The 1138263-nt window shown below is 44.8% G+C and overlaps 13 protein-coding genes, 9 long non-coding RNA genes and 1 pseudogene across 57 annotated transcripts; 10 read left to right on the top strand and 13 right to left on the bottom strand.

Moving 5' to 3' along the window:
• Positions 1-7254: 7254 nt before the first annotated feature.
• LOC308470073 (putative CENPB DNA-binding domain-containing protein 1) lies at positions 7255-8251 on the top strand. Its single transcript, XM_080993334.1, has 2 exons — positions 7255-7581; positions 7751-8251. The coding sequence occupies exon 2, from the start codon at positions 7768-7770 to the stop codon at positions 8074-8076; it is 309 nt and encodes a 102-aa protein (XP_080849460.1). The 5' UTR covers positions 7255-7581; positions 7751-7767; the 3' UTR covers positions 8077-8251.
• A 4134-nt stretch (positions 8252-12385) lies between these two features.
• Positions 12386-30246, bottom strand: CKB (creatine kinase B). Of its 3 annotated transcripts, none has more exons than XM_080991864.1 (8): positions 30091-30246; positions 28101-28310; positions 25565-25719; positions 22061-22193; positions 20687-20858; positions 19226-19349; positions 17779-17968; positions 12386-12791 (listed from the first exon to the last, which is right to left on the bottom strand). In XM_080991864.1, exons 2-8 carry the CDS (start codon positions 28291-28293, stop codon positions 12613-12615), a joined length of 1146 nt encoding a protein of 381 aa, XP_080847990.1. In that variant the 5' UTR covers positions 28294-28310; positions 30091-30246; the 3' UTR covers positions 12386-12612. The 3 variants fall into 3 exon arrangements, with proteins under 3 accessions (XP_080847990.1, XP_080847992.1, XP_080847991.1); XM_080991866.1 differs by lacking the exon at positions 28101-28310 and adding an exon at positions 27424-27611 and having other exon boundaries at positions 30091-30237; XM_080991865.1 differs by having other exon boundaries at positions 28101-28306; positions 30091-30211.
• A 13140-nt stretch (positions 30247-43386) lies between these two features.
• On the top strand, positions 43387-97470 carry TRMT61A (tRNA methyltransferase 61A). The gene is made up of 4 exons (XM_080992320.1): positions 43387-43555; positions 49168-49532; positions 68442-68708; positions 96285-97470. Exons 2-4 carry the CDS (start codon positions 49202-49204, stop codon positions 96611-96613), a joined length of 927 nt encoding a protein of 308 aa, XP_080848446.1. The 5' UTR covers positions 43387-43555; positions 49168-49201; the 3' UTR covers positions 96614-97470.
• Positions 97471-106605: 9135 nt separating this feature from the next.
• On the top strand, positions 106606-107034 carry LOC308470651. Its single transcript, XR_013982505.1, has 2 exons — positions 106606-106707; positions 106747-107034. It is a non-coding gene; the product is annotated as an uncharacterized lncRNA (long non-coding RNA).
• A 31093-nt stretch (positions 107035-138127) lies between these two features.
• Positions 138128-141780, bottom strand: LOC308470560. The gene is made up of 3 exons (XR_013982479.1): positions 141769-141780; positions 141424-141541; positions 138128-138496 (listed from the first exon to the last, which is right to left on the bottom strand). It is a non-coding gene; the product is annotated as an uncharacterized lncRNA (long non-coding RNA).
• Positions 141781-190288: 48508 nt separating this feature from the next.
• Positions 190289-194725, bottom strand: BAG5 (BAG cochaperone 5). Of its 3 annotated transcripts, none has more exons than XM_080988744.1 (2): positions 194587-194725; positions 190289-192116 (listed from the first exon to the last, which is right to left on the bottom strand). In XM_080988744.1, the coding sequence occupies exon 2, from the start codon at positions 192086-192088 to the stop codon at positions 190736-190738; it is 1353 nt and encodes a 450-aa protein (XP_080844870.1). In that variant the 5' UTR covers positions 192089-192116; positions 194587-194725; the 3' UTR covers positions 190289-190735. The 3 variants fall into 3 exon arrangements, with proteins under 3 accessions (XP_080844870.1, XP_080844869.1, XP_080844871.1); XM_080988743.1 differs by lacking the exon at positions 194587-194725 and adding an exon at positions 193004-193155; XM_080988745.1 differs by lacking the exon at positions 194587-194725 and adding an exon at positions 192843-192861.
• Positions 193189-200904, top strand: COA8 (cytochrome c oxidase assembly factor 8; the record flags this gene model as incomplete). Of its 7 annotated transcripts, none has more annotated exons than XM_080992856.1 (7): positions 193257-193795; positions 193926-193996; positions 195723-195797; positions 198132-198329; positions 198906-198969; positions 199516-199606; positions 200564-200904. In XM_080992856.1, the coding sequence occupies 5 exons, from the start codon at positions 195771-195773 to the stop codon at positions 200667-200669; spliced, it is 486 nt and encodes a 161-aa protein (XP_080848982.1). In that variant the 3' UTR covers positions 200670-200904. The 7 variants fall into 7 exon arrangements, with proteins under 7 accessions (XP_080848978.1, XP_080848980.1, XP_080848982.1 ...); XM_080992857.1 differs by having other exon boundaries at positions 193336-193405; XM_080992852.1 differs by lacking the exon at positions 195723-195797 and having other exon boundaries at positions 193189-193405.
• A 15461-nt stretch (positions 200905-216365) lies between these two features.
• On the top strand, positions 216366-262994 carry KLC1 (kinesin light chain 1). Of its 7 annotated transcripts, none has more exons than XM_080972046.1 (16): positions 217386-217520; positions 231439-231700; positions 231893-232123; positions 232479-232557; positions 233271-233496; positions 234065-234152; positions 240532-240633; positions 241467-241640; positions 242126-242225; positions 244448-244497; positions 244580-244647; positions 246289-246397; positions 247617-247751; positions 253377-253507; positions 258056-258122; positions 261042-262994. In XM_080972046.1, the coding sequence occupies exons 2-16, from the start codon at positions 231440-231442 to the stop codon at positions 261105-261107; spliced, it is 1887 nt and encodes a 628-aa protein (XP_080828172.1). In that variant the 5' UTR covers positions 217386-217520; position 231439; the 3' UTR covers positions 261108-262994. The 7 variants fall into 7 exon arrangements, with proteins under 7 accessions (XP_080828173.1, XP_080828170.1, XP_080828172.1 ...); XM_080972045.1 differs by having other exon boundaries at positions 217387-217520; positions 247617-247778; XM_080972047.1 differs by lacking the exons at positions 217386-217520; positions 261042-262994 and adding an exon at positions 216366-216603 and having other exon boundaries at positions 247617-247778; positions 258056-261021.
• A 5117-nt stretch (positions 262995-268111) lies between these two features.
• Positions 268112-282162, bottom strand: XRCC3 (X-ray repair cross complementing 3). 4 transcript variants are annotated; one of them, XM_080991982.1, is made up of 9 exons: positions 281782-282066; positions 279751-279882; positions 279546-279640; positions 278348-278485; positions 277746-277958; positions 276295-276449; positions 271418-271630; positions 270263-270312; positions 268112-269504 (listed from the first exon to the last, which is right to left on the bottom strand). In XM_080991982.1, the coding sequence occupies exons 3-9, from the start codon at positions 279598-279600 to the stop codon at positions 269261-269263; spliced, it is 1068 nt and encodes a 355-aa protein (XP_080848108.1). In that variant the 5' UTR covers positions 279601-279640; positions 279751-279882; positions 281782-282066; the 3' UTR covers positions 268112-269260. The 4 variants fall into 4 exon arrangements, with proteins under 4 accessions (XP_080848108.1, XP_080848107.1, XP_080848106.1 ...); XM_080991981.1 differs by lacking the exons at positions 279751-279882; positions 281782-282066 and adding an exon at positions 282073-282162; XM_080991980.1 differs by lacking the exon at positions 279751-279882 and having other exon boundaries at positions 280801-282066.
• A 359-nt stretch (positions 282163-282521) lies between these two features.
• Positions 282522-298869, top strand: ZFYVE21 (zinc finger FYVE-type containing 21). 2 transcript variants are annotated; one of them, XM_080992803.1, is made up of 8 exons: positions 282522-282728; positions 285404-285454; positions 286882-287050; positions 288139-288214; positions 290031-290122; positions 293554-293607; positions 297208-297350; positions 298141-298869. In XM_080992803.1, the coding sequence occupies exons 1-8, from the start codon at positions 282597-282599 to the stop codon at positions 298174-298176; spliced, it is 753 nt and encodes a 250-aa protein (XP_080848929.1). In that variant the 5' UTR covers positions 282522-282596; the 3' UTR covers positions 298177-298869. The 2 variants fall into 2 exon arrangements, with proteins under 2 accessions (XP_080848929.1, XP_080848930.1); XM_080992804.1 differs by lacking the exon at positions 293554-293607 and having other exon boundaries at positions 282526-282728.
• A 194-nt stretch (positions 298870-299063) lies between these two features.
• Positions 299064-365891, bottom strand: PPP1R13B (protein phosphatase 1 regulatory subunit 13B). Of its 9 annotated transcripts, none has more exons than XM_081010735.1 (18): positions 365825-365891; positions 342761-342908; positions 340308-340427; positions 337399-337463; positions 320372-320473; positions 319155-319329; positions 317865-318061; positions 316302-316466; positions 315444-315624; positions 313604-313759; positions 310564-310730; positions 309832-310333; positions 304834-305594; positions 303866-304003; positions 303637-303770; positions 303349-303515; positions 301625-301824; positions 299064-300340 (listed from the first exon to the last, which is right to left on the bottom strand). In XM_081010735.1, exons 2-18 carry the CDS (start codon positions 342906-342908, stop codon positions 300299-300301), a joined length of 3420 nt encoding a protein of 1139 aa, XP_080866861.1. In that variant the 5' UTR covers positions 365825-365891; the 3' UTR covers positions 299064-300298. The 9 variants fall into 9 exon arrangements, with proteins under 9 accessions (XP_080866861.1, XP_080866860.1, XP_080866858.1 ...); XM_081010734.1 differs by lacking the exon at positions 365825-365891 and adding an exon at positions 365503-365817; XM_081010732.1 differs by lacking the exon at positions 365825-365891 and adding an exon at positions 365269-365373.
• A 3979-nt stretch (positions 365892-369870) lies between these two features.
• On the bottom strand, positions 369871-370248 carry LOC308463377 (multifunctional methyltransferase subunit TRM112-like protein pseudogene; annotated as a pseudogene). Its single transcript has 2 exons — positions 370111-370248; positions 369871-370017 (listed from the first exon to the last, which is right to left on the bottom strand). The product of its transcript is annotated as a multifunctional methyltransferase subunit TRM112-like protein pseudogene (transcript).
• Positions 370249-400125: 29877 nt separating this feature from the next.
• TDRD9 (tudor domain containing 9) lies at positions 400126-500546 on the top strand. Of its 3 annotated transcripts, none has more exons than XM_081007366.1 (36): positions 400126-400416; positions 420959-421059; positions 425254-425354; positions 427146-427367; positions 427867-427989; positions 428902-428982; positions 432356-432523; positions 441151-441254; positions 446537-446607; positions 447739-447793; positions 449468-449552; positions 450327-450384; positions 455640-455744; positions 456541-456638; positions 458839-458970; positions 461897-462056; positions 462504-462567; positions 463081-463144; positions 464311-464355; positions 467837-467890; positions 471982-472098; positions 472665-472772; positions 472957-473057; positions 473807-473980; positions 474964-475075; positions 476343-476555; positions 477903-477992; positions 478171-478431; positions 482232-482387; positions 483219-483289; positions 487930-488039; positions 488198-488294; positions 489542-489680; positions 490205-490323; positions 497845-497917; positions 499168-500546. In XM_081007366.1, the coding sequence occupies exons 1-36, from the start codon at positions 400262-400264 to the stop codon at positions 499267-499269; spliced, it is 4089 nt and encodes a 1362-aa protein (XP_080863492.1). In that variant the 5' UTR covers positions 400126-400261; the 3' UTR covers positions 499270-500546. The 3 variants fall into 3 exon arrangements, with proteins under 3 accessions (XP_080863492.1, XP_080863493.1, XP_080863494.1); XM_081007367.1 differs by lacking the exon at positions 400126-400416 and adding an exon at positions 415170-415326; XM_081007368.1 differs by lacking the exons at positions 400126-400416; positions 420959-421059 and adding an exon at positions 422207-422307.
• On the bottom strand, positions 404637-408460 carry RD3L (RD3 like). Of its 2 annotated transcripts, none has more exons than XM_080993089.1 (3): positions 407731-408460; positions 406771-407077; positions 404637-405596 (listed from the first exon to the last, which is right to left on the bottom strand). In XM_080993089.1, exons 2-3 carry the CDS (start codon positions 407067-407069, stop codon positions 405299-405301), a joined length of 597 nt encoding a protein of 198 aa, XP_080849215.1. In that variant the 5' UTR covers positions 407070-407077; positions 407731-408460; the 3' UTR covers positions 404637-405298. The 2 variants fall into 2 exon arrangements, with proteins under 2 accessions (XP_080849215.1, XP_080849214.1); XM_080993088.1 differs by having other exon boundaries at positions 404638-405596; positions 407723-408457.
• A 1152-nt stretch (positions 500547-501698) lies between the features above and the next one.
• LOC308470382 lies at positions 501699-520308 on the bottom strand. The gene is made up of 3 exons (XR_013982401.1): positions 517709-520308; positions 502889-502949; positions 501699-502615 (listed from the first exon to the last, which is right to left on the bottom strand). It is a non-coding gene; the product is annotated as an uncharacterized lncRNA (long non-coding RNA).
• Positions 520309-520926: 618 nt separating this feature from the next.
• ASPG (asparaginase) lies at positions 520927-582490 on the top strand. Of its 2 annotated transcripts, none has more exons than XM_080978963.1 (16): positions 520927-521050; positions 530323-530452; positions 532288-532399; positions 537207-537332; positions 539419-539502; positions 540626-540752; positions 551858-551973; positions 552641-552826; positions 556163-556273; positions 558123-558242; positions 558925-559020; positions 560496-560659; positions 567886-567972; positions 576574-576673; positions 578802-578862; positions 580182-582490. In XM_080978963.1, exons 1-15 carry the CDS (start codon positions 521005-521007, stop codon positions 578856-578858), a joined length of 1662 nt encoding a protein of 553 aa, XP_080835089.1. In that variant the 5' UTR covers positions 520927-521004; the 3' UTR covers positions 578859-578862; positions 580182-582490. The 2 variants fall into 2 exon arrangements, with proteins under 2 accessions (XP_080835089.1, XP_080835088.1); XM_080978962.1 differs by lacking the exon at positions 520927-521050 and adding an exon at positions 521057-521245.
• On the bottom strand, positions 578189-692841 carry LOC308470514. Its single transcript, XR_013982459.1, has 2 exons — positions 692747-692841; positions 578189-578504 (listed from the first exon to the last, which is right to left on the bottom strand). It is a non-coding gene; the product is annotated as an uncharacterized lncRNA (long non-coding RNA).
• Positions 585254-597222, bottom strand: LOC308470583. The gene is made up of 2 exons (XR_013982486.1): positions 597109-597222; positions 585254-585642 (listed from the first exon to the last, which is right to left on the bottom strand). It is a non-coding gene; the product is annotated as an uncharacterized lncRNA (long non-coding RNA).
• On the top strand, positions 597566-601494 carry LOC308475789. Its single transcript, XR_013985385.1, has 2 exons — positions 597566-597893; positions 598061-601494. It is a non-coding gene; the product is annotated as an uncharacterized lncRNA (long non-coding RNA).
• KIF26A (kinesin family member 26A) lies at positions 640738-797052 on the top strand. 3 transcript variants are annotated; one of them, XM_081001998.1, is made up of 16 exons: positions 640738-640896; positions 652245-652511; positions 712149-712664; positions 733865-734031; positions 761061-761244; positions 776561-776770; positions 779185-779278; positions 781234-781496; positions 781754-781937; positions 782449-782608; positions 783973-784135; positions 785172-788502; positions 790958-791148; positions 791667-791687; positions 793416-793566; positions 794641-797052. In XM_081001998.1, exons 1-16 carry the CDS (start codon positions 640762-640764, stop codon positions 794817-794819), a joined length of 6216 nt encoding a protein of 2071 aa, XP_080858124.1. In that variant the 5' UTR covers positions 640738-640761; the 3' UTR covers positions 794820-797052. The 3 variants fall into 3 exon arrangements, with proteins under 3 accessions (XP_080858124.1, XP_080858123.1, XP_080858125.1); XM_081001997.1 differs by lacking the exon at positions 640738-640896 and adding an exon at positions 651550-651970; XM_081001999.1 differs by lacking the exons at positions 640738-640896; positions 652245-652511 and adding an exon at positions 677729-677830.
• Positions 797053-842016: 44964 nt separating this feature from the next.
• On the bottom strand, positions 842017-851266 carry LOC308470509. Its single transcript, XR_013982458.1, has 3 exons — positions 851012-851266; positions 847625-847836; positions 842017-842680 (listed from the first exon to the last, which is right to left on the bottom strand). It is a non-coding gene; the product is annotated as an uncharacterized lncRNA (long non-coding RNA).
• A 76168-nt stretch (positions 851267-927434) lies between these two features.
• LOC308470408 lies at positions 927435-934357 on the bottom strand. Its single transcript, XR_013982411.1, has 3 exons — positions 933985-934357; positions 933202-933298; positions 927435-927587 (listed from the first exon to the last, which is right to left on the bottom strand). It is a non-coding gene; the product is annotated as an uncharacterized lncRNA (long non-coding RNA).
• Positions 934358-1078547: 144190 nt separating this feature from the next.
• On the bottom strand, positions 1078548-1080170 carry LOC308470628. The gene is made up of 3 exons (XR_013982500.1): positions 1079991-1080170; positions 1078837-1078922; positions 1078548-1078742 (listed from the first exon to the last, which is right to left on the bottom strand). It is a non-coding gene; the product is annotated as an uncharacterized lncRNA (long non-coding RNA).
• Positions 1080171-1138263: the final 58093 nt, after the last annotated feature.

Here is a 1138263-nt window from a genome sequence, read left to right as displayed (position 1 = left end):
TTTCACAGAGCTAAGACAGTATCTCTTTTTGCAACTTCCAGCTCTAAAACTCTGTACTATTCCAGGAAGTGTCCCTTCAGGTCTGTATAGGTCAGTGGTTCTCGGACATTTTTTTCTCTGGGCCGCACTTTCGGAATAAAAATTTGCTCATGTGCCGCACTGATTGATTGATTTTGCTAAGAAACATGTTGGAAAACAAAAAGAAACTACTGTACTCCTGGCAGCATTTGATTTATAACTCAGAACACAACTGCTTTCAAATATGATCAAGGGACATGCAGAAGTTATTAAACAATGCAGCTACATAGGAGCATGGATCATTCCCAAAATATAATTATAAATGAGACTCTTACATGCCTTATACAAACTCAGTGAGAGGTGTGAGCTTGCTGTGGCCAGGTAATCTCATTTATACAGTGGTACCTCTGGATGTGAACGGGATCCTTTCCGCAGCCCTGTTCGCATCCTGAGTAGAACGTAACATGCAACTGCACGTCTGCGTGTGCACGGGTCGCAGGTCGCCGCTTCTGCACATGTGTGTGGCATCATTTTGAGCGTCTGCGCATGCACAAGTGGCGAAACCCGGAAGGAACACGCTCTGTTCCTTCCGGGTCGCTGCGGAGTGCAACTCAAACGCGCTCAACCCAAAGCGCATTCAACCCGAGGTATGACTGTATTGGGTCTGGTTGGAGACAAACTAACTCTCATTTCATCAACACAAAGAAGCCTTTCTCTTTTTTCTGATCTTGATCCTATACTATACTGCGCTGAAACGTTTAACTGTTTCTTTGTCCTTGAATCTTCCTGATGCACTTGTCATCCTCTTGACATCCTCAAGAGAACCACTGGTATAGGCAAAGGCCAGCATTTTGGATTGTGCCTGAAAACAAATCTGAAAGCTTAGCAAGTTTATTATAATGTAAAATGTTAAAAAGTGACCATCTCCCCAGCCACAAGGCTGGAGAAGGACTGTAGGGGAGTAGGAGACGATCGGCCTTGCATGCAGGTGGTCCCAGCCTAAACCTCCAGCTACTCAAGGTAGTGCTGAGAGACTCCTAGAAGAGAGCTGTGCCAATCAGTGTAGACAATACTGGGCTAGATGGACCAATGGACTGGCTCGGTATAAGGCGGGTTCCTATGTCCCTATAGCAGCTCTTTTACGAGAGCATGGAGATATGGGGCTAGTTTGGGGCTAGGTAACGCTAAGAGGGGCAAGCATTGTTCCTGCACAAACAAAGCCTTGCTTGACACGGCACTTATTTGCCTCGTTCCCATGGAAACAAAAGCTGTGCCCTTTGCTGTTCCTTGCAGCTGACTTTTTCAAATTTTATTTTTAAGTCGAGCTGCTGTTTACGTATGCCTGGCAGCAGCGAGCCAGTCAAATGAGAGTCGCCCTGGCAGTGCCCGTGTGTCAGATCAATGCCCCTCCTGCTGCTGGGCTGAGGAGGAAGTGCAAAAGCACAACAGGGTGCTCATCGCTCCAAAAGCTGGGTCTATATTTTGCATATATCAGAAAGCAGAACAGAAAGCCATACATGGAAGCAAAATAAAGTCTAGGCCAGCAGCACACTGCAAAAGGAGCCATAAATAAGGGAGTTGGAGGCAGCCCTGAATCAGGAAGCTTTTAGCATTGACATTTTATTTTATATTTATGTTTTGCTGGAAGCCACCCAGAGTGGCTGGGGAAACCCAGTCAGATGGGAGGAGTGTTGTTGTTGTGTTGTTGTTGTTGTAGTAACTTCAAGAGTAGGCTACTTTGGCTGTGAGTCCTTGAAGACCTGCTCCCTGCCTTGCGGGCCTTTTTCCACCTGGTTAGGAGGGCGGGGCCTGGACTGACTCCAGCTACAAAAGCTGAGGGTGCTGAGCAGATTTTTGGGCTGGGGTATTGTTTAAGGGGTCGTTGCTGGTTTTTGATATTAATTCTTTGTATTTTTGTGTAAGATCTCCCTCTGATTTACGTGGAAATTGTTTAATTTGGTGGTGGGCTTTTCGATGTCTTATTTATTTATTGCGATGTTGTTGTAAACAAAATCTGCCCTTTTTCCCTTATGGAGTATCCAAGAGCCCATATAGAGTCCTTACATGGGTTCTGTATTGGTAGGAGAAAATAACAGAAGCCAACCAGATAATATTGAGAAGCAAAGTAGCTAGTAAGCCTGATCTTTATTGATCTGCTGCAACAGGGTGCTCCCCTTACACGGAGGAAAGAAGGAGGATCTCAAACAATGGTGCGCAAGGCCTTATATAGACATTTTAAATTCCCTGCCCTGGAGCTCAAGACCACCCCTCCATACATACATCACAGAAGGGGTGTAACCCAAGACCACCCCCCACAAACATCATACCTACACCACAGAAAAGGTGGTCTAAAACAGAAATATGAATGTTGTTGTTTTTCCTGTCTGCCAGGTTATCGGATAATGCCTTATCTGATTGCCTTTCCTGGTAGTCTGGCCATTCCTTTGAGATGGTGATTTCTCAATTCCCAAGACAATGGGAAAGCTCCCTGACCCTTTGCAGAGAAAACATTTGGTTAGTTTGGGAGTCAAAATGGTTTCAGGTCGGTCTTCCTGTGCTGATCTATGTACGTGCTTGGTTGGTACATTTATGAACATTTATTATATATATATAAGACCTTAAATTTTATTATTACAGTGCTGAAAACCAGATATCGCCTAGCCATGGTAGCCATGTGGTGCCCTTCAAATATCACTCAGCTTCAACTCCCATTGCGCCTGACCTTTGGTCATGCTGCCTGGAGAGGATGGGAGTTGGAGTCCAGCCATACTTGGAGAGCACCAGGTTGGCTACCGCAGACTGTTAGGGGCAGGGGACCCCTGATTTGTTGTTGTTTAGTCGTTTAGTCGTGTCCGACTCTTCATGACCCCATGGACCAGAGCACGCCAGGCACTCCTGTCTTCCACTGCCTCCCGCAGTTTAGTCAAACTCATGCTGGTAGCTTCGAGAACACCGTCCAACCATCTCGTCCTCTGTCGTCCCCTTCTCCTTGTGCCCTCCATCTTTCCCAACATCAGGGTCTTTTCCAGGGAGTCTTCTCTTCTCATGAGGTGGCCAAAATATTGGAGTCTCAGCTTCACGATCTGTCCTTCCAATGAGCACTCAGGGCTGATTTCCTGAAGAATGGAGAGGTTTGATCTTCTTGCAGTCCATGGGACTCTCAAGAGTCTCCTCCAGCACCATAATTCAAAAGCATCAATTCTTCGGGAACTTCCTGCAGCCAATCAGCCTTCTTTCTGGTCCAGCTCTCACTTCCATACATCACTACTGGGAAAACCATAGCTTTAACTATACGGACCTTGTTGTCTTTGTCCATGGAGTTTTCTTGGCAGGGATACTGGAGTGGGTTGCCGGTTCCTCCTCCAGGTGGATCACGTTTGGTCAAAACTCTCCACTATGACTTGTCCATCTTGGGTGCCCTCCTCGGCATAGTTCATAGCTTCTCTGAGTTATTCAAGCCCCTTCGCCACAGCTTGTACAGCTGAAACAGACTCCAAGGATCATCTAGTCCAACTCCTTGCAATTCAGAGAACACAGCTAAATAATTCCCGACAGATGGCCATCCAATCTCTGTTTAAAAGCCTCCAATGAAGGGGAGTCCGCCATATGCAATTCTTTTCACCAGTGAAACCCTTAAAGCAGAGCTAGGTAAAGCAACATCTCCCCCTGCTGGCAGTAAAGGGGGAAACTACTGTCAAATGCTTCTGTTTATGTAAACAGGCACGTGCGAAGCTGCAGAGATTGCAGAGGAATGTGGTTGGTTTGCCTCTGTGTTTTCCAATGCTGTGAATCACTGTGGATTTCGATGTTCATCGCAAGTGGGGGGAAGTCACTGCGCCCAAGGGGCCGCCTGCATTATTAGTGCCCCCATTAGTTTTAATTTAGTCCTGATTAATTTCATATGTGAACTCAAGCATTATTATTTTTCCCTCAGTGGGGTAGGAAGACAAGAAGGAACATGTTGAGAATTAGCAAAGGAGGGATTATGAGCCAAGATCAAAGCATAGCTGCAGCTACCTAGCAAGGAAAGCTCTCCGTTGTGCCAAATGTCCCATAGCTGGGAACTAAGAGGCAATAAAGATTTCTGAGTATGTTTTGAAAGCTAGATAAGCTGGGCAAAAATAGTACTTTCATTCCAGAGTGGAGCGTGCCTTATCCATTCCAAGTCATCATTTGTTTCATGCAGTCAACACGCATCCTTTACTTTCTTGTGGTAGGAAACCCAGACAGTGTCCTTCAGAGTACAGTCATACCTTGGTTTTCAAACAGCTTAGTTCTCGAACATTTTGGCTCCTGAATGCCGCAAACCCCGAAGGGACTGTTCCAGTTTGCGAACTATTTTTGGAAGCTGAACGTCCGACGGGGCTCCCACGGCTTCCGATTGGCTACAGGAACTTCCTGCAGCCAATCAGAAGTCACGCTTTGGTTTACAAACATTTTGGAAGTTGAACGGACTTCCAGAATGGATTCCATTCGACTTCCAAGGTACAACTATAAGGGTTTTTTTGCAGGGAGTAAGAACAGGAGAATCTGTCAATTTTCGTTCCTCTCCATTTTTAATTTCCCAGTCTTAAGTTCAGGTCTTCACATTTCCACACCGGTTTGTGATTCCCCCCCCCCCCGCCCTGCATAAAGGTCCTCATGATAATTAATAAGTATTTTATTGCAAAATTCTCCTAATGCACACAATTTTCTATTTTGCCAGATATACACATTTCGGTGAAACTTCTCCTAATTGAATGCTTTGTGTATGTTGTTATAATATATAACATAATGCACAAGGTATGTTATTTTCACTAATGTATTCATTTTTGTGCACATTAACTGCATTTTGAGAAGTGCAAATTTTGAAGATTGGTGTATTTCAGTTCTCGTATTGTTCCTAAAAGGGGTGAATTAAATAAATTCCCCTTGAAATGGCAACTGAATTGAATCTCTCTCCCCAACCCTAGCAGGCAGTCAGTGCACATTATTTATTCCACTAAAAAAACCCCACATGATTGCCATATCCAGAGCCTTTTCCTTAAATGAGTGTGTGTGTGTGCGCGCACACACCCAATAATTATATGGTTACATCTGGCTTTGGCTAGTGCACATCAGATTTCTAATTTAAAGCACAGCTCTCATAAGCCTGAAGTTTGCCGACCCCTGGCTTAATGCATTCAGCAACAAATTGCACTCCCTGACATCTATGTACGTCATTTATAAGACCTTCCTCCCCCCACACACGGTGACAAAGATTTTGCTAGCATCGCAATAATACACAGTAAGAATAATTGCTTGTGTCAGAACACCTCGATTTACTCTTAGCGGCCACCATGTTCTGTTCTGTTCTGCACTTTCATAATTCCTCATTCATATATATATATATATATATATATATATATATATATATATGAATGATCTATCTACTTTGTAGTAGGGAACACTCATCCCTCCTATTTAGTATATACCCGTTTGATATTTCTCCTTCATGGAAGCAAGGAAAGGTTGAATCACGTTTGCCAAGCCACTCACCGAAGCAAGAGGATTTCTTGTCTTAACAAGCTGCCTAGACTTCATTCTCTGGGCAATTGTTGCATCTGTGGGGTCCTTACAAAATGTACAACCTAAAACTGATAAGGCAGGAATATAAAAACATATGAAAGCAAATGCAGCAGGAATTTGGGGGGCATCAGGCACATCATTAGTCCCAAGACCCTTAGGTGGTACTGAGGTGTTCAGGATGCTTCACTAACTTCAGCGTCACAAGGAAAGCCTCAGGTAGAGAGTATTAGAGTGGTCCTGTTATGAGGTCATCAGCCCGTGAAGCATCCCTGTCCAGGAAAGGGCACAGTTTGTCCCGTTATCAACCCAAGCTGATAATAGGTGTTCCTTTCCACAGAGGTCACCTGAGCCTCTGGTGACAAAGGTGGCTCTGAGAGCATCCCCCAAACTACAGTGGTACCTCGGGTTAAGTACTTAATTCGTTCTGGAGGTCTGTTCTTAACCTGAAACTGTTCTTAACCTGAAGCACCACTTTAGCTAATGGGGCCTCCTGCTGCCGCCGCGCCGCCGGAGCACGATTTCTGTTCTCATCCTGAAGCAAAGTTCTTAACCTGAGGTAATATTTCTGGGTTAGCGGAGTCTGTAACCTGAAGCGTATGTAACCTGAAGTGTATGTAACCCGAGGTACCACTGTACAAGCTTGTTCCTGCAGAGGGAGTGTGACGCTGCCCAGAACCCGACTTGAATTCCCCGACTTCCAGACCTGGGAACCACTCACCTACAGAATCTCCATCTTATCTGGATTCAGTTTGTTGGCCTTCATCCATAAGAACACAAGAAGAGTCTGCTGGATCAGGCCCAATGGCCCACCTAGTTTGGCCTCCTTTTCTCACGGTGGCCAACCAGATGCCTGTGGCAAACTCACAAGCAGGATTGAAGCACATGAGCACGATCCACTCCTGTAGTTTCCGGCACACCGTGTCCAGAAGCATTGCTTGCCTCCACCACTGTGTCCAGGAAAAGGCTTAAGCCAGTCTCACAGTCTCTCCTGATTCAGACGTAACTGAGAAATAGAGCTGGGTGTCAACAGTGTTATGTACTGAAGTTCTCACCCTGGGCCAGCAGGGGGATACTGTAGATAGTTATGCAAATGAAGGATCGAAAGTGACGTTCAGTGATTGGATAGTTTTAGAAAGTTGCAACAGTTACGTTGTTCTGGAGCTCTATATAAGCAGGCTGACTGAGCCCTTCAGTTCAGTTCTGTTCTGGCATCTGAATAAAGAAGAGCTGTTTCAAGAATCGCTGTGTCGTCTGATATGTTCGCCCACAACTTAACAAACAGCATGTCAACAGCAGGAGTGCCAACTTGGCCCTGCAACTGTGGGTACCGGGGGCCGGGGGTGCCATGCAGCGTGCATGGCCCTGACACTGAAATTTGTGGGGAATTTTGTGGGTGGTCAGGCACCCAGTTCCCCAGGAAGTTGGCACCTATGGCCCCAAATCTCCTTTTGAAATGTTGAACAGTTCTCGATTCTCCTGGTTTACCTGCAAAGCACATATCACACTGAGGGGGAAGAAAAATATTCTCTGCTTGCAAATTGATAGAGATAAGTATCAACAATATGTTTGCAGTCTCAACGAGCCGTGTGAGAATCAGTCCCCGGACCCCCATTAGACTTCTGAATATAATTCTCAAGGTGTTGCAGTGTTTGTAAATGAAAGAACATTCAGCTCTCTCTCAGGCGCAAGTATAGTTATGGGTGAATACAGTGGTGCCCCGCAAGACGAATGCCTCGCAAGACGAAAAACTCGCTAGACGAAAGGGTTTTCCGTTTTTTGAGGTGCTTCGCAAGACGAATTTCCCTATGGGCTTGCTTCGCAAGACGAAAATGTCTTGCAAGTTTGTTTCCTTTTTCATAAAACCGTCAATACCCAGGGTGCATTGCTTGAAGAGGTGCAGTTGCGACTTGACTTCGAGGAGCAACACATAGCACGCGGTGTGGTAGCCTTTTTTGAGGTTTTTGAGGACTTTGCTGATTTTTGAAGCTTTTCCAAAACTTCTTTTGCAGCCATTTGGTAAGTTAAACTTTTAAAACTTTTTGGGGGGGTTTTGGATTTTGGGTTGGGTGTTTGGAATTCAAGAACTTGGTTCTGGGTTTGAATTTCTGTGTGGTGGGTGGCTGGGTGCTTTTGAATTTTTTGGATGTGAAGCACTGATTTTCTTTTCTTTTCTGAGTTTACGAAGGTAGGAGCTGTGCTGCCATGGGACCCAAGAAGACTGCTGCTGCAGAGGCTGGCGAGAGGAAGAAGGAGAAGGTGACGCTGGAAATGAAGAAGGAGATCATCCAGAAGCACGACAGTGGAATGCGTGTGACAGACCTCGCCAGGGAGTACGGCAGGAACCCATCGACCATCGGCACCATCCTGAAGATGAGGGAGAAGATCCTTGCGACTGATGCAGCCAAGGGAGTCACCAGGATCGTGAAGAACCGCCCAGCTGTTCTGGAGGAGGTCGAGAAGTTGCTGCTCATCTGGTTAGAAGAGAAGCAGCGTGCAGGGGACACAGTGTGACTGAGGCCGTCATTTGTGAGAAGGCCAAGGCCTTGCACGCAGACCTCGTCCGGGAACAGCCAGGAACCTCAGGCGAGCCAGAAGTCTTCAAGGCAAGCAGAGGTTGGTTTGACTGGTTCAAGGCAAGATCTGGAATCCACAGCGTGGTCAGGCATGGAGAGGCTGCCAGTTCTGATGTTCCTGCAGCTGAAGACTTTGCCTTGGAGTTCCTGGAGGTTGTGAAGACGGAGGGCTACGTTCCACAGCAGGTCTTCAACTGCGACGAGACTGGGCTGTTTTGGAAGAGGATGCCCAAAAGGACTTTCATCACACAGGAGGAGGCCAAGTTGCCTGGCCACAAGCCCATGAAGGACCGTCTGACCCCTGCTCTTCTGTGCCAATGCAAGCGGCGACCTGAAGATCAAGCCCCTGCTGGTGTACCACTCGGAGAACCCACGGGCCTTCAAGAAACACAAGGTCGACAAGGAGCAGCTGAGTGTCATGTGGCGATCCAACAGTAAGGCTTGGGTCACACGTGTGCTGTTTGTGGACTGGGTCAATCTTGCTTTTGGCCCTGCTGTCAAACAGTACCTGCTGGACAACGACCTGCCGCTGAAGGCTTTGCTTCTGATGGACAATGCTCCTGCTCATCCTAAAGGCCTTGAGGAGGACTTGTTGGAGGAGTTCAGCTTCATCAGAATCATGTTCCTGCCGCCTAACACCACGCCACTGCTCCAGCCGATGGATCAGCAGGTCATCGCCAGTTTCAAAAAACTCTACACCAAGGAGCTTTTCAGGCGATGCTTCGAGGTGACTGATTGCACCACCATTACCCTGCGGGAATTCAGGAAGGACCACTTCGACATCGTCACCTGCTTGAAGATGATCACCACGGCCTGGAATGGGATCAGCCAGAGAAATTTGAATTGCGCTTGGCGCAGCCTGTGGCCGGACTGTGTGGCACCAAGTGACTCTGATGCACCAGAGTCAACAGTGGTGCAGGACATTGTTGCCTTGGGGAGGACCATGGGCCTGGAGGTCACAGAGGAGGACGTCAGCAAGCTGGTGGAGGAGCACGACCACGAGCTGACCACCCAGGAGCTGGTCGAACTGCAGGCAGAGGCTGCGCAGGAGCAGGCCTCGCTGGAAGAGGAGGAAGCAACTGAGGAACGGCTGTCCTCCAAAGAACTGAGGGACATTTGCATGAAGTGGAAGGATGTGCAGGCTTTTGCACAGCGGCACCACCCTAACAAGCACGTGGCACATGATCTTGCGAACACTTTTGATACGACGGTCATGTCGCCTTTCAGGGAGGTGCTGAAAAGGCGGATGAAGCAGCAGACCATGGACAGGTTCTTCAGCAAGAAGCAAAGAGTGGAAGAGGAACCTTCTTCGAGTGGTCCCCCAGAGTCTTAGAAAATGTACTGTACACTTTGTTGATTTTTAAATGTTTTTCTGTCATGTTTAGAAACTTAATTAATTGTTCCTTCAGTTTTTGAAATGCTCTTTACAGTATGTGTGACTTTAAAGAGCACAAAATAAACTCTTGTTGTACCAAATTTGGCTTTGTTTGGACTTTTTTTGACCATAGGAACGCATTAATTGAATTTCAATGCATTCCTATGGGATTTCGTGCTTCGCAAGACGAAAAATTCGCAAGACGAAAAAACTCGCAGAACGAATTAATTTCGTCTTGCGAGGCACCACTGTAACTTACTTACTGAGGCCATACCTGCAACATACATTTAAAGCACTTTTGTCCTACTTTAAGAGTCATGGCTTCTCACAAAGAATCCTGGGCAGTGCGGTTCATTCATGGTGCTGAGGAGGTCTCCTGGAAACTCTCAGCACCCTTGACAAATTACAGTTCCCAGAATTCTTTGCAGGGAAGCCATGACAGTCATGAAATGTATGATGCAGGTGTGGTCCAAGGGAAAACAGCATGGTGGTTGTGCAATCACTTAGCAAGGCGGTTGTTTGAGTGCTCAGGGTAGGCTAGCCATCTGTGCCATCCTCCTGACAAATGGGCAAGAGGGTCAGTGGTTAGAGCAAAAGCATTTCGGCCTTCTCAGTAGTGGCACCTGCCCTGTGGAATGCACTCCCAGCAGATGTCATGGCAATAAACAACTGTTTTACTTTTAAAAGACAACTGAAGGCGGCCCTGTTTAGGGAAGTTTTTTATGTCTGATGCTGTATTGTTTTTAATATACGGTTGGAAGCCGCCCAGAGTGGCTGGGGAAACCCAGCCAGATGGGCGGGATATAAATATTATTATTATTATTATTATTATTATTATTATTATTATTATTCTATGCAACAGTAAGGTCACCCCTTTTCCTTCATATTATAGTCTTTGGGAACAACAAACCCTTTGTTACCGCACTGAGTTGTTGCAGAAGAAGATGACCTAGCACAATTTTGGAAAGTCGAAAGAGAAGTTATAAATGGAGTCTACAGCTGTGAAAAATTCTCCCTTTCATTCTGATGAAGCATCAGTTGGGATGCAGCCCAGGAGATCTTGCTATAAAAATTTGAAGTGCTTGGAGAATTTGTTGTAACTGTTACACTCTCATATATATATTTTAATCTGTATGTTCATTTGACACTCAGTCTTGTTTTGTATACCTGAAGGTACTTGCAGGATTGTAGAGTTAAAAGGAGATCTTATAGTCTAACCCTCCTGCTGAATGTAGGATTCAACTTTAGCATATGCCCAACTTCTACCTAAATGCCTGTTTAGGTAGGAGAGCATGGCCCAAGGCAATCTGTTCCACTGTTTAAAAAGCTTCTCCAATGTCCTTGCAATTTCCACCCATTAGTTTTAGACCTCTGGAACCAGAGGAGAACAAGCCTGACAGGCCCTTCAGGTATTTCAAGACACATGAACCCTCAAAGCCACTGTAGTCCACTCCTTACAGCATTGGGACCAACATGGTAGAAACACAATGTTGAAATCTCTATGTAGCCATAGATTTGGGTGATTTGCGGCCTGTTGCTACCCCTCAACTCAATCTATCTCAAAGGGCTGTTGTATGAATAAAATGGTGATGATGAAGGCCCTGCATGAAGGCAGAAGAAGAGACCATGGAAACCCTGGGCTTTTGGTCTTTGCCTGCATTTCTCAGCCATACCACACTGCCTTTGTGGTCCGTAACAAAGAAAGGGCACTGGACTTCACAACCATGAAATGCAGCGGCTGTTTTGATCAGGAGGAGGGATGCCCAGAGCTGTGACTTGGAACTCCTACAAAGCAGGAGCAGCAGTGCAGAAAGATGCCACCACACGTCTGACACCACTGTTGCACACCTGTGCAATGCAAGGGCAGGGCAAAGGTCCAGGGTTGTAAAGACTGTGGAGAGAATAATTGGGTGCACTCTTCCCACCTTGGATCAAATCTATGCTTCCAGGTGTCATAAGAAAGCTGCAGAGATAGTGCAGGATAGTGCGCACCCCAGAAATGATCTCTTTCAGCTTCTGCCTTTTGGAAGAAGGTACAGGGTTATAAAGACTAGGACTAGCTGCCTGAGAAACAGTTTCTATCCAAATGTGATTTTGGTTTTAAACACAGTGTAAGGTAGTCTCTATGGGAGTACAGTGGTACCTCGGGTTAAGAACTTCCGGAGGTCTGTTCTTAACCTGAAACTGTTCTTAACCTGAGGTACCACTTTAGCTAATGGGGCCTCCTGCTGCTGCTGCCGCGCCGCTGCCACCACACAATTTCTGTTCTCATCCTGAAGCAAAGTTCTTAACCCAAGGTACTATTTTTGGGTTAGCGGAGTCTGTAACCTGAAGCGTCTGTAACCTGAAGGATCTGTAACCCAAGGTACCACTGTATAGTGGTACCTCATCTGGGGTTGCCTGCCATTCCTCTTGCTGCAGTCAGTCTCCTTGACCATAGGGAACCAACTCCTAGGGGCTGTGGTGCTTTGACCCCCACAATAAAATATTTGAGGGGGCTGGGCCCCACAAAGTTGATGGGCATTCCCATTCACTTCGTCATGTGATCGATTATGTAGGCTGGGCCCCCACAATATTTTATTCAAGTTGGCACCCCTTCCCTTGACATCTGATGGCAGGGTGTTCAACTGGGAGGCATGCAAATCTTACATGTTTCTTTATATAGGAAGATACATAAATATGGGAGAGAGTGAGTTCTGAGTATATATCAATTCAGGATTTGCATAATGGCCCTAGAATAATGATGGTGAAGCAAACTAGAGTCAAAGGATAAATTATCTTATAATCTTAGTTCATCCCCAATTCCCACTACCCCCTGAGGAGCCAGAAGCCACTAAATGCCCTTGAAAAACAGAAGGCAACAAATCAATCATTTGTCAGGCCAAACAATGGTTTTTATTTCATTTTCTCCGTGACATTTCAGCCATCAAAAAAATAAACTCTAACACATATGGATGGAAGACTTTCTACAAGTGTTACTAAGTGGGAATTTCTCTTTCGACTCCAGGATTTTGATTGGAGCATCTTTTTTTTTTTTTAATTAATTATCCAATAAGTTAGGAAGAAGCATGGGGGAGAGCTGGGGTGTTAAAGTGCTTTTCATTTCTGAGCTGGGATGAGGTCGTCAATACACTGGCCTTTCTCAAGGCGTTTCTCCATTTCAATCAGGAGCTTCACCCCATCAACCACCATCTGTACCAGCTCCACCTCAGAGAACCCAAGGCGGTCGGCGTTGGAGACATCAAAGACGCCTCCCACCGCAGCCGTGTCCACTCCACCTGAGGAAAACCAAACAGGAAAAGGGGATCAAATTGAGGATCATCTACTTGACCACAGGGAGCCAAGAACTCTGCATAAAACCCAAGTTGGCCCTGCAGATAATAATAATAATTTATTATTTGTACCCCGCGCCCATCTGACCGGCTTGTCCCAGCCACTCTGGGTGGCTTCCAACATACCGTATCTTTCCATGTATAAGACGACCCCTATTTTTTGAGCATAAAATTAATAAATAATAGCAACATTCCTTGCATAAGACAACCCCCAATTTTAAACTTTAAAAAATGGGGGGAAATATAGTCTTATACAGGCATCCCCAAACTAAGACCCGTGGGCCGGATAAGGCCTGAGGGACTCATTTATCCGGCCCACAGCGACCTGAGGTAATATTTCTGGGTTAGCGGAGTCTGTAACCTGAAGCGTATGTAACCCGAGGTACCACTGTACAGGGCTGCCTTCAAATGTCTTCTAGAGGTTATCTAGTTCCTCATCTCCTTGACCATAGGGAGCCAACTGCCAAACTCTGATTTAAATATTTTATATTGTTTCTACTGTATGGGGGTTTTTTATGTACAATTGTTGCCAGCTGCTCTGATATTTATGAATTGTGGGATATATATATACAGTGGTACCTCGGGTTAAGAACTTAATTCGTTCCGGAGGTCTGTTCTTAACCTGGAACTGTTCTTAACCTGAAGCACCACTTTAGCTAATGGGGCCTCCTGCTGCCTCCGGAGCACCATTTCTGTTCTCATCCTGAAGCAAAGTTCTTAACCCGAGGTACTATTTCTGGGTTAGCGGAGTCTGTAACCTGAAGCGTATGTAACCCAAGGTACCACTGTATATATATATTCCTAAATAAGCAGGGCGCTCTCCTCTCCCAACAGTCTCTCCAGAAAGAAACCATCTTTAATGGTGATGAATGATAGGGAGACGCCAACGAGAATTGACAGATGATCTCTAGCCTCTTTCTCCTAATAAAAGTCAGGATCCTTAGTAATGGTTGTTTTAGTACCATAACCAGGCCTGAAGCCAGACAGAAATGGGTCTGTTTTTAACTTTTTAATATTCTTTTTGTTATATGTTTTTATGTGTTGTTGTAACCCACTTTGATATTTTGATATATTAGAAGCACATAAAGGTTAGCCTGAAGGGATGAAAGATGTTCCCCACAGCCAGGCTAGTACAATAAAGTGAACAATGGGATCCAAATTTATGACTTATTTTATTGCACCGGAGGTTGTATTGCTGTGTTATTTCTAATTATTTTGACTTATGAGGCTGGCTTTGGGGTGGTCCTTCAAATAAGGAGATATAAATTCCAAAACACGAGTAGCATGCTGCGGCTCTAATAAATTTAGGAATACAGAGTCCATCTATGGCAGGCATGGCCAAACTTAGCCCTCCAGATGTTTTGGGACTACAATTCCCATCATCCCTGACCACTGGTCCTGTTAACTAGGAATGATGGGAGTTGTAGTCCCCAAAACATCTGGAGGCCCAAGTTTGGCCATGCCTGATCTATGCTTCCTTGCACCAAATCCTAAAACATATTTTTCTCCACTACATTGGTCTTTAGGAATCAGCCTCTTAGGTTCACAGGATGCCATTTGCAAATGGCTATCTAACATCACATGTTTATCTCAACTTAATAACTAAGTGTTGTCTAGGGTTGCCATATGTCTGGGAAAACCAGGACATGCCCACTTTTTGGGAGCCAACATGCTCATCCAGGCAGATATTTTTACATTTTAAAGTAAATGTCTGGGTTTGGGGGGTTCCTTAAATATTGGAGGGAGGCTGGAGGGGCACACATATGCTTTGGAGGGCGCTGTGCCCTGGAAGTGGAAGCACCACCATAGAGTGAGGCCATCATAGCAAATATCAGGTAGGAGCTGGGATCCTGGCTCTGCACACCGTGGCCACTGCCAACCCGAGCCCGGGAAAGAGGTGCATGGGTGTGGCTACGACCCCATGCGCCCCTTTCTCGGGCTGGCAGCAGCTCAAGGTCTCCTATGTTTTGCCCTTCAAGATATGGCAACCCTAGTGTTATCCTGATGAATTTCAAAGGGTGCCCCAACTTGGCTGCACTGCCTAATAGGCACCACTGCCTGACTATATACTTTTTTTTAGCACTATCAAGAGCAGAAGTGGGTAAGGCCAGATGCAGCCTCCCTTCCACTGACTTGTCTGTCAACCAATGTTGCATTGCACCAGGCACTTTCAACTTCAAAGGTGCATGTCTGAATTCTTCCTTTCCATTGTTCTGCCCAGACGCTGAGGTCCAGCGCCAAGGGCCTTCAGGCGGTTCCTGCAAAGCTACAGGGAACCAGGCAGAGGGCCTTCTCGGTAGTGGCACCCGCCCTGTGGAACACCCTCCCACCAGATGTCAAAGAGATAAACAACTACCTGACATTTAGAAGACATCTGAAGGCAGCCCTGTTCAGGGAAGTTTTTAATGTGTGACATTTTGATGTATTTTAAATCTTTGTTGGAAGCCGCCCAGAGTGGCTGGGGAAACCCAGGCAGATGGGCGGGCTACAAATAATAAATTATTATTATTATTATTATTATTATTATTATTATTATTATTATAAATCAAACCATGGCTGGAAAGATTGCTGCGGAAAGCAGGAAGAGTGATGAACAGCAGGAATTGGCTACACTCAAGAGCTCCTGAGTAACATCAATCCCAGCAGGGCTCTCTTTTGGTGCTGAAGGCAAGCCCTGCTTGCAAAGGAATAATCAGGAATGGACTCCAAGGCTCCTTTGCAATCAATAATAATAATAATAATAATAATAATAATAATAATATCTTTATTGTCATTGCCCCCTTCGGGGACAACGAAATTACTTGACTGCTCCATAAAAACACTAATTAATCAATACAGTATAATACAGCAAGGGAGATTAGATGACTTTCAAAGTCCGGGCTTCCCATTCAGGGCCGAGATCGCTCTGGAGAAGAAGCTGTTCTTAAGACGGCTCGTTCTTGTCTTCATCGTCCTGTATCTCCGTCCCGACGGCAAGAGCTCGAAGAGACAGTGACCAGGATGCGATGGATCTTTTACTATGTCCAGTGCCTTCCTATGGCACCTTGTGGCATAAATCTGCTCTAAGGTAGAGAGTGGGCAGCCAACAATGCTCTCTGCTGCCTTAACAACCCTGCACAACCCCATCCTGTCCTGGGTAGTACAGCTTCCGTACCACACACATAAGCCATAAGTGAGCACGCTCTCAATGGCACAGTGATAGAAGGCAAGCAGCAGTTTCTGCTTTGCCATATGTTCTCTGCTGCGGCTGAGGGTTTGCAGGCCAATTCAGCACCCTGGCAAGCATCATTTGCTTGCAGGTTCCCTGTGCCTGACCTAGAGCCTAACAGCTGGACCTGCAGGCTGGGCATAAACCTAAAGCAGCAAGAAGCTGCATTATATATATATATTTCCAAATATGGGACTACATACAAGGGAACAGCAGTACATGGAGCACTCGGTTTGCAAGCAGAAGGTTCCAGGTTTGATCCCAGGCATCTCCAGGTAGCTCAGGAAAAGAGTGCTGCCTGAAATCCTAGAGAGCAGCTGCCAGCCAGTGCATGTAATATGAAGCCAAATGAATCGGTTTTCTGACTTGATATAGAGCCACTTCCAATGTTTCGCTGCACCTGTGGTTTTCGCTGTTGCCTGGTTTTTACCGATTCGTACTGAGTGTTATAATTGGGCTATTATTGGGAAATAGTGGGAAACTAGTAAAATTTATTGGTGGGAGGAAACTGATAGAAAGCTTTGTCTTCTCCCAATGTTTGTGCTGAAGAACACCACTCCTTTTGGGCACCTGGTCAAAAAGTGTCCCCTGCCCTGCCCTGATTGGTTCCCCTTATGGTTGTTAACACTGGATCACAGACTGAATTGAGATGACCCAGTCCAGGGCTGTCAGTGGGGCAGGCGCCAACAGTGGGGTGCCTGCTTGCTTCTGAGAGGGAAGAGCTGAGGGCCTTCTCGGTAGTGGCACCCACCCTGGGGAATGCCCTCCCATCAGATGTCAAGGAAATAAACACCTATCTGATTTTCAGAAGACACCTGTACAGGGAGGTTAGCAATGTTTGAGGGCTTTTTTGTGTTTTAATATTTTGTTGGAAGCCACCCAGAGTGGCTGAAGCAACACAGTCAGGTAGGTGGCATATAAAGAAAGTTATTGTCATCACCTTATCTTCCCCCTGTATGCTTAATCAGGGCTCTCCCCTGCTCTCAAAAAAACCCCTGCACATGATTCCCCAGCTCCAACTGCATGAAGTGGGTTCATTGCTCTGACCGTGTCTGGCTGCCCTCAGGGTTACATCAGGGCCATTCCAAAGTGCTGGATCTGGACTCTGGATCTGGAAGAGTCCATGACCAGAAGGAGGAGGAGTATCAGGAAGCGTGGAATAAATTTAATGATTATTTAGTTAAATTTGTTAAGTTAAACTAACTGAAAATAGCTTGCAGATACTTAATGGGTTTAGGATTTTATTTATGTTAAATGATGAATTAATATGTTTAATTCCATAAGGTGAAGATCTAAGGATGTTAATGTTTAAGTTAAATTTCATAAAAATTGGGATTTGGAAAACCGTTAAAAGGACATGCAATGAAATTCAACCAAGGGGAAGCGAGGAAGTCACTTAACAAAGTTAATAACTCTAATTTTCAATAAGGTTATGATTTACGTTTGTATGTCTTGTTTGTTTGTTTGTTTATAATATTGTGAAAACTAATAATTTTTTTGAAAAAAACAAAACAAAACCAAAGTGCCGGATCCGGCCACCAAATCAAGAGAACAGCCATACGCAGCCCTAATTTTCAACGTTCATTTTTTTAAATGCCTGCTGTGATCATTTCGCATATTTTGACGGCTTGGTCTGTGGGACAGCCGGAGTACCACTTGCTCTTGCCAAAAGAGCAAGGAGTAAATTTGATATAAAGCCCCAAGCCCAGGCTTTGGGTTCCTCACCTGTGCCCCGTTTCTGCAGCCTCAGCTTCTTGAGGATGTCGCCAAATTTCTCGTGCTTGCCAAGGTGGGGTAGCTTAATGTGCACTCCGGCACGGAGCCCGGTCCCGAGGTTGGATGGACAGGTCAAGATGTAGCCCAGGTGAGGGTTCCACATGAATTCGTAGTTTTTGGATTTGAAGAGGTTTTCAATCTAGGTGTGTCAGGGGTGGGGAAAAAGACAGGCCATTATGAAGAAACGCCTTCCTCTCTCAAGATTAAGGAGCTACAAGGCCCCTTTGTGGCTATAATTGCAGTGTGGTAAAATTCAGTCGGCTGCAGCAGTTAGAGTGTTGGGCTAGGGACCTGAGAGACCAGGGTTCAAATCCTCACTCAGCCAGGAAGCCAGCCACAGTCTCTCAACCTGACCGAATGAGCTGTGTAGTTGCGATGATAAAAGGGAGATGAAACCAGGAGCTTATGCAGTGGCTGGGCCCAAGCTCACCCAGTGAGCTTCATGCTAAGTGGGGCTTTGAACCCTGGTCTCCCAGGTCCTAGGACTCTAACCACTACACCACATGGCCTCACAGCCTTGAGGCTTAATGCAGTCCTTCAGGAGTATGTCCTCAAAAGGCAACAAAATGCCTCTTGCCTGCTAGGATGAAGAGATGGAAGAGCATGAAAACTTCTGGCTTTGATACTGCAAACTGCACCTGTTTCCCTGCCAACTTTTGCAGCTGGCTCCATTCACCACAAGCGTGTGGCCCCTGGTAGGTTGATTGTGAAGGAAAGTGGCCCTCAGGCTGAGACAGGTTCCCCACTCAATATGTAGCTACTGCCTCACACTCGACTGACTCTTTTCTTAGAGGCAGTGACCAAATACCCAGATGATTAATGCAAGATTTGGAAACACAGAAGAGAAGCCTGCCCTCTTACCCCTTTCAGAGGGGTACACCTTAGGAACAGATTACAAAAGCCTACTACTATGGATGAGCCTTAGAGCATCTATTCGAGCCTACCAGGTTGCTGCGTACATGCAGGCAACCACAAAGAGCACCGTGTTTCCATCTGAAGAGGACAGCTTTAAGCAGGCAGGGTTGCCTGCATTCCAGTGCTCTCCAGAAATTTCAGAGACAGGCCTTCCCCCTGGGAGCACACGGCCAAGGTCAATTGCCCGAGACTTCTCATTCCTCTGGATACGAAGGTAAGAAGCATTCCAGCGCAGGCACAGGGGCTCTGTTGCCAGAACGCAGCTGCATTCTCTTCTCACTGCGCCACCACCTCTGCCTGAACTGGGAATTCGCAAAGCCACACTCTGCTGCGTTAAGTTTAGAGCCGACACTTAGGTCAGCACTTTTGAGCTCTGCAGAGAAGGTTGCACCACATCAAAGCACAAAAACATACACACACACTCACAGGGAGGGAGGGAGGGAGGAGACTTCCACTTGCTTCGACACACACTTATATTTACCTGCGTTAGCCCAGTACAGAAGCGGGTGAAAACTTCCTTCATATTTCCACCTTTCTGCATAGAAATAACTCTAAGGTGATCTTCCTCATTGATCCACACAAGGAATGTCTTGTTGTCGTTGTGCCTGAAGGACACAAAGCAGGGACGGCGTTGAGAGCTGTTCTTTTAACCTTTCCTCGAGCCATAGATCTAAGTTAAGCTAGCCACATTTTTAAACCTGGCTCCGTCTGTAGTTGTAGCTTTCAAGATATCTTCCACAGACGCTTTCTGTGCCCACGGTGACTTTGCAGAAACCCACCCCCCTCTTAGATGGCCATCAAAACTACCCCAGGGCGTTTTGAGCTTTCTGCCTTCAACCAAATGTTACGCACACCACAGATTGACTGTTTTAGCTTTCAGCTGAACAAGAAAACCTTGGAAATGTAGGGATCCATCTGGTAAAGACATTTGGGTTTCTATAACAGCAACAAATCAGGGTCTTGCAGTGGGTAACACAATGCACTCAAATCCTGGAGATCTGAATTCGGATCCCAAGTAGGGAGCCCTGGCAAATCGCCATTTCTCAGCCTATTCTACTTCAGTTTGTTGGAAGGATAAAATGGGATTGGACTGAGATCCTGAGTTTGATTCCATTGGCAGGCGGATCCCACAACTGGAATTCTGCTAACTTATCATTCCCACCAGTAGAAGACAGTGGGGGGAAGCAACTATCAAGATCTCCCCTTGTCCCTAGAGTTTATTGTGTCCCCCCCCAAAAAAAACCCCTGCTCTAGAGATTTGGGGGCACAGCATGAGATGCAGCACAGGGAACTTTTGGGAAATTCTGCCAGTAGGAACATCTACTGGATCTTAGTTCCATCCATGAATGGAAGCCTAGTTAGGATCCAATCCATGGGGTGTTAGGGTTTGAAGGTGCCTTGCAAATAAACTCCTCCTCAATGATAATTTTCTTTATCTTTTTTCTTGATTCATTTCTTTTTTTTAACTCCTTTAATATTTTTATCTCTAATTTTTCCCCCACTTTGTTTTTGCTGCTACTTTACTCTGTTTCTTTGTGTTGTTGTTTTGTTATTGTCTACTCAGTGTTAAACCACAGAGCCTAGGACTTGCTGATCAGAAGGTCGGCGGTTTGAATCCCCATGACGGGTGAGCTCCCGTTGCTCAGTCCCTGCTCCTGCCAACCTAGCAGTTTGAAAGCATGTCAAAGTGCAAGTAGATAAATAGGTACCACTCTGGCGGGAAGGTAAACAGCATTTCTGTGTGCTGCTCTGGTTTGCCAGAAGCGGCTTAGTCATGCTCCTATTTACTGACCAGGGCTTGTTCCTCCTGTCTGTTGAAGACATGCAAGACCAGAATCTACCTACACATATTAGGTGCTGCCAGCCAAGACAATATTGGCACCTCCCATTTCTTTCCTTCCGTCATTTTTTCTAAGGGTTGCCTCTACTGGGCGTTACTCACCAGATGCCCCGGCCATCAGGCCAGTCACGTGCCATTCCGGAGGCTAAGAGCAGAGGAGAGACCGGCTTGTCAAAGAGGAAGTGGTCATCGATGAGCTGCTGCTGTTCCGCATCCGTCATGTTTTTCAGAGCATAGTACCTCCCGTTCAGGTCCCCTTCCAGGCTAGCCAAAGCTGGAAAAAGCAAGAGAGGCTTGCAGAATTACTGCTGGGGTTTTTTGGTGTGTGTTTTTACAGAAAACGAGTTAACACGTCACAATCTTTAAGGGAATGCAAACAACGTTCTTATTTTGATTATACATGTGCGCATCATAAAGGAAGCTAGGACTCGAACCAATGGCTTCAATTTACAAAAAAAGAGATCCCAACTAAACATCAGGAAGAACTTTCTGATAGTAAGAGCTGTTCAACAGTGGAACGGTCTCCCTCGGGAGGTTGCAGACTCTCCTTCCTTGGAGGTTTATAAGCAGAGGTTGGATGGCCATCTGTTGTGAATGCTTTAGCCGAGATTCCTGCATTGCAGGGGGTTGGTCTAGATGATCCTTGGGTCCCAAAGCTAAGATTCGATTCGTGTGGCTCCCCTCCCCTATCCTGCAAACTGCTGTTTGTTGAAGGTGGTGATCATTGTAGCTCCGCTAAGGGTAAACTGCAATTCCGAGGATTCTTTGGGTGAAGTCATGTGCTTCAAATGCATGCCGCAGACATGATCTCAGCATACCAAGATGGCAGCAAATCCAAGCTTAGCATGGCAACTCAGGTGTGCTTATATATAATTTTTTAATTCTCTACCAGCTTAGCTGGCAATTTCCCCAGGGATAGGGGAAGAGAAAAAAGGGAATCTGAGCCCACTATTCTCAACCCTTTTGTTGCCCTATTAAGTTGTCGGATACCAAGGAGCAGCGCTTGCTTATCTGCGGCCAGGTATGCTTTTCCATACCTGGGAGGAGCCAAGACTTATTATGCAAGCATGGGAAAGAACCCAGAACTCCTCCAGCTTCCTGCCACAGGTGTGGCTTGTCTGGCTGTGTGCTTGCCTTTATTGCACAATAAACTTCCTCTTCCACATTTCACCTTTGGGAGACAACAATGCTGTCCTTTTTGTCTTTTAAAGAGGTGCTATGGAACAGAGGTGCCAGCTTCCTAAATGCTGCCAAGAACCTAAACTGGGGGGGGGGGAGGGCACACCCAGAGAGGATTCAGTCCCAAGCGCCTTGTTTAACTGGAACTCGTATATCATCTTATACAAGGCTTGAATGATTCATGCGTTTTGCATTCTTCCTCGTCCCACGTGATCAGGTTACGTTCAGGGCTACGGGCTAGAGTCTCTGCTCGCTGCTTTTTTTTTTTTGCAGCATGCAAATGCCAGAACCTTTTACCTTCCACGGACAGCTTCTCGATAGCACGCCTCTCTCCTCGGCTGCAATGAGGCGGCAGGCAGAAGCCACGGATGCTCCTACCAGTTCGGACACGTGAGCTCAGGACGTAGTTGGGATCCAGGTCGTCGCCACCCTGCAAGATACAGGAAGGAACGTCTTAGAACCAACCCCGGCACAACCGCAGGCGATTCATCAGGCTGTCCCGGCCAGCATTTAATGAGTGCAACCACCCGGGAATTAAAACACAAGTCATTCGGAGAAGCTTCTGCGCTGAAACTTTAATGGCCTGCCTCACAGCCATGCATTATAGATGGTGCAGATGCATTTCCCAGCCAGCAGATCACAAGTTCTCAGCTGCCACGATTTTATATATATATATATATATATATATATATATATATAGTTGGAAGGAACCTTATGATCATTCTAGTCTAACCCCCTGCAATGCAGGAATAAAGATGCAGTTGTCCCATGTGGGAATCGAACCTGCAACCTTGGCGTTATCAGCACCATGCTCTAGCCAACTGAGCTATCCAGACGATGGTGCAGCCAGAACATTTCAAGCGCAGCCAGCATCTAGATCAGGGTTTCCCAAACTTGGGTCTCCAGCTGTTTGGGGACTGCAATTCCCATCATCCCCGACCACTGGGTCCTGCTAGCTAGGGATGATGGGAGCTGTAGTCCCACAACAGCTAGAAACCCCAGTTTGGGAAACCCTGATCTAAATTAAAAGCGCTGGTCCTAGAGTTCTGCAGAAAGCAGCATTTTGTCATCCACACGCAGAGAAGTGCAAAGTAATCCCTGAAGGGAAGAAGTCATAGTTACATGGCTCGTGTTACAGGACTTTGGCCATAAATGGCAGACTTGCTAAAGAGAATGCTCTTGGGATTACTATATTAATAAGGCAGTTTGCTGCTATTATTATTATTATTATTATTATTATTATTAAGATAATACACAAGATCTCAGGGTGGTTCACATGATAAAATACAAGTTTCAGTTCCATCGTTGGTATTGTTGGCACACCAACTGACAGAAATTCCAGGTTTTCAGATCTCTCCCAGCCCTACCTAGAGGTGCTGGGGATTCCACCTGGGGCCTTCTGCATTCCAGGCAGGTGTCCTGCCCCTGCTCCACAGCCCTCCCGATTGTTGGATGAGGTCAAGGAGGAAAAGCGGCAAGATTCAGTTTGTCCGTGAGACCAGGCCAACTAGCAATCCTGAGAAGCGGCTACAATTTAAATTGAACAAGCTCTGGCCACATCGACACCATCCCTTCCAAGCAAATTCATCCCACTTCAACAGCCACAGTTCCCCCGCTGCAACCTCAAGAACCCTTGGAATTGCCATTTATTACTCACAGAGTAACAATTCCCAGCACCTTGAACCAACTCCAGTTCCCTGGATTTGTTGGGGAAAGCCCTGACTGTTGAAGTGGTATAAATGTATTTTTATATATATGAAGTGGTACATTTATATATGAAGTGGTACATTTATATTTTTATATACAGTGGTACCTCGGCTTACATACGCTTCAAGTTACAGATTCCGTTAACCCAGAAATATTGCTTCAGGTTAAGAACTTTGCTTCAGGATGAGAACAGAAATTGTGCTCCGGAGGCGCGGCAGCAGCAGGAGGCCCCATTAGCTAAAGTGGTGCTTCAGGTTAAGAACAGTTTCAGGTTAAGTGCAGACCTCCGGAACGAATTAAGTACTTAACCCGAGGTACCACTGTATATGGTGTGGATGGGACCATAGATTTTGTGTGCAGGTGTTTATGTGCACACACAGAACATTAAACAGGAAGGAAGTTACCTTCCAAACACACAGAAAGACTGCTTGCTGGTCAACTCCAGCCAGTAGCTCACTCAGGTTAGGACTTGGGGGCTGAGATCCCGGGCCCCACACAGCAGAATGAGACCCCCAGCACAGCAAGTCAAGCCTACCGCATTCAGAAGTAACACAGCTTACCAGAGGGGGGCCCCATAAGCTCATTACATCTAAAAGTCCAAGATTACCTAATGGCACCACTAAAACCAACAGCCATCAACGTGATCTAGGGCTCATTCAATCCCAGTATCCCCGGCTGTGTGAATGGATAGATCAGTGGTTCTCAGCATTGGTGTGGGGGAGGAAGATCCAAGGACAATCTATTATATTTTGGGAATGATTCCCGATCATACGTAGCCGCATTGTTTTATACTTCCTGGATGTCCTGTAACCATGTTATAAAATAGTTGTGTTCCGTGCCATAAATCAAGCACTGCTAAGAGTTGTTCCTTTTCGTTTTCCAATAAAAAAAAATTGTGTGGCATGAACAAATTTTTCTTCTGAAAGAGTGGCCCAGAGAAAAAAAGTCTGAGAACCACAGGTATAGAAAGATCTGTTTTCTCAGCCACATATAGCACTATCAGTTTTATGCAGACGATAAAAATATTGCTGGCTACTCTATTCCTTTCTTAGGAATTGTTCTTTCCAAACTTCACACTGGGGTGAGTGGGGCACAGAGGGAGGAGGGGTTAACTTTGCAGAAGCAGCAGAGAAGCAAAGGGGAGAGAGTCATCCTGCTCCAATCTCATTCAGAGGCACCATATGCCTGCTTTAAGAGGAACATGTCTCACCAGAATTGCTCCAAGAAGCAATAGCCACCAGGCAATCACAGTAAGCACCCATCTACAGATGGCGTTTGCCCCCCTACACACAACCAAGCCTAATAAATTATCATTATCTATGTCTGCATATATGCCTAGACAGCCATTATTAGGGCTTTTTAATGGAAAGAATCACCTCTTTAAGAAATATGGGTTTAGATGGGTTTGGTGGCTGTGCTAACAAGCTCTTTGGGGGAGTTTATTACTTTCTCCCACCAGCCTTATGAGGAAGGGTTGAGGGAGTTGAGTATGTTGAGCCTAGAAAAGAGGGGATATGATTGCCATCTTCAAATATCTCAAGGGTTGTCATGTGGAAGAGGGAGCAAGCTTGTTACCTCCTGCTCTAAGAAGGTAGGATTCGAACCAGTGGCTTCAAGTTTCAAGGAGATTCCAGCTAAGCATCAGGAAGAATTTTCTGGTGGCAAGAGCTCTTTGACAGTGGAACAGTCTCCCGTTGGGAGGTGATGGACTCTCCTTCCTTGGAGGTTTGTAAGAAGGTTGGATGGACATCTGTCGTGGATGCTTTCGTTAAAATTCCTGCATTGCAGGAGGTTGGCCCCCGGTGTCCCTTCCCCAACTCTCCAAGTCTGAGTCTACTATTCTTCCAGCAGGAGCAGTCGTCCTAGTCAACCCATGCAAATATCAAGGTCGAACTAAGGATGCCTTCAAGGAAGCCTGTTTCGCTTTTGCAAGAGGCGGCGCCTAGGCAGGGTGTAACATTTGGCAAGTACCTATGATATTGTTCCAGGGCAAGGGAGCTTTTGCCTCCCCCCTCCAGATGTACTGAAGTCCTGTCAGCCCTGTAAGGTCAATTGAAAATGCAATTCCAACAAACCTAAAGAGGTTTTTCCTACCTGCAAGTTATCGGCATTCAGGTCCGTCTTGTGCTGGTCTGTAGGCTTGTAGCCTCCATGTCGGTCTTCAATAATGGGGTCAAAGAGTTCCTTATACACGTCGTAGCATTCCTCATCACCGGCTACGCATCCTACTGTCATAATGTAGGGGTGCCCTACAGAGGTCAAGAAGCCAGAAAAGCCAACGTTTGGATGGTGCTCGAGTCTAGTTCCAAGATACCAACAGCTTCATGCACTCAAGTCATCAGGAAGAACAAAAACAGATTTTGCATGCCATTCACTTTATAAGGTATAAGTAAAGCATGTTTCGCTGTGGTGTAAAGGTGAAGCCCAGTTCAATAAATTTTGCAGTTTGCAGACAAATGAATATGACCATCCGGAACACCAGCTTACATCAACAACAAAAATGCAATATTTTTAGAAAGCTAGTTTTAGCAAAGGTGCCTGGATAGCTGTCCCCATTAAACATTAAAGGTAAAGGGTAAAGGAACCCCTAACAGTTAGGTCCAGTCGCGGACGACTCTTATGAAATCCCGAAACTAGACTTGGACGGTCACAATTAACTGGTTTTTGTTCACTGATATTACAAAGGGTTTCTAGCTTTGGGGCACTGCCTAGTATTGAGAAAGAGCCTGGCAGATTACTGACAATGGGCAATTATCCATCGTCATTCATATTCTGAGTAGACCCATTGAAACCGAAGGACTAATTTCAATTGCATCTATTCCCCGTATGAATATAATCACCCAGTGGAAGGTTACAGCTTGGCAAGCCCCATACTGGCCTCTTCAAAGAGTCTGGCCACCATTTCTCATTTACAGGGCTTTGTATTTTCAGCATCAACATTAAAATTCTGACCCAGTTAATCAAGATTCTGAAGCTAGTACGCATGATGCAATTTGAGGGGGAGGGAGAACCGTCTTCCCACATAACTAGTTATTTTTTCTTTCCTTTTTGCACCATTTAATATTGCAGGAACAAGGAGTTATGAAGCAAAGAAACTTCACATTCAAACCTCTGGAATTTTATCAAGAGAATCCTTTGGCTTCTGAAGTTTCGGCAGAAACTGCAGTAAGGACTGCAAACATTTTCTCTCCATCAGCCAGCCAAGTTTCCCAGGAAACCAAGTTCTGCACCCAGTGCTAAATCCTGTGATTCACATAATCATGGCATACATTCTAGCTTCATGCTGTGTGTGTTTATGCTGTCTGGGGGTGTGCAGTCCTTTAAGGAACTAGTTTCCAATGGAGCTAACCAAGATGTGTATTGCCTGGAACCAATATAGGACCATGAAGGCCAAAAAAACCTTGTTTGGAAATGTCACACTGCTTAGGTGATGCAATCGCCATTATACAAAGGTGCACACAGTTCAGGAGCCTGTCCAGTTGTTAACACAGCCCTCAGGCAAATGTCTGGTACCTTGGGGGGGGAGGGCGAGTTTTTAGGGGAAACCCAAAAGCACAAGAGCAACATTGCTCTCCTGCTGCCATTCCCCAGCAACCAATATTCAGAGGAGCTCCAGCTCTGATCCTGTACATATAGATATCGTGACTAGTAACCATGTTCCTGCCTTTTCCTAATCTCCTTTTAAAGCCATTAAGGTTAATGGCACAGGGCACTTTTTCCAAATTAGGAAGTGTGGGGTGGGGGGGAAGCAAGCCTTAAGAAACTCCATCACAAATTATGAGTTTGGCTCAGTTGTGTAACTTGTTTCATTGGAACCACACTTCTTGTAAAATTGCTGGAACATTTCCACAATCACAGCTATGGCTTCAGACACAAACACATACACAGGGGTCAATGCCAGCCTAAGCAAAAAGCCACCGGTCCAGAGAAGAATCTCAATCAAGGCTTTTTACCAGGATTATCAACCCCAGTCTGAATGACATCATCCACGGTGCAGCCGCTAGAGGTTACTTTTTCTCTCAGTTTCTGGTACAATTCCGGGGTTAGGACCTTGGCCATATGATTGTTGTGGACACTCAGGTCTGGGTATTCCTCATCGGCAGGCAGCTTCTGGTTATTAAAGAGGGCCATTTTATCCTTGCTAGAGAGAGAGAATGTGTGACAAAAACAAAACAAACGCAAACACGGCAGCGTTAAGACAGACAGCGAAAAAGGTCACCAAGATCTGCTCCCCTTTAATTTGCCAAAGAAGTGCCACGGAAGACAACCAAGGAAGGGAAATTTTTTATATCTATAAAACAGCCTCAGTTTTAAGAACTTGGGTTAAAAAGAAAAATTCTTCTTGTGCAGCAGTTTGCATATTTAGCAGGGTATTTACATAGGGATTTGCTGGGAGACGGTGGAGGCCATTGCATGTAATGACCGGATTTATATTCCTTGAATAAAGCCACCTTCAAGGTTTTGGGTGGTCAAGGGCTTTTGCACCAATACGCAAGGCTTTTTAAAGTAGCCAGGCCTTTTGGAGGCTTCAAGGTTGAATCCCCTTCCAGATGCCATTTCAAAGCAGCACTTCCTCGTTAATGGAGGGAGAACAGATCCGGATCAAAGCAGGTGTCCATTTTTTTTTTACCTGGGTTGTCCACCCCAGTTTGAATCACATCATCCACGGTGCAGCCGCTAGCAGTCTTTTTGTCCCTCAGCTTGGCATACAATTCCAAGGTCAACACTTTAGCCATATGGTTGTTGTGGACACTCAGATCGGGATATTCATCCTCCGCAGAGTACTTGCACTTCAGGAGGTTGTGGCTGTTTGAGAATGGCATGGCTGGCACCTGACTGGCTAGGGGAGAAGGAGAAGAAGAAGAGAGCGTGTTGCCATCGCCTCGCCTCTTCCCGCAGGGCACTGGCTTAGCAGTCGCTCTCCGGAAGGAGGCTGGGCCACGGAGCAAGGTCACCTTGCCGCCTGCCCTACCTGCCCATTCAAACACCCTGCCTGCCTGGCACCTGCCCTCCTGGAGGAATGCCAGGGACTTGGCAAACATGGCTCAGTCCCGTTCCCCCGTCCCCGGCTCCCTCTCCTGCTGGCACAGGTCGCCTCCAGGGCCAGCGCAAGAGAGGGGAAGCCGTCGCTAAGAGATTTGCCCAAGGTCAAGGCGCTGCATCGGTGGCAGCGCCAGGAATAGAAAACAAGCCGCCCAAGCGCTTCCTCCAGGAGCTTTTAAAGAGCTTGGCTACCGAGCGCCTCCCTTCCTTTCCTCGGTCCCAAGGGGTGACCTTCAAGGCCGGGGAGGAGGAGACTTCTTTTGCAGCGAGGCAGAAGAGGCGATCTCCTCGCTAGCAAAATTACGCGCGCACTAAAGGGTGCCTAGTTTCGCTTGCAGAGAGAGAGAGAGAGATCCAGGCTCCGGGGAGAGGCTTGCAAAGCGAGCGAGAGCAGGCCAGCCTCTTCTTGCGCCCCAGGCCCCGGCTCGCCTCTCTTTTGCAAGAGTAGAAAAGCCGGTCCGGGATGCGCAGCGTTTGGCGCACAGCAAGCCAGCAAGGCGGGAAAGGGGGCGAGGAAATCCGGCCGACGCTTCTCGGCCGCGCGCTAGGAAGCGCTTTGGCGAGGAGCAGGTGGCACGGACTGCCTGCTGCTGGTACATCTCGTAGGGCGCAGAGAAGCCGAGCGCCTCCCGCCCCTTGGAGCAAGCAGGCAGGCAGGCAGGGCGCGGGCTCGAGGCGCCCAGGGCGCACGGCCGCGCTCTCGCCGCCCCGCCCCGCCCCGCCCGCCGCGATGCAGCCGGCTCCTTCTGCCTTGCTCGAGGCTCGGGGGCAGCCCGGAGAACCGCGGACCAAGACCCGCGTTTTGGAGAGGGGCGGCTGGCTGGCTGCAGCTCGTAAGTCGGCAGCGCCACGGCTCGGGGGAGGAAGACGCGGCGAGCGCGCCCAGATTCCTGGGGCTTCTCCGCAGCGCCTGACTCTTTCTCTCCACTCTCAAGGGGGGCAGTTCTGCTCCGCAGAACTGATCCGGATATTTTCTAATATCCCCCTTAAAAAAAAAAGTCCTCATTCGCTACAAGGGCTCTCTTCTCTCGATCGCTTAGCTCGGGAGGCAAATAATGGAAAATGAAACAGTCCCCATTATATAACGCATTCCTCTGCCTGCTTTGGAGACATCGGCGAGGGATGAATGGATGCGAACACCCTGCTAAATATCAGCTGAGCCGGACTGAGGCGTCCTACCAATACACCTGCAGCAGAAGAATTTTTTTTTTAAGCGAGGCATCCAATGTTTGAAGCATCTCTCTGTTTTCTGGTTATGGTGGACGCATTCCTAGCTCTGAGCTGCGTCCTCTCCCCCACCCTTGGAATAAAATCTAGCATCTTCGTTCCCCTCCAAGCCCAAGAAGCGTACAAACGCGCATCTTGGGGCAACCCCACCCCCAGCGGAAAAAAAAGAGAAAGCTCTCTTTATCCGTATGCAATTTCTTGGCTGCTTTTCCCTAAAAAGGAAAACAACAGCCGCCGCCGCCGCCACCCGATCTCCTTTTTCTCCTAGCCTGCATCTCTAACCGGAGTCTCATTCCATTGCTAAAGAGGACCGCAGTTGCTGCTGCTCCGCCTCGTCTCCAAAAACTTACCGAGGGCTTCAAAGACGAGAAAAGGCAAAGCGCTTGTTCCCTTTGCCTCTTACAACCCTACAGCTCTCCCAGAAAGACCTGCCGGGAATGGAACCTGGCCCCCACCTTCCCATCACTTTTATAGATACCCAGAGCACGCTGCCTATTGGCTAGTATTTATATTCCATTCATTCCATTGGATCCCGGCTCTCGAGGAGGGGTGAGCTCACTCCGTCTTTTCTTGCCTATTATCGCTCCCCAGTTTGCTGTCCAGCCTCCCCAGTCAGATTGGGGAGGCGCGCTGGGGGGGGGGGGGCGGGGAGCGGCGGAGGTTGAAAGAGAAAGTGATGGAGCCCCGGACTTTAAAACTCTCTGACAGGCTAAAGCAAAAGACCTTCAGAGCAAAGGAAAGTTCCTCGGGGACGTGGGCTGAGGATATGGGATTCAGGCTGCAGTCCTATTTACCCTTGACTTTGGAGGACCGCGTCCCCGTCCCCCCCACCTGAAATACAGGGAGGGGGAAAAAAGATGTAAATAAAGTTTAATGCATCATTGAGAGTAAGCCCATCTGGATGCAATGGGACTTGCATCTGAGTAAACTTGCAGCATCATTGGACGTCACAAATGTATTTTCTTAAAACTGATTAATATTCTGTTGCCAGGTACATTCCGGTTTGTGCCAAGGTTTTCAAATTCCTAGCTCTTTGGGGGAACGTGACGACATATATATTTTTAATGCACTGAAATACAAACAAGATCTGTCAGGGATCTGTTGCTGGCCAGACCTGAGAGTCATGTGAGCGATTTGCTGCCTTTCTCTGTAAACTTCACAGAAGTTACCGAGAATGCTCTCTGGGCTGCAAACCCGACTGCATGGCATTTGCAGGCTAAGCCTGGGTAAGTCTACTTAGGAGTAAGTGCCACACCAATTTCGATAGGGCTTATGCCCAGGTCAGTCCTTAGGCATAGGACTGCAGCTTTTAAATCTACCAAAGAAAGAAGGTTTTTTTTATTACTATTTTACAGTATGATTCAAAAGCTGGTTTAATTTATTTGTTGCTGCTCATCACAGAATTGCGTGAGAAATGCAGAAATGCGTCTTATTTGTGTTCTCTTTCAGTTCTGGTGTGGTGTGTGAGCCGATGAGACATTTCCTGTGTCTATAAGGGTTTGGACAGAAAATGAAATTCCCCCAGATGCGGCGAGATGTGGTTGAGGACTCAGATCTTGAAGGGCAGAAAGAATTTCAGCAGGTGCAGCTGAGGCCTGGTCAGCAAATAATTTTTTAACAGGGGCCTTATTGGGAAAGGACTCTTTAAGACAAATGGGTTTTTTAACCCCTTCCATTCCATGTGAAAAGCAACCTTCAGTAGGAATCTTCCTTTCTCTGCATCAGCTGACAATATTTCTTTTGCAGCTTCTCCAACAGGAGAAGAGTTTGCATGTCCCTTTTCCCATGTGTGAGGCCTGGTCGTAAGATGAGCCCTCCTGGACAATGTTCCATATATATTGAGAGGGTTCTAAATCCCCATTCAGCCATATTGACTTTGGACCAGTGGCAGTCTCTCTGCTTGACCTACCTCACAGGGTCATTGTGAGGATAAAATGGAGAGAGGGATAACTATGTAGGTCACCTTGAGCTCCTTGGAGAAAAAGATGGGATATAAATGTAAGATAATTATTATTATTATTTTAATCTATCCCAGGATCCTGTTCCAGCCAGCTGCCTACAGGACATGAGCGTTTCAGCACTCCCAGCTCCACATCCCTTGTGTTGCCAGTCAACACATATAAGTGAAATGGAGGTATAAAAATGGGCTCAGGGCCGGTCCTACCATTGGGTGCAGTGAGGTGGGGCAAGGAGTGTCTACAAAGTTTTGGAAGGCAAACCTTTGTGTGCCTTGCGGCATTCCTTGTGTACGCAACCCCTCCCCAAGCTAGCCTGCTGCTCTGGACGCAGTCAATGAAAATGTCCCGCTGCCAGTGTTGCAGTAAGATTCAATTTGACTTTTGTACATGGCATGAGAAACAGTGCCGCCTTGTCCCCCTCCACAGGCAACAAAATACTGCATCTCAGGCCAGCCCTGGGTACCTCTTCAAACTGCAAGTAGCGGCTCACATTTTCAAATTTCTTTTGTATGTGGGAAGAGAGCAGTGCAAGGAGAAAACTAGCACAACAGGAAGCAAGCTAGACTAGACCCAGTTTCTCACTGATGTGCTACTTTTTTTACTGCAGGGAGATGTGTTATTATTTAATAGGTGAAGGTGTTGTGTGTGTGTGTGTGTGTGTGTGTGTGTGTGTGTCTTTAAATGCCATGCCCACCTACAATCTTAAATTGACCACTCCCCTTCAGCCTCCTTGGGATTCTACCACCTCACTCGGTTACATGGGTAGACCTGCTCTCCCAGTGAGCCACCAAGAGAATATTATAATGCTTTTGTGCAAGGGAAAGAAGCTGAGCTGCATACGAGCTAGGCTTTATTTAATAGCCACTTGGTCTGTGGGATCTTGGAAGAGAACAGGTTTATTTCTGCGCTGTGAAAAGCTCTACCTGCTAATTGCTCCAGATTAAGGCACAGCTACATGAGACGGTTGAAAAGTTGGCAAGCCTATTTTCACAGGCTGGATTGAGCTCTGAGCAAGCTGCTCCCTTTTTCTAAGCTAGGGTCATAGAAGGGACCCTGGGGGTCATCTAGTCCAAGCCCCTGCAATGCAGGAATATGCAGCTGTCCATTATGAGGATTGAACCTGCAACCTTGGCTCACTCTAACCAGATGTAAAGGATAGTAAAGAGCCTGGTTAGCCTAGCTAACAGAATGCTTCACCCTGGACTAGTGGCAATCAAATCCCTGTTCAGCCATGGAAGTCAGTGGGTAATCTTGGGCCAGGTGCTTTTTCGTGACTTAACCCACCTCACAGGGCCGTTGTGGCTAGTGCTTTTTCCTGAAGGTACTCAAAGGGTAGCCAGTGCCTGCACCTTTCCCCACCCGCAGTGTTAAAAGTGTGGCAATTACTATAACAACTTCATGGTGCGTATCAGCACCTTATTTTTCTATTAACAACAACAACAACAACAACATTAGTTGTGGGGATAAAAGTTAGGGGGAAGAACTGTGTGTACCAACTGGAACTCCTTGGGGAAAATGTGAGATTTGAAATGTCGTCAAGGAACAGAAGCAATTGTGTAAAGAGGACATTTTTGCTTGTGTAATAGTTTTTCTGCCAAAAGTTCCTCTACGACTGTTAAAGGCACAGCATCCCAGTCACCCTAAAATGCATCTTCTTTAAGCGTGATGGGAAACCACACCTGACAACATTCTCACTTCTGCACAAATGTCAGGGCACTTCCAGACTGTGGCTACTGAGCAAGTGAGATGTGCATTCTGCAAACTCAGGTTGTGTAGTTTGCAGAGGATACGGTGCTGTTCCACAACAAACCCGTTTCTAAAACCACCCAGACTTTTTGTGGTCAGAAAGATGCTCTGCGAAGTGTGGAGATAACAGTTGCTTGACGCTGTGTCATACAACTTCCCTGCAAATAACTCAGAATGAGTGCTCAGTAAAACAGGTCAGCTGGGAGTGACCTTGAAAAGTGCAGAAGTTCTGTTGATAGCTCTCTCTCTCTCTCTCCAGTCTTGAGCTGTGATTTCCATCAGAGTTTCGGGGAAGGTGATACCAATTTGTATGAGAAAGCTAGTGATGGATCTGTGTATATGCTGCCTGCTGTAGGAGTGCCAATTTACTTCCAGTATGATCTGCTTGTATATTTGCAAATAAAACAAATATTATGACAATGCTGTAAGTTCCACTGCGATATATGTTCCTGGAACTTCCCATCATTTTGAGGAAGCGGGGAACATGTGCACAGGGTATTTTCTTTCTTTTTTTCAGATTTTTTTTATTGGTTTTCACACTATTATAAACAAACAAACACATAAGACAAACAAACATAAATCATAGCCTTATTAAAAATTACACTTATTAACATTGTTAAGTGACTTCCTCGCATCCCCTTGGTTGAATTTCATTGCATATCCTTTTGACGGTTTTCCAAATCACAGTTCTTATAAAATTTAACTTAAACATTAACATCCTTAAATCTTCAGATTATGAAATTTAACATATTAATTCATCACTTAACATAAATAAAATCCTAAGCCAATTAAGTATCTGCAAGCTGTTTTCAGTTAATTTAACTTAGGGTATTTTCTTTCCTGATAAGAAATATGCCTCTTCAATAGTGGTGGAAGTTAGTTAGTTGCAGTTATATTCCACCTTTTTTTCTCCAAAGAGCTCAAGGTCTTGTCCATGATTCTTCATTCAAACCCTCACGACAACCCTGTGAGGTAGGTTAGGCTGACAGGCAGAATGACTGGCCCAAGGTCACCCAGCGAGCTTCATGATTCAGTAGGGATTTGGATGCTGGCCTGCCAAGTCCTAGCCTAACACTGTAACCACTATACCATGCTGCCATTGTTTTTTCAACAGGTGCAGCTTTCCCCAGAACTGCAGCTCATCTTGGTGAATTTTTGCCTGTTGTGCAATCATTTGGGACAGAGGTCCCCGGCTAGTGTATTTAATCTGACCCTGGATCTAGTCTCCTAGGTGAACTCCAACAGAAATTGTTTGTGCTCTGCCCATCTGGAGAATTTCATGTTTGAGAACCCTGCAAAGCTCCATTAACTTATATACGGCTATAAAGTGCTGAATGTTTGTGGAACTGGTTCCTTGGCCAAGATTTACACAGGGATATAACAATATGCTTTGTCAACAGTACCAATTAATCATTTCCTACCAGTTGCGTCTAATGTTACACGGAAACACAAGCCTAAGTCGGGTGAGATTGCAGATAAGTACGGCTGCAAGACTTCAGCAGAATCAGGCCCAACAGCTTCATGTTACTCCAGACCTGGTTTTCAGAAGTGAAATCAAATTGCACACAGTGTTTCTAGTCTGGTTACTTTATTTCAAAGGGAATCTGGACTTTCAGGTCTGTAGAGGCTCCTGTTTTCACTCTTTAAAAGAGTTTTGGTTTTTTTAAAGCACTGATAGTTTTGCTTGGTAGTAAAGGTAAAGGGTAAAGGGACCCCTGACCATTAGGTCCAGTCGTGACCGACTCTGGGGTTGTGGTGCTCATCTCGCTTTATTGGCCGAGGGAGCCGGCGTACAGCTTCTGGGTCATGTGGCCAGCATGACTAAGCTGCTTCCGGTGAACCAGAGCAGCACACGGAAACGCCGTTTACCTTCCCGCTGGAGTGGTACCTATTTATCTACTTGCACTTTGACGTGCTGTTGAACTGCTAGGTTGGCAGGAGCAGGGACCAAGCAACGGGAGCTCACCCCGTTGTGGGGATTTGAACCGCCGACCTTCTGATTGGCAAGTCCTAGGCTCTGTGGTTTAGACCACAGCGCCACCCATGTCCCTTTTGCCTGGTAGTTTTCATATTAAAACAGTGATCTGTGATCAATCTGATGATAAAATGACACAGGAAAGGATGGCGATGGTGATAGTAATTCCTCTTTGCTTCCTATTCCTTTTTCATTTTACATCGTGACTTTTTAGATGGCAAGGCTAGGTTGACTGAATCCATGAACAAATCAATGAATGGGATTAGTGAGGCTGTATGGAGCTATAATGTTGATACTGCTATCATAAGATACACAGGTCTTCTTTACCACCACCCCATTCTGAGGAGCTAGGAGAAAGCCATATATTTTGGAATTGATTTGTGGAATATTCGCCAACAAAGGTTGTCAGCTGCTGCTAACCGTATATCTGGAGGCATTTGCAAGAGATAAGGCTTATCTTGAGGACTGGAGAGAGCCAGGATCAAATCCCTCCTCAGCCACAGAGAGCTCCCCAGATGACTCTGGGCTGCTGCCTATCGCCACACTGAGAAGCATAGAGGAAGGAGAATATGGGGAAAAAGTGATTTTTAAGACATTGTCGTCTGAAAAGAATAATTGTGCTCACTGCTAAGGTATATTGGTTCTAAACCTAAGTACTAGCAGCCTATTCAAACCATGGTAGCTATCTTAATGCATACCACTGGAATCAGCTCTACCACACAGCTAATAAAAGGTATAAGAGGCCCATCTTGTTTTTAACCTGGCCACCCTAATTAAAGCCAAAACGAAATAATAACAGCTGAATGCTTAAACGCGCACCCTTTATATACCACTCGAAGTCTTGAAGCCTCATAGCCAGTGTTGCTCAGTGCCATTTTGGAAGGTTCAGTTGGCCATCTTTATTCAAAACAGCCTCCGACTGAGACAAAAACATCATGCAAAATCGACTTACGATATCTCAAGGGGTTTCCAAACAGACAAAACAACTTTCCAAATATATATGCTAGATAGATAAAACAACAGAAGTCCAACGCTAGGACAAAACGGCAGAGGCAGGACCATATGCGTTTGAATAGAAATTGCCGCCCCCTCCCTCCCCCATGAGGGTTGTAACCCTATTCTGTGGACAGGCGGAAATGTCAGAACTTTAGTCTTCCTTCGCACAGCCTTCCCCAACTGAGTGCCCTCTAGATGTCTTAGACAACAACTCCCAACAGCCCCAACCAGCTCAGCAAGTTGGGGAAGGTTGCCTTAGTGCAGGGGTCAGCACTGGGCGATGGGCTGGTCCACCGTCCTTCAGACCATGTGGTGGGCCAGACTATATTTTGGGAGAAAAAAATGAACGAATTCCTATGCCCCACAAATAACCCAGAGATGCATTTTAAATAAAAGCACACGTTCTACTCGTGTAAAAACACGCTGATTCCCGGACTGTCCGCGGGCCAGATTGAGAAGGCGATTGGGCCGCATTTGGCCCACGGGCCTTAGGTTGCCTACCCCTTCCTTAGTGCATTTTTATGCTGATGGGAAAAGTTGCCATTCAGCCCCTTATACAGCAGTCAAAGGGAGGTTGGAGAACCTTTGGTCCCTCAAGAGGTTGCTAGACTCCACTTTTCATCATCTGGGGTGGGGGCACAGGTTCCCCACCCCCAAACGAAAGGAAGAGAAGCCTTTCCACTGAAATGTTTTTAAAGGTGTTAATCCCTCATCCAAATAACTGTGTACAAGAATTGCAATGTTTTTTAATGACTTCAGAGCAGGTTCCGATTTCTTCCCTCAATTCTTAGGCCGTAAAGGGGGAAGCCAAGCATCCCTGCTGTCTTCTTAGCATAGCTCCAGCTGAGATAATTCCTCTTAATGCCAGACTTAGAGTTCCCAGTGGGTTATCTTAGGTTACATTTGGCTTATGCTAGAATAAAGCATCGCAAGCAAGACACCACCGTTGTCGTCGGGTGACCTCTCCATTTCTTGCTTTCATTTTGCCAGCCTTCATCCCCCACCCCAGCCAATGAGCTCACTTTGGTCTCGGATTCTAGATTGTTAACTTTTGTCCTGCAAATGCCTTTTCATGACTACTCAAAGCTATCTCTCCACTTTCCTTGCTTCGGTGTCCTTAGCACAAAATAATATTTTTGTGTTTTTATCCCGTAATCCATCCTGTGATCCTCGGATGAAGGGTGGTGTATAAATTTAATAAATAATAATAATAATAATATTAAATTATTGCCAGCACTTATATCCATGCAGGAAAAAGTTCATCACCTGCTCAATTTCTGGGTTTGAGGTTGCTGTTAAACTTACAGTTTATTTAATATAAATAACTTATTTATTATTTAGGGAAGCTTTTAATATCTGAAGGACTGTTGTATTTTAATATTTTGTTGGAAGCCACCCAGAGTGGCTGGGGAAACCCAGCCAGATGGGCAGGGTATAAATAATAAGTTATTGTTATTGTTATTACAGAGTCAGTGTGCAGAAAAATCACAAGGATATACCGTATTTTTCGCTCTATAAGCCACACTTTCCCCCTCCTAAAAAGTAAAGGGAAATGTGTGTGCGTCTTATGGAGCGAATGCAGGCTGCGCAGCTATCCCAGAAGCCAGAACAGCAAGAGGGATCGCTGCTTTCACTGCGCAGTGATCCCTCTTGCTGTTCTGGCTTCTGGGATTCAGAATATTTTTTTTCTTGTTTTACTCCTCCAAAAACTAGGTGCGTCTTATGGTCTGGTGCATCTTATAGAGCGAAAAATACGGTACTTGTTCCAAGCAGTAGCAATGTTATGTTTTACAGTGACACGTGAAACAAGCAGCCACAGAGAGCTACAATAATCCAAGGCCTACCCTCAAAACTCCACTTGCCAGGACTGCTGCTGAGCCCAAGCCACACCAGGGACTAGCAACTTGCAAAATAAACACAAATAGTTCATATTTGCTTATTCGTTTGCTTGTTTACATACCACCCTTCATCCAAGGATCACAGTTAAAGCTGCCTGGCATGTAGGGGTGGCTGTGGTTTTCTTACTGGATTATCTGTGGGTTGGGGGAAATCCAAATGAGGGGGGGGGCAGGTGCAAGCTGTCATTTTACAGATTCATAGAATTGTACATTTGGAAGGGACCACAAGGGCTATCTAGTCCAACCCCCTGCAATGCAGGAATCCTTTTGGCTTGAGCCCATGACTCAATGAGATTAAGAGTCTCACGCTCTCCTGTCAACAACATTGGGTGGATCCTGCAAAAGAGCGAGAGAAGCAGTTTCAAATCCGCATTAAACTTCAGTGTGGACAGGCCCTTACCTTAATTTCTGACTTACAGCTGTTAGGCAGAGTGCCCTACTAGCTAATAGGGACGCGGGTGGCGCTGTGGGTAAAACCTCAGCGCCTAGGACTTGCCGATCGCATGGTCGGCGGTTCGAATCCCCGCGGCGGGGTGCGCTCCCATCGTTCGGTCCCAGTGCCTGCCAACCTAGCAGTTCAAAAGCACTCCCGGGTGCAAGTAGATAAATAGGTACCGCTGTATAGCGGGAAGGTAAACGGCGTTTCTGTGTGCTGCTCTGGTGCCGGTTCGCCGGAGAAGCTTCGTCACGCTGGCCACGTGACCCGGAAGTGTCTGCGGACAGCGCTGGCTCCCGGCCTCTAGAGTAAGATGAGCGCACAACCCTAGAGTCTGTCAAGACTGGCCCGTACGGGCAGGGGTACCTTTACCTTTACCCTACTAGCTAACAGCCTATAGATATAGCAGCTGGCAGAGTTTTCCTGCCCTAGTATCTTAAAAGATGCTAAAGGTCCAGCTGTAACAAAAACCAGCCACCGTGCAGCATCTTCAAGGAACCTGTAGCTAGAGAATACCTGCCTGCTTTCTCTTTCATCAGCCTTTCCCAGCTTCCCCTGCGGGTTAATTATCATTGTTGTGCATTAGAGTTCTGTGTTTCAAAAAACAAATAGATTTGGGGGGTTGGGCCTGGGAGCCTTGCTGAATTGGGACATTGCTTCCCCCCTACAAAAAAACTTCCCAGTGTGTTGATAACCGCTCTGGGATAGAAGGTGGCATTAGATATTTCCTCGACTGACCGTATAAGTATCTTGTTGAATTATACAGCAGATGGGTCTGAATTATAGAGCAGGAAGCATGTTTGCAATCAAATACGGAGCCCTCAGATAATTGCTCCAAAGATTTCTAATACGTAGATGGGGGAGAAGCAGAGAAGTTTCTCGGGGGCTGTGCTATTCATTTCCCCCAGAGGCTTAATTATAAATGTTATGTAGTGTGTGCTGTAGGGAAACTGCTTACGTCTCTGAAATGGTGCAGGAGAATCTAAGCACCCTATATCTCAGTGCAGTCCTAGATATGTCTACTCAGAAGTAAATTCCACTAGGGCTTTCTACCTAGCTTAAGTGTGTACAAGATTGCAATGTACCTAACGCCACTTTAGTTACAAAGAAGTGAGGTTTGCTACATACGTTCCAGTTCATTTCTTTTGCATTTTTGGGGAAGGTTTGTAATTTTCACGTTGCAGCTATCTGAAGTAGGGAAGTTGTTCTTTACACTCCCCGCCCTCCCAAAAAAGGGGGAGAGAGAGGAATTGCACCCCATTGGGCGGAAGAGTCCTGCATTGCAGGAGGTTGGACTAAATGGCCCTTGTGGTCCCCATTAGCTGTATAATTCTATGGTCTTTATAATCACCCGATGCAATATTTAGATCCCGGAATCCGTGAACAAGCCCTCAGATGTCTAAACTAATCCTCCCCTCTGATACTGTGTCCTTTTGGTGACCTTACAGTCAAATTCTTTCAGACAAATTATTGCCTTGCACTCACATGTGAAAGAACAGACGCTGTTTTCCTGAATGTGGAGATTATTATTTTTTAAAACCTCTAGGATTAGAAAATAACGTAATTAGAAGCAACTTTGTTCCCCGTGTTTCCTGGGGACTGTTAAAGCCCAAGGATGGGAGATGTTTCTCTCTGAACTTAAAGGGCAGTTTTCACTGGATTAACCTGTATTAGTTTATGAAATACTTGGCCCAATAAATATTATGAGGTTGCCTGCCCACAAAATGATGAAATCGTTTGCATCTGAGCATTTTCTGTGTTCTTCTAAAATTGCAAATACTTCTAAAATATACCTTTGAGTGCTGTCAGAAACGTGAATTGCTCCTTTGTAGGCTTAACTAGTATATGGCCTGCTTCCTTTAAATAAATAAATAAAAAATGTGGCTCTGCTCTTATGCCTTTAACAGCAGTCTGACATACAGAAATTCAACAGGTGACGCTTTTCCTGGCTTGGAGAGAACATAATGGTAAAAGCTCCACCTGGTTAATTCCTGCATGTCTGGTAACTGTTAGGTCCCAGAGCATACCCTCCAAAATAATAATAATAATAATATTTATACCCGGCCCATCTGACTGGGTTGCCCCAGCCTCTCTGGGGGCTTCCAACACATATAAAAACACAATAAAACATTAAACATTTAAAAAAAGCTTCCCTATACAGGGCTGCCTTCAAATGTCTTCCAAAGGCTGTACAGCTACTTATCTCCTTGGCTCAGGGGTTGCACAACTCCATACCTTCCAATATTTCTCTGATGAAAATAGAGATGTCGTAAGGAAAAGCAGGGCATCCCAGGATCAAATCAGAAACCAAGGTATCTTCTGTAAATCTGGGACTGTCCCTGGAAATTAGAGACACTTGGGGGAGGGGGAGCAATGGTTGCCAACAGCAGCACCCAAGGGCTCAAGTCAGTCAGTCAGCCAGTACCTTCTATGGCACCCATGAAAGTTGTCAATAAATATCCCCTCAAAAATCCTCAAGCCATGAGAATCTGTTTGCTCTTCCTGCTCAGTTCCTGTTTGCACTGATTCAGCCTTTCCTGCACTGAGAACCCACCTCCTTTAGTAGTAGTAGTAGTAGTAGTAGTAGTAGTAGTAGTAGTAGTAATGGGATTTTTATTAGGAGTGCATTTGTTCCTCCTTTCCCACCTCCTGTACCCGCAAGGGCAATTTTTATTTTTAATGCTGCTGTTTTGTGCAATTGCAGATCAGCTCAAAAGAGCTTTAAAAAAACCTCAAAAACCTTCAGAAATAACCAGTGGGAAAAGGGCCGGCTGCATCCTTTCCTTTGGGCTGATGTCGGAAACAAAATGGAAGTAGGGTGTGTGTGACAATAGATGCCACCCAGTGACGTGTCACCACAGATATCAAAGAAAAAGCCACCCACACAATGCATTTCAGAGCATCCAGTATTGGGTAACAGGCAATTTTATATTGGGTTTTCTTCCACTGTCAGATCAGTAAAATCTGAATTTATTTGCAGGGGACGGGTGGGAGACAGCGTAGATTGCCGTATGGATAAGGATATGTGGGCACCCTGAAAACAAACAAATACAGTTCACACCAGCACCATTATGTTCCAGCTCGGACAAGCCCTGAGGGTTTGAGGTCTCTACCCACATGTGAGATTTAGCCTCTGGCAGCCAGTTGCCTAATTGTTTATAAGCTAAATCCCATCTAAGTAGTAAAAGCCAAGTGACACATTTAGATAGGAGTGCTGTGCCTGGGGGTGCAAGGCTTCAGTTCAAAGCTTGCTCTGAAACTTTGGCCAGGATGCTTTCTGGGAAGCAACTATGTGAGAAAAATGTATGTTGCAACATGTCCTTCAGTCCCTGGGATTTTTATTTTTATATTATTTTTTGTCTTCTTCAAATGGACTCATTCTCAGCCTGACTCAGTAGCTTCAAGAATTCCATCAGTATAATGGAATGATTGTGAAACGGGAAGTGAGATTCCTGCCCGCCCGCCCCCCCGCCATAGAGTGTGAGTGATTAAGCAAAGGGGAAGAAGAGTCAACTTGCATATTTCACTGCAGGCAGTGTGGAGTAGTGGTTAGACTTAGGACCAGTTTACCTACAAGATCCGTATAGTTCAAGCTATGGTTTTCCCATTAGTGATGTATGGAAGTGAGAGCTGGACCACAAAGAAGGCTTGCTGATTGGAAGGTCGGTGGTTCGAATCCCTGCAATGGGGTGAGCTCCCGTTGCTCTATCCCAGCTCCTGCCAACCTAGCAGTTCAAAAGTACACCAAGGTGAGTAGATAAATAGGTACCGCTGTAGCGGGAAGGTAAATGGCATTTTCATGCGCTCTGGCACTCGTCACGGTCCTCTGTGTGCCAGAAGTGGCTTAGTCATGCTGGCCACATGACCTGGAAAAACTGTCTGCGGACAAACGCTGGCTCCCTCGGCCTGTAAAGCGAGATGAGCAACCCCAGAGTCGTCTGTCAGGGGTCCTTTACCTTTATCTTTAAGCTACTGAAGGTAATGGGGCCCTTTATATGTCCAGCTGTCCTTTGTCAGCAACAAATTGTTGCTGTTTTTTTGTGTTGAATGTATGCTATATGGTAATTTATGGACCTAATAGGTATCTAAAGCCATTTGCACATAACAAATTATTATTTTTATTTATTTATTCATACATACATACATACATACATACCCTGGGCTCAGGGCTGCTAACACCAGTAAAATTACAATAAAAACATAATGGGGGAGAGAGAAAAAAAAATTTAAAATACGGGTTAAAATACAATTTAAAGTAATTGTTGAACTGAAATACAGTTAACAGTGAAATACAATTAAGAAGTATTAATAGTGAAATAATTATTAAGCTCTAACTTAAAATGTTTTTTTATTCATAACAAACATTTTGGAAATGTACATCCAGGTTTCCCCCCCCCCTTAATTTTTTGGGGGGTGGCCCTAAGATAGTGGGGCCTTAAGATATAGATTTGTTTAGTTTATACGTAAATCCTGCACTGTGTACAGTATATGCTATAAAGCCTTGCGCGCGCGCGCCTTCGCTTCGCCTAAGGAGGAAGCGAAGCCGCTCGCTGCCTTCAAACTGAGAACTAGGCAAGCTTTTCCCTGGCCGGGAGCCATCGAGGGCGGGGAAGCCGAGGAGCGTCAGCAGCCTGCGACAGCCCGAGAGAAGGGAGAAGAAAGCGGAAAGAGCGACAATAAAAGAAAGGAGGGAGAGAGAAAAAACCACCCCACGTGCGCGAATGAGTGAGGTTGTTTATCTGCTCTGATCCTATGCACCCTCCCGGCTTCCTTCTTCCTGTGCGCCCACGTGGGAAGCCGGCAAAGGTAAGGCTCTATAAATACTCCTGCTGAGATCCTAAAAGGAGCTGGTCGCTGGAAGATTCCGAGCAAAAGGAAAAGCGCTTTTCCCACCCCCGTCCACTTCTTGGTTGACTTTCAAAGGGGACCGGGCACATTTTCATGGAGGGTGAGGCTAACTTAGTGGCAGGATGGCCATTCTGCCCTGCGCCTCTGCAGTTGGAGGAAGCAATACTCCAGAATACCAGTTGCTAGAAACCAGAGAAGGTTGCTCCTGTCCTGTGGTCCTGCTCTCTGGGGTTTTCCCCTCACACGCAGCGGTTCTCAACCTGTGGGTCCCCAGATGTTGCTGGACTACAACTCCCATCATCCCTGAGCTCTGGCCTTCCTAGCTAGGGGTGGTGGGAGTTGTAGTTCAGCAACATCTGGGGACCCACAGGTTGAGAAAGGCTCAAGTCTTTTGAGAACAGGATGCTAAACCAGATGGGCTACTACAAGCCTGTTTTCTTGTGGCGTTCGTGGAGGGAAAACAAACAAAAATTCTGAGTTAAGGGATTGCAAGCCCTTTGCACCCTTAGCCTGGGAGGTGATCCCCATTTGAAGGAAATGAGGCCTGGGAGAGGCTTCCTCCTGTGCTCAGGGTTGGCTGTTTGCACCGTGCATTTAAAGCGTGATGATTGCACTCTAAACAGGCCGGCCTGCCCCCAAAGAATTATGGGAGCTGTACTTTGCATACCCTCCCACCATTTGTCCGACGAAAACAGGGACATCCTGTTCCATCATCATCATAAGTTTAATATTTATACCCCACCCATCTGACTGGGATTCCCCACTAAAGCATAACTCCATTTTGTTGTTTAGTCGTTTCCAACTCTTCGTGACCCCATGGACCAGAGGACGCCAGGCACTCCTGTCTTCCACTGCCTCCCGCAGTTTGGTCAAACTCATGCTGGTAGCTTTGAGAACACTGTCCAACCATCTCGTCCTCTGTCATCCCCTTCTCCTTGTGCCCCTGATCTTTCCCAACATCAGGGTCTTTTCCAGGGAGTCTTCTCTTCTAATGAGGTGGCCAAAGTATTGGAGCCTCAGCTTCAGGATCTGACCTTCCAGTGAGCACTCAGGGCTGATTTCCCTAAGAATGGATAGGTTTGATCTTCTTGGAGTCTATGGGTCTATCAAGAGTCTCCTTCAGCACCATAATTCAAAAGCATCAATTCTTTGGCCATCAGCCTTCTTTCTGGTCCAGCTCTCACTTCCATACATCACTACTGGGAAAACCATAGCTTTAACTATATGAACCTTTGTTGGCAAGGTGATGTCTCTGCTTTTTAAGATGCTGTCTAGGTTTGTCATTGCTTTTCTCCCAAGAAGCAGGCCAAAGACAACAGGCATATAACTCCATACCCTCCAACATTTCTCCAGTGAAAATAGGGACGTCCTAAGGAAAAGCGGGACATTCCAGGATCAGATCAGAAACCGGGATGGCTTGTGTAAGTCTGAGACTGTCCCTGGAAAATAGGGACACTTGAAGGGTCTGAGTTTGTTGTAGGCCCATGAGGAGGAGGGAACAAACAGCCTGGTACAATTGCCCTGGGCCTCAGAGGCCTAAGCCAGTCAGGGACCCTGCCAGGGGTCTGCCAGACTTGGGCACCTTAAAGATTTTTGCTTTTCCACCCTCTTTACTGCAGTGCAGAGCTGTTACCTTTGGAAGAAAAGAAATTGGGGGAAACCCCCCAGCCCTGCACCCATTTCTTTTACAGCAGTCTCCAAAATCTAGTAGGCAAAGTGTTTTCTGCCACCTGTTTCCATGCATGGAAAAGCTTCACCTATATCTCTGTGAGTCTGCTTCTCTTAATCATACAGGAGCAAAGCTGTTTTTAAAAAAACGTATTTATGCAATTAACAATTCCAGCCCAAATGTTTCTTCTTGCCACCTGCTCGTCATTTTGTCCTCTCTTTTTTTGCATTTTTTCTTTTCCTCTCTTTAAAATCCCATTAGCCTGTAAATTGCAAATGGAAGTTAATCAAATCAGAAGGCAGGATCGCAGCACTTAATTAGCGTTTCGGAATTAACTGCACTTGCCTCTCAATTGCTTTCTAATAGCACAGTGTGTTGGGAGCACAGGATGGGAAAAAAGGATGGCGTCTCCCTCCTTATGATGCAAAGATCAAATTTGCATTGAATGTAATCTTATTAATTATTAGGCAGGGAACTGGATGCAGAGTGATATTTTGAGTGTTAAGTTCTCAGAATGCTTTTCTGAGCCTGTTCTTCAGAGCTTAACGTGGCCTTGAGAGTATCCTGTCTACTAATAATAAGCACATTCTCTAAACACCTATCCTTTGGTTTGCTAAAACTATACCATCCATGCATGAGAGGGAGGAATCAGCAGAGCTGGGTGAACTCCTGTGTTTTCAGGTCATGGAACAGGGCTTTGGGGAGGCAGAAAACCAAGGAGGGAGGGGAAAATGGAATGGAAAAGGGCCTGGCCAGCTGGCTGGCTAAAACCTTGGAGCAGCATTCCACATCGCAAAAAGCTGTTGCAGGTTCCACCTGTACAAGATCTAATGATAATGATACCGAGAGTGCAAAGGGATTTTCCTGAACACTTAATTGACAGCAGCTCTCATTGCATCTTGGAGTAGGTATCGTGTTTTCTGGGTCATGCAAGCAAGAACCGAGTTGGGGCTTTCCAGACTTGGGTCTCCAGCTGTTTTTTGGACTACAACACCCATCATTCCTAGCTAGCAGGACCAGAGGTCAGGGATGATGGGAACTGTAGTCCAAAAACAGCTGGAGACCCAAGTCTGAAAAAGCCCTGAACTAAATGATGCATAAGGGACGCGGATGGCACTGTGGGTTAAACCACAGAGCCTAGGACTTGCTGACCAGAAGGTCAGCAGTTTGAATCCCTGCGACTGGGTGAGCTCCCGTTGCTCGGTCCCAGCTCCTGCCAACCTAGCAGTTCGAAAGCATGTCAAAGTGCAAGTAGATAAATAGGTACCGCTCCAGCGGGAAGTTAAACGGTGTTTCCGTGCGCTGCTGTGGTTTGCCAGAAGTGGCTTGGTCATGCTGGCCACATGACCTGGAAGCTGTACACCGGCTCCCTCGGCCAATAAAGCGAGATGAGCGCTGCAACCCCAGAGTTGTCCGCAACTGGACCTAATGGTCAAGGGTCCCTTTACCTTTAAGTGATGCATATTGGGGCAAAAATAAATAAATCTTAACTGTACAGTTGACTACTGTGAGAACAGGTTGCTGGGCTCAACAAGCTTATGGCCTGATCCAACAGCGCTCCTCTTATAGGGTAGGCAGGTTCAATATATATTGTTGTGGTTGTTGTTGGGAAATGACAGACTCTCCTTCCTTGGAGGTTTTTAAGCAGGGCCCGGATGGCCATCTGTCATGGATGCTTTAGCTGAGATTCCTGCATTGCAGGGGGCCAGACGATGACCCTTGGGTCCCTTTCAACTCTAAGATCCTATTATTATTATTATTATTCTATACCATCCTTCACCTGGTGATCACAAGGTGGCTTATAGGATAAATCTAAATGCATACGTAATAAGTTTTTTTTTTTTTAAAAAAAGTAAGCACTGTCATTTGGATCAAGACATGCTGCAGGTCTGAAAGCTTGCGATATGCTTTGCAATGAGGTATTTTGTTAAGCCTGTGTTATAAATCCGTTAGTACTTGGAATGCTTACCTGTCCAGTGTGTGTGTGTGTTGAGAAGGAGCTTCTCAGCCCTTCTAATCCACATTGTGGTTTATTTATATTCTGCCCCCTTAGAACTCATATCCCTGTTGGATGAGAGTTGAGTTGCTGTGGTCCCTGTCCTTTCGAGATCTCTGTTCCTCTGGGATATATTTGAAGTCGCCCACTTAACTGTGAGCCTAGAAATCGGTTAACTCCTATTTCCTAGAGTGATAAATGGGGGGGGGGGGGAGAGACTGTGCTTTGAGCAGAACTGGTTGCCCAAGATTGCTGCTTGTGAGAACCATGACCATTCCTCATATTTGGAATCACAACTGCGATGAAGGGAGACTGGGATTTAATTAGGACTACAACCTGAAATAGCTTTTGGACTATCTCAGATTATCTATGCCTATCACCAGTAGACAGCCTGCTAAGCGTTGTTATGTCTGCCATATTTAGACTCAAAATCTATCGCTATTATTTCTATTGTTATTATTTATTTCATTTATGAATCACTTCCCATTAAGAATACCAAAGTGATCTACAATACGCCAAAAGCCACATCTAGAATGGTGGTATATGTGAATGCAATTTAAAAATAAAAATAAGCAAAATACTGCAATAGCATGTATAAAATTCAATTCAGACCCAAAGCAGATAATAACTGGTGTGAAAAGAAAAGAAACTTCACTTAGAAGGCTGGTTATTATTATTTATTAGATTTATATACCGCTCTTCAATACAAGATCTTAGGGCGATTCACAGGATAAAATAAAAGGTAAAGACACAAGTAGATGGTTAACAACAACAAAACAACAACACCCTCCTTCTCACAAACACATTTAAAAGACTGTGGAATATTAATCAGCCAAAGACCTGGTAGAAAAGGAACGTTTCCACCTGGAGCCTAAATACAGTGGTACAGTGGTACCTCGGTTTACGAACAGTTCTGTTTAAGAACGATTCGGTTTACAAACTCCGTAAAATAGTCTCCTGGTTTGCGAACTATACCTCTGTCTAAGAATGGAATCCGAACGGTAGAAGGGCACCGGTGGCCGGAGGCCTCATTAGGGAAAGCGCACCTTGGTTTAAGGATGGTTTCGGTTTAAGAACGGACTTCCAGAACAGATTAAGTTCGTAAACCGAGGTACCACTGTATAATGAAGGCACCAGGCAGACCTCACTGGGGAGAGCATTCCACAAATGGTCAAAAGAGGGAAATCTTCAAGAGGCACCTGTCTCATTTATGGTGGGAGGGCGTTCCAAAGGGATGCCACACTAGAGGCCCGAAAGATTGTAAGGGGTTAGATTAGATGATCTTCATGGTCCCTTCTAATTCTACGATTCTTTGATTTCATGCGGAATTTACCTCATGATAGGACAGTATTTATAGGGTGATACTGTTGGGAAAACGCCCCCTCTGGGAAGGCTGCCAACTTCCCAGTTCAAACTTCTGGTTAGCTTTCTTCCATGGGACTAGAGTTTTTGCTCTGCCTTGGTCTGAGGAACAGTGTTGACTCTTCAGGTGTGGTTTTGTCTCTCCTGTGGACAAACCATGTACTTCACTCAAGACCTCAGTGTCTGAAACCTGGTTTGAGCTGCTAGCCACAGCTATATATGCAACAGCTGTGTTAGCAAACTCCCGAGAGTACCTCTTGGGTGGCAGTCCCTTTGTGACTCTCTCAGATCTACATATCCAGGGAAGCAAGAGGCATTATCTGATTTCAGGGACACGTTCCAGCCAGGCAAAAACTGATCAGGGTGCAAAACAGGAACAGAGAGCGGGTGTGGCCCGGGGAAAGTTTTGAGGGCCGGATTCCCAGTCCTGGAAGGACGCATTTGCCCCCTGAGCCTTGCCACCTTCCAGTGTATAAATCTTGGAGGAAAGAATAGGCACAGAGGGGGGGAAATAAGCAATCGGTGTGTTCCCTTCTTCCATAGCTCCAGCTAACCTGCCGGCCACAAGACTATCGCGATGAGTTTTATTGACTACAGAGAGACGATAAAGGAAGGGGACACGGCGATTGTCTTCTTGGGCCACGAGTCCATGTTTCCGGTGAAGGTGCAGCATGGCGGTAAAACCCAGACGAAGTATGGCGTCATCAGGCATTCCACCGACCTGATAGGCAAGCGGTATGGCTCCAAGGTGACCTGCAGCAAAGGAGGCTGGGTGTATATTCTTCACCCGACTCCCGAGCTGTGGACTCTGAACCTCCCCCACCGGACGCAGATCCTGTATTCGACGGACATCTCTCTCATCACCATGATGCTTGAGCTGAAGCCGGGGTCCGTTGTCTGTGAATCAGGTAATGGTTCTTGTTGCATGGCATTTGATAATGGCAATTGGGAATACTTTCTCGGGGGGTATTGTTATTACTATTTCCATTGCGTGGCCTTAAAATTACTCATTTTATTACTACTGTTTTCACTGGGGAAATTCCTTTTGCACGTATTGTTATTCCCGGTACTACTACTGTGTCTGTAGCACGGTCGTTACTTCTTATTCAAAAGGAATCATGGAGCTGGAAGAGACCTGGGGGGTCATGTCAGTCTGGCTTTTGAAAGCGGCTTTTCATTTTTGGGTGGGTGCGGGGACCTCACACACTTCGACGGGTGCATTTCTTCCTGTCCGGCTTGGAATCTAGTATGTTGCTATCTTGATCTTCGTGGTTTGGGGGACACTCAAAGGAGCAGGACACCCAAATCCTTCTCCGCCGCCCAAGCATCCTCTCTTTGCCGCTGTGGTGGGCAGCGCAGCTGTGGGAAGATTGGGAAGACTGAACTAGCCGAGGAAAATAGCTGCCTTCCATCTCAATGTGCAAAAGGGTCCATTGAGCTGAGGTATCTCTGCATGTGTGCATTGCGGCGATCAGATGCCCTGTGCTGAAATTACGTCATAATAGTGCCATGGTATGGAATGAATGAATGAATACAGTAGTACCTCTGGATGTGAACGGGATCCGTTCCAGAGCCCCATTCGCATCCTGAAGCGAACGCAACCTGCATCCACGCGTCTATGTGGGTCGCAGTTCGCCGCTTCCGCGCATGCGCCCAACGTAATTTTGAGCGTCTGCACATGCACGAGCGGCGAAACCCGGAAGTAACACGCTCCGTTACTTCCAGGTCACCGTGGAGCGCAACCCAAAAATATTCATCCCGAAGCATATTTAACCTGAGGTATGACTGTAAATAAATAGCTGTGCTTAAGTTGATGTGGGTATGCATTTAATAGCATGTCTGGTCTTCAAGACTCAGGGCAATGGATTCTAAGAATAAGCACTGGAATAGCATTCAAATCAAATTCGTTGAAATTTTGCTGTTCTTTTGCAACTTGGCTTTTCAGCCCCCAAAGGCTTACAGGTGGGTCTTGCAGGTGCTCAGGGTTGGTCTTTGGCAGGCCCTCTGTGGGAGAGAATTCCACCCAGGGGAGGGTGGTCCCTGAGAACACCCCTCCCCACACTCTCACTGCCCGATGTGCTCACGTCCCATGCACCATGATGTCAGAAAACAAGCCCATGACTCTCGAGCGAAAGCAGTATGGTTATGATTGCACAAGCTTTTGGCAGGCGTCTGGGCATGACAGTATCTTTCTTGGACGGCCGAAATGCCATCTGTCATCCTGTTTCCTTATTCAGCAGGATGTTTCTCCCCGCTTCCATGTGGGAAACTTGCACTGCCGGTAAACAGCTCCAAGGACTGAGTTGATGCTTTGAACTTTGCACTAGAAATTGCTAGGAGTCTTTCGGTCATGCTTCAGTCTTATTAGCCTCTCCAGGTAAGGCCCCACCTGCAACCTGTGTTTAAAGCAGCATTGGGCTACTTTAAATAGTCATGGTGTCCCTCCAAGAATCTTGGCAACTTCAGTTTAAGGGGGCTGGGAGTTGTTGGGAGGTCTACTGTTCCCCTCACAGAGCTTCAGTTCCCAGCATTCCTTGGGAAGAGGGGATGACTGCTCAACCATTATGAGTATTTTAGAGGGGAATGGTGTGCCCTAGCAACTCTCATCACCCTTAACAAACTACAACCCCCAGAATTCTTTGGGGAAAACCATGGAAGAAACCTAAGATGGCAGGATACTGCTTTCAGTATATACTGCAGATGGAGCTTAAGTTTAGGGTTGGGAAATCCAAGATGGCAGCTTCAGTAGCACAGAGAGCCAGGCTAGACTGTACATTCGGGATTGTAAATAGGTGCTCTATTGGTAGGCCTGTGGCGTTGAAGAATCCTCTTGCACAGTACATTTAAAGCAGAATTATACACGTTAAACAATCATTAGCTTTATTAGAACAACAAAAATGATGTTGGTAGGGCTTGGCGATACCTGGTTTTCAACACCGCGATAAATCACCAGCTAAACATTGTGATGTACCGTTATATCACGATGTCTGAAATAAGGATGGAACTCTGTAGAGGCGAACACATGTTGGCTTTCCTCAGCTCTCCAAAATGTAGCACTTGCAGGAGGTATCTCAAACTTATTACTCCAGCAGTTAGTGCCTTCAGCTCTTTCAACAGCTGCTGGATTTCTGCCCGATCCCCTACACTAGCTATAAAGAGCGGATAGCCAGATCCCATGGGTACTCGCTAGTTCCTGCAGGAAGCAAGAAGGAGCCACGGGCGGTCCGAGGAGGTGGTGAACTTTGGCAACCAATTCTTGTTGTATTATCCTTGCTTTGAAGATAGAGAAGCTGCCTTATACCGAGTCGAACCATTTGTCCCATCTGTTTTAGTGTTGTCTACACTGATTGGCGGGACGCGGGTGGCACTGTGGGTTAAACCACAGAGCCTAGGGCTTGCCGATCAGAAGGTTGGCAGATCGAATCCCCGCGACGGGATGAGCTCCCGTTGCTCGGTCCCAGCTCCTGCCAACCTAGCAGTTCAAAAGCATGTCAAAGTGCAAGTAGATAAATAGGTACCACTCTGGCAGGAGGGTAAACGGCATTTCCGTGTGCTGCTCTGGTTCACCAGAAGCGGCTTAGTCATGCTGGCCACATGACTCGGAAGCTGTACGCCGGCTCCCTCGGCCAATAAAGCGAGATGAGCGCCGCAACCCCAGAGTCGTCCACGACTGGACCTAATGGTCAGGGGTCCCTTTACCTTTACCTTACTCTGATTGGCAGCAGTTCTCCAGGGTTTCTGGCAGGGGACATTACCAGCCCTGCCCGGGATTTGAATCCGAGGCCTTCTGCATTCAAAGCAGATGATCTCTTTGCCTGGGATTGTGGTTACAGCTGATGGCACATGGGAGAAGCTTTGCTGTGTTTGCTCCTGACTGCTGTGGGGCTAGAGGGCCAGTGGCCCTTGTTTCGACCTCTGCTAATGAATTATGCCATAACGAAATAAAGAAAAAGGTCAGCCATCACTTACGCAGCGGCCTCCTTGGTTTCATGGAATGTTAACTGGCATGCATGTGTATGCTAGGGGAAGGGGCTGCAGCTTCTGCTTTGCATGCATAAAGTCTTGAGTTCGATTCCGAGCATCTCCAGCTAAGGCTGGGAGAAGACACTTGTCCGAACCCTAGAGAGCCACTGCTAGTCAGTGTACCCCGGAGCTGGATGGACCAATGGTCTGACCTGTAACTTCCAGTGTTGCATGGAACATACTACCTTATAAGGCAGGAGACTCTCCTCCATTAGAGGTTTTTAAGCAGAGGCTGAACGGCTGCTTAGTTGGGGCAGTGAGAGCAGAGGATTTCCCGCATCAAAGCAGCGTTGACTTTTCCAACTCCTTTGAGATTCTGTGATACAGCCCCGTTTGCAAGAAAGCAGTGCACTTGCCATTGGAGAGCGACATGCCTGTGGAGAGATTTTCATGCTCACACCTGTTCCCGTATCATTCAGTAGAACTTTGCATGTGAGTCAGGGCTCTACCCTTGCTGGGGGGCACCAGTTACGTGTGGGAAAACCTCATGTCTTTGGTTCATATGGTAATTCTTACTCAGTGAGGAAACTCATCATGTGTGTGGCAATTCTCACCCTCTTAATTAACTGTGACCTTGTTTTCTTGATTCTTTAGGTCGCTTTAGGTAGGCTGGTGTTTGGTAGATGGGTCTGTCCTTTTGGGCAAGGGGTTGATCTGTGTTATCCTTCACCAGCCTGGTGTCCTCCAGATCTTCTGGACTTCAGCTCCCATCAGCCCCAGCTAGCATGGCCAGTGGTAAGAGATGATGGGAGTTGTAGTCTCAACAACATCTGAGGCTGGTCCAGAGTGCCTCTTGGTTGCTTCAACTCAGTGTTTCTGTAATACATCACAAAACATTAGGCTGGGGATTGGCACCTTGAAGCCAGCATGGAGTTAGCTCAGTGCGTAGAGCATGAGACTCTTAATCTCGTGGGTTTGAGTCCCACTTTGGGTGAGATCCTTGCATTGCAGGAATCTCAGCTAAAGCATCCATGACAGATGGCCATCCAACCTCTGCTTTAAAACCTCCATGGAAGGAGAGTCCACAGCCTCCCGAGGGAGATCATTCCACTGTTGAACAGCTCTTACTGTCAGAAAATTCTTTCTGATGTTGAGTCGGAATCTCCTTTCTTGTAATTTGAAGCCATTGGTTCGTGTCCTACCCTCAAAAGCAGGAGAAAACAAGTTTTCTCCATCTTCCATGTGACAGCCCTTCAGATATTTGAAGATGGCCATCATATCTCCTCTGTCGCCTCTTTTCCAGGCTAAACATACCCAGCTCCTTCAACCTTTCCTCATAAGGCTTGGTTTCCAGACCCTTGATCATTTTGGTCGCCCTCCTCTGCACACCTTCCAGCTTGTCAATATCCTTCTTAAATAGTGGTGCCCAGAACTGGACACAGTACTCCAGGTGTGGTCTGTCCAAGGCAGAATAGAGCAGTACTATTACTTCCCTTGATCTGGTTGCTATACTTCTGTTGATGCAGCCTAGAATCGCACTAGCTTTTTTCAGCTCTACGATTCTATGATTCTGTGTATAAGTCTGCAGTAGCACTGAGAATTGCTGGTGGTTTGCCATTTGGGGAATGAGGATGAGACTTTGGTCATCTACCTTCATAGCCTTCTTGCAAAATTATTTACTGGCCAGGTGCTTGATTGTTGTGAAATCTGTGGCTGTTCAGATGTTGCTGGACTTCCAGCTCCCATCAGGCCTAGCCAGCACAGCCAACGCTCAGGGAGGTGTGTGCTGGGCCATATTTCCCCCATCTTTCTGCTAGGCCAAAGGTGAAGGAGAGATGTTTCGCGTTCCTGCTGTCGTTGAATGAAGCGATACTGCAAACGAGTTCCTGTGTGGTTGTGCAAGGAACTTGGGGCGTTGGAGTTGGCTTAATGCTGAAATTAATTGCCAACTTGATGGGCAGGATTTTTAATCTTATGCCGTCGAGTCTTGCATACATCGCGTTGGGTTTTTCTTTTTTTTTAAGTGGGTTACTGGCAGATGAGGTGAACGTATTGCTCCGACTTGTTTTGCATGCCTGCTTTTATGTTTCAAATCGTTTGACAGAACACATTGTCAAGCAGAGGTAGGCAGTTTGCTCTGTGAAAAGGACCACATTGAAATACAGACACACACACACACACACACACACACACACACACGAGCCCTGTGGGCAATAACTCATTTACACATTTTCAGTAGGATGTAATATAATCCTCATAACATTTTGCATATGTGGAGGATGCCAAGTTACAACTGAAGGACGTGTTGCTGTCATCTTGTGCTGGCAAATTATCGGGCTGGTATTTTGTGCCGGCCAGGCTTTTAAGTTAAGCCCTTTGCAAATCTTGAGAGGGTGATAAATGTCATGGGTAGGATCCAGAAATGTAGGGAGAGGAGCTTCTGGCGGTGGCACTGTTCCTGATGAGCTGTTGTACAAGGGCTAGCGGAAGATGTGTGTGACATTGTACAAGAGTTTGTGCGAAACCTCGTGCTGGCTTCCATCTTGAGATCTTGCACAATAGGTTGTGTGTCACCTTGGACGGGGGGGGGGGGTCAGATCCTGATGGGAGCAGCTCAGAAAGTTGGAGTGTGTAACCCTGGGGAGGTTCATATTGGGATGAGAGAAAGGGCTGCAGGAACCCAACAGATGTCTGAGCCTGGAGAGAGGACCAGAGGTTTGTGGGATGGAGAACTCTGTCCAGGCGAGGGATAAAGCAGGTGGACAAAGAGCGTTCTGCCCCCATGACACCAGACACTCCATGTCAGATACCTCCTGATGAGGAACTGCCTGCAGCACCACCTACTATCGGTGTAGAGCCTCCTACAGAGGAACGTAACTTGGGATGAGCCTTGACTTGAGTCTTGGCTTGAGTCTACTGCAAGCAGCCTGGATGATGAGTCTTGACACCAGCATTGGCACGAAGAAACTTCACAGGCTCAGCCCACTCGAAGGAATGCTTGTTTACTCACCCCGTCCTAGGACTCCAGCTGCTATTAAGCGTTGTGCATGCCTCACTCTTCAAAGGGAAGGTGCATAGCCAATGATCAGAGATGATGGGAGCTGGAACACCAGGAGGGCCAGAGGTTCCCCACACCTGAATTTTAGGCTAAATCATGGTGTTTGAGCTACTTGTGGCTCCCAAGCAATTGATGTCTAGATCTTAAGCAGCTGGAAAATTGTCTCAGTAGTACGTAAAATTTTATTAAAATGGAGGACGGTAGATTAGAGAATGTGCGCTTTGTCTGTTAATTGCAGCATGAATAATCATTGCAAATTGCTGGAAGTGGCAGACAGAACCATTGAAAGCCAGTAGTTGTTTAAGATATGAGATACGATTTAGTTAAATTCCCTGAGATTAAAATTTCTTATAATAAGGCACTGTTTAATAAGAGAAACATTGCTTTAGTTGTTAGGTTTTCTGCAGTGGAACATCCAGTTGAATGCAAAATGAAGTTTTAAAAAAATAAAAATGGTATTGTGCTTTCTTGAATACATGGCAAATATTTATGCCCTTTTCTTCTTCTTTTTCTTTTTCTATCCCACTATAATTTTTTTTTTAAACCATCAGTATGAATTTATAAGTATATGTACACTCAGAATACTGAAATCTCCTTACCTGCAGCATACAAACGTAATATCTGCAACAAAACAGGAATACTGTATGAGAAGAGCCCTGCAGAATCAGGCCCGCATCAACGGGCCAACCAGATGCCTATGGGAAGCCCGTGAGCAGATCATGAGTGCGACAGCCGCCTCCCTGCTTGAGTTTCATGGACTGGTTGGAGGAATGATGGGAGGAACCAGCTGGGGAACCCCCAAGGGAAGAAAACTCAGAGCCCGGGGATTGGTGGTGGGATGACAGTGAGTGGACAGAGGGAGGAGGAGCCACTGGTAGCCCTCTCCTCTGTGAAACCAGTTGCAGCATGGCATGCTTTTGCTCAGAATGTAAGCCATGTCTCCTCCAGCAGCGGCTACGCTTCTCAGAGTGGCTTAACAACCAACCCCTCTTCAAAGAGAACCCTGGAAATTGTAGCTCTGGGAGGGGAAGAGGGGTCTTTCGTCAGCCAGGTGTCCTGGCTGGAGCTTTCTTTACTTTTAGGCATGGGTAGGCAAACTAAGGCCCGGGGGCTGGATCCGGCCCAGTCGCCTTCTAAATCCGGCCAACAGACAGTCCGGGAATCAGCGTGTTTTTACATGAGTAGAATGTGTCCTTTTATTTAAAATGCATCTCTGGGTTATTTGTGGGGCCTGCCTGGTGTTTTTACGTGAGTAGAATGTGTCCTTTTATTTAAAATGCACCTCTGGGTTATTTGTGGGGCATAGGAATTCGTTCTTTTTTCCCCCCTTCAAAATATAGTCCAGCCCCCCACAAGGTCTGAGGGACAATGGACCGGCTCCCTGCTGAAAAAGTTTGCTGACCCCCAGGCATAGGGCTGGAGGCAAGTGGCCAAACTTTTACTGCAGAGGTTATTTGCAGCCTTCTCCTGTTGCTGGTTCTGCTTTCCAATTGGATTCTCTTAGCGGCTTTTGTCTGTGGGTGGACCCTGGCTGACCTCCTTCCTTGCTTTTTCCTGCAACTGGCCTTCCCTCTGAATTTGCCCTAATCCATGTTTCCCGAGGCCTGCTAATGGGCTCATTCTGTAAGGATCCACAAGGTCACAAAGGGTGATGCTTGATTCCCCCCCCCCCCGCTAGAATCTGCAAAAATGATCACACCCCTTCCAACCTTCTATATCCTCTCTGCTCTCCTGAAAACCAATACCGCTTCAAGTTAGTAGATATCTGGAATGCTTGGCTGTGTGTGTGTGTGCTTGTGAGTGTGTTTCTTGCTGAGCAGGTGGACATGGTAGGCGATGAGTCACCCTTTGCCGTTCCTGGAAACCAAGCCACAGCTCTGGATTCGGCCTTGAGAGTGCATAAGGCATTTATCTGCGAGCAGGTGGAATCCCCCCAGCTCCCGGTGCAAGTCGAACCACGAAGCCGAGCTACGGTAATGCAGTTTTGCTTGTGTGCAAGGATGTGGAATTATGATCAAATATTTGATCTGCTTTGCTGCAGCAAGAGCGCTGGTGGTGGCTCTAGGCGGCCTGCGGACGGCATTTGTATGCATGGCTGATTCCCGAAGCAGAAACTGAGGCAGCTGAGGGCAGCTCTGAAGAGCGGCGGTGTGAAGTAACCTAGATTCTGCTCTCATTTGTACACCGAGCACATGCATGATTAATGCGCTCCAGTTGAGTGCAAGAGCAAACGACCTTTCTTTAAAAAGAGACTTTCAGCAGGGCAGCCTCACAAGGGGCTGGGTCTTCTTCCTGCCTCTTAGGAGCCTGGCATGCCAATAGCAGAGTGAAGAGAGATGGCTCTGGGATTTGGGGACACGCTTTTCATCCCATCACTTTTATTCGGGAGTTGGCAGGATATGGGGCAGAGAGTTGATGAATAACTGGCATGCGCATAGAATAACGCCCAGGGTATAATTGGGAGCACCAGGCAGTGGCAGAGCTCAAGGAAGGGAATTCTTTGCACAGAAGCAAATTTATAAACTGCTCACCTTACTATGAAATTTCAGAGCAGCATGCAGAAAGCACAACAGTAAATTATGCACTGAAAGCAGCACAGCTAAAATTCACGGTGCCGTCGCAAAAGATGGTCGGTGGACTATAGTTGAAAGTCTCATTCAGGAAACGCTTGGATAAATAAAACGGTCTCAAGCACATCTCTGAAATAGGAGGGGGGACAGACAGTGCCTGACCTCAGGGAGCTTTGTGGATGAGGTTCACCTTTGGCAGCTTTCTACTCACCCAGGCCTTTTAAACAACTTGCCTTTCGTAGCCTGGGCCTCTCAGAATTCTAATTGTGTTTTCATTTTTTTAATAATAATAATAATAATAATAATAATAATAATAATAATTTGTTGTTTTTGTGGCTGGATAGCTCAGTTGATTAGAGCCTGGTGTTGATACAGTCAAGACTGAGGGTTCGATTCCTGTAAGGGCCAGCTGCATATTCTTGCTTTGCAGGGTTAGGGTTTCCCAAACTTGGGTCTGCAAATGCTTTGGGACTATGATTCCCATCATCCCTGACCACTGGTCCTACTAGCTAGGGATGATGGGAGTTGTAGTCCAAAAACAGCTAAAGCCCCAAGTTTGGGAAAACCCTGGGCTAGATGATTATTCCAACTCTGTGTTCTTTTTCAAGCGGGTTGCTGTTTTGCCTTCTGAGCCTGCTACAGAACTTTTCCTGCGGAGCTGCAACGTAAATGCAGGACATTAAATAATGAATAAGGCTTTTGAGTATCATTGCCTCTTCGTTGCAGAGGGCAGACCTGAGAGTGACTTGACTCTTCTCAGGCCCTCGAATGAGTTTATGGGAGAGGTGAGCTTTGAACTGAGGAGTTTCTGTTTCATGTTATATTCTTCCTCTGTCTCTACCAGGCACGATGTTGAGCAAGGAGGATTGGCTCATAGTGACCTCTATCCAGTCTAACTGGCTCAGAGTAGACCCATTAAACTCATTAATCGTGCCTGATTTCGGTTCCCTGATTTCAGTATGTCTTCTCTGAGTGGGACTAAGTTGGATTAAGACCTGTGGCTTCCTGTTGAGGTTAGTTTGACACCTCGGACCAAATGAAAGTCCCACAAGCACCTCCCTGGTGGTGGCAACAACAACAACAACAAATACATAAATGTTAAAAGTTAGTCATTTGCTGTCTTTTCCGCGACACTCAAAATCACCTGTCTGAGGTAGCCACCCCACTGCCTAGCCCTGGTCTCTCCCAGGAATCTCATAACTGCTGCTCATAAGCTGGTGAGAATGTGAATCTTAAAATCACAGAATTGTAGAGTTGGAAGGGACCACGAGGGTCATCTAATGCAACCCTGTGCAATGTTGAAATATTTTGCCGAACGTGGGGATTGAACCCAAAACCCTGAGATTAAGAGTCTCATACTCTACCCACTGAACTGTTCCATCTCTTAAGGAGGCAAAAGCCTAGGGCACCTGGTATTTCCAGGCGGTCTCCCATCCAAGTACTAGCCAGACTTAACCCTGCTTAGCTTCTGAGATCAGGCAGGTTCAGGGTAGCATGGTCTCTCTCTTTAGAGCTGGAAGCAGGTTGCAACTGTGAGGCCTCCTAGCCTGATGGCATATTCAGGACAGTATTATTCTGCTAGCTGGTGTGAGACTGGCTGGCTTTGTGTAGCCCTCACACCAAGCCTCGTTATCTCTGGTTCCTTTCAGGAATACTAATTTATACACGGTTGTGCACTTCAGATATTTTGTTCTCATAACAACGGGAACATTGGCAGGAACAATGGCAGATCTTGGGAGGCAGAGCTGTCTGAAAACGCCTGCCAGAAAAGAGCATTAGTGGCCTAAGTAGAGGAACTATGGGGTTGCATTCTGCATTCTCCGCATAGCAATTAGCAGCTAAGAACAATGAGGGCGTGAAGCCCACACGCGGCCTCAAGTGCTTTCATGTGGCTTCCAGACTTTTCCCATGCTCTCCATGAGCCTTGAGAATTCACTCTGTTGCTGCTGCTCTTTTTCTCTTCGGGGCAAGTTCCTAGTCCACATGAGGACAAAGAACCGAAAGGAGCAGCGAAATTCAAATGTGTTGTGCTTGAAGATCCCACAGTAACAAAGGCCATCTCATGCGTTCTCTCTCTCTGTCTCTCTCTCTCTCGTGACTAACTGTGCAAGAGGACATTTTCGCTCCAGCAGGTACCGTATTTTTCGCTCTATAACACGCACCAGACCATAAGTCGCACCTAGTTTTTGGAGGAAGAAAACAAGAAAAAAAATATTCTGAATCCCAGAAGCCAGAACAGCAAGAGGGATCGCTGTGCAGTGAAAGCAGCGATCCCTCTTGCTGTTCTGGCTTCTGGGATAGCTGCGCAGCCTGCATTTGCTCCATAAGATGCACACACATTTCCTCTTACTTTTTAGGAGGGAAAAAGTGAGTTTTATAGAGCAAAAAATACGGACCAAGGAGATGAGAAACCATTTCTGCAGCATGCCTTTTCTAGGCTAGTTTTAACATGTCACGGATTGTGTTATTTTTATTATTTATTTTGTCTTGCTATATTGTGATTTTATGTTGTAACCGCCCTCAGACCTTCAGGTATAGGGTGGTACAAATTAAATGAATGAATGAATTATGGTAATTTGTTAATGGGCAGTTTTGTTGTTGGTTGTACCTGGTTGCTGTATTTTTGTTGTTGTTGTTGTCCGTTGCCCCAAACCTGCAGCTTTACCTCAGGACTTCTTATTTTTCTCTTAGGGAGTTTCTCTGAGGCCATTGTTTTCCCCGCAAATAAGGTGGGCTACTCTGCCTTCCCTGATAGATAATTTAAAAAAATGGAAGTTCACTTTACAAATACATGCAAGGCTTGGTTAACCCATCTGCCCTGAGGCAGCTGGGCTGTTCAGGCTGACATGTGCCCTCCATCATCACCACCTGCCACCCCCACCCCACCCCCCACCCCCATGTTGAAGGGATGAGGAGACATTCACTTGCCAGCTTTGTGCACACAAATACACACACACAGCCTTGCATTTGTCAGAAGTGTGAGAGGGGTCTCCTAGGAACCTCGCCCCCTCAGTATGGGAGAGTGTCAATTTGAGCATCCTTAATATTCGGCACCATAAACTTCCCTAGCAGATATCCACTTATCTTGTCTAAAGAACCTCCAATGATTGAGGAGGCCAGAAGGGTTCATATCCATCTTAACTGGCTTATAGCACCCATCCAATGGTTTATTAAGATGAACTGCGTTGAACTGCTTGCCTAGCCATTGCCTGCTTGAAACGCCACTAGGTTGTTCTTTTTCTCATTTCGGATCAAAACTGGTTTGGGGGGGGGACACATCAAATTATGCCTCAATAAATGGCAAGATAGAAACAGGTCAGATACTGTATGGACTGTGGCCAATGTCACGTGTACGCAGCTTCCGAAACCAGTGGTGGGATTGCACCGAATGTGGAGTAAATACAGAGAGTGTACATAGAAAACCTCACAGATTGCCTTACAATGTATGTCCCAACCAATTACTAGAATCATCTGGGGGAAGCACTATTAGTGGTCCCCCTTGGACCAGAAGCACAGCTCAGGCCAGCAAGGAGTTGTGCCTCCAGTGCAGTGGGCCTGTGGAACTCCCTCCCACAAGAAATCAGACAGGCACTGTCCCTGCTAAGGATCAGACGCCAGGTTAAAACGGTTTTATTCCAGGAAGCTTTCTGCGCTGTTACTGAAACCCTGATGCTTTAACCTTTGATGTTGAAATTACGTTCTGAATTTTACACATTGTGTGTGTGTGTGTGTGTGTGTGTGTGTGTGTGTGTGTGTTTAATTGTAAGTTGCTTCGGGGCCCTGATGGTGACTTGCGGGGTATACATTTTAAAAACATGAATAAATGACGCTTCGCAGAGGCGCTACGTCTATCAATGGTTATTAGCTTTCGTAGGTAAATGGAGCATCCATAGTCTGAAGCAGTTTATCTCTGAGTGCAAGACACTGGGGACAGGCAGCAAGGCAGGGCTGTTGTGAGCTTCCCAGATGCTTCCAGCTGGTTGCAGAACTAGCCAGACCCTTGAGTCGAATCAGTGGGGCTCCTACAACAGTCCTTTCCTCCCCAAGCGAAATATATTTTCAAGTACATTTGGGTGTCGATTGAGCAAATTTCCTCCCTCTCTACCACATCTGCCTTGTTGGTAAGATCCACCATTCTTCCTGCCATTAAACAGCAACCACCACCAAATATCATCAGATTCCAGGCTTGGCATAAACCCAAGAGCCCAGGCGCTGAGCCAAAGCCAACTTTAATTGGGGGTGGGGGGAGTTTCCTAGAAAGGGAAGGAGAACAGTCTTCTTCCCTGGTGGTTCAGGAGCAGGTTTTTAAAAGCCAGATAATTAAAAATGTAGAAGCAGAATATCGAGTGGGAAACCGAGAGAGACATTTGCCAAGCTGCCTCCTTTGCTTCTCCCCACCCCTGCCGTGTTGACATCCCTTCTGTTTGCTTCCGGAGATGAATGGGGAGGGACCTGGGGCGAGGGCAATGGTTAACCCTCTGGGGGGGGGGGGCAGAAATCATTACACTCCCTGGGTTGCCCCAAATCCCCCACCCAGTCGTACAAGCGTGCCTTCTGGCAAGAGGCTTCACGCGGCTGTTGTCATACAAAGCAATCGATGGGCAGGCCTGTTTGTCTGCGAAATTTAGCATGGGGCTTGCGGTTCCCCCAGAAGTAAATAGAGATGCTTTGAGGGTGGGGCATTGTGCTGTGGAGCACAGCAAGGCTCTCTAAAGAGCTCTTGGCAAGGGAGGAAGTGGGCTTGGGAGATAGGGTCGTGGAAAAGGGAGAGTTGGACCGGACCCCCGAGGGTCATCGAGTCCAACCTTACAATTCAAGAACCTCAGCAGGTGGTCATCTGACCTCTGTTTAAAAACCTCCTAGGAAAGAGAGTCCACAACCTCCCGAGGGAGACTGTCAGAAAGTTGTTGGAATCTCCTTTCTTGTAACTTGAAGTCATGGTTCGGGTAGGTAGCCGTGTTGGTCTGACGCAGTCGAAATAAATAAAAAAAATTTGTCCACTAGCACCTTAGAGACCAACTATGTTAGTTCTGGGTATAAGCTTTCGTGTGCATGCACACTTCTTCAGATGCACTGAAACAGAAGTCACCAGACCCTTATATATAGTGGGGGTGGGGTTTTCTCAGAAGGGTAGATGGGTGATTGACTCAATGGGTGCGGTAAACCTGTTGACGACTGTTAACAAAAGCTTATACCCAGAACTAACTTAGTTGGTCTCTAAGTTGCTACTGGACATTTTTTTTATTTATTTGAAGCCATGGGTTTTGGTTGTAAGAAACAAAATCTGCCCTTATTCCCGTATGGGGGACACAAGAGCCCTTATAGATTCCAGAGAATATTGAGAAGCAAAGCACCTAGTAAGCCTGATCTTTATTGAACTGTTGCAACAGGGTGCTCCCCTCACACGCAGGAGAGCGGAGAGGGACCCAGAACCCAGGTGTGCCCGCCCTTATATAGACATCTTAAATTCCCTGCCCTGGACCTTGAGACCACCCCTCCATACATCATACATACATCACAGAAGGGGTGTAACCCAAGACCACCCCCCACAAACATCATACCTACGCCACAGAAAAGGTGGTCTACAACAGAAATTTGAATGTTGTTGTTCCTGTCTGCCAGGTTATCTGATAATGCCTTATCTGATTGCCTTTCCTGGTAGTCTGTCCATTCCTTTGAGATGGTGATTACCCACTTCCTGAGACAATGGGAAGGTTCCCTCACCCCCTCCCTCCTTGCAGAGAGACATTTGGTCAGTTTGGGAGTCAAAATGGTTTCAGGGCGGTCTTCCTGTGCTGCTCCAGACATGTGGTCCACTTATCTATGTACGTGCTTGGTTGGTACATTTATGAACATTTATTATATATATAAGCCCTTAATTTTTTTATTTCAGGGGCCTAGCCTCCAGAGCGGGGGTGGGGGAGGGGGACACACAAGCATGCTATAATTCCAAGAGACTCACAGCCAACTAGAAACCCATGTTTAGAATACAAAACCTAAGTGTGGAAGAAGCTGCTTAATGAGTCTGCATTTGCACCTTGCATTTCAAGCACTACGATACCACTTTGAACAGTCATGGCTTCCCTCAAAGAATCATAGGAAGATAGTTTGTAGAGGGTGCTGAGAATTGTTAGGAGACCCCCTTCTTCCCCTTCCCAGAACTACAGTTTCCAGGTTTCCCTGTGAAGAGGGACTGATTGATAACTTACTCTGGGAACTGTAGGTGCTGCCAAGAGGAGATATGGCTGGCATTCGGACCAAGAGCATGCCCTGCTCCACAAGATAAAGGACATAACATACAATCTGAGGACTGGGAAAAGTTGTGGAAGGTAGATTTGAAATTTACAGATTGTTCCCTTTTGAAAGAAAATTATATGAAAATGATGTACAGATGGTATATCACACCAGTAAAAATGGCAAAAATGTATAAAACCGGGTCGAATACATGCTGGAAATGTAAAGAAAAAGAAGGTACTTTGTATCATATGTGGTGGGAATGTAGAGAAGTTTAAAAATTTTGGGACATGATATATAATGAATGGGGGGGGGGGAATGTTCAAAATGACATTTGTAAAAAAAAAAACAGATGCGTTTTTGTTAGGGATTTTAGGACAAGACCTGCCAAGGAAAACAAAGAACTTATTTATGTATGCTACTACAGCGCCAAAAGTCTTGTTAGCACAAGGATGGAAGAATAAGGAAACCCCAACGAAAGAACAATGGCAAGAAAAACTGATGAGTTATGTGGAGTTGGCAAAGTTAACACATGCATTGTGTGAGAAGGACAATCGTGACTTTAAGGAAGAATGGGAATTATTTACAAACTATTTAAAAAGACAACAAAAGGATTTGGACTCCTTAGCAGGTTTTGAATAAACATCCACAAATTTATTGGTAAAACATATGACAGATAAGGAGACGCGGGTGGCGATGTGGGTTAAACCACAGAGCCTAGGGCTTGCCGATCAGAAGGTCGGTAGTTCGAATCCCCGCAACAGGGTGAGCTCCCGTTGCTCGGTCCCTGCTCCTGCCAACCTAGCAGTTCGAAAGCACGTCAAAGTGCAAGTAGATAAATAGGTACCGCTCCAGCGGGAAAGTAAACGGCATTTCTGTGCGCTGCTCTGGTTCGCCAGAAGTGGCTTAGTCATGCTGGCCACATGACCTGGAAGTTGTACCTGGAGTCGGCCACGACTGGACCTAATGGTGAGGGGTCCCTTTACCTTTACCTATGACAGATAAGTCAATGATATATACAACTTTACAACATGCAGAGAATAATATGTATAAACAAATCAGAGAGGGGAGCTCAGGGAAGACTTTGGAGGGTGGGAGAGGGAGGGAAGGGGGGGATGTAATTGGTTATATTGATTTATAATTTGATTTGTTAAATTTGCTCAATAATAAAAAAAGAGCATGCCTTGCTGCAACATTTTCACAGAGGGGAGGGCTATCAGTGGCTACTAGCCATGATGACTTTTGTGGCTATGCTTCTGTCTCCTCTGTCACAGGCAGTACGCCTCTGAATGCAAGTATCTACAGTGGTACCTCTGGTTACGTACTTAATTCGTTCCGGAGGTCCGTTCTTAACCTGAAACTGTTCTTAACCTGAAGCACCACTTTAGCTAATGGGGGCCTCCCGCTGCCGCCGCGCCGCCAGAGCATGATTTCTGTTCTCATCCTGAAGCAAAGTTCTTAGCCTGAAGCACTATTTCTGGGTTAGCGGAGTCTGTAACCTGAAGCGTATGTAACCCGAGGTACCACTGTGTTGCACTCATGATTGTGGGCTTCCCATAGGCGTTTGGTTGGCCTCTGTGAGAACAGGATGCTGGGCTGATCCTTCAGATCACTTCTTACATTCCTATTTTGTTGCAGGTTTTCCTTGTATATGCTGCAAGTAGGAAGATTTCAGTATTCACTCCATATAGCGAGTTAGGCATATACATAAACGTATAAATTCATACTGACGCATTAAAAAACATAGTGGGAAAGTGAAAAAGAGAGCATAAATATTTTGCCCTGTATTCAAACAGCATGGTTTTTTTTTTAGAAAACATCATTTTGCATTCAGCTGGCTGTTCCGCTGCAGGACACCTAACAACTAATGCCGTGTTTCTTTTTATTAACAGTGCCTGATTATAAGAAATTTTAATCCCGGGGAATTTTAACTAAATCGTATCCCATATCTTAAACACCTACCCGCTTTCAGTGGTTCTGTCTGCCACTTCCAGCGATTTGCAAAGATTATTCATGCTGCAATTAACAGACAAAGCGCACATTCTTTAATCTACCGTCCGTACAATTTTTCATTTACTTAAGATCTAAATCATCTGTTGCTTGGGAGCCACAAGTAGCTCAAACCTGATGATTTAGCCCACAATCCAGGTGTGGGGAACATCTGGCCCTCCTGATTTTACCACTTCCATCTTCCCTGATCATGGGCTATGCACCTTCCTTTGACGAGTGGGGCGGGCACAGCTAATTAGAGCACTGTGCACAACTCTGAACAACTCTCAGCTCCTTGAACAAACTGCAGCACCCAGGATTCCTAGGGAAAAGCCCCATGGCTAGGATAGCTCAGTTGGTAGAGCCACAAGACTCTTAATCTCAGGGATGTGGGTTCAATCCCCATGTTGGGCAAAAGATTCCTGCATTGCTGGCGGTTAGACGAGATGAGTGTTGTGGTCCCTTCCAATTCTACAATTCTGTGATTCAAGTGGGCCACTAACTCTTCTGCCACAGCCTTTTCAGATCGCTTCCTTTTGCTACGTCTGACCTTGCAGCGAACATGGTTTGTGGAACTGTTGATTCCAATGGCTATTGCATCTATTAGAAGTGAACCTGGATATTGCCCAATAGATATTGGGCAATAGGTATTGGTCATAATATAGACGTGGAAGCATGCAAGCGATTATGGAATCTGGATATAAAATTTACAGCATGTTATGGTTTAAGAGAAAATTATATGAAAATGATATATCGATGGTATCTTACACCAAGTAAGTTGGCAAAAATGTATAAATCTAAATCAAATAAGTGTTGGAAATGTAAAGAGAAAGAAGGTTCTTTTAATCGTATGTGGTGGTCTTGTACAATGAGGGGGGAAAGTATTTGATCCCCTGCTAAATTTGCCCGTTTGCCCTCTGACGAAGAAATTACCAGTCCATAATTTTAATGGTAGGTTTATTGTAGCTGTGAGAGACAGAATAACAACAAGAAGGTTAAAGCTTACTGGGAAATGATATATAATGAAATGAGAAGGATGTTTAAAATAACCTTTGTAAAAAAACCAACAACCCAGATGCTTTTCTTTTGGGAATTATAGGGACAGAACTACCTAAAATGTATAGAAGCTTAATCATGCATTCTACTACAGCAGCAAGAATGTTACTTGCCCCAAAATGGAAAGAAGCAGAAGTCCCAGCAAAGGAAGAATGGATACAAAAGCTTATGGAATATTCAGAAATGGCAAAACTTACCGGAAGAATAAGAACTCAAGATAACAAACTTTTTATAAAAGAATGAAGATGGTTTATTAATATTTACAGATAAACTATAAACAGATAAGAACACTGGCAGGATTATTGTAATAACCTGCAGTTTTATAACTTATACTTAAAGAAGATGAATAAATGAGCATATTAAGTTAATTTGGATGTGCAGAAGATATCAAAAACAAATTTAAGGAACCACAGAAAGCGGGGGGGGGGGGGGAGGAAGTCAAGTTTTGAAATGTCAAAATGATTGTGAAATTAGTGAAGAAGTGAACCTGGATATGCTGCACAGTACACGACTAGGTGGCCGTGATCTGACTTCTTCAGGATCTTGTTGCAAATTCTTCTTCCATCTCTGTTCACTTATTATCTTCCAAACATACAAATTCCCTGCAAACAAAAGTCTTATTAGCTGCTGTGTAGCAGAAGGCGACCTCCCACTAGGCAGATGGGGGCAGAGACAGCCTCTCAGCTCTGTGCTTTTCTCCCCATTAGCAAAGTAGGTGATCAGAATCCTCTACCATGGATGATATTAAATTGTTCAGATCCCTAGTCGTGGGGCAGTGTGGAATAGTGGTTAGAGGGTGGTATTTAGGAGCAGGGAGACCTGGTTTCGAATGCCTGTTTGGCCATGAACCCTTGCTAGATCCTCTTAACACAAGGGCATAAAGAAGGAATCCTTCTCTCGTAAGAAATGCTTTCTCAAAGGCTGCAATTCCTTCCCCTTCCTTCTAGGTACTGGAAGTGGCTCCCTGTCTCATGCAATTATCAGGACAATTGCTCCAACCGGGCATCTGTATACAGTGGAGTTCCACCAGCAGAGAGCTGAGAAAGCCATTGAGGAGTTTGAAGAGCACAAGGTGGGCCATTTGGTGACGGTGAAGAACCAAGATGTCTGCAAAAATGGCTTTGGCATCACTCACCTTGCAGACGCCGTCTTCCTGGACATTCCGTCGCCGTGGGAAGCCATAGGGCACGCCAAATCCGCGCTAAAGCATGAAGGTATGTTACCTGTTTTGTGGTTTATCCATCTGGGGTCTGAGATGGGCATGGGAAGCAGAGAGTGTGTATCAACAGAGGCCTCCAAATTCCTCACTTGAAGACATAATCCTCAAATTATATTATTGGAATACAGTGGTACCTCGGGTTAAGCACTTAATTCGTTCCAGAGGTCCGTTCTTAACCTGAAACTGTTCTTAACCTGAAGCTAATGGGGCCTCCCGCTGCCGCGCGATTTCTGTTCTCATCCTGAAGCAAAGTTCTTAACCTGAGGTACTATTTCTGGGTTAGCGGAGTCTGTAACCTGAAGCGTCTGTAACCTGAGGTACCACTGTATAAGATGTTAGCATGTGAAATACAGATTTTATTTTGCACTGTGAACGGGTTCACTTAAAAAGTTGTCAACCTGTGAGTTGTAGCATTTTTATCCTTTTGTTCCTGCCAAGCAATTGCAGATGTGTTCCTTTTCCTGCCACAATAACTGAGGTAGGTGGAAGTGTGAGAGAGAGAGCGACGGGCAGTGTTTGAAACTCCCATTGTTCTAGGCGCATTTTGCGAGAGGGAATTTCATTAGTGCGAGCCGTTTTTGAACTCCGGGAGCAAATTTCAGATTAGGAGGGTAGACGGGGAAAATAATGCATGCAAAGCTCTGTGAACACTTGAAAGTGATACATACCTGCTCAATCTTTTGTTTTATGTTATTGCCAGGCTGTGCATGGAGCAAAAATGGCAAAATAATAATAATAGCTATTATTATTTCCTGCTTCTGTCTGTGTTTCTGCAAGGAATAAAGTTGCTGTGTGTACTAGGTTCTTGACCTTTAATCTCTGCAGCCCTTGTCTTGAAATGCTCGGCTTGTTGCTGAGATCCATTTAGATCTTTTTACTTAAAAGCAATTAAAAATAAGAGCTTCAGGTTTTGCAGCAAGAGGCAGAGATCTGAAAGGAGAAAAACAACTTTTCTCCCACTGTTCTCCCCCCCCCCCCCTTTGATTGCACAGTAATTGGCATGTGAATAATATAAAAAGCTCTTGAACTTTTAGCTGAGCTGCGGGTGAGTGGGAAGGCATAGTAACATAGCTTGATGAAAGCAAATTCTCTGCAACATTTTGATGGGTGTGCATGTGTGTGATACAGATTTTTATTTTTATTTTAAATCCTGCTAATGACCGGGGTGGTTGAATGAAAGATGAGGAAAGCCATCTCTTAGGGCTTTGAGTCAAGAACAGTACACATTTCGTACGCTTGGGGGCTGGGTCACTTGTGTGCAGTTATCCCTTGATGACAGCAGCATTGAGTGATGGAGGGGGGGCTTTCTTGGACTTGAGAAAGCTTAGGGCCCCGGGATGTCTTTATCCAGCCCTGCACCAAATGCAATAGGATGGAATCAAGAGTTGTGAGCAGAAGGGAAAATATCTGCAAATGAGGAACCTGTTTTGTTGTTGTTGTTTAGTCGTTTAGTCGTGTCCGACTCTTTGTGACCCCATGGACCAGAGCACGCCAGGCACTCCTGTCTTCCACTGCCTCCTACAGTTTGGTCAAACTCATGTTCGTAGCTTCGAGAACACTGTCCAACCATCTTGTCCTCTGCCGTCCCCTTCTCCTTGTGCCCTCAATCTTTCCCAACATCAGGGTCTTTTCCAGGGAGTCTTCTCTTCTCATGAGGTGGCCAAAGTATTGGAGCCTCAGCTTCAAGATCTGTCCTTCCAGTGTGCATTCAAGGTTGATTTTCTTAAGAATGGAGAGGTTTGATCTTCTTGCAGTCCATGGGACTTTCAAGAGTCTCCTCTAGCACCATAATTCAAAAGCATCAATTCTTCGGCGATCAGCCTTCTTCAGCCCCAGCCAGCATGAACAATGGTTGGGGAAGTGTTAGAAACTTGCTGTAACGAAATGTCTAGTTTCCATTTCGGGGCCAAAAGTCGTGTTTTTCAGTACGACTTTTGGGTTCCTGAAGTTCATTCTGATTGGGCAGATAAAATATAATGGATAGAATTCTACAGGATGTGTTGTTAGTGTGTGAAAACAAGCAAGAGCCAAGAATAACCAGGCATGCACCCATTGATGGTGGAGACGTCAGGCGCTGTCCTGGCCCCTCGGGCATCTTCACTTGGTCGCCAGTGGTCAATAGCTACTGGCGAATTTTGAACGCTGAGTTCGAAAAGGGTGGGAGATGTAAGCTTGAAAGCATTTCAAGGGGGACACGGAGCTCCCATCCCTGCTGTAAGAAGCAGGTCCTATAGAAATCATTCTGCTTATGTTTATGCATATTTTTCTGATGCCATCTAGCAGGAAGTCTAACATTGCCCTGCAGTTTGCTGAAGATTCCTTTTGTATGCTGAAGGGCAGAGCATGTTTGGATCCAAACCAGGACTTCTCAGTGTGGTTGGATTCCAACTTCAGCTACCTTGATCAAGTGCAGAGGCAACAGGTTATGCACATGGGTGGTGAACTGGGGCTTCCTTTCCCAGAGGAGAATTGATTGCCCCGTGCCAAATTGGAAACGGGGATTTAGCACTTTGTTGTTGTTGTTTAGTCGTGTCCGACTCTTCGTGACCCCATGGACCAGAGCACGCCAGGCACTTCTGTCTTCCACTGCCTCCCGTAGTTTAGTCACTTCGAGAACACTGTCCAACCATCTCATCCTCTGTCGTCCCCTTCTCCTTGTGCCCTCCATATTTCCCATCATCAGGGTCTTTTCCAGGGAGTCTTCTCTTATCATGAGCTGGCCAAAGTATTGGAGCCTCAGCTTCAGGATCTGTCCTTCCAGTGAGCACTCAGGGCTGATTTCCTTCAGAATGGATAGGTTTGATCTTTTTGCAGTCCATGGGACTCTCAAGAGTCTCCTCCAGCACCATAATTCAAAAGCATCAATTCTTTGGTGATCAGCCTTCTTTATGGTCCAGCTCTCGCTATCCGCCACCAAAGGCTTCAGATTCAATCCACGTTATACATGATTAAAGCATTGCTTCAAGCTCAGCCGGCTCCTAAGCTGCAGTCCTGTCCTTGCTTACCTAGGAGCAAGCCCCATTGAACTCAACAAGACTTACTTTTGAGTAGACACGCACAGGACTGCACTTCCGGAGTCCATCTTTGGGCGTTCTCAACTCACAATCACTTCTGTTCCCACGGCACAGCATCGCCTCTGCTCGTGATCTGGAGACTTGTAAATTGCATTGACCTTATATCTGGAATAAATTTAGGCAAAAAAGGCAATGTGACAAGATGCCAGAAGAACATTCCCATGGTCCCATGGGTGTTGCTGTTAAAGCGCAGTCAGGGTTCCAGTTCAAGTCAAATGCCAACATTTTGAGTTATGCATGTACAAAATACTTGCAGAATCATGGCTGTTGTACTCCACTGTATAAACAACTCAAACCACCAACAGTTTGGGGTGATGCTGTTTCCCCCTCCAGCTTTGTCCTCAAAAAGATGATGGTGTCACGATTTGTGTCTGTCGCCATCAAAACCCAAAAATTCCATTGGAAGAGTTTCAGGCACTTACAAAAGTACAGGAAGCTAACTTGCATTGGGCCAGGCCATTTGCCTACCTATCTCAATATTGTCTGTCTCAAGCACGTATCTCAGTGTTGGAAATTAATCATAGAATTGTAGAGTTGGAAAGGACCCCAGGGATAATCTAGTCAGGGGTCAGCAAACTTTTTCAGCAGGGGGCCAGTCCATTGTCCCTCAGACCTTGTGGGGGACCGGACAATATTTTGAAAAAAACAACCCAAAAACAAACAAATTCCTATGCCCCACAAATAACCCAGAGATGCATTTTAAATAAAAGGACTCATTCTACTCATGTGAAAACATGCTGATTCCCGGACCATCCATGGGCTGGATTTAGAAGGCGATTGGGCCTCAGGTGATGAATGCAAGGTCTTGGTAGGTAAGAGGTGGTCCCCGGATGCACCTGGCCCCCAAGTTGTGCAGGGCTTAATATTAGCATCTTGAGTCGGGCTCAGTAATATTTGAAGCTGGGAATGTTGTTCCTTTCCTATTGCCAAGTGGGCAAACAATCAATTCACGCACCTTTGCCTTAGCCTGACGTTCTACTCTACCGGCCGTAAAGCTTATCTGATTTCTCAGATGAGCAAACTGCACTGTACTTAATTATTTTAGGGTGAATAATTTAGTAGCATTTCCAAGGCTAGCTGCTTTCTGCTGGTTCTCTGGGAATTCCCTGCTGTGTGTCTGGGAACTCGAGCTTCCCAGCATAGGAGCTAGCAATGTGTTCAGCAGTGATGACTGGAGTGAAAATACATCATGGGCGAAAACAAAAGCTGCCTTTCACATCTGCATGTCATCTGCATAATTCTTATTTTGAAATTAATGTGAAAAACGCCGAAGTATGGTTGGTGGGCATTTTGTGCGTATTTCACAGTGCCCCTGAGGCCAAATTGGATGAGGCACTGTGACTTTTAACATCACTGCCAGGTATAATAGGGTCCCTGATAGCAGGAATCGAATAGGATATGTTTACATTTTAGTATTAACTTTACAGGGGGGCACTTAACTTTTTTGTGCTTGCCCCCCTTTTTTGAAGGGGTTACCATACTAAAATTGGGAAGTAGGGGGTTGTGGATTTCATAGATGGCCCCAACACACACACACACCCCTACCCCTCTTTGCCCATAATTCAAGCCTAGGGTACCTTCCCATCTATTTAAACCATCACATGCAGGCAAGGAGTGTGCAATCTAGCTTACCAACTCTTAATATGACAGGCTAAAAGGAGGATGACATGCTGCCTCCTCCCTCCTCCCCCCTCGATCACATAACATTTTATTTGAAAAGTGGGTGTTAATTTTTAATGTTAAACATCCCATAAATCCCGTTAACAAGAGGAGAGGGAGCCTCTTCTGCCCTTGCGTGACTCATTCCCTGATCTCTGAATAGTTGCAGTTCATTATTTTAATAGCCTTGAGGGTTAATGGTCTGTTAAGCATCCCTCCATAGCTGCTGCTCCTTCTCCAGATTGCATTGACCTGCCTCTTTAATGACCTGGGAGATTTTCTTTTTCTTTCCCCCCAAAGATAGATACTTTGGGTTTGTGGCTTTCGAAGGTCCTTATTCATTGCCCGGTGAGGTGTAGCATGCTGGGACCAGCCTTGTGGCTGTGTACCTTTTGGCCAGGGCTTCCTGCTACGGTCGCTGTGGGCTTCCTGACAGCAGCGGTTCTTGCTTTCGAAAGCTGCTGCACTGCAGATCTCCCTTCATCTTCTAAACCTGCGCTGCCTCTCGCCTCTCCCCACCCAACCCTTGCCTTTGCAGCATCTGCTGACAAAACGATTTTCAGTGTGATAGCTGCTGTGCCCGATGCCTCTGACCTTGAATGCGTTGGAAATTCCTGCATTATTATTATTAATAGTAGAAGTAGTATTCACACTCCCTTAGAAGGAGCAGGTACGCATTTCAGGAGCATCCCTGGATCCACTGCTGTCACCTAGAGATGGTTCAGAAACTTCAGCCGGTGCAGAATTTGGCGGCCAGGTTGTTCACTGGGGCAAGATGGTTGACACCAGCCCTGGCCTGACTGCACTGGCTGCCAGTTAGTTTCTGGGCTGGTTTTGACCTATAAAGCCTTAATAAAATAATAATTGAGCCAGTGTGGTGTAGTGGTTAAGAGTGATAGACTCGTAATCTGCGGAACTGGGTTCGCGTCTCCTCTCCTCCACATGCAGCTGCTGGGTGACCTTGGGCCAGTCACACTTCTCTGAAGTCTCTCAGCCCCATTCACCTCACAGAGTGTATGTTGTGGGGGAGGAAGGGAAAGGAGAATGTTAGCCGCTTTGAGACTCCTTCGGGTAGTGATAAAGCGGGATATCAAATCCAAACTCTAATAATAATAATAATAATAATAATAATAATAATTTATTTATATCCTGCCCTTCCCAGCCAAAGCCAGGCTCAGAGCGGCTAACAACAATAAAAGTAACACAGCATTCTAAAATCAATCCATTCTAAAATCAATTCAAAATCAAATTAATGGCAACCATTGGGCTAGAGTTCTATGAGGATTACCAAAGGAGGGAGTCAGACTGTGCCTTGGCCAAAGGCCTGGTGGAACAGCTCTGTCTTGCAGGCCCTGCGGAAAGATGTCAAGTCCCTCAGGGCCCTAGTCTCTTGTGACAGAGCGTTCCACCAGATTGGGGCCACATCCGAAAAAGCCCTGCCTCTGGTTGAGGCCAGCCTAACCTCCCTGTGGCCCGGGACTTCCAAGATGTTTTTGTTTGAAGACCGTAAGGTCCTCCGTGGGACATAGCAGGAGAGGCGGTCCCGTAGGTACGAGGGTCCTGGGCCGTATTGGGCTTTAAAGGTTAAAACCAGCACCTTAAAACTGATCCTGTACTCCACCGGGAGCCAGTGCAGCTGGTATAGCACTCAGTGCCACAGTACCTCAAGGACCACCTCTCTCCATATGAACCACCCAGACCCTGTGGTCATCATCCGAGGCCTTCCTTGTGTGCCTCCTTACTTGAGGTCCAGAGGGTGGTAACACAAGAACAAGACTTTTCTGTGGTGGCTCCCCATTTGTGGAATGCTGTCGCCAGGGAGACTTGCCTGGCACCTTCATTGCATAACTTTAGGCACCCGGCGAAAACCTTCCTCTCTTCTGAGGCGAATTAAACCATCTTTGGCCTTTTAGACTGGGGGGGTTATTTTTTTTGTTTGTTGCTATTTTCTCTTGTGTTTTTATATTGTCAACAGCCCTGTGATCCTCGGATATATAGAAATTTAATAAATAAAAAATTAAAGAGGAGGCTCACTCCAGTTCTTGTGTGTCGATGAAGATGCACAAACACTTTTCCCCCATTAATTCTGATGTGCTTCGCTGTAGGACATGTTCAAATGCTCAGTCAGTGACAGCTCCTGATTTCTAATGCACTCATACTCCCACAAACTAAATGGGATATTGAATTGGAAGATTGTTGGCGATCCCAGGGCAGGGCCTCTTTCATCCCCAGGAAGACAATAGTGGGATTGTCTAGTGAACGATGTTTACAGATCTGAAGTTCCTGGGTGGTGGGAATTTGCCCGTTCCCCTTCCGGGAACTGACAATTTCATTAATAGTACTTTGGGTTTTGTTGTTGAAAAGTATTTCCCATTATTTCAATAAGCCTTGCAAGATACCCTGTTGGTCAGCACTATCGCTCCTTCTTTACAAACTGTTTGTTTGTTACAGAGTTTTAACAGTTTTTAACACACCTTCTAAATTCTTTCTATACGTTTTAGATTGTCCCAAGGAAGGAAAACTCCCCCCACCCCAAAAAACACACACAAATGAAGCTTTTTCCAAAACACATTGTTGGACATTTACTACAGTAACCCTTTTGCAAGTCTGTGACTCACTGGTGGAGCATCTGCTTTGCATACAGAAGGTTGCATCTTGACTCCCCAGCATATCCAGGTAGAACTGGAAGAGACCGCAGTCTGAAATCTGGGGAGCTGCTGCCCATCAATGTAGGCCATGCTGAGAGGTGAATTTCAGGCAGTGTGGCTGGTTCTGCTGCACTGGGCGCTTAGCTTGGGGGTGCTGCAGGACGTTGCAATGATGGCATAGTGAATTGGGCAGAACGCAAGGCGAGAGGCTGGGGGCACTGAATTCTAACCTCGCACAGGGCGCCGACGCAGTTGGAAAAGACCAAAGTCTACCCCTGCCATACTGACAGCGGTCTGACTCCAGCTTCCTGTGTTCCACTTGCAGATCATAGAATTGAAGACTTGGGAGGGACCCCCAAGGGCCATCTAGACCAACCCCCTGCAATGCAGACATCCTGCCCACAGCCATACCTGGGTAGGCTCGAACCACCAACTTTCTGGTTAGCAGCCAAATGCATTGAACCGTTGTGCCACTCTATTTTGGTTTCTTTTATCTTGTGCCTCCTGTTGTTGTTGTTGTTGTTGTTGTTGTTGTTGTTGTTGTTAAGGATGTTGTGAAACCATCTAGAAAGCTGCATGGTCTGATCCAGAAACTCTCTTATGTCTGTCTTAGAGGTGATCGCAATATGTCTGTGCCTTACCTGTTAGGGCTTCCTCCAGCTACTGCTGCAGACGACTATTTCTTATATTTCGCTTTCTCTGTCTCTTCCTAAATAATCCTCCTCCCCACCCTAAAATGTTTGGGGAACTTTTTTAAAAAAGAGGCACATAACATCAGGCTTCCAACAGAAACCCCTCCTTAATCCTGCGCTGAAGAAGCCCAGATGATGTGCTTAGAAGAAGCTGTGCGGCACTTCATTTGCATAACGTTCTGACTGCAGCATTTAAACTCCCGAATAATTAGGAAGAGCTTGGCACGGATGAGGAAGCGGAGGGAGGGGGGATAAATAAATAAATGGCCAAGGATTGAGAGCTCTAGAAAAACGAGAGACCAGCGTGCAGCACTTCTGTAGCTTCACCGCAGATTTAAACAAAATCTAATTTTCATATCTTTCCCTCTCCCCGTTGGAAGCGGTCATTCTGTAAGGGGGAAGAGGGCTATAGATCTCCAATAAAGAATTATCAGTGCCCTCATCCACAGTTTGCTGGGTTCTTTTTTCCTTTTGGGGGGGTGAGGGGCAGACGTGGCTTTTAAACTGACACAGAACATGCATGAGTTTGTAATGTAGATAATACTTCCTTTGGAACCCCTCCCTGCCTTCACCCAGATGCTGCCCCCGTAGGAATCTGCCCTTACATGGAGTCAGACAATTGGTCATACAATCATAGGATCTTAGAGTTGGAAGGGACCCGTGGGTCATCTAGTCCAACCCCCTGCAATGCAGGAATCTCAGCTAAAGCATCCATGACAGATGGTCATCCAATCTCTGCTTAAAGACCTCCAAGGAAGGAGGGTCCACCACCTCTCATGGGAGTCTGTTCCACTGCCGAACAGCTCTTACTGTCAGAAAGTTTTTCTGAATGTTTAGTCGGAATCTCCTTTCTTGTAACCTGAATCCATTGGTTCGTGTCCTACCCTCCAGATCAGGAGAAAACAAGCTTTCTCCATCTTCCACGTGACAGCCCTTCAGATATTTGAAGATGGCCATCATATCTCCTCTCAGTCTCCTCTTCTCCAGGCTGTACATACCCAGCTCCTTCGACCGTTCCTCATAAGGCTTGTTTTCCAGACCCTTGGTCATCTTGGTTGCCCTCCTCTGCACATATTCCAGCTTGTCAACATCCTCCTTAAACTGTGGTGCCCAGAATTGGACACATTATTCCAGGTGTGGTCTGACCAAAGCAGAATAGAGTGGTCCTATGATTTACACTGACTTGCAACAGCTTCTCAGTATTTCAGACAGGGTTCTCTCCAAGACTTACCTGGAGTTGAAAGGGATTGAGCCTGGGGCAACCATCTGCATGAACATAAGAACATCAGAAGATGTCTGCTGGATCCGGCCAGGGGCCCATCTAGTCCAGCAACCTGTTCTTGCAGTGGTCAGCTAGCTGCCTCTGCATACAAACCAGATGCTCTATTCCATTGATATTCCACATCCCACCCAAGAAACCCCCAACGAACGCTAGTTGTTGTTGTTTAGTCGTTTAGTCGTGTCCGCCTCTTCGTGACCCCCATGGACCAGAGCACGCCAGGCACTCCTGTCTTCCACTGCCTCCCGCAGTTTGGTCAAACTCATGCTGGTAGCTTCGAGAACACTGTCCAACCATCTCGTCCTCTGTCGTCCCCTTCTCCTTGTGCCCTCAATCTTACCCAACATCAGAATATTTTCCAGAGTCTTCTCTTCTCATGAGGTGGCCAAAGTATTGGAGGATCTGTCCTTCCAGTGAGCACTCAGGGCTGATTTCCTTCAGAATGGATAGGTTTGTTCTTCTTGCAGTCCATGGGACTCTCAAGAGTCTCCTCCAGCACCTTAATTCAAAAGCATCAATTCTTTGGCCATCAGCCTTCTTTATGGTCCAGCTCTCACTTCCATACATCACTACTGGGAAAACCATGGGTTTAACTATACGGACCTTTGTTGGCAAGGTGATGTCTCTGCTTTTTAAGTTGCTGTCTAGGTTTGTCATTGCTTTTCTCCCAAGAAGCAGGTGTCTTTTAATTTCGTGACTGCTGTCACCATCTGCAGTGATATTATTATTATTATTTTACTTCATTAAAGTTGAGATGATTAGAAGAGCAAATGTGGTGCTAGTCAGGCTTGAGACCTGACATGCACGGAATCTTGTATGCTTTTCTTCCAGCCAAACCTTGCTTCATGGGTGATGCTGTGATTTGTCAGTGTTCCACCCCCCCTTGTAATGAATTTAGTGCATACTCCCATCTTTCTTTGGAGAGCTGAACCCTCTGATATCCCTTGTCAGCGAAACATCCGTTTGCCCACGTGCCTGCTCTCTTGAAGGACGTACTGTCCCCCTGTTTGCAAAGGCAATGTTTTTAGTGCACTAGTAAGCATTGAGCAAATGCCAAAAAAAGGATGCTGCTGTCTGATGTTGCTGCGCACCCCCTCAAACCATCACGGCCTCCCACTACCATCTAATGCCACCAAGATAATGGCAATTCTCTGCTGTTGTTGTGACGCAGCCGTGGCATCGCAGCACCACGGCGAACGCGTTTCTAAAAATACATAAGTTTAAATGGCGGGGCGTTGCTTCTACGGTTTCTTTTTGGTGCCTTAAATTGTTAGGAAGACTTTTATTTCCCAGGAAGGGTGGTGAGGACCGTTTCTGATGTTCAAGAAAGCTAGATTGTTAGCACCTGTCTTTCTCGAGAGGCAATGGAGTGCTCTTCCAAGGGTGAAGTCAAAACTGCTGAATTAGCAGCGCCAAAGTGACCTCCTTGGGGCGCAGGCCTGGGCAGTGTGTATGGAGGTCCTGGGCTGCCCAGACGACAAGACCCCTATCTCGGCCTTGCTGGTGTGGTCCAAAGGAAAGCAGAACTGTACGTTTGGCACCAGCTTGGCTGCAGGAGTTGCTGGAAGGATGTGTACAAGGCGCCATCCAACTGCCTTAGGGACTCCACTCCAGGTTTGTGGAGGGTTTACTCCTTAACCTTTTCTCCTGAAGATGTCCTGTAAGGAATCATAGGTTTAAAGGTAAAGGGACCCCTGACCATTAGGACCAGTCGTGACCGACTCTGGGGTTGCAGCACTCATCTCGCTTTATTGGCCGAGGGAGCCAGCATACAGCTTCCGGGTCATGTGGCCAGCATGACTAAGCCGCTTCTGGCGAACCAGAGCAGCACACGGAAATGCCGTTTACCTTCCCGCCAGAGCGGTACCTATTTATCTACTTGCACTTTGACATGCTTTCAAGCTGCTAGGTTGGCAGTAGCAGGGACAGTGCAATGGGAGCTCACCCCGTCACGGGGACCTTCTGATCGGCAAGTCCTAGGCTCTGTGGTTTAACGTCCCTAATCATAGGTTTAGGTATTAAGAAATAAAGCACTGGAATGTGGACGTTACCTTAGGGCAATTCAGAACAAATCAGTGTCCTCCAGATGTTTTAGGAACACCTATTATCCCTGACGATGGTCCATGCTGGCTGGGTCTGGTGGCTACCCCTGGTCTACACCTGACTGGCAGTGTCTCTCCAGAGCTTCAGACATGAGTCATTCCTGGTCCTAGCTGGAGGTGCCAGGGACTGAATCTGGGGCCTTCTGCCTGAAAGCAAAAGCTCCGTACCTGAGCTTATGGCCCTTCTTGGGAGATCTACTTAGGGATGGGAGGTTACACCTGCCCACACAAGGGCAACACTCAGTTAGGCATCTGCTTGGGATACCACCGCTTCTCAACATGAAGTCCTTAGAAGTAGGTCTTGCCCTTCCCCGGAGCCCCTACTCACCTTTCATGCTGTTGGAAGCTGATGATCTCTCACTTATCCCCATGTGACACTGGTAGAAGCAGCAGCCCCACCCTTAGGAGAAGAAGCTGTCCTTGTCGTGGTAGCACTGGATGCTGGTTGGAAACTACAGAGCAGGGCCAAGGTGTGTTTGCCAAGATGATGGCCAGCTGCTTTTGGAGATAGGACAGTGGGTGAGAGATGGACTGTGATTTGGTGCAACATGGTATATCTTGTGGCACTTGAGTTCTTGATGCAGGGGTCTCATCGCAAGGACATTGATCCCAGACTGGTACTAGGTGCTGGTTCACTGCTCCAGCTTGACGGCTTGGTACAGCTTCTAGAAACAGGACCCATACACCTTGATTGCATGTATTCCTTTTTCTTTTGTTCCTCCTAGCTCTCATGAGCCAGTCACGGGTCTGGATTTGTCGGGAAGCCAAAGAGGGCCAGAAATTGAAGTGCAAGTATTGCAAATGGCTAAATTATTGGCTTCTTTGAGTCTTGTGATTCCTGTGTCTGCAGTGGCAAGGATGTTCAAAGGCCCTGCACAGGGTGATTGATATGGACCCTTTTGATGAGAATATGCAGGTGTCGAATAAAGATCTAGGGTTCAAAAATGGGTTGAAAAGACATTTGCAAGTTATAGTGCAAAATAATAATAATGAAGAACTACGAACCTCGGAAATAAAGGGCATGGGGCATGTACAGAGTGCAGCTCCCTTGCGAGAGAGGAAACACTGCATTAAATAAGGTGATTCCACGATATAACATCATTTATTTATCTTCACGTTTTATGGCGATTGTCAGCAATACAAAACTGCTAGAACATTTGCAAAGCTAAGCAGGGCCCGGTATGGTTTCAAATTGGATGGGGGACCACATGTTGAGATTCCTGCATTGCACTAAATGACCCTTGGGGTGCCACCCAACCCTACAGTTCTGTGACTAATAAATGTTGATTATCTATTGATATATCTTGACATTATTTTCAGAGGATTTGGTTTGGGGGTCAATGCCCATTTTATAAGCTCATCAAGGGGTCACGGGACTCAGAGGTTTGGGCAACCCCGCTTTACATAGTTGTGGGCTGCAGTTCTGGCACGAGACTGTTTATAGTACAGCAAGGCCCGACGCTACTGCACAGGCTACAAAACAGTATTCTTTGTGTTTTGTGAAGGCAGTTATTCAGATTATGGGAATGCATGAATTATCCATGGCCCTTTTGTCCCCCGAGGGATTGCTGACATAGCCTCCGTTGTAAAGCAGGTGACTCAAGGCGCACCCTTCATGCTTCAACATTGAGAAAGTGATGGGAAGATCCTGTACTGTGTGCACCCCTCGTTTCCAATCTCTCCAGCCCGAGCTGTGCTTTGACCTGTGCAAACTCCGAATCCTCTCCTACTTATCGCGTCTGCCGGCCTTCCGTCTAAGCTCTTTCCCCCAGCCTACGAGAAACAGGGAGGCTTGACCTCTCCGCAAAAGTGGCTCCACAGAGCTCTTTTGCCCACTGCGCCGAATGGATGTGGCTGGGAGGGTTTCGACAGGCCCCCTCATTGTTCCCCCCACCTCCACGCCGGCAGTTTCAGATGCATTATACATGAATGCATTCATTTTTTAAGACAGCTCCCCGGATCAAAAGGCTCACGCAGCTTCCCAATGTGAGCGAGACTAATCTGGGATAATTACTGTATCAACTCGGGCTAACACACAGATCTCATTAAACAAATTGAGTGGGGGGTAGCTGTTTCGAAAGTTGGGGGGCAGGGGTAGGGGAGTTCTTGAAGGAGGCACCTTGGGGTTGGTTGCAGTGGGGGAGCGTTCACACAACACACCTTTCTCGTTAGGGGTTTGTTCCTGTGCTGGAATTCCCTTGTGTTGTGGAAACTGCAGCTACAGAAGAACTGCACAGCGATATTCACCAAAAAATAAATAAATCCTGTGTTAGTTTTGTTGGAAGCTGCCCAGAGTGGCTGGGGCAACCCAGTCAGATGGGCAGGATATAAGAAATTTATTATTATTATTATTATTATTATTATTATTATTATCATCATCATCATCATCATCATCATCAGTCTCTATTCTGACACACAAACACACACACACCCCAGGAACCCTGGGAACTAGTTCTGACAAATGGGGCTGGAGATCTCTTTTGATTACCCAACTGCAGCTCCCAAAATCCTTTGCAGGAAGCCATGACAGCAAAGTGACATAAGATGTCTGGTAATGCAGATGCGCCCAAGAGTTAACACCTAGAGACATGCCCACACACCCCATGGATTTAAGAATGCGTTGCTTCTGGCTTAGAATGCATGTCTCAAAAACCCAACTGTGGGTCTTCTTTGGTTTGGTTTTGTTTACATTTGGGCCATCTTTTTCATTTCTCTGGAGCTCTGCTGATGTAACTGTCAGTCATAACACTTCCATGACATTCCAGGGCGAAACTCTTGAGAAGCCTGATGGGAACAATAGTAAGCTGCTCCCAATGTCCTCCCGGCGCCTTCTCTTGAGCACAAAGCATTTATTGTGAGGTGACATTTCACGGAGATCCCATTCTCCCCCCCCCCCCCCCCCGCAGCCATTTCCCTAAACGCTGAGAATACCCAGCACCCTGGTTAACATCCTCTGGTTTTTTTGTTTTTGTTTTTTAATGCTTAGCTTGGTGGCAAAAAGCCAGAATATATTGTCTGTTAGAGCTGTGATTTATTAATTAGACTCCCCTCTGGGTTTCCCTTCTGTGCTGTTTTCTTAAAATGAACTTGGCACTGCAGAAATGCAAACAAGCTTGAGCTGGGAAGGAACCTCTGCTCCAGATGTTCAGCGATTTGGAGGGTGATGCTGAGTGACACCCGTGTACCCGCGTGCGCACAGTCGCCTCTTGCGTTCCGGATGCTCCAACATAAACAAATGGGCCGTATTGGAGCAAATGGGGCCAGGTCGTGGGAGTGTTTCACCTGCTCCATCACGCTTGGCACAGGGAGCAGAGAAGCACCTTTGCCTTCCAAGGCGCACGGTAAACTTGCCCATCGTCAGCAAGGCCTTTGTGAGTTGTGTGGGTGTGTTTCCCCCCCTTTTAATTCTCAGACTGAGCTAGCCATCGGTCCTGCAGAACCATTTGTAGCAGGATTAGCAGCCATGGGATTAGTTATTCAGTGACGATTTACTTTGAGTACATCTGTGCAGGGCTGAACTCACAATCTCCCTGTGATGTTCCCCCCCCCCGTCCCCCGTCCCCCGTGAGACAAACACAACCTGTTTCTCAGGGACCACCTCCTTACTGGCTTCCTGTGGCTTCTCCTGGTCAGAATCACTGGGCTTCTTCGGTCTTTTGAGGGCGACACATTAAAAATCACGTGAGACCTCCTAGTTGCCATCCTTTAGGTTTTAGACCCCTCCTCTAGAACTTTGAAGCAGGAGTTTGGGCTCTGTTGCATGTGCATGAACATTAAGGTGCAATGCATTGTCTGATCGCTGCAACTGGTGATTTTAAACTGTTAATATATTACAAGACGATTATTATTTTTCTAATACATTTTCAAAAATGCTTTTAGATACAATGCAATGAAGTGGTTAGGCTAGGACCTTGGAGGCATAGGCTGTGTACACACCAGACATTTAAAGCACACTGAAAGCACCCACACCCCGCCCACAAAGGACTGCAGTTTCCCCTTACAGAACTACAGTTCACAGCAGCCCTGTGGGATAGTTTAGCCTGAGAACTGGTTTGGCCCAAGGTCAGCCAGTTAACTTCATGGCCGAGTGAGGATTTGAACCCAGGTCCCCCAGGTCGTTGTCCAACACACTGGCCACTCCATCACACTTAGGCTTGTCACCTTTGTTCTGGCAAAATACAGGAGAGAGTGGGGCGGTACAGTTGGGGGGAGAATTTGTGTGTGTGTGTGGCGCTGAAGCGACTTCAAAGCAATCCATTACAATATCTTACAGGATGGCCCCTCTGGAATGTCTCTCTCTCTCTCTCTCTCTCTCTCTCTCTCTCTCTCACACACACACACACACACACACACACACACATTTGTAAACCTATCTGTGCTTTGCTACCCAAAGCTTAAATACGTGACCTTTCACACACCCTTTCTCAAACACATGCATTTGGGGAGGGTCCCTAACTTGGCACAGAGAGAGAGAGAGAGAAGTCCTGAAATACAGGACAAAACTATCAGTACAGGACATAGCATTTTACATCGAAATATGGGGCAATCCTGTATTATTCAGGGACGGGTGGCAACCCTAAGTCCACACTGGCTCCATAAATCCAGGTCGGTTTTTTGTTTGCTTTCATATGGAAGATCCTTTGCAAAATGTTCTCACCTGCCAAGTAGTGTGGTCCCAAATTGGACCACCTTTTTCTGCTTGACTTGTGACTTTCCTCTTTTAAGTGAGCGTTGGATATAAACAGGGCACTCTGGTGTCCCCATTACCCTCTATTTTTATCAGACAGGTTGCCTTGTTATCATTTGCATAGATTGCATAACAGGCTTTTTCTTCTTCTTCTTGTGGGGCGGCAGCAGCCGGCTGGGGAGATGGGAAAAGAATGCAGAGCAGCCGAACAACAATTAGCGCCACCCCAGCCATTATTTTTCTCTCCCCCTTCCCCCACTCATTAAAACCTACTTCGTGCCAGGAAGCCTGCCTTATGAGGACATTACATCATGAGCGAGACCACATGATCCCTGGATTTCTGGCAGACCACGTCCTTTTTTAATTCCTTGAGCTGATTTGGCCGGGTGGCTTTTCAGAGCAAAGACCGAAGCCTTCTATTCCCAGCTGCAGAGGTGACATTGTGGCTGAACGGGAGATGCAATCTCTCCCCCGTAAAGGGAGGAAAGGTGCGTCTTAAAAGCTCTGGACTGGAGGCGGCTTCGGGTACTATCTAGGAACAGAGCCTCTCTTCAAACAGGACCGGCTGAAAGATGTTGGTTTCTGTCTACCCTTTGCAATGTTCCGTTTGACAGATCTGTTTGCCTTGGGGGGATTTTGTCGTCTCTTGTCGCCTCGCGTTGATGCATTCAGGAGATGCGAAGCCTCTTGGATGGAAAGCTAACAGTCTCCAGAGCACTCCATCTAAGGACTGGGGATTATTCTGTTTACACATACCATCCCCCTTAAATAAACACAACCCTGTTCCACTCGATCTGCATGTAATATCGCTGGCAGTGCGGTGTAGGCCCCAAAGCACATCTCAAGAAAAAATTGGTGGGCGAATTGGACTAAAACGTGTGAATATTGTTTCATCGAAGAATCCTCGGAACTCTTAATTTGCTGAGAAATCTCTTCTGGGGATTCCTAGCTCACTGTTTGCAGAGATACAACATTCCTCCAGGAAAAGGGCAAATAGAGACTGGCCTGTGAAACAGCATTTTAAAGGGGGGGGTGAATCTAGGGAAATCTGGAAAATTAGAAATCAGTTTGCTTAACATCTGGTGAAAAGTTCTATTAAAGAATTACTAAGCACATAAAAGAACAAGTCTTGTAGAAGCAGAACCAGCATGGCGAGGTTCTAGGACTTATTGACAAATTAAAAACGGACAAACCCTCAGCTCTAGATGGTGTCTTTCCAAACTCAAATGTGAAAATGCTGATTTTCAAACAAAAATATGCAACTTCTCCCTAAGATCAGCCTCCATATGTTGGGACTGGAAAGTGACCAATGCAATACCAATTTTTAAACAGGAATCTAGGAAATTGCAGGCCGCTTAGCTTAACTGGAAAACTGGTGGGAAACGTGATTAACAATAGAATAATCTTACATATAGAAGAACAAGTCTTTTTGAGACAGAATCAGCATGGCTTTCTGGAGAGCAACTCCTGTCTCACTAATTTTTCAGAGCTTCAACGAGTGTATGGTTATAAGTGATCAAGTTAACATTGTGTACTTGGACTTCCAAAAAGCTTTCGATAAAATCCCTCCCCAAAGACTCCAGAGGAACCTTAGCAGTGATGGGATAAGAGGAGATCTCCTTTTACGGTTCAGTAACTGGTTTAAAAAACGGGAAGCAGCGAGTAGGAATAATGGACAGTTTCCACAACTGAGGACTTCCACGACTTTTTAACTTGTTCATAAATAACCTGGAGTTAGGGGCGAGCAGTGAGGTAGCCAGGTTTATAGATGACACTAAATTGTCCAGGATGGAAAAAAACAAGACGGGATTGCAAGGAGCTCCAAAAGGATATCTCCAAACTGGATGAATGGGCATTATGCAAGTGCAAAATAATGTGCAAAACACCCTAACTGCACACATGCACTCATGAGGTCTAAACTAGTCATGACTGACCAGGGTCATAGCGGATAGCTCAGTGACGATATCAGCCCAGCGTGTGAGAGCTTTGAAAAAGGCTAATTCCATGCTAGGAAAGGGGTTGAAAGTAAAACTGCCAATATCATAATGCCATTATGCAATCGATGATGCAATTGTACTTGGAATACTGTCCGCAGATTTGGTCACCATGCATCGAAAAGGATGTTGTGGAGCTGGGGAAGGTTCAGGAAAGGGCAGGCAAAATTACCAAGGGCTGAAGCAACAGAAAGGCGACAGCATTTGGGGCTTTTTAGCTCGGGGGGAGGAGAAATGTGAGTATGAAAGAGGTATATAAAATTATTCATGGGATGGAGAAAGTCGATAGAGATAAGAAACATAGGGAGCTTATATCGAATGGTTTAACTATCAAGCCTTCTTTCCAGGGAACTCTGGGAATTGTAGTTCTGTGGGGGAGATAGAGGTCTCCTAAAAAACTCTCAGCACCTGTACCAGACTACAGTTCCCAGGATTCTTTGGGGGAAGCCATGACTGTTACAGTAGTGTCCTAATGATTTGAATCAGGGTTTCCCAAACTTGGGTCTCCAGCTGTTTTTGGACTACAACTCCTATCATCCCTAGCTAGCAAGACCAGTGGTCAGGGATGATGGGAATTGTAGTCCAAAAAACAGCCAGAGACCCAAGTTTGGGAGACCCTGCTTTAAATATATATGGTTGATGTGGCCTAATTCTACTTTACTAGAGAACCGTCATCATCGCTTTCCTTTTAAAAAAAATAATCCCCCTTTTTAGTCCAAAGCAGCAAACAGCTATTCCACACAATCTAAACCTGGCAGATTTCAGAACTGCCTGAGAAGTGTCCTGGCCAAACCGGGCATCCTAAAAATAATTTGGCAGAAAAATCTGAGCTTGTAAAGGAAGAGGCTGCAGCTAGCAAACTCATCAACGCTCCTTTGCTGACAGTTTCCAGAAGGGGTAGCTGTGTGAGCCTGTCACAACAAGAGCCTTGTGGCATCTTAAAGACTAACACATTTCATTCTGGCATAAACATTTGTGGACGAGGCTTGGTGCAGCAAATCCCAGTCCGCACAAGCTTATGCCATAATCAACATGCTTGTCTTTAAGGTGCAACAAAAATCTTTCGCTGTCCTTTTTCTGATGGCGCTTACTCGCAAGTGTATTGCTAAGGTATAGCACTCATAGCCATAGCTGTCAACTTTTCCCTTTTCTTGCGAGGAATCCTATTCGGAATAAGGGAATTTCCATTTAAAAAAGGGAAACGTTGACAGCTATGCTCATAGCACCAATATTTTTTTAAAAGCAAGCTAAGGGAAACCAAATTCTGAGGACGAAAATAGATTATTCTTTCAACCATTTCCTATAAATTTGCTTCAATCTTCATGGTCTTTTCTATATTGTATTTTAGCCTCTTTTTTCAGCAGGTTTTTTTTTTTTTAATTATTATTATTATTATTATTATTATTATTATTATTATTTTAGTAGTTTGGCTATTACAGTGGTACCTCAGGTTACAAACACCTTGGGTTACCAACACTTCGTCTTCTAAACTCTGCTAACCCAGAAGTAGTACCTCAAGTTAAGAACTTTACCTCAGGATGAGAACAGAAATTGCGCACCGGTGGCGGGAGGCCCCATTAGCTAAAGTGGTACCTCAGTTTAAGAATGGTTTCAGGTTAAGAATGGACCTCCGGAACGAATTAAGTTCGTAACCAGAGGTACCACTGTTATAGCAGGGGGTGTGGATATGGGTTTAGTGGAGGGCAAATTAAGGATAAGAGGAAAAAGCCATAGAGAAAAGGAGTATGAGATGGGGGAGCCACGTTGCTCCATCAACAACCTCCATCTACTACCTCTTGAAGATGTAGCAAGTTTCCTGGCTCCTATTGGAGGCTGGGAAGATGAAGATCGAGGGATGAAGATTCCAGAAAGATTTACTAGCTTAAATAACCTGCCAAGGCAATGCCGTGGCAGGACCAAAGTGTGGTTTGCAAAGACTGCTTCGGGACAAGCACCAAGAAGGATTGCATTGACTTATATGGGGAGCTAAGGAAGTCGAACCATATTTGTTTTCCCTTTCCCCCAAGAGAACTGTGTTATGTTCCTTTTGAACGGATTATAATGGAACAAGAAGGCCCGGTGCGTGTCTTTCCTTGAGTAACTGGTTGAGAAAAGATTGTGATTCTCATCAACAATTCCCAGTGGAATGTAAATGGAGGCCTGAAAAATGTGGGGTTGGGATTGCCTTGAAGTTAACCTTTGCCTATATTAATGGGGGCAAGTGGTTCTTCTAAAAATTAAAACTGAGGTCATTGGTAGTCCATTCAACTCATGCTGATTCTAGCGAGTTTGGGGTGTGAGGAGGGCAGGGGCAGGGTGCAATTAACCCTAGATTTTATTTCCATTCTGGAAAGCCATTGCTGTCATAGTCAAAGGGACAACCCTCGCTTTGAATGGGTTATTCAGATAGTAAATCAGAGCAGTTCCTCGGAGCAGGGCTTTTTTGGTGGCTGCCCCTGTCCCGTGGAATAACATTCCCCTCAAGCTATGACAGGCACCCAATATCTGCACTTTCTGGAAACAGCTGAAGACATTTTTTTTTCTGCAGGCTTTTAAAGAGGTCTTTACCATGACTGCCCACTTGTTAGGATTTCAGTCTTGTTTTAAATGTGTGTGTTTTTAACTGTTTTTTCATGTGTAAATTGCCTTCAGGCTAGTTTAGAAGGCAATTGATGAATCAAGTATAATAATAACACCCACAAATAAGGAGGAGTCCTTGTGTGTCCTTGTTTCTCAATTTGACCCTTTTACATGGTTTTGTATGTTTGGTGGTATTTTATGTATTGTGTTTTGCTCTTATTTTTATTGTTTATCGAGCCGTAATTCTTTATTGTAACTGATAAGTGCAAATTATTGTTTAATTATTATTTGCTTAGTGTTGGATTCTAATGGATTATTGAATATTGCTTTATTTGATATAAGTTGTTTATTCTAAAGTTATTGGGACTTTTTATAGTGGATCAGATTGTTACTATTAATGTTTTATTATTAGTCCTATATGTGTTGGAAGCTGCCCAGAGTGGCTGGGGCAACCCAGCCAGGTGGGTGGGGTATAAATAAAAACATCATTATTATTATTTGTTTGTTTGTTTGTTTGTTTGTTTGTTTGTTTGTTTGTTTGTTTGTTTATGCATGCATGCATGCATGCATGCTGCCTCCACCCTCCTCCCACAGCTGGAGAGGAGCTGAGCTGGCCACAAGACCATCTGCCAGAGGGAAAAAGCCATCTGTGTGCCAGCCCATTTAGATGCAGGCTGTGCTGCCCCTGTTCACCAGCTGGTCAACCCACCTGGTCATTTGCTCACCTGGTCACTAACTCACTTGCCCAGTTGACTGTTCACTTACCCTGGGGAGTCTTAAGGCTCCCCCACAACACACACACACACACACACACACACATGCAACATGTTGCTGCTTAGAACCTCTTGTTTATTAGAATCTGTGGTGGTTGTGCAATTGGCTTTGGGTTCTTGCAACAGCATATTGTTCAGTCGTAAGATACGGAAAGTGTGCTGACCTTTTTTTGGTCGACCTCTTTTCTTCGTGAGAGGGAAACTACTTTGTGAACTTGTAGATTTTTTTTTTATTATTAATTTAGGGTCCTTGCAACAATTCTTACTTGAGGATTATAATTTGGCAGTGGGTTCTTAACCTTGGCTGATCTTAATGTGAAAATGTGTTACTAATTTGTATGTTCAGAGGACGTTGTGTAAATAATTTGGGGGTTTTAGCAATAACTCTACGTAATCGTTCATGTTGATTCCAGGAAGTAGGAAAAATGCACTTGTTTTATCTCTCTGTTTTGAGAACGCTGTGTAGGATTTAATTTGGGTTTTTGCAGTATTTCATGACTGAGCACATGCTAGGAAATAGACACTTAATTAAAATATCATAATTGTGGGTATTGTGTATTTATTAAGGCTTAGCAAACAATTCATTGCAGGTATTTAAGGGGGAAATGCAATTCCTGGGTGATGATTATCATATCCTTACGCTGCAATCCTGCACCCACCTAACCTGGGAGTAAAGTCCTATCAAACTCTGTAGTGCTGACTTCTGAGTAGTTGTGAACTGTTAAGGGTCAATTGAATAGGAACTTGGTGCAATCCACAAAAGGATAAAATCTAAGTAAAGTTGATGTGTGATACCATTTTTAAAATTATGTTCTTATTAAGATTTTCTGTAAGCAACAAGAGTTCATTCAGTGTCTCTACTTTCAAATCATATTCATACAGGTCATTACAGTCAAATTGAGACATTTTTGTGGTCATCAGTGTGGGGTTGTGGAGGAAAGAGAAGAGGAAAAAGGGGTGAGAGAGACAGTAAATATGAGGAAAGCAGAATTTTCCCTAGAGAAGGATCTGAAATTCTGAACCCTTGAATTTCTTTTACTCTAGACCAGTGGTTCCCAACCTTTTTTTTGGTCATGCCCCACCTAAACATCTCTAAAATCCCAATGTGCTCCCCGCCGTGACATATAATTCTTATTATTCAAAAAGTGAACTCCTATTCACATAGAGGAGGCCTAAAAGGCCATTCACTGTTAATAACTCATTCTCGAATTGCCCCCCTAAAAATCAAATTGCCCCCCCTTTGGGACGTGTACCCCACATTGGGAACCAGGGCTATAGACTGTTTTGTTTGATGTTTTAATTTGTTGTGAACCTGTTTGAGATTTTTTCTTTAAAATATAAAGTGGTATGGAAATGAATAATAATAATCATAATAAATTTCACTGGGGAGAAAAAAGGCACCTAGACATTTGGTTGTAGCAACTGTAACCTAGGCTTAAGGTGCCATTTGACAGTTAGCTTATACAGTGGTACCTTGGGTTACAGATGCTTCAGGTTACGCGATTTCGGGTTGTGCACCGCGCCAAACCCGGAAGTACTGAAATGGGTTACTTCTAGGTTTCAGTGCTCGCACATGCGCAGAAGCACTAAATCGTGCTTTGTGCATGTGAAGAAGCGCCGAATTGCGACCCGTGTGTGCGCAGACGCGGTGCTGCGGGTTAAGAACGTTGTGGGTTGTGAACGTGCCTCCTGCACTGATCACATTCGCAACCCGAAGTTTCACTGTATATCTAAGTTTCAAACATTGGCTCCCAGATAAAAATGTAACCTGCCAAGATTTGGGTGTTTCACTCACTCAGGAGTTACAGTGAAATTTGTGGTGGGCAACAGATGCAGATTGTGTGTGTGTGTGTTGTAGGCTTTCTGTGGTTGCCTTCTGGTGACTTCCGATTGACCTCTAGTTTGGAGATAGTAAGAAGCAAGCATCCTGCACCTCCTGCCCATTTGACCTGGTTCCTCTCTTGTGGTCAACCTTTTGACCTCTTCCCTCAAGCGATTGTGGCGCAGACACCCCACTGCAGATGGGCAAAGAAGCATCTGCTTTGCTAGAGGATTTGACTTTTAGAAGAAGATGGGGCGGAAACTGCAAAAAAAAGGTCCTGCTTGTGGGTACCACAGTCTCGGAGGATTAATAAAAACTGAACTTCGGGTTGAAGACTCAGCTCTAAGCAAAAACCCATGGAAGGAAGTGGAAGACATCTAGCTAAAACCACGCTCAGTTGTGCAGATGTCCTTATTTCAATTTTACAGCCCGCTTCTGCAAATGCACAGAAGGTCTGTGTAGTAGTATGTAGACCAGGGATTGCCAACCTTTTGTGGGTCAGGGAAGAGACAATGGAGCGTACATCTGGGCATGAAGGCAAACTGCTGCATTTGCAGCAGCAAAGTGACCGGAGTTTAGGCTGATGGATTTCCACTTCATTGGATGAAGTGGTATCTCGTCCACGGAAGGTTATGCCACCATAAATCTATCGCGTCTTGTGGCACCTCTAAAGACTGGTCTTTTGTCTCCACAAGGCACAACGTCCTCTGCCAGCAACCCCTTTCTGTCCTTCTCCCACTTCGGTCTCTCCTCAAAAGCCACTTCTTCAACAATTATATTTTATGTACAGTGGTACCTCGGGTTAAGAACTTAATTCGTTTTGGAGGTCCGTTCTTAACCTGAAACTGTTCTTAGCCTGAGGTACCACTTTAGCTAATGGGGCCTCCCACTGCCGCTGCCCCGCCACCACGCGATTTCTGTTCTCATCCTGAACCAAAGTTCTTAACTCAAGATACTATTTCTGGGTTAGCGGAGTCTGTAACGTGAAGCGTCTGTAACCTGAAGCATCTATAACCCAAGGTAAAGGGACCCCTGACCATTAGGTCCAGTCGTGACCGACTCTGGGGTTGCGGCACTCATCTCGCTTTATTGGCTGAGGCAGCCGGCGTCCAGCTTCCGGGTCATGTGGCCAGCATGACTAAGCCACATCTGGCGAACCAGAGCAGCGCACGGAAACGCCGTTTACCTTCCTGCCGGAGCGGTACCTATTTATCTACTTGCACTTTGTTGTGCTTTCGAACTGCTAGGTGGGCAGGAGCAGGGACCGAGCAACAGGAGCTCACCCCGTTGCGGGGATTCGAACCGCCGACCTTCTGATCAGCAAGCCCTAGGCTCTGTGGTTTAACCCACAGTGCCACATGCGTCCCTAGGTACCAAGGTAACACTGTATTAAATTTACATCCTGCCCTTCTTACTGGAGAAGCTCAGGGCAACAAACACAAAAAAGTTGCAATGTCACAATTAAGAATATATATATTTTTAACAAAAACTACTTTAAACGTTTAAAAGCACCTAAAAGCAACCACATTCCTCTCACCGCTAAGAAGTTCGTGGTTGCCATGGCCAGTATCTTTGAGCCAACAAACGGCTGGGTGAGCAAGAATGCTTTTAAATGAGGGAGGCAGAGACGTCTCACCAGGGAGGACATTCCACAAGCAGGGATTATTTTTCCACCTACTGTAAAATCCCAGGCTTTTTAAATACCTTCACCCCACCCCAGCCTAATGTATAGTGACAGCCGTTTGTTTAGAATTGTTGTTTTTTTAATATTGAATGTTAAGTTGCTGTGACCTGACCTGAAACCTTCTGGCAAATGGGCAAGTAAGAAATCAAAATAATAATAGTGTAAGGCTTTTTATCACCTGTAATGGCGTGCAGGACATCTTTTAGAGCAGGAGCAATGATGTCATCCGGCAGAATGGCGGGGTAAAGGAGGTGATAAGGAGGCTTTCAAGTTTTACTATTGTTTGTGATAGGTTAGCTGCTAGGGAGGCAGAGAGAGAGAAAGAAAAAGAAAGAAAGTCAGGGTTTGTTGGTACTTTTTTCTTTGTTCTTGATTCACCCTAGCAGTTTAAAAGGTGACATTTCTTTGCAGGAGTGTTTGCATTTCTAATTAAACACCAAGTTTAAATTTCAGCTGACTGGAGGTATTTTGTAAAAGCTCAATGTGTGTGGGGGGGTTGTTTTGTTTTTTAAAAAACAAGCTGGGATTTATTCTGTAAACAGGGAGGAGGTATTCAGCTAAGTTTTTCTCGAAGTAGATCCATTGAAATGAATGGACATGGCTATGTTAGGTCCATGAATTCCAGTGGGTTTACTCTGAGTAAAACATAGCTGAATAACCCATATATCTTGTTAGCTGATCCTTAAAAAAAAGAGTATTATATTGTTAGTGGGAATAGATGGATATGGGCAGCTGGCTGGATTTTCTTTAGAGGTGTGGTTTTGGAACCCATCACGAAAAGCTCTTGCACTTTAAAGTTTACAATTTTGCTGCTGATTGCCTATTGATGTTTTGCATAGGGCTTAAAGCACCATTCCTTCTTAAACAGGTAGATAAGTAGTCATAATAGGAAAAGAAATGATAAGACATTCACTTTAAGCCTAGCCATGTAAGGCCTGTGGATCCACAGTCCTTATGTGGTCTAATGCTGGCATTCATATGAATGCAAAAAAAAAAAAAAAAAAAGTTAACAGAAACAATTATATCTCTCTAAACCATGTGGATTGTCTGCTCCTTGTAGCCCCAGAAATTATATTTGTGTGTTTCCTGTGCAAGTGTGCTTCCTTCTGCTGGGATTGTGGGCTGCTGTTTGAGTCTGATTAACTTCTGTTTTCAAACGCTGGATATCTGGGACACAAGGAAGGGCTGTAGCTCAGCAACAGAACATCTGCTTTGCTTGCAGAAGGTCCCGGGTTCAGTCCCCAACATCTCCAGCTAAGGCTGGGAGAGGCCTCAAATTTTGGAGAGCCGCTGCCAGAAGTTAAGGTGGGCACGTATTCAGCTAAATCAGGGTTTCAGCTAAACTTGGGTCTCCAGCTGTTTTTGGACTACAACTCCCATCATCCCTGACCACTGGTCCTGCTAGCTAGGGATGATGGGAGTTGTAGTCCAAAAACAGCTGGAGACCCAGGTTTGAGACAACCTGAGCTAGATGCATCTAGGTTGGGTTCTGTATAAAAGACTGCTGTGTTCTTCAGTGCACTGGCAAGCAGAAAAGGCAACTGTGAGATATCCCTGAGATATATCCCTAAGGCATAGTGAAGTAGCCAGCATTGTGTAAGTCTGGAAGAGGTTGTGCAATGCCTTCCTTCCTGCAAAGGGAGGCAAAAAAACAGGATTACCGGTTAGATTTGCATAAGTCTACTGTTTATAATGTTGGGCGGTGTCCAACTAGACAGTTCCACTAGTCCATCCAAGGACTTGTCATGCTGTGCAACCCCTAAATATGTTCTTCCCACAACAGAGATGAAGGCAGGGAAGTTCCATTGCACAGTTGAAAGTCCTTGTGCCGGTGGAACTGTTTAATTGGATGCCACCCTTTGGGGGGGGGGAGTGCGAGTCGAGGAGATGCCAGGGGAGATTAGCTGTGTGCCTTTGCCGCCTGCCTGTCCCGATCACAAACCTTAAAATCTTTTCTCCGTCCCGAGACAACTTGTACAGCAGCGGAGGAAAAGAGAGACCGTCACTGTTTACACAACTCTGACATTAACGAAGCGCATTGTGCGAAAGTCAGTATCTCTTTACTGAGGTGCTATAGCATCTGTGTGAAGGGTCTAGGAAGTGACATGCTAACAGCCCATGGACCAGGCACAAGGATAAGGCACAGACTGTTCCTGTTGCCTGTCTGCATGCACGCCGATGAAATACAGAATAGGTGCAGAAATACTCTCTGTGCTGAAAGTCCTGCCCTTTCTAAACCTTTTACAGAATTTTGCTGGCACTGAACTGCAGGAGGCAGATCCTCACCCCTGCACCCACCCACCTCTCTCTAAATCTCCAGTGTGTAGGAGTCAGCAGCCTTCCCCCACTTTGTATAAAACCAGGAAATTGAAAAACTGTGCCTGTCATAGAATTTACATCAGAGGGGCTGCCCCAGCGACTTCAGCAAAGCTGCTATGGAAATCGGTGATTCACAGAATCTGAGCTCGGGTAGCACTGCTAGGGAAACGGGGGTTTGGAGGAGATTAGCCAGACTGCCGCTTCTCATTCATTCATTCATTCATTCATCCTCTTTTCTCCCTCCCTCTTTTTCTGTAGGTGGACGCATCTGTTCCTTTTCCCCTTGCATCGAACAAGTGCAAAGGACCTGCCTGGCTTTGGAGGAGCACGGCTTTGCCGAATGTAACACTCTGGAGATCCTGCTGAGAGTGTACAACGTTCGGACAATCAGCTTGCCAGTCCCTGACCTTGGAAAAGGAATCGGGGGCAATGCCAGAGCGGAGTCTGACAAAGGCAGCCCATCCGATCAGGGTGCCTCTTCTGCTGGTCTCCAGCAGGGAAACGCACAGTTTAAAAGCGGTGTGCCACCAAGGGAGATGGTGGGTCACACTGGGTATTTGACCTTCGCTACCAAAAGCCTATTTTAGTTACTCGCGAAGCTAGCGGCCTCCTTGCTGCCTTCCCTCCTTCCCTCCCTCCCAATCAAGCATCCCAGGCTTTTTTTGCTCGTCGGGCAATTCCATATATAGTCAGACTGAGTAAGATTATGCTTTTGTTTAAATAGCACGCAGGAGCGCTAACCAGATCAGCCTTGCAGTACACTGTCCTTCTGGAACAGTGCTTGGCTGCCTGTCAGGTAGGAAGATGGATTAGCAGCTAATAGCTGTGGGATGGACTTTGCAAAGCAAAAGCCACTTACTGAGGTTGTTTGGGGCGGGGGGCGGGTGTCAACAAGGTTTCCTTTTTCTTTCTGGAACCCCTGCATTGATTCTTCTCTCAACGAGGGTGTGCAATGGGGAGAATTTTTGCTTTCGGTTTTGTATTTGCCATTGGGAATCTATTTAATATTTGGATTTTTTAAAAATAAAATAAAAATGGTTTTGCCGTAGCCCCAGAATTGGCTAGCAGCCCCTGCAAAGAGAGTCTAAAAAGGCAAGCGGATGTGTGGATCCATATATACATGCATACATAGGTGAACCACCCTGGAAAGAGCATCAAACCCAATTTATTGTGGTTGCATGACGTGAGTGGGTCTCCCTTATCACAAAGATTCAAAGCGCAGGGCTAGCTTTTGAGGGGAGAAAGTTAGGCTGCAAGTCTTCACCCTGACATCTAATGCTGAATGGAGCTGGTGGTTTCCTATAGGAAGTGTCATTTAATCACATCCCTGCTTGCATCCCGAAATAATTCTGTTCAGGGACGGCTCTTCTACCTCTTCTGTGTGAGCAGAATCCTCAGCACAATCGCACATTCACTTGGTCCTGAATAAATGGCTAGATTTGCATCCTGCTTCCTCCCTGCCAAACAACAAGCAGCAAAAAAAAAAAAACCCTCCCTTATTCAATCTGTCCTGTATTGTAAGATGGTACTTGTATTTACAGATGTCCATTGCTGTAAACAGAACGAACCCTTCCCTGGTGTTCTTAACCAGCGTATAAGCACGTCACAATCCTGTCTTCCTAGGGCCTGGGTGAAATGCGAGCCACGAGGCAAATCTTTTTATCCATTCCATGCGCCGGCTGATTAATAGATATGCCTGAAAGTGCGAATCCGGTTTTGCCCTTTTCTTGACCAAAAATAAACATGGCTGAGCTTTCAATGGGTTACAGCCCCGGTGCTAATCTGTCACAGTTTAACAAAAGTTCCGCCAACCGCGGCGAGCAAAGATAGAACAGCTGAGCAGATTAAAAACCAGGAAAGCAAATCATCTGAGCTCGAAGCTGTTACGTAAGTGTTCCAGGGCTGCAGCTTTCCGCCGCCTCCGCCTCCTCCTCTTCGGAAGGATGTTAAAAGTCTTCTGTTATGCAGTGCTCGAAAGTACTTTTGAGGGAAAGCAGGGTAGAAGGTGCTACTGCTGCTGCATCATTAATGGGGTAGCTACAACCGCCTGCCTGCAAGCAAAGAGAGAACAGCAGGCATATGTAAACATCAGATCAACTGGGGAAGAGGAGGGGGAGCTGCTTAAACCTACAAAAGGAGAGGAAACAGAACCAAGGGAATGCCTCTGTCCTTAAGATGCTTGCACTCAAATCAGCACCGTATGTCCTTGGTTCAATATGCTTCTAGTGCAAAGCCAGAAAAGTGGGAGGGGACTTTTTCCAGACTCCCATTTGAACAACCTTATAGGGGTCTCATGCAGATGATGGGCTTGGCCAGAGGCAAAGTGGGCGGAGCAATGAATGTAAATTCTACCTTTGTGCAATAGGTTAGATGGGAAGTTTTCCGAGGTTGACGAGCCGACGGCTAGGCGATATCTCGTTTTCAACATCGCAATATATCACCAGCTAAACATCCTGATACACTGATTTATCACAATGTCTGATATAAGGATAGAGCTATATAGGGGCACTGGCTGGATTCACGGTTTTTCCTGCATTGTGATTTTTGCATAGCACACACACACACCCTGCATCATGATTTGCAATATTTTTGCCAGATCAAAAATTATGAAACCAGTAACACAATAGGGGCTTCAAACCAGTTTTGGAATGATATTTTGATATATTGCCCAGCCCTAGGCGAGCCGTGTCTACCCCTCTACAGCACACACAGAAAACTCCTCCTTGACCATTGGACCCACTATTGGTCTTGTCTGCTCAAGCTGCTAGAGCCTGTTTTCACATGCAGGGGAAGTCCCTAACCCACCGAAGGGTTGAGAACCATTGGCTGCCCTCACCTGGTTTAGCTGGCCAGTTGAAACTGTTTGCCAGGGTGTAGCTGCTGTCACATGCTGACAGCTTCTAGGAGCCACAGGTGAGAGCTGCGAACAGGGACCAAAGATGGATGAACTACCCCAGAAGGAGCAGAACATGTCCCCCACCAGAGGTACCACCCCTCCCCTAACACCCCATATTCTGGATTCTAAGCCTCTGCTGCCTTGTGGGATCTCTTCAGGAGAAGAAAAGGCTCAGGAGTAAAAACCCTACACAGATCCAGAAGGGAGTCCCTAAGGTGGTTGGATGGTGCCTTGAACACCTTCTTCTGGCAACTACTGCAGCCAAGCTGGTGCCAAACGCCTTGCTCTGCTTTCCTTTGGTTAGCCAGGGGAAAGGGGGGGTGTCGCATCATCTGGGCAGCCCAGGACCTCCAGACACACTACCCAGGCTTGTGCCCTGGGGAAGTCCCTTGGGTGCTGCTAACACAATAGTTTGACTCCACCCCCAGAGGCACACTCCATTGTCTCTCAACACTCCATTGTCTCTCAGTACTCAGTGCCAACAAGAGTAGGCTAAATTCTACACGGAGTCGGACCCTGCTCTCAACCCTCCATCCGGGCAAGCAAGAGGGATTATGTGAGTACAAGGACTCCTTCCAGTCCTGGCAAAAACGCTCAAAGGAAGGTGCAGATCAGGGCTGGGGAGAAGATGTGGCCACTGGGGAATCCCAAGGGCTGAACAGAGACCCGAGGGCTGCATCAGGCTCCCAGGCAAACTGAAATGAAATGTTGCAATCAACAGTGCGGCTGCGATTTAATTTTGGCTTATTTCATGTGGCGTTGGCCCGTTCATTCAGAAGTAAGTGGTGCTCAGTGGTGCTTGTCCTGAGAAAATGTGCACAGCGTTTGCAGCCTCAGCCAGTCTCATGAAGCCCCCCCCCCCCCCCGGTTGCTCCAGCTTTCGCTGCATTGCAGCGAGTTGGAAAGTGCTGTAACAGAGGGCTGTATTTTCTTCCCCTTTTGCCGCAGGACAGAACATCAAACATGCAATGCTATAAAAATGCCAAGCACTTTTCTTCACTGGTATTAAAAAGGAAGAGGAAGCAGTAAAGGGACAGAGCAGGGATGGGTTTCCAAAAGTTGGAAACCCTAAAAGCACAGCACTTTTTGCAGCTGGGTGGGTTAAGTTGCCTGGGCATAGCTTGCAGCAGCCTTTGGCAACCTGGCGCCCCCAGAGGTTTTGGATTACAGCTGCCCCTGTTGGAAATTGTGGTCCAAAGTATCTGTGGGCACCGGGTTGGTGAAGACAGGCTTATAGTGTCAATGCCTCTTAGGTTGTCCCTTGCTCCTGGTTAAAATGTTGCAGTCAAACTAAGGATTCTGCCGTTATTCATTGCTGGTGCCCCATTCCTGGATTTCACAGGAGAGCGATGGAGGGTGCAGCCTGTTCCCTTTGGTAGCTGCCTTCTTCCTTGACTCGCTCGCCTAGGCAGGTGTGGGAGGGATGTCATTCCCTGCAGACAAGTCTCCGCGTGCCTGATTGAATTGCAAAGTGTCCTCCAGCATCCCTGGCAGAAAGGGAGAGCGCTGCTCCAAAGCCGCCGCTGGCAGTCTTGATGAAGACAATCTCTGCAGCTTGAGTCAAGCAAGACAAGCAAACAGAGAGATGGGAGATAGAGAGGGCTGCATGCATAAATTTTAAGAAGCGCCCTGTGGATCAGACCAAAGGCTTCGCTAGTCCAGCACCCTCTTCCCAGAGATGCCTGTGGGAAGCCCACAAACAGAGTCTGAAGTACAACACTCCATGTGTGAATCTCCATGTTAGGAGATTCAGGACCAATAAAAATCATTACTTTTTCAGCCAGTGCATAGCTAAAAGATATGAAACTCGCTCCCATAGGTGGCAGTAATGGAACCGAGTTGGATGGTTTTAAAAGGGGATTGGACAACTGCATGGGGGAGAGGGCTATCGATGAATAACCATAGTTTAGAGGTACCTAAGGAAGTCAGACTATCCTCCACCAGGGCCAGGGCCTTCTCAGTGATGGCTCCAACCTGGTGGAATGCTCTGTCCCATGAGACTAGGGCCCTTCAAGATTTAACCTTCTTCCGTCGGGCCTGTAAGACAGAGCTATTCTGCCTGGCCTTCAATTTGAATTCAGCCTGATCTTTTATTTCCCTTCTCTTCCCTCCCCTTCCCTTTTTATGAAGATTGCCTGCTCTGAGACCCCACAGCTAATTCTCCCCTGGCCTCCTTGCTGGCCCAAGTAGGACTAATTCAGCCAGCTAGCCCTGGGGATTATCTAATGCTTATTAGATGGATTTCCCCTAAATTGATTTCTGAACTTTGAATTTTATTGTTATTCATGTTTTTATACTGTGTTTTATGCTGCTTTTACAATTAAGCGTTTTAAATTTGTTGTTAGCCGCCCTGAGCCCGGTTTTTGAACCGGGAAGGGCGGGGTATAAATAAATAAAAAATATTATTATTATTTATTATCGATGGCTACTAGCCACAATGACTGTGCTCTGCCTCCACAGTTGGAGGCAGCGATGATTCTGGGTACCACTTGCTGGAAACCGCACGAGTGGGGCATCCTCTTGCCCTCAAGTCCTGTTTGCAGGTGTCCCACAGGTATCAGTTTTGACCACTGTGAGAACAGGAGGCTGGACTAGATGGGCCATTGGCCTGATCCAGCAGGCTCCTGCGCTCTTAAGATACATGCTTGTTGGAATGAATTCACGACAGATGAGTGGCAGGTGTCATATGAGAGGCGTCTCTTTTGGGGCAAGCCCCGAGAACTCTCTTTTATTGAATATTACAAACATTGCCACAGGTGTGCTTGTGGCTGATTGGTTGATACAAACACAAAGCAACTTGTTGCTGATTGGTTAACATAAGTACAAGGCGGGAATTACATATAAACATTAATCACCGATAGATTAAAGGCTGGGAAACGGAGCTGGAACTAGACAGGCATGAAACCTCCTAATTAAATTATAACTAAAGATTGATATAGCATGACTAAAACAATTACTAATGATTGATCATAACATGAAAGAATATAATAATCGAGTTCCGTAGATGTGGTCAGCTATGCATTAAGAACAGGTCATATTGTTTGTTCATGAACTTAAGATGAACTGAGCAATGAAGGAATGTCTTGGTATTTGGAACAGGTTTGTACAGTGTGTGCAGAAACAGAGAAAAGATTATAAGCAAGACTTCCCAGAATGCAAGAGAAAAGAAGCAATACTTCTCCCATAATGCCACAGTTATGTGCAGAAAGAGAACTTCCCTTTACATGCTTTTCATCCGTTCAAGCCCAGCACATGTTTTCTACACCAAGGCATTCTGGGGTGTCCTTTAGATCTTCAGAGCTGGCAGATATGCCCGGCTCTTCTGACGTGATTTGGGGACATGGAGCAGCACGCCCACCTCTGCAGCTGCTCCAACAGCCTGGCTTCGAAGATGTCAATGTGTGGGAAGCACTGACCTCACTCTCGTCGTTTCTGTAGTTCTTTTGCATGCACAAAGGTCTTGCACTTCTTACCTTTTAAGAACTGGCTTGCAGGATCTCTGACCAAGGGACCATCAGGTTCTACATTTGGGTTCCAGGTTCCAGCCTGGTGCTCCTTATCTCCATAGAGAGCCCTCTTCACTCTGCAAAATAAAGTTCAGGAAAAGCTATCCTATGGTCTATTAATGAGGCTGGTTAATAATGTAAGAATCTGCACACACTGACATAACATTGCTTTTGAGGAAGGGCCCACAGAGCTCTGTCTCTTGACTGCTGGAAAAGCCACACGGAGATTTCAGCACATGCTACTTACATACTTTCAAGGCTATCTTTACAGTCTTAAGGACCAGAAACTTGTGTTTCTAAAACGGGGGGAGAGAGAGAACACTTAACGGCACTACAGAAGCCTCATGTATTGTATTTCTAGAACACAGATATGAAAAGATTTTTAAACTTTTCAAAGAGTAAGTCTATGGACTATGGCCCATATACAATTGCAGGCGGTGTCTATCACATCAGTATATTCTAAAATATCTCAACAATGGTGCACAGAAAAATGTATTCTGAAATACCTAGCTGTGCCGACTCAAATTCCCACTGCACCACACTGTGTGTCTTCATTTCCGTGTTGTGAAGCACATAGGATTGCTTGGTTGTTATTGTACAGTCTATTGGTCAGGGGCCATAGGACTTACTTTTTGTAACGTTGCTGAAACATTTTCATACCTGTTACAGAAATGCATGCAGTTTATTTGGTACCTTGACTCTGTCTATCCTTTTGCATCTATTCATTGGTCATGGACTATATTATTTAGGTTTGATTTCATTGTCTAAACCGCAAGGTTCCCATCTTAGTGGAGGACCACCACTCGTTGGTAGAAAACATGCTTTGCTTGCAGAAAGTCTCAGGTTCCGTGCTTGTCATCTCCAGTTAAAAGAAATTGAGGTAGCAAGTGATGGGAAAAGGCCTTTGCCTGCCTGAGATTTTGTTGTTTTTTTAAAATGATATTTATTGGAAATTTTTTTTTAGAGTTACAAAAGAAAACAAAGTAGAAAAAGAACAAAGAAAGAACAAAGAAAAACACAAACCACATCCAACAATACAAATTCAAAAAAAAAATACACCGCAAACATTTAAAAACAAATCCATTATTCTCAAATCCTCAACTGTCATTACCTTCTTTCTTTGACCTCCTCCTCCTCCCTTTTTTTGTATCCTAGTTGTTAATTGTTGCAGCAAATCCTTTCCATATTTCATAAAATTCTGTCATTACATTACCTTAAACTATTTTAATCTTATCTTACTATAAAAAACCTTGAAACTTAAAACTTAAATCTTATTTTTACCAACTTCTCATAACCATAATATTCTTACATAATTCTTTAAGCATCTTTACTAAAGCCAAGTAATTTCATTCCAACATTTTTCTAACATTCATCAATTTTATAAAACAATCCTAGTAGTAGAAAAAGAAATAGAAACAATCCAATCTTCATCCAGCGTCCCTTCCTCCTGGTCCCGGGTTTTGTCAGTCCTTATTATCCCATCGATCTAGCGCATTAACCTGGTAACCTTATATCCGAGGCCCTTAAGTCTCTTCCATGTCCCTTCCGCAGTTCTTCTTCATATTTGTAACTGTATTTTCCCTTGTCTCCTGCTCGTTTCACTTGTGGGAACTCCAGCTTAACAATATTTTTGACCCTTCTCGACAGATCAGCCCCTTTTCCATAATCCACACTAAATTCCATGTGGTATTTAAGAACATGTTTCAAAATCCCTCCAAAATTAGGAGCCCCCACAATCCCAGACATCTCACGGCCCATTGCCAGACTTGAAAAGTCCAAACATCCCTGCATAGGGGGGTCTATCCAGCCCCCCATTTCCAAACCAAACCAAACTTTTTCTTTCCAAATCTGGCTTTTTCCAAGTTCATTTGTCAAATCCAAAAGCTCATGTTCCTGTTGGGCCTGTTCTGTCAGGGCACACTCCTGATTTAATTCCTGGGTGGGCTCCACATATTTTCCCACTGCCTGTTCAAAATTTCCCACTGCCTGTTCAAAATTTCTAATCGAATCAGCCATTAAATTCGTCTTCTCATGTAGCTGTTCCAGTAGGGCATTTGTTTTATAGAAAGCACACAACAGAGCTTCTGAATACATTGTCCTGCAAGGTCAGATGTCTGTTCCCACAATTGTAATCTGTAACAGCTGCCAGCTCCCCGAAGTTGGTTACAGTTTCACAGTCTCCCTCTAGGGGGAAAACTTCTATTTGTTCTTTCTTTTAAAGACAAGTCTAGCAACAAAAGTTTCCTTTTTCAGATATTTTGTCAATATTTGTTCCTTTAAGAAGCGAAGGGGAACAATGGAGTCAAAGTTTCTCTTCTTATAGCTATCTGTCAAAAACATTGTCTCTGGTCAATGAGCTTCAAAAAAACGTCAGTCCTAACACCCCGCTCCAGGATCAGGACGGTGGAAAGTTATTTTACTTTACCCTCACTTCTGCAGGTTTAAACAGTCCAAAAAAATCCCCCCTCTTCTCCTGCTTCTGAAGGGGGTTCAACAATTTTAAATGATGAAAGTTAATCTTTTACAGGCGATTTTCTGAGCTCTAGTTTGCCATGTCTTTGCTTTAGTCTATCTACAAAGAAACGGAAGGCTGACTTCCTGTTTAGACCTTCCCGTTTCAGCGCCAAATTAAGGTAAACTTTTAAGTCCAATTTTCCTTTCTGCTCACAAGTCCATATTTAGAGTCCAATTGTTCGAGTTTAGGTACTCACGGGTGATTATTTTAGAAGCCAGATTGTCCCAGGAAAAAGGCAGCGCTCTCCGGCAACGGCTGTGCGGCTTCGCTCCACGGAAGAAGCAGTTGACTCTCAGCACCGCGCCACTTTCCCCTCTTCGCTCCGGAGCCCGTTAATGGGTTCTTTTGCGGGTTGGGGGGGCGCTAAGGGTGCCCGCCGAGTCCCATGGTCACAGGCTTCATCCGCCTGTGATTTTTGAATGGGTCCCCACTTCGCCGTAGCGGAAAAGACCCGATTCCCGTGGAGCTGGTCCCTCCAGTTCAGAGGGAATCCGCCATTGCCGATGGCGCCACCCCGGAAGTCCCCTGTCTGCCTGAGATTTTGAAGATCTGTTGCCTTTCGGAATATACAATAACAGACTTGATGGACAGATAGCCTGACAGGGTAAGGCAGCTTCCTGCAATTATAGCTAAAAGCCATGACTAGCATTGTCCTTTATTCATTTATCTTCCTATTTTTTAAAAAAGCCATCAGCTAGCAACCGGCACCGTAGAGAGCCATGTCTAAGCTTCTGCTGTGGCATCAGTTTCAGATGATGTGAGTCCTGATGCATCTGACCACATGCTCGGTAAGTCTGCCCTGGGCCCAGTTGCTGGCATTTATCTGTCTTGGGAGACAGTGCTCCTTTGGGGGTGAAGTCAAACTGTGGGATGGTTGCAGGGCTTGCCATGACCGCAGAGACCGATATGGGAGAGACATGTTTTGTTGCAGCTGGGGCAGATGAAGGCATCCGGTTGAGCTGCTGCAGATGCACCAGGATGTTTCCTCTCTCTGTGCTCCTCCCAGAAGTCATTCCCACTCGGGTCACATGGCCTGACTGTCTCCAGGCACTGCGGTTGTCTGCAAGGGATTCCCACATGACAGGGTTGATGTTGCCAGACTTCATGTCATGTTTGGAGACATCTCTAGGGCAGAGATGGTCTGCCAGTGGGCCTGGTGCCAGCTCCCCATAGGACATGTCCTCGGGGAGCCTGCCATCTTCCTTTCTGTGGACATAACCAAGCCAGTGTAGATGTTTCTGAGATAGGAGTGCAAACATGCTGGGAACATACTGAATCAAGCCATTGGTCCATCATCCACAATATTGTCTACACTGACTGGCAGTAGCTCTCCAGAGTTTTAGGCAGGGGAGGAGTAGCTGGGGGTTGAACAAGAGACATTATGCATCCAAAGCACGCACTGAGCTACAACACTTCTGCAGCTTTCGATGCCACTGGCCATGGCAATCTGGAGCAATTCTGTGATAGGAGTATTGGAAACACTATGATAATTCTGATCATATCTACATTGGGTGAGTGTTCATCAGCCCCTTGATGTCTACACTATGGTGAACTATAGGGTACCATTTTATCTCCAGTACTTTTTATCTTCTTATCTGGGGGTGGGATGCCATCAACATGACACCAATGTTTATTGATACATAAATTGTTCAGACTCTGGTGGGAGTCCCACCCATGGGAAAATATGGCACGATCTAAAGTGATCAAATGAAACTTTTATTACAGGGGTGGCCAACTCCCAAGACACTACGATCTACTCACAGAGTTAAAAACTGGCAGTGATCTATCCCCTTTTTGGGGGAGTTGGGTCAAAGTTGCTGAGTTTTTTCAGGGTGGAGGTAAAATTTTGAGCTTTTTTTAGGGGAGCCACAGTTGTTCAGCTTCTTTGGAGGGAGCCAATGATCTACCAGTGATCTACCGTGGACATCCAGTGATCACGATCTACCTGTTGGACATGCCTGTATTGCACAGCATGACAAAAAACTGTAATTTTATTAGGACAGGGTATTTGTTGTTTACTGTTGCAACAATTATGTTCTCAAAACATATCATCTGTACCATCAAAAATAAATAAAAACATTATGCTGGTGACACTCGGCTCTTCCTCTCTGTTGCATCTGAATCAGAATCAATTTGGGACTTCACATGCCCAAACTGGAGAGGCAGGTGAGTGGAAAGACATGCCTTCCAAGCACAGATTCCCTCCCCATTTTCATTTTAAAGCAATGCTTCCACTTATAAATTTATTCCATATATATATTGATTGTTTTCCAGGCCTGCCATGGCCTACCTAGGACGAAAAGAGTAGTCTTTTAATTTTGCAAGCTGATGAACAGCAAGAGCTGACAACCTGTGATTAATCACCTCTAGGACCTGGATGTGAAGCAATTTGTTGTATGCTGTGAATGATTTATACAAGGAGACAAGCAATTCCTCCCAGCTGCAGAGGAAGACTGGCACTGCCAAATTATAAAGAGCTTCACAGGTACGAGACATACACGCCTGTGGATGTTACAGAGCCATCTCCCTGGGGTGCTGCCGGGTGCTATTCAGTTCCTGATGCTATTTAATAGTTATGTGAAGCCGCTGGAACAGTCATCAGGAGTTTTGGCAGCAAGGTGCCACCAGAATGCTAGTGACACTCAGCTATAGTTCTCCAGGCAATCTGAATCAAGAGAGGCTGGTGAAGATGAAATCATTTTAATATTTCTTGTAAACTGCTTAGAGGTTTTATTTATTTACGTATTAAAAATATATGGCACTGCATCATTAAAAATATATCACAGCAGTTTGCAGCAATATAAAAAACATGAAACCTAACAAAAACATTAAAAGCTAAAAACTAGTTTCATTACAATCAAACAGTAATATAACGCCAAGGCTGCAGGTTCGATCCCCCTAAGGGACAGCTGCATATTCCTGCATTGCAGGGAGTTGGACTAGATCAGAGCTTCCCAAACTTGGGTTTCTTAGCAGCTGTTGGACTACAACTCCCATCATCCCTGGCTAGCAAGACCAGCAGTCAGGGATGATGGGAATTGTAGTCCCAAAACAGCTGGAGACCTAAGTTTGGGAAAGCCTGGACTAGATGATTCTCAGGGTCCCCCTTCCAAATCTATGATTCTATGAAATAAATGTAAGAAGAGTTTTTCTGGATCAGGCCAATGGTTCATCTTAATCCAGAATCTTGTTCTCACTGTGACCAGCCAGATACTCCAACGGGAAGCTGAAAAGCAGGACCCGATGAGCACAAAATCACTCTTATCTACTTGTGGTTTCCTGAAACTGTTGCTCAGAGGCACACAACAGTGTAGGTGGAACAGCGGAGGCAGACCTTTCTGCACCTTTATTTATGTAATTTAAGCAATTTATCTCAGCAGCTAGGAGCATCATAGCCAGACACTGGAGAGACCTGTCAGGCGTAAGCATGGACCAATGGTACCAAATAGTATGGGAAACAGCCTTATTAGAAAAACTAACCCAAAAACTGATACTGACATAGGGACAAATAGAAGACGCCTTCACCCCGGTATGGTTACCCTTTATCACATACACAGCCCAACAAGACGACAATAAGAATCCTCCAACAACATACGAATCAATCTGGCTAAATTGATCCAAACACACACCCCACTCACACACAAAACCAAATCTCACTACAGTGGTACCTCGGGTTACATACGCTTCAGGTTACAGACTCGGCTAACCCAGAAATAGTCCTTCAGGTTAAGAACTTTGCTTCAGGATGAGAACAGAAATTCTGTTCCGGCAGCACGGCAGCAGGAGGCCCCATTAGCTAAAGTGGTGCTTCAGCTTAAGAACAGTTTCAGGTTAAGAACGGACCTGCGGAACGAATTAAGTACTTAACCTGAGGTACCACTGTACAGCCAATCAAAGACAACCAACCACACCCTAGGCCACCCGCAACCTCTCTCACCACCAGAGAAATACAACAAGCAAATAGTAAGAGAAGGAACCCACACAAGTGACACTGGCAGAAAACCCCACACATACGCTAAGCAGAAGAATATAAGCATTGCCACCCAACCCCACCCTCCTCACCATGCCCCCTTCTCTTCTTTCCCCCTCTTTTCTTCTTGACCTAACACTGTATGCAGCACTTAACATTTCACAACACATGAAACTGATTGTAAAAAACACAACTTGAAAAGAGACAATGCATGTATTTTTGTAAACTAAGAAATCACACACACGCCGCTTAAGTACAGTCATCTCTAAACAGTGTACAAGAAACAAAACACAGAAAAGTAAAATATAAATAATTCTTAAGACAATAAAAGTAAAGGACCCCTGACAGTTAAGTCCAGTCGCGAGCAACTCTGGGGTTGCGGCGCACATCTCGCTTTACTGGCCGAGGGAGCCGACGTTTGTCTGCAGACAGTTTTTCCAGGTCATGTGGCCAGCATGACTAAGCCACTTCTGGCGAAACCAGAGCGGCGCATGGAAACGCCGTTTACCTTCCCGCCAGAGCGGTACCTATTTATCTACTTGCACTTTGACGTGCTTTTGAACTGCTAGGTTGGCAGGAGCAGGGACAGAGCGACGGGAGCTCACCCCGTCGTGGGGATTCGAACCGCCGACCTTCTGATCGGCAAGTCCTAGGCTCTGTGGTTTAACACACAGCGCCACCCGCGTCCCTTAAGACAATAAAACCAGACTTCAATTAAAGGGCTTGCAGGGTTGAAAAGATGTCTTCAGTAGGTGCTAGAACTTCAAGAGGGATGGGGCTTATCTGACCTCAACTGGAATAAAGTTGCACAAAATTGGGCCCAGAAAATTCATGACTCCTGCAGTATCCGAGCTGTGCATCCGAGCCATAGGGGACCATTAACAGTGCCCCCCCCCCCAAGTCCTCAGTAATTGGGAAGGGATATAAGGTATTCTTTAGAGAAAGTGGTGACCTTTAAGGAGGAATTTACCCAAACGATGCTTGCATTTTTGGTCCATTAAACTAGACTAGATTTCACAGCTTCACTTTTCCTGTCACGTATTATTCAGGTAGCTTAATGTAGGTTAGAATCAGAGATGGAGGATGCTTCAGATGTAGCTCATTAATTAACAATCAGCACATTTTATTTCTTTAACTGTCTCTCCCACAGTTCTGGGCCACTCACAAAAAAGAACAATTAAACACTTAAAAAAAAAAGATGATGAAACAGCCTTAAAGAAGTTGAAATTACAGAAGGAACAGTCAATAAAAGCAGCAATTCGAAAGCCTGTGCCTTCCATCTTTTCTTTTTCAGCAGTCTAATGCCTCTGAGAAAACGAATGTTTGAAATGTTCTACCTAAAATTCATAATCTTCTTTTATCTGAAATGAAACAGTGTAGTAAAAGAACCTGCAGTCCAAAACATTTGTTCTGAATGGAGTTTTCTGGTTTTGTTTTTTAAAGAAAACTTCTGTATTTAGTTTTATTTTTAAAAAGATTCTAGGTTTATTCTTTTTTACAAAAAATCTTTCAGTTTCAGAAAACACATCTAACTAATAATCCCCATATACCCCCTGAAGCATTCCATGCATGTACAAAGCAAACGATATACTTAAACATTAAGCAAGTTTGTACAATAGTTAGAGTTGATTATAGGAGTTAAGGGTCTTCTATTCTCCATCTTGAGCCATGGTAGCTGGTGCTGTACTGAATAAACACGTACCATAAAGTTTCCAAATCATCTTTGCCTTTGTGTTCCTGAGCTCCCTAAATTGCTTCATTAGTTCCTGCATATTCTATTCCACCATGCCTCTAGAGTTAAGTTAGTGGCTGTTTTCCAATATTGTACAATTATATTTCTAGCCGCAGACATTAAAAAGGATTCGTGGGTCCTTAAGCAATAAATTATTTTGATCATCTCTACACAGATTTAATAAAGTTAGCTTCAGATCAGGTTATGTCACCTGTTTGTGTAATGGAACGAACTTCTTCAAAGACTAATTTCCAAAATAATTGGTACTGGTTTGCATTCTCACCACATTTGGATATATGACAAAGGACTTGAATGGGAGCTCAACCTGTCGCATTTCACCTGTGAATTGTTTTAAAACTATTTTCTCTCATTTTAGCAGAAACTGACTTAAAAGGTTTTCCCCCTCCCAAAGATTTTTGCCAGAATGCATTCTCAATTTTCACTGTTCTGGGTGGGGAATAATAATAATAATAATAATAATAATAATAATAATAATAATTTAGAACATCCCTGTTTTCATCAGAGAAATGTTGGATTGTATGTCATAAGAAACCAATCCCTCCTTGTGTGCATATATCTGAGTAAACATGATGTGAAGGAATATGTATTTGTAGCCATTTTGTGTTTGTCTGTAAAACTTGGGTTGTAAAATGGTTGCCTTTTGGCTCTCCTGCAAAGAAGGGTCAAAAGTGCACAAGGACGTTAAGAGTTCAAAAGGACCTTTTGCTCAGGAAATTGTGCATAAGAGGGTCAAAGGTTCATCCTAGGAACTTGGCAATTAAGGGGAAATAGAAACACCCAGATGTGTGCTTATCGTGAGACTGGTGCTCCTCATGTAGGCAAGCTTTTTGCAGCATCAACACAACACTGATGGCAACAAATGCTTCCCTCCCTGTTAAATACAGATTTACCTTTTCTGGAGAAAATCAGATACGTAAAGAAAAGAAATATTGCCAATGTTTTCTTTGCAATATCTCAGTGACCCATTTGCAGTTAAGCCCATCTGGAAGAACTCTTAATCATCACTCTACTCCTGATTAGAGTGAGCACAGCAACACTTCCTGGTAGACCTTGCCCCAAAGAGGCAGTTGAGAGGACTAAAGGTCCCTGCCTTCCCACAGTTGCCTAAGCTTCCTCCTCCCCTGGGTCCTTCCCAAGGAACCTGAGACTTTGTCACTGTGACTGTCTTTGCTCCACCCTCTTCAAACTTCTTCTGGTTCTGAGACCACGGGAGAGGGGAACTGGTTGCAGCAGGAGGGGGAGACTCCCTGGCTTCTTCAGCAGCCTGCCTCATCTCTGTCTTTTGGTCTCCCTCCTTTCCAGTCTCTGCTTCTGCCTCTGCTTCTGGACTGCTCTCTGCCACAGCCTCTTCCTGCTCACTAAACCCTGTTACCTCTTCAGCTTCCAACACCACTTTTGTCCTAGTCTTCTCCATCTTCTGCCTCTGACCACTTCTTGTCGTCTCACCATCAATCCCCTTGCTCTGTGTCAGGATCACAGAATGCTGTGTGAGATAGTAAGTCTGCAAGCTTGAGTTTGCTAGCTGATGCAATCAGCCTGCAATGCTTTCTATGGAAGTGCTGGGTCAGAACGACTCAGCAGTAATGTGCTGACAGTTGATTGGCTGTCATTGGTTTAAAAGGGAAACCTGTCCAGCAGTAAAGGTGGTGGTGTAGAGGAGTGTGGTCAAAGAGAGAGAGTTAGAGGTCTTCCTATTTGCCTTAAGGTGCAGTCAGGTACTTTGCTTGACTGTATGAACTGCTTGTGTATTATAGCCTGTAGATATTTGTATATGTTTGTTGTTGTATATGTTAGTCGTTTAGTCGTGTCCGACTCTTCATGATCCCATGGACCAGAGCACGCCAGGCACTCCTGTCTTCCACTGCCTCCTGCAGTTTGGTCAAACTCATATTTTTCTTTACAGCATTGGACTTTCCTTTCGCTTCCAGGCATATCCGCAACTGAGTGACCTTTCGGCTTTGGCCCAGCCGCTTCATCAGCTCTGAATCTACTTGAACTTGTCCTCCGCTCTTCCTCAGTAGCATGTTGGATGCCTTCGGACCTGAGGGGCTCATCTTCCAGCGTCATAACTTTTATATGCCTATTGTCTTTGTCCATGGAGTTTTCTTGGCAGAGATACTGGAGTGGCTTGCCGGTTCCTGCTCCAGGTAGATCACGTTTGGTCAAAACTCTCCACTATGACCTGTCCATCTTGGGTGCCCTGCACAGCATACCGTATTTTTCGCTCTATAGGACGCACTTTTCCCACTCCAAAAATGAAGGGGAAATGTGTGTGTGTCCTATGGGGCGAATGCAGGCTTTCGCTGAAGCCTGGAGAGCCCCACCACCAGCCCCACAAGCTCGGGGGACAGCGGGAGAGGCGCAGCGCGCCTTTCCCGCTGTCCCCCGACTTGGTTAGAAGGCTGGCGGGGGGGAGAAGCCTGCTCCTCCCCGTCGCCAGCCCCGCAAACTCGGGGGACAGCGGGGAGGCGCAGTGCGCCATCTCGCTGTCTCCCGACCTGGTTTGGAGGCTGGCGGAGGGCTTCCCCCTCCCCCAGCCCCGCAAGCTCCCAGAGCGATGCCGAAGCTGCACGCAGCTTCGGCATCGCTCTGGGTCCCGTTCTGGGGGCTGGGGGAGGGGGAAGCTCAGGCTTCCCCCGCCCCAACCCCACGCCTGGGGGGGAATAAAAAATTTTTTCTTTATTCCCCCCCCCCAAATCTAGGTGCGTCCTATGGGCCGGTGCGTCCTATAAGGTGAAAAATACTGCAGTTCATAGCTTCTCTGAGTTATTCAAGCCCCTTCGCCACGGCAAGGCAGTGATCCATGAAGGGGATTTGTATATATAGCTCACAATAAATATACTGCACTGAAGAACCTGGAACTCTGAGCATTTCTGCTAAAGCGCCGTGAAGAATTTGTGACACTCTGAGCCTTCTTCTCTTGGGGGTTCCCCAACTGGCACCTTCCACCTCTCCTCTGCTTCCAGCCATACATTGTGATCATAGAGCGTCCTCTCAGAGGACAGTCCCATTAAAGCTAATACTTTTGGCCGAGTAAACCCAGTGCAAAAAAAGTAGGCCATTTATATATACTCCGAAAATTCAGTAGCTGACCAAGAACATCAATAAGACCTCAGAAATAAACATTTGAAGGTTACAAATTCAAGGGCGTTGTAGAGCTAGGCAAGGGTAATAAAGGAAGGACATTTGCTTAGCCTTTGCTTGGAAACACCCATATTCAAAAGAAGTCTGAACGTCAGTCATTTGCTTTAGAGTGTACAAAGGGACTGTATGCAGATAATATACCTGGTGTGTTTTGCTACAGAGGGAAAGGTCACTTTCACTGCAGGCAACAGATTGGTAGAGATATTATGGGCGCCGCAACCTTCTGACATCGTACGACGGTTGCCTATCGTGTGTTGGGTGTGTGCAAAGGGAAAGCAGAAATGTTTTACACAAAGGCCCCATCTGCATTATACATTTATTTTATTTTATTTTATTTTATTTTATTATTTTATTCTATTTAAAAAATTATTAACAATTTCAACATAACAAATTATCAAAACAAATCATCTTCATTATTTCCCCCCTTTCCCCCTCCCCCTCCCCAAAGAACCCTCCCCCCCAAGACTTCCCTCAGCTCCTCTTTCTGATTTCTCAACTCATGTTATTCTTTGCATACTGCATACTGCATACTGTATATATCCTTTTATTATCTGTCTACTATATTAATCCTCAATTAATTTGTGTATGTTTATTCAAAACCTGCCAAGGAGTCCAGTTCATTTTTTTTGTCTTTTTAAATAATTTGTTAAAAGTTCCCATTCTTCTTTAAAGTCACAGTTGTCCTTATCTCGCAATTTGTATGTCAGTTTCGCCAGTTCTGCATAGTTCATCAATTTCTCTTGCCACTGTTCTTTTGTTGGGGTTTCCTCATTCGTCCATCCTTGTGCTATCAAGACTCTTGCCGCTGTTGTAGCATACATAAATTGCATTATAGGTTTAAAGCAGTACCACCACCCTTTAAACAGTCGTGGCTTCACACAAAGTATTCTGACGGCTGTAGTTTGCATAAGATGGTGACAGTTGTCAGGAGACCCTTGATTCCCCTCACAGAGCTAAAATTCTCAGACAGGTTTAATAATCAATTCATCTTCCCTGGGAACTCTGGGAATTGCACCTCTGTGAGGGAAATAGGGGTCTCCAGCTTGGTCTTCCCGATGCTTTGGATGACAATTTTCATCTGAAGCTGATGGAGATTGTTGCCCAAAGCATGAGGAGGGCACCAGGTTAGCAATTCTTGAGTCAAAACATCCAGAGTCGGGGGGGGGGGAGTCATGCCTCCAATGTCTCATTCTGGCTCAGAAACAAGGAAGCAAATAATAATAATAATAATAATAATAATAATAATAATAATATATTTATACCCTGCCCATCTGGCTGAGTTTCCCCAGCCACTCTGGGCGGCTTCCAATCAAGTGTTAAAAACAATACAGCATTAAATATTAAAAACTTCCCAAAACAGGGCTGCCTTCAGTCTAAATAGGGCTGCCTTCAGTTGTCTTTTAAAAGCAAAATACTTGTTTATTGCCTTGACATCTGCTGGGAGGGTGTTCCACAGGGCAGGCGCCACTACCGAGAAGGCCCTCTGCCTGGTTCCCTGTAACCTCACTTCTCGCAGCGAGGGAACCGCCAGAAGGCCCTCGGAGCTGGACCTCAGTGTCCGGGTTGAACGATGGGGGTGGAGATGCTCCTTCAAGTATACTGGACTGAGGCCATTTAGGGCTTTAAAGGACCAACACTTTGAATTGTGCTCAGAAACGTACTGGGAGCCAATGCAGATCTCTCAGAACCGGTGTTATGTGGTCCCGGCGGCCACTCCCAGTCACCAGTCTAGCTGCCGCATTCTGGATTAATTGCAGTTTCTGGGTCACCTTCAAAGGTAGCCCCACGTACAGCGCATTGCAGTAGTCCAAGCGGGAGATAACTAGAGCATGCACCACTCTGGCAAGACAGTCGCAGGCAGGTAGGGTCTCAGCATTTTTGATAGTGTGAACTGTGCTCTTTTCCGTTGTCGTGGCTTGGGTTGGGGGGCAAGGTATGAGAAGGGATGTGTCACAGTTCCTGATATACTAATTGTCACACTTGTCAGTCACATTAATAAGCACGCTGGCCAGTTCTGCGGGGCCCCTGTAGCTCAAGATAAATTTCCATTGTGGTTCTGAAAATATTCTTTTTGGCAGCAAGGGAAATTTAACGAAAACAAGGCAACATTCAAAACCCAGTAGAGATGTCTAGTAAATCTCAGAACTAATGGCCACAATAAATTAGCTGTGTTTGTGAATAATGCACAGGCAAGGCAAACTGTGATAGAGTCATGTTCTTTCAGAGCTTGTAAAATGGAACAGAGAAATTAGGGCTCTGGGATACCTTGGTGCTTCTGCCTAGGAATATTACATCTCTACAAGCAAGCAACAGCCTGTTCTAGTCCCTTCTCCATCCTCATGGCAGATACAAGCAGAAGTCAGTGCACCATCAGCCGTACTGTCCAAACAACACGTTTGGATCCATCTTGGTGTGAGTTTCTCCACACAGCTCATCATGGCTTAGCTGCCTCTTAACCTGTGGCTGTAGTGGGTAAAAGGTAAAGGGCCCCTGGATGATTAAGTCCAGTCAAAGGCGACTATGGGGTTACAGCGCTCATCTCTCTTTTCAGGCTGAGGGAGCCGCCGTTTGTCTACAGACAGTTTTCCGAGTCATGTGGCCAGCATGACTAAACCTCTTCTGGCGCAATGGGAAACCATGACGGAAGCCAGAGCGCACGGAAATGTCATTTATCTTCCCACCACAGAGGTACCTATTTATCTACTTGCACTGGTGTGCTTTTGAACTGCTTGGCTGGCAGGAGCTGGGACAGAGCAACAGGAGCTCACCCCATCGCGGGGATTCAAACTGCTGACCTTCTAATTAGCAAGCCCAAGAGGCTCAGTGGTTAATAATAATAATAATAATAATAATAATAATAATAATATATTTATACCCTGCCCATCTGGCAGGTTTCCCTAGCCATTCTGGGCGGCTTCCAACAAAATATTAAAATACAATAGTCTGTTAAACATTAAAAGCTTCCCTAGACCACAGAGCCACTCCTGCGTTGTATTAAAAGCCATTCACTGGAGGAAAAGGGATTGTTGGGAAGTTGCAACTCCCCTTCTGAGGAAGAATATTGTTACATGCCACCCCAACCTCTGAGCAGTTTGAGATTCCAGGGACACCAGGCATGTTTACCAGGGTCTGTGTTTCCTTTTGGACAGTAAGACACAGCAGGGACTGTGATGTCTTTAGGCTCAGTGGTTATTATTTTTATTCTTTTTAAAAGGTGCCGGTACTGGGATTGGATGACACTTGGGGGCTTCATCCAACTCCACAGTTCTTTTGATTCTATAACCCTCGTCTAGTTTATTTACAGTTTCAGTTTCTCAGGGCCTTCTCTGTAGTGGTGCCTGCTCTGTGGAAAACCCTCCCTTCAGATGTCAAGGAGATAAAGAACTACACAACTTTTAGACGACATCTGAAGGCAGTTTTTAATGCTTGATATTTTACTGTGTTTTTATATATGCTGTAAACTGCCCAGAGTGGCTAGGGAAACCCAGCCTGATGGGTGGGGTATAAATATTATTACCATTATTATTATTATTATTATTATTATTATCCCAGTATTGTTCTGTCCACATTTCCACATCAGTTTATTTATTTTATTTGGTGTGTCTATACACACACACACACACGCGCGCACACACACACACACACACACACACACACAGAAAGTCCTCATGAAAATTCATCAGCCTTTTAGTGCAAAATTCTCCTAATGACCACGTTCTTGTATGCAATTTCTTCTACTCTTGAAGCCTTATTTACCTAGGGATCCATCAGCCACGCCATCCCCGGACCTTGGAGGGAACAAAAGTACCAGGAAAGCAAAATCTTCTTTGGAGAAAAAGTTTATTGAAATCTGTGCACAGAGACAATATCTGTACACAGAGACAACCAGCTGGATAGCTCCTGAAAATATACTGGCTGTAAAGCAAGACACTTCAGCAAACTTTCTTATACTCTCTGAGCACTCTTCCCCCCTCCCATACCTTCTCAAATTATTCCCTTACATGGCACATCTATATTGCTTGCTAAACACATTTTATTGCTTGCTAAACATTCCTGTCTTTCTATTTTGCTTGCTAAACACATTTTATTGCTTGCTAAACATTCCTCCCCTCTCCTTTGTACACGTGTCTTTTCTCATCTTTGCATTAGTAAGCATAAGACAGGAAAAGGGGCCTCTTTAGCAGGCCTGGTTAAATCTGCACTTTTGACCCGCCAGCCAAATTTAGCAGGTCTGGTTAGTTATTGCTAACAGCAGCGGTTTCTTGCTAGCTGGCTAGGCAGGAAACGAACTTTTGACCTGTCAGCCAAATTTTGCAAGCAGTCACTGGCGGTGTGCTAACTGTCTGGCCAAAATTTGCAGAAGTAAGATTAGCACAGGATTAGCACAGGAATTTACTGCAGATAGTATTTGAGAGCAACCTTTCTTAGGTACAGAGTTCTAAGCACAGAAAATATTGAGAGAAACCTTTTCCCATCTCCCTTTACTCCCTCCTCTTCTTTTGAACAATCTATTACTTAGATTCGTTCTGGGGTAGGGGTCTATATTCTCTCATTACAGCAATCACGCGAGGTCCCATCATGCGAGACATCATCTTTCCCATCATATTCTGCAAGCATTGCATCAAGCAGGGAATACAAAAGCAAAAAAGCAATAGAAGCATTATTGGGCCTATCACCATACTAAATATCCTCCCCATCCATCCACCATCGGGCAACCAAGAATATAACCAATTCCATGGATCACCTTCTGTAGTTTTTAGCGGGTTTTCAGCTATCATTGTTTCCATGTGGTCAATTGTGGCCGAAATGCTGACATTATTATCTGGGATAAACATACAGCAATGAAAATGAACTAGCACACAAACTCCTCTCTATGTTGAAGATGTTACCAATGGGAATTCCATGTAGCATCAAACCTGGCCATTTAGCATAAGGTGGCATGTGCATACACAGCCAATAATTGGAAAGATTTAGCATTGTGGTGAACTTCCTCAAGGGTGAGAGCCTACCGGTGAGCTGATGCTCCCACTATGTGGGTCAACTTTTCTACTAACCCTGTTGGGTGGATTGAACTCTCGTGCTGCCTCCCTACTGACCAGAGCATATGGAAGCTGAAATCCTGGGGTGGCAATTCTTACTGGCACTTGTTTAGCAATTTCAATGCACACCTGGTTAAGGCTCCCACCCCTGCAATACTTGCATTAAGATAGGTTCCGTCCCATCTAACGCCTGGATTAAGATTAGAACCTGGTCCATCAGATGAGGTTGGTATAGTAACCTCATCAAACCCCTGTTTCCAGTAGTCAATGAGCACGCCATCTCTTACCACCGGCAAGACGAACCAGTCGTAGCAGAGGCCAGCAGGCCAGTAAGGGCGGTATGGCTCGGTAGGGTCAGGGCTGTGGGGCATAGAGCAAATCAATACAGAATATAACAGAAAAAAAAGGAAAAGAGAAAGTCCTTATGAAAGTATTAAATGTCCTGGTGGACTTCCTGGATCAGTCCCGGCACGGGTTTTCACGTTGGGGACGCTGCCCGCGGGCGTCCCTCCCATCCATTTCTTCAGCTGTGCGTTGAGATATCAGCTTCCGGTGTGATATCAGCAGAGCGGTCATCAGCGGAGGGTCTGGAGATGGTCAGCCGAAGGGGTTAATCAGGATTTAACTGCACAGTTCAATCTATAGTGGTCACTCTGGTGTGGTGGACCCAAGGGGTGATGCCGGCGAATTTCACGGCGGTGGGTGTGGAGAGCAGGACGGTATAAGGTTCCAGCACGGTTGTAGCTGCGTCCGTGCCCAATCGTTTACCCACACTTCATCACCTGGCTCGAACTGATGCAGCCAACACACAGGGGTTGTGAGCCTGGGTCCACCTGTCGAGACAAAAGAAAACTCGAAAGAATATCTGGACTTAATTATTCAATTGCATATCCTGACCAGCATGTGGGGACAACATTCTGACATATGGGACCGGTCTCCCAAGCACAATTTCAAAGGGTGACAGGTGGGTTCGCTTTGACGGGAGACTGCGGACCCTGAGTAATGCCAAGGGCAACATGGTCACCCAATTAGACCCGGTTTCCTGTGTCAGCTTGGACAGCTGATTCTTTAGAGTCCTGTTCATTCTCTCTACCTTTCCAGAACTCTGGGGTCTATAAGCAGTATGCAGCTTCCAGTTGATCTGGAGCGCTTTTGCCAGTCCCTGTAGGACTGCATGAACAAATGCTGGTCCATTGTCAGATCCTATGGACCTTGGCAATCCATAGCGAGGGATGATTTCCCTAAGCAGGCACCTGGTTACTTCAAATGCCTTTTCAGTCTTTGTTGGCCATGCTTCGGCCCATCCGGTGTAGGTGCACACTGCCACCAGCAGGTAGCGGTGTAGTCCACAACGGGGTAATTCAGTAAAGTCCACGACAAGATCTTCCATAGGTGCAGTTCCACTATGCTGAATCCCTGGGGGAGCCAGTGGTCCGGCTCTGGGATTATTCTTTTGACACAGCAGGCATTTCCTGGAAATCTGGGCTGCCAGTTGGTAGAGGTGGGCTATATAGAAGCATTTCTCCAGCTGCTTGGTTGTAGCATCTGGTCCTATGTGGGTTGAATCATGGTATCTCTGAGTAACCTGCCGAGAAAGGGACTCTGGAATCCATATCCTGTCATCAGGGGTAAGGTACCATCCTTCTTTGGACAATGTCAGCTCCTGAGCGTCTGCAGTGTCCCTTTCCTGCTTCGTATAAGCTGGCTTGTCAGTGGTGCTTAAAATTTCTTCTGGGACCAGTGCTCCAATAACCGAGGCGGGGGCCAGTTCTTGGGCTGCTTCCTTGGCCACTCTGTCTGCCAATCGGTTTCCTCTGGCCACTTCTCCTGGTCCAGTCTTGTGTCCATAACAATGGATAACTGCCACTGCCTCGGGCTCCCATACAGCATCCAGAAGGTTCAACAAGGCTTGTGGGTGGGCCACCTGGCTTCCTCTGGAGGTAAGCAAACCTCTTTCTTTCCATAAGGCTCCATGGGCATGTAAAGTCAGGAATGCATACTTAGAATCTGTATAAAAGTTTATCTTCTGTCCCTTTGCCAGGCTCAGGGCTCTGGTAAGCGCAGTTAGCTCTGCCAGCTGGGCCGATGTTCCAGGCGGGAGTGACTTTGCTTCGATCACCTGGTCTTCCAGGGCTACCACTGCATAACCTGCCTTCCGGTGTCCAGCCTCAATGAAGCTGCTTCCATCCATAAACCATGATGGCCACTGGGGGTCTGCTTCATCTTTAAGGTCAGGCCTGCTAGAATACACTTCATCCATTACTTCAATGCAATCATGCGTGGGCTCCTCACCTACTCCTACCGGTAATAGGGCAGCTGGGTTGAGGGTTGTGGTGACTTGGAATTTCTAACGCGGATGTAGTAGCATCTGACATTTCCTCATTTTAGCCTGGGAGAGGAAATAGGTGCCTTTCGGCAGATGGCACGCTGACTCTTTCCTAAGCGGCCTCGCCCTCCTCTTCTTCTTCTAACGGTGGACCTCCCGTCTTCAGGGCCATCAACTTCTTTGCCTGGTACTTCTCCTTTTTTCTTCTGGGCCTCTTCCTCTCTCTGATTATAAGTGGTTTGGGCTATTTTCTAACATCCATTTCAGGGTGTGGCCCATCTGGATTTTTCGGCAAATATCGGGCGCTGCTTGGGCTACAAAGGCAGTTTTTATGATAGGGGCATGGATATACTGGCGGTAGGCTTCCTTCAGCTTTTTTAAGTAGGCTCCAGGGGCCTCCTCTGTTCCTTGCACTATTTCTCTGGCCTTCACAAAGTTGGTGGGTTTTCTGGCTGCCCTCCTCATGCCATTTAAGACATTCTGGCGATAAGTGGTGAGGGTATTTTGCCCTTCAATGGTCTGATAATCCCAATTCAGTGTAGTTTCAGGATATCCTGTTGCAACAGCTTGATCTCCTGCCCCCTGCGCTCTCATGTGTGCTCGGGCTTCAGCATGAATTCGCCTATCCTCCTCTGTAGCTAGCAGGGCATCCATCAAATATTGCACATCATAAAAAGTGGGGTTGTATGTTTTAAAAAAAAAAAATTCCCTCAAACAGCTTAATGATTTTGGCAGGGTTTTCTTCAAATGAAGGGTTTTGGTTCTTCCAATTACAAACATCTGCACTAGAGGAGGGGACATGTTGAACTGTATAAGTTCTATTGGGCACCACCCCGTTAGGTCCCGTGGGGGCCAGAGGGTCATACACTCTATGGAGAGGCATCACTCTGGCCGCGCCCTCCTCCTGTGCCTTATGTGCCCTATGGAGGGTCACTCTTTTCACTGCCTTCCCCACTCTTTCTGCCACTTTCTTCTCTGTTCCCCTACACATCCCGCTGTTTTTAACATATGGGGACTGACGTCCACTTCTCCTGCATAAGGTTACACATACTTTCTCAAACGTTCTGCCTGTTCTTATTATCACCTATCAACTTAACTAATCTTTTTACAAATTCCTCATCCTCACCATCCTCTTCTCGTTCCTCCCTTTCTCCATCCTCGCCCAGGTCTACCAATGCATTGTCCACGGGATTGGGGGCTGAGCCATCTGTTCCCTGTGGCGGGGGTGGTGCCAGGGCTGTTGCCGGGGCATGAGGTGGTGGGGCATCAAAACTTTTATCTTCTTCCCTCTCTGAATCCTGGAGGACTGGGGGGTTGTCCTCCTGTCTTCCTGACTGAGCAGATACGGCTGCCTGAGACTTTTTGGCAGCATGACTTCAGCCAGGAGGGGGGGGGGGTTCTGTTCCACATTGGTCTTCCATGTGGAAATGTAGGGGATTTGATCAGGGTGGACATTCAAAATGTTCTGATATAATGGATTAATGAGTTGCAAATCAAGGGTCCTGATGGACGGCCAATTTGTTATTTTGGGGTGGGCCAATCTAATTTACACAATGTCCTCATCCTCCCCTCTCATCAGCTTGAATCCCCAAAAGCATTTCAAAGGGGTACTTTTACTTTGGCCAGAACCCATTTCTTCCAGATACTTCACACACAACAGACCTACAATTGCTCGGCCAAGGGGACACTAAGCCCTGGCCCACACTTGACAATTCAGCCACTAGAGTATCTTGACATGCAACATACAACATACAAAACACACCAATATAATTTCAACATGTAACACACTAAACACACCAAAATAATTTCAGCATGCAATACACAAAACACACCAAAATAATTTTCCCTCCTTCTTCTGTTCCAAATTTTTTTGCTGGTGGCACTCTACTGCACAACCAATCCCCTTATTCCTGGTGGCTGGCACTCTACTGCGCAACCAATCCCCTTATTCCTGGTGGCTGGCACTCTACTGCCCAACCAGGTGAGGCTGATCAGACCTCGCCCCCCTTTTCCTTGGGGGCCCACGCCCTTTCCCTTGGGCTTACCTTTTTCCGCTGCGGACCTGTCCCCTCGGCGCCGTCCTCTTTGTTTTTCTCCCTCAACAAGATGTCTCCACTGCAGGACAGTGTGGCTGGCTCCCCCCACGAAACAGGTGGGGTGCGCACGGGAGCCTGCAAACGCTGCTGAGCTGTTCACCTTGGTTGAGCCTGGCCCTCCGGTCCGTATTGGGGAGAGGGCTTATCCCGGACGAGCCCCCAAAGAAATGAAGCCTTATTTACCTAGGGATCCATCAGCCACGCCATCCCCGGACCTTGGAGGGAACAAAAGTACCAGGAAAGCAAAATCTTCTTTGGAGAAAAAGTTTATTGAAATCTGTGCACAGAGACAATATCTGTACACAGAGACAACCAGCTGGATAGCTCCTGAAAATATACTGGCTGTAAAGCAAGACACTTCAGCAAACTTTCTTATACTCTCTGAGCACTCTTCCCCCCTCCCATACCTTCTCAAATTATTCCCTTACATGGCACATCTATATTGCTTGCTAAACACATTTTATTGCTTGCTAAACATTCCTGTCTTTCTATTTTGCTTGCTAAACACATTTTATTGCTTGCTAAACATTCCTCCCCTCTCCTTTGTACACGTGTCTTTTCTCATCTTTGCATTAGTAAGCATAAGACAGGAAAAGGGGCCTCTTTAGCAGGCCTGGTTAAATCTGCACTTTTGACCCGCCAGCCAAATTTAGCAGGTCTGGTTAGTTATTGCTAACAGCAGCGGTTTCTTGCTAGCTGGCTAGGCAGGAAACGAACTTTTGACCTGTCAGCCAAATTTTGCAAGCAGTCACTGGCGGTGTGCTAACTGTCTGGCCAAAATTTGCAGAAGTAAGATTAGCACAGGATTAGCACAGGAATTTACTGCAGATAGTATTTGAGAGCAACCTTTCTTAGGTACAGAGTTCTAAGCACAGAAAATATTGAGAGAAACCTTTTCCCATCTCCCTTTACTCTAATACATTTCTTGATGTCATTTTCACTAATAACACACATTCTTATGCACAGTTTACCCTGGTGCGTGCATTTTTGCAAATGTTGCGCAATTGTGCAATTCAGAGAAGTGCGAGTTTCGAAGGATTCGCTGCGTTTCAAAAAGTGTGGATTAAGCATTTCCGCCTTTAATTTAGAGGAATCCTCTGTTTTCCCCCCAGTCAGTGCAAAGCATTGCAGTCTGGCCAAACTTCGTCAAGAAGCAAGCACAGCAGCTCACGGGCCAACACATTAAACGAAAATGATATGAAGCCTTTGAATGTTGCCTCCTAACTGGGAGGAAATGCTTCTTGCATGCACGCCAAGGAAAAGACCGTGCGTCATAGCCATGTGCAGGTGACATTTGTGCGCCCCTGGAGGGCTCGTTTCTCCATAATGGTGGTAGCACTGAGCAATGCGGGACTAAGAGTCAGGCAATATGCTGGCTTATCGATCAGGTGCTTGTGCATTAGGCAGGCTAGGGAAGCTGCGATCATGTGAGAGTCCTCCACAAGGGATGATTAACAATCACAGCAATGCTCCTGTTTCAGCTTTGTGGGTGGAAGGAGTGTACTTGCACACACTGATCTCAACTTAATCTCTCCCCCTTCATTTTTTGATAAGAAAGAAGCAGGAGACGTAATCCACAAGGCAATGTGCAAACACTAGTCAAGTGCCCGCTCGATGCCAGGTCCCATATGGACTGCACCTGCTGTCTCCACCTCCTTAATTCCCCTTAGAGCTCATCCAGTCATCCCTTGTGGCTGTTATTCTCTTTGCCTTTATGAAGTAGCTGTAAATATTCCTTATCTCCATTTTGAGCCACCTGTCTCACATTTAGGGGAACTCTAAATGCAGTTATACAATGAGCTTCTTCCAAATTCTTGCAAACAATGGGGCTATCAGCGATCATTCTCAAAACAAAAAACCCTCCAGCAACCAAAATCAGTATTAAGGGATATATATATATTCTTTATTACAATGAAATGATTACCATAACACTCCAATAATGCAATCATATATTCTTTATTGCAATGAAATGATTGCCATAACACTCCAATAATGCAATCATAATAGGTTGAATCCTCTGCAGTGTATTTCAATATATGGCAGAAGCATTTCAACACCAAAGCTTCCATTGGTAACCTAATATTACATTGAAGAAATGGAACAGGACAAATCTGAAATAAATGAAATGAAAATATTAACTGGTCAGCAGTTCTAGACGAAAAAACAACCATTACCATATATGAAAGGAACAAGTCAATGGGCTTTGCCTCTTGACTATAAAACCTCAGAAGAGGAGGGCAAAACAATTCACCGCAAACCTCTGTAGTAAACAGCAAGTAGATTTTGAAAACTTTCATTCCCTGAATATTCAAATACTGTGGAGGGATAGTAATGGGCCATAAAAATGCATCAACAACAATCATACTTAATGGACTATAAGTCCACAAAGATTGGTTGTTAGTTTTTGCTTTCTGTCGCATAAACAGAGAATTGAATTCAGGAAAAAAAGGAAAGGTCAGTGATAGAGAAGGTTGTTCGCTTTGTCCTTGCACCAGACCTGTCAAGACTAATCTATCTATTGCATCTACAAATTCATGTGATAGACCGTTGGGAAGCTAGTTAAATGTTTTATTGCCTGTGTTTTGTATATAAGCTAACGTTGTTACGACCCATAGTTAAGACAGCAAATAGTAGATCTCTTGACCATGTCAATTCCAGGCTTGGGGGGCAGGGACAGGGGCTGGCACTGGGCCCCCTCCTTTGCCTGTGCCACCCCCATTTGGATTTACTCGGTGTTCATGTTGCTCCTGCAAGCAGTGCCTGGAAGCTGCCATTTTAGTGCCCTGGACATAGTGACACTTTAGGGCACCATAGGGAAATAAAATAGCATGCCCCACTGGAGGTTCATAGCCAAAGCAAGAGTATATGTTTGCTTTGTATATATGAATACAAAGGAGCCAAGGTGACCTGTGAATGGAATGCAAATTTATTTGATGCATAAAGCATACAACTTAAAAGGTTCAGCTTAAAATGATAGCTTCGTAAAATGAATGCCATAGCCGCAACAGTCAATAATGTCTGCCTGCAACAATGCACATTGGTAAACTCAATGCATGTCAATATATTCATCAGTTAGGATGTGGTAGTGGCATATACACTATGCATGAACCAGCTGTAGAGGACAGTAGGGTGGCGGCGCTCACCTGACTTTCCATTGCTGCGGCTTACCAGGAGGTCGAGGGGTAGGAGCAAAGCAGGGGCAAGATCGACACAGTACAAGCACCAGATATGCTCTGCCAGTGCATTTGCACCACGCCAGCCTAGTGGCCATTGCACACTCCTCTTCCACTTCCGCAAGCAATGGAAACATGACCGACAGGAGAACAGGTGAACATTATCATCACATTACACCATCCACTACTGTGAACCAGATATCTTCCATAGCCAATAGTCAATGCATTTTGACTAAAATGTCTTCTTCAGTGACAAATTGAAGAAGAACACTAGGAGAACAATTGAATTCTGAACACTATCTTGAGCATGAATCCAGACGGTCTAATCAGACAGTCCTGGTGAAATCCCCCCACAGATTCTTCCTTCAGACAAGAAATACCATCAGCTGGGGAAAAAGAGGACAAAGAGGACAAGCGCCCACCCTGTGGAACACCCTCCCTTCAGATGTGAAGGAAATAAGCAGCTATCTTCTCTTTAAAAGACATCTGAAGGCAGCCCTGTTCAGGGAAGTTTTTAATATTTAACGCTGTACTGTTTCTAACACTTGATTGGGAGCCGCCCAGAGTGGCTGGGGAAACTCAGCCAGATGGGCGGGGTATAAATAAATTATTATTATTATTATTATTATTATTATTATTATTATTATTAAGCTTCATCCTAAATATGGAATAATGTAGCTATGGTATTGCCGTATTTAATGCACACCCTTTTTTTAGCCAAATGACGCTGTGAAAATCAGGGTGCATGTCAGATTCGACAGCGCATTAGATTCACATAACATGGTAGTTCTCATTCTAAGTTGGACATGTTTTGAATCGCATTCACAGGCTACCTTTCCCTCACTGGGAGAAACACTTCCGACTATGCCTCAGAGTAATGCTAGCTTGGGGACAATGTGGGGAGATTAAAATGGCGGCTGCCTGGTCATGTGGTGCTAAATGCTGAGGGTGGGTGGGGAAATTAAAGGGAGGACTGGTGACAGAGGGTTATATATTTGAAGTTAATGTCTTCAAAGCCAATGGTGACTGGTGCCCAATGGAATTGACAGGGCAGAAGCTAACAGTGGGCGGATCCAGAGGCAGGTGGACCCAGATCTAGTTTTTGCCACCATTCGGCTAATTGGCAACATTGAGAGTAAGGAGGAGGAGGCTGGCAGGCAATGCTACCCACTAGATTGGTTGTATGTTAGACAGGAGACAGGTGGGGACTGACTGGGAGTAAACAGAGGTTGGTGGGGCAGTGCCCCGTTTTCTCTAATGAACCAGCCTCCCCTGTGTGCTGGGAGCCAGTGTGGTGTGGTGGTTAAGAGCGGTAGACTCGTAATCTGGTGAACTGGGTTCGATTCCCCGCTCCTCCACATGCAGCTGCTGGGTGACCTTGGGCCAGTCACACTTCTCTGAAGTCTCTCAGCCCCACTCACCTCACAGAGTGTTTGTTGTGGGGGAGGAAGGGAAAGGAGAATGTTAGCCGCTTTGAGACTCCTTAGGGTAGTGATAAAGCGGGATATCAAATCCAAACTCTTCTTCTTCTTCTGTTCACATCCCCTAAATGGTTTGCTCACCCTGAAAGCCGTGCTAGCAGGAGCAGTTGCCTCCTCGCACAATGTCAATAGTGCATAGTTATTTTCATAGGGCCAAGCATATCTCTTTCCAGATAAACATGCCTGGGGTTCCCCCCCCCCCTGCTGCCAACGGCCCTGTCATATCCCACCATCATCTCTGCAGGGAATGCTAGGTAAGCAATCAAATCGCTTGAGGTGTAAATGCAGAAAACATTGGTACTGCCATCCTTCCACCAAGTGAGTCCCTAGAGACGAGCGTTCCTGTGGAACAAGCACAGCAACCTCCACTCTCTGCTATTATCCTCTGATCTGTAGGCAACCATCACACTTGCTTTGCCTCAGGGGCCCATCCCACTTACAAATTAGGAGCTGAATCCTGGGGCACCAGGGTTGCTATGGCAACCAGGTTCTTAGAGTAACTAAAGGCAGCCATTTTAGAAACACACACACTATAGCAGTGCTAAGATTAAGCGATTATGCGATTAAGAAATAATAGTTTTCTCTAGAGCAAGGACTCTGCACCACAAATTCTGGATTTCCGGTCTTTCTGCCAAGTTGCAATTTCTCCTACTCATGGGTGGAGAAGCCACAGTCATGTGTGACTGTTCTTCCTAACAGCATCAGACAGCACAAATAGCGTAGTTATGGGAACAGCAGAATCAGTTGAGAGGCTTGCAGTCACGTCTGCATCCGTTCTCTGTATTCTTTGCAGCAGGAATGAGGAACTACAGCTCCCATCAACTGCCATGCTGCTTGGTGGGAATTGGAGTCCATGTGGACGGTCAGACGTTCCCTGCTTTGCAACGACCCTGGTCAGGGCTGTCATTCACACAGCAAAGAGGCAGAGCAATGGAACGAAAGGTTTTTAGAGGAGGAAAACAAGAAATAAAATATTCTGAACGAAACAGTGGATGTATGATTTTTGTGGTGCAGGCTGTAGCCATGGACATGCTATGTGATCTGATGGTGAATTTGGGGTGACCCAATGCAAAAATCATGAGGATCCATAGGCTTTTGCCTCCCCCCTCCCAGGCAGCCTCCTTTATCTCTAGCGTCCCTTATCTCCCTCCCTGATCGCTTGCCGATCAGCTGCTTCCCTTCAACACACACTTCCTTCTTTTTTTAAAAAAAAGCATGATCTGCTTTTCGCCCCTGGGCAATTTGGCTCCAGGGACCACGCATTCGCACAGACATTTCCCCTTACTTTTTAGGAAGAAAAAAGTGTGTCTTAGGAGCGAAAAATACGGTATCTAGAAAGGTGTGTCATGTGTTCTGTTCTTCAGCGCCTAAGCTGACTTGCTGCCCTAGCATGGCTGGTGCACCAATGAGATAACGTGAGGCAACCCACCTCAGGTAGCATGCTCCTCCCACCCCACCAGGGCGTGAGCCCAGATTGGGGGGGGGGGAGTATCAATGGCACATCTTGCCCCAGGCACCAAAAGGTCTCATTTTGTATAGCAATAGGTCTTGCATTTTCCTTACAGATACTGGTAGGTGTGCAGGGTCCCCTTGCACAGTTGCCAAACATGGGGCTGCTAGGGAACAAACCAGAGTGAAAGTGTGGCTTCAGTTCCTGACTTGCTCACTAAGCAAATTACAGTTCCTTGACTTCTGGCATCACAGGGAACTGTGGTTAGTTAGTTGATAATTAAAAAGGTAACATTCCAATCTTCCTCTGTCATGAGAAAGACTGGAGGAAGGACCTCCTTCCTGTGAGATCTGGACCAACTGGACCAAGCCCATGACTATGGGCATTGGATCTTGTGTTGTAAAATATGGACAACCCCACTATTGCCTGACTTCCAGTGTGTGATTTCAGCGGAGGCAAGGATTTATCACCTTATGGTCCTGTTAGATGAACAGTCATACAAAGGCAGAGTAAATAAATACTCCTACTCCTACATTTGTCAAATACTCCTACATTTGTCAAAAAACAGCATTTCAAATGTGTTATAAATATGCAACACCAGATGGCGCTGTAGAGCACAACACTTTTCTATGAGATTTTACATAGGGCTTTTTCTTCTTTTGTTATAATGATTTAATTCATGACTTATTTATAGCTTGTGTGTTTTTCCTGTGTGTAGATCCACCCCTAGATTGCCAGATATCATCGTGATGATCACTAAACAACTGAACATATACCGTAGTAAGACACTGGTAGCGAGGCATTGATTGATGGGATTGATTTCTCTTTGTCTCTTCCATTTATTACTTTGCATGAAAAATGGATCTTAATGAAAGAAGCCACGAAATATGTGTTGGCGGTGGAGGAAGAAGGGAACGTGCTGACTGCATGAGGTTTCAGGACATAAAAAAATTATTTGGCTGTTCCGCTTCATTAAATTTTAACTTTAGGAAATTAAGTTGGAGGCACACACTCAATAAACATAAATCAAAGTGCTAGCGTCTGCGGTTCATATCATCACACTGGAATGACAGAGAACAATGTCTTAATTTGGAATCAAGCGGAACAGCTCCGTTGACTTGCTATGTCGTCTACCAGCTCCTGCTGGATATTATTTTTGCCGCAACAGTGGAAAGAGCTGGTATCAGGGACTCTTGAGACTTGAACTGGATTCTCAGAGTCTAACGCAACTGAACTAGCCACTAAACCTTGGGCACTGAGAGCCAGTGTGGTTAAGAGTGGTAGACTCGTAATCTGGTGAACCAGGTTCGCGTCTCCGCTCCTCCACATGCAGCTGCTGGGTAACCTTGGGCTAGTCACACTTCTCTGAAGTCTCTCAGCCCCACTCACCTCACAGAGTGTTTGTTGTGGGGGAGGAAGGGAAAGGAGAATGTTAGCCGCTTTGAGACTCCTTAAAGGGAGTGAAAGGCGGGATATCAAATCCAAACTCTTCTTCTTCTTCTTCAAAGTCCTGTCCCTATTTATGCAAGCTGCCTGCTCACACCCCATGGCACTTTAGGAATCAGGGTGAGGGGTGTGTGGTCAGAGGAAAGCCCACAGGGTGAGATGGAGAGCCCTTGTTGTTGTTTAGTCGATTAGTCATGTCTGACTCTTTGTGACCCCATGGACCAGAGCACGCCAGGCACTCCTGTCTTCCACTGCCTCCCACAGTTTGGTCAAACTCATGCTGGTAGCTTCGGGAACACTGTCCAACCACCTCGTCCTCTGTCGTCCCCTTCTCCTTGGGGGAGTCTTCTCTTCTCATGAGGTGGCCAAAGTATTGGAGCCTCAGCTTCAGGATCTGTCCTTCCAGTGAGCACTCAGGGCTGATTTCCTTAAGAATGGATCGGTTTCATCTTCTTGCAATCCCTAGAGGGCCATAATTGATCCTTAGGCTTGAGGTTCCTCATCCCTGTAATAATGTTTAGATATAGAAGCTGGGATGCGGGCAGAGGAAGACAACAGGTCCAGATCCATGTTTACAATCCCGATGGCAGAGCCAGGGGCATAGTTCCAGCTCCGTATGTTGCTTGGCGTCCCTGCTGAGCAATCTTTGGCCAAAAAGCAACTTGCTGTTGATCTCAGCCATGTGGTTCCTCCATCCAAGTGTTTCTCAAGTCAGAAGCAGCCACAGGCAAGAGCCGTCTCCCACCCCACAACTGTAAGATACCTCCACCACCTGAGACCTGCACCATCTCTTCCCCCACTCCCTGCTGCCTTTGCCTCGCTGCAATCTGTTTTGCCTCGTCCCTCTTTTTGGCAGGAAATGATTCTGACAGCTGGCATATCCTGGTGGATTGGTTCAGGCCCAGAAACTAGGTGATGCTAAGAAGGAAACATAAGAAATAAATGAACGGCGCACGTTTTTTGCTCAGCTTCAACCTGCTCGCTCCCATTAGCCGCAGCTGACCTGAGTATATCTGAATATAAAACCAGCTACAGATGGCATCCTCAGCTGCAACCTGAGACCTGTGTAATTGTCACTTTTTTTAGTGGATCAGTGGCCCATCTAACCGCCAGGGTATCATCTAACCAGCAGATGCTCTGGAGGAAGCCATGTGTAATTGCGTTACGCTATGTCTCTGGGAGGTGGGCTTGGTTTCCTGGCTCCAGCTGGCAAGAGACATCTATTCCCTTGAGGGTGAAGGATCAATAACCATTGTCTTTTCTAAACTGACTAATACGATGCAAATGCTGCTTTTGTCTAATCCTTTTAAACCCCATCTCGGTTCTTTCTTCATTGTCTCTGAGGAAGCATAAGACTGTCATTTCCCCCCCAGTCCTATTCACGGGTGGTGCTTTTAAAGGAATATCCTCGAAGAGCGATGTGAAAAACAAGAATGACTACAAACCTGTTGCTGTTTTCTTCTTCTTACCTATTGAATTGTAAGATTTTAGAGTTGGGAGGGTGCCTGGGGGTCATCTAGTCCAACCCCCCTGCAATGTAGGTATTTCTTTTTTTAAAAAATGTTTTTATTAGCAATTTCCACATAACAAAATATCAAAACATATCAAATTCATTTCCCCCCCATCAAACCCTCCCCCCACCCAGGGACTTCCCTCAGTTCCTCTCTCTGATTTCTCTGCACATATTACTTTCTGCATGTTACAAAATTATACATATTCTTACATTATCTATCTACCATGTTATCAACCAATAAATTTGTGTATGTCTATTCAAAACCTGCCAAGGAGTCCAGTTCATTTTGTTGTCTTTTTAGATAATTTGTAAAAAGCTCCCATTCTTCCTTAAAGTCACAGTTGTCCTTGTCCCGCAGTTTGTATGTCAATTTAGCCAACTCTGCATAACTCATCAATTTTTCTTGCCACTGTTCTTTCGTTGGGATTTCCTCGTTCTTCCATCCTTGTGCTATCAAGACTCTTGCCGCTGTTGCAGCATACATAAATAAGTTCTTTGTTTTTCTTGGCAGGTCTTGTCCTACAATCCCTAACAGAAATGCTTCTTTTTTTTTTTTTTACAAATGTCATTTTAAACATTTTTTTCAATTCATTGTATATCATTTCCCAAAATTTTTTAACTTCTCTACATTCCCACCACATATGATAAAAAGTCCCTTCTTTTTCTTTACATTTCCAACATATGTTTGACCCGGTTTTGTACTGCAATGTAGGTATTTCAACAAAATCATACATGACAGATGGCCACCCAACCTCTGCTTATAAACCTCCAAGGAAGGAGAGTCCACTACCTCTTGTGGAAGTCTGTCTGCTGTGGGATTGGCTGAATGCAGAAGAGTGGTGGGAGGAGCCAGCTGGGGAACCCTCAAGGGAACCCCCAAGGGAAGAAGGCTCAGAACCAGGGAACTGGTGGTAGGAGGATGATGAGTGATCAGAAGGAGCAGGCGAGGAGGAGGAGATGTCTGAAGCTGAAGAGGCAACAGGGTTTGGTGAGCAGGAAGAAACTGGGGCAGAGAACAGTCCTGATTCAGAGGCTGGATGTGATGGCCTGGGATTCGGACTCGGAGGCTGAACATGAGGAATCCCAGCCTGCACAGGAATCCCCGCCTCCAGAACCAGCTGAGCCGGGGCTGGGGCCTGAGCCTGAAGGGTCCTCACCTGTACTGGATCCTCAGGTGCAGGCGCCAGCTGAGTCTGCTCTGGCTCCTGAGATAATGGAGGACCCATTGCCTGCAGGTGCTCCACTCTCAGCCCCGCCAGGGGAAGCTGAGGTTGCCTCTGGGTCCGGTAACCCTCCAGCCTCTCCTGAACTGCAGAGGCTCAGGGCAGAGAGGCAGAGGGAACTAAGTTCCCGCAGGAGGAGTGCTTGCCTCCAGGCCAGGAGAGGTGAGTCACCTGTGGACCAGGGCCGCCCTATGCCTTGGGGCAGATAAAAGCCGGCCAGCCCCAGTCCCAGGTTGCGGGAGCAACATTGTTGGTAGCCTGTTCCTGCCTGCACCCTGTCCTGCTCTTCTGCCAGAGTTCCTGACCTCACCCGACTCCCCGCCTTGGACCCCGCTTCAGCTTTGACAGTCAGCCTCCATACCACACGCTCGGCCTTGGACTGGACTCGGACCTCGCCGCACGGTTAACCCTCGGGACCAGCACACTGGAGGGGAGGGGAGCCAGGAGACACAGAGCTTCTGAAGAGCCCAGGGAGTCTCCCCCTCCTGCTGCAACCTGCTCTCCTACCCACTGTGATCTCCTAGAACATGCAGAGAAATGAAAAGGGCAGAAAAGAGACTAGTTGTGCACAAACACAGTCTCTGATTGCTTGGAGAGAGAGGGAACCCTGCAGAGGAGGGGACTGTGGGAAGGCAGGGACATTCTATCCTTGCAATTGCCTCTTTGGGGCAAGACCTATCAGGAAGAGTTGCTGGGATCACTAGCCTGTGCTGTTTTGGTTTCTTTGACAAGGAGTTAACTTCACTGATGCTGTGCTGGTGGTTTTTTTTTTATCACTGACTTACACCTCGCTCCAGCCCCTGTCACTGCCGCAGTGCCAAACAGCTTTTTAGAGTTTTCTCATTATTATAATGAAAAGTATAATACCTTAGTTTCTGCCCTCTCTCAATCTGTTCCCCGTTCCCTTTTTCATTAGGGTGTTTTCATTTCTGATGTTCAGCCATTTGGCATCGTATCTGATGTCCTCAAGTTCGCTTGCTTAAATAAGGGTTAGGAAAAATTAATTCTGATGCTGTGCTGGGCCCCAGATTAACAAACATTATGTTGGAGATGTTTCAGTCCCTGTGTTGTGCCTCCTGCTCAGGGTATCACTCGGCAAAGAGTTCCCAAAATGCGCTCCAAATCTCTTGGAAGCTTGCCTGTTTAACATAGATTATGAATTTCCCCCGCTAGTTGAAGGAGATCTTATGTCCTTTTTTCTGCATTTGGTGGAGCCTAGAGGCCTGCTTCTTGGGAGAAAAGCAATGACAAACCTAGACAGCATCTTAAAAAGCAGAGACATCACCCTGCCAACAAAGGTCCGTATAGTTAAAGCTATGGTTTCCCAGTAGTGATCTATGGAAGTGAGAGCTGGACCATAAAGAAGGCTGATTGCCGAAGAATTGATGCTTTTGAATTATGGTGCTGGAGGAGACTCTTGAGAGTCCCATGGACTGCAAGAAGATCAAACCTATCCATTCTTAAGGAAATCAGCCCTGAGTGCTCGCTGGAAGGACAGATCCTAAAGCTGAGGCTCCAATACTTTGGCCACCTCATGAGAAGAGAAGACCCCCTGGAAAAAACCCTGATGTTGGGAAATATGGAGGGCACAAGGAGAAGGGGACGACAGAGGACGAGATGGTTGGATAGTGTTCTTGAAGCTACCAGCATGAGTTTGACCAAACTGTGGGAGGCAGTAGAAGACAGGAGTGCCTGGCGTGCTCTGGTCCATGGGGTCACGAAGAGTCGGACACGACTAAACGACTAAACAACAACAACAACAGGCTTCCCAAAGTTGGATGATTGCATCCTCTGGAAATGAGAGTTTCATGCCTTGGTGTCAGTCTTCAGAGTTCAGTGGAGAGAAATCTCATGGAGAGAAGCCTGGAGATAAATTATCGTTAATGTAAGTGGCATTAGGACTGCCGTCTCAAGAGAGCTCAAGGAAGGACACAGCTGGGAGCGAGAGAGAGAGGTGGGGGGAATTAAAGTGGCTCAGAATGAAGATCTGGAAGAACAGAGGTGGGGGAAGAGGAGCCCTCAGAGCAGTTGTCAAAGGGAAATGAGAACATAAGAGGCTACTGGATCAGGCCAACAACCCAGCTAGTCCAGCACCCTGTTCTCACAGTGGCCAAACAGTTGCCCATGGGAAACCAGCAAGCAGAATACATGCACAAGGACACACTCCCCTCCTGTGGTTTCCAGCAATTCAGAAGCATCGCTGCTCTAAACATGGAGACAGAGCATAGTCATCAAGGCCAGTAGCCATTGATAGCCCTCTCCTACCAACTGCACTGGCTCCCGGTGGAGTACAGGGTCAGGTTTAAGGTGCTGCTTTTAACCTTTAAAGCCCTATGCAGCCTACGACCCACGTACCTATGGGACCGCCTCTTCCGGTATGCCCCACGGCGGACTTTAAAGTCCACAAGTAACAACACTTTGGAGGTCTCGAGCCTCAAGGAGGTTAGATTGGTTTCAACTACAGCCAAGGCCTTTTCAGTACTGGCCCTGACTTGGTGGAACGCTCTGTCACAAGAGACTAGGGCCCTGCGGGACTTGACATCTTGCCGCAGGGCGTGCAAGACAGAGCTGTTCCACCTGGCCTTTGGTTTGGACTCAGTCTGACCCTTATGTTTCCCTCCCCTTATGGTCTTAATTTATTCGCAACCCAAGCATCCACTGTACATTCCATGGACAAAGAGGTGTTGTCACCACAGCCAGTGTGGTGTGGTGGTTAGAGGGCTGGACTAGGACTTGGGAGACCAGGGTTCAAATGCCCTCTCTGCCATGAAGCTCACTGTCATTTTACTTAGTTTTTATATGTGCAGGAAGCTGCCCAGAGGGTCTGGGGAAACCCAGCCAGATGGGTGGGGGGTATTATTATTATTATTATTATTATTATTATTATTATTATTATGTGACCTTGGGCCTCACCATCTCTCAGCCTAGCCTACCTCACTGAGTTGCGGTGTGGATAAAATGGGGAGAGGGAGAATTGTTTACACCAACTTGAGCTCCTTGGAGGAAAAGTGGACTCTAAATGTAACAAGAACAACTGTGTTTTTGGTGGCAGCTCAATTGGTAGCAGTGTCTGGGGTGACTAGATGCAAATAGTGCAGGATGCTGTACCATTAATACTTGCACAGAAGAGGGGATTTAGCTTGCATGGCAAGAATGTCCAGCTGAAATGTGTTCTTTTTATGTAGGGGAGCGTTGTTGTTTTTTTAAAAAAAAGTCGGACCCTACCTGCCTACAGTCTGAAGTTGTTGTTTAGTTGTTTAGTCGTGTCCGACTCTTCGTGACCCCATGGACTAGAGCACACCAGGCACTCCTGTCTTCCACTGCCTCCCGCAGTTTGCTCAAACTCATGCTGGTAGCTTCGAGAACACTGTCCAACCATCTCGTCCTCTGTCGTCCCCTTCTCCTTGTGCCCTCCATCCTTCCCAACATCAGGGTCTTTTCCAGGGAGTCTTCTCTTCTCATGAGGTGGCCAAAGTATTGGAGCCTCAGCTTCACGATCTGTCCTTCCAGTGAGCACTCAGGGCTGATTTCCTTAAGAATGGATAGGTTTGTTCTTCTTGCAGTCCATGGGACTCTCAAGAGTCTCCTCCAGCACCATAATTCAAAAGCATCAATTCTTCGGCCATCAACCTTCTTTATGGTCCAGCTCTCAGGCTTTCGCATGGTGAATTCTACATGAAGTAGTACAGTCCAAAACTCCACAAGTTTGCCACCAAATTCTGCACAATGTGTAGACCAGCACTTAGCAACAGATTCCACTGAGCAATTTCAAGGGAAAATAATGCCTCCTGTCAACCACGTTATCAGATGACAATAAATATCGCCGGAATCTTAAAGGCATCAACTGGAGAACACTATTAATGTCAGAGCGAATAATGAAAGATTTAAGACACATGGAAAAGCATGCCACAGACTACAGTCACCCGTTAATTACTGCAGTCACTGAAACCGTGATGGATTTAAGGAGCAAGGATGGGAAAAGAGAGATAGGCAGGTGAGATACATCCCCACAGCAGGTTCCTTAAAGATAGTTAATACTTTCTGTAGAAAAAGAGGCCCCAGGAATCCTGCGTTGGTTGGTATATTTTGTACAGCAAATGATGTGATACAATAGAAAGCCAGAGAGCATATAAATAAAAAGAATTTATTATTTATACCCTGCACATCTGACTGGGTTGTCCCAGCCACTCTGGGCAGCTTCCAACAAATATAAAACTATAAGACATATAGTTGTTTAGTTCCTTGACATCTAATGGGAGGGCGTTCCACGGGGCGGGTGCCACTACTGAGAAGGCCCTCTGCCTGGCTCCCTGTAATTTCACTTCTCGCAATGAGGGAACCGCCAGAAGGCCCTCGGAGCAGGACTTCAGTGTCTGGGCTGAATGATGGAGGTGGAAATGCAGGGATTACTGCTACTGGGAAGTCAGCAGCTGCCAGTACTCAATCCAATAGTCTGACTCGGTGTAAAGGAAATTTCCTATGTTCCTACGGTAAATGCGTCCTGGCCAGTTGAGCCTCAGAAGGCAAAGGGACATGGAACAAGATTGTAGAGGGTGGACAGTTTCATGAGAGGGGAAGATGGTCCTGGGCTCAGGCCAACTCAAGATTTTTAGGTAATAACAAGTGCTTTGAACTGTGCCTGGAAATGAAGTGGAAGCTGATGCAATTCAAAGGACCAGAAAGTTAAAGAGAGTAAGGCAGGAGGAGTAAGATTTTGGCTTTTAAAAGTAATGAGGAAAGAGGTCACATTGCAGAGCATGCAAAGAAGGAGCTACAAGCAGGAAATATAGGTGGAACTTCAATAGCACTTGGAAAGGGTGGTGCAGGAAAAATACGCTGCAAACCAATTCTTTAAAAAGACAGGAGCACAACAGAAAAGATTGATATGTAGCCGTTTGGCAGAGATGTCATCCGGACTCTCTGCAATCTTCTTGGTTCTCTGGAAAATACAAAAGATGTTGATTTCAGAGAAAGTGCCCTATGTGTGGAAGCTGCCTGGCAAAAAATATGCTGCTTGAGACCTGGCAGGGACTGGATCCGTAATCTTATGCTTACAAAACATGTGCTCTAGCATCGAGCTTTAGCCTCTTCCACAGTCTAATGAGAGATTGTAGATTAAAAGGACATTCCCCTTCCTGGACTTCAATACCGTATAACACCGGTCTTGAAAGACCTACACAGGCTCCCAGTACGTTTCCGAGCATAATTCAAAGTGTTGGTGCTGACCTTTAAAGCCTTGAATGGCCTGGGTCCAGTATACCTGAAAGAGCGTCTCCACCTCCATCGTTCTGCCCAGACACTGAGGTCCAGCGCCGAGGGCCTTCTGGCGGTTCCCTCGCTGCAAGAAGCCAAGTTACAGGGAACCAGGCAGAGGGCCTTCTCGGTAGTTGCACCCGCCCTGTGGAATGCCCTCCCACCAGATGTCAAAGAGAAAAACAACTACCAAACTTGTAGAAGACATCTGAAGGCAGCCCTGTTTAGGGAAGCTTTTAATGTTTAATAGGTTATTGTATTTTAGTGTTCTGCTGGAAGCCGCCCAGAATGGCTGGGGAAACCAAGCCAGATGGGCGGGGTATAAATAAATAAATAAATAAATAAATAAATAAATAAATAAATATTATTATTCAAGTGCATGTACAACTGTGCATCCTATAGCTGCAAAAATCTATGCAGGTGTTGGCTTCATCTCTAGGTTGAACATTTGGTGCAGAGCAGTTTTTTCTTGGCCCTCCTTTTTCCTGGGCAGCTGACTCGAGATGCTTTTACAGGAGCTCTCAGCTCATCTTCACTGGAGAATGAAGAGGAGTTTATTCACATCATGATTCAGATCTCCCCTCCTGAGCAAGGCTGCTTGAGATTTCAATTCAGTACCTCCTGACATGAGTGGGAAGAGTTGATTCACAACCTGATCCATGCTGTTTTGATATAGAGGCAGAAGAATGAAACGCATTTGTGTTTGTGGATAAAAGCTGAGGTCCATGAGGGATAACAAAGGGACTTAATGCAGTGTGTTAGCCGCGGCCAAAGCAAACACATATTTGCGAGGTTATCAAGTATACTAAATTGCCTTTGAGTTTCTGAGTGCTTTATGCTAGTGGCTTATCATATGGAGCTGTTATAGGAAGTTAGATCCATATCTACCTCAGTCCAGTCTAGGCTGGGTGGATCTACACACAGGAAAAAAACGCTATAAATAAGTCATAAATTACAGTGGTACATCGGGTTAAGTACTTAATTCGTTCTGGAGCTCCAGTCTTAACCTGAAACTGTTCTTAACCTGAAGCCTCCTGCTGCCGCTGCTCCGCCGGAGCATGATTTCTGTTCTCATCCTGAAGCAAAGTTCTTAACCTGAAGCACTATTTCTGGGTTAGCGGATTCTGTAATCTGAAGCGTATGTAACCTGAAGCGTATGTAACCTGAGGTACCACTGTAAATCATTATAACAAAAGGAGGGGGGAACCTCTGTAAAATCACATAGAAAAGTTTTGTGCTCTACAGCACCATCTGGTGTTGCATGTTTATAATGCGTTTAAAACACTGTTTTTTTTACTAATGTAGCTGAGTCCCCTGTCTTGCAGCAACTATCTAGCTCCGCAACCCAGGAGATAGAGAGTTATTAGCTGGAGATGGCAGGAACTGGATCTTAGCCTTTCTACATGAGCTCTGTGGACCTTACCCAGCCCGGCTGATATGGACCAGAATGTAGAGAAAAGGCATTTGGGTTGGTGTAGGTTTTTCATTCATATTACAAAATGGCCGAAGTAAGATCCACTTAAGGCCCTCGTCATTGAAGAAGCAACGGGAGATCGAGCAATGTGTGGGCAGCAGTCATTGTTCACTGTTTTGGATTTGCATGCATAGTAGCACACTATGGTTTTCCTCCCCTGAAATTCATTCACATACATGAATACACATTCATACCCTGTCCTACTCTGCGGGCCTCAGCAATTTTTATGGAATGAAACATGTCCAAACTTCAGTTGGGGTTCTCCCATTATACACATGGGGCCGGATTCAGCTAGAAAACCTCATCAGCGGAAGCCTTGCAAGAGATGTGTGTCCTTCAGACATGCTTTCTCCTAATTTAAGCATTTTCTGTGCACGTTACATAGCTGGAAAGCTGTATTGCAGAATTCAGAGAAGTGCAAATTTCAAAGAATGGACGTGTTTCAGAAAGTGTCGATTAGGGAGGTTCACCATTAAATATTATCTGAACCGAAGTTCAAAGAATGCCTGGTGTTTTGGGCTCATGCACTGCTTCAGAAAGCGTGGGTTAGGTAGGTTCGCCTTTAAATGCTAACCGAATTGAATTTCTCCCCCACCCCTAGTAAGCATCAGGGGGCCCTGCCAGAGCAACCCAACAGTGCCAGGCTCTGACACCCAGCCTGCTCAGCATAAGCTAAGCTGCTAGGTGCAAAACAGGTTAGAATGATTGACTCCTACATTCTATAGGTCTTTCAAAGCATCTCACAGAAGAATGGGAATTTACAAATTAAACAAACAAAACAAAACTTACTAGGGCAGCAGTGGCTAACCTGTGGCATTCCATATGTTGGACCACAACTCCCATCATCCCTGACAACTCCCATCATCCCTGACAATTGGCCATATAGGCTGGGTTGATCGGAATTGGAGTACATCTGGAGTAGCACAAGTTATCCAGTCCTTCACTAGAAAGACTCTTGAGGGTTTCCTACATATCTTTCATCTTTTGTTCCCAAACAATTTGGTTGGTTGGCTGGCTGGCTGGCTGGCTCGCTTTCAACAGTGGCAATCCAGCCCAAATTTGCCACACGGAAGTTACATTATTTCAGTGGAAGAGAGTTAAAGAGGTCTTCAGAGCTGCCATTGTATCCATACATTTACCTGGGAGGGTGGCTCTGTGGGTTAAACCACAGAGCCTAGGACTTGCCGATCAGAAGGTCGGCGGTTCGAATCCCCACGATGGGTGAGCTCCCGTTGCTCGGTCCCTGCTCCTGCCAACCTAGTAGTTTGAAAGCATGTCAAAGTGCAAGTAGATAAATAGGCACTGCTCCGGTGGGAAGGTAAACAGCGTTTCCGTGCACTGCTCTGGTTCGCCAGAAGCGGCTTAGTCATGCTGGCCACATGACCCGGAAGCTGTACGCCGGCTCCCTTGGCCAACAAAGCCAGATGAGCAACGCAACCCCAGAGTCGGTCACAACTGGATCTAATGGTCAGGGGCCCCTTTACCTTTTAAGTCCCATTCAGCGCAAGATTGCACTGTGGGCAAGATTCCGCTGTCACTCTCTCGCTTGAAGTAACTGGCCTTAAATGTGCTTCACTTGGATCAGACGATTTTTACACCAGCAATTCAGCCGTTATTCCCTTCTGCTCCCAAGCTATGCCTATGACCGCAGTAAATGCTGTTTCAGAAAAGGACAAAGTATGTCAGACATGCAGGAACAGACTGTCCCGAGTATAAAAATCTAATCCTCATGGGAAAAGGCAGCCCATGTTATTGGTGGGTATTATAGACCTGCTTTTGTTTTCATTAGTCTCCTCCTCCAACCAGCAAAGAGACTTGCCTCTGCATCTTAATCCTAGAAAAAGGTGGCATTTTCCACTCTGCAAGCCAAATAAACGGCCCGCAGTATCATTGCCAGAGATCTACATGTGCATTTCCGCAGCGCAGGAGGAGTCGGAATTAATAATGCCATTCCCAAGTCCAGCCGGCTCGTAGATGGGACTCTTGGCTGCACCTCTGAAGGGACAACGGCTGCTCAGCAACCCCATCTGCTCAGAGACCTTTGGTCAAAGAGTGGTATTTAAGTTTTAATTAATTAAAAATAGGCTGACTAATGCAGCTCCCTCCCTGTGCAGGCTTAGCCGGGGAATGGGTGGAGGGAAATACGCGAACGTCTTCTTGTTGCCCTCAGCCGCCCCTGCCCTCCCCATTCAGATCTCAAGGGCTTTGCAGAAAGAATGTGCTGTAACCCCATAGCCATCGTTAAGTCCCTGCCTGGGCTGAGATGTTTCAAATAAATAAATGGGATGCCCAAGTCTCTTGGGCTGCTCTTTTCATTAATATATATTTATAGGGATGGTAGAATCAAATTAAGCATCACACGGGCCACTAAGTCAGTCATGGGTTTTAGCCAATGAACTGATTAATCAGTTGATTAAACTTACAAATTGCTAAAAACAATAGCGCTGAAGCCTATTGCCTTCATTTTTAGATAATACATACATTGGCTGAACCAATCTTCTTCTCAGAAGTACAGTGGTACCTCGGGTTAAGAACTTAATTTGTTCTGGAGGTCCGTTCTTAACCTGAAACTGTTCTTAACCTGAGGTACCACTTTAGCTAATGGGGCTTCACGCTGCCGCTGGGCCGCCGCCACGCGATTTCTGTTCTCATCCTGAAGCAAAGTTCTTAACCCGAGGTACTATTTCTGGGTTAGGGGAGTCTGTAACCTGAAGCGTCTGTAACCTGGAGCATCTGTAACCCGAGGTACCACTGTATTCTGTTAGAAATATCCCAATTCATGTATGAGAAAATAAGACGGTGATTCTGACCTGCAGATTTCATCAATGCTAGTATTAAAAGTTATTGTTTTCATTCTAGTGCTCAATGAATTATGGGCACCATTTTCCTTTATAAGCTTTTAAAACCAATCTGGTTAATCAATTATACATTGTCCCAGATATTAGGATGGTTGCTATTTTGCAAAGCCCATAAAATCCACTGAGCACTATAATTAAGTGACTATGACAAAGATAAAACAGAGTCAAGCCCTGCCTGCAGACATAGAACATAAACAGAAAAGATAGCGAAGGAATGGAATGAATTCTCAGCTTAAGTCTGTCAATTGCTTTCCATTTTCATATGCAGTTTAGCCTATTACACCCTTTGAGCTCCTACGGACTAAACAAAATAAAATTGCTGGATTCAGAAATAGGGCTTCTTCTAAGCAGAATAAAAACAAAATATCAGGCTGTTTTAGTCAAAGCGGGGTGGATTAGAGCAATAAATGAGTCCTCCTTCAATGTGGCCTATGACTTGCTTCTCCCACAGAAGTTTATTTACAGTCACACTTTTCTCGTGAATTGCCATAAGATCTACTGTTTCACTTCCCATATTTTCTTCCTCGTGGCAAAAAGTAATATGAGTCAGCTATACTGCCACATCCACTGCAGTGAAATGCGCTGGCATACCATATGTTTAAAGCAGGGGTCAGCAAACTTTTTCAGCAGGGGGCCGGTCCACTGTCCCTCAGACCTTGTAGGGGGCCGGACTTTACTTTGGGGGGAAAATATGAACAAATTCCTATGCCCCACAAATAACCCAGAGATGCATTTTAAATAAAAGCACACATTCTACTCATGTAAAAGCACACTGCTTCCCGTACTGCCCGTGGGCTGGATCTAGAAGGCGATTGGGCTGGATCCGGCCCCCGGGCCTTAGTTTGCCTACCCATGGTTTAAAGCATATTTCCTCGCCCTCAAAGAATCCTGGGAACTGCCGTTAGCTAAGGGTGCTGAGAATTGTAGCTCTGAAAGGAGTAAACTACAGTTCCCAGAATTATTGGGGGGGTGCTTTGAAATGTGCTTTTCTCCAACCAGGAGTGCCAACTTGAATAAATATGGGGGGGGGCAGGTAAGCTCCGCCCCACATAATCAATCACACAATATTGGAGCCACGGACACCATTTGAATGGTGATGTTCATCAACGTGGGGGGCAGCCCCCTTAAAATTTTATTGGGGGAGCCGAAGACCCCTCGGCCCCTAGGAGTTGGTTCCTATGCCTCCAACATTCCTCAGAAAATGGAGACATTCCGTTCTGCGTCAGTTTAGGATTAAAGGTACGGTGCATATGCAGTTTCTGTCATTGTAACACACCGGCTGCAAAGCCCAACGAGAAAGCAGTGAGAAAGGTTGTCTATGTGGCTCAGAAGGTTTAGTGAGGTGACTGCAAGCCTTCTGAAAGCCAGTTGCTTTTTCAGACACTACCTCAGCACTTCAGGCAATGCCCTTCATTTATCAGAACGGTGTGTTTGCCAGGTGTAGTAGCTCTGTGTACTGTAAGCGCACAATACTGTAAGCCCATGGTCCTTAGTGAGGGCTTTGCGATTCATTGTTCTACTTTTTGTGTAATATACTTCCTGGTATCCTTATTCTGACACACACACACACACACACACACACTCACACTGCCCCAAGCTTTGGTACTGCTTGATCTGGGAGGATCAAGACAAAGAACCTGAGCAAAGTAAGACAAAGGTCCTTTTCGGCAGCTTGATCCCGTAATTCAGCTTTAAGTGCCAAAGCACAAACTTCCTTGCTATTTAAAAGCAACCGACAGACGCACAATTGCACAAAGGCCTTTTCAAACACTTGTTTTAGTGGGCTTCTTTGGGAGGAAGGGTGGGGTACAAATTTAGCAAATAAGTGTAAATATATTTTCTTATACATCTACCTATCTTTCCTTTCCTTGGATAGGGAAACCAAGATGGCAGAAATGTGTGGTTGGCCAGACCCAGGCAGGTTTAGCTCCAGCAAGGTGGTGGCTTTTAGCATCTTTGAACCATACTCTGGGGACAGGTATCAAACAGGCTTACAAACAGACATCCTATTTAGAGGGGAGGGCCATAGCTTGGTGATAGTGACTGGCAGCCATGGGTGCCATAGTGGCAGCCTCTGTATCCAGGATTTCCACCCCCCTCCATCTGCTCATTGCTCTTGAGTTTCAAGTACAGTGGTACCTCAGGTTACATCCGCTTCAGATTACATACGCTTCAGGTTACAGACTCTGCTAACCCAGAAATAGTGCTTCAAGTTAAGAACTTTGCTTCAGGATGAGAACAGAAATCGCGCAGCAGCAGTGCGGCGGCAGCGGGAGGCCCCATGAGCTAAAGTGGTGCTTCAGGTTAAGAACAGTTTCAGGTTAAGTACGGACCTCCGGAACGAATTAAGTACTTAACCTGAGGTACCAATGTACTCTTTCCTCCAAGGACAGGCTGAGGAGATGCATGAGATTTTTGTGTACACCAAGCTGCTGCCCTCGTTCAAGGAGCACCAGCAATATTACGTGATGCAGCGAAGATGCCTCATAATAGGATAAACTGTCATTTATTTTAATTTATTTTCCAGCTTTTATTCTGCATTCTTGGCTCGAGCCAGTGCGCAAGGCAGCTCATCCCAATCATAAAACAATTGAAATCAATTTAAAACACAGCCAGCCAATAGAAAACAAGATAATAAAACACTAATAAGACACTAATACTACCACAACAGGGATGACAGCAGCATATTGGATTCATCAGCCGTATCTGTTCATTATCCCAAGGGCAATCTTAGTGTGCGTGTTTTTGTTTTCTTTCCTGCAAGGCCAAAACAGAACAAGCCTTGCTTTGGTAAGATCACTTTTGGGTAGGGATGACAGAAGGCAGCATGATTTTCTAGTACGTCTCGTATTCATCGCTTGCAGCAGCACCTCTGTTCCACTGCAAATTCTCTACCTCCCAAAACTGCATTATGTGTTTCACTCTCTGCTATGGCAAGAGTACATCACTTACATAATTAATGTAATTAATTATGAGAATTACATAAATGATCTAATTACATTGTTGTTACGTTATTCCACTCCGTTCATTTCAACGCACAGGAAACACAATTCGAAGGGTGTGTGGTATGCAAAATCAATTCCATATTGTTTGCACACTCGAAGCAACAACAACCATGAATACCAATTATAATTGCTGGGCTGGTTTCTGTTCTGGACTATGAACATGAGCAAATCTATGAACATCGGCAATTTCTGCTCCTGTTTTTGTTTTGGTCAGAACTCTCTGACATCCCTACTGTTGAGTATTAGACCACTCCTTTCCCACTTCTTCCCCTCCACGGAAAGAGGAGGAACAGGAGGAACAGGAACCAGCCACGGAAGTCTTGCTTGGCACTGTGATTGGCCTCCTCCACCCCTTTTGAACATTGGGGGTCCCTGGCCCCCTCCCCCAAAATATTGGGGGCCCCCAAAATGTCTTGGCCCCTAGGAGATGGAGCCCCTGGTCAGTCCTGTGCAAATGATTTTGGCTTCACCATACATGTAAGAACATAATAGCCCTTCTGAATCAGGCCAATGGCAATAATAATAATAATAATAATAATAATAATAATAATAATAATTTATTATTTATACCCCAGCCATTCTGGGCGGCTTCCAACAAAATATTAAAATATAGTAATGCATCAAACATTAAAAGCTTCCCTAAACAAGGCTGCCTTCAGATGTCTTCTAAAAGTCTGGTAGTTGTTGTTCTCTTTGACATCTGATGGAAGGGCGTTCCACAGGGCGGGTGCCACTACAGAGAAGGCCCTCTGCCTGGTTCCTTGTAACTTGGCTTCTCGCAGTGAGGGAACCATGTTCTTACAATGCCCCCTACCTTTGGTGCAAGTCCTGGCTGGACATGGAGGTTAAATGCTTCCACCCTTCCAAACCTGAGGATTCTTAGAGCTGCCTGATATAAATCTAGCTTCCCGGTTGCAAAGGGTTTGTGTGCAGAATGAAGCTTTTTTTTTCTTCTGCTGCCGCTGCTGCTGTACTGGAGAGCTGTGCCAGGCTGACCCCGTTCAACTTCTCCAGCGTCGTACGTGTTGGAGCAGCTCTGTGTGAAACAGAAAATCAATTTTCATTTCAAGCCCAATTTCAGTCTCTGCCTGGCTTTGAAATGTCCTAATCAAAAGGAAACTTTTATTTCAGAGGCTTCTTTGTTTCAGTTGCTCTTCTGCTGTGTTGTGGGGAAACAAAGGGATGAAGAATAAAAAGCAAATGGAAGCAGGTTTTGGAAAATAAACTCTGACTAGATCTGTGAGTTTGACCTTGTAGCTTGAGGGTACTTCTGAATCCTTTGCTCTTGCTTGAGGCTCGGGTGGCCCTGAGTGCCTTCCATCAGCTTCGGCTGGTGGCCCAGCTGTGCCCCTATCTGGACAGAGATAGCCTAACTATTGTTGTCTATGCTCTGGTAACCTCTAGGTTAGATTACTGCAATGTGCTATACATGGGGCTGCCTCTGAAGTCGGTTCAGAAACTTCAGCTGGTGCAGAATTGGGCGGCCGGGTTGCTCACAAGATGGTTTGAGTATATTACACCAATTCTGGCTGACTGCACTGGCTGCCAATTAGTTTCCAGGCCCAGTTCAAAGTGCAGGTTTTGACCTATAAAGGACCACAATACCTCAAGGACCATCTCTCTCCATATGAACCGATACAGACCCTGCGACCATCATTGGAGCCCCTTCTTCGTGCTCCTCTTCCATGAGAGGTCTGGTGGATGACAGCATGAGAACAGGCCTTTTCTGCAGTGGCTCCTCATTTCTGGAATGTTCTCCCCAGGGAGGCTCGCCTGGCGCCTTCATTATACATCTTTAGAAGCCAGGTGAAAACGTTCCTCAACAACAACAACAACGATAATTTATACCCTGCCCATCTGGCTGAGTTTCCCCAGACACTCTGGGCGGCTCCCAATCAAGTGTTAAAAACAGTACAGTGTTAAATATTAAAAACTTCCCTAAACAGGGCTGCCTTCAGATGTCTTTTAAAGATAGGATAGCTGCTTATTTCCTTCACATCTGAAGGGAGGGTGTTCCACAGGGCGGGCGCCACTACCGAGAAGGCCCTCTGTCTGGTTCCCTGTAACCTCACTTCTCGCAATGAGGGAACCGCAAGAAGGCCCTCGGCCCTGGATCTCAGTGTCCAGGCTGAATGATGGGGGTGGAGACACTCCTTCAGGTATACAGGACTGAGGCCATTTAGGGCTTTAAAGGTCAGCACCTTAACCAGGGCTTTGACTGATTAAGTAATCTATGGCCTTTTATATGCGTTTATCCTGCAAGCTCCAAAGATTTCAGAGCAGGGCTGTGTGTGTGGCTGCCCCAGTTCTGTGGAATAGCATTCCTGTCAAGATACATACAGGTTCCCATCATCTGCACTTTCTGGAAGCAGTTGAAGACATTTATGTTCTGATAGGCTTTCTCAGTTCTATATCAAGAGTGTCTACTTGTTAGGGTTATAGTCTTATTTTAAATGTATTTGTTGCATTTGCATCTCTAACTGATTTTAATTATCTTATGTGTAAATGCCTTTGATATTGTGTTAATAATAATAATAATAATAATAATAATAATAATAATAATACATTGTGTAAGTTTTGACTATGTCGGACCAAAGTCTCTACTTGGAATGAAAGCCTCGCACCAGTCATATTTTTTATCAGCAATTATTATCCAGTGGGGGGGAAGTTACACACAGTTTCCCTTCAGAATAGCTAGCAATGTTCTCTTAAGTCCCTCTGGCAATTGTCCCATTTCAAGAAAGATGACTTAGCTGTGAGGAATAATTTTTCCTGCAGTATCTTTTTCTGAGTGTGATCTTCACGTTTCCATTTTTGGTGTTTCGTTCTCCTTCCCTGCTATCTTTATATCTGGTCTGAAAAGTCATCCTGGTTAAATAATTTTGGGTTCAGCCCTGCAACATTTTCCTTTGCTTCCTGTGCAAGTAAATTGTTTCAGGATGATTTGTCTGAGATTTCCCTTTGGATTTTCAAGGAGTTTATGAGAACGCTACGGTTAATATATACCAGCAGACATGTAAGAGGTGGAACTATAAAAAGCTTGACAGTCTAACAAATGATCCAGCCCAGTTTCTGGACTCTGACTCCCATAATCCCTGATCATTGACCATGCTGAGGCTGATGGGAGCTGGAGGACAATGAGATGTTGGAGACCACAAGTTCCCCATTCTGGTCGAAAGGGTTTAACCAGGCAGTGTAAACAGGAACAAGAATCTGGGCTATAAAAAGAAAAAGATACAACTCAGATTTATTTGTCTACTAAAAGTACTCACAAAGGCCCAGTACAATATATTTCTCGACAAGGATAATCAAGATGCCTGAGACTATGTCAGCTCAGAAAGCTCCAGCCCAAAAACATGGGATAATTATTGATTTCTTATTGCATACACTTAATATCTCTGGTAAAAGGGGATGGCCAGCCTCGCTCACCCCAGTCTTCAGGTAAAAGTGAGACCTCAACTTTTTCCCTTTCAGCCTCAGTGGCTGAAGCCTGGAGACTCACAAGAGCTTCACTGATGGAAGAGACAAACCACATTGGAATTGACCAAGCACGGAGTCTTTGTTGAAAGTTTAGGTGACACCTTGCCTTAAATCAACAAAGCTGGAGTGAACTGCATTGGATCGTTAGATGTAGAGATGGGGGGGGAATTCAATTCCGTTCACAATTAAAGGCAAATCTATCTCATCATTCACACTTTCTAAAACAATGTCTGAATTGAAACATAACCACGCTTTAAAATTCACACTTTTGCAATGCAGTTCTCCAGCTAAATAATTTGTAAGCAAATACCTATACTAGGGTAAAGCGTCCATAAAAATGCATTTATTATTGAAAGCTATATAGGAAAATGTATTATATTAGGGGAAATCACTTTGCAGAAATGTGCATATTAAGCAAAATTGCATACAAATGTCTATGGAAGGAGAAACACACTAAAATTCTGAAGGATTTTCATGTGGATTTTTTAAAATTGCAAATTGATGGGGAAATGTGGAGAGCTGAAAATTGAAAAACGAGAAACCGAGAGAAAGCAAAATTCACCCCTCTGCTAGCGGTTTCTTTTGTGCTATTTTCAGCAAAGCCAGGATACTGTACAAAGATGCAAGCCGCTCCCTACGCCAGGCAGGGCAACCTTTTCTCAACCCATGGGCTGGATCCAGCAATGGCTTATCCTCTGTAGTGGAAGATACAAACCATCCCCCAAATGCACACCTTCAAAGGGCTCGCTGTCAGTGCTGATGACCTGATTGGCACTGAAAGCACACCTTGAAATGGACTCGCTGTCATCCCCGATCAGCTGATTGGTGTTGTCTGCGAGCCCCACTCACCAAGCAAGTACAGTGGTACCTCGGGTTACATACGCTTCAGGTTACATACACTTCAGGTTACATACGCTTCAGGTTACAGACTCCACTAACCCAGAAATAGTGCTTCAGGTTAAGAACTTTGCTTCAGGATGAGAACAGAAATCGTGCTCCGGCGGCACGGCAGCAGTGGGAGGCCCCATTAGCTAAAGTGGTGCTTCAGGTTAAGAACAGTTTCAGGTTAAGTACGGACCTCCAGAACGAATTAAGTACTTAACCCGAGGTACCACTGTATTGGGAGTGCCCTTTAGGCTCCCATTTGTCTTCTGCAGCCAACACCTGATGGCACATGTGATGTCAGGTGTTTGACAGGTGGGTGTGGTTTAGGGAAAAGAGCCTTGTGGGTCAATGCAGGACCCCAGCTAGGCCTACTTAGGCTGGAGGTTCTTAGGTTCTACTTAGGCTTAGGCTCCACAGCCTGGAGGTTCCCTGCTGCTCCCTGTGCTATCCTGAAATCATCAAAAGAATGTAGTGATGCCAGTAAGCCAATCCAGGCCCTAGAGGAAGTTCAGCAGAACATGCTAAGAATTCCAGTCAACGAGTTCTCAAAACTTCAGCAACACGTCCTTTGGCTAAGGCTATATTTAGATCTTAAGCAACATCTCAAGCCACTTCTACCCCCGTAGTAGTGTCTAGTTTCACTTCCTCCTCGACTGTGTTCTTCAGGACCTCTCTTCATGCTCATGGTGTCCTGATAATGTCACCAACAGCTAAGCAGGTGCCCCCTAGAGGCAGTTGGACTACAACTCCCATCAGCCAGTATGGTCAATCATCAAGAGATTATGGAAGCTGTAGCCCAACAACCTCTAGAAGGCGCCATATTGGCTAGCTCTAGTTCAGTGTTTCTCACCCTTGGGTATTGAGCTGTTGTTGGACTACAACTCCCATAATCACTGGCCATTGGTCCTACTAGATAGGCGGGATGGGAGTTGTAGTTGAACAACAGCCAGAGACCCAAGTTTGAGAAACACTGCCCTAGGTTAAGCTAGTTATATTTCCCACACATCACGTCAGTAGATGTTCATCCCCTTGGAAGCCCCGATTCACTGACAAAGGCTTTCTGCCCCGCTGTCAGCACAAAGAGAATACTCCCATCACAGCTAGACCCTTGTCAACCAACACACCAGCTTCTGTGGCAGCCTAGGCCTTTGCCCTATAACAGTTTCCTGGTCAGGCTTGCTTATTTACAGGACCGCCTCTCCTAGTATGCCCTGCAGAGGACCTTAAGTCCATGAATAATCATAGTTTAGAGGTCCCGGGCCCTAAAGAAGTCAGATTATCCTCCACCAGGGCCAGGGCCAGGGCCAGGGCCTTCTCATTCATGGCTCCTACCTGGTGGAATCCTCTGTCCCATGAGACCAGGGCCCTGCAGGATTTAACTTCCTTCCGCAGGGCCTGTAAGACAGAGCTATTCCACCTGGCCTTTAATTTGAACTTAGCCTGATCTTTTATTCCCCTTCCTTCTCTCCCTCTCCCCTTTTTATGAAGATTACCCGCTCTGGGATCCCACAGCTAATTCTCCCCTCGTCTCCTCGCTGGCGCAAATAGGACTAATTTAGCCAGCTAGCCCTGGTGATCATCTAATGTATATTGGATGGATTTTCCCCCTAAATTGATTTTTGAATTCTTAATTTATTGTTATTCACGTTTTATACTGTATTTTATGCTGTTTTTTGTTGCATCAATTAAGTGTTTTAAATTTGTTGTTAGCTGCCCTGAGCCCGGTTTTCTGAACTGGGAAGGGCAAGGTATAAATAAAAAATTATTATTATTATTATTATTATTATTATTGGTCTGAGCAAATAGGAGAACTGCTTCAGCTGGAGACAGCCTGTCTTTGCAGGCACTCAGTCCGTATCACCAATGCTTTTTCTTTTTTACTTTGGCCCAATATTGTCATCTTACTAACCACTTAGTTGTCGGCATTAATGAAGAGGAAGGTCCACATATCTCAGTGATAAGAGCATCTGCTTTGCATGCAAAAGGTCTCGGGGTCAACTCCTGGCATCTCAAGGCACAAATACAAGATGGGTGACACCTGGCTTGAGAGCAGTACATGTGAAAAGGATCTAGGAGTCTTGGTTGACCACAAACTTGACATGAGCCAACAGTGTGACGCGGCAGCTAAAAAAGCCAATGCAATTCTGGGCTGCATCAATAGGAGTATAGCATCTAGATCAAGGGAAGTAATAGTGCCACTGTATTCTGCTCTGGTCAGACCTCACCTGGAGTACTGTGTCCAGTTCTGGGCACCACAGTTCAAGAAGGACACTGACAAACTGGAACGTGTCCAGAGGAGGGCAACCAAAATGGTCAAAGGCCTGGAAACGATGCCTTATGAGGAACGGCTAAGGGAGCTGGGCATGTTTAGCCTGGAGAAGAGGAGGTTAAGGGGTGATATGATAGCCATGTTCAAATATATAAAAGGATGTCACATAGAGGAGGGAGAAAGGTTGTTTTCTGCTGCTCCAGAGAAGCGGACACGGAGCAATGGATCCAAACTACAAGAAAGAAGATTCCACCTGAACATTAGGAAGAACTTCCTGACAGTAAGAGCTGTTCGACAGTGGAATTTGCTGCCAAGGAGTGTGGTGGAGTCTCCTTCTTTGGAGGTCTTTAAGCAGAGGCTTGACAACCATATGTCAGGAGTGCTCTGATGGTGTTTCCTGCTTGGCAGGGGGTTGGACTCGATGGCCCTTGTGGTCTCTTCCAACTCTATGATTCTACGATTCTATGATTCTAAGTTAGGTCTGGGAGATAAATCCCGGTCTGAAATCCCAGAAAGCTTCTGCCACTCGGTGTAGACGACACTGAACTAGAATGGCCAATGGCTTAATTTGGTATAATGAAAGGAAGTTTGATCCCACGCCGCCACCCCATCCATATATATTGGTGCGGTAAAAATTGGGTGAGATAGACAACTTGGGGGATGGATGGCGGATAACAGATTGAGGTTGAATCCTGACAAGACAGAAGTACTGTTTTGGGGGGACAGGAGGCGGGCGGGTGTGGAGAACTCCCTGGTCATGAATGGGGTAACAATGCCCCTGAAGGACCAGGTGCGCAGCCTGGGAGTCATTCTGGACTCACAGCTGTCCATGGAGACGCAGGTCAATTCTGTGTCCAGGGCAGCTGTTTATCAGCTCCATCTGGTACGCAGGCTGAGACCCTACCTGCCCGCGGACTGTCTTGCCAGAGTGGTGCATGCTCTGCTTATCTCCCGCTTGAACTACTGCAATGCGCTCTATGTGCACCTTTGAAGGTGACCCGGAAACTACAACTAATCCAGAATGCGGCAGCTAAAATGGTGACTGGGAGCGGCCGCCAAGACCATATAAGACCTCTTGGAAGGCCTACACAGGCTCCCAGTACGTTTCGAAGCACAATTCAAAGTGTTGCTGCTGACCTTTAAAGCCTTGAATGGCCTGGGTCCAGTATACCGGAAAGAGCGTCTCCACCTCCATCGTTCTGCCCAGACACTGAGGTCCAGTGCCGAGGGCCTTCTGGCGGTTCCCTCGCTGCAAGAAGCCAAGTTACAGGGAACCAGGCAGAGGGCCTTTTTGGTAGTGGCACCCGCCCTGTGAACGCCCTCCCACCAGATGTCAAAGAGAAAAACAACTACCAAACTTTTAGAAGACACCTGAAGGCAGCCCTGTTTAGGGAAGCTTTTAATGTTTAATAGGTTATTGTATTTTAGTGTTCTGTTGGAAGCTGCCCAGAATGACTGGGGAAACCAAGCCAGATGGGCGGGGTATAAATAATAAATTACTATATGGTGTTCGGTAAGTGTTGTTTGGTGTTAGAGCTGTCTGGTAAGAGCTGTTCAGCAGTGGAATGGACTCCGTTGAAGGTAGTGGACGCTCCTTCATTGGAGGTTTTTAAACAGAGGCTGGGTGGCCATCTGTTAGGAATTCTTTAGCTGAGATTCCTACACTGGAGGGGGAGGGGGTTGGAGTAGATGACACTGGGAGGCCGTCCCTTCCAATTCTACAATTCAATGTATTTACCCTCTTTATGTACCCTGAGAGGAAATTACCAGCACAGTCACCAAACTACAACTCCTAGGATCCTTTGAGGAATCCACGATAAAGGTGTGCAAACAATCTGTTTCTAGTGTCCTGTAGCAAAACCAATTGTGTTACCTGGGTGTCTCTGCTGTATATCGGAAGTTAACATGAACTTTTGGGGGAGGAAAATTGACAGGTATATGTGGTAAAGTTAAGCAGAATTTCATTATCAGTCACATGCCCAGATGCCTTCTTAAACCATCCTTGATCTAAAATTGCAGCATTTTTTTAAAAAAGAAGAGGAACAGCACTGCTGATGACAAACAAGTACTTACTGAGCGTTGTTGTTTTTTAAGCAGTGGGGGGGAAAGGAGTGTGAATTGAACTACCTTAGGTTTCTGTGCTTGGCTTTGTGGTTTATACACATTTCTTGCAATCAAAATGTCTGAAATGCTATTAATCCACTTAACATATAGCAGTGCCCCCTGCTGTGAGCAGAAGTGGTTCACACTCTTGGATCACAAAAGGTTTTTCATCTCACCATCAAGTCAGGGAGCATTTCTTTGAAGGAATATGTGGCTCACAAGACATTATTAGCTGGGGCGGGTTTTTAAATGCTTCCCACTTCTAAAGGCTCAATGTAGCTGAAGTCATTTTAAGTAAGGGGAAGAAATAAAGTACAGTCGTACCTTGGAGGTCAAACGGAATCCGTTCCGGAAGTCTGTTTGACTTCTGAAATATTTGGAAACCAAAGCACGGCTCCTGCAGCCAATCGGAAGCTGCGGAAGCCCCGTCGGACGTTTGACTTCCAAAAGAATGCTCAAAAACCAGAACACTCACTTCTGGTGTTCGAATCCCAAGGCACTCAGGAGCCGAGATACGACTGTAAATAGTAACCACATTAGTAAAGGGAAAGGGAAAGGACCCCTAGACAGTTAAGTTCAGTCAAAGGCGACTATCGTGTGCGGCACTCATCTTGCTTTCAGGCCGAGGGAGCCAGTGTTTGTCCACAGACAGCTTTCTAGGTCATGTGGCCAGTATGACTAAACCGCTTCTGGTGCAATGGAACACCGTGATGGAAGCCAGAGCACACGGAAACGGCGTTCACCTTCCCGCCGGAGCGGTACCTATTTATCTACTTGCACTGTCCATTGTCTCTCAAGATAGATGGATGCCAACCAACCCTAGCACTTAGCAATAAGTAATATCAACCGATTGCATTCCTAAATCTACTGATCACTTCGGGAAATAAATATGGGAGTAAGCCCCTGTAGATGTAAGTCCTTGTAAATTCATTAGGAATTGTTTCCAAGTAAGCATGCATTGGATTGGGCTACACAGGTTTCTGTATTTGGCTTTTTTTTTTAATGAGAAAGTTTTCATTAAGAATAAAATATCCCAGTGCTTAACTGACTCATTTTTCTTCTCTGTTTTGCTGCAGGATGAGTTATAATCCTGCTCAGCAGATGGAAGACTGGCTGCATTTGCCATCACAGTTTAACCCTCATGGGAGCTTCTTCAGTATCTGTTTGGGTTGAAAACAGGACAATCTTTTTGTAATCATGAAATGAGCCCATATAAACTATTTACAGAATGTGGAGCCATCAATAATGCACTTGGCTCTTCTGTAGCCAAAAGGTCTGCATTTCTGTGTAAACAGAAGACACTGCGAAAGAAAGGAAGTTTATGAGATCCTGTGCATTGCCTCTTAAATCCGACTCAGATGAAAACATCGAGTAAACAAAGTAAGTGCTTCAGCAAACATATTTTCAGTTGTGGATTTCCATCAGAAAATTATCCAGTTTCAAGTCAAATAGATGTATTCTTCATTGGCTCGGATTCCCATCATGGAAGTGAGAATTTCAGAGTGACAGAAATTATGTGAAGTCCTGAACCTGGGACTTGAGACCGTGGGTTGCCATCACCATCTGGCCACTGGGCACAATGGAAGGCTCAACCGCACAACAAATATTTTTATTAGGGACCCTTCCAGGTGTCTTTTTATGTGTGTTTATTTGTGCTCATGATGGCATCAGGGCAGGTTTAAGGACATAAGAAAGGTTTGTTGGATCAGGCCAATGACCCCTCTAGTCCATCATCCTGTCCTCCCCATGGCTAAAGAGGTTCCTGTGGGAAACCCACAAACAAGACCCAGATCCAAGCCCATTTTTTCCTCCTGCAGTTTCCAGTCACTAGTTGCTGCCTCTGACCTTGAAGGCAGAATATAGCCATCATGCCAAGTAGACGCTGACAGCCTTTTTCCTTCACGAATTTATCTGATCCTCTCTTAAAGCCATCCAAATGGTTGGCCATCACCACCTCCTGGGGGAGTGAGTTGTGCTGTGTGAAGAAGCCCTTTCTTTTATTTGTCCTGAATTTGCAAACGCTTGGCTTCAACAGGTTTAAGTTCAGCTCAGTTCTTCGATGCAACAGCCAACCAAGCCGTCAGCTCCAGCCCATCGCTCACAAAGCAAGCACCTTGCTGCCTTCTTCACAAACAAGTATAAGGACAGCCAAATCATAAAGTGTGTTGTGTGTTGGAAGAACAGCAGAAGGGAACGGACTTGCTTAGTACTGCCTGGTGATGCTCTGCAAAGCAGAGGCCCAATCCTTCTCCCCAATGGGAAGGGTGAGATTGTTTACTTGTTATTGTTCAAGCTGCGGAGGGTATAATTAAGATGGGCCACAGGACTGCCTGCTTTGGCTGAGTCAGTAACAGCCTGAATAACTCCCTTACTTTGTTCCCCCCTCTGCCCTTATTCAACTCATTCTGTGGGTTGACATACAGGGCCAGGAGCACATAATGGGTGAATAGCCCGGTTGCTAAGGATACCTCGGAGCAGTTTAACAGATTGCAGCTCATTAAACATTCTTCCAGAGGGACGAGAGCAGCTGGGGGGTGACTTAGTCAGATGCCTCCCCTCTGCTTTTGTAGCCTTCAACTGACACCTGTCTGATCCCGTCAATCCTTTTGTGAGGCAAGAATCGTTCTCAGCGCTGTAGGCGCACTGGATGTGAGCGCCGTCTGGTCCCATCCCCTCCCCCTTTCCCCATCCCCATCATTATTTCTGGAAGATCAAACGACCCTTTGGGAAGACGCTTTGGAGGACTAATGTATAAAATGTGCCTGGGTCACAAAACCAGAAATATCCCGGTTAATAATCCATCGTAGGCTCTTTTGCAACATGGGAGTCAATTGTGAGTATTTTATTTTGTGGGATAATGGAAATAGCTTTCTCCTCCCTCTCATTCCCTAAGGAAATTGCCTTGATTGTGGCAACAGATGGTAGCAAAGCCAACCAGAGGCGTATATTTCAGACAGTCCTCATTCCAGGGATCAGGAATATAAGTGGAACCAACAAGAGAATGTTGCAGTGTGAAGTGGTTCTGTTCAGGATGCCAGCCAATTCTTCCCTCCCCACAACACTCCGCTTTCTGTACCAAAGAGCGTACTCAGTCTTCACTTGTCTATTTTTTGTGGGTTGCCCAAATCATAGGTGAATAGGGTCTCCTAACAACTCTCATCACCCTTAACAAACTACAGTTCCCAATATTCTATGGGAGAAGCCACAACTGTTTAAAGTGGTCTGATACTGCTTTAAATGCACAGTGCAGACAGGGCCTTAGCCAGCACCATGTTAAGTGTGTAACTGCTGACTAGCTTGTTGTTCCTGGGATGAACTGTGATATCAAGAGAAGCCAGAAAAAAACAGATTTGTCTACTGAGATCAGCACAGGAAACTCTATTGACACAACCTCGTGAAAAGAGCAGTGTAGGGATCTGGGGCAGAGCTTTCTCAGTGGTGGCCCCACAACTTTGGAATAGTCTCCCCTCTGAGGTGTGTCTTGCCCCTACATTGTTTTTATTTTGGCAAAAGCTCATCTCCTGTATTCACAAATCGATCACTGAGCTCCATAGGTGAGGGCCTCCTGCAGATACCATCTTATAAGTATTGGGCCTTTAGTGTGGTGGCACCTGCCCTTTGGAATCCTCACCCCATGAATTTTAGACTGGTGCCATCTCTGTTGTCTTTTTGACGCCTGCTTGACAACCATCCTCTTCCAAGAAACCTTTTCAACTGAGCTCCTTCCCAGTCTGCATCTGTGCGGGAATTGTGCTAAAGAGTTGCTGTTGTTTTTACTGTTTTATCACATGCTGTTCGCCACCTGGGCAGGACATAAATTTAATAAAGAAGGATAAAGAGCATGGCGAACTGAGGGCGCTTCCAAATTGGGGTGGGATTCAATCACTGCAGCAAACGCAGGCTGTGCAGTCATAGCTAACTGGGAAGTATTCCACAACAATCCTCCACAAAGATCAAACTTTATCCCATAAGGAAAGTGATGAGAAAAAGCACTGGGAAGTTTGGGTTAAACCTTGCTTTGAGGCAACATCACCTAACCCGCCTGCTCACAAATCAGAATGAATGCTCATTAACCAGCCAGCGTCATCTGATCACCATGCAAACAAATTTGAATGAATACTCAATAAACAGGTCATCTGGAAACACTCAAAGAATGCTTATACAGTATTTTGTTTTCTGCTCTCTGGGGACTTTTATTTGTGACTGTGGCCGAATATTATGGACGTTGAATTGCTTTTTAAATTTGTTTACTGTTAACGATGGCTTATCATGTTTACTGTGTGCCAGCCTGGGACCTTTGGGTGAAGGGCAAATTGCAAACATCGAAAATAAATGAATGAATGAATGAATGAATGAATGAATAGCTTCCAAATCAGGTCTGCCTCTTTGGGCCAGAGCCATGGAAGGAATCAAATTGCTGCTGCTCCCTGCCTCACACTTACTCCCACCCCAAATCTCTCTTGGCCTTAGTCGCCACCTTTAGCGAAGAATGGGCAGTCATCAAAGCATTTTCTGTATCAATGGGCAAACTAAAGAGGCCATCAAATTACTAGGCTACTACAGTAAATTAATGAGAATCTGGTCACATCGTGTAATTATTTTACTGACTGAATACAGAGTGGGGGAAACAGGGCACTGGTGGCTAATGGTCATCACTCTTAAGAGGAAAATCCTTTCCCTAATCCAGTTTGGATTAGGAAGGCTTCTAAGTGTTACTTACATAGTTTCTTGAAACCAGCCTCTTAGGAAGGAGAAATTCAGATGGGCCATATTTGCACTATACATTTAATGTTCTATAATGCCACTTTTATATGCCTGTTGTCTTTGTCCATGGAGTTTTCTTGGCAGGGATACAGGAATGGCTTGCTGGTTCCTGCTCCAGGTGGGTCACATTTGGTCAAAACTCTCCACTATGACCTGTCCATCTTGGGTGGCTCTGCACGGCATAGCTCATAGCTTCTCTGAGTTATTCAAGCCCCTTCGCCTCAGCAAGGCAGTGATCCATGAAGGGGAAATTCTGAAGGAAATCAGCCCTGAGTGCTCACTGGAAGGACAGATCCTGAAGCTGAGGCTCCAATACTTTGGCCACCTCATGAGAAGAGAAGACTCCCTGGAAAAGACCCTGATGTTGGGAAAGATGGAGGGCACAAGGAGAAGAGGACAACAAAGGACGAGATGGTTGGACAGTGTTTTCAAAGCTACCAGCATGAGTTTGAGCAAACTGCGGGAGGCAGTGGAAGACAGGAGTGCCTGGCGTGCTCTGGTCCATGGGGTCACGAAGAGTCGGACACGACTAAATGACTAAACAACAACAACAATACCACTTTAAACAGACATGGCTTCCCCCAAGAATCCTAGGAATTGTAGCTTATTAAAGGCGGCAAGAGTTCCCACCATCCCTAGCTAGCAGAAACAGTGGTCAAGGATGATGGGACTTATAGTCTGAAAACAGCTGGAGACCCAAGTTTGGGAAACCCTGGTGTGAAACATGCTTGAAATTTGTTCTGTCTGAAAAATATCTCCGGTGAAAAAGTGGACAAGCCCACCCATATTTTTTTTTTAATGTATATATATTTAATGTGCTTATATCCCACTTCTACATGCAATGCCCACTCAAGTTTCTATGCAGACCTACTCCTCTTTAGTTTCAGCAGTGCTGCAGCTTTTAAGCGCTCCAGACATTTCTCTAGGTTAGGGATGGAGAACCACTTTTGTTCAGTGGAATAGATCTGAAAGTGGACAACCCCTCTGTGTGCCCATCTGCCAATCCCCTGACATCATAGGACATCAGGCACAGGAAAGGTAAAGTCACAGCTGCAAAGGAAATATCAGGAATGCTCTCCTGGTTGCATCTTTGCATCCTTGACTTTACCTTGTTTTGAGTGCCCCACTTTCCCCCGTGATCCTGCTTTTGGCTAGGATCAGATACCATCTAGGTCCACAAGTTTCTGTTTCACAGCAGAGCGAGCTCCCAAGATTTAAGTACCCCATATGAAGTATCAACAGGTCCCTGCATATCACTTGCTTATGATTTATTGCATTTTTATCTTGCCCTGCCTCTGAGGAGCTCACGGTAGCATACAAGGTGGGCTCTCCCACTTCATCCTTGTAGCAACCATGAGAGACAGCAAACAGCTTGAGATCGCCTAGTAAACTATGGCCAAGCCCCTCTGACACTTGCTGCATGACATTGGCTAAGATACAATGTCCAGCCTCAGATTAGGGCATGTGCTGCATTTCTTCATATGTTAGTGGAAAAGCTACCATGCTGGCTGGGTTTTCGGAACATTGATGAATTACTGGCGGGTTAATGAGTTGGCTCTGCAGGAACTGCAAAAAAAACCTAATGAAATTGACTCACCGTCTCCCCATGTCTGATAACTGATGAGCAATTCGCAATGTCTTGTTAATATGGATGTTTTTTACACTTACGTTTTCACTGCTGTTTGGTTTGCATTTTTCATTGTTTAGATTACTTTTCTAATGTTTGCTATTATTATTTATAGGGATGCGAGTGGCACTGTGGTCTAAATCACAGAGCCTAGGGCTTGCCGATCAGAAAGTCGGCAGTTCGAATCCCCGCAACGGGGTGAGCTCCCGTTGTTTGGCCCCTGCTCCTGCCAACCTAGCAGTTCAAAAGCACATCAAAGTGCAAGTAGATAAATAGGTACCAGTGGGAAGGTAAATGGCGTTTCCGTGCTTTGCTTTGGTTCGCCAGAAGCGGCTTAGTCATGCTGGCCACATGACCCAGAAGCTGTACGCTGGCTCCCTCGGCCAATAAAGCGAGATGAGCGCCGCAACCCCAGAGTCGTCCACGACTGGACCTAATGGTCAGGGGTCCCTTTACCTTTATTATTATTAATATTCTGACTTGGAAGCTGCCTGGAGACCATTTGGCAGCCTGAGATCTCCCATACCTCAACTTTACTCAGAGGGAGGAGGCAAGTATTAACCATGTGCTCAGGATCAGGGGCTGCTGTGCTTCTGGAAAAGACAGGGCAGCCGAACCCACTCCAAGACTCCATTGTCTCTGCCTGTTTGTTGCTGGTGCAACGGCACTGTGTGGACAGCTCACATGCCAGGCCCTGAAAACTCAAGTCCTGCTGGACAGCTCCCTAGCTGGTCCAGGCCTCTTAAAAAAGGATGTGTTTTCCTGGCTTAGATTGTGCTGGACAGCTTCCCAGCTGAAGGATGTGAGGGAATAAAATGGGGATATGTATCAGATGAGATCAGGCAACCAACAACACCCTGCCCCCACCCTCCAATCCCTCTTACTACCCAGGAAATGCAACAAGTCAATAGAAAGAGAACCTATCCAGTTGACGCTGACACAAAACCCCACATGTACACTATAAAAAAGTATATAAGTTTCGCCACCCCACCCTCCCTCTTCTTCCCCTACCCTTATACAGTGGTACCTCGGGTTACAGACGCTTCAGGTTACAGACTCCGCTAACGCAGAAATAGTACCTCGGGTTCAGAACTTTGCTTCAGGATGAGAACAGAAATCGTGCTGCGTTGGTGCAGCGGCAGCGGGAGGCCCCATTAGGTAAAGTGGTGCTTCAGGTTAAGAACAGTTTCAGGTTAAGAACGGACCTCCGGAACAAATTAAGTTCTTAACCCAAGGTACCACTGTAAAAGCAGCTCAGAGTGTCATGTGACTGGTTTCTGAGGCACCCTTTCCATTACTTCTCTAGCTCTATAAGTGCAGTTGTTCTAGTGTGATTAGATTCCGTGATCTCCTCTCCAGGGGTTGCTTGGCAAGCTGATTAACGAGGAAGAGAGCTTCATGATTCATGGCCAATTTGGAGATATAGCACCAGCAGAAGCTCATCTTCCCTCTACTGCATTTGTCAAGAGGGAGAAAAGCAATTAGTAGCGAAGGTGTGCAAACCTTCATAATTGCTGGCCCCCTGTCTCTTAGCTGGCTCCGACTTAAAAATCTATAGGCAAGATAAACAGCAGCAGAAATCTATTCATGAGAAAAGAATAGAAGTTCAAAAGAACTTGAAAGGAGATCTGCTGGATCAGATCCAAAGTCTATCTAGTACAGCATCCTGTTTCATGCAGTAGCCAACCGGGTGCCCCAGGAAACTCACCTGAGATTCCCAGCAACTGGGATTCAAAAGCATGTTGCATTTTTTTAGCAGTTTCCTCTTCTGAAGTTAAAAGGAGCCATGATGGCCAAATTGCCTTCCCCACTGACTTGACCACAGAGCAACTGCCATTACTGCAATGGTGGCACTGTGGTCTTGGGCTGGCTGATTGCAACATCGGCAGTTCAAATTCATGCAACGGGGTGAACTCCAGTTGCTCTGTCCCAGCTCCTGCCAACATAGCAGTTCGAAAGCATACCAGCTCAAGTAGATAAATAGGTACCACTGTGGTGGGAAGGTAAATGGCGTTTCCATGAGCTCTGGCACTCGTCAAGGTGTCCTGTTGCGCCAAAAGCGGTTTAGTCATGCTGGCCACATGACCCAGAAAAGCTGTCTGTGGCTCCCTCGGCCTGAAAGCGGGGATGAGTGCTGCACCCCAAAGTCAAATTCGACTGGACTTAATTGTCCGGAGGTCCTTTTCCTTTTTACCTTACTTTACCTTCCCCTCCGGTCACTTCCACTCTATGCTAACGAATGTTACTAAAAGCAAAGCTAAACTGGTAAAAGCAATTCTAAAAGCACAGACTGAATTTAATTGTGCTTGCTTCCCGCTGAACTCCATGGGACTCTGAAAACATAATCAGTGGTACAAAACATGGGAGCAGTACAGAGGTTGTACTTTTCAAATAAACAGAGGGCACATAAAGTGGAAAAATAAATGTTTTGCTGCATATATGCCATTTTTTAAGTGATCTGTGATGTTACACATGTGAATTACTTTAGAATGCCGGTGTGTTCTTTATTGACAAGAATAGTGATAAGTCAAGATTGGATCTGTCCCAGTGATTTCAAAAGCTCTTTGAGGTTGGAAGGGAATTTTTATCTAGGAGAAAGCAGTAGATAAGGAAACTGAAAGGTTAAGCAAAAGAGATGGAGGGCTTTCAAACGTAAGTGGGTCCTCGGATGAAAAACAAGGTACCTATCATCTCTAAGGCATAAACACATTTCTGTTTCGCTCGAGCTCTTTTTGGCCTCTGACCTGTCCCATTAATCACATCGGGAAATGTGTCTTTCCCAGTTGCCTTTGCTTGAATGTTCTGCCGCTTAACGTTCTCAAAAGGACAGAAATGAAAGAATGAGTTTTCTAAGCAAAAGCAGCTTGCTCGCCAAGGTTAAATTGGGGGCACTTCCAAATTGCCACCATTTTGGGGCGGGGTTCAGTCATATACCAGAAAATTCAGGTTGCGCGGTTTGGAGCTCTTGCACAATGACCCTGCTCCCCCACCCTGCAAAAACCAGACTTTATGCGACCTGGAAAATGAGAATAGGGGTCTCCCCATAACCCTCAATGCAGCTCCCAGAATTCTTTGGCAAAATCTGACAAAAGGATCACTTATCAAAGTGGGCATTCTTGGCCAAACTTAAATATTGCAAGGGAACACCAGTGAATGCGTTTAAAGGACCCGAGCTGAACAGCAAAAAAATCATCAGCATTAACAACAGCAAATCCCTCTGCCTCAGGGAGCCCCCAACACCACCTGTCTCCTCAATGCCTGTGTCTCCTGCTCCTTTGGGCATTTAAAAATTATTCCCTGACGTCATGTCACTTGAGTGGCAAAGTTGGGAGCCTTTTATATACCTTAGAAAGGCTCTTGGTAGGAGCCGACATGATTTATGTTTCAGAATGGTTCCTCAGCTCCTGGAAAGCGGAGCCACGCCAAGTCTCAGGCTTCTTCTGTCAGCCTTGCCCATTGTGTCCAGCCTCTGAGGTTACATCTCCCATCTTTGTCAACAAAAAGGCCGCTGTACGCTTGGCCAGCTCTGGATGCAGTTCTTTGTCTGCCATTGGTACCCTGCTCACATCATTCATGGCACTTGAATAAAAATGACCCCTTGCAGGAGAAAACCAAGTGGCGGGGGGAGAGAGAGAGGAGGAGGAGGAGGAGGAAGGGGAAAAGGCCTCTTTATATTCCCCGGCCTTTGAATGGGGCAACTGAACAATGAAACTGGCCCTCAGCAAAGCCAGAAGTAGTCCAAAGTAAATAAACAATCTGCGCTGCTTTTTGCTACAAATAAGCAACGTCCGAAGCGTGGAAGATGTAGGGCTGTGTTGGTGGAGGGAAACCTCGGGGTTTCAGGCAAGGGAAAGCTGGAAGCTGCAAGTCAGAGATGCAAAGAAAAAGAAAACGAGTGGCTCTCTCAAGTGCCGTCCCTCTCCCTCGCAGGCTCCTGTTTGCCAAGCTACGCACGTAGGACTGAAAAACTGCTTTGTCACAGGAAGTTATGGTGTGGAAGGAAACAGAATTAAAGGGATTTTCTTTCCCTTCTTCTCCCTGCTGAAAGTGAATGAGGGCTTCTTGCCTCGTCTTCAAATTGGGGTGCCTCCAAGTCACACTGAATTCCCACCAAGGCAAATTGTGTTGGTGGGTGCTTTCTGGTGGTGATAAGCAAAATGTTCACACACACACACCAGTTCAATCTGTTTCAATAGCAGAGGGCGGGGGAGGATGTGAGAATCTCAGAAACTGCTGCAGGCACCACAAGATACCAATTTCTCAGAAGAGAACCCGGTGATGCAAAAAAATACCCCCCCAAAAAACTAACAAAGATAGAGACAAAACAGCAGGAAACACCCTCCCCCCCCCCCAACAGAAAAACAGCCTGCCAGGCCGGGGGCATAGAGGTGCCCAGAGGCACCACATTGGGGGGCCCATATATAAATGTAAAGGCATGTATGTGTTATGAAGGCTTATCTCTTACAACATTAAACCTCTTCCCTGTTGTGAGTGAAATGAAAGGAAGGCACATGGAAGGTTGTATGTCAACAACTATTCTGACACTGCTGGGGACTTTAGGATTCTGGTGACTCTCTTAATCCTCTTCACTGATACAATAAAAAGTCTTCTTAGAAGTCCAAGGGTCTATGCGTACACAGGCCCAAATTAAGGGCCCGCGAGTGTTAGGGTGGTCAAATGTAAGGCATTATAGAGGATCGTCTTCTCTGTTAGAATTATTATTGTTTATAAAATGTGTATACTGCCCTTCATCTGAAGATCCCAGGGAGATTCACAACATAAAAATACAAAATGAAGGTGTCAGGTGAGCTTCCCTGGGGAAAACGTTCCACAAACGGGGAGCCACTGCAGAAAAGGCCTGCTCACGTGTTGCCACCCTCCAGGCTTCTCGTGGAGGAGACTCACAAAGAAAGGCCTCAGATGAGGATTACAGGGACCAGATTGGTTCATACTACTACCAGGGATGGCCCATCCTGTTTGGCTGCCTGAGATGAAACAGAAAGGTGCCACTACCACCCTGCTGCTGCTGCCAACCCACCCCCTGCCAAAGCCTTGCTTGCTGGAGTCGTGTGGCAGTAGCTTCTGGTGAAATCTCGCTAGAACTCTCACGAGATCTCACTGGAAGAAGCTGCCACCTCAGCCATGCAACCCTGAGCCAGGCAGCAGGGGTGCGTGGGACTCCTGTGGGGACACCGCCCTGCATGATTCCGCCGCCTGGGGCAGCCGCTTCAATCCATTTCATGGGCGGGCCGGCCTTAACTACCATATCTGGGCAAGTCCCCCTCAGATTCTATGAGCCAGCCACCTCACTTTCTTCTGGTTTTAGTCTTCTGGTCGAAAGTCAACTGATCTCCTTGGCAGGTTTTGAATAAACAAACACAAATTTATTAATGGTAACATATAGACAGATAAATTGAGGATCATTACAATTCGATAATATACAGAAATTAACATGTACTTAAAAACCAGAGAGAAGAACTGAGGGAAATCCGGGAGGGGGGAGGGAAAATTAGAGGGGGGGAACAAGGACGATATGTTTTTGATAAATTGTTATGTTGAAATTTTCAATAATTTTTTTTTTTTTTTTAAAGAAAGTCCTGTGCTGTGAATGCATTTTAAATGTGTGGCATGGATCTGGCCAGTGACTGGCTCAAGATTTGCCCAGGAGCTTCATGGCTCAGTTGGGATTTGACCGCTGGTCTCCCCGGTCCTAGTCTAATGCTCTAACTACTACACCACACTATGTCAGGCATTTCCTTAGCCTCCTACATTGCGGGCTATAGATTGTGGCTCTCATTCAGGTTACTAGAGGGTTACCAGAATGAATTCTCCATATGCATATGGAAAGGTCTTAAAGGGTCTGACACTCCAAACTAAAGGCCCCTAAGTGGAACCGCGACTTGTACTTTCTCCCAAGAGTCAAAAAATTAACACTGTTCAATTTTAGAGCGCTGGGTCTCAAAGAGGCAGGGAGTGTCGCCAGATGTAAAATCAGCAGAAAGGGGGGAAATTTCCTTTTAAGGATATTAAACACCAGCCTAACAACGGCACCCGCAGAACTGCTAATTATTCTCCACCAAAAGTGAGAGCGGAAGAAGCCACAGAGTTCTTTCTAGAGACGTATTTCTGTGCTATCCTCTTCTTTCACTGAAATGCGGAAAATACTCGTATCAAAGTTTGGTCATGTGCAAAATACACAATACTATTTGCATGTTTCCCCCTCTCGTTCGTTTTGTTTTGGATCATTGAAAGATATTATAATCTAGACTCTGCTTGAAGCTCTTTCAGGACACTCTAATCCGCTTTTCATCAACATCGTTAAAAATTGTATACCACCCTTCATCCATAAATCTAAGGTGGTTCAAACTTCCCATTTCCCATTCATCACTATGGTTGCCAGACTCCAGGTCTGGCCTGAAGTCTCCAGGTGTTCCCGGCTTCCTCCAGGTGGCAGGTGGAGGGCTTGAAGCTCCAGATGGGCCTTTAACAACAACAAAGGTGTGGTGGAACACCTGTACAGTGGTACCTCGGGTTAAGTACTTAATTCGTTCCGGAGGTCCGTTCTTAACCTGAAACTGTTCTTAACCTGAAGCACCACTTTAGCTAATGGGGCCTCCTGCTGCTGCCACGCTGCCGGAGCACGATTTCTGTTCTCATCCTGAAGCAAAGTTCTTAACCTGAGGTAATATTTCTGGGTTAGCGGAGTCTGTAACCTGACGCGTATGTAACCTGAAGCGTATGTAACCCAAGGTACCACTGTATTGCATGCAAAAGATTCAAGGCTCAGCATCTCACAAGGTGACAAGAAAGGCCTATGCTTACTGCTCAAGACTCAGGAGAGCTGCATAAACAATGCTATCGTGTCAGGCTAGGGCTGGGGAGAGCCAAGCTTAAATTCCTGCTCAGCTTACTGGGTGATTTGGGGCTTTGTTTTCTCCCAGCCTAGCCTACCACACAAGGTTGCTGTGAAGACGAAAGTGGGGAAGGACCATGCAAATTGTCTTGTTCTCCTTGCAAGAAAGGTGGGGTAGCTATATAACGAACAAAAAAGTATGATCTGGTATAAGGCAGCATCATATGTTCCTAAAAGTAGCCTTCTGCAACCAGTGCAAATTTTTCATAATTCGTTCTAATTTTTAAACTGTTTTGCAGAATTTATTACTGTATTTGCTAATCTCCAGCAAAGCTTTGCAGAGCTTTGAACGGCCAGCCCCCTGAAAACTGATTTAGTCACCTCTTGTACTTTTCAGCAAGCATGGCCAAACACTTTCAATCACATTTTCATTACCCAAAGGACTAGAAACTGGCTTTAAAAAAGAGAGTAATAGCTGAGATTTAGGAAACCAAATCCCATTGCATCCTGTGTTTTTTCGGTGCATCGGTCTAGATTATGATGGCAGAATCCAACCCTGCTTCTTCTGTTTTTTTTGGTCATCACTGAGAATTTGCCCTACGACAGGCAGAGAGGGGTGCTGTGTTAAAAACCTCTTACACTCCCTTCTCAAGCATGAATGAAAGAAATCAGACAAGTCCTGATTATAAGCATTTGTTTCTCCCTTTTTTTGTAAAGCCAGCTCCGCATGCAAAGATTCGGTTCAAGGAGCATTCGAATCACAGCTGTCAGCTCAGAAACAAGAGTCTGGGGTGGGTTTCTTTCTGTGGGGGGTGGGGGGGAGCAGGACCCTGGCATTGTGTGAGGGTTGCTATGGCAATTCCAACAGAGGGGTTGCTTAATGGCCTGTATTCCCAGGAAATGTCTCAGAGAGAGGAACTGGAGCTATCACTTAGCAAAAAAAAAATCAAACCACTCCACCCCCTCATATTTTCATGAATGGCATCTCTGTGGAGAATTTTTCTAAGCTGCTTCCCTTTAGAAAGAAGTGGGGGAACCAGGGTGTTTGAAGAGCACCTAGTACTCTTATCATACAAGGAAGAGGCGATATGGCCCATCCAGATAAGCAAAATAGGCTTCCAGGTGGCTCGAAGATAATAATAATAAAAATTGACTATGGGACATGTTAGCTGGATAGCATAGGTTTATAAAATACTTGCTTTTGCAGGAGACGCCGCCAGGATGAACGACACGGTCACCATCCGATCAAGGAAGTTCATGACCAATAGGCTGCTTCAGAGTAAGCAGATGGTGATGGATGTTCTTCATCCTGGAAAGACCACTGTTCCCAAAACTGAAATTCGTGAAAAGTTGGCCAAAATGTACAAGACAACCCCAGATGTCATTTTTGGAACATTCACCTTAGTGCTAACTAACCCGATGTTATTTTACTCACCCAGAAGTGAAAAATGAGTTGATTTTTTTAGTAGTGGAATGTAGAGAACAAGGCTTCCGAAAACCAGCAGTCATGGTTTGTTTTGTTATGCCTGAGTTGGAGAGACACTATTGATGAGGTGCTGGCGTTTCGCAATATCTGGCTAGCCAGGAGGGTAGCAGAAGAGCACCAAATTGTTTTGTTCACAAGGTGGGGAACATTTCATTTTCCTATGCGCTGGACCACAAAGGTAGACAGTGTTCTAGGTATGCTATCACGACGCGTAGCAATTTTTCTCTAGAGAGTGACAGAAGGGACACTATGTGGTTTTGTTCTCCGCTCTTCTGTTCTCCGCTGAAGTGGAAAATGAGATGAAGTACAGATAGCTGATCTTGAAAAGTGGGGCTGCTTCAGAATGAGCCATTGTATTTTTGCTACTTCTAGTGGGGAAGAGAATCATTTCCCAGGAATAAGATCCCAACATATAGCCATTTCACAAATGCTCCCTGCATTGATTTGCTTTGATGCAGCACCATCTATCTTCCACACAAACAAATCATAATGGATGTTCATTAAATAGCCAACATAATCTAATCTCCCTGCTGACAAATCCGGATGATCAATAAACAGGTTGTCTGAAAGCACCCTGAATGTGAGATTATGGACACATAGAGTAGTAGCTGATGGTGACGAGCGAGGCTTTCTGAAAGCCAGCTATTATATTTTCCTGTACTGGGGCTATAGCAGTATTTTCTTCTCCCAAGTATGAGCTCCTAAGGGTCACCAACCTTTCTGGGCCACTGGGCACATTTACAAACTGGAGAAACTGTAATGGGCATCATCCCACAGCCAAGTGCACCTGCAAGCACCATGTTAAAGGTAAAGGTGAAGGGACCCCTGACCATTAGGTCCAGTCGTGGCCGACTCTGGGGTTGCGGCGCTCATCTCGCTTTATTGGCCGAGGGAGCCAGCGTACAACTTCCGGGTCATGTGGCCAGCATGACTAAGCCGCTTCTGGCGAACCAGAGCAGCGCACGGAAACGCCGTTTACCTTCCTGCCGTAGTGGTACCTACCTTACTTATCTACTTGCACTTTGATGTGCTTTCAAACTGCTAGGTTGGCAGGAGCAGGGACCGAGCAACAGGAGCTCACCCCATCGTGGGGATTCGAACCGCTGACCTTCTGATTGGCAAGTCCTAGGCTCTGTGGTTTAACCCACAGCAGCACCCACGTCCCTTCTAAGCACCATGCTGGCAACCCCTAAATTGTAGCAATTTCCAGCTACCAATACAAATAGCATTAATGCACCAGCTTTGTTCCCTCTAGAAAGAGACAATATATGGGTAAGAGAGTTAATTTTGGAGGGTTTGGGGTCTTTTTTTTTTGCAAACAATCACAGTCTGCTGTGCCTGGCCCTGAGAGGCAGAATATTTGCAAGGAATGAAGTAAAGGGACGAGCCATTTCTGGCCACCATGAAGAGTGAGTGCACACAAAACATTTGCTGTGACACTTGAGAGCAGGATTATTAGGGATAGCATATCCTGTTTCTATAGGCACTTGTGCACCCCTCTCTATCCTTCATCCAAGAAGCATTATTGGGGTGCAAGGACGCATTCCAGCCAGGTAAGAATGAAAACGAAACCCTCTCAAAGAGGGTGCGAAGCAGGGCTGGTAAGGGTCTGGCAGTCGAGGGGGAGAGTCCTAAGAGCCAAAGAGAGCCTATCCCACCCCAATCTGTTTCATTCAGAATTTATTCACACTCTTTGAAGACCTTAGCTATTACCTCAGTGCAACCACAGACAGAGACTGCCATCTGGTGGTAGACTTGTGAGGCGTTTTCATACTGAGGTTGCAATGACTGTGGCTGATCCCTGACATATAATCACTTTTCCCGTTCTTTTGGGAAAAAGAACTGGCTTTAATTTTTTAGGCAGATACAGGAGGGCATGAAACATCACCCTTGATGGAATAGCCTGCTGTCATGCCCATTGAGCTGCATGATTATAAAGATTTCGGAAATAAAGCCGGGCTAGGAAAGGCTTGCCACCTTTTTGCCCTGACGGCAGAGCCAGTCCACCCATGAGGCGGGGGGGTGAAGTGGCTGCCTCAGGCGGCATCACCCCATTCCACCACCCAGCTTCTAGGGACAAAGAGGGACAGGTGGCAAAGATCTGCGAAACACCTCCCCCCCCCCCCCGCCAAGTTGGGAAGAGGTGAGGTGTTCTGCCACCCAGCTTTGCCTCTGGGTGGGGACAGATCTCCCCTCCCTCCCCAGTGGTGTAACAGGGCTTTGCACCAGCTTCTCCTCAAGGGAAGAGCCGATGCAAAGCCCCACTGCAGAGTGGGATCTGGAAATTCTATGATCCTGTGATTCCTTACACAGTTTGCATCCCCATCATGGGAGTGGCAGTGGAAGCGGCTGCCAGAACCCTATAACACCAGTCCTGAAAGAACTACACTGGCTCCCAGTACGTTTCCGAGCACAATTCAAAGTGTTGGTGCTGACCTTTAAAGCCCTTAACGGCCTCGGCCCTGTATACCTGAAGGAGCACGTCCACCTCCATCATCCAGCCCAGACACTGAGTCCGAGGGCCTTTTGGCGATTCCCTCACTGCGAGAAGTGAAGTTACAGGGAATGAGGCAGAGGTCCTTCTCGGTAGTGGCACCCACCCAGTGTAATGCCCTCCCATTGGATCTCAAGGAGATAAGTAACTATACAGTGGTACCTTGGGTTACATACGCTTCAGGTTACATACGCTTCAGGTTACAGACTCCGTTAGCCCAGAAATATTGCTTCAGGTTAAGAACTTGGCTTCAGGATGAGAACAGAAATTGGGCTCCGGCGGCGCAGCAGCAGCAGGAGGCCCCATTAGCTAAAGTGGTGCTTCAGGTTAAGAACAGTTTCAGGTTAAGAACGGACCTCCGGAACGAATTAAGTACTTAACCCGAGGTACCACTGTACAACCTTTAGAAGACACCTGAAGGCAGCAATGTATAGGGAAGTTTTTAGTGTTTAATGCTTTACAGTGGTACCTCAGGGTTATTCAGGTGCTGAAATACCTCAAGTTGCCCCATGACAGTGGCTAGGGCCTTTAATTTTACTCATTTATTAAATTTGTACACTGCCCTTCATCCATAGATCTCGTGGTGGTTCACTTTAACAGTAATCTGAGAACAGTAGCTGCAATTTTCCATATGGAAAATTGGTCCATGTGTCTCGGTATTACAGAAACTAACTGGCAGTGGCTTGTCTCAGTTTGAGATGGGCAACATTTCCCACCATACCTGGAGATGAGCCAGGGACCTTCTGCATGAAAATCATGAGCTGTATCAATGCATGTGGGGAATAGCTTCTTCCCTGAGTGCCGGAGAACTTCCCCTTCCTCTCATAACAACATGGGCTGTGCTAGATCAGGCCAAAGATTCATCCAGTCCAGCATTGTGTTCTCACAGTGACCAACTAGGCACCCATGGGAAGCCTGCAAGCACCATCAGTTGGCACATAGAAGAATACTGCCTCCAACAGTGGAGGATAGAAAATAGTCATATTGTGGCATGCTGACAGCTGCCAAGCTGGATATTTTAAGAAGAGGGTTAGATCAATTTTTGGAGCTATCTCTACGGCTTGTAGGGACGCGGGTGGCACTGTGGTGTAAACCACAGAGCCTAGGGCTTGCCGATCGGAAGGTCGGCGGTTCGAATCCCCGTGACGGTGTGAGCTCCCATTGTTCGGTCCCAGCTCCTGCCCACCTAGCAGTTCGAAAGCACGTCAAAGTGCAAGTACAGTGGTACCTTGGGTTACATATGCTTCAGGTTACATACGCTTCAGGTTACACACTCCGCTAACCCAGAAATCGTGCTTCAGGTTAAGAGCTTTGCTTCAGGATGAGAACAGAAATTGTGCTCCGGTGGCGCGGCGGCAGCAGGAGGCCCATTAGCTAAAGTGGTGCTTCAGGTTAAGAACAGTTTCAGGTTAAGAACGGACCTCCAGAACGAATTAAGTACTTAAACCAAGGTACCACTGTAGATAAATAGGTACCGCTCCGGCGGGAAGGTAAACAGTGTTTCCGTCTGCTGCTCTGGTTTGCCAGAAGTGGCTTAGTCATGCTGGCCACATGACCCGGAAGCTATACACCGGCTCCCTTGGCCAATAAAGCGAGATGAGCGCCACAACCCCAGAGTCGTCCGCGACTGGACCTAATGGTCAGGGGTACCTTTACCTTTACCTTTACTACGGCTTGTAAGAGGAAACTCCACAGTTCAGCGATGCCCTGTGTGAACAAATACTTCCTTTTGTCTGTCCAGAATTTTTCAATATTAGGCTGCATTTGATGACCCCAAGTTAAGAGAAAAACTTTACTTCATCCATTTTCCAGCCACAGTGATCTCGGTTGGTTTAATGTAATGTATTACACAGCAGCTGCCTTGAATACAGCTCAGAAGCCTCAATTAGCGCAAAACACAGCTGCTGCACCTCCAACTGGCACTACTCGTTTTACACCAGTTGTAAAATAAACAAACAGAAAGCCTTCACTGGCTACCTGTTAACTTCTGGTCCTAATTTAAGGGACCTAAAACGGCTTGGGGCTCAAGCACCTGCTCCCACTTCAACCTGCTTGTACTTTAAGGCAAGAGTGGGCAACCTGAGACCAAGCGGCCAAATCGTAGAATTGTAGAGTTGGAAGGGACCCCAAGGGTTATGTAGTCCAGGCCCCCCACCCCCTGCAATGCAGGAATCTCAGCTAAAGCATCCATGACATAAAGGCCATCCAACCTCTGCTTAAAAACCTGCAAGGGAGGAGAGTCCACAATGCAACCCTGCAAGCCTTTCCGTCAGCAGGGATCCTGTTTTGCATCCTTCTTTGGTGCTTTTGCTCAGCTGCAATGTGTCCTTGAGATCTGGCAATGCCCTGTTTGCCTTGATCGCAGGTGGGGCGTTGGAGTGAGTGTGTAGAAAGAAGCCTACTGTACAAAAGGTAAATTCGCCACTCGGCTCCCTTCTGCCTCTGGCCCTGCTGCGTACACTGTAATAAAAAAATTTAAGGTCTTATATATATAATAAATGTTCATAAATGTACCAAGCAAGCACGTACATAGATATGTGGACCACATGTCTGGAGCAGCACAGGAAGACCGTCCTGAAACCATTTTGACTCCCAAACTGACCAAATGTTTTTCTGCAAGGAGGGGGGGGTGAGGGAACCTTACCATTGTCTCAGGAATTGGATAATCACCATCTCAAAGGAATGGGCAGTCTACCAGGAAAGGCAATCAGGTAAGGCATTATCAGATAACCGGGCAGACACGTAAAACAACAACATTCACATTCCTGTTGTAGACCGCCTTTTCTGTGATGTTTGTGGGGGGGTGGTCTTGGGTTACACCCCTTCTGTGATGTATGTATGATGTATGGAGGGGTGGTCTTACGCTCCAGGGCAGGGAATTTAAAATGTCTATATAAGGGCAGGCACACCTTTGTTCTGGGTTCCTCCTCCTTTCCTGCGTGAGAGGGGAGCACCCTGTTGCAACAGCTTTAATAAAGATCAGGCTTACCAGCTGCTTTGCTTCTCAATATTCTCTGGTTGGCCTTTGTTATTTTCTCCTACTGATAGGGAACCCACTTAAGGACTCTATATGGGCTCTTGGATACCCCATAAGGAAGAGGGGCAGATTTTGTTTACAACAACACATGGGATGTAGCCCCTGGAAAGCTGCCTGGAATGAAATGTGGCCCTGCACCAGTGGCGTAGCAAGGGGGGTGCAGTGGGTGCGGGCCGCCCTGGGTGTCCCCACTGAGGGGGGTGACAAAATGGTGGGCGGTGAAGGAACAGGTTACCCAAACCTGACTGTGCAGTCACCCTGGGTTCTTTCTTTCTACAAAGAAATGTAGCCTTTTTGGACTTTACCAATTGGTTGGGTGAGCGTTGCTCCCGGAGAGGGAGGAAGGAGTCAAAAGACGCCACGGTTGGTTCAGAGAAAGAGTTATTTATTTCTGCTCTCCGGAGCAGCAGAAAGGCACTTGCGTGGTCAGTTCACAGCAAGCCCAAAGAAAGAGAGATTTCACACAGTATATATATCCTTTCTGATCCCCTTGCCCCCTCCCCAGGAATCCAGCTACGTCAGCTTATACACGTAAGTTTGACATCCATGACCATAAACAGATGTTCCTGTTTCTGTACTCTTGACCATAAAAGGATGTTCCTTCTTGTACTCCTGACCATAAAAGGATGTTCCTGTTCCTGTATTCCTTATAAGAAGGGTCACTCAGCTATAGGAGTTTCCCTTGACGCCATCTCTATCTCCAGCCGTGGGGGCTGACAGACTCTGTCTTGAAGAGTCTGTGCGTCAGTGTGTCAAGATAAGATAAGCCCCAGCTTTGCCGTCCCGTCTCCACTTCGGAATTGTCAAGGTCATCCATTAAGCGTCACAGACTGATAAAGGGGAAGGCTCTATGCAGCTAAGTTTGTGTTTATACAGCTCAAGCTAGTGGATTTTAGCTAATGATTCCTTGGAGAAAGAATTGGGGAAATTTGGGGCCCAGTTCGGGTGACTGCAGTCAGGTTTGGGTAACCTGTTCCTTCAGCAGCATGCCCGAGCCACGCATCTCTCCTGGGAGTGGCGCAGTGGCTTGAGCGCCCGCAGGCTCCACACTGCCCCAAACAGTCCGCCCATTGCCTCCCCCTCAGCTGTAGGGCGGCTGAGTGGGAGGAAGCAGGCAGACTCCTCGGAGGCCCTGTGGTGCCCCTGTGGGCAGGTGGCCTCGACCCGGGCACAGGGCGCGCTCGCCACCCCAGGCACCCGATCGGCTTGCTCCGCCGCTGCCCTGCACCTGCTTTAACGTCTCCACAAGCCCGTAGGTCTCTAGGACCTACCATAGCTCAGTTGGCTAGAGAGCATGGTGCTGATAATACCAAAATCGCAAGTTTGATTCCCATATGGGGCAGCTGCATATTCTTGCGTTGTAGGGAGTTTCGGCTACATGATCCTCAAGGTCCCTTCAACTCTACAATTCTTTAAGTCTCTTCCATCTGCACTGAGATAAACATTAGCCAAGCAGAGGCATGCTAGCTATGGAATGCCCCTGCAAAGAGATCTTGCCTGGCAAAAACATTATCCTTTATGTGCCGGACATTTTTATTTACCCAGCTACTTTAATTAGCCAGCTTGCAGATTTTTACCTGTTGCTTTTGTGTGCCACTATACGCTTCATTTTTAAGCTTGTCTACCGCCTCGACATCTCGTCTGATGAAAGGTGGCACACACAGACCCCCCTTTGATGAATGTGCCATGCCTCCTTGTGGTATTTTTAATCATGTGGCATGATTAAAGAGCTTGCCCCTTCCATGTTGTCAGTGCAAGGGTGATAAGGTTGCCAGTCCTCCCTGCTCCAAAGTAACCCCTTTGTTCCGTCGGGTGACAGAGTGATATTTTATTTTCACAGCAGACAAACACGCAGATTGCCAAATCTGACTTCCCTGACAAGCAGGCAGTAACTGGCAAATGTAGCTGCCAATGATGTCAGATGCACCCCAGACAGCTTACAACATGTCAAGTCGTTAAAAGTAAAACACAATAATTTGTTCTTTTAACGGCTGCTGTCCCTTTTATGCCGATGACCTGCAGCTCAGCTTTTCTTCTTCTGATCGACTTTCATCTTCCCTTCTCATATAAAGATGGTTGCCTTGCAGCTCTTCCTTGCTGCAAGTTCCCCACTCATCTTAAGCTTACCATATCCAAAACTGTTGGTTTGTTCTCCTTCTGCACTAAATTTTTTCTCTCGTGCTGGGTAATACTTCTATTCTTGGTTCTCTCCCAGTGCAAAACCATGGAGTGGTTGACTCCTTTATTCAAGGCACCAAATTCAAGGCATCTTTGACTCCTTTATTCAAGGCACCAAAAATACTTCCCACTGGCCACTGTTAAATTTCCTTCTCCAAAGACAACTCTTCTTTTCCAGCATAACTGCTCTAATATTCTAATATCCCATTTTATTCTAACTGTGGCTTTTTTCTGTGGGCCCTTCCAGACTAGCGTTTTCGCACAGCTGCATTTTGCAACATGGCATTGGTGCAATAATGTTGTATCAGTGGTGGATTTGTATTTAAATGAGGGACAGATAGGGCTCCTCAACCTGGGAAGGCAGCCCATCTTGGAGAATGAAAACTGATCCTAAACTTCCACCGTTGTGCCCAAATGCACAAAGCTCCTAAACTAAACACACTCCTTAGATGTTATGAGCAACTGTCTGGCCTAGTTTATGCGTTTCTGGAAGAGTCTCAGTATGATCCTGACTGATTCTGACTTTTAAAAACTCCGGAATATGATTATAGCCCAGGGTAGAATGAAGAGACAGCGTGTGTTATTTGACTCAGAAGATTAAAGGCTAAGGCAAACCTGTCTGGATTTGAAGGTGCGTGGTCAGGTGCCAGGGAGTCTAAGTCTTTAAAAAGGAAGCATATACTGTTTTCACCAAAGCCTCAATTCATATTGAAAGAATCCATTCCGCTCTGATCATAGAATTGTATAATTGGGACCCAAGGGTCATCTAGTCCAACCCCCTGCAATGCAGGAATCTCAGCTAAAGCATCTATGACAAACAGCCATCCAACCTCTGCTTAAGAACCTCCAAGGAAGGAGAGCCCACAACCTCCCAAAAGAGACCGTTCCACTGTCAAGCAGGTCTTACCATCAGAAAACTTTTTCCTGGTGTTGAGTTGGAATCTGCTTTCTTGTAACTTGAAGCCATTGGTTCGAGTCCTACCCTCCAGAGCAGGAGAAATCAAGGTTGTTCCCTCTTCCATGTGACAGCCCTTGAGATATTTGAAGATGGCTCTCATATCTCCTCTTAGTCTCCTTTTTTCCAGGCTAAACCTACCCAGCTCCTTCAACTAAGCACTCCTCGGTAGGGCTTAGTTTCCAGACCCTTGATCATCTTGGTTGCCCTCCTCTGCACCCATTTCAGCTTGCCAACATTCTTCTTAAACTGTGGTGCCTGGAAGTGGACACAGTATTCCTGGTGTGGTCTGACCAAGGCAGAATAGAGTGGTGGTTTCCCTTGATCTGGACACTATATTTCTGCTGATGCAGCCTAGATTAGCATTAGCATGGGGGGGGGGGTGTTTGATGGTTGTTTTTCTCCCAAAATGAGAAGCTTCAAGAACACCTCGAGAGACTCATCTGCAATAACAATGGAGTGAAGGTTCTGACAGATGCAAGTGATTTTAGCACCTAAATGCTTTGCAAACAAAGCCACAGCAAGCTATCATTGGTTCTACCATCTCCTTTGGGCCAGAGTGTAATAGGCTCCATGTTTCAAAAAAAAGCTCTGCTGGATGGCATAGTCTGGGTCAACAAACTTATTCAGCAGGGGGCCAGTCCACTATCCCTCAGACCTTGTGGGGGGCTGGATTATATTTGGGGGGAATGAACAAATTCCTAGGGACGCGGGTGGCGCTGTGGGTTAAACCACAGAGCCTAGGACTTGCCGATCAGAAGGTCGGCGGTTCGAATCCCCGCGACGGGGTGAGCTTCCGTTGCTCAGTCCCTGCTCCTGCCAACCTAGCAGTTCGAAAGCATGTCAAAGTGCAAGTAGATAAGTAGGTACCACTCCGGCGGGAAGGTAAATGGTGTTTCTGTGTGCTGCTCTGGTTCGCCAGAAGTGGCTTAGTCATGCTGGCCACATGACCCGGAAGCTGTATGCCGGCTCCCTTGGCCAGTAAAGCAAGATGAGCGCCGCAACCCCAGAGTCGGTCACGACTGGACCTAATGGTCAGGGGTCCCTTTACCTTTACCTTTGAACAAATTCTTATGCCCCACAAATAACCCAGAGATGCATTTTAAATAAAAGCACACATTCTATTCATGTAAAAACACCAGGGAGGCCCCCCAAAAAACCCAGAGATGCATTTTAAATAAAAGGACACATTCTACGCATGTAAAAACACACTCATTCCTGGACCATCTGAGGGCCGGATTTAGAAGGCGATTGGGCCGGATACGGCCCCCAGGCCTTAGTTTGTCTATCCATGGCGTGGTGGAAGAGATTCCCTCTGGAAACCTGAGCTGCTGGCACTCAATATAGACCAGGGTTTCTCAAACGTGGGTCTCCAGCTGTTTTTGGACTACAACTCCCATCATCCCTAGCTAGCAGGACCAGTGGCCAGAGATGATGGGAATTGTAGTCCAAAAAAAAAAAGAAAAAAAGCTGGAGACCCACGTTTGAGAAACCCTGGAATAAGCAATACTGACATAGATGGCTCAGCATAAGGCAGCTTCCTATGAGCTCAGTTCTTTTTCCTCAAATCAGCATTGTTCACATACTATTCCTCTAGGTTCTTCTTGCTCAAGTCCACTGCCTGCTCTGCATCCCCCTCCCCCTTCGGCCTCCTGTTTCTAGACTCTGTCCCTTAGGCTTCCCTGCCTCCTTGGACATTACCCCAGTCCTTAACTATCCCACGTGAGACATTAACCATCCTCAAAACTTTGGAATTTTCCTTAACAACTGAATGGTTTGAGGGCCAAAGTAGATGCAACATTAGCTGCAGTTAACATGCACTTTCGTTGCTGCTGGTGTTATAAATCCTCTTTCCGAAGCCAAATCTTGCTTTTGCAGGGAAGCCTGCATTGGCACTAACAGGGAATTGGCAGAAAGAGAAAATTTATCCCACTCCTATGGTTCAAAGGCGGCTGCGGCTTCCCTGAAGCTACTATTTACATAACCATAAATGGGCAAGTTCACAGCATTCGTGCAATTAATGTCCACATCACACCAACTCAGCTAAGGACTTTATTGCTACAAGTGCAATACAATAGAGGCGAATAATATATTATTTTCCAGACAGCACAGTCTTTTTCCCACTAGTGTTCCCCCAGCCCAGAGTTTGGGAATTACTGTCAAAGCAAGGATATTGCTCTGCTCCCCTTCGACTTCATTCCCCACAGCAATTCTTCCTCCCCAGGTTCAGAAGACAGAGAAATTCTAATAAAACATCAGTGTTAAAATACTTGAACAGATGTTTGTAAAGAGAACAGCTCCCGCTGCTTTCAGTTGCCAGATGTTCACTGCTGACTAGCTAGCAAAATGCTCAGAGAAGCTGAAAAACTAGTACTTGTTTGTTTCCTCCTACTGCCACAGGCTAGAGCAAAAATGCTTGCTGGGCATAACGGCTTCTTTGGGGGAATATGGCTGGACCTCTTTCTGGTTTCTGTACCCCAAGTTAGATTCTGTCTTCTGTATAACTTTTTAAAAATAAATGTGTGTAAAAAACACTAAAGTGGTAGTGGAACAAACAGAGCTTTGTAAAATTATAAAGCACATGGAGAAGATGGAAATATGGACATTTTTTCTACTCTCATACTACTAGAACTTGTGGCCCATCCCAATATTTCATCCTCAAAAAATTGTCCCCCATATTTGTTTAAATTACAGTTCTCCAGCCTTTGCTATAGCCAGTAAGACTGAACAACTTTTACACCTTCTCTTCTTAAAACTTTACCTTCATTCACCAGTGTTTCAAACACAACCAGTAGTTTTATTTTCTTCCTATATACATAAAAATGCAAGGCTGTCATCATGCTGCAGTTCGTACGGCCACCAATAGGTGGCCATCCCAACTCTAACATGATGTCAGGTAGGCAAGTGAACAGTGTGGGTGGTACATGGGCCATGTGAGCGGTTTAACGGAAGAGGGGCACATCAATCAACCACTCTCTGAAGTGCTTCCCCCCCTCCCTTAAAAGGTGGTGGGGCTTGGGGTGAGCTGTGAGGGACATGGGGAGAGCTAGGAGTTGGAGGGGCAGTTTGGGTGAGCGTGAGGGGGTTGGCCAAATGCAGAGGGAGGAGGGGTTAGTAGCGGCAGCCCTACTAGAACTGAATTTTGCAGTCATTTCAGTTGCACTTGGGTAGATTACAGCTGATTACAATGGTAAATCTCATGATATAGGAAATCAAGTAGTTTTTTTTTTCATTTGTTCATGTGTGTGTAGGCTTGTTTGTGTAGGCTAGCCTTGCCCAATCTGGTGTCACCCTAATGTTTTGGCTGCAACTGCTTTCAGCCCTGGCTAGCATAGCTGTTGTGGTTCAACACATCTGGAGGGCATTGCATTAGGGAAGGCTGGCGTGGCCCAACCAGCTTTGCAAGTTCCTTTCTGCACTGCACTCACTCTCTGGCTTGAGGCACAGCACCGTAGAAAGTCCTAATGCTTATCCATGGAAGATGGCAATGTGTAAATGGTGCTGCCTTTCACAGGTTAGATTCTTGACCTTTGATCTCTCTATGAAAGCTGCAAGGTCATGCCTCTGTAAGGGGACCAGATAAAAAGAAAGTCAGGGACCCTATCATTTTAATGGGGGATTTTTGCAAATGCAGATTACTTTGCCCCTCCAGGGGAAGCTGCACCTACCAAAATGTCCTGGTCTGCACAACTTTTAAGGGGAACAGGATCTACAATTCCCTTTATCTGGTTAAAGGTAAAGGGACCCCTGACCATTAGGTCCAGTAGTGGCCGACTCTGGGGTTGCGGCACTCATCTCGCTTTATTGGCAGAGGGAGCCGGCGTACAGCTTCCAGGTCATGTGGCCAGCATGACTAAGCCGCTTCTGGTGAACCAGAGCAGCGCATGGAAACGCCGTTTACCTTCCCACCGGAGCGGTACCTATTTATCCACTTGAACTTTGACGTGCTTTTGAACTGCTAGGTTGGCAGAAACTGGGACCGAACAACGGGAGCTCACCCCATTGCAGGGATTCCGACCACGGACCTTCTGATTGACAATCCCTAGTCTTTGTGATTTAACCCACAGTGCCACCTGCATCCCTATCTGGTTTATCTGGTTACCCTTGGTTAATTCCAATGGCTTCAAAAAGCCTCAACCTAGGCAGCAATCTCTTATCATTCTCTCTTCCCACCCCACCCCCAAACCACACAGTAGCTGGTTACCTAGAACAAGAGTATTTGCTTCTCTCATACCACTCAGAAAGTCATGCAACGAAGGGGTGTGTGTGTGTGTGTGTGTGTGTGTGTTCTTTCCTTTTCTTCCCCTTTTGCTATATGCCAGCTCCAGACTGAGAGCCCCGAAGCAGAGGATTGCATTTTGTAGAAGATCCACAGGGTTTAGGGTCCAGCAAAACCAAAGCCTCTGGCATCCCACCCCAAAAGGCAAAATTTTGGGATATTTCTATTAGTTACTGCTCCTGCCAGCAGCCCTTTACTGCCCACTTAGGCAGAGACCCCCAAAGCAGTACTTATTCCTGCTGGCAGTGGTTAGCAAAGAGAACACTATGAACCATCCTACAAAACATAGACCACTTATATTGAGGTAGGTAAGCTAGGATTGCAGCCACAGACTAGTGGCTGGTTACACGCTTTATATTAATAACACATGACTCAGCTGAAGAATGCTACAGCAGTCCAGAACATGCTTGGGAATTTTATTTAAGAGGGTGTTTAAAATCTCCTTGAGGAATGAAGTCGAAGAAACATTTGAGGTTTATTTATAAATTATCTTATTTGCATAGATAAGGACTTTTGGGGGGTATAGCCAATAAGCAAAGCAGAGATATTGTTACTTCAAAGTCAGGCTGCCACTCTTCAATGAGACGACAACAGCAACTGATGCTTTCAGTCGAAACAGGATCCATGAGCTCCATAAATAGAGCATTTCCCGTGAGAAAGAAGAGTTTAGAAAAATGGGACAAGCGCAACAACATACAGTGAGACATATTGCTGTGCAGAAAGCAGTCACATCCACATAAGGATAAAAACTTCTCCCCAGCCTGGGCAAGAGTACCTTTTCTGAATTCCACACCACCGGAATGCAAAATACGAGACAGTAAGGCACCCAATGACTTCACTGTTTGGGGAGGCAGACAAATTAATCCTTTCTTCTAGGGTAGTTGTAGGTAGGCAAGATATTGTTTTAGCTTATTGATATCACAAAAGCAAGCAACAATCATAAGAAAAATCTAGAATTTGATATTGAATGTCTGTCCCATTCTCATGGTATGGATGTCAAAAATGATGGGCAGAGAGGAGCCTCCCCCTTTCTTACCTTTCTGCTCTCCCAGCCTGGCTCACATCTGGTATCAAGAGCCAGGCTAAGGGCAAGAATTTGGGTGGTAATCTACAGAAAGATGAGATGCAGTAACTCAGCAGGCATTTTTTAATGAATATCCATCGTACGGCAACTGCCAAGGACAAAATGTTCCCATTTTTCTTTCCCAAGGGTTTCTAAATTAAACTGCAATTACTATTTTTTCCTGCTAGTTTTATTGACCATTTCAGGTTTTTTTCCAAAGCTTGTCTGTCACTGGTTATGTAGTGTGAGCTGCATATCTATACTGAAGGGTGGCACAGAAATAAATACAGTGGTACCTCGGGTTACAAGCACTTCGGGTTACAGACTCCACTAACCCAGAAGTAGTACCTCGGGTTAAGAACTTTGCCCCAGGATGAGAACAGAAATCACTCAGTGGCAGCAGGAGGCCCCATTAGCTAAAGTAGTACCTGAGGGTAAGAATGGTTTCAGGTTAAGAACGGACCTCCGGAACGAATTAAGTACTTAACCCAAGGTACCACTGTAGAAGAAAGTAACATGGTAAAAGCAGAGTGGAATGCAATCTGATCATCTACAAGATATGCCATTCATATTATAACCTTTTTACAGATGGATAGCTAAGGGCTTTTCTGCACCATTGCAGTCATTGCCAGTTTGTAGAACACAGTCTAGGTGCCTGAGTTGTGCTTCTCTTGAGGAAATACTAAATCATATACCTGTGCCATATCCTGCCCAGAATTATGGGCACATGGATATGCACATGGACATGCACATGGACAGCTGATGATGAACTGGAACAGAAGGGTGGACCAAGATCATTTCTGTTCCCTTCCAAACCTTATGACTTCCACATCCAAGTAAATTTACATTCATTGTGTTAGTCTTAGGTATAAACACAATGGCACTCATGCAACCACACCCAGTAACTCAGGCTTCCTGTCCTAACCATGCAGCTACTAGATAATATTCCCTTTGGAATAAAGAGAAAATCAAACCCAACAGGAATTAGGGATGACTCCACCTTTAAAAGAAAACACCAACAGAGAACAAACCAGAATCTGCTAATTGAGCTGACACATGCCAGAGGACTCTTCATACTATGTTATAAAGAAATTGCTACAGGCAGTGTCAGGAAATGAAACAACTCTAAGAACAGAGAACACTTTTCCCCCTATGAACTAGACTGGTACTTAGCAGAAGAAACATTATTACAAGAGACACACCTGTCAACAGAAGACAGTCATTTGTGTGTAGTTTTTAATAAGAGGCATGGTGTTAAGGTTAGGCTAGGATGTTGCTATTGGGATATTATTCAGGTTTCTGCAAGGGCAGAATTCAGCTGCCTTTAATATGGTGAGGGCTGCTCACCAGAGAACACTGCCTAGTAAACATACATACTTTTTCTCTCTTCTCTCAATCGCAGGGGATACTTCTGTCTTGCTAACTTTTCCCGCTAAATGGCAGAGCAGACTCCTCTACTGCCCTGTGTCCTATCATGATCTTTTAGACCAGGTGTGGAGGCATTTTCAATGGTTTCCAGTCTGGGGTAGGTTAAAAAAAAGTAGAGATTCAACAAATATCCCTGATGCTTGAGGCACTACTTTCTACTAGACACCCCATGTTGCTTCAGCATACAGTGGTACCTCGGTTTAAGAACAGCCCTGTTTACGAACTATTCGGTTAACGAACTCTGCAAAACCAGAAGTAGTGTTCTGGTTAGTGAACTTTACCTCGGTCTATGAACGGAAGCCGAACGGTGGAAGGGCACCAGCGGTGAGAGGCCTCATTAGGGAAAGCACACCTTAGTTTAAGAACAGCTTTGGTTCAAGAACAGACTTCCGGAAAGGATTAAGTTCATAAACCAAGGTACCACTGTACCATGTTTTCACTTCCTCCATTTTGCTCACAAGTTCCAGCTCATTCTGAACAGCCAGCTGCTCACCACGTTAATAGTATATGAAACTCTCCCTTGTCAAGAAGCATCAATATAAACTAGCATTAAAAACAAGCTGCATGCTAAGCTGCTAACCTTTCTTCTTAGGTTTTGCACTTGGCAGATGAGGCTGTAAATAATTAAGACAGAAATGTAGGGCAAGCCTTAATAAATCGCTGTGAGTTATTTCTTGTTCTCTTGATACCTTTTCTGATTAAGTTTCTTGAAAGGCAGGTTTTTAGGGAGCTCCTCCAAGACAGAAGCTTGTCTGACAAAACTGGAACAGAAGTATTATAATTACCACTGTGCTCCTATTATATTTTAAAGTTTTTCCCCCAGAGGAACTGCTCAGAAAGTAGGGCTAGAGGGGAATCTATTAAAGTTATCACAGTAGCAATCAAATTAGCTTTCTATATTGGACACAGCAGTATTCAATACTTGACAGTCCAGAGAAAGTTGCAAGGTCTACTTTGAATCAAGGCTTGGCCCCAGAATCTGTTTTCAGACCCCCATTCAACCCTGGAAGGAAATGATGGCCCTGAACACACACAGGGGGCATTCATCTCACAGAACAAACATAGCCAGTCCTCACACATTTGAGATTAGGGTTTCCAGTTAATAGGATGTGTCATCAAGATAAGTGTTGCCAAGCACAGGAAAATTAACTTTCTATGGAAGACTGCTCCTAAGGAAACATTCTTCCCAATATGTATGACACGATGACTAGCTCATGCCCTGAGAGGTCTATCTCTATTTGTTCTCTTTGTAAACATACTAATCTGCAAGTAGAAATCTACTTTTCTAATCTGAAAATGGGGGTGGCCAAATGTATTTTTGCACCTGAAGCAGGAAATCCAAATGGCACCCTCCTCAAAGAAAGAATCCGGGGGGGGGGGGACCTGCCATGCCTTAATGACATTCAGTGTCTGCTGTCGGAAGAGACTGCCTCCCTCTACCTGAAGCAATTAAACATAAGAAGAAGGCGGGTCTAAATCCAAAATACTAATTACATGCAAATTATGTTAATGAAACATGAAGCACCTGCTGCAAAAAACATCATCTTGTAGGGACAATTCAAAGAGAAGCAGCTGAAAGAGGTGGTACTTCATCCTCTCTCTCCTCTGTCTCCCTGCTTCTACTTCTCAAACCAAATCACTGTGTAGGGAAGGGATTCAGCTACACACATTTAAGCAGAGCATGAAACCACAGGATGGGAGAGTGCTGTTGGCCTCAGGTCCTGCTTGCAGGTTTCCCATAGGTATTTGGTTGGCCACTGTGAAACAGGATGCTGGACTAGATGGGCTACTGGCCTGATCCAGCAGACTCTTCTCATATAAGCATGCAATTTGGCTAACACTGCAATTCTATGTGTACTTTATTGGGGGGTTCGCTCCACTGAAATCAGTAAGACTTGCTTTCACTTAAAGGTAGAATAGGAGCATTTAGCACTTGCTACATTTAAAGGGGCCATACTATATAGATGATATTTAAAGGGGCCATACTATATAGATGATAAAATATTTCCCAGTTCTGTTTATTAGATTCAGACCTTTTAGAAACCTGCTAACCAGAGCCTAAAAATAAGGTGCCTAAATGTTTTCACTAAGCTGTGATGTTCTATTATACGCCACTGTTAGTGATGTTACATTTCCATTCTTTATCAAAAGGTGGGGAAGGCAAATCTTCATTTTAAACATACACCTAGACCAGTTTGCTAAGCACAGAAGAAAAGTGTCATTCTTGCACTGTTATATGGAAAGTCCATTATCAAAAGAAGGAAAATAGTTTGATCTTGAAATGAATTATCAAGAAGAAAAGCATAAAAATGCTTTATTAGGAATATCTGATGAATTTGTACACACCAAAACAATTCTATACTGTACATAAAAATGAAGTCAATACACTTTCTGAAAAGCAGTACTGTATTTATACAAAGTCTAACATGTCAATTAAATTTTAAGAAACATGAGGAACAAAAGCACAATCTGTACCACCGAGTGCTGGGACCTAGAAGCAGCTTAAGTGCAGGGACTCATTTCAAGAGTTTGTTGATCACAGCAAAAGAGGAGTTAAAGCCAACAGATCAGAGGAAAGATAACTGATCATGGTTGCTGGCAAATATATCAGAACAAGGCTGCTTGGATCAACCCTTTTCCTAAAGCAATACAATCATAATCTGGAAAAAAATAGTATCATGATGTTTAAAGATTCAGCAAAATCACATCACTATGCTTATTTTGCTACAATGTCATGGCACTCCATACAGAAAAGATTTTAATTTCTTTAAAAATGCAGACGGAGTTGGTCCAGTACTGAGTAATTCAAAAGCAGGAAACATCTTTAGCCCACTGAAATGGAAAAAAGCATATTTCCTAGCCTGGTTGCATATTGAATACAAAAAGTACATTCTTCAAAGCACAAAACAAGGATTTCTTACAATCCACATTAACAGACTTTTTGGTTTAGCTCGTTTAGTTCACTATTTTAATTCATGCATAAACTGATTAATTATACTGTACCAAAGATCTTAACATAAGTTTAAATGCTGTACATTGAAATCATGAAATAGGCATTCTTCTTTAAAAAGAAAACCGGGGGAGTTGAGCTTTTGGAATATGTCTTCATCATACGATTTCCTGTTAAATCGGCACCTATGACATGCTACATAACTATGAGAAGCAAATCTTAGGAATGGGTATAAATAATGGGAGTCTATAGTTAAAGAGCAGCATTCCCCTGGCAGGTAATATATGAACATTTAAGTATGTTTACAAAAAAAATGAAAGATGAAATCACTAGAAAAAAATAAGTACCATGAATCTGTTACTGAAACATTAATAAGCATTGTTTAGTTGTCGCCTCCTGAAGTAAACATTCCATCTGAAGCCGAATCCAGGAGCTCCTTAAACAATGAGAGTTCTATACATCTGAAGTTCTCATATAAACAATAGCTTCATCAATGAATTTGAAGTCAGGGCAGCAGTGTATGCAAAGGGGAATAGGGGAAACATGCATGTTTTGAAAATAAAGTGACTTGGGGAATCCAAGGCACATGGGAACTCTATATGCACACCACTTAGGTTCAAAACCTTTATGGCTAAAAGAACCTACTGAAAGTGAACTACTTTTAGTTATAGATGCTAACCAATTCACTAAGGACTCAAACTGGAAAAAAGCAGAAAAGGGCAAAGGAAAGACATTCATGGCGAAGGATCCAACAAGTCTATTGTTTAGCATTGGGTTCTATTTAACCTAGACTGAAACTGAATCCATAAATTTCCTTGACAAAAATTTGCTAAGCAAGTGCCTATAAACACAAAGAGGTAACACCAAGCTTTGAACAAGCTTCTTGTCCTGCAAATGTGGAGGAATATTTTTTATCCATATTAGAGCTGAAGGGTAGAAGCAGTCTGAAGGGTAGACTACTTCACTGGGAAGCAGCATGAAGCAGCTAGTCGTAGCTATAAGGTGCTGTAAATTCAAGTGTCGCTTAAAAAGGCACGTCTCCTAAGGATAGCCTTGCTTCTTTTAATTGCATATTGAAACTCTATTTACAAATCCAAGATCTACATTTATAAGCCATTTCAAAGAAATAATCTTCCATAAGTCAGCAATTTTGTTTACAGGAGCTATCTGAGAAACTCTGGTTACTTCTTTTACAACTTATTTCTATCTACTGCTGATTTCTGCATGCCACTAAGAATGCACTCTACAAATACTTTGATTGATGCTGGTTTCTTCTTCCCAAAACCACTAACAGGATAGCATACAATCTACACTGAACATGAGTTCAGTTTATTTAGGAATATGGTCAGACATAATAAGATCTGACAGTTACTAAGTTGTAAGGCTCCTCTAAGGATTCAGGGAATTCATTGGGTTAATGGGGCGGGGGCGGAGGAGAAAGAAACACATAGCAGCAATTACCAAATGATACAATACATGCAACTAAATCAATACAGCTAACACAATAGACAACTATGCTTCAATCAAAAATAGAAACACTTCGAAGTGTTTGCCATTCCAACTACCCGAAAGATTCAAAACTATATAAGTATAGCAGACCACACACATCTAAGGCATATAAGTACAAACATCTTGCCATCACACATAGCTAAGGATACTATCATAGCTCACCAAAATAACTGACAGGAACTAAGTCCAGAAGGATTTGGAGCGTATCAGCAACACATGAAACTGTGACGAACACTAATGGTTTCCGGCCAAATTCATGTGTAAAAGCACTTACTTCATTTTTTATCATGCCAAAAGCTGTAATAATTTCATTCAAACCAGAAAAATGCAAAGGAGTCATTTAGAAGCTGCCCAGTGTGTCAGGAAGCAAGTTATTTTAGACATCACAAAATTTGGCTAAAGTTCTACAACCGTTAAGAGTCCAGGTTTTTGGGGGGAGGGGTGAAGGGAGGTGTCTCTTGACTATTGAAGAATTCAGCTTAATTCTTCAAAAGCTGTATTTTATTGGTTTTTCAACAACATATAGAATTTTTTCCAGCCAATGCTGTCAGCCCTGGTTTAAAAACTGAAAACTGCTTTCAGAATGACTAGTCATAGTGTAACTGCAAACAACCTACGCCTATATGAATCAGTACATTGCTTCAAAATGCAGCCTGCAGTTTAAGCCTAAGTGCAAAAACTGTTACTACACACAGTCCTATATTAGGCCCTAACTATTAAACACTGTATGTAATCAAGCCAAACCTTAGGCGAGACTAAATCAAATGCACATACAAAAAAGGCCATGACCAATTTGCATTTAATCCTTTGGATTGTAACTGTGCAGTGGCAGAAAAATGTGACATCTAAGGTGGTTTATGGCTAACAGACATTAGCTGTTTGTCTTCTCTTCATCAGTTTCACTTTGACTCCTTAAAGAAAACATGTTGGACAGATAGCATTCTCTCACTGTGTAGAAGAATGCTATACAGGATGGTTTGGCAGTTCTGCAACACTTCATCACAAATCATGGGGGAAAGATGGCTGTGACCAAAACTAACACAAATGGCATGATTGCTGTCATTGCCCGACTGCGACAACACAAGACAGCTGCAGCATAGCTCAGTCCAACATTTACGTGGCCTGTAAGTGATGAGCAAATATACTTTTGGTCTTGTGTCGTCTATGGGAGATTGGTCGACGTAAAGTGCAAGAGAGAAAGCAATGTCCAGCACAAGACCTCTGTTATTTAATATTCCCATTCATCTGTTTTCATGTCTAAGTAGTAAAGAATATTCTGCGCAAGCTTCACTGCCTGCTTCCTGGCTGCTTTTGAGTGCTCATCCCCTTGTGGGTCTATAGCATCAAGTGCTAGAAGTTGTTTGGTGAGGAGCTCCTCTAGTCTCATGTAGTTCTTATCAGTTCTGTTTCCATCGAAAGACAGCACCTCTTGCTGAATTTGGGACACGTTTCCAAGAATATTCCAAACAGCTTTATGTGATGCGGGTTCTGCTTCTGTTTGCTCTGCAAACATTTGTCGCTTGACAAGTGCTTCCTTTAAGTCAATATATGTTATGAGGGTTTGTACTTCTATCACTGCTCTCCTCCTGGCTTCTCGGATACAAGGATTTTTGCCTGGACTCACTTCATCCAACTGTGCAATTAACCCTTGCAGTTCTGCTTTTGACTTCAGGTATAAATCTGAAGCTCTCTCTACTTTTAAAAGAGAAGCATGAATCTCTTTCATCTTTTTGCGGATTTCCTCAATTTTTATAATGCACCTGTTTTGTGCCAAGTCATAAGCAGAAGTAGCATCAGCTTCTTCTTCAAGATCCAGGTATTTCTGCAATTTATTGATCTCCTCCACAACTTCTTTACGGTAGTTCCTTATTTCTGGACGGCCACATACATCTAAGGCATCCAGATCAGCAATCAGGCCAGTGAGCACACAAGATAAATGTCTACAGGTCTCGTTGTTATTTACTCCCATTAAAACAGCAATAAGGGTCCCTTTCGCTTTGTTCACATCAACCATGACAGAATTAATCTTAGAGACAGAAGGATGTGCATCACTGGACAATGGCAGTGAAGGCTGCTGCTTTGTACAACTGTCTATAATTTCTTGAACAGCACACACTTTGGTCAGAGTGCGATACCTGGCTTTCCGTAGAGAGAGTTTCCCTCCAGTTTTCACCTGAGTGAGCCTAAAGATGATATCTTGAATACCTTCTTCAAATTCCTCAGTTACACAATTGCCTCCTTTGTAAAAAGCTGTGATTTCTTGTTCCACCAATGATTGTGCTTCATTAAACAGGGATTCAATCTCCAACCTTTGGGGGTGGTTTGCATTCTGCTCCAGTTCCTTAAGCAGTCTTTCAGTTTCCTGGGCAGCCCTCTTCCTGGCTTGCTGAACATCACCTCTGCCTTCAGCATCCACAGAATCGATTTCAAAAAGTTGTTTAGTCAAAACTCTCTCTAGTTTCTTGTAAGCTCTGTCACTAGACAGACCACTGAAGGATATTACTTGTGACTCAAACTCTTTGACTTCTTTCTGTATTTCTTGTAGCCTCTTAATGGAAGGATGTTGGTTACCCATATCCATACTTTTTCTTCATCCAGTTCCAACAGAGCTAGAAATAATGCAAAGATACAATCAAATATAACTGATGCTTGAAATACATGTCTGCTTGTTAGTCAATATTTTGAAATTTCAACTTTTCTGCTCTAATTCTACAAAGACCTAACATTTCACTTTTTACCAACATCTAGTCTTGGAAATACCAGTCCACAAACAAAAGAGGACTTACCCTATGTATGTCCCATTGAGTTTTATGAAATGACAGTTTAAAAAGCATGACATCTCTGGATCTTTTCTAAAAAATATTTTAAAAGGGTATCTCCTAGAATTTTGTTTACTGTCACACACTAACGGCTTGATCCTATGCATTTTAACTAAAGCAATAAACAGTATGTTTCATGAGCCTCTCCTGCCCCCCCCATCATATGCACACCAAGAAGAGGGTTTTCTTTCCTTTGTCATTAGACATCACAGGCGAGGCAGAACAAAGTAGCTGATGCACTGAGGAAGAAAATTTAAAATGATAGTGCCATCTGCTTCCAAAACATTACTCTTCTGGTGCTAGAAAAAGGCAGCAGCTAAACAAGGAAAAGAAGATACCGCTCATCTTCACTTGCCCTGGTCAGACTAGTAATGAGATACATGATAATATAGCCAGTACAGTCAGTACTACACTTGCACTTTCCTCTCTCCAACGCCCCCAGCAATAAGGCAGCTGTGCCCTCTCAACATTTCAAACCACAGCAAGCAGCCCTTCGGCCAGGCAACATATGAATACCTCCTTGGGATCTTCCCAATTCCCTCTCTGTCTATATGGCCTTGTCCCCAGTTCATCTGCCTCTTGCTGCCGCCGCCCTCCCACCCAGGAGCTCCCCCTCCCTGCCCCACCCACCACCCCATATACACACACAAAGCCAGCGGCGCCCGCCCCGTTCTCACCCCAGCGAGAAGCCCCTTGGGGGAAGCGAGTCCCCGTGCACAGAGCTTGATCCCCCGCCCCCTATATCAACCCTACATTCCTGCAGGAAGGAAGCCGGGAATCAGCCCCGAGCTCGGGCCGCTTCCCCCCAGGCGGAGCTCGCGGGCAGCCTCCCTCGCCGCCCTCGGTCCCCAGTGACTTCACAATGCCGGACACTCTAATTCCGCCTGGGGCAGCCGAGTCGCTTCTCCGGGAGCGGCTCAAAGCCGGAGGGTGGCGCCAGGAAAACGGGAAGCAGCTTCAGCAGCCAGAAGGAGATCGATGGAGGAAGGGGGGGGTGGGGAGAAAGGAAGGAAAATTCCCCTCGCCGCGTTTTGCCAGGCCTAGGCCGGCATCTCCCTCTCCCAGCAACTTTAAAATCCGTAAGATCCCTTTCCCGCCCCACAGGGGGATTCCCTATCCCCTACAGGGTGTAGCCACTCACCCAGCCCTACTATGCCTTGCCCCCGCTACAGAGACGCCACCCAGCTGCTCCCCACTTCCTCTCCCCGCCACGCAATCCTACAACCGGTGACCAAATGCGCCCGCGCGTGCCATGATGCCCACGCCGCGGTTTCCAATCCGCGCAACGTGGCCCAGGCAGCTCTGAATCCCCCTAAACAACAACAACTCCTCTGCCCGTCCCCGCAATTAGGTAGGGTCGGCCTCTTCCCAATTGCCCAAAGCGATCGTTCCCTCGGATCAAACCATTGCGCCTACCGACCAACCTCTCCTGCGTATAATCCGCTTTGGCAAGAGGGTGAAATTACCGGGTGAGCAAAAGAGGCGCGTCACGGCCGCTCTGCGTCCCGAGACCCTCCCCTACCCAGGTCGGGCCCTTCCCAAGTTGCCCCAATAGGACCAGGCCTGGAACTTTTCACTTTTTATTTGTTTTTAAACCAGGCAATATGAGATCTACAACCCTACGCAGCAGCGTCTACGTCTGGAAGGAAGCCAATGTGCGAAAGCGAAAGGTAAGGATTACTATCCTCCTCACCAACTGGAGCAACTTGTTACTATGCACTTTGGTGTGTTTTTTTTGCAAACCGCCCAGTGGTATAGAAGTTTAATAAATAATGACAACTTCCAGTCGACACGGGTTGTTGTGAGCATGAAGGTGGCACGAGCCCTGCCCCTCTTTCTTATCAGGTGAAAGCCCTTCTCCTGCCACCCTGGCTGCAATATCTCCCTCCCACTTACCTCTCACTTACCACTCACACGTTTAAAACGGCTGTTTTAAAGCCCGCACTTACTCGCCTCCCTATTCCAGCCCCCCTAGCATGGCTTCCCGTCTTCTGATGAATTATCTCTCCCTCAACACGCAAGCGGAGCAAAGACCTCCCAGCCGCCGCGCTGAACACCGAGTGCCTCGCACCGGGTTCCCACGACCACTTGTCACGAGTCTCTCTGAACCCGCAACCAAGGGCGTGAGGTTGTTGGGGGGGCGCTCCATTTTTATTTTAGCTTCGCCTTGTTCTGCCTTCCTCAGGGGATACTCATAATAAACAACAACAGGCCTCTTAGCCCCTCGCCCACCCGGCCCCTCGCCCACCCGGCCCCTCACCTTTCTGGTCAGCGCATCGCCTCTCCTTCAGGGGCGCCGGGGAGGCGCAGCGAGGTGGCTCCCGGCTCGCTCCCTCTGCGCCAGCCGTGCCACGCCGGCCATCCCACAGCTACCAGGCTCCTTTCAGCCCCGCCGTCTCCGGACTCCGCCGGCCAACCCACCGTCGCCTCACACTCTCCTCCTCCTCCTCCTTTCCCTCAGCTTAGCCTGCCTTAACCTGAGGCGGGGACTAACCTGAGCCTCTCTTGGCGCGTGCGCGCATGCGCCCTCGTCCTTTTTTCCTCTCTCCGCCTTCCCCGCCCTACGGCTATTTGTTGAGGCTGGAGAGGGATCGCGACGTCGGCGTTTGCGACGCCCTGCCGTAAAGCGGAAAGGCAGAAGTCGACCGTTGCCTGTTATCGAGGGTTGGAGCGGACCTTGCGCGCGCCGGTTATCTGCCCGGCGACCGGGTGGAAGGGGTCGACGTGCGCATGCGTCGGTCGTGCGCCGAAAGATGGCGGCGGCTGTGAAGAGCCGAGTTTCCCTCAGCCGCCCGGCGGCGGCGGCGGCTTCACGCGCATCTTGCGTCCGTTTTTCCTCCTCGTCCCCCGGGGGTTCCCCTCGCGGCGGAGGGCCTGAGGCCGGGGGTGTATCTCCGCCCCACGAAAGCCGGGTAATGGGGGCTGTGGGGGTGACTGGAGGCGAGGGAAAGTATGGCGGGGGTTTCCCCTCAGAGACACTAGCATGGCTGTCAACTTTTCCCTTTTTTAAATTATTTTTTATTATTCCGAATAGGATTCCTCGCAAGAAAAGGGAAAAGTTGACAGCTATGCGACCAAAGTCGGTGGTGCGTCCTAAGCACATTTACTCGGGAGTAAGCCCTGTTCAGCACAGTGAGCCTTACTTCCGAGGAAACTTTGGGTGAGGTTATTGCTGCTTGTATTTGTTTCAAACTCAGGCCTCGGCTTTCCAAAATAATGCTTATTTTTTCCGTATCATTTCTTCTTCTTTTATTATTATTATTATTATATTTATTCATACCCACTGTTTCACCTGAAGGGGACTCAAACTGGCTATTTATATCCCACTATTCAAGGAGTTCCGAACCGATGTGTCTTTTCTTACTCATTACAGCCTATATTCTGCTTTTCCCACAGTGAGTTCAAGGCAGCCTGCTTGGTTCTCTTCTCTCCCCCCCCCCCCCCATGGTATCCTCACAACAGCCCAGTGAGGTAGGTGAGGCTGCAGGGGAAGTAACTGGCTCAAGCTCACCTGGTGAGCTTTGTGGCCGGAGCAGGAATTTGAACCTGGATCTTGCCCCTCCCCATCCCGGTTTAAGACCAGCAAACCACTACACCATACTGGTTCATTTCCATCCCCATTTTGTCTTCATAACAACTGTGAAGCAGGTCAGGCTGAGGGATGGGCATGTGGAAAGCTGCTTTGAACCATTGGGGTCACTGCAGTGGGCATCACTTCAGGGTTTCAAGCAGGAGTCTTCCACGGCCTTACCTGCAGTTGCTAGACATTAAACGTGGGACTTTTTGCATGCAGTGGGAGGAGTTCAAGACACCTGGAGGGTTTAAGGTTAGGAAAAGCTAGTGTAGTGGGTGACCCAAGATTATGAAGATAAAATGGGGAAGGATTTCACAGACCCCACAAGGGTCATCTAGTTCAACCCCCTGCCATGCAGGAATATTTTTACCCCATATGGGGCTCAAAGCCACAACAAATTCAAGAGTCTCATGCTCTACAGGTACATGTTTCCTTGAGCTACCTCTTCCAGTGTTTCTCAAACATGGGTGCCCGGCTGTTGCTGGACTACAACTCCCACCACCCCTGACCACTGGTTCTAGCTAGGGATGATGGGAGTTATAGGTCAACAAGAGCTAGGAACTCAGGTTTGAGAAACTGCTAGATGCTCCTTGAACCATTTCCCCAGGCAACCCACTCTTCCACTTTATTATTAACATTCTGTCACCATTTCCTTCAAAATCAGTTAGCATGTTTGTGAGCATTCCATGACATCACAGCAGCAGTTTAGCCAATGCCATCAGTGGCTTCCAGATGATGGGTGATAACTGCTTTTTGGTCTTACTTATATGAGACAAAATAAGCACAAATAACTGTTAGCTGAATCCAGTGCTGCTTGTGCACTGAGTGTTTCCCAGTTTTAGTTTGTCACACTTCTAAATACAGTAGTCCTTCATTCAAATGAATCCCTGGGCAGTTCACAAACAAATCAGTAAAATACAGATAAAAATGCATACTAACAATGAAACATAAGGACAGAAATTAGCATCAAATACAGATACAATTTATCAATAGTCGTAATATTTCCCAAATTCCAAAACCTTGGCCTGTCTAATTGGCACCACTTAAAGTTTGGAAGAATAAGTGCATTTCAGTTTGGCACCAGAAGCCTGTCAATTTACAGGTTGACTGCACCTGTAGGTGGGGAGGATTCTGTAGTCAGGACACCACTACAGAGATGGCTACATCCCCATGGACAGGACAGCCAGAAGGGCTTATCTTAGGGCCTGGATTAGCAAGACCCTGCCCCCAGCATCCTCAACACATTGCACCCTCCTCGTTTCCCTACTTTCCCTGTGTTGTACAGGGTAGGTCTGCAGAGGACTTCTGCTTGAAATTGCTTGAACATAAGTAGAACTTAAATGTATGTTGTGTTGTGTTCAAGCAAATGTATGTAAAAAAACCCAACACACTCTCCCTGCACAGCTGGGAGCAATGTGCTCTGGGTTGCTGTGGGCAGAGCATCTGTGAGCTGCAGCAGCACTCCCCCCTCCCGTCTCTGCTTTTAAAAATAATTTATAAAAGCAGGTGCCTGAATGCTACTACTGTGATTCTTTTAACATATTTGCATATGATGGTATCTCAAAGTCTGATTGGGATGGGAACTATCAACACATATGAGCTGTATTCCAAAATGATAGCGAACTGGCAGGCTATGCTGATTTGAATACTGTAGTTGCATACTGTTACTTAACGTCTTTCCTTTTTTTTAGAAATATGGCAGATTGTAGGTTTTAGTAGGTAGACACAGTGGATATTATACAGTATTCTTGCATGATGATCCTAGCCAAGTTTACTTGGAAGTAAGGCCTATTCATTTAAAATGGATTTACTACCAAGTGAAATACTGAAAACATAGGCTTAATTTCAGTTTATGTTCTTCAGTTATGATGCATATGCCGTTTATTAGAATCCTGTATTGCGCAAATGCAGAAATTGGTGCTGGGTGCAAATCATCATTGTGAGTACCTCTGCTTTAATTTGTTAATTTTAAACACATTGTTAGTCCTTTTGGCTACAAAGATAGGCTAGGAAATACAGGGTTATGGGCCACATAAATTATCTCTGATATCATAGTTAGATTTTTCTCCCAATGTGAACTGGAACAAATGTGATCTGGAGACCTGTTAATGCTCACTTCTTAACTTTTAGTGTCTTGGGTACCTTAGGTTTTCAGATAAAATTGAAAAAGTTTGTGGTGCCTTTGTATGGGGAGAAAAACGTACTATTAAAAAAACCCCTCTTTTTTTAAGGCTGCAAGTTTTTGCCCTCCTTCACACTCTTGCCACGATTGGATTGGTCCTCCTGATCGATGTTCGAACCTCCGACCAGTAATATTTTATATATCCAAACACGAATCCCCACTGGAACGAAGGCTTAGAGAGCTTAGACAGGAAACTCAGGTTTGGAATCAACAGTTCTGGGCAGACCAGAATATATCATTTAGAAAGGTAAGCATGCAGAGGAAGTGTAAAACCACTTGGTGGTGCTGGGAGTCCTTAAAAGTTTGTAGGGAGAATTGCTGAGAGGCATCCAACATATTTTTTTGCTGTTGCCTTATTGTATGAGGCCTGATCTTTGCACCCCGTAGTTATTAAGAATAAAATAGAATCAGAAGAATAATTTTTAATACATAAATGCCCCAAATAATATATTTTATGATGTCACTCCGGTAAGAATCACTGCCTGCAGGAACGAATTCAGCCTCTCCTGTTACAGATGGAAAGGACAGAGAACTGAATGTACTGCTGTTTGACCCTTTCCCAAGCGTGCAGGTCAAACCAAATAGATAACTAGGCCAGTAAGAAATTACCCCAGTAATTTTCCTGCATTACAGATTGCTTATTTGTAAAATAATCCATAAATTGTTTGCTGAAGATCGTCTAGTCAGCCAGTTAATATATTTGATGGAGTGGGATCAGGGATCATTAAAAGTCCTACACTTGGTAGCAGTTATTGCTGAGGTGAAATAAGCAAACTAAGATGCCAAAAACCTTATATTCTAAAATTTCCTGATACTGTTTCAGGAAAAAGAAGAATTTGTCTGTTCCAAATTGAAATCCAAAGGTCTACAACTGAGAGATGAAAAAGGTTAGATCGTTGTTTCTACATTTCACAGCACTTTCTTTTGGGGAGGATTCTGATTTACATTTTAGAAAATGTTCTAATCTAGCATAAATAATAATTATTTCTTAAGCAAACTTTGTCTTTCTGTATAAGGGTGTTACTCCTTGGTACTTAATTTACAAAACAGAGAGAGAACTCAGAGAAGAGTGTAATGAAAATCTTATAGTTTATGGCAGAAGCCTAGAGAGGTTACACCTGAATTCCAGGTTATGCTATGAATCTGCAGCTTTTCCGTTTCTAAGAAGGAAAAAAAAATACTGCCTTTAGTACTGCACTCTCAAAAATCCCATAAAGAAAGTCACTATTATTCATTGATTACATATAGGAAAGTAAGCTAAGAGTTTGTGATTTATGGAAGACAAACGAAGAAGTCCATAGCAAAACTTAAGACTACAGTCTGAGTGTTTGAAAAGTCAAGTTCAGTTTTTGCAAGGGATTTATGTTTAAATGTTTGTACTGGTATGATGATTAAAACATTCTGACTTAGGTGTTGTGATTTTTTTCTTTCAGGCCAGAAAATAACATTGTCTGCAGAAGAAATGGCTGAATTTTACAAAGCCTTTTTAAGTAAAAACTTTAAAAAACATTTCTATTATAACAGGTGAGAATATGATTCCTGGAACAATTGTGTCTCTTTATCTAAAAAAAACCACTTTTTGCTAAAAAACACACTTTTTTTTAGCAAAACCTTTTCTGAACCACACAGATCTTGTTTCTTTGCTGCCACCTGATTCCCCATTTTGCTATTCCATTAAGAGTCAGAATCTTTGCTTTACCATAATTAATTATTTATGCTTTTCCTACTGTTATGCTAGGCATCATACAGCAATTTATAGTGCATAATCCTCTCTACAAATTCACAATTTAATAAAACAAATATGCTTACAAAGAAAGGAATCTGGGAAGGAGGGGAATAACACTGAATGTTAATCAGGTAACCAAGCAACTTTCTAAGGCATATCAACACAATATTAGTCTGCAGACTTATACTCACTTCCCTGGGAGCAAGTACCATTGAACTTAATGGTACTTACTACTGAGTAGATGTGCATAGATTCACTTCATTATAAATGTTTATTCCATCATTAAAAAGATATTCATCTTTTCCTGGTGTTTACTTAGGTCAATGGTTTTGATATGCTGGGTCAAGTCTTTGCTAAATATTTTTTGGTTTAGTTTTTACACGTAAGTGTACAATAATCCTTTAAACAGAAATAACTGGGATGTCCCTTAAGCTAATTCTTTCCTCACTGCATTGGTATCACATTATTATAGCTTATGTAACTACAGATATAATTAGTCATCAAGTTTCTTTAAAAGCCTATCTGCAATATGTAGATATTGCCTGGAGCCATGCATTCATTATCACACATGGATTATGAAGTAGGGCATCTGAATAAGCACTTTAAAAACTTAAAGTAATTTTGCTTTAATTGGCAAGGAAAGAAAAAACACCGATTAAGTCGACTCAAAATCTTACATCTTTTACTGTCAGTAATAATTTCAAGATGGCTAATTGTGTTTTATGTTGCTTTGTTTCCTTGGTTCTGAAATTTAGAGATTGGTATAAACGAAATTTTACCATCACATTTCTCATGGGACAAGTGGCATTTGAGAAAGCTTGCAAGAGATTTGGATTGAAAAAGAGTGAAGCTGAAAGCTAGTAGGTCACAGTGCTGTATATATTTGATGAAAGGCCTAATTATTACTGGAATCAACCATGGCTGTTTCTTAAAATCAGATATTTGAAGCTACATGAATGCAAGTTGAACAGCACTTCCCATTCTACTTCAACGAAGCCAACTACCATTGTTTATGCTGCAGAACCGTAGTTAAAAGCTTCCTTGGTGAGAGATGAACTGCACCAAATAAAGGAATCTTTCTTCCTGATTTGAAAAACATGTTTGTATGCTCCATTATTTCATTGCCATCTTGATCTACAAGCTGGCACTTACGTTCCCGAGCAACTATTTTGTAGTAAGAAAAAGGAAAGCATGTGAGCTACACTTCAGGTAAACTTGGGCAGGATGGGGGGATTAAATTATACAGTCAAACCTTGGTTGTCGAATGTAATCCATTCTGGAAGCCTGTTCAGCTTCCGAAATGTTCAACAACTGAGGCACAGCTTCTGATTGGTTGCAGGAGCTTGCTGCACTCAAGCGGAAGCCGCCTTGAGCATTTGGCTTCCGAAAAACGGAGCATTTACTTCCGGGTTTTTGGCATTCGGGAGCCAAAACGTTCCAAAACGGAGGTGTTTGGGATCCAAGGTTTGACTGTACATATTATGACAAAAGTACATGATTACAACAAGTGCAAAAATTCAATACTTAAATTCATTTAGCTCTAAAGTGTTTTCTAAAAGTATATTTGTAGGCACTTTTTCAAATTACTTCTTTATAATAAAGCAACTGTAATAGTCTTCTTAACACTCCTGGGAATTAGACACACCAACAGCTTTAGGATATATTGTCTGTTTACTGCTGCACCTCTCATTGATGGCTTTGGACTATCTTGTGCTGGTTGTTTCATTATTAATTATTTCATTGTGTTCCAATTGCCAATTACCCTGCTGTCAAGAGAGAGAATTAATGTATATGCTCAGAAATGTAAGAGTGCTTCTAGAAATCAGTTCACATTGGTAATTACTTTTAGATTGCATACTGTTCTGCTGAGCATAAATGATGTGTGTATCTCTGTTTAGCAGTTGTCTGTTCTAGCTTAACGTGTGTTGAGCCAGAATTATACTGCATGCTTATTATCCTGTGTCTAGGATTATGCTTTTATATAAAGCGTAAATGTTCTTGTTTTAAGGAGCATTCAGCCTGCAATAGTCACACTTCTCAGTACATGAAAGGACTTCAGTCAGATTTGGCTATATACCAAATTTGTTTTTTCAGAGAAGCTCACATCATGCACTCCCTCCATTTTCAAATGACAATGAGTTTCCTCTACATATTAATTCCTCAGGATATAAATTTAAAGGAAGACAGCTTTTTTTTTTTTTTTGGAGTAAGATCCACATACATGCTACTTCAGCATGGTCAAGGCTCTTTCCCTTCCACATAGTTGACATACTAAATCATCTCAAAATAGTATTGTACTTTTGTGCAGGTGCTGGCTGCCAAAGCATCATGAAGCACACTTTCTGCACACATGCTCTTACATGGGAATTTTTTTTCTGCCTCACTGAGCTCAGAGTCGAAGTGCTTTTCTTCCTAGTTTATATAAGAACAGCTTCCATCAGATAAATTTGGAGGGGTGTAAGAATGGTAACATTGTAAGCACCACTACATAGGTTAGGCAGATAGTGCTTGTGAAGTAAGATGAAATAAATCAGTGATGGATCCTGATGATTCTTCTATTACATGAACAATTATCAAATGGATTTGTGTACAGTATAAGAAAATTGAAATAAGGAATATAATTTATTTTAATTAGCTTTCAGTTTTCAGATTGACCAATTACATAAACTCTAGAGAATTACCGAAGTGTTTGAGGAGACTTCAGAATTAATTTCTCCTGTACTTAATAAAAGGTTTCATTTAAACCGTTTTGTGTTTTCTTCATTTGCATATATTCTCATGAATGATGGTAACATTTGTCCTCAGTAAGAATTATTCATTCCTGGAACAATGGCTCTTGACTTTCTCTGTCCCAATATTTGGCTTCATTTCAGGATAGAAATTTGAACCAATGGGTCATAATTCATGGGGTCCTAAATTATGGTAAGAAAAGAAAAAAAGACATTGGTGGATCCCCTTTGTAAACCATGAGCATTCAAGGCAAATGAAACTATAAAAGGTGGAGATGTAAAAGTGCTAAATCATATACAGAAAAAATATAATTGCATAACAAAAATTCACTTACAAAATATTTGTTCATATTTGGAAGATTGTGTTCTTCAGAGGAACATTCCCAAGGATACTTCTGTGGAACTGACTCCTCCACATACTCCTCCACAGTAAATACACACTAGCCAGTATTTAGCAACCATAAACATGCTATGGGATCACAGTTTGTGATCTCCCAGTGCCTTTCCTTTTTTGCTGAAATTTGCCTTATGTTGCTTAACCGTGTTCTGGTGGTTCATTTTGACCACCTGATCATACTAAAACCGGCTTAAAAACCTTTCCCCTCTAGTTTTCTAGGCAATTGGATATGTTGTTTGCTGTTCTGCTTTGTATATACAGACCACGGCAGCCTTGCTGTGCACCAATGATTCTACCCATTTGTAAATCTTTGAAAGATTTACAAATGGGTAGAATCTTTGTGGCAGAACATGAAGAAAAAAATGTATATTATTAAAGTAATACTCTTAGAATGGTGACTCATCAATACCATACTGATTTATAACAATCATTCTTCAGCTGAGAATGATAGCAAGAAAGTCATTATTTTTTCATAAACATAAGCTAGCCTGCTGTTAAATGATTGGCTCTGCATTATAATTGCTGATCATAAATCATACATCAAAGCATTCAGAAACATGGAATTCCCTATGGATTTTTCAAAATAAATTTGCACCTGCTCTGTAGCAGTAATAGCCCCCTTGTCTAAACAAAATGTGAAAGGCAACATTGCCATTTACTGTCCACAGAGGTTGCCAAAAGAAGAGATTTGCTTTCCAGTGAGCTTTTAAATACTTCCGTTTTTAAAAACCCAATTATCACCATGTTATCTTTCGAGTCCTTTTGCAACGATATAATGAGTTATTTTGCTAATGCCAGATTGTTTGTAATTCTAAATGGTTTCTGCTGTGATAAAGAAATGATTATTGCATTCCAATCATGTTTTTATTTCCTACTATTCATTGGATCTCTCCACTGAGGTATTCATTTCAGTGGAATAAAAGAGGAGGAGGAAAGGGAATGAAGAGGCTGATTGAAGACTCATGAATGTCTCTGTGTGAATGCAGCTCCTATATTAGATAATGTGTGTTTATAAATCAGAGCATATTAGTTAATGTAAAAAAAGTGAAATGAGCTTTCCTAGCATAATTATAAGCAGGATATATTGTTAGGGTTTCAGTTTTTCATGCCTTCACCACCTCCTTTTTTTTTAAAGTTTCTTCAGGCACCTAGCAGAAAAGCATTAAGTATTTAGCACAAAGCTAGTAGTGGAAAACATTTGGCTTATGGCCAATGATATATTTGTATCGGCATGTGGTTATAACTTGAGTCTCTTGCACTGAGAACGTGTCATGCTACCTGTAGGCACTAACAGTGCAAACAACTTTAACAGTGTTCATTTCAGTATTAGTATTCATGTTGCTGCCCTCTAATTGTTGACACTCCTGGGTTATGTGTCGTATTTTGGTATCTCAGAACCCTTTTTCTTGTATGATCAAAGGTAAAAGAAAAGTATGGAATGCCTCTCCCTTTGCCATATGTGAAGTATCATCCATCAGCTGCTTCAGACTTCTTTTAAAAGATGTATCTTTTTGCCTAGGCCAGGGGTTCCAAAACGGTAGTCTGAACCTTATTCAGGTGGTCCGCAGCCTGTCCGCAAAAATACAATTAAAAATCATACTACAGCAAGCACAGTGAATTATGATTGCTAAAACAGGCAGAAAAATCATTAAGTAATTTGCCAGGACCCAGCAATATTCAAGTGATTGGAGAGGAGGGGGGTCCACTGCTTAGAAATTTTAAATATTAAGCAGTTTAGCAATGTTTCTGAACAAACCACAATTGTATATGTGTGCAATACAGTATATATAGAATTTAGCTACTGCAGAAAAAATAACACATAGGTTAATGGGTCTCTAAGGGACAAGAAGTTTTGGATCATTTCTATTCAGCATGGTAGGATTTTATTTCATATAGTTTCAGATTGAGAGATATCTCTTCCCACCCCACTATATTTCTATATTATTGAGTTTTGGTTATTGTTTACTTGTCTCTGTGGTTCCATAAGAATTTGAAAACTAATAAAAACATTTTTCTGCAAATACAGCATCTAGCACAGTGCGTTACAATTGCTACAGCAGGCAGAAAAAAATCATTAAGTGGTCCGTCAAGACCCTTAGCAATTTTCATGTGGTCTGAGGGGGCACTGCTTAGATATTTTAAATATTAGGCAGTTTAGAAATGCTTTTAAATTGTGTATCATTGCAATATAGTCTTGTTTTCTAACAAAGAATGTCCTCATTTTCTGACCTTACCTTGTGTGTTTGTGCTAGCCTGGCAGCAGCGGCAAAAATACTTGATGTAGTCCCGAGTTCCATGCATAAACCCTACATACAGACTAGGCCTAAAGCAGATTAAGCCCAGGAGAACTACATTGTCTCTGCAGTCACAAAAGATTATTTCTACCATATTGAGTTTATAACCAGTTGCAGCCATTAGCCAACAGCTCCCTGAAACTCTGGTTTGCTTAGCATACATTTATGCTTTGACCTCTGGCTAAATTCTACATTTCTAGTAAAATTAGAACATTAATCATAAATTGAATGTATCACCTAACATGCATTGCAACAACAAAAATAATATTAAGAGCTTGGCAATTACCTGACCCCAAGATTTTCCATAGACTTCCTATTGGATTGCCAACTCATTTGAACCAATATTTACTGATTTTGAGGGTAATGGTAAGTATGGTTAGTATATCAAAAGAGGTTGTATTGTGGCAGTGGACAAAGCTGAAGGGTACCTTTTGATTAAATGTATTTTATTTTATTTTATCTAAAAAAAGCAAAGAGGAGCAAGGGTTCAGAGCACAGTGGTTGCCCTGACCGATCCAAGCATTTTGTCCACATCCTTGAGCCTTGCTAGCTGAAATTCATCCAACATAACAGGACTAGACAGTGCTTTGGACACCTCTCAGATTTCATCTGCTGTTAACAGTGGAGCCAAGGTCCAGGCAGATAGATGCAAGCGATTTTACTGTTGGTTCTATCACCTCCTTTGGGCCAGGCAGTGAGAGCTGGCCCATAAAGAAGGCTGATCGCCGAAGAATTGATGCTTTTGAATTATGGTGCTGGAGGAGACTCTTGAGAGTCCCATGGACTGCAAGAAGATCAAACATATCCATTCTTAAGGAAATCAGCCCTGAGTGCTCACTGGAAGGACAGATCCTGAAGCTGAGGCTCCAAGACTTTGGCCACCTCATGAGAAGAGAAGACTCCCTGGAAAAGACCCTGATGTTGGGAAAGATTGAGGGCACAAGAAGAAGGGGACAACAGAGGACGAGATGGTTGGACAGCGTTCTCGAAGCTACCAGCATGAGTCTGACCAAACTGCGGGAGGCAGTGGAAGACAGGAGTGCCTGGCGTGCTCTGGTCCATGGGGTCACGAAGAGTCGGACACGACTAAACGACTAAACAACAACAACACCCAGAATAGCTCTGCTGGATGGCACAATGAGGATGCTGTGGAGGCAACGAAGTATGCCTTCTTTGCTCCTTTCACTGCCACTAGGTAAGCTTGATTATCAGTCCTCTCCTGTGTTTGATTGCATTCGACTGGAGTTTTCATCCATTCGCATTTGAGCCGTCTCCCAGCTTATCACCCTAAACTCTGGAGTATACCAGAGAGTCAAATGGGCTCCACGAAGCAGAAGAGGACACTCAGGAGTGATGTCAATGGCCCATGCTATTTGGATGTTCCAGAAGTTGGCCAGGGCTTTGACAGGAGTGCCAGTCATATCACCTAGAAGATCCACCAGAGCCATCTGGAAACCCATTGCTTCCATCAGCCTCTGAGGGTGGACCATCCTAATAAATCCCCGCCAGGAAGTGATCTAACCACAACAAGGGACTGATATCAATATCCTCCACTTTCAGATGGAGGATAATCCTGCTTACTTGAGAAAACAAGGTCCATATGCCTACTGCATGTGTTGGGCCGGTGACATGTTGGGACAGCTCCATAATCTTCTTAATATTAAGACCAGCACTATGAATTGGGCCAGAAATCCTACTAGTAGCCAGTGCTACAGGCACAAATTTGATGTGTTCATGTTTTTTGGGTCCCCACCAACATCCAGAAGGCTGCATTTTGTACCAGCTGTAGCTTCCAAACTCTTCATGTAAAGTGTTTTGCAGTAATCTAGTTGGGAGGTTAAAAGAGACTGGGTTCATGGCCAGCAGGTTTTGTATGTGTGGAAGCTTCTGTGATCTTGTCTTTTAAACATGAAGATGGGGCTGGATCACATCCTAAATTACCTAGCTGTGAGAGGAGGCAATGTCTACTTATATCGTTCTGCGTAACAGCATGTGGCTGTACACAGCTGAAGGCAGTGAGTGACCTTCTTGCCTCTCAGCTGAAGTCATGTGAGAACAAAAATAAAAATAACTACAATGATGACAAAGGACAAAAGGGAGAGAAACAAGTGTGAGAGAGCTCTGCTGTAGATTTCCACCAGTGTGTAGTTGGCATTTTTATGCGTGCATAAAGAGGAAACATTGGAGCTCCTCTGATAATAGCGATGAGAGATGGCTGCTGTAACAAGAATCTCCTTCAAATGCAGTGGCATATGCACCTGCAATGTTTGTCAGCATCCCAGAGGGATGAGGCTTCACCTGCTTTGCTGGCACATAACCTGGTAATGAGTCAGCAAGACCTCCCTGCAGGATTGCTGACAAGCTAGTCTGTGCGAGAAGCAGAGATGGAAAGTAGCAAGAGTCTATTCAGGAACCTGTGAAGGATACTGAGGCATGTTCATGTGATTTAAAGAGGCTACCCTCTTTCAGCTGTGTGAGTACCTCCCCCATTTTTTTGAGAGGGGGATAAAGTTTGCAAGGGGTCCTTACCACAAATTTTGGCTCCAGGTTTGTTTGTTGGTTTGTTTTTAAATGTTTGCTAAAAATAACTCTGCATTTTCTACTGAACCGTATCCTAACTGAATATGCAGTTTGATCCTTAAATACTTTTTGATCCAACATTTTAAAAGAAAAAAGCAATGCCCTCTGAAAACAGGACTTCCTTGTTTAATTCTCAACTAAAGAGGCATTTTTTGTCATCTTTCTTCCCTGGGTACATTTCTGCTTTTCTTCCATGTTTGTAGCAATCCCAAGTTGACCTTCCAAGGTAACAGCAAAGAAGTCCCTTGTGGACTTCATGTTGCTTGCAGGTTACACTCCCAGTTTCCTTTGGCTGGCAGGTGATAACTAAAGACTGCAAATGACATTTTTAAAGACAGTAGAAAAGAAAAACAAGCAGCCAGTTGCTTTCCTATTTTAAAACTGTTGTTGTTACATGCAGGACAGGACTTCTATATTACTCCTGAAACAAAGCTCCTTGGCAAATCAAATTAAAAGTACACAATGTGGAAATTCCACAGTTTAAAAAAAAATCCTGAGCTTTCGCTGCCAAATATATAATATGCAAATGAAGGAGAAAAACAACATGGTTACCAGTCAAATGTTTAGTTGATTAATCAGTCAGATTACTTACTGCCATTGACTGCACAGTAAGAATCACCGATTCAGTGCTTGCCTGTTCCACAAAAATATTGGTCCAAAGCAGGACTCCTCAAAGGATCTTAATTGGTTTAAATGTTTTTATTGTTCTATCACTTGTTTGCTGCCCCTGGGGTTTTCTAGGAGGAAGGGTGGTATGTGTGTATACAGATGGTGGCTGTGGCAAACCACCTTGCACCTCTAAAATTATTTACCTATTTTGAAGGAGGTGGTCTCACATACCTTAGATGTTTTCTTTACTTTACGCTGAAACCTTTTATTAATTTCTCTAACCCTTTTACTGCTGTCACCACGTATAAAATCCAAATCAATAATATATCAGTTTACCCACAAGTAGCTATGGATAAGCTATGGTACAAAACAGCACAGATTTCACTTTAAAGTGAAATACAAATGTATTTCTTTTAAGCCAACTGATATGAACAGTTATTATAATACCGCAATGTGTGTGTGTGTAATGGCCCAAACCATGGGATTCAGCTACATTAGTAAAACACATACAGTGGTACCTCTGGATACGAACGGGATCCGTTCCGGAGCCCCGTTCGCATCCTGAAGTAAACGTAAGACGCGACTGCGCGTCTGTGCATCTGTGCGTGTCGTGTTTCGCCGCTTCCGCGCATGCGCGTGACGTCATTTTGAGCGTCTGCGCATGCGTGAGCGGCGAAACCCGGAAGTAACACGCTCCATTACTTCCAGGTCGCTGTGGAGTGCAACCTGAAAATATTCACCCTGAAGCTACTTCAACCCAAGGTATGACTGTACACGTTATAAATGTGTTATAACACTGTGGCCCCAGATGGCGCTGTAGAGCTGAAATCAGAACTATGAAATTTTCCTTTGTGAGCTTTAAATTATTTTTTTCTCAGAGCGTTTTCAGAGTGTTTTTTTATAGCTATGTAGATGCAGCCATGGTTTAATTATCAGGAATGTGCTCTTTATGCGTGGATACTCCAACTCTCTCTCGTGCCTCCTGGTTACGCTAAACCTTAGGTTGCTACAAAACAAGATCTGTAAATTTACCAGGAAGCTCAGAAGGGAATCAGAACATGTGATGGGAGCAGAGAAGAAGAGAGTGAGAGCCTGAAGGACCTTCCTGGTGTCTATAATATAGCTATGTATCTATAGGTGCTGCTGATATCCATTAGCTTGTACAGTGGTACCTCGCAAGACGAATGCCTCGCAAGACGGTAAAACTCGCAAGACGAAAGAGTTTTTCGTTTTTTGAGTTGCTTCGCAAGACGAATTTCCCTATGGGCTTGCTTCGCAAGACGAAAACGTCTTGCGAGTTTGTTTCCTTTTTCTTAAAACCGTTAATACCGTTAAAACCGTGCTTCGCAAGACAAAAAATTCGCAAGACGAAAAAACTCGCAGAACGAATTAATTTCGTCTTGCGAGGCACCACTGTATCAAGCATGTTACAAGACCACCTTCATTCTACCTTGACCTTTATGGTATGAAAGAACACTTTAGTACATCATCTGTCTGCCAGATCAAGATAGATAGATAGATAGATAGATAGATAGATAGATAGATAGATACCGTATTTTTCACACCATAGGACGCACTGGACAATAGGATGCACTTTGTTTTAGAGGGGGGAGAACAAGAAAAAAAAATTCTCCCCCTCTCTGCCCAGCACCCCTTCAGCGAAGTGGCAGGAGGCGCTGTGCAGAGAGGGGGAGAACTTTCCCCCTCTTGTTTTCCAGCTCTAAAACAAGGTGCCATTTAAGGTGCGTTCAGGCGGCTACCTTGGAAGCCTGGAGAGCGAGAGGGGTCGGTGTGCACTGACCCCTCTCGCTCTCCAGGCTTCAGGTTCCTTTCGACCTGCTCTTTGGGGCTGACGGGGGGAAGCCCACCACCCGCCCCAAAGAGCAGGTCAGGGAGCAGCGGAAAGGCGCAGCGGAGAGGCTCCTGCCATAGCCGTGCGTCACCTCTCCAGCCGGGAGAGGGTCGCGAGGCTATGGCTTCTTTAGCCCCGCGCGCACTCTCCCGGCTGGAGAAGTGACGCGCGGCTATGGCAGGAGCCTCTATAGCCGCGCGTCACCTCTCCAGCCGGGAGAGGGTAGCGGGGCTATGGCGTCTTCGCTCCATAGGACGCACACACATTTTCCCTTCATTTTTGAAGGGAAAAAAGTGTGTCCTATAGAGCGAAAAATACGGTAGATAGAACAGATAGATGGTCTCGTGGCTCTCCCACAGCTTTGAAATGTTCTTCTGAAGACTCACAAAAGCCCTAGAATGGAACAAGATATAATTCCAAATAAATAAATTCAGTGTGCAGATTATTCCACATCAGTATAACCCCAATTTTCATTTTTTGAAAAGTACCCTCTACTTTTATGAAAATAAACTCTTCCCTTATCATTTTTATCAAACAGGAATTCTCTTGTGGGCTAAATATTGTTTTCCTGTTCCCAGGGTTGTGACCTCAGTGCTACTGTGAAGCTTTGTGTGGAGCCAAGGACAGATTTTTAAATGTAAATAAAAGGCAAAGAGGAAGTCTTAACTGGATGTCAAACTTCCAAACTTGTGAGTGCATATCTCTGCTCAACTTCAACAACACTGAGGATTAGCAAAAAAAATGCACACAATACGGTTGGAGAGAATGCTAAAGGTTGCTGGTGTAGGGTCCAGTCAAAAATAAACAATAAGACATTTCACTGCTGAGTAAATATATTGTGATATAGTCCAAATGGATGGGTTAAAGTATATAAAAAAATAGCAAGCTCTCCCAAAACAATATAATGTACAGTGGTGCCTCGCAAGACGAAATTAATCCGTTCCGCGAGTCTCTTCGTCTTGCGGTTTTTTCGTCTTGCGAAGCACGGCTATTAGCGGCTTAGCGGCTATTAGCGGCTTAGCGGCTATTAACGGCTTAGCGGCTATTAACGGCTTAGCGGCTTTAAGAAAAAGGAAACAAACTCCCAAGAATTCGCAAGACGTTTCATCTTGCGAAGCAAGCCCATAGGGAAATTCGTCTTGTGGAACAAATCAAAAAATGGAAAACTCTTTCGTCTAGCGAGTTTTTCGTCTTGCGAGGCATTCGTCTTGCGGGGCACCACTGTAAAGGTAAAGGACCCCTGGATGGTTAAGTCCAGTCGAAGGTGACTATGGGGTTGCGGCGCTCATCTCACTTTCAGGCCGAGGGAGCCAGTGTTTTTCCACAGACAGATTTTTGGGTCATGTGGCCAGCATGACTAAACTGCTTCTGGCACAACGGAACACTGTGACAGAAACCAGAGCGCACAGAAACCCTGTTTACCTACCCGCCACAGTGGTACCTATTTATTTACTTACACTGGCGTGCTTTCGAACTGCTAGAATGGCAGCTAATATAAGGTAACAGCTAATGTAATAGCCTGCTTTGCACTGAATGCTATGCCAAACTATGGGTTAGCAAGACCTGGATGAATGGGCTTGGGTTTACGGGCTCTGATGCAGGAGGAAGGAACAAAAGAGGGGAATGGTTGATGGGAAGCTGGACTGAAGGAGCAATGAGGTCTTCAGTTGCTTTCAGAGGGAGAACAGGGGTCCCATCTCTCCTCTCCAACCTTCCTGCAAAGCAGACAACCTCAGTGAAGGCTAGGGAAGGTTTCGGTCAGCCAAGGGGATAGGCTGGAGATAGCAGTGACTGAACTGGGGCCTGAACAGGATGGATGCAGCCTTCTTCCCTAGAACTAAGTGCCACCTTCGGAGATGGAAGCAGACCCACCCATCCTGACAGAGGGAGTGATTGCAATCTTGAACTTCCCATAAAGTAAGAGAGTCTCACAAGTGAGTGTAGCACACCTTGTCTTTAAAAGCTAGAGGAGGGGCAGGGAAACTTGTTGAGACATCTTTGTTGCTTCTGTCAAGTTCCGAACTTCTTGCCCTCTTGAACTCCTGAATCTTGACTCCTGAGTGCTGTGTGTGCTGCTGAGCATTCTTAACTTGCCTGAATAAAGATCTCTTCCTTACTGACAAATAAGAGCCTCTGCCTGGATGTGTTGGACAGGACAGGGCTCCTGGAAAAGAGTTTGCAGCTGGTTTGTACGTATTACCTGCTTAAAATGCAGTGAGGCTGGTTTCCACCTCCATGTTTCAAATCACATTTGCATGTCACTCAGCACATCAGTAGTGTTAGACGAGGGTTGTGGCTAACATTGTGCGTACATGGCTTTAGAAACCAGTGGCAGGAGCACGTTGGATGCAGAGTAAACAGGAGTAAACAGCCTAAGAAATAGTGTTTATTACCTTGCAAGTCCTGGAGTTTTGCCTATATCAAGACCTATTTTCAGCCATCATCAGGTCACTCTAGAAGAGGGTGTAGTCTGACGATATTTAAATCTACAACTGGAAACCAGACGTTGCTAGTGCAACAAGTATTTCTCGACCTGCTCCTATATCTACAAGGCTAGGGAGGTGCTGTCAGTCCTTGAAAGGTACGATTGATAGCAGTTCCTCTATACATAATTCTGCAAGAAAGGTGTGGAGAGAGTAAACAAATATACTGTATGAAATAAACTCGGAGTCAAGAGTGGATTTCATGCTCTTTATTCAGCTCATAGTGGTGAGGAGGAATGGAAGTTCCCCCAGAATGTCTGCTTTATATACATTATTTCACAATGGGCCCTACGTGATTGGCTAATTCCGGGATTCTCCTGTAGCCCAATCAGGTTGCGGATTCACTTCCACCTGGAGCTGGATTGGGTGCCTCCTGTGGACCAATCAGACTGCTGCATTCTGGATCCTATTGTTCTAGGACCAGACTGCTGCATTCTGAATCCTATTGTTCTAGGACCAATCAGACTGCTGCATTTTGGATCCTATTCAACTCAGTACATAACACTGTATATGCTATGTTTTGGTACACCTGCCTCAGCAACCATGACCCAGCTCATGGGCGTAGCCGGGGGGGCAGCTGTTCCCCCAGATAAAGTAAAACAATAAAAATAGTTAGGTTCTGGACCCCCCAACATACCGTAAATCCTGTGCACGCCCATGACCTATCTTACTCCACTTGGAGAAACAAACAATAGCAGTAATGTGCAACAAACCTCACCTCCAACCAGGAAAGTGATGAGAAAATGCATTGGAAAGTGTAGGACAACACATGACTTTCATTTATTTATTATATACTGCCCTTTGCTAAAAGACCACAAGGAGGTTTACAGCAAAGAACACAATAAACCATATACAGTATGTCAATGAATAACTTAACATCCATGCAATACAAAAAAATTAAACATACTGTAAAAAATACAGTGCATAATGATAAGCAATGCATAGTAATAAATAATACATATAATTCATAATACATAATGAACACATACAATGAATCAACATTAAATTATACATAATGTCATCCCAGCAATAATTTAATAGCAGGGCATGGGCAAGCCCACTTTCCCATATACTTGTCACCCCAAAAAGCATGAAAGGTAGCTAGGAACAATCAAAGATGGAAGTTGGCTTATAAATGGAGCTGGTCCAGAACATGGTTCTGTTCTGGATTTGAAAGGACACCATCTAACCTCCCTGCAAACAAATCAGAATGCTCATTGAATAGCCAGCTTTGTCTAATCTCCCTGCAAACAGATTGGGACGAATGCTCAGTTAAACAGGTCATCTGCAACATTGGGAAGTGTGCCCCAAACTTCTTAGACTGGAGGTATATTTGTTTCTAAATTAAAATTCTAAGTGCATTGCAGAGCTTCCCTCTTGGCTTTGAATGCAGAAAAATTCTAGGGCAATCCACTCACAAGTTCCTTTGAATTCAAGAGAGCTTCCTCCTAGCCAGGAAATAACTGGTCTTTTAAAATCATTTTTAATGTTTTAAATTTTGAACTGGTACTTTTGATGGTTTACATTATTCTTATGTGAGCCCCCGTACCTCTTTTTTCCCTGGAAAGAAAGCATAAAAATATTTGAAATAATATTTGAGTTTGAACCTGCTCTCCTGGGTCTATTTTGGTTCCCTCCTTCTAGTGTTGACTGATTTTATTTAAAGATTACAGATAGGTAGCCGTGTTGGTCTGCCATAGTCAAAATAAAAAAAATCCTTCCAGTAGCACCTTTAAGACCAACTAAGTTAGTTCTTGGTATGAGCTTTCGTGTGCAAGCACACTTCTTCAGATACACTCCTGATTTTTTTTATTTAAAGAGTTATTGGCTGACTGATTTGAATGTTTGTTTTGATGGGGGCCAGTCTTACTATGTGGTACACTAAAGTGTGGGATATTGCCCTGCTGGAAAAATGAACTAATAAGCTGAGAGTCCTTAGGGGACAAAGATAAAGTGACAATTTCATACCTGTTTGGTCTGATTTGCCTACAAATGAATACGGCTGATAGTGACTCAGTGCATATGAATAATTTTAATTACTTTCCTTTGGTATAATAAGGTCCATGTTTTGCAACCCCATCCTGTTTAACCCTTACGTTATGTCTATGCTATAAATAGTTCCAGTTATTGTCTTATTTATTTTGGTTTTATTTTATACCTGTTTTTGTCCAAGAGTGATTTATAATTGTAATATGGACTGCGAATTGTATCACCAGATCTATTTGATAGGCACTGTATTTTGTTGAATTTTGTATAACCCTTGAAACGTGTTATTTAATACATTCACATGGCTGGCCCAAGACATTCTGGCACCTGAGGCGAACCACAAAACGGTGCCTCCCTCTGCAACAGGGAAAAAGGGGTGAATGAAGATCTATATCAGGAAAATGGCAGAATAAAGTTCTACATTGGGATCTGATGCCCCTGTGAATCTTGCCGCCCAAGGCAGTTGTCTTGCCTTGCCTCATGCTTGGGCTGGCCCTATACATTGGGTTAATGTCTGTTTTGTTTGACAGTGATGTATAATTTTCTATAACAATCTTTGTTGTTGTTGTTTAGTCTGGACCCCATGGACCAGAGCATGCCAGGCACTCCTGTCTTCCACTGCCTCCCGCAGTTTGGTCAAACTCATGCTGCTAGCTTCGAGAACACTGTCCAACCATCTCGTCCTCTGTTGTCCCCTTCTCCTTGTGCCCTCCATCTTTCCCAACATCAGGCTCCTTTCCAGGGAGTCTTCTCTTCTCATGAGGTGGCCAAAGTCTTGGAGCCTCAGCTTCAGGATCTGTCCTTCCAGTGAGCACTCAGGGCTGATTTCCTTAAGAATGGAGAGGTTTGATCTTCTTGCAGTCCATGGGACTCTCAAGAGTCTCCTCCAGCACCATAATTCAAAAGCATCAATTCTTCGGCGATCAGCCTTCTTTATGGTCCAGCTCTCACTTCCATACATCACTACTGGGAAAACCATAGCTTTAACTATACAGACCTTTGTTGGCAAGGTGATGTCTCTGCTTTTTAAGATGCTGTCTAGGTTTGCCATTGCTTTTCTCCCAAGAAGCAGGCGTCTTTTAATTTCGTGGCTGCTGTTACCATCTGCAGTGATCATGGGTCCCAAGAAAGTAAAATCTCTCACTGCCTCCATTTCTTCTCCTTCTATTTGCCAGAAGGTGATGGGACCAATGGCCATGATCTTAGTTTTTTTGATGTTGAGCTTCAGACCATTCCCAATTTTTTTTAAAAAAAATATTGAATATGTGTGTGTCTGCTTTTTTCATTATACTGCATTTCCCTCACTATTCAGTCTTTCCAGCTGCCTAATCAGGCGGGCTCCACAGTCCACCTAACCCAACCGTCAATAAAGCTGGGCGCTAGAACGTTCCATGGCGCCCATGAGGCGAAGGCGGAGGGCCGCGCCGTCCTGCCAAAACAACGGGTCGAACAGCGCGCGGCCGGAGAGGCAAGCTAGCCCCGTCTCCACTCCAACCCAGCTTGGCGCATGCGCCTTGTACGAAAGGCCTGCCTCGCGCGCGCGCGCGAGCGAGCCTCTCTCCCTCCCTCTTCCCTTCCCTCTGACAGCACTGACATCATTGCTGCCGCCGCGCGGAGGATTGTGGGCCGGGAGGGAGGGCCGCCATTTTCGGTGAGGAGAGGGGCGGAGCTGAGGCCGCTCAGTCAGCCTTGGAAAGCCGGGAAGGACTTACCTCCTCTGTCTCTCTCTCTCTCTGTCTCTTTCAGCGGCGGCTGTAACTGCAACAGCCGCGGTGGCGTCGGCGGCTGTGCGCAGACCAGCCTCCTCCTCCTCCCCGGGACTGACAGCCGGCTACTCCGGCCTGGGCGGAGAGGTCATAGCTGGGGTGAGTGGCCGTTTTTCTGGCATCCTGGTTCCCTCTCCGCCTGCCTCCTCCGAGCCCCCCCTCCCCGGAGCCAGCGGCCTGCCGCCCCTCCCTACGCCCCCTCCCGCCGCCCCTCAGAGATGCCGGGAAAGGGCGCCACTTATGGGAAGGTGTGTGTGTATGCGTGTCCCGTGTATAGTGGGGAGCGATGCTAGATCTAATGGGGGGGGGGGAGGCGTGAGGTGATGCTGATCCCGAGCACCTAAGGCAGCCTCTGCGGAGGGAGGGCCAGATCCTGCGTGGGTGGGTTGTGGCAGCTAATGAGGATGATGATAATAATAATAATAATAATAATAATAATAATAATAATAATAATTTTATTATTTATACCCCATCGTGGCTGGGTTTCCCCAGCCTCACTATGGGCGGCTTACAGGAGGGGGTGTAACGCTGGGTGGGTGGGCTGAATGGAGTACAGTGGTACCTCGGGTTACAGACGCTTCAGGTTACATACGCTTCAGGTTACAGACTGCGCTAACCCAGAAATAGTACCTCGGGTTAAGAACTTTGCTTCAGGATGAGAACCGAAATTGTGCTCCGGTGGCACGGCAGCAGCAGGAGGCCCCATTAGCTGAAGTGGTGCTTGAGGTTAAGAACAGTTTCAGGTTAAGAACAGACCTCCAGAACGAATTAAGTACTTAACCCGAGGTACCACTGTACTTCCAAAATATGGTTATTATTGTCATTATTATATATTCATTTTCCCCTGACGGGGCTCAAGGCGGCTTACAGGTAAAATATAAGAATAGCAGAAAAACATGCCCCTCTCCCCAATCATCAACAACAAAAAATTGGAGCATTGATAGAACTGAAACTGTATACAGATCTAGAAGATGGTGGAAAGGGACATGGACCGGCGGAGGAAGGAGTAATAGGAGGTTGGTAGCAGCCAGATTTGTTTATTTATTAAGCTCTCTGGGTGTGAAGGAAGTGTGCGTATGTGTGTCTTCCTTCCTTGGAGGCTCTTTCTCTCTTGCGGCCCCCCCACCCCATTTTTCCATCGATTACTCATCCAGAACAAAAGGCAGAGCCAGGCTCCTATTAGTCCCGGGTTGGTCCCTTGGTCCCCCATTGGGATTCCGTGGATGTTCAGGCATGGATCATTTGCAAAGAGCCAAGTAGCCAACACAAATCTCTCAATCTCTCGCTTTCTCTTCCCTTTCTCCCCCACCTGCAGCTGGGGAAAGGATGCAGGAGAGGAAGGGATCGGCCTGCATGTAGGGGATGTGCTTCCTTTACAGAGGCAACAACCCCCTTTCCTACCTTTCTCCTTCCCTCTCTCCTTTTCACATTCGTCTCGCGGTTTCGGGGGGCTAGACAGTAACATCTAGGGATGAGGAAATGTGTTACCTCAGTTGCATTTTTAGATGCAGGGTGGCTCAATCCTTCTGGGTTTATGTTTTTTATTGAAATAAGGAAGGGAGAGGGGGTGGGGTATGCTTTTGAGTCTGTTAAGGCAGGCTCATCAGCTTGCTGTCTCCTGGCTTTCTTTTCAATTGATTACAAGATTTTGGACTCTGAAACTGTTTTGAAGCAATACTTACGCATGGAAGCAGGATGACTGAAACCAGGTTGCAATTAGTAAACCCACAGTCCTAACCATTACTACTCAGAAGTAAGCCCCACTGAATTATAGCCTAATTAGCCCTCATTTTTCCTACCTAAAATTACATGTAAACTACTGAAGCTTAAGAGGCCCTTTGAACAAACAGGACCAACCCTTATTCATTAATAACAGGAAATCTGCCAAATGACTTGGGAAACTTTTAAAAATCTAGGAAGTAGTTTTCATTTTTGTATCTTGATGGGAGAAAATATATTGTAGAGCTTGCAATTCAAGCATAACAGTATGACAGTAGAATGAAATATAAACAAATTAGTGATACAATCCTATAATACTCACATAACTGGTAGTAAGCCCTTTTGAACTAAGTGATTCATACTTATGAGTGGACATGAATAGGATTGTGCTGTGTATAGAATAAGTATGCATTTCTGAGCTAAGTTGTATAGGAAACAGTTGAACCATCTACTTATTGCGTACATGTCAGAATTGTATTCTCAGCTTTCCCAAAGAACCATTTATTTTAAAATGACATGAACATATTTTGATTTTAAATATCTCACAGAAGTTCTTTTTCTAAGAATTTTGAAAACTAGGTTGCATCATGGTGGAAGACATTAGTCATAGGACTTAAATGCATCAGGAATAATAAATTCAGCATTCATCAACAGTAAAGTTAAAACAGATCCATTAGACAGAGCTATAATGTGCTATGAGGCAGCACAACTGAGTTATAGCAAGCATATTGCTTAACAGGAAACTGTTCTGAGATGAATTTATATTTTAGGAAGCTGAGAATTGTGTGGTAATAACACAGCTCATTCAGAAATGCTTAGGAGCCAAAATCTATTGTTTTTATTTTTAAAAAGTCCAAGACTGAATAACATTTTTATATAATGTTCCAGATGTTTACCTATATTTTTGTGATCATGAAAATAAAATTGATCTATCCTAGATATTGCTAAAATTATGTACTGTTTAAAAATGCATGTCCTATTGTAAAATAAAGTAAAGGATTACCCAAAGTAATTGTGAAATATTAATTTATTGCAAGTGGGGGCAAAATTCGGGCTTGAGGAAGCTATTGTGTTTTTATTAGAACCCAGAGACCCACCTACTGGAGTCTGGTGCAAAAGAAATACATTTAAAGAAATCTGATCCCAGGAATTTGCTCTTGAGTACTAGAACTGAACAGAATTCTCAGTCCTGACACAGAAGAATCCTAGTCATCCAATGCTTGCTTTATTTCAGCAGTATAATTTAGAGTCAATTTATTGTTGCTGTTGTTAAACAATTAGAAGTCAGAAATCCTTGCCAAAGATCTACCAGTAAATTCCATTCTGCCTTCTGTCCACTGCTGCTTAACAGTGTCCATGCTTGCCTTCTTACTAAGGCAGAGTAAAAAACAGAAGTGATTTAGAATGGAAAGGTTAAAAGAGAAATCTAGGTCACTGGCATAAGAGTAATAGTACTTGCAACCTCAGACGAAGCCTCTGAATATTAAATAAGAACACAGAACAATATCTGAACATTAAAGGAAGATGAAGTGGGTTATAATATAAAAAATTTCAGTGTAATATGATTTTATTTTAAAGGAGGGATCAGTTGCTGTTAGCTTTGTGTCTGAGTTTTCCATCAGGCTTTGACAAAATGCTCACCTGCCTCTCTTCCTTTGTGCTGTATCTGTTGGTTTCTTTTGCTCAGTTGGGTGCCCTTGGGATGTTTCATTGTACCCTCTAATGCAGTCTCTGGCTTTTTACTGCAGGCTAAATTCCCTTTGGACATGAGTATTAGTGCAGCTTCTCTTCAGTCTCCACCTTTCTGCCTCTGAGGCGCAGTTAGCTTAGAATATGTTTTTACTCTGAATTTTCAGTATAACCCTGTCTAGTGTGACAACATGGCTTCTATACATTTTAGGCTTTTTAACATTCAGAATAGCAAGTGCACGAGGCAACATCAAACAAAAGCTGTCTGAAAGAGCTATGGTGCTCAAATATGTCATTTTCTTTATAATAGGAACTAAGCTTCAAATGTTTAAGCTTCAGTTTTTGGAATCTTCAAGAAATGGAGGGCCTCCAATTTAATTTATTCTTTGCAGGATGTACTGCTCATAAGCTTGCATGTAAAATAGCATAGGAAGCAAAATCCCCTGAGGAAGTTTGTCCTTATTACCATACTGTATTTTCTATGCCTTATTGCTGATGCACATGCAAAATATATTGATATTCCTGGAGGGGGGGATGAATGGGTTTTTTAAGATGACAGATTAGGCAGGAAAGAATGGATTGTTTTGTCAAACTTTTTTAATAGCAATATTCATTGATGCAGAGAAGAAAGTATTTGGAAATATCCCCCCCCCCCCATTTTTTTTATTACTCTGTAGTTGTATTAAGTGCAATTTTCCTGTCATCTCTAGAAAATAAACTCTTGTCACTACAGATAAGGGATTCTAGGCTTTTTCAAATCAAAGATGAATTTGTAATGGATAAAATTTGAAGCTATTGCAGCGGCAAGGACTGTGAGCTTTTCTGGTTTCTGTCCATAAACTTGCTGCTAGCAATTATTCATCCCTCACTGGGATAATACTGTCCTATGTCACAAGCAGCACTTATTTTTCAGGGGGTACTCAAGGGTACGGAATACCAGCACCTCTTTTTTGTTGTTGCTAAAAAGTGTGGCACTTATTGTAACAACTTAATGGCTAGTACCGGCACCTATTTTTCTAGGGGGGGAAACCACTGCTCACAAGGCTATTGTAAAGATTATTTGCAGCATATTTGAAACACTTTTAACACTCAGTATGCTATATTGTTGTTGTTGTTTAGTCGTATCCGACTCTTCGTGACCCCATGGACCAGAGCACGCCAGGCACTTCTGTCTTCCACTGCCTCCCGCAGTTTGGTCAAACTCATGCTGGTAGTTTCGAGAACACTATTCAACCATCTTGTCCTCTGTTATGCTATATACATAAATGCAAGGAAGTAAATTTTGTACTTTTTTACTTCAGTACTTCCATTCCCAGTACAAAATAAACACTTGCCAGCTTTTTCCCGCCATTCACTTTATTTTCCAATACGCTAACATTTGTTGAGTAACTCAACGCAGCATCTGGTTTCCAAAATAATTGGGGTATCAATAGGTATGGTACCTGAAATTACTGAAGTATTTTGCGTAAAACTAACCTTTGTGTTTGTATTGCTGAGAAGTGACTAATTTATCATGTTGCCTGTATACATTTTTTCAAACATATTTTTTACCAATATAATTTAGTCCAATAAAATTGCATAAGCGCAACATGGCAAGAAATCTTCCTTCATATACTGACTTTACTTTAGAGATTATGGCTTATTTAAACCATAGTTTTCTGTTACATTGAAATGAGGAGGTTAGATTACTGACTACTAACTAGCATAGGAAATTATCATATGCTGATTAGTAAACCAAGATTAAAATCATAGTTTCTCGGTTTGACTGTGACAGGAAACTGTGATTTCAGCAAGTCATGATCTCTGAGCTGAAGTAAGTGTGTAAGAGGTTTTGAAATTGTTTTAGATTCATATGGTGCACCCAAAGTTGTGTGATTAAAAATCCTCTCATGATTTTTTGTCTTACCTCACTAACCTTTAGGGCTATAAAACTATTTTGCCATCAGTCTTCATATGTGTTCCAAATTGCCATCCATGTGGCTCATGACCTTGCTGTTGGCACTCTGTGATTATCTGCCCTTGACGAATTCTCAGTATTCCATAATAATAATATTACCAAAGTAAGAACATTCAATAGTTTTGATTTGAGTAAAGGAAAACTGTACACTTGCAGCTTTAAAAAAATCTGTATTTCAAGGGTAGTGTCAGTATTTCTATATACTTATGGTTTTATAGTATTGTGTTCAGTGGCATTGACCTAAAAATGTCTACTTTTTATGCTGAACAACAAAATAAATATCATGTTGATATGTTGATAACTGACTCAAGATGAATTATTTGTTTAAGGTGGGGGGGGGGAGGGTTGCTTGAAGGGGAATAGCTCTGAACATGGGAATTCTTAATCTTGAAAGTGTTATTTGTGCTGACAATGGGTGATCTCCACTAAGTCCAACTGAAACTAGCTGCAAATTTATTTTTGTTGATCTCAGTGACTGTTGGATATCACCCAATAGACAGCTCACTGGCTTCATTGGGATACAGATGTATGGCACCTGTTAAGTATTTTTCATTTATTGCACCAGCCATTTACACCTTGTTCCAAGAAAGGAGAGCTGCATGTAGAAGCAGGATTGCATGCACCCTATTGATAAAGATATGCATTCCCATCTGTGGACATGCTCATTTGGACCCCATTAAATTGGCTGGATTCATCTTTTGATGACTCTGTGTTCTGATGGATTTGGGCCATAGTGTTGTTAAATAGCTACACAAACTGTACTTAAATAAATATGCTGATATAGTTTAATTCTGTGCACAATGAGAACAGTTGGGGGAAATAATCAACATTGTATGATGCAACGTTTATGATGTTGCTAGTATATGTGCTGTAGGAATTACCAGTGCTGAGAGATGAGTCTGTGTAACATTTGTCCTTCTGAAATAACCTGAGGAGTTTGGCTGTTTGAGACATGCCTTCAGAAGGAAATAGTTGACTGATGATATAAGACATTTCATCAGTGCATACGTGGAATTATCAAGGAAAACTTAAGTCAGGTGAGCATGGTGAAATGGCATCATACTAGTTTACCAGCATTTGACTGATTTACCTCTTTCACACATTTTCCTGTAGCAAACACATTGACAGACATGGCCTACTTGTACATTGCCTTGGTCAGGTGTTCGGCTTGTTCTTTTTCTTCAGTCAGCCAACCTATGCAAGATGGCCTGTGTTGACTGCAAGACAACATGCTGAAAATGTAAGAGCCTCACCCTGGCAAGCAGCTCTGTGCATATGTTGAAAAGGGAAAAAAATCCCAAGATCTGCTGTTGACATGAGATTGGAACAGATAGGCAATGCTAATGCTGCAAGTACCGTAAATTTCGCTCTATAACACGCAGATTTTTTCTCCTAAAGAGTAAGGGGAAATGTCTGTGCGTGTTATTGAGCGAATGTGTGGACCCTGGCGCTGACTCGCCGGAGCGCAGGGGCAAAATAGGCAAAAATCAAGCAAAAAAAAGATCGGGCGGGCGGGCGGAGGGAAGGGGGAAGGCGGAAGCTTTCCTGCATTCTGCCTCAGGGTCTTACTGCCCACCTGCTTCTGTTGCTGCGTTTGCTCAAACTCAACAAAGAGCAGGGAATCCCCTGCCCTCCTGGCAAGCAGAGGGTTAAGGAAAGGATCGAGTCCTTCCTTCTAATTCTTTCCTAGTCACACTGCGTGCAGGCTCCAGCCCACCACTTCCTCCTCTCCGTGCTCTAGGGACTCGCAGGCAGCCGAAAAGCAAAAGCATGCAGGTGGGAGAGAGAGAGAGAGAGAGAGAGAGAGGGCTGGCTTGGGTGGGGGGGGGGGACTTTTGCTTTACAATGGTAGGTTTCTCATTTCTTTTCCAAAAGCAGAGAGCCCTGCCCCCAGGCCCCCTCCAAATTACAGCTTCTCCAAGCAATGTACTGCTGGAGGGAGACAGTATGCTTGTTTGGAAGAGAAACCCTGCTTCCCTGCTCGTAAGTAACAGCAGGCTGGATTGCAGAGTGAGACATGGAAATCTCTGGATTTATATGCTGTATATCAAATATCTTAATCTATACTTTCTACACGCGGCTGGTAAATCAGAATCTCCTGAGCCAGGAGGATTACAGCATCTCTCCTCTCCCCTTCATTAAAAGCCTAATACTCTTCTTTGAAGTATAACGTGAGAATGTTTTTTATATATATTTTTTAAAGTTCTTTTCCTCATTGTGCGCTATACACTGATAATTGCTGCCACAATAACAATTGATTGAAAATGGAATTTAGTCTCCCCCCCCCCCATAGAGAGCTGTTCTTCAAACGTTTAGCCTTAATACAGTGGCTGATGTAATACCCTTCTGCTTCACTAGGCATTTTATATAGGGACATTAAAATTGATTTTCTATATCTTGGCAGATGAAAAAAAGTGTGTTACATGCCCTATTGCCCAAAAGTGTGCAAGCACAGAGCAAAGGTTGCAGTGACAGAGGTGGCCAAAAAAGAAATACCGTAAATAAAAAAGAAATCATACTTCGTATATCCTGTCTGGCTTGGGGGGGGGGGGCTTTTGCTTTCCTTCCCTCCCCATTTAAAACGTGGTGACAAAGCACGGATCCACATGGATCCTCAGGATTTTTGCACTGGGTCACCCCAAATTCACCATCAGATCACATTACATGTCCATGGCTACAGTCTGTACCAAAAAAATCACGCACCCACTGTTGCCTGGGGCTGCAATGGTGCAAAAACGTGGTTACAAAGCATGGATCCACATGGATCCTCAGGATTTTTGCATTGGGCTACTCCAAACTCACTGTCAGATCACATGTCTGTGGCCACAGCATGAACCACAAAAATCATACACCCACTGTTTCATTTAGAATATTTTTTTTCTTGTTTTCCTCCTCTAAAAACTACGTGCGTGTTATGGTCTGGTGCGTGTTATAGAGCGAAAAATACGGTAATCTAACAGAAATGTTAGCATTTACCAACCCATATCTATTGGACAAAGCTGGACAGAAAGTCATTTACTAAGATCAAGCATTTTGAGTAAAACCAAATTTTGAAGAGCTGGGGTGCCACAAAGAGGAAGATACTACTGCTGAACTGCAACTAACATGAAGAAGGATCGTGCACAGTTTATCTTCATGATAAAGATCAAAGAAAGATGGAAGAAAGTTTGTATCCCTTTGAAGCATACATCAAACTCTCATTGTTCAGCATGGTTGTTGGCATCCATCTGTCTCAAGAGACAATGGCTACAAGAAAGCTGCACCATCCCTACAGCTGATTTCCTGTTGAATATGTTCCACAAGGGAAATAAAGCTTATGACAACTTCATTGCTGTGAGAATCTATTACATCTCAAACCAGCCAATTACAAGGTGTAATCTTTTACAACAGTCAGAAGAAAAATAAGAAAATACTGTATATTTAAGGTGACAATTCCTGTATCACTACAAAAAAGAGTTACAGGTATATCCCCTGATATTAGTTCCTCTGATTTGGTCACATAGATGCAACCATGTTTTAAACTGACAGTTTTCACTTAAAAGTAGAATCCATAGTCAACAGCTATCATAGATTGCACATGAGTTGATGGAATGTTCCTTCTTTCCATGTGTATGCTAGTGGAGTCTGAACTGGCAGTGACTGACCAGAAACAAGACGAAGATATATAATTGACTTAATTTATTACCTTGCAATGTCATGTACTTCACTAAATTACATTATTACGTGCACCTATGACATGGATATGTTACTCATTCTTCTAGGAAATTCTGAAAGCAGATGTTTGGATGGAAGTAGTTTTGCAATCAAAGAGTAGTTTGAAGTACTACATAGATGTGTGATAGCTAGCTCATTTATGATCACTATGTGCAAATCCGTATCTGGATTTCTTTGCTTCACTGGATGCCTTTTTAAGCGAGGGAAGATTCAGCCTTCAAGGTTCAGGAAGTAAATGAGAATGTACAAGCCATGCTTTCTTCTTTAAAGTGATTGGATTTGGAATGAGGTAACAAAAGCTTAAAACCATGTAAATTGAAGCTAGTTAATGAAGCAAGACTGCAGAAGTTCATAGTTGTGTACAATCAATGTGGTTCTATGAGTGAAATTATAGGAACATATGGAAGAACTGTGCTGCCATGCAAGTCATTCAAAAGAAGATATTGTAGACAATTTTATTTATGGAATTGGACCCAAGCTACACAAAGCAAGACACTGTTGTCCAGTCCACAGCTAGAAAACTGAAAATCAAAGTGCACAACAGAGGGATTTGATGGGGATCAGGATTCCTATCTCTCGGAATCTTCAAGTACACAGATCATGATGCCTCGGTACCATTCTCATGTAGCTGATGAAATAGAGGAGACTCATGTTCTTTGTGGATTTGGAGACAGTCTTCACCCAAAAGTGTGCTTGTTATCAATTTTATTCATGTACAGCAAGTAAAATCACAAACAAGGTTTGTGATAGCTAGCCTGAAAAAAGCATAATAATTGTATAAATTATACAATAAGCTAACTAAACCCTCACAAAACTAAATAAGGCATAAGACTACAAACAGTTAAGCGTAAGGCTACCAAGCAATAGCCTGCATGGCATCTTACAGCCAGGGTGAAACATCTCTGTTAGTTCTGGGTCTATCTCTTAAGTTCCTCATCTTAGTTTCAGCAGCTGAGTTGTGGTTTTGCCAGTTGTCTGGCTCCCTATTATGTATTGTTTCACTATGCTGACAAGGCTAATTCATGTGTTCATAATACACATATGAGTTATATGTCACTGGGCTTTACCTTCTTTATGCATTCCTGGGAGGAAAAGGGAATACTCTAGATCCCAAGCAGCTACGTTCTTCAAACTAAAAGCAGTTGTGTGAGAAACTCAGCTTATATGTTACAGACAACCAGCCTTTGATTCTTCCAGCTAGTGCATTGTTTATCATACTTTACAAGCCTTGTGACATTTGCTAATTTCTACTGAATAAACGCTGTGCTGCTGACAAAGATTCATATTAACTCTGGAAGGGACAGGTTACAAATAGCAAACAAAGCTAAGTCCATGCATGTTAGGCCTTATGCTGGGGCATTAAAGGGACAATTGCCAGCATCAGTCCTTGTGATAACCGTAGTCTTCTACACATGTCAGGAAGATTTTGGGATTCACATGGCAGGAGAGCATCTTAAACAAAGATGTGCTCTCCCAAGCCCACATTCTCACCATGTTTGCACTCCTGTCTCAGCAACATCTACGCTAGGTTGGTAATGTCCACAGAATAAAAGATGGCAGGATCCCCAAGGACATGCTCTGTGGAGAGCTTGCTTCAGGCACCGGGCCCATTGGCAGACCAACTCTTCATTACAAAAATGTCTGCAAACTTGACATGAAGGCTGGCAACATTAATCCTGTGGTGTGGGAATCCCTTGCAGACGACCACAGTGCCTGGAGACAGACAAACAGGTTGTATATCCACAGCAGTGACCTGAGGAGGAATGACCATTGGAAGAAGAAACACCATGGTACACTTGCGTCAGCACAACCGAACGCTTTCATCTGCCTCAGCTGCAACGGATCCTGTATTTTTCGTTTCGGTCTCTATTGCCACAGCAGGTGCTGTAACTCTCCAATAGCTCAACTCTGATATTGTCTTCTGCTAACTAACACACAACTGGGGGAAGGACAACATATGCATGGTCAATTGGTTTTTAATGCCTGGTGGTTGTTTCTCCTTGTGATCTTAATGGCATTGGTATCAGTGAGTTCCTGAACCAGGAGACCTAGCTCAGCCTTTATTTTTCACTGGTATCTTCCCTTCATACTCCAAAATCAGATAAATTCTACCCCTTTACTAAATTTAGGATTATAGGTAGTCTGCAACATCCCCCCAAATTCATAATATTATTTTCCTACTTCAAGTAAAGGTGTGCTCCAAGTAGAACCATTGAAGAACAAGAGAAATAAGATACAATACTTTGCATACCTTTTTCTAGCTCTGTCACAGGTATGCACATGCTCAGATTTAGGAATAAGAAGCTCAACCCAGTGTTTGGAAACATGTTATGGCCCAAAGGCTGTTGTTTAGATTTATTTTCTGATATATTTTGCATATTTGTATGCAACCAATTTGCTCCCTGGCAATTCACAATAAAATGCATAGAACAATGAAATCAATAGTACACAGCAAACCAGGAACAGAGGTGCATTTAAAATAGATTAAAGCATGAAGCATAAAAGGCTTCAGAAAAGCAGATCTTCTTACAGTGCCAAAAGAGAAGAATGAGTGCATGGTTAGCCTCCCTAGGGAAGGAGTTCTGTGAGTGGTACAGAGGTATTTGCTTTAACAGAGAATTGGCAACTAATAGTTACCCTTATTGGGTGGCACTGTGGGTTAAACCACAGAGCCTAGGACTTGCCGATCAGAAGGTCGGCGGTTCAAATCCCTGCGACAGGGTGAGCTCCTATTGCTCGGTCCCTGCTCCTGCCAACCTAGCAGTTCGAAAGCACGTCAAAGTGCAAGTAGATAAATAGGTACCGCTTCGGCGGGAAGGTAAACGGCGTTTCCGTGTGCTGCTCTGGTTTGCCAGAAGCGACTTAGTCATGCTGGCCACATGACCCGGAAGCTGTACGCCGGCTTCCTCAGCCTATAGAGCGAGATGAGTGCCGCAACCCCAGAGTCGGCCACGACTGGACCTAATGGTCAGGGGTCCCTTTACCTTTACCTTAGTTACCCTTATTACAGCTATTCCTGACGGACCTTCTGGAATAGGTTTTAATTGAGCAGAGGCTGCAGTGGGGAAGGGAAACTTGGAGAATATAAGCCTGCCTTGTGGAAGTCTCTTTTTGCTTTTGCAAGACATATCTGGATCCAAGCCATGATATGTACTAGCTATGAATGGTGAATGTGCTTGTCTATAGCACTCGTGATTCAAGTTGAAGTTTAGTATCATAATGGGAAAAGAAAATTGGTTAATTGCTAATGAGTGGTCCTTTACAATTAGAATATATTCTGTGTTGAATATGTTGGAAATTGCTGTTGTGTTTTTGCTGTGCCTTTTTCAAAATTCAGTTGCAGTCTCTCACCCCAACCCCACCTCCCAGTGAGTCATGTGTGTCTGACTGTGCGGTGTGAAATTTTGTTTTTTAAGGAAACAGTTCCTGGCAAATTAGGGAAGTGTGACAAGTCTCTCAACTCTTCTTTTTGCTTTCAGATCTGTGGAGGTGACTAAGTATTTTGGTATTGCTTTCAGATTCAGAGAAAGGACAGCTCAATCCTACCCATTTTAACTCATGGGTGGGGAGTCAGTGGTCCTCCAGACGTCATTAGACTTCCAACTCCCATCACTCAAGCTGGCATGGTCAATAGCAATGGATTATAGAAGTTGTTGTTCAGCAACATATAGTGTTAGAAACTGAGATATGACAGCTAAATGGCACCTTAAACCTAGGTTATGGGCACAAGAATGGAATGTCTAGGCGCACTTTTTATAACAAGAATACAAAGCTGAAAATGAATGAACTGCAGCTAAAGTATTATGTTCATTTTTCACATGGTCTAGTCCTTTCCCTGCTGACCCCCCTAGTATTCTTAAAAGGTTCTCTTCTCCAGTCTTCAGAGAGCAGCTGGAAGTGGGGAGACAGAAAAAGTTCCTCCTTTCCTTCCACTCTGCAGTTTTAATCTGAAATCTTAGGCACAGTACTGTGCCCAGAGCTCAGAAACTGCTCTCGCTAATGCAGTTCCCTGTTGCAAAATATGCCTGGAACAATGGGAGTTTTGAACACTGCATATAGATAGCCACAAGTTCCCCATATTTGCTCTAGCTCAGGCTTCCTCAGCCTTGGCCCTCCAGATGTTTTGAGACTACAATTCTCATCCCTGACCACTGGTCCTGCTAGCTAGGGATCATGGTAGTTGTAGGCCAAAAACATCTGGAGGGCCAAGGTTGAGGAAGCCTGCTCTAGCTGATGCAAAATAATTTCTGTTGCACAGGGTCCCTTCAGTCCTCCAAATGAGATTTATGGAGGGGGAGCAGGGGGAATTGCTAGAAACTGCTCCTCTCCCCTTTCTTCCATCAGGGAATTGGACAACATTGGAAGCCACGCGGTAGCTGCTGCTTTAATGTTTACTTCAATTGTTTTAATGTGATTCATCTTGCATGTGGGCAGGAGACTATAGTTTCATCTACCTCTGTCCTGAGTGAGGAGGAGCATAAAGGTGCTGGCTCTTCTTTACTGTTCTGAGATAATCCCTTATGGTCCATGATTATTATTATTTCTCCTGATAACCATATACTTACTGGGTTCCCTCCCTCCTAAACATGTCTTCAATGGAAATTTGAATACCTCTCTGAAATTGTAAATCTATGGAAGAACTGGTTAAATGAATTGTGCCCAAGCAGGCTCTACAGGTTATTGAGAGAGCAGTAAACTGCTTTTGACCCATGGAAGTCATTTAGAAGTGCTTCTGTCAGCAGCTTTTAGAGCTGAATGCACTGGTTTGCTATATTATAAAATAACAGGAAAAATCCCTTTTACCTGTCTTTCATTAGTTTCCCTTACTCAGCCAGTTCAATATTCTTGTCATTTTTAAAATTTCCCATCCCTTTGGGTTGGGTGACAATGTATGCCTGCAAAACAGGATTAATAAATGGATATTTCACACAAATCAATACTGAAACAGACAGGTGTTAAGTGCTTTCTGGTCCGTGTGTGTGTAGGAAGGATATAAGAATTCAAAAGCTTTGAGACCATGGGGCCGTATTCAGTGTAATGCTGGGGAGATCAGTCCATCAGCTCAAGCGTTTCTGCTTGCTTGACAGCAGTCTCTCCTTCCTTGCCCTTACTGTTCTGGGGATTCTGCTTACTCTCCAGAGCAGATTTGGGGAAGGCATGTTGTGGCTATTGCACTGGCTTCCACTAGTGTGATGACTTAGTTGAATATTGTTAATTTATTTTTTATTATTAATAATATGGCCCAGGGATAATATTTTAATATTGTTTAAAATATGGATTGTAAATTATGCTGTCCCTATTGTAAGGAAGTTTTTGTACTGCCTTAATATTTAAATTATATATCCTGTATTTTTAATACTGTTTTATTGTACGCTGCCCAGTGAATATTTATTGATGGGCTGCTACATAACTCATAATTCATAAATCATATAATTGTAGATTTGGAAGGGACCCTGAGGCTCATCCACTAAAATATATGTATCTTGCTGGCCGGCAAAGCTTACCCAAACCTTTCAGAAATTAAAATATTGTTGACTGCATAGCCTTTTTGTGATAGTAATGTTTACTGCAAATGTATTGACAATATTTTATTGCACGAATCTGTAGCTGTATACAAGATACAAAATATTGGAGCACTGCTTTGTATTGTGGAAAATGTTTGTTTTGAATAGGAAATTTCACAGGAGTTATTGTAGACACACCTATATTCAAAATCTAGAGTATGTATACCAATATGTTTTATGCCATTTTGGCATGCTTTGGTCTACTGCATCAGTTTTCAATTAAGACCAATAAGAATTGTAAAATATGTTGTTTGGCTTTAAACTAAAGTTACCATTTCTGTGTTTTCTTAGAATGTATGACAACATGTCCACAATGGTGTATCTAAAGGAAGACAAGTTGGAGAAACTCACTCAAGATGAAATTATTTCAAAGACTAAGCAAGTGATTCAAGGGCTAGAAGCTTTGAAGAATGAGCACAATTCCATCTTACAGAGTTTACTGGAGACACTGAAGTGTTTGAAGAAAGATGACGAAACAAATTTGGTGGAAGAAAAATCAAACATGATTCGCAAGTCTCTGGAAATGCTGGAACTTGGACTCAGTGAAGCACAGGTGAAAAGCCATTTCTATTTAGTCTGGTGTCAAAGTGTTATCTTGCTTTGATACAGTTTTTTAACAATGTTAACAATTAAAATCTCAAATGTTGGATTTGTAAAGCAGCGATGCAGTTGATGCTAACCCACATATATGTTCAAATATTGTAAGACAAGAGGAATAATACTTGTAATTTCTGGTCCTTTCTAGGTAATGATGGCCTTGTCAAATCACTTAAATGCGGTGGAATCAGAGAAGCAGAAATTACGAGCTCAGGTTCGCAGGCTATGCCAGGAAAATCAATGGCTAAGAGATGAGCTAGCCAATACCCAGCAGAAATTACAAAAGAGTGAACAGTCAGTGGCTCAGCTGGAAGAAGAAAAGAAGCACCTAGAATTTATGAATCAGTTAAAAAAATACGATGATGATATATCTCCTTCAGTAAGTAGCTTCACATTAAAACACATTTTATTCCTAATTTTTTTCTGTTTGCTGAGGAATGCTACCCTATAAATGTTGGGACCTTTCCTTATAGGAGAGTTGTCCAGCCCTGTGATCACCTTTGTTACCCTTTTCTCAAGATCATCTGGTCATAAACTTAGAGTTCTTTTTTTGCACTTCTAAATATCATGCTTAGTAGATGATACACTTTTCAGTAACTATTAGTTTGAGAAGTAGGGCGGGGAGACAGTAGGGAGACAAAAGGTGCCTTTTGCAATTTGTGGATATGCATAATGCACATATCCATATTGATTCAGTGGTTCTAACTGCTTGTTGTTTCTTGGGATTTGTCTAGGAGGATAAAGACACAGATTCTACCAAAGAGCCACTGGATGATTTATTCCCCAATGATGAAGATGACCAAGGACAAGGGAGTAAGTGAATGTAACTTTATACATTATACAGAGTGAGTGGGGACTAGTGGAAGTTTAGCTGCTTCTTTAAGTCATTAGTGCACAGTGCACAGCATAAAAGAGTAGCTGCAGTATTGAAGCCTGGCAGCTGACTTCCCAGAAACAATAAAAATGATAGACTTGAAACTTCTGATGGGCAATCAGAAATTGTACTTCATTGTGAAGATTTTTTCCTAGTTAGTGATAACCACGGTTTATCATGTTTGAACTGGGGAAATCATACTTTGCTCTCAAATTATACTGAGGCTAGGATCCAGTTCTGAAGCTAAGCATGCAAGGAACAAGTCTCCCCCATGGTTATAGGTTTGGGCTCTTCCCCAGGTTACATTGGCTTGCTAGATGGGGGGGGGGGGGCCACGGTGGCTGAACTTTTGATTTCCTGCTTTTCCATGAGTTTGGCTATATCCAATCTCATTCTCCTGGGAAGCCAGAGACTTTCAAGTGTAATGAATAGAAGAAATAGAACTTGCTAACAAAACATGTGCCAGAGTATGCTCAAAGTAATGTGTGTGTTTAAAAAAAAACCACAAGAGTGGAATGATTAGGTATAATAACCTCATGGAACTCAATCATAGTTTTGACAGTTAAAACATTTGAGTGTGTAGTCTTAAAGAAGTTCAATTCATTCATGCCAGTTATATATTAATTTTAATATACAGCTTTCTTCTTTCTAGTTCAACAACCACATAGCAGTGCAGCAGCAGCTGCCCAGCAGGGTGGCTATGAAATCCCAGCAAGATTAAGGACCCTTCATAATCTTGTCATTCAGTATGCTTCCCAAGGCAGATATGAAGTTGCTGTACCCCTCTGTAAACAAGCACTTGAAGACCTGGAGAAGACATCAGGTCATGATCATCCTGATGTTGCCACTATGTTGAATATACTTGCATTGGTATACAGGTTGGTATTTAAACGGTTTTCTAATGTGTTTGATGTTACAGCTAGACTAAAATACAGTACTTGTGGTGGTGTTTTGAGTAACAATGTTGTATTTTAGTTTGAGGACATGGCCTTTTTAGGGAGACAGTCATGCAACTTGAATAATATTCCTAGATATTTTGAGTTGGGCTGAGGACATTCTTACTTTAGCAGTAGTTTGCTGCTAGTGGCTTGGGAACTGAATCTGCATTTTGTTTTGGTGCTGGTTGGTGCATCTGATGACCTTAGATTGGGAGGAGAACTGGGTATACTGTCCATAGTATCCTGTAGTTGTTGTTCTTTATAGAGATGTAGAGGGCAGCCTCAGATTATCAGCGTGGTCTGTTCTAGTACCTAGCCACTGTGCTGTAACTCTGTTGAATAATAGGCACTTCATGGGTTGAGACATGAAAAGAGCAGAATCTGCACTGGATTCTGACAGTTTCATATACTTAAGATACTGAATCCAATTCTTGCTGATTTTCCTGACTGAATTCTTAGATAATATGTTCATGAGATATGGTTGTTAATCATGACTTCTCTAATTTAGGGACCAGAATAAATACAAAGATGCAGCAAACTTACTGAATGATGCTTTGGCTATTCGTGAAAAGACCTTGGGCAAAGATCATCCAGCGGTTTGTATATTAGATAGTTCTTTTGTTTCTTCCTTCTTTTGTTTCTTCCTTCTTTGTAGTATCAAGTCCTTTTGGTTTCCTTTGAAACTCATTTTAATATTAACTCAACAGGAAGGTTTTTAAGCCCTGGTTTATCGTTAACTTCATTCAGGTAGGTAATTCTCAATATAATGTCTTGCACTTTTAATAATTAAGCACAAAACTCTTTCAACATTGGTCCACTTAAATTACTTTCTTGCACACTTGTCTGATTCTGAATCATTTACATGATGAATTTACCTGAAATTCTGAAATATTTCAAATGTGTTTTTGGATTGCTTTTTTGGAGCAATAGTAAAAACTTTTGTTCAGTGTAAGCCATTTATTAAATACTCTCCATTGATAATTACAGAGGTCCTTTCTATAATATGAAACTATGTCACTTTCTAATATATATCTTTTGAATATAGTATTCTGCTTCATCGAGCAAAATTGTGCATTTCCTAATATTCCTAGCCCAGTGCTTCCCAGCCAGTATGTTATAACTAATCTATTGTCCACATGCTTGTCCCAGTTAAGGTTTTAGCTCTGGGCCAGTACTTTCAAAACATAGACCTAGTCCTTTAGCATGACTTATTCCATGCTTGCTGGATCTTACTACTTGGTTCTACTTAACAACCTAGTAAATATGTACCGTCCAACAACAATTTGCTACTATTTGTAGGCCGCCAAAGGTTGGGCATCACTGTGCTAGTGTCAGGGAACTGCCATCGGAAGGAAGGGAAGTGAAAGGGCTCACACAGGTTGGGAGAGACTCAGCAGCTGAAGAGGGAACCAGTAGGGGGAGAGGAGCTGAGCTGAGGGAAAGGGAGCTGGAGGGATGGCTCAGAGACACTTCCAGCGAAAACAGTGGGGAGGTTTCAGGACCTCCTGTAGGGACACCCACTCCTCGCCGGAAACTGTCACGCAGAGAGTCCAGAAGACGTGTTTCCGTTAAGGAGCTTTTATGTTGGAAGCGATTCCGAAAGCAACCACTGTCGGAATCTGCCAGCGACTGACGGAGCCATGTTTAAGGGGCTCCGTTACAGACAGAGGTTTGCAAACTTGACCAAACTCTGAGGGACTAGGATTTTACACACAAGCAGCTCATCGTCCCATCACAGCATTCCGACAGTCTTCGTGAGCAGCTTGTGCAGGAGAAGGCATCATGAGCAACCCAGCCGGAACCGGAGAAGCAGGAGCTGGAGCGGGTCCAAGCCTGGAAGAAAGGTACCGGGTGTTGGAGGTCCAGCTAGCGCTGCAGACGGCGAGGCTTGAGGAGAGGAGGGCTCAGGATGCAGACAAAAAGGGGAAAGACACCCAGCTCGTCAGAAAGGTACCAGGATTGGTGCAGAAGTTTGGGGGGGAGCCCAAAGACTATCATGGCTTTCGGACAGAGATGCAATATGCCCTCAATCTGCAGTTTGATGAATTCCCTGATGAGGAATCACGAGTGGCTTTCGTGATTGGGCATCTTGAAAAGGGGGCGAGAGACTGGGTTAGACCCCTGATGGCAGCGAATAGTGACGTCCTAAAGGACACGATGAAGTTCTTTCGCGCCATGGATCTGATGTTTTCCAGCGATATTGAACAGGGAGTGGTCCGCAGACAGTTAATGGCTTGCAAACAGGGGAGCCGATCTGTCCGTGAGTACTGGACTGAGTTCACCATGTTGATCCATAAATTGGGGTGGGATCTATCGGCGGAACCCATTCAAATGCTCTTTGAAGAAGGGCTTTCTTCGGCTGTGAAAGACGAACTTTCCCGGGCGCCCAGGGCGGAGTCTATGGACCAGCTGACCAAATCAGCGCTGACCATAGGAGCGCGCCAGGAGGCGAGAGCATTGGAGAGGCGGGAAGGGAAGGGGGAACGTTGGAAGGAGTTCCGCATTCCAGACATTCCAGAGCCAACTTTCCCGCCGGCAGAGCCGATGGAAATCGGAACAGCGCGCGCGCGCGCAGTTTCAAAGCCCAGTGAGGGGGGAAAGAAGGAGGGAAAAGGCGCCCGGAAATGCTATCTCTGCCAACAGCCAGGTCACTTTGCCAGAGTCTGCCCCCAGAGGAAGGAATGGCAAGGGATGGTAGGAGCTGTGGAGGGAAGAGAGGAAGAAATACCGAAGCAAGTAAAAGCCAACGCCTGGCTGCCACCGTCGGGGCACAGCAGCCAGGCCAAAGAGCAGTGAAAGTGCCCACGCCAGAACCTCCTAAACCCGCCCTAGTGATAGAAGTGGCGCTAGAGCTGCCAAACGGACACCCTCTAAAGATAAAGGCGCTGTTGGACTCAGGCAGCTCCTGCAATTTCATGAGCAAAGAGTTTGCAGCTGAACACCAGATACAGACGATCCCTTTAAGCAACCCCCTGCAGGTGACCACGATCGATGGCAGGGAGCTGTTGGGAGGAGAAGTCAGCTTGCAGACCGTCCCAATGATAATGAAGGTGGCAAGGCACACCGAACTGATAGCGTTTAATGTGGCCACCTTGGGAGGAGCTCCCATTATATTGGGGATGAGCTGGCTAGCGTTACATGATCCGCTGGTGGGCTGGCATCAGAGAGTGGTTTCTTTTGGTTCAGCACATTGCTTAGAACACTGCAAAGAGGGAAAGGGTTTGGCAGGGGCCCAAGCCACCCTAGCAGGGACTGAAGTAACGGAGAACGTGAAGGTACCACGACAATACGCAGATCTCCGCGACGTCTTCAGCGAAAGGGAAGCTGACCAACTACCCCCGCATAGACCCTTTGACTGTCAAATCAATTTACTCCCTGGGGCACAGCTCCCTGTAGGCAAGCTGTACGCCATGTCAGACAGAGAGATGCAGGAGCTAAGAGAGTTCATTGACAAGAACCTGAAGAGAGGGTTCATCAGAGAGTCCAGGGCGGTGGGGGGCAGCCCAGTGTTTTTTGTGGATAAAAAAAACACGAACAAGCCGAGGCTTGTGTGTGACTTCAGGGCCTTAAATGCAGTGTCAGAACCAGTGGCTTTCCCTATGCCCAGGATTGACGACATTTTGACAAGGGTCAGGAAGGGAAAGATTTTTACTAAACTGGACCTAAGGGGGGCGTACAACCTGATACGAATAAGGAAGGGGGATGAATGGAAAACCACCATGTTCACCCCTTTGGGGGCATTTGAATATTTAGTTATGCCCTTCGGCCTACAAGGAGGCTCCGCGTGCTTTCAATCGTTTATGAACCACGTCCTGGGGCCTTTGCTTTACAAGAATTGTGTGGCCTTCTTAGACGACGTGTTGGTGTATTCTGAGAATGAGGAGCAGCATGTGAGAGACGTCAGAGAAGTGTTGAGCAGGCTGCAAGCCAACCAGCTGTGGGTGAAACTGGAGAAGTGTCAGTTTCATACCAAGGAGGTGGAATTCCTGGGGTATCGCCTGTCAGACAAGGGATTGGCCATGGATCCCGGCAAGGTCCAGGCGGTGCTGGAATGGAAAACACCCAAAACAAGGAAGGATGTGCAGAGGTTCCTAGGATTTGGGAACTTCTATCGTAAGTTCATCCGAAACTTTGCCCACCTGACGGCGCCCATTACGGACTGTCTCAGCAGTAAGAAGAAGTTCGTTTGGACTGAGGAGGCGGAGCGAGCATTTGAGGAACTAAAAAGGGCCTTCGCCTCGGAACAACAACTCCTGCATGTGGATTTACAAAAACCGATGAGAGTGGAAACTGACGCATCAGACAGAGCTATTGGGGCGGTGCTTCTGCAGCCAGGGAAGGAGGAGTCAGAGTGGAGACCGTGTGCCTTTTTTTCGCGAAAGCTGAACAAATCCGAGAGGAACTACACGGTGTATGACCGAGAACTACTAGCCATTCATGAGGCGTTCCGGAGATGGAGGCACCTGCTAATTGGCGCACAACATAAGGTGCAAGTGTGCACTGACCACAAGAACCTAGAGTATTGGAGGACGGCACGAGTGCTCAACCAACGGCAAGTGAGATGGGCCCAGGAGTTCTCCAAATTTAACTTTGAGATTTGTTACGTGCCAGGCCCAGAGAACATTAGGGCGGACGCTCTCTCACGCAAACCTGAATATTTGGAGGGGGAGGGAGCACCCGAAGAGAGACATGTCATTCCAGAGGACCGCTGGGTGTGTGGGGCGGCATTGGTGGGACAAAGAGAACTGGTAGAGGAAACAGAGAATGATGAATACGCCCAGAATAAGCTCAGAGGTCTTAGGGGTGAGGGAGAGGAACCAGGGGGTTTCGAGGAAAGAAATGGAGCTTTGTATTACAAAGGGGCACTGTATATCCCTGAAGGAGACTTAAGGGGGAGGGTACTCAAGCAGTTGCACGACAGCCCCACGGCGGGGCATTTTGGACAACACAAAACCATGTGGTTGGTCACCAGGGAATTTTGGTGGCCTAAGGTGAGGGAAGATGTACGGGAGTATGTAAGAGGGTGTGAGCAATGCCAGCGAGCCAAAGGGGAGAGGCGGGCACCGGCGGGGCTATTAGAACCCTTACCAACCCCAGAACGACCTTGGGAGGCAGTGTCGATAGATTTTATGACTGATCTGCCGAAGTCCAAGGGGAAAACAGCCATCATGGTGGTGGTAGACCTACTAACAAAGATGTGCCACTTTGTAGCCTGCTCGCATGCAGTCACGGCGGAAGAGACAGCGAAGTTATTTGTAGAACACATTTTTAGGTTGCACGGGGTGCCATTGAGTGTGGTCTCAGACCGAGGAAAACAATTTACTTCCAGGTTCTGGAGGAAGCTCATGAGCTTACTGCAGGTGGAGGTCAACTTTTCGACTGCCCGGCACCCTGAAACCAACGGGCAGGCGGAAAGAGCAAACGGGGTCCTCCAGCAATACCTGAGGTGTTATGTCAATGACAGAGAGAATGACTGGGTAGAAAAGTTGGCGCTGGCGGAATTTGCCTACAACAATGCCGAGAATGTGTCCACAGGGATGAGCCCCTTCTTGGCTAATTATGGGTGTCATCCCAGGGCTTTCCCAGGGGGAGAAGGGGAGAGATGGGGTGTCCCGGCAGCCGAGCATTTTGTAGAAGAAATGGAAGCAATCCATCGTCAGCTCCAACTCAACTTAGAAAGGGCGAAGGAAGAATACAAGAGGCAGGCAGACAAGAACCGAAGGGAAGGTGAAACCATAAGGGTGGGAGATAGGGTGTGGCTGTCAACCCAAGGGTTGCCGTTCAAAGGAGGTTGTAAGAAATTAAGACCCAGGAGATTGGGTCCCTTTGAGGTCATTCAACAGGTCAACCCAGTGGCTTTCAGGCTCCGGTTACCCAACCACATGAAACTGCACCCAGTATTTCACAGGTCGTTACTGTCACCGTATGAGGGGGGACGAGAAGGGATGGCCACTCGGGGACCGGTCATAGAAGAAAGGGAATGCAGCAGCCATGTGGCAGAAATCCTCGACGCCAGATGGAAGGGGGATCAGGTGGAGTATTTGGTAGCGTGGGAAGGAGAACCGGAGTCAGAAAACACTTGGGTAATGGCAGAAGATATCAATGACGAGGTATTGATAGAAACGTTCCATCAAAGGTTCCCAAGGAAACCTCAGCCTGTGGAGAGGTTCCGGAGGGAATACTTTGGGACCACCGATGAGGAGGAGGAGTTGGAAGGATTCTCGGACTCGGAAGGGGAAGGGGAGATGGACTCTGAGGAGGAGGAGTACTTCGAGACCAGGAACCGCAACAGGTGGAGAGAAGTGTTCGGGACATCGGAAGATGAAGGAAGTTCATTCCGGGGTTTTGCCTCCTCACCGCCCGTAGAGGAGGGGGCGAGAGGGGATGAAGGGGGCCCTGGAGGGGAGGTGGATGTCAGGGAACTGCCATCGGAAGGAAGGGAAGTGAAAGGGCTCACACAGGTTGGGAGAGACTCAGCAGCTGAAGAGGGAACCAGTAGGGGGAGAGGAGCTGAGCTGAGGGAAAGGGAGCTGGAGGGATGGCTCAGAGACACTTCCAGCGAAAACAGTGGGGAGGTTTCAGGACCTCCTGTAGGGACACCCACTCCTCGCCGGAAACTGTCACGCAGAGAGTCCAGAAGACGTGTTTCCGTTAAGGAGCTTTTATGTTGGAAGCGATTCCGAAAGCAACCACTGTCGGAATCTGCCAGCGACTGACGGAGCCATGTTTAAGGGGCTCCGTTACAGACAGAGGTTTGCAAACTTGACCAAACTCTGAGGGACTAGGATTTTACACACAAGCAGCTCATCGTCCCATCACAGCTAGTTAAGACACATTTTATGTTTCTTAGTTTCACAAGTATTTAAACATCTGAATTACAAATAAATGAATGCTCTAGGAGCTGCTTAATTTTTCTCCAGATAATTTCAGCAGGTATGTTAGTAGACCTACATAGCTTTTGTCCTCATTTTGCAGGTTGCAGCAACTTTAAACAATCTTGCAGTGCTTTATGGAAAAAGAGGAAAATACAAGGAAGCTGAACCATTATGCAAGAGAGCATTGGAAATCAGAGAGAAGGTAGCTCAGAACAACGGTGTTATTTTTGCTGACTTCTGCTTTTTCAGTCTCAGACTTGTCATGATATTGGCTGTGTGTGTGTGTTGGTTAAAATAGAGATTGTGCGTACAGTTGTGCACATTTAGGGTTTTATTGCAATGATCTATTAAGTTTTTAGAAATCAATTCACTGTATTTTAAAGATGTGTCAGAACCTGCTCTCAAAAGACAGGAAACCCCATATTTGTTACCAGGCAGGGAGATCAGGTATCAAGGAATATCTCAACATCTCAGATGGTATATTTTATTCCCGCAGTGTCATGACAGCTGTCACACATCATAGTTCTGAGCCACTTTTCCCTGCACTACATACTATTGGCTTTGAATGCTATTTCTCTGTCTTCAAAAACAGCAATATGTTTTGGAAATCTACCTTGTGCATATGATTTGGAATGCAAAACAGATGAAAAGTAGGCATTGGGGAGCACCCTAACTTTTCAGAAGTCTGCACATGTAGAATTGGGGTGAATGACAGAAAAGGAAAGGAATTAGTGTGGAAAGTAGTAATCCTCCCATAGTGTAGGCAGAAGTTCTTTGTGAAGTTTCTTGTGGAGGTTTGAAGGATTTATAACTGGAAAGTTGTGATCTGGAATATTTCCCATACCCTTGTATAATACGTAAATAATTCTGGCTAAATTTGTTTAATATAATGTTTCCAGAGGTGGAGTATAAATAGGGGCTTGAGTCTAGTTGAGCCAATGCTAGTGTAAATATGACTGTGACGGCTTTTTTAAAAAAAGTTTATATTTTAAAAGGAAGTGATACACTGGTAACCTAGCGTTCCTTTATTTCTAGGTACTGGGAAAAGACCATCCAGATGTTGCCAAACAGTTAAATAATCTGGCCTTACTATGTCAGAACCAGGGTAAATATGAAGAAGTGGAATACTACTATCAACGGGCACTTGAGATCTACCAAACAAAACTGGGGCCGGATGATCCAAACGTAGCAAAAACCAAGAATAATTTGGTATGTCTGCACAGTGGCGTATATAATAATGAGACATGAGCTACTGTATTTCTCAATTGCTGAAAACATGGGCTTGGATCCAAAACACCGAGCAGAATGAAAATAGTTCCTAGTGCCAGGACTGCCACACTAAGACTTGCACATGTGCTAGAGGAAGACTTTCAGCAGTGATACATTATACTGTGTCTTACAATTACTGTGCTTCTGCTTGCCCAGATGAAGTACAACTTTGGATCTAGTGTCACTTTTTTCACACCATGTTCTAGTGTGACATGTAACATAGACCTTCTGTAGTGCTGCCCAATTAGCATAGACAATATTGAGCTAGATAAGACCAGTGGTTTAAGTTAGCTTCCAATGACTGTTATGCAGGCAGAAAAACACATTTGGATCCAACCCTTTGTAATGTGCTAAGCAAGTTGCCTTCAGATATCATGTTTCTGAACTTCTTTCAAATCTGACTGTGCTCATGTCATCCCTTTCAGGCATCCTGCTACTTGAAACAAGGCAAATTTAAGCAAGCCGAAACTCTGTACAAAGAGATCCTTACTCGTGCCCACGAAAGGGAATTTGGCTCTGTGGATGGTAAATGCTTGTATTATGAAGGAAAGTTAGTTCATGTTGGAGTAACTAGGGGTTGTGAATAGGAGAGACTCAAGTCCTTTGTTAATTGTAAGAGGTCATGGGTTGTTGCTGCTTTTAAATAATGGCAGAACATATTGAGAAAGCATTTTAGAAATCATTACAGGAAATGCTTTGACAAGTTGTTTAGCCATTGTTTCTCTAGGTTTTTCCCCCCATGCTGTATGGCAAACCATCTTTAAAATTGAGAGGAATTTTCACAAGCAGTTTTTGATAATGATAAATTGAGTAAGCATGTAATGCTAAATCATTATTTAATTCTATGTGCAGAAGCTGGCAAAAGCCTGAGCAAAGCCTTGAGCTCCCTCTTTCCCTTGTCCTTCCCTGGTGGCAGAAGAACGTCTGCAAAATATAATTTCATTTCTCACAAATCCTTGCTTGTTGTTAAAGTATTAACCAGACATTTTGGTTTGAAACAAACTCTAGTCAGTTTCTGAACAAACCAGATTCATAACTCATGGCTGAAGCTTGCTTGTTTACTGCTTCAATTTTGTTTTAAACCACAACTTGTAGTTTGTATGTTAAGGATAAGCCAGGATATATTGAAAGTGAAATTAAGTTCTGCAGACGTCCTCATCCTACCACCTGTGGGTCAGGAGTGGGGGAAGAATAGCAGGGAGTATGCAAACTCAAGGCTTTCTTTGGGTTCATCCCAGCACACGCATATTCCAGCTTGTGCACCAATTGCTAAGCCATGGTTTAATATAGTATGCAAACTGAGCCCCTAGGGCAGGCAACCTCAGCCCTCCAGATGTTTTGGGACTACAACTCCCATCATCCCTGACCACTGGTCCTGTTGTTGGACTTGTTCCATATCTGCTATAGGGTCCCCGGAGCACAGATTCACACAAAGCGGCAAACATCCTTGCAGGTTATAACAGGGTTTATTTGAAATGCATATGCAAAGCAAAGGTGCAGCGCAATAATCTCGCAATCGGCACACCCCAATCAGGGTGCGCCCACTTTTTATAGACTATACAAAAAAAACAACAACAGAGAGTGAGACTTTACATTCTTATCCAATCAGGCTCTAACATTCCATGTTTCTCCTTTTGAAGGTTAACACTTCTTAATTTACTCATTCTTTGTTTGTCTGCCTCCTACGGCCTTCCCTGTCTTGTAACAGTTGCTTTGTTTGTCTGCTTGCTTATGGTCTTGCCCGTCTTGTAACAGTTACTTTGGTAACAGCATGCTGGAATTTCTATTTCTGAGGCCCTTCACTGTTAGCTAGGGATGATGGGAGTTGTAGTCCCAAAACATCTGGAGGGCCGAGGTTGCCTATGCCTGTCCTAGGGGGAAGGTGGGGAGAGCACTTGGCTCTTTAGTCCAAGCAAAGTCTAATCCTGTTGGGCATGCTTGCAGTTGCTCTTTGGCTTTAGACTTCCTTTTACAAATCTTGGCAGAATTCTTCAGAGGGTTTTAGGTTATCCTGATAATAATGATGCCCAAAAGACTGACTTGAAGAATCATACATTTTAATTGGGCGATTTAAGGAATTGGTTGGATTGTTAATACACTTGGCAGAATATAATTTGCAAGCAGTAGTTGCAGAGCACTGGCTTCCTTGTGATGAGTTAATTATGTAAGCAGCTTGCTTGAAGTGTCAAAGTTGTCATTGTGATAAAAGTGACGTCTCCGTATGTTCTAGCAGGCAACTAAGCTTCTGTTTGCATGTGCTGCTTGCAATTCGGTTAACATCAAAGCTGCTTTGAAAGAGCAGTTGCAACCATTTTGTAACTCTGATTTCTAGGTATTCTTTTTTTCCTATCCTTAGGCTGTGAAAAAAAACAAGACATCTACTTGTAATATGTCTTTGTTCTGTCACAGTGTGATAAGATGACCCTTTGGTCTGTTTAGCTTATTTGATAAACTCAAGGTTTGTATCATTTATATACAATAGCACTGTGACTGGCTTCTGATCAGTGAATAAAGTGTCCTAGAACTGGGAACATTGGGGGTGGATATCTCTGTAGCTTTCCATAATGTTTCTTTACAGCACAATCCTATACATGTCTACTGAGCAGTAATCCTCACTAAGTTCAGTGGGGCTTCCTCCCTCATAGGTGGATATAGGATTGTGTTGGTGAGCATTCTTTCACAATGCTGGTCTGGCCAAATGTGGTCATTTTATTTCACACAGTATCCCTTACCTTATTTTTACATAGATGAAAACAAACCAATCTGGATGCATGCTGAAGAAAGAGAAGAATGCAAAGTAAGAGGATACCTGAAGCAGAAATTTATTTTTGTCCTTATAGCGTTAAAGATAACAATTTAACACACTGTTTGCAATTTAGGGAAAGCAAAAAGATGGCACTACTTTTGGTGAATATGGAGGCTGGTATAAAGCTTGCAAAGTTGATAGGTAGGTACATTTTCCTAAAAACATTTAAAGTGTTAAAATAATAATGTTGTTGACAGTGTGTTGAATTCTGGAAACCTCCATAGTGAAGATAATTGTAAATGTCCTTATGGAGAAACTTAATAAAGTTTGTATTCAACTAACTTTTATGCACAGTAGACTCAGCAGAATTAGTGGTCATAAATTTACATGAGTCTACTCCGAGTAAAAGTTAATTGAAAATAACCTTAATTCAATTAACTGGTCAATTAACCAGATTCAGTTAACTGGTCTCACTAGTGGAAGCTTGCACAAGGACTTTGGCCAGTGCAACAAGGTTCCCACCCCTCCAAATTCGCTGGGGGTGTTAGGAGAATGCCCAGGACAGGTTTTTCTCCAGGTGGAAATGTCTTGATCGTGACTGAAACAGTCATCCAAAGAAACTGGTGTTGCAATACTACCTAGAGAGACTTGGCTTTGCGTAAATACCTAGAAAGATAAAATTTGGAAACAGAAGCATAAAGTGACTGGAATATTGTGCAGTATTGGCTGGAAGGCTGGAGCTTCCTAACATGTCAGGAGAGATGCTCAGTGGCTGCTAAAAACCCCACTGGCCGTCCTTTTATAGAGGTGGTGGTTTGAAATCACTGGCTACAAATTAAGCCCACCATTTCTACATTTCCCAACTTCAGAATGGACTCAGGATCTTGGATTTATTTTGGGTTGGAGCCTATGGCTGATTAGCATCCTATACCCTTTTAAATGTGTTGGTGGGGAGGGGGGATTATTGTTTTCATAGAATCATAGAATTGTAGAGTGGGAAGGGAACCCCAAAGGTAATCTCTTCCAACTCCCTGCAATGCCGGAAACTCGGATAAAGCATCCATGACAGATGGCCATCCAACCTCTGCTTAAAAACATCCAAGGAAAGAGAGTCCACAATCTCCCGAGGGTTTTGCTTCCCTTTTGTTCTTGTTTTTATTCTGTGTATTGTGTGAACTGCCCTGAGATCTACACAAATTTAATAAAATAATAAACAATATTTTTTAAGGTATATTGATGCATGGATGGACTTGTCCTCCTTCGGGGAGTGGGAAGGGGCAGCAGAGGAATTGTCACTTGTCACAGTTTCAGTAATCTTAGTTCTTTCATTGCTGCAATATCCCTCTGTTTCTGCTAATTTATCTGTGTTATATAATAGCTTTTTAAATAGTAGCATATGTGAGGAGGGTGTTCTCTCTTGCATTCAAACAGCAAGAGGCAAAAACCAGAGAATCATGCATCAGACTTAAGTGTTATATAGCAGACATTTTTTTGTAAACCTTTGGGACTGGAAAATTGAGCAGGGCTGATAAGGAGGACACTAGGAATATGTGATCTGTGTCTTTGTCAAGGTTACTGCTTCAGAACTAGCCTAGTTATATAACGGACAGCAATAGCTGCAACAATACATGGTACCCTGGCAAAAGGTCTTTCTAGTAAATAACTTTTTATGCATTTGCAGACCTATTCAGAACTCTTTGTGAGCAGTAAGTGCCCATTATAAATTTATGACGAGCATTGGCTTTTAATGGAATATTCTGCTGTACTATTAGACAGAATTGTTTCAAGTTTGGGAGGCAATGGTCTCCTGCCGGAATCTAACTTTTAACACATATTTTGTAGTCCAACAGTTACAACTACATTAAAGAATCTTGGAGCACTTTACAGACGCCAGGGCAAGTTTGAAGCTGCTGAAACATTAGAAGAGGCAGCAATGAGGTCCCGTAAACAGGCAAGTGCTTTGTTCATCAAGCGTTTCACTTCTGATAGTGTTAAGCTACAATTATTAGTATTTTGTTACAAAGAATTTGAATTTAACTACAGTGAATCTGAACTGTCTAGAATTTCTTTTTGTACCTCTGCTTGGAAGCCTGCTTCAGTGCAAATCGTGATTTAACACTGATCCTGTGGCAATGCTGTATCCTGGTTAAAACATACTGTAGATGAGGGTGGACTTACGCAGATGAGAAAGGAGGAAACGTCATGGTTAGAAGATTGTCTGCACTGCCTTAATTTTTTTCAGAAGAGATATTAGCAAAATAATCCAGAGGGGAAATTCCAACTTCCATGGGGGGCGGGGAACACCCTGAAGTTTAGTATGAACACTCAGAAATATGTAACTAGATAACTCATTCTTTTACTCTGATTTTTTTTAAAATGTTCCCATTAATTATGTTTAAAAAAAATTCTCACTTTTTAAGAAAATGTGTGGAGAGTAATAATAACTTTTATATAAAATATTTGATACGGCCACATTTGCAGTATCGTGTGCAGTTTGGGTTGACCTCAAAAAGAATGCTACTAAGAACAAGGACAAAAATCCTGAAACTGCCTTTAGTGGAGGATTTTTAAACTGGGGAAGTAAGTAAGGCCAGGACCCAAGCAGTTGTGTATGCCAGCCCAAAGCACTTCCACTTGAGGAGAGGGGTTTACAATGTTTCCTATCTAACTGCAGCCTTTTGTCCTGCTTCAAAGGGTCTCCTGACCTTCAGGAACATCTTTGGACTGTGTGTGTGCACCTGTGCATGTGTGCTGAAGTGGAAGGGTGGGAAACTAAAACACAAATGGTTTGCAGAGAATTCCATATTCAGCCCCTTGAACCCGGCCTAAGTTAACAGAATTGACAAACCTAGTTCGAATATAGTGGGTTGTTGGCGAAATTATCACCTTCAGACAAATTAGGCAAAGCATGTTTCTTTTACTAGAACATTAACTAGAACATTTTGTGGGTGTAGATAATATGCAAACAATATTTTCTCCTCAAACTTACCTTTGTAATTCTATAATATGTGCTTCATGGTTATGCTTCATATACAGCTAATGGGTGCTTATTTATTCGGTAATGTTTTGTAGACTCCGTAGTAACTTGATGATAATTGCGCTTCTCACTCATGGCACTGAACTACTTGGTGCAAAGTAAAATGTCTGTTTCCCCTTTACTTGGCTCACAGGGTCTTGATAATGTTCACAAACAGAGAGTTGCTGAAGTGCTCAATGACCCAGAAAGTATAGAGAGAAGGCGAAGCCGCGAGAGCCTCAATGTCGACGTGGTAAAGTATGAGAGTGGCCCTGATGGAGGAGAGGAAGTGAGTATGAGCGTAGAATGGAATGGGGTAAGTACAGTACACAGTGTAAGAAAAAAACCAAACCTAGATTGGCATAGCAGTTAAGTTATCATTCTGTTGTGTATTCAGGGTTGTTCTTGGCTCATAAGCACCTGTAGTTTCGAATGTAAGCAAAAGCAATAAGATATTGCTTTTGAGGGTAAGTTCTGACCAATTAAGCTTAAATTAAGAAAAACTCACTAAAATTTGGATTTAGATAGAAGTGTTTGAATGCTGATTGAATGTCCTGGTTAATGTATAGGACCTAATCCTTACCAGTGGTTTGTTTTATTACTGGATGCAACAGGATGGCAATTTGTTTACTTTATTATCTCCCACCCCTTTTTTTTTTAAATATCCCCCTTTGTTTCAGAAGATTTCCTTTTTTTCTGGTTCACTAGAAAGCACTGCTGTGCAATTAAATGGAATTGGTATGGAGAATTAAACCAAAAACTACACACAACATAGGTTTCTGGATGCAAGTTTCTTGCTGTGTCATGGCATCATGATGGTGCAAACATAAAATCTACCCATCTGCTGATGACAAATTGCTGCTTTCCATTTACCTATGGAAGCCTGCCAGATCCTTGATTAAAGTGAGGCTTTTCCTATCTCACGAAGTCTAGTTCCACTGCTTAACGTGGAAGGTGTGCTACAGGTTACAATAACAAAACCTTTCTAAAACTTTCCATCATTGGAAACATGTGTCTGTGAACCTGCTTGTTATTTGGTGTCTTTTACAAGTGAAACCAGTTCAAGATTTTGGTAGTACTGAGAGGGTTACTACTTTTGATTTTGGTTATATTGGGCACTGGGCACATACATGGAGTGCTCTGAGGTGCAAATTGCCAGTGTCAGCCTTGTGGTGGTTTAGTTATGCAGTACACGTTTAGTCAGATTGCAGTAGTCATTGTTTTTCTAAGTTTGTTTTGTGTAGGTTCTGTTTCATAGTGGAATACTTATCAGCTATAACTCTGTCATTTGCCAGAGCTTTAGGATCCTAAAGGCTGCTGTAGCTGTCTATATTTTTTGCTCTTTTGATGCAGAAAAAGGTTTCTCTTTCCACTGTTTCACAGATTGGCTTTGGTGTGTATTGTCCTAAGACAGTCAATCAGCATATAATACAAATATTATCACCTTAATACTTCCTTAATTTGTCCCCTTGGCACTAGAACTGTGTACTGTACTCTTCCCTTTTTTCTTCTGTAGTTGGCATGCCTTCAAATTGTCAAGTGTGAGGGAAGCATTTTTTCCCATCCATTTTGTGTTTTAATTAAAAAGCATGCAGATGTGGGGTTGACAGGGGCATTCAAGAAAATAACTAAACAGTATTTCTAGGTCAGTGACATTCACATTTGATAAAACTCAGAAAGTGAACTTTTCCAGAGTGGAATGTTCCACCTTTAAAATAATGTGGCATTAATGGGTTTCTATTTCGTTTAGGTTTGCATGTCCACCTTTTCACTCCGTTTTGGTTACTTTCATGTTCAAGTTCTAAACTGAAGTTGGTTTTCTTCTACATTTCCCCCATTTCATGTTGGCATTCTTACTTTTTCTAATTTTGCAGGTGCTCAGTTCTGCTCATTTCTTCACCATGATAGTAATCTAACAATTATTATTAATATTTTATCTCATTTTGTATCCCATCCTTTCTTTCTCCGTAATGCTCATAACAGCCCAGTAGCTTCCAAACTGAGGCAAAGGGCAGCCCCACATAGAGCACATAGCAGTATTCTAGTGTTGAGGTTGCCAAAGCATAGAGTGCTGTGGCCATACCGTCCTTATTCGGGCATGACTAGTATACCAGTTATGGTAAAAAGCACTCCTAGGTACTGAGGCCACTTGGGCCTCTAGTTCCAATGAATGACCCAGGGAGTACTGTGAATCTATGTGCCTGTTCTTCAAGCCAGAATGTAACCACATCCAGAATTGGTAACTGGCCTACACCCCAGATGAAGCACTCACCCACAAGGACTCTGTCTTGCCAGGATTGTTTAAGTTATCTAAATGTCACCCAGTCTACTGCAGCATTTAAACGCTAGCCTTGGGATTGCAAGCCAACCTGACTTGGATGTGCTAATCAAACTTCGCTCCAAATCTCCAGCTTCCAACAGCTTCATGTCAATGTTAAACAACATGGGAGGGGCCAGGTTGGCAGCCTGTGGCATCCCATAGCATAAGTGCCAGGGGACTGATGGGCAGTTCCCCAGTGCTACTCTCTGAAACAAACTTTGCAGGTAGAAACAGAACCACTGAAGTACAGTGACCCCATTTGCCATAAGCCAAAGCTGATTTTGCCTACTTGGTGCTTTTCATTTACGACTATTACATGCAAGGATAGCCAATGTGGTGCCCTCCTGATTTTGTGGATCCTCAGCCAACACGGCTGGTGGTCAGAGATTATGGGGATTGGAGCCCACAACACCTGGAGGGCACAATATTGGATGCCCGTGATTTAATGATTAGCATTAGTGGTTTGATAGCCACTGAATGGAAACTTCCATGTATGGGTCGAAGTGCCTCAGCTGCATGCAAAAGGCTCTTTGGGTCCTTGCCATAGATTCTCTTTTCTGCATTAGCATTCATTGTTTTACGATCTCGAATCATCTCAGTCCATTTACTGGCATGATTGTGTAAGGGTTTTAAAAACTGTTTACCTCCAGGAAAGCACTTTTCAGCAGATCTTCTCCACTAAGGAACACCTGTGCATAATAATAATAATAATAATAATAATAATAATAATAATAATAATTTATTTATACCCCACCCATTTGGCTGGGTTTCCCCAGCCACTCTGGGCGGCTTCCAACAAAATATTAAAATACAATGGTCTGTTAAACATTAAAAGCTTCCCTAAACAGGGCTGCCTTCAGATGTCTTCTAAAAGTCTAGATAACTATGTGGCATGTTTGTGGACACATAGGCACTGGGCAGTCCCGTTAGATCTCACTGTTGTTTCATGTGAGCTTAGAATACGTTCAGTACTAAGGGGAGCTCCTCTGCAGTTTCTAATCTCATTAAAGAACCCCTACTAAATTCTAGGGAACTCCAGCATTCCCAGGAACAAGGTTTGGAAATCCCCACTCTAATGAAACGCTAAAGCTTTGTAATATGGGTTTGTTGATAGTGCTTTTGGAGTGGGCACATCTCACTTATTTCATAGAAGTTAAAGCTTAAATTGATGCACCTTGTCCCAATTGATTTCTTTTCATCACTTTTTAGTTTGGCTTGTGTAGTTTTAAAAATTGGAATCTCGCATGCCATAGTATACACCTTTGATTTAAAATAATGTATCTGCTTTCCTTTATTAAACACAGGAATATGATTTTATATATATTTAAGGAAAATATATTGATTCCTTTAAAAGTTCAAAGTCCTGCGCAATATAGAACCTAGAATAAAAGACAACAGAAGGTTTGCGGTCCTCCATTGGCTTTCTTTTGCATTATGGATACTATGAATTTTTTAAGCTGTTGTCTCTGCTGATTTTGAGAATTTGTACGCAACGTTAGCGAGTGACCTAGAAATACTGTTAAGACTAACAAGCTCAAAATGGAAAACTGTTGAACTTCTCCCCACAACAGTTTCATTCAGTTTTTTCTCTCTCCATTTCTGTCCGACAGGCCTAGATGCCTTTTCTGATTCTTACACTGTCTCCTGCATGGCGGGCGTGCAGCATCTTCAAGCTCTAACTTCTCTCCACTACTGACTGCTGTGTATTTAGCAATCCCTTAAGATCCTTGTCAGAGCTGCACTTCTTGTAAAAATGGCCACTTCTTCAGTGCTGGTGTCTCTCTTTCTTTGGGGCAAGGGTTCCTCTTTCTTTCCTGTACATGTTTAGCTTTGCCAGATATGTATCTAGTCTTACAAAATGTGGTGTTAATAACCATTTGCTGTGTAACAGATGAGAATTAACAAAACTAAGAATGAACTTGATAAGTAGCTGTTTCACTATGATGAAAGGTAGTTTAAATTATCACACAAGGTGTTATTAAAATGGCATGATGGTGACCTTTACAGAATATACAGGTGGGTTTTTTTATTTAAAAAAGCAAGGCATGTGCTCACAGTGCTTTAAAGTGTATTTAGAGACCTATAACATGGGTTAACATCAATATGGAACTCTGGATGTCTTCACTTATGCTTATCCTAAAGTAGCAGTGCTGTTTAGTCTTCATGTGAAAGTTCAGCAGTTACGCTTTTCTCTACTAATCTTGGTGTTGGGTGACTTTGTGTATTTGTCTTTCTAACTTCTAATAAACTCACTCCAACTGATGCCTGTTTCTGTCTGCTGCGTAGTACTTTGAATTCTGCATAGCTACTGTAGGAAAGGAGGCTTTCTAGAAACTGCAAGGCACTGTTAACTTGCAGTTAAGTGCACATGGATTTCTTTGTCAAGCAATAAATATAATAGGTCTTTGGCCATACAAACTTGACTTCTGGAAAAATAAGAACTATTAAAAAAAACTGTCTCCAAATACTGTACTATAAAATAAACTAATGTAATGTGAAGCAAGCTCTAGATTCACGTTTTATGTTTCTGGAACACGGTTAAGGACACAAACTAGAATAACTTCACTATGGAACTTAATGCTTGCATATGCTTTTGTTCTTGTTTATATGCATGTTTATTACATATTGCCCAAGTTAGAGTGAACGAATTCATTAAACATGTAATGCTACTGCTTGGTGGTGGTCTTTTACTGTATTCATGGTTAGCATGGAGTGGTGTGGTGGTCCTGCAAATAAAAACTTTATATACAGTGGTACCTCGCAAGACGAAAAACTCGCAAGACGAAAGAGTTTTTCGTTTTTTGAGTTGCTTCGCAAGACGAATTTCCCTATGGGCTTGCTTCGCAAGACAAAAACGTCTTGCAAGTTTGTTTCCTTTTTCTTAAAACCGTTAATAAAGTACCCAGGGTGCATTGCCTGAAGAGGTGCAGTTGCGACTTGACTTCGAGGAGCAACTCATAGCACGCGGTGTGGTAGCCTTTTTTGAGGTTTTTGAGGTGTGGTAGCCTTTTTTGATTTTCAATGCATTCCTATGGGAAACCGTGCTTCGCAAGACGAAAAATTCGCAAGATGAAAAAACTCGCAGAACGAATTAATTTCGTCTTGCGAGGCACCACTGTATCCTGTAAGAAAGGGCACCTGCCCATAAGGTTTTAATATACATTTGTTAATTTTGTATTTTATCTGTGAGGGAGTTAGGAGTTTAATCTCTTGTTTCTTTAAGGAAGCGTACGCAGTCCTTCAGGACCTTCTCCTGAGTAAGCTTCATTGAGATGTTGTGGAGCTGTGTAACTTCTCATCTCAATGAATCTGCTGACATAGGGGGGATAATATTGGACTGTGTCCGGAAGAATGCTTGATAAATACAAAGAATGCTTTTCATTAGATTTCTGGTGCTCATCTCAGAGCACCAGAGAAGGTAACAGCAAATTTAAAAAACACGCCATTAAATTTTGTTTGAAATTAAGTGATACAATTTTGTTCTTACCATTTAATGGTAGCAAAGTAAGAATATTGGACTGTAGTTGTAGCAACTGCTGAACTGTGACAGAAGGGCAAAGCTTTTGCAGTTTTAAATGTGCTCATTTTTTTCAGGATGGTACTGGATCTCTAAAACGCAGTGGCTCCTTTAGCAAACTTCGTGCTTCAATTAGACGCAGCAGTGAGAAGTTGGTTAGAAAGCTGAAGGGAGGAAGTTCACGAGAGAGTGAACCAAAGAACCCCGGGTAATTATTTATTTCTAGATGTGCTGGAACGCTTGGTGCTGTATCCATCATGCTGTATAATGGCTTTTTCTGCTGTATCTCGTGCGTGAATTGCAGCATAAAATCTGACGGCAGATCTCGCAGAAATGTAATACAAAGGATGTTTGTAGCACTTGTTATAAGTTAGTCCTAACAGCTGGAAAGATTGTTCTCTGTACTTAACAATGTGATTGTAAACAATGGCTCTGTAAAAGCAAAACTTCCAATGTTATGTAAACTCCAGAAAGAATTGCCCCAGAATTACCTATTCTGTCTTGCCACACAGGAAAAATATTGATGCACTTTGCTGAATTTCAGCAGTTTCCCCTTTAACAATATTAATTCTGAGAACAGGGTTAGGGCATATTTGGTTCAGAAGAACTTAACATACATTTATGAACGTGTGTGTATAAATGTGATTGCGATAGGTTATTGAAATGCTTCATGTTTACTTAACTGGATAAATATTTGCACTTTCATTCAACATTTTTTACATACTAATATCAGCCATTCTACTTTCTGCATAGAACACAAGTGTAAATTATTGTTGAAATGAAAATGAAGTAAAATACATCAGCCACTCCTTGGCATACACCAGAAATATGAATGGTACTAGTACTATACCAATAAGTCTTCCTCTTGAAACTTGCTTATACATGGATCATGTGACTGGATTTGTTGTGCAAAACAGTCAGCTATCCAAGTTTTGTTATCCATGATGTGTATGTGCAGAGATTAATTTCAGAAGAACTGCAGTAGCAGGTAAATAGCCACTGTTCTCTAAATGGGAACTAATCAGTATTAGCAGGAACCTTTTTTTAGGCTTGAAGATATTTTTGATGCTTGTATTCACTGAAGTTGAATACTATCACTGCTGTACAAGTTGCAGTGTTAGTTTTATTGTAAGACGTCAGCCAGCCTTGTAAAATGACCACTTGATTAGTACAAACCAATGCTCATAATATAGTGTACAAGATTTAGTGTTACACAGAACTCTGCAGGTTGGCGGTTCGGGAGGAGATCCTCTAAAAAGGGAAAAAATAGTTGTTTTGAGTTGAATTATATTATTACGCATTTGTCTGCAGATCATTGTGGAAGTTCATAGAATCATAGAGTGGGAAGGGTCCTGGAAAGTAATATAGTTCAATCCCATGCTAGTGTAGTGCAGCATCCCTGATAGGTGGCTTAAAAACCTCTAAAGAAGGGGAGTCCACTTCTTTCCAAGACAATCTTTCCCACTATTGAACTGCTTATTTGTAAGAAAGTGCTTCCCTCCTAACGGAGGAGAGGGGTTTATTGTTTTGTTTTTGTTCTTGTTTTTATTAATTATTTTGTGTTTATATTGTGAACCGCCCTGAGATCTATGGATGAAGGGCAGTATACAAATTCAATAACTGAATAATATTTAGCCCAAATCCACTTGTAATTTAAAGCTCTTTGATTCGGTCCTATCCTCTGGAGCAACAGAAAATAAATCTGGCTCATAGAATTGCAGAGCTGAAAGGGATCCCAAGGGCCATCTAGTCCAACCCCCTGCAGTTCAGGAATGCAGTTTCATCCATCTGAAAGTTCTTCAAGTATTTGGACATAATTCAACAGTTTAGAAGCTTCGTCTAGAATTCCATACCACCCAAAGGGATAGTCCTTTTTTTCAAAACTTCTTAGTTTTTATTTTAAGTATCTTCAATTAAAGATAAGGAAAAACATGAACGGCTAGATTGTGTATTATCCAGTGTGTAACCTTAGTCTTGCATTCTTCATTGTGAATATTGATTTGTCCTAATGAAAGCGGTTTTCTACCAGTCTCTACAAATATATAGAACTCTGAACAGTTACATATTGGTGTTGCTCTGAAGAATTTTAGCTAAACATTTTAGATCCCCCACCCCATGTGTGCAGTCAGAAGCTTTCCTACTTTTCCAGATGTCCTCAGGTATAGACTAGGATACAAAGAGCCACCTTAGCCATTGCAAAATGATTTCAACACTCCCAGCAAGGAGTTTTGACTTTGATTCCCCCCAGCCATATCACATAAACTGGTTTTGAAACACCTGGCTTTTTAAGAGCCTTCATGCTTTTTAGGGTGCTATTGATGAGCAACCAAGGTCCATAGGTGCAGAGAACTCACTGTGTGGTTCTTTGGATCTAAGCTATATATTTGCGAGGGGGGGGGGGTGTCAGGCTGAATTGAGGAAGGAGCCAGATAAGCAGTCTCTCTCAGCACCTTCATGTCTGTAATCAACTATTACTCAATTAACTTTTAACTACTATCCCCACAAAGTGGTGGTATAGTTTTCTGATTAACTACTAATCCCTAAAACCGAAAGCTGGAACCTGCTTCATGGTTAACATTTGGTTTACTGTTCTTCTGAACATTTAAGGAAACCCAGACTCTCCGTGAGCGTAGTGATATAATCAAGCAAGACTCCTACCTCAGTGACACCTTCTCGAAGGAAATTTCAGATGTGCTGCAATAATACTAGTGCTATTAACCAGTTGTAGATTTGAATGCAAAGGGAAATGCTGAAAATCATAAATAAACCAGCTCTCTTCAGTCTTGCCTCAAACTTGAAAAATGTACAAGTGCACTTGCCAAATTTTTAATGGTCACATTTAGCTAGCTAACTTTCGTTCTAAAATTACTAAATTTGTATAGGGACAATTCATGGACATGATGAAACACTGTATTTTTGTTTGTTCATTATTTAACATTTCAGCATTGCATCTGTGGATTTTTACTTTTTATTTTATTTTTTTATTTGCTTAGAATTTGAGTTTTGTGTTCATGCTCTATGTGGTGCGTTATGTATATTTAGTTAACGTTTTTTCACTTTACTGTATAATTTTTTTATATATAAATAAATAACACAGGTGTCAACGCTGCATGGCTTGCTGCTTCTTTGTGTTGCTAACACTTGTGTTGCATTGAAAAACGTGTGCATTGTGGTTTTGGGAGGCTTTAAAAAAAATTATTGCTTAAATAAAATCATAGTGGCACTGACATTGTGTAGGTGCAGCCGTAAAGATTATGCCCAACTATACAAGGATGTATAACTTCATTCATAATCTTTATTTTGATTGCCAGGTCACAGATTTATTATAGTCAAATGTCTGCATAATTTTTAAGGATGAGAAATCTCACTGACTTCAGTGTTGTGTACACTCTTGTTGGGACTTTTGGACGAACCCTGAGCCATTTTCACTTTGAACAACCAGCTCATTTTCTCCCCTGGCTAGCAAGAGTCTCAGTTTTAAGAACAATATATTATGTGGCACAGAAGGCTGTTCTTTGAGAACAGTGCTTTTACACCCTGCAGTATGAAGCAATTGGGTAGAACACTTGTCAGGCCTGACCCTTGCCTTCCTATTAACTTGTATCAGCATGTCCCCTTCTCCTGATTTGTCTGTGAGACTAAATAATTTGGATCGCCATATTCTAGCAAAAGTGCAAGGGGGTTTCAGTGTAGGTTTCTCAGCAAGGTTCCCTGTCCTGCAGTTTACAAAGCGGCTAGTGAGAGCAGTCCTGTTTCCTAGAGCTGTCAATTGAGACAGGTAGTTTCTTCTACACATAGGAAATAGTATACTTTTACTCATAATAGACTCATTGACATCACTGAAACCAATTTAAATGTGTCCATTAATTTCAGTGAGTCTACTCTGTGTAAAAGTTAGTTGCACATTAAGGGTCTGCCTGCAAGGAATGCATTTTGGGATTAGTGTGACCGTTTTGATGCAGCATTGAGAAAAAGATTTGGAAGCTAATGTTATGGAGAAATATTAATTGCTCATGCATATAGGTGGTGGCTACTCATCTTACGATGAACGCTACCTAGATTTTTTGAGGCACTTTAAATTGAAATATGGTTAAATGTTGGATAACTTTTTTTTAAAAAATCCTTGAACCACTATGGGTATAACTTCACATACTTTTGTAATACATATATTGCAGCTATAAATTTGTTAGTTGTTGATGTGGCAGTGTATTAACAATACCCTCTGAAACTGAGAGCTTCATTTGATGATTGTTAGAATAGCAGAGCTTTCACTGCCTTGCACAGTTTCACCCCACAATCCAGGCAAGACAAGAGATTGTATTATCTATCCCATTCTCCATTAAAGTTATAAATCATGCCAAAACTTTGAATATCCAAGCCTTCATTATGTAGAAGCCCACCAAGGGCTCTGGTTAAATGCTCCTTTTTGATGGGTTTGCTAATGCTACTTATACAACTTTCTCTTGGGTAGCTTATTGATTTTTATTTTTTTTAAGAGACTGGACACCTCTCAGATTAAGATCCAATTTAGTAACTGACATTCTGCAGATGGAATGACATCTAGTGTTTCCTGAATGTTTTTGGTGACTTAGCTTTGATGTATTTTAGATTAAGGAAGATGCATGTGCGCCAAATGTTGTCTTTTAGAAGATACTAGGAGTTACGTTGCAGTAAAATTCTTGTTGTATACATATGTGTTCAAAGCGCTCCATTTCAGCCCTTCTGATTGGTTTATCCTTGCATGTTCACTGTCCAGCATGAAGCGTGCCAGCTCACTGAATGTTCTTAACATGGGTGGCAAGGCAACTGAAGATCACTTTCAAGTAAGAAGCCCTATCATATTCTTAATGCAAGTAGATGGTACTGGCAGGGCTTGGATTGAAGAATTGGATCGGTCACTAAAATGGCAGCAGTTTTGGATTATTCCTGGTTCTGATTTCAAACATTCAGTCAGCTGTTTAGAGACTGGACCATATGACACAATGTTTGGCAGTACACTCTGATGAACTGCTTTGCACATTTTTTGCTATGTGAGCCAAACTCCTTAAAAAGAAAAAGTGGCAACTCTGTAAACAGCTGCTTGCATGTGTGAAGGGGTCTTGTCATGTACTGATACTGTAAGTAATTCAAAAATATTCCTATAAGCATCCTGTAGAGTCCCATAGCAGCTAGCAGAAACACCAGATACTTGGGCCTTATGGAAAACAGTGGGCTAGATGGTAAAACTGTTCCCAAACTCTACACCTCAGGATACACTTGGGAATTGCATGGGTGAATGCTTCTTATCTATTAGCTCTGCTCACATGAAAATCCCATGGATATGAATTTCTTGTTTATGTCCTCCTGGGATAATCTGAAAAAGTCCCATTGGAGTGAACAAGCTTACATTTTTTCAGGCCTAAAACTACTCTTATCTGCTCCACCTGGAGTTGCTCTTAATAAGGGATCAGAGACTTGATACTGGCATAGAAGTTAGCTACCTGCCCTTGCACAAGTGGGAGTAGGCAGGACACGCCACACCTGTCTTGTAGTATATTAAAAGTGCTAACAGAGGCTGATTGAGCTCTTGAAAGCTTGAGCCCCACTTGCCTGAGAGGCCGCTGTGGCTCACTTCATGCTGTGAGCTATCAAGAGAGTCAAGAATGTCCATTTCAGGATAACATCCCTGTCCCTAAGCTTTGAAAACCAAGAGCAGATGGGAAAACTGTTCTTGGCTGCTTAGGAATTCAATCTCCCCTTCTCAATTTTGTGAAAAGATGAGCACCTTTTGGGACGTGTTACAGTAATTGCATGCTGTATTCTTCCACATTGTATAGTGTTGAAAAGTTGGGCTGCGAACAGTGTACGGGACATTATTGCAGCTTAATAAATGTCAAATAGCAATAGTTGCTGTGAGCTTTCCAGATAAATGAGCATAGACAGAGACTTGCACAGTTGAACTAAAATGAGTTCTAAGTGACAGTGGCCAGAATTCAGTTTGGGTACTAGGGTTTTTCAGTTTTCATCTCTACTGGAGGCCCTTGCCTTCACCTGAAAAAGCTGGGCTCCCAGAGCAATTTGATCCAGCACATGGTTTTATAGATGGCAAGGAATACCAACTGCTTCCTTGAATGAATGCAGAAGAAATTGTGCTGACACAGGCCTCTTTAGAAACTAGGCAGCAATTTTTTAAAATAAGGGTTACTTTTAAAAGTTCACCTACTGAGTGCTTGCTGATGAAAAAAATATACTGGGGTGACATTAGGGCAAGCCAAGGCTGCAAAACAGTAGCCCTTGCATACCATTTGCATGAAATACACTTCTCATGTGCCAAGATCCTAGCCTGTATTTCATATAACACCTTCACCGAAATTACTAGTGTTCTGTATTGTGCCTCTTAACTAACACATAACTGCAACTAACTTGTGTGAAGAAGTAGCGACTGCTTCAGTACTAACCTGATGCACTTGTCGAAAAGCTTACACAAAGGAAAGGGAGCGAGTCTGTAAAGTAGCATTTCCAGTTGTTCAAAACGTTATTGTGTTAAGTTCCAAAAATAAATCCATGAAACACAATCCAAATACTTTGAGGAAAAGAAATTCCGCTGTTATTTGGGTTATCTTACCGTATGAAAAAATAAATGGCAATTGAGAGGTTTTTATTCTGAATTCTTTAATCAGCACCAGATCTTTAATACAACACCAGAGAGAGGTGTAATAGGGAGGATTCCTGCCTTGAGAAATTAACTGCTGAGGCAACCTGATCTCATGGCATGGATGAGATCTGTGCTACTCTTAACATGTTCCAATAAACATGCATTCTTCTTACACTGAGATTATTTGTGCAGAAAACTGTATTTTTAAAAAATGGCTGTCGGAGCAATATTTAACGTTCTGAGTCAAGTACATGACACAGCACATATGCACAGAAAATTGCAATAAATTGTACTGGATAAGGTGAAGCATCAGCTGCTACTGCTTTCAGAGTACAACATTTTGTATTCTCTTAAGTTGGCCAAGGTTGCTCTGAATTTCACCACTTACAAGGCATCTGTCTCCCATGCTAGGAAGTGGCTTATTCATAAGGGCTGTGACACGAAAGACCATATATAGTGGGGGCTCTATTGCGGCCCCCTCCTCATGCTCCTGGAAGAAACAGTTTTGAAGTTTGGAGAGGACATGTCACTCATATGCACACACACTGCCTTTGGCAGTCTGGCCATGAGATTGGAAGCATCTATTTTCAACCAACTGTGTTAGAATTAGTAGAACGAACTGTCCCGACAAGCCAAACTTTTAATTTCCGAACCTGGCTTGTTCAGATAAACCATGGTTGAAAATGGACATTGATGCACTGGAGGGGAGGGGAGGGGAGGGGAGTGGGCTTGTGTCTCTGAATGCTAAACCATGGCTTAGCATTTTGTCCAAACCAGAGCTTTGTGGGGAGAGCTAACTGTTCGTGTTCAGAGCTCTTTCTATTCCTGCTTGGATTAGAAATACAACGCAGGCACTGATAAAGATGGTAAGAATTATTCCCATTCCAAACTGGAGCAAAGTTTCCTATTCATATATTAAACCACTTTGAAACTTGGTTTTTCAAAAAAAATTCAAACTAATGGTAAATGAAAAATACTTGTCTGCTTGGTCTTATTCTTGATTCTTATTATTCATTGTTCTATTGTTTTTCTCCAGCGTTTGTATTTTAAATGGTTGGGATTGTTTTAAACTGTGCATAAACTCTTTCCATTCTTTTTCCCCATGCAGGGACGAACTAATTGTCTGACAGACTCAAGAGCTCTGAGTGCCAGTCACACTGATTTGGCCCACTGAGGTTCTGGGACAGATGCTAGCTAAACAAAATTCCCTTGTGAATTACAAAGCACTGAGGTTCAAAGTTTTTGGGTTCCCTGTTACGGTCTTTCTAGAACCATCTAGGTTAGAGTTGTCATTGAGAGGACTATTGTTCCTAGGCCTTTTTAAAATGTGACATTAAAAAAAGGCTCCTAGAGATTTGCTTCTTTGTCAAATATAGAGATGGTTGCTGGATGCCCTGTGCTGATCCCTTGGACCCAAGTGGGATTAGCACTGCCCACTAGCTCAAACCAGGAATTTAGTTGCCTCCTGGAAACTTTTCATGGGTGTTCCCCGAAGTTGGTTCAGTTTTCAAGTTCCTTCCTCTGGTAATTCTCTCTGGGGTGTATTGTTTAAGGCCCAAATTTGTTCATTCTCTCCTATTTCCTCTCACCTGCTTTTTTGGCTGAGTTTCTCCTCTTTGGTGATCAGATCACCTTTCCTTGATTCAGTTTTTAAAATGTTCCTTTTTCTTTCTGCACCCCTTCCACCCTGCCTTACAAAGACTTCTCATAATTCTGGTCCATTCCAGCCACAACCAAAGTATTGGTGCCTGTCGTGTTATGTTTACTTTCCTTGTGATCTAATTGCTACTTGGTGTGTGTGCTTCTGAACATTAAACCAATTAAGTTAATGAATTTTAATGATACAATTACATTGCAATTGATTGAAGCAGTAGCACTGGAGATAACACTCTCCACTTCCTGCTTTAAGGCTTGTTTTTTGTTCCTTTCACTTCAGTGCTTATTGCGTGCTTGGTTTCTAGAATCTTTCTCAGGCTTATATTTTCAAGGCCTGTTTCTCCTAATCCTGCAGCCCACACCATGGTGTTTTCCCCTATGATCCTGCTTGGGAGCTCAGCCACATTGACATTTCATTGGCTTCCATGTTTTTCTATCTCTCTGACTTTCTTGGTGTGCACGCTGATGGTTACCTAAGGATTCTTGGACGAAATGCACAGAATAGATGATTGGACCAATGGAAGTTTTTAACTGATTGTTTAATTAAACCATTCTGCAAAGTTAATAGCATAAGAACTGGTCTACTGTACAGTTCATGCAGAATTGGGAAGTCACTCAGTCTTTTAGACAACTCTTCTACTTTTACTTTGGACACTTCCCGGCAAGAGTGGCCTGAGTGATGCTGAGTGTAGGGTGATTCTGATAGTGAGGAAGAGGCTTCTTCCACAGTGATGGAGTGGTCTTGTGCCAAATATAAACTCACTCTCCATGAGCATCGGGATCATCCTACCAACTGTTGCCCACCCCCCTCATTCCACAGAGAGGGCACGGCACTCTTTGAGTGTATTCAGAGCCTTAAGAGTTGTTGCCAAAACTCATCTATTTAAACCGACTTCTTACTCGCTTTCTTCCTCCCCTTGAATCTGAGCTAGGAAGTCTTCTCCCCCTGCCCTCGCCAGGTGGATTAAGGCTTCCATATCTATGGCCTATGACAGCCAAAGGTTCAGGTTGCCAAAACACAACACAGTTCCAGTTAAACAGCGGCCGCAGCAGCCTTTTCAGCAAATGCTCCACCGCTGGATATCTCCTACATGGGCCAGTCCACAAACATCTACACCACACTTCAAAATGGACCACAACCATGGTGGCCTTTGGACAGCAGCTACTTCAGTGTGTGCTCCCTCTTTCTTAGGCATCCATTACCACCTTAGACACGATCACCTTTTGAACATCCCATCAGGGTCCAGAAGGCCAGCATGGGAGATAGGTCCACTGCGCTCACCAGAAAGGTAATGGCATCTTGGACCCAGGGCCCATGCCCTACTGTGTGCCTGGCATGCCTGGGAAGTTCAGGAAGATAATTGGCACACACCACCTTAATAATTGCACTGTCTTTACCCCTGACCTATCCTTGTTGTTGTTTAATCGTTTAGTCGTGTCCGACTCTTCGTGACCCCATGGACCAGAGCATGCCAGGCACTCCTGTCTTCCACTGCCTCCCGCAGTTTGGTCAAACTCATGTTAGTAGCTTTGAGAGAACACTGTCCAACCATCTCGTCCTCTGTCATCCCCTTCTCCTTGTGCCCTCCATCTTTCCCAGCATCAGGGTCTTTTCCAGGGAGTCTTCTCTTCTCATGAGGTGGACAAAGTATTGGAGCCTCAGCTTCAGGATATGTCCTTCCAGTGAGCACTTGGGGCTGATTTCCTTCAGAATGGAGAGGTTTGATCTTCTTGCAGTCCATGGGACTCTCCAGAGTCTCCTCCAGCACCATAATTCAAAAGCATCAATTCTTCGGCGATCAGCCTTCTTTATGGTCCAGCTCTCACTTCCATACATCACTACCGGGAAAACCATGGCTTTAACTATACGGACCTTTGTTGGCAAGGTGATGTCTCTGCTTTTTAAGACCTATCCTTAGTTACGGCTTTTATCTTAGCTTCGCAAAACCGCAAACTGAAGCCGCTTCCGGGAGCACCAACCACAAAAGTTCCTAGGAGGCGACTAAATTCCTTCCTCAAGCTAGTGGCCAATGCTAATCCCACCTGGGTGGCACAGATATACACCCGTCAGGTGAGTCCAGTCATTTGACAAAGCTGTGTTACAGATCTCCCTGTTGCAGCCTCCAAAAGCAAGGGGGAAATGTACCCCAATGAAAATGTACTGAAATCTAAAGGAGTGCAAATGTATCCTTGGGATGTACTGTTTTATAAGCTGTTAAGGGGACAGTGTGTTGGACTATTTATAATGTTGATGGAATGACTGAGAGCTGAATTAAGTTTATCACTGTATAAAACCAGGATTGTGTACAGTTAGCCTTGCACCATCAGCTATCAGAATGTGCAGAGTATGTCTGACTAGTGATTGGGCTTCAAGGTTCTTTAATAAGTAGAAGAAAGTACTAGTGGAATAGAGAAGCTCTAAGACAGCACTTCAACATGGTGGTTGTGGCCTTCTTGGGCCTAAAAATCAGTGGAAAGAGGTGCAATTATTTTTAAACTGAGAGGGAAGAACACAAGGAATAGGCTGGTTGGGAAGCCAACCACCTTTTGAGTCTTTCCAGTCACTCAGAGCACTCCTGTTTTCTCCAAGATGGAAATATTGTTACTGTTGTCTCTTGAGTTTCAAACTTCTGCCACTGCTCAGAATGGGAAAAGGAGGAAACTGAAGCATATTGGACAGTTACACTGTGAAGCAGCTGCTGTGGATAGGGGCCTTGTTGGAAATTTGCTACTAATAATGCTACTGGCAGGCTGTTTGTTTATTAATAATCTAATTGCCTGATATACTTTGTGGGTGATGCACTGTCTATTCTCAGGGGACCAACTTGGGAAGAGGAAATGCTTCAGCATTTTGGTTTTACAGTCAGTCTAATAAAATGTGTATAATTTTCAAGTCTGTCTCCATTTTGCAGAGCTATTAATTGAAGGCAGAAAGGAGAGAAAGAAAGTCTTTGTGAGTCACGGCTGTATGGTAGCAAAGGTTGCTCTCTGGCCAGTAGGAATAATCAGGCAAAATTAACATCATTTAGACATAGGATAAGAGGAAAGCAGTTTTATTAGATTGAGCTGAAGATATTTAATGTTGCTAAAAGTGCTTACCTATTTTGAAGAATTCTTTTTTTAAATAAGCAAGCGACTTGTCTACAGAGAGTGCATCTGTCAAGGTTTGTGTGTTGAGGTATAGCCATTGAATTTTAAATGACAATAGCTGTGTGGTAATGTCCTGAGACCCAGTGCTGCTAAATGGGTAGAATTTTGGGACAGATTGTTGCAAACCACTGAACTTTGAGAGAATTTTACATTGGTAATAGGGGTTCTTCCATTCTTCACCACCCTGGTCCTGCATATAATAGAAATTGGCTTTGGCAAGTTGGTGTAATGAGAAGCTAATTGTACTTCTCATCTAGTACAAGCACTCCATCCCTAACTGTCAAGAGACCTTGGGACTATTATAAACGTAGTATGCTTGGGCTATTAATTGTCCCCCATTGTTCCTTGAAGATGTCGCCATTTGGCATTCCTGCCTCTGAAGGCCACAGGTGCTTCTAATGTTCCTGTGCTTTCCTATAGCAGTTGAGACGTTTAGGCCATTTGGTACCAAGGCAGAAATTTCACACAAATGGAACACTCCACAGAGTTTTAGACTCTGAAGAAAATATGCTGTTGTAACATTAAACTAAAACTGTAGATCTGTATAATTCCTCCAGATGAAATTGTTGTAGGCTAATGATGGCCAGTGTGTTGTATATTTACAAGCTGGTGTATGCATTACAGAGGAATTGGGGCGGGGGGAGAGACCCTTCCTTCATTCCTTCTTATCTCCTCAATCCTCTCCAGTTGTTTGGAGCTTCTTCTTTTTTTGCGAAGGGTACGTTGCAGAAATACACAGGGAGGTTTGTTTGTGCTTGTTAACATAGTTGAGAATGACATTTGTCCCACAACTCCAGAGGTGCTTGTGTTTTCAGATGGAACCATTCACATTTTAACTTTTCAATCGGTATCCGATTACAGTTGATGACACACTTGGCCATGCGCTTTAAGAACTAAAACTCGAGGTGAATTAAACATAATGTGTGGCTGGCTAGCGGTGGAGAGAAACACTGTCTTCTGCAGTGATCCTATAGACAGGCCTAAGCACAGCAGGAAAAGCAAAGGTGCGCACAAAATTTAGTGATGACAGCATTCTGTAGAAGTTCCCCTTTAAGACTATGCTAATGGCTTACATTCCAGCGTAACCAAAACTGCCTTTTCGGATCTGCAGGAGTCGTGCTGTGCAACAGGGCTAGCCAGCCTTGTAAATGTACCTGCAGATTGTCAGAGATTGGAGAGGAGCAGCCTAGGGGTGATTTACTCAGTCACTTGCTCTGTAGCTTATGCCATTTCCAAAGCCTGTGGCAGGCTCATGCTGCTGTGTAAAGCAGCCCTCTGTGGAGTCTTAAGATCACAGTTTTGGCCACACCATGGATAGATTGTGCATCCCTTTAATCCATGGTGCATGAAGAGACAGGCGTCAGTTCAGCCTTTTCACTTGCACAACTTGTCAGTTAAAACACACACAAGCCCCCTATTAAATGCTCCATTCCCTGTACTGAGCTCTTGTGTTGGGTGCAGGACTAAGTTCCATTTGAAGTTGTGCAACTTCTCTGCATGCTTGATGGGAACTGTGATATGCAAATACCTCCCGTTATAGATCAGAGCTCTCTATCCGCTGCAGAAGCAGTTTGAGTGACAACTTCCATTGTATGACATGAATGTTTTTCTCTCACCAGAGGACTGCTTCCTTTGATAGCTATTACTTATGCCAATTGGGTTAAATCACGCCCCCTAGAAATCCTGTTGAATTGTCATTTCCAGTGCGCACAATACTATGAAGCTTTATGTTTTCCCCCCAAGCAATTATAACAAGCACTGCAGCCAATATAGCATGAATTGCAAGTCAAATTGCAACACTACTTTGTTTGCCCTCTTCTCAGTAAGCATCTTTGCTACAATGTTAAAGATTACTTCGCTGAATAATTCCTCGCGTACACGTGACTGCAATTTCTTGCAAATGAAGGCCATGAAAATCCATGTTTGGCAATTTAGAATTAGAACCAAACAGGTGGTTATCACAAGCTACCTGTTGTGAAAGCACCTAGCATCTACACAATAATGTAAGTTGGTGTTCAACTCACAATATTAAATATGGTCATTTCTTTATATCATTTGCTTCCTGCCCCTATACTCCAAGATGCCCTATTAATATCACAGGACCTACACTTGTGCAAAACTCCCTGAAAGGGAATTCTAAGTGGGGTAACTTCTAGATAGCATGCTTGCCTATGTCTTGGGGAATAACTCTCTCTCTCTCTCTCTCTCTCTCTCTCTCTCTCTCTCACACACACACACACACACACACACTGTTTGATCACCACTATGTATGGTTGTGTGACTGTTCCTTAAGCGGGAGCCAGCAAAAATCAACTCTTGCTCCAGAAAATTCATGTGTATTACTAATCGGACAAGGTTTCCCCTAAGTGTAGCTTTACAAGAGCAATTCTATGGAAGCAAAGGTTAAATCTGAAGAAGACCCAAGTGCTATTTAAATGCAAGCCCCAGTCAGGTATACAAACAATACAAGCCAATAGGGCTATTTCTGCCAACGTCAGCAAAATGTAGCTTGGCAAGGGACAAATCGGAACGCACTAAGGGATAACGCAGGGCAATGAGCTGGATGCAAATAATCAAGCTGGGAAAACACAGGGCTATTTGGAGTTAAAACTAACAGGATTCCACTGACTTTGGTATATGAAATACGGTTATTTTGTACATAAGAGCCGAAAACTGAAAGTGCAGTGCTGTATTGAAACAGTTTACAATGTTAAGTTGAAATGTACAGATTTGTTTACTAGGGCACAGATATTCCTGAATGCTGCTATGTTGTTGTGCTCAAGTCATATGCAATGTGTGCTTCTCATAAAGCAAGCTAGCATAACGGAATTTGGCCTCGTGCATACTTCAGAAAAGCCCATAAATACTGCTCTTGATTTTGAATACTTTGTGATTTCGAGATGGGGAGACCCAGGAAATACTAAACCAAGGACACATTTGTTCTCAGTCTGTACATTACAAGGAGCAAAAGGGCTGCTGCCAGAAAGAGCAAAGAGCACAGCTCCCCCACCCCAACAGCTTTTCCAAAATCCTTACATATAGATGATATGCTTGGTTTGCTCTCCCACACTTGATGACAAGAGCAGCGGCTAATGGGAGGATAGTGTAATGTCAGGACATTCCAGGTTAAATGGTGCTGTAGATTAGGATAGAGGACATGACATTTAAGTTGTTTCTGATGGCAGACCTGTGTTTCTTGTACTGTAATATGAAATTCCATCTTCTCAGTTTGAATAATGCGGTGTATTTGGATCACTTACCTTTTGGATGCTTAATCTAAACAAACAGGCATAGCTGAATGTCACTTTAAAGCACTGAGGCAATTAAGGTCAGTGAAGAGTTGACAAGGGAGCAATGTTTTGTTTTGTTAAAAAAAAAAGGAAGTTTTCAACTGGATAAGTTAAGACTTGCACTTCAGCTTTAAATTAGAAATATACTTTTAAAAAATTGTTGCAAGATAAATTTAAATCATTGAAGAATGAGTAAAGGGTTTTGCACGTTGATCTACCTAAACCTGATTTGGCTAGGTCCTGCTTAAATTTGAAATTCTGAATCCCATTCTTGCATGGTAGAAGATGAGAGGTCAGTAGTTAAGCCATTAACTCTTAATGCTAAAATATTCTGGATGTTTAACTAGAATTACTGTGCTTTCAACTTGGCGGTTTAGTTCTCTAAATACACGTCTCCATAGAAAGCAGCCTTAGAACGTAAAACAAAAGATATTGCTTCTTATGTATAGCTTGTTTCCATGAAATGATTCCTGATCTTTTTCTTTCAAACCTGTTACAGAGCTGTGGTCCGTTGTGAAACTGTTTAACATGTAAAGCGTCCTTGACATTTTCAAAGTGTAAAAATAAAATATTGAAAGAAAAAGACTTCTGTAAACGTGGCTTTTTATGTTAAGAGTGTTACAAAAGCAGTTAATATTTCTGTTTATCTTTTAAAAGCAAATTTTAAATAACCTGTTCTTTAAAAAAAAGGGCATAAAAGACAAAGCTTTGTAGAATAAACTCATTATAGTTCTTCAGAATATACAAGGAAATCTCCAAAGGGGCTCCAAAAATAAACTGGATTAAAGTAGTGTCTTGGTCTTATACAAACTTATGTTCAGCCTTAACAGATGAAACCAACTGTAAATATTCACACACACAGGTTCTAGAGAAAGGATATTCTTACCCTAGGACCAATAAATATAAGATACTTACTCAGTGTTTGCCTCGACAAATTTTAACAAGTTAACCCTCCAGAGGATTCAGATAATACTTAGGCTATTTGTTAGATGCTTGACTCTGCAATTGCTTTAAAACTGGGCTGGTCTTGTCCAAAAATTACTCCCTTTTAAAAGTTTTAAAAGTAAAAATTACTCCCTCCCAAAATTAGTTTTGTTTACATTTCCCAGCTTAACCAAGGATGCAGTCTGGATGCAACCATGGTTCGCTGCCGATTTTACTACAGCAGCTAAATTCCATTGTACTGTAGCATGAATAAATCTGCAGCACACAAGAAGCTTCACAGTTTTCTTCATAAATTCGGTGGCGTCTCCTTTATTCCTTTTACACCTTCCAAGTTGACTGCATAGTAGCAAAAAGACGGGGGCAGGTGAGGAGCAAAAACCACCCTTAACGTCCGCAGCGCACTTCTGCCCTGGTGTGGCGCATCATTGGCAGCCAGCGGCTGGTCTGTTCTCCGGCTTGCCATCAGCCGCATCAACAGCTGATTGGACCAAGTTATTCCAAGTGCCGGAACTACTCTCTTGGTTGCGCATCTGAAAACACAATAAAGCCTGTGTCTTAACAAAACTTCCTGCTAAGTTTAAGACGGGCAGACTTGCCAGTTAAGTCGGGGATCGGGAACCTCCAGAGATTGCTGGACAACTAATTTCATCACCCCTTACTAAGACCATGCTGGGTGAGGCTGATGGGAGTTCAACAACATCTGGAGGGTACCAGGCTCTCCTCCCCAAGTTAAGAGTTTGAGTTGACCCAGAGGCATATAGAATAGCAGAGTTGGAAGGGACCCCAAGGGTCATGTAAGTCCAACCCCCTGCAATGCAGGAAATATAGGGCTATGCTAGGGCCTTGGCCTTGTGGAACAGATGGCTTAAATCAGTGACAGGGAACCTATGGCCCTTTTGGTGGTGTTTGAGCTCCCTTTGCCCCTAACCACTGGCCACTCCAGCCCTAGCCAGGGCTGCTGGGAGCTGCTGGAGGGTCACAGTTTCTCTATCCCTGCCTTAATGTCAGTTAAGTGTTGAGTGGTTTTTTGGGTGCACCAGAGCACTCAGCACCACCCCCATACAATACATGGGCACAAAATATGTCAAATTGGATGACCACCCCCATCCCACCCTATGCATTCAGTATGTACCAAAGGGGGCTGTGGAGAATCAGAGCCTCTTGGTGCAATATTGCCACTTGTGTGTCAAATCCATTGCTGCTAGGAGAGTGGTGAACTACCCTTTGTATGTTCTTCAAATGTGTTTGCTGAGTGGATGGGTGTGTTTGCATGTTGTGTTGTACTCACCCAGGACTACTCTGAGCAGCACCTCCTTTCTCATCCATTGTGTCAGTTACCTAGAATGCGGAAAAAAGAGAGAGCAAGCAAAAGATTTCCAAGAGGGGAACAGGCAGGAAAATGCTCCCCTTGCAATAAAGGATTATGGACAGGCTGTACAATTCTCTCCCTCCCCCCTCCCCCACAAAGAAGGAAAAGAGTGGTGGTGGCAGACAAGGCAACAAGACTCTAGAAGCCCACATCAACATTTTATTATCTGCATTCAATTCCTTGTTGCCCATGGCTACCAGGTAAATAATGTTTAAATGCAAGTTCTGCACCTAAGCAGTGATGGACTAGAACTACAAATTACAGAACTGTAGCGTTGAAAGGGGCCATGAGGGTCATCTAGTCCAACCCTCTGCAGTGCAGGAATCTTTTGCCCAATGTGAGTCTAGAACCCAGGACCCCAAGAATAAGCATTTCATGCTTTACCAACTGAGCTACTCAGCCCTTGCATTTATACTGAGAGACTGCAGCTTCAGTTAGTCTGCACAAGAAGGTGGAGAGAGAGAGAGAAACTCCTTTGTGATCGAATACCAGTTTGAAGTATCTGGATAAAAAGCTGAAACATAAGGGCAATTTTTTTATTTGGAGGCAACTTCCATTGGAATCAATGTACCATGATGCATGTTTAGATGGGGCTACTTAATACACTTTTGAATTGGAATGTGAAGATCAGCAGGACTTGCTTCCAGATAAGCAAGATCAATTCCATTTCAAAACCAGGTATGTGGACGTAAAACAGCAATCGCATCTGGAAGTGAGTTCGGATAACATGCACAAAATATTCCATGCTGAGCAGCTGATGGAGAAGAAGAAAAAACTGCCACCTCTCACTATTTCCCAAAAGACCAGCCAAAAAAGAAATAGACTTTTGAGAATGCAATAAATAAGCCCAAGGGCTTTTTGCATTCACACATACATGCCATCATGTTCCACCCCATCTCGCTTGTGCCGATATGTTCTTATCTGATGTAATATTCTGGTTCACTGTCCCTTCAGTGCATCAGCTCCGCTTACATTTCCCAGAACTGCCAGATAAGCCAAAATCCAATTGGGCACATTTAGATCCATTGAAATCCATGCCCACAATGGTGAAATCAAATAAATTCTAAGCTTTACCTGATTAATGCATACCACTGGGACTCGGAACTTGCTGCTTAGCTTGTGAAGTTTGGCTCCAAATATCTGCAAATATTTGGCTTTCAGGACGGAATCCTTGGCGGCGAACTCGCATCTGAATAAGGCAGCGATGGAATCGATCACGACCAGGCGAACCATGCCCCTTGAGACCAGCAAGTTAATCCTCTTAGTAATACACTCGTGGAAAGTCTCCTGCAATAATAAGGAACCTTCAGAAATCAGACTGAGGAGGTCAAGGCCTGCACTGTTGCAGGGGGTTCCTCTGCAACCTCACTGGGTCTGTTCTGCTATACTTCAGCTAATAGCTGAAAGCATCTTGAGCATAAGATAGACTAGTAACTGGGAGTGGCCACTGAGATTGCATAACACTGGTCTTGAAAGACCTACATCGGCTCCCAGCACGTTTCCGAGCACAATTTAAAGTGTTGGTGCTGACCTTAAAAGCCCTAAATGGCCTCGGCCCAGTATACCTGAAGGAACGTCTCCACCCCCATCATTCAGCCCAGACATTGAGGTCCAGCGCCAAGGGCCTTCTGGCGGTTCCCTCACTGTGAGAAGCTAAGTTACAGGGAACCAGGCAGAGGGCCTTCTCGGTAGTGGCGCCGGCCCTGTGGAACGCCCTCCTACCAGATATCAAAGAAATAAATATTTGACGTTTAGAAGACATCTGAAGGCAGCCCTGTTTAGGGAAGTTTTTAATGATTGATGTTTTAATGTATTAATCTTTTTATTGGAAGCCGCCCCAAGTGGCTGGGGAAACCCAGCCAGATGGGCGGGGTATAAATAATAAATTATTATTATTACTACTACTACTACTACTACTACTACTACTATTAGCATTAGCATTTTGATGGCTGCATTTGCTTGAGACGCTAACATAGCAACTCACTAATCAGCAATTTGCAACTGTAATGCTGCAAACCTGTGCACGTTAACTTTGGAGTAAGCCCCACTGAAACACCGTATTTATTTCCTCATATTTGCATCCTGCCCATTCTGCTAGTGGGAACGCAGAACTGCCAACAAATCTGTACCAAAAATAGCAGCACACAATTGCAAGGTGTACCTTTAGCATCACATCATAACCAGATATGTGAGGAGAATAGAGCAATAGGGGAGAGAACAAAAACCATAGAATCGTTTTGAAAATGCCAATAAAATACAAAATTAAAATACATATACCTTACTTACACCCAATATGTGGTCTGCGTAGGAGGCAATACAATGGTATCTGGAAGGGAGTCCCGCAACTTGCGGTGTGTGGCCGGACTATAGCATGTCATACAACACAATCTTGCTCTTTGTTACATCAAGCAACTTTTTACATAGCCCAGGAATGAGACAATTCATTTTTTTGTTTGCATTTGGAAAACTAAACAAATGGAGCTGAAAGTCAGACCACTGGTCCATCCCGCCAGAAACTGTCTCCTCTTGAATCTTAAGACCGGCAGCGTTTCTGCTGCGTCTCAAACAAAGGTCCAGTTCCAGGGACTGAGCTGATGGCCTTTGGGTGCAAAGTGCAACAGACCCACCCCAAAGTGAATTTAAAATCACGAGAGCTCCACAAATGGATTGCTTCCTGTTATATTGTGATCACACACTATATATTTGAAGTAGGTGCCAGGAAACCTTTGGCCTTCATTAAAATGCACATCATCATTGGCCGCTGGGGCTGATGAGAGGGGTCAGAGGCTCCCCACACCTGATTTATAGCATTTTTAATGCTGTTATTAATTTCTTTATTTCATTCTGACCATTTAAAGGCACATCTAAAGGCAGCCCTGTTTAGGGAAGCTTTTAATGTTTAATAGGTTATTGTATTTTAGTGTTTTGTTGGAAGCCGCCCAGAGTGGCTGGGGAAACCCAGCCAGATCAGCGGGGTATAAATAATAAATTATTATTATTATTATTATTATTATTATTCTGCTTAGTTGCTACTGTCTCTTAAGCAGTGTACAAAAAAACCCCCACCCACAATACAATGAAAATAAAAGCCAGTTAAATTATAAAAACCAGATTTGGTTTAAATGTCTGCTGGATTTTTATTTTTATTTTTATTTTTATTTTTTTAAATAATATTTATTAGTAGTTTCAAAGTTATACAGAAAAAAGAAAAATTAAAAACAACACTATAATACATAGGAAAAAAGAGAAACAACAATACAACAACAAAAAAAGAAAATGAAAAATGAAAAACAAAAGAAAAAAACAACAACATAGATATCATTTCTGATATCATTTCTGCTAGAGTCATATAGTTTCATTCCAACATTTTCCCTAATATTCATTAATTTTTAGCTAATTCCCTAAATAAAAAGTTTCCTTTATAAATTTTCTTCCAATCTTCATCCAACGTCTCATCTTCCTGGTCTCGGATCGTGTCAGTCCTTACTGTCCAATCCATCTGGTCCATCAACCTGGAAGCCTTATGTCCGAGGCCCTTAAGTCTCTTCCATGTCCCTTCTGCAGTTCTTCTTCATCTTGTGTATACTTGCCCTTTTCCTTGTCTTTTGTTGGTCTCTTTCTTAATTCCTTTCCTTTCTCATTGAGGAGTAGTTCTCTATTTTATTTTTTAAGTCTATAGATGGCACCAGAAGTTCAACAGGACAGGGACCTCAACTAGAAGCACTATTGGTTCCCCATTCCTGGCTGTCAACAAGGATTTAATAGAACTATAGAGTTGAAAGGGATTTAAGTTGAAGATCCTAAAAAACTTGGGATGCCAAGATCAGTCATGGCTAAGCCCCACTGAAAGTGAAGAGAAGCTGAACTTGTATCCCACTGCAATCAATGCTAAAACAGAAGCAAGTTTTTGTTTTGTTTTTAAACTAATTCAAAAAGCATTAATTTTTATAGCCCAAGCTATTCCACAGCCGCTGGGCAGCATTTAGCAAATACGTTTCCCCTTGCTGCATTTCACGCCTCTTAAGCATGAACATGTTTTAAAAATAAAAATCGACGCATGGCAGATTTTTATACGAAAAAATGTGGCAGATAAGAATGCATCGTGGCACTTTGTAAAAAGAAGAAAAACAAGCAAACGTGGTTAGGCAAAAAGATAACACTGTGCCCTATTGGAAAACCAAATTGATCCCATTGTCGTGCTTACAAAGAGGGAATGATGAACATGCTGGAGGGAATGTTGGTTTTCTGCCAAGTAATTGATTATACAAGGCTGACGTCTCTTCACAAGAAGGATGATGCAACAAAACAGCTACAACAGGAAACAAACTCTGGGCATTTATAGTAGTGCAGGGCTTTAGGCGTGCAGCGGTACAATACTGCACAATTCATTCTGCACCACCCTTGCTCTCGCTGCCACCTTTGATGCAACTGATTGCTCCCTCTTGCTCAATTCCCCTTTTTGCCCCAAGTCTCTGTGGTTCTGTCCACAGTTGGAAGGTGCTTCCCTGCACCCTTGACCCTGGCAAGCAGATCTGCAGAGATGCATAATCACTGCCAATGAGCAGCCAAGATTGTCCAGCTCTGAATGGACAATCTAGTCTGTTATCACAGTTGCTTAAGCAGGCTGCTTTTGGCTTAATTGGTCTGATGTCAGAGGAAGAGAGACTAATAAGTTTCAAGCTAAGTAGCACTGGGGAGACTATAGAATCCAGGGTGGATTTGATTTAAATCAAATCGATTTAAATCACTAGTCAGGAAGACTTGATTTAAATAACTAGTCAGGAAGACTTGGTTTAAAAAATTTTTTTTTACAGAAAGACTCATTCTTGCTGGTATAATCTTAATATTTACAACCAGATGAAGGTTTCATTTTTGGAATAATAAGTTTTCAGAGTAGTTTTTACAGTTATATCAAAAATTACTGATTTGGCTATATACTACATACTACACAGATAATTATGAAATTATTGTGAGGTTTAATAAGTTAACTGTTTATATTTGGACAACTTTTCTGCTGTACTTTATTGGAAGGAGAAAAATAATCATTAATAACAATTTAAACAAATTATTTAACTAAAACAATAACATTATAGCATATGTATCCATGTTTGTTAACTGATGTTAAACGGTTTTGTGGGGGAGGGTGATTTAGACTGAGTTTTAGCACACATGAAAAACTTAAAACAAATCCTTATTTCCGGATGAATAGCCTTTGGGCTAAATAGAAAACTATCTTTAGAAAGATTTTTCCTCTAAAAGCATTTTTTTATTTTAAAAATCCAATTTAAATTGAAAAAAAATCTGATTTAAATTTTAATAAATCTGATTTTTTAATTTTTTTTTAAAAAATATCATTGATTTTTATCCACCCTGGTATAACGTCCATAACTTTAAAATTAAATTCAAAACACTGCCAATTCTGCTTTTTAAAAAAAAAATACTAGTGAAATTCTGCTACTTTCATAAATTATGCATGTTTGTGTGCAATTTTAATTTTTTAAAATAATATTCTGAATGTGCTAACGAGAGACAAGGAGATATGTAGGGCAGCAAAAACTTTAGTCAATCACTTCATAGCTTCCAAGATTTCAGCAGCAATACCTACACACTTTCAAGTACCTTTTCATAGCCCTAATGTCTAGAAACTTTTGTTTTTGAAAGAAAAACAATAAACCATGAAAGTTCAGGTTCCCAAAAAACTAATTTCTGCATCCAGCAAGGACTTCGCATTTTTGCAGCCTTTCCCATGAATTATCACCCCAACTGAGGTGCTGAAGTACTGGGTACCAGCTGTGGGATTTCAAATGGTACTGCTCTATGTGTTTTCCACAAAGCAGAGATGGGTCCTTTAGGTGTCATAACTAACTTGTCCCATTGCTTTCAATGAGATTTCGGTTCAACTACCCTAGATCCATGTAACCTACCAGCCAGAAACTCGCTCTGCTACTCACCAGGTCTGCGGCATGCTCAACAAAAATGCCACTTCCAAATTTTATTTTTTGCACCACATCAGGCGAAATGTCAGCCCTCGCTTTGGGCTGCTGCTCAATCAGTTGCTGCAAGCGTTTATTTGGGAAAACGTCTTCCGTACAAATGTAAACAGCACCTGCAAAATACAGAAGGGAACTCCTGAAATGACAGGCTTTCCATCATGGCAGCAGGGTGGAAGAATATACCAAGGCTGTTGCTTTTCATTGGCTAAATCACACAGAGGAAACACAATCAGCACTTTTGTTGTAAAAGCAGTGGTATGTCAACCTGTCAGAAGTTTCAATGTTAGGCTGGTTGATTTGCATTTTGTGGGCACAGCAAGTGTTACAAAATGCTGTATTTTTCCATGTATAAGATGCCCCCATGTATAAGACAAGGGATGTGGGTGGCGCTGTAGTCTAAACCACTGAGCCTTGGGCTTGCCGATCGGAAGGTTGACGGTTCGAATCCCCGCGATGGGGTGAGCTCCCGTTGCTTGGCCCCAGCTCCTGCCAACCTAGCAGTTCGAAAGCATGTCAAAGTGCAATTAGATAATTAGGTACTGCTCCAGCAGGAAGGTAAACGGCATTTCAGTGCGCTGCTCTGGTTTCGCCAGAAGCGGCTTAGTCATGCTGGCCACATGACCTGGAAAAACTGTCTGCGGACAAACGTTGGCTCCCTCAGCCAGTAAAGCGAGATGAGCGCCGCAACCCCAGAGTCGTTCGCAACTGAACTTAACTGTCAGGGATCCTTTACCTTTTTATGTACAGTGGTACCTCGGGTTAAGAACTTAATTTGTTCTGGAGGTCCGTTCTTAATCTGAAACTGTTCTTAACCTGAGGTACCACTTTAGCTAATGGCGCCTCCCGCTGCCACCACGCGATTTCTGTTCTCATCCTGAAGCAAAGTTCTTAACTCGAGGTACTATTTCTGGGTTAGCAGAGTCTGTAACCTGAAGCGTCTGTAACCCGAGGTACCACTGTATAAGATGCCCCCTATTTGGGGGGACTCCAAATTAAGAAAACACCCTTCAGCACTACCCGTGTATAAGACGCGCCCCAATTTTAAACCTATTTTTTTGGTAAAAAAAAACCTAGTCTCATACACAGAAAAATATGGCATAGCTGAACAAGAATCGGAAAGTCATGTTGCAAAGTGCGCTGGCAATGCTCAGTGGAGCCTCAAGCCCCTCTCCATAACAAAGCAAGTAGTTGAAGCCCAATGCAGAGCCTCTTGCTCTTCCAAAGGATAAGCAAAGCCAGAATAAACACTATGCAGAGTAAAAGTAGTGCACGAATATCACAAATCAGAGAACTTAAGATGTGCCAGTTGAAGAACTGATTTATTTGGGCACAGGTTTTTCAAGCATGCAGTACCTCTCCTACAGATACTAGACACGCCAAGCACATGTACAGAAATGTATGTTTCTTACCAGATTCCAGTCCACCGTATTTGTACGGATATTGCACAGAAAGGCTCAGTTGCAAACCAATCTGGGTCTTCCCAGCAGAACTTTCGCCAGCAATTTCGGTGATTCCTGCAAGGGGAATGCCCCCTTGTAGCAAGCTGTCCAGAATCGGGCAGCCCAGGCTTAGCTTCTGGTGTTGGGAAGTGTTGTGGTTTCTGTCCTGGAATAGCTGAAGAGCTAAAAGGAGGATTCAGGAAAGAAAAAAGCTGGTATTTCCATCCCCAATCTCTGTGTAGCCATATCAAACATAATAATAATTTTATATAAATACACACACACCCTGCCCACCTGGCTGGGTTTCCCCAGTCACTCTGGACAGCTTCCAACAAATTAAAACAGAATATGACATCAAACATTAAAAACTTCCCTGAACAGATCCAAATGTTATCACAATTTACGTTGATCCCTTCACATCTGCTAGATCAGAGAATCTTCCATTTTCAGAACTCCCAATTGGGGAAGGACATAACTGGATAAAGCCATACATTCATATCCACGCTGCAAACTCATGATATTTCTTTAAATGTGCATTTAAAGAAACATCATGAAAAAGTAGAACTATTTACCTGTAAGAACAGAGTTTTTCCTTAATGCACCAGAAATGGCCCTTAGCAGGTACTGTACATCCGTACGGGACAGATTTGTCAGCCTTTGCAAATCTGCTCCTGAAAGGTTCATAATCTCTTGGATAGATTTGATTTTTGCTGAAATGAGAAAAGTGATTGAACATAACCTGCTTAGATTTTTTTAAAAAATATGAAATGTAGTAGTAGCAGCGGAGTACAGCTCTTGGGCATGTGTTGTATTTTAGGCCCTTAGGCTACAGTCCTATACATACTAACCTGGGAGTAAAAACTTGTTGAACTCCTCAGCCTTACTTCTGAACAGAAATTTACCATATTTTCGCTCCATAAGATGCACTTTTTTCCTCCTAAAAAGTAAGGGGAAATGTGAGTGCGTCTTATGGAGCAAATGGCGATGCACAGAGAGGGAGAACTGCACAGCGCCCCTTCAGCGACGCGCCTGTCCTGCGAAGCGGGAGGAGGAACAGAAGGGGCTCCTTCTGTTCCTCCTCCCGCTTTGCTGAAGGGGTGCTGCGCAACTCTCCCTCTCTGTGCAGCGCCTCTCCTGCGCAGCGATCCCGCTTGCTGTCCTGGCTTCTGCCTTAGCCGTGCGCAGCCTCTTCAGGCAGGGGGAGCCTTCATCCCGCTGCCCTGAAGAGGCTTGGTGCGGCTATCCCAGAAGCCAGAACAGCCAGAGGCTATCCCAGAAGCCAGATCCCTCTTGCTGTTCTGGCTTCTGGGATTCAGAATATTTTTTTCTTGTTTTCCTCCTCCAAAATCTAGGTGCACCTTATGGTATACGACTGCACTGACAATTACTGTTCTGAGATGAAGTTTCTGTATTTATCACCACCAACATCTGGAAGGCACCAGGATGGGGAAGTTTGATTTATAGACAACCAAATACAGATCTATATATGTCTGATCCCACTGAGATCAATAAGTTTTGGGTTGCAAAGTTGTAATCCTACACACATCTACCTAGATGCAAATCCTACTGGAAAATGAGTGGAACATTTCTAACAGGTCTGGGCTGCATGTGCAATTACCTGGTGGCAGCAACAGCAACCTATCTAGTCTGAGGACATTTCCCCTATGTCAAATGTAGCAAGAGACTTTAAAAAAACAAAAAACCTCTTTATGCCTGTACAGTGATTGTGTGATGTGCAAACATGAGAATAGCAGTAAATAGCCAAATTACCTTTCTTAATTGCTGCAATCACTCTGGGGTTCATGTCAAGCTGTTCCCAGTCCATTTCGTCACAAATGCTGAGCCAATATCCTGCAACACAGCAGCTATGGCAAGCGTGGAGAAGAAAAGAATATGACTAAGAGAAAACTTAAGAAAGTTACTTCCCGAAAAAAAGATGGTAACCTCCTTTGTCAGCATCACTACCAGATCTTACCATCACTTCCTCTTTCCTTTCAAGGCTGGCTTCTATGCGCATGTACACAGGGCATGCTCTGAAGGCACATGAGGTCACTATCTTGATGAAGTTAAGCAAGCCAGGGTCTGGCCCAGTGCCTGGAGAGACCTCCTGGAGACACAAGTAAGCCAACTTGAAGGTGACTCAGAAACTACAACTAATCCAGAATGCGGCAGCTAGACTGGTGACTGGGAGCAGCCGCCGGGACCACATAACAAACACTGGCTCCCGGTACGTTTCTGAGCGCAGTTCAAAGTGTTGGTGCTGACCTTTAAATCCCTAAATGGCCTCAGTCCTGTAGGAGCGTCTCCACCCCCAATTGTTCAGCCTGGACACTGAAGTCCAGCTCCAAGGGTATTCTCGGTGCCCTCCCTGCGGAGCACCCTCCCATCAGAAGTCAAGGAGATAAAGAACTACACAACATTTAGAAGACATCTGAAGGCAGCTCTGTATCAGGAAGTTTTTAATATTTGACATTTTATTATGTTTTTATATGTGTTGGAAGCCTCCCAGAGTGGCTGGGGCAACCCAGTCAGTTGGGCGGGGCATTAATAAATAATAATAATAATAATAATAATAATAATAATTCTTAGCTCCTTCATCCAGGAAGGACTTCTTCACACAGCACATATTTAAAGGATGCAATTTGCTACCACAATATGTTCTGATGGTCACCTTCTTAAGGTAAAGGTAAAGGGACCCCTGACCATTAGGTCCAGTCGTGACCGACTCTGGGGTTGCGTTTGTCCGCAGACAGCTTCCGGGTCATGTGGCCAGCATGACTAAGCCGCTTCTGGCGAACCAGAGCAGCACACGGAAACGCCGTTTACCTTCCCGCCTGAGTGGTACCTATTTATCTACTTGCACTTTGACGTGCTTTCGAACTGCTAGGTTGGCAGGAGCTGGGACCAAGCAACGGGAGCTCACCCCGTCACAGGGATTCGAACCGCCGACCTTCTGATCGGCAAGTCCTAGGCTCTGTGGTTTAACCCACAGTGCCACCTGTAACCCACAGGCCACCTGGGTCACCTACTTTGATATCTCCAAAAGAGGATTAGATGAATTCAGGGAGTTTAAGGTTATCGGATCTGCTAGTCACAGTGCTTATATTTCTTCCAGTCTAAGAGAAGGTGTTTCTTTGAATCCCAGTTGCTGTGGCTCACTAGCAATTAAAGTGCTATTGTGCTCATGTCCTGCCTGTGGTAGAAGCATAAGAAAATAAATATACAAAAACATATCTAGGAATAAACTTTGGATTGGGTTGCATACTTCTTGTGTCATGCTCTCAGTGTTTCAAATTAGCCACCCGACTCACCTCCAAGTAAATTTGTGGTCCTAAGCACTCTCTAGCCCAGGCATCCCCAAACTCGGCCCTCCAGATGTTTTAGGACTACAACTCCCATCATCCCTAGCTAACAGGATCGGTGGTCAGGGATGATGGGAATTGTAGTCCCAAAACATCTGGAGCGCCGAGTTTGGGGGTGCCTGCTGTAGCCTCTGCATGTTCTAATGAAGCCAAGGAGGGTTTTCTCCTCCTGAGATTCTTCAGCATGTGCAGCAACTGCAGCCGATCAGGCATGCAAGAGAACAAAATTCCAAAGGCCCCCAAGCAGAAGCCAAGGTCCTCTGCAACTAATTTTTATTTTTTAATTTTTATTGAATTATTTTATGTTACAAAAAACAATACAACCATACTACCACTAAATATAATTAAGGAATAAAAATTACATATATCAATATTTAGTCTGTCATTTGTTATTTACCATCTTATTTCCTGCCAAACATTCCATACAAAAACACACATATGTGCAGACACCCACAATGATAATAATGAAAGTAAATATTTCCCCCCCTTTTATCTTACAAAATCTTTTCTTCAACTTTGACTTCCTGTCAAGTCCCTTTGCATATATTTTATCTTACAATCGAATATACACAAAACAATAAATCTTTCTATATAAATTTTCCAATACATTTTGAAAACATAATAAATCCTTAATTGTTGTCCACCTCCTTTTAGTTCCTTTATCACTCTAACGCTAGCACAGAGTCAAAACTATTATTGTATTTTTGAACATATCTTCTATAACCATCCCATTTTCCTGCAAATTTTCGCTTTGAGATTCCTCTGAGTTTGCTAGTCAATTGAGCCGTCTCCACCAATTCCTGTAATTTGATTTGCCAATCTGTTATTTTTGAAGCCTCGTGATCTTTCCATCCCTTGGCCCCTAATTTAAATTGTGTGCTTTTCCCCCTTGTCCCTGAGGAACAACCACGTTACAACGCGCGGAAACAACCTACCGCAAATGCAACTGCAGCCGCACTCACGCAACGCCAGAGAGCAGGACTTGCATTGCAACTGCAAACCTGCAAACCTCCCCTTAGCGGGCCATCGTAGCCCGCGCTGAGCGCGAGCCGATCCGGGAACGCTTCAGAGACCTCACAGCCAATCAGAAAGGGCGAAGAGTGTACGGTTTCCTGCAAACGTTCTCTTGCAAACTGCGCACGCGCTGGAGCTCTCCCCTCCCATTCCGCGCGCGACGGGCCTTCACGAGCCGACGGGATTGGCTCAAAAGAGTCCCGTCGACGGGCGGGCGGGCGGGGACGTCCCTCAGCGCCTCCCCGCGGCGGGGAAAAACAACAGACCGAGGTTGGTGGGCGGGGCGGAAGGGACAAGGGCTTTTTGAAAGAGTTTCATTGGGCGGCTTGGACGCCCGTCTTCTGCCCAAGCAGCGCTGATTGGCGGGGGCCGCCTTGCCACGAGCTGGTGGCTTCGGGCGAGTCGCCGAGCGGCGGCGGCGGCGGCGGCGGCTGTGAGGCGAAAGATGTCGGGCCGGGAGGCCCTCGACGCCAAGAAGCTGGTCCGCTCTCCCAGCGGGCTCCGGATGGTGCCCGAGAGCCGCTCGGCGGGGAGCCCCTTCGGGCTGGAGGAGCCGCCGTGGGTGCCCGATAAGGAGGTAACGGAGGCAGCGCAGGGCGGGGAAGGCGAGGCTCCAGCCGCTCCCCATAGCGATTCCCCTCAGAAATCCCGCCTGAGGAACCTCGGGGGAAGGGGAGACACCCCCACCCCCCCAAAAAAACCCACCATCCCTAAACTGGGCTTGGCTCTCCCTCGCCTCGCCCGCCTCAGGGTCTCTCTTTCCCCGCCTCGGCTGGAGAAGGAGGACCCTGCCCTGACAGCCCCCCGGTTGGGCCCTTCGCGGAATGTCCTCGCTTTATATATATCATTTATTTGTTCGGTTTATATACCGCCCTTTGTATCCAGAGACCCCAGGGCGGTGCACAGCATTAAGAACATAATTTACGAGGCACAATAATAATTATAATAATCAAGACATAATACAGAACATCACAATAGCGTTCCTGAGGGGTTGAACAAGCTGACCCTTGCGGTCCCTTCCAAATATGAAATATGATCACGGTAGCTTCCCTGCAAGTAGAAAGCCAGCGCCTTGCGCCAAGGTGTATGCTGCAGCTGGGAGCACTTTCGTGTGTGTGTGTGTGTGTGTGTGTGTGTACATACACACATTCTTTTCAGCATGAAATTTCTCTCTCTCTCTCTCTCTATATATATATCTAGAAAAATTCCATGCTTAAAAGCATAGGAAAGATTTTGACCTTGGCTTTCGAAGCATGTGGGTAGTCTTGTCTGGACAAGAATGTTTTTAGGAGGTGCCGAAAGGAGTGGCAAGGAGTCCCTTAGAAGGTTTGCTGGACTCCAGCTCCCATGAACCCCAGCCATGGATGGGTGGAGTTGGGCATTCAGTGATGTCTGGAGGGTCATCAGTTCCTCATTCCTCCGCTTGAAATTGATGTGCTAGCTTTTTTTGTTTGCAGGGAGGATTTTTGTTGTGTGTGTTAGTGCGGCGAATGGGGAAGAGCATTCGGAAGCTAATAATCCCACCTGTAATCTGAACTCTATTCTGGTGGTAACCTGACCTGTTCTCTTCGGCCACCTCATTCTGCTAATGTGTGTGGATTTGGCTGCTTCCTCACCAAGCACCAACTCTGAAATTACACGCTCCGAGTTAAGGATCAGCAGCAGTTTGTGCTGGATGTGGGAGCTGATGAGAAGCTAGCACAGGAATCTAAAGGATAGGCTAAGTAGCGGGTTATTTTGGCTGTGGAGTTCCTGAGAGAGGTGAGAAGCTGGAGATGTGTTAACGGAAGGTCAGAGAGAAAACAGTTGCTGTAAATCAAGATGGGGGATGAGTGGAGCTTAAACCACTTTTCAACAAAAAGGTAGAAGGAGTGGTCATAATTTATTGACTCATGAGCAAGTCAAGACCTGAGAAAGACTGAAGGTAGAAGCTGTGGAGTCTCAGAAGTAGGTAGAAGTGGTGGAAGACCAGACAAGTCTTCTGAGGCAGCTGTTGCATCAGGGAACTGCAAGGCATGGGAGGATCAAGAGACAGAGCAACAGGAAGGTTGGGTATGTGTAAAGCAGTCAAAGAGGGAATACCCAACAGAGATAATAAAGAATGTTGGTGAGGGAGTAAGGTCAAATGCAGGCCTCAGAGGAGGGTATTGAGGTGAGATGAGACATGGCTGAATCTGAGAGAATACTGTTCCACGTTCAATAACAATGTCAGGTTATGCATAAGCTTAAATGGCTTTTTGAGCCTTGAGAACCCTTTGCACCCGGTTAGCAGAAAAATTGGCTTTTATCTTGCTTACAAAGGAATCAGGTTCCCCAGGAACTTCATGTTTATATGAGACAAAAGGATGTGTGAAATGAATTTATTGGTAATCACAGTTTCTCAGTATCTTTTATCGATAATAACAGTATCCATTGAGGGGTCTCTTAGAAAGAGAAGTCACAGGTAAACTTCATGATAGTTTGCATATTCCCTGTTGTAGTTTGTCTGCTTTGTGTACAGTGGTACCTCGCAAGACAAATGCCTCGCAAGACGGAAAACTCGCAGAACGAAAGGGTTTTTGGTTTTTTGAGTTGCTTCGCAAGACGATTTTCCCTATGGGCTTGCTTCGCAAGACGGAAACGTCTTGCAAGTTTGTTTCCTTTTTCTTAAAACCGTTAATACAGTTGCGACTTGACTTCGAGGAGCAACTCATAGCACGCGGTGTGGTAGCCTTTTTTGAGGTTTTTGAAGACTTTGGTGATTTTTGAAGCTTTTCCAAAACTTTTCCGACACCGTGCTTCGCAAGACGAAAAAAACCGCAAGACGAAAAAACTCGCGGAACGAATTAATTTCGTCTTGCGAGGCACCACTGTAGTTGAATCTACCATATGGACTATTCTGTATATACAGCTCTAAAGCAGGGGTGGGGAACATGAACCTTAAGATGTTGTTGGACTCCTAAGTCCCATCAGCCCTAGCCAGCATGGCCAGTTGCCAGGGATGATGGGAGTTGTAGTTCGACAATATATGGAGGGTCCTGGGCCCCCCTTCCTAGTTGTACTATGAAATCTTCTACTTGAAAAGTAATGGGCAGATGAGGTTATTCTTTAAATACCTTTCAGTAATTCCAGTTCTAACTTGTGTGTGTTTTTCTACAGACGAGACTAGGACACAATAGAAGTAAATGCATATAAATATGTTGATGAAGTACTAAATGCATTCCTTTAGTTTTGGGCACAAGTCTTCCCATATTTTCCATTACTATCTTCTAGTGTCCCAGATGCATGCAGTGCAATGCAAAGTTTGACTTCATAACCAGAAAGGTAAGAAGATAAACGCAAAATATACACCAAAATATGAAACCTTGTTCTGAGGTAAAATTGGCATCGTCACTCGCCATGATCCAGAATTAGGCATATGAATGTTACAGTTGGGCTGCTTTTGGGAGGAAAGGAGTAGTTTTCCCCTGAGCACTTTACTTATAATAGCTAGTGACAAAAGCCCCTCTTTAATTTTATGTTACGGTTTGTCCACCTTGAGCTGCTGCAGTATGAATTGTATTGAAGCTCCTTCCTATGTGCGTATTTCACTCACAGCAATTGTCAGTTGCCATAGTTTAGCAAAACTTGAATGAGCTGCAGTGAGCTTTGGACTTGTTCACTTCTCCCACTCCCAGAAAAAAAATCCTCTTTCATGACCAGGAGAAGTTTGGAATCATCCCACTTCTCCTTAACCTCTAGACAAACTGTGGTCAGCACTATAGTTTGTTTCAGTTAAACTATAATGACTGTTAGCCACTGTCAGTTGAGACAAAGGGTTGTATTCAACTAACATCTACTCAGAATGCAGCCACTGACTAACTTGGGTCCATTTATTACAGTGGGTCTCCTGAGGAAAGCTGTTGACTACAACAAACAAACAAAACAGAAACTTATGAATGCCACCTCTCAGCTGTGTAGGGAAATGAAAGGGGGGGGGCATGAACCAGAGGTACATTGCAGTGTCTTGATGTTTTATTAAACTATGGCTTAGCATGACACACAAATGTGGCCTTTACCTTACTACACAGTAACTAGTAAATATTGCCACAAGGCTGCCATCTTTTGCTATTTTTAAAATCTTGGAGTGGGCAACTTTGACACATCTTTCATCTGTATTCAGCTTTTTTTTTCAGACTTAAAAAACATAATTATTCACTTTAAGTCATCCTGGGAACCAGTGCCCACTCACTTAGAGTGCTATATAGGATGTTCAGAGACTAAGATAGGGAACACACTGTAGCATATTACATTTTGACAATAGTTTGCAGGTTTCTGCTCTTCCCCTGCAGTGAAGTTGAGTGCTTAAACATGAATTTCACAGTGTTGATACTTCAAGCATGTTGAATGTTGCATGCTTTATCAGAACAGGGAAAAGGGAGAACATTTTAATGTTCTTGATAACTACAATTTCAATGAAGTAGACTTGAGAAGAGGGGAAGCAATTATTGTTGTGCATTATAAATCTGAAAAGGCAGCGATTCCTGATTCACTTAGATCAAAATACACTTTTCCATAGTTTTCATTTTGACAATCATTCTGGCACTCTTTAACTAGGCATCTCGAGGCTATCCCCTCCATCCCTCAAACACTGCATACTATATTTATCTCTCATCTGCGTTTCAGTCATATGCTAGAACCATCGGTTTTAACACAAAGCTCCAACTTTGCTGATACAGTTTTTCCTTTGTTTCTCCTTGCCCTCCCCCCAGCACCACTGCAGGAGATGCGGAAAGTGCTTTTGTGACAAATGCTGCAGCAAGAAAGTGCCTCTTCCTCGTATGTGCTTTGTTGATCCTGTGCGCCAGTGCGCCGAATGTGCTCTCATTTCTCAAAAAGAAGCAGAGTTCTATGACAAGCAGCTCAAAGTGCTTATGAATGGTAAGTACTAAGCATGGGCTGCCCATAGGTCAGATTTTTGCTTTTTTTGCTGGGCATGGGAAATTAGAGTTGACTTTGGAGTTTTGTATTAAATCTAGCATGATAAATGACAGTGTGATTTGCTGTTTGATTCTATAGAATTCGTACCTTAACTATCTAAAAGGCAGTATTTAAAGGTCTGTTTGGGGCAATTAATAATCATCTGCTTTTTAAAATAAATGGTTATAATATCAGAAAGAAGGCAACCTTTTAAAAAAATATATGGTGCTAGATAAAAATGCATTCTCTCAGTTTGGGAATCTGTCTGCAGTGTCAGATCATGAAAATGGCAAATCTCAGTCCTTTTATAGTGGCAAATGGCCATGTTGCTCTGTCAATATTATTTTTCTTAGAAATGTTCTTTGACACTTTTTAATGCCTATTCTGTGTGTTCAGCTTAATTTGACATTCAGGAAACCATACAAAGTCAGCAACAAGCACAGTGAATAAGGATGGCATGTTCTGCATGTGAGTTTGAAGGATGATTCTTATGTAATAGTGTCCCTTTGTACATCATTCACATTTCAGTATCTAATGCACACAATTCTTGCCCAAATTGTAAACGTGCAAAATAAACCTCTATCCAATGTAGAAAACTTTGATTTCAATTTGTGCAGCATTGTTTCAGCTCTTTCAGAATATTTAGATTAATAGCTAAAGAGCATTCAGCATAAAGAGAACAAGGGATTTCTTCTTATTAATTTACACTGGAATAGTAACCTGCAAGTCACTCTTTTAAGTGCAAAAATAAGGTATATTTTCCTAAGCATAATGTAGTCAGAAACGTCCTAGTTCTTCTGAATGGTAGCTTAAACTCCTAAATGACTTCATATCATATATTATTATATTTCATTAATCATGATAGAACGTGCTGTCACTGCTTTTTCACTTAAAGTAGATCTGAGAATATTTAATAAACCATGAATTCATAGCTACCTCAATAGGCAGGTTTAGAACCAGATCTTTCAAGGTCATTATCTTAATTATAAATTCTAGGCATATTAAGTGCATATTTTCCTTTTTCCCCTCCCTGTTTCCTGGATATCTAGGTGCTACATTCTTTGTAACTCCAGGGACATCAGAAAAGTCAGAGATGATGGTTTGTCGACTTTCCAACAACCAGAGGTGAGAAGTGTTCTTCATTGGCTACTAGGACTTGCTCAGCAGTTAGTCTTATTCTTCATAGTGCTGTTGCATAAGCTGCAATTCTAGATCCTTATTGCTTCCCAAGAATTGATTTTGCCAGTCTCTATTCCAGCTGTTATAACAACCAGTAGTTTGGGCTGCTGAAACTTGCAGCACACTTCAGTTTGGTTTGATTTGATATTGAGTAGCAGTAAATCTGTGATCTCTGAATCCATCCAAATAACAGCTGTCTCTGGGCAACTAATGTAGGCATTTAAATTGTTTTCAAAGTAATGCATCACATAACCGAAAGCATCAGTAAAAACTGGTTTTGAACCAGTATGGCACTGATAAATACGTTTCAGTGTAAAGTTTTGAACGTACAAAAGTAACCTTGGAGTGAGGTGGGAGGGAAACTCCATCTGGTAATTCAACCTGATTAATTGATATCTACAAGCTCTTTTCATTACAAAAAATCTAAGCAGTTTCACAATCTCCCACATATCTACAGCATCCATTCTTTCTTTTTGTGTATTTGGCTGCATCTTTCTGGTGACTCCCATGCATCATTCTTGCTGTAGATTCTGGGTGCAGTACCATATCCTAATACTCTAATGCAGTGGTTCCCAGTTACCTAAGTACTGTGGGCCCCCTGTTTGCAAAAGCCAAGCCATGGACCCCCTCTTTGATAACTCTGTGGTAGTTTTTGTTATGCAAATGGTGCTACGGATCCCCTGGGTGGGTTATATGAACCGCCAGTTGGGAACCACTGCTTTAATGGATCGCTCACTATTTTTACTCTTATCCGTGAACTAGAGGAGCAAACATTTCAGAAGTGACCATTAACCAAAATTTTATAGCTCATGGACAGTCCCACTGTTGTTGGCCTAACCCGAAAGTAATTTCTACTGGAGGACAATCTACCAGATGGGTAGATACTGCCATCTATCACCCATAGGACTGCAGTGTTGAGGAAGTAGATTGCCTTGCATTGTGCAGACTCCAGGCCAGAAGTTGCTCTGGTAGGTCAAAGACACACAGAAAAATGCAGGAGAAACACAGCAATGCAAATATCCATGTAAAACCAAATAGCAATTTGCCTGTCCTGTGCTTCTTTTGCCAGTCAGAGACAAGGTAATAGTGCAATCAGCAAACCAACCTTAGACAGCTACCCTACCCACACAACCAGGGTAGGATCTGATGGTAATCCTTGATGGTAAAGAGGGACTCCAGCTTGAATTTTTTATAATAGGTTTAGGAATTTCAAAATGTCCCTCCAAAGACATGTCTTGTTTGGGCACCATGAATGCAGTAGAACTCTGAGAATTACTCTGCAGAATTCACTGCCTCAATAGCCTAAATTCATAGAATGTGAAGAATCACTTCCTGCACTATCTACCATTTCAAGAGGGACCTGGACACGAGATGGAAGGAATCTGGTGGAAGGGACAACAAAATTCACTGCTGTTCTATATAAACAAATTTCCTGCACATAGCCTTCTGCTGGCATGCTGGTTTACTAAACTAGAGCTGTTCTCAGTGACATCTAGTTCCTATATTTGGGGGTGTTTGTGTCAAGGCAGTTTTTAAATGAAGGAGCATTCAGTCATGACCCCCTACTTGCAGACTGAAGTAGTGCAGGATAACCACCTAAGTAACAGTTGTACCTAAATCTAATGATCTTTGGCATGCTTTGCCTATCTAAAAAACCAAGGGATCTATATTAGTAGAACATGTGCTTCTTACCAGTGTGACTGGTATGTATTGTGAGCCCTGCAGATTGACATATGGTGGTGTTCTCCTCTTTTGTGTGTAGATACCTATTTCTGGATGGAGAGAGCCATTATGAAATTGAAATTGCACAGATTTCCACAGTCCAGATACTTACTGAGGGATTTACTCCTGGAGGTAAATCTTGTACAGAATTAACTGATGTTTAACCAGCAGCTGGTAGTGTTTCGGCCTACCCTGAAGACAGGGATGTTGCTCTGTTACCTTGATTCAGGAAGCCTAGCCCAGTGCTTTTTGTACATTCGGAACTCAGTCCTTTTACCGATGTCCAATTCAGTAGAATTCTGGCTTAACTTAAGTGCAGACAAAAAACAGTTGGCTATTTATTCCAAATCAGTATATGAATTTTGGGTCGATCCCTATAGTTCACCGCTTTTTAACTTCCTTTGTTGTCTTAGGGTTGCCAGGTCATAATGCTCCATTGACAGTAGAAGCTACAAGTAGCAGAATCCCCCTATCCAGGTCTGTATTCCAGACCTAGTAGCCCTGCTTACTGTTGGCTCCCTCCGTTGCTTTGTTCTTGTTAATAGTACATGTCTCAGTCGTACTTTCTCTTTTCTTAATTTATTTTTATTTATTAAATTTGTATACTGCCCGTTATCCATAGATCTCAGGGTGGTTCACAACATAAAAATACAAGATAAAAACAAGAACAAGAACAACAAAACCACAAACCAATAAACCCTCATCTCCTCACACCCCCTCCCACAAACATATTTTAAAGGCCTGGTTGAAGAGGAGTGTTTTCATTGGCACCTAAAGGGGTATTATGAAGGTGCCAGCCAAACCTCCCTGGGGGGAGCATTCCACAAATGGGGAGCTACTGCTGTTTTTATGTTGCCACCCTCCTGACCTCTCATGGGGAAGGCACACAAAGAAAGGCCTCAGACGATGATTGCAGGGAGCTGGTAGGTCCATATGGAGAGAAGCAGTCCTTTCTCATTGGCTAGATGTCTCCATTACCCTTTTTTTTTCTCCCTTTATTTTTCAAGCTACTGCCTACTTTGTCCCACTTCCTTTTTGCCATCCTTCTCTTTACAAACCTTCCTAGAATTCCACATTTTCTCTACCCACAATAGACTTCAGTGAGGTTTCTGCATAGCTCATTCTTGCTTTCAGTTCCTCTAGCCTATTTCTATTTTTAACCTTCTAAATGGATCCTTCCCTTGCCTAGTTCTCGACTTTCCTTTAACTCCCTTGCTTTTGAGTTCCATTCCCTCACTTTTTGTACCTTCTGGGACTTTCCCCAGTCCTCTATATGAAATGTAAATTCCAAAAAACCTTTAACTCACCTTTCCCCCATATAAGCTGAACAGGAAACAGCTTTCTTGTTCCCCAGGCAATTAGAGCCATCACACCAGTTCTAGATGCTTCACTGCCTGGAGAAGAACTGACTGCTTCTTTTCAGAAGGCACTTACCTCTGTGTTGTGACGAGGTTGTAAATGGAGATCATAATCTTGAAGCACCTACTGCAAAAAGTATGAGGTATAACTGACTGGCAATGGTTAACACAATGGCAGGCAGTTATAGCATCACAGAGAGCATGTTGACTACAGTGGATGCTCTGGTTGCGAATGTGATCCATGCAGGATGCACGTTCGCAACCCGCGGGTTGCGATTTGGCACTTCTGCGCATGCGCAAAGCACGGTTTAGTGCTTCTGCGCATGCGTGACCGCTGAAAACCAGAAGTAACCCATTCCGGTACTTCCGGGTTTCGGTGGTCCGCAACCTGAAGCAGCTGTAACCCGATGTATGACTGTATAGGGCATTTGTTCGCAGTCTGTGACAGGCTGCTAGCAACTTAGTTTCCATGTAATCTGGAAAAAAGTTTCTAGCCCTCATGACTGCAGATTAATATAATGCCAACAGATGCTGAAGGATTGGAGGTGATGATCTTTTCTTCAACCTTTGTGAGTTGCCTGCATATCAAGATATATTCAACTGTTAGCTTTTGGGTTTTCCCATTTGTGAGTAATGAGTGTATTAAAATGCATGCATTGTTTGCCAGGTGTAGGATCTGATATTTGTCACGCTAGATAAGTTCACTAAAGTTATTGTCCTATAAATGTTTTAGTACCCTGTCTGTTTATGCATACATGAATTTTAGAATCATCTCTTTTCCTTTCAATTGCTTAATGAAAAACAAGAGCAGAGCATATTTAAAAAATGCAGCCACAGTTGTATCATTTTGTTTCATTGCTGAATCTGATTCTTGGATTCTTACTGTCCAAAGACATGACATAACCACTTTTTTGCCAAAACTGACAGCTGTTTACAAGACTGTGCAGGGTCTTGGAAGTGAACATCATAACCTTCTCCTCTTCTCTCTCTCTCTCCTCTCCCCCCCACCATGTAACAGTATAGATCATTTCTTAGCATTAGTAAAGCCTTCTTGTTTTTATTTGCCAAATATATAAAAGCACCCTTACATAGCTCTCATAGAATTCAAACAACCAATTAGAATTCATTTCAAAGCTTCCCGTTATTTGGCCCCGGACGAAGAAAAATGCAAGTCCACATTTCACAAAGCACAGACAGTCTGATGATTTTAAATCTTACTTTATTAGGTCTTCCTTGTGTGTTTTTTAAAAAGAGATACAAACAGTGGAATGCTTTGCAAAATGCAAAGCAGGCAATTTGTTGTGAAACTTCTGGTTTAAGATTATTCAGTAAACAATGCACTGAGCATGCCCAGTGGGTTTTTAAAAAGAATATGCTGCAAATTTGGAACTCTGAGTCACCATTTGGATGCCTAGAAACTGCTTCCAGTTGCCAATAGCAACTGGGTAACTTGCTAAAAAGCAGTGCTGACAATGTTAATGAAAAATATGTGGGTCATAATGCACCTAAATTTCATGGTGCTGCTATTCATGAAATATTTCTGTTTTGGTGGATCTTGGGCTAATGTAGTGAGTAAACATTAGTAACAAAAATGAATGCTTTCTGATAAGCTTTAAATTGGAGATGGTATAGCCTGCTTAGCATGAAGGAAGAGGCAGGGAGAAAGAGAGAGAGGTTTGGACCTGCTCACTTTTGGCTGTTGCCCAATTCCTTGCCAATATGCCCCTAGCAGATTACTCCTTGGGGAATATTGCTCTAAACAGGTTGTCCACAGCTGCTCTAAACAATAGGCTGCTCATCATTGTCTCCATCTGTTAGATGTGTGTGATGAGATGGCTATGTTAGGGCAAACTCTGAAAAATATCACTATCCCAGAGACATGTCAAATTCATTTGGGACCTGGCTGAACTTTTACATTCTTGTAGTTTTAGTCACAGAAAAAAGAACAGAAGGTGTGGGACAAAGGAGCAAAAGTATAGTAAGATTAAGGACTAGTGATTCAAGCGGTATTTCTTTCAGTAACATTGATTGTATTTATGCACACCTCTGGCCTGTATGTTTCTTGCAAATGCTTTAATCCAACTGCAATCAAATCCTTTAATACTTTGGCTGTGTATGAAATCTTCCTTTTAAAACTGAACACGTTCTTACTCATTTTTCTTGATTGATCTTTCTCCTCACTGCTTGCCTGCCTCCTTGATGTAGAAAAAGACATTCATACTTACACCAGCCTCTTGGAAAATGAACACAATATGGAAGGTCAGCACTGGAGCTCAGTTTCTTCTAAGCATGCTTTTTGTAGCTCCCGTTCAATGCATGTTTTCTGCTGCAGGCTTTAGGGCAAATGTACTTGGGTAGGGTGGGGGATTAGTGCTCGATTTAAAATCCATCTATTGTCTGATGTTCTGGAGAAGGTTAAGTCCCCTTTTTATATCCAGCTTGAACCTGTTCTTAAAAAAAACTGTCTGGCTCAGCTATCAGCCAACCTGTTCATATTCTCCTCCTCCTTTGACAGCCAGGTTTGGACTGAGAGATATTCCATCAAAGAAATGAAAGGTAGAGAAATGGGAACAGCCTTGACTTGAACATGATGGAATAGGGTACAAACAGAGGGTACTGCCTCTGTAATCTCACTGGAGTGGACCACAGAGGCTGTACTTCGTATATCAGCACACATTGGACCTCCCAGATGACTAGGAATAGGTGCCTTTTGCAGGGTTTTCTTCCAGTGCTGTGTGTGTACCTGCTTATTCATCTCCATTGGAGAGATTTGTTTTTCCTGTTGTTGTTTTTTAAAGGGGCCATGACACCTCTCTGAAAGGAGGTTTTAGAGTTGTGTAATTACAACTCTAATTACAGCAGGTGGTGCTGTGGGTTAAACCACAGAGCCTAGGACTTGCCGATCAGAAGGTCGGCGGTTCGAATCCCCGCAACGGGGTGAGCTCCCGTTGCTCGGTCCCTGCTCCTGCCAACCTAGCAGTATGAAAGCATGTCAAAGTGCAAGTAGATAAATAGGTACCGCTCCAGCGGGAAGGTAAACGGCATTTCCGTGCGCTGCTCTGGTTTGCCAGAAGCGACTTAGTCATGCTGGCCACATGACCCGAAAGCTGTATGCCGGCTCCCTCGGCCAGTAAAGCGAGATGAGCGCCGCAACCCCAGAGTTGGCCACGACTTGACCTAATGGTCAGGGGTCCTTTAATTACAAGTGAGATGGAAAGAAGCAGGAATACGGGGAATGGTTTCACGCAACATGCCTGGCCTGGATAAATGTCAACAGTCCTGCAAAGGACACATGCATTGCAACTGTAAGCCTTGTAGATAGTTTCAACAATGGCCTTCTGTTGGATGGGGGGGGGGAGGAGAGCGATGTGGTGGGCTCCTTAGCTAAGCCTCCATTATGGTTGCCCTGTTGCATATGGCTGCCACCGTGCATGTGAGAAGTAGCAAATGGAGTGGATATTCTAGGCCCGCCTTCCCCAACATGGTGCCTTCCAGATGTTTCTGGACTACAGCTTCCATCATCCCTGACCATTGGCCATGCTGGCTGAGGCTAATGGAAGTTGGAGTCCAGAAAAATCTGGAGGGCAGCAGGTTGAAGAAGGCTGGTTTAAGAGGCATCACTTTTAATGCAGTGAATCAGTATAGCTGTGTTTTTTACGCAGGGGTATTTAGAAGCTGGTTGCGTGTACCCACCCTAGTAAGTGTCAAATAAGTTTTAAAATGCTGCAGTTTCATATTATTTGAAAAATAGTCTTGAGACCAGCAGAGCTTCCTTGCTGTCATTCAGAAAGCACAGTAAGCAGTGAACTCTGATCCATGGATGATTGTGTGTCTTCTCCAAATTTAAACTAAACTGCTGTTCCACAAATATTTCAAAGCTTTTTTGAACTTTTTTTTGGGGGGGGGGAATCCAATAAAGCACACTTAGAATGATTCAAACTTAGTTTTGTTTAAGAACTTATTTTTATTGGAATACTTAAAATATTTAAAGACATCATGATTCAGTAGCATGTACTTGGCTTACTATGGGTATACTGTCTGCTCCTGGAAGGAATCCATCAACAGAATGGTAGAGGGAGGCAATTTTTGGCAGTTCTCTCCCATCTCCTCCTAAATAGGCTTTGATGGGTTTGAACAACATTGGATACTAGTCGGTTTAAATTTTAAGTGGAAAAAGTTGCAAGGTATATTCATCTTAGCATGATCAAGCTGTGCATTGGCTCTGTAGCTATTTCTTTGGTGTAGCCATCTGGAAAAAAAGTTAATTAGAATTTAAAAACTTGTCCTTGACTGCTATTGTATGATGCTGCTACTTTTGTTATGAAACACAGCATTTATGGAAACTGGAAAGTTTTTCACAGAAAAATACAGCAACTGATAACTTTCCAGAATGGGAAAAGTTTCCTTGCTACATCATTGCTCATTGCTGAGTTAATCAGGCAGTGGCAAGACCATCTGCTCCCTGCTCGCTGCTCCCATCCCTCTCTTTTGTCTTTTCTGGTTCAATGTGACTTATGTAACCTGCTGCTGAGCTTGCTTGCTTGCTTGCTGTTGAATCAGGTCAAACTCTCTCTGCCTTTTGCAACAATATTAAACAAGTCAAGGCCTCGGCACTGTGCATGTCGCCCCACCCCCCACCCCAGAAACTGAATAAATTAATCCAAGCAAAATTCAAAGAAGCATGACATTATTATTATTATTATTATTATTATTATTATTATTACTAATACTATTTATTCTGCCCTATACCTACATTGGGACAGGACCTTTGCTTTGTGGAAATTCTTCTGGTACAAAGCAAGCCATAGAATGATACTGTGGATGGAAGAATTCACCAGCTTCAGCTGAATCCTGATTTAAGCCCCAGGCTTGCAAACAAACAAACAAATCAGACCTCAGGATTCCAAATATGTACATTAATACATTTGATCAACTTGTATAATACTTATTGCAGAATTGACAGAGTGGGAGCGAAGAGGGTGGTGATGCCAGTGTTTTATAATCCAGAGCCTTTACACACACACACACACACACACACACACACACACACACACCAATCAATTCCTTTTTTTCAAGTAGCACTGCCTTTGGAATACAAAATACAGAGCAGACTAGGCCTAGTCTGTTATGTACAGCGTCAGCTCTGCATTTTAGTGCCATTTGCAGAAGGTCTGCTAATCTGCAGGACGAAAGATGGTGTGAATCTGGAATTTCATTTCTGAACTGTCTCGTTTGATTGTTTGAATCCCAATCCTCTGAAGCCAGAAATTTTGGGGAAAGCATTCAGTGGTCCATGGATGGGACTGTTTTACTCTGTGACCATCTCCATCCATGCTTACAAACCTCCATTCCTTCTAATATAGCAGGAGTCAGCCCTTCTTCCTTCTGGTCACCTTTGGCAAATAACATTCCACTGAATACTGACACCTAGTATGCAAATACAGCACTTCAGTTGGTGCTGTGGGGTAGGATGGCTGTTTGTTTGCCTAACACAGTTTAGTGCAAAACTCTTAGACTCACCAAACACACATTCCTCAAACTAATGTTCTGTATAGTGTGTACACGGGGTATTGGAAATACACAATTCCTCTCTGTTCAGCATTAAGCATGTTAACAAGAGCCCGCATAACAGTGTATGTAACTCAGAGCTAGGAGATTGGCATACTTGCTCAGCCACAAGCTTTTTTGCTTGTGGTCTTTACCATGTCACTACTCAGCCTGGCTACCTTACCAAGGCTTTTAGACAAAAGTTGTATGGGTTGTAGCACCCCTTTGTTACAGCAGAGTGGAGTCACTCCACTCTGTTTGAACTAGAAAAATGATTAAACCTTCTTTTCAGTGGTTACTTTTTTCCCTTAGGAGGCAATACTCGCGCTACAGGTATGCTCCTTCAGTACAAGGTACCAGGGTTGGAGGAACTGAGGCAGTTTAGATTTACCGCTGGTGAAGACTTCAATTCCAACAAAAAGCTATCGGCTACTTGGCTAGCAGCCATGCATAAGGTAACTAGTTGAACTGCTGGATCATTGTCCTCGTGTGTCATGAGCAGGTAATTTCTTTGGCTCCGTGTGTTCCAAGTATCAGGGAGTGGGGCAATCAACCTGACAATCACATGGCGGCATTATGTTGCATGATGTCGAAATCCCTTGCTTGGAGCAATGTTAAAATAATTGGGGGGGGGGGGAGACATTTCAGAGAGCAGTTTGCCAAACTTCTCTGAAGCTCCTCCCACCCTTCTTTTAACATCACTTCCAGCTTCAAAGAACAGAGGGCTTTTACCCTTTGCCCCTCAGCTGATGAGTGGAGATTTAGACCCTGCTGCATTGGCTGCACAATCCTGTTTGCTGCATGAAACAGGGTGTGTAGCTATTGCAGGATTAAACCTGTCCTCCTGCCCATCAGATCCCCCCCCCCCTTGCTCTATGTGGATAGATGTAGAGGAATCAACACAGAACAGTAGGAAACTGGTTCGTGTGCTTGAAAGCAAAAGGTGAATGAGTGTTTAAGGTGCAGGGTGTGTGTTTTTGTTAAAAGGAATGTAATAGCGAAACAACTTCAAACCATTTCTCTTAGGAGAAATATTCTAGAACTGCTCATTGTTCCTTTGCCCAACTGTGAAATCTGTTATAACATACCCTTATTTCTGATTGTCTTGATCTTTGCATTTTCTAATGCATTGATAAATACTCAATTCAGCCCATGTAGATGTTCCAGAAAGACATGAGCATCTAGTTAAAGCTGAGTAGTACTGCTTTGCTATCAGCATTTTCCTTTTTTCCCCTTTCATTGCAGGCAGCAAAACTTCTTTATGAATCTCGGGACCAATAACAGCTTCTCCAACTTGAGGGAAAAGATCAGCTCTAAGAAAAAGCTTCTTACTACTTGCTAGTTGAAACACGGTAATAAGTATTTGGTAATAGGGATCCCCCACCCACCCTTTCGTATCCCAGACGTGGTTCATCATGTGAGCACTGGCCAATTACAATGTGAGTATTTGACCTATAAGTATTCACTTTAGTGTGCAATATGTAAACAGATTATTAATGCTTTAAATATAGCCTTGCATCTATGACTTTATATTTTGTTAAATCTTGTCTGCACTTAATATGTAAAATGAAGTGTGACCTGCACTACTGCTAAGTATATAGCACAACTTTTTTGTAGTACAAATTATGTATACAGTGTAATTCATTTTTAAACAAGGAAACAAACTTTATTTGATGCTCCAGAGAATAATAGCTTTTCAGGTGTGTAGATCTCAGGTTCTTTTTCTCCTCATATCCAAATGATCTATGGAAATTTGCCTTAGATGTCATTTTATAGAAGCTACTCTTTCTTGTGGGGGATTTGTATCATGAGATAAAAACTTTCTTTTTTGTAAAATACAATTTACCAAATACCACAATTTGTCCTGTGTAATCTTTTTGAATGAAGCTACTAGCAAGACTGATTTTTGAAGTTTTATATTCATGCTTTTTGTGGTAATTCTAGCATTGGCTAATAAAGCCTGATTAAACACTATGAGCTTGTCTGTGGTAGTATTGCTGTTGACTATTGCACAAGGTTTCATGCCGGGCTCAAACTGGTTACTGTGTAGACATGAAAGCAGAGGCAGGTACATTCAGATAGGTGCAATAAATGGGTCAGGGGGCTTCGTAACAAATTATGTTCTTTAAAAAATGTTTTGGGTTAAGAAACACCTACAAACACAACTATACCTTAGCAGTAGTTTTATTGTGCACACTGGATTAGCAGTGTATCATAGGCTTTTAACTCACATTCATTTAGCAAATATTCTTTTACAATACCCTTCCACTTCTCATCACCACAATATATACAATTAATGCTAAACAGTGGTAAAAGCAAGTTACAGCACTGCATCAATGGATATATAAATTATGCACACCGTGTACATGAATAAAGCCAAATGGCCTACAGTTTACAGGGAGGAAATTATAAAACACGTATGGCTACAACATAATGGGAAGTTCAAAATAGACTTCTGTATATAAAATAATGTACAACTAATATTCCAGTGAAGTGCTTTTTTTTGCTCGAAACTAGATAGTGGATAAAGTTATTGCATAACTCACCCTGGCACAAGATGCCAGGCTGCCAAGAACCACAGATGCTGCCCCAGCCAAAACAGCAAGACGTCCTCTTCTTTCTCCCTTCACTCTCTACATAGCCAGCTCAGCCTTTATTCAGTCCTTCAGACCCCCTCCCTACTTTCACAGATAAGATTTAAAGGTCCTTAAAGGGAACCTATTAGCTTTTTTATAACCTGACTCTTACCTTCTCAACTATTGCACTTTTCTTTCATATAGACATACAGATCCCTTAAATATGAATGCAGGTTTGTCCAGAAGATGGAATTCAGTGTGGGTGTGTTTGAGAAAGTTTAAAGTGGTGCTGTAAGCAGAATATCATGAAAAAACATCAAGTGAAGGAACGTGGTTTTGAGAAATGTGCAAAAATCCATTCAGCATTGATGCTTCACTGTTAGTTAATAACACCTTTTATACCAGAGGACTGTTGGTAATTCCCAGATGCCAACTTACCAAGCTCTTCAAGGATTTACACAGTAAACTCAACAATCAGTTGACAATTTTAATAAAGACCTTGACAGTTACTGTGGACTAGAATGGATCAGACAGCATACCTGTGTTTTGCAAAGGTTTTTAACATCTAGCACAAGTTTTGTTCTTTTAATTCAATTGGCAAAATACTGTAGGCTGTGTTGAGTACCTCTCCCAATGACTGGGTGGGTGAACATGGAACAGATCTCACATACAAACTTCAGATTGGAAATCTCAAATGCTGTCCATCAATTTAACAAGAGCACCAATTAAAACAAGTATAGCTTTACTTCTGGTGAAATGTGATTGAAAATGTTTCCAGTGTATACTTCCAGTTGCCAGCAAGATACTGTATTGCCAAATGATGGTTTTCAGGCAAGAGTTCGTTGCCTAGGTTTTATTCTTGGATATAACTGCAATAAAACAAGATTTAAAATTATTATTTAGCAAATTATAAAGCATATTAGTTTTTACAACTCTACCACTGCATTAAAAGCAACTTTTAAGCAGAACAGTTCGACAGCATCATACATATTAGTTCCATTTCCCTTTATTTCTGCTAGAATCTTTTCAACTGAGCTGTTGAAAAGGTGCTTTAGGCTGATGCTTCACAATTTACAACAATAGCAATAATCAGTTCTAAATGGGAACATTAGTAATTTTAACTGTTCAAACCCTTGTATTAGAAAATGATTCTCTTGAAGACTGGTTGTTCCACATTGTTTCAAGCTTTGGACTAATAGTAGCATTCTGAACTTAACACACAAATTTGGAAGCAAATTCCACTGCCATCATTTGAGTTTGCTTTCAGATTTGTTTAGGGCCAAAAGCCCACTGTCTTCCAATTCAGATCCATACCCACTCTATGGAGGTTTCTTGCTTTTTGCTTGTTGAGTGCTTGGGCCCACCACAAGTAAGTCTTTGGCATGTATAGGGAAGGCCCAAACAGCATCCTGTTCAACATCCTGTCTCCTTTCATAGAGGCTTGCAGCTTAGTATTGTGTTTTAGAAGACAAAGCTGCACTCTTGAGAACTGTACTAGTAACTGGAAATTATGGGTGTCAGAAGCAACACAGAATATTGGGGTGTGTAGGAGTTACCAGAACAGCAGGGGAGGGGAGATTGTTCCATCAAGCAAGCAGAAATGCTGTGCTGACAGAAAGTTTGTAACAGCACAATGTACATTATAAATAATCTGGGAGGAATTCAACAAAGAAAACTACAGTATTTTTCCATCTACAAGATACCCCCATGTATATTTTTGGGGAGAAAATGGGGGGAGATACTATCTGTGTATAAGAAGAGCCCAGATTTTGAACATTATTTTAGAGTAAAAAAACAGTCCTATACGCAGAAAAGTATGGTAATTTCTGTTGAGCCCCAGTTTATTAGTTAAATTTCTCTATGAACCCTGTTTGACTATCCCATATTCTATACATTCCACATGATTCACCACCTTAAAAAGAGTTATTCTGAGGTCTGCAACTCTACCTGTGGAGATTAAAATGACCAGCTCCTCCCCCCCTTTTTTTTTACTGTTCTTGGTCTGTACTTGAACCTGCAGTGGTACAGTTCAGGAAGAACTTTCTTCCAAATAAACCAGTACCCCTGCCTTAATCATTCATAATTGAACAATCTGGAGGATTTCTGAAAAGCACTGTATTGTGCTGGAATTAGGAAGAGCGTGCAAGACTTACCCCCAAGAGATTTTTAGGCACGTAGCCTTCCTTGTCATTGAGACGAGCCCACCACCAGTCTGTCTCATTGTCATCTTTGCGCCTCAAAATGGTAATTGCATCTCCTTCATGGAATGACAACTCATCGTTGTTCTGAGCTTCATAATCCCACAACGCATACACAATGCCTTTGTTCATTACTCCCAGTTTCTCCTGCACGCCTATGACCAAGAAACAACTACATTAACCTAACATGAATAAGCAATAACCACTATTGGGAAAATGGATACCGCAATCATGGCGCCCCTGGCTCTCATGCAGCATGGAAATGTAATACAATGTGTAATACAATTGTAGTGAGGGAGGAGAATTCTGTTTGGTCTGCATTTTTGTGCAAACTGACCTAATTTGCACCTTCCAGATTAATGTATGGATAGATTTCACACTTCTCCAGATTCTGTGATGCAATCCGCAACTCAATGAAAGTACCAACAGTCATTTTTAAGTGCATATTTTTGGATAAAACACTTAAAATGTGTACACCAGGATAAAATATGAAGAGTTATGAAAACAAGATGGACCAGACATAAATACACACATGTGAAATTGACATGGACCAGAGGCGGTGTAGGGTTCTTATCAAATCCCACCACAGTCATAAGGCCTGATTTCTAGAGACAGGTGGTTTTGTCATGGGGAAAGGCAAAAGAAGCACCCTGCAACTAGTTCTAGGAGATTACACCAGTAAGTGTTATACTCCATTATAAGGTAATAAAGGTTGGGAGGCCCAAGAGGTTCAATGGTTTAGACCACAGCACCACTTGCGTCCCTATTATGCCCCATTATATATCTGTTCTGAGCACCTCACTCTACTAGCACTAATATGAGGTTGGCCATTTTGTCCGAGGTTTGTAGAAACACATGTCCCATGGGAAATGGAAACTGGCAAAGCCAATAGGCACAAAGCTCTGAATGGTTGTGAACACGTTTGGTGGCTGAATTTTATGACTTGGCTTAAGCTACAGCAGCTCAAGCAGTAATTTACATTGCACTCGCTTAAGCACAGTCAACAGGAAATAATTATCCCTTCCTTTATTATTCAGTATGGCAAGTGCATGTTTCTGGACATTCTGTAGCCGGGAAAGGCCTTCGTAGGTAGGCTGCTACATTCTGGATCCTACTAGAACTGCTCTAACTGTCCTTTTGTGGCACAGCTGTTTCTGCTCCAAAGCAGGCTAAATATGAGTCACAGCTCATGCTGAGAAAGGCAGTCATTTCCTAAAGCCAGACATGGGAACATTTGAAGATGTGTTTGTGTCTAACGCCTTCTCCACTCTTCTACCCACTCACATACACAGTGTTCCCACTAACAGCACACAGAATTCCTCAAATCAATGAAGAATACAACCTGTATTACCTTAGTTTCCACCCCTTTATCATCTGATTTAGTGAGCAAACTGGCCACACGGTGTATGTCACACATTCTTAATTTGATACCTCATTTGCCTCTCCACAACAACAGTCGGTATTCTAACATTATTGTTGTTTTGGTGTACTTGGAATCTGCTGTAAGCTGCCTTGAGGATCAGCTGGCTGAAAGGTGCTGCATAAATCTTCACACGAAATCGAATACACACTTTTCATTGTAAAATAAGCAATGCCATACTTCTAGATCCTGGAACAAGTGAGGAATGACAAATTCAAGCAAAGTTCTGAAATCTCAAGTTACAAAACCTGAAACTTACCATACAGAAACTGGGAACACTGAATATAACCTTCTTCCATTTCCTCACACTTGTCTGCCGCAGTTTCTATGTCACTTATGGTTGAAGCAAAAATTGCGGCTCCAGATTCAACAAGTAGCTTGCAGAGATGAACGCTGTTGCAAGAGGCAGCACAGTGCAAAGGAGTCCTGAAAACAAAGCAAAAGACTCAATGTCAGGTGAGACAAAACATGCCCTCATTCCTGTGAAGATGGATTTGCACTAGTAACCGGTTTCTAGCTTTTGTGTGTGCTCCACTTGGTCTCTTACCATCCATCACTGTCTGCTGCATTCACATTGACACCAAAATCCAACAGGAACTTAACTATGTGATGATGGCCAGCACACACTGCATTGTGCAGAGGAGTGATTCCTTCATCATTAGGTTTGCTGGGGTCATCCACCTAAGTTGGGGGAAAACAAGGACTGACTGCATGAACTTAAATATTTTCCACCATCAAAACATAACATAGGCGAGTAACAATATTTCCAAGTTTACCTCATATATGATCCTTTGCACCAGGTCAAACTCTCCCTCCAAAGAGGCATCCAGCAGCAAAGCCAAGGGATTGAACTTGACCCTCAAGCTGTGGCCAGTTCTCTCCGAATTGGGTTTCTTCAGGTTGGTCCTTTTGGTCTGAGTAAAAAGGCAACCCTGAGTTTCAAACTGCATCAGTATCAGAACACTTTGAACTGCATTCTATCATAGAGAAATTTATCCTGTTTTAAACTTTTGTTTTCTGGAACTAGTAGAAACATGAGAACTACCCCAACTTTGTCTCTAGCTTTTCTTTAATGCACATAATATCTAGATAATCACCACCACTTGTTTTCCTAATGTAACTGAAAGGGAGCCCGCTTGGTGTATTCCCATAGGACAACAGTCTTTAATATTTTCAGACCCAAGATCCAGCTTTTAACTGTACATGTCCTGCTCTCTCCCTTTTACTTAAAAATGTTTGGTGCAGGTGGCATGATCGTAACCCACTGACTGAGGACCAAGGCCTTAAAAGACAGACCTGCACAACTTTAAGCTAAATGGAGCCCACCAGCAGCTTGATGAACCTTTTGTTTTGTCTGCCTGCCTGGGAATTCAAAACCAAGGTTATCAAGAACTTGGCAGGTCACACTGTGACTGTTACACTGCTTTCAGCTTGGTGGGTCACAAATTGTTCAGACCTGGATCAAAGTGCACTTCACCAAAATACACATTGCAGCACAGTCAAATCTCACTTCTGTACTTGCCTGACTTGCCCTAAGTAACACTTTTGTCCTACATCCAAGACATAGGTTAGACTTATTGGCCATTTGTTTGGGAAAAATTTAGAATATACTAAGAAAGTTTTATGGGGCGGGGGGTTGGACTCAACCTAAATTGAATTCAAAGTTTTGCAGATTCCACGATGTGGCATAGCACTGCTTATGCCCCCCCCCCCCCATCACACTGGTTTTGGCACAGTATCTTACCGCAGGAAGTGGAGGAGGAGGAAGAGCAGGTGGCGGCTGCATTTCCTCTTCTTCTGGGGATTCTGCCTCTGGGGTTGGACTAGGTGGCCGCTCAATAGAAGGGGCTATAGCAGGGTTGTTGTTGTTGTTATCATCCTCCGTTGTCTCGGGCATTTGATTTGTGTTCTCTTCGCTGATCAACTCCTCAGTTGCAGGAGAAGGTAGTTCGTTATCATTGGCATCTGATGAAGGCTCATCAGGAAGAGGAGCTGTCGGGGGCACAGCTACGGGCTCCTCAATATTGCCATTGGTGTTTGTGTTCCCATTGTCAACATCTGCCAAGGTGCCTATGAAGTCCTGTGAGTTGCTTGGCTGATAAAAAGGGGCACCTTCTATTCCTCCGGCCAGGGTATTAAAGCGCTGGTACAATAGCTTCTGAATGTTTGGCCCACTGGGGCCTTCTGGTTCAGTGATGGAACTCCGCTTCTTCAAGGGCCTGGGAGCATTGGCGAGTTTCCTGCGAAGGGCTTCCAAATCGGCATCACTTTGGTAGCGAAGGGGCGAATGCACGATGGGCGTGAGCTTGGTGGGGCTGAGGGGGCGAGGGATATTTTCTACGTTGCTGTTATCACCAGAGGGTGGGGTGTTTTCCAGTTCTTGATCTTTTTCACTATACTCGTTGGGAGGTTGAGGCTGTGATGGATTGGCAGGCAAAGAGCTGTGAAGGAATGGCAACGGCGAAGGGGAAGTCGAACCGGACTGTACAACAGGCTTCCCATAAACTGAGAAGAAAAAGTAGCAGTTAGGGATGGGTCTAAATCAACATGGAATAACTTCTCAGAAGTGTTGTTTGTTGTTTTAAAAATCATATAAAAATTAATGGTGACAGTTGTCAATTTTGTAGCTTCAAATGCATAAGGAAACTACTTAAAAGCAACTCATCTTTCTAACAATTATGGACATTTTCATGCAGTTATAAAGCAGTCATAAAAGTGGGGAAGATTTGGAAGGGAGGTCATGGTTCTTGGGTATAGATATCTAAAAAAGGAAGGACATACAGCACTAAAAAGCCTAAACATCTCTAATGTGTAGCATTCCTTGCAAGTCAGCCCCTTTATGAAATATAGATATGATGTGCTTTAAATAGCAAGCAAAAGAGAACAAGGAGTAGCACACCAAAGGTGCCCACTAAGCTACAGATACAGTGACATCAAACTGCTGTGAAATGAAAAACAACATTCTGTTATGATATCTCAAATATAGTTGAGGACATCCATGGCTTCAAGAAAGAATACAAGATATTTCACCATTTTGTTGCATTTATCCATTTCCAACATGAAGTTATTAGTGGCGAGTTGACAGTTCTTAGTTCTCTTATCAACAGTAATTTTCAACATAAATGCATAGAATGTAAATCCCTCACTAGCCCCCTCTATTGTTTGCAGAGGTCAATCATATTCCCTCTCACATTGTGACTAGACAGGTCAAGTGGGTTTTAATCCTATGTCCTGGAAGTTGGGCAATAGGGGCAGTACAGGATTCCTTTTGGTGTACCGACCTCCCCGCTGCACCAAGGATTCCCTTTCCGAGCTGCTTCAGGTTGTGGCGGATGTTCTCCTGGAGATACCTAGCTTGGTTGTCCTAGGGGATTTTAACATCCATGCCAACACGACCTTACAAGGGGCCGCTCGGGACTTTGTGGAAAGCATGGCCTCCATGGGGCTGTCCCTGAATAAGTCTGGCCCAACCCATAGCCGCGGACATGCCTTGGACCTGGTGTTTACCTCTATGGATGTTGGTGATCTGACACTAAGTAAAAGCGAAATGAAAGAAGTGCCATGGTCAGATCACTTCCTGGTGCAACTGGACTTCTCTGCGACCCATCCCCTCTGCAGGGAGGTGGGACCAATTCGGATGGTCCGCCCCCACCACTTAATGGATCCAAATGGTTTCCAGAGAGTGGTAGGGGATGCTTTATCCCATGTTGATGGCCTTTCAGCCGATTCCCTGGTGGCCCACTGGAATGTGGAGTTAACCAGGGCTATTGACTGTTTGGCTCCAAAGCGCCCTCTCCGATTGCATGGAGCCCGGACAGCCCCGTGGTTTTCCACGGATCTGAGGGCAATGAAACAATCGTTGAGACGGCTAGAGCGCCGGTGGCGGATAACTCATTCCGAATCTGACCGGACACAGGTTAGAGCTCAACGTCGAGCCTACCAAGTGGCGATAGCGACAGCGAAGAAGACTTTTTTCGCCGCCTCTATTGCATCTGCAGAAAACAGCAGCAGTTGACTTTTTCAGGTGGTTCACAATTTAGCGGAACCACCTGCGACATCGGGGCCCAGTACGGACCACATGATCTCCTGCAATGATTTTGCAAAGTTTTTTGCAGATAAAATCGCTCAGATTCGTGAAGAAGTAGACTCCACCGTGGGAGCAGGGCCAGGGCGGGAGAGTGCTAGAGTCCTGTCTAGTCAAGTTGCGTGGGATCAATTCCAATCTGTTACCTCCGAGGATGTGGACAGGCTGCTTGGACGAGTGAAGCCAACCACCTGTCTCCTGGATCCTTGCCCATCCTGGCTTATAAAAGCTAGCCGGGAAGGACTGGGCGATGGGCTTCATGGGGTGGTGAATGCTTCCCTCCGTGAGGGAGCCTTCCCAGACCCACTGAAAGAGGCAGTTATTAAACCGCTTCTTAAAAAACCATCCTTAGATGCGGCCACGATGGCCAATTATCGCCCAGTCTCAAATCTTCCATTCTTGGGCAAGGTGATTGAGCGAGTGGTTGCTGAACAACTCCAGGCACGCCTGGAAGAAGCGGACCATTTAGATCCCTTCCAGTCAGGATTCAGGCCTCATCATGGGACTGAAACTGCCTTGGTCGCACTGGTTGATGATCTCCGGCGGGCTAGGGACAAAGGTGAGAGCTGTTTCCTAGTTCTGCTGGATCTCTCAGCGGCGTTTGATACCATCGACCATAACATCCTTCTGGACCGTCTTGAGGGGCTGGGAGCTGGGGGCACTGTCATACAGTGGTTCCGCTCCTTCCTCCTGGGGCGTGTTCAGAAAGTGGTGGTGGGGGATGAGTGTTCGGACCCCTGGGCTATCACTTGTGGGGTGCCTCAGGGTTCCGTCCTCTCCCCCATGCTTTTCAACATTTACATGCAGCCACTGGGAGAGATCATCAGGAGGTTTGGGCTGGGTGTTCATCAGTATGTGGATGATACCCAGCTCTACCTCTCTTTTAAATCAGAACCAGTGAAGGCGGTGAAGGTCCTGTGTGAGTGTCTGGAGGCGGTTGGAGGATGTATGGCGGCTAACAGATTGATGTTGAATCCTGACAAGACAGAAGTACTGTTTTGGGGGGACAGGAGGTGGGCAGGTGTGGAGGATTCCCTGGTCCTGAATGGGGTAACTGTGCCCCTGAAGGACCAGGTGCGCAGCCTGAGAGTCATTTTGGACTCACAGCTGTCCATGGAGGCGCAGGTTAATTCTGTGTCCATGACGGCTGTTTACCAGCTCCATCTGGTACGTAGGCTGAGACCCTATCTGCCTGCAGACTGTCTCGCCAGAGTGGTACATGCTCTGGTTATCTCCCGCTTGGACTACTGCAATGCACTCTACCTGGGGCTACCTTTGAAGGTGACCCGGAAAATACAATTAATCCAGAATGCGGCAGCTAGACTGGTGACTGGGAGTGGCCGCCGGGACCACATAACACTGGTCTTGAAAGACCTACATTGGCTCCCAGTACGTTTCCGAGCACAATTCAAGGTGTTGGTGCTGACCTTTAAAGCCCTAAACAGCCTGGGTCCAGTATATCTGAAGGAGCATCTCCACCCCCATCGTTCTGCCCGGACACTGAGGTCCAGCTCCGAGGGCCTTCTGGTGGTTCCCTCACTGCGAGAGGCCAAGTTACAGGGAACCAGGCAGAGGGCCTTCTCGGTAGTGGCACCCGCCCTGTGGAACGCCCTCCCATCAGATGTCAAAGCGATAAACAACTACCTGATATTCAGAAGACATCTGAAGGCAGCCCTGTTCAGGGAAGTTTTTAATATGTGACATTTTAGTGTATTTTTTATCTTTGTTGGAAGCCGTTCAGAGTGGCTGGGGAAACCCAGCCAGATGGGCGGGGTACAAATAATAAATTATTATTATTATTATTATTATTATGTCTTTTAGCATTATATTAATACCTCCTTGTCTCTTCTGGAAATGCTAATAAACCTAGTGTTAACTTCACTCCCCCCAATCACTCATGTAAATATTGGGTTGTAGTCGATGTTAGTCCTACTCAGAGTAGACCCACTGAAATTAATGAACAGGGCTATCTCAGGTTCACTAATTTCAGTGAGTTGAGATTAGTTGGAAACAACTCATTCAATAAAACAGGCCCCTAAAGTAATCCTTGAGATGGTTGCAGAAGTGGCTCATCAGGTGTGACAGAATCACATCACTATTTCCCCAGCAGGTATGTCGCTGCCAATTAGAGAGAAGGAAAGGGGAGAGGTCTGCGCAGTATGGGTGCACTGGCGGGAACAATGAATTAGCTCTCCAGTGTGTATGCACTGCGCTAACTTTGACGCCTCACCCCTCTCCTTCTTGGTAAGCAGCAGTGACAAACATGCTGAGAATCTAGCTTTGCAGCTCCACCCCAACCGGTTCAAATAAGTCCCCTTAACAACTGTCTTTAAAGTGAAGCAAATATTGTTCAGCACCTCAGACTAGTCACGATGTAGAGAGAGGGAGAGCACAAGCCCCAATTTTAGATTTGTAGCAAAGCATAACCCACTTCTGAAAGCTACTGCCTCCCAATTAGATGCAATGCTGCAAACCTGTAATGTACAGTCATTTGTAAAGAAATCCTGGGTTAGCAGAATGCCCAAGCCCTTTTCTGCCATTTGAAAGAAACAGCACTTTTTAAAAGCAAAGATCTAATTTACATCAAACCTAATTTAACTCCTGCAAGTATCGAGCAGCTCTTAAACAGAAGAGATATGCAACATCAAATTATTCTACCTGCTTTAACGGACTTGTTCAGGGTATTGTATACAGCCTGTTGATAGTTCTTTGGTGGCGTCGCTTGCTGAAGGTACATGGAATAGATGGAACTGGAGTTCACGGTTTGGGGCCCTTTCCTGGGAGACTGGGGCCTTGAGCCTTTGTCAGCTAAGAAAGGCCTGATGGCCACAGTTAAGGGGAGATCAGGCCTGCCATCGCCACCTGGAAATAATGGGGCGCCAGAAGGTTGATATGTGGGGCTTGGAGGCACAGATATTCTCTGCTGTATTTGTTGCGAGGAGCTTGGCTGATGAACGCTGCTTGCTGGTGGTAACGGAACAGGTCTTTGCCGGCTTGCTGCTGTAGAGCCTGGTCTTGGGAGGCTGCCATCTTTTCGCCTTTCAAGGGAATTGGTAGAACCTGTTCCCAATGGAATGGAGCTTGGGTAGGTCCCATAGTTCTGGGGCAACTGCTTACTTGCTCCAGGGATCGTAGGTGGTACTTTCCCTATATCAGGACCCTGTGGAGGGGAAAACAGAAGAAGTGTCTGAAAAGCTGAGAAGGCTGTTCTTCTATCCTGTATAGAAAACAAATCCCTTTTTAACACATATCTCATGGATGAAGTACACAAAATCTTGCCAGAGAGGCCCATAGCACATACAGAAATGTTGTACACAAACATGCAAAACACCATGAATTTTTGATACTGTATGCAGCAAGGGGATGGGGGTAGAAGTGATAAAAACTCACCAGCTTATCAGTACTTCCTAATGAAGAAGACAAAGGCTGACTTGATATCGTTCCTTGTTTTAAACCAGCATCCATGCTTGATTCCTTCCAGTCTGCATTGGAGATTTGGGGAGGCTTCACCACAGGAACAGGACTCTGCTTAACTGCTGACCAGGTTCCCTCGTTAGCTGGCAACAAAGGAAAATGTTTATTAAATGGTTACTGATGCCCACACATTTGTATAAAGAGAATATGAAAATGTGAATGGAAGATAGTGCAGAATAATTCAGATTAAGAAAATCAGAGTAGGATTAGAGATGCCAACAATCAGTTAAATGTGTTTAATCTAAAATAATGTTTATTAATGTATTTTATTATTAAATTTCTACCCAGCCTATCTGTACTAGGTCCCGAAGGTGGCCAAGACCGATAAAGCATATATGCAATAAAGCATATTAAATCACAAGCTTATACATAAGGCCAAAGAAGCGACTGGTAACCTGTTTAGAGCTCTGAGTACTGTTTTGAGTTTAGTGAGATTTCATTATTTTAGGGATACATTCATGGATTTCTGCTGGCTCTAGAAAAGGCCGCACAATAAACATTCTCACAACTGGATATCACCCATGCATTTCTGTAAGTTGGTCTGAGCCCACAGGATGGGAAAATCATAATAAAATACATTAACACTAAACATTCCATTTCAATTCAAACTGAATTCTACAGATGTATTGTTATCTTAATCTAAAGATGCCTTTTGATTTCTGATTAGAATTAAGATCACTGAGAATGCATTGTGGTTTGCAACATACAGTTCATAAACTGCTGTTTTTTGTTTCCTGAATGCCACGAAGAGCTGCCTTCAGGGCCAACATCAAGATCTGACACTGTCCATGACCTTCTATTATCATCATCTGGGGTAGTACAAAGAATCAGAAAGTCAAGAGAAGATATTATTTCCCCAACACACCCCGACATCATGCCCACCTGGAAAATAAGAGGAAACTTTCTAAATGTGAATTTTGATATAGATTATATGAAAAAACCCACCCCAGTTGAGCAAATGCATGCCATATTCATAAGCACAGCAGTCAAGCAAATGCACTGGGAACCAGATGGATCTGCTGCTCATGTGTTATTTTCCCATTTTTGTATGGGGATAGCAGAAACTAGTAAGGTGGCTATGGAAGTACTGGTTTGTATCCATGCATTTCATGTATCCTCTTCAAGCGAGAAATTGACTTTGAATATCAGAATACTTTGACACAAACCCAGAAGCTAAAAAATGTTTTTTAAATTTTTTTTGAAGCAAAACAGCACCTGAAGAGGATGCCAACTTCCTGAATTAACTTGTAATGAAATTTGTCTAAAGTAATGGTTACTCTTAGAACAAAAAAATGCTCTTTCTCATACATGCCGTGAAAACCTTCTTTTGTAACAAGGTTTCCAATTTGTGCATCTCAATTTTCATAATTTCAAGAACAGCAAGAACCCAGTATTATATAAAAGTTATAACCAGAGATAAGAGGCCTGATTTGAAACACTTGGTACAGTTAGTAGCAAGCAGAAATAAAGCATTTAATCTGAAAATAAACATTTGGCACAAAACTCGCTCTATTTTTTTCTAAGAGGCTATTTCATGAAATAGTGTGCCTGAGAGGTCTGGTCCCCATCCCCCATAATATCTCTCTCTCTCTCTCTCTCTCTCTCTCTCTCTCACACACACACACACACACACACACACACACTGCCCAGTGCTAAATAACAAACTGCTTTTGAAATTGCCTTTGGTTTAAAACATGCCTTGCTGCATGGCATGGGGGGGGGTCTGCTGTTCAAGAAAACAATACCAAAGCCACCTTGAGCATGCAGAATTATTTGTATGATTCTTGGAACCCTGGGGTCCACAGCAGAACATGCACACTTCATTTTATTTCTGTTTCTGTTTCAAAACTGCCCCACCAACTCGCTCGTTAAACTATTCAGAATTCAACAGCTGACTAAAAATCAAAGAGAGTCCCTTTGATGGTCTGCTCCCAGTGACAATCAGCAGTTTTTGTAACTACCAGTGTCAGTTCCTGTAACTACCCATCAGTTGACTGGCGGTTAAAGTGACCTTCTTCCCCCCCCCCCCTGCATTAAGAAGATGAAAACTAAGTGGTAGTGAAGTTCAATTTCAGTGGAATCTGTGCACTTATAAATAAGTTCCACTGTGTTCCATGGAATTTATTCATTAGTAGGTGTGTTTAGGATTGCAGACTGATGATGTGAGCCTGTATAAAAAGGACCCCTGACAGTTAAGTCCAGTCGCAACTCTGGGGTTGCAGCACTCATCTCGCTTTACTGGCCGAGGGAGCTGACGTTTGTCTGCAGACAGTTTTTCCAGGTCATGTGGCCAGCATGACTATGCCACTTCTGGCAAAACCAGAGCAGCGCACGAAAACGCCATTTACCTTCTCGTCGGAGTGGTACCTATATATCTACTTGCACTTTGACGTGCTTTCAAACTGCTAGGTAGGCAGAAGCTAGGACCGAGCTCACCCCATCACGGGGATTCAGCAAGCCCTAGGCTCAGTGGTTTAGACCACAGCGCCACCCGCGTCCTGTGAGCCTATATATGTTTACTCAAAAAAGCCCCACTGAGTTCAATGGGACTTACTTTCAGGTACATGAGTACAGGATCACAACCTAAGTAACTTGTCCACAGCCACAAAGTAAACCACCTAAGAACAAGACTAGAGAACACAAAAAACAGTACCTGCTTATGTCAAAATATATACAATGTGACCCTATGTGAACTTTCTTGACTCAAGGTACCAGCATAGTTAATTATTTGCTAGCTAAGTATTCTGCTTTTTCTAGATACATGAAGGAGAGCATTTTAGATTTGTTCACTTGCGAAATACCCAGAAAACAATGAAACACACAAACATGCTTCTATTGACAATATATAGACACAGTTCTAAAAATTCCTGTTTAATATGCATCTGTGTGCCAAAGCTCAGATGACCATATTAAAAATGGGATTTCTTAGCTTGCCAAAGATCTTCTACAGACTCACAGTGCAGGATCTCAGAAAGAGTAGAAGCTGAATGGATGATATTGTGAACAGCAGACTGAAGAGAGGGAGGTGACAGAATAGGATCCACTATAATGTCTAAATCAGAAATCTTCCAGGGACCTGGAGATTTTTTCACACACCCATAGTCTGTATCTACTGGAGACGACCAGATCCAGTCACACAATAAAAGAAAAAGGGGGAAAAATAGGATGTGGAAAATAATTACAACATAAATGACAAGAGAGAGATTAAAACGTAAAAGAGAACAGGAAAATGTACAGATAAAAGTATGACACTCAACATATTAAGAAAGAGCCCTCACATTGTGTCTCAAACAAAATCTGGGTAGAAAACGATTTTCAACTTAAGCTGCAGGGAAGAAAAAGTCAGTTTTTTTAAAAGAAGTGCATATGTAATTTATATGACTAAAGTGCATTCTGCATATATTGTACTTGGCTGCTAGAGACAAGGGCTCATAACCAAACAAAACCAATTAGCCAGATATCCAAAATATTGTACAAGGCTAAAGCCAATGATGTATCTGGAGGCATTCTGTGTTCAGAAACTGCAAGCAGGACTTGTTTTGACTAGTTAGGTATCAACTGTTTGTTTTCAAAGATAACCTACTGAAAAGGAATCTGCAAGTTGCAGAAACCATCTACATAAATGTGTGTGAAGATGCATGTTATGCTGTTTTTACATCTCCTGAAATGCTGTTAAAAGTCTGTTCTCTTGCCTCTCCGTTTTCATGAGGCAGGGCAATTCTCGCCCTCCATTAAGCCTGAGCAAGAACTGGCCTGCCCTCTATTTTCTACGTGAGAAAAATAATCCCTGCCAAACCTCTGAATCCACAAATTACAGGCTGTCTAGCAATGAGATGGGGGACCCTAGGGACTATTTATACCAGCAAAAAGTAGCTTCCTCTGACCCTTGTGAGGTTTCTAGCATACCCTCACTCTGAAAATTCCCTTTTAGGGCCAGAGCACTGTGTTGCAAGTGAGGTCGTTTAGGATCGATCAGGTTTGAGCCACAGAGTTCCTTTTTTTCAGTATTTTGTTTTGTCCAACTGCCTTCTTCTTTCCTTTTTCTACTAGAAATAAAACTTCATATAATTTGACTGTTGCAGATCTGGAGTGGGTGCGTTTGCCAAGCTCAAGGATTCTAATCATCCCCCACAACCCCGGATCATTTGGGCTCATGCTAAATAAGAACAGAACTGGGGTTGTTAAGGATCAGTAAGTTGCTCTGATCTCTGGGAGAGATGGAGAACTTTTCAGCTCACTTTATGCCTTGGGTAAACTGTGAGGGATCTGGATGGGAAACACAAGAGGCTCTGCTCCTAGGATCTCAGGACTCTTAGAACTTCCTTGAGCACCCCAGATTTCTTCCCACCTGGGGGGGATAGCTGTGAGTTCAAAGGTGGCAGCTGCTACTGGTTGGTTACTGCCCTACTCCGCAAGGTAGTTGTGCAAGGAAGGACATGAGAGGCTCTCCTGAACACTCCCCTTCTGTCACAATACTCACATCAGAACTGTTCTTCTTGCAATTAAATATGAACTTTTAATCACAGCCATACTTAATGTAGGAGTTGCATATGGTACAACATCATACTGGCAAACCACAGAGGCATTTAATAGTAACTTTGGGACAAAGCAGAAAGCAACTCGACTCATGTTTTTGTCAAATGACTGAACAAACGAGTTTGTTCAATATGAAAGTGAGCTCTGGGGGTCCTAATCCCTTCCACCTTATGGAAGGGACTGATGATCATCCCCAAAGGCAACTCCTTTGTCACCTTCTACTGTACAAAACAATGTACTTGTTTTTGTGAACTGCTTACCAGATTTTGATCTTCCGTGAGTTGCACTAGTAGTAATAGTGAGGGACTGTGGTTTCACTGGGTCAACTGGCACAGCATAGCTGCTGGAGCTAGGAACTTGAATGTATGGCCCTACGGCTGCAACTCTGCCCGAAGCATTCAACGACGATTGAGGAGAGGATGTTCCATTTATCCGGTTTAACTAAAAAATGGCAAATCAAAAGGTGTGTTAACATCAATATCAGCATGTGTCTACATATCTGCAGAATCTTTTTAAAAGGAAGAGTTATAGAAGAATTACAGTGTGCTTCTCTCTGGGCTTCAAACCCATTAGCCCTTCCTCCTCTCCTCCCTCACCCCTGGGGCATTTTCTCTTTTACGTTCATAAACAACGTTAATAACGGTTCCGCTTCCGTTTTATTATCTCTCTTTCCCAACTACTGGGAATGTGGAAAGCATTTCATCTCAGAAAGCACCAAACAGCATCATATAATATATCCCCTTCTCCCTTTTGGTTCCATGCCATAGAGCTGCAAAGTCTGCATAATATGGAACTCATGAGATTATTAGGAAATTAAGTTTCTACTGCCTATGTAATTCAGCAAACTCAATTTTGAAAAAGTTAATAAAGAGTCTACCATTCCTATCCTGGCCACCAAAGTACTCCTGTGCAGGAACTAATATTTTATCACTAAATTTCAACTCATGTCTACATGACCCCACATTCAATTTATACTCTCATATTACCGCAGCAGATTTTGGCAAAACACAAGTAATGCATTATTCACTTCTATGGGGCTAGAGGAAATGGAAACTTGATGAAGCTTGATGAGCTTTGTAGAAGTATTGAAATGTGGCCCTTTTAATAGTTTATCTTACAGGGATGTTTTCTTTTTGACGTGCCTCAACTTTTTTCTTGTATAGGCGCTCACGTAGCTCATTGATACGCTTGTCCATCATGGCAACCTCCATGTTACGCTTATTCAGAAGTTCTTTCTGCTGCTGAAGCTTGGTGTTCTGTTCCTGATTAAGCCTGTTACGAATCTATAAATAAACAGAGTGATTATCACTACTTCAGTTTGGGTTGTTTTTAAAGGTAAAAAAACTCAATAATCTGTAGAAAAAACAGCTATGTCCTGTGTGTGCCCTCTGGAATTATTTTTCATTTAAATAGCAGAATAGTTATGCTAGACAACAAACTGCCTTTTGAAACTTAAGAGGTTTAGTGGGGAACTGCTCTATAAGAAAAAACAAGTCCAGAGCTCTATTGGGCATACAATATTAATTGTATAGTTCTTTGGAGTCAAGCCTAGGTAGTTTAGCACATGCCTAAAGACTAAATACATCTACTTGCTTGTAAGTCCAATTTATTTCTTTCAGATAGATTTCTAAGGATTGTGCTCAGGGGCAGAAACTAAAATCTATATACTTCTTTGTAACCCCTTCTGAAATACTTTCATTTCCCAGAAAGCACCTGTTCAGTAATGAATAAATACGGTGTGCAATCAATTAAAAGCACCTAAGTAAAACATCAAAACTATATAAAGAACACTGAAAAGAAAAGCAGTAATATAAAACCTTCCTTAATTTATAAGGAATTTGATTAGGATATGATTTCCAGTATAAAAGTCGTGCTGCTGGATTTTGTCCATTTCCAAATAAAGGATGTCATTGTCAGGACTGGTCGTTGTCCTCTTCAGATCACCACACAAACGCTTCTTGTTCTTTTATAAAACTTTTTATTGCGTATTAACAAAACAATCTTATAAACAGTTCTTAACTATTATTCCTCAGAGTCACTTATTTCAGATACCTTCTGAGCTCTGCTTCTCCATGACCAGCCACTCTCAAAATGGGGAAGGCGCCCTTCCCTTCGCTTTCCCGCTTATTTTCTAACCTCGTGGCTAGAGCTGGCTTGTATCTCCCCTCCTCCGAATCTGAGCTAGAACTCAACCCTTGCCTTTCCTGTGAACAGCCATTCCCTCCCTGTTGTTCCTCTTGCTTTCTTCTATTAGATTCACTGCTCTCCTTCCCCCCTTGGCGAATGCTTTCTCCCTCTGAGAAACTGGAAACTTCTAACTCTTCCCTGACAGTCATCTTATAGACATTTAGCTGGGAGTAAGCCCCACTGAACTCACAAAGACTTACTTCTAAGAAGATATAGTGCTTAATATGTGAATGAAACACCAGCTGAAATGCCCGATTGTAATACTGCTTTTCTTTCTTAGAAGAGGGATGAAAGGAAAATATTTATTCAATTGCTTACAATGGTAATGGGGAGGCATGACCAACTGGGAGCCTAGATATGGCCCTGAAACAATTTTACTTGGTGCCTTGTAACTGCTATGTTTTAATTGAGATGCATTTTAACTGACACTAAATAGAAGAAAGCCCCAGTTTTGTTCATTGGCACTATGTAAAGTGAATGTCATGATTGTTTACCTGTAGCTCTTGGTATAATTTTTTTAATTCTACAGCGGCAGGCCCTGTCATCTGTCCATTGTAAGACTGGAACCCGTTCGGCTTCCCTTTTCTCAGGTCCTCTAGCTGTTGAGTAAGCTGGTCCACCTTTAACACTGCAGCTTGTAACTCTTGTTGCTTTTCCTGGAAGATGGCACTGATATGTTCAATTTCAGTGGCTGCAATTAAAATGCAGAATGAATGCAAACACATAGAAAGAGAAATGAGCATGAGGCCATAAGCAATGCTGTTCAAATATTTTCTCTGAGCTGCTGCAGAATGAAGCTTATAAGCAAAATAATTTGGGGGTGGGGGCCATAGGAACCAACTCCTAGGAGCCGTGGGGGCTTCGGCCCCCACAATAAAATATTTGAGGGGGATGTTCCCCCAGGTTGATGGGCACTGCCATTGAAATGTGCATGCACCACATCATTTGATCGATTATGCGGGGTGGGACTTATCTGCCCCCCATATTTTATTCGAGTTGGCACCCCTGGTGGGGGCCAAGGAAAGTACTGTGGTTGATTCTGTCTGGATAAGGCTATTAAGTGGTCATGCCAAAATTGGACTTTAAATTATTATGTTCCCCAGTCCACAACCCCCCGAATCAGCTGCTGGAGTTTGAGGTGCAGCAAGCAGAAGGCAATGCTCTGCTGATCAGATCTAGCACAAGCCAATTGCAGGGACACAATTGAATGCCTCATGCTATGGGTTTCCTGGTTAATATTCGAGAGTCCCTGAAACATTAAGATATGAGAGGTCCATTAATTTCTGTTCCTTACAATCAGCACATTATATAAGCAATTCACATTAATAAGATTTCAGACTGATATTAATCTGTTTTAGCATTTCAACTTTTGTATGTTTTTTTTTTTAAGTAGGGCTGTTTTATCTTTTGCAAACTGCTTGGAGGTTTTTTACAACCAAGCAGTGTATAAATTTTATGAAATAAATAAATAGCAAATGCGAGAGTCTGAGAATGCTGAAAAGACATTCTGAAATGCTACAGAACGGCATGTTTCTGCTCGTGTGCCTAATGCAGGATGCTTACTAGGCTGCAACATGTTCCCTTCATTATGGCAACTGGAAAAGTGCACTCAAAATAGTGAAAATGGCTTCCAGAGGACTCCATGTTCTGAATGACTCGTGTTAATGTTTCCCCATACAACTGGCCGACAGCAGTAGCTCAACTATATTGTTAGCCCTGGCCCCCAATCAACCTCTGGGCCAAGAACCTAAGAGCTTAAAAAAATGGGAAGAAGCCACTCGTACACAAATTGCCGTTCATAATCTTGCTGTAATCCACCTGCCCTCTCATGGCACGGATTTTTTTCAGCTTTGTCTCCTGGGTTTCCATTCGTTCTTTAAGTTTCTGAAGCTTTTCACTCTCAGACACAGACTGCTGTTGACGGCGTTCTTGCTGCTTGAGATAACGTAAACGTTGTTCCTATCAAAACAAGTAGAACATGTAATCATGCTGTCTTATTTTTAGAAAAGCATTACCAGTCACTTGCCTATTACTTCTAAACAAAACAAAACCCCAGTGTGAGTCAGCCAGTGTTTAAATTAGGAAAATCTTACCTGCATACTTCTTCAGTCTAGAAACAAATATATTAAACATATATTAAGCATGAACTAATCTTTTAAGAACCTATTAATGTAAAGTTTTTATGGGCCTCCCAGTTGTATCCTCCAAGAGATACCAGGCCCTTCATTTCTGAAGCTACAAAATCAAATCTCTCATCTACACAAAAACAAGCTCCAGCTGAAACATTCATTCCAACACATCTGTGAAGTTTCCTGCAACTTGTACTTCCTGTTCCTCAAACACGCTTCCTCCTGCAGCAAAATGGCTCCCCAACCCCCCATTACATAATTTCCCAGAGGAAATAATGACTAGCAGAAAACTACAAACAGGCAAAGATAAGGAGATCTGGGGCAAGATAAATGCCACTTCTTTAGAATGACAGCCTATGGACTAAACAAATACGGGAAATGCTTCCTTTTTCTCCTGAGGTTTTTTAAAAACAAAAAACAAAAAAACCCCAACACTAAACTACTAAACTCTTCTCAATTCACTTCTGTCCTCTAACTCAACAGAGACTTCACCTTGTAGATATTGTTTCTTCCATTTAAAAGCAAAGTGACAGTGATATTATAACATGATTGTGGTGGCAAATCACTGTACTGAACAAAACGCTGAACAGGACTTTATTTCAGAAGGGTTAAGAACACTAGCACTGAAATTTTGTCTCTGCTCAAGTCAGTAGGTGGACCTCTGTTGATAACCATAAAGCCTCAATCACCGATGGACTAGGTGACCCTAGACCTGAGACCTACAACTAAGGCAACATGTCATCACACACAGGATTAATGCCATTTCTGTTCTCAATTTGCAAATTTTCTGTACTACTGGGATTTAGAGCCTTCTGTGAAAACAGCACATTTTCTGTTCTTTCCTTCCCCTTGTTACTGGAAGTGCAGTTTACCTTGGCAACCAGCATTTGCTGCTGATTTTCAATCTGCTGCTGTTGCCTGGCAGCCATATCCTGAAGTTCTGAAAGTGTGAGTTCAACACGTGGGTTTCCAACCTGCAGAGAATAAAGAGAAGCAACATTATTCTGTCATTCCACTATGTGAATGCTCATAATTTTTTCCCACATTTTAGTTGCCACACATTAACAGTTGACCATTTTCTGCAACAAACCGTCCTTAACACAATTTGGAAAGCAGTCTGCCCTTTGCGCCCTTTCATATTCTTGAAAATATAAGTTTGTATGACAAGCATGGTGTGGCGCACTACAGGGCTGCAGCAGAGACTGAAGCATGCCTTCATAGATGATGAACCTACCACCCTTGAAACAGGAAAATCTCATGAAGGACTGATCCCACCTTTTCTGCCAATACATGATGATAGGCATCACCTTGAGGGATAAGGGAAGGAAACACTGGAATTCCTTGATGCAGCCCACACTACAGCTGATGGGTGGTGGGGGTAGAGGTGAGTGGGAATCATAGATTTTGTTTTATTTGTAGGATTTGTAAGTCACCCTATAACAAAAAGTTCTCTGGGTGGTTTACAATAAATAATAAAGCAATGTAATCCAAATAAGATACAAAACCACCACTGTCCAATGCTTTCCTTTCCCCCACCGACATGAAAGGCTACCATTTACTTCAATGTGTGTGTGGAGGGGGGAGATGAATAGCAGAACTGTGTTTACAAATCTAGAGGGCAGGTAAACACACTTCCAAGGTAGCCCAATGTGATCAGGCTACAACAGCTAAGGAACTGGCTTTATAAAGAGAAAAAAAGATGTCATTAGGAAGTACTGAAAATATTAAAATTTCCCAATGGATAATTTGTTTCAAACTCTATTCAGCTTCTCAGTTTTTGTTCCTAAATGTGTGTGCTTTTTTCTCCTTTATGTTAAGAGGTTATTTCCTCTTCTTATTGACTATTTTGTCCTCCAGAGATTAATGTTCAATATATACTGTCTTTGCAATCCCAGAATTCCTCTACTCCACTCCTAAGAGTCCTAGAAAGGACACAGAAACTCTTACACTTAATAGCAAAAGCTGCTCAGGTGGGAAATCTTAGTCAACAAATTCTGCCAGAGGGCCAGTGAGGCCTTCACAAATAGCATCCCAGCTACTAAGAGCTTCCTTGCAAGCTGTTCTTTAAGCAGCATTTTGCTACTTAACAGGACTTCAAATGCAATTTCTAATGAGGACCAAAACAAAGCTCATTCTTCAATAAAAAGCTAGTAACTTATTTACAGGTTCCCCAACGTCCTCCTAGAAATCCCCACTAAAAGGAAATGAAAGTTCAACTATGTAAAAGGAAGAAAACAGCGAGCGGATAAAGTAAAAATGAAAGTACAAACGTGGTGTTAATTAAAACAAATATAATTACATACATGAACAATACATGACATTATGGAATTCTGTTTGCATTCCTATATGCTTTCTATAAAATACAAGATGGTTTGACTATTGAACGTGGAGCACTGCTTTGCATGTAAGAGACTAAGGCAGCACGATAAAACGAAACAAAGACTGAGGAGCAGAGACCAAAATAATGTGCCATCACGGTCCACCTGTGTAAAGCAGTGTAAAGCAGCAAGAGTAAAGCAGTGCTTGGTCCCAGAATGTCCAGGAGTTTAAATGCCTCCGAGCAGTAACCCAGGAGCAGGGTTTTCAAATGGAGATACTGAAGCAGAAAAACAAAATCTTCCCTGAGAGGGAGGAAGACTTACATGAATCAATGGAGTCCCAAACCATCACTTTCAAAACTCCTTAATCTACTAGTATCCCATAATCATGTATACATAAATATATGGTTGCTTCATGTTTTACAACTACAGCATAGAAGCTTATGCTTAGGGCATGCTGCTGTCTGCTGAAATGACTTTCACATTTCATAAAAGCAGCACAAAATGCAGAGAGAAAGTAACTGCAAAGGTAGTTGAGCTGGCTACTTGCTCTTTCCACTAAGCTGGCTACTTGCTCCTTCTGCTCAGATGCTTCTGTTGCCAGAGGTTGGAGCCAATGGGTTCTTTGGCTCTTTGTTGGAGGGATCACTGTGGGATATTATGCTTATTAACTGAACCAATTTTTTGTGTGTCTTGCATTGGGAGTGTTTTTATTTTTACTGTTTTTCCTATATCAATTCTCAAGCAATTCAAAAAAGTTTCAAATCTTGTTTTGGATGGTTGTTGTGACTATATAATCAGCAGATGTAGGGGTTAGGATTGCTGTCTTAGTCTTTAGATCAGTGTTTCCCAAACCTGGATCTCCAGCTGCTTAGGACTACAATTCCATAACCACTAGCTAGCAGGACCAGTGGTCATGGATGATGGGAACTGTAGTCCAAAAACAGCTAGAGACCCAAGTTTGGGAAACACTATTTTAGATGAAACCTTATGCAGTAGTTTACAAATTTCATCCAGCCTTGATACCCAAATCAAAATTAGTAGCTTTATTTTTACTTTACTTCGTAAAATGTTTATATACCATCTTCCAAATCAATCCCAAGGCAGTTTACAACCTTAAAGGTCAGTGCATTAAACAAAAATTTAAAACCGTACAAAAGCACCTTGGATGTCGAACGGCTTGGCTCCCGAACAAATCAGCTCCCAAACACAACAACCCCAGAAGTAAGTGTTCTGGTTTGCGAACATTTTTTGGAAGTCAAACATCCAATGCGGCTTCCGATTGAGTGCAGGAAGCTCCTGCAGCCAATCGGAAGCCGCGCCTTGGTTTTCGAATGGTTCCAGGAGTCGAACGGACTCCTGAACTGATTAAGTTTGAAAACCAAGGTACAACTGTATAATAAATACATACTAAAATGCAACTATTCAGTCTGTAACTCAAATAGTTCTCAGGGTAAATTCCAAAGGTGAATAAATGTGTTTTCAGGAGGTGCAAAAAAAACTCAACAAGGTTGGTGCCTGCTTTAAAGCCAGGTGATATGGTTCCATAAACTGGGTACCATGACAGAGGAGGCCCTCCCCCTGGTTGCCCCAAGGCATAGTTCCACAGGCATGGAGTGCATGAAACTGCACTCCACTGCGCTGAACACAGAAACCAAGTGGACTGCCAGAGTAGGAAAGCCCTTTCCTCTTCTCTCAGCACAGAAACGCAGCAGGCTATTGCAAGAGAGACGGACCCCTCCATCCCTCTTCTGCTGGCTCTCAGCAGGCTAGAGAACATTTTTGAAGGCTAGCAACTCTTGTGAGCTAATTAACAAAGCTGGACACACACAGTCCTCGCACAAAAATAAGCAGCAGATGGTTTGAAAAACTGGTGGTTGACTAACTTTAGGCAACCATTCTGCAACAAAATAAAGGTTAAAAACTGAAGTAAACATTTCTCCCCCACAAAAAGATGAAGCACAAGAACAGTAAGAATGAGAAAAATTTGTGAGGAAAACCTCACTTGCAGTCTGATTCAATTTTTAAGTTTGTATAATGAAGGCTTTCTACCTTCAATTATTCCTACAGTTATCATTTTACACAGAGCTCACACAGTTGATCCTCAATACTACATGTAACATATAAATTTATGTTATAAGCAGAACTTGAAATGTGCATTGCTGCGGGTTTTTTTCCTAAAAGCAACCCATGGAGCACTTACAAATTCCAACAACAAAAATCAAAAATCAAGATATTCTTATGAGAGATGCCAAAAGAACAAACTGTTCCTAGCAGGTTGTGAAGGCTATCAAAATTTGACATTCACATTCCACTGCAGGGTCTGCTTCGCTACCCATAGGTCTCTGACGCACTCAGAGCTCCATTGTTTGCCTTGGTGGAGCTCTGATGTCATTTGACTACAAACTATGGTTTTGGTAAGGATCATCAGTTACTGTCACATTAGGAAGCACTGATGGGATTTTACAAAAATGAGACACAGAAGAGCATCAGGTTATGTACGCTGAAAGCTAAGAATGTTGGCTTTCAAAATCAACACAATCCTATTTTTTAAAAGAATAATCTAAGTGCTAGACTCATTTCAAAGTATATTTTTCACAATGAACTCAATCAATCAGGTTATTATCTTAAATTCTTATAGTACTGCTCTAGTGTTCTTCATAATAAGTTATATAATAAAAGTTGTATCATGTTAATCAATGTCATATTAATATTATATAACCTGCATTATATATAAAATGATAGCACGTTAAACTCATTAGCATTTGACTAAACGTAACTTCACAGTATACGTCTATGGAATTAACTTTATCCTGTAAAATAGTCCGCAATAGAAAGTGGCTACAGACAACGAAACTATTTCCAAAGAATGCAATTTCACACCCTTGACAAAAGATAACAAAATAACAAACCAGGACAGTGGCTATTAGTTACAAACATACTTTCTGTAACATTACTGTGTTTACTTTGGACACAAATCTTTACCATCTGTGTCTTTCACAGTAACTATTTAGCACTGGGGAAGAGAAGGGGAAAGGAAAAACAAACAAAGATTTAAACCTGTAGTTTTACTCTCAGCTGCTTCCTTTCCATCCACATGGCAAAAGATGGTTGAGGGAAAACAAGCCAGATTCCAGATTCCTCTTCAGAACTGTACTTTTAGAACCAATATTTTAGGCCTCCAAAGAAGGACAGCTAAGCCTCTGAACATCGGAAAACTCTGTTATAGAAGAACCCTCCAGCAAGCAGCTCTTTCTTGAAAGCTCTACTTAATCACTGAAGTTCCTGCTTTTAATCTCACTCATTATAATTCACAGCTAAAGTTCAAACAAAATTGCAGATGAAGTTCAGGAAAGTTTGCAATCCTGCTAATCCATATGAAGTTCTCTTGTTAGATCATGCTCAGTGAGAAGAGAGCCAAGCGTTTCGTTAGCCTTTCAGAGCTCTCTCTGGTAACTAACTTCCTGCTGTGCTCACGCTAGCTATTAGTAGATCTCAAAATGACATCACTCACCTTTCACAACAAACCTGAGCCTATCATATGTAAGACATAAAACCTTCTTGCTCCCACCAATGGAAAAATGCACCTCCTACTTTTAAACATTTACTTAAAATAAACACAAGACCTTCGGCAAAAGATATATACTCCCACAGATTCCATAAATTCACTCCGGGCTTAACATTCTGATGACTTATACACATTTCTTCTTCGTTGAAATCTGAGGAATCTCGCTCTGCAACAGAGCACCTAAAATGGCACTAGTTTGGTAGCAATGAACAAAAACCTTTCGTAAAAATAGTATTTGGTGTTTATGCCTGCCCCACTGTTGCACATAGACAAAATTCCTAAGGCTGCTCAGAATACAGCCACTGAATATATTATTAAAATAATAATGCAGTCACTAAGCCTAGTATCTTAGCCCCAGCTTAGCCCAGCTTTCCTCAGAGCTGTTGCACTACAATATCTACCATTTCTGACCACTGGCCATACTGGCTGGGGAAGAGGGGGACTGACATCTGGGGACCAACATCTGGGGGCCCAAGGTTGAGGAAGGGTCTGCTAAGCTTCTGAGTGTTGACTCATCTTATTACCTTCATTTTCTAAAACAATGATTAAGGGCTGATTTACACTTTATTTGTTAAAGATGTTTGCCAAACAGGTGTCAGTGTTTAGAGCAGCAAGCAACATAACAATGAAGTGGGTTCAAAAAAGGCATTCCCTGGCATGCACCCAGGTGGTTTGTAAATACATAATCCAACTTCATACTTTGTAACATTTGCCTTCCCAGACACTGCTGAACATGCAGCAAACACCTGTACCACAAAAAGTGTGAATCTGAGCTAACTCTTAGTCCCTCATTCAGAGCTTTCAGATTGCATTTTCCCCTGCAGCTTTGTTGGTGTTGATGTACAGTATGACAGGACGTGACCATTCCGAGATGAATAATTTCATATCAGCAAGCCAAGTTACAGCACCCCTCCTGATAAAGTACAGCTACAAATACTGAAATAATACCCTTCTACAGTGCATACCATGTGGGGGAATTCACCTGGCCCACACACTAGATGCATGTCCTTGCACAAACAATGTGTCACAGTTCTCCAGAACTGTAGGAGAACAGTCAGTACCTGAGACAATGTGAATCATCCTTCCTTATTTATCAATTCAGGAACAGGGAATAAAATAATGGCTACTCACACAGCCTTTAAGAGGAAGGATTTGCCAAACATTTTCCTTGTGAACTTACGCTAAGGAAAAGGAAGCAGTTTAAGTATACTTTCAGATGACAGTTTAATGGGGAATCTATGCATGTCCCACACAATGCCATAGGCACCAAAATGCCAGCCCATACTTCTGAAAAGATAAATCTACCCTCAAAGACACAGAACACATGACTACCCTCAAAGATTCATGGTGGAGATGCTTCATCCTACACCAACATTTTCAATTCTTTATGCTTCTGCTCTACTAGCAGCAGAAAATAATGTCTGGCTTGGATCCAAAATGATATCTCTGAAACACCTGAAAAAAATGTTCCTGAAGGTTGATGCTGCTCAGAGGAGCTAGAGATGCAGACCTTTGCATGCAAAAGGAACCGGGTTCAATCCTTGGCATCTCAAGGCAGGGATGGAAAAAGCTTCTTCCTGAAACATTGGAGAGCCACTGTTGTCAGCGCAGGCAATACCAAGTTAAGTGGACCAAATCATCTGCCTCAGTATTAAGGCAGCTCCTAAGTTCCAGAGTGTTTAATAGGTGGTAAGAGCCTCTTTTTTTTAGTCCAATGACTACACTGCCTGATGTGCAATCTTTCAGCGGTTGCATGACGGTGGTGGGCAAGGCCAGAGCCAAAGTGGGCAGAGCAGTAGGTGTTCCTTTTACGTTTGTACAGTAGGTTACATTCCAGCCACACAAACGTCAGAGGTTTCTACACGCACATCTCTCCATTATTCATCCAGGCAAGCAAAAGGCATTATCACAGTTCAAAGACACATGCCAGCCAAGCAAAAGCACTTTAGGAGGGCACAGATCAGAGCTATGGAGGGGCTTAGGCCGGGGTGAAGTCCAAGGACTGTACGGAGGCCCCCAACCCCTCTACAGAAATGAGAAACACTTTCCCCTCCTCTAATGAATCAAGGCTTCATGAAATCTAAGCCACTAAAAAGGCAAGACATTTGCTGGGCCTCAAGCTTGGGGAAATGGGAGTGTATTCCTCTCCAAAGTATGGAAGCTATTTGCATATTCCCTGTGTTTTGCGCAATGTTTACTTTGACTGTGCTCTGCTATGACTTATCAGTCGGCTCCTGGGGCTACATACCAACACTCAAAACAGACTGTACCCTAGCATAAACTAAGCCTTGCTCTTTAGAGTGATAGAAGGTGATCCCTACCAGGGCAAGAATTCCTTTTCAAGGTCAAAACTAGAATTTCATATTTTGAAATCACCTAGCTGCCAGTTCCTATAGCAAGCAGACTGTGCTATCAATGTTTGAATCAGATGGAAGGAATATCTAGTTCTGCTGGAACTAGAACACTATCTGCTCACTATGTACATGGCGTTATTGTTCACTTGATGGTTTCATCCACAGCTCTGTCTTTTTAATTAGGTCAGAAAATGCCAGCAGCACAATCCATTTGGAAAACCGATGATAACACCAGTGCCTCTTGCTTAACTTCATAGAAAGAAACAGGCTGATCAAATTCAGATAAATCAAGCACAGTTTTTGGAATTAAAAATAAAAATAAAAATAATATACCCAGTGAACTATTGACACAGGTTAACCCTTTATATCTAGATTGGAAACTTTTTTAACATTACTATGATATTATAAAAAGTATGCAATCATTTAACTTGTACTAGTAAAGTGGGACTCTTTACTCTTCAGAAAATCATCATCCTATTTCTGTGTCTATCAGATTTTATCTGTAAAATATACATTTTCCCATATAAAGTAAGTCCCAGAAATTAATAGAGCTGCTACGCTATTAGCATCACCCACCACCAAACGCTGACACATTTAGCTCAGTCTACATTAATATTTTTTTTTCTTTCTCATACCCCACCCATCTAGCTGAGTTGCCCCAGTCACTCTGGGCAGCTTCCAACAAGCATACAAAAAACCTAAAAGCTTCCTGAAACAAGGCTTAGGACTACTGAGAAGACTTCAGATGCCAGCTTTCAGATATCCTATCATTTACAACTTCTAATTCAACCACATCTGTAAGAACTTGATTGTTCAGTGTGGCAGCACTGACACTTTTGAACTCCCTGCCTGTTGATATCAGGCAGGTGCCTTCACTGTATTCTTTTCAGTGCCTGCTGAAGACATTCTTATTTAGACAAGCTTACCCAGATGCTTAGAAAGTTTGGATGTGTTTCAATATGTTTTAGTCTCTTCTTTTTTGGTTTTAACTTTTCATATGCTTTCAATTATGGTTGTAATTCTTTTAGTGATTCTTTTATTTTTTTTGTAAAATGCTTTGAGTTTTTTTCTACAATCAAGAAGCTTTCATAAAATATATAAATAAATAAATTTACAAACTGTTAATGCAGTGTCTTTCCTCTTCTTTAGGGGGGAACTATAGCTACTGGGGCACTGGAACATATACAATACAACACACAAATACCCTACAACTCTCTCTGACAACTGTCTACTGCACAAGCAAATAAGTATCACTAGTAATCAGTTCCAACAGCTAAAAGCAGTTTCTACAAATTAATTCTAAAGCAGCTATAGAGAGAAAGTGGGGTGGGTTGTTTATAGCACTGTGTAAAGTGATACTTACAAAGGTACTGAGAATTAAAACTGGTAAATAAAGATGTGGTTTTCATTCTCCATTTATCTAACTTGAAAAACGCAGGGCAAAATGTTCTGACTTGTTTACCATAATTCTTTACTCAAAAGCAGTATATGAGTAATAGAAATGCCTCATCAAGCAATACAAACAGGCACAATTTCTATAAATAGAAACGTCTGAAACTGGATTTTTCTGGATATTAAGTGAGAGAAAATGCCATCTTATTTTGATATGCTCTAGCCCACTAATGTTAAGACTCATTACATGATTCTTAAATAACATAGTTACTACTTTATAATTTGTTTTCCTGACACAGTTGTGTTAAGGAAATATTTATGGAGAGGATGCAAAACATCAAAACCGTAAAGGTATTTCGGAAAACAAAGACATGAAAACAGCCTTACGACTGAATATGCTACCATGAGGCACCATAACATTGCTATGTCCCTCTTGAATCCTTTCCTCTATCCTCTTTTTCAACAGTTTAGCTGAAATTCAGCAAATAATGACACAAAACTTTACAATTTGCATCTTGCATGGAACTAATATGCCCCAGCTCCTGTAATTCAACAAACATTTTCAGAGTTAACTGTGGTTATTAAAACAATTTGTTTCTATACCATTAAAATTCAGTGGGAAACATCAGAGTGTGTCAAGCATGAAAAAGAAATAGTTTCTTTAAAAAGGAAAAAAATAGGAAGAGTAATTACCTGCTGGCAACTTCCCCATGTAATTTCAAAAGAGCAAACTTTTATTTTGCTGCATTGCCCATCAGCTGTGAACTCTTGCATTTTTTCAACATGCTACAACTCCATCTCCCCACCCATACCTACCCCGGATTTCCCAAACACAATAACTGCTGTCTATAAGCTAACTTGGCACAAATCTTACAGGAGGTAAACCCTCATTCTCAATTTGTGAAAAATTAATCATTATCAGGTAAGTTTTGTAGCTTTTTCTGTCATGCACAGAACCTGCCCTGCCCCTGCCCCTACCCCCACATCCTTTATCAATAGGAAAAGCTGTCTCTCTGCAGTCATCAGCAATCAGCAAACAGAAAAGGCTAGTGGATTTTGCCAGCAGTGAAAGACTTAATCATGACAAGATCAAGCCAGCTGTCAGGTCGAATCAGCTTGATGCATTGCACTTTTCATATTCATTGAAGAATGTTGAATAGGTTCTCCTTTTGCAGCTGACTCTGGACTTAAATTCAAAATACAAACACTTTGCATTTAGTCTGGAAGAGAATGGTTTAACTCTGTCTTTCTTTGGTCATATTAACTGTGTGAATCTGCTTGTCAAAACAAAGTAGGAGGCCATGACTGCCTCCCCTGCACATGCTACACCAGTTTTTGCTGTTCAGGATAACAGGGTACCATGTTGACTGGCGTGCACTGACACCTGCTCTCTTATCGGGCAAAGCAGGATGTACAAGATAAATATAACATACTCTGTGCTACTTTTTTCAGAATGGAAATGGAACAACACATGAACCAGCTAACAACATAGCACACAAGCAAAAATATTAAAGTCAAGGGGATGCAATGAGCCAAAAGCACCAGTCAGTTTCAATAAATTAATTTCCCACCCATCCCAACCCTGAATCAAAATAATAAAATTCACTTGCTCATGCTTTTAAAAGACAAGAGAAAAACAAATTTAAAGGCTTTGGTAGATTTTATAGCACCCAGAATGACTCATAGTTGAATGCTTTTAGTCCTCTAAAAAAAGCAAACAAAATAAAACAAGCAGGATAATAATGATTACAAACTAGCAAAATGGAGCTCCACATAGATATTTTGTAGCTGTACTTGTAAGTGGAGGGTGTATATGTATGCGTGGGGGGCGGTGTTGTTAGCAAAAAAATATGCAACTGGAATAGTACTGAAAGATGGCTAGATTAGTAGTTAAAGCTCATTTACCGGTAGTTCTGGACCACAAGAATGGATGTATATTTTATTTTTTTCAAGAGACTGTCTTCCCCTCCAGCAACATGGCAAAGCAATAAAAGGTCTAACAGGTTTTCAAAAGAGAAATGAAACTAAAATTGCCAGGAAGAATCTCAGTAATTTATCTGCTTAAACAACTACACATACTAACTATCAATTAATCTCAAGGACATAAAAATTATAAGTGATTATCATTTGGATAAGCGTTTTCTATTCTTGCATCATTTACAACCAACGGCTTTGATATTAACTTCCCTGAAAAGAGTTGTGTTTATAAAATGGGGCTTTCCCACCTCACCCTCCCTCTCTGTAGCCCTCTGAAATAATAAATTGTTGTTGTAGTAGTAGTAACAACAGCAGCAACAATAACAACAACAACTTGTACCTCACCCATCTGACTGAGTTGTACCAGCCACTCTGGGTGGCTTCCAACAGAATATATGAAACACAATGGAACATCTGACATAATCCTTTCTGATACAGGGCTGCCTTCAGATGCCTATGGAAGGTTATATAATTATTTCTCTCTTTGACATCTGACAAGAGGGTGTTCCACAGGGTGGGAGCCACTACCAAGAAAGTTCTCCGCCTAGTTTCCTGCAACTTCACTCCTCACAATGAGGGCACTTCCAGAAGGCCCTCAGAGCTGGACTTCAGTGTCTGGGCTGAATGATGGGGGTGGAGACACTCCTTCGGGTATACAGGGCCTGAAATCCACTACTGAGGACTGGGAAACCCTTGGGAACAAGGGAGATATAGGGCATCTGTTCAACACCCCAGTCCTATGCATGCTTCAACAGATGCAAACCTTGTTGAGTTCAGTGGCAGACTTTGCTATCTGCTAAGTTTGCTACCAACTTGGATGGCAATTACTGATCTACACATATCTACACAGCAATTGCTTATTTATTTATTTTACATTTATGCAAGTGGGGTATACAACAAAAAAGGTACAGTGCGGAGTACTCCTGTTCAGGATGCCAGATACTCCATTCTGTTCCCTAAAGCCTGACGATACCTTCCTTTTGTGCATGGATTGGTGCTCTTCTGGCTACAGAAGACCAACACTCATGGCTTAAACAGTGGAAGCAGAGGGATGATTGTTTTGTTTTATATTGTTTGAACACTGTGAATTCCTGCTACTAAGTGAAAAGGAATGCTGTTATCCCCCGTTCCACTATGCAGCAGTGACATGGTATCACGATACAGAACCTGGCTTCAGTACTAGCAGGAATACAACACGAAAAGGAAAACATCAGGTTTTGTAGTCTGCAAAGTCCCCAGAGTGTCAAACGCTGAAGCCGAAGCTATACTTTCATTTCAACATGTTAAAAATAGAAGCCGCTTCCCCCATGCCTCCACACTGCTTTTAAACAAACACTTCATCTGTTTATACCATTTCCATCTGAATGATGGGTTACAGGCATATTGTTTGCAGGCTTATGTCATCCGAACAGGGATGGGCAGTACATAACATGCTTTGTTATGTACGGGGCAAAAGGTTCAATCCCCAGAATCTCTCTTGAGAGCTAGTTTATGCAAACAGCAGAATCAAGTGGAAATGTTTTGCTTGGACCTCATGGCTTTAGGATGAGGGGTGACATGGTTACATTGTTCATCGGGTTGGGAAGGGGGAATCCTTGCACACAGAAAATAAGAATGTGAAGGAGAAGGGCTTATCCTCCCTAATGCACTGTTTTCCTACATCAAGGGATTTTCTTTTTATTTTTGCAGAGGAGCATTTATGCCTCCCTCTGCCTGAAGCCCCTCCCCCCCACAGCCTTCAGCAACAACAGTCCAGGAAAAGCTTTTTCACCTGATTCTGATGATTGCAGAAAATGGACAAAAAAACCCTGAAGAGTAACCTTTTTTTTAGGAAGGATTTTGTTTTGTAAATAGTTGTTTTATTGAATTGGTTGTAGCCACCTTGGGTTTTTATATAAAGGTTGTATTCTATTACTTTCTTGCTGCTGTTTCAGTGCTGGTTTATGACATGCTTTTAAAAGTCAATTTCTGCATTTATCTCTCTTGTTAGAAACCTTGAGCTCTTCTGAGGATATAAACAAGGATAGGACTTGTGGTCCTCCAGATGTTGTTTGGGCTCCAACTCCCATCATCTCCAACTGCTGGTCATGCTGCTGTGGCAGCTAGGAACTGAAGTCCAGTATGATATGGAAAAGCCATGGGTTCTCCATCTTATGCCTTTTTTCTTTTCTTTTTTTAAACTAAGAAATCTGGCCTAAGAGCTGGAGAGAACTTTGACACTACTAGGCAAACTGGACCATTTTTAGCTGGTGTGGTCTGCACCACTTGGACTAACATATTGGAAAACAGCTATCCATTGGATTCCATGCTGCTACAAGTATTATGATGCAACTTTTGGCAAAAACATAATCATAAAAATGAATTAAAATCTATATTTTGAAGAAAAAATATACTCCGAAATGCTATTCTGAGAGAAAACACTTCCAAAAATACTTGCTAAAATGTGTCTTACATGGAGATTTTTAAAATTTGCAGATTAATGAGTAAACAGGACAGAACAGACCTAATGCACAAAAATGACATAGACCAGAAATAGGTTGATTTATCCATACTTGGGTGAGATGTGACTTGCACAAATACAGTCCAAGTTCTCTCTCTCCCACACCTCTAGACATTTGCAAGTGTGAGTCAGATTCTGTTTTCATTATATGGCCACACTTTTCCATACCAGTTCCAAAGCTTTGCAGTAGTGCAATAAATTGGAATCTAGGAGCAAAGCAAGGCAATTGCATGAGCATGTGCTAGGGGATAGGGGAAGGGGAAAAATAGGAACCTCAAATCATATTCACTCAACTTGCATCATGCTCCCATAAAAATGGTCTTATAAAATCAGTCCGCAGTAGAAGGCAACGACCTATAATATTTAAAGCATTTTTCACTTTACTGTTAACATTGCATGCATAATTCAATTCTTGGAAGATACTTTTTGTGCAAATGTTATACTGCACTGTTCAATGTAGATGTAATACTCAAAGGATTATGCATGTTTTTACTAATGGTTAATTGACCTGAGCGTCATTGCTCTGAGAAAGGCCTCCAGCACTGCACATATTCCACAATTTATGCTAATGGTTCAGTAAACAATGAAACAAAATAAAGATTAATCAGCCTGTGCTGTAGCAATGAAAGAAAATGGATGATCAAGACACAAACACTCTCAGAAAATGTAGCCTTTTGATTTTATTAGTACATGAACCTAATTATATTTTTACAGAAGGAATTCGTATCCTAATAATGATGATACAATTATGGATTAATCTTGTCATTGTTCTCTGTAGATACAAATCAAAACAACATCAGCGTAACTATTTCTTCCTACAGAAAGCCTACAAGGCCAGTGATTCATTAAAAGAATTAAGAGGGCCCTTCTTAGAATGCTTTGCATTTAATGAATCAGTCTCTCAATCACCATCCACCACTTCAATCTCATCCTTCACTTTCTCTCTGTTCACAATTATACCTCCCAATTCACCTTATTTTCTACTGTTTTCTGTTACCTATAGTGAGAAGTGGGTATAGATAGATGTTGGTTTCTGTGATCGTATCAGTATAGTTATCGGGGTGCAAATTCTTCAGGCAATTATTATATATTCTCTCCTAAACCTGGATACTGCCAGTATTTGTATTTAATTGCCGTAAGTAAAGAATGTTATTCATAAATGTTATTCATTGCAAACAGCAATGACAAAAAGCTACTGTGTTTCTTCTCTGTCTCTTTCAGTAGACCACTGCCTCTGTTTATTAAATAAAGGAAGATTATTAGGAAAGACTGTCAAATTCCTGTTCTTATGCTGCATCACTTTTCTGTATTAGTGTTACCACCTAAAGGAGTACTTATCCATGCAGCTATGAGTTAAACACAATGCAAACTCCTTTCAAGGTGGGAAATCCCATTTAATTAAAAATATTTATGGGCTTATTCTTACTTATGCAAGCCACCTTGGAATTTATTTTTAAATAAACAGTGGTGTGGAAATTAATAGGCTGCCTTTCTAAAGTGATGAAAGCAGTTTAGTTAAAATAGGACGGAACAGTAAAGCAAAACCATGATAAAAAACCACCAAAAAATGTATACAAAGCCATCCCAATCATCACCTACAAGCCTGGCATGTAAATATTGAAAATACTCCTTGTTGTATCATTGAGCCTTGACCTTCTGACACTTTACGATATGATGGCCTCAATCATTCTTGTGTTTTATATATATAGCAGATAACTATAATGCATACTATATGAGCTTCCCTTTGAAAATGGTCCAGAAATTTCAGCTGTTCAAAGCGTGGTAACCAGAATGCTATTTCAGGCTAGCAATTCAAATAACTACAATAACTAAAATCAAACTGTTTGGTATATAACTCAAAGTGTGAGGTTTTTTATTTTTTGTTTTAACATATTAAAACCCTCTGTGGTCTAGGATTAGGCTAAATGAAGAAACATATTCTGCTTGTCTCCTGAGATCCATATCTAAGGCCCTGTTCAGCTTTCTTCCAACATCAGCAGTGCTGTGGGTGGACATAAAAGGAGGGCTCTCTAAGTCGATGCACTGACTATTTGGAACACCCTTCAAAGGCAGGCCTCCATCTTTACCGGCCTTCAGGCTGGGAAGACAATTTTATTACACTGTGGTGCTCATGGGCACAATGGTAATCTTGAAGTTTTCTCCTGCTGCTCATGAATTCCCCTGCCTACCCCTTTACTTGCCCCAAATCAGGCATGTCCACAGTCTGTCTCAGGGGTATAATCTTGTGCGCTGGTCCTGTGGCAGTATATGTCCTGAGGTAAAATCCTAAAAAAAAGCTCAACAACTTTGAGGTAAAATTGAAAGCTCAGCAACTCTGGTTGGCCCTCATGCATGTTCACTTCAGCAAATCTGGCCCTCTTTGAAAAAAGTTTGGATACCCTTCCCTAAGTCAGGAGGTTGTGGTGGCAGTTACCTTCTTCTTCCTTGAAATGTGCATAAAGCTGAAGGAGAAAGTTGGAAGAATGACTTTTTTCCACTTTCTATTTCAGCTTGATGTGCTTTTAAAGGCTCAGATTATTTCCTCTGGATCTGGCTTCTACCTAGATCCATTAGAAAAGAGAAATTGTGTGCATACACTTTCTTTCTTTTGCTCCAGGGTGTGCGTGATCTAGGAGCGGGGGCGGCCACAGAACTCACTCAACTATGCAAATGTGCCTACAGGCCTAAAAAGGTTGGAAACCCAGACTGAGCCATTCTTTAAGAACTTTACAACCACTGGAATGGAGAAGCTTCATAATCTAGTCTTAAATCCATGTTGAATAAAAGCAGGTATGTATATACTAACACATTCTTACATGGATCAGTAAAATATTTTTTAGATCGATTATATGCATGAATAGGTTTTACGGTGGGGGGGAAACATTTACACAGGCTGGCTTTTTTATATGTATTCTTGTGCTAGCAAAATATTCAGCATTCCAAAAACAATAAATAATCCTAATGAATTACTAAATGGTAAGATGATTAATTACTTAAGCCTATAAATCCACTTTTGCCTTCCTGCCAGAAAATGAGCACAGGCGTATTAGACAGGCATTGTTCAAATAATTCAATGTTAGTCTGCCTATTTTTCAGTGCAATTTAGCAATTTAGCCCAACCATACAAATGGGCTACTTTCCATATTGCACTAGAATCCACTAAAGATTAACAACCCAACTCTTACCACTTTGTTCAGTGGTACTTACTTCCAAGCTGTGGGCCTTGAATGTGATGGAGCAAACAAGTGTTGTGGGGAGGGGACACAAGAAAAGGGAGGGGGGAAACTGCCCACATTTTAAAGTAAGACCACCACCTCTAATATTCTTAAATTTCACATGTCTCACAAAGATTAAAAGAATCTTTGGAGGAGGGAGTGAGAGACCTTTTCACACACACATACACATACACACACCCCCCCCCCTGCCAAAACTACTTAAACTAGACTAGACTGGCTTTTGGTCTGATCCAGCAAACCTTCCTGAGTAAATGTGTGAGACAGCTACATGTCTTTTCCTTCTGGGTATACAGCAGAAACATGTAGTATTTCCAAGGTATTATAAACTGAAGGCTACAGGGAATTCAATATAAGCAGATGCCAAACAGTCCTAATAAAAGTTCTTTGTACAATTTCCTAATATAAAGTTCTCCCCATTACCATTAAGTGTTATAAAAGATTTACGGCCAGAAATACATAGCAGTATTTGAAAATGTATAAATAAATATTTTGGAGATGCAAATAAAATGAAAAAACCCCCATAAAATATCTTGTTTTTGCAATTGGCCACATACCCCATTTTCAGAACGCTTCTCCCCAGGTATACTGATTCCGTTCCTTTGGTTTTGAGTCTGACGGCCTGGGAAGAATACAGTTAGAACATTTAAATGCATTGCTTCTACTGAAACAGCTTCCTAAATCTTAGTCAACTTTTTAAAAAGAACATTCTTTCAAAACAAAAACTCCTATTTTGATTTGATGAGAACAATTTATGAGTAAATGTTTTCCAACTTACTGGTGGGACAGGTGTTTGTTTTTCTAGCCCTATTTGAAGCTCAGTTAAGAGCTACACAATGACCACTGAAACCAACATAATCAGATTAGTTTTTCTGTGGTGTAACCATCAGGTAATTATCCTCTTTCTTTGTGGAGAAATTTAGAAGGGATAGACAGGATTGGGAAACTTCAAACACTGTTCCTGCCCCTTGAAAACTCACCATCACTTTTGCTGGAGGAAACAACATTCCATTTTGTGTAATGAGCACTTGCCACTGTCACTGCTACTGTTCCAGGGAGGGTAAAGTCATTCCTTTCTTTTAACTAGTTCCCACCAAGAATTGTCTGCCCATCCCTTCACTTGTAAGAACTCAGCCAACCACTCTTGGTATTGCTCCATGAAGGAAGAAAGCAAATCTGGGGTATCTGATGCGAGGTTTGACAATTTTACCAATGTTTTCCTGGGAAACTAGTGTAGCAGTGGTGAACCCAATGCAGCTCATTTGGCACTCTGAACTTTCCTGCACTACACCCTCCCCTCCTGGGTTATAGTTCTCGCAGTCCTTGCTTTTATTTGGGGTGTTTTTTTCCTGTTTGGAATGTGTCAATGAACTCTGAAAATGTCCCTTGCCTGTTTGGATTGAGGACAGAGGAGTGTATGAGTGTGTGTAGAAACTAGCCTACTGTACAAAGGTAAGATTTACACCCACTGCTCCATTTGCTTTTGCCTCTGGCCCTGCCCACCAGTTAATCCAAGTCAAGGTTCATAAGCCAACTTCAAATCGTAGTTTCAGACATAGTTCCAACTCCTAGGGACTGAGGTCCCTTCAGCCCCCCCAATAAAACATTTGGGGGCCAGCCCCCCCCCCCCATTAATGGGCATTGCCATTCAAGTGGTGTGCATGCACCACATCTTGTGCTTGATTATGCAGGGTGGGACCTGCCCTCCCCCCATATTTTATTCAAGTTGGCTCCCCTGATTTCAGATCAAGCCATAGTTAGTTGGTTGAGGCAGATGTACAAACATACCATAGTCGAGTGAAACAAACCAGAGTTTAGGACTGCATCTGAACACAGCCATCATCACAAACCCATTATCTGAAATGGATTTCTAAAGGAATCCTCTTCCAAATTAGAATGTTTGGATTGTCTCTTTTAGTAGATGTTATGCACTTAGGAACATAGTTGGTATGTTTTATATAAGCTCAGGAGGCAGGCTGCTTAGACATTTGAGCAAATGTACACTAAGCATTAGGCTCAGTGGTAACTTTATATATTTGATATATTTTCTACCGACCTTAGCTTGTGTAACCTGTTTATGGTGAAGCTTGGCAGAACACAATTTTATCACCACTATGAATGTGAACGAAGCCTGGCTTGATTGGCTGCTGCTGCTACATACTGGCAGCTAAGCTGCTTGGGGATGCAGCTACAGGCTCTCACTCTATAATAATACTGGGAGTGACTGACCTAGTAATGACTTTGGAAGAAGAGGTGGGGTGGGTGGAAGGAATGTGGAATTTAGAGAAGAGCAAGTAGCAAGAGAACATAGGGATTAAAAGCTCAACTGCAGAAAAGTTCAAGTACAACATACTTGTAAAAGCAAAAATACATACATGTAGAACTTGGAAGAAGCAGGTATTAGCCTTAGGAAGGAGCCCAAAGGTGGCTCTGAATGTTAGCAGTGCTGGCAAGCATGTACGTAAGAGTGATAGTTTTTTTCACCGGAAGTAATGCCCAAAGGGAGAATGTTTGCATCTTCTCTGGAGGGTCAGAAATGGCTAACACACAGCCTGCATCCTGTATGCAGCATCCAGCCCCTGAGGATTTTGTGCCTTCCCCAAACAGCCCATTTAAAAAAAAAAAAATTGTTGTTGTTGTTTTTGTCAACCATTCCTGATGTGTCCCTACTATAATGTCATTATACTTAAGAGCCTTTTTCTGAGCCCAAACCCCATTTTTTGCCCAATTTTAAAATGTATGTTTTTTGAAAATATGTAAGGAAACATAGTCAGCTAGCAAAAGAAAGACAGATTAAGCACATTGGTTTTGGGTGTCTGCAAACCCAAATACTTTACACATCCTTGTCAGGCTCCAACAAAATCCTGACATTATTTCTGAAGTCATTCATGTAGGTTGGGTTTTTAAAATTTAGTCTTCCAAATACCTGCTCCAACAGTTTCTGAAATTTTCTCTGTAACCATGATAATTAGCAGCTTACTTGTAAGAATTAAAGCTAAGATTATTATTGGGGGCACATCTTGGGAACAGAAAGGGGAGAAGGAAGAATGGCTGTAGTGTCTGGAGGCAAAAGGTTCTTACAATTCATGAGCTTAATGGGTGGATAGGTGGAAGGAAGCGAAAGCAAAACAGAAATGTCTAAGGACTTGAGAGGTAAGTAATGAAGAGGAAAAAGAAGAAACAAGGGGAGAGTGGGGGCTGGCATAACGACCAGACACCAGTAAGAATGAGCAAAATAATGCTGGGTAGAGTTGGGCAGCTGTGGTAAAGGCCTATGGGTGGGGAGCAGGGGACGCTTTGCCCTATAGAAATTCTTTTATTTAGCTTCAACCATCTGTACTATAGAGTCAACAGTACAGCACAAGTATTTTGTCATCATGTTGACAAGTTTTACTTGTCTTTACAAAACTGGGTCACATAAAGATGAGCTGCTGAGGCACCAATGGACAATTTAAAATATACCCACCTTGTTCACTACTTTCTGTTGGGGATTCTTCATGTCGAAGAAAAAACTTGACCTCCTCCCTACGGGGTCCCCACTTCTGTAGATGGTCATACATCATGTGATCAAAGGGGATGTGTCGTTCTAAATATAGAAAAATCAAATCTTTCTTATCAAAGCAAGTTCTTGGACATTTGTTTGCAGTAAGAAAATAAAATGAAGTGTTAACAGTTTATTTTACTTTTTTCTCACCTAATAACTTTTTCTAAATCACGTTAGTAGGGTCCAAATAATTTATTTCAGTTTCTCAAACATTTGCTTTTCCAACTCTTTTGAGTGGGGAATCTTCAAGGAATAAGATTGTTTTGAAAAAAATTTCAGAAAGTTGCACTTCTTACAAAAGCTGAGTTTTTAAAGGGCATAGTTTTCATACCACCAAGCCATTTGCATATAACTAATTCTGTCGTCTGGGATAGCCAATATGGTGCCCCTCATATGTTGTTGTACTCTAATGTTCATCATCCCTGACCATTGACCATGCAGGCTGGGACTGATGGGAGCTGTAGTCCATAACATCAGGCAGGCTTCACATTGGCTATCCCTGTTACAGTCCAACAGAATATAAGGAGATCGCCATTGTTCTAGCCAAGGCCTTCAACAACTTGTGAGCCAAAAAACTCAGGAGGATATCATGTTCTTGGCAAGGCTACAGTACATGTCAGGTGTTTGCCATGACAGATCACAAGTTCTACTAGCCTAGATAATATTGTATTACTACTTCATACAAGACATTTATGTAAACTAAGGTGTGAAGCAGTATATAAATTGCTGAAATAAATAAGCTGCTGAAGATACTAAAGGTAAAGGTACCCCTGCCCGTACGGGCCAGTCGTGTCCGACTCTAGGGTTGTGCGCCCATCTCACTTAAGAGGCCGGGGGCCAGCGCTGTCCGGAGACACTTCCGGGTCACGTGGCCAGCATGACGAAGCTGCTCTGGCGAGCCAGCACCAGCGCCGCACACGGAAACGCCGTTTACCTTCCCGCTAGAAAGCGGTACCTATTTATATACTTGCACTTAGCGGTGCTTTCAAACTGTTAGGTGGGCAGGAGCTGGGACCGAAGGACGGGAGCTCACCCCGCCACGGGGATTCGAACCGCCGACCATGCGATCGGCAAGGCCTAGGCACTGAGGTTTTACCCACAGCGCCACCGCATCCCTGAAGATACTAAACAACGCCAAATAATGACTTTTGCAGAATGATACCAATCCATTTATTACTGTCCCAATGAGCATGATCTCTCCTTCACTCCATTGCCATCTGAAGAGGTAGCCATTGTGGTGCTCTCCAGATATTGCTGGACTACAATTCCCATCATCCCCAACTACTGGCCATACTGGCTGAGGCTGATAACATCTGGAAGGTGACCCTTCTACTTCATTTCTTAAGCTTTCAAAAAGAAAAGGGGTATAATATACCATTAGGTCAAAAGTTTGCTAAAGTCAAAGTACATTGGGTTAACAGACCTTTCGCCAATCACTTTTTCCAAAGAAGGCAACTAAGCGGGTTTGACAGAAGTGCTTCTTTACAATTCATGAGGATTGCTAAACATCATTCTGGGCTGCTGATGTAACAAATGGGGAGAGGACTCTTTTAAGCTCCTCCATGCTCCTGATGTATTCCTTCCTCTCCCCACACCTTAACAATATTAAATGGACCTTAGTTAAGTAAGTCTCTTTGTAACATTGGCTCTCTGACTGCTTCAGTGTCTGCTCTAATCTCTCTCCAGGTATACTGATTTTTAATTTGCTCTTTACCCATTTTCTGGGATTATGCCATACAGAGCTAATTTATAGTAATTAAGGCAATTATATGAGACTTTCATCTTCTGCCAGAATTAGCTGGGTGGGCAACTTTTCCCATTCCGAGGAACTCATCACATCTATTTTGTTAGCAATAGGTTTAAGGCTAAATGCGCACATTTAGTTACTGTACATGCAAGTCCATATTATATACAAACCATCTTCACAAAGATGCAACTAAATTAAAGGTGCTACAAAAGGTGCTACTAAATTAATTTTGAATATCATGCCTCTTCTAATGATAATTTAGAGGGCAAGTGATAATATAATGGCTGGGCGGGGCGGGGTGGGGTGGGGTGGGGTGGGGGAGCACAGCATTAAAACACAACATTGACATGTCTGACAATCCTATTTTTATTAATTAACCATTTTCATATTATCAGCCATCTCCCTGCATTCTGAAAATACCTTCTCATTTTGAGCCTAAGGGGGAACTGTGTGTGTAAGTATGTTTCCCTAAGGTTGATAGTGCTAGAGCTGTTGAAGATTAGAAAGACTGCAATTGTCTCAAACAAGAATGAAATTATAAAGCCTGGCATAATATTGAGCTACTGCCCTCTCAAAAGTAAAAATTCAGCATAAAATCACTAGTTCAGGACACCAAGTGATTGCTTACCATTTCCACGCCAGACTTCAGAAAGATGGCAACTACCTTCCCCAGGTTCTTTGCAAAATTCCACCACATCTCGGCAGGTTGTTTCAGGTGTAATTGGCACTTCAGTCAGAATCTGTTCATTGTTACTCAGGAACACAGTTAATATCATCTGGGAAAAAGAAAAACAAAGGCACCATATAGAGTCAATCTTTCAAAGTGGCACAGATTTTGATTTGCATAAAATATCATAAACACACCAGGCAGATGGGTTGAAACTACTGACAAATCTCCAAGTGATTTGCCATAGATCTGCAAGGATTTCCAGCTCCCAATAGCTGAACATGCTAAACTTTAAACTTATATAAAACATTGCCTCCTCACTTGCAAAAGTGTGGACATAAAAACATTGTCGTTGTGGAAGTACTTAGTCCCTAAATAAACGAAAAAGCGCCTAACTTTGGTTTAGGAGAGGTTAATGTCACAATAACCATATATTACTCAGAACTAACCCTCACTAAAGTCTATGGGGATGGCTCCCAGATAGGATTAGAGGCTGAATTAATTAGTCTTAAAGGTGCCACGCTTTCACCTATGGCAAAACATGATCAATCAATAAATGCTGAACTAACTAAATGATTATGGCAATATTCTACCACAGTGAGCAGTTGAGCAGCTGCATCTTGCACTGGCTGCAGCTTCTGGGCAACCTCAGGGGCAGTACCATCAAAGTGCACAGCAGCAATGTGGCCAACAGTGGTCAGTCTATCCTGATTTAGAAACAGCTGGAGTTGGTAAAAGGTACTTCTAGCCACTGAGATTACTTGGGCCTCGAGAGCTAGAGATGGACCCGGGAGAAGCCTCAGACTATAAGCCCTGCTCTTGAATCCTGCCAGGATTCAGACTCCATTTGTGGGCCCTCATTCAGCCCACCACCAAGTCCAGGGACTGGTGTAGGACTTGTGTGGCCTCTCCTGATACAGCATACTGATGACATCTCACCCCAAATCTCCTAAAGATTACTCCCAATGGTTCCCAACAGCTTCATGTAGATGTTAAATAGCACTGGAGACAAGACAGTACCCTGCAGCACCCCACAACACAACTGCCAGGGGAGCAAAAGATAATCACCCAATGTCATACTCTGAAATAGATCCTGGAGATAGGATCGGAACCAGTGTAGTGTAAAACAGTGCCACCTCTTGGGATCCACCATGCCAAGTGATCCCATCACCTGCCTGCCAAGTGATTGATAACTCCCATTTTTGTAGTGTCTGGCAATGAGCAAAAACAGACTTATGAATCCCTTGGTGAGTTGCACTAGATTAGAAAGTTAACAAGTTGTACCACTTGGGCTAAGCAGCCTTCCAGAACTCTGTGCCCTCCAGATGTTTTGGAATGAAACTCCAATAACCCCTGAACACAGAGCATGTTAATGAGGGGTGCCACCTCGGTCACTGTGCTTCACAAATTTATGTGGGCAGGGATCAACAGACACTTTGATAGTTTCAATGAGGCTCTTGGGGGCATACTTACTTTGTGGAAGAAATGTGCATTCTTTTCCCCACAAATATCAGATCTGTGTTGGCATGGTCTACACCAGTCTTCCCCAACCTGGTGGCCTCAGATACTCTGGAATAAAGCATCCATGATAGCTCACCATTGTACATGCTGGCTGGGACCGAAGAGAGTTGGGAGTCCAACAACATATGAAGAACACCAGGCTGGGCAAGTCTAAAGTAAACCAATATCTAAGAGATACTTTTATCACATAATTCCAGCAGCAGAATTCTTGTTTTAACATATTGATAAAAATACTACTAAGGCTACTGCAGCATTAAAATGTTAGGCAAACATGTTTTTATGCAGATGATTCACTAGGAAGAAAGCTTCTGCCTTGTCAAAACTACTGCTTTCAAAGTGAATAATTAAATTTTTGTTGTTAGAATAGCAGAGCTAAGGCCCACAGCTAATTTTAGATCTTAATGAAAAATCTACTTAGCAGCGAAGTCGGACATTGAGAAGCTATTAATTCCAGTACATATTCTCACAGTGGCAAATTTATTTGTATGCATAAATAAGGCTATGTCTCCATTAGTTGTTTAAAACACAGTAAGGTCATTTTTCCCTGCTGTGCTTCAAGTTGCATTTGAACATTGCTGTACACACCAGATAAGCAATGGGAATGTCTTCACCCAATGTGCATTTCCTGCTTGGTTTCCCAATGTCTGCAAGCCCCCCACCCCATCCTAAACTCACATTCACAAAGCTGCCATCTGCATAAGTATAATGGCTCTCTCAAATGTACACACCTCAGCTTAACTGCAAAGTGAATGTGTCTTGTGTTTTCAAATTGGATGAAAGCTGGTTTGAGGGGAAATGCATCAAACAGCAATATTTCTCAAGAAACTACAGGATAGATATGGATTGTGGCTCACATCATGTGCACATGGCTTCAAACAACAGCAGTGAGAGCAAACTGGAGCCAGAATAAACAGTAATGTGTGCACAGCCTAAGATACTTTTATTTTTCCTAAATGAGCACGAGAAGCCTACAGTTGCACCATGCAAGAATGTTAAACAAGAAGAAAGAAGAAGAAGAAGAAGAGTTTGGATTTGATATCCCGCCTTTCACTCCCTTTAAGGAGTCTCAAAGCGGCTAACATTCTCCTTTCCCTTCCTCCCCCACAACAAACACTCTGTGAGGTGAGTGGGGCTGAGAGACTTCAAAGAAGTGTGACTGGCCCAAGCAGCTGCATGTGGAGGAGCGGAGACGCGAACCCGGTTCCCCAGATTACGAGTCCACCGCTCTTAACCACTACACCACACTGGCTCTCGACAAGACTTTGGCGCAGCAGTTCCCATGGTACATGGGGTAGGATCACAGGACAACTGGAGAAAAGGACTGTGTTATCCTGTGCCAAACCATTTGCTTGGATTCTTCAGAATTGTCCATTGTTTTTATTTTCTTAAGTAAAAATATGCAATCATGAATGGTATACAATACCTACAGAAAATGTTTTTGGAAGACATGCTTATAAAACAGTAACAAAAGGCATGTTAAAGGTGTTGCAAATATATATTCATTGCATGCAGTATATTAGACTGAGATCCATACAGTCTTATGTTTATTTAAGTTTATTTCTCCCCCAGCAAACAGGGAGTTGTCTGTAATGCATGTACGGTACATCACATCTTTTCTCTATTTAGCTCAAAGTGGCATACACACTTCTATCGCTCTCGATTTTATCCTCACAACAACTCTTTAAGATACGTTAGGCTGAGAGATAATGACTTGGCCCAAGGTCACCCATAAGCTTCATGGCTGAGTGGGATTTGAATTCTGGTTTCCCAGGTCTTCGTTCAGTACTCTAACTACTACACTATGCTGGCCTTTTCCTTTTTGCTGTATCACATCACTCCATATCAAATGATGCTTCGAGAGCAGATTTTGATGGAGTACAAAGAATTGAAGTAGGAAAGAACTGGCAGAAGAGCCCTGGTGAACACATGAACACCACACATGGCCCTTTTGATAGTTATGTAACACTTTTTTAAAGTAAAACTGTTTCACATTCACCATCTCAGGGTCAACTGGAAGGCAAAAGCCAACATTCAGCCTTACCATCTCTTTGACGTGATGGCTTACCATATAAATACAATACTACAAAGGGGAGCATTCAAATATGATCCCCCCTCCTCCGCACACACACAATCCTGCAATGTGAAGCTGTACAGTTCTGGAAGGGCTGCATTATGCAGAGACTAATGTCTGTACATTTGACTCAGTCATCAATAATATTTAGAACAGCCTATAAGGTAAGACAACTTTCTCCCCTTATTACAGATGGAGTTCTGAGACTGTGGGGCAGCAAACTTAGGCTACCAAGCCACCTCATGGCTGAACTTGAACTTCCAGCTCATATATGCAACACTATACTTGGCCTCAGCTAATTAACACAATAAAACATGTCTTACCTACACAAGGTGTAATCAAGCACAAGTTAAAGTTACATCTTTCAATGTGTGTCACATAATACAATCCAGTAGAACTTTGCTTATTGGAATTGTAGAAGCAGCAGGAAGGAAAGTGCTGTTGAGGGATGATATGCTTTCCTCAAATAATAAAGAGTGAACACAAACCTTGGCTTCAGAAGGAAAACCTTCTCTCTTGTAACTCTCCCAGTAGTAATGAAATGATAATTAACTGCTTTATTGCCAAGAAGAAAAAAGGAAACAGTGACCAAAATCCAGAGAGTCACAGAACTACTTCTGCATGTCCAAGGCAGCTTTGGGATGATGTTTATTGAATAGCAGCCTCCTTGTGTCACATAACAAGCTTCTTTCAAACACTGAAATCTTTCAAAAGCAGTCTGATCTAGCAAGGGAGGGGGAGGGAGCCTTGCTGCTCTGGGGGTGGAGGGAGTAAAAAATACCCCTGGGTGTGTCTAAGCCCTCAGGCATACCAAACTAACTTCTTTGGATCAGAGACAAGTTCCCAAGCAATACTTCAGACGTTTCAGTGGGATTGCCATTTTCATTAAGATTTTCAAAGAAAAACACATCTTTATCTAAAAAGGAAAAAAAACCTCAAACCCACAGCACTGCATTCCTCTAGAACTTGAGGAAAGAAAAACTTTGTTTTATCTTCAACTTTAGTACATGATTTCCCTCCCTATTTCCTATCTGACTTCACATAGGAAAGAATTAGGTTTTCATGTTTCAGTGCATTGCAATCCAAATAGACTCTTTATAATATCCTGTTAACAGAAAAATGAATTCCCTATGAACAAACTATCAAAATTGAACCTGCATATTCTGAAAGAACCTTTTAAAAAACAATGCTTAATCAACTCGACAGTTAACTTTTAAGAGATTTCCTGGTTATCGGGATTGCTTGCAAATGAGACATTGTGTATGGACTTCATGTTTCCAGGAAAAAAACATGAAAACCAGGCTTCCTTTTATAGAACAATAAAGCTACTGTAACTTTATATATTTCTGATCACAGAAACCATCTCTGATTATTTAAGCTAGCTGCATTTTAAATAAAATGATTTTCTGATGTTGCCTACAAAATCACTTGCTTCAATCTTTGGGGTAAAGTCTTGCTAGCTGAGAGTCTAGGACAAGAGAGGGAGCCTGGGCTCTCCTGTGCCAGCTCTCATTGCCATGGTGAATTTTTCTAATTTAGATTGCAAAAAAAAAAAAAAAAAGTAATTGTTGCATTTTGTCCACAAAATGAAGGATAGAAGGAGTGTGTGGATTTTACTGTATGAGGCACTGGATACAGCATTCATTAGCCTACTGGTGCTGAGCTGGGATATGTGTGTGGTTTCTTTTAACAGGCTCCTCCCCACTAGCCTTGCTCCTCACTATGAAACTGAACCATATTCAAGGTGCTTCTTCCCACTCTGTAACTTCTACAGTCTAGAAGGCTGCTGCTGGCAGTGCAGGTTTGCTGATGGGGAGCCCCGAATGTAGGGAGATTCAACATCAAATGTAAGAATCCAGAGTTTGACCCTATGTTCTGGTTGCATGGATACATTCCAAAACAAATCCAATTTGGTGGGCATTTTCCTAGTTGGAATATAAAGGATTTATTTTACTTTTCTCCTCCATTTTAGAATATTATGTAATAAATTTTATTGACTTTTTTGATGATAATATAAACAAGACATAACCAAATTTTAAAAGTTTTGAAACCCCTTCCTTAATTTATTTTGTTAAATATATAAATAAATTAAAGGTTCATGGTTAACAAAGTTTTCACCTGTGCAAAAGGCAGGCAAGGATTCCAAGAAACAAATTAGTAACAACACTACTCCACTATATAGAAAGACCATGCCAGGGTGAGGTGTGTGATGGAGGCAGGAACATTCAGCTATCTAACAACCTCTGCTCATAACAGCAGTTAAGTTGCTTTGCAGAATATGGACTATGAAGCCCATCTCTACCTCCACTCTGCTACACTTAGTCTACAAAGTCTAACAACTTACAGAAACACTGCCTGGCTGACTTGGCCTATCAAACCAGTCCCTTTCAACATGTCTATAGATAGGAGTATTTTATTTTATTTTAAATAGACAACTTATCTATTTTATGCAAGTTTAAGTTTTACATAGCTGTGAACAATGAATTATATTCTCTGGAGTGGCACTTCCCTACCTCCAACAGCAGACAGAAAGGATAAATGATTATAGATCTCATGCGGTGTGCATTTTAAAATTTATGCACGTCTTCATGAGTATGTACTGATTCCTAACATATTAAACATTTTGTCAGCAAGATACAATTACATGTTGCTATGGACACATTAAGAAGCCTCAGAAGCCAATGCAGTGCTACAAAAATAGAAGATACTTGAAGTAGTTATAAAAGGTCCACAACAATTTATATATTCTCCACAGTTCTGCATGTCTGCCTGCTCATCTTCTCCACCTGAACTATGTATTGCAGGAAAACTGAGAGAAGAGAAGGTAATAGACTAGAGTTTGTGGAACATGCAATATCTAACTTGAGGGGGGGGGACTGTTTATCGATACTTACATCCTGCCATTGCAAATTCCATTACAAAAATCATTCTATGATCCATTGAAGAAGAGGACCAGCAACTGAATGATAAAATGCACTGTCCCCCACAGAACAAAAAGTCTATTGGAATAAAAAGGACTTAAACAAACAGCAAGGCATGGGGCCAACCATATTTCACAGGATGTTCTAGGATCTGGGTGTGGCCACTGGGAAGGCTCTCTGTCTGTCTGTCTCTCGTGCATGCTTCCATGGCAGGCAAGACGTAAAATGCCGTTTCTCCCTCAGATCCTAGGAAGGAGGCAGAAGTGTTAGCTAAGTTATCCTGGACCTAAGTACTGCTTTACTCTTCCTCTTTAGGAAAGCTTCAGCACCTTTGTGCCAGCAGAAGTTAATTACACCAATCGCCACCTTTGGCAAAGATCTATTTACATTCCTAGCACCCATAAAAAGAAATGTGTAAAATCTATATACTTAACATGGTTACATGTTACAGCTAAAGGGAAGAGGGAAAGGAGACAGCAGAGGAACTTATAGCTGGATCCTATGTATGTCTATTCCAAAGTAAATCCCACTGCATTCAATGAGGCTTACTCCCAGGTCAGTACATGTAGGATTGCAGCATGAGGGGGAAGGAAAACTGAAGCCACTTGCTCACTTCCCAGTCCATTTTATGGTCATATTTCCATACACATTTCCACTAGCCATTTTTTCTAAGTATGGAGCAGAATGCCCCCTTTCCCAGGCTAAAATAAAAGCCAACCTCTAAAGCAGGCATGTCCTAAGTCTGTTTCGGGGGCCTAATCCGGCCCTCCAGTCGATTTAATCTGGCCCCCGTATCAGTATATGTCCTGGGGTAAAATCCAAAAAAAACCTCAGCAACTTCAATACTAAAAAGAGCTCAACACCTTTGGCCAGCCCTCACGCACGTTCACTTCGTCAAATCTGGCCCTCTTTGAAAAAAGTTTGGGCACCCCTGCTCTAAAGTTAGGCTCGGCTTAGTGCCAGCCCTCCTCAACACAGTCACCACTTCCTTTCACTATCCAAACTTATCAGGAAACAACAGGGAAGCTTAATTTTATTTACCTACTTATTTATTAAAATTTCTATACCACCTGTCATCCGAGGATTACAAGGCAATTTACAATATAAAAACACAAAAATATCTTGCATAGTAACAAATAAAATCAGTAAACCCTCCCCAAACCTAGCCCATCAGTACTGCCACATTAGTTTCCAAGCCACAAGATCTATGGAACATGTGATCCTGCTGATCCTTGCAAAGTTGCCGGGTACCAGTGCAGAATCTTAGACACAAGATGTAGTTATCATAGATCCTAGGATGTCATGATCCATAAGAACTGTATCTTTTGCAGTACGTGCACCCAGTATGCTGCCATAAGTGATAAAGGACCCATCCTAAACACAGTGGGTCCTTTGTTTGGAATGGGGCTAAGTTTAAAATCTTATTTGAGTCCCAAGTCAAATGGTGCCCTAATTAGCTAATCTACGGATAACATTTTTCCAGTTAAACCCAAGCAAGTCTCCCCACACAATTTGGGGGCACATTTCTCTACTTGGGATATAAAGATTCAGTTATATAAATCTATGAAAAGAGTAAAATGAATCACACACAGCAAATGAGTAACAACTACACAAAACAATGAAATGACCTTAAGGGTGTTTTCACAAGTGATGTAAAGAGTGTATTTCCCCTTGAAATGTAACGCTTGTGATTGTTAATAAAGCATTAAAAAAATGAAGGCAGCCATTTTAACATTGAAAGAGTATTCTAGGTAACGTAGGTTTTTTTATTCCATTTTTAGACACAGGAAATACAAAAACTGTTCTAACTGTCACTTATGAAAACAGCCTAAGGCATGACCTTCCAAATCAGTGCTACAAGGTTAAACTACGCAAACCAACCTTTCCAATCTCACAACTATGCAGTCTCTTGTTCACTGCAACATGGTGCACAGCTTTTCCAACTTACAAATATGCCCCCCCTCCAAGCCAAGCTAATACAGATCTCGTGAGTCTTTTCCGTGATTCGTACAGCAGCATGAAACAAATCAGAAGATTGGGAGACAGCTGCCAGGTCACTTATGAATTCTCCAGATAAGCACCAATTTCAGTACAACAAACAAAGATCCCTGCACCAGGAAATTGCATTTCCCCAAAAAACATTTATTCACAGATATCAATAATGTGACTCATGGCAGCAGTATCTTTTTATGATCAGTAGCAAAAGGCTGAACTACCTCTACCATTTATACACCACTTGCTTATTAAAAAATCTCAAAGTGATTTACAAAAAGATAAAACAATAAAATTGAGAAAAATTCACAACCCTTCTTTAAAACATACACGAATTAAAATATTAAAACAGATTAAAATTACCTCAGCTTTCTAAGCATCTTGGTAGGCTTGTTATCTATACAAGAATGTTTTTAGCAGGTGTCAAAAAGAGTACAGTGAAGGTGCCTGCTTGATCTCAATAGGCAGGGAGTTCCAAAGTGCAGGTGCTGCCACACTCAGCAACTGAGTTCTTACAAATGCAGAACGGGTATTATGTGGCACCTATAGTAGTACCAGTTCTGCTGACTGAAGCGGTTGATCATTAGCAAAATGCTTTTGTTTACAGGGTACTATCAATAGGATAAAGAAACATATACAGATATATGCTCAGGGCAGCTGTTTCTCACAAACTTCTGGTGGTTATTATTATTATTATTAGGAATATAACACAAGCTAGGAGAACAAGAAAATAGGATTGAAAACAAATTCTAAAATTTGCTTTTGTTTAAAAGAATTCAAACACACATAATGTAAACAAAGCAAAACAACTTTCCAATCAAGTGCATGTACAAAGACAGCATCATTGGATGGATGCAAACCTCTACAGAGGAAAGCAGTGTTTTTCACTTAAAAGCTCAGAATCACAAGATTATGTTCACTCCTATAAAATGATGCTACAAAAAAGAACACAATAATATAGCTATAAGTTATGTTAACTAGCTCTCACCTTTTTTTTCATTATTTTGCCTATTTTCCCATTTCTCTGTTTCAGGCCGCTCCTCCCCAGTTGCCAAATGTTCTCTTTTGATGTGTTTAAGACGCTTTGAACAATCATTCTTAGAATGTTCCTCATGTGTAAATCCACACAGAGAGATTTAAAAATGAACTTAAAAAGTGAAAGCTGGAATCTAAAACAGTTTCTGTGCAAAGGCTACAGTGCTACAATCTACTTAAATGGATATTCTGGTCTGGTGTGCAGCTATATGAATACAAGAGGTAGTGACGTGCCTAGATAAGAAAGCCTAATGAAACAAGGCAGAGCACAGTTGTGACAGCAAGTAGATATGGTGGATTGAATTTCACCTAATTAGGTAACCTTACATGAGGAGCTCTCTTCATCAAGTGTGTAGTTGTACTAACTGCTGCCTCTGTTAAAGCAGTGTCGCATTTTAAAAGACGGGCTAACTTTGAAGTGATTATTACATAAGTAAGGAAACTTAAATTTCCCCTCTTTAGAAATGTAGCATTTAGTCTGTTTACTACCTGCCATATAGAAGACAGTTCCCACTACCAATTATATATAAAATCAATAGATATTAACAGCAGTAATTATTTTCAGCAGCAATCATTATTGTGCAGCATGTGCAAATGTATCTCCATGATCAAACATGCTAACCTTCTGCAGTGACAAAGGAATAGCAACAGTGGTAAGCATTTATACAAGGGTCAGGAAATCTGTGACTTGGTGCACAAATTAGCTCTCTTTCTTACTTCCAATTTCAAACAATGCCTCCCCTCCATCATCTGCACCCATTAAATGGTATCAGTTTGCTTTTAGCATGACATCAACCCCATATAAATGACCTGCATCAAACTTTTTATGGAACATGGACAGAAGCTCCTAAATTAAGATCCATCACTACAGGACTGTTATATAGTGAAGAAAAAGCACCTCAGATCGCAGAATTCATGTCAGCAACTGGTAATCTTCTTGAGCTAATCACCCAGAAGAAGAAGCTGCCACATCAAGTTAAATACTATCTACCATTTATTTAGACAATCCAGCTTGACCATAGAAAGTTGCCTAAAGAGCACAATAAGTATACTTCCTTATCTAGTCATATCCATAATCTGTAGAATTTTAAAAGTTGCTGGCACAGGTTGTCGACCCTCTCCTTTGTTGATTCTAAAAGTACATTCCAAGCACTTTATACTACCCAACAAGTGGTTACAAATATGCATTAAAGAAGAGAGGAGGACAGAACTGCGAAACCTAGATTTAAATGTAGCATAACCAAAGACTCACTTGGCAAAGACAATCTAATAATATCTTGCCCCAAGAGGTCTATTTGCAAAACCTTGTTAAAAATCTACTTCATAGGATTAGGATTAATGGGAAATTAGTCTGTTGTTTAATAATAATAATAATAATAATAATAATAATAATAATAATAATATGTAATGGTCCTTCTGACCAATGTAGCTACTTAGGAACAATTTGTTTTACAGCTGCAATCTTCATGTATGCTGTGTATAGGCAAAGTAATTACTTTTAGAATGGTCAGCAATTTACTTCAGCACATATGCCAAAAAAACACAAAAATATTAAACTATTAGGAAACTGGAATTCTTGAAAGTGATCAGCTGAAAGGGAAAATTGTTGCTTACAACTACATAAAGCACGTAATTCCTTTTGATATTTACCGTATTTTTTGCACCACAACACTCACTTTTTTCCTCCTAGAAAGTAAGGGGAAATGTCTGTGCGTGTTATGGAGCGAATGCCTGTGGGTGGCGGGGGGGATCTGCTGCAGTCATGAGCAGAAGATCCATGGTTCCCCTTCCTTCCCTCCTCCGTGGTTACAAAGCATGGATCCACATGGATCCTCAGGATTTTTGCATTGGGCTACTCCAAACTCAGATCACTGTCAGATCACATGTCTGTGGCCACAGCACGAACCACAAAAATCATATATCCACTATTTCGTTTAGAATATTTTTTTTCTTGTTTTCCTCCTCTAAAAACTACGTGCGTGTTATGGTCTGGTGCGTGTTATAGAGCGAAAAATACGGTAATTGGCTAGATTTTCAAGATGTTAGGGGGTTTTTTAACACAAAATATAAAAGGAATTACAGTTACTTTTTTGATTACTTTTGCTCAAGAGATTTAGACTGTGCCCACATTTCACATTAAACCATAAATCTTTAACTCTGGTTTAGCATGAATAAGCAACACACTGGTGCATGTTGCCCAAGTCCTCACTTTCCAACAAACCACAAGGCCTTCCTTGTTGTATTGTGCACTCATGGTTTGTTTTTCCCTAAACAAACCACAACCAGGAAGGAGAAGAATATATATTGACTACCATTTGTGGTTAGGAGAGAAACAACCCACAAGTCCAGGTTCAGACAACACAACAAACTAAGGCTTATAGTTTGTTTCTCTTGGTGTAGCATGGTCAGGAATGTGGGTAGGAGGAAAGCAGAGACTCTTGAGCACGCTGTGTGTTCACGTTAAGCCAAAGTTAGCTATCAGTTTAGAAAAATGTGGACCAAGTAAAATCAAGTTCATTCCTTGATGCAAACATTAGTTACGAAGCCTGATAGCCACATTTGCCCAGCCTAGTATACTATTATTCATTTAGTACCATAAATGAAATAGGTGAAACAGCTCACCCCAAGGGCTAATTAGGAAAAAAATCCATTTCTCCTTCTTAAGCAGCTTCAAGCAGGCTTTGAAAAATGTAACGATTTAGAAGCACTTTAATGTAGGGTTTTTTGTGGTGGGATAGGCTTGCAATGTCTATAGATCTCACTCAAAAACCAGATCTACACTGAGGGTGGTGCTATAAAAACAGTAAAGGTAAAGGTAAAGGGACCCCTGGCCATTAGGTCCAGTCGTGACCAACTCTGGGGTTGCAGCGCTCATCTTGCTCTATAGGCTGAGGAGCCGGCGTTTGACCACAGACAGCTTCCGGGTCATGTGGCCAGCATGACTAAGCCGCTTCTGGCGAACCAGAGCAGCACACGGAAATGCCGTTTACCTTCCCGTCGCAGCGGTACCTATTTATCTACTTGCACTTTGACGTGCTTTCAAACTGCTAGGTGGGCAGGAGCTGGGACCGAGCAACAGGAGCTCACCCCGTCACGGGGATTCGAACCGCTGACCTTCTGATCGGCAAGTCCTAGGCTCTGTGGTTTAACCCACAGCGCCACCCTTATAAAAACAGTACAAGACTGTAAATAAGTAAAAACAGTACAAGACTGTAAATAATTAGTACAGCACATCTTTCATTTTACTTCATGTCAAGTTCTACTTATTTTATGCAAGCAATAAAGTTTTATTTTCCTACTCTCTCCTCACTTTGGAACATGAAATGCAAAGGCATTTAGTTAGGATGTAATCCTGTACACATTTTATATGGGAGTAAGTCCCAATGAATTCAATAGGACTTCAAGAAAAACATGTATAGGACTACTCTGTTAATGTACAGCTAAGATTAAGTTTTGGAAATAAGAACATATAAAATTTAGAAAGCAGTTCTAGAAAGATACACTAATTGATCTGTTGATGGCTGAAAGATACAAAACCACAAAATGCTTCCTCTCACTTCCGAAAGTAGAACCACATGATATATACCAAAGGTAGCTGGCTTTATGCTAGCCCAAACTTTTCCCCAAACATAGTCAAGACAATGGCTTTCTGTTCAAAATGATAGCAAACAAGATGTGGTTCAAATACCCAAGTCAGCCACCAAGTATTTTTTTTTATTTTCTTTGCTTAGAGCATACTGGCCCTAATCCAACTCTGGTCATACACAATGCAGCAAACAAAAAAACAAAAACAAACCAGCACAAGAATGCAATTTTAATTTAAATGCACATCAGACTCTGCACTTGAATCAAACCAAAGAAGTATGGATAGACTGCATATCCTCACTTGAATGTGTATCTAAGACTACAACTATACTTACCTAAAAGTAAGTTACACTGAAATCAGTGGTGCTTACGTCAGACTAGATAGATAGATAGATAGAAAAGATTACACAGTTAATAAGTGCAGGATTTGCACCTATGGTTTCCAATCCAGTAAAATATACATGCACAAATACTTTGTATTCACACAGTTCTCTTTAACAAAGATGTACATGCACTCACCACAGAGATTTCATCCCCTACTATAGTCTTTTTCTGCATCAAGGAATCTAAAATTGTACTTACAAAATAGCCATAAAATAAAAAGGCAAAGCAGATATATAAAGGAGCAAATGAAGCTGCAAATCTTCTAAGTCATTCAGAGAAACATGTTGAGATGGATTTCATGGTTTATTTAAGCAATGGCTCAAGACACTTACACTAGTGCCTTCAGCACAGCATGGCAGCAAATCATACCAAATGAAAAATGTTACTGGGTTTGAGTCCAAGCGCTAGTTATCACACTCATGGTTGAAACAGTCTATGGAATTAGAACTGAGGTCTGGTAACCATGGAGAAGGATATTTTAAACCTAATATTTCATATATTGGTGCTACACCTCAAACTACGTTTAAGTAATTCACATACAGTAAATCTGCAGCATATAAATTCTGAATCTCCTTTTATTATTATTCTTAGATAATTAACCATAGGACACAATCACTAAAGGCTTATTTACACAAACAGGAATACTTGAAGTTATTTCAGTGATTGTTAACTCAAGATTGTTACGGTGAATCAGCAATTGTTGCATGCCAGAATAGGAGATTTTCAACTATATATGCTTCCTGAATTTCATCCACCTTTACATACCTGAGGTCATGTTGCATACCTCGTCAGTTATGCAAACTAAGAAAAGACAAAAACTTCTATATATCACTACTTCAATGTCAACTCACTTAAGTCCTTGTGTAATCCCTTGATACTATAAGCAAATTATAGAGTGAAGCAAGATAAGGGTTTGCCATCTCAGGATAAATACATGCGAATGAGTCTCAAGTGCTCTGCTCAAGTAAAAGGGGAATTGTGGTCAGAAAGGGGTCATGGGATCAAACAGGAGCTTGTGATTTTGCATGCTGATGTCCATTATTATTGGCCACTGAAGCCTGCACAGTGGAAAGCTATGGGGCAGTACTATTCCCTTCAGGCTCCAGTATCGCTCCACCCCTTAGATAGTCCATTGATTTGACTTATGACCACCTAGCTATAAATGCTTCCAGATTATGATAGGACTTTATCTGGACAACAATTTAGGCTTTCTTATCTGGCTTGTTACTCTTTCTTGCATTTGGCTCCAGCCTGCTTACATCATGCTTCCTTTCCAACTGATATCTTGTCTAACTACCTAGTTTGGACAACCCCCTTTTTGTGCAATGCCCTGAAGCTCAGATCAAAGGCTCTTTGCCTAACAATGCTAACTCCAGAGCCTGGACATAATCAAGTTTAGTTCTATATTGGCTCTCTACACCAGGCTTCCTCAAACTCGGCCCTTCAGATGTTTTTGGCCTACAACTCCCATGATCCCTAGCTAGCAGGACCAGTGGTCAGGGATGATGGAAACTGTAGTCTCAAAACATCTGGAGGGCCGAGTTTGAGGAAGCCTGCTATACACCCACGATAGAAGGGATCCCTAATTTATGTTATGAACAGGTGCCTTAATTAAGCCAAAGATTCATGCATTTGTAATTACACCCATCATTAGCCATTTCCAGTTTGTGCACCTACTTTTGCCTTCTGACAGCTAATTAGTCACTTCCACTCTTACTCCAAAAATGTATTGTATAATTTTATTGTTTAAGTTTCTTTTTGACCCATATGTGATGAAAAGCAGGGTATAATTTTTAATAAATAAATAATCTAGCTACCCTTATGCTCTTATGAGATGGGGACACAATGGAGCTGCATCTTATTTTATTGGTGCATTCATGTTTCTTTCAGAACCATGAAGTAAATTGTAGAACTGAATAGGTAACTCCCATTACTTTATTCTGAAGTGCCTAACTAACTGGACAGGTAAGAAACTTTGGGCTTAGTCTTGCTACCTTTGAAACAGCTCGTGAAATATTTATTTATAGGCAACTAAGGTATGTCTGGTTGCACAAGCAAAACACTTTACCTTTATTTCTTATAGACAGACAGTTATGCTTCAATGGCTGAAGATATCACAAAAAGATTCCTAAGACTGTGTAACTCCATGTATGACTCGTGGAAGGCATTGCTGCTAACCCATTCTTTTTTTCCCGGAAGAAGACTGAAAATGTATTAAAATGCCACTGCATATGTGAAAAAATATGCCTCATATGCACATGCAAGTGTCTATTTTCTCCCCCTCCTCTTGGACCTGGCAGTGTCCCCACCACTATACTCATGTGACAAGCACATGGGTTAGAAAATGAAATGTAGTGTCGCCCTTGAAATGTTTAGTTCCACTCTAGCTTGCATTAGTTACCATGAATATCAGTGCTGACCCACACTTAACTGTGGTTAAAGCTGGTAAGGGACAGGTATTTGGGAAGGAAGCCTGCTTCCAATCTACTAACAAGGCTTAAGACGTTGGTAGTACAGTGGTACCTCGGGTTAAGTACTTAATTCGTTCCGGAGGTCCATTCAGAACCTGAAACTGTTCTTAACCTGAAGCGCCACTTTAGCTAATGGGGCCTCAAACTGCCGCCGCGCCACTGGAGCATGATTTCTGTTCTCATCCTGAAGCAAAGTTCTTAACCTGAGGTAATATTTCTGGGTTAGCAGAGTCTGTAACCTGAAGCGTATGTAACCTGAAGCGTATGCAGTGGCGTAGCGTGGGTTGTCAGCACCCGGGGCAAGTAATTTGCGCCCCCTAACCCGTGGATTTGCGCCCCCTAACTCTAACCCCCAGATGTTGCGCCCGGTGCGGCCGGCCCTCCCTGCACCCCCCACGCTACGCCACTGAGCGTATGCAACCCGAGGTACACTGTATTACATCTTCACTGGCCCCATCTCACTCTCTGCCTCATGAATACAGGTCTCTGTCTTGCTTTCGTATTTTTATTATGTAATAAATTAATATCCAAGCTTTTAGAAAGCTTCTCAAAGGCAGAAAAAATAGGATAATACAGTATAAAACAAACTTAACAGTAATACATAAAATATTCTAAACCCACAGAAAAATCAGTACCTTTCTTTAAAAAAAAAATTTCAAAAAGTAAGCTGCCGCCTACAACTACAAATGGCAAAAAAGGGTTAAATTATTTGAAAGCCCCAAAATAGAAGCATTACATGCTGTCTTGTATCTCCAGAGTCTAATCCAATTATGCCTACAACACTCCTCCTTGGATCCTCTTTAAGATAGTTATAAATTGCAGACTTGAGGAGCAACTATACCACTCCCAACTTACACACATACACACACTGTTTAATATTGTGTCTGACAAAGAGCTCTGCAGAACTTGAAAGCTGGCTCATTATTTTTTGCCATTTTAGTTGGTCCTAATAAAAGTGTCACCCTGCTGTAGATTTAGGCTTACTAGGTATTTGCATAATTACAACCCCAGAACCTTGGATACCTGAATCCATGTTTTGGTAGGGCAAAATACATAGTATACTGCCTAATAGGCAATACTGCCCCAATTCATAAATCAATTACCATCCACAGAATATGGCTGATAAAAAATATGTCAGGCCTCTTGAAGGAATACTCATTCACACCTTCCCTTAGCAATTACCGTACTTTTATTGTCCTGCCACTCTTACAGTCAAAGGGGTCATTTTGAAAAAGTAATAGCTCAGAAATATTACTTATCTTACTGCAACAAATTTGTTTAGACTTATATTATGCCACTGTTTCTAACATTTTTGTACCTTGTAATTCTTTTTTCAACCCCCTCAGTTCAAAAAGCACTGTTTCTGACTAACATGTTTGTGTCTTTTATTTTTACCAGTCTTGTAATTCTCCCCCCACCCCCAACCCTTTCAGTTCAAAAGGAAGTCAGTGCACTGCCTTCTATTACGGGTGTGTATTCAATTTGAAACCCATTATATTAATGCCTTCCAAATCTTCTCTAGCTTGTGAACATTCTTGTTAAAATTTGGACCTCAAAACTAAAGACTGTTTTCAAGGACATCCCCTAGAACCAAGTAGGTTAGAATAATAGATTTTAGGGCTTCCCAAGAGTTGGGTAAAATAGCAATGCAAACTTAATCCAAAATAGTGTTGCTTCTGCTTTCTACTCAACATATGGGGAAATGGCTGAGACTGTCAATAGCAATTTTATTTTAACAACAAAAAACGATTTCCAAAAGTTTCTCATGAACACCACCATATTATATTGGAAAGGCCAAAAGAATTACATTTAGTGCTCTGAAATTCAACAGGTACTGTTATAGCAAGAACATAAAAAGAGCCCTGCTAGTTCATCTAGCCCAGCATCCTGTTCCCACAAACGCCATGCAGAAGCCTTTGGGAAGTTATTCACAACTAGGACATGAATGCAACAGTGCTTGCCCACTTATGCTCCCTAGCAACTGGTAGTAAACAAACTTACTGCAGTGATCACATGATCAAGTCCTTGATATGTTTTGCCTACAGTTGCAAAATTCTATTTTGATTTAAGATACTGTAATATCAAATTCAAGACAGTATATTGGACAACATGGCACCAACTCAATGGTTCCATATTGTTTAGGATCTTATCTTATATTATAATAATAATAATTTATTATTTATACCCTGCCCATCTGGCTGAGTTTCCCCAGCCACTCTGGGTGGCTCCCAATAGAGATTAAAAACAATACAGCATTAAATATTAAAAACTTCCCTAAACAGGGCTGCCTTCAGATGTCTTTTAAAGATAGGATAGCTGCTTATTTCCTTGACATCTGGTGGGAGGGCGTTCCACAGGGCGGGCGCCACTACCGAGAAGGCCCTCTGCCTGATTCCCTGTAACCTCACTTCTCGCAATGAGGGAACCGCCAGAAGGCCCTCGGTGCTGGATCTCAGTGTCCGGACTGAATGATGAAGGTGGAGACGCTCCTTCAGGTATACAGGATCTTGCCCTAAAATAAGCTGATGCTACCTTAGAGGGTCTTTCCCACACATAAGAGGAGAAGCAATGAGACAGAGAAGTGAGGAGTGATGGATTGTGAAGGGGAAATGAGCAAAAACAGAGATAATAAAAGGGAATGGGGAAGGAAGGCACTGTGGATTTGTGTATTCTATACAGAGTTCCAACAGCTCTCCTTTGTCACAATCTAGCATGACAAAAATGTAATGCTGGGGCATGATGACAACAGAGAAGTGTTTTTAAAAATACATGTATATGCATACATAAAAAAACAATTATTTACTCTATTAGGATGCCTGTTAACATAACCAGTGGGTGCATGTGCAATGCGGAGTCTTTTGGAGAATAGTGCCAAAGGTGCTGGTTTCCCCAACACCAGTTCTTTGTTTTTCTGTAATAGGAACAAACCCTTTATTTTCTCCATTTAAGCAAATGGAAAGCATTCACAGTCCTACTAGATGTAAACTAATATTGCCCCTCTCCTGACAACTCCAGTGTTTGTGCCCAGAGGCAGGTCTTCCCCACTCAGCAGTGTCTCCAGTTGCAGACTCTTCAGTTCCTCCCACAAGCTTACTGATCACAATCCCACCCTGCATCAGCATAACTCCACCTTCTAGCTTCCATTCTTGGCATGCTGCTAGAGTAGCAATTGACAATTATATTTCATCTACCATGTATGCTAAAAAAATAAAAATCAATAAAGCACAACCACAAGGACCTCACCAATATAGTTCTGATCAATTTTACCAATATCACTTCAAAACAGTATTCTACAAAATTACATTTATCTCTTTGGGTTTATCCATATATTGTTTTTAGTGCTCCAATGCTTTCCAACATGGCCACAGTCACAGCATAGGTGAGAAAGGACTGGGACAGAATTGGACTTTCGATTTAACTGAGCTCCCTGCTTCTGAAAATCTCATACCCATCACAGCTCCTGCTCAGGTTTTCATTTCATTAAACATTTTTATTACATTTATATACCACCTTTATCTTCCAAGTGAGCTTTAGCTTCCAAGGTGGTGTACATGGGTCTCCTCCTCTCCATTTCATCCACACAACAACCCTATGAGATAGGTTAGGCTAAGAGATGGTGACTGGTCCAAGGTCACCCAGTGAGCTTCATGGCTGAGTGGGAATTTGAACCCTGGTCTCCTACATCATAGTCCATCACTCAAACCATTACACCACATTGGCTCTCAAACATCACAGTTCTGCTCCTGCCAGGCTCTTCCAGTTTCCTGTCCCACTCAATGTGAATCCTCCAGTCTTAAAGTCTGTAAGGGCAAGGAACTGGGAAAATGCTGCAATTGAGGGTGGTGGGAGAGACTAAGCTAGAGAAAGCTACAGCTGGCCAGACTGCTGGTAGTAAACCAGCTTTGAAAGGAAAAGCTGCTCCACCACACTGAAATGAGTCTGTGGGTCTGTGATGCAATAGTAGGAGAGGGGAGATACTCTGTACAGTTCAACCCTTTAATCCTCCCACCCCACCCAGTAATGCAGCAATGCAAATGTCTATGTGGTACAACACAACTTTGAGGGGGCTCCTAAGTGCATATGTGTATTACCCCTAACAACTGCAATACCCAATGATACTGGCCTTTTTATTACAGAACATAAATGTACACACTTAATAAAGCTTTGCCACCGTGGCTTGAGTAGGATTAAATTATTTTAAGTGGTTTGTGGATAGCTGCCATAGGCTCAAAGCTGCTGTGGTCAATTCAAAGTAACTCTGCTTGTACTGAGCTCCTCATTCACAACGCGAGGTATCAGACAATTGGACATACTTCTGTATATATGCAATTTATGCTGAAGCCAAGAACAGGAGCATCCTGGTGCTGAAGGTCAGGACTCAGAGTCACTATAAGTATTTTACTCTTTCTATGCATAATCTTCTGCATTATGACAGATACAAAATCAAACAAAAATCAAGAAAATCCCTTTACTACTTCATGACATGGAAGGAAAACAAATCCTGTTTCATTTATTTATTTATTTATTTTATTTACTTAATATTCCACTCATCCTCCCAAAGGACCCCAGGGTGGTATCTAGTACTGTACTTAGACTGAACAAAATGTAACTGGAAATGCAGTAATTGTATGAAGTATCAGATTTACAGAGGGATCATTGTTACTAAAATGTTTCTGAAAGGTACATGAAGTAACATTCAAAAGTCATTGCTGTTACTGCAGTCTCATATGACAAAAAAGAATATTTAATAATAAGAATAAAATGAATAAAAAATATAGGCACTAATGAATCACTAGATTAAAACAAAAAGCAAAATAATAACTGAAACACTGTTTTAAGAGTTATGCATTAAAATACATACAATCCAGAAACAGAAAATGCAAGCCATGTTTCAGGTTGCATGCTATGCCTGTAAAACTGACTGTGCCTGTTTTACAGCTCCCTCCTAACAACATATACAATCATCTTAAATTCATAAGCTACAGCCTTGACAAAGGCTATTACATGAGCATACTAGAAGAACTACACACACTATCATGGTTTACATCTCATGGGATGAAATCCCCAGAACACCGATACTGGAATATGGCGAGTAAGTCATGGGAGATACTCTTCCAAAGGAACTGCTTAATGGACTGCAGCTAAAGTCTGTAAGATTACATGCATGTATACGTGTTCCACTTCAGAGGCCTAGATCATAAGCAAATTCTGTAAATCCATTCATTCCAGTGACTCTATTTTTGCCAATTTTAACAGACCATTTTTTTAAAATTTCCAACAAAGGGGAGAGAATGTGTACTTGTCTTACAATGTATGACAAAAGGGGCATTTTAAGCCACACATTACCACTGCAACAGACAAACCCCCTTTATACTACTTCCTGTGTTCTTCTCAGCATGAAGAAATAATAATAATAAATCCTAATTCACTTCTTACTCTTTCTTATTTTCTCATATCCAAGCATTATCTCACTTTCATATGGTTAAGGGTGGGAATCCCTGCAGTATTTAGTTTTAGCAGGGTGAATTATTTTGGAATTTCCGATTTAGAAGATTTCCTCCAAGTTTCCTTTTCTTTAAACGCTGGGGAGCAATTGAGGCAAAATAATCTTCCAAATCGAACAAATGAATAATTCACTAATCAACATTAAGAACTAGCTATAAATAAACCACATATTAATATGAAGCATTTCCCCAAAGAATCGAAATAAATTTACAGCAAAGCGGGCCATCAGAGAAACAACCATTTTAAAATAAAATATCCTGCCAATGCAATAAAAGTCAAAGCAACAAAGCAAGCCTATATTCACTGATGCCGAGATGAGCAGTGGAAAACGCAAGCAGCAACTATAGATGCATATCACGGGGGGGGGGGCAGATCGCACATTTTAAATAAAGAAATAGCAGTGATGCAAAGAAGGGTTAACAGGGAACTCCGCAGCCCGGCCATATGCATCTTTCCTTGGAAATAATCAAACCCGACTGTATTCGGTGGGGCTTTACTCAAAAGCAAGCGGGCACGAAAACTAAGGCGCAGGTATTCCGAGTCCCAGTGGATCTTACACACAAGTGCGCATCGGATTGCAGCCTGTTCGTGCTCTTTTTATTGCCTTCTAGCCTCCATCTACCTCCAGGTGCTTCTGCGGTGCCCATTCAGAGGCAGGAGGCTGACACAAAACAATGCCCGACCCATAAGGCCAGGAAGCAAACACACCTCGCAGTTCTTTCCCTGGATTACGCTCCCCCTTCCTCCTCTACCAACAACAATGACAGCGTCAATCAACCCACAAAAGGGCGACCAAAAAAAAACACAAATCAACCTTCCTGTCGTTATTTTAAACAGCGCCGGCCCCACAACCCAGTGCTAGCCATAATCATCACGGATTAGGCTTTTTCGTTTCCCCCTTTACAGCTTAAATCCTCCTCTCAGCCTGGCTCCGATCGCGAAAAGAGGGCTTGACAGGATCCCTCCCCGGCGTGCGTTTTGTACCGTTTCCTGGGATAGGCGAGGGAGGAAGGGAGCCGTTCCTGAGATCTCCCCGCTCGGGATCGAAGGAAAGGCGAGGAGGCGGGAGCACATGAGGTGGTTTTTCCCCTTTTACTCGAGAGCCGCCTGCCTTTGGCCGCCCTTTCCGCCGGGACAGACAGACGGACGGGAGGATTATCCCGCCCGAGAGAGGGAGAGAAGCCCGCCCGCCTCCCTCACAGCCCCGCCGCCGCTCACCGGCATCATCTCCGGCGCCGCCGCTGAGGCCCGAGCCGAGACTCCGCTCTGAGGGAAAGGGGCGAAGCGGGCGCGCGGCGGTGGGGAGGCGCGGACGAGGCCTGCTGCCGGCTGCGCTGCCCACCCGGGCCGGACGGAGGGCCAGCCTTCTTCGGGGGGCTCCTTTTCTCCTCGGTCGTCGCAGCGGCGGCGGCTTCCCTTCCCGTCGCCGTCGGAATCCAAGCCGCGGCCTCCTCCGCGTTTGCCGCCGCCGCTGCTGCCGCTGCCTCTTTTTCTCCTCAGGTTTTTTTTCCCCTCCCCCTCCCTCAGTCTCCACACTCACACACACAGAATTCCGGCCCTGCTCCGCCCCGGGAAGGGTTAATGGCGGCGGATCCCCATTGGCCGAGGCGGGAGCGAAAAGGGGGCGGGGCTGGCCGTGGTGCGGCGCGGCGCAGGACGGCGGGCGGGGGAGAGGAGGGAGGAGGGAAGGAATGCGAGCGGGGCGGGCGCGCGCCTGCCTGCCTGGATTTGGTGCTCCACGTGACGCGCGGGGGAGCAAATGCAAGCGATCGGGGTTTCCTCTCCCCCCCCTCCAATTTGTTCCTCACCGTCGCTTTCCAGCCCCACCCCGCTGGGAGCACTCACCTGTTAGGGCCTCTTGCTGGCAGCTGGGCAGTAAGAAGAAGCAGCCCTGCTTTGTGAACAGTGTTTTCCAGATTGAAATTATTATGGGGATTAGCTAATTATTCTACGTGATTTGTGTTGTGTTTGTGACACTCTAGGGCGTTCGGTCTTGTTACTGTTGTTGATTGCATAGGATTCAACTCCTACGGGCCCACATCTAATAATAGAGCTCTCCCCCAAGTCAATGGGCATTGCCATTCAAATTCTCTGTGCGTGTCACGCATAGCTGTCAACGTCTCCCTTTGTTTAAGGGAAATTCCCTTATTCCGAATAGGATTCCTCGCAAGAAAAGGGAAAAGTTGACAGCTATGGTGTCACGTCATGTGGTCGATTTTGCACCCTTGGTAATCTGCTTTGGCATTCCGGCGCACGCGTATAATAAATTGAATCAATCCAATATGGGGCCCATTTCGCCCAGCACACCACAGGGGCCCAAACAGCCACCTGGGGAAAAGGCAGGATTCAAGCGCAAGAGCAGATCTCCCCACCCCCTCCCGTGTTTTGCGGCAACTGGTATTCGGAAGCATTGCTGTGGAGGGCAGAGCATAGCCATTGGGGCCATTGATAGATAGCCTTCTTCTCCATGTTGAATTTTTTGGGGGTTGGTGCGTTTGTTTTCCCCGGTGGAATGTGTGGTTTTATTAAGTGGCTTTGCGTGGGCAGAGAGACATCTTTCTACTCCCCTCTCCCCCAGTTTGTGGATGTTGCAATAAAACTTCTAGCACATTCGCAAACCTAAGCAGGGTCCAGCAGTTTCACTTGCTTCACATCCTCCCTGAATGTTTTTGCCTGCCTACAATGTGTCCTTGAACTCTGCTCATGCTTCTTGCTTGCCTGCAAGGATAAAAGGGCGTGTTGTGTAGAATTTAGTCCACTGCACAAAGGTAGTGTTTACATATATTGCTGCAGCCACCTTTGCCTCTGGCCATCCCTCCCCGCCCCCTGCATGTTACCCAGAAGGGGGAAAGTTTTCCCACCCCTACCACTCACCTCAATGCCTCCTGTTTTAGATAAATCATAGCCCCTTGCAACTCAAAAAAGAAGGCCAGTCACCTCTGCCCTTCTGTTCTGCCTTCACCTGTTCTGCCTTTTGAATTGGGCCAGATCTGTCCATGTAAGGTAGTCAAAGCCTGAAATCCAGTAGAGAAAATTTATCCACATACATTTATGATTTGGCTCTTGTTTTGACTTCATTTAGGATTCTCGTATGGAAGTAAACCCCATTGAGATCTGCAGGGCTTTATTTTGAATAAACATAATTAGAATCAGATACATACTTCCTCTGCAGTTCTTCCTTATTTCTCCCAACCCTGATATATCAAAGGCTTGTCTGTGTTTCCGCTGTGGTTTCCTCCTTCCGTTGCATAGCATAATTTGCTTATTTTCATAGACCTTGATTTTGGCAGTGGTTGATAGAAAGCCTAAACTTTAGAAGTGGATTATGTGGTGGTGCAGGAAACCGCATATGAGCAGCTGAGTGATAGAGCCCAAGCTGGCTGGGAGTTTGGCAGCATATGAAACCTTTGAGGAGCCTTCATAATGCTCAAGGACATTGTTTAAGACATTGTTTAGGGAGGGGAATTTCTTGTGTCCCACATTGCAGGTTACACCTTATTCTTTAGAGGAGAAAGAAATCTGTTTCTGGTTGTGTATAAAATGAACTAGAACACATGCCCCAAAGTAGAAGACGTCCAGGGCCCAAATCTAAGCCTGAAAATGCCTCATATTTGCTGCAGAAAAGATCATTATCTGAGGACCCTCTCAGACAATATTATTGTCGTATTGTCAGCTTTCTTCCAAGCTGCAACAAACAAAGGCTCTTTAACCCGTCTGCTGTGATGTGAGCAGCGAGAGAGGAGTTGATAGAGCCCTTTGGCCCTTCTTATGGTATGGCATGGTTTATTTGCATACCACTTTTTGGCCCCAATACCACTTTGGGTCACTAAAGCTGCTCACTCATAAGCCAAGATACAGGAAAACTGAACTGTCAGGCCCACCTGCATTGGGCCCTCCCTCCGGTGGTCTTCTCCCACTGTGTGACATCACACACACACACACACACACACACACACACACAGGGTTCCCCCAAAGTTAGGGGGAACCCGGCGGGTGTGCTCACAGGTGTGGCCCAAAGGAAAGCAGAGAAATGCTTTTCGTAACAGCTGGGTTGCAGGAGTTACTGGAAGGAGGTGTACAAGGCACCATCCAACTGTCGTAGGGACTCCACTCCGGATTTGTGTAGGGTTTACTGCTGAGCCTTTTCTTCTCCCCAAGATATCCTGCAAGGCAGAGGAGGTTTAGGATCAGAGTTTTCCTTCTCCTAGATGGGCTGCCTTCCCAGGTTGACAAGCCTCATCTGCCCCTCGCTTCCATCTACAGCACATGCAGAAAGCACCTTTTTGACCGTTCGACCCACTATTGGTCTCATCCACTTAATCCACCGAAGCCTATCTTCACATGCAGGGAAGTCCCTCACTCACTGAGGGGTTGAGACCCAATGGCTACCCTCACCTGGTTTAGCCATTTCCCAGGGTGTGGCATGCTGACAGCTCCTCATTATTACTATTTATAATCGCTAGGCAGTGCTCAAAATATTTTAGCGGGTGGGGAAATATATTCCTTGTGCTGGCTCTCTCCTGCTGCTTTTCCTAGTGAAATAGAGTGTGGTTAAAAATATATTTTTAAAACACACACACATTTTCCTTGGGCTTTCTCTCTTCTGCTGCTTTTCCTGGCGAGCTAGAGAATGGTGGTTTAAAAATAGGGTTGCTGGAGCAAAGAAATTCTTCCTTTTCCTCCTCACCCCGCCTTATTCCCTATGGGCAGCAGACAAAAGCCATTTTTGCAAAGGGCTCTCCCAGCGCTGTCAGGCTCTTGCGCTGACTCGAGGCATGCATGGAATGCTGAGAGCGGAGACCACGCCCCTTTCCCCGGGTTTCCTGTCGCCGCGTTTCCCCGCACTACGAAAAGCAGCAGGGAGGGCCCCCGGCCAGCCCTTCCGCCCGGCGCTCCCTGAAGGCGAGGTTATGGGGAGGTGGCGAGAATGCCGTGCAGGCTGCCCGGAGGACGATATAAAAAAAGCAAAGCGAAAGCTTTTATAGGGATCAAGTACGCGGCGTTAACCTAAGGTCGGTCTTTAACACGGGGGAGGGTGGGAAGTGGTTGTCGGTATCCTTTTTTTACGGGGGGGGGGGCTTTTGATTCACAAACACTGAATTGCAAAAAATAAGAAAATTAAAGATTTGAAAATAAAACAAGGCTTCTTTAGGGAAGTTTTTAATGTCTGATGTTTTATGGTATTTTTAATATTTTGTTGGAAGCCGCCCACAGTGGCTGGGGAAACATGGGTGGGGTATAAATTATTATTATTATTATTATTATTATTATTTGTTTGTTTTGTATTTTAAATAATAATAACCAATCTGAAATGTTTTTCTGTGACAATAAGCAGACATCCTGCGGGGTATCTTTAAATGGATTGATAGCTCAGTCGGTAAGAGCATGGTGCTGATAACACCAAGGTTGCCGGTTCAATCCCCGTATGGGACAGCTGCATATTTCAGGGGGTTGGACTAGATGATCCTCAGGGTCCTGGGCTTTCCACAGGAACATATAAAAATAAGGGTGCTGGGCTTTCCACAGGAACATATCCCACCCCACCCACAAGGCTTGCTTCTCAAAGCTCCATTGACACAAACCAGCTCATGTCTCCTCTTCGCTCATCAACATGTTGGGTATCCCTTTAGTTATGGGAAACTCACGCCCAGTATCTGGGCATTTCAGCACACCTTCCACCACTTCCACCTCCATCAGCACGTGATGGACTTTTTGAAGGACATCCTCATTGCTCTCAAAGTCAGGGATGGGCTCAGGGGACAGATCTGATCAGTGACCCAAACTCTCTGCTGCCTCTACCAAAGCTGCTCGTTCGACTTTGGGTACCATCCGCGCTGTGAGCTCCAGGTTGAAATCTACATTGTTCACCTTCACTTCTGTGGCCTGGATACAAAGGGGGAATCCTCCATCGGGCCTCACTCCTCGCACATGGGAAGTGAACGTGTTGTGCGTCAGGAGCTTCATGTTTTCAGGACAGCGGCCACCAAAGCAAGCGAAGGTAACATGTCAGCCCTTGAGATATTTGAACTACCTTAGGTGAGGTGCCAATGACAAACCTAGGCAGCATCTTAAAAAGCAGAGACATCACCTTGGCAACAAAGGTCCGTATAGTAAAAGCTATGGTTTTCCCAGTAGTGATGTATGGAAGTGAGAGCTGGACCATAAAGAAGGCTGATCGCCGAAGAATTGATGCTTTTGAATTATGGTGCTGGAGGAGACTCTTGAGAGTCCCATGGACTGCAAGAAGATCAAACCTCTCCATTCTTAAAGAAATCAGCCCTGAGTGCTCACTGGAAGGACAGATCCTGAAGCTGAGGCTCTAATACTTTGGCCACCTCATGAGAAGAGAAGACTCCCTGGAAAAGACTCTGATGTTGGGTAAAATTGAGGGCACAAGGAGAAGGGAATGACAGAGGATGAGATGGTTGGACAGTGTTCTCGAAGCTACCAGCATGAGTTTGACCAAACTGCGGGAGGCAGTGGAAGACAGGAGTGCCTGGGGTGCTCTGGTCCATGGGGTCACGAAGAGTCGGACATGACTAAACGACTAAAGAACAACAACAACAAAGGTGAGGAGCAACACCTCACCAAGTTCTTCCCCCCCCCCAAGCCCTTTTGATCCCTAAGTCTTCATTCACCCCCAGGGGACCAATATCAACCACTTTTGAAGACCCTGGTGTGAACAGAACTGAGTTGAAGGACCAATGGACTGACTGTTCTAATGCACCTTCCTAGTTTCCCCTATGGTTTATTTGTCTGCTGAAAATTCCCCTCACCTTGTAATCTGCAAACAGGAAACTATATTATGTAATATGTGTTTGAGTATCACCACTCAAATGAAACATGTAAAAAAAAAAGCAGCTAGTCACACCCAAAACCCTGGTGCACCTGAAAGTCATTACTTGGAACCCATCCAATATGTTACGTGTGCTGACCAAAATGTTATGGTCCTGGTACACCTAGAATAAAAGCCTAGGAAAGGATAAGATAGGATGCTAAGCAGAAGTTTAGATTTATTGAAAAGTTAAAGTGCCCATGGAATTAAGTGCATTACTGATTCGTAAGAAAACATACCTTATCTGGTTCCAGATTTTGGGTCTGCAACTGCCAACAGCAGAAACTTTGGTATCTTTATGATGTATGGTTTATTTATACATATATACAACCTGAGCCTAGATGGAGGGAGTTCAGAGCATTGTCTTTCCAAGAAGGTCTCTGGCTTCTATAGTTGCAGCAGGATTGGCTCTCAGAACAGAGAAATCAGCCATGCTCTCTGTCTCTTGGTTATAGCCTGTCACAGCCAGCCAACATAGTTCTCCTTGCCCCTCTCCTTCTTCCTTCTCACTGCTAACCCTGTGAATTGTCACCCTGGTACTGAATGCCCTGATGGCTCATCTTTTATTATATTAAAGACCGGCCATCATCAGGTGAACCTCATCAGGAAACTGGCCTTTGCTGTTTCCAACCTGAGTCCCTACTGGATCTGGGAGATCACTGCTTGCAGTTCAACTCCCCAAACCTTGATTAATTCTAACTGTTATTGGAACCAGGAATTTAGGGTGCCTCACACCCCACAAACTCTAAAAAGGAAGCATTTTGTTTTCCATTCCATAGCTTTCTAGCAAGAGAACAAAAAATAAATTAAGTTTAAAGTAAGGCACAGAAGGAGATGACATGTTTCGTAGAAGAGATCACCAATGTCTTAAAACAGGCATTGTTTTCAACCGTTTTAAATGCCATTATCCTTTAAAAAGTGCAGTCCTGTCCACAGAAATTGGCTCCGTTCAGCTGAGTGGGGTTTACTTCCAGGTGAATGCATATTGGACTACAGCCCACAAGTAGCAATAGATGAATGCACATTTAATCCGTGTTCATGCAGTGCCTTAGAAAAAAGGATGGGAAGACTTTTGGCATTAGTATGTCTGTCATTTGCATTCCAAATGAGGGAAGAAACAGAGATGCCTCAGTGGGGGAGGGGAGGATATGGATATGCAGCCTCAATATGCTGTCTATCCTGGGATAGTGATCGTTGATACATCTGTATTCCTTCTCCTTCCCCCCTGCTGCCGCCCCGACTCATCCATGGGCCAGCAACAGGTAAGTTTGGGTTCTTGGGATCTCCCTTAAAAAGTGTGTTGCAAAAGCTTTATCTTGAGTAAGCCCAAAGAGATGGGTGCCACCCACAGGTATCATAATAGTTTCTGTGTCACTGCCGTTAGGTCATGCATTCTGACGTAGAACGGCAGCAGGGAACAGAGCCAGACTCCTGGTGATGTATAGAATGAGTCGGTGGAGGTTGACCCATTGGACAAATGGAACATGGTCCTCATCAACCTCAGTTTGCTCTCGCTTGCCTGCCTCGTTTATCTTGGACAACCAGTCCAAGGGCGTCACTTCTTCTGCCATGGGTCATTTAAAGTGTATGGCTCCCCCATTTAAACACAAGAACTGTACTTTACTTCTCACAATTCCCAGCACCCTTAACAAAGCTACAGTTCCCAGGGTTCTTTGGAGGGAGTCATTCAAATGTATGGTGTGGACGTGTTGCCTCTCGTAAAACTCAGCAGGGAGGACAAAATTATAATTAGTTGGCTTTGCCTGTCATTGGCTCTGGCTGCACCTGTTGATGGTCTCCTTGGTTACCAGCCCCAATGGGCACCAGCCAGCACTGGTAGGACTCACCATGCCTAAAGGGTAGGGAGAAACTGGCCGAAGTTTGTGCTTACTAAGCCTCCTTACTAAGTCTTACTTGATGAGTCTCTGCTGGAAGGAAGAATGAAGGAGCCATGTTGTCTGGCAGGGCAGGGAGAAAATAAGAACTTACTGTAATATGAGCCATGCTGGATCAGGCCAAAGGCCCATCTGGTCCAGAGGCCAACCAGGTGCCTATGGGAAGCTTGCAAGTGGAACCAAAACACAGGAACATCTTCCCCTTCTGCAGTTTCAGACAACTGGTCTTCAGAAGCATTACTAGTTGTAAAGGTAGAGCATGATGGCTACTAGTTGGTAAGAGAGAATGATCTTCAGCTGTTGTTTGTGTTTCACCATAATAGCCCAGAGGGATATATGGAAGATATATGAGGTAGGACTGGAGTTATTAAGGGTTTGTTCTGTTTTTCTTAATGTTTTTCTTAAGTACTGTTGTTTGTGGTTTTACTCTGTGTTTTTATGCTGCAAACAGCCCTGAGAACTTCGGATGAAGCGCAGTATTATTATTATTATTATTATTATTATTATTATTTTGTTCATAATGATTCAACATCTGCAGGTCTATTGTGTCTTCCTGGGAGAAAGCGTGCAAATATAAAATGCTGAAGTGTAACTGGGCAACCGTTTTCCCCTGCCTTACAACATATATTTCCGTAGACCAATGCAGCAACCACAACTCTTTCTTATAACTACTGCCCTACTTTAAACATCCTGGATTAATTGGTGATGGGATGTAATTCTTATGAATGCCATCAATTGTGTGCGTAGGCCTGGGCATGCGATGTTGAAAGCATGAACATAGAACAAAGGGGATGCCTATGTTAGATTTACAGACTTGTAAGATCCTTAGCCTGGAAATGTTCAGCATGCGCAGTAGTAGGTGATCTGTGTGCCAAAGAGTTATCACGGGGTGTTACATAAACACATTTTTTCCTCTTGTTCCTCCCCTTTTATGTGAAATAATGGGAGCGAAAAGGCACATCACAACCCTCAAAAGTGAATAAGAGAGAGCAAACTCTGCAAACTGAATGCAAAATCTTGCCCCTGTTAAGGTTAATTGGCAAACTCTTGCTGATTTTAAAAGGAGGCAAGATTTCAGGCCTAGGCTGCAAGCCAAAAACACTGTTGCAATTGAAAAGAATTTTCCAAAACAAGCGTAACTGAGTTAGGAATCTAGGAAAAAAAGGTACTCATTCAATATAAATCTCAGCAGGTGCACGGAATACAAATAGGCTAATCCCACTTTAGAAGAGATGAATTAATCAGTTAAGCACCACATAAAATAATTGGACTCCATCCAGGGGACTGTGCACTTACGGACAATAAAAGCCAGCCAACCAACCAAGACAATCTTCCACTGCATCGATGTAGAGAAAGAAGCATTCTGCACAACTCGTTCTGCAAGGTGGAATTCAGGGCTTGGGAGCCACACAAAATTCTTTAAGGTGCAGCAGGGAACAGAGAAGAACAGCGGGTCTTGATTTTTTATCCTTTCAAATGTCATTGTTTTTATTGCTTCCATTTGCCTGGCTACACTTCAACCCCCCTCCTCCCTTTCTTGGTCTATTCGTTCTTCTGTTGCACTTCTCCATCAAGCCAAATCTGTCTCTTAAGTTGCCTGGCTGCATCCTTTTCCCCCTCCTTACTGCTCCCTGTCTTTCGAAACCTTCACCACATGGCATCCATTTTTGACTTCACCTGGGACTATTTTTCAAGGAAACATTTCAACCAGAGGTGGGTAACCTGTGATCTTCTGGACTGCAGCTCCCACATCCTCCCTAACTATTGACAATGATGGCTGGACCGGTGGATGTCCCACAACATCTGAAGACCACAGATGCACTAGATGCACAGATGCACTAGAAGGCAGCTTCCTGTAATTGTCGGAACCAGACAAACAGAGAAAAATATTTAATCAAAATTGGCACATAGGCCCTCTTTCCATAGATGTGTTTATCCTTGTTTTCTATTTTTGTCTTCTGGGCCCTAAATGAACAACTGCTTAAAGTACCAGCTTGTGTTCAAGAAGGATATGACTGGTTAGCCTAAAAGAATATGTAATTTAGAGAGCACCACTTGACTTTAATTTAGATAAACTCCTTCTGCCGGATTATACAGCTGGGCCGGACTGATTGGAAGCTTGCTAAAGAGATTGCGTACCATTCTGCTTTTCTTTAAATCAGCGGAGTTGGGAGTTTTAAAGGAAAAAACATATTTCCATGTTCTACTGCGCAGAAGACAGTGCTTGCATAGGGCTGAAATTTAGTTCAGCAAAAGGAACTTGGAGGTGGGGAAAGGACTGGAAATAATTATTTGAAACCATAACTTCTGTACAGCTGTGAAATACAAATCCTAGAAGGTATTTGCAAGGGAAAGGGCTATATAGGGCCAGTGGCGTAGCGTGGGGGGTGCCAGGGGGGCCGGCCGCACCGGGCGCAACATCTGGGGGGGCGCGCTCGCTGCCTCCGGAGTCGCCGAAGAGCCTCGGGTGCAGGCTGTAGCAGAGCCCCATGTCTCGTGGAACCGACGAGCTGTGCGCGCGCCCGGGCTGAAGGCGTCCGGCAGGCAGCGGCTCTCAGCCCCACGCGTCAGGGCCGCGGAGGACGTGCCAGGCAGCCCCTCCTCACAGCCCCGCCTCCGCTGCTGCTGCTGCAGCTGCTGGGCCATGTTGCATTTTCCTCGCCTCTCTGCCCCCCTCCTCCTCCGGGCAAGCGGCGTGGTTTGGGCGGCAGCGCCAGCAGCAACTCGACTCAGATCGGCAGGTTAGGGGTTGGGGGGGCGCAAATTACTTGCCTTGCCCCGGGTTAGGGGGCGCAAATTACTTGCCTTGTCCCGGGTGCTGACAACTCACGCTACGCCGCTGTATAGGGCCCAGTATCAGAGGATCTGCTTTGCACGCAAAAAGTCCAGGGCTCAATCCCAGGTAGGGCTAAGAAAGATGGCTTCTTGAAATCCCAGAAAGCCATTGCTTGTCACTGTAGGCCACAGTTGGGGAACTTTAGGCTCTCCAGACATTGCTAAACTACAGCTCCCATCAGCCACAGCAAGTATGGCAATGTCTGGAGATGCTGGAAGCTATAGTTCAGCATCAGCTGTAAGGCCAAAAATGCCTCATCTCTGCTGTACACAGTACTGAGAAAGAGGGACCAATGACTTCCTATAAGACCGCTTCCTATGAAACCTCTGCAAACTGCTTGAGGCTACTCCATTCCAGGTGTGAACATATATCAACATATGAAGTTACGAGGTTAGATCATTGGCTTGTCAGCCTAGGATTGCCTATGTGGCAGCAGTTCTCATAAGCAGAGACCTTTCCTAGCTGTCTTGGCCATGATCCTTTAATAGGGGGCGCCAAGGATCGTGCTGGGGCTTCTTATGTGCAGAATGTACGCTTTGGAGCTGGTTAAAAGGAAGGTGGGCTGGTGTACTTCTTCCAAAAATTGATTGCTGAATTTTGGGACAACTTCCTCTTGGGTCTTGCTGATGCCGCTTCTCCAGTAGAGCCCTGGAGCAGGGCTCCTCGCCCATCAAATCTCAGAGAGTGAGAAGGAATGATATTGACACTGTATGAGGTATGCTAATCCTAGTCTGTGAAGAGCTTTAAAGATTAAAACCAACACAAGGTTGTGGATGCTCTTATCTCCCAGCTCTAGGCCTGGACAGGAAATCCTTATGTTTTGAGACATCTTAAAATAGTCATAAAGATTACGAGGGGATGAACAACAATGACAAGATCCACACTCTACAGTTGCCATGCCCTGTTGCAATTGGAAAATGAAACTTATGACATGCTGATTCAGAGGAAGTCCTGGATTGATCAAACAATTGCTGACTCATCATTAACTCACACCCCAATGGTTAGGGATGGGCACTGCCTCCTTTGTGCCTAACTTTAGCTTATGTTGACCATCTTTGTATCCCCTTGATCGTGGCTTCCAGTTCCAAATACTACTAGTCCAGCAGTGAAACAGCAGCTTTTGACAGTTTGGTCGTGGAAATCTAGCTATGGGTGTTATCCGAATACTTGCAATGCTATGCTACAAAGGGCCAGGTCATCTCTTCCTGCAGATTAGATGTTTTTGGGCTGCAAGTTTTACCATTCCTCCTGACCACTGGCCATTCTGGGTAGGGCAGGCGAGAGCTGGATTCATTTGGAAAGCCAAATGAAAATCCCTGATATTAAACAAAATCCTTGATATTAAGCAACACTATCAGGAAAATCCCTGATATTAAACAACACTATTCAACCATTTTTCCCAGTAGTGATGTATGGAAGTGAGAGCTGGATCATAAAGAAGGCTGATCGCCAAAGAATTGATGCTTTTGAATTATGGTGCTGGAGGAGACTCTTGAGAGTCCCATGGACTGCAAGAAGATCAAACCTATCCATTCTTAAAGAAATCAGCCCTGAGTGCTCACTGGAAGGACAGATCCTGAAGCTGAGGCTCCAATACTTTGTCCACCTCATGAGAAGAGAAGACTCCCTGGAAAAGACCCTGATGTTGGGAAAGATGGAGGGCACAAGGAGAAGGGGACGACAGAGGATGAGATGGTTGGATAGTGTTCTCGAAGCTACCATCATGAGTTTGACCAAACTGTGGGAGGCAGTGGAAGACAGGAGTGCCTGGCGTGCTCTGGTCCATGGGGTCACGAAGAGTCAGACACGACTAAATGACTGAACAACAACAAAAATTGAACCATTAATACAAGTGACAAAGTGGAACCCCACGTAACCCAGCACACCAGCTGCCATGTGGCAGAGTGATTATCCCCAAAGCTATGCGGGGGTTAACAGCACACTGAACAGGAGAGGGGCTTCATCAGTGCTCATTAGACAGCCTTTTCACAATCTGTTTACATAATGGCTTTACATCCTGCGGGAATGAGGAGTTCTTAACAGCCACACAAAATGCTCCCAGAAGCTTAGGAAAGAAAATTAAGACTACCTTATCCACTTGACTTTAGCGGAGAGGGGAACTCAGCAGATTGGAACGCTCCCAGTTAGAACAGTCCAAAGACATTTTAACAAAATGCTGAAAGATCAGGAGGTTTTTATTGTATACTTCACCAGGAAAACCAAAAATGTGCATTGGCTCAGCATCTTACACAACCACAGTAGCAGCACTTCAAGTGCTAAATGAAGGGATGGGGAGGGAACTACCAAAGCAAATAAACAATTTAATTTTCTTCCACACACCATAATTACGCAATGCTTGAACCTGAGGTTTGTTAAATATATTTCTTTCGCGTGAAGGTTTACCTGGTGCCATTAAGTGCCAAACAGCTGAAGGTCAAACCTGTTTGCAAAGCCAAACGTGCATAATAACTTTATTACTCGTGGAGACCTTAGGGAATGATTAACAGAATACCAAAGCCATGTTTTCTACCAATCCTCCACTCAGCAACATTTTTCAAGCTGAATATTTTGTTTCCGCGAACAAGGAGCATCTGTTCTGAGACAATATGCTCATGGAACGAGAGCAAACTTTGGGCCTGCTGGGACTCTCAAATGTTGTTAGACTGTTATGTTACCTTAAGCCAGCAACTCCCAAATAGCAGGTAAAGTCTCCCTAGTGGGTGCGGGGAGCTTTATGAACTTGTTGGCTATGCTTGGATGTCACAATAAAGGACGGTTTATTATTATGGGAACTCCTAGCTTTCCCGGGCTCCTATACTCCCCCTCCCCTCCTCTGCCGTGGCTATGTAATAATGGAGAATCAGAGAATTGTAGTGTGGGAAGGGACTCTGAGGATCATCTAGTAGTCCAACCTCCTGCAGCTGTCCCATACAGGGGTCGAACCTGCCGCCTTGGCGCTATCAGCACCATGCTCTAACCAACTGAGCTATCCAGGCATAAACTTAATATTAAATTAAAAGTGGGGAGCTTCAAGCAAGGTGGCTGACTGTGGCCCTGCAGGCCTATGTGGCCTCCAAGATTCTTACCCGACCACATCATCATCATCATCATTTCAATTTATTTCAATTTTGGATTACTGTATTTTAATATTTTGTTGGTTGGAAGCTGCCCAGGGTGGCTGGGGAATCCCAGCCAGATGGGCAGGGTATAAATTATTATTATTATTATTATTATTATTATTATTAACCTTCATCAAAAGATCCCAGGGTGGTGTACAATGTTAAAAACACATTACAGAACATCAGTGATAAAAACCTAATAACAAGCATACTGACAGGCAGCCGAATAATAAAATAGTCATCATAATAACAGCCCTCTCCACCACACTTTCCCAGGACGTAGATTATTTAATAACCATAAGCCTGGGGAAAGAGGAATGTTTTTGCCTGGCACCTAAAGAAATGTAATGATGGCGCCAGGCGAGCCTCTCTGGGAAGAGCGTTCCGGAATCGGGGAGCCACTACAGAAAAGGCCCGTTCTCCTGTTGCCACCTTCTGACCTTCTCTGGGATGGAGGGACATAGAGAAGGGCCTGAGATGACAAACGCAGGGTCTAGATCGGTTCCTCTCACTTCCACACCCTGAGGGTCATCTAGTCCAACCCCTTGCAGTGCAGGAGCCTTTCACCCAATGTGGGGCTCAAACCCACAGCCCTGAGATTAAAAATCTCATGCTGTACCAACTGAGCTATAAGGTCTAGCATACTCTGGTTAGGTAAGAGCTACATCCATGACTCTGCCTACTTTTCCCTCTGTCCCCACCCACCATTGGAATGTGGCCCCAGAGAGTTGTCTATAAGGGAATGCAGGCCTCAGGGGTTGAAACAATTTCCTACAGCTGTTCCAAGATGTGTTTCATTTTTCTTTCATTGCTAATTCCCCTTCTTAGAAACCCGGTCTTTGCTGCAGCACACTGTGACTTTTGATTGAGCCACACATGTATCGTTCAAGGACTGTATATATGCTAGGGCTGCCATACATCTGGGATATCAAGGGTGCAATTGACGTTCAGGGAGTGTGATGGCCTGGGATTCCGATTCGGAGGATGAAACAGAGGAATCCCAGCCTGCACAGGAGTCCCCGCCTCCAGGGCCGGCTGAACTGGGGCAAGGCCTAGATGCTGAAGAGCCTGCACCTGTGGCAGTGCATCAGGAGCTGGCCCCAGGTGAAGCCCTTCTGGCCCCAGAGGGGCTTGATGACTCAGTGGCCACAGGTGAGCCTCCTCCAGGGCCCAGCAACCCTTCGGCCTCTCCTGATCTGCAGAGGCTTAGGGCAGAGAGGCGAAGGGAACTGGTTGCCCCCAGGAGGAGTGCTCGCCTTAAGGCCAGAGGAGGCGGGGCTCCTGGGGACCGGGACCGCCCCTGGCCTTAGAAGAGGATAAAAGCCCAGTCAGCCCGGCCCCAGGTTGCGGGAGCAACGTCGTTGTTGGCTTCGGACCTTCCTGTGTTCCTGATCCCTGCTCGGCCTCCTGTTCCTGACTATCCGGTACTCCTGTTCCCTGCTCGGCTTCCTGTTCCTGACTATCCGGTACTCCTGTTCCCTGCTCGGCCTCCTGTTCCCGACCATCCGGTGTTCCTGTTCCCTGCACAGCCTCCTGTTCCAGCGTTCCTGTTCCCCGCCCGGCTCTCTGCCTCGGACCTTGCCCCTCTTCGTGTGGACTCTGCTACACCCAAGGTACCTTACCCCCGGGACCAGCACAGTTTGCTCCCGCCTCCTCCCGCACTTCCCCTTCGTAGGGGTGCGTTCGGGAAGAGCCAGAGGCCATGGCTGAACAGGCGGCTGCACTGGTGGCTTTGGCCCAGGAGAACCAGGCCCTGACTCACACCGTGCAGCAGCTCAGCGACGCGGTTGTGGCACTTCAGCAACGCTTGGAAGCCCTACCGGCTCCTGGGGCCGACGCCCCGGCTCCGGGCAAGTACCCAGTGGCTTTGCCTGAGAAATTTGATGGAGCCCCGGCCAGCTTTCCCATGTTCCTGGCCCAGGCCAAGCTGTATATTCAGGGGCGAGCCCGGAACTTTCCTGACGACCGCACCAAGGTGCACTTTTTGATTAGTTTGTTAAAGGACCAGGCGGCCAAGTGGGCGTTGCCGCTACTCAGGCAAGACTCCCCCTTGCTGGCAGACTATACGGGGTTTTGCAATCGTTTGGAGGCCGCGTTCGGCAACCCCCAGAAAGAGAGTCAAGCCAACCGGGCGATTCGGCGTTTGAAACAGGGCAAGTCCACGGTGGCCACATATACCACGGAGTTTCGGCTGTTGGCACAGGACTTGACCTGGAATGACTCGGCACTGCGGGACCAGTATCTCGAAGGGCTTTCGGACGAGGTACTGGACCAGTTGGCCACAATGGAACGCCCCACCACGCTGGACACTCTCATTCAACGGAGTCTACAAATAGACGACCGGTTGGAGGATCGTCGTCAGGCCCGGGGTCGCCGACACTTCCAGTTCACGGCACCAGCTTTTTCCGGCAGCCCCACGGTCACAACTGATTTAACGGAGGAGCCTATGCAGCTCGGGGCAGTGCGGCCACGCCTTTCCCCCGCAGAGAAGGCGCGGCGTCGGGAGGGAAATCTCTGTCTTTACTGTGGCGGAAGTGGACACTTCGCTCTGTCCTGCCCTGAGAAACGCCAGCCGCAGGGAAACCGCCAACCCCAGTAGCTGATGGCCCTAGCTACCGGGGGTCCCAAACCGTACAGAATGGGCCCGCACCAATGGACTTGCAACATCTTATGGTTTCAGTACGTTTATACCCTCCAGGTGGGCCCTGGATCCTCACCCATGCTTTGGTAGATTCAGGGGCAACCCGCTCCTATATGGACGCTGCTTTTGCCGCCCATCATCAGGTGCCACTTCGGAACAAGCCAGTACCGGTCCAGGTGGAAGCGATTGACGGACGACTTCTGCGTTCAGGTGCCGTTACTCAGGAGACCCAGCCCCTGGTCCTGTGTCTCCAGCAGCACCGGGAGTTGCGAACTTTGGACATTGCCTCTATGCCCCGCTTCCCCCTGGTGCTCGGGATGGACTGGCTGGAAGCCCACAACGTTCAGATTGACTGGGTCAAACGGACCGTGCACTTCCCAGACCCATGTTCCCATGCTCAATCCGGAACGCTGGCGGCCGCGCCCTCAGAGGAGGCAGCACCCACGCTCCCAGCCGTGTACCAGGACTACCAGGACGTGTTCGAGGAACGGGGGGCAGACCAGCTGCCGCCACATCGGCCTTTTGACTGCGGCATAGACCTCCAACCCGGAGCGCCTTTACCAGTGAGTCGCTTATATTCCCTAACAGAGCCAGAGCGCGAGGCTTTGCAGGACTTCTTGCGCAAGAACCTGGAGCGTGGGTTCATTAGGCCTTCCACCTCGCCTACCGCGGCACCAGTGCTTTTCGTTAAGAAGAAATGTGGGGAACTCCGCCCTTGCCATGATTACCGAGCCCTGAACAAAATTACCGTCCCAGACCGGTACCCCTTGCCCCTTATCTCGGAGCTGCTGGAGCGGGTGCAAGGGGCACAGGTGTTCACCAAGCTGGACCTCCGGGGGGCCTACAACTTGATTCGGATCCGAGCCGGGGATGAGTGGAAGACAGCGTTTGGGACCCGGTACGGGCAGTTCGAATATTTGGTTATGCCTTTCGGTTTGTGCAACGCGCCTGCTGTGTTTCAACGCTACATCAACCACGTGTTTCAGGACTTGTTAGACAAGTACGTGGTGGTGTATTTGGATGACATACTGATTTACTCCCGTGACCCGGCTTGCCATGAGGGACATGTCCGGACCGTGCTGCAGCGCTTGCGTGAGCACCGTTTGTACGCAAAGCTCAGCAAGTGCGAGTTCCATCAGCGGACTGTGGACTTCCTTGGTCACCGGCTCTCTCCAGATGGGGTGCAAATGGACCCGGGGAAGGTGACAGCGGTTCAAGAATGGGCGGCACCCCGGAACCGCAAGGACCTGCAGCGTTTCCTGGGGTTCGCCAATTACTACCGGACCTTCATCGCTGATTATGCTCATCGCACCACCCCGTTGACCCGGCTACTGCGCCCAAAGACGCCGTTTTCCTGGGACAAGGAGGCAGAGGAGGCGTTTCAGGGGTTGAAGGCCTGTTTCCAGAGGGCACCAATCTTACAACATCCTGACCCCTCTCGACCCTTTGTGGTGGAGACCGACGCTTCCAGTACGGCTCTCGGTGCCGTCTTGTCTCAACAGATTGGTCCTGAAGCGCCACTCTTACCCTGTGCCTTCTATTCTCGCCAGCTCCTACCAGCGGAGCGTAACTATACTGTGTGGGAGCGGGAACTACTGGCCATCAAGGTAGCCTTTGAGGTCTGGCGCCACCATCTTGAGGGGGCACGACATCCGGTGGAGGTGAGAACCGACCACCGGAACCTGGAGTACCTCCAGACCACCCGCAAGCTGAACCAAAGACAGATCCGGTGGGCGTTGTTCTTTTCCCGGTTCCAGTTCCGGATCCGCTACATCCCTAGCTCTCAGAATCAGAAGGCGGATGCCCTGTCCCGGAAACCTGAAGACAACACAGACACGGTACAGCAAGCAGAACCCACCACGATCCTACCTCCGGCTGCATTCCTGGCCACCCAGGAGGCGCAGCCACTGCAGGTTCGGGTGCGGGAACAGCAGCGGGTCGACGCTTGGGCCCAGGAACGACTCCGGGAGCTGGCTGAAGGGTCCAGCCCACAGTATCCGGGGCTGGTCCTGCATCAGGGCCTTCTGCTGCACCACGGTCGTCTGTACATCCCGCCAGGGCCACTACGGCTGGAGGTTCTCCGGATGGCCCATGATGCCCCAGCAGCGGGGCACTTTGGACGGTATCGGACCACCCATCTGGTCAGTCGAGAGTTTTGGTGGCCCCGCCTGAAGGCTGACGTGGCTCGCTACGTTGCTGGTTGTGATGTCTGCCGGCGCGCCAAGGGACCTACCGGGCGACCCCCCGGCCTACTTCAGCCATTGCCAGTTCCACCGCGCCCTTGGCACACGGTTTCGTTGGACTTTGTAGTGGACTTACCCTCGTCTCGTGGCTGTACCTGCCTTCTGGTTTTCTCCGACCATTTCACCAAGATGGTGCACTGCGCTCCCTGTCCATCTGTACCCACAGCCAAGGAAACTGCTCAGCTGTACCTTCAGCATGTCTTCCGCCTGCATGGCCTACCTGAGCGCGTGGTGTCCGACCGGGGCGTTCAGTTCACATCCCGGTTCTGGCGAGCACTACACCAGACCCTCGGGACGGAGGTCTGCCTCTCGTCAGCCTACCACCCACAGACCGATGGCCAGACGGAACGGGCGAACGCGGTGCTGGAGCAGTACCTCCGGTGTTACTGCAGCTACCAGCAGGATGACTGGGTCGACCACCTGGCATTGGCGGAGTTCGCCTACAATAACGCGGTGAATGCGTCCACCCAGCAGACCCCGTTCCAGGCCAGTTATGGTTATCATCCACGGCTGTTTCCAGAGGTGCTGCCGGCGTCCGCGGTCCCGGCGGTGACGGAGTGGCTTCAAGAGCTCCAGTCCCAGCAACAGCTTTTGGTGGAGCAACTGCACCAGGCCAAGGAAGCGTACAAAGCCCAGGCCGACCGCCACCGCCAGGTGGGGCCGGAACTTCGCGTCGGTGACCTGGTTTGGCTCTCCACTCGCCACCTCCACCCCTCTCGACCTTCGCGGAAGTTGGACGCCCGCTTCACCGGCCCGTTCCCTATCGTAGACCAAATCTCTCCTGTGGCATTCCGTCTCCGGTTACCCGCAACCCTGAAGGTTCACCCGGTCTTCCACAGGTCCCTTTTGAGTCCGGTGGCCCCACCCGACGAGTTCCACCCGAACCGTCCCCGACCGCAGCCAGTGTTGGTTCGGGGAGAGCCTGAGTACGAGGTGGAACGCATCCTGGACTCCCAATACCGCAGGGGAAAGCTGCAGTATCTCATTGACTGGAAGGGGTACGGACCGGAGGACCGTTCCTGGGAACCAGCGGCCAATGTCCACGCACCTGCCTGCCTCCGAGAGTTCCATGCGACGTACCCCGGCAAGCCGGGTCCGGACCCTCGGTTGAGGGGGGGGCCTGGGAGGGGGGATGGTGTGATGGCCTGGGATTCCGATTCGGAGGATGAAACAGAGGAATCCCAGCCTGCACAGGAGTCCCCGCCTCCAGGGCCGGCTGAACTGGGGCAAGGCCTAGATGCTGAAGAGCCTGCACCTGTGGCAGTGCATCAGGAGCTGGCCCCAGGTGAAGCCCTTCTGGCCCCAGAGGGGCTTGATGACTCAGTGGCCACAGGTGAGCCTCCTCCAGGGCCCAGTAACCCTTCGGCCTCTCCTGATCTGCAGAGGCTTAGGGCAGAGAGGCGAAGGGAACTGGTTGCCCCCAGGAGGAGTGCTCGCCTTAAGGCCAGAGGAGGCGGGGCTCCTGGGGACCGGGACCGCCCCTGGCCTTAGAAGAGGATAAAAGCCCAGTCAGCCCGGCCCCAGGTTGCGGGAGCAACGTCGTTGTTGGCTTCGGACCTTCCTGTGTTCCTGATCCCTGCTCGGCCTCCTGTTCCTGACTATCCGGTACTCCTGTTCCCTGCTCGGCTTCCTGTTCCTGACTATCCGGTACTCCTGTTCCCTGCTCGGCCTCCTGTTCCCGACCATCCGGTGTTCCTGTTCCTTGCACAGCCTCCTGTTCCAGCGTTCCTGTTCCCCGCCCGGCTCTCTGCCTCGGACCTTGCCCCTCTTCGTGTGGACTCTGCTACACCCAAGGTACCTTACCCCCGGGACCAGCACAGGGAGGGGGGGATTTCCAAAAGGCGGCGCTTTGTCCTGGATCTTAGGCAAGTCAATCAAAAAATCACAATGAATAATAATAATAGTAATTAATTAATGTATACCCCACCCATCTGGCTGGGTTTCCCCAGGCACTCTGGGCAGCTTCCAACAAAACACTAAAATACAATAACCTATTAAACATTAAAAGCTTCCCTAAACAGGGCTGCCTTCAGATGTCTTCTAAAAGTTAGTTATTTTTCTCTTTGACATCTGGTGGGAGGGCGTTCCACAGGGCAGGTGCCACTACCGAGAAGGCCCTGTGTCTAGTTCCCTGTAACCTCACTTCTCGCAGCAATGGAACTGCCAGAAGGCCCTCGGTGCTGGACCTCAGTGTCCGGGCAGAATGATGGGGGTGGAGATGCTCCTTTAGGTATACTGGACCGAGACCGTTTAGGGCTTTAAAGGTCAGCACCAACACTTTGAATTGTGCTCGGAAACATACTGGGAGCTCAACAAAGCTCAACAACTTTCAGGGTGATCTGACAACCCTAATATCTGTGTGTTCCTTTACGTTAGTGAAGTAACTTAAAGGATGCAGAGCCCAGAGAAAAGTCTACTCAGAAGTAAGGACCATTAAGTTGTATGGAATTTTCTCCCGGCTAAGCGTCCATAACTGGAGTGAGAACTACTTGTGGTCCTTCAGATGTCGTGGCACTCAGATTCCCGTCAGCCTCAGCCAGCATGAGGTGATAGTCAAAAGAAAGATACAGTGGTACCTCAGGTTAAGTATTTAATTAGTTCTGGAGGTCCTTAATTAACCTGAAACTGTTCTTAACCTGAAGCACCACTTTAGCTAATGGGGCCTCCTGCTGCTGCTGCACCGCCGGAGCACGATTTCTGTTCTTCTCCTGAAGCAAAGTTCTTAATCTGAAGCACTATTTCTGGGTTAGCGGAGTCTATAACCTGAAGCATATGTAACCTGAAGCGTATGTAACCCGAGGTACCACTGTAACTATTTGTATACCACTTAACCACAGTTGTCTCTAAGCAGTGTAGTCCAGCCACACTGCATGGCCACAGATGCCCCACCCCTGGTGTATAAGATTGCACCCTAAGGCTCCATCCATCTCCACTGGGGGAGTTGTCCTAACCAGTGCTGGAGCTGTTGGGGCCTCAACACCCTGGAAAGAATTTTGGCTGTCCCTTCTGTGCTCTCTCTCCTCCCTCTACTGAAAAAAGGTAAAGGGACCCCTGACCGTTAGGTCCAGTCGCGGACGACTCTGGGGTTGTGGCGCTCATCTCGCTTTATTGGTCGAGGGAGCCGGCGTACAGCTTTCGGGTCATGTGGCCAGCATGACTAAGCCGCTTCTGGCGAACCAGAGCAGCGCACGGAAATGCCATTTACCTTCCTGCCGGAGTGGTACCTATTTATCTACTTGCACTTTGACGTGCTTTTGAACTGCTAGGTGGGCAGGAGCAGGGACCAAGCAACGGGAGCTCACCCTATTGCGGGGATTCGAACTGCTGACTTTCTGATCAGCAAGCCCTAGGCTCTGTGGTTTAACCCACAGTGCCACCCGCATCCCTCTCTACTGATGCTTACTCCTTTATCTGCTGGCTTACTGAGCCAGTAAGTAGATATTAAGATACAGGTAAGTCAGAGGAAGTTTGGCTTGAGGGTATTTCCACAATCTGGAATCAGCCCTGATCCTAATCTTGGAGATTCTGGTCCTGGTCTACATGAATATTCTGAACCTTAAGAAAGGCCTAGCGCTTGAAAGCTAAGCTTCGACGGTGGACTGAACTCCCTCGGGAGGCTGTGGACTCTCCTTCCTTGGAGGTTTTTAAGTAGAGGTTGGATTAAAGCATCTGTCTTGGATGCTTTAGTTGAGATTCCTGCATTGCAGAGGGTTGGGCGAGATGGCTCTTGAGGTCTCTTCCAACTCTACGATTCTGCGATTCTATGACTAAAGCTAATGTGGCAGAACAGGAGGTAGTTTGCCGTAAATGAGGCAAAGGCACAAAGCAGAATGACCACAACTAGAATAATAATAATATAATAATAATTTAATATTTATACCCCACCCATCTGGCTGAGTTTCCCCAGCCACTCTGGGCGGCTCCCAACAAATATTAAAATACAGTGGTCTGTTAATCATTAAAAGCTTCCCTAAACAGGGCTGCCTTCAGATGTCTTCTAAAAGTCAGTTAGTTGTTTATTTCTTTGACATCTGGTGGGAGGGCGTTCCACAGGGCGGGTGCCACTACCGAGCAGGCCCTCTGCCTGGTTCCCTGTAACTTGGCTTCTCGCAGTGAGGGAAGCACTAGAAGGCCCTCGGAGCTGGACCTCAGTGTCCAGGCAGAACGATGGGGGTGGAGACACTCCTTCAGGTATACTGGGTGGAGGCCGTTTAGGGCTTTAAAGGTCAGCACCAACACTTTGAATTGTGCTCGGAAACGTACTGGGAGCCAATGCAGATCTCTCAGGACCGGTGTTATGTGGTCTCAGCGGCCGCTCCCAGTCATCAGTCTAGCTGCTGCATTCTGGATTAGTTGTAGTTTCTGGGTCACCTTCAAACGTAGCCCCACATAGAGCGCATTGCAGTAATCCAAGTGAGAGATAACTAGAGCATGCTTGACACAATTTAAGGAAGTTGCTGGCCCAAGATCTGATGGTGGCAGGTGGCTTTCTCTCAAGTGGCTATACTACCTCCAGAATCAGAGGCAGCATTCATCTGAATACCAGTTTGCTAGGAAACAAGTGGGGAAGAGGGCTATTGGCTTCATATTTTGCTTGCCAGGCTTCCCATAAGAATCTGGCCCGCCACTGTTCAAAACAAGATGCTGAATGAGACGCATCTTTAGTCTGATCCAGCAAGACCTATGACTTGCGTTCTTTGCAGACCTACAAGACTTGGTTCCCAAAAGGGTTTCCGTGGTGATTTTTTGATTGTTTAGTTCTCCTTTTTTAGTTGTTATATTGGCTATGTTAATCTGATTTTATGGTATTTTCTAAGCTGCCACTGTATATAAAATATTTTAAATAATTAGTTGCAAAGGTTGTAGTGGCATTTTTAAGCTGGGAGTGCTGTTCATTTTGGCTCTGTTGGAACATGAGGATGCAGCCTCCCTGCAATTAAAATTTCAGAAGTATTCAGGACTACGGGACACACTCAAGTAGTATAAGTTGTAGCACTTGTAGACACAAGTTGAGGAGTAAATCCAATAAAGGTATGAACAGATTTAATAGCCCAACACATGTGAATCCCTCAAGTTACTAGAGTAATGTTGCTATCATTGTGTGGCCCTTTCAGAAATTTATTTGGAACTGCTTACCTCTCTGAATGTGGGTTTCCTTCTCTGAATTATCCTACTTTTACCTGAATCAGGAAACAGCCCTTTCTCTGAGCAGGCAGTAACTAGAAAAAGTTTAGCAGCAGCAAACCAGAATCTACAGTGAAATAAACGAAGCCCAGTTATGTAACATGGGGCCAAATAATGACTACCTTCGTGTAGAATTCATTTGTGTCAAAAATGATAGATGGAAAGCAAACAGGGAAGGCCAATCCACTTTAGTGACTACAAGTTAGAAAGGTCTCAATTTGCAACAATTAGAATTCCTGAATTTCTAGTTCTCAGAAGCTGCTCATAAAGCCTCGCTGCCTTTCTGTTTTTGTTTTTGTTTTAAACTTCCTGTTAATTGCTAGAGCTTTCTGCTATACGATGAAGAGGTTTCTTGAGGATTAACTACTAATATTTAATTTCTCCCATCTGCCAACTTTGTAATCAGCAAATCAAAGCTCAGGGGAAATCTCCAATCTTGCTAGCTTCCGTTTGAACAGATTTCCAAACTTTCAGGACTACAGCAACGCAGCTGTTACAGGCAGGCTTCCTCTTATTCACTGAATTTCACTTCAGGCACCAGCTGATATGAGATCATACAGAGGCGACACCTGGGTCTGACGTTCAGTATTTGTTGCTTTGTGACTAAACCAGCACCGCAAAATTCCAGCGAACAGGAATGGAAACTATCCAGAATTCATCGTCATATCCTAGTTTACATGGCACAGAGTCAAACCTGGATTCTGCCAGTATTTAATCAGTTCCAAGGAACCACTGATGTTTTGGTTCTCTCCTTTAAATAGCATCCTTCCTCTATTTTCCTTACATTTCATTGCAAAACACCTTTGAAACTAAGAGAAGTTTGCCTCATGAAATGGAGGAACAGTCAACTTGGGTACAAGTCTTTGGATTAATCTGAAATGGTCCCTCAGCTAAATACATACATTTTATGGAAAGTGTTCCAATAACATCTATTCACCAGGATTTATGGAATTTAGCAGATTCCATAGGTAAAAGTAAATAAAGGTACCCCTGCCTGTACAGGCCAGTCGTGTCCGACTCTAGGGTCGTGCACCCATCTCACTCTAGAGGCTGGGGGCCAGCGCTGTCCGGAGACATTTCCGGGTCACGTGGCCAGCATGACGAAGCTGCTCTGGCGGCCGGCACCAGCGCAGCACACGGAAACGCCGTTTACCTTCCCGCTAGAAAGCGGTACCTATTTATCTACTTGCACTTTAGGGGTGCTTTCGAACTGCTAGGTGGGCAGGAGCTGGGACTGAAGACGGGAGCTCACCCCGCCGCGAGGATTCGAACCGCCGACCATGCGATCGGCAAGCCCTAGGCGCTGAGGTTTTACCCACAGCACCACCCGCGTCCCTAGCAGCTTCCATAGTGGCAGCAATATTTTGTTTCATGGGACAACTGAAGCCACGGATTCAATCATAGATCTCCAATTATTCTAGTTGCCTTTTATCATAGATGTGTCATGGTAATAGATACCCAAGCACGTGCTAGCAATAAGCCAGTTAAAATAAATTAGCACTAAATGCAAGAGAGCCTGCTTAGTTTTCAGGCATTTAAAAATGCACACAGGTCAAGAGAGCATGAGGTTTCTGCACGCATCCAAGCGCTTGATTGGGCATGGGAGGTCTAAGGCGGAAGTTAAAATAAATTTGACCTTTGTTGCAACCTGATAGGTATGGTGTTGTTTTTTCAAATTGAGAATCCTAGCTGGCCTCAGCCTCACCTCTGACCTGCAATATTAACAGTGGACTTACATTGCAGGGCTGCTGTAAAATATTCTCTCAGCACAGCCCCTCCACACTGCAAAAGGGATAAAACAAGTTAACTACACCACATGCTTAGAATCATAGAGTTGGGACAAGGGTCATGTAGTCCAACCCCCTGCAATGAATGAGGTTTGAACCCACAACTCTGAGATTACGAGTCTGATGCCCTAACAACTGGCTATCCCAGCTTGTTGTATACTAATCTCAGCCCAACCTGCAATTTGGAAATAAAAGCAATGGTTAACACTGCAGGGTTGTTGTACACTCTCAGCTTCGGCCCAATTCCCAATGTGCAATAAGGATTTAATATCACTAACTGAAAACCCTGACCTGCAGTATGCAGTCTTAACCAGTCTAAGGCTGCATAAACCATTCTCTCCAGTCACAACCTCTATGGGGACAATGAACTACATTCGCTTTGGAATTTGTATTAGCAGGGTGGTTGTTGTTGTTTTTAAATCACAGTAAATATGCACCAAGAAGTAGCAGCAAACATTTTCTGCTCTCTTTGGCAGGTTTGTGAGGTGAGATAAACACAGTAGTGCCCAATTGCAGTTGCAATAAAATCAAGTCACTCCAGTCCATTCATGTTCCAATTCAATATTCTGATGTTTTCCCAAACAACCAGTCCATGCTCAGTCCTCATTGGGCTGTTTTTGGCGATTTGCTCTCACCTGACTTTTATTCTTTTGGGGGGGGGGGGCGCGTTTCAGGTATTCGTATCTCTGCAAATCTCAGGGATCCCTGGAGTGCACGCTATTTCTGGCGCTCTTCTGACCCGGAAGTCAGTCCCTGCGGCAGAAAAAAAATGGCGCCGCAGGGGGGGAAAGCACAGAATCCCCCCCCCCGATCCACAGAACAGCTGTGGGCCAGTTCCAGGAAGCTCCCTGGGCCAGAACTGGCCCATGGGCCTTAGGTTGCTGACCTCTGATCAAGAGTATAAAGTAACAGTCTAAAGAATGGAACAGAAGAAAGTGTGAAACCACTTGAACAAATGGCAAATTCACATTTGGGATAGCACAAGTTTTGGACCAGCATACCTTAAAAACCACTTGCCACTCTGTACACTAGTAGTAGGGAACCTGTCAGAGTCCCAACTCCTATCAGCTCCAGCCAGCATAGCCAATTGTGAGAGATGAGAGTTCTAGTCCACAGCAGCAGGAGGGCCACAGGTTCTCCACTCATGTCCTAAGATGTTCAGAGACCTTTCTCCAGGTTCCCCTACCTTCTGAGGTATTGCAAAAGTAATAGTTGTGGAATGCTCTCCCCTGGTGAGATTTAGCTGGCACCTACACTGATGACATTTCAGCACCAAGCAAATGTCTTTTATTTTCTCAGACCCTTTGATTTGTTTTCTCTTGGCTGGCAGTTTCTTATGCCGTTTTTACAGATCCTGCTTTTTTTAGCGTTTTTGTTGGCTGTCAGCCTTTTTATATTCTGAAATTCTGTAAGCTGCCCTGGGAATCTGACTGAAGGCTGTGGTTTAAGGCTGTGGTTTAAACCCATATAATAGATGCCAGGCATATTATTATGTGTTATGTCAACATACTAATGCCCTACTCTGCTATTGTGTTGTACTGCAGAGTTGAAATGCAGAATATAATAAGTAGAAATAAATAAAAGTCACACATAATAAGAGATTTTGATCATATTTGGAAGTGGCATGTGATTAAGGTAATACAAATTGCACTAATAATAGACAGCACATTTACTGAGCAACACATTTATTCAGTCCATGGCAGATTACCACTGTGCTAATGCTGTACACAATTAATTTTCCATGGTGGCAGCTTGCTTCATCTACAGTCAGGATGGCGGTTCAAATTCATACTGAAGAACATTTAATGGTGGCCAGAAGAGGATTCTGAAACAACACACACAGACAAACTCAATTGATTGAGCAATTTTCAGGAAGCCATTTGCATTCAACTTCTACGCTGTCATGTTTAGCCACTTTATAAGGACTGGAAAATATTGCAGATCAAGTAGTGGAACACATTCTACCGTCCCCATCAACCTGGTGTGAACACATATGAAACCTGGCAACACCTTTAGAAAGTGTGTTAGTGAGTTTTCTCCAACAACGTTTCCCCTTTGTTAGTTATGTTTATGAGAAACCAATACTTTTAATGACTATATTGGTAAAAGGATACTTAAGTTCATCTATTTTTAAAAATCAAAACGCGCAGTACGCTAAAATCTAGGTAGACAAGCAGCACAATTCTATGCATGACTACTGAGTACAAGGAGCCTTACTTTCTAGCAAGTGTCTTTAAGATTAGTCTGAGAGCCCCTTTGCTGTGCTGATGCAATCTCCACCCTAGTGACAACAAGCAAACACTAACTAGAGCAGTTGCAACACTTCTCAGAGAAGAAATGGGATGCCGCAGTTCAGTGGCTTCTAGCAAGGAGACACTGCTGATGCCCTCAGCAGTTGGGCAGCTGTTGCACAAGCTATGCCCTCTGCAGCACTCAAGAGCACAGATATACCTGAAGTTTGTAAGGGACATCAGTTTTGTTGATCTGGCACAGACAGTGACTACTTATTTATTTTAATACCAATTAGGTTCTAGCTGGCTGGATGATGAAATATAACAGCATGTAGGTTTGGTTTTAAAATATTATGGGCAAATGCCTGCAATATACAGTAGTTGGTTATAAATGATTTTTATTCAGAACATTTCAGAAGTGGCAGCAGCAATTTCAGAGTTTTGTACACACCCTCAGCATCAATGATTGGGAACTATTTTACAATTTTTTGGAGCTATTTCAAGCTCTGTCTTGACTAATTAAACATTTTGCAAAAGAAAAGCTGTCAGTACTTACTATTTTCCAGTGACTTTTTTTTACCTAAGAAAATGAAGAAATTAATTAGAAAACTACTAATTAACAGTTCTCGTCAAATTTAGGCACAATGAAAAAGCCAGATTTAACCCATGTTTTAAACATGACTACTACATCTACATCAGAGGTCAAAATTCAAGACTACCCAGTTTACCAGTTTCTAATCATTCTTAAGTGAGGCAATTCTACACCTGAGGTTTTTATTAAGGCTGAAGTCCTATGCAGTGGCCTGGGGATAAATCTCCATGAGTTTGGGATAGTCTTCACAGTAAACATGGATAGGATTGAGATGCACAACATTTACACTACTTATTGGAAAGAGATAGTAAGAAAATACTGCTGTGCAACTTGGTAAATATGGGCCATACAATAAGGGACTAGTCAAACTAATTTGTACTGGCACATGTACCTGAATAAATCATGAAAGTAATCCAAGACAGAAGTGTGGGAATCTGTTAATCTTTTACAAGAAGAATCCAAGATTTATCCTGGGCCTACCACAGTGTTCCACAGACCAAATGGAATGTACGCCTTTCATTGAAGCTGTTTTGATTAAATCAAGCTTAAAAAAAACAACCTCAAAAAAAGAATAATAATAATAAAAATTCACATAGAATTTCTTATTTGAAGTTAGGCCCTAGTTAAGGATGGCACCTCTCAGAATATTGAGAATTTTGCTATTAATATTATAGTTTATACAAGTTGTAGCTTGCTATTTTGCATTCAAATGAATGAAAGCTACTTCTGTATATTTTTTTTACATATAACCATAAACATAATCCATTTTTTGTTTTGATTCAGTAGCTCACTATCATTATAGTTCTGTTGGGCTAATATCCTTCCCAAGCCAATTTTAGCTGACACCTATAATTGCAACTTTAGAAGAGAAACGCACAAAACGTACCTCCATAGGAGATTTTGTAAAAGACGAGGCTGGTTAAGAAGGCACCAACCCATAGTTCTTGGTGAACTTGAGTATGGTAAATCTTTTGCATGTCCCACCATCTTGTCAAAGCACTCTTAAACATCTGTAAGTTGGAACAGAATGGCAGTCTTAGTATTTTGAAGTTAGCAAATGTCTAACATTAAGGATATAGTTGTTGTTTTTGAAAAAAAGGAGTGGGGAACCTGTGGCCGTCCTTATGTTGCTACCAACTCCTACCATTCCTCACCATTGGTTATGCTGGCTGGGACTAATGGGAGTTAGGTTCCAACAATACCTGGAGGGCCACAGGTTCCCCATCCCTGAGTTACAGGCATAGGTCTCATTACAGGTACAGTGGTACCTTGGGTTACAAATGCTTCAGGTTATAAACTCCGCTAACCCGGAAGTATTGTATATGTAAGTATTGGAGCTCCAATACTTTGGCCACCTCATGAGAAGAGAAGACTCCCTGGAAAAGATCCTGAAGTTGGGAAAGACCGAGGGCACAAGGAGAAGGGGACGACGGAGGACGAGATGGTTGAACAGTGTTCTCGATGCTACGAACATGAGTTTGACCAAGCTGCGGGAGGCAGTGGAAGACAGGAGTGCCTGGCGTGCTCTGGTCCATGGGGTCATGAAGAGTCGGACACGACTAAACAACAACAACCCGGAAGTAGCTGCTCCAGGTTGCGAACTTTGCCCCAGGATGAGAACGGAAATTGCGTGCTGGTGGCGCAGCGACAGCGGGAGTCCCCATTAGTGAAAGTGCACCTTGGGTTAAGAAAAGCTTCTCGTTAAGAACTGACCTCCGGAACAAATTAAGTTTGTAACCTGAAGTACCACTATACTTAAAATCAAGAGAATGCTTAGCAACATGCCCAACTCCAACCAATGTTTAATTGCATTTTTTTTTGGTAATGTGTTACCTTCAATATGGTCTTTTTAACTCCAAGGCGTATGGCAAAATTCCCCAACCTGGTGCCCTCTAGATGTTTTGGAGTACAACTTCCCAACTAACGGGCAGCCCCAACTACCACAGGGCAGGCTTAAAAACCTTTGCTTAGGAGTTCAGTCACTACAACATTTAGAGGTGTGAGATAGCTTTAATCAAAATGTGGAATGATTCTCAAGACCAGATTATGCCAGTGAACATGGTCATATGATTTTGACCACAGATGATAATGCAGGAATTCTACCAATGGCTGTCAAATGCCTCTTCAATGCTGTTTGCTCATCTGACATATTCTGAGGTGTCATCTTTTTAGACAGGAAAAGTCAACATGAAGAAAATGGTCTAATATGCAGATATCATGCACACTTGAAATGTCAAAATAAATTTGCCGTGTTGTTAATTGGCCTAGTGGGAATATCTCTCACTGATTCTGAAAGCTCTTTGCCAGTCCATTTCTAGGCATAATTGCTTTTGTTTACCTTTAAAGCCCTCACACAACTTGAGCCCTAGATAACTGAAGGAGTGCTGGACGGACTGCACACTAAGATCATTGCTGGAGGTCAGAGCACCAAGAGATGAGACAGGTGGCAACTGTTGATGGATGCAATCCTATATGCACTATCATGAGAGTAAGCCCCCCTGACTTGACTTTCTAACTTCTGGGCAGCCGGAACAACTTCTACCATCTTTTCCTGCTCTGCAAATTGCTGCTGCTGTCTCTGCAGGAAAAGTGAAATGCTGGGCCATCTCTGGAGGAGGACCCACCCACCACTTGATTTATGGTAACTGAGCCGACCTTGACGTAGGACTTCTGAGTTGAGTGGGAAGGAGGAGGTTTTCAGATACTTCGGGCGTAAGCCACGTTAGGGCTAGGCAGCTTTCCTCAATATTGGGGCCTCACATATTGGGACTACAATTCCCATCATTCCAAGCCATCATGTCCAGGGATGATGGGAGTTGTAGTTCAAGAACATCTGGGGACCCAACATTGAGAATACAGTCATACCTCGGGTTACAGATGCTTCAGGTAGCGTTTTTTCAGGTAACGGATGCTCCGAAACCTGGAAGTACCGGAACAGGTTACTTTCAGGTTTCAGAGGTCGCACATACGCAGAAGAGCTAAACTGTGCATGCACAGAAGCGCCGAATTGCAACCCGCGCGTGCACAGACGTGCTGCTGTGGGTTGCGAACGTGCATCCCGCACGGATCATGTTCACAACCCGAGTGTCCACTGCATATATAAAACACACTCACTCACTCACTCACTGTAAAAGAAGCAAGCCTTATGTTGCCCACCTCCCTTAGGAAGAATGCCTCACAGTGAATCAGACTCCCTCAGGAGGTGGTGACCTCTCCTTCCTTGGAGGTTTTTAAGCAGAGGTTGGGTGGTCATCTGTCATGGCTGTTTGAGATTCCTGCTTTGCAAGGAGGTTGGGCTAGTTGACCCTTGGGGGTCCCTCCCAAATCTACAATGACAAGAGCTGTTCAGCAGTGCAAGGTGGGGGGTGGACTCTCGTTCACCGGAGATTTTTGATTTTTTACACAGTGGGTTGAATAGCCATCTGTCAGGGATCCTTCAGCTGCGATTCCTGCACCGCAGCGGGGGTTGGACTAGATGACCCTCGGGAGTCCCTCTCATCTCCACGATTCCGGGATTGAGTCTCAGACCGGCCTCACCCGCCAAGCCAGCTTCTGCGGCTGACCCCTTGGGCTTGGCTCCTGAGTTTAAGTCTCTCTCTCTCTCTCTCTCCACACTCCCTCACGGTCCCGTAGCCAAGGCAACCCCGTTCGCCCTTCCGCAAGGCCGCCGGGCGGCCGCCAAGGCGCGGGGACGAAGGCCCTCGACGCCGCCTCCGCCGCCGGGAGAACAGGGCAAAGCCTTCCGAAGGCTCGGAGCAAAAGGCCGGTCCTACCTCGAAGCCTGTGACACGACAAAGGAGGACGGCGAAGGTCACAAAGCTGCCGCCACCGGGACCGCCACCGCCGACCGTCGCAAGGCCTGCCGGGAGAAGAACGAGGCCTCTTCGTCCGCTTCCTTCCGCTCGCAGCGCCCCCTACCCTGGAGGAGCTCGCACGACAGCCGCCGCTTTCGCCTGCCCTACCCGGTGGTGAACTGCACGTTGTAATAGGGATGATTCGCGTGGCCCAAGCTTTTATTTTATATGTCGCTTGACTGTGGGGGGGGGGGGGGGAACCTCGAAGCGGTTGCGCAAGGCAAATTTACAGCCATAAGTTTACAAACGCGATTGCAGAAAGTTTTGCTTTGAAGCTGCCGCTCCCACCGATTTCAATCTACTGCATCCAGATATTAAAAGCTGCGTTTTTACGCGAGCCGGATTTGCGAGCAGAGCCCATTGCATTCAGCAAGACTAGGAGCAGCATTTAAAAAAAATAATCGCCTGGACAAGAGTTCCTAGGATAGGAATTAATTCCTGCGCCGCTCGAGCTTTCCCCGGTCGCTCAGGATTCAGCTCGAAAGGTCTCAAATCGTGTTCGCTTTCAAATTAGAGCCAGATCTATGTACATGGTTACTGGGAAATAAATCCAGTGGGGCTTGCTCCTAAGTAAGACTGCAATCTGACTCAGGGTGAGGATGAAGCCTATTAAATTCCGCGGGATTTTTCTTCTGATAATGCATAGGATCGGGCTGCAATAAAACCTCTTTAAAACAACAACGACGCCGCATCTGTTTGAACCATTAAGACCCGCATGTTTGGAAGACATCACTGTGCAACATGGGAATAAAATAAGTCCCACTGAATTCAGCAAAACTTCCCTCGGAATAGGGTTGCATGGACTGGGGCAGTTCGACGTGCGATCCACATGCTTCTTAATTTAAGCGTCTTAAACCTGCTTGCCCAGGCTGTCATTTTTTAATTTTTCACCGCAAGCGCTTGTCTCCTCCCAATAGCAAAAGCAGCATAGGTTACCGATGCGGCAGGTTCCCCAAGGAGCTCAAGGTGGCGCGCGTAGTTTTAATTTTAATCCCTCACACCAACCTTGCGAGGTAGGTTAGGCTGAGAGGCAGTGGCTGGCCCCACGTGATCTAGTGAGCTTGACACGTGTACTGTAAACAGGCACAGCTGTTGAAATTCTACTTCTCTTACAGCCGCTCAGTAATTATTTTGCTGAAGTTATTTGAGGATGATCGCAAATCCAGGTTGTTGAGAATGGATTTGAAGTACATACCAGGCAGCTGCATTAGTAGGAGCCATTGGGCACAGTGGGACCTACTTCTGAGCAAACATACACCTATATTTCTTTATTTTTACCTGTATATCCTCAAGCAGGTGTATGAGATTTCCCTCCTGCCGTTTTATATTCGCGACAGCCCTGCGTGGTAGGCTAGGCTGAGAAAGAAGTGCCTGGCCTAAGATCACCCAACGAGCATCATTGCTGATTTTTTTGGTGGGGGGCGGGTTTCCTTGAACCTGGGTGGGTCTTCCCCATCTGTAGTCCGATGCTGTAACCGCTGTACCACACTGCACAGGATGGCGCTGTTTGTGGGCTAAACTGGACTGCCGCCTGCCTGCCGTAGAACAATTGCTAACCTCATTGTAACTAAAAAAGTGCGTATGAAGTGCATGTTTTCCCTCCAGCAGAGTGGCTTATTATGGTATGCACTTTTGTGTTTTTATATTGTAAACCGTCCTGTGATATTTGGAAGAAGGGCAGTATTGAAATTTAATAATAATAATATATCCAGCCATACTGGGCAGCAGCAAAAAAAATAAACAATACAAATGTTTGGGTAGAAACTCCTCGGTGCAGCCCAAGCAACCTGACAGGATGCAAATCGTCTCCTCTCGGATGATCAGATTGTCATTTAATTAGCTGGAAGAATGAAAGAGATCCTTGGAGATCAGCTGTGCAAGAGTGCAAAGTGGTCGCCGCTGCATTGCTGTGTGCGGCAACCTCCACCCCCAAAAAGGCTAGTCGCCCCCTTTACCCTGCAGTAAGGTAGATTACATTTTTATTTAGAATTGCGAAAGAAAAGAGTAAAAGCGAGCCGACCCCGTCCTCTAGGCACGTTTACTCGTGGGTGGAAGAAAAACCGACGAGATAACTGCATTTTGCGCGATCGACGACAGAAGTATAGATAAACCATATATTGTGGGTTTTATCTATCAGCCTTTCTCATCGACCTTGCGCCCCCCCCCGCCGAAGTTGTTGGACTACAATTCCCATCATCCCTGACCACTGCTCCTTCTAGCTAGGCATTGATGGGAGTTGTAGTCCAACAAACACACCCTTAGCTCTTTGCAGCGCAGTTTCCAATTTAGGGAGGAACGAGCAGCCGGTAGCAAAAACACGAAAATTCACCGGATGGTTTTAAGCATGTGCGAGTAAAGGATACAGGTCTTTCTCTAATATACACACATCCCATTTCACACTGCAGGGCTTACATTCGAGTAAAGGTGCGGAAAGCAGATTGCACCGCAAGCTTGCTTGCAGGCCTAAACGCGCCTGAGTTGAAGTTGGACTTCGGATTCAAACGGGCTTGTGCGGTCCTTACGCACGTGCGCCGCGCGCGCCTAAACTGGGCGCAAGCCCCGTTTGAACGCGGCGGCAGTTACTTCTGAGTAGATGCGTAGGAGATCTCTGCACCGGAAGCCACGCCCATTCAAGAGGAGTCGCAGAATTCTGCCTGCGGAATGTTTAGCACGTGGCTGTGGGTGGCGCCTAGCAATTAACCTGGGTTCTTAGGGGGCGCTGGCCCTGCTGGGTTGTCTTGGCTTGGCGAGGGGGCAGAGATGTTGCGAAAGCTCACTTTGGACCAGATCAGCGACTGGTTCACCATCGGCAAGGCAGTCAGCGGAGTAGAGTTCTTGGGGGGGCAGCCCCAGGCTGGTGGACCGGCTCACAGCCCGGGGGGGTCTGCGAAAGAGCAGGCCCCTTCTGCCAATGCGTATGTATTTCTGCGGGACAGCTTGTTGCTCACCGTTATTTATTTATATTTTGTTTTGGATGCTTTACTGAAAAATGAAAAAAAAGCACAAAACGACACGTGCACAGAGTAAGATAAGACACAAACAGTACCCACGTAGAAAACAAAAAGGAAAAAATAATAGTATTGTGTACATTACACAAAAAAAAGAGGGGGGAAGCTTGTTATTGTAGTTAACCAGATCGTAATCTAATTTGCCGTTATTTATTTTAAAAAGTTTAGCAACTTTCTCCAAAGGAGCCCAGGGATATATATGGGGAGGGGGGGTTTACTGGTTTGTTTTGTTCTTGTCTTTATTTTGTACTGTTTTTTGTGGTTTTATTCTGTGTTTTTATGCTGTGAACTGCCCTGAGGTTTTTTTGATGAAGGGTGGCATACAAATTTAATAAACAGGATTTGTAGATTGCTGTTCCATTGAATGGTGGAAATAGTAATCTTGGGAAGAAATAGAGCTGCATAATGCACTCACCCCAAACCTAATTAGTAGAGTACATTAATCCCTGAGAAGAGTTGGGGCCTTGCAGGCTAACCTGCACAATCTATATTTATTGCTTACCGCATCACAGGGCAGTTAACAATATAAAAACACAACAATATGTAACCTAGTGAAAACAATACCCACCCCAAGGTTAAAATGCCTTAGATTACAGTGGTACCTCGGGTTACATACGCTTCAGGTTACATACGCGTCAGGTTAAAGACTCCGCTAACCCAGAAATATTGCCTCTGGTTAAGAACTTTACCTCAGGATGAGAACAGAAATCGTGCTCCGGCGGCGCGGCAGCAGCAGGAGGCCCTATTAGCTAAAGTGGTGCTTCAGGTTAAGAACAGTTTCAGGTTAAGAAAGGACCTCCGGAATGAATTAAGTACTTAACCCGAGGTACCACTGTATTTAATTTGTCCAAAGGAAAAATATGCCTTTTTCCAATAAAACATTCCATGCAGCTGATGAAGTGGTCTCTTCGGGACTGCTTTGTAATGAAAAATAGGCTGTACATCACAATCCTGTATGTGCTTACTCAAGAAGTAAGTGCCGTGGAGTTCACAGGGGCCTTACTCCCAGGTAGGTGTGTGTGCTTTTGTTGTGAAGATTATTTGTTCCTCATTGCAGGCAGATGTTTGTAGCTCCAGAAGACTGGAGGAAAGCAAGTGAAGCCCACTGTCCAAGAGAAATAGCCTCTTAGGAATACTCAGTCTAAAAAGACATTTGAGGCCCCAGAGTGTATGTTATGTGTTTCATTAGAAACAGAAGGGGGAAAGGGGGAGTATTTTAGGGGTATGATCCCACCTCAGTCACCTGGAAAAGCAGGTGGTTGAAGCTGACTACCTGGCATGGGCATAGCTAGGATTTTTGTTGCGGGGTGCAGGCCTTTTGTTGGGGGGGGGGAGAACCTCAATTATATATTTTTGATTTTTATTCATGGGGCAGCTGCCCCTTCCTGCCCCACTCCCACTATGCCCATGCTACCTGGTAATGTGTTAACTACTGTTTGTGAACTTCTTGAAGGCATCTCTTTGGCCCCTGTGAGAGAGGATGCTGGACTAGATGAGCTTTTGATAGGATCTCTTAGGTATTGATTTGATGGATTGTTTGATTTCCAAGCTAATCGTGTTACCACCAGGTGATGAACACTTCACTTGCCCACTTTGGCCCTGCAGGCAGTTTTTGGAATGAAAGCAAAAGCTAACGTACAATAATCTAAAAACAGCAGCAACAACACAGGAATCGATAAAATTAAAATCTAAGCTGTATAAATTAGAATTACAATTCAAAATTTCAAAGCCAGGAATCTTTCAGCGGCATATATTTTAAAATATCAGCGGGTAAGGTATGTCTTGGTCAAGTAAAACCTGACAGGTGTGCGCTCTCTCTCAAAAGTCACAAGACTGATTTATAAAGCCACTTTTCCTTTATGTATTGATGGTTGACTCCTCTGCGGGAGGGATGAGTTCTTTGGGACAGGACTGGACAGGCACGGCTTTGCAGTAATCAGAATGGCTGCATATCTGTGCAAAATCTAGAACCATGTTATTCAAACGATGGGCCTTGGGCCACTTACAGGCAGGCCTCAGTGCCACAGGCTCTTCAGTTCCTTCTCTCTTGCCTGCCCAGCCCCTTAATTATGTCATAGCTTTTTTGGTTAGGCTGGTGCCTGCACCAACAACTCCTTGCCTTCAGAGTCAAGATGGCTGGGAGATGTTCAGGGGCAAAAGGAAGGAAGGAAGGTCTCTCTCCTAAGTGGGGAAAAAGCTCGAGGAGGAAGTGAAGGAAATTAGAATGTGAGAGAAAAGTTTTCATATTTATTAATAACAATAGACTGGAAACCAAAAGGGACTGGATAGAGCAGAAATGTAATGGGATCATGGAGGAGGGATGATGGAATAAATGGGAGTTTTGAAGGCAGGGAATAAGGTACAAGCTGAGTGTGAAAGGAGAAAGGGAGAAGAAATTACAAGGGGGGGGTAAAAAAATACTTAGAGAGGCATGTGGGAGTGGGAAGGGAAAATGATATATATGTTTTTGGGTTTCCTCACAGGCAAGCATCTTCTGGCTGGCCACTTTGAGAATAGGATCATAGAATTGTAGTGTTGGAAGGGGTCACGTGGGTCATCTAGACCAACCCCCTGAAATGCAGGAATTTTTTTGCCCAAGGTGGGGTTCGTTTGGCCATATCCAGCAGGGCTCTGCTTACATTCTCCTCTTCCTAAGATTAACAATATGATAGCAGCTGAGAGAGATTCTCTCCCCCCACCTCCATTCAGTCAACAGGTCAGAGTCAGTTGGGTGTAGTGGTTAGAGTATTGGACTAGGTCCCGATATCTCTGACCACTGGCAGTGATGACAAGGCGCTGATGCGATTTGTAGTTCAATACCATCCACAGGGCCATCAATTCCCTGGCCCTCCCAACACCATAAATGCAGACTGCGCATGCACCGCTTTGTGTGGAGGTCTCTGCATATCCTGCTGTGGAACTGTTGGTTGTTGCAGGGGTTTTTTTGGGGGGGGCGGTGTCTGGAAGATAAATTTTGGGGAATAAGGCTTCCTTTCTTTGGGAGGGCTTTATTTAAATAAAAAGGATAGGTGCGTAAAAGGCAGAAAATCAAGATCGGGCTGCAAAGGGGAATTGATGGAACTCAGAGATCAGCTTCCTTGCATGTTTTTCCCCTCATGCTAGGAGTGCGTTGGATTCAAGATGCAGCCTTGAAAACCTGCACAATTTATTATCCTAGGCATCAGGGGCAAAAGAAATGTGTGTATGCAATGGGAAACTAAAGTCCTGTTTTTACTTAAAAGCAAGTCCTATTGAATTCAGTGGGACTTCTTTTCAGGTGAAGTGGGGTTAGGATTGCAGTGTTTGCCTCTCGACTCTGACTTTGCTATCTGGTGGCATAACCCTAAAACTGCAAGCGTGTCAGTTGCTGTTCCGTAATGGTGGGAGTTAAATTTAGCTTGGATATGTTTGCGGAAAAGTCAATTCTGGCAACTATTTTCATTGATTTTCTGCTCTACTTATGTCAGTTGTGGCCACAGTTCCCACATGTCAGTTTCAAGCTATTGGGGGGGGGGGGAGGAACCATCCTTCTGCATGACCCCCCCACAACAAATGCTTGAGGGGAAAAGCATATATTGAAGTGTTTAAAAACCACAGACTAACAACATGTATATGAAAACAAGCAAGATGGAGTGTTTATATGTATGTATCCCAAGTTGGTTTGTTTTTAGATCTAACCAGGAATTTTACTGTATAGGGAACCTTTTTCTTTCTTCAGAAAAATTCTGTAGGCTGCCATGTACTGTGGTAATCAGACTTATCAAATCTGTAATCCACTTTTTAACCCCACACTGCAGCATAGGACTTGTGGTTTATTTCCACTTCGTGCCCCCCCCTTAGGTATTTTTCTACTTTAGGATGACTAGAAGCAGAGAAGATCAGAGCTCTTCAATTTGTTACACGGTGGAAGTGCTGCATCGTTCTTACACAACTATTAACAGTAGTAAATGAGTGCTGTCTTTGATTTTTTCTTTCCCTGCCTCTCTCATTGAAAAAGCAAATAGTGGTGTCCATTGTTTTGTGATTTGCCTTAGACCAGAGTGCTTCCTATCTGCTGAAGACCAACGTTATAAATAAGAGTGCAGGAAAGGCTGTTTAATTTTTCCCTTTTTTACTGCTGAGTTTTCATTTCAGAGAGTAAATGACTTATTTTGGAAAAGATTGCATGCCTGCCGACCACAGAACAATCTCCCCTTCCCCCTTTGCTATTGCTTTCCACAGTAATAATAATAATAATAATAATAATAATAATTTATTATTTATATCCCGCCTATCTGGCTGGGTTTCCCCAGCCACTCTGGGTGGCTTCCATCAAAATATTAAAATACAGTAGTCCATCAAACATTAAAAGCTTCCCTAAACAGGGCTTCCTTCAGATGTCTTCTAAAAGTCTGGTAGTTGTTCTCTAACATAATAATTTATTATTTATACAGTGATTTCATTTTTAAAATATTGCAAACTGAAGTTTTCTACCGTACATGCTTATAGGAACATTATGAACAGCATACTTCAGACATCTCATTAAAAAAGTCTACTCTACAGTATGGATTGGGTTAGGAAGGTTCTTTTACACAACATGGTTAGCTAGCAAAACAGTAGAAAGAGGCTGGCATTCTAATTATCCTAAGGACTGTAAATTATATGCAAGTTGTAACAGGTTTAACATTCTGAATTTGCAGCAATGGGGCTGGAGTGGTGTAAAATTTTGTGATTTCTTCAGAGTTGTTGAATCTTGCTGATAGCTGATAACTGAGGGACATCAGAGGCAACCTTGGGAAGAGAGGGAAACTTAACTTGATGGGTAGTAATAGGGAAGATTCCAAATTCTGTGGGAGAAAGTTGGAAACATGCCCTGTGTGTTCTTGTCAACGTAACTAGATACAGTCGGGATCTCCTCTTTGTCTGTTTTGCCTGTGTTGTCGCCAGGTGCTGCAAAGTGCATGGAGCAATTTGTATTCCAAACGTCAGCCAGCTGCTCCTGTTGAGACTCTCTCTCCAGATTGGTTAGGAACTCTTTTAAAACTTGCTTGAATATGTACACAATTTCCCAAGGTAAAACGTCGTTTTCTGCCAGAACCTCACGGAATCTAGAAAGAAGAGGGGGGAAAACCCAAACAACCTGAAATCTAAGGTTGATTCCAGACAACTTTTTTAAAAATTAATTTTTAATTTTAAAAATTAATTTAATTCTGATTCCTTTGCTGGGTATTGCATGGAAGGGAATTTCCAGTAGATTTTCCCTATCACTTATTGCAAAAGTCTGATGTTTTGGGGAAGTGGTTTTGTTGCCTGATACCTATACAGGAGCAACCTGAATTTGCTGGTATGTGCCTATCACTTCTATCTCTTTTGTTTTTGGTGGCAGTGGAGAAAGGTGTTCTGTCCTTTTTGTGGTTGCTTTCTAAAGACACCATCAAGAAACAGGGAGGAATGGCGCTTGTAATACATATTGATGTCATACAACAGTGGAAGCTATTCTGCTCCCCCTTCCCATATTAAGCTGTCTGAGCAAGCTGATTCAAATTGACGTTGCCCTCCAGTCTTTTACTGGGCTCAAAAAGAGAGCATAGGATTGTTCTGATTTTCTTTTTTGAATTTCTATACACTGCCTGTGGGTGAAAAGTTGTATGTATAGAATTAGGAATGTTTTAATGGAGAGCTTTTAATAGGCTGCTTTTGTGAGTCGCACATGTTAGCTTTACCAACATGTGTATGAATTTGGATCGCGACTCACTAGTTTCACAACCACGACGATAGCAAGCAAATTTTAAGCTATACACACTGGGGAAAAGGGTAGTTCATACATATGCCGATACATATCATGTCTAGCAAAAATAGTGCATGCATCTGATTTTTAAATAATAAAAACCTTTTAATAGGCATTGAATTTGCATAGATAGCAAAGCTAAAGTTTTGTTTCTAGAAGGCTTTAGCATAGACATTTTGTTCATCACATTCACGGAACAGATAAACATTGAAAGTTACATCAACCAGCATTTAACTTGTGCAGTTAAATTTGCCAAAATCGCTCCTATGCACACTTGACTTGAGGTGTCCCATTGAACTTGGAGGGACTTAGGAATAAGCTAAGGCTAGAGTCCAGAGCATACTTGCAATGAATCATGTAACCACACTGAGGACTATCTACCTGGGGTTTACTTTCCAGAAGCATTATTAAGATGAAACTGCAAGGAAAAGTCTTTACAGTACTTGATTTTTTGCAGACGTTTATGTGATGCTAGGTCAATAAAACGGTGTTACCTGCTGAGAATGATTCCAGTTTGGCACGGTTGGATTTGGGAGCAAAGGACTTCAAGCTGTCTTTGTTCAGTCGCTGGGATAGTTATCTGAGGAGTTTGCTGGCTCTTCAGCCAGTTGTAATCCACACTAGTTTTCTGAACTTTTTGTTCATTTTCTATCTCCTGTATCAGGCGCTCACGTTCCTTGAGGTGCCATTTCAATTCCCTCAGGAGGGTCTTGGTCACAACTTCTGAGCCAGGGTACTGTCCGGTCTTATAGGAATAGTTTTTTGGCCATTTCATCCAGCCAAAGAATGGCATTTTGGCTGCTGATTTAAAAAGATGAGAGAGAGAAGGTTCTTTATTCAGGTTTGTTCGGTGCAGTTACAACATTCGTAAATTACCACACAATCTGACACATGGAGGCAGCAATCCTATACACACTTTACCTGGGAGCAAGGCCCATTGAACTCAGTGGGCCATGTACCTGAGTAGACATATATAGGATCACACTATTTGGTAACAATCTGGACATATAAGCTTGCTCCCCCTTTAAAACCAATTGGACTCAAACATGTTTGGATTGGGTCAGATTATGCTGTGTGTGTGTGTTTATGTGTAAGCTTTTTGCACTATATGAACTAGGCAAAGCCCAAAAAACTTAACAAATGTACCGTAATCTTTTAAAACACAGAGATAGAAAAGTTTTTCCACTGAATTTAATGGTTCCAGTTATTAAGATACTCATGTACATAACATGAATACATACACACATTTGGATGCCTACAGTTTACTAAACTCTTAGAAATCTGGAAGTACAGATCACTACCCTTCCCATGCAAGACATTGGTCGTTTCTGAGGCTTCTATATCCTTGTTTGTTTTGTTTTTAGTCAATACAATTTCTAAAGTCAATACAACTACAGTACTGTGCTTTTAATTTTCATTTTGTAAGTTTTGAGTGAAATGACTCACCTACTTACTGTACTTATTGAAAGGCGTATCTTTCCCCAATGTGGCTGTGTACGAGTTTTGCTCGACGTGAAGGCTGTTTATTCCGGCATCGTTCCCTTTTACAGGCAGTTGCACATTCTGTAAAAAAGCAGACAAGCATTCCTCACTCTACCCACTTGAGAAAGGAGCACTGAAGATGGCACATTCATCTTTTTGCATCCTTTTCCAGCTTCTGAGGTTGCTTAATTTGCTTCTTCTTACATTAGAGAGAGCCTGTGCACTTGGACGTGGATCCTCCCGAAATTCTTCTCCCAAAGTCCATTCAGGGCTTCTGCCTTTTAAACAGTTTTGTCTTGAGCAGTAGTTGATCTGTTGTGTGGGCTTAAAAAATAAAGGCAAGGATGAGGATTTCAGAAGCTTGTTACAGCTGCGATATGCATCCAAAGTTATTGTCGGTAGCTGGATGAACAACGATGGTCTGAAGTCATGCCAGATGTGCTTCTAGCTAAAGTTAAGACTGTCGGTCGGATGATGCGATGCTTGGATGTGCATAGCTGTAGGTCACAGTTTGGCGCTCTATTTCTATGCCTGTAGTGCTCTAAAAATAACCACGTTGCTTTCGTTGTCGAACTAAACTTTCAGGCCATTTTGATGCTGGATCCCCCCCCCCTTTTGTCCCCTCCTGTTAGACTTGTGGTAGAGGAAGAGGACAGGTCAGAGCAGCTGCTCTGTTTTACCTATCCACAGTTAACACACACACACACACACACATATATAACAAACCAATACAGCCTTGCGATAGCTCATCTCAACTGGATTTGTGCCAGTTGGGGGCTACTTGCACGGCCGCATACAGAGAGAGATTCCTAGTCTATACTTCCCCTGATTAAATTAATCTCTTAGTATTTGCGTAGTTCTTATTTATAGTCCGCAGCTGTTAACGGTTTTGTGGGTTTTTTTTTTTTTAACATGATGAAGGTATTTAAAGAAGCAGCTTGCTTTGCTAGCACCTCCAATAAGCCATGAGAAACTTGGTTTTGAAAAATAAAAATCCTGGCTAGGATTTGGAAGTAAATGCACGTAGCCTGGCCTACGATGAGGCAGTCTTCAGTATGTCCACCTATCTCGGTGTTGTCTTCTCTGCTTGGCAGTGGCCTTCCAGATCTCAAGCATAGAGAGAGCTTTCTTATCCTTGGCTTACCTGTTTTGTTCAAAAGGGGATGCCCAGAAACCTGTGAGCTTTCTGCGTCCAAAACACGATCTTAACTATTGAACGATGGCCCCCTCCAAGAAACCTAGATCCCCGGCTCTTTTAAGAAACTATAGCCAGGTCTTATTGCAGACTTTTCTCCTCCATTACGTGAATATGACTTCTTCCTTAGTCTGCCTTTGCTGACTGGCTGATTGGGGAGGGGAGAAATACCCCCTTTCAAGATTCATTATATATGTTGTTCGTGCAAAAAGTCTTAAACGGCCGTTTTGCCAAACCTTTTATTTCATTTCCTACCATAAACCTGAACAGAAAGTGTAGAATACAAGTCTGTTCTGTTTTTCCTTCCCGCTGCTGTAATTTCCAGTGACAATATTCTCTTTTATAAGTGTTGGTCTCTCCCAGCCAGCCCCCTTCCCCCTCCGTTGTGTTGTATTGAACTGCTTCGTGTGGTAGAACGGCCATGCAGATCTGGCCTGGATGTCATGCAATATAAAGGGTGACGTGTGTGGCTGTTATTAAAGCCGATGTTACTTATATGTTGGAAAAATTCAGGTGTCAGTATTAATCATCCTCAATAGGGAGGCTTTCACATTGCATTGTGTTTGGGGCAGTACAAAAAATAAAACCCACAAAAAAACGGGGAAGAGACTGGACTTGCAATGGCACAGCTGCCTTTGCAAAATTTCCGACGGAATTAAAATGTTCCCTGGCAACTTTTCTCCAGCGGATTTGCCAGGTCCCTGCACTATTTTTTATTTTTATTTTTGTAAAAACAAAAAAAGAAACCTGTACTGCAACTAGAAAGTTCTTTTTTAAAAAAACAACACCCACCCTGTTACACATTCCCTTGGAGAATGCGATTCTTCTGTAAAAGGACTGAGTAAATTCTGTAACCTGTATGTTCGGTGAGCAATCTGCTGGAGATATTAGGCTTGCTTAAAATGTCTATAGTGTGGGTAGAAATTGTAAATGTCTGGCATTCCTCCCCCCACCCGTGGCTGGATGCAGCAAAGCAAAGCTCAGGTAGGAATTTAGTTTGACAGACCTGCTGTGTTGGCATAAGTGCTAATGCTTCCATGGAAAAACTGGATTCTCTTCTCCACACACCCCTATGTATTTTCATAGGTAGGTAGTTTATTTAAGAATGTGCTAACTAATAATGAAATAATATAGTTGTGTGAATTCAGAGGGCTGGATGCTCTCGTTGCACCTCACATTCCCAAAATTGATCCTGGCGTGACACCCAGACTGTTATACCATGCTGGCTTTTGGGTGATTTAGCACCCTTTTTTTTGTGGGGAGGGGTGGGTGAAATAGCTGTAATCTCTTTTTGTAATGGCCCTGTTGCCATGCAGTCACAACCAGGAGGACATTACTGAAAGTGACTCTCTCCTGTGCAACGATACTCTGCGGTCTCCAAATGTGTTTCGATGCAACTTTTGCTAAGTTTGCTTGTGCTACTTGGTCCCGAAACAAACAGACAAAAAGTTCTGAAATCTGCAGAGCAGGCAGGTTTAAACCTCCTACGATTTCGGTGTCCCTCCCTTGTTTCAGATAAAGTGATGCTCTCTTGTAGCACGTTATGAAGAAAACAGCTCTGCTTGATCTCAGCTGGCAAATGACTCATGGCCTGAAGTATTAACTTAAGATTTATTTATTTTCTTTATCTGGAGCAGTAAGTAGAGCTGGCCTCCTTACTTACATAAGGCTTCCTTTCTGTCTTTGTTGCTTTTTAAAGACATATATGCTATATTAACTGTACTAGTTGGAGGCTTTTAATTAGTATGCATTATAGTTGCGGAGGCACCATCACTTGGTGGTAGAATCTATGCCTAGAAAGCCATTGTGGTCTAGTGGTTAGAGCGTTGGACTAGGACCTGGGAGGCTGGGGTTCAACTCTGCACTCAGCAGTGAAGCTCACAGGGTGACCCTGGGCCAGTCACTGCCTCTCAGGCTAACCTACCTCACTGGGTTATTGTGTGGGAATCCAATTTCTCCTTGGAGGAGAAAGTGATATATAAAAGCAGCCATTATATAGTAGTAGCCATTAAATAGAAGTATTCAGAAGGTCCCATATTCAGTTGGCAGCATCAATTGTTAATAATAATAAATAATAAATAAATAAATAAATTTTTTATTTATTTATATGCCACACATCTGACTGGGTTGCTCCGGCCTCACTGGGCGGCTCCCAACAGAATAGTGAAAACACAATAAAACATCTAACATTAAAGATCTTCATTCAGATGTCATCTAAAAGTTCTTTATTTCCTTGTTAAAAGGAGCAGGCTGCAGAGTCAGACCTTGTCTGCCTAAGACAAGGCCTGCAACTGTTGCTGGCTTTTGTTCCTTCTTAGGCCAGCGGGCATATTTCAAATTTTAATTTATAGGCAGCGACCGTTCTAGGTTCGTCCGATATGTGTTGTGACCGTGCACAAGCGCATTGCTCTGTACCTGAAAAATCACAAAAAGGGGGTGGGTGGGTGGGTGGAACTGGGTGTTTGCAGGCTTTTTCAATGGCGTTTCGAATATATGCAATTCCACTTAAACACGCGATGCCTTGGAACGTAACCCCTGGGTAAATTGGGAGTTGCCTGTATTAAATTTGTATAGCACCCTTGATTTGTAGATCTAAGGGTGGCTCAAAACAGAAGCAAGGCAGATAAAAACACAAAAGGCATAATAAGAACGCAAACCCAAAAGAGACCCCCCCCCCACAGACTAATGAATGTTTTTCTGGGAAAGTGCCACAAAATGGCCGCCGTGGTGGGTGTTGCGTAACTCTGAAGGTCTGCTGCATCTAAAAGAGCAGAAAAAGAAATGGCAACACAATATAGTATTTCCCCACCTCACATCGGTAGGCAAAAAGGCACCTACATCAGCCACCACCCAGTTCATTCCCCGAGAGAAGCTCTTTGCATCTCTTCTTTGTTCAAAAAGGGCGGGATGGTGCATTCCCCATTCTGGCATCCCTTTGAAATGGGAGCATTCGTAGGAGAGGCCAGAGCAAACAGGCTCTCACATACGTCGTATTTTGGAGGGGATTATTTGCTGAGACCTTTAGCAGGCACCACATGGGAGGTGATTGCAGGGACACAGGCACTTGTGTCTGCTGTGTCGGCAACCCCTGGCCTAGGTTCCTGGAGAGCTGCCAGTCAGAGTAGGCAGTATTGGACTATTTTGAAAAGAAACATCCTGGGGTATAAGACAACTTGAATGTTGTGTGGCACTAGTAGAAGTTGGACATAACGTTCTATGGACCAGATGTGCCTTCATAAGAAGCAATTTTAAATGGCTTTGGAAGCTGGGGAAAGTCACAGAAAATTGTGGTTAGATTTGAAGGGGATGGGGGCACAGGATAAAAAAAGGACTCATCCCAGGTAGGCTGCCTGGATTTTGGGCAAGGCTGGCCTGAGATGTGTTGCTGTCTGTGACAGGGCACCAATTGCTTCCCCCACCTCCCCAAAGTTAAAGTGCCTAATAGGCTTTGCACTGGAGGCAGAAATTGTCCTTCCTTGGCAGTAAAAAAAACAAAAAACAAAAACACTTTAAAAATTGGGATGCAGTTTTATTTATTTCCAGTGTAGAGAGAGCCGTTTTCATCATGCCTGGTCCCAGCGGTTTACAAAGCAATCAATAAAGCAATCCGTCAGTCAAAATCAGGCATAGGCAAACTTGGAAGTTGTAGTCCCAAAACATCTGGAGGGCTGAGTTTGCCTATGCCTGGTCAAAATAGTACAGTGTATGAAACCCAAAAAGCACAGGCTCAGAGCTAAGTTGGCACTGTACTGCTGCAAAGGCACAACGCTCGGATTGCATTGTTAATAAGGGTGTTTCCCAGTGCCCTATTTATCGGGCTTTTGTGACTATTTGTGACCGTGATGGTATCAGGGTGGTCATACGTGATCCCACTTTTAGTGCTGTTTGTTCCTGGAAGAGTTTTAGGGCAGTCACACTGCTTCATTTCCAATCAGTGTGTATCCCGTATCTTCTTTCTGAAATCCCATAACCTTTTATAGGTCTGGTGTTGCGTACAACTGCATCAGAGGGGTGAAGTCATTAAGTTTTCATTTTACAGTCATCAGCATTTTTTACTCAAGAGAAACCATCAGCAGTTTCTTCTGTGGTCTTTCTAGGTGTGATCTAAACCACTCGTGGTCCGTGGCCTGTGAATTTTAAAACTCACTGGACTAATTATTAATGGAGGCATTAAAACTCTTCAGTACAATTCCTATGTCAGAATGACCCCTAGAAGTCATATTTAGGGCTTATGATTGACATGTCTTGGCTATGTGCTGGAGCTGCTTTGGGCATCCAGCTGAAAGCCTGGACATGACAGCTGACTGACAAGGTTAAGTTGATGGCCATCTCATTTGTGGGGGGTGGGTGTGGGTTGCAGGCTTTATAATATACAAATGTGAGCTTGCCCTTCAAGAGAACTCTTTAACTGCCAAGGGGTACTCCTTCTATATATTTTTCACATTCAGAAGCGAAGCAAGGGGTGTGCACCTGAGTTGAGATTGATTTCTCTTCCCCCTACCTCCTCAAAACAAACCTTCACTTAAATGATGCTGTGGTCCTTTCCAAGGAAAAAATGAGAATGATAGGCAAGACTCAACCGATAAACTAAGAATTTCGTGAAATAAGATGGCTGTGAGATCAGGGAATACTGAAAGTCATTCTGAGCCTAGAAGTGACTGAGCAGGTTGAATGCAAGGCCTGTAAGCTGCACACCTTTTCTATGTAGCTTGTATAGTTAGCGCTGAAACCCCCCTCCCTTTTTTTTGGGTTAAGAATTTAGATTTTATTCTGCGGTTCTACATAGTCTTCAATATTTATAACTGTTAAGCCCGAAGCTTTGAAATTCTGAAAAGGTACGCGTCATGCTAGTTAATGCAGTGGCGCATTAAGGTTTTTGAATTAATGAGTTTTCCATTCCCCCCTTTCCTTTCCCGAATCAGCCTATTTCAGTAGCTGAATTCAAGCGTCTTCCAGTTTTGAATGCTACCTTGTCTACTAAAGGAAAGGCTACAGCCTCTGTGAATGTTGCTGCCGTTTACATCGGATGAAAACTCTTTTCAGCGAGTGTATTAATAATAATAATAATAATAATAATAATACCAATACTAATAACAACAACGTAATAGCAGCGCGGTTGGATCACACTAAAGCAGGGGTAGGCAACCTAAGGCCCGGGGGCTGGATGCGGCCCAATCGCCTTCTTAATCCAGCCCGCGGACAGTCCGGGAATCAGTGTGTTTTTACATGAGTAGAATATGTGCTTTTATTTAAAATGCATCTCTGGGTGTGGCATAGGAATTCGTTCATTCCCCCCCCCCCATATAGTCCGGCCCCCCACAAGGTCTGAGGGACAGTGGACCGGCCCCCTGCTGAAAAAGTTTGCTGACCCCTGTACTAATACATACCATTTCCCACACTGACCAGCCAGAAGACTTGGGAAGGCAACAAACAGGACATAATTGAATGGTGGAACTCCCATAGTATGTAGTGAGGGCCACAGACTTTGATCGCTTTAACAGAGGACTAGATTAATTTCATGGATGATAAGGTTTTCAGTGGCCGCTAGCTAAACAGGTGTATACTTCCGCCAATGTCAAAGGTGGCATTTGTCACTGAATATCAGTTTTTAGGGGAGGTTGTTGGGGAGAATGCTGTTCCTTGCAGGTTTCCTGTTGGGGCATCTGGTTGATCACTGTGAGGACAGGAATCTGAGCTGGATAGGACCTTGGCCTGATCCAGCAGGAGTCTTCTTCTTTTAGGAGCACAAGAGCATTCTCCTGTGTTCTCCAGTGGCGGATGGTTCAGAGACCTGCTGCCATTGCCATGTGTGGTACACGGTGCTTTTTTCTTCTTCTGGTGGAACGTGCCGGAACCCAGTTCCGGCATCTTTTCTTGGCCCCTGCCTTGCGCCACCACCACCTTCGCCATCTTCCTGCCTTGACCGTTCGCGCCCCGGAGCATGGGGAGTGATGGTGATGTCAGTGGCGCAAAGCACGGTGGGAGATCTGACATTCCTAGGCTCCTGCAACCCTACGTAGCACCAACAGGTTTCTTTGCCGAAGAAGGCAACAAGATGCAGTTGCAGAATAATTGATGCTGAAAGAGTGAACGTTTTACCAATCAGAAACCGCGAGAGGCGGGTGTTTGGGGTGGGCGGGGGCTTCTCCAGGAAGAGCATCAGGAGCCAATCAAGAAAGGAAGCTATCGGCCAGTAGGCTAAAGTAAGGCAAGTGTGGGCAACACCATATCAGTGTACTGTTTTGGTCATCCTTTTCGTGATGCACCGATTTGAGGGGCGAAACAAGCTGAATCTCCCTATAAGATGGTATAGCCCAGCATCTAGTCATGTGATTTTGGTTTCAAGATGGCGGCGACGTTGGCGACTATGGCGGTGAGCTCCGGCACTTTTTTGTCTGGAAAACGCTACTAGTACACATTTAAAGTAGTACTAGTAGTAGTAGTAACAACAACAACAACAACAACAACAACAACAACAACAACATATTTATGCCCCGCCCATCTGGCTGAGTTTCCCCAGCTACTCTGGGTGGCTGACAGCACGTAAAAAATGGTAAAACATTAGACTTCATAAAACATTATAAAAGTCAGATAGTTGTTTATTTCCTTCACATCTGACCCGGGGGGGGGCATTCCACAGGGCAGGTGCCACGACCGAGAAGGCCCTCAGCCTGCGCACCAGATGGAGCTGGTAAACAGCTGCCCTGGACACAGAATTGACCTGCGCCCCCATGGACAGCTGTGAGTCCAAAATGACTCCCAAGCTGTGCACCTGGTCCTTCAGGGGACCAGGGGACAGTTACCCCATTCAGGACCAGGGTGTCCCCCACCCCCTGTCCCCCAAAAACAGTACTTGTGTCTTGTCAAGATTCAACCTCAACCTGTTAGATGCCATCCATCCTCCAACCGCCTCCAGGCACTCACACAGGGCCTTCACTGGTTCCGATTTGAAATAGAGGTAGTGCTGGGTATCATCCGCATACTGATGAACACCCAGCCCAGACCCCCTGATGATCTCTCCCAGCGGCTGCATGTAGGTGTTAAAAAGCATGGAGGAGAGGACAGAACCCTGAGGCACCTCACTCACCCCCCAACACCAAAGTAAATTAATCAAAAGGAAAATGGCATTTTGCCTCTTTGTCTCTGGCTCCCCCTACTGTTGAACTTCTGCCCAATCAGTCTCAATAGGCACCTGCTTCCATGGCAGGTAAGTGCACCTCAGTGTAAGCTTGGGGAAGGGCAAATTTGACACGGGGCATCCACTTTCAGCAGTGACCTCACACTGCGCATAACATTGTTGTTCAGCCCTTTGCCAGCTATAACTGAAGCAGCTGTGAGGGATGAGGAAGACACTGGTGCTGGAATGGGGGCAGTGTTTGTAAGAGCATCCATACAGATGAAAGCACAACCTCTGGGTTGATTGATGCTGGCATCAGTATTAAGTAAAACCCCTAGTCTCTTGCTAACAAAAACATTGATGTAAAGATGGAGAATTGGGTATTAAAGTGGAAAAATAAGGGCCTCAGAAATATCCAGGCTTGTGGAAGATGGGATGCTGTCACAAGCGCTTGCGTTCAGAGTTACGATTTCCAGTGGCTTTGGTACATCTTACTACTTCCACTTAAATTCCCATTGTTCATGTGCTGCCTTAGCACCCTGTCGCTTTGTATTATCGAGAGCATTATAGGTCAAGACCAGCCATCTTGTATGTTGAAAATTCCATGTTAGATAGCTAGTCCCACGACATGTTTTTATATTTTAAGTTCTGGCGATTAATGGATTTGGTGTAGGTTTTCGTTCAGTCTTCATTTGGTGGGGGGAAGCTTAAAAAAAACAACAAAAAACATTTGCCACGTTGCAAATCTCCAATAAACTACAGTGGTACCTCAGGTTAAGTACTTAATTCGTTCCAGAGGTCCGCTCTTAACCTGAAACTGTTCTTAACCTGAAGCACCACTTTAGCTAATGGGGACTCCTGCCGCCGCCATGCTGCCGGAGCCCAATTTCTGTTCTTATCCTGAAGCAAAGTTCTTAACCTGAAGCACTATTTCTGGGTTAGCGGAGTGTGTAACCTGAAGCGTATGTAACCTGAGGTGCCACTGTATGTTCCATTCATTGCAAAGCTGAAATCTGCAACCCTACTCCAGCCACAGGAACCAGTATCCTGATTGTGTAGCAATGAGAACTGGCACCCCTTGCATTGGCACTGGAGAAGTGGCACTGACTTATGCTGCTAGTGGATGTGTAGTTTGAAAACATTTGTTTTCCTTTGGGGAGCTTTGCTACCACTATTTACTATTTACAGGTAGGTAGCCGTGTTGGTCTGCCGTAGTCGAAACAAAAAATAAAATAATACCTTCCAGTAGCACCTTAGAGACCAACTAAGTTTGTTATTGGTATGAGATAATAATAATAATAATAATAATAATAATAATAATAATAATAATAGTGTTCATGCACACTTCTTCAGATATACTGAAACAGAAGTCACCAGACCCTTATATATAGTGAGAGGGTGGGGAGGGGTATTACTCAGAAGGATGGTGGGAATGGGTGATTGGCTGATAGGTGTGGTAAACCTGTTGATGACTGTTAACAACTGCAGTTGGTCTTACAGAAAAAAGCAAGGGGTAAGATGGCTAAAAATAGCTTTATCATGTACTGTATAATGAGATAAGAATCCAATGTCTCTGTTCAGACCAGGTCTCTCCATGGTTTTAATTCAGCAACTTCTCTTTCCAGTCTATTTCTGAAATTCTTTTGTAATAAGACAGCTACTTTTTACTATGTTAGTTGCTTTTCTTAAAAGCTAACTCAAAGTGACTTACATTAAAAGTTAAAAGCAACAATGAAAACTTGGAAGAAAAAAAAGTCAAATGAAGGACTGAAAACACAGTTAAACCAAAAGGCAGGGCTACAAGTCCTGCCCTGCTAAAAGAGGCCACAATGCCATCCTTCAAATTAAGGGCTAAGAGGCTGGGCGAAAAGAAAAGCCTTTGCCTGGCACCTGAGACTGGACAAAGATGGCTCCAGGTGTCCCTCCCCATGGAGAGTTTTCACAAGCAGGAAACCACCACTGAAAAATCCCCCTTTTTTGTTGCCATCCTCCAAACCTCACATGAAGGGGGAACATGAAGAGGGGCCTCCACAGGGTCTAGGTTGGTTCATGTGGGGAGACACTGTCCTTGCAGATAAGGCTTTATAGGTAAAAACTAGTGCCAGAATTGGTATTAATATGTTCCAACTATCCTGCCTCAGTCCATAATATGTCAGCTGCAGTTTCCATACTGTCTTCAAAGGCAGCTCAACATGTAAATGCCTTGCAGTAGTCCAGCCTAGACATTACCAGAGCATGGACAGCAGAGGTTAGGCTTCTTCTGTCCATGTAGGGCAGGGGTCAGCAAACTTTTTCAGCAGGGGGCCGGTCCACTGTCCCTCAGACCTTGTGGGGGGCCGGACTATATTTTGAGAAAAAAACGAACAATTTCCTGTGCCCCACAAATTCATTTTAAATAAAAGGACACATTCTACTCATGTAAAAACACCAGGCAGGCCCCACAAATAACCCAGAGATGCATTTTAAATAAAAGGACACATTCTACTCATGTAAAAATGCGCTGATTCACAGACCGTCCGCGGGCCGGATTGAGAAGCGATTGGGCCGGATCTGGCCCCCGGGCCTTAGTTTGCCTGCCCATGACGTAGGGGCACAGCTGGAGCCACAAGTGGGAGCCACTGAGGTCACTTGAATCTGGATCCTACAAGCTACGTACCTGCTCCTTCGGGAGGAGTGTAACCCCATCTTGAGCAGGCTGCTTCCCATCCATCTGGTCTAGGGAGTCATCAGCACCCGAGTCTTGTCTGGATTAAGCTTTCGTTTATTGGCTCTCCAAGTTCTTCCACAGCAACTTCTTGCAGTGAGGTTGTTTCAGAGCTGCAAAGTCTTCCAGCTTTTGGATGGGAAATCGTTAAAGATAATAGAAATGCTTCATATACTGGGATGCTCCCTGTTTTTCATTGTGTGCAGTTGTTGTGACCATCTCTTGTATAGCATAATAAAAATTGTAACACAGATGTTTAAGAAATGAGAGCGTTATAGCAGTGTCATTTGTAATACCCCTCTCCTTGCTTTTGAGATATGTGTGATGTATATATGTGAAATATGTACATATTTATGTGTCTCTGTGGTTTCCTTTGTATGGGTTCAGTTCTCCCCCCCCCCCCTTTTGCTGGCATTGGCTCACAACCTTTTCTGAGGTCATTTCATAGCTTTAAGTCAGGGAAGACCTTTTGAAATCCCTGAATTCATTTAAAGCCTAACGTGTTATTGTGGGAGTATATTTAGTACAAATGTGCCAATTATTTTTAGTGTTAAATGGTGTTTCCCTCCCAGTAATTCCTCTGAAGGGACAAGCTGGCATTCCTTTCGTTAATTTGATGTTATTTTTGTGGTTAGTGCTTAATAGCTATTTCTTGATACCAGCAAGCAAGCAAGAGGGCAAGAAAAAAAAATATAATAGCCTGAAGAGTTGCTTGGAAATAGTTTTAAAGCCCTTGGATTTTTGAAAAAGCCCAGCCCACTCAGCAAAACTCATTGGGTTAAACAAATGCTTGCTTACTATTGTATCATTTACGCCAGGTTAGAAAAGAATTGAAAACTTACTTTTACCTTCACATAGGGTTGGCCTAAGGCATCTTGCTGTCTTAGGCAGAAAGGCATAATATGTCCAAGACTGTTCAGGTTATTATGATACCTGAGGTATCATGACTTTAAAAATATGATGATGTTTATTATACAGTGGTACCTCGGGTTAAGTACTTAATTCGTTCCGGAGGTCCGTTCTTAACCTGAAACTGTTCTTAACCTGAAGCACCACTTTAGCTAATGGGGCCTCCTGCTGCTGCGCCGCCGGAGCACGATTTCTGTTCTCATCCTGAAGCAAAGTTCTTAACCTGAAGCACTATTTCTGGGTTAGCGGAGTGTGTAACCTGAAGCGTATGTAACCTGAAGCATATGTAACCCGAGATACCAAGGTAATAGTGATTGATTGCCTGTAATTTCATCGTCCTTTTATGACAGTTGAAAATCACCTCAGTCTGCCTAATGGTAGGACCGGCCCTGTGGTGCACCTTGGAGCTGTGTGTGTGACTGGGGGACCAAACCTGGTCCAGGGAGCATCCCCAGTTGCCATTTACAACTTGCTGCATCCTTCTCCATCACTTAACAGGAGTGCCTCATTTCATATCACTTCTAATTTGTACGCCACCTTTCTATATTACAATGGACAGGCTGGAACTGGTCTGCGACCGAAATAATAAATTCATTCATTCATTACTATGCACAAGGCAGTTTACAGCAACAAAGTGTACGACAAAGAACACACATCTTATAATAATCTGACACAATATAAAAAGTCACCATAAAACATAACTTTAAAATGTAATCACTTATATCAAACAAAGCAATCTTTAATAATCTATTAGAATATAATAGTACGCAATAAAATCTACAGTGGTACCTTGGTAGTTGAATGCCTTAGTTGTTGAACAAATTGGCACCCAAAAGTCGCAAGTGAGTGTTACGGTTTGTGAACATTTTTTGGCAGCTGAACATCCGACGCAGCTTCCATGACTTCCAGTTGGCTGCAGGAAGCTCCTGCAGCCAATTGGAAGCCACGCCTTGGTTTTCGAACCATTTTTGGGAGTCGTACGGACTCCTGGAATGGATTAAATTTGAGAACCAAGGTACAAGTGTACTCTCAAAGCATCGGCAAATAATTAAACAGAAATCACTCTTTACAATTACAATAAGTAACTACTAAACGATGATCAATAAAAACAACTGCAAGTCACAACACAAAAAATGCCACAGTACATACAAAACCATGTAGAAGGATCAAATTGCGAGACAAAGACACACAACTTGTAAAACTTTTTTAAAAATAAAGGTTTCTTTGAGTTTATGAAATAAGAGTGAGACTGTATTTTGTCTTCCCACCTGACAGAGCTCGACAGAGTGCTGGAGTTGAATATGTTGAAAGATACAGACAACTGGAGTCCGATGAACTCGATGCATCAGACAGCAGTTGGCCTCCCTGTGAACCAGGTAAAAAAAAAATTCTCCTTAACTTTAAAGGCACCTTAGGCAGCCATGCGTAAATTGTGAGAAGGGATTGTGAGATGCTGCATTTGGTAGAGGCTGGATTAAGATCATGCATGTGAATTTGAAGTGGTGCCTAGCTGGAGTGTGTTTGTGTATATGTGCCACACTTGTGCACAACAGTCAACAGGAGGAACTGAGTGCATATTTTCCTAGACTGAAAATGCACGATGTTCTCAGAGGTTGCTGGATTGCATTCTGCATTGTCCCTCGCTATTAACCATGTTAGCTGGGGCTGGTGGAAGTCTGGATAGCTCAGTTAGTTAGAGCATGGTGCTGATAACGCCAAGGTTGCAGGTTCACTCTCTGTATAGGACAGCTGCATATTCCTGCATTGCAGGGGGTTGGACTAGATGATCCTTGGGGTCCCTTCAAACGCTATGATTCTGTGATAAAGTCTGGTCCCAACAACACCTGGAGCACATCAGATTGGCTATCCCTTCCCTACTGTTAAGTTCAGGCATCCCCAAACTCGGCCCTCCAGATGTTTTGGGACTACAACTCCCATCATCCCTATCTAACAGGACCAGTGGTCAGGGATGATGGGAATTTTGGTCCCAAAACATCTGGAGGGCTGAGTTTGGGGGTGCCTGGTTAAGTGTCTTCAACAGTAATTTAGGGGCAGGCAGAGTGCAGTGCTCCTTCATCGTTTGCCACCCAACAGATGAACCATCTTGCATTCTGTCCAAGCATCACGTCTGCAGAAGGCCAGTTTTCTCTGGACCACGCTTTGCCACCAGCTGACTCATCACCACTGAAACTGTTATGAGGGTTTTCCTTGGGCCAAAGGAAGGGATGTAGCAACAGTTTTGGAAGCATAGGAGGAATGATTCTCCCTTCATCCCAAGTCCATTGGAATTCTCCTGATCCCGCTCCTGAAGCAATCACAGTTGCTTATCTTTGGCATGGAGGAGGAAGTTATATGCTTTCCAGGGTCCACAGAATCTTGAGGTCAGTTGGTTTGGTCTCCGCTTTTGTCTTTCTGCAAAGGCAAGAGGATTCTATGTTAGAAACGCCCCTTCCCTTCCTGAACCCTCAACTTCACCCATAATAACTTCACTCACAGCGGCAAACTTAGCAGAACTTGACAAGAGGTCTCAGGCCCTACCCTGAGCAAAGGTTTGGGGGCCCACCGGCTTAACCCCCGCCTTCTTATAATGCTGCCCACTTTGCTGTGTCACAGTTCACAAAAGGGTGAGTGTTGCACTTCTGTGTGAAGAAAAAAAAATGTGTTCCGTGGCAACCATTTGTGCTGTGGAGAAATTCGTATTGGACGCCAGTATTAAGCCTGTAAAGGCCCAGTGTCAACATTTCCTCTATAGATCCTACTTAGAATTTGGAAACAACATGAAATTCAGGATCCTGGGTGTCACCAACAGACTTCTAGGCACCTGGCAGTGAATCTCTTTGGATTTTTCCAATGCTGCCAGAACCATTTTCTCCTAGTCGCTTAAAATATCTTCCAGCATTGGTCAAATCATGCAGAGCTGTTGATGTTTCCATACTGACATCTCTGAATTTGCCAGAGGGTGGGTAGCCAGCAAGCATTGTACTGTTGTGACAGAATGCTGTAGTGTACATGAGTTTTCCCAAGGATTATATTTAGAAGAATCCTGGCCAGAAAACCTTATTAAAAGGAGGAGAAGTGTATTACTGCTCATTAGGGGCACAATCTAGCTGAAGTTAATCACCTTTAAATGCCATTGACCTCGGTGGAAGGGGGCTAATTGTTAAGACTAGTTGCATTTGGAATCACAGAATCATAAAATTGTAGCATTGGGAGGGACCCTAAGGGTCATCTAGTCCAACCCTCTGCAATGCAGGAATCTCAAAGCCTACATGGCAGATGGCCACCCAACCCGGGCAACAGCACAGTGGCCCAAGTTGCACATTCATGTCAGCAGTGAAATGCAGGAAGTCTTTAAAGGTAAAGGACCCCTGACAGTTCAGTCCAGTCACGAACGACTCTGGAGTTGCGGCTCTCATCTCACTTTACTGGCCGAGGGAGCTGATGTTTGTCTGCAGACAGTTTTTCCGGGTCATGTGGCCAGCATGACTAAGCCGCTTCTAGCAAAACCAGAGCAGCGCATGGAAACGCCATTTACCTTCCCGCTGGAGCGGTACCTATTTATCTACTTGCACTTTGACATGCTTTCGAACTGCTAGGTTGGCAGGAGCAGGGACCGAGCAACGGGAGCTCATCCCGGCGTGGGGATTTGAACCGCCAACCTGATTGGCAAGCCCTAGGCTCAGTATTTCCTGTTAACATCCTGTAACAGTCCGGTGTGTGCCCTCCGCTTTCTCATCTCAGCAGAAAAGAGGTTAGAAAGTGGTTTACTTCTGAGTGAGTTGTTGCCAACTCCCAATTTCTCTTTCTGTCTTTGAAGCTATGGAGAATCTCAGACATGGGACTATGACCGGTTGAGGGAGAGATGTTTTTTTAGTAAGCCTTCAGGTCTTCCCATAAGCAAGGACTTGCTCTGAGCCTCCTTAGAAGCTTAGCTGCATGGACAGTAGCTGAATGGTGTGAACATGACCACTCTCTGATTCTGTGAGTTTTCTTCTTCCTTTGCTGTGTTTCACAAGAGAGAGGTTACCAGAGCATGGGCAAAAGAAAAAAGTTAGGCTATCCCTGTCCAGATAAGGGCACTGCTGGGCCGCTAGCCGAATCTGATGGATGTATGGTTGAAGTATTAAACTGAAGTGTGGTTGTCCATGCTGGGCTGTTGCACTCTTCTCAGTTAGGGACCAGACTGCTGCATTCCGGCTGATTTCAGACAGGTATACTACTCCTAGTGTGGCTTTTCTGTTGTAAACTGCAAGCGGAATTTCAGTTCAGTTTGTACACAATCAATATTGTACGTCGTTTCATCCACACCAGGGTGTCATGTGGCATCTGTGGATGGGGCTATTTGAGGCTCAGCAAATATTCATTATAATACTTGCAGAGGAAAGCCATTTTTTGGTTTTTTAAATATTACTATTGTTGTTGTTGTTGTTGTTATTTACATTTCTATTCTTGCACTACCTCCCAGAGGAGCAGCAAAGCCAAAACGTTAAATCAATAATATTTAAAAATAAAAACATGTTTCAAACATTTAAAAACAATGAAACCATCTAAGAACACGAGAACAAGTGAAAACATTTTAAACAGTTAGTCACTTACCCTCACAGCTAATAGATTCAAGTTGCCAAGAACAATATATATATATTAATTAAATTTGTATGCTGCCCTTCATCCATAGATCACAAGGTGGTCCACTATATAAAAATACAGAATATGAACATTTGGCCATCAAATAACTGGCGAAACAGGGTTTGTTTGTTTTTTTAAGTTTACCTAAATCAAGTGGGTCTTTGTTTCTCCCCCATGTAATTTTGGGAAATAGGATTGCGAGAGGTGCTGTAAAAATACTTGGTGGAAGTCTGCAGCTGATTCAGCTGCCAAATCTTGTTTGTATTCTCTAATAATTTACACATTGTATCAGCAAGGGCAAAGGATCTTGCTTGTGTGCCTGTCTGTGTGCTTTCAAAAAGTCCAGATTTTTGCCACCAGAAAAAACAGATCTTTCAAGAAGCCATGAATAATGCAAGCTCTGCAAATATGAGGAAATCCAGTTAATCCTCAATTCAAAGCGTGGATTTTTTGGGGAAGAATACTCTTTGTGGGGGCGGGGGCAGAGGAGGGGAACTATTCAGAAGATGTATAGAGCAGAAATGAATCCAGATTATTTATAGCCAGCTATAAACAGGAGTAAGCAAAGTGCTTTTTTCAAAAAAGTGGCTTCAGATGCAAGAGCATCTTTTTAATAAATGCAGAGGCAACATAGTTCATGTAACTAAGCCAGGTCTTGGCATACGAAACAGCATACGAAAATGCATTATTTCAGTAGCATCTACTTTGCAAGAAATAATAATTGTATTTTAGGTAAAATTGCATATAAGTCTGTATATATTGGGAGAAATTTGCTTTAAAAGCTGATGGATTTTCAAAAGGACTTTTATTTATTTATTCCAAACTGATGTGGAGAACTGAATTTAAGGTTGGAAAAAATGAGAAACTGACAAATTCGCCCATCCGACTTGGTTAACATTTTGACTAGACACGTGTTTTCTTAACCTTTTTGACTGTGTCTCCAGCTCCACTCCAACCACCCCAGCATGAATCCAGTCCTGCAACTTGCATACCAGTCAGCAATTACAAATATCCTGATCTGCCTGTATCAAGATACAGAGAAGAGGTAAATGATGTTGCATCATGGTTTTATAAAGTTATGCTGTGTTTTCTTTCTCCCACCCCCAAGCTACTGTTTGCTTGGTTTTCACTTGTGCTAAAACAGGTATTGGAAAGGGTTTTCTTGCCTTTGGTATTTGTAATTCATCAATAGCTTCCTCCCATGTATGCCCAGATAGTTTCTGCCATTGCATCAAGTCCTTTTCATCCATTAAATCTTAGTGTGCCGGTTGCATCCTTTCTTGGGTAAAGAGGATCTCACTGTAGTCATCTATGCTTTGGTAATAATCAGCAAGAACGTGGGGTGGCAGTGTCCCCAGAGCTTTATTTTCATTTTGGACAGTGTCAGGGAACAAGTTATGGCAACTGAAGATGCTGGGATTGAATCGCAGAACCCTACTGTAGAGTTGGAAGGGTGGAGGGTCATGTAGTCCCAACTCAGCGTTTGAAATTCGCCAGGCGGAATTCGGCCACTTGTGACCAAGTGAAGATGCCTGGGTGCCAAGGTGGATCCTTAGATCTCACCTGTTTTCATACACTCAACAACGCCTCCTGTAGAATTCCACCCCTGATATCTCATCTGCACAATCGGAACCAATTTCAGGAACCAAAAACTGGAATGGAAAAATACAACTTTTGAGCTGTCTGACCGCAAAATGGCAGCTGGACGTTCCGTTTTGGTGACTGTAACCCTGGTTTAAGGAGCCATTTGGTGCCTAGCTTATATATCTGAGTTTCTAACACTGGTCCAACCCTTTGCCATGGAAGGTCATGTGCAAGGGAACACGGACTGAAAGAGTAAGGCAAGGCCTGATTCTGTGAGGTAAAGGAAAGTTGAACCAGCAATTTTTTCCCCTGAGGAATTAAGGAGACAACAGTTAGCTTATTTTGTTACTCTTAACATTTATGTTTCTGAAATTCTTGATAATTCAAAATTCTCTGGGCAAATGACAAATGAAAATCACTAGAAAAACAAGGAACGTTAAGAAACTATGTTATTCTGAATTCTTGGACCCAGAGGTGTCTTACATGCATGGAAAGACAGCTTAGAATGTAGCACCATTGAATTTTCCTGTTTTCCTTATCCAGCTTCAGCCCACTGTGCATCACACACTGTACCAGAAAATTACTCCCTTCATGGGAGGTTTTTAAGCAGAGGTTGGAAGGCCATCTGTCACGGATGCTTTAGTTAAGATTCCTGCATTGCAGAGGGTTGGACTAGATGACCCTACAGTTATATCTAATGTGTTACAGAATCATATAATCAATAGAAGCCATATTTGGTATTACTTGGAGGACATGCTTCCCTCCTTAGACAAATGGAGGGGGGGGGCGGCGAAAAGTGTTCTGTAACCACCACTAGGTAACAGTAGGTAAAGTGGCTGCTTTGATGCTCCATGCATAGGATTTGAAGTAGCAGTGGAGAACGGATGGTTTGCTGGCCTCGGTGTTTGCTGGACTGCAGTTTCTGCCCTCTCTGGCCAGAGGCCATGCTGATGGGAGCTGGAATCCAACCACATTTGGAGGACCACAGGTTCCCTACCCCTGCCTTAAAGGAGAGGAGAAGCACTTTGTGTTGAGGATAACGTTCACAAGTGGGACAGAGGAGAAACTTCTCTTGACCAACCCTCTAAATCCATCAGCGTGCAACAGAAGGAACCAAATGTCAATCTTTTTCTCTCTTTGTTTTAGAGTGAAAGAACTGAGAAGGTGATCAAAATCCAGAGAAGGCTGTTAAAGATTGTGGCCTGTCATCCTGCAGACGTGTCTTAAGTTATGGTTCTGTATTTTTTTTTAGATGATCTCCTTGATAGAAAGCAACTCTGTGCTAATCGTGCGTGGATCTACCGGCAGCGGCAAAAGCACTCAGCTTCCACAGTTTGTTTTGGACCACTGCGTGCAGCGCTCCACCTACTGCAACATCGTAGTGACTCAGCCTAGGAAAATTGGTGCCAGCAGTATTGCGAGGTGGATTAGTAAGCAGCGGGCATGGCCCCTGGGGGAACTTGTGGGCTACCAGGTACAGTGGCATGTTAACCCAACATTAAAGCGCGTGTTGTGTAAAGAACCCACCTGAATCTCTCTCTTCACTTTCTTCCCTCTTGGAATTGGATGGGCCAAATCATCTGATTCTTAGACGGCCTTTGTTGTGCGCTGAATAGAGGTTTAGTCGAATCCCAGTCTTCTGTGCCGAAAAGGCATTTGCCGTCCTGCTGCAGGTCTGTGGCTCAAGTTTCCCTAATGAATGACCACCAATTTTAGGTGTTTTCAGAAAGGGCTGCAATTTAATACCTTGCTGCTTGTTCTTCTGAGGACATTTCTGTTCCAGAACAGCTTCTTTTTCATTATGCTCAGGTGACGCTTGGGACAAACAAGGGTGCATTATAGAGCGCCTTTCATACCAGCCCTTCCTGGGCGTGGGAACCATTTCAACCAAAATTCGTTAACTGCCACAAATGTTTTCATGATGTGTGTTTGAAGCAAAATGTGTGGTGTTTATATTTTTCAACGGTTTTTAGGTTGGTTTAGAAAAAGTTGCATCCAAGGACACGAGGCTGATTTATATGACAACGGGAGTTCTCCTTCAGAAAATAGTGGGGTCCAAAAGCCTTTCAGAGTTTACCCACGTCTTCATAGATGAAGTAAGTTGAAGGAAGATAAGATTGCACCAAGGCTGCTTTTCGTAGGAAACGTTTCCATTGGGCTCTTAATCTCACAGCTTCTGCATGAGAATAGCGCTCGGATGCCTGTAATATCTGCGTTCTTCATTGAGCTGCTAGGTTGGTGGTACCAGGGCCCAGGGCCTTCTCTGTGGTGGCACCATATCTTTGGAGTGCACTCCCCATGGAAATGCAGATCATTGGCATCAAATTTATTATGAGTAAAATGAGTAAAACATACTGCGACACAATAGGGTGGGCCCTGAAAACACCCAATGGCCTGGGTAAAGAGGTGCTTCTTCAGCATACACCGAAAGCTGTATATCAAAGAAGCAAGGCTCACCCCTGTGTAGAGGGAATTTTACAATTTAGGAGCTGCCACAGAGATAGCGCTTTCCTGGGCTGCTGCTGCCACCACTCTCAAATTCCGAGTGTGGTGGAACGGTACCAAGAGGGCCCAACTGCTATTCTTAACACCTGGGAGGGTCTGTAGGCTCAGGATTTCAGGCCTAAGTTGTTTAGGGCTTTAAACACTAATGTGAGCACCTTGAATTGTGCTGGGAAATGAAATGGCAGCCAATGCAATTTTTTAAGGGGTGAAGTGGGTCCTAAATTGCATCCTAGCCAGTAATCTGGCTGCTGCATTTTTTGCCTTTTGCCTGTTTTATTTTCCTTTCGTACTTTGAACCGGTTCACAGTCAAATGATAACTCTGCACCTTTTTAGCTGCAACCAGGAAAGATGGGGTGAGAGAGGAAGAGAAATGTGCATGCCAGGGGTACCCTTCTGATCTCCTGACAGTTAGCTAGGGAAAACGCTGATCTCTGAGCCCAGTGCAGCTCTAAAGTTCACATCACTCGTGTTAAGCCCTCTCATCTGCTATGAACCCCTTTAGGTGCACGAGCGTACTGAAGAGATGGATTTCTTACTGCTGGTGGTCCGTAAACTGTTGCGCACCAATTCGCGATTTGTGAAGGTAAATTTAAACTACAAGTTAATGCATTCTGAAAATGCAAGATCGGCTTATCATAATTCTGTGGCATGGAAATAATCTCCTAATACTGCAGTTTTTGGTGTTAGGGGTGTCGTGTAACAGCCTACCGGGCTCTCAAAGTAGTGACAGAGTAGGACTTAGACATCAGCATACAGGGACAAAGGACATCTGGCTTGTGTCACAAACAGCTCTATCCTGAGATATCTGGTTGCTTTTGAAAGTCAGTTAAGGCCCACCCTGCCACTTGCACACGTTCTCTCTCCACCCCCACCACCCAGTCCTGCGCCTTCCAGGTTCCCTTGTTCCTTTCACCAATGCCATCTGCTGCCAGCTATCACTCGTTCTCCAGCTGAAAAGGGCATCACAGCTGAATCCAGCCCATTCAAAGCCAGGAAACGCAGCTGGGAATGCCTCAGAGCAATCCCTGCACATTGGGGCTGGCGAGTTTTCAGCTGGAGTGCATCATGGTTGGGCATTCTGTTTCCCCTGGAATAACATTCCTCTGGGAGCATCCGCAGACTTCAGAGCGCCCCTCGTGCATTTGCGATCTTTTCCGGCTCAACCCTCTGTTCATAGAATAGCGGTAATGAAAACTGATTCCAACAGTTTCGCTGTTGGATGAAAAGGCCGCCAAGTGGTGGAAAGCATTGATGTGCTGCGTAAATAACTATTGAAAAGCATGCCATCTTTTCTGAGAAGTTAACAGGCTTCCAGGGCTTCTTCAGGCACCCAACAGTGATGGGTAGGTGATGCTCTAAGATAGCCTTTCCCTGATTGGGGGGGCTTCTGGAAGTTTTGGAGTACAAATACAACAGCTGTGTTGGCTGGGACCAATAGGAGTTGCATTGCAAAACATTCAGTGGTTGGGAGAGGCTGTTGTAGTAGACAGAGGCACAACGAAGGCAGCTATATAAGGCTATATCCTACCTCCACTGTTGGAAACAGTTGAGGTTGTTTTTGGCATTGTCTCAAGAGATGATCGATTGCGCCTCTGAAGGTGGTCAAACTGCTGTGTTAGCAGCAGCAGAGTGACCTCTCCAGGGTTCAAACCTGGGCAGTGTATATGGAGGTCCTGGGCTGCCCAGACGACAAGCCCCCTCTCTCAGCCTCGTTCCAACCCCCTTCTGCCCACTCTGTTGCAGTACAGGATTGTGCTTGCATTAACCAGCATTGATATGGTCTGTTGCTACTTGCAACGTTCCCAATGAATAAGGAAGTAACATTGGAAGCGCATATTATAGTGGGGGAAGATATATGCACCAAGTATGTATCAGAGGATCGCCAAAACATTTGCTATCAGGACGCAACATCATCAATGTATTACAGTATTTTAATATTTTTTTGGAAGTGGCCCAGAATGGCTGGGGAAGCCCAGCCAGGTGGGCGGGGTATAAATAATAAATTATTATTATTATTATCATCAAAGCTGGAAGTCAGGTCCTTCGTTGTTCAGATTTAGAAATCCCCCCATTACTTTCTCATGCATGCACTCTTGGGTTGGGGCTAAAAAATTTTAAACGGTTCTAATTTTCGTTTGTTTTTTGTTGGGTTGATGTTGGTTAAATGTTTAGTTGTAGTTGGTGGTTATTTTAATTTGGGTATAACTTCAAATTGATTGTTGTTGTTTATTTGTTCCTATTGATTTATTGGTTTGTTTGTTGCTCGTATAGGATATTTTGTTTTTTAATGTTTGATGCTTTGTTGTGTTTTTATTTATGTTGTAAGCCGCCCAGAGTGGTGGGAAAACCCAGCCAGACGGGCAAGATATAAATTTAAAAATTATTATTATTATCCTTGATGTGGTCCAAAGGAAAGCAGGGCAAGACATTTGGCACCAACTTGGCTGCAGGAGTTGCTGGAAAGAGGCATACAAGGCGCCATCCAACTGCCTTAGGGACTTCACTCTGGATCTGTGTAGGGTTTACTCCTAAGCCTTTTCTTTTCCTGAAGATATACCTACCACAAGGCAGTGGAGGTTTAGGACCAGTCAGTCAGTCAGTTTTATTGCACATAGCCAAAGGCTGCCGCAATGTACACAGAATCATTCAACTATTAAAAGAAAATATGCTGGATTAATACAAAAAACTTAAAACATTTATATTATCAAGACATTACCTACTCTAAACAGTACCTAAAAAAGTACCTTAATATACAGGTTAAGACATTGAACAATAAAATTTATAAGCTAAAATCGTCACATGGCCACTAATATATTAAGAAATAATGTTAATTAATACAATGTGCAATTATATTTGGAGTTTGGTGATAAAGATAGAATATAGCTTGATGTAGATAGGGTCAAATAAATTCATCTCCTTTACATTTGGTGGGTTTAGGACCAGTTTTTTCCTTCTCTTAGATGGGCTACCTTCCCAGGTTGACAAGCCCCATCTGCCCCTCCCTTCTTTCTACAGCACATGCAGAAACCTCCTTCTTAACTGGCTTTAAGCCTCTAAATACTAATTGCTGGGAATTGCAATTGAGCAGTACTGCTTGGGAGGTTCTCCCACTGGCAAACCAGATGCCTCTGGGAACAGGATGCTGGACTAGAGAGGCCACTGGCAGGGCTGCTCTTACGTTTTGAGGCCTGATCATGCTGATGACGAACCCTAGAAATGACATTTACACAGAGGGGATCGCATGACACTAGCAGAATGACATTTGGAAGCAGCCCTCCCCCCCCACTCAGATTTTGTGACACTTCGTATCTATTAACAAGAGACACGCGTTTTGCAGCAATATTGTGCCCCAAGGGTTTTTAATCTTCCTATTGTGCACATTGAGTAAACACGTTGTGCTTTTTTCTTGTATGTACAAGATCAAATGTAGTCAGTGTCTGAAACTATCTATACCCACATCTCTTCTTAAAACACACACACACACACACACACACACACACACACACAAAGTGTCAAATGCAAACAGCTTTATTATTATTTATTAAATTTCCATAGCACCCTTTATCTGAGGAACACATGGCAGTTTACAAAATAAAAACATAAAAATACATAACATAGTAACGATACCACCACCCAAAAAAATTCAGTACAGTGGTACCTTGGGTTACATACACTTCAGGTTACATACGCTTCAGGTTACAGACTCTGCTAACCCAGAAATATTACCTCGGGTTAAGAACTTTGCTTCAGGATAAGAACAGTAATCGTGCTCCCACGGCGCGGCAGCAGCGGAAGGCCCCATTAGCTAAAGTGGTGCTTCAGGTTAAGAACAGTTTCAGGTTAAGAACGGACTTCCAGAACGAATTAAGTACTTAACCCGAGGTTCCACTGTACACAGTAGGAATTCAAGCTGTGAAGCTTCTGAAGCTCATTTTCATACTTCCCCCTTTCCACAGGTAATTCTGATGTCTGCAACAATCAACTGCCAAGAGTTTGCCGACTATTTTGCTATCCCCGTCCGCAACAGGCTGTATCCAGCATATGTGTTTGAAGTAGAAGGCAAGCCTCATGCTATTGAAGAGTATTACCTCGACGACCTGAGGCCTATTCTCAGTCATATCAGGGTATGGAAAACAACTGGCTTTGGTCTCTCTGTCTAGAATAACTTTGGAGATATTAAGGGTAAGGAGATGGGCTTAAAACCCCAAGAAATTCCCCCTCTCCTCTTTCTGGCATATGCATAGTAGCTTCAGGAGGTAAGAAAGGAAGAGGTTTAAAGTAGAGATTCTCCCCCACCCGCCCTAACATAACATCTTCCTTTTAAACCAGGTTTCAGATTCTGCATTGTCAGTGTAATGTGATCTAACGAGTGATTCCCGCCGAAGCATTGATTTAATGGTTTCAGACTTAATTCAGTGGGGAGGGGAAGGGGCCAGTGGGAGAGGAGAAAATTAATTGGCTGTACACTCCAGGCAGGCGTATCTGTTAACAAGCAAGAGTGCCAATCAAAGGCAAACTGATAGACTCCTGCAGTCATCGAAGTCCCGATACACAGAACAAAGAGTATCTGTCCTGTTATAACAATGTCCCGTCAGCATTCATGTATTTGACAGCAGTGTGTTGGCAACACCCATGGACAGAACAGGGAGGGACGCTTATATAATCCTTCTGGATGTTTGTGAAAGATTCCTGGTGATGCGTGGCAAGTAAGAGAGTCAGGAAAGTTGACTAGAAAGTCTCTCCCTATCAGGTCAGATCAAGGTTTCTTTAGTGTGTGGTTGAACACAAAATGTGTGTAGTTTTTTTGTAGGGGGGATTTGCTCCTGGGAAGCTGATAATGCGCAGTTTGGAAAAAAACCTGTGTGAAGGATTAGGCACATTAGGTGTTACATGTTTATCAATCACTTAAATGACAAGCAATGTCAGGGGCAGCATGCACAAAAATTATATAAGGGTTGAACACACAGTTTCCATATTTAAAAGAAACAGCCCAAACTATTTAAACAGCAACAACATTTTTTCTTTCTTTCTTTGGCTGGAACCTCTTCTTCACATTCACCTTTCAGCAGGTAACACTTTGTCACCTTCTTGTTCATAAACTTCTCCTGGTTTTACACCTGTTAGTTGCTGATCTAAGGCAGATAGTCAGTGTATAGTAGACTGTACACTGACTATCTCCCCCCCCCCCCTTTTTAAGTCTGACGGAGAATTTGTGCAATTGTAAAGTCAGCTTTTTAAAAACTTCCAGGATTGGATCTGTCAGACATGTTACTGCTTCTGTCAATTAGGTTTCCTAGCCATTTGATTTCAAGCCCAACACCTTCATGTGTATGGGAAAGGGGCTGCTTTAGGATCCTGGCTCCTCTACCCCAACCTTCTGAAAAGACTGTACAGCTTTAATCCTCCCATTATTGCTACTGTATTTCCTCCCCCTCTTCTCACTCCCCCTTCCACCCTTCCTGGCTTATGGCCCTTCTTCTTTGCTTAGTAGGGAGGAACAAATAGGATGGTACAGGCGGTTGTGTTTTGTACCTTTAGGGCAGCTCTGGAGCAGCTTTGATAATAGCGGTGGAGCCCTTTTGGAGTTTTCCTAGGAGAAAAGGCACCAAGCTTCGTTTGCTATTTTATGAAGGCTTTTGCTTTTTTATTTTATTTTGAAAAAGCTGACAGCTATGGGTGGTATCGAACACTTTGGCTCTGCTGATGCAGGGCACTTGAGCTAGCGGCCTCCAGCCCACCCTCAAAATCAGCCCCAGAGGGTTGGGCAGATACCAAAAGATTCCAGCTGAGGAACGACTCTGTCCCTGTGGAGATGGCAATTTGGAAACAGTGGCTCGTGTTCTGCTGTCCTGTCCCCTTTATAAAGATCTGAGGAATGAGATCATCACCCCACTCCTACTTACCATCCCAGGCCGCCCATCTGCGGCCACATTGTTCTTTCTGTTATCAGATCAAAATGATCAGACAACAGCAAAGGTTGCTAGGTTTATCGAGGGTGCAGTGAGATTAAGGGCCACTGTCTGAACGATAATCTTGACCATTTGATTGTCCTTTTACCAATTGTTGTCTTTTTAATTGTATATATTGCTTTTTTATGTTGCTATGGCCGTTGGCTAATGCAAATAAAGTTTTTTTTAAAAAACTCTGGAGAAGCATTTTGGAAAGAGAGTAAGTGATGCATTGGATGCAATTCTATGTAATGGGTTGGATTCCAGTTGGAAACTGGTGTTGTGGCCTCACAGTCAGACGAGGTGGGTCCAAGGATACTCAGCCTCCAACTGGAGAATTGGATCAGGCTCTTCATGCTGATGTGTTGAGAACAAACAGAGTTCAGCACTGGTGGTCTGGAGCCTACACAGATGCTTGTCCTCTGAGCCTGACTCATCACACAAATCGGCTACCTGTTCTGCCCAGTGATGCAGGGAACAGAAGGAGGGACCAGCGGGTTGGCCCTTTAAGAACCACAGTCTCTCCCTTTACCTCTGGCCTGTGTCAGAGCTATGGGAGCTATCCATGGTGCTGCAGCTACGAGCCTGGCTGGCTGCTGTGGAAATCTGGCACAGATGGGTTAGAACAGCTACAGCTGCTTCTTTTTGTGTTTTCATAAACGTACACAAAGGCTTGGAGCCCGATGCTGCTCTGCAGTGGTGTAGGCAGGTTCTAATGCTTGAGCAGAAAGCACCAGTGCTAAGAAAAGCTTAGAGCAGCCTTTCCCAACCTCGTGCCCTTGGTTTATAAGTCCCACCTACCCCAGGCAGCTGTGCCAGTATAACTTTATGAATATGAGGAGGAATAGCATGATTATTTATTATTATTTGTTAAATTTCTGTATTATGGGAGTTGTAGATCGGAAGAGGTAAGGTTATGCACAAATTTGGAATTCTTGTTTTCAGTGAAAATACTGCACCACACCCTTTCCTTATGTTTACAGGGTGCAGACCTACTTGCTTGTCATTGGTTACTCTATACAAGGCTCCATTTTTAGTTTGTCTACATCTTGGTGCTTGAAACCCCCTTGACTACTTTTGCCAGTAGCAGAATGCTGTCACCACTCAGTAATGCCACTGGTCTGCGGGGTGTGTGGGGGATAATCCCTTTTAAGAAAAGCCCTGCTATTTGTATGCCACCTTTCCATAGTTAGAAACATACCGTGATCAAATCCCGCCCGGAGACCAATGTCCCCACTGTGGAAGGACATGTGGATCCAGAATTGGCTCCCACAGTCATTTACGGACTCATTGTTAAAACCTTGTTTATGGAAGACAATCGTACTCTGCTACGAGTGATCGCCAAAGAAGAAGTAGTAGTTAGAACCATGCTCAAGGGGGCTTGCAACATGAAAAGATTTACGTAATCACAAAGCATGTCAAAAGTTTTATTTTTCTTGTCTGAGGAGAGTTTTGTCATTTTCTTTCTTTAAAAAACCCACCACATTTACTTACTTGTTTGCAAAATGTTCTGTACCGTCAACATTAAGAAAAAGTGTCGTAGTGTTGAGTAGCACAAAAATCAACAATAAAATTTCATCAGTAAAACCAAATGCAAAGCACATCACAAATCAGTAGATCGGATTATAATGCATCAACATAACCTGGTGGGGGAAAGCCTGGGTGAACAGGCTTCCTTGCGTGAATTGTTGTTGGATCTCAACAGCTGCTTTTCCTCAAGAGTAGAGCAACATGGGAGTACTTTGGTTTTTAAAGGCAAAATAAATTATTTAAAATTATTCTCTTATTTTTTATTTCTGTGCTGGGCTCGTTAGAAGCCCGCATTGTGTTGGGTAAAGCTGTCTCTATCAGATTTGTTCCCAGTTTGAATGGGTCACTTCTGGCAGCCAGGGTACCATTTGTGGACTCTTGTATTTGTCAAACTGCAAACTTCCCTGGTAAAACGCCCTGGCAGCTCTTGTCTTCGGAGATAGCAAAAAAAAAGGGGGGGGGGGGAGCGCCGAAGCTTCAGCAAGGTGAAAACTCGAGCTCTGAAAGCTACTGAAGCAGAGAAACTCAAACTGATGGCTTTTACATTCTAACAAGTAAGAATGGAATAATCCTAGGATAAGATAGAAGATGAAGCGGCCTGTAGCCTTCATAAAATGGTTCACCAACCCATCCCGACCATCCAGTCTCACTGCCTTAGGTGAAATATATGCAACTGTTCAAATGAAACTAACATCTTCACACGAGGATTTGGGTTAATGGTCACTGAGCAACAGGGTCAGGGAACCTCTCCAGATGTTGCGGATCTCAATTTTTGCCATCCCTGACCATTAGCCATTCTCACAAACGGGTGGCAGTTGGGGTCCAATGTCATTAGGGCTGCAGGTTCCCATCTCTGCTGTGCAACATGGTTTTCTTGTTTGTTTGCTAACAGTCTGGCATACTTTATATTGTGATTGATTGTTTCCAGCATTGCAGGGGGTTGGATGACCCTTGGGGGGGTCTCTTCCAACTCTGCACTTCTGTGTTCACATCTCTGTAGGACACCATGCATAGCGTGTGCTACGTGCGCCAAAAAAAATGTTCCTTCTTTTCTATCTCAGGACTGCCAAGTTTAGTACAGTGGTACCACTGAGCCTCTTGGGCTTGGCGATCGGAAGGTTGGCGGTTCGAATCCCCATGATGGGGTGAGCTCCCGTTGCTTGGTCCCAGCTCCTGCCAACTTAGCAGTTTGAAAGCACACCAGTGCAAGTAGATAAATAGGTACCGCTCTGGCGGGAAGGTAAACTGTATTTCCGTGAGCTGCTCTGGTTTGCCAGAAGCGGCTTAGTCATGCTGGCCACATGACCCAGAAGCTGTACGCCGGCTCCCTCAGCCAATAAAGCGAGATGAGCGCCGCACCCCAGAGTCGTCCGCAACTGGATCTAATGGTCAGGGGTCCCTTTACCTTTACCTTACCTTGGTTGTCAAACGTAATCCGTTCTGGGAGTCCATTCGACTCCTGGAACCATTTGAAAACCGAGGCATAGCTTCTGATTGGCTGCTGGACCTTCCTGCACTCAATTGGAAGCCACGTTGGACGTTTGGCTTCCAAAGAACATTCTGAAAAATAAGTCATGTCAGACTAACCTGATCTCGTTTTTTGACAGAATTACAAGCCTGGTAGATGAAGGGAACGCAGTGGATGTAGCCTACATTGATTTCAGCAAGGCATTTGACAAGGTGCCCCATGATATTCTTGTAAAGAAGCTGGTAAAATGCGGTCTTGACTATGCTACCACTCAGTGGATTTGTAACTGGCTGACTGACCGAACCCAAAGGGTGCTCATCAATGGTTCCTCTTCATCCTGGAGAAGAGTGACTAGTGGGGTGCCACAGGGTTCTGTCTTGGGCCCGGTCTTATTCAGCATCTTTATCAACGACTTGGATGATGGACTCAAGGGCATCCTGATCAAATTTGCAGATGACACCAAACTGGGAGGGGTGGCTAACACCCCAGAGGACAAGATCACACTTCAAAACGACCTTGACAGATTAGAGAACTGGGCCAAAACAAACAAGATGAATTTTAACAGGGAGAAATGTAAAGTATTGCACTTGGGCAAAAAAGATGAGAGGCACAAATACAAGATGGGTGACACCTGGCTTGAGAGCAGTACATGTGAAAAGGATCTAGGAGTCTTGGTTGACCACAAACTTGACATGAGCCAACAGTGTGATGCGGCAGCTAAAAAAGCCAATGCAATTCTGGGCTGTATCAATAGGAGTATAGCATCTAGATCAAGGGAAGTAATAGTGCCACTGTATTCTGCTCTGGTCAGACCTCACCTGGAGTACTGTGTCCAGTTCTGGGCACCACAGTGTCAAGAAGGACATTGACAAACTGGAACGTGTCCAGAGGAGGGCAACCAAAATGGTCAAAGGCCTGGAAACGATGCCTTATGAGGAACGGCTAAGGGAGCTGGGCATGTTTAGCCTGGAGAAGAGGAGGTTAAGGGGTGATATGATAGCCATGTTCAAATATATAAAAGGATGTCACATAGAGGAGGGAGAAAGGTTGTTTTCTGCTGCTCCAGAGAAGCGGACACGGAGCAATGGATCCAAACTACAAGAAAGAAGATTCCACCTAAACATTAGGAAGAACTTCCTGACAGTAAGAGCTGTTCGACAGTGGAATTTGCTGCCAAGGAGTGTGGTGGAGTCTCCTTCTTTGGAGGTCTTTAAGCAGAGGCTTGACAACCATATGTCAGGAGTGCTCTGATGGTGTTTCCTGCTTGGCAGGGGGTTGGACTCGATGGCCCTTGTGGTCTCTTCCAACTCTATGATTCTATGAAAACCAGAACACTCACTTCTGGGTTTTCGGCATTCAGGAGCCAAAACATACGAGTACCAAGGTTTTTGGGAACCAAGGTACAACTGTACATAAATGGAACTTGTAAAAATCAGCAAACTCTCTTTAAAAAGCATTGTTTCACCATCTGTCTACTTCTGTTACACACAATTTTTAAATATGTTGATTAGCCAGGTTTCTCTGACCTTAGAAAATAATTCATTCTTTAGCCAAGGGGAACAAAGGCTGTTCACTCAGGTGGAATTGCATCTCCTTTTAGAAGACTTCCCGTTAATTAACATTGTGAATTAGGCTTTGAAAAATGTACTGATGGAAGATTTGTGTTGGCTGGGAATTGCAAGTTTCTTCATGTTCGCCTAAAAGCTCCTTTCTCATAAATAGACTACATCTTACCAAAGATTGAAGGAAGCAGCTTCTTTATGTTCTGCAATCCGGAGCAGAATGTGCCCTTTTGTACTTCCTGCCTGTCAACTTTGGCATAATTGGGAAGAGAATAAAATCATACTAGAAGTCCTTCCACAGGAAAAGCAGCTGTGCTTGGAATGTATCGGGACTTCAGTTCATCATAAAATATTCTCTGTACCTGTTGGTTCCCTGCCTTCAGTATCTTGGTGGGGTGGGGGAACCCACTGCCACCAGGGCTGTGTACACACTATGCATTTAAGCACATTTCCCCCCCTCCAGAATTTTGAGCAATGTAGTTTACCCATCACCAAATTATAATTCCCAACAACAATTAACAAACTATACCAGCCTTATACGGAGACAAACCTTTTGGTCTATCTAGCTCTGCATTGCTTACACAGACTGGCAGCAGCTCTCTAGGATTCTCATAACATGGAGCGCCCCCCACTCTAGGAATTGAACCTGTGACCTTTTGCATGCAAGGCAGGTGCTCTACCGCTGAGCTACCATCCTGCCTCACCTTGCTTTCTGTCCCACGTCTCTTCTGATTTCCTTCACTCATCCCTGCCATTCACAACCCATCCCTGACCTCTTTTTTCATTTTTATTTGTAATTTTCAGTTATATACATTTCAGTAGTTTTACAGTCATTTTAACATTTCAAAACTACTTCCTTCCTCCTCTTTCTGCGGTTAAATTTATATTTATCACTTCCTGCATATTCTGAATTAACTGATTCTTTTATAGTTACTCTTATGAAACTGGAGGTTATTACAATAATCCTGCCAATGTCCTTATCTGTATACAATTTATTTGTACATATTCAATAAAGTTTGTTGTCTTGATTTCTTATTTTTTTGGTAAGTTTCGCCATATCTGCCTAGTCCGTGAGTTTTTGTATCTAGTCGTCTTTCATTGGGACTACTACTACTTTCCATTTTGGGGCCAATAACATTCTTGCCGCTGTAGTCGCATACATAAATAAATTTCTATACTGTTTAGGTAGTTCTACCCTTATAATTTCCAGAAGGAAAGCTGATGCTTCCCCCCCCCCAAATGTTATTTTAAACATCATTCTCAATTCATTATATATCATTTCCTAGTAAGCTTTAACCTTTCTGTAAGACCACCACTTACGATAGAAAGTACCTTCTTTCTCTTTGCATTCCCAACACTTACTCGATTTTGATTTATACATTTTTGCCAGTTTACTCGGTGTTAGACACCATCTGTATAACATTTTCAGGGACGCAGGTGGCACTGTGGTGTAAACCACTGAGCCTTGGGCTTGCCGATCGGAAGGTTGGCAGTTCGAATCCTCGTGACAGGGTGAGCTCCCGTTGCTCAATCCCAGTCCCTGCCAACCTAACAGTTCGAAAGCATGCCAGTTCAAGTAGATAAATAGGTACCGCTCCGGTGGGAAGGTAAACGGCGTTTCCGTGCGCTGCTCTGGTTTCGCCAGAAGCGGCTTAGTCATGCTGGCAGCATGACCTGGAAAAACTGTCTGCGGAAAACGTCGGCTCCCTTGGCCAGTAAAGCGAGATGAGCGCCATAACCACAGAGTCGTTCGCGACTGGACTTAACTGTCAGGGGTCCTTTACCTTTACTATATAACATTTTCATACAGTTTTCTCTTAACGTCCCTGACCTTTCTGCATCCCCTGTCCATTTACCATTGTTTGCAAGACCCTTCAGGCAGGGAAGGTGTCATAATTCCTTTGGTGTCACCTCACCTCCTTATGCCAGCAATTTTTTATAAATAGTAAGAGTAATAGTAACCTCCCCTTTTGCTCTACCCTCTAGAGAGCCAGTGTGGTGTAGTGGTTAAGAGTGGTGGACTCATAATCTGGGGAACCGGGTTCGTGTCCCCGCTCCTCCACATGCAGCTGCTGGGTAACCTTGGGCTAGTCACACTTCTCTGAAGTCTCTCAGCCCCACTCACCCCACGGAGTGTTTGTTGTGGGGGAGGAAGGGAAAGGAGAATGTTAGCCACTTTGAGACTCCTTCGGGTAGTGATAAAGCGGGATATCAAATCCAAATTCTTCTTCTTCTTCTTCTAGATTCCAATACAAGTTACTGAGGACCCGGTCATACCTGAAGAGATGTACAGAGCTGCAGTTTCTCTGATCCAGTGGTTTGATGAGTTGGAAATGAAAGAGAGCAGGTGAGATTCTGTTCTTCCTGCTCCCTGTGCAGAGTTGCACAGGTGGGCTCCTTGCCTCTGAAGAAGAGACCTTTGAACATTCTGACCAGGAAATTGGTGCTTGTCAGTGGTGGATGGTGTCTGGTAGGGCAGAAGGCAGGGAGTTCAACAGTAGGTGGCGCCAGAGATTATGATAATCTTATTTTATACGCCCAACTGACTGGTTTGCCCCAGCCGCTCCGGGTGGCTTCAGCAATGACAGAGCCAGCTAATTCCAGCTTTGTCCTCATCTTCCTTCCTGGTGAGTTCTACAGGGGCAACACTGAGGAGAAAGAAGCTGATAGGCAGTGCCATCCCCAGACTTGTTATGAGTAAGAAATCAGACAGGTGTTACCCAGCTGAGGGCAGACTGAGGTTGGGGGCGCAGTGCCCCATTCAGCCTAATGGACTAGCCTCTACTGGACTTGCACCCCTTTCTCCTTAAAGGGTGCCTTCAATGCACTGTGAAGGTGGGGACTTGAATGCTCCCCCATAGCGAAACCAGCATTCCCTGCAGCTGTGGGTCAGTTCTGGAGGAACACACTCGAGTTTTCCTGTGATCGAGCCCCTTTAATGCAGAGTTCCTAAATGAATTCCCGTACTCAAGACACACCAAGTGAAAACTACACCGACAGAACAGCCCTGGGGTCGTGTTTTCTGCAAGTCCCCTGCGGCGTGTCCTGCCCCCTGTTTTTTTGGGTGCTTCGCAAGAATCTGTCCCTCTCTGGGAAGGTCTTTGGTCCCTTGTCTCTTGGCAAGAGTTGCGATGTGGTGCAGACTGTCTTAACCTCTTCCTGTAGAAGTGTCTGGGCCCAAGCAGTAGCCAGTTTGTCACTGGGCTGATGGAGGTGTGTGTGCGTGTGTGCACGCTGTGGCATTGGTGTGTGTGTTCCGCAGTGGTGTGCACTGGGCTGTGTGTGTGCCTCACCAGCCTAAGTTCTTTGCATTGGGGACAATTACCCCCATATTATATTATCCCTGATAAATTGCACGACTGGAGTCTGGTGCCATGGGAAAGCAGCCAAATGCAATGGTCCTGCCTCCATCCATACATGAACTGGGATGGGCATTGAATTATACTGAGTCGAGAGTGGATTTCATGCTCTTTATTCAGCTCATAGTGGTGAGGAGAAATGCAAGATCCCCCAGAATGTCTGCTTTATATACATTATTTACACAATGGGCCCCATGTGATTGGCTAATTCCGGGATTCTCCTGTAGGCCAATCAGGTTGCGGATTCACTTCCACCTGGAGCTGGATGGGGTGGCTCCTGTGGACCAATCAGACTGCTGCATTCTGGATCCTATTGTTCTAGGACCAATCAGACTGCTGCATTTTGGATCCTATTCAACTCAGTACATAACAGGCATCATCACTAGCACAGCCTATGAATGGTTGGACTTGGCAGTACTTTCAAGGGCATGTCTGTTCTTTGTTTTCTTGGTGCCGTTTTCCAGTTGTATGTTTCGTCCCTCCTATGTTGAGTGGGCATAAAATATGCCAACCACTTCTCTCCCCCCCCCACCTGATTTTTTTCTGCCCAGATCCAGATTAGGGATGTAAACATGGATTAGGAAATCCGGAGTCTTGGCACCAAATTCCAAAATATGTCCCAATACTTGTTTCTTCTTCTTCTTGCCTGTTTTTGTACGCTAATGCAAAATTCTACATAGACTAATACGTGTTTGGGCTTTACAGATTTTGTTTAATGCCTTGTTTGCATTTAAAAGGACATCTGTGTATGAGTGTCTCTCTAAGCTGTGTCAAATGGAAGAGTTTGCCTTGATAGCTGCGGGGCAAGATTGTATCTGTGTGTGTTTATGTAGTTTATGGATGAAATTATTTCAGAGAGAGAAAAAAATGCAACAAAAACTTCTTATATGGATGGGGGAACCCCAATGCACTTTCTGCTGAGCGCGTGCTCTCTCTCTTTTCAGCTTATCTTACTTTGATACTTAATGTCCATGTTAGTTCAGAGTGCAGAACGGATTAAGGCAATGTAATCTGCTGTGCTCCGGAGCGTTTTGAGCAGCCTGGCATGCAGTGACTGCAAAAACCTGAAAGCCTCATAAGGCCGGCTCCTAACTTAAAATTGCATTCTATTGAGATTTTTAGTACCATCTTGTTGATAAGAGGTATTATAAAAGAGCAGAGTCCTCTATCATCATCTTTGTTTACAGTCTAGCAGTTTTAACAATTTGGAGAGAGCTTGTTCTTGCAAGACTTCCAGAGTCGCCTTGTATTTATCAGAGGGCAGTTTCATAATAAGAAAATAAACAGAGGGGAAAACATTCACGGACAGATAATTGCTTTGTTTCATGGTAATGTATGACCTCCTTTCCTTCTTTTTTTGGAGAAATATGGCTTGTCTGCACTGCCCCCCTCCATTGGATATCTGACCTAGTTTTAAGTCAGAACAAAATGCTGTTTTTAAAATAGCTGCTGTTAACCTCAATCCTAATACTTTTTTTTACTGTCATAATCTCATTGAGATAAGGAAAATTACACTAGAACAAGTAGATTTTAGATTGCAGCTGCGAAGATGGGAAATTGCCATACTCAGGGTTGGGAAGATTGTTCCACCTAACTTAGTATTGTTGACTGTGATTGGCCTTCCATTATTTCAGGTGTGTGTGTTTCTTTCTCGGCCCTAGCTGGTGATGCTAAGAATTGGACCTGGCAGCTTCTGCATTTGAAACAGAGAAGGGGCACCCTTCTCAAACATTCCCTTCCGGGGAACCTCTAGGAAGTCTCAGGCCAATGATGGGCGACCCCAGAGGCCAAAGCAACAATTCAGATTTCACCTTCATATGGTAGTTTCTGCACACACTGATACCTCCCTCTGTTTCCTTCATCAAGGCAGCCTACAGACATTCCAGTTGTGCAAAACATTTGAGCAGAGGGTGTGAAATAAGACTTCTTCTTTGGCAGTCACTCGTAGCCGAGTAAGATTGTCTTCCATAAACACGGTTTTAGCAGGGGGTCCGTAAGTGACTGTGGAGGCCAATTCTGGATCCACACGTCCTTCCACAGTGGGGACATAGGTTTCCGGGTGGGAGTTGATCACGGTGAGCGTATGCCAAACATACCTTCCTCTTAGTCCATTTCTCCCTTTTGTCCTAAGTTTGAGCATCTTCAAAGTCCATGGCACCTTTGGTAAAGACTGTTCTCCATTTGGAGCGCTCACAGGCCAGTGTTTCCCAGTTGTCGGTGTTTATACTACATTTTTTTTAGGTTTGCCTTGAGACAGTCTTTAAACCTCTTTTGTTGACCACCAGCATTATGCTTTCCATTTTGAAGTTGGGAATAGAGTAGTTGCATTGGAAGACGATAATCAGGCATCTGCACAACATGACCAGTCCAACAAAGTTGATGTTGAAGAATCATTGCTTCGACACTGGTGATCTTTGCTTCTTCCAGTACACTGGCATTCGTTGCCTATCTTCCGAAGTGATGTATAAAAATTTTCGGACAAGGGAAGCAGGGGCAGACTGGTAATATGGGGCCCTGAGCAAGGAAATTTCTTACTTTTCACAAAAATTTCTTTTGGTACAGTTTACCCATATATTTACTCGTATTTTACCTGTATAAATATAGGTGGTATTATTATTATTAATTTAATATTTTGCACCCCCTTGGCTTGGTGCCCTATATGGGGGAACCGCCTGCAATACCCTAAATCTGGCAATGTAGTGAAGGGTGTGGGTGAGGGGGATGTGGGGTGGGAGTTGAGGAGAGTCCTAAGTGCCATATAGCGAGGCTTTCATTATTCGCTTTCCTGGAAGCTCTTTGGGAACTGAAGAATGGTAAACGAATATATACTCCTTTAAAAAAAGAAGTCGTTTATTATCCTAGACTTACTTCCATCCCTCCCTTAGTATTTTTCTTCTAAATGGAGGTATTTAAGAGTGTTCCAGCATTGTGAGACCCCCACTATCAGGTGCTTATGTAATACGTTGCATTCTATCCTCTGGATGCTGTAAGTGAAGTGAATATCTGCAGCATTTCATATCGAGGTCTAATTATTCCTATGAAGCGGAAGAGATTTGCAAAACTGACTTCTTTTGTATTCCCTTATGAAGAGGCTTGCAATGTGTGTGGCCCCCCCCCCCATGATTGATCAGAAAAGCTCATAATTGGGGAGGCGGGGGGTGATTTTTGTCAGATGGATTTAGCTTCATAGTTTTTGCGGGGTGCCGTTTTGAGTTCTATTAAAAGTTACCTAAAATTATTGTTAAAGGGGGCCAGGTGGCAAGTGATTGGGGGGGGGGGGATCTGCCTCAGAACCCCTAGATCTGCTGCACGTCACATTTCAGATTTTGAGAGTGCTGGGGATGGCAGCAACAAAATGAGCTTCTGGCACGCACACTAGTCAATGGTTAGCTGATAGGTAACGTTAAAGTCTGTACCACTTTGCAGAGCACCCATTTCCCTAATCGGGTGTCCTTGAAATGTTGTTCTACAACGCCCATCATCCCTGACCCTGGGCCATGCTGGCTGAGGTGGTTGGCTAGAAAATGGGGAAGGCCACTCAGATTCCTATTGTGAATAAAATATAGATATAAAATATACAAGAAAGAAGATTCCACCTAAACATTAGGAAGAACTTCCTGACAGTAAGAGCTGTTCGACAGTGGAATTTGCTGCCAAGGAGTGTGGTGGAGTCTCCTTCTTTGGAGGTCTTTAAGCAGAGGCTTGACAACCATATGTCAGGAGTGCTCTGATGGTGTTTCCTGCTTGGCAGGGGGTTGGACTCGATGGCCCTTGTGGTCTCTTCCAACTCTATGATTCTATGATTCTATGATTCTATGATTCTAGATACATAGTTCGAAAGCATATGCCTTTGTTTTTCAGCTGCTAGAATTGCTCCAAAACATCAAAACTATTCTATTTGTTACATTGCCATCTCTGGGAGATGCATTCCAGTGTGAGCTGCTGTGATGTAAAGAGAGCGCTTGTAAAAGCTTGTTACACAACAAGTTTTTGAGATATAATGGGGAATAAGAACGCTTCTCTTTCTGTTAAGGCTATTGTAGGCTTCTTGCTCTTAGCTTCTTCATGCATGTATTTTGCAGAAATTTTAGCTCCAGGTAACACTTTGTAAACACATCTGTTCAATTAGCCGAATAACATTAAACACAAAGGGAAGCTTCCCTCGTTGGCATTGTGAGCGAATCTGTTCCTTAGGCCTTTTTTTGGAAAAGTAGATCATTGTTGCTTTTAACGTGAAACTAATGCATACTGTCTCTTTCCCTAAAACCAGAAACCCACATGCAGAAATCCAGAATTTGGACTTCATAACTGAGCGTGGCAGTGTACTGGCATTTTTACCTGGTGAGGTTTGTTTTTACTTTTTTGGGATGGAGGAGAAAGTGTTTGTTAATACATGAGGAAATGTCACCAACTCTTTGTCGTTTGGGCTGCGGTTTCTTTGTGTAGAGTTAGGCAGATAACCTTACACATGGCCAGACTATTGGTTCTTTATGGCCCAGTTGCCTGGCAGTGGTTTTCCAAAGACTTGGGCAGAGGTACAGTGGTACCTCAGGTTACATACGCTTCAGGTTACATACGCTTCAAGTTACACACTCTGCTAACCCAGAAATAGTGCTTCAGGTTAAGAACTTTGCTTCAGGATGTGAACAGAAATCGTGCTCCGGCGGCACGGCAGCAGCAGGAGGCCCCATTAGCTAAAGTGGTGCTTCAGGTTAAGAACAGTTTCAGGTTAAGAACGGACCTCTGGAACGAATTAAGTACTTAACCTGAGGTACCACTGTATTTCAAATTTCCTGCTACCTGATCTTCTCCCACTCTTTTAGATTTAAACTGGAGATGCCGGGGATTATTAAACTTGGGACCTTATCTAGGCACTCCTACATATGGGCTCTCCCTTTGAACTCCCGGTTTCAAACAGGGGCCTAGCCAGATGAGCTAAAGTGGATTATGTGCTCTCATTCTTTGGCTCCCTCATCGGGAACAAAACAGAACAGCTTCATCAAGGTTGGCCTTTGCCATTGGCCAGGAGTATGAAGCCTGTGAATTGGTCAGGCCTGGTGCACATACTAGCTTTCGGCAGTTACTTGGTCAAGTGAGACAGCCTTCCTGCTTAATTTGAGGCTCTAGAAACCGAACACACCCTCCCAAGATAGGACAACCATCACTCAGCCTCTCAGCCGAGTCTGGAACATCCTGGGCAGTAAATGTTAACAACTTAGGTGAAGGTCACAGGGAATGCAACGGACACAGCGTGATAGCAGGGGTGTGAAATGAGACTGTAAGCCGCAATCTGAGCACTTGGCTGGAGAATCAAAAAGTGTGAACGCAAACCAGATAGGAGACGTTTGTTTGGGGTGAAAGCCGCTTGCAGTTGAATAAACAATCTTCCAGATGACTATAAATGATTTTGTACTTCTTTAGCTCCGAGTAAACATGCAGCACACTATTTATCGGTTATTTTTCACCCTCCAGGTTTGGCAGAAATAAATCGCATGCATGAGCTTCTCACGATCATGGCTCACAAGAGGTGAGTCTTAAATCTGTTTATGGTGAGAGGCGCTGTGGTGCTATTTCTGTCGAATAAGGTCATTCTCTCTCCCCGCCCCCCAATATATTTGCCTTTAGCTGCAGTAAGCTACATGGATAGGGCATAATTAAATGAAGGCCACTTGCACTCCCTACATTTAACACATATTTAAAGCCTGTGACGACTCCAAGGAGTGCTGGAAACTCTAGTTTACCCCTCACAGAAATATAAGTCCCAGCACCATTAACAAACTACAGTTCCCAGTTCGGGGGGGGGGGGGGGAGGGTGGATGTGGTTTAAGTGCATGGTATTTGCACAGCCACATTTGATGAAGATAAGAGTTTGGTGTAATAGCACAGAAAGCTTAAGAGAGCCTATTTGGGGCAGCAGAAGGGTGAAAGAGAAACTGTTACCCTACATGTTCTCTTTTACAACTGTGGGCCCCTTGTTTGTTGAATCCTGACAAGACAGAAGTACTGTTCTTGGGGGACAGGAGGCGGGCAGGTGTGGAGGATTCCCTGGTCCTGAATGGGGTAACTGTGCCCCTGAAGGACCAGGTGCGCAGCCTGGGAGTCATTTTGGACTCACAGCTGTCCATGAAGGCACAGGTTAAATCTGTGTCCAGGGCAGAGTGGCTGGGGAAGCCCAGCCAGATGGGCGGGGTACAAATAATAAATTATTATTATTCACAGTAGGCGCGCAAATTGCACCCACTTTACTTGTGACGCAGCTTTATGTGCTTGGTGGCTGGCCGATAGCACACAAATTAAATGCATGTAAGGCAGCGAGCTTAAAAGCTCTTTCCGCACCTACTCTCCACCTGCCTTACCTTGTGTGGCCATCCGAGATCTTGCAAAGGCCTCCAGAGCCTGTTTCCCAGAGCCCAGTAAGCAAGGCAGAGACCTTGTAAATTCTGGAGAGGTCTTGCATGGCTCTGGAGGCCTTTGTGAGATCTCAGATGGCCCCATGAGATCTTGCACAGGCTCTGGAAGGTAAGATTGCTTGTGCAGGGTTGGTTCCAGGGGAGTGACTATATGCGATTTCGGCTTTACATGCTATCCCCCCCCCCAATAACCCGTGCACAAGATCCAGTTTTATTTACTGCCTTCTTGCAAAACATCAGGGTGATGTGTAGCAACATAAAAAACTGCAAAAGCAACACAACTTAAGCCAACTTAAGAAAATGTTAAACAACTGCTTGGGCCCTTTTGTGGGAATAAAAAGTCTTTGAGAGATGCCTGGAAGTCAAAAGCAAGGATGCCTGCCAAATCTCTGCTGGAAATTTCCATACCATGGGACCTGCAGTGCCAGTGTTTGGTTGTGCCCTTCTATTGCTACTGGGGCCACTTCCAGAATGTCACTATTTTGCCAGTGGGTTTCAGTTGTACGCGGTCAAATTTAGCTTGCACAATTAAAGTAGGGTTGGTGTTCTTGTGCAACAAACTTGTCTCCGCCTCGCAGGACTTTCTGCACTAAGGCAGGTGGCAGCAAAGTGCGCTGGGATAATGGTTCTTGAGGTGGTATAATACCAGTGCAAACAAATCACAGCGATAGCTCGGTAAACAGCGGGCATCCGATTACCTCCCGGCAAACTTTGTGAAAATATATAGAGATGAATGCTCAATAAGCAGGTGGTTTGGAAGAGCCGCAAGTTTCTCACATGTGTTTCCTTAGGTTGCAAGTATATCCGCTGCATTCCAGCGTCACCTTAGAAGAACAGAATAATGTGTTCTTGGCTCCAGTTCCTGGTTACCGAAAGGTGAGATTTTTGAACAATGGCTTCAGTAGTATTCACTCATAAATCTCTTTTTACATGCATCTCAAGGCTTATTTACAAACATGCTAAGATGCCCAGTTTTTTAAAAAAAAATTAAAGTAGCTATTGCAGACCATCCACATGCAACCCATATAGTCTTCTCATCTAAATAGCTTGGGGCTAGGATACCTAAAACATTATCTATTCCAATAGACCTACCTGGACAGGAGGTCAGTTTCTGAGCCCCTTCTCCAGGTGCCTTATCCAAATAAGAAGCACCAGATGGCTGCTGGAGACGAGGACTTCTTGGTGGTGGCTCCTGGTTAGAAAATGTGCTTGGCTGGTGCCCACATTATTATGGTTCTTTGGGTGCCTGGTGAACACATTTTTATTTTCTCCCAGGGTTTGAAATTAATCTTTTGGCGCTGTTTATGATTTTGCTTTTGCTGATGGTGTCTTTGTCTCTCTTTATATCTGTCATGGATGCTTTAGCTGAGATTCTTGTATTGAAAAGGGGTTGGACTAGTTAACCTTTGGGGGAATCCCTTCCACCTCTAAAGTTCTATGATTCTACTTGGTCATATATGCTGTATTTAAATAACAGTAATAATTTTTGTTGTGATTATTTGCTTTCTTGTTTTTTTTAAGGCTTTTTTATATTAAGGCTAGTAAATTGTATTGTTGTTGGGCAGCCTTTAAATGCCGTTAATTAAATAAATCATGTAAATCGTTAAATTAATAATTTATTATTTCTTCTTTTTTAAAACCTTCATGTAGATCATTTTGTCTACAAACATTGCAGAGAGCTCGGTAACAGTTCCAGATGTCAAATATGGTAAGCATGTTTTGATGCATTATGGTCATAGGAATAAAAATAAATATTTGTATGTTCTGCTTTTCTTTTCTTCTAGCATTATTGATAAATCAGCATTTAAAACCCTTTGAGCTGCTTGCTTCAGAGTAACTTCTGAGCATAAGGTCCCTGGGTCCCTGTTTTACTATGTAAGGCAGAATTGCTAAAGTATTTTTCTCCCTGTCTCGGAGCTCTCTCAAAGGCACATTTAAAACTAGGATGGAGTGTTCTCTGTGCCAAAAATTCAAATTCTGCCCCAAGGAAAAGTTTTATTTTGTTCAGAGAGAAAGTCAGGAAGAGGGAGTTATTTATGGCTTTTGGCAATAACTACTCACATTAAATTAGGTATATTATTTTAATTTACTGTGATTCATTCAATTTGCATAAAATCAAATGCACTTGCTTCGGGTGCTAGTTTGGTAAGCACCAGAAAGGTAAAGAAGGGGGGAGGTTGTAGGACAGAGAAGTGGGGAGTAGCGTTTATTGTATTCATGTAGTGGTTAGGATGTGTGGAGTAGATGTAAGGAAGCTCCTCACATATACAGAAGCCTGGCTTTTTGAGTCTTTTGCAGACAAGTTGCTTGCATTGTTTTACCATAGGGGCTAGACACTTGAGCTTTTAAAAGTAGAGATTGACAGCTCTTGGCAAGCCAAATATTATAATGTCGCATGGAGTATAATGGTCACAAGGCAGAGGCCATTAGCCATACCAAACTTGTGCAGAAACCAGTGAAACTTACAACACTATTTTTATAGTATCAGCGTTCTGCAGCACTTTGATTCTTCCAGCTTCTGGGTTGTACACAAATTGCTCACACCAAAGAATGCTAAGCCAACCCAAGCTGGGTTCTTCAGTGCTTTTGCTTTCTGTGAGATTAAAGTGTGGTTTGTTTGTTTTTTAACTTTGGTAGCTTCAGGACTAGTTGTTTAGTCTGGAACTGCCATCCTTGGTTCGCTCGCTTTTCTTTAAATAGGGAAGTCAGGCAATATTGTTGGCAACCCAGTACATTCTAGTGTGTTCTATATTGTGTCTGTGTTTCTCTTTCACATCTGATTTGCGGAGATTTTGTCCTCTTCAAATGGAATTGTCGCTCCAGCCTGTCAAATGAAGACTGCCAAACTTTTCAGCACTACTGTACTGTTCAGTTGAAGGTTCCTCCCTTTGCCGTCTTCCCATGTCATTGCTTCCTGCCTAGTGGAGATACGGCATCGTTGACTCTCGTTCTATTGACCATGAGTATGCATGCCTTAATTATAGGTTTACTTGAATTACGTTTTCTTTTCTTTTTGAAGGAAAGCGAAGAAAACTTAACCAGGAATTGAAGAGCACACAGGCTGCTGAGAAAAGAGCAAACTAATTAAGTTGCAATTTAGTGCTTTAGTACCCTAATAATAATAATAATAATAAATTTATTTATACTCCGCCTATTTGGCTAAGTATCCCCAGCCACTCTGGGTGGCTTCCAACCGAATATTAAAAACAACACAGCGCCAGACATTAAAAACCTCCCTAAACAGGGCCGCCTTCAGTTGTCTTTTAAAAGTAAAGTAGTTGTTTATTTCCTTGACATCTGCTGGGAGGGCGTTCCACAGGGCAGGCGCCACTACCAAGAAGGCCCTTTGCCTGGTTCCCTGTAACCTCACTTCTCGCAGCGAGGGAACCGCCATAAGGCTCTGGACCTCAGTGTCTGGGCTGGATGATGGGGGTGGAGACGCTCCTTTTCCCTTAGAAAAGAAAGCAAGGGGAAGAAGCCTTGAAGAGGAACCTTCTGACTAAATTTGCAGGGGATCTTATGTTGAATAAGAAGCATCACGAGTAAACATTACAACAAGCATCTTCACCATGGGGAAGGCATTGCCTGATGACATAGCATCATATGAAGCATTGTGTTATCTTTTAAAAGTCTGCTTTCAGCCAGTTGCAGAAAAATACGATCACACCAGCACGAAAGGGCTCTAACGTAGGAGAAGCCTTTGAGTTGAGGATGTGCGACCTTGCTCAAGAGCCGTAGGCATCAACTGGCCTAATCTGATAGGAGCATTGCTTTTTAAAAGCCAACTCTTTCAAATGCTGTGTTGCAGTGACGAATTTTTGTGTGTGTGTGTGTGTGTGTGTGTGTGTGTGTGTGTGTCGCTAAAGAGGAAACCTGCTTTGAGGCCCATAAAGTGTGAGCTGACTCTTGGCAGCAACGTGAAGCATCTAAACAATTATGCGGAGCGACACAAACACAAGATCAAGACCTTCCGATTGGCACTAGCAGCTTCTCGACAAAAGGGAGCTCCCTGTCCCTGCTAGGAGAGAAGGAGGCTTGTTTTCACATCCCACTCTCCATCCTACCCCCCACCTCCTCGCAGGCACTTCCTTGATTTTGCCTGGTGGTTTGGTATTGCTGTTTTGTGACCTTTGCGCTGGCAGCAGCCCCAAGCTTAGCTGACAATATTCTCATGACCTCTGGTGGTAGCAGCAGCAGCAGCCATGAGGTAAGGAGGAGAATGTCTGTGCCCTTGTCTTAATCCATTCACAGTTGCTTGATTTTTTAAAAGGAGGACAGGCTTTTTCAGTGGGTAGTCAGAATCTTCTGCCTGCTGAAAAGCGTATGTTTTAGAAATGATAGCTCCCTCCATTTTTAATCTGGTCTTCAGTTTAGCGGCGAAAAAAGGTATAACTTCTGCAATGGAGATTACCTCTTAAAAATGCAAGCAAAACCAAACACCAATATCTTTTTTTGGGGGGGGGGGTGTAAAGTTTGCATCAGATTCAGACTGCTGCTACATATTTTAATTAATCACATGTTTATCCCACTCTTACGATTCTTCAGCCGGGATGTAAGAAGTCATCATTTTCTGTTCCGCCCTGCATTTATCCCATGCAACGCTGCTTCAGTTCCGCTTCAGTTCATCTTCTGCAAAAAGCGCATTACTCATTCTCCGCTGTGGCGAAATTACGTTCTTCCACTTCGTTCACTTGAGTGCAAAGGAAGCACAATGCAAATAAGGGGAAATCTAATTAATTAAATACTGTTTGCAGACTGAAAGCAACAGCAGTGAATGCAGATTGTATTCAGTGGAGTGATTTTCATTCTGGACGTGGGACGAATAAGCGAACATTGGCAATTTCTGCTCCTGTTTCTGTTGGAATTCTCCATCTTTACTCTTCAGTGAGGCATATGTGCTTCTTATTCTCTGTCTCCTCTTACAATCCTCCCAACAACGGCCCCGTGAGATGAATTAGAGAGTTATCCACATCTTTTTGCGTGTTCATTCTAAGTCAGGGGTTGGCACATTTTTTCAGCCGGGGGCCGGTCCACTGTCCCTCAGACCTTGTGGGGGACTGGACTATATTTTGGGGGGGAAATGAATGAGGGATAATGAGCAGCGTGTAAGAGGGCTCCGGAGAGGGACTTCTTTAAATGGCAGCCGCTTGAGAGGGGCACTTAGCCAACAGCAGCTCCTGTGTCTTGCGAGCGGCAGGGGCTGGAGGCGGCTGTGGCGATCACACAGGGCCCCCGGACGTTTGACGGTTTATTGACCCTGTGCCACCACTGTGATTGCTTTCTTCGCTGCCACCAACCCGTTTCTCCTCACGGGTACATACGGAGTCCAGTCAGTTGTTAACGTTAACAAATAATCAAGTTTATTTTTAGGCATGAACAAGCTTATGGTTTCAGTTAATTTTTCTTGGCAGTTTCTTAATCTTAGTTCCTTAACTGTCCTATTCGTTCCTAACAACTTCAAACTGATTATCCCAACTATCTATCTATCTGACTCCACCTAACAATTCCTCTCACAACACAACTCAACCAACCAACCCACAGACTATTCCTCCCTCCTCCTCCTTCAACTCCCAACTCTCAACTCTCAACTAACTGTCACACAACTCCCCCTCTAACCCTAACTCCTCCTATCAGTTTCCACTGGCCAATCACATCACACTCATTTTAACCCTTTCCTTATGACCCACCTAGGAGGCAAACGCCACAGCGGCGGGATGATGAGTGGCACGCAAAAAGGCTCCGGAGAGGGGCTGCTTTAAATGGAGGCCGCTCAAGAGGGGCGCTTAGCCAACAGCGGCTCCTGTGTCTTGCGAGCAGCAGGGGCTGGTGGTGGCGGGGGGACAATGAGCAACGCATGAAAGGGCTCCGTAGAGGGGCTGGCACCAACAAAGCCCATCCCCCTTCCTCCTCTAGGCAGGGCGGGGAGAAGCCAGGAGGAGGGAGGGAGTAGACGCCGCTGCCGCTGCGTATGTGTGTGGGGGAAATGGCGCAACCCGAACAATCAGAATCAGATGCATGCCTATCCGCGTGGCGATTCCCGGACCGTTTGCGGGCTGGATCCAGAAGGCAATTGGGCCAGATGCGGCCCCCGGGCCTTGGTTTGCCGACCCAAGTTCTAAGTCATGGTTTGGCATAGCATTGCTTACATTCTGGGCCAGTGACTGGCGTGAGCTTCATGTCTGCGTGGGATTTGAACTTGGGTCCCGTTCCCCCCCCCCCAGTTACCATCAAACTTTCTGATCCAGGGATTAGGCACCTGTGGACCTCCAGAAGTTGTTGGACTCTCACTCCCTTCATCCCCAGCCAGTCTGGCCCCAATGATCGGGGATGTTGGGGGCTGCAGACTCCTAGAACCATAGAATTTTAGAATTCCAGAGTTGGAAGGGACTCCAAGGGTCATCTAGTATTCTAGTCCAACGCCCTGCAATGCAGGAATCTCAGCTAGATCATACATGTCAGATGACCATCCAAGCTCTGCTTAAAAACCTCCAAAGAAGGAGAGTCCACCACATCTTGTGGGAGTCTGTTCCACTGCTGAACAGCTCTTGCCTTCATAAAGTTCTTTCTGATGCTTAGTCGGAATCTCTTTTCATGTAACTTGAATCATTTTGGGTCTTATCCTTTGGAGCAGGAGAAAACAAGCTTGCACTGTCTTCCATGTGACAGCCGTTAGATATTTGAAGATGTTTATCATACCGTATTGGCCCGAATATACGCCACACTTTCCCCCCAAATTTCGACCATGAAAAGTTATGACTGCCTCCAGTTGAGCCAAGTTGAACACAGTTTCTTGTAATGCAACATGGCGTTTCAGATCATCACTCCCCTGTTTTGCATAGTCTTTTCCTCTCTTTTGTGTGTGTGTTATCTCACATTAAACCAACATTTGCATTGCAGAAGCACAGTTTTATTCCCTAAACTTTGTTCGTTCTTATTTATTTATTTATTTATTTATTTTTGTAGTCATTGATTTCTGTTTGACCAAAAATCTTGTCTGTGATGAAGAGACCAACTATCAAAGCTTGAGGCTGTGCTGGGCTTCTAAAAGCAGCAGTAATCAGAGGAGAGGTAAGTTGTTCTCAGGGTATAAAATGTTGCAGCAAGGATGGTGCTGATGTAAAGTTATTATTATATTATTATTCATTTCGTTTCTATACCGCTTTATATTTTAAAGACAAAATCATCTGAAACACATTAAACCATCAAGTAAAACAATCCAGAATACAGTGGTACCTCGGGTTACATACGCTTCAGGTTACATACACTTCAGGTTACAGACTCCGCTAACCCAGTAATAGTGCTTCAGGTTAAGAACTTTGCTTCAGGATGAGAACAGAAATCGTGCTCCTGCGGCGCGGCAGCAGCGGGAGGCCCCATTAGCTAAAGTGGTCCTTCAGGTTAAGAACAGTTTCAGGTTAAGTACGGACCTCTGGAACGAATTAGTACTTAACCCGAGGTACCACTGTAAAACAAATCCTAGCTTCAAGGAGGATGCAGAACTACAGACCGGGGTGCAAAGAGACTTGTTCTATAATGAAATTTGCAGGGGTGGTAGAAATGTTAGTCATGGGGCAGATTTGTCTGATGGGTTTGGAAGGGCTGTATTCCCTTTTCTTTCTTTTTTTGCCCTTCCAAAGGCTGCAAAATTCAGGAAAGATCCCCAAAGGCCCCTAGTGTCTCCCTATTGCTGGTGCCTCTGTGGATGATTGATTCTTTAGTCCATTTTTGAGCATAAGGCTTAAATGAAAGCAAGCAGGCGGCATTTGCGAGATATGGCAAGCGCTCCTCTCAGGAGTAGCCACTGTTAAGGAAGTTTTAAGCTCAAACGTAACCAGTCAAATCAGCTTATGCCTTTTCTGTGAAGGTCGTGCTGGACGTGTTTCTAAAGGATACTGCTACAGGCTAGTGTACAAGGACTTCTGGGAAAATTGTATACCTGAGACCACCTTGCCTGAGATGATGGTAAGAATCACACACAATACAGGTATACCTGCCAATTTTGGTTCCTTTCAGTTCCTCGTTTTTCCAAATCTTAAATTCCGTTCTCCACATTTCCGCAACAGTTTGTGAATTTCTTCCCACGAGAATCTGGCAGCAATTTGCTGCACATCTTTCCCAATAAACACGTTTTTGCATGCAGTTTTGACTAATAAACACATTTTTGCAAACCGTTTCCTCCAATATAGTGCATTTTGGTATTTGCATGTATAATGGGTATGGGGTTGCTCGTGCATAAGTTGCCGCCTCTCCTGGCTATGTTGCCTTGTTAAACCTTTCTGTCTGGACAGCCCTTCAATTCGTGGCTGCCTCAGTCGCTAGCAGAATCCGTCAGTGGGCGTTTCTTAAACCTCTTCCAACATAAAAGTTGTTTGACGCCCAGTCTCCTCCTACTCTCCCTGCGTGGAAGTCTTCTGCGCAGGGAGGGCGTGGGTAGCGGAGGACCTGTGCTCTCCCCGCTGGTGTCCAGTGAAGAGTCCTGGAGCCCTCTCACCGATTCCCCCATCTGCCCCCCTTTATCCCTGGTGTAACGTTGATTTGCTTCCCCCTCTGCTGAACTGCCTCTCTCCCTGCTTGGCCCTTCTCCAGCATCATTTGAGAGCCTTCCCTCCGCCTCAGGCTCCGATGTCAGTTCCCTGACAGCATGCTTATACACACTTTACTCAAATATAATGCATTTTTGTACACATTGTTTGGAGAAGTGCAAATTTTGAGGGATAGCTGTGTTTTGCTATGCATATTGGGTTGATAAGTGTGAACTGGGTGCTGTCCAATTAAAATGCAAGCAAAATCAATTTTCTAGACATGCCCCTTTGAGTATGTGCCCTGGGTCTCGCAAGTGGGCTTCCTGACAAAACAATTCCTCACTTAGCTTGAGAAGGTTTCAATCTTCTGAGGAGGCACCGAACCCCAATGTGGGACTGTGTAGATGTCCAAGGGGCCACAGTTACAGGTGAGCAACCTGTCTCTCCTGCTTCTATGTCTGTCAGGAGATTGCTGGCTTGGTTTGTACATCGCTTCAAACTGTAGTTAAGCTAAACTATGGTTCAAATCTAGATCTGACATCATGGGCACTTCACTTTTTTTCTGCTGCTACTTCCGGGAAACAAGTCATGGTCTGGCTTAATGTATTGTCCAAACCAGAACTTACATGTGTTTTCTCTCCAAGCAAACCACAAATAAGTAGGCAAGGTTTGTTCTTGTTTTGATTATGCATTCTGTGTTTCTTATCTTTTTTTTATGTGGTGAACTGCCCTGAGATCTACAGATGAAGGGCCAGTATAAAAATTTAATAAATATACCGTATTTTTCGCTCCATAAGATGCACTTTTTTCCTCCTAAAAAGTAAGGGGAAATGTGCGTGCGTCTTATGGAGCGAATGGCGCTGTGCTGTTCCCCCTCCCGCTTCTCTGATGGGGCGCTGCGCAGCTCTCCCTCTCTGCGCAGAGCCTGTTCTGGAAGCTTCTGTTCCTTCTCCAGGAAGGGGCGCTGCATAGTTCTCCCTCTCAGACAGGGAGAACTGCACAGCACCCCTTTAGCAAGGCGCCTGTACTGGCTTCTGCCTTAGCCGTGCGCAGCCTCTTCAGGCAGGGGGAGCCTTCATCCCGCTGCCCTGAAGAGGCTTGGCGCGGTTATCCCAGAAGCCAGAACAGCCACACGGTATCCCAGAAGCCAGATCCCTCTTGCTGTTCTGGCTTCTGGGATTCAGAATAATTTTTTCTTGTTTTCCTCCTCCCAAAACTAGGTGTGCCTTATGGTCCGGTGTGTCTTTTGGAGCGAAAAATACGGTATACAAAACAAAAGGTGCTTTCATGGCTTACTGTTTATTGGTTACTTGGAGAAAACGGACCACAAGGCCAGGTTTCTGCCGTAACGCTAAGCCAGGCCACGACTTATTCCTTGCGGCGTGGCAGGAGCAGAAGAGTAGCAAAGCACCCACAGCCTTAGCATGCGCTTGCATGCTGCGCATTCACATTTAATCATGGCTTCAAGTGATGTGTGAACACGGCCACTGTCAGGAGATTATTACTGTGCCTCCTCCCACCCACCCCATATGATTTGCTCAGCCCAGAAAGTAAAGGCGAACATCTTTCCAGCCGCCCGCGAAGAGATTTGCAACACAGGATCGCATTTGTTGTCACTGTGCTCTTATTCTTCCTTTCAGCGGCGCCCACTGGAAAGTACCGTGCTGAAGGTGAAGCTGCTTGACATGGGCGAACCGAGGGCCTTGCTAGCAACTGCTCTGTCTCCTCCCAGTATAAGCGATATTGAGCGCACCGTTCTGCATCTAAAGGAGGTTGGGCCCTTCTATTTTGTTTTGTTTTTTTTAATAATAATTTTTATTAAGTTTTCCATTTTAACAATCCAATCAAATCACATTATGATATATATTTGTATAATTTGGAATATTTAAAGTCCAAATATTTTGCCAAATTATTATTTTTTTGTTGGGGGTTCCCATGCTTCAAGTTCAGTGGGGTCCAATCATCTCATATTTCTACTGCTTTGAGTGTCCACTAGTCCCATCTTTAAATCTTCTTGTTATTATCCTTCTTCTTTCATAGCCTCTGAGTTGTTTCCACAGGCGAGCTGAAATGAGCAATATTATGCTTCTGTGTGAACTTTGTATGACTCTCCCTCTTTTTTTCTTTTTTCTTTTTTGCAGCTGGTAAGTCTTTTATTTGCAGTATGTCCTCACACGCTGGTATTTATGCCGAATCCATCCAAAAGTCCTTCTCGGTTGGCAGACGCCATCTTTTCTCAGTTCTGATGAAATAGAATCTAGGCGTTTGCTCATGGGCCCTTCTATTTTGATATATCAAACCTCAGAAACAGGGAACGCTTCACCAGGAGGCATCCGCTATCCCTCAGCCACGCCCTTCTCTGGGCCCAAGTGTTTTTGCCTGGCTTCAGTGGGCAAGATTCACCTAATGTGCCCCTCCAGCAGAAGCTCTCTGCAAGGACTTCCCTTGCGCAGCAGGGCATCTTCTCCTCTCCCCACGTGCCTGTCAGGATTCACAGAATGCTGTGTGAGATAGTAAGTCTGCAGGCTTGAGTTTGCTAGCTGGTGCAACTGGCTGATGCAGTCAGCCTGCAATACTTTCTATGGAAGTGCTGGGTCAGAAAGACTCAGCAGTAATGTGCTGACAGTTGATTGGCTGTCATCGGTTTAAAAGGGAAACCTGTCCAGCAGTAAGTGGGTGGTGTAGAAGGGTGTGGTCAGAGAGACAGAGATAGAAAGGTCTTCCTATTTGCCTTAAGGTTCAGCTAGGTACTCTGTTGGACTGTATGAGCTGCTCGTGCATTATAGGCTGTAGATTATTGTATATATTTGTGTGTGTGTGTGTATATATATATATATATATATATATATAGTAAAGGTAAAGGGATCCCTGACCATTAGGTCCAGTCGTGACCAACTCTGGGGTTGCAGCGCTCATCTCGCTTTATTGGCCGAGGGAGCCGGCGTACAACTTCTGGGTCATGTGGCCAGCATGACTAAGCCGCTTCTGGCGAACCAGAGCAGCGCACGGAAACGCCATTTACCTTCCAGCCGGAGCGGTACCTATTTATCTACTTGCACTTTGACGTGCTTTCAAACTGCTAGGTTGGCAGGAGCAGGGACAGAGCAACGGGAGCTTACCCCGTCACGGGGATTCGAACTGCCGACCTTCTGATCAGTTTTACCCACAGCGCCACCTGCGTCACAATAATATATATATAGCTCACAATAAATATACTGCACTGCACCGAAGAACCTAGAACTCTGAGCATTTCTGCTAAAGCGCCGCGGAGAATTCGTGACAGTGCCCCCTGGAATTGGCTCTGTGGTGGGGGTTGGAATAACCCCCGGAGCAGCATGTGGGGGAAGGATTGTTCCAGTGGAAAGGTCATAACACCATGATGTTGAATGGCACCCCATGTCTCCATGAACCGAACGCTTCTTGCTTGTTTGGATTTAGGATCAAGGGTGTCAATATGTAGAATGTAGTCTGCTGTACAAGGTGAAATTTATATTAGCTGCTGTGCCCACTTTTGCCTCTGGCATGCGTCCCCCAGAAGGCAATATGGCCCTCAGTCTGAGAACACTTTCCCACCCGTGTGCTAATCAGTCGAAATAACTATCTTTTTTTTTATTGTACAGTGGTACCTTGGGTTACATACGCTTCAGGTTACATACGCTTCAGGTTACAGACTCCGCTAACCCAGAAATATTACCTCGGGTTAAGAACTTTGCTTCAGGATGAGAACAGAAATCATGCTCTGGTGGCGCAGCGGCAGCGGGAGGCCCCATTAGCTAAAGTGGTGCTTCAGGTTAAGAACAGTTTCAGGTTACAAATGGACCTCCGGAACAAATTAAGTATTTAACCCGAGGTACCACTGTACATGCTCAAATAGTACAGTGGTACCTCGGTTTAAGAACAGCCCTGTTTACGAACGATTCGGTTTACGAACTCCACAAAACCAGAAGTCGTGTCCAGGTTTGCGAACTTTACCTCGGTCTAAGAACAGAATCCGAATGATAGAAGGGCACCGGTGGCGGGAGGCCACATTAGGGAAAGCGCACCTCAGTTTAAGAACAGTTCCGGTTTAAGAACGGACTTCTGGAACAGACTAAGTTTGTAAACCGAGGTACCACTGTATTGTTTTTAACATTGACAACTTTTGCAGGCATAAGGAAGAAGAACATGGTGAGCAGAGCACTTTTATTTTCTTTTGTTTCTAAGTGTTACTGAATTTTACAGTATTGTTGCATTATTTTTTAGATTTTTAAAAATTGTTGTTGTTGTTGTTGTTGTTGTTAATTTATTGAATTTATATGCCACCCTATACCCAGAGGTCTCAGGGCGGTTCATATAAAAAGATAACAGTAATGGTAGTTCTTTTTTAAAAAGTATGCCGTGTGCCACTCGGAGACCTCTGGGAGGAGGGAGGAACACAACCAACATGCACCACACCATTGCAAAATGGATGAAGCACTCAATAAGTATTGAAGTTATCAGAAGACGAGGCCAACATGTCCTGGAAGAGGTCATGTTCCCTCTTAGTTCATCAGTTGTATGTGGGTTTTGACGGATACAATAGCGCAGGCCTGACATTAATAAGCATTTGCAGGTTTGGAATATATATTTTAGGGGATTCTTAATTTTAGCCTTGAGCTTCGTGATTGTTGGCAAATCAGTTTCCCATTAACATCCATCTTTGCTTGCGTTTTGCTATAGATAGGAGCGCTTGCTGTCCATTCAGAAGCAAAAAACCCTTACGATGGTGAGCTGACCTTCCTAGGCAGGGTGTTGGCACAGCTACCCGTGAACCTGCACCTTGGCAAGCTAATGGTTCTTGGCCATGTCTTTGGGTGCCTGGAAGAATGCATTATAATAGGTAAGTTGGACAACAGAGTAAGTATAGTTAATGTCTTAAGCTGGAAGTTGCATACCTAGGTTACTAAAGGTTTTCCTGGCAACCTCAATATTCATGGTGCTTTAAAAATCATGGTGCTTTTTAAAAATTTTAAGCAAGGTAGTTGTCCAAAGGAGCTTACAGAAGGGTTTCCTAAACTTGGGTCGCCAGCTGTTTTTGGTGTTCGTTATTGTATTTTAGTGTTCTGTTGGAAGCCGCCCAGAGTGGCTGAGGAAACCCAGCCAGATGGGTGAGGTATAAATGATAATAATAATAATAATAATAATAATTACTCCCATCATCCCTACCTAGCAGGATCAGTGGTAAGGGATGACGTGGAATTAAAATTTGGATCCTAGACCTCTTTTTGTGAAGGAGAGGTGGGGTACACTTTTTAGAATTAAACCCATTTCTTTCTCTTTCTTTCAGCTGCTGCCCTCTCTTTGAACAACTTCTTTGTAATACCTTTTAGGCAGCATCTTGATGGATACAGGTATTTTCCCATGGGCTGTCATTTGATTTTTTTAAAAAAGAAAATTTCAGTGGGTCAGTTAGCCAGTGAAATCTACATAAGCTTGCATATACATACAAAAATAGTTGGAAGAAAACGGCACACTTGCTTTGATTTCAGATGATGTATGTTAGTATTGCATGAGGTGGATGAATCCCTGCTGTTCGAAGGTTGGTGGCCAGGGGAACAGAATGTCTATTATATGAACTGGGGGTGTGTGTGTGCTAGGAAATTGGTCTGTTTGGACCTGTTACGCCCCAAAAACAGATGAAGTCGCACCAAAGTTATATTTCGATCCGCCATCTTTTGTGTCTTCACCTATTTTCCATTTTGGCTGAAGAAGAACATTTAAAACTTGGCATTCATACTGGTGTTCCTTTGGTGTTTCAGAGGTAGTAGCCAAAAATGTATTTAAAAAAGTAACGGTGTTGTAAAACTGTAAAACGTGACGACTGCTCTTTAACTTTATAACAGTTTGCGGTGAATTGTTTACAGGAATAAACGGCATTTTTCTGGGAATAGCAAGAGTGACTGTATTGCGCTTCTGGATGCTTTTAAGGTAACTGTTTTCCCCCACTACCCGCAAATTATGTTCCCATTTGCTACTAACAACTGGTGTCACCATTGGGGGGGGGAAGCAAACATTTTGGTATCATCTCTACACTGTGCAGTGGGACCGCCACTTAGTTGGGGGGGGGGCTTGCGTCCAGGGGTCTACACACAAAGGCGAAATCAGGAACCTCTGGAACGGTTTCCCGCCCCCCATAAGGCAGAGGGCTACTTACTGGAATCTAGGAAGGCCCCTTCCCAGTAAGCGAGTAGGCACCTTTCTTACTGGCCTCTGGGATGTTCCCAGAGCCCTCTCACCTCCTTCCCAGATGCTGGGGTACGGAAGGCAATGCCTTGCTTTCCAGGCTTTGGGAAGGTTGTGCAAGGGCTCTGGGATGCTCTCAGAGCTCTCCTGTCCCTTTTCCAAAGCCCAGTAAGTGAGGAAAACATCCTGGGTGGGAAAGAAAATGGAGAGTGGTGGGTTTATTGTTCATTTAAAGGTAAAGGGACCCCGACCGTTAGGTCCAGGCGTGGACGACTCTGGGGTTGCGGCGCTCATCTCACTTTATTGGCCGAGGGAGCCGGCGTACAGCTTCCGGGACATGTGGCCAGCATGACTAAGCCGCTTCTGGCGAACCAGAGCAGCACACGGAAACGCCGTTTACCTTCCCGCCGGAGTGGTACCTATTTATCTACTTGCACTGGTGTGCTTTCAAACTGCTAGGTTGTCAGGAGCAGGGACCGAGCAACGGGAGCTCACCCCGTTGCAGGGATTCAAACCTCCAAGCCCTAGGCTCTGTGGTTTAGACCACAGCACCACCCATTTACCACCTGCCATTTCAAATAGGCATGGCTCCTCCCCCCAAAGAATCGTGGAGACTGTAAATGGATCCAGATGTTGAGTGTGGTTAGGAGACACACACCCCAATTCCCCTCGCAGAACTACAATTCCCAGAGCGGATTAACACTCAGTCCCTCTTCCTAGGGAATTCCCAGCACCCAGGATTCCTTTGGGGAAGTTGGGGGCTTAATGTGTGTGGTGTATACAAAGCCCAGGTCTCGCTCTTGGTGCATGTGGAGTATTTTGTGTCCAGGCTGTGTTGAAGTGCAAATTACCAAATTATTGTTGTGTTGGTTTTTTGTTTGAACCTATTCCCTTTTCCCCCTCTTGCTTAGGAATGGCAGGAAAGCAAGAAGAAAGGAAAACTGAGACACCCTAAGGTTAGTTTCACTTGTCATTCAGGTGTTTAGGCATCAGTCTGGACTATTTAATTGCTGGGCACCCAGACTTAGCTTTATCTCTGTCCTTTCCTTTCGAGTAGTACCAGGCCTGGCTTTCAGAGCTGTGGTTGGTTTATTTATTGAGCTTTTAGGTCCACATTAAGGGTCCCAGGAAGGAGTTTAAAACCAGAGCCATTGCCATACACAACCAATAAGAACATGAATAAAACACTAACACTATGTAAGTAACAGAATGTTAAAATAAAACAACACCTTAAAAAGCTCGTAGCAACCAGAAATTATGCTAAGACCTTGAACAATCATACTCCTTATGGCTAGATCCTAACACCAGACTGATCCTTTGACTTTACAATACATTATTTTCCTCGTACATTCTTTTGCTCTCTGTGCCTTTTCTAAAGAAGGTTGTTTATCCTGTTTTCTTCCTGCATTCATTCTGTTTTGTTTTTTTATAAGATATTTATTGAGATTTTCAAAATGTTACAATATAAAAATGAAAAAGAAAAAGAAAATACAAAATAAAAATGATTAAAAACCACTCAATTTTTCCATTACTTATTTTTCCTTAGCTTGTTTCCCGGACCTCCTCATACCTCCCTTTTTTGTATTCCAGTTCAATTTGTTGGTTCAGCAAATCCTTACCCTCTTTATTTATCCTAATCTTTGGTCTTAAGATAGTAACGTTAGATTTTTACCTATTAATAACCCATTTTTCATATTCCCTTATAGCATTACAGCTGGATACCACTTAATTTCTATCCAACATCATTCTAACATTCATTAATTTTACAATATTTCTGTAGATAGTCTTTGAATTTCTTCCAATCTTCTTCCACCGACTCTTCTCCCTGGTCTCGGATTCTGCCAGTCATTTCTGCCAGTTCCATATAGTCCATCACCTTCATCTGCCATTCTTCCAAAGTGGGTAGATCTTGTGTCTTCCAATACTTTGCAATGAGTATTCTTGCTGCTGTTGTAGCATACATAAAAAAAGTTCTGTCCTTCTTTGGCACCAATTGGCCGACCATGCCCAGGAGAAAGGCCTCTGGTTTCTTCAGGAAGGTATATTTAAATACCTTTTTTATTTCATTATAGATAATTTCCCAGAATGCCTTAATCCTTGGGCACGTCCACCAAAGGTGAAAGAATGTACCTTCAGTTTCTTTACATTTCCAACATTTATTATCGGGCAAATGATAGATTTTTGCAAGCTTGACTGGGGTCATGTACCACCTGTATATCATTTTCATAATATTCTCTCTTAAGGCATTGCATGCCGTAAACTTCATACCTGTGGGCCATAACTGTTCCCAGTCAGCCATCATTATGTTATGTCCAACATCTTGTGCCCATTTAATCATAGCAGATTTCACCGTTTCATCCTGAGTGTTCCATTTCAACAGCAAGTTATACATCTTTGACAAAATCTTAGTGTTGGGTTCTAACAGTTCTGTTTCTAATTTTGATTTTTCCACCTGGAAGCCAATTTTCTTGTCCAAATTATATGCCTCCATTATCTGATAATAATGAAGCCAGTCTCGCACTTTGTTTTTTAGTTTCTCAAAACTCTGCAATTTCAATCTATTTCCATCTTGTTCCAAAATTTCCCAATATTTCGGCCATTTGACCTCCATATTGAGCTTTTTCTGAGCTTTTGCTTCCATCGGTGACAGCCACCTTAGGGTTTTGTTTTCCAATAAGTCCTTATATCTTATCCAAATGTTAAACAATGCTTTCCTGACAATATGATTTTTAAATGCTTTATGCGCTTTGACCTTGTCATACCACAGATATTCATGCCATCCAAATACGTTGTTAAAACCTTCTACGTCCAAAATGTCTGTGTTTTCAAGAAGCAGCCATTCTTTCAACCAGCAAAAAGCTGCTGATTCATAGTAAAGTTTAAAGTCTGGCAGGGCAAATCCACCCCTTTCCTTTGCATCAGTTAATATCTTAAATTTTATTCTGGGCTTCTTGCCCTGCCAGATGAATCTAGAAATATCTCTCTGCCACTTCTTGAAACAGTCCATCTTGTCCACAATTTGCAATGTTTGAAACAAAAGCAGCATTCTAGGCAATACATTCATTTTTATCGCAGCAATACGGCCTAGCAGTGAAAGCTTCAAATTTGACCAAATTTCTAAGTCTTTTTTCACTTCCGTCCAACATTTTTCATAATTATCTTTAAATAAGTTCCCATTTTTGGCTGTCATATTAATCCCCAGGTATTTCACTTTCTTGACCACTGTCAAACCTGTCTCATTCTGAAACCTCTCTCTCTTAACTTCCTGCATTCATTCTGCACTCTCTTCTGTTTTTCCTTTGCAGTTATGTCATTTTGACTTGTGATATCTGTTGTAATGGAAAATTCAGTTCAACATCAATCAGATTCCCCCAAACACCTGGGTGAACAGCAGGCATGGCCAAATCTGTCAATTCTGGTTTCTCTCTCCCCCCTCTCATTTTCCAAAACTCAGCTCTCCTTATTTCTCCATATAGCCACACCAGTTTGCATTAAAAATAATTAAAATAAAGCCATCCAAAGTCATCAAAAGCATTTTAGTGTGCTTTTCTAATAACACACACTTTTGAAATGCGTTTCTGAAACTGAACCGAATTTCTACTCCATCCCTACTGAACATATACATTTCCCCCGATTATATAGGAGCCACCGCTACCTCCATACGAAAAAGCATTATTATATCAGAAGAAATTGCTTAGCAAACATGTGTATAATTAGGAGAGATTTGTCCTAAAATGCTGATGAATTTGCATGAGGACTTGGGGGAGGGAATAAATCAAAATGATGTGGCGATGTGGAGGATTGGAAAAACGAGAAACCAAAAATTCATATTTATTATTTAGTTCATAAAATTGAATACCAAGAACCTCAAAGTGGTTCACAAAAAGATAAAACAAAGTCAATAAAAATCCACAACCTTACAACTGTTAAAATACTGCAACAGATTCAAATTGCTTCAACTTTCTAAGCATCCGGATAGGTTTTTGTTCGGGGCCAAAAAAAGTACAGTGAAAGTGGCTGCTTGATCTCAGTAGGCAGGGACAAATTGACATATCTACCCATCCCTAACGGGAACATCCTGGAAGTTTGGGTGCTGATGTGAGCTCATAGAATCATGGAATAATAGAGTTGCAAGGGACCCTGGGGGTCATGGCTCCAACTCCCTGCAAGGAAGGAATCTTTTTTTACCCAACACGGGGCTCGAATCCACGACCCATAGATGAAGAGTCTCATGCTCTACCAACTGAGCCATCCCAGATTATCTCCACGGGATGCTTTATGAGCAGAGATGGGTGTAAGGGGTTGAAGAAACTTTCCATGGCCCCCTTGGACTGGAATTAACTACCCACCAGTTGCCTCCTTTTTGCTGAAGGTGGTGGAGAGCGAAGTGGTTTTGCATGCTTTTTAGCCTCTTAGCTTCCTGGCTTTCTCCCGCAGGATGAGCTCGACTGGGGTCGTTCCAACTACATTCACATTAAGAGAATTAGAGAGGTGAGTTGGATGTGCGTCTTTGTTTTCTTTCCCCCAATAATACAAAGTAGCTGGGCAAGAAGAGGCCTGCTGGATCAGACCAAAGGTCCATCTAGCCCAACAATCTGGCTGATCAGATGCCTGCAGGAAGCCCACAAGCAAGACATGAGCCCAACAGCTGTATCTGTGTGTAAGTTCCTTCGTACATAATCCACATGAAAACCATCCAAGCACCCTCATTGTTTGTGGGATGTTGTTCGCTTACTCATTTCAATGCCAGGAGCTCTTAAGCAGCTCCCCTCAGACAAACATCACATTTTACAATTCCAAAGTGAGACCAGACTATGGGGTTCCCATGATAACCACCTCCTGATCAGCTTTTTTGCTTCATTTTTTTTTTATTTGTCTCACCATTACATTTATACCTCGGCTTTCCTCCAGAGGGAGCTCAAGGTTTCACACACAGCTAACCCCACTTTTCCTCGTTTTATCTTTCCAACAACCCTTTGAGGTAGGTTGTGCTGAGAGAGCCATCACTTGGACCCAAGAGTCTCCCCAGTCCTAGCCCAACGCTATTTTTTGTTTTTGTTCTAACTATTTGTGCTTTCATGTTGCATTTTTATCTTGCGAACTGCACTGAGATCTTTGGATGAAGGGTGGTATATAAATTTTATTGGTTGTTGTTGCTGCGTGTCAAGACCCCGAGGCTTCCCCCTTATGTTGAAGAATAACACCAGGACACAGTATTTTAGGTTAAATGGGCAAATTTAGGCCACAACTTCATTGGTTACAGAATGTGAGTGGTAGTGGCTTAGGCCAGTGATGGCCAAACTTGTCCCTCCAGCTGTTTTTGGACTGCAATTCCCATCATCCCTGACCACTGGTCCTGCTAGCTAGGGGTGATGGGAGTTGTAGTCCAAAAACAGCTGGAGGGCCAAGTTTGGCCATCACTGGCTTTAGGCATTAGAATTGAACTTACTATATCTGACTCCTACATGCCATGCTGGGAGTCTAGTAAGGGTCAACCACCAATAGGGGGAGCCCTGCTGGTGTACATCAACTCAGTGGATTTGTAACTGGCTGACTGACCGAACCCAAAGGGTGCTCATCAATGGTTCCTCTTCATCCTGGAGAAGAGTGACTAGTGGGGTGCCACAGGGTTCTGTCTTGGGCCCGGTCTTATTCAACATCTTTATCAACGACTTGGATGATGGACTCAAGGGCATCCTGATCAAATTTGCAGATGACACCAAACTGGGAGGGGTGGCTAACACCCCAGAGGACAGGATCACACTTCAAAACGACCTTGACAGATTAGAGAACTGGGCCAAAACAAACAAGATGAATTTTAACAGGGAGAAATGTCAAGTATTGCACTTGGGCAAAAAAAAATGAGAGGCACAAATACAAGATGGGGGACACCTGGCTTGAGAGCAGTACATGTGAAAAGGATCTAGGAGTCTTGGTTGACCACAAACTTGACATGAGCCAACAGTGTGACGCGGCAGCTAAAAAAGCCAATGCAATTCTGGGCTGCATCAATAGGAGTATAGTATCTAGATCAAGGGAAGTAATAGTGCCACTGTATTCTGCTCTGGTCAGACCTCACCTGGAGTACTGTGTCCAGTTCTGGGCACCACAGTTCAAGAAGGACACTGACAAACTGGAACGTGTCCAGAGGAGGGCAACCAAAATGGTCAAAGGCCTGGAAACAATGCCTTATGAGGAACGGCTAAGAGAGCTGGGCATGTTTAGCCTGGAGAAGAGGAGGTTAAGGGGTGATATGATAGCCATGTTCTAATATATAAAAGGATGTCACATAGAGGAGGGAGAAAGGTTGTTTTCTGCTGCTCCAGAGAAGCGGACACGGAGCAATGGATCCAAACTTCAAGAAAGAAGATTCCACCTAAACATTAGGAAGAACTTCCTGACAGTAAGAGCTGTTCGACAGTGGAATTTGCTGCCAAGGAGTGTGGTGGAGTCTCCTTCTTTGGAGGTCTTTAAGCAGAGGCTTGACAACCATATGTTAGGAGTGCTCTGATGGTGTTTCCTGCTTGGCAGGGGGTTGGACTCGATGGCCCTTGTGGTCTCTTCCAACTCTATGATTCTATGATTCACAGTGTTCTGCTTTTAAAAAAAGCGTGATCAGATGCAGTTCATTTCATGTAGGCCCACAGAAGCCAATGCGTAACTTAGCAAAAACTGTTCAGATTTCCTGCTGCAAACAACGGACAAAGGCCGCTAATGAGTGTGCTTGAATCGCGGTGCTCGGTTACTAAGGTTACCCCGCACTTAACGGAAATTGTTTATCCCCGCTTGAACGTAATGGGTTGCACCCTGAAAGAGGAAATAATGGGGAACCTTCATTGGCAGGGACATGCCTTTCCTCCGCTCTGAGTTTAATTGGGAACATTGCTCCAAGCAAACAAGCCCTTTGATCCAACACACAGGAACGCAGTGGAACTTCTCAGTGCAGCTTTGCAGAGAAAAGTCGCAGCGTTTAATGTGGGACTCGGAGCGTACCCTCTCACGATGAATTGTTCTTGTGGCTAAGCTGTTTTGTGTGTTGGCCTGCCGCAGTTTTTAGACCAATGTGCTACTCCAAAATTGCCAATAATTTGTAACAAGATATTTTAAAATAATTTCACTGCTCCCCATGCTGGCAGCAGCAGGAACGCAACTCTCCTGTTGGTGGGAAAGGCACTGTTTTTAACACCAAGATGACTTTAACACCAAGATGACGTTTCTGAGCACAATTCAAAGTGTTGGTGCTGACCTTTAAAGCCCTGAATGGCCTCGGCCCAGTATACCTGAAGGAGCGTCTCCACCCCCATCGTTCAGCTTGGACGCTGAGGTCCAACACCGAGGGCCTTCTGGTGGTTCCCTCATTACGAGAAGCAAAGCTACAGGGAACCAGGCAGAGGGCCTTCTCGGTAGTGGCGCCCGCCCTGTGGAACACCCTCCCATCAGAAGTCAAAGCGATAAACAACTACCTGACATTCAGAAGACATCTTAAGACAGCCCTGTTCAGGGAAGTTTTTAATGTGTGACATTTTAGTGTATTTTTGGTCTCTGTGGAAGCCGCCCAGAGTGGCTGGGGAAACCCAGCCAGATGGGCGGGGTACAAATAATAAATTATTATTATTATTATTATTATTATTATTATTGGGTGTGGCATTTTTCTGGGACAAGTAATAAGCATGGCGGCTGAGAGAGGAGTTGTGTTGCTGCTGGCAAGTGCGACACTGACGTGAAGCTCAAAATAAAAGCTGTATGAAGCTGTTGCAACCGCTGCTGCTTAAGGCAAGAAGCTAATTCCAGTTCAGTTCCTCCCTTGAGAAGCGCATGGCCTGCAAACAGGTCTGCAATAGTTGTGGGCCATTTTGGTGCCATCCTATTAAAGACATATGTTCCTAGCAAAGGGCTTCTCCCTCCTTCAGCTTCTTGGATTCCCTCGTTCATACGATGCTGCTATCCTTCCATCTTACAGCAAACTCAAATCGTGAACACCAATAAAAATGGTGCCAGAAAAATAAGGCCACTGAGAAGTGAGAGAGGCATCGGTATGTTTGGGGAAACCCTAAGGCTTATAGAAGCAAAAACATAATATTTTAAAAAATCCTTAAGGTCCACCCCCATCCCAAAAACACTTTGGGGTCCAGTGAGGGACAGCATGTTTGGAAGCCACAGAGTACCAATTGAGAAAGAAAAATGGCAAAGTGGTCAAGGTGGTGGGAATGGCCTTTAAATTGGGTTGTGGCTGACCGGAACTCTGTTTTTAGGATGTGGAGATAAACTACAATGTTTCCCCCCCTACCAATATTAATTTAGCTTTTGGCCTAGGCCCTTGGTGCCTATGGCATAAATAGATAAGAAATCCTCTTCTAGTGTTGTGCTGTTACAGTCATTGTATTACGTTTGGCGTATATTTTATACTTGCATTTTCTGTGAGCTGTTTATAAATATTTTTTTAAAAATAAAATAGTGAGGTGTGGGTTTGTTTGTTTGTTTTTGCAGGGTGCAGAAGAGAGGGAGATGTTTTGCCTTAATGAAATTTCCTTTTGATGGTCTGGGGATGTATTGTGCTTAATATCCAGATGTAATTTTTTTAGGTGGCTGAGTTGTATGAGGAGCTGAAAAAGAGAATGGGTGTGTTCAACATGGAGGTCAACCCTCACCCCCCTGCTATGGATCAAGACCATGTGTATAAGCAACGATTCATTTTGCAGGTGAGATGTCTGGATGTACAAGAGATGTTTTTCTAGATATACATACGTAATATACATACGTAAAATAAAACTTTTTTTAAAAATTGCACAACAAAACTCAACCATTTCCACATAAATCACAACAAAATCGAAAATAAAGATACAAAAAACCACCAGCAACAACCCTCCTCCAACAAACCTTTCCAAAGCACCCCAGCCCAAGATTCTGTTTAGCAGCCTCAGCTTTTGTAGCTGGAGTCAATCAGGCCAATTGGAAAAATGCCTGCAAGGCAGGCAGCAGGTCTTCCAGGACTCTTCAGCAGCTTCAGCTTTTGTAGCTGGAGTCAGTCAGAGCCCCACACACCTGAGTCCCAATGAAAATCTGTGAGGCTTAAAAATAAATGCTTGGTTCCAAAGTGGAACCTCTTTTACTCTTACTGCAAATTGCATTTACGCAACTACAAACACATTTGCAAGCCCCACAAAACCAGAGAGTTTGGCTCACGTGTCATTGCAGTGTGACGAATGGCTTACTGCAAGAGAACTGCCACCTCTCCTGAGGCAGTTAACTTTTCCTTCTTCCTTAGGTTGTAATGGCTGGGGCTTTTTATCCGAATTATTTTACTTTGGCGGAACATGATGAAGAAATCGCCGTCCGGGAGATGTCGGGCAAAGATCCCAAAACAACTATAATGGTACAGCTTAACTAAGTTTTGACTCTGCCTTGTGAAGCCATGTTGAAGTTTCCTGTCCCTCTTCCCCGATACTGTTGTTTTAATAATCACATTTCATATATATATATATATATATATATATATATATATATCACACAGCATTGTTGTTTTTGACCTATCTGAAGGCATACATTTTTCCTAACAGTTGAAGAACATTCCCCCGTATGGCTTCCTCTACCATAAGCAACTGCAGTCCCTGTTCAGACAGTGTGGCCAAGTGAAATCTATTTCCTATCATGGGACCAAGTAAGGGAACTTCCATTTTTAACATGGGCATAAGTCATTCTCGAAACAAAAAAATAAAATAATAATAATAAAAAAAATCCTTCCAGTAGCACCTTAAAGACCAACTAAGTTAATTATTGGTATGAGCTTTCGTGTGCATGCACACTTCTTCAGATATGAAAGCTCATACCAATAACTAACTTAGTTGGTTTCCAAGGGGCTACTGGAAGGAATTTTTATATTTTATTATTTTATTTTATTTATTTTGTGTCGGCTCGGCTATGGCAGACCAACACAGCTACCTACCTGTAACTATAATTCATTCTGGTTTTGCTAATCATGGGCAGGGCAGAACGTTTTCTCTTTTGTGCATTTTTAATATTCTACCCTGGGATAAATATTTCAAAAGGGCTGTATATAAATGCCTAGCGTAAAAAGATTGCCTACACGTTTTCAAAGGTATCTTCGCAGTCATAAGGGTTTGAAATGTTCTGGGTTTGTGTGCCTGTCATATATAACTGAAAGTACTTGGCATTTATTTTGAATGATTTCTGTCCGATTTTACACACATTTTACTTGCCAAGCAAAGCGAAATTATATTAATTTAACCAAAATATCTTTTGAATCTCTAAGTCACATTACAACTTTCTGGCAGCCTTCATTTTTGGAATTTGAACGCTGAAAAATTCAACACGCCCTACCGCCTTGTATTTTCTTCGTTCTAACCTAAAGAACATACTTTATTTTTACTTTGCATTTTCTCCCTGTAGAGCCTTTGTAGAATTTTCCCGGAATCCAACCGAATGCTTTAAAACACTTTCTGCCGTATATATGGCCCTTAAGATGTCACAGCTACGGACTCCATTGGAGCTGAATATACATTCCCCGGAGGAGATTGAAGGGAAAATGGAAGGAGGACCAAACATGCTCGCGCGGAGTTCACAGTATGCTGCAGATTCATTAGTTTTCAAATTAATGCAAATTCTCATGCGTCTGATTTGCATAAATAACAAATAAACAGGGACAGGAGCAGTGAGTTAAAGCCGCGCTGCACGGTGTGAATTCTGCTCATTCTTTGGGTTCAGAAACTTCGTGAGACAAAGCAAACATAATCCCAAATCTGAACAATAAAGAAAAGAGCAAGTTGTTCTGGGTGCCTGAAGTGTCAAGGAAGTAGGGGAGAGTGGTTTACATTTTCTAGACCATGCTCTGTTTCTTTTTTAAAAATGTATTAGCTTTTTAAAATTTAGATTTACAAAATATTGAAGAGAAACCTATGAAAATGAAAGATGCGTAATAATTCATGTCTATGTAAACATAGCACTTGCAAATTTCCGCAAGTTGTGATTGCAGCTGGTAATGCTAACCTAGCCAGGCTTTGCAAACCAGCTGTTTCGAACTTGGTTTCAAGCTCTGGTTTAGAACTAACCATGGTTGACATTTAAAATCAGCCTAGATGCAACACTGCACCATGGTTAGCTCTGAAAATGGAACAGGGGCATTATTATTAGGTGATTGGGCAAGTGTATGAACAACATTTTCAATGTATTTAAAAAGCATCAATCAGCTTTGTTCACCTCTAGTAGATGCTCCAGCCTTAAAAAGCCAAGTGTTTTGCTCGAGGGGAACATGTGCTTTTGTTACGTTGAGGGCTAATCTGGCCTCGCCCATGAGAGGAGAAGAGATCGTTTGAGGTTTGCTGGTTACTTAAACCAGTGATGGGGAACCTGTGGCTCTGCAGATGTTGTTGGACTACAGCTCCCATCAGCCCAGCCAGCATGACCTGTGGAGAGGGATGATGGGAGTTGTAGTCTTCCGTTCTGGCTAGGCCAGTTGCTATAAACATTTTAATTGAGGAATCAGTCTTCAGAAGGTAGCAGTGAGTGATTTCTGTTCTGTTTGCTTTGTGCTTCGCATTTCTTTTTAGAGTGAATGTGGACTTTCAGAAGCACACCGTGTCTCCCATGGAGAAGTTCAGTAGCCCTTTGGAAAAACTGCAGACCATCAGCAGCCTTGATTTATCTATCAATGTCACAGAGGTACAAATGTCATAAAACTATACTGCAACAGTTAGTGCACATTCAGAGTCTAGATCATATTATTGCTGCCAGAACCACTCCCATGTCCTCTTTGCACTTCTCATTCCCCGAAATCATTGGTTGAGGTCTCCTCATTTCTGCATCAGCTGGCAACTGTAAGCGCTCATGAAAGCATTTCAGTGTGCAGCTGTCCTAATACACACATTTTTTTGCGAGCTGTTTTATGCTCCTCGTTATGGAATGGGCAAGGCAGCAGGGAGCTCAGTGCAAGCTTAGCATCATGAGCATGGGATTAGCTGTGCCCGGACTGTGCCAAGCTACCCATTGCCTTGCCAGTCATGTGCGGTTGTTGGAAAGCCAGGCAAGAAACGCTGCCCTGTCGTCAGCTGCTGCTGCTGGGCAGGTTTACATTAAAAAGTGGACTCAGCCAAATTTCTTCACGCATCCCTACCTTTAAAAGTCATTAATAGTGGCTTCCCATTTCTCACGTAATGAGAAGCTGCAGTTACCGTATTTTTCGCCCTATAGGACGCACTTTTCCCCCTCCAAAAATGAAGGGGAAATGTGTGTGCGTCCTATGGGTTGAATGCAGGCTTTCGCTGAAGCCTGGAGAGCGAGAGAGGTTGTGCGCACCGACCCCTCTCGCTCTCCAGGCTTCAGGAAGCTATCCGCAAGCCTTGGGAGCCCGCGGGAGTTCCCGCCGGGCTCCCAAGGCTTGTGGAGAGCTGCCTGAAGCCCGGGGCGTGCTCCGCTGCACTCCCCGGGTTTTGGGCTGCAGGCTGCTGTCCGCAAGCCTTGGGAGCCCGGCGGGAACTCCCGCGGGCTCCCAAGGCTTGCGGACAGCAGCCTGCAGCCCAAAACCCGGGGAGTGCAGCGGAGCACGCCCCGGGCTTCAGGCAGCTCTCCACAAGCCTTGGGAGCCCGGCGCGACTTCCCGCTGGGCTCCCCAGGCTTGCGGATAGCAGCCTGTTCTGGGGTCGGGGGAAGCTCAGGCTTCCCCCGCCCCAGCCCTGCGCCTGGGGGGGGGGATTTTTTTTTCTTTATTCCCCCCCCCCCAAAAAACCTAGGTGCATCCTATGGGCCGGTGCGCCCTATGGGGCGAAAAATATGGTAACTGTTGCCTCTTTGCTGGCTTTCCTGTTTCTGCAAAGGGAGTAGCAACACAGCTGGCTGGATATCCTGGATGATTAAGTAAGACTTCGACCACACAGTCAATATCTGTCTATCATCTATCTGTTTATTTATCTATTCCCTTCCCTCTCTTCAGGTGGTAGAAGTTGGGCACTTTTGGGGTTACAGAATTGACGAGAAAAATATGGCTGTGCTCAACAACGTGTCTGCTGAGATCAACCAGTTACACCTGACCCCTCTGCTAGTCCGTCCCTATCCCGATTTGGTGTGCTTGGCACCCTTTACTGAGTGGGAAGATGAGAGATACTACAGAGCCCAAGTCTTATATGTATCCGGAGAGAATGCAGAGGTACATATTTTTTAAAAGCATGCTTGTGTTTGCAGCTTAATTCAAACCCAAGGAAGCACACACAGCTCTGAATCAACTCTGAGGGTTCTAGAAAATGGGGGAAGGGCAGTATTGGCAAATGCTGGGAGAGAGCGATTGGAGGGGTTAGAAAAGGCTAAAATATATTAAATAGTAGGGCAGACTCTTTCATGTTGGCAAATTGGGCTGACTTTGCATGGCCGTTTTAAGAAATTGCATCCTTGGGAATCTAGTAAGCTTCCTTAAGCTGCAGTAGTCAACATGGGGCTGTCCAGTTGTTGTTGGACTCCAACTCCCATCAGCCCCAGCCATCATGGCCCGGTGGTCAGGGATGTGGAGGGCACGGTGTTGGCTGTCCTTGTCATACGGAGTTGGACCACTGTTCTGTCTTCAGAGTTTCAGGCATGAGTGCTTCCTATGTCTGCCTAGAGAAGTTAGGGATTGAACCCTGAATAATAATAATAATAATAATAATAATAATAATAATAATAATATAATATAATAATAATAATAATAATAATAATAAATAATAAATAATAAATTTTTATTTATATCCCGCCCTCCCCAGCCAAAGCCGGGCTCAGAGCAGCTAACAACAGTAAAATAATACAACATTCTAAAATCATTTCATTAAAAAATTAATTCAAATCAGATTAATGGCAACCATTGGGCTAGAGTTCTGTGAGGACTGCCAAAGGAGGGGGTCAGGCTGTGCCCTGGCCAAAGGCCTGGTGGAACAGCTCTGTCTTGCAGGCCCTGCGGAAGATGTCAAGTCCCACAGGGCCCTAGTCTCTTGTGACAGAGCGTTCCACCAGATCAGAGCCACAGCCGAAAAAGCCCTGGTTCTTGTTGAATCTTTCGCCTGCAAAGGTTGCGCTGTCTCACCAAGTTCTTCTCCACGGTCCTTTGTCTGCCCTGGTGACAGCTGCACTTGTTCAGCGAGCCACTGGTGTGCCAGGTGCTCACAATATGCAGATTGGCACCTCACCTCTGCTCTGTGCTCCCTGACCAGTTCAAAACATTCCTGCCATTGTTTCATAGTGGGGGGAAATGGCGCCCAGCCTCGTTGTTGCACACAAATCACTTTGCCCTTGGATCAGCTGCTGCTGCAGCTGCATGAGAAGCTATTCAAGGCAGCTTCCCCACGGTCATTTTAAGCAAAGGGGTCACCGGCTCAAATGGCTGCCTTAGCCATAAAAGTTCGCGCGATGCAATAACGGGCCTAATTTTTGCACCAGGAGGCTGCTCTGAATTTGTAAGCCAATTTTCTTCTGTGCTTTGGAAATAACTGTCAGTCCTTCTATTCATTACTGTTGTTTTACCGTCCAGGTTTTCTATGTAGATTATGGCAACAGATCAAAAGTGGCTTTGGGACACTTGCGAGAGATTCCAAGCCATCTCCGAGAGCTTCCGTTCCAGGTAACGTTCCTTTATGTTCCAAGAATCACGGAACCGTGCTATGTGTTTTGGAGGGAGGAGTGTGTGTGTTAAATAACTATTATTATTGCTATTATTGTTATTAATCAGTTCAAACTTTTCCAGGGCCCAAAGTGCATATATTCGTGTTTGGCGGTTTTTTTGTTTTGTTTTGGTGTAGGCTCTGGAATTCAAGCTGCGCAGAATGCGGCCTTCTGCCCAGTCCCTTGTATGTGGAGAGCAGTGGAGTCACGCTGCAAGCCAGAGCTTTGCTTCCTTGGTCAGCGGCTGTGCTCTGCTGGTGAAGGTCTTTTCGATCGTGCACAGCATCCTGCTTGTCGATGTTCTTCGGTACTCTGGGATTTTGGACATTGTGAACGTCCGTGATATACTCATTCAGGAAGGCCACGCCGAACTGGCGGAAGACTCCTATGAATCCAAAGTACGTTCTCTTGTTCCTTCTCGAGTACAGGAAGTCTTGGCATTTTAGGGTTTTTTGAAGCTGTGAGAGCAGGGGGGATCGAAGGCAAGGCATTGCAGGCTTAACCTCTGTCGTTCTGTGAGTTCTGATGTCGGCGGAGTCGCAGGGGAATGGTTTTCCCGGACAGCTCTGCACAGGGCTCAGGCTGGAGAGCAGAACTGGGATGTCGCTTCAGCACTAGCAGTCCCTCAGACCAAGCCATAATAATAATAATAATAATAATAATAATAATAATAATAATAATTTATTATTTATACCCCGCCCATCTGGCTGAGTTTGCCCAGCCACTCTGGGCGGCTTTCAATCGAGTGTTAAAAACAATACAGCATTAAATATTAAAAACTTCCCTAAACAGGGCTGCCTTCAGATGTCTTTTAAAGATAAGATAGCTGCTTATTTCCTTCACATCTGAAGGGAGGCCATTCCACAGGGCGGGCGCCACTACCGAGAAGGCCCTCTGTCTGGTTCCCTGTAACCTGGCTTCTCACAATGAGGGAACCGCCAGAAGGCCCTCGGTGCTGGATCGCAGTGTCCGGGCTGAATGATGGAGGTGGAGACGCGCCTTCAGGTGTACGGGACCGAGGCTGTTTAGGGCTTTAAAGGTCAGCACCAACACTTTGAATTGTGCTCAGAAACGTACTGGGAGCCAATGCAGATCTCTCAGGACTGGTGTTATGTGGTCCCGGCGGCCACTCGAGTCTCCAGTCTAGCTGCCGCATTAAATACAAGTTGCACCTCCTGCATCACAGGGGGTTGAAGCAGATAGATGGTGACCATGGCGGCCCCTTGCAACTCTGATTTTGTTATTCTGTCCTAGCAACTGGCTCCACCTTCGCTGAAAGGAGCCCCACCCTCCTTTTAGCACTTATTGACTCCAGTTCAGCAGGGGATGTTATGATTGTGTAACAGCTTCTGAACTGGAGACCACTGCCTCAGGCCATGGGTTGACAGGGACTGCAAACACATATTGTGGTGCTTCTGGGACTGGTTCTGAGGGCTATCCACTCAGTGTTATACCCTGAAGAAGGGAAGTCTGGCCTCAGGCTCAACTCCCAGCAAAGCAAAGCTTAAGTCAGGCACCCCCAACCTGCGGCCCTCCAGATGTTTTGGCCTACAACTCCCATGATCCCTAGCTAACAGGACCAGTGGTCAGGGATGAAGGGAACTGTAGTCCAAAACATCTGAAGGGCCGAAGGTTGTGGATGCATGGCTTAAGTATAGTTCTTATGAAAGCCTATGAGATGGCTATGAAAGCTGCTAAGAAATCTTACTTTGCAGCTTCCATTGCATCCGCTAGCTCTCGCCCGGCACAACTTTTTAGAATAATTAGGTCAATAACGTCCTTAGGAGGACAACCAAATTTAAGCACAAATTCGACCCACAGCTGTGAGGGTCGAGCTTTTTTGCGGAGAAAGTCCTGTTGCTCCGCCGTGACCTCCCTGCCAATTTAGATACAGTGACTGAACTGGAGGCCCCTCGACTGACTTCAGGTCCAGTGCTGGACCATTTTGATCAGATACTCCCTGCTGATGTGGATAGATTCCTCCAAGTTGGTAGGCCCACCACCTGCCTCCTTGATCCGTGCCCATCTTGGCTGATTAGAGAGTGTCCAGATGTTGCGCGGACCCCCCTGGTTGAAATTATCAATTTGTCCCTTGACACGGGGACATTCCCAGGGGAACTGAAGGAAGCAGTAGTGTGTCCACTCTTAAAGAAAACTTCATTAGATCCCTTAGACCTATCCAATTACCGCCCAGTTTCAAATCTTCCATATCTGGGTAAGTAATTGAGAGAGCAGTTGCTGAACAGCTTGGTAGGTTTCTGGAGGAAACAGCGGCTTTAGATCCATTTCAGTCCAGTTTCCGTCCTGGTTTTGGGACCGAAACGGCTCTGGTTGCCCTCACAGATGATCTCCGTAGACAACTGGATCGAGGCGGGTCAGGACTGCTGATCCTTTTAGATTTGTCAGCAGCCTTTGACATGGTCGATCATGATCTTCTGAACCACCGCCTCGCAGACGTGGGGATACAGGGCATAGCCCGTAACTGGCTGTGCTCTTTTATCTCTGGTCGGAGACAGAGGGTGGCACTAGGGAGGGAAATATCGTCGCGCCATTCCTTGGTGTGTGGAGTGCCACAGGGCGCAATTCTCTCCTCGATGCTTTTTAACATCTTTATGCGCCCCCTTGCCCAGATTATCCGGAGCTTTGGGCTGGGCTGTTACCAATATGCTGATGACACTCAGCTCTATCTGCTGATGGATGGCCACACCGACTCGGCCCCGAACACACTGACCAGATGCTTGGAAGCTGTGGCTGGATGGTTTCGTGGGAGCCGATTGAAACTAAATCCTTCAAAGACAGAGGTCCTATGGCTGGGTCGGGATGGCATGAGGATGAGGGACCAACTCCCTTCTCTTGCGGGGGCCCAATTAGTGCCATTGCCTTCCGTTAAGCGTTTGGGTGTAATCCTTGACTCCTCCCTTTCCATGGAGGCGCAAGTTACAGCAACAGCCAAGGCGACATTTTTCCACCTTCACCGCATCAAGCAGTTGGTCTCTTACCTTTCCCGCCCCGCCCCGGCCACAGTGATCCATGCGACGGTCATCTCCAGGCTTGACTACTGTAATTCGCTCTACGCGGGGCTGCCCTTGAAGCTGACCCAGAAACTCCAGAGGGTGCAGAGTGCTGCAGCGAGGCTCCTCACAGGGTCTCTGCCATGGGAGCATATTCGCCCAGTGCTTTTCAAACTGCACTGGCTCCCGGTGGAGTACAGGGTCAGATTTAAGGTGCTGCTTTTGACCTTTAAAGCCCTTCACGGCCTAAGACCCTCGTACCTACGGGACTGCCTCTCCCGGTATGCCCCATGGAGAGCCTCAAGGTCCATAAATAGCAACACCCTAGTGGTCCCGGGCCCTAAGAAAGTTAGATTGGCTTCAGCCAGAGCCAGGGCCTTTTCAACTCTGGCTCCGGCCTGGTGGAACGCTCTGTCTCATGAGACCAGGGCCCTGCAGGATCTGATTTCTTTCTGCAGGGCCTGTAAGACAGAGTTGTTCCGCCTGGCCTTTGGCTTGGAGCCAATTTGATTCCCTCCCTCCCTTTCTTTCTTTTTTCCTTTCCTTCTCCTCCTGTGATGAGGCTACATTTTAATATTTTAATGTTTCCATATTTTAATGTTGTATTTTAATTTTGTTTTTAAGTTGCAATCATTCAATTTGTTTTTATTATTGCTTGTAAGCCGCTCTGAGCCCGGCCTTGGCTGGGGAGGGCGGGGTATAAATAAAAAATATTATTATTATTATTATGCCCTGTGTAGCATAACTAACCAGGGACGCAGGTGGCGCTGTGGGTTAAACCACAGAGCCTAGGACTTGCCGATCAGACGGTCGGCAGTTCGAATCCCTGCGACAGGGTGAGCTCCCGTTGCTCAGTCCCTGCTCCTGCCAACCTAGCAGTTTGAAAGCACGTCAAAGTGCAAGTAGATAAATAGGTACCGCTCTGGTGGGAAGGTAAACGGCATTTCCGTGCGCTGCTCTGGTTCGCCAGAAGCGGCTTAGTCATGCTGGCCACATGACCCGGAAGCTGTACACCGGCTCCCTCGGCCAATAAAGCGAGATGAGCTCCGCAACCCCAGAGTCGGTCACGCCTGGACCTAATGGTCAGGGGTCCCTTTACCTTTACCTTTTTAGTATAACTAAGTCTCTTTCCTCCCTCTGCCCCCTCCCAATCACTCTCAAAATGTTTTCTTTTGAATTTCCCTTAGCTCAGCCACGAAAATCTTAAAGAGCTGTTTTCAAAGCCAGAAGAAAGGAAGAGGGATGCTTCTCTCCAGAGGAGCTCAAGTGAAGAGGAGAATCGCTTGATTGAAATGCTCTTGGAGAACGCCTCTGCCAATAGGTTTAGTGCGCCAAACTGCAAGGTAAGCTTAAGAGGCACGGTCATTACTTTCCCCTGCTTTCAGAGTGGCGTGCTGTGGGTGCCCTGAAGGACGTAACACAGCCTTTCCATCCAAGTATCTATTAATACCAGGTTTCTTCATCACTGAAACCACGTGTCTGGTGAAGGTTACTTTGGGGGTGGGAGATCGCTCCATCTCTACAGAAACGTGTGAGAGCAGCTGAGCGAAATAACAAAACATATAATTTTCATGCAAACTTGCGATTTTGTGCAAGCCGTTTTTATGCTTTGGGTTTTCCAGAGCTCTAAGAGGCTCATTGACAGTACTGCCAAACCATGGTTTAGTGTGTATGAGAAGGAACTGGAGCAAGTTTCACGCTCCCCGCAAAGCGGATTTTGTTTCAGTGACATCTTGTATGCCATCCACACTTGAAAAAGTGTGGTTAGTCTTCACTGTTTGCTTGTTGAAACCAAGCGAACGTCAGGTCATAGTTTTAAGAAGCTGGATAGATTCAATAAACCTTAGTTAAATTTAACTACGTTTAAGGAATGGATGGCACACTTAACTGTGGTTAATCTCAAGCAGAGTCTTTCAGTTTTTTGGTGGCTGTGCTGGAAGAAGAGGGTGTGTGAGCCCCAGACTCACAGTGGCTCATCCTTGCACCACTAATCCGTGGTTTCATGTTACTCATGAACTGATTTTAAGGGGTTGGGGTGAGGGGGTTATTTTGATGCCTCCATATCTACCCTTCCTTCCCCAAAACATGAGCCACACTTTACTACCATAAGAAGAAAATCCGAAATGGACTAATTTGGGTGTTTTATGTTCTGCTTTAATTTTTTTCCTCCTAAGGCAAGGCTTATTGGCCCATACAACCCCTACTGCCTGAAATTCAGCAGCATGACCAGAATCTCCAGATTTAGGTAGGATGGCATGTTATTGTGCTTTGTTCAAGGTCACTCCATGACATTCTGGCTGAACTGGACTTCTCATTGATGTCCTTCTAGGTCATGTCCAAAATTGTGTCCCCCTGGCTCTCATAATTTTTATTAGGGCTGCCTCCAAATTTGAAGAACGTATAATCAATTAATTGAAGTTAATTTCAATGGATTAATTTGCCAAATCTGCATAAGCCTGACCTTCATTGAAGTAGTACAGTGGTGCCTCACAAGACGAAATTAATCCGTTCTGCGAGTTTCTTCGTCTTGCGGATTTTTTCGTCTTGCGAAGCATGGATGCACCCTGGTACTGTATTATAATGGGATAGCGGGCAAAGCACAAAGCGGGTCGCTCCCCAGCAGGAGGAGTTTCCCCAGCCTGGAGGATCTGTTGCCGGGAAGAGGCAAAGACACCCCCTCCCACCTCCCCACGAAAACAGCCCCCCTTCCTCTGTCGCCAAGCCTTGCCGCGTCTTCGCTCCGCCAAACCGCGTCCCACATCAAAGCCCCAGCCCGCTCCTCTCCCTCTCTCTCCACAAGGTGCCAAAGGAAGTTCGAGCCCAGGAACCGAGGGCGGACACACGAAGCGCCTGGCGCGGACTCTCCCTTGCTCCCCCCGTTACCTTGCGCCACGCCGCCGGGCTCCCCACAGTCTCGGCAGCTGCTCCTGGCTTCTGCCCACCCCCGCAAAGGCGCCTTTGCGGCGGCCCAAGCGCAGTGGATGCCGCCTCCTCCTCCTCCTTTGTCCCGCCTCCTCCTGCCTTCGCGCAGTTAGGGCAAAATGGAGCAGCCACGTGGGGAGGGGGAGAGAGAGAGAGAGGCAGAGGCGGCGGCGGCGCAGAGACCCAGCCAGATCCACTGTATCCCAGCCCACCTGCCTCCTCTGTGCCCTCTCCAGAAGAGGATCCCTCTGGAAAAGGTAGGTCGCTCCCTCGCTCGCTCCCTGCCAGCCCAGTTCCCTCTTCAAAAGGAAACAAACTCGCAATACGTTTCGTCTTGCGAAGCAAGCCCATAGGGAAATTCGTCTTACGAAGCACCTCAAAAACCGCAAAACCCTTTCGTCTTGCGAGTTTTTCGTCTTGCAAGGCATTTGTCTTGCGGGGCACCACTGTATTTCTGGAGAAAAAGGCATACCTGCTTTGGTATTTAGGTTATTTAATTCTGCATTCCTGCCCTAATAAGCCCCTCCCCAGCAGTTTTGCAAAAAAAACCAAACCAAAAATGATTATTAAGTAACAAAATAAGGTAAAACTAAAACTTTAAAATCCAACAAAGCAGAGTTAAAAGCTTCAATAATTCATTAAAATCCATGCATAATAAGAACATTTGCAGTGCTCACCTAAAACAGCATCGGGGATGGGGCTAGTCTCACCTTCCTTTGGGAGAAAATCCCAAAACTGGTGTCCATTCTGACATGTATTCGTCATAACCAGAGCCAATTCAGTTTTTCTGCAGTTTGGCTTCTTCCAGCTGTGACATTATCATCTCACCTTCCACTTACAGCCAGAATTTTACACATTTTTTTGGTCGTACTATTGCCATGTTCCATTATGTGATTTCACACCAGTGATTTCATGTGTTCCGTATTTGCATTTCCTGATGTAGTTCTTCGTTGCGGTTAATTAAGACCCAGAGCCCAATTGTACCTGATTTCACAATTTTTAAGTATTTAAATGTTAACAGTGGACAGCCATTTTCTGCATCTCACTGACCCTCCCTCCCAAACACCCCTCCCCACTCAAGCACCTAATCCCATTTAGACAACTGCAGTGCGTTAAGGGCTCATGAGATTAAATTATTATTTACTTGGTCCCAACCTGAGTAGCAGTTTACAGGTCTGAGCTTGTAATTTACATGCATTTTTTCAAGGTGTGCAGTTATTTTGTGCTTCTGGATTTTTGCTTCTTCACAGGGTGGGTGGGTTTGTGTGTAAGTGAATAAACTCTGGTCTAAGAACACACTCCCTCTATTTTTCTAAGTAAACCAACTAAGTAGGAAGTGCAAAGGTTTTCCTGAGGGTTTTCTCACACCTTGACACTTCCCTCTCCCAAAACAAATAGATTACCTGCCCCCTGCAAGGTTCTAAACATCTGCTGAGCTTAATGACAACAGCCAGGAACCGTTAAACAAAGCACAAAGCAACATGTCAGAAAATACGACATTAAGCACGTATAATCTGCTAACTTTTTAAAAAAACAACAGTAGCAACACGCTGTTCTGAACACATGGGCAGAAGGAATTACCATATCTGCTTAGTGTGAAATTCTCTTAACATTGTAGCTGCAAAGAAGCCTTTGTCACACATTCCTACCAGCTAAAGTTACTACGATAGGGCCAACGAAGATGATCTCTTCCGTCTAGGCAGATTCACACGGTGGTCTTTCAGACAATAATTACTATTATTTATAAAATTTCTATTCCGTCCATCTTCCCAAAGATGCTCAGGGAGCAGCAAACGCCAACATGTTTAAAAAAGACAATTAAAATGGACATAAAACATGTTTAAAATAACTAAAAATATTTTTTAAAAAATCATCTCATCCAGCCTCTTTCAAGGTTGGCATGCCCAGTATCTTTCAGCCATCAAATGCCTGGGAAACAGGAATGTTTTTAAGTTTCCCCTAAAAATGAATAATGAAGGAAATGGGTGCATCTCACCAGGGAAGGTATCCCACAAACGGAGAAATGCCACCAAGAAGGTCCTGTTATGGGGAAACAACAGCTAGGCAGCCTTAAGTGATGGCAACACCATATTGCAGCCCTAAGCTGTTAAGATACTGGCGTAACATTAAATATCCCTAGCATTTTGCCACCAGCTGGAGGTTCCAAACACTCCTATAGGATAGCCGCAGGTAGAATGCATTGTGGTAATCTAATCATAGGTCACCCAGGCACATAGAGCTGTGCTCAGATGTGCCTTTTCTAGCAAGGGATGGTGCACAGATGCCACAGTAGGAACTGTCTTGAAGAGAAGCTCTTTTCTCCATGGGGAAGACTGAAGAATGACGCCCCCTGGCAGCAGTAGTTCTATGTAAATGCTTGTACATAAAAGATGATGATGATTTACAACACATACAAAAGTGGCTTTAAAGCAGGCATAGGCAAACTCGGCCCTCCAGATGTTTTGGGACTACAACTCCCATCATCCCTAGCTAACAGGACCAGTGGTCAGGGATGATGGGAATTGTAGTCTCAAAACATCTGGAAGGCTGAGTTTGCCTATGCCTGCTTCAGAGGGGGGGGGGGGGAGAAAAAAACGAAAGCAATAAAACCCCAAAGGATATACAGTGGTGCCTCGCAAGACGAAATTAATTCGTTCCGCAAGTCTCTTCGTCTTGCGAGTTTTTCGTCTTGCGATGCACGGTTTCCCAAAGGAATGCATTGAAAATCAATTAATGCGTTCCTAGGGAAACCGCCTTCAGGCCAGGTCCGGGGACAGTCTGTCCCCGGACCTCTTCTGAAGTCTGGGGGGGGGGGCAAGGGCTTTTCTTCCCACCCCCAGCATTTTAAAAAACCCCGGGACAGCGGAGGACTTCTCCGCTGTCCGGGCGATCTTAAAATGCTGGCGGGCAGCATTTTAAAATCGCCCCGGGACAGCGGAGGACTTCTCCGCTGTCCGGGGCGATTTAAAAGCCCTCCGGGACAGGCAGGCAGGGGGGAGCAAAGACTTTCGCCCCCCGCCCGCCTTCAGAAGGTGTTCCCGCCCCGCCGCCCGGCTTCGGAGCACCGTTCCGAAGCCGGGCGGCGGCGGGAGGTGTTCCCGCCCCGCCGCCCGGCTTCGGAGCACCGTTCCGAAGCCGGGCGGCAACGGGAGGTGTTCCCTCCCCCCCGCCCGGCTTCGGAGCACCGTTCCGAAGCCGGGCGGCGGCGGGAGGTGTTCCCTCCCCCCCGCCCGGCTTCGGAGCACCGTTCCGAAGCCGGGCGGCGGCGGGAGGTGTTCCCTCCCCCCCGCCCGGCTTCGGAGCACCGTTCCGAAGCCGGGCGGTGGCGGGAGGTGTTCCCTCCCCCCCGCCCGGCTTCGGAGCACCGTTCCGAAGCCGGGCGGCGGCGGGAGGTGTTCCCTCCCCGCCGCCCGGCTTCGGAGGAGCCTTCCGAAGCCCGGCGGCGGCGGGAGGTGTTCCCGCCCCACCGCCCGGCTTCGGAGGAGGTCCGAGGACAGTGGGGAAGACCCGCTGCGCTTCCCCGCTGTCCCTGAGATTTCCCTATGGGCTGTCGTCTTGCGAAGCAAGCCCATAGGGAAATTCGTTTTGCGAAGCGCCTCCAAAACAGAAAACTCTTTCGTCTAGCGGGTTTTCCGTCTTGCGAGGCGTTCGTCTTGCGGGGTACCACTGTAGTACATTGCCATAACAATCATTATCAATTGACGATTGCAATTTTCGACCTACTATATTTGGTATAAATGAGTTTCAAATTGCATTATACTTGTCCATGCAAAAGAAGAGAAAAGAAAAGATGTTTGATAGAACCCTTTTGGTAGGAAAGGTGTTGAAGAGAATAATTTCGCTAATTAGTCAGTGACAATTTCACGACATTGGATTTCTTCTGCTTCATATTAGGAATTCTGTGCAAGGCTGGTATTTAAACGAACTGAATTGCTTTTCTCTCTCCCTCTCCCTCCCCTCTAGAGCAGTCTTAGTGGAGAAGGAGAGTGTGAACTCTGTGGTGGTGGTTGATGCCCCTGAAGACTCGTTTCAACAGATGCTGGTTGCTGCCTCTGTGACAGTAAATGCAACAGGTAAGTGGTGTACCATAGAGCATTGATAAAGAGCTGATCGATCACTTGTGCCTGTACTGTAGTTCTGTTACCACTGGATCTTACATTTGCAAAATTATTGCATTCTTTAAAAATGACCAAATAGTATTATCATTACTACTGTTGTTTTCTGATAACAGGATCCACAATGTTGCTCAGGGAGACATCTCTGATGCCTCATATTCCAGGACTTCCAGCACTGCTTGCCATGCTGTTTGCTCCTGTGATAGATCTCAGGTATGTGCACATTTCTAAACAAGAGCATCGCAGTCAACTTAAACGCTTGTGCTGCTTCCTTTATAGTTCCCTGATAGAATGTATAGCACTCTTTCCAAAGGCTTCATGTTGTGTGACATAAAATGCAGTCCCCCACACTGATAGTAAACACTGATCTTTTTTTCAAATCCAGGGCTATGCTTACTGCCAGGCCTGTGCATATTTAAAGTAATTAATTTCAAATGTTGCCGAATTTAAAAGCTTGTAACCTGCCAGATTTGAAGTTCAGAAGGTGATACTGAAAATTTGCTATCCCTGAGAATCATATTTCTGTAAAGAAAGAGGTGAAAAGAGTCTGTGGGTAGGGTTTGCCCAAACCACAGAAGCTCAGGCGCAAAGGGATCAGGAGGGACAGGATTTCAAGAAATCTGATCACAGTAATCCCCTAGAGCATGGCTTACTGTGAATGAACATGCTGCTGAATCGTTTTTGTCTAGGTCCTCCTTTCCTTGAGTTTCGGGCAATAAACCACGAGTGTGCTTACTGTGAAGGGATGCGGGTGGCGCTGTGGGTTAAACCACAGAGCCTAGGGCTTGCCAATCAGACGGTCGGCGGTTCGAATCCCTGTGATGGGGTGAGCTCCCGTTGCTAGGTCCCTGCTCCTGCCAACCTAGCAGTTTGAAAGCACGTCAAAGTGCAAGTAGATAAATAGATACCGCTCTGGCGGGAAGGTAAACGGCGTTTCCGTGCGCTGCTCTGGTTTGCCAGAAACGGCTTAGTCATGCTGGCCAAATGACCCGGAAGCTGTCCGCCGGCTCCCTCGGCCAATAAAGCGAGATGAGCGCTGCAACCCCAGAGTCGGTCATGACTGGACCTAATGGTCAGGGGTCCTTTTACCTTTACCTGTGCTTAATGTGAGGTGTGAACCAGCACTCATGGTTTGTCTCTCTCCAGACAAACCATAGTGGTAAGCCAAGGTTTGCTCCTGGCCTATGGATCATGGTCCATTCAGGAAAAACAACCAAGCTTGTTGCTCTCGGAGTGAAATGGCTGCAATTCAGCATGCCTAGAACATTGCTCATTCATGCTTTATGGTTTACAGTTAGATACAAACAGGGTCATTGTGTGCAGGTGAGCAGTATTCAGTTATGATGTCAGATCAAGTTTCTGTTTCTGCTTATTTTAATATACCGCTCCTCATCTGAGGATCACAGGCCAGTTTACTGTTTAAATGACTCAGTCATTAAAAAGCTTGTTGCTCTCATTAGGGTTGATGAAAGCAGGAACAGATACATTGGTGTCCTTTGTGGCTTGGGATGGAACTACTCGCTGGGAGTCCCCATCCTCTCCGACCACGACATGGAGTTTATGTTTGATGTGAAAATTGATGCAGATGACATAACCCAGGTAAATTCCGCACCAGTTCATCCCATTCATGCTGCCCCCCCCCCCCCGGTTTCTTGGAAGTGAACCCAACTGCCTTGGCTGGTTTATGTGCGATGAGATTGATCCACATCTTGGGAAATCATCCTGTATTTGGGTAGACGATTAAGCAAACCAATTCTTTTAACAGATCTGGTTTAAAAGTGTTTCAGTTTGAATCAGAAAAGTAGTTTCATCAAAAGCTCAACTACAGTGGTACCTCGGGTTACATACACTTCAGGTTACATACGCTTCAGGTTACACACTCCGCTAACCCAGAAATAGTACCTTGGGTTAAGAACTTTGCTTCAGGATGAGAACAGAAATTGTGCTCCGTCAGCGCGTCGGCAGTGGGAGGCCCCATTAGCTAAAGTGGTGCTTCAGGTTAAGAACAGTTTCAGGTTAAGAATGGACCTCTGGAACGAATTAAGTACTTAACCCAAGGTACCACTATATTCAACCAGTCGCCATCTCTGCTGCTTTCAAAATCGACCATCTTTTATTCACAGATAAACATTATAAGGATCGCCATTAACAAGCTGGTCTCAGATGGTCCAAACGGCCTGATGCATTTTGGTCAAGAGAGAATTGCCCAGTTGCAGGATGCCACTCGCCAGAAGCTTTTAAGGTAAATTACCACCTTTTTTTGCCATAAGAAGTTGCATTCACCTTTATATTACACAGCAGGAGAGAGAGTGCATCGCAAATCTAAAGAAGCGCTAACTCAGCTTTCCCTAGCCTGGTGCCTTCCAGATGTTTAGAACTCCCACCAGCCCCATCCAGCATGGCCATGGATCAGGGATGATGGGAGCTGTGGTTTCAAACATCTGGTGGGCACCAGGTTAGAGAAGGCCAGGCACAAATGTAACAATCCTGGAGAAGCGAAAGAACCTAAATGTATCATTATGTATTCGGGGCACTCGTGCATCTGCAGTTTTAAGTTAATTGTATTTACCATATGTCATCACTACTTAACGGGAAACTCTGCGTTTGAAAAACATGTCTAGACAGAATGAATTAAAACGTATCACTGCCGTACTTTGCACAGCTCAGGGAGACAGGAGATGGCAGGCGGGGAGTCTGTAGTAATCGAGTTGTCACACACGACAAAACATTCCCAAAATAGCTGGGATTAGATCTGCATAGACAAATTCGGGCGCATGCACGTGTATGCACTCGGCTGATGCAAACATTGGCACTGGGAGATCAACTTAAATTATGATGTTTTAAATGCTTGCCTTGTCAAAATACTCTTAATAAATTAGCTCAGCCAGGGCTCAAATTAGAAAGGGGCAGGGGGAGCTGCTGGCCTTCTTAGCTTCTCCTCCTAATGAAGGTTAGGAGGGGGGCAGGATTTGGCTACAGTTGGGGAATGTTGGAAGTGGGCTTTCTGGCTTTCATTAAGGACCCCTTTAACGCCTCCCCTTCCAATAATTAGGGCACCAGATTCTGTGTGACGCTGATTTTTTCCCCTGAGCGGTTTCCCAACAAAGTAAGGTTGGCAACTGGTGGGCCCCGGAATCTCCATCCAGCCCTCCGTGTAGCCACTGCCTGCCCCCCTGCTGGGGACCTCAGCTACTACCCCTCCCCTTGCAAGGCAAAAACACCATTAGAGGCCTGTTGAGCTTCATTCACACCGTACATATAAAGCGGTCTTACACCACTTTGGTAGTTTTGACTTTCCCCACAAACAATATTGGGAACAGTAGTTTTGTACTGCAGAACTACAGTTCCCAGGATTCTGTTGGTGTGCCGCGCTGGGCTTTGTAACCAACTTGGGAAAACGCCAGGCAGCTGCGTTCTTCCCCCTCAAGCGCCTCTCGGGGTGATCCATCACTCCTCTGTCCCGATGCGCTTCTGTGACACATATCCAAAGATATGTGGGCAGCAGTCTGACTTCCGGAGGCGGCGCCAGCGGTTGATGGCGGATTTCCTCGACTAGAGGAAATCGGCGCCACGAAAACAGGGTCGAATCCCGCTTCGGCGCAGCGGGGGACCCTCAAAAATCACAGGCGGGGGAAGCCTGTGAGCCTGGGACCCAGCGGGCACATTTGGCGCCCCCCCAACCCGGTAAAAAGCCCGGCAACGGGCTCGAAATCGGAGCGGGGGAGAGCGCTGTGCTGTGGGCTATCTGCTCGTTCGTGGTGTGAAGCCGCAAGCTGTTGACCGGAGAGCGCTGCCTTTTTTCCTTGAAATTCGGACTTGAAAATCAACGATCCGTGAGTAGGATATAATCTAATTGGAACTGTACAAATTGGAATTTGGCCGAAAATGGAAAGAGGTATAAAAGGAAGTCTGCCTCTTTCCTTGTAGATAAAACAAAGCATTGAACTTGAAAGCGGAAGCATTGGAAAAATACGTATAGGGGACTTTAATCCAATCATCTAACCTGAACTTTTCCCTCCTTAAACTGAGGGAAAAGGGGGGGAAATTGTGGACGTGATCTCTTCATAAAGAAGTGGAATAGAAGGGATTAAACCATCACTCAATTCTCTGGGAAAGGATCTCCAGAGGTAACTTAGGAAAGAAAAAGAGGTACTGTCTTGCAATATATTCTGACAGCTAGTCCTGCACAGGAAATAAAAGTCTGGACATATTATGTGAATATATATCTCCTGGTCCTAAGTTAATATTTTGTATAGACTGTTTTCTTCCTGAAAAAACTGGAGGGGCTTAAAAAAAGAAACTAAAGTATCCAAGAACTTTTATGACTGTTACAGTGTCCCCCTAGTGGAATTTGGAATTGTTACAACTTGTTATAATTGAAACTGTAGCTGGCTTGAGGAATTCTCACACTGCTCTGTTGGAAATTTCCACTGTTTGATTTTAACTACGTGACTGACCTTGAGCATTATCTAAAGGAATGGCAGATGGGAAAGAGAAAGCGGATGCATCGACTACAAGGTCGGGAAGGCCTATTCGCACAGAAGAAGGATTACAAACGAGATCTTCGGCCTCAGGCCCTTCTGGAACCTCAACAACAGCCTCATCGGCACAACTAAAAGTAAAAGGTACGACAAGTGATGATGCCTTTGCTCAAGTTTTGGCCAAGGTCAATGAATCTTTAAACAGAATAAGTCAACAAGTAGCAGAGGCATGTGACAAGATTGATCAAAATACAACAAGTATCAACCAAAATACAACAAGTACTAATCAGAATACTGCAAGTATAAATAATTTGGGCCAGAAAGTAAATACTAACACAGAGGCTATTCAGAAATTATTAGAGGAATCGGCCTCAATACGCCAGATTGCTGAGGAGGCTAAAGAAATTGCTACAACTTCTGCTACAGAGGTTCAAGAGGTTCAAGAGGAATTACCAACACTGCACAAACAACTGGAAGACCATAAACTGACCCTGTCTATGATAGATTTGAAGGAAAAGCAAGTGAACTTACGGGTCAGATCGGTACCTGAGGTGGAAAAGGACAATCTAGCTGAATTTCTCACGCAGGAATTTTTGGACTTTTGGGACCCAGAATTGGCAAAAGATAGTTTTAAAATAGTAAATGCTTTCAGACTTGGGAGAAGAGGAGAGAAGAAGGTGAGAGACTGCTTGATTACTTTTCGAACGAAAGAAGAGAGGGATAAGATTTTGGGCCTACATTTCAAGAAGACACTGGAAATCCAACGGACAAGGGTGGAAATATTTAAAGATATTCCGAAATACCTTCTGGATCTCAGATCAAAATATAAAGACTTGGTTACCCTGCTGAGAAGGAACAGTATCAACTTTAGGTGGGAACTTCCTCAAGGCCTGTCTTTTAGCTACAAAGGAAAGAAGAGGAAAATAAGATCGGAAGACGACAAAGACAAATTTTGCAGAGACCACGGAGAAGACCTACAAAAAAACTATTTCCGGAACCAAAAGACCGCTCGAAAGAAGGGATACCACCGACGGATGAGGAACAGGCACTAGGTGCAGTAGGAGGAGAATTAAAACAATAATATCATGGCCCTGCAACTTTTAACATGGAACTGTCGGGGTTTGAATTCCCCTCAGAAAAGGAAGTCAGTATTTCATATATTAAAAAAGGAACAATTGGACCTAATTTGTCTACAAGAAACACATATAACAAGATTACACAGGAAATTGTTGATAAATAAAAGACTTGGTCAGGAATTTATTTCGTCGGACAAAGTTAAAAAGAGAGGGGTTGTGATTTATGCAAAAGACAATCTATCACCGAAATTTGTTTTTAAAGATGACCAAGGAAGATTTGTGGCAATTGAAATTCAAACACAAGGAGAAAAATTTTTGATTGTAGGAGTCTACGCACCAAATGATGGGAAATCTGATTTTTTTAAGAAGTTGCATGAGACCCTGATGGACCATATGGACTGTAACACGATTCTGATGGGAGACATGAATGGAGTGGTATCTACTTATATGGACAAGGCACAAAGACAGGTAGTCACCAAGGATGGTAGACTACCGAAAACTTTTTTTGATATGACAGACAACTTGGATTTAGTGGACATTTGGAGAATTAGAAACCCCTTGGCTAAAGAGGGAACTTTCTTTTCTGAAGCCAAAATGACTTGGACAAGAATTGACCAAATCTGGATAACTAGAGGAATTTGCTCCGACCATAATGCTGTTAAGATGGAAATGAGACTAACACCAACTGGCTCCTTCAGATGGAAGATGAATGACACCTTATTTAGAGATGAAGAATTTCTTAAGAAGGCCCAAAAAACTCTGAGAGATTACTTCGAGATAAATCTTAGTTCCAACGTGGAGAAAAGAGTAATCTGGGACGCAAGTAAAGCAGTTATGAGAGGGTTCTTAATACAGCAGAATGCGATAAAGAAAAGAACTCAAAATGAGAAGAAGGATAAAATAATGGACAAAATAAATGAATGTGAAAAAAGACTGAGAGTAAATCCTAAATCTCAAGAGATTTTGAGAGAGCTAAAGCTATATCAAGTACAATATATGAAAATGATGAATCAGGAAATAGAATGGAAAATTAAACAAATGAGACAAAAGACTTTTGAATCGGCCAACAAATGCGGCAAATTGTTGGCATGGCAAATGAAAAAGAGACAAAAACTAAATACGATTACGAATTTAGAAGTGGAAGGAAGGGATTTACAGAACCCAGCGGAGATTAGAAGTTGTTTCCAGAAGTATTTTAAACGACTATATACTCAAGGGCCAATGAAAGAAACAGATTTAGACCAATTTTTGAAAACAAATGGATTACAAAAAATATCTCAAGAAAATAAATTAATTTTGAACCATAGAATAACTGAACAGGAAATAGAAGGTGCCATTCAAAACATGCAATTGGGTAAATCTCCAGGGCCAGATGGTTTGACCTCTAGATACTACAGATCTTTAAAAGAATGGTTAATTCAACCATTGAAAGAGGTCTGGTATAGAGAGAATGGTATAAGTGCAATTTATTCAGAACAAAAGGCTAAACTAATTGTAAATAATGTTGTGACGGAAGAACTTAAAATTGAAAAAGGGACATGACAAGGTTGCCCAATTTCCCCACTTCTTTTTATTTCGGTCCTGGAGGTTCTGCTGAATATGATTAGAAGGGACCAGTTGGTTAAAGGTATACAGGTCGGAACCAAACAGTACAAATTGAGAGCATTTGCAGATGACTTAGTATTGACGTTACAGGAGCCAGAATCTAGTACTAAAAGGGTTTTAGAACTGATTCAAGAATTTGGTCAAGTGGCAGGATTTAAATTGAACAAGTTAAAAACCAAGGTTTTAGAGAAAAATTTAACACCGCTTGAAAGAGAGAGGTTTCAGAATGAGACAGGTTTAACAGTGGTTAAGAAAGTTAAATATTTGGGGATTAACATGACAGCAAAAAATGGGAACTTATTTAAAGATAACTATGAAAAATGCTGGTCTGAAGTGAAAAAAGATTTAGAAATTTGGTCAAATTTGAAGCTTTCACTGCTGGGCCGTATTGCTGCGATAAAAATGAATGTATTGCCTAGAATATTCTTTTTGTTCCAAACTTTGCAGATTGTGGACAAAATGGATTGTTTCAAGAGGTGGCAGAAAGATATTTCTAAATTTGTCTGGCAGGGCAAGAAGCCTAGAATATAATTTAAAATACTAACAGATGCAAAGGAAAGAGGTGGATTTGCCCTGCCAGACCTTAAACTTTACTATGAATCAGCAGCCTTTTGCTGGTTGAAAGAATGGCTACTTCTTGAAAACACTGACATTTTGGACTTGGAAGGTTTCAATAATGTATTTGGATGGCATGCATATCTATGGTATGATAAGGTCAAAGCACATAAAGCATTTAGAAACCACATTGTCAGGAAAGCGCTATTTAATGTTTGGTTAAGATATAAGGATTTGTTAGAAAACAAAACCCCAAGGTGGCTGTCACCAATGGAAGCGAAAGCCTTGGGAAAAGGTCAATATGGAGGTCAAATGGCCGAAATATTGGGAAATTTTGGAACAAGACGGAGATAGATTGAAATTGCAGAGTTTTGAAAAACTAAAAGACAAAGTGCGAGACTGGCTTCATTATTATCAGATAATGGAGGCATTTAAATTGGACAGGAAAATTGGCTTCCAGGTGGAAAGATCCAAATTGGAAACAGAATTGTTAGAACCCAAAACTAAGAATTTGTCAAGAATGTATAACTTGCTGCTGAAATGGAATACTCAGGATGAAACGGTAAAATCGGCTATGATTAAATGGGCACAGGACGTTGGACATAATATTATGTTTGTTGACTGGGAACAGTTATGGACCACAGGTATGAAATTTACGGCATGTAATGCCTTAAGAGAGAATATTATGAAAATGATATACAGGTGGTACATAACCCCAGTCAAGCTTGCGAAAATCTATCATTTGCCCGATAACAAATGTTGGAAATGTAAAGAAACTGAAGGTACATTTTTTCACCTATGGTGGACGTGCCCAAAGATTAAGGTTTTCTGGGAAATGATATATAATGAATTAAAAAAGGTATTTAAGTATACCTTCCCTAAGAAACCAGAGGCCTTTCTCCTGGGCATAGTCGGCCAAATGGTGTTAAAAAAGGATAGAACTTTCTTTATGTATGCAACAACAGCAGCAAGAATACTCATCGCAAAGTATTGGAAGACACAAGAACTTCCCACGCTGGAGGAATGGCAGATGAAACTTATGGACTATATGGAATTGGCGGAAATGACTGGTAGAATCCGTGACCAGGGAGAAGAGTCGATGGAGGAAGATTGGAAGAAATTCAAAGACTATCTTCAGAAACATTGCAAAATTAAAGAATGTTAGAGCGATGTTGGATTGAAAATAAGTGGTTTCCAGCTGTACAGGTTAAAGTTAATGACAGACTAAGATTAAAGATTAAGATTAAAGATGTTTAAAGAAATGGAAATTTGAAATTAAGAGGGAAAATTTTAATGTTATATGATACTAAGACTAAAGATCAGGTTTAAAGAAGTTGAAATTATATATTTCAATATCTTATTAAAGCTAAAGATTGGGATTAAAAAAGTGGAAAAGAAATTGCTGGACAAACAATTTGAATTGGAATACAAAAGTGGGAGGTATGAGGAAGTCCAGAAAATAAGTAACTAAAAAACGGTAATGGAAAAGAGATATGGTTTTTAATTGTTATGTTTTTCGTTCTTTTATTGTTGAATCTTGTTTTTTTGTGTTTTTGTTATCTTTTTTTGAGATATGTTTGGTGTACATTTTTCTTTTCTTTTCTTTCTTTGTTGTTTAAAACTTTAATAAAAATTATTTAAAAAAACAACAACCCAAAGATATGTGTACACAGTACTGTAGCAGAGTCCAAGCAGAAACTAGGCATAGAGGTGTGGAGTCTAAGCTAATTTATTATGTACACGATCAGGTGTTACAGAACAAAGGAAACATGTCTCCTCTCCACTTCTTCTCCGAAAGAGAACAGCAAATGCAAAAGTACAACAATAATGGAACAGTGTAACTGAACTTCCGTTCCCATGATTCCAGTAGTATGGAATGTCAACACAGACATGTGATGAAGACAATTGCACATCAGCAGTGGAGAGAATGAAATCCCAACAGATTCTCCATGACTGTTCAAGTGGTACAAGACTGCTTTAAATGTCTGTGCTGCTAATATGATTTTTCTTTACTCACAATGAGTTTCTTTCTCCCTGCTCTCTCAGCCTGATTTGTAAATCAAAACCTCGTGAAGTTGTTCCTCCCAAATTCTATCCGAAGCCATATGAATGGAGTCAGGTAAGATTTGCTTCCCAAATTTAGACCTCAATAACACCAGTCCCAAGCCTTCTAGCCTCAGGTATGGTGACTCTCCACGGTCTCTAGCAGATCACATACTACCTGACTGTTTTACTGAAGATGCCAGAGTTTGAATCTGGGGTGTTCTGGTTGGAGATACTTGACGAATTTGTTTCAGTGAATTTCAGTATGACCTGCCCTGATCTACAGCACCTAGACTGTGGCGTGGATTGGAGCACATTTATCCTTTGTATCCCACTCTTCTCTGAATTTTGAGACATAGTGACCAGCATAAAAATGTCCCCCAAAATGAAGCTAAACACTTCCTGAAAAAAATATGTAAACCGAACTGCAGCCATCATTCAAAATTCACACACCTCCCCAGATTTTGCGATGCAGTTTTCTAGTCAAGAAATGCTTGTGTTCAAAAATGAACATACTAATCAAAATAATATACAGAAATGCCCATCCCTACCCCCATGTCATTGTGTTAGTTTGTAGTTGTGGCTGTACCATCCTGCCAAGTGCTAGAGATAATTTTAACATTCTATACAGCATCTACCTACCTACCTCCCATCCATCCATCCTTCCATCCTCTGAGTTGCCATATTTTTCGCTCTAAAGGATGCACCGGACCAAAGGACGCACCTTGTTTTAGAGGGGGAGAACAAGAAAGAAAAATTCTCCCCCTCTCTGCTCACCCCTTCCACAAAGCGGCAGGAGAAATGGAGCCCCTTCCATTTCTCCTCCCGCTTGGCTGAAGGGGCGCTGCGCAGCTCTCCCTCTCTGCTGAAGCCAGGAGAGTCGCGCTGCGCTCCGAAGGCTTCATGCGGCTACTCCTGAAGCCTGGAGAGCGCACCGACCCCTCTCGCTCTCCAGGCTTCAGAGAAAGCAACGCGAAGCCTCCGGAGCGCGGAGGGAGCGCTCCCTCTGAGCTTCGGAGGCTTCGCGTTGCTATCGCTAAAGCCAAGGAGCCTGAATTTGCTCCATAGGACGCACACACATTTCCCCTTAATTTTTGGAGGGGAAAAAGTGTGTCCTATAGAGCGAAAAATACGGTATAAGCTCTGCCCAGGAGAAAATGTTCCTGGAACAGACCCCCCCCCCCTTCAACCTCACCAGAAAACCTTCCCTTCCATTCAAAGCATTAAACCTTCACTTTAAAAGAACAAACAATAAAATGTTCATTACTTGCATGTACTAAGTTACGTTGTTTGGACATTGTTCCCATGTTTTTCTTTCTCATTTAGCCACGGTCAAACATTGTCATTGACCAGTCTGAACCACAAGATGCACGAGCGAGGACTGATTCCTTGTACCAGCTGCATAAGTTGATTTTGTTAAATGCCTAAGGCTTCAGCACTCATCGTCCTTCGCTGGAAGAAAGTCCCATTAGACCTGGTGCAATCTGCTTCCAAATAAGTGTGTTTAGGATCAGAATGTTGTTGTTGTTTAAAAAAACAACCTATTGTTCTGTTACAGAAAAATATAAAAGATGTGTTTAAAAATGTGACCTTACCAGTTTAACTGTTTGTCTTGTTTTCCTAACAAACAAGAAGCCCCCAGAAAATGACACAGGTGTGTGCAGTACAGTATTTGAAATTGGAAGAACTTTAGTGCTGCTCACTTACTAACCACATGAGGCACTAACATTAGACTACCTGGCTTCACCCCTCCAACCTATATGCATTCAGTAAAGTTCTGAATGCCAGGGTTTGTAGGGGGACGGTACACCCTTAGGCTTTTTCATACACCCGAGAGCCCTGATCACCCTTGGCTCCTGGCATTGGGAGAGGGGAGGGTTCGGTGTCAGGAATGGCTTCCCAGGCAGAGTGAAGCTGCTGTGCCATCTTCCTGGCAGGTGGATCAATGTTGCTTACTGTGAGAGGGGCAAGATGACAAGGGGTCTGGTGCAGTGCAGAAGCACAGGCAGAGCTAATCTGGTGCTCCTGCTTGCATGTTTGCACCCTGCCAACCTCCCTTGCCACCTTCCCTCCCAGTAAGCAGCAGTGACCCATCTGTCACTGGGGAGCTAATGTAATGACTCTGCCCCCCAAGCAAGCTGTTTCTGCCTGATGTACAGAAGTTGACGGGATGGAGCCAGGCAGCTGTAGGAAGAGTGGGAGCACAGTGGGATGTTGCCATGGTGGACAGTGCCAGGAAGAGGAGTCCTCCACCATCTCCATTTAACCCTGCCCATGATGTTTCTCTTCCTGAGTTCAAAGCAGGGCTGGGGAACCTTTGGCCTTCCAGATGTTGTTGATCTACAGCTCCCATCATCCATGACAATTGGTCTTACTGGTTCTGGAGGGACAAAATTTCCCTATCCGTGCTTTAAAGATGCATACAAGTTGTTATGGCTAAGATTCTTGGAATTGATAGTTTTGACAGCAGGGCTTAGCTGCGACAGATTCTTTAAAGAGTGTGAGGTGCATACAATTAAGCTGCTTCAGTTTAGCTCGTAGTTAACATTCACAGCAGCCAAATAGGAAGATAACGTTTTTGGTTTTGCCTTTGGATTAAAGTGCATTTCAAGTTTTAAGTGTTCCATTTAACATTTGCTTTCTGTTATTAGCTATATCTGCAATTGCTAGTTTGCTTTGGAAAAAATAAAGCCAATGAGTTTTAATACACTGTGATTTTTGTGTCTTTTAAAATACATATTGGGCAAAAGGAACAGCGTAGATTAAATCAAATCTGTTGTTCCTTTTTCCATTCACGCAGCATGATGGAAATTGCAATTTGTTTCTTCCTAGCTTGAAGTGGGGGGGGGGGGGACATGACATGCCTTTATAGAAGTTAGCAGTGGAAATACAACTAAAACAAATAGCAACACTAAAACAAGAAACACAAAGGGCAATTTTATAGAATCTGTTAGAACTGATTAACAAGATCATAATCTTAGTACAGACCACAGAATGTGGTTTGGCAACCAAAGGAAAAATACTGCAATCAATCTTAGGACGGATTCTGCTCAGTTCTCTCCCATCAGTGCAAGAAAGACCACTTACCTTTTAAGGTGGGTGAAGGCTGCAGCCACGGAGGGTGACAGGATAGGCTGCCTAAATTTTAAATCTGTATTGGCCAATGAAGGCCTACGTGTGGGGCAGACTGGAGGAACAACATCAGCTTGGCATCATTGGCATCCAAATGCCAACCTGTAACTCTCACCCCCACCCCAAAATCTGGATTTACCTTTTTTGAGGCAAATCCAAGAAGTAACAAGAAAAAACCCCAACCTTGTGGCCAGCTACTTGTTTTTGCAATATTTCAGTGACCCATTGGTCAATTAATCCCGATGTTCCAGAAATTGTACTCTAGAGCAAGATATCCTCCTTGCCTTGCACAAGAAAAGAGGCCTGGGGTACGTTGATGTGGTGCCCTTGACTCAATGCATTGCACATAAAGTCTGGAAAAAGTCTTAAAGTAGAAGGACGCCTCTAGATCCAAGATACTGTTCGATCTATTAAAACATGAATATCCTGTCAGTTTTCTGTGTGGTAAAGACCTACTGCTTGATGTAATAGAACCTTGTTTCCGAAAAAACAAGCAGTACACTGTTACTGCTGGGAAATAACTGGGAACACCAGTTAATCTTGCAGGTCCCACGTGTGTGGGACTACCAAGAAAAAATGGCTGACTGCCTGAATTCAAAAAAGCGCACATGGGGCTTGACTCACTCTTATGCCAAAACAGCCCCCAGCAGAGTTTAAAACACAGATCTGTGCAGCGTTTGCAAAGCCTCTACCCCTCTTAGAGTGAATAGACCACAAACTTTGGTATGTTTAAGTGCTTTACTTACAGTAATCACAGATTTCACTCACGCATTGTTCAATGCAACAGCAGAAATCATAAGGGCAAGGTATTTTTGGTTGCAAAATGCAGGTGTTAGTCTCCAACATGCGGTCTGAGTCTGGAGCCCCAGCCTCTGACACGTGCTCAGCTACATGGTTGGAACAAAAGGAACAAGAAACAGACAATACTTCCTTGCAGAAGGTGAGGGGGCGTGACCTAGCCATGCCTTCTCTAACAATTTACAAGTCCTGGGTTAAAGTGTTTCTTTCTACTGAACTCACCAAGTCTCTCAGTGCTATCCAGCACTCCTTCAAGAGCAGGTCTTCTGCCAAAAGTTTCTTCCCAGTTTGGACACCAGGAGGGCACAGATGGGGTTAAGGGGGAACATGCAAACCCAAAACTAGGGAGAAAGGCAAAGGAAGCCTGCCCAGGATCTGGATACTGCTCTTGTATATCCCTATTGCTAATGTCTTCCAGCAGCATTTTGCAGATAAGGAAATTTGTCTTACTCTGATATTTTAATTTTTTTTTTTTTTAAGATGGTACAGTGGAACATTCTGCTCACCTCTCCTTTCTCTGCTGACAATATCTGGGTGCATGGGTAATGAATTCTGCTGCCACCTCACATACTGTTAGAGCTTCCTTTCCCTGTCCTAGACAGATGTTCCTTAACTGGAGGCTTCCGCCTTTTCTTGCAGGGGAAGTTATCTTGTCTTCTTTGTTCGCTCCCTGTTTTTCCTTCATGGTTTCTGTAGAGTTGTAACAGTTAGGTTCCAGTCCCTGATGCAGTTCCAGGTGGATGATATTTTAGTAGTTGAGGAGTTATCTGCCTTGCCAGTCAGCCTGGAGAGAGGGATGACTCCTCTCCCTGGAGGGAGAAGCAGAGGGTTCAGACAACCTTGCCTGTATGGGGGAACATGAAATATACGAAATATGTGTGTTTGTGTGTGAACAACAAAAAGAAATGGCTGAGTGTCTGGATTCAAATGCGGGGGCTAACACACAGAGAGCCCCAGTAGCCCCAGTTAAAATCACAAAATAAGCAGCCCATTAAAGTTTTAGGAATACAGGTTGTTAAACCTCTCATTCAGCTGCATACAGCAGCTGACCTCTTTCTACCCCTCTTGCAATGAGCAGACCACACACAGTTAAGTAAGTTTAAAATGTTTTACTTACAGATTCAAGGTCTCAGTCATGCATTGTTCCATGCTGCAGCAATGATAATACAGGCAACATACTGTTGAGTAGAAAATGCAGAATATAGTTCCAAACATGTGCTGTAAGCTCAGGATCAAGCTTACACACATCCTCCTTCAATGGTTACATGATGCACGGGGTGGGGTGGGGGCGAATAGAAAGGCTTGGATGTAACCTGAGTCTCTCTACAACTCTGTGGTCCTTAACCCCTTCGTGCAATAACTAGCAGTCATGCATAGTTAGGTTTGACTGCAAGCTCTCGCAGCCTATCGGCATCACCAAACACAAATTCATGGGAAATACAATTTTCTGTTCTGCTGGGAATCTGCTGCCACCCGGTGGACAGTATGGATTTACTTTGTATTTGAAATTTATTTGCAGGTTTGCAGCTCCTTCCAAAACATGGAATATATACATAGCTGTCAACTTACAGATTTGAAAATAAGGGACCAACAGCCTAGAAAATAAGGGATCAACAGCCAAAATAAGGGATCAACAATTACTTTGATAAAATACATATTTTGTTGCGTGCAAATGGCTTTAGATACCTATTAGGTCCATAAATTACCATATAGCATATATTCAACACAAAAAAACAGCAACAATTTGTTGTTGACAAAGGACAGCTGGACATAGAAAGGGCCCCATTACCTTCAGTAGCTTATTTAAGGGACATCATCAATAAGGGACAACAGCGGGACATGGCGCTGGGATAAGGGACTGTCCCGCCAAATAAGGGACACTTGACAGCTATGAATATATATTCAGTTCATCAACTGCCAACAGGAAGGATGACCAGAATGCAAGAGTTAGGCCCCATCTGCACTATGCTTTGAAAGCAATATCGTATCACTCTAAACAGTCATGGCTCCCACCTAAGAATCCTAGGAACTGAAGTTAGTTAAGGGTACTGAGAGTCACAGAGCTAACGTGTCAAGAGCGGTTTGACAGTCAATCATTCTCACCAGGGCACTCTGGTAATTGTAACACTTTGAGGGGAAGAGGTGGATAAAATGGGCACATAGAATGAGTTCCTGCACATGAGTTAAAAGAAAGTCTAAATAAAAACTATCAATTTGACTGGATCATCAAGTATAGTTCCAAATTTGCCAGGCTTGTGATGACGGTTGTCTTAAAAATGATGGCTCTGCTGTATATTCCATAAAAGGAATGCCAAATCATATTAAAGGTGTCTGGAGGTTCCAGTCCTTGTTGAAATCTAAAATCATGAACAATTTCCTCCATTATAGCTATATTCTAGAGTGAGGGGTACCAAGCATCCAGTGTAAGATTTTGGGTTATTTTCCATTGAGTTGCAATTACTATTCCTGCTGCCAATACCACATATAAATAAGACCAATTCTTTTGACAATATATTTAAATTGGTATCCTCAAAAATTTCCAGTAACATTAATTCTGGACAACAGACAACCGTTTCTTTATTAATATTTACTATTTCTGTCAAAGTTGAATCCAAAAAATCCTGCACCAACTGACATTCCCAGCCATAAATGATAATATATCCCAAGTTTATTGCAACTCCAACAATTAAGTGCTATGGAAGAAAACATAATTTTGACATTTGCAAAGGAGTCCAATACCATCTGTGTAGTAATTGTACAGTGTACTATTCATTGATGTTAATATTGCATGTTCTTGAATTGTGGTTTATGATTTTTTCTACTGCACAAGTCTCTTTGAGGCCTTAAAAAACAAATAAAAGGAACTAATTTGTCATAACTGGAAAACTACACTTGGAGACAGGATAACTGAATGGTAAATAGGGAAAAATGGATTAATGTAGTCAGAGCTAGAGAGGTGTAAAACAGCTTTATAACCACTTTGTTCCAAAATTGAGTGTTTCCGTATTGAATTGTATAGCAAGGTACAAAAATATGCCTATACCTATACACTGCTTTGGGACGTGGGTGGCGCTGTAGGTTAAACCACAGAGCCTAGGACTTGCCGATCCGAAGGTCAGCGGTTCGAATCCCCGTGACGGAGTGAGCTCCCGTTGCTCGGTCCCAGCTCCTGCCAACCTAGCAGTTCAAAAGCACAAAAAAGTGCAAGTAGATAAAAAGGTACCGCTCCGGCGGGAAGGTAAATGGTGTTTCCGTGCGCTGCTCTGGTTTGCCAGAAGCGGCTTAGTCATGCTGGCCACATGACCCGGAAGCTGTACGCCGGCTCCCTTGGCCAATAAAGCGAGATGAGCGCCACAACCCCAGAGTCAGCCACGACTGGACCTAATGGTCAGGGGTCCCTTTACCTTTACATACACTGCTAGGTGCATTGTGTTTTGTATGTGAGTATGTGTGTGTTTATGTGAATTCCTAGCTCTGGGAAACTGATGTTTGTTTAAATCTTTGTAAAAAACACAGTGACAAATAAACAACCCTTGCTGTTTAAAAATCCCTGGGTACCTTTAAAGCTTTCTCTCATGAGATGAATGATGAAGGCTTGCTTGCTTGCTTGCTTGCTTGCTTGCTTGCTTGCTTGATTGATTGATTGATTGCATAGGCTTTGCAGCCTGAGAGTTTGCGGGTGGCTATATCTGTTCAGCCTTCTGCAGTGACACCAGCAAATCTAAGGATGTAGTCACTGCAGAAGGGATAAATGTCAGATGGGAGGTGCACGTGCTTTGGATAAAAATAGCAAGTGCACTGAGACTCTGTGGTTGAGGCTTTGGGAAGATCAGCAGCAGCACTGACCACAGTGGCAAACCTGGAATTGCCTGGAGAGCATGGCATTGGCGCCCCATGGCTCCAGCAGCTGAGAAGCTCTTCCCTTGAGCCACAAGAGCCTTGTGGGGCTCACCAGAGGCCTGCCCTGCCAGGGAGGAGGCTAGGGCCTGGGTGCCGGTGCTCAACACTGGGGGCGCCATTGGCATTGGGGGCGCCGAGTGTGATGGAGGTGGGTGGGGGAGGTGACAGCCCACAGTGGGGAGACAGAGGCTGGGGGACTTTAATGGTGCATGACGCTCCTTGTCCCTGAGTAAGAGAGCACTTTTGATCTTGTGGGGGAGAGTTCATAGTTCATGCTTTGTGTGCCGGTTCGATCCCTAACATCTCCAGGTAAGGCTGGGGAAACTTGTTCCTCTGAAACCCTGGAGAGCCCTGCTTCCACTTAGTGTGGATCTGCCTTCTCCAAACCTTCTCCAAAACCCTGGAGAGCCAGTGTGGTGTAGTGTTTGAGAGCGGTAGACTCGTAATCTGGTGAACCGGGTTCGCGTCTCCACTCCTCCACATGCAGCTGCTGGGTGACCTTGGGCCAGTCACACTTCCCTGAAGTCTCTCAGCCTCACTCCCCTCACAGAGTGTTTGTTGTGGGGGAGGAAGGGGAAGGAGAATCTTAGGCGCTTTGAGACTCCTTCGGGTAGTGATAAAGTGGGATATCAAATTCAAACTCCTCTTCTTCTTCTTCTTCTTCTTTGCTTCTCAGTGGTTCTGACTATAGCTCCCACCAGCCCCAACCTGAGAGGACAGTGGTCAGAAGTGATGGAAGATGAAATATACTCGGAGTCGAGAGTGGATTTCATGCTCTTTATTCAGCTCATGGTGGTGAGGAGGAATGGAAGTTCCCCCACAATGTCTGCTTTATATACATTATTTACACAATGGGCTGCACATGATTGGCTAATTCCAGGATTCTCCCGTGGGCCAATCAGGTTGTGGATTCACTTCCACCTGGAGCTGGATTGGGTGGCTCCTGTGGACCGATCGTACTGCTGCATTGTTCTAGGACCAATCAGACTGCTGCATTTTGGCTCCTAGTCAACTCAGTACATAACAGAAGATGTGGTTGGAAATGTCTCTATGGCACCAGGTTGTCTCAGTGCCACTTCATTTGCATGCAGCCTGTGGAAGTGGTTAGCACTGCACTAGTTGGGGACTTAGATTCAACATTCCTATTTCAGTAGTTCACTGCTTCCAGAAAGGAATGAACTTCTGGAAAGCAATGAGCCTTACTTTGTGGTTGGCATCTGTCTCGAGAGACGGTGGAGTGCTCCTCTGGTATGAAGTCAAATGGAATATGGCATATGTATGGCACCAACTTGGCTGCAGGAATTGCTGGAAGGAGGCTCCAAGGCGCCAGCCTATCGTCTTAGGGACTCCAGTCGGGATTTTTGTAGGGTTTACTCCTTAGCCACCCAAAGATATCCAGCAAGGCAGCAGAGGTTTAGGGTCAGAATGTGCAGAATCTGCCTTCCACTACTGGTCTCGTCCCCTCAATCTGCCAGAACCTGTCTTCACATCCAGGTTTATAATTTGGTCATCACTTTAATAAATTTGCTGCTCCTTAGCGAGCTGTGAGTTCCATTGATGGCATTTCTCCTCTAAGGCTGTCACTGAGCATCTGAGGGAGGGGAACAGGAGGGGAGCAGATACATAGAACTGGTGTGGGAGGCGATCAAGAGAAACATAATTTTAATAACTTTGAGAAAGTCTTATCTAATCTCTACATTCCTGGTGTCAGATAAAGGCTTTCCTTCAGCCCCCCATGGAGGGGATCATACTGGAAGCTTGAAGATGAGGCAATGCACCAAACAACCTCCCCAGTTTGCTGGAAACAACCGCCCTGATTTGCTGGAAGAGTTTCAGCAAGTGATGGAGCAGAATGTGTTGGCGAGGGTCTGTTGCTTCAACCTATGGAACCAGACGGGTGATGAATAGGACAAGTACATGGTGCAGAATTTCTTAAAATTATAATAAAGTAGACTGTGCTGGGTTCTGTGATGATAGTTTTAAGTGGGAAATTATGAAAAATTGGTGGATTTTTGTTTTATGTAGCAACTTATAAGCAAAAAAAAAAAAAAAAAAAGCACAAAAAATGGGAATATAAAGGATTAAGTTTTAAGAACACTAGCACTCAAAACTGTCACAGACCCTCCATGTGTCCCTATTTTCCAGGGACAGTTCCGGATTTACAGAAGCCGTCCCGGTGTCTGATTTGATCCCGGATAAATGTTGGAAGGTATGGTACCCTGAGAGACCTGGAGGGGCCAGATTGGGCTCCTGGCCTAAGGTTTCCAACCCCTTCTCTAAATAGATATTATACCTCCAACTCCCTGTACATCATCACTTTGCAGCCGGTTAGATTAACTGCACCAACATTTCGGCATTTGGTTATCTCTAGTTAAAGCTATGGTTTTCCCAGTAGTGATGTATGGGAGTGAGAGCTGGACCATAAAGAAGGCTGATCGCCAAAGAATTGATGCTTTTGAATTATGGTGCTGGAGGAGACTCTTGAGAGTTCCATGGACTGCAAGAAGATCAAACCTATCCATTCTGAAAGACTCAGCCCTGAGTGCTCACTGGAACGACAAATCCTGAAGCTGAGGCTCCAATACTTTGGCCACCTCATGAGAAGAGAAAGCTCCCTGGAAAAGACCCTGATGTTGGGAAAGATGGAGGACACAAGGAGAAGGGGATGGCAGAGGACAAGATGGTTGGACAGTGTTCTCGAAGCTACCAGGATGAGTTTGACCAAACTGCGTGAGGCAGTGGAAGACAGGAATGCCTGGCGTGCTCTGGTCCATGGGGTCACGAAGAGTCGGACATGACTAAACTACTAAACAACAACAACAGGATCTTGCTCACGTTGGCGTGATTTCAGGTGGTGATATGACACTTGAGGTGTCTTTGGCAAAGCTTTCATACGTGCTGGGCAAAAGGCAACTTTCTTGGAAAGAGAAGAAGCAGGTAAAGAATGTGTTAGGTAAAGAATGTGTTACATGGAAAGTTGTCATTTTTGAACTCATATTACTTTTCATTTACATATGAAGCTGCTGTAAAGCAGGTTGTGGAATGGCTCGTGGTTCTGTTGACGGATCTCTGGGCAATCTGCATTAGCTGGGCAAGAACGATTCTCCGTTGTTGTCTCACAACAGCAATGGCTAAACTGCTTTCCCCCTTTCAGTTAGGTTTCTGAAAAAATATGGGTGTCCACATGGTGGACAGGAAGCGGGTGGGACTCATCCCCCAAATCCTAAGTGCATTTATTTAATTTATTTATGTAGATTTGGGTAATTAACAAGAGGTTTAAAGTGATCCCTGAGACCACTCCTGTTGACAATGACTGGCAGATTTGGATTCTCTCCACTTGTTGCGGGGAGAGCGTTCCTGGACCAGCAAGCAGCTCAGACATACGCATCAATACTCACTGGAACCAACCACTTGCTAAGGAGCAGCACATACGGTGGTACCTCGGGTTACATACGCTTCAGGTTACACACTCCGCTAACCCAGAAATAGTGCTTCAGGTTAAGAACTTTGCTTCAGGGTAAGAACAGAAATCGGGCTCCGGTGGCGCGGCAGCAGCAGGAGGCCCCATTAGCTAAAGTGGTGCTTCAGGTTAAGAACAGTTTCAAGTTAAGAACGGACCTCCGGAATGAATTAAGTACTTAACCCGAGGTACCACTGTATAGTATAACAATAGCAGTTCCAAAGCAGCTCAAAAAACCAGCAGCAATGTGTTGATTAAAACCTGAGAATAGAAAATCGTTTTTTTTAATTTTGATTTTTATGCTACCCTGAGATCTTCGGATAAAGGGTGGTATACAAATTTAAGAAATAATAATAAATAATTCAGACTCATGCCTGAATTAGACTGAAAAACTTGGTTATTGTATTGGGTAGTTCAAATGGTAACGGCATTAACTTGAAAACCCTGTATTTCTTTTTCCTATTTTGCTCACACTCTCGCTCATTTCGGAATCTCACTAATATTATTTATTGTTCATTCTATTTGTGTATTTGCTGTTAGTGTATTTTTGGTCTTTGTGGAAGCCGCCCAGAGTGGCTGGGGAAACCCAGCCAAATGGGTGGGGTACAAATAATAAATTATTATTATTATTATTATTATTAGAATGTCTCAGTGTCTCGCAACAATAACATAATTCATGACAAATGTGTCAGTTAAAACAACAATACATTAACATATCTGTGTTGCCATATTTATATAAATATCTGTTGTACTCACAGATAAAATGTATTAATCTATGGCTTTTAAAACTTTGTGTGGAGGGATTATTGTTTTCATTTCTTACTATGTTATGTTTGTGTTTTTATATTGTAAACTGCTCTGTGATCTTCGAATGAAGGGTGCTACAGAAATTTAATAAATAAATGTAAATACCATACAGTTATTGCTTAATGTTATGGAATGTATACATAATCTTTCTTTTAATTTTTTCTTGTCGTTCTTTAGGAGCAAGAACCTCGAATTCCATCTATGGCTTGTGCTGCTGCTAATACTGGTAGCCTGAATACACTGAAAGCAATAGAAGAAGTGGGAAATAAAAATAGCAGAAGTCTGCTCAGAAGCATGATAAATACTCAATTTGTAATTGTGACTTCCTCTACGTGCGTTTACAAACCATTGCTATATTGAGGTGTGATTCAATCACAGTCCAGCAAATTCAGATTGCATAACTGCTGTTGACCGGAATATCTTGCACAACATACTCAACTTTCCCCGAATACCAAACTTTTCTTGTTAATGGGAGTGGCAGGCAAATGCTGTGGGGAGTGTGGGACAACACTCACTTTGATGCAACATCATTTAGCTTCCCTGAAAAGTAAGTGGAATAAATGCTAATTAAAAATCCAAAATCTTCTAACCACTCTGCAAACGAACCAGGATGAATGCTTATTAAATAGCCAACATTGTCTAATCTCCCTGCAAACTAAACAGCTTGGATGCTCGTGAAATAGGCAATGTTGTCTAATCTTCCTTCAAACTAATCAGAACAAGCACATTAAATAGCCTATGCCAATTATTCATCCTGCAAATGAATCAGGATGAATGTTCAATAAACAGGTAATCTGGAAGTGCGTTTAATGTACGTCAGCAGGCTGAGCCACTATTTCGCACCTGACTCTGGCTGGTGGTTTTTTGGGTGACTGGAAAAAAACACAAAATACGACCTACAAGGCTGAAATTTACCCACCTGCCCTGGTCTCTAAGGCTCCAGGTTGTTTTATTCCTGAAGATGCCAGATACTGAACCTGTAACCTTTTGAGCTACAATCTCTTTTACAACATTTCAGTTTTGGCTTTGCTGGCCTGATGAGGTGAATTCACCTTATTGAAAAGTTCATTATAGCATTACATTTGCTCTTGCAGATGGGAGATATATTTCTTTTTTGCAGGGTGGAAACTTAAGCTATGAAGATTATGATGGCCGCACTCAACTTCATGTTGCAAAAAGCGAAGGGCACGCAAAGCTTGCTGAGTACTTGCTGAAAAGCAGAGCAAGTGTTTATGCTCTCCCTCCCTCCCTCCCTCCCTCTCTCTCTGTGTGTGGCACATCAGATGAGGTTTATCATTGAAGGAGCAGCCAGTTTATCATCTCACTTGATCACCTCTGAGTTCCCCCTTCTGGGTAGCTGCCAAGCCAGTCACAGAGAGAAAGCAAGTGAGTGCTTTGTCTTGGCATGTCATCCCTGGTAGTTCCACTAAGGACTGTTGAAGGAACTTATTAACTATGAATTTGTCAATAATTACACTGATGTTTCTTTCTTTTTTCTATAAAGGCACATGGAAATAATTTGCCTGCTTCGGGAAACTGGAGCTCACCTTTCCAGTGAAGAGCTAGAGAATGCCTCTAAGGAGACCACCCTGCCCCCAGCTCTAAAATTAAACCTAAGATCATTAGAAGAGACCTGCTAGATCATCTGATCTAGTCAGATGCCTCTGTAAAGTCCACTGGCTGTGGTGCTATGAGTCTGATGAATCCCCTAGATAGACTCCTGGGAACATACGTAAGAAGTGGATTATAATGTCCTCCCTGCCCATAAGCTGGATGTACCAGTGTAGTGTAAACTGGAGTTTTAGGGTGTTTCCAGACAACAAATCTAAAGAAAGTAGTATAAGAACTGTTCACCCAGGCAGTATTTAATTTAAGAATTGTGTTCTTAGATATGCAGCATTTTGCAATTATACAATGGTATCCATTCTATCCATCTGGTGGGTTGCTAGATCCCACATAGTTCTGAATAACCTGAGAGAGGTCTGGCTTAGTGTATATACTGTTCTGTGCCTTTACTTGCACTCAATTCTGGGGAAGTAAGTTTTTTGTTGTTGTTTAGTCATTTAGTTGTGTCCAACTCTTAGTGACCCCATGGACCAGAGCACGCCAGGCACTCCTGTCTTCCACTGTCTCCCGCAGTTTGGTCAAACTCATGTTAGTAGCTTCGAGAACACTGTCCAACCATCTCGTCCTTGTCGTCCCCTTCTCCTTGTGCCCTCCATCTTTCCCAACATCAGGGTCTTTTCCAGGGAGTCTTCTCTTCTCATGAGGTGGCCAAAGTATTGGAGTCTCAGCTTCAGGATCTGTCCTTCTAGTGAGCATTCAGGGTTGATTTCCTTCAGAATAGATAGGTTTGATCTTCTTGCAGTCCATGGGACTCTCAAGAGTCTCCTCCAGCACCATAATTCAAAAGCATCAATTCTTCGGCGATCAGCCTTCTTGATGGTCCAGCTCTCACTTCCATACATCACTACTGGGAAAACCACAGCTTTAACTATACAGACCTTTGATGGCAAGGTGATGTCTCTGCTTTTTAAGATGCTGTCTAGGTTTGTCATCGCTTTTCTCTCAAAGAAGCAAAGTATGTTTTGCAGCATCATATTTTAGCAAAATGGCTGGTGAGAGCTGCTTCCTCTACATTGCACCCAAACATTCTAGAGAGGTTTTGCAAGGTTGGCTAGCACAAAAAACTGTTGATAAGCTAGTTAAGAGAAACACATGGGCAGGAATCAACCAAAGAATCCCATCAGCAGAAGCCCTGAGCAATGTGATTTTCTGTTCTCTGATTCCTTTCACCCTTGGAATTGGCTCTTTGGGGGTCAGGCAAACCCCCAGAACAGTGGGAGGAGTAGAGAAGGGGGATCATTAGATCCGGCAAGCCAAAATGCCTTCACTGATGTAACACTTGCCTTAGCACAACATTGATTTCCTCTCCATATGACAATTGTTTTGTTTTTTTTATCCCCACTCCCAGCCTTGCTGCGAATGGAGATGTGGATGGATTGATGGTTTGGCATTTATCAGGCATAGACATGGAACACACTGATTATAGTGGCAAGAGACCTTTCCAAGTGGTAAGTGCAGGTATCAATACACAGCAGGCTGAGGAACATTTTTCATTCTGAGGGCCCCATTCCCTTTTGGTCAACTTTCCAAGGGCCACATGACAGTGGTTAGTGGGGTGAGAGGAATGAGGGATGTGGCCTGGTGAGAGGGGAGACCTATAGATCTTTCCAAGGGCCAAATAGAAAGCCCTGGAGGGCCACTTTTGGCCTCTGGCCCTGAAGTTCCATGCTCTTCTTATACAGGACTAATCTGAGCATATTTGCTATGGCAGGGAGGTCAAAGCTGATGCAAAGCATGATAAAGATATAATAATAATTTATTATTTATTCCCCGCCCATCTGGCTGGGTTTCCCCAGCCACTCTGGGCGGCTTCTAACGAAGATTAAAAGTACATTAAAACATCAGTCATCAAAAACTTCCCTAAAAAGGGCTGACTTCAGATGTCAGAAGCTAAGGTACAGGGAAAAGTGTAGCAGATTCCCAGCAATAGCTAAAATAGTTTTTCCGTAATGTTAGTCTGCTTTAGTGCTGGGAAGTGAAGCAGAAGCCAACTCCTTTTTGGAATAAAGTCAGCTTGTTTCAGTGCTGCACTGTTTGTGACATGAAACTGAATGCAGTTCAGCAGCTGTACATGAGCCATCTTTGGACTGTCTGTATTTTGCTGGAGGGATTCAACCACATACTGTGGTACCTCGGGTTAAGAACTAAATTCATTCTGGAGGTCTGTTCTTAACCTGAAACTGTTCTTAACCTGAGGTACCACTTTAGCTAATGGGGCCTCCTGCTGCCGTGTGATTTCTGTTCTCATCCTGAAGCAAAGTTCTTAACCTGAGGTACTATTTCTGGGTTAGCAGAGTCTGTAACCTGAAGTGTATGTAACCTGAAGCGTATGTAACCTGAGGTACCACTGTACTGGTGGAAATACGTTTGAATTCATGACTTTTCTGCTGACTGGATTTTGAAGGTTGAAAAAATAAATGATTGCACTTAATTAATTTCTATACCACCCTATACCCGAAGGTCTCAGGGAGGTTCACATAAAATATCAAATACTTAAAATCAAAACAAAACCAACAATCCAATAAAAAAAAACCCCAAAAGAGCCAGCATTTAAAAACAGGGTATAGGATGTAGATCAAGTCAGGCAAAGGCCTGGCTGAAAAGGAACGTTTTTGCCTGGCACCTAAAGGTGTATATTGAAGGTGCCAGGTGAGCTTCCCTGGGGAGAGAATTCCACAGACAGGGAGCCACTGTAAAGAAGGCCCAGGTTATAGAAACAGAGAACTGTAGAATTGGAAGTGACCACGAGGATCATCTAGTCCAGGCTTCCTCAACCTTGGCCATCCAGATGTTTTTGGCCTACAACTCCCATGATCCCCAGCTGGCAGAACCAGTGGTCTGGGATGCTGGGAATTGTAGTCTCAAAACATCTGGAGGGCCGAGGTTGAGGAAGCCTGATCTAGTTCAAGCCCCTGCAATGCAGTAATTTTTTTTTTTTGCCCATTGCAAAATTAAAGTGAATTGAAGTGCTCTGGTACATCAAATCCACTTCAAACAACAACATGAACTTTATGATGTTAGAATATTGATGGAATAATTCACTAAAATTGTGGGATAAACTATTGTTTAACTGGAAGGCGTATAACCTCAGTGCAAGTGAGTCAGGATGAATGCTCATTTTGAAAATCAGGATGCTCACTGTGGCAAACAAACCAGAATGAATGCTTGATACAGAGTGAATATTGTATGACCTCTGCATAAGCTTTGTGCAAGCAAATCAGGACGAATGCCCCATAAGTATGTTGTCTGGAAGAGCCTTGACAGCCAGTCTGTGTGCCTAGGACTGTAAAATTGGTAAGAGCTGCCAGGCACAAGGCAGGCCAAAGTAAGTGATGGCTACACTGCATTCAGCTTGATGGGTTGCAAATTATGCAGGCCTTGCCCATTTTTTGGCACCTCTGGAAATTCCTTGAAACATTTAAAAAAAACAAAACAAAACTGGTGTATTTGCAGGCCGGTGCTGTGAAGAAGAAGCCAAGTCCTGGACTTTTTGAATCAGCTGAAATAAATATTAGGTAGGAATTGTTTTATTTCCCCCCGCCCTCTTTTCCTTTCCTGCAATATGCTTGGTTTTCTGCATGATTTATTGTTGCAGTTATAGTATGTCCACAGTCTTAATCAAGTCTTAACTCCAGTCCTAATCGAGACCTAAACAAACTAGGCGGTATATAAAAGCAGAAAAATATTCAGAGCATATACAGTCATGCAAAATCCTTTAATAAATAGTACCCTGGTTAAAAGATATTTATTTGGTCCCTGAAACTACAATTCAAGGTCACTGACAAATTGCAAAGATGAAGGATAGAGTTGGAGGCAATGGTGCTTCTATACAGTGGTACCTCAGCTTAAAGACGCTTCAGGTTACAGACGCTTCAGCTTACAGACGCTTCAGGATACAGACTCCGCTAACCCAGAAATAGTACCTCGGGTTAAGAACTTTGCTTCAGGATGAGAACAGAAATCGCGCAGTGGTAGTGGGTGGCCCCATTAGCTAAAGTGGTATCGCAGGTTAAGAAGAGTTTCAGGTTAAGAACGGACCTCCAGAACGAATTAAATTCTTAACCAGAGGTACCACTGTATAGGTTTTTCTTGTTTTTTACTTTTCTATGCATGGAATAAGGGGAGAGGACTGCTTGCGGATCAGGAAGTTAAATAACAGGAAGCAGACAGTAGGAATAAATATACCATATTTTTTCGTGTATAACATGCCCCCGTGTATAAGACGACCCCTATTTTTGGGGACTCCAAATTAGGAAAATGGGGGTGGGGATTGCCGGAAATCACTACACGTCTGATTGACGCTGACAATCGCATGCATCAGCAAACCAATCGTATGCCCGCTCGCCGCCAGCAGCTGACAATCGCCTGCCCAATTGCCACAGCGGCACCCAATCAACAGCAAGCCTTGACACAGCCACCAATCACCCGCCCAACTGCAGCAGCAACAGCCAAATGATAGCAGCCCTTGATGCAGCCACCAATTACCCCAAAACCCCCCGCTGAAAATCTCCTGCTTGCAGCTGCAACCAATCACCCGTCCTCCCTCTGCACTATCCATATATAAGATGACCCCCAATTTGTAACATTATTTTATAAGAAAAAACATTGTCTTATACACGGGAAAATATGGTAAGTATTCTGTAGTAGCCAGTAGAATAGGTTGTGATGTGTGCATAGGTGTGTGCTACCTATAAGTTTCTCTGGTTTTCAAATGGGCTCAAGAAGCCTGTCAATGCCTGGGCTAGTTTATAGAACTAAAATTAACCATCCTTTTTATGATTCTTCCTTACGCTTCTGTGAGAATGAGCATTCTGAACAAAATCTATACAGTGGTACCTCAGGTTAAGTACTTAATTCGTTTCAGAGGTCTGTACTTAACCTGAAACTGTTCTTAACCTGAAGCACCACTTTAGCTAATGGCACCTCCTGCTGCTGCCGCGCCGGCACAGCAAGATTTCTGTTCTCATCCTGAAGCAAAGTTCTTAACCTGAAACACTATTTCTGGGTTAGAGGAGTCTGTAACCTGAAGTGTATGTAACCTGAAGCATATGTAACCTGAGGTACCACTGTACTGGTGGAAATACGTTTGAATTCATGACTTTTCTGCTGACTGGATTTTGAAGGTTGAAAAAATAAATGATTGCACTTGACATTTCTGTGAAAATGTAGCAATGAAAACGTCTGGAACATACACATATGTCTTGCATTTTGACTTCTGTTTTTTTTCATTTTGACTTCTGTTTTTTTTTCTCCCTGCCATAGAAACATAGATAAATATTTTTGCCATTGTTTAAGTGTTAAGTTATTAGTCAAAATAGGTATCGTTTAAAATAAATACATAATTCTAGGCAATACATTCATCTTTGTCACTGAAATTCTACCCAGCAATGACAATTTTAGCACCTTCCATCTTGACATATATTTTTAAATTTCAGCTCATGTCTTAACATAATTATTTTGGCGCAACATACAATTCACATTTGCCACAATAATATCCAAATATTTTACTTTTTCCAAATTGAAACCCTGTTTCAAAACCTTCTCATCTTCTGTTGTCATTTTCTTTGTTAACATTTTTGCTTTTTGGTTATTAACCTTAGACCCTGCTAAGATACCAACATCATTTAGTTTCTCCATAAGAATCCCCACTCCCTGCAGTGGGTTTTCTAGAATTAACATCTGGTCGTCAGTAAATGCCCTTAACTTAAACATTTCTTTTAAAATCTTTATTCCCACAATTCTCTCATATTGTCTAATGTCTCTAAGTAAAACTTCCAAGACTAGAATGAAAAGTAGCGGGGACAATTAGGTATATGTGTAATTGGCTTCTTTCCAGACATCTGCTATTTTACCACTGTAGAATATTATTCATTGTCTGTTGCAAGGGTTGTAAAAGTTCCTCTTCAAAAGACTTATAGTAAGAAGCCAATAGTCCATCTGGGCCTGGTACTTTTCCTTTCTTTTATTTTTTTATAGCACCACATAATTCTTGAGTAGTTATAGGGCCAATCATTATTTGTCTTTGAAAGTCTGAAATCTTTGGTAGATGTTGTCTATTTGTCTATATTTTTTTTTTAATATATTACTTGACCTTTATACAACTTAGAATAATATTGGTGAAATACTTTTTCATATTTGTCTTACCTGTTATTACAGCATTTTCTTCTTGCAACTTCAATATCAACTTCCTTTCTTTCTCCTTCTGCAGTTTATATGCTAACCATTTCCCAGGTTTGTGAGCAATTTTTTTTTTAATTTAAATTCGTTTAGCATAATCCAGTTTTGTTCCTGTCTCCTGCATAGACAACTGTCTCAGCAACATCTTAATTTGCCAGATAGTTGGAGATTGTTCCAATTATTTTTCTTTTTGCTTAATCTCAGACAAGATTTTTTTCCCAGTAGCACCTTAGAGACCAACTAAGTTTGTTATTGGTATGAGAAGTATCTGAAGTATCTGAAGAAGTGTGCTTGCACATGAAAGCTCATACTGGAAGGAATTTTTTTGTTTTGTTTCAACTACGGCAGTCCAGCACGGCTACCTACCTGTAACTAGAACAAGATTTTTTGTAATTTCGCCTGTCTCTTTCTTTTAAGTAAGGAATTATGTAATATGAAAGAACCTCTGTGGAAAGCTTTGTTGCATCTCAAACCATATGTATCTCTGTGCCTTTAAATTGTTATCAAATAATTATTTTGTAATTTTTGCAATATTCTTTTGCAATCTTTGTTTGCAATCTTGTGCAAACCTTTTCTTGTTGCCATAACACTTTCTTAAGTCTCCAAGTGAAAAAGTCATTCTTCCTTTTGTAAGTCATAATAACTGGATTATGGTCTGAAAAAGTCTTTGGAATGGCAGAAGCTTGAGTAGAGGAAGCCAGGATGGAGAATAATTGACAGGAAAATTGTGAATTTAAACAATAACAAAAGTTTGAGATTTATTTATACCTCATCCTTTTCCCTGATGGGACTCAAGGGGGTTTACAGATAAAAACAAGAACTGCTAAAAACATAGAAAAACCGATCATTAAAATACAATTGCACACTGATAGAATTAATACTAGATACATATATAAAATCTGTTTAAAACTTATGAATAATTACAATGAAAACAGCATGGCACCGGCTCTTTAATTAAAAGCATTCAATTCTCCAAAGCATATTGGAACAAAGAAAGTCTTCACCTGCAGGCAGAAGGACAGCTAGGAGGGAGCCAGTTTGGCTTCTCTAGGAAGGCAGTTCCAAAGTCCGGCAGCAGCCAACAAAAAGGCCCTCTCCTGTGTCCTCACCAAGTGTGCCTGTGAGGGTGACAGGACTGAGAGAAGGCCCTCCCCTGAAGATCTCAAAACCTAGGCAGCTTCATATGAGGGAATATGATCTTTCAGATAGCTTGGACCTACGTTTGTGTGTTGGGGAAACTTAGGAAAAAACGGTGATTTAAAACAAGGTTTTAATATAGCAAGTGGGGAGTTGGGAAAGGTTCTTTTGTAGAGTCGCACCTTGGATCCCAAATGCCTTGGTACTCAGACGTTTTGGCTCCCAAACGCCGCAAACCCGGAAGTGACTGTTCTGGTTTGCAAACTATTTTTGGAAGCCAAACGTCGCAGGGGGCTTCCATGGCTTCCGATTGGCTACAGGAGCTTCCTGCAGCCAATCAGAAGCCGCGCTTTGGTTTCCAAACGTTTTGGAAGTCGAACGGACTTCCTGAACGGATTCCGTTTGACTTCCAAGATACGACTGTATTAGCTTTTTGGTGTTAGCTTCTGTGCTGTACCTGTCCAAAGGCGGATCTAGAGGAGTGCAACTGGTTTACTTGCAACCGGTTCAATGACACCCAACAGAAGGCAAGAGGTGGTGGCGGGGTGTTGGATTTTGCCGTCGCACAAGGCGCCACTAAAATTTGAGACACCAAGGTCTGCCGCCGACCCACCTCTGCTAATTCTCCTTGTTAAAACTTTCAAGTCAGCACAACAATCCTCCTTTCCAACTCTATTGAGATCTCTCCCATCTTGTTCCCTTCTATGGCACTGTGGTTGTGCAACCTGCCTTCTCTTTTGTCCCCCTACCTCATCCATAGTGGAATCCAGGATTGTGATGTGCCTCTACAAATCAATGGGGGCTGCATGATGACGGATAAATAGCTGTATGTGTAGCGTGCGTGTGGGCATGCGTACGTACGTGTGAGTTAACGTTTGACACAGTTGAAATGATTGAGCCAAATTATCATTCCATAATAGGCTGTCAAAACTGAAAGGTCACTGTTCCTTTAGATTTCTGTAAAACAGACGGCCCTGTTCTGTTGAATAGCATCCCTGCTGCGATAATACAGGTGCCCCACTATCTCTAGAAACAACTGAAGACATTTTTCTTCCCACAGTCAGTCCTAACTGGAAACTGTGTCCACTCATTTCTTTCTCAGGACGTTGTTGTTGTTGTTGTTTAGTCGTTTAGCCATGTCCGACTCTTCGTGACCCCATGGACCAGAGCCTGCCAGGCACTCCTGTCTTCCACTGCCTCCCGCAGTTTCGTCAAACTCATCCTGGTAGCTTCGAGAACAGTGTTCAACCATCTCATCCTCTGTCGTCCCCTTCTCCTTGTGCCCTCCATCTTTCCCAGCATCAGGGTCTTTTCCAGGGAGTCTTCTCTTCTCATGAGGGGGCCAATTTCCTTCAGAATGGAGAGGTCTGATCTTCTTGCAGTCCACGGGACTCTCAAGAGTCTCCTCCAGCACCATAATTCAAAAGCAACAATTCTTCAACGATCAGCCTTCTTTATGGTGCAGCTCTCACTTCCATACATCACTACTGGGAAAACCATAGCTTTTACTATACGGACCTTTGTTGGCAAGGTGCTTTTTAAAATGCTGTCTCAGGTCAGGCTGAGCTTAAAGAAAGAGATTTTTTTGGTGTTCTGTACCAAAGAGGGCTTATTAGGAAGAAGAGGAAAACTGTGTCTACTTTTTTTGCTCCCCCACGAAGTGTGTGTGTATGTGTGTGTATATACAGACACACACACAGACACACAGACACACACACACACACACACACACACACACACACACACACACACACACACACTTTTCATATAAACCACTTCTCGTTTGCAGCCTTTAGTTTTTCCCTCCCTGCTCAAGGGACATCCTAGTGTGGTGGAGGTAAAACACTTGGGCAGCCATTCCGGCCAGCGGCTTTCAGGGGTTAAGAGTGAAGCCCCTTGAGGTTCCCTTAGGAAACCCCTCGCATGCCCAACCGCCTGCCCTCAGCGCGCCCCAGTGGCCTAATGCGGCCTCTCTTTTTTTGGCGCGGGCGCGGGATGGGGGGGCTGTGTGTGTGTGTCTCTCTCTCTCCCCCCCCTCCCCTCCGCTGGCAGAGGCAGGTCCAGGCGCCGGCCAATGAGCGCGGGCGAGCCCGGGAAGGGGGCGGCGCTTCTGAGCCGGTATATGGATGCGCACGTTGCCCGTCTCTGACACCCGCTCGCCCTTTCGGCCAGGTAACGGCATCTCTTGAGGGGAGACCATGATGGCAGCGGAGGCAGCGCAGGCGGGCGGCTTTCTGGGCCGAGCCCTCTCGTCCACCGAGCCCGCTCCGGCCCTCGAGATCGGCGGCGGCTGCGGGGCCGTGGCCGAGGCGCGGGTGCTGGTGATCAACACGGGAGGGACCATCGGGATGGTGCCGCAGCCGGAGGGTGAGCGAGTGAACTTGCTGGGCAGCATGGAGGGTTGGGTCTGTGCGTGTCTCCTGTGGGAATAAACACCCCGCGCCACCTTCCCCTCCACATCAGGCAGAGGTCCCGACAGGTGGGAATTCGGCAGGTGAAGCTTTCCCCATCACCTGTTGAACTTCAGCCTGATAGAGTTTCCAGAGGGGTTGACCCGGTAGCCTGTTGCATCAAAAGCGACAGAGTTTTGTAGTACCTCAAAGAGCAATGCTCACCTCACCCACTTTAATGGGAGTAAATAATTTTCTATAGCTCAGCTGGTGGAGCATGAGACTCTTAATCTCGGGGTGGTGGGTTCGAGTACCCCCATTGGGCAAAAAAAAAAAAAGGCATTTCAAGGGGTTGGACTAGATGACCCTTGTGGTCCCTTCCAACTCTACAATTCTGTGATTCTAACATTACAAACCAGACTTATTCATGAGTAGGATTTGCTCTTAGCTTGGCTTTGGGGGGATGGCAGAACACTCCATCTGATGTTATGTGCAGAGTTGCAGGTAGTACATGGGAGGTGGGGATTGTGAACACGCAGCTGGCTAGAGGAAGCCCTATGTGCCGTGTTTCTCTTCTAGCTCAGGGTATTGGGCTACTTATTCCTTCCTCCAAGCAGGTATTTGGACTTGTAGAATGGCTCAGAGTGTTCCTTTGTTTCAGTGGCTACATGCAGAAGAGAACAAAGCTCACATGGGCATAGCCAGGATTTTTGTTAGGGGGGCAGAACCTCAGTTAGCTATATATTTTTATTGATTTTTACTAATTTGAGGGGGCAGCTGCCCTTCCCTACCCCCCTGGCTATGCCCATGAAGGCTCATGTACTGTTTAGTTATTAGGTGATGTGCCGTTTGTGCATTCAAAGTTGCGGAAATTCCAGTTATTAAATGGTAGAGCCAGGGGTAGGCAATGTGGTGCCATCTATATTTTGCTGGATTCCAATACCCACAATCCTTAACTACTGACCAAGCTAAACTGACAGAGGTTGATGGGAGCTGGAGCCCAGCAACATCGGGAGACGGCCATGTTTGCAACCCCTGGGCTAAAGAGACACTCTATATAACAGAATTTGTAGACCTCTTAATGACCTTTTATCCAAGAAGGACATGCTCAAATGTCACATAGCATCACTCAGTTCTATTTTTCTAGAAAAAGAGGTGCCGGAACTCACCATGAATACCTCCCTCGTTCTCTTAGAATGGCAATGGTGCCCACCTGAGAGGTGCCGGAACTAAGTCCAAGTGAGTTCCAGTTGAAAAAAGCCCAGGCATCTCTGTTTCACATCCTGCTGAACTTGCAACCCCAGCAAGTTAAAACAAGGATAAGGAAATTCAGGTGGAGGCAGGGGTGTGGGGTGTCAAATGCATCTTCTCAAGCCTCTTTGGCCCACAAAACTCTCCCCAGGCCCTCCCCTCACTAGTCCTCCAGTGTTTTTGGCTGGCTGGTATGTGTCTTTGAAGTCTGATAATCCTCCTTGTGTGTCTGAATGGAGAGGGATAGAGTATATGTGTAGATACTAGCCTCCTGCACAAAGGTAAAATTCACATTCATTGCTCTACCCATTTTCCTCTGGCTTTGACCACCACTGACATGTGGCCCCCATAATGTCGTCTGTAGGGAAATGTGGCCCTTCCGTTGAAAAACGTATCCCCACCCAAGTTAATACTGGTTGGGAGAAAGGATATTTTCATTACCTTTCAGTATGTGTTTATAGCCAAAGTTGAGATGCTAATCTGCATTAGTGAGTTTGAAACCAGGGAACATAGTTTAGTAAACACAGAATGTGAGAGCATGGCTACTGCAACTCCACCTACAAGGTCACAGCTTTCTCCAGATCACCATTAATGTAGAGCAGCAATTTCACTAATGCAGAGACTGAAGAAGTGGGATGTTTACCCTTCTGCCACTCTTTAACCATTCTGATCAATCTGTGTACAGTAATGTGGTTTTGAAAGTGGAGTTTGTTCAAGACCTGTGGTTTTCAAAATCAGGATAGCTAGAATGTGGCAAAAGGTGATAATTCTTCATCCCTTTGATGTATGCTTAGCCACATTAGTAATTATTAATTCAGAAATGAGGTATCAAATAGAAGTGACATTAGGAGTTCTGTGAGAAGATCTTCTATGTATTTTGCCGTTAGGTAAAAGGAGCCATCTCCATTTCTTTTCTTTTTTCCTTCCACTATGGACAAACCCATTACATTTTCCTTTTAACAGCTGCTACCAGTGCTGTTTACTTGTTATTAGCCGTTGGAGAGCATTGGTTGCAAGATGACAACTTTATTTATTACATTAGCCCATGCTTCAGTCAGGCTAAGTCCACACCGTACATTTAAAGCACACACACCTCTGAATCTTGGGAATTATAGTTTAAGGGTGCAGGGAAATGTAGCTCTGGGAGAAGTAAACTACAGTTGTCAGGATTTAGGGGTAATTTAAATGTATGGTGTGTATGTAGCCTCCATTTCTTTGTAAAACAGGGCAGTTTTGTGCAACAGGACAGGGACAAATCATCTTATTTCATATTTTGCTTCAGGAAGGATAAACTCAACTGTTTACATGCAATGTATGAGACAGACTGAGATCCTACAAGTTTAGAGAAAGTCAAGATTCCTTAGTATGGCATTACTTGTGCTGAAGTGGACCATACTGTGCTTGTGTTTATTCCATTTAATAAATCCGTTATACCTTTCCATTGTAGAGATCTGCCAGAGGTCATTAATTTGTTACAGTTTTTAAGGATAACGTTCATTAATTTTAAGACGGGTATGCAACAGACAACTCACCCTTTGATTAGTCTTAATCACACTTGTTACTTTGAAAATACAGGATTCATAATGAAAGCTTGTGAACCATGTGTAGTTCTGAATCAACCTAGGATGGTTCCATTTTCCTCATCTGAATTGATTGATTGCATTCCTTCCTCAGCAAAAGCAAACCAAAAACAAATAGCAGCAACAGGGGGTAGGTGTGGGTTGGTGCAATCAAGATAAGGAAAACTAACAGAAGGGAAAAGTTACTATTATGGATATATTACATTACATTATATTATTTATTTATTACATTTGTCAGTAGCTTTATTCTGTGGTTCAGCTCAAGTGGCAAAATATCTTGGGCTGGCCTTGGGAGGGAGAGAGAAAGGATGCAAGAGAGGGCAGTGATGATCTTAAGTTAAGAGATAAATGCATAGATGGGCAATTTAAAAAATGTATAGAAGTACAGAGGGATTTAAAAGCACAGCCAAAGAGAAAATAAAAGCAGAATGAGTGAAAAATAGCTTTTTTGCCTTCTTTACCTGGTAGTCCTGTCTTTGTAACTTTGTTAGGAGAGTCATTAATGATGGCAGTTTTCACCTGGGTGACATGGAAAGCATTGGGTGGTATTCAATGTGCTTGTCACAGGGCAAGGATTTATGCCTGCGCAATGGAACTCCTCCCCTCCTCTCTCACCCCCCCCCCCCGAGAATCAGAGGGAATTTAGAGAAGTAAGCAACCATCTTCCTTGGCAGGATGTTAACAAAACCACTCCTGGAAGAGGGGGACCTAAGCCCCACCAGAAATGCAGTGGGAGGATGGGCAGCCATGGCATGCCTCCAACAATTCCAAAAAAAGAGGGCTTCCTAACTCCAACCTCATTTTAGTCCGTCTTATCTGCTGCATTGGAAAGCTCTTCTCATCTATCGGAGAAGCAGCTGTACTGCATGGTTGGGCTTCTGAGCTTGTGCATGTGTCTGCCTGCCTCCACGATTCATTCTGGATTGCAGGATTGCTATGGCCTAGAGGCACCCAATGAAGTGCTGATTCCGAGGAATGGTGAAATGTGAGAGGCTAATCTGGGACCGCTTGGAAGAAGGCCAAGGGCCACAGATTGCCCACCTCTGTTATGTATGTTATATACAGTCATAAAAAGGTAAAGGGACCCCTGACCATTAGGTCCAGTCGTGACCGACTCTGGGGTTGTGGCGCTCATCTCGCTTTATTGGCCGAGGGAGCAGGCGTACAGCTTCCGGATCATGTGGCCAGCATGACTAAGCTGCTTCTGGCGAACCAGAGCAGCGCACGGAAACACCGTTTACCTTCCCGCCGGAGCGGTACCTATTTATCTACTTGCACTTTGACGTGCTTTCGAACTGCTAGGTTGGCAGGAGCAGGGACCGAGCAACGGGAGCTCACCCTGTTGCGGGGATTCGAACCGGCGACCTTCTGATTGGCAAGTTCTAGGCTCTGTGGTTTAACCCACAGCGCCACCCGCGTCCCATATACAGTCATACCTTGGGATAAATACGCTTCAGGATAAGTATTTTCGGGTTGTGCTCCATGGCGACCCGGAAGTAACGGAGCGCGTTACTTCCGGGTTTCGCTGCTCGCGCATGCTCAGTCAAAATGACGTCATGCGCGGAAGCGGCGAACGCTCACGTTCTGTTCAGGATGCGAATGGGGCTCTGGAATGGATCCCGTTCGCATCCCGAGGTACCACTGTATATGAATGTAAGCCGTCCAGAGTGGCTGAGGAAACCCAGCCAGATGGGTGGGGTATTAATAATAATAATAATAAAAATAATAATAGTAATTCTGAAGCCTCTAGGTATAGGCAGACGGAGATAATTCAGATGGACTCTAAATGTATAGCACCATCTGGATCCTGTACATCATGGGAAAGGTTTCTTTGGTCTTAGCTGTGCAATTTACATTATGTATTTCATCAGTTGGGAACAAAGCATATGTGTAGCAAGTCAGCTGGAAACCGAACACTCGTCTGCTGCATCTATTGAAAACAAAAGTGCAGAGTTTCTGTCAGTTTGCCACTTCCTTCCCCACCTCCACATTCTCAGAACTTGCACTTCTTGTAAGGAGGTAGTACTTGAGATGTGAATCATTGAATGCTCTGTAATATACGTTACCACTGAATTCATTTTGCATTAAAGAATGTACTGTACAATTTTCATTCATTTCTAGATGTATCCCTGGATGTAACAAGTTAAGCCATGTTGTCAAAATTTCCCACTTTTTAATAGTGGAAAAACAAAAACAAAATGTATTTTTCTCTCTCCAATATTTTTCAGGTTATTTTCAGTTGCAAATAGTATGTACTGATCTCGGCTCTTGAAATTCTAGCACATGAATGTGCTCAAAATCACTTGTGCTTATGGCAACTATCCTAAATTATGCATGTAGCAAAATTCTGTGTGTGTTTTCCTGCAAGTCCTGCAAGGAAATCAATGGCATTCAATGTAGAGTATAAACCTTCATTTGCCATTACACTGTTTTTCTTATCTGCATTTTTCATCAGAGATGACTCGATCTGTAATACATCAAGGAAATAGCTATTTTATCTGCAGTGGAACTGGATGTTTATGTGTCTTTGCCCAAGGGCTTATGTGTCAATCATTAATAAACAGTTAGTGTCTTGATCCAACTTTCATTTTCCATGTGTGAGTTCTATGGAAGTGAAGACTGCAGGTAGATTTTAGTTATTTCAGATTTGAAACACACATATTTCCCAGTTTACCATTCAGATTGTTTATTTCTGTTTACAGACAGTAACCTGTCCCCTACAAAAAGCTTGTTACTTGCCTCTGGAGGTTTTCAAGCAGCTTTACCCTCCTTGTTTCCTTTCTAATTTAGGCAGAGAATTGCAACAGCTGCATGTGTCATGTTTATTGTGAGCACTGCCCTTAGCAAACACTTCAGATGTTAGTGAAATGTGGCAAAGTGGGTGAAGTTAGGTTTCCCTGCAAGCCCATCCCTTTTAGGGAGTGTTCTCTTAGAAACCTCTAACCTTGACTTTAGCTTCTGTCCTACATGAATACCTGCATCCTGGGCATATGGGCCAGCTATGTCTAATCTTACTTTAAAAAAATACCCCCCCAAACATAACATAAACAAAAGCAAATAAAAATAAATAAATTGCCAGCTGACATTAACATATTCGATCCTAATTTAAACATAATTGTGTAGGATTCACCTAATATGACCTGTCGTGCGGAAGCTCTGTGTAACAATATCTGCTTGTGAAATGGGGCCTTTGCATCCTGTGCACCCCAAAAATAGGCTCTTTTGGGGGTGTCAGGGAAACGCTTGAAGCCACAAATTAATATAGGCAGTCCATATCTAAATGATATCATGCTTATAAACCACTATTATAAGCTGTGTTCAAACAGAAAAGGCAGCGTGTGGGAATGTTCAGGGATGCAGGAGAGCATATATTGTTTGATTACAGTGGTACCTCGGGTTAAGAACTTAATTTGTTCTGGAGGTCTGTTCTTAACCTGAAACTGTTCTTAACCTGAAGCACCACTTTAGCTAATGGGGCCTCCTGCTGCTGCGCCGCCGCTGCACAATTTCTGTTCTCATCCTGAAGCAAAGTTCTTAACCCGAGGTAATATTTCTGGGTTAGTGGAGTCTGTAACCTGAAGCGTATGTAACCTGAAGCATATGTAACCCGAGGTACCACTGTATATCCTTTCCAACTTGTGTTAATAAGTTCCACAGTTTAGCAGAGTAACATTCCCCTTTTTAAACTTACACAGCAGATACGTTTGCTCAGTCTCGCTAAAGCCTCTATAATAAGTTTTGTTGGTAATTCCCCATTTAGGCCCTCATAAAACGATAGACATGACACAGTCAGTAATAATAATAATAATAATAATAATAATAATAATAAATTTATACCCCGCCCATTTGGCTGGGTTTCCCCAGCCACTCTGGGCGGCTTCCAACAAAACGCTAAGATACAATAACCTATTAAACATTAAAAGCTTCCCTAAACAGGGCTGCCTTCAGATGTCTTCTAAAAGTTTGGTAGTTATTTTTCTCTTTGACATCTGGTGGGAGGGTGTTCCACAGGGTGGGTGCCACTACCGAGAAGGCCCTCTGCCTGGGTTCCCTGTAAGATGGCTTCTCGCAGTGAGGGAACCGCCAGAAGGCCCTCGGTGCTGGACCTCAGTGTCTGGGCAGAACAATGGGGGTGGAGACGCTCCTTCAGGTATACTGGACCGAAGCCGTTTATGGCTTTAAAGATCAGCACCAACACTTTGAATTATGCTCGGAAACGTACTGGGAGCCAATGTAGATCTTTCAAGACCGGTGTTATATGGTCTCGGCGGCCGCTCCCAGTCACCAGTCTAGCTGCCGCATTCTGGATTAGTTGTAGTTTCTGGGTCCTCTTCAAAGGTAGCCCCACATAGAGCGCATTGCAATAGTCCAAGCGAGAGATAACTAGAGCATGCACCACTCTTTTTATAAAAGTATAAAAAAGAATTTACTCACACATTCTGTTCACAATTGGATCCCAGAAGGCAGACGTAGCTTAGAAAAGCAATATACTCCTGGAAACTATCCTATAAGGAAACAGTCCCTTTGTCCTCTCTTGGCTGGAAGAGAGGACATCTTAGGCTAAGCAGATGTTGCTTCTTCGATGAATGTAGTCAGAGAGAGAGAGATGGCTGACCAGTCCTGCTCTTCTGTTACCTGGGCAGGTGAGGTCACACCCACCTCTAGTCACATGCAGAGGAAGTCTGTCCCAGACAGGAGAAACAGGAAGTTCTGATTGGCTGGTCCAGACATCCCCTTTTATGTCTGCTCTAGGGAAGTTGTACTTGAGTTGACTGCTCTTGAGTTTCACATCCCACACAGTGAGCTCTTAAGACCATTGAGTAGTAGATGGTGGGTGTTTGTCCTTCCAGCCTTGGAGTATATGTCTTTTTGCCACCATAAGGGATGGCAGATGAACAACTTAAGATATAATTTAAGAGTGTATGAACATGATCTGTGTCTAATTTTTGGTGCACAAATTTGTATACAAGTTTTAACCTTATGCAATTAGCACGACATTTCGAGGAACTAGCCTTTATGGTGTTTTGAGATTGCTGCTATTTTTTGTCATCTTGTTATTTACTATTCAATCTTTTTAAATTGTATAAAATAAAATAAATAAAAATTACAGGCATTTATCCAGAGGTTTTGGGTTGTTGTTTTTTTGCTGCTGCCATGCTCTTATTATTTTATGTCATTTATTTAATATTTGTATATGTGTAAGCTGTTTCATACATGTTTTTTTAAAATAATTTTTATTGAATGGTTTTATGTTACAAAAAACAATACAGCCATACTACCACTAAATATAATTAAGAAATAAAAAATTACATACATCGATATTTAGTTTGTTATTTGTTATTTATCATCTTATTTCCTCCCAAATTGCATACAACACCACACATATGTGCAGACACCCACACACCCACACCCGCACAGAAAATGATAATAATGAAAGTAAATATTTTTCCCCTTTTATCTTCCAAAATCTTTGCTTCAACTTTGACTTCTTCTCAAGTCCCTTTGCATACGTTTTATCTTACATTCGAATGTACACAAAACAATAAACCTTTCTATATAATTTTTCTAATACATTCTGAAAACATAATAAATCCTTAATTGTAGTCCACCTCCTTTATCACTCGAATGCTAGCACGGAGTCAAAACTATTATTGTATTTTTGAACATATTTTTTATAAACATCCCATTTTTGCTTTGAGTTTCCTCTGAGTTTCTTAGTCAGTTGAGCCGTCTCCACCAATTCCTGTAATTTGATTTGCCAATCTGTTATTTTTGGAGCCTCGTGATCCTTCCATCCCTTGGCCCCAAGTATACGAGCCGACACCAAGTATACTGCGGTTGCATACAAAAATACCTCTCTTAGATTTTTTGGGATCTCTTTATCTAAAATACTTAATAGAAATGCCTCCGTTTTTTTAGTAAAAGTTATCCCCATCATCTTTTTTAATTCATCGTATATTCCCCCCCCCCAAAATAGTTTCATACATGTTTTGGAGAGATGGTGTAAAATGCCATTAAATAAATAAGAAAGCAAATAAATAAATAAATAAATAAATAAATAAATAAATAAATAAATATCAGAAGCCTATGCTGTATTTGTAGAATTTAAACCAGTTTTCTTATATACCTTGAGCAGAGGATAAGGAGGTTCAACTGTCAGATAAGAAATTAACGAACATTTTCTTTTATTCACATTTTTCTTTTCTTCCTTCTGTTTTCTCAGGCCTTGCTCCTGAGGCCAACATGCTAGCAGGGGCCCTGAAGAAGATCCCAATTCTTCACGATGCAACATATGCCGAGGAAACGAATCTGTATTCCCGCCTTCACCTTGGAGATGACACCTTGGTGCTTCCGTATGTATTAGGGAAAGAAGAGTTTCCTTAGAATTCTGAATCTTTCTGTGTAGTAGCATGTGCTTTTAGCTTTTTACCTGATTGTTAGGGCTTTGTATAAGCCGCTGTACAGAAGTACCGTATTTTTTGCTCCATAACACTCACTTTTTTCCTCCTAGAAAGTAAGGGGAAATGTCTGTGCGTGTTATGGAGCGAATGCCTACTGATGGCAGGGGGATCTGCTGCAGTCATGAGCAGAGGATCCATGGTTCCCCTTCCTTCCCTCCTCCGTGGCTCGCTTTGAAACAGCAAAGCGGGAGAAGAGCCGCTGAGTGAGGAGGAGAGAGGGACAGAGAGCCTGGTTACAAAGCACGGATCCACATGGATCCTCAGGATTTTTGCACTGGGTCACCCCAAATTCACCATCAGATCACATAGCATGTTCATGGCTACAGCTTGCACCAAAAAAATCACGCACCCACTGTAGCATGGGGCCACAGTGGTGCAAAATCGTGGTTACAAAGCATGGATCCACATGGATCCTCAGGATTTTTGCATTGGGCTACCCCAAATTCACCGTCAGATCACATGTCTGTGGCCACAGCATGAACCACAAAAATCATACATCCACTGTTTCGTTTAGAATATTTTTTTTCTTGTTTTCCTCCTCTAAAAACTATGTGCGTGTTATGGTCGGGTGCGTGTTATAGAGCGAAAAATACGGTAGCATAGGATGTGACATGTGCCAGAAATCAGATTCCTGAACACCTCAGATTTCATTTCTTTTCAAGGCAAATTTCAGACCTTCATGGTTGGAGATACTGTATGTTTGAAACTGTTTGGGTGATGAAATCTAAGAAGCCAGTGGGTTGACTGAGGCTCATGCACACTTTTACTTGGTCCATATTTTGATTATACTGTGTACTGATTAATTCTCCTGGATCCGAGAACTTTTCTCATTAATCTACAGCTTTGGCTTGCAAAAATCCGATCTTACTTGCTGCATTGGATCATAGCAGGCACTCAGAAAATTCAAAGAAAGTTTGCTAACCAACCTTCAGTTCAGCCAGTAACTTTCTCCAATGGACAGCAGATTTGCTGTTCATTAGAGAAGTACCTTGGGAATTTGATTATCTTTTTTATAACAGCATACCACTGAGAGGAGTAGTAATTAATACAGTTACAGTGGTACCTTGGGTTAAGTACTTAATTCATTCCGGAGGTCCATTCTTAACCTGAAACTGTTCTTAACCTGAAGCACCACTTTAGCTAATGGGGCCTCCTGCTACCGCTGAGCCGCCAGAGCACAATTTTTGTTCTCATCCTGAAGCAAAGTTCTTAACCCGAGGTAATATTTCTGGGTTAGCGGAGTCTCTAACCTGAAGCGTATGTAACCCGAGGTACCACTGTATTTACAAAAAAAGGAAAAAAAAGTGGTTGGCAGATTGTGTTAGAAGAGGTATTCCTTTTTCTGTCTTACTCATGAAGGAATACTTTTTCTAAGATAGTACCTGCTGTATTGTGTGTATATCATCTTGAACAAAGGTTACTTTTGGTTTTAGAACTCTTATTTTTTTTTACATGCATAAGAACAAAAGAAGGTCCATGTAACTGGATGCAGATTTAATTGTCCAATATTTCAACTGGCTAAGATTTCTTCAACAGAATAGCAGATCAGATAGGAAGAGAAGTTTATGAAGTTCAATTTGTGTCACAGAGTGAACTTCCTCAGATAGCAACAATATCCCCTTATAGGCTTTCTTACCATGCACAGCCCAGTGTTCAGGTCTCCAGTGGAAAAGGGGTTGCAACTAAAATAGTTCATTGCATAAAAAAGTTTTTCTTCTTCTTCTCAGCATTTCTAGACAAAATAAAAGAATTATCTACACCATCCTGGAACTTTCTCCACTGCTTGATTCTTCAAACATGACTCCAGCTGAATGGGACAAGATTGGCAGTCTCCTTGAGGTATTCTGGATTACTCTTGTAATGCTGTTGGTCACAGAAAAAATATTGAGCCATAGCCAACTAAATAAATTTTGTGAGCAGAACAACTTTCACTTTCATAATGGGTCTTCTCTCCTCCCCTCCTCTGGGTGCATCCCACATCATCTCCAGATCTGATCCGAAGGGTTGGGAGAACCCTCAGAACATATCTAGGGGACCACATGGGGAGAGGAGTCACATGCCATATGTAGAAGTCCTCATGCAGAGAGTTACTTAGCACTATTTGGAAACAACCATTGTCTTTCACATTGTGATCCCAACAGCCTAGAATAGTTTACATGCTGACAAAAAGAAACCACTTTCAGTATCCATAGGGTAACTGGCAGGATGTTTCAACACATGCTATTCTTTACCAATCTTCACTGCTGACCAGCAAATGAAGCACATGAATGGTTTTTTTTTAATATTCACAATAACATGCTGTTTCCATTTCACCCCTCTTTAAAAATACATGCGTACCTTTAAAGCTTATTGCAACATAAGATTTGCTCCTCAAGGGATGACTTTCTGAACCAATGTCATGACCACGTTGCTAGAGCAACAGCAACAGTCCCTACATAATCCAGAATTTTGGTTCTACCCAAAGTTTCTAGGATTCATCTGTAAACAGGATCTAACTGGAATCTAGGATCCTGCTCACAGGATTGTCCTTGGAAAAGTCTGATGTAACTTTAATGCAATCAGTTTTCTTTTGCATAGTTCTGGTTTGTGTTTCTTGCAACACATCACCGTTCTTTATCTTGCCACTGCAACTTCCAGTTAAAATCTGTTTGGCCACAAGGTGGAGGCATAATGCAGCTTTGAGCACTGCAAGGTTTATGCATGGTAATGCCAGTTAGACTTTTCTGGAGCACAAAACATTTTGGCCTTGAGTTATTGAGGAACATAACTGATTTTTTTAAGCACTTCAGTGGGATGAGAAATGGAGGACTCATAGCTCATTGGTAAAACACATGCTTCCCATGCATAAAGTCTAGGGTTCAGTTCCTGACATCTCTAATCAAAGGACCTGTGGCCGCAAGAAAGCTTTATGCTGAAGACCTTCAAGAGTTGCTGCTTGTTAGAGTAGGCAGTATTGGGTGAGATGCATCCAGTGGTCTGACTCAATGGTGTATGGCAGCTCTCAATATACAGAAGTATTGACTTGCGTTGCATTTTTGTGATTATGCCTAAAAGCTCTGTGATGAGTGGGCAGTTCTGGGCTAGATAAGCCATGAATCTGACTAAGGCAACTTCATATATTCTTCATACTTTTGGGGGAAACTGCCCTGGAATTTTTGATCTGCCAAATCGGGGAAAGCTAACATGATGTCTTCCAGATAATACTGCACCACAACTGTCTTCAGCCCTAGCAAGCATGGCTTATGGTCAGGGACAATGGTCACGAATGATGAGAGCCGTAGTGCAGTAACATCTGGACGGCATTACGTTTGCTGTTACATTAACAAAGGACTTTCAAATAAACTGCACCCAATGTCTATACATTTCATAATAATAATATTATTTATTTGTACCCCGCCCACCTGCCTGGGTTTCCCCAGCCACTCTGGGCGGCTTCCACAGAGACCAAAAATACACTAAAATGTCACACATTAAAAACCTCCCTGAACAGGGCTGCCTTAAGATGTCTTCTGAATGTCAGGTAGTTGTTTATCTCTTTGACATCTGAAGGGAGGGCGTTCCACAGGGCGGGCGCCACTACCGAGAAGGCCCTCTGTCTGGTTCCCTGTAACCTCACTTCTCGCAATGAGGGAACTGCCAGAAGGCCCTTGGTGCTGGATCTCAGTGTCTGGGCTGAACGATGGGGGTGGAGACGCTCTTTCAGGTATACAGGACTGAGGCCGTTTATATAAGAATGAATAAACAGTGTACCTCGGTTTATGAACTTAATCCATTCCAGAAGTCTGTTCTTAAACCAAAACCGCTCTTAAACCGAGGCGCACTTTCCCTAATGAGGCCTCCTGCCACTGGAGCCCTTCTGTTTTTTGGATTCTGTTCTTAGGTAAAGGTAAAGGGACCCCTGACCATTAGGTCCAGTCGTGGCCGACTCTGGGGTTGCGGTGCTCATCTCACTTTATTGGCTGAGGGAGCCGGCGTGCAGCTTCCGGGTCATGTGGCCAGCATGACTAAGCTGCTTCTGGCGAACCAGAGCAGCGCACGGAAATGCCATTTACCTTCCTGCCGGAGCGGTACCTATTTATCTACTTGCACTTTGACGTACTTTCGAACTGCTAGGTTGGCAGGAGCAGGGACCGAGCAACGGGAGCTCACTCCGTCACGGGGATTCAAACCGCCGGCCTTCTGATCGGCAAGCCCTAGGCTCTGTGGTTTAACCCACAGCGCCACCCGCCACCCGCCAAACCATATATATATATATATATATATATATATATATATTTGTCCAGTAGCACCTTAGAGATCAACTACGTTTGTTCTGGGTATAAGCTTTCGTGTGCGTACACACTTCCTTCAGATACACTGAAACAGAAGTCACCAGATCCATATATATAGTGGGAGGGTGGGGTGGGGTTTTTCTCAGGAGGGTAGTAGGAGATGGGTGATTGACTAAATGGGTATGGTAAACCTGTTGAGGACTGTTAACGACTGCAATTAGTCCTAAGGAAAAAGCAAGGGATAGTATGCAGATTATTAGCATATGTAATGAGACAGGAATCCAATATCTCTATTAAGACTAGGTCTCTCCATAGTTTTCAGTTTAGTGATAAGTTGTAATCCAACAACTTTTCTTTCAAGTCTATTTCTGAAATTCTTTTGTAATAAGACAGCTGCTTTGAGGTCCTGTACTGAATGTTCTGGGAGGTGGAAGTGTTCTCCTACTGGCTTCTCTGTCTTGTGATTCCTGATGTCAGATTTATAACCATTCTCAAACTAAGACACTATTTCCGCTTTTGTGGAGTTGTAAACCAAATCGTTCTTACACCGGACTGTTCTTAAACTGAGGTACCACTGTATAGAGCTCCATGCCATCTTTTGGACAGAAGAGGGCAGCCTTACATTAGAGATTTGCCTCTCTTGAGATTGGATGCTGGGGCTTCCTCCTCATATGTACTATTACAATGGCCCCAGTTTGCTTAATCTGTTCCCGTAAATGGTATAATCCCCAACTAAAAGAGGCGACAAAGAAATCAGACCATATGACTCATTTGCATATGTTAACATTCCTGTTTTAAAGCAACTGCTAAGCTTTTCTTAATTAGCAGTCTTCCTCTGGTTAAGGACACATCATTAATATGTATACACTGAAGAACAGGTCTTTGAATTTTCTCATAATTAGCTACTGAAAGAACTTCATTTTCTGTTGGCTGTATTCTTTAACAATTAATTATGTTCAAGTCAGAGCTTCTCTGGAAGGAAACATTCAAATGCGAGATAGGAATAAACAAATAAATATGGCTCCATTGGTACAGTGTTTTGTTTTGTTTGTTGTTAGGCACACAGCCTGCCTCCTCGGTAATATAAGACAGTGTGGTGTAGTGCTTAGATTGTTGGACTAGGACCTGTGAGACCATGAAGCTCACTGGGTAACCTTGGGCCAGTCACTGTCTCCCAGCCTAACCTACCTTGCAAGGTTGTTGTGAGAATGAAATGGGGAGGACAGAATTACGGGTGGGATTCTGCTAATGAGTCCCAGCAGTGGAAGCCCAGCACAAGGCATTCTGCTTGAGCAATGGGACTTCTTTCTACCCTGTGCTTCCAGAAATTGGCTCAGGAGGGGTCCAAGATAACCCGCAAAACAGCATGTGGAGGGAAGAGAGGGGTGATTGTTCCATCTGGCAAACAGAAGTGCTTGCCTTGATGGAACAGATTAACTTAGTGCCTAGGCACGTCATCTTGAGTATACATAAATCTTAATAAGTCTGGTTTGTTCTTCTGGCTAAATATACACTTAAAAAACCAAACCAGAATTGTCTCACAATGGCAGTGTTTGTATGTCACAACAAACCATGGTTTATCACGATGAGAGGAAATTTATTTTTATACCACCTTTAAAGGTGATTTACAAAACATTTTATGTGCCCACACACATATACCATACTTTTCCGTGTACAAGACGAGGTTATTTTATTTAAAAATTATGTTTAAAAATGGGGGTCGTCTTATACACGGATAGTGCATGGAGGGGGAGTGGGATTGGTTGCTGCCGCGAGCCAGAAGTTATCAGCAGTTATTGTACGTGTTATTGGTGGCTGCAGCAAGGGCAGGTGTTGATTGGCTGTCACTGCAGCAACTGGGCGGGCGATTGGCGAGGGGACAGATGATAGGTGGCTTTTGCAACACGTGTGGGTGGTAGGTTAGGCAGATCAGCGTTTTTTGGCAATCCCCCCTAAAAAAAGCTCAGCAAATCTGGCCAATCTCCCCCCATTTTTTTAATTTGGAGTCCCCAAAAATAGGGGGCGTCTTATACACGGGGGCATCGGATACACGGAAAAATACAGTATATACACTTATACAATAATATTAAAACAGCATTCCAAATAAAAATTAAAATGCAAGTAATAGTTGTTCCCCCTGCCGCCACTGTATGTTGCTTCAATATTTGAATGCTGGCACCTAGAATGCATTTGGTCATTTGAAAATTATTTAACAGCATGTTAGAGGAAAATAGTACTATACTAAAAAATCAACTTATTTGGTGTAGTTTCTTCCCCTTTAAAAATTCATGTTGTTTGACTCTCCCCAGACTATCATTCCTGACCGTTTTTAGAATTTATCTTCTTAATGTGAGAAAATTGTTCTCCATCAACAGATATACTATGAAAAGTATGATGGCTTTGTGATCCTTCACGGCACAGACACAATGGCCTATACAGCCTCAGCATTGTCATTCATGTGTGAGAACCTGGGTAAAACCATTGTACTGACGGGATCTCAGGTAAGCTGCTTCCTTGAAAACTGAGCAGGGTGGGCTCTGTCTTGTGTCAAAGTTAAGCTGACACGTACAAGGTGGGTGTCTCATTCTTACACATAGCAGCCTTGGGAGGTATGTGCTTAATGTGTCTTATTCCACAGATAGGGGACACAAGGCTGTTCTACTGGGGGAAATGGGGCACAACCCCACCAACCTCATTCTGCCCTCAGTCAGCCCCCACCTGCCTGCCTCCTTCCCTACAACCTGTCCAGGGCACTGGCTGTCAGCTTCCTCCTCCATGGTCTCAGTGTTGCCTTTGTAGAACACAGAGGAGGATGGGGAGAAAACTGGAATTACTTATGTTAGCCGGTCATTAGCACTGGCTCCAGGTCCACTGGGCATAGTCCACCGCTGTCCTACCCTAAAACCACTAGTGTCTGGAGGCGGTTGGAGGATGCATGGCGGCTAACAGATTGAGGTTGAATCCTGACAAGACAGAAGTACTGTTTTGGGGGGACAGGGGGCGGGCGGGTGTGGAGGACTCCCTGGTCCTGAATGGGGTAACTGTGCCCCTGAAGGACCAGGTGCGCAGCCTGGGAGTCATTCTGGACTCACAGCTGTCCATGGAGACGCAGGTCAATTCTGTGTCCAGGGCAGCTGTTTATCAGCTCCATCTGGTACGCAGGCTGAGACCCTACCTGCCCGCAGACTGTCTCGCCAGAGTGGTGCATGCTCTAGTTATTTCTTGCATGGACTACTGCAATGCGCTCTATGTGGGGCTACCTTTGAAGGTGACCCGGAAACTACAACTAATCCAGAAAGCAGCAGCTAGACTGGTGACTGGGAGCGGCCGCCGAGACCATATAACACTGGTCTTGAAAGAACTACAGTGGCTCCCAGTACTTTTCCGAGCACAATTCAAAGTGTTGGTGTTGACCTTTAAAGCCGTAAACGGCCTCGGTCCAGTATACCTGAAGGAGCGTCTCCACCTCCATCGTTCTGCCCGGACACTGAGGTCCAGCGCTGAGGGCCTTCTGGCGGTTCCCTCACTGCGAGAAGCCAACTTACAGGGAACCAGGCAGAGGACCTTCTCGGTAGTGGCATCCGCCCTGTGGAACGCCCTCTCACCAGATGTCAAAGCGAAAAATAACTACCAAACTTTTAGAAGACATCTGAAGGCAGCCCTGTTTAGGGAAGCTTTTAATGTTTAATAGGTTATTGTATTTTAGTGTTTTGTTGGAAGCCGCCCAGAGTGGCTGGGGAAACCAAGCCAGATGGGCGGGGTATAAATAATAAATTATTATTATTATTATTATTATTATTATTATTTAGTAGCCTTGCTTTGGGGGGTGGGGGAAGAGAAATACAGTATAGATAGCCAGCGTCTTTCCTCCAGTGGGGCTAATAGCAGTTTTGGAGGGGGTGATTTTGGGTGGGGAAATGGGGTGTTGAAGGGAACAATTAGGCTCCTCTTCCATCAGCATTAGTGGTGTGGTGACATTAGCAGTTTACTGTGCAATGTTTTGAAGTACAGTAAAGGGGGGGGGAACCAAAGCAAAGGAAGGTCTGATAGATCTCTCTTGCCGCTGGCAGTTTTGCCCTTAGTCACCTGCCAAAGGAGAATCCACGGTTGTCCCAGGATAATGGGCTGCCGGTGAACCAGCCCCATCGGGCAGCTGGCTGCCACATTTTGCACTAACTGAGGTTTCCAAATAATATGCAAGGCTGTAGGTTGTCTACTGGGGGAGGGAGGGTGTGTCGTAATTGGCAAGTGATATTTCTTCCAGGTTGAAATCTCCACTCTCCCTCCTCTCCCTGCCAGCATAAAGAATATGCAAAATTAAAGGATAACTTTATGAGGGTTGGGGAGATTATATTGTAAATTCAACTGGAGAAATTCCACCATCTGCCATAGTTTAGAATGATGGAGAAATACGTCCACGTTCCAATAAATCATCTGATAAGAGAACGTTGCATTAATTATTCATGGATTTACACTTGCTTGTATTACATATCCGGAGTCTCCTCCAGCCCCCTATCTTGCTGCTGCTGCTGCTGCTGTGTGTGTTTTCAACAGCAGTCATTTCTTATTCTCTCTCTTTCTTTCTAGGTACCCATATACGAACTGAGAAATGATGGTAGAGCCAATCTTCTGGGGTCACTGCTCTTTGCTGGACAATTTGTAATCCCTGAGGTCCGGTCACCTTCTTGCTGCTAGCCTTACCTCTACTTGTCCTGCATGCCTCTCTATCCTTGATGATTATCACCCCAGTCCTTTCACTGACATTTCAGATTTTGCAGAAATTCAGATATTGCGGTCAGCGTACAAACTGAAAGAGAAGTGTAATTTTCAGTTTATCTTCTTGATAGGGGAGCTTTATAAAACAACAACATATGGCATTTGAGGTTATAAAATCATACATTCCCAAACATTAAATAACACCTCCTTTAATTTAGGATACTAAAGATAGGGGTGTTTTTTTTGGCACAACCCAGAATGTCCCTTTTATAGTAACACATTCTCCTCTTTACAAATTCTATTTTGTACATATACCATTCCATTAACTTGAAATTAGCAGATGCCCAACTGATTTTTTCAAAATGTTTATACACCTCACAATTATTTTTAAAAAGAAAATAGCATCCCATTTCGAATTGATATCAGTTATTAAAGAAATATTGCTTACTAATTTCCCCCAAACATTAGTAATATAGAGCACCACCATCACAGAAGGATAAAATTGGCAGCAACCAACTTACTAGAGGAAAGTGTTGCTTAGGGGAAAGTGCTTTTCATTGGAGTGTGTGTGTGGTAAGCTGGATGCCCCCAGTGGTACAAAGGGGGCCTACGCTCCTGTCTGCCTCTCTAGAAATAATACGTGCTTTCCCAACCATTCTAAAGCTTCTGAAGCTATTTATATACCCACAGTGTACTCAAGAGCAGCGCACGTCTTATGGTAAGAGTCCCTTTCAACCCTCACTTTTTAACATCCTAGTCACTGGGTCTCAACTTGAGAGGTTCTTGGCAAACCGTGAGAGCTGCCAAACCTGCTCTTGGATGGAAATGCCACAAGCTGTTAGCTTATATTTAGTTCCAATAGTCTAAAACCCCAAACACTTAAGTGACAAGAGGTGGCACTTTTTGAAAGCACAAGAGATATAAACCTCTCCTACATAATTTTCATTGTATTTATAACTCTCTCCTAAGTCATTCTCATTATATTTAAAGAAAGAGTCAGGCTTTTTTTAAAAAAATCTGTTGGATCTTTTAATTACAAGGTTTGTATACTGACATGTTCCTTTTCTCGTCCTTGTAGGTGTGCCTGTACTTTCATAATAAACTGTACAGGGGAAACCGGGTTACTAAGGTGGATGCAGAGAGCTTCAATGCCTTTTCCTCACCTAACCTGCCTTCACTTGCAAATGCTGAGGTGGATATTATAAGTAAGCCATGCTGTGATTTCAGTCCTTCCAGCTGTATAATTATCCCATCTGTAACCCTTTCCCGACCTGTTGCAGTACTAGGTCAAGACTTTTAAGCATCTTTATACATGCGGCCATTTTTGTTCATGGACTCTGGCCACACCATTGCTTGTATACTTTAATGATAGGTTCCGTACCACTTCTGCTTCAGATAATCATGTGGAGTCATGTTGCTGTTTTTCTAGATCAGCTTGATTCTGGCCAGCTTTATTTCTGAGTATTTTAGCTTTACTTTTTAAAACCTAAAGCGTTTGACAACTTGGAACCAATTTACCCAAGGGACTGCCATGCCCCAAATATCTCTACCTGGCACCTGTGCTGCTCAGATGCTGAGATTAATACATGCCCCATAAGTGCACTTAGTTTGTACTAGAAACCAGGGTTTCGGTGATGCATCTCCAGCCCTCTGGAACAATTACTAGCTGAAATTAAGCAGGTCTCCAGCATTGTGATGTTTAGGTGCCTACTGAAGACATTTTTGTTTAAGAAGACTTTCCCTGAGGTTTTCCCTACATCTATAGAAATTGTTTTATTGTTTATAGACTTAGTAGGAACGGTTTTATTTTTATTTTAGTATTTCTACGTTTTGAATTTTATTGAATTTTTAACATGCACATTGCTTTGATGACTTCAGGCTGATACATGGTGTACAAATTTGTGTGATGAATGAATGTTAAAAAAGAAAACAAGTTTGTAGCCCTCGAACTCTCTGCAGTAGGCTTAGGGGATATCATTTTATTTGTATCTCTTTGTTACTACCCTTTTTATTTCTCCTCTCTGTTATCCACACTTCTTTACTGCCACAAAATTCTGACTTCTGCAAAACTGTCAATATTAAAAAAAAAACAGATTTCAAGTTCAGGCTTAAAATATGGCATTTGAGCTCACTTAGACAAAATAAGTAAATTTGAATAATAATTTGGGTGGGTGTGGGGTAGGTTATTACAAGCTCTATTTCTGTTGGAACTGAATTTAGTCAGGGATTAGTGCAACGAATGAATGGCCCTGGATAGAAAATTGCTGCCCCAGGTGACAAGGTAAATGTTGTTTCAGGAGAAGTTATCAAGCACAAATACTTTTGTGCTGTGATCCTCCTGGGAGAGTTGTTGCTGAACTAGGCATGCTACATACATACACTTGTTTCCAAAAGTCTAACTTTCTGTTCCCACAGTCAGTCTAGGATGGCAGGTGCCAGACAGACAGATAGGTAAGGGTGGTGCTGTTTCACTTCCAGCAATTATAAGATGAAGAGGATGTGGAGATGTACAATGAGGCCAGTATTGCACACTGTGAAGACTGCTGGGTAAAAACAAATAGGAATATGTTGTTGGGATTTATGGAGGTGAGTTCTGCTCAGTCTGTCAACGTCTGGCTGAATGGTGGGTAAGGGCTGTAGCTCAGTGCTAGGGTATCTGCTTTCCATGCAGAAGGTCCCAGGTTATATCCCAGGTGCAACTGGGAGAGAGCCTAGCTGCAAACCCAGTCAGTGTAGAATTCTGCCTTATAGTTAGTGGAACTGCCTGATCTGCATCATTTGTCACAGAGCCCAGCCTCCACTGAGCAGACTAGTACTGGGTTGCATCACATTCGTGCAAGGCCTTCTGCTGGAAAATGGATTTTCCTTCCTTTTTCCTGCACTCCCCTCCAAATCTGCTCTAGAGGGTTGGGGGAATGCCTAGAACAGATTTCTTTTTTTTGGGGGGGGGGGAGCACAAGAGGAGAAGAGGGAAGGGAGGTTCCAGTGCATAAGCAGAAATCTTTGCATGGATGCAATGTTTTGTTGGATACAACCCACTATAATTAAATGTTATTTTGATTCATAATATATGAGTGGTTTTTCTTTAAAAATGGACTCTTGCAGAATTCTTTACTGCCTTCATGGAATTAATCCTCACTCTGTAAGACTGGCCACTGGTATCCCACTAGTTTCGGGAGGGTCTATAACTCAGTGAAAGGCCACATGTTTCACATGCAGGTCACAAGTTCAGTCCCTGCTATCTTCAGTTGAAAGGATCAGGGAGCAAGGTGCATGAAAGGCCCTTGCTTAAGAACTGACTGGGAGGACCAGTCACCTGACTCTGCTTAAAGCAGCTTCCAACACTCCTGTTCTCAGGGTTGCTATATCTCAAAAACTAGGACATCAATTCCGCCTTTTAAATCCCGGTTTTATCCAGGAAAATATGGGTGTATGGAAGCCGTACTGTTCCTGTTTCACCGAGAGGGAACTAAGGCTGAGAGAGAGTGAGGAACAAGACCCAGACAATAAGAGCAAGTTGGTGAAGTCTGGCCTAGAAGCCCTGCCTCTAGTTATAGAATTCTGTGTAAGGAGGGACCAAAGCTACCACTGTGATTATCTGGCAATGCTAAATTTTATTTTCCACGTGACATCAAACCTGGGTTTGCCATTGGAATTCCATTTCAATGATAACACATGTTCCTTTCAATTGCAACGTAAACTTTTAAAAGTATACATAAAACAACTTAGGGCCGCACTTAAAAAATGTGTGAAGTGGTCCTAAGCAAGCCATGCATTTCCAGAAAGATCAAGCCACTTTGGTATGTTTAGGTAAAGGTAAAGGGACCCCTGACCATTAGGTCCAGTCGTGACCAACTCTGGGGTTGCGGTGCTCATCTCACTTTATTGGCCGAGGGAGCCGGCGTACAGCTTCCGGGTCATGTGGCCAGCATGACTAAGCCGCTTCTGGCGAATCAGAGCAGCGCACGGAAATGCTGTTTACCTTCCCACTGGAGCGGTACCTATTTATCTACTTGCACTTTGACGTGCTTTCGAGCTGCTAGGTTGGCAGGAGCTGGGACCGAGCAACAGGAGCTCACCCCGTCGTGGGGATTCGAACCGCCGACCTTCTGATCGGCAAGTCCTAGGCTCTGTGGTTTAACCCACAGCGCCACCCGCGTCCCTTCTTGGTTTAGATGAAGGCTATTTCCATTACTACCCTACTCGCTATAAATGCAGGCATGTTTATTCTTGTCATGAATATCTAGGTGGCATAGTTTTCCATATCTCTCTTTTACAAAAATTGAATCAATTATCTTGCAGAAAATTAGTGCCATGAGAAGAGGGCTGTGTGTGTATGTGTGTGCCTGAACTGTGCCTTGCTTTGCTTCAAGAACATCCACCCATAGGCTCTTTGTGATTCTCCATCTCTTGGCCACCTCCCTGTATTCAAAATGAATACTTCACAAACCTATGTAATGGGGTCTGGCTTACTTTTCTTTTTTTTTTTTAAAGTAATATTTATTAAGATTTTCAAAAATACAGAAAGTAAGAATTAAAGTACATTCAGAACCTTATTTTCATACATCCACTTTCTGGGACTCCCCCCTTCCCCCACCCCTACCATATTCCTCTTTCATGTTGTTGGCTCCACAAGCTCTCGGTTCTAATTAAAAACTTAATTTGTTTAGACCATTATTCGAATTTAAAATTTATACACTCCTCATCAATACCCTTAATAAAAGACAAAAATTTCTCTCCCAGGGCCCACCCCATTTTCATTCCACAATTTCCCTTTTTTTTTAATAATAAAGACACCCCACACAATAGAAATATCAGAAATAAGAAATAAAAAGTATAATAGATGAAAAAAAGCCAGTTCAAAAAAAGAAGTTAACAAGCCTTTGGGTTTTAGTTCTCCCCCCCTGTCCCCGGTTTAATTTCCCCCTGACCACCAAACCATGTTATCCGCCTGGAATTCTTACAGTCCATAAATCACCTATTTCCCCCAACTCCTTGCTGGCTTTTTTTTTTTTTTCTTTTTATAATTATTTTTAAAACACTTAACTTCAGATCTTTAATAAAGCTCCCCCCATTGTTCTTTCCAAATTGTAGTCCAGTTTCCTCTTGTTCCGCTGCTGAAACGTTCTAATTCAGAAGCTTAGTAAGTCTGCAGGGATTATTGTTATTCAGGAACAAAAACTTGCGTTCAGTCCCTTCCTTTCTTCAATAGAAAATTCTATTGTCTCCTTTAGCTGAACACCCTGTAGACAAAATATTATTTCCGTTTTGCAGCTTTCCCAGAAGATAACCAGTCCTGTAAAATTCCAATGGTATTTTTCCACTTACGACCATCTTTGTAATGTCCCGAAACTCCTCTAGGGGGATTGTTGTAACTTTGTTTTCTCTAGTCCAAAAGTCCGATTGTTATCCATGTTTTCGCCATTTTGTATCCAAGTTTTAACAAGTTGTAGCAAATTGTAACAAATTTAGCCAGCAAAGTTCTCATAATAAAATCCTCTCTGCTTTCCGACTTTGACAGCTACTTTGACAGCTGTCAAAATCTCCGACTCTTTTCACCAGGCTCTCTCTTCAATCACCCCGGTTCCCAGGGGGGGGGGTTACGTTTCTTCTCCCTCAATTCTTCCTCCAGCACAGTTCTTATAGTTCCCCATCGTGGAATTCTTAGTTTTTATCAGCAATACAAATCTTTTTGGACCTTGGTTTCCCCGTCCTTGTTTTGGAAGGTTTACAATAGGGGGGGGGACTGACTTCCTTTTTGGATCCCCCCCCCGCTCGTGTCCAATTCGAAAAAAAATTCTTTTTTTTTCTCCTTTTAAACCCAGTTTCCAAATTACTCACGGGTTGTTGTTAAGAAGTCCGAATTTTCAATGGAAGAAGTCAGCGCTCTCCGCCGGATGGCATGCGGCTGCGCTCGGCAGGGATAGCAGAGGACTCAAAGCACCACGCTTCTCCCCGGCACCCGATCCGTAGCCTTTAAAAAGGCTCCTTCACGAGTCGGGAGGGCGCTAACGGTGCCAGCCGAGTCTCCATGTCCACGGCCCTCGTGGCCGTGGTTTTTAAGGGTCCCCGCATCGCCGGTGCGGTAGGACCCAGCCCCTGCCGAGCAGGCTCCCTCCGGAGCTCGGAGGGAGTCCGCCATTCGGCGATGGCGCCAACCCGGAAGTCCTGGGTCTGGCTTACTTTTCACCTAGAAAAGAAGAGGTGAGAAGAAAGCCTCTGTCTGGAGGTCGGAACTCATTGAAAGTTGCATTTCTGGTTTGATTTCATAACACTGAATTCAGGCACCCCCCTCACTCCTTAGGGAGGTGTCTCTTCTCAGAGCTACTGCACTCCGTGAAGTGAATGAGTTCAAACCTGTATTGTAGCGTGACTCCTGCATGTTGCCTAACCAGAGTCCTACTGCTCTCCATAACGTGCTTGGATTAGTTAAATCTCCCCTACTTTTCAACAGTGTTGTCTTTACTATGTGCAACAAAGAGAGTAGGGCTTGTTTGCAATATTCTGAGTGGCATTTCACATGCTAAATGGGTATATGATATCTATGATATCAACAGATAGGCTTGTTCCTCACTGCTGATGGTTTTGAAACAACGAGCTTCCCTGGATAACAATAAGGCAATAAAGGCCATCAGCAGCCACTAGACATCATGGTTATGTTCTATCTTCACTTTCAGGGACATTGTAGTTTTGAATACCATTTTCCTGGGAATCACAAGTGGGGAAAATGCAATCACATTCAGATATTGATTTTAGGCTTCCCATGGAGATCTGGTTGACCACTGTGAGAACAGGATGCTGGACTAGATGGGCCATTGGCCGCATCCAGGATGTGAGGGCGATTTGGCTGCGACATCTGTCACCCCATTGATTGCCAGGGTTGGTTCAGCTGATCTGGCTGGCTTGGCGGGTGTCCCCTTCCTCCCTCACCGCTCCATGTGCGTCCCTCCCAAAGCTGCGTGCTCGGTGGAAGAGGACGACCATTGGTGCTGCTTCTATGGAATCCTTACAACACATGTTTCTACTTTTTAGAATATCTCGGAACTCTTCTTTGTCCCAGGAGACAGTTTCCTAATGTGCTCACATTGTGATTCTCTAAAGCGTTTTAACAATTCTGAAATCAGTTGGGTAACTTTTCTTCCTTACATCTCCTCAACCAAATAGGTTTGTCTGTGCATTTAATGTCAGCCCGGCATGAAGAAATGAAATTGACTAAGCTTTCCCTGTTTCTAGATCAGATCAGTGCCAACTTAATTATTGCATGTCAGCCTGTGCTGTTTGAGGCACAGCACCACTGGCAAAAGGTGACAACCCCCCTCCAAAAAATTAAATTTAAAAAATGCTTTCTAGCATCACTGCCAATATTTTGCACCTGTTGTTTTTTGTGACTATCAGTACCCTAGCCTTCAGTTTCTTTGCAATACTATGGCAGAAAGAGAAGAGAGGGAGGCTTGATGGGATACAGATGAGGTTGACAGAGAAGCTACCGTATTTTTTGCCCTATAGGACGCACTTTCCCCCCTCCAAAAATGAAGGGGAAATGTGTGTGCGACCTATGGGGTGAATGCAGGCTTTCGCTGAAGCCTGGAGAGCGAGAGGGGTCAGTGTGCACCGACTCCTCTCACTCTCCAGGCTTCAGGAAGCTATCCGCAAGCCTTGGGAGCCCGCGGGAGTTCCCGCCGGGCTCCCACGGCTTGCGGAGAGCTGCTTGCATCCCGAAGCCTGGGCGCGCTGAGCAGTCACGCCCGGGCTTCGGGTAGCTCTGCGCAAGCCGTGGGAGCCCTCCCACGGCTTGCGGAGAGCAGCCTGTTCTGGGGGCTGGGGAAGCTTGGGCTTCCCCCGCCCCTGCGCCTGGGGGGGAAATATATTTTTTTTCTTTATTCCCCCCCAAAAAAACTAGGTGCACCCTATGGGCCGGTGCGCCCTATGGGGCGAAAAATACGGTAAATTCTGTCAATATGTCTTTGAGCGTTATTCCAAGGATGCCTAACCTGTTGGTTTTAGTTGGAACATAGGAAACTGCCTTACGCCAAGTCAGGCTGGTCTAGCTCAGCATTGTGTAAGTCAGCCTTTTCTAATTTGGTGCCCTCCAAATGTCTGGGACTTCATCTCCCATTGGCCATGCTGATTGTGGCTGATTGGACTGTAGTCCAAAACTTCTGGAGGGCACTAGATTGCGGAAGACTGGATGGTAAGTTTGGCTACCTATACATGAAAACATTTTTATACTGAGACTTGCATCCCCTACTTTATGTATGTTTCCCTGGAAGTAACCTGAGTTTATTTAATCTTATTCATAGCTCACAGTGTGTAAGCTTGTCGTTTAATCCTACATATACTTCTTCAGAAGGCTACAGCAGGACCAGCCACCCCCCTCTCTCCCTCCCTCTCCTTCTGGTGATCTGTTCTACTCATGTACAGGAGCCCATGGAGGAAGGCAGTTCAGTTGTTGCAAAACCACGGAGAGCTCCAAGTGAGCAACTTTCTCCACAAGTGTTGAAAGTGAACTGAGGCCTTTTGAGCCTTTTTGTCTGCAGTCCACCTCTCCTAGGTACTGACCCTTTTTGGAAGATTAGAGTCCCTCAAACAGCCAACCCTCTGACCTGAATAAGAGCATTTCATGGGCTTCAGACTGGTATGCTGCCCATGCAATTGTACTGGCAAGGTACTGTGGAACTTGGCTGTTCAGACCCAGGGGAAGGATCCCACTGTTTCTATTTCCACGGCTGCCCTGGTGCTATGGCATCTGGTTCATTAGACTCCTATCCACCAGCTTTGGATTCAGTGGACAGACTGAATTCTAATAAGATAACCAATTGCCCTCTTTGAATGATCTCTTTTAATCTTGGCTGCCTCTCTGTGAGGATCAGTGCCAACGTACATCATCTCAGACGCTGTATTAAAAAACACATACAACTTCCAAACTAGGTAGGACATATTTTGAAGGAAAACTTGGCAATAACTCTTCTGCAACAACATCCGCTCAGAAAATAAGTCCTTCTGGGGTAGCTGATGCCAGACTGCGAGAGGGAAATTGATTGGGGTTGAAAACAAACTAATCTTCAGTTGCTGCAAAAAAGATGACTTGGGTGCTGTGACATTTTTATGACATATGATTGCTCATCTTTTGGCTTAAAAACAACAACACCCTGCTGAACTCTTATCCGACAAAAAAGTGGTGTTCGGATGTGTGGTGCTTATTGTGTAGGGAAAGAAGAGTTTTGCGGTGGCTGCTGGTTGTGCAGGTCAGTCTAGACACATGATGGGAAGAGCAGAGGAGTGAGGTCTGCAGAGGCAAAAGGACTAGAAGAAGTGTGTCTGTTGAAGCTTCCTGACGAAACCTTTGTGATATTATCATTCTTTCAATGGATTCTTACAATCATAGCTGCTGTGCATTTGATGGAATACCCATACTTGAGAGGGTCCTAGCTTTGTTTGGTTGTTTATGGATGATATTAATACCCCCCCCCCCCATAGCTGATAAGGCTCTCAGAGTGGCATGCAAAAATCAATATTTAGAAGTATAGAGCTTCCTCTATATTCTCCTTCTGTTTTTTGGTGGAAGTTTCATCTAACCCAGTTTGATCAACACAGAGGTTCTCTTCTTTCCCTTTTGATACCATCACACTAGTTGTGTCTACTTCAGTTCACTGTTTCAAAAACTATGGCACAACCTAAGTCCATTTTGTGCTGATGGGGAGCACAATATGTAAGGCCTCATAGAATCATAGAGTTGGAAGAGACCACAAGGGCCATCGAGTCCAACCCCCTGCCAAGCAGGAAACACCATCAGAGCACTCCTGACATATGGTTGTCAAGCCTCTGCTTAAAGACCTCCAAAGAAGGAGACTCCACCACACTCCTTGGCAGCAAATTCCACTGTCGAACAGCTCTTACTGTCAGGAAGTTCTTCCTAATGTTTAGGTGGAATCTTCTTTCTTGTAGTTTGGATCCATTGCTCCGTGTCCGCTTCTCTGAAGCAGCAGAAAACAACCTTTCTCCCTCCTCTATGTGACATCCTTTTATATATTTGAACATGGCTATCATATCACCCCTTAACCTCCTCTTCTCCAGGCTAAACATGCCCAGCTCCCTTAGCCGTTCCTCATAAGGCATCGTCCTTCTTGAACTGTGGTGCCCAGAACTGGACACAGTACTCCAGGTGAGGTCTGACCAGAGCAGAATACAGTGGCACTATTACTTCCCTTGATCTAGATGCTATACTCCTATTGATGCAGCCCAGAATTGCATTGGCTTTTTTAGCTGCCGCGTCACACTGTTGGCTCATGTCAAGTTTGTGGTCAACCAAGACTCCTAGATCCTTTTCACACGTACTGCTCTCAAGCCAGGTGTCACCCATCTTGTATTTGTGCCTCTCATTTTTTTTTGCCCAAGTGCAATACTTTACATTTCTCCCTGTTAAAATTCATCTTGTTTGTTTTGGCCCAGTTCTCTAATCTGCCAAGGTCGTTTTGAAGTATGATCCTGTCCTCTGGGGTGTTAGCCACCCCTCCCAGTTTGGTGTCATCTGCAAATTTGATCAGGATGCCCTTGAGTCCATCATCCAAGTCGTTGATAAAGAGGTTGAATAAGACCGGGCCCAAGACAGAACCCTGTGGCACCCCACTAGTCACTCTTCTCCAGGATGAAGAGGAACCATTGATGAGCACCCTTTGGGTTCAGTCAGTCAGCCAGTTACAAATCCACTGAGTGGTAGCATAGTCAAGACCGCATTTTACCAGCTTCTTTACAAGAATATCATGGGGCACCTTGTCAAACGCCTTGCTGAAATCAAGGTAGGCTACATCCACTGTGTTCCCTTCATCTACCAGGCTTGTAATTCTGTCAAAAAACGAGATCAAGGTGTGCTTGGCATTTTCAGTAGTTGTCATGGGAGTCAGATCCAAAAGAGGACAGAGCTTTCTTGCACCTTTAATTACCAAGTAGAAGAGTGTGTTTCAGTAGGTGTAGGTTGTCATGCAAACTCCTGTTTGCCCAGACTCTTCTTTAGCCAGGAATTTTGCTTCTTACAAAAAAAGTTTGGAAAATAGATATGGATACCATGTGTGGGTTGGGTGTGTTTATACATATTATCCAATGCAACTCTCTGCCAGTCTTTTGAGATTATTTACACACACCATTGTCTCCTAGGCAGAGATGGTGAGCTTTTCCAGAATTAATAATGACTGTTTGGCATTTAGTAATGGGAACTCAAGAGTGACTATTAGTTAAACAGCTGGCATCTGGCTTCCAATGTATAATCACACTTAATTGAATCATTGCCATTTTATTTAATCACTAGTAACTGCATTATAAACTCTGGAGATGATTAGTGGTAAGAGTAACAACATCTGTCTTTTAAAAAGACATGTGAAATATGTGTCATGTTGCTGATGCCTAGCAAAGTGGCTTTGCAGAGTCCCCCCAAGGTACACATTAAAAGAATCTTGAATTACAATATTGGAATGCTTCTTCTAAACAAGAACTTCTTCATGTTGTGCTGCTACAAAGTGTTAAGAAACTTCAATCCAGATAGTTTGGAGTACTTTGGTGAATTATAGTACAGGTTGGGGGTTATTTGGAGGCATCGCGCCTCTGTATACCAATTGCTGGGAATCACAAATTGGGAGACCACTGTTGCACCCACGTCCTGGATGGCCACTGCGAGAACAGGATGTTAGACGCGATGGGTCTCTGGCCTCAGGGACAGACCTTGGTAATATACCACCCTGTACAAGGCCAACATTTGATACCCTCCCCCCAGCTCTTGTAGTGCTGGCTTAAGCCAGGCTTTGGGAAGGAGGTGTGAGGCTCTGGCTGGGTTCTAGAGCCCTCCCACCTGCTTCCCAAAGCCTGGTCAGTGTTCTCAGACCCTGTCAGAGCCCTCACGCTTCCTTCCCAAAGCTGGGGAAGTGCTTACTGGGCTTTGAGAAGGCGCCTCCCTTGCCTGTGCATCCAGCAAGGCTGTTCTTACATTTGGCTTACTTGTTTTGTAGATTGGGTTGTGATAAGCAGGGCCTGTGCAAGAGATGTGTTGGCTTGTTCAGATCTCCCAACCCTCTAGAGTAGATTTTGAGGGTGTGCCAGGGGGCTGCAGGGGAGAAAAGAGGAGGGGAAGTTCTGTTGCTGAAGTTGAGGTCTGCCACACTAGCAGAACAACAGCATTAGATATGACCCTTAATTCTGCATTGGATTGAACTGTAAGAAGATTATGCGAAAGGCTTCCTAGAAGGGGATTGGAAACCTGGGATTGGAAAGAACACACACTTTCTCTCTCTCTCAAATAATATATTTGTTTTTCTTTTCACAGTTAACTGGGAGACCGTTTGGAGGGCCAACACTACCAAGAAATTTGCAATCCACAAAATGAACTTTGATCAACATGTTGGCCTACTGAGAATCTTCCCGGGGATCACTGCTGAAGCGGTCAGCCTTCCTCTGTCTGAGAGCATAATGAGAAGAAAAGCTATGATGACACTCATGTGTAGGAGTGTTGATTGCATATAATGAGCAATAAGAAAAGGCGATGGCATTGCTGAGCCACTCCCACAATGCCGCTGTGCCACTGCTTTTCTCAGAGCTAGTTGTATGCAGTCAACAATCCCACAATACGTGTTCGGATGTGAGAAAGAAGCATCATAGAATACTGTCATGTCCAAAAGTATTCTATGGTGCTGGAGGAGAATGCAATCAAAGATTTTAAAAAAACCAACCACTGTCTATCTATCTTGCTGTTGTACTGCCTATAGTATATACTGGCATTACTTGTCCCCACCCTGTACCCCCTACAGTTATGTCTATGTATACAGAGAAGCTGTTTTGTAAATGTATTGAACACCCCACTCTCAAACCTATTTATATAGCACTTTTGGTTATGAGGACTTGTGATTATCCATACATTTTGGACGGACCATGAAAATAATCAAAGTTCGTATTGCATGCCAGCAGTCAACCTAATAAGAATCTGAACTCCATATTTAAAATATTTGACCAATCTTTCCTTGCATTAAAAAAGATAGTATTGTGTAGAAAAGACCATATTTCAATCTAGGTAAACACTTTTGAACTGTATATATATTTTTCTTTCATGCAGGTGAAGGGGTTTCTTCAGAGCCCAATAAAAGGGATTGTACTTGAGACCTATGGGAGTGGGAATGCCCCCAATAATTGCCCTGCTTTGTTGGAAGAGCTGCAGAAAGCAACCGATCGTGGTGTGGTGATTCTGAATTGCACCCAGTGTCTGCGAGGAAGTGTTTCTTTAGTCTATGAAACAGGAAAGGTGAGACAAATTCTATGCTTTAAACCAGCTTTCCCCAAGCTGGTGCCCTCCAAATGCTCGGACTGCAACTCCCATCATCCCTGACCATTGGCTTGCTCACTGTGACTGATGGGAGTTGTGATCCAGAACAGCTTGGGAAAGGCTGTTTTGAGCTATGCCACTGCATTCAGGGTTGCTCAATTTTGGGTTGGGAAGGAATGTTCATTCAGGTAAGATTAAAAATGGAAGTTTTTGGCAGGTGAGAGGGGGTGGAGGCAGTGGCTGCTGTTTGTGGTATTTTTTTAATACCATTTGGCTTTCTTCAGTGCACCTGTTGTCTTACTTGTGGCATTTTGTCTTCTGGGTTATGGAGAGCAATCTGTATGGAGGCTGGTGGGTGGCCTTTATATTGTGGTGTTTGTGTGTTGGCCTTTAGATGCCAGTGCTGTGACTTAAAGGTATGAGATATATTGATAGAATTAGTAGGAACTAAAAACATTGGTCAGGAGACACCAACGGTCAAATAGTCTCTCCCAATCCCCACCCAAAGGAAGACTTGCATCCAGCAGTCCATGTCACCACCACTAGAGCAGCCAATGTTACTGGAAAGAACTGAATAGGTTCTAGTGCAGAACTCAAAAGCTAGTGTAGACATCTTGGATCAAACTGTCTCTCCCATGAACTTCCTTGGTGGCCTTTTGCAAAGCTCCCCTACCTCAGTCCTGTTTTGATTTGTCATCTTGATTCAAAGTGGCACCTGGCAACTAAGCATTGGCAGAGGTTGCTGCTGCCACCTTGGGAACCCTCATGCTGAGTTTGGCAACAATATCTTAAGAGACAACCAAACCTATGCCCCCAAATGGGCAAAGTCATGCAAAAGTGATGTTTTGGACTGCCATCTTGATTCAAAATGGCACACGGTGTCCAAACAGTGATGAAGTCCACTGCCCCTAACTCAGGAACCCTTGTGCTGAGTTTTGGCAATGATACCTCAAGACGTGGCCAAACCTATGCCCCAAAATGGGCAAAGTCACACCAAAGTCATGTTTCACTCTGCCATTTTGATTCAAAATGGCGGCCTGCCTCAAAATGTTGATGATGACTGCTGCCCCACCTCAGGGTTTGGCAATGATACACCGAGAGGCGAACAAACCTATAGAGAACAGATGGAAAAACAAACAGACAAACCACTTTCCATACCATAATATATCATAGATAAAAGAACTTTTCATCCCCCTGCCCTCGCTCTCTCCATACTTCTTCCCCATGATCACACTTATATGATATATTGTGGTTACTTTGATAGTTTCTCAGTAGATGCTCTGGTGTGTCCACCCTGCATTGAAATCCCAAAGAAGGACAAGACTGCACAGGAAAGTAGGAAGGTTCCCTTTAGTAAAACCTCTGGGGATCATTGATTCAGGAAATCTGCTTCTTTTCCAGTATGGAATGGCAGAGTACTGGCTAGATTCAAAACCTTTAATTTTTATCTGTCCAAGCTCTCATCAAGATTTTTCATTCCTGTGTCCCTCCTAGATGCAAGATCAATTGTAATGGATATTTCCTGGCTTTTTCTATGTTGACAACTTCTGGACACATTTGGTAGTTATATGCCTAGCATATACAAGATGATGGTGTCTCTATCCGATTATGGTTGTGTCATTTTGAAGGGTGTGTGTGCCTGGAACTGGGGACCACCAAAGTGATGAATGAATCAGAGGTTTTCAATATGAAGATGGCTAAGAAATCCCCGCACATATCTTTAGATACTTGCCCCTCCCAAAGATTTGATAGTAAACTGAGTAAATCTTGATGGGATATTTCCCAAAGGTTCAAAGTGGGTGGCAGAATTAAAAGCCCCACCTTGATATGATTAGATGAGCTAGAGATAAATCAAATTTTAAGTGGTGGTGCCAAGTGGGCTGGGTCATGTCTGGCATTGGAGTTTTTTATTGCTATTTTTAATGCTGTTTTGTTTTCTGTTTTGCCCCAAAGTTAACCAAGCCCTTCCCCCAGTCTACTACTTGTAAGTTAGGCTTGCAATCTACCACTTTCAGTGCCAAGTACAAAGCTAGACCTGTTGTTTTCTCTTTCCCACTTAATTAAAAGGCCTGGTTAATGTTCACATATTGGTAATTATTACTTCATTATATTATACTGCTGAACTTCTTGATATTTTTTAAACTGGCTTGGCTTTTCCTAGAAATGTTTTAGCTAAGAGGTTTGCTCTAGGAAAATTGTTGAATCTGCCACTGCAATAATGAAAAAAGAAATAATGTAAGAACTGTTAAAGAGATGTCTTCAGTGCAGTTTGAAGTCGTTCCCTCTGGAAATGTGAAACTGGCCTGTGGGAGCAACTGCAAACACACTGATCTAATCTAATATGTGCACTCTGGAGATTACAGGTTAAGAGGCTTGCTTTCAGAGCTCCCCAGGATGTCTGTGACAGCTCAAGACACTCAGTTCTGGACTCTGAAAACAATAAACATGTGATTCTGTGAGCTAACTTGGATGGCTTTAAAAGAAAATTAGACAAATTCAGGGAGGAGAGGACCATTGATGGCTACTAGCCATGATGCCTATGCTCTACCTCAGGCATGGCCAAACTCGGCCCTCCAGATGTTCGGGGACTACAATTCCCATCATCCCTGACCACTGGTCCTGTTAGGTAGGGATGATGGGAGTTGTGGTCCCAAAACATCTGGAGGGTCTACCTTCACAGTCGGAGGCAGTTAATGATTTCTGAACACCAGTTGCTGGATCCAGCAAGCTTTCATTTATTCTGATGTGAACAAGATAGTATCAGTGACCACAAACAAAGCACTTTATTAGCCACTAAGGCAGCATTACAATCTAATATAAAAGGAACAAAAAGATTAAATTATCCGACTTGCAGTAACAGATTTTACCTCTGAGAACCTCATATACTTGCAGCACTCAACGCTTTGTAAATAATAACAGATAATTATTAGAATAATTATGGGATGTATGCAGTTGTGGTTTTACACTAGAAGAAAGCACTTCTACTCAGACAAGACTCTGGTGACCTGCTTTGTACATACCATTGCAACCCCCTGCTCCTGGTCCCCCCAACCCAGGCAGAAAATTGCAATATCTCACTGGGCACTGCCACGCAACCCAGGTAAGGGAGGCGGCGGCAGCAGCAGGGTGCCATGCCATGTTCCCATTCTGCTTCCGGTGGTGAAACGGGACACATCAGAATTATGGGATATGATGCAGAGGTATAGAGAGTAAGGGGAAACTGGGTACCCTTCCCTGTACTAGTGGATACCATTTTTCAATATGCATACCTTACAAAACACACTCATCAAACCACATTTTCTTCATTGACTACAGACCCTTATGGACGCAGGTGTAATTCCAGGGGGAGATATGACACCTGAAGCTGCTCTTACCAAGCTGGCCTATGTCCTGAGCAAACCTGGTACCTTGGCCGAGAAGAGAGAGGTAAAATATCTTTGACTTCTGATTTTTTAAAAAAATGTCTAGTAGTACTTTTCTCAAGTTGTGGCTTTCTGAGCTTTCCTTCCCTTTGACACACATAGGCCTGGACTAGATGGGCCTTTGGTCTGGTTAATCCTAGTATTGTTGAGTTGGAAAGGGACCTCAAGGATCATGTAGTCCAACTCCCTGCAATGCAGGAATCTCAGCTACAGCATCCATGACAGATGGCCATCCAATCTCTGGTTAAGAAGGGCGTTTCTTTTGGTCAGAGCCCACAAACTTCCCACTCCATCCCAACTAGGTTCAAAGGACTGCTGTCTATATGTAAGATTAAACTGCAAAAAATAAAGATATATAAATAGTTTGTGCCCTGCTTGCTTATTTTTATACGTCACAATAACCAGGGACCGAACTGCAGTTGAGGAACCATCATATCTGGTTGATGGAGAGGGGAGGGACAGAAACTGCTCGTTGTTCTACCATTTGGGGGAATGCCCCTGTACAGCAAATCAGAGTCTCACCTCCCATGGAAAAGATCAGTGAAACGCTCCCACACCTACAGTGTTTTCTTTCACTACTTCTCTTTTTAAGACATGCCTAAACAATGCTAAAGTTGAGGGCAGCCTTCCTTCCCACAACACTCCTTTCTTTAACTTTGCACAGCCATGTTTCCAGATAGTTATCACAGTCATCTATATTCCCAGACTCTCTCTTTTTCTCTGTAATTATGAAGCAATTCTACATGGCAGAAGAGCTAGGCCACAATTCAATGAAATCATTTATGTGCACACAAGTGCTACAGTTCTTCATTTTTTTTTTTAATTTCTGGAGCATCAGAACTTTTTTCTGCCCTCTCCTCTCCCTGATATCCCAGAAAATTGTAGTTCTGTGAGGGGAGGACTTAGGGGGTCTCAAACAGTTCATCCTCAGCAGCCTAATAAAATACATGGATTCTTTGGGGGTCTTCAGCAACTGCTCATACCCTTTCCCAACTTCATAGTATCCAATCTCTAATATGACTTCTAGGCTGAGTAACTGAAGTCCCATGGCCTTATGGGGTATTGTAACAAAACCTCTCTCTCTCTCTCTCTCTCTCTGTGTGTGTGTATGTGTATATATATATATATATATATATATATATATATATATAGTGTTGATTTGGCTGAAGGGACTTACATATCACATGCTAGTATATATATGTGGCAGCAGGAGGGACTCCTAAGGCAGCAGGAGGGACTTACAGTGGTACCTCGGGTTACATACGTTTCAGGTTACATACGCTTCAGGTTACACACTCCGCTAACCCAGAAATAGTGCTTCAGGTTAAGAACTTTGCTTCAGGATAAGAACAGAAATCGGGCTCCAGCGGCACGGCGGCAGCAGGAGGCCACATTAGCTAAAGTGGTGCTTCAGGTTAAGCACAGTTTCAGGTTAAGAACGGACCTCCGGAACGAATTAAGTACTTAACCCAAAGTACCACTGTACTTTCTAGAGGTTTTCCAATCCCACTTCAAACATTTTTAAAAATAATCCAGCATTTTGAAGTTATTTTTACATGATCCAAGGACCTGGTCCTCATGTCACATTAAACCGGGCTCATGTTAAAGTTGCATACATTATGTCTTTGTTTCACTTTTACTATATCTGAGATCTTTTTACTTACCTGTCTGTCTTCTATACTGGAAAATTATTTAAGGTAAAGACTGTCACTTATGCAGATGGACAACCAAAGGTGTATAGGTTGGGAGCAGGACCTGCTGCTACAATCCTTCCCCTCCAAACCAAAGACGCACACACATTCACCTCTGACTTGGTTCCCAGCCTGCTCACTTGCTTCTTTTTTCTCCTTAAGATGGTGAAGGAGAATCTGAGAGGAGAGATGACTGTTGTGCCCATTGGAACCCAGATCACCCTCAAAGATAGCAAGTTTATTCAAGAGATTGCAAAATACCTGTTTATCAGCTGCAAGGAGGTACTTGCTCAAATGACACCTGTTAAAGCAGAAAGCCCGTTGCATAATAACTAGCACCTGGGACCATCTAATAAAGCTGATTGTTGGAAGCTACAGGACAGACAGAAGAAAGAAATACTTCTTTAAAAGAGCTTTTGACAAAGTAATGGAGGGTGTTTAAGGCTGTCATTGGCTACTTGTCATGATGACTGTGCTCTGCCTTCATTGCTGGATGCAGGATGGTTCTAAATAGTATTTTGGAGAATCACAAGGGAAGAGGACTATTGTCCGTATGTCCTGCTTGCAGGCTTCCCGTAGGCATTTGGGCAAGATGCTGGACTAGATAGCCTTTGACCTGCTCCAGCACGACTCTTCTTATGTTCTTTATATATATATATAAAAAAGACAGCAAAGGGGATTGTTGAGTATAGAATGCTGGACATTTATGCAGTTTGTATGATAAATTTCCTGGGAGCACAAAGCACTTTAAAGCAACTTCAGCCCCCTTCCCTCAACAATTCATGCATCCTGGATTGCTTTGTATCAGAACTGAAGACCAGACGCGCTTCACAAGGTCTATGCAGAACAAGCATCTGTAGATAACTTCACACAAGCAAGCCACGCTATTATATCCAGGCACGATGGGATGGGATTATGGGAAATGTGTAGATGTGTGTTAAACTGGGCTGTTTTAATTTCTCAGGAGCTAGCAGCCGTTAGAGATGCTTTGACTCCTCCTTTGGCTTGCGCAGCGGCAAAAAATGGTGACATCGATGCCCTAAAAGCCTTACAGAATATGGTAAGACCCTCTTTTTTATAGTGTATTTCATATGATCATTTGCACCCTGAACAGGAGAAAGCCTCACAGGCTATGGTCATCTCAAATGCATTTTTGTTTTGGGTGCGTATATAACTCTATGACATTCAGGCTCTATAGTTATGAGAGGAAAATTAAAAACCCACGGTAGTCTTTCAGCAGGGAAAAACAGTTACCGTAGATTAGAGCTAGAGTCAGATCAGAATGACTGCTGGCCTTTATATTTTCAAAGGGGAAGCAACCATCGCTTATGATATCAGGATTGTGCTTTTTTTAAAAAAAACAGTCTAGTCCTTTGTTTATTTCGTTCAGAAGTAGGTCCTGTACCAATCAATGAGGCTTACATGCCCTTACGATTACGATATCTTTATTGTCATTGTCCCTTGTGGAACAATGAAATTGAAAATTAGGTGTGCAGCCTAAGCCTGCATAATACCTTCTTCACTAAACATGACAAATGAATTATATTCTTATACTGACTGCTCCTGTAGGTCTGATACTGTGGTGCTATATGTTTTTGTGCCTCCCCAAATTTGCCCATTTATTTATTTTTAATAATAATGTAAGGTGGTATTCAACTTTTACTTAAAGGAAGTCCATTGAAATTAAAGTTAGATCCATTGATTTCATTGGATCTGTTCTGAGTAAAAGGTAGTTGAATACCACCCCAATTTTTTTAACTAACTGGAGGGAATTCAACATCACATGCTTCTGATTGGGCAAGCATTTTGAGTTGCAAGATGGAACGATTTCCTCTCCCTCTGCTGCTGTTCAGTGGCTTCTCTTGACCACCCCAATCCAATGGGGGGGAGCACAGGGGGAGGAAGGGGCTGTTGCCCTATTGGGTGAATGGAAGTCCTTGTGCAGGGCTTCTACCGATGAGACTAGTTAGTTGAATCCTGCCCCCCCTTTTACTGACTTCTCCAATAAGCACTGTGGTGCCAATGGTTTTTGTGTGTGGCTACCACTCCCTGCCCAAATTTGCCTGTTAAAAACAATTAATTAAAAAATAGGGTTTTTTTGCCATTCCTGTGGGTCACCTGCCATAACTCTGTGATGACGAAAGTTTTTGTGGTTCTCCCATGACCCTCAAAATGCAGCCGCAGCCATTTTTACACTGCAGCCGTACCACGCAGCCTCTGAAGGGTTGATGATGGGTCAATGTGGCTCTCATACTGAAAAGGTTAGCCATCCCTGTTATAAGGTCACCGATGGGGGCTTTTCAACCTGATCATTGCTGTGTGCCTCAGCTGTCCTGGATTGGCCCACAGAAAGAAGCCTCAAGAGAGTGTTCTCCATTAATTCAAGAGTTCATATTAAAAATAGTAAGAAAGCCAGTTTCTCGGCTGAGAAACTGGGAATCTGGGAAATGATAAACTGGGCATGTTGCTGAGACCTTCGTTAGATGGATGAATTATTATTATTTAAATACACTCTTTTAAATAAACTTGTCACAGGGTGGCAACTTGAGCTCTGAGGATTATGATGGTCGCACACCTCTTCACGTTGCATCTTGTGAAGGTAATTTGGAGATAGTCCGACATCTGCTGAAGTCTGGGGCAACTGTCTATGCTAAAGACCGATTTGGAGCTACTCCACTGCTGAATGCCATAAAGTTCAGGTATTTATTTCTTAAGTGCAATTTACAGTGCTTTTTTTCTTAAAAAATGTTTAGGGGTATTCTCATTCCATCGGAGATTTAGGAAACACCATGACAGGAAATGAGGCCGCCATCGGGGGTAGCAACGGAACTGATGATTCACTGTGCTATTCAATGGAACTGACGATTCACCATGCTAGAAAAGAAACAATTTTTAAAAAAATATTTTAGTTTCTTCTCCCATTAGATTCACCCCTGCGTACCCCCCAGAAAAAAAGCACTAGCAATCAGAAAACCCCAAAAGCCCAGAAATGGACCATCCCAAGGGTGGATTGGGGATGAGCCAGGCTGGGATCCAGCTGCCCTCACAGCTGGCAGGGGCTGGGATTGGGATTGGAGGCTGACGTTGGCACAGGCATCAGGCCCAATCTGCTTCCTTCTGCAGCTGCTGTGGCTGGTCAGGCTGCAGATGTGGCAGTAACTCTCTTGTTGAGCAGCTGCAGCAGTGAGCAGTTTAGATTACTTTGCCTGAGTAGACTTGTACCTGTGGGTGTTGTGAACAGGAAGAAGAAGTGCCTCACACTTCCCCTTCCTCTGTGGTACTGCCTTTTCCAGAATATTTTTTTGTATCTGCCCTGTCCTGGAGATGCATAGGATGTCCTTGCACCTGGAACATGCTTATATCTCAGGAAATAAAGATAGAAGCACGTCCAATGGGACAGTGTTGTGAACGAACAGGAAGCGTGAAGTACTTCCTGTTGCACTTGACAACCTTGGAACATCCAAATCTGTTCTTGGTTGGAGGAAAACCTCTGACCATTGAGTAGGCTAAATATATCTTTTGCTGAACGTCCGTCAGGGTTAAAAATACTAGTATGTTCCTATGTTGAATGTATATCAAAATGTTTATATGTGTGGTATTTACTATCTAGTATCTTTTGCAGACTACAGGTATTCTCTTCTTTCAAGATGCCTCTTTCAGGCTTTCCTGGAAGTATTTTTAAAAAATGCAAGTAGTATCTTTAAATATAGGACCTCTCTTTGGGGCTTTGAGTGGCTCACTGCACTCTGCTCATGTGCTGTCCCTTTCCATGTCCCCCAGAATCTGTTCCCCAATCCTTTCTCTACTATATCCTATGCATTTTATTCTCCTTCTAATTCTTGCCAAGAAGTTTAAAATTCTGCAGATACATGCATCTATGAGAATCAGTTATGAGAAATAACTACATCTTTGCAAACTTTACTTGCTACACAGATATGGAAAGTGTTTGGAGGAAATCTAAAAACTTATTCATAATAAATAGCTACATTTTAGGCTAGCAAGCTTATCAGTTGCACCTTCCCCATAACTACAGCATTCATAGGAAGCAAACTTTTCTCCTTAAGACTTTAAAAAGTCTTTGGTGCCAGAGTAATTCTTCTGGCCAGGTCTCCACACTCTTGACATGCATTTTGCATTGCAGATGGGTCATTAACAGTGCAAACCTATACAACCTATGAAGCAAGTACCGAATTTTTCGCCCCATAGGGCGCACCGGCCCGTAAGGTGCACCTAGTTTTTTGGGGGGGAAATAAAGAGATTTTTTTTTATTTCCCCCCCCCAGGCACGAGGCTGGGGCGGGGGAAGCCAGAGCTTCCCCCGACCCCAGCCCCCGGAACAGGGAGGGCTCCCGCGGCTTGCGCAGACCTACCCGAAGCCCCGGCGCGACTGCTCAGCGCGACGGGGCTTCGGGGTGCAGGCAGCTCTGCGCAAGCCGGAGGAGCCCGGCGGGAACTCCCGCGGGCTCCCAAGGCTTGCAGATAGCTTCCTGAAGCCTGGAGAGCGAGAGGGGTCGGTGCGCACCGACCCCTCTCGCTCTCCAGGCTTCAGCGAAAGCCTGCATTCGCCCCATAGGACGCACACACATTTCCCCTCCATTTTTGGAGGGGGAAAAGTGCGTCCTATAGGGCGAAAAATACGGTACCTTTGAATTTAGTCCTATACACCCAGGTAATAGGATGTATAGAATTGCAACCAAAGTCAGTTGGCATGCTTTCTTAATAGGCGTTATGACAATCTTGTTAGCTAGCCAAGCTGTTCAGATACAGGAAAATTTGCTAAGAATCTCTTAAAATTCTCTAGGAGCAAGTTAAACAGACTTACTGCTGAACAGAGATGGCCCTTGTCCAGCACACCTATGCAAAATATTCCTGCAAACATCTCTCTCTCTCTCTCTCTCTCTCTCTCTCTCTCTCTCTCTCTCTCTCTTTGTGTGTGTGTGTGTGTGGTTAAACCACACCCAGTCACTGCCTGAGGAATTTCACATAAGTTTGTTATTCAAATTCTTAAGCTTTACCACTCCCATAAGAAACTCCTACTGGGGACTCTTGATCTTTTTAAAGCTGCTGAAAGGCAGGTTGGAAGAGAATGAAGCCGGGTTTTAGTTCAAGCTTATGCTGCTGTCAGGTTGAGAGAACGACCTGAATCATTTGTCAGTTTGCAGAGACTGTAATGATAGCTTCAGGCCTACTCTGCCAGCAAACTTTACTGCTAAGCTTAAGGTGGAATTGGATGGTTGAAAACCTATAGAATCAGTTAGATGCTACTTTTGCAGTTGGAACTAGATTGTGGAATTAATTGTACAAAAAAGGGGAAATCAAGCTTTAATAATATTTTAACACTTACCAATACAAGTACATATAACTGGAGGTGCAGAATGCAATATTGGAGGACAAAGCCTGGTGGTTATTGCAATCCAGCTCTCTCTCCTGAAGCAATACCCACTTATATGTAAATATTCCAAACATGATATGGAGCCAGTTAGATAAAAAAAATAAGCCCTGGCTGTACTGTAATGTCCGAGATACTGCTTTTCTCCAAGGCACTGTAGTATTCTTTGCCTCTAATATGACATCATCCATATAGCTGTAGTGATAACTACAAAGTTGCTCTCAAAGTATTTACTCTCTGAAGCCCTAGAGCAATCAGTACTGAAGCATATCTTGAAGTATGTCTATAAACAGTCCCGTGGAATGAAGTAAGTGCATTTTTCCACAAACAATTTCTTAGTGTCCTGATGAAATCTGACAGCAGTTTAGGAACAACTTCCATCCAACTGGAAGCATGAGAGTGGAACCAATTCAGAAGAAGATATTTAACAGTATATAATGCCAAAGGCCAGTTCACAAAGTTTGAAATGTTGGAACATTGTATGCATGGTACAGTGCAGGCTTGCAAATGTGTGCTATTGCATCTAAAATATTACACACACACACACACACACACACACACACACAGTGGTACCTTGGGTTACATACGCTTCAGGTTACATACGCTTCAGGTTACAGACTCCGCTAACCCAGAAATAGTACCTTGGGTTAAGAACTTTGCTTCAGGGTGAGAACAGAAATTGTGCTCCAGCGGCACGGCGGCAGCTGGAGGCCCCATTAGCTAAAGTGGTGCTTCAGGTTAAGAACAGTTTCAGGTTAAGTACGGACCTCCGGAACAAATTAAGTACTTAACCCGAGGTACCACTGTATATGTGTGTGTGTGTGTGTGTGTGTGTATATATATATAGTGTCCAATTTTCCACAAACCGTTTCCTCACAACAAATGAAAAAAGTGGAAAGGTTGTGGGAACTAAGTGTATACCTGATACATATTATGGGGTGTGGGGTTATGCGTAAGAGGCAGCATGCATAGGCATGGGACATGCAATGTTGCAATCTTTCCAGATTTCCAACTGAGGAATGAGAGCCCTATCTTGTCCTGGCTCTTTACAATCCTAGTCCTCAAAGACTCTGATATGTTATGTGGTGCGTTCACCTTTTGAAGTCTGTTCTGTCAGGGGCGTGATAGGTCAGTTCATTGCTTTTTGCAGAAGAACCAAGGAGCCAAAGGAATGAAGCCATTCAGGTTTTGGAGTGGGTTATGGCTGCATTTCTTTAAGTGGTAGGTGGGAAATGTGCTTGTGACCCCCCCCCCATCTCTGTAATGCGTCACTCAGATTCTTCAGGCCCAGTGCAGGTGGGGCCATGAAAAACCATTTAAAAGCATTTGCTGGATTAAAAGATGTTGGTCTTAGGAAGTCTTATGCCCTCCGATTCTGATCATACCACAATAACTAGAATCATGCTTAACTAGAATCATGCTTAGCAAGTATAGAGTGCTTTCCACCTTCGCCGGATCAAGCAGTTGGTCCCTTACCTTTCCCGCCCCGACCTGGCCACAGTGATCCATGCAACGGTCACCTCCAGGCTTGACTACTGTAATTCGCTCTACGCGGGGCTGCCCTTGAAGCTGTCCCAGAAACTCCAGTAGGTGCAGAATGCTGCAGCGAGGCTCCTCACAGGGTCTCTGCCGTGGGAGCATATTCACCCAGTGCTTTTCCAGCTGCACTGGCTCCCGGTGGAGTACACGGTCAGGTTCAAGGTGCTGGTTTTGACCTTTAAAGCCCTTCACGGCCTAGGACCCTCGTACCTACGGGACCGCCTCTCCTGGTATGCCCCACGGAGGACCTTAAGGTCCATAAATAGCAACACCCTAGAGGTCCCGGGGCCTAAGGAAGTTAGATTCGCCTCAACCAGGACCAGGGCTTTTTCAACACTGGCTCCGGCCTGGTGGAACGCTCTGTCTCATGAGACCAGGGCCCTGCAGGATCTGATTTCTTTCCGCAGGGACTGTAAGACAGAGTTGTTCCACCTGGCCTTTGGCTTCGAGTCACTTTGATCCCCCCCCCTTTCTTTTTTCTTTTTTCCTTTCTCCTCCTGTGATGAGGCTGCATTTTAATGTTTTAATGTTGTATTTTAATCTTGTTTTTAAGTTGTATTCATTCAACTTTTTTATTATTGGTTGTTAGCCGCCCTGATCCTGGCCTTGGCTGGGGAGGGCGGGGTATAAATAAAATTTATTATTATTATTATTTATTATTATTATTATTTAGTAGAGTGGTTCCTGGTTCAATCATTGGCATCTCCAGTTAGAACATAAGTAGAGCCCGCTGCACCAGGTATGTGGTCCATCTAGTTCAGCATCCTGTTCTCAGTGGCCATGGGAATCCCACAAGCAAGACCTGTGTGCAATAGCACTCTCCCCTCCAGTTTTCAGAAAGTGGTATTCCGGAGCATACTGCCTCTGATTGCAGATAGTAATTCTGAGAGAGACCTCTGCCAGAAACCCTGGAAAGCTGCTGCCTGAAAGTTGACAGTAGTGGGCTTGATAGGCCAATGGTCTGATTTGGTATAAAGCAGTTCCATATGCGCATAGGTAGGCCAGTCTTTATTTATCACTCCTCTCAGAGTTGTTTCCACCAACCTCCCATCCAGGCACTAAGCCAGAGTATTCGCCATTGGCATAAGCTTAGGAGTTTCCAGACCAGTCACTTGCAATCTCATATCACAGCTGAAAAGTGGAGGCTGGGAAATTTTGATTGAGGTAATCCAGAACAAGCTAACTGCGCTTAAGTCTGAGTTAAATCAGTGGGGTGGGTTAAATAAGCTCCATTATTTTAAAAAGGCTCCTAGCATTTATGTCATAAATTCTAATTGGCTGCCATTTGTTTTCAGGTTCAATTCATAGGGCTCATTTTGGCTTATGAAGCCTGATGTAGCTCAGGACCACAATACAACCAAGGTTACCTCCTTACATTAGAACCTGCCTTGCCTTTATGATTGTCACCTGAAGCACTTCTTTCTTACTTTCTCCAAGAGAAGTGCAGAGTGTGCCAGCAAGGGGATAGGTCTTTTTAGTGGTAGCCCCCACCTCCTCTAATAATCTCCCCAAGGAGTTCTGCCTGGTGCCTATGTTATTAGCTTTACAGTGCCAGGCCAGGACCATTTTGTTCTCTCGGACTTTTTGTTCTTAAGGTGATGTGATTTTTAGTCTGTTTCAGTGTTGGATGGGGAATAATATGTATGTATGTATGTTTGTATGGGGAATAGTATGTATGTATAACGTATAACCCTGCAGTTCAGAGCTGCTTGGGTTATGTTGCATTGTGGAACACAGCACTTGTTGCTACCTGAAAGGGAGAAAAATGTACTTGATGATGTTGCTGTGTCTCAAGAACCGTTGTGATGAAATATTTAAGATAACGAGCAAATGAATGAGGTCTATAATTGCAGTAGCAGTTAATAATATATCTCATGGAATGAAGTATTGCGAAATCATTTTTTTCAGCGAAGGGAAATTGCTTGGTAGTATGATTTAATATTTATTTTCCACTTATCAACAGAAGCAAAAAGAAAAGAAGAAGAAAAAGACTTTTTGGAAAGTCTTATTCTTCATATGTGATAATGTACTATCTTGGTCATATCTGCCAGCCCTTATGCAAGTTTGTATGTGTCATTTCCCTTGAAGTAAACAATAGGGAGCAGTTACCAGCTCACAGATCCTACGTGCTATTTCTGAATTTCTTGGTTAGGCATCAGGGTAGTTTAAAGCCTTTTTGCCTCTTGGAAAGTCTGAATGTGATACTGTAATGTGCTTACACACAGGCATAGGATATAACACAGTAATTATGCAAGAGGATCCCTTGTTCTCTTTCCCCAGGGAGTTGGGCCCATCTTGTGTACTGGGCACAGCCATTGCTGACGCTGATCCTGTTCTAGCACAGCCGCCACCAAATCTCTACATGGCTGCTCCACTGAGCAAAGGGCTGTTTTGATTGATAGGGAGCCATGAAAAAGGGAATTAAGTTATGGTCAACTCTGTGTGTCCCATTTTTAAGACCACTGGCCCTTAAATCTGAGTGTTGGTGCAGCCATATGCCAACTAGGAGTCTTGTAGCAAAGAGAGTTTCCCTTTCTTCTTCTTTTACTCCCTGAAAATGCCCACTTGACTCACAGACTGGGAAGAATTTCGTGAAGGGATAGCTCTCTCCATCTTGATCTATGAGTTTTCCAGGGCCACCCTCTGCTGGAGACAGAGTGTTTGGAATTTAACACTTGATACAGCTAAATATTACACTTGGAGAAGATTTGGCACAGTTTGTGTTTACTTACGACTGAATGATGGGCATGTTGCACTGACCACAAATTCACAAACATGCCTGAGTTTGATTGACAAGTAGGCATTGATACAAATCTTTCCTACATCATGTTATTTGTCATCAGTGTGACTTACAGGTCCCCTTCTGAAGAGAAAAATCAATATGGGAAATGGCTCTTAGATCCAGTTTATCAAAGAGTTGTTTCCATGTTAGCATGCTACAGATATTTCTATTAAGGTACTGGTGTGGTTAAAAATAAGTTCGTCCACTTTCTTAAAGGCACCATGATGTGATCCGCTTGCTACGCACAACGGGAGCTCACCTTTCAAGCCAAGAGCTCGTGAATGTTGGAACAGAACTCTGCAGGTATGAAAAAGTCATTTTTAAATGTCTTCAGATGACATTGCACTGTCTCTATAAACTAGTTGACACATGGAATGACATCACTTGATTTGTCCACACTCATTTACTGTACATTTGATGACCAGCAGCTGAATGAAGTGATTTGAAAGTTCTTTATTTATTACATTTATATCCCCACAACCAACCCTGTGAGGTAGGGCTAGGTTGAGAGGCACTGACTGGCCCGAGGTCACCCCATGAGCGTCAAGCCTGATTCGAGATTCAAACTCTGGTCTGGCAGGTCCTAGTCCTGCATTCTAACCACTACAGATTTTATATCTGTGATTGCCCATTCACACAATACATGCCATGCCATTGCTTACTACTGTAGTCATCAAGAGAATGACAGGTATGTAAACCAGGACTTTGTTCACCATTGTATAAAGGTGGCAGTGGAATGATTAAGGATAGTTGGTTAACTATTAAAACTGGTTTGTAAGGGAATACAAATTTCAGCCATTTCGAGTTTGGTTTTTGTCGTAAAGTTTGGGTTGCAAAATGGTTGCTGTTTTACTTTTAAGGCTCTCAAGCATTGGAGTGTCAAATGTTCACAGGAAAGTTAAAAGTTCAAGGGTAGATGTTTTGTTTAGGAAGTTTTGTACCAGACGTTGTGCACATGAGGGTCAAAAGTTCATTCTAGGATTCTGGCAATTAAAGGGAAGTAATTGTTAACCAAACTCTCCTCATTTTGTGATTGACTGAAAGATTGAGAGGAAGGGGGAGTGAAAATATTGTATATAAGCCACAGCTAATCAGAATGTTGTGGAGTCAGGCTTGGAATCTGCTATGCCAAATTTAACACCTGCCAGGATTATTAAAGGAGGCAGTTAATCCACTCCCCTTATGTTTTTTTCACAAATAAATTGACCCTACTCTTAGCTTCTTCTGCCCTCTGAAGGACTTGTTAAACTGCTTGGCCATACAGAATAGCAAAATGCTTTGAGACTTTCAAGAACAACCAGAAAAAAAAAATCCACGTATGATGCAATTTTGTACCAAGGTGTTTTGTTAGCCCTGACTGGTTTTTCAGTTCATATATTTTGTTGTTTCTCCATGGCTTCTTTTAAAAATTAAGATTGGAGTGGATTTTTGGAGCTCTTTGTTGACTAACCAGGTTTCATAGCACAGAAAAATATATAACACAAATATACCAATCCATTCTAAAAACGACTCTGCAAGTTCTTATTTGACCAGAGATTATGTTTGATCGACATCTCTGTTACTGTAACTAGTAAAAAATGAGGTGAGCCTTGACCCTTTCATATTTGGTTGCTGCCCCAAAGGGGGGGAAATGCAAGGGGCTGTTGGAGGGAGGGGGAAAGAAGCAACCAAATTCCCTTTTTCTTTCTATCTCTGCTCCTCCCTCCTATATATCAAAATGCCAGTTAATGAAATCCAAGGATGCTTTCCTTCAAGCCTGTTATCATAGCCCATCTCCAGGCTAAAATGCTGTTCAATTCTGATCACAGCTGTCGGGAAAAATTATGATTCTGACAGAACTTTGACCATGCCTCTAATACCTGATTATCCTTCTGGAGAAATAAAATATGGAGTGGGGTTTTTATGATCTTAATCTGTCATCTGTCCCAGCGGTTACGGAGACTGCATAAAGAGGCATGGCCAGGCCAGCTAATAGGAACCGTATCCTTGAATGTGCTTGAGGCAGAATTATCTTCCTCTCACTCGAAATCACTACCCTGCTTATCAAGGCTCTTCACCAACAGAGAAGCATAATCTCTTCACTATCTGGGTGACACTTTTCAGCTATAAACATCTCAATCTCCCACAGAGGCTTAATATGCTCCTTGTGAGGAGTTCAGGTAAAAGGATATACAACAGCTTCAGGGCGGCAGTGGTGGTGGGGAGATGAGAAGAGGCGCCTTTGCCTCTTAGGATGGGCCTGTGCAGCTTGCAACCTACCACATCACCTGTCATGTATTGTGGTTTGCAAGGTGCTTGACAACCCATTCAATTTTGCATTATTAGATGGGCAGAACCCCTGCCCCCACCAATTTTTTAGCCCTTGATGCTCATACTAGGCTTGAGAGCCAGTGTGGTGTAGTGGTTAAGAGCGGTAGACTCGTAATCTGGTGAACCGGGTTCGCGTCTCCGCTCCTCCACATGCAGCTGCTGGGTGACCTTGGGCTAGTCACACTTCTTTGAAGTCTCTCAGCCCCACTCACCTCACAGAGTGTTTGTTGTGGGGGACGAAGGGAAAGGAGAATGTTAGCCACTTTGAGACTCCTTCGGGTAGTGATAAAGCGGGATATCAAATCCAAACTCCTCCTCTTCTTCTTCTTGAAGGCTGTGTTAGGCTTTGCAGGTCACAAGTTACATAGTCATGTCTTACGATGTACATTTTGGAGGTCACAAGTTGCATAGTCATGTCTTACGATGCACATTTTGGAGAAAGATGGATGCCAACACAATATTTCATAGAATCATAGTTGGAAGGGAGTCATCTAGTCCAACCCTCTGAAATATAGGAATCTTATCTAAAGCATTCAAGACAGATGGCCATCCAACCTCTGCTTAAAAACTTACAATGAAACACCAAGTCTACCACTTCCTGAGGTAGTCCATTCCTCTGCCGAATTGCTCTTACTATCAAAAAGCTCTTCCTGGTGTTTAACTGGAATCTCCTTTCTTGTAACTTGAAACCATTGGTTTGAGTCCTACTCTCCAGATCATGAGAAAACAAGCTTGATTCATGTGACGGCCCTTCTTGAAGATGGCTATTATATATCTCCTCCTCTTAGTCTCTTCTTATCCAGGCTAAATATCCACAGCTCCTTCAACTGTTCCTCATAAGGCTTGGTTTCCAGTCTGTTGGTTCCAGTCTTGGTTGCCCTCCTCTGCACACGTTCCAGCTTCTTAAATTGTGGTGCCCAGAATTGGACACAGTATTCCAGGTGTGATCTGAGGAAGGCAGAATAGAGTGGTACTATGACTTTCCTTGATCTGGACACTATACTTCTGTTGATGCAGCCTAGAATAGCATTAACTTTTTTTTTTTTTTTTTTTTGCTGCTGCATCGCACTGTTGACTCATGTTAAGCTTGTGGTCCTCCAAGACCCCCAGATTCTTTTCACATGTACTGCTAGTAAGCCAGGTGTCCTGCATCTTATATTTGTGCAGCTGGTTCTTCTTGCCTAAGTGCAGAACCTTGCATTTGTCCCTATTGAAATACATTTTGTTAGTTTGCACCCAGTTTTCCAATCTGTTAAGGTCATATTGAATCTCAATTTGGGTTGTGTCATTTGTGTGTGGCCTTTTGAATTACTTTTATTCATTTGGTATTCTTAGACTAGAGACAGATGTGAGAGATTCCCATCCCTCCAACCGCCAAGAGGCTTGATGTTTCAGGTGATATAAATCACTCACTCTTGCTTTTGATGTAGTACTGAACACTAACTAGGCTTCTACAGGCTTCCTACCCCTAGAATTTAGCCACCGAGCTACAATTTTTTACAAAATCTGGCTCCTATGTCTTTATTAGTGTTTTAATTAAATAAATTGGTTTCACTTACCGTCTCCTTGAACATCTGCTTAACTTGCCTTGACGTTTTGTTAGCTGGGACTCCCTTTAGCTTATGCCCCAAGAGCCTTTCCAGTTTTGGGAGATAGTTTCACAACTGGAGGGGGTGACTGCTGACAATGCCTGTCTGCCTTGCTTTGCCTTGCCTTGCCTTGCCAAGGCTGATCATAGTGATCAGAATGAAATGGAGAAGGACGAAGTTTTTAAGGAGTCTATTGAACATTCAGCTTTATGAATTACACTGCAGAGATGCTAGCAGTGGTGCTGGTGGCTGGTTCTCATTGGGAACTGGTGGGGTGGAAGGCAGAAGTTCAGAGCCAACGGCAAGCAGAGGCAACCCCTGACTAATCATACTCAGTGAAAATCCACTGAAGTTAGTGGATATGATTAACTTAGGTTAATTAACTCCAGTGGGTCTACGCTGAGTAGAACTTAAGTTGAGTACAGCTCCAAGCTTTTGAGAGGACTTCAACATCCTGCTCTGTTGATCGTTTCATCAGGACAAGCATTTCAACTTGCCAGAAGGAATTATTCTTGCTCTCCTCCTTCCACACACTTCTGGGGGGTTCTCCCAACACTCCCCTGAACCAATTTTTTTTTTGGGGGGGTGTGCTAGCGGAGGAGAGGGGAAAGCCCTGTTGTGGAAGTGGAAGTCGTTGCACAGGCTTTCACTGATGGGGCTCACCCTTTTCCGTATTTGGTTGCAATTTTTGGTATTTTTTCTGTCCCTTTGCAACTGATGTGCCCATGCTTTCCTTACAGGCGCAAATGGAAGCATGGGAAGCAGATTAAGAACACCAAATTGTCTTTTGAATGTGGCCAAGAAAAAGTGCCTTCCTAACCCCCAACAGCTTTTTATCAAGTTGCATCTTTTTTTTTAATGATATTTATTGAAAAAAAAAATTTTTTTTTAAATTACACACACAAAAAAAGACAAGACAGAAAAATAAAAATAAAAAATAAAACCATCATTCTCAAATTCTCCACTTTCAATACCTTCTTTCTTTGACCTCCTCCTCCTCCCTTTTCTTGTATCCTGATTAATAATAATCACAGCAAATCCTTTCCATAATTCATAGTATTCTGTCATTACATTACCTTAATCTATTTTCATCTTATCTTATAAAAAAAAACCTTAAAGTTTAAAACTTAAATCTTATTTTTACCAACTTCTCCTAGCCATAACATTCTTACCAAATTCTTTAGACATTTTTACAAGAGCCAAGTAATTTCATTTCAACATTTTTCTAGCATTCATCAATTTTATAGAACAATCCTAATAATAATAAAAAAAGAAATAAACAATCCAATCTTCATCCAGCGTCCCTTCCTCCTGGTCCCGGGTTTTGTCAGTCCTTTTTATCTTATTAGTCTAGCACATTAACCTGGTAATCTTATATCCGAAGCCCTCAAGTCTCTTCCATGTCCCTTCCGCAGCTCTTCTTCATATTTTCCTTTCATTCGTGGGAACTCCAGCTTGGTAATGTTTTTGACCCTTTTCAACAAATCAGCCCCTTTTTCATAGTCCAGACTAGACTCCATGTGGTATTTAAAAACATGTTTTAGATTCCCTCCAAAATTGAGAGCCCCCACAGCTCCAAACATCTGACAGCCCATTGCCAGACTCGAAAAGTCCAAATCTCCCTGTATAGGGGGGTCTGTCCAACCCCCCATTTCCAAACCAAACCAAACTTTATCTTTCCAAGTCTGGTTTTTTCCAAGTTCATTTGTCAAATCCAAAAATTTATGTTCCTGCTGGGCCGCAGCTCCCTCCGTCTCTGGCGCCCAAGATTCAGCAGCATCCTCTTCTCTCAGCTGTTCTGTCATGGCACACTCCTGTTTTAGCTCCTGGGTGGGCTCCATATAATTTCCCACTACCTGTTCAAAGGTTCTGGCCGCATTAGTCATCAAATCCGTCTTCTGGCTTAACTGATCCAATAGGGCATTTATTTTGCAGAGAGCACCCAACAGTGCTTCTGAAGACATTGTCCTGCAAGGTCACAAATTCTTTCCCACGGTTGTAATCTGTGGCAGCTGCAAGCTCCCAGGGATTAGTTACAATTTCACAGTCCCCCTCTAGGGGGAAATCTTCTGATTGTTCTTTCTTTTAAAAACAATAGCAACAAAGTTTCTTTTTTAAGGTATTTTGTCCATATTTGTTCTTTATAAAATGCGAAAGGAAACAATGGAATCACTATGTTTCTCTTCTTTTAACTATCTGTCAAAGACATTTGTTTCTGGTCAATGAGCTTCAAACGTCAATTCTGACACCCCGCTCCAGGATCAGGATGGTGGAAAATTACTTTGCTTTAAACTCACTTCTGCAGGTTTAAACAGCCCAAAAAAGATCCCCCTTCTTCTCCTGCTACTGAAGGGGGGTTCAGCGATTTTAAATGATGAAAACCAATCCTTTGAAAGTGATTTTTAAAGCTCTAGTTTATGTTGTCTTTGCTTTATTCTGGCTGCAAGGAAACGGAAGGCTGACTTCCTGTTTAGACATTACCGTTTCAGTACCAAATTAAGGTAAATTTTTAAGTCCAAATTCCTTTCTATTTCGCCAGTTCTTATTTAAAGTCCAAATGTTCAATGTTCCAGTACTCACGGGTGGTTATTTTAGATGCCAAATTGTCCCAGGAAAAAGGCAGCGCTCTCCAGCAACGGCTATGCGGCTTCGCTCCGCAGAAAAAGCAATTGACTCACACCACCGCGCCACTTCCCCCTCTTCGCTTCGGAGCCCGTTAGTGGGTTCCTTTGCGGGTTGGGGGGGGCGCTAAGGGTGCCCGCCGAGTCCCACGGTCACAGGCTTCATCCGCCTGTGATTTCCAGAAGGGTCCCCGCTTCGCCGTAGCGGAAAAGACCCGTTTCATGAGGAGCTAGTCCCTCCAGTTCAGAGGGAGTCCGCCATTACCGATGGCGCCACCCCGGAAGTCATCAAGTTGCATCTTAAAGGGGCTTACCATTCATGCCACTATCAGTTTGCTGGTGTGCCCTCTGAAATCAACCAGAGCTAAAAGAATTTTTTTAGTTTTGCCATTTTAAAACCCGGAAATATTGCTCCTTGCTATAAGAGGATCTTAGGCTTATGTATGAACCCAGCTTCATAAACTACATTCTCAACGTTTTACTTAGCGTTGATTTAGTAACAAGTCTTTATTTTAATACATGAAATCCAGCTGAAGACTTATTCATTAGGTGCACTTATGAAACTTTCAACGTATTACTAATCTTGTGTATATCTAAGATGGTGGAAAAGACATGATTAGCGATGCAGCTGATGAAAGAGTTTTGCTTAATCTCCTGACTCATAATGAAGGAAAGGACTGGAATCTTAAAAGGCAATTTTCCCATGCAAGGAGCATAATTAACCCAATATATGAATCGCGAGGAGAGTAGTTTGGCTAAATAAATGACCAGCGCCAATCAATTCCATTCTTTTTAATTGTGATGTCTTCATTTGGTAGGCATCAGGGAGGGCAATATCCCATTTAAATGTAAGTACAGTATCTCCATCTCTGTGGTGGGCAAAAGCCTTTATTTAAAAAAATGACACAAAGAATAAAAAAAATTAAAATAGAATTTGTTAAAAATGTGTATGTGGACACTGTGCTGGCCTAGGTTGGCCTTTGGCCCTTGGCCTGATCCAGCTGGGCTTATTGACACCTCTTTTGCCCTCTAGGCTGGCATCCCTCAGAAGGCCAGGTTTGTCTGGGGAAGAGAAAGGCCTTCGAGCTGCTAACTCCTACTTTCCACCTTTCATGAAATTAAAGTTAACATGCTTTTGTAGCACATTTGCTGTTATGCCGCATTCAGGCAGTGAATTCTAAAGTCCTTTTTAAAAATGAAAATGAAGCAATTTGAATGCCGTCTATCCCACTTAAACTGCATGTCATGAGCTGAATCTTGTGTTGTTGTGAAATATGAAACTGCGTGTGCCTTTTCCCCTTTGGTCATGGGCACACCCACTGGGTGAAACTGGCCTGTTGAAAGCTTCTTCCTGTACACTCCTATTCATTTATGCGCCTGATTCATCAACACTGTTGCTAGCTCAGCTGTTTGGAGCTTTTGTAACCTTGTCCTGCTTCTTCTGGCAGCCATCCCCAGCCTTTCCTTTGTCATCCTTTTTGGAGGTACATTGTTGCCAGTGCACAGAATTGGATGCCATCAGCCCTAGCAAGCATGACCAATGGTTAGGGAGGATTGTAGTTGCATTTAAGCAACATCTGGAGGGCCACAGGTTCTCCAGGCCTGCTGTAGAGGTTTGAATGAGTTTCTAGGTCAATATTTTTTGGGCTAAATGTATTAAGAATTGTTAATGGGTCCTGGGAAGAGAAAGCTGGATCTCAAATCAGTTTCCCTACTCCATTTTGGAGTGGGAAACTGATGCTATGTAAAGCAAAGGTAGCCATGTTGGTTCACAAGGAGCCGACCTCAAAGTCACAAAATAGGGACAAGCTTTCAATCTATACAGAACTGTTTATCAGGCAGCATCACGTTGGATGTTGTTGCCATAAATTCATCCTGGAAACTTTTGTTCTAAGAGTGAGATTGCAGACACTTATTAAACTTCTCCAAATCAAATCATCTTTGTTATTTCACATTGATGTCTCAGTCCTAAGCATGTTTTCTCAAATGTAAATGATATGGATTTAAAAGCGGGGGTGAGGAACCTCCTGCCTGTGGGTCAAACTAGACTTCAAAGTATATTTAGAATTGCAGTCTAAATTGAGATTTAAAATTTGTAATTAACTGTTGTTTCTGGTGCTGAACGCACTGAAAAATATTATTTGCCCCCTTGGTGATAAGCTACCTCCAACAGAGTTGTGGATAGAGGGGATCCTGTGTTTGAGATCGCTAGGCCCGTCTGAAGAACAACAGTCCCCATTCAAAAGCCCCATTCCTTCACAAGTCGTTTGGTTTGAAAGCCTTGGCAGCAGCACATGTTTGAATCTGTTTTAAATTTGGAAAGCAGATTGTACTGCTTTGAACATGGAAGATAAAATATATATTCTTCCCTCTCCCCATGCCAGTCTTGCTTTTAATGGAGATGTTGAAGGACTGCTGGCCTGGCATCTGGCTGGTGTGGATCTCAACCATCCTGGTTATGATGGGAGCACTCCATATGCCGTGGTAAGTGTGTGATTACTGTAATATGTCAGATGGACGTCCTGTTCAATATGTATGTTAAATCAAACACCTCTTCGGTTCTAAGGCAAATCTCCAAAGTGCCCCGCATCAAATACAACTTAAGAGGTTTCTGAAATGGCTTTGCACAGGATTCAGTGGAGCTGCAGGAGCAGGAGACTCTGGAAGGCCTAGGTCAGCCTTCCCCAATCCAGTGTCCTCCAGGTGCTTTTGAATACAACACTCATGGCTCATGGCAGCTGCAGCCCAAAGTAAGAAGAAGAAGAGGAGTTTGGATTTGATATCCCGCCTTATCACTACCCTCAAAGGAGTCTCAAAGCGGCAAACGTTCCCCTTTCCCTTCCTCCCCCACAACAAATACTCTGTGAGGTGAGTGGGGCTGAGAGACTTCAAAGAAGTGTGACTGGCCCAAGGTCACCCAGCAGCTGCATGTGGAGGAGCGGAGACACGAACCCGGTTCACCAGATTACGAGTCTACCGCTCTTAACCACTACACCACACTGACTCTCAGTCAGCAAAGCAACTGGAGAGCATCAGCCTAGAAAGCATGGGTCCAAGCAGTTTTCCCCCTTGCCTCGCTCTTTTCCAAGGGAGAACTCACTCTTTAGCAATGCATTGGAATAAATGGCAATTTGGTGAAAACCTGAATTGCCATTTGTTCCAAACAAGTGCTAAAGAGCATTTTCCCCCAGGGAAGAGCAGCAGGACAAGAGGAAGTGTTTATAAGCCCTTAGAGCAGTGCCTGGAATGAACTAGTTCAGATTAATTAATTCATTGAATTAGTTCAAAATCTTTGAGATACATCAGGAACTAGAGGAGGAGACTCATGAAGTCTTTTCCAGATCTTTCCCCTCCCCCTTCATCTCTGCTGTCAGGAACTTAATGGGGGAAGCACGGAGACTTGGAAAAGGCTTTGAGCAAACAGGAGCTCATGAGCTGTCTTAATGGTTTTGCAAAAGCCTCTTTGAGGTAGCTCCCCTGAGCATGCTTCTTCAAAGGCCGCTTTTGCACAGCCCTTTAATGGTGAGCAGATGAGTGAGGATAAAATCCTGCTTCCTTGGGAACAGAATTGCATAGCCAAGGCAGGATTAACCCCTCCCTCCCACCCATCAGTTGATGTCAGCTGCTGTTGGTGCGTTAGTGTGGTCTGGGGGAAATGATATCATGTGCCAAATGGACTCCCTGGCAGGCCAAGATTGGTCTGCAGTCCAGAGATTCTTCATTCCTGGTGTAAACAGAACCACAAGGGCCTATGCTGTGCCTATGCTGATGTTTCGAAATGGCAGGGCCTGTAGGGAAATAACAGGGCCAGCAAGAAAGAAAGTGTGCAACTGGGTGATTGCTCAGGGTTTTGTGCAAGTACCTGCTCAGCTTTTGTGCGCAGGGGAAAGGGCTCTGATTCTAATACTTCTAGATTGGTGCTAAATCACATAGACAGTAGGCTAGGGAGAAAGTTACTGTCTACTCATAGCTTTAATGGAATGAAAAATCTCAATTGAGTTTGTGTGGTACAGTATAGTTATTTATTTAGCTATCTGTTTTTTGAACTTCTAGTCTGCCAACTCAGCTGAAAGAACTCTCTAATACACCATTTAAAAATTACATAGTATGCAATAAAATACACATAAAGTCTCTTAATGGATAAACAACCATAAAAGTTAATAGAAAGCAAGGAAAACAGCAGAAATTAAAACCACTTGATTTCTCGGCTCAAAAAGAAAGAGACCTGTTTCTAGTGATCCATCTTCTAAACCACTGATCTCTTTTTCAAGCCATCTTCAGCACTCTGGAAATCATCCAACCTATCGCTGTAAACCTGATGAAAAGAAAAGAGTTTTATTATTTTCCTAAACTTTCCAATTGGCCAATCCTGGTGAGTTTTTCTTGGGAGAGGAACATGCCACTCCTGAAAAGGCCCTGTTAGTAGATTCCAGTTTGACCTCAGGTGTTGAAGAGATCTGAAGCAGAGGCTTTTCATTGAAGTGTGAAGCGTATAGACGGTGCATATGGGAGCAGCATGTTTAGGTGCCTCTGTGTGATTTGTGCATGTGTATGAGCACCTATGTGCAGATGGCATAGCAGCACTTACTACTATCACAACCTTTTCTTGTAGGCAAGAGCTGCAAATCGTATGAAAGTCATGGAGTTTTTATGTCAGCTGGAGGCCTAATTTGGTAAGGCTTACGCTTTGAGAAACAACTACCACCAATGTTTGGCGGTGTGCATGTGGGTCATTCGCTCCATGAGGAAATGGGGGTTTGGGAAATGGACTGAGTTGGGACCACAGTCCTCTGGTTTGAGTTCATAGCAGCATATATCCATCTGTTTTATCATTACTTGGTGGGCTAAGGTGTCTTGCATGCTCACTAAGCATACAGTCAACTTTGAAAGCACCAATTCGGGGGATCTCAGGATTTGGAAAATAGATCATTGCCATCAAAACTAACAGCACTGCCCGTTTGGGAGGACAATCCTTGTGTGCACTAGTCTGTAAAGGCTGCATCACATGTACACCTAAGGTTGTGGTATACACACACGCACACGCGCACACACACACACACACACACACACACACCCCGATTATATAATCCCGATTATGTAAAGTGCAAATGGGACTGGTGGTTTGATTCAAGAGTATCATGCTGGTAAGCTTGCCATGGAGGCTGGATTGGCCAAGACTCCCTCTTGGAGACAAATGGGGTGTTCTGCTCTGGAGTATATGAAACCGCCCCAGGGTGGCTTTTCCTCAAGGAAGGCTGTGAAATCCTCCTCCTTGAAATTTCAGGCCACGTCTTAAGTTATTTGAAACATGGCTCCATACTGTGAAGCAAGTTTCTCCTTGCTTCACGGGCATGTTGAAATGATTTCTGCTACTTATCTCTGTATATTCAACAGTATGCAAACACCTATGGGCAATGATCCTGACTCGTTATGGTGCTTTATAAATGGATTACATCATTCTTTTGGCTGTCTGCTGAAGCAACAAAGTTGCCAGCTCAATTTTTGCACTGGATTTCTGTCATTCTGCAGCCCAACCTCCCCTCTCTACTCACCCACATGTTACAAGGGCAGATCGCTTGTGTTTCAAATTAATAGCTGCATTTTTAAAAGCTTAAAACAAGAAAGCCACGTTTTATGTATAAAATGTATCTTAAAGGAATACCAATATTCAGTTGAGCAGTATTAAACAGAAAGTTCAATCCCACAGAGGTTCATGTCTCCTGACCATTATTAATAATTTTTATGACTAGCCAGTGAGAAAGTAGAGAGTACACTTGTCAAATATGCATGTGATACAAAATTTGGAAGAACTGCAAAGGCAATAGAGGATTTTATATACAGTTTGAGAAGATACTGATAGGGTAGAACTCTGGAGTGCAATGGGTAATTTTGGGTGGCTGTCATTGTAAAGAGGAAATGTCAACCACTTGCACTCAGACAGTTATCTACCTACCTACCTATTTATCTAATATATTTTCCTGATTTTCTTTAGATACTTGGAGCTTCCCTGAGGCAAGATGGGGAGGAAAGGCACACATCGCTGCAAGCAACACAGATAACAATTGAAGAATGCAAGCTTATGCTCACTGTTTTTAGTAAAGAGAGTCTATTTTCTTATTTTTTTTTTAAAAAAAGAAGAAACTAATGCTTAGCAAAGCACATTGCAATACTTCAGACTCGGTGCTCATACTAGCCTATTGAATCAATTTGTGTTTTCAGGAAGGAATGTGTGGTGATGAAATGAACAGCTGTTCTCAAACCACATATGAAATTGCCTTATAGCAAGTCAGGCCATGGATTCAGTGGTGGCACAGCTTTGCAGGGTACCAGGCAGAAATCTTGCCCAGACTTGCTATCAGATATTATTTTAACTTCAGTTGCTGACTATTGAACCTGAGACCTTCTGCAAGCAAAGCAAAGTGCTCTGTTGCAGAGCTACTGTGTCTCACTATAGCTCAGTGGCAGATGACTCAGGGCAGGAGCTTCTTCACAGAAATCTAGACACAGAAATCAAGTTTCACATTTCAGCGGGGGCTACCGTTTTTCAAAAGATGAGATAATCAGGAATTTCAGAGAGAAGCATCATTTTTAAAACCAATCTTCTAATGCAGTGTACTGCATTAGAAACCTGGTTTTAGCTTTCCTCTCAAATTAAGTGGGGGGGGGGGCATACACACATCAGATTGCTTGAGAGAATTGTGGGGCTTCCAGAAGGGGGGGGGGAAATATTTAAAATCTAGAGAAGGCAGCCCTCTCAAAATATAGTATTTCACAAGAAATGACAGGATATATATGGATTCTGAAGAAGGAGGAGTTTGGATTTGATATCCCTCTTTATCACTACCCAAAGGAGTCTCAAAGCGGCTAACATTCTCCTTTCCCTTCCTCCCCCACAACAAACACTCTGTGAGGTGAGTGAGGCTGAGAGACTTCAGAGAAGTTTGACTGGCCCAAGGTCACCCAGCAGCTGCATGTGGAGGAGCGGGGAAGCGAACCCGGTTCACCATATTACGAGTCTACCGCTCTTAACCACTACACCTCTAATGCCATGTGTATACTGCCTCTGAAACCAGTGATGGGAGTGTACAGGTTGCAGAGTAGGCAGGAGTGTAATGCACAGCCCCAGAACGTGCTCAGTCACAACAGGATATTGAGTGTTGGTTGGAGGAGAAAAACAGAAAACCCGGGAGTATGGCCAGCTGGCCCCTAAACCTGAGGACTCCTGTTTGGAGATGAGAATACACTCCAACTGGGATGCGTAGCCTGTGGCTCTCCAGATGTTGCAGGGAAACAACTCCCACCATCCCTGACTCTTGGCCATTCTGGCTGGAGCTGATGGAATGCCTTCCCATCAGATGTCACGGAGATAAGTAACTATAAAAACTTTAGAAGAAATATGAAGGCAGCCCTGTATAGGGGAGTTTTTTAGTGTTTGATTATGTTTGTATATATGTTGAAAGCTGCCCAGAGTAGCTGGGGTAACCCAGTTGGATGGGCAGGGTACTAAAAATAAAAAATATAATTATAATTATTATGGGGTTTGAAGTACAGGAACATTTGGAGAGTCACAGGTCCCCTTCCCCATGCTACAACATTTTGTTGAAGGTCATCACTTGGAGGGTCCCGCTTGCGGTGGTGGTAAAATCTTGGTAATTTGCAAGGAAGTCAAAATAATGCCAAAATTTGTAAGCATCTTTCTGTCGGCTCTTGCCTAAAGAGAAATCTGAGAAATATTTGAAGGAGGTGGCAGTGTGGGCTAAACCACAGAGCCTAGGATTTGCCGATCAGAAGGTCGGCGGTTTGAATCCCCGCGACGGGGTGAGCTCCCATTGCTCGGTCCCAGCTCCTGCCAACCTAGCAGTTCGAAAGCACGTCAAAGTGCAAGTAGATAAATAGGTACCGCTCCGGCAGGAAGGTAAACGGCGTTTCCGTGTGCTGCTCTGGTTCGACAGAAGCGGCTTAGTCATGCTGGCCACATGACCCGGAAGCTGTACGCCGGCTCCCTCGGCCAGTAAAGCAAGGAGTGCCGCAACCCCAGAGTCGGCCATGACTGGACCTAATGGTCAGCGGTCCCTTTACCTTTACCTTTCAGGGAAGAAAATACATGTAGGTATTTTGAGAACAGCGTAATCGCTTTTGATAAGATTTGTGATACTTTTCAGGGTGACTTTGTGCATCTTTGTTTCTGCTGCCAGCACATTAGACCTCCCCCACCACTGTGTAATAGTGGGAGTTACTGTGGAAATGATCGTGATCTCTTTGCTGTGCCTTTCAATAAAATCTCTGAAAAATATTAGCTCAGCACTAAGTGGTTGCGTTTTTTTTAGTGGGGCAGTGAGGAGGAGGAGGATTTATTGATCTGGTCAGTTAACAAGAATGGCAGCCATCAATGGTATTCTGCTGGTGAACAATACCATCACTCCAGGCGCCTGCTTATTACACTTAAGACAAGTCCTGATTGAATGGACTTCATCTAGCCCAGTATCCTGTTTCCAACAGTGATCAGGAAGACCAGGAGCCCACAATCAAGTCCAAGAAAAGGAAAACACAAAATTATATAATAAAATACTCATAAAAGCATAACCTAGAATATCCACACACACACACACACACACCCCAGCTTACATAAGAATCCACACCAGAAGCAGCGACTAAAAACTTGGCTGGATTATTAACATTTCCCAAATGCCTGGGAAAATATAAATGTTTTGGTCTGTCCCTCAAAAAATGACAAGAGTTGGTGCCAAGTGAATTTCCCTGATAACTGGGAGCCTACTACATTACTGTCAATTGTTACCCCACATTTCTCTCCCCCCCCCCCGCCATCACTTTCCTAACTGCAAAAGGTCCATTTTAAAAAATGGATTTGTTGTGTGAGAACTCCTTATTGAACAAACTTTAATTTCTGGTATGCCGTTGAATCCCTCTTGCAAAACAGTGAGAGTTAGGAGGTGACCTGTCTCTGGAGTCAGTGCGTGCTCAGTCCTTTTGTCAGAACTCTTGAGCATCTTGGATATAAACGGCAACTTCACTATCATCTTGAGGGTTTAGAAATTGCCCCGTGTTAAGAGCAGAGTCCCCAGATGTCTGAAGTGCCTTAATTGTGGGGTATACAAAAACATTGATTTAAGCCAGTTCACCAATGCAGATAATTCCTCTAAGCACTCATATTTCTAACTTTCTACATACAGAGTTGTTATACTTAACAAGCATCAACTTGGACCTAAGCAGTAGGGAGGGAGGCATGCCAAAGCCACAAATCCTTTTGCTTAAAAAGATTGGCTGGCCTGTGTTAACATTGCCATAGTTATTATGTGATATAAAGAAGAAAATCACCGCAACAGATGCTCTCGAAGTGTTTTGTATTTCCTCCTTTTCCTCTTTGCAATTTAATCTTGAATGTATGCAAAGAGAGGCTAAAATCTTGCTGAGAATGTTGCTTCCATCTGTCTCCTCCACTCTCCTCCTAGACTGAAATGATGATCCAAGAGCTTTGGGTGACTGAAACTATTAACTAGAGTCTAACAGCAATCTGGATTCGCCATGTGCTTCACTTCAAGCCCTTTGGCAACACAGCCACAGGTGAGAATTACATAACCGGTTTTATCCTAAATTCTGCTTATGCACAGGCTTGGCTCATCCCCTGGGCTGTTTGGGGTTGCACTGTGGAAAAACACGTTTGGAACATGTAGTTTGACCTCCAAACCACACATGGCTGATCCAGCCCAGGATATGAGCTGACGGACAGCTATAGGAGCAACTTCGCCCCAAGCCTGATCGGTCACATTTTCAACATCCATTAAGGTAGTTAGCCCTGGCGCAAAGAGAGTAAATTAAAGGCAAGCAGGTTAACCGTGGTTTACGCAGTGGATTAAGCTAATGAGACCCTAAAATAATGATAGAAATAAACATCAAAAGGAAGCCAACTTGGAAAGTGTCTTCCAGGACCCAATTTAAGCTGGCTGTGATGGTGACAGCTTATAAATGAAAATGACAACGTAAACAGAACGTATGTGTGCTGCCTTAATTATGGGGTGTGTGTTCAGGTTCCTAAACTGTCCACATGCTTGCCTTCATCATCTCCGACATTTTGTTTCTCAACACATTGCTCCTTGTGCAGGCGAGTGACTGCAGACAGTGCCTGCATGAGATAGCTCAGGTGGTAGAGAATGAGACTCTTAATCTCAAGGTTGTGGGTTCGAGCTCCACGTTGGGTGAAAGATTCCTGCATTGCAGGGGGTTGGACTAGATGATCCTCGGGGTGCCCTCCAGTTCTGTGATTCTATGAATGTCCCATGCTGTTGTTGGACATGCCTGGGTTATCAGCAGATGTGCACCTGTGCTGACCCCAACATCCCACACACTCCAGGCTTGCAATGCATTCGGGTTGTTACCTTTTCTGCTTTTTATATAAGATCTCACTACAAGCTGAGTTAATGGTAAATCAAACTCGATATCTGTATAGTGAAAAAATCAAACTGCCTAAACAGACTTCCGAAATCATCTGCTTCAGTCGGTGGAGCTTGCCTTTTGAGAGCAATCAGGTACCTTCATTGTACTTGTTTTTGGCACCTGCTAAAATCATTCCTGTTTAGACAAGCCTACCCAGATGCTTAGAAATTTGAGGTGACTTTATTCTGTTTCCGTATTTTGTAGTCAGGTTGTGAATTTTTCTTGGTTTTACCTTTTGTAAACTGCTTTAAAGTTTGATGGGGGTTTTTTTGTTTGTTTGTTTGTTTTACAACCAAGTAGCAATGTTATGGAACAGATAAAACCAAGCACCGAATCTGGAGGCTACAGGATTTGGTGCCCTCCCTGCTGAATTGCAAGAAATCACTACTAAATTGCGCAAACCTGGCTAGGTCTGGAATTGCACGTATAAGCGGGAGCTGTATGTATCATTAAGAGCAAAAGACAAACCTGCTGGTTTAGGCCAGTGGCCAATCTAGTCAGGCATCCTGTTCACACAGTGGCCAACCAGATGCCAGCAGGAAACCCACAAGCAGGTCCTGAGAGCAAAAGCGCTCTCTCTCACTCCAGTTTCCAGCAACTGGCATTCAGAAGCATGAGCATGAAATTTATTACGGTCAGAGACCAGCTTGAGAAACACAAATGGAACTACAATCCCAATAGCAAAACAAACATTTATAACAATATACAACAATGGATTTTAAGTTTAAAAGTGCAATACGCATTGTTGTTGTTTAGTCGTTTAGTCGTGTCCGACTCTTCGTGACCCCATGGACCAGAGCACACCAGGCACTCCTGTCTTCCACTGTCTCCCACAGTTTGGTCAGACTCATGCTGGTAGCTTCAAGAACACTGTCCAACCATCTTGTCCTCTGTCGTCCCCTTCTCCTTGTGCCCTCCATCTTTCCCAACATCAGGGTCTTTTCCAGGGGGTCTTCTCTTCTCATGAGGTGGCCAAAGTATTGGAGCCTCAGCTTCACGATCTGAAGAAGAAGAGGAGTTTGGATTTGATATCCCACCTTTCACTCCCCTTCAGGAGTCTCAAAGCGGCTAACATTCTCCTTTCCCTTCCTCCCCCACAACAAACACTCTGTGAGGTGAGTGGGGCTGAGAGACTTCAAAGAAGTGTGACTGGCTCAAGGTCACCCAGCAGCTGCATGTGGAGGAGCAGAGATGCGAACCCGGTTCCCCAGATTACAAGACTACTGCTCTTAACCACTACACTACACTGGCTCTCACATCTGTCCTTCCAGTGAGCACTCAGGGCTGATTTCCTTCAGAATGGATAGGTTTGATCTTCTTGCAGTCCATGGGACTCTCAAGAGTCTCCTCCAGCTCCATAATTCAAAAGCATCAATTCTTCAGCGATCAGCCTTCTTTATGGTCCAGCTCTCGCATATAAACACATAAAAACTTTAAAATAGACTACCTCAGAGAAATGACCCAAAGTGGCCCGTGGATCCGGGTTTGGGAATTTTCTTAACAAACTAGATTGAATTGGGGGGTGGTCTGCGCCTACAGATCTGTGCGCAGAATCTGGCGACAATCTGGGTCGTCTTGTGGTCTTTGCCTAACGGAAGATCGAATTTTTGCTTTACCGGGAGGTCAGCAAGCCTCTCCAGCAGGGGGTCAAGGGGTTCTCTACATGCCTGATTGTAAAAGGGACATCTAAAAAATATGTGTTCAGGGCTTCCTCTATCCCCCAATGGACAGGTGCAAATTCTCTGGTCATATGGGACTTTTTTAAAGGATCCTTCCAAGACCGGCGAGGGCAGAGCCAAACATTCAGAAGCAATTATTGCCTCCAACGGTGGCAGTGGAACATGGGCATTAACAGCCATAGCCCAATCTAACAGGAGGGATGCGCATATGTTTCTAAAAAGCTTGGATTTAGCTGGTTGGCTATTCAAAGAGGTAAAGTAGGGTGACCGCTGGATTTGGTTCACCTGCTTTCCCCTCCAAACAACAGGATCAGCAGGGTTGTTTTTGGAGGCAGTTGGATCACAGCCAATGTGTTTCAAAAGAGGGACAACTGGATTCAGGGCTGCTAACCAGTTTGTTCCACAAGGGTTATATACAATTTTGCTGGCCGGGTTCCAAACACAGGCCTTCAGCAGGGCATCTCCAAAACTAGAGAGAGACAGAGAGAGAAGGGGAAAGTCTGGAGGTTGTGATGCCCTTAAGGAGACAGTGCAGAGTTAATTCGCTGTGCCTGAATACGATGCAGGAAGCAGTTCTCACTGTGCCTTCTTGAAGTTTCACAACAACTATAGAATGTTACCAACCTAGATCAGACATCCACCCCCCCACATTTTTAAAAAATCAAAGGGACTTGGTATGTAGGTTCATTTAATTGCTTATAACAATAGCCAGTGCATACAATAAGTGAGCTGGCCAAAAACAGAAGTGCTTCTGGGGAATTATCATATGTGCCCTAGAATAAGAGAATTGGGGATGGGAACTGCTGTTTCTCCTGACGTGGCACCTGTGATTCCAGGACAGCTGTTATAGTCAAAGAGCTTCTTCCCAGGCTGGTTGCTGAAGATCTTTCAAGGCATATTTATGAGCCGAATACCAACTTGAGTATGCTGTTTTAAAAGGCATTATTGATTCCAAGAAGATGAGTAAGCCTGTTCAAGCCACGGAACTTGAGCGACTCTGATGATGCTACATGATGCATTGCTCGCCCGTGGCTTGGCACAGCTTCTGCCAATGATAATGTGTGGTAAATGAAGAGTCTTCTGCTGCAACCAATGGGCAAAGCCCGTGGACATGGTGTGATAATTCTGCAAAACACGTCTTGCAAAATGCACCATCCGTCCTACGCAGAAAATTCTGGGGTGAGTTGCAACTTGCAAAGGAAGCAATCCAGGAGATCGCCAAATGATTCATTTTCATTTTCCCTTTGTGATGCATTTAAAGCTTGCTTGGCCATGAGCACTGGAACTTAAATGGCAAAGTGATACCTGTGTAGGGTTTGGAAAGATTAGACCAGCCTGTCTGGAACTGATGGCAATTGGAGGGCACCAGGTTTGTTGAAGTCTGGATTAGTGAGAAAGGAGAGCTATGCCAATAAAAGCTGGGTAGACATAATCTTCTGAGCTATGGTTTTTGACTATGCCAGATTTCAAACTGGAGGCACTGTCCCCACAATAAATTGATTTTTATTGTAAAATGTTGCCAGTAGTAAATGGTATTTGGGGCAGTGGCGGGGGGCGCGGCACAGGAAGGTAAGGATGGAGGAAGATGTCATTTTTAAAATCTCTTTTACTCATTTTTTCAATATTAATTTCAGTTGCCCACATTTTGCAGCAATTTGCAATTAAAAAAACCCCTTCATGAAAGTTAACCAGCATTTTGGTGCAACTTTCTCGTAAAACACATTTTTATATGCAGGTCTGCAAGCAATTCCCCCTAATATATGCATTTTTGTAAGTTATGTTCACCAATATCTTCATTTTTATGCACACTTTCACCAAATTTATACATTTTTGTAAACACTGGCTGGAGAACTGTTTTGCAAAAGCACAGATTCTGAAAGATAGCTCTATTTGGGTTCACATACTGTTTTTGACGCGGGTGGTGCCATGCGTTAAACCACAGAGCCTAGGACTTGCTGATCAGAAGGTTGGCAGTTCGAATCCCCGTGACGGGATGAGCTCCCGTTGCTCGGTCCCTGCTCCTGCCAACCTAGCAGTTTGAAAGCACGTCAAAGTGCAAGTAGATAAATAGGTACCGCTCCTGCGGGAAGGTAAACGGCGTTTCCATGCGCTGCTCTGGTTCGCCAGAAGCGGTTTTGTCATGTTGGCCACATGACTCGGAAGCTGTACGCCGGCTCCCTCAGCCAATAAAGCGAGATGAGCACCGTAACCCCAGAGTCGGCCACGACTGGACCTAATGGTCAGGGGTCCCTTTACCTTTACCTTACTGTTTTGGAAGGTGAACATTTGATAGATTCAGCTTTAAAGGCATACTGGATTGAATTTCTCCTCCATCTCTAGGGGAAGGTGTAGTTGGCCAAGAAAAGTAAGGCCTTGGGTTTACTCTTGCCTGCTCACTAGTTTGCCCTGTGTGCTTCTAGCATGGTGGCTGGGTTTAGATGTAGGTATCGAAAATCATGCCAGCTTGAGCCCTACTTCCTCCCCATGGAGCCCACCCCTTCCTCCTCTTGTGCACCCAACTAAAGAGGAGACTTCTTGGTTTGTTACCTTACAACCCTTTTCAGGAATTGAGCCTGAACGCATAGAGGCAAAAAGAATATAGGGAACTGGGATCAAGCACATTGCCCTGAAAGTCTACATGTGTCCGTTCTACCTGCAATCTTCCTGCATGGAATAAGTACGTAAAGACATAAGAAGAGTTTGGTGGATCAGGGCAGTGGGCCTGTTTATTACAATGCTTTTGTAATTTAAGATGCATATATGTTTTGTGAAATTTATTTTTTTAATAAAAAAATTAACAACCACAATGAAAAAGACATCTGGGTCAAAGGACAAGGAATTCCGCCCTCCTATTCCATGTACAAGAGCCAACTCAACTGGCACATGGTTCTTATTTAGACAAATGCAACAGGGTAGCGTTCTCCACTGTGTCTAAGAGCTGTAGGCTAGTTTTGATGGCACATTTCTGTTCCTCCTAGCATCTTCCTAATAGAAGAAGAAGAAGAAGAGTTTGGATTTGATATCCCGCCTTTCACTCCCTTTAAGGAGTCTCAAAGCGGCTAACATTCTCCTTTCCCTTCCTCCCCCACAACAAACACTCTGTGAGGTGAGTGGGGCTGAGAGACTTCAAAGAAGTGTGACTAGCCCAAGGTCACCCAGCAGCTGCATGTGGAGGAGCGGAGATGCGAACCCGGTTCCCCAGATTACGAGACTACTGCTCTTAACCACTACACCACGCTGGCTCTTAATAGCTGGGGCCATTGCTAAATTAGGAGCATTGATCTTCGGAACACTTGACACCCTTGAGCATTTTCCAAAGGAGCAGTCAAGAGGTGAAACACAATGTGTTGTGATACCTTCCTTAACTGTTGGGATCTTATAATAGAACTTGGTATGTACAGGACTGACACAATTGTTTGGTTGAAGTTCCAACACCAACTCGATTCCTGTCCCTATTTTGGGAGAAGGAAGGGTTGGTGAAAAGACTCAACGTCCACTGCCATGTGAAATCTGACTCTCTCAAGTGCTCTACTTTACTAGATTTTACTGCATATAGCAGAAGAAAATGTACACAACTCACTATAAAGGGATGGCAAACAGAAGGGAGACAGGAGACATTGGTGCCATCTGCCTAATAAGGCTTCAGAGAAGATGAATGTATAGTGGTACCTCAGGTTACATACGCTTCAGGTTACAGACTCTGCTGACCCAGAAATAGTACCTCGGGTTAAGAACTTTGCTTCAGGATGAGAACAAAAATCATGCAGCGGTGGCATGGCAGCAGCGGGAGGCCCCATTAGCTAAAGTGGTGCTTCAGGTTAAGAACAGTTTCAGGTTAAGTACGGACCTCCGGAACGAATTAAGTACGTAACCAGAGGTACCACTGTATATGAAAACTTTTTAATATGTTTTAATTGCTGAACAGTCTTACTCTCAACAAAAATCAAATCAATACCTCTGCTAAAAAGCCTGTCTAACCAATGGACTTCATAATAGGGCAGGTTCACAGCACTAGGAAAAGTAGATTTCAGGCATCTAGCTCTTTCCATGGTACCAATTTACATCAATTTACAATATATACAGTACTCCACTGGGGCTGCTGAAGTTATTGTTGAAGCTCAACTTTGTAACTAAGTTGGAGGCTATAATAAAGGGATTTAAGAGCACAAAAATAGGTTACTGACAATGCCAATGTTCAGCAGCAATAATTGCTCTCTTGTCAAAAAGGATTATACTGGCAAAAGTAAGCATGACATGTTTGCATCACGAACGGTTAGATGCGTTTAGCACCACAATGGCAGCCTATAGCAAATCCAGATGTAAACAACCTGTTGAGGTTCTGTTAGTGGTCTGGAGACAGGGCAACCCAGCATGTTGTGATTGTGCATCTCCAGGCCAAAGTCAGCAGCTTCTTGGGGCCAGTTGGAACCCTAAGGGTAGCTTGGCAGCTGCAACACCACCACTGTCCATCTGTAGTGGTGGCATTGCAGCATAGAAGAGAGCAGATCAGCAGTTCTTTCCTCCAATAAGATAGTGGATTGCAGTGGCCAAATCCACAAGTCCCTGCCAGTCAGGGATGAAACAGAAAGTTAGTGTCTTTTCTTTGCTAGGACTGATAACTGGTTAGAGAGGATTGGGGACTGAACTTGGCTGTTCTTCCCAACTCAACAGGTAATTGGTGCTTTCAGCGCAGACACTTCTGGCCTATTAGTTGACAAATACACACATCCATCCAGATCAGGACTAACAGTAGGACAATTGACTGATTAAAAGAACTTTTGATTGAATAAACCACTGCTTTTTAACGTAATTAATCAACTAGTTCTTAAATTTTACACAATGTGCATATTTTCTAAAGCTTCAATATAGGAGCCTCTTTTGAGATGCGCTGTTACCAGAAAAAGCCGCTGTTAATATTTCCTTTTTCTTTCGCTGTACCAATAACAGAAAAAGATCTTTCACTTGTATGCTCACTGGGTTTGAGCTGTAGGTAACTGAGCGGGAACAAGACCGTGTGTGTGTGTGTAGCTCCGTGGCTACTACTCACAATGGCCATGTTCTGCCTCTACTTTCAAAGGCAGTGTGCCTTTGAATACCAGTTGCTGTGGAGCACAAGACCTCCCATAGGCAACTGGTTGGCCACTGTGGGAAGAGGATGCTAGACTAGATGGGCTTTCAGCCTGGTCCAACAGGACCGAAGGGTTTTAGATGGTGAGCTAACATGAAAATTTGATATACATGTAGGCCATCTTTGCACAATCTTGCCAGGCTCTTGACTTGAGCAGAACTTAGAAACATGGAAACCTGCCTTGTGACTTTTGTCCATTGATGCCCAGTGTTGTTGACTGTGACTAATGACAACTTTGTAGGATCTCAGGGAGAGAAAGGCCTTTTCCCACCACCTCCTAGTTGTGCATTTTGACTGGAGATGCCAGTGACCGAATCTGGGACTTTTTGCATGTGAAAGATGCGGATAAGCTACAGTCTCTCCTCACAGGTCCACAGGAATTCGTCTAGATTGGGAACATGCTTCTCCCTCCCTATGTATCTATGCAGATGTCATGCGACTGGGAGTCTTGTTTAGGTTGGAGAGCTATGATAGGCAGAGTCTCCTCAGAACTGGAAGGAGGCCAGCGGGGTGGGTGGGTGGGGGAAATAGTCAAAGCAGTCTCATTGCTCAGGGTTTAGGAAACAGGCCAGTTAGTCAAGGTATGCTTGCTTACAGGATTAGCAAAGGCTTTGGGAAAAGCCATTACTCATCACCCGATACTGTTTCCCTACAGAGAATTTCCTACAGGGGGCAATTCCCTGGGACATGTCATGCGTTTTTCTTGCTACTGCCTATCTGCAGCACACCAGTCTCTGTAGCAACTGTTCCAGGGCCCAGAAAATATGCTGCAGGGTATCTGAAACTCTGCTGAAAGATTTGCTAAAGATCACAACAGGCCATCCTGTGTAATCTTTAGGTTAACTGCCCAAGAAGTTGTGTTTACAGCATGGTATATACATTCCTGTCTCAGTGACTGTGCTGGCTTGGCCATGTCCACAGAGCGGAAGATGGCAGGATCCCCAAAGACATGCTCTATGTGACATGAAGGCTGGCAACGTCAAGCCCACCACATAGGAATCCTTTGCAGGTGACTGCAGTGCCTGGAGACAGACAATCAGGTTGTGCATCCACAGGAGTGACCAGAGGAGGAATGAGCACTGGGAGGAGCCCAGAGAGGAGAAACGCCATGGTGAGTCTGCAGCAGCACAACCAGGCACCTTCACCTGCCCCAGCTGCAACAAAACATGTCTCTTCTGTGTTGGTCTCTACAGCCACAGCAGGCGCTGCAATTCTGCAACAGCTTGACCTCACCCCCAAAGGTGCATTCCTCCATGGTCTCCTGAGACAGACAGATGCCAGCAACTAACCAGATACATTAAAAGGAAGGAAGGAAGGAAGGAAGGAAGGAAGGAAGGAAGGAAGGAAGGAAGGAAGGAGTCATTTCAAGGTGGCCCTATTTTGAACTGGTCATTGCGATTCAAAACCCCATGCCACCAGTACTTAAAAATCGGTGAAGTATCCTAGAGATATATTATACAGTCTCCAAGTGGAATAATTATTATGTGCAGGAAAAAAGCAAAAACCCCAAAGGTAGTTTTTCACAACTGATAATCATTCACGTCTGTGTGTTTACACCCAGCAAATTACATGCACAGCAATCATGGGTGTAGCCAGGACTTTTGTTAGGGGGAGCAGAACCTTAGTTATTTTTATTGATTTAGCAGGGGGAGCTGCGCCTGCTGGCCCTCCTTGGCTAAGCCCATGACAACAATCTATATCCCTGCTCATCGACTCATTTTTAACATCGGCTGCCTTTTGAACTGAGGGAAGGCTGGATGCCCAGGAACTTTTGTTTCACCTGCTTACTCATCTCCACGTGAACCGAGATGGGATACACAGCTCAGTGGCAGAATGCCTGCTCTGTATTGCAAAAGGCCCCAAGTTCTGTCCTCAGCTTCTCCAGGTATGATTGAGAAAGATTCCTGCCTGAAACCTTGGAGGACCATTGCCTGCCATTGTAGACAATGTAGAGCTAGGTGGACCTATGTAGACTTATGGTCTTACTGAATTCCTATGAGATGCAGGCAATTGGTTGTTTAATCCTCTCTTCAACACTGGGAATAGCAAACCCCCTGGGCTTTGGCCCTTGATTTAACTATTTATTTTGTGCTTCTATCCTGTATTTTTATCTTGTGAACTGCCCCAAGGTCTTCGAATGCAGGGCAGTATAAAGGTAAAGGTAAAGGGACCCCTGACCATTAGGTCCAGTCGTGACCAACTCTGGGGTTGCAGCGCTCATCTCACTTTATTGGCCGACGGAGCCGGCGTACAGCTTCCGGGTCATGTGACCAGCATGACTAACCCGCTTCTGGCAAACCAGAGCAGCGCACGGAAACACCGTTTACCTTCCCGCTGGAGCGGTACCTATTTATCTACTTGCACTTTGATGTGCATTCGAGCTGCTAGGTTGGCAGGAGCTGTGACCGAGCAATGGGAGCTCATCCCGTCATGGGGATTCGAACCGCCGACCTTCTGCTTGGCAAGCCCTAGGCTCTGTGGTTTAACCCACAGCGCCACAATAAACAACAACAACAATTTGAAGGGTGGCATTGTGGCTTCTTTTAGTGGGGTGGGGTCTGTAGGTCTGCCTTTTATCTGTTTAGCTGTGTTTTTAGGTTTTTACCGGATGTTCTCAATCCATTTTGATGTTAAGAAGCTTTGGGTTCATCGGTAACACCGGCAGTAAACAACAATGAATAAGTCTCTCTTTCTCTGTGTACACTTTTACATGGCTTCGTTCAATTCAGATGCTCTATAGACATGTGTAGTGTGTCACGGTGCAACCTGCCTGCTGCCACAATCCCACTGCCTCCACCACTTGCATGAATTATCCCTGGTCCAGTTTGCACTCCAAAAACTGCTTGCATGTTGAGCAAACATGTGTGTGAATGGGCCTCAGCTGGTGAGCAAAGGGGTTGTGATGAGACACCAGAAACTGTACATAAAATATGCCTCTGGATACCAGTTGCTGAAAACCACGGAAGGTGGAGAGTCTGGCCCATAGGCTTCCCAGAGGCACCTGTCTGGCCACTGCGAAAACAGGATGCTGGACTAGCTGAGACACACGCCTGATCCAGCAGGACTCTTATTATGCTATTACATACACATGTGATTCAGTCCTCCATAACTCTGTTTAATGCCGGGATGGGGGGCATCTGAAGACTGTGTTCCCTTGTGGGCAGCTTCCTGGGAGCCACAGGCCAGTTGGTGGTGTGGCCAGAGGCAAAGGTGGGTGGACTGATCTGCATGACTATTACTTTTGTCCTGTAGTCTATGTTCCAGACGTTCTTACACCTACACATTCACACACACCCTCCATCCAGTAAAACCAGTTACCATGGTTCAAGGACACCAGACAAATGGATTTGGGGAGGATGCAGAACACGGATGGTTTGCCTTGGAGGAGGCGGGGAGAGCAGGGTGCCCTTGGATAGTCCAAGCGCTGGAAAAAGGGGACTTTGGGGTGGGAAGGCTGCTCTGGGCCTGGGAGACTAGGGTGCAGGTTTCTGCTCAGCATGAAACTCACTGGGTGACTTTGGACCAGCTGCCATCTCTCTCTCTCTCTTTTAATAAATGCTTTTTATTGGTGTTTCATTTAATACAAACAAAATACAGTAAAATTCAACAATCATTGCCCCACATTCTTTCCCCACACTCTGCTGAGCATTGACTTCCTTCCCTCCCTTCAACAGGTTTTCTTACGTCAGTTACTTTTCCACAGTTTCTTATTGTATCCAATCCTATCTACATCATGAGGTTTATTTCCGTCCTGCCAGAGTCTTCAAATTTCTACAGTTATTATTTATGCACTCCATAAATTTACTCCAATCTTTTTGGAATATTGCTTCCTCCTCATTTCGGATTCTACAGGTCAGTTTTGCTAGTTCCTCATAATCAACTATCTTCGTCTGCCGCTCCTCTATGGTTGGTAACTCTGGTACTTTCCATTTTTGGGCTAACAAAGTTCTGGCAACAGTCGTAGCATACATAAATAACCTTTGACCTGCCTTTTCTATTTCCTCCCCCATCAAGCCTAGCAAGAAAGCTTCCGGCTTTTTCGGGAAAGCGTATTTAAATATCTTTTTCAATTTGTTATAAATCTGTTCCCAAAACTGTTTCATTTTCTCTCATGTCCACCGGACCAGCTGCCGTCTCTCAATCCAACCTACCTCAAAGGGTTGTTTTGAGGATTAAACGGGAAGTGGCCAAAATCATGTGCATTCCCTTGAGCTCCTTGGAGCAAAATACAAGTGCAATAATAAATATAGTTCAATTTAAATAAAACTGGAAGGAGATGTGGGAGGGGAGCCACTAGTACCGCAGGAGATATTGCGAGTGCAGTTGTGGGTAGCGGGGAAATGGTTCTGGGTATCAAATGCACCTCAGACTCCTTTCGAGCGTGGCTTATTGTACAGTGGTACCTCGGGTTAAGTACTTAATTCGTTCCGGAGGTCCGTACTTAACCTGATACTGTTCTTAACCTGAAGCACCACTTTAGCTAATGCGGCCTCCCACTGCTGCCACGCCGCTGGAGCACGATTTCTGTTCTCATCCTGAAGCAAAGTTCTTAACCTGAAGCACTATTTCTGGGTTAGCGGAGTCTGTAACCTGAAGCGTATGTAACCCGAGGTACCACTGTATAGCAAATGGGGCCTGCAGCAAGATGCTGCAACATGGAATGTTGCAGCGCAGAATGCGTTCTGGTTATGTTCTCCTTCTACTGTTGAAGGCAGTGTGGCTCTGAGCACCAGCTGTGGGGAATCGCAAGTGCTGTTGTGCTTGCAGGGTTCCCAAGAGGCTTCTAGTTGGCCACTGTGAGAATGGGATGCTGGACGAGAAGGTGACCCACTGGCCTGATCCAAGCCTCTTCTTCTGTTATGTCCCTACTTAGGTTGACTGACAGCTAGCCAGCTATGCTCTATTGCATTGCACCTCCCTGCCACCCAACAACCACCAGGCAGAGCCCACCAAGCTTGTCCTGTTTTTGGGCACCCCATTACAATCTCTATAGTTTATTTTTGCCAACAAAGGTCCGTATAGTTAAAGCTATGGTTTTCCCAGGAGTGATGTATGGAAGTGAGAGCTGGACCATAAAGAAGGCTGATCGCCAAAGAATTGATGCTTTTGAATTATGGTGCTGGAGGAGACTCTTGAGAGTCCCATGGACTGCAAGAAGATCAAACCTATCCAATCTGAAGGAAATCAGCCCTGAGAGCTCACTCAGACAGATCCTGAAGCTGAGACACCAATACTTTGTCCACCTCATGAGAAGAGAAGACTCCCCGGAAAAGACCCTGATGTTGGGAAAGATGGAGGGCACAAGGAGAAGGGGATGACAGAGGACGAGATGGTTGGACAGTGTTCTTGAAGCTAGCAGCAGGAGTTTGACCAAACTGCGAGAGGCAGTGGAAGACAGGAGTGCCTGGCGTGCTCTGGTCCATGGGGTCACGAAGAGTCGGACACGACTAAACGACTAATCAAGAACAACATAGTTTGTTTTTGTCCTGCTGCAAACCTTAGGTTCTCCCAGGCTTTCTGATAGCTACCTCCCTTATGTGGGCGTCACGGCGCCGTTTTGGCTACCTGGAGACCCGCACTCTCGCTTTAGCTTCTTCCTGGCAAGGGGAACGTGCGCGGGGAAAGCCCAGGGTGGAGTCTCCCCTTTTAAAAAAACTCACCTTTTCCCCTCTCCCCTCCTTATGCTTTAAGGAGCCACCCTCGGCTTCTGCCAAACCTGTTGAGCAGTTGCTCCCCGCCCGGTGACAAAACTTTTCAGCGCGCACCTGGCAGCAGCTGGGGAGGAGGCGGTGGCGGCTGCAGAAACGCGCAGCGCAGAACAGGTTTGACTCTCCCTCTTTTCTTTCTCTCTCTCTCGCTGCTGACGTTTACACCGCCCCAGATGATGATCGCTTTGGGAGAACAACAACAAAAAGGAAAGAAAGGAGCCTCGCGCCGACATCATCGCCCAACCAACCCACCCACTTGGCTTGCTGTCGTTGCAAAGGCCGCCTGGAAAAACAGGTCGTGGCAGGGGCGAGGGCCGCATTCTTGACTTCTGCTGCAGGGGACGGCGAAGGAGTGGGGCAGGTATATAAGGCGGGGCAGGTAGAGGTGCCTGAGCGCAGATCGGGACGGAGACGCTGCTGCTGCTATGTGCCTACCTGCCTACCTTTCTACCTGCCTCCACCGGGAGTCGGCGGCGAGCGAGAAGACAGCACTGGCCACACACACACACACACACACACACAGGCACACAGACAAAAACTTTTGCTTTCCTGGCACCTCGTGGCTCCAGCTCCGCTTTAGTGTCCCATGAGGATAATGGCATTTAAGGTGCTCAGTTTGCATCCAAGCTGGAACCCCCGCACGCCCCTCTTGCCTCTCCAGCCCTTCCTAATTACGCAGGAATTGGGCGCAGAGATTTTATTTCCTCCCCCTTTCCAAGGATCTGCTTGGACACCTCGTAAGTGGTTTTGTCTGCAAACCGCGCAACAAGCTTGGGGAGGGGGTAGGAGGGTGAGATCAAAGGGGATTTGTCTTTGGCCTGTCTGTGCTTTCTCTCCCCCCTCTCCCCCCTCTTTTGACTTTGTTGTCTTTTTCTCTCGCTTTTGTTTTGTCCGGCTTAAGCAGGTCTCCGGAGATGCAGCAGGCGGGTGGGGACACCAGACGACTCCTCCCGACCACCCCTCCTCTCCAAATGATATCTAAGCCTGCTGGGTGCAGTGGTTCTTAACAGTTCAACAGTTCTGTAGCATAATTGTGAAATGTTTAGGACCACTTGACCCGGGCGGCCTGAGCATCGCCAGCTGGAAAAGGAGGAGGAGGAGGAACTTGCTCTGTGGACTTCAGGCTGCAGTCACGGGAGGAAGAGTTTCATTTCGAGGGAGGGGGACACACCGACCTGGGAAAGGACACCATCCGACAGCCACCGGCAAAGGCATCCCACTGAACGTGGCGAAGCTGCCCTAGAGAGGAGAAATTCAGCACGGGGTTTGGTTTTCTTTTAACCCATCCCTCAAAATTTGTAATCAGTGGAGTAAGCGAACAAGCAAAGAAACTGGGCTTTCCTTTCAGATTTAATAGGAAGCGAATCATGCTGCACTCAGGGATTGAAAATCAGCTTTAAGGGTGTTTTTAAAAATAAGTTTCTAGCCCTCATGGATGTCGGTTCTATAATATGGAGTAGGATAGGTGTAAGACACTCTATGAGAATAATTCCGCTGGTTAGTAAGTTAACAGTTGTGACAGGTTGTTGTCAAATGGGTGAGAAATAGAAAGAGTGCGAGATTGGGAGGGGGGAGGGAGAGATGAGATGAGGACAAAAAGTCCTGTTGGAACAATTTGGGCTGGTGCAGAGTCGGTGAGCAAGCCGTCAAGTCCCACAGGTAATTCCGGTCTATATCGAAAGGAAGGTGTGTTCGCCTGGGCGTATAGGACCAGTTCCCACACGCACCTTTGTGTGTGCCAACAGATTGGTTCAATGGCTGCCAAAATGAAAGCAGATAAATCATTTTGCGTTTGCAGAATGATGACACCTGCTCCTCCCCTCCCAGTTGCCTCCATGGCAAAAGTCACTAAGACCTCCTTTGGAAGGAAGGAATTTGAGGACTACAGCCTCAAACGCTGCTTACCCTAGAACAGTTTCTTGTACGTCAGCCGGTTTCAGTGGAACTGCTTCAGGGTAAGTGCGTGTCAAAGTCTCCCAGGGCACTTGCCTGAGAACATTCCATAGGACTGGAATCCTGCATTCTCGGAGCTGCTAAGTTTATTTAAGCTGCCCTCCGATGATGACCTGATGGTTTGCTCCAGATTGACACCGAAGCCAGTGCAGGATTAGTGTACAGGAGATCACAGCTGCTTAATCATTAATAGCTGAGCCCTAACCATGTTGACACAGGAGTAAGCCCCACAGATTTCTGCGTAGTGCTTCTAGGTAAGCACCCTTTGAATGGCAACCTTAGGTGAATTGGCTGGCCTGTCCTAAAAATAACAGCTGTGGGGAAACCTTTTAAAAAGGTGTGTGTTGTAAGACGCTAAACTCCACTAATGATTGGGACAGAATATTTAGGATGTATGTTAGAACCAAATAAATGTTTTGCTGCTGGTTTCTCGTGCTAAAAACTTTATATTTTATTCTTGTCTGTTTATTTTCTATCACAATTGCATAGTTTAAACAATAACAATACCTTGAGCAAATGCATGAACATTGTATGAAAGGTAACAAGCTTATGACACGTCTTCTCCCTTGTTTTGGTCCTGTATTTAAAATAACAGATATGTAATGCTCTTGGCTGTAGCGAATTCACACATGTCCCATTTTAAAAGTGAGTAACGAGAGAATCCAAATTCCCAAAGAAAACTTGCTTATCTCAATTTCCATAAGGGGTAGCTGTGCGAGTCTTTTGCAGCAAGAAGCTACAAAGTAGGTATTGCAGAAACTAACAGATTTATTACAGTGCAAGTTGTTGTGGATTACAGTCCATTTCGTCAGATTTAGAAAGTATTATCCTGCATTGCAGGTACGTATATATATGGTTGAGTATTGGGTTGGGCATGCCTTGTGAACAGCGATGTCAAAAGCAAATGCAATACAGAATAATTCAGACGATGGTAACTGTCTTACTAGCAGTGACCATTCACAAAAAGACCCAGTAATTAGTAACATAGGCGGCCATTGGTAAGCCAATGAACACATACCGTGTGATAAAAAAATCCATTAAAAATCTTTTAGATGCCACAAGATTCTTTGTTGCTCTTCTTTATTATAGTGCAATGCCCTGCCAAGTGGGAAGAGAATATTCCTCCCCTCCCTCTGTTCTTCCAGCTTTTTGAGCAGGTGGAAAGGTGTGTCGGTGGGAGGGGGGGGAACATTCTGCTCACCCCTTGGCAGAAGGCTAAACATGGACAGACTGGCCAAATAGCTTTGCACAGAACGCTGTAGTAAGTTTCCAGTTGATAAATGGTTGTCTGAAGTCACGGGCCTTAAATCAAGGCTTGCACAACTTGTGGCCAACCGAGCCAAACACAATCCACTAAACTAACTCCCCTCCCCTTTGCTGCTTATATTGCCTGCCTGGAGCTGAGGGGGGCTGCCAATCACCTGTCAGGTCACAATATATATTGCATTTGCTATGGTGACTCGCAATCTGTGCAGTGCCCACTTGAAACTCATGCCGAGAGTTTTCTAAACTTGCAGAACCATCCAGGGCCTGCCAGAGCTTAAATGTGCAGCACAATCCTATGGCTATGTACTCAGAAGTGAATCTTATGTCTCCAGTGGGGTTTCTTCCTAGATAAGAATGCAAAGGTTTTCAGCCTTGGAGTGGTTTCGACAACCATCCTGTCTCCCTAGGGAATCTGGAATTCTTTTTTGTGGGGAGTGAATGATTTTTAACTGGAGAGTCTCAGCACCCTCACCAAATTACAATTTCCAGAGTTCTTTGAGGGATAGGTTTGTGTAAATAATGTGCTTTTACCTTAGTAAGTCAGCACAGATGATGTAAGAAACAAACGAGTTTTTTTACCTGCTGGCTGAAATCTCCCCAATAGGGATGCAATTCTGCATAATTTCCCTAGGAATAATTTCCACTGGAAACAATGGGACTTAATTCTCAGTAAAAATGCAAAAGCCTGCACTATAGAGCATCTTCTAGATAATTATGTACAAGGCTACCCCTTGCAATTCAATGCAGTCTGATGATAAAATCTGGGGGAAGGCAGGGCTAATGGAACTCTGTGCAGGAACAAAGCAGTATAGGACTACAGCTGGGACCCTATACTCCCTTAACTGGGAGAAATCCTCACTGAAATCGGTGGGAATAACTTCTGCTTTACTTATTTATTTTTGGGAGGGGAATCCACATTGAAGTACAGGTTTTAAAATGTCTTCATGCAAAGTATCGATTTCTAGACATGCTTTCACTAAAAGTACAGAAATGGCGTCCCGACATTTGGAGAAGTATGAAATTCAGTGAGTGGTTGCCTATTTCACGATGTGATAATTTTATGTAACAATTTTCTTGTACGCTGCCATTTTTAAATAAATAAATAAATTCCAACACCCACCTGACTCTCAAAGACTTAATTCCCTTCAAGTCACTGGGCACAGTCCTCAAGCTACTTTCATCAAAGCGGGTTGAATTGAAGCCAGTGGAATGACTCCTCAGTAAGCAATTTTAACTGTGCCAGCTTAATAGTTGCTGAATGGAAGCCCTGCTTGCCCAAGGAGTACTCAGGAGTGCACTTTAAGGCTCCCCGTTGTTCCTTCGCCGTCATTGCCTTACCTTACAATCATGTTCGGGATGAGCAGATCTGTTCATTTCAATTTCTTTCTCTTCCTCCAGCCTTCAGCTCCATTTCCCACATTTCCACACCGGTTTGTGATTTTTTTATTTTTAAAGTAGTTCTTATTAAAATTCACCAGCCTTTTAGTGCACAATTCTCCTAAAATGCACGTCTCCTAAAATGCATGTTTTGTATGCAATTTCCTAGCATATACACATGTTTGCAAAGCAATGTATCCCAATGCAATACCTTTCTTCATGCTATTTTCATGAATTCATGCATTTTAACACTTTTTTTTCACCTGAACACGTGCATTTGTGCACACGTTACCTGACTTGAAAACTGCAAGGCAAATTTTAGAGAAGTGTGCATTTCAAATGACGTTTCAGTCCATGTTTCAAAAGTGCAGATTAGGTAGGTTTGCCTAGAATATGAACTGAATTGAATTTCTGCCCTATAGCTACGTCATATGATGTCAGGTATCAGGCAGGTGGCTGTGGCTTGAGGAAACTGGCCCTGTGGAACCCTTGCGAGGACTAATTTGGCTTGGAAGCTGGAGGTACATGGATATAGGGTTCCCCATCTCCTCTCCTCCTCCTCCTCCTCTTTTTCTTCTTTTGCAATATACTTTTTTAGAGGAATAAAAACATTCCTTTATCCTGCCTAAGAGATATTAGCTTACACAACAGATCTGTTGGCCTCCATCTCTCTCGGGAGACAATGGAGGACTGCACCTTTGGGGGTGAAGTCAAATTGTTGGAAGGTTGCGGCACCTGCTGTGGCTGTAGTGACCTACACAGGAGAGACATGTTTTGTTGCAGCTGGGGCAGATGAAGGCTTCTGGCAGATCATTACTGAAAATATACATGTTCCACATTTCAATGCAAAAGCGGCAAATATCTTTGCTAAGACTTGGGCATAAGGTTAAGCGTTTGGGGGCGGGAAGGCGGGTCCCCTTTGATTTCAGTAGGCAAGCATAAGCACTTAGCTGGATCATGCCCATGAAGTGTCTATGGATCTTTAAATTTTGTAGATATAAAGGAACACTTTGTTGATAGAATCATAGATTTGTAGAGTGGGAAGCCGCCATGAGGCTCATCAATAATAATAATAATAATATATTTATATTTATACCCCGCCCAGTTTCCCCAGCCACTCTGGGCGGCTTCCAATCGAGTGTTAAAAACAATACAGCAATCAAGTCTAAAACCCTGAAATGCAGGAATCTTTTGCCCAACACAGGGCTCGAACCCACAATCCTGGGATTAAGAGCCTCATGCTCTACAGACTGAGTCACAAAGTGAATACCAAGAGTAAAGTGTGTGAACAAATCCAAGTCAGCAGCCTGGTTTCCCCAAAAGCATTTTTCCCCTCCTAAAAGACCTGTGCCAGCTGGTCTGGAAGATCACGATGTCTGTGGAACAGGCTGCTTGAACAGGTCATGCCACTACGCTGTCTCACATCAAAAACAGGTTAGGTGAGGTTAACAATGGCATAATGAGTTTAATTTTGCTGGGAGTCACCATAGGGTGGCCCGCTAGCTGTATTTCTCAAGCTCTGTAGCAGGCTGAAACAAGCCCAGTGAAATTGAGGAAAACACACAGTAGTTTTTTCCTTCTTTTCCAGGGGTTTGGCAAAGAGAAAGACGCACATGTTAGCATTCCTGACAGCTTCTTAATTGTCCATGATGAAAACATGGAAATGATCTTGCATGGGAAAGGGGAGAGGAGGAATGGGTCCGCTTCAAGAATCTCACAACCTTGCTGATTTCTTAATACAGTGGCTGCCTCCGAGTGCCTCCTAGGTTAGTTAATTAATTACGCTCCTAACTTCTAAGAGGGATTCAAACATCCTTGGTTGCAGGCTTACAGTCTAATAGACATGATGCAAAAGGGGACGGGCGGGTGGGGGGGGGAAGAGAGAGAAAATGGGAAGAAAATGGAGAAATGCTTTAATCTAGTTACTAATTCTTACCCATTATATAATAGTTAAAACGACCAGACGGGATGGCACCTTTGCATGCAGCATATCCCAGGTTCAGTCCCTGACATCTTCGTTTCGGCTGAGAATATCCCGTGTCTGAAATTTAGGAGAGCTCCTGTCTGTCCATGTCAGAACATGGAGCCATGTTCTGATCTGATATAAGGCAGCTTTGCATGCTCCCTATGGAGGGAGACAGTTCTGGGTGGGGACAGGAGCGGAGGAAGGGGTGTGCGGTGGGGGTGGACCGCCCCAGGTGTCTTCACTGAGGGGGGTGACATTAGCTCGTCGCCTGCCCGCGACTCCCAAGCCTACCCCAAGCCTTCGGGGGAAGGGGGGAGCTGCACCACTTTGCCGGCAGCATTCCCCGCTTCCCCCTTTGTTTTGACAGTGTGATGGCCTGGGATTCGGACTCGGATGCTGAACCTGAGGGATCCCAGCCTGCACAGGATTCCCCGCCTCCAGAACCAGCTGAGCCGGGGCTGAGGCATGAGCCTGAAGGGTCCTCACCTGTGCTGGATCCTCAGGTGCAGGCATCAGCTGAGTCTGCTCTGGCTCATGAGGTGATGGAGGACCCATTGCCTGCAGGTGCTCCACTCTCAGCCCTGCCAGGGGAAGCTGAGGTTGCCTCTGGGTCCGGTAACCCTCCAGCCTCTCCTGAGCTGCAGAGGCTCAGGGCAGAGAGGAGGAGGGAACTAAGTTCCCACAGGAGGAGTGCTCTCCTCCAGGCCAGGGGAGGTGAGTCACCAGAGGATTGGGGCCCCCCTATTCCTCAGGGCGGATAAAAGCTGGCCAGCCCCAGTTCCAAGTTGCGGGAGCAATATTGTTGGTTGCTAGTTCCTGCCTGAACCCTGTCCTGCTTTCCTGCCTGAGCTCCTGACTCGCCCTGGCTCCCTGCTTGCATGCCTGTTCCTGACTTCACCTGACTCCCTGCCCTGCACCCAGCTTCAGCTACTCCGGACTGCCTCCACGTTGCACCTTTGACCACAGACCGGACTTGGACCTCACCTCTTGGGTAACCCACAGGACCAGCACAGACAGCTTGGGAGAGGTTTGGGAGTCGCGGGCGGGCGGCATGCCGAAGGCCCACCATGGGCGGCTCGCTCCGCCCTTGTGGGTGGCTTGCTCCACCCCTGGCTGCAGGGCACACGCACCACTCCATGCACCTGAGCGGCTATCCCATGCCTGGGAGGGCACCCTCTGCCCCCCGCCCCCCTCAGGAGTGCACCCGCCCTGGGCAGCGTGGGCATATGCTCCGCTGCTGGGTGGGGAAGAGCCAAGTGGCAGCTGAATGGACCCTGCTGTTCAGGGCCGGTCCTACCATTGGATCAAGGGAAGCGGCTGCTTCAGGTGGCAGGTGCTGGTTGACTGGAAGAGTCGCAAGGTGCTGTCAGATAGAGCTATGCCTAGCGCTAACCCTGTCCTTCATCCCCTAAGTGTTTACTCCCAAGAGCAGCAGAAAATGGGGTCATTGTACATGGAATGAATGGATTGGGCACCATTTTGTCCCTCATCTCAGGCAGCAAAATGCCTTGATCAGGTCTTGCTTCTGCCTCTCCTTCTTCGGCACGTGGCCGGGTGGAATGGTTACTACCCGCATGTCATCTTGCACACATGTGAAACGCAGAAGATGCCAATGTCCTCTCCTCTCTCAAGTTGTGCTTGATGGTGATCTGTAAACCATCACTGAAATATTCCCACCCAACTCTGACCCACTACCAGCTCTTACTGTTTCGACATCTGGTACTTCTCCAGCACTGGTTGTTGTTTTTTGTGTGTGTGTATGTGTGTGGGTTTGAATTATCACACCCCCTCCTAAAAACAAAACAAAACAAAACAAAACACAAAGCTTTGACAGTGTGAGAAGCAGCTTTAAGAGCACAGAGGGTGCTAAAATTAGAAATAATTCTCTGACGTTTTTATGGCAGCCCTGCGTGAAGAGTTTTCCTTTCCTCTTCCATAAGCGGTTTAACCTTCACGGCATCATAAAGTAGATCTGGAGTCTTTGGGATGACAAGGAGAAATAAATCTAAAAATAATGTTTAGTTACCACATTTCATGCGCTGGACAGCTTTAGGGATGGGGTGGGGGGAAACCCCTCATCAAATGTTACATGTTGCAGTCACATGTCCAATGTGTTAAGATCTTTTTCAATTTCTTTTTTTTTTAAAGGATGGACTAAAACCAATTTGCCATCAACTGTTTAATGAATTAATAGCCTTGTTGATGATAATGGCAGTTTTGCCCATGCATGTCTAGAAGACCGACTGGGGATAGAAGAGAACTTAAGAACCTCCCTGTTGCAACAGTCTGGAGACCTGAGGCATTAGATCTTTGTGCAATGGCACGCTCCCCTCCTGAGGTTTCCAGCAACTGGTATTCAGAAGTATATTGCCTCCTGCTGTGGAGTGGAGTTAGTCCGCCATCTTATTTCCAGCAGCGACCAACCAAATGCCTTAAGGAAGCCCACAAGCCCTCTTCCGTAGTTGCTCCTGAGAGGGAGGTAGTCCATGTGAGAAGCAGCCTGAAATATACTCAGAGTCGCAAAGTGATTTCATGCTCTTTATTCAGCTCATAGTGGTGAGGAGGAATGAATAAATGTCCCCTCACAGTATCTGCTTTATATACATTATTTACACAATGGGCTGCACATGATTGGCTAATTCTGGAATTCTACTGTAAGCCAATCAGGTTGTGGATTCACTTCTATCTGGAGCAGGATTGGGTGGTTCCTGCCAACCAATCATACTGCTGCATTGTTCTAGGACCAATCAGACTGCTGCATTCTGAATCCTATTGTTCTAGGACCAATCAGACTGCTGCCTTTTGGATCCTATTGTTCTAGGACCAATCAGACTGCTACAGTTTGGATCCTATTCAACTCAGTACATAACACCCCTCCCCTCTAAGTTCCAGTCCTGCCCGGGAGGTCGCATTCATAGTCCTCAAGGTATGCCGGCGGCCTACGTGTGCGTTGTGGCCTGGGGTGTTCCCTGGTCCGGGCTCCGGGTTCTGGCTCGTGTTCCAAGGATGCTGGCTGTGATGCGGCTGTTTGGTCTGGTGCAACCGGCTCGCTCAGTCGTGGTTCTGGTTCCGGTGTCCTTTCGGCCTCACGGGTCCTCTCTGTATTTACTGATTCTGCCTCTCCTGCTGGCCCCTCCTGCTCTATGGGCCTCACTGCCCCGCTGTTCCCTTGGGACTCCTCTGACCTGTCCTCCCCCTGGTTTTCTCCCGGGAATCGTCGCCGTATCTGGTCGCAGTGGCGGCGCCAGCATTGCCCCCCATCCGTTAGCACCTCGTACGACACGGGGCCAGTGACCCTGGTGATTGTGGCGGGTACCCATGCTGGGCCTGCCCCAAAATTCTTTGCGTACACTGGGTCCTGGGCCTCGAAGGTCCGGGGGTTCCTGCCTTCCCCCACCACTACCTCATCCTGCGCTCTATCGGGGTGAAGGCGGTCCAATCTGATTGCAAGGCGCCGACCCATTAGTAGTTCAGCGGGGCTCCGGCCAGTCGTTGAGCTGGGGGTGCTGTGCTGTGCTAGAAGGAATGTGGCAAGGCGGTACTCCCAGTCCCCTTGCGTCATGCGGCGAAGGGTGTCCTTGGTGGTCCGCACCATGCGTTCTGCTTGGCCATTGGTGGCAGGGTGGAACGGCGCCGAACGGATGTGGCGGATGGCGTTCTGCGCTGTGAAGGTTTGGAATTCTCCTGACGTAAATGCAGTCCCGTTGTCTGAGACGAGAGTGTCAGGGAGCCCGTGGGTTGCAAACAGCCTGCGTAGTACCCGGATGGCTGCGGACGTGGAAGTGGACGGTACCAGTGCGACTTCCAGCCATTTGGTGTAGGAGTCCACCACTATGAAGAATGTTTTCCCCTGAAAGGGGCCAGCGAAATCCACATGCAGGCGTGACCATGGTGCTCGGGCGGACTCCCAGGACTGGACTGGGGCCCTTGGGGGATCTGGGCGGGATTCTTGGCAGGCCTGGCAGTGTTTGACCCAGGCCTCTATCTCTCCATCGATCCCCGGCCACCACACATAACTCCTGGCAAGGGCCTTCATTCTTACTACCCCTGGATGTGTCTCGTGTAGGGCTGTGAGGACCCTTTTGCAGAGGGGCTGGGGAACAACGACTCTGCTTCCCCATAACAGGCACCCCTTGTGGGCCGACAGTTCATGTTTGCGGGTTGTGTAGCCGGCGAATTCTGGCCCGGGGCTGCTGCTGGGCCATCCCCTCCACACCCAGTCCAGGACCCGGGAGATGACCCTATCTTTCTTGGAATGGTGTGCAACTTCTTGTGCCTGAATGGGGCGGTCGGGAAGCAGCTCCAGGCTCATAACCTCTTGTGCAGGTGCTGGGTCAGGGCCTGTTTCCGGTAGTGGTAGCCTGCTGAGGGCGTCCGCATGGCCCATCGCCTTCCCAGGTCGGTGAATCAGTGCATACTGGTAGCTGGCAAGGAAAATTGACCACCTGAGGACGCGAGGAGACAGCACTTGGGGGGTCTGCTTTTCGGGGGCAAACAAGCCAAGCAACGGCTTGTGGTCAGTCACCACGGTGAAGGGCCGCCCGTACAAGAAATCATGGAATTTTTTTACTCCCTTTACGATTGCCAGACCCTCCTTGTCGATTTGCGAGTAGTTCCGCTCGGTTGTGTTGCGTGTCTGGGAAAAGTACGCCACCGGTACCTCTCTTCCATCCGGGAGTTGGTGCCCCAGGACAGCTCCAATGCCATAGGGTGAGGCGTCGCATGCTAGCACCACCGGCAGCCTCTCGTCGAAGTGTGCCAAGACCGAGTTTGAGACGAGCAAGTCCTTGACTGCCTGGAATGCGGCCTCCTGGCGCTGGCCCCACACCCAAGGGGCCCGCTTGTCCAGGAGTCTGTGTAGGGGCTCCGCTACCGCCGCCTTGTGGGGAAGGAAGGAATGGTAAAAGTTCAATAGTCCCAAGAAGGCCTGAAGTTCAGTCTTGCTCTTGGGCGCTGGGGCATCACAAATGGCCCGTACCTTGTCCCCAGTCGGGTGGACCCCTTCTGCGTCCACCATAAATCCCAGAAAGTCCACCTGAGGCACTCCTAGTAGACATTTTTCCCGCTTCACCTTGAGACCCGCCGTCTGGAAACGGTGCAGAACGGTGCGGAGGCGGTCCTCAAACTCCTCTGGTGTGGGGCCGGCAATCAACACATCATCGAAGAAGGGGGTGACGCCAGGAATCCCTTTAAGGAGAGAGTCCATTATATTCTGGAATATGCCTGGTGCCACGCTGACACCGAATTGCAGCCGCTTTACCCTGAACGCTCCTCTGTGCGTCACAATCGTCTGTGCCTCTGCTGTGGCCTCATCTACTGGCAGCTGTTGATATGCTTGGGCCAAGTCCAGCTTGCCAAAAATTTTCGACCCAGCCAGGGTGGCAAGGACATGGCTGACCACTGGCACTGGGTATGCGTGGGCCGTGAGGGCCTTGTTTATGGTACATTTGTAGTCTGCGCAGATGCGGACCGAACCATTAGGCTTGACGGGTGTGACGATTGGGGTTTCCCAGGGAGCATTAGGCACCGGCTCCAGCACTCCTTGCTCTACGAGTCGGTCCAATTCCTCGTCTATACGGGGTTTCAAGGCGAACGGGACCCGGCGGGCCTTGAGCCTGACCGGTCGTACTGCGGGGTCAAGCTGTAGCGCAATGGGGGGGCCCGTATACTGTCCCAATTTCCCATCGAAAACCCCTGGAAATTCCTTGCATATGGCGTCCACGTCCACTTGTAAGCTAGTGTGGTTCACCCCGGTGACAGCTAGCCCCAGTGGTCCAAACCATGCCAATCCCAGTAAGCTAATGTAGGGGCCCTTGACCACAAGCAAGTCCAGTTGCCGCGTCCGCCCTCGGTATTGCACCCTGAAGGTCCCCACCCCCATTGTGGGGACCTTACGTTTCTGGAAGTCCCGGAGGGTGAATGGGGCCGGCCTGAGTTTGGGACCCCCAGTGGGACACAGTTTCCTTAAGGTCCTTGCCGAGATTATGGATAGAGTTGAACCCGTGTCAAGCTCCATGCGGCATGGGGCCCCCTCTATCTGTACCTCTACATAAATTTTCTCTACGTTGGGGTGGGGCAACTGGTATACCTGGAAGTCCGTGAGCTCCGTCGAGTTGCCTTGGTGCGTTGGGCCCCGGGACCTGGGGCTCTTGGATTGGTCATCTGATGCCTGGTGTCGGGTGGGCCGAGCCCGACACACCCGGGCGATGTGTCCCGATTTTCTGCACTGCCTGCACTCTGCGTTGCGGAAACGGCAGGTCCTCCTCTCGTGACTCTCCCCGCAGCTTGCGCAGTTCCCTCCTTCTCGTCGAGGCAGCTGTGGTCTGTGCGCTGCTTGAGTGCGCTGCTGTACTCGGTGCACCTCCTCCCTGTCGGATCCTGAGTCGTCGGTGAGGTCTTCATGGTGGACCCTCGGTTGGGATGGCAGGCTCGGCCGTGCCTCTTGGGTCGACCTCTCGGCAGCTTCTGTTGCCAGGGCCTCCTCCAGAGCGACCTGGAACGTTAGGTCCTTCTTAGCGTAGAGGCGCCGTTGCAGCTTCTCATCCTTCAGGCCACCGACGAGGCGGTCACGAAGCATGTTCTCCAGCTCTGAGAAGTTGCAGAACCGGGCGGCTTGGCGGAGAGAGGTCACAAACCCAGTTATGGTTTCCCCAGGGGCTTGCCGCTTTGCGTAGAAGGCATTTCGACGAGCCACCACTGAGGGCTGCGGCGAAAAGTGCCCCTTCAGCTGTTCCATTATTGTTTTGTATGGAACAGTAGCGACGTCTTCAGGTGCAAGGAGAGCCCGGGCGATTTCAAACGTCTCCTCTCCGCAGACGCTGAAGAATATCGCCCTCTTCTTGGCGTCTTCTTCGTCGGTGACCCCTTTGGCTTCTAGGAGGAAGGTGAAACGGGAGGCGTACGCTTCCCAGTCTCCAGATGCTGGGTTGAATGGCGAGAAGCTGCTGTTGGCTGCCATTCTGAGTTCCTTGTGCCCCGGAGCTGAAGCCTGGATACACGGTGCGAGGCAGCGGTGCGGCAGTTGGCGGTGCTGCGGTGCTGTGTGTGGCAGTCAGCTCAGCGGGATCCCACCTTCGTCGCCAGTGAAATATACTCAGAGTCGCAAAGTGATTTCATGCTCTTTATTCAGCTCATAGTGGTGAGGAGGAATGAATAAATGTCCCCTCACAGTATCTGCTTTATATACATTATTTACACAATGGGCTGCACATGATTGGCTAATTCTGGAATTCTACTGTAAGCCAATCAGGTTGTGGATTCACTTCTATCTGGAGCAGGATTGGGTGGTTCCTGCCAACCAATCATACTGCTGCATTGTTCTAGGACCAATCAGACTGCTGCATTCTGAATCCTATTGTTCTAGGACCAATCAGACTGCTGCCTTTTGGATCCTATTGTTCTAGGACCAATCAGACTGCTACAGTTTGGATCCTATTCAACTCAGTACATAACACAGCCTCTGCTAGAAGCCAACTCCTATAGACTGAGGTCCCTTTGGCCTCCCCATAAAATATTTGAGCCCCCTCCCCAGTTAATGGGCATTGCCATTCAAATAGTGTGTGTGTGAGCAGCATCTTGGGATCAGTAAAGTGGGATAGTGCTTACCTGGGGCCCCCAACATTTTATTCAAGTTGGCACCCCTGCTGCCTCTGAACCTAGAGAGGGTTTCCCAAACTTTGGTCTCTGGCTATTTCTGGACTACAGTTCCCATCATCCCTGCCCACTGGTCCTGCTAGCTAGGGATGGTGGGAGTTGTAGTCCAACAACAGGTGGAGATCCAAGTTTGGGAGACCTTGACCTAGAGCAAGAGTAGTTTACATGGTGCTTTCCGGACATCATTGGCCTACAACTCCCATCAGCCACCTTGAGTCCCATCAGGGCGAAAAGCAAGGCATTGTTGACACCTGTCTGTCTTGTGAGACAATGGAGGAGTGTGCCTTTGGGGGTGAAGTCAAGATGTTGGAAGGTTGCAGTGCCTCCTGTGGCTGTAGAGACCGATGCAGGAGAGACATGTTTTGTTGCAGCCGGGGCAGATGAAGGAGCCCATTCGTTTTGCTGCAGATGCCCCATGGCCTTTCTTCTCTCTGGGCTCCTCCCAGCAGTCATTCCTCCTCTAGTCACTGCTGTGGATACACAACTCAGCTGTCTGTTTCCAGGCAATGCGGTCGTCTGCAAGGGATTCCCACACAGCAGGGTTAATGTTGCCCGCATCTACATTTTGTGAAAAGATTGTATACGGAAAGTAGTTGGGCAATGGTGACTGAAAGAGCACATGGATTGAAGACTGACTCGATGTTTTTCATGGCTCGATAATTACTGAAGGAAACCTCTTTATGGGTCCATGGAGTCACATTTGTGAGATAAAACTGATATCACAGAAACCAAAATTAATGGAGCGCCATTGTATTATCTCCTAAAATTACAGGCTTGTGTATCAGTGTTCCACCTGACACCAGGCCAGATGCGGTAGGTTGACTTTGCATTGGGCAAGGACTGAGAGTCCCAAACACCTCGTAAAATCCCGACATGTCTTCAGAGAGTAGCTTATAAAGTGGCTTGCATTCCTTACAAATTGATGAGCTAGGTATCTCACCAGAGAAATGGGAACACCCACAGACTCAAAGTCAAAAACTGGAATATGTAGAACGCAATTGTTTAGAAAATGGCCAGCATCTTTGTTAACAATGAATTCTGAAGAGTAATAAGTCCTGTTCTAATTGAATATTCCAATTCCTAACTAATAACCAACATATTTGACTTAAGCTGCTATGTCGTGTACACTACAATGCACTATTTGGGCGGCTGCCCTTGAAAAAGGTTTGAATGCTATAATACTCGACAGGACCGGCCCATGCATGAGGCAAGGTGAAGCGACTGCCTTGGGCGGCAGGATCCACAAGGGCAGCAAATTGTCACAAAATAGCCAGCAAACGTTTGGGTCCACCAGAGCTCTTCATCAGACCCCATGTTAAGCAAAGGACGGTGGGGAAAAGGCTTGGAACTGAAGCCACAGTGTCTAAAAATTGGTCAAAATTTCATTTTTGTTGTGTAATCTTAAGAAGGGGCATGGCTATCCAGGGTGGAGAGTTGTCTGTCCAGGTATGAGAGTTGTCAAGGACAGTGTTTAAGTTTTGGAATTTACCATTGCACTACAGATTTGGGGATTTTTGAAAGCATGGGCATAGAACAATGGTTCTCAAACTTTTTTAAAAATCTGGGCCACACTTTCAGAACTTGCTCGCACCGCAATGCAGTCCTGTCTGTCTATCTCTACTCATGGATAAGCCCCACTGAGTTCAATGGGAATAAGAGTCAAACTGCAAAGTATGTTTGAATCTGGATAGCTCAGTTAGTTAGAGCATGGTGCTGATAGCGTCAGGGTTGCAGGTTTGATCCCTGTGTGGGACAGCTGCATATTCCTGCATTGCAGGGGGTTGGAATAGATGATCCTTAGTGTCTCTTCCAACTCTACAATTCTATGAAACATACCTGTGGAGCACCATTTTTTTTTTATTGATAAGAAATACAGTGGTACCTCGGGTTACATACGCTTCAGGTTACATACGCTTCATGTTACAGACTCTGCTAACCCAGAAATAGTACCTCGGGTTAAGAACTTTGCTTCAGGATGAGAACAGAAATCTGTTCTCCATGCTCCGGCAGCGTGGCGGCAGCAGGAGGCCCCATTAGCTAAAGTGGTGCTTCAGGTTAAGAGCAGTTTCAGGTTAAGAACAGACCTCCAGAACGAATTAAGTACTTAACCCGAGGTACCACTGTACATTGCAAAGCACAACTGAGGATTGTTCTCGTTATCATTTGACGCTCTTGTTGTCATTTTGAAAAAGATACCTATCCGCATTCTGCAAATAAAAAAATATATTTTGATATTGTGCTATACTATAGTATGCTGAAATCTTTCAATGCGTCTTTGATTGTCCTTGAATCATCCTGCCACACTTGCCTTCATCTCCTGCGACACCCTTTGAGAACCACTAGTATAGAACATACTTAGAGCACCATTTACCAAAAATACAGTCTACATGAGGGATGGGGCAACTTGTGGCTCTCCAGATGTTGATGGTCTCCATCGCTCACTATCCCTGCCTGTTGGCCATGATGTTGGCTGGGGATGATGGGAGCCGGAATCTAAGAACATCTGGAAGGCTTCAGCTCAGTTGGTTAGAGTGTGGTGCTTATAACACCAAGGTTGCAGGTTCGATCCCCGTTAAGGGCCAGCTGCATATTCCTGCAGTGCAGGGGGTTGGACTAGATGACCCCCAGGGTACCTTCCAACTCTACAATTCTATGGTTTTGGATTCCAACTTAATTCTGTGTTGTCAACCACCAACTCTGGAATAGGAATAGAAGATACCCCACCCATTCTACAATATCAGAAACACTTAGACATGTTTGATGCATTACTGTATTTTAATATTTTGTTGGAAGCCGCCCAGAGTGGCTGGGGAAGCCCAGCCAGATGAGCAGGGTATAAATAATAAATTATTATATTATTATTAGACATCTCTCTCTCTCTCTCTTCCCCTCCCTCATTCAGTTATGCATCTGAAGCTATCTACAGACAACCTTTCCATCCTAAAAATACGTGTATATAATATAGACAATTCAAGGTCAGTTAAAACAAAAGCTACTTAATGTATCTCATTCCAACCCCCCCCCCAACGACATCCGTTTTTTGGCTGCATAGCGCCACCTGCTGATAAATGAGTGTTAGATACACCACAATGGACTGAAGGAGACTTAACGGCGTTGCATTTGCTCTCCCTTCTCTGTTGCATCTTCCCTTGGAGGAAACTGGAAGTTTTCCTGCCCAGCTTTCCAAATTAACAGCAATGATGAGACAAAAGAAACTTCCTTGCTGTAAATCCTTGACTCTTGCTTGGGAAGTAATTGCATAATGCACATTTTTATTTACTTGTTGCAATTTCATAGAATCATAGAATTGTAGGGTTGGAAGCTATGCTGAGGATCATCAAATCCGTAATATCAAGCAGCAATGAGGGAAAGTAGGGATGCATCTAAGACAATGAGCAGGAAGTTAACTTTGGGAGGGGGTTGTATTAAATTTGATGTAATTTGACATCGATTTGTCAAAAATTTGGAAAACTAATAATATTTTTTGGCAAAAAAGAAAGACCATCTCGTCCAACCCCCTGCAATGCAGTAATATGCAGCTGACCCATATGGTGATTGAACCCACAACCCTGACATTATTAGCATTGTGCTCTAATTAACTGCCAAGCAGAATATAAATTTTATAAAATAAATATACTAGAGGTTAAGAACACAAGAAGAGCTCTGCTGGACCAGCCAATGGCCCATCTAGTCCAGAATCCTGTTCCACAGGGGCCAACCAGGTGCCTGTAGGAAACTCGAACGCAGGACCCAAGCACAAGAGCACCCTGTCGCCACCCCCACCCCCTGCCACCTTCCAGCAACTGGTATTCAGAAGCATAAGTGTGGTAGCCTGGCTTCCTGAAGAATAATGTAGCTGCCTATCTGGATTTTGACCTTTAATTTAAAAACAGAGAAATGTCATCTCGCTAGCCTATAAGGAAAAACACAGATGCAGTAATCTGCCTATCTGCTCACGGATATAATTCAATCACTTTAAACATATCGAATTGCCTGTATTTATGCTCTGGCTGTTCTGCAATGATTCCCTGCCCGCTTCAGCTCTCGAAGCAATTAGCAACATAGGAAGCTGCCTTATATGGAGGGGGGCAACTAGACCATCTCGCTCAGTATGGTCTACACGGACTGGCAGCAGCTCTCCGGGATTTCAGTCTGGGGTCTTTCCCCAACCAACTTGGAGATGTCAGAGAATAAATATGCATATTTCTGCATGTAAAGCAGAGACTTTGCCACTGACCTTGGCCCATCCTTTAAATCTGCATCCCTTACCCTGCTTAAACGTAACGGGACCCCCGTTACAAAGTCACCCTGAAAAGTATCACAATTCTTATCAAAAGCGATTACGCTGTTCTCAAAATACCTACATGTATTTTCTTCCCTGAAAGGTAAAGGTAACGGGACCCCTGACCATTAGGTCCAGTCGTGGACGACTCTGGGGTTGCGGCACTCATCTTGCTTTATTGGCCGAGGGACCCGGAGTACAGCTTCTGGGTCGTGTGGCCAGCATGACTAAGCCACTTCTGGCGAACCAGAGCAGCGCACAGAAACACCGTTTACCTTCCCGCTGGAGTGGTACCTATTTATCTACTTGCACTTTGATGTGCTTTCGAACTGCTAGGTTGGCAGGAGCAGGGACCGAGCAACGGGAGCTCACCCCATCGTGGGGATTCGAACCGCCGACCTTCTGATCAGCTCTGGGTCCTAGGCTCTGTGGTTTAACCCACAGCGCCACCCGCGTCCCTTACCTTGCTTACAGGCTTGCTAAAACCCTTGTAACACAGAGGGTGGTTGCTCTGTCCAAGGGGAAGAGAAGAAAACACACACAAGCACATGCATGCGCACAAACACACTCCATCCTTTTATGAGTCAGTCAACAGTGCACTTCTCCTTTTGTGTGGGGAACTGCCTTATACCAAGGGTAGACTCTTGTTCCATCTAGCTTAGTATCATCAACACTGACTGGCAGATTTCTCCCAGGATTTTCAGGTGGTGGTTTCTCCCAGCACTACCTGGACATGCCAAGAGTTGAACCCAAGGCCTTCTGCATGCAATGCAGATGCTCAATCACACCTCATGCTTTCGCTGAGATTCCTGCACTGCAGGGGGTTGGACTAGATGATCTTTGGGGTCCTTTATGATTCTATGATTCTATGAACCTGGCCTTATTTCAGACTTGGATATCCTTTTCTTTTGAGCTGGGCATGGGGATGTATGATCCACTGGGAAGCCTTCTAATTATTGCATTCTGCTTAGGTTTGCCGATGCCCTAATGGGCTAGATCAAGGCTGTGCCCAGTTGGGAATGTAAGAAAGTGAAAAGCTTCTGGGAAATGATATATAATGAGATGAAAAAGATGCTGAAATATACATTTATTAAAAAAATCCCAGAAGTATTTCTGCTTGGCATTGTAGGAGAGGATATTAATAGACAGGATAATAAACTGTTTTTATATGCAATAATGGCAGCAAGAGTACCATTGGCACAGAAATGAAAACAAGAAGAATTACCGACGAAAGAGGAATGGCAGACGAAATTAATGGACTATGCAGAATTAGACAAGATGACAGGAAGGATTCAAAACCTGCAGGACCAGAGATTCTCAGAGGACTGGAATAAATATGTGAACTATCTGGAAAGCAATTGTAACCAACAGATTACGCTACTAGGATTGCAGGAAGTTTTGTAAGGAGGACTATGTGAAATATTGCAGAGAAAAGTATGAAGAGAACTATTAGTGAAGGACTATTAAAAGTAATAGTGAAATTAATGAAATGCAGATTAAGTGATAAAGATTGAAAAATCTTCAGATGTGGTTGATGGAAGTCCGAAACACTGGATAAGATGAGAAAATACGTTGTATGTTTTTTTTTTTTTTTAATTTCATGTAAAAATCAATAAAAATATATTTTTTTAAAAAAATCTGCCCACTTTCAAGGATTTGATTTAGGACCAAAAAAGCAACTCCTAGCATGTGCTCAGCTGTTCTCCATTCGCCTCGCTCGGCCAGTTACCGGTATGTAAACGACCAACCCCATGTCGGACGCAGATATGTAATTGATTGTCTGTAATAATTCTGTCGCGCTCCGCTCTCTCTGGGTTATGGGGGTCGAATGGCTGTTGTGTCATTAAATTCTCCAGCTGATTATGGGGGTGGGATTTCCCCACCGCCCCGATCGATTCCCTCAAGGGCAGCAGCTGCAGGAGCAGCGCCGAAAAACCTGTGGAGCTGTCCAACGTCCTGAAGACGCCTGGATGCCTTAGCCAGAAGAGAGCGTGGAGCTATTTCCCGAGAGCAGCCAGTAGGGGGCAGCACTGAAACACACTCTATCCTTACCACTATTTCTGTGCTACGGTCAGTTTTATATGGGGAGCAAGAGACGCAAAGAAATGGTCATATAATTATGTAGATACTTGATCAAGCACCCATTTGGAGACATCACTTTTTAAAATTATTGTGGAGCCCCCACATCCTCTTTTGGTATTATCCCATTTTATCCTCACAGTGACATCTGTATCATTCCCCTTCTTCTAAGCAGTCAACATTTCGATCAATCAGCCCCTGGGAATTTAGGTGGATGACCCAACACTATTGCACCAGGAAGCGAAGATTTTTGTAGCATTTGTCTGGAGAAATCGTCAAAAGTTTGAATGCCTTGCCTGGGATAAGTAAGGCCTTGTGTGCCCATCAATGGTCAGTGTTAGACCAGTCCTTGGTTTATTGTAGTGCTTGAGGATAAATCAGGGCTAGCTAGCATAGTCCCCTCCAGATCTCATTGGACTACAACACCCATCATCCCTGACCATTCGTCATACTGGCTAGGGCTGATTGGCGTTGTAGTCCAAAAATATCTGGAGGATAGGACAAGCTCAGAACTATCAGAACTTCAAGGACTCTGTAAATCCTTGCTTTTTGCTCTCACCTGTCCTTCCAGGTTGCAGCACAAAGGCAATTCGATCAGAGGTAATTTCAGTGTCATTTGACCGCAGAGGGTTTTTTTTTAAATTGCAGAAGAGGGAGAACGGAAACCCAGTGCCGTTTTAGGAGGCGTAACATTTGCAGGAGAAGGCAGTGGAGCAGCCAAGCATGCAAGGCACTCAGGCAAGCGAGCGAGGGTTAAACTGGCATGATTAGGGTGACAAGAAATTAAATGGAAGCTCGTGGATCACAAATGGCCTCTCTCTTTATGACTTGCAAATTAGATGGAAATTAGAAGCGCCACAACGCAGAGATCCCCGTGCCTCCCTGCCATGGACTACTGAGCAAAAGATTGCCGGCAACTGTCTTTCATTAGGGCAACTGTCAAGGCATGCTTTACCCTGACCTTCACCAACGGACTGAAGCATGGATTTTTTCAATTTGTTGCCCGTGGCATCGGAGCCTGGCGAGTCGAAAAAGCCTTTGCATTTGAATGCTCCTGGAGAATGAGGTCCACATGAAGTTTGGCAAGGCATTATCCCCTAATAGCCAAGACCTAGCTTGCAAAACTGACCTCAGAGCCCCTGCAGGTTCAGGTGAAATTCATAACTCTGTGGTGAAACTCCTAGTTCAGTGCTTTGCATGCAGAAGATTGTAACTGTTGTATTTGTCTTTCTAACTCTGCATTATATTGCTGTCATGCACCCTGGGACCTTATGGTGATGGGCGGGTAAAATATCTTGTTGTTATAGGTTTGGTGGGTGGGACAGCTTGGATAATACCTGTGGCTCCCTTTCACACCTGTGATCCTGTATCCTAGGCTACTTGGGAAGGAAGGGCAGGATATAAATTCTAACAATATGAAGATCTGTGAGGTTCGAATCTGCTGAATTGGCCAGACCAGATTCTTTGTAAGATAATGGCCTTAGCTGGCCAGTTAGGTACCACCATTTATATGTCCAAATACATTTTCCTGCTGCCATAAATGGGGGTAACTTTCCTCACCCTTCACACCTAGTCGGAAGCAACATCTCCTTGCAAGGTAGAACAGAACACAATTTGGTTGTGAGTTTTGGTAAGCTAGGGAGACAGAGGCTTGTCTCCCACTCTGCTGGACACAAAACTGTGACTTGGGCTTCCCTGCTAACCCAGCAAGGAAGCAAGATCTGTCTGAGTGTTATTATTATCATTATATTTATTATTATTATATTTATTATATTTATTATATTTATTATTATTATTATTATTATTATTATTATTTTATAATTATTATTTCAATTTATATACTGCCCTTTATCAAAAGATGTTTTAACAATGTTAAAAACACATTACAGTACATCAATTATAAAAACATAATAAAAAGCATGCTGAAAGAAAAGGCCCATTTTATAGTTGCCACCCTCTGAATCTCTCTGGGATGAGGGACATATAGAGAAGGGCCTCAGATGATTAGCACAGGGTCTGGGTTGGTGCATATGGGGAGAGGCAATCCTTAAGGTATTGAGGTGCTGAGTCGTTATAGGTCAACACTAGTACTTTGAATTGGGCCCGGAAACTAATCAGCAGCCATTGCAGTCAGGCCAGGAGTGTTAATGCTGTGAGCTCTCCATCCTCTGCTCAGGCTGTATATATGTGCAAATAAAACCATATATCCTAAAGACAGTCTCCTCTGACCTTCATTCCTGGGGGGTAAGAAGAAGAAGGAGGAGGGGGAGGAGGAGGAGGAGGAGAAGGAGTTTGGGCTTGATATCCTGTCTTTCACTCCCCTTAAGGAGTCTCAAAGCGGCTAACAATCTTCTTTCCCTTCCTCCCCCACAACAAACACTCTGTGAGGTGAGTGGGGCTGAGAGACTTCAGAGAAGTGTGACTAGCCCAAGGTCACCCAGGAGCTGCATGTGGAGGAGCAGGGAAGCAAACCCAGTTCACCAGACTACGCGTCCACCGTTCTTAACCACTACACTACACCATGCTGGCTCTCGGTGTCAGTAGTGGAACACCTGGAATCTTTGTCCACTCAGTGATCGGGGTGCATAGGTGCCAACTTCCTGGGCCTCTGGGTGCCTGAGCACCCACAAAATTCCCCATGAAGGGGCCGAGCACCCACAAATTTCAGTGCCAGGGCCATGCACTCTGCACGGCACCCACGGCCCTGGGCACCCACGGTCGTGGGGCCAAGTTGGCCTGTTGGGGTGCATGCAACATTGTAAACAAAATAAAACAGAACCTCCACATCTGCATTAGAATAACTATAAGGATTATAACAGCCTGGTTTAGTAGTGCAGGGGGCCTTTTGTCCTTGCCATCGTTAAAAGAATTGGGAGTCACAAGCCTTTGCCAATCTACAGCAAATCATCTAGTGATCTCCCACTAGATCCCATTGTATCATTTGCCTACCCCTGCCCTAACAACCCTCTTTGCAAAGGCAAACCTAACACAATTACATTTCCATTAGGGGATGCTTAATATCACAGCCTATCAGAAAATAAAATAAAATCAGCTTAACCCTCGGTTTTTAAATCCATCCAGAGTGCATAAATATTACAGAGCCCGCGGCAAGAGATCAGGCTCAGACTTTGGCAGGCCTCCAGATGTTCTATTAGGGTTGCCAAATTATTTGCAGCCTGATGCAGTTTGAGCGCAGTTGCAGCACCTGCACATGGAGGACTCTTCATGGGGCTTGGCAGAATATCCCCCCACCCCACTCTCCTCATTTCCCCCCTCCATTCAGCCTCCCCACACAAGTTTCTCAAGCTCCAGCATGGCAACAAAAAAGGTGGGCTGGGAATATGTCTCTGAGCACAAGCTTCCCATTCCCTAAAATGTTCCTTTCTGCTGCCTGACGCTGCCTGCCAGAGACCAGGAGTCAGATTCCTCTTCTTCAGGTGATGCAGCCAGGGACTCCAAACAAGAACGGGAAGGGGACTCAGGCACTGCCCAGAAGCACTGCTATTGGATCCCTGCAGGACCAGTGGCTCTCTGAGCATGTGGCACTGCTGTCCTCAGACTCAGAGAATGCAACTGCAGATGGAACAGTGAGACCAGAGGCATCTTCCAGGAGTCAAACTATTAGGATGCTGATGCTGATATTATATAGGGCTCAGACTCATTTTGCTTCTGAGAGCCAGTGTGGTGTAGTGGTTAAGAGCGGTAGTCTTGTAATCTGGGGAACCGGGTTCGCGTCTCCGCTCCTTCACATGCAGCTGCTGGGTGACCTTGGGCCAGTCACACTTCTCTGAAGTCTCTCAGCCCCACTCACCTCACAGAGTGTTTGTTGTGGGGGAGGAAGGGAAAGGAGAATGTTAGCCGCTTTGAGACTCCTGAAGGGGAGTGAAAGGCGGGATATCAAATCCAAACTCTTCTTCTTCTTCTTCTTGCTCAAGCAACATTAGAGCTCTGTGTTCCAGCCAGGAACCTCTGCCTGCATCTAGCCTGAACCTTGCTTTCTGTCTAGTCCTTTTTTCCCGCCAGAGCACAGTTCTGCCACCTATCAGGTGGGCACCATCTTGGGGAAGTGCTCTGCCCCTCCTGCCCGCTTCTTGCCTTCACGTAGTTCTGAAAAGCCTGAAACGAACATCTCAAGTTAAAATGACCTTGGTCCAGTATACCTGAAGGAGCGTCTCCACCTCCATCGTTCTGCCCAGACACTGAGATCCAGCGCCGAGGGCCTTCTGGTGGTTCCCTTGCTGCGAGAAGCAAAGCTACAGGGAACCAGGCAGAGGGCCTTCTCGGTAGTGGCACCCGCCCTGTGAAAGCCCTCCCATTAGATGCCAAAGAGATAAACAACTACCAAACTTTTAGAAGACATCTGAAGGCAGCCCTGTTTAGGGAAGCTTTTAATTTTTAGTAGGTTATTTTATTTTAGTGTTTTGTTGGAAGCCGCCCAGAGTGGCTGGGGAAACCCAGCCAGATGGACGGGGTAGAAATAATAAATTATTATTATATATGCTGATCAGCATGTGCAAGTCTACACTTTTTGTTTTAAAGATCTGTGACTCCACCAAACTCCTAACCGCTCCTAGCCATGATTTGTCAAGCTGCAGGGTCAATTCATGGGCGTAGCCAGGGAGGTCAGGGAGGGGCAGCTGCCCCCCAATCAATAAAAATCAATAAAAATACATAGCTAACTGAGGTTCTGCCCCCCCAACAAAAATCCTGGCTACGTCCATGGGCTAATTCAAATGTCCTTTTCTTCAATCCGTCTCCTGTGTAGCAGCAGTGGTCTTTAAGCTTTGCAGCCAGACTAGGATGCCCTAGTCATCCGCCTGCATCTAAGAGAATGAGAGCAGCTGAGATGCATTTATTTGACCTGCACCAGAACCAGGGGTGACCCCCCAAACCAGCAAGGGAGACCGATTGCCATATTTTTTTAGCACCTCCGTGGGTGGTTGTCAAACCGGCATCGGTTCAGGGCTGCCTCAAGTTGCCTGGCGACTCACCGTAACAATTTCATGGTGAGTTCTGACACCTATTTTTCTTGAAAAGACCACTGCTTCTTCCCATCCTGAGCTCTGATTGATGGTACCAGGTGGTACCAGGTACAGAATTTTTGTTTGTCACCCCCCCCCCATCGATGGCTGAGGGTAGGCTTGGGAGCTGCAGGTGGGTGATGCCGAATGTCACCCCCCTCAGCGATGACACCTGGGGCAGTCCACACACCCCGCGCCCCCTTCCTACACCTCTGGTGCAGAGCAGGGGCAGGTGTTGTCTTGTGCTCCTATTATTATTATTATTATTATTATTATTATTATTATTATTATTACTATTGTGGGAGGCAAGGAAGGCAAAGGGATTCAGGGCTCTCCTGAATCAGCTGCAAGTGTCCTCTGCACAGGAGCGCAGTATGTGCACATTCTGTGTTTTAACATGCGGGGGATCAGGCCCTGAGCTTTTCCTAGGGGTGCATCTTCATGCTTCAAGCCTGTTTAGTTAGCCAAGCCCCCTAAGATAGGACAGCTCCAGCTGAGACCCAAATGACACACATATGTTAAGCTATTGATTGAGGAATCACACTGACCCATGTTATCTGGTGGATTAATCAAGTAAACCGGTAAATTGCAGCAGCATCCGTTTCCCCCTCCTTGATGCTTCTTATCCCTGAAATTCAATGAAGAGCCACAGCTCAGTAGTGGAGCAACTGCTTGGCATGTAGAAGGTACGTTCAATTTTTAAAAGAGAGTTGCTCATTGGTGATCCTTTTCAAATTACATTTACTGTTAACTATGAATGAACTTGTCTGGGTTCCCAGGCTCTCAGATTTCCCCCACATTTTGGTCTCTATTTTGTGCGGCGGCACTGACACTTTGGAACTCCTTGCCACTTGACTGTCACCAATGGAAGCGAAAGCCTTGAAAAAGGTCAATATGGAGGTCAAATGGCCGAAATATTGGGAAATTTTGGAACAAGACGGAGATAGACTGAAATTGCAGAGTTTTGAAAAATTAAAAAACAAAGTGCGAGACTGGCTTCATTATTATCAGATAATGGAGGTATTTAAATTGGACAGGAAAATTGGCTTCCAGGTGGAAAGATCCAAATTAGAAACAGAATTGTTAGAACCCAAGACTAAGAATTTGTCAGGAATGTATAACTTGCTGCTGAAATGGAATACTCAGGATGAAACGGTAAAATCGGCTATGATTAAATGGGCACAAGACGTTGGTCATAATATTATGTTTGCTGACTGGGAACAGTTATGGACCACAGGTATGAAATTTACGGCATGTAATGCCCTAAGAGAGAATATTATGAAAATGATATACAGGTGGTACATAACCCCAGTCAAGCTTGCGAAAATCTATCACTTGCCCGATAACAAATGTTGGAAATGTAAAGAAACTGAAGGTACATTTTTTCACCTTTGGTGGACGTGCCCAAAGATTAAGGCTTTCTGGGAAATGATATATAATGAATTAAAAAAGGTATTTAAGTATACCTTCTCTAAGAAACCAGAGGCCTTTCTCCTGGGCATAGTCGGCCAAATGGTGTTAAAAAAGGATAGAACTTTCTTTATGTATGCAACAACAGCAGCAAGAATACTCATCTCAAAGTATTGGAAGACACAAGAACTTCCCACACTGGAGGAATGGCAGATGAAACTTATGGACTATATGGAATTGGCGGAAATGACTGGTAGAATCCGTGACCAGGGAGAAGAGTCGATGGAGGAAGACTGGAAGAAATTCAAAGACTATCTTCAGAAACATTGCAAAATTAAGGAATGTTAAAGGGATGTGGGACTGAAAGTAAGTGGTTTCCAGCTGCACAGGTTAAAATGATAGATTAAGATTAAAGATTAAGATCAAAGATGTTTAAAGAAATGGAAATTTGATATTAAAAGGGAAAATTTTAATGTTATATGATATTAAGATTAAGGATTAGGTTTAAAAAAAAAAGTTGAAGTTATATATTTTAACATTTTATTAAATTAAAGATTGGGATTAAAAAAGTGGAAAAGAAACTGCTGGACAAATAATGTGGATTGGAATACAAAAGAGGGAGGTATGAGGAAGTCTAGAAAATAAGTAATTTAAAATTGGAAATGGAAAAGAGAGTTTGTTTTTAATTGTTATGTTTTTTTTATGGTTGAGTTTTGTATTGTATTTTGTGTTGTTCTTTTTCTTTTGTTGTTTAAAACTTTAATAAAAATTATTAAAAAAAAAAGGAACTCCTTGCCACTTGATATCAGGCAGGTGCCTTCACTGCATTCTTTTCAGTGCCTGATGAAGACATTCTTCTTTAGACAAGCCTAAACATCTTTCTGCCCAGATGTTGCAGAAAGATGTTGCAGAAAGCTTTAATTGGTTTTTAATCTATTCTCTCTTGTGGTTTCATCTTTCCGTATGTTTTAAGTTGTGCTTGCAAATTTCTTAGTAACAATTTTATTGTTTTATCTCTTTTGTAAACCGCTTTGAGGTTTTTTCTACAACCAAGTGGTATATAAATTTTATGGAGCGAACTAAAATAAAATACGCAACACTATTATATAATCAAAACCATATTAACAGGATAGCTCAGCTGGTCGAGCATGAGACTCTTAATCTCAAGAGTTGTGGGTCTGAAACCCACATTGGGCAAAAAGATTCCTGCATTGCAGGGGGTTGGACTAGATGACCCTTGAGGTCCCTTCCAACTCTTATGACTCTGTGAACAGCAATGCTTAACATTTCCACTAGCTGCAAGAGGGTCAGGATTAATGAATAATCGAAATAACATTTAGATAACGTGATCTAGGTCCATCCTGTGAAGCTCCCCATCCTTTTGAATATGACATAAGCGCTATTTTGTAAACTGCTTGATCACACACACACAAAATTATTAATTATTATTATTTTTTACATTTATATGCCACCTGTCCTCCAAGGAGATTAAGGTGGTGCACATTGCTCTGCTCCCCATTTCATCCTCACAATCACCCTCTGAATTAAGTCAGGCTGAGAGCGATTGGCCCAAGGTTACCTAATACACTGCAATAGTTTTTTAAGAAAATAAACAATTGTTTATATCTCTTACAGAGAACCCCTGTACATGTGAACTAAGAAGTACCGTATTTTTCGCTCTATAAGACTCACTTTTTCCCTCCTAAAAAGTAAGGGGAAATGTGTGTGCGTCTTATGGAGCGAATGCAGGCTGCGCAGCTATCCCAGAAGCCAGAACAGCAAGAGGGATCACTGCTTTCACTGTGCAGCAATCCCTCTTGCTGTTCTGGCTTCTGAGATTCAGAATATTTTTTTTCTTGTTTCCCTCCTCCAAAAACTAGGTGCGTCTTGTGGTCTGGGGCGTCTTATAGAGCGAAAAACACGGCAAGTTCTACAGAGTGTGAGGGAGCTAATCTCCAAGTAAGAAGGTGCAGGACTGCAACCATTAAGTCTCCAGGATTATATATATATATATATATATATATATATATATATATATATATCAACAACTGTCTATACTAAATTATTACTCTGTCTTAGGGAATGCATTCCGCTTGGCGGAACTCAACAACAAGGGAAAAAATGTCCTCGTGGACATTCATGGGCTTCCCATTATCATGTTATTTAAAGGTCTGATCGTGTCAGGTAGACAAGTGGAGGAAAATGTTATGCCTGACAAAATGCTTATATTTTTCCGGTTGGTATTAATGAGAAGCTTGCCTGGGGCCATTTCCCCCAATCTCAAAGGGCAGCAGATGCAAAGGGGGAAAAAAATATGAAATCCCCGGGGATGAGATCTTGGAAATTTCATCAGCGTTCATGGGTGACCTACCCTTTTCAAGCACAATGATAGACTTGATAAATCATCTTTACAACGAATTCTAATTATCGTTTATGTGGCCTGGGCACCTCTTGAAAAAGCAAGGAATCCGACATCTAGGCATCCACGTGGGTGTCAGAAGTTGTTTGTCCCTGCGCCTCCCTTTGCGGATTTCTCCGGGCGGCATTAACCCCGCGGTCCCGGCTATGTAGGAGTCAAACTACTCTATTAAGTTACACAACTGAGCTAAATTCAATTCTTTCTCCCCCACCCACCCACCCTCTTCGCCCCTCTCTTTCTCCCCAATGAAATTACATGCTGCGGTGTATAAGATAGGATTAGAAGTATAACATTATAGCAATTAATACTATAATGCCTCCATGATTAGTGTGCTACATTGAATTTCATGGATTTTGCTCAGTGTTGCCTAGATTTCCCTTGGGTCCTGTAGACCAAACCTTTGTATTCTTAGTAAATTAAATGGTAAAAGGGGGGGGGGGAATCACAGCAATATATTCAATAAATTCAATATCAGCTGCGAGACATGGCAATAAATATATCCATTACAGAGAGTATTATATATAATAGGGCTGGGCTGAAACGGCTCCCTGTTTTTTAGGAACTTCATTGGCAGCTTCAAAAGACAAGTCCCTTGTTGGCTGGATGTCTTTGGCTCTGCACGTTAAATGTTCTTCTGCTCTCTTGCTCTGCCTCTCAGTTGACTTCATTTGCCTTCAGTGATGTCACCATAGCCAAATTTGATTGGCTGTACAGCATAGTGAAGTCTGACCTGCTGGGAGCCTGAGGGTCCTGTTCCTGCCTCTCTCCACCTGGTCCAGGGCAGGGCCTGGCAGGCTTCATAAGAACTGCTGCCCAGCAAGGAGTGTAGTGTAGTGGTTAAGAACGGTGGACTCGTAGTCTGGTGAACCGGGTTCACTTCCCCGCTCCTCCACATGCAGCTGCTGGGTGAACTTGGGCCAGTCACACTTCTCTGAAGTCTCTCAGCCTCACTCACCTCACAGAGTGTTTGTTGTGGGAGAGGAAGGGAAAGGAGAATGTTAGCCGGTTTGAGACTCCTTCGGGTAGTGATAAAGTGGGATATCAAATCCAAACTCTTCTTCTTCTTATTGATATTAATTGTGTTTTTTACATTTTTTTATTTCCCCCCATTCTTTATACTCACACTTTCATCCAGGGATGTCGAATAACTTACAAAAATTTCATTCATTCGAAAATCTAACAATAACATGCCTCAAAATCCTCCTCCTATTAGTTATATATAACAGTGCCATGGTACCTTGGGATGCGAATGGGATCCGTTCCGGAGCCCCGTTCGCATCCCAAACAGAACGCAAGACGCGACAGTGCGTCTGCACATGCGCGGGTCGCATTTCGCCGCTTCCGCGCATGCGCGCGACGTCATTTTGACCGTCTGCGCATGCGCGAGCGGTGAAACCCGGAAGTAACGCGCTCTGTTACTTCCAGGTCGCCACAGAGCGCAACCCGAAAGCGCTCAACCTGAAGCGTATTTATCCCGAGGTATGACTGTATATACTTTTGCCCCTACTCATTTATCCTAATCCCCCCTTCCTCCCTCCCCTTTAACCCCTCCCCCCAAAAACTTGTTCTCTCTTCAGATCTTTAACCACGTGCACAGATTATTCATTCTAATTTGGATGCTTGGGTTGGCTCCCCCCCCCGTCCCTTTATTCAAAATCTTTTGACGTTTGTTTTCCCATGTATCTTCCGTCATTACCTGTTCAAATATATCAGATTGTATATATTCGAAAACATAGTCATTCCATTTTGCCATGGTCCATTTATCCTTTTCTTTCCATCCTAATGCAATAACAGGCATACCGGCTAAGATCGTAATTTTATACCAACCTTGCTCTTTTCTTTCTATTTTACTATTGATATTAATTGTTTGTATCTTTATTTTTATGTGGAAATTGTTCAGTTTGGTTATGCAGTGTTTGATGTGTTTTATCTATTTTTATGACTGCTTTGCTGTGTTTGTAACTATGTAGATCTTTTCATATTGTAAGCATCCTTGTTTTAACTGTGGAATGGCAGCATAAAATAAAATGATGATGATGTAAATGAAGGCAGGGATTACACATGGCTCATCTAGGAAGCGTGGTGGTGTCAGAGCCCAGCCTGATCATGACTGGGTAAAACCTCTCCCAAGGAAGAAGGGCGCCACCCTGTGGAGACCTCCGGGACAACTAGGGCCTAAAGGTAGGGGAGAAACTTGATTCAGTTTGCATGTAAAGGCGACTGTACCTAACTCACACTTTCTGAAACAGTACGCAAACTGAAACACAGCCTTCAAAATTCGTACTTCTCTGAATTTGGTGGTGCAGTTGTCTGGCCAAGTAACATGCACAAATAATGCACCTACGAGAGCAAAGCTTGCATATAAATGTGTATATTAGCTAAAAGAATGCAGGGGGGGGATCATTATATTAGGGGAAATTGCTTTCAAAAATGTGTTTATCTGGAAGTATTCATATTAAAATGCTGATGAACTTTCATGAGACCTATAAACAAACAAACAAATCATCCACTGGTGTGGAAATGTGGAGAACTGGACTTAAGTTTGGGAAACTGAGAAATGGAGAGAAACCAAAATGCTCAGATTCCTCATCGCTATGGTGGGAGGGCCTGCTGTTACAGTAGAGTAGCCCAAAGTTCCCAGTCCCACAGATGCCTTCCTTCCACCCAATGCCACCAGACACTCTGCCTGGACTCCTGTATTTATTTATTTATTGAATTTGTGTACCACCCTCCATCCGTCAATCTCAGGGTGGTTCACAACATAAAAATACAAGATAAAGAACACAAAACACACAACAAAACCAAAACCAAACCAATAACCCACTCCCCCCACCCCCTCCCACAACACATTTAAAAGGATATCAGATGTTGATCGGCCAAAGGCCTGGTTGAAGAGGAACATTTTTGCTTGGCACCTAAAGAGGTATAATGTACTGTATTTTTCGCTCTATAAGACGCACCATAAGATGCACCTAGTTTTTGGAGGAGGAAAACAAGAAGAAAAAAAACCTTCTGAATCCCAGAAGCCAGAACAGCAAGAGGGATCGCTGTGCAGCGAAAGCAACAATCCCTCTTGCTGTTCTGGCTTCTGGGATAGCTGCACAGCCTGCATTCGCTCCATAAGATGCACACACATTTCCCCTTACTTTTTAGGAGGGAAAAAGTGTGTCTTATAGAGCGAAAAATGTGGTATGTGCCAGCTGAACTTCCCTGGGGAGAGCATTCCACAAGTGGGGAGTCCCTGCAGAAAAGGCTGTTCTTGTGTCCCCATCCTCCAGATGTCTTATTGTGGGAACACACAAGAAGGACCTCAGATGGTGATCACAGGGTCCGGGTAGTTTTCCTAGGAAGTTTCCAAACCTTCTTCAGAGGCAGTCCCATGTATAATATGTTGCAGCAATCTAATATAGAGGTCACCAGAGCATAGACAACAGAAGTAGACACCCTGTTCAGATAAGGGTGCATCTGGGCCACCAGCCAAAGTTGATGGAAGGCACTCTGCACCACTGAGGCCACCCAAGACTGAAGCGACAGCAAAGGACCCAGAAGGACCCTCAAGCTACGTACCTGCTCCTTCAGAGGGAATGTAACCCAATCAAGAGCAGGTAACCCAGCTTTTATGGATCCTTGTAGAGGCTCCATCATCTAGTGGAAGGACTGTAGCTCAAGAACAGAGCATTTGCCTTGCATGCAGAAGGTCCCAGGTTCAAGGTAGACAAACCTTGGGGAAAGCTGCCTGAAACCCTGGAGAGCTGTTTCCCATCGGTGTAGACCAGTGTTTCCCAAACTTGGGTCTCCAGCTGTTTTAGGACTACAACTCCCACCATCCCTAGCTAGCAGGACCATTGGTCAGTGATGATGGGATATGTAGTCCAAGAACAGCTGAAGACCCAAGTTTGGCAAATCCTGGTCTATACTATACAACACTAAGCTAGATGGATTCTAGTATAGTGGTACCTCTAGTTGCAGTCTTAATCCGTTTTGGGGTGCCGTTCGCACCCCAAAAAGTCTGCAACTAGAGTGCCTCTTCTGCGCATGCGCGGGCGGCGAACCTGGAAATAAAGACTTCTGGGTTTGCTGCGTTCGTAAGCTGAAAGTCTGTAACAAAAGCGGAATGCAACATGAGGTATGGCTGTCTCATAGAATTGTAGAGCTCAAAGTGAGGGTCATTGAGCCCAACCTCCCGCAGTGCAGGAATCTCAACATGCGGTCCCCCATCCAGTTTGAAACCATACCAGACCCTGCTTAGCTTTGCAGTTTTATTGCAGAACTATGACCAGCTGTGCATATAAGCAGCTTCCCTAGGAAGCTATTTGCTATAGTAGCCCCAAAAACTGTACAGGGAAAAAACAACAGCCTGCTCATTCAAGGTGCCCCCTTCCTCTAAGTTCCCCCAGGGATACTCTCTAGGATGCCCAGGAAGAATCCTCAAGGAAGCACCAGAGTGTCAAATTAAAATCTCTCCTGAATATTGTAGTATTCAGTGCGGAGCTTTTAGTAACAGACCAGCTGCAGAGCTGCTACCAAGCTTTGCCTTGCAGTGTTCTTAAATGACCGTGGGGTGTTCAGGGAGTATGAGCACTCCACCCAACGCTCCAAACCAGACTCTAAAACGTGTGCTATACTAAACTGCCGCTTATTATAGGAAGGTGGCATGCAGAGGAGCCAGGGAGAGATCTATCCCTTTCCGCCAGTGCGCAAGAATCCAGCAATCCTAGCACCATTCCCTTGACCTATAATGATTTGGAGACAGAAGTATATGGATCCCCTGGGTATAAAAAGCCCTGTACTCCTCGCCCTTTGAGCCACTGGGGTCACCTGGGAAGTATAACCAGGCCATTTGCTTGTTTATCTCGGACGGGTTTGAAGTCTTTGTGGGCAGCCAGCAGCCAGGACTGCCTTGCTTGCAATTTGTGGGTGGCATTGGGAGAAGAAGGGGGCTGAATCCAGACACCCCTCCCAGAAAGAGGCCTGCCAGAGATGTGAGCACCCGGTCCCCCCCACCCACTCCGCCTTTCCGTCTTTGGTTTTGCCATTCCCGAGATTTGAGACCTCCCCCCCCTCAAAGAGGCCTTTAAACCAGGGGAGCCTTTTATGAAGGGGCCCTGATGGAAATTCGGGTGGTTATTATTAAAGATACAGTAATGGCTGTCTGGTTATCTGCAGCGAGGCCTCTGCGGGGAGGAGATAAGATATTTATTAAGAGACCTGCTTTAACGCCCAAGGATCGCTTTCAGAGGGCCCAAGAAAAATGGACTTTATCTAGTCCATTATTACGTACAATCGCCTGGGTGGATGTTTTACTTCAGTTTGGACACCCTGAATGAAAGCTAATAACTTTCCCGTTATCAGCAGGACACCTGGGGGATTTTTCACTTTGTCAGGGCTTATTTAAGGGAAACCGGGGTGGGGGGAGGGGTGGGGGAGTTACACAAGGTTGCTGGGGGTCTCCTCTTCTCCTCTGCCTCAACATCCTCACCTATGCATTGGTCCAACTGGGATACAATTTAAGATGGAACGGTTTTACAGAAACCAGGCCAATGAGAGCGGATCTCAGGAGGTCAGAAAGGTTCAGGTAGGTGGGACACTCTGCAATTGCCCACATTCTCATTCTCAGTCCAATATCTGTTACCCAGCAGATAGGAAGCTTGTATGGTTGTGGGCCTCTCCAGACTAATGTTCTTCAGGGCGGGAGTCAGGTGTAGGTCAGCAACAAAACAATAAATTACCTGAGGCTGGTGAAATTAACTCTTTCTTTAAGGAAACAACCCACAGCTCTGGCCTAGTGGTCTCAGAAAGACTTTCTAGGAAGTCTTGGCCCAATGAAGCAATTGCAAGGACTGAAGGTCCTTGCCTTCCTAGTGTTCACAAGGACTCCTCCTCTCCAGGGACTTCCCCACGCAGTCTCAGGCTACATCTGTGCACAACCAACCTCTGCTCTGCCTGTTTCATTTCTCAGTGTGTTCTATGGGACCAGGATGGTGGTGGAGCTGGTTGCAGCAGGAGGGAGAGACTCCCTGGCTTCTTCAGCAGCCTACTTCTCTGTCTCCTGGTTTCAGCCCTCTCCAGCCCCCTCTGCTGCCTCGGAGTCTGAACTGTGCTCTGCCACAACCTCTTCCTGTTCACTAAACCCTGTCACTTTTTCTCCTCCTCCCAGCCTGCTCCTTCTCCCTCTAACCGTCTTCCCCTGGGGGTCCCCCAGGGGGTTCCCTGGCTGGTGCCTCCCACTGCTCCTCTGTTTCCAGCCAGTCCATATCAGTATTTTTCCATCGAGTGTATTCTGCAACGTGCCATTGGCACGATGCAAGCACATTGAGGGTAGGTTTTTACTTGACCGTCCATGCATCATGCTGCTTTTATCAGTTGTTCTGCAATGCTCCCCCAGTTGCCTTGCTGCCAGCTGGAGGAGTGCTCTTGCACTGCAGGGCAACAAAAGAGCAGAACAACACCCCACTTTGAACATTTGTGGCATGAAAAGTTGCATCATTTCAGCAGAAAGATGCAGGATGTGGGCCACTAGGAAATGAAGCAGTGTGCCTACTCTGAAAGATTTACAGTATTGAAATTGGGGTTGGCTACACACAATACCGGGACAAGGGTGGCGCTGTAGGTTAAACCACAGAGCCTAGGACTTGCTGATCAGAAGGTCGGTGGTTTGAATCCCCGCAACGGGGTGAGCTCCCGTTGCTCAGTCCCTGCTCCTGCCAACCTAGCAGTTCGAAAGCATGTCAAAGTGCAAGTAGATAAATAGGTACCACTCCAGTGGGAAGGTAAACGGCGTTTCCGTGCGCTGCTCTGGTTGGCCAGAAGCAGGTTAGTCATGCTGGCCACATAACCCGGGAGCTGTACGCCGGCTCCCTCAGCCAATAAAGCGAGATGAGCGCCTCAACCCCAGAGTCAGTCACGACTGGACCTAATGGTCAGGGGTCACTTTACTTTACCTTACACACAATACCATCATGAGCACAAATCGCTATGAACACAGAAAAGAAACCTGATATATGGAATATATGGAAAGAACTGGGATTGGAGCTCAAATTAGCAATAGCTAAAGTGCGCAAGGATACAAGATGATACCATAAAATATATGAAACAATAAATACAACTTTAATTAACACAACGAGAAACAATATTATATAGAGAAGATTGCACATGGGTTAAGGGAAGCAATGGGTCAGGGGGGAGGGAGGTATAGGGCAATACTTGGAAAATTGTTAAGGATACATAGGTGATTTAAGAGGCTAAGATTAAGGAGTTAAAAAAATAAGACTAACATTAAAGAATAGAAAAACAAGGGAATTTGAGAAGAATTTGGTGCAAATGAAAATATGTGAGTCATGTTTTTGCTTGTATTCTGGTTTATTTTGGATGTAAAGTCTTCTGTTGAAAGGACTGTAGATAAAATAAAATGAAAATGAAAAATGAAAAATGAAAAAAATGGATATAAGGAGGCTCTTTACATTAAAGAGTTGATGCACCACCAATATAACAGCACCCTCCTTGGTTTTGCATTGGGGCAGCAACTCATAATAGGGAACCTGCACTGATTATTATTTTTTAAAATATATGCTAGCTGAAACCACACCAGGTTTGATGCAGGAGTCAATCATAGAATCATAGAATTGTAGCATTGGAAGGGATTCTGAGCTTCATTTAGTTTGTGTTTTCAGCCCGGGTTGCTTACAACCCCGCTGCAGACTTTCCCAGTCAACGTGCTCCAATTTAAGAACACCTGAATGAGGCTAGCATGCTGGGAAAGCAGAACAGAATCTTGGGTTCTTGGCTTTCATATATGAACAGGTGGACCCTACAACAAAGCGTTGCAGCATGAAGTGCTTCTGTTCAGGGTTGCAGCCAGCCAGGCCCTCCACCAGGATGCTCCATTCCATTCCTTCTCCCTGATGTTTTCTGTTCTTCTCCTCCCACAACAAATCAGTCAGCATTCCCTACTCCCTGAGCAAGCACTGTCCCTATCGGACTATTTCTACCTCCTCCAAAGATTGCCTGCAAGCCTTAGAGTTCCCCAACAGCTGTTTATATCTCCTTTCTTATGCATGGATGGTGCCATATGGCGTCTACATGAAGGCCTATGCTCAGGGAATGAGTTCATTATGATTATGTAGGACAGGTGAATGGATGGATTTAACGGTGCTTATTTCTTGCCTCGGTTTGTTTGGAATACTTCCGGCCTTCAATAAGTCCCTTTTCTCCTATGCGGTCTTGTTTGCCTCCTCGCACCTGTACACTGGCTAGCCCTGCTGACAGCTGCCTCTGCCATTCACGAAACTGGCTGATAAGGCCGTAAAGCAAATAGGAAGTTCACAAAGAGACAGAATCCATCACCCTTGCTCAATTAGCAGGAAAGGATTTTTCTGGCTGGCAGGGCTGAGGCACCAGCAGGCTCTATTGGCAGCCAAAGGTGAAGGCGGGAGGCAGAGACACTGGTTTCCAGTTTCACAGTGGCCTTTAGGCATAAATACAAGACCATGGAGTATCTCAAGGCCAAACAAGATGCTACAAAGGAAACTGCCTTATAATGAGTCAGATCCTCAGGACTGGAAGAAGTGCACCAGGGATTTAAGATCAGAGTTTCTCCCCTGGAGATCCCAGGGGTTTAATCAGGGACCTTCCACATTCAAAACAGATGTGCTACTCCTGAGCTACTGCCCTTACCCACTGTGTGAGTAATGACAATGTGTGCCATTGCCTCCCGATCCTCTCCATTGATGCTGAACTGGACAAGTGTGTTAGCAAGGCAGCTACGGCAATGGCTCACCTCTCCGAAGAATATGGGAGAATATGAAATTGAAATTGAAATATTTTATTGTCACTTGTACAACTTGTATACAGTGAGATTACACCATCATCCCCCATATCCCATGAATCATCCCTGAGAATTTTTCTCACTCTCCTGAGGCAACATTCTTCCGCTGTTTCATCCAGTGGATTCACAGGACAGCCCATAATATCTTGTGCTGTATTCCCCACCCTCTGTAGGCACTTCCTATCAGATGATGTCAAACCAGCATACCACACCTTGATGCAGTATGAAAGGACACTTTCTATTGTTGACTGGTAGAAGGAGATCATCAAATGTTGATTGACATCGTTCTTCCACAATACTCTGAGGAGATGGAGTCTCTGTTGGGCTTTCTTAACCATCTGGGTTGTATTTATTTTCCAAGTAAGGTCTTCACTGAGATAAGCTCCTAGGAATTTAAAGGAAGAGACTATCTTCACACAGCCCTCCCCGATGTACAGCGGGGCTAGTTCTCTTCTCTTCCTCCGAAAGTCCAACACCATCTCCTTTGTCTTGCTGATATTAAGGTGCAAGTTGTTCCCTAGGCACCATGTAGATATTTTTTGGACCTCTCCTCTATACGCTGATTCGTCTCCAACTGTTATTAAACCCATTATGGTGGTGTCATCTGCAAACTTAATAATTGCAGTTGACGCGTCAGATGATACACAATTGTATGTATACAATGAATACAGGTAGGGACTTAGCACACATCCCTGTGGTGTGCCAGAATATGATGCTAACGTACAACACCAGGATGAAGATCTACCAGACTTGAGTGCTGAGCACACTGCTTTAGGGAAGAGAGTCTTGGGCAACTCACCACTGCCAGGAGCAACGTTTCCATGCCTTCCACATGCGCTGCGGCAGGAAGATTTTGGGCATCACATGGCAGCGCAGAGCCTCAGACAAAGGTGGGCTCTTCCAAGCTCACCTTCCCATCTCAGTGACGTCTACACTAGCTTGGTCATGTCTGCGGAATGGAAGATGGCAGGATCCCCAGGAATGTGCTGTGTGGGGAGCTGACTTCAGGGAATCCCTTGCAGATGACCACAGTGTCTGGAGACAGACAGACAGGTTGTGTATCCATAGCAGTGACCACAGGAGGAATGACCTCTGGGAGGAGTGCAGAAAGAAGAAACGCCCTGTGAGAGGATTTACTCCAGCAAATTATTTGTCAAAATTACAAATACCTAAATACAGGTATTTGCCCTCGCAAGATTCAATGTGCTGCCATCTGCCTTACTGCAGGGCAGATTCGAGGGTAAACCATACGTGGAAGAGTCTGCCCCTGCAGCTTGATGGAGCTAGAAACTGTCTCTCGTGCCTTGTTACTCTGCCGTTTCTACGGGGATATACACTCCGTATTTATTACCTGTGCTATGCAAAAATCTCCAAATGAATCCATACTTCAATGTCTAAAATCCCTGGTAGAGGACAAGGATCCTGAGATTGCATTAAGGGTAGCCAAATTCTGTGCGATTGCCATAAAACTTAGGGAACAAGCTGTGCTATCATAATGATTAAGGCCTTAAATGATAATTTTAGGTTATATGTACGTGACTAAGTTTTAATTTATATATATATTTTCAAACTGTTGCTATATCTGTATTGTCCCTGTTATACTTAATTGCAAATTCAAATGTATCTTTATCGTGTTTTATGACTTCCTTGATATTGTATGTGGGCTGGAACTGGTCTGTGACCGATATAATAAATTCAAGAAAGGCCCTGTTGCATCTGCAGCAGCCCAACCAGATGCCTTCATCTGCCCCAGCTGCAACAGAACATGTCTCTCCTGTATTGGTCTCTACAGCCACAGCAGGTGCTGCAACCTTCCAACAGTTCAACTGCACCCCCAAAGGCACACTCCTCCATCGCCTCCAGAGACAAAGGGATGCCAACCTGCCTCCTGGTGTGTGCAGGTGTGATTTAAATGAAAAGCATCTACAGGAGACTGGTGGTGGCTGGTGTCAACTGGGATCTAGTAGGGCAGGAGGCAGAAAGACCAGCAGAAGGTGGAGCCAGAGCCAAGCACCCCCTGACTAATTGTAAGTGAGACGACAGGCAGGTGGGGGCTGGCTGAGGGCAGCCTGAGGTTGGCGGGGCAGTGCTTCATTCATCTTTAGGGATAGAGGACTGGAAGAGGGAGGCAGATGAAAAATAGAGCAGGAAGAGGAGGAGGAGGGGATGCTTAACCCTGTCCCTTCCAACAGCAGCTACTATACCAGTGAGTATTCATATTCTGGGAGCCCCGGAATGGTTGGGTTACACCTGGGCTGTAGTGCTCAGGTATGTTTAGGGTTATGGTTCACCTTCCTCTGCATTCCAGGTGTTCCTTACACATAGTGGCTTTTAAAAGTAGATTTTGGTCAAAAGGTAGTTGTCTGCCAACTCCTTTCAACTCTTTTTGTTTAGTCGTTTAGTCGTGTACGACTCTTCGTGACCCCATGGACCAGAGCATGCCAGGCACTTCTGTCTTCCACTACCTCCCACAGTTTGGTCAAACTCATGTTGGTAGCTTCGAGAACACTGTCCAACCATCTTGTCCTCTGTCGTCCCCTTCTCCTTGTGCCCTCCATCTTTCCCAACATCAGGGTCTTTTCCAGGGAGTCTTCTCTTCTCATGAGGTGGCCAAAGTATTGGAGCCTCAGCTTCAGGATCTGTCCTTCCAGTGAGCAATCGGGGCTGATTTCCTTCAGAATAGATAGGTCTGATCTTCTTGCAGTCCCTAGTGCTCTCAAGAGTCTCCTCCAGCACCATAATTCAAAAGCATCAATTCTTCGGCGACCAGCCTTCTTTATGGTCCAGCTCTCACTTCCATACGTCACTACTGGGAAAACCATAGCTTTAACTATACGGACCTTTGTCCGCAAGGTGATGTCCCTGCTTTTTAAGATGCTGTCTAGGTTTGTCATTGCTTTTTTCTATAGTTCCATTATTCTAGGCACGTGGTGCTCTGACTGTTTCTGTGAGCAGGGAAAGGTAACAGAGCTTCAATCAAGCTTGCACTGAAAGCAGTGAAGGCTGGCCCATCAGGGCAAACATAGTTCCCACCAACCCTCATTCAGTCCTTCCTCTGTCTGCCTAATAACCACCCCAAGCCTAAGCCTGCTGAGAGGTCCTCTGGGAGCAAAACTTTGATCAACCCGCTTTCTAGAACCCAGAACAAGGATTGACAACATGGTATTCATGCCTCCCCCCCCCCCATAATCGGGCTTAAAAGAAGCATTCTGTTGCGCCAAATAGTCTAGGTTGTAGTGTTTTCTTGGCTGTGGGGTGCCCACAAAAGTTTCATCAGTTTACAGAAGCACCCACTGGCCCAAAAAGACTGGTGACCCCCAATAGAAGAAAAACATACCAAATATAGTGTAACCTGGAACAAATGGCTGGTTCACCCATGTAGGTTTTTCTACACTTTTTAAAAAAGTTTATTTATTACCTTTATATGGACCACCTTTTTTTCTTCCAAGGATCTTAAGGTGGTGTTCATGGTTCTCCTGCTCCCTGTTTCATCCTCACAACAACTCTGTGAGGTAGGTTAGGCTAAGAGATGGCGGCTAGCCCAAGGTCACCCAGTGAGCTTCACGGCCGAGTGGGGGGGATTCGAACCTTGGTCTCCCATGTCCCAGTTCTAGCACTCTAACCATTAGGCAACACCGGCTCACATGGTGAACACGTGAACCTGTGACCACTAAAGAGCATCTCAGGCGAGAAAAGAGGGGGAAAGCTGTGCCTGCCGTGTTTGATGTCGCAGTGGCCCATTCACACGTTCACGTCTTTTCACGTGATCAAGGGGGAGAAGCATGCGGGCACGGACTGACCCAAGGACACGCTGCAGCTCGAAGACTGTGGTGGCTTCTAACCCTGTCAAATATCTTTACGTTGGGGAGCGAGGGTCGATTAGCTCCAGAAGAAAGGACTCGGAATGGCACCCAGATTACTTCTTGCTCCAGCGCTCCTTGGAAGTGCCAGCAATGAATGCCCAAGTTAAGAGGATTAAGTTGGCGATTCCTCGCTGCGCGCCACATCCTCTCTCTCCCTCTCTCCCCCCACACCTCCAGTGCCAAGCTGGGCTAAACAGCTCATTCAACTCACTTTCAGCATACACACGGGGACTGGAGGGGTGGGGTGTCTTGAAGAAGGGATCAATGCTCCGAATGGAGCTCCCCCCGCCCTCCGCAACCCCCCCACTCCTCCCTTTCTCTCCCCAGCCTTGGAAGCCTATCGATCCTGCTCTTCCCCCTTCAGTGCACCGTGGCGCTATCTGTCTGTCTGTTTGTCACTGCTAGCTGATGTCACCGAAGGCAGCTGCGTTTGGAAAGGGTGGGTGGGTGTGGGGGGGGAGGAGATTGGCTTGGAGAGGGGGGGGGGCTGGTGGCTCCTCGCCCCCTCCCCCCCAGCCCTGCGGCAGGGACTGCGATCAGGGCTCCTTCTAGCTAGGCAAGCAGAGCGCGCCTCAGAACCAGCGCTGGCTGGAGCAGGGACCGGTCTTGCCTCCTGGCCGCGGTATAGCAGCGCCAGAGAGAAAGCCGACGACTCCAGCCTGGCCAGGCGGGCAACTTTGCTGCTTGGCGGAGCAGAGTGAGCATGGGTTGGGCTATCGCTGCTGCCGCCGCCGCCGCCTCCTCCTCCTTCTCCCTGCGCCAGCCTCCAGGGTGCGCTCAGCGAGGCTGATCAGCTGCTGGACAGCGACTCCGAGGGAAAGCAGGGACGGGGTGGTGGGTGGGGAAGTAGGACCCGTGGTGGCGGCCAAAGGGAGCTTGGATGGATGGGCGGCGCGCTTGTTCTGGAGGAGCTCACCTAAAGCACACCCCCGCCGTTCCCTGGAGCTGCGCTCTGCCCAGATTTGGAAAGTGGTTTCTTTGTTTCCTTCCAAACTCTTCAACTCGCTCCCCACCTTAATCCTCTCAGCACCATCAGCATCACAGATCGAGCTTCCTGGATATTTGCGCCCCAATCTACAACTGCGGGGTGTGTGTGTGTAGTGAAAGAAAGGCAGCCGTGGCTAACCCAGCCCCTTCCTTGAGCCCTCAAGAGCGCACCTTCTCAGCCCCGGCTAGCTGATGGCAGAGGGGGTTCTGTCTTGCCTGGTGGAGTCGACCTGGGAGAGGATAAAATCTGCGCGGGACGCGGAGAGGAGCCACTGCCGTTCCTACAGGAGGTTGTTCCCGCAAGGTGCGCTGCTGAGAGGCTCAGAACGAGGGAAAGGAAGAGCGAGTGGAGCTGGGTAGCCTTTGGATCCTCACCCACAGCAGAGGCGCGTCTCAGCAAAGGACCATGAAGGCGTGACACCGTCCGCTACCTTGCCATCCCTTGGATATCGCTCAGGGAGCCGGAGAGGTTAACTCCCCCGCTGCCCCCAAACAACTAAAAACTATGGCTTTTCAAAAATCGACGGAGCCTCCCAATGCTACTAGGAAAAACTCCAGTTTACTGGAGATCGGAGCTCTCTGCTTGGATTCCGAGATCATCTTCGGATTTACCAGCCATCTTCTCAGGAGGAAAGGCAAGGTAAGACACGGTATGGGTAGGTGGGTGGCCGGAGGGTGGCTTTTAAGGACTCCGACAAGCAAGAGGGAGCTGCAGGCACCTTACTTCGGACTTTGCATTTTTAGGCCGCGCACATGGAGCAAAAACTTAAAGAGAGCGTGGTAATAAATAAGCCAGGCGAGGGATGCTGGAGACACACACAGAGAGAAAGTAGAAGCAGTTGTGGACTTTTGTGTGCCTAGGAATAAGGAAAGGGTCCTTTGGTGGCTCCGACGCGCTTTCAGCACCAGGGACAGCGCTCGGTAGGTGGAAGCGCGTGTCGCTCGAGCGCCAGAAAGAGCGAGAGAATCGCTGAGGAATCCTTCTCGGGTTATTCCCACAAGCAATCGCGATAATAGGACCTTGGGAGTCCAGGCAGGCGTCTGTAACCCGCCGGCTCTCTGGCACATGGGGTCTTTGAGCGAGTTGCCGGCGGCCTCCTGCGCTCTGGAGCAGGCTGACTCTGTTCCTGGCACGCCTGTTCTTAGGCGCGGATGCGAGGCAGGCGATGTTTAACTGCGCGGCGGCGGGGGAAAGGAAGCCTGGAGGGGAAGCAGAGCTAATGGAAAGACCCCGCCCCAGCTGCGCACCCGGCAGAATGCCACCAGGGCTTGCCTCGCCGGGATCCTCCAGCACCCGCCTTTTCAGTTCTCAGTTCCCTACGGAAAGTTTCATTTAACCACCTGAAGGAGGGCTGCGCGCACGTGTCTCTGGTCTCCGGAGCTGTGGGTTGAGCCGGTTTGCACAGGGGGTGCATTGGTGCAAGAGCCTCCTTCTTTTAGGATTTGATGAACTGCTGGGGTTCAAGACACACCCCTTTCCCACTTTTTTTTATTAAAAAAAATTCCTAACCCTAATGTTTATTCCGCGGTGGAGATAAAAGGCATTCTGCCCATGCTCAGAAGCGCGTGCTTCCCGGTGATTATTTTGTCGGCGCTGAGCCAAGGCGTTGTTGGACGGGAGTTGGTCCAGGAGGGGGCTTACTTAGCCTGGAAATGCCAGCGGCCCCCGCCCCCCGCTCCCTCATGGCTACACCAGCCTGTCTTGGCGCCTCTTAACGCTCCTTGCCTGCTGCTCTCGCAAATTGGATCCGAAGTGCCACATTTGCAGACGCCGCCAGGCTAAGAACGGGGGGAGGACGCCAGGGGTGGGGTGGGGTGGGGTGGCTGTGGGTTGTTTGGCGTGGGCTACTTCGATGAGGTTGGAAGGGGAGAGCCGGGGGTGGGGTGGTGGTGCTTGGAAGGAGGGTTGGGGGCTGTTGGGGGAGAGGGGACTAGCGGGTGGAGAGAGCGCGCCCTTCCCACGTTGCCTCAGGGGACTCGCGTGTATGGAGGGTGTGTGAGAGAGCGGGGGCGAGAGGGAGCGGCCGAGGCGCCTGGGTGTTGGCGCGCCGAAGGAAGTGGAGCGAAAGCAAGCCACGATCGCGCTTGATGGAGTTTGGACGGCGACGGGGGGAGGCAGGAGGCGGGGACGCTTCTGAGGGTTGCCCGAGCTAGCCCTACGGCTCAAGAGCGATGGCGGAGTCGCCCCCCCCCTCCACGGGCAGCCTGGGCGTCTCCACCGCCCCGCTTTCCCCTCGACGGGTTAAAGTTAGACGCCAGCCCGGGAGCGCCCGCCTTCTTCAACCATGCACGCTTGGGAGCGTCGGGTCTCCTTCCCCCAGACGTGGCCAAGGGGGTCGGGGGATCCTTGTAGGCTGAGCCTTGAGGGGGGAGAGCAGCGGCGCCTGGCCCGGACGCTTTGGCCCGTTTCAGGGAATGCGGGCGCGCGTCTGGCTAGCAACAATGAAGGCGAGAAAAAAGACCCTTCCCCCAAAAAATCCTGAACAGGTGCGCTTGCAACCTAGTATTGGGCACTGCCCCTGTATGGATTGCAGATGGGAATGAGGCGCCTGTGCTGGTTATGGGGCAAGGAAGGAGCTCCTGGGGGCCGGTGGGCTCCGCTATTCGGGGCGAGGCCGACCGGCAGCGTTGAACGAGAAGATCTGGTCCTGGGGACCCCTCGACGCGCGCTCCTTCCTTCGCCCAGTGCGGAGAGATGGCTTAATTTTCTCCAGCCGGGCAGCTGCAGAGCCACGCGCGGCCGGCAGATGGCGCTCTAGTAACAGGGACGGAGAACCGCCAGCCGCAGGTTGCATCGCTCCTCGCGAGGGAAGTCTCAGCCTTTTTACCTCGACTCTGCGGTTGAGCCAATTTAGTGGCACGCCTCTCTTCTCTTCTCTCCCCCACCCCGCAAAAAAAGAGAGCTAAGAAAAGGATTTCTCAAACGTGTAACTACAAATTCTAGCAGCCGCACGAGCTCACTTTGCTCTGGAAGAATTCAAAGAGTGTTGCTCGCCTCCCTGGGACGCTTGAAATCAGGTCAAACCGCTGGGTGCCTCTGGCATCGAGCCGGTTTACACGTGCGTCTCTGGGTGACTGCAGCGTCAAGCGGTGGCCAGTATCTCAGGTCAAATTCCACTGGCAGAAACTTCCCCGCTGCTTTGCCTCACTTGCAAAGGGATGTTTCTCCCCAGATTGGAGTCCGTTCACACGTTCAGCTGTAAGAACAAAAGAAGAACCTGCAGGATCTGGGCCAATAGCCCATCTAGTCCAGTATCCTGTTCTCAGAGTGGCCAGCCGGATGCCTGTGGGAAACTCGCAAGCAGGATTCGAACACAAGACCTCTCTTTTCCCCCTGTGGTTTCCAGCAACTGGTGTTCAGAAACATCGCTGTCTCCAACTGCAAAGGCAGGGCATAGCCATCATGGCTGGTAGCCACTGATAGCCTGTGGTGGGGAGAGAAATCAAGCACGTGTGAATGGTTCAGCCAGAAACCAGAGAAGCTTTACAGAGAGGTGACGTTCAGCTTCCTGGTCAGTGCTCAAAACTGCAAACATGGTGTGTGCAGGGGACACACTTGGGACAAACTCTTAACCCCATATGCATTCATTAAAAATGGCTCCCATGCATGAGAAGGGAACCTGTGGCGCTGCAGATGCTGCTGAACTGCAGTTCCCATCATCCCTGACCAATTTCCATGCTGGCAGGGGCTGATGGGAGTTGTAGTCCACACCATCTTGGCGGCACCACATTGGCCATGCTTGGTGTAACTTAACGGGAGTAAAATCAGGTCATGAGCTCTTGCTGTCAGAAAGTTCTTCCTGATGTTGAGTCGGAACCTCCTTTCTTGTGACTTGAAGCCACTGGTTCGAGTCCTACCCTCCAAAGCAGGAGAAAACAAGCTTGCTCCAACTTCCATGAGACAGCCCTTTAGAGATTCGAAGATGGCTATCATATCTCCTCTTTTCCAGGTTAAACATACCCAGCTCCTTCAACCGCTCCTCATAAGGCTTGGTTTCCAGACCCTTGGTCATCTTGGTTGCCCTCCTCTGCACATGTTCCAGCTTGTCAATATCCTTCATAAATTGTGGTGCCCAGAACTGGACACAGTATTCCAGGTGTGGTCTGACCAAGGCAGAATAGAGTGACTTTATGACTTCCCTTGGCCTAGGCACCAGACTTCTGTTGATGCAGCCTAGAATAGCATTAGCTTTTTCTGATGCTGCCATGAACCGCGGGGGCCCTTTCAACTCTATGACTCTATGAGATGGAACTTTGAACATAAGTAGTGTCTGCTGGATCAGGCCCATGGCCCAGCTAAGTCCAACATCCTGGTCTCATCCTGGCCAACCAGATGATCTCTGGGGAGCTCACAAGCAGGACCCAGGACATTGTTAAAGCTTGGCTCATCACATAGGCTCCCCATGCAGAAAATCTGGCAGAACTGTTTTTCTTTTAAGGGTGGATTTCAAAACAAAACAATAGGAAACAGCAGCTGACTAGGCAATTAGTTCACTATGCTAATTTCTACAGCTGCCAGGTCAGGGCTCCTCTGTAGAAATCATCTCCATCAATTCATTTGCGACGAGAAGGGGGGCGGGCAGGCAGAGAGAACAGGCAGACCTCACAAGGAGTCAGTTTGGCAATGGAGACTCGGTGCTGTAAGGAGGAGAGGTGCAAGGCTGTGTGTGGCTCAGGCATCCTATTGCAAAGGGTCCTGAAGACCACAGTGAGAATAGAATATTGGGCTAGAAGGGCTGCTGTCCTGATCCAGCTCCTTCTCATTGGCTTATGCTTAGCCAATGGCCACCCTAACTCACTTTACTTTTGAGCAAGCTTGAAATCAGTCAGAGGCAGCCCCAGTGGGTAAGAAGACCGAAGGCGGACTCTCCTGACAGCCTGAAATCACTCATCTGAAGTTTTCTTTTTAAGACGATGAATGCAGTTGGTAAAAGTTCCTTTCAAAACCAAAGGAAGTCCTACATATCTACCACGGAACATTTATTTATTAAATTTGTCAGCCCTTTTTGAGGGGCAAGTGCAACCCCAAAGCCTTGTTGCGGTGCACTGGCCGATTCTATTGGGTCTCACAACAACCCTGTGAAGTAGGTTAGGAGAAAAGGTTGCAACTGGTTGTAAAGTCTCACGGTGAGCTTCGTGGTTGAAAGGTCCCAGGCCGACGCCTTGACCCATTACACTGACCCGGCTCATTAAGGCTCTTTAAGGTGGGGGCGGGGAGGGCACAAAACAGTTTCTTCCAAGCTGTATTCCTTGGAAGGTCCAGGGCCAGGGGATAGGCTTGCCAGGAAGACGGTTTTTCCACAGTTGCTGGGGTTGGGGCAGATCTCCCCACCCACCCACGCCCCGCTGCAAAGTACAGCCACGTTTTGAAGAAAAAGACAGTCAGAATATTTGTCCACGTAGTGACATTCAATAGTTCTCCAAGGTCTCAGGCAGAGAAGGGCTTTTCCTGCCACTATCTGATCCTTTTAACTAGAGATTGGATCTAAGATTTGTGCGTGTAAAAAATGGCGGAGGAACCAAGGCCTTCTAATTATTATTATTATTATTATTATTATTATTATTATTATTATTTTATTTATTTCCCTCCAAGGAGCTGAAAGGTGGCATGCATTGTTCTCCACCCCCCATAACCCCCCCATTTTATCCTCACCAAAAAACCTGTGAGGTAGGTTAGCCAGAGGGTGAGTGACTGGCCCAAGGGCACCCAGCGAACCTCATGACTGAGCGGGGATTTGACCGGCGGTTTCCCCAGCTCCCAGTTGGACGCTCTAACCACTACACCATGCTGCCCGGGACCATGCTTTCCTCCTTCCATCCGCTCCAGATGGCGCAGGCAATTGGCAAGGGATGGTGGGACTTGCACTCCAGCAACATCTGGAAGGATGCCAGTTCCCCATGCTTGATGTAAAACATCTGCTCTTCCACCGAACACGGGATGATGCCTGATACGCAGTCCGATGATGGGTGCTTTTTGCCTCCCTGTACCCTTTACTGCATTTTTATTTATGTATCCATTTATTTAAAAAAGGTGCAATAAATAAATAAATAAATTTATTAATAAATAAATTAATGGGTTGCGCTCAAGCGAGGGATCAGCCATGAAAAGAGGAGACTGAGAGGAGATATGATAGCCATCTTCAAATATCTTAAAGGAAGATGGAGCAAGCTTGTTTTCTCCTGCTCTGGAGGATTGGACCAGAACCAATGGCTTTGAGTTACAAGGAAGGAGATTCCAACTAAACATCAGGAAGAACTTTCTGACAGTAAGAGCTGTTTGGCTGTGGACTCTCCTTGCTTGGGGGTTTTTAAACAGAGGTTGGGTGGCCATCTGTTAGGAATTATTTAGCTGAGATTCCTGCATTGCAGGGAGTTGGATTAGATAACTCTTCCAACTCTACAATTCCATGATTCTATGACACTACCTGTGGAATCAGGGCCATCCCATCCATTCTGCCGGGGTCATCAGCAGATGCCTTTCACTAAAGCCATCTTGTTTCCAGGATTGTGGACTGCAGCTGCCAGTCTAGAAAGGAGGCTGTTGTATACATCTCGAGGCAGCAAACCCAATTGGCTGCTGCGTTACACTCGACAGGGAGCGGCAGCCAATCCTGGCTCTCCGGTGAGAATAATGGGATGGTGCGTGACTTTGCAAAGACCTCGACTCTCATTCATGTAGATCAGGGCTGGGAAACCAACCTTTGCCCCTCTGGATTTCGCTGTACTACAGCTCCCATCAGCCCTAGCAAGCATGACCAGGGATGATGGGAGTTGCAGTTCAGCAAAGATCTGGAGAGGCCAAAAGTTCCCTTACACATACTCTTAAAATCTAAGAGCAAAGTTTGATGCTTCCCATACAGTCCAATTCTAAGTGGGTTTACTCAGAAGTAAGTCTCATCAGTTTTAGGTATTTATTTATTGCATCTGCATCCCACCTTTATCTCCAAGGAGCCCAAGTTGGCATATATGGGTCTTCCTCTCCTCACTGAATTCCAACGATAGGTTTGGCTGACAAGCATTGATTTCTAAGGTCACCCAGTGAGCTCCACAGCCGAGTGGCGATCTGAACCCACGTCCCAGTCTGACACTATAATCACTATACCACACTGACTCCCAAAGAGGAAAAGCCTGCGGAACCCATGAGGTCTCCCATCCAGGTTCTAACCAGGCCTGACCCTGCTTAGCTTCCGAGAGCAGCCAAGATCAGGCATGTTCAGGGTAGTACTGCTGTGATTCTATAGGACTTGCTTCCAAGTAAAGTATGGAAGAGTGCAGCTTTCGTGGGGGACAAAATGCCAGAGAGTGAATTGCTCTGAGGCTGGCGGCTGCATCTCTTTCTTCAGAATGACTTATTGGCAAAAAGGGGGGGAGGAGGTTGACTGGCCCCCGCTTACTCCTTTTAGGTGTGTTTAGCAACTGGGGAAAGGGGTAGACCCTAAGAGACATTGTTGATGGCTGGGCTGGAAGTTTGCAGGGGCCGGGACTCAATGGGAAAGACCCTACCTCCTGCTAAAGGTAGCAGTGCTAGCATCAACACACCTCCCAATAGAACTGCTTTAAACACTTTCTGACCTGCTGAAACAAAGGATGGGGATCTTCAGGCCTGGGGGGGGGGGGATGTCAAACGTGGACTCCTGAGTCTATCCAGCCCCTTGGAATGCTCCCCAGTCACACCCCATCTCCCCGGGACACACCCTGCATGGGCTTGCTCCACACCCTAATTGGGCTACTTGAAATGGGCCCTTGCTTTCTTGGGTGGAAGTAGAGAGAGAGGGATGTGTTGAATTTGTGCTCAGGCCTAGAGCTTGCCGATCAGAAGGTTGGCGGTTTGAATCCCCGCGACGGGGTGAGCTCCCGTTGCTCGGTCCCTGCTCCTGCCCACCTAGAAGTTCGAAAGCATGTCAAAGTGCAACTAGATAAATAGGTACCACTCCGGCGGGAAGGTAAATGGCATTTCCATGCACTGCCCTGGTTTCGCCAGAAGTGGCTTAGTCATGCTGGCCACATGACCCGGAAGCTGTCTGAGGACAAACGCCGGCTCCCTCGGCCTATAGAGAGAGATGAGCGCCGCAACCCCAGAGTCGTCTGCGACTGGACCTAACGGTCAGGGGTACCTTTACCTTTTTTATCAGCTTACCGCATACAGGCGAAACGTCTGTGTGTCACTCTGCCTGTTTTGCCTATGGTCCCCAGAAGCGGATATGGCCCCTGAGCTGAGAGAGGCCCCTTGCCCCCTGCGCTAAGCTGAATGCAAATGATTGAACAAATCTTGCTTTGGGGCTTCAGAAGTGGGCATGAGCTCTTGGCAGCCACCCAGGAGGCCATGATCTGGGACTGGTGGGCCGCAAGGTGGTTCTACAGGGCAAATGCAAGGGTAGGGCAGCCGTGTTTGTGGCCATCACAGAATTCGGGTGTGTAAACACACCGTGCACACAAGCTGGGGCAGCTGTCTGGGCTTGCATGCCTCCCCTCTTTTGACATGCTCACAACTGCAGTTCATACTGGTGCGTATGTGGCAAACAACACCATTGTGTGTATAGTAATAATAATAATTATTAATAATACATTATTTATACCCCGTCCATCTGGCTGAGATTCCCTGGCCACTCTAGGCAGTTCCCAACAGAATAATAATAATAATAATGTGATAAATACATCAAACATTAAAATTTTCTCTAAACAGGGCTGACTTCAGATGTCTTCTAGAAGTCAGATAGTTGTTTATTTCCTTGACATCTGTTGGGAGGGCGTTCCACAGGTGGGCGCCACTACCAAGAAGGCCCTCTGCCTGGTTCCTTGTAACTTGACTTCTCGCAAGGAGGGAACCACCTGAAGGCCCTCGGAGCTGAATGATGGGGGTGGAGATGCTCCTTCAGGTATACTGGACCAAGGCCATTTAGGGCTTTAAAGGTCAGCATCAATACTTTGAATTGTGCTCGGAAATGCACTGGAAGGCAATGTAGGTCTCACAATGTATTGGAACAAAAATATTGAAAGGTTGGTGCCGGCTAGAGTGGGTTAATGATTTGGATCAGTGTGGGCAGCTTCTTCCTGACCAGGGGATGCTAACTGTTCTGGATCAATGAATCTGATCTTGTCTATATGGGTATGAACTGTCTAACCTAATAACCTTAACCCAGCACTATCAGACCCAGGGTCTATCTTACCCAGTATCCTGTTTCCAACAGTGGCTAGCCAGATACTTCCAGCACCCAGAAATAGACTACCTCTGAACATGGATGCTCCATTTAGTTCTCATGGATAATAGCTGTTGACAGGCAAATCTTCTGTGGATTTGTCTCTGTGTCTTTTTTATGTCCTGGGAGGCAGGCAGTGGTTTCTCTTTTGCTGGAGGTATTTAAGCAGGGGCCAAATGGCTGCCAATTAGGGTTGGCACGGTACTTGGACCCTCCGTTATAAGGGCTGGACTAGATGACCACAAAGCCCCCTTCCAGCTCTGCAGTTCTAATTCTCCTAAGCTAGTGGCTGTCACTACATTGCCCTCCAAACATCCTGATACCATATTGCGGTACTGCAAATGCTGCTCATACAAGAGAGTGGCCCTTTTGACTCTCAGCTTTGCATTTGAGGGAGAAGCTGGGAGTCACCAGTTGCATACTTTTACGCTATGGCTCATTGACTGAAGAAACACAGAATTGTAGAGACGGAAGGGACCACGAGGGTCATTTAGTCCAACCCCCTGCAATGCAGGAATTTATTTATTTTTGCCTAATGTGGGGCTCGAACTCACAACCCAGAGATTAAGAGTCTTGTGCTCTACTGGCTGAGCTATCCCAGTGACTTCCCACTTTTGAGAATCCTTATTCAGAGAGAGAGGAAGAGAGAAACAAAAAACACACTCTGGAACAAGCCTCCTCAGCTCCACTCCAGCTTTTATTTGGGCGTTCAAAAGCTACAATGAGGTCCAGACCCTACCATTAGGCAAAACAGACAATTGCCTCAGAGGACAGTAGCAGTTCCGCGCTGCTTTTCTTGTGCCCTTGATAATCCCCTTCTGTTTCCACATGGCTTTTCCTGGACCCCCTAATCTGGTCTGCCCCCTCAGAGGAGACTATTCTACCAGCAATATTATGCCAAGATTCAGCTGCAAGTCCAGTTAACATCTGTATGGAGAACTGTGTGGGGAAGGCGCAACATCTTATCCTTTGCCTCGGGCGGCAAAATGTCTTGGGTCCGCAACCTAAGCCTATACATTCCAAAGCCCGCTACTGTGACCTTTTGGATAAGCATTGATCAGCAATGCAGTCACAAACCGTTTTTAAACGACATGTACATATAGGCGTTGAACTGTCTGCCAATAATGGGGCAGGCTTTGGCCTAGATGACTTGGGGGTTGCAGACCATTGCCTGACCCATGCTTCCCATACAATATAAGGCAAACAAATCACATATAGGACAATGGGATATGTCTATGTGTGAGACCAATGTTCAATTTTAAGTGCCTGGGCATCCCAAGACCTCCATACACACTGTCCATGTTTAGACCCAGGAGAGGTTGCTTTGGTTTCTGCAAGCACATTAAAAACGTGGGAGGCAGCAAATGCATTTTTTTTTAAAAAAGTAGTTATATTCATAGCAGCGTGCAAGGCACCTTTACTTATCTACCTATATATGTGTGTATACATCCATCTATAGTTCCCTTCTGCACTTATAAACAAAAGTACCGTATTATTTGCACCATAACACTCACTTTTTTCCTCCTAGAAAGTAAGGGGAATGCCTACGGGTGGCATGCCTACGGATTTTCCTCCTCTAAAAACTACGTGCGTGTTATGGTCGGGTGCGTGTTATAGAGCGAAAAATACGGTAATTTGTGAAATATTAAAACTCTAGCAGAGTCCATAGGGTGTGTGCAAATTCGTGTGCATCCTCCGCCCCTTCCTTGATTTTAAAGCCAGCCATCACGCTGCTTACCCCAATGGAAGCCCCCAATAAATCCGGCGTAAAAGCAACAAAGTATGCAGCCAAACCATTAAACGTGGGCCTTCTTAAAAGCAACCCCCGCACCCCAAACTAGATTGACTCGCCTCGGTTTGGAAGCCAGGAAAGTGCCGAAGGAGGTTTAACTCGTAAGCTTGCTAACCTAAGCCATTCCTCTCTCCTCCTAACACTCCTCCCGGTTTCCACGTGCTCCGCTTGCCCATGAACTCAGTAGTATCCCGTTTCTTGGGAAGCTGGGGTGGGGGATGAAGGGGGGTTAAGTCCCTCCCTCCTCCTCTCCCTCCCCTTTGATGCCGTCTCCTCCCCTTCTGAGCTCGCTCCCGGGCTGCTGCTTTAACTTTGCAACCCTAAACTTTCCTCGCTGCTTTTGCCACTATGGGAGGAAACATCACGTAGCGAGCAACAGGAGTCGGAGCGGAGAGAGTTTTGCAACAGAGTTTTTCTTAAGCAGTGCACGACTTTATTTCGCTTGCACAAAAAAGTGTGTGTGTCGGGGGGGGGGGGGAGAGACAGTCAGTAGCAAAAGAGGGCGGAGGAGAAGCGAGGCTCCGTTTCTGCAACAGGAATCCTCTGTCCCGGGACGACTTCTTTTTAATTTTGGTTCGCGATGGGCACGCAGCAGGAGAGTTCGGGGTCGGGAGGCGTCTGCACCCCGCCGGCATTCTCCTTGTAACTGGGGATCCGCTTGTCTGCAGAGCCCGGGAGAAAGCTGCGCGCTCCCTGGACCGGGCTGTAACATGCCAGTGCTGGGGGTAAGTGCATTTGTGAGTGTGATCTCTCCTTTCCCGATGGGGTCGTTGTTTGCAGCAACTGGGACCCAGCTCCATGCTTCCCCCGGAGAGATCTCGCCGGCCTTGCACGACTGGAAGTTTGCCCTTTTCCCCGTGCCCGGAGCGGAATTTTGCAATGCGCTTTTTGCAAGAGAGAGAGAGATAGAACGAGGAAAAGGGGACCCGCTCCCTTTTTACGCAGCGCCCGCCCAGGGCAGCCTCCTGATCGCGTCTCCCGCTTTCCTCTCTCCCACAGGTGGCCGAGGGGAGCCCCCTGCGCGAACCGGCGCCCCTCTCCTTGGAGCTCCCGCCGCGGAAGAGGCTCCTGCAGCCCGCCGCCCCTGAAGACCGCTGCGGCAGCCGCCCCGCTCCGGAGGGCGCCGGAGCCGCCTCGGGGGGCGAGCTGGGCCACTTCGAGAGAGCGGCCAAAGGAGGATGGTGCCGAAGCTGCCAAGCCAAGCTGGCCGAGCTCAAGAGGCAAGCGGTGAAACTGGCCTCGGGCTGCAACTCCCTGACCCCGCCGGTAGGTTTGCGCCCGCCTGGGATGGGGTTGGGGAGCGGGGTTGACCCGGAACCGGGACGCTGGATTGGCTGGTGCTTCGAAATCCCAAGTTTGCAAAGGCCTCTCCAACTTTTTTTGCGTAGCGCTATAAGTCCCCTTTTTATCAGTTGCCCAACTACAAGCGCGCACGTTGCTCGAATACTATAATATCCGTGTATATCCCTTGCTTGGTATATCTCTGCCCGTTGCTGCACACTGGGTGGTATCCTTGCTCGGCTAGATATCCCAACGCTGGCTTGGATGCACTTAACGTTCGTTGCGCTTGCAGCAATGTATTCCTCAGCAACCTGAAACTCCTACCCCCTTCCCCGTGCCGCTGAAATGTTGCTGTCTGTAGCCTTGGTAGCTGTGTACATTCCTTGCACACCTCGGTTTCTCTCTGTCTTGCTTCTGTCACATGGTTCCTGCAGGATACCTGGGATCCCTATCTGCAGCTCCTTGCACTGTGTAGCCCTCTTTAAGTTTCCCGTTCTTCCACCAGCTGGAAAGAAAAGAAAAGAAAAACTCTTAACTGCCCACGTTTCTGAGAATTCTGTGTACACTGTTGCACACTGTGCAGTGCAGTTTATCCATCCACACGGCATAGGGCTCAGATGCGCCCTGTGAACAGTGCTCAACATTGTTCTGCTTCTCCTTGCACCAAAGTGTTGGATTCTGGAGTATGATTTGCACAAAGTGCCCAGCATTTTCTCTCCCCAGCTGGTGAGGTGCTGTCTAGATTGCTGGGAGCTGCTTGGTGCCTTGTACGTCATGCGCTGTGCTGCTGCACACGGCTTTGTGCTTAGCTGGCTTGGCAAGAGTTCTTTGTTCAGCCCTGTGTTATATACTCAGACCCGTTAACCCCAAAGGATAGATTTGTACAACCCAGGGAGAGCTGCTCAGAACACTCAGATAATCTCCAAACATTGCCTAATACCGTGATATGTGTTGCACTGCAGGATACCTGCATATAATGCTTTGCTTTACTTCTCCATATCTCTGAATGTTGGCATAGGGGGCCCTTTTGTACTCTTAGCCCTCCGTATGTCTATGAATACTTATCTTTAAAAGCACCAGCGGATCTGTGCATGTTTGCAGAGAGTAGCTGCCCAACTCCCAGAGCATGGGACATAGCTACCTTTCTGCTTTTGCACACAGCGGGGAACCTCTGTGCAACCCTGAACAAAATTCAAGGGTACTTCTCTGTACCCTGGAGAAGACTGCATGCGATTCTGCATGTGTCTCATTTTTGTACAGTGGCACAGTAGCAGGGCACACATTCCTGCATGTTGTGACTGTTGCCTCTTATGTGGGGTGAGCATGCGTCTTGTTAGAAGGATGGCTACTTATTTAGAGCACGCTCCATATCTGTGTGAATGCTGTGTGCAGATCAGTATTGCACTGAAACCCTTATTGTAGTGCTGGGGAACCCGTGCCAGCCAGCATAGGATGTTGGACATCACTTCCCATTCATCTGGCCAGCGTGATCAGTAGTAGTCAGGGATCAAAATAAGCTGCAGTCCAACAATGTCTGGAGGTCGACAGGTTCCCTACACCTGTCCGTGAGGTCTGGGCAGTGGGCAGGTTTTGCCTTAGGCACAGCGTTTTTCCCAGGTTTAGTGTTTGTGTAATAATGATAATGGTAATAATAATAATTTGTATACAGGCAACCCCCCAATTTTTGTGGGTGTTACGTTCCAAGGGACTACATGGGTCAGTGAAATTGCGTATATTTGAAACAGCATTGGAAAAGCCAGCAAAAACCCTGTTCTGCCCCAGTCCCACCAGGCCACGCTCCTCCCCAGGCCACCCCCCCATCAGCTGCATGACACTTCCCTAGGCCACACCCCCTTTCCCCAGGCTACACCCATCACCAGCCCAGCTTCATATCCCTGGGAAAACCCGTGGTTTAGTGCTTAATTGTATCAAACGGCAATCAGGTTTCCTGCAGATTGCTGTTGGTTCTGATTTGGGGCTAAAGAGCGGGATTTTTGTGGGAAAGGCAAAACCACTTGGATCGGTGCTTTCTAGGCATGGGACAAGCGCCAGCGTGGACGAGCCCTGAGTGTAGGGACTAGCCTTTCGTACAACAGTGGAGTTCACCAGCTTTGCCCTGCTTACTTTTGCCCATGGCCCTGCTCACCTCTGGCAGGTCGCTCAGAAACGAAGGCCTTGAGAAATGGTCCTCGCCCTTGCGGTAGGTCTTCATGTGTTCAGCTGAGGGCCTGAAGGAACCTGCCAAACTGTTCTAAATATTCTTTTTCAACACTGGTAAAGACAGTACAGGAGTCCCATATGCATCCCAGGATAAGGTTTGTTGTCTTCACCTGCACTTCAGGTATATTGTAGTAATTTGCTGTTAAAGGTTGTCTTTTGAGCCCAGGGCATGGTACGAATGGCCTCGGTCCCATATACCTGAAGGAGCGTCTCCACCCCCATCATTCTGCCCAGACACTGAGGTCTAGTGCTGAGGGCCTTCTGGCGGTTCCCTCGCTGCTAGAAGCCAACTTACAGGGAACCAGGCAGAGGGCCTTCTCGGTAGTGGCACCCGCCCTGTGGAACATCCTCCCACCAGATGTCAAAGAGAAAAACAACTAACCCAGACTTTTAAAAGACATCTGAAAGCAGCCCTGTTTAGGGAAGCTTTTAATGTTTAATAGACTATTGTATTTTAATATTCTGTTGGAAGCTGCCCAGAGTGGCTGGGGAAACCCAGCCAGATGGGCGGGGTATAAATAAATAAATAAATTATTATTATAATATTATTATTAAGGCACACAGTGTAACAAACATGATGAATTTAAGGAGGTTGGAGTCTTGTCAGCTCCTTGGGTGGGAGGCGACCTGGGGACTGACTCTTGTCTGCCACTGTGGGCTCTATGGGAAATATGAGATTTAAATATTTTTTTAAATGGAGATTTTTTTTCCAAGCGGCAACTAGGATAGAGATGTGAGCGGCTTCAAGATAAAGTCCCAGAGTTGCTGTGTCAGGGAAGACTCTTGGAAAGCCAGATTTCATTTTTTTAAAACCTACACTTCCAAAAAAAGTAAACTTTGTGGTTTTTTTTAATTGTTAAACTTTTGAAGTTGAAAAATTAAGTAGTTAAAAGCTGGCCATTTCTTTATAATTGTAACTAGTTGTTCGTTCTAATTTTATCTTGTGAACTGCCCTCAGATCTTTTTTTAAAAAAAAATATTAATCCCCATGATTGCTGATTTATGCACAGTCAAGGGTCAGTAACTAGTTTATGCCAGATCTTTATAAAAAAGTTTCAGTGATGGTTGGATAAAAAATAAAAGCATGTGAAGAGCCTAGCATTTTATTTTCAAGACGCCCATACAAATGCATTTGAGTTGCTGTTTTTTTTTTTTTTTTTTGGTAGTAGTAACAGTAATAATTAATAAATAACAGTGGAAGTATATTGTTTTCTAAACAATGCTTATTTGGATATTTGAAAGAATGAGGAGGGCAAGAAAGAGGCCCTGGCAGAGGAAGCCAATCCCAGCCCTGACCTTCATTTTCATTCAAAGATTTCCTGTATGATCATGTAGAATTCCTATGGAATCTAAATATAAGTGTCTTTAAGTGGGGGCAGGGGGCGCGCCTTGTAATCCAGTGTCGGACTGCGGGGATCGGATGTTGGCTGTTTCAGAGTTTGATGCAAAGCCTATTGATATCAGGGAGTGAGAAAACCCTTCTTATGTTGACTTGATGGGGGGTTTCTGTCTCTTTCATGTGAAACAAGACTGTTAGACTTTTGTGTTGTCCGGTCAGTGAATAGGAGGTTAATTTCCTATTGTTCGCGCATAGGGTATAATGGCCTTGCAGAGAACACACGGTGCTTAAACGATTCCCGGTTCCTTCCTTGCAGGTAATGGGAGTTCCAGCTATAAATGGGTCTTTGTCAGGGGAATGAAAAGAATAGTATTAGCTCCAGAAGGTTAAGGGCTCTTGCTTAGGTGCTCAGGTGAGGTGACCTCTCCTCTCTCCCTCTCCTCTGGCCTGTCTGTGTGGTCTCATTTCTGCCCCGTCTCAGAGGAACACCCTCTGATAAGTACTTGGTGATAGGGAAATGAATCCCCACCTCCTTTCCTTCTGGGTCTCAGTAATGCAATAGCTGCCTCTAGAGCACCGGAAATTTAACAGGGTTGTTCCAAAGGCAAGATTGCTTTCCACTTGGTTCTGAGTATCAATGTAAGAAGACGGTTGCAGGATCAGACCAAAGGGTCATCTCATTCGGCTAGCCTTGTGCTCTGTGAATTTGTCTAATCCCCTTTTAAAGCCATTCAGATTGGTGACCCTCGCTACCTCCTGTGGAAGTGAGTTAAACCGAGTACTTGATTTTGTCTTTCCTGATTCTTCCAATATTCAACTTGGTTTGGACAGCTCCAGGTTCTAGGATCAGGGCTGAGGAACGCCTGATTTTATAGATTTTTTCCATGCCCCACTTTCCTTTTTTCAAACAAAGAAGCCCCCAAAGTTGTAGACTTCCTTCATAGGGGAATTGCCCCTTGATCATTCTGGCTGCCCTTTTCCACCTCTAGAAATATCCTTTCTGAGGTGAGCTGACCGGAACAGTACACGGCATTCTAAGTGTGGCTGCACCAAATATTTGCATTATGGCATTGACTGCTTTATTTTCGATCCCTTTCCTAATGCTCCCTAGCGTGACAGTCACCTTTTTCACAGCCAGGGGTGCCGAGGTCACGTGATGTGTCACGTGATGCCGCCTGGCGGTATACATGGAGGGTGATCTCTACAGTGGCTTGTCCCAGTGCCCACCCAGCTGTTGGGCTGCTGGGCTGCAGCTGGGACAAGTGAAACAAAGATCTTCCCTGCTTGTCCCAGCCGCTGCCTGGCTCCTGGGCTGCCAGGTTGGGCGGGGGGTGGCGGTCCCTTTAATATTGGGTGGAGCGCTGCCCCCTGCCCAAAAATACTGGGGTAGCTGAAGCCCTCTCTGCCCCCTATACTGTGCGCCACTGTCCACAGCTGTCACTCACTAGGTTGGCATCTGCGTCAAGTCACTCCCTGCTACCCGAATGTCTTACGCCTGGTCAGTGATCAACAGTTCGGATCCCATGATATCATATGTAAATTTAAGATTGCCCCAATTGCATAACCTGCTTACTTTGAATTATATTTGCAATTTTACTACCCGTTTGCCCAGTTCGGAGAGATCCTTTTGGAGCTCTTCAACAATCCCTTTTTTGTTTTAATGACCCTGAACAACTTGATATCATCGGGAAACTTGGCTGCTTTAGTTCTCACTAACTCTAGATAGTTAGTGCACAACTTAAAAAGCAAGTCTCACTAGCTATCCTTGGGGAAACTCCACTTTCTACATTCCTCCATTGGGAGAACTTTCCATTTATTCCTGTTCTCTGTTTCCTATCTTGTTGCTGATCCATTAGAGGACCTCTGCTCGTATACATGATTGCTAATCTTATTTTGGAGCCCCTTTATCAAAGTTTTTTGAAAGTCTTAAGTATACCCAGTCGACTGGATCACCTCTTATTAACACTTTCAGAGAACCATGAAAGCTTAGTGAGGCAGGACTTATCTTTGCAGAAGCCATGCCAGTTCTGCTTTAGCAAGACTTGTTCTTCTGTATACTTAATTCTTTGGAGGAAGTAACATGCTTTAATGTTCATTAAGTGTATGGTGTGGTATTTGTATGTATTAAATCTGAACATCTGTTATGTGGACCAGTGTTACACAGGTGCAGGGCACAAAAAAAAGTAAAGAACAGTTCTGATGCAGCCATGCAAGCCAACCCTCAGTTCAGCATATTTACTCAGAAGTAAGTCCTATTGAATTCAGTGGAGTTTACTCCCTTTTAACTGTGTCTAAGATTCCCAGAAATCGGTTCAGTGAGGAATATTCTCAGGTAAGTGTTTATTGGATTGTTGCAGCCTCAGTTTATTTTTCTGTCTAGTTGTGAAAAATAGCAAGCAAAAAAAGAGTCAAGGATGGTCCTTTGTGGCTTGTTCTGGCTTTCCGGTAGGCAGAGTAAACACAGGAAACCTACTGCTTTGAACTTCGTCTATATACTCAAAAGACTTGTGTCCTTTGCCACGATAATTAAGGGATCTTTCATCACAAGTGCAGAAAGGTCCCCCCACCTGGTCCTGATGATGGGTGGGTGCTTTGGAGATGAAAGAAGGGTGAGTTTCTGCTGCTGATTATCACTACTGATGAAAGAAGGAAATTGTCTTCCTTGAGTCAGAGCTGCTGATAATGGCTCCAAATTCAAGCTCGGAAATCAAATGACTTGTTTGCTGGCCAAAGATCAGTTTGTGAAATGGGTTTCTCAAGGACCAGCAAACACACAGATTCCTTGAGAAACCTGTGACTTGTTTAACCTCGTTCCCGCTTCTCCTTTCACAAACAGATAATTAAAAGCGAGATTACCCGAGTCCCTTGTCATCTATCTATCCCCCAAACTCTCTTTGCAGTCTTAAGAGGATCCAAGATGTCTCCCATCAGCTCCAGCCAGCATAACCCAATTGTCAAGGACAATGTGAGCCGTGTTAGAAACTCAGATATAAAAAGCTAGGTGAAAAATGGCTCCTTAAACCAACGTTACAGTCGCCAAAACAGAATGTTTAGGTGTCATTTTTGGGCGAGATGGCTCTAAAGTCTTATTTTTCAAATGATGGACTGACTAGTAGGATTGATTATCAGTTAAACTTCTGGCTAGTTCAGATGACAACCCTGAGCTAGGAACTTTGAGGAATTAAAAGAAGAAAAGTCACTTGATCCAGGGACAGTCCACCTAAGTATTTGCCTTTTCTTATTTTTCTTAATTGGACCATTCATAACATAGGGATATTCTTCACAACTGAACAGGGCAGTGGGGTGGGGTGAGTGAAGGCGAGCAACAACAATTCACCATAACATTGTTCATAGCTCAGACTGCACAGAAAGAAGCTTTTTGGTTCCTGGAATTCAAACTGATTGTGCAGATAAACTATACCTGGTAGAATTCTACAGGGTGAGGTATTAGTGTCAAGATCCAAGGATCCCCAGGTATGTACCTCCAGATGGTGGAGACGTCAGGGACCATCCAGGCATCTTCACTTGGTCGTGTGGCCAATAGCCAGGTGCAAAATGTGTCTGAAGAGCCACCATACTGAATATCCTTGTTCTGGCATGACAAGGGATGGAGCTATGAGGATAAGGGCAGGTTTGGTTCTCAGTAGCACCAGAAGCAAAGATCAGCTTTAGTATCCATCCAAAGATTTGTCCCTGAGTATGTCCAGTTACCTCCTCCCATAGAACTGAATGCATACCACATGCTCTCTGCTTTTTGGTTTTCTGAAACTGCTGTGCAAAATTGTCATGTGCAAGTGCAACCCACAAGTCGCTGTTCTGTTTATTGTTCATTATGTACTGCATCATGCCCTGTATAATTGTCCTAGGCATGGATTTCTCAAAGGGATCCTTCAGGGGGGTTCTTATTTAAACAGTGGGGAGGAAATTAGTTAACTTGCTGATGTTTGGGGGGGGGGGAAGTAGTAACATACCAGGTTTCTGTGTTTGCTTTAGCGGCTCAGTGGATTAGACGGAATGTCATTGCACAACGTGGGAAAAGAGCTGCCACAATCTGGACCCCCTCTGCATTTATAGTTACAACATTTGCAGATAAGTGTGCAGGGACGAACTCTGCCTCCTGACTCCATAGTTCCTATCTGCAACAAGACCCATTACGTGCCAGGCCTGAGTGTGTGTTGCTGGATTATTGTTGACAGTGCTAACCAACTGTTGGAGGGCAGGGATTGCGGGTGGATGGATGGAAACCAAGCCTTATGAGGAACAGTTGAAGGAGCTGAATATGTTTAGCTTGGAAAGGAGGAGACTGAGAGCAGATATGATGGTCATCTTCAAATATCTCAAGGGGCTGCCACATGGAAGGTGGAACAAGCTTGTTTTATCCTGCTCTGGAGGGTAGGATTCGAACCAATGGATTCGAGTTACATGAAGGGAGACTCCAACTAAACGTCAGGAATAACTTTCTGATCGTAAGAGCTGTTCAACAGTAGAAGCAAGAGGCATTGTCAAGAGTTCACTCGGGGTAAAAGCAGGGCCAGTGAGGGAGTTACAGGGGCCACATAAAGAGGCCTGGAGGGCCACAATTGCCCCCCAAACATGGGCATAGCCAGGATTTATGTTGGGCAAGGACACCCACCTCTCATCATCCTCTGTCTGGCTCTGTCTAGCATATTCAGAATGAAATGTCTCAACAACAGTTGTCTCAAATTACTTTCTTTTGACCCCAAGTGCTCAGAAAACCTGTCAAAATCTTTCTACAGTTTCTACTTTCAGTTAAATATTTTTTATTTATTTACTTGATTTTTTGGGGAGGGGGCAGCTGCCCCTGGCTCCGCCCATTCCCCCAAGCCTGAGGTTCCTCACTCCTTGGTTAGCCAAAATACAAATCACGCTCAGCCAAGGGTTGTGCTTCGTTCCCCCCCCATTTTGTGGGTGGGGATGAGCAAAGTGTCTGCGGCCGCCTTCGGCACAGTAAACCGTAGTTTGCAGCTACAGAGCCATAGGATGGGCATTCGCTGAGTTCAGCGGTTCCTTGGGCATAAGCAAGGCTGTATCAACGCGTCGTCTGCCCATCGTTGCCTGGCTCAAGCTATGGGTCTCAGGATCCTTCCCCTTTGGCATGGGAGTTTCCCGCCACCCCTCCAAAACCGAGACGAGACGCATTTGGCAATCCTTGTGGCAGCTGTGCAATCAAGGCGGAGGACTGATTGCACTTGTCAGCTGCTACCCTTTAAAAGCCACCTAAGGGGTTGGCGCCTCCTCTCTGAGTTTTGAGCCCTGTCGAAATGAGAGTCGCGCCGGGCATTTTCCCTCCTGGCCGCTCACTTTCACAGAGGCAGGTGAAGTGGTGTCATTATGCAGCACTGACCCCCAGGCCAGCATGGATTCTCCCCAGTGGGGGATCTAGGCCGGAGGAGGCAGGAGAAGGCTGCAATTAATAATGGAGGCCTCCTAGGCTGGCAGTGGGCGGGTAATTACCGTTGTTCTTTTTCTTTCCCTGGCTAATTTCTCCAGCACCCTGGCTTATTAGAGGGAAGGGGAGGAAACGCTCCAACCAGTTCAAAAAGTCCTGGGGGATACGCCGGGACGGGCGTGTGTTCAGAAAGAGCATCTGCTGCCGACATCTGAGGTTACTTTGAACCTGTTGAAATATGTGCTTGCCTGCTTTATTGTTCCTGCCAAGTGTTCAGCGATGGCGATTCCGACTTCTCAGACATGTTAAATAGCACAGCTGCTGGAGGAAAGAACTCACCCCGGGTGACTGCAGAGGTTTTTTAACGCCGGTGTTGCTCTTTTCTGGAAACAGAAGCCCCATTTTAGGCAGTACAGTGGTACCTCGGGTTACAGATGCTTCAGGCTACAGACGCTTCAGGTTACAGACTCCACTAACCCAGAAATAGTACCTTGGGTTAAGAACTTTGCTTCAGTATGAGAACAGGAATCGTGCTCCGGCGGCACGGTGGCAGCGGGAGGCCCCATTAGCTAAAGTGGTGCTTCAGGTTAAGAACAGTTTCAGGTTAAGAACGGACCTCCGGAACGAATTAAGTATGTAACCAGAGGTACCACTGTATTTGTAAACTGGAAATTCAACACATCTGTGGGAAGAAGTGGGGCGCTCAGGGATTTGTGGGCTAGCTCTTCCCTTGTTCGAATCATAGAAGTGGAGGCTTGGGACCCCAGGTGTCATCAAGTTCAGCTCCCTGCGATTCAGGAATCTCAGCTGAAGAATCTCTGACATCCAACCTCCGTTGAAGGAGACGCCCATCACCTTCTGAGATAGTCCGTTCCACTGTCAAACAGCTCTTACTGTCAGAAAGGTCTTCCAATGTTTAGTTGGAATCTCCTTTTTTTGTAATTTGAACCCATTAGTTTAGGTCCATTCTGAAGGAAATCAGCCCTGAGTGCTCACTGGAAGGACAGATCCTGAAGCTGAGGCTCCAATACTTTGGCCACCTCATGGGGAGAGAAGACTCCCTGGAAAAGACCCTGATGTTGGGAAAGATGGATGGCACAAGGAGAAGGGGACGACAGAGGACGAGATGGTTGGACAGTGTTCTCGAAGCTACAAACATGAGTCTGACCAAACTGCGGGAGGCAGTGGAAGACAGGAGTGGCTGGCGTGCTCTGGTCCATGGGGTCATGAAGAGTCAGACACGACTAAACCACTAAACAACAACAAAAGTTTAGGTCTGGAGCAGCAGGAAACAAGCTTGCTCCATCTTCCATTGACATCCTTTTGGACATTTGAAGAGGGCTATCTTACCACCTCTCAGCCTTTTCTTCTCCAGGCTAAACTTATCCACACTCCCTCAAATGTTCCTCCTAAGACTTGGTTTCCAGACCCTTGATCATATTTGCCACCCTCCTCTGTGCACCCTACAGCTTTTCAAAATCCTTCTTAAACTGTGGTGATTAGAACTGGACGCAGTAATCCAGGTGCAGTGGTCTGACCAAGGCAGGATGGAGTGGTCCTGTTGTTTCCCTTGATCTGGATGCTGTGTTTCTGTTGATGCAGCTTAGAATTGCGTTAGCTTGTTTTGCTGCTGCATCACACTGTTGACTCATGTTAAGCTGGTGGTCTACCCAGACCCCTAGATCCTTTACGTTGTCTTTCGTAAATTTGAGGTAAACTGTCTGAAGCAAGGAGCCTCCTTCTCCTTCTCTAGGGGCCGCATACAGTATCTCTATACTGTCAAGAGTTTTGCACAGTGATGCTATATGGGAAAGTTTCCCCCCTTGAAAATTTTCCTGTTCCGTAAGTTCGTTAGTAACGATGAATGGACGGGTGTCAATTGCAAAAAAGGAAAGTACTGGGGAAGCATGTCTGTTTTTGAAGTTTCCAGCTTTGTTTACTAAATCACAGTAAAATAAGCATATTAAATTGAATCACTCTCCCTAGAGTATCAGAAGATTTCATACTGGAAACTGAAGAAGAGAAGAAAATCTCAGAGCAAATTCTCCCAGTAGGGAAATTTGTGAAGGAAAAGGTTCCAGAAAATGCCTCATATGTCATTCCACCTGTTTTTCCTGAGTTGCTTCCCATGGAAGGCATGTGTAGGTTATAGGTGGGTGCCTACCTGTATCTTCAGGTTGTATGTAGCTGACCCAGGTGTCTCTGTATGCCCCAATAGCATACCGCCCAACATTTCTCCATTGAAAATAGGGACGTCCCATTCCATAATGATAATTTTACTATTTATACTCCACACATCTTACTGGGTTGCCCCAGCTATGCCGGGCGGCTTCCAACATATATAAAAACATAATAAAACATTAAACATTTTAAAAAACCTTCCCTATACAGGATTGCCTTCAGACGACTCTGGGATCGGATAACTCCACACCCTCCAACATTTCTCCAATAGGTACGTCCTAAGGAAAGTGGGACATTCCGGGTTCAAATCAGACACCGGGATGGCTTCTCTAAATCAGGGATGTCCCTGGAAAATAGAGACACTTGGAGGATCTGCAATAGCTTATTTGCAACCTTCATCCCTTCCTGTCTCCCTTAGGTCCTCCAATATACCCAGAACCTCTCCCCTCTCAAAGTTCAGGGTGTCCCACCTTCCCCAGCACTGACCTACACAGCTGAGGGCCTGCCCTGCTCCAATCCCCATATAAGTTCACATGTTTGGGTTCTGTAGCTGCTGCTGCTGGCAAACCGTAGAGCACCCGAGGAGGCGAGTTTGGCTGCAGGTGGACCAGCTAATGCTCCAGGAACTGCGGACAAAGGCAGGAACCTAAGGAAACAATCCACTGGGTTAGTTAAACCAATTCCAGCCTAAATATAGACCTGAAATTTGACTGCAGCTAGCGTTGTTGGAAAGTTAAGAGTGAGACGAAGTGTGTGTTTGCAGAAGCTGCTTTTGGGAGCCGCTGCCTTTGTTAAGTGACGGCAGCGGTTTCCTAGTTCGAAACCACATGCAGCAAAGTGTCGCAGTGTGTACTGCTCCTCTTCAGGCTTAGAATCATAGACTGTAGAGTTGGAAGGGACCACAAGGATCATCTAGTCCAACCCCCTGCAATGCAGGGATCTTTTGCCCAACATGCAGCTCGAACCCACGACTCTTGAGATGAAGAGTCTCATGTTCTACCAACTGATCTATCTCAGCTTGGTTTCTAGTCACTTGTGCTGTTTCCCAGAATACTTCATTCCATCCCCTTCCTTGGTCTTCTGCTTCTCCCCCAAACAGCATGCTTAGTCCTAATGGGGTTAGTTTTGGGGTTGCAGAATCTTACACGGGTCTACTCAGAAGAAACGGCCAATTGAGTTCCTTTGGTGAATATGGAAACGCAGTGTAGCTGAATGTTGAAAAATATAAGACAACAAACAAAGAAGCCAGCACAGGTGGTCCTCCCAACCATGGTTTACCAGCTGGCTTCTGGAATCTGATTTTGCATTTGTTGTACATGCATTCCTAAACCATGGTTAATGGCAACAGGAGAAGTGATGGGGGAATTTGTTTCAGGGAGGGCAGCAGGGATCTTCAACTCTAAACCATGGTTTACAGCAGGGTTGGGGAACCTCTAGCCCAAGCATAGGCAAACTCCGCCCTCCAGATGTTTGGGACTACAATTCCCATTATCCCTAACCACTGGTCCTGTTGGCTAGGGATGATGGGAATTGTAGTCCTAAACATCTGGAAGGCCAGAGTTTGCCTATGCCTGCTTTAGCCAATGGACCCAATTTGTCTTGATAGGCCTCCCCATTTGGCCCACCAGACTGTCTCCTGCAAGCCATGCCCACCTGCCCTATGCCTGATGATGTCAAATTTGCCATGAGGTATGGGGAAGGTAAAGGTGTGTCTTGGCCAAAGGGAGCTTTGTGGGCACTGTTAACTGGCAAAGCTCCTTCCACAACACTTTGGGCTGGGTGTTCATCAGTATGCGGATGATACCCAGCTCTACCTCTCTTTCAAATCAGAACCAGTGAAGGCGGTGAAAGTCCTGTGTGAGTGCCTGGAGGCGGTTGGAGGTTGGATGGCGGCTAACAGATTGAGGTTGAATCCTGACAAGACAGAAGTACTGTTCTTGGGGGACAGGAGGCGGGCAGGTGTGGAGGATTCCCTGGTCCTGAATGGGGTAACTGTGCCCCTGAAGGACCAGGTGCGCAGCCTGGGAGTCATTTTGGACTCGCAGCTGTCCATGGAGGCACAGGTCAAATCTGTGTCCAGGGTAGCTGTTTACCAGCTCCATCTGGTACGCAGGCTGAGACCCTACCTGCCCACAGACTGCCTCGCCAGAGTGGTGCATGCTCTGGTTATCTCCCGCTTGGACTACTGCAATGCCCTCTACATGGGGCTACCTTTGAAGGTGACCCGGAAACTACAACTAATCCAGAATGCGGCAGCTAGACTGGTGACTGGGAGCGGCCGCCGGGACCACATAACACCGGTCTTAAAAGACCTACATTGGCTCCCAGTACGTTTCCGAGCACAATTCAAAGTATTGGTGCTGACCTTTAAAGCCCTAAACGGCCTCGGTCCTGTATACCTGAAGGAGCGTCTCCACCCCCATGGGAAAGCGTCTCCGCCCCCATGGTGGGAAAGGCAGAGGGCCTTCTCGGTAGTGGCGCCCTCCCTGTGGAACGCCCTCCCACCAGATGTCAAAGAGAACAACAACTACCAGACTTTTAGAAGACATCTGAAGGCAGCCCTGTTCAGAGAAGCTTTTAATGTTTGATGTTTTGGGGTTTTTTAATACCCTTTTTTTTGGAAGCCGCCCAGAGTGGCTGGGGAAGCCTAGCCAGATGGGCGGGGTACAAATAATAAATTATTATTATTATTATTATTATTCCCGTGTTCCTGACAACTAGCTGACTGTTGTGGTCTTTGGAAGCACTGTGCGTTCACAGGTGTCAATCACATCTGTGCATTGAGAGGTGTCGATCATCATTATGCCGGACCATTGACTGATGGGTAGCATCATCAGATTTGATGCACTGGCTCAAAAGATTTTCCCATCCCTGGCTAATTGGGAACCAGCATTACATCTGGATTGAGGCTTTTGGTGCCAAGATCTGGTTTCTGTTGAAATGGAATCGTTTTTGTAGGACTACAATGTACGTTTGCATCTCTAGTAACTGTGCACATTAAGGCCGCAAGCAGTATTCACTGACCTGTGCGTAAGCCGCATCGAAATCCTTGTGGAGTTTACTTCTGAGTTGGCATGTATAAGATTGTACTGAAAACCAGCATAACATTATTCATATTTCACCATTGTTATTCCAAGGCAATAGTCTTCTTTCCCTCAAACAGATTTCTCTGTACAAAAGCACATTTTTTTTTGGCCTCGCAATCTCCCCTTCCTTCCTTGAATCCAATCCAGCCTGGAAACGAATTGTGCTTTAAAACCAGGCTTTTTATCAGCGTTCCTGGGTTTTAGCAAATGTGTCTCTGTATTTCCATATGCCAGTATCTGTCCAGAATTGATTAAACTGAAGACCAGACGGGCAGGAGGGGAAATGATCAATTTTCATTTAGCTCTTAGTGCATCTTCTGCTAACACTGTTTGGAGGGTTTTCTATGCCGCTCTGTGGATACGATGCTGTGAAAACCACATTGAACAAAATGTGGAACGTGATATCTCTATTGAGGTTCAGCATTGACTAATGGCAAGTGTGTAAGCTGTGAAACGCAAAGCCTTCATTCGAGCATTCAAAGGATTTTGCAGGGCTGGGTTTCCAGCTCTACTGCAACACTCAAATGTGTCAGGAGGCATTCCACGTTGCCATTAAGGGAACAGGAAGATCTCCACGAACTGACAGAGGTTGAATATTGATTGCTGCCCGGCTTTCAGTTTTCACCTGGGCTGCTTAAATGTACAATAGAGCATGATCTTTAGCCCACCTTGTCTTCACAGGCCCATGTTGTGGTCACCTTAGGCTATTTTCTTTAGCATTCTGCTACTCAAACTTTCGAGTTACCGTTGTTTTGTGCTCCTTGCTTTCCTGAGCACTTCGAAGTTTGCGGGGAACCTTTTACACGTTCAGCTGTGCGTCCGTACTTGGCAGGATTCACAAAACAGATTGTTGTGATTTTGACAGCCCTTTTGGTTGGAGTTTCCTTGCTGCCTGGGTCAGTGAACTTGCTGTAAGGATCATGTCTGACTGAAGGACTCTAGAGTGGCCACTCAAAGAGGGTGAAGATTCGCATAAAATGTGAACATGCTAATTTGCATGTTGTTGGCATTCGTCAACAATGGAGGAGTGTGCCTCTGAGGGTGATGTCAAACCGTTGGAGAGTTACAGTGCCTGCTGTGGCTGTAGAGACCGATATGGATGGGAGAGACATGTTTTGTTGCATCTGGGGCAGATGAAGGCGTCCGGTTGTGCTGCTGCAGATGCACCATGGCACTTCTTCTCTTTGCACTCCCCCCAGCAGCCATTTCTTCATGTCATGGTTGCAGCCTTCCAGTCTTCATGACACGTTTGCAGACATCTTTGCAGCACAGAGATGATCTGCCAATGGGCCTGGTAAAGGTAAAGGTAAAGGGACCCCTGACCATTAGGTCCAGTCGTGACCGACTCTGGGGTTGCGGCGCTCATCTTGCTTTATTGGCTGAGGGGGCCGGCGTACAGCTTCCGGGTCATGTGGCCAGCATGACTAAGCCACTTCTGGCGAACCAGAGCAGCGCACGGAAACGCCGTTTACCTTCCCGCCGGAGCGGTACCTATTTATCTACTTTCACTTGACGTGCTTTCGAACTGCTAGGTTGGCAGGAGCTGGGACCGAGCAACGGGAGCTCACCCCATCACGGGGATTCGAACTGCCGACCTTCTGATCGGCAAGTCCTAGGCTCTGTGGTTTAACCCACTGTGCCAAATGGGCCTGGTACCTGAAGCCAATTTTCATAATGTTTATTACAGGCAACTCCCCATTTATGCGGGGTTGCGTTCTGAGGCACCTCAAGTTTAAGTGAAATTGCGTATATTGGGGACACCGTTGAAAAAGCCTGCAAACACCCTTCAAACCTACTTTGCTCAAACTCCCAACTCTCCACAGGCTTCAAAGGGTTGGAGCAAGGGCTCTTGGGATTGCACTTGCAAAGGCTTGTGGGATTGCTAGGTACTGTTTCTGCACCATTTTTGTGCTCTTTCAGGGCTGTTTTTGCTCCCTTTCGTGTGACTTCACGGATTCGCGGTTCAGTTGTGGTGCCATCGGGGCAGGAGTTTGCGACAGACGTCCAGGGCTGCAGTTATCAGAATGAGAAAACCAAACAGGGCTGGCTTACCATATTTTGAAATGAGCGAAGTACAGTAATATAAATTATCATCTAGCAAGTCCCCTACCCCATAAGACCTTTCAACCCAGAGTCTATAATTACCTAAGTGCACTGCTTCCTATGGTCCTTTATCTTTAAACTGGATTTGGACCAGACAGTCCTTTGGGTAGAGAACTATTTCAAACAAAGGACTCTCTTCTGACAGCCTTTCAAATAGAGGACTGTCCTCTTTAAAGGAGGACACATGGCCACCCTTAATAGCTCACCAAAGTCAGCTTTGTGTTACTAGGCTTCCTTACTGGTTGGGCTGGATTCTGTGTGTTTAGTTCCCTCTTTAAGAGAAAGCTTTGTGAAAATGTACAGGCTAAATTCATGCATGGCCCGGGTTCAGCGCCTTGATGTGGGTCTGGGTCCTGGCGGAAAAGGAAGATTGCTGTGCCTGGCATTCCTTCAGCAAGATTTCGGCACGGTCTCTCTTGCCTGTATGACTGAATAGCAATGAAATCCATTGCGCTCTTGTTCTTTTGTGGGTTTTTCTAAGGAGAAGCAATTTATAATACATCCAGGATCTCTGCAATCTGTCGGGAGAACCGTTTCCTACAGCAATTTACCTACAAGATAAAGTAAAAACCATGCATTATTGATACCCATGTTCTGCATATTGCAGATATTTCTCCCAATGTTGTTAATTTTTTATCTGCAGCTCCGAAGGAGCACGGGGGGGGGGGGGGAGATGAATGTAGGAGGAGAGGGTGGGATATAAGTCAGTGTATGTATTTTGCATAATTTTACTATGATGGATATGTGGCTTTTAATTAGATTTTAATGGCTAGTCTTTTGCATTGGGGAAACATTGTCCCTGCTCTTTTTTATATATATATATAAAACAACAAACAAATAAATAAATGTGGATAGGATTTTCGTGCTTGCGGATTGAACTGGTCGAAGTTCTCTACACCTCTGAAATGCTTTAACCTGTGACCTCAAATAATGATATAGTTTAGGTCATTGAACCCTGGTGGTAAGCCATAGTGCGGGGGTCCACAATTTATGGCTGGGTTTGATAGCTGAGTGTTAGTTTCTGCTAGCCAGCTTTGAAGTTAAGTCCCATCCCGTTGGGGAACAATAGGTCTATTCAGGTGTTGATGCTGTGTTAACTAAACACAGGAGGGAATGAGGGCTGCATGGATGAGCTCTGCTTGCCTTTCATCTTTTTTCATTACCCTCTGTGGATAGGGAGCATCCTGTGTTTCTAGAGGTTACCTTTGACTTTTGGAACCCTAATTTTTTAGCACCCCTATTTGCATGGATTTGCATTCAGAAGGGAAGGGAGAAATCTTGGCTGCACTGCCAACTCTTTCATTCCAAGATAGCGGTCTTGTGTATGCTTGCTTGGGGAGTGCGTTTTATTGAACTCAGTGGCACTTACTTCTGAGTAGACATGCATAGATTCAGCTTTTTTTAAATGAAGGCTTTAGCGTATAATCAGAAACACAAACCGTCTTACAAAGAGGCACCGCCATTTAAACTGGTAGCCTAAAGTGAGAACCCTATCAAAGAAAAGGAAAGAAATGGATAGCCTTTGTTTAATTTATCGTCTCCCTCTTAATATTTATTTGCATTAAATCGCTTACGGTTGCTCTTGTTATAAACATTGCTATTCCAGTTTTAATCTGGGTGCTGCTTCCCCATGCAATTGTGCCCAAATGCGTAGTAATTCAAGAACAATAATACAAATCAGATCTTCATTATAATAAGCTGTCCTCATCAGTGCGTTGCCCTCCAGATGCTCTGGACTACAGTTCCCAACAACCCCAGCTGGCACACCTGAACTCCCTGGGCTTAATGGGAGCTGTAGTCCAAAACATCTGGACTTGCCCCAGACCTGGTTTCAAGCTGAAATCCCTGATCCGATCGCTGCAGTGAACTAGCATAGATAAAGTATCTGAACAAGCATTCTTCTGCGTGACTGGCTCCACTTTCTCTGTCCCCACAGCTTTTGGGTTTGTGCTAATCATCATAAACAGAGCTAAAACTTAAAGGCCTTGTTATCACCCTACTCACCGGAGTAAAAAGGTAAAGGGACCCCTGACCATTAGGTTCAGTCGTGACAGACTCTGGGGTTGTGGCGTTCATCTCGCTTTATTGGCCAAGAGAGCCAGCGTACAGCTTCCGGGTCATGTGGCCAGCATGACTAAGCCGCTTCTGGCGAACCAGAGCAGCACACGGAAACGCCGTTTACCTTCTCGCCGGAGTGGTACCTATTTATCTACTTGCACTTTGATGTGCTTTCGAACTGCTAGGTGGGCAGGAGCAGGGACCGAGCAACCGGAGCTCACCCTGTCATGGGGATTCGAACCGCTGATCTTCTGATCGGCAAGTCCTAGGCTCTGTGGTTTAACCCACAGCGCCACCCGCGTCCCTACCAGAGTAGGAACGGACTATCTCTGTAATCATCCAAAGCCTGCCTTTAGGTTCCACATAGTTTCAGGGTCCAGAGCAAAACAGGGCGGGAGAGAGTTTTATAGGGTAAAGGTTACCAAGATGACCTTCTGGACTGGCCCCTTCCACCAAATAAAAGGTTATTCTAGCTCAGGCTAGCACAACAAAGTCAACCAGACATGCTCTGGGCACTTGAGGGGCTTATCAATCTCTTGGCTTTGCTTCCTTCTTGGGACTGTAAACAGGCTCTTTGTCTGCAATAAATGGCTGGTGGTTCATGAATTGAGGTGTGTGGCACGGAGGAGCCAGTGGGGTGTAGTGGTTAGAGTGTCAGAATAGGACTTTGGGGACTAGGGTTCAAATGTTCACACAGTCATGAAGTTTCTTGAGTGAATTTGGGACTGTTACTGGCTTTCAGCCTAACCTATCTCACAGCACTGGGTAGGGACAGACACCAACTCTCAGTCTAGCCCACCTCACAGGGTGGTTGTTTAGGTAATGGGGAGATGGGTAGAGCCTGGCGCTGCTTGGGAGGAAAGGTGGGATATAAATAAATAAATAAATCACAGAACGTTGGAAGGGACCCTGAGGGTCATCTAGTCCAACCCCCTGCAATGCAGCTGTCCCATGCAGGGATCAAACCTGCGACCTTGGTGTTATCAGCACCACGTTCTAACCAGCTGAGCTATCTCCATTCTTCTTCTTAGTAATGTTTTTGTGCAGTTTGCTGTATCTGCCATAAAAGGCTTCGATGATGCACCAGCTAGGAAACTAGACCAGGCATAGGCAAACTCGGCCCTCCAGATGTTTTGGGACTACAACTCCCATCATCCCTAGCTAATAGGACCAGTGGTCAGGGATGATGGGAGTTGTAGTCCAAAAACATCTGGAGGGCCGAGTTTGCCTGTGCCTGAGCTAGACAATACTTCGTTATTGCTCTTAAACAAAAACTTTATCTCTCTTAAACAAGGAAACTCCTGATGGCACCTAGATACAGCTAAGTTCAGTGTCGCCTGTTGACAAAACTTAGCCACACAAAATCATTGATTTTCTTTTTGGGGTGGGCGTGTCAATGTAACAACCAATGCTGCTCATCCCCACTGTCAACCCCCCCCCCGACCTCTGTTAAACTCACTTTGCATGGGAGAAATTCTGCCAGGGTGGCACTTGCTCCCCACCAAGAGAACATTATGTGGAGAGTCTTCTCCAACTTTAACATTCCTAAACTTGACTGGCCCATGTAATGGTATGCTCTTCCTGCACTGGTCCAAAAGGCTTCTTGTGGTCAGTATTGGTGCAACCTGATGCCATAAATGCAGTGGTGTAATAAGGGGCACAGGGGTTGATTGCCCCAGGCACAAAATTGTTAAGGGCGCAAAACACCCGGTGCTGCCTCAATACAGTTGTGCGCTTCCATTGTCGGGCTCCTTTGAAAACAGCTTCTCCATGCGAACCAAGAAATGACTCCTCCATGCAACGGTACGACTCTTCTCATCTCTGTGGTTGCAATTTCCTGGGCCGTGCAGACACCATTAGGCAGTTGAATGTACATGCGTACTCCATCCATTTCCCTCCCACCCACCCTCCGTATTGCCCCGGGCACTGGCAACCCATGCTACTCCACTGCATAAATGTATGGAAACAGTTTGCAAAGGACCACTGTGTTGATGGTGATGACCAGGAATGCCAGGCCTCCTGTGATAGTTACTTGCTTTCCCCTCCCACATCAATAAAGGCTTCTTTCTATAGCAGTGGATGGAATTACCTTAGTTTTAAACTAGCTCCATAATAAAACAGAGAATCATCTGGATTTGGCTTGCGTCGCTTTTGATTTTCTACCAGTGAAATTGGCAACGAAGGCCAGCCCACAGATTGTCTGTATTCCGTAGTGGTCCTCATTTGTGTGTTTTTGTGCCAGCCATATGTCTCATTCCGGCTGGCTGTTCCAATATAATTTTCATACTTTTTTTTTTTTTTTTTGCATTGGATAAAGATCATGGTAATTATGACTAACAATATGTGACTGGTAAACAATGACATGTTGTAATGTTGTAATGCCGAGTGGAGGGGCTTAAAATAAGATGATTTTAAATTAGCGATTGAAGAGTTTGTTCGCACAGAACATTTAGCGAAAGTGCATCTTTTGCTGTTTGCTTTCTTGTTGGATGTTCTCTCTTAGATCAGGGATGGAGGAATTTTGGTCCATCAGATGCTGCTGGACTCTTAGCTTCCATCAGCCCCAGCCAGCTTGGCAATGGTCAAGGATGATAGGAGTTGTAGTCTAGCAACCATCTGGAGGACCACAGGTTCCTTATCCTTGTTTTAGCAATGGCTATGCACATTCTGGAATGAATAGTAGTGGATAAGTCATTGCTCAAGCACAGATATGGAAAAAAAGTGGCTTAGTCACTTTATGGATAGACTTTGTAGACTCTTTGTAGAGTTTGACCGTTTTCTACACCCAAGTAGCATTTTATGAAACACAACATTTTAAAATTAACAGTAGAGCCAGCCACAAGAACGAAGAAAGTTTATTTGCAAAGTGTTGAAGCATTATGAGCATATAGATGGTTTGGAGCAGTCTCAGATTTGATGTGAGCGAAGGTATCATGAGAAAACAAGACGCCTGTTTTTGAAAGCATGAGTTGTAGGCAGGTTCAGCAGAAACATGCTGGATTTCTTCTTCTTCTTTAAATGGCTGTCACAAGTATTCAGGGCTTTGACTGACACTGTTCCCCCATTAAACAAACAAATGTTGCTCCAACCCTTCCTGGCCTGCTGTTCCTAGCCCATCTCTTTACTATATCACTCCCTTACTTAGCAGTAGTCCCTTCAGTGAAATCTGGACCGTCTTCATATCTGGGTGTCTGAGGGACAAACTCAACCGTGCAGTCGACACAGGGCTGCTTCCCAAAGCAGTCATATGCCATCACCTGTCACGTCGCTGTCAGGCAAGGAATGCCCAGAGTGAGGAATTAACTATTTATACGCTTACAAGTTAGGAAAAGGCATGTCCCTCAGTCCCACGCCTCTCAGCTGCTCCTAGGTGTGTACCCAATGAGGCAGTTGCAGCAACAGAGAGGTCCCACTGCCGACCTCAGTTGATGCATCTTCCCCACCCAAGCTGTACACAAGCAGGCAAAGACTACGCCTGCATGTTACCTGCTTCTGCTCCTCTCTCTTCATTCCTCTACTGGTCCTGGGAGACAGCAGAGGAGGAGAGCTAGTGGCAGGAGAAGAAGGTGTGGAAACCCTTGACTCCAGTCTGACTTATCACTCCCTACTCTTGCATCTGTTCTTCACTCCCCAATCCTACAGCTTCTCCTCCACCTGACTCTCGTCTCCTGGCTGTTACAGGCTCCCCCAGGTCCCTGATCCCTTCTTCCAGGTTAGTCTCCAACCCCATTTCTCCCATTGCCCACTCCTCGGTTTCCATTCCTTGACATTATCCAACTTTAAGTGCAATGGTAGCCAACATCAGCCCCAGCTGGGATGTGATGTCGCAGCCCACAACATCTGGAGGGAGGAGCCACATTGGCTACCCCCGGTGAAGTGCAATTCAGCTGTATTCTAATGTCACAATATGATTGAGTTCTCTCCCCCACCCTCCACTTCACATCTGCTTTGGGCAGGGCCTGAGGTGGGCAAATGCAGATGATCATGATGTCGGCATAGAATAAAGTTGTAGTAGATCTTGCAGCAGAGCCTCAGAGGAGAAGGAGCTAGATGCGTGGCTGCCATTTTCAGTAGCAGCCAAATGTAGATTGTGATGCTTCATTTGACCCGGAGGATGAGAAACCAGACTACTAAAAAACCCTGAAGAAGTAATAATGCAAGCAACAGTAATATAAACAGAGTGACAGAAGTGTGGACAGTCTCATTAATAGTAGTAGTAGTAGTAATTCATACAATGCAACAGCAATAAAGAAAGTTTGCCCATCACAGTAATTCCTGTTCCAACACATCGTTGAGGCTGATCTTCTTTTGTGCTGTGTTAATTAGATTGGGTTGAGACATTTCATACCATATGCCGTGAAATGTGTATTATGATGTACTAACTAGCTTCTTCCAGCCTGAAAATCTTTCACTGAGCATCCTGTTACCGGTGAAAGGCAGTAAGTAAATCAGTGGGAACTCTCCAGACAAAACAATTGTCAGACAGTATAACAGGAATTTTATTCTTACTAGTGAAGGCAGAAACAATATCTCAATTGTTGCTTGCCTGGGCTGAGGCGCTGTCATAATTATAATTTCCAGTGCTTGAGTTTGATGTTGTCCCTTTTGTTTTTGTTTCTGGGCCAAAGGAGCGACCCTTTGCCAAACTTGGAAAGTAACGCAAGGCTTCCTTTAGACGCACACAAGTTGGGCTCCGGCTTCCTTTTCTTCTGAATAGTGATTGAGAACGAAAGAGAAGCTGTATTATTAAGTGTAGTGAAACGAGCAGCTGAACTCCTTCCAGGTGAAGTGAGCTGAAAAATTAATATGACTGTAGGAAGATGCCTTATCTAAATGGACTTGCAGAAGGTCTCTTGGGTTTCAGACATGAGACATCGCCAGCCCTGTTCGGAGATCCCAGGGGACTGAACCTGGGTCTTTCGGTTTGCAAAGCAGATGCGCTACTACTGAGCTACAGGCTTCCCTCATTTAAATTGGTCCCATCCCTTTTCATTGAGCACATTGTCTACACTGAACAGACAAAGCAAAAACAAAGCATTGAAAGACCCCTATCATGAACCATTATTAGTGTAAATGAAAAGCCCATTTTCACCTAGAGATTGTCTAGAATGTTTCCAGTCCTGGAACAATAAGACTTGATTTTGATAGTCTGATAATAAATGCAGGGGTGTGGTATTCTTGATTTATTTATTTTTTAGATTTTTGAGTGATATTTAAGACACATTATCCTACAGGCTCCCGTTGAGTAACTATCAATTAATGTCTGTATCTGCCTATATAAAATATTCAGCTACAACTTAATTAAAACAATTAAACAATTAAATATACTGCATTAAAATCACATATGGCAGCTCAACCTCCAAAGTGACTTTTTAACTTTTATTATTGTGGTTATGATAATAAAAATCAAATATGCACCATACAACACACATGAAAGGTCACCACCTTTTGCTGAAGTGAAGCAGGTTTGGTTCTGGTCAAAACCTACAACCCATCATGGGTTTTATGAAGGAAGAAAGGTAAAGCTAGAGGGACCCCTAACCATTAGGTCCAGTTGTGGCCGACTCTGGGGTTGCGGCGCTCATCTCGCTTTATTGGCCGAGGGAACCGGTGTACAGCTTCCGGGTCATGTGGCCAGCATGACTAGCAAAAGTGAGGTATAAATGCAATGAAACAAATACAGTAAATAAAAGAAATAAAATTCTGTATCCTGAACCTTTTGGGGGGGAAACCTAAAGCAGACTTGAACCTCATGTAGAAAGACTTGTGTCTTCTTCATTCCACCTTAATATATAAATAAATATTTGCAATACCCATAATGGATATGGACAACTTACTTCAGTGGAAACGAGAAAAAAAGAGAGAGAGGTGTGTGTGTGTAAAAGACGCAGTTCATTCAGACAGGAATATTTCACAATATAGCTTATCCAAGAAAAAGCACAGCTTTTTAGGTCTGTGATGCTAGAATATTGTCCTCGTAAAGGAATTATTGAAAGCAGATTTATGCCTCCCTGTCAGTTCTGTTTAAAGGCTCAGAACAAAGGAACTGCATTCCAGACAGTTATATTTGTGTTATGGGTTGTTTGTGGGCTTTTTCTAACATTCTTTGATGGTAAGTCCTTGGTGATTTTTTGGATTTTTTTTTTTTGTCTAGTGTTTTATCACTGATGACTGTAGAGTAACTAGATACGGAGAAGCAGGGGAAATCCTGACATTTATGTGTTTCTTATTCTGGCAGAACCTTAGAAAAGATAACAACGACACCATTTTTGTTTTCCTAATGAGGTAATGTGGGGGTTACATTTTTAAAAAAAAAATGCATATTCCTTGCAGTAAAAAGGCAAAGGGAGCTTATAGACAAACTTTTCTTCCTGTTTTCCCTCTAGAAATAATTCGGCCTGTCGGAGGACACTTCCTTTTCGCTGCTCATTTGGCGACTTTGCACTGTTGCCATTTTAAAAAAAAGAAACCATGGAAAACGGGTGCCATTTACCGCTCCCGTTGCAAAACGTCTTGGAAAAAATGTATTTTGTTTGATGGATGACAGCATTTCAGTTTCCCCTGTTGCGCACGTGTAGGGCAGGGACTCCTCACCCCAGACCTTGAGAACAAGGAGAGACCTGCAGGATCAGGCCAATCCCACCTAGCCCAGCATCTTGTTCTTGCAGTGGCCATATAGGAAGCATGCAAGCAGAACGTGGGTGCGATAGCAGTTTCTTCTGTGATTTCCAGCAACTGGTATTCAGAATCATCAGTCCCTCTTGACAGTACATGTGGTCCAGCATCTCTGGCTGGCAGGTGAGACAGAGGCAGGGAGCACATGTCCCCTACAGGCCCTGGTTTGTGCCCTCTTTGCGTGTTTCCACCTCTCTGTAGCGTGCCATTGAACCCTTCAAATGCTTTGTGGGTGGGGTATAAATAATAAAATTGCTATTATGCTTGCCTGGACGGAATACAGAGAAGGGTGTTTGAATGTGGAGCAGCTAACCTTCTGCACAAGGATAAAATTCACACCTGGCAGGTAGAAAGGCACCAGGCTCCTTCCCTGCCCCTATATAGCATGTTCCTTCTGGATGGAGCCCCTATATATACAGTCATACCTCGGGTTGCGAACGTGATCCGTGCGGGAGGCACGTTCACAGCCCACAGTGTTCGCAACCCACAGCACCACGTCTGCGCACACGCATGATGTGATTCGGCAATTCTGCGCATTCATGCGACGTCATATTGTGTTTTTGCGCATGCGCGAGCGCTGAAACCTTGAAGTAACCCGTTCCGGTACTTCTGGGTTCAGTGCGGTCCGGAACCCCAAAACACGCAACCTGCAGCGTTCGCAACCCGAGGTATGACTGTATATGGTTACACTCAGGGAGGGTTCTGTCCGCACAATAGGGAATCTTTGAGTGTAGAAACCCCTGCCTTTTGTATGACTGGAATGTGGCTTAAGGCTGTTATTATTTATTACATTTATATACCAGCTTTATCCCCCAACAATCTCAAGGTGGTTTACATGGTTGTCCTCTTGCCCATTTCATCCTCAAAGCAATCCTGTGAGGCAGGTTAGGCTAACGGATGGTGACAGGCCCAAGGTCACCAAGTGAGCTACAAGGGTGCCCTGCTCAATTTCCTTCTGACATGTGGCCCCCAGAAGGTTTTCATGACAGAATGCGGCCCTTCGATTGAATGAGTTTCCCTATCCCTACTCAATGCGGCTTGGTTGCATTGTTAGGGTTCGTGTCTCAACGATGGTTGAAGACGCTGTTTTGAGCTCTCTAGACTTGGGCCTAGCAAGGCCTAACACACTGTTTCTGTCACTAAGGCAGCCCTGTATAGGGAAGTTTTATGCTTTATTATGTTTTTATATGTATTGGAAGCTGCCCAGAGTGGCTGGGACAACCCAGCCAGATTGGCGGAGTATAACTAATAGAATGACGAAGACATTGATATTGATGAAGATGATGTGGTCCATTTTCCTGGGCCACATTTGAGGGGTGGCTTTAACATCTCTCACACAGTTGTGTGCCCATGATGGGAACTTTGCATTTAGGAAACATCTGCCTGCAACCGCACTTCAGGGGTTTTTTGTGTCCTTTTGTAATCTTTACAGAGCCTGGCTGTTAAAGAAGGTTGCTTCAAAGTACATTGAAAGAAAATAATCTTTGGGGGGAATTTGAGACTACTATACGGCTCTTGTTACACGAGGCCTCAAATGGCTCTTGTTGCACGCGGTCTTTTTTTGGATTGTTTCTCTGGTGCTGAAAGGCCTTCTGTCTTCGAAGTAAGGGCGCCACAGTTTTTCACTTGGAGGGATAGTGGCAATAGTGTGTGGCAGGATGGGAAATGCTGCTGTTGGGGTTTTCGAAAAATAATTTCCTCCAGGGATAGATAGATAGATAGATAGATAGATAGATAGATGGATAGATAGATGAGAGATAGATGATAGATGTTTGTGTGCAGCAGCCATCAGGCCATGTCAGCTAGCGGAGGGAAGAATGTTCAGACATGCTTATCAGAGCAAAGGAAGGTGTGGCATTTCTGAGGGGGGTTGCAAAGTCTCTCCTCTGCTGGATAAGATAGTCCAGGAATGAGAGTGATTTAGAATGGGTGGCTGGCAAGCAATGGATCAATGCTAGCAGTTGTCAGCACAAAAGTTCTATCTTGATCCAAGGATATTTTCCTATCTGTCTTGGGGGTCGGTATTAACACGCTTTCCGCTGGGAGAAGAAGCACAGGTGCATGAAGTCACAAAGTGTGTGGGGTGTGCCTCTCTCTCTCTCTCTCTCTCTCTCTCTCTCTCTGTTTCTGTGTGTGAGAGAGGCAAAAGATTCTTTATTCCTTGCTTTGAACGCACAGTGCACTTTCATAGCAATTCTGTGATCCGTCACAGCCTTAAAAACTGTGTTGCAGACCGTTTGTCTTCAGTTTGTCAGGGAGCGTTCTGGGTTTGAAAAGTTTGAAAACCACCACTGTAGGTAATCAAAATGTAGTGTGGCTCCAGCGATCCAGACTTGATGACTGAGGATAACCGTGGCTTCGGGGATAAGGTGTTTACAGGAGGTTTCTAGTTAGAGTAGAGCTATGAGAGAAAACATTATTTCTGCTCTGGTGTTAGATGCAATATGCAGAAGAAGGAAAATGATTGGTTACTTTGGTGATTGTGCACAGCATCTTTTGACACGAAGAAAAACTGTCCGTTGGGAGCGATTTTTCAACAGTTCTTTGGAACGCATCTTAATTGGGTGCAGAACCTTCTCGTGTGCTTTGTTTGTTCCACGTTCCGCTGTGATGGAAATGTCAATTATTATCTTGTAATATTTTCGAGAGCAAGGTGAGTACATGTGCCCCTGCTGATGACACCCAGTGTCTGCAGCGAGATTAGGAGATGTGTTTAGGAAATTAGCAGCAAGCACAAACACTTAATTAAAAAAAACACAGCACCAACGTGCAGAGTCCTCCATCTTCAGCTAGTTTGCTGGAAGCAGAAAGGAACCTCACACAACATAGTGAGGTGGGAAAATATACTTGATATTCTACATTTTCAGCAGGAAGAATCATTTCCGCTAACCCTCCCCTGCAAAAGCAGGCGATCTAGTAGCTGTCATTTGCTTGGGAGCTTCCTAAGTGACTGAAAAGCCAGGTTTTCATTAAGATTTAACTATCACTGGGTTGTGATTGGTGTCAGCGCCTTGTCTTTTCACTATGATTATAAGCATATCTGGTTTGACATTTGAGGAACTGAGGCAGTCATGGAATAAGAGGAGAAGTTTTGGTTAAGTAGCGGGGAGCAGAGAGTAGGAATAAGTGGGCAGCTATCTGAATGGAGAGGTGTAAATAGTGGAGTTTCCCAAAGATCACCATTGGGACCTTCACCTTTCCAAACTGAGTGAATGGGCGGTAAAATGACAAATGTCATTAATACAAACAAGGGTAAAGCAATGCATGTCGGGGGGGGGGGGATGACTGACTAGGAACGAGAGCTTGGGGTGAAAGTGGATAAGATACTGATTAGAAAAGATACAGGACACTGATTGGATGGGGGAAATGGCATGGCCCGCTGGATGAAGTCATGGCTGGATGCCTGGCTCCTAGGTGAGGACATCAGGACTTTCTGTTGCTGGTCTTACTTGTTCTCAGTATATTCACCAAACTGGGATTTTATAGGGTTCTTGTGGTTCCTTGGAAACAGCTAAAACCATTAAACTGGAAGAATTTGGGTGCAAGTGTGCAGTTTGGATTCCCTCTTTAATTTGCCTCTTCCTGCTTCACACAAAACCATCTGCTGTTTCCCCCCCTAATCTGTTTCTCTCATCCCAGTCCTCAGGCTCCAATTCACGGTGCTCCCTATCCCCTGAATGGCCTGTCCCACCGAACACTCATAGACCCGCCTGTACAGATCAAAATACATTTGTGTCCCTGGCAGTGAGCTGGCAGTGTCATAGAAAATACTTGCAAAGCATCCAGCTTCAGATAATTCTAAGGTTCTATAATTCTATATAAGTCTCCACTTCAGCCTGTTCGAAAGATGACACCTTTAACTTTTTGCCTTTAAGAACTGTGTGCTGGAACAAACAAAAGGTCCTAAGGTTTAGTAACACAGTCCAGCATCCTTTTCCTGCTGGCTTGGGTCTACTAGTCCTTTCTTGCTGCTGCACTCAGCGGCTGATATTCGTTGGCATTTCTCTGTTGTTGTTCTATTTTTAATTATTTCTTCCCCCCTTCCATTCAGTTTATATGCTGCGAAGTGGGGGGAGCTTGCAACACGTTACTTGGCATGTGCCCACCCTAGTAGAGACTAAAGGAGAAGTGGAAGCTAGGACCCAGGGGATCACGGGCAGTTTCCTCTTGTAGCCTGCATCTGCAAGGTCTGCTGTTGCCTACTAAAACTTTCACTGGAAGCCCTGCAAGGTGGAGAGCAAGGCCTTGAAAGGTTCACATAGCTGAATTTTGCAAAGTCTCCAACCTTCCCCATCCTCTTTTGTCTTCTTTCATCATCCTTTCTGGATAATGTGATGCTTCAGGCAAGAACAGTTTCAACCTCCCCTTCCCCCTATGTACAGTACCTAGTACAGTCATACCTCGGGTTGATTGTGCTTCGGGTTAAGCGCGTTTGAGTTGCGCTCCGTGGCAACCCGGAAGTAACAAAGCACGTTACTTCCGGGTTTCGCTGCTCGCGCATGCTCAGATGCTCAAAATGACGTCATGTGCATGCGCGGAAGCGGCAAAACACGAGTCGCGCATGCGCAAACGTGCCTTTGCATCTAACGTTGCGTTCAGGATGCGAACAGGGCTCCGGAACGGATCCCGTTCGCATCCCGAGGCACCACTGTATAATTTACTACAGTGGTACCTCAGGTTAAGTACTTAATTCGTTCCGGAGGTCTGTACTTAACCTGAAACTGTTCTTAACCTGAAGCACCACTTTAGCTAATGAGGCCTCCTGCTGCTGCCGCGCCGCCGGAGCCCGATTTCTGTTCTCATCCTGAAGCAAAGTTCTTAACTTGAAGCACTATTTCTGGGTTAGCGGAGTCTTTAACCTGAAGCGTATGTAACCTGAAGCGTATATAACCTGAGGTACCACTGTATTTAGTATTTCTATAAACTTTATATGATGATAACAGTGGTTTCTTGATTCCAACCCCCGCCCCCCGCGGGATCAAATCTCATTAACATTGACCCCCTAAGATGCAGATTGGTCAGGCCAGTCTGAGTTAAACAAGTCTGCTGAATCTAACATACATTTTCTAAATATGCTCCAATGGAGGTATGCAGAGTCCCGTTAGAAACAGACAATATATTCCACACTTTCCTCAGCAAAAAGTTTGTTTGATGTATCAGTGCTTGGCGGGTCTCGTAGGGGTTTGCTTTGTTTCAAAAGCCTGGCAAACCTGTTTTATCAGTGTCAGCGTGTGAGGAAATAAATATGTGTGTGGATCTTGGAATCTGAAATCACTTTGGTTGTCCTCAGAAAAGCTTCAGCAAGTAAGAGTTAAGGTAGGATTAGTTTGTGGCAACTGCATGGTTAATTTCCCTCCCGCCCCCCTTGTTTCTCCAGGAGAATGTCACTTTATGTGAAACATCTTAAATCCACTGTCTGCTATACTGTCTGAGCTCTTCATCCCCAATGGCCATTATAAAGTTGCCATATGCCTAAAAATATGCTCGGCACAACTGTGATGTTTCAGGCTCCGAATTCGTTTTTCATTTTATTGCATGATCCTCAGATGAAAATAAAAATCCTTCTTCTGCTGTGGCTTGAAGGCTGTTTGGGCGCATATGGCTCGTTATAAAATAAGGGAAAAACTTCAAGTATTTAAAATATTGTGCAGAATTTTTACAGCTGTTTTGCATTTGTTTGGTTTTCTGTCTTTTCTGCTGTGGGGGTTGGTGGTTTGGTAACCAATCAAATGTAACCTTGTCATTTTTAACCACGATCAATCCATAAAGTTTGCTACCTTCCTCTTTGGTCCAACTTAGGAACACATAAAAACAAAGCAGATGTCAGAGCAATAACCAGGTGCATGGTTTCAGCTGCTTTTGTAATAGGAGAGGGAGGATGGTGCACTTGGAGGTTACTTCTGTCACTTGCAGTAGGGCAGGTTGCTAACGATTGCTGGAGAGTCTGCAGGCTTCTGCTTTTATTCAACCATTAGCAGACACTGCACGACTCCTGCACCAAGGTACAACCTGCACTCTTACATCTAAACAGTTTGTGACAAACCATTGCAGCATTTTGAGACTCCAAAACCCATGATGCAGTGTGATCTCAGATGACACAGGCACGTGAAAAGATGAGTTCGTAAGCAGTCTGAAGGTTCCAGCCTTATTTAAGATCAGTGTCATGTGAAGCGCACAGCCATGTAGTTTCTGGTCTGTTGCCTTCCAACTATAGCACTGTTCAGATGCCTCTTACAATTCTGAGTGCCTGGCACTGATTGGGATGGTGATTAAAAAGCAGTGACTTTTTAATATTGGATGCTTCACAGGGCGAAGAGGAGTCACTTTCGTTAATGGCTTTTGCTTTAGGAGGACAGAAGTGGATTAAAGCGGTGCCTTCAAGGACAGCGGATTGGCTTGAGTGTCAGTGCATGAAAATATTTTGATCCCATTGTAACTAGTAGCTGCTAGTTCCTGTTGTTGTTGCCGGTTTGATTAAGTGCCCAGTCTGTTCATTGCAGGAGTGGTGGGAGGAAGGGGCAGGGAGAGGAAGTGACTTTCCAAAGTGCATCTCCCAGAGGAGAACAAAAAATGTGATTAGGGTGGTGCAGTTGGAAGTGTGTGTGTGTGTGTGTGTGTGTGTGTTTTAAATCCTTTCCCCCTTTTGGTTTGTAGATTATATCTATCCTGTGCAGTTTTCCACATGCTGCTTAATGGAATATTGGGTGGCCCCAAAGGAAGTTCTTTCCGTAAATCAAAATTGGGATTGTGAAATGCAAAAACAAAACTCCAGTCACTTCTAGGTTATTAATTGGTACGCACGATCGGAATTTCCTATACTGGATGATAAGTTAGCTACAGTTCCCCGTCCTGCAGCAGGCACGGCTGACTGTTAGCTGGTGATATTCTTTCCTGGTTCTGATGTTAACACAGGAAAAGGCATCAGGTCACTTACAGTTACACCCAGCTTGCCATATGTTTTTAAATAGAACGTTTATTTTTTTTTTTAAAAAAGGAGTTTTGGGCAAAAGGAAATAAATAAAAGTTTCCGTTTGGGTATCTTCATGTCACTGAAGTGGTGATAGGCGAGTGCTTACAGCTTCACAATAACTATATACAGTGGTACCTCTGTTTAAGTAATTACCGTATTTTTTGCTCTATAAGACTCACTTTTTCCCTCCTAAAAAGTAAGGGGAAATGTGTGTGCGTCTTATGGAGCAAATGCAGGCTGCGCAGCTATCCCAGCAGCCAGAACAGCAAGAGGGATTGCTGCTTTCACTGCGCAGCGATCCCTCTTGCTGTTCGGGCTTCTGAGATTCAGAATATTTTTTTTCTTGTTTTCCTCCTCCAAAAATCACGTCTTGTGGTCTGGTGCGTCTTATAGAGCAAAAAATACGGTAATTCGTTCCGGAGGTCTGTTCTTAACCTGAAACTGTTTCAGGTTACAGACTCCGCTAACCCAGAAATATTACCTTGGGTTAAGAACTTTGCTTCAGGATGAGAACAGAAATCGTGCTCTGGCAGCACGGCCCCATTAGCTAAAGTGGTGCTTCAGGTTAAGAACAGTTTCAGGTTAAGAATGGACTTCTGGAACGAATTAAGTACTTAACCCGAGGTACCACTGTATTTAAAATGCATCTCTGGGTTATTTATGGGGCATAGGAATTCGTTCATTATTTCCCCCCCAGAATATAGTCCGGCCCACCACACGGTCTGAGGGATGGTGGACCGGCCCATGGCTGAAAAAGGTTGCTGACCCCTGCTTTAGAGACTTCCTGCAGACGGGCAGGAGTCAGGATATAGTCTGGCTTCACCCAAATGTCTAAGCCAAACCGCTCACATCTGTAACCAATAAAGTTGTGGCCTAATCTATCCCATCAACCCAACATAATCGTGTCTGTGTGTTTATTTCTGAGTGGAACTGCGGGGCCTCACCATGCAAGTAGCAATTGCCTTTACTAGGCAGGATTAAAAAGTGGAGCTGAAACTTAAAGGCCAGGGAGGTGCAAGGGGGGCAGCTGCTTCCCCCTCTAAATCAAGTAAATAAATAAAAATACTTACCGGTAACTAACTGACCAATTACCTCACAGAAACCTCGGTTCTGTCCCCCCCTCCAATATAAAGCCTACCCCCTAAAATAAATCCTGGCTACACCCATGACCACATTCAGAAGCAACACCAAACCATGGTTTGGCACTATGTGAATGATGAGACTTGTTTCTCCCCCACGCTTGCATGCAGTGATTCCTTCTCTTAGTTGCTGGGGTTTCAGCAACCTATAGTTTACCATACCATCCATATTAGGCAAGCAATGGCTAGTGTGCACCATACGTTTGCCTCGCTTGGATGAAATGACAGGCTTTGGCTTGCCAAGAAAACACCACCAAGAAGAAATGGACAGTGGGGGGGAGGAGGGAGCACATGGGCTCATCGACGAAATGCCAAATGATGGTTTGATGTTGTATCTAAACCAGTCCAGTTTTATGTCTCATAAGCTTCCATGAAACAAAGTTAGGGTTAGCTGTTAGGTCAGGAGAGCATGGTGTGATGCTCTGCAATCACATGAGTATCTTCCACAACTTTTCTCCACCTCTTCTATGAAGGATTTCTTGGGAGTTTGCCTTTGCTCTGCTTTTATAAACCCGAAATCTTCCTCCCCATGGTGCACCTTGAGAAACAGGGCAGCCTGCTCTTCTTTTCCTCCCATTCTGTTCTCTCCCCACAACTGTTACTCTACATTCCTTGGCTCCCGATTGTTTCTGCAGACCTCGGGGTTCATCCAAGCATGCTTCTCCCTTGCTCTCATTTCTTAGTGGCGCCATTTTGGCCACAGACTTGGTTTGTTGAGTTTGTTATTAGAGGGAGTGTTGGTTACTGAAGTTTGCAAATTAGATGCAGGCTTGTGTCTCCTGGTGCTTATGAAAGACAAGTCACATCTCACAGATCTCCAGCATTAAGGTTTAGAAAATATATCTCTTCTACTCTTGTGTTGGTGGGCTACTCTTGTGAACAGCCAGGAATATCACCCCCTGCCAGCGTAGCAAAGGACGCCTTTGCAATTCTAGACACAATTGAAGTGGTTTCTCTAGCTGTCAGACTGTATCATCCTATGTTAGCGAGCTACATTAAATGTACATGCTGCTCTCCTTTAAAAAAAATATGAATATTTGCCTATAACAGCGGGAAGACACTTTAAAGAGTGGATCTTAGAAGTGATTTATTGCGCAGTTGAGACAGCGTAATCTATTGCTGCAAAAACCCATTTGTGGAGTGGGTGGAAATTTCTGTTTTAACTCGACTCGACATCTAAATTCTGTACATATTTTTACTGCATGAAATCCTTATAAAAATCAATAGGCAGTCCAAACGAAAGCAGCAACGTTCAGCACTAATCCGGTGCCTTAAAATCTAAGGGTGTTTGAACTTTAAAGCTGGAATGTATCAAATGGATCTTTTATATCTGTGGTTTTCTTTTTAATCCAGTGATTGCATAGTTGCGCTGCAATCTAGCTAAAGTTAATTAGGACTAAAGCCTGAAATCATCTGCACACTTATCTTGGAATAAGTCCCATTCAGAGCCACTTACTTTTGAGTAAGCATGTTCAGGGTTGTGCTACGTTTCACTATGATTGTGATAGCAGAACTAATACTTAATACTAGTAATGTACCTTCTGAAGAATTATGTCTGCTGTTCCCCTCAGTTCCCCTCCCCCCACCATTTAATTCTTCTGCCCCATCTGCTTTGTGTGCATGTGTGTGAGAGAGATGGAAAATGTGCTTTTTTGGGTACAGTATCTGTTGCTCTTGCAAGCGTCCACCAAAATATCTCTGGGTCAGCTGAGCTATGTGTTTACCCAGCAGATTCTTCAGGGAGATGCCACAGAATCCAGTTCTAGGAGTAGCACTTCAGGGAGGAGAAGATGTTAGATGGGTCCATTTTTCTCATTCCACTCTGTTGTCGTCATTACAATTCATACCTCCCTGGTACAAACTTTCCCCGGCCTGGTGCTCTCTGTACATTGTTGGACTACACAAGACAAGTCCAGCATCTACAATGGATGCTGGTGGGAAGCCTGCAAGCAGCATCTGAGTGTCTTCTTTGGGCGATCACTCGTAGCCGAGTAAGATTGTCTTCCATAAACATGGTTTTAACAGTGAGTCAGTAAGTGACTGTGGAGGCTAATTCTGGATCCACATGTCCTTCTACAGTGGGGACATACAGTATTTTTCGCTCTATAAGACGCACCAGACCATAAGACGCACCTAGTTTTTGGAAGAGGAAAACAAGAAAAAAAATATTATGAATCCCAGAGGGCAGGACAGCCAGCAGGATTGCTGCGCAGCGATCCCACTGGCTGTCCTGGCTTATGGGATAGCTGCGTGCAGCCTCTCCTGGGCGAGGGGAGCCTTCATCCCCTGCCCGGGAGAGGCTGCGGGCATCTAAGGCTCCCCCAAGAGCCGCGCTCCCTTTAAAGAGTGCACGGAGTGTGTGTGCAGCTCTTTAAAGGGAGCTCTGAGCAGAGCCTCCCGCCTGCATTCGCTCCATAAGACGCACACACATTTCCCCTTACTTTTTAGGAGGGGAAAAGTGTGTCTTATACAGCAAAAAATACGGTAGGTTTCCAGGTAGGAGTTGATCATGGTGAAGGTTTGCCAAATGTGCCTTCCTCTTAGCACTTTTCTCCCTTTTGCCCTGAGTTTGAGCATCTTTAAAGCCCATGACACCTTTGGTAAAGGCTGTTCTCAGATTGGAGTGCTCACGGGCCAGTGTTTCCCAGTTGTACTACATTTTTTCAGATTTGCCTTGAGAGAGTCTTTAAACCTTTTTTGTTGACCACCAGCATTACACTTTCCATTTTTGAGTTCGGAATAGAGTAGTTGCTTTAGAAGACGATAATCAGGCATCCACACAACATGACCAGTCCAACGTAACAGTGAGTGTAAACAGTGCTATCTCCACTTGTGGTTCCAGGCAACTGGTGTTCAGAAGCATCTTGCATGGCTAGTATCCCATTATCTTCCATTCACTCGTATGATCCTCTTTTAAAGCCACCTAACTAGATTGAATTCCATTTACTTCTGAGCACTGTATCCCTGAAACATTCCCAGGGCATTTAGCAAGGGCTGCAGGAGGCGACATAAGAAGAGCCTTGGTACATCATAACATCAGAAGAGCCTTGCTAGGTCAGGCCAAGGGCTTGTCTAGTTCAGCATCCTGATCTTAGTGGCCAGCCAGGTACCTACAGATATTCTGCAAGGACCCAAGTACAACAACACCCTCACCACTTAGGATTCCCAGTGACTGATGGACAGAGCCATGGTGCCTTCATCAGTGGAGGTAGACCATAGTGGCTTGTTGACAGCCTTGTCCACCAGGAATTTGTCTAACCACCTTTTAAAGTTACCCCAAGTTGTCTGCCCTGAATCTTCCAGCGTTCGGCTTCATTGGATGACCCCGGGTTCTAGTATTATGAGATAGGGAGAAAAATGTCTCTCTTCACTTCCTCCACTCTAGGCACAATGTTATATCTCTCTATCATGATCCCTTCTCTGTGTGCCGCTGCTGTTGCAGCCAGTAGTCTAGGCTGTGGTTTGTACTTGGTTGTGAAGTGCGTGCTGTGCCCAAGAGAGTTTCTGCACTTGGCAAATGTGAACACAGGTCCCCAAAGGCTGGCGATCCCTGTGCATGGACCACATGGGAAATGGCACAAAATCAATCTCAGATTATTTCCATGGTGCGTTTTAGCCAGGATAGGACACCATCTTGTCCTCAGATTGTGTATTGATGTAATGAATTCATTTAAACCCATGCATTGAGAGATACTGGCTGCAGTTAGTGTTCTCTATGAGTGATTGGTGCGGGAAAACTTATTTGCCATGCAGAATATTACGGATATGTTTTATTCTAGTCATTTGGCCAAAGACTTAAATAGATCAGATGAAGAGAAGAACAGCAGCTAGATGCTCAACTTAGCAAGCTGGTTATCTTGAGGACTTGGAGACACCTCTGGTCTGTGAGCCATGCAGTGCTATTCTATATTAAGGATTCTCTCCACTGCCGCCCCCCCCATCAACCCCGCCCCCCCCATCATAAGACTGTGACTCTGGACAGCTGCCACAGAGAAGCTGACTATGTTAGCAATGTGTAAACTTTCTAAGGACCCTGTGTGCTTTGAACAGCTGGTTGATAGGCAGAGGTTCAACACGTGGAACTTTCCCAAGCTTGATGGTGTGTTTATAAGCTGCACCTGTTGAATTTCTATCTGTCTTGCACATCTTAATGATTGCATTTGCTACAGTCTTAGCTCTTCCCTCCCATGTCATCTTATGAAGAGAGAAAGAGACAAAAAGGATAGCCCTGATGATTTTGTGCGTTATTCTTGTCCCACCACCCCTGCTGACACATGCCCCTTCGTAGGAACCTACAGAGCCGCCTTACGCTGGTCAGACCATTGGTCTGTCTAGATCAGTATTGTCTACACTGACTGGCAGCAGTTCTCCAGGGATTGCTCTCAGCCTCACCTAGTGATGCCAGGAATTGAACCTGGAACTTTTCTGCATGCAAAAAGGTTCTGCCACTGACTCTGAGCTACCGTACATACCTTCTCATTGCCCTTTTAGCAGCATCACAATTTTGCATTGCAGGAAGGTGAGTTCAGCGTTGCATTAATGTTTTCTGTAGTCAATGCGTGATGTGCAAATGAAAGATGAATGTCTCCAAATATTCCATAGACACACATCGGGCAGTGACGGTTAATCGTCCAGAGTCATGTGTTCTTAAGACCTATTCACATACTTCTAAAGTTTTTTTTTTTTAAAAAAGTTGTAAAGTGTACACATAAATCCCGAAAGTGTGACTACTACAACATACAGACCTTTGAAAGCAGGTACTCTCATACAGGTGAGAGAGATTGGGCTGAGGGCAGACCAGCATCACATCATCATCATCATTTTTAATTTGTATACCGCCTTTCTATCTTACAATACTCAAGGCAGTTTACAAGCTGAAGAAACAAAAGATGTACATCTTATAACAATCTAATGCAATACAAAAATGTGATAATAAAACATAACTTTAAAATAGGCAACTCCATCAAAAAAGTAACATTCAACACTCACTAGAATAGTATAAAATAATAATATCAACATATAAAAGTTAAACAGAAATCCACTCAACAGTTACAGTAATATCTAAACTATAATCAATAAAACAATGGCAAGCCACAGTACATAAAACAATACAATACACATTGAGAAGCAGAGAGTGGGGCAAGGCAGGTGGAAGGAGGCCTTGCCTGATGGAGTCTCTCCCCTTTAAAGCACAGTTAACACCTATCTGAAACACATGACACCCCCCAAAGAATCCTGGGAACTGTAGTTTGTTTAGGGTGCTGGGAACTGTAGCTCAGTGAGGAGGAAACTACAGTTCCATGAATTCCTATGGGAGCAATGTGTTTTTCAGTTTGCATTGGATGTGCTTGAAATTGCACTCTGTGACAAGCCCAGGCTTTCTCCGAGACTGGATAACGGTGTCAACGGTGTCAATGTACTTTGTATATCTCAGTGTCTGAAACAAAGCTTGTCCATTATCTGAATGAGGGGCTACCTTAAAATCCTGTGTACAGGGGTATATATATTACTCTGAGCTCATTAAAGGAAGGGTGGGGCTTTCAGCACTGTGAGAAAGAGAAGACAATAGTCATCCCCCTTTTCCCAGGATCTGGTGGAAATGGCTTTGCAGTGTAAATTACCCCCGGGATACTTCGCATGCTTTTGCGAACAGGCCATAATGGCATTTTTCCCCTTCAGCAGCTAATGCTGTAGCTGTGATGCTCTAATTAGCATGCTGGAATAAATGCAAGTGATGTTTGCTCCCAGAGGTAGGATGGGCTGGTGAGCTAAACGCTTCCCTCCAAATGGCTTGTGGGAGGAACCAAAGAACAAGTGGCCCGCCAGTGAATCAATGCAGACCACCCTCTCTTTAGTGTCACTTGTGGGCTCGTTTATTAAAGGAAGTTGTAAAGTGGGCATGTGGGGAATGCATCTTAACACAGTTCACTTTTTAAAGGTACATTTTAGAGTAGACTTTGCCAGCTCTCCAGATGTTTTCGGAATACAACTCCCATCGTCTGCAGGTCTAATGGGATTTGTAGTCCAATGCTGCCATGTTGGCTGGGGCTGATGGAAGTTCTCGTCTGAAACACCTGGAGGGCACCAGGTTGGGGAAGGCTGGCCTACACTGACGGGCAGCAGGCCTGCAGGATTTCAAACAGGTGTCTTTCTATGCCTTAATTGGAGATGGAACCTGGGTCTTTTTGCATGCAGAGAAGATGCTCTTCCACTGAGCTTCCAGTCCTTTCTGTGGGTACGAAATCCCCCTTTAAAGTTTCATGTGCCTGCTATGCAGCAATCAATACAGTGGCATAGTGCTATGATTTTAATCAGTTTCCAGTAATGGCTTTAATAGGTGCAAACTGATTATTGTTCATGTTCACAGCCACAGGTGGGTAACTCCTATTATTCCCATTTCCCTTGAAACCACAAAAGAGTGATTAGTTTCTGATGCTGCACCACGAGTCCATGCCCACAGAGGTCTTCTCCTAGGTTCAAGGCCCAGAGTTGGCTGAGGATATTTCAGAGCCTGATGCAGGAACTCAAAACCCCCCTCCCATGGTGGCAGAAGTTTATACACGAATTATCAGTTTGCTGCCTTGTAATGGTGTCCCAACATTTTTTGCCTGAAGTGAACCTTGCCCTCTTCTGCTCAGCTGTAATTAAGGGACTAAATTATTCGGAGATTGTCTGTCACAGATGTCCTGTTTGTTTGCTTGCTACTAGCAACATGCTTTTTTGTGGGGAGGGGGAGATCTAGTTGTATGAACAAGCCAAGAGCCACTGTGGTTCCTCAATGGAGCTTTCCCCCCCAAGTGCCTCTTTCTCACCTATGATGCCCACTGAGTGGTCTTTCGGAAGACACATTTTCGCAAACTAACCCTGCCTCGCGGGATGCGAGTGGTGCTGTGGGTTAAACCACAGAGCCTAGGACTTGCCGATCAGAAGGTTGGCGGTTCAAATCCCCGCGATGGGGTGAGCTCCCGTTGTTCGGTCCCAGCTCCTGCCCACCTAGCAGCTTGAAAGCACGTCAAAGTGCAAGTAGATAAATAGGTACCGCTCTGGCGGGAAGGTAAACAGCGTTTCCGTGCGCTGCTCTGGTTCGCCAGAAGTGGCTTAGTCATGCTGGCCACATGACCCGGAAGCTGTATGCCGCCTCCCCAGAGTCGGTCATGACTGGACCTAATGGTCAGGGGTCCCTTTACCCTTTACCTTTACTAACCCTGCCTCATAGGCCTGTTCTAGTTACAGGTAAGTAGCTGTGTTGGTCTGCCGTAATTGAAACAAAATTTAAAAAATAAATAAATTCCTGTTGAGAGCATACCGTATTTTTCGCACCATAGGACGCACTTTTTCCCTCCTAAAAAGCAAGGGAAAATGTGTGTGCGTCCTATGGAGCGAATGCAGGGGGGAGGCAGGCGGGAAAAGCCCTCAAGAGCCGCACACAAGCTTCGTGCGCTCTTGCGGGCTTTTCTCTAGGAGGGAGAAGGGACTGACTGGCTGCAGCAGTCCCTTCTCCCTCCTGGGGGAAAAGCCCCCAAGAGCGGCACCCTCTTTAAAGGCTGCGCGGCTCCTGCGGGCTTTTCTACGAGGTGGGGGAATCCCCCCACCTCCCAGAAAAGCCAGGAGAAGCCGCACAGCCCCTTTAAAGAGCGCGCGGCTTCTGCGGGAGTTGGGGGAAGCTGCAGCAGATTCCCTCCTCCCGGGCTCCCTTTGAAGCGGCAATGTGGGAGGGGAGCAGCTTACACTCGTGTAAGCAGCTCCTCTCCCACTTTCCTCCTTCAAAGCAACTACGGAGGAGGGAAGGAAGGGGACCATGGATCCTCCGCTGCTCGAGGCTTCAGCGGATTCCTCCTCCGTAATTGCTTTGAAGCAGGAAAGTGGGAGGGGGGCAGTTTACACCCGTGTAAGCAGCTCCTCTCCCACTTTCCTGCTTCAAAGCAACCACGGAGGAGGGAAAGAGGGGACCCATGGATCCTCCGCTGCTGGAGGCTTCAGCGGATTCCTCCTCCGTAATTGCTTTGAAGCAGGAAAGTGGGAGGGGGGCAGTTTACACTCGTGTAAGCAGCTCCTCTCCCACTTTCCTGCTTCAAAGCAACCACGGAGGAGGGAAGGAAGGGGACCATGGATCCTCCGCTGCTGGAGGCTTCAGCGGATTCCCTCCTCCGTGATTGCTTTGAAGCGGCAATGTGGGAGGGGAGCAGCTTACACTCGTGTAAGCAGCTCCTCTCCCACTTTCCTGCCTCAAAGCAACTACGGAGGAGAGAAGGAAGGGGACCATGGATCCTCCGCTGCTCACGGCTGCAGCGGATTCCTCCTCCTTGATTGCTGGGAGTTTCTCTGGGCAGGAATTCCCTCAGCTTAAGTGGGGTGGGGGAAGTGTGGCAGGTAGGGGGGTACTGAGAGACACATGTCTCTCAGATGAAAATTGGGAGTGGGCATTGTGTGAAGTGGCTGTGGATCTCCTGCCGCAGAACTGTAGGACTGTATAGAGTTGGGAGGGCCACCCAAGGGTCATCTAGCCCAGCCCCCTCACAATGTAGGAATCACAGCTAAAGAACGCCAGGCAGATGGTCCCCCAACCGCTGCTTAAAAGCTTCCAGTGGTGGAGACCCCAAACACCTTCCGAGGTCATAGAATTGCAGGGTTGGAAGGGAACCCCAGGAGTCATCTAGTCCAGCCCCGGTGGACAGCGGGCGCAATCCATCCCGTTGTGCAAGACTAAAGATGCTGTGCAAGGCTAAAGAAGAAGCCAAGGCAGTGAGCGGGATGGATCGCGCTTGCTGCCTTGTCTTCTTTAGCTGCACTGGAGAGGTTTAGCTCCTGGCTGGAGAGGTTGTGTGGCTATGGATCCCGCGCACTGTCTTGGCTTCTTTGCTCTTTGGGGCTGGGGGGGGAACCCGGGCTTCCCCCGCAGCCCCGAGAAGCTCTGGGAGAAGTGGACAGGCTGCATGCAGCCTGTCCGTTGCTCTTTGGGGCTGGGGGGGGGGATAATATTTTTTTCCTTGATTTCCCCCTCTAAAAACTAGGTGCGTCCTGTGGTCCGGTGCGTCCAATAGAGCGAAAAATACGGTAAGCTGTGATCATCCCATCCACTGTGCCCAGAATAAAAAAACCTCATTTAGATGTGATGAGCACAGTGTCATTTTGTGATGGATATACTGTCATTTTCCCTCCTTTTTTTTTTAAAGCAGTAACTCAGAGGTGTAGTTGTTCTGTGAATTGTATTGGAAGAGGATGACAACAGGTACTCTCTTGAAAACTTGAGTGGAATTTCCCCCTAAGTTTAAAGTACTGCTTGAAAGCGTCTGGGACAAGCAAGATCCTCAAATGTTCAGAAGCCAATGCGGATGCTCTGTTTGGGGGTTATTCCTGAATTACAGGGGGTTGAACTAGATGACCCTTGGAGTCCCTCTCAAATCTACAGTTCTATGGTTCTTTGTTTCTATGTGCACTAGACATGTGAAAAAACTCCCAGGAATGTGTCTGAGTGGCCCTGCCTGTTATATGCTGGCAAATATGCTGGGCACAATCACTGTTAGTCTGAAGGCCAGTATGTAATAAAGGTAAAGGTTCCTCAGACCTTGTGGGGGGCCGGACTATATTTTTTTGGGGGGGGGGGGATGAACGAATTCCTATTCCCCACAAATAACCCAGAGATGCATTTTAAATAAAAGGACACATTCTACTCATGTAAAAACACGCTGATTCCCTAACCATCCCCGGGCCGGATTTAGAAGGCGATTGAGCCAGATCCGGCCCCCGGGCCTTAGTTTGCCTACCCATGGTTAAGTCCAATCAAAGGCAACTAGGGGGTTGTGGTGCTCATCTTGTTTTCAGGCCAAGGAAGCCAGCGTTTGTCCACAGACAGCTTTCCGGGTCATGTCTCCAGCATGACTAAACCGCTTCTGGTGCAACTGGACACTGGCGGAAGCCAGAGCGCACGGAAACTCCATTTACCTTCCCACCGCAGTGGTACCTATTTATCTACTTGCACTGGTATGCTTTTGAACTGCTAGGTTGGCAGGAGCTGGGACAGAGCAATGGGAGCTCACAGTCGTGGGGATTCGAACTGCTGACCTTCTGACTGGCAAGCTCAAGAAGCTCAGTGGTTTAGACCACAGCGCCACCCACGTCTCTCATACTCGTGCAGATGGTTAATCAGGGTTCACATCCCTGCAGAGGGAGTCCTGTTGTAGCAGGAACCCCCCCACCCCAATCATTCTGTTTGCACAAACTTCACACACACTCACACTCACACACTACATACGCCACATTTCTGTTATAAATTCATAGAAAATCAACCATACATCGGATTTGCACTGTTCCATTTTATTTTACTCCATGTGACAAGGACTATCAAAGGGGGGTGGCTTGGTTCTGGTCAGCCATAATCCCTTCAGCATACCAGCACATCCACAGGAGCCCTGCCCAGTTGCTATGTCAGCCCTGATAATCCCAGACAGAAGACAATCAAAATGACAAAGAACTTGCATATGTTAGTGGATTCAGCATGGACTGAATCAAAGGACAATGATCAGATCTTCCCTCTGGGGGCAGGAAACTGCAAACTCCCCTTTGTCTCCTGGAAGTGACTCATGGGCAGGGGGAAAGCCAGGTGACAGGACACTCAGGTTACCACCACAAGTCCTCCCTCAACCCCTCCTTTCTGTAATGTATGCATGATGTCAACCCCTTCTGTAATGTATGCATGATGTCAACCCCTCCTTTCTGTAATGTATGTATGATGTTTCTGGGGGTGGGCTTGAACTGGAGGAGGGGAATTTCAAAAGTTTTTATAAGGTCTTGCAGACCATCTTTCTGGGTCTTTTCCTCTCTCCTGCAAGGGAGGGGAACACCCTGTTGCAACAGTTCAATAAAGGCCAAGCCTACAGGCTGCTGTTTTGCTTCCAATTGCTCTGGTTGGTGTCTTTACTTTTGTCCAAGGGAGCCCTCAGATTTTTCCGTTAACACTGTGTATGTTCATTGGTGTGCATGTGGGGCCTGCTTCAGGCTGACATCGTTCACACATTGGCCAAGGGATGAGACTAGCCAGGTACATGTTTGGAAGCTTCTTTGCAAGTTTGGTACCTAGGGATATAAAATGGGGGACCCTTTCCATAGCACATGAGACTTGCATTGCTGTGATGGCTTGAAAAGATGCTGCTGTGTTCACATAAACTTAAAGGATGCCTAGAACATATACAGCCCCATGTGGAAGCATTGCTGGTGAGACGTCATGTTCCCAAAGCTTTTGCATGAGGCCTGCTGAGAAGTGTGAACTGGCTTCTAGTCTCTTTCTCTGGGCTTCAGCAATCTCTAAAGCAGTAATGTCAAGCTTGTTCCCCAGCTGCAAAGAAGAAGAGAAAAGTAGGAGGAGACAAATGTGGAGAAATTGAGTTCCTTTGACACCACCTGGGGCAGAATTTGTGGTGTGAGTTGCAGCTTCTAAAGCAAACTAGCTGAGTATCTCTCTCACCAGCCTCAGAGAAGGGAGCAGTTTTAAAACAGAAAACCTTGAGACTCCTATTTAAAATTCCGTCAGAGGATTCTACAGAAATGCAAATTTAGAGGGAGGCGTTTGAAAACACAGCAGGTTAGCTTTGAACATGGTGATGGCTTTATGATTATTTTTTTTCCAAATGCACAAGTTATAAATGGCAGTAACTGTGATGCAGATAAAGCAGTATAAATGGGTTTTGCATGAAAACACTGCCACATTTCCCCACAAAACAACCGGCGTAGGTGGAATCGGCTCTGTAAAAAGTTACAGTAAGTCAAGGAGCAGCGAGGGGAAAAAATAATGCAAAGATTACTTAAAACCAACAATAAATGTACAAATTAAAAGTCATAAAATTACTGACTAGTTTGGGTGTGTGGTTTATAGAATATGTGGAATGTTAAAATTGATTCAAATTAAGTGGAAAGAAACATTTTGCAAATGCGAAGTAAAATATCTGTTTAATTAGATCGTAAAGAAAAGAGATTAAAAGTAATATTTTGTAGGATGGTAATTACTGTTTTTCAGAGTAGTCTGGTTTGTGTTTTGCTTTACATTTCAACGTGATAACTGATCTCTTTGGGGTTCTGGGCTTTCTTTGTGTCTTTAATTACTTTAAAACCGCAGCCATTGCCTTTATTTTGTTTTCCTTCCCCTAAATAAACTTTACAATGGCTTGCTGAAATTCCCTGTCTGTTTGTGGGGGACAACCCAGAAAGATTAGGCCCCCTCTCCACCCCCCAGCATGGCTGGAGGTTACAAGCCAAGTCATCAGAAGGGGGACTCTGACAGCAAGATAAGAGGAAAGGATGTTATAGCAATCAAGTTACTGACAGGCACCTGAGATGTAAAGATACTAGATTGCTCTCATTTCCTGCTTCCAGCGAGTTCACATTCCAGTAGCTGGGCTGTTTTTTTTTTTTTAAAAAACAAACTTTTTTTATAGTCGACACATATAACTTCAAAACTTTACAGGAGACCACCAAAGTACATGAAAGCGTTTGAGAGGCTTTTGAGTAACTCGAACACATTGCAACAGAACTGGGTTGCCAGACTTGACATTTAAAAAAACACAAAAACCCTCAGAGACAAAACACACTTCATAACAGGGGCTGTGAGAGGTGAAATTTAGCTGGGCTGATTTTGGAAAAGAGGTGGGCCTGACCTGTGAAGCTGCCTCATACCTTGTCCTGCAAAAATGTAAGGGTAAGCACATTCTCGCCCCCTTCGTTGGCCGGGGAACTAAGGGCTCCTGATTCAGCTGCCACACTTCTATCCAGGCAAGACCACCAGCAAGGGAAGACCAACCCTGGCCCCAGGTGCTTATAAATTCCTCCATACAACTCATCACTTTTTAATGGCGTTGTCAGACTGATCATCTTCCTCTGCTTCTTCCTTCCACTCCCCTTACCTTAGAATCATAGAACTGTAGAGTTGGATAGGACCACAAGGATCATCTAGTCCAACTCCTTGCAATGAAGGAACCTTTTGCCCAATATGGGGATTGAACCCACGACCCACAGGTTAAGAGTCTCCCACTCTATCAACTGAGCTGTCTAGTGTGCGTCTTGTCCTTTTGGTTTGTAAGCCTGTTTCTCTCGGTCTCTCTCTCTCTCCTTTTTAAATTAACGTGAACCATTTTGGGAGGTAAGATTGGCCTGAAAATGTCATAGAGCAAATAGTCACCCTGTTGGTCTAGCGCCTTCCCCAATTTTGTATCTTCCAGTGGTTTTGGTCCCACAGCTCTCCTCATAGCTGATCATTAGTCATGCTGGCTGGAGCTGATGGGAACTGTAGTCCAACAACATCTGTAGGGCACCACCAGACTGCTGAAGGTTACATCTGTCCACCTAACTTAGTCTTTTCATGACTGATTGGCTGTAGCTCTCAAAGGCACCAGGCAAAGGTCATTCCCAGCCCTTCTACTTTGGACCAGGTCTAGACATTATGGCGCCGAAGGCAGCCATTTATCCTCCCCTCTTCTCTCTGGGATAACGTGGCACAATTGCATCACAAGTTTCCCTGGCCTCCACTTCGCATGTGGGTTAGGGGGAAATTAAGCATTATGCTCATTCCTGTATTCTGTCTTGCTGGATGTTGCTGGGAAAGAGAGAGAGAGTGAATGAGGATCTCATGGAGGATAAGACTATTGTCATATAATGGGTTGAAGTAGCTTCAGGTTAAGCATTTTCGGGTTGCGCTCCGTGGCGACCCGGAAGTAACGGAGCTTCCGGGTTTCGCCACATGCGCAGATGCTCAAAATGACATCACGCGCATGCACAGAAGCGGCGAAACACGACCCGCGCACGTGCTGACGCGCAGTTGTGTGTTACGTTCTACTCAGGATGCGAATGGGGCTCCGGAATGGATCCTGTTCGCATCCAGAGGTACCACTGTATCAGTACTGTCATCACTGTTGGAGGCAGTATGTCTCTGAATAACTGGTTGCTCTGAATAACCAGGTGGGAAGAGACTAGAGTCTTGCCCACTTGCCATAGGTATCTGGTGGGCTGCTCTGAGAAGAGGATGACTTGACCCAGTAGGACTCTTCTTAGGTTTGTAGCAAGGTTCAAGTCTCAAATCAGCTATGAAGCTTACTGACCATTGGCTATGGTGGTTGGGACTGATGGGAGCTGGAGGACCATACTTGGTGTAAAAGATTACCTGAAGGCAGAAGCTTTGAATTCCACTGCAACAGAGCATTGATAGGTTTTTAAAAAGTAGCTTTCAAGTCCTTTATTCGAACCTTTGTGGCTTTTTTTAATTTCACCACTCTGCATTTACTGGATCTTTCTAAAGCAGTGAGTGGCACAAATTTACAGCACCATTTACTTTTAGATACATAACTCATATTCTTGCTCTCCTGGGAAAATTGGCAAATGCCTTTTGATGCCACTTGTGTGATGCATTTGGTAATCTTTTTTTTTTTTTTTTTAAAGCAAACCATTAATCCTCCTCTTTCCCTGATTGCTCTGAATTGCCTCTGGTTTTGCTGATCGCCCTACTCTGTTTTCTGTCAAGGAATAGATAGCAGGAAGCAGGACTCTCCCTTCAAAGTGTTTATCAATAGAGAGCATAATCATGGATACTGCAGCATGTCATGTTAGGTAAAAACTAATTTGTAAGCAGCACGGCATAAAACTGGGAAGACAATTACATTTAAAAAGTCATTAACATTGATCTTTTTTGCATTCTATATCTGTCTATCTATATCTATCTATCTATCTATCTATCTATCTATCTCTCTACACACACATAAAGAGAGAGAGATCTATCTGTGTGTATTTAAGAAAGCAGTTTTGAAAAATAGTCCCTTAAGATTTTTTTATGGGAGGGAAGGGCATAATAATAATAATAATAATAATAATAATAATATATGATTAATAATTTTAGTTTCTTTAATGAAACATTAGTTTAATACAACATTTTAAGGAATATGCCTAGACATGAGCAAAAACCCCAAGCTCTGGATGAGAGAAAGTTAAATAGAATTTAAATTACCTGCCACCAACTTTCCCCGTGGATTTATCTGGGACTTAAAACACTACTTGCACAGATAGAATTCCAGTGGCTGATCAGAAATCCTCTGTGTTCTCCTGAGTTTTAATGGTTTCTCACTTGCTTGAATAAGCATGGTCTCCTGTTGTTGGTTCACGTTTATTTGCACTCACATTTTCACCGCATGATGTTTTATCTACCATTTTATTTACATAGGTTATTGTTTTTTTACGGAGTTGCATCTCCAGGCACATTTGTGTTTCATGCAAAGTCTTGCTGTGTCACGAGGACTCCACTACAGCAGTGATCGCTCACAGAGATGCCCATAGGCTTACGAATGAACAAAGGCAACCATCTACCTTGACTTGCTTTCTGCGTTATTTGTGCCGATTGCGCTATGGGGAATTTGGAAAAAGGAGATTAAAGTTTTCAACTAGCAATGAAACGTTAAGAGTTCAACAGGTCTGCACAACCCACCAAGCCAAGCGCAGCCCACCTGCCACATTTTGTCACTTTTAACCCCTCTGTTTTTGGAGTACCAGGGGGCCAACAGAGAGCCTGGAGGTTTATCAGACTCTCTCTGCCATGCTCTCTCTAAGTTGCTGTTGCTGTTAAGTTGCAAGGTGTGCAGGCCTGTTTTCTAAGCTAGACTTTCTCACACTGAACCAGTGGCTAATATTGATAAGGCTTCTCAAATAGCAATTTCTTAAAATCTGTTTTCGGTAGCAGCCTTAACTTTTGTTGTTGTTTAGTTGTGTCCAACTTTTCGTGACCCCATGGACCAGAGCACGCCAGACACTCCTGTCTTCCACTGCCTCCCGCAGTTTGGTCAAACTCATGCTGGTAGCTTTGAGAACACTATCCAACCATCTCGTCCTCTGTCGTCCCCTTCTCCTTGTGCCCTCCATCTTTCCCAACATCAGGGTCTTTTCCAGGGGTCTTCTCTTCTCATGAGGTGGCCAAAGTATTGGAGCCTCAGCTTCACAATCTGTCCTTCCAGTGAGCACTCAGGGCTGATTTCCTTAAGAATGGATAGGTTTGATCTTCTTGCAGTCCATGGGACTTAATTTAGCTATGTATTAAACCCATTCTTGCAGCAGCTATGTAAGATTGGTTGTAATTCCCTTATCTTTCTGCTACTTATGGGCAAGTATCTCAGAGGATGACCTTTCAGTGGCCCTTGCAAAAAATCATGCTGGACAAGGTGAGCAAACTAGCTCAGTGTAAGTGTGCTAGAATGCCTACTTGTGAAACTTCACACTTGGGTGTGGTTTGGCTGTAATAGATGGTGCTACTAATGTGTTTTGGGGGTCTTCCAATCTGCCACTTCTCCCCACTCATTTACCTAGCTGGTGGTCCAGATGGCTCCATTAAGACCTTTTGGTGTATATATGCATATTAGAGTTGTCGACTGACCTTCTCTCTCTCTCTTTTTGGCAATCAGCTGCCTTGCTTTTCAGTGACTGACGATTCAATTGTGTTTAGACTCTCGCCTGAAACCCTGGCGAGACACTGCCAGTCACGTGTTGACCGTACTGGTCTAGATGTACCAGTGGCCCAATTGCTTTCTGTGTTCCATCTCATTCACTATCCCCCTGGTCTTCCTAATAACCCCTCTGACCACGTCCCAAGCCCCGCCTTGATCTCTGATTCTTCCTCTTCCCTGTTGCCTCCCTGACCTCAAGCGCAAAGGCAGCAGCAGGCTTAGTGGGAAACCCAGGATCAGTGTAGGAATATCTGTTTGGCAGAAAACCATGGTCTCACCAAGGCTCTGCTTTGAAAGCAGGGAGGTGGCAGTGGATCCAGCTGCAGATAATGACCCAGGAGATGACAATGGAGTGGAAAAGTTGACCTTGGAAATGCAGGTATCAGTCTCCTTTAGAGCAGCCTTCTCCAGCTTCCTGCAGTGCTGGCTGGGGCTGATGAGAGTTGTAGTCTCATACTTTGGAGGGGCCCAGGTTAGGAACATAGCAACACTGAAAGGGGTCAGACGATTGATCCATCTAGCTCAGTATTGCCTACACTCACTGCCAGCTGTTCTCCAGGATTTCAGACAGTCCCTCCCAGCCCTACCTGGAAATGCCAGACTTTCTGCACAAAAAGCAAATGCTCTACCACTGAGTGCCTACCACTGAGCTTGATTTTTTTCCTTTCTGGATTAACACTTCCTCACTCCATTTTCCTTCCACCCTAGGTGTGGGTCATTGAAACAACTTAGCCACCCATGTCCTAATTTAAATCTGACTGAAACAACACTTCTCTCTAAAATTGTAGCACATTTTTGCAGTTCAATCATATGGATGATTGATTCCCTTTTCCTCTCTGAGCACTGACACAAAAGGGAATAACTGTAGCTCGGTGGTAGATTTATAGATCTATAGGAAGAGCACATCTGTCTGTAGTTCAGGTGGGCGTGTGTCGAATGGTGTTGGCTGGGCGTGCATCGAAGCGCATTTTGACCTGCATTTATGATGAGCTCCAGATTTGCAATAGTGTGGAAATGCTATTAGATAATCTTGAAGCAGCAGACCAGAATTACGGCACAATCATAGGTGGTCCTCAGCCTATTGAATATGTCGTATAAAGCAATCAAAATGCCCCTACAGCGTCCCCTGCAGCCTCTTTGATTACTCATGAGTAAGTCCCACGAAGTTCACTGCGGCTTACTCTCAAATCAATGTGCATAATGTTGAAGTCCTGCAGCCTGAGCCTGGGCATGCTTACTCATAATAACATTAAGAGCAGCCGGCTGGATCAGGCCCATGGTTCTTCTAGCCTAGCATCTTGCTCTTACACGGCTAGCCTGTGGGAAACCCAGAAGCAGGACTTGAGAATGACAGCACTCTGCAACAACTGGTTCTCAGAGATATGTTGTCTCTGACAATGGAGGCAAACGTTCATCATGACGTTGATAGCCTTTTCCTCCCTGAATTTGTCTAATCCTTTTTTTAAAGCCACCCAAGTTATTGGCCATCACTACTTCTCCTGGGAGGAGAATTCCATAGTTTAACCACGTGCTGCGAAGAAGTGCTTTCTTTTGTCTATCCTGAATCTCCCAACCTTCATTAGAAATCCAGCATCTCAAAAGTTCTAGGTCAAGCTTCCCCAAACGTGGGTCTCCAGCTGTTGTTGGGACTACAAGTCCAGGTCCTCCTTAGCTAGCAGTACCAGTGGTCAGGGATGATGGGAACTCTGGTCCAAAAACAGCTGGAGACCTAAGTTTGGGTCTCAGAAGTAACTACCGCCGTGCTTAGGGATGCAACTTCACAATGCTATGTATGCTTAGTCGGGAAGAAGGAAATCGAAATCCCACTGAGTTTCAGTCTGTAGGAGTCAGTCACTTTCAAGTAAGAGTGCATAGTGCTGCAATCACAGTCATACCTTGGGATAAATATGCTTCAGGTTGAGCGCTTTCGGGTTGCGCTCCGCAGCGACCCGGAAGTAACGGAGCGCGTTACTTCCGGGTTTCGCCGCTCGCGCATGCGCAGACGCTCAAAATGACGTCACACGCATGCGCGGAAGCGGCGAAACGTTACCTGCGCATGCGCAGATGCGCTGTCGCATCTTACGTTCTGTTCGGGATGCGAACGGGGCTCCGGAATGGATCCCGTTCGCATCCCGAGGTACCACTCTACTGGTTTTTAATCTATATATATATATAGATTTAAGCCATAGAATTGTAGAATTAGAAGGGACCCCAAAGGTCATTGTCCAACCCCCTGCAATGCAGGAATCTCAACTAAAGCAAACTTCCAGATGGCCATCCAACCCCTGCTTTAAAACCACTGGGTCTCATTTGTCTGTCTCTCCCTTTTGTCTGCAAGGTAGCCTTTGTAGACAGCTTCTTCACCGACCTACCCCCCTCTTGGCTCACAGCACCTTTGGCAGCATTTGGCTGCAGACTCCAGCGCCTTCCTTGTGCAACCCCAGAGGGGGTAACCTCTATATAATGTTTTATATGGAAAGAAGGCTATTAAAGTGAAGATTCACTAGGGCTATGGGGTAGGGAGATTAAGTGTGTGGATTGGGGCGGGGATTGTCACCGGATAATAAAACCCCTTTAACAGGGCTGGCTTAACGTTTTAAGTGACATTTAATGTTTCTAACAGTAACTTGTGTTTCCGTCACGCCCATCCATTAGCCAGGTGTTTTTGTTGCACCAAGTGGAAAAAATAGAAGCAATCTCACCGCACAGCTGGGGCCTCTGTGGGGTGTGGGGAATAGATGGGGAGTAGGCCCCTTGCTACAGGGAGCTGGTTATTCTTATTTTATTGTTGATAGTTTACAGAAACCAGCCGAGCTGTTTATAAGGGGCTCTTTCAACACCTTGAGAAGGTGTAAAATGAGGGAGGGGGACAGTCAAGTAAGAGGGAACATGATTGTAGTGCATAAAATCATGCGTGGGGTAGAGAAAGAGGACAAAGAGAAGATTTTGTTCTCTCCCTTTCACAATACTGGTGCCCAAAGAAGTTGAATGTGGGGGCTTGTTGTTCATCCTAAGTTGAGGATCACTTGATTCAAAGGACAGGTAGAAAACTTATAAGTAAATAAATAAATGTGAATTCTGGCAGGAAAACTGATCTGTCAAGGGTGTGGGAAGACAACATGGATGCAGGAAATCCTGCTGAGATAACTGCTGGTGGAGCTGTGAATTGAGTTGAAGCTCCCCGTGATCAAAATTTAGCCCTCCAAAGGTTTACTTGCTAGCGCATTAATACCTGCATTAAACATTAATACCTACTGGCCCTCCAATTAATAATACTCCTTTGGTGTCACCATCATCATAGGAAGGCAGCAGTGATGTTGGTAGAAGTCGTTCCAGTGGGTCTATATCCCACAAAGGTGGTATATCTTATTTCTTGGCTGCAATACTCCAGATTGTAGCTGAGGATTCATATGTTGCTCTATGAAAATAAATAAAGAAACCTTTTCTCATAAATAACTAGCTGTCACGGAGAAGGCTTCTGGTGTAGCCTTCTCTGCGGCATGCTACTTGTCTCTGATTTGTGTGTGGTTTTTGGTGTTGCAATCTCGATGGCATTGTTTTATCGCCACTTTGGGAGGGCTGTTGGTTTTAAAAAGTGGTTGAATGCCTTCCTGGGCGAAGTCAGACTGTTGGAGAGTTACAGCGCCTGCTGTGGCTGTAGAGACCAATATGGATGGGAGAGACATGTTTTGTTGCAGCTGGGGAAGATGAAGGTGTCTGGTTGTGCTGCTGCTGGTTCGGTGGATGTACCATACACCTGGAATTGCCTTCCTCTTCAGGTTTCCCTGAATTTGCGCCTCTCCCAGACACAAGATGACATTTCGTGTACGGTTAAGCGTTTAGCATAGGGGTGTATAACATGGTCCTCCAGATGTTGCTGAACCACACCTCCCATCATCCCTGACCACTGGGTAGGGCTGATGGGAGCTGGAGTCCAAGAACATCTGGAAGTCCACACCTTCTCCAGCCTCGCTTTAGAAGATGGAGATAAACAAGGGTTTATAGAGCAGCATTGCCGTGCAATTTAATTTGCTTATGACGGTCATCATGAAGGCCAGTTTATCCAAGGGACATTCCTGATTGCATCTCAGGTAGTTTTTAATTTTTAGTTAGAAGCAGCGGTGGATGCCCTGATCTGGGTTTAATTTTCCCTGTGTTTTAGAAAATATCTTTGTAGAATGGGAGGGAGGGGAGGGAGTTTCCTCTGCCCTGAACATAAGCAACTTCCTCTGAAACTTCAAAGTCTCTCTCTCCTCCCCCCTGCAACAGGGGCTCCAGCCACAGAGAGAGAGAAGCCATAATTAACATGCCTTTCAGTAGAACCCATAAATCATTGTACAAGGTGTGTGTGGAGGGGAGAGGCTGAAATACTGGGGGCAGCAAGAAGCTACAACCCTAGTGAGATACGCAAGTATACGGAATAATCCATACTTGACCCAGGTCCCCAGGACTTCTGGAATTACCAGACGTTCTTGACTAACTCTGTAAACAGCAGCGCTACATTTAGAACAGGCTCTGAAATTAGAACATGTTTATTTTCTGACGGGTATTTGTGTGATTTGTTTACTTTTTCTTCTTTGTTTGATTAGGTGCTTTAAGGATCTGTATGCCTTTGTTCCTTTGTGATTTCAGTAATGATTAAAACAGCCACAACAATGATTTCCCACTCTTGTCATAATGGTTTAGGGGAAATTGCTAATGTTTCTATTGCGATTTCCCCACAAAGTATTGTAGGAAAACGTGTAATATTTGTAGTTTAACCCCTCAGAGAGCTACATTTCCAAGCACCCTTAACAAACTACAGCTCCCAGGATTCTTTGGTGAAAGCTGCATGCTTTAAATACCGTATATGGAGCATACTCACCAGCTTGAGTGAAGCAGCTCACTGCGGTCTGTGAAAGACCTGAGAAGACAGAAAAATGATGCTTGCGAATTCCTTGGTCAGACACAAAGAATTGCATGATCACCTCCAAACAGAGCTTATCGAAAGGTGATGCAAATTGTGTTACATTACTGCATGCCGATGTTTTATCCTTCTCATATTGGCTTGGTTCCCAAGCTTAATCCGTTCCGGAAGTCTGTTTCAAAACCAAAACGTTCCAAAATCAAGGCGTGCTTTGCCATAGAAAGTAATGCAAAATGGATTAATCCTTTCCAGACTTTTAAAAACAACCCCTAAAACAGCAATTTAACATGACTTTTACTATCTAAGGAGACTGTTGATCCATAATACGAAAGCAATAATCAATGTACTGTACTATAAAATAAACAAGACGGTATTGTAGATGATAAAAAATAAAATTAATCCCCCCCCCCTTACATGCACTGATGATTGTCATTGTTTGGATGGGGGGCTTTTATCCATTTCTGCAGTCACACAATCAATCAGTAGCTGAACGGGGTTTCATACAGTCACAAAAACAAGTCACAGTCAAAAAACCGAAAAAGCCGCACAAACAAAAACGCAAAAAATTAGCAAAAGCAAAAACTCCAAATATCACCTCTGTGTTGCGTGGGTGCCTGGGACTCCACAGCCAACAGACTCAACAGGAAGCCTCTGATGAGCAGCGGGGGACTCAATTTACAAATGGAACACACTCAACAGGAAGCAGAATGTGTTCAGCTTGCAAGGCAAAGTTCACAAACCGGAACACCTACTTCCGGGTTTGCAGCGTTCTGTTTCCAAGTTGTTCATAAACTAAGCTGTTCCAAAACCAAAGTACCACTGTATTAACTTAGGTTCACGTCCCAGCCCTTTAAAATCAGTTGTCATAGTCTTATGGTGCTGCTTCTAGTTGGCAACATACAGCGCATCACTGTGACAACTCCACACAGTGAAGAGCATGTGACAGTGACCAAGAGAGGGTGTGTGCGCGTGCGTGTTTATTGCCACGATAGCACTACACTGTTCTTACCATGTAAGGAAACATAAATACAAGTCTATGACAACTGTTAGGCTCAGCTTAGAGGACTTGAGCTGGCAACTAGCGGGGGTTGTGGCTGGGCTATGGCAATAGGAGCAGGTGTGTGTTGAGTGGGGCTCAGGTGCAGTTTTCCACTTAGTCGCTTGCTTGCAGGTACTCTCTACCCACCCGACACACAAGCATGTGAATGGCAACATGCATGGTTGTACAGTCATACCTCTTGTTACGTTCGGTTCAGGTTACGTCTTTTCAGGTTGCGTCCTGCGGCGACCCGGAAGTACCGGAAAGGGTTACTTCCGGGCTTTGCCGCTCGCGCATGCGCAGATGCGCCGAATTGCGACCCGGGCAGACGCGGGTTGCGTTCCTTTCAGGTTGCGAATGGGGCTCCGGAACGGATCCCGTTCGCAACCAGAAGTACCACTGTATACCTAAATCCATTTTTCAGGTTCAAGAGATAATTACAAGTAGTGTGCTCACCCATTTACTGCAAGAAACGATCCTTGAGTATAAGAGGGTAATGAGTAATTCCAAGTATCAGTGGCAGGGCAGTAAAAAGGAGGAGAAGCTTTAGATGTATGTCCTAATTAAAGTTGGAAAAGGTGGGTTATAATGGGATATTTGCTTCCTAGTGAGCATTCACAGCTTGTCATTAAAGCAGCAAGACTTTGGGGCTGTTTTGAGAGGGGAGCTAATTTGGGAGGGTGGTTTAGAAACAGTCCTAATTCAAATAGGTGATCTGCTTTGTCTGCCCTCATTACTAACGAGTGAAATTAAAGCACCCCTCCCCCTCCTTCTTTGAATTAAATACACAAGCCATCAGCTGGGCTCTGATCTTTCCATTTAAAACCTTAATTGTCTAAAGAGCTCAACGTGAGCCCTTGAAGTTGGCCGGGTCTGTTGCAGGGCATTAGTGTTAGCTGCAGATTTACAAGCAAGCTGGATTTAATCTTTTGCTTTAATCCCTGCGATAGTCCTGTTTGGAGAAAGCGAGCCTTTTGCGTGTTTTAGAAGATAGGTAATGAGAGTTTCCGAATGAAGGGCTCCAGCAGCTTGGTTGCACAAGGTTATGTGCGGAATCTGCCGAGCCTTGAAACGAATTACCGTATTTTTCGCTCTATAACACGCACCCGACCATAACACGCACGTAGTTTTTAGAGGAGGAAAATCCGTAGGCATGCCACCCATAGGCATTCCCTCCATAACACGGACATTTCCCCTTACTTTCTAGGAGGAAAAAAGTGAGTGTTATGGTGCAAAAAATACGGTAAATTAGGAGGGAGGAAAACTCTGTGGGAAAGGAATAGGTGATGCTTTTAATTCAGCACCTGTGTGTGTATATCTTAGCAGCTCAGAAAGTAGCTGCAGGCTTCAATTGTGTTTCTCATCAAGAGCAGTTATAGCGTAAAGATGTATTAGCTGAAACGCCCAGGTTCCGTAAGTGACTGGAAAATTTAGAAGACAGACAGTACTTTCAAAGAAGCATTGAAAGTGGTTTCCGGCAGGTAGGCTCACATATTTTGCCTCATTGTTGCCTCTGATCAAAGTGGCTTCACAGGGTTTTTGCTTGTTTGTTTTAGGCAATATGAAAACCTGCTGAACCTGTTTATCACAGGCAAAAGTGTGATTTGTCGTGAGTAGGGGGTCGCTCATTCCTCCTGTGCTCGATTCTTTGAAAGTGTGTATCTTCCGCTCTGGTCCCCCGAAAAGAGATGTGGAAATTGTGGATGGAGATCATAGCCACTTCTTTCTGATTCCTTGCTTTCAGCAAGAAGGGAACAATAACAGAGTACAGGAAAGCCGTCCATCAGGTCATGCTATAATCTCTTTTTAATGCTCCAAGGTCCAATTTTCATGGCTTGAATATCGTTGTGAGCCTTTGAAAACGAGTTGTGATATTAGTTTGGGGGGGGGTGCATGGAAGTCCCAAGGTTGTTTCTGAGCATGAAGAAGAGATGTGTATATTAGATTTTATTTATTTATTTATTTTATTTTAAATGGAGAGTTAATTAAAAAGGTAAGTAGATGAGCAGTTACTGAATGCACCATAAGTTCTGCTGTTAGTGTCTGATAATCATTTTCACGCTGGGCATTGCAGAGTAACGCTGCTTATTATGGTGTATTAATCAGCCATGGAGAGTCCGTCAGGGAGCTGAAGAGGGTGGATAGCCTGATGCATATGCAGACCATCATGGGTGAAGATGAGGCCGTGTTCGCAAACTGCTAACAGCTACATTTGTAGCAGGAACCCCCCACCCCAATCATTCAGTTTGTACAAACTTCACACACTCACACTCACACACTACATATGCCACACTTCTGTTATAAATTCATAGAAAAATCAACCATACATCGGATTTGCACTGTTCCATTTTTATTTTACTCCATATGACAAGGACTATCAAAGGGGGGTGGCTTGGTTCTGGTCAGCCATAATCCCTTCACCATCCCAGCACATCCACAGGAGCCCTGCCCAGTTGCTATGCCAACCCTGATGGTCCTAGACAGAAGACCATCAAGATCACAAAGAACTTGCATATGGGAGTGGATTCAGCATGGACTGAAACAAAGGACAATGATCAGATCTTCCCTCTGGGGGCAGGAAACTGCCAACTCCCCTTTGTCTCCTGGAAGTGACTCATGGGGAGGGGGAAAGGAGGAACCAGCCAGGTGACAGGACACTCAGGTTACCACCACAACTCCTCCCTCAACCCCTCCTTTCTGTAATGTATGCATGATGTCAACCCCTCCTTTCTGTAATGTATGCATGATGTTTCTGGGGGTGGGCTTGACCTAGAGGATGGGAATTTCAAAAGTTTTTATAAGGTCTTGCACACCATCTTTCTGGGTCTTTCCTCTCTCTCGCAAGTGAGGGGAACACCCTGTTGCAACAGTTCAATAAAGGCCAAGCCTACAGGCTGCTGTTTTGCTCCAAGTTATCCTGGTTGGTGTCTTTATTTTGTCCAAGGGAGCCCTCGGATTTTTCCGGTAACACATTAAAAGAAGCATAGTTAAGCCAAAGGCTCATCTCGTTCAGCCAACAAATTTCACGTGGAAAGACTGCAGGGTGGACATGAGTGCCAGGAGGCCTGCCCGAAGTTACTCATGCAGAGGCACAATGGCCACTTCCTCTGAACATGGGTGATTCTGCCATATGTGGAAATAATTGCGTTCTCTGGTTACTTTCAGGCGCAGAAAACCAGCAAAACCACTTGCCGCATATGTAGACTGAGAGATGCATCAGGCAACCTCGTTTGTGAACTGGTGCTTTTCTCAGTGGAATAGGACATTTATGTTTGGGGAGGGGGTCATAGCTTGGTGACGGAATCCATGCTTTGAGTGCAGAAAGATTCCCAGGCTGAACCCCCAGGATCTCCCGTTAAAACGGTGGCAAGTGATGGGAAAGTTCTCTGCTGGAGTCCTTGGACAGCTGCTGCCAGTCAGAGCAGAAAGTACTGAACTAGGTGGAGCAGTGATTTTGTCTTGGCTTTATGGAGAGGGACCGCAGTTCAATGAAAGAGCGCCAGTGTCGTGTGCAGAAAATGTCAGGTTCAGTCCTTGCTCTGTCTCCATTTGAAAGGATCAGGTCACAGGTGATGTGCAAGACTGGCGATTCACTGCCATCCAGAGTGGACCTGGCTGCGATAGATGGCCAAATAGCCTGAAACTTGGCTAACTGAACTTGGTTGGATGCAGTGCAACCCTGTGTCCTTTATCACAGGTCTAGATTGCATAGCTACAGGGAACCAGGTAAAGGGCCTTCTTGGTAGTGGCACCCGCCCTGTGGAACGCCCTCCCATCAGATGTCAAAGAGATAAACAACTACCTGACATTTAGAAGACATCTGAAGGCAGCCCTGTTCAGGGAAGTTTTTAATGTGTGACATTTTAATGTATTTTTAATCTTTGTTGGAAGCCGCCCAGAGTTGTTGGGGAAGCCCAGCCAGAGGGGCTAGGTACAAATAAATCATCATCATCATCGTAGGCTTGTTTTGACTTTCTCTCCTTTCCCTCGTCTGTGCCTTTGACTTATTTTGCTTCTCCTTTTCTTTCAGGACCCCCGATTATCAGCTTTAATTTTTGACAAGCTTCAAGTGCCTGAATACTTACAGAAACCCAGGAGCGAAGGGGAGAGCAGGTGTGATGTCTGTGCAGCCCACCTGAACCAGCTGAAGCAAGAAGCCCTCCAGGTCATCCACCACCTCGACCAGGCCAGCTGCCAAGACGCAGCAGACGCCACACAAAGTGCCGCGGCAATGGCTGCTGTGTTGCCAAGGCTGACCTCCCAAAACGTGGTCACTGTGTCCTCTCAGAGGGATGTGTCTCTCATGGCCGGGCAGGTGGGCAGGCAGCCTGGCAAAACTGCAAGCCTTTTCTCCGGGACGGAGAGGAAGAAGGGAATTGGATGGCCGCAAGGTGCAGGCGGGTTCCCAAACTCTAGCGTTCAAGTGACAGTGGCTCCCGGTGGCCTTAGCGGAGCATTGAGCTCAGTGACGATCCAGGCTCAGCAGTACCTTGAAGGGATGTGGAGTATTTCCAGGATGAACAGCTTTCTCCCTCAAGCTTGCCTAGTAAGTAACCAAACACTTGGCCTTTGATGTTCCAGAAAGGATGTGTTTTCTTCCTGCTTGGTGGGTTTCAGAAAACTCCTCTGCAGGTTAATTCCAGAGCTCTGGCTGCCCCAGAATGGGTCTTTCCTGGAATGATGCTGCCAGTGCGATGCTTGTGCTGCCCCAGGGAGGATGATTTCTGTTACCTGTAGTTTTAGAACAGGAGGAAGGAGTGGAGCAGTGGCTTTTTAAATTTAGAAACAAATGGGAAGCACCCAACACCCCTAACACCAGCAAACCAGGCTGTTAGGTCTAAGACAGTGGTGGACCAATGAGTGTCAAGTTGGGGATGTTTCACTGCAGGTCTTTAGACATTATTCAGGCAGCTGATTCCTTTGCGTGGTGGAGTGCCTCCTTTTCCAGCATTCTATGTGACACAGGTCCTCTTAAATAGGGCTCCATTCACTTGATCCTTCCCTCTCAAAAGGTAAGCGAAAGAACAGTTGTGTGAATGTGCTGCCTTCTTAGAATGCCCTGCAATTGCAGGCTGCTTTAGATAAATGCTGTAAGGCAAGACGATGCACCTGTTCCCCCATCATGCAGAAGAGTCAATTGACCATGTCAACTCTTTATTGGCACCAAGGAAGTATGTTTAGAATTGCACCCTAAGGCTGCAACTGTAGGCATGCTGACATAGGCATGAATCCGTGAGACTTACTTTTAAGAAGACAAAAGACAGAAGTACTGTTCTTGGGGGACAGGGGGTGGGCTGGTGTGGAGGACTCCCTGGTCCTGAATGGGGTAACTGTGCCCCTGAAGGACCAGGTGTGCAGCCTGGGAGTCATTTTGGACTCACAGCTGTCCATGGAGGCGCAGGTCAATTCTGTATCCAGGGCAGCTGTCTACCAGCTCCATCTGGTACACAGGCTGAGACCCTACCTGCCCGCAGACTGTCTCTCCAGAGTGGTGCATGATCTAGTTATCTCCCGCTTGGACTACTGCAATGCGCTCTACGTGGGGCTACCTTTGAAGGTGACCCGGAAACTACAACTAATCCAGAATGCGGCAGCTAGACTGGTGACTGGGGGCAGCTGCCGAGACCATATAACACCGGTCCTGAAAGACCTACATTGGCTCCCGTTTCCGAGCACAATTCAAACTGTTGGTGCTGTCCTTGAAAGCCCTAAACGGCCTCAGCCCAGTATATCTGAAGGAGCGTCTCCACCCCGTTCGTTCTGCCCGGACACTGAGGTCCAGCACCGAGGGCCTTCTGGCGGTTCCCTCACTGCGAGAAGCAAAGCTACAGGGAACCAGGCAGAGGGCCTTTTCGGTAGTGGCACCCACCCTGTGGAACATCTTCCCATCAGACATTTAGAAGAAATCTGAAGGGAAGTTTTTAATGTATGACATTTTAATGTATTTTTAATCTTTGTTGGAAGCCGCCCAGAGTGGCTGGGGAAGCCCAGCCAGATGGGCAGGGCACAAATAATAAATATTATTATTATTATTAAGAAAACATGGTTAGGATGGGCCTGAAATTCTGTGGTTATATAACTGGCTGTCATGTTTCTTTGTCCCTGTGTTAGTTTTGCACCAGTGACCGTGTTTGGTATTAGAAGCGTTCAAGAGAATACTTAAAAGTAGTCTTCTCCAGCTAGTGCCGTCTAGAAGTTTTGGACTACAACTCCCATCAGTCCCAATTCCTGATGGGAACTGTAGTCCAAAACATCTGCAGGGCACGAAGCTGAGGAAGACTGCTTTAAAAGGGGGTGGGGAGGTTAAGCTGCCTTTTGTCCAATTTTACTGCGTTTGAGCTGTCAGAGTATTGAAGTAAAACTATCCCTCTGTAGCAGTTCCACTTTATGTGATCTGGCTCTGAACTTGTCATAAAGGTAGCCTGGTAATCCCCCTTGACGCCTGTGTAAATAATTACCGTCTAGAACCAGTGCATTTTCTTTGTCCACTGAAGAGTGTAATTATGAATGCTACTTTTTCGTAATAGCTTTTTATTCACCCCAAAGTTAACAAACTGGAATACAAACTGTACATGGTTTAGAGATAATCCTCGCATGAAGTATGACAGCTGTTCGAAACTGAATGGCTTCACTAAACTCTAGGAAAATATTGAATTAAAAGTACAGGATTTTTTTGAAATTAAAAAAAATGTAATTACCTGAGTTGGGCTTTGGTTGGGATTCTAATAGATATAGATATTAATCTGTGAGCCTACTGGAAACGCTCAAGTGGATGAACAGCCGTGGGGGGGGGGGGAGTTCCTTTGTATATTCCCAGGTAATTGTATTTAAATGCAACGCAAAAGAGAATGGATAAAGTGACTGTCGCGAGGGCAGTAAAATCTTCATAGTAAACAGAGCATGGTTTGCAGATGGCTTTTTCATGCAATATGTGCCAAAACAAAAGTAATGGTGTGCTCTAAGGCAGGGGTGCCCAAAGTTCTTGGGCTTTTTAAAAGGATTTTACCCTAGGACATATACTGCTACGGGGGCCGGATTAAATCGACCTACGGGCCGGATTAGGCCCTCAAAACGGACTTTGGATATGCCTGCTCTAAGGGATCTTAGTGAAAACGGGCTGCATGGCTTTCTGCATGGAAACTTAGGGTGCCTGAGTATCCCTGTGCTTATCCCAAAAGGGGTTCAGGGAGTCTCCACACTGACATAATTTCACAGGAGGGATTCAAGTGCATGTTGGGACTTTAGGTTTGCACAATTGAAGTGGATTAAAGGGGTTCTACTGCCCTAGCACAACAAACCCACTCTAAAGAAGAGCTAGACTACTTCTTGTGGTTTGGAGAGTGGAGGGGAAATGGATTCAGAAGTGTGGGATGCATGAATAACTGACAGGAAAATATTAGGTTTGCCATATGTCCGGGAAAACCTGCACATCTCCTCTTTTGGGGGGCCAACATATCCATTTCCCCAGCTCGGGCTGGCAGCGGCTCAGACTGTCCTAATTTTTGCTCTTCAAGAGATGGTAACCCTAAGATACATAAACACCCCCACAAGCAAATTAGGATGAATGCTCATTGCCATACTGACAGTCCTCTACCAAGGAACGTAATGGCAGGGCAGGTTTGTGAAGGGCCATTAATTGTTTTCTAAATACTTAAAATACAATTTAAAACCAATCACAATAAAGCATGTACAGTCATACCTCGTGTTGCGTTTGCTTCAGGTTGAGCGTTTTCAGGTTGCATCCCGCGGCGACCCGGAAAGGGTTACTTCCGGGTTTCGCTGCTCGCGCATGTGCAGACGCTCAAAATGATGCCACGCGCATGCGCAGAAGCGGCAAATTGCGACCTGCGCACACGCAGACACAGGTTGCGTTATACTCATGTTGCGAATGGGGCTCCAGAACGAATCCCATTCGCAACCAGAGGTACCACTGTATACATGTTTCTAACATCTCTTGCCAAAAACAGAGCTTTAGACACTGAGCATACATTGATTAGGACTGAAGGCTGAAATTGTGCAAAAGGAATTAGGATGAAGTAAGTTACTGGGGTAACTCCCCCCCCTCCTGTTAAGCATTTATGCAGGTGTTTTTTTCAATGGTGCACTATCTTATATATAGTCTATTGAAAAAAGCTGTATGATTTGAAAGCATCTAATAAAAATAATGGGAAGGGACGCGGGTGGCGCTGTGGGTTAAACCACAGAGCCTAGGACTTGCCGATCAGAAGGTAGGCGGTTCGAATCCCCACGACGGGGTGAGTTCCCATTGCTCAGTCCCTGCTCCTGCCAACCTAGCAGTTCGAAAGCACGTCAAAGTGCAAGTAGATAAATAGGTACCGCTCCGGCAGGAAGGTAAACGGCGTTTCCGTGTGCTGCTCTGGTTCTCCAGAAGCGGCTTAGTCATGCTGGCCACATGACACGGAACGCCGGCTCCCTCGGCCAATGAAGCGAGATGAGCGCCGCAACCCCAGAGTCGGCCACGACTGGACCTAATGGTCAGGGGTCCCATTACCATTACCAATAAAAATAATAGTATTGGGATTGAAAACAGTTTGGTGCCACTTGAGTATTTGAAGATGATAGTCTGATGCCTTGATCCAGTGATCTTGATCACTGCATTACGGGGTGTGTTTTTCCGCTCTCAAAAAAGCTTCTCCATACACTCTGTTGGAGAGAGCAAACTCGTATAGCTCTTTGTTCACTTAAACCCAATTCTTATCTTACTGGTGCACTGTGCTTGCTGCTTTCCTGTTGCTGTATTCTGTGCTGAGGGGCCTCAGGAATGGTTAATCATATCCAACAGATACTTGGGTAATCAGATGGATTGAGTACCCATGCAGGCTCTGGGATCTGTAGCCTGAGGGCAGCTGTTAATGGTGATAGAGTAGAATGTGGTCCCTGTTAGTCATGTTGACGGTAAGATGAGATGAGACGATAGTCAGGGTTATGGAGAGCCAGAATCCCTTACAACAAATACGGCAAACTTTGAACCAAAGAGGAAGCTGTGGCAATAAATAAGGGACTAACAACTTTTCAAGAAACACTGAGGCAAGGCAAGGTTGCTGTACTGCTCAGCTGATGTTTACCTAGTCAGCAAGTTAGCTAATAGACTTTGCTGGTAGGATTTGGGTTACAGAAAGGCCCTGCGGGGACAAAGAAGTAATGAAAATATGTACACTGCCGTATGGAAATGAAGTAATGAAAGGAGAAGACATGTCTCTACCTCCAGTATGATTCATGTTTCACAGAGCAGAGAAAGTAAATGTAATATGTCTTGATATCCCGCAGAACCTCAACTGAAATCTCTCTCTTGTGCGTGAATGCTGCGGTCGGATACATACATAACTGTCCAACACAGAACTGAGATAGATATTGTTCTGTATGATTTAATAGAAAAATTCAAGGATAGAGAATTTGTAAGGTAAAGGGACCCCTGACCGTTAGGTCCAGTTGTGACCGACTCTGGGGTTGCGGCGCTCATCTCGCTTTATTGGCCAAGGGAGCCGGCGTACAGCTTCCGGGTCATGTGGCCAGCATGACTAAGCTGCTTCTGGCAAACCAGAGCAGCGCACGGAAACGCCGTTTACCTTACTGCTGGAGCGGTACCTATTTATTTGCTTGCACTTTGACGTGCTTTCGAACTGCTAGGTTGGCAGGAGCAGGGACCGAGCAACGGGAGCTCACCCCGTCGCGGGGATTCGAACCGCCGACCTTCTGATCAGCAAGCCCTAGGCGCTGTGGTTTAGACCACAGCTCCACCCGCATCCCACCCACTAGAATTTGTACTAGTTAATAATTAGAACTTGCAATAGTTCTCAAGATCAATGGGTGGAAGGAGTGCAAAGTGAAGTGTCTGAAGCAGGAGTTTGTAAAATTTTGGGGAACCTCTGCTGGCGGAACCCAGAGGTTCTATGGAACCCTGGTTTGAAAAACACAAACATTACCCCTATCCATGGACATTGGACAGGCCTGAGGTGGGCCAGGGACACTTAAAGGTGGATGGGAAGTCATAATCTGGTTCCTTCCCGCTCGGCATAGCCTCTCTTCTCCATGGAATTCTCTGGTTCGGCCCATACTGTTAGAAAAGTGCAGAATTCATTTAAATTAGGTACATTTGACCATTTGTCAGATTGGTCAGGAAGCATGTAGCAAGGACGGCCCTTTTCGAGAAAGACTTGACTTGGTTTCCTCTTTCCCAGTACAATAAGGAAGGTGAATGTCCTGAAAACTTCTTTATCCCAGGCATCCTGCCAATGAAAAACCCTCCCAAACAAACAACCCCCTCCATTTGATCTTTTCTCACCTGCAGGCCAAGTGGGTATTATTACAGTCTCTCGTAAAGGGACATGCCCAAACTAGCTGCGGCAGCCAGTTGAGCCAACAAGCACCAGTAATCATACCAAAAATGGTTGGCCTAGATTTCACCTGTTCCTATCATGGGCAGGCTTTCACACCAGGTGTGCATGAGAGAATATTCAGAGAAGAGAGGACATAGAATGAGGCCCTTGCGTCAGGCAGTCATGGTACTAAAAATTTGCATGGCTTGCGTATGGTGGGGCTGCGAGAAAATTAAAAGTTTCTGGGGATGTATCCACGAGGAGCCTAAAAAGATGCTTAAAACCTCTATAGAAAAGAAACCAGAGGCGTACTTATTAGGGATCCTAGGAAAGGACATCCCTCAGGATAAGTATCCCTCAGGCTATTTCTGTATGCTACAGCCGCAGCCAGACTACTACAGGCTTAAAATTGGAAGGGGGATACTATCCCAACAAAGGAAGACTGGATAAGTAAAATATGTGATTTTATAGAATTGGCGAAGTTAACGGCAGCCATAAGACACCAGACAAACCAGAAATTAAGATTAGAATGGCAGTGTTTTGGAAGAGTATATGAAAAAACACTGTTCCAAAGACAATATGTTGATATGCATAGACTAAGTTTGTAAAGAAAACAAGGAGACAAAATAACTAAATCGATTATTTATAGAGTAATATTTAAGAGGTGAAAAATTAACATGACACTTAAGCATAAAGAATGTCGAGTACTGGTGGAGGGAAGTCACATGGGTGTAAATTTTTTGGGCATTGGGTCTTGTATGTATGGTATGTATTGTGGCTGGATCTCTCCCCCCCCCCCCATTCTTCTTCTTCCTTTCTCTTTAGTATTTGTGCTTAATTTGTATGTGAACAATAATAAATGAATGAATGAATGAATGAATGTTCATGGCTTGTTTCAAGGGTTCAAAGACTTTTAGGCCAGTTGTTATTTCCATTTGATGGCTGTGTATTAGGCTCAGCTAATAAGGCGAATACAGCAGCAGTTTGTGTGTGTGTGTTTTAAAGAACATGGTAGTTCTTTAAAATAGCATATTTAAGAAATTCACGTTAAGGCAAGACCGAGTGTGCTGCTAAATTTCACTACTCTTTTGTTCAAGTTCCAATAAATATATTTTCTGCGTATCACCAACACACAAATGTTTCTTGGGTACAGGATGCTTGGCTAGTTGTGACAACCCAACTTGTGGAAGAGGCTGCACAGATCATACTTGAGGGCTTCACAGACCTTTCCAGCATTTTTTGTAATCATTCTTTTTGAAGGAATTTATTGCAAAACTGATGAACAGTTCGGTTGTGCTAATTGGAAGAGATTTATTGCGTTGCTGCTAAATGATGTCGCATTGTTTGATGGCAAAAAGTGTATAAACTAGTACAGTGGGATGCAATGGCATTGAGTGTGGCTTTTAGTTACCCCTTTCTCCCATTTATGTGTATTATTGATTTTATTTCACTGTTCAGGCGGTAATGGATTTATAATTAGAATACAGTCACAGTAATCAATGATGAGATTATTGGGCATATAAATAGAACTTTTGAGACTAAGGTGAGGTCATTTCCTGCTGTAACCAAGGATCAATCATTGGGGGGGTTGTTGAGAATTTTTAAGTAGCACTTGCAAGATTTAAGATTGAAATGGCTTCAGAGAAATAAATCCAGACCTACTGCTTACTTGTAAAAAAATTCCCAATGGAAAGGATTGCTTTATATTTCTAGAGCAGGAGTGGAGAATATCTTTCAGCCCGACTCTACAAATCTATGATTTTATGATTCTCTGATCATGGCAAATTAACACGATCCTAGATTTCTCTCCCCCCCCCCCCCGGTCATTTAAAAACCACAAATACAAAATCCTGAAATTCCTTTTTGAGTTTAGAGCAGTGCAGAAAGCAGTTTGGGATATTCTGCAGTTTGGGAGGTCCTGAGAGTGCAGCTCACAGACACATCTGAACGTGCTTGCAGATGTTGGGCTTGTTCCTTCTCTGGATCTTGGCCAACATATGTATCCGGTTACATCTGGTAAGATAACTTGAGCAAGTATTGAACAGCTTGAATTTTGAACTGTAATGAGGAGGTTGGTGATGCAATGAAAGCGAGCCGAAAGCAAATGGCTCTTCCTCACAACCTTGGAGGTGTTTGCATTATCCACCCCACCCCTCCTCCTTTATCAGTAAGTAGAGTTAAACGACAAAAGCGGCGACAAAACTGGCGGCTGTGTATTTTTGTCTGCCTCGGATAAGTGATTCATTTTGATCAAAGTGGGTTTGTGGAAGCATATTGAGCAACTGGCTGAAGGAGCACTGTCTCAGCTCAACAAAAGCCGAACGTGTATTTCTAATGTGTGTCAGTAAATAGAGGTCAGGCAAGGTTTCTCCCCCCCCCTCCTAACACCCTCCCTAAAAAAAAAAGCAATTATAGCAGGTTACATTACTCCAGCAAAAATGCTTGGGATAGAATTGGACCTGAAATGATGGTTAAATCACTTTGAATGCTTTACAGGGAGTGATTAATAAATGGAATAAATACATGTAAATAAATAAGCTTTGTTGTTGTTTATTAAACATGCGTGCCACCCTTCATCCTGAGATCTCGGGGCAGTTCATTGCATAAAAATACAACCACAAAATACAGAATATCAACAACAATAACTCCCCCATGTTAATGCATGGCTATCTCATATTGGCATCCCTATCCCTGGAAAAGACCCTGATGTTGGGAAAGATGGAGGGCACAAGGAGAAGGGGACGACAGAAGGCGAGATGGTTGGACAGTGTTCTCGAAGCTACCAGCATGAGTTTGACCAAACTGCGGGAGGCAGTGGAAGACAGGAGTGCCTGGTGTGCTCTGGTCCATGGGGTCACGAAGAATCGGACACTGAACAACTAAACAATACAATCTCTGTCCCTTGCTGCCTGCCCACTGGGCAGGATGCTGCCTCACCCAAAAGTAACAGATACTCTAAAAGGAGAATTCTGAATTGGATGGTAGGCAGATGCACAGGGGAGCCGAAGCTCTTGCCTGCATCCTTCCTTATGCATCCTTGCCCGCCTCTTCATTTAGCAACTAATTGTCTCTGCTCTTCCCTGTCTCCCTAAAGGAGAGACAAGAAGAGAACAAGCAGATAGGAGAAAGGGAACCAGAGACTCCTGCTTTCCTGTGTTGCCTGCCCGAGATCTTCTCCAGCTTTCTCTGAGGCATTTTCAGCAGAGTTCTAAAAGAGCCAGAAAGCTTAGCTTGGCTTTCACCTAGCCAGGTTGTGAGCAGCATGTGATGCGGGACATGTTTTGCTTAGAAAAGCCCCCTGATTCAGCCCCTCCAGGTAGAGCTGGGAGAGGCTTCTGTCTTGAAACCCTGGAGGAGAGCTGCTGCCAATTAGTGTTCCTTAATCTCGTGTCCCCAGATGCTGTAGGACTGGGACTCTTATCACCCCCAGCCATAGAATAAAAGAATTGTAGAGTTGGAAGGGACCACAAGAGTCATCTAGTCCAACCCCCTGCCATGCAATAATCCTTTGCCCAACATGTGGCTCGAACCCATGACCCTGAGATTAACCGTCTCATGCTCTACCGACTGAGCTAGTCATAGAATTGTAGAGTTAGAAGGTACCCAGAGTGTCATCTAGATGGCTAGCTGCTAAGAGACTGCAATCTACTCACAGAATAAAAAACTGACAGTGATCTACCCCTTTTTTTTGGGGGGGGGGGGTTTCAGGTCAAAGTTGCTGAGCTTTTTTTAGGGAGGAAAGTTCCATTTTTTTAGGGGTTCAAGGAAAGGTTGCTGAGCTTTTTTAAGGGGAAAGGTTGCTCACTAAAAGATTGCCAAGGAAACAACCAGCCTCACTGCAAAAGCTCCGTCTTCCATTCTGGGGATTGTGCAACCATGGAGTGCGGGGCGAGGGGGCAGGGACCGATTCTGTTTTAACCACCACTGAGGAAAGGGAACCAGCGATCGACCGCGACCTACCAAAACCTCCCAGTAGATCGCGATCGACTTGTTGGACATACCTAATCTAGACCATGGGTAGGCAAACTATGGCCCAGGGGCCGGATGTGGCCCAATCGCTTTCTCAGTCCGGCCCGCGGACGGTTCGGAAATCAGCGTGTTTTTACATGAGCAGAATGTGTGCTTTTGTTTAAAATGCATCTCTGGGTTATTTGTGGGGCATAGGAATTCGTTCATTCCCCCCCCCCCCAAAAAATAGTCCGGCCCCACAAGGTCTGAGGGATAGTGGACGGCCCCCTGCTGAAAAAGTTTGCTGACCCCTGATCTAGTCCACCCCCCCTGCAATGCAGGAATCTCAGCTAAAGCATCCATGACAGATGGCCATGCAACCTCTGCTTGTTGTTGTTGTTTAGTTGTTTAGTCGTGTCCGACTCTTCGTGACCCCATGGACCAGAGCACGCCAGGCACTCCTGTCTTCCACTGCCTCCCGCAGTTTGGTCAAACTCATGCTGGTAGCTTCGAGAACACTGTCCATCTCGTCCTTTGTTGTCCTCTTCTCCTTGTGCCCTCAATCTTTCCCAGCATCAAGGTCTTTTCCAGGGAGTCTTCGCTTCTCATGAGGTGGCCAAAGTTTTGGAGCCTCAGCTTCACGATCTGTCCTTCCAGTGAGCACTCAGGGCTGATTTCCTTCAGAATGGAGAGGTTTGATCTTCTTGCAGTCCAAGGGACTCTGCTTAGAAGCCTCCAAGGAAGGAAGTGCTTCCTGAAGTTTAGTTAGAATCTCCTTTCTTGTAACTTAATTGGCCGGCTTAGCTAGTGGTCAGGGATGATGGGAGTTGTAGTCCAACAGGGTTTTTCTGGAGCCCCAAGGTTGAAGAAAACTGCTGTGGATAATCCTGAGCTAAATGGGCCAACAGCCTGAATCTTCAAGAGGCACATATAGTAGTACTGCGAATGATATTTTTTAAAACACTTGCAGTGTAGAAATAATAATAAAAGTGCAGAACTCTGTTTGGAGGGATGGCTTCTGTGGGATTGCTCTGTGGGTTTTATTCACCCGGGGCGCATCGTATACATAAAAGTCTGAGAGGTGCATGTTTAGGCACAGACAGCAAAGACAGTTTTCTTGTTACTGGGCCACAGCTGCAGGTACTAAAACAACTACAGAAGTGAATTTTAGTCATAAAGTGCCTCTTACGCTATTTTATAATGAGCCCCGATGGAAACATTGTCAAGGAGCAGTAAAAAGTTTATGCTGGGAAATGTTTCCCCACAAAACGGCATAGGCTGTGCGCTTGGCATACTTTTTATGACGATCTTCTCGGTCTGTCAGGGAAGACTATTCCTTGGCCAAGTGCGTATGCTTGTCTCACGCTAGCAGGGAAGGAGGTTTTACAGCCTCTGGAATTACCCATAGGGAGTCTGATTTACGTCACATTTGTTCCCATTAATGGTGCTAGGTCATAAGAGTTTTAAGGTGAAATATGTTGAGGTGATGCCATTTATTCCTGTTTCATGCGCAAGCCGTTGTTTCTGTGAGGATGCAAACTTGTTCAATTAGCTGCGGCTGTGGGGCGCTATATTAGCTTAAGTAAACAAAAGCTCTTCAGATTTGTATGCCAGGGCGCTAGTCGGAACTGGATTAAAGAAAATCTATGAAAATGTAAACCGTTGGGCTTCTTTCCACACTGCTTATTCTGGACTTGCAGAGTAGATTCAGTGCTATGATGACTCTTTTCAGAATCTTTGAAAGAATCCAGGGATTCCTTGGAAACTGATCAAGGACAACCCAAGACATTTTGCTCACTGGGCAAAAGGCAAGATTCTCCCTCCCTTCTTTGCCATGTCATATACAGAAATCAGCTGGCCTGACAGTTGAATCTTAATTCAACACTGGAACAGGACAATGTCCACATCACATTTTTCCGTTTTACTGGGGTATTTTAAAAATAATAATTGTGCACCATCTAGAAGACATTTGTTTACGGGCTGTATAAGATGCAGCCAGCCAATGAAAATAAGGTAGCAGTGGTGTGTGGTCAGCACATGGAATGGCTTCCAGTTATTCTTAGTTAGATCAGCAAGCCCATTCTCATCATTGCCTGGTAGAAGGTAGCAGGCAGCCAGCTTGACCCAGCAATCCAATGTACCACAGGCTAGCTTAGGGGGTGTAGGGCAGGCTGTGTGGCACACATAACTTCCCTCCAGTAGAAGGGTGTGGGCCAGGGGCTCATGAGGCACAGCTGGGTAAGGGGCCCCTGGGTAAGGGGCCTGTGGCTTATGTGAGATGATCTCCTCACTCTGCCTAGTGGTAGGGCTAGCCATGTTTGGATTCCCAACGAGATGATCAGTCATGGCGGACTAGTTTCCTGAATGATAGTTTGCTCACATTATCATTTTTCTCCTGCAGTATTCAGGCTCAGGGTAGTGTTCTTGAACCTTAGGCCACCGGACTACAATTTCCACTGTTCCTGACCATTAGCTTTGCTGGTTGAGGCTGATGGGAGTTGGAGTCCAATGACATCTGAAGGGCATCAGGTTGGGGAAGGTTGCTTTAGAGCCCGGTCCTTTGTTGGGCTCCTTCTCTGGAAGAGTAGAGCAGCCGAGTTTTAGCAAGAAGTAGCCAGATGGGCTTGTGGAAAATGAGATGGGGTTTCCTGACATTAATTCCTGCTAGATCGCTTTCTGCCAATCACAGAGGCACCTGTCATCAGCTTCTGAACAACTAACACCCAAGTGCATCATTGTATATTGCTTTAAGCCTTACCATCATGAGTGATGCCTGAATATTACATTGATTGACATGTTGTAAGTGCCAAAGATACAAGGAAACCCCAACGGCGGTTTCATTCCACATCTTTCCTCCTCTTCCTGAGACATGGGGTGGGACACGTCAGTATTGGTTTCCCTTGTTCTGGGGCCAAGTTTGCTAGTTCCCACTTCCCCACTCCTAATCCCACCAAATGCAGGACCACCTCAGAATGGCAGTGTGCGTGGGACAAGGATTAATCTTGTTTCTCTGCACAATAATCTCCTGATTCTGTTCACCTACACCCCTGCCTAGAAAACAACATCTTCCCATATTGGTTAAATGTGATCACACATTGAATGTGAGGTATAGTTACATCTCATGGCACTCTAATCGTGAGTTAAGCCATGAATCAACCCTCGTAAGGTGGGCCACTCCAATTATCTTCTCATGAGAGATGGGATGGCAGGCCTGGAAGAACTCGGTGTGTCTTGAGGAGATCAGGAGAACCTTACTGGATTACACTCATCTGGTCAAGCAGCCTGTTTTCCACATGGTGATCAACCATATGCCAATGTGAAGTCCGTACCCAGGACACAAAGAAGAAGAAGAGTTTGGATTTGATATCCCGCTTTATCACTACCCGAAGGAGTCTCAAAGCAGCTAACATTCTCCTTTCCCTTCCTCCCGCACAATAAACACTCTGTGAGGTGAGTGGAGCTGAGAGACTTCAAAGAAGTGTGACTGGCCCAAGGTCACCCAGCAGCTGCATGTGGAGGAGGAGACGCGAACCCGGTTCCCCAGATTATGAGACTACCGCTGTTAACCACTACACCACACTGGCTCACTACACCACACTGGCTCACAAGGACAAACGCTCTCCCCATTGTTGTTCCTCAGTGACTGGGATTCAGAAGCATACTGCCTCTGACGCCATCACTTGGTAGCTGTTGTTAGGCTCATCCACCATGAATTTGTCTTACACCCTTTTAATGTCACCAAAGTTGGTGGCCATCACTACATATTGTGCAATCCAATTCCATACTATTTTCATTTCATTTCAAATTTATATCCCGCCCCTCTTTCCCAAGGAGCCCAGGGTGGCAAACGCACAAGCAATATGACGTCTAAATACAATGCAGACTGGGAAAAAACTCTATTTAAAAGAGTTGTGAGAAGAGAATGACTGCTCCATGCACGCAAGGCAGATTTGGGCTTGTGTTTTGCCAACATTAGCCCTCCATGCCACATGGGCTGTGTGAAATTCTTTCTCTTGTCTGTCCTGAACAGAGAGGAGGGAAGGGCTTCTCTTTGGCCATTTTCTTCATGCCGCGAATAAATTTAGATCCATTCCCCGCTTTTTGGTTGCTTTAGACCAGGGCTGTCCAACTTCCAACAGACTGCGATCTACTCACACTATAAAAACACCCACCCACCTCACTCACACACGAAAACAAAGATCACCACAGCCAATCACACCCTAGGCCAACCCCAACCTCTCTCACCACCAAAGGAACACAAGTAACGCTGACACCAAACTCTACATACATTAAGCATAATAGAAACATCGCCACCTGACCCCACCCCCACCCATCTTCCCTCCCCCCACTCCCCCTTTCTTTTATCTTTCTTTCTTTTTTTTTTTCTTCTCCCCCTAATGCCTCAACAAATGAAATGGATTTGTAAAAATGTTACATGGAAAAAAAATACGAGGCATTACACTTACTTCTGTAAAACAAGAAAATCCTTAATAAAAAAAACCAAACAAACAAACAAAAAAAACTGGCAGTGATCTACCCATTGGCTTGACCAGAGTTGTTGAGCCAAAGTTGTTGAGCACATGGCTGATATGATATTTGAACAAGGTTTTCAGGATGCACACAGGCCTGCATTTTATCATTCCTTTACTGCTACCCCGCAGTCATGTCCCAGGGAGACTTGACAGTCACCATGTGCCTGCAACCAGGGATCCACAGTCTTATCACGCTGTTACAAAACCTTTGGAGAGGATTCTTCAACTCTGGGGCAGGGGGTGCCGTATTTAATTTCGCCCTCACTCTTGTCAGCACATGGCAAAACTTGTTTAACCTCTAACTCTAAGGGTGTTAATTGAGTAATTAAAGATTTAGTGGAGTGATATGGATCATCTGTAGATGTGTTATTTCGCTAATTAATTTATCTTGGCAAGCCCGAAACCATTTCCCCTCCTCTTTCAGCAATCAATGCAACACACTCTTGCGAAAACCCCTTCCGTTGATACAAACCAGGCTTGTAGAACTAGGTTTTGTTCTTGGCGGTTGCTTGGGCATTGTTGTATGGGCCTGTGCATATTTTTGGGGTGATGAAGGTATATCTGTTGACACTGGAGGTCAACAGGCACCTTTGGAGGTTTGCAAAATGAAATAAGTTGCTTCATGTTGTCTGACTTACGAGGTCCGTGACTATTGTCTGCTGTGACTGGCAGTGACTTCCCAAGGTGCTTTAAACAACTTTTCCCTTGTCTATTTTTATTAATGCCAGGGACTGAAGCTCTGGCCTTCTCCATGCACAGCACATCCTCTGTAACTGAGCAAAATACCGTCCAGATTTGCTTTGCACACACTAATGCAGTAATGTGTGTAGGACGTTTATCAATGGCTGGGCCACTTCCTCAGGCCAAAATCCTATGAGGCTAGAGAAAGATCATACGAGAAGCATTTCTGCCCTACTATTGCATATGGTAAACAGGTTTCGTAGGATTTTTTTGGCAATGTTTCAAAAACCTGGTGCACCTGTTTAGTCAGAAATGACAGTGGGACAAGAGACTATGGTATGAATTGGCCTTTAGCTCAGAAGGTTCTGTGTGTATGCAAAGCCCGCTTTCTACTCATTACTTGCCTGAAGGGGGCATTATGTAATTACTGGTGAGTAGGGGATCCTCTGGCATCAGGCACATGGCTTGTTGTTCATGTATTAGTATGCTTGTATGTAGTGGCGAAACCTACACGTGAGCAACCACTTTTGCATAGGCTTACAGATGACGGTGTTAACATGTGAATATCTGGACAGATGGCCCACACGATGCCTGAATTTAGAGCACGTTTAATTTTCAACCTTCAAATTCCAAAAATGAGGGTGCTAAAAAGTTGTAACATGCCTTGGGAATTCAAAACATATTTTGGTTAAACATAATTTAGTTTTGCTTGGTAAGTAAACTGTGTGTAAAAATGCACAGAAATCATTAAAAACGATTGCCAAAAACTTGGAGTTATATTGTTGTTGTTGTTGTTGTTGTTGTTTCAGAATTACCTGACATTTTCAGAAAGTAAAATTAAAATTATTTGGTTTTCCGAAAACAGTTTATGTGCCTCTTCGTCAAAAGTAGACTTACCAGCTAAATGTTGTCCAATCACAAAAAATAGCAGATTTGAATTCCTCACACCCAAAAACATATTTTGAAGACCTTTCACTGAAGAAATTTGCAAAAAAAACACTTCACCCCCTAAAATGACACTCCCTAGTGCCCCATGCCAAGGCTGGAGCCAAGAGTATGGCCCCAATTCCCAGTAATTGTGTGGTGCCTCCTTCACTCAAGAAACACGCAAAAAGGGCTTATGTCTCTGTGCAATAGATGCAGAGCAGTGGATTTAACTATAGAAAAGATCTAGCACGTCACCATAGGAGACGGTTGTAAAACATGATCTATAGCATTGTGGATTTTAAAGTTTGGTGGCATCCTGGGGAGTATTTAATTGCATTTGTGCTTCATTACAACGCTGTCTCTTTTTGCCTAAATTTATTTTAACTAATTAGTTTGAAATGTCAGAGTAGTATTTCAGACGGCAGAAACATCATCCATTACCATTCACGGAGTCGTTAACCCTAGCTACAAATATGTATTGTGGCATCTCCTCTAATTAAGCATTTTTTAAACGAATTCCTGGACTCTACTTTTAGCAGTCCTTCCTAAAAATAGTTTAAAAATGAATTGCATCGATCTCTACATTCGCATGAATAGTGTCTTGCACTGGGGGAATCAAGACAAAGGATGAGGTTATGAATGACTAGTAGTCAGGAAGGCTATATGCTGCCTGCAGAATTAGAGGCAAGGAGACTCTGAATACCAGTCACTGGATAACAATACAGTGGTACCTCGGGTTGCAGACGCTTCAGGTTACAGATGCTTCAGGTTACAGACTCCGCTAACCCAGAAATAGTACCTCGGGTTAAAAACTTTGCTTCAGGATGAGAACAGAAATCGTGCAGTGGCGGCACGGCGGCAGTGGGAGGCCCCATTAGCTAAAGTGGTGCTTCAGGTTAAGAACAGTTTCAGGTTAAGAACGGACCTCCAGAACGAATTAAGTTCTTAACCCGAGGTACCACTGTATCAGGAGAGGGCTGCTCCCTCACATCCCATTGTCCACTTTGTGAGTTTCATAGGCACTTTTGGTTGGCTGTGGTGGGAAACTGGCTAATGGACTAAATAGGCTCCAGAGTGTTTTCGCCTGTCCTGAAGCCATGCAGACCCTGTTGTTGTTGTTAATAATAATAATAATAATAATAATAATAATAATTTTTTATTTATACCCCGCCCCTCCTGGTTCAAAAAACCGGGCTCAGGGCGGCTAACAACAAATTTAAAACACTTAATTGATGCAACAACAAAAAGCATAAAATACAGTATAAAACATGAATAACAAGAAATTCAGAATTCAAAAATCAATTTAGGGGGGCTAGCTGGCTAAATTAGTCCTATTTGGGCCAGCAAAGAGACCAGGGGAGAATTAGCTGTGGGATCCCAGAGCGGGTAATCTTCATAAAAAGGGGAGGGGGAGGGAAGGAAGGGGAATAAAAGATCAGACTAAGTTCAAATTAAAGGCCAGGTGGAATAGCTCTTGTCTTACAGGCCCTGCAGAAGGAAGTTAAAACCTGCAGGGCCCTGGTCTCATGGGACAGAGCATTCCACCAGGTTGGAGCCATCATTGAGAAGGCCCTGGCCCTGGTGAAGGATAATCTGACTTCCTTAGGGCCCGGGACCTCTAAACTATGATTATTCATGGACCTTAAGGTCCTCTGCGGGGCATACCAGGAGAGGCGGTCCCGTAAATACGAGGTCCCATAAATACATGTCCCGTGAAGACATGTAACGATGGCGCCAGGCGAGGCCTGTTCTCCTGTTGCCACCTTCTGAACCTCTCTGGGATGGAGGGACATAGAGAAGCACCTCGGATGACAAGCACAGGGTCCAGGTCTGATCATATGGGGAGAGGCAGGGGGTTGGAGTAGGTCTGGTCCCTTCCAGCTCTATAGTTCTAAGTGGATAGACTTCATTGTGGCTGGAGAGACTGTAGCTTTGAGGTTAGAAAGCCGGGTGGGAGCTGCAAGCATCATCTCTGTAGAACACCTCTGGTTTAAATAGGGAAGGGTTGTCTTAATGACCCCCTTGTGTTAATCACCATGCCCTCAATATGAATAACTGGGTATTTATATAACTGGGTGTGGGTTCTAAATCAGGTTGCCAGAACAGGCAAAGATCCATTTGCACACACGGCTTTGCCAGAGGTTAAAAAAATAAAATAAAAGCAGCTATCTCCTCTGAGAATGAAAACGCTTGTGAAAATGTGAGTTATATGAAATGTGGTGTGTATCTGTGAAGGCTTTTATATGTTTGTTTGTAGGTGTCTCTCCCCCCCCCCCAAAGAAATCAATGTTTTTACTTGGTTCTTTTGGCTGCTCATGTGGAAAGATGCTACAAATGCGCTTGCTTGGTTTGTTCCTCTTAAAACAGATAGTGCTTGTAGATGATGCGCGGCTGAGAAATAATTCCTGACAGTTATAACTGAAGCAGATAAACCGTTCTGCCAGCCACCGAATAATGCCGTAAAACAAAAAGGGTTCTGCTTATCGTTTTCCATGTTTTCATGCTTGTCAGACAGTTTAACAGTGCATTACCTATAACAAAGGGTCTCCGTTTTATTCCTCTTGTCTGCCTCTGGTCATGGTTTTAACCTTGTCCAGCGATGGACCTTTGCCGACATGGCTTCCTTTTTATTGCTTATTATTGTGGCTGTGTACAGAATATAGGAAAGACAAAACAGCTTGTCAGGCGGACGTGGTGGTTTGGGAAACATCTTACAGGACTATCAGGCTTAGATAAGGGCTAGGTGTGATGGGAGTTCAACAATATTTGGAGGACCACAGGTTCTCCATCACTGGTTTAGATGATCCATTCAAGTCACCTGTTCCAAATCTTTATCTGGTAGGACTCCCAAGATCTGCTGATGTGGCCTTCCAGATAGTTGCTCAAACCCCCTTCCATTCAAGTCTTCCATTCCTTTTTACTCCAATCCTTCTCCCTCCCTTATCTCTTAACTGCTGCTGCCTCCCGCATTGTTTTTGCTACATTTGCAGCACTGAAGTGACCTCCCTGGGGCACAAGGCTGGGCCATAGCTGTCAACTTTCAGATTTGAAAATAAGGGATCAGCAGCCTTGAAAATAAGGGATCAGCAGCCTCAGCTGTCCTGGGGACAGTCTACGGGATATCTAACAATCCGGGATAGCAGCAGGAAGCAGCGGGAGACAGCGCTGGAATAAGGGAATTTCCCGCAAAAAAAGGGAAGGTTGACAGCTATGGGCTGGGCAGTGTGCATGGAGGGCCTCGGCTGCCCAGGCGACAAGATCCTCCTTTTGGTCTCGCTGATGTGGTCCAAAGGAAAGCAGAGCACTACATTTGGCACCGTGGGTTAAACCACAGAGCCTAGGACTTGCCGATCAGAAGGTCGGCGGTTTGAATCCCCGTGACGGGGTGAGCTCCCGTTGCTCGGTCCCTGCTCCTGCCAACCTAGCAGTTCGAAAGCGTGTCAAAGTGCAAGTAGATAAATAGGTACCACTCTGGCGGGAAGGTAAACGGTGTTTCTGTGCACTGCTCTGATTTTGCCAGAAGCAGCTTAGTCATGCTGGCCACATGACCCGGAAGCTCCCTCGGCCAGTAAAGCGAGATGAGCGCCGCAACCCCAGAGTCAGCCACGACTGGACCTAATGGTCAGGGCTCCCTTTACCTTTACCTTTTACATTTGGCACCAGCTTGGCTGCAGGAGTTGCCGGAAAGAGGCATACAAGATGCCGTCCAACCTCCCTGTGGACTGCTCTCTGGATTTGTGTAGGGTTTATTACTTAGCCTTTTCTTCTCCCAAAGATGTCGCACAACGCAGTGGACCAGAGTTTCCCTTCTCCTAGATGGGAGACCTTTTCAGGTTGCCAAGCCCCATCTGCTCCTTATTTCCCTCTACAGCAGAAACTGCCTTCTTGACTTTTGGACCCACTATTGGTCTTGTCTTCTCAGTCCACCAGAGCATAATTGTGCAGTTAGTTGCAAATAGCATTTGTTTTAGTTTAGTTTATTTGGGGAATTTCTGTCCATTGTAACCACCCCCAGAGCTGCTTACAAACATACAAAACCAATATGTAAACTATGCCATAATAATACACTAAAAGAAAAGATAGACACCGGAAATCAAATCCGGGTAAGGTTCATGACAAAACCGACAAATACTGTGAACTGCCCCATAAAAATTATTTCAGTCACAGAAAGCTGGGTAAAATAAATAGGTTTTTAGTTGGCGTTGAAAAAGCCAACAGTCTGCAGCAGGCGGTCTTTGAGAAACACAGCCTTGGAGTCATCTTTGATTCTTCCCTATCAATTTGATCAAGGTGTCTTCCTCTCTTATTTCAAGCCCCTTGTCAAAACCCACATCTTTAGTGTTTTCTGAACAGTCACCATCACTTCTATTGCTGTTTGATGCTGTCATCCTCCCTCATCATCCTTTGTCATCCTCTCTCATCATTTCATTTCCCTGACATCCTATCCTCATCCCAGTTCTGTAGTCTCCTGGGCTGGAATTGCCTAATATCTGTGTCCCACATAGCATAGCTACTAAATAAATATGGTAGTTGTTTAGGTTGTAGTAAGAGATCTGAAGTCTCCCAGACAGGTAGTCATCCTGTCTTTTGTGGCTCATTCACACGGGTGTTCAACATGGATTTGAAGCTGCTTCTCTCTCTCTCTCTCAGCGTCCGCATGACATCCGCTTTATCCAAGTTGCAGCCCATACTAAATTCGGATTTTCCTGTCTGCAGATAATCCAATAAGGGAAAGACATTCAGCATGAAATGGCATGTTACCCAATTGTGAATGTACTGAAGCACATTGTGTGCATGGGTGTTTTTTTTTTTAATTATTAAAAAAACCCACCTGTGTGGTGATGTTTCGATGGGTGCCATTTATCATCATGGTTTCCACCAGCCCAAAGGGAAGGAAATGGGCTGCCCTTTTTCTACTGGTTGTTTCTGAAGAAACGTTCGTTGTGGTTGTAGCTGTATTTTTAAAACCGCTCATTTGAAGTGCTGTCGCACAGAACAGCTGTGTAAAAAATAATATGTGCACTTGCAGTTATGGGAGGTAGGAAAGGAAAAGGAGAAGGAGAAGGAAGGAAGGAAGGAAGCAACAGTCTTTCATGGGAGCAACTCCAAATCTTTGCTAGTCTTGAAGCAAGATGCTTTTTAATGGACTGCTCTTTTGTGCAAGGTATATTGAAATATAATGATGATGATGATGATGGGTATATGAATGAAGTTAAATAAATACCCAATTGCATGCCCACAGCAGTTCTCGGGTGGAAGTACTATTGGTCTTAAGTTAATATGTTTATAACTCCCTGTTTTTAATTTTGCTTTTCCCTTAGGAGGCTACAGCAGCAGAGTGCGGAAGGGAAGGCTCCAATATTCAAGTCACCTCAGGGCAAAACAACTGTGACCAAACTGGAACCACTGGGCCATTGGCTTCCCAAAGTCTGGTCGCCCCGGCCGGCGTCTCTGCAGGGACTTCAGCTGCAGCGTCATTCTTCATAAGGTAGTTTTCACCATTACGATTTACATAGTTGCTCTTGTGTATGAAATGACCACAAACCAAGTGCTTACTGGGCGGTTGGTGTTGTTGTTGCAGATGGCAGCTCAGGCAGGAGAATGCTTGGGTAATGAATGGGATCACTATGCAATGGAAGCATGAACTTGCAACTTCTGCTGGGGGAAAAGATTGTGGGGTTGGGAGCAGGCTGGAGTTGTAGCAGAAAAGCAATGGGTGCCCGAAAGGCTAGGCACCTTCCTTCCACCTCTTGCTTCTCTACTGGAAATCTTGCTTACTTGTGCCAGGAAAAGTGGGAGCTGTGTTTTGGAAGCATGTACAAAGGTGCTTTCTTTTCTCACTCATTCACAGAGGTGTGCGTGGACAAACGCACTAGGCGTCTTGGACAAACGCACTAGGCGATCTTGGGAACTGTAGCCCCATGAGTAAGGCTAGATATTTTCATAGCAGAGACTTGGTAGTGCCTTCACCTAACCATGAGCCCCAGTATGGCATCTGAGAACAATGGCAGCTAAAAAGAACAACAGAAAGCCCCTCTTTCTGAAAACCTGGAGAGCATAGACAAGGGAAGGCCTTCCAGATGTCATTGGACTAAAATATCCCATCAGCTCCAGCTAGCATGAGCAATAGCCAGGGAAGATGGAAGTTGCAGTCCAGGGTTTATATCCCTGGTGTATGTTGTTGGCATTCATCTGTCTCGAGAGACATTGGAGGGCACCTCTGGGGGTGAAGTCAAACTGCTGTGTTAGCAGCACCAAAGGGACCTCCACTGGGCGCAAGCCTGAGCAGTGTGCATGGAAGACCTGGACTGCCTAGATGACAATATTTCCCTTCTTGGCCTTGCTGATGTGCACCAAGGAAAGCAGAGCAATACATTTGGCACCAGCTTGGCTGCAGGAGTTGCCGGAAGGAGACGTACAAGGTGCCATCCAACTGTCTTAGACTCTCCACTCCAAATTTGTGTAAGGCAGGGTTTCCCAAAATTGGGTCTCTAGCTGTTTTTGGACTACAATTCCCATCATCTGTGGCCACTGGCCTTGCTGGCTAGGGATGATGGGAGTTGTAGTCTGGCCACAGCAGAAGACTCACGTTTGGGAAACCCTGGTGTAAGGTGTACTCTTTAGCCTTTTCTTCTTCTGAAGATATCCTGCAAGGCAGCAGAGGTTTCAGATCAGAGCTTTCCTTCTCTGGTGGTATGGTCAGTGCTGAGCTACAAGGACCGAGTGATCTGCTTTGGTGTGAAGCCGCTTTCTGTGTTTCCATCCACTTCTCTCTGTAGCTACTGGGATACCTGATATTTCTGGGTTCCAACATTACTCCCGTGGACTTCTCTTTTTTGTGCTTTCTCACACTGATTCTATCTTTTGTAGATAGCGCCCACAAGCTGTTACATAACTTGGGCAGATTTTGCTTTGTTATGCTCGGTGAAATGTATGCAGGCTGCATTTGCATATTGACTCAAGAGTCCTTGTTTAAAAGTGGTTGCTCAACTTCATCAGGCTTAATTATGCAACACTCTTACATTTAACTTTGATATTTTTACTCATTAGCCTCAAGAGGAAGCGCGTAGTCTTCTCCTGCTCGCACACGTGCTATAATACAATCTGGCACCTAAACAAAATTTGAAACGGAGTTAACTCCCAAATTCCACTCTCTCTATTGAAAGAAAGGACTGTCTAGTGTCGGACTGCAAGGCAAATGCCATCCCAAACAACCATTCCTTAATCAGGAAGATGCTTCTGGCTGAGAAGGGCTCACGGAGCTTGGCAGAAGCAGTATTTTCCCATCAGAGAACTGGCACAAGAAGAAACGGTTTCTTTTATCAAAGTCTTAAGATGTTAGAGAGAGGCCCAGATGCAATAAGAGAGGGTCCTGGTTTTCACAGGTGCAAGGGCACAAATTCTGCACCATGAAAGGTGCTTGCTGGGAAATTACAGAGGTTTTAAAGAATCTTGGAGTGGGGTGAACGTTCAAAAATGCACAGCTTAAGATCAAAGAGCAGGTTATGGGAGCAAAGAATGCTCACTGAGAGGCAGCGTGACCTCATGGCTAGACTATGGGACGAGGACTGAGGACAGATCTGGGTTCGAATGTGCACTCGCCAAATTAGCTTCAAGTGCAGATACAATCAGGGGAGGTTAGGACAGTATACAGTATACCTGAGCTCCATGGAGGAAATGTTGGATAATAATAAAGAGAACAAGGTTGGGTCCAAGTTGGGCAGAATGACGAACAAGACCTTGTGCTTTTTTCCCTCTTCCTTTTTAAATGCTGGTGTCTCTGTTGTGGCTCTGTAAGGCTCCTAGGTCTTCCTTTAACACTCCCTGCTGCTTTAAGCCATTTATCCCAACCTAACTCTGATACCCAATGTGAGAAAATAGCTCAAAGCAGCAGAGCTCAAAGCAGAACGACTTGGGAGAGGTGATTGTTTCCTCCCTTTCCTTGCGTGTTTAGTATAAAAGTTATACTCCACCACCACTATCAATGTTTAATGGTTCTTTAATAGATAATTATTTTTCTATGTTTTCAGCTGTTCTTATTTTTATCTGTAAACGAGTCCCTGTCAGGGAAGAAAGATGGGGTATAAATAAATAAATAAATAAATAAATAAATAAATACCAATAATAGTAATCATAACAATGCATACAAATTAATTTTAATTGTGGATGAGACTTCTATAGGTACCATTGTTGAGCATTAAAAATAAATTGATCTCAGAATAAGAGAGGTGAGAGCTTTCACTGCTCAGCTAATGTGGCTTCTATCATATTTGGGAACAAGTGGATATATAGATAGAGACAATGCATAAGAAAAGGCGTTAAGAATCTCTAGGGATAGATTTTATGCTTCTAGAAAGTGCACTTAAGCTGTATACAACCATATGAAGTTTTTTTTTAAGGTAGTAACTTTCATTATTTGTAATTAAATATAATTGTTTGTTACCTTTTTGTATTATATTTACAAAACTCCAGACCTTTATCTACCCAGCCTCATGCTGTGACTTGGGTCACTAGAATATGGCAGAATGCTGAGAGAGTAAAGTGGGATGTTGAAAACCAACTTAAGAAATATATTATCTTCATGCCTTACTCAAATGCCTATTTCTGTACCGGTATATGTAGACGGAATATACGCCTTTCCTCGTCTTTCTCCCCACTTAGTTACAAATGTTCTTTTACAATTTGAGAGATTAAAAACAACAACCCCAAATCTCTTTCTGGATAGGACAAATCTCTTTGAAACCACCTGCCACATTGCAGATTTCATGCGCTTACTGGTTCAAATGCCCAGAATTATATTTGGATGTTTTATCTTCAAAAGGAAGCATTTAGTAGACTTATTTCTAGAACCAGAATGCTTGGTCATATTTGCATGCCTCTGAGTTTGCGGATTAAAGAATCTAATTATTCACTAATGAGCATTAATGGTACATATAAACTGAGGGTCTCTCTCCTATTACAGGCACCTGATGGTTTGCTGATAAGCATTTGGCCATTAGATTGACCATAAAATACAGTCAATAATTGAGGTGACTGGGAGAGCAGGCACCTTATCAAGTGTAGGCCTAGCAAGACAGCTTGTCATGTCTCAGGGTGCTGGCTGAGCAGTGACTGAGCATACGATTAGGCCATTGGAACATTGTGCCCCTAATGAAATGGGAAGAAAAGCATTGCAATATTAGCACAACTGCTAAATGACTAATGTGTTTTTCTTCCAAGGCTCAGGCGCTTCAATTAGTTCTGATAAATGGTTCGCTTTGCTGTTTATTGTGAACTGAGGAGCTGGGGGCAGGTTCGGGGAGGGGGGGGCTTGACTACCTTCGAGGCTTAAGAAGCTGCCTTATCACTGGTCCATTTTGCTCAGTATTGTCTTACTGTTTTAACCCACTGTGGGATCTTTGGCTGAAGGCTAGGAAACAAATAAATCACAGAATCATAGAATCGCAGAGTTGGAGGGGACCCTGAGGGTCATCTAGTCCAGTCCCCTGCTATCCAGGAATCTCAGCTGAAGCATCCATGATAGATGGCCACCCAGCCTATGCTTAAAAACCCCCAAGGAAGGAGACTCCTCTACCTCCTGAGGGAGTCTGTTCCACTGTCAAACAGCTCTTACTTTCAGAAAAGTTCTTCCTGATGTTTAGTCAGAATCTCCTTTCTTGCAACTTGAATCCATTGGTGGGAGTCCCACCCTCCAGAGCAGGGGAAAACAAGCTTGCTCCATCTTCCGAGTGACAGCTCTTTCGATATTTGAAGATAATAATAATAAAATTTTATTTACATCCCACCCTCCCCAGCCGAAGCCGGGCTCAGAGCAGCTAACAACAGTAAAAATAACACAGTTTACATAAAATCACAATCAATTAATTGAAATACATTCTAAAATCCATTCATTCGAAAGTCAATTCAGAGTCAAATTAATGGCAACCATTGAGCTAGAGTTCTATGAGGATTACAGAAGGAGGGGGTCAGACTGTGCCTTGGCCAAAGGCCTGGTGGAACAGCTCTGTCTTGCAGGGCCTGTGGAAAGATGTCAAGTCCCACAGGGGCCTAGTCTCTTGTGACAGAGCGTTCCACCAGATTGGGGCCATGGCTGAAAAAGCCCTGGCTCTGGTTGAGGCCAGCCTAACCTCCCTGTGGCCCAGGACCTCCAAGATGTTTTTATTTGAAGACTGTAAGGTCCTCCGTGGGACATACCAGGAGAGGTGGTCCTGTAGGTACGAGGGTCCTAGGCCGTATAGGGCTTTAAAGGTTAAAACCACACCTTAAACCTGATCCTGTACTCCACCGGGAGCCAGTGCAGCTGGTATAGCACCGGGTGAATGTGATCCTGTGGCGAGGACCCCGTAAGGAGTCTTGTCGCAGCATTCTGCACCCGCTGGAGTTTCTGGCTATCATATCTCTTCTCGGTCTCCTCTTTTCCTGGGCTAAACATACCCAGCTCCTTCAACCATTCTTCATAAGGCTTGGTTTCCAGACCTTTGACCATCTTGGTCACCCTCCTCTGCACATGTCAATATCCTTGTCAATATCCTTAACTCCTCCTTCTTCATCACCTGATTGACAACTGCTCTCCAGAGTTTCAGACGGGGCCCATTTCTCCCAGGCCACCTTGGAGACGCTGGGGATTGAACATGGGATTGTGCAAAGGTGCATATATCTCCATCCAAACATGAAAGAGGCGTTATTGCAATCAAAAACCCCATCCCAGCCAGGCAAAATCACTTTAGCAGGGTCAGTGAGTTGTGTCACCCTGGAGAAAAGTGTATGGTCTAAGAAGCAGGTAGAAGGTCCCAGATGGTTGTATTTGGCGCCTGGTCTGAGGTTCCCCACCCCTGATATATCTAAACATAACATTAACCACTTATCTTCAACATTTTCAGATCTAGGACTAGCCATTTATTGGTTCATTCATGCATTATGGGACACAGTGTTTTTTACTTTATTTTTTACCATACGTTTATATGGTGTTCATGGCTTATGTGACCTGCATTATGTCAACAACCAACAACTTGAACAAGAGACTCAAAACTATTCAGAACAGGCAAAAACAGCTTTAGGGGACCTTGGTCATTTGGTCTGGAGGGAAAAGTCCTTCTCTATCTCAGTTATGGCTATAATTCTTGCAGGTGTGAGAACTAAGACTGCAGACTGGGAGCAATCCCCATTTAATATAGTGATGATTTCCAAGGAAGCATGCGTGGGACTGGGATGTTCATTTTCAGAAAGGAAATTTGGGGCAGCCCCTGATTTACCTCCAGCAAGGAATCTCCTTTATCTTATTCTGCTAAAATGTCCTTATCAAAATAGTTATTCCAGCAGATCCCTCTCTCAGATTTTTCAGCGATTTGCCCATGCAGATCTGAGGTCAAAATATATATTCTACAGCATTTGTGCCAAAAGAAAATTCATCAGAACACTCTAAATCATTAACATACTTCCTGTGCTGCCTTGGATAACAGAGACCCCTGGACTTAGGTGTGCATACAATTTTCTTTTTCACCCCCCCCCCCACAACGTGAGTGCCTTAACATTCATACATTATTTAATACAGCAATGGATGTGAACTGCCTTTTGTCTTTCTGAACTGCTTGCTGTCCAGGCTTCTGTGATGTGACCTTGGGTAGTAACCATAGAAACGTGTTAAAAGCATCAGCCTAAAAAGAAAAAAGAATAGAGGGGAAAAAATCAGTAGTTTGGAATGACAGGGATTCAAATTCCGCGAAAGGAGGTTATGATGTATTAAGGATACTAGAAGCATATATTACTTCTAACCTGTTAAACCTGATTATTCTGAGATGATCAGCGCTTTTCATAATTTTCACGGAGGGAAGGGGAAAGTGTATGGAGACGTACTACGCATTTTTAAAATAGCCTGCTTTAGAAATATTTGCAGCTAAATCTTTGGAAGCTGTCATCCTGAGACTTGGCTTAGCTGTTAAATGTGGGCATTGTTTCTCCACTGAGTTGATGATGTAGTCCTCCAGTTTTCTATATTTAATAGCTAGAAACATTTACTCAACGCCCCCCCCCCCGTCCCTCTGGGAATAACTTGGCACTGCAGCTTTTGCACACACAGAACTGGCATGATTTAAAACCCGTCTTGACAGATGGAGAGAGATAACTGGGTTAGTAGTTAAGTAGGTCAGTAGAAGCAAATGGATTCTGTGACTCATCAGATACCAAGTTAGCCCTTTTAACAGTGCTGCATGTAGAATTTCTGGAAGCTGTGCAGTGAACCTGCATAGACTTTTGGTGGGGGTGTGGTGGGGTGGGTTTGGAGTTTATAAGATGGTCCTTAAGTGTTGCTAAGAGTGCTAACAGGGAAATCTCTTTAAATGAGGGGTGCTTGTTAAACAAAAGACAGATTTTTCACGCCATGTGGTCAAGCCAGCCCAGGGTGACTTCGACACCGTATTAAGATGACGAAAATGTCTTCTGAATGCAATGCCCATGTGATTTGCCAGGCATTGGGCGATGCTAAAAGTTCTGCAGGGTACGATGGATCTCGGTTCTTGCTGTGTGGAGGAGGTGCATCTGGATAAATGGTTTGCTGCATGAAAACCACAGGTGGAAAGGGCGCCAAGTACCTCAGTTAAAATCTGCCTGTGCACAAAATTCCTCCTGTGCCTTCAAAAAGGAAAAGCTTCACTTTCACTGTACTGCAGACAAAGCAGGATGGAGTGTTTCATCTTCACGTACCTATTTGATCTGGCAGGAATGGGAAGGTCCGGCCCACACATGACGCAAGGTGAGGCAACTGGCTCAGGTGGCAGAATCTGCAGGGGCAGCAGAACCAGTCTCCCAAGTTTGCTTTCCACTGTGGCCACTGCTATAGTGGCAGTGATAGCTGTGGCACCCTCCTTGGAGGCCGGATCTGACGTCTCATTGGCAGTCCCCCTATCAATGCTGCGTCTACAAGCTTGTAAAGGTAAAAGGACCCCTGCCCATTAAGTCCAGTCACGGACGACTTTGGGGTTGCCGGCGCTCATCTCACTTTATTGGCCGAGGGAGCCGGCATACAACTTCCAGGTCATGTGGCCAACATGACTAAGCCACTTCTGGCGAACCAGAGCAGCGCACGGAAATGCCGTTTACCTTCCCGCCAGAGTGGTACCTATTTATCTACTTGCACTTTGATGTGCTTTCAAACTGCTAGGTTAGCAAGAGCAGAGACCGAGCAACAGGAGCTCACTCCATCGCGGGGATTCGAACCACCGACCTTCTGATTGGCAAGCCCAGGATGCTCAGTGGTTTAGACCACAGCGCTACCTGCGTTGTAGTAGATCTTTATTCCCCACTTGTAGATCTTCACTCATTTCTTCTTCCTTAGTGGGGAGGGGCATTTTGCAGTTCGCCTCAGATTTCTAAATGTATGGGACCAACCCTGGGAATAGAAGGGGATGAGATCGAAACTCTTTTCTATACTTGTGTGCTTTCTTAGTCTAGCCAATAGCAAGGTCTTCAATGAGCACATGTTTAAAATTCTGCAATGGACCTCACCACCTGTCTGTTATGTCTGTAGTACTGGGTTAATCAAATCTCAAGACATAGGAAACGCCACACTTAGATATACACTGTTTTGACCTAAGGTGCAGCATTCACTATTGTGCTGGATTGGGAACATCATCAAGTCAAACCATTGGTCCATCTAGCTCAGCATTGTCAACACTTGGCTGGAAGCAGCACTCAGAGTTTCAGGCAGAAATTCTTTCCAGCCATACCTGTAGGATGCTGGGGATCCCAGGGACCTTTTTCGTACAAAGCCTGTGTTCTCCCCCTTCAGGTGTGAAGCTCCTGGTGTGTCCTTGGGCAATTCACCTTACCTTGAAGCGTTGTTGTGTAGCTAAAACAGCCTTCTGATTCCTTTGCACATAGGGCAAGATTTGAAGGTGACAGATAAAATACTTGGTATTACGCAAGAACAGCCCTGCTGGATCAAAAATAAACCCTATTTAGCCCAACATCCCATATTCTGCAGTGGCCAAGCATACCCACAGTGGATGCATGGACCTTCAGAGGCCTTTACAGACTCGTATTTGTGCTAATTGTGTTTGCAAGGGGACTTGAGGAATTCTGGCCTGGCTCCCTCCCTGAACAAGCAAGAAGAGGCTCTTAATTGTGAGGTTTTTTTAAAAAAAGATACCTTATTCAGGCATGTAATGGTACAGACTCAGCAGCAGACATTGGGCTAAGGAGTCACAGTTCAGGAGCAAGGCAAGTAGTTCAGAACTGGATAGAAGCAAGGAAGATGTCCCAACAAGTTGCCGTGCCTGTCAAGCTATTAAAGGCTAGGCTTGGCGCGCTCACTCATGAGACTCACTCACATTGCAGGAATGTGGGGATTCCAAACATGTGCTCTGTCGGGGTGAGTGGGTCTGCTCCCATCTGTGAAGGCAGCACCTGGTTCTAGGTGACCAGACTGCGCCCTCCTGTTTGGGCTCCTATTCAATTGTTGCCACTTCCTGTTCTGTCTTCTCTTCTGGCTGCTTCAGGCTCTCCCACGTCTTCACCAAGACTCTCCACTGTACAGGAAGGTTTATGGAGGGGGGGGTTTTAAGAACTGACATCCCTGTTCCCCCTCCCAAAGCGACTGATGGGGGGGGGGGAGACCTCCTCTCCTCCATCCCAGGTTCCTGCCATTCGTTCCCCTCCTCTGTCACTTCCTCCTCCTGTGTTGGAGCCCTTCGTTAAGCAGTTGTAGCGTATGATCTGAGACATGCTGCCCAAGACCTCTTGCACTGTCGCATTAAATCCCTTGGGGGGTTCAGAGGGTCGCTCCCTAGCATGTATAAGATCTTAGGCAGTTCTTCTTGGACTGCACATTGATGCATTGAGGCCTTTAAGAGTGTGGTCACTCTTGGGCTGCATGCGCAGTCTGGTTCATTGGCACCTTGGAATGACGGAGAGCAGCTAGCCAAGGCAGCATGATTGTTTGGAAATTGCCTTTCACTGTGCCTGGCCCTTGTTTTCTTCGTTGCTGTGGCACTCAAGTGGCGTCTCTCTCTAATGAACAGCAAACAGAACGATGTTTGCCTGGCTTGTATTCTGTTTTATGTTAGCACTTGTCGGGGAGAGGAGAACTGTGCTTAATCTGAATAAGCTTTTTGAGCCTAACTTGGAAGTCAGCAATGAGTCTCGGAAAAGCGATTTAACCTCTCTAATGCATCTTTGCACATTTTCCACAGTGCTTTATGAATGTAGAGGAGACGAACTCCCTGCTAGGAAGAGTTTATATTCTGAGGGTAGGCGAATCAAATAAAAGAGGATATGTAGAATAATAACCGGTCAAAGGCACAGTGGTAGTGGAGGAGAAAAGGGAGATTAGGTGGGGAGAGAACCTGCAGGAGGCGTTCAGGATTGGGAGGGCTGGAGTTGAACATGTTTGCAGATGGCAGTTGGGGAAAGGGAGGGATTGCGAAGGCTGACAGCCACGGAGAAGTCAGGGAGGTTAATAGACTGAATATCAGGAGGGGGACTGAGGGATCAGGCAGGAGGGAGGGACGGGAGAAGCAGGCAATTTCAGACCAGAGCAAATGGCATTGGAACAGAAAAGAACAGCCAGGAGGGGGGCTTGCAGCAATGAATGGGAGAGTCAATCCAAAACTGGAGATGGGGGTTAACAAGGGGGCATGTGGAGCCAATGGGATCAGAGGGGCTATTGGCGTAAGAGAATGAGATCAATCTGGATGCAGGAAGGTGTGCAAATGGGCGGCTGGTGGCTGCAGTTAGGAGACTGGGAAAGAGAGCAAAAGGATTGGTGGGAGGGGTATGTGCGCATGTGGCGACAGGAGAAAAGAAAGGAAGGAAGGTTTGGACAAGGAAGGAAAATGCAAGAAATGAATGTGCGTTGGAACTGGGAGGCTGAGTTTCAGCAGCCAACCAGAGTTGTAAATGAGTGAGTGGTGCCACTATCACCCTCTCCGCCTGTAAAATGGAAAGATTTGAAGTCTGCTTCACAAGGGAGTAAAACACCACTACCACCACTTCCAGCCATTCCTCTTCAATAATGGCATAAGAAGAATGCTGCTGAGTCAAGCCAGTGGTCCATATAGCCCAGAATCCTGTTGTCACAGTGCCCAGCCAGGTGCCTGTGGGAAGCCATCAACAGGACTTGAGCGATTCCCTGCAACTGGTGTTCAGAGACATAATACCTTTGACAGGCCTTCTGGGCATGCAAGAGTCTGCCTTTTTTCTTTTCTCCAATGCCCAGACCGTCGTTGCCAATAATTGTTATTATGCTTCCCTCTCCATTCTGCGCAACAGGCTCAGTTGCACACATATTTCTCCTTTTCTTTCTGTGAATCTGCAGTAATGCTATTGGAAGCCTGTTCTATTAGCTGCGCTGTGAGCGCTTGCCTATCTCAGCGAAAAGGTAATCCTAGACTAAGCCAAAGGCACACACACACGTATAGGCACCCTTTGCAGTGCAACGCGAACCCAGCGCTACAGCCCAGGTGCTCTGCTGAGACTGCCACTGTGTCAATCATCCATCAAGGGCAGGGCTGCTGTGTTTTCTTAAAAACAAAAGGTGGCAGTCCTAATTTGTACAGGTCCTTAAGGCAAGTGAAGTAATACTTAGTTTTTATTAAACACCGGCAGGATAGAAACCAAAGGGAACAGGATGGAAACTGAAATATCTTCAGGGGCAGGATCTGCACATTCAGGAGAATGAAGTGATACAACCCTCTAGGGGCTTTTCCACTTTAGATCACATAAGGGAAAATGTTCCCCTTTCTCGGTAACTCCCTGCCTGCGGAAAGCTAGTCCAACTAGAGAGAAGCGTTCTTGTTGGTTCATGTGCTGCTTTTCTTTGTGCAGTGTTCTTTTATTTTATTTTTTTTAAAAAATAATGTCCCCCTACTTGCACTCATACGTAGGAGTAGTTTTACCCCACTTGCCTAATGTGAAACTGAATGGCAAGGCCCTGAACCCGCCCCCTGTGTTGGAATAAAGATATTTGAGACCAATTTCCCCCGGATTCCTTTAACAGAATATCCTTGAAATAGGAGGGGTAGGTGATGGCCACTACCTCCCCTCACCTCCAGCCGAATACTCCAATGCCTTACTGCCAAACCTTACAAAGTTGTGATGATTTGCTACAGTAGGAGAAAAACCAAATGGCTGGTGCCAATTCGCAAAGTTGAAAAAATTCCTACCAGGCGCCTTCAACAGGCGACCAACTGAGGTCCATAGCAAGGTCAAAGGATTAAGAGCCTAATCTTAGGGAGGGAGGGAGGGTGGGAGAACTGCGTGAGTGGGAACCAGAAAAAAGGGGCGAATTCCTGCCCACCGGCTGCTTAAATGCTGCGCGCCATGCCCCCTTGCTGACCAGATTGGTTGGTCTTGGGCGCGACGCGGAGGTGACTCCCTGTGACGCGGGGGCTAGCCACACCACCGTGCAAGGGGCGGGATCGTGTCCAGCCCGCAGCTCCATTTCCCCGGGGAAGGGAAATGGCTTTGGTAAAATCACTGTTTGGAAAGAGTCTTTGATCAGCATCTGCCAAGGATAGTAGGCAGCAGACAACAAAATGTTGCAGTGCTGACTGCTTCTGCTCAGATTCCTGTCACTCCAGCCCCCTGTGCCCTGGTTTTCTGTTTTCTCCTCCCAATAGTTAACATTCTGTGGCACCTTGGCATAATCTGTCCTCACTGGCCTGTTTGGGTGGTCCCCTTTAGGTAGCACTCCCCCTCCCATTCCCCCCCCTCTTTTGCTCAAAAATTATTTACTACTTAATTCAAATTATTGTGCTTCTTGGGCTAGAGATTTGCTTGTACACATTTTTATTTATTCATTTATTAAGAATGTTAGAAGCCACCAGTGGCACCGTGGGCTAGTGCATCTGACTGTTAACCAGAAGGTTGGTGGTTCAAGCCCAACCAGGGATGGCCGTGGGCAGGATTCTTGCATTGCAAGGGGTTGGACTAGATGACCCTCGGGAATCCTTCCAGCTCTACAGTTCTATGATTCTAAGAGCCTTCTGGATCTTGCCAGTGGCCCAACTAGTCCAGAGTCCTGTTCTCACCCAGATGGCCTCAAGCAGGTCCCAATTATAGGAGTTATGTGCCACTTAATAGACAAACAAACTTGTAAGCGGTTTATGTAAAACGATATAGAATATTCGTTAGGAAAATATTGGTAGACGTTAAAAACCAATATCAACATCACATTCATCAAACTATAAATCTCATGCCTTTGCTAGATGATAAAACAGGCATGAGAAATGCTCTCCTGGTTTAGTCAGTCCCATTCCAGGTGTGCTGTACAATTTCTTGCCTCACAATTCCTCCTTTCCTTCTGCAGCTGCAGTGTGGCTGGTCCTTCTTGGACTCTGCTGTGGGAGAGTGGACACACCTGAATGAGAGACAAGATTCAAGAAAACTGAAAATTTAGTGATGAAGCCAGACTTGCCCCCCCCCCCCCCCGTGGCTAGTAAAGGGACCCCTGACCATTAGGTCCAGTCATGGCTGACTCTGGGGTTGCGGCGCTCATCTTGCTTTATTGGCCGAGGGAGCCAGCGTACAGCTTCCGAGTCATGTGGCCAGCATGACTAAGCCGCTTCTGGCGAACCAGAGAAGTGCACGGAAACGCCGTTTACTTTCCTGCCAGAGTGGTACCTATTTATCTCCTTGCACTTTTGATGTGCTTTCGAACTGCTAGGTTGGCAGGAGCAGGGACCGAGCAATGGGAGCTCACCCCGTCGCAGGGATTTGAACTGCCGACCTTCTGATTGGCAAGTCCTAGGCTCTGTGTTTTAACCCACAGCACCACCCGCGTCCCATCCCCCCCCCCCGTGGCTATCACCCTGCAAATCTGAAGCGCCGGCTCTCTCCCCAAGCCCCTACCTCAACTCCCATAACTCATTTCCAGAGGTTCTCCTCAATCAGAGGTCCTCGTTTCTCTTGCGCCTTCCATTTTTTATTTTTCACTCTTTGTTATCCTGCGTTCCACCGACGTTTGGGTGTGATTTCAAAAAACAAACAAAACAAAAACCCTACAGCCAGCTTTTTTTCCTCTTTCTCCTTTGACATTCCCCCCACTTTAACCTCATTCCTTCATTACTTGCACTGATCTCGATATCTCCCCCCTGCCCGCCCCCTCCCCTCCAGGTCTGAGAGCACCAGCTGTTGTGTTCGGGTTGGGGGGGTTGTCTTTGCTTCACTGGGGATTGTAGCATTCCATAGTTAAAGCGATAATCGTGACTTTCCAAGCGGGCGGTAATTTGACAGCGTGCACCTGTTTCGTCTCTCTCTCTCTCTCTCTCTCTATTGGTGACATTCCGGCTCTTCGGTACCATTAGATATTTAACTATTGTAATGCCTCTCTGGGGCTGACAGCCTTGACAGACTGAGCGATAAAACCCCGACTGCTGCTCATTGTGAATAGATAGGTATATATTTGTTTCTTACTGCTGAATGATAGAAAGCGTTTTGGCATTCATCATATATATACACACTTGTAGAGCCTGGAGGACGGTCTGGTTCTTCAGTGGCTCCGACTTTGTTTGCTTGCCCCTGGGTGCTGTTTGCAGGAGAGATGTTAATCTTTGCATTACAGATGATGCTGTAATAACATACTTTATGTCCGTCTCCCAAGTTATAATTCATAGCAACAACAGGATTAAAAAGGAGCGTGGTTTCAGTGCCGCCGTCGACTGCCTTTGTCCCATGCGCTCTCCATGTGGGACTCCGGCAGCCTTGCCTCTCCTGTTGTTATTGCTGCTATTAATCACCCCTGGCACTTACAAATAAATGCACCCAATACTTTAGACTTCATGGCCGGGCTCCAGCTAGCTACTTAGGTGCTCATAAGCACTTCATCGAACCTATTGGTTCATTATTAGTATAGTTGGCATCAGGGATATTTGCTATTTTATTGGGTTTCTTACCATTTCTCCTTGCAAGGAGCTCAAGGCAGCGTACTGGTTCCCTTCACCATCACCATTTTATCCTCACAATAACCCTGTAAGGTAGGTTAGGCTGAGTGTGTGTGGTTGACCCAGGTCACCCAGTGAGCTTCATGGCTGAGCGGATATTTGAACCTGGGTCTTCCTGGTCCAAATCTAGCACTGTTCCCACTGTACAACACTGGCTCCCCATGTTAGAATTGCTGGGTATCTTCTCCATCTCTGGGAGGGCCCTGCCATCAGCCTCAGGGAGCCAGCATGGTGTAGTGGTTAAGAGCGGTGGACTCGTAATCTGGGGAACCGGGTTCGATTCCCTGCTCCTCCACATGCAGCTGCTGGGTGACCTTGGGCCAGTCACACTTCTTTGAAGTCTCTCAGCCCCACTCACCTCACAGAGTGTTTGTTGTGGGGGAGGAAGGGAAAGGAGAATGTTAGCCGCTTTGAGACTCCTTAAGGGAAGTGAAAGTCAGGATATCAAGTCCAAATTTTTCTTCTTCTCCTCTAGAGCCTCTTTGCCTCACTGTTGTTGCTCCTCCTCTTCCTTGCTGTGGCTTCTCTCTGCAGTCACGCCTGCACCAGACATTCGAAGCTATATTCTGCAATTTTAACAGATAATCCCAAAAATTGTGCTTTGTTATGGCTGCTGATCTCACACCCCTACACTTCCCAGCACCTTTCACAAACTACACTTCCCAGGATTCTCCATAACTTAAATTTGGTATAAGAGTGCTTTAAACATTGGTGTGGATTTAACAAGGGGGAGTAGAGTGAGCAGCAGCACCCATTTGCCTTCTCTCTATTTGGACAGGTGTACAGGTTGGACCTGGGACGCGGGTGGCGCTGTGGGTTAAACCACAGAGCCTAGGACTTGCCGATCAGAAGGTCTACAGTTCGAATCCCCGTGACGGAACCAGCACTAAACTAACTTTGAGGAAGTCTGTATTTCTCAACACACTTCCTTCCACTCTGACTTCAGCTCCTCACGTTGCTATAGAGGGTGAGCTGTAAATCCCATTGATTTCACTGACATTTAGATGCTGCCTTGGCAAATGGGTGTTCTGAACCCCATATTTGATCTTCTACTGGGTGCTCAATGCAGGACCCCATCTTTGGACTAATTAAGGTTTTGGCTCATAGCCTCAAGGGGCGGTGAAGTAAAAAAATGGTCAGAGGTGTATTTGAAGGAGATAATTGGTAGCTGGAGAAAGGGTTGAACATCCCCCATCCAGGGTTGATAACTCTGTGTTTACCTTATAATGTCGACTTTGGTTTTTAGGCACCCCTAATTTCTTCCAGAACTATCAACATATTGCCATGTTGTTCTCAGAAGAGTTGGTGCCATTAAAGAGTATTCATGTAGGTCGTCATGGGGGAAAAAATGACAATGTGAATAATTTTGGGTGGAGAATTCGGTTTTTAAATACTCTGAGCTTTACTTTTAATATTGCTTTTGTCTCCAGTTGCTTAGGAGGTCAGGTGCAATCCTGTGTAAATTGGTCATGCCTAAGTCCCATTGAAACTATTGGAGCTGAAGTTGTGTAAATGGAAGGCTCTCGATGGGATAGAGGCTTTAGAAGCTTTTGTTGTTGTTCCCTTTGTGCTTAGAACTACTACATCACAACATAAAATTTAGAGAAAACTCTGTTGTCACCTGGCACGCCAGCGCAGCCATGATTTGTAATGCATCGTTTATTGCTGTCAGTGCCCATTAAAACCTATAAATCTGAGAATAATTTAAGTAACCCCTTGAGTAAGCCATTTGGCTGTTGGTCCAGAAAATGCCAGTGTTATGACTGAAGACCCCAGGCATAGCCCAATAAAGTTTGAGGTTTTGTCCACTGATGTGCTCTCTCTGTGTGTGTTTGTGTGACTTGCTCATGTGTGTCTGGCAGAGCAATCGTATGCTCAGAAGTAAGTCCCACCGAGATCAATGGGACTAACTTCCAAGAAAGTGGATCTGATTAATCAAAAAGAAAGGATGTCAACCATATAGTGGTTGGAACCCAGATTGCTTTCAAAGTTAGCTCTGGTAATCACAATACCAATCCAGAAAGTCCATATTTATGGTGGGGTACTGGCCCCATGCAGACTTGTTCCCCTGCATATAATGTAATGTGTGATGCATTTTGGGACTTAGAAAGTCTGCAAAGATGGGATAGCCAGATCAGATATAATTCTTCAACATCCCCTGGCCCCAATAAATTCCACCTTTTAGAAAAGGCCCACAATCACCTGAAATGTTATCTCCTGTATTCAAAGCATGGGTTTATTCTAATAAAAGTTTAAAGCCCGTATTTCTTGGCATTTTCTTGCCACACGGTGCACAAAATTGTGCCAGTACATTTTCTGAATTTTGTATTCGAAAGTGCATTTTGCCAGGGGCATAGTGGACTCATCTTTCCGAAAGATAGCGTTTCCATTGTGGTTATTGCACTTCTTAAGCACTTGCTGTGCAATATATTTTATCTTTTAAAATGTAATTGCCCCTCCCCTGAAAGCGCTTCTATAACATTGCTCTTATACTTACCGTATTGAATATAGTTGTAGACTTGAGTGCCCTTTTCACCTGTTGGGGTATGTGATCTGGTACAATTTTGAATGAGCAATGCAGCTCCTCTTCTTCCTAGTCACATTCTGCACCATTTGGCTTTATGTTTTTAGTCCATTTGGATGTTAAAGAGATTGCACATCCATCTCCATTTCCTGTCTTGCACTCACTAGCATCTGGACAACAGATGCTGGACATTGGATGGACCTTGGTCTGATCCAGCAAAGCAGTTATTATTGCTCTTCTTGGTTTGTTTGTTTTAAAGTCCCAAACAAGAACTCCCCTTCCACCCATCGATCACACTAACAATCTGCAAATTTGCACGGTTATTGCCGAAACATCACTCTTGAAATGAACTGAATGTAGATGGAACACACAGGAATATAATCGACTAGCATTTTTATTTATTTACTTTTTCCCTTTTTGGAATAAAAGTGAAGGCAAATGGGATAGAATTTAATAGTTTCATTGTGATTTATGAAGTCTGGTTATTCCCCAAATCTTGGTCTCAGAAGACCTTGATTTTCCTCATTGCATCTGGGAGGAATGAGGTCTACGTCTCGTATTACCATTTAAATACACAGGATAAAGCTCATGTCTTTCAAAAAGCATGCAAATGTCTTTCTGGAATGGGGGGAATATGCACATCTGGCTCCCAGCCAGAACCATGAACTGCCAAAACTTCTCTGCAGTTTTGAAGTTCACGGGTCTGGCTGGGGGCCAGATAAATGTATTACTCAAACAAAATACTTTGCATGTTTTTCTTTTTCTTCTTTCTCTCCAAAGAAAGGGAGGAGAGTTCTTTGCTTTTGAAATGCAGTGTGAGAAGTGGCCTTCAGTCAACATAAGATGTCAATCAAAATGCCATTTTGGTCTCTTGTCCTGCTGCGTATGCTTTTCTGTGAGCCGTAATGTAAAGCAGCGACTTTGTAGGACAAGTAATTGGAACTGCCAGTAAAGTTTCTGTTAGAAGTGGCTTTCCTCTTCAGTGCGGTATTGTGGGCCAAAATGTCAAGTGCTCTGCTTGCAGAGTTGACTTCGTTAGAAAATTGTTGGTAATGCAACTGTTGCTGTTGTTCCGTTGCTTTGCCGTCACTTAAAACAACAAAAATACATACAGAGAGAAGTGAAGTAAGGATGATCTTTACTTTAGGGAAGGACTTTAGTCCACCTACTCAATACCCCTTTCCCAGTCTGTCTGTCTGTCTCTCAAGCATTAGCTTTACTTTACCGGACAGTTCCCCAAATCTACACTCTAGGAATTGTGGCTGAATGGTGCTGCTCTCAAGGTGACATTCGAGACGCTCTGGCCAAAGTATTACTTCTCCAGTAGGCCCTGTATAAGAAAAAAATACAAACAACTTAATTCTTCCCTTGCATTCCCGTGGAAAAACGAAGGCTGCTGGGGCTTCCATTAGCATAGGAGCTGAATTCCCCCACCCTCACCTTATCATCCTTTGAGCTGAAGGGCAAGGGTGTGATAATATTAAGGACCTCCACTGGAACCTGCAGTGTGGCTGTCATTCATTGGTCCCAAGCTCCACCCACAAATGGGTAGGGCTTGGAGCATGTGACCAACAGCTGGAAAACTCGTAAGTGGAAACCCTATGATTGCTCATTCATACCTCTAGCAGGTATGGCCAAACTTGGCCCTCCAGCTGTTTTGGGACTACAATTCCCATCATCCCTGACCACTGGTCCTGTTAGCTAGGGATGATGGGAGTTGTAGTCCCAAAACAGCTTGAGGGCCAAGTTTGGCCATGCCCGCATGTCCACTTACTGTTTGTGCCTGTGGGACTCCAGTTCCAAAAACAGATTTCTTGGTGGAATTAAGAATTAGGCTCAAGTTGTTCTGCTAACTTCATGCTGCTTCTTAGGGAAACAAGTGGCACATTAAAAAATATGCAAGCTCCCTGCTTCTTTGGGTCCAGAAGTAGCATGCTTCAATTGAGGCGCTTTTGCCTGCTCTAGCAGGCTTGTTCATTCAGTAGGGTGTGTAAACATTGTTGACTTTGCAGTAACTGCATTTTCAATACCTCATTAAGTGTTCCCTACGCAGATCAGGAACTGACATAGACTCTAAGGCTAGATGTTGACAGTTCTGCTTATCTAAAGATTAAACTACATGGGCTTTTTCTTTGGGGGTTTGTCTTGTGGTGAGGGAACAGCCTTCTGTATAAGAGTACACAGCCCCCCCCCAATCTTTCAGGTACAGATTTGTTGTGCAAACTTAAAGAGAAGGTAGAAAGATTTTGCTGTGTTTCTCGCGGTTCCCCATTTAGTTGCAGGTCACCGTGTTTGCAGCATGGCTGGGTGTGGGTGTATTTTAGGGGAATAACTTTACCCTGCTTAGCTATGGAAATGTGCTAGCAGTTTTATTGCTGCACCACTAGGAGTGTGCTGCACCACTTTCCTCCTAGTGGTGCAGCTATAAAACTTGCTAGCACATTTGCAAAGCTAAGCAGGGGCTGGTGTGGTTTCAAATTGGATGGGGAACTGCATGTTGAGATTCCTGCATTGCAGACGGTTGGATTAAATGACCCTTGGGGTCCCTTCTAACTCTACAATTGTATTTGTAGGAAGTGTATACTATTTAAATTCACCTTTTTAATGTGTGTTTTTAAATTCACCAAAAAATTTGAACCAAATGGACCTATGATTTAGGTGCATATGAAACTGACATGGAATGGAAATAGGCAGATGCATACATCTGTAATGAAGACAGACAAAATATTTGAAGAAAAGTCACAGCAGCTCCTTCAGCATGAGTCAGCCTTCCTAGAGGCGTCATAATTTCCATGTCAGCCGGATCAGCCTTCAGTCTCATTCCTCATCAGTGTTTCAGTTAGGTTGCCTGCTTTTAAGAGGAAGTTTAGAGCATCCTGTGTCTGTTTACTTTCCCTTAAATTCTTTCACCTTATGTTAAAAAAAAAAAGTGGAATTTTTTTTATTAAAAAAATGGTTGCCAAACTGCTCTAGAGATTGGTATGTGTTTGTATCATCCTCTTGGTTAATGTCACAGATGCTAGTTTATCACTACTAGCCATACCTGACGTTTTCCTCAGCCTTGCAGAACTAATTCTGTCCACCCCACAACCCACCCCACAAACCTAGAATCAGGAAAAAACACACTACCTGTATTCAGTGAACCTAGGATGCTTCTTGACTTTCCCTACTGCTCTGTAAAGGTTGTATCTGTCTTATCTGCAGGCAGATTTCAAAGAACGCTTGGTGGCTGGCATTCTTTTACTCTATTCCTCAATGGTGGCATCTGTGCCTTTATTTGGGGTGGGATGGACAGAAGGCTGATCTCTGGGTGACGTGCAGCAGATCAGCAAGCGTTATCAACGCCTAATCCTTCAACAGTGGCAACCGCAAAATTGTTCCACACCCACGCCTAAATGAAGCTGGTGAAATAAAGAGAGCTTAGAGGAAAACCAGTAGTGAGAGATGACTGTGACCTCAGTTCAGGTACTGTAAACAAATTCCTAGGCTGTGTCCTTAAATGTGCACTATTCATAGGAAGCTGCCTTATATCTGGTGAGATTATTTTCCCGAAGGAGCATCTCCACCCCCATTGTTCTGCCCGGACACTGAGGTCCAATGCCGAGAGCCTTCTGGCCAGTGTGGTGCAGTGGTTAAGAGCGGTATACTCTGGTATATAATCTGGTGAACCGGGTTTGCGTCTCCGCTCCTCCGCATGCAGTTGCTGGGTGACCTTGGGCTAGTCACACTTCTCTGAGGTCTCTCAGCCCTACTCACCTCACAGAGTGTTTGTTGTGGGGGAGGAAGGGAAAGGAGAATGTTAGCTGCTTTGAGACTCCTTCAGGGAGTGATAAAGCGGGATATCAAATCCAAACTCCTCTTCTTCTTCTTCTTGCCTCCCTGTGAGAAGCCAAGTTACAGGGAACCAGGCAGAGGACCTTCTCAGTTGTGGCACCCACCCTGTGGAACGCCCTCCCACCAGATGTCAAAGAGAGAAACAACTACCAGACTTTTAGAAGACATCTGAAGGCAGCCCTGTTTAAGGGAAGCTTTTAATGTTTAATAGATTATTGTATTTTAATATTCTGTTGGAAGCCACCCAGAGTGGCTGGAGAAACCCAGCCAGATGGGCGAGGTATAAATAATAAATTATTATCTATTATTTATTATTATTATTATTATTATTATTATTATTATTATTATTATTATTATCATCTAGCTCAGTATTGTCCATACTGAAAAGCCTCTGAGTGCCTGGCTCATTAGCATCCAGTAAACAAACAAACAGCCTTACCTTTACTTACCCCTGTTCTGGAGCTTGTAGATCAGGCTCAGAGACATATTTCAGCAAACATTTTTGGCATGTGTCATAGTCTCGTGCTGAGCAACGATGAACAAACTCAGTGGAGTGGAAGCCTAGCCAACCAACAGAGTCTCTGGGGTGTACCTGCCTATTGGCAGAGTCTATATCCAAAGTCAGGTCCAGTCCTAGGGTCGGGCAACATGGTCAGACAGTCCAGGGGTCAGGGAATCCGATGATCAAAGGAAAAGAGGAGCAAGAAGCAGCAAGGTCAGACCAGGCCCGACAAGCATTGTTTCCAGCATCTGAGTGAGACTGGAAGCCCTGCCTTAAGAAGGCTGAAGTGAGCTGGTTCATATCAACGCCTTCTCCTCTGAGTCCTTGAAGGCTGACCAGCTGCAGGTGGAGTCACTCCGCCTTCTCCCTCTTCAGGCTGCTGTTCAGCAGGTGAAGCTGACTCCCGGCCCATGACAGCATGTAACACAAAGCCATTGTCTAAAACAAAGCATGGTTTATCATGATTGATGAAATAAACTCTGAGTCGAGAGTGGATTGCATGCTCTTTATTCAGCTCATAGTGGTGAGGAGGAATGGAAGTTCCCCCAGAATGTCTGCATTATATACTGTACATTATTTACACAATGGGCCCCACGTGATTGGCTAATTCCCGGATTCTCCTGTAGGCCAATCAGTTCGCGGATTCACTTCCACCTGGAGCTGGATTGGGTGGCTCCTGTGGACTGCTGTATTCTGGAGCCTATTGTTCTAGGACCAATCAGACTGCTGCATTCTGAATCCTATTGTTCTAGGACCAATCAGACTGCTGCATTTTGGATCCTATTCAACTCAGTACATAACAATTGAGCAGCATGCTGTTGTCCATTGCCCATTCATTCCAGTGCCCACTCCGTGTGCTGGATGAGAGAGGAAGCAAACCCAAATGTATGGGCTAAGCCCATACTCTAGTTTGTTTCTTATGCTGCATGGAAGGAGGAGTAGGGAGTAAGTGAGCAGCATGCACCAGCTCGCTAATCATTTGCAATAAAGTTACTGGGTAAACCATGATGTGTTTTAGACCATGGTTTTGTGTTACATGCAAACCAGGCCAGTGTGAACTTCTTTCTGTATCTGGGTTTGTCACCTCCTCTTTCATTTTGTTCTCCAGATGCAGGTCATTAGTTAATTGGTCTTCACCGGTTCCCTCTGTGCTTTGCATCGCCTTCCATGTGCAGCAGCCAACTGAGCAATCTGTAAATTGTGCAGAGGAAAGAGCGGGTTAGAGGCCTGTCCCTTGTCACTTGATATTTGAGTGCTCCTCCTTGTGCCATATATTCATTTTTTATTTTCTGCTGTGACACCTAGCTATGAGCAAAGAACTCTCTGGAGCATCTTAAAAGACAACTTCTATTAAAGATGAAAAGTTAAGCAAAATGCAGACAGTAGATCTCACAGACGGAGGGGAAAATAATATACAGCGGCACTTCAGAAGCCTTAATTGGGAAAGCTGTTGAAAGTCTGTGCCTTGGCGTCTTTTTCTGGAGTCCTTTTAGAAGTCTAGATAAGCACAAGGAAAGGAATTGTGCGTGCGTCTTAACCTTAGTCAGAATTTGAGGAGCTTCCTCACCTGGAATCAAACATGCGGTCCTTCCATCACATCGTTGTCCTTCTCGACTTCTGCATCCCTTCATTTCTCAGCCATGCAGATTGTGTCTGGGAATTGTGCTAGGGATTGAACAGAAGGAGAGAACTAATTTATGTCACGTGCATGAGCTAGAAATCAACCACAGGCTCTTTCTTTTGAAATATGTCAGTGATAAGCTTGAAGAAGGTAAATGGAAACCATGTTATCGCTCATTTGCCCTCGTAATTGTGTTAGATTTTAGGCTGTTTACACATCATATGTTCGAAGCACAGACACTCCAAAGACTCTTGGGAGCTGTAGTTTACCCCAAGAGGGTTGCTGTTAACAAACTACATTTCCCAGGATTCCTTTTTGGGGAGGAGGGGGAAAGGTGCTTTAAAGAAAGGCATCCAGCTTTACTCTTTCTGTTTTATGTAGAAGGCCGCCTTATTTGAAATCAGACCATTAGTCCGTATAGCTCAACCTTGTCTTATACTGAGTGGCAGATAGATCTTCAGGGTTCCCACACCTTAACTGGAGTTGGCAAGGATTGTACTGGGAACCTTTACATGGAAAACACATGCTTTACCACTGAACTATTGCCTTCCTCTTACTACATAAGTGGTATTCATTGAAAGTTTCCAGTTCAGGCTTTCCTTGTCAGAGCTCTATGTCCACCATATGCACAAATTTCTGCACCTGGACAAAGCAATGTTCTTTTTGTGGCAGATATTTGGCGTGGCACAGCTGGCCGCAGTCACAGAAAAGTCCGGCGCCTAAACAGAACAATGATTTGGAAGAAGCTTTCCAAACATCTTCTCGTTGTCTCCTGGAATTGCCACTGGGTTTCACCCAAAGTGCAATTCTGCCACAAGTTGGTATGACCCACATCTGTCGACATCCGAGGCATTTGATGGGAAAACAAAACAGATTTCACTTACTTTTGTCATGGGGCTAAGCACTACCCTCCTTCTGCCATATGGGCAAACTGTTAAGCATGTTCTGGAATCGGTGAGCACTCTGGGAATTAAAATTGCTTGCTCTCTCGGTTGCTGTTTCAGGCGCGGTGCCATGCCAGTTTTGGTTACAGCGTAGCTTTATTAATTCCTCCAAGGAAGGCCACCAAGGTAGCAGCTGCTCATTTTTTTTGCTGCAAGAGGCATCATGTGTGGTGCAAACTGCGGCTCTGCCTCTTGACATTGGCCCAGTGGCTCAGAAACTCAAAAGATGCTGGGGGGAGCAGCTGTCTTGCATTTAATGTATAAATAGTCTAGGCTCTCTTGTGGTCATTCCAGGATCCGATGGGTAACTGCGTAATCCTTGCCTTTTTGATCATTGCATTCCATGCATCTAAGTCCTCCATCTTGTCTTCAGCCGGGGCTCCCTTTCTTTTCATGCACTGAATCTGCTGCTGGAAATTGTCGGTGCCAACAATACTTCTAATACTCTTCAGAAGTGACTAAGGAGGCAGATGATGCTCTTCCAAATGCTTTCATGTACAAATGGGTGCTCTGAGGGCACTGTAATGTCTGGTATATATTTTAAAGATCCACGTGAAGTAAAATTAGCATTGCATTTGGCCTTTCTTATTGTTAACGACCCTCTCTAGCAGCTGCTTCAGCTTTTCCCTAAAATCGTTCAAAGGCTTTTTAGTTCAGGGAAAGGCGAGTTGGAATGGGCGATAGGATAAGGGGCACATAAAATTATGCATGATGCAGAGAAAGTGGATAGGAAGAAGTTTTCCCCTCCTTCTCTCAAAATACCAGCATGTCACAGCAGTGTGCCGATCAGTAATTGCACAGTTCAAAGATGGAGTTAACTCTTTATTAGCAAAAACACGCTCTCCACAGACTTGGTTGAGCGTTAGGCCTAATGAGCAGAGCAACTCATTCCTGGTGGTCTTTCTTCATGAAAATCAGTTGCTGAAACTGACATCCTTCCCTAGGCATCCTAGACATGGTTTAACCCTAAACATCCTGCCTTCTGATGCAGCTAGTCCAGGAGGCAGACCTGGCTGTCAGTTCCCTCCTCCTTAGAACTTGGCAGAGAGGAGGATGGAGGAATACCTAGAATTATTGTCGTTGGCTAGAATTCTTGACTTTTACCCTACCAGTTCCAGTGGGCAGCTTTGGCCCTTTTTATTTTAAAAAGTTACGCCATAATCCAACACAGTCAGATGTGATTAAGTCTGTTGATTTCAGTGCATCTGAGCACGGCTAACTTGGTTTGGGCCCTTGGCGTTTATGGCAGAACTTACACCTTTACAGCATACTTGACCTACATTTTTCATTCGCCGATCCCCTTGTGTATGCTAAACGTATCTGGCTATTAACACTCAGCCTGGGTGTCTGAATAAACATTGGATGTGTAAATTCAATCTTGGCATCCTCTTTTATATATTTCTCCCAAGGGGACTCCATTTGCAGACTGTATTGAAGCAATCATTAATCTATCAGGATTCCGTGTACATCCCTTCATAGAGCTTTGAAAGTATTCACCAGAGCTATTTCCCCCCTGTTTGTTATTTCCATGTTATAGCACATAATGGAAGCTAGAATATGCATAATATTCCCTATTAATCAAAAATATGGGAAGTGTCATTTATAAACCCGGGAACATTTTGAGACGTGGATGTTTGGCCGTAGAGAATAAACTTAAGTATGAGGACCAAAAATGCAGCAGTAATGTCCTTGAATTGCAAGACATCCTCATGCCAGTTGTCAATCACATTTATGTAAACATTATGTAAATTAAATTGTGCTTTTAAGATGGAACTGTTTTCTGTTTTCTGTGGCCCCTTGGTTCACGCTGCCTTTCAGCCTTACTTTTGTTACTAGATGTTGCTTCAGATTCTGCCATTTTTCTAGTGGGCAAATGTTTCTCTTAATTTTGGGACAAATGGGAGTCAACCTTGGTGATGTTCATGCATGTCTTCCTTACTTATACAACTCTGTACACACTTTCTTGTAAGTCCGTTGTTCTTTTCTTAATAGGCATGTGTAGGATTGCACTGTTTCTTGCTTAATCCAGTTACATGATACCTTTCTTCCAAGGCATTTCTTCCCAAGTATTTGTATACCTTAGATATAATACATAAAAGGGAACAGGAAAGGAAACAAATACAGATCCTTTCATGATTATTGTTGGGATCAGGTGAAATGGCCGCTGAGGGAAACAGGTCTGAGAGGGGAGGAGCCGAATATCAGCTTGCCTTGGCCAAAGCTAATGGAGTTGATCTTGCTTTATTGTCTCCCTCATAACTGCTGGTATTGGGAGACAGTTCTAGGAGGGGAGGAATCACATGACAATTGGTCCCAGCTGAACTGCTTGAGATTCTGTATCTGGAGATCATGCTCTGCTCCATTAAAGCAAAATAGGCACATTGTAGGCCAAGTTCTCAATGCGGATGTAAAGCTGTAGTCTGGGCCCAACCAGATCAAACTACAGGTTGGAACTCTCATGACCAAATGCTCCTCCATGCAGAAATGTTACCTGCACATGAAAAATTAGGGACGTTGAATTTGATCCATTTTCTGTTCTCAAAGAACCAAACTGAATTCTGCCATGGGCTCTCATTTTGTGTGTGCTTGAAAATGCAACTGTCTCTCCCCACCTGCCCTAGTGGGGCTCACAACCCAACTGGCTTATGCTATAGCCAGAAGCCACTTTGTCTCTTACCTTGTTAAGTACAAAATATAACTCCTGTGTAAACCATAGCCAGAAGTTATTTCGCTTTTGTCTCTTCAATTGTTAGGTACAAAATATAACTTCTTAGTGAACATAGCAGTGGCAAAGTCCATCTGGGCCTGTAAGTGACAAGGGGATGATTTCAGCATTTAATGACGTGAGGCTTTGGCAACCTTTGATTCTTCTTCTTAGCTCTTGCCAAAAGTCTCTTTTTTTAAAAAAGGATATAATTGAAACTCTACTGGAGAGAGAAATTGCACAAATGTCATGCCAGCCATATTTTGGCCCCTGTTTCCTTCTATTAATCTCCTGGCGAAAGGTTCTCATGAAATCTGATTGCAAAAAGAAATGGCTTGATTTGTTCAACAGGCAGCGATGGCACCGAACATCTGGTTTACTGGCCTAAATTGCTCCTCCTAGATAATAACACTGTCCTTTTTTTTCTTTCTTTCTTCAATATTACTTTGTTCAGAGCCGCCCAGAAACTTAACCTGTCCTCGAAGAGAAAGAAGCATCATGCCCCATTGCTGCACTCCCATGAATTCTCCATCTACGCCACTAATTTTAGTGGCATTCTGCAGATGTGTCCTCCTCCTGCACCGCCATGCCTTTTAAGAGCTGTGTCGAAAGTCAAAGAAAACCCGGGGATTGGGAAGGTATTTGAATCTCTCCATCGCTTTGTTACTCCTTCATTAGCATTTAAAACCCAACAGGAAATGTAAAAAATTCAAATGTATCTGGAATCAAGACTGGATAGCAATGATGTTCCCTTAGGAGGCTGATCTGATACATCAAGTCTTTGTAACCATTGGACAAGGATGAACAAGCTGTGGGTTGCTTGGATTCAGATCACAGAGGACAGGTTTCGATTTGCAGTTGGCAAATCTTTATACAGTCGTACCTCGGAAGTCGAACGGAATCCGTTCTGGAAGTCCATTCTACTTCCAAAATATTTGGAAACCAAGGCGCAGCTTCTGATTGGCTGCAGGAAGCTCCTGCAGCCGATCGGAACCTGCGGAACCTGTGTCGGACGTTCGGGTTCCAAAGAACGTTCACAAACCGGAACACTCACTTCCGGGTTTGCGGCGTTCGGGAGCCAAAACGTTCGAGAAGCAAGGCGTTCGACTTCCGAGGTACGACTGTACCAAACTGAACTGCATGCTGCAGAGATTTTCTCTTTTTTTTGGTGGGTGGGCAGGATTTTCAGATAGATTTTCTGGTGTGAGTGTCCAGCAGTGGAACAGACTGCTTCAGAGGTCAGTCCCCCAAAGAATCTTGGGAACTGTAGTTTTTAGAGGTGCTGGGAATTATAACCCTGCTTGAGAGAAACTGTAATTCCCAGGATTCTTTGGGGGGTGGGGGTGGTCATATGCTTTAAATGTGCTTTAAATGTATAAAAGGTAAAGGTAAAGGACCCCTGACTGTTAAGTCAAGTCGCAGACGACTCTGGGGTTGTGGCGCTCATCTCGCTTTATAGGCTGAGGGAGCCGGTATTTGTCTGCAGACAGTTTTTCCGGTTCATGTGGCCAGCATGACTAAGCTGCTTCTGGCGCAACGGAACACTGAAACCAGAGCAGCGCATGGAAATGCCATTTACCTTCCCACTGGAGCAGTATCTATTTATCTACTTGTGCTGGTGTGCTTTCAAACTGCTAGGTTGGCAGGAGCTGGGACTGAGCAACGGGAGCTCACCTCATCACGGGGATCCGAACCGCTGACCTTCCGATTGGCAAGCCCAAGAGACTCAGTGGTTCAGACATATAGACAGCTCCAAATCACATACAATGACTGCAGTCATACGCTGACTAAATCAGGTTGTGCTATTGCTGTTGATTGGAAGGTCTTTCACAACAAAACTGCAACAGGCTTCTTTCAGTAAGGGAAGTGACAAGAAAATACACTGGAAAGTGTGAGAGAGCATTTATTTTGACGCAACATCATCTAATGTCCCTACGAACAAATCAGAATGAATGCTCAATAATTAACAGGTTGTTTGGAAGTTCCCTTTATGCAACTATAGGATACTAGAACTGATCCAAAACTTTAAGTCCAGCTTCTTTCAACGATCTGATGGGGTGGGGTGGAGGGGAGGCAGCAGAGAGTGTAGCTGAAACCTGGCTTTTTAAGGAGCCTGTAGCAGTGGGTTTCCTTAAGTTGTTCTTTCTTTTGAACAACAACAGAAAAGTTTGCTGCTGCTTTGGAAGTGGTACTAGATGTTCCTCCAGTAGCCCATTGGTTCCTTCTGCCCAACAGAAGGACACTCTGCCATTTTGGGTAGAAGAAAAAAGATGCCCTACTAAGCGTTCATTGAAGCATTTTGGCTTGTCTACTGCGAGAGACAAAATGGCAGGTTAGATGGATCATTGGACTGTGTCAGTAAGGGGAACCCCGCACGATCTTAATTTAAGGAAGGAAGAAACATTTCCAGGGAAATTAATCTAACAGGGGTGACTAATACCAGGTATGGCAAGGTTCCCAGATATGTTTAGCTGCTCTTATGGCAGCAACGTTTATTATTTACTTATTTCATAAATTTGATATACTGCTTAATAATGATAATAATGATAATGATGATAATAATAATAATAATAATAATAATAATAATAATAATGCAATACACCACCTTCAAAGTGGTGCTCAGGAATGAAGAGTTTGCTAGCTGCACCACATCTGAGGCCCATGACTGTGGGGATTTGATCCGGTGAGCCACTGGATTTATCCCAGCTCTGTGATACTATGGTCCCATGCTTTGTGTTTTTGATATGGAAGAGACTTGCAGGAGCGCTCCTAGGTCCTCAAAATGCAACACGGAATTTGGGCCTAAGAATGGAATCGCAAAATGAAGTTTCTTAATGAGTGCCGTGTTTTTGCAGCTGAAATCTTGGAGTGTTTAATTCACTCTCCCAAGGTTTAGAAAGAACACGAAGTAGCTTTGGAATGCATAATTATACAGGCTACTGCCGATTTCCATTTCAGGGAGGTGCTAAAGTACCAAGTCGAGCTTCAAGGAAATCCCCACTGAGTGATCATACAAATTGGAACTGAGGTCAAGAAGCTTTAATTCCTTTGATATTCTGCATCACACTGTATATGATAAAGTCATTCACAGTGAAAAAGAAAGATACTATGGTCAGGGCCAAACTAATGGTGCAAAATGTGGATGGCTCTTTAGGGTTCTGGAGAACAGCAGAGAATATTAACATTGGCTTATTTCCCTATACTTCAAACATATTTAGAATTTTACAGTATATTTTGTCTTAACTGCAGTGAGGAGGTGGTAGGACACATTTCTGTGGCCGCTGGTGTTTGTGAGTAGCTCTACACATCCCTCTCCTTCCTTGCAGCATTTATAGGGAAGAAATGAAGGATGTTCAGGAATCATGCTTTGAGGGATGGGCTCCTCTCCCTGATGAGCCTCTCTCTTTTGCTTACTTGGAGTGCCTTGGCCTTGCAGCTTCATTTGAAGAAGAGGAGTTGGTTCATGCTGATATCTAAAGTATTGAGGCAAGGCTGAGATCTCAAGTGCTATTCCTTTTATATATTTTTGGTTCTCCTGGCTGATGAGTCTTTGTTGTCTGTGCAAAGTACACCCACCCCTATAATTTAAGCACCCCCCCACCACCAAAGTTTCCACCAGCAAGCTCCTATTTCTTTGCTCCTAGATGGTGTGATCCCATCCTGCACATGGATATTTCTGGTGCTGTGTTGCAGTAAGCTAGTTACAATCCTATCCTCTGCTTTGTCTACGGGTTCGAGGGGGAGACAGTAATCTTGGGCTCTCTGTTTTCTTTCCACGTGCACCACTTATTTTGTACACATAATGTTACAGCATCATCAACAGTAGGACTCCTGCACAGAGACAGGACCTGCACTTAGATTCTGCTCTTCCTGTTTCATGCCTAGAACTATATCTAGAGGCATCGCTAGGCTCCCTTGGCAAGGAGACGTATTGGCATTCCCTGTTCCCTTCTGGGCAAGAAGATGAATCTGTGCCCCCCAATCTTTTGCACAATTGACAAGGAGCTGTTACCCCTCCACCATCCCTTGTGCCCTTGGCAAGGAGATGTTGGCCACCCAGAGCAGTGTAGCAGCTGCTTGGGGAGTGTGTGGATGGGCAGGTTTTTGAGCCTAGCCATTTTGAGCCAGAGTGGAGAAGCACGATTTTTGTGCCCCCTGGGCATACGTCCTTGGTTGAGGCCAACCCGGCTGACCCCTTGGTACATCCAGTATTTCCTTCACACCAGCAGTTTTCCACTAGTGTAAGAGTTTCACCAGTGTTGTTAACAGCCAGGTAGATTTCCTACACGGGCAACTTCAGATTTCACTGACAGACGTGGCATTGGGAACAATCCTATCTGTGCCCATAGGGCATAAATCAGGAATAGCATTGCACAGCTTGTTGGCTACCACTACAGATTCAGTTCCTTTCTAGAGATTTTGCAGACAGATTATTTTTGACTACATAAACATACATGCAGAAAAGCCAATCTTGAGGGATTCTTTTGTTAAGAGTGTAGAATCTAAACATGTGTTGTTCTTTAGCAAATTAAGCCCCCATTGATTCGATTACTGTCATTCATTGGATTTCCCCCCTCTTGTGAAATAGTGCCTTAAAAAACAACAACCTAATAAAGGAGCGCAAGAACTAAAGAAACATATTACAACTTGCAAGAATTTCCCCCCAGTGTATATCTCTCTAAATTACCTTGTCAGATGAAAGCTGGCTCTTATGATTGAGCTAGAGAAAAGGTTACCGCTTTAAACTTCAGAACTCATTTCTGGAGAGCTGAAAAAGGAGCATAGACTTGTGTTAACATTTTAAGCACAGTTATGACAGAATTAATTCATGGAATCATGGAGCTGGAAAGAGCTAATTTAGTGTCGTCGTCAGCAACTAGATTTGCTGGAAGACCACTTTGAGAGGTCAAAGTTCTCAATCTGCCCCAACCTTTAAGGTGACGTGGCGGTAAGCCCCATTGCCACAGCTGTCAGTTATGCCACACCTTCTAGGCTGGTTACTTTGGGACCCCATAATCCTCTTAAAGGGGCTGTGTTTGGCACCAAAGACCCCCAGTTGCTGATTCCCCAATCTTCCCTCAAGTCTCTCCCATGTAAAAAAATGTTCCCTACCACAAGGTTTCCAGACAAATGCTCCACTCTCCTCCTCCTCCTCTTCTTCCTCTTCTCTGGCATAAATTCTGCTACCTTTACCCTCTTGACTCTAACCATAGTTTACTGTAACATTTGCACCAAACCAGGCATTCTGTGCAACCAGAGTAGAAGTGGGCTTTCGTTGCCTGGTTAAGGTTAACCATGTAGTTGCAGAGATGATGCCCCGTTACGGTTAAACTGGCATCTGCACCGAACCTCTAATTTAAGCCAATAGTGGGAATATTCAGAGGACACCTTCACTGCTAGTACAAACATCCCAAGTCACCAAACTCAGAGGAGTGTCTCGCACCATGCTGGGCACCTGTGAAGCCATCTACAGGCAAAGTCAACAGGTGATGCCATCGTTGCTCATGTTTCCCCAAATTGATGTCACAATGCAAATGTCCACCAAATGGTGCTCAGGTGAGGGATGCATTTGTACTGGAAATATTGGAGAGAAAATGAATGCATAAGCCTGTGTTCCAAGTCTGTTAGCCATGCTTGAGAGATGCAACTCTGTGCTAGGCCACACACGTACAGCATGGAATGCTTATGACCCTGTTAATTTGATTAATGTTACACAGCAAATTACTTATCTTGTTCCCTAGAAGGGCCAATAACCTCAGAATTCGCATCATTTCAACAATTTCTCGGTTAAAAGGCAATAGTGCTGTAGTTTGGGGTCCCCCCCTTTTTTTTTTTTAAAAAAGAAAAACCGAAACATTTTTTTCCACGTCTCTTTGAGTGCTATTAAATTTAATGTCAGACTAGTAGGAAAGATGTTTGAAAGCCATTTAATACTGCTACCAAAAGAAGTTAGATTATGCTCAATTTCTGACATTAATGTGCTACTTAAGATAATTTATCAGATTGTGGTATTAAAAAAAAAGACATCCTTTTTGCAACGGCTGCTGCATTGCATTCTAATTTGACTGCCCCCCCCACAACCTATGTAGATTAGTAAGGAACTTCCCTTCTCCCCTGTGAAAAAGTGTTGTTTTTCCAGGGGTTCTATTCTGTACACGCTTTGTAGCACAGCATCGCTTACCAGAGTAACTGTAAGTGCCTGTCTTTTTCCTAAGCTCCTGTCAGGTTGTTGTTTTTTAAAGAAAACAACAATTGTTGGAATGACAGAATCCTTTGATGTCAGACAATTGAAGGGTGTGCATGCACGCGCATGCCCATGATTGCATGAGAGAGAGAACTTGAATCATCGAACAATGTACTTGGAAAAATCATGCGTTTTGCCTTCTATCATTTCTTAAAATGACATTTGGTGTTTTTTGTTTTCTTATTCATTTCCCCAAGCCATAGCCAAGTCCCACTAACATGATTTACTGATCCTGTAGGCTTTTTCCTAAGCTGCTTGTATGCCCTAATCACTTCTCCTTATGATAGTTGTTTGATGGATAACAAATAGCTACTTAATTTTGTCATCTTTATTGCCGCTTGTTTCCTAATGACTGGAATGCAGCTTCCAATATAAATCATCTTGCTCTCTTGGAAAAAAATTCAGTCCATGCCTACGGTTGGGTCAAAGGCATCGCCCTCTCCCTCTCCTCCTTTGAATGCCGAAGACCCTCCATAGCCCTCTCTGGAAAATGAAACTCGCAGTGATCTCCCTCACAGGATTGTTGTCAAGCAGAACAAGAGAAAACAATCCTAAAATACAGCCCCCAGACAGTCTGTGTGCATTGTGCAGCTATATGAATGATTAATGCACACAGTAGGATGAAGTCGCTCCAGCTAATACGTTCAATGAATGAAACCAAAGGTGGAAAATTGTATAGAAAATACACATTTTCTTCTGTTCTGTGCCTACTTTGAAAATAAAATAAAATAAAATGGTTTTGTGCACACCTTTGGGGAAGCAGGGAATCAATTTTTGCTTAATAGAGACCACTTTCTAACGGCGACAATATAAAAGTGCTTCTTTGACGTTCTCCCACGAGAGTTTGATAGTCTCTCCTAGCGTAGCCATTTTTGCATATAAATTTGCCATATGCTATCAGAAGCAGTACATGGAGGGGCGTCTGAGAACTGCACACAGTAAACCAATTTTGCAAGGGTTATATATCTGTCAGTTGCAATTAAATCCACAAAACACCTTTAACTTTGAACTAAGGCTGTAACTACTACATGTTATGGCGGCGTGGCCCATTGGTTAGATAGAACGTGGGCAATCTCAAGTGGGGACATAGAAAGAGCAGGCAGGAAGGGAAATGCTAAACTCCTTCCCCACCCATTGCAGTTACGGACGCTTTTCAGCAGACATTCTCCAAAACAACCCGGGAATATTATGGGCAAAGCGCTGAGCACCCTCTCCCTTCCACCCCTTCTGGGCCTTAAATCCTGGACCTCTTTGCTGCTGCCCCCATCCACCGCTGCTTTCTGGGTGGTTGTTGGAGGCCTCTTGGGTTGAATCCAACTAAGTAATACTCATCGTAGACCCGTTAGACTCAGTGGACATGAATCGCCCAGTTATTGTTGGCATCCATTTGTCTTGAGAGAGAATGGCGTGCGCCTCCAGAACTGAAGTCGAACACCTGGGCGGTGTGTATGGAGGTCCTGGGCTGCTGATGTGGTCCAAAGGACATGTTTGGCACCAGCTTGGCTGCAGGAGTTGCCTGAAGGAGGTGTACAAGGCCTTAGGGACTCCACTCCGTATTTGTGTAGGGTTTACACCTTAGCCTTTTCTTCTTCCAAAGATAACCCTGAAAGCCGTGGGGTTTTTGCATCAGTTTTCTTTCTCCTAGATGGGCTACCTTCCCAGGTGGATGAGCCCCATCTGAATAGCCCAGTGGCCCGTTGACTTCATTGATAATAACCCAGTGCTTGTTTTCTGCCTATATTGGAGTATTCCCTTAGGAAAGAAAGAAAAAATGCTTAAAAGAGAATTGTCTTTTTTGTGCTGTTTACAAGTCTTCTTTAAATGTTTTGCTGTGTACGCATAAATGAGTGTTTGAAAGGAGGGGGAAATCTTTGCTCTCTCTTTCTCTTTTGCTGACTTCAGCATATATCCACTTAATTTGCCCTTAAAAGTGGCAGGAACAGGAGGATTACAACTTGTGTGCATGGGTATGTTTTGCTTTTGTAACCTTTCTTTTTCCCTGACTCCTGCTATATGTTGACAACCAGATCAATGAGAGAAAAGGACATTCCCAGGATATCTTCCTTCCATCCACTGCATTGACATTTAAATGAACACCCATTGTTAACAGTTAGTTACCAGGTACACCCTGACCCTCTTGCCCATCCAGTTCCAGGAACTTTCCAAATTATTTATTCACATGAAAACCCCTGTCCCTTGAAGCCTTTTCAGCATATGCCATTTTCTTCTTCTTCTTCTTCTTCTTCTTCTTCTTCTTCTTCTTCTTCTTCTTCTTCTCTCTCTTTAACGAAACAGGCTTGGAATTTAATAGGATTTCCCTTAGTAATTCTACTGACCCCCCCTCCCCCTCCCCCCAGACTGGCTCAAATATATAAATCTGGGAAGTTCAGCAGTTTAATGTTAACCTACAGTGTACAAAACCCACATGAATTACAGAGGCAGTTAATTAGCAAGATAGTTGTGTGATTTGCATAATACAGACGGCTTCATGAATAAAGACAAGCATCCGCTCTTATGAGGATGCTTAGTGGTGCTGCCTTGCGTGCGTTTGTTTTAGGGTAATTTGCAGAAATTACAACTTGGTTCTTAGCAGAAAGCCTTCCAAAGAAACAGGCTAGTTGAAATTGCATGGCCAATGTGGATTTAGGTCTTTGAAAGTCATGTCTGCCATCTTGCCCCTTGCCCTGTTGTAGCATAAGAGAAGGAAGTAGTCCTATTAATGGGCGGACACCAATTTTTCCAAACAGGGCCCGATTCAAGAGTGGTCATCCCCACATGAGTCTCATTGATAGGTGAGCAGTCTTTTTTTCACCTGATAGCAGGAATGGGTCCAACTCCTGCTTCACTGCAAAGGAGCACTTGGAAGCACGTGGCTTAGAGTGTGTTCCCAGTTATTCCTTTGCAGGGCAGTTTGTGTTTGGCGCTGTTTCAATTCAGTGCCGAATACAAGTTGTGCTGCTTTCGGCCGGATATCAGTCCCACTTGGGTGCTCTGATATCTGCCGAAAGCAGTGTGCTTTGTATTCGACAGCAGATCAAAACAGCACTGTATGCCAGCCAGCCCCAGCTGAAAACAACCAGGACCACACTCCTAAGGCTTCAGAGTACAGCTATAGCTTTACCTGCCCCACACCTGATGGCACATGTCAGGCGAGTGTCAGGTGGGTGTGGCCTGGCCAGAATGGCCTTGCGGGCCAAATTGGGAGGCCTAAATGGGCGCATGGAACAGAGGTCTCCCACCAGCGGAATGGTGTCAGCAGTATACAGTGTTAGAAGTCCTTCTTTCTGATTACCCTGACATCTCAGTTTAGTCATTTGGTGACTTACTACTTTGTGTGACACAAGAGGTGCTACCTCTGGCTTACCTGCCCTAAATGCCTACAAGACATTTGGTATCAGGAAAGATGGTATCTCAGGCTTGAGTTTGCAGGGCGAGGGACCAATAAATAGCTTGCAAACAGGCTCTCCCAGTTTCCTCACTTGCTGCTAACACCAGTTAGTTTTTATGTATATTGCCCTGAAAGTTTTATATTGAAGAGCAACACAGAAGTCTAAACAGAAAACTAGCAAACCAGACTGGTTCTCCACTAGCTAGCATTCAGCTCCTGTCAAACAGTACAACAGAGCTTTAACTGCAGTTATGTACAGTCATGTAGACTTCATTTTTGCTAGGGATGAGGACTGATGGGTTAAGCCAAAAGGCACATCTGATTTCAGTCCTTTTTTAAAAAGGCAGAAAGAAGGGAACTGAAAGCCAAGGAATATTCAAGTGTGATGGAAAAGGTCACCATATGTTTCTCTTCAGATTTTAATATTTGTCAAATGCACAGATGGAGATATAGATATATATGGTATACAAATGCATGCTCTGATCAAATTTCGGCAGACATCTTCAATATCTTTCTGTGACCGCGATGGTGTGAATGAAATCATTTTGCAGTTCTCCAGCCCTGTGGTCTCCAACATAGTGTTCTTCAGATGTCATTGGACTGCAGTTCCCAGCAGCTGCAGCCAGAAAGGCCTGTGGTCAGGGATGATGGGAGTTGTAGTCCAACATCTTCTGGAGGTCATAACATTGGTTACCCTTGCCCTAGCTCTTCAATAAGAGTGCGTGGCTAAGTAGCCTTATCCTCTATGAATTTGTTCTATTCACATGGGGCTCATCCACCTGGGAAGGTAGCCCCATCTAGGAGAAAGAAAACCCTTTCAAAGCCCCCAAAGTTGGTGGCCATCTCTGCCTCTTGTTTCATCGTTTCAGAAAGTAACTTTTGGGGAACGTTTTGAATTCTTCGCACATGTGTACACCAGAAGCCAATTCAAACTCATTTTCAGGGTTTCTTTGCAAAGTCCTCAATTCTCTCGCTCTCAGATGAGGTCACTTGTTCTTGTTGCACAGGAGAGAAAAATATGTTTTTAAAAAACGCTTAATTAAGGGAATAAAAGCATTTGAATACATGGCAGGTGTTTTCATCCCCTTAAATTTGTTCAGTCATCAGTGTGCATAACTGAGATTGCATACTTCTGAGAGGAGAGGGGAAGGGCAAGGCACAATGAATTATGAAAATTAGGGGCTCGGTGTCAGGATGATGATGACGCATCCTGTTTTTACTCCATGAAATTGCTAGCTTTCTGCCGCTGACTTTGCAAGTGTATAGCTTTTTCTCAGCTCCCCTGGATGCGGGTGGTGATGTCCTCAGGCGTTCAAGTCTGGGCTTTTCCTCTTGTTCTTGTTGACTGGGCAGGTTGTGGCCTCTAGGGGAATCACCTTTATCCCTAGGGCGATGAATTGTGATTGAAACACTTTAATCGCCCCCATGGTTATGGGCCTGTAAGTCTCCTAAAAAAAAGTAGTTTTCCCCTTGAGATGTCCTTTTGATCTCCTCCTCACCTGCTTTCCTCCACCCCTTCTCACAGCCTCACATCTCCCTGCAGAGAGCTAGAGGCAACACCAGGAAAATAAAGACAATGCCTTACATCCACAAAACCATGGATTCTTCTGCCTTTTGTACTTGTCTGGCTTCTTCCATGTTGCTTTGTCTGAGAGACACAATAGAGAGTGGATAGGTATTGGGGGAAGAACAGCAGTTCGTCACCTCTGGGCTATCCAGGCTGGCCCCCAAACATTTTGCTGCTTGGGGCTAAGGCTGGACAAATTCATCGGTTTTGGTTCTCTCAGTTCCTCGTTTTTCCTAAAATTCAATTCTCCACAATTCTGCTGTAATCTGTTGAGGGTTCTTTTTTAAAAATCCTCATGAAAATTATTCAGCATAACTAATAAACAGGTTTTTGGTTTCAGTATTAAGTGCAGCTTTGAGAAATATGCACCAAGCCGTTTCCCCCAGTGGCAGATATTTTTGTATGTCATTTTCCCTAAAATTATGCACATATGTGCACTCTAATATGTGCATTTTAAAAAAAATAATATTTATTACTTTTAAAGATTACAAAAAGGAAAAAAAAGGAAGGGAAAGGGAAGAAAAAAGATGAAAAAAAGAAAAAAAAGAAAGAAAAAACAATACAATACAATATCACTAACACAATAAACTAAGCAAAACATAACAAACACAATTTAAAACACACATGAAACCATTTCAATATCATATCTTACATTCACTTGTTTCAACGACCTCCTCACACCTCCCTTTTTGTATTCCACTTCTATTAATTGTTTCAGCAATTCCTTTCCTTCTTCCTCTATTTTCTGTCATATAGTTATCTTAACATATTTTAACCTTATTTTCCCTTTAATACTCCAATAATCTACTTGTACTTAATTCCTTCTAACATTTCTACTAAAGCCGTATAGTTTCATTCCAACATTTTTCTAACACTCTCTAATATGTGCATTTTTGTACACATTACTTGATTGGAGAAGTTGGAATCATACACGTTTTTATTTATGTTGTACGTCCTTGTCCACCCCATAAAGCTTACAGAGAGAAGAGTTAATTTCCTTATTGCATTCACACACAAGACAGCTGAGTGGGAACTATGGGCTGGCTTACTTCTTTAAAAAGGATACTTAGGAAGTAAAAACAATCCTTCCAAGTGCCAGCCCTTAATTCTAGATAGGAGACACCTTCCCAGTGCTGGGTTCTGGCAGGTATTAGCTCAAATAACTCCTCAGGACAAAGGTCTGTATAGTTAAAGCTATGGTTTTCCCAGTAGTGATGTATGGAAGTGAGAGCTGGATCATAAAGAAGGCTGATCGCCAAAGAATTGATGCTTTTGAATTATGATGCTGGAGGAGACTCTTGAGAGTCCCATGGACTGCAAGAAGATCAAACCGATCCATTCTGAAGGAAATCAGCCCTGAGTGCTCACTGGAAGGACAGATCCTGAAGCTGAGGCTCCAATACTTTGGCCACGTCATGAGAAGAGAAGACTCCCTGGAAAAGACCCTGATGTTGGGAAAGATGGAGGGCACAAGGAGAAGGGGGCGACAGAGGACGAGATGGTTGGACAGTGTCATAGAAGCTACTAACATGAGTTTGACCAAACTGCGGGAGGCAGTGGAAGACAGGAGTGCCTGGCGTGCTCTGGTCCATGGGGTCATGAAGAGTTGGACACGACTAAACAACAACAAACTCCCAGGTTTTTCCCCTCTTATTTGCTTGGAATTTATTAAGATTATGATTATAATTTCTGTTTCTGTTTACAGGCCTAACGTAAGAGTATAGGAGCCATTATGGGAAGACATATTTTAGGCTCTGGGTGTGAAAAGAGTCAGCCTTGGCTTACATCCTTTCGTATAGCCAATTGATTGTTTTTAAGACACTACAGCAAACTGTTGCTGTTGAAGGTAACATTCTTCTTAAGGTCAGGATGGAAATGTGATTACCTTAGCCACCAGCCCACACTAACTGTAAAACTCAGTGCAGATAAACACAGTTTACCGGTGTATTTGGAGAGCCAGCGTGGTGTAGTGGTTAAGAGCAGTGGACTCGCAATCTGGGGAACCGGGTTCGATTCCCCGCTCCTCCACATGCAGCTGCTGGGTGACCTTGGGCCAGTCACACTTCTCTGAAGTCTCTTAGCCTCACTCACCTCACAGAGTGTTTGTTGTGGGGGAGGAAGGGAAAAAGGAGATTGTTAGCCGCTTGGAGACTCCTTAGGGTAGTTATAAAGTGGGATATCAAATCCAAACTCCTCCTCCTCCTCCTCCTCCTCTTCTTCTTCTTCTTCTATGACGTGTGCTTGCAGTTTCCTTCTAATTCGGTGCGTTTTTGAAGTGGTGTCCTCTTCTTCATATATTTTTGCACAGAGAGGAGCGTTTTCCCGCCCTCTTGGCGATATGTCAAGGTCGGAGGAAGCTCTCTAGCATGCATGCACTGCTTGGAGCTTCACGCAGCCTTGAATGTGTCACCTACAATACACTTTCCCCCCTTTGAAGCAACTGCTTCTTTTATTTTAAGGTTCGCTTATTTTCTAGGACTGTCTTTTCATATTCATATCAGCCTAGGTGCTGGGGGAGGCGGAGAAGGGAATGAAAGCCAAACAGCAGAAGAATAAGAGGACCACTTTGCAGAGCTAACGTGTTTGAGTGATGTTGCGTTCCTGAGAGCAACATTTTTTTTCCCCTAGCCAAGGAGGCCTCAGTATATATTTAACCTCTTTGTTATTTGGGAGAAAGATGTACAGTGCTGTGTGGCAAGGAATATTTCTTGAGATGGATAAAATAAGCAGTTATATCTGGGCACAGCATAGCGCTCTGAACTGGTCTCCTTTTAGAATAGAGGGGAAGAGGAAAACGAGAATGTGTGGGTGCTTTGGAGTTCCTGCTTACCCAAGGAAGCAGTTGGATCAGGGCAACTGCAGAGGAGATGAACAGGGCTGGGCGATATATCAATATATTGTCCAAAACGGGTTTGAAGTCCATATTGTGATATCAGTTTCATAATTTTTGACTTGGCAATGTATCAAGAACTATGTGTGTGTGATGCAAAAATCACAATGTGGGGAAAACCATAAAGCCAGCCAATGTCTCTGCATAGCTTCATTATTATTTCAGACATCGTATATCGCAGTGTTTAGCTGGTGATATATCGCAATGTTGAAAACCTGATACTGCCCAGCCCTAGAGATGAGTTGGAGGGGTAACGGCTATCGCAGATGCTACCAAGACTGTAGGCTAGTTCACACTTGCATTTGCACAACTTAATTTCTCCCTGCTTGACAACCCTGTGCTTTTAAATGATTGGCAGCTGAGTGTGTGAAGGCTCCACGGAAAAGCACGGCATTTGAAATGATGTCAGTGCTCTACATACAATGTTGCCCCATTCATTCTTGCAAGCCAACACTTGTCACAGTCTTCAGATGATAAATACGTGAACCTCCCTCCATGCTGTTACTCAGGGGAAGGGCCATAGAACATAACAGCATTTCTTCTGCTAGTCCACAGGCCATAGCAGAAGATAGCTCTGTGGTAGAGCATATGCTTTTCATTCAGAAAGTCCCAGGTTCAATATCCGGCAACTCTAGCCAGAGCTGGGAAAGAACCCTGTCAAAAAGCCGATTCCAAGTGGCATAGACAGCGCTATGCTGGGTGGACCAAGCAGCGTTAGAAACTTAAGATATACTGTATAATCTAGGTGCCAAATGGCTCCTTAAACCAGGGTTACAGTCACCAAAACTGAATGCCTAGTTGTCATTTTGGGGCAGATGGCTTGAAAGCCATAATTTTCAATACAACTTTTGGCTTCTTGAAATTAATTCCAGTTGTGTAGATAAAATACAACAGATAGAATTCTACTGGATGTGTTGTTAGTGTGTGAAAACAGTCCAGATCCAAGGTTCGCCAGGCATGGACCTCCAGATGGTGGAGATATCAGGCGCCATTCTGGTGCCCTGGCATCTTCACTTGGTCGCAAGTGGTCAATAGCCAGGTGCAAAATGCGTTTGGCACCCAGTGAATTTCGAACGCTGACTAACAGTCTGACTTCACTATAAGACCGTTTCCTGTATGGGTGGTGAAATTGTTGTTGTTGTTTAGTCATTTAGTCGTGTCTGACTCTTCGTAACCCCATGGACCAGAGCACGTCAGGCACTCCTGTCTTCCACTGCCTCCCACAGTTTGGTCAGACTCATGTTTGTAGCTTCGAGAACACTGTCCAACCATCTCGTCCTCTGTCGTCGCCTTCTCCTTGTGCCCTCCATCTTTCCCAACATCAGGGTCTTTTCCAGGGAGCCTTCTCTTCTCATGGGGTGGCCAAAGCATTGGAGCCTCAGCTTCAGGATCTGTCCTTCCAGTGAGCACTCAGGGCTGATTTCCTTCAGAATGGATAGATTTGATCTTCTTGCAGTCCATGGGACTCTCAAGAGTCTCCTCCAGCTCCATAATTCAAAAGCATCAATTCTTCGGCGACCAGCCTTCTTTATGGTCCAGCTCTCACTTCCATACATCACTACCAGGAAAACCATAGCTTTAACTATACGGACCTTTGTTGGCAAGGTGATGTCTCTGCTTTTTAAGATGCTGTCTAGGTTTGTCATTGCTTTCCTCCCAAGAAGCAGGCTTCTCTTAATTTCGTGACTGCTGTCACCATCTGCAGTGATCATGGAGCCCAAGAAAGTAAAATCTCTCACTGCCTCCATTTCTTCCGCTTCTATTTGCCAGGAGGTGATGGGCCCAGTGGCCATGATCTTAAGTCTGAGCTCAGTTTTCGCTTGGAGTTAAAAGAGTTAAACCCATGCATTTTTGACGACTTGCAGGTAAAAGTGATGGTGAGAATTTGCCCATCGCAAGGAACACATGACACATCGGAATCCATGTCGTTTTTGAAGGTGGACCCGCGGAAAAAGCAGATCACACTTTATGACCCATCTACAAGCAGCCTTTCCAATGCTGGCCACCGAAGAGGAGCAGTAGCCGTCCCAAAGATGTTTGCCTTTGATGCTGTATTCCCCCAGGATGCTTCCCAGGTACCAGAACTGAGGATATAATGCTAATAATCTGGGTTGCTGCCATGGCATTTTAATTTCAGCAGGAGAATTCTTCGCAGCTTTTAGGATGAATTTCCCCCCCTTTGAATTAGTTGGTTTAATTACTGGGAAGGCATGCTAATTAATAGTCAGTTCGCAAGGTCTCACGCTGTTTTAATTTAGCCCAGATGTGAAATTAAGAAGCAATATCTGTGGAGATAATTCTGCTCTATGAATACTTCCCTGCTGTACTTCCTTGTGTTATTTAAAGCAACACACACACACACACAACCTGTGAATTGCAGTTCACAATCACATGCCTCTCTAAGCTTCAGGTTCGGGAGACCATTTATAGATATTTTAGGAGGTATTCCACATCTATCACATCTTCAGGTGTTTAGCTGAGAAGGACACAACGGAGCAGTGGTTTTTATGCTGTGTTTTAAGGGTGTGGAGCATGTGAATTCCTAACCATGAAGATCACGGTTTCCAAACTTCAAACTCTTTAGCAACACATAGCTCCAAAGCAATATGCTGGTATTCTAACCCTTTCACTCCATCACTGTTCCTATTGTCCTCCATAAGTTGCAGGGGTAACTGAAAGCCTGTTGTACTCACATTGGTTCCCCACAACAGTTTGAAACCTTCATCTCTCAGGGTTATTTTCACGGTATTATTTGTGCAAACCACAGTTTCCCCAACTCACATGCATGGCAAACTGTGATTTGCTCAAACCAGGAAGTTAGGCTGGGCATCAAGGTGCACATGCAAGGGGAGGGAGGAGGTGGTGCATGAACCCTTGGCCCCAAGTAACTTGGCAGTGTCATCCACTTGATTAAGCAGAAGAAGAAGAAAGAGGAATTGGACTAAGGCAGGAATCCCCAAACTCAGCCCTCCAGATGTTTTGGGACTACAACTTCTATCATCCTTAGCTAACAGGACCAGTAGTCAGGGATGGTGGGAATTGTAGTCCCAAAATATCTGGAGGGTCAAGTTTGGGGATGTCTGGACTAAGGAAATGTGTGGGTGTCTGACAGAAGTAGGTTGAGACTGGGGGTAATGGGCCTTCCTCCTCCCCAAATCTCCCTCTGCAGGTTCCATGTATGCCGACATCTCTCTTTCATAGCCGTGGAAACCAGAAAAGAAGCACGTATAAGCTTGAATTAATTTTTTGAATTTGGGATTTGAACGGTGCAAAAAGATTACACTGTAGACTTCTGATTTCTGTCAGTTTCAAAGCTCTGTCAAAACCTCACTTTTTCAAAATGTTAAGCATTTGGCAAGCTTTAGTGTTTGACAGACATCAAAGTAGAGCATCTAGTTCTGCCATGTTATTTGATATCCCCACATGCAAATGGATTGGAAAGGCAAGGCAATCCAAACTTCTCTGGAAGGCTGGAAGTAATGCAAAATGTGCTATAAAGTGAAAGCCAGAATGCAGTAAGAGAGCAAGTGTGAGTTGGCTTGCACTTCTTTCCCCTGTGCCCCTGTCTTGTTTGAACTGGTGAACTGTGCATTTCTGCCACGGGGGGGGGGGGGATAGCACACTCCCTTCCCATATTGCTCACAAGTTTCCTAAGTTGCTTGGAAACTTTTCTGTCTAGCAACCAACTAAGTTCATATAATAGCAGGTGGCAACCAGTGCTTCACACATGCAACATATTGGGGTTTTCATTCCCTGTTCTCTGTCTGCACACCCCGAAAATCTGCTCTGGAGAGGGCCCTAACCCTCCAAAACTTACTTGAAGGTGCATGGTTGTGGGGCTGGAGGGGACAGAAGAGGAGGCTGTGTTGCGTTGGATATGGACCAATAGTAAGAATATTTTTTCGGGGTGCGGGGACATGACACAAACATCTTCCCCCGTAGACAAGACCCAAAAGTGTAGGGAAAGTTTGCACAAGTAACTCATGCTTCCTCTCTCTCATTATTTCCGTGCATTTTCCAAAATGCTCCCCCCCCCCCCCCGTGGGTTCCAATGGTTATAGTTCCCATAGCCAGGAGAACTTTCAAAATTTTAATTTGAAGCTCCGGAATCCATCCGCTCGTCCCCCCGCCTTCCCTAAGCCAATGTCTGGTGGAGCTCCTTAACAGTGAAGCTGCTGCTTATTACTAGGAATGCATGGATGAGATATTATATTAGCCCTACGCTTCGATGGAGAGCATCTCCTTTGTTACCGAGGTCATAAAATTGATACTCCATGGGAGCTGGGATAATGGGATACGAAACTATTGTGGGCTTAGATAGTAGCTTTTATTAGAGGGGGTGAAAATGAGATATAGACACTAAAATAATACGACTAATGCCGTGAAATGCGCAACAACATTGTGTTTGGGTTTTTTTCCTCGTGTCAAAGGCATGGGAAAGCACATGCCGATTACGTGCTCCGTGACGGGTTTCCAACTTCCCTTCTAGGCTGAGGTTTGTTCCGGAACAGTCGCAGAAGTAATCCAGTCTGTCGTGAACGGTGCAGATGGCTGCATCTTTTGCTTTGGCCATGTCAAGCTTGGTGAGCTCCCAAATTCATTACAGTTAATTACTATGTCAGTCTGGTAATTACATGCTGTCAGCCCTTGGAACAATAAACCTGGAGTATATGAATAGATTAGAATTTCTTTTTAATTAGCTTTGCAAACTTCTCCTGCTTTATTTTTGCATTGGGAGCTTAAGGTTCCCCCCACTTTTTCAGTCCATTGGTGGGGGGGGGGGTAGAGGAAAAATTCAGCCACACACACAGAAACATACGCACTCGTTGCTTCAGGAACAGCTCTTTTTTCTTTTTTTGGTAGGGAAAGGTGTGACAAAAATCAAAAGATACATAAGGCTTCAACAAATTAATTGGCTGGGGGGGGGGGAGGAGAAAATTAGCCAAGACTGGGAGAAATTAATTGAGTTTAATACCTAAGGATTAATAATGACATATGCGAAAGGTACTTTTTACATCTGTTCTCTCCCATTGTCTGTGTGTTTGGAGTTATCTATAATCCAAGGTAGAGTGGCCCAACCTTTTATACCAAGTGGGCCACAAGAGTACTTTTAACATGGAACCAGTGGACCGCACACTGTCTTGTCATGCACATGTGAGGTTGGAGGGAAGTGAGGCCAAAATTTGACACCCCCTGCCCAAAGCTGGCTAAGCTAGGCGCCCAGCTTTAGGAAGGAGGTGCAAGGCTCTGGCAGTGTCCTAGAGCCCTCGCACATCCTTCTCAAAACGGGCAAAGCACCAGCTAGCCTTTGGGAAGGAAAGGGAAGCACTCTTGGACCCTGTCAGGGTGCGCAGGGGCCTCTGATGTTGCCAAAGACAACCGAAAAAGGCATTGAGGGCCGCACATTGGACCACCCTCATATAAGGGCATGTTCAAACAGGGGTATTTTTTTCTCATTCCTGAAAGACAGATGGTTTATTCTTACGGCCGACTGCCAATCCCTCAGCTGCAGAGAGCTGCATGGGCAATATAGTTATGGGTTGTGGACTTCATGGTCAACCCTCAATCACCACAAAGCGGAGAAATACTTCAGACTCTTAGCCTCCACTTCCAGGTTCAATGAGGGGAAAGTCATTTCACCTCACAGTGTTCCTTGAGGCATCTTGAGTGATGTCGCCTCTTCTCTCCCCCATCGGCACAGTAATTGACGGGGCGGGCAGCTGTGTTAAAGGCAGGCAGCCATCTTTCCCTTGAGGGCGGACTTCCAGGGGCTGCATGCCAGGGGTCAGCAGGGCCTGAGGTAAAAGCGGGTAAAACAAATGAGGGGAGTCCTAACTTTTGTATAGTTGGCGACATTTCAGTCAGTCGTAAGTTTCTTCACACAGGCACATGAATGCATGTCTAGCTCTGAGGGCCTTCTGGCGGTTCCCTCACTGCGAGAAGTGAGGTTACAGGAAACCAGGCAGAGGGCCTTCTCGGTAGTGGTGCCCACCCTGTGGAACGCCCTCCCACCAGATGTCAAGGAAATAAACAACTACCTGACTTTTAGAATACATTTGAAGGCAGCCCTGTTTAGGGACATTTTTAATGTTTGGTGTTTTATCATGTTTTTAATATTCTGTTGGGAGGCACCCAGAGTGGCTGGGGAAACCCAGCCAGATGGGCAGGGTATAAATAATATATTATTATTATTATTATTATTATTATTATTATTATTATTATCTCTGTCCGTACACTCTGGGTGCAGAGGAAGGCCAGTGAGGTGTGTGGTCTAGGTAGAGCCTTGATGGGTGAACAGAGAGGCCTGGCATTTGGCCCCTGGGAGTAAGGTTCTCTACGCCATGAGCCACACAGGAAGCGCAAAACAGGAACCTACAGGGACAAAGAGAGGCAAAATGGAGAACATCCCTCCCCTACTTCTTTCTCTTCAGTAAGAAGAGCAGTGCTGATGCGCACACCCGTTGCCTTCCGGAGCAAGACAGCACCGGGGCTACTGCTGTGTGCTTGACGATGATAAAATTTCCGCTTTCCCTTCCAGGCAAATCCTACACGATGATTGGAAAGGATAACTCCACCCAAAGTCTCGGCATTGTTCCCTGTGCCATCTCGTGGCTCTTCAAACTAATCAACGAGCGGAAGGAGAAGACTGGCACTCGTTTCTCCATTCGCGTATCTGCTGTGGAGATCAGTGGGAAAGATGAAAACCTTCAGGATTTGTTAGCTGAAGTAGCCACCGGCAGCCTGCAGGACGGGCAGTCCCCAGGGGTCTATCTCCGCGAGGATCCGATATGCGGAACTCAGGTATGTGATCTCAGGGCAGTTTTGAAATTCTGGTTTACCCTTGTTCCCTGGCTTATTTATATAAATGTTTTTAAGAATTCCTTTCATCTGACAACAATTCTCACCAATTTTAAAGACGATACTTTTTAATTGCTCCCCCCCCCATTTTTAATCCCTAATCCCAGAGTGTACATATTTGTTTCCGTTAGCACCCTTGAGGCTTGCTCTGTTCAGAGAGGGGGGGGATCAGTTACCCCGTTTTCTTGTTTATATTCCAGCTTCAAAATCAAAGCGAATTAAGGGCCCCAACAGCAGAGAAGGCTGCTTTCTTCCTTGACGCAGCCCTGGCAGCCAGGAGTACGAGCAAACCTGAGTGCAACGAAGAGGATCGGAGGAATTCGCACATGCTCTTCACCCTCCACATCTATCAGTATCGCATGGAGAAAGGAGGAAAAGGCGGAAGTACGTTGATCTGTCTCACATTTAATTCGTACTGCCTTTGCCAATTTTAGAAGAGTGAATCCATGTGGAACCGGGTTAATATTAGCCAATAATTCATTTTGCTGGGTTGGGGCAATTGTACGCCTTTGCAGACAGTCCCATCTGCTTGGCCAATGGGATTTTGAAGGAAGTTCTATCCCTTTCTTTCAACAAGCTCTTCCCTTTGACATATCCTTGCGCCTTTTCAAGTTGGTTCATGCTGTATGAAAGTAAGCTGAGTTTTTTGGGAGCCATGACTTAAATACCGACTGCCCATAGAATTTGGTGCATTGGTCAGCTAATTTTGCCTGTTCACTGAAGCTTTAAATCCATCTACCCATCACCATTTAATTCCATGACGGATGGCCATCTGTCATGGATGCTTCAGCTGAGATTCCTGCATTGCGGAGGGTTGGACTAGATGATTCTCTGCCATTCCAGCCAGGGTTGGATTAGCGAGCGTTGTGTAAGTGGTGTTGCTGTTGCTTTTCAGTGTCAGGCGGACGCAGCCGTTTACATCTCATTGACCTGGGAAGCTGTGAGAAGGTTCTAAGCAAGAGTCGAGATGGAGGGGGCTCCTTCTGCCTGTCTCTGTCCGCCTTGGGCAGTGTCATTCTGGCCTTAATCAACGATGCCAAACATGTGCCCTACAAGTAAGTGCACTGTTCTACCCATGTGAAACTCGTGGCCTCTGACCTGATTTTCAGATTGCTTTTCAAAGCCTTATCACCTACTGTTATGTACTGAGTTGAATAGGATCCAAACTGCAGCAGTCTGATTGGTCCTAGAACAATAGGATCCAAATTGCAGCAGTCTGATTGGTCCTAGAACAATAGGATTCAGAATGCAGCAGTCTGATTGGTCCAAGAACAATGCAGCAGTATGATTGGTTGGCAGGAACCACCCAATCATGCTCCAGATATAAGTGAATCCACAACCTGATTGGCTTACAGTAGAATTCCAGAATTAACCAATCATGTGCAGCCCATTGTGTAAATAATGTATATAAAGCAGATACTTAGAGGGGACTTTCATTCATTCCTCCTCACCACTATGAGCTGAATAAAGAGCATGAAATCACTTTGCGACTCTGAGTATATTTCACCTACCTATAGTCCAGGTCAGATGGTGCCTTAAAGGTGTTACACTGTTGGACGTTACAGCCCCAGATTTAATTACTTCCTTCTCTAAGCAATCAGAAAGGATTCCGCTGTGTCCGGATAATGTCCACATGTAGCTGCTTCCTGTTAGTTCTTTCCCCCGACCCCCCAAGAAAGCCTTTCCCCCAAGTCTCTTGTAAGGCCAGCGTTGTTTTGTTCCTTTTAGTATGAAAGGAGTGGGAAAATAGCACCGGTCTTAACAAAGAATGGGAAAAATTCATAATTTATCTTGGAGACCGCTAGAAGCAAATGAAAACATTAGCAGGCTTACAATAACGCTTGTAATGTAGCAAGTACTATGGAGACAATGGAGTTATACAAAATACAGATTATTGGGAAAGATGCAGTAGAAAAGGTTTAATAATAGGACCCATGGAGGGGAGGTGGGAAGTCAATTGATTTGGAGGGATCTGTAAATGTGGATGTGTATGATTGTATTGTTACAGTTTTATACTTGTAAAACCAAATAAAAATTATTTCAAAGAAGGGAAAAAAGAGAATAGCACAATAAGGCGCATGCTGTTTTTATTTTATTGCAAAATTGGGCTGGATTGCTTTCTTCTCCTTGAAGGTTATACGTGAGCATGAGATGGCTCATGCATGGAAAATCTCACACTCGCATATAACCTTAGAAAACAAACACAAGTGAATAAACTACAAGTGGTGCTTAGAAAGCCTAAGGAAAGAATTGTAAGTTATTATAGACACTGAGCCATTGCACTCAGGTCCTGCTTAAAGGCTTCCTATAGCAGCTGGTTGGCCACTGTAAGGATAGGGTGCTGGACTAGACAGGCCTTTGGTCTGCTCCAGTAAAGCTTTTCTCGTGTTTTTATTTGTGTTTCTCTCGTGTTCCCCAGGGACAACAAACTGACCATGCTGCTGAGAGAATCGCTCGGGAACATCAACTGCAGGACGACCATGCTAGCTCACATATCGGATTCCCCGGCTAATTATGCAGAAAGTCTCACCACAATCCAGCTTGCCTCCCGTATCCATAGGATGAGGAAGAAGAAATCCAAGGTTGGTGCGCAAAACCAGCAAAGCAAGAGTTCTCTCCTCTACCTCAGACTTCCTCACCCTAGGTCCCCGTGTGTTAGACTGCAGGTCCCATTTCCCCTGACTATTGGCTTGGCTTGCTAAGGATGATGGGAGTTGTAGTCCAACAACTTCTGGAGACCAAGGGTTGAAGAACAGTGTGGTAGACTATATAAGTCTAGGTTGCCATACTTGACCCAGGGATAATGTCTGCTGTTTTTACACCTCTAAAGAGTGGAGATGGTTTGTGGCAGCAGCATGCCCTGAGTCTGTCTCAAGCATTAACTCATGTATCTTACTTGCCTGATACAAGCTGCAAAGCAACGAGTGCTTTTTTATTTTTTAAAAATGCAGTAACTCAGTGTCTGTCCCAGCAATAAAATCACTACTCAGAAGGTAGCAGCACAGAAGCAAATCAGATATTGGGATTGCATATGCAGGTGCTATGAAATGTTCCCCACTGAACTCTGCCGTCCCTTTTGTAGGCAGTAGGTGGGTGCACTTGAGGGCTTTTCAAAGGGATGGGAAACTTTACCGCCACTTCTGCTCCCAGGAGGCTGCCTCTAACATCCCCTGAAGTTCCCTCGGTATTCTATCCATAAGCCGCCTTGAGTCCTGGTCTGGGAAAAAGGCAGACTATAAATAATAACAATAGGATACAACAAGATGATATAGCATCATAATCAGAGAACTTCTTAGTTAACACAACAACAACAAACCAGAAGTTACCAGGATCGGTGCTCCTGCTGTGGCAAAACAATGCTGAAGGTCTTTTCAGTTGTGGGCGGCTACAGTTTCTGCGTTGCTTGAATGGACCAAGTGCTCTAAATCTGTTGCAGGGAGCCAAACAAATTTTCTGTAGCGTGACTATTTATAAATGTTGCTCATAATTATAGTAGAGAATAAGATTTGGGGCGTGGAACTGCAAATGCCACTGGGTGGGAGGGATATACCTGCCTCTCACCCTACTTAATGCATTTAATGCGAAAAAATGCATTTTATTGTTTTGTGCAATTGACAGTATGCATCCAGCTCTTCTGGAGGAGAAAGCTCATGTGAAGAGGGACACATACGAAGACCTCCTCACCTGAGGCCATTTCATCCAAGGACTGTAGCTCTTGACCCTGACATTCCTGTGCTGAACCTTTCCAATGAGACTGATTATTCCTCAAGCAGCGAACAGTCCTGCGACACAGTCATCTACGTGGGTCCCAACGGTGCAGCTTTGTCGGACCGGGAGCTGACAGATAACGAAGGCCCCCCAGAGTTTGTTCCCATCATCCCTTCCCTGAACAAGAAAAGAAACAAGGACACCCCTGGCCTCGCAAAGAGCTCCGACAAAGACCTTTTTAAGTGCAACACTTTCGCAGAGCTGCAGGAGCGGCTGGAATGCATCGACGGAAGTGAAGAGCCTGCCAAGTTCCTTGGTGGGGAAGCCCCCGGCACGTCTTGCAGCGGCACCGTCCCGGCGAGTACAGAAAGCGAACAGTCCAAACCAAAACCACCGTCTCCTGGGGGGTTTAAAAAACCAGCCTTGCAGGAAACGGGGCCTCCCAAAAAAGGACACAGCCTTTACTTCCAGCGCAATGGCAGCTGCCCTGAGAAGAAGGCCCCTCCTGCGAAGATGGAACACACCAAACAGCAAGCCAAGCCTGAAGTCAAGAGAGCAGACTCGGACGGAGAGAAGGAGGACTCCTATAAGTTGCCGGCGTGTAATACTGCTAAGGATCAAGAGCCAAGCCAAGCCGTCGCTGAGCCGGTTGTGAAAGAGAAATCTTTGTATGCCAAGAGGCCGTTGCCCAGCCCTGCACCCCCACCCCCTCAGCAGCAGCAGGAGTCTCCAATGAGGACCAAGCAAACGTACCTGAAGTTTGACCACTGTAACGCAATCAGGACGCCTCCCGTGGGAATGAGCAAGCAAGTGGGTAGCGAATCTGAATCTAACCCTGAAGGAAGCACATTTTCGGCAACCAGCAACACAGAGCACCAAGGAGATGGCATAGAGGTCCATAGGTTCCGGTCATCTTTCCGAAGCAAGTGCTTCGACCGGGATATCCTGACGACGACGGTGACGTTGCAGCAGCCCGTGGAGCTCAATGGCGAAGATGAGCTTGTCTTCACGGTTGTTGAGGAGTTGTCCATCAGCGGGATCTTGGATAACGGGAGGCCTGCCAGCATCATCAGCTTCAACAGCGACTGTTCCCTGCAGGCCCTTGCCTCTGGATCCAGGCCAGTTAGTATCATCAGCAGTATAAATGATGAGTTTGATGCTTATACCTCCCAGGCAAGTGCCACCGGTGTCAACATTGATATCGTCGTGCCTTTTGCTGAAGACCCGTTCTCGAGCAGTAGCAGACGTTCCTCCATCAGCTCGTGGCTAAGCGAAGTCAGCATCTGTACGATTGAGAGCGATGGCTGCCGGTCCGGCGATGGTTTTCTTGCTCAGTCCTCTTACAGCTGCAGCAAGTCTGAGGAGCCCTTTATCATGGGTTCTCCCAACGCTCCTGTTCCCTTGCAAGCCGCCCTAAACGACAGCGGCTTCTGCTTTTCGGAGCCGGAGAGCAAGAGCATGATTTCCATCAGAGCATCACCAGGGGTCAACAGGAGTCCTCAGAACTGCGACGTAACCAAAGCATCTCAGACAGAAAGTGCTCTTTGCATCACCGACCAGCCAGCGTACGCTAAGCCTTCCAGCTCTCAAAACACAATGGTGATAGAAACGATACACTCCAGTCTTCCCCGGAGAACAAAAGCTACCTCATCCCCAACCCACAACAACAACAACAGCACCCTCAGCTGTAAGGAACTGCAGAAACCGCGTGTGATGTTTGAAGACCCCTGGCTGGTTCGTACAGGTGATCATTTGGAAGCAGACTCGCTGATATCTCCAAACTCTCCCATGTTCAGCGCTGAGAAGCAGTCGGCGAAGACTGCCCAACATTTAGATGGCACAGCTAGGCCAACAAAATCCCAGACAATGCTTGCTTGTTCACAGAGGGTTGTCGATGGTTGTGAAATGGCCTGCAAAACGTCCAGCGGAGCGGCTAAAAAACCCGATGCCGTCACAAAAATGCCACAGCTCAGGAGAGGCGCTACAACACTGGGTGTGGTTCCTGTGTCGCACAGCAGCTGTGCGGCTGCAGAAGCTATGAGCAGGGGAAGTTGTGAAGCTGTTTTTGCCACCGGAAGCCTGAAAAAGAAAACCCTACAGCAAAAATCCAGCATGTTGCCCAGGCCAAGTGGGACAATACCTCCAGCACCCCCCGTGCGTAAATCAAGCCTCGAGCAGAAAAATGGCGGGATACAGAACGGTGGGGGGAAGGCCTCAGGACTGGACCTTGCTAGGGCCACTACATCGAAGAACGAGGACGAGTTTGATTTGCGATTGAGAGCTGGGTTGTGCGCTACCGAAAACAGTGGCGGCAGAGGCAACCTCAAGGCAGACCACTCCTTGCCCAAAGCGACATCTAGTTTGAAGGCAAAGGCATCCAAAAATGAAGCTGTCCATCGATACGGAAGCCACATGTCCCTCGAGAGGTGCGACAGCCTGACATCAGTCGGATCGAAAGCCAACCTGAGTAGGGAAAATGGCAGCATTGGGAATGGCCGGAATGGCCGGATGGTTCCAAGGCTTGGAGTTCCCCCTGTCCCTTCTGGCTTGACGTCGCCTCCATCGCTCACCACACCTTTGCCCAGCAAAAACAGCCAGGCCAAAGGTGCTGCAAGCCAGAAGACACCGGCCAACGGGAATAAGAGCCGCAGCCTTTCTGCCAGCGGGTCCAAGTCTTTGAGCTCCTCTGTGAAATCGTTGGCTCCGTCCGTTGGGAAGACCTCCAGCATCCCTTTGAGTGGGAAAGCCATGCCGCGGTCTCTGCAAGGCGTAAGCAGCAAGCCTGGTCGAGGAACCATCATGGGGACCAAGCAGGCCATCAGGGCAGCCAACAGCCGTGTGAACGAGCTGGCGTCGGGCAGTTCGGTCAAGATGAGCCACTTCCGGGTGTCGACGGACTCCGACAGCGGCAACGACAGCGGGATTAACCTGAGCGACGAGAAGTCGCAGGTCCCGGTGCTGCCGTCTCCGTACAGCAAGATAACTGCCCCAAGGCGGCCTCAGCGCTACAGCAGCGGGCACGGGAGCGACAACAGCAGCGTCCTGAGTGGGGAGCTGCCCCCAGCAATGGGCCGGACGGCTCTTTTCTACCACAGCGGCGGCAGCAGCGGCTACGAAAGCATGATCCGTGACAGCGAAGCCACCGGCAGTGCATCCTCGGCGCACGATTCCATGAGCGAAAGTGGCATGTCTTCGCCTGGTCGCATGAGAAGTTTGAAATCCCCAAAGAAAAGATCAACAGGTAAGGAAAGGAGCTGGGTGGGGGGACGGACACACAACTGTCCTAATATGAGCATTCCCATTTTCTTGGATTTAAATGGTTCCATTGTGCATTACTCCAGATGCGTTGCTTGAAGCAGGAAATTGGAACCAAGCACCGGGTGGGGGCGTTGGTCTGGATTGGGACCCCCACGTGTCAGGGGGAGAGGTTTAACATTTCTCTTTCTTGCAACTAGCCTGTAAAAAAAAAAGTTATATTGATGCCTGAGGCAGGTGGTCCCCCCATCACTGTTTATTTTGCAAGGAGCTCATTTTTCCATGATCGCAGCGGGGGAAGGGGTGGGGGTTTAACCTCCCCCTCATGCACTATGGTCCCAATCAGATCAGGGCCCTCATTGTTTTAATTAAGGGGGGCACAACCTCCCTGAGATTGCTTCAAATTTGCTTTGCAACCCGAATGGCCTGTTTTCTGCCCTTCATCCCCATCTAAGGCTGTGGTTTTTGAGGCGTGGTCGGGGAGGAATCCTTCAAATTCATCATACTTTAAAAAACTATTCCTTTTAAAAACTATTCCTTTAAGATGCCGTGCTTCGTTTCAGAATTTAATTCGTCTCTTTGCACAACTCTGATTGGCAGGTCCCCCAGTGAAAATAAATAAGATATAGAAGAATTTTTTTTCCAAGAAAAAAAGAATGCACTGAACTTTGTGATTAATGCTGCTAATTAGCTACAAACCTAAGGCTTTCATTAGTTTTACAACGCATTTAGACAATCAACTGAAATTAGAAATAGATTGGAGATTCACTTGTTTAATCAGTTGCAAGCGGCTTCGTCTCATATAAGTGTTTACTTAGACTAGCATCCCCTCCAATTTCTGGAAGAAATGAGTAAGAGATTATCTAGTTTGATAGTGGACAAGCCAAGTTAGAGAGCAATTCATTTGGGGCTTATTTTGCTAAAGTAGCTTTTTCCTCCCTGAAGCGTGCCTTTCTAAAGTAGCTTTTGATTTTTCAGGTGGTGGCAACAGACATTTTCACTATGAGTACTAACAAACAAACAAAAAACGAACGCTATGACAACAGTAATAACAATATCAACTTTCCTTCTCCACCCAACCCCTCAAATGGTTTACAAGTATAATATCATTTACAGTAGTCTATTATGCGTTGCCAAATTAAACACCTCCACTCTTCACACTGTATTGGTCTTGCCCAAAGGGGCCCTCCAACTACCTGGAGATGATTTTGGAGGGGCGCAGAATCCTTCAATGGAGTAAACAGGCTTTCTGTAAGCAGAGAGATACAATTGGGTACAGACTTAGATATTGAATTAATCACATATTTATTGTCATTGGAAACACCAGACGGTGAAAACGTTAGCATTTTCAGAAATTTCAAACTAAGAAAACTCAGAGATTGGGTTCCTGTTCATGTCAAGTCAGGCCCTTTGAATTAAATGGATTGCATTATCAAAATAACAAAGGCCACCCACCTTTGTGGTGCTCTCCATCTTCTACCTGCCCCTGGCAGGTTAGTAAACAATGGACCTTTTTGCTCCGCATGATGATGAATGGGAGTGGGCAGGAACTGATGCAATGGTACCCAATTTCACAACTCATGAAAAGTTGTGAATGGCACCATTTCATATCAGTGCCCTAAAATGTTTATACACACAAACACATATATTACACTGTGTGTGTGTGTGTGTGTGTGTGTGTGTATCTATCATGGTATGCTTCCTGGTCTCAGTGACCAATTTGCTTCATTGTAGAGCAATCAGTTTAAAGACCTGGCTGCAGCTGTTCTCTTTTCATAGCACATCAACCTCTTAAGTCTCTCCCACAAATCAATATTAACAGCTGTGTAAGGTTGCGCACATATTGAGAAGGTATTACTGGCTGATGGATTTGTATTTGCTTTTGCCCCAGGAAATGCTTTCTAAGGTCTTGCCTTTTTTTTTTTAAAAAAAAAAGACAAACAGTTCCTTTTCTCAATTGGAATTGTCGTCTTGTCAATAAATTACTGCTTAACTTTTGGAGTGCTTAGAGCTTTGGCACTCCTATACATTGTGATGTTGCTCTGCGTTTTAGGTTGTTTTTTTGGGGGGGGGGGCGGGCAAGGTGACTAATCCCAACAGCATAATGCTTTGTATGGTTGCTCAGAAGTAAACCCATTTTGTTCAAGTGGACTTAATTCTCTGGGATCGTGGCTATGTTCATCTAGATATCAATGCATGTATTATAGAGCGGGAGATGCTGAATCTCAGGGTCATGCGTTGGAGCCCCACGTTGGGCAAAAGATTCCTGCATTGCAGGGGGTTGAACTTGATGACCCTCACAGTCATCAACTGTCTGCAGGTGGATGTAAGCTGCCTGCTTGTCTGGCTTGGAATGCTTATGGATTTGCTAGGTGAAACATGCAAAAAAAAAAAAAAGCTCCATGTTTTGCTTTCCCCCCCTTTTTCTGAAATCATCTCAGGTTTCCAGCGCCGTCGACTGATTCCAGCTCCTCTTCCAGATTCTGCGTCCCTGGGGAGAAAGCAGAGTGTCACCGGCCAGTGGGTTGATCTACCACCCTTGCCGGGCACTTTGAAAGAGCCATTTGAAATTAAAGTTTATGAGATTGATGATGTGGAACGATTACAGCGGCACAGACAAGAGGAAACTGAGGTCAGCACATATTTTACGGTAACTCCGGACAATTTAAACGGCACAACATTCAAGGCAGGGTTGTTACTCTAAATCCCACGCATGGCATTAGGGGAGAATGGAATGCAATTAAAGCGCTTTCGTTATCCTTTTTTTAAAAAATTCATATGTTGGGGTACCATGCCCATAGAAAATAATTGCTGTCTGCCATTAATTGTGTTTAACGTAGCTGATGGAGTGAGTGGAGAATATCAATTAATATGTTACGAGAAGGCTTTATAATCATTGCCTGCTTGATGAAATTTTATGGGCTTTCTTCACCAAAGGGTCATTAACTCTTTATGTTAATGGCATAAAGCATCCCGGTTAGAATTCTGTTAAATTCAAGATGTTGTGAGTTTAATTTACTTGTAATTGGGAAAACAATTCAGTTAATTCTGAGTTGGTGACAGGGATTGCAGTCATTTGTCTGGTGCCATTTTCACCCCCTAATACTAAAAAAGGGTAACTTTTCTTCTCCTTTTTTCTTCTACCAACAGCCTTTCCAGGATGTTGAAAAGGTAAGTCATATCTTTGGATCTTCCCTATACCAACTAAAACAGAATTTCCAATTGCTGTGTTTGCTAAGGAATGCCAAGTGAAGAGGACGAGTTGTAGCCAACCCACTTCTATTCAGAGTCAGACCCATTGGGAATAAATGGACCTAAAGCAGGCACGTCCATAAATTTCAATGGGTCTACCTTGAGTATGGGTAGTATTGGATACAACCTGATGTAATTTAGCTTGTCCCCACAGTTATTGTTCTTACAGATCACTTAGAGAGGGGGTGGTGGTCTCTAATCTCAGGCTTGCAGACTGTTAAAACAACAGTAACAAGAGAGAACCCTTAGGGAGAGTAGAAAGTGGGGAGCATTTGCATCAAAGAAGAGGTAGGCAGGAAGAGTGTGTGCCCATAGCAACATGGAGCATTTCTCCTGGAGGAGCCAAATCACGGATGTGCTTATGTGAGTCTCAACCCTTCCCACCCGCTTTTCATCTGCAACACTTCCCTCCTCCCATTCCCATCCGCACATTCAGATATGAATCTGGGTTTCCCAATCAAATGGAAAAAAGCACCTGGGGTAAGATGCTGCGGAGGAAACAAGGAGTGTGTGGGAAGGGTTAAGCAAGCACATGCGTGTCTTCTCCCCCCCGCCCTTGCAGATATTCCAGTCTAGTCCTTCTTTGCATGTCAATATATTACTGGGGTGGGTTCAAGGCACTTGTGGTGAAATCAAAGCCCTGAACAACTTGAGTCCAGGGTGCCCGACTCTTCGTGACCCCATGGACCAGAGCACACCAGGCACTCCTGTCTTCCACTGCCTCCCACAGCTTGGTCAAACTCATGCTGTTAGCTTCGAGAACACTATCCAACCATCTCGTCCTCTGTCGTCCCGTTCTCCTTGTGCCCTCCATCTTTCACAGCATCAGGGTCTTTTCCAGGGAGTCTTCTCTTCTCATGAGGTGGCCAAAGTATTGGAGCCTCAGCTTCAGGATCTGTCCTTCCAGTGAGCACTCAGGGCTGATTTCCTTAAGAATGGATAGGTTTGATCTTCTTGCAGTCCATGGGACTCTCAAGTGTCTCCTCCAGCACCAAGGGGTGCTTAGCTGTCCCCAGTGTTACAAAGGCCCGACTGGCATCAAATAGAAGTTGAGCACTTGGCATCACCAATCTTGTGCTGTGGGATATCCTTCCAGCAGTGATTCTGTAGGCATCATGGCTTTTGTACTTGAAGGCATCTCTTGAAGACCTTCTTATGCCAATAGGCCTATGGAGCTGTTTAAACTTCATTGATTCTCCTTGATATTTTATATGACTAGGCACTATATATAGAGAGGGGGGGGGCAAGGATGGATTGGGACTCTTGCCCACTCAGATTTTGCAGCCTTCCTTTCCCTTACTAAAACATATTTACTCTTTTGCAGTGGTGAGGAAACCATTTCTGTTTGTAACAGCTGAAATTTAAGAGTTTCGTAGGGAAGTACATTAGCTGGGAGAGTGGCAGTAAATGCCTTAAGTGCTCATAGCATGTTGCTTTTATTAGATTAGCATCCATGGAAGTCCACTTCCAGCAAGGGTAGCAGGGAGGGAGAAAACCCTTCTGCTGTTTAATGTTTCGTGCCTGCGCTGCACAACAGTGGTTGAAGCGGAATGATAAGGGCAATAGGTTTTTGTGGGAGTTTTTTGGAGAGTAGCAGGCAGATGGCCAGTGAAATTAACAAATCGGTAATTTTCATCTCCCCCAAAGGGCCTGATATATTTTAATACCAAGCTGAAAATCCTGGAGAGGCGCCACCAGCGGATTAGAGAAGTGAAAGCAAAGCATGAGTTCTTGAAAGATGAGTTGGAGGAAACAAAGTGTAGGTTGATGTTGGATCCAAGCAAGTGGAAAGGAGAATGTAAGTATTTCCCAGCAAGTCGCAATAAAGATTCTGTGTGTAGATGGTGCAGAAATACAGACCAGGGGTGAGCAAATCTGCCAGTTTCTTCTGGTTCCTCATTTTCCCAGTCGTAAGTTCAGTTCACCCCATTTCTGCATCAGTTTGTGGCTTTGCGACATGATTTTCGCTTTGTAAACAATCAGTATCTATTGATGGTTTTAATGGTGCTTCCCCCCCAGTTATGAACACTATGACTGAATTGTATTATAACTTTGTATGTGTTGCATGCCACCTTGATATGATTTCATGAAAAGTGTGGATCATGGAACACTTCAGGAAATAAATAAAATAAACGACAATAGGCAGAGCTAAATAGACCAGTAGCCTGAGTGTGTCCCTAACATGCATCAGAGTCAGTGTGGACTTTAGGGTGGAACTGGGTTCTCACTGTGACAAATGGATGTTGCCCCCCACAAATGGCATGTTTTGCATAAGTTGATAGAAGCTCTTAAGAACATGAGAAGAGCCTGCCACATTGGGCCAGTGGCTGGACTCTGCATCCTGTTCTTGCAGTGGCAAACCCAAATGCCTGTGGGAATCCCGAAAGCAGGAACTGAGTGCGCCAGGTCACTCCCCTCTAGCGAGTCCCAGCAACTGGGATTTCTAAATTGGCTAGAAGTTGGATGCATTTCCTTAACCAGTTGCTTGCTAACAGAATAGCGGTTGTCAAACAAAACAACCATATCCCCTACGCAGACAATCATGTCTTACTGGAGTGGCTAGTCCTCTGAACAACAAGACCAGGACATAGTTGTTACTATGCCCTCCTTCCCCACCATAAAAATAGTGGAAGAGGTTGGCCAGCTCATCACAGGAGATGCAAGAGAGGCTATCGCCAGACTCTGCAAACTCCTGATGCAGTTGTGTGGTATGTCACAGTGAGGGGAGCATTGCTTGAGGCCAGCATCATGCAACTGCTGCTCACCTGTGACATTTGCCAGGCAAACAGCTTCAACAGTGTTGATTCTGAGAGAGACTGCTGTTTGGATAACAAAGCTGCTTTGTTTATGCTAACTCTCTTTATGCTAACAGTTGAGGTTGACCCTGATCTCGACAAGGAGTCGCAAGATTACCTGGAGGCATTGGAACAAGTGACTGAGGAACTGGAGCAGTGTGTGAATCTGTGCAAGTCGCACGTCATGATAGTCACCTGCTTTGACATTGGGGTGATCTGTGACACCCAGGATGGAGCGCGGGAAGTGGAAGTTTGAAGGCGGGTCTGCAAAGGGACGTGAGCAGGTGGAGCCAAACTTTCAAAAGATGGGCGGCGGTAGTGGTGGTTGAAGTATTGGAAAGCGGAGGTGGAAACATGAAGACTTAACGCGACAAAGAATGTTCTCGGAGCCTGGAGGAATTAGAATGTTCTAAACCTTTACGGTGCCTCAGCAACCTATGAAATGTACAAAGATCAACTTGATTTTCTAATAGAGGAAAGCAGAAAAAAAAAGTCTATTAGGAACCAACTCTATTTGCAAAGCGGAAGTGCCTTTACTGTTCATTGTTGACTTGTTTTTTCGATTTTGTATTTGTTGCTAGAATTGAAACCAGCAAACCTAAACAGACCATAAAATGTATTCCTATGAAATATTTTATACTGTATAGTGTAATTTATGACTATATGTAAAAAACAAAAATTGTAGCAAAAGCAATAAGTAAATTATGTTTTCATACCTGAATTTGCCTCCTTGTTTCATGGAAAAGCTGGTTTATGTAGCAGAACAACAACAAAAAATAATTGTATTATAATTGCTTTTTCATGGTTTAGGATTCAAGATATTTTTATGAACATTTATCTATTGGAAAGGTGTATTATGAAATTCCAAATAGCCTGGTTTGTATTCATTTTTTGTACTCTTCCTTTTGCAGATCACGAGGAACATGTTTTTAATTCCACGTTTTGTATACAAATAGTAGGGCTGAACTGTTTGGTTGCTTAGTCGGTTGGAACAATCGATTAAAAACCTTGCAATTGATTAAAAGGTGCCTCCTGATTCATCGAAGGGAAGATTTGTAAAATGCTGTTTAAACTTGTTTTGAATACAGATACTTGGCAAAAGATGAGGATGGCAGGCACCCTCACAGGGGAGAGAGTCCTCCCTATTCTCTCATTCAAAAAGGCAGGAATTCCTCTTCCAAGCTGCAACACACATGTGTGTAATTTTTCGAGGGACGTACACTTCCCCCTGCTTTGAAACCACTGTTTTTATTTGTTACTCAAGTGTACGTGGTTTTAGCCCGTTAATTAATTATCTGATCAGTGGGATGAAAACTCAGTTAATCAACTTAGCCTAAAGCCACTTACTCTAGAATGGCCCATTTGGGATGTACTTGGGAAGAGTTAAAGCAAGAGTAAGTCGGAAGAGCCTTGGTAAGCAAGGGCCAACCTATGCCTTATAACACGCATTAAACACCTGCATGAAAACTGCAACAGCTTTTTCCTAATCAAAGCCACTTTGGGACTGGGTAGTTTTCAGCAGAGAAGCAGCCGCAGGGGATGGTGCTTAACCCCTTCCCTACCTGCTGCTTTTTTAGGAAAGCAGCGGGTGGATGTGGGTTAAGCACTCTATCCAGCCATTTCTGTGCTGGGAATTGCCTAAGGTGGCTTTGAGTAGGGGGGAAAAGCAGCTACTATTAATGCAGACATTTTTTGGCGTAATGTGTAGTTTGGCCCTCACTTTGATAATGGACCTCATTAATCACAGATCCCCTTTTCTAGGATTTCTTGACCCAGGGGGCTGGCATCACAAGGCCCCACATGTTGTATCCATCACAGTAAGCCTTTTCATTGGAAAAGGTGCCTGTACCCCCCAAATGATGACCCTACCACATGACGTTGGGGTGCTGTTGGATTTGAAGTTGCCAGTGCCTGCCTTAATGTAATCTAACCTGAGAAAGTCTGTAAACAACACTGTGGCTTTTTTCCCTCTCTCTTACTCTTTCTGAGAGCAGGAATTAAGAATTACGTTTATTACCAAAATCACAAGGAAATGAGGTTTTAATAAAAAAGGTCTTCTTCTTTTTCTTTTTTAAAGTAAATATTAAGTTAGGTCCATATTTTTGTATAGTTTTGACAATAAATATAGCATTTGCATTTTATGAACTTTTAAAGGCAGATATATCTTTTTACAGTTTTTTCTAAGGAAGGCAAACTCTCAGGATTCTTTCTATACATGCTGCATGAATCTTGTGCTTTTTTTGTTTTTGGAAGGGAACCATTTTTAAGGTTGATAGAACTGTTGATAAAACTGTTGCCAAACAAAAAATAAAACTTTCAAAATGGTTTGATAGTGTATGTAATAATGGCATTTCATAAGGAACCATATTTTCTGATCATCTTGCTTTGTATGGGGTTGGTTTTTTTCCGCCCAAAATCCTTTGTATAAATGTATACTATAATGGCTTGCTTCAGCTTTTCCATGTGAATAAAAATATGCATCTATTGTTTACGTGTCTCCTGAGTTCAGTGACTGAGTACTATTCTGTCCAGGGCTGCCTCCATGATTGGGGAAACCTAGCCAGATGGGTGGGGTATAAATATTATTATTATTATTATTATTATTATTATTATTATTATTATTAATATTGAGTGGGCTCCTTCCTCTGTTAGTTGCTACTGACAGGCTTACCTTGAAAGGGAAGGTAGACGCCATTTTAAAAACCCCACAATGCCCCAGAGCACAGCTGTGTCAGAGGCACTGGGGGAAATTTAAATGACTACACCCGATACAGTTCAGAGCACGGGGTCAGAGCTTTATTTTGTTTTGGCTCCCAGTAAGTTTACAAACACAATTCAAAGTGTTGGTGCTGAGCTTTAAAGCCCTAAATTGTCTCTGCCCAGTATACCTGAAGGAGTGTCTCCACCCCCATCGTTCAGCCCGGACACTGAGGTCCAGCGCTGAGGGTCTTCTGCTGGTTCCCTCACTGCGAGAAGCCAAGTTGCAGGGAACCAGGCAGAGGGCCTGCTCAGTGGTGGCACCCGCCCTGTGGAACGCCCTCCCATCAGATGTCAAAGAAATAAACAACTCTCTGACTTTTAGAAGACATCTGAAGGCAGCCCTGTTTAGGGAAGTTTTTAATGTCTGATATTTTAACGTATTTTTAATTTTTTGTTGAAAACTGCCCAGAGTGGCTGGAGAAACCCAGCCAGATGGGTGGGGTATAAATAATTTATTATTATTATTATTATTATTATTATTATTATTATTATTATATTTTGTTTAAAGAGGACCAGGGAAAGTGTCAGCGATTGTCCCTGCTGCAACACCAGGAGTTGCCCAACAATGTCAAGCATTGTAGTTAAGATGCTTCTGCGCCACCTAGAAGCCTTGATTTTGTACATGGACCCATGTATCAACAGAGCCTAAATTCCGGGATCAGCAAACACCCATCTCACTTCACCTCAAACAATCCTCTTGGGGGTTAGTGAGGATTTTTTGAAACAAGTTTTATAACAAGATTTATAACACAATTACAATATTTTACTTGCAGTTTAAAGAACAGACTACAGCATCCTCGTAACTGCAATGGAAGGACGTACATGGTGGGGGGTTGATCTCTTAGGACATGGACAGGAAACAGTCCCAAGGGCTGAACGCATCTTGCTAAGCTGCTCTGTTTGGCCCTCAGGATTCTTGCCCCACCATATTCCTTCCCCAGCAAAAACCGTAACAAGAAAAACCCTTCTCTCTTACCATCCCTGTTTCGTATCTTCCTTGAGGGTTTCGGCCTGGCTTGAATGTGTCCTTGAATTCTGATAATGCTGTGTGTGTGTGTGTGTGTGTGTGTGTGTGTGTGTAAAAACTAGCCTACTGTACTAAGGTACCCCCCCCCAACTTGCTCCCCCCCCCCTTGCCTCTTGTCCAACCCAGCACTGGCAGGTAGGCCACAAAAGGGAATGTATGATAATCTATTGAAGGTATGCGCTGGCAGCATTGATGCAAATAAATTTGGTGAGTTGGCCCACCTCCATCCATTGCTTCTACTGCATTTGGAACTTTTACTCCTGAACTGAAAGCCCAAAATGATGTCCATGGTTATTTCCCCCTGCTCTGTTAGGACTGCAGCTTTCATAGAACCGTGGATCTGAAAAGTTGGAAGGGACCCCAAAGGGCCATCTAGTGGAATGTAGGAATCGCAGCCAAAGGATCCCTGACAGATGGCCACCTGACCTCTGTTTAGAAACCTCCAAGGATGGAGAAGCCGCCACATTAAGAGAGAGTCCGCTTCTTTTGATCGATATGCTACCGGATTCTTCTTCAACTATTCAGGCCACTCCTGAATGTGCATACCGTGACGGCAGTACGATCTGCATCCGTCGCAGGTTCATTAGCAAATGTTTATTTGTACATGCACTAGCAATGATCCAAACAGCTAAACATTTCATCTCATATCTCAGGTGTAGAACTGTGTTTCTCACAGGTAAAACCAGGGGATCTTAGGCCACTTTCACGAGAAAATATCAGTAATTCCCAGCTGGTTATGCCAAGCGTGGCCTCCATCGGCCACCATTTTGTGACTAGCTCTGCCCTCACGCCGCCATTTTGTGACAGGTGGGCCTTAGGAATTTTCAGCCGTCTCAAGTGGGCCCTGGAGGTAGAAGTATGAGAGGCCCTGGGGTGGGTAGGAAATGTCATCGGTGTGTCCCGTCCCCCCCCCCAATTTAATGGCTAGTCAAACTCTGCAGAGGGCCTGGAGCAACATCAGGAGGAACCCCTTGTTCAGCGGAGCCTTGTTTCCTCATCGCTTTTCCTCCGATCCGGAGGCCTGCACCTCAGCCTGGGACGTGAGATTGCAATCGGCTTAGACAAGCTGTCAGAAGGAAAGTGGATGGAACAGCCTCAAGAGGACATTGGAAAATTAAAACTATGTAATTTTAACTTTTAATGGATTTAATCTTCTCCTCATTCTATATTTTATTTGAATTATTCACTACACGGGGTTTAATTATGCATGCCTACCCAGAGGCATTTTGTGCATTTAAAATAAAAAAATAAACAACCACAGGACAGTGGTAGACCGGAAGAAGAATTCCCGTTAGATATTGGAAATTGCTCTCATCCCCAGACATCTGCAAAAAGCTTAGCTGACTTGGGGTCCTCAGTACCACTCCCTTTTCTGTTTATAGCAGGGCCGCTTCACAAATTACATTTGTTTTATCTATACACGCATGGTGTTCAAGCTGCACACTTCAAAATGTAAAAATGTGCATGTATCAAATATATCCTATGCAAAAACAGAAGTGTGTCTGGCACCTTCAATGTATAGATTTCATTGTATGTTGAAGATGCATCTCTAAAACCTGAGATAATATATTGTCAAGACCCACCCTGTGATTGTTGTTTGTTTTAAACTATTTTTAATACTGAATTTCAAATTGTTCTGTGATGAAGGGGGGAATAAGAAATAGTAGTAGTAGTAGTAGTAATAATAATAATAATAATAATAATAATAATAATAATAATAGTTATCATTTGCCAAGATGGAAATTATGCAGGGAGATGGGATTGGCTGAAGATTCTTCTTGAGCATAGACCTTGTGACATACTAGAGCAGAAGGGCTGACCTTCCCTGACCACTCATATTCATGGCTCTGAAATGGGGAGCCCAATTTGTTTTCCTCCTAGGTTGAAGGGGAAGATGAAATGATTTGGGGTGATTTGGGGTGGAGATGGAGTGATTTACATATTACAGCAGCTGTGGCACTGCTGTGTTCTGAGCAATGGCCTCAGCAGTATGGGGTGTGTGAGATGAGACTTCATTGACATCCTGGATGGCTCTGTGCAGGGCTCAGGCCAGAGACTACATCAGAGCAGAGCTCAAATGTTGTTTCAGCAGCATGGCAGTGAGGTGGACACCTTGGACAGTTCCAAGCAGGGGTGAGGCTGGAGTATGTGCAGAGCTCAACCGTTGTTTCAGCGGCAGCCTTCTTCAGATGAACGATGCCTTTTGATATGTGCAACTTTAGTCTCCTTGAGAAATTAGGCTAGTTTTACTGATGAGTTGTTTTGGCATTCCAAATACAGTGGTACCTTGGGTTACAGACGCTTCAGGTTACAGACGCTTCAGGTTACAGACTCCACCAACGCAGAAATAGTAACTCGGGTTAAGAACTTTGCTTCAGGATGAGAACAGAAATAGCGTGGTGGCGCCGCAGTGGCAGTGGGAGGCCCCATTAGCTAAAGCGGTACCTCAGGTTCAGAACAGTTTCAGGTTAAGAATGGATCTTCAGAACAAAGTAAGTTCTTAACCCAAGGTACCACTGTACAGGACTATGGATGGTGCTTTGGAGTCAGGTAACGGAATCTTCTGTGGCCTACCTCCAAAGGAACAGCGTGTGAACTGGCAGAGCATGACAGAGTGTTTAGATTTATCTCTTGTTGATCAGGCATTAGGAAGCCAGCATGGCCAATGGTCAGAGGTACTGGGAACTGCAATCCAACAGCATTTAAATCGGTCATAGGCAAACTCAGCCCTCCAGCTGTTTTGGGACTACAATTACCATCATCTCTGACCACTGGTCCTGTTAGCTAGGGATGATGGGAGTTGTAGGCCCAAAACATCTGGAGGGCTGAGTTTGCCTGTGCCTGATTTAGACGGTCATGGTCTCAGATTTACTTCATACAGCAGAATGCGTCCATGTCCTTTGCTTCATAAAAGTTTATATTGCCAGTGATGAATGACTTGGCTAGAGCATGCTACAAGGAGAAGATAGACTAGAGTTTAGTTTTTTTAATGCTTTAGAGCAGTGGTGGCCAAACCTGGCCGTCCAGCTGTTTTGGGACTGCAACTCCCATCATCCCCAGCTAACAGGACCAGTGGTCAGGGATGATGGGAATTGTAGTTTGGCCACCACTGCTTTAGAGGAACAATCTGAACTTCCAGCTGTTTTCTGTGGAATTAGTACAGACTATAAACATAAATTCCAATTATTTGTCTTTTTGTAACCGTACCATTATTTGCAGAGATAGCAATTACTCAGAAGGTAAACAGCCCAAATTACAAAATCGTTATGCACAAGGCTCAGTTAAAAGAGATCAATCCAGGTTGTTGTTGTGTTTTAAGCTAACCAAACCCTACCATAGAGAAAGATGGATCAATTGGCAGATATCTGTGAATGAGGCAGTGCATCTTGGGAAATTCAAAAGGGTTGAAGCAGAGCTGGCTCTCCTGCTGGACAGCAGGAAGGGCAATATGTTCAGGGCCATGTTAGAAAATCAGGAGTTGTAAATGTAGACAAGATGTAGAGTCAAGCAGATAGATGGCCTCATGGGCAGATTTGCCTTGGCAGACGACCCCCAATTCATGTTTGACTCATTAACACAAGAGTTGGGTACCCCTTTAGCCATCCAGATGTCGCTGGACTACGACTCCCATCATTCCTGACCATTGACCGTTGATGGGAATTGGAGTACGACGACAGATGAAGGGGCACAGGCTCCCCACCCTGCCATAAGGCTTACAGAAGCACCCCTCCTACCTCTTTTTCATTTTAACAACTTGGGAGCTGTTGTTCCCCAAGTGGACATGGAGTTCTCTGACGGAGAATTTTCAGAACCCTCACCAAACCATAGTTCCTAGGAGTTTGGGGGTAGTTGTTAATGAAAATAAAATGATACCAAACGCCTTACGTTTGTAGCGTAGACACCACTGACCTGCAAAATGGTTTACTAATGGGAACTGCTGGGCACCATTGTGCCCTGTTGAGCAGGTGGAGGAGGTCTTTTAACAGACCATCCATCATTTTATTTATACCCCGCCCTCCCCAGCCAAGACAGAGCTCAGGGCGGTCAACACCAGGTATAAAAACAGTTGATTAAAATACAACTTAAAAACAAGATTAAAATACAACATTCAGATGCAGCCTCATTTCAGTAGAAACTCAAATCAAAAACTTTTTGGGGATGAAAACGTCAAATCTTTGCCAAGGCCAACTATCCAGACTGGTCCTACGTGGGCCAGAAAAAAACCAGGGAAGTCCCCACATAGAAGTTCCATCACAGAAGGAGAAAGGAAAAAGGAAAGAGGGGAAGGGGATCAAGTTGATTCCAAGCCAAAGGCCAGGCGGAACAACTCTGTCTTACAGGCCCTGTGGAAAGAAATCAGATCCTGCAGGGCCCTGGTCTCATGGGACAGTGTGTTCCACCAGGCCGGAGCTAGTGTTGAAAAGGCCCTGGCTCTGGTTGAGGCTAATCTGACCTCCTTAGGGCCCGGGACCTCTAGGGTGTTGCTATTTATGGACTTTAAGGTCCTCCGCGGGGCATACCAGGAGAGGGCAGACCGAGGTTGGCTGGGCAATGCCCCATTTGCCCTAATGGGCCAATCTCCACTGAGTCCATCCACAGAGCCATTCAGCTGCTGCTCTTGCAACACACAAATGCAACACTAACATGTCATGGGACGTGAAACACACAACTAATGGACGCAGCTCTCTTTCTGCAAAGCCACCCATTCATCATACTGGTCTTGCAGATGGGAAATTGTCACTTGGTTTTATTCTTCCAGTTCTCCTCTAATTTATAATAGTGCTTCCTTTCTTGTTACATTTGCGACTCTGCCCCACCATGAATTTGCACACATTTATTCTTCAGATATGAATCCAGCTTCTGTTGTGGAAGATGTAATTAGATGGGGTCATGAGCAGTAGCAGAGAAAACAGAGCTTGGTGTTTTGTTTTGTTTTGTTTTGTTTTGTTTTGTTTTGTTTTGTTTTGTTTTGTTTTGTTTTGTTTTGTTTTGTTTTGTTTTGTTTCGTTTCGTTTCGTTTCGTTTCGTTTCGTTTCGTTTCGTTAATTTCCTTACTGAGCTTTAATGACACAAAGGACCTTCAGTTACAAACTTCAGGAAATCTGTTGTGGATATAAATACATAGATCCTTCCATCCTAAAGGCATGGGGTAGATAGCAAGAGAAAGCAAAAACTAAAGCTAAAGAATAATGCTGCATTACATTCATTGAAGGGACGCGGGTGGCGCTGTGGGTTAAACCACAGAGCCTAGGACTTGCTGATCAGAAGGTTGGCGGTTCGAATCCCCGCGACAGGGTGAGCTCCCGTTGCTCTGTCCCTGCTCCTGCCAACCTAGTAGTTTGAATGCACGTCAAAGTGCAAGTAGATAAATAGGTACCGCTCCAGCGGGAAGGTAAACGGCGTTTCCATGCGTTGCTCTGGTTACCAGAAGCAGCTTAGTCATGCTGGCCACATGACCCGGAAGCTGTACGCCGGCTCCCTCAGCCAATAAAGTGAGATGAGCACCGCAACCCCAGAGTCGGCCACGACTGGACCTAATGGTCAGGGGTCCCTTTACCTTCATTGAAACATTCCTGCCCATTCCTCACTCAGCCATTAACTTCAACGAAACTTGTTTTAACGGTGGATCGATACTGCCAGGAACTGTTGGGATTTCCAAACAGCAGCCTCATATGGTGAACAACTGAGATGCAGGTGACTCAGGCTCCAAATTAGATATTCCCAGGCAGGAAAGAGTAAAAGACGACTTCCTGTTTCTATTTAAGCCTTGCTTGATCAGCAAGGTATTCCTGAGCTCCTGAGTGTTCCCATATGCTTGGTGATTCTTTGGCCCCAAATTCCAGCTTCCTTCTTGCCCCGCCTTCTTTGTTTTTCTTTGGTTCTGATTTACTACTCGGATTTGTCATATTGGGATGGACGAGAAATTCATTTTATCTACATTCAAAAATAATTTGCCAGTCCGTACAGGTTTGTTTCTTAAAAATGCACACAGCAGTGTGCATTTTATGGGGGAAAGGCCTGCAAAAATGTTTATTTTAGGGGGAAATGGGCATAGGGCGCTGATAGGAGTTGTGGGCACAAGGTTGGCAAAGACTGGACTACCCAGATCTCCTCTAGCTTCCTGACTGGTGTGTCCTCTAAGCCTCTCATGCCATGGTGTCAGCGTCGGGATTTGAACTCAGGCCTCCTGGGTGCCCAACTGTCTTCTGTAGTATCATTAGATATTTTTTTAAATGAAAACAAAAACCTGTGCTTTTGTTAGTTGATTGTCTCCCATTGGAGAGGGAAATGTGGGTTATAAATTTTATGAGGAAAAAGAACACCGAAAGTCCCAGGCTCTGTCTCTGCCATCTCCATGTTAACTTATAGGAATGTCAGAAGCTGCTGTACACTTGATGGGCAGCGACCCAGTGCTGTCTGTTCTGACTTGCAGCAGCAATCCAGGTTATTTTCTTTCTCTGGCTAGAGTTGCCAAGGACTGAGCCTGGGATTTGGGCTAGGGTAGAAACTCAATTTATGTAGGAATTATTATTATTATTATTATTATTATTATTATTATTATTATTATTTCCTCCTTGTTTAATCCTCACAACAAGGAAACCTGCAAGGAAAAAAGAGTCCATTACCTCCTATGGGAGCCTGTTCCACTGTTGAACAGCTCTTACAGACTAGAAGAGCTTGCCTAGTCCCCTTTTCAAGCCACCACATTGGGGCCATCACTGCCTCTTGTGAGAGCGAATCCCACAGTTTGATTAGAAAAACACTGTTAGAAAAAAAGTACCGTATTTTTCGCTCTTTAAGACGCACCAGACCATAAGACACACCTAGTTTTTGGAGGAGGAAAACAAAAAAAAATATATTCTGAATCTCAGAAGCCAGAACAACAAGAGGGATCGCTGCACAGCGAAAGCAGCGATGTCTCTTGCTGTTCTGGCTTCTGGGATAGCTGCGTAGCCTGCATTCGCTCCATAAGACGCACACACATTTCCCCTTACTTTTTAGGAGGGAAAAAGTGAGTCTTACAGAGCAAAAAATATGGTACTTCCTTCTTTCTACCCTGAATCTTCCAACCTTCAGCTTCATGCTCCCGGGTTCTAGTGTCACGAGAGAGGGAGAAAAAGCTATTCTCCATTCACTTCCTCCACGCTGTGAATAAATTTATATACTTCTATCTTGTCACATCTTAAAGGTAAAGGGACTCCTGACTGTTAGGTCCAGTTGCAGATGACTCTGGGTTTTTTTTATTTTTTAAATGATATTTATTAAAAATTTTTAGAATTACAAAAGAGAACAAAGCAGAAAAAGAGAAAGAAAAAACAAAGAAAAAACAAACCACATCAAACAATACAAATTCAAAAAACAAAAATACACCACAAACACTCAAAAACAAATCCATCATTCTCAAATCCTCAACTGTCATTACCTTCTTTCTTTGACCTCCTCCTCCTCCCTTTTTTTGTATCCTAGTTGTTAATTGTCGCAGCAAATCCTTTCCACATTTCATAATATTCTGTCATTACATTACCTTAATCTATTTTAATCTTATCTTACTATAAAAAACCTTAAAGCTTAAAACTTAAATCTTATTTTTACCAACTTCTCATAACCATAATATTCTTACATAATTCTTTAAACATTTTTGCTAAAGCCAAGTAATTTCATTCCAACATTTTTCTAACATTCATCAATTTTATAAAACAATCCTAGTAGTAAAAAAAAGAAATAAAAACAATCCAATCTTCATCCAGCGTCCCTTCCTCCTGGTCCCGGGTTTTGTCAGTCCTTATTATCTCATCGATCTAGCGCATTAACCTGGTAACCTTGTATCCGAGGCCCTTAAGTCTCTTCCATGTCCCTTCCGCAGCTCTTCCTCAAATTTATAACTGTATTTTCCTTTGTCTCCTGCTCCTTTCACTCGTGGGAACTCCAGCTTAACAATGTTTTTGACCCTTCTCGACAAATCAGCCCCTTTTCCATAGTCCACACTAAACTCCATGTGGTATTTAAGAACATGTTTCAAAATCCCTCCAAAATTAAGAGCCCCCATAACCCCAAACATCTCACGGCCCATTGCCAGACTTGAAAGGTCCAAACATCCCTGCATAGGGGGGTCTATCCAACCCCCCATTTCCAAACCAAACCAAACTTTATCTTTCCAAATCTGGCTTTTTCCAAGTTCATTTGTCAAGTCCAAAAGCTCATGTTCCTGCTGGGCCACAGCTCCCTTCATCTCTGGCGCCCAAGATTCAGTAACATCCTCTTCCCTCATCTGTTCTGTCAGGGCACACTCCTGATTTAATTCCTGGGTGGGCTCCATATAATTTCCCACTGCCTGTTCAAAATTTTTGGTCGCATCAGTCATCAAATCCGTCTTCTCATGTAGCTGTTCCAGTAGGGCATTTGTTTTACAGAAAGCATGCAACAGAGCTTCTGAATACATAGTCCTGCAAGGTCAGAAGTCTATTCCCACGATTGTAATCTGTAACAGCTGCAAGCTCCCCGGAGTTAGTTACAGTTTCACAGTCTCCCTCTAGAGGGAAAACTTCTATTTGTTCTTTCTTTTAAAGACAAGTCTAACAACAAAGTTTACTTTTTCAGATATTTTGTCAATATTTGTTCCTTTAAAATGCGAAGGGGAACAATGGAGTCAACGTTTCTCTTCTTATAGCTATCTGTCAAAAACGTTTGTCTCTGGTCAATGAGCTTCAAAAAAACGTCAGTCCTGACACCCCGCTCCAGGATCAGGACGGTGGAAAGTTACTTTACTTTACACTCACTTCTGCAGGTTTAAACAGTCCGAAAAAATCCCCCCTCTTCTCCTGCTTTCGAAGGGGGGTTCAATAATTTTAAATGATGAAAGTTAATCTTTTACAAGCGATTTTCTGAGCTCTAGTTTACCAAGTCTTTGCTTTAATCTATCTACAAAGAAATGGAAGGCTGACTTCCTGTTTAGACCTTCCCGTTTCAGTGCCAAATTGAGGTAAACTTTTAAGTCCAATTTTCCTTTCTGCTCGCAAGTCTTTATTTAAAGTCCAATTGTCCGAAATTTAAGTACTCACGGGTGATTATTTTAGAAGCCAAATTGTCCCAGGAAAAAGGCAGCGCTCTCCGGCAACGTCTGTGCGGCTTCGCTCCACGGAAGAAGCAGTTGACTCTCAGCACCGCGCCACTTCCCCCTCTTCGCTCCGGAGCCCGTTAGTGGGTTCTTTTGCGGGTTGGGGGGGCGCTAAAGGTGCCCGCTGAGTCCCATGGTCACAGGCTTCATCCGCCTGTGATTTTTAAAAGGGTCCCCGCTTCGCCGTAGCGGAAAAGACCCGTTTCGCGTGGAGCTAGTCACTCCAGATCAGAGGGAGTCCGCCATTGCTGATGGCGCCACCCCGGAAGTCCTCGCATATGACTCTGGGGTTGCAGCGCTCATCTCACTTTATTGGCCAAGGGAGCTGGTGTACAGCTTCCGGGTCATGTGGCCAGCATGACTAAGCTGCTTCTGGCGAACCAGAGCAGCGCACGGAAACGTTGTTTACCTTACCGCTGGAAGGTATTTATCTACTTGCACTTTGACGTGCTTTCGAACTGCTAGGTTGGCAGGAGCAGGGACTGAGCAACAGGAGCTCACCCCGTCACGGGGATTTGAACCGCTGACCTTCGGATCGGCAAGCCCTAGTCTCTGTGGTTTAGACCACACTGCCACCCGTGTCCCTTGCGCCAACCGCGTCCCTTACTTTTCTCTAAACCAAACAGTCCCAGATGCTGCACCCTTTCCTCATGGGGCATTGTTCCATCCCCTTGATCAGATCGGATCTGGGCGACGGGCTGAACTCCTGTTGCTCTGTCCCAGCTTCTGCCAACCTAGCAGTTCAAAAGCACACCAGTGCAAGTAGATAAATAGGTATGGCTGCGGCGGGAAGGTAAATGGTGTTTCCATGCACTCTGGCTTCCGTCACTGTATTCCACTGCACCAGAAGCGGTTTAGTCATGCTGACCACATGACCCGGAAAGCTGACCGTGAACAAACACCGGCTCCCTTGGCCTGAAAGCGAAATGAGTGCCTGAAATATACTCGGAGTCGAGAGTGGATTTCATGCTCTTTATTCAGCTCATAGTGGTGAGGAGGAATGGAAGTTCCCCCACAATATCTGCTTTATATACATTATTTACACAATGGGCTGCACATGATTGGCTAATTCCAGGATTCTCCCGTGGGCCAATCAGGTTGTGGATTCACTTCCACCTGGAGCTGTATTGGGTGGCTCCTGTGGACCAATCATACTGCTGCATTGTTCTAGGACCAATCAGACTGCTGCATTCTGAATCCTATCGTTCTAGGACCAATCAGACTGCTGCATTTTGGATTCTATTCAACTCAGTACATAACAGTGTCGCACCCCATAGTCGCCTTTGACCGGACTTAACCGTCCAGGGGTCCTTTACCCTTTTAACTTTTATTGTTTGCCCTTTTCGAAATATTTTGCAACCCTTCTGGAGAACCTCCAGCAGAAACAGGGCTGGGAGAGGCTAGGCTGTGCCAGTGCACAAGGGATATTAAAGACGCATTGGACTTGCCCTGGGGCTTGGGAGAGGTGCTGCCAGTCAGAGAAGCAAGCGTTGAGCTAGATGGAGCCTGCTCAGCATAAGGCAGGTTTGTCCTCATATATTCTGTGTGGGAATAACTTGCCTCTTGCAAAGTGCGACCTGCAGGAATCTGTTTGTAAAATATGTAGAGTGAGACATAACCCTGACAGCGTGTGTGTTCCACAAGATTTATGCCTACACCTTAGGGGAAACTGACTCCGAGAGGTGTGCGCTTGTACTGTAGATCTTTACCACGACAACTCTCTTTAGAGTGCATGCTCTCCTTCATTCTTTCTGTGGATCCCTGTGTCTGGGGTGGGGGTGGGGAGGTGGACGGGGTCTCTGGAACATATGGATCTACGGCTGCCGACTGGATACGCCAATGAGTTGAATGGAACAGAGGGCCAGAGAGAGGCCAAGGGGGTAGGAAAATCTTTCTCCACCCACCATTCCCTGACTCAAAAGGAAACAGCACCATTCTCAGCACCTGCCCTCAATGAAAGAGCGTGTATCAGGGAAGAGATGGAGAACTTATAGGGCTCTTAGCTCCCATCAGTTCCTGAGAGCAAGTGTGGTGTAGTGGTTAAGAGCGGTAGTCTTGTAATCTGGGGAACCGGGTTCGCGTCTCCGCTCCTCCACATGCAGTTGCTGGGTGACCTTGGGCCAGTCACACTTCTCTGAAGTCTCTCAGCCCCACTCACCTCACAGAGTGTTTGTTGTGGGGGAGGAAGGGAAAGGAGAATGTTAGCAGCTTTGAGACTCCTGAAGGGGAGTGAAAGGCAGGATATCAAATCCAAACTCTTCTTCTTCTTCTTCTTCTTCCTGCCAACATGTTCAGTCGTTAGAGGTGATGGGAGCTGTAGTCCAACAAAATCTGGAGGGCTTCAGAACATCTGTTGCTCCAGAAGGTAGCACCAGAAAAGGTTTTTCAACTAAACAAAGGAAGACATGCACAGAAGAGGGCAACCAAGATGATCAAGGGCCTGGAAACCAAGCCACAGTCGAGGGAGCTGTGTATGTTTATCCTGAATAAGAGGAGACTGAAAGGAGCTATGATAGCCATCTTCCAATATCTCAAGGGCTGTCACCTGGAAGAGGGAGAAAGCTCATTTTCTCCTGCTCTGGAGAACAGGACTCGAACCAATGGCTTCAAGTTACAAGAATGGAGATTCCAACTAAACATCAGGAAAAAACTTTCTGGTGGTAAGAGCTGTTCTACCATGGGAGGGACTCCCTTGGGAGCTGTGGACTCTCCTTGCTTGAAGGTTTTTAGTAGAGATTGGATGGCCAGCTGTCACGGATGCTGTAATTGAGATTTCTGCCTTGCCGGGGTTTGGACTAGATGACCCTCCAGGACCCTTCCAACTCTACAATTCCATGATTCTAAGAACTTCCTGGAAGTACAAACCTCCATCCCTCTCTCTACCTCAGTAGGCTGCAGTGATGTGCTGCCACTCCACCCATCCACTACTGCAGTTGAACAGGTGACGGTTGCAGACTCCCTTTTGAGGCTGGATGACCTACCAGGGATGCTTCATCTATCAGGGGTGCTGCAGTGGGTTTCCTGCATAGGTCAGGGGCTTGAAGTCTTTTCCAGCTTTCGATTCTTTGGCTGCAATCTTCTGCCTTCTTACTAGAGGGTAAGTCCATGCACAGTTTGGGCTGTTGTTGTTGTTTAGTCGTTTAGTCGTGTCCGACTCTTCGTGACCCCATGGACCAGAGCACGCCAGGCACTCCTGTCTTCCACTGCCTCCCACAGTTTGGTCAAACTCATGCTGGTAGCTTCGAGAACACTGTCCAACCATCTCGTCCTCTGTCGTCCCCTTCTCCTTGTGCCCTCCATCTTTCCCAACATCAGGGTCTTTTCCAGGGAGTCTTCTCTTCTCATGAGGTGGCCAAAGTATTGGAGCCTCAGCTTCAGGATCTGTCCTTCCAGTGAGCACTCAGGGCTGATTTCCTTCAGAATGGATGTGTTTGATCTTCTTGCAGTCCATGGGGCTCTCAGGAGTCTCCTCCAGCACCATAACTTTCTTTTAAATAGGCAAGTCAAGGTATTAGACATGCAGGGAGATGCTTTATACCAAACCAGAGCATCAGTGCATCCGGCTCAGTATTTTTCACACTGACTACCAGCTGCCGCTTCTCCAGGATTTCAGACAGGTGTGTTTGGTCCTACCTGGAGATGGAACCTGGGACCTTCTGCATGAAATTCAGATGCTCTAGAGTGAGCTATGGCCCTTTCCGTTATTATCAAATAAGCAGAATTTCTCTTTGGCAGCCAAAACTGTTGTGGAACAAGTGACTGCGGTCCTGACTTACTGACGTCTGAAAAATATTCCACCCATCTTATGAAGTCTGCTCCAGAGGCACCGTGTTGTGGGTTGTGCCCCCTTAAATGCCTTCCCAATGAGTCTCACTAACAACAGTGCAAAATATCTCAGCAGGAAAGAGCAAACCGGGGAGGAGGGAGGCAGAACCCCAAGCACAGCTTTGACTGACATACTTCTGTTTTAGAAAGCTGATACAACTGTGGAAGACAAGCAGAAGGAAAGGAGGTAGAGGTTCCCCTCCTTAAAACCTAGGGGGTGGGTGGGGGAGAGAGAGGCAAAAACAGAAAATAAAAATTGAAATAAGCTATAAAAACAAATCTGTAAAGAGGCAATGCCAACAGCTGATGTGTGCATGTATTTATCCAAGCGCATGTGGTTTTTGAGTCATTGGGGCTTATTTTACTCCCTGCTGCATAGGCAGAATCTTTGGCCTGTCCCATGTTACCAGGGCGATTTTGTGTTTGTTCCTAATATTTTAAAGCTGCTTTGCTTTCTTGCGCTGACATTCCCAGCTCCCACGTCTCAACCCCATGGGATAGTCAGCACTTAGAATCATAGAATTGTAGAGTTGTAAGGGGCACTAAGGGCCATCCAGTCTGACCCCCTGCAATGCAGGAATCTCAGCTAAAGCATCCATGACAGATGGCTGCTTAAAAAATGCTAGAGAAAGGGCAAAGGAGAGCAGTTCCTGCCTGTTTTAGAGACATGGAACCGAAAAAGAAAAGCAACAAGAGGGTGCATGTGTCTTTATACAGACACACATATAGCTAACATTTCACACCCCAAGGGATACTATTCCATAAAGCCTCTGGGAATTCAAGTTTATTTTCATTATAAAGCTGCACCATTCCCCCCACGCCCCCCGGTTAGATCACACAGCAGCAGCAGCAGCAACAACAACAGGGCTTGGGTGGAGGAGGCGGAGGCGAAATGAAATTAAATAAGTGCTACGATCTTTCCAGGACTGTTGGCAATTAGCGCCTAGAGTGTTCCAAGAACATAAAACGAGAGCTTGCTGATTTGCAATGTTTCTCTTTGTGGTTTCCTTGCAAAGGGAACGTTAGACAAGGAGCCAAGCCCATCCTTGAATGACGAAGCCAAGAAAAGCAGTTTGCTTTTCAGAATCCAAACCTTGAGCATAATAGCTCTTAAAAATGGTTTTCCCAGAACAGACACATGCGGGTGAGGAGGTGCAGCCTGATACAACTTTCAGTGTTCAATTTATCTATGCATCAGCTTGCTTGCTTGCTTGCTTGCATGCATGCAATGCAGGACATGGAGCTCACTCCAAAGCTCACAGTCTTGCATTTGACAGTTGGAAGGGTGCTTTGTTTCCCCCCAGAAACACACTCTCTACTGCTAATTCGGGTCCAGGCTAGTGGGTTTAAGTAAGTGCTATTTTTCTAGAAAAACAGGTGTTGGAGCTCACCATGAACTTTTCCCTTGTTCTCTTAGAATGGCAATTGTGCCTACCTGAGAGGTGCCGGAGCTGAGCTCCTGTGAGCTTTGGCTGAAAAAAGCACTGGTTTTGGCCCTGGCTACCTGGATTGGAAGGTCGACGGTTCGAATCCCCGCATCAGAGTGAGCTCCCATTGTTCTGTTCCAGCTCCTCCCAACCTAGCAGTTCGAAAGCACACCAGTGCAAGTAGATAAATAGGTACCCCTGCAGCTGGAAGGTAAACGGCGTTTCCGTGCGCTCTGGCTTCCATCATGGTGTCCCATTGCACCAGAAGCAATTTAGTCATGCTGGCCACATGACGTGGAAAGCTGTCTGTGGACAAACGCTGGCTCCCTTGGCCTAAAAAGCGAGATGATTGCCGCAACCCCATAGTCGCCTTTGACTGGACTTAACCATCCATGGGTTCCTTTACCTATTACCTGGAAGATTGTATCTGCCATTACCAGGATTTCAAAGGTGGAATTGACGTGCAGGGGGAATTTCCAAAATGTGGCATGTCCTGGTTTTTACTTTTTGAAATATGGCAACCCTACTATATGAACCTGCCCAGGTGCTAAGAAGAGCACCTTCTCCTGATCCCATCAACATCAGAAGCATAAGTGAGAGCCTTCTCTGGGGTTTCTCCCATTTCCTTATTTCGACAAGCCTTCAAAACTGAGGTGCCGATGATACTGACCACTGGGCTGCCTTCAGGGTAAATGGTATTTTAATTACAAAAATGCGCTACAATGGAGGTTATGGACATGTGGTAACTTTAATACATATAGGTCCTGCTATCCGCGTGTGCACTGTGTGAAAATTCTCTTATCCAAATGTAAATAATTATGGCCAAAGCTCACTATACACGCAATGGATTCAGATATCCAAACAGATAGAATTTGCCCACTTCCTTGCTAATTTGTGCTTTGCTGGTTGGCTGCAGCCATTTCAGGAAGAAACCATGAAGGGGGTGGGCCCAGAGAAATCCCAGATTAGAAATGTTCCCATAGGAATCAGTTGAAACCATGGATTCGTTATACAAATGTTCGCCTAACAAATGTTTTCCAGGGAACGCATTGCACCGGTCCCTTTGTTGTATTTCCTCCCCCCCCTTTATCTTTTTTTAATAGTGGTTTTTAAAAATAATAAATAAATAAATAAATAAAAACATTAAGGAAAATTGCTCTGCCAAAATGTGTATGTTAGGAAAAAAATCACATTAAAATGGTGATGAATTTGCATGAGAGCTTCAGATTGGACAAACTGAGAGGTCTAGTACTCTCTGTATGCCATGCTTGTTGCTAGAGGTATGTAGGTGCTATATCAACCTGGGGCCCCATTGCTAATCTGGCCAAGAAGATATTCTTAGCAGCTTCAGATGAATTTCAGTAGCAATTAAAGAAGAGGAGGGGGAAAAAAACCCTCTCTCACTAATGGTGGAAGCCCATCTGCTGGGATAAAAATGCTAGGTATTGTCTTAAGTGCATAATCCAATTTTTGTGTGTGAACGCTGCCTTTAATCTCTGCAAGGCTCACAAAACAAGGCATCTGTTTCTGAATTTAAGTAGCTGAGACTAATCAGACTAATTTGCCTTTTTTCTGCAGTAGGCTTAATTGATCAACCTAATTTTGCTGCAGAAAAAGGCATAAATTGTTTATTTACGTATTTCGGATTTTTTGTTTGTTTGTTTCGCCTGCGGAAAAGCACAGAGGCAAATCTTTTAATCGCTTTACATGGGGATGCCCATTGAAAATCTGGCACTCATGTGTCTTTCCTAAGTCCATGGAAGGAACCCCGGTTTAGATTTAGCACCCCAAATTCTAACAGGAGCGGTCCCTAACTTGATAAGAGTGCCATTATTAAAGACTGTATGCTCATCTTAATGTGCATCTGCACACAAGTTGGGGGACGACCGCAGCTCATGGCATCTGTTTTGTGTGGGGAAGGCATCCTGGCATCTCTAGGTAGGCTTGGGAGAGAACCCAGGAGAGCCACTGTAACACTGGACTAGATGAAATAAAAAAATTCCTTCCTGTAGCACCTTAAAGACCAACTAAGTTAGTTCTTGGTATAAGCTTTCGTGTGCATGCACACTTCTTCAGATACACTGAAACAGAAGCCACCAGACCTTTATATATAGTGGGAGGGTGGGGACGGGTATTACTTAGAAGGGTGGTGGGAATGGTGATTGGCTGATAGGTGTGGTAAACCTGTTGACGACTGTTGACTGTTAACGACTGCTTGGCCATCTCCTCCCTTGCTTTTTCCTGTAAGACCAATTGCAGTCTCAAATGCGGCAATGCAGTTCTTCAGTAACAACAAGGTTATAAAAATGCAAATGTTGGGGGGGGGTGCATAAAAATGAAAATAAATGAAATTAGCGTAAGAAATGCATTATAATAGAGGAGATGGCTTGCAGGAACGTGTGTCAGGCACAATTTCACGCACAAAATTGTGCACACAGTCAAACCTCACTTGTTGAACGTAATCCGTTCTGGAAGACCATTTGACTTCCGAAATGTTCAACAACCGAGCATCAAAGGGTGGTCGGCAAAGTCAATGGAGAAGAAAGAAAGAAAACACCCCAGAAGCTGTTCGGCTTCCGAAAAACGTTCAAAAACCAGAGCATTTACTGGTACCTACGGGTTTTTGGCGTTCGGGAGCCGAAACATTCCAAAATGGAGCCGTTTGGAAACCCAGGTTTGACTGTATTAGGAAAAGCACACACAAATTCTGATGGATTTGTGTGAATACTATTTTTAATTTTTTTAAAGCACACTGAATTTAAGATTGGAAAACTGAAACACGGCGAGAAATTTGACCTGGACAGTTTTGTCCACTTCCACTCTTTCTGTTAGGAATGAGGACCACGGATCCTCCTTATATTTGTTAATATGATTTCACCTGAAGATATTTCTTGAGATTACTGAGAATTCAGTCCTGCCAAGTCTGGCTGTGCGCATGCAGGCCTCTGCCTCTCACAGCCCAAAGACAGGACTGCCTGCAAACCCTTTTGCATTGGCTGCTTTGCAGAGGCTGCTTGCCTCTCCTTCTTCCTCCCTGACACCTGACCACCCCTGTTGCCTCCACCCAACTCAGCCGAAGCCCAGTTCTGTCCAAATCTGCCCGATTCGATCCAGGCTTTGGGCTCTGGCCGAATCTGATGCACAACTCTACTCCTCAGCTTTCTGTGCCAAATTGGAGAGAGAAGCAAGCCTTGCACCTGGGCTCTCCTGCATGCCAGCGCAAAGCTCTAGCAGTGGAGCTATGGCCCCTTGCCGGTCAGGGCCACGGAGGGGCGCGGGGAAAGTGCCAGGGGAAGGCTATGTCAGCCAGCCTCCATGTGGCTGATGCAATGTGGGAGAGCGTCCCTCAACAACTCCAGGCACTCTGCAGCTGCTGCTCAGCTCTTTCATGGCTGTCAGTGACTGGCAGCAACAGCGAGACCAAAGCACTCAGAAGAGCGACATGCCCTCGGGCAAGCTTGGCACAGCGCGAAGACGCTCCTGACAGTGTTTGCCGAAGGGGAGGATCACGCCATGGGCTTGGCAGAGGCACCAAAGCTGACGTTTGCCAGGCTCACCTGATGCAGATTCCATTCTCTGTCGTCGCCAGGGCAGATTCCAATCTCTTTCAAGGCCCAGCTTTGGAAAATCAACAAGCAAGCTGTAAACTGGGGAAGAGGCCTGTGGGCTTTATTTTTTAAAAAACCCGACCCTCCAAGTGTCCCTGTTTTCCAGGTACAGTCCCGGATTTACAGTAGCCACCCGGGTTCCTGAGTTGATCCGCTTTTCCTTAGGACGTCCTTATTTTCATCGAAAAAATGTTGGAGGGTACGAAAAATACAGTGTAGGGATGGAGAACCTGTACCACCCCAATACAGCTAAATTTGAACTCCCATCAGCACCAGGCAACACTTGGAGAGCCACAGGTCCCCCCATCCTGAGGTAGAAGTCTTTTTAAATGCCCCTGGCCATTTAATGCCCCCACTAACGCGGGTGGCACTGTGGGTTAAACCACAGAGCCTAGGACTTGTCGATCAGAAGGTCGGCGGTTCGAATCCCCGCAACGGGGTGAGCTCCTGTTGCTCGGTCCCTGCTCCTTCCAACCTAGCAGTTCAAAAGCACACCAGCACAAGTAGATAAATAGGTACTGCTTTGGCGGGAAGGTAAACGGCGTTTCCGTGCGCTTCTCTGGTTTGCCAGAAGTAGCTTAGTCATGCTGGCCACATGACCCGGAAGCTGTATGCCGGCTCCCTCGGCAAATAAAGCGAGATGAGTGCTGCAACCCCAGAGTCGGCAACGTCTGGACCTAATGGTCAGGGGTCCCTTTACCTTACCTTTAAGCTAACTCCATTGGAACTTATAGCTTCCTGTCATGTGAGGGACAGAAAGGCCTGCTCTAGGCATGCAGACCATGCAATCATTCACATACTACTTTTCTACCCTGCCTTAAGGACATAAGGACCTAAGGAGAGCCCTGCCAAAGGACAATCTAGTTCAGCATCCTGTTTTTGAAGTGGCCAATCAGAAGCCTGTGGGAAGCCTGCAAACTGGGCATGAGCACGACAGCACTCAGCCCACCTGTGATTTCCAGCAACTGGTGTTCAGGGGTATAATGTCTTGGTGAGTTAGGAACCTCCCCTGCATGCGAAGACAGGCTATGGTGGATTGAGTGGAAGAGACCAATAGTGGGTCCAATGGTCAAGAAGGCGGTTTCAGCACATGCTTTAGAGCATTGGTTTCCAACCTATTTATGGCCATGCCCCACCTAAGCATCTCTAAAATCCCAGTGCCCCACCCCCGTGACATATACTGTATTTTCCTGTGTATAAGACGCAGGGTTGGTTTTTTTTGAAAAAAAAAAAGTAAAATTTTTGGAGTTGTCTTATACACGGAGAGTGCAGAGGGTGGACTGACAATTGGTTGCTGCCGCAAGCAGGACATTGTCAGTGGCTATAGGGTGATTGGTGGCTGCGGCAAGGGCTGCTGTCGATAGGCTGGTGCTGTGGCAATTGTCGGGCGATTGGTGGCTTGGGTGGCACACGCTATTGTCAGTGTTGGTCAGGCAAGTGAGTGATTTTAGGCAACCCCTAAAAAAACGGCGGGCAAACCATTCCAAAAAAAGCTCAAGAACTCTGGGCAATCTCCCCCCATTTGCTTAATTTGGAGTCCCCAAAAATAGGGGGCATCTTATACACGGGGGCATGTTATACACGAGAAAAATATGGTAATTCTTCTTCAAAAAGTGAACTCCTATTCACGTGGAGGAAGCCTAAAAGGCCATTAACTGTTAACTCATTCTCAAATTGCCCCACTTAAAAATCAAATTGCCCCCTGTGGGGTATGTGCCCTATGTTGGGAACCATGGCTGTAGAGAGAAGTGAGGGGCATGTGGGGCTCATCAACCTGGGAAGGGAGCCTGTCTAGCAGAAGGCAAACGCCACTGCCTCAAGGGATATCTTCAGGAGGAGAAAAGGCTAGGGAGTAAACCTACACAAATGTGGAGTGGAGTGCCAAAAATGGTTGGCTGAGTGATGATTACCAGGGATTATGTACAGGGGAGAGGTTCAATTCCATTCACATTTAAAGACGAACTCCCCTCATTAGCACTTTCTGAACTGCAATCAGCATTCCCCCCCCCTTTCCAAATGTTGCAGTGCAGTTCTCCAGCCAAGCGATGTGAACCCAATTCATCTACCAGGGTAAAGCATGTATAAAGATGCATATATTTTTGTGTGAAAATAAGATGCAAAAGAAGGGATGCGGGTGGCGCTGTAGGTTAAACCACAGAGCCTAGGACTTGCCGATCAGAAGGTCGGCGGTTCGAATCCCCGCGACGGGGTGAGCTCCCGTCGCTTGGTCACTGCTCCTGCCCACCTAGAAGTTCGAAAGCACGTCAAAGTGCAAGTAGATAGATAGGTACCGCTCCGGCGGGAAGGTAAACGGCGTTTCCGTGCACTGCTCTGGTTCGCCAGAAGCGGCTTAGTCATGCTGGCCACATGACGCGGAAGCTGTACGTCAGCTCCCTCGGCCAATAAAGTGAGCTGAGCGCCGCAACCCCAGAGTCGGGCACGGAGTCAGGGGTCCCTTTACCTTTACCTTTAAGATGCAAAAGTGCATTATATCACGGGGAATTATTTGCAAAATAACATTTATATTCAGCAAAATTTCATGCAAAGGTGTTCATTAGGAGAAATTCCTGCTACTATGCTGCTAAACTGCAAACTGATACAGAAACGTGGAGCAACTGAACATAAGATAAGGGGGGAAAGAGAAGTGGAAATTGACAGATTTGCTCATCTCTACCAGGGAGCGATGTCAACAAAAAAAGGTCCGTCCCTTGTAAACAGGGAGAGCTGGAATGTATGCAGTGCAGACATAATAGATTATGAGGAGCAAAGTGAGAACATTTCCCCATTTCTCTCTTGCTCTCTCTCTCAGTGAGATCTCCTTAGTGGAATCCAGGCATGACTTCTCATTCCCTTCCTCCTATCCTCCCCTGGCTCTGGAGACTGTGCCACTACTAACACATTCATCTTAAATCTGCCACCCCAGCAGACAGATCCTTTTAATGTCCCCACTATTCCTGAGCCTCCTGGGAATGCAGGTGAACTTGGTTTTGCTCAACTCAGCAGCCTGCAAAGCGTGCGCCTGTGAGGCAAGGAGCATTTCCCCTCGCTCTGAATAAATTACGACATGTGCTTGGAAATCAGGGTCCTAATTAAAATTGGCATTTTGGTGCTGCCTGCCGGTTAGCAGCCCCTTTCTGGGGGGGGGGGGGGAAGTAACATAATTTGTGACATGGGAAGTCTGTGGCAGGCAGACTGCTGAGCCCACAGCCTGGAAAAGAGGCATGCTCTGTCCTCCTTTCATGCTGGGCTTGACCATCTCCCAGGCCTGGGTTCAAGACTTTTGACCCTTGGCAGTGTTGCATCTGAGAGATGAACTTTGGCACCTAACATTGTGGCTCAAAATCAGCCTCCTTGCCTCCTTTGCGGAAAACCCAGGCATTTTTTTTTTAAAAAAGTTCAACAACTTTTTCTTTTTCTTTTCAGCATAGCATAATCCCCACCCCCCAATACAGAAATCCACCCTCATTAAACATGAGCATAACATACAGTGAGCATAACATACAACAATACAAACAACCAAATAAAAGACTTCCTTTATCCTGTATCTGGGCTCCTTATTTACTTCTTATAAACTGTTTCCTTTATGAATAATTATTAAGATTTTTCTAATTATAACTTAGATATCCACAAAGTCTCCTGCAGACATTAATCGAAACAAGTCCAGGTATGTATTTTAGGGCACTGTTTTGTGAAGTATTCTCTGCATTTCCCCCCATGCCTTTTGAAACTCTTGTCTAGTGTGATCTCTGATTACCTCTGCCAGTTCAATATACTTTAACAGTTCGTCTTTTTTGTTGGCACAGTTTCTTTTTCCCAGTTTTTAGCAATTAGGATCCTTGCCGCTCCTGTGGCTCAACAACTTTTGTGCCTGGATTTTCACTTTTTGAAATATGGCAACCCTATTTGAAGGCAACATCTCTTGCGCTGGGCTCCCTTGCATTGGATTGTAGAAGCACCATCCTGTTGCCTCTCCATGACCTCTCCATGGTTGCAACTGCTGGCCTCCTCTCTTGGGAACCTCGTGGCTGGTGCTTGAGAGCAGGCAAGGAGGAAGAGAGGTGGCCGTCACTGAGGCCCAGCCTCACATGAAGGACCCGCTCAGAGGTGCAGGCAGAGGGCAGGAAGAAAGGGGGAGAGGAGAGGAGCGCAAGGGGTTCTTAAAAGAAATGCTTCGTGCATCTGGGTCTAATCTCACCCCCTTCTAAAATTTATTTATTGGTATATCTTTTTATTTTTGTATATCTACCGAATAATAAAATAAAACAGGGATTAAGGGGTTTTCTTTTTTTCTTTTTATACATTTTTATTGGTTTTTTTAACATATCATTTCCAACAATCATTTAACATAACTTCTCATCTTACACAATATTTTAGACATCCGTCAACAACCTTTGAAGATTTTCTGTTCTTTATCACTTGTTCTGCATTTCTTAATTTCTCTATTACTTTTAATTATCGTTAACTAATAATTCTCTTCATAGTCTTTCTTGCAAAATTTCAAGTAGTCCTCCTTACAGAACTTCTTGCAGTCCTACTAGCATAATCTGTTCATTATAATTGCTTTTCAAATAGTTCAAATATTTACTCCAGTCTTCTAAGAATCTCTGGTCCTGCAGGTTTCGAATCCTTCCTGTTAATTTATCTAATTCTGCATAGTCCATTAATTTCATCTGCCATTCTTCTTTCATTGGCAATTCTTTTTGCTTCCATTTTTGTGCCAATAATATTCTTGGGATTAAGGGGTTTTCTTAGGATGGTGGAGGCCCAGTGGTGGAAATGCTGGGAGGGTGGACAAAATTGGAGGGACGAGGAGGGTCAGTTGGGACACAGTGAGAAATGTCCCTATTTTCAACTGAGGAATGCTGGAGGGCATGGGCTTATCATCCATGTAGGTTAAAGGTAAAGGACCCCTGGACGGTTAAGTCCAGTCAAAGGTGACAATGGGGTTGCGGCACTCATCTCGCTTTCAGACCAACAGAGCCGGCGTTTGTCCACAGACAGCTTTCTGGGCCATGTGGCCAGCATGACTAAGCCACTTCTGGCACAACAGGACACCGTGATGGAAACCAGAGTGCATGGAAACACCGTTTACCTTCCTGCCGCAGTGGTACCTATTTATCTACTCGCATTGGTGTGCTTTCGAACTGTTAGGTTGGCAGGAGCTGGGACAGAGCAACGGGAGCTCACCCCGTCGCCGGGTTTCGAAGTACTGGCCATCTGATCGGCAAGCCCAAAAGGCTCAGTCCCTTGTAATTATGCATGTATTTGTCCATTCACTGCCCCAGTCTGTGGGACTTAATAATGTAAGAAAGAAGAGTTTGCTGGATCAGGCCAGTGGCCAATCTAGCCCAGCATCCTGTGGCCAACCAGACAGACGTGAGTGCCACAGCATGTGCAAAACACACCAAGATAGAAAATTGTCTTGAAAGTTGCCCTTCAAGAATGAAAGTTGCTGTTGCTGTTGTTCCATACAAAAACTTACGGAATATACAGAAGTGGTGAAACTTACCGGAAAAATAAAGAATCAAGATCACAAATTGTTCATAAAAGAATGGAAATGGTTTATTGAATATTTACAAGTAAACTGTAAACAGATGAGAACATTGGCAGGATTATTGTAACAACCTGCAGTTTTATAAGAGTAGATATCTAAAATAGATGAATAAATGAGCAAATTAAGTTAATTTGGAATATGCAGGAAATATAAAAAAATAAATTTAAGGAACCGCAGAAAGAGGGGGAAGGAAGTCGAGTTTTGCAATGTTAAAACGATTGTAAAATTATTGAAATGTATAAAACTGAAAATCATAAAAAAAGAAAGTTGTTGTTGTTACACTTATTTGTCACTTTTTAAAAACTAATGTAAGCTACAATAGAACAGAAAGATGAAGCTCAATATGAAACAAACAAAAGAAAAGCTAAATAAAAACAAAAACACATTCATATACATATACATATCCCATCTACTAAAGGAGGCTGCAATATCTAAAACTCTCCAAGCTGAAGGCCAAAGTCTGGCTGAAAAGGAACCTTTCCTCCTTGCCCCTAAAAGCAGCTGGTGTTGGAGCCAGGTGTGCCTCCCTGGAGGGAGCATTCCATAAGCAGGGAGCCACCACCGAAAAGGCCTGTTCTTGTGTTGCCAGCCTCCTGGGAGGACATGTGGTAAAGAACCTGACTAGATAGCTGGTCCAACTTTTCTTCAATGCTGGTGAACTGACCGTGTCCTTCACCCTTCCTGAGGACAGCAAACTAACTTGAGGAGTGTGGGCCAGGCTGTGCGGGACATACCTCCATGCTTGTTCTCTGCCCTTCAGCCTTTGCTGTCTGAGGTGACTTCCTCCCTCTGCCTAAAGATAGGGCCGGCCCCAATGTGAGTATCAGCCTGGTGTGTATTATGGAGATCTGGACGGAGAAGAGCAGGAGCCAACCTTCCTCAGCTGTCTCCACCAGAGTTTTTGCTGCACTCGTTCTGCATATTTTGCTTTAAATGTGACGGTAAGCCACAGTCAGAGGTTGCCTCTTTATAGAAAGCGTCATGTCAAGGTTGGAAAGAAAGGAAGTGGCTTCTCTGCTCTGATGGGTGATCAGTGGCAGTAAAAGCATCCCAGGGAGCTGTGCATCATGTGCTTCTCTGCCATCTGCACATATGGCTGTCCAGGAGAGCGGCCAAGCTAACTAAAGAAAATTATTACACATCTGGCTGATCCGTGTGATGCAACTGAATGACTTTCGCTCTGACCAAGGAACACTGCTCTGCGCTGTTTTAACAGGGCATTAATTGTCTTCTAGCGCCACGTGGCATTCAATATTGGCATCTCCTTGCCCGGCACATGTGGCCTTCTATGACAGCAGTGCATGCGATCTCTCAAAACCTAGGTAGGATTGTACAGGGAAAATGCATTTGTGCTTTAAATTGTGTTTTAAAAACAAGTTCCTTCTGCTTCCTGGAGATGTAAAGATAGGTAAATGGCTCTGCGTTAAATCTAAATTCCATTTGGCCGTTTTTGCATTCAGTGTAAATTATGTGCGATGGTTGGGAGATGAAGAATTCACTTGGCTTAAAGGCTTCTTTTGATGTTAGAGGATCTAAAGGAGACTCTAATGCGATGGGTGTGATGGCACCATGTTTGCTAAAGTCTGAGATGCAGCCAGGTGTTTCATTAGAAGCTACTGCTTTGAAAGTTGGGCCAGATTCTATGCAGGAGTGATTTTACTCTGCCGTAAGTGAAGACCGAACCCAGGAGTTAAACATGCGACTCTCATTTCAGTAGGTGAGAAATTGAGAATACATACTCTCCAACATTTCTCTGATGAAAATAGGGGCGTCCTATTCATCACCATCTGCAGTGATCATGGAGCCCAAAAAAGTAAAATCTCTCACTGCCTCCATTTCTTCCCCTTCTATTTGCCAGGAGGTGATGGGCCCAGTGGCCATGATCTTCGTTTTTTTGATGTTGAGCTTCAGACCATATTTTGCGCTCTCCTCTTTCACCCTCATTAAAAGGTTCTTTAATTCCTCTTCACTTTCTGCCATCAAGGTTGTGTCATCTGCATATCTGAGGTTGTTGATATTTCTTCCGGCGATCTTAATTCCGGCTTGGGATTCATCCAGTCCAGCCTTTCGCATGATGAATTCTGCATATAAGTTAAATAACCAGGGAGACAATATACAGCCTTGCCGTACTCCTTTCCCAATTTTGAACCAATCAGTTGTTACATATCCAGTTCTAGTCCCACATAGAGATTTCTCAGAAGACAGATGAGGTGTTCAGGCACTTCCATTTCTTTAAGAACTTGCCATAGTTTGCTGTGTTCGACACAGTCAAAGGCTTTTGCATAGTCAATGAATAATAGGTCCAACTAAAAGCCTAAGGAGTCTTGGGCTGATAAGATGCTAGATCAAGGTTCTACCACATAGCCCTGAAAGAGAACTTCGGGCAGGGCTGTGACTATTTCTGTCACATTTACACCCATGCATCTGCGTAGGTAGTTTAGTGCAGGCAGGTCCTGTGGGCAGATTTAGCCCTTAAGTGACTGATCTCTGCTGTAAATGAAGTACAGGTGCAAGCAATCACTACCAGCTCCAGGATCTTCAAATGGTTCCTTCCTTGCCATAGGGAGGTCCACTGTGATAAGAATTGAGAAGACTTTGGGGAGAGGCCAAACTTTAGTGTTAGCAAAATCAACTTCTGGTCTTTATAATAAGAAGGTTTTCAACTAGGAGCACCCTCTGCCCCCAACCCCCACTGCCTGAGGACTTATTCATTATTACTATTACATTTATATTCCATTTTTTCTCCAAGGAGATCGAGTTTGGGTACATGGTTCACCGCTTCCTGTTACCTCCTCAGAACAACTCTGTAAGTTAGGTTGAGACACAGCCCAAGATCACCCAGTGGGTATTTAAATCCTGGTCTCCCTAGTCCAAATTCTACCCACAAATGTGAGAGCCAGTGTGGTGTAGTGGTTAAGAGCGGTAGACTCCTAATCTGGTGAACCGGGTTCGCTTCCCCGCTCCTCCACATGCAGCTGCTGGGTGACCTTGGGCTAGTCACACTTCTCTGAAGTCTCAGCCTCACTCACCTCACAGAGTGTTTGTTGTGGGGGAGGAAGGGAAAGGAGAATGTTAGCCGCTTTGAGCTCCTTCAGGTAGTGATAAAGCGGGATATCAAATCCAAACTACTACAAATTCCAGCCAACAGGAACTTGGAGTAAACCATCAGCTGAGCAAAGCATTGCTCTGTCTTGAACTTGTTCTCTTAGACTTCGAAATTCTACAGACCTGACTGAGATGAGGTAATCAGAGATACCTTTAAATACCAGCGATTAACAAGATTCTCTGTGCCACGAGGTCATCCTGGTGATTGATTGATTTCTTTGATTGCTGTTCAAAGTGCAGTCATTATCTACATTTAGAATCATCAGCAATGAGCCCTGGGCGTGTGTCCTCCTTCTATATTTAGATCCAGAATAGCATGAGATGGGGAGAGAATGTTGACTTAAACCACAAGAGAGAAGGCTGAGGTGATCTAAGGAAGACACACATTTCTGCACGAAATTAAGGTCCTTTGGGCTTATGGGAGTTAGGTCATTAGGAAGCAGGCAAAGCAACACATGACTCTTTTTGTAGTAGGTCCTAGAGGTGGAAAAAGGCCACAGATCTTCCCCCAAGCACCAATAGTAGAGTGTAAATAGCAGTGATTTGTTTATTTATTACATTTTAAACTTCTCCTTTCTTCTGTAGAACTCAGGACAGCATGCATGGAGTCCTTGCAAGGCCACCCATAGGGAGAGGCGTGTTTTCACAGACCGTCCAAGTGTCCCTATTTTCCAGGGACAGTCCTGGATTTACAGTAGCCGTCTCAGTTTCTGATTTGATCCCAGAATGTCCCGCTTCTCCTTAGGATGTCCATATTTCCATCGGACAAATGTTGGATGGTATGGAGTTATGTGACCCCTGAGCCAAGGAGATAAGTACTGGTAACTCTACAAACTTTAGAAGACATCTGCAGGAAGCCCTGCATAGGGATGTGTTTTCAATATTTTAATGGGTGGTGTATAAATAATAAAATTATTATTGTAATTATTATGGAATTGGACACCCCTATTTTCATTGGAGGGCATGCTGTCAATTTCAATTTCTCTGGGTTTTCTCATTTTTCCAGCCTTAAGTTCAGTTCCCACATTCGTTTGTGATTTTTCTTTCTAAAGTCTCCATGAAAATTCACCAGGGTTTAGGTGCAAATTTTCCTAATGCACACATTTTTGCAAAGCTATTTCCCCTAACGTCATCCTTGACAAAATTCACATTGTTCATCCCAGCTGATTGGATTACAGAGCAGTGATTGTATAGGGGAAATATACAATGAAGCCAAGGACAGTGAAGGCAAAGGAGAAGCGACAGTATATACAATGAGCAAACACTATCAATGCAACCTTAATGCTTTTGCTGAGAATGTTGAAAATTGGAGCTGCTTTTCAACTAGCACAAAAATGAACATGAAACCAGGCTAAGCTCTAGTTTATACTTCACCCGTGGAAGCTCAGCACTCAGCTGTAGCGAGAAAAATCCAGAAGTCGTTTGCTACCTTTTATAAGTCTTTAAAAAATGGGATTGTGTATATAAGCCTTTGGTTTCAGCTTGCAATTCCAGCTTGCGGCTCTTTGGGCTGCATTGTCTGTGATAAATGCCGTCCCTTCTGCACAAAAATTTGCGCTGGGGATGACAAAAGTGTTAGACTCTCAGAAGAGCTTTTTAAGAGACATTAGAAGAAGAGGATCAGTGTATTTTTACAGATGAGCTGTCAATGGAGAGGTTATTGTAGCTCTGCAGAGTGCATTATTTATAGTGCTTGGGCCTTGTGAATAAAGGAGAGTATAAATCTCTAAGCATTGCTCCTAACCCTGTTCCATTTATACAGTTCTTTTTCATTGGAATAATTCTTCATCGCCCTCACATATTGCAGTCTTAAAAGCTCAGATCCAGAGAGGGCAGCCGTCCCCCTCCACATACCGCCACATGGTCTCCCTTCCACAGGGATCACAAACACAATAGCTTAAGCCTTTTGCAATACCAGGGTCTCTCTTTTGCAGGCCTGCACAACTTGCGATTCACCCAACCAAATGCCGTCCAAGAGCCACAGATAGTGCCTTGCCAGGTGCTTAGAAACCCATCTGGGTTTAGCCTCCCCGCCAAACCCACCAGGCTGCTGAGCTTCATTCAGATTGACAACTCACACAAGTTGCATAGCCCTCTCGGTCTTCTGCTGTGTCTCTAAGTAGGGGTTGGGGAACTCTCATTGGGCTGGCCACCTGTCCATCACCTAACATTGCCATGGTGTCAGTTGACTGATTTTTGCACAGAAGCCCCAATCATCAGTAGGCAGTGCCTGAAAAATTGTTGTCTGTACAGCCACATCTTTACTTACCACACAATTGGTGCTGCATATGACAACAGGTGTTGGGCTGGTTGGCGTGGCTTGACCAAAGCAGCCAAATGAGAAGGTCTTGTGGGCCTCAGGTGGTAAAACTGTTTTGAGCCACCCACTCCTTCCCATATAGATGGGATGCAACTGTCTCCAATTGTAAGCTGTTATTGGATGGGATCTTAGACTCGTGAAGAAATAAGCAAATGCATTCTCTGCATACACACAAACTCACCATAATCTTTCAGTGACATTGAGCATAGGAACACATGCCAGGCTAAGTTCAAGTTGCTGGTACAAAGGTGTACAAAGTCCTATACAGCATTGGAGGATAGTCACATTCCTCATATACCAAACAATCACTGGCTCTGCAGGAGAGGACCTCCTGTAGATCCCTTCTCATCAGGAAGTCCGTTCCATATGATATAGGAATCATTAGGCCTTTAGTAAAAAGGTAAAGGGACCCCTGACTGTTAGGTCCAGTCACAGATGACTCTGGGATTGCAGTGCTCATCTCGCTTTACTGGCCGAGGGAGCTGGCGAACAGCTTCCAAGTCATGTGGCCAGCATGACTAAGCCGCTTCTGGTGAAACCAGAGCAGCGCACGGAAATGCTGTTTGCCTTCCCACCAGAGCAGTACCTATTTATCTACTTGCACTCTGTGCTTTCGAACTGTTAGGTTGGCAGGAACAGGGACCAAGCAACAGGAGCTCACCCTGTTGTGGGGATTCGAACCGCTGACCTTCTGATTGGCAAGCCCTGGGCTCTGTGGTTTATCCCACAGCGCCACATAAACCCCTTCCCCTCCTGTTGCATTTCAATGGTGTATTTTCGGTGCTTACTAAACCCCCTTTAAGTGGAGATCTTCATCCCAGCCTGCCTTTGTATTGAATTTATTTATAACTGTCTTTATTCTGAACCACAAATGCCTCACCAGCCCTGCTTTTCACAATTCTCGAGTGTTCCTTTGAAGATGATTTTTTAATAAAAAATTTCCAGTTTGTATCTGCACTTGAAACATTGCATGTCTTTTATTGGTGTTTTTTCTTCTTCTAAAGATTATTGCTTGATGATGAATTGCTTCTTCATAGTATATTGGGCAGGCATTTTCCTTCGTGAGCATTTTCATCAGTATTAAATGTGCACAGTCTTGACCAGTTCTGTTGCAATGGCTGACTCACATGTCTGACATTTTAAAACAAAACTCACATCTTACAGCCCTCATTAATCTTATCAACCACAAGCTAGGACACTGAGGAGAATCTCCTGAGTGAATGCTTGTCTATGTAATGTAACCTCCAACGTTGATAAAATGGTCAGCATGGGTGGAAAATTCCTTTAAGCCTTCCAGCTACCAAGATCCACAAACATCTGGTTCAGGAGAGTCAGATTGTGGGGGCCCATGAACCTAATCCAAATATCCAGAAACCACCTATAATCCAGGTCCGTATCCTGTTTTGATGTCTCTCTCCAGAAGCTGGACCACTTCATATATGATCATAGAATCATGGAATTGAAATCATGCCCCACAAAAGAGGCTCCTCATGAGGCTGGAGGAACATCGCCTGGCTGTGAGGCATGAAGGCCACTCCCTGCAAGGCCCTTTCCACCTGGCCAAGGGGGCAGGGCCCAGACTCACCAGCCCTACTGAAGAGGCTCCTCATGAGGCCGGAGGAACATTGCTGGTGAAATATACTCAGAGTGTGAATTTCATGCTCTTTATTCAGCTCATAGTAGCAATGAATGAATCTTTCCCCAAAACGTCTAGCTATATGTACATTATTTACACAATGGGCACCGTGTGATTGGCTAATTCCGGGCTGCTCCTGTAGGCTAATCAGGTTGCGGATTCACCTCCTCCAGAAGCCTGATTGGCTGCTCCTGCAGGCCAATCGGGTCACTGATTCACTTCCACCTGGAGCTGGATTGGGTGGCTCATGTTAACCAATCAGACTGCTGCATTCTAGATCCTATTGTTCTAGGATTCAGCTCAGTACATAACAGCCGGGCTATTGTTTTACTGATTTAATATGCTGTAAACCTATTTAAGATTTTTATTAAAAATATAAAGCGATAAATAAATAAAGTGATAAATAGATAGATAGATAGATAGATAGATAGATAGATAGATAGATAGTGGAGTTGGAGGGGACATTGAAAGTCATCTAGTCCAGTCATTCAAGTCATTCCTGCAGTGCAGGAATGATGTCACGTATCACCAGTGCTTTTTTTCCTGGGGGGGGGGGTACACAGGGGGTACGCATACCCCTAAACATTTTGTGAATCTAAGTTTGCCCTCATTGAGGCCAACTCAATATGAGTAAAATATTCCTACTTAATATGAGTAGGAAAATGACAGTACCCCTAGACATTTATTTAGGAAAAAAACCACTGGGTGAAGGAAAGGTGGGCGTGGCTCACCCAAAACGTCATGGCAGGCCAACTTCTGAGGCCTTGTGGATGTAATAGGTTTCATGGACCGAGGATTCCCTTCCACTTCCCAGGAGCAACAACCCGGTGATGTCATTGTGATAAATCGAATAGGGTGATTTGCTGACCTTGCGGCTGGTTTGTCCTGCCAGGTGCTGAGACAAGGCCCAGGGCAGCGCCAAGTATGAAAAGCAGGCCTGCCCCTGCCTTCCTTGAGGCGATGGAGTCAACAACTGCTGGGAAGGTAAGGAATGAGAAACGGGAAGCCGAGTTGGAGAGAAGACCAGGTTTCTCCACTCCTTCCTACATTCTCTTCCTTGCAAACTCAAGGACCTTTAGCTAGTTTATTAAGAAATAACGGCCGCGCGGGATAGAACTAGGTTGTAGAACCAGTTGCGCAATGAATCAGATCCAAATCAGCAACTCTTCCCATGGAACAGGAGAACATCTGCTGCAGGCCTGTGTTTTGGAGACAGGCCAGGAAGCCATATATAGTCCTCTTTAATAAGCTCATTACATTACCAGTAACTGTGTAGAGTCTGAATCCCGCAGCCAGGATTCAAGAGGCTTCATAACCTTTCCAGCGGTAACATCCAAGGCTTTGGAATGTTATGTCTGGGAAGATTAGGAGATGCCCGTCTTTATCTGATTTTCTGTAAGGCCTTTCATGTTGGCTGGGGGATCTAATGAGCTAATGGCTGGAGTTATTTAATTGCTCTGTTGTTCCCTACCCCTCCTTTTCTTGTTTTTTTCATTTGGCCTCCACCATTTTTCTAAACTCCTTTGAGCATTTTGGAATGGTGCAATAGGAAGATTTCCCACCAATTCATCTGTGTTGCCGGTGTGAGCATCTGTAGGAACGTTTCTTGGGGCACGGGGCAACGAAAATATGACAAACAAACAAACAAACAAAAACATGTAACTGCAAGGTTACACGTTTCTAACGAGAGCAATGGGGAGGATAGTGGCTGCCGAGTTTGCCTCGAATCACGGGTTCTACGAATGCTAGAAACTTAGATAACATTCACACCACACACTGAAAGCACATTTAAGCATACATCTTCCCCTAAAGAATCCTGGGAACTGTAGTTTGTGAAGAATCCTGGGAATTGTAGTGCTGTGAGGGGCAAATAACAGACCTTGGGATTCTTCGGGGAAAGAATTATATATATATATATATTCCATATAAAGAGATTGCACTGAATCTTAAGACTTTTCCCCATCCCCTCCATTCCCCTCAACATTTACAACTGCATATCAATCCGTTATCCACCTTTTCTTAAATCCATCTGAATTATCCGTAATTTGTGTTACCTTACAAGTGAGACTAAGTTACAGGTAGATAGCTGTGTTGGTTTGCCATAGTTGAAACGAAATAAAAAATTCCTTCCAGTAGCACCTTAGAAACCAACTAAGTTTGTTATTACCAATAACAAACTTAGTTGGTCTCTCAGGTGCTACTGGAAGGAATTTTTTTGTTTTGTTTCAAGTGAGATTAAAATCCTGCTAATGTTTTCATCTGCTTACAATGGTCTCCTAACTAAATTAAAATTTCCCCCATTCTTTTTTAAAGTTCTTGTCTTCTTGGTTCCAGAGCTTTCCAGTCAATTTTGCCATTTTGGCATAGTCCATCAACTTGGTTTGCCATTCTTCCCTGGGAAGTTGCATGCTTTAAATCTATAGCATGAGTCTGCCCTTATCATTTTCTTTTTCTTTTTAAAGCGAAAGCTAGGAATATGGGGGTGGAGCGGGGAGGAGCGAGGGCTGCCTCTGTGTTTCAGGGGAGGCTCTCACCCAAAGAGGACAGGGGTTTTCTGCCTCAGTGCCCTTGGCAGGCTAAAATCCAGGGCTCCTATGCCCCTCCAGCAAGTGGCGGGTGTTATATCAACATAAGCCATTGGTATACAGCAACTGTCATGATCCTGCTGGATGTAGTTGAGTGGTAGGAGGAAAGAAGGCATTGAGTCAAGGGATTGGTGGTGGGATGACAGTGAGTGGTCAGAGGGAGAAGGAGCAGACTGGGAGGAGGAGGTATCAGAAGCTGAAGAGTTAACAGGGTTTAGTGAGCAGGAAGAGTCTGTGGCAGACAGCAGTTCAGGCTCTGAGGCTGAAGCGGACGCTGGAGGTGGGGAGGGCCAAGAGGTAGAGTGCAGACAGGCTGCTGAAGAAGCCAGGGAATCTCCCCCTCCTGCTGCGACCAGCTCCCCTCTTCCCTGGTCTCCTAGAACTCACAGAGAAATGAAACGGGCAGAGCACAGACACATCTTGAGGCTGTGTGGGAAAGACCCTGGGAAGGAGGAGTCCAAGTGGGCACTGGGAAGGTGGGGATCTTCAGCCCTCGCAACTGCTCCAGCAGGGCAAGACCTCCTGGAAAGAGTTGCTGAGACAGCTAGGCTTGAGCTATGGTTGTTTCCTTGAATAAAGAGTTAACTTGACTGGCCTGGGGTGATTTACTGCTTTGTTGATGACCTACGCTTGACTCGAGCCCTGACAGCAACAGGCATGAAGGAGGTAACTCCACAAGTGATTTTATATATAGTTGCTTCTGATGCAACACAAGCACCCGCAGCTACAAAATCTCACAGTGGCTGCCGTTTACGGGAGCCAAACATGATGGGGAGCGGCTTGGGTCACTTCTCTCTCCCTTTCCCTTCCCTCCTTTTGTAGCTCCAGGGTTGTAGACAGAAGCAAGGTAACAAGGAACACACCCTGGGAGTGGGCATAAGAGCCTTGCGGGCAGAGGCAGCTGCAGCAGGGCCATCCAGAGACAGACAATGGTTGAATGGGATTAGTTGTCCCTCCTTGCCGCGACTGTGAGCTGAAACTAAGCCGAGGGGCAGGGAAAAGGGGGTTGGATGCTAATTTGCTAAGAGTTCCCCCTCTCCCAAATCTGCAGCGCATTTTTTCTTTGCTCCACCCCAAATTCTCTGGCTGCCGATGGTCGGGGAAGCCTTCCAACGTTCTGAACACCAGCTCTTCTTGGGCTCAGCAAGAGGCCTCGCTTAATTCCTCCTCCAGCCACATCAGAAGAGAGAGCAAATCTCTGCAAAACTCCCCTTTCAAACGCTCAGCTCTCAGATCAGAGGCTGCAATAAAAGAGGTTAGCAGGCCGCTTCTGAGAGCCGATGAGAGGGGAGGGTTTTTAAAATAATATATATATATATATATATTAAACGAGCATACTTTCGTTAACTAACTGCTATGATCTTGCCTACTGAGTCCTGAAATTAAAGTGTAAGGGGGGGGGGGGATGTCCATTAGCAACCAGCAACTGAATTGACGGTGATAAGTTGGATTACTACAGAAGCCCAACAAGTTGCTATCTGTTTGGTGCACCTTAGCACATTTTGTGAGTGCGCACAACAAAAACGGCATGCAGGAGGAACAAAGCAGAGGGAAGAACAAAAACCACTTGAAATGCTACTTGAAGAATGTAAGCCGGGTGGAATTTGCAGGCGAGCCCAATTGCACACTCACGTTATGGCTGGCCAATGGTGTAGTCATGCTCGCTGCTGGGGTGAGAGCAAGGCAGTGACTCTAGAGTGCCTGGGCAGGAAACCAAATCCCCAGGAGCTCTCTGCGTGGCTTGGATGACCCAGCGCGTGAGAATGAGTTGCTGCCACATTCTACTTTGAAATGCATTTTATTTATTGAATTTATATCCCACCCTTCCTCTCCAGGGAGCCCCGGGTGGGAAAGAGTTACGTAATTTAAAAGCAAAAACATTCTAAAATGGTCAAAACGTTCTAAAAACATTGGATTAAAAACATCTTAAAGCAGTTAGACTTTAAAAAAAAAAAAAATTCTGAAAGCAACTACAGTTAAAAATGTTCTCTCAACCAGTGATTTCAAGTTTAGCAGGAGCAGTATTCTCCAGCCACCAAATGCTTGGGTAAACAGGAATTTTTCCAAGTTCTTTCTGAAAGTTAATAATGATGGTGATAGGAGGGTGCGCTCCTTCCTTCCCTGACAAAAGGGTTGTTTGCAAGCTATACTGGGCTCCAGGGAATTCGAATCCCAGTTCAGGGAGGAGCAGAATAGTATAATTGTCAAGTTGGAAGGACCACAAGGGTCATCTAGTCCAACCCCCGGCAATGCAGGGATGTTTTGCCCAACATGGGGCTTGAACCTGCAAATCTAAGTTTAAGAGTGTCATGCTCTCCCAACTGAGCTATCTGTTGTAGGGGAGACACCATTGCTTCTCTCTTGTGCATGTTTTTTTATTGGGTGGATTCTGTGACATCATCATGGTTCGCCAGACACCGCTGCATGTTGATTGGTGCCTTCACTGGAATTTCACTGGCGAATTTCACTGGCTCATTGTAACAGATAGAATTGCTAGGGTCTTTGCGTGACTGGTGATCAACACCACTGAGCTGACTCTTGTTTATGCTGCCTTTGCTGTGCTTTCAGCTTTCAGCCGTGCTAACCAAGTCTGGGCTTTAAACTATTGCCTCCAACTTCAGACTATGGAAGATGACAGATTTTCCAAATTAGGCTTGCTCGAACAGTCAGCTAGAAGGGGGAGAGGAAAAAAGGCTTCATTTAAAGACTCCTGGCTTGCATCAGTGATTAAGTGCATTCATCACCATTGCGTGTCAGAGATATATCTGCTGCAGACATTCACAAAGGGACAGATAAGGAATGGGCTGCAGAACACAGACATTAAGCTGGAGATGGGCCTAATTCATAGTTCCATTTGCTCTCCCTCGGTTCAGAATGCTGAAACATTCTCACTGACGGCTGCTTAATAGAATTGTCTTGGCAAATCAAGCAGAGACGCCCACCGACCTTTCCAGACGAAGTTACGCTTTCGAAAGCAGTGCATCTTTGTATGGCTACTAACCCTGACGGCTGTGTTCTACCTCCACTGTCAGAAGCAGTGAATTCCAGATGCTAGGAACCACAGGAGGGGAGAGCGCTGCTGCATTCAGGTCCTGCTTGTTGGCTTCCCATGGGCATCTGTTTGGCCATTGTGAGAGCAAGATGCTGGGCTTTGTTGTTTAGTCATTTAGTCGTGTCCGACTCTTCGTGACCCCATGGACCAGAGCACGCCAGGCACTCCTGTCTTCCACTGCCTCCCGCAGTTTGGTCAAACTCATGCTGGTAGCTTCGAGAACACTGCCCAACCATCTCGTCCTCTCTCATCCCCTTCTCCTTGTGCCCTCCATCTTTCCCAACATCACGGTCTTTTCCAGGGAGTCTTCTCTTCTCATGAGGTGGCCAAAGTATTGGAGCCTCAGCTTCAGGATCTGTCCTTCCAGTGAGCACTCAGGGCTGATTTCCTTAAGAACGGATAGGTTTGATCTTCTTGCAGTCCATGGGACTCTCAAGAGTCTCCTCCAACACCATAATTCAAAAGCATCAATTCTTCAGCGATCAGCCTTCTTTATGGTATGCTGGGCTAGGTAAAGGTAAAAAGGTATGGTAAAGGACCCCTGGATGGTTAAGTCCAGTCAAAGGCGACTATGGGGTTGTGGTGCACCAATGGGCAGGAGTTCTCCAGGGTTTTGGATAGGAGTCTTTTCTGGCTCTACCTGGAGATGCTGGACCATGCATCTGGAACCTTTTTCATGCAGGGCAAGGAAAGGCCACCTGAAGGATAAATTCCTGCATCTTCGCATCCCTCCAGATGAAGTGTGCAGGGCTAACATCTGAGTTAATTCTCAATCCTATTTGGTTTGAACTCGTGGGTCAATATATTTTAACGATGCTGTATGCCACCAAATGTTCAAAACATAAAAGATAAACAGCTCCCTGTTATAGGACCAATTTGCTTTGTTTGCAGAAATAAATGGTGGGGTGGGATGGGGGGAAACTAGGCACTTAGTGTCCAGGAGGTTTGCTCTCCCAGGAGCTTCGGGACTATCCATTTAAATAAGATTTCCATTTGTGCTGCATTAAAGTCGACAGAGGAGAAACAAATGAACAGCCATCTGCTAATCAGTTTATTTGTTCGTAATACAAACAAAACAGCCGTTTCAAAGGACACAGAAAGTTGACCTGAAGAAAGGGAGACTGAGAAAGAGGGCAAGGTTTCGTAAGCCAAAAGGTGTAGACTAACAACACTGTTAGGGTTGTGCATGGTGGGACAGGGTTTCGATTGCCATTCCCAAAGTTGGGTGAGCAAGTGATGGTCACAACAGTCTGTCTGGGGCTCTCTCGGATCCTCATTTTCCAGCCTTAAGTTCAGCTGCATCATTAAGAAGGTTCTCGTGAAAGTTGATCAACATTTTTCTGCACAGTTCTCCTTGCACACGTTTTTAGATGCAGTTTTGTCTAATGTCTGCAAGCACTTTGCAATGTACTTAGCTTTGCTATTCTCGCTCATATGTCCATTTTAATCCACACCTCCACAAGCAGAAGAAAGCACTTCTTTTGACAGTGCATAGTTAAACAGTGGATGTAAAGGCAAAGGACCCCTGGATGGTTAAGTCCAGTCGAAGGCGACTAGAGGTTGCGGTGCTCATCTTGCTTTTCAGGCTGAGGGAGCCGTTGCTTGTCCACAGACAGTTTTCCGGGTCATGTGGCCAGCATGACTAAACCACTTCTGGTGCAATGGAACGCCGTGATGGAAACCAGAGCACATGGAAACGTTTACCTTCCCGCCGCAGCAATACCTATTTATCTACTTGCACTGGCGTGCTTTCGAACTGCTAGGTTGGCAGGAGCAGGGACAGAGCAACGGGAGCTCACCCCATTGCTCAGATTCAAACCGCTGACTTCTGATCGGCAAGCCCAAGAAGCTCAGGGGTTTAGACCACAGCGCCACCCACGTCCTGATGGTCTCCAACTTAGATGGCTTTAAAGGGGATTAGATAAATTCATAAGGTTACTCTTGGCTGCTAGCTGTAATGGCTATATTCTGCCTCTGAATGCCAGTTGCTGGGAGAGAGCACTGCTGCACTCAGGTGCTGTATGAGGGCTTCCTACAGGCAGTGGCATAGCGTGGGGGCTCCTAGGGGCAGTTGCCCTGGGTGCAAAATAGTTAGGGGTGCAAAATTTGAACACCCAGTGCTGCCTCAATACAGCTGTGCGTCTACATTGTTGGGCTCCATCGAAAATAGCTTCCCCATGTGAACCAGGAAGTGACCTCTCCAGACAATGAAATGACTCTTCTTTTCTTAGCTCTGCATCTGCCATCTCCTGGGGATGCAGATGCTGTTAGGCAGTTGAATGTACATGTCCTGCATTGCCTCCTGCATTGCCCTGGGTGCTGGCAACCCATGCTATGCCATTGCCAACAGATAGCTGACTGGCCACTGTGCGAAGAGGGTGTTGGACTAGATGGGTCCAATAATTGGAGAACAGCATCACAAAATCCAGACAAGTGTGAATTTTAAAGGGTAGCTGAAGGTTCACATCTTGTCCCACACTGGAGACGAGAAAGACTGTGTTGCTCAGTGGGGGAATCACCTGGAAGAAGGAAGTCCTTTATACCCTCCCTACCCAGAAGGATCCAATGGTAGCTGGGGTGCGTGTGTACAAATTTCACTACCAAATATTTCCCTCCTCTATTTGCAAGACAGCAGAGTGGGCTGCAATTCAGGCTGTAGCTACACGGCAGACTGCCTCCTAAAACGGCTAATGATTTCAGAGTGTGTGAGCTCACAGAAATGGAAAGCTCTGAGATCTGTGAGCTGATGCCTCGTACATCACACGACGCACATGAAGGGATGACTCTGAGATGTGGGGGAAGAACCTGCCTCCAGTAAAAGGTGCAGGTTGATTCAGTTCTGGAGCGAAAAGTGTCAAATATCATTACTCCACCACCAAATCTTCAAAGCTTGGGAACACAGTTCTTGTTTTATCAACATGCTGGTTCCTGGGCAGCATTTGATTGGAATAATCCAGGGTGTGGAGCATTCCTTGCCAACAGACTGGGAATACACCCCCCTCCAGACCACTGGTGCAAAGAGACACCTTCTGTTTTGACTTATCTCTTGCAAGCTATGCTGGGCAACATATCTCAGCCACATCCCAAATGTTTCCAGACAAGACCCAGGTTTTCGTTTCTATAAGGGGCATTTGTCTGGGCAAATGCTGTTGTGTATGATGAACACACAGAAGCTTCACTGAAGCAACACAAGGCTCTGGGTCAGAGTCCATTACTGGTTCGTGGCTGGTTTCCAAACACCTTGAGATCTGGAGCAGATGGTAGGGAGGGTGGACTATGGACCCCACACCTCCTTTGGACCAGGGAGGCCAATGGCAGCTGGAGAGGGAGGCAACACCACTCAGCTCAGGGTGCAAAGCGCATTCAACATGTGCGGAAAATGTGCCATTTCATAAAGTTCCAAATACAGCAGGGGAATGGGTTGGCGATAGGAATAAATCAGAACATGCAGATTTTTATGTTTTCATGTGGCAGTTTGGATGATGGATGTGCACTATACCCAAGCACATAAACATTTTATTTTGGGAGGGCGGTGTGAAGTTTTTCATGACTGGAATATCATCTAGTACGTTATCATTCTGTCACACCATGATTAACACCACCCCTGTCCTCCTCTTCCTCTACCCCTGAAAACAAGGCCATATATATGTGTTGCCTACTGAACCTTGACTATTGAATTCAGGCTCTATGCAGGTGTTAGAAGCTAGACTGATACATTTACAAAGTTATATAGGCAGTTCCCTGGCAGGGCTCTTAACACATGCTTGCAGCAGAATGCAGCAGGTGCTTCCAATGGCATCCTGATTTGTTTGCAGGCAGATTAGACAAACCTGGCTATTTAATGAGCATTCATTCTGACCTATTTGCAGGGAGGTTAGGTGATGTTGTGTCAAAGCAAGTGTTACCTGACACTCTCTGGGACATTTTCTCATCACTTTCCTTAACGCAAGCGGGCTTATATTTTGGGGAAGCAGGGTTTTTGTGTGTGCCAGAGCTCCCAAACAGCTGTAATCCCACAACCTGGATTTGGGAGTCCCACCTGAAAGCAGCAACAGCATGGAAGTGCCCTACAACCGAAGGAAGAGAGGGAGGGGGTTAAATCTGGAGGATGGGGAAGTCCTCAAAGGAACCATGCACAATTAATTCACTGCCTTTCCCTGGATACAAGACAACACTTCTGCTGCATTTTTCAAACGTAAATGGCAGAGGTAAAACGAAACTATTTCAGATACCTCAAATGAACTTCCATAGGGGTGGTGGTGGTGGTGATTATAGACAAGAACAACTTGCCACATATGGGTGGACATTGCCCCCTTTCATCAAACACACCAACATAATGCATTTCAGGCTATTGCTCTCTAACTACTGGCTTTCCACCCTTCAGGCTTAAAAGAGAAAACAATCAAATGTCTCTGCGTTCCATAATCTCAGTTCTGCAAGAAGAAAAAGCAGAATTCTGCAAGCTGCATACATTAGACTTTAGCAGATTTGCATGGCTCTTCTTATATTGCAAAATGTATCCCGCAAAATTTACTATTCTGCATATCCCCCGTCCAATTCTCATAGTCATGGAGAAAGGCAGAGTTCTGGAATGTACCAGCTCCACCAATGAGAGAGATGGATGAATCTGTGTTTCTCTCTGTTTGCCATTCTTTTCAGCTTTAAGTTCAGTTCTTCCTATTTCCACATCAGCTTCCTTTAATTTCTTTCTGCATGAAAGTGAACGGTAACACAGGACAGATCTGAGTTAATTTAAGCTACACATACTTAGGCATTAGTTCAGCTGAGGGTGAGGACTGAGCTTATGTGGACTAGGACCATGCGCTCACAGAGTATCCCCACCGAAGGTGGCTGTTAGTTAGACCCTAGAGACGATGACCCGTGTTTGTCAATCAATCCCCGTCCACATCAGCTTCTGCAGAAGAACTGGAGTATGCATCTTGAGGCTGGGAAAAAAACACCAATCAATAGCATTTTTTTCTTGGGCTGTTGTGCCATTTGCCACTTAAGGCCACAGGGAGTTTTCAAAAAGTGAAATGCAGTCACTGCACAAATTGTCAAGCCTGGAGTACCCCTGCAGTTCTTTTACACACAGAGAAAAAAATATCTCTGCAATGAAGAGATACTTAAGAAGGGAAGTTTCTCGCTGAAACTGAGGAAGCTCAGAGATGCACTTGTTAAAAGGAATTATTATTTTTTGTAGCTAAGCAGAAAAATGAAGGCTTTGGATAATGATTTTTACAAGTGGCAAGCTTTGGGTACTGAGCACCAAGGAAATTGCAGGCTTCATGGCAGAGCCAGGTGGGATTTATTAGAAGTTTTGCAAGAGGTTCCCTGTACTGTTTCCCCATTTTTGATTCAGAAACTCCCTGATGGTTCAAGTGTTAAGTTACATGTCTTGACATGTAAAGATGTGCTCTTAAAATCGCTGACCCCTCCAGTGATCTCTTCAAAGGTTCTTTCTTAATTTATGATCCAAGCACCCAATTCTGTGCAGGATTACTCAGAAGAAAGTCATGCAATGTTCAGTGGTGCCCACTCTTCAGTTACTGTGCCCAGAATTTGCAGGGATTGTGGGGAATTCAAACTCAGGCCAAACGACCCACAAATCCAAAATGAAGTCGTGCAAAATATGGTGCTTCAGATCCTGTGATGCTCACTCCAAAAATGCAATGCTGGTTCCATCTCATATGCACCTCCTCACAAGGAACATGTGTGTGAGTTTGTGCAGGCCTTTATAACCATCTGCACAAACTCTCTGCAGTTCCAAAGAGAAATAGAGAGCGCTAGGGTGGTAGCCACATGTAGCAAAGTAGTTCTGGAATTACTTCTACCCCTTGGGAAGTTTCCTAAAAGCACATTACCCTGTTTTTTTGACACTGGTGCACTTAACCCACAGCAGCACCCCAAGTTAGGAGAAGGGTTGCAGTTGAGTGTTGGAATATTATTATTATTTGTCAGGGAACTGTCATTGGCTCAGAGGCGAGAAACAGAAGGGCAGTTGTGTTACAGGGAGCCTCCGAAAATCTTGCGAAGCAGTTCCTCTTCTGGGGAGGAGGAAAGCCCCACCTCTAGTGGGGAAGAGGTGCAAGGACCAGAGGATGCTGGTGGGAGCCTTAACACCACTCCTGGGCAAGCCGGACAGGAGGGAAACACACCCTTGCCATCGCCCATCCTGCGCAGTAGCCTAAGGCGCAAAGAGGGAAGGAGAAGGTTGGGGGTAATGAAACTCTTATGTTGGGGGAGGTCCAAAGGAAGACCACTCCTGGATTCTGCTAGCGATTGAGCCAGACATGAGCTTTGGGGCTCTTCACTGTAAATAGTTTGCACCAATATAAAGCCTGTAAGACACAGGTTGGAGTCCTGCCTGGTTACTCTCGAGCAACCGCAACAGCCATCTGACATTATTAGTATTATTGTTATTTATTAAATCTGTATACCTGGAGGTCTCATGGTGGTTCGCAGGATAAAGTCACAATACAAAATACATAATCAAAATCTGCTTTGCATGCAGACGGTTCCAGTTTCAATCTCTGGCATCTCCAGGTGAAGGTTGGGAGAGGCAGCCTGCCTGGCACCCTGGAGAGCTGCTGCCAATCAGTGTAGACAATGCTGAGCTGGATGGATCAATGGACTGACTCAGTATAAGGCAGCTTCCTATATGCTACTCTTAATACTCCATTTCTTGCTTTTATTCAGGCTTCCTCAACCTCGGCCCTCCAGATGTTTTGAGACGACAATTCCCATCATCCCTGACCACTGGTCCTGCTAGCTAGGGAACATGGGAGTTGTAGGCGAAAAACAGCTGGAGGGCTGAGTTTGAGGAAGCCTGATTTTATTTCTCCTTTGGCAATCACACCTTTGTTATTTGGGCTACTTCAGAGGCGTAGGCCGGGTATAACGTACGTGAAATCTTTAAACACTCCAAAACTCTCTGTTAAAAAAGCAATGATTTGCTATTATTATTGCTTGGTAAGAATAAAGGAAGGGGGAGCATGAAAACAAAAGCTGCATTGATGGTAAGTTTAGGATCTTCCGTCGGGATGCGGGTGGTGCTGTGGGTAAAACATCAGCGCCTAGGACTTGCCGATCGCATGGTCGGCGGTTCGAATCCCCGTGGCGGGGTGAGCTCCCGTCTTTCGGTCCCAGCTCCTGCCCACCTAGCAGTTCGAAAGCACCCCTAAGTGCAAGTAGATAAATAGGTACCGCTTTCTAGCGGGAAGGTAAACGGCGTTTCCGTGTGCTGTGCTGGTTCTGGCTCGCCAGAGCAGCTTCGTCACGCTGGCCACGTGACCCCGAAGTGTCTGCGGACAGCGCTGGCCCCCGGCCTCTTAAGTGAGATGGGCGCACAACCCTAGAGTTGTACACGACTGGCCCGTACGGGCAGGGGTACCTTTACCTTTAGGATCTTCCAGAACATCAAGAATCAGTCAAAGCAAGGAGGCAACAATCCCAAATACGCTACAAATCCCTGGTATGAAACACACCTTATTTTTCACCTTGGCAGAGCAGACAAGATCAAAAGGGTATAGCCAAGAGGTATAATTTTCTCCTCTTCTGTCAGATCCCCAAATGTTAAGTGCGCGTCCTTTCCCAGCAACTCCCTTACAAAAGGATGAAACGATCAGCAATGAACTTCAGTCTATTAAATGTCACCCCCCCAAAATAGGTAATTACTATATGCATATTAAACTGAAGCAGTCCTTTCCTGATGAGGTCCCATTTTTACTAGCAAAAGTATTACTGAATCTTAATTGGCAAGGCAGCGAAACCTCCTGGAGCTATAAATCAAAGAAGGACACCCAAATTTTTACCAAGTGCATGCTGAATCTAAACACAACTGCGTTGGTTTTAATCAAACGAAATCAGACAAAAACAAAAGAAACGTTCTTTCCCGAAGAATTTGCCAAAGGGCGTCAAATCGGTTCTCAGAGAGGTGCGAAAATATTCAGAGACATTAATCGGTGCTTGCAATGCAAAGAATGTTTGGAAAGACTGTCTGGGGCAGCCTTCCAATAATCAGGACCAATGAAAGGAGGAGGGAATGTCTTCCAGTAGAACAGTCCAGGTTGCTAATGGACAGCATCTTCCAACTGTGGAGGGCTGAAAGAGAAAGAAGTACTGAGCTCTTACACATTGCTTGGAATAATGGACATTTCATAGCCCAAAGTCAGTGTCTGAGTGGGGCTTGTAAAGGTAAAGGGACCCCTGATGATTAGGTCCAGTCATGACTGACTCTGGAGTTGCAGTGCTCATCTTGCTTCATTGGACGAGGGAGCCGGCATACAGTTTCCGGGTCATGTGGCCAGCATGACTAAGCCGCTTCTGGTGACCCAGAGCAGCACATGGAAATGCCGTTTACCTTCCGGCCAGAGCGGTACCTATTTATCTACTTGCACTTTGACGTGCTTTCGAACTGCTAGGTGGGCAGGAGCTGGGACTGAGCAACAGGAGCTCACCCCGTCGTGGGGATTCGAACCGCCAACCTTCTGATCGGCAAGTCCTAGGCTCTGTGGTTTAACCCACAGCGCCATCCGTGTCCCTGAGTGGGGCTTGTAGACCTTAGTAATATATTCTCAGTTGATGATCTGTTATGGTAGATGTTTGACCAGGTGGCTATTGGAAGTGAGCACCTAGCGAGCTAAGCCCCAGTATGGTGTAGTGCAGGGATGAGGAACCTGTGGCCTTCAGATACTGGGACGTTAGTTCTCACTGTCCCTGACCATCAACCTTGGCTGCTGGGACTGACCGGAATTGGAATCCAACAACATATGGAGGTCCATACATTTGCCATCCCTGGTGTAGCAGAGAGCATGCTGGAACTGGGACTTGGAAAGGCCAGTGTTGAATTGACTGTGTAAATTTGAAACTCTCAGGGTATCTTTGGATGAGTCACTATTTCAGGAAATGCCTTCCATATCACGTTGGATAATGTTGAGTACCAGTCTCTGGAAATTGCGGAAGGGGAGAGTGCTGTATGGTTCAGGTCTTCCTTGAGGGTTTCCCATGGGCTTCTGGCTGGCCACAGTGGATTGGCGGACGCTACTGTGATACCTCAGGTTACAGACGGTTCAGGTTACAGACTCTGCTAACCCAGAAATAGTACCTCGGGTTAAGAACTTTGCTTCAGGATGAGAACAGAAATTGCACAGTGGCAGCGGGAGGCCCCATTAGCTAAAGTGTTGCTTCAGGTTAAGAACAGTTTCAGGTTAAGAACGGACCTAAATTTCTTAACCCGAGGTACCACTGTATTTGGTTTGATCCAGCAGGGCTGTTCTTGTGTTATGATTAAGTCAAAACCTTCATGGAAGGGGTGGGTTTTGAAGGGAGAAGGAAGGGTGGCACCACATAGGTGCCCTGTGAGGACCTCGGGAGCTGGAAGGGAGAAAGGGAAAACAAGTTTATGAGAGAAGAAGATTTTAGAGCAGCTGGGAGCAGCTGAGTTGCAGAAGCAAAGGTCACAGGCAAGGTTTCTTCTCTGCTTTCCATTTGTTGTCCCTCCGGGTCTGCTTTTCTTTTGGATTGCTGAGAGTGAAGAGGCCAGTCTCTTCCATAAAACACTGTGCTTGTTGAAGCGCAGCAGTTACATAACAATGGCCTGTGCTCATTAAAGGACCCCAGTTCTCCCCAAGTGCTTTCCCACTAAGGGGATCATCGACAGAAAGAAATGTCCTTCCCCAATACCACAGGATTTTTATTTTCTTCTGTTGCTTTTAGGTGAATCATTTTGCGATGTCAGCAACACCTGGCCTGAAACTACCCTCCTGTAGAGGAAAGATCAAACACTTTCCCCCTCTACCGGCAAGGAACGTGGTTATTAAAAGGTTTCTTGAGTATAGCTTGTCCCTGTCAGAAATCGAAGGTCATAAAAGAGAGAAGCCAGGGTTTATTTACTTCCACCCTGCTGCTCTAATTAAAGGGTCAGTAGCAACCCAAGCGCTGCGGCCCCATTTGCTTCTCTCTATAAACCTTCACAATTTATTCTGAAAAGTGAGCGGAATGGACACAACATCCTTTAGCTGGTGATCAAAGACTTTGAAAAATCAGCAAATTTGCCCACTGTTATTTGCCCTCCTTCTCTTTGCTTCTCTTGGGAAAGAATATTTTACAATTAGATTAAGTAGCTGCATTTAAATAATAACCAAACACCTGACCTGAACAGAGGGGAAGGGCAGGAAGTGACCCCCCCCCGCAGCAATGTGCACTACAGCGAGAGTTCATTAATCATCTTTCTTTTTAAAAGCTTGATGTAGTTTTTAGTGTAAGTCTTTTTGAAAAGCAGCAGCAGTAGCAGCAACAACAACAAGACTGTAGTTGTTCAAAACAGGAAGACTTGATTACCAACAGACCTGAAGGAAAGCTATGTACCATTTCATCACAAATGTTTTTGGAACTCCTTGCAAAGACACCATTCATTTAAAATGCCTTTATTTGTCCTCACTGTCACTTGCCTTCAATGACATCATAACATAACCAAATCTGATTGGTTGTATCAATCCACAAGGTATTTTTTATATTTGATTGATATTTAATGACATCATCACATTGTGACATCCTACTCACTCTGGGTAGCTGATTGTGATGAGAAACACCTGACATTAAACCAGTTTTCTGTAGCAAACACAGAACAGGTAGGTATGATAAGGTTTATGAACACCTGATTAGGAACCCTGGCATAATCAGGTTACCAGATCTTTAATAAATAATAATAATTTATTATTTATACCCCGCCCATCTGGCTGGGTTTCCCCAGCCACTCTCGGTGGCTCCCAACAGAATATTAAAAACAGGATAAAACATTAGACATTAAAAACTTCCCCAAACAGGGCTGTCTTCAGATGTCTTCTAAAAGTCAGATAGTTGTTTATTTCCTTGACATCTGATGGGAGGGTGTTCCACAGGGCAGGCGCCACCACCGAGAAGGCCCTATGAATAAAATGTGTATACCTATTCATGTGACATACATTATGTATTTGTTAGGGAAAACACCAGTGTTCTATGCAGCAAGCATAAAGCCTGGAGCTGTTCATAATGCTTCTTGATTGGCAAGATTTCCTAAAAATGAACGAAAAAAGCAGCTGGTAGGAAAAGCAAATGGTGCCAAATAGCATTGCAAACAGTCAAACAATGTATCCCCCAACCCAACGAAACATTTATAAACCCCAACCCTGCAAACCACTGGTTAACATCTGATGTGGCCGTAGTTATCAAGCAAAAGCATATTATATGTTATTTGGACTGGAGTATTCATAGGTACCCAAATCACCTTTATATCAACAAAAGAGTTCAACTGTTGACACTCTTACGTTTAACAATATGTGTTGCAGTGGCCAGCCAGGGGGTGAACTCCAAAACTTTTTGGACTATCATGCAAAAAAAGTGCAACACCTTTTTTGGGGTCTGGATTTTTACCTCTGGAAATATCGCAACCCTAGCATAAATGATATTTACTAGTGTTCAGTTTACCAATAAAATATTCCCTCTTTAATTTTTCTGGGCACACATCTCTTAAGGCCTCTTGCTCAGGCACTGCTAAAACCGACAATCGCCTTTCAGTTCACAGCCAGGTGACTTTCCCTCAAAGAATCCTGTCAACAATTCCCAGAGTCCCCTGGGAAAAGCTACTCTGAGAACTATCGGTCTGTGCTGCGAATTGAGGTTGCCTAACAACGATCAGCACCCTTAAACTACAGTGCTCGGAAAAGCCATGACTGTTTAAAGTGGTATTAAAGGTAAAGGGTAAAGGGACCCCTGACCATTAGGTCCAGTTGTGGCCGACTCTGGGCTGCGGCGCTCATCTCGCTTTACTGGCCGAGGGAGCCGGCATACAGCTTCCGGGTCATGTGGCCAGCAGGACTAAGCCGCTTCTGGCGAACCAGAGCAGAGCCGTTTACCTTCCCGCTGGAGTGGTACCTATTTATCTACTTGCACTTTGACGTGCTTTCAAACTGCTAGGTTGGCAGGAGCAGGGACCGAGCAACGGGAGCTCACCCCGTCGCAGGGATTCGAACCACCAACCTTCTGATCGGCAAGTCCTAGGCTCTGTGGTTTAACCCACAGCGCCACCCGCGTCCCAACACTCTGTGAGGTGAGTGGGGCTGAGAGACTTCAGAGACGTGTGACTAGCCCAAGGTCACGCAGCAGCTGCATGTGGAGAAGCGGGGAAGCGAACCCAGTTCACCAGATTACAAGTCCACTGCTCTTAACCACTACACCACGCTGGCTCTCAAAGTGGTATTATACTAGTTTAAATGCACAGTCCGGATGGGACTCAGAACTTTAGAATAAAGCCCATTTCATACACAGCATGTGCTCAGATGCACGTCTGATGATCAAACGCTCTGTGGAGTCAACCTCGCCGGAGCAACCCTTCCAGCAAAACGAAAAACCTGTGCCTTGTTAAACTGCTGGCGCTCTGTCCTTTTAATTAAAAACAAGTTGGCATTTACAACCACACACAATCAAGAAATGGAAGATTTTACAACCTCTTTTTTTTTTTTAATCTCCCAACAAGTGGAGGAGGAAAAGATTGCCTGTTCACCCAGGAAGATCACCCGAAGAGAGGGCAAACACAGCCCTGTGTGGGTTTTTATAGGCAGCTGAGCTTTCCCTTGTGTCCCTGGTTTCCTGTGAATTGCTGGACCTCCTGACCATAGGCATGTCTGAAGTATGGCTAATCACCGATTTGCCAGCCGACGAGCACCAAGCTTATGCAGGCTTCTGTATAATAAACCGGCACTCTAATAGCATGTTCCAGATCATTTTCTTCCATTTCAGCTCATTTTTGAGCTCCCCTCCCCTCCACCTCTATCTAACATGCATCAGCTTGTACAGGAATCACGCTTTGCCCCCATGATACCACTTGAATGGCAGATGGTAGGACTGAGCAGAAGTGAAAGGCCTGCATTCATTGGTTTTCTTTAGATGTGCTCTGGCTCTTCACGTTCCTGCTCAGAGGGTTGTGGATTCCAGTTTCCACACAGTGCCAAAGTCTATCATGTTTTAGAACCAGTTCAGTCTTGAGAGCCCAAGTCAGGTAGTTCTTACTATTCAGACGTTCCATCTGGGCAGTCTTGCCAAGATTAATAAACTGCGCAGGTTGCTGAGCTGACATGGCTTCTGCTCCTTGCTGCACCGGGTCTGCTTCTTCGGTACACGGCCTCACCACTGGACCTTCAGTCACTTCGAGGTCCTCACCAACAGCACCCTAATTCTCCAGCTTTAGCAATTCGACATCCATAAAACACTGGGCCCATAACCTGACGTGAAGCGTAAATTAATAATGCAGAGTTTTAAAGAATAGAAGCTTTACTGAGTTAAAATAAGCTTCTTCATAAACAACATGGTTCCAAACAGTTTGACTGAGATTACATACTGACTCTGTTCATAGCTGAAACAGACAGACTCTGCTGAATTCTTACAGAGAGCACAAAGTGAAACTGGCTACTACGTCACATGTCAGAGTGACTCAACAGTTAGCAGTTAGGCCTGAATAACTTTAGTAGGCCCAAATGATTGTGAAGTCCCAGCACTTCCCAGCCTGCTTCCGCTCTCATGTGTCTTTGTCACATGACATCTTTTGCCTTATAGGTTATTTACTGGCAATAGCATAGGAACCAACTCCTAGGGGCCAAGGTCCCTTCACCCCCACAGTAAAACATTTGAGGGGCCCCACTGGCCAGACACCCCCCCAAAGTCAATGGGCATTGTCATTCACCACATCTTGTGTTTGATTATGTGGGGCGGGGCTTACCTGGGCCCCCACAATATTTTGTTCAAGTTGGCACCCCTGTTCCAAGGTAAGTTTTTTGTTTTTGTTTTTTTTAAAAGTTTTCTTTCTCCATTTCTGCAACTGTAATCTGGTCAGATTTATTAACACCTGAGTTGCATCTTCTAAAAAGGGTTTTCTCTGTGAACCGCCCTGAGATCTTGTGATGAAGGGGCGGTATATTAACCAAACCAAACCAAACCAAACCAAGCCAAGAGCCTGGCTGGATCAGGGCAGTCGCCCATCAGCTCCAACATCCTGTTCTCACAAGTAGTCAACCATAATACTGTGGAAAGCCTGTAAGCAAGACATGAGTGCAACAGGACTCATTCATTCATTCCCTAAACAGAGCTTCCTTCAGATGTCCTCTAGTTGCTTATTTCCTTGACATCTGATGGGAGGGTGTTCCACAGAGTGGGTGCCACTACCAAGAAGGCCCTCTGCCTGGTTCCCTGTAACCTCACTTCTCACAGTGAGGGAACCATCAGAAGGCCCTCGGAGCTGGACTTCAGTGTCTGGGCTCCTTGGTATAGTCAGGTATAGCTCCTTCAGGTAAGCAAGGCATGAATGCAACAGGACTCTCCCCACCACCTGCGATTTCCAGAAACTGGTGTTCAGAGGCCTGCTGACACCAGTAGTGGTGTTATGGGTAGGACTAATCAGAGAAAGGCTGTGGTGTCATCGTACGGCACCTGCTTATCAGGCAGAAGGTATCAAGTTCAATCCCCAACATCTCCAGGTAGGACTTGAAGTGAATGCTGCCTGAAATCCTGTCAGTATAGAGCCTAGGGCTTTTCTTCAGCTAGAGCTCAGTTCTGGTGCCTCTTAAGTGGGCGCAATTGCCATTCTGAGAGAACAAGTTCATGCTGAGATCTGGCACCTCTTTTTCTAGAAAAATAGCATGGGTAGCGCCTAACAAGCTAGATACATCAATGTTCTGACTCAGTGTAGGACAGACTTCCTATGTTCCTATCTTGTTCCTAACCTGGGTAATGTTAGCTGGGAGGTGGCAACTGGCAAGCATATATTTTCTTTGGCTGGGCTCTAAATCTTCCCCTCTTTAACCCCTGGCACACAAATGGAGATGATCTTGTTAATGGGAAATTTGAGCCAGCTCCTCAGCTGCTAGCGATCGCTGCTTCATTGACAAGAGCAGCCTGGCCTCCCTTCTTCCAAGGCAATGAATGAAAGCCAGCAGCAAGAATCCTCTTGCACCCCAACCTAATTTTCCAAGAGACGGGTGTCAGCTGCTGCTCTGCCATGCATTCACAGCTGAAGGTTGGCTCTTCATGCCTCAGTAAGTGATATTGGCTGAGAAGGCGGCTATTTGGCGGCTATCCTGGTTCGCAGGCATAATGTTAGCAATCACATGGCTGGTAGGAGTGGAGCTATAAAATGAGCAAAGAATTTTTTTTAAAGGTAACCGTCTAAGGGTTGCAAAATAGTGCAAATAATGGCATATTGTCTTAGTGTCGCCCAAGTTCACTCTTCGGGTTATTGGCTCATGGGGCCACCGTTGTGATTGTGTCGAATAGGGTTGTCAAGGGAAACTGAACGAGGAAAAGTGTATTGGACCAAATTGTTGTAGGACTCCAATTTTTGCTCATCTACATTGGCTTCTGGGCTCAATTCAAGTTGCTAAACAGCTTGGGCTGTCTTGCACCAGGGAGAGTCATTTCCCTGAACTATATCATATCATTGGGAAAAAGTAATCCAAGTTCTCCAGATTGTTTTTTCTCCCCCCCCCCCGGAAGAACTGGGAACTTTCCCAAATTTTGTAGAAAAGTAATATATATGATGCAGAGACCATAGTGAAGCTAAGCAGGCCTTCTCCTGGCCAATGACTAGATGAGAGGTCTCATTGGGAACCTCTAGCACTTTGCTCCATGGAAAAGACTTGGTGCTTTCAAATTCCAACAATGACCTGTGTGACGTCAAAATTTGGTGCCTTCCATTCTACATCACTGAATGCAGCACCTCCCATGGCATCCTCTTGGCTCGGCACACAGTGTGAGGAAAGAGGCTACGATTCCCTAAATCCACCCAGTGGCGGAGCTTCATGCTCCGGCACCAGGTGGCGGAGAGCAGGCGGGGGCGGGGCTGGCACGCATCCCAGGGCCATGGTGTGCCGCCTGTAGGGGTGTGGTGCATGTCCTGGGTGCGTGGTGTGCCGCCTGTAGGGGCGTGGCACCCAGCACGAGCGGGGGGCAGCCGCGATGGCACCCCACCAGGATTATGCTGCCGGGGGTGGTGCACTCTCCCTGCATGCCTCTTCCTCTGCCAGTGAATCCATCTCTGTTGGAATCCACCCCTTAACTCCAATATTGTCTGAAGAGAGTACAGTGGTACCTTGGGTTACAGACGCTTCAGGTTACAAACTCTGCTAACCGAGAAATAGTACCTCGGGTTAAGAACTTTGCTTCAGGATGAGAACAGAAATTGCTCGGTGGCAGTGCAGCAGCAGCAGCGGGAGGCCCCATTAGCTAAAGTGGTACCTCAAGTAAAGAACAGTTTCAGGTTAAGAACGGACCTCCAGAACGAATTAAGTTCTTAACCCGAGGCACCACTGTACAGAGAAGTGTGCATGTGGACAGTAACTTACTGTACAAAGGTAAATGTTATGCATGGTTCACTTTGCCTCTATCCCCCACCTCACAGAAGCTCACCTAGAGGGGAATGTTTTCCTCAAACTGAAAATGGTAGTCACCCCTGACCTAGCTCCTAGGCCTCACTCGCTGGATCATCACCTTGTCATGGTGAGTGTGCTTGCACATTCCTATGACCCTTGTGAGCGAAGCCGTCGGGAATCTCATAGTCCCAGCAGGGTCACTCAAGGTGGTAAGGTCAAAGGGAAGGAGCTGGACAAAGAATCATCCAAGAAGTCCTCAATGGCAGAACAGGCGGATGATAACAAGCGATGTGTTACAACGGCTGTGAAGGCGGATGAAGGCTGCAGCAGATAAGAATGTACCGGTCGTCGTGACTACTCATGCCATTGGAACAGAGCCATACTGTGAAGACGTGCACTGTCAGCGTGCACTGATCCACACATATAAAACAAATCCACACACAGGTGTCTTCCAAAACCCATCCCAAACCCAAACCCCAAAGTCCCATGGCGATCGGCAAATGGTAACGGGGGAAGGAGTGTGAAATCTGGAAGGCCCTAGTAATGAACCGGCACTTGGATGATGGATAACTGTGTTTATGGAAAATAATCTTACTCGGCTATGAGTGATCGCCAAAGAAGAAGAAGAGCTCCTAGGCACCTGAGGGGCTGCTGTGAAAGCGTTTCAGGTATCAGAGAGAGGCGTGGTGTTGGGCACCCAATAGCATAGACAGGAGAACTTTTGAGAAGTTTTGCACTGGTTTTGTTATACAGTCAAGCATTCCTAGCGCAACCTATTTATATTCCAATGCAGGTAAGGATGAATTTTGATGACATCACTAGTGTGAGCCAGCCCCAGCTCAGAAAGCGTTAGGAGACCCCGTTGGCAAAACAAACCAACCTTCGGAAGGTCTTCCCGCCTAGCTAATAATTAATGTCTCGTTTGAGAGGGAGGCAGGAATGACTTCTTTTCTTATGCACAGACTTCCGATCTGAGGCTTGCCGAAAAACCTCATTAGCTTGTCATTGCCATTGCTTTTAGAGGCCTCGCGCTATGTGTCCCCACCTCCAGCCACCTCCACCGGGCTTGCAATTCCACCAGGTCTGTGGCCTAACAGATGGTCCCAACTAATGAAAAGAGCCCTTTTAATTAGCTTGTTTGAAGATGCTCGCTCACATTGGTGGGAGATTCCAATAAAGTTTCGGTGGCCGGGCTCTCTGTCGCTGGCATCCAGCAGTTGCCATCTGCTTAGTGGCCGAAAGTGGCGAAGGGGAAACCAGCCGCATTTCCCCCTTCACTGAGCTGGAAATAGGTTTTAAAGGGTGTTGCTGCAGAACCTGGGGGGGGGGGGGGAGCTGGGTGGGCTGGGTGAGAGGAGGCCTCCAAGGGGCTGCTGGCAGCAATCTGAAAGCTGTTAAAACCCCTCCTTCCGGAACCAGGATTACAACAGTCTATCCTGCCATCTCAAACAATAGCTTCTCAAAGCTGATTTATTTATGGTGTTTTTAATAATAATAATAAAGTACATCTTTTGACATATTTGCTATTGCTCTTACTGTTGCCTCTGCTACTGGCTTCTTAACCTGAACATTTTTTTCTTTTAAAGCGAAGGATTCCAGCTTTACTTAGTCTAAAGCAGAGACAGGGAACCTGTAGAACTTCCATCTTTGCTGATCACTTCTCATTCTATCTGGGCTGATTCAATTAGCATAAGAAGCTTGTTGGATTTCACTGTTTCTCAAACTTGGGTCTCCAGTTGTTGTTGGACTATACAACTCCCACCATCCCTAACCACTGGTCCTGCTAGCTATGGGATTATGGGCGTTGTAGTCCAACAACCGGCACTCAGAAGTACTCAGAAGTATAGCCATCATGGCAAATAGCCATTGATAGTCTTCTCCCACATGAATTTGTCTAATTTGGGGAAATGAGGGGCACAACCAGCCCCCACTGAACTGCCTTCTTACTTGTATATTCATTTCAGTTCCTGTCCCCAGTCTCAACACTGCCTTTGCAGGGAGGAGGGTGGGTCCAAAACTAGAATTCTGCCATCTCTACCTCTCATTGGCTGTGGTCTCACCTGTCATTGCTTCTGGCTCCTCCTACCATTGGCCTACTGCTTTAAGCCCCACCAGCTCCAATGGGCACCAGCCACCATAGAAGCCAGTCATAGGAGCCAACTTCTAGGGGCTTAGGTCTTTCAGTCCCTCCCCCCATAAAATATTTGAAGGGGCTGTGGCATAGCTGTCAACTTACAGATTTGAAAATAAGGGACCAGCAGCCTTGAAAATTAGGGACCAGCAGCCAAAATAAGGGACCTGCAGCCTCACCTGTTCCAGGCACTCCAGTCTTCCTGTCCTCCTGCAGTCTGGTCAAACTCATGCTGGTAGCTTCGAGAACACTGTCCAACCAACTTTGTAACCAGAGGTTCAACTGAATAGAATCTGAATCACATGCACCACAAGGCCTATGCAGCCTCAACTTAAGATGGCTCCCTGGCCTGGCTTTGCACTGCAAAGTTTGCAGCAGCACGTGCAACAAAATGGCGTCCAGCATTCAAAACCCCCCTCAGCTTGCATTAACTAGCCACACACAAGGCATGCAAGCTCCACCCCCCAGTCGTTCTTAGACTTCTTATTGGGTGAGCAAGACAGCCAAGCAACACAGTTGGAGCCTCCCTCCTCTGGCAGGGAGGGAGGGAGAGGAGCTGCTTCCTTTGAAATTTAAGGGACATCATTTAAGGGACATTTAAGGGACATCCATCAATAAGGGACAGCAGCGGGACATGGCGCTGGAATAAGGGACTGTCCCTTCAAATAAGGGACACTTAACAGCTATGGGCTGTGGGCCCTCGAAGTTGAAGGACATTGTCATTCAAATGGTGTGTTTGTGTGCCACATCTTGTGATCGATTATGCAGGGCGGAGCTTACTGTCCCCCCATATTTTATTCAAGTTGGCACCCCTGAAACCAGTCCTGCGCTGGCACAGCTTGTGCTGCCTGAAAATTCCATGAGCCAGTAATGTACGAATTAGGACTTTAAATTTGAAAGGGCTGTTGGAGGAAATGTAATTTATAGTAGAATGGCATGACAAATCAGGTCTCTGGGACCTAGTGTGTTTATCAATATGCTTGCAACCACCTTCCTTGTCTGTGATCGGTGTGCTCCTGCTTTCCTTTGCAATGTTTTTTTTTTTAATAATACCCATGTCCCTTCCCTATGATTAAGGTTTAGTATCTTTAAATGGGAATTCCTAGGCTCTGGACTCTGCTGGGTTTTATGTGCTCATAAACTGAGCACGCGCAGCTTTGAAGGCAGAGTGAATTAAGGAAAAAACAGCAACAGCCGATGATCTGTATAGTTCACCTTTGTCTGGTGCTGTTGACTCTATCTCTGTACCTCAGACCACAAACATGGTAATAAAAACAGACGCCCCCTTTGCTTATAATGGCGGCCATGTCAAAATAAGTGGTTTGCAACCCTTTGTCATGGCAGCCTTGACTTCTGGGAAGCAGGCCGGTATAAAACTCCTTGGCCGGCTGCCCAGAGCCTTGGTGGAGCCTCTCCAACCAGGGCTGTTCTGAACAGATCATTCTTAATATAGTGAAGTGCCGTTGTCTCAGGGTAGAAATATAAGGTGTGATTTATGCACCTACTTAGCTTGGCTTAGGCCCAAAGTTGATGCGACACTTTTCATGTAGTTCAGAATTGTGTCACTGGGTTTCGTTCTAGCAAGGAGCAAGTGTGAGGTGAGGCAAGGGCAAGATCATGGCCATGGGGAGAGGTGGCGTTAAGCCTTTGCCTGCCCCCATCAAGTTTCTGATCAGAATTGGTGCAGGGGGAGGCGGGCATTTATACTATTCACATGGGAAGGAAAACTCGTGTTAACGCCGATGGGAACTTTCATCCAATCACCAACAGCAGGTGTGTGGCTCCCCACCCACCCCACTGTTCTGATCAGTAGTATGTTGGGGGCAGAGGGTTAAAGCCAGTGTTCAAAACTGAAATATGAAATCTAGGAGCTAAATGGCACCTTCAACCTAGGTTATGGGAGCAACAACGGAATGTCTAGGTCAGGGGTAGGCAACCTAAGGCCCAGGGGCTGGATCTGGCCCAATCACCTTCTTAATCTGGCCCGCGGACAGTCCAGGAATCAGTGTGTTTTTACATGAGTAGAATGTGTCCTTTTATTTAAAATGCATCTCTAGGTTATTTGTGTGGCCTGCCTGGTGTTTTTACATGAGTAGAATGTGTGCTTTTATTTAAAATGCATCTCTGGGTTATTTGTGGGGTATAGGAATTCGTTCATCCCCCCCCCCCCAAAAAAAATATAGTCCGGCCCACCACATGGTCTGAGGGACGGTGGACCGGCCCACGGCTGAAAAAGATTTCTGACCCCTGATTTAGGTACACGTTTTAATAACAAGAATACAAAGCTGAAAATGAATGAACTGCAGCTAAAATAAGTTCATTTTTCACATGGTGTAGTCCATGCACCCCCCCAAACTCGGCCCTCCAGATGTTTTGGGACTACAATTCCCATCATCCCTGACCACTGATCCTGTTAGCTAGGGATGATGAGAATTGTAGTCCCAAAACATCTGGAGGGCCGAATTTGGGGATGCCTGGTCTAGTCCTTCTTCTGCCCACCCCCCTAATATTCCTAAAAGGGTCTCTTTTCAGAGAGTAGCTGGAAGTAGGGAGGCAGGAAAAGGTCCTCCTTTCCTTCCACTCTGCAGTTTGAATTTGAAATCTTAGGTGCAGTACTGCGCCCAGAGCTCAGAAAGTGCTCGTGCTGATGAAATTCCCCATCGCAAATTGCATCTAGAGCAATGGGAGTTTCGAACACTGGTTAAAGCCCCCGCTCTCACAAGTCTTGTTCTTGATCCATCTCTGGCTCTTTGTTAAACAGAAACTTAGCTGGGCAACCCAAACTACAATGTTAAAAGTCATAGGATGGAAGAACGAGGAAATCCCAACGAAAGAACAGTGGCAAGAAAAACGGATGACTTACGTATGTAGAATTGGATAAATTGACATACAAACTGAGGGACAAGGACAACTGTGACTTTAACGAAGAATGGGAGCTTTTCACAAATTATTTAAAAAGACGAAAAAATGAACTGGACTCCTTGGCAGGGTTGGAATAAACATACACAAATTTATTGGTTGATAACATGATAGATAGATAATGGAAGTATATGTACAAGTTTATAACAATATGTGCTGAGAAATCAGAGAGAGGAGCTGAGGGAAGTCTCGGGGGGAGGGTTTGAGGGGGTGGGGAAAAAAGGGGAAAATAATGAATATGATATGTTTTGAAATTTTGTTATGCTGAAATTGTGTGTGTGTGTGTGTGTGTGTGTGTGTGTGTATATATATATATATATATATATATATATATATGTCATACCTAGTACTTTCTGCTTAGATGGCATGTGGGCTGAAGAGGGCAACCAAGATGATAAAGGTTCTGGAAACCAAGCCTTACGAGGAACAATTGAAGGAGCTGGGTATGTTTAGTCTGGAAAAGAGGAGACTGAGTGGAGATATGATAGCCATCTTCAAATATCTCAAGGGCTGTTTTCTCCTTCTCTGGAGGGGCTAGGACCCAAACCAATGGATTCACGTTACAAGAAAGGAGATTCCAACTAAACGCCAGGAAGAACTTCCCAGTGATAAGAGCTGTTTGACACTGGAACAGACTCCCTCAGGAAGTTGTAGACTCTCCTTTCTTGGAGGTTTTTAGCAGAGGTTGGGTCATCATCTGTCCTGGATGCTGTAGTTGAGATTTCCGCATTGCAGGGTGGTAGATAACCCTCAGGGTCCCTTCTATACAGTTCTATGATTCTTTGCTCTCTAAGCAACCCAGAAATACCCAACTTGCTGCTGCTTTCACCGTTGAAGATCCAGCCTCATTTGTTCACTCTTCTGCAAACAGAGCCCAACAAGGGCTTTTAGGAAATGTGGCCACCTTAGTCATTCATCTGATCCCATGTTGTTTTCCCATTTCAGCTCTGCAACTTGGGGAATAGCTCACAACTCCAGTGAGCCTCATTTAAACCAAATGAGGATTGATTCCTTGAGGTAAAAACACAAAAACAAGAAAATGAAAAGATACACACAGAGAGAGGTTAAGTCCAAAGTCCACATTTATTTACTTCTTTTGTGTGCTTATTAACATGCAACATTTCTCTCCTTGTCTATGAAATCGCCTTGAGGCAGCTTGCAGTAATAAAACACATTAAGTACAATTCTAAGTAATGAGATAAAACAGCAGATAACATATAAAATCAGGAGATAAAACCGGTAGATAAAAAGCCATTAAAATTGCTCATATTAAAAGACTAGGATGGGCTTTGTCTAGTGCCTAGACTTCTACAACGCTCTGGAGGTTGTCCCGTCCAGCCTAACCAGCATAGTCCATGGTCTTGGGAGTTCTAGTCCAAAATGCCTGGAGGTCACCAAGTTGTTGGGGACTGGCCTGTAGGATGACAAAGGGGGTTCCTGGTCAGGGGTGAGAAGCCTTTTTTAACCAGAGGGCCACACCATCTTCTGGGCAACCTTCCATGCAGACATGGGTGGGGCCAGAGGCAAATGTGGGAGGAGCGACACATGCAAATTTTGTACGGTAGGCTAGTTTTCATACACACTAATGTGCTTCTCTTTCTTCTCTACCCAGGCAAAGAAGAGGCGTTCTCAGAGTACAATGAAATATTGCTAGCATGCAACAATACATGCGGAGGGTACATTTCTAACGGCTGTCATATTCGTATTGCTTATTGTTATATTCAATTGTTAATTCAAACTTAATTCTGTTGTGTTTTATGTTAGCTTAGTATGGTATGTGAAGCTGGTCTGGGACTATAATAAATTTCATTTCATTTCATGTGGAGGGTGCAAAGCAGGGCTAGTGAGAGGTGCTGCTTGGGTGAGATAGGTATGGTCTGAGGAGAGTCTCAAGGGCCAGGTAGAGAGGTTTTGAGGTCCACATTTGGCCCCTGAGCCAGAGGTTCCCTTGCCCAGGACTGGGTGAACATGTCTGCAGGAAGGAGGGGGGAGTGATTCATAACTTGGCACCATCACAGAGAAGGCCCCGTCTCTGGTAGTCACTTGCCTTCCAATTCCTCTGCTGTGCACAGATCGAAATAGTCCAGCCTATGACTGTGATGGATTTTTCTGAATCGTCTCAGAATCTCATATTCTCCATAGACCCATGTTAAAATCCAAATGCAAATCTGCTTCAGCCAGCCTTGCTGTCCTTTTTGTAAATGTTGGAAGGATTAAATCCTGCTTGACCCTTGGAAGTCTGAAAACAGTTTTACATGCTTTGGTAACATCCCAATTGGATTAGTCTAATTCCTCGTTTGTAGCTCTGCCAGGCTTCATTATTACACAGAACCTCCGGCTTCAGAATGCAGCGCTAAGAAGCATCTCTGGCTCCACCAAAAATGAGCAAATTTAACAATCCAGATGTCTCTACAGTGGCTCCCTGTTTTAACCAAATTGACTGCAACATCTGTTTTTTGTCTGATGGAAGTCTGCAAGGATTTGGTCTTTTAAGCATCCGATTGAACGCTTCAGTGTCTGCTTGAAACATCAATGGTACAATGGAGATTGGAACTTGCTCCTTAGGGAGGTTTGTCGGTCCCCGCCCCTTGCTAAAGTTTTTTGTTTATGTTTCTGGGTACTGATAAAAACATATTTCTCTCATATGGCGCTTTTGCTTCTAGGATTTCTCCTTGTCCTATTAGTAATCTTTTACGACTGATAATGGATTGAATTATATTTTTATTGACTGTTTTTAATGATGCTGCCATTATGTTTTAATTCCTTGTGCTAAGCTGCTTTGCAGGTCTTGAGGGGGGAACATACATGTAAATGTAAATAATGAAGAAATAACTTAACGTGGGAGCCTAGGAAGAACTGTGTTGTCCGGGCTCCTGCCCTAAAACACACAAGCAAAGGCTCTTGTAAGTAAGCAAGTAAGTAAGTAATCTTTATTCAGGCAAATAACAGTACAGCTCAGCAGCAGCAGATGCCAGGCTCAAGAGTCATCGTTCAGGAGGTCAAGAGCAGGCAAGAAGTTAAGACCTGGACAGAAGCTGCAAAGATGCCCCAACAAGTTTCTGTATCCAGCATGCCAAGCTTTGAAAGACGAGGCATGGCATGTTCACTTGCGAGATTCACTTGTCTTATGGGAAGGTGAAACATGCAAACATGTAGGTGGATCCGTTCCCATCTGTTAAGGTGCCACCTGCTTCTAGGCAGCAGGATCACACCCTTTGTTCAGGCTCCTGCTCAGTCCTTGCCACTGTAGGAGAATCCCCCCAGTTCTATTTCATTTCTGAATTCAGTTTGTGCAGTTAGAGCTTTGCACACCGCTTCTGTAACGGATGCTTTAGCTGAGATTCCTGCATTGCAGGGGGTTGGACTAGATTACCCTTGGGGTCCCTTCCAACTTTATGATTCTATGAGAGCCAGTGTGGTGTAGAGCGGTGGACTTGTAATCTGGTGAACCGGGTTTGCGTCTCCACTCCTCCACATGCAGCTGCTGGGTGGCCTTGGGCTAGTCACACTTCTCTGAAGTCTCTCAGCCTCACTCACCTCACAGAGTGTTTGTTGTGGGGGAGGAAGGGAAAAGGAGATTGGTAGCCGCTTGGAGACTCCTTAGGGTAGTGATAAAGCGGGATATCAAATCCAAACTTCTTCTTCTTCTTCTTCTTCTGATTTCCTAATATTTATTTTATTTATTAAATTTGTATACCGCCCTTCATCTGTAGATCTCAGGATGATTCACAACACAGAAATGCAAGATAAAAACAGAAAATACCTAATAAAAACGGGGGGGACACACACACATTCCAATAAAGCCTCTCCCACAAGCACATTTAAAAGGGTGTAGGATGTTAATCAGGCAACATCAGTAAAAGAGGGATGTTTTCTCCTGGCCCCTAATGCTGTATAATGAAGGCACCATGCAAACCTCCCGGGGAGAGCATTCCACAAATGGGGAGCCACCCCAGAGAAGGCCCATTCTCGTGTTGTCACCTTCTGGACCACTCATGGATGAGGCACACATGGTGATGATTATGCAGGGTCCTGAGTTTTTTATGGCTTCATAGGTCGAAACCAGCACTTTGAATTCAACAAACAGACTGTTTTTAAGCTTGTGTTCTCTTACAGTTCCGAGCACAACTGAAAGGAATGAAATGTAAACATACAAGATATGACCCGGAGAACGAAACACTGGGAGATCGGCCAAGCATCGTAATTACATCAGATCTTAGGTCAAGAAGAGAACAAAAATATCAACATAGATAACTGAAAGCACACATCGGCAGACCACTAATGTGCAGAACAATTTGTCAGAAGACAACAAAGACCCTGGAAGATGGTTATGTGTATGCACATGAGAAGGATGGGGTGGGCTAGTCAGAAGAGCCAAAATATCTGAGTTGTTTCAGAATGGTGACACTGTGTTGTAACTGTGATGGGAAGGTTGGCTATAATGGCTGCAATTGTCTGATTGGTTAAGTGGCAATCACCTATGTAGTTGGATGTGCATAAAATATGATTCCTGTGAGCATCAAAGTGCAGCCTCTCTCTGATTTTTTAGGAGATGGACCCTATGTACGTTTGTATTAATAAAGGACTGTGTCTATTGGTGTTTCCTTATGGAACCCTGAGTAGGATGAAGGCTTTACCACTCCAACACCACCCCCAGTTCTTCCTCCTCCTCCGGCTGCCCCAAGCCCTACAGAGCTTCTGCTAAGGCTCTCAGTTCTGGAGGAAAGTCAGGTCAGAGAGTCAGCATCCTGGCTCCCTCTCCCCAAGGGAGGTCAGGGTGGAAAGGGGAGAGCTCTTCCCTCCAACTCAGGTTGCCTCCATTCAGGTGCCCCTCCTTCTGCTGTGAGGCTCATGACACGTGTTCAGCAACAGAAAGTCCTGTTTATCAACAGGTGAGCTTGGAGGCCATCTAGGGAAATGGCAGTCAATGTGGTTGGGACTCCCATCAGCCCCTGCCAGGACACCCAATAGTAAGGGATGATGGGAGTTGTAGTCCAATAACATTTGGATAGCACCATGTTGGCTACCTTTGGCCTAGAATGCTGGGAATTGGGAGGGACATCTCATAGGTCATTTTAATGACCTGTATTTTAACAGCAGAAGCCAATGGTACAAATGGCAGGTCCATCTAGTTTAGCATCTTGTTCCCTACAGTGATGAACCAAGTGCCTGTGGGAAGCCCACAAGAGGGAGAGTTGGATAGATCAGTCTCTCCCCTCTCTGTGTCACTTTCTTGTGCACTCCCAAAATCCACCCCATTTCCTCATTAATCTGAACAAATATTCACATTTAAATATCGTTTCTTTCCCAAATTTATATCCCATGCTCCTCCCAAGGGAGCCCATTGTGGCAAATACATCTGTAATAAAAATAGAATCAATATGTAAATCATATTGGAAATCAGCCCTGAGTGCTCATTGGAAGGACAGATCCTGAAGCTGAGGCTCCAGTGCTTTGGCCCCCTCATGAGAAGAGAAGACTCCCTGGAAAAGACCCTGATGTTGGGAAAGATGGAGGGCACAAGGAGAAGGGGATGACAGAGGACGAGATGGTTGGATAGTGTTCGTGAAGCTACCAGCATGAGTTTGACCAAAATGTGGGAGGCAGTGGAAGACAGAAGTGTCTGGTGTGCTCTGGTCCATGTGGGTCACGAAGAGTCGGAAACGACTAAACAACAACAAAGGACCCCTGGAAGGTGAAGTCCAATCAAAGAAAGGCAACTATGGGGTTGCGGCGCTCATCTTGCTTTCAGGCCGAGGGAGCCAGCGTTTGTCCACAGACAGCTTTCCAGATCACGTGGCCAGCAGGACTAAGCTACTTCTGGTGCAAAGGAACACCGTGACAGAAACCGGAGCTCATGGAACATGTAACATCATCCTAACAATTATAGCCATCTTGTATGTATGCTGCCTTTCCACAGTTAGAACCATGCTCAAGGTTGCTTACAACAAGAAAAGAGTTACATGATTACAAAAGTAGCCAAATACAATAAATAATAAATAAAACACATCGAAAAGTACACAACAAAATTGAACAATTTCCACGTAAATCACAACAAGCTCTGAAAACAAAATTACAAAAAATAGAAATAATATAAATTAGTACCTCCCCAACAAAAACCCCTAACCAATACCGTAGCTCAAGAGTCTGTTCAGCAGCCTCTGCTTTGTAGGAGGGCCCTGTCTTGCCAGGCCAGGTGTCTGATCATATGTCTGAATAGGCCTCCTTTAGAATAATCTAAAAGAGCATAAAGATTTTTTTCTCTTGTGTGTGGAGGCTGTTGTTAGGGCTACACAAGGATCCATGGTTGGGAAAGGAGAACTCAATGTAGGCTGGCCGGCCCTACCATTAGGCAGGTGGCATATGCTGTGGTGTTGGCAGCAGTAGCTCCACAGTCATTTCTTCTGAGCCCCCTGGCCCCGGGTGGCATCTAGGCCAGCCTGATGCACTCCGATGAGGTGGAGGATGCTACTCTGTCATCAGTGTTGAAGCAAAATCCAACAGCTGGCCTAGTTGGCTAGTTGGAATGGGATATGTGTGAGTGATCTTGTCCCTTGCCTCAGGCAGCAGAATGCATTGAGCTGGCCCAGCACATACAGTCATCAAGATAACAATGGGGGGAAACAAAGTGCAATGCAGCAAAAAGGAACGTGTCACCACAACCTCTCTCTATTGTTCTCTGAAAAAGCTGAAATAACTCAGTGGGAAAATGTAGAATGGTGATGAGGGCTCCCTTTGGAGAAGCACAGAAAGGTCTCTATTGTTTCCAACTAGTTTCATCTGCTAGTTTCTCACCAGCTCAAACTGCTCCGTCTTCTTTCAAGAAATAAAATTGTTTCTGCTTTTTTTATGAAGGGAGGGTTGTTGTTTTTTTTTAAAAAAACCACCCAACACAATTTTAGGCATGATTTCCACCCCCAATAGGGACGACAATGCTAATGTAGACGTTAACAATGAAGCGATGCTCAGGATATGATGACTTTTGATCCAGTCGCTTTGGCATTCACAATTGTGGGGTGGCTCGACTGAAATTCGTCCTGCTTTCATGTGCCCCAGCTTCTCCTCTCAATTTGTCATGCTGTTGGGACTGTCGAAAAGAAATTTCATTGGGTTTTAACTGGCTTAACCCCTTTCACACTCTTTGAATGGTTCATTTGCAGAGACTGCCACGAACCCCAGTTTAGGAGGAAAGCAGGGAGGGGGAATAAAAACAAACAAACAAACCCTGTTCGAGCTCTAAATGGATGGCGAGGAAAATACTACAATTTGAAATGGACAGAGAATGGTGCATCTTTTGTGTCAAGCAACAAAGGAGCTTGTGATTCTAAAGCATTTCTGCTATGCTTTTCGATTGGAAGGTGGCCTGTATACTAATCTCATGTCTGGCCAAGAGGCAGTTGTGACAGAGGAGTGGCCTTTTTATCAGGGGTTTTTATTTTGATGTCAGAACTTCTGAAAGCCAGATGATTAAAAGGAAAAAAAATACTGATTGCCAGGAGGATTGAACTGCAGCAAGGGCTCCTATTCCCTTCCAGAGAAGTGTGATTTCTCACTGCTTTGTGGAACATAGGGAATGGGGGGGGGGATATGTTTAATTTGTATCTTAATGGGATCAGATTCTGCACTTCCCAAACCAGTACAAGAACCAGCACACAACTCTCATTTGAAATTTGCACTTCTTTGCATTTTGCAATGCAGTTCCCCCACAAAAGGGTGAAATAAAAAATGTGCCTATCAGTGAAAACAACATTAAAAAAACCCACCCTATTCATGGCGAAATAGCTTCAAATAGTGTATATACTAGGCAAAGTGCATACAAAAAAAATGGTATCTTAGGAGAAATGTGCGTGAAAATTGGCAAAAAAATTCATGCTTTTTAAAAACAACAACAGCCAATACCCTGTAAACATTTGAACTGAACTTAAGACTTGAAAAATGAGAAATGGAATGAACAGATTCCTAGTGGAGAACAAAACTTTTTTTAAAACTTGAAGCCTGCCACTGAAACAAATCACAGCTCTTCACTTGTATTGTGTATGTAAATATGGAACCTGCACATTCCTTTTTTCTGTTTCTTTGTTTGACAATGACTATGTGTTACTTAGGGTTGATTGTCACATTGTTCATTTCTTCTGAGGTTGAGAAAGATTCAGTCAGATCTGTGCATTCTGTACACAGGTTGACAGCAAGTATGATCTGTGCACACTTCCTTCCTTCCTTGGATAGGTGGAGATGTGATTGACTCCATCTGCATAACCCAGAAATAAGTAACATGACAAACAGCCCTCTGAGGCACAATTCTCATCCTCATCCATTTCTCACGGTGGAAGGCATCCAATTTTAGTTTCCATTTTAAAAATGGGTCCCAGGTCTAGACTTTCCATGAGGGATAGTGAGGAGACAGCCTCAGAAGGCAGATTTTAGGCTCCATTAAAAAGTGTGGAATTGTCAATGACTCCACTTTATTATTATGTTTTGCTGGCTGTCATTCCATTTCCCGAGCCTACAAAGGGTCTGTCTACCAGATGTATATCATCAGGCTTGGGTATAAGGTCAAGATTCAGGTCCCTTTGTTCAGAATCACAATGTTACAGAGCCCAGGTAGAGTTCGGTCAACTCTTTTAATACTGAGAATGCCAGAAAATAATTCTGAACCTTGCCAAGGGATCTGTCAATAGAAATACATCACACAGGCAAGTATTAACCATTGACTGAAGTCCCACGTTGCCTGGGCACAGTCAAGTAACATATTTTACAGGGGTTATACCTCAACAGTGCTACACATCAAGCAGTAACCCAGTGGTAAATGACAGAGTGTCTGTGCTGAAGCTAAGGAGGTCTGGATCTGGTAAGTGGCAGGAAGAGATTCTGCTTCAGAATCTGATGTGAGCTTCCCTAACCTAGTGGTCCATGATAGACCAGACCTGGACCTATCTGTGAGTAAATATGAAATACTGAAGAAACAGCCACATGCATTGCTAGCAGTCATGTTGCAAGTCTTCAGATGAAGACTCTTGTAAAGATTTCCCCAAGAGAGCATGAGCAGGATGAGGCCAAACACAATCCTTCTTCTTTGCCTGGCCTCCAATTATAATTCATTATCATTCATTCATTGACATTGATGGCTGCACGCTTGGCAAATCCACACCGTGATCAGCTCCCGCCTGGAAACCAATGTCCCCACTGTGGAAGGACGTGTGGATCCAGAACTGGCCTCCACAGTCACTTACGGACTCATTGTTAAAACTGTGTTTATGGAAGACAATCTTACATGGCTACGAGTGATTGCCAAAGAAGAAGAAGAAGACGACGACCATAAATATATGGACCTTCAATAGCATTGCTGCCACAGGTTCATAGGAGCCAACTTCTAGGGACCGACGTTCCTTTGTCCTCCTAACAGGGGCACCCCCTTCTCCAGAGAATTGAGGGGGTCTGACATGATGTCCTGATGTCACACATTCAACATTGCACACAGGGCCCTCTGAACTTTGAGGGGACCTAGCCCTCTCAAAAAAAGATGGCGGGGCTACAGTGCCTTGGCCCCCAGGAGCCTCCACACTTGCCTCTCAATAAATATTTGAGGGGCTGGACCCACTACGAAGTTGATGTGTGCGCACACCACATCATCTGATTGATTATGCAAGGCGGGGCTTACCTGCTCCCCCCCAATATTTTATTCAAGTTGGAACCCCTGCACTGATTGATGGTTTTCTTTTTTATCTCAACTATGATGTGCTGATTTACCCAGATTCCTCGTGATTTCTCCAAGTTGCACAATGAAACAAGACTGACACAAGCATGAGAATCCAACTGTACCACTGAGGGCTGGGGAGGTAGGAAGGCAAGGAATATGGGATGTTTCTAATTTGTTAACAACCCTTACTTATGGCTTTCATTTTTAGCTTCATGAACTTATAAAATCCAATGATTAAAATTGCTTAATGCCCCTCTCAAAGAATTGACTAACAGAGGGCTGCATCTTCTCAGCCAGAAGCTCCCTTAGTTCTTATGTTTTGCTTCAGGGCTGGAACCTATAAAGCCCCGTTCTGGTTTCAACATCTTGTTTAATCTGGTCTGCAAAGAGAATTTCACAAGAAATTGGTGAAAACAGACCCTTTCCCACCATGGAATACGACTGATTTGAGAATGTGTAAAAGGCTGCTAGGCAGCAGTGGAAGACTTTATGTAGCTAACCAACCAAGAAAATGACTATGCATTTGGCTGTGATGGCAGCAAGATAAGCCCTGAAAGATAAAAATAGCAGCTCTCTTGAGTTCTCCTGTGGCTTATATAGGAAGGATATTTTGTGTACAGGACAAGAAAAAGGGTGGAAGCCATTATTATACATCTCCAATGTTGTCAGAGAAAATACACTTTAGGGAAATATTAAACAGTCATTGATCACTGTGGGTTTAAATTATACCCTTATTGACTGGGAAAATAGCTGCATATGAAAGGCAAATGAGACACTGAGAGACTGGATTGAAGGTTTTCTTTTGGTTTTCTTTTACAAATGCAATTTGCAAAGTGGTCAGTGTCACCTGAGAGCCAGTGTGATGTAGTGGTTAAGAGCGGTAGTCTCGTAATCTGGGGAACCGGGTTCGCGTCTCCGCTCCTCCACATGCAGCTGCTGGATGACCTTGGGCTAGTCACATTTCTTTGAAGTCTCTCAGCCCCACTCACCTCACAGAGTGTTTGTTGTGGGGGAGGAAGGGAAAGGAGAATGTTAGCCGCTTTGAGACTCCTTAAAGGGAGTGAAAACCCCTACGTTGGCCCTCATCCTGAGAAGTGAATCAATGGCAAGCACAATGAAGAAGGTTGGGAATGGGACTCTCGAATAGCCTGGACTCATCCTCCTGGCGCTACTGTCCAATGAGAAAGTGAGAGGAAGAAGTACCAAAATTGCCAAGATAAGAACTGCGCAATTCCTCAGAAATTAAAATTTAGCATTCATTTTCATCAGAGATGGTGCATTAAAGCCTGCAGAGAAATTGGGTTTGTCAGTCTTGCTGCGAGACCTTCAAGAGCTGCTCTCTGCATTGGTCTGGTTCATTTTGACCTGGCTAGGAAGGATACAGAACTGCACTTGGAGGCTGGAAGAGAGATTGACCATCATTGCCATACACCAACATTTGCCCTTTGCTGCTGCCAGCCTCCTCTGAAGTAGATATATGGGAGCGAGCTAAATGTCTTCTAGCCTGGTGAGAGCACCTCTCCCATTTGAACTGTATGGTTCCTTGGAAGACTAGCATCAGATGCTTTATTGCCTGTAGGTAGTAGTAGTAGTAGTAGTAGTAGTAGTAGTAATAATAATAATAATAATAATAATAATAATAATAATTTATTTGACACCCATCTGAGTGGTAGCTGCCACTCTGGACAGCTTCCAACAAATTAAAAATGTTAAGCGCAGTAAAACATCAGACATTAAAAACTATCCTGAACAGAGCTGCCTTCAGATGTCTTCTAAAAATCATATAGTCGTTAGTTTCCTTGACAAGAATATGGCCAGTTGGGTCACAGCTAGGGGAGGGGGAGAAATTGTGATTGTGATTGTGTTTAAATGTAAACTTACCCATTTTGCCATTTCTGAAACAAGATGCGAACCAAAATATAGCCACCTTTCGAAATTTGTGCTTTTCCAAATTTTGGAATGCATTTCTCCAGCCAAGTAATGTCTTCAAAAATGCATGTGGTGGTGGGGGGGGGGTAAAATGTGCATATAAACATTATATATTATTAGTGAAAATAGCATACAAAGATGCCTTGTATTAGGCAAGACTGCTTTGCGAAAATGTGCATGCTAGGCAAAATTGCACACCAAACCAGGAGAGATTTCTGCTAAAATGCTGATGAATCTGCATGAGGACTTTTCTTTTCTTTTTTTAACCACAAACTGCTGATTTGGAGAAGTGGAGACCCGAAGACTGGAAAAATGAGAAACTGAAACTGAAATATTTGCCCACCTCTACGTCACAGCCAATGCATGACTTTGAAGCAGACGAACAGTTGCCCGTCTAAATATGCCAGAGTAGCAGAAGATAAAACACAGGACTGATAGGAATGGATGACACATTTCAATCTGGGGCCAAGAGGTTTCCTGAGCGATTGATAGCAGAAATGCGGGGAAATAATTTCAACAGAGAACTGTAAGCAGAGGAAAAGGAAGTAGCACATGTTTCTTTTGCGCTGTTGTTCTCTGAAGTGGGTGAGATTGAAGCTCACAGGGAAGAAAATGTGAATGTGAATCTGTGGTGTGAGGAGAGAGGCAAGTCTGGACAAGGGCAGAGAATAGATTCATGGAAGGAAATGGCCAAAGAATTACCTGTTACTTTTCAGGCTGTGGGAAATTGAAATGGAGATATTAAAGGAGATTTAATCACCACTGTTTTATTAGCATATATGCCACGGACTGCAAAGAGGACCATTCACAATAGTACTTTGTTCTAAATGTATAGTATGTATGCAGCCTATATAAACAGAATACTCTGATGCAAATCTAACTAGATTTCCAAAAAATAAAAACCACTCATCCATCATTCATTCTTATCCCCAAGAAGGTCCTTTACCTGATTTAAATATACCTTTCTAAAGAAACCAGAGGCCTTTCTCCTGGGCATGGTAGGCCAATTGGTGCCAAAGAAGGATAGAATTTTTTTCATGTATGCCACAACAGCAGCAAGAATACTTATCGCAAAGCACTGGAAGACACAAGATCTACCTACCAGGGAAGAATGGCAGATGAAGCTGATGGACTACATGGAACTGGCGGAAATGACTGGCAGAATCCGAGACCAGGGAGAAGAGTCGGTGGAAGAAGATTGGAAAAAATTTAAAGTATATTTACAGAAATATTGTAAAATTAATGAATGTTAGAAGGATGCTGGAAAGAAGTTAAATGACTTTAGCAGAAATGTTATAAAGAATTAAGTATGAATAGATTGACAATGGGTAAAGGTGCAAAACTTAAGGTTAAATTGCGTTAAGATAAATTATGGAACTAAATTTGAGAAAGAGGGAAAGGACTTGCTGGAACAATTAATTGAACTAGAATACAAAAAAGAAGGTGTGAGGAAGTCGAGGAAATAAGCAAATGAAAGATAAGGATATGAAAATACGGGGTCTTTTTTCTGTTTTTTTCTTTTTTCCCTTCTATTTTTTTAAAGGTTTGTGTTTTTTAAATGTTTCTGTTTTTTCTCTTTTAATGTTTTGATGTACTGTTGATGTTTTGTTTTATTGTATTTTCTTTGTGAGGTTTTGTAACTGTTCATTGCTTGTATTTCTTTCTTTTTTTTGTAATTCTTAAACTCTAATAAATATCTTTTTTTTTTAAAAAAGAAGGTCCTTTACCTGGTTCCCTGTAGCCTCACTTCTTGCAACAAGGGAACTACCAGAAGGCTCTCAGAGCTTGATCTCTGTGTCCAAGCTGAACGATGGGGCTGGAGGGCCAAAGCCATTCAGGGTTTTAAAGGTCACCACCAACACTTTGAATTGTGCCCGGAAACATACTTGGAGCCAATGTAGATCTTTTAACGCTGGTGTTATATAGTCCCAGAGGCCGCTGTCAATCACCAGTCCGGCAGCCACATTCTGGATTACTTGTAGTTTTCAAGTCACTTTCAAAGGTAGCCCCACGTAGACCACATTGCAGTAGTCCATGCGGGAGATAACAAATAAAGATTGGTTTTTGCTTTAAATGAGGTGAAACCGAAGACATTTCCTCGACGTAAGAACTCATGTATAAATAGTGAACTGTACTCTGTGCTCGGGTAACCTCCATGTTAGCTTATTGCAAAGACGACCCGGAAACTTCAACTGGTCCAGAATGCAGTGGTTTTCAGTATAAGTTCCCTTACCCCGGCCAGCTTGGCTAAACATGAGAGATGATTGGAATTGCTGTGCAAAACATCTTCAGGGTGGGAGAGAGGGATGGCACTAGGTTGTGAAAGGCTGCCCCAAGGCAATACATTTAGTTGAGGGGGGCGGGCGCTGAATGCCAGCTAGTGGGGTGGTTCCAGTCCTTGAAGCCACAGGAAGTGGTCCGTCAGTCCCTTCAGCTTTCTCTCCTGATTGGAAATAAAATAAATGAAACCCTTTGCCTCAGGGCTGTCTTTAGCATATGCTCTGCTGGGGTGCAAAGATCCACCCAGCGCCCCCAAATTTAGTTTAGCCGCCCCCAATTTAACTTTTATTGAGCTTTTTTGGGGAGGAGGGAAGCCAAAGTTGTTGTTGACCTTTTTTTAGGGGTGGGGGCGAACTCAAAGTTGTTCAGCTTTTTTGGGGTGGAATCTCTCACCTGTAACAACAATGCAGCAGAAAAACCTACTTTTGTTTCCTGACTCGTTGGGAATATTTGACGCTACGGAGTAACAGAGAGACAAAAGAGGGGGGGTGGGGACTTTTGCTCCATTGCTTTTCACTGCTTCCGATCGAGAGGTATACATTTGGTGCCCCCCAGAATTCAGCGCCCAGGTGCCCCATACCCCTTGCACCCCCATGTAAAGATGGTCCTGCTTTGCCTGTTCTTTAGAGAGTGATCTCTAAGGAAGAAGAAGAAGAAGAAGAAGAAGAAGAAGAAGAAGAAGAAGAAGAAGAAGAAGAGTTTGGATTTGATATCCCGCCTTTCACTCCCTTTAAGGAGTCTCAAAGCGGCTAACATTCTCCTTTCCCTTCCTCCCCCACAACAAACACTCTGTGAGGTGAGTGGGGCTGAGAGACTTCAAAGAAGTGTGACTAGCCCAAGGTCACCCAGCAGCTGCATGTGGAGGAGCAGAGACGCGAACCCGGTTCCCCAGATTACGAGACTACCGCTCTTAACCACTACACCACACTGGCTCTTAAGGAGTTACAAGGGCTGCTGCTTCAACTCCTGATCAGGAGATAAAAGATCCCTCTGGCTACCCTTTAGAGATGATCTCTGCTCCCAGCCACTGCACTGTTTTATATATATAATTATTAACCATCCACCCGGTTCACTGGGAAGTTTTTAATTCTTGCCTACCCCAAGCCCTTTAAATTTAATGTATATATTAGGTAGTTGCTATATCTTTTATTTGTGGAACATAAAAGTCTGGTTATGTCGAAGTATATTTTGCTAGTAATTTCATGCCTCCTGCCCAGTTTTTATTGTCTTTTTTTTTTTAAGGTCTAGAGGAAAGAATGTGGTTTATTGAAGTAATGGACCGAATTAGGGAGTGTGTATTCGAAGGATCTGTCATGCTAAGCCAGCTGGGGAAAATGTTGGCGGTCTGAGGGAGGAGGAAATGGAAGGATGTTGTAGAAAACTCCCTGAAACCATCAGCCTCATTTATGGTGGTAGTTAAATAAAGAAAAAGGTAACACATACCTATACCCACCTATATCTGTAATATGAAGCAGCAGAAAACCTGAAAGCGTGTGTGTGTGAGTGAGAGAGAGAGAGAGAGAGATGCTAAGGGCTGTCCAAAACATTTTGTTACCTGAGACCAGGGATGGAGGAGAAATTCAATCCAATTCTCGCTTAAAGGTGAGCCTACCAAATTCACAGAAGAGGTCCAGGATCACAGTTTTCCTTCTCTGAGATGGGTTGATGAACCCCACCTGCCTCTCATTTCTGGAAAAAACATGCTAGCTCTAGACACACTGTCTGTTGACTCCTTCACAGGGAAATTCATGTAATCCTTATGGGACTTACTTTGGGTTAGTAACTGGTAAGGAAGCAAGTTTAATCAACAAATCCATCATTTAAAGCTGTAGTTAATTAATCTGTGAGAGGATGTCATAATAGGTGAAAGGTTTGTTAGTTCTGGCAGGGTTGGACCAAAACATCTTGCTGCCCAAAGGAAATGACAAAATGGTGCCCCCTGTTCCATATATAGGTTAAAAAAAAAAGGTAAAGGTAAAGGACCCCTGGACTGTTAAGTCCTGTCAAAGGCGACTCTTGGGTTGCGGCGCTCATCTCGCTTTAGTGGCCAAGGGAGCCGGCGTACAGTTTCTGGGTCATGTGGCCAGCATGACTAAACCGCTTCTGGCACAACAAGACAACGTGATGAAAACCAGAGCGCACGGAAACACTGTTTACTTTCCTGCTGCAACAGTACCTATTTATCTACTTGCACTGGTGTGCTTTCGAACTGTTAGGTTGGCAGGAGCTGGGACAAACAATGGGAGCTCAGCCTGCTGTGGGGATTCAAACCACCGACCTTCTGATCGGCAAACCCAAGAGGCTCAGTGGTTTAGACCACAGTGCCACTAGCAGACATTTATTGCTTCAACTCTGATGATACGAGAGAGTCCTCTACCACCATGAGGGCAGCAGGCTAACTTGGGGGGCGGGCTGAAGTTGGACTCACCACCAACTCCCTTCCTCTAACTTCCTTCTCCCCAGTACTGTGGATGAGAATATGGCCATCTAGAACAGAGCTTTCCAAACCTTTCATGTTGGTGACACACCTTTTAGACATGCATCATTTTGTGATTCAGTTTTACTAGCAAACCGGAGGTTAAACTGACCCCTTTCCAGCCCCAGGAGGAGCATGGGGAGCATTCACATGGCACACCTACACAAAGCAGCGACAACATAGTTTGGAAAGCTGTGGTCCACAACAATGAATACTGCAAGGTCTATCTTCTCTACAGGCCCCACTTGTGAATTGGGACATAGCAAGGCATTGTTTCCCATTTCTTCCTGTGTTAGCCATAGAATCATTGAATTGTAGAGTTGGATAAGAACCCATGGGTCATCTAGTCCAAACCCCTGCAATGCGGAAATCTCAATGAATGGTCCCCCATCTAATTTGAAACAGTCAGGCTGCTGTCAGTGGCTCCCGGCTGGTTGCCCAGGAAAGTATAAAGACAATAAAATGTTTCTTACAGTCCTTTTTTATTTCAAACTTTACAGAGAGGCTATAGAACCCAGCCTCTTGGATAATGGTATTGTCCGGACTGAATCTCCACCCCCCGCCCATCTATCCCACTTCATCATTTGTCACTTCTATGGGTGCCACTAAGTGCCGCTAAGTCTTTGAGCTCTTTGCTCTCCTGCAGGGTGAATCTTTTAAAAGAGGCTCCGTGGAATATGTGTACTCTGTATCCATGGGGCCTCTTTTAAAGGGCTCACCCTGTACAGTGGTACCTCGGGTTAAGTACTTAATTTGTTCCGGAGGTCCGTTCTTAACCTGAAAGTGTTCTTAACCTGAAGACCACTTTAGCTAATGGGGCCTCCTGCTGCTGCCGTGCCACTGGAGCACGATTTCTGTTCTCATCCTGAAGCGAAGTTCTTAACTCGAGGTACTATTTCTGGGTTAGCGGAGTCTGTAACCTGAAACGTATGTAACCCGAGGTACCACTGTACTTTTAAGGCTCACTGGGTTCTGGGAGAGGGAGGGTCTGGAATGCCTTCTAATGACAACGTGTCAGTCAAGTGTTGCTCTGGCTCTCCCATGGTTTCCCAACTTTCCCCCTCATCTGCCTCTGAGATGTGACCTCCCTCAAACTCCTGTTGTAAATCTAGACTGTCTTCCTCTTCCTCCTCCCTGGAAGGGTCAGGATGGGGAGGCGGTCTCCACCATTCATCCTCCTCGGCCCAGACCCTGCTTAACTTTGCAAATGTGCTAGCATTTTTATTGCTGCACCACTAGGAGGACATGTCACATGCCAAACTGTTTCCATTTCACTGCAGTTCATCTGCTACCAAAAGCCTTGTGTTTTCTCTCACTTTCCACTGTGGCAAAAATTAGAGAATGTAAGCATTTAATTACATAAATTATGCTGCCTGTAATTTCCCCCCACTCTACTGGTTTCAGTGCACAGGAAACACAATGCAAATAGGAGGAAATGTAATCAATTACGTATTGTTTGCAGACTGAAAGCAACAACAATAGAGAATAATGATTGTTATTTGCCGGATTGATTTGCATCGTAGACACGAGATGAATAAGTGAACATTGGCAATTTCCACTCCTGTATCTATTTTCACCAGAATTCCCTGACAATCCCAACTTGTGAATACTATTCAGCAATGGATCTAAAATGTGTGAAAGAAAAGCACTGTAAGGAGTCAAGTTGCTGAGTGAAATGTTTAAGCTGTTTATGACAAATATATTGGGGCAACTGGTGTCTTAATTAGCTTCCCTCGTTATCATTAGCTTGTGGAAATGGGTGCTATCGATGGCAGGAAAAGTTTCCCTGACTTCATCACAAAATGGCTGTCTTTAATTAGGTGTCCCCGAGAGTTCTAAACAACTGTGTAAACATTGGGCCTCTGCGCATAAGAGATAGGTACCAACTTTCTGCAGGAAAACCATCGCAATTGTCTGCAGACAAGATGAACAGCAAATTAGTGGGGCAAAAAGTGAAATATATCAGGAAATGCTGTCTGTTTTGTAATTACTTGCTTTGCTGTGAAGGGGAGATACGCGGTACTGTGAACGGACGGCAAAGCAATACGGGCCATTCATCAGCCCTGCCTTTAGCCATATGTTGTTACATAATAAGTGTGAGTGAGATGTTTTAACATCCCTTCTGTTAGGAGAATGGGTGGTGCACAGCTCGACAGCATGGGAATAAAACCAGCTTTCCTATTTTTCACTGTGAGAACTGTACTGTTAACTAGGCTCTTTGTACACTCCCAGTTCCTTTCTTTCCTTTTTAAAAAAACACGTTAATGACTATCCTTCAACACAATCTAGGTAGCTTGAAGTATATATTTATTTTTAATCTGTTAGATAAAAGCGATGAGCAAAATGGTGCTGGAATGTGAAGATCATTGATGCTTCAAGCTCAGGATAAAACCAACCAATGGCACATGAAGACTCTGTTCCTGCTATTGTAATCTGCTTCAGCTGTTTTTATTTTAAATTGCTGTAACCTGCCCTGGTTTTTGTTGGGAAAGGGTAGGTGATAAAGTTATTACCACTACTGCTGCTGCTGCTGCTGCTACTACTATTTCTGGTACCAAAAAGCTGTTTTGCACTGATATACATGCTGACCTCCAGCCAAAGTGGGGCTTCCCATTCACTTCAATGGAAGCCAAATGAAATATGTACAGTCGTACCTTGGATCCTGAACGCCTTGCGAGTCGAACGTTTTGGCTCCTGAATGCCACATACCCGGAAGTGAGTGTTCCGGTTTGCGATCGTTCTTTGGAACCCGAATGTCTGACACAGGTTCCATGGCTTCCAATTGGGTGCAGGAGCTTCCTGCAGCCAACCAGAAGATGCTTTGGTTTCCGAACACTTTGGAAGTTCAATGGACTTCTGGAACGGATTCCATTCAACTTCTGCGATATGACTGTATATATAATTTTGAGTACCTAGAGGTGCCTCATCTGCTGAAGTGAAGGGAGGACTGTGGAGCCTCAGTTCTTGCAAGGAATCCCCAGATTGATGCACAGAAGGGATACATAAACTGGGATTTGCAGAGAGCTGCTTACGAATTATTTGCAAAAATACACCACAACTTGAATCCTCTTTCGACTTGCTTGGATACTTTGCAAAAAGAGCTGTGTGCCCAGAGGTTCCTCGGGAATGACATAGAATCATAGAATCATAGAGTTGGAAGAGACCACAAGGGCCATCGAGTCCAACCCCCTGCCAAGCAGGAAACACCATCAGAACACTCCTGACATATGGTTGTCAAGCCTCTGCTTAAAGACCTCCAAAGAAGGAGACTCCACCACACTCCTGGGCAGCAAATTCCACTGTCGAACAGCTCTTACTGTCAGGAAGTTCTTCTTGACATCTTGACGGCTATATTCCTGGCCCACAGTGCTGCAAAGTACCGTACGGTGCACTTGGTAGAAAGTGCTAAACATAATTTGCATTGATTTTCACTGGACTTGCGGGAGCATGGTGGGGCAAGAATGTCTTAAATGCTAATTTGTCAACTCTGGTAATTAGAATTATTCAATTTTTGCAAGTTTATTGCTTGCCTAACAATTGGTGAGAGAGTTCATTAAAAAAAATGCATGTAGCAAATTGTTCTGAGAGATTAACACAAACTACCTCTCATACCCCCCAAAACAAGCCAGGAATGTGAAATTCACACATAAAATAAATCATTAATCATCCCCAATGAAGGGATGATGAGCTGGTGCATGTGGCTGCCCTGATAATGGTGCCAAGATGTTCTTTTGTTTGTTGAACTCATGATCCCTTCACTAATCATCTAATTTGTCATCTAATTAGTTCACCTCATGTAGAATCGGAAGCTCTGCATGTAACGAGAAACCTTCTAAGGTTACAATCCTATGCGCAATTACTTGGGAAGAAGACCCACCAGGCACACCAGGATTTATTTCCGAGTAAAGCCTCCCTAGAATCTCTCTGTGAGATGTAACCTGAGCTTTGAGTGGCAAAGAGAATTGTGGGTTCTGCTTATGGCGTGAATCATGGCAGAACTAGACGTTACCAGAGATGTCACCAAAGGTTACAATTAATTAGTCAACGTAGAATGCAGATTTGTACAGCTTGCAGTGCTTGGCTATTGCTGTGAACAGAGCATTATTTTCAAATCTAGCTTGGAATGTAAAATGAGATGTTCCAATTGCAAAGTTAATGTTCAGGCTGATCAGGCTCCTTTGTAAGTGCGTGCACAAATGCTCTTTAATGTTAGGCCCTCACTCTTTAAGGAGGACATAAACTAATTGGAGTGGGTTTAGAGGAGGGCAATTCTTTTGCCAGAAGGCAATGGATGTGCTTTGAATATGTTTTAAAGGTATGGTGTATGCAGCCTTGTTTTCCAGGTGTTTGTTTTAGTGTTGGCAGGGTTGAATTTCCATGTGCCTCTCTGCCACAGCTAGTGATGGAGGGCAGCTGAAAGCAAACTGCAGTTCCCAAGGGACGCATTCACATGGCACAATCAGCATGCATGTACCAACTTTACAAGCTGAGAGAAAACTGTCATGACCCAGAGCTAGGGATAGATGGATTTGTCAAATTCGGTTCTCCCAGTTTCTCAGTTTAAATTCGGTTTCCCACATTTGCAATTTTAAAAATCCGCATGAAAATATATCCTAATAAACATATTTATGTATGCAGTTTCGGCTAATATACACATTTTGCAAGCAATTTCCCACAACACAGTGCATTTCTGTATGTTGTTTTCACAAATATACACACCCTTTAGTATATGCCTTTTTGTACACGTTCCTTGAATGGATCAATGCACTGTGAAATTCACAACAATGCAAATTTTGAAGCTGCGTTTTGGTTCATATATTGTTTTGAATTTGGCAGGTTCATCTTTATATGTGAACTGAATCAAATTTCTCCCCCATCCCAACCCAGAGCTCTGATTCCCCAACCTTGGGGGAAAAGATCATGGGTTCAGAGGCATTCTCAGATCAGGAGGAGAATGTGCCCTCTAAACCAGATTTGATGTCCCTGCCTCTTTAGAAATCGCAGCACCAGAAGTACCTGCAATGCCAGGACCTTTCTGACCTGAATATGTCACGAGTGTAATCTGCAGAGTAGAGTCAAAGGACCTCAGCTTGGAGGCCACAGTAGAACCACAGCCTGCTACAGCCCCTAAAACAGGCTAGATGTCTCTAAGGGTCAATATTCTATTCATCAGGGATGGAACTAGCTGCTCAAAATAAGCTGCATGTCTATTTAAGAGTCAGCCTGAGTTTGCTGATTGTTAGAGCAACGTTTAAGCCTGCCTACCAACCTAGGTGCTACTTGAAGCAATCCAGGATGGATTGTGGAAGCTGGTAGAGTTGGAGGAACAAAAACCGCAGACAACGGTTGGGAAACTATGGCTCTCCTGATGTTGTTGGACTCCAACTCCCATCAGCCAAGGTGGCCAGTGATCAAGAGTGATGGGAGCTGTAGTCCAACAACATTTGGAGAGCCACAGGTTCCTAATCCCTGCATAGAAGAGTTTTGGATTTGGATTTGATATCCCACTTTATCACTACCCTAAGGAGTCTCAAAGCGGCTAACAATCTCCTTTCCCTTCTTCCCCCACAACAAACTCTCTGTGAGGTGAGTGAGGCTGAGAGACTTCAGAGAAGTGTGACTAGCCCAAGGTCACCCAGCAGCTGCATGTGGAGGAGCGGGGAAGCAAACCCGGTTCACCAGATTACGAGTCCACCGCTCTTAACCACTACACCACACTGAGACAGCAGGCAAGATATATATCAAAAGAAGGTGAAAAGCTTCTCTTGCTGACTGATCTGCTGAATTGAGGAGCTGAGGAGTTTTGCACATCAAGCTGCAGCTAATGGCACAAGAGCAGGTTGCTTCTCCTTCGGTCACAAGAGTTCACGCCAATAAACACAGTGTGCTTCTAGAGTTATAAACCTCAGCACAGGTTGATGGAACCTTTCCGAAACTGATTGCAGCCAGCTTGTTGCCAAAAACACACACTGCAGGATGCAGGGTAGGTGGTGGGTTGTTGGGGGAAAAGGTCAAGAAGTTTATTTAAGAGTGCTGAAAAATGACGATCACATTAATTAATCTCATTATTCATTTGCCCTTTGCGTGGTCTCAGTGCTCTTAACATAAATCAGGATGTAAATGAATGTGTTACCAGAATAAGATGAGTGCAACAGCATTAACAGACACAGTTTAAACAGGCATCCACTACCTGGCTCAGGTCACCAGAACTGCATTTGCTATGTATAAATACTTCATTACAGTGGAAGGGAATATAAATCTGAATACGTGTGTGTGTGTGTGTGTGAGAGAGAGAGAGAGAGAGAGAGAGAGAGACTTTACAAGCTTAGGAAACCCAGCCAGATGGGCAGAGTATAAATAAATTATTGTTGTTGTTGTTGTTGTTGTTGTTGTTGTTTGTTGTTATGAGCAATATAACTTTAAAATCTACCTCTTTCCATCTGCTTTGTTCTGATTATTTCTAGGACTGATATCTACCTGTGTTAGTTTTATATTATATTGTTGTGAGAGAGTAATAATAATAATAATAATAATAATATATTTATATCCCGCCCATCTGGCTGGGTTTCCCCAGCCACTCTGGGTGGCTCCCAACAGAATATTAATATTATTATTATTACTAATAATAATAACAAAGTGATAAAACCTCAAACATTGAAAACTTCCCTAAACAGGGCTGCCTTCAGATGTGTTCTAAAAGTTAGATAGTTGTTTGTTTCCTTGACATCTGATGGGAGGGCATTCCACGGGTCAGGCGCCACCACCGAGAAGGCCCTCTGCCTGGTTCCCTGTAACCTCACTTCTCGCAGTGAAGGAACTGCCAGAAGTCCCTCGGAGCTGGACCTCAGTGTCCAGGCTGATCGATGGGGGTGGTGACACTCCTTCAGGTATACTGGGCCAGTTAGGCAGTATGCCTGAGTCCCTTCTAAGTCCTGAATCCAGCAAGGATCCAATCATTGAAATACCCAGGCCAGCTTCTTGGTAATGGCCTAAGTATGGGTCATTAAGGTAACAAAGGAAGTGGCCTGCGTGCCAGAGAAAAAATGGGTGGGACCCACTTCTTCAACTGGCTGGTAGTTAGAAGGACAAATGGCCAGAGTTCTGTATGTAAGCAGGCAGAGCAGAAACCTACGGGGAAGAGCCACGCTTGATTTCTGCTCACATCCAAGACTGTAGCTATGGGAGAAGCAAGACCCTCTTGGGGTGTGAATGCTGTGTGCCCCTCCATTATAGACTCGAGTTGTAAAGGTAAAGGGACCCCTGATCATTAGGTCCAGTCATGACTGACTCTGGGGTTGCGGCGCTCATCTCGCTTTATTGGCCGAGGGAGCCGACGTTTGTCTGCAGACAGTTTTTCCGGGTCATGTGGCCAGCATGACTAAGCCGCTTCTGGCGAACCAGAGCAGCGCACGGAAACACCGTTTACCTTCCCGCCGGAGCGGTACCTATTTATCTACTTGCACTTTGACGTGCTTTTGAACTGCTAGGTTGGCAGAAGCAGGGACAGAGCAACGGGAGCTCAGCCCGTCCCGGGGATTCGAACCGCGATCTTCTGATCGGCAAATCAGATCGGTTTAACCCACAGCGCCACCTGCGTCCCTGCTTGGGTTGTATAGACGTGTAAATTAACCATATGTCATAAAGACACCATTGTCTCTGTTGTCCCTTGTTTGAGGAAAATGAACCCTGGAATCACTGCTTGGAGATTGGGGTGGCATGCAAGAATATATGCGCCTTTTAGGCCCTGCAAGTGGTGAACAGAAACGTGCAATAAAATAATCAAGCAATTAGAACAATAAAGAATAGCAAACATCACTGGTTTTCAATTAGCAGCAATGCTAGGGTAACATTATGTACTGTATATTGCTCTGTGAATTGCCATGTTAGGATTAATAATATTCCTTATTAGCACTAGTAAGTTTCAATCAAAAGTGAATTATCTGTATTATTTTATTAATACAGTTGTTGTAAGTTTGCCATGGCCTGTGGCTAGAACAATAAACTTACGAACTGAATTGACCAGAAGGATATTTGAAAATATCCTGTTATTTTATTTTGAAGACACAAATGCATACAACACACTTAAATTATTATATTCACTTATGAGGGAGTAAGTTCTGTTGAAATCAATGAGGCTTACTTCTGAGTAGACAGGTATAGGATTTCATGGTAAGAGGATGGGTTTTTACTAATAAAGCTTTTAGCAAGAATATGTTCTTTGGTCTTTTTTTTAAAAAAAAACTGCTGTGCATAAATTGAAAAGTGAGAAAAATAATAAGAATACAAAGATTCATAATCCACAGCATGAGCTGATTAAACAATCAAATGCACAGTTCATAAAATTGTCCTTCAGTTATTTAAAACTGGCCATTCTCATTGATCATCAAACACCCCTGCTACTTTTGGATTTTGTTCTTGGATGAAGCTGGTGAATTATTCATGAATTTCAATTTAATAGAGTAATTGTTCTTGCCGGCGATCAGTATCTGATGTGAAATTATCTAAACATGAGTTGCTTTTATCTTTCCGTGATTGCACATCAACTCTGTCTTGCAAATTCTGCTTTTGGCTTGAAAAGGATCACATCGTCTGATTCCTGTGCAAGCAGGAATTACAAACAGTGCCTGAGAGGCAACCAGGAAGTCGCAATATGACATAACCTATGAAGTCCACAGCATATGTGATGGCGTCAGGATGGGGGTTCTGCTCACGATAAGCTAGAGGGCACTTGACCACTCATTACTGATTCTTTTGGAGCTTTTTTCTTACCTAGATAATAAAAGGGGAAATTAATTCTACACATTCACAAGTAGGCATGGGTGAGATTGTTTTTATTTTGATCAGCGTTTTGTCGGATGCAGAAATGCTGATCTCATGGCACCTTTTGTTCTAACAAATTAATCGTTTGATTGTAAGTTGCTTTGGATGGCCCTGGGCAAGAAAAAGCAACCAACACATTTAATAAAGAAATAAACAACATATGACATAAGCTTCCATGCGCTAAAGTCCATCTCATTGGGTGCATCCATGCAGCACACACACACACACACACACACACACACAACTTCTCCATATTTTCTGCCCTGATTCACCATTAAGTCTTAAGATCAGGGCGAGTCAGTATGATGACCTGCAGATGTTGCTGGACTACAAGTCCCATCAATCCCAGCTGGCATGACCAATGGTCAGGGAAGATGGGAGCCGTAGGATCCAACTCCTATGGGCCAAGGTCCCTTTGGCCCCCATTAAAATAATTGAGAGGGCCGCCCTCTGCCAAAGTTGATAGGCATTGCCATTCAGATGGTGCGTCTTGTGATTGATTGTGTGGGGTGGGGCTTACCTGTCTACCCCATATTTTATTCAAGATGGCACCCATAATGGGATCTGTAGTCCAGCAACTTCTGGAGAGTATCACATTGCATATCCCTGGCTTAAGATAAATTCTCATGCCTTTCCCCCCACTATGTGTACTGTCAGAGACAGGATGCCCCTGAAAGAGGTAGCTGGAAATAGCAGGAGATCAGAGTGCTCTTTTGCTCGGGTCCTGATTGCAGGTTTCCAAGAGAGATCTGGTTGGGACTAGATGGGCCATTACCCAGATTCATCAAGCTCTTCTCAAGCAACATTCACAGGTGCAAAGGGAACCACTTTAAACTGAGTGCCTCCAACTCATAACTCATATATTGCTTTGTGTTATACATAGGGCTGCCTCTGAAGATGGTTCGGAAGTTCCCGCTGGTGCAGAATCCAGTGGCCAGGTTGCTAACTAGAACAAGACAATCAGAGCCTATTACACCAATCCGGGCCTGACTGCACTAGCTGCCAATTAGTTTCCAGGTGTCAGGAGCTCGGCCTGCACTTGAGTAGGACCCTGGCAGAGACACATGCCCGACTGGCATGTTCTCTCCCTCCTGGTCGTTCGTTCGGGAGCTTCAAATGCTTTCTTCAGCCCAAACATCACAGCGACCGATGCCAACCGACACCGGCATGCTTAGGGATCCGCAGAGTTTGCACATCATGCGTAACAGACCTCAGCAACTCAGCATTTTGGCTAATCTACTTTATTTACATATAAACACACACGGAGCACTGCAACATGGCTCCCTCTCTCTCTAGCATCAGACAGCAAAGAGAAAAAGCAAAGGACAATAGTCTCACTTCACGGAACACAGTAACACAAACATCCTGTCTCCGTCACTTCCCACTTTGTGGAGTCAAAACATATACCGTCATGTGATAGACAAAAATCCCATGACTGCAATCATGGAGCAGGAATTCTAACACTGACCTATAAAGTACGTATTAAACAGCTCAGGATCACAATACCTGAAGGACCCTCTCTCCCCATATGAATGACCCCAGACTCTGCATTCATGATCTGAGGCTCTCCTCCGTGTGGCTCTTTCACGAGAGGACCAGAGGGTGGCAACACGAGAACGGGCCTTCTTGGCAGTAGCTCCCCATTCGTGGGATGCTCTCCCCAGGGAGGTTCACCTGGCACCTTCACATATATTTTTAGGCACCAGGCGAACATGTTCCTCTTCAACTAGGCCTTTGGTTGATTAATATCATACAGCCTTTTAAATGTGTTTGTAGGAAGGTGGGTTATTGTTCTGCTGCTTCCGTTTTAACCATTTATTTGTGCTTCTGTCTCGTGAACCACCCTGAGATCTTTCGGTGAAGGGTGGTAAATAAATGTAATAAATAATAAAATAATAATTGCTCAGCATTGTCAACAGAAAGTGGCAGCGACTCCTCAGTGCTTTAGACAGGTGTCTCTTCCTTGTTCTTTCCATTGCTTATTTTTTTCTAAAAAAATTGAAATATATTTGGAGTCAAGAATGGATTTCATGCTCTTTATTCAGCTCATAGCGGTGAGGAGGAATGGAAGTTCCCCCAAAACGTCTGCTTTATATACCTTATTTACACAATGGGCCCCACGTGATTTGCGAATTCTGGGATTCTCCTGTAGGCCAATCAGGTTGTGGATTCATTTCCACCTGGAGCTGGGTTGGGTGGCTCCTGTGGACCAATCAGATTGCTGCATTCTGAATCCTTTTGTTCTAGGACCAATCAGACTGCTGCATTCTGAATCCTATTGTTCTAGGACCAATCAGACTGCTGCATTTTGGATGCTATTCAACTCAGTACATAACAAAAATGTTTAGGGACGCGGGTGGCGCTGTGGGTAAAACCTCAGCGCCTAGGACTTGCCGATCGTATGGTCGGCGGTTCGAATCCCCGCGGCGGGGTGAGCTCCCATCTTTCGGTCCCAGCTCCTGCCCACCTAGCAGTTCGAAAGCACTCTTAAGTGCAAGTAGATAAATAGGTACCACTTTATAGCGGGAAGGTAAACGGCATTTCCGTGTGCTGCGCTGGTGCTGGCTCGCCAGAGCAGCTTCGTCACACTGGCCACGTGACCCGGAAGTGTCTCCAGACAGCGCTGGCCCCGGCCTCTTAAGCGAGACGGGCGCACAACCCTAGAGTCGGACACGACTGGCCCGTATGGGTACCTTTACCTTTACCTTTACATTTTCCTACTCATAATTAAACACTGCCCCTCAATGAGGCCAAACTTAGATTCACAAAATGTTTAGGGGTATGTGTACCCCGCGTACCCCCAGAAAAAAGCATGATTCTATCGAGAGATGCTGAAGGTTGAAACTGGGCACCTCTGCATGCAAAGAAGCTCTGCTACTGCCCTTCCCCACATTTCATTGTCAGAGCAACTGCTTCCCTTCCTCACCAGCACAGAGGAAGAGGCATCTCCTACTGATGCGAAGATCTGCGTTTGCACTGGAGTCCCTGCAAGCACAGCAGGGCTGATGGAACGAAGAGAAGATAGATTGATTAATAGGTTTCTAAATGTCAAGATGCTCATGCCTCCCTAGGAAAAGTTACTTTGCATCACCTTTCAACTCATGCCAGCTGCAAAGGAGAAACACACCACCTTTAGCTCTAAATCAAGATCGGTATCCTGCATTGCTGTGACTGACCTATTCATTTTAATTGCCAGAAGCCTTTTTGCAGGAGGGAAGAGCCACGCCTTTCTCTCTCCACTGTTTCCTCCCTCCGTTCCTTGGAAAAAACAGGCCGTAAATGAGACAGAACCTTGCGGATGAAAGGAGTCCTCATTAGAATACGTTCCTTAACATTCCTATATAGGGAAGGGCAAAGAGTACAAAGCCTGAATACGACACACTGACAGGCTTTGTGGAGGAACGATGTACTCTCGCTCTCATCATGGCATTGCTGAGTGGGATATGAATATTTTATTGCTGTCACATCACAAGTCGAGCTGTTTGCGGCGTGGAGGTGTGCAACACAGCACAGCTATTCATGTTTACATCCATCCTGCAAACGCCAGCAAAACACTGTCTTTGATAAGCAGGCTCCCCACCCCAGACACAAGCGTGGCTCCAAGATGGCAGCATGGCAGCTGGTAGAATGCAATATCAGAAGAGCAGGTTACAGGTGGAGGTGAATATTCAAGGGCTTAATCTACCGAGACTCTTTGACACTGACGTGAGCTGGCAGTACAGGCAGCCATGTCTGACGGTAATGAGCCCTGGATCATTGTAAAAGGAGGGGCTCTGTGAATAACCCCCAGTTTCCCACTCCCTATGAAAATCTCACTTGTTCACATAGGTGAGGTGAACAGGCACCAGGGACGCTTAGAAATTAAGTTGCACAAGCTATTGCGCTGTTGAGTCAATGATCTGCATTGTGTTATGTCTGCAGAATGGGGAAGGATGCACAGTTAACTATTTTCTTTTCTTTCTTTTTTTGAAGTTAGGGCAACTGTGATGGCTTGCAATGACTTGCACCTGCATTATATTGCTCAAGTCTGCAGTTTTGAAAGGTGGCATGAACAAGTGAGCCTGGAGTTTAGTTTTTGCATTTGCATGGAACCAATGCACAGTTAAATCATTGGATGTGGCATTTAAGAGAATAATAATAATAATAATAATAATAATAATAATAATAATAATTGTTATTAAAAAACCTATCCATTCTTCAGGAAATCAGCCCTGAGTGCTCACTGGAAGGACAGATCCTGAAGCTGAGACTCCAGGCTGTCACCAATGGAAGCGAAAGCCTTGAAAAAGCTCAATATGGAGGTCAAATGGCCAAAATATTGGGAAATTTTGGAACAAGATGGAGACAGATTGAAATTGCAGAGTTTTGAAAAACTAAAAAACAAAGTGCGAGACTGGCTTCATTATTATCAGATAATGGAGGCTTACAATTTGGATAAGAAAATTGGCTTTCAGGTGGAAAAATCAAAATTAGAAACAGAACTGTTAGAACCCAAAACTAAGAATTTGTCAAGAATGTATAACTTGCTGCTGAAATGGAACACTCAGGATGAAACGGTGAAATCTGCTATGATTAAATGGGCACAAGATGTTGGACATAATATCATGTTCGCTGACTGGGAACAGTTATGGACCACAGGTATGAAGTTTACGGCATGTAATGCCCTAAGAGAGAATATTATGAAAATGATATACAGGTGGTACATAACCCCAGTTAAGCTTGCAAAAATCTACCATTTGCCTGATAATAAATGTTGGAAATGTAAAGAAACTGAAGGTACATTTTTTCACCTTTGGTGGACGTGCCCAAAGATTAAGGCTTTCTGGGAGATGATATATAATGAATTAAAAAAGGTATTTAAATATACCTTCTTGAAGAAACCAGAGGCCTTTCTCTTGGGCATAGTCGGCCAACTGGTGTTAAAAAAGGATAGAACTTTCTTCATGTATGCTTCAACAGCAGCAAGAATACTCATTGCAAAGTATTGGAAGACACAAGAGCTACCCACACTGGAGGAATGGCAGATGAAAATGATGGACTACATGGAATTGGCGGAAATGATTGGCAGAATCCGTGACCAGGGAGAAGAGTCGGTGGAAGAAGATTGGAAGAAATTCAAAGATTACTTACAGAAATATTGCAAAATTAATGAATGTTAGAGTGATGTTGGATTGAAATTAAGTGGCTTCTAGCTGTACAGGCTTTAAAGTTATAAATATATCAAGATTAAGGATTAGGATTAAAAAGGTTAAAAGAATGGAAAAATTGGTTTTTAATAGGTAAAAATTTAATGTTATACTATATTAAGATTAAGGATTGGCATTAAAAAGGAGGGAAAGGAATTGCTGGACTAACAAACTGAATTGGAATACAAAAGAGGGAGGTATGAGGAGGTCCGGGAAACAAGTAAATGTAAAAGTAGTGATGAAAAGAGGGAATTGTTTTTAATTGTTTTTTTCTTTTTTCTTCTTTTTGTATTTTGCATTCTGTATTTTTCTTTTTATTCTTGAATTTTTCTTTTTATGTTGATGTGATTCTTTCTTTGTGAAACTTTAATAAATATCATTTAAAAAAAAAAATGAAGCTGAGACTCCAGTACTTTGGCCACCTTATGAGAAGAGAAGACTCCCTGGAAAAGACCCTGATGTTGAGAAAGATGGAGGGCACAAGGAGAAGGGGACGACAGAGGATGAGATGGTTGGACGGTGTTTTCAAAGCTACAAACATGAGTCTGACCAAACTGCGGGAGGCAGTGGAAGACAGGAGTGCCTGGCGTGCTCTGGTCCATGGGGTCACGAAGTGTCGGACCCAACTAAACGACTAAAATACAACAACAACAACAACAACAATAATAATTTCAAGGTGTCCAATGACAGCTGGAGCTGTCCCGCCTCCTCTAATTCCTCCTGCTAAAAGGCCACTTTGCAGAAAACTTTATTGGGTGTGGTTGCTTCTATTCCCTGTCCCAGTGCCTCAGACCAACACTTTGAGACATTGCAGATGATGCAAAAGCAGAGTGCTATTGTGCTCAGCTCCTGCTTGTTGGTTTCCCACAGGTATCTGGGTGACCCTTATGAGAAAAGGATGCTGAACTAGACGAGCCATGAGCCTCATCTAGAAGGCTCTTCTTAAGATCTTGTGATTGATCCAAGACCCTCCAGTGAGCTCCATTGTGTCAGAGGATTTGAACATGGATTTTCTTTGCCAAAATCCAACACTTTATTCCTGTGCACCGTAGATATTGCTGCACACCATCCCAATCTCTGAGCGGTTCAAGATTCCAGGGGTTCCAGATGCTCACGCAGGGTTCTTGCTTCCTTTTGGAAAAGAGGCGCAGCAGAGATTGTGGTGTGTTCATAATATATGGTTTATTTAGACACATATACAGCTTGCACCTACAATGGAGGAGTTCACAGCATCAACACTCAAAAACGGTCTTGTTTTTCCCCCATAGCCACAGTCTTGGATTCAGTCATGGTTTTTTCTCTGCCTTTCTAGCTTGCAGCTTCTTCCTATAGGTTGCATCACAACAAACTCTGCCCTAAAACTCCTGCTTTGTCCTACTAACTATCTAAGACTAGGAGGAGGAGTGCCACCTATTTGTCATCTGAGAGCCAGTGTGGTGTAGTGGTTAAGAGCGGTAGTCTCGTAATCTGGGGAACTGGGTTCGCATCTCCACTCCTCCACATGCAGCTGCTGGGTGACCTTGGGCTAGTCACACTTCTCTGAAGTCTCAGCCCCACTCACCTCACAGAGTGTTTGTTGTGGGGGAGGAAGGGAAAGGAGAATGTTAGCCGCTTTGAGACTCCCTAGGGTAGTGATAAAGCGGGATATCAAATCCAAACTCTTCTTCATCTGGCACAGAGCCTCGCCTTGCCTTGCCTCGCCTCGCCTTGCCCCACCTCTTCTCTTCTCTTCTCTTCTCTTCTCTTCTCTTCTCTTCTCTTCTCTTCTCTTCTCTTAATGGCCCATCACATTTCCTTTATTTTCTTAATGGCCCTTCACCGAGGTGATCATCTCATGAGGCAGCTAGCCTGATTTATATTTTAACACTTGCTAGGTTTAAAGGAATTAGAAGTCTAGCACTCACAAACCCAGAACAGCATTATTGTAATAATTAAGCTATGCGGGTGGCGCTGTGGTCTAAACCACAGAGCCTAGGGCTTGCCGATCAGGAGGTCGGTGGTTTGAAACCCCTTGATGGGGTGAACTCTCGTTTCCTGGTCCCTGCTCCTGCCAACCTAGCAGTCCGAAAGCACATCCAAGTGCAAGTAGATAAATAGGTACTGCTCCGGTGGGAAGGTACAGTGGTACCTCGGGTTACATACGCTTCAGGTTATATACACTTCAGGTTACAGACACCACTAACCCAGAAATAGTGCTTCAGGTTAAGAACTTTGCTTCAGGGTGAGAACAGAAATCGTGCTCTGGCGGTGCAGCAGCAGCGCGAGGCCCCATTAGCTAAAGTGGTGCTTCAGGTTAAAAACAGTTTCAGGTTAAGTACAGACCTCTGGAACGAATTAAGTACTTAACCCGAGGTACCACTGTAAACGGTGTTTCCTTGTGCTGCTCTGGTTCGCCAGAAGTGGCTTAGTCATGCTGGCCACATGACCCGGAAGCTGTACGCCGGCTCCCTCGGCCAGTAAAGTGAGATGAGCGCCGCAACCCCAGAGTCATCCGCGACTGGACCTAATGGTCAGGGCTCCCTTTACCTTAAGCTACGGCAACCTGGTTTTAAATGCCACCCATATCTGGGATAGCTTCTCGCAGTGCATTATGCTTCCCCACCCTCTTCCTGCTCAAGCCATCAATCCACTCATGTGAGCATCTCTGCAGAAAATCAGTGCTGATTCAAAATGTATGAACGGGCCCCTTAAATCCTGCAAGGTAAGGCCAGAACACAAATTACCGAGTAAATAAATGAAAGTGAGGATTTGACAGTGTGCTGTGTTTCCCACTAATTTGTACATGCCGTACATTTCCCCCAAAGGGCACGGCAGTCTTTAAGTGGAATCAATTAGAAGTTTAATACTTGCAGTGCTTTCTTTTGTGGCACTAGATCACGGGGAAATCCGAAACTTCTCATTAAAACAGCCAGCCAGACATGCAGACATGCTGAACTGCACAGAGGTATATGCTCCTTCAGACCCAGAGAAAAGAAAATGGCCTCATTAAGTGAAAAAAGGGGGATGAGCCTTCCATGCTCCAACAGTCCAGGGCATAAGGTGTCAGAGAATGACTGGTCCCAGGACAAAGGGGGGTCTTGTATTTCTAAATATCCAGCCATTGTAAAAGGGGCCACTGTGGCCGAACTGCAGCGCTGGGGTTAAGATTGCATCTCGTGTAACACAGCCCATGTTATCGCAGCATTCCCTTGCATTTTCAGCTTCGACTGACTCGGTGTTTAACAACATGTGAGCCTTCCAAGCTGGATAAAAGTCTTTTATGAAGCACAAGTTACAGAGACTACCTGGGCCTCCCCAGGTGAGGAGCACAGGTGAGGAACCTCAGGACTGGAGGCTGAATTTGTCCCCTAGAGACTCTCCCCAGGTCACAGCTCCTCCACCTAGGCCACGCCTCTCAGCAGCTTTGCTCCAGGCCCCTGAGTGCTTTTGCTTGGTTGTAATGTGCCCTCGAACTGTGACAATGATGGAGAGGGGTGTGCATGTGTGTAGAAGTGCCTGGCTTGTGTGGCTGGGATGTAGCCTACAAAGGTTTGGGTCGCATCCATTGCCTCTCTCACTTTTGCTTGTTGTCCCTGTTGGTGTAATGTGGACAGGGGGTTTAAATTACACAGCGCTTGGGACTCAGCTATACAGCTGCAAATAAAACGCTTTAAGTGTGTTGTAAAGTGCATTATACAAATACGACAGCAGGTGGCGATGGTGAGCTATGGCAAATTCTATATATTTTTCAAAACTTTCCCCCCCAAGTTTTTTCACAACGGTTTTTTATATGTGTCTAGGTTCCACCACAGTCTCATGTCTTGAGGACCACCCCCTCCCACACACCTGGATGTTCTGAGATAAGCATGCCAGGTGCGCTGGCTTACCGTAACAACACCAGCGAGTTCGAGTGTATAACTTGCTGAGCTATTCACCCTCCCATTGGTTCAGGAATGTAGAGACTGGTGTAATAGTCTCTTGGGCATTGCTTTCATTATGTTCTGTTGCATATACTGATGCTGTCCTGTCTACATTTGTAAATCAATAAATATAGAGAGTGCCCACCAAGGGCTTGATAAATGTCCTTTCCCCTTTGTCCACCTGAGACTTTCTGGTAGGGGTGCCAGTTTGCTGGACATAGCCGGAATACGGCAGTCGGAAGCAGTGTCTGGGCAGAAATTGCTTGAATGGGAAAATCCGGGTGTATGGCAACTGACATCAGTAGTCAAAATAGCTCAAAAACCTCATTTATTGTGATTTTACATGGAAAATAAAGCTCAACCACTTTGTGCCCAGATTTATGGCAACCCTAAGGGATGTGGGTGGCGCTATGGGTTAAACCACAGAGCCTAGGACTTGCCGATCAGAAGGTCGGCGGTTCGAATCCCCACAACGGGGTGAGCTCCCGTTGCTCGGTCCCTGTTCCTGCCAACCTAGCAGTTTGAAAGCATGTCAAAGTGCAAGTAGATAAATGGGTACCATTCCAGCGGGAAGGTAAACGGTGTTTCCGTGTCCTGCTCTGGTTTGCCAGAAGCAGCTTAGCCATGCTGGCCACATGACCCGGAAGTTGTACGCCGGCTCCCTCGGTCAATAAAGCGAGATGAACGCCGCAACCCCAGAGTTGGTCACAACTGGACCTAATGGCCAGGAGTCCCTTTACCTTTACCCTTTACTGTGTGGTAAAAATAGTGCCCCCCCCTCACATAGTTACAACTCCCAGCACCCTTAGCAAGCTATTATCCCCATGATTTTTTGGGGGAAGCTATGTTATTTCCTGTTGTGATGACTCCATATTCCTTCATAGGAAATCAGGAAGTGTGAAAGTCTTCATGGTCCGCACTGGGCCTGCAGTGTGAGCTGGAAAAGATGCTCTCCTTTTAAACACAAAACTTCAAGCTGTGGTACATGTGACAAAGAAGAGGCTTGGTTCGTCTCTCTTGTAACAGAGGTTCCACAGAACGCTGGTGACGTAGTTTGTAAGTCTTACCTTGATTTACAGGAAAGCTTGTTCAGGGTCTCGGCTCTTTCCAAATGATTAACTAGGAGAGAAAGGCAAGCTGCTAGATATATGGGGGGGTTGCCGTGCAATTTGAGCACCGGAGAAGTTTATTGATTTTCTCTCTCTCTTTCTCTACAGGCTCCCATTTTCTTCCTCTCCATCTTAATAGATTAACAGTGTTAATAACGTGCATTTATTTCGTATATAGCCTCAAAGTGCAGCATTTTTATTGTGTGATTTACAGTGCACTCCTGGTATGCCTTCTTGGAAGTACTTACTCCCAGGTAAGTGTGGATAGGATTGTAGCCTTATAGACCAGCTGCCAAAATTTGGGCAGGGGGATGACAACCACAGAGTTCTGTCATCTCCCCCTTCAAGTATGATGTTCAGGATACCTTTCAACTCCACAATTCTATTATTCTATGAAATGGCATTTATACTACCCTTTCTGGTGGTCTTTGATGCTAATTGACATCACCACCATTCATTACATTCAGAATTTAATTTTTACTCTGATGTAAAAGGGTACTCGTCCTCTCCATTATTTACTAAAATAAAAGCTCTTAAAATATTTGAAGATGGTTATCATATCTCCTTTCAGTCTCTTCAACGGGATAAACCTACCCAACTCCCTCAACTGTTCTTCATAAGGCTTGGTTTCCAGACCCTTGACTGTCTTGGTTGCCCCTCTTCTGTCTTCTGTCTTCCTGTTGTTTAGTTGCAAAACCTTTTCTGGAGCAACAGATGTTCTGGAGTCTTCCAGACATTGTTGGGATTACAGCCTCTAACGACTGAACATCCTGATGGGAGTTAAGAGCCCTCCTCTGCACACGTTCCAGCTTCTCAATATCCTTCTTAAAATGGGGCCCCCACAGAACTGGACACAGTACTATTACTTCCCTTGACCTAGACACTATACTGCTGTTGATGCAATTTAGAATAGCATTAGTGTTTTTTTCTTTTTCTTTGCTGCTGCATCATACTGTTGACTCATGTTAAGCTCGTGGTCTATTAAGACCCCTAGACCCTTTCAGATTCAGCAAGCCAGGTGTCCCCCATGATGTTGTATTTCTGCAGCTAGTTATTGCTGCCTAACTGTGATGGCCTGAGACTCGGACTCGGAACCAGAGGAGTCTCAGTCTGCACCGGATCCTTTGCCTCAGGCATCATCTGAACCAAGTCTGGGGCCTGATCCTGAAGAGTCCCAGTCTGCACAGGTTCCCCTGCAACAAACACCAGCTGGGCCGAGTCAGGGGCCTGAGCCTGCCCTGGCTCCAGATGTGCGATTACCTTGTTGCCTCCAGCTGGGCCATCACTTACAGCTGCCCCACTACCGGTTGAGTCAGGGGAGGCGGCCCCTGGGTCTAGTCACCCACTGACGCCTCCTGAGCTGCAGAGACTAAGGTCTGAGAGAAGGAGAGACCTGAGTACTCGCAGGAGGAGTGCTTGCCTTCTGGCAAAACACAGAGGTGAGTTGCTGGGGGACCAGGACCGGCTGTTACCCTGACAAAGATAAAAGGCTCTTGGACCCCGCCCCAGGTTGCGGGAGCAACATTGCTGTATCCTGTCTGAGATCCTGTACCTGTCCTTGTCTGGTTTCCTGCCTCGTGTCCTGCCTTGGCCCTGTCGGACTGACTCCTAGTGGAACCTTCGGATTCTGGTCTGGTCCTGGACCACATTCCACGGGTTACCCCTGGGCCCAGCACATTATCAATGGTTATTAGCAACAATGGAGGCTATGAAACAGCAGGAGGGGAGGGTTCTGTCGTGCTCAGATCTCGCTTGCTGGTTTCCTTTGGCATCAGGTTGGCCACTGTGAGAACAGGATCCTGGACTAGATGGCTCATCCAGAAGGCTCTCCTTATGTTCTTATGTTCACCTCCCCATGTTCCTCACGGGAGGCATGGGCTGCAGTCTCTCAGTGGCCCATAGGACCCTGGCAAGAGAATATCTCCTATTGATTCTGCAGTACATTGTCTAGGCATTATACATAAAGCAAAACGAAATCCATCAGCCCTACCCTAAGGCTCACAAATCTGAGGCAAGGCACACAAGGGAAGGGAAGTGGCAGGGAATTTGCAAGGTAATTAGTGATATTAATCAGCGTTGATATTCATGAGTATTGAATTGGGCTGCTTCTTTGAATGGGCAAGGATCCATTCCTCTCCTCTCCTCGGATCATCTGAAGTCTGCAATTACCAATGAGTATCTATGCTTCTGTTGCCTACAGAGGACGTGCTGTCTAAAAACACAGCCACCCATTCATCACGAGTCACCAATCTATAGGGCCTTTTTATCAAAGCCTCTCCCAAATGCAATTGCTGTTGACTAGAAGGCACTGGCAGCAACAGAGGCTTTGCTTGGGTTCCATTATTTCCATGTCCTGTGGATGGATGAATATTCAATACATGAGCTATAGCGGGGCTACATGCAACCCCTTTGGACTGTCAATGTAACAAATACCCTGCACTCTTAGGAGAGGGAGAGAACTTGCCTTGCATGCAGAAGGTCCCCAGCTGAATCGGCAGCCTGTGCAGTTCAAAGGAACTCAAGTAGCAAGGCCAGGCTGCTCCACCTCTGACCACACCTCTGCTGCCATACAGATCAGGCAATATTGAGTGAGTGTGGCTGCCTTGCTCTTCTCTAGGTTACGTAGCTGCAGTGGAACTAGAAACTTTTCTATCCAAGTTATGCATTTCCTGCATTAAACGACTCTTACCTGCAAGCATCTCTCTACGTGTGATTGCAACAAGTCTTTAACCAAGATTCATGAGCTGAAACACTGCTAAACACTCCTGTAAACCAAAAGTGTGTCGATAGGTAAATGATCCTGTTTTCAGACTCATTCTTTTGATAAGTGTTCCCAGGGGAAATGCCTAAAAATATCTGCTTATTTATTACTTGGTTTGGTTGCATTTTACTTCCACTTGCATTTGTCTCCATAATAATAATTTAAAATGCCAGCAGTGGTGGTGCGGCAGGCAGTGGCGTAGCGTGGGGGGTGCAGGGGGGGCCGGCCGCACCGGGCGCAACATCTGGGGGGGCGCGCTCGCACTTGCAGCTCTCTGCCCCTACCTGGCTCACTCACTCTCTCTCACTGCAGTGCTGGCTGTGCGAATCCGATCCGAGCCGCTGGGTCGCCGCCCACTGTGGAGGGGGTGGGTGCCAGGTGTGCGGTGCGGAGAGAGAGCGAGGGACTATCTGGGGGAGGGACGGTGCAGCGGCCGCCCAGCGCAGCGCTGAGCGCGGGAGAGAACCACACCAGACCAGCCCAGGCAGCAGCAAGAAGAAGCTGGCAGCGGCGGCAGGTTAGGGGTTGGGGGCGCAAATTACTTGCCTTGCCCCGGGTTAGGGGGCGCAAATTACTTGCCTTGCCCCGGGTGCTGACAACCCACGCTACGCCGCTGGTGGCAGGGGAGGAGTAACCCTATGAGTCAGCAGCTGCTGCAATCCAGGAAAGTTAAGAGTCTGCAAAGTGCTTCAAACCCAGTTTCATTTCAATGAAGGCACGGCTTTTTATTGAATTGTGCCCATTCTCTCACTCTCTTTCTGGCTGAAATGAATCACTAGCAACTTTGCCTTTCCGCATTCTTCCTTGGGGATACCAGCAAATCCCCCCCACCCCAGCGCTTTGTAGGCAGACCACATCTACGGATGCCCCTCTGAGAATCTAGGTCAAGACCCCACATCCTCTCTGGTGATGCTGCAAATGGGCATTTTTTTTAAACACTCACTGCATTGCAACAGGTTTCCTTGGAGGGAGAGACGGAAAGAAAAGCAATAGGCACAGGGGAGACTCGATAGCTCAGCATTGTCTAAATTACATATGTTGGAAGGTATTCCAGGCACTCCTGTAATTAGCCAGCGAGGAAAAGCATTTCTGATTCATTAGGTCAACTTTAATGGTTTCCTCATTAAAAGTTTTTGCTGTTAAGCTGACAGAAGCTAGAATTTAATAGTGGCTCTCGGCACTTTCTTTATGAGCAGATCTCTATTGAATCCGTCTTTATCACCTGAAGAGAGATTTTTAAATAGAAATTCCTTTGCCCTGAGCAACGCAGATTGACCAGAGGCCTGGAGATGGGTTCTGCCCCTGCCTTAATAAACCCAAGGCCTGTATCACTGCAAAGGTCAGCCCTCATTAGGGATGGCCAGGCAGCTTTTAAATGGATTTCGACTCCCTAGTCCACTCTTGTCTTCTTCAGCGTTTAAGCAGACATTAAGAAGCAGGGGCTGTAAATGTGAATCTCAGCATTAAGGAGAAGCTTAGCAAAGGTGTAGCAACTCAGATTGCGCCGCTACGGGGACTTTCGAACCATCCCACTCGCAGTGTTGTTTTTTGAAAGCAGGAGATGACTTGTCTCTCACACTAAAGAAATAAAAGACTGACCTCTCGCCCATTTGTGAGGTCATATCATCCTCATGACTCAGTCTGGATCTGTATGGGCCCTTTTGTTCTGTTCCAGTAATGTGGAGAGGAATGCCTATAATGGTGGTTTTTTAAAAATGAAGATAAGACCATTTGAACGGTCTTGCAGGGATCAGATCCAAGGTCCCTGTCTCCCAGCATTCTGCTTCTTAGAGCGGTCAGATACTTTGGGGGAAATTCACAAGTAGCCGCCTCCTTCTGTTTGTCCCCAGTATCTGGGAATCAAAAGGATCCTTCCACAAGTTTGCATGGATTTATTTTGAGTAATGCCACTGAATCATAGACTCATAGAATTGGAAGGGACTGTGGAGGTCATTCAGTCCAATCCCTTGATCAATGTAGGCTCTGCAGTGCAGGATACAACGTCTCTGAGAGATGGTTGTCCATCCTCTTCTGGGATGAATGGCAACCACTGCCAAAATAAAAAAATAAAAAATGACAGCCACGAGTGAGGAGCAAAAACCAAAACCAGACAATGGAAAAATGAAGAATGAATGCATGAATCAGTAAAGGAATGTGAGCAATGAAATGAATGTAATTTTTATGAATGAATAACAGAATGAATGTGATTTTTCACGGAATAATGAAGGGGGGGGGGGCTTTCTGATGAGCTGCTTACTGGGCATTTATCCGGATATGTTTGCACAAAGTGTTTGTGGAAGTTAGACTGTGGAGAGTTCATTCAGTATTAATGGAGCATTCATTCTGATTCATGGGCAAACTAAGGCCCGGGGGCCGGATCTGGCCCAATCACCTTCTAAATCCGGCCTGCGGACGGTCTGGGAATCAGCGTGTTTTTACATGAGTAGAATGTGTCCTTTTATTTAAAATGCATCTCTGGGTTATTTGTGGGGCATAGGAATTCATTCATATTTTTTTTTTTCAAAATATAGTCCAGCCCCCCACATGGTCTGAAGGACGGTGGACCAGCCCCCTGCTGAAAAAGGTTGCTGACCCCTGGTGTACAGGGAAGTTATATGACAATGAGCATTCATTCTGCTCTGAATAATTTGCTCATTCCATACTTTTCGGTATATTTCCCTGTCACTTTCCTAATTGCAACAAGTCAAAAAACGGATTTGTTTCGCTTGCGTGACAGAGAGCTTTAATCCACTTTAATTGCACAAACCTGAATTTCCAGTATGTGCTCAGTTCCTTCCTGCAAAATAGTGGCAGTCTGGAAGCACCCATGGAAACATGTGGGAAGCAAGAAAACCACAATCTAACCACAGATAGGAAGGCCTCAGACATTCTCCCACACTATGGCAGTAAAGCACTGTGATTCCACTGCCTCTCAAGTTACGTTGGCTGAAATTGACCATGACAACTTGGCAAGGAAGGACAAGAAAAAGTCACCTTTAAAAGCCACCTTTTTAATTATGGAACAGCAGAGTAATACGTTATGCTTTAGCAATCTCAGAAGAGAGCCCCGGATGGGATAAAAGCCCTTTTCTGTTTGAAAGTTTGTCAAGGAACAAATCTCTCTCATGCTGCCCATTTAACATGCCTCGATTGCATTGTCCAGTGCATTCAGAGCTTTGAAGCTCCTTGTACAGTCATTAGGACACTACAGTGGTACCTTGGTTTTAGAACAGTTTGGTTTGGTTGACTTGGAAACAGAACGCTGCAAACCCGGAAGTAGGTGTTCCGGTTTGTGAACTTTGCTTTGGAAGCAGAACATGTAAATTGAGTCCCCCACTGCTAATCAGAGGCTTCCTGTTGAGTCTGTCGACTGTTGAGTCCTGAGCACCATCACACAGAGGTGATATTTGGAGCTTTTGTTTTTGCTATTTTTTTGCATTTTTGTTTGTGTGGCTTTTTCATTTTTTTGACTGTGACTTGTTCTTCATGTTATGGGACTGACTTGTGACTGTGGCTTGTGACTTCGTTTTTGTGACTGTGGCTTGTGACTTCGTTTTTGTGACTGTGGCTTGTGACTTCGTTTTTGTGACTGTGTGGAACCCAGTTCAGCTTACTGGTTGATTGTGTGACTGCAGAAATAGATAAAAGCCCCCCATCTAAACAATGACTATCATCAGCGCACATAAGAATTTTTTTTAATTTTTTTTTATCATCTACAATCCTGTCTTATTTATTTTATAGTACAGTACACTGATTATTGCCTTCATTTTATGCCATCAATGGTCTCATTAGATAGTGAAATTCATGTTAAATTGCTGTTTTAGGGGTTGTTTTTCACCGTCTGGAACGGATTAATCCACTTTCCATTACTTTCTATGGGAAAGCATGCCTTGGTTTCGGAACGCTTTGGTTTTGGAACAGACTTCCAGGATGGATTAAGTTTGGGAACCAAGGTACCACTGTATATCAGTGAGCTGTAGGCAACCACTAGACGTTTTAGATAAAAACCTGCATGCACCCAACACTTTTGTTCAGTGCCCCACAACACTTTACATGCAAAGGTAGAACTTAGGGGCAACAGTTGCTTTTCATGAAAGGAAAAGGATCTGGTTCTGGTGGATTGTTGATGAAGGAGTGAAGCAGTCCCAGAGTCAGCCCACAGGTGAGGCGGGGGAAGCAGCTGCCTTAGGCGGCAGAAGCCCAATAGGCAGTGCCTTGCCTACCCACCGCTTCTGACACTGCCGGAACGTCTCCCCTCTTAACTGAGTTTCGGCAAGTGGGAGGCGTTCTGGAATGTACTGTTTCTCCTTGTCTTCCTTGCCCCTGGGCGGGGGAAATGTGTTCATAACCCTTTCCTCCTCAATATGCTTTGCCATTGGTACAAAAAGCTGACGTCTTTGCTCCGCAATTGGCATTTGCACAAACACACACAGAGTGAGATATTTCCATTCAGCCATCCTAGATTGCACCTGCCCTCAGTTTGATTGCAGTTCCTTTGTGGATTAAAAAATAAATAAAAATAAAACGAAATCCAGCCATTCATTAACATTAGAAATGCAAAACAAATTCCACTAAGCCGATTACTGTTAACCGAGTAGCCAAGAGCTCTGTTCAAATTGACATTGGGAGAAGAAAATGCCTTTGATGCCCTCAGTAACAAGTAGCTGTCATGTTTCCTTATTACAGGTAGACCTCAAAGATATTGCAGGTTCGGTTCCAGACTACTGGAGTAAGGCGAATATCAGAATAAAGCAAGTCAGGCCAATTCTGGGGTTTCGCAGTGGCCAGAAGAGGGGGGGTGGCGGGAGGGGGGTGTTCTTCCTCCTGGAAGCTGCTGGGCTGCTTTATCTGCATCTTTGTAATGAACAATGTTGGCAAAGCACAATAAGGCTTAGTCAGTTAAATTCCAGTTTCCTGTGACATCCAAACTGGGAAGATGTGGTTTCAGTGGACCCTACAAACCAAGCTTACAAATAAAGCAGGATGCAACCGTGGTTTGGAAGAAGCGTTCAAGCCACAGATTCCCCTAATTCCAAGAAACCATGGTTTATTGCACTGGGAATGTGACATCAGAGGGATGCAAGTGAAGACCGCCTCAGAGATTGCTCCAGCTGGACCTTCACCTGCCCTCTCCCCACCCAATAGGGCCATCTAAAGCCAGGTGCCTTGTTGGAAGAATTCTGGGAGAAAATCTGGGCTCTAAAATGTGCAAGGAGGCTCCCTGTTTCAGACCTTTACCTATCATGAGTTGGAAGGTGATTGAGCAGAGCACTCCTCCTCGCTGTCTCATCATATACTTTATCCTGATTGTAATGGCTGAAAATTATTACTCCAGAACTGCACACAAAAACTGTATAGACAATAAGTTCTAGCATCTTGGAACATGTAGAAATCAGACTAACTGATCTACGGTATCTAGGTCTTTAATCTCTTCCTCTTTTGAAAGACTGGTGCTATAAAAACTTTTATTCAACCTTTTTCGCCATGCCATTATCTTGCTGACATGAGTCCAACTACATCCCACCCCCCCACGCCCACATGTATTCGCACAGACAGAAATGCCCACGGGTCAAAATTTTTTGCAGCTTAAAATCACCCAAGCACTCCAAAATGACGAAGTAGGATTTAACACGTTTTGCAATCTTACAGTGCTGAAAAACATACAGATCAAATTAAAGCAGATTAGCCAAATCCTAGCTGCCAGGCCCAACACAGCCTAATCACAATGGGAATCTTTAAGAAGCTATGTTTTTATTAATTTTTTGAAAATCCAACAAATACAGTAGCAATTATCATATTGCAAGCGTTACAGGCAGTATATTGTCTAGTTACGTAATATAGAACGAGCATGCAACATCAAAGCAGATTTTCAGAAAACCCAAGATGGATTCCCCACACCGCCCCCCAAATTGGCTAGCTAAGTAGCTATTCTGTGGGGCAGGGGTATTGCTTTTGTTTGTTACTCTGTTATGTATCCTTGTGCTTTTATATTGTAAACCACACTGTGTCCTCAGATGAAAGGTGGTATAGAAATTTAATAAATAAAAATAGGCAATAAAATAAATATTTACTTCCCCAGAGATGTAAAATAAAGCAAGTGCTCAAATCGGCACCCATCTTATAGAAATCATCACATCCTCCGAATCATCATGAAAATATTCCCCAATGCAAGAATGTCTCTCCTCCCACCCCCCCACCCCCATATTTGGGGAGATAGTCGCTCATGTGCCGTCACAAGGAGTCAGTGACCACAGACTGTGACCACAGACTATTTACTTCCTGCCTGCTTATGTCACAAGGAGTCTGGGCATAGCTGTCAACGCTTCCCTTTTTAAAAGGGAAATTCCCTTATTCCGAATAGGATTCCTCGCAAGAAAAGGGAAAAGTTGACAGCTATGAGTCTGGGACCATGGTTTCTTGGGTCATCTCAGTGCCCAGGTGTCAGTGACTATGTCGGGGTTTAAAGCTAGCATACATAACTTGAAATGCAGTTGTGTGAAATAGCTGCACCATCTTGGAGACAGCTCAGTTCGTAGAGCAGGAGTCTTTTAACCTCACGGTTGTGAGTTGAAGCCCCACGTTAGGCAAAAGATTTCTGCATTGCAGGGGGTTCAGCAAAATGACCCTTGTGGTCCTTTCCAACTCTACAATCCTATATTCTGTGATCCTTAAGGTTTGCATACTTGGGTATTTGAGCCCGCAACCTTGATCATACTTAAGTGTGGCTTTCAAGTATGGCCTTGTGGTTAGAGTGTTGGGCTAGTAGCTAGTCAGAGGAGACGATACTGGACCAAGGACCACATTGTAGAAGGCAGCTGCTTTTGCCCCCTGCTCTAAGGACTCAGCCACACTTACCTTTTGCCCTACGCTTCCCAGGTACATCCCCATGCTTTAAAGCGCTGCGTCCTAGCGTCCCTCTCCTCCCAGTACTTTCACCGCAGAAACTTGCTTTTTCACTCTGAATCGGAACCAACGGGGGAAGCGCTTGGACACAGAGCTTCAAAGCACGGATCTGCACCTAGAAATGTGGCACCAAAGGAAGTCTGGATGAGCCCTAAGGTCTTCTGCTTGCAAATTCCATCATCCTACATCCACCAACATTTCATGGGTGAAAACAGGGGCTATACTTGCACCAGACATCACCACCTGAATTGCCTTCCTCACATTATTACATGAGCTCACTTCTCAGCCCATCGTTCCTTTACAGTGCAAAAAAATCCCTGTCCTCTGAAGGTGGCCCCGGAAATAAACAAAGCCTGCAGAATAATCTTCCGCAGTGGCTCATCTCGCCCAGCATTGTGTTCTCACAGTGGACAACCAGAGGCTTAGGGAGAGCCCATAAACAGGACCCAAGTGCAACAGCAGTCTCCCTGCTTGCAGTTCCCTGGTATTCAGAAGCATGCTGCCTGTGACAGTGGAGGTGAAGCACAGCTACCGTGGCTAGTAAATATGACCCTCCACAAATTTGTCTAATCCTCTCTTACAGCCATCCAAGCAACGAGGGCATTCCGGCCTAGGCCAAAAGGCTTGCCATTCAGCTGTCGAGAAGAGGTGTCAATTGTTTTGCAGCTTTATGGCGTCCTGTAATATACTTGTCGGTTTACGACACGTCTCTGCTGGATACCACGCATTTGCCAGACTTGCCATATGTCGATGGGCCCAAATGCTCAGTGCAATCTGTGGGCCATAGAGCTTCATTGTTTTGGGGCGGGAAAGGAGGCAAGCAGCAGCAGCAGCAGACGCCTGAGCTGCTTTCTTCGGGAAACATAAAGCCCCAATTTCCTGTGTAAACCTTGAAAGAGTTATCTATTAACTGTTGCACAGAATACATAGGGCAAAAGTTGCAGGAGGCCTATGGGTGCTGCCCCAGTGTTTTCCTCAGGAACTGAAATCAAGAGGAGTTGCGTGCCAAGACCCTGTGACACCCCCTCCCCTTAATTAGGAGTGAAATAACCAGACAAGACAACAACACATAGTTTATGGGTTCAAACAGACCACAACTTTATTGGCACAGGCAACTGGTGAAGCCACAGTATTCCACTGCAGCCCGTCTGCTCGGAGTAGGTAAAGGTAAAGGACCCCTGGATGGTTAAGTCCAGTCAAAGGCGACTATGGGGTTGTGGTGCTCATCCCACTTTCAGGCTGAGGGAGCCGGTGTTTGTCCACAGACAGCTTTCTGGGTCTTGTGGCCAGCAGGACTAAACCACTTCTGGCACAACAGGACACCGTGACAGAAACGCACAGAAATGCCGTCTACCTTCCTGCCACAGTGATATCTATTTATCTACTTGCACTGGCATGCTTTCGAACTGCTAGGTTGGGAGGAGCTGGGACAGAGCAACGGGAGCTCATTCCGTCGTGGGGATTCGAACCGCCGACCATCCAATCGGCAAGCCCAAGAGGCTCAGTGGTTTAACCACAGCACCACTCATGTCCATCTAAGGATAAACCACACCCATGACTTATATAAAATGTGGTGACCCCCAGGGGGATCCCCATTGAAGGAGTGCTATGGCCCTCGGGCCCACGTGGGTGCCGGACAGAAGCCACTCCTCACAGATCTCTTTAACAGGATACCCTTAACCAAGGAGGGGCGCTTCCTCCGTGGAAAGAGCCTCTGTGAAACAACTTTATGTTGTCCTGTGTAATTTTTGAGAGCCGTTGTGCTGTTTTGTGCATTCACCAAAGGGCTCGTTACACTTCTGTGCCCACATCACTTCACATATGCCAGACCAAACGGAAAAGCAGCTGCCAGAGGAAGCAAAACAATGGCAATGAGGTGTAAGGGAAGGAGAGAGCAAAAGAGACCCGTAAATTCAAGGCTCTTTGAAATGGCCATATGCAGGATTTGTTACCGGATAGTCCAAGAGACCATATTGCTTCTGAAAGTACTGCATGACTGAAGCAGAGGTGATAAATTAGATGTACCCTCTGAGGGAAGGCAAATATTAAAACCATTACTAAAGGGGAAAAAATACTTCATCTGCGTGTCATTTCATAATATCATGCATCCATATACAAAAAGGCAATTATGGTTTAAGGAGTGCTATAAAACTTATTAGGTGTCCTCAGTTACTATTATCGTTCTAAGCAGAATGTCAAATTGTAGGAGTGAACGTAATATAAAAAGGTGAACAAAGACTTCTCTGCTGGTCTTGGGAGCTCTGGCAAATGTACCACCTTCCACCCTCTGGAGCCAGCCCTGGTGGTCAAGATGACTTAGCTGATCAGGTTTTGTGACGTTTAATAGGTTCAATACATATGACAAAGGGGATATATCACTATTATTATTATTATTATTATTGTTTAGATTTCTTACCTGTTAGGTCCCAGCTAAGGATGGAAGTCCTTTCAGTTTCTCATTCTTCCAGTCTTAAATTCCATTCTCCATATTTTCCAGCAATCTGTCAATATAATTTTTTTAACCCTCAGGAAAATCCACCAGCAATTGGTGTGAATTTCTCCCAATCAACACATTTGTATATGCAGTTTTGACTAATGTGCACATTTTTGTGGGCAATTTCCCCTAATACTGGGGCCAGCCCACATATGCAGCAAGGTGAAGTGTCCACCTCAGGTGGCAGAATCTACTTGGGGCAGTAGATCTTTCTTACCTCTCGATTCTGAAGTAGATCTTCTCTCACTCCTTCTTCCCTAGTGGGGAGGGGGTGCCATTTTGGGATCTGCCTCAGGTACCAGAATGTCTTGGGCCAGGCCTGACTAATACAATGATAGCCATCTTCAAATATCTCAAGGGTTGTCATATTGAAGATGGAGCAAGCTTCTTTTTTCCTGCTCTGGAGGGTAAGACTCGAACCAATGGCTTTAAGTTACAAGAAAGGAGATTCCTACTAAACATCAGGAAGAACTTTCTGACAGCAAGAGCTGTTCAACGGTGGAAAAGACTCCCTCAGGAAGCTCCTTGGAGGTTTTCAAGCAGAGGTTGGACGGCCATCTGTAATAGATGATCTAGCTGAGATCCCTTCTAACTCTAGGATTCTATTGTTCTTGTATATTATTTTCATGAATATCTTCATTTTTACACACACTCTTTGTTAATGTATGCATTTTTGTAAACACTGGAGAACCTCTTAGCAAAATTTGGATAGGGGTGGCTGTGTTTCAGTCTGCGTGAAAATTTGACAGCTTCAGCGTTAAATGCATTCTCAAATTTCTCTTCCATCCTTAGTCCCAGGGCAGCTTACAGCAACATAAAAAGACAGTACTGAAATCAGTTAAAACAATTTACAATCAGAAGAACAGGGAAGGTTCTAAAAACATATATCTCAGGTGTCAAAGGCCAGAGTGAAATGCTGTGCCTTCAGTGTTGGAAGGTGCCAGGTACACATCTGTTCAGAAGGAATTTCACAGCTTAGGGGTTGTCACAGAGAATGCCCTCTCCTGGGCCACCGCTCCATAAGGAGAGTCTGCAGGATCAGGCCAATGGCCTATCTAGTCCAGCATCCTGTTCTCACAGTGGCCAACCAGATGACTGTGGGAAACGCCCAAGCAGGACCTGAGCAGAAGACCGCTCTCCCATCCTGTGGTTTCCAGCAACTGGTATTCATAAGTATTACTGCCTCCAGAAATGGAGACAGTGTGAAGCTATGATGGCTAGTAGTCATCAATAATAATAATAATAATAATAATAATAATAACAACAACAACAACAATAATAATAATAATAATAATAATAATATTTTTTTATTTATACCCCACCCTTCCCGGTTTAAAAAAACGGGCTCAGGGCAGCTAACAGCAAATATAAAACATTGCTTAAAATGTGACTTAAAAACAGCATAAAACAGCATAAAACACAACATAAAATGTAGCATCAATAGCAATAAAATTCAAAAATTTAGGAATCATTTCCAGGGGGGCGGGAATGGGATCCCAGTCAGTAGACATCAAAATGGTCAAAGGCCTGGAAACGATGCCTTATGAGGAACGGCTAAGAGAGCTGGGCATGTTTAGCCTGGAGAAGAGGAGGTTAAGGGGTGATATGATAGCCATGTTCAAATATATAAAAGGATGTCACATAGAGGAGGGAGAAAGGTTGTTTTCTGCTGCTCCAGAGAAGCGGACACGGAGCAACGGATCCAAACTACAAGAAAGAAGATTCCACCTAAACATTAGGAAGAACTTCCTGACAGTAAGAGCTGTTCGACAGTGGAATTTGCTGCCAAGGAGTGTGGTGGAGTCTCCTTCTTTGGAGGTCTTTAAGCAGAGGCTTGACAACCATATGTCAGGAGTGCTCTGATGGTGTTTCCTGCTTGGCAGGGGGTTGGACTCGATGGCCCTTGTGGTCTCTTCCAACTCTATGATTCTATGATTCTATGATTCTATGATTCTATGGAATGATCACCAGGGCTAACTGGCCAAGTTGGTCCTACTAGGGCCAGCAAGGAGACCAGGGAAGAATTTAAATGTGGGGTCCCAGAAAGGGTTTCTTCATAGAAATGGTAAGGGAAAAGGGAATAGAGGATCAGGCTAATTCAAACTGAAGGCCAGGCAGAATAGCTCTGTCTTACAGGCCCTGCGGAAGGAGATCAAGTCCTGCAGGGCCCTAGTCTCGTGGGACAGAGCATTCCACCAGGTTGGAGCTGTCACTGAAAAAGCCCTGGTCCTGGTGGAGGATAGTTTGGCTTCCTTAGGGCCCGGGATCTATAAGCTATTATTATTCATGGACCTTAGGGTCCTCTGTGGGACATACCAGGAGAGGCAGTCCCGTAAGTACGAGAAGCTTCTCCTCCCTCTGAACCTCTGAGGGTGGTGAAGCCACCAAGAGATACCACTTCTTATGACAGCATCTACTGCAGCATGTGCGTGAATAATCTTTTTCACACACGAACAATTGATGAAGATTTCTTTAACCAGGTGACAGGCCTAGTAGTAGGCAACATGCTTTTCATTTTGTTTGTTTGGAACATCAAAGTTTAAGGGAAACATCAAGCAAAAGCGAGCTGGTGCCAAAGCAACCATCTGCCCTAAAAAACGAGGACTAATACATCAACCCCGACTCTCAGAGAGCAAAAATCCACGAGTGACTTTTACAACTTTACGCTTGGATTCCTTATCATTAGAGAAGCACAAGGCCTTGCTCTCCCAGGCATTGGGGTCGTAAAAATGGAAGCTGTTCTGCTCGTATTGAAATTCATAATTTGATGGGCTCGCAAGGAGAAACTGAATTCAGGCTTCACATGTACTTTGAAAGCTAAGTTGAGTTGATCCTGGTGTGAAATGGGCACAAGATCCATCTGTAAGGGAAGGAGGAGGAGGAGTATAGTTGCAACACATGTGTGGATGGAAGCCTATCCCAAATTTTTAAAATGGGTAGGGTTTATGATTAACAGAGGAACACAAGAAGAGCCCTGCTGGATCGGGCCCCAAATAGCTTTGGGCAGGGGAATTGGGCCAAACGACACTTTAGTTATTTGTTTGTTGTTATTATTATTTTTAAAATCCTACTTTTCATCTCACGATCTCAGTGCAAGTTACAGTTAAATCAATCCAAAAAACTACCAGAACAGATAAAATGTTCTTAAAATTAAATGAAAGACCAGCCAAAACAAAAAGCAAAAACTACTCCCTAATTCACCCCATATCTTCATAACAGCACGAACTAGTACAGTCGTACCTTGGAAGTCGAATGGAATCCGTTCTGGAAGTCCGTTCAACTTCCAAAATGTTCAGAAACCAAATCATGGCTTCTGATTGGCTGCAGGAATCTTCTGCAGCCAATCAGAAGCCGCAGAAGCCCGGTCGGACATTCAGCTTCCAAAAGAACATTTGCAAACTGGGACACTCACTTCCAAGTTTGTGGCGTTTAGGAGCCAAAACGTCTGAGTTCCAGGGCGTTTGGGATCCAAGGTACAACTGTACTAGCATCCTGAAAAAGTTTGGGCAAATAGGTGACTTTGGAGTGCCAAAATATCAACGGAATCACAGCAAGTTACACGAAACAATAGTTTACTACTAGACCATCTGCTCTACCAGGTTGAAAGTTCTGCATTCAATCCCTGGCACCTGCCACTGAGCTATGATGCTCCCCTTGGTGCTTGGCTGATGCTTTCTGTGGCCTCCACTGATTCATTTCCAGTTGCATGAAGTTAGTTTCACAGGATTATGCCCTGGATAGGTATGCACCTGCCCTTGTTCATTCAAAGACACACCCCACCTGCTCCATAGGTCTTTATGAGTACCAGTCGTAGATTCATAGAATTGTAAAGTTGGAAGGGACCCTGAGGGTCATCAAGTCCAAACTCCTTGCAATGCAGGAGTCCCCACTAAAGCATCCATGACAGATGGCCATCTAACCTCTGCTTAAAAACCTCCAAGCAGTTGTGCATCATTTCTTCTAAATTCCACATGCCAGTTTTTGAAATATTTGAGCATCAACACCCCCAAAATAGTGATTCAGTTTCCCACTGGTTTCATAAAAGACTGATTGAACACAATGGGTGGTAGCTATCCAAGTAGTCCCACTGAAACTAGACTAAGTTAGGCTCATTCTTCTTAGTGGGTCTACTCTGAGTAAAACTTAGTTGACAAACAATGAATGGCAATTACTTCTGGGTAAGTATATAAAAGGCTGCACTATTGTAAGAAGGGGTGGACAAATTAGCCTATTTCTATGCTGTTTCAGTTCTGGATGCATTCAGTCGTAAGTCCATTCCATCCTGTTTCCCCCTATTGAGTCCATTAAAAACCCCCTGTGAAAATTGCCTTCAAATTGAATACATTCTTGCATGTGTTCAAAAGTGCACACTTTGTATGTATTTTGCATACATTTCCCTCTGACATATGCATTGTCCTATGCATTCCCCTTTAATTTACTCATTTCTTTTACACGTTTCCCCCATAAAGTATACATTGCTGTATGAATTTTTGAAGTGAAACTGCCTTGTAAAATTGAAAGAAGTGCCCAGTCTGATTGTTGGCTGTGTTGTGAGCTGCATATTTGTTCAGGAGCTGCAGATTAGATTGGTTTGCTTTAAAATGAGATGCGGACAAAATTCTCCTCCAGCCCAAAGATCATAATATCTCATAATGATGGCATGCCCTGTGCAATAGTCCTCTACCTTTTATAAGGTCCATGCCATGGAAGGGCTCTCACGATTCATTAGAAATGAAATGCCCTGTTCTTTCTTGATGAGATGAACGACACATGTGTGAAATCAGACAATGGAAGGGGGAAGATAAGAGTCGCCCATCCAGCGTTTGGGAGCAAAATTATTCTGTTCATTCTCTTTTTCCGCACAGTGACCTTTCTGTCTTTCCGTGCTTTCCATGTCCTTGCAGAGAGAGGCAGTGCAATGACATTGGAGTCCCCATAGTACAACCCTTCTATTGCTTCTTATTGCTCCTGTGTTGCATTGCTTCATTCCTTGAGCAAGGTCATTCTTCTTCCCAGCCCCACAGTGCTCGACAGAGGACAGGGAGGAGAGCCTTTAACATTTGCAGCCTGCTCTGAGGTTGCATTATCAAGACTCTCTGAGCTGGAAAAAATCACCAGCCAGGGCTTCTGCTGCAGCAGACCTTTTTTTATTGAAGTTGGTTGTCGTTCAGTCTCGGGACACTACGACCGCCTGAAGTCTTTGACATAGATGGATGCTTCTTCTGCTGCTGCTGGGTGTACAATGTGTGCTTTTGTAGAGACACTGGACGGGTGATGGTGATGAATATGGCTCAGGGAAGCTGGGTGCATGAGAGTGCATCAAATGTGACAATGCTGAGGTTGACGGCTTTGGAACCAGCCCTTGCTCCTATGTCTGGCCTGTGGGCAGAACCTACCATAGAAAGCATCTGCTGATTTATGTGGCTCAAGCTGAGAACATAAAGAAGAGCCTGCTGAATCAGGCCATTGACCGGCATCCTGTTCTCATAGGGGCCACCCAGAGGCCTGTGGGAAACCTGCAAACAGGACCCAAGCAGGGGAACACTGTCTTCTCCTGTGGTTTCCAGCAACTGGTATTCAGAAGCATTACTGCCTCTGACCATGAAAATAGAAAATAACCATCATGGTTAGTAGCATCTGGGGCAGATGAAGGCATCTGGTTGTGCTGCTACAGATGCACCATTGAGGTTCTTCTCCCTGTGCTCCCCCCAGCAGTTATTCCTCCACTGGTCACTTCTATGGATGCACAACTTGACTGTCTGTCTACAGGCACTATGGTCGTCTGCAAGGGATTCCCACATGACAGGGCTGATGTTGCCAGCCTTCATGCCACATTTGTAGACATCTTTGTAATGCAGAGGTTTTTTAAAAAAATAATTTTATTTTATTTTTATTTTTTAAAATAAACATTTCTATAACTTCCCCTCCACGCACCCATTGTTTCCACAAAACTCCAATTCTTGCTGCATATTCTAATTAAGCTATACCTTAACTTCTTCACAGAAGGAACAATTCCACTATACCTCATTGCTGTTCTCTCTCAAATACTACCTGTGTTTTAACATATTTATATTGAGTTTTTAAATAGTCTACAAACATTTTCCAATCCTCCTTAAAATCTGTCTCTTTTTTATCTCTGTCAATAGATATTCTGTTCATTTCAGCTGTCAATCTTCTTAAGTTGGTTACCATCACATCACACAATTTTTGCACATATAATATTTGCGGGGCCATTGTTGCATAAATAAATAAATTTATCTGTTTTTTGGGGGGTGGGTGGGCATCTGTTCCAGTTAACCCTAATAAAAAAGGCTTCTGGTCTTTTGGGGAGAGTTACCTGAATTTTTTTTTTATCTCATTATAAATCATCTCCCAAAAATCCCAGGCCACTTTACACATCCCTTTGTAATGCAGAGTTGGTCTGCCAACAGACTCTGTGCCTAAAACCAGCTTTCCAAAGAGCACATTCTGGGGGATCCTGCCATCTTCCATTCTGTGGACATGACCAAGCCAGCGTAGACATAGCTGAGAGAGGAGTGTGAACATGTTGGGAATGCAGGTTTGGGAGAGTTTTCATCCTGGCCAACCAGATGCCAATGGGAAGCAGAGACGCAGGACATGAACACAAGGGCACTCTCTGCCCTTGCATTCCCCAGAAGCTGATATTTAGAGGCATACCTCCTATGATACTGGAGGCAGCAAACAGCCATCATGACGAGGAGCCACTGACAGCCATTTCCTCCATGCATTTGTCTAATCCCTTTTTAAAGTCATCTAAGTTGATGGCCATCACTTGTCCTTGTGGGAGCAAATTAACCATGCACTGTGTTCAGAAGTATTTTCTTTTGTCTGTTCTGAATCCTCCAACCTTCAGTTGCAGGGCCCTGAGTTCTAATACCATGAGAATACTATGGCAGTTGAATTTTACTTCAATACTGGCAAAGGAAAATGAATTTTCCACCATGTCTGAGGGCAAAAGGATAGCTTAGAGGGCAGAGGGAGGGCACATACCACACACAAAGATTTGTCTTCTAACACCTTTGTTCTTCTGGAGAGCCAGTGTGGTGTAGTGGTTAAGAGCGGTAGATTTGTAATCTGGGGAACCGGGTTCGCGTCTCTGCTCCTCCACATGCAGTTGCTGGGTGACCTTGGGCCAGTCACACTTCTCTGAAGTCTCTCAGCCCCACTCACCCCACAGAGTGTTTGTTGTGGGGGAGGAAGGGATAGGAGAATGTTAGCCGCTTTGAGACTCCTTCGGGTAGTGATAAAGCAGGATATCAAATCCAGACTCCTCCTCCTCCTCTTCTTCTTCTCCCATCCAGCACTTGCCACCTGAAGCAGTTGCCTCGCTTTGCCTAATGATAGGGCTGGCCCTGGTTTTTCTTGGTTTTCTTCCTTCTGTGAGAAAACATTCCATTATCCAATCCCCGCACCTGTAATCTGAAGGGGCACAGTTCAGAAATGATGAGCTGATTGTCTAGACTGGAGTTCATTCTCAGGCACCATAACTAAATCTGGGTGATTCCGTTAAGATGGAGTTGGGAGAAATTTACTGTAGAAAAACATTTTAAGTGGTTCAAAAAGTGACCTAATTGTGTTATCCCTCAATCCTCTTCTTTCTCGTATTGATTTCACTTTGTTTCCCACTAGAGCTTCACAATGGCAACTGAATTAGGCCAGTGTAGTTAATTCTGATGTCTTATTGCCTAGGAAAAGAAAGAAAGAAAAATAATGTGTGTCTATGGAAGCCGTTAGAGCAGGACAATACCTTTGCCCCCTTCTATTGCAGCTCAGAATTACTAGGCGGTTATATCTGTCTTCAGTGTAATTTAGGAAAAAGACAAATCCAAGATGATCCATAATAAAAATATCAAAGCAACATACTGAAGAGGTCATTAGTTTTGCAGCAACATCCATATATTGATTTCACACTCTGTAGGTAGAGTTTGGATAGAGACGACATTTGGAAATTGGAGAGGAAATTATTCTGCTGTGTGTATGTTTTCTGGAGAAAAAACCTCTTTCCATGTGAACATAATCCATAAGACTTTCTAACGTGGCCTGTTTATCAAGTATGCAGAAATACTGAAGGGCATTTGCATCCAGATAGCCTAGCCATTGTCATATTGTGTAACTGGGTGCTCTGAGTGTGACGAGAGACTAGAGAGTGTTGCATAAGAAATTACAAGCGCCTCTGATGCTCTGGGTGTGAATTTTGACCAGCTCCCTATTAGGGCAGATTATACAGCGAGGATGGGAAACCTGTGGTCACTTGAATGTTGTTGGACTCCAACTTCCATCAGCCCCAGCCAGCATGACCAGTAGGCAGGGGTGATGGGATCTGGAGTCAACAGCGTTTGGAGAGCCACAGGTTCCCCCATTCCCCTTTTCCAGAGATTCCATATGGATGGTGATTGGATGATCTAACTTACATCCGGTACAGATAAATCTCAGCATTCCCCTGCCTTCCATCTCTGGGTGGATCACTGCAACCTCCTGTTCCTGCAATTAGAAGATGTGTTTTGCAGAGAGTGACCAGAGAGAAGGTAGTTCAGAATGGGTCTGTTCCCAGAGTTCTCACAGCTCAGCAACTCTGAGACCTGTAGGTCTACAAGGAGAATAGGAGGTCTCCTAACAACTCTCAGGGTCCTGAACTACAGCTCCCAGAATTCTCCTGGGAAAGCCATGACGGTTTAAAATAGAACGATACTACATGAAATGTACTTTATAGTGTGGATGGGGCCTCCCTAACATCAGCAAAAATTAGTGGTGAGGAAGACGCCAATCTACATCATACCCTCCAACATTTCTCCGATGAAAATAGGAACAACAACACCACCCCCCCCCCATCTGACTGGGTTGCCCCAGCCACTCTGGGCAGCTTCCAACATATATAAAAACATAACAAAACATTAAACATTTTTTTAAAACTTCCCTATACACGGCTGCCTTCAGATGTCTTCTAAAGGACGTATAGTTATCTCCTTGGCTTGGCGGGGTCACATAACACTATACCCTCCAATATTTCTCTGATGGAAATTAGGGACATTCTGGGATCAAATCAGAAACTGGGATGGCTTCTATAAATCCAGGACTGTCTCTGGAAAATAGGGACACTTGGAGGGTTTGGAGAGTGGTTTAGGAAGTTTTCTGTAGACTGCAGTGACATCAGGAAGAGCTCTGCTGGATCTGTACGAAGGCTCAACTAGTCCAGCATCCTATTTTCACAGTGTCCAACCAGATGCCCCCATGGGAAGCCTGCAATCAGGACCTAAGGGCAACAGCTCTCTCCCTACTTGTTGCAGTTAGAGGCATCCTGCCTCTGACAGTGCAGGGAGAATATAGTCACCATGGCTAGTAGCCACTGATAGCTTTGTCTTCCATAAATCTGTCAAACGTTGATATTGTTGATTTAAAGCAGAGTCTCGTGCCCAGCGGAAGGATGAGGAGTACGTGCTGCATACTCTATATTGCTTTAATTACAGTTCAAAGCTGGTATATTACAGAAAGACATCTTGCCTCTGCCGGAGCAGAAAATGCATCCTCTCTCCTCGACAGCTCGGAGAGAATCACACAGTGAAAAACAGGAAACCAGTGTACGTCACATCCAGTCTCCCTTTCCCGTGAGAAACTCCAACAGTACAGACGTGTGGAATGTAAACACCTGTCTCGTGACAAGCCCTTTCGCTGCACAGTGAAGGAAAGCAGAAACCAACATCCTCCCCCTTTCTGTGAACATCACTGGGCAGCGTGTTCGTACAATATCAGTACAAACCCAACTTCTGCACATAGGTACAGTGTTGATCCCTTGATACAATCTTGGACAATACATCAGCAGGAATTTCATTACCTGGCATATAGGACACCGTTACGAGTCTCTTCTGAATACATTCCCTAGCATGCTGCAACTTTAATTGCAAGTGCTTTGTGCTTTGCTTACAACCTTCAGACTTCAGCAAAGCCAAACATGCTTTGTTGTCCTGGTAAACCTGGATTGGACATTTGACAGGAATTTTCATATCTTTGCACAATTGTACTAACCATTCACAATCCTTAAGTGAATACGATAGTGCATTCAGTTCGGCTTCACAAGTACTTAAACTAACTGTTGTTTGCTTCTTGCATGACCAATCAAACAAACCCTGATTGTACATGTAGCAAACTCCAGACGTACTTTTCCTGTCTGTAGTGTCACTTCCAAAACTTGCATCTGCAAATATCTCAAGACCACCAGACTTCTGATTGTTAAATCTCAGTCTGTAATGCATAGTGCCTTTCAAATACCGCGCTATGCGTTTCAGAGCTTTCCAATCCTTGACACTAGGATTGTTGACTTGTCTGCTTAGCAAATTACAGCTAACAGCAATGTCTGGTCTTGAACATCTGGCAATGAAGTTTAGCTTGCCTAGCACACTTCTGTACAGTGTAGTGTCAGAAAATGCTTCTTCAGTGTCATCTACCTGATAACCTGTTGTCATCGGTGTGTCTACAGGGTTAGCATCCATCAGATTTAGTTTGCTTAACACATCAGCAATTTTCCGTGACTGGTGTACTAGAATGTTACCATCTTGATCTCTCTCTATTTCCAGAGATAGGTAGTTGTTTACCTCACCAAGATCTTTCATGTCAAAGTGCTCTTTCAGTTGAGCTAGGGCGTTATTGTACATTGCGACATCTTTCCAAAAGAATAATAAATCATCAACATAAAACAAACAGTACAGTTTCTTTTGCCCCTCCTCTTTGACAAATACACATGGATCAGCTTTCCCTTGCTGAAAACCTAGAGAAAACAATACTTCAGTGAGTTTTGTGTGCCAACACCGTGCACTTTGTTTGAGACCATAAAGGGATTTCTTCAGAGCACAAACAAATCCCTGTTTTACCTGTACGCCATCAGGTGGAAGCATATAAAGTGATTCATCTAGAGATCCGTACAGAAAAGCTGTATTAATATCATGGTGACTAATGTGTAGATTTTCCTCTGCAGCTAGCTTGAGCATAAGCCTAATGCTTTCATATCTCACTGTGGGTGAATAGGTCTCGTGATAGTCTTCACCTGGTACCTGTGCAAAACCTCTGGCTACCAATCTGGCTTTGTGTCTGACTATCTTGCCATTTTGATCTGTCTTCGCTTTGAAGACCCATTTGCTTCCAAGCAGTTTCATTCCTGGAACTACTGGAACTAGCTCCCATGTTTTGTTCCTTTCTAAGGAATCAAGCTCAGCCTTCATGGCATTTAACCATGGCTCAGCTTCCTTTGAATCCAAACCCTGGATTTCTTGGAAACTTGAAGGTTCAAATACCTTCTTGGAGCTTTTAACAGCTGTTACTGCTATCGTAGCAAACTCATCAGCAAATCTCTTTGGAGGTCTGCCTTTTGTGGCTCTTTGTGACCTGCGAATTAGCCTTAAGTCTTCAACACTCTCCTCTTCCTTCTTAGGAGAAAAACGACCTACTGTGAACAATGGTTCCTCCAATTCTTGATCAGAGCTTTCAGAGGGTCGCATAGAGGCTTTCGCACTCTTGAAATCCTCTGAATCACCCGATTCAGTTTCAGATTCAGACTCAGAACCTTCATCAGTGGGTGTGGGTTGTTGTGGTTGCTTTTGACTATCCTCAGTCTCATCACCGTCATCAGGATAACATTGGAAAATTCCCACATTCTCCCCCCACTTTGCATTGTACTCAACACTTCTCGTGAGCTTAATTGTCTTAGAGTCAGTCATCATTATTCTGTAAGACCCTTTCTGATAACCTAGAAAGATACCATGCAATCCACGCTTGTCTAACTTGGAGTTTTGTGGTGAGCGAACCCACATGTCAGAACCAAAAATCTTCATGTGTTTGATGTATGGCTTCTTGCCAAACATCTTCTCATAGGGGGTACAACCAATCGCTGAAGATAACCTGCGATTGTAACTGTAAACAAAACACGAGAGAGATTCGGCCCAATAACTCTCTGGAAGATTGGCATCATGCAGCAAGGTTTTTAACCCTTGAAGCAATGTCTGATTTGCCCGTTCCGCAAGTCCATTCTGCCATGGCGAGCGAGGACTAGACAAATCGTGTTGAATTCCGTTCTCAGTCAGAAAAGCTTCAAACTGCTGAGAAGTGAATTCCCCCCCGCGATCAGTGAAAAGAGTCTTTATCTTCTTACCATGCACATTTTCCAACCAAGCACAGAATTCCTTGAACCTAGGAAAAGCCTCTGATTTCTGCTTGAGATTATACACATAAATATACCTGGAAAATGCATCAATGAGAACCATGAAGTACCTATTGCCACCCAAAGAGGGCGCTAGTGGTCCAACCAAATCAGCATGAACAACCTGGTATGGTTCTGTAGCTTGCCTACTAGACACCTTACCTTTCGCAGCCATTTTCACCTTGTTTGCTGCGCATGCTTTGCACTTCATGTGGTACCTGCAGGGTTTAATAGTCATACCTTCAACCAAGGCAGGCATTTTAGATACTGCCTCAAAATGCAAATGACCAAATTTTCTATGAAAATCGTGAATACATTCTGCATGCAAACTTTTGTTAGAACCTGCAATGCAACAAGTGTCATCCTGCACAACATCATCATAATACAAAACAAACAAACGATCAACATATTCTGCATGCAATACATAATCATTTTTCTTTGTGATGATGCACTTCTTGTTCTTGAAGGAAACGTCAATGTTCCGCTCATTCAGCTGTCCAACGCTGAGCAGATTATGTTTGGCGTCTGGCACGTAAAGCACATTCTGTATCGATAAGTCCAAACTGTGAAGAACAACAGTTCCGTAGCCTTTACTGGGAATAGTGTGGTCATCCGCCTGGTGAATCGCACCTTCCTGCGGTGTAAAAGACACAAACAGTCTCTTATCATTGCACATGTGGTGGGTTGCCGCTGAATCAACAACGAAGAAAGATCTAGACGTCTTCTGGACCTCTGCAACCTTTGGAGTGAAGCGTGAAACCATAGCCTTGTGCTGCGTTGTCCTAGACACCGGACCTTTGCCTTTGCCTCGGCCTTTTCCGCGCGATGAGCTATCGCTGCGCTGTTCTGTCTTGGCCCTGGGATATCTGCATTCCCTCTTCATATGGCCTAGACGTCCACACGAGTAGCATTTCACTGCCTTCAAAGCTTTGGCGCCATCTGGTGGTTCCACTGCACTATGGGACGACGTCTGTGAAGACTCCCCCTTGCCCATGCAGCTAGCACCCCGGCGATCTGCTTCATTTAAAATCACGGCAGTTACATAGTCCACTGTTAGCTGAGCGGTTGGCTGCACAGCAATCTGGGTTGCAACAGACTCCCAACCTGAACCCAAAGATTGTAGTATCATGAAAGAATACACAGCCTCTGGAAAGTTGAGTCCTCTCTGTTGCAGCTCATGTCTCAGATTTTGCATCTCCATCAGATGTAAACGCACATCTCCACCTTCAGCAAGAGCCATATTATGCAGCTTGTTAAAGTAAAACATAGTGGATCCAGCTTCTGTCCTTAAGTGAGCTTCTCTCAAAGCGTCCCAAATTTCTCTGGCTGAGGTCTTATCACGCAATAGACAGAGCTCTTCTGGGGATACTATCAATGTAAGAGTTCCCCTTGCTTTGGAATCCTTAGCTTCCCATGCATCTGTAACTGGAGCTGGGGGGGTTTCTGTAATCACCTCAAACAAACCCTCTTTCCGCAGAATTGCCTCTGCATACAGAACCCAGTCCACGTAATTTTTCTTGTTGAGCTTAGGAATCCCACAAGCATCCTGAAGGGCCATCATGACTCTGGCATTAGCCTTCAGCGTCATATATGCTGCTTTAAATCTTGCTGCGTCACTGCTGCAGCTGCCTTATTCCAAAAGCGCACTTAAAAGTTACTTTCGATTTCCCCAGCATAGTAACTTGTGCCTGGGAGCCTTTTGCCTATTCCCGGCAAAACGGCTTTAAAGGTTCAAAGTCCAGCCATAAAGCCATTAACTAGAAGCTGGCAGGCTGCCCGGAGCAGTAGCACATACCTCATCAATCACTTTTACGCGCAGAGCAGATTCCGTTCCGATCTGTCCCTCTGCATTCCGATCCTTTGCCGGCACTCCGATTCGACTTCTGGAGCCCATAACCACGTGTTGATTTAAAGCAGAGTCTCGTGCCCAGCGGAAGGATGAGGAGTACGTGCTGCATACTCTATATTGCTTTAATTACAGTTCAAAGCTGGTATATTACAGAAAGACATCTTGCCTCTGCCGGAGCAGAAAATGCATCCTCTCTCCTCGACAGCTCGGAGAGAATCACACAGTGAAAAACAGGAAACCAGTGTACGTCACATCCAGTCTCCCTTTCCCGTGAGAAACTCCAACAGTACAGACTGTGGAATGTAAACACCTGTCTCGTGACAAGCCCTTTCGCTGCACAGTGAAGGAAAGCAGAAACCAACAGATATTATGTTAGAAGTGCATTGGCATTGCTATTGAAATACATATTGATTATTTGTTGGTGTTGCCCTTTAGCTTGAAGACCGTGGGCTCCCTTGAACGCAATTCCCTTTGTGGACAGGTGGCATAGAAATGAAAATCTAATCTAATCTAAAACGCCGACTCAGGAAACAAGCCACTGACAAGCATGAAATTGTCCTCTCTTGTATCCAACCTGGTGCCATGTGGTACTTAATCATCCTCATTAAAAAGCTGTGCTGATCTTGAGCTGCTCGCCTGTTAATAAATAGGGTCTGTTAGCACATTGCTGAGCTGAAAGGAAAGTCGAGACAAAGGCGCTATTGTACTCTCCAGAAGACTTTCTCAAAGTTCTGCTATTTTTTCAGTAGTTTTTCTTTCTCAGCTGAAGTTGGAGGCAGATTTCACTCATAGCTGCAATTGAAATACATTTTCAATTGCACACCTATTGGATTTTCAGGGCACACCTATTCAGTTCTACTCATAGAATCAAAGAACTGTAGAGTTGGAAGGGATCCTGAGGGTCATATAGTCCAAACCACTGCAATGCTGGAATGTGAACTAGATCGTACATAAAGGTAAGGTAAAGGTAAAGGATCCCTGGACGGTTAAGTCCAGTTGAATGTGACTATGGGGTGAATCTCCACTTTCTGGCCGAGGGAGCCGGCGCTTTCTGGGTCATGTGGCCAGTAGGACTAAACCACTTCTGGCACAATGGGACACTGTGATGAATGCCAGAAGCCACAGAAACACTGTTTACCTTCCTGCCACAGTGGTACCTATTTATCTACTCGCACTGGTATCCTTTTGAACTGCTAGGTTGGCAGGAGTTGGGACAAAGCAATGGGAGCTCATCTCATTGCGCAAATTCGAACTGCCGACCTTACGAACAGCAAGCCCAAGAGGTTGGGTGGTTTAGACCACAGCACCACCCGTGTCATATACATGACAGAGGGCCATCCAACCTCTGCTTAAAAACCTCCCAACGAAAGAGAGTCCACCACCTTCCAGGGGAGTCCATTCCACTGTTGAACAGCTCTCTGAAGGAGCTAGTGCTTAATGTCATATTGTGCATTATTTTCAGAATAATGGTTCTTCCACCTTCAGAGGCTTAGAGGGTGGCAGCCTAAGGAGAGGGAATTCTTTGTGACGGCCCCTAAGTTGTGGAACTCCCTCCCTGCAAAGGGACATCTGGAACCTCCATTGTATGGCTTTTGGAGAATGCTGAAGAAAAACCTCTTTACCCTGGTTTCTGACACTTTAGGTGTTTATTTTAAGGACGTACCTTGTCTTTATGGCTGTAAGTTATTTTGTTTTGTGTTTTAATGCTGGAACCTGCGCTGGGACCTATGGGTGAAAGGTAAAAACTAAATATGTAACTACTGCTCTCTCAGGTTCAGTGAATCCCAGTATGTTAGCTTATGGAAGTTCATGGAAGGTAAGTTTTCCATTCTAAAATTCTTCAAGTGACCAGTGCTTTCTCCCCACCCACTTAAAAAAATTAGATGTCAGTACTCACCATGAATGGGACACGGGTGGCGCTGTGGGTTAAACCACAGAGCCTAGGGTTTGCCAGTCAGAAGGTTGGTGGTTCAAATCCCCGTGTCAGGGTGAGCTACCGTTGCTGGGTCCCTGCTCCTGCCAACCTAGCAGTTCGAAAGCACGTCAAAGTGCAAGTAGTACCGCTCTGGTGGGAAGGTAAACGGTGTTTCCGTGCACTGCTCTGGTTCGCCAGAAGCGGCTTAGTCATGCTGGCCACATGACCGGGAAGCTATACGCCGGCTCCCTCGGCCAATAAAGAGAGATGAGCGCCGCAACCCCAGAGTCGGCCACAACTGGCCTAATGGTCAGGGGTCCCTTTACCTTACTCACCATGAAGTTGTTGCTGCAAGTGCCATACCTTTGACATTTTTTTGGGAGGGGTGTGTGTGCTGGTACTGCGTACCCTTGAGTCCCCCCAGGAAAAAAAAGCTCTGTGCCGTGACTCTCCAAAAATCCTATCTGGAGGATTAAGGCCCCTTCTGAAGGAAATGCAATGGGGGTGGAGGAGGTGGTAGCGGAAGGAAGAGAAATATCTAAATTTATCTTACCTTATGACTGAAATCCAATTTGGGCTGATTCTATCCTCCCCCGGGAGCTGTTGCTTTAAAGACTACTTGACTTGTTTTAGGGGAGCGGTTGCAAAAGTAGCACCCTGGCTTGACTACTGCATTGCAGGGCTGCCCTTGAAGACCTCTTGGAAATGCCAGCTGATTCAAAACACAGTAGCTAAGACAGTTCTTTTGGCAGGTGCTGTGTGAGCCACATCTCACCAGTGCTTCTAAGGCTTGCCTGCAAACCTGCAGGGTCCATCTATCATCGAGCCTGACCTTCCTGAACTCTTCCTGTGAGCCATCTTGGCTACCTGAATGCAGTGACCAGGTTGCCATTAGTATAGATACTCCTCCCATCTTGCTCCCTCCAGCATATACTTTTTCCAGATTCAAATGTACTTAGGTTCAAATGTACAAACTGGGAGGGGTGGCTAACACCCCTGAGGACAGGATCACACTTCAAAACAACCTTGACAGATTAGAGAACTGGGCCAAAACAAACAAGATGAATTTTAACAGGGAGAAATGTAAAGTATTGCACTTGGGCAAAAAAAAATGAGAGGCACAAATACAAGATGGGTGACACCTGGCTTGAGAGCAGTACATGTGAAAAGGATCTAGGAGTCTTGGTTGACCACAAACTTGACATGAGCCAACAGTGTGACGCGGCAGCTAAAAAAGCCAATGCAATTCTGGGCTGCATCAATAGGAGTATAGCATCTAGATCAAGGGAAGTAATAGTGCCACTGTATTCTGCTCTGGTCAGACCTCACCTGGAGTACTGTGTCCAGTTCTGGGCACCACAGTTCAAGAAGGACACTGACAAACTGGAACGTGTCCAGAGGAGGGCAACCAAAATGGTCAAACGCCTGGAAACGATGCCTTATGAGGAACGGCTAAGGGAGCTGGGCATGTTTAGCCTGGAGAAGAGGAGGTTAAGGGGTGATATGATAGCCATGTTCAACTATATAAAAGGATGTCACATAGAGGAGGGAGAAAGGTTGTTTTCTGCTGCTCCAGAGAAGCGGACACGGAGCAATGGATCCAAACTACAAGAAAGAAGATTCCACCTAAACATTAGGAAGAACTTCCTGACAGTAAGAGCTGTTCGACAGTGGAATTTGCTGTCAAGGAGTGTGGTGGAGTCTCCTTCTTTGGAGGTCTTTAAGCAGAGGCTTGACAACCATATGTCAGGAGTGCTCTGATGGTGTTTCCTGCATGGCAGGGGGTTGGACTCGATGGCCCTTGTGGTCTCTTCCAACTCTATGATTCTATGATTCTATAGGATAAATTTTCTCCATTATTAATTGATCCCCACACCCCCAGTTAAAACTCTCTCTTTCTCGCTAGATTATCTGCTACGTTTCATATTTCCAAGGCTCTAATAATACACGTAGCTTTTTTTAAAAAACTGTTTGTGGTGTTGTCAAAGGAATTTTGGTTTAGCCTCTGAAATGATCCCACCTCAAAGATTCTCTCCCCCCACCCGCTTGCATGCTACCAATTAAAATATAGCCTGAAATGAGCTATTTATTTCAGCCGCTACTGTTGCTACACTGAAAGAGCCTGTCACTCAATGCAAATTTACAAGACCTGGGGGGAAAAAAGAGAGGAGAGAATAAAATAAATTGCACATGGATTCCAAGCAATTAATTTTAATTTCAATTTTATTTTTTTAAAAGAAAAAAGAAAACATTACAAAAATCAAAACATCCTCATCTATTTTCCAGGAGGGACACCGTAAGCCTCTTTCCCTCATTAATCTACAGTTTTCCTAGCCTAGGAAAATAAAGAGTTGTGCAAATTAGAAAAAATAAAAAAGGTAGTCACCAGGATTTCTTGGAAAGTCTCCAGATTAAAGTGTTCTTTCTTTGCTGGCTGGCTCTCTTAATTTCCTAATTTCACACTGTTTCTACTTCATCACCGTCTCCCCATTTTGCCTTCTCAGCTTATTCAACAATTGCCTGAGGTTCTTTGCCACTTTGTAGTTTTATCAAGAGGCAAAAGGAAGGAGGGAGACCTGAAGAGATGTGAGCTCGTTTTGTTTTCTCTTGTTGTGCTGAGGTATTATTCCGCCACAGAAGTTGAATATGTAAATATGATGGAACACCACTGTCAGCTCTTTAGCTGGAACATTTTTCTTTTCCTTTTCCTGGTGACGACTCAAGTTGAGAGATTACGGCTTCTGTGTTCAGGAGCAAGACACTCAAAAGACACCATATTAATAATGGTTGTTACAAGTAGGAACTGCAACAGAAAATGGCATCATGGAGTGGCCCTGTTCAGGACTCTCCAGTCCAACCTCCCTCCCTCCCTCCCTCCCTCCCTCCCAGTTTTCCATTGGATTTTTCGGGGGGTGGCGTTTAAGTTCTTATGTGGCTTCTCCTCTATGTTAGGTCTCACCCCCACAAACATTTCCTGTACTTTTGCGAACTGTGGGGTGAGCTCCCGTTGCTCTGTCCCAGCTCCTGCCAACCTAACAGTTTGAAAGCACACCAGTGCAAGTAGATAAATAGGTACCGCTGTGGCAGGAAGGTAAACGACGTTTCTGTGTGCTCTGGTTTCTGCCGCGGTGTTCTGTTGTGCCAGAAGCGGTTTAGTCATGTTGGCCACATGACCTGGAAAGCCGTCTGTGGACAAATGCCAGCTCCCTCGGCCTGAAAGCGAGATGAGCCTCACAACTCCACAGTCGCCTTTGACTGGACATAACCCTCCAGGGCTCCTTGACCATTTGTTTTTTACCTAAGCTTTCAACTTTGTAAACAGAAGAATTTATTTAGGAATTTCTGAGCATGCAAATTATATTCTTAGAGTGAGGTGGGGTGGTGGAAGAGGTCTGAATCTGAGACAATCCAGATTAACATCCTTTATTTATTCATAAGATTTATTTCCCATCCTTCACCATAAGGTCCCAGGGTGGGTTACAACAATACAGTGTACAATTCTAAGATGGAGCCTCTTGCGGTGGGTGGTCCTCACACCCCAGAGATAGGCAAATTAACCATTCTGGATGGGAGTCACCCTGTCTCTGAAGGAGCTAGTGCTTCATGTCGTTTTGTGCACTGTTTTCAGAAACGTGCATTTTTGCGTGCACTTTTGGGATAGAGAACTGCGACACAGAATTTGGAGAAGCAAGGATTCTGAAGGCTAGGTGTGAATTGGTTGAATTTGTGGTTCCGTTACAGTGAACTGGGTAAGTTTGCATGTAAATGGATTCAAGTTACAAGAAACGAGATTCCGACTAAACAATCAGGAAGAACTTTCTGACAGTAAGAGCTGTTTAGCTGGAACAGACTTCCTCAGGTGGTTGTGAACTCTCATTCCTTGGAGGTTTTTAAGCAGAGCTTGGATGACCACCTGTCATGGATGCTTTGGTTGAGATTCCTGCATTGCAGGGGGTTGGACTAGATGACTCTCGGGGTCCCTTCCCACTCTACAATTCCATGATTCTATGAACAAATTTCTCCCCCATCCCTTCATTCAGCTGAAAATGCAGTAATTCTATTGACCATTCCGAGGTCTGAAACTGCAGGGATGTTGGAGCAGAGCTGGTGCACAAGACCATGCCTCGCCTCCAGTCCCTCTGAGAATCCATGGAAGGAATGGCTGGAAAGGGCTAATCACCTCCAAAATAATTCATAATCCTAGCTAAAGCAAACAAACAAAAGAGGGGGGGGGCAAGATGCCTTTGCACTCCTTGTCTTCCTTATCATCACTGTGTGGCAGAGAGATGCGCAATATGTTGTCCTAGGATTCCTGCTGTTCTGATAACTCCCTTGTCATTTACTTTGCAACCCAACACTTTTATTCAAATGGCATCTGGTGTATAATAAGACTTGGTTTTTTTTAAAGCATCAAAAAGGTGATGGCATGTTCATCACAATAATTATGGGCTGATTCATGCAATGGCCAGTTTCGTGGCTTTTGTTTGCTTTAGCAGCGGCTTTTATTTGGTCACACACCCAGGAGGAAGACTTGGGAGGCCAGCTTTGGCTGAAGGTTATATTTATATTCCTCTTTTTCCTCTTGCACACCCCCCCTGTGCCTCTCACAATGCATTCTGGAGGGTCTCCAAGTCTCTGGAACAGATTTTGAGGACCCACAGGAGGGCTTGGAAGAGATGAGAGGGCCTGAAAGAGAGAAGTCCTAACATGTGAGCAGAAGCTCATAACAACAACAACAACTACAACAATTTTATATTATTTATACCCCGCCCATCTGGCTGGGTTTCCCCAGCCACTCTGGGCGGCTTCCAACATAATATTAAAATACAACAATCTTTAGATATTAAAAGCTTCTCTGCACTAGCAGTGTTGGATATGTCCCTTTGTTAATATATTCACACGCCACACTTCTTCCAAGGAGCTCAGGGGTATACAATTCATAGAGTGGCCACTCTCTCTTCACATGTAAATCTGAGAATTGTAGCTCCGTGAAGGGAATAGGAGTCTCCTTAATGACTCTGAGTTCCTTTAACAAACCATAGATCCCAGAATTCTTTATGGGAAGCCAGGACTGTTTAAAGTGGTACCAGAGCATATTAAATGTATGGTGTGAATGTGGCCTAAGTAAATTTCCAGTTTAAACCTTTATAGTCTTCTCTGTTTTCCTTGCAGTGAGACAAATAAACCTACTCTGCAACATGGCTACCCAGCAAACTTCATAACCAAGTGGGGATCTGAACCTGATATGCACCTGAAACTCCCTAAACCTAACCTGACCCTCTAACTATGCTGGCTGCTGTTCAAGGACCACCATTTAGTTCTATGGGACAAAGTAAATGAGTTGCAGTCTGGAAGCAGCTGACAGCAGGATAAAATCTTTCCCAGGGTAATCTGAGTGGGATCCCTGAAACATTAATGTATCTGTGCTCTTTATTTTTTACTCAGGAACCATCAGGACAAGCGTATGGACTCTAAGAACAAACTTGTGTATTGTTATTATTATTGACATGTTTTCAATGGACAAAAGAATCTGTAGCGTCCTAATGAACTGTTCACAAACCACGGTGTCCTACCAAGTGACATTAGAATAGCATCTTCTTGTACGCTCAGGTATCGCCCCATGCGAGGAACTAGGAATTGAAAGTGTAAGCAGGTTGAGCTCTTAAATCTTGAGATGTGTCACACACGGTAAAAGCAATCTGTGTTTGACGAGTGTATCTAATGAGCTGAGTCTTGGTAAATCTTCAGCCTTTCATGTCTAAGGACTCACTCCAACGAATGAATGTAGAAAATGTATCTGTTCTCATTTGCATACGTTGCTGGAGAAAGTACTGGAGAGAAAGGAAGGGGGTGGAATCTGACATAGGATAGCTTCTTCTGTGTTACTTTTTAATTAAGAAGCAGCAGCTCCGATCTTATGCAATTAGTAGGATGGCAGAATCTCTCCCCTACACATTGTTCCAACATGTAAGTCCTTGATAGCGCTGCATTTACGAAGTCTTGCGTCTGAACTATCTTCTAATGATAACGTTTCAGGAGGGGGGGGGGACCCCTCAAACCCACCAGCCCATAATATCTGCATGGTAATCGCTGCGGGCGGTATATGAAGTGCTAGACAGGATGTGAAAGCTGGACCAGAGTGTATGATTAACTAATAATATAGTCAAGGGATTGTATAAAATGGTGGCGTGTATGTCTGGGACCCCTTTACTGTATTGCAGGATTTGTAATGCATATTTAAACTCTGCTTTTCTTTTGACTCCTTTCAAGACGTCAAATCAGACTCCTGGCACACAGAATCTGCTACAGGTAACATATCTGCCCCCTGTTCCTCACCCCTTGCTATAAAACTCTCCCCTCTGCCCACCTTAGAAAATCATGAGAGCTCTTTTTTTTTTTAACCATATCCATAAAAGATGAATGGAATCAGTCTTGTTAAATGCAAATGAAGAAGGTAAATGCACATAGCATTCAGCTAATGGCTTGCTAAGGAATGCCATCAGTGTTCCAAGATCTTCTGCAATGATTGAGAGAAATGAGTGCTGCCTTGGCGGCCAGATGCTAAATATATCAAGCTAGTTAAGGAGCTAGACAGATAATATGCATGGTGATGGATCAATATTCTCCAAGGGAGGATGAAAATTCTCACAACACTTCAGGGGGAGCTTGAAAAAAATACACATTTTATTTTTTTAAAAAAAGAAGAAGCTCAGAAAAAATGTCTTTTGAGACATTTCAACAAAAATGTATTTTATTAATTTTATATCCCGCCTTTCTTGTGTCAGGCAACATGTGGTTCTGAGGCAGTCACCCCTTTTGACATCTTTAGCAAAGTGATGGCTTCATGTAGCTTCAGACCATCCCTGTTTCCCAAACTTGGGTCTCCCATTGGTTTTGGACTACAACTCCCAGCATCCCTAGCTAGCAAGACCAGTGATCAGGGATGATGGGAATTGTAGTCCCCAAAGAGCTGGAGACCTAAGTTTGGGAAATTCTGGCCTAGATAATACCTCTCCCTCTTTCTTTTAACTTAGGGGTGGAGGACCATTAACACTTCAGAAGGTATTAGAGTACAACTCCCACCATATGTGATGGTCACAGAAGCTAATAGGAGTTGGAGTCCACCAAAATCTGGAGGCCCACAGGTTCCCCACCCCAAGAACACTGCAAAAGCAGCATCCCCAGACCATGGCTTAGTGGCAGCGCATCTGCTTTGTATGTGGAAAGGTCCAAGTTCAATCCCCAGCATCTCCAGGTAGGACTTGAAGGGACCCCATCTGAAATCCTGGAGCCACTGCCTGTCAGTGTAGACCAGATTGGGCAACTTCAGGTCCAGGTGATGGTGCAGCGGTCTTCTAGGTCTAGACCAGGGGTTCTCAAATTTTTTCTCTGGGCCACACTTTCAGAAAAAAACAACAACTGGTCACGCTACACCAATTTTTTAATCGATAAGAAATAGATTGGAAAACAAAATGATTCCCAGCAGCGCTTGATTTATAGCATAGAACACAACTATTTTATAATATGATGCCGGGACATCCACAAGGTCTAAAACAATGCAGCTACATAAGGACATGAATCACTTCCAAAATATAATATGAACAAGCCTCTTACATATAGAACCACAGAGTTGGAAGGGACCCTGAGGGTCCTCTAGACCAGGGACCCTGGTCCTCTAGTCCAGCCCCCTGCAATGCAGGAATATGCAGCTGTCCCATAGGGGGATCGAACTCTACTTGATTGAGCTCCTACTTGCGAGCAGAAATATTGGCTTGGTTCGGAACGTTGCCCCTTTTGCTTGCGAAGCAACCAAAGCATGTCAAGGAGCTGAAGCAGAAGACATAATTGACTGCTGTTGTGATATACGATGCTACAATTTACTACAAATCACCGAATTGTAAATTTTATTTTGTTTTTATGGTTTTCTACAGATGTTATGACTTACGGCCTTGACAAATAAGGTGATTCACTGACGCTCTGTGCAGATACTCTTCTTCTCTCATGCTTAGAACCACAGGAGGGGAGAGTGCGAAGGATCACCTGTATTCCAATAATAATAATAATAATAATAATAATAATAATAATTTATTATTTATACCCCAGCCACTCTGGGTGGCTTCCAAAAAATATTAAAATACTGTAATACATCAAACATTAGAAGCTTCCCTAAACAGGGCTGCCTTCAGATGTCTTCTAAAAGTCTGGTAGTTGTTGTTCTCTTTGACATCTGGTGGGAGGGTGTTCCACAGGGTGGGTGCCACTACTGAGAAGGCCCTCTGCCTGGGTTCCCTGTAACTTGGCTTCTCGCAGTGAGGGAACCGCCAGAAGGCCCTCGGTGCTGGACCTCAGTGTCTGGGTAGAAAGATGGGGGTGGAGACGCTCCTTCAGATATACTAGACCGAGGCCGTTTAGGGCTTTAGAGGTCAGCACCAACACTTTGAATTGTGCTCGGAAACGTACTGGGAGCCAATGTAGGTCTTTCAAGACCAGTGTTATATCACCTGGCCCCACCACCCCTTGTGCCATAACACACACTAACTAACTAACTAACTAACTAACTAACTAACTAAAATAACTAAGCATATCTAGAGCTGGTTTGGGATGAAAGTCTTGTCGTTTTGCTCTTAGGAATTGAAATTGCCAGCTAGGGATTGGCGAATTTGTCAGTTTGGGTTTCTCTCCATTTTTCATTTTCTAACCTTAAATTCCATTCTCCGCATTTCCACATCAGTTTGCAATTTCTTTTTTTCTAAAAAAACCCAGTCCTCATGAAAATTCATCAGTATTTTCTCTTAACACAGACATTTTATGCAAGTTTCCCTAACACCCACATTAGTGCTTTTGGGGGCCGGTGTGTGATCTCACGAGGGTCACATGACTCACGTGGGAGTGTGGCTCCTGAAGATGCCCATCAGCTGATCGGTGGCTAGAGTGATTCCCTTTCATAGAATCATAGAGCTGGAAGAGACCCTGAGGATCATTTAGTCCAACCCCTTGCAATACAGGAATATGCAGCTGTCCCTTGCGGGGATCGAACCTGCAGCCTTGGTTTTATCAGCACCATGCTCTGACCAACTGAGCTATCCAGGCTCAGTTGCCAACAAAATCCAAATGGGTCAGGACCACCAAATTCCAGGTATAAATCTATTTAAAATGGATTGATCCTCCATGGGGATAAAACCATGCAACTTTCACTTGTCCTCCCCCCACCGCCTTCCCCCTTTTCTCCTCAAGCTTGTATTATCCTTATAAAAGTTGCACCATCTCTGTTCTCTCATTTCCTTCTACCTGCGGCAAAGGGCGATCGTGTTATTTTAAATATTTACATCAAGTTACTTTATACGTTCCTGTGGTCTTGAGGCACGGAGGCTCCCTGGGGTTGGTCACTGGGCACTTAGATCCAATTAGCACTCAAGGTCAAGAGCGCATTATGCTGACAAAAAGCGGGGAGGGAACCATCCTGGTTGGTTAAAAAACTTGCCTTGCTGATTAAGGGCGGCCTTTGGAGCAAATGAAATTACAGCCCAAGAAATCTGATTGCGTCCGTGCTCGAGTGAGGTAGCGTCTCAGCGCTCAATTTCCCCAGCCATATGCTCCAAGAATTAAAAAAAAAAAACCCTTCACATCAGAAGAAGGCAAAGGAAGAGCCTAAGGCAGTGAATGTAACACTGCATGGAGAATGAGGAGAAGGGTTAGCAGAGGAATTTCTCAGCTCGACAAAGAGCTTTCATTTCACTTATTTATTTTGAAGATGAACTGAGTGTTAAGAACATAGGAATGCAGGAAGTTTCCTTATCCGGAGTCAGACCAACCTAGTTCAGTTATGCCTAAACTGACTGGCAGTGTCTCTCTAGGACAGCCTTTCTCAACCTGTGGGTCCCCAGATGTTGTTGAACTACAACTCCCATCACCCCTAGCTAGCAAAGCCAGAGCTCAGGGATGATGGGAGTTGTAGTGCAGCAACATCTGGGGACCCACAGGTTGAGAACCGCTGCTCTAGGATTTCAGGGAGGGGGGGTCTCATCCAGTCCTACTCAGAGATGCTGCTGATTGAACCTGAGACTTCTACGTGAAGAGCAGATGCTCCACCACTGAGCTGTGGTGCTTCCTCTAAATCAGTATATCCCAAACTTGAGTGGCCGGCTGTTTTTGGACTACAACTCCCATCACCCCTAGCTAGCAGAACCAGTGGTCAGGGATGATGGGAATCGTAGTCCGAACACAGCGGGAGACCTGAGTTTGGGAAACGCTGCTCTCATTGTTGGGTGGGGCTTCTGCTGTCCATCAAGCTGGTGCAAGCCACAGTTTGTACAATAACAATTTGGACAGTCATAAGAACATAAGAAGAGCCAATGGCCAATTAAGTCCAGCATCCTCTTCTCACTGTGGCCACCCAGATGACTGTGGCAAACTAACAAGCAGGACCTGAGCACAAGAGCACTCCCTCTTCCCATGGTTTCCAGTAACTGGTATTCAGAAGCATTATTACCTCTGACTGTGGAGGCAGAGTACAGCCTTTGTGGCTAGTTGCTATTGATAGGCTTATCCTCTACGAAACTGTTAAAGCCATCCATGTTGGTGGCCATTGCTCCCTCCTGTAGGAGCAAATTCAGCCCAATACATCTTATTGACCTGAGTTGGAACAGCAAATGGCACCCCACTGCTCCAGTAAAGGTAAAGGGACCCCTGACCGTTAAGTCCAGTCACGAATGACTCTGAGGTTGCGGCGCTCATCTTGCTTTACAGGCCGAGGGAGCTGGCATTTGTCTTCTTCCACAGACAGTTTTTCCGGGTCATGTGGCCAGCATGACTAAGCCACTTCTGGCAAAGCCAGAGTAGCGCATGAAAACGGCGTTTACCTTCCCGTTGGAGTGGTACCTATTTATCTACTTGCACTGCGTGCTTTCGAACTGTTAGGTAGGCAGGAGCTGGGACCAATTAACGGGAGCTCACCCAGTTGTGGGGATTCGAACCACCGACCTTCCAAACGGCAAGTCCAAGTGGCGCAGTGGTTTAAACCACAGCGCCACCCACTGAGTACTGAGGACCAACTCCAGATTTGAGGGGGCCCTGGGTGAAATGTCCTCTGGTGAGGTCCCTCCTTCATTAGCAGAACTTGGTAGGGTTACACTGCTGCAGTGGCAGTGATTGAAGCAGCATTGCCTGGCTAAATAAATGTATTCTGTCCCCCCCATGCCCACACCAATGCTCCAGAGCAAGGCTAGGTTATGGGTAGAGATGGGTGAATCAGCCTAAGTCCGTTCTGTGCCACCCTTGCTAATACTCAGCTCCATCCTATTTTTCACAGAGTTTCCAAAAGAATGCATGAAAAATCTTCATGTACATTGTATGCATTTTGTACATGTTCGTCCATTAAACTACACATTTCCCCAATGCAGTTTCCTCCTAAAGTTGCCTTTTGTACACGTTTTCAGCAAAATCCATGTGTGCACGCTTTGGGGGACTGAAGGTACATTGCTTAAAATGTAGAAGAGCATAATTTGACCGATAGCTGCATTCTGATCTGCAAGCAAGTTTGGGAATGTTGATTTGGGTTGGTCCGCTGTGAAATTCAAACTGAATGAATTTGGCCCTCATCCTTAGCAGTGGAGGAAATGTACATCATCTATCCACCTGTTGCTGCTCAGGGTGATGGGCCAGGAAAACAAAATTAAAGGAACCCCAGGGAATGCATTGGCAGAGGACCCTGAGTACTTTATGCCTGGGCAGCTGATCAAGGATTCCAGGCATTGAGGCTGGCCCTGAGGGCACCTACCACATCTATCCTACTGTGGTGTTAAGATTGGCACAGGGGCCTCTCTTGGTAGTTCCACCAACCTTGAAAATGTAGTGAATGGAGACCTGGGAGCAGGCTTTCTCTGTGACAGCTCCTAAGCTGTGGAACTCCCTCACGCAGGGACACACCTAGCATTTTCCTTGTACAGCTTCCACTGTATGCTAAAGATGCAGCTCTTTATCCTACTCTTTGACAGTCAAGGTACATTATTATGTACATTATGGTGCATCTCCACCTCCATCATCCAGCACAGACACAGGTCCAGCTCTGAGGGCGAGAAGCGAAGTTATGGACCACAGGTATGAAGTTTACGGCATGTAATGCCTTAAGAGAGAATATTTTGAAAATGGTATACAGGTGGTACATGACCCCAGTCAAGCTTGCAAAAATCTATCATTTGCCCGATAATAAATGTTGGAAATGTAAAGAAACTGAAGGTACATTCTTTCACCTTTGGTGGACGTGCCCAAGGATTAAGGCTTTCTGGGAGATGATCTATAATGAATTGAAAAAAGTATTTAAATATACTTTCTTGAAGAAACCAGAGGCCTTTCTCCTGGGCATAGTCGGCCAATCGGTGCCAAAGAAGGAGAGAACTTTTTTCATGTATGCCACAACAGCAGCAAGAATACTCATCGCAAAGTATTGGAAGACACAAGATCTACCCACTCTGGAAGAATGGCAGATGAAGGTGATTGACTATATGGAATTGGCGGAAATGACTGGCAGAATCCGAGACCAGGGAGAAGAGTCGGTGGAAGAGGATTGGAAGAAATTTAAAGACTACTTACAGAAATATTGCAAAATTAATGAATGTTAGAATGATGTTGGATAGAAATTAAGTGGTTTTTAGCTGAAATACCATAAGGGAATATGAAAAATGGATTATTAACAGGTAAAAATCTAATGTTACAATATTTTAAGATTAAAGACTAGGATAAACAAAGAGGGGAAGGATTTGCTGAACCAACAAACTGAACTGGAATACAAAAAAGGGAGGCGTGAGGAGGTCCGGGAAACAAGCTAATGAAAAATAAGTAATGGAAAGATTGTGTTGTTTTTAATCATTTTTATTTTGTATTTTTCTTTTTTTAATCTTTATTTTTTATAATATCTTGAAAACCTTAATAAATATCTTAAAAAAACAAAAAATAAAAAAACAGCCACTACACAAACCACTAGGGGAAAGAGGCACACAACTACATGTCACGTGCAGTTTGGCCCTGCGATTCTAACATCTCATGGGGATATTTCTAATTAAACCTTTCCCCTTCTGGAAAGTGTGTCTTATCAAATATGTGCACTTATAAATAAATATATGATGCAGCTCAAAAAAAAAAAAAAAAAAAAGGAAAAGAAAAGAAGAAGAAGAAGAAGAGAGAAGCGAAGTTACAGGGAAGCAGGCCCAGGGCCTTCTCAGCAGTGGTGCCCTCCCTGTGGAACGCCCTCCCATCAGATGTCAAACAGATAGACAACTATCTGACTTTTAGAAGACATCTGAAGGGAAGTTTTTAAGGAATGATGTCATATTGTGTTTGAATTTGTTGGAAGCTGCCCAGAGTGGCTAGAGTAACCAGTTTTACTTTGTTTTATCTGTTTTTATAACTGTGTCCTGTGCTGAAGTAACCTACCCCTGAGACCTTACGGTGAAAGGTGGGTAAGACATCTTATAAAATAAATAGATGAGATAACACTGTGTGCCAAATAGAGCTGCTTGGTGGGCCTAAATGAGCCATTAGGCCATGGGTTCCCCACCACTGTGGTATATGAACCATTGGCTGAGGAGGAAAGCAGAAGGCCTCTTGTTTGTATAAAATGAAATCAAGCGGATTAACTTAAATTGATATCCTTACTTACATTGTTTCCTAAGCAAGCAATTTTGAGGGGGAGTGGATGATATTTCTCTCAGCCGTGCTGTAATGTCTTCAGGATTTGAAGGTTGCTCTTTACTGCACTGTCAGGAAAAGACAAAGGATGAGAAGCATTGTTTAGAAGCATCGAAGAAGAAATCAAAGTGATGATGTAATGGCTCAACCCAGGAAACAATTAGAAGATCATTTTTACTAAACATTTTACGACTCCACATTTGCATCTGGGGAATATTAGAGTAAATATAGCATGAGGAAATTAGTCTTAATTTCATGTTAATGGAAAAATCAATTCAGTTCTAATTATGTTATGATTTATAATATACAATCCGGCAGTTCTTTAAATGCTTTGATTAGGTTGTTCAATTGTTGATTTTTTCCCCCTCAACCTAAATAAGATTAATTCTGTTTCTAATCACACATTGAAATGCATAAATCTATTGGCAGTAGAGTCTACTTAACCTCAGGGAAGCTGGAATAAAAAGAGAGGGAAGTATATTAATTACAGTATTTTCTATACATGAATGTTCAAGAAGGCCTGTGAGCCCACAAGTCTAGAGAACTTGGCAACTGAGGGGAAATGAGTCACATCGCAGAAGAGATTGGGCCACCTGCTGATGGTGCTGACAAGAGCCATGAGACGAGACAAGTGCAGAATAAAAGGCCTCATGAAGTCCTGTTTGTGGAAGAGAGAAATTGCGGGGAACATTTCACCAAACTTCTCTGCCAGAGAGGAGACATTCTCAAAGAGTTTCTCAAAGGCGAGGCTCACCATTAGCACAGCTTCTTCCTTTGTTTAAACCTAATTTTTAATTTTGCTATCTCTGCAAGTGTTAGCGGCAACTGTGGTGGTGAAGGGGCCGCCATTTTGTATCCACCATGATGCCCTGAAGTTAGAGTCATTCTGGGATGCTGATAGAGGGTGTGTGAAAGAGAGAGGTGTGTGGAATGGCAGCTGCCACGGAAAATGGCAGGCAATATGCTGAGAGAATTCTGCAGAGTGGCCTTGTTATTCTAGGGGCATGTGAAAAAAGACACCTCAGAAATGTTCTCAGAAAAATGTCTTCAGAGAAATTTTGCCTTGGTTCTGATTGAGCCTGCGGCTGGAGGGGATTCAGTTAATTCATCCCACAGCATCTTGTATTCCATTTGTTGAACTTGTCACATATTAGAGAACTCGGTCATGTGATTCTTCTCCTGCATCAGGGTAGTCAACACGGTACCATAATCCCTTACCCGTGCCCAAACTGGCTGAGGAGGTTGTGTCCACAATATCCCGACATTATCATGTTGTTAAGACCACAAGCTTCTCCGGACAACATTTTTTGGGTGAATATGCTTATCATTCTAGTTTCTGTTTTGTTTTAAATGTATCTGTTGTTTTTTGTGTTTTTAATTATTTTATATGCAATTCATTTTATGTGTAAATCACTGTGAGACAGCGGTTTAGAAGGTGTAATAATAATAATAATAATAATAATAATAATAATAATAATAGTTTTCAAGTAATGTATGATTAAAGACCCAGCATAAATTATGCTGATCCATAAAGCATGTCAGAAAGGAAGTCATATAGAAGATACCCTCTGGCTGAATCAAAACAATGCAGTACTCTGAGTTTTGGTGGGCAAACATAAAAGGGATGAGAAAATAAATAAAAAGAGGTTCAGAGATTCACCACTGCTGAGAGAATGATGTTTCAGGAAGCTGTGTGAGGTACATCCTGAGACATTCTGACAGCTTGTGGAGCGGAGAATCTCAGGAGTATTTACATCTCACTTTCTAATTTAAAACAAAGAAAACAGGGGTGAGGAGGTCTTTTCTAAGCTTGAAATGGGACTTTCGTAAGCCTAGAAGGGTTGATCTTCCTTGTAGCATTGTAGATTGTTTAGACCAGATTTGGACAGATTTTCGACTTGTGGTATTTATTTTTTCTTTCCAGTTAGAACCCGCAAAGGGATCAAGTGGACCCAGGTGCCAAATAGTGGTTCACATTGGTGAGCACAGAACACATACCCTCCAACATGTCTCCCATGAAAATAGAGATTTTTAATTACTATTACTATTACTATTACTATTACTATTATTATTATTATTATTATTATTACCCTGCCCATCTGACTGGGTTGACCCAGCCACTCTGGGCATATTCCAAAATATATAAAAACATGATAACACATCAAACATTAGCAAACTTTCCTATACAGGACTGCCTTCTAAAAGTTGTTTTCCTTGGCTCAGGGATCCCATAACTCCATACACTCCAACATTTCTCCAATGAAACTAGGGATGTCCCAGGATCAGATCAGAAACTGGGACAGCTTCTGTAAATCCGGGACTGTCCCTGGAAAATAGAGGCATTTGGAGGGTCTGAGAACAACAGGTGCTTCTGAGCTAGAGATGTGGAAGAGACAGGATCCAGTTCTCATTTAAATGCTGGATCTGAAAACAAGAACTGCTGAAAAGCTTTTTAAAAGATAAGTCATTAAAATACAATTAAACATTTGATAGAATTAAAACGATGTACGCCTATAAATTCCGTTTGAAAAATACCCATAGTTTCAATGAAAACAGCATTGCTTTATTGTTGTTGTTTAGTCGTTTAGTCATGTCCTACTCTCCGTGACCCCATGGACCAGAGCACCCCAGGCACTCCTGTCTTCCACTGCCTCCTGCAGTTTGGTCAAACTCATGTTAGTAGCTTTGAGAACACTGTCCAACCATCTCGTCCTCTGTCGTCCCCTTCTCCTTGTGCCCTCCATCAGGGTCTTTTCCAGGGAGTCTTCTCTTCTCATGAGGTGGCCAAAGTATTGGAGCCTCAGCTTCAGGATCTGTCCTTCCAGTGAGCACTCAGGGCTGATTTCCTTAAGAATGGATATGTTTGATCTTCTTGCAGTCCATGGGACTCTCAAGAGTCTCCTGCAGCACCATAATTCAAAAGCATCAATTCTTCGGTGATCAGCCTGCTTTATGGTCCAGCTCTCACTTCCATACATCACTACTGGGAAAACCATAGCTTTAATTAAAAGCAGTCTGTTCCCAAAAGCCTTTTGGAACAAGAAAGTCTTCACGTGTCGGTGGAAAGCAAGCAAGGAGGGTTCCAGTCCAGCTTCTCTAGGGAGGGAGTACTAGATCGGAAGTCCTTCAACACTGGAAGTTCAGTTTCTTACAAGAGTGGAATGAATATGATGTTGCCTCTGTAACTGCGCTAGTTCTGGAGACTGAAATGGTTGCATGCGCAATGCAAATCACCTCAGCCTTTTGAGTGTCTAGTTACCCCACACAGCATGATCTCCTTCCTGCAGGATTTTCAAAAAACCTTTACCAACGTGGTCACAAATATCCCAGTTCTAAAGCACTTGGAGGGGCTGTAGCTCAAGCCGAGAGGCAGATGAAAACACGGCTTGCTTCTACCAACATCCTTCTTCTCTTTATTATCATCATCTGGCTTTCCTTTATGGCCCCGATACACTGCGCAAACTGCTGCTGTTAATATAAGACGCGCCGAAAAGCTCCAGTCAGTGCTTGCCCTCCACCTCCAACCGAAGATGTAATGGAAAAAATCAGTGACCTGCTGAATTCTTAGGTTAAGTAAATTGTTACTTTCCTTGAAGTCTGTAGAAGGATGTCTGTTTCCTTTGTGACATGTTCTTACCAGGATCCATACAATGGGGTGTAATGAATGTTGCTAGTGCCTGACCCCAGAAATCACATATTTATGTATTTGGAAACACTGCAAGGCATGTTATTTGTTCCGGTCAGTAGAAATCTCAACCTCTCCTTTCTAAGCTTCTCAAAGTACATCCATCCGCTTAGGTGATTATTTTAGAATGTATGGGCAAGCACTGAAGTTTCCAAGCTGCCAAACGGCAGGCAAAATGAAAAATGAGAATTTTCTGTCGTGCATCAAGCAGTATGACCCAGGATTCTCCCTGTGTGCTATTACCCCAATGCTCAGATGGCAATTGTGATCAATTAAAAACAGACAAACCTTTTGGGCTGGGTCACATCTCTGCAGTACATTGAAAGCACATGACATGTGCTAAAGAATACAGTGGTACCTTGGTTCTCGAACTTAATCCATTCCAGTCCGTTCGACTTCCAAAACGGTTCGAAAACCAAGGTGCGGCTTCCAATTGGCTGCAGGAGCTTCCTGTACTCAAGCAGAAGCCGTTTTGGACATCCGGCTTCTGAAAAACGTTCACAAACCGGAACACTTACTTCTGGGTTTGCGGCATTTGGGAGCCGATTTGTTCGGCAAGTAAGCCGTTCGGGAACCAAGGTTTGACTGTACTGGGAAATACATTTTGTTAAGGGTGCTTGGAATTATAGTGCTGTGAGGGGAAAACTATAGTTCCCATGATTCTTTGGGTGAAGCTTTAAATGGACTTTAAGTGTACGGTGCAGATATCTCACTGCCCTCTGTTTCCTCTTTTTCTTCTTTCACACAGTGCTGTGCTGGAAATTCCTTCCGTGTGTTAGGTGTGGACACTGGGTTAAATGACACAGTGCATATACTCTAAAGACACCATAGTCTCTGCTGACCTTCATTCAAAGGGAACCAAACCCTGAATAATTGCTTGGAACCCCTAGAATCTCTCACCACTCAGAGATTGGGGTGACATGCAACGTGATAAACCTCTCTGCATCTAATTATTATTATTATCAATAATAATAATAATAATGAATTTTTATTTGTACCCCACCCTCCCCGGCCGGAGCCAGGCTCAGGGCAACTAACATTATAAAACTAACATAGTATACAAAGAACATAAAAACAGGCAATCAATTAATTAAAATACATCTTAAAATTAGTTCAGAGCAAATTAAAATCTGGACAGATGGCAGTCTACGGGTAAAATTGAGAGTGGTTAATATTCTCCAGGGCCAACTGTTACCACTGGTCTTATAAAGGACTTGTGAGCGGGTTAGGAGGCCTCTTTAATGCTTGTTCTTATAAAGAAAGAGAAGAATCAGACTGAACCCCGACCAAAGGCCTGGCGGAACAGCTCCATCTTGCAGGTCCTGTGGAAAGATGTCAAATCCCGCAGGGCCCTGGTCTCTTGTGAGAGAGTGTTCCACCAGGCTGGGGCCACAGCCGAAAAGACCCTGACTCTGGTCGAGGCCAGTCTAATCTCCCTGGGGCCTGGGATCTTCAGGGTGTTATTATTTGCAGACCTTAAGGTCCTCCGTGGGACATACCAGGAGAGGCGGTCCCATAGGTATGAAGCCGTATAGGGCTTTAAAGGTTAATACCAGCACCTTAAACCTGATCCTGTACTCCACCAGGAGCCAGTGCAGCTGGTATAGCACCGGATGAATGTGCTCCCGCGGCGAGGACCCCGTGAGGAGTCTCACCGCGGCATTCTGCACCCGCTGGAGTTTCTGGGTCAGTTTCAAGGGCAGCCCCACGTAGAGCGAGTTACAATGCAGAATTGTCTACAGAAATAAAATAGCATACAGGTAACAACCCAACAGCATCAAAACATTTAAAAAAACAAACCAAAATTTAAAACTGCAGAAATAAAATAGGCTCATTTGGAAAGAAAGAGTTTTTTTTTAACAAAAGCTGAAAGCAGCAATGTTGGGACTGGCTTCACTCCAGGAAGAGTTTTTCAGGGATCTGGTGCCACAGTCCTTGAGCCACAGTGGCACCATCAACAAATCTTCATCAGCAGATCTAAGTGACTGGGGTGGGATGTCAGGGAGGAGGCAGCTATTCACACACCCTGTTCCACACCAGCTGAGAGCATGACAAGGTGCATTAAGCAATCTTGTGCATGTGTGTTATCTCGTGCACTTATTTATCATGCAACAAATCTGCTCCCTTTGATAGCATTTTACTACAGTTAATTCATCTTACGTTTCTGCCAAATAACCGAGATGGCTGGTAGAAGTCCATAGGCAGATTTATCTTTCAATTTTCTTCCTCTTAAATTAATAATATTCTAATTCTGATCTCCCTCCCTCCCCCCCCCCTTCCCCAAGCTTTCAACTCCTTTTCTCCTGGCAGGGCTCCATCTTGTGTGCAAATCAGAAAACCTTTCTCTCATTCCACAAGGCAGGCTTGCAACAATGACAGGCTACAAAATTTCACTACAAAATTAAGGGCGCGTTTTATTAATGGTTGTTTTCAGTTTCCTAGGGACAATATGAAGAAGCTGACTTGTGGATGTTTTCCATGGATCAAGTGGCACTAATTTCTGAATGGGTCTAACCCCCCCCCCCCCAGCAATTGCCCTTAAATCACCTTTCCCTCCGACATGGTTTAAATAAATCTGGATAATAGAAGCTCTTTCCCCCGCCCTCCAAAAACAAAACAACAAAACACTTATTTGTTCAGGCTAGGGCATCCATTAATTATTTACACCAATTTCTACCTCATTCCTAAACCTCTAGTTAAAATTCATGGCCCAGGCGCACATCAAATATTGATTTTTTAATTTTTTCCCCCCAAACCCAAAGTTGATGCTTCTCCTTTAACATTATTATAATGAGGGATAAAAAAATCAAATTGCCTGCACTGAAACTCAATCATTTTCACATGCCATCTGCATCGATCTCTTTTCAAGGTTTTACCATAAATTATTCTATTCAATTAAGTAAACCCCACACATAATGACATTTTGCAAACTAAATAATTTATTGACTAGTTTGAGCGAGGAATGATTGGGCTCTAATGCGCCATCATTTTCATAAGCATTAATAGCGATGAGAAGCATTTCTGCAATGAAAACATTTGTCAGATTATTTGTTTGGAAAAGGGGAAATCACCTGGGAAGGAGAAATCCTCTGGAACAGAAGAGAAGCAAAATTCTAGTAAAGCAGGCATGAGATACTTTTGGGTGACAAAATAATTCTGAAAACGTTTGAGCAGTGTGAGCAGACATGCGTTTGTGTGAGGAGTAGGGTTAAGGATCAACACACTGAAAAACCACGTCCACCAATGTATGCAGGCTTCTGTTTGCCCATGATCAATGTTTTCTCATGCAGCCTTATTGATGCAACATCCTCGGCGAAGCAATATCATCCTGCGATTTAATGCATTAGCAGGCCTGTGCCATATGGGCATACGTACATTGCCTCTTCCCTTTCGTCCGTTGCTGAAATGATGGGAAAGGAAAGTAGCTCTCCTTAAGCATTGGTGGGTGTGACCCTTCCTCACTGCAGATCTGTGGGCACTCAAGTACCCAGATATGGTTTGAACCTGCCTAAGACTCCATATAGGGCTTCAACCAGGGGAACCTCAAGAGCTGAATCTGAGACATGCAGGTTACAGTGGTTTCTCCATCTTTGGGCTCCAGAGATCTCTTTGGGAAACAGTAAAGAATCAAAATTGTAGAGTTGAAAGGGACCATCTTTTGCCCCTCAAGCCCATGATCCTGAGATTAAGAGTCTCATTCTCTACTGACTGAGCTACATGGTGGGTTTTTGTAGGAAAGTGAAACAATAGTCCCTGTAATTGGCTGGAAGTAGGGAGCCCCTGGGTTGGCCAAGCCTGGTATAAATGCTAGAGACGCGGGTGGCGCTGTGGTCAAACCACTGAGCCTCTTGGGCTTGCTGATCAGAAGGTTGGTGGTTCAAATCCCCACAATGGGGTGAGCTCCTGTTGCTCTGTCCTAGCTCCTGCCAACCTAGCAGTTTGAAAGAACGCCAGTGCAAGTAGATAAATAGGTACCACTGCAGTGGGAAGGTAAATGGCATTTCCATGTGCTCTGATTTCCGTCACGGTGTTCCATTACACCAGAAGCAGTTTAGTCCTGCTGGCCACATGACCTGGAAAGCTGTGTATGGACAAATGCCGGCTCCCTCAGCCTGAAAGTGAGATGAGTGCCACAACCCCATAGTCGCCTTTGACTGGACTATTTTTAATGTTAGAGAGCCTTCTGCTTTACCTGGGCAACATAGTGACCTGCAGACATTGTTGGAAACTCTCCTTGTCCCTTGATTCTGGCTGGTACCTATGGGTGTTGGAGTCCAACAACATCTGCTTTATACACAGTCCTAGGTTCAGTCCCCGGGACATCTCCAGGTAGGGTGGTGGTAGAGCCTCCCTGTCTGCACAGAAAATACTGAGATAGATGGACAATTAATTCTGACTTTTATGTGGTATTCACCAGGGCAGGGCGGTCCAAACACGCAGCCTGAGAGACCTTTCTGGGCAGCCCTCAGCAACATTTGACGCCCCCCCACCCACAGCCCTTGTGCCGTGTTCTAAAAGCTAGGTAAGCAAGATGCTGGTCTTTGGGAAGTAGGCATAAGGGCTCTGAAAAGGTCCTGGAGTCCTCCCACCTCATTCCCAAAGCCTAGTTAGTGTAGGGTTGCCATATGTCTGACTTTGAGGTCTATTTCCCTCATAAAAGCTCAACAGCTTTTATGTCCGGATCTTTACTTCTTGAAATATGGCAGGAGTCCCCAAACGGGATAAGGCCCGATGAACTCATTTATCTGGCCCATGGTGACACCTGCTGCCTGCTCTTACCGGCACTGTGCTGCATGGCTGCCCACTTCCAGGTCAGAGGAGCACTGGAAATAGCTTGTGCACATGCACAAACGTTATTTGCGCATGCAGAAGCGTTATTTCCGGTGCACATCCGGGTTGGAAGACACTACCTTTAGGAACCCAGCACTGGAATATTTCCTTTCTGGTCTAGGTTTGGGTGTGCATTGTTTTGACCCATCCCCAACAGTATCCTAAATGAACCCAGCTTGTTCTAGTTGTATATGTGGTTTACTGGATTAGGATTATAAACTGGTGTGTGTGGCCTGGGCTGGCCTGTTTTTGTGGCTTTTAACAGCCTCTTAAGGTGAAGACCCATAGCATGGAGAAGGTCCCATGTCCAGTCCTCAGCATCTCCTTGTAGGACTTGGACTGTCCCTTTTCTGAAATCCTGGAGAGCTTCTGCCAGTCAGTGTAGACAATACTGACCTAGGGGAACTAATGGTCTGATGAGGCACCTCCCTACGTTTCTTTGTCTCTTTCATTTGCAAGAACGAGCACTTGCTGATTGCTGCAGATCCAGCCCAGCTATAAGGGTATATTCAAGAAATGAAAGTGGTTTGCAACAGAATCAGCACAAGGGAGAGCACCTTTTCCAGGTAAGGTATCATTAACATGTAGAATTCACTCCCACAAGTTCTGGTAATAGCTACTGGCTTGGAAGGCTTCCAAAAGAGATTAGACAAATGCATGACTGATAAGTCTGCCAATGAGTATTAGCTGTGATGGCTAAACTGGGACCACCACATTGTTAACTGAATACCAGTTGTTGGGGAGCAACAGTGAGGCACTGCTATTGCCTTCACACCCAGAAGTATCTTGGTGGTCATTGTGGGAAACAGGATATTGGTCAAGTTGGAATTTTTGTCTAATTCAGCAGGGCCTGTCCCAATTTGGGGACCTTGTACATGTGGGGTCTCCTCCCTTTTATTATCTGGGAAAGTCACAGTTTTTCCAGGTTTTGTGATTGATACTTTCTCTTCCTGAGCCTCCTTCCCAGCCTTCACCTAGTTCTCTCCAGATGTTTTGGAACACATCTCCCAATATCTCTGACCCTTGGCCATGTTGGCTGGTAGTTGTAGTCTCTAATATTTTTCGAATAAGAAATATCTTAAACTGAGAATTACACACACACACACACACACACACACACACACACACTTCTACCCCACTGTGCACTGAAATTCTGAAACTTCACAGGAAATGCACATTGCTCTCAATAGCTAACATATACAGGAGGTCTTATTTGAAGAAGTTGCTGTCCCAATTTTTCTCCTGTCTGCCCTGTTTGCCTGACATCACACTAGTGCGGTATCTTGCCATGCCCTCACACAGGAGTGCACTAACACCACTTGACAGCTCCCCAAGCAGTGATCTTCCTTCGATTATTACCATATGTATGTATCAGTCAGCAGGTCTGTTGCCCTAATTAATGTTAATGGGGAATTTTAAAGAGCGCAATAAATAATACCGCCCAAAAGTTATCAATCAAAAATATTGTCCCAATGAGAATCACTTATGCTAAGCCTCCCCAGTCCCTTTTCCTTCCACTCCAGCTCAGCAATAATTTCTGTGGCACTTCCTACTCAGAAGCCCCAACATGTTCTTTCCCTTTTGAATTTGATGTAAGTGAAGAAGTACAAGGACATGTCAGTTCCTAATCAGCTAATGCAGGGGTGAGGCAGCTGTGGTCCTCCAGATGTTGCTGGACTCCAAATCCCATCAGCCTCAGCTGGCATGGCCAATGGTGAGAGATGAGGGTTGCAATCAAGCGAAATTAGGGATGAGGAACCGGTGGCACTCCAGTTTTTTTTGTTGGACTCCAAGTCCCATCAGCCCCAGCCAGCATAGCAAATGGTATAGGATCATGGGATTTGGAGTCCAACAACATCTGGAAGGTCATAGGCTCCCTATTTCTGAATTAAAGGGATTTCTTCATACACTTCATACATTTGTGCTGAGTGACACAACAGTTAAGATTCATAGAAACATAGATTTGTAGAGTTGGAAGAGATAATGAGTACCAACGAATCCAATGTGAGGATACCCAGAGCTTACAGGGTTAACAGCTCAAGGGAAATGACCGTCCTATCACTGGGGTTGTGTTCCCATCATTGTTATGTGAACCTTTTTACTTTCTGTTTTGGCTGTGACAGGAGAAGCATCATGTCTTTGCTCTCTCCTGGCTGAAATGTTTGTTTTGTTGCTGTACAATAAAGCTTCATAGAATAGAGAAGCTGTTGTACAAGAGTTTTTAATAATAATAATAATAATAATAATTTATTATTTATACCCTGCCCATCTGGCTGGGCTTCCCCAGCCACTCTGGGCGGCTTCAAAAAAATATTAAAATACTGTAATACATCAAACATTAAAAGCTTCCCTAAACAGGGCTGCCTTCAGATGTCTTCTAAAAGTCTGGTAGTTGTTGTTCTTTTTGACATCTGGTGGGAGGGCGTTCCACAGGGAGGGCGCCACTACCAAGAAGGCCCTCTGCCTGTAACTTGGCTTCTCGCAATGAGGGAACCGCCAGAAGGCCCTTAGTGCTGGACCTCAGTGTCTGGATAGAACGATGGGGTGGAGACGCTCCTTCAGATATACTGGACCAAGGCTGTTTAGGGCTTTAAAGGTCAGCACCAACACTTTGAATTGTGCTCGGAAACGTACTGGGAGACAATATAGGTCTTTCAAGACCGGTGTTATATGGTCTCGGTGGCCGTTCCCAGTCACTAGTCTAGCTGCTGCGTTCTGGATTAGTTGTAGTTTCCGGGTCAGCTTCAAAGGTAGCCCCACGTAGAGTGCATTGCAGTAGTCCAAGCAGGAAATAACCAGAGCATCCACCACTCTGGCAAGACAGTCCGCAGGAAGGGAGGGTCTCAGCCTGCATACCAGATGGAGCTGGTAAACAGCTGCCCTGGACACGGATTTGACCTGTGCCTCCATGGACAGCTGTGAGTCCAAAATGACTCCCAGGCTGCACACCTGGTCCTTCAGGGACACAGTTACCCTATTCAGGACCAGGGAATCATCCACACCTGCCCGCCTCCTGTCTCCCAAAAACAGTACTTCTGTCTTGTCAGGATTCAACCTCAATCTGTTACATGGCTGAGATTCCTTCCACACAGGCACACCGCTGCTCAAGATACTCTGCTGTAGCTGGGAGAAGCAGGTTGGCACAGTGGAAGTGTACTGGAAGCAGCAACAGCCCCGCTGTTCGCAGCCTTGACGGACTCTCAACAGAACATCCAACCCCCTGCAATACAGGAATCTTTTGCCCAATGTAGGGCTCAAACCCACAGCCCTGAGATTAAGAGTTTCATGTTCCATCAACTGAGGTATCCCATGACCTAAAGTCCCAATCAAAACTACAAAAAGTTAAATAAAACAATAAAACTACAAAAACGAATCTTTTCTAATAGTCAGTGTGCCTGATAGTTGCCTAAAACATTTTCAGCAAATGGACATACAGTGGTGCCTCGCAAGACGAAATTAATCCGTTCTGCGAGTCTCTTCGTCTTGCGGTTTTTTCCGTCTTGCGAAGCACGGCTATTAGCGGCTTAGTGGCTTAGCGGCTATTAACGGCTTAGCGGCTTAGTGGCTATTAACGGCTTAGTGGCTTTAAGAAAAAGGAAACAAACTCGCAAGAACTCGCAAGACATTTCGTCTTGCGAAGCAAGCCCATAGGGAAATTCGTCTTGCGGAACGACTCAAAAAACGCAAAACCCTTTCGTCTAGCGAGTTTTTCGTCTTGCGAGGCATTCGTCTTGCGGGGCACCACTGTAGACTGATACCTTTCCAGGTTTTTTTTTGTTTTATTGCTTTCTTACTTACAGTGTAGTTGTGTGATGTTTATTCAGACGTGAATCCTACTGCATTCAGCAGGCAAGTTTGCATTGAGTTGTAGTCTTGGCTTTGAAGGTTTTGAGTGACTGTCTATGCAAGAAATAAGTGGAAGAAGCAAAACTAAGAAACCCATCAGATGTTCCTTGACCCTTAACAATTTCTCCTGACCTTCCTGTAACCAGACTCCTTCAGAATCCTGCAAAAATTTAGGTATCAATTCTTCCAGAGCTGATTGCTTCTGACTGCCATAAGCTGGCAATAATGCATTTGACAGCCAATAGCAGGAAATTCAAGAGTATTTGACAGGGTCAAAGCACCTCATATTCCCACCAGGCACATAACAAGAGCCAGGAACTTCTTGATCTCTACTTTTTTATATTGGGAACTGAACATCCTTAAGGCAAGGATGGGGAAACCCCCCGCAATGCAGAAATCTCAACTAAAGCATCCATGACAGATGGCCTTCCAACCTCTGCTTAAAAACCTCCAAGGAAGGCGAGTCCACCACCTCCCAAGGGAGACCATTCCATGGCTGAACAGCTCTTACCGTCAGAAAGTTATTCCTGAAGTTTAGACGGAATCTCCTTTCTTGTAACTTGAAGCCACTGACTCATGTTCTAACCTCCAGAGCAGGAGAAAACAAGCTTGTTCCATCTTCCATATGACAGCCCTTAAGATATTTGAAGATGGCTAACATATCTCCTCCCAGTCTCTTTTTTCCCAGGCTAAACATACCCAGCTCCTTCATCTGTTCCTCATAAGGCTTGGTTTCCAGACCCTTGATCATCTTGGTTGCCCTCCTCTGCACATCTTCCAGCTCGTCAATATCCTTCTTAAATTGTGGTACCCAGAACTAGACACAGTATTCCATGAGTGGTATGACCAAGGCAGAATAGAGAGGAACTATTACTTCCCTTGACCTGGACACTATACCTAGTCGATTACATTATATTAAAGATACACTATGTGATTATATGTCTTATATGAATACATGGCTCAGGACCTCAATACCTCAAGGACCTCCTCTCCCCCCACAAACTTTCTGCATGCAAGGTCTGCTCTTCCACTGTCCTTTCCCAAGGTTTGACCTTTTATGCTTGGGCCATTTTTTAATATAATTTTTCATATAATTAGTTGGACTTTTTTTAAAGGACAATGTAGAAGCAGCTTGGACATCTAATGTGAGCAAAGCTCAAACAGGTCAGAACCACAAAACCTGATTTCTAAATCCATTTAAAATGAATTCCTCTTCCATCCATAGTACCAGTTTAAGAGCCCGAAATTTTCTACTTGAAAAAATTATGTACAACGTGGCAAGATGAAATGATGCAATCAGAGCAGGTCTCCTTGGCTTAGGAGACTGATGAGATCCTCTCTTATTGTCTCCCCTTCATATAACAGATCAGTATGTGACCTGATTCATGCTTTTGTTTGCCTGCTCACTCTACGGTGAGCAATGGCAATACCTGATTGCTCCATCCCTACCCTGCTGTCAAACATTCAGAAGGATGAAACCTCCATGTCCCCATCCTGATCCCATCGTCCTGGTTGGCAATGAAAATATGTTGTCTCTTCCGTATGCTGGTGCCTCAGGATGCTCACTGGAGCCACTGGCGGAGGAAGGGATGTGTGATGGGTGCAGTCTGCCCCAAGTATTATCTCTGGGGGGGGGGTGTCATCGCCGCCCCACCTCACTGAGACACCCGCCCAGCCCCTGGGTGCACAGCATGTGCGCCACTCCGCCTCTGACTGAAGCAACCTGCTCTCTTTCTCTCCCAACCTGCACCACTAGTTGGTTGTGTTCAGATGAGCCAACCAGCCAAATAGAATCACCATATACATCCAGGATCATCAGAAGCATGGAGTAGGCAGAAGTCCTTTAGCTTGCTCAAGTGGATGGCTGCCAAACTGGATGCTTTGGAAGACAAGTGCATGAAAGATACTATGAGTGGCTACTAATTCTGGTGGCTATGTCTTCTGCCTCTATTCAGAGGCAGGCATGCCTCTGAGTACCAGTAACTGGGAATCACGGGTGGGGAGAGTGCTCTTGCACTCAGGTTATGCTTATGGGCATCTGCTTGGCCACTGTGAGAACAGGAAGCTGGAGTAGAAGGACTTTCAGTCTGATCCAGCAGACCTCTTATTATGTTCTTAAGATAGGATGCTTAATAGTCACTGTTCCCACCTACTCACAGCAGCTCCCCACTCCTATAATACTGCTCCTCTGCATATGGGAAGCATTAGGTACTTAATAGGATAGGGCACAGAGGGCTGCAGTGGGTCAGAAGGATCAGTGGAAATGGGGTGAGACAAAGCCACCATTGGCTACAATTCACCCAGTGGGTCAGGGGGCGGCAAGGCTAACAAGGGATAAAAGTAAGCAGATACACTCATACCCATGCAGACTTTCTTTTAAATGGGGATGAACGACTACAATAAAGTCTGAATGGGAATTTGTTTTCTTCCTTGGCTTACCTTGATCACCATGTTGAGACTTTGGAGCATATCCTTTTCCTTGCAGCTCTTGGGATTTTTACTACTGAATTTATGCTTGAATAAATTACTGGGAGGCGTGCCAGAATTTGCAATAAGGATAAAGCGAGCCATTATGCCAACCTCTCTGAATCACAAGTGTGTGTGTGTGTGTGTGTGTGTGTGTATCACTTCCATACTTTGCACAGCCAACTCAAATGAAGAATCCTTTTTCAACAACAATACAAAATTGCTGTGCCAAGAGAAAATGGAGAGCATTCATTTTCTCTCTCACTGTCATCTCCCAAATGCATGATTATTACAAGCCCATGCACAATTTTCAAACTTTCTGCCTTCAGGGAACCCCAGGATGTTCCAGCAGATTCTGGGACATGTTCTACAGTGGTTAGTCTTTGACCTTTTCAAACTCAAGGAGCCCACCTACAACCTGCAACTTCGGACCCACTCTTAAATATTTCTTTGACCATACATATCCATCTTCCTGCTTTTGAATCTAGTGTGATTAGATGGAAAGGTTGCAATCTACTGCAAACCATCCAGATACTGATGAGTCGATTTGTCATTTTCCCAACACTGAGGAGCAACCAGGCCTGGGACACAGAGAAGGAATATTGGAGCTAGATCAGGAGGCCCAGCAGTGCAAGGTATGGAGGCAGTGGAACTAGATTTGGGCAGTGAAACTGAGCCTGAGCCAAAGACTCTCCTGACTTAGAACCGCTGGAGATAGCTCCAGTGGAATCAAGCTCCTTACACCAGAAATATCAAACTCCACGTTGCATGCAACATGGAAGATAAGAGCTTTGAGGCTCTTCAGAATGTGATTGTTTGGAACAAGCAATCTTTCAGAGAATCTTGCCCAGCGCTGCAGATATTCTTGGAGCCAAACTAGACATGATGAGACAGTCACATTTATTCTTCTATATTCCTGCCTCATTCATGTATAGTCTGACAACCTAAAAGCAACACGACAGGCTAATAATTTGATTGCAACACTTTATATAGCTACTAAATTGTATCTTCATTCAGAGCCAAGTCACATACAATATATACAAGCTAACACCAACTATTGACTTAAAAGAATTTCCCAAAGTAGGGGAGTTTTTTAGATGGTGTATCAAATGGAGAATGATTCAAGCTTGAGGCAACATGCCTTCCAAAATAAGTATAAAGTCCTAACCACGGCATGGATGCGCCCGGTTATATTCATGACTTATTCATATATTTAGCAGTGAATATGCTGCAAGAAGTTGGTGCTTCAGAGGCAATAGCAGGACAGTCCATTTGTAACCATTTGTAACCTGTGTACTCCTTATTGGCTGAGGAAGAAAGTTTGAAACAGTCGGTTATCCAGGAAGGACTGTCCTTAGTAGCTATATAAAGTGTTGTAATCAAATTATTAGCCTGTCGTGTTGCTTTTAGGTTGTCATATTTTTCTGTTTGCAACGCAGGGTGATCTTTGTTGCCATTTTTGTACCATGGCTAAACGGGCACAAACTTTAGCATTTTCTCATTCATGTATAGGGCTGGTGGGGTGTGTGTGTGCCCTACATTCTGTTTCTTCAGTTGTCTTCCAGACCCCCTCATTTATAGGGGAGGGCTCAAGTAAAACCTCTGTCCCAGGTAGAATCTTCCAAGCCCATGATTCACTGAAATGCCTTTTGCTGACAAATATCCAGAGGGCTTTGATGCTTTTCTGTCTGGGGGAAAAAAAATCATCAGGAAAGAAAATTGATTCTGGGATTTATTGTGTTCTTGTTAACTGGGAGTGTACTGCAATCTAAAGGAAGCCAGATATGATGATGCTGAGCAATATTTTTTTTTTTTAAATGTTAATTACAAACAGAAAGGAAGATAGGACTGGAAATGAAGTTTATTATTTTCAGAAGTCCCCGGAAGAAAATGAATACACTGAAATGCTGTTCAGGTGATTGAATCAGTGTACATCCACTCATGGACTTTCCGCAACAAAACATTGCATTAGACAGCATAACACGGCTTAGGACCCTCGTACCTACAGGACCGCCTCTCCCGGTATGCCCCATGGAGGACCTTAAGGTCCATAAATAGCAACACCCTAGAGGTCCCGGGCCCTAAGGAAGTTAGATTGGCTTCAACCAGAGCCAGGGCCTTTTCAACACTGGCTCCGGCCTGGTGGAACGCTCTGTCTCATGAGACCAGGGCCCTGCAGGATCTGATTTCTTTCCGCAGGGCCTGTAAGACAGAGTTGTTCTGCCTGACCTTTGGCTTGGAGCCAATTTGATTCCCTCCCCCTCTTTCTTTTTCCTTTCTCCTCCTGTGATGAGGCTGCATTTTAATGTTTCAATGTTTTAATGTTGTATTTTAATCTTGTTTTTAAGTTGTATTCACTCAACTTGTTTTTATTATTGCTTGTTAGCCGCCCTGAGCCTGGCCTTGGCTGGGGAGGGCAGGGTATAAATAAATAAATAAATAAATATTATTATTATTATTATAATAAAGCTGAGGGCTACTAGGAGCACCCAGGAAACACACGTGGGTGCCTGGAATCTAGCGTTGTGAATTATTTCATTCTGTTGCTTGGGTGGTGAAGAAAGCCATGGAGAAGTGCCATTAGTTGTACTGAGGTTCTTTCGATTCTCTCCCTTGTGTTTCCCCAGTGGCAATCTCCAAATTTTACTTTAAGCAAACTTTGAAGAAAACCCTAGTTCTACATCTTATTATAAGAACCTGCCTCACATTAAGTCAGGCCATCTTATTTATTTTTTATATAATTTTTTTATTTGATTTAAAAATATATAAAAACATACAACAAAAAACAGTTCCGAATCCAGATATCGAGATTACTTTGAATCTTCTGACTTCCACCCATCCCTTCCATGGGTCCTAATAATATTATTTACAACTGTATATCAATACTTATCGAGATGCTTGGACAGTGTTCTCGAAGCTACCAACATGAGTTTGACCAAACTGCGGGAGGCAGTGGAAGACAGGAGTGCCTGGCGTGCTCTGGTCCATGGGGTCACGAAGAGCTGGACAGGACTAAACAACTAAACAACAACAAAAATCAATACTTATCCCATTTTTTAAAAAAAAAATCTTCTGAATTATCCATACTTTCCATTACTTTACAAGTGTGGTTTAAGATCCTGCTAATGTTTTCACCTGCTTACAGTGGTCTCATAAATAAATAATAAACTTTCTCCATTCCTTATTAGAGTTCTGGTCTTCTTGATTTCTGAGCTTCCCAGTTAGTTTTGCTATTTCAGCATAGTCCATCAGCTTGGTTTGCCGTTCTTCTCTGGTTGGGGTAGTTTCTTCCTTCCATCTCTGTCAAGTCAGGCCATCTTGCTCTGCATAGACTACACTGACTGCAGGTGGTTCTCCAGGTTTTGAAACAGGTCTTTCTCAGCCCTACCTGGCAATGCTGGGGATGGACCTAGGAACCTCCTGCCTGCAAAGCCATTGAGGGAGTCCGTTCCACTGTCAAACAGCTCTTACTGTCAGAAAGTGTTTCCTTTTTTTAAAAAAAAAATCATCTTTATTGATTTAAAATATAATCTTACATATATATTACTACAGTTACATCAAAATTAAACACAAAAATATAATAGAAAAAAGATAAATAAAATAAAAATAAAAAGCAAAAAAGAGTTAACAATAAGAAATGAATATTGGTTATAACATCCTGTCTTTTCTAATAAAGTCTTCTGAAAGAGACTTCCAGTCGTTCTTGTTGTACGTCCTCTATTGTTTGTTTGTTTGTTTTATAATAATAATAATAATAATAATAATAATAATAATAATAATAATAATAATAATTTATTATTTGTACCCCGCCCATCTGGCTGGGTTTCCCCAGCCACTCTGGGCGGCTTCCATAGAAACCAAAAAACACTAAAATATCATACATTAAAAATTTCCCTGTATAACTTTTCCTGTATATTCATCTAGTATATTTATTCCATTTGTTTATTATATACAAGTATCATTCAGTTCTGCTAGGATAACATCATTATTACAATATAATCTTATATATTCTTTGAAAAGTCTCCATTCTCTGAATATTTTTTTATTTGGGGCTCCTCTGACTTTTCCGGTCAGCTTTGCTAATTGAAAGTACTCTAGCATGAGTGAAAGTGCTTCCTCATGTTTAGTCGGAATCTCCTTTCTTGTAACTTGAAGCCATAGGTTTCCAGTCCTACCCTCCAGAGCAGGAGAAAACAAGCTTGCAGCATCCTCCATGTAACAGCCCTTGAGATATTTGAAGATGGCTATCCTATCTCCTCTCAGTCTCTTCCTTTCTAGGCTAAACATACCCAGCTCCTGCAACCATTCCTCATATGGCTTGGTTTCATGTGACTGTGTGTTTGGAGAATTCTTTTTTAATTCATGGTGCCAGTGTCCTCAAGCCTGTTCATAAGCTGTCATCCTCATCACCACCCTCCTCCTTTGGGTGTGCTCTGGTTTGTCAATGTCCTTCTTAAGATGGGGCACCCAGAACTGCATGTCCTTTAGATCAGGGTGCATGAAATCATGGTGTAAAATATGCACTATGTTCCTATAGATGTGGTGGTGAACATGTCACAAGATGGGGCCAATGCTTTCCACCCTCCCTCCATCCATCAAAAGATTGGCCAGCATGTATAATTGGAGATGTAAAAATGAAGGCATTTTGCTAGCAACTGTTGAAATGCTTTCCTGGTACAAACATAAGCTGCCTGGCTCTGAGTTTATCTGATGGCAGAGATAATGCTTCGGCAGTAAGATGTGGATGTACGATTTGCTAGGATTTGCTAGACAGCGACCCCATGAGAGAGTTCATGATTTTGATGAGTTTGGAAGGCAGCTCTGCTCAGGAAACAAGCACCTCTCCTCCGCTTCTCAGAACTGCAAGAAACAATCACTGGCTTAATGGGTTTATATTTTCTGTGCTTTTGTTCAGGGCTCAAGGCATTCTTTTACAGACTGAGGTGCATTAAATTTTACAGTTCCTTTTGCAGAGATCTTTTCTGATGAAGCAGGCCTATAGCCAGTGTCTATGTCAGGGTGGGCTCTAAGCGTAGCCCCAGAATGGACAGGGGAAGGTTTCTCAAGTTCATGCTACACAGCCAGATCCAAAAGAGATGTTGCATAAGGGCCAAACTAACTGTGACTGTGAAAGATTGATTTCAAAAATCAAATTGAATCAATAAATAGCTGGTGTGTATGGCCACGTACACGGGTGTACATGGGACGTGGGTGGCTCTGTGGTTTAACTAGGACTTGCCAATCAGAAGTTCAGTGGTTCGAATCCCCGTGACGGGGTAAGCTCCTGTTGCTCGGTCCCTGCTCCTGCCAACCTAGCAGTTTGAAAGCATGAAGTGCAAGTAGATAAATAGGTACCGCTCTGGCTGGAAGGTAAACAGCATTTCCGTGCTCTGCTCTGGTTTGCCAGAAGCAGCTTAGTCATGCTGGCCACATGACCCGGAAGCTGTACACCGGCTCCCTCGGCCAATAAAGCAAAGATGAGCGCCGCAACTCCAGAGTCGGTCATGACTGGACTTGATTGTCAGGGGTCCCCTTTACCTTTACCTTTATGGCCACGTATGCAGCATTTGACACTTCTTAGTTTGGAGAAAAAGTGACTAAGAGGGGACATGATAGAATAAAATTTCATGTGGCATTGAGTGCATAAAGTTATGTCTGGCATGGGGAAAGTAAACTAAGAAAAGTTTGCAAACATTAATGCTAGATTACTTGCAGCTAGCAAAGGTGTCAGGAAGAGTTAGAGGACAAACAAAACAAAAAGTCCACAAGGAATGGAGAATATTTAAAGAATATTTGAAGAACCATGGCATAAAGGGTAATCTCCTGGCAGACCTAGACTGAGTCTTGTAGTATATAAAGGTATTTGACAATTTACATAGAAATATGATAAAAAATAGAAGAAATAAGTAACTGTGCGGTAAAAGTGTACAGTGGTACCTCGGGTTAAGTACTTAATTCGTTCTGGAGATCCGTTCTTAACCTGAAACTGTTCTTAACCTGAAGCACCACTTTAGCTAATGGGGCCTCCTGCTGATGCCGCGCTGCCGGAGCACGATTTCTGTTCTTATCCTGAAGCAAAGTTCTTAACCTGAAGCACTATTTCTGGGTTAGCGGAGTCTAACCTGAAGCGTATGTAACCTGAGGCGTATGTAACCTGAAGCGTATGTAACCCGAGGTACCACTGTATTTAACAGATAATGTACAATGAGAATGTTTGGAAGTCTTTTTAAAGCCACAATTACTTTTTCTTCTTCTTTATTCTTTTATATATATTTTTAAATTTTCTCTCTTTCTCCTTTTCTTTTCTTTTTTCTCTTTTTTCTTTTCATAAATTGTATTGCTATGTGTATTGTGAGGTATGCAAGGTATTTTTGCTTCAGTTGCCATCATTTTCTTTTTTGTTACAAACAAAAACAGAGAGTGTAGTATAAATGTTGTATAAATGTATATATTTTAAAATAATAAAGATCAACATGGGGGGAAAACCAAAAAGAAAAGAAAAGTTTTTTCCGTCTCTCATAACACCAAAACTCGGGGACGTACAAGGAAGCTGAACACTGGAAGATTTAGGAAAGACAAGAGAAAATTCTTCTTCTTCTTCACACAGCACCAGTGGCATAGTGTGGAGAGGGGCACAGGGGCAGTTGCCCTGGGGGCAAAATTGTTAGGGGCACGGAATTTCAACACCCGATGCTGCCTCAATACAGCTGGCTGTTACCATTGCTGGTCTTCATTGAAAATAGCTTCTCCATGTGAACCAGGAAGTGACCTCTCCAGACTATGGAACAACGCTTTTCTTATCTCTGCAGTTGCAATTTCTTGGGTGACACGGACTCTGTTAGGCAGCTGAATGCACATACATACTCTGTCTGTTTCCTTCCATCCCACCCCAGGCACTGGCAACCCTAGCTATGCCACTGCACAGTACTAAGTTAAACGGTGGAATTTATGCCCGCAACAGGTGGTGACAGCCATGAACTTTGGGTTTTTAAAGAAGAGGATCAGTCAAATTTATGGAGGATAAGACTATCAATGGCTACTAGCCATGATGGCTGTGTTCTACATCTTGCTGAGAATCGCAGGCGGAGAGCGTGTTGTTGTGCTCAAGTTCTGCTTATGGGATTCCGATAGGTATCTGGTTGGCCAACATGAGAAACAGGATCCTAGAATAGATGGGCCATGGGCAAGGCTCAGCTGGAACAGGAAGTTTCACTGGGTATTCCTGAGTTCCAGTATTATTAGAGAAAGGGGGAAAAAACTTCCCTCTATCCACTTTCCCAACTCCATGCATAATTCCTGAGCTCTGGTACATTCTTGGTTATTCTGATTCCTGGTTTGCTCCTCTGCCTATCCTTAAGGTCTGAGTGCTCAGGTCAAAACTACAGGTTCTGATTCGTTGGCCTGACTACTGATCCTACTGATCCTAGTTAACCTGAGATCTTGTCCGTGGCCCAGCAATGACACACCATCAGTGTGTTCCAGAGGCCCTTACGGATGCCGGGAGGTACATACAGAATCTATTCTAGATGCTTCCCAGGTTTTTCTAGAGCAGAATGACTCCATTGCACTCACTGCTGAAGCTTTCCATAGTGGAAACTAGTGCTTATTAAAATAGTCCTTAAGAACAACTGATGGCTACATCTCTTTCTGCAATTTCCTCCTCCAATGAAATATTATGTTGGGGGAAGGAAAACCCACTTCATAAATAATGTGTACCACTTGCTTTCCAAGAAGAGAAAGGAGTATTTGGGGAGAAGCCCTCTAAAATTTAATTGCAAGGTTCTGCCCGTTCATGTCCAAGAAAATTAAAAATAAATGCTTAGTCTTAAAAATTAATGAAACAAGGGCTTCTGCAACTAGTATGCAGACAATGCTTAACAGGTTAAAGCATTTGACTTAGAGCAGTTGCCTTAATTGTTAGTGGAGTGGGGGGGATATATTGTCTCTGCAACAGGGAGACCATTGCTCTTTCTCTCCTTGGTGAGAGGTTAAAACAAATGTTCTTGGAAGGCATATCGATTCCCATGGAGGTAGCTGAGGATACCCCACTGTCAGAACTAAATAGATTTGCAAAAGTGAATCTCAGGGAGAAGGGAAGGAACGGCTGTTGAATTCTGATATTTGTCATATTTTTTAAACCTTTCAGCTGAGAACAAAGGGGGATTTAAAGACTGAGGAAACAGGTGTTGCTTTTGAAATTACACATAAACCCAACACCCTTTGAGCATTTCAGAAAGTAATTATTGGAGCAGGGGTGGTCAGTTCCATTTATTTCTGTTCTGTGTCAAATTTCTGTGTGTTCATTAACAAACCCATCCTGTCTCATTTTAGCATCTATCCATTATTTTAATTTTCCCCCAATCCATATGAAAATCTGTATCACAGAATACATGTTTAAATATGCATTTTGTCTCCAGAAATGCATTTCAACATGGATTTTGTCCTAAAAGATGCATTCCTAATGCATTTTGGTCTGTATTTTTTTTTTTTTTTTGAGCTGAGAATAAAATTCAGAAAAACTCCAGATCCGAAGGATCATTACAATGTGGACAGTGTATTAGTCTGAGAGGTATGGATTAGATCAGTCTGCTTGAAAATGCAGACCAAACAGAATTGCCTTCCATCCTGATCCTGAAGGGAGACTACTAGATGGATGCTGTGATGTTGTTTCGATGGAATGTAGAATCCACAAGTGGTTAGATATCAGGCTGGGTTCTGATGCTGACTCCTGACATAGGAAGATGTCTTACAGTAAAACAGACCATGTAGTCCATCTACCAGGGGCGTAGGAAGGGTGTGTGTGGTGTGCCCCAGGTGTCATCCTTGGGGAGGGGGTGACAAAATGGCACACCGTGGGGTGGTGGCACTTACTTCGGGGACTGGTGTGCAGCGTGCTCGAGCCATGCGTCTCTCCTGTGAGTGACAACAGTGGCTCGGGGTCCCAAGCTGCCCGAAAGAGCAGCGTGGGGCTTGCGTCTGCCACGTGGACTCTGTGGGAAGCTCGTCGCTGCGCCCCCATGCAGCACCCCCGTGGGTAGCTCACCCTGCCCCTGCTGCTCCAGGTACCAGAGCAGCTAGCTACGCCCCTGCCATCTACCTCAAGTCACTACACTGGATGGCAGCTGGTCACCAGGGTATCAAACAGAAGTCTTTCCTAGTCCTACCTGGAAAATGCCTGTGCTTGAACCAGGGACTTTTTGCATGAAAAACAGATGATCTCCCTCTGATCTCCCTCTGGCCCTTTCCCCTGTTCACCCCACCTCACATGTGTGCAGAAGAACTACCATGTTTCCAGCACTGCATCCTTTCCTTCATGCAGTGCAGCCACATCATCATCATCATCAACACCATCATAATTTATTATTAATACCCCACCCATCTGGCTGGGTTTCCCCAGCTACTCTGTGCAGCTCCCAACAGATTATTAAAAACATGATCAAACATTAAAAACTTCCCTAAACAGGGCTGCCTTCAGAATACTTCTAAAAGTCAGATAGTTGTTTATTTCTTTGACATCTGATGGGAGAGTGTTCCACAGGGCTGGTGCCACTACCGAGAAAGCCCTCTGCCTGGTTCCCTGTAACCTCACTTCCCGCTGTTAGGGAACCGCCAGAAGGCCCTCGGAGCTGGACCTCAGTGTCCAGGCAGAACGATGGAGGTAGAGACACTCCTTCAGGTATACTGGACTGAGGCCGTTTAGGGCTTTAAAGGTCAGCACCAACACTTTGAATTGTGCTCGGAAACGTACTGGGAGCCAATGTAGGTCTTTCAGGACCAGCGTTATATGGTCTCGGCGGCCACTCCCTGTCACTAGTCTATGGGAAATGCTTTTTGGAGGACAGGAGCAGAGCTAGGGGTGAGTCCCCTTGTGCCACCATAAAGGCAGTAACACCAGTTGAATGATGCCACCCAGTCATTCCAATCCCTCTCCAGCCATGAAGTTCACTAGCTGCTGAGTGTAGCCATCTCTCTCCCCTGCTCACCTCAACCCTCCCTTGGATAATGACATAGCATCATTCCCACCAGCCCAGTCTAGAGGAGACATGTCAATGCTGCCCAGCTTGGTGGGGGTTTAGGAAAAACATTGCCCCCACCATTAATCCTGCTGGTGTAAGTGAAAGAGGCAAACCATCCGTCTTTGGTTCTTCCTCCCTCCCCTTTTCTTTTGCTCTGCCCACGGTGCAAATTTGCAGAGGGCTAGGAACGCAGCAGGGGATCTAGACTCTGCCTTTTAGTTATGAAGAAAGAGTCCTCCTCCTGTGCTATAAAGGAAACAAGACTTCAGCACATAAGGAGGCTGCATTTCCTCCCTCTCCCCACCCCCAGTGTCACCATCCATTACTTTTTTGCAAGGCAGAAGTGCTGACGCACCAGAGTGCCTTATTATGAGAACAGAGGGATATTTCTCATCACCAAGTGAATTCAGCAGAGCGACGGGAAGGGGGGAGGGGAGAGAGGTGGAGACTCCTGGGGGCAAAGCAAATTGAGTGTATGGAAATAAACATTTGGAAGCATATGAATGTAGTCTGAGGAAGCCAAGGGAATCCTGCAAGTGTGTTTCTCCAGGAAAGTAGAGTATTATTATTTCCATCTAATCAATGTGGAGAGGGTGGGTTTTGCAATCCAGACCCCCCAAGTGTCCCTGTTTTCCAGGGACAGTCCCATATTTAGAGAAGCTGTCCCGGTTTTTGATTTGATCCTGAAATGTCCTACTTTTCCTTACGATGTACCTATTTTCATTGGAGAAATGCTGGAGGGTGTGGAATAGGATGTCCCTATTTTCATTCAAGAAATGTTGGATGGTATGCAATGGATCTCTTGTGTTGTGTTTGCCTGCGTTGTGTGAGGGGCCTTTTTTTGCTGGAGCTTTTTGAGGTTAAATAAAGTGTTTACTTTGAAGTAGCACCCAATGAAACTGAATGTTGGAAGACTCCAGACAGATGGGCCTAGGACCCACGTACCTATGGGACTGCCTCTCCTGGTATGCCTCGCGGAGGACCTTAAGGTCCACAAATGACAACATTTTGGAGGTCACAGGTCGCAAAGTGGTTACATTGGTCTCAAATAGGGCCAAGGCCATTTCAGTACTCGCCCCGACTTGGTGGAATGCTCTGTCACAAGAGACTAGGGCCCTGCGGGACTTGACATCTTTCTGCAGGGCCTGCAAGACAGAGCTGTTCTGCCTGGCCTTTGGTTTGGACTCAGTCTGCCCTTATGTTTTCCTCCCCTTATGGTCTTGATTTATTGGCTACTTTTAAAATGAGGCTGCATTTTAAATTGCATTTTAACTTGCATTTTTTTTCTTCTTATTCTTTTCCCCTGTTATGTTTTTTACTGTGATTTTATTGGTGTTAGCCGCCCTGAGCCCGGCGCTGGCCAGGGAGGGCAGGGTATAAATAAAAATTATTATTATTGTTATTGTTATTATTATTATTAAACTATGGAACTCACTCACACAGGGGGTAGTGATGGCCACCAACTTGGATGGCTTTAAAAGAGTACTGAGTAAATTTATGGAGGATAAGTCTATCAGTGGCTACCAACCCAGTTGGCTATGTTCTGCCTCCATGGTCAGAGACAGTAATGGTTCTGAATACCAGTTGCTGGAAACCACAAGAAGGGAGCGTGTTCCTATGCTCAGGTCTTACAGACTGATTTTTCCTCCCTCCCTTTCTTCCTACTAGGCCCCTCTCTCCATCAGCCCAATGTTATTGTGTCTGGATCTACACATGGAGCAAAACTGAAGTGGTAGAAAGGACTATACCACATCAGGTTGAAGGTGAAGGAATATCATTTTTGACAGCTCCATCACAAAACCCTTCCAGGAAGTAGAAACAAAACAAAAACAATGTATTGAACTCGCATGAATTGAAGTGTGATGGAAACAATTAAAAGAGGGCAGATCCTTGCCTGGTGTGTGCTTGCTGAACGCTGAAATGTAATGCCTCATGGGGTCTTTGTGTGCCATATGTCAGCCCCAAATATGATGCATCACAAAACAAATGTTAAATCTGGAATTTATTATTTAGCAAAGATAGATCTCCTCTTCTTCCTTCTCAAATCAGATAGACCCATCACATTAATTCTAGTGGATATTTATTTCTTCCCAGTGCAAATCTGACGAGACTGGCCCTTCCACCCAGGGCCGGATTTAGGTTCGATGAAGCCCTAAGCTACTGAAGGTAATGGGGCCCTTTATATGTCCAGCTGTCCTTTGTCAACAACAAATTGTTGCTGTTTTTTGTGTTGAATATATGATATATAGTAATTTATGGACCTAATAGGTATCTAAAGCCATTTGCACATGCAGAATGTAGGCACCCTATATATAGAAATGAGCAAACCAGTGATATTTTAGGGAGCAGGCTAGCAGGCGGGGCCCATTACTTACATCATAGGAGCCTACACAACACAAAACACTGTTGCTGTATGTTGGTTTTATTTTATTTGTTTTTTTATCTTATATTTTGGAAATGTACATCCAGTTTTTTCCCCTTTAATTTTTTTGGGGCCCCCAAGAGAGTGGGGCCCTAAGCTATACAGTGGTACCTCGGGTTAAGTACTTAATTCGTTCCGGAGGTTCATACTTAACCTGAAACTGTTCTTAACCTGAAGCACCACTTTAGCTAATGGTGCCTCCTGCTGCCACCGCGCCGCCGGAGCACGATTTCTGTTCTCATCCTGAAGCAAAGTTCTTAACCTGAGGTAATATTTCTGGGTTAGTGGAGTCTGTAACCTGAAGCGTATGTAACCTGAGGCGTATGTAACCCGAGGTACCATTGTAGCTTGTTTAGCTTATACGTAAATCCGACACTGCTTCCACCTTATAAGGGGACAGTAAGTAGATTTCCCAGAAAGAACAAAATGAATTGGAGTACACCATAGCTGGAAATGCAACAAGATACCATGTGTTGTCCATAAGTGGAATCATCCACAGACTTAGCCACAAGGATGTGGTTTGGAAATTGGGCAACCATTAGAGGCAAAAAAACAAAACACCAGCCCAACACCAGGCTGCTTAGACTGTGTTTCCACTGCTTCTTTTGGGTATTGTCTAGCCAAAGCAAAGCATTTTAAAATCCCATCCATTTCAACAAGACTATGCACACTTAGACCCATTCAACAGTGTAGAATTTAATTTTAAGAATACATATAGGATCGGGCTGTTGAGCACATGGAACACTCAGCTCTTGAAATCAATGGGTGACCAATCAATTGACTTCAGGGATTTTCCCTGCTATGAGTGACTACACAACAAAGCTGTGGGAATTAAGAGACTCAGCTGACTTCTCCACTTCAAATGCAAAATGCTTTCTAAACACAAATCCCACCCCACACTGCCAGCCTTCTGGCCCCAGCATTTCTTGGATGAAGCGGCAATTGCTGGAGGGAAGTAAGGGGGAGAGTCATACATAATGAATTCCTATAATCCTATAGAGACTTCATAAAAATATGCATAACAGTCTTGGTATCTTGGAAGGATATAATGGGTCACAACCTTCATGGATTCTTGAGACGGTTGCAAAATAGTCAATCTGATTAACATGGGCCCCGCAGGAGAAGCCGTAGTTAAAGGTGTCTTTGGAGTTGCAGGCTGTGGGCAAGACAAAGGAGGTGAGGAATTGGCTAGGGGTAAGGTGGAATGAAGGAGAGGATTTCTTGTGGGAAAAGCCAGACCTATTTCTGAGCCATCTGTAGAAAAAGAAACAGTGGGTTTTACAACTTTATTATAACACACAAAGACAGGAGTAGGGAATCCGTGGTCCTCCAGGTGTTGTTGAACCCCAACTCCCATCAGCCCCAAAGAGCATGGCCAATGGACAGGGATGATGGGTGAGCCAACACCCTTGAACCAAGGGAATGTGTAATGGTGGTGAAACCTCTGGCAGTGGTTGGCTAAGTTGCCTGCAGGCCACAGAGTGGGGAAAGCAAGTGGAATGGTATTTGGTTACCATTACTTAAGCTGCTATCACCCTCAGCCAACCTGATGTTGGCTTAGTTATTTGGAGCCTTGATGGAGGCAATGAGAAGGACCTAGGAAATGAGATGTTAGGAGTAACAGGGGTCTGGAAAAGGAGAAGCCAGGGGTTCAAGGAGCTGAGAAATGTGAGAAAGGAGAATTCAAACAGTGAAGTACCCCAGAACAGTCAGGAGACAAGGCCACAGGGAGGAATCTGCAAGGGAAAGAGAGGTGAAGAGAAGTAATGACTGCCCATTTCTGTGGGCACCTGTGGCTTACAGGGGAAGCGGGCAGCATCCAGTCACAAGTCCAATAAGGGAGCATACAGAACCTTGGACAGCTCCCCAGGAACCACTAAAGCAGGCATCCCCAAACTCAGCCCTCCAGCTGTTTTGGGACTACAATTCCCATCATCCCTGACCACTGGTCCTGTTAGCTAGGGATGATGGGAGTTGTAGTCCCAAAACAGCTGGAGGGCCGAGTTTGGGGCTGCCTGCACTAATGCATCCACAGGAGCTGTTGTTTCTGCAAGGAGCTGGACCTAGCCACAAAACCTCATGTGGGTGATTACAACGTAGTAGGCTCTGCCTTCTTGGAGAAGTTGGCTGACTGGTTAAAGGATTGTTGAATTATTGTGAATTTTTGGCTTCTGTGAGGCAGGGTAGATAGACGTGCTGTGGAGAACTCCACGTTAGAGCGGGGCCATGTCTTTGAGACAGGAGGGCCCTGAATATTGATGTTCTCCCCCCAAGGAACAGAATGGACTCATAGAGAACTGAAAGTGACCAGAAGCAGACCGATTCATCCATTCCTTTTAGCCTCAGCTGTTTATGAGAAATACTAAGGAGTGGGGGCTGATAGCTGAGGATGAAAAGGATGACAATGTAGCTCTATGACATGACTTTATTTGGAATATCTGCCTATAGTAACTTCCAGGAGTGGGAACAAAGAGCCTCTAATTTCTCACTGAATTAGGAACACAGGAAGCTGCCATATAGCAGTGTGTGACTGCTTGTTCATCTGCCCTGGTGGCAGCGGCTCCCCAGGGTCTTTAGCAGAGAAAGATCTTCCCTGTCACTGAATACTTGTACCTTTTAGGTGGAGATGCCAGGAACTGAGGTTGAGATTTTCTGCATGCAATAGATGTGCTCTACCACTGAGGTATGGTTCCTACCTTACTTTTTGCCAAATTTAAGTAGCAGGTTGAGCAACAACAACAAGGAAATTCTACTGTGACTGAGGCAAGGGAAGTCAATGCTCAAGGTGGCAGAAAACTATTGGAATAATAATAATAATAATAATAATAATAATAATAATAATAATAATTTATATGCCACCCATCTGACTGGGTTACCCAACAAATTAAAACCCAGTAAGACATCAAAACATTAAAAGCTTCACTATACAGTGGTACCTCGGGTTAAGAACTTAATTCGTTTTGGAGGTTCTTAACCTGAAACTGTTCTTAACTTGAGGTACCACTTTAGCTAATGGGGCTTCCCGCTGCCACCACGCTGCTGCCACAAGATTTCTGTTCTCATCCTGAAGCAAAGTTCTTAACCCAAGGTACTATTTCTGGGTTAGTGGAGTCTGTAACCTGAAGCGTCTGTAACCCGAGGTACCACTGTAAATGGCTGCCTTCAAATGTCTTCTAAAAGTCAGATAGTTGCTTATTTCCTTGACATCTTAAGGGAGTCATGGCAGTATTTTTTCATAAGTACATAAGAAAAGCCTGCTGGATCAGGTCAGCAACTTCTTCTCATAATTGCCATCTTCATTTTGAGCCATCTAAGTCGGTGGCCACCACTGCCTTTGGTGGGAACGAGTTCCATAGTATAACTTACTCCATGTCATGCTTAACCTTACAAACGTCTATCGTGTTGCCTCTTACTTGCCTTTTCTATAAACTAGGTAAAGGTAAAGGGACCCCTGACCATTAGGTCCAATTGTGGCCGACTCTGGGGTTGCGGCTCTCATCTCGCTTTATTGGCCAAGGGAGCTGGCGTACAGCTTCCGGGTCATGTGGCCAGCAGGACTAAGCCGCTTCTGGTGAACCAGAGCAGCACATGGAAACGCCGTTTACCTTCCCGCCGGAGTGGTACCTATTTATCTACTTGCACTTTGAGGTGCTTTCGAACTGCTAGATTGGCAGGAGCAGGTACCAAGCAACGGGAGCTCACCCCGTTGCGGGGATTCAAACCGCTGACCTTCTGATTGGCAAGTGCTAGGCTCTGTGGTTTAACCCACAGTGCCACACATGTCCCTTTCTCTAAACTGGAAAGTCTCAAATGCCTTCCTTATTAATGGTTGAGCATGCATCTGCTTTGCATGCGGAAGGTCCCAGGTTCAGTCCCTGGCATCACCATGTAGGGCTGAAAGTGACTCCTGCTAGAAACCCCGAGTAGCCATTGGCGCTCAGGGTAGATAACACTGAGAAAGACTGGCCAAAATGATTTGACTTGATATGCAACTGCTTCCCATGTTAACTGTTGATATTTTCACCCCTCCCATTGCAAGAATCTCCTGATCTGATGTTTTGAGAAAGGAGGTGGTGGAAACTGCTCTTCTACTCTTCCTCTCCTGCCTGACTCTGTGTGTGGAGAGTCTTATGTATGTAGTGACTAGATGGTTGAGTGGGAGATGTAACGCTCATGCAAGCCAGTAGTTCTTTAGTTTGTAGTAGCTATTAGAAATAAAAGGAGTTATGCTTCACAGCTAGCTTCCGCTTTATTTATACTCTTCATGAGTCTGGTGCTCACAGTGCACAGTTGTGAGTCCAGTGCATTGGGACCTGCTTTCCAGGATTGGAAGGTTTCTGAAAGTGCTCCAGTCGCCTAGCCCAGTCGGGCTAGAACCAGTTATTGAGCCCAGTCGCTGGGTGGTACAAAGCCTGCTGAAAGTCAGTAGGAACGAGAGTAAACAATTGACTTCATGGTAACATTTCAATCTGAAGAAAATGAGCAAACGCAACAGACAGTATCGGTATCCCCCCCCTCCCCCAAAAAATCTCCTGGTAAGTCGTCTTAGCCTTGCAAATTCCCACCGGCTTTGCAGCAGGGATGGGTCAATGGAACTGCATGATTGCAAATTTGCAGCGTCTCACCTGCCCATCCCAGTCCTTTCCCTTTCCTCCCTCCCTCCCCAGGAGGTCAGGATCAATCATCTAGCAGAAGCCTGGAGATGAATAGCCCCTATTGCTGTGGAAAACAAACCCGGCTCTGCCTATGGCTATGAGCTGCAGAGAAGAGAATGTCAGCTGTGGGACTGGTCCTAGCATAAAAAAAGGAGCTTGTTTGTATTGGCACGTGGAGGGCGGCTTGCATGCTAGCGTGATGTTAACTTCCTTTGCAACATCAGTGCCTCTGGCGTTGTGACCCTGGCAGACACAAAGAGAAATCCCTCAGGCAGTCCAGCCCTCTCCAGTTCATTGCAGCAGCAGCAGTTCTGGCACACAGGAGTCCTTCTTATTTTGACAGGCAAGGGCTTATCCAGACTTCCTCTTCTCCCACTGCTCCCCCCGAAGGAGTCCTTTTTTGGGGGGGGGGCACAAGCAAGGGCTTATCCAGACTTCCTATTGTCCCACTGCTCCCCATCCCCATCCCTCCTGCTCTATTGGAGCAAATGGAAATTTGGGTTTTCTCCTGACGGAAGTGTAGAGAGGCCTGAAATGGAGTGTCTGATCTCTGCTCTCTTCACAACAGTCTCCAACTGTTTCTTCTTTGCACCACTGAAAGTGAATTTGGGGCCAGCTGATATGGCCAGCAAAGTCATTGGCACTCGCCTGCCCATTAGAGTGGTGCCCAGTCAGTTTAATTTTCATCCGTTGCAGAACAAATTTCACGAGTAACAAATGGGAATGAACGGTCTAGGGTTTGTTTGCATCCGTACCCGTTCACCACTTATTCAGAACTGTGTGTGCATATGTATGGATTACAGTTAGCTTCTGCTCCCGGTGGCTGCTATTTTTATTTCTCAGAATGCCCCAGAAATTGTACTGTGAATCAGCTATTTCCCACCCAACCTACAAAAGTATATTGGTTGTCATACGTCTGGGAATTCCTGGACATGTTCTCTTTTGGGGGGTCCTACATGCTCATCCATGGCAAATTTTACATTTTAAAGCAAATGTCCTGGATTTGGGTTTTTTTTTTTTAAAAAAAAAGTGTGCAAGTGGTTCTGGTGACAGAGGGGCTATTGGGAGATTGCCCTAAAAAAACTCAATGACTTTTTGTGTCTGGATTTTTACCTTTTGAAATATGGCAACCCTAAGAAAGCCCAAGTTAGACCTTTGGTTCAGCAAGCTCAGTGCTTTGTGTTTGATGGAAGGGTTTCAGTCAATAATGCAGTTTACCTGTACAGTCATACCTCGGGTTACAGACGCTTCAGGTTGCGTTTTTTTGGGTTACAGACACGCCGAAACCTGGAAGTACTGGAACGGGTTACTTCTGGGTTTCAGTGGTTGTACATGCGCAAAAGTGCTAAATTGTGCTTTGCGCATGCACAGAAGCGGTAAATCGCAACCCGCGCGTGCGCAGACGCGGCGCTGCGTGTTGCGAACGCTGCAGGTTGCGAACGTGCCTCCCGCGTGGATCACGTTCGCAACCTGAGCGTCCACTGTATAGGGAAGCTTTTTAATGTGTAATGCTTTATCATGTTTTAATATATGTTGGAAGCTGCCCAGAGTGGCTGGGGCAACTCAGTCAGATGGCTGGGGTACAAATAAAGCAGCAGCAGCAACAACAACAATTATTACTAATGCATAGGGTTCCCAAGCACCCAGCAGCCAGCTGGTCCTTGCAAACTGCAGAGCAAGGGACACTGTTAGCCTCATACTTGGTGCTTTTGGAAATGCCAAGCATTGGGGCTGCCAAAGCACTTCTTCGTGGGGCAGGGGAGAAAGAACCCTGCATGCTAGAGGCATTTCTGCACATGCAAGAAGTCCCTCTTGAAGCCAGTGCCTGCAGAAAGCAAGTTTCTTTCTCTTGGAGTGGGGAGAAACCTGCTTTTTGGAGACAGTCAGCAAGAGAGACGTCTCCATTGCCCATCCGATGCTTGGGGGGAAAGGGTCTGCCTTCTTTGGCTGTGCAGGACTGTTCCCAGGAGGGAAAAGGGGACACACAGCCAAACTTAGCAGGATTTAACCCCTATTTATTTGCTGTCAAGGTGTGTGTGGAGTGTGAAATCTTGCTTGCTTTGGCTCAGAGTGGCTGCTCCAAATGCGCGTTAAATGCTGCTCAGTTTAGCTGCAAGTGCCTATTCCATAGCAGGCACCGACCTCCAACACAGAATCGAACCCTGCTCTCTTGTTCCCATCAGCTGATGTTAGAAGTGATGTCAGCTTCAATCCCTGGTGTCTTCAGGTTGGACTCGGGAAGATCCCAGCAGTCTGAAACCCCAGAGAGCCTCTGCCAGTCAGTGTAGGTGATACTGAGCTGGACAGACCCATGATCTGCCTCCATATAAAGCACCTTCCTGTGTTCTTAACCTTTTCTGACTCCTGTGCAAAAAGCAGACCTCAGGCCCCTCCCATCAGGAAAGGGAGAGGTGACAGTTCTGTTCCACCAGTCAGTGACACCTACACCCTTCCCTCACAGCTCCTTCCCCTTCACTAGAGCTAAGACATATTTAGTCTTTGGCAACTTTGCATCCCATTCAGAGCTGAGAAGGGAACATGGCAGCCTGCCGTGGAAATGTGGACATTTCTAAGTTATCTTTAATGCTTTTGCCATCCTTGTGCAGCACCAAGAAGGGCTGGCCCTACCATTAGGCAGAATGAGGCAACTGCATCAGGTGGCAGATGCAGTGAGATGCTGGGGAACAAAGCTGTGTGTTATGTAGCATGCTCCGTATCCTTTAAGCTAGCCTGCTACTCTCTTGTGTAGTCAGGGATGCATTGCGTTCAATTACCAGTCCGGCTGGCTTCTGTACCTATAACGGGAGAGTCACCATTTTGTCCTTTGCCTCGGGCAGCAAAATGTCTCGAGCTGGCTCTGTGAACAGTCAAGTGGCAGCAAGACATTCTGCATGGTTACTCAGAAACAAGCCTTAGTATGCTCAGTATTGCTCACTCCCTGATTGTAGCCTAAGCGTCAGACTACAGACTGGGAGATTTTGGTTCAAATCCCCATTTAGCCACAAAGTTCATTAGGAGACCCAGGACTGTTGGGAATCTGAGGTGAGCTATGCACATATTGGTAGTTTTCCCCAGTTCTAGTCACCGCACAGAGGCAGCTTAAAGTCCAAATAGTTTAGAAGTTGCAGAAGATAAGGCTTCAGTAATACAGTTCTGGACACTGATATATACATTCAGTTTGTAGTCTTTGCAGATTCATACACACAAGTATAAAGTATTTTTGTTGCTCCAGCAATTCAAGATGCAACACAGACAGACTCATTCACTTCACAAGACTGACCCTGACACATGGACAAACTTACTGATAGACTAATGAGCTGACATGTCTTGAACAGTTATATACCGTATTTTTTGCACCATAACACTCACTTTTTTCCTCCTAGAAAGTAAGGGGAAATGTCTGTGCGTGTTATGGAGCGAATGCCTACGGATGGCGGGGGGATCTGCTGCAGTCGTGAGCAGAGGATCCATGGTTCCCCTTCCTTCCCTCCTCCGTGGCTTGCTTTGAAACAGCAAAGCGGGAGAAGAGCCGCTGAGTGGGGAGGAGAGAGGGACAGAGAGCCTGCTTGCTTTAAAGGAGCAAAGCGGGAGAGGAGAGGAGCCTTCTCCTCTTATACCCCTCTTCTGCATTATTAACAGCATCCTTCTCCACCCACCCCACGCGTGTTCCTTGTCCCTTGAGTGCTTTTCCTTCCCTCCCCACTTAAAACGTGGTTAGAAAGCACGGATCCACATGGATCCTCAGGATTTTTGCACTGGGTCACCCCAAATTCACCATCAGATCACATAGCATGTCCATGGCTACAGCTTGCACTAAAAAAATCACGCACCCACTGTTGCCTGGGGCCGCAGTGGTGCAAAAACGTGGTTACAAAGCATGGATCCACATGGATCCTCAAGATTTTTGCATTGGGCTACCCCAAACTCACCGTCAGGTCACATGTCTGTGGCCACAGCATGAACCACAAAAATCATACATCCGCTGTTTCGTTTAGAATATTTTTTTTCTTGTTTTCCTCCTCTAAAAACTATGTGCGTGTTATGGTCGGGTGCGTGTTATAGAGCGAAAAATACGGTAGATGGCAATGGACCATTGCCATAGCAACTGGCTTGGTTGACCCAGCACCTGATGACTCATCTCATTAATGTGGTGATTTGGGCCCATGAAAGAAATTAACCTCATCCTCCATGTCCACGGGAGGCTCTACTTTCAACACCCCACCATTGAGAGAGCTGTCCATTTATTCCCACTCTCTGCTTCCTGATCTTTAACCACTTCCTAATTTATAAGAGGACCTCTTTTGTTATTCCATGACTCCTATGCTTAGGTGAGGCTTTGGTGAGGCTGTGTGTGTGTGTGTGTGTGTGTGTGCAAAGAGTTTACTTAAAAGTCTAAGGGCATGGCTTCTGTGACAAAATCTGGACAATGTGTGGGCAGTTTCACAATACATCTTGCAAAACAGAGAGGAAGGGTGTTCCAAACGTCTATGAAAGCTACTTCACATCCATCAGCACAGATGTATGCTGTGCGCAGTAAAGATTGCAGTCTAATCTGTCCAATTACCTGGGAGTAAATCTCACTGTGTTCAAAGGGATTTACTTCCAAGGAGACATAGCTGGGCAGTGGTATTTCCCCTTGGTTTGTAGTTTTGCCCTTTGAAACAGGGTGTGTGTGTCATTTTTGTGGCAGTGGCGGTGCAGCTCAAAATGTCCATCAGGTGGGGGCCATTTTCCGTAGCAGGGTATCTTTCATTCTTAGAACCGTTGAGAAGTTGCCACCCATGGACATGGCAAATTTGTTTTACTCTCACCTCCTCATCCCCTCCTGTGTTTAAAATTAAAGCTGCAGCAACCGAAGCAAAAAATAAAATAAAAAAATGTCCCCACTTCCTGGAGAAGAAATCCTGTCTAAGAAAAAAATAAAGGAGCTGATCCACCACTATGTTAAGTGTTCCTCCCTCCCCTGAAATTGATGGACTCACTGGCAGCAGCTCTTAGTGGTTTCAGACGAGGGTCTCTCCCAACCCTACCTGATGATGCCCAGAGATTGAACCTGAGACGTTCCCCATGCAAAGGAGATACTCTACCAATGAGCTGTGGCCCTTCTGCAGAAGAGGCACTGCTTTGGAAGGGAACATGGGCAGCTTAGACTGAATGAAACTACTGGTCCATCTAGCTCAGCAATGTCTACATATTTGGGCAGTGGTTCTCCAGGTTTCCAGGCATGGGTCTCTTCTGGCCCTATCCAGACATGGCGGGGATTGAACCCGCGATCTTGGGGGATGCAGCGGTCTGGCTGCACACTGGCTGCCCAATCAATTCCCCTTTGTAATACACTGAGAGCTGCAAAGGTTTATTCGTTGCCGTTGCTCCTTGTGATCTTGCTATCAAAGGTTCATTGTGTCACTGTCACTGCTAGGTTGTTCCTTTCCATGTTATTCTGTGTTGCTTTTGTTTAGCTGTCAGGAGATGGTTTATCACATGACAAGCAAGGATATATAACTGAAGTCCCAGGAATATCCACACAATAAGAACTCCATAGGAAGGTGTGTGTGCATTCTTGCGGCTTCTCTCTCCCCCACCTCCTCCCATATAGCAAAACTTGAAGAAATCTAAATGTAAGATTGCTGCGGTTCACACAGGAATATCGCATAGATTTGCACTGCTCCCAGGAGGACTCTGGATTATACAATACCCATCCAAATGAATATGTAGTTTTTCATCTGAGACAGCTGTGATATTGACAATCTTCTGCATTCAATAAATCATCCAAGTATAACTCAATGGGCCCTACTAATCTTCACTGAATTTAACTGTTTTGTGAACGTCGGTTTGAAAAGAATACAAAAGGAGAGAAGGGGAATATTGCAAGGGGAATTTGGACTATTGTGTCTGAAGCTCGGAGCTCGGAGTCTGGCGCTCAACTGCCATCCCAGAATCATCATCATCATTATTTCTTTTGCTTCATTGTCATTGTGTACGTGGTGCTTCCAATTTACTTGGGTGCAAATTCAAAAGCCTCTGTATGGTTTGCATCCAGCTGTGTGAAATATTTTGCCAAATGAACACCCTGGTGTTCCCCCTCCTCCTGTGCTATGTGGCTGTCTTTGCTCAGGAAGGGAGGGCATTAATTGTATTCTGCCACCCTTGCTGGGTCCATCTCACAGGTTACTTAATTAAGTGCTCATCTCTGGTGATCAAACTGGGAGGAAAGAGCCAAGAGTGGGGAAATGGAATAAATGGAGATGGGATAAAAGATAATTAAGGAACCAGCACAAGACAGTCCTTCTCTCATGTGAACTCCCCCTCTCCAACCGCCCTGGCATAAGCCCATATGGCCACAGGGAGCCAAGTGAAGCCAGTGCACAATTTGACAAGATAGCAGAGAGTGGTGAATGGATTGATATGTTGCCTGATATGTTGTCTGGAACTATGTCATTGAGAGACGGAATGTTTGACACTTTCTTCCTGTGCCTGCCAGGGCTGTCTCTACCACCAGAGAGAGACAACTAGGGATGGTGCAGAAATCCGGTTCAGTTTCCCATAACTATCTATCTATCTATCTATCTATCTATCTATCTATCTATCTATCTATCATCATCTATCTATCTCTATCTATCTATCTATCTCTATCTATCTCTATCTATCTATCTATCTATCTATCTATCTATCTATCATCATCTACAGTGGTACCTCGGGTTAAGAACTTAACTCGTTCTGGTGGTCTGTTCTTAACCTGAAACTGTTCTTAACCTGAAGCACCACTTTAGCTAATGGGGCCTCCTGCTGCCACCACACTGCTGCCGCACGATTTCTGTTCTCACCCTGAAGCAAAGTTCTTAACCTGAAGTACAATTTCTGGGTTAGCGGAGTCTGTAACCTGAAGCGTAAGTAACCTGAAGCATATGTAGCTTGAGGTACCACTCTCTCTCTCTCTCTCTCTCTCTCTCTCTCTCTCTCTCTCTCTCATCTCTGTCTCTGTCTCTGTCTCTGTCTCTGTCTCTGTCTCTGTGTCTATCTCTATCTCTATCTCTGTCTCTCTATATATACCCCACGCATCTGGCTGCATCAAATTTCTCCCATCATTCAGTGAAACTGAATCTTGGAAGATTCAAGGTGGACAAAAGGAAGTGATTCTTCACACAGTGCATAGTTAAATTACGGAATCTGCTATCACAATGTGTAGTAGGTGTAGGACACCAACTTGGATGGATTTAAAAGAGGTTTAGACCAATTCATGGAGGAGAAGGATATCAAGGGCCCCAAGCCATGGTGTCTATGTTCTACCTCCACTGTCAGAGGCAGTAATGCCTCTGAGGACCTGCTGATAGGAATCACAAGGGATTCCCATGGCCATCTGGTTCGCTCCTGTGAGAAGAGGATGCTAGACTAGATTGGCCATTGGTCTAGCACAGGGGTCTGCAACCTTTAAGACAAAAAGAGCCACTTGGACCCATTTCCGAAGAAAGAAAAACTGGGAGCCGCAAAACTCGTCATTATAAAAATAACTTTTTGGTCACTTTTTTATTATTTCTTTGTTTGACCCCTCAGAATTACTCCTCCTCATAGAAATAAACGTTAAATTAACAAGTTACCTTTGTGTGTGTGTGTGTTCTTCACTCCCCTTCAAAACAGTGACCAGCGTACATGCCCCCTTTCAATGCAGTGACCAGCGTACATGCCCCTTACAATGTAGCAGGCGGGCGGGCGGGAAGGTGACGTCGGGACGGTGCGTGACTAACGCACGCACCGCCCCCATGTGACGTCGCAGCCAGTACAGCGCCCGCCACAGTGGGGAGTGTCGGGGCGCACAATGCGCCTCCTCCCCTCGCTAGTATCCACGGCAAAGGTGTAAAAGAGCCACATGCGGCTCTGGAGCCGCGGGTTGCCGACCCCTGGTCTAGCAGGTCTGATGTTAGATGTGGTGGAGAATGGCATCTGGTGGTGGGTGGTGCCCATCTGGACTCGTTGGGTTGAAGGCGGGGAGTGTCATGGCCCAGGACTCAGCTTCACCTCCTGAGCAAAAGCCTGAAGGAGCAGAATTAAACCAGGGATTTTCTGCTCCCAAGGCAGAGGCTCTACCACTGAACTCAGTTTGGTGGGGGTAGAGAATACAGCCTTCTTAGTAACAGCAACCCAATGTCCCACGGCTGCCACAAGTTTGGGAAAGCTTTGAGAGCAGGCTGACAGCAATATATAAACCGAGAGCAAGAAGATTCACAGAAGGGTTAATTAAGAAAAGTGTCAAGTTGCTTTGAGCGCGAAAGGAAAAGTAAGATATACACTTTATGGAACGAATGAACGAGGAGACATCATTTCTTTATACTGCCTGGAGGAAGCACAAATTAGATGTTAGAGAAATCTAGATTGTCACAACAATAAAGGGAAAGTGTTAACGGAGAGTTAATTATATTATTAAGGCTGTGATCCTAAGGATACATTCTTTGGGGGAAGTAAGTTCCACAGAAATCAATGAGACTTACTTCCAATTAAAGGTGTTGGGGCTATAAAACTAGTCAAAATCCTTAGAGGGCTTTAGAGAAAAACAACACACAGTAACCCTGATTGGATTTCAGCATCACCAGAGAGTCATAAAACAGCACATTAGTTCAGACACCTTATGCTTGCCCTCGTCCCTCTTCTCCTTGGCTCTGTCTTTCTGAGTATCTTTATCAGCAGCTCTCTTGATTACCCAACAAGCAGCTCTTCTAATTGGATCATGCTGCAAATTCACTCTCTTCAATGGGAAACGTGTTTCTTCCGCCTTTTTTTAACAATCTAACAAGTGGGACCTGTAACAGAATGTTGCAGTGAGAAGAATTCCTGTTTAGGATTCCAGCCAGCCAGAACACACCCTTTTCCAGGATCACTGAGTCATAGAACTGTAGAGTTGGAAGGGACCACGAGGGTCATCTAGTCCAACCCCCTGCAATGCAGGATCCTTTTTCCCAATGTTGGGCTCAAACTCATGAAGCTCATGCTCTAATACCTTAGCGATCCCAACTATTTAAAGCAATCCATCCTGACCTGAACATAGACAACACACACACACACACACACACACACACCCCAATAAAAAGAGAAAATCAACTTCTATTCAAAAACTGCATTATGTAAACTTCCTTATGCTGGGATTGAGCCATTAGAAACAGACAATCAAGAACTGTTGATGCCAACTTTTCAATGGGGATACTCCATCTCATTGCCCTAAAGGTAAAGGTAAAGGGACCCCTGACCATTAGGTCCAGTCGTCACCGACTCTGGGATTGCGGCGCTCATCTCGCTTTATGTGGCCAGCATGACTAAGCTGCTTCTGGTGAACCAGAGCAGCGCACAGAAATGCCGTTTACCTTCCTGCCGGAGTGGTACCTATTTATCTACTTGCACTTTGATGTGCTTTCGAACTGCTAGGTTGGCAGGAGCAGGGACTGAGCAACGGGAGCTCATCCCGTCGCGGGGATTTGAACCGCCAACCTTCTGATCAGCAAGTCCTAGGCTCTGTGGTTTAACCCACAGCGCCGCCCACATCTCATTGCCCTACTCTGCCATTATTCAGCCCCCCAGCCCCCTGACATAAGAGCCCTGCTAGAACAGGCCAAAGGCCCATCTAGTCTAGCACTCTGTCCTCATAGCAGTCAGCTAGATGCCTGCGGGAAGCCTACACAAAGAAAGCTAGCACACCAGGGAAAGTAGGATTCCAGACTAGAGGTCTCCCTGACAACCTGTATTCTGTGGTGCACGTGAGTTGAATGCGAATGCATGGCAAGCAATGCAGCAGGCATTTCCTGGGAAAGGCCAGAGATCGGTGGTAGAACATCTGCCTTGCATTCAGAAAGTCCCAGGTTTGATCCCCAGCATCTCCATGTAGGGCTGGGGGAAAATGCCTGAAATCCTGGATAAACATGGTTGGACTGTGTCAATAATACAGTGGTACCTCTGGTTACATACTTAATTTGTTCTGGAGGTCCGTTCTTAACCTGAAACTGTTCTTAACCTGAAGCACCACTTTTCTGAGCATGCAAATTATATTCTTAGAGAGAGGTGGGTTTGTGGAAGAGGTCTGAATCTGAGACAATCCAGATTAATATCCTTTATTTATTTGTAAGATTTATTTCCCATCCTTCACCATAAGGTCCCAGGGTGGGTTACAACAACACAGTGTACAGTGGTACCTCGGGTTAAGTACTTTATTTGTTTCGGAGGTCCGCTCTTAACCTGAAACTGTTCTTAACCTGAAGCACCACTTTAGCTAATGGGGCCTCCTGCTGCCGGAGCACGGTTTCTGTTCTCATCCTGAAGCAAAGTTCTTAACCCAAGGTACTATTTCTGGGTTAGCGGAGTCTGTAACCTGAAGCGTATGTAACCCAAGGTACCACTGTAGTACAAGGGAGCTCCCTGAGTTCCTATGCCTAGGCTTTCTGAGCCTTATGACTTGCTATGCATGGTGGCAGAAAGCACACTTACTACCCCATTTTAAAACAACAATAGTGGCGGCTTTTAAAAACAAAAACACCCTGACAAAATTCTATTTTACACAAAGCTTTCTTTCTCTCCACCCGCCCCCAGCGTTTCTCTTCATTTGGATCATATATCTTTTGCTCCCTACAGAAAAGGATCATTTCCCTGCCTTGTGGACCAATTTCCATCTCTACAGCATGCCTGGGTCTTATCCGTTACAGGCTCCTTACAAAAGAAAGAGGTTCTTAACGTGTCTGAGCACCTGTGTTCCCACCAGGGAGAGAGCTGGATGGATTAGGGGTAAGGGATCACTAGAAATGTATCTTTGTTCTGGGATCAGCCATTAATAGGGTTTTATGTAGAAGGAGCAAGCAAAATCCCTTGGAGATTCTTTCCAATTATATCCCCTATTAGGAGAGAAAGAGTTTTATTGCATTTTTATTTGGCCTGTGCTTCCTTAAGGAGAGTCATAAACACGAGGCTTCTTGATGCCGCCGATGTTCGTTATTTAAAAAAATTAACTGACCCCCCCCCCTTATAAACTAGTTAAAGACTTGATATATATTATAAAGCTCACACATTACGCTAGCATTTCCTCAATGTAACACTTTTTATCTTTTTCCAAGAGACAAGAGACGTAGACAGTTGTTACCATAATAATCACAGAGCAGAGACAGATTCAGCTGCACATATGAACTTCATAAGGGATGCAGGTGGCGCTGTGGTCTAAACCACTGAGCCTCTTGGGCTTGCTAATCAGAAGGCCAGCAGTTTGAATCCCTGCGACGGGGTGAGCTCCCGTTGCTCGGTCCCTGCACCTGCCAACCTAGCAGTTCAAAAGCACGCCAGTGCAAGTAGATAAATAGGTACAGCTGCAGCGGAAAAGTAAGCAGCATTTCTGTGCGCTCTGGCTTCCATCACGGTGTCCTGTTGTGACAGAAGCGGTTTATTCCTGCTGGCCACATGACCCAGAAAGCTGTCTGTGGACAAATGCCGGCTCCCGTGGCCTGAAAGCGAGCTGAGCGCCACACTCCATAGTCACCTTTGACTGGACTTAACCCTCAAGGGGTTCTTTACCTTACTTCATGGTTTTCATGAGCATTTTCAGAAGTCCTGAAATCATCTCCCATTTCTCCCCCTCCTTTAAGCTCATTGAAAAAACATTTACTTGTTCCTTCCTTTGCTTTTACTTTTATTTCCTTTGACATCTCCTGAATGACATCAACACATAGTCAAATCCGATTGCAACAGCATTTTGTATATTGCATGGTTCATGATTGGTTGAGACTATGGTTGAGACCAATTGAGTTGACACTTTTGAAACTATGTTGTAATTCTCATAGAAGAAATAACCCACATTTGTGCTGTGGAGGTTAGGAACATAGGAATCTACCTTATACCAACACAAGCTATTAGCCTGTTTAGCTCTGTATAGTCTACATTGACACTGAGTAGTACTCTGGGGTTTCAGACAGAGCCTTTCCTAGCTCTGGTTGGATTGCTAGGGATTGAACCCAAGATCTTCCAAAGTTAAATCATCTGCACTATCATTGACCTGCAGCCTATCTGAACAGTGAAGGTGTGATTTCTGTTTTTGTGGCTGCATGAGAATTGTCTGGGAATCGAACTCAGGAATAATTGCATTTGTAATAAGACTCTTGCCCTTTGACTATGGGTGGGGCATCTGTGGCTACCCACACATTGTTGCACTACAACATATCATCCCTCACCATTCACCATGCAGGCCAGGGCTGACGGGAGTTGGAGTCCATCTGGAGGGCCACAGATACATTGGGGAAGGAGAAGGGCAAGAGTTCTGTTGTGTGAGCAGACCTCTTGCCATGCATGCAACAGCTTAGCTGGGTTGCTACTTGCTAGGGTAGCCTTTGGTCCAGCTTTGTAGAGGAAGGTCTGTAATCTAAATAGCTTTCAGAAGAAAATCCTGCGTTTGAAAGACTGCCTGGTCCAACACCAGATTAAAGATAAAGAACCAGAAAGATAAAGATAAAGAAGTTGTCAATCAGCAATGAGCAACTGGACTGTAGAATAAGCTGTGATACCATCCACCTGGTCACTCTCTTCTCTGCTTTGATACATTTCTTGTTTCCTTCATTAAAAGATTTTTATTCATTGCTCAGTGGAATCTTCCTTCTCCTTCTCCTTCTCCTTCTCCTTCTCCTTCTCCTTCTCCTTCTCCTTCTCCTTCTCCTTCTCCTTCTCCTTCTCCTTCTCCTTCTCCTTCTCCCCTTGTGCCACTTTAGTAACTCTTCTTGCAAAACCTGGTGCGTTTTTCACCCTTTCCTCCAGCTTTCTAAACAAAACAGTACTCCGTCAGCCTCCTCACTGCCTTCGGTTTAGACGGGTCATTAATTAGAAATTTGAGAAGCTGTGCGTTTAGATTTAAACCTAATTGGATATTTGTGAACCAAATGTCAAAGCCTCGGATTCAGGTCAGTGACTCCATGGCACCTTGATATCTCTTTTACGCCTCATATACATGGCCAACATTTTGCTTCCTCAGGGGTGGGTTGCCCTTGAAGAGTACCCACAGAAAAATATTGTCTTAGTCTCAAAGCTGCTACATCCTACACCCTATTCCAGCCCATCCTTATGGGTCATGCAAGGGCCAGAAGATAGTGGTAATAACTAAATCCCTGACAGCGGGTTTCATTCAGCTAAGTTCTACCCATGAAATTAATGATCCTAAGTTAGGCCCTATCTGAACGATAAATTTAAAAGCAGTATCATATCACTTTCAACAGTCATGGCTCCCCCCAAAGAATCTTGGGAGCTGTACTTTGTGAAGGGTGCTGAGACCTGTTAGGAGACTACTATTGCCTTCTCAGAGCTACAGCTCCTAGAATTCTCTGGGAAGAGGGATGGACTGTTAAACCTTCTTGGAACTATAGCTCTATGAGGGGGATAAAAGTCTCCTAACAGCTCTCAACCTCCATAACGATCTACAGCTCCCAGCATTCTTTAGGGGAAGCCATGACTGTTTAAAGTGGTGATACCGTTTTAAAGATGTTGTGCAGACGGGGCCTTATTAATGCCCATTAACTTAAATGAGTTGACTCTTGAGTATGACTAGCAATGAATACCACCCAACCTGTTTGTGTTCTGACATGCTACATAGTTCCCACCCATCCTTATTTGATGTCAAGGTTTGGGGTGATTTATTGAAATTTTACTTTGCCTTAGCAGTAGGGAAGTTCATGTCACTTTTTAAATGGAATAGAACATGAAAGAAGATCTATAGCATCGGTCCTGTGTGGATAGTGCCATTACAACATTTAGCCACTAGGTAGCACTGGACTTAGCTGCACCTGAGTAGAGTCAGGAGTTACCTGTTGCTGTCCTTGTTCAAGAGAGACAATAAAGTTCTTGTCTAGCTTCCTGGCCGACTACTACGTCCTCTATTCCTTCCACGGCTGAAACCAAACACTGGCAATTTGCAACAATCTGCACTTAGATTTCGTTGTGATGGGGAGGAGGCACACGAAGGAGGTGGCAGGGGAGCGGGGAGAAGAAGCCTAGATCAATTCACAGCAGCTTGTATAGCTAGAAACCATTCATTCTTTTTTTACGAGGCTCATTTGCATTTATACCCTTTCCTGCTGTTGCTGAGTAGGCCCCTTTCACTTGCCCTGAATCTATGACTGCTCAGGGGGTGCTTAAGTAGCTGCTTCCCACTGATATATTGATTATCCCTCTAATTAGATCCCAGATCTGTACGTGGGCTAACAGAACCGATTTATCTGAATGGCATTTATTTATTTATCTATCTTTCTATCTAGCAGGGAGGAGGAGGAGGAGGGGGTCTGTTGGGAAAGGGGTTCGACTAATTAATTCTACAGGGATGCCTTTTCTTTCTTGCGTTGTGGGAGAAAGTACATCTCCTAGGGCTTCCATTAGGTTAAGATGACTTTTATTTTTTAGCATCGGAAATGGCTCTGGATGCCTTTGGATGTGCATACGTGAGGAGCACCTAAGTGCGCCATCTTCCTCATTCACCCCAATGGAGAACAGAGTTCCTTGCGCATGTGAGGATGGGACACATTCATGGAGCAAAAGCCTATCAATGACCACTAGTCGTGATGGCTGTGCTCTTCCTGCACTCTGAGAGGCTGCTAGCTAGACTCTTGGGCTGGGTTATTGTTCATGGGGGCAAGAGTCAGGAGCAGGTCAGGAATAACTCACAAAATGTCACTGAAGTTAACTCCTTATTCAAAGAAACAAAAGAGCTCAGGCTTAGTGATCACAATAACTCTTCCCAGCAGGCCTTGCCCCAATGAGGCAGTTGTGAGGACTAAATTTCCTTCACTCCTGGGTCCTTCCCAAGCAACGTGGTACATCTTTGCCTGGTCTGCCTTTGCTCCACCCTCTTCATACTTCTGCGGATTCTGGGAGATGGGTGGGGGGGAGAGAGAGTGCTGGTCACAGAAGGAGGGGGAGACTCCCTGGCTTCTTCAGCAGCCTCTTGGCCTTCCTTCTCTCCAGCCTCCGCTTCTGCCTCTGACTCTGGACTGCTGTCAGCCACAGCTTCTTCCTGCTCACTAAAGCCTGTTAACTCTTCAGCTTCTGACACAATCTCCACCCAGTTTGATCCCTCTTCTCCCTCCCACCCTTAAACCCTGGGTTCTGAGCCTGCTTCCTTTGGGGGTACAACAGCTGGTGCCTCCCATCTCTCCTCTGCAACCAGCCATTCCAAGACATGGGGGGGGGGCTATTTGTTGCTGCTATTGATACAGTGGTACCTTAGTTTTTGAGCATCTCGGAAGCCGAACGTTTCAGTTTTTGAATGCCAAAAACCTGAAACTAATTGCTTCCATTTTCGAACACGCCTTGGAAGTCGAACGGCTTCCGCTGCGTGTTTTTCAATTTTTCCAATGCAGCCAGCACTTTGTGCCTCGGTTTTTGAACATTTCAGAAGTCGAATGGTCTTCTAGAATGGATTGCATTTGAGAACCAAGGTACCACTGTACTATTTATTTCTACAGTGGTACTTCGGGTTAACAACTTAATTTGTTTTGGAGGTCTGTTCTTAACCTGAAACTGTTCTAAACCTGAGGTATTACTTTAGCTAATGGGGCCTCCTGCTGCCACTGTGCCGCCATCATGCAATTTCTGTTCTCATCCTGAAGCAAAGTTCTTAACCGGAGGTGGTACTATTTCTGGGTTAGCAGAGTCTGCAACCTGAAGCATCTGTAACCTGAGGTACCACTGAACTTTTATTTTAGATCTTCTTGTGATTTATGTGGAAGTTGTCCAATTTGGTTGTGTATTTTTTAATGTATTGTTTATAACTACTTTTGTTATGTTGCAATTATGTATTTATGTTGTAAGCCCCCGTGTGCATGGTTTGAATGATAGAAAGGCGGTATACAAATAAAATCAGAAGCGGTTTAGGTCATGCTGGCCACATGATCCGGAAAGCTTTCTGTGGACAAATGCCGGCTCCCTTGGCCTGAAAGCGAGATGAGCGCCGCATCTACATAGTCGCCTTTGAGTGGATTTAACTGTCCAGGGGTCCTATACCTTTATCTATGGCTGGATGGGTGGATGGATGCATTTATGATGGTTGTGCTCTACTTCCACTGTCAGAAGCTACTAGCTATGATGGCTATGCTCTGCCTGCATGGTTGGAATGCTCCTGAATATCAGTTGCTGGAAGCCACAGAAGGAGAGAGTGCTCTTGTTCTTAGATCTTGTTGGCATCTGGCTGGCCACTGTAATAACAGGACGCTGGATTTAATGGACTATTGGTCTGACCCAGCAGGCTCATCCTGTGTTCCTGTGTCTTTGAATACCAGTTGCTAGGAATCACAGTGTTGCACTTAGGTTCTGCTTGCGGTTATCCATGGTGAAAACAGATAGCTGGACTAGAGTGGCATCTGGTTTGCTCCAGCAAGGCTCTTCTTGTTTTCATATGAAGCAGCAGCTGCCTCCTTTGATGTAAATGGGGAAGCTTCTACAGGAAGAGCTCCATGCACACATCAGAACTCCTTTGCTCATCAGACCTCAGCCATGGCAAATCAGGGGGTGAGGGAAGGGGCAGGTCTGCTTCCAGGTTCAAAGTTGTCCTGGACAAAGTATCTTCCAGTAGGTAGGCCCTGTCTTATTTAGTGCCCGTGCCTCGGGTTTAGCTGGCACCCAGGGCTGGCCAAATAGATTTTGCTATCAAAGGGGAAGGACCAATATGATGCCCATGACCTCCCAGATTGGCACTAGCACTTTCCATTTCAGCAGGTCTGTTCAGATTCACAGTTTGGTTACATCTATTCTTAAATTTGTTTTAGACGTTTTACCATTTTTTATTGTTTTGAACAGATTTCAAATGTTTCAAATGTGCTTTTATTTATTTTTTCATTTCTCTGCCCCCCCCCCCTTTTTTGACAGACATGTTTGCCATCCTGGGCTCCTTTGGGAGAAATGGTGGAATATACATTTAATAAGTAAATAAGGCCTAAGGTTCCGATTTGCTTGGGAGTACCGTATTTTTCGCTCCATAAGACACACTTTTTTCCTCCTAAAAAGTAAGGGGAAATGTCTGTGCATCTTATGGAGTGAATGTGTGGTCCCTGGAGCCAAAATGCCCAGGGGCAAAAAGCAGATCGTGCTTTTTTTTAAAAAAAGAAAGAGGGAAGGGGGTGTTGAAAAAAAGCCGCTGATCAGCTGATCAGCAAGCGATCGGGAGGGGAGACAAGGGACTCTAACGATAAAGGAGGGGGAGGTAAAAGCACCTGGATCCTCAGGATTTTTGCATTGGATCACCCCAAATTCTCCATCAGATCACATAGCATATCCATGGCTACACCCTGCACCAAAAAACCCACGCATCCACTGTTTCGTGGGGCTGCAATGGCGCAAAAACGTGGTTACAAGGCACGGGTCCACATGGATCCTCAGGATTTTTTCATTGTGCTACCACAAACTCATCGTCAAATTACCTATCATGTCTGTGGCCACAGCACGAACCATAAAAATCATACATCCAACTGTTTTGTTCAGAATATTTTTTTTCTTGTTTTCCTCCTCTAAAAACTAAATGCGTCTTATGGTCAGGTGTGTCTTATGGAGCGAAAAATATGGTAAGCTCCATTGGACTCCGTGGGACTTCTGAGTGCAGACACTCAGGACTGCACTGAAAGTATCTTTCAGCAGGGTCAAAATGGGCTTTCACCCTACGATGGAACTGCAAACCCCGGAACAGCTTATCAGAGGAATGTGGATGCATGAACATGTTAAAATGCTGTCAGATGTCCATGTGGAGATGGCAGTATCGAGTCAGTGCTTCTGGCTTGCACTCCTTATAAAGATTTGAGGAATGAGGTTATAACCCTTCTACTACTGTCCATGCTGGGTCGCTCAACCATTGCTACAGTGTCCTTTCTTCTAGCAGATCAAGATAATCAGGTGACAGCAAAAACTGCAAATTTTTTAACAGGGGCAATTAAAATAAGATCTATTATTTGATTATTGATGTTAACCTCCAAAATGCATTTTGTATAGTTAAGTTTTTACCTCCATCTTCAGTACTGTGGTACCTCGGGTTACATACGCTTCAGGTTACAGACTCCGCTAACCCAGAAATAGTACCTCGGGTTAAGAACTTTGCTTCAGAATGAGAACAGAAATTGTGTGGCGGTGGTGGCGCAGTGGCAGCAGGAGGCCCCATTAGCTAAAGTGGTACTTCAGGTTAAGAACAGTTTCAGGTTAAGAATGGACCTCCGGAACGAATTAAGTACGTAACCCGAGGTACCACTGTACAGTACATTGTATTTTATTTTATTGCTATGGCTAGTGGCTGGTGCGAAAAAAGATTCTTCTGACCTGACCTGTCAGATGCAGTCTGTCTCTTGACTGTGCAAAAGCACAAGGCCGGGTTCTGCAAGTGTGGCTGGTAATCAGAGCTGGCATAACCTTGACTGCCTTTAAAGGCACTTCTAGGTGGAGTTTAGCAAGCCAAGCCAAAAAGAAAAAGTCTAAATTGCAACTGAAATCATCTGCTCAAGCAAGTTCAAAGCACAAGTTCAAAGCACAAAAGTTGCAAAAAAATTAACAGACACTTGGAGTGGCACATACCCTGACCACATCCATGTTTACTCCACAGTAAGTCCTGCTGTGTCCAGTCTTGGGGCATCCAAAATCTGATATGTTGTGTGACATCTGGCAGTGGTAAGGATAGCCTTTGATTAAGGCGTTACATGTACAAGGCACATAATTGATGGAATCCAGTTTTGGGGGTTATCAAAATGAGTGTTTAAAAGTGCATGATAAGCTGATAGGAAATTTGCTTATTTGAGCAAATCAAAGAATCATAGAATTGTAGAGCTCAAAGGGACCCCAAGAGCTGCTAAGAAATGGAGCGACCTAGAAGTATCTTTGTTAAATAAATGGTTGTATAGGGTATGTTGCAGCTGTTTCCCATCTGGGAAGCACATCTGGTCCAAGTGAGTAACAGATGATGGTGGCAGCCCAAAGCAGGATAGGGCAAGGCTTCAGGTTGGTGCCAGGGGTGGGTCTATGCCAAGGACTAGGGATCGGGTAGGGGAATTGGTATGAATTTTAATTAGAAGCTACCTAATTTACCTAATTTAGACATCACCTTGCCAACAAAGGTCCGTATAGTTAAAGCTATGGTTTTCCCAGTAGTGATGTATGGAAGTGAGAGCTGGACCATAAAGAAGGCTGATCGCCAAAGAATTGATGCTTTTCAATTATGGTGCTGGAGGAGACTCTTGAGAGTCCCATGGACTGCAAGAAGATCAAACCTATCCATTCTTAAGGAAATCAGCCCTGAGTGCTCACTGGAAGGACAGATCCTGAAGCTGAGACTCCAATACTTTGGCCACCTCATGAGAAGAGAAGACTCCCTGGAAAAGACCCTGATGTTGGGAAAGATTGAGGGCACAAGGAGAAGGGGACGACAGAGGATGAGATGGTTGGATAGTGTTCTCGAAGCTATAAACAACAACAAATTTACACTTAGGAGTGCCTGGCGTGCTCTGGTCCATGGGGTCACAAAGAGTCGGACACGACTAAACGACTAAACAACAACAACAATTTACACTTCTCAAATCAAAATATGAACTGAAACACAGCTATTCTTCCCAATTTGCACTTCTCCGAATTTTGAGATGCCGTTCTGCAACTGAACAACAATGTACACAAATGTACATATTATCGGGGAGGAAGTGTTCATGAAAATGCATATATTTTAAATGGCATGCAAAAGCACAACATAAATCTCAAGGGGTTATTTTCAACTTCCCGGGACAAGTTCTTGTGTCCCGTCTCCTCGTCTTGTCGAAATATGTGAGGAAGAAACAAATATTCAACAGTATACTAAGAATGCTCTATAGTAACAATTTATAGCAGAGTTAAGGATTTAAAAGCTCGTACATCAATAGCAGCATTGCAGGACAATTTAATAACGGCAAATGGAAGAAAATGGGATTGCTGAGTTTGAAACTGGTTTGGGAAGATGCTCTGAAACAGCTATTCTGGATGCACCTTGATCTCATCATTTGAATTTCAGGGAAAGGCACCTTTGGAAAGATTTACATTCACTTACATTTAGTGAGAGGTGCTGGGGTTATAAATCAGAGAGCCACCATCTCCAGAAGCTTAAACAGCTCCAAAAGGTTAAGTAGAAGATATAAAAATGTTATGATGTGTTTGTTACGGCCCTTCGAAAAGGAAAGTAACGAAGCAGGTAGGACAGCAAGGTTACTCGAATATCAGGCAGACAATACCAGGGATATCAGGAACACAAACCCCAGGGAAACTTGGAGCAATGGGGCATGGACTCCAAAAGTCTAGTAGCCAAAGCTCCACTGAACAGGAAATTCCACCTGGCAATAAAGGAAGGCAATACTTGTAACCAGTTAGATGGGTTAAGTAGGGTTTTGCACCATGTTTGGTCAAAGGCCAAGTCCTGAACTGAGTCATGCCGATTCAGGGGATGTGGGTTTCGGCTGACTTGGGGGAGACAGCTCCAGATCACCTTGGATCAATCTCCCGGAGTAATACAGAACTGCCAAGGGATGGGGTGTTGGGCAGGAAGAAAGATGAGGGAGGAATTAGTTTGGTCTGCATTTTGCAGTGGAACAAACCAATCCAATGTCCTGCACTTTATCAGATTTTGCATAGCCACTTCTGCCTTAGGAGGAGGTGGAGTTGTGGGCAGTCACGACCCCTCCACATATGCAGGGGTGTGGTCAGCCCTGTGCGATTGGGGGGATTCCCGGCTGCGTCACTGCCCAGGCAACCAAGCCGATTGCTCTGGGGGTGTGGCATGCTTGATTTAAGCAGGACACAGTGGGAATCTCACCCCTTTTTGCACTTCCAGCAGTTCTGGTTTTCCCACCCACCCAGGTCTTTTCATCTCTTGACCTTGCTATGGACTTTGGTTGGTCGCCATTGAGGGCCTGGTAGGACTTTTTCCACTTGGCAAATTGGCACCGGCCACTTGGTTTTCGCCTACCTCGTAGCAAATCGTCACAACTTTGTAAGGTTTGGCAGTTAGGCACTGGAATATTGCTGAAGAAGAGAAAAGGGGAGGTAACACCATCACCTCCCCTGCACATTGAAAGGTATTCTGTTAAAGGATTCCGGGGGTGTTGCCCTGTCCGAAGCCTGGGGAGGCTAGGGCCTAAGGCACGACCCCTATCAGTGGCCCCGGGGGGGGGGGGGGCTCCTAGTTGATGTACATCAGCAGAACTCCCCCTACTGGTGGTTAACCCTTCCCAGACACACACACACACACACACACACACACACACACACACACACATTCTACAAGGTTTAGAAGTGCTTTTAAACAAACTAAGCGTGGGAAAGCATGCATTTTACAATTTAAAAGTGTGCATTTTGTATACCAAGGGAATACAGAATGCATGCAATTTAAATGTGGGCATTCTTTGCATTGTTTAAAAGTATCCACACAACATAAAATGGAATGGGCGTATGACTGTGTTCCAGTGAGACTGAAATGTCATGGAATTGGCTGTTCATTCTATCCCTATCGAAAAGGCACCAGCCACTCACAGGAGGTGGGTTTCCAGCAGACTTGGGGTAAATCTGAGGTTTGCAGATGCTCAAAATATATTAAGACACAAAACCAGCCCAATAAAGTGTTAATTCAGGATTTTCTTTGGTCTCATCCACTCACCTGGGCACTGATTCATTTCCCTGCCTTTCTAAACTACCCATCTTCTCAATTTCCTTTCGCTACAAGTTGCATCCCAGGATAAAACCTGTAAGTTCCACCTAGGAGTGGGGTGGGGGAATTCGATTCCATTCACATTTCAGTGTAAACTTCCTAGATTTTCACTTTCCAAAACATTATGTGATCTGAAACAGTCACCTTTTGAAATCTGCAGTTCTGTGGATTTTGCAACACAGTTCTCCAGCCAAGTAATGTTTTAAAAATGCATGTGCTACCACAAAATGTGCACATCGATGCATGTATTATTGAAAGCAACATACCAAAACACAATATTGTAGGGGGAAACACTTTGCAAAAATGTGTACATTAAGCAGAACTGCATACAAAATTGAGTATGTAATGTGAAATTTGCACTAAAATATGGTGGGTTTTCCTGGGCCCTTAAAAATAATAATGATCACAAACTGATATGTAAATCTGGAGAACTAAATTTAAGACTGGAAATTTGAGAAACTGAAACTGACCCATTCGACTATTCCTAGTTACGCCTGCTTAGCCATAGTAATCTCCTTTTAGAACCATTTGCCACCTTTTAACCCGGCAAATTATGGACAGTCTAGTCATTCACTCTATTGGTTGGGCAAAATAAGTAGGTCATGCTACAGCCACATTCTACGGGTGTTACACATCATTTCAGCTACAATGCACGGACTTGGAAAATAGGTCACTAATGCTTAATGGTTATTATAGCCCATTATACAGCAATTTCAGTTTTCAGAGTGGGGCTGACAGGCAAAATTACAATGCTATGCATTTATTACTTTCAAAAACAACAACATCACTTCTTCTTTTTACTGAAAACACACATGCTGCTGTATTTCACTGTGTCACTTGGTTCTTGTTTTTCTCCCTCTGCAAACACTTATTTTTGAAATGGGAGGAAAGGCTGGTTTGAACTACGCTCATGCGCATAGTTCTGTCACCGGTATAATAATAATAATATAATAATAATTTATTATTTATACCCCGCCCATCTGGCTGGGTTTCCCCAGCCACTCTGGGCAGCTTCCAACAAAATATTAAAATACAAAATATTAAAATGGTCTGTTACACATTAAAAGCTTCCCTAAACAGGGCTACCTTCAGATGTCTTCTAAAAGTCTGGTAGTTGTTGCTCTCTTTGACATCTGATGGGAGGGCGTTCCACAGGGCAGGTGCCACTACCAAGAAGACCCTCTGCCTGGTTCCCTGTAACTTGACTTCACGCAGTGAGGCAACCACCAGAAGGCCCTCAGTGCTGGACCTCAGTGTCCGATGGGGGTGAAGACGCTCCTTCAGGTATACTGGACCTGCTGGTGATGTTTTCCTCTTTCCCGGTCCCCCCCCCCACGAGAAACAAATCAGGAGAGAACGAAAACACATAATTTTTGTGTTTGTGCCCCAAATACATTTCCCTAATGATTATGAACACCCTGTTCAAACTATGAGCAGCTGACAACCTTGTCCTTGAAACTACTACCACTAGATTAATTTGACATGTGCTACGTGGGGCTGCCCCAGAGGTTGGCCCTGAAGCTGCAACTGGGCTAAGCTTGAAGGGCTGGTACTTGTATTCAAAGTCCTATACAGCTTGGGACAGGGATACCAAAAAGATCACCGCACCCCTTGTATACCCAACTGATCGCTCCATCACATCAGGAGGCCTTTTCCATTCGATGTAGGAATCAGGTCTTTGGTATGGCAGCTAAAGAACTCCTTCCCATTGTATATTAGCAAGGACATGTGTGACACGATGCAGTGCTCCCCTACAATTAAATATAATACTGGAAAGGACCCCTATAATCCCCACTGCACCCTAGGGATATAGGTAAAGGTAAAGGGACCCCTGACCATGGTGACAGCAGCCACGAAATTAAAAGACGCCTGCTCCTTGGGAGAAAGGTGATGGCAAACCTAGACAGCATCTTAAAAAGCAGAGACATCACCTTACCAACAAAGGTCCGTATAGTTAAAGCTATGGTTTTCCCAGGAGTGATGTATGGAAGTGAGAGCTGGACCATCAAGAAGGCTGATCACCGAAGAATTGATGCTTTTGAATTATGGTGCGGGAGGAGACTCTTGAGAGTCCCATCGGCTGCAAGAAGATCAAACGTATCCATTCTTAAGGAAATCAGCCCTGAGTGCTCACTGGAAGGACAGATCCTGAAGCTGAGGCTCCAATACTTTGGCCACCTCATGAGAAGAGAAGACTCCCTGGAAAAGACCCTGATGTTGGGAAAGATGGAGGGCACAAGGAGAAGGGGACAACAGAGGACGAGATGGTTGGACGGTGTTCTCGAAGCTACAAACATGAGTCTGACCAAACTGCGGGAGGCAGTGGAAGACAGGAGGGCCTGGCGTGCTCTGGTCCATGGGGTCACGAAGAGTCGGACACGACTAAACGACTAAACAACAACAAAGGGACCCCTGACCATTAGGTCCAGTCGTGGCCGACTCTGGGGTTGCGGCGCTCATCTCGCTTTATTGGCCGAGGGAGCCGACGTACAGCTTCCGGGTCATGTGGCCAGCATGACTAAGCCACTTCTGGCGAACCAGAGCAGCGCATGGAAACACCGTTTACCTTCCTGCCAGAGCGGTACCTATTTATCTACTTGCACTTTGAGGTGCTTTCGAACTGCTTTCGAACTGCTAGGGTGGCAGGATATAGGAGAGCATTATTTTCAGTTCTGCCCTATATTAGTCCATGCATCATTGTTTTCATTCCGCTGCAGTTCATTTTATGCAAAATAATAATAATAATAATACATTATTTGCCCTGCTTTGGTTTTGGCACAATTGTGCAAATCACATGATCATTGCACAATTACAATGCAAAAGAAATGCATTGCAAAGGGGGAGAAAACTTGTAATCAATTACATATTGTTTTCAGACTGAAAGCTACAGCAACGAATCCAGACTGCATTTACTGGATTGATTTCATTTCTGGACATGGGACAAATAAGCAAAGATTGGCAATTTCCTTTCCTGTTTCTGTTTTCATTGGAATTCTCTGACACCTTTACTTCTCCCACAATGCTTTGACCACCCTGACAATCTGCGTCAAAAGGCAGTTGTATTAATTCATTAAAAAAGCACACCTTGTAAGCACACCCTTAAATGTGATGGAGGAATACATGTGCAAATAGTTAATGAAGAAGTGAGCCCAGGTCAAGTCAGGCACTTGCTAAGCCTCAATGGGAAAATCTTGGTTTACGAACATCTTGCATTTTGAATGTTGATGTTGGCTGAAAATTTAGTGGCTTGGAGGCCCACTCCTAAACTGAATCAAAAAGTGTGTTTTTATGCTTTAATCAAATGCCCACATAAAATTTCACTCCCCTGGCAGGTTAAAGAAATATACGTTTTGCATTTTAGGGAAATACTGTTCACATTTATTTTTATGGTGATTGAGAGTCCCTCCTGGAGAACAAATTGATTTCTGAAGCATTTGCTACAATAAAAAATGAATAATGCTTCGACTAACACAAACAGAGGGCTTGGAGAGGGGGGAAAAACCCATGCTCCTATGCCATGGGCAACAGAAGGGAAATCAGCCCTGAGGTTTGCGCCTTTTCCCTTTATCACCACACATTAGTCATTCTACGTTTTCCCCCTGTCACGACTGCTAATCCTGGGATGTGCTTTATGTTTAAAATGGGACTTTCCCCATCACAGCACCATTCATGTTATCACAGAGGACTAACATATATTTCAAAAGCCTATTGTACAGTTAAAAGAACGGAATCGAAGCCATTGGGTGGACGAATCTATCCTTGTTGGTTACTCTCCTTTTCTCCTTTTCCCCAAGTTTGGTTTGCCACGTTTCTGCATATACTTGCGATTATTAACAGCTGTCAGACACACACAAGGCAGCCTTCCCACCTGCCCACGTTTACAGGAAAGCCCAGCTGAGGACATCATGGGACTTTCAGAAAATGTGGACACACAACGAAGGCTGCAAAGAGAAGATCAAATGTTTTGCAGAATGAACGGATGGACCTTCGCCAACATCTGCCGGCCACCTCAGAAGAAAGGGAAGCGCAGCAAAAAACACAACAACCCATGATCTTTTCAGCTGCATTTTCCTTCCCCGTTTGATCATTTCCAAACAACACAATTTATTTCCCTATCCATTGATGGTTGGGGGAAGAAGAAAGAAACAAGGTGAATTTTTGGCACGGCCCTTGGTCTTATGTTTTGAAAGCTTAATCCATAGATCTTTCTGCAGATCAAGCTACTGTCAAAGGGATGTGAGTAAGCTGGCTAGATTCTTCCCAATCAGTTGTCGGTCTGCAGGAATGCTGTTCCTCTTTTGGGTGGGGCAGAGTTGCTCCAATCAGCCTTCCTCCGGAAGGGAGGGAGGGGGTAATCAGCTTGGGACGAGTGTTCCCTTCTTAAACGGAGTGCTGCCTTGAGCTCATCTTATTGTTCTTCAATATCCTACACTTCCAGCCTTTGAGACAATGTTAGAAATTTCAGGGTGTTCGGATGTACCCACCCACTCCACACTGCCCTCTCCTCTCGAGTTGACTGTTTTGATGCTCATTTCAATTGGCAGTTAGTTCCAGCAGGAAAGCACGCAAGACACAGGAAAATTGGCTTCCAGGTGGAGAAATCAAAATTAGAAACTGAATTGTTAGAACCCAATACCAAGAATTTGTCAAGAATGTATAACTTGCTGCTGAAATGGAATACACAAGATGAAACAGTTAAATCGGCTATGATTAAGTGGGCACAGGACATTGTTTGCTGACTGGGAATGGTTGTGGAACACCGGTATAAAATTTACGGCATGTAATGCCTTAAAGGAAAATGTTATGAAAATGATCTACAGGTGGTACATGACCCCAGTCAAGCTAGCAAAAATTTATCATTTGCCTGATAATAAGTGTTGGAAGTGTAAAGAAACTGAAGGTACTTTCTATCACCTTTGGTGGACGTGCCCAAAGATTAAGGCTTTCTGGGAAATGATATATAATGAAATGAAAAAGGTACTTAAATGTACTTTCCCTAAGAAACCAGAGGCCTTTCTCTTGGGCATTGTCGGCCAATTGGTGTCAAAGAAAGATAGAATTTTCTTTATGTATGCGACGACAGCAGCAAGAATACTCATCGCAAAGTATTGGAAGACACAAGACCTACCCACCGTGGAAGAATGGCAGATGAAAGTGATGGATTATATGACATTGGCTGAGATGACTGGCAGAATCCGTGATCAGAGGAAAGAGACGGCGGAAGAGGACTGGAAGAAATTTAAAATTTATCTTAAGAGCTATTATAAAATTGATGAATGCTAAAATGCCGAGGTGCTGAGAGAAAAGGGGAAACAGTGACATAAGATTAAGTTAGAGAAAGGACTAAGAGGACATATATTTGATAAAATTGCTTAAAAGCTGCTGAAATAATTTTGCAAATAGGGATGCAGAAAGGGGAGGTATGGGGGAGTCTGAGAAACGAAGATTATGGAAAAAAGGTTGTGAAATTATACATGTTTGTTTGTCTTTCTATTTGTTTGTATTGTTTAAAAAATGCTGTAAAACCAATAAAAATCTATATTAAAAAAAAAAAAAAGAAAGCACGCAAGACACACTTGGGTCACAGAATTGTAAAGTTGGAAGGGGCCAGGAGTGCCATTAGTCCAACTCTGCTTAATGCAGGAATCTTTTTGCCCAAAGTGGGGCTCAAACCCACATCTCTGATATTAAGAGTCTCATGCTCTACCAACTGAGCTATGTGAAGGGCACATCTTCCTGCCATTGCCAGCTGGCTTTGGAGGATATTTAGTCTGGTGCTCCTGGGGGGCCTGGCAGATACCCCCTGCTGAATGCTGAGCAGTGGGGGTTGGGTGCATGAATCAGGTCACAAACACCTTTATAGGAAGGCAGAAATCTTTGCTCCTCATCATGTCATCTAGGCTGTTAAAGCACAGCTGGGGTGGTTTTGCCCAGGGTGGTAGATGGTCACAGTTAGTTTCATCATTTTTAATTTGTATACCGTCTTTCTATCTTACAATACTCAAGGCGGTTTACAAGCTGAAGACACAAAAAATGTACATCTTATAACAATCTAATGCAATACAAAAATGTGATAATAAAACATAACTTTAAAATAGGCAACCTACATCAAAAGTAGCATTCAACACTCATTAGAATACCGTAGTATTAAATAACAATAACATATAAAAGTTAAACAGAAATCCACTCAGAAGTTACAATAAATAATTTCTAAACTATTATCAATAAAACAACGGCAAGCCACAGTACATAAAATAATACAATACAAATTGAGAAGCTTGGTTTTGCAGGTGGTTATCTTTTAATAAATATAGTCTTATGCCAGGTTTGGAGAACCTTTGGCCCTCCATATGTTGCTGAACCATATGTTGCTGAGAGCCAGCATGGTATAGTGGTTAAGAGTGGTAGTCTCGTAGTCTGGTGAACCGGGTTTGCTTCCCCGCTCCTCCACATGCAGCTGCTGGGTGGCCTTGGGCTAGTCACACTTCTCTGAAGTCTCTTAGCCTCACTCACCTCACAGAGTGTTTGTTGTGGGGGAGGAAGGGAAAGGAGATTGTTAGCCGCTTGGAGACCCCTTAAGGGGAGTGAAAGGCGGGATATCAAGTCCAAACTCCAAACTCCAAACTCTGAACTGTAACTCCCATCATCTCTGGCCCCTGGCCATGCTTGCTGGGGCTAGTGGGAATTGTAGTTGAGCAACATCTGGAAGGCCAAAGGTAGTCCACACCTGCCTTATGCCACCATCCTGTCTCTTGCATTCCTTCTGAGTGTGAGGGCAAGAAGAGACCCTGTAGCAGGAGGACGGTCATCTCTAGTCCCCCCCCCCTCCGAATGGATTTAGTTTTTCCCTGGCTATGATGACTTATAGACCCAGTGCTTTTAATTGCTTGGAATTACAGGTTCCTACTTCTCAATTAGCCCCGTGGATATTTATGATGGGCAATATTGTGGATTCAGCAATTACTTATCAAGACGCAGAACGAGGGAAGTGTAAATAGGAAAAGCATTTGCATAAATACCTCAAATGCCTCAAATTGCTATCCTAATGAATACGGCCACATGTCAGGTCTTTTGTATATGAAATGACCGGGTCCTGCATTTAAATCAAAGTCACACACGGCTCAGTCTTCACTCTTCTCCACGTTGTTAGGCAGGCTGTGGTGAAGGAAGGGAATTTGTGCCCATTCAGCTTTTTCAGAAAAATGTCTGTGATTTACTGACCAAATCCAGCCAGTTGCAAGCGGTGGAGGAATTCAGGCTTGGAGAACCGAGCAATCTGGCTATCAGCGATGCAGGAAAGTGTTCTGTTCAGAGAGTCTATAAAATGGCAGTGCAGCCAGTCACCAGAGCCCTGAAGCAGAACAGGGCAAAAATATATATAAAGTACTAAAGCTTGTTGAAGAGAGCATTTTGGGAAACTTTAATGCAATTCATAATGCAAGTCCCTTGAAAGGACACGTTTGAAAAGGAGCTCTTTTTTCTCTGTCTCTGTCTCATTACAGGGCTGCACATCTAGTAATTTGGCAGAGCGGTAGGAACAGCATGATAGGCAGAAATCTAACGGGTGCAGCTTTCCTCATAGCTGCATTTCTATGGCAGGAAAAGTTGCTTTCTGTTGATCACACAGTTTTCAAACTCACAGGAGTCTCTCAGGAGGAAAACGTTGGCAGCCTGCATTCACCCTAACACTGTATCATTTATGAACAAGTTTAAAAGCACAGGTACTGGCGGCTAATAGATTGAGGTTGAATCCTGACAAGACAGAAGTACTGTTTTGGGGGGACAGGAGGCAGGCAGGTGTGGAGGACTCCCTGGTCCTGAATGGGGTAACTCTGCCCCTGAAGGACCAGGTGCGCAACCTGGGAGTCATTTTGGACTCACAGCTGTCCATGGAGGCCCAGGTCAATTCTGTATCAAGGGCAGCTGTTTACCAGCTCCATCTGGTACGTGGGCTAAGACCCTACGTGCCCACGGACTGTCTTGCCAGAGTGGTGCATGCTCTGATTATCTCTCACTTGGACTACTGCAATGCATTCTATGTGGGGCTACCTTTGAAGGTGACCAGGAAACTACAACTAATCCAGAATGCGGCAGCTAGACGGGTGACTGGGAGCGGCCACTGAGACCACATAACACCAGTCTTGAAAGACCTACATTGTCTCCCAGTACATTTCCGAGCACAATTCAAAGTGTTGGTGCTGACCTTTAAAGCTCTAAATGGCCTTGGTCCAGTATATCTGAAGGAGCGTCTCCACCCCCATTGTTCTGCCCGGACACTGAGGTCCAGCCCCGAGGGCCTTTTGGCAGTTCCCTCATTGTGAGAAGCCAAGTTACAGGGAACCAGGCAGAGGGCCTTCTTGGTAGTGGCACCCACCCTGTGGAATGCCCTCCCACCAGATGTCAAAGAGAACAACAACTACCAGACTTTTAGAAGACATCTGAAGGCAGCCCTGTTTAGGGAAGCTTTTAATGTTTGATGGACTTCTGTATTTTAATATTTTGTTGGAAGCCGCCCAGAGTGGCTGGGGAAACCCAGCCAGATGGGCAGGGTATAAATAATAAATTATTATTATTATTATTATTATTATTATTATTATTATTATCCTTGAGGGATTGCATTTTCTACTTCTCTCCATTCAGAGAACTGTGCTTTTACTCCACCTCTCTCTGTTGTTGTTGTTGTTGTTGCTTAGTTGTTTAGTCATGTCCAACTCTTTGTGACCCCATGGACCAGAGCATGCCAGGCACTCCTGTCTTCCATCTCTCTGCTCCCTGCTAATTCACCAATTCGTGATCTGCAAGATGTCCTCTCGTCTTATTCCTTGACTGCTAAGCTTACTCAGGAGTCTTTGGTGAGGCACCTTCTCAAAAGCTTTTTGAAAGTCCTAGTACGGTGCCAACCACATTCCCTCTATCAACATTCTTGTTGACACTCTCAGAGAACTTTAATAGGTTTGTGAGACACGGCTTGCCTTTGCAGAAGCCACCCTGGCTCAGCTTCATGATCTACAATGGTATTCTTTGATTTTGTCATCAGTCAGACATTTGGGGCAGGCATTCTGAGGTGGTCAGAGAGAAGTGTAATGGTGTATTCACATGAATTTTAACACAAAAGCGATTTCCGTTGTGCTCAATGGTGCTTACAGCTAGGAGAATTTTAACTCAAAAGCAATTCCCATTGTGTTCAATAGGGCTTATATCTAGAGTTGGAAACTATTTCCAGTCCATGCCCATTTTATGTGCATTCACTCATAAGACCATTCCGGCCTGTTGCTGCATGAATCTGCATTTTTTAAATCTGCACAAAAACCTGCATTTAATATTTACTTTCTCTCAGGATATGCATGCTTATATTTGTACAAAAGCACGTGGAGGGTGAAGTTCCAATCAATGGGTCGGTCCCAGAGTCGCAGATCAGTTCCAGCATTCGGAAATATCTAATTGCTCAAGCATCTCTGCTGGTGCCGATCTTGCTCCCATGACAAGCTAGAATGCAGTGCAAGGGAGAAGCACCGAGAAAGCGGAAGAGGTTGCAAAAGCAGTTGTGGGGAGTTGAAGGGGAGGAGACAGCTGAGGGGAGGCAAGAGAAAGGAGGAAGGGAAAGAGATGCAAGCAAGTAAACATCACACAAAAAGTAAGACGTGGCAAGACGTGGCAATTCCCAAGTATGGGAATGTTCAGGAATGCAGGAGAGGATACATTGTTTGATTATAACTTGTGTATACAAGTTCACAATTTAGCAGAGTATCACTCCACCTTTTAAACTCACAGCGGATGCATTTGCTCAGGCTCGCTAAAGCCTCTATAATAACTGTTCTGGTATTTCCCCCTTATTCCCTCAGAAAAGATAAGACACGACACAGTCTTCTATAAAAGTATAAAAGGAGTTTACTCACTCACATTCTGTTCACAATCGGATCCCAGAAGGCAGACTTATCTTAGAAAAGTAACATAAACCTGGAAACTATCTCATAAAGAGACAGTTCCTTTGTCCTCTCTTGGCTGGAAGTCTATCCCAGCCTAGGAGAAACAGGAAGTTCCGACTGGCTGGTCCAGACATCCCCTTCTATGTCCACTCTAGGGATGTTGTACTTGACTGCTCTTGTGTTTCACATCTCACAAGAAGTTTGTGAAATTATGCATGGCATGGATAAAGTTCCCAGAGAAGGGGGATTCACTGCTAAACCACTCTGGGAAATGTAGCTCTGTGGGGGAAATAGAAGTCTCCTAACAACTCTCAGCACTTTCAGCACTTTCTAGACTTGTCTGGGGAAGCCGCAGTTGTTTAAAATGGTATGTTGCTGCTTTGAACATATTGTGCAGATGGGGCCTGTATCTCACAGGAATGCAGGAAGCTGTCTTAATACTTGGTCAGATGTCTTTATGATCTTAGCCATTATATTCTGATTGGCGTGCAGCTCTCTGGGCTCTTGGGCAAAGGCCTTTTCATTCACCAACTGCTTGATCCTTGTAGTTGTGAGACTCTAGCTCCCATCATCCCTTGCCAGCATGGCCAATGTGAAGGGGTGAGGTGAGGTGTAGTTCAGCATCACTTCCTGCACACAGGTCCCCCAGCCCACCTGCTTGACAAATGATAACAACAACAACAACAACAACAACAACAACAATTTGATATTTATACCCCACCCATCTGGCTGGGCTTCGCCAGCCACTCTGGGCGGCTTCCAAAAAAATATTAAAATACTGTAATACATCAAACACTAAAAGCTTCCCTAAACAGGGCTGCCTTCAGGTGTATTCTAAAAGTCTGGTAGTTGTTCTCTTTGACATCTGGGAGGGCATTCCACAGGGAGGGCGCAACTACCGAGAAAGCCCTCTGTCTGGTTCCCTGTAATTTGCTTCTCGCAGTGAGGGAAACGCCAGAAGGCCCTCAGTGCTGGACTTCAGTGTCCAGGCAGAACGATGGGGGTGGAGACGGTCCTTCAAGTATACTGGACAAGACGTGGAGACCCAAGGAATTGAACCTGGATGTTCTTCAGGCAAAGTTTGAGTTCTGCCACCAAGCTCTGCTCCATCCTTCTTTAGGATTTTAAAAACTTTGATGGGTGCACAGCTTTTCAGTCGATCTCTTCCGGAAAGATGGCAGTCTTAACTTTAGAATGGGTGTTGCAAGCCACACTCCTCCGGAAAAGTTATTATTCTGGTAGGTTTTGCAAGGTCGGTTAATTAACACTGGGAGGCAATCTCCAAATGTAAGTTGTTTTGCAGTCAAGGGACTCGTTCCGCCTACACAGAAGCGCCATTGCTAATTGAAAGTGTGTAATTTCATTGACCAAGTCGCAGAAGACACCGAGGCAAAATACATCCTTGCTTTTTTTGCAGGGCTTGTTTTATGGAATGCTATTACGCCTGACAGGTGGCGCGTGTGCATGGCAGATTGCATGAAGAACGCATCACTAGGTAAGACGCTGCTATCTCACATCCATCCAGCAGAAACAAGGGAGAAACGATTGATCTTTCCTGCTCTCTGTCTTCCATAGACCAGTTCAATTGCTTTAAAACGATTTAAAAGGGGTGTGGGGGGGGGGAGCACCAGATAGATAACTCAGGAGAAAAATTCTGAGTGATTCTCAGCTTCTTATCCTTTTTGGATCACAGCATATTTCCCATTCTCTTGTATTGAAATATTTTTGTTTCTTCCTCTGAAAACTTATTTTTGAAGCCACACATCTGAACGTTATTTCTTATCCAACCTTCCCTATTTCATAACAGATGGGGGGGGGGGGGAAAGCCAGAGTTTCGCTCAGTTAGGGGTTGCCATATTTCAAATAGTGAAAACCAACCCCCCCCCTTTTTTAGGAAACCACCAAATTTGAAATTTGAAACCACAAGATTTTTCTATTGACTTGCCTAATATCCAGGAACCCCCCCCCCCAAGACATCAGTTCCGCCTCTGAAATTCTGGTAATGCCCGGGAAAATCTGGACGTATGGCAGCCCTAGGCTCAGTCAAACTCTGTGGACCACGATCATACAGATGATTTCATGTTGGCCCCCTTTTCATATTTAGAAGGAAAGGCCACGGCTCAGTGGTAGAGCACCTGCTTTGCTTGCAAAAAAAAAGGTGCCCGGTTCAATCCACAGCATCTCCAGGTGACCACAGAGGGAGCCAGTGTAGTGTAGTGGTTAGAGCCTCAGGCTAGGACCTGGGAGACCAGAGTTCAAATCCCCACTGGGTGACCTTGGGTCAGTCCCTGCCTCTTAGCCTAACCTATTTCACAGGGTTATTGTTGGGGTTAAATGAGGAGAGGGAGAACCATGTATAACTCCTTGGAGGAAAATATGGGATATGAATGTGGTTGGTAAATAAGAAAGAAAGAAAGAAATTGGAGTGGAGGTTTCAGCACAACTCCAGCACAAATTACCTCTCCGGAGTCCTGACACGTGGTGTGAATAGCCACTTGAGTGGATCTTTACTGGCCCTTTGACCCAACGGAGATTGGTATGGCATGAAAGAGAAATCCCTAGAAATTCATTAAAACCTGGAATCAGTCAGAAGCTGATGATTATTCAGTTGTCGGTATTGTGACTCTTTCTTTTAGCATGCAGCAGATGAAAGACCCTGGTAATATTATGGTCAGGATTTATTTATTTTTTTAAAAAGTATATAAAACTTCAATAAAAGGATATGGTCCAACCATCACTGGAAAAGAAAGAGGATTTTCCACTCAGGTAGGGGTGGATTTTGGGGGGTGGGAGGCTGGTGTGTGTAATAAGGCTTGTAGAAGCCAAAAGGGAAGTCTAGAGTGCCCATTTCCGCAAAGGGACAGTATTTGTTGTAATGACGAGATGAGTAGATGGCCGCTAAGACAGAGGGAAGATAAAAGGCCCAAGGATCCTTGGGGAATCCCATCGCCTCCTTGTGAACTGCTGGAAACGCAGTCAAACATCAAGTGTATTGTGTGGGGCGGGTGCCAATTATCTGAAAGCCTGTCTCTCCCCAAGATCTCTTGCAGGCTTGCTTGAGACGTCTCTTGCAGCCCCGAGGATAATAGAATATGCTCTTTTCTTCTCTGACTAGTAAAGCATTGCAAAATAGAATTATTAGTCTAAATACGCATTGCCTACAAAATGTAAATCCAGCAATTAGGACCGTCCCTGGTGGTGCCCCTCTAATGAGTTTCACCATATTCCTTGTGTGGCTGTAGGGAACTGGCTTGTTGGAACAGTGGGGCCTGGCTCATTTGCAGAAGGGATTCTCGGGATATAAGCATTTTATTATTATTATTATTGTTATTATTATTCTTTCCTCGACACACACAAAAATACATAAAAGAGAAATGAAAGCGCTCGCTTCCTAAGCAACATTTATCTCAATCAGTTTTGACTTTCTGAAGTTCACAAGAGGGAGAGGATGAGAATGAAGCAGTGCAGATGATTAGATAAGATGCCAGTCCTCCCGTCACACACAAAAGACGACACAAAAGAGAGCTGTGGGTTACATCTCAAGGCAAGCCCACAAAAACCTGCGTTATTCCCACAACGGGCCCCATAGGTGCCTGTTAAAAACGTCTTCTTCTGTTGCATTGAATCACATGGGGAAAACTGGAATATTAGCTACGAGCTAAAAAGCATGCTTCCATAGATTGCCGCCTTTGCAGCTGCAGAGCCAGGAACCGCACCTAATGACCAGCTCGTAATGATATGTGTCAAACCCCCTTCTATAAAGTCGCAACAGAAGACCTTTCTAATCTAAATGGTACCTGCTGGGCTTGCCTTGTCTTCTCTGGCTCCAGGGGTGTCAGGCACCCCGGTGAGAGACACCCCGGAGACAACACACCCCGTGATAATCTGATTATCATTTGTCATGATGGGCAGATAACAACATAAGTATTGAACCAGCCTGATTGCCATCTCCACTTCAAGGGACGTATCTTGACAGTGTTATTTCACTGCATTATGTGCATGGGCTCCCTCTCCCTCTCCCTCTCCCTCTTTCTCTCTGCTGTTCTTTACAGTGGCTGCCTGTGGAGCAGCGGAATGAATATAAAACAGCAGCATCCCTGGATCGTAAGGCCTTGAATAGTGCATATACCTTACATACATTCTGGGAGCCCCCAAGGTGACTGTGTACTGTGGAGTACTGTGTCCAGTTCTGGGCACCACAGTTCAAGAAGGACACTGACAAACTGGAACGTGTCCAGAAACCAAAATGGTCAAAGGCCTGGAAACGATGCCTTATGAGGAACGGCTAAGGGAGCTGGGCATGTTTAGCCTGGAGAAGAGGAGGTTAAGGGGTGATATGATAGCCATGTTCAAATATATAAAAGGATGTCACATAGAGGAGGGAGAAAGGTTGTTTTCTGCTGCTCCAGAGAAGCGGACACGGAGCAATGGATCCAAACTACAAGAAAGAAGATTCCACCTAAACATTAGGAAGAACTTCCTGACAGTAAGAGCTGTTTGACATTGGAATTTGCTGCCAAGGAGTGTGGTGGAGTCTCCTTCTTTGGAGGTCTTTAAGCAGAGGCTTGACAACCATATGTCAGGAGTGCTCTGATGGTGTTTCCTGCTTGGCAGGGGGTTGGACTCGATGGCCCTTGTGGTCTCTTCCAACTCTATGATTCTATGGTTCTATGATTCTATGATTCTTGGTGTGCAGGATCTGTCCACTGGTAGAGGGATCCTTGCCCACCATCAGCGCTTCATCTTAAGGGTGACATATTTCAAAAAAGTGAAAATGCAGACACAAAAGTTATTGAACAAGATCTCAAAAATTAATTGAAAATTAAACTGAAACTGACACGGGGGCAAATAGAAGAAGACACCTTCACCCCGGTATGGCTGCCCTTTATCACATACACAGCCCAACAAGACAACGACAAAAATCCATGAAGAACAGAGGATCTGATGAACGGATTATTAAAAATGCGTGAGGCAAACGGTGGAAGTCTTTAAAAAACAAACAAACACTTTTTAAGGTAGATAAGGACAAGATGGAATTATACAATTGAATATAAATATAGATGGGAAACGGCTATGTATAGTGAATACTTATCTACTTTTAAAAATTTTCACCTATGATCCTTTTCTTTTACTTCTTTATTTTTTCTTTGTTCTTTTTTTCTTTTTTCTGATATCTTTCATTTCACTCCTTTATTGTGAATAGCATTTTATAGAAGTATAAATAATTGTAAATATGAAAAGAGACAAAGTATTCTCTAATTTTTTTTCTTGGTTATATGTATTTTCTTTTTCTTTTGTATTTTCTTTTGTTGTAAATATGTATGTTTTCTAATTTGTACTTAATATTTTTTTTTTTTTTAAAAAGACAATGACAAAAATCCACCAACATCATACAAATCAATATAGTGGTACTTCGGGTTACATACGCTTCAGGTTACAGACTCCGCTAACCCAGAAATAGTACCTTGGGTTAAGAACTTTGCTTCAGGATGAGAACAGAAATTGTGTTCCGGCGGCGCGGCAGCAGCATAAGCTAAAGTGGTGCTTCAGGTTAAGAACAGTTTCAAGTTAAGAATGGACCTCCGGAACAAATTAATTATTTAACCCGAGATACCAGTGTATGGCTAACCTGATGCAAAACACCCACCCACCCCACTCACACATGAAAACAAAGGCCACCACAGCCAACCACAAATGAATAACCACACCCTAGGCCAATCCCAACCTCTCTCACCACCAAAGGAACACAAGTGAACAGCAAGGAACCTGCACAAGCAACGCTGACACCAAACCATACGTATAGTAAGTAAAATAGAAACATCACCACCCAACCCCACCTCCACCCATCTTCCCTCCTTCCATCTCTTTCCCTCTTTTCTTCCTAATGTCTCAACAAATGAAACTGATTTGTTAAAATGTTACATGGGGGGGGGGAATACGAGAGAGAGACATTGCACAAACTTTTGTAAATCAATAAAATATATAATTAAAAAAAGATTTAAAAAAAGGAGAGAGAAGTATTTGAGCATTTTTTAATGGAAATTTGCCAAAAACTACACTTCCAACTTTCTGCCCAGACACTGTTTTCGAAGACCAAATCCCAGCAATGTCCAAGAAATTCCGAACGTATGGCAACCCTGCTTCTGGACATATGTGACATTTAGATATTTGCTGGGTTGGGTCCCTAACTGCAGGGTACATGCTAAAGCCAGACTGAAATCCCCCTCTCTGTTGACTGCAAATGTTCTCCCCCCGCCCTTGAAAATGGGATGGTTTGCTCTGTGCTTTCTTGTACACATAGGAAGCTCTCCTATCTTTTCCAGAGCTGGTTGCCACTTGCTGGGTCACACCAGGAAGTGAAGTCAGCAGGCAGTCATGGAGAGAGGCTTGTGCTACTTCCTGCTGAATGCCTCGGGGCTGATGCAATGTGGCATGATGTCATGGCACTCACAAGGCAGTGTAGCCATTCCATCCAGTGCCAAGCAGTGGAGAGCACATTGTACCACTGTGAGCAGTGCTGAGTTTTAGAAGCATGGGGAAAATGGAAAATCCTTGGCCACCTTGTATGGTTAAATAAGGCAAGTAGCAACCGCCTTCTGAGCATTTTGGAGAGATTTCTTTCCTCCTCCTCAACTTTTCATTTCACACCCATTGATTCTCCTAATGAGATGCTCAGTTCCCCGGTTCAAATGCTCCCTCGCCTTTTTTCCATCTACCTGGTAGAGGTGAAAGGTAAAGGTAAAGGACCCCTGGATGATTACGTCCAATCAAAGGCGACTATGGGGTTGCAGCGCTCATCTCGCTTCAGGCTGAGAGAGCCAACGTTTGTCCACAGACAGCTTTCTGGTATAGAAGATGTTAAGTAGATTTATTGCTTTATTCTTGGCGTCCGGCACGCTCCCCTGCACTCCTCTGCAGGTCGTAAAGCAATTAGCAGAATTGCACAGCGTCCGTGTAGAAAGGGCAGTAAAGAAGTCCCACACGTTTCTTCTTTCCTAGTAGCACTTTATTTGCTCAAAAGTAGCATATTTACAATTCATATACACCATCTGAATCAAGCTGCATTTTGCGTCCTTCTCTCTCAGCTTGCAGCTGCGGAACAAAGCTGCTTTCACTTTTCACTCAGCTCACAGCATTCCAAGCTGCTTTCGTCACGTCCTGGCTTACTTCCCTTGTAAGCGCCTCCTCTCAGCCTCGAGACACAGAAGGTTAACCCTTCACTACACCCAACACCCCCTCTTGTCTCGCGCCTGAGGGGAGAATCGACCCTTGGTTGTCCCAAACCCAGACCTTCACAAAACTCCCCATGTCTTTGGAAGGTGAGTGGCTTCGTGAACCCATCAGCTAGGTTCTTGGCAGAGGGACAATACTTCAGCGCAACTAATCCCTCCTGAACACTCTGGCACACATTCCGAAAGCGAATGTCTAGGTGTTTAGTTCTGGCCTTGAACTGACCTGACTCTGCCAAACGCAGGCATGGTTGATTGTCCTCGAAAACACGTATCGGCAGACAATCCACTTCGCAGAGTTCCTGCACCAAACAAGCATAGAACTCTACTTCTCTGCACACCTCTGAAAGAGCACTAAACTCAGCCTCAGTGGATGAGAGCGCTATAAGACTTTGCTTCTTGGATCTCCATCCAACTACTGAGTTCCCAAACTTCACCACTAGGCCAGACACAGACTTGCGATCCTCAAGATTAGCCCAATCCGAGTCCACAAAGCAAGTCAGTTTCACTTCTCCTTGTGCTGGCAACCTAAGACAAAAGTCTTTGGTCTCCTGCAAATACCTCAGAACTCTCTTGATGCCATTCCAGGCTTGCACACTAGGGTTTGATGCCTCCCTGCTGAGCAGATTGACAGTGAACGCTATATCAGGTCTGCTCCACTGGGAGAAGTACAACAAACTCCCTAGAGCTGACTGAAACACTTCAGTATTTTCGAACGCAGCGCGTTCTGCTTGCTGGCTGTCCTTCACAAAACTAGTCTCCATAGGACTTCTCACTCCTGCACAATCACTCATCCTGAACTTCTGAAGCAATTGCTCAATTTTACCTCTCTGGCTGAGCAAAAAACTTCCATCCTGTGCACGCTCAACATTGACACCTAGATAGGTTTTGACAGCACCAAGCTGTTTAAGCTTGAATCGTTTACCTAGCTCTTTGGCAAACTTTTCCGCCTGTTCATCTGTTTCTGAGAAGAAAAGCACGTCATCAACAAAAAACAGCAAACACTCTTGTGTTGCTCCTGAACCTCTCAAATAAAAGCAACTATCAGCAACACTTCTCCTGAAACCTAGCTTCTCCAAAGCTTCATTCAGGCACATGTTCCAGTTTCTAGCAGATTGACGTAATCCATAGATGGATTTGTGCAATCTCCACACAACATCCTGCCTTGAGTTCTCAAACCCCGGAGGAGGAATCATGTACAGCTCCTCCTGGAGATCTGAGTTAAGGTAGGCAACATCCACATCAAAGTGGTTTACCTTCCAGCCTCTCTGTGCTGCACAAGCTAAAAGCGTTCTCAGAGTCTCCGCTCGTGACGTTGGCGAATACACCTCCGTGAAGTGTATTCCCTTCCTCTGAGTAAATCCTCGAGCAACTAACCTGGCTTTATACTGCGGCTCTCCAGCGTCAGTGGGTTTCAAACGGTAAACCCATCTGGAACTCACAGCCTGCTTTCCTGGTGGCAACTCTGTGAGTGAGAACACACCTAGATCTTTCATGGACTTCATCTCTTTGTCCATTGCCCTGTGCCACTTGCCTGCTTCTTCCTCAGGTAAACTCTGAATATCCTCGAAGGATTCAGGTTCACATCTTGCAGAACCTACCCAGACGCCTGAAGCGCCGTACTGATCAGGAGGCCTCCTTGTCCTCGCTGATCTCCTCAGTGTGACTCCTGGTGACCCTGCTGCTTCACTGGGTCCAGCTAAATCATCCTCAACTTTAGTGTCTTCCCCCTCTGACCTGCTGCGCCTCTTGGGCCTTACAGCTGGTCCAGCAGGTGAGGAAGGCTCACTCTTTGGCTCAAACTTGACACTTGCCTGAGGAGGTGTTCTAGGTTCCCCCCTCTGAGGGATCCTGAGCTGTCCCTGCCTTGGACTCTGTCCCTCTGGACCGTGGTCCCCAGCTCCAAGTTCCTCTTCCTCCTCAACATCTGAGTCATAGAACTGCTGTGGAAGCACGTCTGGATTAGCGTGCAGACGCTTCCAACCAGCTTGCTCACAGAACTCAGCGCTATTTCTGATAACCAACCTAGACTGGTCTCCACTTGGGTACGCAAACCGCCAGGCCTTTGAGCCAGGCTCATACCCTACAAAGATCATTCTTTTAGATCTTGGCTCACCTTTCTTGCGTAGAGCCTTTGGAATAAGCACCCAAGCCTCACAACCAAACACACGAAGGTAGTGCACCTTGGGCTTCTCTCCATGAAGTAAGAAATACGGTGTATTTCCTACACTAGAGTTGTACACTCTGTTCTCGGTATAGACCACATATCGCCAAGCCTCCGACCAATATTTCTGGGGTAGCCCTGCGTCCCACAGGATCGCAGACACAGCTTCCTGCACCGTCCTGTTCTTTCTCTCTGCGACCCCATTCTGTTGCGGAGAGTAAGGAGCGGCCAGTCTGTGGCTAATCCCCTTCTCCCTAAATAAATCCTGTAAAGCAGAACCAGTGAATTCAGCACCTCTGTCACTTTGAAAACCACGAACTTTGGTGGAAAAGGTTACCTCAACTGCGGTGATCCAATCCCTGATCATTTTAGCCGCCTCCCCTTTCGTTTTCAGAGAGAAGGTCCAAGCAGACCTTGAAAAATCATCAATCAAAAGCAAAGAATACTTCGAACCTCCCAGTGACTCAACAGACATGGGTCCACACAAATCTGCATGAATTAATTCAAAGGGTTGCGTGGTCTGCCTCTCTGACTTTGGATATGAGCATGTCACAACTTTCGCCTGTTTACATGCATTGCAATCTAGAAATTTGTCACAAACATTAAATTTGCACCCTTGTGTCAGCTCTGGTGCTTTCTGGAGAAATCTCCAATTCAAATGGGCGAAGCGTCTGTGCCAAATATGTGAACAACCATTGTGGGGTGCTACATTCACACATTGGCCCTTCGCATCTTCGGTGTCATCCTCTCCTGTGGAAAAAGGCACATTTACAGCAAACAAATTATCTTTAGACTGCACTGTGTACACGTGTTTCCCATCCTTGGAGAATTCACATTTGTCACCTGCAAAAGAAATTTGAAAATCATCGATCAATAGATCATGCACACTTAACAAACAGTTAGTTAAACCGGGCACTGCATAAGCTTTGACTTCATGCTTAAGGAAAGGACAGAAGAACAGTCCTGTCTCTGTCAGCCTTTTTCTGCTTCCACCTGCAAACGTAACATACTTCTCAGTTTTTACTGTCCTGCAATTCCTCAAAAGATCAGGAGATGGCACCAACGAATTTGAGGCACCAGAGTCTATTATTACAGTGAGAAAGTCTTGTTGTTTACATTCCTGGGTCGCCAGGGCAACAATCTCCTCACTACCCCCCTCCTTGGGGCTTCTGCAGATGTCCTTTCTGGTTGTCACGGCAACAGACTCCCCCCGGCAGGAAGACTTGCCCACGACCTTGACAGCTTCCGTAGATGCAACTCTCTCAGTTGCCATGGAGACTGGACTTGTCTCGGCGTTCCCACACAACTCTGAAGCTCTTATCTCTACTTGCTGCAGGTGGCTGACCTTGAAGCCTTTAGCTCTTTTCAGCTTCCCAGGCTCCGACTCACGACGTAAACAACTCTTGGCAGCTTTTGGAGAAAGAGGCGTCTCTGAGCTTTCACTGCTCACTGCCCCCCCACTGCTCACGGGGTCTTGAGGACGTTTTTCTGCACCCCCTCTGATGGATGAAGGACTTGGCCTCTCTCCAGGTTCCTCACACAGACACGTTGCAGCATCCACACAGCTCCCAGGCTCAGCAAAAGCACAAGCAGCATTGCTAGCAACAACAACAGCAACAGTCCCTTCGCCCCCCTGTGGGGGCTCCCAGCTCCTCCCAGCTGTGCATCGGCACTCAAGGATGTGGCCGGCGCCATCTTGCCTCTCCCTTTCGGATGCAGCCACTTCTCGGCCCTTGCTTCCCACTCCAGCTCCACAAGCTTCTTGGAGTGCTAGCCAAGCGGCCTCTGGCCTTCTTGCACCCAGGACAACAAGCACCAGATGAGCATCCACACTTTCTGCCAAAAAAGCAAGCACACGCTTCTCAACTCCACGTTGCTCTGCAGCCCTATTAGCCTCTGCTTTCCCAGCTGCATTCTGTGTGGGGTGAATTACATTCCACAGCTGCTCCCCAACTAGCAAAAACTCCACTTGAAAGCTCCACTGCAGCCAATTTTGGCTAGTCAGTTTCTGACATGGCAGTTTAAACTCAAAGCCATGTTCACAGGGCTGAGCCATTGCCTCCCTTCTGTTGACTTTTCCAAAGGTACTCACTCAGCCAAACTGGGAACTCCGGACGTCATGGCTCTCAGCTCCCAGCCTCCTCCGATCTGCCCCTTTGAAGTCTCCGGCAGTCGATCAAGCTGACGATCAGCAGATAAAGCTTCAAAGCCCTTTCTTACAGGCTTCACGTTGACCCATAACCATGTTAAGTAGATTTATTGCTCTATTCTTGGCGTCCGGCACGCTCCCCTGCACTCCTCTGCAGGTCGTAAAGCAATTAGCAGAATTGCACAGCGTCCGTGTAGAAAGGGCAGTAAAGAAGTCCCACACGTTTCTTCTTTCCTAGTAGCACTTTATTTGCTCAAAAGTAGCATATTTACAATTCATATACACCATCTGAATCAAGCTGCATTTTGCGTCCTTCTCTCTCAGCTTGCAGCTGCGGAACAAAGCTGCTTTCACTTTTCACTCAGCTCACAGCATTCCAAGCTGCTTTCGTCACGTCCTGGCTTACTTCCCTTGTAAGCGCCTCCTCTCAGCCTCGAGACACAGAAGGTTAACCCTTCACTACACCCAACAGAAGACATCTGAAGGCAGCCCTGTTTTGGGAAGTTTTTAATGTTTGATGTTCTATTGTGCTTTTAATTCTGTTGGGGACTGCCCAGAGTGGCTGGGAAACTCAGCCAGATGGGTGGGGTATAAATAATAAAATGATGATGATGTGGCCAGCATGACTAAACCGCTTCTGGCGCAATGGAACACCGTGATGAGTGCCAGAGCTCACAGAAACACTGTTTACCTTCCCACCACAGCGGTACCTATTTATCTACTTGCACTGGTGTGCTTTCGAACTCCTAGGTTGGCAGGAGTTGGGACAGAGCAATGGGCGCTCACCCTGTCACGGGGATTCGAACCACTGAACTTCCGATTAGCAATTCCCAAGGGCTCAGTGGTTTAGACCACAGCGCCACCTAGTAGAAGTAGCACACTGGGCCTAGAAGACCAGGGGAGAGTGGAGTCTTGCAGTCAAGGAGGATAGAACTATCATTGCCTATTAATGGCTATTTTCTCCTTCCACCATAGGTGCCAACTTGAACAAAATATTCTGATAAGGTCTCTTGCTTGCCTGGATGTAGGAAAGGAAAGGGTCTGGGAGCGCTTGGGGAAAAACTAGCATATTATACAAAGGTAAGATTTACATTCGTTGCTTCACTCTCTTTTGCCTCTGACCAGTGGTGGCTGGTCCACCAACCCCAGTCTGCCCCCACCTGCCCCACCTGCAGATTTTCTCACTTGCAACTGGTCGAGGGGTGAATGCTTCTGGTCACCTTCCTCCTTAGTCTCCTTGTAGAATTCAGCGAGAGAGAAGGGTGGGGGGAAGCTAAAATCTCATTGGCTCTGGCGCCTGCTACTTTGGGCTCCTTGCCTTCTGCCCCACCAGCCAGCACTGCAGTCACATGACTGCATTCACATGGCCTCTGGAATGTTGCCCAGGTGTGAATGTGGACCCTGGTCTGAAAAACCTTTCCCTTCCCTGATGCATTGCAATCAATTGTCTGCTTCCTTCGTAGGAGTTGAAGTAAATTGTGGGTCTGAAACTCTTCCCTGGCACTAAATTTCCCACACGTGACTGACCTGTGCCAGCTTGATATGTGCCCCAATTTATGCCATGTTAAGGTACCCCAACTCCTGCCAACCTAACAGTTTGAAAACACACCAACAAGTGCAAGTAGATCAATAGGTACCGCTCCGGCGGGAAGGTAAACGGCTGCTCTGGTTTTGGTGTTCCATTGAGCCAGAAGCGGCTTAGTCATGCTGGCCACAAAACTGTCTGCAGGCAAACGCTGGTTCTCTCGGCCTGTAAAGCTAGATGAGCGGCGCAACCCTAGAGTCGTCTGCGACTGGACTTAACTGTCAGGGGTCCTTTACCTTTTTTTAAAGGTAGCCCAAACACTGTGCATCCCCTTTGCGTAGAAAATGCTTACTTTATCTTTTCCAAGCTGACTAAGGTATCTCAACAGCAAGCAGCATGAGCCCGCCAGTTTTCACATACTGAAGAAATCCACAGATTCGGATCAAAAAGGACCTTCTGTGGCGATAAAAAGCCGCAAGCCTTTTTCTAGTCTGTCAGCGAGGAAGGAGAACCATAAAGCAGGAATGGCAAATATTACCCATTCAGGAGGGGCTGGAAATCAAAAGAGGCCTGTTCTTCCTTCTCACTCCCCTCAGTTCCACATCACCTGAAGTATTTGAACTTGGCCAGGCAGTGAGAAGATGGCAGCTCTGAGGGCGTTTCCTCACCCCCACCCCAATTAAAGAAGCACACAGCAAGTTTGGTTTTGAGAAGCAAGTCAACGCACGACTCTCCAAATGCTCTCTCGACTTTCTGGAGCCCCGAGCTGTGGAGAAAGGGACAGAACAAGCCACAGCGAGGGCTCTTTATTAGCTCTGAGGAGAACAGAATTGTGAAATGATCAAACATCTTTGTCAGATGCTGTGGCTGCCCATGCTAGGCCCCTTTCATGCCGGGCAGTTTGAAGGCTGTCCATGTTTGCCGTTGGCCTCACAGTCGTCTCATCAACTTGGCGGGCAAGGCTGGCATCACCCTTTATTATTTATGGTCGCCTTTCTGGCCCTCCACCTTCTTAGCGGCCTCGCCAAGACAAGGAAACAAAGTTTAATAATGAAATAATCGTGTGCTCTTGGGCTGAGGTGGCCATGGCAGCAGCGGGGTGGAAAAACCGCTTGAAAGGAGAAGGACATAAAAGGGAGCGGCTGGAGCTCTGTGAGCCTTGGTGGGCTGGAGAAAAAGCCCTGCTGCCTCTTGTCTGAAGACCAAAGAAGCAGGGGAGCTGGGGCGAGCGAAAGATGGCAATTTGAAAAGGCCAAACCGAGGAGCAGAGCGGCGAAACCCTGCAGCTGTTGAGGAGAGGCGCCAATGCCAGGGCGAGAGGCCCAGCAACAAAAGGCACTGATTTGTGTTTTTGTAGGTTAAGAAAATAGTTTGCTTTTCAGGAGCGCATTAAAAATAAAATAAAGCCAAAATGAATTATTAAAGGATTTCTTCTTCTGCAGTAGAAAGCGAGATGGGAAAGAAAAGAAGGAACCATCGTGGCTTCTGCTCTGAGTTACGCAATCTTATGGGAGGGGGAAATGTTGCCTTTCTGAATTCAGAATTTGGAGTGCTGATCATTTGCAACACACACCTTAAACAAGTGCGCCCAGGAAGAGGCCAGGAGGTGACTGCAGTGGATGGAATAGACTTATTTCTTAAACCGTTAGTTTTCAGAGGCAACTTTCTGCTTGGCAGAAAGAGAGAGACAGAGATGAAAATGTGCAGCTGCTCTGTACAGAAAGACACGACACTGACTTTATAGGACATTGATCTGATTTGGGGTGTTTATTGGCATCCTTCTTTGACTCAGGTGGGCACACACACAGAGTCTATGAACACTCTTGCATTTTGCATCGTACCTCCTATGGGGTGATACTTCTGCTTCTGGTATAATGCAGAGACAAATAGCACCTCTAATCTCAATTTGTCAAAAGCTTCATCATGACCAACAATGGAAGAATCATTGTTAAAATTATTGGACTTAGTTGAGATGGCGAGGTTGACGTGTTTCATCATAGGCAAATCATTGCCAGCATTTGCTAAAGGTTGGAAAATTCTTATAGACTTTTTGCATGAAAAAGAAAATGAAATTACAATATCTGGGTTTAGGGATCAAAGATACTGTTGTTTTATAGAAAGCAGAGTTGCTGGCTGTTATCTTGGAGTGGATGTATTGAATAATTTTCTAGATATAGCTGATGAAGAATCAGAATTTCTCTTTCTCCCCCTTTTCTCCTCCCCTTTCTATCCTTTTTTCTTTTTTCCCTTCATTTTTTCTTTCTTTCTTTTTCTGGTCTGTGTTTTTATTTAGATTAATTTTTAGTTTTGATAAAAGGATATCTGACATTCATCTTTTTATTCTCCTGAACTTTTAATATAATCTATTATATTAAAATAATATAAGGACGCGGGTGGCGCTGTGGGTTAAACCACAGAGCCTAGGACTTGTCGATCAGAAGGTCGGTGGTTCGAATCCCTGCGACGGGGTGAGCTCCTGTTGCTCGGTCCCTGCTCCTGCCAACCTAGCAGTTCGAAAGCACGTCAAAGTGCAAGTAGATAAATAGGTACCGCTCCGGTGGGAAGGTAAAGGGGTGTTTCCGTGCGCTGCTCTGGTTCGCCAGAAGAGGCTTAGTCATGCTGGCCACATGACCTGGAAGCTGTATGCTGGCTCCCTCGGCCAATAAAGCGAGATGAGCGCCGCAACCCCAGAGTCGGCCACGACTGGACCTAATGGTCAGGGGTCCCTTTACCTTTACATATTTTTTTTAAAGAAGCCATCAGTTAGCATCCTACGGTACTGAGTTCCAAAGAACACAGTGCCACGGATTGAGACAACAATGCTTCTGAGTGCAAGTTGCTGGAAACCACAGGAGAGGGGAGTGCTGTTGTGCCCAGGTTCATCATATGGGTTCTGCAGAGGCACCTGGTGAGGCACCTGTGAGAACAGGATGCTGGACTAGATGGGCATTGGCCTGATCCAACAGGGCTCTTCATATGTTCTTAAAAAGAGATCTCCTTCCCGCACTTTAAACCTCTCTGCGCTAGTTAGCAGCCAGATTGCCCCCATAAGGGGAGTTGCTAGAGACAACAAGTTTGATGCACAAAGTAGATCTGAAGAGAAAAGGAGACGAAGAAGGGTAACAAATGTTCGGTGTCTGAAGCAATCCTGTTTTCTGTCAAGCCCAGATCCCAGATGACTCCTTTCTTCATTTGTGCTTTGGGGAAATGGGGAGACTTGGAAACACACAACAGCTTAGACTCAGATGTGGGAAGCTTGTACTTTTCAATCTCAGTCCCTTTTGGAACCTTTACCATTATACTGATCACTTGCAATCAAAGAATGATAGTAACAGTACAGATGTCTTTTTCTTTTTTCTTTCCAGCAGATCAGAAGCTAATAGTTTTAGGGGGTGGGGTGGGGGGGAAATAGATCCTCCTTGTGTGTTCTGTCATGGACAGTTCCCTCATCCAGTTTCCTCATCTGCGTTGTCTGTTCCGCCGCAGACATTTCCTTGTAGTTCTTGATGAAATAGTCTTGGAGCCTTTTCTTTTCACACAAGAAAAGAACGAGACTCCCACCTGCTTTGCATAAGGGCTTCTTTTCTCTCCTCCATTTAAAAAAAAATTATTTTCAGATTTTTATATTAGCATTATTTCCATACCCTACAAACACTTTTCATATATACAGTACGGGGATTATACAAACCCCTCAGACTTCCCCCAATAAATGACAACAACAACAACAACTTATTTATACCCCGCCCATCTGGCTGGGTTTCCCCAGCCACTCTGGGCAGTTCCAAGCAGAATATTAAAAACACGTTAAAACTTCAATCATTAATAACTTCCTTAAACAGGGCTGCCTTCAGATGTCTTCGAAAAGTCAAATAGTTATTTATTTCCTTGACATCTGGAGGGAGGGTGTTCCAAAGGGCAGGCACCACTACCAAGAAGGCCCTCTGTCTGGTTCCCTGTAACTTCACTTCTCGCAGTGAGGGAACCACCAGAAGGCTCTCGGCACTGGACCTCAGTGTCTGGGCTGAACAATGGGGGTGGAGACGCTCCTTCAGATATACTGGACCGAGGCCATTTAGGGCTTTAAAGGTCAGCACCAACACTTTGAATTGTGCTCAGAAATGTCCTGGGAGCCATTGTAGCTCTTTCAGGACTGGTATTATGTTGTCCCAGTGGCCACTCCCAGTCACCAGTATAGCTGTCACATTCTGGATTAGTTGTAGTTTCCAGGTCACCTTCAAAGGTAGCCCCACATAGAGCGCATTTATGGGAAATTGCATCCAATTACCAGTATGCACATTTTATGTGAAAATTGTGTAAGAACATAAGAAGATCCCATCTAGATCTGGCCTAAGAAGAGCCCATCTAGATCTGGCCTATTTCCCTACTTTCTGTTTTCCACAGTGGCCAACCAGTTGCCTTGATGGGAAACCCACCAGCACAACATGATCCTGTTGGATTTCTATTCCTCTCACTGTGCAGATATGTAGGATTGGTTCATCACATGTCTGTGTTATGCATTCCAGTACTGACTGTTGGAATCATGGGAGCGGATGTTTACTGTACTCTGTTTCCGTTTGTTTTTGCTTTCACTTCTGACTTCTCTCTGAGGAAGACCAGAGAGAGGAGACATGTTTTCTTTTGTTCTGCCTTATGCTTAATAAAGGGATGGGGGTGGCGCTGTGGGTTAAACCACAGAGCCTAGGACTTGCCGATCAGAAGGTCGGCGGTTCAAATCCCCTCAACAGCTCCCGTTGTTCAGTCCCTGCTCCTGCCCACCTAGCAGTTCGAAAGCATGTCAAAGTGCAAGTAGATAAATACGTACCACTCCGGCAGGAAGGTAAACAGCCTTTCCAGGCGCTGCTCTGGTTTGCCAGAAGTGGCTGTCATACAAACCACATGACCCGGAAGCTGTACGCTGGCTCCCTCGGCCAATAAAGCGAGATGAGCACCACAACCACAGAGTCGATCACGACGGGACCTAATGGTCAGGAGTCCCTTTACCTTTATGCTTAATAAAGTAGCTTTAGTGCTCACAACCTCAGTCTAGCTCTGACTGCGTTTATCTCTGCTGGTCTCTGAATATGTGCTAAGTGTCTCCAAGACATGAGTCACTATAAATAGTCGGGGAAGGTGATTCAGAACTCCGTAGAGCTGCACGCTGCACGCTGATGGGAGAGACAGGCTGGAATCGTTCCTGTTGTATGTTTTGGGGTCGTCCTAGCCCCCGGCTGACCCGACAGATCCCATTTGCCTTCCCCTGTTGTTATTTGCCAGCCATTAAGAACAAAAGAAGAGTCCTGTTGGATGAGGCCAAAGGCCCACCTAGTCCAACTATCTGTTCTTGCTGTGGCCAACCAGACGCTCATGGGAAACCACAAACAAGACTTGAGCACAGCAGCCTTCTCCCTACCTGTGATTCCCAGCAACTGGGACACAGACAGCTAAGCTGCCTTATATACCAGATTGGACCACTGGCCCATCTAGTTCAGTACTGTCTACACTGGTTGGCAGCATCTCTCTAGTGTCCAGATGGGAGGCTCTCTCAGCTCTGCCTGAAGATATTGCTGATTGATTCTAGGAACCTTCTGCATATAAAGAAGGTGTTCTACCACTGAGCTGCAGTGGTATTCAGAGGCAACCTTCCTCCGACCACGGAGACAAAGCATGCAAAATGCATATTATTTAAATGTGGATTTTGCACATTTGAAAACCCAGCACAAAACAGGGTGGAGCAGACCTATGATTGTGCTTCTGTGATTCTGCAAGGGGACAGCATCAGTCTGCTCAGTCCATCCTGACTAGAATCACATCCCTACAGTCTCTTCTTGGGATGTGACATATCAGCGAAAGGAAAGGCAGGGCTTGGTGGAGGAGGAAGGGGGAAAGCTAAATTTATTGGAAAGCATCGGGCACTCATACGAGGAACTTTATAAATAGACTTCACTGTACATAAATCCCCGGACTGTAATGGCAACAGATAAGCTGGCGCCATAATATCTATGGTGACGTTACAGTGACAGATAGTAGGGAGGTTGAAACCGACAAGGGCTTCAGTCACCATGGTGGCGAAGGTACCGAGAGAAACTTGGTGTGTGTGTGCTTAGTGTATCCTGCTATGTTGATGGAAAAAGTACATAATTGTTTGAATCTCCCAGAGCTCATCCACAGGCGAAATGGAAACCAGGCGCAATGATCAGAGCCTGCTTGTTTGCAGTTACTTCAAGGCAAACCAGGGGCATGAGAGCCAAATTATAACCCTCTTTAGGGGGCACAAGCTTCCCTGGGTTTTTATTTGCTCTCAAATTGCATCAGTCAGCAGCTACAGGTTGCTTTAGCTCGAGGGTGAGGGACCTTTATTACCCAAGGGCCACATGCTCTAAGGAGTAGGCTTCTGAGGGTAACATGCCAGTGTGAGGTGGGGAAAGAGGCAAAGGTGGGCTGGACATTGAAGGTAATGATCTAGTTTATACAAACCCCTTCTATCCTCCATCCACCAAGCAAGAGGCATGGTCATAGTTTAAGGACACATTTCAGTCAAGCAAAAACACTTGGTTTTGGGGCATGATGAGGGGTGTGGCCACATAGAAAGTCTTGGAGGGCCACATTCAGTTTCCCCCTGGCTTGAGGTTTCTCACCCTGTTTTTCACAGAAGTGGATGAAATTTGCAGGCAACATTGTCCCTCCAAAGTTCAGGCAGATCAACCTTTACAGTTTTTTCCTCCTATGAGAATCGAATGCATGTTGCAGGCCTAGTCACTCTAGCTGAGAGGATAAATCCTGTCAGAGTTCAAGAAACTAGGTGCCGTCGTTCTTCCACAAGGATGGACTTTACTGTTTGGGGATGGGAAAACAGAAATTGTGTTACCTCACCCCTAGGTGAGGGGGTGGGGAAGAGATCAATTATAAATCATGAGTAGTTGAGAGACACGAGGTAGGTACCCCTGGATGAGAAGCCTGCCAAAACCCAGACAAATAGATCCAGGCGATCTCATACTAGGTGATTTCATCTTTGTCAGTCCTTTCCCCAACTTTTTCTAAAAAAGTGTTTTGAGGTACTCTCATTTTCCTCATCATATTGAACTACTGCCCCTCAATGAGGCCAAACTTAGATTCAGAAAATGTTTAGGGATATGCGCCCCCCCCCCCCAAAAAAAGCACTGATCTTTGTTACAAGAAACTGGAAAAGTTACCGTTCAATTTTGCTGTCCACCTCTTCCTGGAAGTAGTCTCTGTGGAGAAGAAAAAGGAGTGCACTGTGATTTTTTAAAAAAATTCGGTAAGGGGGAAAGAAATGACTGGGAAAGAAGCATATCAGCCCAATAGTCTTAACTCTGCAGCTTATGTCCTGTTCTCACAAGCAAAAATTGGAGAGTGTGACCCATGCAAAGAACAACTGTTTACTTCAACATCCATCCCACAAATCACTGTGATTGGAGTACACTAGGAAAATAGTTCACTAGACCTGTCCGACAACATGAAAGTTCCCTCTTCACACCCTGCTCTGTCCTCTCCCTCTCCTTCTCTCTTGAGTTCTGGCCATTTCCTAAGTCTGTCAGTTTGGCTTTGGACTCCCCAATCCACCTGAAAACACCTTGTTAAGAGCAAAATCCAGACCCAGGTCATCCTATTCTGCCTTGCTTATTTAGGACGATGGCCACCCCTATTATTTATATTCTTTCCTCCCCACTTTTAAGTCTGTTTTGAAGTAAGAAATGATTTGATCCCTGACAATGAAAAATGCAGGAAGCTTCCAGGCCGTGCTAATGTTATCTCTTTGTAATTCTGTGGAAATCAAGCTGTGAATTCAATCTTTTATGGGGGGGGGGCAAGGGGAGACACAGGGACACTGTGAGACATTTAGAGGCCTTTGGGGGGGGGAATGCAAAATTTATGCCATCCAGGTGACCATCTTGCCCGTATTTGAAACATGCACTCAGCAGGGTGATGCAAATGTTCTCTGCCAAAGGCCATCCTTCATTTCTCTTGGCTCCGTTCTATTGCCCAACAATTAATTGCTAGAGGTCCCAACCATTATAAGCAAATCACATTTTTCGTTGTCTATATGCTATAAACCAGAGAAGGACTCGGAGCTGAGATCATGCTCTTACATCTATCTGCCCACCTCCCGCTTTAATCCAAACATTACTGACTGCCCTGTCCCCAGCTTTTCCATATCCTTTGTCTCTTTCCTGTGTTCTGTACGTGTCTTCGTGTACATGGCCCCTTGAGCCCAGTGTGGTGTGGGAGAGCCAGTGTGGTGTAGTGGTTAAGAGCGGTAGACTCGTAATCTGATGAACTGGATTCATGTCTCCGCTCCTCCACATGCAGCCGCTGGGTGACCTTGGGCCAGTCACACTTCTCTGAAGTCTCTCAGCTCCACTCACCTCACAGAGTGTTTGTTGTGGGGGAGGAAGGGAAAAGGAGATTGTTAGCCGCTTTGAGACTCCTTAAAGGGAGTGATAAAGTGGGATATCAAATCCAAACTCTCCTTCTTCTTCTTGTGAGTCATGTTACCTGTGTGACACTGCAGAGCCCAAAAGTCTTGCTTTTTTCAGGGCCGTGCTCACATGGTGCCCAAAAATGAACATTTGGGGGTGCCATGCAAGATATTGCCCCCCCCCCAGACCCACTTTCTTCAGGGCACAGAATCACATGAGATCACATGCCCAAAATGGCCGCTGTGCTCTCTGGTGGAAAAACGGGATGTCCCAGTTTTTCCAGGACACTTGCAGGATATGTTGATGGTTATTCCACTCTGCAAAACATTGCTCTGCAAGGGGAACACAGCTCTTCTAACAACTCCTGGCACCTTTAACAAACTACAACTCCCGGGATTCTCAGGAGAGCCATGACTGCTTAAATTGGTATTGCAGCATTTTGAAGGTACGCCGGGAATGCGGCCTTGCAGGAGGGGCACGAGAAATAGACTGTCCTGAGCAACCCTCATATGCATTCCAGGTTGATGCCACAGCGTATTGTGTGTGAGAGGCTACAAAGGGCCTGAATTATTCATCCCACCCCATCTCCCCCTCCTCAGCATTGTACATTCCCTCAGCTCTCCTCAGAAAAACCACCCTGTACTTGTCAAACAAGAGCGCGGTTATCATTATGTTCCCCCCACAAAGCAAAGCCTCCCGTCTCTTCTCCCCTCCCCACCCCGACAATAGTTGCCTGGAAAGAGAGAAGAAACCAGCAGGGAAAACCTCCCCTTCCTCTTCTCTTTCGCACAGAAGCCTTTAATCATGAATTTATGCAGGCACAAATTTCAGAGCTCTCTGTTTTCTCCACCAGATCCCGCCGCCATCCCAGTCTCAACCCCCACCCCACTCCCTTGCCCAAGGTACTTTCAGGCTTGCGACTGCAAAAGTAGAAGGGGCAAGGCTGCAATCCCAAGGCACTGGAAGGATGTTGCCACTGGCGTAGCAGAGAGCTAGCTTCCTTGTGGGTTTTTGTAGGCGAAGATGCAACTGCTTAAATAGAAGCCTGTGTGTGTGTGTGTGTGTGTGGTCTTTGTGATAGCCGACTCATTAAAAAGCAAAGGCAAAACGAGAATATGAGCATACAACAATGAGACAGCTGTTAATATTGTATTAGTAAGCAAAGCATGCCAGTGTAAACAAAGGATTCAACAAAAATATAAATCAGGCATATATCTAGTGGATTCAATGGACGTTTGCCAATTTAACGCCATTGTTAGTGATAAGTTGAATGCGCTGTATTGCATCAAGCGCTGCTCTCCGACTTGAGTTCAAATGCCCTTTCAGCCTCAAAGCTTCCCTGGGTGAGCTTGAGCCAGTTGCTCTCAAATTCTAAGCTACGTTGTAAGAACCTGAGAAGAAGCTGCAGGATTAGGTCTATGGCCTAGCTGGTCCAGCATCCTGTTCTCACAGTAGCCAGCCAGAAGCCTGTGGGAAGCCCGAGAGGAGGACCTGAGGGCGACAGCAAGCTACCCACTCATTCTCCTCAGCAACTGGTGAGACAGTGGAGGCAGAACATCATCATCAAGCTAAGTAGCCACTGACATCAGGGAACCAGGATTGGCCGTGGCTCCCTGTCAAGTAAACAACTGGTGGAAAAGAAGAAGAGTTTGGATTTGATATCCCGCTTTATCACTACCTGAAGGAGTCTTAAAGCGGCTAACAATCTCCTTTCCCTTCCTCCCCCACAACAAACACTCTGTGAGGTGAGTGGGGCTGAGAGACTTCAAAGAAGTGTGACTAGCCCAAGGTCACCCAGCAGCTGCATGTGGAGGAGCGGAGACGTGAACCCAGTTCACCAGATTATGAGTCTACCGCTCTTAACCACCACACCACACTGGCTCCAGTTTGCTCGCCATATAAAGGAAGAATTGGTTCCCAATGACTACACTACACTCAATTGATGCTAGGGCAGGAAATCTCCTGCTTGGACATTGAGCATCGATGGCTTCTCGAAATTTTCTACCTTAATCGTTGGCATATATGTGATGGTGGGAAGCCATTTCCCTCAATTTCTCTGTGGGGAAGAGGAATTCTCAACAGTTCCTTGCAATTCACCACTAGCACTAGCCAGAGCACCACTTCTTCCTTTTCATACTTATCCACCCTCAGAAGAAACTTGCCAGATTCGGTAGAGGGACTATTCTAGCTTCCTGGCAAGTGGGACACTGTTGCTTGCTAGAAGGGCATATCCACACTTACATTGCCTCCACTCTTTCCTGGCATGGTCCGCACTTTAAAGCTCTGTGTCTGAGCACCATTCTCTCTCTCTCCTATTGAATGCAATGGTTTTTCATCATCATCATCATCATCATCATCATTACCACCACCACAATAATTTATTTATACCCCGCCCATCTGGCTGGGTTTCCCCAGCCACTCTGGGTGGCTCCAGACAGAATATAAAAAACACGATAAAGCATCAAACATTAAAAACTTCCCTAAACAGGCTTGCCTTCAGATGTCTTCTAAAAGTCAGATGATTATTTCTTTGACATCTGATGGGAGGGCGTTCCACAGGGCGGGCGCCACTACCAAGGAGGCCCTCCTCCTGGTTCCCTGTAGCTTCACTTCTCACAGTGAAGGAACCAGCAGAAGATCCTCGGAGCTGGACCTCAGTGTCCACTGAATGATAGGGGTGGAGACTCTCCTTCAGGGGAAAGCTCCAATGGGGGGGGGGAGCCCTCGGACCTGGTACTTTATAGCATGGACCTGTACCTGAAAAGAGCAGGGCAAAAGTTAAGTGTGGATAAGCCTGGAGACAGAGATTCTTGCAGCAGGAACATGATTTCACATCTTCCAGGATGTGCTGGACCTGGGGCATTATGTAAGGGGTAGCTACTACAAAAATAATAAAAATGTTTGTGAATATTCAGAGGAAGGGGGAGGAATGTCCACAGTGACCATTTTCTAGTCAGGATAGGGTGGAGTGGATGGGAAAGGAAACTGCCGGAAATTTCCTCAGAAAACCGTATTCTGATGGATTTTGGCTCAGCTCAAAATGCTACACACAGCCGACCCCTTGGATCGTGGCCAGTGTTCTGTTTTGGCTGAGCTTGGCTGGTGGTATTGAAAGACAAGCAGTTTCTTTCTGTCAGCTTGTTTTCACATCACACATAAAACTCATTCAAGGTAGTTTCCCCCCCCCCTCCCAAATTGGTGCGTCAACCTTTATACATACAGACCCTTTTACTGCCGTTGCATAAACATGTGGAGAATTCACATGGGATCAATTCCATGTGTCAGGGAAAGGTGCAATCAAAATCATGTCTCTTCGGAGGGGGTATGTTTTCAATTATCCAACTCAAGGCAATCGCCAGTCAACCACATCAATGCTCTCCACAGTGGGCTGATGTTTACTGCGCCCTTTTACGACACATAGACATGCTGGCTTTTTCTATCTTAACCTAGAGAGTCACTTTCTTTGTGTTAACCAAGGACCCTTCTGCAAAACTATACACTTAAAGCAACATCATACCACTTTAAACAGTCATGGCTCCCCCCCCCCCAGAAGCTTGGGAACTGTAGTTTCTTAGGACTGCTAAGAGTTGTTAGGAGACCCCTAGTCTCCTCACAGAGCTATAGTTCCCAGTTTCCTGGGGAAGATGATTGATTGTTAACCCCCTTGGAAATGGTAGCTCTGTGAGGGGAATAGGGGTCTCCTAACAACTCTTAGCAGTCCTAACAAACTACAGTTCCCAGGCTTCTTTGGAGGAAGCCATGGCATCGTAGTGCAGTTGAGGCCTGGATGAATTTATGCATCTTCAGTTATTGCAATTAAAGCTTTCTGTGGCCTGGACCCTGGATATCCAAAGGAGGAGTTTATTCCAAATTTACCACCTTTTGCATTATTCTGAATTCTTCAGGTGCCTCCACCATGTGTCTAATGTTGATCAGCGCCAGGATTAGAGCTGAGTTAAATGCTTGCAGGTGGCAGCCTCATATAGCTTTAGCTACAAGGTGACATCTCAAAGCCAAATCTATGTGAGGGCAATGCTTTCTACTTTGACTCTGAATGGAGGAACATTTCCATCCCAGATCACAGTCCCACCATAAAGTGTATCACCAGAACATAAGGATATGTTTAAATCTTGGCCCGACTCCCATGAAATGCACCTCCATGTTTCAGCTCAGCCATAAGTATGATAGGGATTTTTTTAGCGGTAAGTTCCTTTCCTCCCAAAGGAGGATACATCAGATCTACAATGGAATAATTTTACTGCATTTAAAATACTGTGTAAAGTTCTGATTGCCTCATCTCATAAAGGACATTATGGAGCAGGAAAAGATTCAGAGAAGGAGCAACCAGAATGATCAAGGGGATGGAGCAATTTCCCCATGAGGAAAGGTCGCAGCATTTGAGACTTTAGAGCAGCCTTTCTCAACCTGTGGGTCCCCAGATGTTGTTGGACTACAACTCCCATCATCCTTGAGCTCTGGCCTTGCTAGCTAGGGGTGATGGGAGTTGTAGTTCAACAACATCTGGGGACCCACAGGTTGAGAAAGGCTGCTTTAGAGAAAATGGTGAGTAAAGTGACGTAGAATAATAGAGTTGTAGAGTTGGAAGTGACCCTGAGGGTCCTTTAGTCCAACCCCCTGCAATGCAGGAATCTCAACACATGGTCCCCCATCCAGTTTGGAACCATAGCGGATCCTCCTTAGCTTTGCAAAGATGCTCACAGTTTTATTGCTGTACCACTAGGAGTTATAGTTCAGCTTCTTTATCTCATAGTGGCCCACCAGATTGCCTATGGGAATCCCAAAGTGCAAGAGCACATTCCCACTTGGGAATCCCAGCACCTGGCATTCAGAGTCATCCTGCTTCCATCTGGGGAGTTAGAACATGGCCACTGCGTCTAGCAGTCACTGACAGCCTCGCCCTCCATGAATTTGTCTGGCCCCACTTTAAAGCTATCCAGGCTGATGATCACCACAACATCTGGAGATAGGAAATTCCATAGAGTATGTGATGGAAGTTTATGAAATTATGCATGGCATGGGGAAGGCAGATAGGGGGAAGTTCTTCTCCCTAACATCCAACGATGCTGAATGTAGGAGGTTTCAGGATAACAGAAAATGCTTCTTCACGCAGGGCATAGTGGAACTATGGAACTTGCGTCTAGTGATGGCTGCCAACTTATATAAGATTTACAGGCTGCCCTATCACAAAAAAGTTCTCAAGGTGGCTTGCAGGCTTAAAAACAAAGAAGTCCAACGAACAAAATTTGGTGTGCATGTGTTGCAATAAAACAGGCTGCAGCCTGTTGTTGTGGTCCACCAGTAGGGCTGTTTGACTTGCGAGGTGGGGGTGCACATTTGGAAATCAATTCAAATAAAAAAATAATAAAACGCATGCGATGCGCTTGGAAGCCAGCGAGCGCCTCCGACCCCACTGCTGCCCCACCCTCCATATAGCAGCAAAACCCTTATGAGATTGTTTGTCTGATTCTAATGCAGGTAATGTAACTCCGAGCTCAGTGATCCAAGAACAAATTTCCCAGCAGGCCGCACTTGACAAGCAGGTGTCACTCAATCATGCACATTTTCGCCTCCCCGAGAGGACAGATGGTCCCAGCCTACTTAGCAATTCCATCCTCTCTTGGCAGCCCCCACCTCAACTCTCCTGTGCAGTGCCGTAATAAAGATGCTTCGAGATTCGTGTTAATCTGCAGTCTATGGGGTAAACTGTAAACAAAGTGTGCAGAGTTATTGTTTCTCGTTATGCGACGGCCTTCTTATCTTCCCCTTCGCCTATGGCATATAGATATCTTTAATAGCCTATGCAGCCGGACTCGGCTTCGGCGGAGATTACTTGCCATAATTTTAAAGCACCGACAAAATTACTTTGTCTGAAGAGGCTTGACCTAATCTGAACAGGGCTCTGTGAAGGCAGCGAGCCTTCCTTGTTTCTCCAGACTAGACAAGCAACGTCTTAAAGGGAATCATGTTGCTAGATTTTTAAGCAAAGGCATGCGTCGTGCTTGCTGATCCTCCCTTCGGAGATAGTATGGCAGTCACCCGTCTCACCTGCGTTCAAAAAAACGGGGCAGCAAGCATGGGCATCAGGGTCATTAGAAATGTGGAACGCCCTCCCACCAGATGTCAAAGTGAACAACAACTACCAGACTTTTAGAAGACATCTGAAGGCAGCCCTGTTTAGGGAAGCTTTTAATGTTTGATGTATTACAGTATTTTAATATTTTTTTGGAAGCCGCCCAGAGTGTGGCTGGGGAAGCCCAGCCAGATGGGCGGTGTATAAATAATAAATTATTATTATTATTATTATTATTATTATTATTATTATTATTATATATGTGTGAATCTGTAGAAGCGAGGGAGGCAAAATGGGAGCAACTGGTCACTATTCTATCTTATACCACTGTGATGGATTTTATGCTGCCTTCAGTTCTCTGCGAGTGAAGAGCAGGAAACAGGCAGAAATTTGATGTCGTTTGGCTGTAAAAGTCAATCTCTACCTAATCCACACGTTCTGAAACAAGATGCAAGCTGAAACGAAATCAAAGCAGTGGCCAGCTAGATGTCTATGGGAAGCCCCACAAACAGGACCCAAGTGCAACAGCTCTTCTTCCACTGGTGATAAATGCAAGGGGGTGATAGGGAGTGTTCCCATAAGAAGGGAACAATGGCAAATTGTGTCCTCCCTAAAAGAGGGCACGTTTTGCAGTGAGACCTGGAGACTGACCTCCTGGTTGTGGGTGGGTCTGTTGGATAGCCACAACACCCGATTGGTAGGTCCCTCGTTGCTTGGTGTAATCTGGCCAATGGGGCGCAGTCTAAGCGGATTGAGGGACCTATATAAATCCATGCACTTGTCCCAGAGCTTCCTCTTTCGGCTCATGCATCGGAACACCCGCCCACCTCTCCCTAATTTTAGGGCATTTTGTGATTGACCTTGTTATGCCACTGTGTGTTGTCTGTTGTTGGGACAGGGGCATGGCAAGAATTTTCCCCACTTGGCTGATTAGCTGTGGCCATTTGGGTTTCGCCTGCCGCGTAGCAATTCGTCACAGCTTGTAAGGTTGCGGATAGGCACTGGTTCATGTGATAGGGATGGGAGAATCATTTGCTGGAAGCCGCCCAGAGTGGCTGGGGAAACCCAACCAGATGGGTGGGGTACACATAATAAATTATTATTATTATTATTATTATTATTATTATTATTATTATTATTTCATAGAATCATGGAATTGTAGAGTCATAGATGAGCATTGCAGTGAGCAGGGAATTCCTTGCCATGTTCACTTTACTGGAGGAAAGGATTTTAACAAATACCTCCTCCGTTGCAGACAATAGAAACTATCTTCATGGTGGCTAGTTTACACATTGTTGCAGGCCACCCCAATCTCCGAGTGGAAGGGAGGAGTAGCAGCATTATATATAAAGAATGTGTACATTTGTGAAGAAATCCACGTCCTGGAGCAGATTGAGAGTATATGGGTAAGAATTGTAGGAGAGAGAAACAACAGGGACAAATGTAACAGTAGGGACAATGGTAAGGTTCTGCATTTAGGCAGGAAGAACGAGATGCACAAATATAGGATGGGGGACACCTGACTTACTTCCAGTACATGTGAAAAGGATCTAGGGGTCTTGGTGGCCACATGCTTAACATGAGTCAACAGTGTGATGCGGCAGCAAAAAAGAAAGAAAGAAAAAGAAAGCTAATGCCATTCTAGGCTGTGTCAACAGAAGTATAGTGTCCAGGTCAAGGGAAGTGATAGTACCACTCTATTCTGCCTTAGTCAGACCACACCTGGAATACAAGAGGATGAAGGGTCTGGAAATCAAGCCTTATGAGGAGTGCTTGAAGGAGCTGGGTATGTTTAATAATAATAATAATAATAATAATAATAATAATAATAATAATAATTTATTTGTACCCTGCCCATCTGGCTGGGTTTCCCCAGCCACTCTGGGCGGCTTCCAACAAAGATTAAAAATACATCCAAATGTCACACATTAAAAACTTCCCTGAACAGGGCTCCCTTCAGGTGTCTTCTAAATGTCAGGTAGTTGTTTATCTCTTTGACATCTGATGGGAGGGTGTTCTACAGGGTAGCGGGTGCCACTACTGAGAAGGCCCTCTGCCTGGTTCCCTGTAGCTTTGCTTCCTGCAGTGAGGGAACCGCCAGAAGGCCCTCAGCAATGGACATCAGCGTCCGGGCAGAACGATGGAGGTGGAGATGCTCCTTCAGGTATACTGGGCCGAAGCCATTTAGCCTGGAAAAGAGGAGACTGAGAGGAGATGTGATAGCCATCTTCAAATATCTCAAGGGCTGTCACACGGAGGAGGGAGCATGCTTGTTTTCTCCTGCTCTGGAGGGTAGGACTCGAACCAATGGCTTCAAGTTGCAAGAAAGGAGATTCTGACTAAACATTTCTGACAGTAAGAGCTGTTCAGGAGTGGAACAGACTCCCATGAGAGGTGGTGGACTCTCCTTCCTTGGAGGTTTTTAAACAGAGGTTGGGGGGCCATCTGTCATGGATGCTTTAGCTGAGATTCCTGCATTGCAGGGGGTTGGTCTAGATTCCAGGGATTTCATGTGCTTATATCCGGGGTTTGGTTTCCTCTGAATGAGGGACAGCAGAGACTGTGGTGTCTATGTTGGCATGGAACCAAGGAAACGGGGGCAATTGGCAGGCCCCCAGCTGGCTCCAGTCCACCAGCCGGTGTGCGGGGCGATCTCCAGTCCTTGGTGTAGCATCTGCAACTCATGCTTCAGAAGCTAGAGCACGCTACTCAGCAGAGTAAACATTACGCAACAGAAGTGGCAGGAGAAGTTGTGTGAGCATATTCACAAGCAGCTTATTCAGCATACAGCAGGACAAAAGGAAACATATCTGATCCCTTTCATGTCCAAAGCAAGAAGCGGCAAAAGCAAAAGCTATACACAAACGGAAGTTCCCAGCAAGCTGTGTTGGAGTGTAAACAGACATGTGACATACGACAATTCCACACGTCTGTTCTTAAGGTGGAATGGAATAGCCCAACAGTCTACCCCTCCCACCCCGAGCCAACGATGGAGGGGGTCACAGAGTCAACACCCTAAGTGGATCTAGCTTCTCCCATAGCCACAGCCTTGGATTCCAGCAGAAATCAGGCATGGATCTGTCTCTCAGCTGCCCAGCCTGCTGGTTGCTTCTAGCTTCTAGCTCACACAGAGAGCTCTGACTTTTGTCTTTCTACTTGGGCACCACCCATTTTTTTTCTGGCATGGAGCCACTTTCTTTGTGACTTTAATGACCCACACTTAGTCCATTACCCATACTTAGGCCTGGCTATTCCAGCAATGGAATCCTTATTGCTTCCAGGAATTAGAAGGAACTCAGGCATACAGCCTCCCCTCCACCTAACACATAACAATATTTTATTTATTTTGGTTGCATGGGTTTTGGCATTCAAACCTCTTTTTTGTTGCGACCTCTTTTTTCTGTTACTTGGAAAAGCACCCCTGGCTTCACTGTAATCTTGCTTTGCAAGTTGATGATGGGGGGGGGGAGGCAGGGGATGGGATCCCAGGGGTTTTGAGAGGATGGTTTAAATGCAAGGGACCATCTTGCTAAGCTGTTAGCGGGTCATAGCCAGTGGGAGGTCATAGCCCATAATGGTAGGGAATTGTGCAAATATCGAGTGCATGGTAGCTGGATAAGTAACCAGATAAATAGACATTCAGGCGACATCCACTTCACATTCATGTTATGTATTTTGTTTCAGGGCATCCGGCAAGAACCACTCCTGGAGTGTATACTATGGGGAAAATACCCTACATCTAAGGCATCAGGTCTTCATTAGCAAAGAAGAGAGAAGCAGACTGACAAGTTGCCCTTGTTATACCGAGCAGCCTGTAATCCTTTCTTCAGCTCTGCACCTTTCTCAGGAGTGCAGAGAAGAATGGTTTTCAGGCTGCCCATATACCAATATTTGTGGGTTTGTTTTTTTGTGTAAAGAAAGGACCAATGCCAACCACTGTTTCCATTTTGACCAGGAGTGCATATAAAGGGACTCCTGTAAAAATTGAAGGATTTCGATTTGCAATGAAATGAAGCCTTTGCATATTGTGTTATCGAGAACCTTTGAGCAGAACCTTTTGCACTGCACAACTGCCAGCATCCATGATGGCAAAAGAAATTAGGGGTGGGCGAAGCAGCCCATTTCTGCTCTGTGTCACTTTCCACATGTGTTCATGTCCTTTCTGCACCGATCTGCAGATAAGATCTGTGTTGATAATCTGTATTTAAGTACAGGGGACAGCCATTGTGTGTGTCCTCCTTCCCAGGGGATCTGGGTGCAGTCTTGATACATGCAAAACACCTGAAAGGGCCTCATTTGAAAGTCTGATATATCCTTCTAGGAGGCGACAACAAGGAATAGGAGAAGCAGGACCAGTCCTACTGTTAGACAGGGGGAGGCAGCTGATGTTAGATATTGTGAAAGGGCAGTCAATTGTTAGTTTAACATACACAATTGTTGTATTAGTATCACCAGGGAGGGGGCAGCTGCTTGTGAGATATTTTGCCTGGCTGGGAGACTTTCTGGAAACCTCAGGTAATCCTGCCTTGAGTTCCATGATGGGAGAAGCTCTTCTTATGTTGCAACTGGAAAGCGCTGCATGCTTTGTTGCACTCCAAAGGAGTGGATCAGGCCCCAGATCAGATTGTAAGGGGGAGCTGTGCACAGCCCTGTTCTTAATACACCATCTTCAGTTCAAAAACAAGATGGGTTAATTTGGAACATGGGATCTAGGGTGAAATTCAGGTGAGAATTGGAGAGATATTCATTTGAAATATTTCTTATTTCAATGTTCTGTGATGCAAACAGGAAAACAAGAGGAAACAGAACAGAACAGATCGTTGAGAGCCAGTGTGGTGTAGTGGTTAAGACCGGTAGTCTCGTATTCTGGGGAACCGGGTTTGCGTCTCCGCTCCTCCACATGCAGCTGCTGGGTGACCTTGGGCCAGTCACACTTCTTTGAAGTCTCTCAGCCCCACTCACCTCACAGAGTGTTTGTTGTGGGGGAGGAAGGGAAAGGAGAATGTTAGCCACTTTGAGACTCCTCAAAGGGAGTGAAAGGCGGGATATCAAATCCAAACTCTTCTTCTTCTTCTTCTTCTTATAAGAAGCTACAGCAGAACAGTGAAGAAAGTCTAGGATGAGGATGTAGCTGGAGCGAGTCTCCCTGTAGTCTCATGTCTCATGCACAGAAGGAGTCTTGCCTCTCAGTAGTACAGCCTGAAATAACACAGCTTGGAATGATTGTTACAGTTTGAAGCACTGGATTTTCCATCTCTCTGCGATCCTCCTGGGCTAGGCAAAGCTACAGCCACTCAGAGGATTTGCTTAATCCACAGCACGTTGCACTGGCTGTGTTCAGTCACATCATCAACATTTCGATTTTGAATTAAAAACCTGGTTTCAGCTGAGGCTCAGCGAGAGGTGACACAGTGCTAGGAAAAAGAGGGTGAGAGACTGAATTACAATTTCAAATCACCGGCCACCCAGGGCAGGAGCAAAGGCAGGACACAATATCCTGAGAGATCCCACCCATCCTGCTCACAACTTCTTTGAACTGTTGCCTTCGGGCAGAAGATATAGGACAATGAAAACACGAACCACACGCCTTCTGAATAGTTTCTATCCAAGAGCTCTGATTGCACTAAATAATGATCTCAGGGCCAGTTGCAAGAAATAGCAAGCAGGGAGTAGGAAGGAATGAGACAGGTTTTTAGGTTATGTTATGCCTTTAATAGGTTATGTTACATTCTGGAGTATGATATGTTTTTATAGATTATGTCTGAATAGGATGAGAGTGTTGGAGATACGTGCAAATGTGTATGTGAACCCGGTCTTTGGGTGGGTGTTTGATTTTCGTTGTTGTGTATACTGTGTATATACGGACAATGACAATAAATTTATCTTATCTTATCTTATCTTATCTTATCTTGCTGAGCTCCCTTGGAGCTTCGTCCTTTGCTTCCAGGCAGCAGCACCAGAGAGTGCAAGTAGTCGGGGGGGGGGATACCACGTGAAAACGCCATTATAATGATGTCAGATTCCACTCTGAAGGGGGAAAGAGTGAGACAGGCAGCAAAAGGCTGTCATGCGTCAATCACATTAACAGAAGGAAGCATACGCGTTTCCGCTAATATAACATGAAGATCCGATCTTAGAGCGCTAATGATGGACCCAGGCAAGCTAGGAAACCTCCGAAACTCTCCCCTATTTCTGTTAAAGATGCCGAATTGAAACTGGCTTGCAAGGGGCAGTTTAAAATAACAATGCAATTAAAAGAAAGTGGTATTTGGACATCTTTCTTGGGACAATGATCTGGGGAATGGTGACTAGCAAGATGTCTAGTCTTTTTCCTTTGGTCCCAGAATGATGGTGGACTATGGTTATGTCCACAAGGTTTGCACATCCTTTTTCTGGAGAACTACATTTTAAAATTCAGAGAAGCGAAAATTTCAAAGGATATGGCTGTGTTCGGTGCTCGTATTGTTTCAGAAAGCGAAAATTCGGCATGTTCTCCTTTAAATGCGAAGTGGATCAAATTTCTCTTCCCATCCGTACCGTACCATAACAAATACTTCTCGCCCCTCGTAAGTGGAATACTTGTTGGCAGCCATGTACAATAATGGTGCATTGATCTCTTTTTCTCTTCCAGCCGGCGCTAAAGTCTGAAACACCAAGCAAACTAAAAAGACCTCATTAACTCCACCTATCAACAACGCTATTATAATGAATAAGAAAGTGGGAGGCATGGGGGGGGTCAACCTTTCTTTTTCTCCTTTTTAAAGCTCCAGCATCATCTCTCAAAACAGGTCCCCTCTCTCATTATCTCAACCCTGCCTAGGAGAAAATCAATAAACAATTTGCATTTTTTATCAATATTTAATGTCAGGCTGTAGGATCCCTTTGAAAAGCTCAGGTCCTCGTGAGCCTCTCAACTCCCCATACATATACATTTCTATATAAATATATATATTTTAAACATGACAGAGACTAAACGCCCAGCATGTGCTCAGGTGCTGGGGTCAGTTCTAGTTAAAAAAAACACAACCCAAAATGTTAGGGATTGCTCCATCCCATCCCCATGTCCCCAAATAAACTGCAGCTGCCCGTCCGAGGGCAGGAGCAGTAGCAATCGGGGGGAGCGTGGTGTTGAATTTTAATGATTTGTAGAAGACAAATGAGGTTGCACTGCCACGCAATTAGCGGGCAGTCGAAAGATGTGTTGGGTCTTAAATGAGGGACATGATCTCCTCTTGACTCGCAGTGTGCAGAGAGCCCTCCCTGTGAAGACCATAATGAGGAAGGTAGATGAGATCCCTGGAAGGCTGACAGAACAATTACACAGTGGGGAAATGGCTGTTGATGCCAAACACAACTCTCTCCCCTCCCCCCCACCAGCCGCATATTAATGCCAACCTGAATTCCGCTTCGTCGTTTGTAGAAACATGAAAACAGACTCCTCCATTGGCTAGGCGGGCTTCTGAGAGTGAACACGCCGAGAACTCGGTGTTTGATTTCCTGCGACTTGTGAATCGGGACAATAATGTCTGCACAGTTGCAATTTCACAATGAGTGTCTCAGGCAGCGTGTTCACAGGACTTCATTCATGCCCATGCTTGGTTGCCCAGGCTAAGCCCTGCTGCCTCCTTCAAACCTGGAGCTCATATCATAACATTCTCAATGTCGAATCTCTTTTTAAAGCCGTCTAAGCTTAGGGTCAGGGACGTGGGTGGCACTGTGGGTTAAACCACAGAGCCTAGGACCTGCCGATCATAAGGTCGGCGGTTCAAATCCCCGCAATGGGGTGAGCTCCCGTTGCTCGGTCCCTGCTCCTGCCAACCTAGCAGTTCGAAAGCACGTCAAAGTGCAAGTAGATAAATAGGTCCCACTCCGGCGGGAAGGTAAACGGCGTTTCCGTGTGCTGCACTGGTTCACCAGAAGCGGCTTAGTCATGTTAGCCACATGACCCGGAAGCTGTACGCCGGCTCCCTCGGCCAGTAAAGCGAGATGAGCGCCGCAACCCCAGAGTCGGCCACGACTGGACCTAATGGTCAGGGGTCCCTTTACCTTTTAAGCTTAGGGTCATAGGTAGATCAATCATTCAATCATTGCCACATTCAGGTAGGGCTGGCAAACCCTGCAAAGCTGCTGCCAGCCAGTGTTGACAACACTGAGCTAGATGAACTAACGGCTTAGCTCCATGCAAGGCACCTTCCTCTGTTCCTAAGCTGGTGGTTATACATATTGCAGCAGTAAATTCCTTAAGTTAGTCACATGTAGTGTGAAGTTAACTCGTACTGCACGCTGTGTGAATTCCAGAAGTTGGCAATGTATCACACCTCTTGGTTTAGGGGGAAAGTCTTGGCACAGCGGCCCATTTACTCTTATTTAGAGTGACAAATAGGTGCTGCAAAATGTAAAATTAATGCGTCAGGTTAATTTCATGCACCCCTTGCCTCAGACCGATTAGTGCAAATTAAATTTCATGCTTATCAGCCGGAGTCATCACAAATGTTCTGCAGTAACCTACGGATTTGTGATGATCACAGTAGCAAAGCGTCGGGGGCTGTTTGCCCAAACGGTGAATGGCAAGGAAAGATTTTGACCACCGTAATGAGAGAGCTGAGCAGTTGTTCAATAAATAATGAGTGTTTTCTGCAAATGGAGAACATTAAACTGCTCCACTCACCACAGTAACGGGATGATGGTCATTACATGGACGAATGGTCTGATCTTGTTATAACAACAGCCCTAGAATATTTTTTAATTTTTTTTTTGCCTTCCCTTGGTAAAATGTTGTATACATTGGCATCAGATTCTCAGGTGGTTTAAATCAGAACCAGGGCATGAAAGTGGGTTTTGCTCATTCTTTTGTGCATGGTGGGTGGGAGAAAACAACTTTATTCCTTTTGAGACAGCTCGGGGGTGGAGAACTGGATTCTTCTGTCTCCCACCTAGCACAGGCCAGCCTTGACAGGAATAATAGAATTGTGGAGTTGGAAGGGACGCTAAGGACAATCTAGTCCAATCCCCTGCCATGCAGGCATCTCAGCTAAAACATCCATGACAGATGGCCATCCAACTTCTGCTTAAGAACCTCTAAGGAAGGAGAGTCCACCACCTCCTGAGGGAGACTGTTCCACTATCAAACAGCTCTTACTGTCAGAAATGTTTAGTCAGAATCTCCTTCCTTGTAACTTGAAGCCATTGGTTTGAGTCCGACCCTCCAGAGCAGAAGAAAGCAAGCTTGTTTGCTCTTCCACATGACAGCCCTTGAGATATTTGAAGATGGCTACCTTATCTCCTCTCAGTCTCCTCTTTTGCAGGCTAAACATACCCAGCTTCCTCATCCATTCCTCATAATGCTTTGGAGGACAGGACCATCAACCTATGACTCACCTGATGGGTTCCATTAGTTAGAGTATGATGCTGAAAATGCCAAGGTTGCAGGTTTCATCCCCGTATGGAACAGCTGTGTATTCCTGCATCACAGTGGGTTGGACCAGATGATCCTCAGTGTCCCTTCCAGCTCTATAATTCTATGAAATGGAATCGCTGTAGCCACCCGTCAATGAATGGGCAGTTTCAGTGACCTCCTTTGAAGGCATACCCCCAGTGCCAGTTCAGACCAGCCAGCATGGCTCTACTTCCACATAGCATCTACAGGTTGTCAGTGTTTGAAAAAGAAAAGGTTCTGACCTCCTTTTACTTACTTACGCCTAGTCCTCAGACCTTAGTTGGCACAAAAGAGTCTTTGAGAAAGAGTATTCTTGCAGAGTATTGCTGCTTTTATTCTTAAAAAGTCTTCTTCTCCAACCAGCTTTTACACATACCAAACGTAACCAGCTTTCAACCATCCAACCAACCCACACCCAACACTAACATTAACCACTCTATATATACAGGTACAATTTGGTGAAAGGTTGCATGAGTCATTGTAGGCCACTGACTCATGCTGTCTTAGTTCTTTTAGCATTAAAGAAACAGCAGCCAATTTTTAGCCGTGACACAGGTTTCAGTTTTAGCAACTAGCAGGATGCCCAGCTAGGATGTGCATGAAAGAAGGACCAGCGTATTGTTAGGATGTCAGGGAGTGCAAAGCAGCCCTGTCCGTCAAGGCTAGGCTTGCTAGTCTCAGACGTTATCAATGGGTTTTGCACTTAATGGAGCATTGTCTTCCAGGGAGGCCTAGCCCAAGACCCTTTGACACCAAAGGGTCAACAAACAAACAAACAAACAAGGCAAACAAAAAAAATGGTGCCCCCCCCCCAGGGAAGAATGGGTGAGCAAAGTTCTACATCAGGAGCAAGGGGGGGGGAATAAAGATCTACTCCAGGAAGGAGGGTGGGAGAAGACCACTAGCATCTCCTATTCACCAAGAGGCTGTTGTAGAGGTGACATTAGAGGCGGGGATGGCAGATCTGGCCTCCAAGGAGCATGCCACAGCTGTTGCTGCCACCATGGCTGTGGCAGCAGGTGGTGCATTCCTTGGAGGCTGAATTGCTGCCCTTGTGGGTCTTGCTTCCTGAGGCACGCACCTCACCATGCCTCATGAGCGGGCTGGCCCTTCTTCTAGGTCCTGATATGAGTGAATGGGATCTATTCACCTAGATGGGAAAAAGTAAAGGACTGCAGTGACTTCATTAGGATAGTTGGCTAAGTTTGCCCACTACCCTTTAATAACAAAAACAATTTTAATATTTATACGCCACCCATCTGACTGGGTTGCCCCAGCCACTCTGGGTGGCTTCCAGCAAAATATAAAAAAATGCAATAAAACAACAAGCATTAAAAGCTTCCCTATACAGGGCTGCCTTCAGATTTCTTCAGAAAGTCATAGAGTTGTTTATCTGTTTGAAATCTGATGGTAAGCCGCTGCCAGTCATTCTAAGCAACGCTGAGATGGATGGACCAAAGGTCCAACTATGTTTAAGGCAGTTTCCTAAATCAGAGATGACTAACCTGTTTTTTTGGTCTGGAAGATACATCAACCCATTGCAAAAAACCTTCCACAGGCTGCATGTCACTCCACATCCTTGCACACCCAATCGTATACTCTTGCACATGCCTGCATGCAAACATACACACACGTGTCACACATAGATGAGCACATAGCCTCCCACACCTCCCTAGATGGTTTGTGCAGATCAGCTGATAAAGGGGGCATTTTCCTACCCAATACAGCACTGGGCATGAAAATCACACCCTCTGTGCTCTCTGATGCATTTTTGCATATGTCCCCCAGACTTGGGGGGCATGGCTATAATCTTCTTCACCAAATGAAGTCTGCAGTGAGGCGCATTCTTCATCCATTTCATATAAACTGTGCGTGACATTAGTGCTTTTGGGCTTGCGATCTAACATTCACGTGCATCATAATAATAATGATAATTTATTACTTATACCCCATCTGGCCGGGCCACTCCAGCCACTCTGGGCAGCTCCCAACAGAATACTAAAAACACGATAAAACATCAAGCATTAATAATAATAATAATAATAATAATAATAATAATAATAATTTATTATTATTATTTATACCCCGCCCATCTGGCTGAGTTTCCCCAGCCACCCTGGGCAGCTTCCAATCGAGTGTTAAAAACAATACAGCATTAAATATTAAAAACTTCCCTAAATAGGGCTGCCTTCAGATGTCTTCTAAAAGTCAGATAGTTGTTTATTTCCTTGACATCTGACGAGAGGGTGTTCCACAGGGCGGGCGCCACCACCGAGAAGGCCCTCTGCCTGGTTCCCTGTAGCCTCACTTCTTCCAGTGAGGAAACCGCCAGGAGGCCCTCGGAGCTGGACCTCAGTGTCCTGGCAGAATGATGGGGGTGGAGACGCTCCTTCAGGTATACTGGGCCGAGGCCGTTTAGGGCTTTAAAGGTCAGCACCAACACTTTGAATTGTGCTCAGAAACATACTGGGAGCCAATGTAGGTCTTTCAGGACTGGTGTTATATAGTCTCAGTGGCATCCATTCCTGAATACCTCATTCCTAAATGTGCCCTCGTAGCTGAAAAGCATGTGCTTGAAGTGATTATAACTCTTCTGCTTTGCTAGTAGGGAATCACAGTGGGATGACTCTAACTGAATCGCTGCGTGTATGAAACGACTCCCATGAGCACAACAGGATTTCCTCTCCTCACCCCTTGCACCCTCCAAATCGGCTCTAGGGATTCATCCAACCCTGTGGATTAGATGGGGAGTGAGGGGGCTGGGAAAGTCCCATTGCCTTTGTGGCAGTTGCTCCATGCAAGTAGTGTTATAAAGTGGAATATGTGAATGGGTTGACCTGGGACTTCCAGAAGAGGAACAAGTTGTTTAGAGGGAGCACACACAAGACCTCAAATGGGATCTCCTTCTGGGTTCCGTTCGGACATGGACTGCTAAAGAAACATCTACTTCATTGCGTTTGTATTTTATAATAAATTCTATCCTTTCTTTCAGGAAGCAAGCAGGCTTTAACAGTAATGGCATGCAGTTAGCAGATTAAAGACTCCTGTTTTCCCCAGCGTACTCGTGTGACCAGATTCATCCAATCTCTAATGAAAATTATAATTTCACAGCTATTGTGTTTAACAAAGCTTAGGAGACATCAGTTGTCTTATTAACATTTACATTTCATTTTTCTAATGGCTAATATTATCTCTGAGAAATTAAGTAAAGATTATTAGTATTTGAAATGAGAAAAAGAACTTTTTTTTGTCTTGTTCAACTTTAATGAATTCTGGTAGCGGTAGAAAGAGATTCATATTCTTAATGCAGCAACATGCCTCATCTTTCATGTTTGCAACATGAAGAAAGCTTTGCTTAATGTGCTATTATAATTATGTTTATTGTGGGAAATTGGGCGGTGGTGGAAGACAGAGCCTCAAATGATATTTTTATGATATGAACTAAAGAAACAATATCAAATGGTGAAGAACAACTGGGTTAGTTTTATACTTCTTCTAGGAAGGTTGGAACTAGATATTCCAATCCAAGCGATCAAGGTGGCTGCCAACCAGCCAGTCAATTATGCCATTTTCAAGGATACACCATTGCCCCTCTGGTTTTCTCTTTCCCTTTTCTAAAAGACACTCAGTTTTCTGTGACCCCTGAGTACACTTGGTCTTCATTGGACTCTTTTTTGGAGTTTGTGGGTTGCATCAGAGATTATTGGTTCTCGTTTGCAAAGCTTTATACAGCTTGGAACCAGGACACCTAAAATATGGTATTACTTCTTATATACACAATCAATCACTTCAGTCTGCAAATGCTATGAAAATGTCTTAACTGTTTTAGTTTTTTTGCTTTGTTTTTCTTTTTAAATTGTACATCTGTTTGCCACCCTGGGCTTCTTTGGGTGGGATCTAAACACAATAAGTAAATAAAATAAAATAAGGCTCGCCATATTCAGAACCCTTGTATATATACTTTTCCGTCGCCGAACAAAAGAACTTTTCTTTTGTTGACATTGAAGTTAATCCTAGAGCTTTCAGAGATCTGTGCTCACTTGACAGAAGATGGATGGGCTCAGATTTAAGGACCCCCCCCCCCATTTCTCTGAGAGTCGTTTCTTTATCTGATCCAGTTGAGAAAATCCTTTAAAAGATACATGAACACCCTCTCATCTGTAAGAAATAAATATGAAGGAAGGGGAGAAAAACTTCATAATCCTCGATTAGTATTTCTTAGTAAAGACCTTTAGGCAAATCTACATATAAATGGAACCATTCTCTGCATATGTTCTGCTTGGGCAGAACAAGTGAGCTTCCTCTGTAAAAATAATGGGGGCAGGTAGAGGTGTATCATGAAGAATGATGGACGGCGAGTAAATTAAACATCAGAAAAGAGATGGGGCATTGAGAGAGCTTAGGATGTTTGTTTTCCTGATGATTTGTCATTTTGTGTCATACAGGCAAGGGACATATGACCTCACAGCCTGCTTTTGCAATGTGTGGCTTCATCTTGAGAGGTGACACGGTGACTCCAATGAACAGTTTGTACCTGGGGCAGGATGTGAGCATTTGCCTGGTTCACCCTCATATGGAATTAGAGAACTAATATGAACATGACTTGCGTCACCTGATGAAATGGGTGGAACTTTGTGATAAACCTGACCCTCTGCGATGTGCAGAACCTGTTTTGTCAATGGTTGTGTGTCAAATGGACTGGTCATGTTGTGCAAATGCCTGACGATCATCTTCCGAAGCAACTACTCTATTCCAAACTTAAAAATGGAAAGTGTAACGCTGATGGTCAACAAAAGAGGTTTAAAGACTGTCTCAAGGCAAATCTTTAAAAATGTAGTATAAACACCGACAACTGGGAAACACTGGCTTGCCAGCGTGCCAGTTGGAGAACAGCTTTTACTAAAGGTGTCGTGGACTTTGAAGACACTCAAAATCAGAATGCAAGAGAGAAATGTGCTAAGAGGACGGCATGCTTGGCAAATCCACACTGTGATCAACTCCCACCCGGAAACCAATGCCCCCAATGTGGAAGGACATGTGGTTCCAGAATTGGCTTCCACAGTCACTTATGGACTCATTGTTAAAACCATGTTTATGGAAGACGGTTCTTACTTACTCAGCTGCGAGGGATCGCCAAAGAAGAAGAAGAAGACGGTACCTGCTCTGACTCCATCATTATGAATAAGGACTGTGAGAAAATAACCATGGAAATTTACCTGTGATGAGAGAGCTGGTCTACTGTAGTGGCTAAGAAACTGAGCTATGTACCAGCAGTTTCCCCGGTTCAATTTTGTTTCTGCCACAGCCTTGCATGCAGAAGGCCCAATCCCTGGAATGGGAGTACAGAGAAATACAGACTCAATGCTGGATCAACACCCACAAGGGGGAAAATAGATAATATAATCTCAAAATTAAATGTGGCTCATTTCCTTCCTTCTATATGTAAAAACCTGCAGGCTGCAGTGCCTAATAATAATAATAATAATTTATTATTTATACCCCACCCATCTGGCTGAGTTTCCCCAGCCACTTTGGGGAAAAACACTCCTAGTTTTGTGCAGGTTCTAAGGAAAACAGAATGAAATTGTAGACCTAAATCGTCTAGGGCCTTCTGGCAGTTCCCTCACTGCGAGAAGTGACACTACAGGGAACCAGGCAGAGGGCCTTCTCAGTAGTAGCGCCCGCCCTGTGGAACCCCCTCCCATCAGATGTCAAGGAAATAAACAGCTATCTGACTTTTAGAAGACACCTGAAGGCAGCCCTGTTTAGGGAAGTTTTTAATGTTTGATGTCTTATCACTTTATTTGTTGTTGTTGTTCTGTTGGGAGCCACCCAGAGTGGTTCGGGAAACCCAGCCAGATGGGTGGGGTATAAATAATATATTATTGTTGTTGTTGTTGTTGTTGTTGTTGTTGTTGTTATTATTAACCCCCCCCCGAGGAGTATAGGGAAGAAGGGACAAGATCATCTTGGTAATGCCCCATTCTTCTAATTCTCCATTCACTTTTGTCCTAGTCCTGGAAGAGAGGCAACAGATTGCCAGGCCTGGCTTTTTCGCCTTTTCTCTTGATAAATTTGGCCTGAGCCTAAAATTGAAAAGAAACCCTGTTTTTTATTATTGGAGACAAATCTAGCAAGCAGGAAGCATATGTTGGGCTTTGGACCCCATGCTGAGGAGTGGGAGCTGGAGGCTCTCTCACACCAATCAGTTAACTTCAAACAATAGCCTCCCACCCCCATTCACATGGGACAGGGAGGCTGTGCCATTAAAGTTCAGCCAGGGGAGGTCTCTAATGCCACGAGCAGCAGATTGTGACAAAATGTCACCGGGAACCAACAAATCATCATCATCATCCAAATGGGGGGGGGGGGTGGATAGGTGGAGGAGCCTGGAGGGAAGGAGAAATAATCAATAGGCAAGATATCAATTTGCATTTCGCTCAATGCGAAAAGAAAGAACGAAAATATATCGACAAGGCAGGGGGAAAAGGGGGAGCCAGCCACGGGGCTGTCTTATAAAGGTTTACTGTGAAATCTTTAATGCTACTTTGCAAATGTGATCTCGGCGATAATTGCACAGCTTGGGAAACTTGGTGTTTATTTATTTTGCTCTCTCCAAAGGGCAGCATGTGGAGCATTGATCGGCATTAGAAATGATAATGAGGTTATTTTGTGCCTCGGTGGAATGCCTTAACTGTTTGTGTGCTCCTCATAAATCAGAACTAAAGCACCAGAAAGGCAAGGTGCACTGATTTCTTTCTCTCTTTTTTTGAAAGGCCTATTCTTTTGTGATTAGAAATTAGGACCCATTCGGTGCAGCCATGGAGTTTCATGTTGGTTAGGCAACAATGCAATCCCAGAATCTCAACAGTGGAGTTCCAGCTGGGGCATTGCTAGCCCTGGACCTTTTGAGCCAACCCAATAGCAGTTCCCCTGGATCTTCTTCTTGGAGGGGACATAACAGTATGTAAGGAGCATAGTGGTTAGCTAAACTTTACAGGTAAATTGGCAAAGTAATACAGGTGCAAACCATCTTGTGGTTTGTCTGCACAGGGAACTTGTGATATAAAAAGAGTAATTTTGTTTTTTTCAGTTTCTACTGAAGCTTTCTACTCTACCATTTTTAAAAATATTATAATAGACTGAGATAATCAGAAATTATTAATTTTTCCTTGTGTCCCTTAAGGGCACCCACCTCCACACATTTGCAAAAGCTAAAAATGCTAAATATTAGATACCTTCTTAAAACAACATGGCAGTGAAAAATGAAATGGTTGTTTTATCAATACCTGTTAAGCACGGCAGGTACTTTTTGATACCTAAAAGATACTACCCTCTCCGAATGCATGCAACTAATAATATCATTATTCCATTTCTCTTTTTAAATTAAGGGAAATGAAAACCAAGCAAGCATTTGTGCCAATTTAATGTAATTTCAAGTTGCAACAATTTCTCCTTTCATCCCAGCACATATTTATCAAAAAGCTAGCACTGTAAGCAGGCAGAATAATTGCTGTAAAGCTAGGAAATGCACAGACTGCAATATATTCTGGATATAATATTTTTTCTCCTCCAGAGAACTCTGGGTGGCATTCAGAAGGTTATTCCTATGCTTTCCTTCCCCCAAAAAATCAATTAATTGAATAGGAGTGAGGCAGAAGCCATGTTCAGTGGTTATATGTATAAGTAAATACAACACATGAGAGAGGAGAGTGCTTAACAGTGTGTCAGATTTGTGTCCTTCTACGACCATCCCCATTGCCCTTCATGAGTTGGAGTAGGGGTCACCAACCTTTGGGGGCCAGTGGACACATTTGGAATTTTGAGAAAGTGCCGTTGGTGCCAATCATAAAATGGCTGCCCTGCAGTGCATGGCACAACACAAAATGGCTGCTGGAATTAAGATTGCCGGAGGAAATATCAACAACCTCAGATATGCAGATGACACAACCTTGATGGCAGAAAGTGAGGAGGAATTAAAGAACCTTATAATGAGGGTGAAAGAGGAGAGCGCAAAATATGGTCTGAAGCTCGACATAAAAAAACCGAAGATCATGGCCACTGGGCCCATCACCTCCTGGCAAATAGAAGGGGAAGAAATGGGGGCAGTGAGAATTTTTACTTTCTTGGGCTCCATGATCACTGCAGATGGTGACAGCAGTCATGAAATTAAAAGACGCCCGCTTCTTGGTAGAAAAGCAATGCAAACCTAGACAGCATCTTAAAAAGCAGAGACATCACCTTGCCGACAAAGGTCTGTATAGTTCAAGCTATGGTTTTCCCAGTAGTGATGTATGGAAATGAGAGCTGGACCATAAAGAAGGCTGATTGCCGAAGAATTGATGCTTTTGAATTATGGTGCTGGAGGAGACTCTTGAGAGTCCCATGGACTGCAAGAAGATCAAACCGATCCATTCTGAAGGAAATCAGCCCTGAGTGCTCACTGGAAGGACAGATCCTGAAGCTGAGGCTCCAATACTTTGGCCACCTCATGAGAAGAGAAGACTCCCTGGAAAAGACCCTGATGTTGGGAAAGATAGAGGGCACAAGGAGAAGGGGACGACAGAGAACGAGATGGTTGGGTAGTGTTCTCAAAGCTACGAACATGAGTTTGACCAAACTGTGGGTTTGTCTGGGTGGCTTCCAACATATATAAAAACATAACGAAACATTAAACATTTTTAAAAAACACTTCCCTATGCAGGGCTGCCTTCAGATGGCTTGAGGGTCAGATAACTCCGTACCCTCCAATATTTCTCCAATGAAAATGGGGGGGGGGTGTCCCAAGGAAAAGTTGGACATTCCAGGATAGATTCTGAAACTGGGATGGCGTCTGTAAATCTGGGACTATCCCTGGAAAAAAGAGACACTTGGAAGATCTGACTGGTTTCCACTGCCTCTGAACATGAAGGTTCTGTTTAGCTCTTTTAGAAAGCTATCTAGCCTGACTGTCTGCTCAATGCTGGATCTGCAATGCAAGGTGCAGCAACACCATCCCTGGTAGGTGGCTGCTAGCATCTGCCTAAATAGCTCCAGTGAAGGAGAACCAACAGCTATTGGCAAGTCCTTTTCAGAATGAATAGGGGCATCACAGCAGTACCCAGTCTCTGCCTTCAGTTTGAGAAGTCCAGCAGCCTTGGCCCTGTATACCTGAAGGAGCGTCTCCACCTCCATCGTTCTACCCGGACACTGAGATCCAGTGCCGAGGGCCTTCTGGCAGTTCCTTGACTGCAAGACGTGAGGTTACAGGAAACCAGGCAGAAGGGCTTCTCAGAAGTGGCGCCCGCCCTGTGGAACGTCCTCCTATCAGATGTCAAGGAAATAGACAACTACAGTGGTCCCTCAGTTTAAGAACAGTCCTGTTTAAGAACGATTCAGTTTATGAACTCTGCAAAACCTGAAATAGTGTCCCAGTTTGTGAACTTTACCTCGGTCTAAGAACGGAATCCAAACGGTGGAAGGGCACCGGCAGCAGGAGGCCTCATTAGGGAAAGCGCACCTCGGTTTAAGAATGGTTTCGGTTTAAGAACGGACTTCCGGAACAGATTAAGTTCGTAAACCAAGGTACCACTGTATCTGATTTTTAGAAGACATCTGAAGTACAGGGAGGTTTTTAATGTTTGAGGTTTTTTGTGTTTTAATATTTTGTTGGAAGATTTATTAATAGTAGTAGTAGTAGTAGTAGTAGTAGTAGTAGTAGTAGTGATAATTGTTATTATTATTATTATTATTATTATTGCTCCTGCACCTTTAGTAGTGATATGGGACAGGGAATTTCAGTAGGTGTAACTTGTATAATAGAAATATAGAAATAGAAATATAGAAATATATTATTTATACCTCACCCATCTGGCTGGGCTTCCCCAGCCACTCTGCCTACCGTATTGCAGCTGCAAGACTTTGGCAATCCCAATAACATTCTGCAGCAAAGTAGACATTCCCACCTTTTCACCAGCCCCTAATGTTATGGCGAGTGGTGTTTTCCATTCAGATGATGGTGTGGGAGAAATAGACAAATACCCCCTCTGCTCTTGCCACTCCCATTCCTAATTGTCGCCTACTGCAATGGTGTCTCTGTGTGGATATAAAGACACTGCTGTTTCTTTTGCTTTCCTGAAAGCCTTGGGAAGATATGAAGCTCACCTGGGCAATGAGTTTTGAAATAAGGTATTATCAGCATCCAAATTACTACACCCCCAGGAAACTATCTTAGTGCCAGGAGCTTAAGCATATTTACTCAGAAGTCAGTTCCACTAGTTTTGGCAAGATTTACTCGTAGGAAAGTGTGTGTAGGTTTGCAGCCTGAGGTATGTAAAATGAGCCTTTATTCAGTGAATGAACTGCAACCATAATCACTTCTTTTGAATATCATTTGTATTTATGCACTATTCCCCCGCCTCTTCCAGTGAGCCCTCAGAGTGCTTTGCAGAAATAGCAAATAACAAAGTCGCATTAAAATCCATTTCAAAACAAGGGAAATTGTCGGGGAAGGTATATTAAAGGAAATCAACAGTGAAATTCTCTGAAAAACGCATGTGACGAATAGACGAAACTATTCAAGCACTATTCAGAGTTGTGCACATTTATTTATATATTCCATTAACGTACCATTCTTTCCTCCCCTTTCTTTTTCCATTTTCCCTCTCTATGCACTTGGGAGCGTGGGGATCCGATCATAATTAGGTAAAGAAAGTAAAGAGCCCGCCCACCCCCAACCCCTGCGTCCAGGTTCCCACCTTGCAATATTGCAATATTCTCTTACACACCCAAACACACTCTCTGTGCATTAAAGGGGGGCTTGGAAGGGGCAAGTGGGCAAGGCTCCCCCACTCTCATGCACCACCCCTCAGTCTGCATGTTCAACTATGTCAGAAGCAGTTCTACATGCATGCCCAAATAGACTGAGCCAGGTTCCCTCCTTCCATGGTGGATTCCTGTACATTGTTATGCACAAAGAACGTATTTTGATATGCTTTCATCATGAGGACATCACAAAGTACAGTGATATACGATGTCAGAGGAAGGAAGGGCTTGCCTGCATGGCATCATGGCACCCTGGACATTTTATATCAATGCATGGATGGAGATTTTACATTTATATTTATATTTATATTTATATGCATATACCACCCTATACCTTGCAGGTCTCAGGGTGGTTCACAAAAAAGATCACAATATATAAAATAAAAATAAAAACAATAACCCAATAATACCCCACCCCCCAAAAGAGCCACATTTTAAAAGGGTATAGGATGTAGACCAGGTCAATCAAAGGCCTGGCTAAAAAGGAACGTTTTTGGTGGATGCCTAATGCTGCATAATGAAGGCGCCAGGCGAACTTCCCGGGGGAGAGTATTCCACAGACAAGGAGCCACTGCAGAGAAGGCCCTGTTCTCACACTGCCACCCTCTGGTCCTCTTTTGGAAGAGGCACACAAAGAAAGGCCTCAGAGGATGATCTCAGGGTCCGGGTAGGTTTAAATGGAAAGAGGCAGTCCTTTAGAGGACACTCCCTCTCACAGATATCATGCTTACCATGGTAGTGCAGCACTGTTTCAGCAAAGGAGAAATATAGTTTTCGTTGCTCTAAAGATTGAACGTCTGCACACAGCATTTACCTGGCTTCATTTCATTGTGATGCCACATCACATGACCTGGCCATGTGCTTCTATCAGCCAATCTATGTCTATTTATTTTTTTAATGGCAGTGCCATTATTTTGGATTAAAAGTTCAGTGGTTGGGGAAAACCCAGCCAGATCGGCAGGGTATAAACAATATATTATTTTTATTATTATTATTATTGTTGTTGTTGTTGTTGTTGTTGTTGTTGTTGTTATTATTATTATTTATTAATTTCAGCTATTCCCCTCTCCTTCTCATTTTCGGGGTGGCTGCTTAATCATTCTTCACTTTCATCCAGTTAGTTGATCTATCTGATTTGGATAAATGCTTATGAGGACTTCAATCTCATTGTTTACAGAACATCTAAACCAAAAGAAGCCAAGAAGCCCTGGATGTGAACAGTTCCGAACTTTTGCCTTGAAAATTCAGCTCAAATATAATTAGCGCTAGACGCATTAAACACATCAAAGAATGAGTGGTGTTTGTCATACATGGTTAAACTGATCAGTCGTAGATGCTATAACTAATTTTAAACCATGGAAACAGGCAGGCTGTTGACAATCTATAGTAATTGATTCATCATTTATTAAAATGTCCATTAATCACAGAGAAGCTTCGTGCACAGTGAGGCTGGCTGGAGCTATTACAACGTCTCCTTTCAAGCACTCTGAATAAACACGAGCAAGGGCAAAGTAATCATCTCAGTAAAAAAAGAACGAAAGAATTGCCACTTTGTACAAGATATGGATCTAGATCTCTAAAACAAACAGAGAAGGTAAGTAGCCCAGGCCTCTGGACGTTTCCTCTGTGAGCTGCTGTCTCATGGCATGGGTTCATTGTTATTCATAAGAGTCACAGCATTGTCAATTTGAATGGTTGCCCAGTTGAACCCTTTACAATAAACGGTCCCACAGTCCTCAATAGATTAACACGCACGATACAAACACATAATGGAGAGAGTCACCAAGCCTATGAAAGAATGTCACAAACAAGATGAGATCCATGAAATTTCACTGAAAGGATTATTTTTACTTGAGCTTAAGCTCTTAAGTGTGTTGTAAGTCAATTGGAGACCTTCTGGAACAAGTGTCTAATAAGTTCAAATTATTATTATTATTATTATTATTATTATTATTATTCCCAAAAAAAATCAATGTTAGCCTCAGACTTTGTATGATGACTGTGTGTCATTCCAAGCTACCTCTCAAGCCCCTGCCTTCTTTGTGATGCACCTGTCTAGCTGCATATTTTGCCATTTCCTTACCCCACGGCTATTATTCCCCCCTCCCCCCACAACTGCTTCAATGCTACTGGAAGCCTTTTCCACCTCTTTTAGGAATTTGCAAGCTGATCATGTACAATATGCCTTTGAAAGGGGAAGAGAGAGGGTGTGTGTGTGGGGGAGACAAAGACAAAGACAGAATGTGATAGAATTTTATTTAATGCATTGGCATGAAGTGTAAATACATATTGCATACAGATATTAAACTTCCCTGGCTCTGATAGGAAATAATTACCCTGGGGAAACTCAGTGTAAAGTAAGTCCTGTATAACCATTCAAATATGCATGATGCCATTCGTCTGACCTCTACTTAATACTAAAGGTCAGCTCCCAAAGAGAAAAGTGAATGTTTACTTAGTTCCTGTGTTTTTGAGCTGGAAACAGAAGGATCTCGTGTTTAAAAAGGAGCAATCCAGCCAGCACTTGGGGTCTGCTGCCTCCTCTCATTTCACCGGACTGAGCACAAGCATCGGGTGATGTAATCACACCTACACTTGTTTGCACGAAGTAGAGAAAGTCAGCAACACCTGCCCACAAGAGGGAGGAACCAGCAGGCTTTGGGAATCCTCAAAGTTTGCAGAAGTTAAAAACAACAACAATTATACATTTAAAGCAACAGCATGCCATTTTAAATAGTCATGGCTTTCCCGAAAGTATCACTGGGGGCTGTAGCTTGTTCTTTGTGCTAAGAATAGATAGAATGAGTCCATAAGTGACTGTGGAGGCCAATTCTGGATCCACATGTCCTTCCACAGTGGGGACATTGGTTTCCAGGTGGGAATTGATCACGGTGTGGATTTGCCAAATGTGCCTTCCTCTTAGCACGTTTCTCCCTTTTGTCCTGAGTTTGTGCTTCTTCAAAGCCCATGACACCTTTGGTAAAAGCTGTTCTCCAATTGGAGCGCTCACAGGCAAGTGTTTTCCAATTGGTGTTTATACTACATTTTTAAAGATTTGCCTTGAGACAGTCTTTAAACCTCTTTTGTTGACCACCAGCATTACGCTTTCCATATTTAAGTTTGGAATAGAGTAGTTGTTTGGAAGACGATAATCAGGCATCCGCACAACATGATCAGTCCAACAAAGTTGAGGTTGAAGAATCATTGCTTCGACACTGGTGATCTTTGCTTCTTCCAGTACATTGGCATTAGTTTGCCTGTCTTCCCAAGTGATGTGCAAATTTTTTTGGAGACACTGTTGATGGAATCTTTCGAGGAGTTGGAGATGGCATTTATAAGTGGTCCACGTTTCACAAGCATACTGTAAGGTTGGTAGTTGTCTCTTATGCACCCACTCGATTGCTTCAACCTGTGGGACTCATACTTGTGTCCCTTAACAACTGTTCCACACTTCCTAGGAAACAATGCTTCACCTTGACTCATATGCCCTGCCTATGAATATTAGGCAGGTATCTTCACTGCCTTGTATTTGGACTGCTGCAAAAAACATCTACTTGGATATGAAGTTTTATTGCACCCATCCATTCTGAAAACGGCTGGATTTATTTTTATCTTAACAAATTATACGGCACTTTTCCAAGTGCAGTTTTATTGGTATTTGCTTATTGGTGTTTTCTACTGTTTTATATAAACTGCTTAAGGTGGTGGTGGTTTGGTTCATTGTTAGATTAAAAAAATAGAAATCTGTTTTCAAAGTCAATGCCAGCTTTGGACAGTCACACTGGGTTACAACTTATTTTAGGTAAAGGCATAGCTCAGTCAGTACAGCATGAGAGCCAGGCTGGGCAAAAGTTTTTGCTGGGCAAAAGTTTGAGCCCCAGGTTGTGCAAAAGATTTCTGCATCAGAGGGGGTTGACCCTCGTGGTCCCTTCCAATGCTACAATTCTATGAATCTATTCAGGGCTTGATACCAACCTCTATGCTGGAATGGAGGAAAACACACTGAAATACATGCAGAACAGAAAATGCCCTACTCAGACTTGATACCAATATGGCGTCAGCACATGGTTACCATTATTATTACTTTGAATTGGGCCCAGAAACTAACTGGTAGTCAGTGCAGTCGGACCAGGATCGGTGTGATATGCTCAGACCGTCTTGCTCCAGTGAGCAACCTGGCCGCTGAATTCTGGTTTCAGATAACATATGAATATGTTTCCATACTATGCACTCTGGGAATGGCTGCATAGGTATAAAGACCTTAAAGGAAAACATCAGGGACTCTAGCAACATAAAAAAAACCAACCCATAATAATATTAGATGTGCCTGTTGAATCAGGCCAATGACCCATCTAGTCCAGCATCCTAGTCTCACAGTGTCTAACCTCTGAGAAACCCTCAAGGAGAACATGAGCGCAAGACCACGCTTCCATGAATTTATCCAGCCCTCTTTTGAAGCCATCCAAGTTGCTAGCCATTATTGCTTTCTGGTGGAACAAGTTCCAGAGCTTAACCAGAGACCACTTCTGCTTCCATCAAGGAGGTGGCTCAGATGTGGTGGCCACTTTTGTAAAATGAGAGGAAATACCTCAACCAATTTTTTTTGTACATAAAAATTGGCCAGGCTCATCAGTGCCAATAGGGGCACATTTTACGAATCGATATGGCTAATCTGGCCCAACAACACCCCCCCCCTCACAGAAACAAATCTCACTGCAGTCAACCGAAGGCAACCAACCATGCCCTGGGCTCCCCGCAATCTCTCTCACTGCCAATGGAAACTAATAAATAAATAGAAAGAGAACCTATCCAAGGGACAATGACACAAAACCCTCACAAATACACGAAGTAAAAGAATGAAAGTTTACCACCTCCTTCCCTTCCCACTATCTCCCCAGTCTTATGCAATGTCTCACACTGAATGTAACTGAAAAGGCTCTAAGACCTGAAAACTGAGACAACGCACATACTTTTGTAACCCAAGAAAATCTTTAATGAAAATTATTTTTTTTAAAAAATGATGTCTACAATTGAATTGAGGTGTCTCAAAATACTGAGGGAAACTGCAGCAGGTGAGCTGTGTGCCTGTAATCTGCTGTCCAAACTACTGAGGCCCCACCAGCTCACCTGACTTATGGTTCTTTACCTTTTGACTAGACTTGGGTCAAACATACCCTTCAAATTGAGGACTCCTCCAAGTAGAGGGTGTCTTCTGAGACCTCTTCAAAAAGAGGGCTGTCCTCTGCCAAGAAGGATGCTTGGCCACCCTGGGGGAGGGGAGCCAATCTGGAGAGGAGGAAACTTGCTTGGGCAGCTGTGGGAAGGCCAGGACCTTCAATCTCCACAACTGCCTCAGAGGGGCAAGACCTACTGAGAAGAGTTGCTGTGCCCATTAGGCTTGGCTCCCCTGAGTCTTATTCTTTGAGCTAATGTCACTTACTCGGTGTGCTTTATTGCTGGCTGGCTCCTGACACCAACCAAAACAAACCTCTCATGCACTTACCCCCACCCCCTCACAACCCCTTCAACCCTCACATCCCCATAAAGCTCATTTAACCCCCAACTCTTGCCTACTTTCCCACAGTTCACCCAAAACTCTTTCCTCCCTTAACAATTTGCCCCAGTCCCAAGATCCTCCCCATCACTGTCTCTGTCACTCACAGAGATGAGGAGTATGAAGAAGAGAGAACCTTTCTCCCCTTGGTCCCACAACAGCTGATAGAAGTGGGCATTTGGAAGTGCATGCGTCCTCCTGGTTGGAGCAAATTAAGTGTGGAAAGAGTTCAGCTCATGGTGGTGCACGAAGACTTGCCCAGGTTGCCTGCTTGCTGAGATCCCACGCTTGCCCCCGGTAGTGTGTGCCTGCAAGCGAGCAAGCAGGCAGGCAGGAAGTGGCAGCAGTGGTGACAGTGGGAACATGTGAAGGCCACCCGCCTGCCCATTCATTTGCTCGTTCTGCTGGCCTGCTCAGCTATGCTACAGGCCTGCCTGCTGCTGTCACACTGCAGCACGACAACTTTTTTCCTTGCAAAAATATTATATAGCAAGAAATGTGTCATTTTCTGCTATGGAAGGAGAATGCGTAGCCTTTCAGAGCGAGGGAAAGGGGAGCTGAAATGTCGAAACGCAAATGTACTTGTAAATGTGTTTGTCAATCATCCCCTTTTGGGCACAATTCCACACTTTTGGCAGATCCGGCACCAAGGAGACAGTGTGTAGTAATTGCACAGGTGCCGGAGGTCAGGATTAAGGTGCGTTTGTGGCAGGCAAGTTTGCTTTGTTCCAATCGATGTCGTTCGCGACTGAAGCCAGCACCATTAATCACCCCTTTTCACAGAAATAAAATTCATGCACCAATTTACAATGGCTAACAGTAAGAAAGGCTGCAATCATTCCCGAAGGGTGGCTATTTTGTAGTAACAGTGATACCCAAAGCTCGGCTTTTTCGTAAGTATGTTTTTAAACCGCGATGTTTTGCTAACCAAATGCTTTACACCAGACATAACATCTGCTAGGTCCATTATATATTCATGTTTAAAATGGGATTAGTCACAAGGCCTGTACAAATGAGAGGGGGGAAAGAAAACAAAAGGAAAGAGGAACATTAAAATATTCATTCCCCTTTTATTTTTCAATAGCAATAACAATACCCATAATTTGTTAAAGTGCTGAAAGATGAGTTTGTAAGAATTAAGGCAAGGACAAACATTTCAAAGAGCAGGGCATAGGGGATACTGGGGTGGGAGCAAAACCCTAACCAATCCAGGTTTATATTCCCAAGTGGAGGGGTGCTCCCCACAATTTGCACAGTTATCTTTTACCTTGCAACTTCTACATTTGGCAAAGTATCAGTTTGCTTTATCTTTTGTGCCAAGTTGGCAGTGGTGAAAAGGACTGAGGCTTGTGTTATTAGCAGAGAAAACTGCTACTCTGCATGTGCACTCATTTTGGAATGAATGAAAACTGGGACTGAATGGGGCCTACTTGGTTCGATTTTCATTTGTTCCAAAAGGGATGCAGCAGAGAACATTAGTACCCCATTGTCAATCAGTCATGCCTTTTGAAGGTGAGCAGGTTGTGAGAGCGGAGCTGTCCTTACAGCAGAGCTTTCCAAACTTGTCATGTTGGTGACACACCTTTTAGACATGCATCATTTCACGACACAGTAATTCCATTTTATTAGCAAACTGGGGGTTAAACTAACCCCTTTCCAGCCCTGGGAGGAATACGAGGAGTGTTAGCGTGACACACCCACACACTGCAGCCGACACACTAATGTGTCAGGACACACAGTTTGGAAAGCTCTGGCTTAGAGGCTGCTTCCTGGCCATTTTGCTCCCCACCACCAACCATATGTTGCATCATTCAAGAGCACTGTGGGAGAAATCACCAGGGGGTTTGGGCTGGATGTTCATCAGTATACAGATGACCTAATCCAGAATGCAGCAGCTAGACTGGTGACTGGGAGTGGCCATCGAGACCATATAACATTGGTCCTGAAAGACCTACATTGACTCCTAGTACGTTTCCAAGCACAATTCAAAGTGTTGGTGCTGACCTTTAAAGCCCTAGACGGCCTCAGTCCAGTATACCTGAAGGAGCATCTCCACCCCCATCATTCAGCCTGGACACTGAGATCCAGCGTTGAGGGCCTTCTGGCAGTTCCCTCACTGTGAGAAGTGAGGTTACAGGGAACCAGACAGAGGGCCTTCTCGGTAGTGGTGCCGGCCCTGTGGAACGCCCTCCCATCAGATGTCAAAGAAATAAACAACTATCTGACTTTTAGAAGACATCTGAAGTGAGAGCCCAGGGGTCTGAACACTCATCCCCCAACACCACTTTCTGGACACGGCCCAAGAGGAAGGAGCGGAACCACTGCATAGCAGTGCCCCCAGCTCCCAGCTCCTCTAGACAGTCTAGAAGGATGTCATGGTTGATGGTATCAAAGGCGGCTGAGAGATCCAGCAGAACTAGGAAACAGCTTTCACCTTTGTCCCTAGTCCGCCGGAGATCATCGACCAGTGCAACCAAGGCAGTTTCAGTGCCATGATGAGGCCTGAATTCCAATTGGAAGGGATCCAAATGGTCCACATCCCCCATGCATGCCTGGAGTTGTTCAGCAACCACACGCTCAATCACCTTGCCCAAGAATGGAAGATTTGAGACTGGGCAATAGTTGGCCATATTGGCCGGGTCTAAATATGTTTTTTTTTAAGAAGCAGTTTAATACCCGCCTCTTTCAGCGGGTCTGGGAAGACTCCATCACAGAGGGAAGCATTCACCACTGGTCAGACATCTGATCTCTTTGGAAACCTTAGAAGAACTCTATTACAGACTGCAGTGACCTGCTCGCTATATAAGGGATTAAGGTGTTGTTTCTAGTATCTTGGACCTGAGCTGGACCTGAACATTGTTAGTACCACCCCCTTGAACTTAGCCTCTTAGCAGAACGGCTGCCCCCGTGCAAATCCCACAAGGAAAGTGTTATATGCTGGTAGTCGTTCTTGTCATCTGGAGAAGTCAGGAGTCAGCAAAGCTTAAAAGGCAAGAGGAGATGGGATCAGTGTTTTGTAAATTTTGCACACAGCAGTGTGTGTTTTTGCCTTGGATCTGCCAGAGCTTTGTAACTGGAGGGCCACAGCTCAGTAGGAGAGCATCTGTTTTGTTCCAGTTTCCATTCCTGGCATTTCCAGGTAAGACTGGAAGGGAACCCTGCCTGAATTCCTGGAGAGCAGCTTCCAGTCCTTAACAACACAACGTTCAATATACTCTTCAGTGTTTGTAAGGTATAATTGCACCTTCTCTACAGTAGCTTCCCAGGCTAGTTTCTAGATGTGGTTCCCAGTTGAAATCCCAGATCACTTGGCAACTAGAAAAGGGTATGTGCTTTTAAGATGTGGATTAAGGCCAAACTTAAATATTGACAATGGGAGAATTCCTTATTCATCCAAATTAATTTTAGGTCACATTCAAATGCAGGATAAACCAAATTCTCCTTTGTGACTCTGATGATACTAGTTTGCAGAAATGGCACACCCTTAATTTACACACACACACACACACACATTTAAGAAGACTCTTGAAAACACCTAGTCCTGATGAACACCTTAAACTTTCAGACTTCAACCACGGGGTCTGCAACTTCCACAAGTGACTACGATGACGACGACAACAAAATCAATGCAAGTGTAAAATTATTATCAGATTTACTGCTCCACAGAAGGTTGGGGGAGAGGAAAGGCAAGAAGGGAACATCAGAAAGCTGTTGTGGTTGAACTTCGATGCTGTTCCAGCAGGGTCAGCAAAGTGACATGCCTGAAGTAAAAGAGCAGAGCAGTGATGTAAGAGAAAAAGGATGATGATCAATGGTTGAAAAAAAGCCTCTGTCAGGAAGTAGTAAGTCCCATGTCAAATACAGAACAAAATTCAAGCGACTGAGGGTTGTAACAGACATTGTCAAAATGTCATTTTTATGTTGATTCATTGTTTTAGCTTTTAGGAGACCATGGCTGAGGGGTGGATAAATTTATTTCCAGCTTTGGATAATTTGAGCACAAATAGGAAACCACAGAAGTGTCGAGATGTCGGATGGGGAGTGACTTTTGGGGTGAATTAAATGTGCTGGACTGGATGCTCTCGTTCCAGGAAAATTTGGGGGCCTAGCATAATTAGTTGAGGATTGTTGTGGTTGTTTATTTTTATAATAATAATAATAATAATAATAATAATAATAATAATAATAAATTATTTATACCCTGCCCATCTGGCTGGGTTTCCCCAGCCACTCTGGGCAGCTTCCAACAAAATATTAAAATACAATAGGCTGAGTTGCGGTTCCAAGCTGTGGCTTGCTGTCGCCAGGTGATGTTCTGTGGTTGTCAAGGAAGCGCAAATGATAGATAGATAGATGATAGATAGATAGATAGATAGATGATAGATATAGACAGATATGGACGTGAAAGCTGGACCATAAAGAAGGCTGATTGCCGAAGAATTGATGCTTTTGAATTATGGTGCTGGAGGAGACTCTGGAGAGTCCCATGGACTGCAAGAAGATCAAACCTATCCATTCTGAAGGAAATCAGCCCTGAGTGCTCACTGGAAGGACAGATCGTGAAGCTGAGGCTCCAATACTTTGGCCACCTCATGAGAAGAGAAGACTCCCTGGAAAAGACCCTGATGTTGGGAAAGATGGAGGGCACAAGGAGAAGGGGATGACAGAGGACAAGATGGTTGGACAGTGTTCTCGAAGCTACCAGCATGAGTTTGACCAAACTGTGGGAAGCAGTGAAAGACAGGAGTGTCTGGCGTGCTCTGGTCCACGGGGTCACGAAGAGTCGGACATGACTAAACGACTAAACAACAACAACAATAGACAGATAGACTAGGCAGTGGCGGAGCTTCATGCTCTGGCACTGGGAGGTGGAGAGCAGGCGGAGCGGGGCTGGCACGCATCCCGGGGACATGGCGTGGTGCCTGCGGGTGCGTGGCGCCCAGCGTGGGCAGGGGGGCAGCCGTGATGGCACCCCACCAGGATCGCGCTGCTGGGGGCAGTGCAGTCCCCCTGCACTCCTCTTCCTCTGCCAATGAGACTAGGAGCCCCAACACCCGAAATTTCCTGAACATCGCTGGAAACCCACAAGCAGGACCTCAGCACAGTAGCACTCTCCCTTCCTGTGGTTTCCAGCAACTGTTTTTATAATATCTGTGAAGGATGTTGCTGAAAGGAACTAGATTCCATTCACGGCTTTTTTCCAGCCGGAACTCAGTTCCGGCACCTCTCGGGTGGACGCCATTGGGAGACATTCATGGCGAGTTCCGGCACCTCTTTTTTCTAGAAAAATGGCACTGATTCCATCACTGTACAAACTGATTTTACATGATTACGAGAGCTGGTTTGTACTCCCCTCTACTGGCTGGGCCTGTGCTAGAGTAACTCCTTTGCTAGACTTCTTTTAGGTAACAAAGCCTCTTTGAAAATGGGAATGTAGGCAGAGAGTAGTAGGGTTTCCACAACAAGACCGAACTGATTCTCCGAAGCAGCTGTGCAGAGAAGGAGTGCAGAGATGTGATGTGCTTAGATTGTGGAGAATTAACAGGCAGGGCTTTTGATTGTCGTGGGCAGGTGCAAAAGACGTACTTTTGCGCAGTTGCTCTTGAGCATGTCGATTGACCACATGGTGCATCGAAATGGATCAAGTAAAAATCGTGACTTTGAAAAAACAACCCGTAACCCATAAATAATGGTGATACAAGAAGAGGAAGATATCCTGAACAGGAGTGTTTTCATTGGAGCAGATTTATTTGCAGCGTGTTAAATTCTAACATAAAAAAGTGTATTTTGCTCCTTGTTTGCAATGATGTAGTCCTGGCAACTGAATTTCAGGTGGTCTTGGGATTCTTCAGACATTAATAGAGGATTAATAATGGTAATTGATGCTTTTGAATTCTGGTGCTGGAGGAGACCCTTGAGAGTCCCATGGACTGCAAGAAGATCAAACCTATCCATTCTGAAGGAAATCAGTCCTGAGAACAGATCCTGAAGCTGAGGCTTCAATACTTTGGGCACAAGGAGAAGGGGACCACAGAGGACAAGATGGTTGGACAGTGTTCTCGAAGCTACCAACATGAGTCTGACCAAACTGCGGGAGGCAGTGGAAGACAGGAGTGCCTGGCGTGCTCTGGTCCGTGGGGTCAAGAAGAGTCGGACATGACTAAACGACTAACCAACAACAACAATAATGGTAAGGAAGCTTTCCTGAAAATCACTGATTTTACCATAAAATCTGCAGCCAGGGAACTCCTCCTCCTTCATTTCTTCCCCTTGAATAGTTCATTGACAGAGCAACTGCTTTGCACACAGAAAGTCCCAGCTTCAAAAAGTCCCAGCTTCAATCCCTACTTGGAAATATCAAAGTAGGGCTTAGAAAGCCCCTGGTTAGTAGTGAAGTGACAAATTCTGAATCCCAAGGTCTCTTCAGCCATGCCCACAATAGCATTTAGAGATGCATTGCATTGATCACCTCAACATGCATGTTTGCACTGCAGATATTCAGGAGAACATTGGCTCAATATCAGAAAACTTTTCTAAAGTTCAAATTTTTAAAATAAAAAAAATGGTGTAATCCATAACCTCAACCCACTTAACATACTTTGGATTTATTTTTTTCTTTGGTGGGGTAGGGGACTTGGGCAAGGGGACTTGGACAAAACCTAGACAGCATCTTAAAAAGTAGAGACATCACCTTGCCAACAAAGGTCTGTATAGTTAAAGCTATGGTTTTCCCAGTAGTGATGTATGGAAGTGAGAGCTGGACCATAAAGAAGGCTGATCACCGAAGAATTGATGCTTTTGAATTATGGTGCTGGAGGAGACTCTGGAGAGTCCCATGGACTGCAAGAAGATCAAACCTATCTATTCTGAAGGAAATCAGCCCTGAGTGCTCACTGGAAGGACAGATCCTGAAGCTGAGGCTCCAATACTTTGGCCACCTCATGAGAAGAGATGACTCCCTGGAAAAGACCCTGATGTTGGGAAAGATGGAGGGCACAAGGAGAAGGGGACGACAGAGGACGAGATGGTTGGACAGTGTTCTCGAAGCTACCAGCATGAGTTTGACCAAACTGCGGGAGGCAGTGGAAGACAGGAGTGCCTGGCGTGCTCTGGTCCGTGGGGTCACGAAGAGTCAGACACGACTAAACGACTAAACAACAACAAAAGAAGGAGCTTAGTAGATCAGACCAAAGGCCTATCTAGTCCAGCTTTAGCAACATGCCAGCAACCTCTCCACTGACTGGAGTTACAAGGAGCTGGACCAGGTGAGTTTTGCATGCAAAGTGACTGAGCTATGTGACTGAGCTAAGGCCCTCCCCAATTCTGTTTTTGCAGCAGCTAGCCAGAAGCTATGGGAAGTCAACCACCATGAGTGCATGTCCTCTCCTGTTGCCTCTGCCTTCCTTGAGCTCTGTGTGCAAAGCAGGAATTCTACTCTTTGGAGCTGTCCCTGCCATGCAATTCAGATATTGTCTAAAGGAGCAGCTCAGGCAGGCTGATCAGTGTTGCTAAACAAGACAGAGCCTTGTCTGATTCTGACTAATGTTGAGAAAATGAGGTGTCGCCTGATAGCATGCTCAGAAAATGTCATTCCTCAAGCAAAGGGAAAGATTTCAATTCCTCATTCCCTTTTAAAACTGGAAATTGCAGGCAGAAACCAAGCATCCATGGACAATCCAAGCACACAGAGAAGATTGGCAGGTTTGATTTGAGAATGTGGGTAGACTTGCACATTTTTTCTTTACTTTCTTTGATGTTGCAAGCTATTGACAAATTAGTATATTCAAGAGTAGAGGAGGAGTGTGTGTGTGTGTGTGAGAGAGAGAGAGAGAGAGAGAGAGAGAGAGAGAGAGAAAGAGGGAGACATTAATCAAAATAATTTCCTTTTTCCCCTCAAGGGAAGTCCTGTAGGCAAAAAGCTGAAAAAAAATTATCCATGCACAGGGCTGAATAATTTTGTTCAGTCCGTGTTTTAAAGCAAACACACTTCGTTTGCAGAACTCGGGTTTACAAGAAGATCAGAACACAGGTTGCGGATTGCCCACTGAATCTTGTGGCAAAGCTGCATATTTTATGGAAGGGGTATCATAAAAAAGCAAAGTGAATACCAGGTGCATATTTTTAGAGGAAGGTACATAGCAAAATAAGTGTACCTATTTAATGTTTTTTTAATAATAATAATAATAAAACCACAGTTTAATGTGTGACGTGTGAAACTTCTTGCGGAATTGAAATGAGCCGGTCTGGCTATCAGATGAGGCTTAATTTATGCTAACTTCTCGTTGTTAAAGGAACTTCTTGACTCGAAAGAAGACTCATTCGTGCCTGCTGTCTAAATATCTCCAGCCCATCTAACCAAAATGGAAATTATTTTCTCTCCCTTAAATGGGGGGGATGGCAAAGTGTTGGGGCGGGATGGGGAGGGTTCGCCTTTAAAGGAGCGAGGAAGAAAGGGTTTGACACGATGACAGCGAGACATAAGATCCTTTTAATTGCTCATTTTCTACCTGCCATTGAGAACAACAGCAGGAACAAAAGGAGAGCGACAGAACCGTTGTCAGGATGATCAGAAGGTTCTAATTCTCGCCGCAGCTCATCTGGCAGGACTCTGAGCTGCGATGACATGTTACACCACAGCTCCATCTTGCCTGGTGATCTGTCAGAAAGAGGATGAAGGGGGTGTCCGAGCTGCAAAGCTACTGTCCCAGTGCAAACAAAGATGTTTGAGGCTACAAACGTTTATGCACAAACTTGCCCACCATCAGAGATCCATTCAAGTCAATGAGGCTCGTCAAGCAGAAACTTGTTAAGGACCTGTCTAACTGGGCATTTGCCCAGCTGGGAGACTATTCAGTGGGTCAAAATTATGGCACCAACACAGGAAAATATAATTTGTTCTCATCTATAGAACGAGCTGGGAGCTGGGAAGCCCCTGGCGCAAATCTCTCCACAGCTATGGAGAGCTTTATGTATTTATTTACATTCATTATTTCTTAAACTTGTTAGTTGCTTGTCACCCAAAGGCCACCAAGTGACTTACATTAAAGAAAAGTATACGTGTATATATATCATAGGAACAATCTTACTCGGCTACGAGTGATCGCAGAAGAAGAAGAAAAAGAAGAAGAAGAAGAAGAAGAAGAAGAAGAAGAAGAAGAAGAAGAAGAAGAAGAAAGAGAAGGAGAAGGAGAAGAAGAAGAAGAAGAAGAAGAAGGAACAAAAAGGCAGGGCAGAGCTGTTACCATAGATTCCTGGCAGCTGATGCTTCCTAGTGTGGAGAGAGGGAGGGGAGATGTGACAGGAAGGCTGGTAAATGAACAGGAGATGAGGGACCTTGAACTTGGTTTTCCCCTGCTCTGGAATGTAGGACTTGAACCAACTGATTCAAGTTACAAGAAAGGAGATTCCGACTAAGCATCAGGAAGAACTTTCTGACAGTGTGAGCTGTTCAGTCAGTGGAATGGACTCCCTTGGAAGGTGGTTGACTTGCCTTCTTTGGAGGCTATTAAGCAGAGGTTGGATGGCCATCTGTCATGGATGCTTTAGTTGAGATTCCTGCTTCTCAAGGGGTTGGACTAGAAGACCCTTGGTGTATCTTCCAGCTCTACAATTCTATGACAGGCATAGGCAAACTCCAGGCCTCCAGATGTTTGGGACTACAATTCCCATTGTCCTTGACCACTGGTCCTGTTAGCTAGGGATGATGGGAATCGTAGTCCCAAACATCTGAAGGGCCAGAGTTTGCCTATGCCTGTTCTATGATCACCACATAGCAGGTAGAGCAGGCCCACAGGTCCATAGGTTGCAATCTCTCACACCATGGTGGAATGGGTTACTATTTATTGTTTCAAAATGTATATGTGCAGTATAATATAAGTCAGCACAGACAAATGTCATTGAAAACTGCATCCTCTTTCATGGTGGGTGCATTTCCTCCTTCCTGGTGATGCATCAGTGGGTGCTGTACTTGAAATTCATTGGGTTGTATTCAAAGTAGCACTATAGAGATCATTCTGCCAGCGCAACTTGTTATGTACTGAAATTCTCACCCTGGGCCAGCAGGGGGATACTGTAGCTAGTTATGCAAATAAGGGATCGAAAGTGATGTTCAGTGATTGGATAGTTTTAGAAAATTGTTACAGTTATGTTGTACTGGAGCTCTATGTAAGCAGGCTGACTGAACCCTTCAGTTCAGTTCTGTTCTGGCCTCTGAATAAACAAGAGCTGTTTGAAGAATCGCTGTGTCGTCTGATATGTTCACCCACAACTTAATACAACTATTTCTGCTTTTCTGACAGAATCTCCTCTCTCTCTCTCTCTCTCCTCTCTCTCTCTCTCTCTCTCTCTCTCTCTCCCTCCCTCTCTCTCTCTCCTCTCTCTCTCTCTCTCTCTCTCTCTCTCTCTCTCAGAGACAAGGACAATAAAGACTGTAAAAAAGAATGGGAACAGTTCATGAAGTATTTACAGAAATACTGTAAAGAAGTGGACTCACTAGCAGGGTTTGAGTAAACACTTACAATTATGGGGAAAAGTCAAAGAGCAATAATTGGGGGGGAACAAAATTTAAGATGCAATTGGGAAAGATACAGTATAAAAATGAAAAACATATAAGAATATTTAGTTGAAGGATTTGAAAATTAAGGCAAATAGAGCAAGCAGAAGTAGCAAATATTTGAAGAACCAGAAGAGAAGGAGAGTTTGGATTTGATATCCCGCTTTATCACTACCCTAAGGAGTCTCAAAGCAGCTCACATTCTCCTTTCCCTTCCTCCCCCACAACAAACACTCTGTGAGGTGAGTGAGGCTGAGAGACTTCAGAGAAGTGTGACTAGCCCAAGGTCACCCAGCAGCTGCATGTGGAGAAGCAGGGAAGCAAACCCAGTTCACCAGATTACGAGTCCACCGCTCTTAACCACTACACTGGCTCTCACAGAGGAGGTTGGGGGAAGTCAAGGGAGGGGGTGGGTGGGGAAAGATTTGGATTTATGATTTTTTTTTTTATTGTGTTCATGATGATTGTGTTGAATATAAAATTGTAAAATACAATAGAACTTATTTTAAAAAATAAAAATAAAAGAATCTCCCCTCTCTCTCCCCAACCCATGTTGTTCTGCAGTTCTCCCAACCCTTCAGATCTGATTTCGGGACGGCACAGGAAATATGCAAGGGGCAAAATGGGGGGAAGCCTCATTAGGCTAGCAGGAATCATTGTGCTTGCATCTGCTAGTGCAAACAATTAGTGGAATGTGGCCCATTATTATCATTTATTGGTATTATTTTTCATCATCATCATCATCATCACGGTTGGGTTGCTGGGTTGTAAGTAACTCACTTTGGGATGCCTTGGGAAAGATAGAATGACCCGGTTTCTGATTTTCACAGTCATTCTTGCCATCTCTGCATAGTCCAATAGTTTAGCTGGCCAGTCCGCTCTGATAGGGACCTTGTTGTCTTTCCAACTCTGGGCAAACAGCATCCTTGCAGCTGTTGTAGCATACGTAAACAGTCTTTCCTGTTCCTTCGGTATCTCTGCACCTAGAATTCCTAACAAAAAGGCTTCGGATTTCCTCCCCCCCTTCAAAACACCATAACCAGACACTGGAGAGACCTGTCAGGAGTAAGCATGGACCAATGGTACCAAATAGCATGGGAAACAGCCCTACTAGAAAAATTAACCAATAAACTGAAACTGACACGGGGACAAACAGAAGAAGACACCTTTACCCCGGTATGGCTCCCATTTATCACCTACACAGCCCAACAAGACAATGACAATAATCCACCAACAGCATACAAATCACTATGGCTAACCTGATCCAAAACACCCACCCACCCCACTCACACACGGAAACAAAGATCACCACAGCCAATCACAAACAAACAACCACACCCTAGGCCAACCCCAACCTCTGTCACCACCAAAGGAACACAAGTGAACAGCACAAGCAATGCTGACACCAAACCCTATATACATTAAGCATAATAGAAACATTGCCACTCGACCCCACCCCCAGCCATCTTCCCTCCCTCCACCCCTATTTTCCCCCTCTCACCCTAATGTCTCGACAAATGAAACGGATTTGTAAAAATGTTACATGGAAAAAATACGAGAGACATTACACTTACTTCTGTGAAACAAGAAAATCTTTAATAAAAATAAATAAATAAACAAAGAATGGGAGAAATTCATATTATATCTGACAGACCACTGTAAACTTTTGAACTCTTTGGCAGGTTTTAAATAACGCTTGTAACGTTACATAGATTTTGGGTATAATGGAGGACTGAAAAATTAGGAGGACTTATAATATGCAGTTGAAAAGATTAACCGAATAACCCACGGGGGGTGGAGGGAAGTCTAGAGATTCAGAAAAATCTTGCGTAATTTTTATTATTATTGGTGATTTTGAATGTGAATTGTCAGGGAACTGACATCGGAGCTAGAGGTGGAGGGAAGGCTCTCCAATGATGCTGGAGAAGGGCCCAGCAGGGAGAGAGGCAGCTCAGCAGATGAGGAAGCAATTCAGTGCAACACCAGGAATAAGGAGGGGCAGATGGGGGAATCGGCGAGAGGGCTCCCAGACTCTTCACCGGACACCAGCGGGGAGAGCACTGGTCCTCCGCTACCCACGCCCTCCCTGCGCAGAAGACTTGCGCGCAGAGAAAGTAGGAGGAGACTGGGTGTCAAACAACTTTTATGTTGGAAAAGGTTTAAGAAACGCCCACTGACGGATTCTGCTAGCGACTGAGGCAGCCACGAATTGAAGGGCTGTCCAGACAGAAAGGTTTAACAAGGCAACATAGCCAGGAGAGGCGGCAACTTACGCACGAGCAACCCCATACCATTATAGCAATCCGTCAGTCCCTGACGTTGCTTGTGCACAGCGGCAGGCAGCATCATGAGCAAAGCCGGGGAAGCTGGCGCCACGGAGGGAGCAGCAGGAGTGCAAAATCTGGTGGAGAGGAACCGAGATTTGGAGCAGCATGTGGCTCTTCTAACGGCACGGCTGGACGAAAGGCGGACTCAAGATGCACAGGTCAGACCCACCCCCATAGCAAGGAAGGTACCGGGACTGGTACACAACTTTGGAGGGAAGCCTCAGGACTATAGTGCGTTCCGGACGGAAATAGAGTACGCTTTGGAACTGCAGCAGAATGATTTTGCAAACGACGGGGAACGGGTGGCTTATATTGCTGGGCATCTGCAGGATGGGGCCAGGAAATGGATCAGGCCCCTAATGGCAACGCAGAATGCCGCCTTGAAGGACCTGAGGAAATATTTTCAGGCGATGGAAGCAATGTACTCCAGTGATGTGCAGCAAAGTGTGACTCGGCGGGAACTGATGAACTGTAAACAGGGGCACCAGTCAGTTAGAGACTACTGGTCACGCTTTGCCATGTTAGTTCACCGGCTCGGGTGGGAACTGGACTCTGAACCCATTCAAATGTTGTTCGAGGAGGGGTTGTCCCCAACGGCGAAGGACGAGCTTTCCCGCGCACCCCGCCCGCAGTCGATGGATCAGCTGACCAAGGCTGTGCTTGCGATTGGTGTAAGGCAGGAAGCACGGGCTCAGGAGAAGCGGGAAGGGAGAGAGCAACGTTACCATGACTACCGCATTCCTGAAATACCAAGGCAGCCTTCCCCGCCGGCGGAGCCAATGGAAATAGATGGGGCGCGTGCGCGGGAGGTTTCAAATTCCAGCGACGGTCGCAAGAAGGAGGGAAAGGATTGGAAAACTAATAAGAAGTGTTTCCTCTGCCAGCGGCCAGGACATTTTGCCAGGACCTGCCCTCAAAGAAAGGCCTGGCAAGGAATGGTGGGAGCTGCAGGGGGTGAGAAGGAGGTGCAAAAGGGAAAAAGCAAAGGAGCCGGGAAACGACAACGCTTGGCTGCCACTCAGAGGGCACAGCAGCCAGGCCAGCAACCAATAGGAGTGCCCCAACCAGACCCCCCCCCCCAGGGTGGCTATAGCCATAGAAGTGGTGCTAGAACTCCCGAATGGGCACCCAGTCAAGGTGAAAGGGCTGTTGGATTCAGGCAGTTCCTGCAATTTCTTCAGCAAGGACTTTGCACTAGAGCACCAGCTCCACCTGCTGCCCTTAGATTTCCCCTTGCAAGTAACCACCATTGATGGCAGAGAGCTACTGGGAGGGGAAGTGACACACCAGACACCACCAATGAGAATGAGGGTTTCCAAGCACTCGGAGACCATCGACTTTCACGTAGCCTCACTGGCAGGGCCCCCAATAATATTAGGGATGAGCTGGCTAGCACAACATGATCCAGTGGTGGCGTGGCATCAGAGGACGGTCACCTTTGGGTCCGCTTACTGTTTGGAACACTGTCTAGGGGGGGAAACCCCAAGAATGACCGTGGCCAGGGTGGCTGGGATAGCTGTGGAGCTGAAAGGGGAAGTGCCACCACAATATGCTGACCTGCAGGAGGTCTTCAGCGAGAAGGAGGTGGATAGACTACCCCCCCATAGGCCCTTTGACTGCCAAATCAACTTGCTCCCGGGGGTGCAGCTGCCGGTGGGTAAACTGTATGCCATGTCGGACAGGGAGATGAAGGAGTTGTGGGAATTTATTGACAAGAACCTGAAAAGAGGCTTCATAAGAGAATCGAAAGCTTTTTGTTATACTTTATTGTAATGTATTCTTATTTTTTGTTGAATTTTTCTTACTGTCTGTTTTTTGTAACATGTTTCACTCTTTTTTGTATGTTTTTTTCTGTTTTCTCTTTCTTTTTGTAATTTTAAAAATTGGAATAAATATTCTATTAAAAAAAAGATATGGTATAATGGATTAAGTAAAAACGAAGTGTAGAAACTGAGGATAGAGGAGGATTAAATACATTACTGAATGTTAAAATAAGTAAATGAAAAGAAGGTTAGAAGGATTTGCTGGAAATACGATCTAAACTAGAATACAAAGCGGGGAGGTGAGAGGAAGTCATGGAAACAAGTAAAAGGGAAAAAGGTTGTAAAGGTTTAATTTGATTTTTGTTATACTTTATTGTAATGTATTCTTATTTTTTGTTGAATTTTTCTTACTGTCTGTTTTTTGTAACATGTTTCACTCTTTTTTGTATGTTTTTTTCTGTTTTTTCTTTCTTTTTGTAATTTTAAAAATTGGAATAAATATTCTATTAAAAAAAAAAAAAGAGAATCGAAAGCGGTGGGGGCAGTCCGGTGTTCTTTGTGGACAAAAAGGACACAAATAAACCCAGGCTCGTTGTGGACTATAGGGCCGTCAATTTGGTGTCGGAACCCGTGACCTTCCCGATGCCCAGGATTGACGACATTTTAACACGGGTGAGGCAAGGGAAATTTTTTACCAAGCTGGACCTCAGGGGAGCATACAATTTGATTAGGATGAGGGAAGGGGACGAATGGAAGACCACAATGTTCACACCCCTAGGGGCCTTTGAGTACCTAGTTATGCCTTTTGGATTACAGTCGGGCTCCGCCTGTTTTCAAGCATTCATGCACCACGTGCTGGGGTCCCTGCTGTACAAGAACTGCGTAGCCTTCTTGGACGACGTCTTAATCTATTTGGACAATGAGGAGCAACATGTCAGGGACGTCAGGGAAGTGCTAAAATGACTGCAGAAGCACCAGTTGTGGGTCAAACTGGAAAAATGTCAGTTTCACGCCAGAGAAGTCGAGTTTCTGGGGTACAGGTTGTCAGACAAGGGCCTAGCGATGGACCCAAGCAAGGTGCAGGCAGTGCTGGAGTGGAAGGCTCCCAAAACCCGGAAGGACGTGCAGAGGTTCCTAGGGTTCAGCAACTTCTACAGGAAGTTCATCAAGAACTTCGCCCACTTGACAGCGCCCATCACAGATTGTCTCAGTAGCAAAAGGAAGTTCGTCTGGACAGAGGGAGCCCAGCAGTCCTTTGAAAGACTGAAGAAGGCGTTCGCATCGGAAGAGCAGCTCCTGCACGTGGATCTGGAGAAACCCATGAGGCTAGAGACCGACGTGTCTGACAGAGCCATTGGGGCGGTTCTTTTGCAGCCAGGGAGGAGCAAGCAGGAAAGGAAGCCGTGTGCCTTTTTCTCTCGAAAGCTGAGCAAATCGGAGCAAAACTATACTGTGTATGACCGTGAACTGCTTGCGATCTATGCGGCGTTTCGTCGATGGCGCCATCTACTAATAGGGGCACAGCACAAGATCCAGGTTTGTACAGATCACAAGAACTTGGAATACTGGAGGACCGCACGAGTACTCAACCAGAGACAGATTCGATGGGCACAGGAGTTCTCCAAGTTTTCCTTCGAAATCCGATATGTACCTGGGGAGGAAAACGTGAGAGCAGATGCGCTCTCCAGGAAGCCAGAGTACTGGGAAGGAGAGGGGCCGCCGGAGATACGACACGTGATCCCCGAGGACCGGTGGGTGTGTGGGGGAATCTTGGTGGGGAAACGAGAACTGGCCGGACTCACTAGAAATGACGTGTTCGCGCAAACTAAAATCCGGGAAATCCGAGATGGAAGAGAAACCCAGGGAGGGTTTGAGGAGAAGGAAGGGCTGCTGTACTATAAGGGGGCACTGTATGTACCGGGGGAGACCCTACGGGGGAAGGTACTCAAACAACTCCACGACAATCCCACAGCTGGACACTTTGGACAGCACAAAACCATGATGCTTGTCACCAGGCAGTTCTGGTGGCCCAGGGTGAGGGAGGATGTACGGGAATATGTACGGGGTTGCGACCGCTGCCAAAGGGCAAAGGGGGAGCGGGCTGCCCCCGCAGGATTACTGGAACCCTTACCCATGCCGGGAAAACCCTGGGAGGTGGTGTCCATTGATTTTATGACCGATCTGCCCAAGTCCCGGGGAAAGACAGCAGTCATGGTAGTGGTCAATTTACTGACAAAAATGTGCCATTTTATAGCTTGCTCACATGTGGTTACGGCAGAGGAAACAGCCAGGTTGTTTGTAGATCACATCTTCAGGTTGCATGGGGCTCCCTCGAGGGTTATCTCCGACTGCGGGAAACAATTTACTTCCTGGTTCTGGAGGAAGCTCATGAGCTTGCTACAGGTCGAAGTGGGCTTCTCGACGGCGAGACACCCGGAAACCAACGGGCAAGCAGAAAGAGCGAACAGTATACTCCAGCAATACCTACGCTGTTACGTCAGCGAGAGGCAGAACGATTGGGTGGAGAAACTAGCGCTGGCTGAATTTGCGTACAATAACGCTGAACATGTGTCCACGGGAATGAGCCCGTTCATGGCCAATTATGGGTGTCACCCCAGGGCCTTCCCGGGGAGTGGGGAGGAAAGTTGGCGCGTGCCTGCGGCAGAGCAGTTTGTGGAAGAAATGGAGGCCCTGCACCAGCAACTTAAGATGAACTTGGAGCGGGCCAAGGAAATTTACAAGAGGCAGGCAGACAAGCACCGTAGGGAAGGGGAAACCATACGGGTGGGGGACAGAGTATGGTTGTCAACCCAAGGGTTACCCTTTAAGGGGGGGTGAAAGAAGTTGCAGCACAGGCGGCTGGGACCGTTTGAAGTAACACAGCAGGTGAACCCCGTAGCATTCAAGCTCAAGTTGCCTGACAGCATGAAAATACACCCGGTGTTCCATAGGTCCCTACTCTCACCGTACAGGGAGGGGCGGGAGTTCCCGGGGTGAGAGGGAGAAGTCACCACACACCCGCAGGTAGAAGAGAGGGAGCACCACCACTTGGCCACGGAAATACTTGATTCAAGGTGGCGAGGACGCCAGGTGGAGTACTTGGTAGCTTGGGAGGGAGAACCTGGGTCGGAAAACACGTGGGTTCCCGCGGAGGCAATTGATGACGGGTATCTGGTGGAGGAATTCCACCGCCTGTTCCCGGGCAAACCCAAAACACTGGCGAGATTCTGGGAGGAGCAATTTGGAACCACAGACGATGAAGAGGATTTTGTGGGTTTTCCTGCCTCCGAGGAGGAGGGAGGAGAGGTTTTGGAGGAAGAAGAATCAGACTGGGAGGCCCACCCTGCGGGAAGGGATCAGAACGGGTGGGAAGCGGGCTTCGAATCCTCTGAGGATGACGACAGCTCCTTCCGGGGGTTCCCCGCATCGTCGGCCGAAGAAAGGGACGAAGTTGGATCAACAGGTTGGACCGGGGGTGGAGGGGGTCCTGGGGGGGGGGAGGTGGATGTCAGGGAACTGACATCGGAGCTAGAGGTGGAGGGAAGGCTCTCCAATGATGCTGGAGAAGGGCCCAGCAGGGAGAGAGGCAGCTCAGCAGATGGGGAAGCAATTCAGTGCAACACCAGGAATAAGGAGGGGCAGATGGGGGAATCGGCGAGAGGGCTCCCAGACTCTTCACCGGACACCAGCGGGGAGAGCACTGGTCCTCCGCTACCCATGCCCTCCCTGCGCAGAAGACTTCCGCGCAGAGAAAGTAGGAGGAGACTGGGTGTCAAACAACTTTTATGTTGGAAAAGGTTTAAGAAACGCCCACTGACGGATTCTGCTAGCGACTGAGGCAGCCACGAATTGAAGGGCTGTCCAGACAGAAAGGTTTAACAAGGCAACATAGCCAGGAGAGGCGGCAACTTACGCATGAGCAACCCCATACTATTATATGAATGAATTTGTAAAATCAAATAAAAATCATTTTCAGAAAAAAGGGGGGCATAAGGGACAGATAGAACAACCAACAAATTTAATAAATAATAAAACAATAAATAATCATGGATTGTGAACCCATTTGGGAGGGTTGCAGGCAACCAATCAGTTCATATCCCTATTCAGTCTCAGTTGGATAAACTACACATTTTATCAATGGGCCTTCCAGACTTTGCCATCAGATCCACCCAAATCCATGAAGACTGAACAACTCAGTGGATTCCACATCCTGACCAGCAAAACTTGCATTAGCTCCATTAACTGTCCCACCACAGACTCCACCCACTGCCATTAATTTGTAAAAATCTCAAGTTGACCACCCAACTGGCACCTGATTTCCTTTTCCTTTTCCTAACATAGTGCTGAACTCGCAGCTGGCATTTTATAAATAATGTCTGTATCATGATGAATAATAAGTCCCCTTCAGTTTCTAGGCTTAGAATACTTGAAGGCCTATGATTCATAATTCCTGAACTCATTTATTTCCCTATAAGGAAATCATCTGAGGAAAAATATGACATTTCTGCACATTCCTACCTATACATGAGCTTCCCTTCTTCTCTATTATATTCTCATTTCAGACACCTTATCTATCATTCTGCATTTTCATCCCTTTCATAGCTCTAATGACTGATGGGGGGGGGCATTTCCTTCTTACACTCGTGCTTTGAAGGCTGTGTCTTTGTCTATCTCATTCAAAGCACACACTCTTCTTTTCCTTCCCTGATCACTTTTTATCCCTGAATTGGCGGAGTCTTCCTTGCATTTCAGCTCAAGAGATTTGTCCCTCTTTTACTGCTGTTCAAATTTTCAGCTGGTCCTGATTTTGGGAGGGAGGCAGGTATGTGTTCCTCATTTGTTCCAATTTCTTGTGTGTTACTTTAGTTTCTAGATTCAACTTTTCCATTTTCGTACATTTCTCTCTTTCTGTTCCCATCTGGGTCTCTGTTTCATCCAAAACTGTAATGAGAAAAGAGGGTGGGGGGAGGAAGGGAGGGGGTGGTGGAAAGAGAAAAGGAATTTCGGCTCAACTTGAAAATGAGTCAGCGAACTCAATTTCTGCAAGGCTTCCATTCCTCACTAGCCCTCCCGCTCTTTGTGCATCTGCAAAACCATTGGCATCAAGAACTGGAAAAATCCTTTAACTCCTTTTATGCATCTCCATTGAGTATGAAAGGTCTTTAATCATTGCTCTATGCGCAGATTAGCCTGTGTTGTTACTCCTTTATGTCGTGCAGATTCTTTAATCCCTTGGCAAAACCTCCGAGTTACATTTCTGTGACAACGCAAAGCGAAAACAAGGACGGTTTTAATTTACTTTTAGGAAAGCTGATTTGGAAATGGCCTTTTCCTTTCTGACTGCTGCATTTCTGCCCCAAGTTCTCTTCCACAGCACCGGAAGAACGCAAGTGGAGCCCTGATGGCTCTAGTGAGTCTGTACCACTCACCTGACCTCCTTCCCTCCCTTCTGCATACTGAGAGAGGGAGGGGACAGGCAGAGGGGAATTCAGTGCTGTGCAAATGCACTGGCAGAACCAATTTGGTGATCCCGCCGGTGTGTTTGCACCATGACAGCCTCACCACTGATTTGCCCCTCCATCGTGGTATGCAGCAGCAATGCAGCCAAATCTCTTTTTTTCTCAGTTTGGCGATCACTCATAGCCAAGTAGGATTGTCTTCTATGAATACGGTCTTAATGGTGTGTTCGTAAGAGACTGTAGAGGCAAATTCTGGATCCGCACGCCCTTCCACAGTGGGGACATAGTTTTGGGAGTTGGTCACAGAGAGGGTTTGCCAAACGTGCCTTCCTCTTCATTCGTTTCTCCTTTCACCCTGAGTTCATGTTTCTTCAAAGTCCACAACACCTTTGGTAAAGGCTGTTCTCAAATTGGAGCACTCGCAGGCCAGTGTTCCCCAATTTTTTGTGCTTATTCTGCATTTTTAAAGATTTGCCTTGAGAGCGTCTTTATACCTCTTTTGCTGTCCCCTGGTATTTCACTTTCAAATGGAAGTCAGCTAAGCAGTGCAGCCCCACTATTCCATATGCTACTGACTGCTGGGTCCGCAAGCACAGGGATCACCAACTTTTTTGGATCTGTGGGTCCACTTGCAAACTGGAGAAACTGTTGCAGGAGCCGCACACACATACACTCACCACAACCTATTGCATCCATATTCATCCCTTCACAATATCCCCTGCCCCTATGATTCCTGTTGTACCCACCCCAAAACTGCAAAGTCTGCCCTTGCAAGCGAACCACTGCAGCGATTGACCTGAAATTTGACAGGCTTCATCCCCTCAGAAGGGGGAAGCAACTGTGCCTGTGAATTGCAAATATTTTTTGCAGAAAGTAAACAAAGTTGCAGACTTTGGTTGTTGTTTTTTAATATCAGACTTCAAAGGTGCCCTACAGGAACTCCGGAATGAATGTTTGATTAGAGTTATTAAACACTAGCTCCAGCCCAAGTAGATTTGGGGCCAGATGTGGAGCAGGCGGGCCTTGGGTTGGCCTGGGCCAGGTTCACCTGGGGCCAGGTGGGGCCCTGGGGTCTGTGCACAGCCAGGTAGAGATAATTTGATCCCATCTTCCTTTCTAATTCATTGATCACCTGGGAGTTTGGGCTGTATGAGGAATGGAGGACAAAGTCTTTGCTAGCTGCTTAACTCTCCCCCCCCCCCCATTTGTGCTCATTTAGTTTTTAGACTTAACGGGGGCCATAGAATATTCAGAGCACTAGAGATATCCCAAGGCCAGCTAAAAGTAACTCATGAGGGCGGAGGAGCAGGGACTCTGAATCAAAGGCCTGTTTCCCCTATTCCCTCCCTTCTACTTGTTTCCATAAGCTTCCCCTGTCTGAAATGGCTGGCCTCTTGGGAAATTGCCTGGCTGCATATGGAGATGTGCTTAAAGCCAATTACGCACGCAGTTTTGGATTTTGCCGGAGAAACTCGCTGGGATCATTTGGGGGCATCTTCACCACATCCTACATGCTATTAAGAAGGGCTCATCTCCCAAACTAATAACACACAAGCAGCATTTACCCTGGAAGTCAAAGCGGGGAGAAATGGTTTCCAGTTATTTATGCCTTGGCAGTCTCACCTTTTGGAAGCTCCGCTTGCGCTGATAAAGCCAAATGCTACACCGGAGACCTCTTAAGCATGTAGCTGTATATTTATCCCACTGATAAAAGAAGTTATCCATCTTTAACATGCGCTGCTTTGGGGTGTACTTGATAAGGGCATAAACAGGGTGCACAGATGCGCCAGCCGCCTTGGTAATCATTGTATTGTGCCATTAAGTACACAAGGGTTTCATTCTTTCAAGATATATATTTTTCCTTGTAATTGGAAACCTGTCATGGTGCATTTGCCAGTGGACAGAATATTTATGTACCAGATTCATTAACACGGGGATGATGTGTAAGAAGGAAGCCTCCCCACCCCGTCAAAGTAATGAAACAAGGTGCAATACAAAGTCCCACGGAGCCATTCTGCAGATGACACATGTTTGCAACTGGGAGCCTCCCGCTGCATCTAGTGTTTTGCTTTTGTAACAAATTCCCAGGAATAATAAGTCGTAAGGATGATCTGCACTTGAAAACTGCTCCTTTTGGACCGCGGAGTCACAATCCTTCCTGCCACAAGCAATAAACAGCAAGCGTTAAGTCCCACAAAAGAGAGATAAAGCCAAGGCTTCTCTCCCGTTTGGCTCGGCAGAACATATCAATTTTTGTCAATTTCTGGGATTTTAATTAAAAGACAGAGGTTGGTTCCAAACCAAACCAAACCAAAGCCTAATTACCACAAGTGTTAATTGCAAATCTTGCTGTTTAACCGAATGACTAATGGAACAGGATGGCAAAACGCCTTTCCGACAGCAAACAGATTTCATGACAAATGAAGCAAGATGCAAATTGAGGGCATCTCCCAGCCTTTGAAATCTGGGCGGCATGACTGCTGTGAATAATAATTGTGGCTGGTGGGTACTGGTTTGGGGGTAATGTTGATTGTGAAATTTGGCCGGCAATTAGAAGGGTGAGAATGAGAGAAGGTGAGAAAGCCAAACAGGCATTAAAATGCTCTAATGTTTCCAGCGGTCCATTGCTTTCTCTGAGACAAGAAAGCTTCTAGTCATAGTTAGTTACCAAAGCTGTCATTGGGGATAGATAAGAAATCCAATTTTGTTTGCACTTAAAGGCCAGCCTACCTAATTTAAACTTTCAAAAGCAATATACAAACTGAAACACAACCAACCTTCAAAATTTGCACTTTTTTGAATTTTTGTAACGCTTTAGCTTTCAGATCAATTGAAAACCAGAAAAAACTAGTCTAGTTTATCAAAGCTAGAGTGCAAGGCACAGCTGAAAGCAACAAGCTGACTTGCACTTTTAAAAGTGTGTTGTGTAAAGTAAAAAAATTAAAATTAAAATTAAAAGCTGAGGAAGGAAGACAACTTTCTGAAGGAGCTGATCTACAGTGTACTCACCAGCCACTTAATCAACACCTGTTCTTCACTCCCCATTCCCAGGGGGCTAAACCAGTGCAGAATTCAATGGCCAGATTGCTCACCAGGGCAAGATGGCTGGAGCTTATACTGACAATCCTGCCCAACTGCACTGGCAAATTTAAACAAACAAACAGGTTGAATTGCCTGCCTGGCATGAAGGTTGCCCATTGCCTAGATAGCCTGGCAGAGTCAGTGGCCATGGTGAATGTTGGCACCAAATGGAGTTATGAGGTCCTGGAAGCAAAATTCAGGTTGCTAGACAGGATGCTGAAAGCCAGGACTTCCAAGGGAGGAGATATGGTAGCCTTGTTCATATATATTGAAGGCTGTCATGTGGAAGAGGGAACAAGCCTGTTTTCTCCTGCCCTGGAGGGCAGGACTCGAACCAATGGCTTCGAGTTAAAAGAAAGCAGATTCCAACTAAATATCAGGAAAAACTTTCTGACACCAAGAGCTGTTCAACAGTGGAATGGTCTCCCTCGGGAAGTTGTGAACTATCCTTTCTTGGAGGTTTTTAAGCAGAGGTTGGATGGCCATCTGTTGTGGATGCTTTAGCTGAGATTCCTGCATTGCAAGGGATGGACTAGATGAGCCTTGAGGTCCCTTCCAACTATACTGTGATGGCCTGGGACTCGGGCTCGGACTTGGAGCCAGAGGAGTCTCAGTCCGCACCGGATCCTTTGCCTCAGGCGGCATCTGAACCTAGTCTGGGGCCTGATTCTGAAGAGCCCCAGTCTGCACAGGTTCCCCTGCATCAAGCACCAGCAGGGCCAAGTGAGGGGCCTGAGCCTGCCCTGGCTCCAGATGCGGGGATTACCGCGTTGCCTTCAGCTGGGCCATCACTTACAGCTGCTCCACTACCAGTTGGGTCAGGAGAGGCTGAGGCGGCCTCTGGGTCTGGTAACCAACCAACATCTCCCGAGCTGCAGAGACTGATGTCTGAGAGAAGGAGAGACCTGAGTACTCACAGGAGGAGCGAGACAGGGAGGTGAGTCACCGGGGGATCAGGACCGGCCATTACCCCCACAGAGATAAAAGGCTGCTGGACCCCACCCCAGGTTGCAGGAGCAACATTGCTGTTTGCCAGAACCTGCCTGAGACCCTGTGCCTGACCTTGCCTGGTTTCCTGCCTTGGCCCTGTCAGACTGACTCCTTGTGGAATCCTTGGATTCAGGACTGGACCTGGACTGCGTTACTCGGGTTATCCCTGGGCCCAGCACATATACAATTGTACGAGTCTATGATTCTAAGTCTGGATAAACATGCACTCATCTGTAAAATGGGAACAACTGAGACCATTGCTCACAATGTGTTGGCTGTGAATCTGTAGAGGAGGAATGGACTGCCTCCTTAAAGGCTGGCTGGCTGGCTGGAACCACGGACAGGAGCACACCGGTCAGTACGTAGGAATACAATGAAACATTTTGTTGCAGATCCCATATCACTCCAACATATCTCCATGGCCCTGAGACTGAGACTGTTGGGTTTGGAACTTAACAGGTTAAGAAGTTCCCATGATGCCTCAGCATTCTGACGTCAGCTTTAGAAGCTGGGAGGAGTTTCGTTTTCTCTGTTCCTCTCTGGTTCTCTGAGAGAGAAAGTCGCAGTTTTAGTCATGGCTGCTGTGAGCCCAGGAGATTCCTGGGGAATGTCGGAATAAAGATACTGAAATGGACAAACCTGGTCTCTGTGTGTTTGTCTGAAGCTAAGTGAAGCTATGTGACAGTTTTCACCGCTGTGTTCAACTCTGCTGAGGCGTGACTGGAGAGCTACTGGAGACGGAGCTGAGTGGCGCAGCTCGGAGGAAGCGCGCCGGGCATAAAGAGCTAATTGTGGATCGTAAATCAATTAGCGGGGGTCACGCCAAACCAATAAATTAATTCCAACAGGTTATGGACCCTTAATCACCGATCGTAAAAACTGTCACAGGAACGCTTTGAAGTGCCGGAATGCGTTTGAAGTCGCTGGCAGGAGTTTTTGCCTGGTGTTAAGAGGCAAAAGGATAGCTGCGGAGCTCAGAGCAGCTGAAAGACACAAAGTGGGTTGCCTGTGCTGAGAGCTGAGTGCTGGGAGCTGAAGAGCAGCTGGAAAATCGTTTCTCCAAGGATGGGTGCCGGAGGAGCTTGTGATCTGTGAGTACAGCTTGGGGCCCCTTGGGAGAACGGAGGACGATGGCAGGCAGCCAGGTCTTGGAGGACATTGCGTTTGAACAGCTCACTCTAAGAAGTTGGGCAAGGGCGTAAAGTCAGCAAGGGCTGCCTGGGATGTGCTGTGAAGCTTCAGCAGGAGGCCAGAGCCCTGGAGAAGTATTGAGAAAAGCCTAGAGATGGCTGCAGCCCCTGTTCCTGATGCTTTAGCCTCAAGGAGTGCTAGTGAGCAGATCGGGGGGGCGAAGGATTCCAAAGGCAAGTGTAAAAGTTTTCCACTGTGCGTGCTGGAGTGGAATGTCAACAAAGCAGGTTCCCAGAAAGCCGCAGTGGGAGCCAGGCCAGAGGGGGCGGAGCTGGCAAGGAGTGTTTTTCCGGAAGAAGGAGAAGGAGGCCGGCTGGGAGGAGCCCCGGGCAGTGTTTTTCCACTGGAGTTCGTCGTTGCTGCCCATGGAGAGTGGAGACAGCTGGGCAGGAAGGTCCCAAGGTCAACCAGCTGAGTTCTCATGGGAATCAGTCTCGGAGAGGAGGCCAGCGTGGGAACGCAAGGGAAAGACGTGGTTCAGACGCTGGGGAGGGTTGTTTTCTTATCACTGCTTCTATGGCAACTGTGAAGAGCAACTCCAGCCAGGACACGGTGACACGCTGGGTGTTGAATACTGCTGTTGGTCAGCACCTGCTAAGCGAGCCTGCTGGCAAAATGCGGAACTGCAGGGCTGTTTTCAACAGGACACAACTGTGATGTTAGCAGACGGAATGAGAAAGTCGGTTTCTGCTGTGGCTAACATGTTTTTTTCTCCTTTACAGGAGGAGCTAGAGGTCTACGTTGTGCCGGGACTGAATTGTTGTTTGTTATCCATTTTCAGAGGGGGGAAACAAGTGGCCAACGTGAAAAGGGGGCAGAACAATCTCTTTGTTCTGGAGTCACCTTTGGAGGGTGGTGGGAATGCTGGAAAAGCACAGGCGCAGTGTGCTAAGGTTCCCAGTCATGTGCAAAAGCTGCACAGGTGCACAAAAGGGTACAAACTCCGGAAATGTGGGAGGTCCCTAGGGTGCAGGGCATGCAAGGGTGCACAGGTACATGGTTTTCCCGGGTTTGGGAGGGTAGCCAAAGAGCCCTTTGAGCTCTTTGGGGCAGGTGGTCCAAAGGTTCAGGAAATGATCTTCTGTGGGTGGAAGTTTGCATACCCAGAGGGTGATCAAACCAAGCTGCTGGTCAGTAAGCAGGCTGAGTTCTGTGAACAGAATGGGTGTTCAAGACTCAGGGATGGTTCTGATTTTCTCTCAGAATGTCTGTCTGATTCTGAGGAGGAAAGGGAGCCAGAGGCTGATCCCGGTGATAGGGACCAGGTCCAGGATCAGGGTTCAGGGCAGGTCTGGGCATCTCCAAAGGTTGTGAAAGGAGTGTCCAGGTGTGAGGCTTCATCTCCGGTTAGCGCAATGGAGAAAGCTCACAAACAGGGTGTCAAGTCAGAGGGGGAAGGATCTGACGGAGAAGACACAACTGCTGGCCCAAATGGGTCAGTAGGGTATCAGGTCACGAGTGCGTGGAAAAGTGTCGCACAGTGTGATTCTGGGAGTGTTGAAGGGGTTCAACAGGTGCCTGGGAAAGATGCCGGGAAGTGGCATAAGGCAAAGGGGAAGGTGTTGAACTCAAAAAGGTCTTGTCAGAATGGTTCGGCAAGAGGGGGTGTTGGGTTTGGAACTTAACAGGTTAAGAAGTTCCCATGATGCCTCAGCATTCTGACGTCAGCTTTAGAAGCTGGGAGGAGTTTCGTTTTCTCTGTTCCTCTCTGGTTCTCTGAGAGAGAAAGTCGCAGTTTTAGTCATGGCTGCTGTGAGCCCAGGAGATTCCTGGGGAATGTCGGAATAAAGATACTGAAATGGACAAACCTGGTCTCTGTGTGTTTGTCTGAAGCTAAGTGAAGCTATGTGACAGTTTTCACCGCTGTGTTCAACTCTGCTGAGGCGTGACTGGAGAGCTACTGGAGACGGAGCTGAGTGGCGCAGCTCGGAGGAAGCGCGCCGGGCATAAAGAGCTAATTGTGGATCGTAAATCAATTAGCGGGGGTCACGCCAAACCAATAAATTAATTCCAACAGAGACCATATAACTTGCTTCAAGCAAGGCCATCCATTGGTCTCCTTGGTTGAATGATACAGGTCAACTTTCAGCATGCAAACCATTAAGCCATCACTGGGTTTCTATAACTGTTCGTTGATGGGCATCAGATCCAGGATGGTGTATGCCAACTGAGCAAGAAATTGGCCATTTCCCCTTTAAGCGGCCACGGTTGCAAAGAATGAAGCCTCTTGCTAGGCTACTAACCAGGATCCAGCTGTTCATGCCTAAACAGGCAATTTCAAGTCTTAATCCAGCAAACGCTGTTGGGAATTGAACTGCCTTCTCTTTGGTGGCAAGAACACCGACGCACCAGCCCCCCTCATGTGCCTGGACATTGCCTCAGCTACTTAGCAGCCGTCGTTTTGTGCCGTTTGTATTCAGATGTGATTAAGCCCCCACTACGATTTTATACTGGCCTCCTCTAAATTAGATTAGTGCAAATCAATTCCATTTTTTTCTTCTCTGTCTCTTTTTGACAGAGGCAATTTGTTGCAGATATCTTGCCGGATTCCCGGTCACAACAAGAATTGGTTCATAAAGCATATGCAACAAGGTTTATCAGCATTGGTCCAGCTTTTGATACTTTGCAGAGTCTGCCATTCTATGGTTTTGCTGCTGTTGCTGCATTATTTTAATCTGAGATGTTTTTCCTTCTCTCCCCCTTTGCCCCGAATTATAATTATTATTATTTACTCGTGGCGGATACTAATTTTGCAAAACACTGTGTTGGAACTCTCCCTAGCATCTGCTCCGCAGTATGATTAAAATAATGTAAATGTTTAGAAAATGCAAATGATGCCTGCGATAATTAGCGATGATGCTTTTCTGCTTTTATTAATAAGGCTGTGCTGCTGGCAATTGCATTTCCATTTCAGATGAAGGTTCAAAGCCCTCAACCAATTTCCTGTTATCTAGAAGAATGGCATTCAAAAGCCAACCTGCTCATAGATATCTCTGACATGGGTAGTTTGGATAGATGGGCGTAACCCGTCTTTCTTTCTCGCCCAATGCATGATTTCCTTTCTCGTTGTGGCTGATTTTCAAAAGAATGAGGACTTTCAACAGTTGTGTCTGGAGCTGCCTGTCTGCATCTTTCTTTCCTTTTTCTTTTCGGTAATAGGTTTGAAATAAATTGCCAGACCTCTGGTATATTACAATTTAGGAGGCGTGTTAGCAGATTAAAGCAACATCTGGTCAGAGAAGGGAAAGGGGAAAAATAGGGAGATGATCAACACAAAGGGCAATGTTTTAATTGAAATAGGCATTTCTCCAAAAAGAGATTACCTGGTCTGGCTTGACGTCTCTAAATGTGGACCGCTGGCACGGGCAGATCCCCCAAATCTTGGCGGAGAGACAGAGTGGAGGGACGGCTGAATGTTAACAAAGGCATCATTAATATTGATGGGTAATTCACATGGCAGCGAAAAACTGCATTATTAGCCGCCATTGTTATGGTGCTGGCATTAATATTCAATGAGGCTGTGTAGGTACAGAAATTCCCCGACTTCTAGGGTAACCCAATGGTACAATAAAAGGAAAAAATGCAGTGGGAGCTTGGGGGAAGGGAGAGTTTCCTGCCTGTTACACAAATCCACTAATCCAAATCTACCATTAAGTAGAAAACGTTACATAAATGCTATCTTCCTGACAATGCTCAATATACCTCCCCTCACTCCCAGTGTGGTTGCGCCTTCTTTATAGAAGGTCTTGTCCCCACAGATGAAAGCTGGCATGAGTGGAAGAGATGGCTGCTGGGAAAGGCAGCCCTTGTCTTCTTTCTCTCCTATCCCCGGATGCTTGTAGCACAGGCAAGGGGCACCTTTGGCCCGTGGGCCTAATAGAGCCTGGCAGCAGCGGTGTAGAGGCAAATTCATGACAGCCACACCCCTCACAACTAGTCCCCTTCTAAGCTTATACAATAATTATAATTGGGGGTGGGGCATTGCGAGGATCTTGCAATTGTCTTTCAGCAGTGCTATTTTTCCAGAAAAAGAGGTGCCAGAAATCACCATGAACAACTCCCTCGTTCTCTTAGAATGTCAATGGCAGCCACCTGAGAGGTGCCGGAACCAGGGTTTTGTTTTGTTTGTTTGCTTTTTCAGCAGGAACTGAGTTCCCTTACCTTTTAAAAATTAAATAATAATATTTTTTTTGTCTGGGAGGATCTGGAACCAATGCCAGAGCCAAAAATTTACCTATATCGCTAGTCAATAAAGTTGTGGCCATTTCTAACCCAAATCATCATCTGCTTGAGTTTATTAATCACGTCTTACATTTAGCCTCTGCGCTCTCGCTCTCTCTCCCTCTCTCTCTCTGTGTCCCTGCAACTGGGCCCACAATAAATAAATAAATAAATAAATAAATAAATAAATAAATAAATTGCATGACGAGTCCCCCCCACTCCCCCCCCAAAAAAAAACCACTGGCCAGATAACCACCTGAGAAATGCCAGAACTGAGTTCTGGTGAGTTCCAGCTGGAAGGAAAAGAAAAGAAAAAGCTCTGTCTTTCAGCTAGATCAGGCTTCCTCAAACTCGGGCCTCCAGATGTTTTGAGACTACAATTCCCATCATCCCTGACCACTGGTCCTGCTAGCTAGGGATCATGGGAGTTGTAGGCCAAAAACATCCATCTGGAGGGCTGAGTTTGAGGAAGCCTGAGCTAGATCTACCATTTTCTGTCCAAATGATTTGGAGTTCTCTGGTATCTCCTTTCAGAGTGACTTAAGCTGTGATTTCCCTGACGTTCTATTGCATGTAATCGAATGTGCACAACGTTCTCCTGAAATGGAAGCACCTTGTCTTCTCACTATTCCTAAACTGTTCCTTAGCTTTGTAGCCTACAGAAAATAATAATAATAATAATAATAATAATAATAATAATAATGATTTATTTATACCCCACCCATCTGGCTGAGTTTCCCCAGCCACTCTGGGCAGCTCCCAATCGAATGTTAAAAACAATACAGCATTAAATATTAAAAACTTCCCTAAACAGGGCTGCCTTCAGATGTCTTTTAAAAAGAAGATAGCTGCTTATTTCCTTGACATCTGATGGGAGGGCGTTCCACAGGCTGGCGCCACTACCAAGAAGGCCCTCTGTCTGGTTCCCTGTAACCTCACTTCTCGCCATGAGGGAACCGCCAGAAGGCCCTCGGCGCTGGATCTCAGAACAACTCCTCTTCAACGTTCTTCCCGCACCCCTTTTCCAGAGGGACCCCAGGAGCCAATCCGCAGTGGGCGACTTGCTTCCTTTCACTCTGAGGGGCTCCAGTTGGTGCAAAGGGTGAAAAGGCACATTCGCCCTGCAGGACACGTATTCCCAGGGTCCTCTCAGACCTGACACTGTCCCTGAGCAGCAGTGGCTGGCTTCCTATTGGATTGGTAGTATGGGAAGTATAAAAGTATAACGCTTCTGCTTTCAAAGTTGCTGCTGCAGCTGCTCTTGCTAAATGAGGGAGGAAGCAGTCCGAATTAAAAAGCCGTTTGTAGAACACCGGAAGAAGGTTGTAATAATTGTTATTTATACTCAGGCATACCTTTTAATTTCAGTGGGTCAGCTCTCAGTATGACTAACATTGGATGCAACCCAAAGTATCACACAGTGGCAGATTCTAACATTTCTTTGTTGCATTAAAAAAAAAAAAGGGTATTTTGTGGCCAGGTTACAGCACTTGCTATGTGGAACATTGTTCCTCCAGAAATAAGACCTGCACCAACTGGTTTACATTTTCTGCACATGCTTGAATCGGAGTTGCAGCGGGTTGGACTGGATGACCCTTGGGTCCCTTCCAACTCTACCATTCTACCATTCTCTGATTCTTATTTACCCGAGTGTATCTCCAGAGTGTTGATATACTGGCTGTGCATTCTTATCACTGTGTAATTCTTAGAATCATCTTTTATGATACATGTGTGCGATCTTATTATCTTTGCATGGTTTTGATTACTTTCTACCCCACACTTTGAGATTTTTAAAATATAAAGTGGCTGATAAGCATCTTAAATCAATAAATGTAACAGGATATTTTCGTTCATTGAGAAGCCCTCAGCAAAGGAATTCAATGCCGAGCTGTTCTGGTTATAACTTCAGTGCAAGCATTTTGGCTAGCACGATGTACTGATAATTCCCCTGTACTGTTCCAGGGGTTCTCCTGATTTCCCTCAAGCTAATTTTTGGGGGTGCTCAGGAGGATAAGAAGGGGGTGGGGACTCCACTGCAGAAGCAAAAATTCTGGCACAGGGCTTTCATTGACGAGACTCATTCCTTGAATCCCACCCCATACTTCCTTCTGCCATTCCAACCTACAAAATGTATCCCCCCTCACTCTCCAGTAATATGCTGTGAAAAGAGGGCACATCCTTCCAAAGTAGACTGAAACCAGAGCCATTGGTCATTTAGACATTAAACAGATCCTTCCGAGGTCTTTTGTGGGGTGAAGTTTATCTTCTCTGATTAGCCACTTTCAATTATCAGATTTTGGCTCATTGCCTAATGAAATTAAATGTGAATTTATGTATTCCATCAATCCTGAGATGACTTTCTGGAGTGTTGCCAACATGAAAGGGAAACAAAACAAGCACCACTTTGCATTAGCACATTGAAAAGAAGAAGGCTTGTTGCTTTCTGCAGAATGACAACAGCAACGGGGAAATCGTCGGATCGCAGTACACTTGCATGTTGTTCGGAAACGGGGGATTCCTGCCTCTTGGTGATCTGCAAGAACATGGAGAAATAATTTTAAAAAAACATATTGCAAGCATAAAGTACTTCCACTAAAAAAAATATTTTGTGGGTACAGCAACCCAGTTTATTGTCAAAGAGCAGACACAGACTCATCTCCTATCTTAGCAAAAAGCACCAGAGCACTAAGTTCAGATATCATTTAATTCCCAGTCTTTGTGCTGTACTGCTTATTAGATGTTATTGTTGTTGTTGTTATTATTATTATGCTTATTAGATATTATGAGATTCCTTATCTTGGAATTTAGTGCTTAGATTAGAATAGATCTCCATGTCTGATGTCATATGATTCGGTCCTAGCCTCCAGAGCAGGAGAAAACAAGTTTGCTTCATCCTCCATGTGGCAGCCCTTCATATATTTGTAGATAGTAATCATATCTCCTCTCAGTCTCCTCTTTTCCAGGCTAAACATACCCAGCTCCTTCAACCATTCCTCATAAGGCTAGGTTTCCTGACCCTTGATCATGTTGGCCGCCCTCCTCTGCGCACCTTCCAGCTTGTCAATATCCTCCTTAAAATGTGTTGCCCAGAACTGGACACAGTATTCCAGGTGTGGTCTGACCAAGGCAAAATAGAGTGGTACTATTACTTCCCTTGATCTGGACACTATACAGTGGTACCTCGGGTTACATACTCTTCAGGTTACAGACGCTTCAGGTTACACACTCCGCTAACCCAGAAATAGTACCTCGGGTTAAGAACTTTGCTTCAGGATGAGAACAGAAATCGTGCTCTGACGGCGCGGCGGCAGCAGGAGGCCCCATTAGCTAAAGTGGTGCTTCAGGTTAAGAACAGTTTCAGGTTAAGAACAGACCTCCGGAACGAATTAAGTACTTAACCCGAGGTACCACTGTACTGTTGTTGATGCAGCCTAGAATAGCATTAGCTTTTGGGGCTGCTGCATCACACTGTTGACTCATGTTAAATTTGTGGTCTACCAAGACCCCTAGATCCTTTTCACATGAACTACAGTAAGCCAGGTATCCCCCATCTTATATTTGTGCATCTGATTCTTCCTGCCTAAGTGCAGAACCGTACATTTGTCCCTATTGAAATTCATTTTGTTAGCTTGGGCCCGGTTCTCCAATCTGTTAAGATCATGTTGAATTCGGATCCTGTCCTCTGCCGCATTAGCTACACCTCCCATAGATATGCAATGTGACATCATGCAGAGGTGAACGATCCAAAAGCAATTTTTGAGCCACCCGCAAACCTGTCCCCTGACTCACTTCTGAGCACTGGCACATTAAAAAGGTTTGTGTCTACAGTCATTTCCTGTCCAGAGCCACACTTGCGACAAAAACAGAGGAAAAGAATGTCTGAATTTGGAAGCAGTTCTCTTAGCAGTACGTGATCGCAAACCGTTATGCCTTGTGTATCACAGGCTCTTATGCTGGATCCTGAACAGCTCTGTACGAGAGCTGAGTGCTGACCAAGTGCGGCTGTCGGCAAACATTTTTTGCATTGATGACCTACTTCTGGAACTTGGGATTTCCTGTAAACAAGCCTAGCAGAGCCTCTGTGTTTCATGCTCCTTTGGGGACACTTTAGAGTTGAAACAAACCAGGAGGAGTCTTTGGCTGGTCTGTTGCAGATCCCGCCCACTGCTTTCAAGATGAGCCAACATCAGAAAATGAGAGAGGATGCTACATGCTAGCTTTGAAAGTCCCCACTTTGAATGGTTGGATATAAATGGCTGCTCTGGGAGTGCAGGTGGGAACTATGCTTGGGCCTCCTCCATCAACCAGATTGCTGGATTATTATTTATTATTATTATAATTTATTGAATCTATGTCCCACCCTTCTTCCTCAAGGTGCCCCAAGGATTGTACAAAACGAAGCAAAAACCTTCAAAAGTTTAAACATCCCAAAAGCAATTGCAATTGAAAACATAAAACCAGTTACAGTTAAAAACGTTCTTCCATCCGATGATCTCGAGGTTTCCAGTAACACCAGTAACTTCCAGTAACTTCAGCCTCCAAATGCCCGGGGAAACAGGAATGGTACCAATAAAGCAGATGAATTTATTTTTTACATGCAACAGCCACAGCAAGAATAATATATGCACAAAAATGGTGAGATGCGGAGGTACCTACGGTACTAAAGAGGATTGGCAGTGGAAATTGATGGAATATGCCAAACAGGCAAGTTTAACAAGTATAATTAAGGTAAAGGTAAAGGTACCCCTGCCCGTACGGGCCAGTCTTGACAGACTCTAGGGCTGTGCGCTCATCTCACTCTAGAGGCCGGGAGCCAGCGCTGTCCGCAGACACTTCCGGGTCACGTGGCCAGCGTGATGAAGCTGCTCTGGCGAGCCAGAGCCGCACATGGAAACGCCGTTTACCTTCCCGCTAGTAAGCGGTCCCTATTTATCTACTTGCACCCGGGGGTGCTTTCGAACTGCTAGGTTGGCAGGCGCTGGGACCGAGCAACGGGAGCGCACCCCGCCGCAAGGATTCGAACCACCGACCATGTGATCGGCAAGTCCTAGGCGCTGAGGTTTTACCCACAGCGCCACCCGCATCCCAACAAGTATAATTAGAGATTGGGATATCAGGATGAGGCAGCCTTTAAGGAGGAGGGGGAAATGTTCATCGATTATTATTATTTTTTTAAAAACTATTGTGAATCTGTTAGAATGCAAGTAGGCTTTGAATAAGAACAGTAAAATTGTATCTGAGAAAATTGTGGTGGAGATAAGTTACAGAATGACTATAATATGCAGCAATATTTGAAAGATTGGGGAAATCATGGGGCAGGGGGAGAGGTCCAGTGTTAATGGACTGTTAATTGGAAAATGTTGTATTAACTTGTTTTTCTTCTATATATATATATATATATATATATATATATATGTATATATATAAAGGTATGTTATCAAATTTCTCCTGAAAGCTAATAATGATGGAGACAGGTGCACATCACATATTCTATTCTACAACTGGGGAGCCCCCACTAAAGAGGCCCTGTTTTGGATTTGTTGGGAAATGTCCTGGGAGTGCCCCTTCAGTCCTGAACTCCAAGCGTCCTCCGGTATGCGCAGCTCTGGAAAAGGCATTTCCCTTCTTCTCCAGTGCGCTTCAGCGACATATATCAAATGATATATGCACACTAATCTTCTAGCAAAACACAGCAAGAAGTGTGAAAAATCGTAGAACTAATCTACGTATTTATTTACACGCTATGTACACACAAAGGAAGCATAGCGTTTTCTCTCTCCAGCTCCGAGAGGGAAACGGAAACAAGTAAAAGCAAAAGTACAGTACAACAGTACATACAGCGGAAGAGAAAAGACTTCTGTTCCCTGGATGTGAGGGCGATCTGGCTGCGACATCTGTCACCCCATTGATCGCCAGGGTTGATTCGGCTGATCTGGCTGGCTAGGCGGGTGTCCCCTTTCTCCCTCACCGCTCCATGTGCGTCCCTCCCAAAGCTGCACGCTCTGTGGAAGAGGACGACCATCCCAGATAGAAGGAATGTACTGTTCTTCAGTCAAGGGTATACGATAGCTGCACTCCCCTGCTAGAACCTTCAAACAAGCTCAAGGTCCATTTGTAGGAGAATGTAGGGTAGTCAAGCTTCCAAGACTCCAGACACATCCAGGTAAGGCGCTTCATGTGGCAGTTTGCCATTAAAAAAAAAGACAACTGTCTTCCATTCCCACACTCTTCCCAGTCAGGCATGTGATGTACACCAATCTCATCTGCAGCATCAGAGGCATGAAATACTAACAGAGCCAGTGTGGTGTAGTGGTTAAGAGCGATAGTCTCGTAATCTGGGGAACTGGGTTCGCTTCCCTGCTCCTCCACCTGCAGCTGCTGGGTGACCTTGGGCCAGTCACACTTCTTTGAAGTCTCTCAGCCCCACTCACCTCACAGAGTGTTTGTTGTGGGGGAGGAAGGGAAAGGAGAATGTTAGCCGCTTTGAGACTCCTGAAGGGGAGTGAAAGGCGGGATATCAAATCCAAACTCTTCTTCTTCTTCTTCATCATCACCACCAGCCAATCAGTCCTGGGTGGTGGCACCACCAACAAACCCTCACCTGACCATTGTAGGGTCCAAAATGGTTGGTAGTGGGGAAGGCACAGAGTATAAATAAAAATAAAATAAAAATAAAATACTGTATCATGGAATCATAGAACTGCAGAGTTGGAAGGGACCCTGAGGGTCGACTAGTCCATCTCCCTGCAATGCCTGAATCTCGACTAAAGCATCTCTGAGAGACAGCATTCAACCTCTCCTTAAAACCCTCTGATGAAGGAGAGCCCACCATCTTCCGAGGAAGTCTGGTCCCCTGTCGACTAGCTGTTACCGCAATCATAAAAAAGAAAGATGGTGTTCTCCAGATAATTTCTCCAGGATGCTGAAAGCCACTTTGTCCTTCAAGCTGCCATCTCTAACAACACAGTCTGATTGTCTGAGTTTCAATTTCCTCTGCGTTTAGGCTTCCTTCACCCTGACATCCTTGAGGATTCTTGCCTCACACCTTACCTATCTATAGAGATGCTGCCTGCTGTTTATCAGAGCACACATGCATTTTTTAAAAAAATTCAGGTGCAAGAAGCCTTTTGGAATTCTTTGCAGAAAAGACACCGCACAATGGAAGATGCCTTAGAATTCTACAGATTCCCCTCTCAAATACTTCAGAAAAATAGTGCCTTTTTTTTTTTTAAGGCAGCCTCTCATGCAATCTGTTTATCCTGCACTCAGTACCATTCTGAGTCTCACGTTCAATAAGAATTTTAAGCGTATCTTGTCTTTGCAATCAGAGGGGGATTAAGAGAAATGTACACTGCTCCTTGTTTTATGCTTTCCCTGAGCAGGGGTGTTCAGTCAGTAACAATGGCACTCAATCTCATGAGACACACATCTAATGGCAAACTCTTAGCCTGAGATCATAACGTGGAACTGGGTTTCTCGCGCAAGCAAATTTGTAATCATGTAAGCATTCTTCTCTGACTATAGGCAAAGATTGACTCCAGCTTATTAGAGTTGCCCAGCTCTCTAAATATGGCAAAAGCCCAAATTTGGCCATATGCTCCATTCTTATCAACAATTATGTGATTCAAAGTATTTCACGTGGCAGTGCTTTAGAGCAGGGTAGAGTCAAAGCGAAACTGTTTTTTGCTAACATTTTGGACGGTATAGAAAAACATTCGCCTTTGGGGTCGCCTAAAAATGTTGTCCTATTCATTTACAATGCCCTGACTTGCCAATGGACTTCCCTGGTCCTCCTGGACATCATCAGGCAGCAATATCTAATTGGCTATGCAACGTCGTATCATTCAGTTCCTTGTGGAATCTCTGATTGGGTGGGCTTAGCTGTATCTCCAGGAATGAGAAAGAATGAGAAATGAGAAGATGCCCCAGGATGGAAGACAAGGTTGCCAAACCATCATGATCAGGGGGTAACAAGGGCACCAATCAGATGGGGCAATTTTATTCTCTCTTGTTCCAGAGTGTAAAATGCATTCCAAGAGGTTCAAATGACAATAAAAGGAACTTCAGCTAAGCATTAGGAAGAATGGCCTGAGCTGTGTGGCACTAGGACAGCTCAGAAGACAGATGCTAGATGGGAACTTATCAGAGAGGCTGTCCTACCTTGGCAGGGGATTGTGCTGCATGACCTTTGAGGTCGCTTTCTTTTTTTAATATAATTTTTATTAAGTTCTCCATATTTTATGACATTTCAGTATCAAAAAATGCATACCCCAATCTCCATGAGGGGGGTCCCAGCACATACCCCAGCCGCAGGAGCAGATTAAGAAGGAAAGTGGTGAGAAGGTGCCCCCTTCAGCTGACCTTCCAGAAGGTTCCAGAAGTGTAAGCAGATACTTAACATATTGACTAGAGCTGTTAACTCAACAAAGAATTTAGAGGGGCAAAACCCCTCATTTTATAGCTATAAAATAATAGGTTTGGAGGAAAATTAGAAACCCAATTTAGTCCAACCCCAATCTTATTACAGCAAGCTGCTTGAGCCTTGAGCAGATTTGAGCCCCTCCTTTTCAGAGAGGGAAAGTCAGATATACATTTGTGAATCAATAAATGCTTTCATAGTGCTCTTTCTTATAATTCTCTCTTGCAGATGAAACATAATTCCTAGAAATTGCACATTTTGTACAAAAATGGGAGGGGGAATGACTCTCACAGAAGTTACACGGCACTTATCTGGATGTTTAAAAGCTATCAAACTGTTGTCCCTCTTCTTTTAAACACAGCTCAAAAGCAAAGTGTAATTTAATCTTTGGCTCGCTATTTTTTCGTCTATTGACCAAATTCCAAATGCAGATGATTACATATTAGCAAACTGGCACGTATCAAAACCTTTTACTATTTGTCAACCAACCTACATATTAATTCAGGTTACGCTTCCTACTGCTTTAATTCCCTGACAACAGTAGAATGTTATACACACAAAATGTTGGACTGTTAAAAAAAAAAAAAAAAGCGGGAGGAGTGCCCACCTAAGTTATAATTAAGGAAATAGCTGTTATTTCTACTTGATGATTCCTGCTTCCATGTACAGCACGATGGCAAGAGTCAACCAATGTATCAGAGCTGGGCAAAGCATTCTGGGAGATCCAAAGCAATGTGGAACTCCAGGGTTTCTTAACAGACTGACCAGGTTCCATTTTCTCTCTCTCTCTGACAAAATCATTGCCCGATTTTCCCTCCCCACTGTACCCAAAGAAGAAAGCAATGTAGGATTTCATATCTATCTATCCATGAAATACTATCAATGAACATCAAAGTAACTCATGTACATAGTACTTTTTCCTTTTCTGTTTTTGGTGTTGGCTTAATTATGTGCTCCTTTCACACAGAGCAGGCAAATATTATATTTATTTATAGTAAATCATAGCAGTTACTGCATGCCCAATAAACCTGGATGAAGAAACACAGCTCACCTTTGTTACATATCTTCAGGAGCCAGGCAAAAATATTCCTCTTCAACCAGGCCTTGGGCTGATTAACATTCTACAGCATATCCTTTTAAATGTGTTTGTGGGAGGTACGGCTATTTGTTTGTCTTGGTTTTTCTTATATATATAGTGGTACCTCTGGTTGCGAATGGGATCCGTTCCGGAAGCCCGTTCGCAATATGGGCAGAGCGCAACCTGAAGTGTCGCGTCTGCGCACGCGCGGGTTGCGATTTGCCGCTTCTGCGCATGCGCATGACGTCATTTTGAGCGTCTGCACATGCGCGAGCGGTGAAGAGTGGTGAAACCCGGAAGTAACCCTTTCTGGTACTTCCGGGTTGCTGTGGGATGCAACCTGAAAAAACGTATCATGAAGCAAACGTAACATGAGGTATGACTGGATTTGTAACTGGCTGACTGACCGAATCCAAAGGGTGCTCATCAATGGTTCCTCTTCATCCTGGAGAAGAGTGACTAGTGGGGTGCCACAGGGTTCTGTCTTGGGCCCGGTCTTATTCAAAATCTTTATCAACGACTTGGATGACGGACTCAAGGGCATCCTGATCAAATTTGCAGATGACACCAAACTGGGAGGGGTGGCTAACACCCCTGAGGACAGGATCACACTTCAAAACGACCTTGACAGATTAGAGAACTGGGCCAAAACAAACAAGATGAACTTTAACAGGGAGAAATGTAAAGTATTGCACTTGGGCAAAAAAAATGAGAGGCACAAATACAAAATGGGTGACACCTGGCTTGAGAGCAGTACATGTGAAAAGGATCTAGGAGTCTTGGTTGACCACAAACTTGACATGAGCCAGCAGTGTGACACGGCAGCTAAAAAAGCCAATGCAATTCTGGGCTGCATCAATAGGAGTATAGCATCTAGATCAAGGGAAGTAATAGTGCCACTGTATTCTGCTCTGGTCAGACCTCAGCTGGAGTACTGTGTCCAGTTCTGGGCACCACAGTTCAAGAAGGACACTGACAAACTGGAACGTGTCCAGAGGAGGGCAACCAAAATGGTCAAAGGCCTGGAAACGATGCCTTATGAGGAATGGCTAAGGGAGCTGGGCATGTTTAGCCTGGAGAAGAGGAGGTTAAGGGGTGATATGATAGCCATGTTCAAATATATAAAAGGATGTCATATAGAGGAGGGAGAAAGGTTGTTTTCTGCTGCTCCAGAGAAGCGGACACGGAGCAATGGATCCAAACTACAAGAAAGAAGATTCCACCTAAACATTAGGAAGAACTTCCTGACAGTAAGAGCTGTTCGACAGTGGAATTTGCCGCCAAGGAGTGTGGTGGAGTCTCCTTCTTTGGAGGTCTTCAAGCGGAGGCTTGACAACCATATGTCAGGAGTGCTCTGGTGGTGTTTCCTGCTTGGCAGGGGGTTGGACTCGATCAGTGGCGTAGTGTGGGGGGTGCAGGGGGGGCCAGCCGCACCGGGCGCAACATCTGGGGGGGGCGCTCGCACTCTCAGCTCTCTGCCCCTACCTGGCTCACTCTCTCTCACTGCAGTGCTGGCTGTGCGAATCCGATCCGAGCCACTGGGTCGCCACCCACTGTGGAGGGGGGGAGGGTGCCAGGCGTGCGGTGCGGAGAGAGAGCGAGGGACTATCTGGGGGAGGGACAGTGCAGTGGCCACCCAGCGCAGCGCTGAGCGCGGGAGAGAACCACACCAGACCAGACCAGGCAGCAGCAAGAAGAAGCTGGCAGCGGCGGCAGGTTAGGGGTTAGGGGGCGCAAATTACTTGCCTTGCCCCGGGTGCTGACAACCCACGCTACGCCACGGGACTCGATGGCCCTTGTGGTCTATTCCAACTCTATGATTCTATGATTCTATGACTGTACCGTCTTCTCATTTTGTATTTTTATGATGTAAACTGCCCTGTGGTTTTCAGGTTTTCACATGAAGGATGGTATACAAATATTATAATAATAATAATAATAATAATAATAATAATAATAATAATAATAATAGCACCAACAATAATAAGTAGTAGACCCAAGCTTATCATGTCAGTATTGTGATGCAGCAGCAAAAAAGAGAGCCAATGCTCTTCTAGGCTGCATCAACAGAAGTATAATGTCATAATAAAGGGACGTAATAGTTCTGCTCTATTTTGCCTTGGTCAGACCATACTTGGAATACTGTGTCTGGTTCTGGGAATCACAATTTAAGAAGGACATTGACAAGCTGGAACATGTCCAGAGGAGGGTGACCAAGATGATCAAGGGTCTGGAAACTAAGCTTTAGGAGGAACGGTTGAAGGAGTTGGAGGTGTTTAGCCTGGGAATGGGGAGACTGAGAGGAGATATGGTAGCCATCTTCAAATATCTCAAGGGCTGTCACATGGAAGAGGGAACAAGCTTGTTTTCCTCTGCTCTGGAGGGTGGGACTCGAACCCATGGCTTCAAGTTACAAGAAAGGAGATTCCAACTAAACATCAGGAAGATCTTTCTGACAGTAAGAGCTGTTTGGCAGCGGAACAGTCTCCCTTGAGAGGTTGTGGACTCTCCTTTCTTGGAGATTTTTAAGCAGAGGTTCGATAACCATTTGTCATGGATATTCTAAAATACTATTATTCTAAGATTCCTGAAAAGAGGGTTTTAAAAAATATATGGAAGGATTCCTTTGTTCTCAGCACACATAATTGTACCATTCTGCCTCCCAAAAAGTCTGGTTTTCTGCTTTTCGTAAAAAGAAAAATGAGCATTGAACTGAAGAAGAAAAGAAGGGGTTAGAAAGTCATCTTTTTGTTTTACAGTAGATAGATTTTATGACAAAGAAGTAAAGAACTGGCTGTGTTTAAGTATGCCTGCAATTAATTAACTTTTTTACTCCTGTTCATTAAATTTATTTGTTGATTAAGCATGGACTTATATAAATTGTCTCAGTATAAGGTTAGAAATCAGGGCATACAGTGTGAGTTGATTTCAGACCTGGACTTCTTGAACTATAAGTAAAACAAATCATTATTATTGTTTCATTGTAAGATGTTGGTATGTAAAATGGGAGTTAGCCCATTTTAACCTCACCACCCAGTCAGCTTCATGGCAGAGTGGGGATTTCAGGATGGATTTATGTAATCCCAAATTCTGTGTTAGGGGAGGGGTAGTATTTCTGTTGGGGGGGGGCATGTCGTGCTCCTTCTGGGGAGGTTTGTCCATCTTCAGTCCCCTCCCTGCACTCAGCACCTACAAGCTCTCAGCATGTGACAATGGCCACACCCTGGAAATGGCTTCAAAATGGCTGGCTAAACTAGGTGAAGGTAGTCAATGGGTCTCTAATCTTTGGTGAGTTAGGGAATTCGCCTGCATGTGAAGACGGGCTCCAGGGGATTGAGCGGACAAACCAAAACAAGTTGTAACCCAAGGTGCGCTTTCGCCAATGGGGCCTCCCCCCCAAAAATTGTTCGTAATCCAAAAAAAGGTTGCAAACCAGGACACGCACTTCCAGGTTTGACGTGTTTGTAATCCAAAACATATGCAAACCAAGACGTACGCAAACCAAGGTACCATTATCATCATCATCATCATCATTATTATTCATGATCACAGATCAAACTTGTCACCAGAATTAAGGGGTTCATGGAGGGAGGAGAAGGGAGAAGTCCCATTGCACAAAAGGAAGTCCTTGCTCTGATGGGACAGGGGAGCTGAATCCTGCCTCACATCACTTTGTGCTGCTTGACCTGGCCTTCTGACCAGGCTGGGTCTGAAGAACAAAAAAAAGAGCCTGACTGCTGGAAAACACATTAAAAAAAACCTTCCCTATACAGGATTGCCTTCAGATGGCTCAGGGGTTCGATAACTCCATACCCTCCAACATTTCTCCAATGAAAGAAAAGTGGGACATTCTGGGGTCAAATTAGAAACCAGGATGGTTTCTCTAAATCAGGGATGTCCCTGGAAAATAGGGACACTTGGAGGGTCTGATAACACCAAAGGCCTATCTAATCCAACTGGGAATCACAGGTGTGACAGAGCGCTGCTGCATGTTCAGCTTGCAGGCTTCTAAGAAGCAAAGATCAACAGAGCCTGAGATCCACCAACCCCAGGCATAGGCAAACTTGGCCCTCCAGATGTTTTGGGACTACAACTCCCACCATCCCAGACCATTGGTCCTGTTAGCTAGGGATGATGGGAGTTGTAGTCCCAAAACATCTGGAGGGCCAAGTTTGCCTGTGCCAGACCCACCCCAATATAGATAACAAACGGTGACCAACTCTTAACAATAATGATGTTTTAGTCATAATAATAGCAAATGGCAACTGGTTGTTGCTTCCAGACACTTTGGTCTCCATTCCTCCTTCTCCCATCCACTCAACTCAGGAATCCTGAACAGGCCGCAAAAATTCCAGCACTTTATGATACAGGCAGTGGAAAGCAATCAGCCCACACTCTGGAAGAGAGGCACAATTGAGAAAATATGAGCAGTACTTGGAGAAGGAGCTCATTAAAGTCTGTATCATTTCTATGTGTTTCTCCATTCCCCCCCCCCCCCATAAAATTATTCTTACAGAAAAGCAATTAGGTTTGGGAGCTTCTCTGTTGTGCTCCACCTGCATTAAGTCTTTCATTTCCTTCTCCGGGTTAAAGGAGCGTTCTTCTATTCTTCCTACTTCAAATGGAAATGCCCGCATAACGTGTTAATGGAGGTGGCTCCTTGCGAAGTCTTTTCAAGTGCCCTTTGGGTCAGAGTAAGCACTTACTGTGCCAAAGAAAACATAGGGAAGCTTTGGGGCCACATTCCCTTCTGGGAAACATTTCAGGGGCCACATGCTGGGAGCGAGGCAGAGGCAAAAGTGAGCAGAACAAGGCATGCGAATTTAACCTTTGCATAGGATAGTTTTCTCACAGTCACAGAAGAAGTTCCTTCAGGTATACTGGGCCGAGGCCGTTTAGGGCTTTAAAGGTCAGCACCAACGCTTTGAATTGTGCTCAGAAATGTACTGGGAGCCAATGTAGGTTGTTCAGGACTGGTGTTATATGGTCTCGGCAGCCACTCCCAGTCACCAGTCTAGCTGCCGCATTCTGGATTAGTTGTAGTTTCCTGGTCACCTTCAAAGGTAGCCCACGTAGAGCGCATTGCAGTAGTCCAAGCGGCAGATAACTAGAGCATGCACCACTCTGGCGCGACAGTCGGCGGGCAGGTAGGGCCTCAGCCTGCGTACCAGATGGAGCTGGTAGACAGCTGCCCTGGACACAGAAATGACCAGTGCCTCAGCAGTCTGTCCTGCTGTTTCTCAAGGCTGCAGGCAATGAGTGACAGTCATGATTTAACTGTGCAGCAAAAGCTGCCCACAGCACTGGCCAGCAACTAAATTCCCCCTTGCTCTGATGCGCCAGATGTGTTCTACATTCCACAGTGGAAGCTTCATATTCAGATTATCATTCAGGTTGGAGTAATTCATAAAGAACTTTGCATGGAAATGTTAATAGGTGGTTGGGGATGTGCCTTGTGCCTCCAGTTCCCAGCACCCCATTCTAAGCTGACACTTGCACACCCAGTTGTTAAGGGTTTTTTTTGAATGGAGTCTCATTAACTCACAAAGGAATTCGCCCGGGGCATAGGAGATCAGCAAGGAACCTTCGCTTCAAATGTCACCTAACCGTTACTGTCAGGCAGGAGACGCCAAAACACAACAACCAGCTCAAGCATTAATAAGTATTAAGTACCATCTAATTATATACATAGTTGACCTTTTGCTCTGTTTACCTCCAACCTTCCTGGAAGTTTGAGCCATCCACCTGCCTGTTCCGCAAACTACCCAGATTATAACAAATGTGATTATTATTTTTTCTTTCACGCTGAGGTTACGAGTCTATTTTTACCCCGGCATAATCACAGTCCTGGGCTTCTTCTGAAAGGCTTACAGAAATGTAAAGGCTTCATTTGGGGGGAGGCGGGAAGCAGGTCACAATGTTAAACTGCTACCCTCAGGGTGAAGAAAATTACTAAGAATGAGAGGTAGTGACTCAAGTGAACACCCTGCAGGCAGCATTCAATATTCCAGGTAACTTTATTAACTCTGAATATCCGGAATGTGGGAAGAGGAGACGGGAGGGGGAGTCAGAAAAGATTTTTAAAACATGTTTTTACAACGGCTCTCCTAATTTTTAAAAAGAGCGTCCCTTATTCATTACTATTTCTGGTAGAGCAGGGATGGTGAACCATGGGCCTCTCTGATTGGGTCTCAGGACTCTCTGTAGGTCACATGCCCTCCTGAACCACATCCCTCACCAGCCCTGATTTGCATCCTCCTTGAGCATTTTTTGTTTGTTTGTTTGTTTGCTTGCTTGGTCTTCAACTCTGACAAGACTCCTTGTTTGTCTTGATGGAAACGAGGGGGGGATGTGTGAAGAACCTTCCCATGGTACATAAAGTAAAACTCACAGAAGGTTATGCAGCCCATAGGTTGGAAGAAGTAATAACTCACATCTGTGTATTAGAGTTAGGTCCCACTTTTTCTTTCTTTCTTTCTTTCTTTCTTTCTTTCTTTCTTTCTTTCTTTCTTTCTTTCTTGGTCTACTGTCTCAGTTGTAGTATTTGTAGTATTTATTAAAGGTACATACTGCCCTTCATCCAAGATCACAGTGCTCTTTACCACATAAAAACACAAAATAAAAATCACAAAATACCACGACAACAACAAGCAATACTCCATAGTTTTAAAGGGACTGAGAGAAGAGGAATGTTTTCACCTGGCACCTAAAGATATGTTGTGAAGGTGCCAGGCAAGCCTCCCTGGGGAGAGCATTCCACAAGCAGGGAGCCACCACGGAAAAGGCCCCTTTCTCATGTTGCCACTCTCCAAACCTCTCGTGGAGGAGGAACATGAAGAAGGGCCTCAGATGATGATGATGGCAGAGGCTGCGTCAGTTCATATTGAGAGAGGCAATCCTTGAGCTGTTGCGGCCCTGAGCTGTTTAACAGACCCTCCAAGTTTCCCTATTTTCCAGGGACGTCCCTGTTTTAGAGAAGCCATCCCAGTTTCTGATTTGATCCTGGAAAGTCCCGCTTTTCCTTAGGATGTTCCTTGGAGAAATGTTGGAGGGTATGGAGTTATCCGACCCCTGAGCCGTCTGAAGGCAATCCTGTATAGGGAAGTTTTTAAAATGTTTAATGTTTTATTATTTTTTATATATATATTTGAACCTTCCCAGAGTGGCTGGGCCAACCCAGTCACTATGTGTGGGGTATAAATTGTAAAATTATCCTTATGGAATGGGACATCCCATTTTTTTTTGTCGGAAGAATGTTGGTTTAAGGCTTTATAGACCAAAATTAGCAGTTTGAATTGGGCCCAGGAACTATTCAACAGCCAATGCAGTTGGGCCAGGATTGGTATTTTACCATCTTGTCCCTGTGAGCAACCTGGCCGATGAATTTTGCACCACCAGAAGCTTCCAAACTGTCTTTATAGGTAGCCCCATGTATAAAGCACCTCAGTAATCTAACCTAGAGGTTACCAGAGCATATACAACAGAAGTTAGGCTATCCCTGTCCAGATAGGAGCAAAGCTGAGACACCATCTGAAGATGATGGACAATACTCAGTGCCACAGAGGCCACCTGAGCCTCAAGCAGCAGCAGTGGATCCAAAAGGACCCTCAAGCTGTATACCTGCTCCTTCAGAGGGTGTATAACTGCATCAAGAGCAGGCAACCTCCCACACAACTGGGCTTCATATTTAAACAGTGATTCAAGAACATAGGCCCCATCTACACAATGCATTTAAAGCAGCATCATATAAGCAGTCATGCCTTCCTCCCCAAAAACCTGGGAATTGTAGCTGAGAGTTGTTAGGGGACTCCTTGGGTTGGACTGGATGAATCCCAAGCAATTAAGATTGCCGGAAGAAATATCAACAACCTCAGATATGCAGATGACACAATCTTGATGACAGAAAGTGAGGAGGAATTAAAGAACCTTTGAATGAGGGTGAAAGAGGAGAGTGCAAAATATGGTCTGAAGCTCAACTTCAAAAAAACGAAGATCATGGCCACTGGTCCCATCACCTCCTGGCAAATAGAAGGGGAAGAAATGGAGGTGGTGAGAGATTTTACTTTCTTGGGTTCTGTGATCACTGCAGATGGTGACAGCAGCTACAAAATTAAAAGATGCCTGCTTCTTGGGAGAAAAGCAATGACGAGCCTAGACAGCATCTTAAAAGGCTGAGACATCACCTTGCCGACAAAGGTCTGTATAGTTCAAGCTATGGTTTTCCCAGTAGCGATGTATGGAAGCTGGACCATAAAGAAGGCTGATCGCCGAAGAATTGATGCTTTTGAATCATGGTGCTGGAGGAGACTCTTGAGAGTCCCATGGGACTCTCAAGAAGATCAAACGTATCCATTCTTAAGGAAATCAGCCCTGAGTGCTCACTGGAAGGACAGATCGTGAAGCTGAGACTCCATTACTTTGGCCACCTCATGAGAAGAGAAGACTCCCTGGAAAAGACCCTGGTGCTGGGAAAGATGGAGGGCACAAGGAGAAGGGGACAACAGAGGACGTGATGGTTGGACAGTGTTCTCCAAGCTACAAACATGAGTCTGACCAAACTGCGGGAAGCAGTGGAAGACAGGAGTGCCTGGCGTGCTCTGGTCCATGGGGTCATGAAGAGTCGGACACGACTAAACGACTAATCAAGAACAACAGTCCCTACACGGAGCTACAGTTCTCAGAGTGTTTAACAGGAAATCCTGCTTCCCAGTGAGCTCCAGGAACCTTATCTTCCCTGAATTACTGTATCCCCCTTTCAAAGGAATCCAGGTTGGTGACCATCACTCCACCTTGTGGCAGCCAGTTCCATAGTTTAACGATGTGGGCAAAGAGCTTGCCCATGTCTTTTCCTGAATCTCCCAGCATTCAGCTTCATTGCCCACCAAGCTCTAGTATTATGGGCACACTGGATAAGAGCAGAGGAGGAAGGGGGTGCGTGCAGGAAGGAGGAAACTGGACAAATGTTAAAAGGCTCTCTGGTGATCGCTATAATCATTGCGAAAGTTCTCGGCTCAGATATGGAATCTGCACTCCAAATGTGCTGTGTTTTGGGAGAGGCAGATGTTTCCCAGGCGCCGTCCCATTACTCAACTTCCTGCCCTGAGCTTCAGAATTCCCGCCGGGGCATCTTATTTTGCACAGTGATAATGAGACGTGTTCAAAGCCTCACGCCAAGACTTCCTGATCAATGGATTGCCTTCGATGCTGTCAATCACGGCGTTCTGCTGGACGCTCCGCATGTCGCTGAAGACTAATGCGCAGCTGCTGCTGCTGCCGCCGCCGCCACTCCTCCCTTCGGCCTCCTGCCACGCGGTTCCCCAAGGGGCTCCTCAGTGCTCTGATCTGGCATCTCTATTCATCAGCAAAGACACAGGCCTGATTGAAAAAGCAATAGCCATATCTATTAATTTGCATCCTTTCCCTGAATATTCATCTCTTATATTCTCCCTTAAAAAAATAAAATAAACCCAAAGCCTTTGTTTCATTTTTAATTTACTCAATGAAGGTCAGCCAGGTGATAGATGCAGGGGGGAGCCAGGACTTCTATGATGCTTTTCAATGTTCACAACAACTAGGAAACTTTGAGTCTGTCCATTTCAGTTTCCAGTTGTCTGGAGTTCATTTCTCTGTATAGTTATACCTCGGGTTACAGACGCTTCAGGTTGTGTTTTTTCAGGTTACGGATGCGCTGAAACCTGGAAGTACCGGAACAGGTTACTTCTGGGCTTTGGCGGTCGTGCATGCGCAGAAGTGCTAAATCACACTTTGCACATGCACAGGAGTGCCGAATCGCAACCCGCGTGTGCGCAGACACGCCGCTGAGGGTTGAGAACGGTGCGGGTTGCGAATGTGCCTCCTGCACGGATCACATTCGAAACCCGAGCATCCACTGTATTAGCTGTATTAACTTGGGAGCAGGGTTTTTGTTTTTTGTTTTTACAATCTAACGATGAATAATTTTACGAAGCAAGTAAAGAAAACGAATTAACTCCAGGGCCCCCCCCCATCTGGAACTTGCCAGAACTCAGTTCCGGCACCTCTTAGGTGGGTGCCATTCACATTATAAGAGAGCAAGGGAGGCATCTGTGGTGAATTCTGGCACCTCTTTTTCTAGAAAAATAGCACTGTTTAACCTTATATGCTTCCTTTCCTCTAATAGCCACAGGTTGCCTGAGGTTGTCCACAAAGCAGCTCTGATGTGTAAGGTTGTGTTGTGTGCATCATAGCCTTTGTGGCCTCTAAAAAGCTAATGGGACCCCCGACCATGAGGTCTAGTCATGACCGACTCTGCGGTTGCGGAGCTCATCTCGCTTTACTGGCCGAGGGAGCCGGCGTACAGCTTCCGGGTCATGTGGCCAGCATGACTAAGCCGCTTCTGGCGAACCAGAGCAGTGCACGGAAACACCGTTTACCTTCCCTCTGGAGTGGTACCTATTTATCTACTATTTATTATCTATTTTGACTGGCTTTCGAACTGCTAGGTTGGCAGGAGCAGGGACCAAACAACGGGAGCTCACCCTGTTGCGGGGATTCGAACCGCCGACCTTCTGATCAGCAAGTCCTAGGCTCTGTGGTTTAACCCACAGTGCCACCTGCATCCCTTTTGCAGCCTGTAGGTCAGAGCATAAGCATGAAGTTTCTCTATCCTTTGATATTTTTTTCAACACACACACATACACACCACAGACCTTTAGGTTGATAGGCACTTACAGCAAGTGTGAATTAAAAAGTCTGCCTAGAATGTGCCCTGCAGGGCAAAAATGCATTTGCCCCATCATTCCAGCATTGCAACAACCCCCTTTGTGATTTAAAAGCCTTGTAAACATGTCAAAATGGTTGGTTTGTTCTACCATCTTTGTACCATCCATTGCCCTGGATATGTAAAGGGAAATGCAATTTATTTTGTGCTTTGGGAGCTCAACATTTCTCTCACTGATGTGTGACAAGTATTATCATATTTATTGTCAGTATTACACTCCAAGCATGTAGGTGATGCATTGTGAGTATTTCATACTGATAAAGCCATCAATAACTTCCTACCGGACTCCTTCCCGCCTGCCCCCGCCCTCCCTCATCCCATCACTCCATCTCAGTTGAATCAGCAAAGCTGGCTGAGAAGATATTGGGAATAAACAGATGACAGGCTGGAACAAAAGAATTGCCAAAAAAGGGAAGAAGTCTGCGATGTATTCTGAATAGAACTGCCACTAAAACGTCATTCAGAAAAAGGTGGCCACTTATTTGTTGCCAAAAAAGGGGGGACAAAAGAAATTTGCATTAAAAAATACATGTGTTGATGAGCAGATGCACATTTAGAAAGCGTGGCTGTAACTTAAATCAAAATACATTTCATCATAATGAGGAAGACTCACCAGGTGACCTCAGTACAATTGATGAGTTTTGATGGGCAACGTCAAGGCTCCTCTCACTCTCCTTTCTTATGTTTCTATATGTTTAAACTCAACTTGGGCCTGACAACCCTTCAAATAGAAAATGCTTTCGAACAGAGGACTGGCTTCTGTAAGGTCTTAAAGATGGCCATCCTCTCTGCAGATCATTTCCAGCTCTTCTCTTGCAGGGTGTACACATGAAATACGTTTTAGCATAGACTGAGATCCAATGTGGTACAGTGGTTAAAGTGTTGGGCTACGACCTGAGAGACCAGGGTTCAAATCCCCACTCAGCCATGAAACTCACTGGGTGACCTTGGGCCAGTCACTGCCTTTTACCTTGACCTAAAGGTAAAGGTAAAGGGACCTCTGACCATTAGGTCCAGTATAGCGGACTCTGGGGTTGCGGCGCTCATCTCGCTTTATTGGCCAAGGGAGCCGGCGTACAGCTTTTGGGTCATGTGGCCAGCATGACTAAGTCGCTTCTGGCGAACCAGAGCAGCGCATGGAAACGCCGTTTACCTTCCCGCCAGAGCGGTATCTATTTATCTACTTGCACTTTGCCTATTTATCTACTTGCACTTTGACGTGCATTTGAACTGCTAGGTTGGCAGGAGCAGGGACCGAGCAATGGGAGCTCACCCCATCACGGGGATTCGAACCGCCAACCTTCTGATCGGCAAGTCCTAGGCTCTGTGGTTTAACCCACAGCGCCACCTGTGTCCTACAGGGCATTAAATGAGGAGGAGGAGAAGAACCATGTGTGCCACATTTAATTCCTTAGAGAAAGAGTTGGGATATCAATGCAACAAATAAATAAATACCAGGTGATTGGCAGGCGGGCCATCCCACCTCTCATATTTGGCCTGCAAGGCTAGGATCTGATAATGATCTGGCCTGTAGCACTTAAGAGGTTCCCCACCCTGGTATAGCTCAACTATTGTGCCCCAGGGTACACAGACGATATGCTGTCGTTTCGACATTACATGTGAATAGCTGCATGAATAGTTTGTGTGCTATTTGTGAGCATAGACTGTATCCTCATGGAATGTTGGGTGCGAACATCCTTCTAGTTGTTTTTTAGCAAGCCACTGCCACATACAGTCCAACGTTTTCAGATAAAAAACTGGGACATGCTCCCGGGCAAGTCATATGAAATGCACTGTGCTCTCACCCAGGGGGAAAAAACTCATTTTTTGGTGCAAGACCGCGACATCCACGATGGCCACCGCAATCACATGTGGGGAAATGGGATGTCCCTTTTTATCTGGGGCATTTGTTAAGTATGCTGCCGCTGGCTCCACATTTCCTATCATGATGATGGGGCATCATCCGCTACTGCGCAAGCAGTTTGCAAGCTTCCACAACTTCCGACCCTCCCAAATTTAGCTCCTGAGCTGTGGAAAGCACAGCTCAAAGGCCACACATACTGTGGCCTCCAAAATGTTTGACTTCCGTCGCCAGAGGCAGGCAGCACAAACATGAGACTCTTCAATTCACTGGAATCCACCATGCATAGCAGGAGGGAGCCCCCTGCATTTTGGCACACAAGGTTAGGCCTTTTGCATCGACCCAGGCTATTCTGAGGATGTGGCAACATATCAAGAACAGATATTGCCCACTACTGGTGGGGGGAGGTCCATTAGGGTGACATGGGTACTGCCCCACTCCCCTCAGAGTGCCTTCAGCTGGGGTTGCCACCCGTCCCTAGAAAACCATGACCACCCTTTTTTATAAAAAAAGAAAAAAGAATAGTGCCTCCTTCCCTGTTTGGACTTCAAATGGGATGCCTTTTTTCACCTATTCGAGCTCATTCTCCTCCTCCTCCTCAAAACTGTGCAGGCATCTCTTGGGTTTGGTGAGGGCAGGAGAGTGAGAATGGTGGGGATTTGGAAAGGGGGTGTTTTTGTGGGCAGAGGCAAGAGGGTCGGAAGGGGGGGGTTGCATGGGGGTGGAGTCTCAGGAGAGAGAGTTTGAAATCATTATTGCGTGGCGAGTTCCCGCCTCCCCCCTCCAGAATAAAGACACGAGACACAAGAATTCGAGTTAATGGGTCAAATTAGGCCACAACTTTATTGATTACAGGAATTGAGCGGTATTGGCTTAGGCATTGGTCCTAACAACTAACTGGCTTGAAGGCCGGTAAGGGTTAACCACCAGTGGGAGGAGTCCTGCTGAGGCCCGTCAACTAGGAGCTCCCCCTGGAGTTACTGCTTGGGGACGTGCCATGGACCCACACCTCCATAGGCTTAGGACAACGCCACGCCCCCCGGAATCCTTTATTGGACTACCCTTATTGTTGGGGGAAGGCGATGGCGCCTCCTTCTCCCCCTTCATCTGCATGACAATAGAACCCTACCCCTAGCAATGCCTAACCGCCAATACCGAGAAGTTGTGATGGATTGCTACGAGGTAGGCAAAAACCAAGTGGCTGGTGCCAATCTGCCAAATGGAAAAATTCCTACCAGGCCCCTTGATGGCGACCGACTGAAGTCCATAGCATCGTCATAGCTGGCCCGAGAATGACGCGTCCGAGGATTCCTTGAGTGTGGGGAGCGGCGTGAAGCCCGCAACCCCACCTCCTCCCTAGCTCGGAAGTGGCTTTGCCCCAGGTAATTTTTAGCCCCCAAATCCCTGTACCGTATTTTACCCGACCTGCCCTTTATTTTGCCTGACCAAAGGTGGAGACTCTATGTTCGCCAGCCCCTGCCTGCTTGCTTTCTTCTTTATACCTAATCCAGGGGGTGTTGCTGGCTGTCAGCTTCTTCCTCTCCAGCCTCTGAAGAGCCCTTCGAGGTCTCAGCAAGGAGGTGGATAGGAGCAACACCAGAAACAGTTGGTTGCAAATGTCATTAGCTCTGGCTCCCCCTACTGTTGGCCTCTCAATCTCCCACCCTATCGGTCCCGATGGGCCCCATCCACTCTGGGATCAGACCACAGCTGCGAGTTCAGATGTCAGCATCATTCAGCATCAAGTCCCAGCAGAACAGAAACTAGTATTAGGGCCATTTTGCGCAAGAGAATAGTGTGGCTATATAAAAGCATTTTCAAAGCCAGCACTGATATGTGGGGAAAAGAGAGAGAGAGACAGAATCTCTCCCAGGGCAAAGTTTTGTAAAGGGTAAAGAAAAAGAAAAAGTCTGCGTGAAGTCCCCTGGGTTTCGTAAGTCACTGCTACAAAACTCCCGCAGAAGCCGATGTGCCTTTGCAGGCTGTCAGTTTTATGTTGAATGTTTGTACAGATCTCTGATCTCTTATTTACACATATTTCTCCAGGATGAGGAAGCCGGCAGAAATTGAAATTCTATTTATATAAATCTTGTTGCAGCCCCAGAGGTCAAGAACCACAACATTTCAAACAAAGTGGAAGGAATTTATCTGCGCTTTCGAGTGGATAAGGAGCACGCATTTCAGATCGTCGTGATGGGCTCGGAATGGAGCCCAAATTAATGGCCAAATGCATTCCATGTTGTATTTTGATAGTACTGAACAACTGTTTAAATCCCGGGTGGATTTCGTCTGCTGTTTACTTGTATTTACAAACCACAAATGTGAGATACTTTTACACATTCCAATTACCCTTTGCCTAATTACCTAATTACCAATTGCCTGAGCAGTTGCCTTCCGGCTCAGACGCATCTCAGAAGTCGCGTACCAGAACTGATGCACCCTCTCTGCAAAGGCACCATTTTCAAGGTTCGGTGGGAAAGAGATTTGAGGAGGGCAGGAGCAAGATTCACACCATAGCTCAAAGATCTGAATTGATTTAAAACTGTTTTAAAAACAACAACAACGAAACAGTGCAACTTAGGAGCATTTATTATGGCCATATTTTATCATTCCTTCTAATAGTGAGCGCATGTGATGAGTGTCAACAGAAATGGTGGCTTCAAAGTTGGATTACAGTGGTACCTCGGGTTAAGTACTTAATTCATTCTGGAGGTCCGTTCTTAACTTGAAACTGTTCTTAACCTGAAGCACTACTTTAGCTAATGGGGCCTCCTGCTGCCGCCGCACCACTGGAGCACGATATCGGTTCTCATCCTGAAGCAAAGTTCTTAACCCGAGGTACTATTTCTGGGTTAGCGGAGTCTGTAACCTGAAGCGTATGTAACCCGAGGTACCACTGTACAGTCATACCTCTTGTTATGTTCGGTTCAGGTTATGTTCTTTCAGGATATGTCCTGCGGCGACCTGGAAGTAATGGAACGGGTTACTTCCTGGTTTTGCCGCTCATGCATGTGCAGATGCTCAAAATGATGCCATGTGCATGCACAGAAGTGGCGAGTTGCGACCTGCGCATGCGCAGATGCAGGTTGTGTTCTGCTCAGGTTGCAAACGGGGCTCCGGAACGGATTCCGTTCGCAACCAGAGGTACCACTGTATTGCAATGCACTGTATGTGGGGCTTCCTTTGAGCTTGATTCAGAAGCTGCAGCTAGCATACTACAACTCTGCTTGGAGATCTGCCCTGGTTGCTGATTTGCTACCAGGCCATACTCAAGGTGTTACTATTAGTGTATTAGTATATTGTGCCCCAAAAGGTTCCTCACCCCGATTTCCTGGAAGAGGCTATGACTTGATCATCACCATCATCCGGAACAGGGATACTCCTATTGGCAAGTGAGGCTACAAATATTGATGTTCCTGAGTGATATCCCCATTTGGCCTGAAATTTCAGGAGGAATGCCTTCCGCAATCCTCAAGTGGCATCCTTATGAACCAGTTATCTTTGCCTCATCCCCCTCCCCCTTTGAAGAAGTCTCTTGCGGGTCCCTTCCATAACTAAATTCACCTCTGCGCAATTCTGCTCCTAAGTGGTCTTCAGAAAGACCATAGTGGCGCTAACACACAAGTCTGCCTTGGACACATCCAATGACTTCTTCGTATCCTACCAGTTAGCGTATCTAATTCACACAACACAGTGTGAACTGGACCATATTTATAAGGTGAGGACAATGAGACTCTCCCCAGGTGTTGCAGTAAATCGGTGTTCTTCAACCTTGGGATGCCAGATCTTGTTGGACTCCAACTCCCATCACCACCCATGATGGCTGGGGCCAATAGGAGATGGAGTCCAATAACATCTGGAGGGCCATGGCTTCCCCATCTGTGCACTAAATGTGCACTCAGTCAGAAGAAAGTGAGAACTTGTCTGTTTATGCATTGGGTGAGTCTCTCTGACCACGGATGCAAACAAATTCTTGTATCCCGGCAGATGTTATAGGGGGATGAGGTAGGAGACAAGGATGGTAGAAGCTTCACAAAACACTAACAATCAACAACGTATGCTGGGTAGAGAAACCACACCATTTTTGCCTTTTTTGTCTCTCGGGGCTGGAAGACAACCATGTACACAAATATGCTGTTAACTACCAAGCAGTTGCCAATGACTTGGCTTTCTGTGTAAAACTAGAAAGTGGTTCCACTCTGGTGCAAGGCGGCAGAGTGGAGGGGAAGTGACTGCCCTTATCTTTTAGTCCTAGGAGACAGGGAGGAGAGGGGGTGCCACAGCAATGCACACCCTTCTGATGTCTGCAAGCATCATTCACTCAGTGCCACTGCCCCTTTTGGCTCCCAGTACGTTTCTGGGCACAATTCAAAGTGTTGGTGCTGACCTTTAAAGCCCATAATGGCCTCGGTCCAGTATACCTGAAGGAGTGTCTCCATTCCCACCGTTCTACCCCGGACACTGAGGTCCAGCGCCAAGGGCCTTCTGGCAGTTCCCTCACTGCGAGAAGCCAAGTTACAGGGAACCAGGCAGAGGGCCTTCTCAGTAGTGGCACCCACCCTGTGGAACGCCCTCCCACCAGATGTCAAAGAGAAAAACAACTACCAGACTTTTAGAAGACATCTGAAGGCAGCCCTGTTTAAGGAAGCTTTTGATGTTTGACAGACTATTGTATTTTAATATTTTGTTGGAAGCCACCCAGAGTGGCTGGGGAAACCCAGCCAAATGGGCAGGGTATAAATAATAAATTATTATTATTATTATTATTATTATTATTATTATTATTATTTCTTCTTCCTCCTGCCCAAGGGTCAGATCCTGTGGACCCAAGCCATATTCCATTAATGCTGCAGGACTCTCAAGACACCTACAGAGATTACGGAAAGATAAAGCATGGTATAAGCTTTCAGGTACAAATTCTTCTCGATGTTTCGGGGGCAGCTAGTGAATGGGAAATGACTGACAATCAATGCAGAGCAAACCCCTCTATCAATAACCAGGCTGAGCGATGGCTGCTGAGTCCTACCAATACCCTCTCTGGTTTTGAGTAAAATGGTGACCTCATGCCTTTTGTTATTCAATGAATACACCCGGAAGGGCATACTTCTGTCATTTGGAGGGGGGGGGGGAATCAAGTGGGTTAATCATTTATGATTTTTATGCTTCAAAGCGTATGTGCGTTACATGCTGGGGAGATAGATCTGAATCATTACTCCAATGCCCAATGTAGCATATATGTTCCCTGCTGCTCCAAAGCCCGTCTCATCAAGCTGAGCTTTGTCTAAGAGAGATTGTAAATATAGCATTTGGAAGAGGGAAAGTGCCGCCTGATTATGTAAAACTGGCACAAGAGCACGGCTTTGAAAAAAAGTACACAACCAGTCCTTGGAAATTTGTTTTCAGAAGGCTCAAGTCATCAGAGCTCTTTGTATTTATAGAGTTCCTGTGTTACTAACTACTGTCTGAAATATTAGAATGTGTGCAGAGGGGAGAGGCAGTGCCTAAAGGGTCAGGATATGGAAGGAAGTATCGTGACTATGAAATAATGACAGGAGGCCGTAACACACAAAGTGTTGCCTCAAGTTTATACAACTCAATATCCAGAGTGACTCCGCCCCCTGGATTAAAACTAGACTCACACTGCATGTTTATATTCAAAAGACATACACACTGGGACGCTCCTATTTAGAACAATGGTCCAGTACAGAATAGCTCAGTTAACATGGTCTTCTTCTGCTTTGTCTGTGTTTTCCAGGTCATACTCTCAGAACTATAGTTTCACTATACTTCTAAATACCAGTTTAGGAGAGTGTTGTTCTATGCAGATCCTGTTTCTGAACTTCCAATAGGCACCTATCCAGTAGGATGCTGGCTAGGGTTTCCCCAGACCATAGCTGTTAACTTTTCCCTTTCCTTGTGAAGAATCCTATTCGGAATGAGGGAATTTCGCTTAAAAAAGAGGAAAACGTTGACAGCTATGCCCCAGACATGTCCAGGATTCCAATGACGGAATTCTATCTGGTGTTTGACCACACAAAATATTGATTGGTGACGGAATTAGCGTCTGGGGATTTGCATCTCAACGACTTTGTGTCCGGTTTTTTAGTTCTTGAAATATGACAACCCTATCTAGATGGGCCAAATCCATCAGGTTTTTCTTATGTTCTTAAAAGCAATAGTTTTGGGATTACCTCCATGGATGGCCCAAGCATGGGGAGGTTCTTCCTTCACCCAGAAATCTGAGTCCTTCCAAATGAACCCCCCCCCCAAAAAAAAATTAGATCAAAGTAGTAAAATTGCTCCAGTGGCAGGAACCAGTGTTCTTAGATACAGGCTGCATTCACACAGCAGTTTATTCCATTTCCCTGATGTTTCCCTAACTGTTAACTTCCAAATTTGAGCTTTCACATTCTATAAAAGCCACTTCTGAAAATCTAGTGGAATTTAGTGCTCATTTCCATGTTAATGGCTCCCAGAAAGAAAATCTGCTTGCAAGCCCATTAACTCAGAAAATTGCAGAAGTGTAGTGACAAAGTTTGGCATAGCATACCAGCATGCAGTTGTTTCCTGCCATTTGCATGGCGAATCACATGCAGAAAAGGTAGGGAGAAGCAACATTGTCCAGTGATGTCCATGGCTGGATCACACCATGCCCGCTAGAGAATGCAATTTAGCACTACATGGTGGTCTATAGGTCAAGCCATCGTTCCATAGCACAACAGGTACTGCGGTGTGAAAGGAGCATTGGAAAATGGAACAGACACACTAGCTGTATAATCAGGAAAACTAACACAATATTTCCCACCTGGGAATGCACCCACAGTCCCCTTACCTAGAGCTTATATATGCTTATTTGTAAATTACCACTTGGTAACTTGCCCATTGGGTTTGGTAACTTCAAATGAAGGCACTTCCAGGCAACTGTTTAATTGCATTGAGATCAAAATATCTTGGCTTATTTCATAAGCAATCATTCTGAATTGTTTGCAAGGAGGATAGATGAGGTTTCGTCAAAGCAAGTATTATCCCATAGCATTCCAGTGCATTTCCACATCACTTTTCATTTTGCAAAAAGTCTTAATTTGGAGGGGGGGGGGAGGACACATGGGTTAGTTGTGCAAGACTTCCAAATTAACTACAATTGCACAGCTTTGCTGGTGTGTGACTGAATCCCACCCAAAATCAGCAACAGTTTGAAAGTGCCCCAATGATCCACCCATCCTTTCTTCTTTCCCCTTATGGGGGGGGGCACCCAGGCTGCAAAACATGCACTTCTACTTTGTCTGTTCCATAAATAACAATGTACCTAAAGATTTTAATTTTCTCGCAGTCGTTTGCATGTTTATGAAGATCCATAAATTACCTGTGTTTATGCCCCTATGCTTGGCACTTTTTCAGTGGCTGATAATAGCTGAGTAAACCTGAGATGGGTTGCATTCCTCCACTGATTTCAAATAAACCTTATGAGCTGGAGCAATAAAGAATGTTAAATAGCGTGCACAAAATAACATGCTGTTAGGTAGCTTATACACTGCTTCAGTAAGCATTAAGGCATTTTTAATCTCAGTTCCTGCATAGTAAACGGCAAGTTAATAAGCTAAGGTACAATACTCTTTAATATTCTCTCCAGTCCCTGAGCAAAATGCTTCCCTCCCTCCTATGCCTGCTAAGAGGCTCCCTGTCTCTTCATCACTTAAGTGATTCAGGGCCAAAATAGGTATGATGGTCAATGAATACCTGTCATGGAAAATGGCAGCTCCCATGCCATAACCCCACTCCTTCTAATACCAAGGCCAGTGCCTCCATGCCAACAGGATGGGAGGCCAAATGGATTGCTGAGAAAGAAGTCGGGAGTACAGGCATGCTTAGGGGAAGCCCAAAGTTTGCAAAAGTCACTTTCGTCTATTCCTTTTCCAAGCCTTCCAAGTTGGTGACCAGCACCACATCTCATTGACGTAGTTTAACTATGCATTGTGTAAAGAAGTATTCTCTTTTGTCTGCCCCGAATCATCCAACATTCAGCTTCATTGACTGTTCTTGACTTCCAGGGTTATGAGAACGAGAGGAAGTCATATGCAACACAAATACCAACATATTATATAAATATTAGTGCTTGCCATTGAGCTCTTGGTATGCCGCATAACTTTAAAAAAAAAATCTAAAATGGGTGAATTACTGTTGATCCTAAATTCTTAAACATCAAAATTTATGATGCATGAATGGAAAAGACACAGATGAATAAAGGCAACTCTTGGAGGGTGTGCATGCGAATTTTTGTATTATTCAAAAGCCATGACTGCTCCAATTTGAAAAGCTCCATTTGTTCCTAATCTAGTTATGAAGCACATCTGTTGGGAAATGTTATTGGTGGTCATAAGCCATGTTACAAACAGCACATTGACCTATTGGACTTCATAACCATTGGTAACAATTGACTAAGCATTTATTAACACACCTATTAACTCTTGGTAAGCTAATGATGAGTGATGCCTTTACATGAAAGCTTATTTTCTATTTATTCCGGATTCAGGATTGGAATGGTCTTTAAGGCATTTAAGAAAAAATGAACTGGGGGTGGGAGATGCCTAAGAATTAGTGCCGTTCCAAAAGCCTTTTCTAGGTTTCTTCAACCATTCTCCAAGAATTAATGAGAAAATAAATAGGGTTTTTTAAATTATCAAGAGGGATTGAAAATTTGGATGAAATCCTTAGGAATCAGTTGCAGGGTTTGGGGCCACATTTCCGTTACATTCAAGGTTTCTGGGGAGTAGTTGGAGATGTCCTTTCTTTCATTCTGCAAGTCTGTTCACCTTTTATCTAGTGTACGGCATTGCAGCCAGTCAGCTGAGCCTCAACAGTTTCCCGGCATAGTGGGAGGTACGCCGCCTTGCCCCCTGCGTCACAGCCAGCCGCGTCATCTGTGCTGGGGACAGCCCCAGCCAATCTGCGACCAGGGTGGGTGTGGCCACGGACCATTTAATTTTGCTGCAGCTGGTCGGCTCACTCTTCCTTGCCTCTTTGTCAGATCACCCTATTCACCCACCCTCTTTTAATGCTTTGCTCCAATATGACCTTGCTATGGCAGTTGTCGGTCGCTATGTTGTTGGGGCCAGGTAGGATTTTTTTCCACTTGGCAAATTGGACACTGGCCATTTGGTTTTCACCTACCTTAAGGATACCAGATGTCCCCCATTTCTCCGGGGACAGTCCCCGGATTTACAGTTTTCTCAGCATTCACATGTACATAGCAAACAATAAGTGTCCCCAGATTCATTGAAAAAAATCTGGTAACCTTAACCTACCTAGTAGCAATCGTCACAACTTTTGTGAGGTTAGGCATTGGGTAAGCCTTTGGTTGGTTGGAAGGGAGGTTGTTGCTTCGCCTGCCCCTCCTCAGTAAGGGGATCCTGTTAAAAGGATCTGGGGTGTGTAATACTGTCTGAAGCCTGGGGATGGGCTAGGGCCATGTCATGGCCCCTACAGGGACCCCACGGGGTGGTGTCACTATCTGATGTAAGTTATAGGGCACCCCCTATCAGTGGTTTACCCTTCCGTGGACTCCCTGCAGACGGGCAGGAGTCAAGATATAGCCTGGCTTCACCCCAATGCCTAGACCCAACCGCTCACACCTGTAACTAATAAAGTTGTGGCCCATTTGAACCCATAAAACAAATATTCCATGTCAGTGTGATTTATTGTTCTCCTGGGAACTTTGGGGCTTGGGTGCCTTGGCATGCAAGTCCTCTATCCATAAGTCTGCACCCTGCAGTCTTCCTGGGTAGCAACACTTGAATTAAAGTTCAGGGGAAGTTGTCATGGAGCAGGCTTCCTCAACCTCGGCCCTCCAGATGTTTTGAGACTACAATTCCCAGCATCCCTGACCACTGGTCCTGCTAGCTAGGGATCATGGGAGTTGTAGGCCAGAAACATCTGGAGGGCCATAGGTTGAGGAAGCCTGTCATGCAGCAACTCCTCCCATGGTTTTTGTTTTTTCCAGATCAGGAAAATGCAGGCAGCCAAAGGGGCTGTAGAGAGCTGGAGGAACGTTTATTGGGAAGCAAAAGAACCACCCAACCTTACCAGCAACAAGGTAAGCCTCTCACACTCATGGAAACCTCTAAAGAAATTCTCAAATGCCCTGAGTATGAGGCCCAAAACATGGAAGCTTGGAGAACTTGGAGGACACTACTCAAACCTTCTTCCTGGGTGTGATGGCCTGGGATTCAGACTCGGATGCTGAACCTGAGGGATTCCAGCCTGCCCAGGATTCCCCGCCTCCAGAACCAGCTGAGCCGGGGCTGGGGCATGAGCCTGAAGGGTCCTCACCTGTGCTGGATCCTCAGGTGCAGGCACCAGCTACGTCTCCTCTGGCTCCTGAGGTGATGGAAGACCCATTGCCTGCAGGTGCTCCACTCTCAGCCCCGTCAGAGGAAGCTGAGGTTGCCTCTGGGTCCGGTAACCCTCCAGCCTCTCCTGAGCTGCAGAGGCTCAGGGCAGAGAGACAGAGGGAACTAAGTTCCCGCAGGAGGAGTGCTCGCCTCCAGGCCAGGAGAGGTGAGTCACCAGAGGATTGGGGCCGCCCTATGCCTTGGGGCAGATAAAAGCCGGCCAGCCCCAGTTCCAAGTTGCGGGAGCAACATTGTTGGTTGCCAGTTCCTGTCTGAACCCTGTCCTGCTTTCCTGCCTGAGCTCCTGACCCGCCCTGGCTCCCTGCTTGCAAGCCTGTTCCTGACTTCACCCGACTCCCTGCCCTGCACCCAGCTTCAGCTACTATGGACTGCCTCCACGTTGCACCTTTTGACCATGGACCAGACTTGGACCTCGCCTCTCGGGTAACCCATGGGACCAGCACACTGACCCTGGTGATTCAGATGTCTTGCCCTTTGCTGTCTCTGCACATCCCAGTTCAAAGCCCACTCACATTGTCTACTGAACATGGCCTCTTATTATGCACCACCAGTAGTATGATACTCCTATAAAGCTTCCCTACATCGCTTCCAGCTCTTTTCTCCTTTGTGTTGGAGGAGATGCGGGAATAAGGGTACCAATCTCCATATGTGGTGGGGTTGCTCACTGGTGCAGCAATTTTGGTTAAATATGTTTAGAGAAATAAAGGTTATCAGGGAGCAGATTCAGTTCTCACCCAATTGGTTTGACTTTCTTTGTTCGAGGGGGTAAACAAAGAAATGGAGGCAAAGGATTTGCTAATATTTTAAAATATTTTTAATTAATAGCTGCTCAATGCATAATAGGTCAGAAATGGAAAACTTAATCTGATAGCGAACTGGTGGAACAGTGTGTAGAAATTAGCCCTTTGAGAAAAACCTTCCCTGTACATCAGATTTTTGAATGATAAAGTGAAGCCAGACTAATTTACTGCGATCGAGTGGGACTTTATTGAATATATCAATGAGGAACAGTTACATTTTTCCCTCTCCCCAGTTTCACAAGACATTTGGGACAAATGAATCTGTGCATGAGTAATCCACCACTTTCTGTTTCTTACAAGTTACATTTTACATGTCTTACTGCTCATTGTATTGTAGGGTTGCCATATTTCAAAAAGTGAAAATCTGGACACGAAAGAAGTTGCTGAGCTTTTTTGGGGGGGGGGCCCCACAAAGTTATTGAGCCCTTTTTGCAAAATCTCCAAGTTCCCCCCCCCCTATTTTCTAGGAAAATTGGGCTGCCCAGGAAAACCTGGGTTTCCCCTAACATTTTAGCCACTTTTTGAAATTTTTGCCTGAACACCTTTTTAAATGGATGAATCCTGGCTAAGTCCAGAAAGTTCCAGACGTATGACAGTCCTATTTATTATACAGCTATGTGTAGTAATGCTCCTGCTCTCTCTTGCTTAATATTTTTGTTTTATTGTATTTACTTTTCTTTGTCTAAGTTTAGTTTGATTTTATGTTGCATTTGATGTAGCACTGAAAATCAATCAATATATATATGTGTGTGTGTTAAAAAACAAAAGACATGACCTTATTCATATAGCTACTTGCCTCTTCAGAGTCTCACACTGAACCTTAATATTCCTCCATCATCTCCCCTATGAAGAAAGGTTGCAACATTTGGGACTTTTTAGTTTATGGGAAAGTTGAAGTAAGAACTGACATGATAGAAGTTTATAAAGTTATGCTTCGCATGGAGAAAGTAGAAAGAGGAAAGTCACCCTATCATAACACTAGAATGTGTGGACAATCAATGAAGCTGAATTTTGAAAGATTTAGGACCAATAAAATAAACTCCTTCTTCATGCAGCTCAGAATTGATCTATGGAACTCTCTCCCTCAGGAAGGAGTGATACTCCCCAACCTAGATTACTATTATTATTATTCATTTCATTTCTATACTGCTTTATATTTTTAAGAGAGAAAAAACCTCAAAGCAGTTTACAACCTACATTAAAAGATCAAAATAAAGCATTACAGAAGAAAATCCCATGTAAAATATACATGCAAAGCAACATAATTAACAGGAAACTTAAAATATTACCTTAAACGTTTCAAAATAAGACATTGCCAAAGGAGGTCAAATATAAAATACACATTTAAAACAGCATCATTAGCAAGAGAACAAAACATTATATTAAACAAAGAGCATGCCAGTCAATGTGGCTGACAAGCCAATCAGGTTGAGAAGACCCCAGTGACGAAGATGATTGCACATCAATCAGATTTTGTAATCTCTATCAGCTAACTGGCACAATTACACTGTAGACCCAGAGGTAGTACTTGACCAGAATAGATGGCTTTTTAAAAGGATAAGACCAGTTCATGGAGGAGAGGGCTTCTGATGGCTAGGAACCACAATGGCTATACTGTGCCTCTTCAATGGGAGGCACCAATGCTTCTGAATAAGAGTTGCTGGAAACCACGGGATAGGGAGGGTGCTCTTGTGATCAAATCCTGCTTGTGGGTCTCCTGCAAGTTCTTGTGTGACCCAAATGGCTCTGTTCAGTTCCCACCTCTCAGCATCTGCCTCTTGAGATGGCTACATTACCCCACCTAATGGTAGGGCCGGCCCTGGTATGTACACCTTCAGTCATCCACTGTCTGTAGACCTATGGCATCTTCTGGGTTGGAAACAGTGAGAAAAGTATGCCAGACAGAAGGAGGAAGCATGAATGCTGTCACCACTGGGACCACCCAAACAGGTGGTGGCTTTAGGATAGAAAAAAGGGGTCTTTTTTGTTTCACCCTCTATCCAATACTCAGTTTCAAGCTGAAAAGTTGTCAAAAGAAGATTAGTCTCTGTCCTCCTATAAATCACCAAGCTACATTTACCTCCAAGGAGTAATGTAATATACCAGCTGTTATACTGACTGGCCCACATTGTCTCATTTGCTTGGGAAAGTATATAGAATTACTGGCAATTTTACTACCATTAGTATCAAATTTCCATTTATCACCAAATATTCCAGCTCACCCAGCTATAGGCTATAAAGAGCCATGAAACTGTCGGCATGCTGAGCTCAGATGAAGAGGAACGTATGGAATTTGTCTATGCGCAGAATGCTAAATATATATCAGTTTTAGGGTGTAAAGATGGGGAGGGTAGGGGGAAGTGATCCTGATTTGTAGCAGAGATGGAAAATATGTCTGAATACCAGTTGTTAAAGCCTGGTTGCCAGGGGAATGTGGAATAAGTTTTAAAGGTCTAAAACTACTTTAAAAGATGCTTTTTTGTTACGAATCCACTGAAAATGTTTATTAATGTGCATTATATCCTTCACCCAGAGAGAGAGAGAGAGAGTGAGTGCCAGGTGCGTAGCTATGGGTTGTTGTTGTTTTTAAAAATCAAAATATTACAACTACAACCGTACCTTGGTTCGCGAACACCCTGCGACTCAAATGTTTTGGTTGCGCTTCGAGGCCCTCAAGCCCTTCCCCTGTAAATAACTTCACACACTAATTTTAGTTTAAGTTATTGGGTAGAATTTAGGCCACAACTTTATTGATTACAGTGGGAACCTCGGGTTACATACGCTTCAGGTTACATACGCTTCTGCTAACCCAGAAATAGTACCTCAGGTTAAGAACTTTGCTTCAGGATGAGAACAAAAATCGTGCTCTGGCAGCGCGGCGGCAGCAAGAGGCCCCATTAGCTAAAGTGGTGCTTCAGGTTAAGAACAGTTTCAGGTTAAGAACGGACCTCTGGAAGGAGTTAAGTATTTAACCCGAGGTACCACTGTACAGCAAAGTGAGCGGTGTTGACTTAGGCATTGGCAACAGACAATAATAATAATAATAATAATAATAATAATAATAATAATAATAATTTATTTATACCTCGCCCATCTCGCTTGGTTTCCCCAGCCACTCTGGGCGGCTTCCAACAAAACACTAAAATACAATAACCTATTAAACATTAAAAGCTTCCCTAAACAGGGCTGCCTTCAGATGTCTTCTAAAAGTTTGGTAATTATTTCTCTCTTTGACATCTGGTGGGAGGGCGTTCCACAGGGCGGGTGCCACTACTGAGAAGGCCCTCTGCCTGATTCCCTGTAACTTGGCTTATCGCAGTTAGGGAACCGCCAGAAGGCCCTCGGCGCTGGACCTCAGTGTCCGGGCAGAACGATGGAGGTGGAGACGCTCCTTCAGGTATACTAGACCGACTATAACTGACTCCTGCTTCTCTGGCTGATTGCGTGGCAAGTCCCCCTCCCCCCTTGTGAAATAAAGACACAGGACACTTTATTTAAGGTTAATGGGCGTAAAAGGCCACAACTTTATTGATTACAGGAATTGAGAGGTATTGGCCTTAGGCATTGGTTCCTATCGACTACCTGGCATGGAGACCCGGCATGAAGGGTTAACCACCAGCCGGGGGAATCCTGCTGAAGTACGTCAACTAGGATCCCCCGGGTGTCACCACTTAGGGGCGTGCCTTAGGCCCACACCTCCATAGGCTTCGGACAGGGCAACGCCCCCCCGGAATCCTTTACCGGACTACCCTTTACTTGGGGAAGGTGATGGCGCTTCCTTCCTCCCACTTCATTTGCATAACAATACCCCTGCCAATGCCTAACCGCCAATACCGGGAAAGTTGTGACGTTTTGCTACGATGTAGGTGAAAAAAACAAATGGCCGGTGCCAATTCGCCAAGTGGAAAAATTCCTACCAGGCCCCTTGATGGCGACCAACCCTCTCCCACACTTCAATAAGTCAATGCCTAACTGCCAAACCTTACAAAGTGGTGACAATTCCTAAGGTGGTAGGCGAAAACCAAGTGGCCAAAGCCAATTTGCCAAATGGAAAAAATTCCTACCCTGTTCCAAACAGGCGACCCAATATCTGAAGCAAGGCCAAAGCAGCACCACCTACAAATACGGAGGGAGGGCGGGTGTTCAGCAGCCCGAAGCAAGTGCCCCCAGTCATGTCATGCCGCCGCTTTTATAGGCCCCAAGAGACACGCTGCCTGAGGATCCCATCTCCCCAACGCTGCAAACCCGGACGTGAGTGTTCCAGTTTGCAAACGTTCTTTGGAACCCGAATGTCTGACGTGGCTTTTGCGGCTTCCAGTTGAGTGCAGCAAGCTCCCGCAGGCAATCAGAAGGTGTGCCTTGGTTTTTGAACGTTTTGGGAAGTCAAACGGACTTCCAGAATGGATTCCGTTCAAGAACCAAGGTACTACTGCACTGTTATTATCATCACCCTCATTAATCTGACATTAGTTGCTCACTACAAGGAGTCTTTAACTGACTTAGCGACTCCTTGTAGAGTCTTCCAAACTGGAAGGAGTCTCTTAATAGAGAGCCGCTCCACTCTCAGCTTCTAATAGGAGTCCGGGGGTGGGGAGGCATGAGCAAGGTCCCCAGCATGCCTAGACAGGTTTGGGAATGACCCTGTCCGAGAACTCTAGAGAGCTGCTACCAGCCAGTGTTGGATACATACCCTCCAACATTCCTCGTTTGAAAATGGGAACATGTTCTCACTCACTTACCCTCCTCGATCACCCATTTTTGGCCCCCTGCAGAGCATTTCCTACCAGAAGGACATGGCACACACCCTCCACCATCCTAAGAAAAACCCCATAATCCCAATTTTATTTTATTCTTTGGTAGAGTTACAAAAAGACACACCGATAAATAAATGTTAGAAATGTTGGAGCTAGGGTTAGGGTTTAGGGTTAGGGTTAGGGTTGGAGCTAGGGTTAGGGTTAGGGTTGGGGCTGGGGTTAGGGTTAGGGTTAGGGTTAGGATTGGATTTAGGGTTAGGGTTTAGGCTTAGGGTTGGGGCTAAGGTAAGGGTTCTTGGTAGGGTTAGGTTTAGGGTTGGGTTTAGGGTTAGGATTGGGTTTAGGGTCAGGGTTAGAGTTAGTTGGAGCTAGGGTTAGGGTTAGGGTTGGAGCTAGGGTTAGGGTTTAGGGTTAGGGTTTAGGGTTAGGGTTAGGGTTAGGGCTTGGGCTAGGGCTAGGGCTAGGGCTTAGGGTTAGGGTTAGGGTTAGGGTTAGGCTTGGGGCTAGGGTTAAGGTTAGGGTTAGGGTTAGGGTTAGGATTGGATTTAGGGTTAGCGTTAGGGTTAGAGTTGGAGCTAGGGTTAGGTTTAGGGTTAGAGTTAGGGTTGGGGCTCGGGTTAGGGTTCTAGGTAGGGTTAGGTTTAGGCTTGGGTTTAGGGTTAGCATTGGGTTTAGGGTCAGGGTTAGAGTTAGAGTTAGAGTTGGAGCTAGGGTTAGGGTTAGGGCTGGAGCTAGGCTTAGGGTTTAGGCTTAGGGTTGAGTTTAGGGTTGGAGCTAGGGTTAGGGTTTAGGGTTAGGGTTGGAGCTAGGGTTAGGGTTTAGGTTGGAGCTAGAGTTAGGGTTTAGGGTTAGGGTTAGTGTCAGGGCTGCCTCAAGTCTCAGCTCACAAAAGACCAACGCCTTTCTTTTCTTATATACAAAAGTGTTTATTGCAGTTCATTGTTTGCTTCAGATCCGAGGCGCGCAGCCCTACGTCTGCTAGGCTTAGACCGCTGAAGTCCCTTCTGAATCTGTCCCTGCCCTGCACCAGTTTAAGAGGCTTGCGCTGCTCCACCTCTTTCTCTCTTTCATTTTCCGCAGGGTCTTTCTGCCCGCTGGGGTTTCGCCCCTCCTGGATTCCTCCGACGCGGAATCAGACTGCTCTTGCCCCCTCCTGCGGGCTTTGGGACCTGGCCCCTCCTCCGGGCTCCCTGTACTTCCGCGCGCCTCTACATTTGAACTTGGCGCGCGCCCCCAACCTCTAACTTTCCTTTTGACAGCTACGCTACTCCCTTCACTACTCCCCTCCCCTTCCGGGAGGGTGGCTTGCTCCGACCTCCCTCCTTTCTCTACTGCCGGAGCCGCCTCCCCTGATACACTGGAACCTCCACCCCCTTCGCTGCACTCTGGCGGGGAGGCTGGTCCTGACGCCCAGCTGCCACTTTGGGATCCCCCGCTGGCCCCCTGCTCCTGACAAGTCCCCCCTGGGGCTCCCCTGGCCTTGACCACCGGCGCCCCCTTCTGGGAATCCTCTGATTCGCTGGAAAGACTCATGGAATCTCTAGAGTCATTGTCATCCTCTTCCTCGCTGTCCTGGGATTCATCCCCATCGCTCTCCATCTCCTGCCTACCCTGTGCCTCTGTCCCTGAACCCCTGACATCCATCCCCCCCTCGAAGCCCCCCCTTCCCCCCTCCCGCTGCTCGGGCGCAGGTTCCGGGAGCTCCGTTGTAGCGGGGGTAGACGCTGGATACAGTTCATCGACGTCGATCTCCTCTGCTTCCAGTTCAGTGTATGCGTGCTCGATACCGGGGTCCTCCCCCAACACATCCAAACCCTTCCCTCCCCCTGTTACTTCAGGCGATGCTGCTTGCCAAGGCCCCCTTCGCCACCCCACTTCTGGTTGATCGTCCCACCAATAAGAGCGGTCCGTGTCCACCCCCGAGCACGATCCCCTTGGAGGGCTCGATTCCGGCGTGGTCCCCTCTGCGGAGGAGAACCCCCGGAAGGTGCTGCCTGAAAGTGTGGGCGTAAAAAGCCAGTCGTCAAAATACTCCTCTGGCATGGGCCTGTGTGGGAAGAGTGCATGGAACTCGTCTTTAAGAAGAGGTTCCTCCAGAGCATAATCTGGCACCCAACTGTTGGCGCTGGCCAGGGTACCTTCCCTGGCGAGGAGGTATTCCACTCCCTCCTCCCCCCATCTCGAGTCCAGAATTTCCGTGACCTCGTTGAGTGTCGGGGTCCTCGGTGACTCCCCCCCCCCCGGTGACTCTCTACGTGGGTCTGGTACCGTCCCTGGCTCATGAAATCTGTGTGGGGCCTTGTATGGTGTAAGCACCGACCTATGAAAGACCGGGTGCATTCGGGAACCTTCTGGGAGGGTCAACCGAAAAGCTACGGGATTGATCCTGCCCTCAACTTGGTATGGCCCTAACTGTTTGTGTCCTAGCTTCTTCTTAGCTAACGACTTGGCCGGTACCGCCTGGGCTGCTAACCATACCCAGTCCCCCACCTGGATGTCTTCTCCTGCCCTCCTGTGCCTGTCTGCCTGCACTTTGTAGGCGTGTTTAGCTAGTTCCAAGTGCCGTCGTAGCTCCTCGTGGACCTCCTGCAATTCTGCTGCTAAATGCTCAGCTCCCTGCGACTCCCCCTGCGTCGTTGTCTCCAACGCCGGGAAGGTTCTGGGATGTCGCCCATTGTTGGCGAAGAACGGTGTCACCCCCGTTGATGCGTGCTTCGTGTTGTTGTAGGCAAACTCGGCCATCGGCAAGTAGTCCACCCAAGTTGCAGGCTTTTGATTGGCGTAACATCGCAGGTACTGCTGCATGATGGCGTTGACCCTCTCCGCTTGGCCGTTGGTTTGCGGGTGTCTCGCCGACGCTAAGTTGATCTTGACATTCAGGATGCCCAGGAGCTTCTGCCAGAAACTGGAAATGAATTGGCGACCCCGGTCGGACAGGATGGACCGCGGTAAGCCGTGCACCCGGAACACGTGGTCTATGAACAGCTTGGCGGTCTGTTCCGCTGTTGCCACCTTCGCGCAAGGAATGAAGTGCGCCATCTTGGTGAACAGGTCTACAACCACAAGCACCGCCGTCTTGCCCCGCGAACTGGGCAGATCAGTAACAAAGTCCAGCGCCACCCGTTCCCACGGCTGTAGTGGCGTCTCCAGTGGTTCCAGCAATCCCGCTGGCTTCTTGTGCACTGGCTTGGACCTCTGACAAATGTCACACCTGGTGACGTAATCCGCGACCTCTCCCCGCATCTGGGGCCACCAAAAGTCTCTGGCTACTAAGTCCGCCGTCTTTTCTTTGCCGAAGTGACCCGCGCTGGGTGCGTCGTGTAACTGCTGTAAAACCTTCGCGCGGAGATCGTCTCCGGGCACGTAGAGAGCACCTTTGCGGGTCAGCAGACCGTCGCGTATCTGGAATTCGCCGTCCTTTGCTGTCCCTCTTCGCACCTCCTCCATCTTGGATTGTGCGAACGGATCCGTCTGTAGCGCGCGTCGTACCGCGTCCAGGTCCACGGCGGCGGAAGCGCACGCCCACGCTTGCGGTGCGAAAATGTGCCTGGCTGCCACTGGTGCCGCTTCCTCGAGATACTGCGGTTTCCTGGAGAGCGCATCCGCTATGACGTTGTTGTCTCCCGGGATATACTCTATCCGGAAATCGAAATCCGCAAAGAACTCCGCCCATCTCATGTGCCTCTGGCTCTGGAGCTTCGCCGTGCGCCAATACTCTAGGTTCTTGTGGTCCGTGCGGACCTGCACGGTGTGCTTGGCTCCGATAAGGAAGTGCCGCCACGCCTTGAAAGCCGCGTGGATGGCCAACAACTCCCTGTCCCAGATGGTGTAGTTCTGTTCCGACTTGCTGAGCTTCCGGGAATAGAAAGCGCAGGGCCTCCAGTTCCCTTGCGGATCTTCCTGCAAGAGGACGGCCCCCACTGCTCTGTCAGATGCGTCAGTCTCAACCTGCATGGGCCTGCCGGGATTCACGTGTAGCAGCTGGTCTTCGGACGCGAAGAGACTCTTAAGTCTCCTGAAGGACTGCTCCGTCTGGTCCGTCCAGGTGAACTTTTTCTTCTTGGAACTGAGGGTGTCCGTGATAGCTGCCATCTCTTTCGCGAAACCCCTGATGAACTTGCGGTAAAAGTTGGCGAAACCGACGAACCTCTGGACCTCCTTCCGATTGCGCGGACTATTCCAGTCCAACACCGCGCGGACTTTGGCGCTGTCCATGGCTAGTCCCTTGTCGGACAGCCGGTAGCCCAGGAAATCCACCTCCGTCACGTCGAACTGGCACTTCTCCAGTTTGGCGTAGAGCCTGTGCTCCCGTAGCCTCTGCAGGACCTCCTTTACGTCTCTCTCGTGAGTCTCCTGCGATTCTGAGAAGATCAGAATGTCGTCGAGGAAGCATACGCACTTCTTGTAGAGGAGTCCTGCTAGCACGTGGTGCATGAATGCTTGGAAACAGTGGGAGCCATCTTGGAGACCAAACGGCATAACTCTGTATTCATAGGTGCCCAGCGGCGTGAACATGGCCGTCTTCCACTCGTCACCTTCCCTCATGCGTATTAGATTGTATGCTCCGCGTAGATCCAACTTGGTGAAGATCCTCCCCTTCCTCACCGTCGCGAGCAGGTCGTCAATCTTGGGCATGGGGAAGGCCTTGGGCTTTGTCATCGACTTGATGGCCCTATAGTCCACAATGAGCCTTTTCTGGGGCGTGTCCTTCTTCTTCACGAAAAACACAGGACTGCCCCCCACGGCCTTGGATTCTCGGATGAATCCCCGCTTCAAATTGTGATCTATGAACTCCCGGAGTTCCTGCATTTCATCTTCAGACATGGAATACAGCTTCGCAGTCGGCAGCGTCGCCCCTGGTAAGAGGTCAATTGCACAGTCGTAGGGCCGGTGGGGTGGTAATTGGTCAGCTTCCTTTTCACAGAAGACCTCCAAAAACCCCTTGTACTTGTGGGGCACTGCCTGCACCATGCCTAGATGCAACTGCTGCCCTTCCTCCTGGCCCTCCTCCTCCTGGCCTGTCTGGATGCAATGTTGTGCGCAGTAGGACGAGCCAAAGGTGAGCTGCCGCTGGTACCACGCTAATGATGGGCTGTGTCTATCCAGCCAACTCATGCCTAACACTATAGGCGTGTCTGACAGTTGGGTGACATTGAAACTGATGACCTCGCGATGATTCCCAATTTTCAGCAGCATGGGTGGCGTCTGTTGTACCACTTGCCCACCCAGCAACTTTCTGCCATCTACCGTGACGACGTTCAGAGGCAGCGTGGCTGGTAGTAGCGCTATGCGATGCTGCTTGATGAACTGCATCCCCACGAAGTCTGCGTTGCTCCCTGAGTCAATCGTAATGGGGACTTCCGGGGTGAGTCCATTAGGTAGCTGGAGAGTAGCAGTGAGCTGCACCACTGGCTTGGGTGGTAAGGGGTCTGTAGGCTGCAAAAGCGCTGGGGACTGCTTCACTGACTTGCCTGGTGGAGCCCCAGCATCTCTGCTTCCATCCAGGCATTCTCGTTTCCCTGAAACTGTTCTCCTTGGAACTCTTTCCCTGTTACTGTTGCTAAGGCTGCAGTGTGCTTCTGGAGCCTCTGGGGACACTCTTTAGCCATGTGCTGTGGACTGTCACAGATGTAACACTTCCTGGTCCCTCTAGGAGGCTTCGCCTTGACTGCTCCGGACGCTGAGGCTCCGGCAGCTGACTGAGCCTTTGCACGACCCAGCTCCATTGGCTCCTCCCCTCCCTTCAGCATAGGCGAGGGATTTGTACGTCCCAGGTCCCTGGGAAGAAGAAAAGGAGGCGCTCTAGCTGGTGGGCGGACGTGACGCCCCTCCTCACTGTGCCAAGGGCGTTCTTCGTGGCGCACCCCTATCGTGAGTGCCCTCTGGACGACGTCTGCTAGGGTTTGAGGTCTGTCTCCCCTAGCCAGCTCATCTTTTACTGAGCCATGAAGCCCCTCCCAAAACAAGTCTCTCACTGCCAGGGAGTCCTTTTCCCAGCCCAGCACATTCAGCAATGCAAAAAAGCGAGAATGGTACTGACGCACTGTAGCCTTGCCCTGCCGCAATCCATGCATCTCCTGGCGCGCCACATCAACGTCAACGGTAGATTGGAAGCAAGCGTCCATGGCTTTGATAAATTCGTCAGAGTCCCTGCGGGCAAGACCATCTTCGCGCCACAAATTGCATAACCATGTTCTAGCTTCCCCATGCAAATGGGACACAATAAAGCCTACTTTCTCCTCCTCATCTTTGAAGTCTTTTCGAAGCAAATGCAGCGCGTATAGGACGTCTGCTCTGAAATTGGGATAATGCTTCAGGTTCCCATCGAAGTGGGCTACTAAATTGCCCCCCCTCCGTCCGAGAGCGATTCCCTCTGATCTGGACCCCGGGAACCCCTGTTTGCACGCCTGATCCCACCTGGCTTGCAGATCCTGGCATCGCGCTTCTGCTTCGGCAACTGTCTTCTGAGAGACCCGTACTGCAACGGAGAGTTCAGCGACTGCGTTTTGCAGGGTCGTTATCTGCTCCTCAGTAGTCATGTCTGCCAAACTTCGTGAGCTTTGCAAAAAAAATTTTTTTGCAGTTTCTTGGAGAAGGGACTTACTGTCAGGGCTGCCTCAAGTCTCAGCTCACAAAAGACCAACGCCTTTCTTTTCTTATATACAAAAGTGTTTATTGCAGTTCATTGTTTGCTTCAGATCCGAGGCGCGCAGCCCTACGTCTGCTAGGCTTAGACCGCTGAAGTCCCTTCTGAATCTGTCCCTGCCCTGCACCAGTTTAAGAGGCTTGCGCTGCTCCACCTCTTTCTCTCTTTCCTTTTCTGCAGGGTCTTTCTGCCCGCTGGGGTTTCGCCCCTCCTGGATTCCTCCGACGCGGAATCAGACTGCTCTTGCCCCCTCCTGCGGGCTTTGGGACCTGGCCCCTCCTCCGGGCTCCCTGTACTTCCGCGCGCCTCTACATTTGAACTTGGCGCGCGCCCCCAACCTCTAACTTTCCTTTTGACAGCTACGCTACTCCCTTCACTACTCCCCTCCCCTTCCGGGAGGGTGGCTTGCTCCGACCTCCCTCCTTTCTCTACTGCCGGAGCCGCCTCCCCTGATACACTGGAACCTCCACCCCCTTCGCTGCACTCTGGCGGGGAGGCTGGTCCTGACGCCCAGCTGCCACTTTGGGATCCCCCGCTGGCCCCCTGCTCCTGACAAGTCCCCCCTGGGGCTCCCCTGGCCTTGACCACCGGCGCCCCCTTCTGGGAATCCTCTGATTCGCTGGAAAGACCCATGGAATCTCTAGAGTCATTGTCATCCTCTTCCTCGCTGGGATTCATCCCCATCGCTCTCCATCTCCTGCCTACCCTGTGCCTCTGTCCCTGAACCCCTGACAGTTAGGATTGGGGTTACTGTTAGGGTTAGGGCTGGAGCTAGGGTTCAGGGTCAGGGTTAGGGTTTAGGGTTAGGGTTAGGGTTAGGGCTTGGGCTTGGGCTAGGGCTAGGGCTAGGGCTAGGGCTAGGGCTAGGGCTAGGGGTTAGGGTTAGGGTTAGGGTTAGGGTTAGGGTTAGGGTTAGGGTTAGGGTTAGGCTTGGGGCTAGGGTTAGGGTTAGGGTTAGGATTGGATTTAGGGTTAGGGTTGGGGTTAGAGTTGGAGCTAGGGTTAGGTTTAGGGTTAGAGTTAGGGTTGGGGCTCGGGTTAGGGTTCTAGGTAGGGTTAGGTTTAGGCTTGGGTTTAGGGTTAGCATTGGGTTTAGGGTCAGGGTTAGAGTTAGAGTTAGAGTTGGAGCTAGGGTTAGGGTTAGGGCTGGAGCTAGGGTTAGGGTTTAGGCTTAGGGTTGAGTTTAGGGTTAGGGTTTAGGGTTGGAGCTAGGGTTAGGGTTTAGGGTTAGGGTTGGAGCTAGGGTTAGGGTTTAGGTTGGAGCTAGAGTTAGGGTTTAGGGTTAGGGTTAGGATTGGGGTTACTGTTAGGGTTAGGGCTGGAGCTAGGGTTCAGGGTTAGGGTTTAGGGTTAGGTTTAGGTTTAGGTTTAGGTTTAGGGTTAGGGTTAGGGTTAGGGTTGGAGCTAGGGTTAGGGTTGGAACTAGGGTTAGGGTTTAGGATTAGGATTGGGTTTAAGATTAGGGTTGGGGATCGGGTTAGAGTTAGGGTTCTAGGTAGGGTTAGGTTAAGGGTTGGGTTTTGGGTTAGGGTTAGAATTGGTTTTAGGGTTAGGGTTACCATTGGGTTAGCGTAACTTTGACCAAAGAAACAACTTCAAGGTGAGTATTGGCAGGTATTTTTTCTAGAAAAAACATACTGAATACAAAAACATAAGAAGAACCTGCTGGATCCAGCCAACGTCCCATCTAGTTCTGGGCACCACAGTTCAAGAAGGACACTGACAAACTGGAACGTGTCCAGAGGAGGGCAACCAAAATGGTCAAAGGCCTGGAAACGATGCCTTATGAGGAACGGAGTCTCCTTCTTTGGAGGTCTTTAAGCAGAGGCTTGACAACCATATGTCAGGAGTGCTCTGATGGTGTTTCCTGCTTGGCAGGGGGTTGGTCTCGATGGCCCTTGTGGTCTCTTCCAACTCTATGATTCTATGATTCTATGATTCTAGTCCACATATCCTCAAAATGGCCATTCAGATGCCTATGGGAAACCTTAAGCAGGACCAGCAACTGGTATTCAGAAGCATCACTGCCTCTCACCATGGAGGCAGAACTTGACTTGTAGCCATTGATAAGCCTTTTCCTCCATGAAACTCCAACCATGCTCAGCTTTTACAAAAACTGGAAGTGCAACATAGTGGTGGCTTGGGTAGTAGCAGATAATTTGATCAAAGCAAGACAGCCCCCACTTCCAGATTTTTGCTCCTGAATGAGATGGATTCCAGAGTGGCTCAAGGCTGGCAGAAGATGAAGGCATAGTACATGGGTTCTCTACGTGATGTATTTAACAAGTCCTGTCCATCTTTGCTGTCTGAGCAGTGCTTGGAGTTTGTGAGAGTGACCTTTCAGTGCTTCAAACCCTGGCAAAGCTTTTGATGCCCAGCCCTTGCTCAAATTATATGCTGGGTGTATTGTTGCACTTGCTACAGATTTGCTATTTTTCTAGAATGCGTATTTTGTATAACAAAGATTTTCAGGCGAGAATTTCACCTTTTGTGCTGTGCTGCTTTTGTGCTGTGAAGCAAAGTCTGGAGAAAGGAAAATACGTTGGCCTGATGTTGTGCAAATCAAAACCCTCTCTGGCTTTAGATTCCACCATGCTGTTTGTTTCTCGGTTTGAACTGAGACACGCAGTGACCCTGCTTTCAGTCAAATGGTGAATGGTTGCCCCCTAAAGGGAAGGAAAAATACAATTCAGCCACCTTCGTGAACAGTTTACAACCTCTGCCGCTGATTTGCGGGTGGAGATGTCTGTAGGAGTCCCAAAGCACTCCACCCTGGTAAAAGCATTCTTCAATAGTGTGGTCTGTAGAGAAGACAACAGCATCAAATATTTCAAAGAGGAATGATTCCTATGCCCAGGATTTTTGTTTCGTTTACATATAATGAATAAAGCACAATTTAACATATTTAAAGGTACTTGCATTTTTTTTTTGTCTTTGAGCCATTTGCAACAGCCACAGAAAACCAACCCACTATATGCAGCAAGCAAATGCGATTGTACAAAATTCCCATACTTCCCAGTTCTGGGCTAACGAGGCAATCAGCATCTTTATTATATGGAAGGCAGATTTATAGAAATGGGATTCATGGATTATGCCCAGTGAATTTCCAAAAAGAGATGTGTCCTTGGGGCTCTAAGACTGCCAAGTGTACAGATCCACCCCACACATTCAGCTTATTCAATACACACATCTACAGAACATGACTTCTCCGACAACTACAATTGCCAGCACTTTTAACAAACTACACTTCCCAGGATTCTTTGCGGAAAGTCATGTGTTTTAGATGTGAACCAAGAACGCTTTAAATGTGTGTTGTAGATCTGCCTGAAATAAAGTGAAGGGTCAACACACCCTCCTGCAGCTCAGCTCACACTGCATCCTGTTTTTCTGAGTTTCATAGAATCTGAGAGCTGGAAGGGACCTCAGAGCCATGTAGCCCAACCCCCCGCAATGCAGGAATCTCAGCTAAAGCATCCATGACAGATGGCCGTCCAGCCTCTGCTTAAACACCTCCAAGGAAGGAGAGTCCACAACCTCCCAAGGGAGACCGTTCCACTGTTGAACAGTGGAATCCGCAGTTTGTAATCTGCTTCCCAGAGAGTTCTGGGGGGGAAACAAGCCTAGGTAAGCATGGCCCTTTCTGGCAGTCCTCTATCTTGGTAGTGTGGCAGCCATGATAGATGTCAGGAACTGGACTGAGGGGGACGAGACTGAGGAGGAATGGTGGACACCGCCCCCTTCCTTCTGAACTTCCCAGAGAAGAGGAAGGCTGTGGGAATGTTCAGGGATGCAGGAGAGGATATATTGTTTGATTATAGCCTTTCCAACTTGTGTAAACAAGTTCACAATTTAGCAGAGTAACATTCCCCTTTTTAAATTCACAGTGGATGCGTTAGCTCAGGCTCGCTAAAGCCTCTATAATAACTGCTCTGGTATTTCCCCCTTATTCCCTCAGAAAAGATAAGACACGACACAGTCTTCTATAAAAGTATAAAAAGAGTTTACTCACATTCTGTTCACAATTGGATCCCAGAAGGCAGACTTAGCTTAGAAAAGTAACATACACCTGGAAACTATCTCATAAGGAGACGGTCCCTTTGTCCTCTCTTGGCTGGAAGAGAGGACATCTTAGGCTAAGCAGATGTTGCTTCTTTGATGCATGTAGTCAAAGAGAGAGAGAGATGGCTGCCCTGCCCTGTGCTTTTGTCGTTACCTGTGCAGGTGAGGCCACGCCCACCTCTAGTCACATGCAGAGGAAGTCTGTCCCAGCCCAGAAGGAAACAGGAAGTTTACCTGCTGGCTGGACAAACATTCCTCCCCATGTGTAAACATGTTCACTCTAGGAATGTTGTACTTGACTGCTCTTATGTTTCACATCCCACAAAGGCAGTATTGAATTACAGCAGTGGTTTGAGGAAGGTCACCTCTCAGAGACAGGTGAACACAAGAGTTGGAGTAATTCCATTTTTAGCAAGGCTGCATTCCTTTGTCGTTCTCTGTGAATTATTGAATAAATGGCTTGGTAAGAACTCTTATCACTTCTCTGATTCTGGGCTGTCCTGTGGGAGGGAGCTGATTTCCCCAAAGCCTGGCACTAGGTTGCCTTCCAGACTGACAGTATTTTGCAGGAGGGATTCAAACGCATACTGGAAATTTAGGTTTATGAAATTAAAGTGGATTAAAGCGCTCTGTTGCTCCAGGTGGAGAGAAATGAGATTTGGGGGCAAAACTAGGGGGCAGCATTTTTTTATTTTTTTGAGAGGCTTGGGGGCAGCTGTGGTTGTTAGTCGCCTCCCCCATTTACTAATCTTTCGCCAACCAGTGGCTGCACCATTTTGTTCCCAGAATGCTCCAGAACAATATGTTCTTGGAAAACAAATGGCAGCTGCAAAATGCTGAGGAGCAAACCGACCAACCCTCCAACTTCTTCCATCAGTGGTAAATCCTCCCAAAAAAAGTCACCCCAAATTTATCACCTTACAATGGACTAACAATTTCTCTTGGGAAAATGTATCTCAAGTGAGAGTTCCCAAAACTTGTGGGGACACTTTTGTTTCAGGCCTTTTAGAAAAAGGCCACATGGAACCAGACAACCACGTCTTGAGCATTTGCGGTGAGTATGACTTTACCTCAGCATGGCATCTAATAAATCATGTATCCGTGTGGTTGACCATATACGGCAAGCTCTTATTGAAAGGATATTGGCACTGAAGGCTAGCTGGGGCTGGGCATTTATTAAGGAAATGAAAGATTGTCCCTACATATAATACAGCATATGTCTGTGAGCGTTATCGGTTTACAAACGGAACAGTCTTTCTTCACTCCCCACAATCTCACCTCCCCAGCGCAACGCATGAGACAAACCCCTGAACAATAAATATGCTCTCAGATTGAAGTCTAACACTCTTTGCTTCCCCTTTGAGAGAGCAGGAGGGGGGCCTGAAATCGCCCCCAGCGCCATGTTTTATGCAGGAAGGAAACATACCTGCGGAGAGCGCTCCAGGTGGCAGTAATTAAAATGTGACCATGTGTCACGCAACCACGAGGTGCATTCCTGGTTCAGCCTCTCACCTCAAATTTCCTTTCTTTCCTTTAACATTTTTTTTTTTAAAAAAAAAAACCTTATGGACCAAAGTGCCCCCCCCTCACAATTTACAAAGCCTGCTGAGAGAATAATACTAGCCTCATTCCTCTTCCTTGTATAGAGGGAAGCGTGGAGCCATGCTCCTCAGCAAGACGTATCACTGTTTTAAGTTATTTGATGATGTGACGCATGTCTGTTTCCAAGAATGGCTGCTGAAAATCAAAGATTTGCCATAGAGAATGCATTCATTTGTCTACAAAACTGCAAAACTACAAAAAGGATGGAGGGGTTTTTTTTGGTGTGGGGAGTGACTGGAGAGATGAGCAAATTTCACGAGGAGAAAGACAGTGTAAAAGCCATGATTTGTACCAAACTGTCCCTTTAGTCCATCAGCGTCGTACTTTCTCCCTCAGATGCCCAATAAACCCTGTAAATGCATCTCCCATTTCCCCCCTTACACGTGGCACCCCATTTGCCAAAGAGATGTGTCAAATGTTTCAAAGAGAGGAAAGAAAGGAGAATCTTGATTATCTCCAGGGAGAGGCTGCTGTTGGAAGTGGTACTTGCCTGTGGGGAGGAGGCTGGGGGGAGGGGCAGCTCTACTTTCATGTACGACTGCCTCCCATCCTCCCACCTGCAAAAACACTCAGATGCAGGGCTCTCTACCTCCGTCTCATCAGGGGCGTGTAACGTAATGTGACACAGCCAGAGCAACCTGTTGTGATTGATTGCAAAATGTGAAAACAAATACCAGCTCCAAATCAGGGCGAAAGAAAAACATGGGTGTTTTCATAATTTCCTCCCATGTCACAGACAATAAAAATGGAGGCGGGGGAGAAGAGAGGCTGGAGAGTGTTTGGGGACAAGGGAGAGAGAACGAAAGCATGGAGAGAAATTCAAGTTTTTTGGGGGGTGGGGAGGGGATGAAGGTTCCAGCCAAGGATGTGTGTGTATTTCATAGAATCATAAAATTCTAGAGTTGGAAGGGACGCCAAGGATAATCTAGACCAGTGTTTCCTAACCATGGGTCTCCAGCTTTTTTTTTTCTTTCTACAATTCCCATCATCCCTGCTAGTTAGGGATGATGGGTGCTGTAGTCCAAAACAGCTGGAGACCCAAGTTTGGGAAACACTGATCTAGACCACCCCTGCGATGCAGGAATATGCAGATGTCTCATATGGGGATCAAACTTGCAACCTTGATATTATCAGCACCATGTTCTAGCCAACTCTCCAGGCTGACGTTCCAGACCTATTCTTGAATATATGGGATAAATAAATGGGATGGGGTGCAATTTGCTGAGCAGTTGTTGCACAATGCTTTTCTTTACGCCTCCCAACATAGATAATAATAATAAATAAATAATAAATTTTTATTTATACCCTGCCCTTCCCGGTTTAAAAACCGGGCTCAGGGCGGCTAACAGCAAATATAACACATTGATTAAAATGCAACTTTTAAAACAGCATTAAACAGCATAAAATGCAACATAAAATGCAGCATCAGTATCAATAAAATTCAAAAATTCAGGGGTCATTTTTTTTGGGGGGGGGAGAAAACAGGAAAAAAAAACCCCAATCAGTAGACATCAAATGATCACCAGGGCTAACTGGCCAAGATGGTCCTACTAGGGCCAGCAAGGAGACCAGGGAAGAATTTAAACGTGGGGTCCCAGAAAGGGTTTTTTCATAGAAGAGGAAAGGGAAAAGGGAATAGAGGATCAGGCTAATTCAAACTGAAGGCCAGGTGGAATAACTCTGTCTTACAGGCCCTGTGGAAGGAGATCAAGTCCTGCAGGGCCCTGGTCTCATGGGACAGAGCATTCCACCAGGTTGGAGCAATCACTGAAAAAGCCCTGGCCCTGGTGGAGGATAGTCTGGCTTCCTTGGCCCAGGACCTTTAAGCTATTATTATTCATGGACCTTAGGGTCCTCTGCGGGACATACCAGGAGAGGCAGTCCCGTAAGTACGAGGGTCCTAGGCCGCATAGATGATTGAGATGTCATTGATTTGATGGGTCTGACCTCTACTGTTTCGACTTCTGGATGCCCCATGTCCTTTTAAATTAAGGAATGCAGGCTCATAGCCCAGGATGGTTGGTTGATGTTTCCTCAATGGGAGCCAATTGTTAGGAGATAGTTGGTAATCACCCTGGAGATCCAGGGCCTCTTTTTATGGCAGGAGTGGGGGACCTAATCTGACTGGTGGACATTTCTCCTCTTTCCACCTTGACTTTAGATGCTTTGAAAGAGGGAGCAGGAATGCTGGTTTGGTGTAGCATACCTAGACAACACCACCATTAGACGAAATTCAAGAGTGGAACAAAGGAACATAGGGAGATGCCTTCTACTGAGTCACTCCATGGGCCATTTGGCTCAATATATTGTCTACAGTGAATGGAAGCAGCTCTCCAGGTTTTCCAATAGCAATCCCTGCCAGTCCTACTCAGAGATGTGAAGGATTGAACCTGGAACCTTTTGCAAGCAAAATGTGAGCTCTACAACTGAGCTATGACACTTCTCCATTCAAGCGACACTTTGAATTCCAGTAATGCTGGAAAGCCAATGCAGATGGAAGAACTCATTCAAAGTTGGGCACCCAGATGGCCTGTGATGGACTTCACTCACGGAACCTCCTGAGAGTCAATGCTCAAGACTGACAGCATTCCCCTCTCCTCTGTGTCTCCAATCTTTGCCAAAACCGAACTAAGTTTGTCTGAAGTCTCTCTGCCTTTGATGATGAGATGCTTTCAAGCCAGCACAGATAATTACAGGAAATAAAAGCTAAATGAAAAGAGATGAATAGCAAGACAACAAAATATGTAAACTGTTAAGGGTCTAATGCAAGCAAATTCGAATGAAGCGCAGACTGCTTTTAGCTATGACTGAACTGAGTTTGCCCAGACAAGTTTGTGCAAGGCAAAATAAGGTGAATCAAACCAGAGTGGCCAAAAACATGGAAGGGGGGGGGGGGACACACGCAGCAAAACTATTCTGATCTACGCATTAGTTTTCTCTGTGCCTTGACATGGGTGGGGGCTAGGTTAGTTGGGATATGTAAGAAGCACCTGGGCCGCATGCAGCAGATTGGGGTGAACCAGGACTTAGGAACCAGTAGCTATAGGAGAAGTCACATCTCAGGACCAAGGCGAGCCAATGGGATGTAGTGGATAGAGTGTTGGACTAAGGTGTTCACATGTAATAAAGTTTATCACAGATTGAGATCCCATGTGGTGTAGTGGTTAGAGTGTTGGACTCGGACCTGGGAGACCTCGGTTCAGATCCCCACTCTGCCACGAAGCTCACTGGGTGGCCTTGTAGTGCATAGCTGGGCAAGTTTTAAATTATTATTTGCTACTTTTTCTTATTAATAGTTTTATTGTTTTGTCTTTTTTTGTAAACTGTTTCGAGGTTTCTTTTTACAATCAAGTGGGATATAAATTTTATGAAATGAATCATATAAATATTTGGCCCGGCATGGGCCAAATTTGGTGAACAAAGCCTTACCCACAAGCCACACCCATCTGCTCTACACCTGATGTCATATCAGGTGTTGAGCAGATAGAGATGTGGTCGGATCAGCTGTGTGGTTGATTTCTCTGTGGAAATCACCAGCTGATGGGTAGTAAGTTCAATCCTGCTGGATCAGTTGCTATTGGTTGCTATGGGGCACTTAGCCATGCAGCCGATCCCTCCAGAAAGCAGCTTTGCCAATCCCATGCTCAGTGCTTGGGAAGCACTGAGCTCAGGGCATTTAATAATAATAATAATAATAATAATAATAATAATAATAATAATTTATTATTTGTACCCCGCCCATCTGGCTGGGTTTCCCCAGCCACTCTGGACGGCTTCCATAGAAACCAAAAATACACTAAAATATCGCAGATTAAAAACTTCCCTGAACACGGCTGCCTTAAGATGTCTTCTGAATGTCAGGTAGTTATTTATCGCTTTGACATCTGATGGGAGGGCATTCCACAGGGCGGGCGCCACTACCGAGAAGGCCCTCTGCCTGGTTCCCTGTAGCTTTGCTTCTCGCAATGAGGGAACCGCCAGAAGGCCCTTGGCGCTGGACCTCAGTGTCCGGGCAGAACGATGGGGGTGGAGACGCTCCTTCAGGTATACTGGGCTGAGGCCGTTTAGGGCTTTAAAGGTCAACACCAGCACTTTGAATTGTGCTCGGAAACGTACTGGGAGCCAATGTAGGACTTTCAAGACCGGTGTTATGTGGTCTCGGTGGCCGCCCCCAGTCACCAGTCTAGCTGCCGCATTCTGGATTAGTTGTAGTTTCCGAGTCACCTTCAAAGGTAGCCCCACGTAGAGCGCATTGCAGTAGTATAAGCAAGAGATAACTAGAGCATGCACCACTCTGGCGAGACAGTCCGCGGGCAGGTAGGGTCTCAGCCTGCGTACCAGGTGGAGTTGGTAGACAGCTGCCCTGGATACAGAATTGACCTGCGCCTCCATGGACAGCTGTGAGTCCAAAATGACTCCCAGGCTGCGCACCTGGTCCTTCAGGGGCACCGTTACCCTATTCAGGACCAGGGAGTCCTCCACACCAGCCCGCCCCCTGTCCCCCAAAAACAGTACTTCTGTCTTGTCAGGATTCAACTTCAATCCATTAGCCGCCATCCATCCTCCAACCACCTCCAGGCACTCACACAGGACCTTCACCGCCTTCACTGGTTCTGATTTGAAAGAGAGGTAGAGCTGGGTATCATCTGCATATTGATGGACACCCAGTCCAAACCCCCTGATGATCACTCCCAGCGGCTTCATATAGATGTTAAAAAGCATGGGGGAGAGGACGGAACCCTGAGGCACCCCACAAGTGAGGGCCCAGGGGTCTGAACACTCATCCCCCCCCACCACTTTCTGAACACGGCCCAGGAGGAAGGAGTGAAACCACTGTATAACAGTGCCCCCAGCTCCCAGCCCCTCTAGACGGTCCAGAAGGATGTTATGGTCGATTGTATCAAAGGCCGCTGAGAGATCCAGCAGAACTAGGAAACAACTCTCACCTTTGTCCCTAGCTCGCCGGAGATCAACAACCAGCGTGACCAAGGCAGTTTCAGTCCCATGATGAGGCCTGAATCCCGATTGGAAGGGATCCAAATAGTTCGCATTCTCCAGGCGTGCCTGGAGTTGTTCAGCAACCACGCGCTCAATCACCTTGCCCAAGAATGGAAGATTTGAGACTGGGCGATAGTTGGCCATACTGGCCGGGTCTAAAGATGTTTTTTTAAGAAGCGGTTTAATGACCGCCTCTTTCAGCGGATCTGGGAATGTTCCCTCACAGAGGGAAGCATTCACCACCCCACAGAGCCCATCGCCCAGCCCTTCCCGGCTTGCTTTTATTAGCCAGGATGGGCAAGGATCAAGGAGACAGGTGGTTGGTTTCACGCGTCCAAGCAGCCTGTCCACATCCTCGGGGGTAACGGATTGCAATTGATTCCATGCAACTTGACCAGACAGAGCTCTAGCACTCTCCCGCCCCAGCCCTGCTCCCACGGTGGTATCTAGCTCCTTCCGAATATGAGTGATTTTATCTGCAAAAAACTTTGCAAAATCGTTGCAGGAGATCTTGGGGTCTTTACAAGGCCCCGGTGGTAAAGGTGGTTCCATTAAATTGCGAACCACCTGAAAGTCTCCTGCTACTATTTTCTGCAGATGCAATAGAGGCGGTGAAGCAAGTCTTCTTCGCCGTCGCTATCGCCACTTGGTAGGCTCGACGTTGAGCTCTAACCTGTGTCTGGTCAGATTCGGAGTGAGTTTTCTGCCACCGACGCTCTAGCCGTCTCAGCGATTGTTTCATTGCCCTCAGCTCCGAAGAAAACCACGGGGCTGTCCGGGCTCCATGCAATCGGAGAGGGCGCTTCGGAGCCAGACAGTCAATAGCCCTGGTTAACTCTGCATTCCAGCAGGCCACCAGGGAATCAGCTGAAAGGCCATCAACATGGGATAAAACATCCCCTACCACTCTCTGAAAACCATTTGGATCCATTAAGTGGCGGGGGTGGACCATCCGAATTGGTCCCACCTCCCTGCAGAGGGGAAGGGTCGCGGAGAAGTCCAGTTGCACCAGGAAGTGATCTGACCATGGCACTTCTTTTGTTTCACTTTTTCTTAGTGTCAGATCACCCACGTCACTAGAGGTGAACACCAGGTCTAAGGCATGTCCATGACTATGAGTTGGGCCAAACTTATTCAGGGACAGCCCCATGGAGGCCATGTTTTCAACGAAGTCCCGAGCAGCCCCTTGTAAGGTCGTGTCGGCATGGATGTTATAATCCCCTAGGACAACCAAACTAGGTGTCTCCAGGAGAAAATCTGCCACGACCTGAAGCAGCTCAGACAGGGAATCCTTGGTGCAGCGGGGAGGTCGGTACACCAAAAGGAATCCTGTACTGCCCCTATTGCCCAACTTCCAGAACATGCACTCAGAAAACTGGATCTTCCCAGTAGGTTGCCTGGTGCAAGCTAGTGACTTCCTAAAAATCACTGCAACCCCCCCTCCCCGCCCACATGACCTGGGTTGCTGTGCGTAAGAGAAACCTGGTGGGCAAGCAGTGGCAAGGACAGGCCCATCTGCTTCCTCCAACCAGGTCTCTGTCACACATGCCAGGTCAAATCCTCCATCCACAATCAGGTCGTGGATGGCAGTGGTTTTATTCATCATTGACCTGGCATTACACAGCAACACCTTCAGGTCATGTGGGTTTCCCCTGTTGATTCCAGTATCCATCCGGTCAAGGCCAGACCCGGAGGCAGGGATAGTCTTCAAACAACGACTAAACCTGCCTCCTCGGTAATGACATGGTCTGGTCTTAGCGTAACTCCACCTCCTGCCCATGATCACCGAGATCGGATGTCCCAGTGCTTCCCCCCCTGTGGAACTTGTCCCAGCCATCGTGTTGGCTGGGGCCCCACTCCCAGGCAGCCCTGATCCCGCCCCCTTAAAAACAAAACACAAACTATACAGAATCAATAAAACAACAACAACAACAAAAGGAACAAAACAATTATACTAAAATTAATCCCCAACCAAATATCCATCCCACTCACCCACCCCCAACAAAGGAAAAAAGGAAATAAAGAAATAAAAATGTAAATTGCCACCGACTGCTTGAGGACATTTTAAAGCACATTAACCACCTGGAACAGGAAAGCAATGGCAGAACACTTCCCATACTTCCCCAAAAGTTTGTTCCAAATAAGGGCCTGGGCCACGCCCCCTGGGCCAGTTGGAAAAGGCCCTGGAAGGGAGCAGGCCCTGCAGTCCTCACCCAGCCGATGGTCTGAGGCCTCACTGCAGCAGGAGTCCCTTTGTAGCTGAGAAAGAGGGCCTGGGCCACGCCCCCTGGGCCAGTTGGAAAAGGCCCTGGAAGGGAGCAGGCCCTCCAGTCCTCACCCAGCCGATGGTCCATTTAAAGCACTTTGAGCAGTGCTTTGCAAGCCCTTTGCTTGGCATTTCCCAAATGTGGCACTCAGGGTTGGCCAAGCCTCTTGTGCTGTGGTTCTTAAGCTCCTGACAACCAGCTTGCTGTCAGGCACTTGAAAGCACTGCACAAAGAATCCCAAAAGGAGGTAGGACAAGCCAACTGTCCATCATCTGATGCCATTATGACATCAGGAGGCTAACAGTTGCCATGCTCTCCTATCAAAGCTAGCTAACAGTTGCCAGGTGGGGATCTAACTCACCAGGCCCAAAAGTTTCCTCACCCTTGCTATACTGAGTCAGATCATTGCTCCACCTAGCTCAGCATTGTCTACACCAGTGGTCACCAAAGTATGATCTGTAGACCAACAGTGGCCCGCAGGTGGTCCACAGTGGCAACTTAAACACCTAGCACAATGGATTAAAATTGCTAAACCGCAGGCAGAAAAACAATGGTTTGCCAAGATCTTCAAAAAACAATTCAAAGTGGTTCAGTGTTTGTGTGTGTAGAGTTTGGGAACTACTGGTCTACAATGACTGGCAGAGTTGCCAAGCATTGAACCTAGTGTCATGAACTGGCAGGATACTGGGGAGGAGGAAGAGGACCTTGGCGAGGGGTGCTGCGATGGCTGGGACCCACTGGGACAAGCTGGAAAGGAGAGGTTGGGGTTGCAGAAAGTACACACAGGACAGTGAAGGGATGGGGGTCAGTGTGTAGAGACCAAAAGAGCAGGACCTCTCATCAGAGCCAGAGAGGCTCCCATCTCCATTAACAAGGC

The sequence above is a fragment of the Podarcis pityusensis genome (assembly GCF_964106645.2).
Source record: "Podarcis pityusensis genome assembly, chromosome: 1".
Classification (NCBI taxonomy): domain Eukaryota; kingdom Metazoa; phylum Chordata; class Lepidosauria; order Squamata; family Lacertidae; genus Podarcis; species Podarcis pityusensis.
The sequence above is the reverse complement of the archived record's forward strand: the minus strand, read 5'-3'. Positions and strand labels throughout refer to the sequence as shown.

What these genes read in the sequence shown, in the direction of transcription:
- ZFYVE21 (XM_080992803.1), top strand. Translation starts at nt 282,597, where the DNA reads ATGTCGGGCCGGGAGGCCCTCGACGCCAAGAAGCTGGTCCGCTCTCCC. An exon ending in TTGACTTCATAACCAGAAAG is followed by an intron (nt 285,455 to 286,881) that starts GTAAGAAGATAA and finishes CCCTCCCCCCAG; the next exon opens with CACCACTGCAGGAGATGCGG. An exon ending in CGACTTTCCAACAACCAGAG is followed by an intron (nt 288,215 to 290,030) that starts GTGAGAAGTGTT and finishes TTTTGTGTGTAG; the next exon opens with ATACCTATTTCTGGATGGAG.
- RD3L (XM_080993089.1), bottom strand. Translation starts at nt 407,069, where the DNA reads ATGCCATTCTTTGGCTGGATGAAATGGCCAAAAAACTATTCCTATAAG. An exon ending in ACTGGAATCATTCTCAGCAG is followed by an intron (nt 405,597 to 406,770) that starts GTAACACCGTTT and finishes TCTTCTTTCTAG; the next exon opens with ATTCCGTGAGGTTCTGGCAG.
- BAG5 (XM_080988744.1), bottom strand. Translation starts at nt 192,088, where the DNA reads ATGGATATGGGTAACCAACATCCTTCCATTAAGAGGCTACAAGAAATA.
- TDRD9 (XM_081007366.1), top strand. Translation starts at nt 400,262, where the DNA reads ATGTTGCGAAAGCTCACTTTGGACCAGATCAGCGACTGGTTCACCATC. An exon ending in TATCTATCAATGTCACAGAG is followed by an intron (nt 475,076 to 476,342) that starts GTACAAATGTCA and finishes CCCTCTCTTCAG; the next exon opens with GTGGTAGAAGTTGGGCACTT. An exon ending in AGCCATATGAATGGAGTCAG is followed by an intron (nt 497,918 to 499,167) that starts GTAAGATTTGCT and finishes TTTCTCATTTAG; the next exon opens with CCACGGTCAAACATTGTCAT.
- ASPG (XM_080978962.1), top strand. Translation starts at nt 521,077, where the DNA reads ATGATGGCAGCGGAGGCAGCGCAGGCGGGCGGCTTTCTGGGCCGAGCC. An exon ending in TGCTGAGGTGGATATTATAA is followed by an intron (nt 540,753 to 551,857) that starts GTAAGCCATGCT and finishes TTCTTTTCACAG; the next exon opens with TTAACTGGGAGACCGTTTGG. An exon ending in TGTTTATCAGCTGCAAGGAG is followed by an intron (nt 558,243 to 558,924) that starts GTACTTGCTCAA and finishes TTAATTTCTCAG; the next exon opens with GAGCTAGCAGCCGTTAGAGA.
- KLC1 (XM_080972047.1), top strand. Translation starts at nt 231,440, where the DNA reads ATGTATGACAACATGTCCACAATGGTGTATCTAAAGGAAGACAAGTTG. An exon ending in AGATGACCAAGGACAAGGGA is followed by an intron (nt 232,558 to 233,270) that starts GTAAGTGAATGT and finishes TCTTCTTTCTAG; the next exon opens with TTCAACAACCACATAGCAGT. An exon ending in CATTGGAAATCAGAGAGAAG is followed by an intron (nt 240,634 to 241,466) that starts GTAGCTCAGAAC and finishes CTTTATTTCTAG; the next exon opens with GTACTGGGAAAAGACCATCC.
- CKB (XM_080991864.1), bottom strand. Translation starts at nt 28,293, where the DNA reads ATGCCATTCTCAAACAGCCACAACCTCCTGAAGTGCAAGTACTCTGCG. An exon ending in TGAATGCCGATAACTTGCAG is followed by an intron (nt 22,194 to 25,564) that starts GTAGGAAAAACC and finishes TGTATCTTGCAG; the next exon opens with GGTGGCGACGACCTGGATCC. An exon ending in TCTGTACTGGGCTAACGCAG is followed by an intron (nt 17,969 to 19,225) that starts GTAAATATAAGT and finishes TGACACACCTAG; the next exon opens with ATTGAAAACCTCTTCAAATC.
- LOC308470073 (XM_080993334.1), top strand. Translation starts at nt 7,768, where the DNA reads ATGGGACCCAAGAAGACTGCTGCTGCAGAGGCTGGCGAGAGGAAGAAG.
- XRCC3 (XM_080991981.1), bottom strand. Translation starts at nt 279,600, where the DNA reads ATGGACTGGGAACAGCTTGACATGAACCCCAGAGTGATTGCAGCAATT. An exon ending in GAAAAACTCTGTTCTTACAG is followed by an intron (nt 277,959 to 278,347) that starts GTAAATAGTTCT and finishes TCCTCCTTTTAG; the next exon opens with CTCTTCAGCTATTCCAGGAC. An exon ending in GCTGCTCAGAGTAGTCCTGG is followed by an intron (nt 269,505 to 270,262) that starts GTGAGTACAACA and finishes TTGTGTTTTCAG; the next exon opens with ATGCGCAACCAAGAGAGTAG.
- PPP1R13B (XM_081010730.1), bottom strand. Translation starts at nt 352,418, where the DNA reads ATGAGGAACATTCTAAGAATGATTGTTCAAAGCGTCTTAAACACATCA. An exon ending in TAGGAAGTACTGATAAGCTG is followed by an intron (nt 310,334 to 310,563) that starts GTGAGTTTTTAT and finishes TCCCCTCCACAG; the next exon opens with GGTCCTGATATAGGGAAAGT. An exon ending in CTCCTCCTCCACTTCCTGCG is followed by an intron (nt 304,004 to 304,833) that starts GTAAGATACTGT and finishes CTTTTTACTCAG; the next exon opens with ACCAAAAGGACCAACCTGAA.
- KIF26A (XM_081001998.1), top strand. Translation starts at nt 640,762, where the DNA reads ATGGCTTTTCAAAAATCGACGGAGCCTCCCAATGCTACTAGGAAAAAC. An exon ending in CTTTGGCCATGTCAAGCTTG is followed by an intron (nt 779,279 to 781,233) that starts GTGAGCTCCCAA and finishes TTTCCCTTCCAG; the next exon opens with GCAAATCCTACACGATGATT. An exon ending in GAAAGGAGGAAAAGGCGGAA is followed by an intron (nt 781,938 to 782,448) that starts GTACGTTGATCT and finishes GTTGCTTTTCAG; the next exon opens with TGTCAGGCGGACGCAGCCGT.
- TRMT61A (XM_080992320.1), top strand. Translation starts at nt 49,202, where the DNA reads ATGAGTTTTATTGACTACAGAGAGACGATAAAGGAAGGGGACACGGCG. An exon ending in GTCCGTTGTCTGTGAATCAG is followed by an intron (nt 49,533 to 68,441) that starts GTAATGGTTCTT and finishes CCTTCCTTCTAG; the next exon opens with GTACTGGAAGTGGCTCCCTG. An exon ending in ATCCGCGCTAAAGCATGAAG is followed by an intron (nt 68,709 to 96,284) that starts GTATGTTACCTG and finishes CTTTTTCTGTAG; the next exon opens with GTGGACGCATCTGTTCCTTT.